This window comes from Ranitomeya imitator, chromosome 8 (genome assembly GCF_032444005.1).
Source record: "Ranitomeya imitator isolate aRanImi1 chromosome 8, aRanImi1.pri, whole genome shotgun sequence".
NCBI lineage: Eukaryota > Metazoa > Chordata > Amphibia > Anura > Dendrobatidae > Ranitomeya > Ranitomeya imitator.
Genome location: NC_091289.1, coordinates 97,173,780 through 98,148,954, shown reverse-complemented (window position 1 = coordinate 98,148,954; position 975,175 = coordinate 97,173,780). Strand labels below are relative to the sequence as shown.

Sequence of the window (975,175 nt, the reverse complement as noted above, 5' to 3'; positions counted from 1 at the left end):
ATCAAGCAAAGGGGTTAGTAATAGAGAGGCGTCTATTATACACCCCCATTACTGACCCCATAAATTTAAGTTAAAATACACACACATAGAGTAAAGTACTTTATTTGAAAAAAAACTCCCAAACCCTTTGTACCCATTTATTTTATCCAAATAAAAATAAAAAACACAGTAGTCTCTTAAAGAAAAGAAGTGCCCTGTTGAGCTTTCGCTATACCGCTAAGAGATATCCTGCTCTCTCCCCTTCTACAATGTATTTTTGCTTCTGAAATTTTTTTTATTATTCAATTTTGTCAGCATATGTTGGGCTAGTTGGTGCTGGCCACATTAGGTAGTCCTCGATGTTTGTCAGAGGGATTAGCTATGTAAAACTCCTCTGCTCTATGTACCTCAGACCGCAATATCTGTTCAAACGATTTAGAATAATTTGAATTATGTTTACTTCCTTAACTAGATCTTAAAAATGTCTTCATTGTATCACAAACAGTCTCAACAGAAGCTGATCCATTGTTTGCATCAAAGAATTATTTTAGGCTTTTAGATGACTAGGTAAAAATATTAAACAAATATGGGTTGTGACGTGCCCACAGGGCCGTGGGGTACTTGGTACTGGGTCCGATACTTAAAGGGGATGTCACAGTGGTGACCCGGTCCGTGGCCCTGGGCATCAAAATTAAAGGAAAAGGTCTTTAAAGGGAATAAAGTGTATGTTCATGATGCCACCTGTGGTATTCGGTCAGTGGGGACTGACGCTGCTTTAAGGGGGTCCGCTGAGGTGATGTTATGGCAGCTAGATGGTATAACTTCCCACAGGTGAAGTGTATCCCCTGGGCTCCCGTGGTGTTGATGGAAGATGAGGAAGGGCGCAATAAAGAACGAAGACACATGGTTGCAGTCTCTTTACCTTTACTGAAGACTTCGGCATCCACAGTCCAGAGCATCAGATCACAGGGCAGGCAAGGTCAGGCCGGCTTGAAGGCAAGTTAGGAGTCCCCTTACCCAGGTGGAAATCAAAAGCCTTCATTTAGTGCCATGGTGGTGTAGTCCCTTAATGCTAAAAGCTACACATAAGGTCCTCACAGATGTTATCTCTCTCTCTGTCCCCCGGGTAGGATAGGACATAACCCATATGGCTGGTAGCTTGAGGCTATTTCTAGGGACTCTAGCACTCCCCCGGCCTCTGGGTGGTGCCACTGTGCCTCCTGGGTGTTAGGTCGGACAGGTAACGTAAAGTTCAGCTGTCCTGCCGATCTCTGATGTAAGTCATAGAGTGCCTTATGATCCTCGGTGTTCTGGCTACCGGTCCTGCGCCTCAGAAGGAGGCAGCCTGCTCGGGGCTGGTCTCCCTCTGATATCCACTCCTGTGCTTTGCTCTCTTGCACGCTCTCTGCAATCAATTCAGCTTTCTCATTGTCTCTTTCCAGGAACTGCTGCACTGGGGCTACACAGCTCCATAAAACGTAGTGTGCGTCACAAAATAGAGTTAATCTGCTGACAATAGTTCTGAGTCGCAGCTTCTCACAGCACACTATCCTTAGATATCGTAATGCAGGGTTGTCAAACTGCATTCCTCGAGGGCCGCAAACCATGCGTGCTTTCAAGATTTCCTTAGCATTGCACAAGGTGCTGGAATCATTATGTGTGTAGGTGATTAAATTATCACCTGTGCAGAACAAGGAAATCCTGAATACATGACCTGTTTGCAGCCCTCGAGGAATGCAGTTTGACACCCCTGTCGTAATGTATACTGGCTGTGCAGATTGTATTATCCATCATCATGAAATTTGGTTCATCCAGTCAGCAAGACAAGAATGCCAAGTTACCCCAGAAACGATGTATTGAATATGCATTAAAAACAGGAGCAGTCAAATCATAATATAAAAATTATCGCACAAACTGCGTTATATTAAATGCGGATGCTGCACCAAGAGATTGAGGATTCCAGACATAACAGCAAGAAATGCATTTATTCTGGCCATTAGTGTTAGTAAATATGGAACATGATTCTGAGGACCAATGTCACAGAGAGATGAAGCTTGTAAGTAATAAATACCTCACTAGGTTATATAATGTGCCCAAAATAGAGTCACAAAGAAAACGCCGAAGGCGTAATAGGAGGGGGCGACACCAGAGATACATCACAAAAAAAACATACCAGGAATTTCAGGACTTGGTCCCCCAGATACAAGTGGCAGAACAAGAAACGATAACTTCTATAACTACGACGAAGGCTCCACTAGACTCTGGTAAGCTTCAAATCATCAATTTGTCAGATGTTGAGATCTCTGTACTAGAGTGGGGGCTTTCATTTTGCCCCACGAATTGTCTTGACAAGTTTACACTGATCAAAGACATCTATCTATTTTGCAGACAGCAGACAACTGACTTTTAAATTATTATATCACCAACCATCAGTAATTGATTATCTCCCTTTGGGGGATAGACAGGCATTCAGAGATTTGGTGGACCTATTGAATGAAAATGATGGAGATTATACAAGGCGGAAATTTACTGGTAAGTTGCCATCTCAAGCCACACCATCTCTGTCGCTGTTGCCAGCTGTACAGAGTTTTTTGACACAGTCTATAGTGACATACGGGCTCTGAAGTTGAATCCTAGTGGGTATAGAAATCTAAGTAGGATGGAGCAGTTGGCCATAAGGGGTCTGGGTTCTAATAGGGATGTTGAAGTCTGAGAGGCGGACAAAGGGGGGAACATAGTTATCTGGCCGGTGGAGATGTACTTAAAGGATGCTAAGAGTCAGCTGACCAATTGTAACTACCACCAGGTTCTCCCCTCGGTCCCTACACGGACTTTCAAGGCCAGTCTTGATAGGTTATTATCCTCAGCATGGACCTGCAGCATTATTAGTAAAAGTTAAATGACGAGTCACCATCCTAGGACTCCAACTTTTTATATGCTGCCCAAGGTCCACAAATCCCTTCAAGATCCCCCAGGGAGACCTATTGTGTCGGGGATCGGTGGCTTGTTGGAATGCCCCTGTATTTATTTCGATTTCTTTCTCCAACCTTTGTTTTTTTCCCTTAGGTCATATGTGAGAGACTCCGCCTTTCTCATTCAACAATTACAGGATCTTGTTCTTCCAGCCTATACTCTGTTGGTCACCCTTGACGTGGAGTCCCTCTATACGAGTATCCAACATGACCTGGGATCCAAGACATCTCATTTTTCTTGGACCAACAATCTTTGGGTGATAGGAAACATGACTCCTTTCTTCTGGACCTTCTGCACTTCGTATTGGATAAAAAATATTTTGTATTCGATCTGGTCTACTACAGGCAAGTTACTGGCACTGCGAAGGGCACATGGTGTGCGCCCTCTTATGCAAATTTATTTTTGGGGTGGTGGGAGATCAATAGGGTGTACTGTCTTGAACAATTTTCCATCTATGTCTCTAGATGGTATAGATATATTGATGATATCTTGTTTTTCTGGACAGGCACCCTAGAAGAATATCCGCTTTACATCGCATTATTCAAGAATAATGGTGGAATTCCTTGATCTCAAGCTTCTCTTTGATGGTTCACAGATCTCCACCACCCTTTTTCGTAAGCCTACCGCCACAAACGGTCTGTTGCACTTTTCGAGTTTTCACTCACAAGAATGGTATCCCCAAGGAACAATTTTACAGCCTAAAAAGGAATTGCAGCACACAAGAGGAATTCCTGGAACAGGCTAAAGACCTTATCCTCCATTTCAAAAATAGGTGATACCCGAAAAAGGTAATTTCACAAGCGTTTGTCGCTGCTAGGGATGCAGCCAGAGACAGCCTTCTACAACCTCGGTCTTTGGGTTCCCCTAAACCCCTCGGCATAGTAACTGCTTATATCAACCAATGTTCGGAAGTCCGAGGCCTTCTTTCTAAACACTGGAGCATTTTACTCAGTGCTGAGTCTAGGCTCAAATCTCATATTCCCACACAGTCTAGTCTGATAGCAAGTAGGGCTAGAAGTTTGAGGGATGACCTAAGTCATAGTCACTTTAAACACCCCACTACTAGGCTGGGTAGGGGCACATGCCTCTTGGGGACATTTGCTTGCAGCAGCTGCAATATTTATCCATACATGTCTAACAGCAGCACTTTTGTGCTACCTTCTTTTCCACTTCAGATTGACGCGAAGTCTTATTTCAATTCCATATCTTGTTATCTAATTTATGCCTTGATCTGCCCTTGCCCAAAGATTTATGTTGGGAGACAACACAAGAGCTAAACAGGATTCGGCAGCATTTTTCTACCATCACGACTGCGAAAAAGGACAAAGATAAGGGCAAGACGCTTACATCTGTGGCAGCACATTTCTTGTCAGAGCATGGTTCCCAATTTAGGGGCACCAAGATTTTTGGACTTGAGCCGTTCCAACCAGATATCAGGGGTGGAGATATAACCCCTGAATTGCTCAAACGTGAATCCAAATGGATCTTCAATCTTAAAAGCCTTGCCCCATCCGGCCTAAACGAGGACTTGTTCACTGGATTCTACAAACAAACTTGAATCATTTTTTTTCTCTCTCAGTAATTGTAACAAAGATTGTTATTGTTATACTGTATGTCATTTGTATGTAAGCCTCTATAAACAGCATACCAGCACTCTAGAACTAGTTTACCCGCTTTTTGGGTTACCTACCAGCACTAAATACACTAAATAGACGGTGGGGCTTGTTTTAAATGCCATTCTCATATTGTGTCCGCTCTATTTCATATTGTGTCTGTTTTAGTACATAGGACGGCTACAGGCGAGGGTCCTGATTCATTTATTTGAGTGCTGGGGGATGGAGGCTGGGTACTCTTTGGGACTATATTTTGGGCACATTATATAACCAAGTGAGGTCTTTATTACTTACAAGCTTCATCTCTCTGTGATATTGGTCCTCAGAATCATGTTCCATATATACTTCTAATACTAATGGCCAGAATAAATGCGTTTCTTGACATTATGTCTGGAATCCTCAATCTCTTGCTGTTGCATCCGCATTTACTATAACATAGTTTGTGCAGTAATTATATGATGATTTGAATGCTCCTGTTTTTAATGCATATTCAATACATCGTTTGTGGGGTAACTTGGCATTCTTGTCTTCCTGACTGGATGAACCAAATTTCATGATGATGGATAATACAATCTGCACAGCCAGTATACATTACGATATCACCAAATGGGTTTTTAGTTTAAGTCAAGAGTGAATTACCTCTCAATATCATCAGTAAGCTGATTCAGCCTCATGTGGGGTAATGCGTGAATTATTTAACTGCTTTGTATTTGAATGCATGTTAGACACTGCTAACGCGTTTATCTGGCACTTAATTTTTCTGTACCGGGTGAACCATTTTTCATGGTAATGGGTAATACAAACTGCGCAGCTTATATATCTAAGGATAGTGTGCTGTGAGAAGCCATGACTCAGAAGTCAGAACTATTGTCAACAGAATATGAGCCCTATTTTGTGATGCAAACATCATATATAAGTCTTTTTTACTTTTTACTCTGTACATGCACTAAGCACGTATGCATCTGTGGTCTCCTAGCAGCGCAACACTATGTCTGAGCAGGGATTAGTGATCACGGCGCGTGCGCGATGTTTCCTTGTTTGCGGTATCATAGCAAATTTGTGTGGGCAATATGGCAGATAGACTTCCGTTGCGAAGGTCAGCTGCGCTCGCGTGTTTAGTGAGTCTGACAGACACCGCTCTGCATATCGCAGCTACATGCAATGTGGACTTCTCTATTGCGGCATGTGTGACGTCTCTCAGGTAATTAGCATGGCTGCATTACTTCTTGTAGTCTGATTACTTTTGTATATAAGGGTCTTTGAGCACAAGCATAAAACTACCCCTGACGAAGCCACCGTGAGTGGCGACACGCGTCAGGTCTTCCCTGCCTCACCTGATTCCATGTGTGCTGTGCATGTCGGCGTCATGATGTGTTCATGATATTTTTCCATAGACACTCTGTAGCGCCTCTGACTTTGGAAGCTCCTAGAACTCCATTCTGGGGCTGGTATCTTTCAGCTATATTTAGTTTGTTATTGAAGGACGGTGATTAAGGACATTGAGGTCAAGAGTTTGGTGTCTAGTATGCATATGCATTTTCATTTTATTAGGGATTTTGCCGTACACCTGTGATGGTATGCTGTTTATACCTTTATATCTTAGCCAGCACACATTGATTATCTGTTGGTAGGTTTAAAGCTTTATCATGAGCATGTGCTACATTCTGTTAAGTCACATGTGTGACTGTTTTAATGTTTTTAATGTTGTTTGTGTGTTCTTTTGTACCCAATAAAATGTACCGTATATATCATCTTCATGCCTCATGGTGATCCCCTCGTTATGGCCTACTTCTTTCTCATTAATTAATGGGTCTTTGTGTTATTTAGGCCGAGGTTAGATCCCTTAAAAGATTCTCCCATGGTGCCCCCCAACATTTGCTAGCACAGTTATTGAGGTAGACAGCCAATGTTTTAAAAAAAATATTATGATAAATGTTCATTAGAATCGCTTCTGACAACACACTTTCTTTGACAGACACCAAGTTTAGATTTTTTAGACACATATTGTGTTGGCTTGCAGGTTGCTAATACATGAAGAATAAAAAGTAAATGTGCAATTGAAATGCAGCAAGACAGGACAGCTACCAGCTACAGTGTATATCACTGAGTTATCAATCACACTAGCATTGCTGTGCAAACTCTCCTTCCCTCCCCCTACATCAATTAAATCTCTATTATCTGTAGTAATTGTCCAAAGAATTATGGCTTTCCCTTTGAATATCCAGATTCATCCAAAAATGGCTGCTGCATTCTCTAACTCTGCTTTTTTTACAGGCTCTCATAGTCTATCCTGATTGGCTGCACTATATCATGCAATAGTTTCAAGCCACTATGAGAAAGCCTGCGCTGCTATCCTTAAGGCCATTTAGCCTTCTCTGGCTGATGTAATCTTCTGCTTTGTGGGCAATTTTTTAAATTTGTAGACATCAAAATGGAAAGTGTTTTTATTCACCAGATTTAGTGAATTTACCAACATTCAAAACAAATTAATTTTGCATTAAAACAAATTGAATCTCTCATCTGTAATATTTTCCAAGATGAAGAAAAAAAAGCCACTCAAAAAATGAATAACATATTTGATTTTTATATTTTTCGTATTTATTTCAACTTTTGATAAACATCTAAGAAAGTTGCTACTACATTATTTGGTTGTATTTCTAAGATTGGATTTATCTCAAAACACAACATCTATTATTTTGCTATTGCTATTTTTTTTTTTGCTTTCTAGCTAAAAACATTTCTTAAGCAGCTTTTAGTTTTCATAAAACTTTTTTTTTCAGTTGTAAACAGTTTTTAAGTCAGGGAAAAGAAATCTGACAGAGGCCAGTGTTATTGTGAGCTAAATTTTCTTTCCATAATTGAAACCAAATGTTGTACAGGTTGCATGCTGGGATCTTTGGCAGCTTCTGTGCCATACACAGAAACTTTCTCAAAGACTTCTTACATCAGGCACATTACTGAACCTCCCTGCAAACATTTCCTTTGGAAACGGATGGTTCTCTGTCCTTCTACTCGGGATTTTGCTTTAAGGATATACTCGGAGTCTTTCATTTGTTGATTTTTTATTGATTTACACTAGCATTTTCTATACTTTCAAAGAAATATAGACCTTTTTGCTCTTTGTAGTGCTGCTGGTTTTGTAATCATTATCTTACAATCCAAAGAGAAGCTCAGAGGAAATATGGAGGACAACGTACGAGAAAATGTTAAGTAAGAAGAGACTAATGAAAACTGTTTAAAATGAGTACTTTGCGCTGAAAGCCTCTCAAATCTCTGGAAATCACAGGACTTTTACAAAGACGTGAACTGCTAAGAATGTAAGTTAATGCCTATATTGTTGACTTTCCTTGCACTGTTAATTAATACAAGATGTATGTGTGTGTATATGTATATGTATATATATATATATATATATATATATATATATATATATAATATATACTGTATATATATATATATATATATATATATACTTTCAGCTGTTCCCTACTGTCTGTGTGTCTGTGGTGCCTGTGCTTGGTGCTGACTGCCTAGTTATTGCATACATATAGGTATTTGCTCTATGTTCTTTGAAATATTTTCTGGCATGACTCTATGCACAGATTGGCATGGTGTTGCCGGCTCCTCTTGCAGAAGTGGAGATTAAACCAAGAGACCTATGGAGAATTGCAATCAATAAGAAGTAAAAAAATCTAATGTGTTATTTCAAAGCTTTCAGTTTTTCACAACATTGGTAAATTATTCAATTTACTAACAGAATTTATACATTTCATTATGCTAAGTGGAATGATAGAAAGCAAGACCAATACATTTTGGTAATTCAGAAGCTTTTTGTAAATTGATAAATATAGAAACAACTAGCACAAAAGATATTAATTGAATTCTGTCCTATTTAGTTATTGTCAGGAAACTAAAACAATTGTAAATCATATTATCCAAAATGCATGATAATGAAATGTAGCGTTAGTGTTATTTACAAAAATGAGTACAGAACAAATGTTTAAGGGAAACTCCAGAGCCAAGCATGAATTTTCATTGTAATTATTCCTTAGGGAGACAGTAAAACTCCCCAATGATTAGTTTTAGCGAGCACTGTCAGATGGCTGCTTAGAAACAGAGGATGACACCTTTACTAGAGATGAGTAAATATTTCAATGTTCTGCTCAGATTACGATCTCCGAATTTGCCATATTCGCAGATTAATTTGTCTAATAATCTCCGAACATAACCGAATGCCATTTATGTCAATGGGAGGCAAAAACAAACGCATGCACAACACCTTATAATAGCTCCAAATGCTGCCAAAACACATCATATTAGGGATATACACCAGGAAATTGGCCTCAATTCACCCACAGTACTAATTGTAGCATGGCACTGCAGCAATAAGCCAGGGATGAAGTATTGGGGTCTGGAAGAGCATTTACAGCTTTCAATTGAACGTCACAGTGAGATGAGGTGGGTGAGGGATTGGTGTAGGCCTCCTGTGCTGGAAGCCCTGATACCACATGCAACAGCTCAACCTGCTTTTATACTCAGCCACACTCAGATGGCACAAATATCATATACATTTCGTACACTACTATTGTCAGGAAAATGTAATGATAGTAACACGGGTAGTTGACTCCAAGGAAGTGGAGGCCTGATGGTCTTGCAGGCCTACTGCTACAGGCAACACGCATGACGGAGACCCAACCAGGAGTCTATACATTTACAAAAATTAGTGGCAGACACCAACAAACTGGCATCAATTATAATAGAGTAGAACTAGTATGTCGGGGACCGACACCTCTTCCACTACAGCCAACCCAGCAGATGGAGACTGTAATGGGCAAGGTGGTGGAATCACTGTTCTTTATCCCTTTGTAAGCCTGGAAGGGGCGTAACTAGGTGGCCTACCAAATCCCTACTTGGACAAGTGGCAGCAGGCGAAAACTGCAACCAAAGGAGGGACAAATAGTTGGCACCAGGTGCAACTCCATGGCTGACCTACAGAAGGTGTACCCCCTACAGCGAGTAAGCTGCTATGGCCCGAAGGAGGGATGAGAAATGCAGGCAGGCACTATTGGGACTCTGAAACCACAGGTAGAGATGGAACTGGCTGAGGAACAGAAAAGCACTGGGAGGTGAGGGCTGAACTGGGTGTTAGACAGATGAGCACTGGCAGGTGCGATCTGGATCGGCTGATGGAAAGAAGAGTACAGACAGGTGCAAGAAGATGGGTACAGGGTAGACAAGCTAGCTGACAGTTAGACCTGGGGAACCTGACAGCTAGCAAGCATGCAAGACAAACTAACAAGGTAGCTCAAGCACCTCCATACTGGAGAAGCCTTAAATAGAAGGTGTTACCCAGCTATAGGCTGGGAATACCTTGGGTCGAAGCATATGGTCCCTTTAAGAGGAAGGAAGCGTGCACATGCACCCTCTAAGCATAGTGCCCGGTCCTGCAACTGAACCTTGGTGGACACCGACACATAAGGGGTGAGATGAGGAGGTGGTGTGTGAGTGGGAGACACTGAATGTCCTGTCTATTAGGTATGAGGAGATCCAACAAAAGGCCAAGTTTGTAATGTTACCAGATCAGAAAGTCTGTAGTAAGAGGGAATAGTCCACTGTGTCAAAGACAGATACCAGGTCCATGAGAAGGAGGTGGACAAACTCACGTTGCTTTCTTTAGGCGGGTAATAGGTCGATGGTGAATCTAGTCATGGCAGTTCAGTGGAAAGGTGCAGTCTAAAGCCAGATTGTAAGTGGTCAAAGAGGGAGCAAGAGGAGAGGTGGGAGAACAGTTCAAAATGGGCAAGTTGTTCCAGTGGTCTGGAGGCATAAGGGAGAAAAGATATGGGGTGATAGAAAGATATAGAGGATGGGTCAAGAGTGGGATTTTTGATGATGGGTGTGATCGAGGTATGTTTCAATCAGGATGGAATACACCAGTTGTTATTGAAAGGTTGAAGAGGTGGGTTATGCTTGTGATGAAAACTTTGGTAAAGTTTGGAATGAGATGGGACGTTATTGTGTCAAGTTCACAGGTGGTGGTGAGGCAAAGTCTTCAGCTGAGATGACAGGAGAGGGAGTAGGAGATGGTGGAGGCAGGAGAGAATTGAAAGTACTGAATAGCTGTTTAGGGTTGTGAGACACGTATATATGGGATGAGAAGTCGGTTTGTTTTGCTGCAGTGAGCAATTGTGCAGCATTTTTACAACTATTGTTACTGGACGGGCAACTCGGCTCTCTTTTTTTGGCAGTCATACGACAGAGGTACGCTTTGTAGATGAGGGCCAAAAAGTACATGTGCTCCAGTAGATGACAACGCTGCATCAAGTGGCCTCTGCTCCTCTTCCTCTACCTTAACATTACACACAGTACAATCCTCAGTGGTGGCACCACAATTACCATTTTGTTCCCCCCCACATCACAACTCTCTAAGCCAGGGCCGGCTCCAGGTTTTAGAGGGCCCCGGGTGAAAGAGTCTCAGTGGGCCCCTCCTTTAACACATAACACGATTCATGATGCACAGATACAGCAGAGAAATATAGCATAGCCACATAGCATATAACACAGCCCACGTAGCATATAACACAGCCCACGTAGCATTTAGCACAGCCACGTAGTATATAACACAGCCATGTAGTATATTGCACAGCCCATGTAGCATATTGACCAGCCACGTAGTATATTGACCAGCCACGTAGTATATTGGCCAGCCACGTAGTATATTGGCCAGCCACGTAGTATATTGCAAAGCCACGTAGTATATTGCCCAGCCACATAGTATATTGCCCAGTCACGTAGTATATTGCCCAGCCACGTAGTATATTGCCCAGTGACGTAGTATATTGCCCAGCCACATAGTATATTGCCCAGCCACGTAGTATATTGCCCAGCCACGTAGTATATTGCCCAATCATGTGGTATATTGCCCAGCCATGTGGTATATTGCCCAGCCACGTAGTATATTGCCCAGCCACGTAGTATTTTGCACAGCCACATAGTATATTGCCCAGCCACGTAGTATATTGCCCAGTGACGGAGTATACAGCACAGAGTCACATAGTATACAGACTTAAAATAAAAAATAAACGTATACTCACCCTCCGTTGAAGTTCTGGCTCTGTACCGCACGCGGCAGCTTCCGGTCCCAGGGCTGGTATGAGTGCAGGACCTGTGATGATGTTGCGGTCACATGACCGTGACGTCATGGCAGGTCCTTCTCGCATACCTACCTTGGCACCGGAACCTGCCGCTTGCAAGGAGCGGTCACCGAAGCGTTGCGAGGAGTGTGAAAGGCGACGGATGGTGAGAATAGTAGGTTTTTTGTTTTTTTATTATTTTTAACATGACATATTTTTACCATTTATTGCTGCATAGGCAGCATCAATAGTAAATAGTTGGGGACACACAGGGTTAATAGCAGCAGTAACAGAGTGCGTTACACCGCAGCCCGTTACCACTGTCATTAACCCTGTGTGAGCGGTGACTGGAGGGCATTATGGAGCAGGCACTGATTGCGGGGAGTATGGAGCGGGCGCCAGGCACTGACTGCAGGGGAGGGACTAATCGGACTGTGCCCGTCGCTGATTGGTCGTGGCAGCCATGACAGGCAGCTGCCGGCCCGAGACCAATCAGTGACGACAAACAGAGGCAGCGACCAATGAATATCCGTGACAGAAAGAAAGACAGAAGGACAGAAAGACGGAAGTGTGACCCGTAGACAATTATATAATATACATATATAAACTTCTCACCTGTGTCTTGCCTCTCTGTTGTGTTTTCTGTCTCACTTCTTACATCTTTTCTCTCTCCTGCTCTGCCTCTTCTCCTTGCTTGTCTGTGGCTCCACCCCTGACATTTAGCCCCGCCCCTCCATGGCTCTTCACAGTGTGAGAGATGTGACGCTGCTGGAGGGGAGGGATCCGATGCTTCTGCTGCTGACTGCAGGTGCAGTGAGTAGTGTCACAGCGTGTGTGACTGTGTGCCCCTGCTACACTGCAGCCAGCAACTCTCTGCACGGCCGCACACACTGCCAGCGCTCTGCTCCAGTCCTCACTATGCAGAGAGGAAGGAGCATAGAATGAGTGCGCGCAGCCGTGCTGATACCCAGTGTTCCAGCACATCGGCTGTACCAGGAGAGCAGAAGTGAGGGGTGTTATGAACTGGTGATTCAGAACCACAATGGACCTAGTGGTTAAGAGCACACAAGGTGACCTGATAGTTACTAATAACATAGGACGAGCTCTGAGACGTGGGAACTCTGCTGACCGCAATCCCTAATCCTATTATACCACACTAGAGGTAGCCGTGGAGCGCTCCTGACCAGACCTAGGCGCCTCGGGTACAGCCTGAAAAACTAGCTAGCCCTGAAGATAGAAAGATAAGCCTACCTTGCCTCAGAGAAATTCCCCAAAGGAAAAGGCAGCCCCCCACATATAATGACTGTGAGTAAAGATGAAAATACAAACACAGAGATGAAATAGATTTTAGCGAAGAGAGGCCCGACTTACTGAATAGACCAAGGATAGGAAAGATAGCTTTGCGATCAGCACAAAAACCTACAAACAACCACGCAGAGGGCACAAAAAGACCCTCCGCACCGACTAACGGTACAGAGGTGCTCCCTCTGCGTCTCAGAGCTTCCAGCAAGCAAGAAAAACCAATATAGCAAGCTGGACAGAAAATATTGAAAACAAAAGTAACACAAGCAAAACTTAGCTTATGCAGGGTAGACAGGCCACAAGAACGATCCAGGAGAGAGCTAGACCAATACTGGAACATTGACTGGAGGCCAGGAACAAAGAACTAGGTGGAGTTAAATAGAGCAGCACCCAACGACTTAACCTCGTCACCTGAGGAAGGAAACTCAGAAGCCGCAGCCCCACTCACATCCACCAGAGGAAGCTCATAGACAGAACCAGCCGAAGTACCACTCATGACCACAGGAGGGAGCTTGACCACAGAATTCACAACAGTACCCCCCCCTTGAGGAGGGGTCACCGAAACCTCACCAGAGCCCCCAGGCCGACCAGGATGAGCCAAATGAAAGGCACGAACCAGATCGGCAGCATGAACATCAGAGGCAAAGACCCAGGAATTATCTTCCTGACCATAACCCTTCCACTTAACCAGGTACTGGAGTTTCCGTCTCGAAATACGAGAATCCAAAATCTTCTCCACTATATACTCCAACTCCCCCTCAACCAAAACCGGGGCAGGAGGATCAACGGATGGAACCACAGGTGCCACGTATATCCGCAACAATGACCTATGGAATACGTTATGGATGGAAAAAAAAGCTGGAAGGGTCAAACGAAAAGACACAGGATTAAGAACCTCAGAAATCCTATACGGACCAATGAAACGAGGCTTAAACTTAGGAGAGGAAACTTTCATAGGAATATAACGAGATGACAACCAAACCAAATCCCCAACACGAAGTCGGGGACCCACACAGCGCCTGCGGTTAGCGAAACGTTGAGCCTTCTCCTGGGACAATGTCAAATTGTCCACTACATGAGTTCAAATCTGCTGCAACCTATCCACCACAGTATCCACACCAGGACAGTCTGAAGACTCAACCTGCCCTGAAGAGAAACGAGGATGGAAGCCAGAATTGCAGAAAAACGGCGAAACCAAAGTAGCCGAGCTGGCCCGATTATTAAGGGCGAACTCAGCCAAAGGCAAAAAGGACACCCAATCATCCTGATCAGCAGAAACAAAACATCTCAGATATGTTTTCAAGGTCTGATTGGTTCGTTCAGTCTGGCCATTTGTCTGAGGATGGAAAGCCGAGGAAAAAGACAAATCAATGCCCATCCTAGCACAAAAGGCTCGCCAAAACCTCAAAACAAACTGGGAACCTCTGTCAGAAACGATGTTCTCCGGAATGCCATGTAAACGAACCACATGCTGGAAGAACAATGGCACCAAATCAGAGGAGGAAGGTAATTTAGACAAGGGTACCAAATGGACCATCTTAGAGAAGCGATCACAAACCACCCAAATGACCGACATTTTTTGAGAGACGGGGAGATCCGAAATAAAGTCCATAGAGATATGTGTCCAGGGCCTCTTCGGGACTGGCAAGGGCAAAAGCAACCCACTGGCACGAGAACAGCAGGGCTTAGCCCGAGCACAAATCCCACAGGACTGCACAAACGAACGCACATCCCGCGACAGAGACGGCCACCAAAAGGATCTAGCCACCAAATCTCTGGTACCAAAGATTCCAGGATGACCAGCCAACACCGAACAATGAACCTCAGAGATAACTCTACTCGTCCATTTATCAGGGACAAACAGTTTCTCCGCTGGGCAACGGTCAGGTCTATTAGCCTGAAATTTTTGCAGCACCTGCTGCAAATCAGGGAAGATGGCAGACAAAATTACCCCCTCTTTGAGAATACCCGCCGGCTCAGGCAAACCCGGAGAGTCGGGCACAAGACTCCTAGACAGGGCATCCGCCTTCACATTTTTAGAGCCCGGAAGGTACGAAACCACAAAGTCAAAACGGGAGAAAAACAGCGACCAACGAGCCTGTCTAAGATTCAACCGTTTGGCAGACTAGAGATAAGTCAAGTTCTTGTGATCAGTCAAGAACACCACGCGATGCTTAGCTCCTTCAAGCCAATGACGCCACTCCTCGAATGCCCACTTCATGGCCAGCAACTCTCGATTGCCAACATCATAATTACGCTCAGCAGGCGAAAATTTCCTGGAAAAGAAGGCGCATGATTTCATCACCGAGCAATCAGAACTTCTCTGCGACAAAACAGCCCCTGCTCCAATCTCAGAAGCATCAACATCGACCTGGAACGGGAGCGAAACATCTGGCTGGCACAATACAGGGGCAGAAGAAAAACGACGCTTCAACTCTTGAAAAGCTTCCACAGCAGCAGAAGACCAATTGACCACATCAGCACCCTTCTTGGTTAAATCAGTCAACGGTTTAGCAATACTAGAAAAATTATTGATGAAGCGACGATAAAAATTAGCAAAGCCAAGGAACTTTTGCAGACTCTTCAGAGATGTCGGCTGAGTCCAATCATAAATGGCCTGAACTTTAACAGGGTCCATCTCGATAGTAGAAGGGGAAAAAATGAAACCCAAAAATGAAACCTTCTGAACACCAAAGAGACACTTTGACCCCTTCACAAACAAAGAATTCGCACGCAGGACCTGGAACACCATTCTGACCTGCTTCACGTGAGACTCCCAATCATCCGAGAAGACCAAAATATCATCCAAGTATACAATCAGGAATTTATCCAGGTACTCTCGGAAGATGTCATGCATAAAAGACTGAAACACTGATGGAGCATTAGAAAGCCCGAATGGCATAACCAGGTACTCAAAATGGCCCTCGGGCATATTAAATGCTGTTTTCCATTCATCACCCTGTTTAATACGCACAAGATTATACGCACCACAAAGATCTATCTTGGTGAACCAACAAGCCCCCTTAATCCGAGCAATCAAATCAGACAGCAGTGGCAAGGGGTACTGAAATTTGACTGTGATTTTATTTAGAAGGCGGTAGTCAATACAAGGTCTCAGCGAACCATCCTTCTTGGCCACAAAAAAGAACCCTGCTCCCAATGGCGACGACGACGGGCGAATATGACCCTTCTCCAAGGATTCCTTTACGTAACTCCGCATATCAGCGTGCTCAGGCACAGACAAATTAAGCAGTCGACCTTTAGGAAACTTACTACCAGGAATCAAATCGATAGCACAATCGCAATCCCTATGCGGAGGTAGGGCACTGGACTTGGGCTCATCAAATACATCCCGGTAATCTGACAAGAACTCTGGGACCTCAGAAGGGGTGGATGATGAAATAGACAGAAATGGAACATCACCATGTACCCCTTGACAACCCCAGCTGGACACAGACATTGATTTCCAATCCAATACTGGGTTATGGACTTGTAGCCATGGCAACCCCAACACGACCACATCATGCAGATTATGCAACACCAAAAAGCGAATATCCTCCTGATGCGCAGGAGCCATGCACATGGTCAGCTGGGTCCAATACTGAGGCTTATTCTTGGCCAAAGGCGTAGCATCAATTCCTCTCAATGGAATAGGATACTGCAAGGGCTCCAAGAAAAACCCACAGCGCCTAGCATACTCCAAGTCCATCAAATTCAGGGCAGCGCCTGAATCCACAAATGCCATGACAGAATAGGATGACAAAGAGCAGATCAAAGTAACGGACAAAAGAAATTTCGACTGTACCGTACCAATGGTGGCAGACCTAGCGAACCGCTTAGTGCGCTTAGGACAATCGGAGATAGCATGAGTGGAATCACCACAGTAGAAACACAGCCCATTCTGACGTCTGTGTTCTTGCCGTTCAGCTCTGGTCAAAGTCATATCGCACTGCATAGGCTCAGGTTTATGCTCAGATAATACCGCCAAATGGTGCACAGTTTTACGCTCACGAAAGCGTCGACCGATCTGAATGGCCAAAGACATAGACTCATTCAGACCAGCAGGCATAAGAAATCCCACCATGACATCCTTAAGGTCTTCAGAGAGACCCTTTCTGAAAATTGCTGCCAGTGCACATTCATTCCATTGAGTGAGCACAGACCACTTCCTAAATTTCTGACAATATATCTCTACCTCATCCTGACCCTGACACAGAGCCAGCAAATTTTTCTCTGCCTGATCCACTGAATTAGGTTCATCATAAAGCAATCCGAGCGCCAGAAAAAACGCATCAATATTACATAATGCAGGATCTCCTGGCGCAAGGGAAAATGCCCAGTCTTGAGGGTCGCCACGTTATAAAGAAATAATGATCTTAACTTGTTGAACTGGATCACCAGAAGAGCGAGGTTTCAAAGCCAGAAACAGTTTACAATTATTTTTAAAACTCAGAAACTTAGCTCTATCTCCAGAAAACAAATCAGGAATAGGAATTCTTGGTTCTAACATAGAATTGTGAACCACAAAGTCTTGAATATTTTGTACTCTTGCAGTGAGATGATCCACACAAGAAGACAGACCTTTAATGTCCATCACTACACCTGTGTCCTGAACCATCCAAATGTCTAGGGGAAAAGAAATAGTAAAGTATATCGTGGCACAACTGTGTCGGTGCTCAAGAGAGGTTTCCCACACCAGTATATATAGTAGATAAATAACTTGGCACTCAACTTAGTGGGTAGTGATAATAAACAAAAATATTTTTTATTACTTGAATTGCAGCCCAGCATAAACGTTTCGGTTTTTACATTTAAACCTTCTTCAGTAAACTGCATAAAAGTATAACAGAACATGACAATTACAATGTCGAAAACAACAAAAGTAAAATAAAATGATATAATAAGGTGAATCTCAAATACATAAATGTGATGGATGGGAAGGAAGGAAAGAGAGGTAGGGACAAGGTAACATTTTTTACATACCCGACTGCTGGAGTAATGGTGAATGTGGGGCACTGATGTATGTAGAGAGGGTCCTATGATGTAGTAATTTGTTGGACCTCAATAGTATAGGCAAGTATCCTATGATAGCAGAAAGGTGTATAAAGGAATGTGCCATGTAGTTCACCAGAACACAACAGACATAACTATACTAACCAGTTAAATGAGATACGTATGTATATATTCGTCCAGAATTGGCTGGTAGAGTAACTAGCTGAAAGTAGATAAAATCCTAAGTATAAGGTAGTAGGAGAGAGAATATCAGACAAAATAAAAGAAAAGAAAAATAAAAGAAAAAGATTCTCACCTAGTACGACTAACTGGTGCTGGAATAATGCCAAAACTCAAGATAAAGAGTGGTATCCAGATAGATAGCTATAAAAGGAATAATGAAAACGCTAAGCCATAGCCAAAAGAATAAACAACTATAAGAGATGCAATTATTCTAACCTTGGAATAATGTATTCTGGCCGAAGTGGAAATATATTGCACCGGAGGAACGGATAATAATCTAGACATAGAGATATAGTATGAATAAAATAATCTAGGTGACTACTGAACTCGAAGGTGGACTAGAGAGAACAAGTTAGGCTCACCTAATGCACAGAATTTAATGGAGACGAATCCATAGTGGAGATGTAAGGCAGGTATACTCCTAAGCAATGGCAAGAGGTATAGGGGTAATTAATGCCGACTCTGGTACCATTAAAACAGACAGAATAGGAGACTACTGTGAGGCTTACCGGTGTATAGTGGGCAGGAGGTGTGCATCAACGCGGTGTCCGCCGCTAGTTGAATACACTAGGCTTATAGTGACCGGTATTAGTAGCGGAGGGGCGGGACAGTCAGAGCTGTCAGAACCGGAAGTGCGTCATCCCATAAGGAGATACGCGCAGATTAAGTGTGGAGGAGCCGAGAGTCATGGGTAATGTAGTCCGGGGAACGGCCGGAACCGGAAGTGCGTCATCAGGAGTGACGCGAACTACCTGTGTGCGGAGATATGCATATAAAGAGTATGCAGAAGCCGGTAGTTGTGGGTAATGTAGTCCGGGAGGCGGCCGAGACCGGAAGTACGTCATCAGAAGAGACGCGTACTTCCTATAGTACGATGTATGTGTTCCCTAGAGAAAAGAGCAATCACCTGATTGCTAATATGTAAACAGTGTGCATATGTGGGCGGATATACAGGAGGATATACAATAGAGAAATAGAAAATAGATCTAAATACATGACAAATATATGCAGTCGGGTAAGGAACAAGGGATGGGAAAAATCCAGGGAGGGGTAGGGAGCAGGCAGTGACTTGCATGATGAGTGTCAATAAAGGCGACTCTGTAGACAAAGACAGGTATATTAGTATATAGCATATAATACATATGACTTAATACATGATATCAAAGAACAATAACCACAGTGTCCAGGTGATCTTATATAAAAGCTAAGGGGTCATAATCTCTATTTAGACCTTTTGGAGCCAGGGTTTGCAACTCATGAATCCAGTATGCCTCTTTCTTTTTTAGGAGGTGGATTCTGTTGCCACCCCGTCTGGGTACCGGAATGTGTTCCAACACTTGTTCCATACTATATCTCTATGTCTAGATTATTATCCGTTCCTCCGGAGCAATATATTTCCACTTCGGCCAGAATACATTATTCCAAGGTTAGAATAATTGCATCTCTTATAGTTGTTTATTCTTTTGGCTATGGCTTAGCGTTTTCATTATTCCTTTTATAGCTATCTATCTGGATACCACTCTTTATCTTGAGTTTTGGCATTATTCCAGCACCAGTTAGTCGTACTAGGTGAGAATCTTTTTCTTTTATTTTTCTTTTCTTTTATTTTGTCTGATATTCTCTCTCCTACTACCTTATACTTAGGATTTTATCTACTTTCAGCTAGTTACTCTACCAGCCAATTCTGGACGAATATATACTGTACATACGTATCTCATTTAACTGGTTAGTATAGTTATGTCTGTTGTGTTCTGGTGAACTACATGGCACATTCCTTTATACACCTTTCTGCTATCATAGGATACTTGCCTATACTATTGAGGTCCAACAAATTACTACATCATAGGACCCTCTCTACATACATCAGTGCCCCACATTCACCATTACTCCAGCAGTCGGGTATGTAAAAAATGTTACCTTGTCCCTACCTCTCTTTCCTTCCTTCCCATCCATCACATTTATGTATTTGAGATTCACCTTATTATATCATTTTATTTTACTTTTGTTGTTTTCGACATTGTAATTGTCATGTTCTGTTATACTTTTATGCAGTTTACTGAAGAAGGTTTAAATGTAAAAACCGAAACGTTTATGCTGGGCTGCAATTCAAGTAATAAAAAATATTTTTGTTTATTATCACTACCCACTAAGTTGAGTGCCAAGTTATTTATCTACTAGGGGAAAAGAAAGACAAAACACAGTGCAGAGAAAAAAAAATGGTCTCAGAACTTCTCTTTTCCCTCTATTGAGAAGCATTAGTACTTTGGGCCTCCAGTACTGTTATGAGCTGGTGATTCAGAACCACAATGGACCTAGTGGTTAAGAGCACACAAGGTGACCTGATAGTTACTAATAACATAGGACGAGCTCTGAGACGTGGGAACTCTGCTGACCGCAATCCCTAATCCTATCATACCACACTAAAGGTAGCCGTGGAGCGCTCCTGACCAGACCTAGGCGCCTCGGGCACAGCCTGAGAAACTAGCTAGCCCTGAAGATAGAAAGATAAGCCTACCTTGCCTCAGAGAAATTCCCCAAAGGAAAAGGCAGCCCCCCACATATAATGACTGTGAGTAAAGATGAAAATACAAACACAGAGATTAAATAGATTTTAGCAAAGTGAGGCCCGACTTACTGAATAGACCGAGGATAGGAAAGATAGCTTTGCGATCAGCACAAAAACCTACAAACAACCACGCAGAGGGCACAAAAAGACCCTCCGCACCGACTAACGGTACGGAGGTGCTCCCTCTGCGTCTCAGAGCTTCCAGCAAGCAAGAAAAACCAATATAGCAAGCTGGACAGAAAATATTGAAAACAAAAGTAACACAAGCAAAACTTAGCTTATGCAGGGTAGACAGGCCACAAGAACGATCCAGGAGAGAGCTAGACCAATACTGGAACATTGACTGGAGGCCAGGAACAAAGAACTAGGTGGAGTTAAATAGAGCAGCACCTAACGACTTAACCTCGTCACCTGAGGAAGGAAACTTAGAAGCCGCAGCCCCACTCACATCCACCAGAGGAAGCTCATAGACAGAACCAGCCGAAGTACCACTCATGACCACAGGAGGGAGCTTGACCACAGAATTCACAACAGAGGGGCCGCTCGGAGCCCCTCTCTGCTCACCGGGCGGGCCCCATATGCCAGTAAGGGCTCTAATGCCCTGATGGCGGCCCTGGCCTGCAGGGTGGGATGAAGTCCGGCTTCGGGCCCCCCCAGGAGCGCATGATGCGCATTAGTGTCGGCAGCAGTGTCTTACCGTTATCGGCCCCCTCCGTCTCGTCAGAGCCCCGGCACTTGCCCGGGTATGCCGGGTGCTGATGCCGACCCTGCTCCAAGCGCCCAACTGACTGTTTGGAACCACAGATGGCTGAGTCTGCAGATCTCTTCATACACTGTATGTCATGGGCATAGGAAGTGTACTCGAAAGATTCACAGAGTCAAGAGGAGGAAATCATCTGCACCAATGGGCAAATTTTTTTTCATTTTGATCCATGGCTGGATGAAGTTTGGTCCGAGCATAAACCAAACCCTGGACAACAGACGTTAACCCTGTTGGGTGAAAGTGATCCATTTGTAATGAGACTCAGATACTTGAGGAGCCCGCCGACTGTACTGTGCCATCAAGGCAGGAAGGGAAGGAGGGTGAGTCTCATGATGAGAAGTGGGAGAACAGAAAGGATGACGATGAGGTTGTTGTGAATTCCGCTCTTGGGCTCCCTCCAGTGGTTGTAAGTGGCACTTTTGTGAGTTCTGCTCTTGGGCTCCCTCTTGTGGTTTCTAGTGGTATGGCTGCTCCTTGGAGTTAGCTGTCATCAGTTGCCTCCACTTATCGTCTCTTCTGCTTGGCTATTTAAGTCTGGCTCTATCTTCAGCCAGTGCCACTTGTAAATGGTCCCTGGTTGGATTCACATCTCTTTGGAGTTCCCTGTTATCCTGACCAGTTCAGCTAAGCTAAGTTTTTGCTTGCCCTTTTCTGTCCATAGATTGTGGACTTATCCATTCTGTGCTTTCTGTGTTTGTCCAGCTTATCAGTGTGAATTTATTCTGTCTTGCTGGAAGCTCTGGGAGGCAGATTTGCCCTCCACACCTTTAGTCAGGTGTGGAGATTTTTTGTAAACTCTGCGTGGATTTTTGTAGTGTTTTATACTGACCGCACAGTATTCCATCCTGTCCTATCTATTTAGTTAGACTGGCCTCCTGTGCTCATCCTGGTTTCATTCTGTGTATGTCTTTTCCCTCTCCACTCACAGTCATTATTTGTGGGGGGCTAATCTATCCTTTGGAGATTTTCTCTGAGGCAAGATAGCTTTCCTGCTTCTATCTTTAGGGGTAGTTAGCTCTTAGGCTGTGACGAGATGCCTAGGGAGAGTTAGGAGCATTCCACGGCTACTTCTAGTGTTGTGTTGAGCTTAGGGACTGCGGTCAGTACAGTTACCACTTCCTTCAGAGCTCGTTCCATGTTGCTCCTAGACCACCGTATCATAACAGTACAAGTGGCCCAAAATGAATTAAATGCATCTCAAAAGAAGGAAAAGAAAGTTCTGAACCATTTTTTTTTCTGTGCTCTAGTTTGTCTTTTTTTTTTTCTTTTCCTCTTGATATCTGGGTGGTTCAGGATATATGCTTTGGCATGGATGTTCAGGGTTTGTTTTCTCGTGTGGATCAACTTGCTGCAAGAGTACAGAGTATCCAGGACTATGTTGTCCAGACTCCGGCTTTAGAGCCCAGAATTCCTACTCCAGATTTGTTTTTTGGGGACAGATCCAAGTTTTTGAACTTTAAAAATAACTGCAAATTGTTTTTTGCTTTGAAACCCCGTTCTTCTGGTGATCCCATTCAGCAAGTAAAAATCATCATATCCTTGCTGCGTGGTGACCCTCAAGACTGGGCTTTTTCTCTTGAAACAGGGGATCCGGCATTATTGAATGTAGATGCATTTTTTCAAGCGCTTGGATTATTGTATGACGAACCTAATTCTGTTGATCATGCGGAAAAAACCCTGTTGGCCTTGTGTCAAGGTCAGGAAGCGGCAGAGTTATACTGCCAGAAATTTAGAAAATGGTCTGTGCTCACTAAATGGAATGAAGAGCCTCTGGCTACTATTTTCAGAAAAGGTCTTTCTGAAACCGTTAAAGATGTTATGGTGGGCTTTCCTACGCCTGCCGGTTTGAGCGAATCTATGTCTCTAGCCATTCAGATTGATCGGCGTCTGCGCGAGCGCAAAGCTGTGCACCATATGGCAGTATCCTCTGAGCATAGTCCTGAACCTATGCAATGTGATAGGATTTTGACTAGAATAGAACGGCAGGAATTCAGACGTCAGAATAGTCATTGGTGAGTCATTGGACGTGGTCTATCTCGATTTTTCCAAAGCGTTTGATACCGTGCCGCACAAGAGGTTGGTACACAAAATGAGAATGCTTGGTCTGGGGGAAAATGTGTGTAAATGGGTTAGTAACTGGCTTAGTGATAGAAAGCAGAGGGTGGTTATAAATGGTATAGTCTCTAACTGGGTCGCTGTGAGCAGTGGGGTACCGCAGGGGTCAGTATTGGGACCTGTTCTCTTCAACATATTCATTAATGATCTGGCAGAAGGTTTACACAGTAAAATATCAATATTTGCAGATGATACAAAACTATGTAAATCAGTTAATACAAGAGAAGATAGTATTCTGCTACAGATGGATCTGGATAAGTTGGAAACTTGGGCTGAAAGGTGGCAGATGAGGTTTAACAATGATAAATGTAAGGTTATACACATGGGAAGAAGGAATCAATATCACCATTACACACTGAATGGGAAACCACTGGGTAAATCTGACAGGGAGAAGGACTTGGGGATCCTAGTTAATGATAAACTTACCTGGAGCAGCCAGTGCCAGGCAGCAGCTGCCAAGGCAAACAGGATCATGGGGTGCATTAAAAGAGGTCTGGATACACATGATGAGAGCATTATACTGCCTCTGTACAAATCCCTAGTTAGACCGCACATGGAGTACTGTGTCCAGTTTTGGGCACCGGTGCTCAGGAAGGATATAATGGAACTAGAGAGAGTACAAAGGAGGGCAACAAAATTAATAAATGGGATGGGAGAACTACAATACCCAGATAGATTAGCGAAATTAGGATTATTTAGTCTAGAAAAAAGACGACTGAGGGGCGATCTAATAACCATGTTTAAGTATATAAGGGGACAATACAAATATCTCGCTGAGGATCTGTTTATACCAAGGAAGGTGACGGGCACAAGGGGGCATTCTTTGCGTCTGGAGGAGAGAAGGTTTTTCCACCAACATAGAAAAGGATTCTTTACTGTTAGGGCAGTGAGAATCTGGAATTGCTTGCCTGAGGAGGTGGTGATGGTGAACTCAGTCGAGGGGTTCAAGAGAGGCATGGATGTCTTCCTGGAGCAGAACAATATTGTATCATACAATTATTAGATTCTGTAGAAGGACGTAGATCTGGGGATATATTATGATGGAATATAGGCTGAACTGGATGGACAAATGTCTTTTTTCGGCCTTACTAACTATGTTACTATGTTACTATGTTACTAATAGGCTGTGTTTTTACTGTGGTGATTCAGCTCATGTTATCTCTGATTGCCCTAAGCGTACTAAGAGAGTCGCTAGGTCTGTTACCATTAGTACTATACAGCCTAAATTTCTCTAATCTGTGACCCCGATTTGCTCATTGTCGTCCTTTTCTGTCATGGCATTTGTGGATTCAGGCGCTGCCCTGAACTTAATGGACTTAGAATTCGACAGGTGCTGTGGTTTTTCCTTGCAGCCTTTGCAGAGCCCTATTCCTTTGAGGGGCATTGATGCTACACCTTTGGCCAAGGATAAACCTCAGTACTGGACACAGATGACCATGTACATGGCTCCTGCACATCAGGAAGATTGCCGTTTTCTGGTGTTGCATAACCTGCATGATGTTGTTGTACTGGGATTTCCATGGTTACAGGAACATAATCCGGTGCTGGATTGGAAAACTATGTCGGTGACTAGTTGGGGTTGTCGAGGAGTACTTAGTGACGTTCCTTTGATGTCAATTTCCTCTTCCCCCTCTTCTGAGGTCCCTGAGTTTTTGTAGGATTTCCAGGATGTATTTGATGAGCCCAAGTCCAGTTCCCTTCCTCCGCACAGGGACTGTGATTGTGCTATTAACTTGATTCCTGGTTGTAAGTTCCCTAAGGGCCGACTTTTCAATCTGTCTGTGCCAGAGCATGCCACCATGCGGAGCTATGTTAAGGAATCTTTGGAGAAAGGGCATATTCAGCCCTCTTCGTCACCATTGGGAGCGGGTTTCTTTTTTGTTGCTAAGAAGGATGGCTCCTTGAGACCCTGTATTGATTATCGTCTTCTTAATAAGATCACGGTCAAATTCCAATACCCCTTGCCTTTGCTTACTGATTTGTTTGCTCAGATTAAGGGGGTTTACTAAGATTGATCTCCGAGGGGCATATAATCTTGTTCGTATTAAACAGGGTGATGAATGGAAAACTGCATTTAATACGCCCGAAGGCCATTTTGAATACCTTGTGATGCCATTCGGGCTCTCTAATGCTCCATCTGTGTTCCAGTCTTTCATGCATGATATTTTCTGCAATTATCTTGATAAATTCATGGTTGTATATTTGGATGATATTTTGATTTTTTCCGATGATTGGGAGTCTCATGTGAAGCAGGTCAGGATGGTGTTCCAGATCCTTCGTGATAATGCTTTATTTGTGAAGGGGTCTAAGTGCCTATTCGGAGTTCAGAAGGTCTCTTTTTTGGGTTTTATTTTTTCTCCCTCGTCTATAGAAATGGATCCTGTTAAGGTCCAAGCTATTCATGACTGGATCCAACCCACATCTGTGAAGGGTCTTCAAAAATTTTGGGGTTTTGCTAATTTCTATCGCCGTTTCATTGCCAACTTTTCCAGTGTGGTTAAGCCCCTTACTGATTTGACGAAGAAAGGCGCTGATGTGACGAATTGGTCCTCTGAGGCTGTTGAGGCCTTTCAGGAGCTTAAACGCCGATTTACTTCTGCCCCTGTGTTGTGTCAACTGGATGTTTCTCTTCCTTTTCAGGTTGAGGTCGACGCTTCTGAGATTGGGGCAGTGGCCGTTTTGTCTCAGAGGGAGTCTGATGGTTCTTTAATGAAACCGTGTGCTTTTTTTTCCAGAAAGTTTTCGCCTGCAGAACGCAATTATGATGTTGGCAATCGGGAGTTGTTGGCTATGAAGTGGGCGTTTGAGGAGTGGCGACATTGGCTTGAGGGAGCTAAACACCGTGTTGTGGTCCTGACCGATCATAAGAAACTGATTTACCTCGAGTCGGCCAAGCGGCTGAATCCTAGACAGGCTCGATGGTCCCTGTTTTTCTCCCCTTTTGATTTTGTGGTCTCGTATCTTCCGGGATCTAAGAATGTTAAGGCTGATGCCCTCTCTAGGAGTTTTTCGCCTGATTCTCCTGGAGTCCTTGAGCCGGTTGGCATTCTTAAGGAGGGGGTGATTCTTTCTGCTATCTCCCCTGATTTGCGGCGGGTGCTTCAGGAATTTCAGGCTGATAGGCCTGACCGCTGTCCAGTGGGGAAGCTGTTTGTTCCTGATAGATGGACAAGTAAGGTAATTTCTGAGGTTCATTGTTCAGTGTTGGCTGGGCATCCTGGGATTTTTGGTACCAGAGATTTGGTTGCTAGGTCCTTTTGGTGGCCTTCCTTGTCGCACGATGTGCGTGCTTTTGTGCAGTCCTGTGGGACTTGCGCCCGGGCAAAGCCTTGCTGTTCCCGCGCTAGTGGGTTGCTTTTGCCTTTGCCGGTCCCTGAGAGGCCCTGGAGGCATATTTCCATGGATTTTATTTCGGATCTTCCTGTTTCCCAGAAGATGTCTGTTATCTGGGTTGTTTGTGACCGGTTCTCTAAAATGGTCCATCTGGTACCTTTGCCTAAGTTGCTTCCTCCTCAGATCTGGTTCCATTATTTTTTCAGCATGTGGTTCGTTTGCATGGCATTCCGGAGAATATTGTGTCTGACAGAGGTTCTCTATGTGTTTTTACTGTGGTGATTCGGCTCATGTTATCTCTGATTGCCCTAAGCGTACTAAGAGAGTCGCTAGGTCTGTTACCATTAGTACTATACAGCCTAAATTTCTCTTATCTGTGACCCTGATTTGCTCATTGTCGTCCTTTTCTGTCATGGCATTTGTGGATTCAGGCGCTGCCCTGAACTTAATGGACTTAGAATTCGCCAGGCGCTGTGGTTTCCTGTCCTATCTATTTAGACTGGCCTCCTGTGCTCATCCTGGTTTCATTCTGTGTATGTCTTTTCTCTCTCCACTCACAGTCATTATTTGTGGGGGGCTAATCTATCCTTTGGGGATTTTCTCTCAGGCAAGATAGCTTTCCTGCTTCTATCTTTAGTGGTAGTTAGCTCTTAGGCTGTGACGAGATGCCTAGGGAGAGTTAGGAGCATTCCACGGCTACTTCTAGTGTTGTGTTGAGCTTAGGGACTGCGGTCAGTACCGTTACCACTTCCTTCAGAGCTCGTTCCATGTTGCTCCTAGACCACCGTATCATAACAGAGGTAGAAGATCACACTTGGTGTAAAGTCAGAGGAATGTAGCTGAGTAGTGCTGCAGAGGAGGAGGAAGAGGAGTCAGTTACGTAGACACAACCACTACAACTAATTCATCTTTCATCAGTCTTGGGTCTTTTTGTCTGACTGGCAAAAATCTAAAAAATCACGTTAGCTGTCAACTTTTTAAAAAATGTCCTAGTAGAGTAAAAAAAAAATTTTAATTTCATATGCATGAAATGGCACATGTGCAATCAACATGCGTTAATATGGGAATATCAATGTGCTAAAATGCAGACTAGTGAGCATCGTCAACCACCATCCACCCCATCAACTGTCATATTGCTCAGATAGTGTGCTAGGAGCACACTATTAGCTTATATATTAGGTTTTTAATCTGCACAACCTCTGCACAACCTCTGCACACAGCTGAATTTAAGAGTCACAAATTTAGAAGGTAAAATATGGCATGTTGCATCGCGTTACTCACAGAAGAAAGAATTGTTTCAGTGTGGATGAGGCCTGTATGACAAAGATCTTCTCCCAAAAAATGCAAAGTGAGATGTCCCTACTGTATGACATTAGTAACAGATTTGTTTGCTTTTTAGGTGTGGGTGAGGCCTGTATAATATTGACTGCATGTTCCAAACAATTTGTAGGTGAGATATCCCCTATTGTATTACATTAGTAGCAGAATAATTTTTGGGGCCTGTTGATGAGGCTGGTATAACATAGCCTAGATGCTCAAAACTATTTCAAACTGAGATCTCCCCTTCTGAATCACATTAGTAACGTAAAAAATATATATATATATATATTTTTAGTGTGTATGAGGTCTGTATAATCTAGAAGATTGTCTGTGGCATTGGAATGCCCTCTTTCTGACATTTGCTACTGGTAAGGTGCAGGTTTGCTGCAGAAATATGGCTGACGTGTTGTTACATGAACTGATCAGGAAAAGGGCCATGACAACAGCGGGAATGGGATCAGACAACAGGATCAATATCAGGGTGACTATGTGAGGTACGAGATCCAGGATCCAGCCTACAATGATTACTCTTTTACCCAACACCAATTACCAGAGAGGGTTTGATGATTGTCAGAAGATAGGTGTAACAGATGCCCGTCTCAAGCCTGGCATAAAAGATGGCCACGAGAAATTGGATACCAAAGATGCAAATAGCTAGAAGCTATGCTAAAAACTATTTCAAACTCAGATCTTGGCTGCTGTATCACGTTTGTAAAAAAAATAAAATAAATTAATTTTAATGTGCAACAGTTCCACACACTAAACAATTTCAACGTCACTAAATGAAAAGGTTGGATATAGCATGCTGCATCACGTTTATAAACAGAAAAAAATAAATATTTTAATGTGCGATAGGTCTGCACACAGGTTCATACCACCGCCACAAAGTTACATGTGATTCGGGGGCTTTATCACATTCAGTAACAGAAAAAAATATATATTTTTTTTTAAATGCGCGTTAGGTATGCAGAAAGGTTCATATCACCTCTACAAAATGACAATGTGGAATACGGCGGGCTGTATCACATTCAGCAACAGAAAAAATTATAATTTTTAAATGCACATTAGGTATACAGACAGGTTCATATCACCGCCACAAAATGACAAAATGGGATATGGCTGGCTGTATCACATTCAGCAACAGAAAAAAAAATTCAAATGCGCGTTATGTCTGTAGACAGGTTCATATCACCACCACAAAAATGACAACGTGGGATATGGCAGGCTGTATCACATTCAGCAACTGAAATAATTAGAATTTGTTTTAAGTGTGCGTTAGGTCTGCATACAGGTTCATATCGCCACAGCACTAATGACAACGTGGGATACAGCATGCTGTTTCTCATTTAGCTAGTGAAAAAATAAGATTTAGAACGCTATACTCGTCTATGGAGCATAATAGAAGCAGTGCATTTGTAGGACATGTTCCCTGCTGGCTTTGTCTGTGGACCTCAGTAATGGCAAAAAAAATGCTGGAAGGTAAATTTAACAACCACACTTGACAGTAGCTAGCTACACTATCTGACTGATATACCCCCACCTAGCTAACTAGCTTAATATTGCTGCCAACAGAGCCAGCATCAGGAACAGCCTCTCTGCGCTGTTACAGTGTCAAAATGGCGCTAAAACAAAATGTCCTCTGCAAACCCATTCCCCTCATCAAACACATGCTAAAAGCTTATGATACACCACCATTATCATTTCTAAAGTGCTGAAAATACTTTTGTGGCAACGCAAATATTTTCCCGCACTTTTTACCGAATGTTACCGATTGTTTCCGATTTTGTAACATTTTGCTCGTGTTTCCGATCCCAAATTCAAATATGCCATATTCATGCCGAATTTATGTTGGGCAATGGTTTTCAGAACAAATTCACTCATCACTAACCACTACCTCCTGTCTAGCATGGTCCCTTTACATTAATCAAAAGGGCCAAGCTCATGTGTTGATTCACAGATGGCAAAAATCTAACATAACTGTTATGATGCGGTGGTTTAGGAGGAACATGGAACGAGCTCTGAAGGAAGTGGTAACTGTACTGACCGCAGTCCCTAAGCTCAACACAACACTAGAAGTAGCCGTGGGATGCTCCTAACTCTCCCTAGGCACCTCGTCACCGCCTAAGAGCTAACTACCCCTAAAGATAGAAGCAGGAAAACTATCTTGCCTCAGAGAAAATCCCCAAAGGATAGATTAGCCCCCAACAAATAATGACTGTGAGTGGAGAGGGAAAAGACATACACAGAATGAAACCAGGATGAGCACAGGAGGCCAGACTAACTTGATAGACAGGACAGGATGGAATACTGTACGGTCAGTATAAAACACTACAAAAATCCACGCAGAGTTTACTAAAAATCTCCACACCTGACTAAAGGTGTGGAGGGTAAATCTGCTTCCCAGAGCTTCCAGCAAGACAGAATTAATTCATACTGATAACGCTGGACAAACATAGAAGCACAGAACGAATAAGTCCACAATCTGTGAACAGAAAAGAGCAAGCAAAAACTTAGCTTTGCTGAACTGGTCAGGATAACAGGGAACTCCAAAGAGATGTGAATCTAACCAGGAACCATTTACAAGTGGCACTGGCTGAAGGACAGAGCCAGGCATAAATAGCCGAGCAGAAAAGACGATCAGTGGAAGCAGCTAAAGACAGCTAACTCCAAGAAGCAGCCATACCACTTGAAACCACAAGAGGGAGCCCAAGAGCAGAATTCACAACACATAACATAATAATATACTCAGCATTGTTCAATTTTTATAACATCCCAGCTTTACACAGGTACTATATTTATTAGTAGATTAATACATAAACCAATTTATATGTAGGTCTCTTTGGGTCTGGTGATCTTCTCCTTGTTGCATCACCCGCTTCCTACTCAGAACAAAAAAGACTTGAAAGTTAAACTACAAAGTTGCCATTACTTGGAGAGACTTTTCAGATTTGAACAACTATTCATAAAATCTATTATGTAAAGTTTATAATTAAGAAATAGATGATCCCAGTATATACTCCACACTTCTAAAGGAAAGGGAGGGTACAACAGTGAGTAGTAGGTTTTACTGAATATATATAGAGATCAGTTCTAGTCAACTCAACTTTCTCAAGAACTTAGCATAAATGTTACTGCATAAAATGGAACTTGACTCTACAGTTAACTATTTCCTGTTTCCTATCCCACAGTGACCTTCAGACGAGAGAAAAAAGCGACAATACAGGCCACATACGTAGATCAAGAATTTTCTGCTTTAAAGAAAAATTCTAGTAAAGAAAAGGTAACTACTATAAATCCAGTGTGATGGTGATATTTGATGGCTACAATTTCTGTATCATATAATGCCCGCCTTAAGGATAAGGACAGTGCTGTTCTGTATTCAGGCAATAGAAAGATCCACTTATGACCAGCATAATTTTAATAATTGCTGCCACTACCAGATATGGTTAGTGTTATGGATTTATTTATTTTAATCATTTATTAAACTAAATTCATGAATTTAATACTACGAATACATAAATGTGGTTACTATTACAGCTGTATTTGTATGCAATGGTGTAATTACTAATCGGCATGGAACATGACTGCTATTGGCTCCATGGTGGGAAGTGGTGGGTCTGGCATTGAAATGCTGTACCTTTTGCTGTGATATATCAGCTACCTACAGCCACCAGAAGGGAAACTCAGTGCATACAGTATTTATAGCTTCAAGTTCAATACCAGAGGCAGAAAGCAAACAAAAGCAGTTGGCATCTTCCTAATGGTGGCTGCATGCAGTCCGAATTATATTTTGGACTAGCTGAAGAGCCCGGCATTGCCTGGGCATAGTAAATATCTGTGGTTAGTTATAGCACCTCACTTCTCTTATTTTCCCATCACGCCTCTCATTTTCCCAATCACATCTTTCATTTTCCCCCTCACATCTCTCATTTTCTCCCTCACACCTCTCATTTTCTCCCTCACTCCTCTCATTCCCCCCTAACACTTGTCATTTCAACCTCACATCTGTCATTTTCTGATCACTCCACTATTTTTCCTCACTTCTCTCATTTTGCACTCACACCTTTTCATTTTCACCTCACACCTCTCATTTTCACCTCATCACCTCAGTATATACATGTTTGTCATCTCCCTTATATATAGTATATACCTGTATGTCATCTCCCCTGTATATAGTATATACCTGCTGTGTGTCATCTCCCCTGTATATAGTATATATCTGAGTGTCATCTCCTCCTGCATATAGTATATACCTGCATGTCATCTTCTATATATAGCATATACCTGTATGTCATCTCCTCCTGTATATAGTATATACCTGTATGTCATCTCCTCCTGTATATATATGTACCTATATGTCATCTCCTCCTCTATATAGTATATACCTGTGTGTCATCTCTCCTGTATATAGTATATATCTGTGTGTCATCTCCCCTGTATATAGTATATACCTGTGTGTCATCTCCTCCTGTATTAGACCTCGTTCACACGTTATTTGCTCAGTATTTTTACCTCAGTATTTGTAAGCTAAATTGGCAGCCTGATAAATCCCCAGCTAACAGGAAGCCCTCCCCCTGGCAGTATATATTAGCTCACACATACACATAATAGACAGGTCATGTGACTGACAGCTGCCGTATTTCCTATATGGTGCAATTGTTGTAGTTTGTCTGCTTATTAATCAGATTTTTATTTTTGAAGGATAATACCAGACTTGTGTGTGTTTTAGGGCGAGTTTCGTTTGTCAAGTTGTGTGTGTTGAGTTGCGTGTGGCGACATGCATGTAGCGACTTTTGTGAGATGAGTTTTGTGTAGCAACATGCGTGTAGCAACTTTTTGTGTGTCGAGTTACATGTGACAGGTTAGTGTAGCAAGTTGTGTGCAGCAAGTTTTGCGCATGGCGAGTTTTGCGTGTTGCGAGTATTATGTGTGGTGCCTTTTGAGTATGTGCAAGTTTTGTGTGAGGCAACTTTTGTGCATGTGGCAATTTTTCCGCGTGTGCAAGTTTTGCGTGTGGCGAGTTTTTCATGAGGAGAATTTTGCACTTGTGGCGAGTTTTGCAAGAGCCTAGTTTTTGCATGTGGCGAGTTCTGCGCGTGGCGAGTTTTGAGTGGCAACTTTTGTGTTTTGACTTTTATGTGGCGAGGTTGGTGTATTTGTGGTGAAATGTGTGCTGAGGGTAATATGTGTTCAAGCACGTGGTAGTGTGTGGCGCATTTTGTGTGTGTTCATATCCCCGTGTGTGGTGAGTATCCCATGTCGAGGCCCCACCTTAGCAACTGTACGGTATATACTCTTTGGCGCCATCGCTCTCATTCTTTAAGTCCCCCTTGTTCACATCTGGCAGCTGTCAATTTGCCTCCTACCATTTTCCTTTCATTTTTTCCCATTATGTAGATAGGGGCAAAATTGTTTGGTGAATTGGAAAGCGCGGGGTTAAAATTTCACCTCACAACATAGCCTATGACGCTCTCGGGGTCCAGACGTGTGACTGTGCAAAATTTTGTTGCTGTAGCTGCGACGCTTCCAACACTTTTCCTTTCACTTTTTCCCCATTATGTAGATAGGGGCAAAATTGTTTGGTGAATTGGAACGCGCGGGGTTAAAATTTCACCTCACAATGAAGCCTATGATGCTCTCAGGGTCCCGACGTGTGACTGTGCAAAATTTTGTTTCTGTAGCTGCGACGCCTCCAACACTTTTCCTTTCACTTTTTTCCCCATTATGTAGATAGGGGCAAAATTGTTTGGTGAATTGGAAAGCGCGGGGTTAATATTTCACCTCACAACATAGCCTATGACGCTCTTGGGGTCCAGACGTGTGACTGTGCAAAATTTTGTTGCTGTAGCTGCGACGCTTCCAACACGTTTCCTTTCACTTTTTTCCCCATTATGTAGATAGGGGCAAAATTGTTTGGTGAATTGGAACGCGCGGGGTTAAAATTTCGCCTCACAATATAGCCTATGATGCTCTCGGGGTCCAGACGTGTGACTGTGCAAAATTTTGTGGCTGTAGCTGCGACGATGCAGATGCCAATCCCGGACATACACACATACACACACACACATTCAGCTTTATATAGTAGATTTGTCAGAGAAATAAAGCTTCACTATACAGATATTTTCTTAAATTCATCAGCACAACAGGCAACAACATTGGGCCTGGCTTTCAGTGTTGAGAAAAACATTTCTGAGTTTTGTTACAAGGCCTTTGTTTTCTGTGCGTTTCCCAGTTTCACCAGGGACATGTGTTTTATTAACGTGTCTGAAAGACCTAGAGAAGAACTGAAAGCGCTCCGAGATGAAACACCTCCAGGAATTTATATGGAAAAAATAAGAATTGTGTTCACCAAATGAAGTTGTGCAAACTTCAAGTACAACCCTGATGTAGTCAGAAGTAGATATTGCCCATTCTCAGCTGCTGCTCCACCAGGACACATCCAGTATAATATTTCAACACAAACAAAAGGCAATAAATAGCACATACAGCTCTGGCAAAAATTAAGAGACCACTGCAAAATGTTTAGTTTGTCTGATTTTTCTCTGTATAGGTATATTTTTGAGTAAAATGTAAATTGTTATTTTAGTCTATAAACTTCTGACAATATGTCTCTGAATTTCCAAGCAATACATTTTGTATTTTTTTTCTGAAAAGAAGAAATGGCCAAAATGTAAAAGAAAAAAAACCCAGTGCTTGCAGACCTCAAGTAATGCAAAGAAAACAAGTTCATAATCATTTAGAAACAACAATACCAATGTTTTAACTCAGGAAGCGTTCAGAAATCAATATTTTGTGGAATAACCATGATTTTTAATCACAGTTTTCATGCGTCTTGGCATGCTTTCCACTAGTCTTTCACACAGCTCCTGGCGCAAAAATGTAAGCAGTTCTTCTTTGTTTGATGTCTTGTGACTATCCATCATCCTCCTGATTACATTCCAGAGGTTTTCAATGGGGTTCAGGTCTGGAGATTGGGCTGCCCAGGACAGGGTTTTGATGTGGTGGTCTCTTAATTTTTGCCAAAGCTGTATGCCTGAGGAATCAGTCTGATCAATTTTACATGTTACACGTTAACCCCTTACTTCCATCGGACATACTATTATGCCGATGGCAGTATCCCCCGCTTTGATGTAGGCTCTGGTGGTGAATCATGATCCACCCACGCCTATTAACTAGTTAAATGCCACTGTCAAAGTCTGACAGCGGCATTTAACAAGCGCTTCCGGCCATCAGGCCGGAAATGTGCGCACTGGTGACCCCATCACATGATCGGGGATAATCCATGCATCGGCATGACAACCAGAGGTCTCCTTGAGACCTCTATGTTTGTTGATGCCGGATTGCTGTGAGCACCACGCTGTGGTCGGCGCTCATAGCAAGTCTGCAATTCAGCTACATAGAGGCGATCTGAGCATCGCCTCTATGTAGCAGAACCGATCAAGTTGTGGCAGCTTCTTTCTAGCCTCCCATGGAGGCTATTGAAGCATACCAAAAGTAAAAAAAGTTTTTCAAAATATGAAAAAAATAAAAAAAATAAAAAAGTTTAACTTACCCTTTTGACCCATTCAAAATAAAACAATTAAAAAAATCAAACCTACACATATTTGGTATCGCTGAGTTCAGAATCACCCAATCTATCAATAAAAAAAAGGATTAACCTGATCGATAAATGGAGTAGCGATAAAAAATGTCAAAATGCCTGAATTACGTTTTTTGGGTAGCCGCAACATTGAATTAAAATGCAATAACGGGCAATCAAAAGTTCATATCTGCACCAAAATGGTATAATTTACATCAGCTCAGCACACAAGAAATAAGCCCTCACCCAGCCCCAGATCCCAAAAAATAGAGATGCTACGGGTATTGGAAAATTGCACCTTTTTCTTTTTTAGTAAAGTTTGCATTTTTTTTCACCACTGATATAAAAAAATAACCTGGACATGTTTGGTGTCTATGAACTCGTAATGACATGGAAAATCATAGTGGCAGGTCAGTTTTAGCATTTAATGAATCTAGCAAAAAAGCCAAACAAAAAACAAGTGTGGGATTGCACTTTTTTTGCAATTTCACAGCACTTGGAATTTTTTTCCCATTTTCTAGTACACGACATGGTAAAACCAATGATGTTGTTCAAAAGTACAACTCATCCCACAATAAATAAGCCCTCACATGGCCATATTGACAGAAAAATAAAAAACTTATGGCTCTGGGAAGGAGTGGAGCGAAAAATGAAAATGCGAAACCGAAAAAAGCTCCGAGTGTGAAGGGGTTAATACACATTTCACATCTTATATCAGAATGGTGATCTGACAAATCATTACCACCCACATGTAATCTGTTATTAAATGCGGGTATTTGACCCTCGTGTGTTGATATTGTCTCTAAACTAATGTGCCAAGATGTACAACATAGGATGGTAAATAAACATAATAACATTTTTATGGTTGATAGATGTCTCAATATATACCATCTGCATGCCATATGTTATCTCTTTGGCCGGGTTCATACTGCATTACAACAGCCCGTTCAACACATACGTTAAATGGGCTGCTGTAACGCAAGTGCCGACTTTGGGACATAGCTAGCGCAGATAGAGCATCTGCTAGCTCTATCTGTGCTAGCAGTGACGGACCCGGAAACGCTGAAGCCCGCATCTCCGGGTCCGTCACTCAATGACGGCACATTACTAGCGCTGTTATGATCAGGTGACCTTGGAGCTGCATGATAACTTTCACTGGAGAAAGTGGCCACCCTGAACTTAACACCGCAACTAGAAGTAGCCGTGGAGTATACCTAACACACCTAGACACCTCGTCACAGCCGGAGGACTAAATACCCCTAAAGATGGAAATCGGAATACTATCTTGCCTCAGAGAAAATCCCCAAAGGATAGACAGCCCCCCACAAATATTGGCAGTGAGTCGGAGAGGAAAAAACATACACAGGCAGGAAAAACAGGATTTAGCACAGGAGGCCACTCTAGCTAGATAGGACAGAATAGGACAGAGTTCTGTGCGGTCAGTATTAAAACCCTTCAAAAAATCCACAGCAGAATATACAAAAAATATAATCTGGACAAAAGAAAAACAAACGAACAGTACTGAAAATAAGCACACTGCATGTGTGCCACAGGAAAAGAAAAAGACACTTATCTTTGCTGAACTGGCGGATAAGCAGGAGAGGCCAGGCAGAGATCCAACACTTCCAAAGAAACATTGACAACTGGAAAGGGCTAAAGGATTCAGCACACCTAAATATCCCAGTCAGAATTGTAATTATCCGATACACCTGGCCAGGACTGCGAGTCAGAGACAACTGCATTCCCACCAACATCCACTGGAGGGAACCCAAGAGCAGAATTCACAACATAGCGCATGCCCATTGTGGGCGTGCGCTAGTGATGCATCCGACATTGAATTCAATGGCGGCATAACGGATTACATTTACACCGCGTTATGCCGCGGTGTAATGTAGTCCATTAGACGGACTGGGGGAACGCAATGTGAACCCAGCCTTACACTCCCATGCTAAAATATGTATTCTAGCTGATATTTTCATTAGTATGTGGGCATAAGTATGTGGGCATTTATGGCTATAGCTTTTGTGAGGGAAATCTGTGGCTGATGCAAGCTGTAACATGGGTATCTGTTCCTGTAAAGAGACAAAACTTGCCTAATCTTGGATGAAATATATAAATATTTATTATAGAATATTATTTTAGAATATTATTTTACAATTTACTCTATATTTTATTTGTTTCACTCTTTTCTATAACACTATTAATTTTACAATGCTTTACAGACATCATCATCACTGCCCCCATTGGATTTACTTATATAGCGCCATCATATTCCACAAAACTTTACAGACATTATCATCACTGTCCCCACTGGGGCTCAAAATCTAGATTCACTATCAGTATGTCTTAGGCTACTTTCACACTTCCGTCGGTACGGGGCCGTGGCAAACCATAAATTTAGTACAAGATGGGCAGCGGATGCATTTTTACAATGAGGGGGGGAGGAGGGGGCGGAGTTTCGGCCGCACATGCGTGGTCGAAAATGGCGGACACGTCGCACAAAAAAACGTTACATTGAACTTTTTTTGTGCCGACGGTCCGCCAAAACACGACGCATCCGTCTCACGACGGATGCGACGTGTGGCCATGCACCGCAATGCGTCACTAATGCAAGTCTATGGAGAAAAAACGCATCCTGCGGGCAACTTTGCAGGATGCGTTTTTTCTCCAAAATGACGCATTGCGACGTCCGGCAGAAGACAGAATTGTGAAAGTAGCCTTAGGAGTGTGGGAGGAAACCGAAGTATCAGGAGGAAACTCATGTAAACACAGGGAAAACATACAAGTTCCTCACAGATATTGTTCTTGTGGAATTTGAACCCAGGATGCCAGAGCTGAAAAATAACAGTGCTACCACTGAGCCACCATGATGCTCTAACATGATTATATAATGATGAGGTTATCTACCCCTTTTTCAAACTGTACCAAAAACCTTTTAAATAAAATGGTGGTGTGTCTTATATTTTCTTTTAACGGTAGCTTACCTAGGAGGTGTCTGCAGAGGAGCATGGTCACAGGAGCCAGGGGCACCGCCATTTTCCTGTAACCAACAGCAGGGATATAATGGGGAAAATGGACTCCACTTGCCGGTGATGACACCTTCTTAGGCCGGCGTCACACACAGCGTAAAACAATACGGTCCGTATATTACGGCCGTAATACGCTGAAAAGTCCCGAAAAAAGTGGTCCGTAGCTCCTCCGTAGGCAGGGTGTGTCAGCGTTTTTTGCGCATGGCATCCTCCGTATGTAATCCGTATGGCATCCGTACTGCGTGGTTTTCTCGCAGGCTAGCAAAACCAACATACCGCTATAGAAGTGATCCATGTGTCCCAAAAAGAAAAGAAAATATATATATACTGTCTATATATATATATATATATATATATATATATATATATGTGTGTCAGTAGACACATATATTAGAGAGAAAAGCCGGTAATTCAGTGCGGTGTACAGTAAAATCACACTGACAGCTTACAGTAGAATAGGTAGAATAAATGTGTACACATAGAATAGGTATATATATATATATATGTCAGTGAGACACATATATGTACATATATTAATATTTATTCCAGCGCTAGACAGCTTGAAAGCCGGAAATTCAATTACCGGCTTTTTCCTTCTCCTTCCTAAAACCCGACATGATTTGAGACATGGTTTACATACAGTAAACCATGTCTTCTCTCCATTTTTTTTGCAGATTCCACACTACTAATGTCAGTAGTGTGTATCTGCAAAATTTGGCCGTTCTAGCTCTTAAAATAAAGGGTTAAATGGCGGAAAAAATTGGCGTGGGCTCCCGCGCAATTTTCTCCGCCAGAGTAGTAAAGCCAGTGACTGAGGGCAGATATTAATAGCCTGGAGAGGGTCCACGGTTATTGGCCCCCCCCTGGCTAAAAATATCTGCCCCCAGCCACCCCAGAAAAGGCACATCTGGAAGATGCGCCTATTCTGGCACTTGGCCACTCTCTTCCCATTCCCGTGTAGCGGTGGGATATGGGGTAATGAAGGGTTAATGCCACCTTGCTATTGTAAGGTGACATTAAGCCTAATTAATAATGGAGAGGCGTCAATTATGACACCTATCCATTATTAATCCAATACTAGTAAAGGGTTAAATAAAACACAAACACATTTTTTAAAATTATTTTAATGAAATAAAAACAATGGTTGTTGCAGTATTTTATTCAACGCCCAATCCAGTCACTGAAGACCCTCGTTCTGTGAGTAAAAAAACATAATAAACCAACAATATACTTACCCTCCGCAGATCTGTAACGTCCAACGATGTAAATCCTTCTGAAGGGGTTAAAACATTTTGCAGCAAGGAGCTGTGCTAATGCAGGCTGCTCCTCACTGCAAAACCCCAGGGAATGAGGCTAAAAATAGATCAATGATCTATATTTAGCTTCATTTGCGGTGAGGCGCCCTCTGCTGGCTGTTCATAGATCGTGGGAAATTACCTAGAAAGCCAGGGAGCTTTCTAGGTAATTTCCCACGATCTATGAACAGCCAGCCAGTGATTTTACTGTACACCGCACTGAATTACCGGCTTTTCTCTCTAACAGCGCTGCGTATTTCTCGCAAGTCACACTGCTTGTCCGTGTGTAATCCGTATTTTTCACGCTTCCATAGACTTTCATTGGCGTATTTCTTGCGCAGTACGGTGACAAACGCAGCATGCTGCGATTTTGTACGGCCGTAGAAAGTGGTATAATACTGATCAGTAAAATACGGCAAATAGGAGCAGGGGCATAGAGAATAATTGTGCCGTATTTTTTGCGAGTTTTACGGACGTAGATTCTGCGCTCTTACGTCCGTAAAACTCGCATGTGTGACGGCGGCCTTAGATCTCAGGCACTGCAGCATCGCAACACTCCTGCCACCGCTGGCCTCCTGAAGCAGCAACTGTGCTTCCTGAGACCCAGCCCCACCACTGCTGGCCCCCAATAAGCTGAATTCAGATTATAAAACTCACATCAATTTTCCTTCCAAATTTGGAGGAAAAAAGTGTGTCGCGTCCTATAATCTGAAAAATGCAGTACATTTTTTTTCTTTTTTAGGCCACAGGCCTGCTTTGAAAAAAGGGGCTATCAACATATTTAAAGAAGTCATGCCATCAAAGTTTCTATTCTCTTAAACCCTTCACCCCCAGCCTGTTTTCACCTTCCTGATTAGGCAAAATGATACAATTCTGAGCAGTGTCACTTTATGTGGTAATAACTCTGGAAAGCGTCCATATATCCCAGTGATTCTGAGACTGATTTTTAGCGATATATTGTACATTATTTCCTTGGTAAATTTCGGTCCATATTTTTTGCGTTTATTTGTGAAAATATCAGAATTTCGAAGACAATTTTAAGTTTCATAATTTTCTAACTTTTAATTCTTATGACCTTAAACCACAAAGTTATATCACAAAAAAATACTACATGTCTACTTTACCTTAGCATCATTTTTAGATCATTTTTTTTTGAATGTTAGAAGGGTTAAAATGTATCAGCAGCAATTTCTCATTTTTACAACAAAATTTGCAAAACTAATTTTTTTAAGGGACCATATCAAAGTTTAAGTGACTATATGATAGAAATTAACCAAAAGTCACACCATTTGTAAAACTACATCAAAGTGCGCAAAACCAAATTCAAAAATTCTATTAACCCCTCATGTGCTTCACAGGAATGAAAGTAATGTGGAAAATTGAAAATGTTACCTTTTCCAACAAAGAGTGTTGCTTTAACCCCAAATTTTTCATTTTCCCAAGGGTAGCAGGAGAAAATGGACAATTCAATTTGCTATACAATTTCTCCAGAGTACGCCAATATCTAATAAGTGGTGAAAAACAACTGTTTGGGCGCATGGTAGGGCTCGGAAGCGAAGGAGCACCATTTAACTTTTAAAGCGCAAAATTGGCTGGAATAGATAGCAGGCACCGTGTCGTATTTGCAGAGCTACTGATGTGTCCAAACAATAGAAGCCCCCCACAAGTGACCCTGTTTTGGAAACTACACTCCTCAAGGAATTTATTTAGAAGTATGGTGGGCAAGTTGGACCCACAGGTGCTTCACATAATTTTATACCGTTGAGCGGTGAAATTGAAAAAATATGATTTTTTTTTACCCCAAAAATGTTGCTTCAGCCGCAAATGTTCTATTTTCACAACGGTAAAGGAAGAGAATGGATAGTACAATTTGTTGTGCAATTTCTTATGAGTACACCGATACCCCATATGTGGTGGAAAAAGACTATTGCAAACAGCAAGGTTGGAAGGGAAGGAGCACCAATTGAATTCTGGAGCACAATTTTGGCTGGAATAGATTGCACATGCCTTGTCATATTTCAAGAGTCTTTAGCATGCCAAAACAGCAGAAACCCGCATAAGTGACACCTTTTGCAAAACTACACCTCTTGAGGAATTCATCCAGGCATGTAGTGAGCATTTCTAACCATCAAGCGATCCACAGGATTGTATAACTTTGGGCTAAGTCAATGGAACCATTGTTTCCAATAAAATGTTGCTTTGGCCCCAAGTTTTTAATTTTCAAAAAGAATAATAGGAGAAAATGAATTCTACAATTTTTAACACAATTTCTCCTGAGTACACCAACCCCCATATGTGGTTGAAAACTACTTTTGAGGTACAGTGCAAAGATAATAATAATAATTACAATTTCATCACTAACATGTTGTTTTAGCCCAAATGTAGGAAGGGCTAATAGGAAAAAATGGATCTAAAAGTTTGTTGTGCAATTTCTCATGAGTGTACCAGTACCTTACATGAAATTGGAAAATACTTTTCAGGCACAGTGGAAAGCTAAGAAGGGAAGGAGCGCCGTATTGTAGTGCACATTTTGCGGTTATGATTTGCAGGAGCCATGAGCCGCTGGAAGAGCCCCTGAGGTGCCAGAACAGCAGAACCTCCCCATAAATGATCCCATTTTCAATCTACACGTCACAATGAAATAAGGGTGCAGTGATCATATTGACAGTATGTGTGTCACAGAATTTTATATTACTGGGCAGTGAAGAAAAATAACTACATTTTGTCACATAAATTTTGTTTTTGCCTCAGATTTTTACTTCTAAAACTATGTTCGAATTTGTGTGTGGATTTTTCTGCACCGTTTTTTGCAAAATACGCACTGCGGATTACCTGCGGACTTACTGCGGATTTCCTGCAGGTTTTGTGCAGATTCCACCTGTGGTTTTACACCTGGGGATTCCTATTGAGCAGGTGTAAACCGCTGCGTAATCCGCACAAAGAATTGACATGCTGCGGAAAATACAAGGCAGCATTTCCGCGTGGTATTTTCTGCAGCATGGGCACAGCGGATTTGGTTCTCCATAGGTTTACATGGTACTATAAACCGCATGGAAAACAGCTGCAAATCTGCTGTGGGAATTGTTTTTTTGTGGATTGAGTTGAAGGCTTTATTGGGAACCAGGGCTGGCATTAGCAGTAGGCAGACCAGGCAGCTGTCTAGGGACCCCGCTCCCCCAGGGGTCCCCAGCCAGTTGCCTGCCACCAGCTCCGACTCCCCCCACCAGTGCCGACGCAATTATACCAGCGTCTATACATCGGTACAGTTCAATACAATGATGGAAGAAAGAGCGTCAGCTGGCGCTCCTTCTCCCATCATTCCCCTCTGCCTCTGACACTGCAGGTGCGCGATGACATCACATCTTCATGCACCCACTGTGTATCGGGGCCAGGCCCAGGCAGTGCAGCTGCTGAAACCGGAGTTGAGCCGAGAGCAGCGCAGGGCACTAGGAGAGGTGAGAATTGTTTTTTTTTTTTTTTTTTAAATATATCAATGAGTGAGTACTGGACTGTGGCGCTATTGGAGGGGTGCTACCTTGTATTCTATGGGTGGTTCTATTATATTCTATGGGGGGCTGTATTACATTCTATGGGGGGCTGTATTACTTTCTATGGGGGTGCTGTATTATATTCCATAGGGGGCTGTATTACATTCTATGGGGGGGGCTGTATTATATTCTATGGGGGCTGTATTATATTCTATGTGGTGGCTGCATTCTACTCTATGAGGAGGGCTGTATTACATTCTATGGGGGGCTGTATTATATTCCTTGGGGGGCTGTATTACATTCTATGGGGGGCTGTATTATATTCTATGGGGGCTATAGTCTATTCTATGGGGTGCTGTATTCTATTCTATGGTTGTCTGTATTACATTCTATGTGGGGGCTGCATTATACTCTATGAGGGGGGCTGTATTATACAGTATTCTATGAGGGGGCTGCATTATATTCTATGGTGGAGCTGTATTATATTCTATGAGGTGCTGTATTACATTCTATGGGGTGCTGTATTATATTCTATTGGGGGCTGTACTGCATTCTATGAAGTGCTATATTATATTCTATGGGGGGCTGTATTACATTCTTTGGGATGCTGTATTATATTCTATGAGGGCTGTATTACATTCTATAGGTGCAGTATTATATTCTATGGGGGGCTGTATTACATTCTATGGGGTGCTGTTTTATATTATATTGTTGGGCTGTATTACATTCTATGGGGATGTATTATATTCTATGGGGGGGTTGCATCATACTCTTTGGGGCTACATTATATTCTATGGGGAGGTGGGCTGTATTATGTTCTATGGGGGGCTACATTATATTCTATGGGTGTCTGCATTATATTCTATGGAGGCTACATTATATTCAATGGGGGCTGTATTATATTCTCTGGGGCTACATTATATTCTAAGGGGGGCTGTATTATATTCTCTGTGGCTACATTATATTCTATGTGGGGCTGTATTATATTCTCTGGGGGCTACATTATATTCTATGGGGGCTCTATTATATTCTCTGAGGGGCTACATTATATTCTATGGGGGCCTGTATTATATTCTCTGGGGGCTACATTATATTCTATGGGGGCTGTAATATATTCTCTTGGGGCTACATTATATTCAATGGGGGGCTGTATTATATTCTCTGGGGCTACATTATATTCTATGGGGGGCTGTATGATATTCTCTGTGGCTACATTATATTCTATGTGGGGCTGTATTATATTCTTTGGGGGGCTACATTATATTCTATGGGGGGCTCTATTATATTCTCTGGGGGGCTGTATTACATTCTATGGGGGGCTGTATTATATTCTATGGGGGCTATAGTCTATTCTATGGGGTGCTGTATTCTATTCTATGGTTGTCTGTATTACATTCTATGTGGGGGCTGCATTATACTCTATGAGGGGGGCTGTATTATACAGTATTCTATGAGGGGGCTGCATTATATTCTATGGTGGAGCTGTATTATATTCTATGAGGTGCTGTATTACATTCTATGGGGTGCTGTATTATATTCTATTGGGGGCTGCACTGCATTCTATGAAGTGCTATATTATATTCTATGGGGGGCTGTATTACATTCTGTGGGATGCTGTATTATATTCTATGAGGGCTGTATTACATTCTATAGGTGCAGTATTATATTCTATGGGGGGCTGTATTACATTCTATGGGGTGCTGTTTTATATTATATTGTTGGGCTGTATTACATTCTATGGGGATGTATTATATTCTATGGGGGGGTTGCATCATACTCTTTGGGGCTACATTATATTCTATGGGGAGGTGGGCTGTATTATGTTCTATGGGGGGCTACATTATATTCTATGGGTGTCTGCATTATATTCTATGGAGGCTACATTATATTCAATGGGGGCTGTATTATATTCTCTGGGGCTACATTATATTCTAAGGGGGGCTGTATTATATTCTCTGTGGCTACATTATATTCTATGTGGGGCTGTATTATATTCTCTGGGGGCTACATTATATTCTATGGGGGCTCTATTATATTCTCTGAGGGGCTACATTATATTCTATGGGGGCTGTATTATATTCTCTGGGGGCTACATTATATTCTATGGGGGCTGTAATATATTCTCTTGGGGCTACATTATATTCAATGGGGGGCTGTATTATATTCTCTGGGGCTACATTATATTCTATGGGGGGCTGTATGATATTCTCTGTGGCTACATTATATTCTATGTGGGGCTGTATTATATTCTTTGGGGGGCTACATTATATTCTATGGGGGGCTCTATTATATTCTCTGGGGGGCTATATTATATTCTATTGGGGGCTGTATTATATTCTCTGGGGGCTACATTATATTCTATGGGCGGCTGTATTATATTCTATGAGGGAGGATTGCATCATACTCTATGAGGGAGCTACATTTTATTCTATGGTTCTATGGGGGGCTGCATTATACTATATGAGGAGGGCTACATTGTATTCTATGGAGGGGCTACATTATATTCTATGGGGGGCTGCATTATTTTTTATGAGGGGGCTATGATATATTCTATGGAGGGGCTGCATTATGCTATATTAGAGAGCTGCATTTTATTCTATGGGGGTTACATTATATTGTAAGGCAGGGCTGCATTATACTCAGGGGGCTACATTATATTCTGTGGGGTGGCTGCATTATACTCTGTGGGGTGGCAGCATTATACTATATGTGGGCTGCATTATACTGTATTGAGGACTATGGGGAATACATTATACTATATGAAAAGCTACGGGGTGCATTATACTATGGGAAGTGAATTGTACTACATGAATGACTATGGCAGTGCATTATACTATATGGAGCACTATGAGGAGTGTATTATACTATATGGAGGACTGAGTAGTGCATTATAATATATGGAGGACTGAGGAGTGTATTATACTATATGGAGGACTATGGGGAGTATATTATACTATATGGAGGATTGAGGGAGTGTATTATACTATATAGAGGACTGAGGAGTGTATTATACTATATGGAGGACTATGGAGAGTGTATAATACTATATGGAGCACTATGAGGAGCGTATTATACTATATGGAGGACTGAGCAGTGTATTTTAATATATGGAGGACTAAGAGGAGTGTATTATACTATATGAAGTACTATGGGAAGTGTATTGTACTATATGGAGGACTATGTGGCACATTATATTATGAGGACTATGGGGTGTGCATTTTACAATATGGAGGACTGGAACACGCATTATAATTTATGGAGGACTATAGGGTATCTTATACTAAACAAGCAAAATGCTGCATATTCATCAGGTGATTGGATTGTTTATGCTGGAACAGAAATCATTGTTCTCAGCAGCACATCGCCGGTGTAAACTATAGATGTGCTGCTGATAACATAATATTGTATGGGGACAGATTGATCTATTAGTGATTGTTCTGTTCCCATCATTCTTTGTCAGTTGGTGTAAAGAGGCCAGGAAACAAGTGTTGAATAACATCAATATTGTTGATCACACTCGTTTAGCGGCCTGAACTCAGTGCATGCAAATACAACAGAAATGCTTTTGTGTGATCTGCAATACGTGGGGCCCCATTTTTACCTAGGGCCCCACTTTGCCTAAAACCAGCCCTGTTGGGAACATTTTGCATAACATTTTGGATCTAGCTGAGCATTTACATCAGGGTTTATATCTAAATCTCCAAATGATGTGATTCAGATGAAACCTCCGAAGGATCTATTCAACAAAACGAGGTAGCAGCATTAATCTGCACTCCGTCTGTCTTCTGTTCAGCGGTGTCCTTCTTTTCAGAGGTGCACAAAACTGTGGTGGATAGTGATTTTATGCACGCTTAAAAAGAGGGACACGCATCATAGAAAAATTAGTAGGTGCACCACAATGATATCAAATAAATAAATATATATTGGGGGTGCTTTATTGGTAACATATAAAAACAATTAAAACCATACACACAAAACTCCCTCCATATACGTGTGCCCAACACTGCCCAATACACAATACTTCCATATAGTAGTGGAACACATGCATCAAATATGGCAGATAATCAAATAGTATACACATAAATAATTACTGGCAAAGCCGCCCTGTCCTGATCAGCAAAAGATATATCTGTCAATAGCAAAACCCTGTCAGGCTGCAGCTTACCCACAGCAAATAGTCCTCCTGGTATGTAATGAGTAGGGCACATGCAAATACGGCCAAATAATTACCCCAAATAGGAAAAAGGAGCACGGCTGTCACCCGTCCTGAGCAAAAGAGGGGAACATGCTGCGGCAGCTAGAAGGTGATCCAGACAGAAGGCTCACAAAATATAGAGACAATATAGCAAGGACTGGGCAGCCAGCATGTATAGAGGGACAACGCTGGATCATAGACCAGGCAGCATCCAAAGTGCCTCGATCTGCCTCATTATAGGGAATCTTCCTCTGGGGTTGGCGTCTGAATCATGTATTTCAGAGATTTACATGGAAATCCCAGATGTAAGCACAGGATATATGTGAGCTAAGCCTTACTGTGATCTTTGGGAGGCAGAATGAACAAATTATCAGCAGGTCCAGAATTTGTTCTATTTATTTTAGGCCGTTCCTCGTGTGGTATAAAGTGATTAAATGACATTGTTCTCCAGGTTGGTGAGATGACAGCGATACCAGATTTATATATTTTTTTATGTTTGGCTACTATCAAACAGTAAAGATGCTTATTTTTTTTATAAAAAACAAGTATTTGCATAGCTATATTCAGAGGCAGAATGACCAAAAAACAACAATTCAGGAATTGTTGTTTTTTTCTTCTATGCTGTTCACAGTGTAGTAAAAGTGATGACAGCTTTAATCTTTGTGTCAGTACGATTACAGCAATACCACATTTATATATTTAATGTTTTTTTTTGTTTTGTCACTTTTATAAAACTAAAACTATATTATAAAAAAAAGAATTGTTCTTGCAATGCTCTATTCTAAAAGCTATAACTTTTTCATATATCTTCTGATGGAGCTGTATGGTAGCTTGTTTTTTGGGGAACAAGATGACGTTTTCAGCTATATAATTTTTATTAACATTTGATTTTTTATTGCATTTTATTCCATTTTTTTGGGCAGTATGATGTAAAAGCTTAGTTTTTCACCACGTTTCTTACCGTGTTTTTTTTATATATTTTTATTATAGTGGTCACTGAAGGGGTTAAATAGTGTGAAAGTCTTATTGATCAGGTTGTTCTGGATACCAAATCTGTGCACTTTTATTCTACATAAATGTTTGTATTCATTGGTATAATGTTTTTAATTTTTTAAGTCCCTCTGTAAACTTTACTTTTATTACTTTGTTTGCTGGTAAAATGCAAATGCATTTTACCTGTCAGTTCTACACTGACAAAATGCCTCTTGCACCATGCTACTGGCATGGTCTGGACAGGCCATCATACCTGGCAGACCAGGAGGTCATCATGACTACCCCGGGTTGTCATAGGAACAATCAGGCCCTCGCGATGAGGTCGCAGTTGTGCTGGTCGGACAGGAGAGGTAGCCCCCTCCCTCTCCCAAATTATAAATGCTGCAATCGCTATTGATCACAGCATTTAGGGGTTAAATGACACAGGGTGGTGTGGGCCTTGTTTCTGGCTGTGACAGAAGGCATGTGGAGATAGTGAGGGTACTGCTCCTGTACCTGCATGATTACCATGACTTAAATTTGCACCATTTTGCAGGAACCACGTGAAGGGGTTAATATATTGCAATCATCATATTATACAGCACTATGTACTGAGAATTACTCATTTTTCCCTTCTACCCAGCCAATTCTTCTCTTTTCTCTGTTCTATGTAGAAACTAGAAGTTTCTTGTCCCTCATATATCATTCCCTCTTCAACTCCTGACTCAACTATTCTGCTCCCTCCTCCCCCTGTCAGGGACTTTTGAAGTGACTCATGATGACCATACAAAGAAAACATGCCTCTTGTTTCCACATAGAGCTTAGAAGGATTCAGGTAGTTAGATTTTAATCACGTGATTTCATAGACCTAAAAGAGAAAAGGGAAGCATTGCGTGGGTAGAAGAGCTAAATGAGCAAATGTAAGTACAGCGTGCCATATAAGGGAAGCATTGCGTGGGTGGAAGAGTTAAATGAGCAAATGTAAGTACAGCGTGCCATATAAGGGAAGCATTGCGTGGCTAAATAAGCAATTATAAGTACAGAGGGCCATATGATATGATGACCGCAATATTTTAAGAGGATAAAAACTATCATGGGAGTGCTTCTTTAATATTTATTCTACAGGAAATACAGTAATGTTTAAAGCTTTACCAAATATTTGTCTATTCTTTGCTATAAGTGAAGCTAATTTTTCACTTCAAGCCAGTGTTAGGACTGGCGGAACGCACCAAGACAGATGATATAGATGCGTTCGCAGTCCGGGGTCCACCGTGCAGGTGAAAACCTGCTGCTAGCAATTTGCAGACTATATGGCGGTACACTAAAGTATACACGCATGGGTTAACCTCACCCAGCGTGAAAGAAGCAATCCTGTTAAGTCACAGGACCGCGGTACCGCACCTAAAGCGCGAGCAAGTAGTCAGCGAACTCAACCCCAACTAGGATTGAAGTCCGATTAGACCCTTGCTGGCACAACACCGCAACTGGGTGTGTAAGGAAACTGAATAACAATATTTAGGCACAAGAGTGCATGCGGTGCCGCACTGACGAACGCCACTAACCACCCAGGCTTGGGTAAGGAAAGCACAGAGGAAGTGCACGGCACCGTACTGGCGGTCACAGCAACTGGACGCTGCAATGTGTGATTAGTGCTGTAGGATAAGTCGGGCGCTAGATAGCAACCATACACCTTCCGCGAACAGACATTCAATAGGGTAGGGGTATCCAAGGACGACTTGCACTCACAACATACACACATAACAATTGTAAGACAATACTAGCGCATGGCCGTGCGGTCATGCGCAGTTTATATAGTTGCAGCACAGGAAGTGGCTACAGCACTTTTGCCCTTCCAAGACCTGCCAAGAGGACCAATGGAATGTGCTGCAGAGCCTGAGCACATGACACTCGATCTCCAATGGGAGATCTTACCCTGGGCATGCTCAGTACGTGCAGACAAGGACTTAGTCCCAGAGAAGTCCGCTCGCTGCTGACCAGCACTGACTTTAATGGCAGAGACTGGAGAAGCAGCAGTAACTCTCAGAACAGAGTGAGAATGAGCAAGACGCTGGGACCGACGTCTTTGCTGAGCAGACTCCACTGCGGCTGGACAAGAATGGGAGACCGCAGCAGAGGTAGCTCGAGATTCCCCCTGTGCAGAAGCGGGAACTCGACCCCTAACATTACCCCCCCTCCTTGGGCCTCGCTACGTTCGAAGGCAGCAATGAGCTGCAGAGCCCGAATGTGCTCAGCAGGCTCCCAGGATCTATCCTCAGGGCCGTAACCCCTCCAGTCCACCAAATAAAATTTTTTGCCACGAACCACCTTGTACCCCAAGATAGCGTTCACCTCGTAATTGTCCGTAGACGAACCCGACGTCCCAGTAGATGATTCAGAAAACCTGGACATGTAGACGGGCTTAAGGAGGGACACATGAAAGGTGTCGGTGATACCTAGGCATGGAGGAAGGGCCAGACGGTAAACCACAGGATTAACCTGTTCGAGGACCTTAAAAGGACCTAAGTAGCGAGGTGCAAACTTGGTAGACTCAACTCGCAGCCTGATGTTACGGGCGGAGAGCCACACTAAGTCGCCAGGAGCAAAGGTTGGAGCGGGGCGCCGATGTGCGTCGGCGGAGGACCTCATTCTCTCCTTGGAAGCCTGAATGGCATCCTGAGTGCAATCCCAAATGTCCCGTGCCTCCACAGCCCAGTCTGCCACCCTGGAATCGGCGGAAGACACAGGCATGGGCACAGGTACTCGCGGATGCTGACCATAGTTAAGGAGGAATGGAGTCTGTCCAGTGGAATCAGCGACAGCATTGTTAAGAGCAAACTCCGCCCACGGTAGCAAAGATGCCCAGTCATCCTGCTTAGCAGAAACAAAATGTCGCAGATATGTGACCAAGGTCTGGTTGGCTCTCTCTACCAACCCATTCGTCTCGGGATGATAAGCCGAAGAGAGATTCAACTCGATACTGAGAAGATGACAAAGCTCTCTCCAGAACCGAGACGCAAACTGGGGACCTCGGTCACTGACAATTTTGTCTGGCATACCGTGAAGACGAAAGATGTGTTTGACAAACAACGCTGCCAAAGCCCGTGCAGAAGGTAACCGGGGAAGCGGCACCAAATGCACCATTTTAGAAAAATGGTCGGTGATTACCCAAATAATGGTACAGCCACGAGACTTGGGCAGACCCACAACAAAATCCATCCCGACCATCTCCCAGGGCCTGTCTGCCACTGGCAGAGGGTATAACAAACCAGCTGGCCGTTGTCGGGAAGACTTATTCTTGGCACAAGAAACACATGCCTGAACGTAGTCTCCGACGTCACGAACCATATGTGGCCACCAGTACATTCTCGCCAGTAACTCAGATGTCCTTTTTGCCCCAAAGTGTCCACCCACTCTGGACAAATGAGCCCAAGAGAGAACCTCCGGACGCAAATTGATGGGAACAAAAGTCTTGCCCAGGGGCACAGACTCTAGCGAAACCGGAGCTACAGTTCTCAGACTCTCCGAAGGGACAATGAGCCGAGGCTCGTCCTCCTCAGCTGACACGAAGGAGCGAGAGAGAGCGTCAGCACGAATGTTCTTCTCCCCGGCGAGATAATGTAGGGTAAAGTGGAACCGGGAGAAAAACAAGGACCATCTGGCCTGACGAGAATTCAGCCGCTGAGCTGTTTGTAAATAGACCAAATTCTTGTGATCCGTGAAAACTTGGAATGGGAACCGAGCCCCCTCCAAGAGATGTCTCCACTCCGAAAAGGCCAACTTCATTGCCAGCAACTCCCTATCCCCGATGGAATAATTTCTCTCCGCTGGAGTGAAGGTCTTTGAGAAAAAGAAGCATGGGTGCTTCCGACCCTGAGCATCCTTTTGATAGAGGACTGCTCCAGCACCAACGGATGAGGCATCCACTTCCAAAAGGAATGGCTTACCCACATCGGGACGATGTAAGATGGGAGCGCTAGCAAAATGGGATTTTATAGAAGTGAAGGCCTTGGAGACCCCTTCGGACCACGATTTGGGATTCGCTCCCTTCTTGGTGAGGGATACCAAGGGAGCTACCAAAGTTGAGAAGTGAGGAATGAACTGGCGATAGTAATTTATGAATCCCATAAAGCGCTGCACCGCTTTAAGAGAATGGGGTTCCTGCCAGTCCATCACTGCTTGTAGTGAGGCAGGATCCATAGCCAATCCCTGGGCCGAGATGATATAGCCCAGGAAAGGCAAGGACTCCTGCTCAAACACACACTTCTCCAACTTTGCATATAAGGAATTCGCCCGTAAGAGTTCGAAGACTCTGCCAACATCTCTCCGGTGGGAGTCAATATCTGGAGAGAAGATGAGAATATCATCCAGATAGACTACGACCGAGGTGGAAAGCATATCCTGGAAGATATCGTTGACAAAGTCCTGAAAAACGGCTGGGGCATTACAGAGCCCGAAAGGCATCACCAGGTACTCATAGTGCCCATCCCTCGTATTGAAAGCCGTTTTCCACTCGTCCCCCTAACGGATGCGAATCAGATTGTAGGCACCCCGCAGATCTAATTTGGTGAATATTTTAGCTCCCCTTAATCTGTCAAAGAGCTCCGATATCAGGGGCAACGGGTATTTGTTCTTAATAGTGATAGCATTGAGACCCCTGTAATCGATGCAAGGACGTAACTCCCCGTTCTTCTTTTGCACGAAGAAGAATCCCGCCCCTGCCGGAGACACTGACTTCCTTATAAACCCTCTTGCCAAATTCTCCTGAATGTATTGAGACATAGCCTCCGTCTCAGGGAGAGAGAGGGGATATACCCTTCCCCGAGGAGGTTCGGCTCCAGGCAAGAGGTCGATAGGACAGTCGTAAGGGCGATGGGGCGGTAGAGTCTCAGCAGCCTTTTTAGAGAACACGTCTGCATAACACCAATAATACCTGGGAAGTGATGAAAGATCTGCGGGTACCTCGGTAGTAGAGACCTGTACACACTCACTCACACACCTGCCCAAACAAGACTTACTCCAACCCAATATTCTCCCTGAGGACCACTCAATATGTGGGGAGTGGAAACGGAGCCAGGGTATTCCTAGCAAAATCTCATCCATTCCCTCAGGAAGGATAAGAAGGGAAATAATCTCCTGGTGGGAAGGAGATATGGACAGCGAGAACGGAACTGTCTGGTGTGTGATTTGCAGTGGGAGTGTCGCCCCATTCACAACTCTAACTGTTATTGGTTTGACGAGCATGACTAGTGGTATAGCATGACGTGTAGCAAAAGCAGAGGACATGAAGTTTCCCTCTGCTCCTGAATCCACACAAAGCTCGACTGTTAGAGTGGAGGAGCCTAACAGGATTGTCCCTTTAAAGGACAGTTTGGAGGAGAATGCTGCTGTGTCTAGTGAACCTCCCCCAATGGTTACTAGACGCGATCGTTTCCCGACCGCCGCGGACATTTATTGGCGTAATGTCCATGTTGTTGACAGTTATTACAAACCACTGGTACTCGAGCGGCTAGAGATTTAGGTCCCGCTCGAGAAACCTACATGGCCTTATGGGAATCTGACGCCAAGACAGGGGATTCCAGAGGTCTGGCGAAAGTTGGAGCCAGCCGAAACCTCTGCCTACACTGGGTCTGCTCCAACCTCCGCTCGTGAAAACGGAGGTCGATGCGGGTAGACACAGAAATAAGTTCCTCCAGTGTGGCCGGTATCTCCCTAGTGGCCAAGGCGTCCTTCACATGGTCTGCCAGTCCCCTCCAGAACACCGGAATAAGAACTTTGTCTGGCCACTCTAACTCTGAAGCTAGAGTCCGGAACTGGATGGCAAACTGGCTGACCACGGACGTACCCTGTGTAATAGACAACAATTGGAGTGCGGTGTCGTGGGCAACCCGAGGCCCTAAAAAGACCTGCTTCAGAGTGTCCAAGAAGAGAGGAGCACTCTGTACCACACGATCATCTCGCTCCCAGAGTGGCGTTGCCCACTCCAACGCCCTGCCCGACAAGAGAGATAGGATAAATCCCACTCTCGCCCGCTCCGTAGGAAAACGTGACGCCAGGAGCTCAAGATGTATAGAGCACTGACTCACGAATCCGCGACAATGTTTACTGTCGCCAGCAAACCTGTCAGGAAGCGGGAGACGGGATAAAGTCGGAGCAGGGGTGGCAGCGGACAAACTGGCTGCGGCTACACTTGCAGCCTGCACAGCTACAGCAGTGACATCCACAGCTGAGGTTGTACGCTCAAGAGCCGCCAACCTTCCCTCCAGCTGCTGGATGTACCTCTGTAAAGGCTGGTCGTCCGCCATTTTACTAGCCAGACCCTGGCGCTAGTATTCTGTTAGGACTGGCGGAACGCACCAAGACAGATGATATAGATGCGTTCGCAGTCCGGGGTCCACCGTGCAGGTGAAAACCTGCTGCTAGCAATTTGCAGACTATATGGCTGTACACTAAAGTATACACGCGTGGGTTAACCTCACCCAGCGTGAAAGAAGCAATCCTGTTAAGTCACAGGACCGCGGTACCGCACCTAAAGCGCGAGCAAGTAGTCAGCGAACTCAACCCCAACTAGGATTGAAGTCCGATTAGACCCTTGCTGGCACAATACTAGCGCATGGCCGTGCGGTCATGCGCAGTTTATATAGTTGCAGCACAGGAAGTGGCTACAGCACTTTTGCCCTTCCAAGACCTGCCAAGAGGACCAATGGAATGTGCTGCAGAGCCTGAGCACATGACCCTCGATCTCCAACGGGAGATCTTACCCTGGGCATGCTCAGTACGTGCAGACAAGGACTTAGTCCCAGAGAAGTCCGCTCGCTGCTGACCAGCACTGACTTTAATGGCAGAGACTGGAGAAACAGCAGTAACTCTCAGAACAGAGTGAGAATGAGCAAGACGCTGGGACCGACGTCTTTGCTGAGCAGACTCCACTGCGGCTGGACAAGAATGGGAGACCGCAGCGGAGGTGGCTCGAGATTCCCCCTGTGCAGAAGCGAGAACTTGACCCCTAACAGCCAGACCATTCATTTTGTGTTTACCACTTGTCATTCAACATTTCAAGACATGTAAAATTTGCATACTGGTTATAATGTGAGGAAATAGTAAAATATATGAATAAAATCCCTACAATAATTTTTGCTATTTTTTTTACAGTAATCAAAACATTATCTTATTCAATGGGTTTTATAGGTTATCAAAAACTGTATGGGTTACACCTTTGACCATCAGTTGAAAGAAAAGACAGCTTTTTGTGAAGTTACAAATCAAACTTTATATAGCAGCTTAAATTCTTATCAAAAGAATTTATCAGATTAGAAAACCTTGTTCTTCTATTGCCCCAGAAAAGGCCCCATCCCTGCTTATTTATTGTAACTCTAAGGCTATGTTCCCACGATGAGCTTTTGGTGCATTTTTGACACTATGTATTTTTGTTGCATCAAAAATTCAGCATCTTACAGTTCCATCAAAGTAGACAGGATTACAAATTAGTGAGTATGCTCATTACTTGAGTTTCTCGGAGCATGCTGAGGTGGTCTCCAAGTATTTCAGCGTGCTCAGAGATTTAGATAATGTCGACACAGCTGCATGATTTGCGGCTGCTGGACAGCTTGAATACATGCGGGGATTGCCTGTTTGTTAGGAATCTCCACATGTATTCAAGCTGTTTAGCAGCCGCAAATCATGCAGCTGTGTCGACATTATCTAAATCTCTGAGCATTCTGAAATACTCGGAGACCACCCCAGCATGCTCAGAGAAACCTGAGTAACAAGCATACTCACTCATCACTAATAGAAATCTCATTTACTCAGTGTAAACTTTGCTGTGTAGCATGTTTCAAATCCAAAGCAAGTCAATTTCTGCTGCTGGCACATTGAGTTTTCTGTGCAGATTTTCATTATATACTTGCATTAGATGCAGATCCGCAGATAAAAAATGCACAAACGGCAGAAATGCATATAATTTGCACATATCTATATCAATACAATTTTGTCAAAGCCAAATGCTAGGAACTTTATAAGAAACAAAGCAGTTTGTTTAAAGCTAGACACACCCAAAAGTGACAAAATAATGCACAGTCAAAAACATGATAAAAAGCATGTTAAAAAAACGCACACAGCAGCGTCAAAAACTCACGAAATGCTCATTGTGGGAACGTAACCTTGTATTGTACCTTGGGAAAAAAAGCAATGCTTATGTATAGGCAAATGCCAAAAGAAATACAGAGAAATCTCTTTGAGGTGACCACTCAAAAATGCAACAAAAGTGGTCTCCTAGGCAGTAATCTTTATAAAAAAAGAGGCAAATAAACACATACACAGAAATTGAATATTTACAAACATGTTTGCATTTCAAACATTTCATTACAAACACATCTGCAGCTACAGCTCTCCATTTTCAGAACTGTCTGCTCTGGTGTATCCCATCCTCCCTCACATTGACTGTTGCGAGATGAAGGCTGAACAGTAGTTGTAATCACGCTCAGCTCTGATCTACTCTACTGTAGTCACAAACAGCTCTTCAGTGAGATTAGAGAAAACAGGGAGACACAAAAGCGCAAATAGGGTCTTATCAAACGTTACACAGAGTTGCCCACCAAGAGAACTGCTCACCTGGTGAGAGTGAAGGAAGGACATATATTAATGGCGGCTGCTGCAGATCCACAGGTTAGTACAAGACCTGATTGAAACATACACTTAGGTAGGAAAAAAGGATCATCCCCGCGCTGCCGCAAGAATTCCAAAAATTGTAGAGGTTTCAGCGTGGTTATTCTACACGTTTCCGGGTTCAGGTGACCCCTTCATCAGGATAACATACCACATATATTGTCAATTCTTCGTGCGGCAGCGCGGATGATCCTTTTTTCCTACCTAAGTGTATGCTTCAGTGAGATCAGTGAGAGCAGGGCTGTCTGACATTACACTGAGCAAGCCTGCTCTAAGCTATGTTTTCTCCTGTTTTTGCTGCCTTCTTATGACTTGTCAACATCATAAGCGGGATGAAATACACATCACCAGAGAAGAATCGCTGGTAATACCTAGTTGTCCTTTTCATAAATTATAGCCTAAACTTTACATGCTAATGAAAAATAAATTTTGTTCAGCTCTGCAGAATAAAGATAGATCAGACTTTCATGGATGACCTAATTCCAGATGTCCTGGAATCAATAGAGAGTGGACGTGCAGTACCTGGCAGCGGCCACTATCAGTAGATGGACCAGCTTGGTAAATTAGCACTTCCTGCAGCCACCGTCACCTAGAACAGAAACTAGAACACAGGTGTCACACCCCCATCGATCAGACATGGATGACCTATCCTGAGGACAGGTCATCAATTTAAAGTAGTGGACAACCTCTTTAATACAACAGGCCCCAAAGACAAGCTAAGGGCAGCTCAATCTGGATCTGATTTTGAGACCAATCACATTTTTGCTTACATCTAATGGATGACCAGGGAATATGTGCGCTGCATACCTGGGGAAGGGATGTTACCAGAATGCACCATGAGGGATAGGTTGGCAGTATGAAATCGTGGGCTTTGGCAGTCATGTGGATGTTATTTTGACATGTGCACCTACAGTAGGGGAAATAAGTATTTGATCTCTTTCTGATTTTGTAAGTTTGCCCACTGACAAAGACTTGTACAGTCTATAATTTTAAGGGTAGGTTAATTTTAACATTGAGAGATAGAATATCAAAAATAAAATCCAGAAAATCACATTGTATAAATTATATAAATTTAATTGCATTCTATCTCTCAATGTTAAAATTAACCTACCCTTAGAATTATAGACTGCTCATGTCTTTGTCAGTGGGCAAACTTACAAAATCAGCAAGGGATCAAATATTATTTCCCCTACTGTATGTAAACATTGTTGCAGCTGCAGTACATTCTTTAAGGACGGTATTATTCCCTAAAGGCAGTGGCCTTGTCCAGCAGAATAATGCCTCTTGACGCACTGCAAAACATGATCATGAATGATTTCCAGAATATGATAAAATGGTGTGTACCCCTTCTCGCCAGAAATAGGTTTCTCCTTCCTGATCAGGCCAAGTGTTTCAAATCGGACTTGCCACTTTATGTGGCAATAACTCTGGAATGCTTTTGCATATACCAGTGATTCTGAGATATTTTTCTTTTTGTGTGACACGTTGTACTTTATGTTAGGGTGGTAAATGTAGGTCAATTTGAGCTTAACCCCTTTCTGACATCAGATGTACTATCCTGTCGAGGTGGTATGGGCCCATATGGCCACCGACGGGATAGTATGTCATCACCGATCAGCTGCGCTCTCGGGGGGAGCGCGGCCGATCGGGGCCCGGTGTCAGCTGACTATCGCAGCTGACATCCGGCACTATGTACCAGGAGTGGTCACAGACCGCTCCTAGCACATTAACACTTGGCACACTGTGATCAAACATGATCGTAGAGTTCCGGCGGCATAGGGAAGCATCGCACGGGGGGGGGGGGGGCTCCCTGCGTGCTTCCCTGAGACCCTCAGGGCAACGCTATGTGATCGCGTTGCTCCGAGGGTCTCTTACCTCCTCCTCCCTGCAGGCACGGATCCAAAATGACCGGGAGGGGCCTTCCGGGTCCTGCAGGGAGGCAGCTTCCAAGCGCCTGCTCAGAGCAGGTGCGGAGAAGCCTCCCTGCTGTGCCTGTCAGATCGCTGATCTGACACAGTGCACATCAAAGAGTCAGATCAGCGATTTAATAATATATAGTGATGTCCCCCCTGGAACAAAGTAAAAAAAAAATATTAACATGTGTAAAAAAAAAAAAAAAAATTCCTAGATAAAGAAAAAAAAAATATTGTTCCAATAAATAAATTTCTTTAAATAAAAAAACAATAAAAGTACACATATTTAGTATCGCTGCATCCGTAACGACCCAACCTATAAAATTGTCCCCCAAGTTAACCCCTTCAGTTATCACCGTAAAAAAAAAAAAAACGATGCTTTATTATCACACCGCCAAACAAAAAGTAGAATAACACGCGATCAAAAAGACGGATATAAATAACCATGGTACCGCTGAAAACGTCATCTTATCCCGCAAAAAACGAGCTGCCACAAAGCATCATTAACGAAAAAATAAAAAAGTTATAGTCCTCAGAATAAAGCGATGCAAAAATAATTATTTTATATATAAAATAGCTTATATCGTGTAAAAGCACCAAAACATAAAAAATTATATAAATGAGGTTTTGCTGTAATTGTACTGATCCGAAGAATAAAACTGCTTTATCAATTTTACCAAACGTGGAATGGTATAAGCGCCCTCCCAAAAGAAATTCATGAATAGCTGGTTTTTGTTCATTCTACCTCACTAAAATCGGGATAAAAAGCGATCAAAAGATGTCACGTGTCCGAAAATGGTACCAATAAAAACATCAACTCATCCCGCAAAAAACAAGACCTCATATGACTCTGTGAACCAAAATATGGAAAAATTATAGCTCTCAAAATGTGGAGACGCGAAAACTATTTTTTGCAATGAAAAGCATATTTTAGTGTGTGGCGGCTGCCAATCATAAAAATCCGCCAAAAAAACGCTATAAAAGTAAATCAAACCCCCCTTCATCACCCCTTAGTTAGGAAAAAATAATCAAATTTTAAAAAATGTATTTATTTCCATTTTCCCATTAGGGTTAGGCTTAGGGTTGGGGCTAAAGTTAGGGTTAGGTTTAGGGTTGGGGCTAAAGTTAAGGTTAGGGTTGGGGCTAAAGTTAGGGTTAGGGTTGGGGCTAAAGTTAGGGTTAGGGCTAAAGTTAGGGTTGGGGCTAAAGTTAAGATTAGGGTTGGGGTTAAAGTTAGGGTTAGTGTTATGATCTGGTGGTTTAGGAGCAACATGGAACGAGCTCTGAAGGAAGTGGTATCTGTACTGACTGCAGTCCCTAAGCTCAACACAACACTAGAAGTAGCCGTGGGATGCTCCTAACACTCCCTAGGCACCTCGTCACAGCCTGAGAACTAACTACCCCTAAAGATAGAAACAGGAAAACTATCTTGCCTCAGAGAAAATCCCCAAAGGATAGATAGCCCCCCACAAGTAATGACTGTGATTGGAGAGGGAAAAGACATACACAGAATGAAACTAGGATGAGCATAGGAGGCCAGTCTAGCTATATAGATAGGACAGGATGGAATACTGTGCAGTCAGTATAAAACACTACAAAAAATCCACACAGAGTTTACAAAAATCTCCACACCTGACTAAAGGTGTGGAGGGTAAATCTGCTTCCCAGAGCTTCCAGCATCACAGAATTAATTCATACTGACAAGCTGGACAAACATAGAAAGCACAGAACGGATAAGTCCACAACCTGTGGACAGAAAAGAGCAAGCAAGGACTTAGCTTTGCTGAACTGGTCAGGATAACAGGGAAATCCAAAGAGATGTGAATCCAACCAGGAACCATTGACAAGTGGCTCAAGCTGAAGGAAAGAGCCAGGCTAAATAGCCGAGCAGAAAAGACAATCATTGGAAGCAGCTGCTGACAGCTAAATCCAAGGAGCAGCCATTCCACTTAAAACCACCGGAGGGAGCCCAAGAGCAGAACTCACAAAAGTGCCACTTACAACCACCGGAGGAAGCCCAAGAGCGGAATTCACAACAGGTTAGGGTTGGGGCTAAAGTTAGGGTGTGGATTACATTTACGGTTGGGATTAGGGTTGGGATTAGGGTTAGGGGTGTTGTTAGGATTATGGTTGGGATTAGGGTTAGGGGTGTGTTTGGGTTAGGGTTTCAGTTAGAATTGGGGGGTTTCCACTGTTTAGGCACATCAGGGGCTCTCCAAACGCGACATGGCGTCCGATCTCAATTCCAACCAATTCTACATTGAAAAAGAAAAACGGTGCTCCTTCCCTTCCGAGCTCTCCCGTGTGCCCAAACAGGGGTTTACCCCAACATATGGGGTGTCAGCGTACTCAGGGCAAATTGGACAACAACTTTTGAGGTCCAATTTCTCCTGTTACTCTTGGGAGAAAACAAAACCGGTGGCTAAAAAATAATTTTTGTGGAAAAAAAAGATTTTTTATTTTCACGGCTCTGTGTTATAAACTGTAGTGAAACACTTGGGGTTCAAAGTTCTCACAACACATCTAGATAAGTTCCTTGGGGGATCTAGTTTCCAATATGGGGTCACTTGTGGGGTTTTTTTACTGTTTAGGTACATCAGGGGCTCTGCAAATGCAACGTGACGCCTGCAGACCAATCCATCTAAGTCTGCATTCCAAACGGCGCGCCTTCCCTTCCGAGCTTTGCCATGCACCCAAACGGTGGTTCCCCCCACATATGTGGTATCAGCGTACTCAGGACAAACTGGACAACAACTTTTGGGATCCAATTCTCCTGCTACCCTTGGAAAAATACAAAACTGGGGGCTAAAAAATAATTTTTGTGGAAAAAAAAGAATGTTTATTTTCACAGCTCTGCGTTATAAACTGTAGTGAAACACTTGGAGGTTCAAAGTTTTCACATCTAGATAAGTTCCTTAGGGGGTCTTCTTTCCAAAATGGTGTCACTTGTGGGGGGTTTCAATGTTTAGGCACATCAGGGGCTCTCCAACTAGACATGGCATCCCATCTCAATTCCAGTCAATTCTGAATTGAAAAGTCAAATGGCGCTCCTTCCCTTCCGAGCTCTGCCATGCGCCCAAACAGTGGTTTACCCCCACATATGGGGTATCAGCATACTCAGGACAAATTGCACAACAACTTTTGGGGTCCAATTTCTTCTGTTACCCTTGGGAAATAAAAAATTGGGGGCAAAATATAATTTTTGTGAGAAAATATGATTTTTTATTTTTACGGCTCTACATTATAAACTTCTGTGAAGCACTTGGTGGGTCAAAGTGCTCACCACACATCTAGATAAGTTACTTAGGGGGTCTACATTCTAAAATGGTATCACTTGTGGGGGGTTTCAATGTTTAGGCACATCAGGGGCTCTCCAAATGCGGCATGGCGTCCCATTTCAATTCCAGTCAATTTTGCATTGAAAAGTCAAATGGCGCTCCTTCCCTTCCAAGCTCTGCCATGCACCCAAACAGTGGTTTACCCCAACATATAGGGTATCACCGTACTCAGGATAAATTGGACAACAACTTTTGGGGTCCAATTTATCCTGTTACCCTTGGTAAAATAAAACAAATTGGAGCTGAACTAAATTTTTTGTGAAAAAAAAGTGAAATGTTCATTTTTTTTAAACTTTCCAAAATTTCCTGTGAAACACCTAAAGGGTGAATAAACTTCTTGAATGTGGTTTTGAGTACCTTGAGATGTGCAGTTTTTAGAGTGGTGTCCCACTTGGGTATTTTCTATCATATAGACCCATCAAAGTGACTTCAAATGTGATGTGGGCCCTAAAAAAAAAGGTGTTGTAAAAATGAGAAATTGCTGGTCAACTTTTAACCCTTATAACTCACTAACAAAAAAATGTTGGTTCCAAAATTGTGCTGATGTAAAGTAGACATGTGGGAAATGTTACTTATTAAGTAAAACAGGATGATACTGCGCTAAAGTGAATTATCTGTGCTGAGGAATCAATATACCAACAGGTGGAGTATACTAAAGTTACCCCTATTAATAAACTCCCCGCTGAGTCCCTGCTACATATAATGGGAAAAAAAAATGGAGGGATAAGTGCACTGTGATAAATACTATGCTGAGCACAACGTGGTACCAGAGGTGTTAGCACAGATAATTCCCTTTAGCGCGGTATCATCCTGTTTTACTAATATTGTTTACTTACATTGACAGCCCTGGCATGTGGATGTTTTGATAAAAGCAGCAAAGGGTATTTTTTCTAATGGTAGTGCTGGTGTTTTCCTTTGCTACTTATTAAGTATTTTGTGTGACATATCTCTGTGGGCATAAAAATTAAAAGTTTTTTCTAAATTTTTGCCAAATTTCCATTTTTTTTCCACAAGTAAACGTAGGTAATATCAAAGAAATTTTACCACTATCATGAAGTACAATATGTCACGAGAAAACAGTGTCAGATTCATCAGGATCTGTTGAAGCGTTCCAAAGTTATAACCTCATAAAGGGACAGTGGTCAGAATTGTAAAAATTGGCCCGGTCATTAACGTGCAAACCACCCTAAAGAGGTTTATTGTGAAAATATCTTAAATATCTTAAATTTAATAACAATTTAAAAAAACAGATTGCAATTTTCAAATTTTAATGTTTTTTGGCCCTTAAAAAGGTCATGCAAAATAGTTAATAACATTTACTATGTGTCTTCTTTACATCAGCATCATTTTTTAAATGTCTTTTTATTTTTTGTTAGGATGTTAGGAGAATTAAAGGTTTAACAGGAATTTCTCAATTAAATTTATAAAACCTAGTTTTTAGAGACAACTTCATATTTGAAGTGATGTTGAGGTGCCTATTTGTTATGGAAATCCCAAGCAAGGCTCCAAATTAAAAACTTCATGTTACAAGGTATTCAAAACCTCATTCAGAAAGTCTTAAAACCCTTATGGTGCTACACCGGAATTAACGCAAAGTGTAAGGAAAAATAATACATTTTTTCTTTTGCTAAAGTTTTGCATTACTTCCAAATTATTAATTTTGTCAAAGGTAACAAGATAAAATGGACCCCACAATTTGTTGCTTAATTTCTCCTGAATACACCAATATCTGGTATGTGTTTGCAAACTAATGTTTGCGCTCAAGGTAGCACTCAAAAGGGATAAATTCATCTAGGGCAGGGTTTGTCAATTAATTTTCCACATGAGACATGAGTATGCCTGTTGTAAATGGACAAAATAATGGTCCAAACTTATTTCTGCACAATGTTATTATCTTATATTAATTTTTCAAATATAATAATGGACAGAACTAAATTTGCTGGCTAGCTGATACTGTTAATACATATTATGATATGGCATATTGTAACATGTATTTTTATCAATAGTAACTAATTAAAACCAAATAATGTACTACTTTTTATAAATTTTATAAATCACACCCCTTCTGTTATTCAGCCCTGTGTATTTTGATCAACAGCTCCAAACAAAATATAATGCTCCCATCATCCTCATACACAGTATGTTTTCCTCACAGCCCCCCACATAGCATAATGTCCCAATAACCTCTCAAACAATATGCTGTCTCTCAAACAGTATGATGTTTCAAACTTCCCTGCCCACTATGGGATCTTCCCACAAAGCCCATCATACAGCAAATCACCACAGAACCCCAAACGCAGTATGATTTTACCACAAAGCTCCACTTTACTGGATGATGTCCCCACACAGCCGCCCATGGTCAATATGATGTTCCAACATTGCCCCTCTGTGCAGACTGATGTCCCCATACAGCTCTAAGCACAGTATTACGCTGACAAGGAAAGGGTAGCCATGTTTTGAACTTTTGACTTTCAGGCTCCATATTTCACCATGCACTACTGTGATTTAAATGTGAGATTATCATAATTTTTTAGACAACCATATTGGTTTTCTTAAGCATAAATTTGACTGATATGATTAGTTTTTCAGATTCTTGTCATGTCAGTGCATTGTCACTGTTTTGCTCCTGATGGTAGAATATTTTTTCTTCTTGTTTACTACAAATTACAACCTGTTCTCACTTTCCCTAAAAGCTTAGTATGTCATTATGTTGATTCCCAAGTGAAAGGCCCATTGTTTCAATCGAGGAGCATCCATGAAGAAAATTTCCCAAGAAAAGTGAAACTGCATCAACCAGCTTATCGATAGAGGTCTCTCGGCCAAGAAAATTGCCAAACTGCATCATGTTAGTGCCACAAAAGCTTGAACCATACAAAATGAAGCTCATCCATCCATTCAAAAGCCAAGAGGTGGCTGTCCGAGCAAAATATCAGAGTTAACAACTCAGCTCATCACAAGAACTGTCAGTTCTTTTGTGGCGAACACAACAGTGGAGGTGGCTCGTATGCTTGTGCTCATAAAGGCCTCTTAGGTTTCAGTATGATGTCTCCACACAGGCTCCTTAAGGCACAGTATGATGTCCCCACATTGTATTGCCAATTAAAAAAATAAATCTACTCACCTAACACCCTCTGCACTGTGCACTGAGTCACAGCTGATGCGATATAGTGATGGCTCCCTGTTCCAGCACTATATTCACTGGTATCTGTATCATCAGGATGCAGATACAGGTGAAAGTAAGACAATGGACAGGTGGCAGCCACATGGTGATTGACTCTACTATATCTAGCTATTTGGCTGTGCTGGTAAGAGAGTCACACCGGAACAGCCAAAGGGCCACATGGCCCGTGGGCCGCATTGTGCCAAGATTTGATCTAAGGTTTTGTTGAACATCTTGAGCTCACAGATGCTTTATAGAATTTTATAACATTGGGCCAGGAAAAGGAAAAAAAAAATTTTTTCACTAAGATGGTGTTGTTTTCACAAATTTGTAATTTTCACCTCAAAATGTGTTACCCAGTTTCTCCTGTACAATTTGCAATACTTCATATTTGGTCACTAACTGCAGTTCGTGCATATAGCAGGTATCGGAATGGAAAGACTCTATTTAATCTGTGGAGTGCATTTTCATCTGGAATAGATTGCAGATTACATTACCTGACTTTTCTAAAAGGTTTTTCTTTAAAAAGAAACCAAAAAATGTTTGCATTGATGTAAGTTGAGATCCTTTCTACAATATTTATTGACTGTTAGAGCTGTATGAGGGCTTGTATTTTGTGGGATGAGTTAAAGCTTTTATTGGTACCATTTTGGACTTTCTAGAATCTTTTATCACTTTCTATTCTGACTAGGGTTGAGCGAAACGGGTCGTTCATTTTCAAAAGTCGCCGACTTTTGGCAAAGTCGGGTTTCATGAAACCCGATCCGACCCCTGTGCGGGGTCGGCCATGCGGTACGCGACTTTCGCGCCAAAGTTGCGTTTCAATGACGCGAAAAGCGCCATTTCTCAGCCAATGAAGGTAAACGCAGAGTGTGGGCAGCGTGATGACATAGGTCCTGGTCCCCACCATCTTAGAGAAGGGCATTGCAGTGATTGGCTTGCTGTCCGCGGCGTCACAGGGGCTATAAAGGGGCGTTCCCGCCGACCGCCATGTTACTGCTGCTGATTTGAGCTTAGGGAGAGGTTGCTGCCGCTTCGTCAGAAGCAGGGATAGCGTTAGGCAGGGTCCATTAACCACCAAACCGCTTGTGCTGTAGCGATTTCCACAGCCCAACACCACCTTCGGTGTGAAGGGACAGTGGAAGCTACATTTTTTTTTTTTCCTCAGCGCTGTAGCTCATTGGGCTGCCCTAGAAGGCTCCCTGATAGCTGCATTGCTGTGTGTACGCCGCTGTGCAAACCAACTGCTTTTTTCAAAGCACAAATCCTCTTGTTCCTTCCTTTCTGCACAGCTATCTTGTTTGTTTGTCCACACTTTTTATTTAATTTGTGCATCAGTCCACTCCTTATTGCTGCCTGCCATACCTGGCTGAGATTACTGCAGGGAGATAGTAATTGAAGGACAGTTCCTTTTTTTTCTTTTTTTTTTTTTTTTTGTGGGAGATTAAGATTGGCATTTCTGCTAGAGTGCCATCCCTGTCTGTGTCATCTCTCACTCAGTGGGCCATAGAAAGCCTATTTATTTTTTTGCTTGATTTGGGTTCTAAAATCTACCTGAAAAAATCACTACATCAATCAGTGGGAGAAAAATATTGGCCTCAGGGCTTGTGTGCCACTCCTTACTCCTGTGTGTGCCATCTCTCACTCAGTGGGCCATAGAAAGCCTATTTATTTTTTTGCTTGATTTGGGTTCCAAAATCTACCTGAAAAAATCACATCAATCAGTGGGAGAAAAATATTGGCCTCAGGGCTTGTGTGCCACTCCTGACTCCTGTGTGTGCCATCTCTCACTCAGTGGGCCATAGAAAGCCTATTAATTTTTTTGCTTGATTTGGGTTCTAAATTCTACCTGAAAAAATCAATAAATCAATCAGTGGGAGATTAATATTGGCCTTTGGGCTTGTGTGCCAGTCCTAAGCGTGCCATCTCTCTCTCTCAGATAGTGGGCCATAGAAAGCCTATTTATTATTTTTTTTATTGGGTTTATAAATTTTCCCTGGAAAAAAAAAAAAAAGGTGGGAGATTAATATTGGCCTCTGGGCTTGTGTGCCAGTCCTGAGCGTGCCATCTCTCTCACAAATAGTGGGCCATAGAAAGCCTATTTATTTTTTGGGTTGATTTGGGTTCTAAATTCTACCTGAAAAAATCAATAAATCAATCAGTGGGAGATAAATATTGGCCTCTGGGCTTGTGTGCCACTCCTGACTCCTGTGTGCGTCATCTCTCACTCAGTGAGCCCTAGAAAGCCTATTTTTTGTTTTATTTGTTTTCTAAATTCTCCCTGAAAAAAATCATTTTATTTTATTTGGTTTCTAAATTATTCCTGAAAAAATAATTTTTTTTGTATTTTTTTTTTTCTAAAGTCTCCCTGAAAAAAAAAAAAAATCAAATCAGTGGGAGATTAATATTGCCCTTTCTGCTTGTGTACAAAAAAACCCTGTTTGGGAGAGAAGAACAGACAAATCGCGGCGCCCTAAGTGCGTAAACACAATATTATAGTCTTTAAAGGGTGCACAATTTTATGCACTCACCTGATAAAAGACTAAAATGGCTTTAGATCGTGTATCCTCCAAATTCCCTCTGAGATACTTTTCAATATACAGGGCTTGCAGCTTGCCTCGGGTGGATCCAAGTGAGAGAGCCAGAGTAAGGCTCACACAGGATGAGTAGTTCAAGAAAAGCACATCCAGCCCATGAATGGCAGCGCTTCCCAGGACTCACATTCAAAGATGATATTTCATATTTTTTTATTTCATAACTTAAAATAGAAGAGATACAACGCGTTTCGGATACAGTATATATCCTTCTTCAGGTATCATAAAAACACAGTACAAATCCTACTAGTATAAAATTCAATTACACTTATATATAGTATCACACCTTTTATCCCAGTCTCAGAAACTTGATTTGGGGTGTGGACCAAGTTCAGGAAAACACCCACTGATTGATACAGCCTTGTTAACATTGATGCAAGAAAGAGAGAGAAAAAAGAAAAAAAAAAAAAAAATAAAAATAAATAAAAAAATAAAAAAATATATCAAAGGGGAAAAAAAAAAAAAAAAAAACACAAGAAGAAAAAAAAAAAAATCACAAGGAAAAAAAAAAAAAAAAAAAAAAAAATCCTCTAAACTCTCTCTATGATATCATTCAATCCATTTGGAAATAATGTTCCCAAACGATATATCCAAAACGTTTCTTTCCTGTTTAAAAGAGCATTCCTGTTTGCAACTCCAGAGGGTATCTGCTCCACTGGAGTTACTTTTATGGTAAAAATTTTATTATGTTTAAGTAGTAGATGCCTTGAGAGACTATGTTTTAAAAAGCCATTTTTTGCTCTATTTCTGTGGCCATTAATGCGGGACCGCAGTGTCTGTACAGTGCGTCCCACATACTGCAAACCACAACTGCATGTGATGACATATACAACATGATCACTACTACAGGTGAGTCTTTGTGAGATTTCAAAGACATCACCAGTATTATTGCATTTAATAGTTTTAGCCCCATGATCTAGGATCCCACAGGTGCAACATTTTTTGGAGTTACATTTAAAAACTCCGGTGCCTTGAAGAACTCCACATAAAGTTTGATCCTTATTTTTATAAATGTTTTTTCTTTTTGGATCCAACTGTTTTTTTAATTTACTGGGGGCCACCAAATTTTTCAAAGTTTTACCCCTTCTATATGTAATCCCTGGTTTATCAGGGAGATGTTTTCCCAAGACAGGGTCACGCTTCAAGATGTACCAATATTTAGAAAGCACAGTTATTATGATTTTATTGCCCCTATTGAATGTTGTCACAAAATTCAATTTCCAGCGATCATCACTTTTTTCCTTACCAGTAGTCAAAGTGTCCCCCTTCCTGGTTTTTCCTTTTAAACATTCTTCCTGTGTTTTTATTTTGTTGTCCCTATATGCACCATTTATCAAATTTTTCGGGTATCTTTTTTCTTTAAATTTTCTTTTTAAAATTTTAGACTGAGCTACATAATCAGATTCTCTCGTACAATTCTTTCTGATGCGATAAAATTGGCTGTGACAACATTCAATAGGGGCAATAAAATCATAAGAACTGTGCTTTCTAAATATTGGTACATCTTGAAGCGTGACCCTGTCTTGGGAAAACATCTCCCTGATAAACCAGGGATTACATACAGAAGGGGTAAAACTTTGAAAAATTTGGTGGCCCCCAGTAAATTAAAAAAACAGTTGGATCCAAAAAGAAAAAACATTTATAAAAATAAGGATCAAACTTTATGTGGAGTTCTTCAAGGCACCGGAGTTTTTAAATGTAACTCCAAAAAATGTTGCACCTGTGGGATCCTAGATCATGGGGCTAAAACTATTAAATGCAATAATACTGGTGATGTCTTTGAAATCTCACAAAGACTCACCTGTAGTAGTGATCATGTTGTATATGTCATCACATGCAGTTGTGGTTTGCAGTATGTGGGACGCACTGTACAGACACTGCGGTCCCGCATTAATGGCCACAGAAATAGAGCAAAAAATGGCTTTTTAAAACATAGTCTCTCAAGGCATCTACTACTTAAACATAATAAAATTTTTACCATAAAAGTAACTCCAGTGGAGCAGATACCCTCTGGAGTTGCAAACAGGAATGCTCTTTTAAACAGGAAAGAAACGTTTTGGATATATCGTTTGGGAACATTATTTCCAAATGGATTGAATGATATCATAGAGAGAGTTTAGAGGATTTTTTTTTTTTTTTTCCTTGTGATTTTTTTTTTTTCTTCTTGTGTTTTTTTTTTTTTTTTTTTTTTTTTTTTTCCCCTTTGATATATTTTTTTATTTTTTTATTTATTTTTATTTATTTTTTTTTTTTTTATTTTTTCTCTCTCTTTCTTGCATCAATGTTAACAAGGCTGTATCAATCAGTGGGTGTTTTCCTGAACTTGGTCCACACCCCAAATCAAGTTTCTGAGACTGGGATAAAAGGTGTGATACTATATATAAGTGTAATTGAATTTTATACTAGTAGGATTTGTACTGTGTTTTTATGATACCTGAAGAAGGATATATACTGTATCCGAAACGCGTTGTATCTCTTCTATTTTAAGTTATGAAATAAAAAAATATGAAATATCATCTTTGAATGTGAGTCCTGGGAAGCGCTGCCATTCATGGGCTGGATGTGCTTTTCTTGAACTTTCTGCTTGTGTGCCAGTCTTGACTCCTGGGTGTGCCATCTCTCTCTCTCTCCAATTGTGGGCCATAGAAAGCCTATTAATTTTTTTGCTTGATTTGGGTTCCAAAATCTACCTGAAAAAATCACTAAATCAATCAGTGGGAGATAAATATTGGCCTCTGGGCTTGTGTGCCACTCCTGACTCCTGTGTGCGTCCTCTCTCACTCAGTGGGCCCTACAAAGCCTATTTTTTTTTATTTGTTTTCTAAATTCTCCCTGAAACAATCATTTTATTTTGTTTCTAAATTCTTCCTGAAAAATTCATTTTTTTGTATTTTTTTTTCTAAAGTCTCCCTGAAAAAAACAAACAAAAACAAATCAGTGGGAGATTAATATTGCCCTTTCTGCTTGTGTGCCAGTCTTGACTCCTGGGTGTGCCATCTCTCTCTCTCTCCAATTGTGGGCCATAGAAAGCCTATTAATTTTTTTGCTTGATTTGGGTTCCAAAATCTACCTGAAAAAATCACTAAATCAATCAGTGGGAGATAAATATTGGCCTCTGGGCTTGTGTGCCACTCCTGACTCCTGTGTGCATCCTCTCTCACTCAGTGGGCCCTACAAAGCCTATTTTTTTTTATTTGTTTTCTAAATTCTCCCTGAAACAATCATTTTATTTTATTTTGTTTCTAAATTCTTCCTGAAAAATTCATTTTTTTGTATTTTTTTTTCTAAAGTCTCCCTGAAAAAAAAAAAAAATCAAATCAGTGGGAGAATAATATTGCCCTTTCTGCTTGTGTGCCAGTCTTGACTCCTGGGTGTGCCATCTCTCTCTCTCTCCAATTGTGGGCCATAGAAAGCCTATTAATTTTTTTGCTTGATTTGGGTTCCAAAATCTACCTGAAAAAATCACTAAATCAATCAGTGGGAGATAAATATTGGCCTCTGGGCTTGTGTGCCACTCCTGACTCCTGTGTGCGTCCTCTCTCACTCAGTGGGCCCTACAAAGCCTATTTTTTTTTATTTGTTTTCTAAATTCTCCCTGAAACAATCATTTTATTTTATTTTGTTTCTAAATTCTTCCTGAAAAATTCATTTTTTTGTATTTTTTTTTTCTAAAGTCTCCCTGAAAAAAAAACAAAAAAACAAATCAGTGGGAGATTAATATTGCCCTTTCTGCTTGTGTGCCAGTCTTGACTCCTGGGTGTGCCATCTCTCTCTCTCCAATTGTGGGCCATAGAAAGCCTATTAATTTTTTTGCTTGATTTGGGTTCCAAAATCTACCTGAAAAAATCACTACATCAATCAGTGGGAGATAAATATTGGCCTCTGGGCTTGTGTGCCACTCCTGTGTGCGTCCTCTCTCAGGCCGGCGTCACACACAGCGTAAAACAATACGGTCCGTATATTACGGCCGTAATACGCTGAAAAGTCCCGAAAAAAGTGGTCCGTAGCTCCTCCGTAGGCAGGGTGTGTCAGCATTTTTTGCGCATGGCATCCTCCGTATGTAATCCGTATGGCATCCGTACTGCGTGGTTTTCTCGCAGGCTAGCAAAACCAACATACCGCTATAGAAGTGATCCATGTGTCCCAAAAAGAAAAGAAAATATATATATACTGTCTATATATATATATATGTCAGTAGACACATATATGTATATATATTCATATTTATTCCAGCGCTATACAGCTTGAAAGCCGGTAATTCAATTACCGGCTTTTTCTTTCTCCTTCCTAAAACCCGACATGATTTGAGACATGGTTTACATACAGTAAACCATGTCTTCTCTCCATTTTTTTTGCAGATTCCACACTACTAATGTCAGTAGTGTGTATCTGCAAAATTTGGCCGTTCTAGCTCTTAAAATAAAGGGTTAAATGGCGGAAAAAATTGGCGTGGGCTCCCGCGCAATTTTCTCCGCCAGAGTAGTAAAGCCAGTGACTGAGGGCAGATATTAATAGCCTGGAGAGGGTCCACGGTTATTGGCCCCCCCCTGGCTAAAAATATCTGCCCCCAGCCACCCCAGAAAAGGCACATCTGGAAGATGCGCCTATTCTGGCACTTGGCCACTCTCTTCCCATTCCCGTGTAGCGGTGGGATATGGGGTAATGAAGGGTTAATGCCACCTTGCTATTGTAAGGTGACATTAAGCCAGATTAATAATGGAGAGGCGTCAATTATGACACCTATCCATTATTAATCCAATTGTAGTGAAGGGTTAAATAAAACACAAACACATTATTTAAAATTATTTTAATGAAATAAAAACAATGGTTGTTGGAGTATTTTATTCAACGCCCAATCCAGTCACTGAAGACCCTCGTTCTGTGAGTAAAAAAACATAATAAACCAACAATATACTTACCCTCCGCAGATCTGTAACGTCCAACGATGTAAATCCTTCTGAAGGGGTTAAAACATTTTGCAGAAAGGAGCTGTGCTAATGCAGGCTGCTCCTCGCTGCAAAACCCCAGGGAATGAGGCTAAAAATAGATCAATGATCTATATTTAGCTTCATTTGCGGTGAGGCGCCCTCTGCTGGCTGTTCATAGATCGTGGGAAATTACCTAGAAAGCTCCCTGGCTTCACCGCAAATGAAGCTAAATATAGATCATTGATCTATTTTTAGCCTCATTCCCTGGGGTTTTGCAGCGAGGAGCAGCCTGCATTAGCACAGCTCCTTTCTGCAAAATGTTTTAACCCCTTCAGAAGGATTTACATCGTTGGACGTTACAGATCTGCGGAAGGTATGTATATTGTTGGTTTATTATGTTTTTTTACTCACAGAACGAGGGTCTTCAGTGACTGGATTGGGCGTTGAATAAAATACTCCAACAACCATTGTTTTTATTTCATTAAAATAATTTTAAATAATGTGTTTGTGTTTTATTTAACCCTTCACTACAATTGGATTAATAATGGATAGGTGTCATAATTGACGCCTCTCCATTATTAATCTGGCTTAATGTCACCTTACAATAGCAGGGTGGCATTAACCCTTCATTACCCCATATCCCACCGCTACACGGGAATGGGAAGAGAGTGGCCAAGTGCCAGAATAGGCGCATCTTCCAGATGTGCCTTTTCTGGGGTGGCTGGGGGCAGATATTTTTAGCCAGGGGGGGGCCAATAACCGTGGACCCTCTCCAGGCTATTAATATCTGCCCTCAGTCACTGGCTTTACTACTCTGGCGGAGAAAATTGCGCGGGAGCCCACGCCAATTTTTTCCGCCATTTAACCCTTTATTTTAAGAGCTAGAACGGCCAAATTTTGCAGATACACACTACTGACATTAGTAGTGTGGAATCTGCAAAAAAAATCGAGAGAAGACATGGTTTACTGTATGTAAACCATGTCTCAAATCATGTCGGGTTTTAGGAAGGAGAAAGAAAAAGCCGGTAATTGAATTACAGGCTTTCAAGCTGTATAGCGCTGGAATAAATATTAATATATATACATATATGTGTCTCACTGACATATATATATATATATATACCTATTCTATGTGTACACATTTATTCTACCTATTCTACTGTAAGCTGTCAGTGTGATTTTACTGTACACCGCACTGAATTACCGGCTTTTCTCTCTAACAGCGCTGCGTATTTCTCGCAAGTCACACTGCTTGTCCGTGTGTAATCCGTATTTTTCACGCTTCCATAGACTTTCATTGGCGTATTTCTTGCGCAGTACGGTGACAAACGCAGCATGCTGCGATTTTGTACGGCCGTAGAAAGCCGTATAATACTGATCAGTAAAATACGGCAAATAGGAGCAGGGGCATAGGGAATAATTGTGCCGTATTTTTTGCGAGTTTTACGGACGTAGATTCTGCGCTCTTACGTCCGTAAAACTCGCATGTGTGACGGCGGCCTCACTCAGTGGGCCATAGAAAGCCTATTTTTTTTTTATTTGTTTTCTAAATTCTCCCTGAAACAATCATTTCATTTTATTTGGTTTATAAATTCTTCCTTAAAAAATCATTTTTTTTTATTATTTTTTTTTTTCTAAAGTCTCCCTTTTAAAAAAAAAAAAAAAAATCAGTGGGAGATTAATATTTACATTTGCGCTTCAGTGACAGTCCTGCGTGTGTGGCATCTCTCTCATTTGTTGCCACCAACAACAGAGTGTGTAACATTGTGCCTGATTTTCGTTGTGGTCTCACCCACCTGTAAAGGGGTAGCTAAATCATACTGAAGTTATAGCTCACCGTGTAAGTTGTGTGACAGCAACAAATACCGTTAGTTTGGTAACGTTTTTAAAACAATGAGGAAGTCTGGTGGAAGAGGTCGTGGCCGGGGGCGTTCATTGTCAGCTGGTAATGAGGGTAGTGGTAGTGGTGGAGCATCAGGTGGTTGTGGGAAAAAAAATATTGCACCTAAGTCTGGAGCTGTGGAGCCAGGTTCGTCGTCTGGCTACACAAGGCCTCGAACGCTCCCTTTTCTGGGAGTAGGAAAACCGCTTTTAAAGCCGGAGCAGCAAGAGCAAGTTTTGGCTTATCTTGCTGACTCAGCCTCTAGCTCTTTTGCCTCCTCTCGTGAAACTGGTAAAAGTAAAAGCAGCGCGTCGTTAGTGGATGTTCACGGTCAGGGACAAGTCACTTCCTTGTCCTCTTCAGCAAAAACAACAACAGAGAAGAATGCAGCAGGCGACACAACGGGTTACTCCATGGAGCTCTTTACACATACCGTCCCTGGCTTAGAAAGTGAAGCAGTTAACAGTCCATGCCCATTACAAGTTGAATCTGACATGGAGTGCACTGATGCACAGCCACAGCCAGACTACTATGCTGGTCCTTTGACTCAGACCACAACATTGCCCTCGCAGGGTGCTGATCAACAATCAGACCCTGATGAGACTATGTTGCCCCATCACGAACGCTATACCACCGACCGACACGGTGACACAGACGAAGTTGCACACGAGCTACAAGAAGAGGTAATAGATGACCCAGTTCTTGACCCCGATTGGCAGCCATTGGGGGAACAGGGTGCAGGCGGCAGCAGTTCTGAAGCGGAGGAGGAGGGGCCGCAGCAGGCATCAACATCGCAACAGGTTCCATCTGCCGGGCCCGTATCTTGCCCAAAACGCGTGGCAAAGTCAAAACCTGTTGGAGGACAGCGTGGCCATCCGGTTAAAGCTCAGTCTGCAATGCCTGAAAAGGTATCCGATGCTAGAAAGAGTGCAGTCTGGCATTTTTTTAAACAACATCCAATTGATCAGCGCAAAGTCATCTGTCAAAAATGTTCAACTACCTTAAGCAGAGGGCAGAATCTGAAAAGTCTCAATACAAGTTGCATGCATAGACATTTAACCACCATGCATTTGCAAGCTTGGACTAACTACCAAACGTCCCTTAAGGTTGTAGCACCCTCGGCCAATGAAGCTAGTCATCAACGCAACATCCCTTCCGGCAGTGTAGGGCCACCATTTTCTGCACCACTTGCAGTATCTGTGCAGGTTTCTTTGCCAGGCCAAAGCAGTCAGGGTCAGGGAATCACCAGTTTCGGAGTAGGAAACACTGCATCTAGGGCACCGGCGGCAACAATACCATCTCCCACCGTCTCTCAGTCTGCCATGTCCACCGGCACCCCCGCTAGTTCCACGATCTCCAGCTCTCCAGTCCAGCTCACCCTACATGAGACTATGGTTAGAAAAAGGAAGTACTTAGCCTCGCATCCGCGTACACAGGGTTTGAACGCCCACATAGCTAGACTAATCTCGTTAGAGATGATGCCCTACCGGTTAGTTGAAAGCGAAGCTTTCAAAGCCCTGATGGACTACGCTGTACCATGCTACGAGCTACCCAGTCGACACTTTTTTTCCAGAAAAGCCATCCCAGCCCTCCACCAGCATGTTTCTAGAGCGCATCGTCCATGCACTCAGGCAATCTGTGAGCACAAAGGTGCACCTGACAACAGATGCATGGACCAGTAGGCATGGCCAGGGACGTTACGTGTCCATCACGGCACACTGGGTAAATGTGGTGGATGCAGGGTCCACAGGGGACAGCAAGTTTGGGACAGTTCTGCCTAGCCCACGGTCTAGGAAACAGTTGGCTGTAGCCGTTCGCACCCCCTCCTCCTCCTCCTCGTCCTCCTGCAGAAGCGAGACCTCGTCCACAGACCGCAGTCGCACAACCACTCCATCCGCAGCTGCCACTGTTGCACACCAGGTCTCCCATTATGGGGCAGCTACTGGCAAACGTCAGCAGGCTGTATTGGCTATGAAGTGTTTGGGCGACAACAGACACACCGCTGAAGTTCTGTCCGAGTTCTTGCAGAAAGAAACGCAGTCGTGGCTGGGCACTGTAGATCTTGAGGCAGGCAAGGTAGTGAGTGATAACGGAAGGAATTTCATGGCTGCCATCTCCCTTTCCCAACTGAAACACATTCCTTGCCTGGCTCACACCTTAAACCTGGTGGTGCAGTGCTTCCTGAAAAGTTATCCGGGGTTATCCGACCTGCTCCTCAAAGTGCGTGGACTTTGCTCACATATCCGCCGTTCGCCCGTACACTCCAGCCGTATGCAGACCTATCAGCGTTCTTTGAACCTTCCCCAGCATCGCCTAATCATAGACGTTGCAACAAGGTGGAACTCAACACTGCACATGCTTCAGAGACTGTGTGAACAGAGGCGGGCTGTTATGTTTTTGTGGGAGGATACACATACACGGGCAGGCAGTAGGATGGCAGACATGGAGTTGTCAGGTGTGCAGTGGTCGAAGATTCAAGACATGTGTCAAGTCCTTCAGTGTTTTGAGGAATGCACACGGCTGGTTAGTGCAGACAACGGCATAATAAGCATGAGCATCCCCCTAATGCGTCTGCTGATGCAAAGTTTGACGCACATAAAGGATCAGGCGTCTGCAGCTGAGGAAGAGGAAAGCCTTGATGACAGTCAGCCATTGTCTGGCCAGGGCAGTGTACAGGACGAGGTAGCGGGCGAACAGGAGGAGGAGGACGAGGAGGATGATGGGGATGATTATATTTTTAATGAGGAAGCTTTTCTGGGGCCAGTGGAAATTGTTGGCGCGGCAAGGCCGGGTTCTGGTTTTTGGAGGGACACAAGTGACGTGGATTTGCCTGAAACTGCCCCTCAACCAAGCACAACCACAGATTTGAGAACTGGAACTTTGGGCCACATGGCGGATTATGCCTTACGTATCCTCAAAAGGGACACACGCATAACAAAAATGATGAACAATGACGATTACTGGTTGGCCTGCCTCCTTGATCCTCGCTATAAAGGCAAATTGCAAAATATAATGCCACATGAGAACTTGGAACTAATATTAGCAACCAAACAATCAACTCTTATTGACCGTTTGCTTCTGGCATTCCCTGCACACAGCGCCCGTGATCGTTCTAACACGAGCTGCAGGGGCCAGCAGACCAGAGGTGTTAGAGGGGCAGAAATCAGAAGTGGCGTTGGCCAGAGGGGTTTTCTGACCAGGTTGTGGAGTGATTTTGCTATGACCGCAGACAGGACAGGTACTGCAGCATCAATTCAAAGTGACAGGAGACAACATTTGTCCAGTATGGTTACTAACTATTTTTCATCCCTTATCGACGTTCTCCCTCAACCGTCATTCCCATTTGATTACTGGGCATCAAAATTAGACACCTGGCCAGAATTGGCACAATATGCATTGCAGGAGCTTGCTTGCCCGGCAGCTAGTGTCCTATCAGAAAGAGTATACAGTGCTGCAGGTTCAATACTAACAGAAAAAAGGACTCGTCTGGCTACCCAAAATGTAGATGATCTAACCTTCATTAAAATGAACCACAACTGGATTTCGAAATCTTTTGCCCCACCTTGCCCGGCTGACACCTAGCTTTCCTATGTAAAGGTCTTGCCTGTGGACTATTCTGAACGACTTTTCCAATCTCGTAATTTGCAGCACCTGATTGTCCAGCATCCGACATGTTAACACCTCCCTAAATGGCCAAAGTCCCCACACGGGGCCGTGGTATCGCCACTTGGCGCCAGCACCCGTGAGAGTACTGTTTGTCTGAAGAGGTGGGTGTGCCCGCTTTTGGTCGACGGCACTGCCACTAGGTCCCTCATAGTACAATAAAGTGTCTGGCGATGGTGGTGCGCACCCAACGTCAGACACACCGTTGTAATATGAGGGGCCCTGGGCCTGTACCGCCGGCCACAAGACAGTCCCCCCCCCAGGTCAAACAGTGCTCTACGACTTGCAAAATTTTCTCTCACAGCTCCACTAATGTTTAGTCTATGCGCGGACATCCTTCAATGCCTGCCACTGTCAATACCATTGTATTGACATTTTTCTTATGTTAGGCCTTCGAAGCCTGTCTGCGGTCACTCCTTCCACTAGGCCTCCACTGACCTGTCTACTGCTGCCCGTGTTCCCCTGGAACCAATTTTAAATTGCCTACAGCCAGCCCAATTTATTATGTTAGGGCTTCGAAGCCTGTCTGCGGTCCCTCCTTCCACTAGGCCTCCACTGACCTGTCTACTGCTGCCCGTGTTCCCTTGGAACCAATTTTAAATTGCCTACAGCCAGCCCAATTTATTATGTTAGGGCTTCGAAGCCTGTCTGCGGTCCCTCCTTCCACTAGGCCTCCACTGACCTGTCTACTGCCGCCCGTGTTCCCCTGGAACCAATTTTAAATTGCCTACAGCCCAATTTTTGTTATGTTAGGCCTTCGAAGCCTGTCTGCGGCCCGTTCTTTCCACTACTACTACACAGACCTGGCTACTGCCGCCCGTGTTCCCCTGGAACCAATTTTAAATTGCCTACAGCCAGCCCAATTTATTATGTTAGGGCTTCAAAACCTGTCTGCGGTCACTCCTTCCACTAGGCCTCCACTGACCTGTCTACTGCTGCCCGTGTTCCCCTGGAACCAATTTTAAATTGCCTACAGCCAGCCCAATTTATTATGTTAGGGCTTCGAAGCCTGTCTGCGGTCCCTCCTTCCACTAGGCCTCCACTGACCTGTCTACTGCCGCCCGTGTTCCCCTGGAACCAATTTTAAATTGCCTACAGCCAGCCCAATTTATTATGTTAGGGCTTCGAAGCCTGTCTGCGGTCCCTCCTTCCACTAGGCCTCCACTGACCTGTCTACTGCCACCCGTGTTCCCCTGGAACCAATTTTAAATTGCCTACAGCCCAATTTTTGTTATGTTAGGCCTTCGAAGCCTGTCTGCGGCCCGTTCTTTCCACTACTACTACACTGACCTGGCTACTGCCGCCCGTGTTCCCCTGGAACCAATTTTAAATTGCCTACAGCCAGCCCAATTTATTATGTTAGGGCTTCGAAGCCTGTCTGCGGTCCCTCCTTCCACTAGGCCTCCACTGACCTGTCTACTGCTGCCCGTGTTCCCCTGGAACCAATTTTAAATTGCCTACAGCCAGCCCAATTTATTATGTTAGGGCTTCGAAGCCTGTCTGCGGTCCCTCCTTCCACTAGGCCTCCACTGACCTGTCTACTGCTGCCCGTGTACCCCTTGAACCAACATCAGAAAATATAAAAACAAGTATTTTGCTTATAAAAAAGAAAATACTGGAGAGATATCAAATGCAGACATTTTAACATTAAAAACAAACACATACAACAAAAATCTGGTACAGTACTAAAAATGGCCACCAGCTACAATAACTTTCTCCTGCAAGTAGTTAACTGAAAGTTTTTTTCAATTTAAAACACAGATATGGCATCCACCGAGTGTTGTCCTGTCGCAACTTCTTTATATTATTGCCAAGAAGATGCAAAACAATGAAAATAATAAAATCATTATTTACCAAAAAAATAGAGTAAGTCAAAACCACATTGCAAATAAACATTCATTACAAATAAAGAAGCAGGGCGCGTCCGAGGGTGAGTATATACCTAATAAGAATATAATCACCCTCGGACGCGCCCTGCTTCTTTCCGACAGCCTTCCTTCCTAAGAATCAGCCCTTCCGTGGTGTAGAGAGAGGGTTTGTTACACTCCAAGGTGTTCCCCAGGTTGCCTTTCCTGAGCTTCGATCTTCATGCTCTCGTTTAGTAGTTGTCGGAAAGTAGGCTGCATTAGGCCTACAAATTGGGTATGGGGTGGAGAGAAATGGTGTGTTACACTCCAAGGTGTTCCCCAGGTTTCCGTGCCATTGCTTCGGTCTTCCGACTCTCGTTTAGTAGTTGTAGAAAACTACACTGCATTAGGCCTACAAAATGGGTATCGGGTGGAGAGAGATGGTGTGTTACACTCCAAGGTGTTCCCCAGGTTTCCTTGCCATTGCTTCGGTCTTCCGACTCTCGTTTAGTAGTTGTAGAAACTACACTGCATTAGGCCTACAAAATGGGTATCGGGTGGAGAGAGATTGTGTGTTACACTCCAAGGTGTTCCCCAGGTTTCCTTGCCATTGCTTCGGTCTTCCGACTCTCGTTTAGTAGTTGTAGAAAACTACACTGCATTAGGCCTACAAAATGGGTATCGGGTGGAGAGAGATGGTGTGTTACACTCCAAGGTGTTCCCCAGGTTTCCTTGCCATTGCTTCGGTCTTCCGACTCTCGTTTAGTAGTTGTAGAAAACTACACTGCATTAGGCCTACAAAATGGGTATCGGGTGGAGAGAGATGGTGTGTTACACTCCAAGGTGTTCCCCAGGTTTCCTTGCCGTTGCTTCGGTCTTCCGACTCTCGTTTAGTAGTTGTAGAAAACTACACTGCATTAGGCCTACAAAATGGGTATCGGGTGGAGAGAGATGGTGTGTTACACTCCAAGGTGTTCCCCAGGTTTCCTTGCCATTGCTTCGGTCTTCCGACTCTCGTTTAGTAGTTGTAAAAAACTACACTGCATTAGGCCTACAAAATGGGTATCGGGTGGAGAGAGATGGTGTGTTACACTCCAAGGTGTTCCCCAGGTTTCCTTGCCATTGCTTCGGTCTTCCGACTCTCGTTTAGTAGTTGTAGAAAACTACACTGCATTAGGCCTACAAAATGGGTATCGGGTGGAGAGAGATGGTGTGTTACACTCCAAGGTGTTCCCCAGGTTTCCTTGCCATTGCTTCGGTCTTCCGACTCTCGTTTAGTAGTTGTAGAAAACTACACTGCATTAGGCCTACAAAATGGGTATCGGGTGGAGAGAGATGGTGTGTTACACTCCAAGGTGTTCCCCAGGTTTCCTTGCCATTGCTTCGGTCTTCAGACTCTCGTTTAGTAGTTGTAGAAAACTACACTGCATTAGGCCTACAAAATGGGTATCGGGTGGAGAGAGATGGTGTGTTACACTCCAAGGTGTTCCCCAGGTTTCCTTGCCATTGCTTCGGTCTTCCGACTCTCGTTTAGTAGTTGTAGAAAACTACACTGCATTAGGCCTACAAAATGGGTATCGGGTGGAGAGAGATGGTGTGTTACACTCCAAGGTGTTCCCCAGGTTTCCTTGCCATTGCTTCGGTCTTCCGACTCTCGTTTAGTAGTTGTAGAAAACTACACTGCATTAGGCCTACAAAATGGGTATCGGGTGGAGAGAGATGGTGTGTTACACTCCAAGGTGTTCCCCAGGTTTCCTTGCCATTGCTTCGGTCTTCCGACTTTCGTTTAGTAGTTGTAGAAAACTACACTGCATTAGGCCTACAAAATGGGTATCGGGTGGAGAGAGATGGTGTGTTACACTCCAAGGTGTTCCACAGATTTCCTTGCCATTGCTTCGGTCTTCCGACTCTCGTTTAGTAGTTGTAGAAAACTACACTGCATTAGGCCTACAAAATGGGTATCGGGTGGAGAGAGATGGTGTGTTACACTCCAAGGTGTTCCCCAGGTTTCCTTGCCATTGCTTCGGTCTTCAGACTCTCGTTTAGTAGTTGTAGAAAACTACACTGCATTAGGCCTACAAAATGGGTATCGGGTAGAGAGAGATGGTGTGTTACACTCCAAGGTGTTCCCCAGGTTTCCTTGCCATTGCTTCGGTCTTCCGACTCTCGTTTAGTAGTTGTAGAAAACTACACTGCATTAGGCCTACAAAATGGGTATGGGGTGTAGAGAGATGGTGTGTTCCACTCCAAGGTGTTCTCCAGGTTGCCTTTCCTGAGCTTCTATCTTCAGGCTCTTGTTAAATTGTGGTTAAATGGAACAACTGCATTTGGCGTACTAGTTGGTTTGGGGCCTACTAACAGTGTCTGCCGCTCCTTGCTGTTCTCCTGGTTTCCTGTCCTGAAATTCCGTTTTCAGGCGCTCGTTAAGTAGTTGTTAATGTTAGACTGCATTTGGCCTACTAGTTGGGTTGGGGCCTACTATCGGTGTCTGCCACTCCTTGCTGTTCTCCTCCACTGAACAAAGCTGTGCCGCCTGTTTACTACGGTTGCCAATTTTGAACTGCATTTCGACTACTTACTGATTTGGGCCTACTCTCTGTGTCAGCCTCTCATTCCAGTTGTCCTCCACTGCAATGCCCCCTGGTTATTCCTGTGTTACCAATTTTGAACTGCATTTAGCCAACTTTATTCTTTGGGCCTATATCTGTGTTTCCTCCTCATCCTGCCCATTGCCCAGCCAATGATAGATGAGTCTGCTGGTACATTGACCCATAACGCAACATTCCCCGTGCACGCTACACAACAACATTGTGACCCTGCTGAAAGTCAGGTTGCTCTTCCCGCATACCATACCACCTTACACGGGGACAAAGAGGAAGGTGCAGATGAAAGTGCAGGTTCCTTCATCAGGTGGGGGGAGGAATACTAGTTGGCGACGTCACTGGCACAGGGCCTCTCATAGTACGCAAAAGTGTTGCTGCCGGTGGGAGGCGCCCCCGCCGTGCAAACACACTGCTGTACTTTGAGGGGCCCTGTGCCAGTGCCAATGCCAACAAGTGGGCCCCCCCTGCTTGCTCAGGTTCACAGCACTTGCAAAGTTGAAATACTTACCTCTCCCTGCTCCACTGCCGTGACGTGGTCCAGATTTCCTGGGCCCACTAATTACTTGAACCAGCCCTACCCACCACAACTTTAGCCAAATGACCCCCAATTTCAAATGCCTTCCAATTATTATAAGGTAAATTACGCTTGACAAGCTTCATTAAGAAGAATGGATGGTTTTGACATTAAAATGGGCACTCTAGGTGTTTTCCTGGCCCCCACTCACTGCCGACTATGCTGCCCCATTGACTTGCATTGGGTTTCGTGTTTCGGTCGATCCCGACTTTACGTCATAATCGGCCGATTTCACTCGACCCGACTTTTGAGATAGTCGGGTTTCGCGAAACCCGGCTCGACTCTAAAAAGGTCAAGGTCGCTCAACTCTAATTCTGACATTTAACTGTGGAATGAACAAAAATAGCAATGTCCAAATACTTGTTATTGTTTTTTTACGATGTGTACCTACCATTCAACAAGTGTGATAAGACGGTTTTAATCTCAATTACAATGCTTACAGATTTATATTTTTTTGTTCTTTTATACTCTAGCAATTTTGACCAAAAATAGGCTTTTTTATTTTACACAGAAGAATATTACTGTTAACAAGGGGTTGATCGAGTAGTGGATAATCCCTTTAAAGCCATGGTTGGGTCATTTACATACAATCTAGCATGCAGTCATGTAATGCGTTTAATCCAACATGGCGGGTCACAATGGATCATATTGTAGTAATGGGTCATAGTGAAGAGGTCAGTTGCTAAGCAGTTAAAAGAAGTGTGCACACCATTTTTCAGGCATTTTCTGCTATGAGAATGCTCAATACTTTATAATAGAAGTCAATGGAAATGTAGAAAAGAATACCGGAAGACTTTGTGGACATATTTTTGCCAGCATTTTGTGCGTGAACAAACAGTTTCTTTATTGTTTAATAGAGTTTAAGAAAAAAACTGAAAATTGTCAATAAAATAGATGTCACACACTATAAATGCTGGAAAAACACTAAAAAACTCCCCAGGGATCAAATATGTTTAAAAAGTGCTCAGGTAATGACTAGAGTTGAGCACATTTTTCAAATTTCGGTCCCAATTATGATCGGCAGCGAATATTGTTTTTGCAATATTCGCAGAACACAGCCAAATGTCATTAGAGTCAATGGAAGTAGAAATTATCGAGTATGTTCGGAACCGATCATCAAACATAAATTACATTTCAAAAACCTGACCTGCACATCCAAACATAGACTCAGTGTGAACAGGTGCTGAACCTAGAGTCGCCAACTCGTATATAGTTAAGTAAATAAGGCAGCACACTGCAGCGCTAGAACATACAAACTTGAAAAACGAAATTTGAACTGCATTACTGCACTAGAAATATGAAAAATTAGAGCTTTTAGCGCATAAAAATGGCCAATTTTATGTGTACCTGGTAGCCCCTTTACGGCATCTGTTATGGACCTGGTGGTTAGGAGAACGACCTGATGGCTTAACTCACACAGGACAAGCTCTGGGAAGTGGGAGCTCTGCTGACCGCAACCCCTAATCCTATCACACAACTAGAAATAGCCGTGGAGCGTACCTAACACTGCCTAGACGCCTCTTCACAGCCTAAGAGCTAACTAGCCCTAAAGATAGAAAATAAAGCCTACCTTGCCTCAGAGAAATTCCCCAAAGGAAAAGGCAGCCCCCACATATATTGACTGTGAGTTAAGATGAAAGTCACAAACACAGAAATGAAACAAGTTTCAGCAAAGGGAGGACAGACTTACTAAACAGACTGAGGATAGGAAAGGTATCTTTGCTGTCAGCACAAACAACTACAAAAAGACCACACAGAGTGTGCAAAAAGACCTCCGCACCGACTCACGGTGCGGAGGTGCCCCTCTGCATCCCAGAGCTTCCAGCTAGCAAGGCAAAATCATGATAGCAAGCTGGACAAGGAAACAATGAGCAAATAATAAACTAGCAGGGACTTAGCTTCTGCTGGAGTAGACAGGTCACCAGAAAGATCCAAGAGCGAACTGAACCAGTACAAGAACATTGACAGCTGGCATGGAGTAACGATCTGAGTGGAGTTAAATAGAGCAGCCAGCCAAAGAATAAACTACGTCACCTGTGGAAGGAACCTCAGAAGCAGCAGCTCCACTCACAGCCACCAGAGGGAGTCCATGGACAGAACTTGCCGAAGTACCATTCATGACCACAGGAGGGAGTTCGATAACAAAATTCACAACAGTACCCCCCCCCCGAGGAGGGGTCACCGAACCCTCACCAGAGCCCCCAGGCCGATCAGGATGAGCCAAATGAAAGGCATGAACTAGATCGGCAGCATGAACATCAGAGGCAAAAACCCAGGAATTATCTTCCTGACTATAACCCTTCCACTTGACCAGGTACTGGAGTTTCCGTCTCGAAACACGAGAATCCAAAATCTTCTCCACCACATACTTCAACTCCCCCTCGACCAACAGCGGGGCAGGAGGATCAACGGAGGGAACCATAGGCGCCACGTATCTCCGCAATAACGATCTATGGAACACATTATGGATGGCAAAAGAAGCTGGAAGAGCCAAACGAAATGACACAGGATTGAGAAATTCAGAAATCTTATACGGACCAATGAAACGAGGCTTAAACTTAGGAGAGGAAACCTTCATAGGAACATAACGAGACGACAACCAAACCAATCCCCAACACGAAGTCGGGGACCAACACAGCGCCGGCGGCTAGCGAAACGTTGAGCCTTCTCCTGGGACAATGTCAAATTGTCCACCACATGAGTCCAAATCTGCTGCAACCTGTCCACCACAGTATCCACACCAGGACAGTTCGAAGGCTCAACCTGCCCTGAAGAGAAACGAGGATGGAAACCAGAATTACAGAAAAAAGGCGAAACCAAAGTAGCCGAGCTGGCCCGATTATTAAGGGCGAACTCAGCCAAAGGCAAGGAGGACACCCAATCATCCTGATCAGCAGAAACAAAGCATCTCAGATATGTTTCCAAAGTCTGATTAGTTCGTTCAGTTTGGCCATTTGTCTGAGGATGGAATGCCGAAGAAAAAGACAAATCAATGTCCATCTTAGCACAAAAGGACCGCCAAAACCTCGAAACAAACTGGGAACCTCTGTCCGAGACAATGTTCTCCGGAATGCCATGCAAACAAACCACATGCTGGAAAAACAATGGCACCAAATCAGAGGAGGAAGGCAATTTAGGCAAGGGTACCAAATGGACCATCTTAGAGAAGCGATCACAAACCACCCAAATGACCGACATCCTTTGAGAGACAGGGAGATCTGAAATAAAATCCATGGAAATATGCGTCCAGGGCCTCTTCGGGACCGGCAAGGGCAAAAGCAACCCACTGGCACGAGAACAGCAGGACTTAGCCCGAGCACAAGTCCCACAGGACTGCACAAAAGAACGCACATCCCGTGACAAAGAAGGCCACCAAAAGGATCTAGCCACCAAATCTCTGGCACCAAAGATTCCAGGATGACCAGCCAACACCGAACAATGAACCTCAGAGATAACTCTACTAGTCCATCTATCAGGGACAAACAGTTTCTCCGCTGGACAACGGTCAGGTCTATCAGCCTGAAACTTCTGCAGCACGCACCGCAAATCAGGGGAGATGGCAGACAAAATTACCCCCTCTTTGAGAATACCCGCCGGCTCAGGAACACCCGGAGAGTCAGGCACAAAACTCCTTGACAGGGCATCAGCCTTCACATTCTTAGAGCCCGGAAGGTACGAAACCACAAAATCAAAATGGGAGAAAAACAGCGACCATCGAGCCTGTCTAGGATTCAACCGTTTGGCAGACTCGAGATAAGTCAAATTCTTGTGATCCATCAAGACCACCACGCGATGCTTGGCTCCTTCAAGCCAATGTCGCCACTCCTCGAATGCCCACTTCATGGCCAACAACTCTCGATTGCCAACATCATAATTGTGCTCAGCAGGCGAGAATTTTCTAGAAAAGAAGGCACATGGTTTCATCACCGAGCAATCAGAACTTCTTTGCGACAAAACAGCCTCTGCTCCAATCTCAGAAGCATCAACCTCGACCTGAAACGGGAGCGAAACATCTGGCTGGCACAACACAGGGGCAGAAGAAAAACGACGCTTCAACTCCTGAAAAGCCTTTACAGCCGCAGAGGACCAATTGACCACATCAGCACCTTTCTTGGTCAAATCAGTCAACGGTTTAGCAAAAAAGAAAAATTAGCGATGAAGCGACGGTAAAAATTAGCAAAGCCCAGGATCTTCGGCAGGCTCTTCACAGATGTTGGCTGAGTCCAATCATAAATGGCCTGAACTTTACATAGTAACATAGTAACATAGTAAGTAAGGCCGAAAAAAGACATTTGTCCATCCAGTTCAGCCTATATTCCATCATAATAAATCCCCAGATCTACGTCCTTTTACAGAACCTAATAATTGTATGATACAATATTGTTCTGCTCCAGGAAGACATCCAGGCCTCTCTTGAACCCCTCGACTGAGTTCGCCATCACCACCCCCTCAGGCAAGCAATTCCAGATTCTCACTGCCCTAACAGTAAAGAATCCTCTTCTATGTTGGTGGAAAAACCTTTTCTCCTCCAGACGCAAAGAATGCCCCCTTGTGCTCGTCACCTTCCTTGGTATAAATAGATCCTCAGCGAGATATTTGTATTGTCCCCTTATATACTTATACATGGTTATTAGATCGCCCCTCAGTCGTCTTTTTTCTATACTAAATAATCCTAATTTCGCTAATCTATCTGGGTATTGTAGTTCTCCCATCCCCTTTATTAATTTTGTTGCCCTCCTTTGTACTCTCTCTAGTTCAATTATATCCTTCCTGAGCACCGATGCCCAAAACTGGACACAGTACTCCATGTGCGGTCTAACTAGGGATTTGTACAGAGGCAGTATAATGCTCTCATCATGTGTATCCAGACCTCTTTTAATGCACCCCATGATCCTGTTTGCCTTGGCAGCTGCTGCCTGGCACTGGCTGCTCCAGGTAAGTTTATCATTAACTAAGATCCCCAAGTCCTTCTCCCTGTCAGATTTACCCAGTGGTTTCCCGTTCAGTGTGTAATGGTGATATTGATTCCTTCTTCCCATGTGTATAACCTTACATTTATCATTGTTAAACCTCATCTGCCACGTTTCAGCCCAAGTTTCCAACTTATCCAGATCCATCTGTAGCAGAATACTATCTTCTCTTGTATTAACTGCTTTACATAGTTTTGTATCATCTGCAAATATCGATATTTTACTGTGTAAACCTACTACCAGATCATTAATGAATATGTTGAAGAGAACAGGTCCCAATACCGACCCCTGCAGTACCCCACTAGCCACAGCGACCCAGTTAGAGACTATACCATTTATAACCACCCTCTGCTTTCTATCACTAAGCCAGTTACTAACCCATTTGCACACATTTTCCCCCAAACCAAGCATTCTCATTTTGTGTACCAACCTCTTGTGCGGCACGGTATCAAATGCTTTAGAAAAATCGAGATATACCACATCCAATGACTCACCGTGGTCCAGCCTATAGCTTACCTCTTCATAAAAACTGATTAGATTGGTTTGACAGGAGCGATTTCTCATAAACCCATGCTGATATGGAGTTAAACAGTTATTCTCATTGAGATAATCCAGAATAACATCCCTCAGAAACCCTTCAAATATTTTACCAACAATAGAGGTTAGACTTACTGACCTATAATTTCCAGGTTCACTTTTAGAGCCCTTTTTGAATATTGGCACCACATTTGCTATGCGCCAGTCCTGCGGAACAGACCCCGTCGCTATAGAGTCCCTAAAAATAAGAAATAATGGTTTATCTATTACATTACTTAGTTCTCTTAGTACTCGTGGGTGTATGCCATCCGGACCCGGAGATTTATCTATTTTAATCTTATTTAGCCGGTTTCGCACCTCTTCTTGGGTTAGATTGGTGACCCTTAATATACGGTTTTCATTGTTTCTTGGGATTTCACCTAGCATTTCATTTTCCACCGTGAATACCGTGGAGAAGAAGTTGTTTAGTATGCTAGCTTTTTCCTTGTCATCTACAACCATTCTTTCCTTACTATTTTTTAAGGGGCCTACATTCTCAGGGTCCATCTCGATAGTAGAAGGGGAAAAAATTAAACCCAAAAATGAAACCTTCTGAACTCCAAAGAGACATTTTGACCCCTTCACAAAAAAGGAATTCGCACGAAGGACCTGGAACACCATTCTGACCTGCTTCACATGAGACTCCCAATCATCCGAAAAGACCAAAATATTATCCAAATATACAATCATGAATCTATCCAGGTATTTTCGGAAGATGTCATGCATAAAGGATTGAAACACAGATGGAGCATTAGAAAGCCCGAATGGCATAACCAGGTACTCAAAATGGCCCTCGTGCGTATTATATGCTGTTTTCCATTCATCGCCCTGTTTAATTCGCACAAGATTATACGCCCCTCAAAGATCTATCTTGGTGAACCAACTAGCCCCCTTAATCCGAGCAAACAAATCAGACAGCAGCCGCAAAGGGTACTGAAATTTGACTGTGATCTTATTAAGAAGGCGGTAATCAATACAAGGTCTCAAAGAGCCATCATTCTTGGCCACAAAAAAGAACCCTGCTCCCAACGGTGATGACGACGGGCGAATATGACCTTTCTCCAAGGATTCCTTTATATAACTCCGCATAGCGGCGTGCTCTGGCACAGATAAATTAAACAGTCGGCCCTTAGGAAACTTACTACCAGGAATCCAATTAATAGCACAATCGCAATCCCTATGAGGAGGTAGGGCACCGGATTTGGGCTCTTCAAATACATCCCGGTAATCTGACAAAAACTCAGGGACTTCAGAAGGAGTGGAAGGTGAAATTGACAGCAAGGGAACATCACCATGTACCCCCTGACAACCCCAGCCGGACACAGACATAGATTTCCAATCCAATACTGGATTATGGACCTGTAGCCATGGCAACCCCAAAACGACCACATCATGCAGATTATGCAACACCAAAAAGCGAATATCCTCCTGATGTGCAGGAGCCATGCACATGGTCAATTGCGTCCAGTACTGAGGCTTATTCTTGGCCAAAGGCATAGCATCAATTCCTCTCAATGGAATAGGATACTGCAAGGGCTCCAAGAAAAAACCACAGCACCTGGCAAACTCCAAGCCCATCAAATTCAGGGCAGCGCCTGAATCCACAAATGCCATAACAAAATAGGACGACAGAGAGCAAATCAGAGTAACGGACAAAAGAAATTTAGACTGTACCGTACCAATGGTGGCAGACCTAGCGAACCGCTTAGTGCGCTTAGGACAATCGGAGATAGCATGAGTGGAATCACCACAGTAAAAACACAGCCCATTCCGACATCTGTGTTCTTGCCGTTCAGCTCTAGTCAAAGTCCTATCACATTGCATAGGCTCAGGCCTATGCTCAGAGAATACCGCCAAATGGTGCACAGTTTTGCGCTCACGCAAGCGCCGATCGATCTGAATGGCCAAGGACATAGACTCATTCAGACCAGCAGGCGTGGGAAATCCCACCATGACATCCTTAAGGGCTTCAGAAAGACCCTTTCTGAAAATTGCCGCCAGGGCACACTCATTCCACTGAGTAAGCACAGACCACTTTCTAAACTTCTGACAGTACACCTCCGATTCATCCTGACCCTGACACAAAGCCAGCAAGATTTTCTCTGCCTGATCCACTGAATTTGGTTCATCATAAAGCAATCCAAGCGCCAGAAAAAACGCATCTACATCACGCAATGCAGGATCTCCTGGCGCAAGGGAAAATGCCCAGTCTTGAGGGTCACCACGCAACAAAGATATAATGATTTTTACTTGTTGAACGGGGTCACCAGAGGAGCGGGGTTTCAAAGCTAGAAACAGTTTACAATTATTTTTGAAATTCAGGAACTTCGATCTATCCCCAGAAAACAAATCAGGAATTGGAATTCTAGGCTCTAACATCGGATTCTGAACCACAAACTCTTGAATGTTTTGTACCCTTGCAGTGAGATGATCCACACAAGAGGACAGACCTTGAATGTCCATATCTACACCTGTGTCCTGAACCACCCAGAGGTTAAGGGGAAAAGAAAGACAAAACACACTGCAGAGAAAAAAAAATGGTCTCAGAACTTCTCTTATCCCTCTATTGAGATGCATTAATACTTTGGGCCAGCTGTACTGTTATGGACCTGGTGGTTAGGAGCACCCAGAACGACCTGATGGTTAAACTCACACAGGACAAGCTCTGGGAAGTGGGAGCTCTGCTGACCGCAACCCCTAATCCTATCACACAACTAGAAATAGCCGTGGAGCATACCTAACACTGCCTAGATGCTTCTTCACAGCCTAAGAGCTAACTAGCCCTAAAGATAGAAAATAAAGCCTACCTTGCCTCAGAGAAATTCCCCAAAGGAAAAGGCAGCCCCCCACATGTATTGACTGTGAGTTAAGATGAAAGTCACAAACACAGAAATGAAACAGGTTTCAGCAAAGGGAGGCCAGACTTACTAAACAGACTGAGGATAGGAAAGGTATCTTTGCGGTCAGCACAAAAAACTACAAAAAGACCACGCAGAGTGTGCAAAAAGACCTCCGCACCGACTCACAGTGCGGAGGTGCCCCTCTGCATCCCAGAGCTTCCAGCTAGCAAGGCAAAATCATGATAGCAAGCTGGACAAGGAAACAATGAACAAATAATAAACTAGCAGGGACTTAGCTTCTGCTGGAGTAGACAGGTCACCAGAAAGATCCAAGAGTGAACTGAACCAGTACAAGAACATTGACAGCTGGCATGGAGTAACGATCTGAGTGGAGTTAAATAGAGCAGCCAGCCAAAGAATAAACTACGTCACCTGTAGAAGGAATCTCAGAAGCAGCAGCTCCACTCACAGCCACCAGAGGGAGTCCATGGACAGAACTCGCCGAAGTACCATTCATGACCACAGGAGGGAGTTCGATAACAGAATTCACAACAGGCATCTCTCTTATACCAGGTCCTACGCTTGCCTTACCTCGCTGAGAATAAATGTCTCCATCTGAACGGGTACATGTGAAACCTCTTCCTAGACTAGAATTCTCTCTCTCTGTGGAGGGGTATTAGACCTGCTGTAATTAAAACACCTGTAGGCTAGGAGGCGGAGTGCACAATCAGAAGGCTAGAGAATACATTTCAAAAACCTGACCTGCACATCCAAACATAGACTCAGTGTGAACAGGTGCTGAACCTAGAGTCGCTAACTCGTATATAGTTAAGTAAATAAGGCAGCACACTGCAGCGCTAGAACATACAAACTTGAAAAACTAAATTTGAACTGCATTACTGCACTAGAAATATGAAAAATTAGAGCTTTTAGCGCATAAAAATGTATTCTCTAGCCTTCTGATCGTGCACTCCGCCTCCTAGCCTACAGGTGTTTTAATTACAGCAGGTCTAATACCCCTCCACAGAGAGAGAGAATTCTAGTCTAAGAAGAAGTTTCACATGTACCCATTCAGATGGAGACGTTTATTCTCAGCGAGGTAAGGCAAGCGTAGGACCTGGTATAAGAGAGATGCCGTAAAGGGGCTACCAGGTACACATAAAATTGGCCATTTTTATGCGCTAAAAGCTCTAATTTTTCATATTTCAAGTGCAGTATTGCACTTCAAATTTCGTTTTTCAAGTTTGTATGTTCTAGCGCTGCAGTGTGCTGCCTTATTTACTTAACTATATACGAGTTGGTGACTCTAGGTTCAGCACCTGTTCACACTGAGTCTATGTTTGGATGTGCAGGTCAGGTTTTTGAAATGTATTATCTAGCCTTCTGATCGTGCACTCCGCCTCCTAGCCTACAGGTGTTTTAATTACAGCAGGTCTAATACCCCTCCACAGAGAGAGAGAATTCTAGTCTAAGAAGACGTTTCACATGTACCCATTCAGATGGAGACATTTATTCTCAGCGAGGTAAGGCAAGCGTAGGACCTGGTGTAAGAGAGATGCCGTAAAGGGGCTACCAGGTACACATAAAATTGGCCATTTTTATGCGCTAAAAGCTCTCATTTTTCATATTTCTAGTGCAGTAATGCAGTTCAAACATAAATTAGACATGAATAGCGTACCAATATGGCATGAATATGGCAAATTCAGATTCAGCGACCGATTCCGAACATATTCGCTCAACTCTAATAATGACCATAAAAACGCTAAAAAAGATGCTCTAAAAAAAAAAGCGTCATATATACATTCTCTTATACTATGACGTTGCCCTTGCGCACAGACCTAGATTCATTAAGACATAGATGTGTTTGGTGAGGAGGAAATCAAGTGGCCTGCAATGAGTTTTGACCTTAACTCCTTGAATTCGAACACCAGTTGCAGGCCAGACCTTCTGGTCTCATTTCAGTGCCTGACCTTGCAACTCTTGTCTTTGCTGAACAGACATAAATTTCCACAGACATATATTTCCACAGACATACTGCAAAGTCTTCAGGCAGAACCTCACCAGTAGAGTGTAGGTGATTATAATATCCATAATAATGCCCATTATTGTATTGCGATGTCCACCAAGCTCATATATTGCAAGCATTAACAGCTGTCAATTTTAACTTTGCAAATTGCCTCTTCTGAGAAAAAGAGGACTTAAACTCTATAATTTAATTTTGAGCGAAATAGTGTACATTGAAATAGCAAAGAAAAAAAGAAAAAAACTTCCATAATTATTGTTAACCATAGGCCCAACAAAAAATTAAGGACTCCAAGGGCAGCAGGGTGGCTCAGTGGTTAGCACTTGCAGCGCTGAAGTCCTGAGTTCTAATCCCACCTTCGACAACATCAGCAAGGAGTTTGTATGTTCTCCCCATGTTTGCGTGGGTTTCCTCCGGGTACTCCGGTTTCCTCTCACATTCCAAAGACATACTGATAGTGAATTTAGATTGTGAGCCCCATTGGGGACAGCGATGATAATGTGTGCAAAACTGTAAAGCGCTGTGGAATATGTTAGCGCTATATAAAAATAAAAAGATGAGAAAAAAAAGACTCCTACCATATATAAAACATGTACTCATGCTCTTTAATTAAATCATGAATTTTGCTTTTATTTCATATCCAAGATGATATAATGAGTAAAGTCTCATACTGTAGATATTATTGAACAATAGAAACATCTCCAGTAGTGTTGAGCATTTCGATACTGCAAATATCGGGTATCGGCCGATATTCGCTGTATCAGATTTCCGATACTGAGTTCCGATATTTTTAGAATATCAGATACCGGAATCGGAAGTTCCTATAGTGCAATGATGCACTATAATGGAGTGTGGGCAGTGCATAAGCGAAGACTGCATCTGTGTGTGCGGGTGGGTTCTGTGTGTGACCGTGGGGGAGTCTGTGCGGGCCTGCCAGAGGTCTGTACAGGCCTCCCGGGGGGTCTGTGTGGCCTGCCGAGGGTCTTTGCGGCCTGCCAGGGGTCTGTGCGGGCCTCTCTAGGGTCTGTGCGGCCTGCCGAGGGTCTTTGTGGCCTGCCATGGGTCTGTATGGGCCTCTCGGGGGTCTGTTCAGCCTGCCGGGGATCTGTGCGGCCTGCCGGGGGTCTGTACGGGCCTCTTGGGGGGTCTGTGCGGGCTGCCGGGGATCTGTACGGCCAGCCGGGGGTCTGTACGGGCCTCTCTGGGGTCTGTGCGGCCTGCAGGGGGTCTGTGCGGCCTGCCGGGGCTCTGTATGGGCCTCTCGCCCATGTGACCGGCACGCGGCCAATCAAAAGCCGCGACGTCATTCTCATTCACAAAACTGCTAATTCTAGGAATTGAGGACCTGCGAATGACGTCGCGGCCTCTGATTGGTCGCGTGCCGGTCACATGGGCGGCACGCGACCAATCAGAAGCCGGGACGTCATTCACAGGTCCGAAAGGCGCGCTTTTTAAACAAAGAAGCCTCCCGGTTAGCAGTGTGAAGTCCAGGGGCCGCCGGAGAGGTGAGCATATCAATATTTTTTATTTTAATTCTTTATTTTACACATCCCTATGGATCCCAGGGCCTGAAGGAGAGTTTCCTCTCCTTCAGACCCTGGGAACCATGAGAATACCTTCCGATACTTGATGTCCCATTGACTTGTATTGGTATCGGATATCGGTATCGGCGATATCCGATATTTTTCGGGTATCGGCCGATACTATCCGATACCGATACTTTCAAGTATCGGACGGTATCGCTCAACACTAGTTATGGGTCAATGTACCAGCAGACTCATCTATCACTGGCTGGGCAATGGGCAGGATGAGGAGGAAACACAAATATAGGCCCAAAGAATAAAGTGGGCTAAATGCAGTTCAAAATTGGTAACAGGACTAACCAGGGGGCATTGCTTTGTTCAGTGGAGTACAACTGTAATGAAAGGCTGACACAGTGAGTAGGCCCAAATCAGTAAGTAGGCTAAATGCAGTTCAAAATTGGTAACAGAATTAAACAGGTGGCACTTGTTTGTTCAGTGGAGGAGAACATCAAGGAGTGGCAGACACCGTTAGTAGGGCCAACAAAACAAGTAGGCCAAATGCAGTGTTATATTAAAAACAATTTAACGAGAGCCTAAAGATAGAAGCTAGGGAAAGGCAACCTGGAGAACACCTTGGAGCAGAAGACACCGTTTGTAGAACCCAGACCCAACTTGTAGGCCTTATGCAGTGTTGTTTCAACAACTACTTAACGAGAGCTTCAAAGATAGAAGCTAGGGAGAGGCAACCTGGAGATCACCTTGGAGTGGCAGACACCGTCCCTACAACCCAGACCCAACTTGTAGGCCAAATGCAGTGTTGTTTCAACAACTACTTAACAAGAGCTTGAAGATAGAAGCTAGGGAGAGGCAACCTGGAGAACACCTTGGAGCGGCAGACACCGTCCCTACAACCCAGACCCAACTTGTAGGCCAAATGCAGTATTGTTTCAACAACTACTTAACAAGAGCTTGAAGATAGAAGCTAGGGAGAGGCACCCTGGAGAACACCTTGGAGCAGCAAACACCGTCTCTACAACCCAGACCCAACTTGTAGGCCTAATGCAGTGTTGTTTCAACAACTACTTAACGAGAGCCTGAAAATTGAATTTCAGGACAGGAAACCTGGAGAACAGCACGGAGCGGCATACACCGTTAGTACGCCCCAACCAAACTAGTAGCCCCACTGCAGTTGTTCGATTAAAAAACTATTTAACAAGAGCCTGAAGATTGAAGCTCAGGAAAGGCAACCAAGAGAACACCTTGGAGCGACAGACACTGTTAGTAGGCCCCAACCAAACTAGTAGCCCCACTGCAGTTGTTTGATTAAAAAACTATTTAACAAGATCACCTTCCTCTGGATCAACATGTTAGGGCATGTTAGGTTAGGCTATGGGTTGAACTAGATGGACTTATAGTCTTCCTTCGACCTTAATAACTATATGTAACCTAGACAAAAAATGCCCTCTCGGCCAGCAGGGGGCATACCTCTAAGCCAAAACATATAAACCTATAAAAAACGTGCTAAGTTGTAGGGTAAGGTAAGGATGAGAGGATATAGAACTCATCAAAACTATAAATATATCCTAAAATCCACAACCAAGCGATAGAGGTATCAAAAGGTAATTTTAACCCTCCGTCACATACAATATTCGGACTAACGAGTTCACATACAATGTGCCTGTCAGGCGCCTGCTGGAAAAATACCTATAATATCTAATGTTTGCAATTTCAGTGCTCTAAAAGTGATCAGTGACCTTCATAGGGATGTAATAAAAGAGAATACACATAATCAGTTGCAAAAAAAAACATTTACTTAACCCTCCGTCACATACAACTGATCTGACAGGCGCTTCTCTTTTACTTTCATTTCTCCTTCCTTACCAGATTGTGAGGAAACCCCCTCCCTCCAGGTAGTCTCCTGTCTCTTGAAGGTCTGTGAAACCTGATATCACAGTTGGATTTCAGAGCTTCAGGGGAGAGGATATACCTGCACAGATCTCTCAGGCTCATTGTATGTGAATACGTCACATTCAGTAAGGTTGGTATTTTATGTTTTTATTCATCACAATAGTTTATTTAGCTTGTTTTATGAATGTATAGCACAAAATGTGAGGATATTTCATAGAAATAAGGGAGATTTTATAAAAGAAAGTGTGCTGCTCAGGCATATACAGTAGTTCCCTAACATATTCCTTCTCTTGCTTCAGATTATCTGCTGAAATGGAGAGGAAAATGTACAATTTATCCAAACAACTTGATGTTGAGGAAGTAACAAACATGCTGTTAGATGATAGAGACCTCACACTGAATGAGGATTTAGGAGAGGAAAGTGAGATTGATTCTCATGATGAGGTGGAAGAATGTGTCCTGGATTTTGAAACAGAGCAAGATGGTGACAGTGGTGAGGATGAAGAAGTTGGATCATATTATATTGGAAAAGATAAAAATACTAAATGGAACAAGAAGCCATTCCAGAAAAAACGTAGGGAACCTTTAAACATTATTACTCACCTTCCTGCAGTAATAGGAACTGCACGTAATGCAAAAACTGCAGTTGAATGCTGGAACAGTATATTTACAGATGACATTCTGGACTCTATTGTCACATATACCAACCAATATATAGACATTATAAAGGACAAGTACATCTGCAACAGAACCATCAAGCCCACAGATGAAATAGAACTGCGTGCTTTTTTTGGATTACTGTACCTTGCAGGAGCTTATAGGGCAAATAGAAAAAGTTTGGAGGAACTTTGGGGTAAAGATGGGGATGGAGTTGAAAAATTTAGCCTTGTTATGTCCATAAACAGATTCAAGATTCTAATTCGTTGCCTTCGGTTTGACGACAGAACTACCCGAACCGAACGCAAAACACATGACCGACTTGCTCCAATTCGTGATATATTTCAAAGATTTGTTGTAAACTGTAAACAAAGTTATTACCCTGGAGAGAATCTCACTATTGACGAAATGCTCCCTGGTTTTCGTGGTAGATGTGCCTTTCGTCAATATATTCCATCAAAGCCAAACAAATATGGAATAAAAATTTATGCCCTTGTTGATGCCAGTAAGGCCTATACTTACAACCTGGAAGTTTATGCAGGAAAACAACCAGAAGGTCCTTACTGTGTGAGCAACAAACCCATTGATGTTGTAAAAAGACTGGCTGAACCCTTATTTGGATCGGGTCGCAATATTACAGCTGACAATTGGTTTACAAGTTGTGATCTGATTGATTATCTGAAAATTCAGAAGCTGTCATATGTGGGAACTGTAAGAAAAAACAAAAGGGAATTGCCGCCACAGTTTGTAAGTGTGAAAGAGAGACAACAGTACAGCAGTATGTTTGCATTCCATAATGGAAAGGCTTTAGTTTCCTATGTACCACATGCCAAAAAAATCGTACTTCTTCTATCAACACTTCATGATGATGCTGCCATCGATCCTGGGACTGGGGCAGAAAAAAAACCGGAGATAATTACATTTTACAATGCCACCAAAGGGGGTGTGGATACAGCAGATCAGATGTGCTCCACTTTCAACGTCAGCAGAAACATCAAACGCTGGCCAATGATCATATTTTTTGGTATGTTGAATTTGGGTGGTATAAATTCACAAGTAATTTATCTTGAAAACAAGCTTGAACCACTCCGTAGACGATTGTATCTGAAAAAATTGGCCCATGAACTAGTACTTGGAGAGCTACGCAGGAGAAGCGTGAAAACAATCGGTATCCCCTCTCGCCTTCAAGTTCAGCTCAAAAGGTTCCGCCCAGAAGATGATGGTGAAAAGTCACCATCTGCACCACCTCACAAAAGAAGGAGATGCACCACCTGCCAAACGGAAAGCGGAACCAGAAGGCTTTCAAATTATGAATGTCTCAAATGTCATAAAACAATTTGCCTGACACATGCAAAAATGGTGTGTAATTCTTGCTATTTGCTCTGCAAGTGTGACTTTTCTGGGGAAACCCCAGCATCTATTTCTGATTGAATATGTTTTTAATAGTACTTAAGGTACCTTAAAATTAAGTTTGTGTTCAAAAATTTTCTTTGTACATTTTTTTGAGAGAGTCGAACTGGGGACTATTTGGCGGGAGTTTTGAAAAGTTTGTATTTCATAGTTATTAGTTTTATGTTAAAGTGTAAATACAAAAAATCACAATAAATACACGTGGACAAAAAATGATTTGGAAAGAACAAGAAGAATAACACCAGCATACAAGATGTTAACCTAACTGCTGGAAAAAGACACAGGAAATCCAGGCGTCCTAGCTACACCAGCACACCGGAATATGCTCATGAGTGGGAAATATACAAAGAATCACGACTGGACCATCCTACAGGAGGGCATCAGTATACAAAATAATAATAAATATAATGCCCAAGGGTATAGCCCAGTAAAGTAAAAGATAAATAAATCTCAAAAGAGATGTGCAGCTATAATCAACTCTAGAGCATAAGGATGTAACTGGCACCAGCAAGCCCAAGTCCTAGGAAAGAAATGTGCATGCTATAACTGATGTAATACTATTACCTTGAGACATGCTGGTGTCAGAACGCCGACGTGGTGGGAGCAGGAAGAGGCATATAACTATTTAACAAGAGCCTGAAGATTGAAGCTCAGGAAAGGCAACCAGGAGAACACCTTGGAGTGGCAGACACTGTTAGTAGGCCACAACCAAACTAGTAGCCCCACTGCAGTTGTTCGATTAAAAAACTATTTAACAAGAGCCTGAAGATTGAAGCTCAGGAAAGGCAACCAGGAGAACACCTTGGAGCGGCAGACACTGTTAGTAGGCCCCAACTGTTGTGAATTCTGCTCTTGGGTTCCCTCCAGTGGTTGTTGGTGGGAATGCAGTTGTCTCTGACTCGCTGTCCTGGCCAGGTGTATCGGATAATTACAATTCTGACTGGGATATTTAGGTGTGCAGGATCCTTTAGCCCTTGCCAGTTGTCAATGTTTCTTTGGAAGTGTTGGATCTCTGCCTGGCCTCTCCTGCTTATCTGCCAGTTCAGCAAAGATAAGTGTCTGTTTCTTTTCCTGTGGCACACATGCAGTGTGCTTATTTTCAGTACTGTTCGTTTGTTTTTCTTTTGTCCAGATTAGACTGTGTCTGTGTTTTCTCAGTCTGGTTGGTTTCACTGGAGTTGCAGATATACGCTCCTACATGTTTAGTTAGATGTAGGAAGTTTTTTGTATATTCTGCTGTAGATTTTTTGAAGGGTTTTAATACTGACCGCACAGAACTCTGTCCTATTCTGTCCTATCTATCTAGAGTGGCCTCCTGTGCTAAATCCTGTTTTTTCTGCCTGTGTATGTTTTTTCCTCTCCGACTCACCGCCAATATTTATGGGGGGCTGTCTATCCTTTGGGGATTTTCTCTGAGGCAAGATAGTATTCCGATTTCCATCTTTAGGGGTATTTAGTCCTCCGGCTCTGACGAGGTGTCTAGGTGTGTTAGGTACACTCCACGGCTACATCTAGTTGCGGTGTTAAGTTCAGGGTTGCGGTCAGTATAGTGGCCACTTTCTCCAGTGAAAGTTCTCATGCAGCTCCAAGGTCACCGGATCATAACAGTACAACTGGCCAACAATGAGTTAAATGCATCTCAGAAGAAGGGAAGGAAGCCATTTTTTTTTCTCCAGTCTGTTTTGTGTTCTCTTCCCTCTTAATAGCTGGGTGGCTGAGGAGCCTGGTGCAAGCATGAATGTTCAGGAATTAGCTTCTCGTGTAGACCAGCTTGCTGCTAGGGTGCAAGGTATTTCTGATTATATTGTTCAGACTCCTGCTTTAGAACCGAAGATTCCTACTCCTGATTTGTTTTCTGGTGACAGATCTAAATTTTTGAGTTTTAAAAACAACTTTAAACTGTTTTTTGACCTGAGACCTCGATCCTCTGGTGATTCCATTCAGCAGGTAAAGATCGTAATCTCCCTGCTACGTGGCGACCCGCAGGATTGGGCGTTTTCCCTGGAATCTGGGAATCCGGCTTTGCTTAATATTGACTCCTTTTTTCAGGCTTTAGGACTATTATATGATGAACCTAATTCTGTGGATCAAGCTGAGAAGACCTTGTTGGCCCTGTCTCAGGGTCAAGAGGCGCAGAATTGTATTCTCAGAAATTAAGCAAATGGTCTGTATTGACTAAATGGAATAATGATGCTTTGGCGGCAATTTTCAAAAGGGGGCTTTCTGAATCCGTTAAAGATGTTATGGTGGGGTTTCCCACGCCTTCCGGTCTGAGTGATTTTATGTCTCTGGCCATTCAGATTGACCGACGCCTGCGGGAGCGCAGAACTGTGCGCGCTGTGGCGTTATCCTCAGAGCAAATTTCTGAGCCTATGCAATGTGATAGAATTCTGTCTAGAATGGAACAACAAGGTTTCAGACGTCAAAATAGGTTGTGTTATTATCGTGGCGACGCTTCTCCTGTCATTTCTGTCTGCCCTAAGTGGACAAAGAGGATCGCCAGTTCAATTACCATCAGTACTGTACAACCTAAATTTCTGTTATCTGTGTCCTTGATCTGCTCATTGTCATCGTTTTCTGTCATGGCATTTGTGGATTCAGGCGCCGCCTTGAATTTAATGGATTTTGAGTTCACCAAGCGTTGTGGTTTTCCCTTGCAGCCTTTGCAGAACCATATTCCTTTGAGGGGCATTGATGCTACACCCTTGGCTAGAAATAAGCCCCAGTTTTGGACACAGGTAACCATGCGCATGGCGCTAGCCCATCAGGAAGATTGTCGATTTCTGGTGTTGCATAACTTGCATGATGTTATCTGTTATGGACCTGGTGGTTAGGAGCACCCGGAACGACCTGATGGTTAAACTAAAACAGGACAAGCTCTGGGAAGTGGGAGCTCTGCTGACCGCAACCCCTAATCCTATCACACACACTAGAAATAGCCGTGGAGCGTACCTAACTCTGCCTAGACGCCTCTACACAGCCTTAGAGCTATCTAGCCTTAGAGATAGAAAATAAAACCTACCTTGCCTCAGAGAAATTCCCCAAAGGAAAAGGCAGCCCCCCACATATATTGACTGTGAGTTAAGATGAAAGTCACAAACACAGAAATGAAACAGGTTTCAGCAAAGGAGGCCAGACTAACTAAACAGACTGAGGATAGGAAAGGTAGCTTTGCGGTCAGCACAAAAAACTACAAAAAGACCACGCAGAGTGTGCAAAAAGACCTCCGCACCGACTCACGGTGCGGAGGTGCCACTCTGCATCCCAGAGCTTCCAGCTAGCAAGGCAAAATCATGATAACAAGCTGGACAAGAAAACAATGAACAAATAATTAACTAGCAGGGACTTAGCTTCTGCTGGACTAGACTGGTCACCAGAAAGATCCAAGAGCGAACTGAACCAGTACAAGAACATTGACAGCTGGCATGGAGTAACGATCTGAGTGGAGTTAAATAGAGCAGCCAGCCAAAGAATAAACTAAGTCACCTGTGGAAGGAACCTCAGAAGCAGCAGCTCCACTCACAGCCACCAGAGGGAGTCCATGGACAGAACTCGCCGAAGTACCATTCATGACCACAGGAGGGAGTTCGATAACAGAATTCACAACAGTACCCCCCCCCCCTTGAGGAGGGGTCACCGAACCCTCACCAGAGCCCCCAGGCCGATCAGGACGAGCCAAATGAAAGGCACGAACTAGATCGGCAGCATGAACATCAGAGGCAAAAACCCAGGAATTATCTTCCTGACCATAACCCTTCCACTTGACCAGGTACTGGAGTTTCCGTCTCGAAATACGAGAATCCAAAATCTTCTCCACCACATACTCCAACTCCACAATAACGACCTATGGAACACATTATGGATGACAAAAGAAGCTGGAAGGGCCACACGAAATGACTCAGGATTGAGAACTTCAGAAATCTTATACGGACCAATGAAACGAGGCTTAAACTTAGAAGAGGAAACCTTCATAGGAACATAACGAGACGACAACCAAACCAAATCCCCAACTCGAAGTCGGGGACCAACACAGCGCCGCCAGTTAGCGAAACGTTGAGCCTTCTCCTGGGACAATGTCAAATTGTCCACCACATGAGTCCAAATCTGCTGCAACCTGTCCTCCACAGTATCCACACCAGGACAGTCCGAAGGCTCAACCTGCCCTGAAGAGAAACGAGGATGAAAACCAGAATTACAGAAAAAACGCGAAACCAAAGTAGCCGAGCTGGCCCGATTATTAAGGGCGAACTCAGCCAAAGGCAAGAAGGACACCCAATCATCCTGATCAGCAGAAACAAAGCATCTCAGATATGTTTCCAAAGTCTGATTAGTTCGTTCGGTTTGGCCATTTGTCTGAGGATGGAAAGCCGAAGAAAAAGACAAATCAATGCCCATCTTAGCACAAAAGGACCACCAAAACCTTGAAACAAACTGGGAACCTCTGTCCGAGACAATGTTCTCCGGAATGCCATGCAAACAAACCACATGCTGGAAAAACAATAGCACCAAATCAGAGGAGGAAGGCAATTTAGATAAGGGTACCAAATGGACCATCTTAGAGAAACGATCACAAACCACCCAAATGACTGACATCCTTTGAGAGAGAGGGAGATCTGAAATAAAATCCATGGAAATATGCGTCCAGGGCCTCTTCGGGACCGGCAAGGGCAAAAGCAACCCACTGGCACGAGAACAGCAGGGCTTAGCCCGAGCACAAGTCCCACAGGACTGCACAAAAGAACGCACATCCCGTGACAAAGAAGGCCACCAAAAGGATCTAGCCACCAAATCTCTGGTACCAAAGATTCCAGGATGACCAGCCAACACCGAACAATGAACCTCAGAGATAACTCTACTAGTCCATCTATCAGGGACAAACAGTTTCTCCGCTGGACAACGATCAGGTCTATCAGCCTGAAACTTCTGCAGCACCCGCCGCAAATCAGGGGAGATGGCAGACAAAATTACCCCCTCTTTGAGAATACCCGCCGGCTCAGGAACACCCGGAGAGTCAGGGACAAAACTCCTTGAGAGGGCATCAGCCTTCACATTCTTAGAGCCTGGAAGGTACGAAACCACAAAATCAAAATGGGAGAAAAACAGCGACCATCGAGCCTGTCTAGGATTCAACCGTTTGGCAGACTCGAGATAAGTCAAATTCTTGTGATCCGTCAAGACCACCACGCGATGCTTGGCTCCTTCAAGCCAATGTCGCCACTCCTCGAATGCCCACTTCATGGCCAACAACTCTCGATTGCCAACATCATAATTGCGCTCAGCAGGCGAGAACTTTCTAGAAAAGAAGGCACATGATTTCATCACCGAGCCATCAGAACTTCTTTGCGACAAAACAGCCCCTGCTCCAATCTCAGAAGCATCAACCTCGACCTGAAACGGGAGCGAAACATCTGGCTGGCACAACACAGGGGCAGAAGAAAAACGACGCTTCAACTCCTGAAAAGCCTCTACAGCCGCAGAGGACCAATTGACCACATCAGCACCTTTCTTGGTCAAATCAGTCAACGGTTTAGCAACACTAGAAAAATTAGCGATGAAGCGACGGTAAAAATTAGCAAAGCCCAGGAACTTCTGCAGGCTCTTCACAGATGTCGGCTGAATCCAATCATAAATGGCCTGAACTTTAACAGGGTCCATCTCGATAGTAGAAGGGGAAAAAATGAAACCCAAAAATGAAACCTTCTGAACTCCAAAGAGACATTTTGACCCCTTCACAAACAAGGAATTCGCACGAAGGACCTGGAACACCATTCTGACCTGCTTTACATGAGACTCCCAATCATCCGAAAAGACCAAAATATTATCCAAATATACAATCATGAATCTATCCATTTACTTTCGGAAGATGTCATGCATAAAGGACTGAAATACAGATGGAGCATTAGAAAGCCCGAATGGCATAACCAGGTACTCAAAATGGCCCTCGGGCGTATTAAATGCTGTTTTCCATTCATCGCCCTGTTTAATACGCACAAGACTATACGCCCCTCGAAGATCTATCTTGGTGAACCAACTAGCCCCCTTAATCCGAGCAAACAAATCAGACAGCAGCGGCAAAGGGTACTGAAATTTGACTGTGATCTTATTAAGAAGGCGGTAATCAATACAAGGTCTCAAAGAACCAACCTTCTGGGCCACAAAAAAGAACCCTGCTTCCAACGGTGATGACGACGGGCGACTATGATCTTTCTCCAAGGATTCCTTTATATAACTCCGCATAGCGGCGTTCTCTGGCACAGATAAATTGAACAGTCGGCCCTTAGGAAACTTACTACCAGGAATCAAATTAATAGCACAATCGCAATCCCTATGAAGAGGTAGGGCACTGGATTTGGGCTCATCAAATACATCCTGGTAATCCGACAAAAATTCAGGGACTTCAGAAGGCGTGGAAGGCGAAATTGACAGCAATGGAACATCACCATGTACCCCTTGACAACCCCGGCTGGACACAGACATAGATTTTCAATCCAATACTGGATTATGGACCTGTAGCCATGGCAACCCCAAAACGACCACATCATGCAGATTATGCAACACCAAAAAGCGAATATCCTCCTGATGTGCAGGAGCCATGCACATGGTCAATTGAGTCCAGTACTGAGGCTTATTCTTGGCCAAAGGCGTAGCATCAATTCCTCTCAATGGAATAGGATACTGCAAGGGCTCCAAGAAAAAACCACAGCGCCTGGCAAACTCCAAGTCCATCAAATTCAGGGCAGCGCCTGAATCCAAAAATGCCATAACAGAATAGGACGACAAAGAGCAAATCAGAGTAACAGACAAAAGAAATTTAGACTGTACCGTACCAATAGTGGCAGACCTAGCGAACCGCTTAGTGCGCTTAGGACAATCGGAGATAGCATGAGTGGAATCACCACAGTAAAAACACAGCCCATTCCGACGTCTGTGTTCTTGCCGTTCACCTCTGGTCAAAGTCCTATCACATTGCATATGCTCAGGCCTATGCTCAGAGCATACCGCCAAATGGTGCACAGCTTTGCGCTCACGCAAGCGCCGATCGATCTGAATGGCCAAGGACATAGACTCATTCAGACCAGCAGGCGTGGGAAATCCCACCATGACATCCTTAAGGGTTTCAGAAAGACCCTTTCTGAAAATTGCCGCCAGGGCACACTCATTCCACTGAGTAAGCACAGACCACTTTCCAAACTTCTGACAATATACCTCCGCTTCATCCTGACCCTGACACAAAGCCAGCAAGATTTTCTCTGCCTGATCCACTGAATTTGGTTCATCATAAAGCAATCCAAGCGCCAGAAAAAACGCATCTACATCACGCAATGCAGGATCACCTGGCGCAAGGGAAAATGCCCAGTCTTGAGGGTCGCCATGCAACAAAGAAATAATGATTTTTACTTGTTGAACGGGGTCACCAGAGGAGCGGGGTTTCAAAGCAAGAAACAGTTTACAATTATTTTTGAAATTCAGGAACTTAGATCTATCCCCAGAAAACAAATCAGGAATTGGAATTCTAGGCTCTAACATCGGATTCTGAACCACAAAATCTTGAATGTTTTGTACCCTTGCAGTGAGATGATCCACACAAGAGGACAGACCTTGAATGTCCATATCTACACCTGTGTCCTGAACAACCCAGAGGTTAAGGGGAAAAGAAAGACAAAACACACTGCAGAGAAAAAAAATGGTCTCAGAACTTCTCTTATCCCTCTATTGAGAAGCATTAACACTTTGGGCCAGCTGTACTGTTATGGACCTGGTGGTTAGGAGCACCCGGAACGACCTGATGGTTAAACTAACACAGGACAAGCTCTGGGAAGTGGGAGCTCTGCTGACCTCAACCCCTAATCCTATCACACACACTAGAAATAGCCGTGGAGCGTACCTAACTCTGCCTAGACGCCTCTACACAGCCTAAGAGCTAACTAGCCCTAGAGATAGAAAATAAAGCCTACCTTGCCTCAGAGAAATTCCCCAAAGGAAAAGGCAGCCACCCACATATATTGACTGTGAGTTAAGATGAAAGTCACAAACACAGAAATGAAACAGGTTTCAGCAAAGGAGGCCAGACTAACTAAACAGACTGAGGATAGGAAAGGTAGCTTTGCGGTCAGCACAAAAAACTACAAAAAGACCACGCAGAGTGTGCAAAAAGACCTCCGCACCGACTCACGGTGCGGAGGTGCCTGTTGTGAATTCTGTGACCAAGCTCCCTCCTGTGGTTGTGAGTGGTACTGCGGCTGGTTCTGTCTATAAGCTTCCTTTGGTGGATGAGAGTGGTACTGCGGCTTCTGAGTTTCCTTCCTCAGGTGATGAGGTTAAGTCGTTAGGTGCTGCTCTGTTTAACTCCACCTGGTGCTTTGATCCTGGCCTCCAGTCAATGTTCTAGTATTGTAGAAAAAGCAAACAACCGACAGCACTCGCAGTCCTGGGGCGCCCGTACACATCCAGGGAACCGTCCCGGATATAATAAACCAAGAGAAGTAGAATGAACAGAGCTCCATCCGGGTGTAGAAATCTTGAAAAAGTAGTTTATTCAGCCATAATACAGCAACGTTTCGACCGATATATGGTCTTTGTCAAGCATACAATACAGCATGGGCAGCCATCTTAAATAGTATAGGTGCCTCACAGTGCACCAATCACCATCCAACGCCGCCCCCACATAAAACATAAAGTCTCATAGAAAAAACAGACATCAGTACCCCACATGCATAAGTGTCACAAATATAAAACCTTAAACCATAAAATAAACCCCATTACGCCGCATATACGAGGAAATCTTCTTATGTTCATCCTGGATTCTTGCGTCGCTCCTTCCTGTATGTCCATCTCCATGGAAACACCTAGCCAATCGCAGCGTCCAGTCCAGGTGCGCGGTATCAGGGAAGAAGAGCACCCAATAACATCTTCCAATACAGATAGTTCCGCAAAGGTCACCCAATAGACACCGCTCTAAGCCCACATAATCCTCCATATAACATCCGGGTCACTGCCGCCCAAGGCTAGACCGCCTAAAGCCACGCAGGCGCATAGGTGCCGGAGTGAACCGACGCCCCCGGCCCCAGCGAGGACCAGCCCATAAGACATAACGCGCACCCACTTAGCACCCGAACACAGGTGCCTCATAGACGCGCAGGTGCACCACATCAAGGACCAAACACCGCCGTCGATCCGGAGCGTCCGCCCATCCACGCATCCCAATGCGCAGGCGCCACCATGTCAGTCGTATAGTGCACTGGCGACGAGTATAAGGGGAACAACCGCGGTGATACGCAGGCGCGTCCCAGCCAGGGCGATATCACAAGGAGCCCATCCCACGGCCTAGACATGGGAGCTCAACCATCGCAGCGGATCCCCACCCGCCCACATCAGGCATACAGATATGAAGGGAATACCATCCCTAAAGTATAGATACGACTCATGAATGGACCCATAATCACTATACACAATAAAGAATATCACCCACATAGTTACACGGCAACAAAAGTGAAAACCAGAAATATACCCTATATATACTGCAATGAGACAATCGGGCAGCATGCATGGAGGCAGATACACCAATAAACATCCGTTTATTACTATGTCTTACTAAGAGGAAAATTCCTTCACATAATGAGAAATCCATCTCCAACAGCCACCGACTGTCCCAATGCCTGTAAGACAAAGCATAAAAACATAACACAACAATGTCAAATAACAAGTGTCTATTTAAAAACAAACATATACTGACGGGTCAACTTACCCAACGGGAAACGGCCAGGTTATACACATGACAACAAGTTGAAATCCAAGTTCAACCCCTTTGGTTGCAACGTACCCAGTGTGTAAATCCATCTCATCTCTTTTTTCTTTAATATCTGTATCCTATCACCACCTCTTCTTAAGACGGGAGCACTATCAATTACTCTGAAGCGAAGCTGGTTCACCGAGTGTCTCATGTCCACAAAGTGTTTCGGAATTGGTAGATCTGTCAAACCTGTCCTTATCGTGCTTTTATGTTTGCTGATGCGAACTTTGACAGCTGTATTCGTCTCACCCACATACGCCAAGCCACATGGGCACACAATCATGTACACCACGTAACTAGATAAGCAGGTGTATCTATCCTTCAAATAGATCTTTTTGCCAGTGTGTGGGTGATGAAAAAATTCACCCTTCAACAAATTATTACAGCAGGCACAACCCAGGCACGGGAAATTGCCATGCCTGGCTGTGCCAAAAAGTTGTTGCGTAAGGGTCCTTTCGGAACCAATATCAGACCTCACCAATTTATCCTTCAAGTTCCGACCCCTTCTAAACGACATCATTGGAGGTGACCTGAATCCCACAACGGACGGCAGTCCCCGTTGGAGAAAAGACCAGTGTCTCTTCAACACCCGACCAATTTGATTGCTGGCAGAATTATAGGTGGACACGAAGGGGATACGCTCACATGGCTGTCTATTCAGTGGCCTATTATAAATACTATCCCGTGATGTATCCCGGGCCCTCATCTTAAAGTCATTCACCACCGTCTTTGGGTAACCCCTCCTCAAAAATTTGCCACACATCTCCTCCAAACGTAAGTCCACCCTTTCATCATCCGATACAATCCGTCTAACACGTAGAAGTTGACTCCATGGCAAGGAGTCCACCATTCTCCTGGGGTGATTGCTGTTAAACAATAGAAGGCTGTTTCTATCAGTCCCCTTAATGTAGATATCAGTCCTCAACACTCCTTCCTCTTTATAGACCAGAGTGTCCAGAAACTGTATCTGAGTAACAGAATGGGTAAGCGTAAATTGTAGTTCGGGGTATACACTGATGATCTCACCCCAGAAGTCCTCCAGTCCTTTCAGGTCACTGTCCCATACGACAAAAATATCGTCAATATAGCGCCACCAGGCTCTGACGTGGCGCCAGAGGATGGAACTGTACACAAACCTGTCCTCGAATACCGCCATATAAATGTTGGCATAAGTGGGGGCCACATTGGACCCCATGGCGGTACCCCTACGCTGCTGGAAATATTCATCACCAAAGAGGAAATAATTCCTCCTCAGGATGAACTCCAGCAGCGTAAGGACAAGCTGTGCACACTCCGGTGCCACGTCAGAGCCCGATAGCGCACAAGACACCGCTTCCAAACCCTTCTCATGCTCAATGGACGTATACAATGATGTCACATCGAACGAGGCTAGAATAGTGGATTCAGAGACTGTAATATCACGAATTTTACCAAGGAAATCACTAGTGTCTCTAATATACGATCTTGTTTTGACAGCAAAGGGGCGTAACACTTTATCCAGAAAAATCGCAGTCTTGTTGAATAAAGAACCCCTCCCGGAAACTATCGGACGACGGGGCGGGTCATATAGATCTTTATGAATTTTTGGTAGTGTGTAAATGACTGGTACTACAGGTGCGTCGACTATCAAATATTCAAACAACTTGTGGTCAATGAGTCCCGTGGCAAGTGAATCACTGACCACAAGTTGTAACTCCCTCTGGAGTCGAGGGGTGGGATTAGATGACAGTTTCTCATATACCAGGTGGTCACTCAGCTGTCTACGGATCTCTGCCTTATACTTGTCTGTATCCATAACTACCACCGCCCCACCTTTATCGGCTGGTTTGATGGTTAATGCAGCATTTTTCGCTTGTTTATCGAGGGTTGATTTTTCCAGCAAGGTCATGTTATATCTAGGACTAGGTTTAAAGGTAGTTCTGATCTTATCAATGTCCCTTTGTACAAGCTCAATATAGGACTCCACAAAATGGTCCCTATTTGGTGGTTGAAATTTACTTTTATTGTAAAGTCCCACTTGCTGTAATGAAAATCTACTAGTTGACTCCTCAACTACAGTATTACTTTCCGTGACCTTGTTGGAAAAAAAAGATGCCAACCTCAATCTCCTATAAAAGGCTTGTAAATCAACCTCAATATTAAACCAGTCCGGACCATTCGATGGACAGAAAGATAGGCCCTTAGACAGTACTTTGAGTTCTACCTGTGATAATTCAACAGATGAAATATTTACCACCAGTCTGTCATCAGTCACTGAATCTCCCTCGTGTTCCTCGTCCTCATCGTGGTATTGCGTACTTGACGCTGTTCCTTCGAAGCACCTTTGTTTCCTGTGCCTCTGACCACCTCGGCGACCACGCCTTCTGGGGTGGTTTTGTCCACTGGTCCTTTCCCCAAAAAACGGGTTGATCTGGTACTGCCGACCGCTGTAGATTCATCCGTAGAGTCTGATTCCGCCGTTGTGAAGCCAAAATTAGAATGCTTCCTCCCCTGTTGTCTCTTGTACTTCTTTTGGGTCATAGATCTACCACGCCCATTACCGGGATTCTGGTTAGGTTTTATCTGCCAGGCGAAGACCCGGCCCACTTTATAGTCCTCCGCATCCTGAAACCACTTATTTCTTTTTGTGGTCTCAATCTCGTTCCTAAACTTCACGAGATTATCCTCGATCTTGGTTTTAAGGGGACCCCAGACTTGTGCTGTCAACTGTGCTACGATCTGTACCTCAAGATCACTCACGCTTTTTTTAATCAGTTCCATCTCCTTCTTCAAAAATTCGATATTTAGGAGCATTATATCAAAAGCGTATTTATTAGAGATTGACTCAAACCTCATGCAGAATTGCACATTGTCCGGTAGCAGGGTTGGTCTCAGGTGTGGCCGAAGCCCCTTTGGAATCCTCCGTATCTTATAATATTCAGTCAGGGTCACAACGTGGAGTTCTAGAGAGATTAGCCTTCTCCTCTCATTCTCCCATTTTCTCCTAAGCATATCAGACGTCGGTGTGCTCAGAAAGGCAGTGTCCGAGTTCGACCCAGATAAAATACGTGCAGCATCATCGTCAGTATATGAGAAAAACATGGCATTCTCTAGATCACCCACCTCTAGAATGGCACTTGCCTCCATAATAATGTCCAGGGTGCACGTCAGTCCAGGTTCCAATAGTCCAGTAGAAAAATCAAACAACTGACAGCACTCGCAGTCCTGGGGCGCCCGTACACATCCAGGGAACCGTCCCGGATATAATAAACCAAGAGAAGTAGAATGAACAGCGCTCCATCCGGGTGTAGAAATCTTGAAAAAGTAGTTTATTCAGCCATAATACAGCAACGTTTCGACCGATATACGGTCTTTGTTAAGCATACAATACAGCATGGGCAGCCATCTTAAATAGTATAGGTGCCTCACAGTGCACCAATCACTATCCAACGCCGCCCCCCACATAAAACATAAAGTCTCATGGAAAAAACAGACATCAGTACCCAACATACATAAGTGTCACAAATATAAAACCTTAAACCATAAAATAAATCACATAACGCCGCATATACGAGGAAATCTTCTTATGTTCATCCTGGATTCTTGCGTCGCTCCTTCCTGTATGTCCATCTCCATGGAAACACCTAGCCAATCGCAGCGTCCAGTCCCGGTGCGCGGTATCAGGGAAGAAGAGCACCCAATAACATCTTCCAATACAGATAGTTCCACAAAGGTCACCCAATAGACACCGCTCTAAGCCCACATAATCCTCCATATAACATCCGGGTCACTGCCGCCCAAGGCTAGACCGCCTAAAGCCACGCAGGCGCATAGGTGCCGGAGTGAACCGACAACCCTGACCCCAGCGAGGACCAGCCCATAAGACATAACGCGCACTTAGCACCCGAACACAGGTGCCTCATAGGCGCGCAGGCGCACCACATCAAGGACCAGACACCGCCGTCGATCCGGAGCGTCCGCCCATCCACGCATCCCAATGCGCAGGCGCCACCATGTCAGTCGTATAGTGCACTGGCGACGAGTATAAGGGGAACAACCGCGGTGATGCGCAGGCGCGTCCCAGCCAGGGCGATATCACAAGGAGCCCATCCCACGGCCTAGACACGGGAGCGTAACCATCGCAGCGGATCCCCACCAGCCCACATCAGGCATACAGATATGAAGGGAATACCATCCCTAAAGTATTGGTCTTGCTTCCTTCTGGATCGTTCCTGTGGCCTCTCTATCCTGCATAAGCTAAGTTCTGCTTGTGTTATTTTTGTTTGCTATATTTTCTGTCCAGCTTGCTATATTGGTTTTTCTTGCTTGCTGGAAGCTCTGAGACGCAGAGGGAGCACCTCCGTTCCGTTAGTCGGTGCGGAGGGTCTTTTTGCCCCTCTGCGTGGTTGTTTGTAGGTTTTTGTGTTGACCGCAAAGCTATCTTTCCTATCCTCGGTCTATTCAGTAAGTCGGGCCTCACTTTGCTAAATCTATTTCATCTCTGTGTTTGTATTTCATCTTTACTCACAGTCATTATATGTGGGGGGCTGCCTTTTCCTTTGGGGAATTTCTCTGAGGCAAGGTAGGCTTGTTTTTCTATCTTCAGGGCTAGTTAGTTTCTCAGGCTGTGCCGAGTTGCATAGGGAGCGTTAGGCGCAATCCACGGCTACCTCTAGTGTGGTGTGTTAGGATTAGGGATTGCGGTCAGCAGAGTTTCCACGTCTCAGAGCTCGTCCTATGTTTTTGGTAAATGTCAGGTCACCTTGTGTGCTCTGAACTTCAAGGTCCATTGTGGTTCTGAATTACCTGTTCATAACAGTACTGGAGGCCCAAAGTACTAATGCTTCTCAATAGAGGGAAAAGAGAAGTTCTGAGACCATTTTTTTTTCTTTGCACTGTGTTCTGTCTTTCTTTTCCCCTTTACATCAGGGTGGTTCAGAACACAGGTGTGGACATGGACATTCAGGGTCTGTCCTTTTTGATGGATAATCTCACTATAAGAGTACAGAACATTCAAGATTTAGTGGTTCAGAATCCTATGTAAGAACCTAAAATTCCTATTCCTGAGTTATTTTCTGGAGATAGAGCTAAGTTTTTGAATTTTAAAAATAATTGTAAACTGTTTCTGGCTTTGAAACCCCGCTCCTCTGGTGACCCAGTTCAACAAGTTAAAATCATTATTTCTTTATTACGTGGCGACCCTCAAGACTGGGCATTTTCCCTTGCGCCAGGAGATCCTGCATTGTGTAATGTTGATGCTTTTTTTCTGGCGCTCGGATTGCTGTACGACGAACCTAATTCAGTGGATCAGGCAGAGAAAAATTTGCTGGCTCTGTGTCAGGGTCTGGATGAGATAGAGATTTATTGTCAGAAGTTTAGAAAGTGGTCCGTGCTCACTCAATGGAATGAATGTGCGCTGGCAGCTATTTTCAGAAAGGGTCTCTCTGAAGCCCTTAAGGATGTCATGGTGGGATTTCATATGCCTGCTGGTCTGAATGAGTCTATGTCTTTGGCCATTCAGATCGGTCGACGCTTGCGCGAGCGTAAATCTGTGCACCATTTGGCGGTATTATCTGAGCATAAACCTGAGCCTATGCAGTGCGATAGGACTTTGACCAGAGCTAAAAGGCAAGAACACAGACGTCAGAATGGGCTGTGTTTCTACTGTGGTGATTCCACTCATGCTATCTCCGATTGTCCTAAGCGCACTAAGCGGTTCGCCTTTGGCCAAGAATAAGCCTCAGTATTGGACCCAGCTGACCATGTGCATGGCTCCTGCGCACCAGGAGGATATTCGCTTTCTGGTGTTGCATAATCTGCATGATGTGGTCGTGTTGGGGTTGCCATGGCTATAAGTCCATAACCCAGTATTAGATTGGAAATCTATGTCTGTGTCCAGCTGGGGTTGTCAGGGGGTACATGGTGATGTTCCATTTCTGTCTATCTCATCATCCACCCCTTCTGAGGTCCCAGAGTTCTTGTCTGATTACCGGGATGTATTCGATGAGCCCAAGTCCAATGCCCTACCTCCGCATAGGGATTGTGATTGTGCTATCGATTTGATTCCTGGTAGTAAGTTTCCTAAGGGTCGACTGTTTAATTTATCTGTACCTGAGCACGCCGCTATGCGGAGTTACGTGAAGGAGTCTTTGGAGAAGGGTCATATTCGCCCGTCATCGTCGCCATTGGGAGCGGGTTTCTTTTTTGTGGCCAAGAAGGATGGTTCGCTGAGACCTTGTATTGATTACCGCCTTCTAAATAAAATTACGGTCAAATTTCAGTACCCCTTGCCGCTGCTGTCTGATTTGTTTGCTCGGATTAAGGGGGCTAGTTGGTTCACCAAGATAGATCTTCGTGGTGCGTATAATCTTGTGTGTATCAAACGGGGCTATGAATGGAAAACAGCATTTAATACGCCCGAAGGCCATTTTGAGTACCTGGTTATGCCATTCGGACTTTCTAATGCTCCATCAGTGTTTCAGTCCTTTATGCATGACATCTTCCGAGAGTACCTGGATAAATTCCTGATTGTATACTTGGATGATATTTTGGTCTTCTCAGATGATTGGGAGTCTCATGTGAAGAAGGTCAGAATGGTGTTCCAGGTCCTGCGTGCTAATTCTTTGTTTGTGAAGGGGTCAAAGTGTCTCTTTGGTGTTCAGAAGATTTCATTTTTGGGGTTCATTTTTTCTCCTTCTACTATCGAGATGGACCCTGTTAAAGTTCAGGCCATTTATGATTGGACACAGCCAACATCTCTTAAGAGTCTGCAGAAGTTCCTGGGCTTTGCTAATTTTTATCGTCGCTTCATCGCTAATTTTTCTAGCATTGCTAAACCGTTGACTGATTTAACCAAGAAGGGTGCTGATGTGGTCAATTGGTCTTCTGCTGCTGTGGAAGCTTTTCAGGAGCTGAAGCGTCATTTTTCTTCTGCCCCTGTGTTGTGCCAACCAGATGTTTCGCTTCCGTTCCAGGTCGAGGTTGATGCTTCCGAAATTGGAGCAGGGGCTGTTTTGTCGCAGAGAAGTTCTGATTGCTCGGTGATGAAACCATGCGCCTTCTTTTCCAGGAAATTTTCGCCTGCTGAGCGAAATTATGATGTTGGCAATCGAGAGTTGCTAGCCATGAAGTGGGCATTCGAGGCGTGGCGTCATTGGCTTGAAGGAGCTAAGCATCGCGTGGTGGTCTTGACTGATCACAAAAACTTGACTTATCTCGAGTCTGCCAAACGGTTGAATCCTAGACAGGCTCGTTGGTCGCTGTTTTTCTCCCATTTTGACTTTGTGGTTTCGTACCTTCCGGGCTCTAAAAATGTGAAGGCGGATGCCCTGTCTAGGAGTTTTGTGCCCGATTCTCCGGGTTTGTCTGAGCCGGCGGGTATTCTCAAAGAGGGGGTAATTTTGTCTGCCATCTCCCCTTATTTGCGGCGGGTGCTGCAAAAATTTCAGGCTAATAGACCTGACCGTTGCCCAGCGGAGAAACTGTTTGTCCCTGATAGGTGGACGAATAAAGTTATCTCTGATGTTCATTGTTCGGTGTTGGCTGGTCATCCTGGAATCTTTGGTACAAGAGATTTGGTGGCTAGATCCTTTTGGTGGCCGTCTCTGTCGCGGGATGTGCATTCTTTTGTGCAGTCCTGTGGGATTTGTGCTCGGGCTAAGCCCTGCTGTTCTCGTGCCAGTGGGTTGCTTTTGCCCTTGCCGGTCCCGAAGAGGCCTTGGACGCATATCTCTATGGATTTTATTTCGGATCTCCCCGTCTCTCAAAGAATGTCGGTCATTTGGGTGGTTTGTGATCGCTTCTCTAAGATGGTCCATTTGGTGCCCTTGTCTAAATTGCCTTCCTCCTCTGATTTGGTGCCATTGTTTTTTCAGCATGTGGTTCGTTTACATGGCATTCCAGAGAACATCGTTTCTGACAGAGGTTCCCAGTTTGTTTCGAGGTTTTGGCGAGCCTTTTGTGCTAGGATGGGCATTGATTTGTCTTTTTCCTCGGCTTTCCATCCTCAGACAAATGGCCAGACTGAACGAACCAATCAAACCTTGGAAACATATCTGAGATGTTTTGTTTCTGCTGATCAGGATGATTGGGTGTCCTTTTTGCCTTTGGCTGAGTTCGCCCTTAATAATCGGGCCAGCTCGGCTACTTTGGTTTTGCCGTTTTTCTGCAATTCTGGGTTCCACCCTCGTTTCTCTTCAGGGCAGGTTGAGTCTTCAGACTGTCCTGGTGTGGATACTGTGGTGGATAGGTTGCAGCAGATTTGGACTCATGTAGTGGACAATCTGACTTTGTCCCAGGAGAAGGCTCAACGTTTCGCTAACCGCAGGCGCTGTGTGGGTCCCCGACTTCGTGTTGGGGATTTGGTTTGGTTGTCATCTCGTTATATTCCTATGAAGGTTTCCTCTCCTAAATTTAAGCCTCGTTTCATTGGTCCATATAGGATTTCTGAGGTTCTTAATCCTGTGTCTTTTCGTTTGACTCTTCCGGCTTCTTTTTCCATCCATAACGTGTTCCATAGGTCATTGTTGCGGAGATACGTGGCACCTGTGGTTCCATCTATTGATCCTCCTGCTCCGGTTTTGGTTGAAGGGGAATTGGAGTATATTGTGGAGAAGATTTTGGATTCTCGTGTTTCGAGACGGAAACTCCAGTATCTGGTTAAGTGGAAAGGTAATGGTCAGGAAGATAATTCCTGGGTCTTTGCCTCTGATGTCCATGCTGCCGATCTGGTTCGTGCCTTTCATGTGGCTCATCCTGGTCGGCCTGGGGGCTCTGGTGAGGGTTCGTGACCCCTCCTCAAGGGGGGGGTACTGTTGTGAATTCTGTGGCCAAGCTCCCTCCTGTGGTCGTGAGTGGTACTGCGGCTGGTTCTGTCTATAAGCTTCCTTTGGTGGATGAGAGTGGTACTGCGGCTTCTGAGTTTCCTTCCTCAGGTGATGAGGTTAAGTCGTTAGGTGCTGCTCTATTTAACTCCACCTGGTGCTTTGATCCTGGCCTCCAGTCAATGTTCTAGTATTGGTCTTGCTTCCTCCTGGATCGTTCCTGTGGCCTCTCTATCCTGCATAAGCTAAGTTCTGCTTGTGTTATTTTTGTTTGCTATATTTTCTGTCCAGCTTGCTATATTGGTTTTTCTTGCTTGCTGGAAGCTCTGAGACGCAGAGGGAGCACCTCCGTACCGTTAGTCGGCGCGGAGGGTCTTTTTGCGCCTCTGCGTGGTTGTTTGTAGGTTTTTGTGTTGACCGCAAAGCTATCTTTCCTATCCTCGGTCTATTCAGTAAGTCGGGCCTCACTTTGCTAAATCTATTTCATCTCTGTGTTTGTATTTCATCTTTACTCACAGTCATTATATGTGGGGGGCTGCCTTTTCCTTTGGGGAATTTCTCTGAGGCAAGGTAGGCTTATTTTTCTATCTTCAGGGCTAGTTAGTTTCTCAGGCTGTGCCCAGTTGCATAGGGAGCGTTAGGCGAAATCCACGGCTACCTCTAGTGTGGTGTGATAGGATTAGGGATTGCGGTCAGCAGAGTTTCCACGTCTCAGAGCTCGTCCTATGTTTTTGGTAAATGTCAGGTCACCTTGTGTGCTCTGAACTTCAAGGTCCATTGTGGTTCTGAATTACCTGTTCATAAGAGGTGCCACTCTGCATCCCAGAGCTTCCAGCTAGCAAGGCAAAATCATGATAACAAGCTGGACAAGAAAACAATGAACAAATAATTAACTAGCAGGGACTTAGCTTCTGCTGGAGTAGACAGGTCACCAGAAAGATCCAAGAGCGAACTGAACCAGTACAAGAACATTGACAGCTGGCATGGAGTAACGATCTGAGTGGAGTTAAATAGAGCAGCCAGCCAAAGAATAAACTAAGTCACCTGTGGAAGGAACCTCAGAAGCAGCAGCTCCACTCACAGCCACCAGAGGGAGTCCATGGACAGAACTCGCCGAAGTACCATTCATGACCACAGGAGGGAGTTCGATAAAAGAATTCACAACAGTTATCGTGCTGGGTTTTCCATGGTTGCAGGCACATAATCCTGTGTTGGACTGGAAGTCCATGTCTGTCACTATTTGGGGTTGTCAGGGGGTTCATAATGATGTTTCTTTGATGTCAATCTCCTCTTCTTCACCTTCTGAGATTCCAGAGTTTTTGTCTGATTTTCAGGATGTATTCGATGAGCCCAAGTCCAGTTTTCTTCCTCCGCACAGGGACTGTGATTGTGCTATTGACTTGATTTCAGGCTGTAAGTTTCCTAAGGGTCGACTTTTTAATCTATCTGTGCCTGAACATACCGCCATGCGGAGCTATATTAAGGAGTCTTTGAAGAAAGGGCATATTCGGCCATCTTCTTCACCGTTGGGAGCGGGGTTCTTTTTTGTTGCTAAAAAAGATGGTTCCTTGAGACCCTGTATAGATTATCGCCTCTTGAATAAAATCACGGTCAAGTTTCAATACCCTTTACCGTTACTTTCTGATATGTTTGCTAGGATTAAGGGAGTTAGTTGGTTTACCAAGATTGACCTTCGAGGGGCATATAATCTCGTTCGTATTAAGCAGGGTGATGAATGGAAAACTGCGTTTAACACGCCCGAAGGCCATTTTGAATACCTTGTGATGCCATTCGGACTCTCTAATGCTCCATCTGTTTTTCAGTCCTTCATGCATGATATCTTCCGGACTTATCTTGATAAATTCTTGATTGTATATTTGGACGATATTTTAATTTTTTCCGATGATTGGGAGTCTCATGTGCAACAGGTCAGGATGGTATCTCAGATCCTTCGTGACAATGCCCTGTTTGTGAAAGGGTCTAAGTGTCTCTTTGGGGTGCAGAAAGTCTCTTTTTTGGGCTTCATTTTTTCTCCTTCGTCTATAGAGATGGATCCGGTTAAAGTTCAGGCCATTCATGATTGGATTCAGCCCACATCCGTGAAGAGCCTTCAGAAATTTTTGGGTTTTGCAAATTTTTATCGCCGTTTCACTGCTAATTTTTCAAGCGTGGTTAAACCCTTGACCGATTTGACGAAGAAGGGCGCTGATGTGGCGAATTGGTCCTCTGCGGCTGTCTCTGCCTTTCAGGAGCTTAAACATCGATTTACTTCTGCTCCAGTGTTGCGCCAACCGGATGTTTCTCTTCCATTTCAGGTTGAGGTTGACGCTTCTGAGATTGGGGCAGGGACCGTTTTGTCTCAGAGGGATCCTGTTGGTTCCTTAATGAAACCGTGTGCCTTCTTTTCCCGTAAGTTTTCGCCTGCTGAACGCAATTATGATGTCGGCAATCGGGAGTTGTTGGCTATGATGTGGGCGTTTGAGGAGTGGCGACATTGGCTTGAGGGAGCTAAGCACCGTATTCTGGTCTTGACCGATCATAAGAATTTGATTTACCTCGAGTCTGCTGAACGGCTGAATCCTAGACAGGCTCGATGGTCCTTGTTTTTTTCCCAGTTTGATTTTGTGGTCTCGTACCTTCCGGGTTCTAAGAATATTAAGGCTGATGCCCTCTCTAGGAGTTTTTTGCCTGATTCTCCTGAGGTCTTAGAGCCGGTCGGTATTCTGAAAGAGGGGGTGGTCCTTTCTGCCATTTCCCCTGATTTACGACGGGTTCTTCAGGAATTTCAGGTTGACAAACCTGACCGCTGTCCTGTGGGGAAATTGTTTGTTCCTGACAGATGGACTAGTAGAGTGATTTCTGAGGTTCACTGTTCCGTGTTGGCCAGTCATCCTGGCATTTTTGGTACCAGAGATTTGGTTGGTAGGTCCTTTCGGTGGCCTTCATTGTCACGTGATGTGTGTTCTTTTGAGCAGTCCTGTGGGACTTGTGCGCGGGCCAAGCCTTGTTGCTCCCGTGCTAGTGGGTCTGATCTTCCGGTCTCCCAGAGGATGTCTGTTATCTGGGTTGTTTGTGACCGGTTCTCTAAGATCGATCATTTGTTGCCCTTACCTAAATTGCCTTCCTCTTCTGATTTGGTTCCGTTGTTCTTTCAGCATGTGGTTCGTTTGCATGGCATTCCAGAGAATATTGTGTCTGATAGAGGTTCCCAGTTTGTTTCTAGGTTTTGGCAGGCCTTTTGTGCTAGGCTGGGCATTGATTTGTCTTTTTCTTCTGCATTTCATCCTCAGACAAATGGCCAGACCGAGCGTATTAATCAGACCTTGGAGACATATTTGAGATGCTTTGTGTCTGCTGATCAGGATGATTGGGTGGCCTTCTTGCCATTGGCTGAGTTTGCCCTTAATAATCGGGCTAGTTCGGCTACTTTGGTTTCGCCTTTCTTTTGTAATTTTGGTTTTCATCCTCGTTTTTCTTCTGGGCAGGTTGAGCCTTCTGAATGTTCTTGGTGTGGATTCTGTGGTGGACAGGATGCACCAGATTTGGGCTCATGTGGTGGACAAGTTGGTGTTGTCTCAAGAGGAGGCTCAATGTTTTCCTAATCGTCATCGGTGTGTTGGTTCCCGGCTTCGGGTTGGGGATCTGGTCTGGTTGTCTTCCCGTAATGTTCCTATGAAGGTTTCTTCTCCTAAGTTTAAACCTCGGTTTATTGGTCCTTATAAGATTTCTGAGATTATTAATCCGATGTCTTTTCGACTGGCGCTTCCGGCCTCTTTTGCTATCCATAATGTCTTCCATAGATCTTTGTTGCGGAAATATGTGGAGCCCGTTGTTCTCTCTGCTGATCCTCCGGCCCCTGTGTTGGTTGATGGGGAGTTGGAATATGTTGTTGAGAAGATTTTGGATTCCCATTTTTCAAGGCGGAAGCTTCAGTACCTGGTCAAATGGAAGGGTTATGGCCAGGAGGATATTTCTTGGGTTTTTGCCTCTGATGTCCATGTTGCTGATTTGGTCCGTGCCTTTCATCTGGCTCGTCCTGATTGTCCTAGGGGCCCTGGTGAGGGTTCGGTGACCCCTCCTCAAGGGGGGGGGTACTGTTGTGAATTCTGCTCTTGGGTTCCCTCCACTGGTTGTTGGTGGGAATGCAGTTCTCTGACTCGCAGTCCTGGCCAGGTGTATCGGATAATTACAATTCTGACTGGGATAATTAGGTGTGCAGGATCCTTTAGCCCTTGCCAGTTGTCAATGTTTCTTTGGAAGTGTTGGATCTCTGCCTGGCCTCTCCTGCTTATCTGCCAGTTCAGCAAAGATAAGTGTCTGTTTCTTGTCCTGTGGCACACATGCAGTGTGCTTATTTTCAGTACTGTTCGTTTGTTTTTCTTTTGTCCAGATTAGACTGTGTCTGTGTTTTCTCAGTCTGGTTGGTTTCACTGGAGTTGCAGATATACGCTCCTACATCTTTAGTTAGATGTAGGAAGTTTTTTGTATATTCTGCTGTGGATTTTTTGAAGGGTTTTAATACTAACCGCACAGAACTCTGTCCTATTCTGTCCTATCTAGCTAGAGTGGCTTCCTGTGCTAAATCCTGTTTTTTCTGCCTGTGTATGTTTTTTCTTCTCCGACTCACCGCCAATATTTGTGGAGGGCTGTCTATCCTTTGGGGATTTTCTCTGAGGCAAGATAGTATTCCGATTTCCATCTTTAGGGGTATTTAGTCCTCCGGCTGTGATGAGGTGTCTAGGTGTGTTAGGTACACTCCACGGCTACATCTAGTTGTGGTGTTAAGTTCAGGGTTGCGGTCAGTATAGTGGCCACTTTCTCCAGTGAAAGTTCTCATGCAGCTCCAAGGTCACCGGATCATAACACCCAACCAAACTAGTAGCCCCACTGCAGTTGTTTGATTAAAAAACTATTTAACAAGAGCCTGAAGATTGAAGCTCAGGAAAGGCAACCAGGAGAACACCTTGGAGCGGCAGACACCGTCTCTACAACCCAGACCCAACTTGTAGGCCTAATGCAGTGTTGTTTCAACAACTACTTAACAAGAGCTTCAAGATAGAAGCGAAGGAGAGGCAACAGAGAGAACACCTTGACTCAGTTTGTAGACCACAACGAAACTTGTGGCCCCAATGCAGTTTTATAATTCTGACAAGCTGAAAATCAGCCTTTTTTTTTTTTTTTTTTTTAGAGGAGGACAGCTGTATTAAGTGGCGCAGACAGACACTGCTAGAAGGCCTTACACCACAAAGTAGGCTCACTGCAAGATGAAAAAAGTTACATGGGTACACGGTCAGCATTGGTGTGCTCAGCGGAGGACAAATGGAAGGAGGGACTGCGGACAGACTTAGTAGGCCTAAAATTTTAAAAAAATAGGCTCAAAGCAGTTTGAATTATCTTGCAGGGGTATACAGGCAGCATTAGTGTGGTCAGCGGAGGACAATTGGAAGGAGGGACCGCAGACAGACTTAGTAGGCCTAAAATAAAAAAAATTAGGCTCAATGCTGTTTGAATTATCTTGAAGGGGTACACAGGCAGCATTGGTGTAAGCGGAGGACGATTGGAAGGAGTGTCTGACACAGTTAGTACTCCCAAAAAATAAATAGATGTTAATGTCTCGCAAAACAACAAAACCAAAAAACAAAAGGGTGGCATACTTAGGTACAGGGGTGGGCTCCTCTGCTGAGTTTCAGACATAGTAATTTGGCGCTAAGTATTTACTGGTGTCAATATTGGACACTGACCCTGACTATTTTAAGTAGCATCATACATGTCAACAAATTGGTATTGTCAGTGCCAGGCATTGAAGAATGTCAGCGCATAGACTAAACATTGGTGCAGCTGTGAGAGATAATTTTGCAAGTGGTAGAACTGTGTTTGAGCTGGGGGGGAAACTCTCTTGTGGCTGGCGGTACAGGCCCAGGGCCCCTCATGTTACAATGGTGTGTCTGATGTTGGTTGCATGCCACCACCGCCAGAGACACTTTATTGTACTATGAGGGACCCAGTGGCAGTACCGTCGACCAAAAAAGGGCACATCCACCTCTTCAGACAAACGGGTGCTTGCACCAAGTGGCGAGACCACGGCCCCGTGGGGTGAGTTAGCCCATTTAGGGAGGTGTAAACATGTTGTATGCTGGACAAACAGCTGCTGCAAATTAAGAGATTGGAACAGTCAGTAAGACCAGTCCACAACCGAGACCTTTTTATAGGAAAGCTGGGTGTCAGCCGGGAAAGGTGGGGCAAAACAATTCGAAATCCATGAGTGGTTCATTTTAATGAAGGTTAGATCATCAACATTTTGGGTAGCCAGACGAGTCCTTTTTTCGGTCAATATTGAACCAGCAGCACTGAATACTCTTTCTGATAGCACACTAGCTGCTGGGCAAGCAAGCTCCTGCAATGCATATTCTGCCAATTGAGGCCAGGTGTCTATTTTGGATGCCCAGTAGTCAAATGGGAATGACGGTTGAGGGAGAACATCGATAAGGGATGAAAAATAGTTAGTAACCATACTGGACAAATGTTGTCTCCTGTCACTTTGAATTAATGCTGCAGTACCTGTCCTGTCTGCGGTCATTGCGAAATCACTCCACAACCTGGTCAGAAAACCCCTCTGTCCAACGCCACTTCTGATTTGTAAACTTCAAAGAGCACAGCTGACCGCACAACCGCTGCAGCTGACTGCGTCCGCTCCAGGCTAATTAGCCACAGCTGACCCACAGATCTCGGGTGCTTGCGCCAGACCGGCGCGAAACGGCCGTCGTTCTGCTCCCACATTCTTCTGTATAGACACCCCCGTGCCGTGAAGATTTTCATCAATAAAGGAACCTGCTTAGAAGATCGGTGAGTGCTGCCGCTTTCTTTCTCCTGCATCCACTTCTGATTTGTGCACCTCTAACACCTCTGCCCTGTTGCCCCCTGCACCTCGTGTGAGAACCATCACCGGCGCTGTGTGCTGGGAATGCCTGAATCAAACAGTCTACAAGAGTTGCTTGTTTGGTTGCTAATATTTGTTCGAGTTTCTCATGTGGCATGATATTTTGCAATTTGCCTTTATAGCGAGGATCAAGGAGGCAGGCCAACAAGTAATCGTCATCGGTCATCATTTTAATAATGCGTGGGTCACTTTTGAGGATACGTAAGGCATAATCCGCCATGTGGGCCAAAATTCCAGTTGTCAAATCTGCGGTTGTGCTGGGTTGAGGGGCAGTTTCAGGCAAATCTACATCACTTGTCTCCCTCAAAAAACCTGAACCGGCCTTGCAACGCCACCAGTTTCTATTGGCCCCGGAGAAGCTTCCTCATTCAAAAAATACTCATCCCCATCATCCTCCTCGTCCTCCTCCTCTTTGCCCGCTACCTCGTCCTGTAGATTGCCCTGACAAGACAATGGCTGACTGTCATCAAGGCTATCCTCTTCCTCGGCTGCAAACACCTGCTCCTTTATGTGCGTCAAACTTTGCATCAGCAGACGCATTAGGGGGATGCTCATGCTTATTATGGCATTGTCTGCACTAACTGTTGTGAATTCTGTTTTCGGGCTCCCTCCTGTGGTCATGAATGGTACTTCGGCTGCTTCTGTCCATGGACTTCCTCTGGTGGGTGTTTCTGAGTTTCCTCCTCAGGTGACGAGGTTAATTCGTTAGCTGGCTGCTCTATTTAACTCCACTTAGATCTTTGCTCCATGCCACCTGTCAATGTTCCAGTATTGGTCTAGTTCACTCCTGGATCGTTGTTGTTACCTGTCTTCCCAGCAGAAGCTAAGTTCCAGCTTGTATTTCTTTGGTTTGCTATTTTTCTGTCCAGCTTGCTATTTTTATTGTTGTCTTGCTTGCTGGAAGCTCTGGGACGCAGAGGGAGCGCCTCCGCACCGTGAGTCGGTGCGGAGGGTCTTTTTGCGCCCTCTGCGTGGTCTTTTTGTAGGTTTTTGTGCTGACCGCAAAGTAACCTTTCCTATCCTCGGTCTGTTCAGTAAGTCGGGCCTCACTTTGCTAAATCTATTTCATCTCTGTATTTGTATTTTCATCTTTACTCACAGTCATTATATGTGGGGGGCTGCCTTTTCCTTTGGGGAATTTCTCTGAGGCAAGGTAGGCTTTATTTTTCTATCTTCAGGGCTGGCTAGTTCCTTAGGCTGTGCCGAGTTGCATAGGGAGCGTTAGGCGCAACCCACGGCTATTTCTAGTGTGTTTGATAGGATTAGGGATTGCAATCAGCAGAGTTCCCACGTCCCAGAGCTCGTCCTTTATTATCTTTTCGGATGATTGGGAGTCTCATGTGAAGCAGGTCAGAATGGTGTTCCAGGTCCTTCGTGCGAATTCCTTGTTTGTGAAGGGGTCAAAGTGTCTCTTTGGAGTTCAGAAGGTTTCATTTTTGGGGTTCATTTTTTCCCCTTCTACTATCGAGATGGACCCTGTTAAAGTCCAGGCCATTTACGATTGGACTCAACCGACATCTGTGAAGAGCCTGCAAAAGTTCCTGGGCTTTGCTAATTTTTATCGGCGCTTCATTGCTAATTTTTCTACTGTTGCTAAACCGTTAACTGATTTGACCAAGAAGGGTGCTGATGTGGTCAATTGGTCTTCTGCAGCTGTAGAGGCTTTTCAGGAGTTGAAGCGTCGTTTTTCTTCTGCCCCTGTGTTGTGCCAGCCAGATGTTTCGCTCCCGTTTCAGGTTGAGGTTGATGCTTCTGAGATTGGAGCAGGGGCTGTTTTGTCGCAAAGAAATTCTGATGGCTCGGTGATGAAGCCATGTGCTTTCTTTTCTAGAAAGTTTTCGCCTGCTGAGCGTAATTATGATGTTGGTAATCGTGAGTTGTTGGCCATGAAGTGGGCATTCGAGGAGTGGCGTCATTGGCTTGAAGGAGCCAAGCATCGCGTGGTGGTCTTGACAGATCACAAGAATTTGACTTATCTTGAGTCTGCCAAACGGTTGAATCCGAGACAGGCTCGATGGTCGTTATTTTTCTCCCGTTTTGATTTTGTGGTTTCATACCTTCCGGGCTCTAAGAATGTGAAGGCTGATGCCCTGTCAAGGAGTTTTGTGCCTGACTCTCCGGGTGTTCCTGAGCCGGCGGGTATTCTCAAAGAGGGGGTAATTTTGTCTGCCATCTCCCCTGATTTGCGGCGGGTGCTGCAAAAATTTCAGGCTGATAGACCTGACCGTTGCCCAGCGGAGAAACTGTTTGTCCCTGATAGATGGACTAGTAGAGTCATCTCTGAGATTCATTGTTCAGTGTTGGCTGGGCATCCTGGAATCTTTGGTACCAGAGATTTGGTGGCTAGATCCTTTTGGTGGCCGTCTTTGTCACGGGATGTGCGTTCTTTTGTGCAGTCCTGTGGGACTTGTGCTCGGGCTAAGCCCTGCTGTTCTCGTGCCAGTGGGTTGCTTTTGCCCTTGCCTGTCCTGAAGAGGCCCTGGACGCATATTTCTATGGATTTTATTTCGGATCTCCCCGTCTCTCAAAAGATGTCGGTCATTGGGTTGGTTTGTGATCGCTTTTCTAAGATGGTCCATTTGGTACCTTTGTCTAAATTGCCTTCCTCCTCTGATTTGGTGCCATTATTTTTCCAGCATGTGGTTCGTTTACATGGTATCCTGGAGAACAGCGTTTCTGACAGAGGTTCCCAGTTTGTTTCGAGGTTTTGGCGATCCTTTTGTGCAAGGATGGGCATTGATTTGTCTTTTTCCTCGGCTTTCCATCCTCAGACAAATGGCCAAACCGAACGAACTAATCAAACTTTGGAAACATATCTGAGATGCTTTGTTTCTGCTGATCAGGATGATTGGGTGTCCTTTTTGCCGTTGGCTGAGTTCGCCCTTAATAATCGGGCCAGCTCGGCTACTTTGGTTTCGCCGTTTTTCTGCAATTCTGGTTTCCATCCTCGTTTCTCTTCAGGGCAGGTTGAGTCTTCGGACTGTCCTGGTGTAGATACTGTGGTGGATAGGTTGCAGCAGATTTGGACTCATGTGGTGGACAATTTGACATTGTCCCAGGAGAAGGCTCAACGTTTCGCTATCCGCCAGCGCTGTGTGGGTCCCCGACTTCGTGTTGGGGATTTGGTTTGGTTGTTGTCTCGTTATGTTCCTATGAAGGTTTCCTCTCCTAAGTTTAAGCCTCGTTTCATTGGTCCATATAAGATTTCTGAGGTTATCAATCCTGTGTCATTTCGTTTGGCCCTTCCTGCTTCTTTTGCCATCCATAATGTGTTCCATAGGTCGTTATTGCGGAGATACGTGGCGCCTGTGGTTCCATCCGTTGATCCTCCTGCCCCGGTGTTGGTTGAGGGGGAGTTGGAGTATGTAGTGGAGAAGATTATGGATTCTCGTGTTTCGAGACGGAAACTCCAGTACCTGATCAAGTGGAAGGGTTATGGTCAGGAAGATAATTCCTGGGTTTTTGCCTCTGATGTTCATGCTGCCAATCTGGTTCGTGCCTTTCATTTGGCTCATCCTGGTCGGCCTGGGGGCTCTGGTGAGGGTTCGGTGACCCCTCCTCAAGTGGGGGGTACTGTTGTGAATTCTGTTGTCGGGCTCCCTCCTGTGGTCATGAATGGTACTTCGGCTGGTTCTGTCCATGGACTTCCTCTGGTGGGTGTTTCTGAGTTTCCTCCTCAGGTGACGAGGTTAATTCGTTAGCTGGCTGCTCTATTTAACTCCACTTAGATCTTTGCTCCATGCCACCTGTCAATGTTCCAGTATTGGTCTAGTTCACTCCTGGATCGTTGTTGTTACCTGTCTTCCCAGCAGAAGCTAAGTTCCAGCTTGTATTTCTTTGGTTTGCTATTTTTCTGTCCAGCTTGCTATTTTTATTGTTTTCTTGCTTGCTGGAAGCTCTGGGATGCAGAGGGAGCGCCTCCGCACCGTGAGTCGGTGCGGAGGGTCTTTTTGCGCCCTCTGCGTGGTCTTTTTGTAGGTTTTTGTGCTGACCGCAAAGTAACCTTTCCTATCCTCGGTCTGTTCAGTAAGTCGGGCCTCACTTTGCTAAATCTATTTCATCTCTGTGTTTGTATTTTCATCTTTACTCACAGTCATTATATGTGGGGGGCTGCCTTTTCCTTTGGGGAATTTCTCTGAGGCAAGGTAGGCTTTATTTTTCTATCTTCAGGGCTAGCTAGTTCCTTAGGCTGTGCCGAGTTGCATAGGGAGCGTTAGGCGCAATCCACGGCTATTTCTAGTGTGTTTGATAGGATTAGGGATTGCGGTCAGCAGAGTTCCCACGTCCCAGAGCTCGTCCTTTATTATCAGTAACTATCAGGTCATTCCGTGTGCTCTTAACCACCAGGTCCATTGTTGTCCTGACCACCAGGTCATAACAACTAACCAGCCGTGTGCATTCCTCAAAACACTGAAGGACTTGACACAGGTCTTGTACCTTCGACCACTGCACACCTGACAACTCCATGTCTGCCATCCAACTGCCTGCCCGTGTATGTGTATCCTCCCACTAATACATAACAGCACGCCTCTGTTCGCACAGTCTCTGAAGCATGTGCAGTGTGGAGTTCCACCTTGTTGCAACGTCGATGATTAGGCGATGCTGGGGAAGGATCAAAGACCGCTGATGGTTCTCCATACGCCTGGAGTGTACAGGAGAACGGCGGATATGCGCACTTTGAGGAGCAGGTCGGGTAACCCCGGATAACTTTTCAAGAAGCACTGCACCACCAGGTTTAAGGTGTGAGCCAGGCAAGGAATGTGTTTCAGCTGGGAAAGGGCTATGGCAGCCATAAAATTCCTTCCGTTATCACTCACTACCTTTCCTGCCTCAAGATGTACAGTGCCCAGCCATGACTGAGTTTCTTGCTGCAAGAACTCGGACAGAACTTCCGCGGTGTGTCTGTTGTCGCCCAAACACTTCATTGCCAATACAGCCTGCTGACGCTTGCCACTAGCTGTTCCATAATGGGACACCTCGTGTTCAACAGTGGCAATTGCGGATGGAGTTTTCGTGCGACTGCGGTCTGTGGACGAGCTCTCGCTTCTGCAGGAGGACGAGTAGGTGTAGGAGGAGGGGGGCGAACGCCTACAGCCAATTGTTTCCTAGACCGTGGGCTAGGCAGAACTGTCCCAATATTGCTGTCCCCTGTGGACCCTGCATCCACCACATTAACCCAGTGTGCCATGATGGACACGTAACGTCCCTGGCCATGCCTACTGGTCCATGCATCTGTTGTCAGGTGCACCTTTGTACTCACAGATTGCCTGAGTGCATGGATGATGCGGTCTTTTACATTCTGGTGGAGGGCTGGGATGGCTTTTCTCGAAAAGAAGTGTCGACTGGGTAGCTCGTAGCGTGGTTCAGCGTAGTCCATCAGGGCTTTGAAAGCTTCGCTTTCAACTAACCGGTAGGGCATCATCTCTAATGAGATTAGTCTAGCAATGTGGGCGTTCAAACCCTGTGTACGCGGATGCGAGGATGAGTACTTCCTTTTCCTAACGAGAGTCTCATGTAGGGTGAGCTGGACTGGAGAGCTGCAGATCGTGGAACTAGCGAGGGTGCCGGTGGACATGGCAGACTGAGAGAGGGTTGGAGATGGTATTCTTGCTGGTGCCCTACATGCAGTGTTTCCTACTACGAAACTGGTGATTCCCTGACTGCTTTGGCCTGGCGAAGAAGCCTGCACATTTACTGCTGGTGGTGCGGGAAATGGTGGGCTTACAGTGAGGGAAGGGATGTAGCGTTGCTGACTAGCTTCATTGGCTGAGGGAGCTACAACCTTAAGGGACGTTTGGTAGTTAGTCCAGGCTTGCAAATGCATGGTAGTTAAATGTCTACGCATGCAACTTGTATTTAGTTCTCCTCTTCCCACAGGTATGCACTGACTTTACCCAGCTCTCCCTGGCTCCAGAATATCTCTGTATACTGCATTGATTTTCCATGGTATGCACTGACTTTACCCAGCTCTCCCTGGCTCCAGAATATCTCTGTATACTGCATTGATTTTCCATGGTATGCACTGACTTTACCCAGCTCTCCCTGGCTCCAGAATATCTCTGTATACTGCATTGATTTTCCATGGTATGCACTGACTTTACCCAGCTCTCCCTGGCTCCAGAATATCTCTGTATACTGCATTGATTTTCCATGGTATGCACTGACTTTACCCAGCTCTCCCTGGCTCCAGAATATCTCTGTATACTGCATTGATTTTCCATGGTATGCACTGACTTTACCCAGCTCTCCCTGGCTCCAGAATATCTCTGTATACTGCATTGATTTTCCATGGTATGCACTGACTTTACCCAGCTCTCCCTGGCTCCAGAATATCTCTGTATACTGCATTGATTTTCCATGGTATGCACTGACTTTACCCAGCTCTCCCTGGCTCCAGAATATCTCTGTATACTGCATTGATTTTCCATGGTATGCACTGACTTTACCCAGCTCTCCCTGGCTTCTGAATGTCTCTGTATATTGCACTGGCTTTTCTATGCTTCCCCTGGATCTGAGTGTCTTGGTGCAGCACATATAATCCTTTTAGTATGCTTTCTCACCTATGAGCTTGTTTCCATGACCTGTTTTGATGTATCTCATTGTGTGATCCTGGCATCTCTTTGAGTGGTCAGTCTTACCCCTCCCTCACTTTATGACCTTTGCTTAACTCTCTACATCTGGTCTCCCATACCCAGCCACCCCCTCATTCACACCTGATTGCCCTTAACTGGGGATATATTCACATGCAGGAGTCTGCTATAGACTCAGTCTGCTGAAAATCATCTTTTAACTTCCATCTTTTAAATTACATCTTTTTAATTATGATTCTGAATTAGACTGAATTGGACTGGAATTGACTGGAAGGTAACAGACTACTAACCACTACAATGTTTCGGTTTCTTTTCTCTTTCACCCCCATACTACTTTCCTTCTTACAATCTCCTGCAATCACTCCACCTAGTAAGGAACTAGTCATTTCTTCCTCCATACTCCCCAGCCATCTCACCTTCCCCTCAGAACTGTTCCTCCACATACAATCCTTTTTCTCCAGACACACACGGCCACATCATGTCCTATCCTGCTCCCACCTTCTAATGATCTGTCTGTTACTCCTCATTGCTGGTGACATATCCCCAAATCCCGGCCCTCCCCAATTCATCCCCACACTCGTTTCTAACCCCCTGCCACGATCCTCCGCACGTTTTCCCAACCACGACAACCTCATACCCATTCATCCAGCCCCCACTCCCCCGCTCCCCCTACTTGGAGCACTATGGAACGCACGCTCCATCTGCAACAAACTGCCATTTATCCATGACCTCTTCATCACCAACAAACTCTCCTTCCTCGGCCTCACTGAAACCTGGCTCACCCCCTCTGACTCGGCCTCTCCAGCTGCGCTCTCCTATGGCGGATTCCACCTCTCTCACACCCCTCGCCCCAGCAACAAACGCGGTGGAGGAGTTGGCTTGCTCCTGTCCGACACCTGCTCCTTTACTCCAATCCCGCTACCACCCTCCGCTACTCTTCCCTCGTTTGAGGTGCACTCTGTCCGCATCTATACCCCCTCCAACCTCCAGCTGGCTGTCATCTACCGCCCCCCAGAACTAGCCATCTCCACCTTTCTCGACCACTTCACCACCTGGCTACTTCATTTCCTCTCTGTTGACATCCCCACTATCATCATGGGTGATTTCAATGTCCCCATTGACACTTTCACCTCAGCTACCTCTAAACTTTTATCACTGACTGCCTCCTTTGGCCTCACTCAATGGTCCTCTGAGGCCACTCACAAAGATGGCCACACGCTGGACCTCATCTTCACCCGCCTCTGCTCCCTTACTAACCTCACTAACACACCCCTCCCCCTGTCTGACCACAACCTACTGACATTCTCGTCCCTCTCCTCTCCTAGTGTGCAACCCCCACTCCACAAACTCACTCACCCTCGCCGAAATCTCAAACATCTCAACTTACAATCACTCTCTGAGTCCCTTCTCCCTCTCACAGACATAGCTTCCCTTCATGACACAGATGCTGCTGCCACTTTTTATAACACCACAATAACAACAACACTCGATTCGGCCGCCCCACTCATGCATAGTAAAACTCGTACAATTAACAGGCAGCCCTGGCTGACCAGCCTGACCAAAGAATTGAGACGGGCTTCCAGGATTGCTGAGCGGAGATGGAAGCGATCCCACTCTGCCGACCACTTCACTGCATACAAGCAGTCCCTCGCCAGCTTCAAGTCTGCGCTCACTGCCGCAAAACAAACTTACTTCTCATCCCTCATATCCTCCCTGTCCCACAACCCTAAACAGCTTTTCAACACTTTCAATTCTCTACTCCGTCCCCCCGCACCTCCTCCTTCCCCCCTCATTTCTGCTGATGACTTCGCCTCTTTCTTTAAACAGAAGATCGATACGATCAGAGAAAGCTTTGGCCCACAGCGCCCACTGACCCTCTTAGCTGCTCAACCCTGCTCCTCCAAAACCAGCTTCTCCACCATGACAGAAGATCAGCTCTCCACCCTCCTGTCAAGATCACACCTCACCACCTGCACGCTTGACCCGCTCCCATCCCACCTCATCCCTAACCTTTCCACGGTCTTCATCCCAACCCTAACGCACCTCTTCAACCTCTCACTCACAACAGGTGTCTTTCCCTCATCCTTCAAGCATGCCAAGATCACACCCATCCTCAAAAAGCCCTCCCTCGACCCATCCTCTGTGTCTAGCTATCGCCCGATATCTCTTCTCCCTTATGCCTCCAAATTGCTGGAGCAACACGTCCATCTTGAACTGTCCTCCCACTTCTCCTCCTGCTCCCTCTTTGATCGGTTACAATCAGGCTTCCGTTCCCATCACTCAACTGAAACTGCCCTAACTAAAGTCACCAATGACCTACTAACTGCCAGGAGCAAGCGACACTACTCTGTCCTCCTTCTCCTGGACTTGTCTTCTGCCTTTGACACTGTAGACCACTCCCTTTTGCTACAAATCCTCTCATCCCTTGGCATCACAGACTTGGCCCTTTCCTGGATCTCGTCATATCTGACAGACCGAACATTCAGTGTCTCCCTCCCCCACACCACCTCCTCACTTCGCCCCTTGTCAGTCGGTGTTCCTCAAGGCTCTGTTCTAGGACCCCTACTCTTCTCCATCTACACTTTCGGCCTGGGACAGCTCATAGAATCCCACGGTATGCAGTACCATCTCTACGCTGACGATACGCAGATCTACCTCTCCGGACCTGACCTCTCCTCCTTGCTTACCAAAATCCCGCACTGTCTGTCTGCCATTTCAGCCTTCTTTTCTGCTCGCTTTCTACAACTGAACATGGACAAAACAGAATTCATCATCTTTCCCCCATCTCACTCTACCCCTCCACCAGACCTATCCATCAATGTCAATGGCTGCTCACTATCCCCAGTCCCACACGCCCGGTGCCTCGGGGTGATCCTCGACTCTGCCCTCTCTTTCAAGCCACATATCCAAGCCCTTGCCTCCTCCTGTCGTCTCAAACTCAAAAATATTTCCCGGATCCGTGCTTTCCTTGACCGCAACACTGCAAAAACGCTAGTGCATGCCCTTATCATCTCCCGCCTCGACTACTGCAACCTCCTACTCTCTGGACTCCCCTCTAGCACTCTGGCACCACTCCAATCCATCCTACACTCTGCTGCCCGACTAATCCACCTGTCCCCCCGCTATTCCCCAGCCTCTCCCCTGTGTCAAGCCCTTCACTGGCTTCCTATCGCCCAGAGACTCCAGTTCAAAACCCTCACACTGACATACAAAGCCATCCACAACCTGTCTCCTCCATACATCTGTGACATGGTCTCCCGGTACCTACCTACACGCGACCTCCGGTCCTCCCAAGACCTCCTTCTCTACTCCCCTCTCATCTCTTCTTCCCATAACCGCATCCAAGACTTCTCCCGTGCTTCCCCCATACTCTGGAACTCTCTACCCCAACACATCAGACTTGCGCCTACCATAGAAACCTTCAAAAAGAACCTGAAGACTCATCTCTTCCGACAAGCCTACAGCCTGCAGTGATCCTCAACCTACTGAACAGCCGCACAGCCAGCTCTTCCCTCTCCTAGTGTATCCTCACCCACCCCCTGCAGACTGTGAGCCCTCGCGGGCAGGGTCCTCCCTCCTTATGTACTCGTGTGCCTTGTTATCTGCTCATGTTTAATGTATTTGTCTATATTTGCCCCGTATTCACATGTAAAGCGCCATGGAATAAATGGCGCTATAAAAATGTATAATAATAATAATAATAATAATATTTAGAATTTTAAGATTCTGACCTCTGCTTAAGGTAGTTGAACATTTTTGACAGATGACTTTGCGCTGATCATTTGGATGTTGTTTAAAAAAATGCCAGACTGCACTCCTTCTACTATCCGATACCTTTTCAGGCATTGCAGACTGAGCTTCTTTAACCGGATGTCCATGCTGTCCTACAACTGGTTTTGGTTTTGCCACACGTTTTTGGCCAGATACGGGCCTGGCAGATGGAACCTGTTGCGATGTTGATGCCTTCTGCGGCTCCTCCTCCTCCGCTTCAGAGCTACTGCTGCCTGCACCCTGTTCCCCCAATGGCTGCCAATCGGGGTCAACAACTGGGTCATCTATGACCTCCTCTTCTATCTCGTGTGCAACTTCATCTCACCTTGTAAGCCGGTGGTATAGCGTTCGTGACGGGGCACCATAGTCTCATCAGGGTCTGATTCTGGATCAGTACACTGCGAGGGCAATGTTCTGGTCTGAGTCAAAGGAACAGCATAGTAATCTGGCTGTGGCTGTGCATCTGTGCACTCCATGTCTGATTCAACTTGTAATGGGCTTGGCCTGTTAACTGTTTCACTTTCTAACCCAGGAACGGTATGTGTAAAGAGCTCCATGGAGTAACCCGTTGTGTCACCTGACTCATCCTTCTCTGTTGTTCTTGGTGAAGAAGACAAGGAAGCGACTTGTCCCTGACCGTGAACATCCACTAACGATGCGCTGCTTTTACATTTAGCAGTTTCATAAGAGGAGGCGAAAGAGCTAGAGGCTGAGTCAGCAAGGAAAGCCAAAACTTGTTCTTGCTGCTCCGGCTTTAAAAGCGGTTTTCCTACTCCCAGAATAGGGAGCGTTCGAGGCCTTGTGTAGCCAGACGACGAACCTGGCTCAACAACTCGAGACTTAGGTGCTATATTGCTTTTCCCATGACCACCTGATGCTCCACCACCACTTCCATCATTACCAGCTGGCAATGACCGCCCACGGCCACGACCTCTTCCACCAGACTTCCTCATTGTTTGAAAAACGTAACCAAACTAACGGTATTTGTTACTGAAAAAAAACTTACAAGGTGAACTCAAACTTCTGTTGGATTTATATATCCCTTTATAGGTGGGTGAGACTGCAGGGAAAATCAGGCCCAATGTATAACAGTACACAGCTTCAGTGACAGACAGATATGCCACTAACAGGACTGACGCTGATGCAGACACGACCAATAAAAATCTCCCCCTTTTTATTTTTTCTGGGAGAATATTGAAGAAATGTGGCCCACTCTTATACAGTATACGTTCTGTGGCACAAAATTAGAGACAGATGCCACACACAGCACTAGCAATGAGGCAGAATTGCCAATCTTACTCTCCCACTATTTTTTTTTCAGGGAGAATTTAAAAGAAATCTGGCCCAGTATTACACACTAGGTTTAATGTGGCACAAAATTTGAGACAGGTGGCACACACAGGAGTGGCACTGAAGCAGAAGTGCCAATCTTAATCTCCCACTATTTTTTTTCAGGGAGAATAAAAGAAATCTGGCCAAGTATTACACACTAGGTTTAATGTGGCACAAAATTTGAGACAGGTGGCACACACAGGAGTGGCACTGAAGCAGAAATGCCAATCTTAATCTCCCACTATTTTTTTTTCAGGGAGAATTTAAAAGAAAACTGGCCCAGTATTACACACTAGGTTTAATGTGGCACAAAATTTGAGACAGGTGACACACACAGCACTGGCAATGAAGTAGAAATGCCAATCTTAATCTCCCACTATTTTTTTTTCAGGCAGAATTTAAAAGAAATCTAGCCCAGCATTACACACTAGGTTTAATGTGGCACAAAATTTGAGACAGGTGGCACACACAGGAGTGGCACTGAAGCAGACATGCCAATCTTAATCTACCACTATTTTTTTTTCAGGGAGAATTTAAAAGAAATCTGGCTCAGTATTACACACTAGGTTTAATGTGGCACAAAATTTGAGACAGGTGGCACACACAGGAGTGGCACTGAAGCAGAAATGCCAATTAATCTCCCACTATTTTTTTTTCAGGGAGAATTTAAAAGAAATCTGGCCCAGTATTACACAGTAGGTTTAATGTGGCACAAAATTTGAGACAGGTGGCACACACAGGAGTGGCACTGAAGCAGAAATGCCAATCTTAATCTCCCACTATTTTTTTTTTCAGGGAGAATTTAAAAGAAATCTGGCCCAATATTACACACTAGGTGTAATGTGGCACAATATTTGAGACAGGTGGCACACACAGGAGTGGCACTGAAGCAGAAATGCCAATCTTAATCTCCCACTATTTTTTTTCAGGGAGAATTTAAAAGAAATCTGGCCCAGTATTACACACTAGGTTTAATGTGGCACAAAATTTGAGACAGGTGGCACACACAGGAGTGACACTGAAGCAGAAATGCCAATCTTAATCTCCCACTATTTGTTTTTTTTTCAGGGAGAATTTAAAAGAAATCTGGCCCAGTATTACACACTAGGTTTAATGTGGCACAAAATTAGAGACAGATGCCACACACAGCACTGGCACTGAGGCAAAATTGCCAATCTTAATCTCCCACTATTTTTTTTTATTTATGGGAGAATTGGCAAGAAATCAGGCCCACTGTTAGACTGTATGTTTTCTGTGCCAGAAAATGAGACACAGATGCCACACACAGGACTGCCACTGATACAGATTTGCCAATTTTAATCTGCACCCTTTTTTTTTTCTTCAGGGAGACTAGTGAATAAATCTGGGCCACTGTATTAGAGTATATTTTCTGTGGCAGAAAGTGACTTGAAGAGATATAACGAAACAAAAAAAAAAAAGGGACTGTCCTACAATTACTATCTCCCTGCAGTAATCTCAGCAAAGTATGGCAGGCAGCAATAACAAGGAGTGGACTGCTGCACAAAAAAGTCAAAAGTGTGGACAAACAAACAAGATAGCTGTGCAGAAAGGAAGGAACAACAGGAATTGTGCTTTGAAAAAAGCAGTTGGTTTGCACAGCGGTGTACAAACAGCAATGCAGCTATCAGGGAGCCTTCTAGGGCAGCCCAATGAGCTACAGCGCTGAGGGAAAAAAATGTAGCCTCCACTGTCCCTGCAAACAAAAGGTAGTGTTGGACAGTGGAAATCGCTACAGCACAAGCGGTTTGGGGGTTAATGTACCCTGCCTAACGCTATCCCTGCTTCTGACGAAGCGGCAGCAACCTCTCCCTATGCTCATATCAGCAGCAGCAGTACGATGGCGGTCGGCGGGAACGCCCCTTTATAGCCCCTGTGACACCGCAGAAAGCAAGCCAATCACTGCAATGCCCTTCTCTAAGATGGTGATGACTGAGACCTATGGCATCACGCTGCCCACACTCTGCGTCCACCTTCATTGGCTGAGAAATGGCGCTTTTCGCGTCATTGAAGCGCGACTTTGGTGCGAAAGTCGCGTACCGCATGGCCGACCCCACACAGGGATCGGGTCGCGTTTCATGAAACTCGACTTTGCCAAAAGTCGGCGACTTATGAAAATGACCAACCCGTTTCGCTCAACCCTAGTGAGGAGCCTGCCCGCGAAGGCTCACAATCTACACGTTTGAATGTATGTTGTAAGTATGTAGTATGTACATAGAATTGTAACAACTCTGCTGGCATCACGGCATGGCCTCTCATTTCTCACACAATCTTACCCACTGCTCCAGGCCATGATGTGGATTCTGTTTCATGCCAGCTGCATATTCTGTCTCTCTGCCCTCTGCATGCTTCATGGCTGTGTGTTTAGGGGGCCGGCACCTGAACTCTCTGGTTCTTATAGGAATCAGGTGCATCTGTCTAATCTGTTCCTGACCAATTACCAAGAGGCCTCCTGTATATAGTGCAGCTCCACCCTGTGGTCTGGGCCTGTGCAATGTGTTAGCTCAGTTAGTGTTTAGCTTCTGAGTTTGCCAGGTCTTGCTCTGAGTTACTCCCTCTCTGGAGGCTTTTCTCTGTGCTATTGCCTTTGATCTTGTTGTCTGCCCTCCAGGAGGCAGAATATCCTGGTCCCTGTGTCTTTGTCCTTGTGTCTTGTTCCATTGCCTTGTCTGTACTTTGTCTTATCTCGGTCTCTTTGTCTGTGGCTTCCTTCCCTGCTGTGTCTTTCCTTGTGTTCTCAGTCTGCTTCTGCTCCGCACTCTTGCGGCTCTGCCTGCTCTTTAGCTTTGTGGCTTGATCTCTACTCCGCACTCCTGCGGTTCTGCTCCTCTCTACTCTGCTCCGCTCCCATTGCTGTTGTAATCAATTGCTGCAGCTCCTCTCCGCAATCCTTGTGGTTCCACTCTGCTTAGCTTCAGCAGTGTCTATTGCTGCAGCTCCTCTCAACATTCCTTGTGGCTCCGCTCTGCTTAGCTTTTATTGCTGTGCTATCTCTTGCTGCTCTACCGCTCCTATTTGCAGCCTTGCAGTTCGCTTCCAGTCTGAACAGGTCCCAACCTGTTCCCTCTTACTTCTTTCTGCTTGTTTCCTTATCTGCACCTCTTGTGTGAACAGGTTCCTCCCTGTTCTTCCATATTACATTTCCGTACCAGTACCTCCAGTGTGAACAGGTCCCTACCTGTTCCTCCTATCTACATATCCGTACCTGCACCTCCAGTGTGAACAGGCCCCTACCTGTTCCTTCATAACCAGTCCTGAGTTCTCTGCCGTGCCTTCCAAGCCAGTGTTCCCGCCAGTCCTGTCGTTCCTGCCGTGCCTTCCAGTCCAGTGTTCCTGCTGTCCTAGCCAGTCCTGTGTTTCCTGTCATCTCTGCCAGCCCTGTGTTCTCTTGCCGTGTCTCTGCCAGCCCTGTGTTCTCTGCCATGTCTCTACAAGTCCTGTGTTCTCTGCCTTGTCTCTGCCAGCCCTGTGTCCCAGCCGTGCCAGCCTACTCATCTGAGTTCCAGCCGTGCTCTTCTGCCAGTCCTGCCTGATGCCTGCACCAATCCTGGTGTTCCTGTCTCCCAAGTGGGATCAGCAGCCACAGCCAGATACCACCCTGGAGTAGCACCTGGCAGCTGGCTGCTGCACAAGCCTGACCTCACCATCTGAGGCTCCAGTGAAAACCCAGGCAGCTGTCATAGTCACACCCCTTCCAGGGTAGTCTGGTTTGTGGCACAATGGGGCCACAAACCCCCCGAGCTCACGCCTACTAGTCAGGACGTGAGCGTGACAGTTTGCACAGGCCATGGTCCCCGCTGAGTCCCATGTGCCTTCGCTCTCAGAGCTGTTGGATGAATTTCAAGCCTGCGCTCCTAATGACGAATCCATGCCAGCAGATCCTCCATGCTAGTATGGGGACCCAAAGCAATGTCGTGTGTCCCTGGAGTGGTGCTTGCGTTATTTCAAGTGGCATGCTCCCCAATTCCCCACTGACTGGTTGAAAGTAGGTTTCTTAATGGCCTACCTAAGAGGAGATGCTTTGATGTGGTGCGACCCCTTTTGGGGAGCAAGGGACCCCATCATCTCGAATCTGCCGGCCTTCCCGGTGGCCTTCTGTAAAGCCTTCGATGAGCCAAGTACTGCAGCTCCTGTGAAGTCTTCCCCATCTAGATCCGAGAGGAGCTCCAGACGGGCGAAACCCGTGAAGAAACCTCCACGTCAAGCCATGACCGTCTGTGACCCTCGAGTTCCTCTACTCGTTAAAGCATCTGCCCGAGTGAAGCCTAAGAAGGTTGATGAGAGTGGGCTGGCAAAGCAGCAGCCTGAAATCAGCCAGAAGAAGGGCATACGGTGTTACTACAGTTGTGAGGAACACCTGGATGGTCTCTGTCCAGGGGATCTAAAGTTCCAAAACCTTGGGTGCTGCATTTTGAACTACCTAGTCTCCAGAGGTCTCTAGTTCCTATAATGCAAGGTCAGTCTACAGTGTTAACTTCCTCTCCATCTGATTTGCTGGCTATTGAATCATGGTGTGCTGACCTCACTGAAGTAAAGAAAGCAGTGGCGTCCTCTCCGCACACCTCCAATGTCAATACCAGTGACCAGTTCCCAGACACACCCCTGTCACTTAAAAGTTTGTCTCTGAACTATGGGCAGAAGATGCTTCCTGTAAAGATGCCTTCAGACTCCATGTGGCAGGTGGATGAAGAAGTTGAAGCAGAAGCTCTGGTATCTCTGTTCTTCACCAATCCGGAGGAAGAGATGGTCCAGTTTTGTCAGAGTAACAGGCTGATGGGGCTTCCTGAATGTATGCCTTCTGCTTCCAAGTGGCTATTTGATATTAAGACAGAGACTTACTCATCCTCTAATCTAGAAGAGGTCCAGTTTTTCAGGGTACCAGGCTGAAGATGTTTCCTGTATGTATGCCTCCAGTTTCCATCTGGCTATTGGGTGAAGATCCCAAGACAGAAGTGTTCTCATCTCTGCTTCCCACCGGTCTACAGAAGGAGGTCCAATTTTCTTGTGATGATGGGCTTAAATTGGATCCAGTGAAGGTGTCTTCAGTGTTCAAAGAATCAGATTTTGTTGTGGTCAAATCACAAGCTTCCAAGTTCCGGCTTTCAGTTAACCAGGTGAAAGAAGTCCTGTCCCTTGTGTCTTCTGAGTGGTAGGCTAATCTTACTGGACTCAAAATGACTGGGCAACCTGAGATCTCTGTCTCATATACCTCATTTCACCTGAGAAATGTTGTGATGGCTCTGACTATGTGTGCTCCTATCCTTCTTCTACAAGTTATTCTGGCGGGCTTGAAGAAGAGGGGCCGTAAAGGGGGGGTACTGTAACAACTCTGCTGGCATCACGGCATGGCCTCTCATTTCTCACACAATCTTACCCACTGCTCCAGGCCATGATGTGGTTTCTGTTTAATGCCAGCTGCATATTCTGTCTCTCTGCTCTCTGCATGCTTCATGGCTGTGTGTTTAGGGGGCCGGCACCTGAACTCTCTGGTTCTTATAGGAATCAGGTGCATCTGTCTAATCTGTTCCTGACCAATTACCAAGAGGCCTCCTGTATATAGTGCAGCTCCACCCTGTGGTCTGGGCCTGTGCAATGTGTTTGCTCAGTTAGTGTTTTGCTTCTGAGTTTGCCAGGTCTTGCTCTGAGTTACTCCCTCTCTGGAGGCTTTTCTCTGTGCTATTGCCTTTGATCTTGTTGTCCGCCCTCCAGGAGGCAGAATATCCTGGTCCCTGTGTCTTTGTCCTTGTGTCTTGTTCCATTGCCTTGTCTGTACTTTGTCTTATCTCGGTCTCTTTGTCTGTGGCTTCCTTCCCTGCTGTGTCTTTCCTTGTGTTCTCAGTCTGCTTCTGCTCCGCACTCTTGCGGCTCTGCCTGCTCTGTAGCTTTGTGGCTTGATCTCTACTCCGCACTCCTGCGGTTCTGCTCCTTTCTACTCTGCTCCGCTCCCGTTGCTGCAGTAATCTATTGCCGCAGCTCCTCTCTCCGCAATCCTTGTGGTTCCACTCTGCTTAGCTTCAGCAGTGTCTATTGCTGCAGCTCCTCTCCACAATCCTTGCGATTCCACTCTGCTTAGCTTCAGCAGTATCTCTTGCTGCAGCTCCTCTCCACATTCCTTGTGGCTCTGCTCTGCTTAGCTTTTATTGCTGTGCTATCTCTTGCTGCTCTACCGCTCCTATTTTCAGCCTTGCAGTTCGCTTCCAGTCTGAACAGGTCCCAACCTGTTCCCTCTTCTTTCTGCTTGTTTCCTTATCTGCACCTCTTGTGTGAACAGGTCCCTCCCTGTTCTTCCATATTACATTTCTGCACCAGTACCTCCAGTGTGAACAGGTCCCTACCTGTTCCTCCTAACTACATATCCGTACCTGCACCTCCAGTGTGAACAGGCCCCTACCTGTTCTTTCATAACCAGTCCTGAGTTCTCTGCCGTGCCTTCCAAGCCAGTGTTCCCCCCAGTCCTGCCGTTCCTGCCGTGCCTTCCAGTCCAGTGTTCCTGCCATCCTAGCCAGTCCTGTGTTTCCTGCCATCTCTGCCAGCCCTGTGTTCTCTGCCGTGTCTCTGCCAGCCCTGTGTTCTCTGCCATGTCTCTGCAAGTTCTGTGTTCTCTGCCGTGTCTCTGCCAGCCCTGTGTCCCAGCCGTGCCAGCCTACTCGTCTGAGTTCCAGCCGTGCTCTTCTGCCAGTCCTGCCTGATGCCCGCACGAATCCTGGTGTTCCCGTCTCCCAAGTGGGATCAGCAGCCACAGCCAGATACCACCCTGGAGTAGCACCTGGCAGCTGGCTGCTGCACAAGCCTGACCTCACCATCTGAGGCTCCAGTGAAAACCCAGGCAGCTGTCATAGTCACGCCCCTTCCAGGGTAGTCTGGTTTGTGGCCCAGTGGGGCCACAAACCCCCCGAGCCCACGCCTACCAGTCAGGGCGTGAGCGTGACAAGAATGTTGTATGTTGTATGTATGTATGTATGTAGTATGTATGTAGTAAGTATGTAGTATCACACTAGCGAAAAATGGAGCTTTAGACACTAAGATGTATAAAACTAAATATTTTATTTCCTTACATAATTACAAGAAAAAAGGGACAAATACCATACACATATATATAACGACTGTGGCAAGGCTACACAGAAGTCCGGACTTACTATGGGTAGGTGCTACTCTCCTTGATGGCATACAACTATATGATTTATGGGAGAACATGAGGTTGTGTTCCTTCAGATATGATTCCTCATTGTAGGAGTAGGTACACTTAGGAACACTGTGCTACTAGCCCAGGTCGTCCTATGGACTTGTGCCTTGCCAATTAGTGTACTGGTTGACTTTTCCTCCTTTCCATGTATTGGAATTTTTTTTATAGTATTGTCGTTATATATATGTGTATGGTATTTGTCCCTTTTTTCTTGTAATTATGTAAGGAAATAAAATATTTACAGTTTTATACATCTTGGTGTCTAAAGCTCCCTTTTTCGCTAGTGTGATAGTTGTAGCTAGGAAGTGACACTTCTTTACTATGTGATGCTTATACTTGGGAGAGCCTTGTTTCACTGAATATGCTCTCGGCCAATTATTTTGTGTGCTTTTCGATTACCTTATTTGTATGTATGTAGTATGTTGTATGTATGTTGTATGTATGCATGTATTATGTATGTGGTATGTATGTAGTATGTATGTAGTAGGTATGATGTATGTAGTATGTATGTACTGTATGTATGTATGTAGTATGTATGTTGTATTTAGTATGTATGTTTGTTTGTTTTTTTACATTCAACACATTAGCCGGATGATGGGACTACTACTGTCCCATCATTGGCTAATGTGTCAATCACTGCCATTGTAGCAGGCATAGCCCGATAGGACTTGTAGTCCCATTGGACGATGCCTGCACACCCGCACAGACCCCAGAGAGCCCCGTACAGACCCCCGGCAGGCTGCACAGACCCCAAGCAGGCCGCACAGACCCCAGAGAGGCCCGTACAGACCCCCGTCAGGCCACTACAGACCTCAGAGAGGCCCGTACAGACATCCGGCAGGCCGGACAGACCCCTGGCAGGCCGCACAGACCCCAGAGAGGCCCATACAGACCCCAGCAGGCCACATAGACCCCCGAGAGGCCCGCACAGACCCCCGGCAGGCCGCACAGACCCTCGAGAGGCCCGTACAGACCCCCAGCAGGCTGCACAGACCCCCGGCCGGCCGCACAGACCCCCAAGAGGCCCGTGCAGACCCCCGGCAGGCCGCACAGACCCACCCCACTGTCCCACACAAACCCCACCTGCACACACAGACACGCACAGTCTCCGCCCACGCACCACCCGCACTCTTGCCCCCTCCGGAACAGGATGTACAAGGACAGAAAGGGCTTCTTTTAATTCCGATATTTGTGTCCCATTGACTTGCATTGGTATCAGGTATCGGTATCGGCGATATCCGATATTTTTTGGATATCGGCCGATCCAATCCGATACCGATATTTCCGAATATCGGAAGGTATCGCTCAACACTAATCTCCAGTCATTCTCCAACACCAAGAAATTCAGTTTGGGCAGGCTAAACCAAGAAGGCTTGCTCACTACTGGTGACAAGAACTATTCGAGAATGGTCCATGATGTTAAAAAAAACTGTTGAAGGAGACCGGGTATTGATTAATCTTTATTGTCCTCTTCTTGGCACTCCCAGAAGCTCCTATTTCCTATTCACTTGTGGGCCTGTTTGGAAAGGAACAGTTTTTACTTAGTGTCCTCACCCCAATAATACATAGCAAGCATGAGGTAAATAACTTACTAAAAAAATGTATATTGAAAAAACAACCAAGCGTGAGAAATGTAAATTCTTGCATTTTAACAAATTATAATATAGTTAAACTAGTTGGCCCGTGTAAAATTTTTGCACATTGGTTGTCGGGGGCGCAGGCAATTTCAGGAAAATCAAGCTGGTCAAATAATGTATTTAATGAGATGATGAACACAGACAGGTATTTATATATGTAGATTGGTAATACAGTAAATTGGTTTGATAAGTAGAGGCTAAAAAAATGTCTTGAGGTTGTGGTGCCATCTGCAGGTTATTGTTTTTTCTGAAAATGAATATTTAAACTGTATTTAATGATCATGGTTTGTTTGTGTCTTTTCTTGCTGAAGGGGGCAAGTTTACCTTTCAAATGGTGTGTTATTTATTATTTGTGTGTGTGGGGCGAAGTAAGTGCAGCGCACCAGGGTCCTGGTCGTTGCAGTAATGTCATTCTTCCACCAGGGGGAGTGATGTTACGTCTGATGACAATAAAGGAGATCACCTTACCAGGTATGTCAAACCACACAACACACTTCACACTCCAGTCCACCAGGGGGAGCTATGCTCCTATTTAGTAGGGCACTCTTCACAATTAGGTAAAACTGGTGGTCTGTATAGGAAGTTAGGCAGAAGCTGACTGGGCTTGACCCAGGCTGCACCTGTCAGGCAGACAGGGGTAAAGGAGGAACATCAAACAGCTGCAGACAGAGAGGTCCCTGACAGGGGTGGGATCCTATCAGAGGCCTAGCCAGAAGGTTACAGAGCTGCGCCTGCCTCACGTGCGGCAGCATCCTAAGAAAGGACACAAAGGGAATTGCGTTGCTGAGAGGGAGAAACAAAGTCATAGTGAAAGGAGAGGAAGCCAGAAGGAGTTCTGCCCTGTAAAAGGCTGCCTCCTTCTGAGGCGCAGAATACCGAGGGAGCAATCGTCCCCAAGTCTTGCTTCAGAGACTGGCAGAACAGTTAATTCCATGTTGGCTGCCTGACCTTATACCCAGGAGGCACGGTGGCAACTTGTGGGGGCTGGGGCGTTGTAGAGTCCCTGTAACAAGCCTCCGGCCTTCAGTCATATGGGTTTGTCCTATTCTTACCATCAGGGGGACAGAGAGAAAGGGAAATAACAACTAGAACATCAACAACAGTTGTGAGGACCTCACGAGAAGCTCAGCAGGGAGAGACTACAACACTCAGGCGCTAGAGGAAGGCTACTGATTTCCACCTGGATAAGGGGACTCTGGATTTGTATTCAGACCGGCCGGACTCTGCCTACCCTGTGATCTGGTGCTCTGGACTGTGGACGCTGAAGCCTTCAGTAAAGGTAAAGAGACTGCAACCTTGTGACCTCATTCTTCACTGCGCCTCACACCATCCACCATCTACACTCCGGGAAGCCCTGGGGACATACTTCACCTGTGGGAAGGTATACCATCTAGCTGCCATAACATCACCCCAGCGGACCCCTAAGCAGCGTCGGTCACCCTGACCGAATACCACAGGTGGCATCACAAACATTATCCCTTTAAAGACCTTTCCCTTCAATTATCAACGGACCTCCCGAGGGCCACGGACCGGGTCAGCCACCGTGACATCCCCCTTTGAGAACCGAAGGGCCTGATGCCGAGTATCCCCTAGCCCTTGGAGGCGATCCATAAGCACTGAAAAAGCAGTGCATGTTTACAAATGTGTTTGCATATGTAACTCACCTGCAGTGAAGTGTGCAATCCTCGAATTTGCCTGAAATAGGCTGGGCAAGCACTTCGGCAAGCTGGAAAGACCCCAAGGAAAATGCCACCTGCAGGTAATTTTACCTTTGAAATGGTGTATCACTTGTGTGTGTCGGTGGAGTATAAACATAGCAAGTGTGCAATTGAATAGGCAGTGCATGTTTACAAAGGTGTTTGCATATCTGACTCACCTGCCGTGAAGTGTGCAATCCTCCAATGTGCCTGAAATCGGCTGGACAAGGAGTCCGGCAAGCTGGAAAGCCCCAAGGAAAATGTTAGGATTTGTTAGTGATGTCTGTAAGCAGCTTTGTGGTAGTGTGCTTTGGGGTAGTGTGGTGCTACCTACAGGTCATTTTTCCTTATTGCAGGTTTATGAAAATTAAAGTTTGAACTGTATTTTGTGATCACATCATGGATGGTTGGTTTGTTTGGCTATTTTCTTGCTGAAGGGGGCAAGTTTACCGTTCAAATGGTGTATCATTTGTGTGTGTGGGTGCAGTATGAACGGAGATACAAAGTAATCACCAAAAAAGAGTGTTTTGAAATAATGTAGAAGTTCAAGTAATTTCTTTTCACTATTACAAGAAAATGAAAGGCATGCTTCTTATAAGCTTCATATGGAATAAAAAAAATTACTACGCAGTCTACCAATTCTATGTAATTAGTTCCATTATAGAAATATATATCAGAACTTTGTTTTGCAGTCATGCTGAACTATTGGAAACATCACAGACGACTGTAAAGAAAGAACGTTTTAAACTAAGTTTAAGTCTAGAGGCTGATGAAATGTTTCATGGAGCATTGTGCATTGCTGGATGCTGTACGTTCACAAATACTAAGCACCACATTTAAGTATTCCTCATAGACATGCGAGATTTCAATATTTGAGAGTGATTCTTTTCTAGAGAGTTACCTGACTGTTACTGCTAATTCCTCGGCAAGCACCAGACAGACCCTCCTTGTTCCCCATGAAAAAAATTATACAAGGAAGCAGTGTTTTCCCCTATGCCTTATTATTAACTCAGTCATTGCTATGTAATATGCATGACACGGACTACTAAAAATATATATATATATTTGCCAATATAAAATGCAAATGTATACCTAAATGTGATTTAATGCAATATTATACATTTACACAGCTAAGCAGTGATCTGTAATCAATTTAACGATTTTCCCCATTATTTCTAACCTTGAAAAAGACACAGATGAACTTAAATCTGTCCCATATGGATAGGGGTGTCTGGATAAAACTGCCAAGCTGACCTTACATGTCCCTAGGGGTTGCGGAACGTTATATTGGTGCAAGTGAGAAGAGTGTACTACATGATCCCTCTGACATAATTGTGATGTCTGTTGGGGTGGCGGGGTGCGGGTTCTTCACATGTGGTGGCGGTGGTAGGATTCTGCATGATCTCTCTGGTGCCATCCTTCACAACATGTTTATGTCCTTTGCGTGCATTGGTATATAAAAAACTGAGAAAAAGGTCAAATTGGACATCATTTGACACAAAACCCCAAAAATTGGCAGAACAAAATTGGCACTCTCAACTTAACATTTGGTTGCACACCCTTGATTGGGGCTGCTTATCCACCATGCTGTGTTGCAACCTTTCATCAATTATTCTCTGCCTTTCATGTCCAGAGAAATTAGCTACAGTGCCACGGGTTGTAAACTTCTTGATTATGTTGCACATCGTAGACAAAGGAACATCAAGATCTCTGGAGATGGACTTGTAACCTTGGGATTGGTAAAATTTGTCAACAGTTTTGGTTCTTATGTCATGTGAGGCAGTGACCCCTGTTACAGCTAGGGAGCACTGTATGTGCTCTCCAGAATGTGCAAGGAAGCGTAGTGAGGCCATGAGGGCGTACTACAGACACAGCTGTGGCTGTAATTAGAATAGTGAAGCAGTGACTGATTAAAAAGCCCTTTAGTACTGGGGGAAGGGTGTCAGTGTGTTCTTGGAAGCAGACAGGGCAGTTGTCTGCAGAGCTCTCTCTGTGTGGAGCAGCACAGAGGCTAAAGGAACCAGAGAGACTGACACCCTGCGTCTTGGGCTGTCTTATGTGTACTCAGCTGCACTCCAGAGGATAAAGAGTGCAGTGCGCTGAGTGAGTACAGAGACTTGTTACCGGCCTGCGGTCACCCAGGGAAACTGGACAGAGGGAAGTTCGGCCTGTGTATTGAATGCGTCATATAGCCATGCATTATTAATGGACTGTATGAAGAAGCTGTATACTATATTGACTGTGTGAAGTAACAGAATAAAAGAACATTTTGTTTGAACTTGCTTGGGTCACTGCTGTTTCACTGTGTACTACTACTACTACTACAGGATAATCAGAAAGTTATCTTGGTGGTTAATTGTCAGTCAGCTAGCTCAGGTACATAGGATCCTGTGTGGCTGTGAAATTGACCTTCCAGCAGATCAATCATTTTTGCTCATTTTATGTGACAACAGGGCACATTTCAGCATATAACTCTTTTGTGTTGCTAATATTGTGCGTGAGCCAGGAGTCCACATTTGAGAATATAGTTTGTTTGCTGTAATACAGTGCTCCATAAAGCAGGGCTTATTTCAATAGCTAATAATTTTGTGCTCATATTTTTGCTCTGTCAAGGATTCCACATTAGAAAATCTAAATAGTTCATTTTAATACCATGCTCCAGAAAGCAGGAGACGTTTCAGTATCTAATAATTTTGTGCTCCTGTTTTTGCTCCATCGACGAGTCCAGATTTGAAAACCTAAATTGTTAGTTTAATACCATGCTCCAGCAAGCAGAGGATATTTCAGCATATAATAATTTTGTGCTGAACTTTTGGTTCGTCCAAGAGTACACTTTTTAGAATCAAAATTGTTTGTTCTAATATCCTGCTCCAGAAGGCATGCCACATTTCTGCACAAAAATAATTTGTGCTGGTAATAGGCAGTAGTCCACATTTGAAAAAAACAAAATTCTTTGCACTATAATACCATGGTCCTGTAACAAGGCCACATTCAGTATATAAATATTTAGTGCTACTAGTTTTCTCAAGCCAGGAGTCCACATTTCTGAATCTAAACTGTTTGTACTAATAGCATGCTCCAGAAAATAGGCTACATTTCAGTATATAAATCCTTTGTGCTAATTGTGTGGTCTAACCAGCAGGCCACATTTTAGCATGGGACAGTGCCCGGGACAGGGCTTGGACCAGCATTTCTAGATTAAACATTGATCAGTAATAGAGATGAGCGAATATTTCAATATTCAGTTCGGGTTACATTCGCCAAATGTGCACATATTTACCGATTAATTTGGCGAATATTCGCTGAACATAACCAAATGCCATTATAGTCAAAGGGAGGAAAAAACAAACGCATGCACAACACCTTAGAACAGCCCCAAATGCTGCCAAAGCACATCAAATCAGGGACAGATACCAGGAAAGTCTCCTTAATTCACCCACCGTGCTAATTGTAGCATGGCACTGCAGCAATAAGCCAGGCATGAGATATCAGGGTCTCAACAGCATTTAAAGCTTTCCAATGAATGTCACAGTAAGATGAAGTGGGTAAGAGATTGGAGTAGGGCTCCTTTGCTGGGAGCCCTGACACCACATGCAAAACTTCTACGTGCTTTCATGCTGAGCCACACTCAGGGTGCACCACAAATATCAGTTTTCTAGACTACCATTGTCAGAAAAATTTAAGGATAGTAACACGGGTAGTTGAGTACATTGTGGAGGTCTGACAGTAGAGGTCTGACAGTACAAAGTGGAGGCCTGACAGTCTCAGAGGCTTACTGCTACAGGCAACACTCATGAAGAATGGAATTCAAGAAAACCGGCGCACAGCCATAGAAAATTGTATGTGAACAGGGGTGCAAGTAGTAGAATGAACTGAACAAAAAAGGGAGAAGAAAAGACACTACTACAATATGCACACCACCCAATAAACATATAATACAAAACACTTTATTGGCACATATCTTAAAAACTACGTACAACCTGTGACCAATATCAATATACAGCGGCATAATGGGGTATCTGAGAGCATATACAGGGCATAATGAATTATTCATGACCCTAGAAGGTATGTGAACACCAATCTACCCCTCTAATGGTAAAAACCAACAGAAAAAAGCAGCATAAAGTCCAGGTAAATATGTAGAACAAACTTTATTAGTAATAATACCAGGTTCAAAAAACGACAGGGGGAAATAATCCCCGTGCTATACTCAGCACGCACCTACATGAACAGGGGACAGGTGCCTATAGTGTAGATACATCCACATTGTAACCGAGACAGGTATCACAAAAAAATCAAAATGACTATGCAAGTGAATAAAATATAAATACCTGAATTAGACACATAGTTCCAAAAGATTGTATATAGAAGCGCATACACAGTAAATGCAACTAATATACATACCGGTCAATGTGGAAAAGATCCCGGCGTAGACTGGCACCTCACCCCTGTCCCCCCCCCGATGCGCGTTTTGGCTATTGCCTTTCTCAAGGGGTGAGAAAAAATCCCCAAGTCCCAGCATGAACCCTGCAATGGTTAACATTGTGGTAACATAATACAAACCGGCACTTGGGGAACAGACTGAGGTGCCCAGGAGGACTAGTGGACCATAGCCCCACGCGTATCGCCTCCCAAGTGAGGCTTCGTCAGGGGAAGTTGTAAGTTTGCCAATACACAAGCGAATATATACATATAATACCAATACTACATAGCCTACCGGTGTGGAGGGGGTGTCGCCACAGATCCGGAACTGACGCTGAGGCTGGGAGAGAACGTAGTGTGCATGTCCCCATAACCCCTCCGTAGGACGAGGTGGGGAATAGAAATACACGGCTAGCAGGTCAAACCGCGCGTGCGCTAGCAACCGAAGCCGCGCGTGCGCAGCTGTAACCAGAACCGCGCATGCGCAGATGAGAAGACACACCAGCATTGAGAATGAGCAGCTGGTGGATGTGGAGAGGCAAGATCAAAGGCTCCAAAGGGCCAGTGTGCGTCCTCAGCTTAGCCCAAATAAACAGACTGCGCATGCACGGGAGCCTGGCCCCGCGCAAGCGCAGTAAGAAAGGGATGAACAAAAAATGGGAAAAGGCATACAGGGCATGTGAAGAACATATGAGATAAGTCAGTACGCAACAGGGGACCTAATTAGTGTTAACATGGGATGGGAAGACGTGTGTAAACAGCCTCATAAATTGAAGATGGAAACGGAGGGGGGAGGGAAAAGAGGCAAAGCCATATGAAGCATAATGGAATTGCATGCATGTGTATAGTATTAGACTATAGGGCCTGACAATAATTCGGAGGCATGATGAGTGGCCTCTATGTGTGTCAGAATAAACCCTATACGGCACACAGGCGGTGACTCGCATCCACATAACCCACACAATCACAAATGCATACATCCAGTCACTGGGGATCAAACAGACCGACCAATCATACTCCATTAGACTGAAGACAATATAGACCATAAACCGACAGTTTTATGTTGTGAATTCTGTTGTCGAGCTCCCTCCTGTGGTCGTGAATGGTACTTCGGTGAGTTCTGTCCGTGGGCTCCCTCTGGTGGCTGTGAGTGGAGCTGCTGCTTCTGACGTTCCTTACACAGGTGACGTGCTTTATCCTTTGGTTGGCTGCTCTATTTAACTCCACTTAGATCGTTACTCCATGCCAGCTGTCAATGTTTCTGCATTTGTTCAGTTCGCTCTTGGATCTTTCTGGTGACCTGTCTACTCCAGCAGAAGCTAAGTTCCTGATAGTATCTAATTCGTTCATTGTTTTCTTGTCCAGCTGGATATCATGATTTTGTCTTGCTAGCTGGAAGCTCTGGGATGCAGAGTGGCATCTCCGCACCGTTAGTCGGTGCGGAGGTCTTTTTGCACACTCTGCGTGGTCTTTTGTAGTTTTTTGTGCTGATCGCAAAGCTACCTTTCCTATGCTCTGTCTATTTAGTAAGTCTGGCCTCCCTTTGCTGAAACCTGTTTCATTCCTGAGTTTGTGACTTTCATCTTTACTCACAGTCAATATATGTGGGGGGCTACCTTTTCCTTTGGGGAATTTCTCTGAGGCAAGGTAGGCTTTATTTTCTATCTCTAGGGCTAGCTAGCTCTTAGGCTGTGAAGAGGCGTCTAGGGAGAGTCAGGAACGCTCCACGGCTATTTTTAGTTGTTGTGATAGGATTAGTTATTGCGGTCAGCGGAGCTCCCACATCCCAAAGCTTGTCCTGTGTGAGTTTTAACTATCAGGTCATTCCGGACGCTCCTAACCACCAGGTCATAACAGTACAGCTGGCCCAAAGTATTAATGCATCTCGATAGAGGGATAAGAGAAGTTCTGAGACCATTTTTTTTCTTTGCACTGTGTTTTGTCTTTCTTTTCCCCTAAACCTTTGGGTGGTTCAGGACACAGGTGTAGATATGGACATTCAAGGTCTGTCTTCTTGTGTGGATCATCTCACTGCAAGGGTACAAAACATTCAAGATTTTGTGGTTCAGAATCCGATGTTAGAGCCTAGAATTCCTACTCCTGATTTATTTTCTGGGAATAGATCTAAGTTTCTGAATTTCAAAAATAATTGTAAACTGTTTCTAGCTTTGAAACCCCGCTCCTCTGGTGACCCTGCTCAACAAGTAAAAATCATTATTTCTTTGTTGCGTGGTGACCCTCAAGACTGGGCATTTTCCCTTGCGCCAGGAGATCCTGCATTGCGTGATGTTGATGCGTTTTTTCTGGCACTTGGATTGCTTTATGATGAACCAAATTCCGTGGATCAGGCAGAGAAAATCTTGCTGGCATTGTGTCAGGGTCAGGATGAAGCGGAGGTGTACTGTCAGAAGTTTAGAAAGTGGTCTGTGCTTACTCAGTGGAATGAATGTGCCCTGGCGGCAATTTTCAGAAAGGGTCTTTCTGAAGCCCTTAAGGATGTCATGGTGGGATTTCCCACGCCTGCTGGTCTGAATGAGTCTATGTCCTTGGCCGTTCAGATCGATCGGTGCTTGCGTGAGCGCAAAGCTGTGCACCATTTGGCGGTGTTCTCTGAGAATAGGCCTGAGCCTATGCAGTGTGATAGGACTTTGACCAGAGCTGAACGGCAAGAACACAGACGTCGGAATGGACTGTGTTTTTACTGTGGTGAATCCACTCATGCTATCTCCGATTGTCCTAAGCACACTAAGCGGTTCGCTAGGTCTGCCACTATTGGTACGATACAGTCTAAATTTCTTTTGTCCGTTACTCTGATTTGCTCTCTGTCGTCCTATTCTGTTATGGCATTTGTGGATTCAGGTGCTGCCCTGAATTTGATGGACTTGGAGTTTGCCAGGCGCTGTGGTTTTTCCTTGGAGCACTTGCAGTATCCTATTCCATTGAGAGGAATTGATGCTACGCCTTTGGCCAAGAATAAACCTCAATACTGGACGCAATTGACCATGTGCATGGCTCCTGCACATCAGGAGGATATTCGCTTTTTGGTGTTGCATAATCTGCATGATGTGGTCGTTTTGGGGTTGCCATGGCTACAGGTCCATAATCCAGTATTGGATTGGAAATCTATGTCTGTGTCCGGCTGGGGTTGTCAAGGGGTACATGGTGATGTTCCATTGTTGTCAATTTCGCCTTCCACTCCTTCTGAAGTCCCTGAGTTTTTATCAGATAACCGGGATGTATTTGAGGAGCCCAAATCCGGTGCCCTACCTCCTCATAGGGATTGCGATTGTGCTATTAATTTGATTCCCGGTAGTAAGTTTCCTAAGGGCCGACTGTTTAATTTATCTGTGCCAGAGCACGCTGCTATGCGGAGTTATATAAAGGAATCCTTGGAGAAGGGTCATATTCGCCCGTCGTCGTCACCATTGGGAGCAGGGTTCTTTTTTGTGGCCAAGAAGGATGGCTCTTTAAGACCTTGTATTGATTACCGCCTTCTTAATAAGATCACAGTCAAATTTCAGTATCCTTTGCCGCTGATGTCTGATTTGTTTGCTCGGATTAAAGGGGCTAGTTGGTTCACCAAGATAGATCTTCGAGGGGCGTATAATCTTGTGCGAATTAAACAGGGCGATGAAAGGAAAACAGCATTTAATACGCCCGAGGGCCATTTTGAGTACCTGGTTATGCCATTCAGGCTTTCTAATGCTCCATCTGTGTTTCAGTCATTTTATGCATGACATCTTCCGAGAGTACCTGGATAGATTCATGATTGTATATTTGGATGACATTTTGGTCTTTTCGGATGATTGGGAGTCTCATGTGAAGCAGCTCAGAATGGTGTTCCAGGTCCTTCGTGCGAATTCCTTGTTTGTGAAGGGGTCTAAGTGTCTCTTTGGAGTTCAGAAGGTTTCATTTTTGGGTTTCATTTTTTCCCCTTCTACTATCGAGATGGACCCTGTTAAAGTTCAGGCCATTTATGATTGGACTCAGCCGACATCTGTGAAGAGCCTACAGATGTTCCTAGGCTTTGCTAATTTTTACCGTCGCTTCATCGCTAATTTTTCTAGTATTGCTAAACCGTTGACTGATTTGACCAAGAAAGGTGCTGATGTGGTCAATTGGTCCTCTGCGGCTGTAGAGGCTTTTCAGGAGTTGAAGCGTCGTTTTTCTTCTGCCCCTGTGCTGTGCCAGCCAGATGTTTCGCTCCCGTGTCAGGTCGAGGTTGATGCTTCTGAGATTGGAGCAGGGGCTGTTTTGTCGCAAAGAAGTTATGATGGCTCAGTGATGAAACCATGTGCCTTCTTTTCTAGAAAATTCTCGCCTGCTGAGCGCAATTATGATGTTGGCAATCGAGAGTTGTTGGCCATGAAGTGGGCATTTGAGGAGTGGCGACATTGGCTTGAAGGAGCTAAACATCGCGTGGTGGTCTTGACGGATCACAAGAATTTGACTTATCTCGAGTCTGCCAAACGGTTGAATCCTAGACAGGCTCGATGGTCGCTCTTTTTCTCCCATTTTGATTTTGTGGTTTCATACCTTCCGGGATCTAAGAATGTGAAGGCTGATGCCCTGTCAAGGAGTTTTGTGCCTGACTCTCCGGGTGTTCCGGGCCGGTGGGTATTCTTAAAGAGGGGGTAATTTTGTCTGCCATTTCCCCTGATTTGCGGCGCGTGCTGCAGAAGTTTCAGGCTGATAGACCTGACCGTTGTCCAACGGAGAAACTGTTTGTCCCTGATAGATGGACTAGTAGAGTTATCTCTGAGGTTCATTGTTCGGTGTTGGCTGGTCATCCTGGAATCTTTGGTACCAGAGATTTGGTGGCTAGATCCTTTTGGTGGCCTTCTTTGTCACGGGATGTGCGTTCTTTTGTGCAGTCCTGTGGGACTTGTGCTCGGGCTTTTGCCCTTGCCGGTCCCGAAGAGGCCCTGGACGCATATTTCCATGGATTTTATTTCTGATCTCCCTGTTTCTCAAAGGATGTCGGTCATTTGGGTGGTTTGTGATCGCTTCTCTAAGATGGTCCATTTGGTACCCTTGTCTAAATTGCCTTCCTCCTCTGATTTGGTGCCATTGTTTTTCCAGCATGTGGTTCATTTGCATGGCATTCCGGAGAACATCGTCTCGGACAGAGGTTCCTATTTTGTTTCAAGGTTTTGGCGGTCCTTTTGTGCTAAGATGGGCATTGATTTGTCTTTTTCTTCGGCTTTCCATCCTCAGACTAATGGCCAAACCGAACGAACTAATCAGACTTTGGAAACATATCTGAGATGCTTTGTTTCTGCTGATCAGGATGATTGCCTTCTTGCCTTTGGCTGAGTTCGCCCTTAATAATCGGGCCAGCTCGGCTACTTTGGTTTCTCCTTTTTTTTGCAATTCTGGTTTCCATCCTCGTTTCTCTTCAGGGCAGGTTGAGCCTTCGGACTGTCCTGGTGTGGATACTGTGGTGGACAGGTTGCAGCAGATTTGGACTCATGTGGTGGACAATTTGACATTGTCCCAGGAGTAGGCTCAACGTTTCGCTAACCGCCGGCGCTGTGTTGGTCCCCGACTTCGTGTTGAGGATTTGGTTTGGTTGTCATCTCGTCATGTTCCTATGAAGGTTTCCTCTCCTAAGTTTAAGCCTCGTTTCATTGGGCCATATAAGATTTCTGAAGTTCTTAATCCTGTGTCATTTCGTTTGGACCTTCCAGCTTCTTTTGCCATCCATAATGTGTTCCATAGGTCGTTGTTGTGGAGATATGTGGCGCCTATGGTTCCCTCCGTTGATCCTCCTGCCCCGGTGTTGGTCGAGGGGGAGTTGGAGTATGTGGTGAAGATTTTGGATTCTCGTGTTTCAAGACGGAAACTCCAGTACCTGGTCAAGTGGAAGGGTTATGGTCAGGAAGATAATTCCTGGGTTTTTGCCTCTGTTGTTCATGCTGCCGATCTAGTTCGTGCCTTTCATTTGGCTCATCCTGATAGGCCTGGGGGCTCTGGTGAGGGTTCGGTGACCCCTCCTCAAGGGGGGGGTACTGTTGTGAATTCTGTTGTCGAGCTCCCTCCTGTGGTCGTGAATGGTACTTCGGTGAGTTCTGTCCGTGGGCTCCCTCTGGTGGCTGTGAGTGGAGCTGCTGCTTCTGAGGTTCCTTACACAGGTGACGTGCTTTATCCTTTGGTTGGCTGCTCTATTTAACTCCACTTAGATTGTTACTCCATGCCAGCTGTCAATGTTTCTGCATTTGTTCAGTTCGCTCTTGGATCTTTCTGGTGATCTGTCTACTCCAGCAGAAGCTAAGTTCCTGATAGTATCTAATTCGTTCATTGTTTTCTTGTCCAGCTGGATATCATGATTTTGTCTTGCTAGCTGGAAGCTCTGGGATGCAGAGTGGCATCTCCGCACCGTAAGTCGGTGCGGAGGTCTTTTTGCACACTCTGCGTGGTCTTTTGTAGTTTTTTGTGCTGATCGCAAAGCTACCTTTCCTATCCTCTGTCTATTTAGTAAGTCTGGCCTCCCTTTGCTGAAACCTGTTTCATTTCTGCGTTTGTGACTTTCATCTTACTCACAGTCAATATATGTGGGGGGCTGCCTTTTCCTTTGGGGAATTTCTCTGAGGCAAGGTAGGCTTTATTTTCTATCTCTAGGGCTAGCTAGCTCTTAGGCTGTGACGAGGCACCTAGGGAGTGTCAGGAGCGCTCCACGGCTATTTCTAGTGTGTGTGATAGGATTAGGGATTGCGGTCAGCAGAGCTCCCACATCCCAAAGCTTGTCCTGTGTGAGTTTTAACTATCAGGTCATTCCGGGTGCTCCTAACCACCAGGTCATAACAGTTTTACTATAAATGAGTATTTTATTATATTTATATATAAAAATAGATAAAGACTTGGTACATATTCTAATTAAGACCCAACAATCCCGGTTTATTATAAAAGTATTGCAAATAGTAAGCCTGAAGATATATTTTAGGGGCATGCTGAGAAAAAGCAGCTGGGACCAGATATACCCAAGAACGGCGGGTGTAGAGTCAGAAAAACCCCACCAGCCACCACCAGATGCCCTCATAAGAAAATGGGGTATCATTAATGTGAAATAATTAAAAAAACAACCCAGCCATATGCCTGGATATAAATTTGAGACCACCATACACAACCCATTGAACCATATCCCTTAGGATGTAAGGTGCATACGGACACCCATACGCATATATAGGGTAAACAAATCCAATGCCTAACCCCATGAGCCGATCTAAAAGAAGCCTGACCAATAATACCAGCCCCATGAGCCAATTCCAATCAAGGAAACTATATAAATGGACCACACTGCCCCAGGGACAGAGAAGCAATCGACCTTATAACCGATATGCTCCAAAATCCATAAATAGTCTGTGGGGTAAAGTTCCAAAAGTTCTCTCCAGTCAAGAAGAATCCCAATGGAGGTCCACCTTCACTATACGTTCTTCATATCCGAGATCTCACGTGCCATCTTGTGAATACTCCAACTCCACCAGGAAAATATATACAATGGCCCATGGAATTTCAGCCCAGGAATCCGGTGAATAAGAGCTCCTCATTCAAACCTGCAGGAGTAACAGATCCGAAATTAAATATCCACTTGATTCCACTTGAAGTAGCCGTTTTTTAGGAGAGCCCCCTCTTTCAAAAATGAACACCCTCTCCAATCCTATCACCCGTGTATTAAGTACACTACCCGAATGATGTACTAAAAAATGGGCTGCCACCGGGGTAAGGGTCTTGCCCTTCTCGGAATCACTCCTAGCCAGATTAATAGTCGAAAAGTGTTTCTGTATTCTTCGTCGCAATTCTTGAGATGTCTGGCCTACATAGACCATCTGACACAGACAAATAAGGGCATAAATGACACATCTGGTCTTACAGTTGATATATCCCCTGAGTCTATACAGTTTGCCATCAATGGGGTTTTCAAAATAATCCCTATTAGGGCCCATATGGGGACAGATATTACATTCCCCACATGGGAAGGACCCCCTGAGTCTGACCCCCCGATTGAGTCTGGTGGTCTGCCGTCTATAGTGGCTATTAACCAGGAGGTCCCTCAAATTGGGCGCTCTCCTGGCCACAAGAAGGGGTCGCTCGCTAACGATGTTGGTTGTATTAAGATTCGTTGTCAAAATGCCCCAATGTCTCCGCAGAATACCTCCTATTTGTGACCAATGGGTGTTATAATTAGTTATGAATTTTGGAACACCATCCCGTACCTTACGTTCCATACTCAATAGAGACTCCTGTGTACGGGTCCTGGCCCTCTGAAATGCTGAGGATATGCATCTCTGTGGGTAGTTTCTTTCTCTGAAACGCGAAGTTAGTGTCAGGGCCTCAGAATGGAAATCCTCATCGCGTGTGCAATTTCTTCTTGATCTTAAAAACTGTCCAGTTGGGACTCCATACTTTGTATGTTGGGGGTGGAAACTTATAAAATCCAGAAGGCTGTTAGTCGCTGTTGGTTTATGATACAGCTTGGTAGTAATAGTGCCATTCTCCACCATGACTTCCAAGTCCAGGAACGTAACTGAGGAGGAAGATATCAAGTATGTCAAGAAGATATTATGTGAATTGTTATTCAACAAGTCTATAAACTTCCTACACTCAGCTTCCGATCCAGACCATGCGAAGAATATGTCGTCGATAAAGCGCATCCAATGGCGCACTTTGTCCCTAAATAAGTTCAGCACATAGACGCCGGTCACCACCCACCACCCTAAAAATAGATTGGCGAGAGCAGGGGCACATCTGGCCCCCATGGCCACTCCCGAGGTCTGGAGATATGTTCAATCAAACGTAAAATAGTTGTGCTTAAAGGGAACCTGTCACCTGAATTTGGCGGGACTGGTTTTGGGTCATATGGGCGGAGTTTTCGGGTGTTTGATTTACCCTTTCCTTACCCGCTGGCTGCATGCTGGCTGCAATATTGGATTGAAGTTCATTCTCTGTCCTCCATAGTACACGCCTGCACAAGGCAAGATTGCTTTGCGCAGGCGTGTACTATGGAGGACAGAGAATGAACTTCAATCCAATATTGCAGCCAGCATGCAGCCAGCGGGTAAGGAAAGGGTGAATCAAACACCCGAAAACTCCGCCCATATGACCGAAAACCAGTCCCGCCAAATTCAGGTGACAGAGTCCCTTTAAGGACAAATTCCATGAGATCCACAATTAATGAGTCATGCATTCTATCAGAATGCCCCAGCTGGTCCAAAAAATATAAGACTGCCCTAACAGCATCCTCATGATCGATGTTTGAGTAGAGGGCCTCTACATCACACGTAACCAGGAAAGTATCTGATGGCAACGTAATGCCCTGGCACCTCCTAATAAAATGAGAAGAATCCAATGTGAAAGAAGGTAGCGTCCTAACTAGGGGCTGCAAAAAGTGATCTACATATATGTAGATTTTTTCGCATAAGCTACCAGTACTTGCCACAATAGGGCAGCCTGGAGGTTTGCAAAGGTCTTTATGCACCTTGGGGAGCATATAGAAGGTAGCTGTGTTCGGATGTTCAACCCACATAAAATCAAATTCATGGCCGTTGATAATCCCTAGATCCCGGGCCCTTTCCAGAAGACCCCTCAGTTTAACCGAAAACACTCCTGTTGGGTCTGATGGTAATTTCCTATAAAAACGGGTATTATCCAGCTGACGATGGGCCTCCTCCAGATAGAGGGCATGTGGCCACAAGACCACATGGCCCCCTTTGCCAGCCTCCTTCATAAGGAATGGCAGGGTTGGATTTCAAACCAGTAATAGCCCGCTTTTCTTCCTTACCAAGGTTATCAGGTATACTAGGAAAGGGACGTAGTTGAAGAATGTCCCTCTTAACCAGCTCAAAATATACCCTGATGGCAGGTACCAAAGAAAGGGGTGGGGCCACGGTCGACTTATTTTTGCAAGTAAAGCGATTCTTACCACTATCCATAGAATCATCTTGTAACAGTTGTAGCAAATCTTGAAGTACCCGTTGGTCAGTCTGATCCAATCCTTGTGGTCTACTGTGCAAGACCTGCAAAACCAAGCATCTACAAAACAAATACAGGTCTTTAACTAGTATGAACTTGTCAATAGTTTGTACAGGGGAGAATGTTAACCCCTTTGCCATACTGAAAGTTCCACCAAAGTGAGATGATAGACAAATTAATGACCTGCAATTTACCTGGTGGTCCTTGTAGGTCAGGCGGCGGGATCGTGGGTTCCAACGGTATTTCTATTTGTGGTAGAATTTGTGTCGTTTCATGTTCGGCGTTCTGCGGCGCCCAAACCTGGTGAACCGTCATGAAGAAGACCCAACCAAGAGTCTACACATTTACAAACAATGGGGAATTCATATATTTCAAACCTGGCCTATTGAATTGACTCTTCCCATAATTACAAGCAAAACCAAAAAAAAAGAGAATCTAGGAAGCAGATGTCAAAAGTATCTAAAACCAATATATTTATTAGATAGATGCAAACAAAAAGAATTTTTCACATACATAACATATATCAAGGGTAAAAAGTATACTGTCCTCAGCGAGATACACATGCAAAATAAAACTGCAAATACAAAGCCACGCACAGCACCCTAACTAAGTCTCCATAAGTAATGTCAAAAGGAGGGCACAGGAAAGGTGAAAAACTGTTAGCTGACTAAATACAATGCCGACAAAGGGTCATCAATGGTATATAATCAAAAAGACTGAGTGTCTGGAATAAGCGGTGATGACTATCACCAGAATATGCTAGATATAGACTCATGTAATGCAATGGTAGCTATAATAATAAAGGTGCAAACAGTGCCTAGTAAACTACTACACATAGCAGCCATTACAGATTATCAGTGCCAGAACCAGCCTGTGCTGAAAGGGTGCATTTTTGTCACTTTTTTTGTGCGCGGATTTGTGAAAAATCTGATACAAAGCCTGATGCAAAAAGTGAATGAGAAACCAAAAGTGTCATGTACAAATTGAGCATTTTTGACTTGCAAATTTGATGCAGAAAGTAATCTGCAGCATGCCAATTATCTGTGCATTTTGGCCCTGCATTTTTCACCATTGACTTCACTCAAACCAACAAAAAACGCAGGCAAAAATGTACCAAAAACAAGGTAGAAAAACACCTTTTAACATCTGCGTTTTTACTGCCAAGAGACGCAGAAATGATTCAGAAATTTTACTCAATGTATGTAGTATATAGAAGTCAGGTAGGAAAAATCAGCTACATTTTAAGAAAGGAATATATGCAATTGCAAGTCATTCCTCATGAGGAATATCCAGATTGGCAGGATGACTGGATAGAGCATTAGTTCCATCTAGGGTCTGACTGTATGCAATCTCGTAATCACTTCTCCTCCTCCTTTGGGAAAACTGTGATGGCTTATCCAGTTTAAGCAAGTCAGGAACTGGCAGAGTTGGTATTCCCAGGAATTGAAACAGGCAAACAAGGTATTTTGCTTTTTTAAGGTGTAATGGTGCTTGGGGTAGTAGCTATGGGGAAGGGAATTGTTTTCTGCACCCCGGCACCTTAGAGATAAATGGGGATCCTGTGTGTGGTGATGTTGGAGTACACTTTCCTGGTCAGTCCTGCCACTGTCTGCATGGCACCAGACTCCTTTATCCCCAAGATGAGGAAATCAGACATTTGGTTAAAAACAAAGTCCATTTTACAAACCAACTGGCATAAAAAGGATAGCAGGGAATACACTCGCTGTTCACTTCTCCACCAGAGGCACAAGCTTAATGGTTACTGGCAATGGCACATTACTTGTGATGAACATTGCGGAAAGTTCACAGTTTAAGCAGAGGACCTCCATAATACTAGTTAACGCCACTCGATGTCGATGTGTTTTGTCGGGGTACTGCAGTCAGACTAATCTTTCCCTGGGAACAGACAGAGGAGATTCTCCAGATGTCTTCTTCCTGTTCGTGCTCAAATCCGATGACACTCTGTCCATCTGTAAGAGGGTGGTGCTGTTATGGACAGTAAGGAACACGCTGTCACTTTAAGAGGCTGCACCCCCTTGTCTGGTGTGATAGAATGTTCTTCTTCTCCCCTGCAATAATCGTTGTAATGAGCTAGTCTGTGCAGAGTGCAGGTGTGGAGCTGGAGCAGCGTGTGTGAGCTGAGGCTGCTGCCGAGAGGACTTTTTGTGCTGATAGCTGAAAAAGAGTAGAACTGTGTCCTGTTATAGCTGCAAGAGAGCCACGAAGATACAGAGAAAGGGATTTACAGTTTCCAGGAGCATCCCTAAGATCCAGATGCAAGTAGAAGACCACGTTTCACAGAGCTGACAGAAAGCCGTGCGCACCTCCGTATTAGACTGCTGGGGGCCCCCCTGGGACTGGACCTGATTCTCCAACATCACTGTGAGTTTGTTCCTGTTTGGTGCACCTGTTAGGGCCTATTGTAGGCTTCAATAGTCAGTACACGGGAGCCGTGTGGCCTGCTTAGTAAAGGCCAGGGAGGTTATACATAGAGTAACATCATCACTCGTTTATTGTTTACATTTGCTTGTAAATTGTCTGTTGCCATTGTATACCCCTGTTTGCATCTTCCTCATTCCCTTCCTTCCTTGCTTTCCAATAAATATACCCTTTGTTGTTTGCACCTCATCTTGTGTACAGTAGTCTTCCTGCACCGTGGTGGTCCCCCGGCCATCGCTTCAAGTGGCGCTGCGAGCAGGGTACTGTCACCAAGATGGAGGCAGCAGACAGCAAAGGCGGGAATGGTAATGTTAATGGAGATGCTGTGGACATTGGTGGAACCCCTGCAAGGACACTCCCTATGGGCACCATATTTAGTGTGCTACCAAAGTTTGACGGCAAGAATATGCCACTGTCCGACTGGGTGTCCCGACTGCAAATCACCCTGAAGATTAATAACATCAGCCCATTCCTTGAAGTGGACATTGCGTTAACTGCCCTAGAGGGAGAAGCCCATAGAAACGTCTGCCTACAACCAGAACTCACCCGCAGTACCCTGAAGGAGCTAGTGAAGTCCCTGGAAGAGATCTACGGCAAGACTGCTAGCGCCGGACACCTTCGCGCCAAATTTTTTCTCTAGGCTGCAGTGGGAAGAAGAAGGAATTTCTCAGTATGCAACAGCACTGCAAGAAGTGTTAGCAGAGGTGCAGAGAAAGGAGGCTGATAGATTTGGCGGCATGGGCTCCAAAGACCGGATACTCCGGGAGCAATTAATTCTGGGACTGGACAGCACATCATTGAGGCAAGCACTGTCAGAACGGGTCCGGGCGATACGTTTCGTCAAATCCTGGCAGAAACAGTGGCCCGAAGTAAAGAAGAGAGCTATGCGTCTGGGGTGATGCGTGTCCAGGGCGCCAATACCAGAGGGGACCCAAACCATCAGGAGGTGCTGGTCCAGGTGGTACAAGACTTGCAGCGGTCCCTTGTAAACATGCAAGAGAAACTGGCCCAGATGGAGTGAAGAGTAGGGGAACTACAACAGTCTGACCCACCATACTCATGCAACCATACTTCAGCCCGACCGATAAGGGATCAGTGGGAGCAAGCCCCCTCCCGTCAGGCTTCGGAGGCACGAGGACAGGCTTGAGGTACCCCCCCGGCAAGGAGGAGGCATCCAATGCTGGGAATGTGGAGGACGGGGCACCTTGCCAGAGACTGTCGGAACTATACTCAAGGCCAGCGGAAGCCGCCGTTAAACTACCAACCCCTGCAGTAGTGCGGCACTCTGTGGGGGAGGCAAGGAGAGAGGCCGCTCCATATCATAACGAATAGTTTTGAGCGGTACCTTCCGATATCGGAAAGTATCGGTATCGGATTGGATCGGCCGATATTCAAAAAATATCGGATATCGCCGATACCGATACCCGATCCCAAGACAAGTCAATGGGACCAAAATATCGGAATTAAAATAAACCCTTTCTTTCCTTGTAGGTTCATTCTACATGAAGGAAAACAACTAAGAATAATGCAGGATGTATTTGGGGAGGTGGCGGAGACATTAAAGGCATAGAGGTTTAGCCCAATCAAATAGAATAGCAGGAATATTAATTTTTTTTAAAGACGTTCGGAGTTACAAAGATATTGACTATGTAAAGATTTTTTTTATTTTGTCAGATATTGATGTTTCACTATTCCACGCCCTTCCCATTCTTTTTTTTAACTTTTCCCACACTTTCATCTTCATCAGCATCTTTGACATCAACTTCTTCTTCACCTTATTCATCTTCTTCTTCATCTTCTACATTTTTTTTTATTACATTCTTCATATTCATTTTCTTCAACTATTATTATTCTTCCTATTCTACTTCTTCATCATATTCTCATTTGTGACAGGCATTCCTGTAGTTGTTATCTATAAAAGTTTGAAGATTACACCTTCCGTTCTGCCTGTCACAAAAGTTACATTTGTCCGCGTTCAGTTTGGCCTGCAGCATCAGGCTTTATTCAGGGGCACCACGAGGAGGAACGGACTCACCCCCATACACTGCTTAGTCTTCTTCTTCATATAATTTAGATAATATCTTTTGCTCTGATATTAAGTGTTATGCTTAATGTTCTTCTGCTCTTTGTTCTGCAGCCTCTTGTTCTTCTGCTTCTCGGTCTTCCATGTCGTCGTCTCCAGGGTCATCGTCTCCAGGGTCATCGTCTCCAGGGTCGTCGTCGTCTCCGCCGTTGTTATCGGGGTGGTCTTCAGGGTCGTCATCTCCAGGGTCGTCGTCATCTCAGTGGTTGTCATCTTAGGGCTGGTCTTCCGGGTCGTCATCTTTAGGGTCTTGAACTTGGAAATGTAGCAGAAGGTACAAGAAGGCTGAGAAAATGCCGAGAACCAGCTGATGGAACTGGAACTCGGATGGCTACCCGAAGGTCCAAGAGCCAATGGAACTACCGAGGACCAGCTGACGTTACTGGAACCCGGTTACTAAGCAGGAGGTACCCGTGCTAAAAAGCACTACCAAGGACCACCTGACGTTGGTGGAACTCGGATACCCAGAAGGAGGCACCTAAGCCAAAGGCTCTGCCCGGAACCAGCTGACGTTACTGGAACCAGGATGGGGAGGAAAAGGTACAAGAGCAAAAGACACTGCCGAGAACCAGCTGACGGTACTGGAACCCGGATGGGTAGCCGAAGGTTCAAGAGCCAATGGAACTACCGAGGACCAGCTGACGTTACTGGAACCCGGTTACAAAGCAGGAGGTACCCGTGCCTGAAAGCACTACCAAGGACCACCTGACGTTGGTGGAACTCGGATACCCAGAAGGAGGCACCTAAGCCAAAGGCTCTGCCTGGAACCAGCTGACGGTACTGGAACCAGGATGGGGAGCAGAAGGTACAAGAGCAAAAGAAACTGCCGAGAACCATCTGACGGTACTGGAACCCGGATGCGTTGGCCAACTGTGCAAGAGCCAATGGCACAACCGAGGACCAGCTGACGGTGCTGGAACCCGGTTACAAAGCTGTAGGTACCTGCGCTTAAAAGCACTACCAAGGACCGCCTGGCGTTGGCGGAACTCGGATACCCACAAGGAGGCACCTAAGCCAAAGGCTCGGCCCGGAACCAGCTGACGGTGCTGGAACTAGGATGTGGACCAGAAAGTCCACAGGAAAGGAGAGAATAGCTAGGCCGCGAGGCTGCCGCAGTTACCGAACACCAACAGTCCTACAGGGGGAGCTTGGCCTACTGGCACTACAGAACCAGCCTTGATTGCCAATTCCCGCAGCCCACATAGGAAGCTCCTAAACTGGAGGCACCATGGAGTTGGCTAACCCGACCGCAACACGACGGGACAACGTATTGGCGTCTAAGTGACCTTGACACTACCCGTAACAAGCTGATGGTGCTGGACCCAGGCTGGGCACGAGGGAGTACCCGTGACAAAGACACTGCCAAGAACCAGCTGACGGTACTGGAACCCGGATGCGTTGCCCAAGTGTGCAAGAGCCAATGGCACCGAGGACCAGCTGACGGTGCTGGAACCCAGTTACAAAGCTGTAGGTACCCGCGCTCAAACGCACTACCAAGGACCGCCTGGCATTGGCGGAACTCGGATACCCAGAAGGAGGCACCTAAGCCAAAGGCTCGGCCCGGAACCAGCTGACGGTGCTGGAACCAAGATGTGGACCAGAAGGTCCACAGGAGAGGAGCGAACAGCTAGGCCGCGAGGCTGCCACAGTTACCGAACACCAACAGTCCTACAGGGGGAGCTTGGCTTACTGGCACTACAGAACCAGCCTTGATTGCCAATTCCCGCAGCCCACATAGGACGCTCCTAAACTGGAGGCACCATGGAGTTGGCTAACCCGACCGCAACACGACGGGGCAACGTATAGGTGTCTAAGTGACCTTAACACTACCCAGAACCAGCTGACGGTGCTGGTCCCAGGCTGGGCACGAGGGAGTACCCGTGACAAAGACACTGCCGAGAACCAGCTGACTGTACTGGAACCCGGATGCGTTGGCCAACTGTGCAAGAGCCAATGGAATGACCGAAGACCAGCTGACAGTGCTGGAACCCGGTTACAAAGCTGTAGGTACCCGCGCTTAAAAGCACTACCAAGGACCGCCTGGCGTTGGCGGAACTCAGATACCCAGAAGGAGGCACCTAAGCCAAAGGCTCGGCCCGGAACCAGCTGATGGTGCTGGAACCAGGATGTGGACCAGAAGGTCCACAAGAGAGGAGAGAACAGCTAGGCCGTGAGGCTGCCGCAGTTACCGAACGCCAACAGTCCTACAGGGGGAGCTTGGCCTACTGGCACTACAGAACCAGCCTTGATTGCCAATTCCCGCAGCCCACATAGGACGCTCCTAAACTGGAGGCACCATGGAGTTGGCTAACCTGACTGCAACACGACGGGGCAAAGTATAGGCGTCTAAGTGACCTTGACACTACCCGGAACCAGCTGACGGTGCTGGACCCAGGCTGGGCAGTGGGAGTACCCGTGACAAAGACACTGCCGAGAACCAGCTGACGGTACTGGAACCCGGATGCGTTGCCCAAGTGTGCAAGAGCCAATGGCACCGAGGACCAGCTGACGGTGCTGGAACCCGGTTACAAAGCTGTAGGTACCCGCGCTTAAAAGCACTACCAAGGACCGCCTGGCGTTGGCGGAACTAGGATACCCAGAAGGAGGCATCTAAGCCAAAGGCTCGGCCCGGAACCAGCTGATGGTGCTGGAACCAGGATGTGGACCAGAAGGTCCACAGGAGAAGAGAGAACAGCTAGACCGCGAGGCTGCCGCAGTTACCGAACACCAACAGTCCTACAGGGGGAGCTTGGCCTACTCGCACTACAGAACCAGCCTTGATTGCCAATTCCCACAGCCCAAATAGGACGCTCCTAAACTGGAGGCACCATGGAGTTGGCTAACCCGACCGCAACACGACGGGGCAACGTATAGGTGTCTAAATGACCTTGACACAACCCGTAACCAGCTGACGGTGATGGACCCAGGCTGGGCACGAGGGAGTACCCGTGACAAAGACACTGCCGAGAACCAGCTGACGGTGCTGGAACTCGGATGCGTTGCCTATTCAAGATTGTCTTCCCAGAGCCCCAACTAGTGGTGTTGGAGCAAAGGGTAAGCAGGGGTAGCAGAGTGTAGGCCGAAGCCTGCACTGGAGGCAGCTTTGTGTCTGCGTTGCGTTTGCAGGACACGTTGCCGGCTACACAGCGGGGGAACAGCTGGCGTTGCTGAAACCCACTGACACAATGGCGGGTGTTTTTCTCTGTGCAGCCTGCACTTCCATGCACCAACTGGCGGTGTTAGAGCCCAGTGTCTGCAGGAGGAGGAGAGGAGCAGAGTGTCGGCCGAAGCCTAATTGAACCAATTTCAAAGGTAACCTTTAACCCACCCTCAGGTGTTACAATGTAGAAGAGCCACACCTTGTGCAGCAGTAATGCTCCACAAGTGAAAGGTTGCTCTTTAAATTTTGCTCATTGCACACGCTGAATGAAACACGTACACAATTTCACCCATTATACAGTAAAACTGTATTGGAGGCGTGACTTGTCTTTTTAAGGAGACGCAGCACAGGTGTCCAAAATAACGCCTTGGTGCTGGGCGCAGCCTCCTGAGCATTGTTATTTGCTGTACAGGAGTCTGCGCTCTTGTTATCCCTTGGCCATGCGCTGTGAGCGCTGCCTGTCTTCTCACCTCATTTCATGTCGGCCAGTGCGGTTAGCGATGGCCATGAATCCCAGACCCGCAGTGTCTTTTCATAAAGTCACACTGCAGAGATGGGATTCATGGCCTTGCGCAGTAAATATGTTTGCCGCTCACTCATGTCCTTACACCTGCTTCAGACTGGGCGGCCTCCGCTGATCCCTTATCGCATGCCGCGGCAATGAGGCCGCACAGTCTGAAGAAGGCGGAAGGAGATGAGTCAAGTCAGGCGAACATATGCACTGCACATGCCCATCAATCACACCCTCGCAGTCAAAATATATCAGACAACGAGGGACGTTGTGTTGGGCAGGGCGGACGCACAGGCACAGCCAGCCAACCAATGATGTCAGAAGACGGGCAGTGCAACCAAGGGGGGTGCTGTGTGTCATTAAAAAGGAAAGTCACACCTCAGGGACAATGTAATGGTCTGTAATGAGACACATTTTGTAAGTGTCTCGTTCCACGTGGGCAAGGAGAAAAAGTTAGCCACCTTGTACAAATGCAGCATTACTGCTGTACAAGGTGGCTGTTATACATAGAAACACCTGGGGGGGGCAGGTTCCCTTTAATTTCAGTTCAGGTGCCTGCATGGCGTTTGCAGGACATGTTGCCAGCTACACAGCAGGGGAACAGCTGGCGTTGCTGAACCCCACTGACACATTGGCGGGTGTTTTTCTCTGTGCAGCTAGCACTTCCGGGCAAAAACTGGCGGTGTTAGAGCCCAGGGTCAGCAGGAGGAGGAGAGGAGCAGAGTGTAGGCCGAAGCCTGCACTGGTGGCAGCTTTTGTTCTGTTGTGCCAGCGTGGCTTGTGCTGGACACGTTGCCGACTACACAGCAGGGGAACAGCTGGTGTTGCTGAACCCCACTGACACATTGGCTGGTGTTTTTCTCTGTGCAGCCAGCACTTCCGGGCCCCAACTGGCGTAGTTAGAGCCCAGAGTCTGCAGGAGGAGCAGAGTGTAGGCCGAAGCCTAGAAGAACCAATTTCAAAGGTAACCTTTAACCCCCCCTCAGGTGTTACAAAGTACAAGAGCCACACCTTGTGCAGCATTAATGCTGCACAAGTCAAAGGTTGCTCTATGAATTTTTCTACTTGCACACGCTGAATGAAACACGTACACAATTTAGCCCATTGTACAGTCAAACTGTAGTGGAGGCGTGACTTGTCTTATTAAGGAGACGCAGCACAGGTGTCCAAAATAACGCCTTGGTGCTGGGCGCAGCCTCCTGAGCGTTGTTATTTGCTGTTCAGGAGTCTGCGGTCTTGTTATCCCTTGGCCATGCGCTGTGAGCGCTGCCTGTCTTCTCACCTCATTTCATGTCGGCCAGTGCGGTTAGCGATGGCCATGAATCCCAGACCCGCAGTGTCTTTTCATAAAGTCACCCTGCAGGGCTGGGATTCATGGCCTTGCGCAGTAAATATGTTTGCCGCTCACTCATGTCCTTACACCTGCTTCAGACTGGGTGGCCTCCGCTGATCCCTTATCGCATGCCGCGGCCATGAGGCCGCACAGTCTGAAGAAGGCAGAAGGAGATGAGTCAAGTCAGGCGAACAAATGCACTGCACATGCCCATCAATCACACCCTTGCAGCCAAAATATATCAGACAACGAGGGACGTTTTGTTGGGCAGGGCGGACGCACAGGCACAGCCAGCCAACCAATGATGTCAGAAGACGGGCAGCGCTACCAAGGGGGGTGCTGCGTGTCATTAAAATGGAAAGTCACACCTCAGGGACAATGTAATGGTCTGTAATGAGACACATTTTGTAAGTGTTGCGTTCCACGTGGGCAAGGAGAAAAAGTTAGCCACCTTGTACAAATGCAGCATTACTGCTGTACAAGGTGGCTGTTATACATAGAAACACCTGGGGGGGCAGGTTACCTTTAATTTCAGTTCAGGTGCCTGCATGGCGTTTGCAGGACACGTTGCCAGCTACACAGCAGTGGAACAGCTGGCGTTGCTGAACCCCACTGACACATTGGCGGGTGTTTTTCTCTGTGCAGCTAGCACTTCCGGGCAACAACTGGCGGTGTTAGAGCCCAGGGTCAGCAGGACGAGGAGAGGAGCAGAGTGTAGGCTGAAGCCTGCACTAGTGGCAGCTTTTGGTGTGTTGTGCCAGCGTGGCTTGTGCTGGACACATTGCCGACTACACAGCAGGGAAACAGCTGGCGTTGCGGAACCCCACTGACACATCAGCGAGTGTTTTTTCTGTGTAGACAACACTTCCAGGTGACAACTGACAGTGTTGAAACCCAGGGAATCAAAGAGGAGCAAAGTGTAGACCGAAGCCTACACTGGAGGCAGGAAAATGTCTGTTATTGTGCCCGCGTGGCTTGTGCTGGACACGTTGCCGGCTACACAGCAGAGGAACAGCTGGCGTTGCTGAACCCCACTGACACATTGGCGGGTGTTTTTCTCTGTGCAGCTAGCACTTCCAGGCAACAACTGGCGGTGTTAGAGCCCAGGGTCTGCAGTAGGAGCAGAGTGTAAGCCGAAGCCTGCACTGGAGCAAGTTGAAAGGGAACAAATCCCCAGGCATTTGTTGCTGAAAGAGCCATCTTGTACAGCAGTAATACTGCAAATGGAAAAAGGTGGCTCTTTAAATTATGCTCCTTGAAAACGCTGAACTACACACTCATATAATGTGTCCCCTCACACCATTAAACCGTCACGGAGGTGGGACTTTCCTTTGTAATGTGACACAGCACAGCCATCATTCCAACCCCCTTGGTGCCATGTGCCACCTCCTCAATGTTGTTTGATTCTGTCACGGAGCACGCGCTGTAATGTTATCCCTTGGCCATGCACACTTAGCGGTGCTCGTCTTCTGACATCATTTAGGTGTCAGGCTGGCAGTGCCTGTGCGTCCAAGCTGCCCGAGATCCTACCTCGCAGCGTCATCTAATGTAAGCCCACTGCGGGCCTGGGATCCATGGGCATGCGCAGTGCATATCATCGCCTCTCACTCCCCTCCTTCCTGCTTCTTCAGACTGTGCGGCGTCACGGCCGTGGCATGCTATTAGGGATCAGCTGACGCCGCCTAGTCTGAAGAAGCAGGAAGAAGGGGAGTGAGAGGCTAGTATATGCACTGCGCATGGCCGTGGATCCCAGGCCCACTGTGGGATCACATTAGACGACACTGCGAGGTGGGATTTCGGGCAGAGTGGACGCACAGGCGCAGCCAGGCCGATAACAAATGATGTCAGAGGACGGGCAGCGCAAACTGTGCATGGCCAAGGGATAACATAACAGCGCAGGGTCCGTGACAGAATCAAACAACGCTAAAGAGGCAGCGCACGGAGCCAAGGGGGTAGGAATGACGGCTGTGCTGCGTCACATTACAAAGGAAAGTCCCACCTCCGGGACGGTTTGACGGTGTGAGGGGACACATTACATGAGTGTGTAGTTCAGCGTTTCCAAGGAGCATAATTTAAAGAGCCACCTTTTCCTTGTGCAGTATTAGTGCTGCACAAGGTGGCTCCTTCAGTAACAAACGCCTAGGGGGAGGGGACAGGTTCCCTTACATTTTAGTTGTGCCAGCGTGGCGGTCGCATGACACGTTGCCAGATACACAGCTGGGGATCAGCTGACGTTACTGAACCCCAATAACAGAGGAGCGACTGTTGACTGTGCAGACAGCACTTCCAGGCACCAACTGGCAGTGTTAGAGCCCAGGGACAGCAGGAGGAGCAGATTGAAGGTATTGCCGCACACACAGCTGGGGATCAGCTGACGTTACTGAACCCCAATAACAGAGGAGCGACTGTTGACTGTGCGGACAGCACTTCCAGGCACCAACTGGCGGTGTTAGAGCCCAGGGATAGCAGGAGGAGCAGATTGGAGGTATTGCCGCACACACAGCTGGGGATCAGCTGACGTTACTGAACCCCAATAACAGAGGAGCGACTGTTGACTGTGCAGACAGCACTTCCAGGCACCAAATGGCGGTGTTAGAGCCCAGGGACAGCAGGAGGAGCAGATTGGAGGTATTGCCGCACACACAGCTGGGGATCAGCTGACGTTACTGAACCCCAATAACAGAGGAGCGACTGTTGACTGTGCAGACAGCACTTCCAGGCACCAACTGGCGGTGTTAGAGCCCAGGGACAGCACAAGTAGCAGAAGAACAGAGTGTAGGCTGAAGCCTGATTGGAGCAAGTTGAAAGGGAACCTGTAACCCCCCCCCCAAGACGTTTGTAGCTGAAAGAGCCATCTTTTGCAGCACTAAGGATGCAAAAGGAAAAGGTTGCTCTTTTAATTATGCTCCTTGCAAACACAGAAGTAAACACTTAAAATGTTTTCCCTGATACCGTAAAACCGTCCCGGAGGTGGGAATTTCCTTCGTAATGGGACGCAGCACAGCTGTCATTCCTATCCCCTTGGTGCCATGCGCTGCCTCATCAGCGTTGTTTTAAGCTGTCACGGAGCCTGCGCTGTTATATTATCCCTTGGTCATGCACACTTAGCGGTGCCCGTCTTCTGACATAATTTAGGTGTCAGGCTGTCAGTGCCTGTGCGTCCACGCTGCCCGAGATCCCACCTCGCAGTGTCGTCTAATGTAATCCCACTGCGGGCCTTGGATCCATGGGCATGCACAGTGCATATCCTCGACACTCACTCCCCTCCTTCCCTCTTCTTCAGACTGTGCGGCGTCACGGCCGTGGCATGCTATTAGGGATCAGCTGACGGCGCACAGTCTGAAAAAGGCGGAGGGAGATGAGCGAGAGCCTGAGGGGAAGATATGCACTGCGCATGCCCACGGATCCCAGGCCCGCAGTGTGATTCAATCAGAAGACACTGCGAGGCGGGATCTCGGGCAGCTTGGACGCACAGGCACTGCCAGCCTGACACCAAATTATGTTAGAAGACAGGTAGCGCTAAGTGGTCATGGCCAAGGGATAACAGAACAGCGCAGGCTCCGTGAAAGCTTAAAACAACGCTGAGGAGGCGGCGCGTGGCACCAAGGGTGTAGGAATGATGGCTGTGCTGCGTCACATTATGAAGGAAAGTCCCACCTCCGGGACGGTATAACGGTATTAGTGGACACATTTTATAAGTGTTAAGTTCTGCATGAGCAAGGAGCTAAACTAAAAGAGCTACCTTTTCCTTGTGCAACATTACTGCTGCCCAAGGTGGCTCTTTCAGTAACAAATGCCGGGGGGGGGACAGGTTCCCATACATTTCGGTTGTTGTGTCAGCGTGGCAGTCGCAGGACACATTGCCGGCTACACAGCTGGGGATCAGCTGACGTTACTGAAACCCAATAACACTGGGTCGTATGTTTTTACTGTGCAGCCTGCACTTCTGAGCCTCAACTGGCGGTGTTGGAGCCCAGGAATTGCAGTTCAGGTGGTAGAAAGATGAACTCATCGGGAGACCTGGATGACACCCAATTACTTAATCAGGCAGAAGAGTGGCAAATTCCTGCGAGATCCAGGCCTGGTTCATTTTCAGAAAAGTAAGCCGGTCAACGTTATCGGAGGATAGTCGCATGCGACGGTCTGTTAGTACACCACCTGCGGCATTAAAGACGCGTTCCGACAACACACTAGCCGCAGGGCAAGCCAGCACCTCCAATGCATACTGGCTTAGCTCTGGCCATGTATCCAGCTTAGAGACCCAAAACTTGAAAGGGGAAAAGCCGTCTGGGAGTACAGTAAGAGGGCAAGACATGTAGTCTGTCACCATCTGACTGAACCGTTGCCTCCTGATGACTGGAGCTGCCGGTGATGGTGTAGACATTTGGGGCGGGCACACAAAAGTTTGCCACAGTTGTGCCATACTGGTCTTGCCTTGGGCAGAGGCACTGCTTCTGCTCCCTCTTTGTGCAGAGCCTCCTCCACTGCCTCGACGCACTGAGCTGCTTTGTAAAGCACTAGCAGCACTCCTCTCAGTTGGACTGGAGAAGATGATGGAATTCACCAGTGTGTCGTGGTACTCCTGCATTTTACGCTCCCGGGTCAACACTGGGATGAGGTTTTGGACGTTGTCCCGGTAGCGAGGATCGAGGAGGGTGAACACCCAATAATCAGGCATGTTGAGAATGTGGTCGATGCGGCAGTCGTTTCTCAGGCACTGCAGCATGAAATCAACCATGTGTTGCAGACTGCCAACTGGCCCAGAAACGCTGTCCCCTGCTTGAGACATGATCTCTGCCCGCTCGTCATCACCCCACCCTCGCTGTACACACTGACCACTGGACAATTGTGTAACTCCCTCCTCTGGACGGAGCTCTTCCTCCTCCATTGACTCCTCCTCATCCTCCTCACAAAGTGTCCCCTGCCTACCCCTTTGTGAGGAACCACGTGGCGCTGACTCTCCAGAAGCTGATGGAAAAGGTGACTCCTCATCCTCCACCTCTTCCACAACATCATCCCTTAACGCTTGCAGTGTTTGTTGAAGCAGGCAGATAAGGGGGACAGTCATGTTGACTAGTGCATCATCTGCACTTGCCATCCGTGTGGAATAATCGAAAGGACGCAAAACCTGGCAGACGTCCTTCATAGTGGCCCACTCTGTGGTTGTGAAGTCTGATCGGCGCTGACTGCGACTTCTTTGCGCCTGATGCAGCTGGTACTCCATTACTGCTTGCTGCTGCTCACACAACCGCTCCAACATATGTAACGTGGAATTCGACCTGGTAGGTAGGTCACATATGATGTGGTGTTCTGGAAGGCGGAATCGGCGCTGCAGAGCAGCAATGCGGGATCTTGCCAAGCTGGAACGCCGCAAGTGAGCACACTCTAGGCGGACCTTGTGCAGCAGTGCATCAAGATCTGGATAGTCCCTCCGAAAACTCTGCACAACCAAATTGAGCACATGTGCCAGACATGGGATGTGAGTGAGGTTGCCAATGGCCAAAGCTGCCACCAGATTTCGGCCATTGTCACACACTACCATGCCTGGCTGGAGATTCGCTGGCACAAACCACACATCGTTCTCCTGTTTGATGGCATTCCAGAGCTCCTGCGCTGTGTGGCTTCGATTCCCCAAAGAAACTAATTTCAAGACGGCCTGTTGACGTTTGGCCACGGCTGTGCTCATGTCGGTCGTAACAGGTAAACGTTCACGGGTCCATGTGGAGGTGGACTGTGACGGCTCCTGCAGCGATGATTCTGAGGAACTTGTGTATGAGGAGGAGTCAATGCGTACAGACTGGATTCCTGCAATCCTTGGAGTGGACAGGACACGCCCTGCGCCACTCGCACGATCTGTACCTGGCTCAACAACATTAACCCAATGGGCAGTGAGGGAAAGGTGTCGCCCCTGTCCATGTTGACTGGTCCACGCATCGGTGGTGAGGTGGACTTTGCTACTGACGGCGTTCAGTAGCGCGTGTTTTATGTGTCCCTCCACATGCTTGTGCAGGGCAGGGACAGCTTGCCTGCTGAAGTAAAAGCGGCTGGGCACCTTGTACTGCATTGGACTGCCAATGCCATCAAGTCACGGAAGCTGTCAGTCTCCACCAGCCTGAATGAGAGCATTTCCAGTGACAGAAGTTTGGCAATGCCTGCATTCAGAGCCTGTGCTCGGGGGTGGTTTGCCGAGAATGCCCGCCTTTTCTCCCATGCCTGTACTACCGATGGCTGTAGACTAGGCTGGGAGTGTGAGGATGACTGGGAACATGGTGCTGTGGGTGGAATTACACTAGGTCTCTGGACAACAGTGCCAGAGGTTCTTCCATGGCGATCCTGGGAGGAAGCCGAACCAGCTGTGTGTGAGCTGGAGGAAGAGGCAACACGAGCTGAAGAGGTGGTAGCTGCCGCTGTTGGTTGGCCTAGATCTTCAGTGTGTTTTTGTAACTCCACCGCGTGCCTGGTCCACACATGTTTCCACATATTTGTGGTATTGAGGTTGCTGACACTTTTCCCCTTTTGACTTTCTGATGACACAGCTTGCATTTGACAAAACAAATGTCATCTGCAACTGTGTCAAAAAAGGACCAGGCACTGCAAGTCTTGGGAGCGTCCTTTTTGGCTTTTGGAAGAGACAGGCTCCTAACGGGTGCCAAAGTGGAGGCTACAGGCTCCGCAGTCTTCCCCCTCCCTCTCCCTCTTTGGCCCGTTCGGGGAATCTCTTCCTCAGAGCTGCTCCCACCACCTTCCTGTTCCTCACGCCACAATGGGTCAAGGACCTCATCATCTCCACTACCCTCTGCCACCAACTGCTCCTCCTGGGTAGTCTCGGCAGCACAGTACGCACCAGAAAGTGGCACCTGAGTTTCATCATCTGATGCGTACTGTGCTGTGGTCACCGGAGGCACTGGCCCACCCGCCTCTTCAGAGTCAGAGAGACAAAGCTGTTGGGCATCACTGCACACTGCCTCTTCTTCCCTATCTCCAATGCTGCTTGGCTGGCCCCCTGTTTCCAAGCCAAGAGATTCAGAGAACAGAAGTAGAGACGGCTCCTGTCCTGGGCTCTCTGACTGCCTGGCCAATTTGGCATGTGGTGAAGAGACAGATGGCTGCTCTCCAGTGGTCTGTGTCTGAGAGAATGTGGCACTAATTGAAGTCGATGCCGATGCGTTAGCTACCATCCATCCGACAACGACTTCAATTTGATCTTCACGCAGCAGCGGTGCACGGCGCTCTCCGACAAAGCTGCGCATGAAGGACTGTTCCCTGCTGAAACTGGGTGATGATGAGTCACCAGTGTCCGCAGCAGGCACAGAATCACCACGTCCTCTCCCTGCTCCTCTCCCTGCTCCGCGCCCACGCCCACGTGCCTTACTCCCTGCCCTCTTCATCTTGTTTGACAGATAAAGATAAGCAGAAAAGTACTAAGGCCTTAGTGTGCTTATTCCTGAAATGCTCCTCCTAACAGGTGTAAGAATCACTAATTTTGTAAAGTGTGGACTAGACTTTATTATTGATAAAATGTGGCCTACACAAGTGTTAAGTGGTGTTTGGTGAACTTTACTTTTTTTTTTCTGCAGATCGGGCTACAGAGCGAGTTTAACTCACACGGGGACCGTGCAGACAGCCGTAAACGGCGCTGCAAGGCCCCAAAACACTCCTCTAGGTTATCCTATGTAGTGTTTTTCCACAATTTAGCTGGAGACGGGTGGAAAGACACTAATAGGAAATTTTAGAAAAAATTTGCAGCAGGCTGCACTATTTGCAAAAAAAGGACAAGTTATTTAACGGTATGAGGCAGTGACGCACCCTGAGCTGAATACAACCGGCTGTGGCTGCACACAGACTACAGGGCGAGCTGCGCTCACACAGAGACCATGCAGACAGCCGTAAAAGGCGATGCAAGGCCCAAAAACCCTCCTCTAGGTTATCCTATGTAGTGTTTTTCCACAATTTAGCTGGAGACGGGTGGAAAGACACTAATAGGAAATTTTTGAAAAAATGTGCAGCAGGCTGCACCAGGCTGCACTATGAGCAAAAAAGGACAATGGATAGAACTGTATGAGGCAGTGTGAACCCCCCCTGAGCTGAATACAACCGGGTATATGGCTGCACACAGACTACAGAGTGAGCTGCACACACACACACACACACACACACTGAGAGAGACCTTGCAGAACGCTGTTAAAACAGGGCTGCAAGGCAAGAGCAAGGTGAACACACAGCGTTTGCTAAATTAGCCTTGGAAAAGCGCAATGAAGCAATTCGCTATCTCAACTGGCCCTCAGTTAGAACACAGCGTCCTGTCCCTAACTGAAATCACCGCAGAGTGAGCGCAAAATGGCGGCAGCGTTTTTTTATAGTGCATCGTGACATCATTTCAGCAGCCAATCACAGCCTTGCCAGTAGTTACATGCCCACCATGCTAAACAGGATGTGCCCACACTTCCATTCATTCCTCATTGGCTGCTGCGTGCAGTTTTGAATCCTGGGAACTTCCGATTCTGGTATCCGATATGCAGGAAATATCGGAATTCGGTATCGGAATTCCGATACCGCAAATATCGGCCGATACCCGATACTTGCGGTATCGGAATGCTCAACACTAATAACGAACACTTGATTGCTGGAAGCCCCATCCTACGTGCTGAATTCGAAGGAGTTCTAGTGGATTGCCTGATAGATACCGGGTCACAAGTGACAACGATTCCAGAAGCGTATTTCAAGCAGCATTTCCAGGACCTGGCCAAGTCAGAAAAAGAGACATTGATCCGGTTGTTTGCTGCCAACCAACAACCGATCCCAGTCACAGGAATTGTGTGGATGAATATTCAAGTTAAGACAATTTAAACAGTGACATTAGGGGTGAGGTCCCTGCTCGCAAGCTTACAATCTACAAGGAAATGGGGGGACACAATAGGTGAAAAGTGCTTGTTATTACAGGTCTGGCAATTATAATAAATAGGGATTTTCATATAAAGCTGCATGATCCGGTCATCAGCCCGTGTGTTTAAGTGCAATAGTCAAGTATCAAGTGCAGTTATCGTGTGCATGGAGGGTGTGGAGACAGATGAATTGTAGGGTGCAGATTCACATGCAGATAATATTTGGAAGAAGGGAACAGGACAAAGTTAGTTTACTGAGTAGTTAATGTGGTAGGCTTGTTTGAAGAGATGGGTTTTTACAGCGCGCTTGAATAGGTCGGGGCTAGGTATCAGTCTGATCATCTGGGAAAGTGCATTCCAGAGAGCTGGCGCAGCACGAAAGAAGTCTTGGAGACGGAGGTGCGAGGTTTGGATTACGGGGGATGTTAGTCTTAGGTCATTTGTAGAACGGAGGGCACGTGTAGGGCGATAGACGGAGATGAGAGAGGAGATTTAAGGCGGTGCAGAACTGTGGAGAGCTTTGTGGGTGAGAGAGATGAGTTTATACTGGACCCTGTAGTGAATGGGTAGCCAGTGTAATGAATGGCATCGGTGAAGCGGCTGGACAGAAATATGACCCTGGCTGCCGCATTCAAGATAGATTGGAGAGGAGAAAGTTTGGAAAGAGGGAGACCGATCAGAAGAGAGTTGCAGTAGTCCAGACGAGAATGAATAAGAGCGACAGTAAGAGTTTTAGCAGTTTCAAAGGTGAGAAAAGGTCGGATTCTGGAGATGTTTTTAATATGCAGGTGACAGGAGCGAGTGAGTGATCGATATAGGGAGTAAAGGAAAGTTTGGTGTCGAATATGACTCCAAGCCAGCGGGCATGCTGCTTGGGAGTTATGGTTGAACCCTCCAGGGTAATTTCGATGTTAGGTAGAGTGAGGTTAGTAGAAGGGAGAAACACAAGTAGTTCAGTTTTGGAGAGATTTAGTTTCAGATAGAGGGAGGACATGATGTTAGAGACAGCAGACAGACAATTCATGGTAATTTGAATTAGGGTAGGGGTGATGTCGGGGGAAGAAGTGTATAATTGGGTGTCATCAGCATAGAGATGATACTGGAGCCCAAATCTGCTGATAGTTTGTCCAATAGGGGCCGTGTAAAGAGAGAAGAGGAGGGGGCATAGGACTGAGCCTTGCGGAACTCCGAGAGTAAGGGGACGAGGAGAGGAAGAGGAGCCGGCAAAAGATACAGTGAAGGAGCGGTCAGAGAGGTAGGAGGAGAACCAGGTGAGGGCTGTGTCCTTGAGGCCTATGGAGCGGAGCATAGTGAGAAGGAGCTGGTGATCCACAGTATCAAATGCGGCAGATAGATCCAGGAGAATCAGCAGAGAGCTATGACCTTTGGATTTAGCTGTTATTAGATCATTAGAGACTTTAGTGAGGGCAGTTTCAGTGGAGTGTAAAGATCGGAAACCAGATTGTAAGGGGTCAAGAAGAGAGTTATCCGAGAGATAGCGGATTAGACGGGAGTGGACCAAGTGTTCCAGGAGTTTAGAGATGAAGGAAAGGTTAGAGACTGGTCTGTAGTTAGCCGTGCAGTTCTGATCCAGGGATGGCTTTTTAAGTAAAGGGGTAATGATGGCATGTTTAAATGAGGATGGAAAGATACCTGAAGAGAGAGAGAGGTTAAATATTTTAGTCAGGTGAGTGGTGACCACTGGTGAGAGAGACTGCAGGAAAGGTGAAGGAATGGGGTCACTATTGCAGGTTGTAGTCCGAGCAGAAGTGAGGAGCTTGGAAACGTCTTCTTCTGAAACAGGCTCAAAGATGTCTAATGAGCTTGAGGTGCGGCAGGGAAGGAGATCCAGGCACTGAGGAGATTGGGCTGAGATATCCTAATGGATGTGGTTGATTTTTTTCTAGGAAATATGTGGCCAGATCCTCACCACTGAGATTGGAGATGGGGAGTTTAAGGTTTCAAAAAGTCGTTTTGGGTTGTTGGATAGTGAGGTGATGAGGGTGGTGAAGTAGGATTGTTTGGCCAGAGAAAGGGCAGAGTTATAGGTTTTGAGCATGAACTTATAGTGGATGAAGTCTTCTACTAAGAGAGATTTTCTCCACTGCCGCTCTGCACACCTTGAGTAACGTTGAAGAAAGCGTGTTTGCATAGTGTGCCAGGGCTGCCATTGTGTGTGTCGGGTCTTTCTGCGTGTAGAAGGTGCTGCTTCATCCAGGGCATTCTTCAGTGTAATATTGAAGTGTGACAATGCTAAGTCTGGACAGGAGAGGGAGGAGATGGGGGCTAAAGATGTGTGGAGGTTTTCCATAAGCTGCTGGGTATTAATGGTACGTGTAGTACTGGGAATGAACATCCTACGTGAACTCGATCAGATTATGTTTACCAAACGGGGACCTGGATTTTGGAAGAAGGCTACTAAACATAAGCCTACTCAAGAAGCCCTTCAACGACTGATCCGCATCTGTGGGACAAAGAAGAGAGTGCCATCTTATCAGACGGTAGGGGTCATCAGGGCTCCTGGTACAGAACCTGTAATCCTACCTCCCGAGCGAGAAACTATAGTATACCTTCCAGTGGGGACTCACCACAACCTTGACGAGTTGGAAGTGGTTGTTCAGCCTGTGGTAGGCGGAGGAGTGGACCAAGAAGTCATGATAGCTCATATGATAGCTGTGGTCCAGCGAGGACATGTCTCCATAAGAGCTTTCAACGTGGGCCCTGGGGAGGTCACCTTGCCACGAGGGACAGATCTGGCCCTGGTGTACCTACATAAGGGTGAAATGGTGAGTCAGAAGATGTCTTTATCACCGAAAGAAGGTGTGGGGTGCACCCTAGCAGTTGCTGCGGCGGACGAAGAGACGCCGTCCCTGGAGTGGACGGGTCATCCTTGATCAAATGGAAGTGGATGTGAAGGCTCTGGGCCCTGAGCGTGTGCAAGCAATAGAAACTATGCTGTGGGAAAATCAGGCCGCATTCGCCCGTCACGCCGAAGATTTTGGCTGTACTGAAGCCATCACACATGAGATACCGACTGGGGAAGCTCGTCCAATTCAAGAATGATACCGGCAGATCCCGCTTAACATGTATCAAGTGGTGAAAACATTACTTAGGCAGATGCTGGATTCGGGAGTGGTGCAGAGTAGTCAGAGCCCTTGGGCAGCCCCTGTGGTGCTCGTCAAGAAAAAGGATGGGACCATCCGGTTCTGTGTAGATTACAGCAAATTCAATGCCTGCACTGTTCGAGACGCATATCCGTTGCCCCGCATCAAGGAATCCTTGACAGCATTAGGGAAAGCCACGTACTTCTCCACCCTGGACCTAGCAAGCGGATACTGGCAAATAGCCATGGCAAAGAAAGACAAAGAGAAAACCGCCTTCATCCTCCCTATGGGGCTGTTTGAGTTTAACCGGATGCCCTTCGGGCTCTCCAATGCTCCAGGCTCATTTCAAAGGCTGATGGAAAAGTGTTTGGGAGACTTAAATTTTGAGGCTACCCTGATCTATCTGGATGACATCATTGTGTTTTCGGCCTCATTCGAAGAACACCTTGCCCGGCTTGGACAGGTACTCACAAGACTGCGGGCTCATAACCTGAAGGTAAAGCCAAAGAAGAGCCACCTCTTCAAGAGAGAGATCGAGTACCTGGGCCACATAGTGTCACAAGATGGAGTTCTACCCTCGCCAGAAAAAGTGGCTGCTATCTAGAAGTGGCCAGTCCCTCGAACAGTGAGAGAACTCCAGGCCTTCCTGGGACTCGTTGGGTACTACCGCCGGTTGGTTAAAGACTTCGCGAAGGTGGCGGGTCCTCTCAATGAGTTGCTGTGGGGGACCGCTGGAGTGCCGAAGACCCAGCGCATCCCCTGGGCACAGGGACAAGACGAGGCCTTCCAGGCTATAAAGAATGCCCTTACTTCAGCCCCGATTTTGGCCTACACAAACTTCAATCAACCATTCCTGTTGTACACAGATGGTAGCCTTCATGGACTCGGTGCAGTACTTTCTCAGATACAGGATGGACATGAGAGAGTCATCGGGTATGCCAGCAGGTCCCTGCGAGACAGCAAAAGAAACCCTCACAATTACAGCTCCTTCCGGTTAGAGCTCCTGGCCCTGGTGTGGGCCATGACAGAAAGGTTTGCAGGCTTCCTGACAGGTACCAAGATTCAAGTTCAAACAGACAATAATCCCCTGGCCCACCTTAAGAATGCTAAATTGGGGGCCTTAGAACAACGGTGGGTGGGTCGCCTAGCTAAGTTTGACTTTACCATCCGTTATCGCTCTACCGAAAATGCAAATGCTGATGGGCTGTCAAGAGTGACTGTGGAGACTCCAGTAAGGGATCTTGATGAGCAACTCGAAGAGGAGGAAACCCCAGACTTTCGCAAATTTAAGCCCCCAATGGTTGCAGCCCAGTCAAGAAGGGAGGCTTGCGCATTACCCCGGTCCCTGGCGAGAACCAATGAGGAATGGGGACACATTCAGGATGAAGACGTAGGGCTGAGACAGATGAAATGGTGGGTAACTCAAAAGCGGAAGCCTGGCAAACAAGAAAGAGATGATCTGGACTCTGAAATTAGGAGTGTGTTACATCAATGGGATAGACTGGAGGTGCGAGAGACAGTGCTATATCGTAAGAGGCAACAGCCAAAAGATATGGAAGTAAGGTGGCAAGTTGTCATCCCAGGAAGAATGGCTCAAGAAGTAGCTAAAGAAGCCCACGAATTTGGAGCGTACTTCAGCCCCACAAAGACCTACCAATGGTTACAGCGGTATGTGTATTGCCCCCGGTTGGAGTTGGTGGTGGAAGAGGTTTGCCGGCAATGTCGAGTATGTGACCTCATTAAGAGTACCGAACAGAGGGCACCCATTCAGACCATACAAACTAAGGAACCGCTAGAAGTCTTGATGATCGACTATCTCCTCGTGGGACACTTGGTCCGGGGGCTGCAATACTGTTTGGTGATGACTGATCATTTCTCTAAGTTCGCAGTAGTCACTCCGACTAGAGATCAGACTGCGGAATCAGCGGCGCGAGCCATCTGTCAAGACTTCATCTGGGTGTATGGGTGCCCAAAGCGTATCCACTCCGACCAAGGTGCATGTTTCCAAGGCAAGGTGATGGAAGAATTTTATCGTATGTATGGCATCGAGTGGTCCCGGACCACCCCTTACCACCCTCAAGGCAACGGAGCTTGTGAACGCTTCAACCGAACTTTACTTCAAATGCTGAGAACGTTGAAGGAGGATAAGAAGGCGTGTTGGCCAGACTATCTGCCGGAATTGGTCTGGACCTACAACAATCGGGTCCACTCCACCATGGGTTATACCCCCTATCTACTGTTGTTTGGAAGAACTGGACGAGAGATAATTGAGCTGAATTTGGAACAGCCAGAGGAGCTGATGGAGCGAAAGGTCACCTCATGGGTGAAAGAGCATTGATAACGATTGCAAACGATACGGCGGTTGGCGGGTCAGCAGCTGCAAGAAAAAGAACATACAGGCTGCAAACCGACTCAAGAGTTACCGCTCCAACCTGGAGACTGAGTATTAGTCAGAGAGAAACACCCCAAGGGAAAACTAAGTGAGAGATGGGAAGTACAGCTGCACAAAGTTATCGAGCGAGTGTATGCTAATGGCCCTGTCCACAAGGTACAGATTGAGACTGGGGCATCCGCCCCTAGAGTACTTCACAGAAATATGCTGCGGCCTTGCCGGTCTGAGGTCTGCTTGTCATGATCCCAATGGCAGGGGATCACAAAAGGACAAGCACACAAAAAACAGAACAAGCTCTAGGGTGATGGAAACTGAGCTGACCGCGATCCTGAACCTAATTCACAACACTAGCAGTAGCCGGGGAACATGCCTACGATGATTCTAGACGTCTCGCGCCAGCCGAAGGACTAGCTTCCCCTATTAGAAGAAACAAAGACCTCTCTTGCCTCCAGAGAAACACCCCACAGAAATAGCAGCCCCCCACATGTAATGACGGTGAAATGAGAGGAAAGCACATACGTAGTAATGAAAACAGATTCAGCAAAATGAGGCCCGCTAAAACTAGATAGCAGAGGATACAAAAGTGAACTGCGCGGTCAGCGAAAAACCCTACAAAAACCCATCCTGAAATTACCTGAACTCATGTGCCAACTCATGGAACATGAGGAGTAATATCAGCCCAATAGAGCAACCAGCAACAAGGAATCACATAACTGCAAGCTGGACAAAAACAAAAATAAAGCAAAACATGGAACAGGAAAATCAAAAACTTAGCTTGTCCTGAAGATTACTGAAGCGGAAAGCAGAGGTAACAAGACACACTGATTACATTGATCGCCGGCGAGGAAATGACAAGAAAGCCAGGTTAAATAGGAAACTCCCATATCTTGATAGAACAGGTGGACACCAGAGACCGCAGAGAACACAAGTCACCCAGTACCATCTGTAACCACCAGAGGGAGCCCAAAAACAGAATCCACAACAGTCTGCTCTACGCCATTGTCGCCTGAAGGCGCTACTCCACTTCCTGAATCTGTCATGCCTGATTGGGAAATTGATGATGAGTGGTGGTCCATCCCTGACACAGTAGGGGTCCTCAGCCGCACAGAGACGGTAATCCCATGGATGTACCAGTACCGCCATGTGAGGACGAGACCAGACAAGAGCCCACGATGACTCCTGCAGCAAGTGTTCCTCTGGAAGATAGTCAAGCCTTGCCTGACAGCCAAGAGCTTCGGAGATCCCAGAGGTCTAATGCAGGGGTTCCACCAGTCCGATATGTAGAACAGTGTGCTCTGTCTGTTTTTACACCTTTGTTGCCTCCTCTATAGGTGATGTTTCCGCATTGCACGTTCCTCCATTACACTTTGACCCTGATGCTGTGATGGCCGAGGACAACCATCATTAAGAAGGGAGGCATGTAAGAGGGTGGTGCTGTTATGGACAGTAAGGAACGCGCTGTCAATTTAAGAGGCTGCACCCCCTTGTCTGGCGTGATGGAATGTTCTGCTTCTCCCCTGCAATAATCGTTGTAATGAGCTAGTCTGTGCAGAGTGCAGGTGTGGAGCTGGAGCAGCGTGTGTAAGCTGAGGCTGCTGCAGAGAGGACTTTTTGTGCTGATAGCTGAAAGCGAGAAGAACTGTGTCCTGTTATAGCTGCAAGAGAGCCACGAAGATACAGAGAAAGGGATTTACGGTTTCCAGGAGCATCCCTAGGATCCAGAAGCAAGAAGACCACGTTTCACAGAGCTGACAGAAAGCCGTGCGCACAACCGTATTAGACTGCTGGGGGCCTCTCCTGGCACTGGACCTGATTCTCCAACATCACCGTGAGTTTGTTCATGTTTGGTGCACCTGTTAGGGCCTAGTGTAGGTTTCAATAGTCAGTACACTGCTTAGTAAAGGCCAGGGAGGTTATACGTAGAGTAGCATCATCACTCGTTTATTGTTTACATTTGCTTGTTAGACATATTTTGAGTCTGAAATAGCTGAAGCACCGTGCTATTTTACAGAAAGATAAAGTTTATTACTCTTGTAAATTGTGTGTTGCCTGTTTGCATCTTCCTCATTCCCTTCCTTCCTTGCCTTCCAATAAATATACCCTTTGTTGTTTGCACCTCATCTTGCGTACAATAGTCTTCCTGCACCGTGGTGGTCCCCCGGCCATCGCTTCACATCACTAGGATCATTTTAACTAAGATTTCTAAAGACATTACTGTATTTTCTCTCTGTATGTCCCCTTGTTTACCTCAGTTAGATGGAAATGCTGCTGCCACTGAAGTGCTATTGATGAGTCTTGCTTGCTTTGCCACTGCTTCCCACCCACACCCAATAATGATCTTCTTCTTCCCTAAGGGTGTCATGTTTTGTCCCTCTTTCAACCAAAACTAAATTCCTGTTACTAAATCTACCCAGAGATTCCAAATCTTCCTTCCTAATATGGGCCAGCCCTACAGTTAACTGTCACTGACCATGCAGTCTGTTGATGGGCAGACTTAACCTTTCACACAGTTCTATGCAAGTTTATAACACCTGTCTCTAGCTTGCATTACATCACTTTACATGATCACATCCTACATTATACATTACCAATATTACCTATAACACTGCTACACACTATGCATATTTTACTTAACATTACTATATTACAATAAATAACTCTATACACGAGCATATGGCAATGCACAACATTATTCAGGCAAACATTAACTTTGTCTTAACCTTTGTCCAACAAATCCATTTAAACATTACACATCATAATTCACATTACATCAATACAATTCATGTCTTCAGGGGTAAAAGAATTCACATTACATCAATACAATTCATGTCTTCAGGGGAAAAGTAATAATCTGTCCACCTCCATACACTGGAAGTATATTGTGTCATTTTTCTTAAGTAGAAGAGGTTGGAGCTGCCTTCTCATGTGTAGAGTGCTACTGAAGACGTCAAGAAACAAGCAGTTCTCAGTTCCATCCATCAAAACTGTTCATGAAACAAAGCTTGAAGGAGAAGAGTTTCCTTTTGGTGTAATAGTGAAGCCTGCCAAGAGCATCACGTGGCAGGGAAACCCGATGCACTTTGTCAATGGTGTAAATAGGCTCTAGGGGCCTCTGTGATACTAGATGGAAAATATATGTGACTGTAGTAGGATGTCAAGGGAAACACATTCGATAATCCCTTTAAGTTGGATGTTATTTGATCTACCACAATTCTCTTGATCGTCAACCGGCATTGTGAGGCATTGTGTATGGGCCTGAGAGTGAGACAGTGTTTTCTCCAGGGCAGAGACTCTCTCAGAGAGAGACAGTAACCTCCTTATTGGTAAAATTATTGCTGATATTGAGTATATAACACGGGTGATAGTGGTGATGGCCTGTTCTTGAAAGGCTTTAACTCTTAATTAATTTGGTGAGGTATTGCTTCAATCAGCTCATGCAGGCTCTGCAATTCAGACTTTGTCACAGACAGCTGAGAGCTAAGTGGAGACAGGGAACCGTTAAGGCATTATAACATGGCTGACTCACCACTCTCCACTATGACACTAGCTACGGAAGCAGGAGAGTTCATATAATTTGCAAAACTGGCGTTCAGCAAGACAACCCCCACATGATCCCTCTCCTTTCTCTGGGCCTTGGAAGCTGAGCCCCACATGTGTTGCAGCTCCAAAGCTTCCAGCGCAATTACTGAGCACGCCGTTCCCGGATTGCAATTGTTAAAGAGGGGGACCAGGGTGCATTGACGGTACCTTCTTGTATGATTGTAGGGGAAAGGTTGCAGAGTTCAGGTCTCTTTCACCTCGACATCATAAAAGATGACCTTTATTTCGGTTAGGGCAGTCTTTTGGCACCTGGGTCTCCGGAGCTCCAGTAATGTGCTCCCTCACCCCACCATAAATAAGCCACGCCCTGGGAAGGTTTAATTAGTAAGTAATTGTGACGCCCAAGAGACCGGGGTACCCAGCACCGGACCAATGGGGTCTGTCTCTTGATGGGGGTGTCACGGGTGGCTTGACCCGGTGCTGTGGCCTCAGGCAATGCACAGTGTAAAGGGTATCGTGAGGGAACAGGCACTTACTTGATCAGCAGCAGGTTCTCCCAGCGGTGATGATCCCAATCCTGGATAGATGGCTATTGTCCAAATGAAAGGCTGAGGCACTGAAACGTTTAACCAGTTTACTTTAACAAAAAAGGATTTACAACCAGTCCTGTCACCGGAGTCTGTATGGGAACTCTGAGTTACTTTGACCCTGCCGGGGTCTTCGCCTCTTATTGTACGCAATATCTGTGTGGCCCTGCTGCTGTATGTGAACTGGCTGCCGGCCCAATCTGTCCCCTCCGGGTCCTGGTTCGACGGGCAACCCGAGTCCTTTTATCGGCTTACCCCCTCCAGGAGTACCGCTGAACTCTGTGTCTGTTGCTGCGTCCGACCCTAGTGAAGCTGATATCACCTCACGTTTTTCCGGTTGCTGTATTATATGTAATGAATACAGCCACGGATCCGGTATCCGTCTTTGCGCCTGTTCTGGGTAGTGATTAATGCTACCCGGTTCTCACAATGTCCTTTTTCTCTATTCCTCTTCTCCTCAGGCCGGTGATTTAGGCCTGGTAACAGTCACAGGGCTGTTAGAGATTCAACTGTATGACCTCTCACTATCAGCTCCTTAGCCCAACTGCCAGTTCTTCTCTCAGACCAGAATGGATCAAGGGGAGTCTCTGGAGCTCCCCCTTCTGGCCGGAGGTGGTAGTGCAGTCTTGCTATTTTAGTATTTGCATTTACTGTCAGTAACTATTTTTGTTGCAAATACCCCTAGGGGTGCCACATTCCCCCTTAGTTAAGAACAGTACTCCGGGACTGTGGGACAATAACATTTTGAAATAACAATTAATATGTACAGAGTCTTAAAAATGAAAAGTTACAAAAACCACTTGAGGAAACAAAAATATAGTTCTGTACAAAGTCACTTCAAATAGCGTCCATTAATACAGTTCTATCCTTGAAGGTACTAGGAAAGGCACTGCACTTTGTGTCCAGGAATTTAGTTCCATTTTTCCAACGGAGTTATCAATATAAAGTCTAAAGAAAGTTCAAAAAGAGCGAGGAGCAAAGTTCAAAAAGCAGTCTTTCCGGAGCTTTGATTTAGTGCCTCCGGGCTGATAAAAAGTTCAAGAATATGCAAGAAGTTCATACAGACAAGTCTCTGTAGGCACTGGGCTTAAACGTTGCAGACTGATAACAATGACTATACTACATTTTCTGTTTAACTATATACGGCATAACATATATACAATTCACATTATGAGCTTTATAGTTGGTAATCTGCATACCTGGCCGGTAATTGACCCTGGGTACTACGCTGTGATCTACGTAATAGCGGTGTCTCTTCATGTGGTGTACTACTGTCTACTGCGGATGTAGTATCTGCCCGCTCTGCTAAAGATAATTCCACGACTATGGAGTTGGCAAGTCCACCGTGAATGGGATTACTCTGACCAGGAATCTGTTCTTCCTGGCCTGGAACCTCCTGTAGTACTGGGTCAGCCTCTTCCTGTCTTGGGACTTCTGGTATTGGGTTTGGTGTTGGGTAAAAGGCCACCATGGGAACCACTACTGCACCATGGTATGTTAGTAGGGTTTTGGGAAAGTCTCCTATACAGGTGTGATACACTTCCTCTTCTTTTTCCTTTACTGGTTGAACCTGTATGGGTTGAATAACTTCTGGTTCTGGCTGGACAACGTCTGGCTCTTTCAATGCTTCCGGACATAATTTAAGATTGTCTCTTGACACTAGTACAGATGTTAAGCCTCCGTTTTTGCTAATGAGACACATTTTAGGATTATCCACTCTTGTTGGTAAAACTGTGTAGGGTACGGCTTCCCACTGATTGTCCAGTTTATTGGTTCGACGATTTCTCTTGAGCACTTGGTCACCTGGTCTTAATGGGGTCGCTAGAGCATTCTGGTTGAAAGTTCGCTCTTGTCTTTCTCTAGTTTGCTGAAGGCTTCTTTCCACACTCTCTTGCACTTGGCGATACTGCTTTTGCCGTATGATATCCCAATTGGAGTCTTGGACTTCTGCGTCTGGTTTCAGAATTCCCATTTCTAGATCGATTGGTAATTGGCCGGGTCTTGCACGCATAAGGTAAGCTGGGGTGCAATTGGTGGAACTCACCGGGACATGATTATACAGATCCACCAAGTCAGGCAATTTCTCTGGCCATTGATTCCTTTCTGCCTCAGGTAAAGTCTTTAGTAGTTCTATTACAATATGGTTCATCTTCTCGCATAAGCCGTTTGTTTGTGGATGATAGGCCGTCGTCCGGATCTTTTTGCAACCATACATATTACAGAATTCTCTGAAGATCTCTGATTCAAAGGCTGTACCTTGGTCGGTGAGAACCTGTTCCGGATATCCATGGGGTCTACAAAAGTACGTTTGGAACGCTTTGGCTGCTGTTTTTGCTGTCAGATCTTTTACGGGTACTACTACCAAGAAGCGTGAATAATGGTCCACGATGGTCAAGGCATAGACATAGCCAGACCGGCTTGGTGTCAACTTCACGTGGTCCATGGCTACAAGTTCAAGTGGTTGTTTGGTGATTATGGGCTGCAGTGGTGCTCTTTGGTTCTTTTGATCGTTTCTTCTGAGGTTGCACGGGCCACAATTTCTGCACCACTGTTCGATTGATTTTCTCATCCCGACCCAATAAAATCTTTCTCTTAGAAGTACTTCTAACTTTTTCCAACCGAAGTGACCAGCACCATTATGGTAAGCTTCGAGGACCATCTTGACATCTTGTTTAGGCACGATAATCTGCCAAACCAATTCATGTGTTTTCGGATTGGTGTACCTTCTACAGAGCTTCCCTTGATACAGGAACATTTTGCCTCTCTCTTTCCAGAGTTGATGCGTCTCTTCTGGGGCATCCTCATCGGGATATGCACTTTGCTCAGTTAACAGTTCCTTCACCAACTTCACAGCCGGATTGCTGTCTTGGGTGTCAGCCCATCTATGGTGTGCTAACGGATTTAAATTCACCTCTTGTTGTTTCTGATAGGTACTTGACTGATGATGTTTTGCCTTGGGATGATGGAAGGCTGGTAGTTCAATTTCTTCAAGCTCCCCCATTTCTTCTTCTACATCTCTCAAGTGTGGCATCCGAGATAGGGCATCGGCATTTCCATTCTTGCGACCTGCTCGATACTTGATCTTGAAGTTGTAATTAGATAACCGGGCTATCCATCGCTGTTCTAACGCACCTAATTTGGCTGTGTCCAGGTGGGTCAACGGATTGTTGTCAGTATAGACAATAAATTCTGCAGCGGCCAGATAGTGTTTGAAACGTTCAGTCACAGCCCAAACTACTGCCAGTAGTTCCAATTTGAAGGAGCTGTAATTTTCTGAATTTCTTTCAGTAGGCCGGAGCTTTCTACTTGCAAAGGCGATGACTTTCTCCCGACCTTCTTGCTTTTGTGACAACACCGCTCCTAGTCCCACATTACTGGCATCGGTGTAGAGGATGAAAGGTTGATGGTAATCTGGGTATGCCAGAACCTCTTCTCCGGTTAGTGCCTTCTTTAGTTGTTCAAAGGAGTCTTCCCTTTCGTCGTTCCACTGAAAAGGAGGGTTTCGGTTTGAAGGTTTCTTCGTCTGCCCTACCAAGGTGTCTTGCAAGGGTGCTGCCAACTTGGTAAATCCTTTTATAAATCTGCGATAGTAACCCACCAATCCCAGGAATTGTCTCACTTCTTTTGCGCTGGTAGGTCTTGGCCAATCCCTTATGGCGCTTATTTTCTCGGGATCTGGTGCTACTCCCTCCGAACTCACGATGTGTCCCAGGTACTGTACCTTTGGCTTGAGAAGGTGACATTTGGATGGCTTGACTTTCATGCCATACCTGGATAAGGCTTCGAACACTTCTGCCAGGTCCATTAAGTGTTGTTCGTAAGTCTTTGAGTAGACGATCACATCATCTAGGTACAGGAGGACGGTCTCGAAGTTCTTGTGTCCGAGGCAGCATTCCATCAGCCGCTGGAAGGTACCGGATGCGTTGCAGAGTCCGAACGGCATGCGATTAAATTCACATAGACCCATTGGTGTGGTGAATGCCGTCTTTTCCTTATCTCGCTCAGCCACAGGGACTTGCCAATACCCGCTTGTTAAGTCTAAGGTGGAAAAATAATTAGCAGATTTCAAAGCAGTTAAGGACTCTTCTATCCTAGGCAAGGGGTAGGCGTCTTTATGGGTGATGTTATTAATCTTCCGGTAGTCTACGCACATTCTCATGGTTCCGTCCTTTTTTTTGACAATCACTAGAGGGGCCGCCCAGGGGCTACAGCTGTCTCTTATTACCCCGGCCTGTTTCATCTCCCTCAGCATATCTTTTGCACATTGATAGTGAGCGGGCGGTATGGGTCTATATCTTTCTTTTATTGGGGGATGGTCACTGGTGGGGATTGTGTGTTCTACCCCTTCTATCCGTCCGAAGTCCAATGGGTGTTTACTGAAGACTTGTTCATATTCCGTCACTAGCCTATACACCCCTTGTTTTTGATGGGTAGGTGTTGAATTTATGCCCACGTGTAGCTGTTGGCACCAATCCTCCATTTCTCCATCTGAGCCATTGCCTTCCACCTGACAGGTTGGTTCTAAGGGCTCAATGGTTGTGATGGCATTGTTGTCAACAGTATATAGCTTTGCCATTGTAGCATACCTTGGCAAAGTGACCTCTTCCTCTCCACAGTTCAAAAGTCGTACCGGCACTCGTCCCCGGTGTACCTCGACTATCCCTCGTGCTGTGAGTATAGTGGGCCTGCTGTCGGTGTACACTGGTTCTATTAAGGCTTGATAATCTCGTCCCTTAGTACCAATGGCTGCTCTACACCATACCAGCATTTCTGTTTTTGGTGGGATTACAATAGATGTTGGATCACTTACCCTCACACTGCCGATTTCTCCACCTGCAACTTCTACCTGTTGCCTTAACATCAATACTTTTATTTCCCTCCGGAGAACTCTCTGCTGGCAGGATTGGGCAGTTTCAGCAATTTGCTGTAAGACAGAAATGACTTCGGAAAAGCAGTTCTCTAACACATTCATTCCTATCAATACAGTTGGTTCACAGTTCCGCCGGTCAACATCAACAACAATTATACCCTGTTTCTTCAATTCTACTTTACCAATCTTTATGGTCATCTCCCTGAATCCTAGTTTCGGTACCAACTTACCATTACTGGCCCATATATCTAGTTCAACATCAGAGGGCCCTTTATCAATATCTGCATCAGCCCAGTACCTCTTATAAAGGATATACGGTATAGATGAAATCTGGGAACCTGTGTCCAGCAAAGCGTTGAGGGGCATTCCGTCCAGCACGATAGGGATAATGGGTCGTCCTCCGATGTACCTGTCGTGCCAGGGTGTTGGGCCTTGAAAGTTCATTCCTGCGAAGCGGCCCGCATTCCCAGGGGATTCCCGTTTAAATCACAATCTCGTGCAAAGTGGCCTGGCTGCTGGCAACGGCGGCAAATGGGCTGTCCATCCGGTTGGTAGCGGTCGCGGGGTCGTCCTCTCCATGTCGGGTATCTCCGGGGTCTCATCCATGGAACACCTTCTCTACGGTTTGACAACTCCATCTTGGGTCCTCTCATCTCCTGCATGGTTTTAGCCATTGAAGCAACAACATCAGTTAAAGAGTCAAGCTTTTGTTGAAGAGCCTCATTAGTACTGGGCCCCAGGGGCTTAGCAATGGCCCCGGACATAGCTGATGTCACTGGTACTCCATGTTGTTGAGGAGCCTCTGCCATGAGTTGCGCAGGATCCTGATCCCGAGGTGCCTCTGCCAGCTGGAGACGTATAACGCTCTCCTTTAATTGGGCAAATGTCAATTCAGGGTTCTTAAAAACAAGCATGCTCACATGCCCCCGGTGAGAAGGGGTGTAGAGTCCCTCAATAAATTGATCTCTTAGCAGTTTATCCGCTCCGGTGTTAAAAATGGGTTCAGCCAGTGTAAGTGATTTAAGGGCTTCCTGCAGGTTTAAGGCAAAGTCTCTCACGCCCTCATTAACTTTTTGTTTGCAATTAAAGAATCGTACTTTAGCTTTGCTGCTGGCAGTGGTTTCAAATGTAGCTTTTAATCCAGCAAATATGCGTTCAACAGTGCCTTTTAGATCAGCTGCCCATGCTGTGACTTCTCGCTTAGCATGGCCACTTAACTGCATCATCAGGAGACTAACACGCTGAACTTCACCCACAGGGAACATGTCAAAATGGGCCAGCATCTTTTCTCTGAAATCGTCAAGGGTATTAGGCTCACCTTCATACATTGGAAGCCATGGGCCACCCGGGGTATATGGCATCAGCACCGGCATGATGGGCGCCACTCCTTGCACCGCTGCGCTACCGGACTCTCTATCGACACTCTGTCTTTCAGCTGCATTAGCGTCGCCGGGTGCTGCGGCGTCTCCGTGCTGCGACATACTGTGCCCCCTTAGTTAATCCGGACCCTTCCGGTCCTCCGCTTCCGTCGGGATAGTGTAGATTCGTTCCGCTGTGCAGCAGGATCGATTTTCCCCTTGCTCTGATGTCAGAGCGCTCAGCTTGGTGCCGCCCACAATGACACGCCCCCTGCTGCTCCCACCCACCGCGCTCTGTAATGGTGGATTCTGAAGTTTTTCAGTTAGACTGGGGCTCAGGTGATGGCGTAGCTCAATTAACAGTCTCGTGCCTAACGGTTATGAAGTGATTACCTCAGGGGATGGCGGCCATCTTTACTCCATTATAACCAATGGGGAAAAGTCACTTTCAATAGTTTTCAATGGAGAATGGATTTTTCTTTAATAAAGTCAATTTTCAAGATTTTTCATCCAAGTTTTCACAGTTTTGGGCTCCAATCACGGCACACAATACCCGGTATACGGGCTGGCTAGATCCTGTTCGTGACGCCAATTGTGACGCCCAAGAGACCGGGGTACCCAGCACCGGACCAATGGGGTCTGTCTCTTGAGGGGGGTGTCACGGGTGGCTTGACCCGGTGCTGTGGCCTCAGGCAATGCACAGTGTAAAGGGTATCGTGAGGGAACAGGCACTTACTTGATCAGCAGCAGGTTCTCCCAGCGGTGATGATCCCAATCCTGGATAGATGGCTATTGTCCAAATGAAAGGCTGAGGCACTGAAACGTTTAACCAGTTTACTTTAACAAAAAAGGATTTACAACCAGTCCTGTCACCGGAGTCTGTATGGGAACTCTGAGTTACTTTGACCCTGCCGGGGTCTTCGCCTCTTATTGTACGCAATATCTGTGTGGCCCTGCTGCTGTATGTGAACTGGCTGCCGGCCCAATCTGTCCCCTCCGGGTCCTGGTTCGACGGGCAACCCGAGTCCTTTTATCGGCTTACCCCCTCCAGGAGTACCGCTGAACTCTGTGTCTGTTGCTGCGTCCGACCCTAGTGAAGCTGATATCACCTCACGTTTTTCCGGTTGCTGTATTATATGTAATGAATACAGCCACGGATCCGGTATCCGTCTTTGCGCCTGTTCTGGGTAGTGATTAATGCTACCCGGTTCTCACAATGTCCTTTTTCTCTATTCCTCTTCTCCTCAGGCCGGTGATTTAGGCCTGGTAACAGTCACAGGGCTGTTAGAGATTCAACTGTATGACCTCTCACTATCAGCTCCTTAGCCCAACTGCCAGTTCTTCTCTCAGACCAGAATGGATCAAGGGGAGTCTCTGGAGCTCCCCCTTCTGGCCGGAGGTGGTAGTGCAGTCTTGCTATTTTAGTATTTGCATTTACTGTCAGTAACTATTTTTGTGGCAAATACCCCTAGGGGTGCCACATTATAAGCTTTTCCTATTTTCTACTGACTGAATTTGGGCTGTAAGGTACATCTTTTAGTACAAAAATACTTAAAATCTTATCACTTCTGTTATAAATATCATTTTGAAGACTATATAGGGACAAAATATTGAAAAGTAAATGAACAAGTATCACAAAACACATGAATAAATGTGTTGTGCAAACGTATGCACAGCATCCTCAGAAATTAACTTGTATTTTTCCTACAACACTTTTTTTTTTAAAAGAACTAAGAGTGAATAAAATTTTCCACTTCCTTATGATTCACAATGACCACTGTTGCTTATACAGCAGTTACTAGTAGAGATGAGCGAACGTTTTGAAAATGTTTGCCAATCTCAAATTCGGCACGAATGTAGCACATTCGGATTTGTTTTCGGTTTCTCGAGCATTTTCACTCACAGTTGGCAAATATCGGTCACAGTTTTGTAAATTATCACTTTTCCACTAATGCTTTTGTTATTACTTTGTAATGAATAGTGATGCTATATAATGAGCAGGGAAAACAGGAGGATGTATTTGATGGGGGGAGGAGGTGTGGAGAGCTTAGAGGATTGGCGCGCTTTTTTCCCCTTAAGTTTATGTGAGTTTATTCCTGCAGCAAAACAGGGTGCAGAATCCATCCACAACATCATGACACAAAGTCATCTGTGATTGGCTGCTGAAGTTACATGATCCTGGCCATATAAAAATCGGATATCTTCTTTAGCTCTTGCCATTTCTCAGTGTCAAAGAGAAGCATGGCTATAGGTGAACTTGTCAGTATCAAGAACCCTGCTGCAAACTTACAGCAGGAGTCTGTGCAGGAGATACAGAAGGACAGGGGGGTGAGAGGGGAGTGCTGCGGTGAGCTTACCTGCCGGAGTGCAGGACCTGAAACACGTGACCACCGGGGGAGGACCCGGAGGTGGAGCCACATGCTGAGTAGCGGCGGTGACTGGCAAAACCAGAGTGTAGACTGAACATACCGAAGTCAAGCCAGGAGGTCTATGAAGTACCAAAGAGAGAGACGCTAAGAGTGGTCAGGACGTAGCAAAAGGTCAGGTAGCCGGAGATAGCGCTGCAGTACAAACGGGGCAGACAGGAGATTAGTAAGAGTACCCAGGAATCACAAAGCAATGCATAGAATGAAAACACGGACCGGATCATACACGAGAAGGCAAGCAGACTCAACAATATGCATGCATACCAGGGGGTCAGACACACAGCCAGAACATATGTACTGACAAGGATCCCCAGACAAAGATGGATAAATATAGCCCTCCCCATACCAAAAGGAGTCCATACAAAATTAACCCTGAGAGGACAGGGAAGGAACCCTGTCCACAACCGTGATAGTCAGTTAGCTAGATCTAACTACATTATGCAAAAACTGTGGGGCAGTTTCAGGAGGCCCCATGTGACAAAACTGTGCTTCAGAGATGAATCAGAAGGCCAGATGTTTCTCTTAAAAATCATTAGATGTAATATCGGGGTTCAGCCAGGAGGCCCAGTTAGCTATTACAAATCATTTGTGATAAAACTGTGTTTCAGAAATAAATCAGAAGATCAGATTTCCACTTAAAAATCATTAGGCATAATATTGGGGTACAGTGAGGAGCCCCAAATAGCTAATCAAATCGTTTGTGATAAAACTGTATTTCAGTGAGAAATCAGTAGGCCAGATTTCCACTTAAAAATCGTTATGCCTAATATTGGGGTGCAGCCAGGAGGCCAATGTGACACTAATCACTTCTCACTGCCTAACCGTGAGTCAGAAAAGTCAAGGAGTCCAAGGTCAGAACCCAGGAGGATACATCATAAACAGAAGGATGAGACAAAAATGTGGTCAGGTAACGTTCTGAGGTCAGAATACCAGGAAGATAACGGAACAGAGCAGAACAGGTTAAACAGATGAATGGTCAGAACAAGGTCCAAGGTCAGGCAACAAAAGATGAAGCATACAGAACTCAGGGCAAAGCGAGGACAAACCGTGCTAGCTAAATGTATGGCAGAGGTCTGGGAGAAACAGCTCAGTTAAGTATCATGGCCGTCACCTTTGATAATGAACACTTGGAATCAGCCAGTGCCTCCCAGTCTCAGACTGGACAGTTGAGCTGCCAATCAACATGCTGACAGCTTAGCATGCCCTTGTACCAGACTGGATGACTGAACTGTCAATCAAAGCACCGACAGCTTCAGCATGCCCCTATACCAGATTGGATGGATGACCTGTCAATAACTGCATGCCAGACACATTGAGGGATGGATCTGTGATAGTACCCCCTCTTCTAGGCTTCCTGGGAAATTTTAGATTGAAGGCCCTGACTAACCGATGTCGAGCAGGGACCCTGGATCTCTCCTGTGGTCTGTATCCCCTCCAGGGTACGAGGTACTAGAGGGAATTAGGGATCCTTTGAGAATCCACAACCCTCTGAACCTCACACTTCAGTCCATCATTTACTGAAATTGTAGGCGGGGATGAGGGAGACAATGCAGAAGGGACAAACTCCTTTAATACGGATTTATGGAACATGTTACGGATGTGAAGGGATGGAGGAAGCTTTAATCTATATGCCACAGGAATGACCACCTCTAGGATCTGATATGGACCTATAAATGTTGGACCCAAATTCGTCGACGGCACTTTAAGTTTGATGTTTCTAGATGACAACCAAACCTTATCCCCAATCTTAAAACAGGACCCACCGAATGTTTCTATGGGCCCTCCGATTTTGGAAAATCTGAGCAGTCCCAATATTCTTCTGAACATCCCTCCAGACATCCGCATGGATCTGTATGGAGATCTGCACCCCAGGTGTCACAATCCATTTTTGGATCTGTGGCAGATCTCGCATCTCAGACTAAAACTTTTTTCCTTTCAGGCTATCGGGGTTAATGCAGTTTTTCCCCGGGTGCCAGCTGGTGCAATTGCATTGCTGCTTGGTCAGCTGATGTGGGTGGTGACCACTCTCACCATCTTTCAAGAGGTCACCTGATGCATCAGCTGACCATCAGTGTTAGAGATCATTCTGCAGCGACCTTGCTGGGAGAAAGAGCTTTCTGGGAGCAGTGGTTCTACAGCTGGGTTCAGTTTATCTGGTTTCGTTATCTTGCTGTGCGGTACTTGGCAGCAGAAAGCTAAGTGTGGTATTTTTAATACCCTGTCCCTTTCAGTGTCAGTCTTACCTTACCTTGTGCTGTCTTAGTGCAGCATTGGGACCAGTGTTCTCACTTGCCAATTCCCTTAGGGATGAAGGCAGGGCAAGTGAGGGACTAGGTATCCTGCTCGGCGGCGAAGTGAAAGAACCTGTATAGGGACATTAGGGAGATTAGGGTACAGCCTAAGGTGAGTGCAGGAGGTGTCCATTTCCCCATTCCCTATCATCAGGGCCCACCATTGTTATTGTGTCCCTGGTGTTCCCCTGTTTGTTGTGTTGTTGGGTGACCGACCAACCGTTTGGTCGCATCACTCTGGGTCTGTCACTTCATGACAATAACACCGACCGTCACATTTTTTCTGCTGAGCCATGGCCCAAATGCAGGCCTTTGCCCAACTGCTCCAGACTCTCACCACTGAGCTTAAGGAGCTGCGTGGTGAGGTGATGCAGCAACTGCAGCAGTTGTTGGCATTCTGGGCCTCAGATCAGGTACAGGCTCAACCACAATCCAAGATATCGCTCCCTGACAGGTTCTCTGGAGGGAGAGATACATTTTTTGTTTTTTAAGGAGTCCTGCAAGCTATACTTCAGGCTCCACCCTCGTTCATCAGGGAGTGAGGAACAACGAGTGGGAATCATCTCCCTTCTTAAGGATGATCCCCAATCCTGGGCCTTCTCCCTGCCAACCGGTTCTCCATCTCTGTGGTCAGTGGATGAGTTTTTTACGGCTCTAGCACTGGTGTATGGTGATCCTGATGGCATCTCCCTGGTGGAATCCTGACTCCGTAAAATCAAGCAGGGGGCCTGGTGGCTGAGGAATGCTGCTCCGAATTCAAGAGGTGGGCCACTGACACTCAGTGGAATGACCCTGCTCTTAGGAGCCATTTTATGCAGGGTCTGTCTCCAAGGTTGCAGGATGCTCTTGTGCAATACGCCGCCCCAGGTCATTGGAGGCCGCCATATCCCTTGCCATCCGGGTGGATAGATGCTTGAGGGAGAGTCATGCACCTAATGTGCCCCCTGTTGTCCTTGCTAGGGAGGAGAACACACTGGTACAGGTGGATGAACCCATGCAGGTGGGAGGAGTTGGTTCCGAAACGGGGTAGTCTCCAGTTTGTCGCGGTGTGGGGCATGTTTTTACTGTGGGCAGACTGGTCATTTCATCAATGAATGCCTAGCTCACGCCAAAATACCATCATCCACTCAGAAGCTGAGTCACCCTGGTCGTGTTGAGGGAAGAGACTAGGGAGTGTATATTTCCTCCATCTTTTTGTCTCAGTGAATCATCCCTGCTGTAGTGGTGGTTGGAGGGGTGACTGAGACAATTCCGGTGCTTGTGGACAGTGGAGTGGGTGTCTGTCTGTTTTGTGGATGCTTACTTTGTCCAGACTCATGGCCTGAGGTGTAGGATGCTAGCAAAACCCCTAAGCGTCCACTGGTCTAGGGCAGTAGTCAGCTGGGATCAGTCATGTGAGGGCTGATGCCCAGGGGCTACTGTTTCTGCCGTCTTTCCTCAACCATCCCCTTCTTCTCCGGTGGGAGCAGCAGAATTGCTGCTAGGGAGTAGGAGCAAGACTCAACCCTCACCACATGCTAACCCTGAGTGTTGGAGTCCTCTTAGGAGAAGGGGTCAGGGGAGGGTGGTGGTTCCCTCTGCGCATAGTGGGGGTGTGAGTGTGGTGACACAGGGGGATGCCTCTGTTGTCGATTCCTCGACAGTTCACCGCCTTTTAGCAAACCTGTGTGTGAAGGAGTACGTATGGGTCCACCAAAAACATCAGGTGGAAGTGTGCTACTGTGACCTGGAGTTCCAGGATGATCGGGCAGTATCGGGTGTCGGCCATTCTCAGCCCAGGGACTTTCCAGTTTGCATTACCCTCAGTTATGCATATGCGCAACTTATTTACCAGGTTGGCACTTTGGAGATTTGTGGTGCCTCCAGAACCTACATTATTGTCACTTCCATCAGGCTGCGTTTGCCATAAATATAAGGGTCAGGTGACAGCCGAGGTGAACTGTGGTGGATCGTGGCATCCTCACAGGAGGTTGTTAACTGGTGAGGTCCAGTGTTGAGGGTCCAGAGGCCCCTTATTGAAAGGTGGGTACTGTCATGATCCATTTTTGGATCCGTGGCAGATCTCGCCTCTCAGATTAAAACTTTTTTTCTTTCAGGCTATGGGGAGTTAATGCAGTTTTTCCCTGGTGGCCAGCTGGTGTAATTGTATTGCTGCTGGGTCAGCTGATGTGGGTGGTGACCACTCCCACCATCTTTCAAGAGGTCACCTGATGCATCAGCTGACTGTCGGTGTTAGAGTTCATTCTGCAGCAACCTATCAATTTTTCTGATATAATTTTTTATAATTTTTAACTATGTATTTCCCATTATGCCATATTGGTTCAGTGCATGCTGTACTTGATCTTACATTTTTTATTCTAATTTTTATCTTAATTTAAATTGTTATGCAAATAATTGTTCTTTTGTCTCACCTATTTTTAAGTGCCCGCAATGTTTTAATTTAATCATTAATAAACTTTAGTTTTAATTCAGCTTGCACAATTTTAAATGTGGGTCATGTCTTCTAGGTATTTATCTATTTAACTAACCACTTCAGATCTCCCAATATCTGGGTCTTCATTCATTCATTAATTCAATTATTACACATATAAGTTCCTTTTATAGTACAACAGGTGTCCCACATGCAGGGGAGGAGGAGCTTTAATATATAAAGATGGGTTCACACGATGTAGACACAACCCTGATTGTTTCCCTTGAAATGTGTTGGCTAGCTGTGTCTTTCTCGCGCACCTGTCCCTGAGCCCAGTGACGTCACAACAAGCTCCGCCCCCACCATCCACGCCGCGGCCTCAGCATTGCTTCCAGCTGGAGCACGCGAGGGTCCAGCGTTCTCCTGCTCAGCAGGGATTTCCGTGCAAGTTTTTCTTGGGTCACTTATCCTCATTGCCTGTACCCCCTGGAACACGTTCAACTACAGATGTACCACACGCCAGCACTAGTGAGTCTAATCTGCACTGCACGCAAGCAGAAGAAAGTGCACTTTTATTTATCATAGTCAATTTACCACTGCTTTCATATCGGTGCATGTAATAACCGCCCACTGCAACTGCTTCCTCACTTAGGGTACTTTCACACTTGCGTCGGTACGGGCCCGTCGCTATGCCTCGGGCCGACGTACCAATGCACGTTGTTAAAGAAATGCACGACGGGGGCAGCGGATGCAGTTTTTCAATGCATCCGCTGACCCATTGTAATGTCTGGGGAGGAGGTGGCGGAGTTTCGGCCGCGCATGCGCAGTTGAAAATGGCGGACGCCAAAAAAGCGTTACATGTAAGGATACTTTCACACTTGCGTTGTGTGACGTACGTCGCAATGCGTCGTTTTGGGGAAAAAACGCATGCTGCAAAGTTGCCCGCAGGATGCGTTTTTTCTCCATAGACTTGCATTAGCGATGCATTGTGACATATGGCCATACGTCGCATCTGTCGTGTGATGGATGCGTCGTGTTTTGGCGGACCATCAGCACAAAAAAAGTTACATGCGTGGCCGAAACTCACACAACGCAAGTGTGAAAGTAGCCTTAGCTGGTGGGCAACCATCCTTTATGGGGAATATATGATTAGGTCTTCATACCCCCAGGATAATACATATTTTATCATCCTTATTATTTGACATCGGATTAAATCTTCATTAGACAATCTATCCAATATAACCTACAGGGAATCCTATTTAATCACCTTCTGGATACTGCTGTTTTGTACCCACATATATTTAATTATCTGGCCATCGTCTTCCCCGGACTTCCAATTTACTTACCACCAGTGAATAACAATAGTAAGTCCACTCATTTTTTATTACCTATTTTTAACCCGGTCATGGCCTCTTTTTAACGCGGCGATTATTACTATTTTCATAATCTTTTGTAAGGCTACTTTTGCACTAGCATCGGTACGGGGCCGTCGCCATGCATCGGCCCAACGTACCGACGCAAAATGCGAAAAAAATGAACAACGGGGGCAGCGGATGCAGTTTTACAATGCATCCGCTGCCCCATTGTAAGGTCCGGGAAGGAGGGGGCGGAGTTCTGGCCGCGCATGCGCGATCGGAAATGGCGGACTCGACGCACAAAAAAAGTTACATGTAACTATTTTTGTGCAGACGATGTGCCAAAACACGACGCATTCGTCGCATGACGGCTGTGACGTGTGGCCATACGTCGCAATGCGTCGCTAATGCAAGTCTATGGAGAAAAAACGCATCCTGCAAGCACATTTGCAGGATGTATTTTGTCTCCAAAACGAAGCATTGCGACGTACAGCAAACATCGCTAGTGTGAAAGTAGCCTTATACTGACAGGAGCCACACCGAACCTGTCACATTCACCAGCAGCTTCATAAGCCATCCTCATCCCTAGGTCTTTTGCATCCATTCTAGTGGGGAGCGCCAGTGTCCATTATATCTAGGTTTTCAAAAAGACCATCAGATGTTAAAAATGTCATTTTCTACTCATCACCCTTCCAGATACATTTCAAATTGTAAGCCCATCTAAGATCAAGCTTAGAAAACTCCTTGGACCCCAGAAGCTAATTATATAAGTTGGGTAAGAGTGAAAATTGGTAACTATTTTTAACCGTGATCTTGTTTAATTCTCAGAAATCAAGGCAAGGATTGACACCCCTATCTTTATTTTTAACAAAGAAAAATCCAACAGCTATAGGAGAGGAGGAAGGATGACATAACCCTTCTGTAAACTTTTGTTAACATATTCTTTTATAGCGGTCCGTTGAAGCCCTGACAAATTGTAAAGGCAACTTTAGGCAATTTGGAGCTGGGAATAATGTCAATAGCAGAATTATAGGGAAGATAGGGAGGTAATTTCTCCGACTCTTTTTCCAAGATCACATCTCCGAAGTCCTTCTGGTACCCCAGAAGACCCTTCAGACTGGCAGAGCATATTTGTACTTTTTATTTAGACATTTCTTGTAACAATTGGTGGTCTATTTCACAATCTCCTCCTGACACCAATCAAAAACAGGTTTGTGAATCTGCAATCATGGAAACCCCAGTACCAATTCAGCAGGTAAATTATTGAACACAAAACAGGATATGGATTCAGAGTGGAGTGCTCCCATTTGAGAGTGAAATCCACCGTTGCTCTCTTGACCAAATTGTGAGCTAATGGTGTCTTGTCAATGGCGATGACTTGAATGGGTCTTTCTAAACTAACTGTCCCTAAGGGTACCGTCACACTGAAACGACGCTGCAGCGATACAACAACGATGTCGATCGCTGCAGCGTCGCTGTTTGGTCGCTGGAGAGCTGTCACCCAGACAGCTCTCCAGCGACCAACGATCCCGAAGTCCCCTGGTAACCAGGGTAAACATCTGGTTACTAAGCGCAGGGCCGCACTTAGTAACCCGATGTTTAACCTGGTTACCAGCGTAAACGTAAAAACAACAAACATTACATATTTACTTTCCGTGTCTGTCCTCCGGCGCTGTGCTTTCATCTGCACTGTCAGCGCCGGTCAGCCGTAAAGGAGAGCGGTGACGTCACTGCTGTGCTTTCTGGCTGGCCGGCGCTCACAGCCAGTGCAGAGAAGCACAGCGCCGGAGGACAGACACGGAATGTAAGTATGTAATGGTTGTTTTTTTTACGTTTACCCTGGTTACCAGTGAAGACATCGCTGAATCGGCGTCACACACGCCGATTCAGCGATGTCAGCGGGAGATCCAGCGATGAAATAAAGTTTCAGACGATCTGCTACGACGTACGATTCTCAGCGGGGTCCCTGATCGCAGTAGCGTGTCAGACACAGCGAGATCGTAACGATATCGCTGGAACGTCACAGATCGTGCCGTCCTAGCGATCAAAGTGCCACTGAGTGATGGTACCCTAGCCCTAACTTTACAACCATTGCCAATTAATAAAGTTAGCAGCAGACCCACAGTTAATGAACGCCAATGTGGATAACACCTGGTTCTCAAAGGATAACATTGTATTTATCAGTACTTTATCAGAAGAAGAAAAAGATACCCGGGAGTCTTGATGACCTCCTCGGCAGTCACCCAGACTCCAACATTCTCTTGATGGTTTGATAGCTTGAGGACAAGTTGGGCAATTCTTAAGAAAATGTACAGAGAGACCAGAGAATAGTACAGAGAGACTGACAACTCTATCCTCGGTAAATGGACCTGCTCCAGGGAAGTATAATGAGCAGCCTGCTGTTCACCATGTCTCATATGGAGTCTGCAGTCCATGTGTTTGACCTGAGTCATGGCCTCCATCAGAGAACAAGGGGCGTCATGAAGGACCAGAGCATCCTTGAGGGTTTCGGAAAGGCCTTTTTGGATTTTCCAGCTGAGAGCAGCATTGTTACAAAGAACTTCGGTGGACCACTGCCGGAACTAAGTACAGTAGTCCTCAGCTGTGCGACCCCTCTGTGCCAAGTTCATAATCTTAGCCTCAGTGACCTGGATTCTGTAAATTCCTCATATTTCAGACCTAAACTATCAAAAAAGGCATCAACAGAAAATCATTCTGGGGCTTGTGGAGACAAAGAAAATGCCCAGGTCTGAAGACCCCCTCGCAGTAGAGACATGATTACTCCCAGTCGCTGGAACTCCTCCCCTGACGACCGGGGGCATAGGGTAAATAATAACCTACCCTGAATACCATAAACTGGTCTTTTTCTCTCCCAAAAATTTATCAGGTAGGTATATCATAGTTTCAAGAGAGACCTACTGTACATCAGAGGGTACTGACGTCACAGTCAATGTCTCCCAGTATCAGATTGGATAGTTGAGCTGACAAACAACACACTGAAAGCTCAGCATGCCCATGTACCAGCCTGAATGGCTGAGCTGTCAATTAGAGCACCGACAGCTTCAGCAGCCTCTGTACCAGAGTTTATGGATGAGCTGTCAATAACTGCATCTCAGATAAACTGAAGGGTGGAACCGTGACACCCAATTAACTAATCCAAATCGTCTGTCATAAAACTGTTTCAGTGAGAAATCAGAATAGTACGTCAGCTGGCAGTATCCCCTGCTTTGAGGTGAGCTCCAGCGGTGAGCCCACCTCAAAGCCGCAACATGTCAGCCGCAACATGTCAGCCCCGACATGTGCGCGCAATGGGCGCGAGTGGAGTCATGATCCGCCCACGTCAATTAACTAGTCAAACTCTGACAGCAGCATTTAACAAGCGCCGCCGGCCACGCTGCCGCAAGTACTCGCACCGCTGACCCCCGTTATGTGATCGAGGTCATCGGTGCATTGCCATCACAACCAGAGGTCTCCATGAGACCTCTATGGTTGTTGATGGCAGATTGCTATGAGCACCACCCTGTGGTCGGCGCTCATAGCAAACCTGCAATTCTGCTGCATAGAGGTGATCTGTGCATCACCTCTATGTAGCAGAGGCAATTGAGTAGTGCAAGCTTCTAGCCTCCCATGGAGGCTATTGAAGCATGCCAAAATTAAAAAAAAAGTGTTAAAAAATATAAAAAGTTCAAATCACCCCCCTTTTGCCCCAATCAAAATAAAACAATAAAAAAAATCAAACCTACACATATTTGGCATCGCCGCGTTCAGAATAGCCCGATCTATCAATAAAAAAAGGATTAATCTGATCGCTAAACGGCGTAGCGAGAAAAAAATCAAAATGCCAAAATTTGGTTTTTTTGGTGGCCGCGACATTGCATTAAAATGCAATAATGGGCGATCAAAAGAATGGATCGGCACCAAAATGAAATAGTTAAAAACGTCAGCTCAGCCCACAAAAAATAAGCCCTCACCCGACCCCAGATCACGAAAAATGGAGACGCTACTGTTATCGGAAAATTGCGCAATTTTTTTTCTTTACCACTTAGATAAAAGGGAATCTAGCCATCTTTGGTGTCTGTGAACTTGTAATGACCTGGAGAGTCATAATCGCAGATCAGTTTTAGCATTTAATGAACCTAGCAAAGAAGACAAGCAAAAAACAAGTGTGGGATTTCACTTTTTTTGCAATTTCATCGCACTTGGAATTTTTTTCATGTTTTCTGTTACACGACATGGTAAAACCAATGGTATTGTTCAAAAGTACAACTCATCGTACAAAAAATAAGCCCCCACATGGCCATATTGACAGAAAAATAAATAAGTTATAGCTCTGGAAAGAAGGGGAGCGAAAAACGAAAATGAAAAACGAAAAAAGCTCTGGGGGTGAAGGGGTTAAAATCATTTGGTATAATAGTGTTGTTTAGGCACACTCTCTAAGGGTACCGTCACACAGTGGCATTTTGATCGCTACGACGGCACGATTCGTGACGTTCCAGCGATATCCCTACGATCTCGCTGTGTCTGACACGCTCCTGCGATCAGGGACCCTGCTGAGAATCGTACGTCGTAGCAGATCGTTTGAAACTTTCTTTCGTCATCTAGTGTCCCGCTGTGGCGGCATGATCGCATGGTGTAACAAAGGTGTGCACGATATTGTATACGATGTGCGCATAGTAACCAACAGCTTCTACATCGCAAATACGTCGTGAAGTTATCGCTCCAGCGTCGTGCATTGCAAAGTGTGACCGCAGTCTACGACGCTGGAGCGATATTGGAGTGATGCTGGAGCGTCACGGATCGTGCCGTCGTAGCGACCAAAGTGCCACTGTGAGACGGTACCCTAACCCTAACTTTACAACCATTGCCAATTAATAAAGTTAGCAGCAGACCCACAGTTAATGAATGCCAAAGTGGATAACACCTGGTAAGAAACCAAAATATATAGTGATTGATCATTTAGTGACAGGTTACTGACAGCTGTGGGTCTAACGTTGTGAAACAGCAGATCACAAGAGGAGAAAGCTACATAGAACTTGAGTGAGGGAAAAGCAAGGTTGTTGTGGAAGGAGTAATAGGCTTGGTGTTCGCCGTGTGCGTGGATTAGGTGCTAATATTAACTAAAGCTCAACTGAACAAACATCATATTGTCCTATCCAAAGACCACAGTCAACATCTGTTACTGGACAGGCTACTCCACTCCCTTTCTTTGTCAGCCGCACAGTAGTACGCTGTGTAGATGACGGCCATAAAAAGCATGTGGATGGCAAGCACTGGATCAATTGCCCTCTCCCCCTCTTCCTCCTTATTCCAATCACCCTAGTTTCCCCCTGCGTCACATATTTCCAAACACCACATATGGGCCATTCTTCAGCATTGTTTACACATTCTAACCTGCAGGTATCAGAGGTCTGGCCTGAAAATTTACAGAATCCAAAGGAGGAAAGCATCTCCACCGATGCCCAAAATGTTTTCATATTGGATCCAGGGCCAGACGAAGTAGGGTCCAAGCTGAATCCAGACCCTCATCAACAGACATTAACCACCAGGGTGGAGGTTATCCTGATGAGACTCAGATACCAGAGGCACACATGGACTGCACTGTGGTGTCAGAGCAGCAAGAGGAGGAGGTTGACTCTCAGGTTGAGGAGTGTGCAAAAAGAAAGGAGAATGATGAGGTTGTAGATCCCACTTGGTGTTAACTAAGAGGTACGCAGCTGAGTAGTTCAGCAGATGAGCTTGAAGAGTAGGAAGGTGAAGAGGCTACGTTGCGGCTTCTCACACAGACATGAAGTGATGCAACCACGAGAAGCACTGCATCCTCAACCCCAACTCTGGCTGTGGCCAACACTGGCCACAAGTGTGCAGTTCTAGGGGCAGCAAGGGTTGGCTAGCCTGTGCCTTTTTTAAAACCGCAAAGGATGAACTAATTTGCCAGATGCCAAATTTGCAGAAAAAACTCAGTGGAGGAAAAAATTGCAATAATTTGACAATTACATGCATGAATTGGAACACGCGCAACCAACCTGCCTTAGCGTGGGAATCTCACTGTGCTAAAATGCGGACTAACTGGCCACGCCAACCACCAGTCATCCCATCAACCCTGTCTGCTGCTTCTTCCTCCTCAGTCACCTTGCCATATCTTCTCTTACTGGTTTCCTGAAACTACACTTGTTTACCCCCTACAGTCGGGGTGATAGAGAGCCCGTCAGCTGTTACAGAAGTAGACATGACTGCTGCTTTTGTGTTACTTAGCACAGCACATTTTCTTAATTTACCAGAATATCTCCGCTAGACCAACTAAAAAAAATCTATGACTGCCAGGGTGCATTTCACCACTGACACTTGGACGAGCAGACATGGGCAGGGGCATCTCACTGACTGGGCACTGTGTGACTCTGGTGGCTTTAGGAGCAGGTGGTCAAGGGACAGCTCCACAAGTTTTTGAATCCCCAAGGTTTGTGGGACAAACCACTGCTTCTGGCTTCTCCACCTTCTCTAGGGCCTCCACCTGTGCCCTCATCCTCTCACTTAATCAGACATGCGTTCCAACAGTGTAGATAGAATCCCCCCACCTCTGTTGTGCATGGTCATGGCTCACTGCAATCAGGTAGTGTTCAAATTAATATGCTTTCGCAGTCACACAGTTCAAGAGTTGTGGACAGCTATCCAGGCCATGCTAGAGCAATGGCTGTTTCCACTGAACCTGCAGCCAGGTGCAATGATAGTGCAAACCTGGTGGTGGTCCTATGCTGGGGCAACATCACAAACCTGCCTTGCATTTCTCACATCCTCAATCTGGTGGTACAGCAATTTCTCTTCCACTATCCGGCCTGGATGTGCTGCTCCAGAAAGCACAGTTGATGTGTGCTCACTTCTGATGACGGCACCCTGCAGTTCACCGACTTGCATCACTGCTGAGGTCTTTCTGCCTACTGGTTAACCGTTTAATTTGCAATGTTCCGACATGATGGAATTCCACTCTAATCATGTTGCAATAACTGTGGCAGCAGCGATGAACGCTGGTGCAGTATAGCCTGGGCCATCGCAATACAAATGTGGTGCAAACCATGCTTGAGGGGTGGGCACAGATGAAGGACCTCTGCACCCTTCCACACAGTTTTGAAATGACTACCAAGATGGTTAGCGCTGATAACATCATCAGCATCAGTACTCCGGTCATCGACATGCAGGAGCATACTTTGAAAAATCTGCATGAGGAGTTGGTGGTCCCAGAGAAAGAGGCGGATCAGAGGAGGATGAGGAAGAGATAACAATATTTCAAATTTCTGGACTGTTATTGCATGGGGCTATGGGAGGGTGGCTTCCAGCGATCAAGGAGGTTCATGGTTCTAGACAAACTGTTAATAAAGGTGAACAAAGGATGCAACCTTGAGTGTTACCCCTCCACCAACACATGGACTTCGACGTCTTGAAAGCGCCTGACACATGAGTGCCTTCTTGCTGCACTATCTTCAACATGATGCCCCAATTTTTAGGGTTAGAAATTGTGCTGACTAATAGATTGCCACTTTGTTAGATCCACGGTACTACAGTAAATTTAGCCAGATGCTAAAAGCCCTGGAAAGGGACGCTCGCTTGCTGGATTATCGAAAAAACATGTGTAGACAATCTTAAGAGTAGTTTTCCCTAAGACAGCAGTGAGGCACACAGTGTGTTTCTTAGTTCTAAATGTTCAACTCCAGGAACGTCTAGACGTCATCTCAAAAACATTAGCAGCAGCATTATAAGTGGCATAAGCAATTTCTGTGAGTCCTTTGACACATTTTTAGACCAGAGTTCAAGTCTGACATGTGATGAAAGACTGGAAAAGATGGTGCGGGAGTATCTGGAGCTCAATTTCAATGCCATCAGGGGGGATTTGGATCTTTTTGCATTTTGGTCTTCAAAAATTGAAGAGTGGCCTGAGCTCACCTGTCATGTCTTGGAGGTTTTGTCATGCCCAGTAGCAAGCGTTCTCTCAGAAGGTGTCTCCAGCACTGCTGGTAGTATGCTGACTGATAAGTGCATCTGGCTGTCCCCTGAATCTGTAGATCACCTGAATTTCATGAAAATGAACACGTCATGGATCTCCAATTACTTTTGCACTCCAGTTGCAGACTTGGCAGACTAAGCCATGGTGTAGTTTTTAGTGTCATGCATTGATCTCGCATGATTGCAGTCTGTGCCACCTTTTTGGTGTCTTCTGTGCCTACTGTTACTACTGCTGCTGATGTTACAAACAATTTTTTGAAATCTGGAGACTCCAAGTTGGGTCATCTGGTGGGTTGCCTGTAGTAGAAGGTGTGTCAGAGGCTTATTATAATACTAGATGGTGGCCCCATTCTAACGCATCGGGTATTCTAGAATATGCATGTCCACGTAGTATATTGCACAGCCCACGTAGTATATTGCCCAGCCACATTACTACTGCTGCTGATGTTACAAACAATTTTTTTAAATCTGGAGACTCCAAGTTGGGTCATCTGGTGGGTTGCCTGTAGTAGAAGGTGTGTCAGAGGCTTATTATAATACTAGATGGTGGCCCGATTCTAACGCATCGGGTATTATAGAATACGCATGTCCACGTAGTATATTGCCCAGCCACGTAGTATATTGCCCAGTCACGTAGTATATTGCCCAGTCACGTAGTATATTGCCCAGCCACATAATATATTGCCCAGCCACATAGTATATTGCCCAGCCACATAGTATATTGGCCAGTCACGTAGTATATTGCCCAGCTACGTAGTATATTGCCCAGCCAAGTATGTCACAGGTTAAAAAATAAAAAATTGTATGTCACAGGTTAAAAAATGAAAAATAAACATATACTCACCTTCCGAGGGCCCCTTGTAGTTCGGTCACATGACCGTGACGTCATGGCAGGTCCTTCTTGCGCAGGCGCACAGGGCCTGTGATGATGTCGCGGTCACATGACTGTGACGTCAATGCAGGTCCTTCTCCCATACCATTCTTGGCACCGGAACCTGCCGGAGGTCACCGGAGCATCGCGAAAGGTGAGTATATAATGATTTGTTATTTTTTAAAATTATTTTTAACTTTAGATGTTTTTACTATTGACACTGCATAGGCAGCATCAATAGTAAAAACTTGGTCACACAGGGTTAATAGCGGCGGTAACGGAGTGAGTTACCCGCGGCATAACGTGGTCCGTTACCGCTGGCATTAACCCTGTATGGAGCGGGTGCCGACTGCAGGGGAGTAGGGAGGGACTAATCGGATTGTGGCTGTCGCTGATTGGTTGTGGCAGCCATGACAAGCAGCTGGCGAGACCAATCAGCGACTTGGATTCCATGACAGACAGAGGCCGCAATCAATGAATATCCGTGACAGACAGAAAGACAGACAGACAGAAGGACAGAAAGATGGAAATGACCCTTAGACAATTATATAGTAGATTTCTACTCTGTGGAAATAGATGCAACTTTAGTGGTGTGTGACAATAATTGTTTTAAATGTGCGGACTCCAAGTTGGCTCTCCATCTGATGGATTGCCTTTTGAAGAAGGCAACATACAGGCAGGCCTGCACTTACTTTCAGTCAACTATCAGTGTTACTTTTCTTACATTTTTCTACCAATATTACTTTATGAAACTGATATTTGTGCCATCTGAGTGTGGTTGAAAAAAAAAGTGGAGGTGTTGCATGAGGTATCAGGGCTCCCAACTAAGAACATTTGCGCTGCTCCCTCAACCACCAGTTCCCCATTGAAACTTTAAGTTCAAGTCGAAAATGCTGGGCCAGACCTTGCAGCTCTGCTCTGTGTAGCACAAGTGATCCGATGATGTAGACTATTGAAGCCAGTAAAAAGTAAAAAAAAAATAAAAAAATAAAAAGTTCAAATCACCCCCTATTCGCACCATTCAAAATAAAATAATAAAAAAATACACATATTTGGCATTGACCCATTGAGAATCGCCCGATCTATCAATATATAAAAAAAATTAATCCGATCGGTAAAAAAAAAATAAAAATGCCACAATTATGTTTTTCTGGTCGTTGCAACATTGCATTAAAATACAATAACAAACTATCAAAAGATTGTATCTACAACAAAGTGGTATCAATAAAATGTCAGCTCGGCACGCAAAAAATAAGATCTCACCTAGCCCTAGATCACAAAAAATGGAGACTCTACTTATCTCGGAAAATGACGACTTATTTTATTTTTAGAAATTTAGGGGTTTTTTACCACTTAAATAAAAAAGAACCTGTACGTGTTTCATATCTACGAACTCTTAATGACCTAGAGAATCATAATGGCAGATCAGTTTTAGTGTATAGTGATCATGGAGAAAAAAACAAAACAATAGCGGAATTGCACTTTTTTTGTAATTTCACCGCACTTAGAATTTTTTTCTCGCTTTCCAGTATCCTGAATGGTAAAACCAGTGGAGTCGTTCAAAAGGACAACTCGTCCTGCAAAAAACAAGCCCTTAAAGGCAGATCGCCATCTTTCAAATTTGATATATGTCACTTTATGTGGTAATAACTCTGGAATGCTTAAACATATCCCCAAGATTCTAAGATTGCTTTTTCATGACACGTTGCACTTCATGTTAGCGGTAAATTTAGAGCTATATGTTTTTCCTTTTCTTTAAACATATCTGAAATTTGATGAAATTTTAGAATATTTGGCAATTTCTAAACTTTGAATACTGATATCCTTAAACCAGATAGTCATACTACAAAAAATAGTTAATAAACAGATTTACCATATGTCTACTTTATGTCAGCATGATTTTTCAAACCTTCTTTTATTTTGTTAGCATGTTAGCAGGGTTAAAGTTTGGCAGCAATTTTCCAATTTTTTTGCAAGGATATTTACAAATCCTATTTTTTACAGATTTGTTTAGTTTTTAGGTGACTTTCAGAGGCTTATATATATTTCTATATAAAAAAAAACCCCTGAAATTATACCATTTTAAAAACTGCCTCTCTCATCTTATTCTAAACTGTTATTAGAAAATTTGTTAAACCTTCAGGTGCTACATAGGAAGTAAGGCAAAGTGGAATGAAAAAAGTAAAAATTATTTTTCTTCCACTAAAATATTGCTTTAGCTGCAATTATTTACCATATATGTGGTCAAAAACACACGGCATGGGTCAGAACGTAAAAAGCACTATCTGGCATTTTGAGTGTAAATTTGGCTGGAATAGATTGCATGTAGACCATGTCTCACTTGCAGAGTCCCTGAGGTATCAAATAGCAGAAAAGCCAACAATGGACACTATTTTAGAAACTAAACCATTAAGAAATGTTGGGCTGTACTGAGTATTTTGAACCCACATGTGCTTCATAGAATGTTATAAAATTTGGGTTTATTAAAGAATTACGTCTTTTCCAGTAAATTGTTGTTTTGGCCCCAGCTTTGTAATTTTCGCAAGGTGTAATAGAAGAAAATTGAAACTTTAATTTGATGTGCAATTTATCATGAACATGTTGATATTGTACAGAAGGTAAAAAAAACTACTGTTTGGCCACACGGCAGGTCTCAAACGGGAAAAAATTCTATGTGATTTTTTTTCAGCACAAATTTGGCTGGAACTGATTGTGGACACCATGTCACAGTTGCAAAGTCCTTGACATTCTAAAACAGCAGAGACCCCTCACAAGTGACATCATTTTGGAAACTAGGTTCTTAAGAAATTTATTTATGGATGTCTTAAGCTTTTGAACCCATATGTGTTTTACAGAGCTTTTTAAAATTTGGATGTGAAATTGAAAATTATGTTTTTTTTTCCCTAAAATTATGTTTTAACTCCCATATTGTAATGTTCAGGAGGGATAATAGGAGAAAATGAACCTCATGGTTTGTTTATAATTTCTACTCCATGCAGTGATTCTCTATTTGTTGTCAAAAACTAATGCTTAGCACATGGCAGTGTTAAGAAAGGAAACAGGGCTATTAGATTTTAAGGGCTTAAATTTGGATGGAAATGAATGTGGATGCCATTCGCATTTGCAGAGCCCTCACAAGTGACCCCATTTTGGAAACTAGACCGCTCAAGGTGTTTTTGAGCATTTTTAACCCATAGGCGATTTACTCAACTTTATAACTATTATATGTGAACAAGAAAAATTACATTTTTTCCAATAAAACACTGTTTCAGAGAAAATGGAATCCGTAGTTTGGCATGCAATTTCTCTCAATTGCAGTGATACCCCATATGTGTTTAAAAAAATATTGTTTGGGCACATGACAAATCTAAGAAAGCAAAGAGCATTATAGAATTTTTGGATCATAAATGTGGACATCATATTGCATTTGCAAAGCCCCTGAGGTTCTAAAAAAAGAAAAAAAAACACTCATATGTGATCCTATTTTAGAAACTCAACCCCACATGGAATTCATCTAGGGGTGTGGTGAGTATTTTTAACTCACAAACTAAATCACAGAATTTTAAAAGTTTGGGCCATGAAAACTGAAAAAGTAGTGTTTATGTGCTCCAATGTTACTTTAACCTCTTTCCCACCTTGGACGTATCCATAGATCCCTGTGACCTTGGCCTTATTGACCTGGGACTTAGGCTGCCGTCACACTAGCAGTATTTAGTCAGTATTTTACATCAGTATTTGTAAGCGAAAACCAGGAGTGGAACAAATAGAGGAAAAGTATAATAGACACATATAGTCATGGCCAAAAGTATTGACACCCCTGCAATTCTGTCAGATAATACTCAGTTTCTTCCTGAAAATGATTGCAGACACAAATTATTTGGTATTATTATCTTCATTTAATTTGTCTTAAATGAAAAAACACAAAAAGAATTGTCCTAAAGCCAAATTGGATATAATTCCACACCAAACATAAAAAAGGGGGTGGACAAAAGTATTGGCACTGTTCGAAAAATCATGTGATGCTTCTCTAATTTGTGTAATTAACAGCAACTGTAACTTACCTGTGGCACCTAACAGGTGTTGGCAATAACTAAATCACACTTGCAGCCAGTTGACATGGATTAAAGTTGACTCAACCTCTGTCCTGTGTCCTTGTGTGTACCACATTGAGCATGGAGAAAAGAAAGAAGACCAAAGAACTGTCGGAGGACTTGAGAAACCAAATTGTGAGGAAGCATGAGCAATCTCAAGGCTACAAGTCCATCTCCAAAGACCTGAATGTTCCTGTGTCTACCGTGCGCAGTGTCATCAAGAAGTTTAAAGCCCATGGCACTGTGGCTAACCTCCCTAGATGTGGACAGAAAAGAAAAATTGACATGAGATTTCAACGTAAGATTGTGCAGATGTTGGATAAAGAACCTCGACTAACATCCAAACAAGTTCAAGCTGCCCTGCAGTCCGAGGGTACAACACTGTCAACCCGTACTATCCGTCGGCATCTGAATGAAAAGGGACTGTATGGTAGGAGACCCAGGAAGACCCCACTTCTTACCCCGAGACATAAAAAAAGCCAGGCTGGAGTTTGCCAAAACTTACCTGAAAAAGCCTAAAACGTTTTGGAAGAATGTTCTCTGGTCAGATGAGACAAAAGTAGAGCTTTTGGGCAAAGGCATCAACATAGAGTTTACAGGAGAAAAAAAGAGGCATTCAAAGAAGAGAACACGGTCCCTACAGTCAAACATGGCGGAGGTTCCCTGATGTTTTGGGGTTGCTTTGCTGCCTCTGGCACTAGACTGCTTGTGCATGGCATTATGAAGTCTGAAGACTACCAACAAATTTTGCAGCATAATGTAGGGCCCAGTGTGAGAAAGCTGGGTCTCCCTCAGAGGTCATGGGTCTTCCAGCAGGACAATGACCCAAAACACACTTCAAAAAGCACTAGAAAATGGTTTGAGAGAAAGCACTGGAGACTTCTAAGGAGGCCAGCAATGAGTCCAGACCTGAATCCCATAGAATACCTGTGGAGAGATCTAAAAATGGCAGTTTGGAGAAGGCACCTTTCAAATATCAGGGACCTGGAGCAGTTTGCCAAAGAAGAATGGTCTAAAATTCCAGCAGAGCATTGTAAGAAACTCATTGATGGTTACCGGAAGCGGTTGGTCGCAGTTATTTTGGCTAAAGGTTGTGCAACCAAGTATTAAGCTGAGGGTGCCTGGCCCATTTTTGGAGTTTTGTGTGAAATGATCAATGTTTTGCTTTTTGCTTCATTCTCTTTTGTGTTTTTTCATTTAAGACAAATTAAATGAAGATAACAATACCAAAGAATTTGTGTTTGCAATCATTTTCAGGAAGAAACTGAGTATTATCTGACAGAATTGTAGGGGTGTCAATACTTTTGGCCATGACTGTATGCACCACTTTTGCATTTATCAACCACTCCTGGTTTTGGCTTACAGATACTGATGTAAAATACTGACCAAATACTGCTAGTGTGACGGCAGTATTTGGATATGTCCTGGTGATTTTCCACGCACACGTGCGCGTATGATCGCTGCATGATCGGGTGTAAGCAGACTCTAACAGCTGATATTCGGCAGTCAGTGTCAAGAAGAGGCCCGCACCGCTCCCGGCACTTAAGATCTCTATCTCTAAATGCTGCATTTACAGGAGCAGGCAGAGGGACCCGAAGAATAAAACTGCCTTATCAATTTTAGTAAAACAAGACCATAAAGGGCCACATCCATATAGAGGTGCCACAAAGACTATACCCCATGTGGTTGTCTTACATATACACCTAGTGGACACTCCCACTTAATACATATCAACAAGAGAAAAATATGAGTGATACGCCCAATCGTATAAAAAGGTATAACTTTATTAATCCATACAAATTAAACATTACAGACTAGGATCCCTGGCTCGAGTTCATATGAGGACAACCAGCAGAGGGCTCCCTCTTATGATCTCGAGCCAGGGAGCTTTCTACGATAGTTCCCACGATCTAGGAACAGCCAGCAGAGGGGGCCTCACCGCAAATGCAGGTAAATATAGGTCAATGACCTACTTTACCTACATTCTCCGGGGTTTTGCAGACATGAGCAATGTTGCATTAGCAAAGCTCGTGTCTGCAAAATATTTTAACCCCTTCAGATGGATTTACATCGTTGGACTTTACAGATCTGCGGAAGGTATGTATATTGTTGGTTTATTATGTTTTTTTTGTTACAGAACGAGGGTCTTCAGTGATTGGATTGGGCGTTCAATAACATATTAAAACAACCTTTGTTTTTATTTCATTAAAATAATGTTTAATATTGTGTTTGTGTATTTTTTTAACCCTTTACTAGTATTGGATTAATAATGGATAGGTGTCAGAATTGACGCCTCTCCATTATTAATTTGGCTTAATGTCACCTTACAATAGCAAGGTGGCATTAACCCTTCATTACCCCATATCCCACCGCTACACGGGAATGGGAAGAGAGTGGCCAAGTGCCAGAATAGGCGCATCTTCCAGATGTGCCTTTTCTGGGGTGGCTGGGGGCAGATGTTTTTAGCCAGGGGGGGGCCAATAACCATGGACCCTCTCCAGGCTATTAATATCTGCCCTCAGTCACTGGCCTTACTACTCTGGCGGAGAAAATTGTGCGGGAGCCCACGCCAATTTTTTCCGCCATTTAACCCCTTAATTTACTAGCTAGAACGGCCAAATTTTGCACATACACACTACTGACATTAGTAGTGTGGAATATGCAAAAAAAAATGGTGATATGAGATGGTTTACTGTATGTAAACCAGGTCTCATATCATGTCGGGTTTAGGAAGGAGAAAGCAAAAGCCGGTAATTGAATTACCGGCTTTCTGCTATATCGCGCTGAATGCAATAATAATATATATACATATATGTGTCTACTGACATATATATATATATATATATATATATATAGACAGTATATATATATATATATTTTTTTTTAACACATGGATCCCTTGTATATCCGTATGTCGGTTTTGCAAGCCTGCGATAAAAACACGCAGTACGGATGACATACGGATTACATACGGAGGATGCCATGCGCAAAAAACGCTGAAACACCCTGCCTACGGAGGAGCTACGGACCACTATTTTCGGGACTTTTCAGCGTATTACGGCCGTAATATACGGACCGTATTTTCATACGCTGAGTGTGAAGCCGGCCTCAGTGTAACATCAAAGAATGAGATTTCCCTATGATGATAGGCATAAGTGATACAGGAAAGAAATATATCTTGGTACCGTGTTACCGTGTATCAACCACTGAGGACTCTCAATTCTAAATATTTTTTTAGACATAAGTGAGGCGTATGTTGTAATCATTGCAATTCAACCCTGCCATGAAGTCATGTAGATCAGTGATCGGGCCCTGCCAGATAAAAAGCACAACATCAATGTATCTGAACCATCCCATGATTTGGGGGGCGGCATGTGCACCATCCAAAAAGATCTCCCATTCCCAATATCCCAAAAATAAATTAGCATAAGGTGGCGCACATGCCACACCCATGGCAGTCCCTTGCTTCTATAGAAAAAACCTTTCTTTAAATGTGAAAAAGTTATGAGTCAGAATGAACTGCAACAACTCCAACACTAACTCACGCATGTCGGGGTCCAAGTTACTGTTTTCCAGGAAAAATCTGGATGCCCTCAACCTGCCCTCATGGCGGATGCTGGTATACAAAGATTCAACATCCGCCGTTACAATAACCATATCCGTGTCCACATGTAGGCCATTTAGACATCTCGAAATGTCATTAGTGTCCCTGATTTTACCACATGCGGAATTACATTAAAAATAAAATACTGAATTGCTGTTTTTTGTTCATTCTGCTTCCCAAAAATTAGAATAAATAGAAATAAAAAGTCACATATCTGAAAATGGTACCAATTAAAACGTCAACTCATCTCGCAAAAAACAAGATCTCACATGACTCTGTTGACCGAAATGTGGAAAAATTATATATCTCAAAATAGGGTGATGCAAAAGCTAGTTTTTGCAATAAAAAGCGTCTTTTAGTGTGTGACAGCAGCCAAACAAAAAAGAACTATCTCATTCTGGTATCGCTGTAATTGCACTGACGCGAAGAATAAAGTTGCCTAATCACTTATACTGCACAAAGAATGGGGTAAAAAATGAATAAAACCAATTATTCACCTGCTGTTTTGTTCATTCTGCCTCGTAAAGATTGCATTAAGGCTTGGTGCACATTTTTCCTGCGCTTTATGCTGAGAGCTTACACCATGATTTCTGTGTAAATCTCTGAAATACGGGATTTAGACAGAACCGCCAGCAGAAGATTTCCTATAATAAGGCAAAGAGAGGCACTGTGGATGCCTTAGGACCTGTGATCCAATGGTGTGCGTCTTTTTAGGATTGTTTAAAAGTGATGCCAGCTACAGTTTTGTGTACTTCTGAAAAGAAGGACACTACTGAACAGAAGCCAGACAAAGTCCAGAGTAACTCTGCTGCCTCATTATAGTGAATGGATCCCTCAGGCGTTTCATCTGAATCATGTCACTCGGAGATTTAGAAGGAAACACCAAAGTAAGAGCTAGCGTAGAGCTCTGGATAAATGTGATTCCAAACGTTATGTAAAAGGTTCCCGATAAAAGTTTCATATCATTCCACAAGAAAAGCAAGTCCCAACTCAGGTCTGTCATCTGTTACCAGAAATATAGGGGGCTTCCACGTTACTGGTAGTACAAAGGTTCTGGAAAAGCAAAATAGCTCCTCACCTCTCAAAATAAATTCAGCAAATTCTGCGCTTCCAAATCAAAATGCCCCCTCCCTTCTGAACCCTACAGTGTACCTAAATCACATATAGTGTACACATGTTTGGCATTTCTGAAATGATGAGAGCCCCCCTAACTCTCTGCATGTCTCCAGAAGCATGAGCTGGGCATAACATATTGGTGACTACAACATACTGGTCACTACAGCAGTACGCTGCCGTCATTACAATGGCAGTTGGCAATTTTCACTCGACAACATTCGTTGCTGCCTTTTTCTGGAAAACACCCATGGAGACAAAATCATCACTACACCTGTAGGTAAATTACCAAAGGGGTATAATTTCCAAAATGGGGTCACTTGAGGGGGGATTTTGCTCTTCTAGCAATTAGGGGCTCTGTATATGTAGTCAGTGAACCTGCACTATAGTATGGCGCTCCTTCCCTTTCCACAGTTTTGCACTGTGCCTAAGAAGTAGTATTTCCCCACATATGAAGTATCAGCATACTAAGGAGAAATTGCACAACAAATTGTATGGTGCAATTTCTCCTGTTACTCTTATGGAAATGCAAAATTTGGGATAAAATAACATTTTTGTGGCGAAAATGTTATTTTTTTTATTTTCATGGCTCAATGTTATAAACTTCTATGAAGCACTTGGGAGTTCAAGGTGCTCACCACACATCTAAATACATTCCTTGTGGGGTTTAGTTTTCAAAATGGGGTCACTTGTGGAAGGTTTCCATTATTTAGGCACATGAGGAGCTCTCCAACGGGACATGCTGTCCACTAATGATTCCAGGACATTTTTACATTCAAAAAGTCAAATGATGCTCCTTCCCTTCTGAACTCTGCCGCATGCCCAAACAGTGGTTTTCCCCCCACATATGGGGTGTTCACATGCTCAGGAGAAATTGCACAACAAATTTTGATGTACTTTTTTTCCTGTTACCATTGTGAAAAATAAAAAAGCTGGGTCTAAACTTTTGTGAAGCATTAGGAGGGGGCAGGAATAAGCGCAGCTCAATGGATGCCCCCCATGACTGCGCTTGGACATAAGGCGATTTTAAATCTGGTGGCTGAGGGATAGGATTGGTTAAAATGATAGGGTTTAGGAAAGGGACATTAGGGGCTGGGCTTTGGGAGCTGGAGAAAGTGCTGGAAAACCACCAGTTGGACCCAGACTGCCAGAGTGAGAGTGCACCAGCAATCACATTACCTCATGGAGTCGGTGGAAGACCTGGTGGAGCACCTGCGGGGTGTCGCGCGATCCAGGAGGGAAGGCTGGCTGCAGGAACAGCTCTCATTGTTGTTGGGAGGCACTGGAACCAGTGACTGAGCCAGCAGGAGCAGCAGGAGGACAAGGCCTCCTGAGAGACTGTCACCGGAGGTAACAACGCGCGGCAGGAGCAGGGTCCGGAGCTCCTCTAGGGACCCTGCGATGTGCCCCATCTGGCAGGAATCCTCCCAGCTGCTCTGCAGGCGTGGGACAGCGGCACGGATCAAGAGCGATGGCCGCACTGGAAGTGCGGCCTGCGGTGGCAGTGCAGGAGGCATCAAGGGCCTGTGGCGAGGCAGGGAGGGAAGTGAACTACCAGGCTGGGACTGCCCGAATTCCAGTGGGCAGGTGCAGGCCAGGAAAGACAGACACAGCCCCTGGTGTAGACTGCACGGCTGTTCCCCCTGGTGGGGCCCTTAGCGGGGGGATAGCTAGAAGGAGCGCATGCCAGAGGATTACAGCGGTCAGGCAGCAGCAGGGGACCGACCAGCAGCCGGGGCCCAGAAAACCAGCAGCAAGCAGGAAGGGCGGTGGGCAGTGGAGTCATGCTGCCTGGCACCTCCCAAGGACGGGCGTCAGATCATACAAGCTTGGTGAGTATGAATCTGTGTCTAGTCTGTTGCCAGTGGGGTTAGGTTAGGAGATGTTGGAGGGAGTCAGGCATTAGGTGTTATTGCAAGGGAGTTCTAGTAGGACAGTAGTACCGGGCCTGCGAGATGTCTTAGTTAGATTCTGAGTAGATTAGATGATGCGGCAGCGAGCGGGCCCGTGGCGTCACCGGTTGGGGCATGGTTCTCAGGGTCAGGGTTTGGTTCGCAGTTGGCGAGTGAGTCGCTTGGATCAGTGGGGAGAGACCAGTCACTGTCATCGGGCGTATCAGTGTCAGTGCAAACTGAGAAAGATAAAGGGGATTCAGTGAAGCTGGATGATAGAGCTAAGGGAGAAGTGTATGTGTGCTTCGAGGAGCCCTTGGGGGCGCATTTAAAAAAGGAGGTAAAAGAAAAGATTTGGAGTGACGAATATGTTGAGATTTTTTCCCGCCTTCCATTGGAGAAATTTAATTTAGATAAGGGTAAGAAGGATGACAGCAAGAAGGAGGAAGGGGAAAAGAGGAGGTGGCGGCTTATTCCGCAGACGTTCGTTAATTGGTTGCAAGCGTTTGCGATATTGGTGAGCGTAATGGGTGAAAAGTCTCCCGAGAATTGTTCCGGTTTATTCTGTTATCTTGATTGAATTGGGGAGGCACACCTTACTTATGGGGGGCAGGCCTGGCTGCGCTATGATGAACAATTTAGACAGAGGAAGGTGGTCAGGCCCTAGATTAGGTGGGACGAAAAGGATATCGGACTCTGGTTAAAAGTGATGGCTCCAGTCAGGTACAGGCAGTCCTTTCATGGGAGTGGAGGTAGCGGCAACCAGCTGGCGGGACATGGGAGTGGTAGTCAGTGGACGCAGGAAGGAAAGGACAAATCGGGAATGTGCTGGCAATTCAATGAGGGCCAGTGCAAATATAGCAATACCTACAAGTTTAACCCTGCTGTGGAACCATGGGGTCATTTAGACCCCAGCTCTGAATACATTGAAATGTTTCTAAAACTGGTCAATCTCAGACATTGACCTTCTATGTATTTTCAAGTAACATATTTCTGCTTATGTTGATGATATTTTGAATTTGTTTTTCAATTTTGTTTCAAAGTTATTTTAAATTTTCTGTGTTTTGGACTCTACTGACCGCATAGTACCTTTATTGTCTGACTTTTTTTTTTTATATTTTATGTTTATTCACAGGTTTTGTAATATAATTGTAAATAAACAATGGCTAGTTCCAAGTGACACCAGCAGTGTTACAAGACAGCGCAAACGCTGCTATGTTTGTCCTCGATCGAAGGACGAAAAGACAATATTTTTTTGCAGTGACTGCAAGGAGTTCATTTGTCAAGAACATGGCACTATGATGTGCAGTGAATGCAAATGCTAACTTTATTGCCAGATCATTCGTTGTCATTATAATTTTACTAAAATCCACACAGTTGCAGTTATTGTGCCATTTTATTGCATTTGAATACTTTCAGTTATTAGTAAAGCATTTTGGTATAAATTTCAGTTTGTGTTTGATGATGAAAAATAAATCACTTCAAAGTTACGTTTGATTTCATAACTGTGTTGTGAAATGATGACAGAATAAAACTAAAACTTGATTATTCTGAACAGCCATAATGTTCATTTTAATGAAATATGATGATTTTGAGTCTGGGGTCATATAGACCCCATGGTACCATTGCAGTGATTTTTTTCATGGTTCCACAGCAGGGTTTTTAAACATGTATGCTCCTACTGTAATGGAAGTTCACATGGGGCCTCAAAATGTTTTAAAAAAGCTAGGGGAAGCCAGCAGTGGGCGCTGGTCAAGGGGGAGACGCCGATGAGTCTTCAAAAGATGGCCCCCTTTCTAAGTAGGTAGCCCGATCAGGAAAAGGCTGGGGTCATTTGGGATGGTTTTGCTGACAGTTTCATTATCCCCCCCTAATCACACGGTTCCTTTTTCTGTTAAGAATTTGAGGTCGGCGGATTTGCGTGCGAATGCATGAGGTAGTCAGCAACAAATTTAGAAAGGAAGTGGAGTTGGGTAGAATGGCGGGTCCTTTTTTGCATTTATCAGTTGAGGGCATGATCGTCTCTCCATTGGGGGTGGTCCCTAAGAAGGAACCGAATAAATTTAGGTTAATACAGTATTTATCGTATCCAAGGGTGTTGTTGGTAAATGATGGCATTTCTCAGGAGTTGTGTTCGGTTGTCTATACATCATTTGACACGGCGGTGCAATTGGATCGCATGTTAGGGCACGGGAGCTTTGTTGGCAAAGACAGATATTGAATTGGCCTTCAGATTACTCCCGGTGCACCCGGACAGTATTCCCTTGTTGGAATGTTTTTGGAATGGTGACTATTATTTGGATAAGTCTTTGCTGATGGGTTGTGCAAATTCATGTTCATTGTTTGAGACGTTTAGTACCTTTTTGGAATGGGTGGTGAGGGATGTTGCTGGCATCCCGTCCGTCATTCATTACTTGGACAACTTCTTGTTTATAAGTCCACCAGATTCTAGTTTATGTAGGAATACTTTGGCCGCAATGGAATGGGTGGCGGAGCGTTTTGGTGTATCGCTGGGTAAAGAAAAGACTGAAGGCCTTTGCACTGTTTTAAGTTTTCTGGGAATACTGATTGATTCAGAAAGAATGGAGTGTCGGTTGCCAGAGGATAACCTGCTGTTACTAAAGCAGGAGGTGGACCGAATTGCAAGGCTTAAAAAGGCGATCTTGAAGGAGTTGCAGTTATTGCTCGGCCGTTTGAATTTTCCATGTAGGATCATGCCCATGGGCCGCATTTTTTGCCGCAGGTTGCTGGGGTGACGGCGGGGGTGCAGTTGGTGCATCATTTTATACACTTGAACAAGGAGCATAAGGAGGATTTTTGCATAATCAAGTTTATTGAAACAAAGCACAAATAAGTACAATTAAGTAAGTCAGCAAATATCAAATGATAATTACAAACTAGTTGGGTGTTACATTATGACAACTCCGGAAATCTCACAGGTTTATATTTTCAAATGATATTATTGATTATGTTAATACTGTGAAGTATTAATAATAAAAGATTAATAAAGATATTTAGTAACACCTTTTTACGATCCATTATGGTAAATCAAGAATCATAAAACAAGTTCAATCTGGATAAGAAAAGGACAAAGAAAGAAAGTAAAGAGAAGAAAAAGAGAGGGAATAGGAAAAGGGAAAGAGTGTGGAAAGAGTATGTGGTATACTTATTCGGAAACATGACTGTCATATCGCTCCAACATCCGGATCACGGATTAACTTTGAAGTCCAAAAACAGGCAAACGTGCAGTTCTTCAGGTACCAGAAAGCCAACAATCTAAATCGGGTGTCTCCCTAAAGGCAATCCAGGGAGCCCATTTAATGTGTGTTTTATCAATGTTTCCTGAGGTCTGGCTTATCAATTGCTCCATTCTATAAATATTGTTGAGTTCCGCCACTAACTCTGCACGTGAGGGAAACGTTTATTGTTTCCAGAATCTTGGGATTAAATTCCTAACAGCAGTAAGGAAGTGTCTTAGAATACCCCTCTTATACCTGGAAATCGACATGTCATACAGGGACAACAGTGCTAAACTCGCTGAGGGTTGAATTTGTGTAATTGACTACTTATTGTGAAGTTCAAAAACAGCTAGCCACAAGTCATTTATGGGGGGACATTCCCACCATACGTGCACATAAGAGCCTATCTGTTTTAAGCATCTCCAACACGTATCAGGGGTCGTAGGAAACACCGCATGAACCATAGAGGGACATCTATACCACCTCGTCAGGATCTTGTAGCTCCTCTCTAGTGTTGAGCGATATCTTCCGATATTTGAAAGTATCGGTATCGGATGGTATCGGCCGATATCCAAAAAATATCGGATATCGCCGATACCGATACCCGATACCAATGCAAGTCAATGGGACACAAATATCGGAATGTATCCTGGATGGTTCCCAGGGTCTGAAGGAGAGGAAACTCTCCTTCAGGCCCTGGGATCCATATTCATGTAAAAAATAAAGAATAAAAATAAAAAATATGGATATACTCACCCCTCCGAAGGACCCTGGCTGTCACCGCTGCAAGCGTCTGCCTCCGTTCCTGAGAATTGAAGAGAGTGAAGGACCTTCGATGACGTCGCGGTCAGGTGACCGGTCACCTGACCACTCACGTGACCGCGACGTCATCGAAGGTCCTTCACTCTCAGCATTCTCAGGAATGGAGGCAGACGCTTGCAGCGGTGACAGCCTTGGTTCGCCGAAGGGGTGAGTATATCCATATTTTTTATTTTTATTCTTTATTTTTTACATGGATATGGATCCCAGAGTCTGAAGGAGAGTCTCCTCTCCTCCAGACCCTGGGAACCATACGCACCGCACACGCCGAAGATGACTGCGAACACTTCCGATTCCGATTTCCGACATCACAAAAATATCGGAACTCGGTATTGGAATTCCGATACAGCAAATATCGGCCGATACCCGATACTTGCAGTATCGGAATGCTCAACACTACTCCTCTCCTGTGATACCACACATAGAGACGACCTGAACGTGAAGAGAAGAATTTTTGCTCTGTCCTCAGGTGATAGGGACTTCCCCAGATCGATTTCCCATTCAGAAAAAAATGTTAGAGAACCCTGCAGTGGAGTCCTCTCCTCCTGAAAGATTTTATACAGCAGTGAGACAGTGTGGTCTGGGGGGTTTGTTGATATGCAAAGCATTTCAAAGGGAGTTAACAGTCTACCAACATTGGTCTGTTTGAATATTGTGTGGATAAAGCTCTTTATTTGTTCATAAAAGAACCATGCGCCTGGAGGTGTCTCTTCCTCTGGGAAAATTTCTTGGAGGGACTTCAACCCCAATTCTTTTAGGTAATCATGAATAATAGGTCTAGAATCCCTCCTCCTATTTAGATACATCTCTCTGCCTAATCCCGCAGGAAAGGTAGGGTTGTCATAAATTGGAGTCAATAGGCTTGGGAATGTTGTGATCTGAAGGTCCTTGCTTCTGCTTTTAATAAGAGATATCATATTTTGTGTGAGGAAGGGTAAGAAAGTACCTGTCTCTGCCTCCCTGCCAAGAGACCAAAGAACTACCTGAGAATCACAGCCGTTGAGATCATTTTCCAGGTCAACCCATTTCTTGTTGTTTCTGCTGTGGTAGAGGTCCAAGATACATGTTCCTATTGATGCATATCTATAGATCGCAAAGTATGGGAGACCCAGACCACCTGTCAACTTAGATCTGCTCAGTAGCATGTACGAGGTGCATGCCCGGCCATGAGACCAAATAAATTGAGTGATCATTTGTTTGAGGCGGGAGAAGAAGGAAGCTGGTAGGTGTAAGGGTATTGTTTGGAAGAAGTATAAAAAGCATGGCAAAAGGTCCATTTAAACTGCATTGATCCTGCCTAGCCAAGATAACTGAAGCCTATGCCACTTCTCCAAATCTGATTCGGCTTTCTGCAGAGCTGTTTTAAAATTTGCTTCAAACAATTTAGTTGTTTTACTTGTGATTTTGACACCTAAGTAAGTGAGGGAATCGAAACGCCATTTGAATGGGAAGGCCGTCTTCAATTGGTCGACTAAGGGAAGTTGTATTGATATGTTTAGGATTTCTGATTTATGAGAATTCATTTTAAAATTACTTAAAAGACCAAATTGATGTAGTTCTGTGCGTGCCTGCCGGGGCTCTGTGCGGCATGCTGGGGCTCTGTGCGGGCTGGCGGGGCTCTGTGCGGTGTGCCGGGGCTCTGTGCGGTGTGCCGGGGCTCTGTGCGGTGTGCCGGCACTCTGTGCAGCATGTTGGGGCTCTGTGCGGGCTGCCGGGGCCCTGTGCGGTGTGCTGGGACTCTGTGCGTGTGTGCAGGCATCGTCCGATGGGACTACAAGTCCCATCGGACGATGCTTGCTACAGTGACAGTGATTGACACATTAGCCAATAATGGGACAGTAGTAGTCCCATCATCCGGCTAATGTGTTGAATGTGAAAAAAAATACTACATGCATACTACATACATACTACATACATACTACATACATACTACATGCATACTACATGCATACTACATACATACTACATACATACAGTACATACTACATACATACATACTACATACAGTACATACATTACATACAATACAGACATACAGTACATTAACCCCTTAGCGACCGCCGATACGCCTTTTAACGGCGGCCGCTAAGGGTACTTAAACCACAGCGCCGTTAATTAACGGCGCTGTGAAAAAAGTAAATAGCGCCCCCCAGAGTCGGTTTTTCTCCGGGGTCTCGGCTGCTGGGGGTAGCCGAGACCCCAGAGAACATGATTTGGGGGTTTTTTTACCGACCCCGCATTTGCGATCGCCGGTAATTAACCGTTTACCGGCGATCGCAAAAAAAAAAAACTCGATCTCTTTTTAATTTCTCTGTCCTCCGATGTGATTGCACATCAGAGGACAGAGAAAAGGGGTCCAAGATAGCCCCCCGATACTCACCTATGTCCCCCGGTGCTCCTCGTGGCTCCCGGTGGGCGCCACCATCTCCAAAATGGCGGGCGCATGCGCAGTGCGCCCGCCGGCCGGCACCGGGAGAATCTTTGGGGTCTCGGCTGCCAGGGGTAGCCGAGACCCCAAAGAACATGATCGGTGTCGGTTTTACCGACCCCTGCTTTGCGATCGCTGGTAATTAACTGTTTACCGGCGACCGCAAAAAAACCCCAAAAAAATCAAAGTGTAATTCTCTGTCCACTGATGTGATTGCACATCAGAGGACAGAGAAATAGGGGGATTCGGGGACCCTGCCATACTTACCGGTGTCCCTGGGTCCTCCTGCTGCTCCTCCTGGCTGCCGGGGAAAAGAAAATGGCGGGCGCATGCGCAGTGCGCCCGCCATCTATCGCCATCTGCTGGCCGACAGGAGAAGAGCAGTTGGGGCTAAAATTAGGGTTAGGGTTAGGGCTAGGGTTAGGGCTAGGGTTAGGGTTAGGGTTAGGGTTGGGGCTAAATTTAGGGTAAGGGTTGGGGCTAAATTCAGGGTTAGGGTTCTTTCACACTTACGTCGGTACGGGGCCGTCGCAATGCGTCGGCCCGACATACCGACGCACGTTGTGAAAATTGTGCACAACGTGGGCAGCGGATGTAGTTTTTCATTGCATCCGCTGCCCAATCTATGTCCTGGGGAGGAGGGGGCGGAGTTACGGCCGCGCATGCGCGGTCAGAAATGGCGGACACGACGTACAAAAAAAGTTACATTGAATGTTTTTTGTGCCGACGGTCCGCCAAAACACAACTGATCCAGTGCACGACGGACGCGACGTGTGGCCATTCGTCACGATCCGTCGGCAATACAAGTCTATGGGCAAAAAAACGCATCCTGCGGGCACATTTGGAGGATCTGTTTTTGTCCAAAACGACGGATTGCGACGGATGCCAAACGATGCAAGTGTGAAAGTAGCCTTAGGGCTAGGGTTAGGGTTGGGGCTAAAGTTAGGGTTAGATTTGGGGTTAGGGTTTGGATTAGAGTTGGTATTAGGGTTAGGGTTGGCATTAGGGTTATGTTTGGGATTAGGGTTAGGTTTAGGATTAGGGTTAAGGTTAGGGTTGTGATTAGGGGTGTATTGGGATTAGGGTTAGGTTTGAGGTTAGGGTTGAGATTAGGATTAGGGGTGTGTTGGATTTAGGGTTTTGATTAGGGTTATGGTTAGGGTTGACATTAGGGTTGTTTTGGGGAAAGGGTTGTGATTATCATTAGGGTTAGTGATTAGGATTATGGATCGGGTTGGGTTTAGGGTTAGGGGTGTGTTGGGGTTAGGGTTGGAGCTAGAAATGGGGGGTTTCCACTGTTTAGTTACATCAGGGGGTCTCCAAACATGACAGCCAATTTTGCGCTCAAAAAGTCAAATGGTGCTCCCTCCCTTCTGAGCTCTGCCGTGCGCCCAAACAGTGGGTTACCCCCACATATGGGGCATCAGCATACTCGGGATAAATTGGACAACAACTTTTGGGGTCCAATTTCTCCTGTTACCCTTGTGAAAATAAAAACTTGGGGGCTACAAAATCTTTTTTGTGGAAAAAAAAATATTTTTTTATTTTCACGACTCTGCATTCTAAACTTCTGTGAAGCACTTGGGCATTCCAAGTTCTCACCACACATCTAGATAAGTTCCTTGGGGGTTCTAGTTTCCAAAATGCGGTCACTTATGGGGGGTTACTACTGTTTAGGTACATCAGGGGCTCTGCAAACGCAACATAACGCCCACAGACCATTCTATCTAAGTCTGCATTCCAAAACAGCGCTCCTTCCTTTCCGAGCTCTGCCGTGCGCCCAAACAGTGGTTTACCCCCACATAAGGCACATCAGTGTACGCGGGATAAATTGGACAACAGCTATTGCAGTCCAATTTCTTCTGTTACCCTTGTGAAAATAAAAACTTGGGGGCTACAATATCTTTATTGTGGAAAAAAAAATATTTTTTATTTTCACGACTCTGCATTCTAAACTTCTGTGAAGCACTTGGGCATTCAAAGTTCTCATCACACATCTAGATAAGTTCCATGGGGGGTCTAGTTTCTAAAATGGGGTCACTTGTGGGGAAGAAATTGCACTACAACTGTTGTGGTCTAATTTCTCCTGTTACCCTTGTGAAAATAAAAATTTGGGGGCAAAAAGATCATTTTTGTAGAAAAAATGTGATTTTTTATTTTCACGGCTCAACGTTATAAACTTCTGTGAAGCACATGGGGGTTCAAAGTGCTCACCACACATCTAGATAAGTTCCTTAAGGGGTCTAGTTTCCAAAATGGTGTCACTTGTGGGGGATTTCCACTGTTTAGGCACATCAGGGGCTCTCCAAACGTGACATGCCGTCCAATCTCAATTCCTGCCAATTCTACATTGAAAAAGTAAAACGGCGCTCCTTCACTTCCAAGCTCTGCGATGCGCCCAAACAGTGGTTTACCCTCACATATGGGGTATCGACGTATTCAGGAGAAATCGCAAAACAACTTTTGTGGTCTAATTTCTCCTGTTACCCTTGTGAAAATAAGAATTTGTGGGCGAAAAGATCATTTTTGTGTAAACAAATGCGATTTTTTATTTTCAAACAGCGCTCCTTCACTTCCAAGTTCTGCGGTGCACCCAAACAGTGGTTTACCCCCACATATGGGATATTGGCGTATTCAGGAGAAATTGCATAACAAAATTTATGGTTACATTTTTGTTTTTACACTTGTGAAAATAAAAAAAATGGTTCTGAATTAAAATGTTTGCAAAAAAAAGTTAAATGTTCATTTTTTCCTTCCACATTGTTTCAGTTCCTGTGAAGCACGTAAAGGGTTAATAAACTTCTTGAATGTGGTTTTGAGAACCTTGAGGGGTGTAGTTTTTAGAATGGTGTCACACTTCGTTATTTTCTATCATATAGACCCCTCAAAATGACTTCAAATGTGATGTGGTCCCTAAAAAAAAAGGTGTTGTAAAAATGAGAAATTGCTGGTCAACTTTTAACCCTTATAACTCCCTAACAAAAAAAATGTTGTTTCCAAAATTGTGCTGATGTAAAGTAGACATGTGGGAAATGTTATTTATTAACTATTTTTTGTGACATATCTCTGTGATTTAAGGGCATAAAAATACAAAGTTTGAAAATTGCAAAATTTTAAAAATTTTCGCCATATTTCCGTTTTTTTCATAAATAATCGCAAGTAATATCGAAGAAATGTTACAACTAACATGAAGTACAATATGTCACGAAAAAACAATGTCAGAATCAGCGGGATCCGTTGAAGCGTTCCAGAGTTATAACCCCATAAAGTGACAGTGGTCAGAATTGCAAAAATTGGCTCGGTCATTAAGTACCAAATTGGCTCTGTCACTAAGGGGTTAAACATAGAGTTCATACTCACCATTACTTGTCACTTTGTTCCCCGAAGCCAGTGTCATCTGTAAAAAAATATTAAAATAACAAACAACCAATATACTCCCTGTCCTCAGAAATCCCCGAGTGTCCCACGACGATCTCCCGTGGAGAATGGCAGCATCATCTGATGCGACCGCTCTCCAGGGGCTCCAGGAACACAATGACCGGAGGAAGGTATCCTTCCTCCGTGTATTACTCCGCCGCTGTAAAAAAAATAGTCCCTAGTCTCACTTTTGGCATTGTTGTGTGAGAAAGTTTCCGACGCAGCAATTGCCATAAAGTGAGACTTTGAACTCTAACCTCTCAGTGATGCACTGCAGGAGCCATTGTCTCCTGTCAGTGTGTCACTGAGGGTCCTATAGAGCAGTGACATCACCCGATGTCACTGTTCTATAGGAGAGATCGTCGTGGGACACTCGTTATTAATTGGAGTACGACGGACAGGTAGTATGCGGTTTATTATTTTACGTTTTTGCAAGCGCTGAAGTATGGTAAGAATGGTTAAATGAAGAATATTAAAATACTTTTTTCCTAATGTGTGCGTGTTTTATTAACCCTTTATTACTATTGGATTAATAATGGATAGGCTTCTTATTGATACCTCTCCGTTATTAACCCGGCTTAATGTCACCTTACAATAGCAAGGTGACATTAACCCCTTATTACCCCATATCCCACCGCTACACAGAAGTGGGAAGAGAGGGGCTAAGTGCCAGAATTGGCGTATCTTACAGATGCGCCATTTCTGGGGCGGCTGCGGACTGGTATTTGTAGCCGGGGGGGCCAATATCCATTGCCCCTCTCTAGTCTATGAATATCAGCCCGCAGCTGTCTGCGTAGCCTTTCTGGCTATAAAATATAGGTTGATTTTCTAGCTTATAAATTTGCTCTGAAAGATTAGTTATGTCCACGATTCTCTTTTTTCAAACGAGCACCATGTGACATAACTACACCTCTCACAGTGCACTTCAAAGCTTCCCATTTCAGAGTGGGAGATGTGGTGTCCTCCTCATGGTCCACCATGAAATTCGATATTGTCTGATCAATCGCAGACTTGCATATGGGATCTTGTAGTAAATTTTCATTCAGGCACCATGAGAAACCCAGTCTCAGGGCATTATGTAGTGAAATTGAAAAGAAAATAGGTGTATGGTCTGACCAAAGTATCGACCCCACGTCTGCTTCCACTGGCAAGTAACTTATGTGAGATGAAGAAGTAGACTATTCTGCTATAAATGTTATGAATTTTGGAGAAGAAGCTAAAGTCCTTAGTTACGGGATTGAGGACCCTCTAGACGTCTACCACATTGGAGCAAATGCGCCAAACCTGTTCTTGCATCAGTATAACTGAGGCAACTATTTGCCTAAACACCTTGTGATGAAGTAGGAAGCCGAGGAGAAGCAGCAGCCCCCCCCCACATCCCCTCATATTTTGAGAGGTCCCAATGACAAAGATTTACGGTCATAAATTATCACAACAGAATATAATAGTAACCCTCATAACGGCGACATGACCCACATGTATGTTAACAAAGAACAATAACCCGCCCAGGAGATCCAACCGATTAGCAAAAGGCAAACATAGGACCTTCACAAATGCAGCAGAACATCTAAGTGAATTGCAGTAGTAAACATAGTCTAATTGACCTAGATAAAAAGAAAAAAGAGCTTCATGGAGGGTCAGAAGGGTCTTCTTTGGAAATCCGTTTCTTGGGTTGAGAAACCTTGAGCCACCTTGGAGGAGCGTCTGGAAGTGCTGGAATCAATGGCCACTCTGGTAGATCTATTAGCGGAAGCTCAAATGTTCCAAAGAAATTGGCCAAGTCCCCAATCCGTCGGAAAGAGGCACTTTTACCACCTCTAAATGCTGCTAATTGAAATGGGAACCCACATCTGTAGGGTATATCTCTTTAAGAACCGCCAACAGGGATTTCAAGGCTCTCTGTCAGAATAGATGAGTAATGGCTAACAGCTGATTCAGGGATGTATAAACATGTGGGAATGACACACACACACAGCCCCCGGAAGAAGCCCACGCGAAACGCGCGTTGGGGCTGCTGTGGAGCGCACACTGACAGACATTACTATGGGTAAGTTGTAGCGTCCTGCTAAGGGGTCCACTTAATATTTCTTCTTTACCAGGCTCCATAGAGGACTGGAGATTAGCTTTTTATATGTGCACATGGAGGTCATGGTATTTTCATCAGTGCCCAGCCCTATTTGTGAGGCTTGTATTTATTGCAAGGGATGTTTTTGAATATGGACGATATTCCCGTTAGGTATGTTCATTTACCTGGTCTGTTACTTCAGTTGTGTTGCTCTTTCCCCTCATGAATTGTTGTTTTTACCTTTCATGTCTGTTCTATATTGTTTTGATTTTGGATGTATTAATAAAATATTTATATTTGACTAAATTTGGTAGGACATTTACTCCTTCTTTGGTCTTGTGTAGGAGTTATGGTAATTTGGAGTGTCCTGAGATATCTATCAGCAGTCTATAAATGTGGCATTTTGCCCCTTGGATATATTTCTGTATATTTCAGTGGTTTTTCTATCTGTCAGAATAGAGTAGGTCTGGATAAGTCTGATAAGAGTAAAATTGGGTGGCCCTCAAACCGGAAAATAACTTTTTTCCTTGAGGCTATCATGATGACTTCTTTGACTCTAAAATAATGCACCCTACAAATAACATCTCGAGGGCGCAAGTCATATGTGGGTTTAGAGCCAAGGGATCTCTGGATCCTATCGAACTCAATGGTGTTGTCTTCGCAGTCGCCAAGAATGTCCAGGAAGATTCTTTGTACTGTGCGGTCAAAGTCCGGAGGGCTGACAGACTCTGGAAGGCCACCTATATGGATATTGTTACACCTGTTGCGATTCTCCAAGTCCTCAAGACCAGACGATATTTCCTCCAGTTTCATAGTGTGATCAATCAAGATTTCTCTATGAACCTGTAATTCTTGTGTTATATCCTCCTGGGTCTTCTCCACATCTTCTATACACGATGTGAATTCCACCTGCAAGCTATGTATCTCTTTTTTGTACGACTTCTCAAGCCTGCATGCCAAACCTTCCAGATCTTTTTGTGTTAGAAGAGCCTTGATGTATTTGCTTAGCTCAGCTATATTCATGTCATCAGGGATATCATTTTCCCCGTTGTTGTTTTCTGTTAGTTTTATAGGAGAAACATGCGAAGTCTGTGACTCTTTTAAGGAGGAACCATTTTATGTGTGGCTTCAGACATTGTTGATCTCATCTTCCTTGTCTGGGGGGTTTGATTCAGAAAACGTTTCATATCCTCCATGTGAGGCTCCTCACATAAGTTTGTGGCCGGTCCAGGAGTCTTTTTAGATTTACCCATAAATGTCTGCTGCTTGGATTGCTCATGAAAGGTCTTGAGGGAACGTGGGGGTGCAGCGACCACCACATTAAGCGTGGCCCCACATCAGCAAGCCCCCCTCCAAGGTGCATGTGTTTATATTCTCAGAATTGTAGGGAGTGTGCACAAAGTCTTAGACAAGAGAGAAGGGGAAATTTTCTAGCATTACGCTCAGTTCCAGCAGTAGGTGTCACCAGAGATCTGAATTTATAAAATGTACTGGTCTATGGAAAGATATGTGCTAGTATATTTATTTTCCAAAATTGATGCAGGAAGAGCACAATAATGTCTATATGTGCGGTGATGGTAAAGTAGCTTCGCCCCATTTTAAGGAAAGATGAAGAAGAAGTCAGTAAGAGGGTTTTCTAAGAGCCCCATACAAGTCCATGCCACGAGAGTGCTTCTTCTCAGAAGATTATATCTCCAAGATGGCGCCCTCCTCCCCAGGGTGGGAAAATGGCTGAGGCAGGGGACACAAGAGCAAGCGCTCCGGGAGCCTCCTTACCCACTTTCACCAGTCTCTCCCCGGTCACCTTCCACCTCACCGAAGCACAGAACAGGCACCACCAACGTCCTCCCAATAAGAGCTCCGGCCGTAGTGTGCACCGCGCGGTAAGTATACAGGGTCCAATGGTGGGAAGGCCCCTCTCACCGCTCCCCCACCAACCTCTCGGCTCAGTGAAGAGCCTGCAGTATTGTTTAGTTGCCGTGCTATGCTCCGCACTCCGTTCGCCATTTATCGGCTTGCTCTGTGTCTTCTGCAAGATCCGTGGTATCCTCGCTATGTCAGTTTGCACCCGTCGCAGCAGGATTGTAAGGCCGCCTCACGTCCGTGGATCCGGTTAGCCGACTCCACGTCTCAGGGAGTCCAGGGCCAAGGGTTCCCCTCACCTCGGGTGTATTGCTGAGGAGTATCGGGCTCTTTATAAGCCGAATAAGGCCGGGGAAATGCCTAATTCTCCTCTTTTCTGGAGGAGCTCTCCACCATGCATCCTTCCTCTCCAGATGCTGGGCATGCCCCCCCCCCCCCCCGCATAAGGAAGATTTGATGGTGTGGCAACGTTTTTTGGTACAGTACAATGGTTGTTCTTTAATACAACAGCAGATAGTGAATAACATCGATTGTGAGATTTACACAGACGCAGCAGGCAGCGTTGGTTACGGGGCCTATTGTGGAGGGCAGTGGAGCGTTGGAAGATGGCCTGATTGGTGGCATTAGAAGGGTTTCACAAAAAACCTTGTTTTGTTGGAGTTGTTTCCCATTGTGGTGGCGGTTTTGATCTGGGGTGAAATGTTTGTGAATCGCAGAGTTCGGTTCCATTGTGACAATATGAGTGTGGTGTCAGTGATCAACACTCTGCCTGCATCTTCCCCCCGTGATTAAATTGGTGAGATAACTCGTTTTGCGGTGTTTGGAATAAAATGCTTGGATTTCCGCAATTCATGTGCCAGGGGTGCAAAATTCTATAGCGGATGGCTTATCTTGTTTACAGTGGGAGCGTTTCCGTGAGCTGGCACCAGACACAGAGGCCTCAGGAGCGGTATGCCCTTCGCACTTGTGTGAGATTCTTACGGAGAAGCGGGACGGTTAATTCGAGCGTTGGTTTCAAGCCAGACCTGGGCGTCTTAAGAAACACCATGGAGAATATGGCAGAGTTGCGCGGTCCAGTGGGGAATGTTGGGGTCGGAGGAAAATAAGATTCTAGCAGTGCTATGGCTGGTTGGTAAGGCGGCAGATATTGGTTGGTCTATTTCAAAAGTGAATATGCAGCGCCCCAGAGATCTGCTAGTTGCAGTATGACACTCTGCCACTAAGGGGGGTGATGGTACGTCTGATGGCACTGAAGGAATTCTCCTGACCAGGTATCACCAGTACACATCACACTTCACACTCCGGCCACTAGGGGGAGAAAAAGGCTTTATTTATTGAGCCACTCCTCACACTGGTAAAACTAGGGGCTGGGGAGGAAGTTAGTCAGAAGCTGACTGGGTTGGATTCAGGCAACATCCCATGGCAGGGGGTGTTGCAGGGAGAAGACACAGGGGGGTCCCTGTCAGGCGTGGGAACCTGGCAGGTGCCTAGCGAACAGAACAGAACTTTACGGAACCGTGCCTGCACACCTTGCGGCAGTATCCTAAGAAAGAGATAAGAAGGGAAGGATATTGTGGAACAGTGTAAACGAGATCAAGCAAAAAGGAGTACCAGTAGGAGTCGTGCCGTGAGACCGAGGCAACATCCTACTGAGGCATGTAGCCGGTGGCCGGAACACCGTGGGAGTAACTGACTTCAGGCCTTACTTCAAACTCCGCAGGACAGTTAATTATAGGTTGGCTGTCTACCTTAAATTTCCTAAGAAGACATAGGGGGCAACATTGGGAGAGGGGCGTCTCTAGGGTCCCGGAAGACCTCCAAGCCTTCCCATCATACGGGTGCGTCCTAGCCAAAACATACTGGGGGACGAGAAACTAGTAACATCTGGAACTAAAGAGAGAGAGAGCTGTAGAGAACGAACGAACGAGAACAGCAGTTGTGAGGACTATACCGAATGCTCAGCAGGGTAGGACTACAACACACAGGCGCTAGTGGTGGGCAACGATTTCCATCTGCGAGGGAAACTCTGGAAGTGCCCATCAGACCGGCCGGTCTCTGATAGCCCTGTTAAACGTGCTCTGGATTGAGGATCCTGAAGTCTTCAGTAAAGAGGTAAAGAGACTGCAACCTTATGTCCTCGTTATTGCCTGCACCTCACACCATCGCCACCTACACCACTGGGAAGCCCTGGGGACATACTTCACCTGTGGGAAGGTATACCATCCAGCTACTATTCTATCACCCCAGCGGACCCCACAGCAGCGTCGGTCACCCTGACCGAACACCACAGGTGGCATCACGAACCCCTGACAGACTAAACCACCTTTATTGGACGCCCCTTAGCAGGGTCACGGACCGGGTCTAGCCACCGTGACAGCTTCAGAACCGAACCAGAGAGGCCCGGTACCGAAACACGTGGCCCTGTGTCTGGGGGCGATCCAACTACATTTGTGGCCGGCCTCACTTTTGGTTTTAAGTTGGAGGGCTCAGTTGACGTGACAAATAATTTTTTGGTGAAGCAAGCGTTTTCAAAGAGGCAATCAGAGTGTTCACAGGCACCGGCCTATATCGTTCAGTGTGCTTGAACGTTTAGTTGAACATTTAGGTGGAGTTTTGGAGAGGATTTGTTCTCTAATTTTGAAGCGGCATTGTTTAAGTTTGCTTTTTCTTTGGCTTTTTTCGGGGCACTGTAAATAGGTGAATTAGTGTCCCACAGCAGGGTCAGGGCAGGCGGCCTCTTTGCCCAGGGTGTGGAATTTTGGGCGGATAGCATTGTTTTTTGGATCCAGCATTCAAAAACAGATTGGGTGGGGATAGGGAAGCGGGTAGTTCTGGCTAGAGTTGACGGGTTGTTGATGTGCCCGGAACGGTGCTTAAAAGAGTACTGGAGTTTGTGGTTAAGTCTGGTGGGCCCATTGTTGTGCCATAGTGGTGGTGGGGTTTTGTCTCGTTTTCATTTTACTGCGATTCTCCAGAGGGGATTGACAAAGTTGGGCCTTGCGCAAGATTGGTGCGAGTCACATTCTTTTAGGACCAGGGCCGCTTCGGAGGCTGATAGTCTTGACCTGGGACCAAACGTTGCTAAGCAGATTGGCCAGTGGAGCTCGGGCCGATATTTGACATATGTGCATCATTTATTGCGTTGGAGCATTACAAAAGTTTTTTTGATTAACGGTTACTGTTGTTATGTATTTCAGGTTGGGATCCATATTTGGCTTCGATTTTTGGACACTCGTTTGTTTATTGGGGGACGCTTTGGGTGTACGTGAGGCCAGACGGAAGGCAATTAGGCTTTAGCAGGGATCAAGTTGTTCGGTGGTTGGGTTTTCGAGGGATGAGTTGGAGCAGGGCCATGTCTTATTTTTCTAGAGCCTCCTGTTTGGATAGAACACCTGAAATTTTGGTGGTACATTTGGGGGGGGAATGATTTGGGCTCCAAACCAGTTAGGGAGTTGATCAAGGACATTCGTTTTGACTTCCTCCGATTGTGTACATCATTTCCATGGGTGTTGACTGGTTGGATATTGTCCCCCGACAGAATTGGAGGTTAGCACGATCTGTTAAAGGGATTAATAGCGCTAGGGTGAAATTGAACAGGGCAGTGGCAAATTTTGTATCCAGGAATGGGGGGATAAGTGTAAGGCATTTTGAATTGGAATCGGGCATTGTAATTTTTGGAGAGAAGACGGAGTTCATTTAAACAACATCGGAATTGATTTGCAGGCATTTGCAATATAAGAAGGAATTGAGAGAGCATTGCTTGCTTTGGGACACTCAAGAGCCTGAGGTGGTCATGGCGGGGGGTGAAGTTCATGAAGTTGATGCTGATTCAGCAGGGAAGGAATTGTACGCAAAATTCCGGACAGTTAAAATCGTGTTGGTTTGATTTGGCATTTTGGTTACGGGCTCTGGACTGTGTTTTTACCCTGGGAGCTGGTTGGTGGTTAATTTTTTCCCAGAACGGGATTTATGGTGCCCTCAAGCTGGTGGTGTACGGCTGAGGGTAAAAAGTGTCGGTTAAGTTCTTTTGTTTTTTTGCCAAATATATGAGCCAGATTTTTTCCGGGAGCTCCAAGAACCCTCCCCTCAAATTTTTTTGCATAAATTGCATATTAATATTTAATGAAAATATTTGTTTTTTTTTGTTAATAAACTGGCCGCTGAGGCCAAATTTATCCAAAGAATTAATGTGTAACATTTTTATTTCAAAAGGGGTGGTGTTTTCCTACATGGGTTAGTGAGTAGTGGAGGTCAAAGGTAAGAGATACCCATATTATCAATACACGGTCAAGGAGGGGGCAGGAATAAGCGCAGCTCAATGGATGCCCCCCATGACTTCGCTTAGACATAAGGCGATTTTAAATCTAGTGGCTAAGGGATAGGATTGGTTAAAATGGGGGGGTCTAGGGGAGGGACATTAGGGGCTTGGCTTTGGGAGCAGGAGAAAGTGCCGGAAAACCACCAGTTGGACCCAGGCTGCCAGCTTGAAGAGTCCCACCCACCTTCCCCCTTTCTTCCATTAGTTTTTTTTGCTTGAGTGCTTACTTGGGCAGTCATATGTATGGATTTCAATGGAAATTTCCGTGTATGTGGTAACTGTTTTGTCACAGTGGCATGCGTGGTGGGGGGTTCTTGGAGTTGATGCTGATTCAGCGGGGAAGGAATTGTACATAAAATTCCGGACAGTTAAGATCGTGTTGGTTGATCTGGCATTTTGGTTATGGGCTCAGGATGGGGTTTTTACCCTGGGAGCTGATTGGTGGCTATTTTTTTCCCAGAACGGGATTTATGGTGCCCTCGAGCTGGTGGTGTATGGCTGAAGGTAAAAATTGTCAGTTAAGTTCTTTTGTTTTTTTGCCAAATATTTAAGCCAGATTTTTTCCGGGAACTCCAAGAACGCTCAACTCAAAATTTTTTGCATAAATTGCATATTAATATTTAATGAAAATGTTTGTTATTGTTTGTTAATAAACTGGCCGCTGTGGCCAAATTTATCCAAAGAATTAATGTGTAATGTTTTTATTGCAAAAGGGGTGGTGTTTTCCTACACGAGTTAGTGAGTAGTGGAGGTCACTAGGGTTGAGCGAAACGGATCGTTCATTTTCAAAAGTCGCCGACTTTTGGCACAGTCGGGTTTCATGAAACCCGACCCGATCCCTGTGTGGGCTCTGCCATGCGGTACGCGACTTTTGCGCCAAAGTCGCGATTCAATGACGCGAAAAGCGCCATTTCTCAGCCAATGAAGGTGGACGCAGAGTGTGGGCAGCGTGATGACATAGGTCCTGGTCCCCACCATCTTAGAGAAGGGCATTGCAGTGATTGGCTTGCTGACTGTGGCGTCACAGGGGCTATAAAGGGGTGTTCCCGTCGACCGCCATGTTACTGCTGCTGATCTGAGCATAGGGAGAGGTTGCTGCCGCTTCGTCAGAAGCAGGGATAGCGTTAGGCAGGGTCCATTAACCCCCAAACCGCTTGTGCTGTAGCGATTTCCACTGTCCAACACCACCTTTTGTTTGCAGGGACAGTGGAAGCTACTTTTTTTTTCCTCAGCGCTGTAGCTCATTGGGCTGCCCTAGAAGGCTCCCTGATAGCTGCATTGCTGTGTGTACGCCGCTGTGCAAACCAACTGCTTTTTTCAAAGCACAAATCCTGTTGTTCCTTCCTTTCTGCACAGCTATTTTGTTTGTTTGTCCACACTTTTGATGTAATTTGTGCAGCAGTCCACTTCTTGTTATTGCTGCCTGCCATACCTGGCTGAGATTACTGCAGGGAGATAGTAATTGTAGGACAGTCCCTGTTGTTTTTTTTTTTTTTTTTTAATTCTCCCTGAAAAAAAATAAATAGTGGGAGATTAATCTTGGCATTTGTGCTTGAGTGCTAGTCGTGTGTGCCATCTCTACAATTGTGGGGCACAGAAAGCCTAGTGTCTATAATCCTTTCTTTTTTTTTTTTTTTTTTAATTCTCCCTAATAAAAAAAAAAGTAGTGGGAGATTAAGATTGGCATTTCTGCTAGAGTGCCAGTCCTGTGTGTGCCATCTGTCTCCAATTTTGGGGCACAGAAAGCCTAGTGTGTAATACTGGCCCTGATTTCTTGGCAATTCTCCCTAACCAAAAAAAGGAGTGAAGATTAAGATTGGCATTTCTGCTAGAGTGCCAGTCCTGTGTGTGCCATCTCTCTCCAATTTTGGGGCACTGATAGCCTAGTGTCTTTTTTTTTATTTTGGTTTTTAAATTCTCCCTGAAAAAACAATAAATAGTGGGAGATTAATATTGGCCTTTGTGCTTCTATGCCAGTCCTGTCTGTGCCATCTCTCTCAAATTGTGGGCCACAGAAAGCCTATTTTTTATTTTGGTATTTAAATTCTCCCTGAAAAAAAAAATAGTGGGAGATTAATATTGGCCTTTGTGCTTCTGTGCCAGTCCTGTCTGTGCCATCTCTCTCAAATTGTGGGCCACAGAAAGCCTATTTTTTTTTTGGTATTTAAATTCTCCCTGAAAAAAAAAATAGTGGGAGATTAATATTGGCCTTTGTGCTTCTGCGCCAGTCCTGTCTGTGCCATCTCTCTCAAATTGTGGGCCACAGAAAGCCTAGTGTCTTTTTTTTATTTTGGTTTTTAAATTCACCCTGAAAAAACAATAAATAGTGGGAGATTAATATTGGCCTTTGTGCTTCTGTGCCAGTCCTGTCTGTGCCATCTCTCTCAAATTGTGGGCCACAGAAAGCCTATTTTTTTTTTTATTTTGGTATTTAAATTCTCACTGAAAAAAAAAAATAGTGGGAGATTAATATTGGCCTTTGTGCTTCTGTGCCAGTCCTGTCTGTGCCATCTCCCTCAAATTGTGGGCCACAGAAAGCCTATTTTTTTATTTTATTTTGGTATTTAAATTCTCCCTGAAAAAACAATAAATAGTGGGAGATTAATATTGGCCTTTGTGCTTCTGTGCCAGTCCTGTCTGTGCCATCTCTCTCAAATTGTGGGCCACAGAAAGCCTAGTGTCTGTTTTTTTTATTTTGGTTTTTAAATTCTCCCTGAAAAAACAATAAATAGTGGGAGATTAATATTGGCCTTTGTGCTTCTGTGCCAGTCCTGTCTGTGCCATCTCTCTCAAATTGTGGGCCACAGACAGCCTATTTTTTTTTTTATTTTGGTATTTAAATTCTCCCTGAAAAAAAAAAAAATAGTGGGAGATTAATATTGGCCTTTGTGCTTCTGTGCCAGTCCTGTCTGTGCCATCTCTCTCAAATTGTGGGCCACAGAAAGCCTATTTTTTTTTTTATTTTGGTATTTAAATTCTCCCTGAAAAAACAATAAATAGTGGGAGATTAATATTGGCATTTGTGCTTGAGTAACAGTCCTGCGTGTGTGGCATCTCTCTCATTTTGTGCCACAGAAAACCGAGTGTGTAACATTGTGCCTGATTTTCCTTGCAGTCTCACCCACCTATAAAGGGTTATCTATATCCTACAGAAGTTTGAGTTCACCTTGTAAGTTGTTTAACAGTAACAAATACCGTTACTTTGGTTACATTTTTAAAACAATGAGGAAGTCTGGTGGAAGAGGTCGTGGCCATGGGCGTTCTGTTATGAAAGGCAATTCAGTACCACAATGGACATAGCGGTCAGAGCACATACAGTGATCTGACAATAACTCAAAATCATAGAACGAGCTCTGAGATGTGGGAACTCTGCAGACCGCAATCCCTAATCCTCTCCAAACAACACTAGAGGCAGCCGTGGATTGCGCCTAACTCTGCCTATGCAACTCGGCACAGCCTGAGAAACTAACTAGCCTGAAGATAGAAAATAAGCCTACCTTGCCTCAGAGAAATACCCCAAAGGAAAAGGCAGCCCCCCACATATAATGACTGTGAGTAAGATGAAAAGACAAACGTAGGGATGAAATAGATTCAGCAAAGTGAGGCCCGACTTTCTTAACAGAGCGAGGATAGGAAAGATAACTTTGCGGTCTACACAAAACCCTAAAGAATACCACGCAAAGGGGGCAAAAAGACCCTCCGTACCGAACTAACGGCACGGAGGTACACCCTTTGCATCCCAGAGCTTCCAGCAAAACAATTAGACAAGCTGGACAGAAAAAATAGCAAACAAAAGCAAAGAAGAGCTTAGCTATGCAGAGCAGCAGGCCACAGGAATGATCCAGGGAAAAACAAGTCTAACACTGGAACATTGACAGGAAGCCAGGATCAAAGCATTAGGTGGAGTTAAGTAGAGCAGTACCTAACGACCTCACCACATCACCTGAGGTAGGAAACTCAGAAGCCGCAATACCACTTTCCTCCACCAACAGAAGCTCACAGAGAATCAGCCGAAGTACCACTTGTGACCACAGGAGGGAGCTCTGCCACAGAATTCACAACAGCGTTCATTGCTAGCTGGTAATGATGGTAGTGGTGGTGGAGCATCAGGTGGTCGTGGGAAAAACAATATAGCACCTAAGTCTCGAGCTGTAGAGCCAGGTTCGTCGTCTGGCTACACAAGGCCTCGAACGCTCCCTTTTCTGGGAGTAGGAAAACCGCTTTTAAAGCCGGAGCAGCAAGAGCAAGTTTTGGCTTTCCTTGCTGACTCAGCCTCTAGCTCTTTTGCCTCCTCTTCTGAAACTGGTAAATGTAAAAGCAGCGCGTCGTTAGTGGATGTTCACGGTCAGGGACAAGTCGCTTCCTTGTCCTCTTCAGCCAAAACAACAGAGAAGGATGCGTCAGGCGACACAACGGTTACTCCATGGAGCTCTTTACACATACCGTTCCTGGGTTAGAAAGTGAAACAGTTAACAGGCCATGCCCATTACAAGTTGAATCGGACATGGAGTGCACAGATGCACAGCCACAGCCAGATTACTATGCGGTTCCTTTGACTCAGACCACAACATTGCCCTCGCAGTGTACTGATCCAGAATCAGACCCTGATGAGACTATGGTGCCCCGTCACGAACGCTATACCACCGGCTTACATGGTGACACAGACAAAGTTGCACACGAGATAGAAGAGGAGGTCATAGATGACCCAGTTGTTGACCCCGATTGGCAGCCATTGGGGGAACAGGGTGCAGGCGGCAGTAGTTCTGAAGCGGAGGAGGAGGGGTCGCAGCAGGCATCAACATTGCAACAGGTTCCAGCTGCCGGGGCCGTATCTGGCCCAAAACGCGTGGCAAAGCCAAAACCTGTTGGAGGACAGCGTGGCCATCCGGTTAAAGCTCAGTCTGCAATGCCTGAAAAGGTATCCGATGCTAGAAAGAGTGCAGTCTGGCATTTTTTTAAACAACATCCAATTGATCAACGCAAAGTCATCTGTCAAAAATGTTCAACTACCTTAAGCAGAGGTCAGAATCTGAAAAGTCTAAATACAAGTTGCATGCATAGACATTTAACCACCATGCATTTGCAAGCCTGGACTAACTACCAAACGTCCCTTAAGGTTGTAGCACCCTCGGCCAACGAAGCTAGTCAGCAACGCTACATCCCTTCCGTCACTGTAAGGCCACCATTTTCCGCACCACCTGCAGTATCTGTCCAGGTTTCGTTGCCAGGCCAAAGCAGTCAGGGTTAGGGAATCACCAGTTTCGTAGTAGGAAACACTGCATGTAGGGCACCGGCAAGAATACCGTCTCCAACCGTCTCTCAGTCTGCCATGTCCACCGGCACCCCCGCTAGTTCCACGATCTTTAGCTCTCCAGTCCAGCTCACCCTACATGAGACTCTCGTTAGAAAAAGGAAGGACTCATCTTCGCATACGCGTACACAGGGTTTGAACGCCCACATAGCTAGACTAATCTCGTTAGAGATGATGCCCTACCGGTTAGTTGAAAGCGAAGCTTTCAAAGCCCTGATGGACTACGCTGTACCACGCTACGAGCTACCCAGTCAACACTTGTTTTCGAGAAAAGCCATCCCAGCCCTCCACCAGCATGTTAAAGAGCGCATCGTCCATGCACTCAGGCAATCTGTGAGTACAAAGGTGCACCTGACAACAGATGCATGGACCAGTAGGCATGGCAAGGGACGTTACGTGTCCATCATGGCACACTGGGTGAATGTGGTGGATGCAGGGTCCACAAGAGACAGCTATATTGGGACAGTTCTGCCTAGCCCACGGTCTAGGAAACAGTTGGCTGTAGCCGTTGCCCCCCCCTCCTCCTCCTCCTCGTCCTCCTGCAGAAGCAAGAGCTCATCCACAGACCGCAGTCGCACAACCACTCCATCCGCAGCTGCCACTGTTGCACACCAGGTGTCCCATTATGGGGCAGCTACTGGCAAGCGTCAGCAGGCTGTATTGGCTATGAAGTGTTTGGGCGACAACAGACACACCACGGAAGTTCTGTCCGAGTTCTTGCAGAAAGAAACGCATTCGTGGCTGGGCACTGTAGATCTTGAGGCAGGCAAGGTAGTGAGTGATAACGGAAGGAATTTCATGGCTGCCATCGCCCTTTCCCAACTGAAACACATTCCTTGCCTGGCTCACACCTTAAACCTGGTGGTGCAGTGCTTCCTGAAAAGTTATCCGGGGTTATCCGACCTGCTCCTCAAAGTGCGCGGACTTTGCTCGTATATCCGCTGTTCGCCCGTACACTCCAGCCGTATGCAGACCTATCAGCGGTCTTTGAACCTTCCCCAGCATCGCCTAATCATCGACGTTGCAACAAGGTGGAACTCAACACTGCACATGCTTCAGAGACTGTGCGAACAGAGGCGTGCTGTTATGTATTTGTGGGAGGATACACATACACGGGCAGGCAGTAGGATGGCAGACATGGAGTTGTCAGGTGTGCAGTGGTCAAAGGTACAAGACATGTGTCAAGTCCTTCAGTGTTTTGAGGAATGCACACGGCTGGTTAGTGCAGACAACGCCATAATAAGCATGAGCATCCCCCTAATGCGTCTGCTGATGCAAAGTTTGACGCACATAAAGGAGCAGGCGTCTGCAGCAGAGGAAGAGGAAAGCCTTGATGACAGTCAGCCATTGTATGGTCAGGGCAGTGTACAGGACGAGGTAGCGGGCGAACAGGAGGGGGAGGACGAGGAGGATGATGGGGATGAGTATTTTTTTAATGAGGAAGCTTCTCCGGGGCCACTGGAAATTGGTGGCGTGGCAAGGCCGGGTTCTGGTTTTTTGAGGGACACAAGTGACGTAGATTTGCCTGTAACTGCCCCTCAACCCAGCACAACCGCAGATTTGACAAACGGAACTTTGGCCCACATGGCGGATTATGCCTTACGTATCCTCAAAAGGGACCTACGCATTATTAAAATGATGACCGATGACGATTACTGGTTGGCCTGCCTCCTTGATCCTCGCTATAAAGGCAAATTGCAAAATATTATGCCACATGCGAACCTGGAACAAATATTAGCAACCAAACAATAAACTCTTGTTGACCGTTTAATTCCGGCATTCCCAGCACACAGCGCCGGTGATCGTTCTCACACGAGCTGCAGAGGGCAGCAGACCAGAAGTGTTAGAGGTGCACAAATCAGAAGTGGCGTTGGACAGAGGGGTTTTCTGACCAGGTTGTGGAGTGATTTTGCTATGACCGCAGACAGGACAGGTACTGCAGCATCAATTCAAAGTGACAGGAGACAACATTTGTTTAGTATGGTTACTAACTATTTTTCATCCCTTATCGATGTTCTCCCTCAACCGTCATTCCCATTTGATTACTGGGCATCCAAATTAGACACCTGGCCAGAATTGGCAGAATATGCATTGCAGGAGCTTGATTGCCCAGCAGCTATTGTGCTATCAGAAAGAGTATTCAGTGCTGCTGGTTCAATATTAACCGAAAAAAGGACTCGTCTGGCTACCCAAAATGTTGATGATCTAACCTTCATTAAAATGAACCACTACTGGATTTCGAATTATTTTGCCCCACCTTTCCCGGCTGACACCTAGCTTTCCAATGAAAAGGTCTTGCTTGTGGACTGCTCTGACTGAGTTTTCAAATCTCGTAATTTGCAGCAGCTGTTTGTCCAGCATACGACATGTTTACACCTCCCTAAATGGCCAAACTCCCCCCACGGGGCCGTGGTCTCGCCACTTGGCGCAAGCACCCGTGAGAGTGCAGTTTGTCTGATGAGGTGGGTGTGCACACTTTTGGTCGACGGCACTGCCACTGGGTCCCTCATAGTACAATAAAGTGTCTCTGGCGGTGGTGGCGTGCAACCAACGTCAGACACACCGTTGTAACATGAGGGGCCCTGGGCCTGTACCGCCAGCCACAAGACAGTTTACCCCCCCCAGCTCAAACAGTGCTCTACGATTTGCAAAATTATGTCTCAAAGCTCCACCAATGTTTAGTCTGTGCGCTGACATCCTTCAATGCCTGGCACTGACAATACCAATGTGTTGACATGTATGATGCTACTTAAAATAGTCAGGGGCAGTGTCCTATATTTACACCAGTAAATACTTTGCGCCAAATTACTAGGTCTGAAACTCAGTAGAGGAGCCCACCCCTGCACCTAAGTATGCCACCCTTTTGTTTTTTGGTTTTGTTGTATTGCGAGACATTAACATCTATTTATTTTTTGGGAGTACTAACTGTCAGACACTCATTACAATCGGCCTCCTCTGACAACACCAATGCTGCCTGTGTACCCCTGCAAGATAATTCCAAGTGCATAGAGCCTACTTTTGTTATGTTAGGCATACTAAGCCTGTCTGCGGTCCCTCCTTCCAATAGTCCTCCACTGACCACACCACTGCTGCCCTTGTACCCCTGGAACCTATTTTAAAGTGCCTACAGCCTACTTTTGTTATGTTAGGCCTACAAAGCCTGTCTGCGGTCCCTCCTTCCAATAGTCCTCCACTGACCACACCACTGCTGCCCGTGTACCCCTGGAACCTATTTTAAAGTGCCTATAGCCTACTTTTGCTATGGTAGGCCTACTAAGCCTGTCTGCGGTCCCTCCTTCCAATAGTCCTCCACTGACCACACCACTGCTGCCCGTGTACCCCTGGAACCTATTTTAAAGTGCCTACAGCCTACTTTTGTTATGTTAGGCCTACTAAGCCTGTCTGCGGTCCCTCCTTCCAATAGTCCTCCACTGACCACACCACTGCTGCCCGTGTACCCCGGAACCTATTTTAAAGTGCCTACAGCCTACTTTTGTTATGTTAGGCCTACTAAGCCTGTCTGCGGTCCCTCCTTCCAATAGTCCTCCACTGACCACACCACTGCTGCCCGTGTACCCCTGGAACCTATTTTAAAGTGCCTACAGCCTACTTTTGTTATGTTAGGCCTACTAAGCCTGTCTGCGGTCCCTCCTTCCAATAGTCCTCCACTGACCAGACCACTGCTGCCCATGTACCCCTGGAACCTATTTTAAAGTGCCTACAGCCTACTTTTGTTATGTTAGGCCTACTAAGCCTGTCTGCGGTCTCTCCTTCCAATAGTCCTCCACTGACCACACCACTGCTGCCCGTGTACCCCTGGAACCTATTTTAAAGTGCCTACAGCCTACTTTTGTAACGTTAGGCCTACAAAGCCTGTCTGCGGTCCTTCCTTCCAATAGTCCTCCACTGACCAGACCTCTGCTGCCCGTGTACCCCTGGAACCTATTTTAAAGTGCCTACAGCCTAATTTTGTTATGTTAGGCCTACTAAGCCTGTCTGCGGTCCCTCCTTCCAATAGTCCTCCACTGACCAGACCAATGCTGTCCGTGTACCCCTGGAACCTATTTTAAATTGCATAGAGCATCCTTTTTTTAATTGTAGGCGTGCTAAGTCTGTCTGCGGTCCATAATTGAAATTGTCCTCCACTGACCAGAGCAATGCTGCCTGTGTACCCCTGTAACCTTTTTTAAACTGCATTGAGCCAAATTTTTTGTTTAAGGCCTACTACCTGTGTCTGTCTGCGCCACTCAATACAGCTGTCCTCCTCTGAAAAAAGCTGAGTGTCAATAGTCTGGTTTTCAGCCTATAGGAATTTGAAAACTGCATTGGGGCTACTACTTCGGTAGGGCCTACTAACGGTGTCTGATGCTCCAAGGTGTTCTCCAGGTTGCCTCTCCATAGCTTCTCTCTTCTAGCTCTCGTTAAGTAGTTGTTGAAACAACACTGCATTAGGCCTACAAGTTGGGTCTGGGTTGTAGAGACGGTGTCTGCCGCTCCAAGCTGTTCTCCAGGTTGCCTCTCCATAGCTTCAATCTTCTAACTCTCGTTAAGTAGTTGTTGAAACATCACTGCATTAGGCCTACAAGTTGGGTTTGGGTTGTAGAGACGGTGTCTTCTGCTCCAAGGTGTTCTCCAGGTTGCCTCTCCATAGCTTCTATCTTCTAGCTCTTGTTAAGTAGTTGTTGAAACAACACTGCATTAGGCCTACAAGTTGGGTCTGGGTTGTAGAGACGGTGTCTGCCGCTCCAAGGTGTTCTCCAGGTTGCCTCTCCATAGCTTCTATCTTCTAGCTCTCGTTAAGTAGTTGTTGAAACTAAGGTTGAGTGAAACGGATCGTTCATTTTCAAAAGTCGCCGACTTTTGGCAAAGTCGGGTTTCATGAAACCCGACCCCTGTGCGGGGTCGGCCATGCGGTACGCGACTTTCGCGCCAAAGTCGCGTTTCAATGACGTGAAAAGCACCATTTCTCAGCCAATGAAGGTGGACGCAGAGTGTGGGCAGCGTGATGACATAGGTCCTGGTCCCCACCATCTTAGAGAAGGGCATTGCAGTGATTGGCTTGCTGTCTGCGGCGTCACAGGGGCTATAAAGGGGCGTTCCCGCCGACCGCCATCTTACTGCTGCTAATCTGAGCGTAGGGAGAGGTTGCTGCCGCTTCTTCAGAACCAGGGATAGTGTTAGGCAGGGTCCATTAACCACCAAACCGCTTGTGCTGTAGCGATTTCCACTGTCCAACACCACCTTTGTTTGCAGGGACAGTGGAAGCTACATTTTTTTTTCCTCAGCGCTGTAGCTCATTGGGCTGCCCTAGAAGGCTCCCTGATAGCTGCATTGCTGTGTGTACGCCGCTGTGCAAACCAACTGCTTTTTTCAAAACACAAATCCTTCCTTTCTGCACAGCTATCTTGTTTGTTTGTCCACACTTTTTATTTCATTTGTGCAGCAGTCCACTCCTTATTGCTGCCTGCCATACCTGGCTGAGATTACTGCAGGGAGATAGTAATTGTAGGACAGTCCCTGTGTTTTGTTTTTGTTTTTTGTTTTTTAATTCTCCCTAAAAAATAAAGCTGTGGGAGATTAAGATTGGCATTTCTGCTCGAGTGCCATCCCTGTGTGTGCCATCTCACATAGTGGGCCATAGAAAGCCTAATTTTTTTTTCTGTTTTTTTTTTGTGGGGTTTCTAAATTCTTCCTGAAAAAAAAAAAAACAGTGGGAGATTAATATTGACCTTTGGGCTTGTGTGCCAGTCCTGAGCGTGCCATCTCTCTCTCAAATAGTGGGCCATAGAAAGCCTATTTATTTTTTTTTATTGGTTTTATAAATTCTCCCTGAAAAAAAAAAAACAGTGGGAGATTAATATTGCCCTTTGGGCTTGTGTGCCAGTCTTGAGCGTGCCATCTCTCTGTGGGCCATAGAAAGCCTATTTTTTTTTTTATTGGTTTTATAAATTCTCCCTTAAAAAAAAAAAACAGTGGGAGATTAATATTGCCCTTTGGGCTTGTGTGCCAGTCCTGAGCGTGCCATCTCTCTGTGAAATAGTGGGCAATAGAAAGCCTATTTATTTTTTTTCATTGGTTGTATAAATTCTCCCTGAAAAAAATCAAAACAGTGGGAGATTAATATTGCCCTTTGGGCTTGTGTGCCAGTCCTGAGCGTGCCATCTCTCTCTCAAATAGTGGCCCATAGAAAGCCTATTTATTTTTTTTTCATTGGTTTTATAAATTCTCCCTGAAAAAAAAAAAACAGTGGGAGATTAATATTGCAGAAGGAATAGAAGAAAGGCGTTCCAGCTCCTTTAAAAATTTCAAAAACTTTATTTCTCCATTAAAATGCGAAACAGCAATCCTTGCGTTAGTGCGAAAATGTGAGTGCAGAGTACATGCGACGCGTTTCGATCTAAATGATCTTACTCAATGCATGATGTTTGACAAACTGCAGTGGCTATTAACATACAGATGGACCAATCTCTTCACTGATACAAGTCACATGACTCATTACCACAGGTCCTATACATGTGAACTCCACTGCAGCTGTAAGAGATGAACAAACAAATAAGCCAAGGTAACACAACATACTTAAAAAATGTAGATACACAATAATAAAAACAATAATACAATAAGTAACTAGCAGTAATGATACATGATCTCATTTTTACGATTTAGACCAAATGGGTGTCTTGTTCCCAAATTGAAAATCCAGAAAGCTTCTCTGGTCAGAAGCTGTCTTTTGACATCTCCACCTCGCTGTGATAAATTAATATGCTCTAAGCCCTGGATTGTCATGGTAGAAGTATTCCCTTCGTGGGAGTGTTCAGATATCCTAGTCTTCAGCTTTCTGGTCGTGCAGCCTATATAAGCTGCATTGCATTCAGTGCAATCGATTTTATAAACCACGTTCTTAGTGTGACAATTAATGAAACTTTTTATGTGATAGGTTTGGGTTTTATCTCTGTTCTGGAACATATTTTTTACCACTGCATTACGGCAAGTGGTACAAGCGGCAACTCCACACTTATAAAAACCTTTACATTCAAGCCAGGTTTTGGAAACCGGCTGTGAAGAAAAGAATGAAACCAGAATGAAATCTCCTTCCTGGATCTTGATCTAATGGGTGTAAACGATGAGATCATCAATAGTAAAACGCATGTTAAACCCATCAGTGGGAACACGGTACTACACGCTAAAAGTTGCCACCCCAAACCGTCAAATCGATTCCCGTTGGGGAATACACGCGGCTCAAAAGAAATTGTAGTAAAGATACGGCAAGTAAAGAGGAGTTTTCTTTGTTAAAAACTAAATTAAAAAAAAGAGGGTATCCAGATTGGACCCTCAGCAGAGCACAAAAAATAGTGGATAGTAAGCCCAGAGATAGTCTTTTGACCCATGACAAATTAAAAAACAAAGAAAAAGAGGCCATAAAGAAAAAACCGTATGTGTGCTTTCAGTATAGCACTCAATTTCAGGAGATAAAAAATATTATTTTGAAAAGGTTACCTTTATTAAAAGAAGATGATTTTCTCTCTGAAATCCTTAGGGATGGTCTTAACGTTGTGGCGAGAAGGGCGCCCACTATTGGCAACTCTTTATCGCCGAGTTTCTTTTCTTCACAGCCGGTTTCCAAAACCTGGCTTGAATGTAAAGGTTTTTATAAGTGTGGAGTTGCCGCTTGTACCACTTGCCGTAATGCACTGGTAAAACATATGTTCCAGAACAGAGATAAAACCCAAACCTATCACATAAAAAGTTTCATTAATTGTCACACTAAGAACGTGGTTTATAAAATCGATTGCACTGAATGCAATGCAGCTTATATAGGCTGCACGACCAGAAAGCTGAAGACTAGGATATCTGAACACTTAAGGGACTTAGGAAGAAATGACATCGCTAGTAAAAATATATCAGCTGTCGCCAAGCATTTTAATGTGCACCACGAAGGGAATACATCTACCATGACAATCCAGGGCATAGAGCATATTAATTTATCACAGCGAGGTGGAGATGTCAAAAGACAGCTTCTGACCAGAGAAGCTTTCTGGATTTTCAATTTGGGAACAAGACACCCATTTGGTCTAAATCGTAAAAATGAGATCATGTATCATTACTGCTAGTTACTTATTGTATTATTGTTTTTATTATTGTGTATCTACATTTTTTAAGTATGTTGTGTTACCTTGGCTTATTTGTTTGTTCATCTCTTACAGCTGCAGTGGAGTTCACATATATAGGACCTGTGGTAATGAGTCATGTGACTTGTATCAGTGAAAAGATTGGTCCATCTGTATATTAATAGCCACTGCAGTTTGTCAAACATCATGCATTGAGTAAGATCATTTAGATCGAAACGCGTCGCATGTACTCTGCACTCACATTTTCGCACTAACGCAAGGATTGCTGTTTCGCATTTTAATGGAGAAATAAAGTTTTTGAAATTTTTAAAGGAGCTGGAATGCCTTTCTTCTATTCCTTCTGCTATTCACTCATCCTGGTCCGAGATGAAGTTCCGTGCACCTGCGTGGATCGATGAGCTGGCTGTGGCTATTTAGTCTTTTTTTTTCTCAGCATATTGGAGATTAATATTGCCCTTTGGGCTTGTGTGCCAGTCCTGAGCGTGCCATCTCTCTCTCTCTCAGATAGTGTGCCATAGAAAGCCTATTTTTTTTTATTTTTTTTATTTGGTTTCTAAATTCTCTCTGAAAAAATCACTTTTTTTAATTTGTTTTCTAAATTCTTCCTTAAAAAATCATTTTTTTTTTGTGTTTCTAAATTCTCCCTGAAAAAATAAAAAAAAACTGTGGGAGATTAATATTGGCCTTTCTGCTTGTGTGCCAGTCCTGACTCCTGGGTGTGCCATCTCCCTCTCTCAGATAGTGGGCCATAGAAAGCCTATTTGTTTTTTTTTTTGTTTGGTTTCTAAATTCTCTCTGAAAAAATCACTTTTTTTTATTTTGTTTTCTAAATTCTTCCTTAAAAAATCTTTTTTTTGGGGGGTTTCTAAATTCTCCCTGAAAAAATAAAAAAAAACAGTGGGAGATTAATATTGGCCTTTCTGCTTGTGAGCCAGTCCTGACTCCTGGGTGTGCCATCTCTCTCTCCCAGATAGTGGGCCATAGAAAGCCTATTTGTTTTTTTGTTTTGTTTGGTTTCTAAATTCTCTCTGAAAAAATCACTTTTTTTTATTTGTTTTCTAAATTCTTCCTTAAAAAAATCATTTTTTTTGGGGGGGGAGGGGTTTCTAAATTCTCCCTGAAAAAAAAAAAAAAAAAAAAACAGTGGGAGATTAATATTGGCCTTTCTGCTTGTGTGCCAGTCCTGACTCCTGGGTGTGCCATCTCTCTCTCTCAGATAGTGGGCCATAGAAAGCCTTTTTGTTTGTTTTTTTTATTTGTTTTCTAAATTCTTCCTTAAAAAATCATTTTTTGGGGGGGTTTCTAAATTCTCCCTGAAAAAATAAAAAAAAACAGTGGGAGATTAATATTGGCCTTTCTGCCTGTGTGCAAGTCCTGACTCCTGGGTGTGCCATCTCTCTCTCTCAGATAGTGGGCCATAGAAAGCCTTTTTGTTTTGTTTTTTTATTTGGTTTCTAAATTCTCTCTGAAAAAATCAACTTTTTTAATTTGTTTTCTAAATTCTTCCTGAAAAAATCATTTTTTGGGGGGGGTTTCTAAATTCTCCCTGAAAAAATAAAAACAAACAGTGGGAGATTAATATTGACATTTGTGCTTGAGTGACAGTCCTGCGTGTGTGGCATCTCTCTCATTTGGTGCCACCAAAAACAGAGTGTGTAACATTGTGCCTGCTTTTCCTTGCGGTGTCACCCACCTGTAAAGGGGTATCTAAATCATACTGAAGTTATAGCTCACCGTGTAAGTTGTTTGACAGCAACAAATACCGTTAGTTTGGTTATGTTTTTATAACTATGAGGAAGTCTGGTGGAAGAGGTCGTGGCCGGGGGCGTTCATTGTCAGCTGGTAATGAGGGTAGTGGTAGTGGTGGAGCATCAGGTGGTCGTGGGAAAAAAAATATTGCACCTAAGTCTGGAGCTGTGGAGCCAGGTTCGTCGTCTGGCTACACAAGGCCTCGAACGCTCCCTTTTCTGGGAGTAGGAAAACCGCTTTTAAAGCCGGAGCAGCAAGAGCAAGTTTTGGCTTACCTTGCTGACTCAGCCTCTAGCTCTTTTGTCTCCTCTTTTGAAACTGGTAAATGTAAAAGCAGCGCGTCGTTAGTGGATGTTCACGGTCAGGGACAAGTCGCTTCCTTGTCCTCTTCAGCAAAAACAACAACAGAGAAGGATGCAGCAGGCGACACAACGGGTTACTCCATGGAGCTCTTTACACATACCGTCCCTAGCTTAGAAAGTGAAGCAGTTAACAGGCCATGCCCATTACAAGTTGAATCTGACATGGAGTGCACTGATGCACAGCCACAGCCAGACTACTATGCTGGTCCTTTGACTCAGACCACAACATTGCCCTCGCAGGGTACTGATCCAGAATCAGACCCTGATGAGACTATGTTGCCCTGTCACGAACGCTCTACCACCGACTTACACGGTGACACAGACGGCGTTGCGCACGAGCTAGAAGAGGAGGTTATAGCCAGGGCAGTGTACAGGACGAGGTAGCGGGCGAAGAGGATGAGGAGGATGATGGGGATGATTATATTTTTAATGAGGATGCTTTTCCGGGGCCACTGGAAATTGGTGGCGTGGCAAGGCCGGGTTCGGGTTTTTTGAGGGACACAAGTGACGTAGATTTGCCTGAAACTGCCCCTCAACCAAGCACAACCGCAGATTTGACAACTGGAACTTTGGCCCACATGGCGGATTATGCCTTACGTTTCCTCAAAAGGGACACACGCATTACTAAAATGATGAACGATGACGATTACTGGTTGGCCTGCCTCCTTGATCCTCGCTATAAAGGCAAATTGCAAAATATAATGTCACATGAGAACTTGGAACTAATATTAGCAACCAAACAATCAACTCTTGTTGACCGTTTGCTTAAGGCATTCCAAGCACACAGCGCCCGTGATCGTTCTCACACGAGCTGCAGGGGCCAGCAGACCAGAGGTGTTAGAGGGGCAGAAATCAGAAGTGGCGTTGGACAGAGGGGTTTTCTGACCAGGTTGTGGAGTGATTTTGCTATGACCGCAGACAGGACAGGTACTGCAGCATCAATTCAAAGTGACAGGAGACAACATTTGTCCAGTATGGTTACTAACTATTTTTCATCCCTTATCGACGTTCTCCCTCAATCGTCATTCCCATTTGATTACTGGGCATCCAAATTAGACACCTGGCCAGAATTGGCAGAATATGCATTGCAGGAGCTTGCTTGCCCGGCAGCTAGTGTCCTATCCGAAAGAGTATTCAGTGCTGCAGGTTCAATATTAACCGAAAAAAGGATTCGTCTGGCTACCCAAAATGTAGATGATCTAACCTTCATTAAAATGAACCACAACTGGATTTCGAAATCTTTTGCCCCACCTTGCCCGGCCGACACCTAGCTTTCCTATGAAAAGGTCTTGCCTGTGGGCTATTCTGAATGACTTTTCCAATCTCGTAATTTGCAGCACCTGATTGTCCAGCATACGACATGTTTACACCTCCCTAAGTGGCCAAACTCCCCACACGGGGCCATGGTATTGCCACTTGGCGCCAGCACCCGTGAGAGTGCTGTTTGTCTGAAGAGGTGGGTGTGCCCGCTTTTGGTCAACGGCACTGCCACTGGGTCCCTCATAGTACAATAAAGTGTCTCTGGCGGTGGTGGTGCGCACCCAACGTCAGACACACTGTTGTAACATGAGGGGCCCTGGGCCTGTACCGCCGGCCACAAGAGAGTTCCCCCACCCCCAGCTCAAACATTGCTAAACCACTTGCACAATTATCTCTCACAGTTCCACCAATGTTTAGTCTATGCGCTGACATCCGTAAATTCCTGCCACTGACAATACCATTGTGTTGACATGTATGATGGTACTTAACATAGTCAGGGGCAGTGTCCTATATTTACCCAAGTAAATATTTTGTGCCAAATTACTAGGTCTGAAACTACGCAGAAGAGCCCACCCCAGTACCGAATGATTGCACCCTTTGGTGGTTTCGTTTTGTTGTCATGCGAGAGATTAACATGTATTTATTGTTTGGGACTACTAACTGGCAGACACTCATTACAATCGGCCTCCGCTGACAACACCAATGCTGCCCGTGTACCCCTGGAACCAATTATAAATTGCCTACAGCCCAATTTTATTATGTTAGGCCTTCGAAGCCTGTCTGCGGTCCCTCCTTCCACTAGGCCTCCACTGACCTGTCTACTGCTGCCCGTGTACCCCTGGAGCCAATTATAAAGTGCCTACATTCCAATTTTTTTTATGTTAGGCCTTCGAAGCCTGTCTGCGGTCCGTTCTTTCTACTACTCCTCCACTGACCAGACCACTGCTGCCCGTGTACCCCTGGAACCAATTATAAAGTGCCTACATCCCAATTTTTTTTATGTTATGCCTTCGAAGCCTGTCTGCGGTCCCTCCTTCCACTAGACCTCCACTGACGTGTCTACTGCTGCCCGTGTACCCCTGGAACCAATTATAAAGTGCCTACATCCCAATTTTTTTTATGTTAGGCCTTCGAAGCCTGTCTGCGGTCCCTCCTTCCACTAGGCCTCCACTGACCTGTCTACTGCTGCCCGTGTACCCCTGAAACGAATTTAAAAGTGCCTACAGCCCAATTTTTTTTTATGTTAGGCCTTCGAAGCCTGTCTGCGGTCCCTTCTTTCTACTACTACTCCACTGACCTGTCTACTGCTGCCCGTGTACCCCTGGAACCAATTATAAAGTGCCTACATCCCAATTTTATTATGTTAGGCCTTCGAAGCCTGTCTGCGGTCCCTTCTTTCTACTACTACTCCACTGACCAGACCAATGCTGCCCGTGTACCCCTGGAACCAATTATAAAGTGCTTACAGCCCTATTTTTTTTATGTTAGGCCTTCGAAGCCTGTCTGCGGTCCCTCCTTCCACTAGGCCTCCACTGACCTGTCTCCTGCTGCCCGTGTACCCCTGGAACGAATTTAAAAGTGCCTACAGCCCAATTTTTTTATGTTAGGCCTTCGAAGCCTGTCTGCGGTCCGTTCTTTCTGCTACTCCTCCACTGACCAGACCACTGCTGCCCGTGTACCCCTGGAACCAATTATAAAGTGCCTACATCCCAATTTTTTTTATGTTAGGCCTTCGAAGCCTGTCTGCGGTCCCTCCTTCCACTAGGCCTCCACTGACCTGTCTACTGCTGCCCGTGTACCCCTGGAACCAATTATAAAGTGCCTACAGCCCAATTTTTTTATGTTAGGCCTTCGAAGCCTGTCTGCGGTCCCTTCTTTCTACTACTACTCCACTGACCTGTCTACTGCTGCCCGTGTACCCCTGGAACCAATTAGAAAGTGCCTACATCCCAATTTTATTATGTAAGGCCTTTGAAGCCTGTCTGCGGTCCCTTCTTTCTACTACTACTCCACTGACCAGACCAATGCTGCCCGTGTACCCCTGGAACCAATTATAAAGTGCCTACAGACCAATTTTTTTTATGTTAGGCCTTCGAAGCCTGTCTGGGTCCCTTCTTTCTACTACTACTCCGCTGACCTGTCTACTGCTGCCCGTGTACCCCTGGAACCAATTAGAAAGTGCCTACAGCCCAATTTTATTATGTTAGGCCTTCGAAGCCTGTCTGCGGTCCCTTCTTTCTACTACTACTCCACTGACCAGACCAATGCTGCCCGTGTACCCCTGGAACCAATTATAAAGTGCCTACAGCCCAATTTTTTTATGTTAGGCCTTCGAAGCCTGTCTGCGGTCCCTCCTTCCACTAGTCCTCCAGTGACCAGTCCACTGCCGCCCGTGTACCCCTGGAACCTATTTCAAAGTGCATACAGCCTACTTTTTTTCTTTTATTTATAATTATAATGCCCAGATGGACTACGCTGTACCACGGTAAGAGCTACCCAGTCGTCACTTCTTTTGCGAGAAAAGCCATCCCAGCTCTCCACCATCATGTAAAAATCCGCATTGTCCATGCTCTCAGGCTATCTAATAGTAGAAAGGTGCACCTGACAACAGATGCATGGACCAGTAGGCATGTCCACGAAAGGTTACATGTCCATTACGGCGCACTAAAGTTGTGGATGCATGGTCCACAGGGGACAGCCTACTAAGTCTGTCTGCAGTCCCAAATAGAAATTGTCCTCCGCTTACCACACCAATGCTGCCTGTGTACCCCTGGAACATTTTATAAACTCCATTGACCAAAATTTTGGGTTTAAATCCTACTACCAGTGTCTGCAGCTCCAAGGTGTTCTCCGGGTTGCCTTTTCTGAGCTTTGATCTTCAGGCTCTCGTTTAGTATTTTTTTTAAAATCTAACTGCAGTGGGGCTAGTATTTGGGTTGGGGCCTACTACCAGTGTCTGCCGCTCCAAGGTGTTCTCCGGGTTGCCTTTTCTGAGCTTTGATCTTCAGGCTCTCGTTTAGTATTTTTTTTAAATCTAACTGCAGTGGGGCTAGTACTTGGGTTGGGGCCTACTACCAGTGTCTGCCGCTCCAAGGTGTTCTCCGGGTTGCCTTTTCTGAGCTTTGATCTTCAGGCTCTCGTTTAGTACTTTTTGGTAAATCTAACTGCAGTGGGGCTAGTACTTGGGTTGGGGCCTACTACCAGTGTCTGCCGCTCCAAGGTGTTCTCCGGGTTGTCTTTTCTGAGCTTTGATCTTCTGGCTCTCGTTTAGTATTTTTTGGTAAATCTAACTGCAGTGGGGCTAGTACTTGGGTTGGGGCATACTACCAGTGTCTGCCGCTCCAAGGTGTTCTCCAGGTTGCCTCTCCATTGCTTCAATCTTCTGGCTCTCGTTTAATAGTTGTTGAAAACAACACTGCATGCGGCCTACAAGTTGGGTCAGGGGTGTAGAGACGGTGTGTTCCACTGCAAGGTGTTCCCAAGGTTGCCTCTCCATTGCTTCAATCTTGAGGCTCTTGTTAAATAGTTGTTAAATGGAACAACTGCATTTGGCCTACTAGTTGGGTTGGGGCCTACTAACACTGTCTGCCGCTCCTTGCTGTTCTCCTGGTTTCCTGTCCTGAAATTCCATTTTCAGGCTCTCGTAAAGTAGTTGTTAATGTTAGACTGCATTTGGCCTACTAGTTGGGTTGGGGCCTACTATCGGTGTCTGCCGCTCCTTGATGTTCTCCTCCACTGAACAAAGCTGTGCCGCCTGTTTACTACTGTTGCCAATTTTTAACTGCATTTAGACTACCTACTGATTTGGGCCTACTCTCTGTGTCAGCCTCTCATTACAGTTGTCCTCCACTGAACAAAGCAATGCCCCCTGGTTAGTCCTGTTACCAATTTTGAACTGCATTTAGCCCACTTTATTCTTTGGGCCTATATCTGTGTTTCCTCCTCATCCTGCCCATTGCCCAGCCAGTGATAGATGAGTCTGCTGGTACATTGACCCATAACGCAACATTCCCCGTGCACGCTACACAGCAAGATTGTGACCCTGCTGAAAGTCAGGTTCCTCTTCCCGCATACCATACCACCTTACACGGGGACAAAGAGTAAGGTGCAGATGAAAGTGCAGGTTCCTTCATCAGGAGAGGGGAGGAATACTCGTTGGCGACGTCACTGGCACAGGGCCCCTCATAGTACGCAAAAGTGTCACTGCCGGTGGGAGGCGCCCCCGCCGTGCAAACACACCGCCGTACTTTGAGGGGCCCTGTGTCAGTGCCAATGCCAACGAGTTTGCCCCCCCTGCTTGCTCAGGATCACAGCACTTGCAAAGTTGAAATACTTACCTCTCCCTGCTCCACTGCCGTGACGTGGTCCAGATTTCCTGGGCCCACTAAATACTTGAACCAGCCCTACCCCCCACAACTTTAGCCAAATGAACCCCAATTTCCAATGCCTTACTATTATTATAAGGTAAATTAAGATTGACAAGCTTCAGTAACAAGAATGGATGTTTTTGCCATTAAAATGGGCACTGTACATGTTTTCCTGGCCTCCACTCACTGCCGACTATGCTCCCCCATTGACTTGCATTGGGTTTCGTGTTTCGGTCGATCCCCGACTTTTTGCGATAATCTGCCGATTCCACTCGACTCGACTTTTGAGATAGTCGGGTTTCGCGAAACCCGACTCGAACCTAAAAAACTAAAAGTCGCTCAACCCTAGCTCACACAGTTGCTAGGCCCAAGTAAGTAAGTAGGCTAAATGGAGTTCAAAATTGGTAAGAGAAGTACACAAGCGGCATAGCTTCTTTCAGCGGAGGAGGACAACTGTTATGAGAGGCTCACACAGACTTAGTAGGTCTAAAATAAAAAAGTAGGCTAAATGTAGTTCAAAATTGGTAAGAGGAGTACACAGGCGGCATAGCTTTGTTAAGAGGAGGAGGACAACTGTAATGAGAGGCTCACACAGTTACTAGGCCCAAGTAAGTAAGTAGGCTAAATGCAGTTCAAAATAGGTAAGAGGAGTACACAGGCGGCATTGCTTTGTTCAGTGGAGGACAACTGTAATAAGTGGCTGACACAGTTAGTAGGCCAAATAAAAAAGTTCATAAATAAACTGGTGGCATAGCTAGGTACAGGGGTGGGCTCCTCTGCTGAGTAGTAGACAGTGGTAGTTCGCGCAAAGTATTAACTGGTCTAAATGGAGGCCAGGGCCGCTGTATATTTTTACTATCATCTATCATTTCAACAAATTTGTATTGGCAGTGCCATTGAAGGATTTAACAGCACAGACTACACAGTGGTGGAGCAGGGAGAGGTAAGTATTGCAAGTGGTAGAGCACTGTTCGAGCTGGGGGAACACTCTCTCGTGGGCGGCGGTACTGGCACAGGGCCCCTCATATTACGACCCTCATATTACGACAGTGTGTCTGACGTTGGTTGTGCACCACCACCATCAGAGACACTTCATTGTACTATGAGGGACCCTGTGCCAGTGCCGTTGCCCAAGAGTGGGCACACCCACCTGTCCAGGCAAACAGCACTCGCACGGGTGATTGCGCCAGGTGGTGACCACGGCCCTGTGGGGGGAGTCAGCCCATTTAGGGAGGTATAATAATGGCCTATGGTGGACATTCAGCAGCTGCACATGGAGGAATTGGAGCAGTCAGTAAGAGGATCCCAAAAGCAAGACATTTTTAAGGCAAGCTACGTGTCAGTAGGGGAAGGTGGGGCAAAATAATTTGAAATCCATGATTGGTTCATTTTAATGAAGGTTAGATCATCAACATTTCGGGTAGCCAGATGTGTCCTTTTTTCAGTCAGTATTGAACCAGCAGCACTGAAGACTCTTTCTGATAGCACACTAGCAGCTGGGCAAGCGAGCTCCTGTAATGCATATTCTGCCAATTCAGGCCAGGTGTCTATTTTAGATGCCCAGTAATCAAAGGGTAATGACATCTGAGGGAGAACATTGATAAGGGAGGAAAAATAGTTCGTAACCATACTGGACAAATGCTGTCTCCTGTCACTTAGAATTGATCCAGCAGTACCTGTCGTGTCTGCGGTCATTGTGAAATCACTCCACAACCTGGTCATAAAACCCCTCTGTCCAATGCCACTTCGGATTTGTGCACCTCTAACACCTCTGCCATGTTGCCCCCTACAGCTCGTTTGAGAACCATCACCACCGCTGTGTGCTGGGAATGCCTGAGCCAAACGGTCTACAAGAGTTGCTTGTTTGGTAGCCAATATTTGCTCAAGGTTCTCATGTGGCATGATATTTTGTAATTTTCCTTTGTATCGTGGATCCAGGAGGCAGGCCAACCAGTAATCGTCATCGGTCATCATTTTGATAATGCGGGGGTCCCTTTTTAGGATTCGCAAGGCATACTCTGCCATGTGGGCCAAAGTTCCAGGTGTCAATTCACTGCTTGTGCTGGGTTGAGGGGCACTTTCTTGCAAATCAACATCACTTGTGGCCCGCAAAAACCCCGTACCTGACCATGCAATTCCACCAGTTTCTATTGCCCCCTGAGAAGCATCCTCCTCCAATAAATATTCATCCCCATCATCCTCCTCCTCCTCCTCTTCATCCGCCACCTCGTCCAGGAGAATTCCCTGACCAGACAATGGCTGACTGTCATCAAGGCTTCCCTCCTCCTCGGTTGCAGACACCTGCTCCTTGATGTGCGTCAAACTTTGCATCAGTAGACGCATTAGTGGGATGCTCATGCTTATGATGGCGTCGTCTGCACTTACCAGCCGTGTGCATTCCTCAAAACACTGAAGGACTTGACAGAGGTCTTGGAGCTTCGACCACTGCACACCAGACAACTCCATGTCTGCCATCCAACTCCCTGCCCATGTATGTGTATCCTCCCACAAATAAATGACAGCACGCCTCTGTTCGCACAGCCTCTGAAGCAAGTGCAATGTGGAGTTCCAACTTGTTGCAACGTCGATTATTAGGCGGTGCTGGGGAAGATTCAGCGATCGCTGATGGTTCAGCATACGGCTGGAGTGTACGGGCGACCGGTGAAAGTGCGAGCAAAGTCTTCGCACCTTCAGGAGCAGGGCTGGTAACTCCGGATAATTTTTCAGGAAGCACTGCACCACCAGGTTCAAGGTGTGAGCCAGGCAAGGAATGTGTTTCAGTTCTGAAAGGGCTATGGCAGCCATAAAATTCCTTCCATTATCACTGACTGCCTTGCCTACCTGAAGATGTACACTGCCCAGCCAGGACTGAGTTTCTTGCTGCAAGTACTCAGCCAGTACTTCCGCGGTGTGTCTGTTGTCACCCAAACACTTCATTTGTAGCACAGCCTGCTGACGCTTACCACTAGCTGTTCCATAATGGGACACCTCATGTGCAACACTGGTAGCTGCGGATGGAATGGTCATGCGACTGCGCTCTGTGGATGAGCTTTCACTTCTGTAGGAGGAGGAGGAGGAGGGGCAAAAGTCTACAGCAAACTGTTTCCTAGACCGTGGGCTAGGCAGAACTGTCCCACTATGGCTGTCCCCTGTGGACCCTGCATCCACCACATTCACCCAGTGAGCCATGATGGACACGTAATGTCCCTGGCCATGCCTACTGGTCCATGCATCTGCTGTGAGGTGCATCTTTCTACTGACTGATTGCCTCAGTGCATGGACAATGCGGTCTTTGACATGCTGGTGGAGGGCTGGGATGGCTTTTTTCGCGCATAGAAGTGTCAACTGGGTAGGTCATAGCGTGGTACTGCGTAGGCTATTAGGGCTTTGAAAGCTTCACTTTCAACCAACCGGTAGGGCATCATCTCTAACGAGATTAGTCTAGCAATGTGGGCGTTCAAACCCTGTGTACGTGGATGAGAGGATGAGTACTTTCTTTTCCTAACGAGAGTCTCTTGTAGGGTGAGCTGGACTGGAGAGCTGCATATGGTGGAACTAGTGGGGGTGGGGGTGGACATGGCAGATTGAGAGAGGGTTGGTGATGGTATTCTTGATGTTGGCCTACCTACAGTGTTTCCTACCAAGAACCTTGTGATTCCCTGACTGCTTTGGCCTTGCGACGATACCTCCACATTTGCTGCAGGTGGTGTCCTAATCGGTGTGCTTACTGTGAGGGAAACAATGTAGCGTTGCTGACTACCTTCATTCTGAGCATGTGCACCAACAGTACTAGACGTTTGGTAGTTAGTCCAGTCTTGCAAGTGCATGCTGGTTTAGTGTCTACGCATGCACGTTGTATTTAAATTTAGGAGATTCTTCCCTCTGCTAAAGGTCTTTGAGCACTTCTTACAAATAACTTTGCACTGATCATTCAGATCTTGGTTAAAAAATCCCCACACTGCACTCTTCCTACTATGGATTACCTTTTCAGGCATTGCACGCTGTGCTACTTTCACCGGATGGCCACGCTGTCCTAAAACTGTTTTTGGTTTTGACAAACATTTTTGGCCAAATGAAAGCTATTGCAATGTAGATGGCTGCTGCAGATCATCCTCCTCCGCTTCTGAGCTACTGGCAGCAGTACCCTCTTCCGCCAATGGCTGCCAATCTGGGTCAACAACTGGGTCATCTATCACCTCCTCTTCAATGTCATGTGCATCTTCCTCTGTGTCACCATGTAAGGTGCTATAGCGTTCGGGACGGGGGAACATAGTCTCATCAGGGTCAGATTCTGGCTCAGTACACTGCGAGGGCAATGTAGTGATCTGAGTCAATGGAACAGCATAATAATCTAGCTGTGGCTGTGCATCTGTGCACTCCATGTCCGATTCATCTTGTAATGGGCTTTTAACAATTTCCCTCTCTAACCCAGGCACGGTATGTGTAAAGAGCTCCATGGAGTAACCTGTAGTTTCGCCTGCGGCATCCTTCACTTTTGGTTTGGGTGAAGGACACAAGGAAGCGACTTGTTCCTGACCGGGAGCATCCACTGACAACTCGCTGCTTTTAGATTTCGAACCTTCTGAAGAGGAGGCGAAAGAGCTAGAGGCTGACTCAGCAAGGAAAGCCAAAACGTTTTCCTGCTGCTCCGGCTTTAAAAGCTGTTTTCCTACTCCCAGATAAGGGAGCCTTCTAGGCCTTGTGTAGCCAGACGATGACGTTGGCTCAACACTTCGAGCCTTTGGTGCTATTTTGGTTTTCCCACTACCACCAGATGCTCCACCACCACCACCATCAGTACCAGCTGGCAACGACCGCCCACGGCCTCTTCCACCAGACTTCCTCATTTTTGGAAAAATCTAACTAAAATAACAACCGTTATATGGTACTGTGAAACAAGGTAGAAGGTGTATATAAACTTGTGGAGAAATTAAATCTCCCTTTTTTTTGCGGGGGGGACTACAACAAAACTCAGGCCCAGTGTATTACACTACACAATGTAAGTGGCAGAACGTGGCTGGAAGATGTACGACAAACTAACAGAACTGACGTAGATCCACTTAGTGCCAATTTAAATCTCCCTTTTTGGGGGGAGACTGCAACAAAACTCAGGCTCAGTGTATTACACTACACAATGTAAGTGGCAGAACGTGGCTGGAAGATGTACGACAAACTAACAGAACTGTGACGTAGATTCACTTAGTGCCAATTTAAATCTCCCTTTTTTGGGGGGGAGACTGCACCAAAACTCAGGCCCAGTGTATTACACTACACAATGTAAGTGGCAGAACGTGGCTGGAAAATGTACTACAAACTAACAAAACTGTGACGTAGATCCACTTAGTGCCAATTTAAATCTCCCTTTTTTTTGGGGGGGGGAGACTGCACCAAAACTCAGGCCCAGTGTATTACACTACACAATGTAAGTGGCAGAACGTGGCTGGAAGATATATGGCAAACTAACAGAACTGTGACGTAGATCCACTTAGTGCCAATTTAAATCTCCCTTTTTTGCGGGGAGACTGCAACAAAACTCAGGCCCAGTGTATTAGACTACACAATGTAAGTGGCAGAACGTGGCTGAAAGATATATAAAAAAATACAATTGCTGTAGTACAATTTCAATTTCCCTACAATGATCTCAGGACAAGTATGGCAGCAATAAAAAGGACTGGTGCACACAAGTGTGGACAAATAAACAAGAGAACTGTGCAGAAAGGAGCAACAGGATTTTTGCTTTTAAAAAAGCAGTTGGTTTGCACAGCGGAGTACAAACAGCAATGCATCAGGGAGCCTTATAAGGCAGCCTAAAAAGCTACAGAGATGATGCACAAAACTATAAACTCCACTGTCCCTGCAAAGAAAAGGTGGTGTTGGACAGTGGAAATCGCTACAGCACAAGCAGTTTCGGGGTTAATCTTCCCTCCCTAACTATATCCCTTCTTCTGATGCAGCTGCAGCAACCGCTCCCTATGCTAGGATTGGCAGAAGTAAGATGGCGGTCGGCATGCACACCCCTTTATAGCCCCTGTGACGCCACAGAAAGCAAGCCAATCACTGTAATGCCCTTCTCTAAGATGGTGAGGACCGAGACCTATGTAATCTCGCTGCCCACACTCTGCATCCTCCTTCATTGGATGAGAAATGGCGCTGAAAACGTCATACAAAACGCAACTTTTGCACGCAGATCGCCGACCTCATGGCCGATCCCACACTAGGATCGGGGTCGGGTTTCACGAAACCCGACTTTGCTGAAAGTCGGCGATTTTTGAATTTGTCCGATCCATTTCGCTCAACCCTAGTGAGGAGTTTTGTGTATGTGGATTCAGGGCTGGCGTATAGCCATTAGAATTCCGGCTCCACCGGAGAGGAGTTGCTTGTGTGCTATTCTGACTGCATGACTACTGTTGGCTCTATTAGGTAGCTGTGATCTCCTGTGAGGTTAACAGGGCACGGCATTCTTTTTTCTTAGTGAATCTGAAGTAAGAGTTTGCTTATACCACCATATAGTACCGCCTGTTACTAGCAGCAGGTTTTCCCTCCTGCACAGTGGGCCCCGGGTTGCGAACGCACCTACTGTCATATATATATATATATATATATATATATATATATATTCGGTGCATTTTGCCAACTCTAACACATACAGTTCAGCACTGAAACCACCATCAATCCTGTCAACTGTCTTACATCTTTGACTGTGAAGTAACCCCATATCATCAGGCTTCCTCCTCCGAACAGTTCCTTTGATTTCTCGATCTGATAGCTCCTTTTTCCTTGTTTCTTCCAGACCCATTTGCATCCATTACAGCCTAGTCTATTGACTTTAGTTGCATCAATCCAAATCACCATTTTGCAATCTTCTACTGTCCATTTTTCAAGTTTTTTTGCAAACTTAATCTGATGCTTCTTGTGACATTATGATGATGTGCTGCTCAGAACTATGATGCTTTAAACAAACAAAAAAATTATTTCAACCTATGATCAAATGTTTTACTTGTTCATTGCAGCCTGTATACCCTGCTTGATTAAGGAGAAATGAGAGAGTATATTCGTTACTCGAGATTTCCCGAGCACGCTCGGGTCACCTTCGAATATCTTTTAGTGCTCGGAGATTTAGTTTTTATCGCCGCAGCTGAATGATTTACATCTGTTAGCCAGCTTGATTGCATGTGGGGATTCCATAGCAACCAGGCAACCCCCACATGTACTTATGCTGGCTAGCGGCTGTAAATCATGCAGCTTCGTCAACAATAACTAAATCTCCGAGCACTTACAAATACTCGGAGACCCCCTGAGCGTGCTCGGGAAATCTCGAGCAACAAGTACACTCACTCATCACTAGAAATGAGTATCCTAGAAACACTCATTCGTGATAACTATGTAGAGTCCAGATCCTAAATTTAGATGGCTGTGGCTATGAAAAAGAATCTAAAGATTATTTTAGTTATAAAGTAGCATGTCATTTTAATAGAATCCATATGTAGGAAAAAATAATAGCTAGTGAGGGTGGTCTGGTTAGGCTAACTGCAGAATATTAATTCCAAAATGCTTAGACTGTATTTCACAAAATTAATGGGTACTTTTCTATAGCCAGCATTTTTCCAACACGAATTTCACATAGCCAAGTGCTCATGAACACACACTTTACAATCACTTTTTAGTGACTATTTATTTACTCATTTGCTTCAACTATTAGTGAAGAGCGAGCACTAAAATGCTCAAGTGGTCAGAACTCGAATCGATCGTGGGATATTTAATCTTGACCGTACACATTAATAACAATTTTTGAACCTTCAATTGGACTCAATTGGGTGCTTGGTGCTTGCCGTTTTAGGGACCGTCAATTAAAATAAAACAACTTCTTTTTGTCTAACGTGACAGATACGAATAGGATTATTTTCCTTTTCCATATTTAGTTTCCTCTCCTTTGAGTCTAGCTTGGGCTCTCTTTCTAAGGGGGTCAAACACCAGCAATAAATAATGGGGATGCTATTTATTCATGGACCGAATTTCTGCCTTAATGTGTCTAAGAATTTATGTATATGGAATCTTAGTTTATCTTGGGCTCCTTTTGTATTTTGAATAAAGAGATGTGGAGGCATAGGTTATTTGCTCTCTATAGGGATAAGACGTAAACGGGGTACCAAACTCTTTGACTAATTGTATGTGCATATTTTTCAGAAACCGGAAGTGACACACCTAAGATGGTGTGGACACTTACGAGAGTCTTGAGTTCCACCTCATGGAACGCAAGGATATCATTACCGATTAATTTTAGAGTTGACCGCCAACCGGGGGGCTTTGCTGCTGTGGACATTTTCGCCTTCCAAAATGATTGCAGGATAACGAGGTATCATCCCCTGTGAGTAGCTGTATCGCCCCTGTGAGTGGATGACCTCCCCGGGTCAGTTTACAACCGGAATTATAGAAAAACGACTGGCACATCCAGACTAGTGTGAATAGGTACATACCAGGAGCAGCTAACTCCATATACAATATACAAAAATGGTTGCACACTATCGTGCCAAAGCATGTCTAATATGAAATACCTGAAATATGAATAGCAAAATGGCTTTTGAACATTAGGAAAAATATTTGAGAGACGCTTAGCACAGAACTTGGCCAAATAGTGTGAGCCCATCAACCATCGTCAAGGTGGTCTCATTAATCTGATGGGTCCCTGACCTCCCTGTCCAAATGTGAACACTTACTGAAGGCTAATGTCTGTATGCCTGGGTGAATGTGGACACCTCTGTCAGCAAAGCCTACATATGGGTTGGCCGGAACCAAGTGTGATTAGATGTAATTAAAAACCACATGGTGAAGGGAGGAGTGCGCAGTCAGTAAGCTAACATAGAAATGACAGAAAAACGACTGGCACATCCAGACTAGTGTGAATAGGTTTATACATATTAGTCCATATAAATTTTAACAGAACACATTCGAAGGTCCAATACAACAAAAAAACGGCCCCCCAAGAATATTATTCAGGGCACAAAATGTTTAGTTCAAAATATATAAAGTTTATTTAACCATAAGTACAACTTCATTTTTTTTAAAAACATACATAACATCAAAATGTGCAAGTACCTCTGATCCAAAAGAACAACCAGTTTTGTGTGTGCTTAATGGTTAGTCCTAACATGCATACTGACTACCGATCTAGTAGATAACTTATTTTAGGTCAGATCATTTAGTAACAATTGCTATGCAGGCTCTAGACATATCTTTGCAAGGTGACTGCTTTGATAAATTTTTAAAGTGCCAATGTGCAAAAGTGCATGTCTATGTGCGGGAGTTTACACAGGGCTGACTATGATAATACTTATACGCAATAGAGTAGTACATATATCGCTACTTCTTAAGCCCCTATGTTAAGTGAAAAAAGTCCCTACATGATCGGCACTTGCCTAATTAGGACAAGAATTAGTAAATATATAAAGGCATAATCACCTTGCTGCAGCACACACAACACCAGGGACCTCTACGCGCGTTTCGATAGTACGCCCCCGGATGAAGATACTATCGAAACGCGCGTAGGGGTCCCTGGTGTTGTGTGTGCTGCAGCAAGGTGATTATGCCTTTATATATTTACTAATTCTTGTCCTAATTAGGCAAGTGCCGATCATGTAGGGACTTTTTTCACTTAACATAGGGGCTTAAGAAGTAGCGATATATGTACTACTCTATTGCGTATAAGTATTATCATAGTCAGCCCTGTGTAAACTCCCGCACATAGACATGCACTTTTGCACATTGGCACTTTAAAAATTTATCAAAGCAGTCACCTTGCAAAGATATGTCTAGAGCCTGCATAGCAATTGTTACTAAATGATCTGACCTAAAATAAGTTATCTACTAGATCGGTAGTTAGTATGCATGTTAGGACTAACCATTAAGCACACACAAAACTGGTTGTTCTTTTGGATCAGAGGTACTTGCACATTTTGATGTTATGTATGTTTTTAAAAAAAATGAAGTTGTACTTATGGTTAAATAAACTTTATATATTTTGAACTAAACATTTTGTGCCCTGAATAATATTCTTGGGGGGCCGTTTTTTTGTTGTAGTGTGAATAGGTGCATATCAGGAGCAGCTACCTCCATATACAATATACAAAAAAAGGTTGCACTCTATCGTGCCAAATCGTGAAGAATCAACAACAAGTGGAACACAATTGTGAAGTTGAACAAAATTTATTGTTTATTTTAAATTTTTGTGGAAATTCAAAAACTGAAAAGTGGGGCGTGCAATATTATTCAGCCCTTTACTTTCAGTGCAGCAAACTCACTCCAGAAGTTCATTGTGGATCTCTGAATGATCCAATGTTGTCCTAATTGTCTAATGATGATAAATATAATCCACCTGTGTGTAATTAAGTCTCCGTATAAATGCACCTGCTCTGTGATAGTCTCAGGGTTGTGTTTGAAGCACAGACCATTATGAAGACCAAGGAACACAGCAGGCAGGTCCGTGATACTGTTGTGGAGAAGTATAAAACTGGATATGGATACAAAATGATTTCCAAAACTTTAAACATCCTAAGGAGCACTGTGCAAGCGATCATATTGATATGGAAGGAGTATCATACCACTGCAAATCTACCAAGACGTGGCCCTCTAAACCTTCATCTCAAACAAGGAAAAGACTGATCAGAGATGCAGCCAAAAGGCCCATGATCACTCTGGATGAACTGCAGAGATCTACAGCTGAGGTGGGACAGTCTGTCCATAGGACAACAATCAGTCGTACACTGCACAAATCTGGCTTTTATGGACGAGTGGCAAGAAGAAAGCCATATTTCAAAGATATCCATAAAAGTGTAATTTAAAGTTTGCAACAAGCGACCTGGGAGACACACCAAACATGTGGGAGAAGGTGCTCTGGTCAGATGAAACCAAAATCAAACTTTTTGGCAACAATGCCAAACTATATGTTTGGCGTAAAGACAGCACAGCTCATCACCCTGAACACACCATCCCCACTATCAAACATGGTGGTGGCAGCATCATGGTTTGGGCTTGCTTTTCTTCAGCAGGGACAGGGAAGATGGTTAAAATTTATGGGAAGATGGATGGAGCCAAATACAGGACCATTCTTGAAGAAAACCTGTTGGAGTCTGCAATAGACCTGAGACTGGGACAGAGATTTGTCTTCCAACAAGACAATGGTCCCAAACATAAAGCAAAAACTACAATGGAATGGTTCACAAATAAATGTATCCAGGTGTTAGAATGGCCAAGTCAAACATGTTGGCATATGCAACAGATTAGGACTTATTATAAGTAAAAGGAGGACTTTATACTAACCAGACAGCAGATGGCGATAGTGTGTAAAGTTATATACTTGCTGTAATGTGGGGAGGGAAGCTCTCAGTGGTTGGTTGCTTTTCTTACTTTCGGTTTTGCTTTTCTTCATGAATGTGTTGTCTTCAGTGCACGGACTGTGTGACACTGAATTGTATCTCATGTTTATCCAGTATGAAGTAAATACTGTTTACTCAAGATATCTTGCTGATTGAAGCTTTCCTAAGTACAGCGGTGACTGCAAGAAGACACACTCTGCAACAGGTTATGGGCCCAGATAACCCCAGATAAACCCAGGCACCCCAGATAACCCCAGATAACCCCAGACATCCCAGGCACCCCAGGCACTCCAGACACTACAGGTCTGCACTACAAGCTCAGGCAGAAGGATCCTGGTTTATAGCCCAGATAACGAGATAAGCTCTGTAAACAGAAGGAACTAAATCCAGATACAGAGTGACAGAGGAATTCATGATCCCGGGAGCTGGATATAATTGCAGAGAATTCACAGGACATACAGGAGAATATCTTCAGTACAACTCTCTAAACAAGTAAGACTATATAAAGATGATGATGAGTAACACAGAACTGAAATTTACAGTAGCTAAACTGAATAGTGAAAATTATCAGTTATGGAAATTCAAAGTAGAGATGTTGTTATCTAAGGATGATCTATGGGAAGTAATTGTTACAGCAAGACCAGATCAAGATAATCAGACATGGGATAAGAAGGATATACAAGCGAGAGCCACCATTAGCTTATTAGTGGATGATGCTCAATTAATACATATAAGAAATGAAGAAACAGCTAAGGGAATGTGGGAAGCATTAAGAAAACTGTATGAAAGACCTAGCTTGAATCACAAGTTGTTTTTATTAAGAAAGCTGTACAGTATGAGATTGAGTGCAAATGACGATATGCAGAAGCACATATTCTCAATGATGGAAGTGATATCACAGCTAAGATCTATTGGTGAAGATGTTAAAGAAAGTCATGTAGCAGCTATATTGTTGTGCAGTTTACCAGATTCGTATACAGCCTTGATAAATGCCCTTGAGACGAGACCAGAAACTGACATTACATTAGATTTTGTGAAAACAAGACTAATAGATGAATATCAGAGAAGAAAAGAACAAAGAAATGATTCTTCTACTGAAAAGGACAGTGAAAACGCTCTTAAAGCTACAGAATTCCAAAAACCCAATAATAAAGAGACAAGAGAATGCTTCAGATGTAAGAAAAAAGGTCATTTAAAGAAAGACTGTACCATATGGAAAGCTGAACAACAAAAATTACAACATAAAAAGCATACAGAGAAAGTAAAAAACACAATTTCTGATTCATGTGAGAATAATTGGAATGGCACATTTAAAGTAACAGACAAGAAATCATCACTTGGTTGGTTTATTGATTCAGGAGCAACGAGTCATATGACAAGTGACAAGAATTTCTTTACTGATCTTGATTTAGATAAGAAAGAAGCCATTTATCTTGCAGATGGAAGCAAAATAACCGCAGAAGGTATCGGACAAGGTATGCTAAATTGTTCAAACAAGTTCGGACAAGATTCAAAGATACTTGTACAAGATGTGTTGTATGTTCCAAAATTGGAAGGCGGATTATTATCTGTGAAACGTTTAACAGCAAAAGGACTTACAGTGAAATTCAAAGACAATGAGTGTGCAATTATTGCAGGAAACAAGGTGATAACCAAAGTCAAGGCAGATGAACAATTATATCATTTTGACACACCAAAGGAACAGATGAAGGTATGTACACATGATCACAAAAACTGTATTCACATGTGGCATAGACATCTAGGACATAGACACCCTGACAGTATAAGGGAACTACAGAGAAAAGAATTGACAAAAGATTTAAAGATATCAGATTGCTCAATTACCAATAGATGTGATTGTTGTATAAAATCCAAAGCCACAAGGATATCTATTCCAAAAGAAAGTGAGATGAAAAGCGAAAGACCACTTGATTTGGTGCATACTGACGTATGTGGACCCATGAAAGTGACTACATCAGGAGGCAATAGATACATGTTGACTTTTATAGACGATTACTCAAGATACACAGTCACATACTTAATTAAAAACAAAGTGAAGTTTTTGATAAACTTGTAGACTATGTAACAAGATCAAGTAACAAATTTCAAAGGAAGCCAATTGTCATCAGAAGTGATAATGGAGGTGAATTTACAAGTCACAGAATAGAAGACTACTTAAGACAAAATGGGATAGAACACCAGAAAACTGTTCCATACACACCTGAACAAAATGGAATAGCAGAAAGAAAAAACAAAACTCTAACAGAGATGATAAGATGTATGCTGACGGATTCCAAACTACCAGAGAAATATTGGGGTGAGGCAGCAATGACAGCTACTTATCTACAGAACCGACTTTTTTGCAGAAAACTGACGAAAACTCCATATGAACTGTGGCAAGGTATGAAACCAAGTGTCAATCATTTAAAAGTTTTTGGATGTAAAGTTTTCATATTCATTCCAACAGAAAAACGTTCCAAACTTCAAAACAGATTCATGGAAGGAATATTTGTTGGATATAGTGAAAATTGCAAAGGATACAGAATCCTAGATCCCAAAACAGACAGAGTTACGGTGAGTAACAGTGTGACATTCATTGAAGATTTGAATGAATACATTATGATTTCAGTTGAAACAAAAAATGAGAAAACCAATAATGACACAACTGAAGAAATATCTGATGAGAAAGAAGTAGAAGTTAATGAAGAACAAAATACTGAAAGTGAAGAATCACAACTACAAACAGACACAGAACCAAGACGTTCAATGAGAGAGAACAAAGGAAAACCACCAAAACGTCTCTCATACAAGACAAGTACAAGAAAAATCTATGAGCCTACTTCTTGGGAAGAAATATCTAAACTGCCTGTTGGAGAAGACTATGATGAGACATTTGCTCCAGTTGTCAAACACACTACAATAAGAACTTTACTTACAGTTGCAGCAATGAAACAGATGCAACTGAGACATCTGGATGTAAAGACAGCTTTTCTGAATGGAGATTTAACAGAAGACATTTATATGGAACAACCTCCAGGATTCAAAGATGAAAGAAATCCAAACAAAGTTTGTAAACTACAGAAAAGCATATATGGTTTAAAGCAAGCAGCTAAAGCGTGGAATGACAAAATCACGGAAGTACTTACAAATGAAAAATTTCAAAGAAGCAAAGCTGATCCATGCTTATACACAAAAAGGCTGATTAATAGATGGATTTATATACTCATATATGTAGACGATATTTTGATTTGTTTTGAACAAGAAAGGGATAACGAAAACATTCTAAAAATCCTGAAGCAACATTTCGAAATCAAAGACTTGGGAAATGTAAAACAATACCTAGGAATACAAGTAGAAAGAGAAGAAGATGGAAGTTTCCTACTGAATCAAAATCATATGATTCAAGACATAACAGAAAAATTTGGATTAAAGGATGCAAAAACAGTAAAGTCTCCAATGGAAACTAATTATCTCAAAGAGATGAACAGTGAACAAAATATGCTACCAAATAATGAAGAATACAGAACAGCAATAGGAAAACTACTGTATCTAGCAACCGTTACAAGACCAGACATCGCAGCAGCAGTAGGAATCCTGAGTAGAAAGGTATCAAAACCAAATAAAGCTGATTGGAATGCCGTGAAGAGAGTAATACGTTATTTGAAAGGAACTAGCAATGTTAAGCTGAAATTACCCACAAGCGATGATTGCATTTTAACAGGATATGTTGATGCAGATTGGGCTGGAGATCCAACTGACAGAAGATCTACCAGTGGACATATTTTTTTCCTCTCAGGTGGACCAATAAGTTGGACAAGTAAGAAACAGTCAATTGTGACACTATCTTCAACAGAAGCAGAATATGTTGCCGCAGCACACGCGAGTCAAGAAGTACTGTGGTTAAGACAATTGTTGACAGAATTAGGACAACCACAGTTGGCACCAACAAAACTAAAGGAGGACAATCAAGGATGTCTTGTTCTTGCTCAGATGGAAAGAGTCAATCCAAGAACCAAGCATATTGATGTGAAATATCATTTCTTGAGAGATCATCAGGAACACGGAGTCTTGAAGTTAAAGTACTGTCCTACTGAAGAAATGACAGCAGACATTTTCACGAAGGCGTTGAATGCTGATAAACATCAGAGACTAATAAAAAAGTTGGGTTTGATTGAATAAGTCCTTACTGTTGAGAAAGGGTGTTGGCATATGCAACAGATTGGGACTTATTATAAGTAAAAGGAGGACTTTATACTAACCAGACAGCAGATGGCGATAGTGTGTAAAGTTATATACTTGCTGTAATGTGGGGAGGGAAGCTCTCAGTGGTTGGTTGCTTTTCTTACTTTCGGTTTTGCTTTTCTTCATGAATGTGTTGTCTTCAGTGCACGGACTGTGTGACACTGAATTGTATCTCATGTTTATCCAGTATGAAGTAAATACTGTTTACTCAAGATATCTTGCTGATTGAAGCTTTCCTAAGTACAGCGGTGACTGCAAGAAGACGCACTCTGCAACAAAACAGACTTTGGAAAGCTGGGTGACATATTGAATAAATACATGCAGGGGAGATAAGAGTTATCGCAGAGTTTGAAAAGTTCAGTGACATACCTGTAGGAAGAATAGGTTAAAGACATGCTGATTAGAGTGCAACGGTTATAGATGACAAGTTGCAGTCTGAATACATTATATTAAATTCTGTTCTAATTCATTGCTGTACACTTAAGCACTGCACTTTTTTGATGCTCAGCAGACTACACTATGTTGTCCTTTTCATAACCATAGTACTCGAGTGTATGAAGTAACTCATCTTGTAGGATACTCACATATAGTTCAGCATTGAGACCACCATTGATCCTGGTCAAGTATTCAACGCCTTTGGTTCTGAAACAACCCCATATCATCAGGCTTCCTCCACCGAACTTGATATTCCCTTCATTTTCTCAATTTGTTACCTCCTTTTTCCTTTGTTTCTCCTGGGCCCATGTGTACCCATCAGTGTTAGGAGTCGAGTTTCCTCTGCTGCACAGGGGGAATCTCGATCCGTCTCCGCTGCGGTCTCCCATTCTCCTCCAGGCGCAGTGGAGTCTGCTCAGCAGGGACGTCGATCCCAGCATCTCGCTCAGTCTGACTCTGTGCGAAGAGTTGCTGCTGCTTTTCCTGCTTCTGCCATTAAAGCCAGTGCTGGGCAGCGGCGAGTGGACTTTTCTGGATCTAAGTCCTTATTTGCACACACTGAGCATGCCCAGGGCAAGATCTCCCGTTGGAGATCGAGGGTCATGTGCTCAGGCTCTGCAGCACGTTCCATTGGTCCTCTTGGCAGGTCTTGGAAGGGCAAAGTTTCTGTGGCCACTTCCTGTGCTGCAACTATTTAAACTGCGCATGACCGCACGGCCATGCGCTAGTATTGTCTCATAATGTTATATGTGTGTGTGTAGATGAATGTATGTCGATGGATGAAAGCTCCTAAATATCCCTCCCTAGAGTTGTTGTCTGCTCGCGGATGTTGGTAGCTATCTAGCGCCCGACTTATCATCTGCACGATACACACATTACAGCGTCCTCTTGCTGTATCCGCCTGTACGGCGCCGTGCGCTTGCCTTGCGCTTTCCACACCCAAGCCAGTGTGGTTGGTGGCGTCCGTCAGTGTGGCATTGCTCGCACTTCTGTGCATTTATATATTTACTTGATGGCAGCCCGATTCTAAAGAATCGGGAGTCTAGAATCCATATATACTTTATTTATTCAAATGTAAGAATAATACAATTAATAAATAATAGTAAGAAAGAACAAAAATAATAGGCAGTATATGGAGAAAACACCAAACAAAAGTTCAAAATTGGTGTGAAAATGTCACTGAACCACTTCACAACTAAATATATATAGTTTTGGTAAATGGTATTATCATTTTTTTGACGAAGGAGCTTGAAGAGCAACGTCACTGGGCCCGCCTCCACGCAGTAGAAACTTGCTGTGAGGTAAAAATTCAAAAATCACACCAAAATGGCGGGCGGAGTGTGTCACAGTACGGCACGTTTCTGATTGGTCGCTCGCAGCAGGCGGCAACCAATCAGACACTGGACACTGTTGACGTCACTTATCTCCGGACATTAGCTCCGGACATTAGCTCCGGACATTAGCTCTGGACATTATCTCTGCACATTAGCTCCGGACATTAGCTCCGGACAAAGCCACGGAAGTTGGCACAAATTGCAGGAAGTAGTATTCTAGGCAATTAATCTCCGGACATTAGCTCCGGACATTAGCTCCGGACAAAGCCACGGAAGTTGGCACAAATTGCAGGAAGTAGTATTCTAGGCAATTATATATTAGATATTTAGTTTCCTTACACACCCAGTTGCGGTGTAGTGCCAGCGAGGGTCTAATCGGACTTCAATCCCAGTTGGGGTTAAGTACGCTGACTACTCGCTCGCGCTTTAGGTGCGGTACCACGATCCTGTGACGCAACAGGATTGCTCCCTTCACGCTGGGTGAGGTTGAACCCACGTGTATATACTTTAGTGTACCGCCATATAGTCTGTATATACTAGCAGCAGGTTTTCACCTGCACGGTGGACCCCGGACTGCGAACGCATCTATATCACCTTTCTTGGTGCGTTCCGCCAGTCCTAACAATCAGTGCCTAGTGTATCAAAATTTCAAGAGAAAAGCACATGCCCACAAACGGTTGGAACTCCACAAATAGAAGTTGTTGCAAAAAAATACAAAAGTTTATTTCCACAAAGTAATACTACACACAGTTAAAAACAATTAAAATTACTCCAACAAGTAAAAAGCTCCATTGATACAAAGTCCATCATTACATGTGAAATACATCTACTTTATACAAGCATGTTTTCTGGCATAGAAAGAAATAGCACCAATTTGTAACTTCTAATATAGCTGCATATAGTTATCATATACCAATATTTCCCATATAGCGGGACCTCTAGGTTGGTGACCTTCAATATATGGAGAGGATTATATCAGATATACTATAATGGGTGTCCCCAATTAGGCAGACAGACTTTAATGAGACAAATATACAGGTGGTAACACTTCTAACCGCAGATGCCTAGTTATTAGTGCCCATCCTGCAATAATGTGGCTATATCTAAGGATGAAGCAATACCAGCAAGCAAAAAAGAAAAGGGCACACAGCTACAAGTGACAGCAAAAAGTACAGCCAAGAAGCAACGAAGAGTGGTGGTGGTGGGAGACTCACTACTGAGAGGCACAGAAGCAGCCATCTGCAGACCGGACATAACTGCAAGAGAAGTATGCTGCCTTCCAGGTGCGATGATCAAGGATGTGACCGATAGGATACCAAAGCTCTTCAGCTCCAAGGACGTCCACCCATTTCTTCTGATACATGTTGGCACCAATGACACGGCAAGGAAGGACCTACCGACAATCTGCAAGGACTTTGAAGAGTTGGGGAAGAAAGTAAAGGAACTGGATGCACAGGTAGTTTTTTCTTCTATCCTTCCAGTAGACGGGCATGGCACCAGGAGATGGAACAGGATCCTTGATGCAAACAACTGGCTAAGACGATGGTGCAGACAACAAGGATTCGGATTCCTGGACCACGGTGTGAATTACTGGTATGATGGACTCCTCGCCAGAGACGGACTACACCTCAACAAACCTGGGAAACACACATTCGCCAGAAGACTCGCTACACTCATCAGGAGGGCGTTAAACTAGAAGAAGAGGGGACGGGAAGAAAAACATTAGACTCGAACAAAGACGACCCAGGAAAACATACTCAGAAGGGAGGTAAGAACATTTCTAAAACAATCCACAGTGAGGAGATTGGAACAAAACAAAATCCTCTAAACTGCATGCTCGCAAACGCCAGAAGCCTGACAAACAAGATGGAAGAACTAGAAGCAGAAATATCTACAGGTAACTTTGACATAGTGGGAATAACCGAGACATGGTTAGATGAAAGCTATGACTGGGCAGTTAACTTACAGGGTTACAGTCTGTTTAGAAAGGATCGTAAAAATCGGAGAGGAGGAGGGGTTTGTCTCTATGTAAAGTCTTGTCTAAAGTCCACTTTAAGGGAGGATATTAGCGAAGGGAATGAGGATGTCGAGTCCATATGGGTTGAAATTCATGGAGGGAAAAATGGTAACAAAATTCTCATTGGGGTCTGTTACAAACCCCCAAATATAACAGAAAGCATGGAAAGTCTACTTCTAAAGCAGATAGATGAAGCTGCAACCCATAATGAGGTCCTGGTTATGGGGGACTTTAACTACCCGGATATTAACTGGGAAACAGAAACCTGTGAAACCCATAAAGGCAACAGGTTTCTGCTAATAACCAAGAAAAATTATCTTTCACAATTGGTGCAGAATCCAACCAGAGGAGCAGCACTTTTAGACCTAATACTATCTAATAGACCTGACAGAATAACAAATCTGCAGGTGGTTGGGCATTTAGGAAATAGCGACCACAATATTGTGCAGTTTCACCTGTCTTTCACTAGAGGGACTTGTCAGGGAGTCACAAAAACATTGAACTTTAGGAAGGCAAAGTTTGAACAGCTTAGAGATGCCCTTAATCTGGTAGACTGGGACAATATCCTCAGAAATGAGAATACAGATAATAAATGGGAAATGTTTAAGAACATCCTAAATAGGCAGTGTAAGCGGTTTATACCTTGTGGGAATAAAAGGACTAGAAATAGGAAAAACCCAATGTGGCTAAACAAAGAAGTAAGACAGGCAATTAACAGTAAAAAGAAAGCATTTGCACTACTAAAGCAGGATGGCACCATTGAAGCTCTAAAAAACTATAGGGAGAAAAATACTTTATCTAAAAAACTAATTAAAGCTGCCAAAAAGGAAACAGAGAAGCACATTGCTAAGGAGAGTAAAACTAATCCCAAACTGTTCTTCAACTATATCAATAGTAAAAGAATAAAAACTGAAAATGTAGGCCCCTTAAAAAATAGAGAGGAAAGAATGGTTGTAGATGACGAGGAAAAAGCTAACATATTAAACACCTTCTTCTCCACGGTATTCACGGTGGAAAATGAAATGCTAGGTGAAATCCCAAGAAACAATGAAAACCCTATACTAAGGGTCACCAATCTAACCCAAGAAGAGGTGCGAAACCGGCTAAATAAGATTAAAATAGCTAAATCTCCGGGTCCGGATGGCATACACCCACGAGTACTAAGAGAACTAAGTAATGTAATAGATAAACCATTATTTCTTATTTTTAGTGACTCTATAGCGACTGGGTCTGTTCCGCAGGACTGGCGCATAGCAAATGTGGTGCCAATATTCAAAAAGGGCTCTAAAAGTGAACCTGGAAATTATAGGCCAGTAAGTCTAACCTCTATTGTTGGTAAAATATTTGAAGGGTTTCTGAGGGATGTTATTCTGGATTATCTCAATGAGAATAACTGTTTAACTCCATATCAGCATGGGTTTATGAGAAATCGCTCCTGTCAAACCAATCTAATCAGTTTTTATGAAGAGGTAAGCTATAGGCTGGACCACGGTGAGGCATTGGACGTGGTATATCTCGATTTTTCCAAAGCGTTTGATACCGTGCCGCACAAGAGGTTGGTACACAAAATGAGAATGCTTGGTCTGGGGGAAAATGTGTGTAAATGGGTTAGTAACTGGCTTAGTGATAGAGACTATACCATTTATAACCACTCTCTGCTTTCTAACTGGGTCGCTGTGACCAGTGGGGTACCGCAGGGGTCAGTATTGGGACCTGTTCTCTTCAACATATTCATTAATGATCTGGTAGAAGGTTTACACAGTAAAATATCGATATTTGCAGATGATACAAAACTATGTAAAGCAGTTAATACAAGAGAAGATAGTATTCTGCTACAGATGGATCTGGATAAGTTGGAAACTTGGGCTGAAAGGTGGCAGATGAGGTTTAACAATGATAAATGTAAGGTTATACACATGGGAAGAGGGAATCAATATCACCATTACACACTGAACGGGAAACCACTGGGTAAATCTGACAGGGAGAAGGACTTGGGGATCCTAGTTAATGATAAACTTACCTGGAGCAGCCAGTGCCAGGCAGCAGCTGCCAAGGCAAACAGGATCATGGGGTGCATTAAAAGAGGTCTGGATACACATGATGAGAGCATTATATTGCCTCTGTACAAATCCCTAGTTAGACCGCACATGGAGTACTGTGTCCAGTTTTGGGCACCGGTGCTCAGGAAGGATATAATGGAACTAGAGAGAGTACAAAGGAGGGCAATTAATAAATGGGATGGGAGAACTACAATACCCAGATAGATTAGCGAAATTAGGATTATTTAGTCTAGAAAAAAGACGACTGAGGGGCGATCTAATAACCATGTATAAGTATATAAGGGGACAATACAAATATCTCGCTGAGGATCTGTTTATACCAAGGAAGGTGACGGGCACAAGGGGGCATTCTTTGCGTCTGGAGAAGAGAAGGTTTTTCCACCAACATAGAAGAGGATTCTTTACTGTTAGGGCAGTGAGAATCTGGAATTGCTTGCCTGAGGAGGTGGTGATGGCGAACTCAGTCGAGGGGTTCAAGAGAGGCCTGGATGTCTTCCTGGAGCAGAACAATATTGTATCATACAATTATTAGGTTCTGTAGAAGGACGTAGATCTGGGTATTTATTATGATGGAATATAGGCTGAACTGGATGGACAAATGTCTTTTTTCGGCCTTACTAACTATGTTACTATGTTACTATGTTACTATGTATCTGGTGTAAGGTCTCCAGAGATGCTCATATACACATTGGCAATATTGTGAGTCAGTCATACCCATATGAAGGCAAAGTTAGTCAGCCCAAACAAACATAGCAGGAGAAAGCTGTATACTTAGCCCCAACCAGTCCTCTACAGTCACTCTGCGGTCGCCCCCTGGTCCCTCAAAGCAGCGGTGCAGCCAGAGTATAATGTGGCTTCCACACTCCATTATACTCTGGCTGCACCGCTGCTTTGAGGGACCAGGGGGCGACCGCAGAGTGACTGTAGAGGACTGGTTGTGGCTAAGTATACAGCTTTCTCCTGCTATGTTTGTTTGGGCTGACTAACTTTGCTTTCATATGGGTATGACTGACTCACAATATTGCCAATGTGTTTATGAGTATCTCTGGAGACCTTACACCAGATATAGCCACATTATTGCACAGATGGGCACTAATAACTAGGAATCTGCGGTTGGAAGTGTTACCACCTGTATATTTGTCTCATTAACCCCTTTAACCCCAAGGGTGGTTTGCACGTTAATGACAGGGCCAATTTTTACAATTCTGACCACTGTCCCTTTATGAGGTTATAACTCTGGAACGCTTCAACGGATCCCAGTGATTCTGACACGGTTTTCTCGTGACATATTGTACTTCATGACAATGGTAAAAATTCTTTGATAGTACCTGCGTTTATTTGTGAAAAAAATGCAAATTTGGCAAAAAATGTGAAAATTTCACAATTTTCCAACTTTGAATTTTTATGCAATTAAATCACAGAGATGTCACACAAAGTACTTAATAAGTAACATTTCCCACATGTCTACTTTACATCAGCACAATTTTGGAACCAAAATTTTTTTCTGTTAGGGAGTTATGAGGGGTAAAAGTTGACCAGCAATTTCTCATTTTTACAGCACCATTTTTTTTTAGGGACCACATCTAATTTGAAGTCATTTTGAGGGGTCTATATGAAAGAAAATACCCAAGTGTGACACCATTCTAAAAACTACACCCCTCAAGGTGCTCAAAACCACATTCAAGAAGTTTATTAACCCTTCTGGTGCTTCACAGGAATTTTTTGAATGTTTAAATAAAAATGAACATTTAACTTTTTTTCACAAAAAATTTAATTCACCTCCAATTTGTTTTATTTTATCAAGGGTAACAGGAGAAAATGGACCCCAAACATTGTTGTACAATTTGTCCTGAGTACGCCGATACCCCACATGTGGGGGTAAACCACTGTTTGGGCGCATGGCAGAGCTCGGAAGCGAAGGAGCGCCATTTGACTTTTCAATGCAAAATTGACTGGAATTGAGATGGGATGCCATGTTTCGTTGGGAGAGCCCCTGATGTGCCTAAACATTGAAACCCCCCACAAGTGACACCATTTTGGAAAGTAGACCCCCTAAGGAACTTATCTAGAGGTGTGGTGAGCACTTTGACCCACCAAGTGCTTCACAGAAGTTTATAATGTAGAACCGTAAAAATAAAAAATCATATTTTTTCACAAAAAGTATCTTTTCGCCCCCATTTTTTTATTTTCCCAAGGGTAAGAGAAGAAATTGGACCCCAAAAGTTGTTGTACAATTTGTCCTGAGTATGCTGATACCCAATATGTGGGGGTAAACCACTGTTTGGGCGGATGGGAGAGCTCGGAAGGGAAGGAGCGCCGTTTGACTTTTCAATGCAAAATTGACAGGAATTGAGATGGGACGCCATGTTGCGTTTGGAGAGCCACTTATGTGCCTAAACATTGAAACCCCCACAAGTGACACCATTTTGCAAAGTAGACCCCCTAAGGAACTTATCTAGAGGTGTGGTGAGCACTTTGACCCACCAAGTGCTTCACAGAAGTTAATAATGCAGAATCGTAAAAATAAAAAATCATATTTTTTCACAAAAATTACCTTTTCGCCTCCAATTTTTTATTTTCCCAAGGGTAAGAGAAGAAATTGGACCCCAAAAGTTGTTGCCCAATTTGTCCTTAGTGCGATGATACACCATATGTGGGGGTAAACCACTGTTTGGGCGCATGGGAGGGCTCGGAAGGGAAGGAGTGCCATTTGAATGCAGACTTAGATGGAATGGTCTGTGTCACATTGCGTTTGCAGAGCCCCTAATGTACCTAAACGGTAGAAACCCCCCACAAGTGACACCATTTTGGAAAGTAGACCCCCTAAGGAACTTATCTAGATGTGTGGTGAGCGCTTTGACCCACCAAGGGCTTCACAGAAGTTTATAATGGAGAGCCGTAAAAATAAAACAAAATTTTTTTCCCACAAATTATTTTTTAGCCCCCAGTTTTGTATTTTCCCGAGGGTAACAGGAGAAATTGGACCCCAAAATTTGTTGTCCAATTTTTCCTGAGTGTGCTGATACCCCATATGTGGGGGGGAACCACTCTTTGGGCGCATGGGAGGGCTCGGAAGGGAAGGATCTACATTTGGAATGCAGACTTAGATGGATGTTATGACCTGGTGGTTAAGAGGCCACACTGATATGACCTGGTGGCTAAAACGCAACATGGGACGAGCTCTGAGAAGGTGGTATCTCTACTGACCGCAGTCCCTAATCCTAACAACAACACTAGAAATAGCCGTGGGATGTTCCTGACTCTCTCTAGACACCTCTTCATAGCCTAAGAAATAACTACCCCTAAAGAAGGAAATAGAAAGCTATCTTGCCTCAGAGAAACCCCCAAAAGGAAAGACAGCCCCCCACAAATATTGACTGTGAATGGAGAGGGAAATGACGTACAAAGAAATGAAATCAGAATTCAGCAAAGGAGGCCAATACTAAACTTGATAGACAGAGAGAAAAGGATACTGTGCGGTCAGTATAATAACTACAAAATCCATGCAGAGTTTACAAAAATGAACTCCACACCGACTCACGGTGTGGAGGGGCAAATCTGCTTTCCCAGAGCTTCTAGCTAGCCTGAATAAGACATAGTGACAAGCTGGACAAAAAGAGACATATTTGCAAAGCAATAGAGTCCAAACAAATGGACAAACAAAACTAGCAAAAACTTATCTTTTGCAGACAAGGACTGGCCATATGAGAAATCCAAGGAGAGAACCAAATCCAACCATGAACATTGACAGCAGGCATGAACTAAAGCCCAGAGCAGGTTTAAATAACAAACCCAGGCAAGGCGATTAGTGAAGGCAGCTGCTACAGCTACCTAAAGGAGCAGCAGTACCACTCGAAACCACCAGAGGGAGCCCAAGGGCAGAACTCACAAAAATACCATTAGCAACCACAGGAGGGAGCTCCAGAACGGAATTCACAACAGATGGAATGGTCTGCAGGTGTCACATTGCATTTGCAGAGCCCCTAATGTACCTAAACAGTAGAAACCCCCAACAAGTGACACCATTTTGGAAACTAGACCCCCTAAGGAACTCATCTAGATATGTTGTGAGAGCTTTGAACCCCCAAGTGTTTTACTACAGTTTGTAACGCAGAGCCGTGAAAATTAAAAAAAAAAACTTTCCCCCCAAAATTAATTTTTAGCCCCCAGTTTTGTATTTTCCCGAGGGTAAGAGGAGAAATTCGACCCCAAAAGTTGTTGTCCAATTTGTCCTGAGTACGCTGATACCCCATATGTTGGGGGGGAACCACCGTTTGGGCGCATGGGAGGGCTCGGAAGGGAAGGAGTGCCATTTGGAATGCAGACTTAGATGGAATGGTCTGCAGGCGTCACATTGCGTTTGCAGAACCCCTAATGTACCTAAACAGTAGAAACCCCCACAAGTGACCCCATATTGGAAACTAGAACCCCCAGTGAACTTATCTAGATGTGTTGTGAGAACTTTGAACCCCCAAATGTTTCACTACAGTTTATAACGCAGAGCCGTGAAAATAAAAAATCTTTTTTTTCCCCACAAAAATAATTTTTTAGCCCCCAGTTTTGTATTTTCCCAAGGGTAACAGGAGAAATTGGACCCCAAAAGTTGTTGTCCAATTTGTCCTGAGTACGCTGATACCCCATATGTTGGGGTAAACCCCTGCTTGGGCACACGGGAGAGCTCGGAAGGGAAGAAGCACTGTTTTACTTTTTCAACGCAGAATTGGCTGGAATTGAGATCGGACGCCATGTCGCGTTTGGAGAGCCCCTGATGTGCCTAAACAGTGGAAACCCCCCAATTATAACTGAAACCCTAATCCAAACACAACCCTAACCCTAATCCCAACAGTAACCCTAACCACACCTCTAACCCTGACACACCCCTAACCCTAATCCCAACCCTATTCCCAACTGTAAATGTAATCTAAACCCTAACTGTAACTTTAGACCCAACCCTAACCCTAACCCTAACTTTAGCCCCAACCCAAACTGTAGCCCTAACCCTAACCCTAGCCCTAACCCTAGCCCTAATCCTAGCCCTAACCCTAACCCTAGCCCTAGCCCTAACCCTAGCCCTAACCCTAGCCCTAACCCTAACCCTAGCCCTAACCCTAAAGGGAAAATGGAAATAAATACATTTTTTTAATTTTTCCCTAACTAAGGGGGTGATGAAGGGGGGTTTGATTTACTTTTATAGCGGGTTTTTTAGTGGATTTTTATGATTGGCAGCTGTCACACACTGAAAGACGCTTTTTATTGCAAAAAATATTTTTTGCATTACCACATTTTGAAAGCTATAATTTTTCCATATTTTGGTCCACAGAGTCATGTGAGGTCTTTTTTTTTGCAGGACGAGTTGACGTTTTTATTGGTAACATTTTCGGGCACGTGACATTTTTTAATCGCTTTTTATTCCGATTTTTGTGAGGCAGAATGACCAAAAACCAGCTATTCATGAATTTCTTTTTGGGGGAGGCGTTTATACCGTTCCGCGTTTGGTAAAATTAATAATGCAGTTTTATTCTTCGGGTCAGTACGATTACAGCGACACCTCATTTATATCATTTTTTTTATGTTTTGGCGCTTTTATACGATAAAAACTATTTTATAGAAGAAATAATTATTTTTGCATCGCTTTATTCTCAGGACTATAACTTTTTTATTTTTTTGCTGATGATGCTGTATGGCAGCTCGTTTTTTGCGGGACAAGATGATGTTTTTAGCGGTACCATGGTTATTTATATGTCTTTTTGATCGCGTGTTATTCCACTTTTTGTTCGGCGGTATGATAATAAAGCGTTGTTTTTTGCCTCGTTTTTTTTTTTTTTTCTTACGGTGTTTACTGAAGGGGTTAACTAGTGGACCAGTTTTATAGGTCGGGCCGTTACGGACGCGGCGATACTACATATGTGTACTTTTATTGTTTTTTTTTATTTAGATAAAGAAATGTATTTATGGGAATAATATTTTTTTTTTCTTGATTCAGGAATATTTTTTTTTATTTTTTTTTTACACATTTGGAAAAATTTTTTTTAACTTTTTTACTTTGCCCCAGGGGGGGATATCACAGATCGATGATCTGACAGTTTGCACAGCACTCTGTCAGATCACCGATCTTACTTACAGGGCTGCAGGCTTCACAGTGCCTGCTCTGAGCAGGCTCTGTGAAGCCACCTCCCTCCCTGCAGGACCCGGATGCCGCGGCCATCTTGGATCCAGGTCTGGAGCAGGGAGGGAGGTGAGTAGACCCTCGCAGCAACGCGGTCACATCGCGTTGCTGCGGGGGACTCAGGGAAGCCCGCAGGGAGTCCCCTCCCTGCGCGATGCTTCCCTGCACTGCCGGCACATCGCGATCATGTTTGATCGCGGTGTGCCAGGGGTTAATGTGCCGGGGGCGGTCCGTGACCGCTCCTGGCACATTGTGCCGGATGTCAGCTGCGATAGGCAGCTGACACCCGGCCGCGATCGGCCGCGCTCCCCCCGTGAGCGCCGCCGATCGAGCTGGACGTACTATCCCGTCGGTGGTCATAGGGGCCCACCCCACCTCGATGGGATAGTACGTCCGATGTCAGAAAGGGGTTAAAGTCTGTCTGCCTAATTGGGGACACCCATTATAGTATATCTGATATAATCCTCTCCATATATTGAAGGTCACCAACCTAGAGGTCCCGCTATATGGGAAATATTGGTATATGATAACTATATGCAGCTATATTAGAAGTTACAAATTGGTGCTATTTCTTTCTATGCCAGAAAACATGCTTGTATGAAGTAGATGTATTTCACATGTAATGATTGACTTTGTATCAATGGAGCTTTTTACTTGTTGGAGTAATTTTAATTGTTTTTAACTGTGTGTAGTATTACTTTGTGGAAATAAACTTTTGTATTTTTTTGCAACAACTTCTATTTGTGGAGTTCCAACCGTTTATGCTTTTCTCTTGAAATTTTGATATACATTATATGATACATGCTTGGTAGTGAACCCACCTTTCTTACATGCTTTATTATTAGATGGTGCCCACTAAGCTAGTTGTGTTTTTATCAGTGCCTAGTGTATTGACTTTCATCTCATCGTTCTAAATTAACCATTTCCAATCTTCTACTGTTCACTTGTTTTTTTTTTTTGCAAACTTGAGCAGACACTTCTTATGACAATATTGAAGTCGAGGCTTCTTCACATTTTTTCCGCCACTATTCAAGACTCGTGTAATATGCATTGCACGGTGCGTGCATGGACATCTGTGATCTCACTATTACAAAGCATACGAGCCACCTGCAGTGTTTGCCATGCCAAAACTGATAGACCTTGTGATGAGCCAACTTCTTGACACTGATATCTTACCTGGATATCCACCTCTTGGCTTTTGAATGGTTGGATAGACTTAATTTCATATTTTTCCAACTATCATGGCATTCACATGATGCTGTTTGGCATTTCCTTAGTTGACAGACCGCTATCGATGAGCTGGATGATGCTGTTTCTCTTTTCTTGGGAAACGTGCTTTATGGCTGCTGCTCGATTCGAACTAGTGAAAATTTCACCTTTGAATCAACCTAATAATACACTGAACTATTATTAAATGTGAGAACAGGTTGTATTTCATAATATACAGGAAGAAAAAAAATCCACCACCAGGAGCAAAACAGTAACAGTGTAGAGACATGAAAAGAATCTGCATATCTAATCATATGCTGAATAGTTGCAAGTCAAATGTGTGATGATATAGCCAAAATAATTGTCTATAAAATGATGGTAGTCTCAAGTTTGAAGCAGTGAAAAGTTCAAAACATTGTCACGGTTTCTCGTCAGAGTACTTGTATCATACCTACTACATTATCAGTAATGTAAGAGGTATCACTGTGTGTTATTTGTGGTGTTATATAGGACTGCAGAAAACATGTTTTACATCACTTAAAGAACAATTTTGGTTACTATTAGATACATTTTATAGGTGAAAGATGGTCATGGAGGTGGTGAGGAAGAAGGGGCACTGCAGAAATGGATTTGACCTGAAAAAGGGGGAATGGTTTCACTAATAGGGAACCTATTGTAACCGTTTGAATCACACCTCTGGCTGTCCATATGCTCTGCTGCCGCCCAGCAATACGCGGTTTACACAGGACATAGCGCTCTTACCTATATTTATCCCCATTTGCAATCCAAGTTTGAGAGAGTCCCATTTTATAGGGTCAAATCGTTACATTTTGTGGATTGCATTATAAATAAAAAAAACTTTTTTGGGAAATTTGCAGTACCGAGTACTTCACATTACTGTGTTGAGATGTTAGTACTGACACTGTCAGACTATTAACAGTGGTAAACAGTGCAGGGACACACCCTAACTGGTAACGCCCATTTGTCATTTCATTCATAAATATTTACAAGCATCAGAGGTATGACAACAATGCAGTTGTAAGAGAAGATGCTCCAGAATTGTCACATCAGAGGAAATTTTCTAAGGGTATGTGTCCACGTTCAGGATTGCATCAGTATTTGGTCAGGATTTTTCATCAGTATTTGTAAGCCAAAATCAGGAGTGGAACAATTAGCGGAAAAGTATAATAGAAACATCTGCACCACTTCTGTATTTATCCCCCACTCCTGGTTTTGGCTTACAAATACTGATGAAAAATCCTGACCAAATACTGATGCAATCCTGAACGTGGACACATACCCTTAAACATATGCATCAGGAGAACTGATAAATAAAAACAATGATACTATGAAGGGGCTGAATTCTCAAAGCAGGTAGGTGGGTCCTCCCAAGTTCATTACCATATTACTAGTGTCTAAACAACACCTCAATGTAAAAGAAAACTAATAAAGCAATGTTAAAAATCTGATGATTGCTATATTTTTGCAGGTCTTTCTTCACTCAACTGCTAAAAGATGAGAACAGAAAAGCAAATAATATTAATATTACTACTTCAGATCTTAAGCTCTGTAGAATCACAAGTCAACCCAGGTGAGTGTTATGGAGCTGGGAACATCATGTAAACTAATTTTACTCATTTTTACAGGTTAAATATGCAGAATTTTCATCTAATGAGGGCCACATTATAAAATAGAATTAAAAGAATACATGCCTATTTAAAGCATTTTTTTTTAATTGCAGTGCTGGAGTGGTGCTCCTGTAATAAATAGAGCGGTCGTGGCTGTACCCTGCCACACTACAGGAAAATCCTAGCTGAGTGTGTGTGTGCTGTCACCTTATCAATGCGCCGCTGCAGACAGCATGCTGTCGCTTGACATGCCAGGCCCGACCCCAGAGAAGTAGGGAAGAATGAGGGAGATCAGGGTCCAAAAATAAACTTGTCTTTACTGAACAAACTGATGAGAAATACAGTACATACATCAGATAACAGGCACAACACTTAAATAATACATCTTCTGCACAATCCAGAGACAGGAACTTCACTGTTAAATGGTACATTTCTTCTGTTACATGTTTCTTTCTACAAACCGCCTTGGAAACCTCCGTTTTCACTTCTGGTGAGAACCTCATAGGCTGAGGTGAATTGCTATGACTATTCTGAAGTTCCAATTGATAAGGGCCACACGCCCCTTAGTGTGCCACTGCGTCTTCAATTCCCTGTAGGAGAACAAGTGTCCCAACCTGGTCATCTGCTACTAAATGGCCTTCAGGTCTGGCTACATTTCCACTTCTTATTAAGTATCAATACCATTTGCTGCAGGCCTCCGCCTGGGATAAGGAATTCCTATGCCATTTAATCCTTGTTCACGTCCGAACATGTTATTGAGTATGGTCTCCCTTCTTTGCACATGACACCTAGAATCAGTGAGTGACACCAGCGCCGCCCCACAGTTCTAGCACTGCCCTCAAATGAATTTGTCATCAGAAGGCAGTGCCGATGCTAGTGCTGTGCTCACCTCTCTCACAGTTTCTATTAGCATGGATCCAGGACATCTTCTAAGGGTGCCGATGCAAGAAACTTTAGTAATTAACAGCAGCACTATCCCCCTGATGATGTCTTGTTCCAAGAGGCTCAATAGATGTTACAGGGAAGTGAGTGCAGCCCCAGCCTCCTGTGGCATTCTGTTTGTGACGGAAGTGCAGCACAAAAAAACACATTTAGGGATTAGCTAGATACAGAAAAGTGAAGGGTATTTGATATGGGCAGCACGGTGGCTCAGTGGTTAGCACAGCAGCCTTGCAGCGCTGGAGTCCTGGGTTCTAATCCCATCCAGGACAACATCTGCAAAGAGTTTGTATGTTCTCTCCGTGCTTGCGTGGGTTTCCTCTGGGCACTCCGGTTTCCTCCCACGTTCCAAAGACATACTGATAGGGATTCTATAGATTGTGAGCCCCATTGGGGACAGTGATGATAATGTGTGCAAACTGTAAAGCGCAGCGGAATATGTTAGCGCTATATAAAAAATAAAGATTACTATAATAAAAAATAAAAAAAAGTGGTTAGGGTGTAAAGACAGACATTGAGAAAGGCCATTTTAGGTGCCAGACCAACCCTTTCACTGACAAAATGATACTGCATGCAGCATTTTTATTCCAGGCAAATGAAGCACACCTTACTCGACCTGACAAACCTTTCTACTGGCCAATGAGGCCTGTCAGGTGTCAATGGTATCTGTACAACAGATCTGGCACTAAATAATGATGTCCATTATCAATGGACATTCTGAGGCAGATGATTTTATAATTTGCAGAATCTTGTACATTAATTTGTCTGCGCAATTTTACCTTTACAAAATTCCTACAAATATTTACTGCGTATTATAAAAAAAGCAATGTAAAGCAAAACAAAAACATTGTATGTTGTGTTTTTTAAATATTCAACCACTTCCGAAATGTGACGCATATGTACATGCAAGAAGAGAGCTAGCTCCTATCACTCCTGTCAGTTTGTGGCAGCAGCATTTAAATGGTATGACTGCATGACACGACCATTCCATCGCCTATTGTACACCTGAAACAAAGCAATAAAACAAAAAAGAGCCCCGTCATGAAGGGGTTAACCACAGAATTTAACGCAAAATTTGTCTGCAAAGCAAATATATAAAAACAAAGTTCTGTTAAAATTCCAAGGAAACTGACACAAAAATTTGTCATTGTTTTCAGAAAACTGGAGTTTGTGAAACCAGCTTATGGTATGTTCATACTACATCCTTTATTGGCAGACAAAAATTAACAGCTTTCACATGAAAACTGCAATAGGAAACTCTTCGTTATTGTGGAGTTTTTGGTGGAGTCTGGCTTTTCCCGCAGTCAATCTTGAGAAGATTTTAAAGGTGTTTCTGATGATTTATTACAAACATTTTTTCCAGCCTATTGATTAGACACTTTGAAGCATTTTCCATTCTTCATTCTTTTCTCCAACCAAGTGGTTTTGAAAGCCTGAAGCATTTTAAAGACGCTCAGAAGCATGAGAATAAGTTTAATGTTTAGGAAGATTTTTTTTAGCTCTTTTTCTGGCATTTTAGCAGCAGGCTCGCTCATATAATGGAAAAACTTGCAGTGTGAACATACCCTGATGGCTCAATTGGGTGGGCCAATAGAGCTCTTTGATTTAGAAATTGGATCTTGATTGCAAGCATAAAAATCATAGTTATCGGAAGCACAGACAGCATGATGCTGAATTGGGACAGAATGGTGTTTCTCACCAAATTAGAATATCATCAAAAAGATAATTTATTTCAGTTCTTCAATACAAAAAGTGAAACTCATATTATATAGTCATTACAAACAGAGTGATCTATTTCAAGTGTTTATTTCTGTCAATGTTGATGATTGTGACTTACAGCCAATAAAAACCCAAAAGTCATTATCTCGGTAAATTATAATAATTAACAAAAAACACCTGCAAAGGTTTCCTAAGCATCTAAAAAGGCCCCCTAGTCTGTTTCAGTAGGCTTCACAATCATGGGGAAGACTGCTGAATTGACAGATGTCCAGAAGGCAGTCATTGACTCTCTCCAGAAAGAGGGTATGCCACAAAAGGTCATTGCTAAAGAAGCTGGCTGTTCACAGAGTGCTGTATCCAAGCATATTAATGGAAAGTGGGGTGGAAGAAAAAGTGTGGTAGAAAAAGGTGCACAAGCAACTGGGATAACCACAGCCTTGAAAGGACTGTTAAGATAAGGCCATTCAAAATTGGGGTGAGATTCACAAGGAGTGGACTGCTGCTGGAGTCATTGATTCCAGAGTCACCACACACAGATGTATCCAGGACATGGGCTACAAGTGGTCTACTACTTGAGGTCTAGTGTGAAGTTTCCACAATCAGTGATGGTTTGGGGAGCCATGTCATCTGCTGGTGTAGGTCCACTTTGTTTTATCAAGACCAAAGTCAGCACCGTCGTCTACCAGGAAATTTTAGAGCACTTCATGCTTCCCTCAGCCAACAAGCTTTTTGGAGATGGAAACTTCATTCTCCAGCAGGACTTGCCACCAGTCCACACTGCCAAAAGTACCAATACCTGGTTTAAAAACAACAGTATCACTGTGCTTGATTGGCCAGCAAACTCACCTGACCTTAACCCCATAGAGAATCTATGGGGTATTGTCAAGAGGAAGATGAGACACCAGACCCAACAATGCAGACGAGCTGAAGGGTGCTATCAAAGCAACTTTGGCTTCCATAATACCTCAGCAGTGCCACAGGCTGATTGCCTCAATGCCACGCCGCATTGATGCAGTCACTGATGCAAAAGGAGCCCCAACTGTTACGGCCACCGCTGCTCGTCCGCGTCGCGCCGCTTCTGGCCGCCGGCGCGCTGCCCCTGCTTGCGCTGGCCGCACTTCATTCGGGTCCCGGCACGTCATTCCTCCTGCGGCGCCGGCTCCTTCCGCCGCTGCTCGTCCCCGCCGCATTACTTCCGGGGGACGGCGCGCTCGTCGTCTGCTGGCCCCGCCTCCTCCTCGTCCTGATGGGGATGTTCGGTGTCTGCGCCGGCGCGCGGGGGTCTCTGGAGGGCGCCTACGCCCCTGTCTGGCTTCTCCTACTTCCGGGATCCGGCACTCCAACCAATCCCGGTAAGACCCTCACTATTTCAGGCCACCTCCCCTGCTAGGAGGTGCCTGAGTGTCAATTGCTTTTTGCTTTGTCTCTGGCCTCTTCTGCTCTTGTGCTCGTACCTTCCGGTACTTCTTGTGTTCCTTCCGCCTGTGTGTCCCGCTCCTGTGTTCCGTTCAGTGTCTTCCTTTATTATTTCTTCCTGAGCCGTCCCTTCTGGTATCTGCTACCGTGGTAGGGTCTTCTTCGGGTCTGCCCCAGCCAGTCCCTGTATAGGGGTTGGTTAACACCTGGTCCGCTCGCCCGGAGGTAGTACCTTGCCACGGTCCAGAGGGTCCACTCTCGCTTTCGTCTCAGATAGCGTAACAGAACACTCAGGCCATGGACCCCGCAGGTGCCGCGTTTTCCGCCCAAAAGGAATTGGGACATTTGCGCGACAATCAACAGCGCATCATGTCGTTTTTGAAAAATATGGAGTCCCGTTTGACCTCATTACAGGCCGCCGACCCAGTTAGTGCTTCACATCTAGCGAGCCTTCAGCAAGAGCTCTCCCAGCAGCGTGATACGCAGGCACGCATGCTGACTTATATGGCCTCCATTGACGACCGTTTATTCAACCTGCAGTCTGTCCCTACGCCCCCTATTCAGGTAGTGTCACAGGACCCAAACTCTTCCTCCTTATCTCACCCGCCGCCTCGTCTCGGCAAACCTCCCAAGTAATGCGGTGATCCCAAACTTTGTAGGGGGTTCCTAAACCAGTGCCGTCTCCACTTTGAACTTCTTCCCCAGCAATACCCGACTGATCGGGCCAAAGTGGCTTTTATTTTTTCCCATTTAGAGGGAGAGGCCTTAGCCTGCATTAATCCCCTCTGGGAGCGGGACGACCCATAGTCTCTCAGTTAGCTTTTTTCCTGGAGACCTTTCGCAAAGTTTTCGATGAGCCCGGGTGATTAGCTTCCACTACGGAGTCTCTTTTTAGTCTACAGCAAAGCTCTCCAACGGTAGGCCAATATGCTATTCGCTTCCGCACTTTAGCCTCTGAGCTGGGGTGGAACAACGAGGCTTTAGTCGGGGCTTTTTGGCGTGGTCTGTCCAGTCGGATAAAAGATGAATTGGCTAGATGAGATACTCCCACCTCTTTGGAGGACCTCATAGCCCTCGCGACGCGCATCGATCTACGCTTCCAAGAGAGAACCCGTGAAACCGCCAAAGAGAGGAAGCCTGTTCGCTCCCTACCACCAGTCCGTAGGCCGGGGAGTCCGCGCCCTGTGACGTCCTCTGCTGCCTCTGGACCTGAGCCCATGCAAGTAGATCGTGTCAAGATGGCAGAGCAGCGTCGTCGGGAGAGACGTTCCCAAGGGCTCTGCTTTTATTGTGGTAGCGCTGCTCACTTGTTGCGATCCTGCCCTGATCGTCCGGAAAACTCCTCCGCCTAGGACAGGTAAGAGAGGCCTCCCTAGGTGTTTCTGATTCCTCTCTACCCCTGTTTTTCTCTGTCTTACTTGTTCTTAATCTTAAACGATTTTCCGAAGTTGCGTATGTGGATTCGGGTGCGGCGGGCAACTTTATCAGTCTTGAGGCAGTTCGGAGACTTCGCATACCAGTTATCTCTTTGGATACCCCTCGTCTGATTGCTTCCGTGGATGGGAGACCCTTGCAAGACGCCATCACCCTAATTACGGAGGAGGTCGAACTACAGATCGGGGCCCTACATCGGGAGAAGATCACCTTTTTCGTCTTGCCTCACCTTGCCCATGCTTTGTTACTTGGGTTGCCGTGGCTTCGAACTCATGAACCTACTCTGGACTGGCATTCGGGTGATGTGCTCCGTTGGGGATCTACTTGTCATAAGTGATGCCTATTGTCCGTTAGTCCTGTAGTTCTTCCTCAGACAGTTTCCATTCCCTCCGGATTGCCCTCTCCTTATTGGACTTTTGCTGATGTTTTTGATAAAAAAGAGGCTGAGACTCTTCCGCCACATCGTTCCTATGATTGCCCGATCGAACTTCTTCCCGGTTCCATCCCACCTAGAGGAAGAATTTACCCACTTTCTTCAACTGAGACCACAGCGATGTCTGAGTACATTCAAGAGAACTTGACTAAAGGATTCATTCGTAAGTCTTCCCCTGCAGGTGCGGGATTCTTCTTTGTCAAGAAAAAGGATGGTTCTCTTCGACCCTGCATCGACTACAGAGGCTTGAACAACATTACAGTCAAGAACAAGTACCCTCTACCCCTCATTCCAGAGCTCTTTGATCGACTTAGAGGGGCCCGAATTTTTACTAAGTTAGATCTCCGGGGAGCGTACAACCTTGTTCGTATTTGTGCCGGCGATGAATGGAAGACCGCTTTTAACACCCGAGACGGCCATTATGAATACCTGGTCATGCCGTTCGGCCTCTGCAACGCTCCAGCAGTCTTCCAGGAGTTCGTTAACGATATTTTCCGTGACCTTCTCTACTCTAGTGTAGTGGTGTATTTGGATGACATCCTGGTTTTTTCTGTGGATCTGCCATCCCACAGAAGAAGTGTTCGTTTGGTCCTGCAACGATTGAGAGAGAATCGTCTTTATGCTAAGTATGAGAAGTGTCTCTTCGAACAGACCTCGCTGCCCTTTCTTGGTTACATAATCTCGGATTCCGGTCTCAAGATGGACCCTGAGAAAGTGAATGCCATTCTCAATTGGCCACGTCCCTATGGAATAAAGGCTATCCAACGGTTCCTGGGATTCGCTAATTACTACAGGCAGTTCATATCCCATTTCTCGTCTGTGATTCAGCCGCTTTCTGCTCTCACCCACAAGGGTTCCAACCCGAAGATTTGGACCCCGGAGGCCGAGAATGCCTTTGTTCTTCTGAAGCAGTCTTTTTCGTCCGCTCCAGTATTGCACCATCCTGAGGTTAACAAGCCATTCGTTCTTGAGGTGGATGCTTCCTCCACGGGAGCTGGAGCGGTGCTCTCTCAAAAATCCTCTACGGGTCGACTGGTTCCTTGCGGATTCTTCTCTAAAACATTTTCTGCCTCTGAACGCAATTATACCATCGGAGACCGTGAACTTTTGCCCATCAAGTTGGCTCTGGAGGAGTGGAGACATCTTCTAGAGGGAGCAGTTCATCCTTTCGTTATTCTCTCTGACCACAAGAATTTGGCCTATCTTCAAACTGCACAGAGACTAAATCCACGACAAGCTCGATGGTCTTTGTTCTTTGCTCGCTTCGACTTTGAGCTTCGCTTCCGGCCAGGTGACAAAAATATCAAGGCCGACGCACTTTCCAGACTTTCACAGCCTGAGGAGGTCGATGAAGAACCAGCTTATATTCTGGATCCTTGCAAAGTCGTCACGGTGGCTCCTGTAAGCATGATCCATCCTCCTCCGGGTAAGACCTTTGTGGCCGAGGGGGACAGAGAGAAGGTGCTTCACTGGGGACATTCCTCGAAGTTAGCAGGCCATGCTGGCATAAAGAAGACCCACCTTCTCATTACCCGCTACTACTGGTGGCCAGCGTTACGTCAAGATATCGAGGAGTTTATTGCCTCTTGTTCTTCTTGCGCTAAGAATAAAGTGCCTAGGCGATCTCCTCACGGAGGACTGCTTCCTCTCCCCGTCCCGTCTAGTCCGTGGCAGCATATAGCCATGGACTTCATCACCGATCTACCGAATTCCTCAGGTTGTACAGTCATCCTTACAGTGGTGGATCGGTTTTCCAAGATGGCTCATTTTGTTCCTCTGTCTGGTCTACCTTCGGCTCCAGAGTTGGCGAAGATCTTTGTTTCAGAAATCTTCAAACTTCACGGTTTTCCTCAAAACATCGTGTCTGACAGAGGTGTACAATTTACATCTCATTTTTGGAGGGCTTTATGCAAACTCTTAAAAGTGACTTTAGACTTTTCTTCGGCCTACCATCCTCAGACTAATGTTCAAGCAGAACGAACAAATCAAATTGTGGCTGCCTACCTTCGTCACTTTTCTAACGTCCACCAGAATGATTGGGTCAGTCTTCTGCCTTGGGCTGAGTTCGCATATAATAATCACTCCCATGAATCCTCTGCAAAGTCTCCTTTTTTCATTGTGTTTGGTCAACATCCGAATATGCCTCTCCCAGTTTCCTCAGTGTCTGCAGTACCAGCTGCTGATGCAGTAATTTCGGACTTTTCTTCTATATGGAGAGAGGTTAAAGAAGCACTTGAGATGGCATCTCTGAGGATGAAAAGACATGCGGACAAAAGACGTTTAGATTCTTCCCCGTTTTCTCCCGGTGACAAGGTCTGGCTTTCTTCACGGTACATTAGACTTAAGATTCCTTCTTGTAAACTTGGTCCTCGCTACATCGGTCCTTTTGAGATTCTGAGTCGAGTCAACGATGTCGCCTACAAGCTGAAGCTGCCCGCCTCGCTCCGTATTCCAAATACCTTTCACTAGAGTTGAGCGACCTTGACCTTTTTAGAGTCGAGCCGGGTTTTGCGAAACCCGACTATGTCCAAAGTCGGGTCGAGTGAAATCGGCCGATTATGACGTAAAGTCGGGATCGACCGAAACACGAAACCCAATGCAAGTCAATGGGGCAGCATAGTCGGCAGTGAGTGGGGGCCAGGAAAACACCTAGAGTACCCATTTTAATGTCAAAACCATCCATTCTTCTTAATGAAGCTTGTCAAGCGTAATTTACCTTATAATAATTGGAAGGCATTTGAAATTGGGGGTCATTTGGCTAAAGTTGTGGGGGGTAGGGCTGGTTCAAGTAATTAGTGGGCCCAGGAAATCTGGACCACGTCACGGCAGTGGAGCAGGGAGAGGTAAGTATTTCAACTTTGCAAGTGCTGTGAACCTGAGCAAGCAGGGGGGGCCCACTCGTTGGCATTGGCACTGGCACAGGGCCCCTCAAAGTACAGTGGTGTGTTTGCACGGCGGGGGCGCCTCCCACCGGCAGCAACACTTTTGCGTACTATGAGAGGCCCTGTGCCAGTGACGTCGCCAACTAGTATTCCTCCCCCCACCTGATGAAGGAACCTGCACTTTCATCTGCACCTTCCTCTTTGTCCCCGTGTAAGGTGGTATGGTATGCGGGAAGAGCAACCTGACTTTCAGCAGGGTCACAATGTTGTTGTGTAGCGTGCACGGGGAATGTTGCGTTATGGGTCAATGTACCAGCAGACTCATCTATCACTGGCTGGGCAATGGGCACGATGAAGTGGAAACACAGATATAGGCCCAAAGAAGAAAGTGGGCTAAATGCAGTTCAAAATTGGTAACACAGGAATAACCAGGGGGCATTGCAGTGGAGGACAACTGGAATGAGAGGCTGACACAGAGAGTAGGGCCAAATCAGTAAGTAGTCGAAATGCAGTTCAAAATTGGCAACCGTAGTAAACAGGCGGCACAGCTTTGTTCAGTGGAGGAGAACAGCAAGGAGTGGCAGACACCAATAGTAGGCCCCAACCCAACTAGTAGGCCAAATGCAGTCTAACATTAACAACTACTTAACGAGAGGCTGAAAATGGAATTTCAGGACAGGAAACCAGGAGAACAGCAAGGAGTGGCAGACACCGAGAGTAGGCCCCAAACCAACTAGTACGCCAAATGCAGTTGTTCCATTTAACCACAATTTAATGAGAGCCTGAAGATAGAAGCTCAGGAAAGGCAACCTGGGGAACACCTTGGAGTGTAACACACCATCTCTCTCCACCCCATACCCATTTTGTAGGCCTAATGCTGTGTACTTTTCTACAACTACTAAACGAGAGTCGGAAGACCGAAGCAATGGCAAGGAAACCTGGGGAACACCTTGGAGTGTAACACACCATCTCTCTCCACCCCATACCCAATTTGTAGGCCTAATGCAGCCTACTTTCCGACACCTACTAAACGAGAGCATGAAGATCGAAGTTCAGGAAAGGCAACCTGGGGAACACCTTGGAGTGTAACACACCATCTCTCTCCACCCCATACCCATTTTTTAGGCCTAATGCAGTGTACTTTTCTACAACTACTAAACGAGAGTCGGAAGACCGAAGCAATGGCAAGGAAACCTGGGGAACACCTTGGAGTGTAACACACCATCTCTCTCCACCCCATTCCCCATTTTTTAGGCCTAATGCAGCCTACTTTCCGACACCTACTAAACGAGAGCATGAAGATCGAAGCTCAGGAAAGGCAACCTGGGGAACACCTTGGAGTGTAACACACCATCTCTCTCCACCCCATACCCATTTTGTAGGCCTAATGCTGTGTACTTTTCTACAACTACTAAACGAGAGTCGGAAGACCGAAGCAATGGCAAGGAAACCTGGGGAACACCTTGGAGTGTAACACACCATCTCTCTCCACCCCATACCCAATTTGTAGGCCTAATGCAGCCTACTTTCCGACACCTACTAAACGAGAGCATGAAGATCGAAGCTCAGGAAAGGCAACCTGGGGAACACCTTGGAGTGTAACACACCATCTCTCTCCACCCCATACCCAATTTGTAGGCCTAATGCAGCCTACTTTCCGACACCTACTAAACGAGAGCATGAAGATCGAAGCTCAGGAAAGGCAACCTGGGGAACACCTTGGAGTGTAACACACCATCTCTCTCCACCCCATACCCATTTTTTAGGCCTAATGCAGTGTACTTTTCTACAACTACTAAACGAGAGTCGGAAGACCGAAGCAATGGCAAGGAAACCTGGGGAACACCTTGGAGTGTAACACACCATCTCTCTCCACCCCATTCCCCATTTTTTAGGCCTAATGCAGCCTACTTTCCGACACCTACTAAACGAGAGCATGAAGATCGAAGCTCAGGAAAGGCAACCTGGGGAACACCTTGGAGTGTAACACACCATCTCTCTCCACCCCATACCCATTTTGTAGGCCTAATGCAGCGTACTTTTCTACAACTACTAAACGAGAGCATGAAGATCGAAGCTCAGGAAAGGCAACCTGGTGAAAACCTTGGAGTGTAACACAACCTGTCTCTACACCCCATACCAAATTTGTAGGCCTAATGCAGCGTAGTTTCCACCAACTACTAAACGAGAGCCGGAAGATCGAAGCTCATGAAAGGCAACCCGGGGAACACCTTGGAGTGTAACACAACCTCTCTCTACACCACGAAAGGGCTGATTCTTAGGAAGGAAGGCTGTTGTAAATAAGCATTGCGCGTCCGAGGGTGATTATATTCTTATTCGGTATCTACTCACCCTCGGACGCGCCATGCTTCTTGATTTGTAATTAATGTTTATTTGCAATGTGCTTTTGACTTACTCAATTATTTTTTTAATTATTGATTTTATTAAATTAATAGTTTAACATCTTATTGGAAATAATTTAAAGGAGACGCGACAGGACAACACTCGGTGGATGCCATATCTGTGTTAACAACTCCAAAAAACTTTCAGTTAACTTCTTGCAGGAGAAAGAAATTGTAGCTGTTGGACCTTTGTAGTACAGTTCCAGATATTTGTTGTGTGTTTGTTTTGATTGTTAAAATGTCTGCATTTGAGATCTCAACACGATCTTATTTTTTATAATCAAATTAATTTTTTAAATATTTTATTAGGTTGGTTCAAGGGGTACACTGTTATGGCTGGCAATCAGGCAACACAGCGTGCAGTAATCAGCGCACATACAGAGATCTGGCAATAACTAAAAACAATAGGACGAGCTCTGAGACGTGGAATCTCTGTAGACTGCAGTACCTGATCTATCCTCACACAACTATAAGCAGCAGTGGATTGCGCCTATCACTACCTATGCAACTCGGCACTGCCTGAGGAGCTGACTAGCCTGAAGATAGAAATACAAGCCTGACTTACCTCAGAGAAATACCCCAAAGGAATAGGCAGCCCCCCACATATAATGACTGTTAGCAAGATGAAAAGACAAACGTAGGAATGAAATAGATTCAGCAAAGTGAGGCCCGATATTCTAGACAGAGCGAGGATAGCAAAGAGAACTATGCAGTCTACAAAAAACCCTAAAACAGAACCACGCAAAGGGAGGCAAAAAGACCCACCGTGCCGAACTAACAGCACGGCGGTGCACCCCTTTGCTTCTCAGAGCTTCCAGCAAAAGTTAATAGCAAGCTGGACAGAAAAAACAGAAAACAAACTAGAAGCACTTATCTAGCAGAGCAGCAGGCCCAAGGAACGATGCAGTAGCTCAGATCCAACACTGGAACATTGACAAGGAGCAAGGAAGACAGACTCAGGTGGAGCTAAATAGCAAGGCAGCCAACGAGCTCACCAAAACACCTGAGGGAGGAAGCCCAGAGACTGCAATACCACTTGTGACCACAGAAGTGAACTCAGCCACAGAATTCACAACAGTACCCCCCCCTTGAGGAGGGGTCACCGAACCCTCACCAGAACCCCCAGGCCGACCAGGATGAGCCACATGAAAGGCACGAACAAGATCTGGGGCATGGACATCAGAGGCAAAAACCCAGGAATTATCTTCCTGAGCATAACCCTTCCATTTGACCAGATACTGGAGTTTCCGTCTAGAGACACGAGAATCCAAAATCTTCTCCACAATATACTCCAATTCCCCCTCCACCAAAACAGGGGCAGGAGGCTCCACAGATGGAACCATAGGTGCCACGTATCTCCTCAACAACGACCTATGGAATACATTATGTATGGAAAAGGAGTCTGGGAGGGTCAGACGAAAAGACACCGGATTGAGAATCTCAGAAATCCTATACGGACCAATAAAACGAGGTTTAAATTTAGGAGAGGAAACCTTCATAGGAATATGACGAGAAGATAACCAAACCAGATCCCCAACACGAAGTCGGGGTCCCACACGGCATCTGCGATTAGCGAAAAGCTGAGCCTTCTCCTGGGACAAGGTCAAATTGTCCACTACCTGAGTCCAGATCTGCTGCAACCTGTCCACCACAGAATCCACACCAGGACAGTCCGAAGACTCAACCTGTCCTGAAGAGAAACGAGGATGGAACCCAGAATTGCAGAAAAATGGAGAGACCAAGGTAGCCGAGCTGGCCCGATTATTAATGGCGAACTCAGCCAACGGCAAAAATGACACCCAATCATCCTGGTCAGCGGAAACAAAACATCTCAAATATGTTTCCAAGGTCTGATTGGTTCGTTCGGTCTGGCCATTAGTCTGAGGATGGAAGGCCGAGGAGAAAGATAGGTCAATGCCCATCCTACCACAAAAGGCTCGCCAGAACCTCGAGACAAACTGGGAACCTCTGTCAGAAACAATATTCTCAGGAATGCCATGTAAACGAACCACATGCTGGAAGAACAAAGGCACCAAATCAGAGGAGGAAGGCAATTTAACCAAGGGCACCAGATGGACCATTTTAGAAAAGCGATCACAGACCACCCAAATGACCGACATTTTTTGAGAAACGGGAAGGTCAGAAATGAAATCCATCGAAATATGTGTCCAAGGCCTCTTCGGGACCGGCAAGGGCAAAAGCAACCCACTGGCACGTGAACAGCAGGGTTTAGCCCTAGCACAAATTCCACAGGACTGCACAAAAGCACGCACATCCCGTGACAGAGATGGCCACCAGAAGGATCTAGCAACCAACTCCCTGGTACCAAAGATTCCTGGATGACCGGCCAGCACCGAACAATGAAGTTCAGAGATAACTTTACTAGTCCACCTATCAGGGACGAACAGTTTCTCGGCCGGACAACGATCAGGTTTATTAGCCTGAAATTTCTGCAACACTCTCCGCAAATCAGGGGAGATGGCAGACACAATGACTCCTTCCTTGAGGATACTCGCCGGCTCAGATAACCCCGGAGAGTCGGGCACAAAACTCCTAGACAGAGCATCCGCCTTCACATTTTTAGAGCCCGGAATGTATGAAATCACAAAATCAAAACGAGCAAAAAATAACGACCAACGGGCCTGTCTAGGATTCAAGCGCTTGGCAGACTCAAGATAAGTAAGGTTCTTATGATCAGTCAAAACCACCACGCGATGCTTAGCACCCTCAAGCCAATGACGCCACTCCTCGAATGCCCACTTCATGGCCAGCAACTCTCAGTTGCCCACATCATAATTACGCTCAGCAGCAGAAAATTTCCTGGAAAAGAAAGCACATGGTTTGAACACTGAGCAACCAGAACCTCTCTGTGACAAAACCGCCCCTGCACCAATCTCAGAAGCATCAACCTCGACCTGGAACGGAAGAGAAACATCAGGTTGACACAACACAGGGGCACAGCAAAAACGACGCTTCAACTCCTGAAAAGCTTCCACGGCAGCAGAAGACCAATTAACCAAATCAGCACCCTTCTTGGTCAAATCGGTCAATGGTCTGGCAATGCTAGAAAAATTACAGATGAAGCGACGATAAAAATTAGCAAAGCCCAGGAATTTCTGCAGACTTTTTAGAGATGTCGGCTGAGTCCAATCCTGGATGGCCTGAACCTTAACCGGATCCATCTCGATAGTAGAAGGGGAAAAGATGAACCCCAAAAATGAAACTTTCTGCACACCGAAGAGACACTTTGATCCCTTCACGAACAAGGAATTAGCACGCAGTACCTGGAAAACCATTCTGACTTGCTTCACATGAGACTCCCAATCATCTGAGAAGATCAAAATGTCATCCAAGTAAACAATCAAGAATTTATCCAGATACTCACGGAAAATGTCATGCATAAAAGACTGAAAAACAGATGGAGCATTGGCAAGTCCGAACGGCATCACCAGATACTCAAAATGACCCTCGGGCGTATTAAATGCCGTTTTCCATTCATCTCCCTGCCTGATTCTCACCAGATTATACGCACCACGAAGATCAATCTTAGTAAACCAACTAGCCCCCTTAATCCGAGCAAACAAGTCAGAAATCAATGGCAAGGGATACTGAAACTTAACAGTGATCTTATTAAGAAGGCGGTAATCAATACACGGTCTTAGCGAACCATCCTTCTTGGCTACAAAAAAGAACCCTGCTCCCAATGGTGACGACGATGGGCGAATATGTCCCTTCTCCAGGGACTCCTTCACATAACTGCGCATAGCGGTGTGTTCAGGTACGGACAAATTAAATAAACGACCCTTAGGGAATTTACTACCAGGAATCAAATCGATAGCACAATCACAATTCCTATGCGGAGGTAGGGCATCAGACTTGGACTCTTCAAATACATCCTGAAAGTCCGACAAGAACTCTGGGATGTCAGAAGGAATGGATGACGAAATAGACAAAAATGGAACATCACCATGTACTCCCTGACAACCCCAGCTGGTTACCGACATAGAGTTCCAATCCAATACTGGATTATGGGTTTGTAGCCATGGCAACCCCAACACGACCACATCATGCAAATTATGCAGTACCAGAAAGCGAATAACTTCCTGATGTGCAGGAGCCATGCACATGGTCAGCTGGGCCCAGTACTGAGGCTTATTCTTGGCCAAAGGTGTAGCATCAATTCCTCTCAACGGAATAGGACACCGCAAAGGCTCCAAGAAAAATCCACAACGCCTAGCATAATCCAAATCCATCAGATTCAGGGCAGCGCCTGAATCCACAAACGCCATGACAGAATACGACGACAAAGAGCACATTAAGGTAATGGACAAAAGGAATTTGGACTGTACAGTACCAATAACGGCAGAGCTATCGAACCGCCTAGTGCGTTTAGGACAATTAGAAATAGCATGAGTAGAATCACCACAATAGAAACACAGTCTGTTCAGACGTCTGTGTTCTTGCCGTTCTACTTTAGTCATAGTCCTGTCGCACTGCATAGGCTCAGGTTTACTCTCAGACAATACCGCCAGATGGTGCACAGATTTACGCTCGCGCAAGCGACGACCGATCTGAATGGCCAAGGACATAGACTCATTCAAACCAGCAGGCATAGGAAATCCCACCATTACATCCTTAAGAGCTTCAGAGAGACCCTTTCTGAACAAAGCCGCTAGTGCAGATTCATTCCACAGAGTGAGTACTGACCACTTCCTAAATTTCTGACAATATACTTCTACATCATCCTGACCCTGGCATAAAGCCAGCAGATTTTTCTCAGCCTGATCCACTGAATTAGGCTCATCGTAAAGCAATCCCAGCGCCTGGAAAAATGCATCAACATTACTCAATGCAGAATCTCCTGGTGCAAGAGAAAACGCCCAGTCCTGTGGGTCGCCGCGCAAAAAAGAAATAATAATCAAAACCTGTTGAATAGGATTACCAGAAGAATGAGGTTTCAAGGCCAAAAATAGCTTACAATTATTTCTGAAGCTCAGGAACTTAGTTCTGTCACCAAAAAACAAATCAGGAATCGGAATTCTTGGTTCTAGCATCGATTTCTGATCAATAGTATCTTGAATCTTTTGTACATTTACAATGAGATTATCCATTGAGGAGCACAGAGCCTGAATATCCATGTCCACAGCTGTGTCCTGAAGCACTCTAATGTCTAGGGGAAAAAAAAGACTGAAGACAGAGCTAAGAAAAAAAAAATGATGTCAGGATTTCTTTTTTCCCTCTATTGGGAATCATTGGTGTGGCTCCTTGTACTGTTATGGCTGGCAATCAGGCAACACAGCGTGCAGTAATCAGCGCACATACAGAGATCTGGCAATAACTAAAAACAATAGGACGAGCTCTGAGACGTGGAATCTCTGTAGACTGCAGTACCTGATCTATCCTCACACAACTATAAGCAGCAGTGGATTGCGCCTATCACTACCTATGCAACTCGGCACTGCCTGAGGAGCTGACTAGCCTGAAGATAGAAATACAAGCCTGACTTACCTCAGAGAAATACCCCAATGGAATAGGCAGCCCCCCACATATAATGACTGTTAGCAAGATGAAAAGACAAACGTAGGAATGAAATAGATTCAGCAAAGTGAGGCCCGATATTCTAGACAGAGCGAGGATAGCAAAGAGAACTATGCAGTCTACAAAAAACCCTAAAACAGAAGCACGCAAAGGGGGGCAAAAAGACCCACCGTGCCGAACTAACAGCACGGCGGTGCACCCCTTTGCTTCTCAGAGCTTCCAGCAAAAGTTAATAGCAAGCTGGACAGAAAAAACAGAAAACAAACTAGAAGCACTTATCTAGCAGAGCAGCAGGCCCAAGGAACGATGCAGTAGCTCAGATCCAACACTGGAACATTGACAAGGAGCAAGGAAGACAGACTCAGGTGGAGCTAAATAGCAAGGCAGCCAACGAGCTCACCAAAACACCTGAGGGAGGAAGCCCAGAGACTGCAATACCACTTGTGACCACAGAAGTGAACTCAGCCACAGAATTCACAACAGTACACGGGCCGCAGTAGACAGGTCAGTGGAGGCCTAGTGGAAGGAGGGACCGCAGATGCGCCACTGTTTCACCCATACACAATTAGTAGGCCTAATGCAGCGTAGTTTCCAACAACTACTAAACGAGAGCCGGAAGATCGAAGCTCAGGAAAGGCAACCTGGGGAACACCTTGGAGTGTAACACAACCTCTCTCTACACCACGGAAGGGCTGATTCTTAGGAAGGAAGGCTGTTTTAAATAAGCATTGCGCGTCCGAGGGTGATTATATTCTTATTCGGTATCTACTCACCCTCGGACGCGCCATGCTTCTTGATTTGTAATTAATGTTTATTTGCAATGTGCTTTTGACTTACTCAATTATTTTTTTAATTATTGATTTTATTAAATTAATAGTTTAACATCTTATTGGAAATAATTTAAAGGAGACGCGACAGGACAACACTCGGTGGATGCCATATCTGTGTTAACAACTCCAAAAAACTTTCAGTTAACTTCTTGCAGGAGAAATAAATTGTAGCTGTTGGACCTTTGTAGTACAGTTCCAGATATTTGTTGTGTGTTTGTTTTGATTGTTAAAATGTCTGCATTTGAGATCTCAACACGATCTTATTTTTTATAATCAAATTAATTTTTTTTATATTTAATGATGTTGGTTCAAGGGGTACACGGGCAGCAATAGACAGGTCAGTGGAGGCCTAGTGGAAGGAGTGACGGCAGACAGGCATCAAAGGCCTAACATTGGGCTGGCTGTAGGCAAGTTAAAATTGGTTCCAGGGGAACACGGCCATCAGTGGCCTGGTCAGTGTAGTTGTAGTTGAAAGAACGGGACGCAGACAGGCTTCGAAGGCCTAACATAATAACATAGGGCTGGCTGTAGGCAAGTTAAAATTGGTTCCAGGGGAACACGGCCATCAGTGGCCTGGTCAGTGTAGTTGTAGTTGAAAGAACGGGACGCAGACAGGCTTCGAAGGCCTAACATAACAAACTTGGGCTGGCTGTAGGCACTTTTAAATTGGTTCCAGGGGTACACGGGCAGCAGTGGTCTGGTCAGTGGAAGTCTAGTGGAAGGAGTGACCGCAGACAGGCTTCCAAGGCCTAACATAACAAACTTGGGCTGGCTGTAGGCACTTTTAAATTGGTTCCAGGGGTACACGGGCAGCAGTGGTCTGGTCAGTGGAAGTCTAGTGGAAGGAGTGACCGCAGACAGGCTTCCAAGGCCTAACATAACAAACTTGGGCTGGCTGTAGGCACTTTTAAATTGGTTCCAGGGGTACACGGGCAGCAGTGGTCTGGTCAGTGGAAGTCTAGTGGAAGGAGTGACCGCAGACAGGCTTCCAAGGCCTAACATAACAAACTTGGGCTGGCTGTAGGCACTTTTAAATTGGTTCCAGGGGTACACGGGCAGCAGTGGTCTGGTCAGTGGAAGTCTAGTGGAAGGAGTGACCGCAGACAGGCTTCCAAGGCCTAACATAACAAACTTGGGCTGGCTGTAGGCACTTTTAAATTGGTTCCAGGGGTACACGGGCAGCAGTGGTCTGGTCAGTGGAAGTCTAGTGGAAGGAGTGACCGCAGACAGGCTTCCAAGGCCTAACATAACAAACTTGGGCTGGCTGTAGGCACTTTTAAATTGGTTCCAGGGGTACACGGGCAGCAGTGGTCTGGTCAGTGGAAGTCTAGTGGAAGGAGTGACCGCAGACAGGCTTCCAAGGCCAAACATAACAAACTTGGGCTGGCTGTAGGCACTTTTAAATTGGTTCCAGGGGTACACGGGCAGCAGTGGTCTGGTCTGTGGAAGTCTAGTGGAAGGAGTGACCGCAGACAGGCTTCGAAGGCCTAACATAACAAACTTGGGCTGGCTGTAGGCACTTTTAAATTGGTTCCAGGGGTACACGGGCAGCAGTGGTCTGGTCTGTGGAAGTCTAGTGGAAGGAGTGACCGCAGACAGGCTTCGAAGGCCTAACATAACAAACTTGGGCTGGCTGTAGGCACTTTTAAATTGGTTCCAGGGGTACACGGGCAGCAGTGGTCTGGTCAGTGGAAGTCTAGTGGAAGGAGTGACCGCAGACAGGCTTCCAAGGCCTAACATTACAAACTTGGGCTGGCTGTAGGCACTTTTAAATTGGTTCCAGGGGTACACGGGCAGCAGTGGTCTGGTCTGTGGAAGTCTAGTGGAAGGAGTGACCGCAGACAGGCTTCGAAGGCCTAACATAACAAACTTGGGCTGGCTGTAGGCACTTTTAAATTGGTTGCAGGGGTACACGGGCAGCAGTGGTCTGGTCAGTGGAAGTCTAGTGGAAGGAGTGACCGCAGACAGGCTTCGAAGGCCTAACATAACAAAATTGGGCTGGCTGTAGGCACTTTTAAATTGGTTCCAGGGGTACATGGGCAGCAGTGTATGGTCAGTGGAAGTCTAGTGGAAGGAGTGACGGCAGACAGTCTTCGAAGGCCTAACATAACAAAATTGGGCTGACTGTAGGCACTTTTAAATTGGTTCCAGGGTAACACGGCCAGCAGTGGCCTGGTCAGTGTAGTAGTTGTAGAAAGAAGGGACCGCAGACAGGCTTCGAAGGCCTAACATAACAAAAATGTCAAAACAATGGTATTGTCAGTGCCAGGCATTGAAGGATGTCAGCGCCTAGACTACACATTGGTGAAGCTGTGAGAGATAATTTTGCTAGTGGTAGAGCACTGTTTGAGCTGGGGGGGGGACTGTCTTGTGGCCGGCGGTACAGGCACAGGGCCCCTCATATTACAACGGTGTGTCTGACGTTGGGTGCGCACCACCACCGCCAGAGACACTTTATTGTACTATGAGGGACCCAGTGGCAGTGCCGTCGACCAAAAGCGGCCACACCCACCTCTTCAGACAAACAGCACTCTCAAGGGTCCAAGCGCAAAGTGGCGATAGCACGGCCCCGTGTGGGGAGTTTGGCCATTTCGTGAGGTGGAAACATGTCGTATGCTGGACAATCAGGTGAAGAAAATTACGAGATTGGAAAAGTCATTCAGAATAGTCCACAGGCAAGACCTTTTCATAGGAAAGCTAGGTGTCAGCCGGGCAGGGTGGGGCAAAAGATTTTGAAATCCAGTTGTGGTTCATTTTAATGAAGGTTAGATCATCTACATTTTGGGTAGCCAGACGAGTCCTTTTTTCTGTTAGTATTGAACCTGCAGCACTGAATACTCTTTCTGATAGGACACTAGCTGCCGGGCAAGCAAGCTCCTGCAATGCATATTCTGCCAATTCTGGCCAGGTGTCTAATTTGGATGCCCAGTAATCAAATGGGAATGACGGTTGAGGGAGAACGTCGATAAGGGATGAAAAATAGTTTGTAACCATACTGGACAAATGTTGTCTCCTGTCACTTTGAATTGATGCTGCAGTACCTGTCCTGTCTGCGGTCATAGAAAAATCACTCCACAACCTGGTCAGAAAACCCCTCTGGCCAACGCCACTTCTGATTTCTGCCCCTCTAACACCTCTGGTCTGCTGGCCCCTGGAGCTCGTGTGAGAACGATCACGGGCGCTGTGTGCAGGGAATGCCAGAAGCAAACGGTCAACAAGAGTTGAATGTTTTGTTGCTAATATTAGTTCCAAGTTCTCATGTGGCATAATATTTTGCAATTTGCCTTTATAGCGAGGATCAAGGAGGCAGGCCAACCAGTAATCGTCATCGTTCATCATTTTTGTAATGCGTGTGTCCCTTTTGAGGATACGCAAGGCATAATCCGCCATGTGGGCCAAAGTTCCCGTTGTCAAATCTGCGGTTGTGCTTGGTTGAGGGGCAGTTGCAGGCAAATCTACGTCACTTGTGTCCCTCAAAAAAACAGAACCCGGCCTTGCCACGCCACCAATTTCCCGTGCCCCCGGGAAAGCTTCCTCATTAAAAATATACTCATCCCCATCATCCTCCTCATCCTCCACCTCCTCTTCGCCCGGTACCTCGTCATGTACACTGCCCTGACCAGACAATCGCTGACTGTTATCAAGGCTTTCCTCTTCCTCTGGTGCAGACGCCTGATCCTTTATGTGCGTCAAACTTTGCATCAGCAGACGCATTAGGGGGATGCTCATGCTTATTATGGCGTTGTCTGCACTAACCAGCCGTGTGCATTCCTCAAAACACTGAAGGACTTGACACATGTCTTGAATCTTCGACCACTGCACACCTGACAACTCCATGTCTGCCATCCTACTGCCTGCCCGTGTATGTGTATCCTCCCACAAAAACATAACAGCCCGCCTCTGTTCGCACAGTCTCTGAAGCATGTGCAGTGTTGAGTTCCACCTTGTTGCAACGTCTATGATTAGGCGATGCTGGGGAAGGTTCAAAGAACGCTGATAGGTCTGCATACGGCTGGAGTGTACAGGCGAACGGCGGATATGTGCGCAAAGTCCACGCACTTTGAGGAGCAGGTCGGATAACCCCGGATAACTTTTCAGGAAGCACTGCACCACCAGGTTTAAGGTGTGAGCCAGGCAAGGAATGTGTTTCAGTTGGGAAAGGGAGATGGCAGCCATGAAATTCCTTCCGTTATCACTCACTACCTTGCCTGCCTCAAGATCTACAGTGCCCAGCCACGACTGCGTTTCTTGCTGCAAGAACTCGGACAGAACTTCCGCGGTGTGTCTATTGTCGCCCAAACACTTCATAGCCAATACAGCCTGCTGACGTTTGCCAGTAGCTGCCCCATAATGGGAGACCTGGTGTGCAACAGTGCGGATGGAGTGTTTGTGCGACTGCGGTCTGTGGACGAGCTCTTGCTTCTGCAGGAGGACGAGGAGGAGGAGGAGGAGGAGGGGGTGCGAACGGCTACAGACAACTGTTTACTAGACCGTGGGCTAGGCAGAACTGTCCCAAACTTGCTGTCCCCTGTGGACCCTGAATCCACCACATTTACCCAGTGTGCCGTGATGGACACGTAACGTCCCTGGCCATGCCTACTGGTCCATGCATCTGTTGTCAGGTGCACCTTTGTGCTCACAGATTGCCTGAGTGCATGGACGATGCGCTCTTTAACATGCTGGTGGAGGGCTGGGATGGCTTTTCTGGAAAAAAAGTGTCGACTGGGTAGCTCGTAGCGTGGTACAGCGTAGTCCATCAGGTCTTTGAAAGCTTCGCTTTCAACTAACCGGTAGGGCATCATCTCTAACGAGATTAGTCTAGCTATGTGGGCGTTCAAACCCTGTGTACGCGGATGCGAGGCTAAGTATTTCCTTTTTCTAACCATAGTCTCATGTAGGGTGAGCTGGACTGGAGAGCTGGAGATCGTGGAACTAGCGGGGGTGCCGGTGGACATGGCAGACTGAGAGACGGTGGGAGATGGTATTGTTGCCGCCGGTGCCCTAGATGCAGTGTTTCCTACTACGAAACTGGTGATTCCCTGACCCTGACTGCTTTGGCCTGGCAAAGATACCTGCACAGATACAGCAGGTGGTGCGCTAAATGGTGGTCCTACACTGCCGGAAGGGATGTTGCGTTGATGACTAGCTTCATTGGCCGAGGGTGCAACAACCTTAAGGGACGTTTGGTAGTTAGTCAAAGCTTTCAAATGCATGGTGGTTAAATGTCTATGCATGCAACTAGTATTGAGACTTTTCAGATTCTGACCTCTGCTTAAGGAAGTAGAACATTTTTGACAGATGACTTTGCGCTGATCAATTGGATGTTGTTTAAAAAAATGCCAGACTGCACTCTTTCTAGCATCGGATACCTTTTCAGGCATTGCAGACTGAGCTTTAACCGGATGGCCACGCTGTCCTCCACCAGGTTTTGGCTTTGCCACGCGTTTTGGGCAAGATACGGGCCCGGCAGATGGAACCTGTGGCGATGTTGATGCCTGCTGCGGCCCCTCCTCCTCCTCTGCTTCAGAACTGCTGCCGCCTGCACCCTGTTCCCCCAATGGCTGCCAATCGGGGTCAAGAACTGGGTCATCTAATAACTCTTCTTGTACCTCCTGCGCAACTTCGTCTGTGTCACCGTGTCGTTCGGTGGTATAGCGTTCGTGATGGGGCAACATAGTCTCATCAGGGTCTGATTCTTGATCAGCACCCTGCGAGGGCAATGTTGTGGTCTGAGTCAAAGGACCAGCATAGTAGTCTAGCTGTGGCTGTGCGTCAGTGCACTCCATGTCAGATTCAACTTGTAATGGGCATGGACTGTTAACTGCTTCACTTTCTAAGCCAGGGACGGTATATGTAAAGAGCTCCATGGAGTAACCCGTTGTGTCGCCTGCTGCATTCTTCTCTGTTGTTGTTTTTGCTGAAGAGGACAAGGAAGTGACTTGTCCCTGACCGTGAACATCCACTAACGACGCGCTGCTTTTACTTTTACCAGTTTCACGAGAGGAGGCAAAAGAGCTAGAGGCTGAGTCAGCAAGATAAGCCAAAACTTGCTCTTGCTGCTCCGGCTTTAAAAGCGGTTTTCCTAATCCCAGAAAAGGGAGCGTTCGAGGCCTTGTGTAGCCGGACGACGAACCTGGCTCCACAGCTCCAGACTTAGGTGCAATATTTTTTTCCCCACGACCACCTGATGCTCCACCACTACCACTACCCTCATTACCAGCTGACAATGAACGCCCCCGGCCACGACCTCTTCCACTAGACTTCCTCATTGTTTTAAAAACGTAACCAAACTAACGTTATTTGTTGCAGTCACACAACTTACACGGTGAGCTATAACTTCAGTATGATTTAGCTACCCCTTTACAGGTTGGTGAGACCACAGCGAAAATCAGGCCCAATGTTACACACTCTTTTTTTGGTGGCTGCAAATTAGAGAGATGCCCCACACGCAGGACTGTCACTGAAGCACAAATGTTAATATTAATGTCACACTATTATTTTTTTTTTATTTTTTTTTTTTTCAGGAACACTTTAGAAACCCCCCAAAAAAAAAAATAGATTTTTGCAGGGAGAATTTAGAAAACAAATGTAACAAACTATATGCTTTCTATGGGCCACTGAGTGAGAGATGACGCACACAGGAATCAGGAGTGGCACACAAGCAGAAAGGCCAATATTAATCTCCCACTGTTTTTTTTGGTTGTTTTTTTTTTTTTTTTTTCAGGGAGACTTTAGAAAAAAAAATAATAAAAAAAATATGATTTTATCAGGAAGAATTTAGAAACCAAATAAAATAAAATGATTTTTTCAGGGAGAATTTATAAAACAAATAAAAACAAAAATAGGCGTTCTATGGCCCACTGACTGAGAGATGACGCACACAGGAGTCAGGAGTGGCACACAAGCCCAGAGGCCAATATTTTTCTACCAATGATTGATGTAGTTATTTTTTCTGGTAGATTTTGGAACCCAAATCAAGGAAAAAAAATATAGGCTTTCTATGGACCACAATTGGAGAGAGAGAGAGAGAGAGAGAGAGAGAGAGATGGCACACCCAGGAGTCAAGACTGGCACACAAGCAGAAAGGCCAATATTAATCTCCCACTGTTTTTTTTGGTTGTTTTTTTTTTTTTTTTTTCAGGGAGACTTTAGAAAAAAAAATAATAAAAAAAATATGATTTTATCAGGAAGAATTTAGAAACCAAATAAAATAAAATGATTTTTTCAGGGAGAATTTATAAAACAAATAAAAACAAAAATAGGCGTTCTATGGCCCACTGACTGAGAGATGACGCACACAGGAGTCAGGAGTGGCACACAAGCCCAGAGGCCAATATTTTTCTACCAATGATTGATGTAGTTATTTTCTCTGGTAGATTTTGGAACCCAAATCAAGGAAAAAAAATATAGGCTTTCTATGGACCACAATTGGAGAGAGAGAGAGAGAGAGAGAGAGAGATGGCACACCCAGGAGTCAAGACTGGCACACAAGCAGAAAGGCCAATATTAATCTCCCACTGTTTTTTTTGGTTGTTTTTTTTTTTTTTTTTTCAGGGAGACTTTAGAAAAAAAAATAATAAAAAAATATGATTTTATCAGGAAGAATTTAGAAACCAAATAAAATAAAATGATTTTTTCAGGGAGAATTTATAAAACAAATAAAAACAAAAATAGGCGTTCTATGGCCCACTGACTGAGAGATGACGCACACAGGAGTCAGGAGTGGCACACAAGCCCAGAGGCCAATATTTTTCTACCAATGATTGATGTAGTTATTTTCTCTGGTAGATTTTGGAACCCAAATCAAGGAAAAAAAATATAGGCTTTCTATGGACCACAATTGGAGAGAGAGAGAGAGAGAGAGAGAGAGATGGCACACCCAGGAGTCAAGACTGGCACACAAGCAGAAAGGCCAATATTAATCTCCCACTGTTTTTTTTGGTTGTTTTTTTTTTTTTTTTTTCAGGGAGACTTTAGAAAAAAAAATAATAAAAAAAATATGATTTTATCAGGAAGAATTTAGAAACCAAATAAAATAAAATGATTTTTTCAGGGAGAATTTATAAAACAAATAAAACCAAAAATAGGCGTTCTATGGCCCACTGACTGAGAGATGACGCACCCAGGAGTCAAGACTGGCACACAAGCAGAAAGGCCAATATTAATCTCCCACTGTTTTTTTTTTTTTTTTTTTTTTTCAGGGAGACTTTAGAAAAAAAAATAATTAAAAAAATATGATTTTATCAGGAAGAATTTAGAAACCAAATAAAATAAAATTATTTTTTCAGGGAGAATTTAGAAAACAAATAAAACCAAAAATAGGCGTTCTATGGCCCACTGACTGAGAGAGAGAGAGAGATGGCACGCTTAGTACTGGCACACAAGCCCAAAGGGCAATATTAATCTCCCTTTTTTTTTCAGGGAGAATTTCTAAAACCCAAAAAAAAAAAAAATAGGCTTTCTATGGCCCACTATTTGTGAGAGAGATGGGACGCTCAGGACTGGCACAGATGGCACGCTCAGGACTGGCACAGAAGCCCAGAGGCCAATATTAATCTCCCTTTTTTTCTGGGAGAATTTATAAAACCAAAAAAATATTTAAATAGGCTTTCTATGGCCCACTATTTGTGAGAGAGATGGCACGCTCAGGACTGGCACAGATGGCACGCTCACAACTGGCACACAAGCCCAGAGGCCAATATTAATCTCCCTTTTTTCAGGGAAAATTTATAAAACCAAAAAAAAAATTAAATAGGCTTTCTATGGCCCACTATTTGTGAGAGAGATGGCACGCTCAGGACTGGCACAGATGGCACGCTCACAACTGGCACACAACCCCAGAGGCCAATATTAATCTCCCTTTTTTTCAGGGAGAATTTATAAAACCAAAAAAAAAAATTAAATAGGCTTTCTATGGCCCACTATTTGTGAGAGAGATGGCACGCTCAGGGCTGGCACAGATGGCACGCTCACAACTGGCACACAAGCCCAGAGGCCAATATTAATCTCCCTTTTTTCAGGGAAAATTTATAAAACCAAAAAAAAAATTAAATAGGCTTTCTATGGCCCACTATTTGTGAGAGAGATGGCACGCTCAGGACTGGCACAGATGGCACGCTCACAACTGGCACACAAGCCCAGAGGCCAATATTAATCTCCCTTTTTTTCAGGGAGAATTTATAAAACCAAAAAAAAAATTAAATAGGCTTTCTATGGCCCACTATTTGTGAGAGAGATGGCACGCTCAGGGCTGGCACAGATGGCACGCTCAGGACTGGCACACAAGCCCAGAGGCCAATATTAATCTCCCTTTTTTTCAGGGAGAATTTATAAAACCCAAAAAAAAATTAAATAGGCTTTCTATGGCCCACTATTTGTGAGAGAGATGGCACACTCAGGACTGGCACACAAGCCCAAAGGCCAATATTAATCTCCCACTGTATTTTTATCAGGGAGAATTTATACACCCCACAAAAAAAAATACAGAAAAATGAATAGGCTTTCTATGGCCCACTATGTGAGAGAGATGGCACACACAGGGATGGCACTCTAGCAGAAATGCCAAATTGCCAATCTTAATCTCCCACCAAAAAAAAAAAAAAAAAACAGGGAATGTCCTACAATTACTATCTCCCTGCCTGCAGTAATCTCAGCCAGGTATGGCAGGCAGCTACTATCTCCCTGCCTGCAGTAATCTCAGCCATGTATGGCAGGCAGCAATAAGGAGTGGACTGATGCACAAATGAAATAAAAAGTGTGGACAAACAAAAAAGATAGCTGTGCAGAAAGGAAGGAACAAGAGGATTTGTGCTTTGAAAAAAGCAGTTGGTTTGCACAGCGGCGTACACACAGCAATGCAGCTATCAGGGAGCCTTCTAGGGCAGCCCAATGAGCTACAGCGCTGAGGGGAAAAAAAAAAAAAAAAAACTTCCACTGTCCCTGCACACCGAGGGTGGTGTTGGACAGTGCAAATCGCTGCAGCACAAGCGGTTTTGTGGTTAATGGACCCTGCCTAACGCTATCCCTGCTTCTGACAAAGCGGCAGCAACCTCTCCCTAAGCTCAGATCAGCAGCAGTAAGATGGCGGTCGGCGGGAACGCCTCTTTATAGCCCCTGTGACGTCGCAGACAGCAAGCCAATCACTGCAATGCCCTTCTCTAAGATGGTGGGGACCAGGACCTATGTCATCACGCTGCCCACACTCTGCGTTTACCTTCATTGGCTGAGAAATGGCGCTTTTCGCGTCATTGAAACGTGACTTTGGCGCGAAAGTCGCGTACCGCATGGCCGACCCCGCACAGGGGTCGGATCGGGTTTCATGAAACCCCGACTTAGCCAAAAGTCGGCGACTTTTGAAAATGTTCGACCCGTTTCGCTCAACCCTACCTTTCACGTATCTTTGCTCAAACCTGTTATTTTTAACCGCTTTCATCCATCTTCCTGTATCTCTCCTCAGCCCGCTCGTGCTGATAACGTTTTTGAGGTGAGGGATATTTTGGCTATGAAGAGGGTTCGAGGAAAAAAATTCTTTTTGGTGGATTGGATGGGTTTCGGTCCCGAGGAGAGATCTTGGGAGCCGCTGGAGAATATTAATGCACCTCGTCTTCTAAACAAATTTCTATCTAGTTTTGGGAGAGGGGATCTTAAAGAGGGGGGTACTGTTATGGCCACCGCTGCTCGTCCGCGTCGCGCCGCTTCTGGCCGCCGGCGCGCTGCCCCTGCTTGCGCTGGCCGCACTTCATTCGGGTCCCGGCACGTCATTCCTCCTGCGGCGCCGGCTCCTTCCGCCGCTGCTCGTCCCCGCCGCATTACTTCCGGGGGACGGCACGCTCGTCGTCTGCTGGCCCCGCCTCCTCCTCGTTCTGATGGGGATGTTCGGTGTCTGCGCCGGCGCGCGGGGGTCTCTGGAGGGCGCCTACGCCCCTGTCTGGCTTCTCCTACTTCCGGGATCCGGCACTCCAACCAATCCCGGTAAGACCCTCACTATTTCAGGCCACCTCCCCTGCTAGGAGGTGCCTGAGTGTCAATTGCTTTTTGCTTTGTCTCTGGCCTCTTCTGCTCTTGTGCTCGTACCTTCCGGTACTTCTTGTGTTCCTTCCGCCTGTGTGTCTTTACATTTTCCCGTCATCCCTTCCGTTTTTGTCTTTGCAGCTTCGCCTTCGTCTCCTGCTTCCCTCCAGTTCAGCTTGTCTGCCTGTCTTCGTGTCTTCCATTGTGCTCCAGCTTCCCTGCCTCCGTGTATCCCGCTCCTGTGTTCCGTTCAGTGTCTTCCTTTATTATTTCTTCCTGAGCCGTCCCTTCTGGTATCTGCTACCGTGGTAGGGTCTTCTTCGGGTCTGCCCCAGCCAGTCCCTGTATAGGGGTTGGTTAACACCTGGTCCGCTCACCCGGAGGTAGTACCTTGCCACGGTCCAGAGGGTCCACTCTCGCTTTCGTCTCAGATAGCGTAACACCAACCAAGTATTGAGTGAATTTACTTAACATACATTTAAGTAGGCAAGCATTTCGGATTCTAAAAAAAATTTTCAAGCAGGTGTTATAATGTTTTCTAATTTACTGAGATAATGACTTTCAGGTTTTCATTGGCTGTAAGCCATAATCATCAACATTAACAGAAATAAACACTTGAAATAGATCACTATGTTATGACTTTATATAATATATGAATTTCACTTTTTATATTGAAGAACTGAAATAAATTAACTTTTGATGAAATTCTAATTTAGTAAGAAGCACTTGTAAGTAGTATTCTGCTGTTCTTATCAGTCTTCATAACCAGTAAACAAGTTTTAATCAACTAATATGTCATTTAACACTCACCAAAGGGGCAAAATCGATATCCGACAATCACTCTTTTGGTACTCTCTTTCATACCTAAAAATGGCAAGCATTTGCTGTATGTATCTGTTTTCCATTTTTCAGCATTTTTTAATTACGTGTTTTAGTCCTTTTTTTTTGGGGGGGGGGGGATATTTTTTTTTAGGATGAATACATTTGACATTCCATTGTTAATGCAAGCCTAAAGGAGGTGTCACAGTCAAGTGGAAAATGAGTAAAGTAGGTCGCCTTTACTAGACATTTGACTCCTAGAATCCCCTTAACATAAGTTACCATCATGAGTTCTTGGTGCCTTTCTGACACTACATATTTTTCTTGCTCTAAAAAAATGCAGCTTATTACAGTTCTAGGAGAATGATTTGGATTTATAGAACTCTCATTCCCACTGTGCTTTTTTTCTACGTGTAAACTGACTTGTGATGTGTTTTTGAAATCTGCAATATGTAAATTGCTATTGCGGTAAATACAGTTAGGTCCATATATATTTGGACAGAGACAACATTTTTCTAATTTTGGTTATAGACATTACCACAATGAATTTTAAACGAAACAATTCAGATGCAGTTGAAGTTCAGACTTTCAGCTTTCATTTGAGGGTATCCACATTAAAATTGGATGAAGGGTTTAGGAGTTTCAGCTCCTTAACATGTGCCACCCTGTTTTTAAAGGGACCAAAAGTAATTGGACAGATTAAATAATTTTAAATATAATGTTCATTTCTAGTACTTGGTTGAAAACCCTTTGTTGGCAATGACTGCCTGAAGTCATGAACTCGTGGACATCACCAGACACCGTGTTTCCTCCTTTTTGATGCTCTGCCAGGCCCTCACTGTGGTGGTTTTCAGTTGCTGTTTTTTGTGGGTTTTTCTGTCTGAAGTTTAGTCTTTAACAAGTGAAATGCATGCTCAATTGAATTGAGATCAGGTGACTGACTTGGCCATTCAATAATATTCCACTTCTTTGCTTTAATAAACTCCTGGGTTGCTTTGGCTTTATGTTTTGGGTCATTGTCCATCTGTAGTATGAAACGACGACCAATCAGTTTGGCTGCATTTGGCTGGATCTGAGCACACAGTATGTCTCTGAATACCTCAGAATTCATTTGGCTGCTTCTGTCCTGTGTCACATCATCAATAAACACTAGTGACCCAGTGCCACTGGCAGCCATGCATGCCGAGCCATCACACTGCCTCTGCCGTGTTTTACAGATGATGTGGTATGCTTTGGATCATGAGCTGTACCACGCCTTCGCCATACTTTTCTCTTTCCATCATTCTGGTAGAGGTTGATCTTGGTTTCATCTGTCCAAAGAATGTTCTTCCAGAACTGTGCTGGCTTTTTTAGATGTTTTAGCAAAGTCCAGTCTAGCCTTTTTATTCTTGATGCTTATGAGTGGCTTGCACCGTGCAGTGAACCTTCTGTATTTACTTTCATGCAGTCTTCTCTTTATGGTAGATTTGGATATTGATACGCCGACCTCCTGGAGAGTGTTGTTCACTTGGTTGGCTGTTGTGAAAGGGTTTCTCTTCCCCATGGAGATTATTCTGCGATCATCCACCACTGTTGTCTTCCGTGGGCACCCAGGTCTTTTTGCATTGATGAGTTCACCAGTGCTTTCTTTCTTTCTCAGGATGTACCAAACTAGATTTTGCCACTCCTAATATTGTAGCAATTTCTCAGATGTTTTTTTTCTGTTTTCGCAGCTTAAGGATGCCTTGTTTCACCTGCATGGAGAGCTCCTTTGACCGCATGTTTACTTCTCAGCAAAACCTTCCAAATGCAAGCACCATACCTCAAATCAACTCCAGGCCTTTTATCTGCTTAATTGAGAATGACATAACGAAGGGATTGCCCACACCTGTCCATGAAATAGCCTTGGAGTCAATTGTCCAATTACTTTTGGTCCCTTTAAAAACAGGGTGGCACATGTTAAGGAGCTGAAACTCCTAAACCCTTCATCCAATTTTAATGTGGATACCCTCAAATGGAAGCTGAAAGTCTGAACTTCAACTGCATCTGAATTGTTTTGTTTAAAATTCATTGTGGTAATGTCTATAACCAAAATTTGAAAAATGTTGTCTCTGTCCAAATATATATGGACCTAACTGTATGTGTTTTGCTTGCGGATTTTTCCCATAGAATTGAATGAATTGAAGAAAGTCTGCAGGTAATTAATACATGTCCTAACAGTGCATTTCACAAAGGAAGCAAACTAAAAACAAATGTAATTTGCAAATGACTTTATTAATAAAGTTTTATCAAAGCTAAATAACAGGAGTCATCCAAAACAAAGTTAGTTTTATTTAAAACATGACAAAACATAAGGACACCAAAACAGCAGCTGAAAAAATGCACTAAAAATGCAATTAAAATATGCAAGTAACCTAATTTATCCACTTGATCCAGAAATGCTGCTGAAAATCTGTAACCAAAAATACTCATTATGGAAACTTAGCTTCAAAATTATGATTTGCGATATAAAAACTGTGACTACAAATACAAACAGGAATTCTAGGTTAGGAGTTTCAATACTTAGCAGAAAAAAGGGCAGTGGTGTTTACTTGCCCAGGTCCCAGAACTGATGCAGCAAACCCATGTAATAAAGATGGCAGCAACACAGGTGGAAAATACTGATGAGACAACCACTCACAGCCTGACAATTCATAGAGGGGGTGATTGCTGAGTATATGATTGCACAAAAGCAGCTTGCAGAGGGCATTGGTCACACACAGGTAATACACAGTGCCTGGCTTACAGCCTTTTAGTGATGCCCATACTATTAAATTAGGCGGGCTGCCCAGCACTATATAAGTGCACCCCATGAGGACAGAGACCCTAGTTTACAAGACCAAAAATTCTGGGCTTGACTGCACCCTGCAAAAAATATACATATTATATGAGGTATTGGTTGATATTTTGACCAAGATATACAAGCTCGCAACCCGCATCAAGGGTCCTCACTCTAAAATTAAAAGCAAAGTCACAAAAAAGGGAAAAAATCCTCCAAAAATTCAAGAATTAACATAACCAAAAAGGGCATCAGTGCTTCCCTGCACAGGTCTCAGAACTAATGCGCTATCAGGATGCAGCAAACCCATATAGGAAAGATGGCGGCAACATGGGTGTGCTGCATCCTGAGAGTGCACTAGTTCTGAGACCTGGGCAGGTAAACATTGCTGCATTTTTTGCTGTGTTAATTCTTGAATTTTTGCATGATTTTTATGGCTTTGTTTTTAATTTTACATTTTTCAACACACACAAAACTTTATTTAAACAGCATTATATAACAAAGTCCATACATAAGAATAAATATTTGATCGGTACACTACCTTTATATAACACATAGTAGCATACAGAAGTGTACCGTGTACTGCTCTTGAGTCTTTAGTTTTTAACATCTCTTTTCATTACAGCGGTTTGCCGTTATCCATTGGGCATGACTGGAAGACAAATTCCAGATGAAGACATTAGTGCATCCAGTCAGTGGTCAGAATCGACTGCAGCCAAATATGGGAGGTAACTACATTATTCACTGCACGCTTCATTAGCTCTTGTCAGTCTTCAGGATATTTTGAAAAAAATGTGTTTTCAAACTGTGAGTTGTTGATAATAGTTGTCTATAATTTACAAACATGTCAACCCCATTACATCAACATCTGTTGTCATCACTTGCACTTTGCCCCAAAACAACTGCAATCCCACAAACCATTGGATATTAGTTGTAACTGCTAACTGCTCTGCGTTATAAACTTCTGTGAAGCAGATGGGGGTTCAAAGTGCTCACCACACATCTAGATAAGTTACTTAACGGGTCTAGTTCCCAAAATGGTTTCCACTGTTTAGGCACATCAGGGGCTCTCCAAATGCAACATGGTCTCCGATCTCAATTCCAGCCAATTCTGCATTGAAAAAGTCAAATGGTGCTCCTTTTCTTCCAAGCTCTGCCGTGCACCCAAACAGTGGTTTACCCCCACATATTGCATGTCGGCGTGTTCAGGAGAAATTGCAGAACAAATTTTGTGGTTCATTTTCTCTTTTTACAATTGTGAAAATAAAAAAAAATTGGCTCTGAAGTAAAATGCTTGTAAAAAAAAAGTTAAATGTTAATTTTTTCCTTCCACATTGCTTAAGTTCCTGTGAAGCACGTGAAGAGTTAAAGGGAACCTGTCACCCCGTTTTTTCAAGATGATATAAAAATAGCGCTGAATAGGGGCAGGGCTGTGCTTTAAATTAGTGTATTTTTGTAGCCTTTATTCCCCACCTTTGCTGCCGAAATACCTTTGTAAAGTCGCCGTTTTGGGCTGTCACTCACGCTGGTCTGGTCATATGGGCGTGGTGACAGCGCTGTTTCTCCCCCAGATCTCCGTTCGTGGCGTAGTGGTGTGTGCATGCCCAGCAGGCGAATCCAGTGCGCAGGTGAAGGAAAAAAGCGCGATCTGCGCTATTCCGCGGTTTATTGGTGGGCGCGGCCATCTTTGTGAGGCCGTGCGTGCGCAGATGGTACTTCTCGGCTTCAGGAAAATGGCCGCGGGATGAGGCGCGTGCGCAGATGGAGATCGCGGCGGCCATTTTCCTGAAGCCGAGTTTGCATCTCGGCTTCAGGAAAATGGCCGCCGCGATCTCCATCTGCACACGCGCGGCATTCTGCGGCCATTTTCCTGAAGCCCCGGGAAGCCGAGAAGTACCATCTGCGCATGCGCGGCCTCACAAAGATGGCTGCGCCCACCAATAAACCGCGGAATAGCGCAGATCGCGCTTTTTTCCTTCACCTGCGCACTGGATTTGCCTGCTGGGCATGCGCACACCACTACGCCACCAACGGAGATCTGGGGGAGAAACAGTGCTGTCACCACTCCCATATGACCAGACCAACGTGAGTGACAGCCCAAAATGGCGACTTTACAAAGGTATTTCGGCAGCATAGGTGGGGAATAAAGGCTCCAAAAATACACTAATTTAAAGCACAGCTCTGCCCCTATTTAGCGCTATTTTTATATCATCTTGAAAAAACGGGGTGACAGGTTCCCTTTAATAATCTTCTTGAATGTGGTTTTGAGCACCTTGAGGGGTGCAGTTTTTTTTAGAATGGTGTTACTTTTAGGTATTTTCTGTCATGTACACCCCTCAAAGTGACTTTAAATGTGAGATGGCCCCTAAAAAAAATGATTTTGTAAATTTTGCTGTAAAAATGAGAAATCGCTGGTCAACTTTTAACCCTTATAACTTCCTAACAAAAAAATTGTTTCCAAAATTGTGCTGATCTAAAGTAGACATGTGAAAAATGTTACTTATTAAGTATTCTACGTGACATATCTCGCTGATTTAAGAGCATAAAAATTCAAAGTTTGAAAATTGCAAAATATTAAAAATATTCGCCATATTTCTGTTTTTTCATAAATAGATGCAAGTAATATTGAAGAAATTTACCACAAACAAAAAGTACAATATGTCACAAAAAACATTCTCGGAATCAGTGGGATCCATTAAAGCGTTCCACAGTTATAACTTCATAAAATGACAGTGGTCAGAATTGAAAAAATGGCCTGGTCATTAAACTGCAAATTGGCTCTGTCACTAAGGGGTTATTGTCAGATTTGACTATTATGAAACTACCAAATAGAGGGCACCATCAATGGATATTTATGTGCTCAACCTGCAGCATGTCAGATATAAATCATACCAAAACACAAGAAAAGAAAAAGAAACATGCATAAACGCAGGGATCAACAAAAGTGACAATTTTATTTATTACAGACCCTTAGACCACACACTATACACTTAAAAACATTTAAAAGCCAAAAGTACAAAAGATTTACCCAAGAAGACTAATAATGCACATGGAACATGATCCCCAACAGATCTACCTCCAAATTGGCATACTGTCCTATAATAACTCTAGCCTAAATGTATTGGTATCCAATATAGACAACAGAGTACAATTGTGCAAATAACTATCAAGAGTCACACTCTGCCATAACACTAGCAATGTTGTAACATTAGAACCAGCATAATACCCGGCTAAAGGACAGAACAATGTTACTATACATGTATGAGAATACATATTACCACAATAAATTCCCAATGGACATGCTCATACTTAATCATACCGCTGAGGAAGATAAGGTGAAAGGGAACCAGCCCCCATGCGGCCCACCCAACGCGTATTGTCACATCAATGACTTCATCAGGGGTAAAGATAGTGTAGTGACTAGTGGATCCCAATTCTTATAGTACTTACTAATTGTACGATGCTCTGCAGCTGCAGGGAGTCTGTCTCTGGAGTGCAAGCGCCAATCAGATTGCCTTAATTGCTCAGCGTCCCGGAAGTTGCCACTGCGCATGGTCAGTGGTTGCCTAGGTAATGCGGCAATGCCGCTCTACATCATCATAATAGTAATTATAATGACCGCTCATATGCAGCTATCCCTCGGTGCATGTTGATGATAACTGATGCACCTATCAATCCAGACCAAACCGTGCCACAAGAGGCTAGATTATATAAAACGTCGCCGTCACTTTGTTGTGAGCCCCCAGGGCACAATAGCGCATACCCGGAAATTCCAGCATGCTCCGCAATGCTGAGTACATGGTAGATTTGACTATTAGTAATCATTATACAACTAATAACCGACATCATAACTCTTTCTGATACTTATGCTTCATACAGTATGTAAGAATGGTGACTCTATGAGACAAAACAATGGATTAATATAAGATATTTGTTACACACACATAAGCCTATAGTCTGTTACATACATATATATTTATACCCAAGCTGGCGACTACAAATGTATATATATATATATATATATATATATATATATACAGTACAGACCAAAAGTTTGGACAATTGTAAATTCACACTGAAGGCATCAAAACTATGTTGAAAAATAAATGATGGTCCAACTAAACGCAAACCGGATGGAATAGCATGCCACTGCAAGATGCTGTGGTAGCCATGCTGGTTCAGTATGCCTTCAATTTTGAATAAATCCCCAACAGTGTCACCAGCAAAGCACCCCCACACCATCAAACCTCCTCCTCCATGCTTCACAGTGGGATCCACGGAATGTAGAGTCCATCCGTTCACCTTTTCTGCATCTCACAAAGACACGGTGGTTGAAACCAAAGATCTTAAATTTGGACTCATCAGACCAAAAGACAGATTTCCACTGGTCTAATGTCAATTCCTTGTGTTCTTTAGCCCAAACAAGTCTCTTCTGCTTGTTGCCTGTCCTTAGCAGTGGTTTTCTAGCAGCTATTTTACCATGAAGGCCTGCAGCACAATGTCTCCTCTTAACAGTTGTTTGTAGAGATGTGTCTGCTGCTAGAACTCTGTGTGGCATTGACCTGGTCTCTAATCTGAGCTGCTGTTAACCTACGATTTCTGAGGCTGGTGACTCAGATAAACTTATCCTCAGAAGCAGAGGTGACTCTTGGTCTTCCTTTCCTGAGGCGGTCCTCATGTGAGCCAGTTTTTTTGTAGTGCTTGATGGCTTTTGCCACTGCACTTGGGGACCCTTTCAAAGTTTTCCCAATTTTTCGGACTAACTGACCTTCATTTCTTAAAGTAATGATGGCCACTCGTTTTTCTTTACTTACCGTATTTTTCGGACTATAAGACGCACCGGACTATAAGGCGCACCCAGGTTTTAGAGGTGGAAAATAGGGAAAAAAATATTTGAAGCTAAAAAATGTGGTAAAATATTTAATAACATAAATGACATACCGTACTATTATATGTGGTGTTATTATATATAATAGTATGTTATTATGTTGGAAGCTGTGGGACCAGTGCGGTGTCTGTAAAGCACTATATGAAGATGCTGGAGGGTGAGTATAAGAATGGGGGCACAGGGCTTATATTTAAAGCACCACTCCAGCACTGCAAAATAACACTGGAGTGCTGCTTTAAAATCCCATGGGAGAACTATAACTCCCAGCATGTCCTGCAGATCCTATGACATGCTGGGAGTTATAGTTTACCAAAGGAGTGGCAGAGTGCTTTAGTGTGTTTTGTAAAGACTAACCTCTTAAATGTGGCAGCCAGCCACACTGTGGTGAGGTTAAAACTGGAGCATCCCATGACTGCTTTCCTTTCCACAGCACAGGTTATGAGGAAGCTGCAGATTCTAGTGGAGACTGGAGAGCCTGAAGGACCTGTGATGATGTCAGGAAAAGGGAGGGCTCTGAGCTGCCATGTGATGCTCCAGCCCGCCCACTCCTGACATCATCACAGGTCCTCCTGCACAGAACTCAGCGTCCAGCCCAGGCATGGCAGGCAGGTATGCAGCGATCTCCTCTCTCCTCTGGCCCCTGCTGCTGTCTCCTCTCCCCCGGACACACAGACCTCCCCAGCTTCTGCAGGAATCAGTGCTGGAGAAGCCATGTGTGTCCCTGCTTAAGCATTTGCTGCTCCCGGCTCACTGCTCAGCTGATAGGTGGGCGGGGAGCCGCTAATGAATATTCACTGCACTTAATCATCGGGAGCACATGGTTTCCCCAGCACTGATTCCGGGCAGCAGGGACATCCTGAAGTGGGATAACAGTGCGATCCCACTCACTGCTGCCCCCCTCCCCACATGCTACATCCGTACCATAAGACGCACCCACACTTTCCTCCCAAATTTGGAGGAAAAAAAGTGCGTCTTATGGTCGGAAAAATACGGTAGCTGCTTTTATCTTGCCATAATACAAATTCTAACTGTCTATTCAGTAGGACTATCAGCTGTGTATCCACCAGACTTCTGCACAACACAATTGATGGTCCCAACCCCATTTATAAGGCAATAAATCCCACTTATTAAACCTGACAGGGCACACCTGTGAAGTGAAAACAATTCCCGGTGACTGCCTCTTGAAGCTCATCAAGAGAATGCCAAGAGTGTGCAAGGCAGTCATCAAAGCAAAAGGTGGCTACTTTGAAGAACCTTTGAAGAATTAGTCTGAGGATGGAAAGCCGAAGAAAAAGACAAATCAATGCCCATCTTAGCAAAAAAGGACCGCCAAAACCTCGAAAAACTGGGAACCTCTGTCTGAGACGATGTTCTCCGGAATGCCATGCAAACGAACCACATGCTGGAAAAACAATGGCACCAAATCAGAGGAGGAAGGCAATTTAGACAAGGGTACCAAATGGACCATCTTTGTTATGGACCTGGTGGTTAGGAGCACCCGGAACGACCTGATGGTTAAACTCACACAGGACAAGCTCTGGGAAGTGGGAACTCTGCTGACCGCAACCCCTAATCCTATCACACAACTATAAATAGCCGTGGAGCGTACCTAACACGACCTAGACGCCTCTTCACAGCCTAAGAGCTAACTAGCCCTAAAGATAGAAAATAAAGCCTACCTTGCCTCAGAGAAATTCACCCAAAGGAAAAGGCAGCCCCCCACATATATTGACTATGAGTTAAGATGAAGTCACAAACACAGAAATGAAACAGGTTTCAGCAAAGGGAGGCCAGACTTACTAAACAGACTGAGGATAGGAAAGGTATCTTTGCGGTCAGCACAAAAAACTACAAAAGACCACGCATAGTGTGCAAAAAGACCTCTGCACCGACTCACGGTGCAGAGGTGCCACTCTGCATCCCAGAGCTTCCAGCTAGCAAGACAAAATCATGGTAGCCAACTGTACAAAGAAACAATGAACAAATAAATAACTAGCAGGGACTTAGCTTCTGCTGGAGTAGACAGGTCACCAGAAAGATCCAGGAGCAAACTGAACCAGTACAAGAACATTGACAGCTGGCATGGAGTAACGATCTGAGTGGAGTTAAATAGAACAGCCAGCCAACGAATAAACTACGTCACCTGTGGAAGGAACCTCAGAAGCAGCAGCTCCACTCACAGCCACCAGAGGGAGTCCATGGACAGAACTCGCCGAAGTACCATTCATGACCACAGGAGGGAGTTCGAAAACAGAATTCACAACAGTACCCCCTTCCTTGAGGAGGGGTCACTGAACCATCACCAGGGCCCCCAGGATGATCAGGACGAGCCAGATGAAATGACACAGGATTAAGAACTTCAGAAATCTTATATGGACCAATGAAACGAGGCTTAAACTTAGGAGAGGAAACCTTCATAGGAACATGACGAGATGACAACCAAACCAGATCCCCAACACGAAGTCGTTGACCAACACAGCGCCGGCGGTTAGCGAAACGTTGAGCCTTCTCCTGGGACAATGTCAAATTGTCCACCACATGAGTCCAAATCTGCTGCAACCTGTCCACCACCGTATCCACACCAGGACAGTCCGAAGGCTCAACCTGCCCTGAAGAGAAACGAGGATGGAAACCAGAATTACAGAAAAAAGGCGAAACCAAAGTAGCCAAGCTGGCCCGATTATTAAAGGCGAACTCAGCCAAAGGCAAGAAGGACACCCAATCATCCTGATCAGCAGAAACAAAGCATCTCAGATATGTCTCCAAAGTCTGATTAGTTCGTTCGGTTTGGCCATTTGTCTGAGGATGGAAAGCCGAAGAAAAAGACAAATTAATGCCCATCTTAGCGCAAAAGGACCGCCAAAACCTCGAAACAAACTGGGAACCTCTGTCCGAGACGATGTTCTCCGGAATGCCATGCAAATGAACCACATGCTGGAAAAACAATGGCACCAAATCAGAGGAGGAAGGCAATTTAGGCAAGGGTACCAAATGGACCATCTTAGAGAAGCGATCACAAACCACCCAAATGACCGACATCCTTTGAGAGACAGGGAGATCTGAAATAAAATCCATGGAAATATGCGTCCAGGGCCTCTTCGAGACCGGCAAGGGCAAAAGCAACCCACTGGCACGAGAACAGCAGGGCTTAGCCCGAGCACAAGTCCCACAGGACTGCACAAAAGAACGCACATCCCGTGACAAAGAAGGCCACCAAAAGGATCTAGCCACCAAATCTCTGGTACCAAAGATTCCAGGATGACCAGCCAACACCGAACAATGAACCTCAGAGAAAACTCTACTAGTCCATCTATCAGGGACAAACAGTTTCTCCGCTGGACAACGGTCAGGTCTATCAGCCTGAAACTTCTGCAGCACCCGCCGCAAATCAGGGGAGATGGCAGACAAAATTACCCCCTCTTTGAGAATACCCGCCGGCTCAGGAACACCCGGAGAGTCAGGCACAAAACTCCTTGACAGGGCATCAGCCTTCACATTCTTAGAGCCCGGAAGGTACGAAACCACAAAATCAAAACGGGAGAAAAACAGCGACCATCGAGCCTGTCTAGGATTCAACCGTTTGGCAGACTCGAGATAAGTCAAATTCTTGTGATCCGTCAAGACCACAACGCGATGCTTGGCTCCTTCAAGCCAATGTCGCCACTCCTCGAATGCCCACTTCATGGCCAACAACTCTCGATTGCCAACATCATAATTGCGCTCAGCAGGCGAGAATTTTCTAGAAAAGAAGGCACATGGTTTCATCACCAAGCCATCAGAACTTCTTTGCGACAAAACAGCCCCTGCTCCAATCTCAGAAGCATCAACCTCGACCTGAAACGGGAGCGAAACATCTGGCTGGCACAACACAGGGGCAGAAGAAAAACGACGCTTCAACCCCTGAAAAGCCTCTACAGCCGCAGAGGACCAATTGACCACATCATGCAGATTATGCAACACCAAAAAGCGAATATCCTCCTGATGTGCAGGAGCCATGCACATGGTCAATTGAGTCCAGTACTGAGGCTTATTCTTGGCCAAAGGCGTAGCATCAATTCCTCTCAATGGAATAGGATACTGCAAGGGCTCCAAGAAAAAACCACAGCGCCTGGCAAACTCCAAGTCCATCAAATTCAGGGCAGCGCCTGAATCCACAAATGCCATAATAGAATAGGACGACAAAGAGCAAATCAGAGTAACGGACAAAAGATATTTAGACTGTGCTGTACCAATAGTGGCAGACCTAGTGAACCGCTTAGTGCGCTTAGGACAATCGGAGATAGCATGAGTGGAATCACCACAGTAAAAACACAGCCCATTCCGACGTCTGTGTTCTTGCCGTTCAGCTCTCGTCAAAGTCCTATCACATTGCATAGGCTCAGGACTATGCTCAGAGAATACCGCCAAATGGTGCACAGCTTTGCGCTCACGCAAGCGCCGATCGATCTGAATGGCCAAGGACATAGACTCACTCAGACCAGCAGGCGTGGGAAATCCCACCATGACATCCTTAAGGGCTTCAGAATGACCCTTTCTGAAAATTGCCGCCAGGGCACACTCATTCCACTGAGTAAGCACAGACCACTTTCTAAACTTCTGACAATATACCTCCGCTTCATCCTGACCCTGACACAAAGCCAGCAAGATTTTCTCTGCCTGATCCACTAAATTTGGTTCATCATAAAGCAATCCAAGCGCCAGAAAAAACGCATCTACATCACGCAATGCAGGATCTCCTGGCACAAGGGAAAATGCCCAGTCTTGAGGGTCGCCATGCAACAAAGAAATAATGATTTTTACTTGTTGAACGGGGTCACCAGAGGAGCGGGGTCTCAAAGCAAGAAACAGTTTACAATTATTTTTGAAATTCAGGAACTTAGATCTATCCCCAGAAAACAAATCAGGAATTGGAATTCTAGGCTCTAACATCGGATTCTGAATCACAAAATCTTGAATGTTTTGTACCCTTGCAGTGAGATGATCCACACAAGAGGACAGACCTTGAATCTCCATAGCTACACCTGTGTCCTGAACCACCCAGAGGTTTAGGGGAAAAGAAAGACAAAACACACTGCAGAGAAAAAAAAATGGTCTCAGAACTTCTCTTATCCCTCTATTGAGATGCATTAACACTTTGGGCCAGCTGTACTGTTATGGACCTGGTGGTTAGGAGCACCCGAAACGACCTGATGGTTAAACTAACAAAGGACAAGCTCTGGGAAGTGGGATCTCTGCTGACCGCAACCTCTAATCCTATCACACACACTAGAAATAGCCGTGGAGCATACTTAACTCTGCCTAGACGCCTCTTCACAGCCTAAGAGCTAACTAGCCCTAGAGATAGAAAAAAAAGCCTACCTTGCCTCAGAGAAATTCCCCAAAGAAAAAGGCAGCCCCCCACATATATTGACTGTGAGTTGAGATGAAAGTCACAAACACAGAAATGAAACAGGTTTCAGCAAAGGGAGGCCAGACTTACTGAACAGACTGAGGATAGGAAAGGTATATTTGCGGTCAGCACAAAAAACTACAAAAAGACCACGCAGAGTGTGCAAAAAGACTTCTGCACCGACTCACGGTGCGGAGGTGCCACTCTGCATCCCAGAGCTTCCAGCTAGCAAGGCAAAATCATGATAGCAAGCTGGACAAGAAAACAATGAACAAATAATTAACTAGCAGGGACTTCGCTACTGCTGGAGTAGACAGGTCACCAGAAAGATCCAAGAGCAAACTGAACCAGTACAAGAACATTGACAGCTGGCATGGAGTAACGATCTGAGTGGAGTTAAATAGAGCAGCCAGCCAAAGAATAAACTAAGTCACCTGTGGAAGGAACCTCAGAAGCAGATGCAGCAGCTCCACTCACAGCCACCAGAGGGAGTCCATAGACAGAACTCGCCGAAGTACCATTCATGACCACAGGAGGGAGTTCGATAACAGAATTCACAACACTCCCACTCCCGACTCCAAGACTTCTCCCGTGCTGTGCCAATCCTCTGGAATGCTCTACCCCAAGATATTAGGACCATCCATAATTTGCATAGTTTTAGGCGCTCGCTCAAAACACATTTGTTCAGAGCGGCCTATCACGTTCACTAATCAAAGTCATTTTATGTTTGTGTGTGTGTGTAGCCCATTCACTATCCCCATCTATTCCCCAACCTCTGAAGATGGCTGGACCATGATTGTAAATACATCATTGTAAATACACACCTGTACTTTGCATCTCCCCCACCTCATTGTAGATTATAAGCTCTCACGAGCAGGGTCATCTTATTTTGCTTTAATTATTGTATTGTTAACGTTGTTACTTATGACTTTTGTGTTTGAAACTGTTAAACTGTAAAGCGCTGCGGAATATGTTGGCGCTATATAAATAAAGATTATTATTATTAAAAATCTCTAAATGAGAAGGTGTGTCCAAACTTTGGTCTGTACTATACTGGGAGGTATGTATCACAGGGATGGATGCTCCCTGCGATGCAACCCGGACTATTTTGTCTTTAGTGCACATGAGCACTAAGATGTCATTTAGTGCACCTGGGTCTGGGTTGCGGGTAGCTATGAGAGATGGGAGGGTCTGGCTGCCCATATACCTCACCTCTGAGTGGCGGCGCTAACTGTACGCTTTTCTCTGCAGGAGTTTGAGGACCTGCAGTGATGTCATGATCACATGACAGTGCATGTGATTTTACCTCACCTGTGGGTGTGGTTACAGGCTACCTAAAGGAGGTGTGTTTAGCACATGGTAGTGAGTGTTTGGGAGTCTGCCAGTGTGGACAGACTTCCATGTGTCCCGGCTGGACACTACAGAGAGACCGTGTTTAGGCTGTGGAGCCTGCGTGCTGGACATAGCACAGCCTGTGTGCCCACAGACCAGAGAGAGTGGAGCTCTACTATTGACACTGAGGATATATCTGTCTGATGTAAGACTGTTTACTGTTTGTTCTTGTTTCTATGGTTTATGGAGAGAATAAACCAAACAGACTGCTTTAACCCTTTCACGACATGCGCTGTAATAGTACGGCGCATGTCGTGTCTCCCCCTTTGATGTGGGCTCCGGCGGTGAGCCCACATCAAAGTCGCGACATGTCAGCTGTTTTGTACAGCTGACATGTGCACGCAATAGCGGCGGGTGAAATCGCTATTCACCCGCCGCTATTAACCTGTTAAATGCCGCTGTCAAACGCAGACAGCGGCATTTAACCGGCGCTTCCGGAAATGATGTCATCGCCGACCCCCGTCACATGATCGGGGGTCGGCGATGCATCAGGAAGGTAACCATAGAGGTCCTTGAGACCTCTTTGGTTACTGATGTAGGCCTGCTGTTAGCGCCCCCCTGTGGTCGGCGCTCACAGCACACCTGCATTTCTGCTACATAGCAGCGATCTGATGATCGCTGCTATGTAGCAGAGCCGATCAGGCTATGCCAGCTTCTAGCCTCCCATGGAGGCTATTGAAGCATGGCACAAGTAAAAAAAAAAAATGTTTTTAAAAATATGAAAAAAATATAAAAAATATAAAAGTTTAAATCACACCCCTTTCGCCCCATCCTAAATAAAACAATAAAAAAAAAAACCATACCTACACGTATTTGGTATCACCGCATTCAGAATCGCCCGATCTATCAATAGAAAAAAAGCATTAACCTAATCGCTAAACAGCGTAGCGAGAAAAAAATCCGAAACGCCAGAATTACTTTTTTTGGTCGCCGCGACATTGCATTAAAATGCAATAACGGGCGATCAAAAGAAGATATCTGCACCGAAATGGTATCATTAAAAACGTCAGCTCGGCACGCAAAAAATAAACCCTCACCTGACCTCAGATCACGAAAAATGGAGACGCTTCGGGTATCGGAAAAGGGCACTTTTTTTTTTTTAAGCAAAGTTTGGAATTTTTTTTCACCACTTGGATAAAAAATAACCTAGACATGTTAGATGTCTATGAACTCGTAATGACCTAGAGAATCATAATGGCAGGTTAGTGTTAGTTTTAGCATTTAATGAACCTAGCAGAAAAGCCAAACAAAAAACAAGTGTGGGATTGCACTTTTTTGCAATTTCACCGCACTTGGAATTTTTTTCCCGTTTTCTAGTACACGACATGGTAGAACCAATGGTGTCGTTCAAAATTACAACTCGTCCTGCAAAAAATAAGCCCTCACATGACCATATTGACGGAAAAATAAAAAAGTTATGGCTCTGGGAAGGAGAGGAGTGAAAAATGAAAACGCTAAAACGAAAAAGGGCCGCGACTTGAAGGGGTTAAGTTGAAAAACTGTGCCAAAGTGCTTGAATCCCTTGCCAAGCGAGTGTCCCCCAAGACACGTAGTATGTGAAATGCTACTATATATATATATATATATATATATATATATATACACATATATATATATATATTAGCACGACAAAGTCCAGAATGCATATAGGACTGGCACTTCAAATCAACAATACAATTTCTAATGACTGTAGTCAGTAGAAATTAGAAGAGATCCAGTAATATTAAAAGCTAATTATTTATCAACAATTCATTAAAATATAATCAAAGGACAAATGAAAACAAGCAGAAAAATGACTCACACTGAAGGTAACAAAAACTAGTAAATACATGTTCATGAACCAGATACATCAAACCAATAGGCAGTAGGTATAAAAAATATATCAAAGTGGTAGAATAGCCTGGCACAAAAACAATTCCACTTTAGCTACAAGTGTATAAGCAACTATCAGTGAGAAAGAAAAGATTTATGTAGCCAGCAATTTAACATAAGAATTATACCAGAGGTAATCAACAGAATATTTAACAACACAATGCATCATCAAACATTTTAAAATACATAAAGTATATAAAAAGTCTAAAAATGATCCCTTTGGGGTGTAGATTGGTATTATTTTTAGACAGGCGGTGCAAAGAGATGACACCATGGGATTTTCACATGGTTGAGTGCAACAATTATCCCTGCATGGGCAGTATAAAGAGCTTTGCACTTTGCTAAATGAAGAAGCAATAGATTTTTCATTTGCCCTTCAAAACATATCCCTTTCATTTGGTAGACAAAACAGGTGTACTGTTTGAAATGTGAAGAAGTAATAGCCTCCCGACTAAAAGTGAAAAATGTATTACTTTTTGTTGTCCTCAACTATTTTCGAATCTCAAAATAATCAGGCAACTACTAAGGCTTTTTGTAAAGCCAACCAAAAATTATCAATTTTTTTTCTGGAAATAAAACATGAGTAGAGTACTGTTTTGAACATGAAGCCTTTTAAAAAATCAGGCCTGTTTAGCAGCTCATTATTGAGAGTTCACAAAAGTGAAAATACATTTTTGTTATCACTTACCAGGTGAGGTGGATCCTCCAAATCCAAGGTCTGGATGGGCACATGAACCCAAGGTGTCAGCAAAGCAGATAGGAAGAGCACACAGAACACAGACAGCCAAGGGATAGTAGATCGCAGGCAGGTAGATGAAGTGCGGAAGACCGCAAGCGGGATAAGGTCATCAGGATACTGCAGGGAGGCGAAGTTCAGGAAAACACAGGCAGGCAGCGGACGTCAGGAAATCACAGGCAGGCAGAATACAGGAAACTTAATGAAGGTGAAAGATATCAGGAAGCCATATATGCAAATTGCCTCTTCTGAGAAAAAGAGGACTTAAACTCTATAGCGCCACCTATTGGAAGTAGCGATCCTACAAGTCACAATCAACTCTTTAATGAGTCGTGCAATATGACTTAGGATTAAAGCCAAATCAGTATCTCAATTCACAGACACGGTGTTTTGGGCTGTTGGCCCTCATCAATGCGAAGCATGAGAACTGATTTGGCTAGCACTGACGAGGGCCAACAGCCCGAAACACTGTGTCTGCGAATTGAGATACTGATTTCACTTTAATCCTAAGTCATATTGCACGACTCATTAAAGAGTTGATTGTGACTTGTAGGATCGCTACTTCCAATAGGTGGCGCTATAGAGTTTAAGTCCTCTTTTTCTCAGAAGAGGCAATTTGCATATTTAATTTCCCAGAGGAGCGTTGCATGGCGAATAAGCCTCCTTACCTTGACAAGCCAGAGATGGTATGTCACTCTCCACAAGGAGAAACGATACCCCTTAGACCACAGGAAACCATAAGCAGGCAAGTGGAGTGCAGGTAATTGCAGGCAGGAGAAAGACATCAGCAAACTGCAGGCAGGAATAGGAAGTCAGGAAACTGCAGGCGGGCAGGTGAAGTGCAGGAGAAGCTGGGTAGCAAGCCAAAGTTCAGCAATAGAGAAGTCTTAACGCAATACCATGACAAAAGGGTGTGTTTCAGTGAGGCTTATACAGGCCTTGGGTGATGCTCACATGGGATCATGCCAAGCCATCTGCTAAGTTTGACGTGGAGAACAGCAGAGTTCGGGGACATGGAAGCAAGGCTGAAGGGATCATGTAGGACAAGTTAGGGTGAATTGCACATCTTTTAAACTGCTGCCTGCAAGTCACTCCAGAATCCCTTCTCAGGGCTAATAATATTCTTTTTGCTCTTAATCCTGAAAATTATTCTGAGCAAGGAAATATTATACAGGGTGGACCATGTATATAGTATGTATACACCTAAATAAAATGGAATGGTTGGTGACATCAACTTCCTGTTTTTGGCACATTAGTATATGAACTATTCAAGATGGGTGGTGACCATGGCGGCCATTTTTAAGTCAACTTTATTTTTTCCAAAGGGAAGAGGGTCATGTGACACATCAAACTTATTGATAATTTCACAAGAAAAAACAATGGTGTGATTGGCTTTAACGTAACTTTATTCTTTCATGAGTTATTTACAAGTTTCTCTTTGTTTAGAGCCATTGACATGTCACAGAGGTTAACACGTGAGGAGCGGATAGAAATTGTGTTGATGTCTGGTGAACGCAGTTCCCCGGTGATTGCAGAGGATTTCAATGCAAGACATCCTATGCCAGAAAACTGTCACCATTTCCCTGTTATTTAGGTGTATCCATATAAATGGCCCACACAAAAAAGTTTGCCTCATCACTGAACATAATATTCTGTGTAAATTGAGGCTCATGTTTCAATTTTTGTTTTGCCCATTCTGCAAATTCAGCGCGCCGATTTGGTCATCCTCGTTGAGATGCTGCAGCAGCTGGATTTTGTAAGGGTGCCATTTGAGAGTAGCCAATATCCACCGAAGGGATGTTCGACTGATGCCAGATCAGACTGATGGCACACTGGGTGAACACTGTGGAAGTCCGGATACAGTGAGACCTTAGGACAGAACATGTGCTACTGACATTGAGGATTGTGGGCCCTGGTTCAATCAGGGTTGCACCCACCTTCTACAGCAGTTCCTGCACCTCCATCTCCTCACCTCCCATCTCAGAAATGTCAACATCAGTCACGAGCAGGAGGCACTGCCTTGGCCAAGCGACAAGAAGCTGTGCTGAAGCTAATCTGCTTAGGTGACAAACCACACACCACAGAGTTGTTGAAAGTTTTTAACAGACCAGACTTATCTGTGGCTCTCGCCCCTGAACCTACAATCAGACATGATTATGTGTGAAATGGCATGGTAATCTGGTGACGGCTCTGAAGCTTGGCAACCACAAACATGTACCATGCCTGGCCTATGTGCTCAACCTAATGGTTCAGCATTTCCTCAAAACCTACCCAGATGTGCCCATCAGCTACAACTGTTGCCGCTCTGGCAGTGTTGCAGCAGCGTTTGCAACTTCCAGCTCACCGACTGGTGTGCGATGTCACCACACTTTGGAATTCAACATTACATATGTTGGCAAGGCTTTGTGAGCAGTAGAGGGCAGTGGTTGAAAACCAGCTGGAACATGCCCATTGGTATTCTGGTCAGCCTCCGCACATAAGAGCTGATGAGTGGGCAGAGATGTCTCATATCTGTGTGGTTCTCCAAAACTTAGAGGACTTGACCAAAATGGTGAGCAGCGATGATGCCATAATCAGCGTAACCATCTCGCTTCTGTCTACTGAAAAGCTTGCTGCTCACAATTAAATAGGAGTCTTTGCAGGCAGAGCAAGTTGAGATGGAGCAAGAAACTATACTGGGTAATGTTACACAGCCAAGCCTCATCTCATCTTCTCAACGTGGATTGGGTGATAATGAGGAGCAGCAGGAGCTGGTTACCTGCGCTACAGACGTACGACCCACACCACCTTCATCCTGTCTGTTCAGCATAGATGGCCTTAAGACAAGGAGGAGAGGGAGGATGAAGAGGAGAAAATAGATAGTCATCCTCTTCGTGGGGACAGGAAACACTTGGCTGCTGGCAGTCTGGCACACATGGCTAAATTTTCGTTTCGCTGCCTTCCCGTGACCCGCGTGTTGTAAGCATTTTGTCCAACACTAATTACTAGTCAGTCATCCTTCTACACCCACGCAACAAGGAGAACTGTCCAACTTTCCTTCCAGTGACAGAGAGGTCTAATAAAATATTGCAGTACCAGACGGCCCTAGTTGAAGGATTATTTAAAAAATTACCATCTGACAATGATGGCGGCAGAGATCATAGTTCATAGGACAAAAAAGGAATAGAGATGAGGGAGACACACACCAGATACAGCAGCAGAGGCAGGGGAACACTCAAAGGACTGGGACAGTTTTCTCAGACCCTCTCAGCACCCAGGCCCAGATGCAAAGGATGCTATGACAAGGTTTGGGACAATGCTGGAGTTCCTTGCTGACTGCACCAGCATCCTCTGGAATTACTCTGTGCGTTACAACTATTAGGTATCCAAGCTAGACACGTGGCATGAACTGTCAGTCTATGCCTTGAAGATCCAGGCCTGTCCTGTGGCTAGTGTTTTATAAAAGCGGGTTTTTATTGTTGCCAGGGGTATTATAACCAACAGGCACATCCACCTGTCAACTAAAAATGCTGACAGTCTGACTCTTAACAAATGATAAAGGGCTGGATTGGCCCAGACTTCTCAACACCACTGAAAGACAGCAGCGGAACATCGAAACATAAGCTCAAATCCAATGTTATTTTTTCTGGTCTATTCCTATGCACCCCTTCCCACCCAAATATAAGTATAAACTTCTGGATTTCGTCATTTTTGTGTCATTCTCCTACTTTTCCTCATCCTCCACTACCTTATCAACAGTGTGATCCTGTTACCCCCCGCTATGAATATTTTAAAGGTGTTTATGATGCCCACCTAGTGCATGCGCATTACCAATCTAGGATATCCACTCCTTAATAATGGGAAAAAAATGTTTTCTGAGGGCCACCATTACAGCTCTTCAAAGGGGTATTGGAGTGCCTCCTTCTAATTTTTGGCATCCTTTGCACTTAGTGCATGTCCTACCCACCACCGAGGATTGCTGGGTGTTTCTATGACTATGATGCCTCCTCTTCTTCCACCGCTTTCTCATCAGGCAATACTGGAGTTTGAGCTGCAGCACACATGGATGAGTCACTCTGCAGAACAACACCACTTCGCGACCATCGAGTGTACCTCCATGTTAGATGTGTGTGCTCTTTTTCACTGCTTTGAAAGCTCTGAGAACATGGGCAGTGGTGATGAGCCTATCATCAACATTACTATCCACTTCTATGCCTCCTAGAATAACGAAGCCTCAGAAGTTGATGGATGAGGTGGGGGCACAGGAGGAGGAACAGGGACCAAACACACAAGAGGAGGATAAGGAACAACAGTATTCACAGCAGGGTGTGGCACTCAAAGTAGCTCACTGGCTTCACTTGAGCGTAGCTGGGGGGGATACAGATGATTCAGAGGACTCAGACCATATACCTCCCACCAAGGATAGCTTGTCATTGCCTCTGGGCAGTCTGGCACACTTAAGGCAATACATGCTGTGGTGCCTGCGCCACAACCGCCGAGTTGGCTAAATTGTTGCATGTGTTGATTACTCTGTGGCCACCCTGCAACATTGCACTAAAATGCAATAACGTGCAATCAATAGATCATATCTTTACCAAAATGATATTATTAAAAACGTCAGCTCGGCACGCAAAAAATAAGCTCTCAACCAATCTGAGATCACAAAAAATAGAGACGCTATGGGTATTGGAAAATGACACAATTTTTTTATTTTTTTTATTTTTTTTAACAAACTTTGGAATTTTTTTTCGCCACTTAAATAAAAAAGAATCTATACATGTTTGGTGTTTATGAACTCATACTGACCTGGAGAATCATAATGACTGGTCAGTTTTAGCATTTAGTGATCATGGTAAAAAAAAACTAAAAAGCAACTGTGGGATTGCACTTTTTTGCAATTTCTCCGCACGTGGAATTTTTTTCACGTTTTCCAGTACACAATTTGGTAAAACCAATGGTGTCGTTCAAAAGTACAAGTTGTCCAACAAAAAACAAGCCCTCACATGGCCATTTTGACCAAAAAAATGAAATATGGGAGGAAACCTGAGAACCCGGAGGAAACCCAGGCAAAGACGAGAACATACAAACTCCTTGCAGATGGGGTTTGGTTAAGGACACTAGGTGTCCAGTGCGAACCCCTACACTTTACAATTCGGGTTCATTCATCCCTAATTATAAAGTCTGAAATTTCATTTTGTTTCTTGCAGCCCTGAAAAAGTAAGTATTTATGCCCAATTTGACCTCACCCCCCTGTGTTGGATTAAATAGAGTTATTGTTAAAACTATACTTTGATTCTAAATCAATATAATTTGAGGGGTATTATACTGTGTATAGTAAGCCGTGTAGAGCTTTATTCTGTGAATAAGGATGTTCTGGGGCCATTACATTGTGTATAGTTGGCTTTTACACTGTGTGAATACTATTGTTAGGGCTATCAAACAGTATTGGGGACATTATACTGTTTCTAGGGGCTTTGGCACATTATACTGTGTATAGGGGACTTTGAGGGTCATTATCTGTATAAGCGGAGCAGTGGGAACATTATACTATACATAGGAGACCTATGGAGACATCCAACTGTCTATAGAGGAGAAGTGGGGACATTATACTGTATGTAGTACACATTCATTCAACCATATTACACATACATGTTAAATAGATTTGTAACATGGCACTCATAGCCTGCTATAGGCCAATGTTGCATCATTGAGTTATGATGATTGACTTCATGTGCATAATGGGATGGCAAGAAAAATATGTGCATACTTGAGATTACAGAGCTAGTATACATAACGGCATTCCTTCTAGGGGAGATTATGGCACCTTCCATATTCATATGTAAATGGAGTATAATATTAATGAGCCATTCAGTGTGTTGTCAGAGTGAGAGAAGTGGGCAGCACGGTGGTGCAGTGGTTAGCACAGCAGCCTTGCAGCGCTGGAGTCCTGGGTTCAAACCCCACCAAGGACAACATCTGCAAAGAGTTTGTATGTTCTCTCCGTGTTTGCGTGGGTTTCCTCCGGGTACTCCGGTTTCCTCCCACATTCCAAAGACATACTGATAGGGAATTTAAATTGTGAGCCCCATCGGGACAGTGATGATAATGTGACTTTGCATATTAAATTCCCAGAGGAGCATTGCATGGCGAATAAGCCTCCTTACCTTGACAAGCCAGAGCTGGTATGTCACTCTCCATAAGGAGAAATGTTACCCCTTAGACCTCAGTCCAGAGCCTCTCATGTAGCCAAATTAGTTCTCATGCTTCGCACTGACGAGGGCCAACGGCCCGAAACACCGTGTCTGCGAATTGAGATACTGATTTGGCTTTTATCCTGTTGTGAATTCTGCTCTTGGGTTCCCTCCAGTGGTGGTTGGTGGGAATGCAGTTGTCTCTGACTCGCAGTCCTGGCCAGGTGTATCGGATAATTACAATTCTGACTGGGATATTTAGGTGTGCAGGATCCTTTAGCCCTTGCCAGTTGTCAATGTTTCTTTGGAAGTGTTGGATCTCTGCCTGGCCTCTCCTGCTTATCTGCCAGTTCAGCAAAGATAAGTGTCTGTTTCTTTTCCTGTTAAGTAAATAAGGCAGCACTCTGCAGTGCTGAAACATGCAAACTTGAAACACGAAATTTGAACTGCATTACTGCACTAGAAATATGAAAAATGATAGCGTTTAGCGCATAAAAATGGCCAATTTTATGTGTACCTGGTAGCCCCTTTACGGCATCTCTCTTATACCAGGTCCTACACTTGCCTTACCTCGCTGAGAATAAACGTCTCCATCTGAATGGGTACATGTGAAACCTCTTCTTAGACTAAAATTCTCTCTCTCTGTGGAGGGGTATTGGACCTGCTGTAATTAAAACACCTGTGGCTAGGAGGCGGAGTGCACGATCAGAAGGCTAAAGAATACATTTCAAAAACCTGACCGGCACATCCAAACATAGACTAAGTGTGAACAGGTGCTGAACCTAGAGTCGCCAACTCGTATATAGTCCTGTGACGAGGTGTCTAGGTGTGTTAGGTACACTCCACAGCTACTTCTAGTTGCGATGTAAAGTTCAGGATTGCGGTCAGTATAGTGGCCACCTTCTCCAGTGAAAGTTCTCATGCAGCTCCAAGGTCACCGGATCATAACAGTACAACTGGCCAACAATGAGTTAAATGCATCTCAGAAGAAGGGAAGGAAGTTCTTGAGCCATTTTTTTTCTCCAGTCTGTTTTGTGTTCTCTTCCCTCTTAATGTCTGGGTGGCTGAGGAGCCTGGTGCAAGGATGAATGTTCAGGAATTAGCTTCTCGTGTAGACCAGCTTGCTGCTAGGGTGCAAGGTATTTCTGATTATATTGTTCAGACTCCTGCTTTAGAACCGAAGATTCCTACTCCTGATTTGTTTTCTGGTGACAGGTCTAAATTTTTGAGTTTTAAAAACAACTGTAAACTGTTTTTTGACCGGAGACCTCGATCCTCTGGTGATTCCATTCAGCAGGTAAAAATCGTAATCTCCCTGCTGCGTGGCGACCCGCAGGATTGGGCGTTTTCCCTGGAATCTGGGAATCCGGCTTTGCTTAATATTGACTCCTTTATTCAGGCTTTAGGACTATTATATGATGAACCTATTTCTGTGGATCAAGCTGAGAAGACCTTGTTGGCCCTGTCTCAGGGTCAAGAGGCGGCAGAATTGTATTGTCAGAAATTCAGAAAATGGTCTGTATTGACTAAATGGAATAATGATGCTTTGGCGGCAATTTTCAGAAGGGGGCTTTCTGAATCCGTTAAAGATGTTATGGTGGGGTTTCCCACGCCTTCCGGTCTGAGTGATTCTATGTCTCTGGCCATTCAGATTGACCGACGTCTGTGGGAGCGCAGAACTGTGCAATGTGATAGAATTCTGTCTAGAACGGAACAACAAGGTTTCAGACATCAAAATAGGTTGTGTTATTATTGTGGCGACGCTTCTCATGTCATTTCTGTCTGCCCTAAGCGGACAAAGAGGATCGCCAGTTCAATTACCATCAGTACTGTACAACCTAAATTTCTGTTATGTGTGTCCTTGATCTGCTCATTGTCATCATTTTCTGTCATGGCGTTTGTGGATTCAGGCCCCGCTTTGAATTTAATGGATTTTGAGTTTGCCAAGCGTTGTGGTTTTCCCTTGCAGCCTTTGCAGAACCCTATTCCTTTGAGGGGCATTGATGCTACACCCTTGGCTAGAAATATGCCCCAGTTTTGGACACAGGTAACCATGCGCATGGCGCTATCCCATCAGGAAGATTGTCGATTTCTGGTGTTGCATAACTTGCATGATGTTATCGTGCTGGGTTTTCCATGGTTGCAGGTACATAATCCTGTGTTGGACTGGAAGTCCATGTCTGTGACTAGTTGGGGTTGTCAGGGGGTTCATAATGATGTTCCTTTGATGTCAATCTCCTCTTCTTCACCTTCTGAGATTCCAGAGTTTTTGTCTGATCTTCAGGATGTATTCGATGAGCCCAAGTCCAGTTTTCTTCCACCGCACAGGAACTGTGATTGTGCTATTGACTTGATTCCAGGCTGTAAGTTTCCTAAGGGTCGACTTTTTAATCTATCTGTGCCTGAACATACCGCCATGCGGAGCTATATTAAGGAGTCTTTGAAGAAAGGGCATATTCGGCCATCTTCTTCACCGTTGGGAGCAGGGTTCTTTTTTGTTGCTAAAAAAGATGGTTCCTTGAGACCCTGTATAGATTATCGCCTCTTGAATAAAATCACGGTCAAGTTTCAATACCCTTTACTTTTGCTTTCCGATTTGTTTGCTAGGATTAAGGGAGCTAGTTGGTTTACCAAGATTGACCTTCGAGGGGCATATAATCTTGTTCGTATTAAGCAGGGTGATGAATGGAAAACTGCGTTTATCACGCCCGAAGGCCATTATGAATACCTTGTGATGCCATTCGGACTCTCTAATGCTCCATCTGTTTTTCAGTCCTTCATGCATGATATCTTCCGGACTTATCTTGATAAATTCTTGATTGTATATTTGGACGATATTTTGATTTTTTCTGATGATTGGGAGTCTCATGTGCAACAGGTCAGGATGGTGTTTCAGATCCTTCGTGACAATGCCCTGTTTGTGAAAGGGTCTAAGTGTCTCTTTGGGGTGCAGAAAGTCTCTTTTTTGGGCTTCATTTTTTTTCCTTTGTCTATAGAGATGGATCCGGTTAAGGTTCAGGCCATTCATGATTGGATTCAGCCCACATCCGTGAAGAGCCTTCAGAAATTTTTGGGTTTTGCAAATTTTTATCGCCGTTTCATTGCTAATTTTTCCAGCATGGTTAAACCCTTGACCGATTTGACGAAGAAGGGCGCTGATGTGGCGAATTGGTCCTCTGCGGCTGTCTCTGCCTTTCAGGAGCTTAAACGTCGATTTACTTCTGCTCCAGTGTTGCGCCAACCGGATGTTTCTCTTCCGTTTCAGGTTGAGGTTGACGCTTCTGAGATTGGGGCAGGGGCCGTTTTGTCTCAGAGGGATCCTGTTGGTTCCTTAATGAAACCGTGTGCCTTCTTTTCCCGTAAGTTTTCGCCTGCTGAACACAATTATGATGTCGGAAATTGGGAGTTGTTGGCTATGAAGTGGGCTTTTGAGGAGTGGCGACATTGGCTTGAGGGAGCTAAGCACCGTATTGTGGTCTTGACCGATCATAAGAATTTGATTTACCTCAAGTCTGCTAAACGGCTGAATCCTAGACAGGCTCGATGGTCCTTGATTTTTTCCCGTTTTGATTTTGTGGTCTCGTACCTTCCGGGTTCTAAGAATATTAAGGCTGATGCCCTCTCTAGGAGTTTTTTGCCTGATTCTCCTGAGGTCTTAGAGCCGGTCGGTATTCTGAAAGAGGGGGTGGTCCTTTCTGCCATTTCCCCTGATTTACGACGGGTTCTTCAGGAATTTCAGGCTGACAAACCTTACCGCTGTCCTGTGGGAAAATTGTTTGTTCCTGACAGATGGACTAGAGTGATTTCTGAGGTTCACTGTTCCGTGTTGGCCGGTCATCCTGGCATTTTTGGTACCAGAGATTTGGTTAGTAGGTCCTTTTGGTGGCCTTCATTGTCACGTGATGTGCGTTCTTTTGTGCAGTCCTGTGGGACTTGTGCGCGGGCCAAGCCTTGTTGCTCCCATGCTAGTGGGTTGCTTTTGCCACTGCCAGTCCCTGAGAGGCCATGGACACATATTTCGATGGATTTTATTTCTGATCTTCCGGTCTCCCAGAAGATGTCTGTTATCTGGGTTGTTTGTGACCGGTTCTCTAAGATGGTTCATTTGGTGCCCTTACCTAAATTGCCTTCCTCTTCTGATTTGGTTCCATTGTTCTTTCAGCATGTGATTCGTTTGCTTGGTATTCTGGGGAATATTGTTTCCGACAGAGGTTCCCAGTTTGTTTCTAGGTTTTGGCGGGCCTTTTGTGCTAGGCTGGGCATTGATTTGTCTTTTTCTTCCGCATTTCATCCTCAGACAAATGGCCAGACCCAGCGTACTAATCAGACCTTGGAGACTTATTTGAGATGCTTTGTGTCTGCTGATCAGGATGATTGGGTGGCCTTCTTGCCATTGGCCGAGTTAGCCCTTAATAATCGGGCTAGTTCTGCTACCTTGGTTTCGCCTTTCTTTTGTAATTTTGGTTTTCATCCTCGTTTTTCTTCTGGGCAGGTTGAGCCTTCTGACTGCCCTGGTGTGGATTCTGTGGTGGACAGGTTGCAGCAGATTTGGGCTCATGTGGTGGACAAGTTGGTGTTGTCTCAAGAGGAGGCTCAACGTTTTGCTAATCGTCATCGGTGTGTTGGTTCCCAGCTTCGGGTTGGGGATCTGGTCTGGTTGTCTTCCCGTCATGTTCCTATGAAGGTTTCTTCTCCTAAGTTTAAACCTCGGTTTATTGGTCCTTATAGGATTACTGAGATAATTAATCCGGTGTCTTTTCGACTGGCGCTTCCGGCCTCTTTTGCTATCCATAATGTCTTCCATAGATCTTTGTTGCGGAAATATGTGGAGCCCGTTGTTCCCTCTGCTGATCCTCCGGCCCCTGTGTTGGCTGATGGGGAGTTGGAATATGTTGTTGAGAAGATTTTGGATTCCCTTTTTTCGAGGCGGAAGCTTCAGTACCTGGTCAAATGGAAGGGTTATGGCCAGGAGGATAATTTTTGGGTTTTTGCCTCTGATGTCCATGCTGCTGATTTGGTCCGTGCCTTTCATCTGGCTCGTCCTGATCATCCTGGGGGCCCTGGTGAGGGTTCGGTGACCCCTCCTCAAGGGGGGGTACTGTTGTGAATTCTGCTCTTGGGTTCCCTCCAGTGGTGGTTGGTGGGAATGCAGTTGTCTCTGACTCGCAGTCCTGGCCAGGTGTATCGGATAATTACAATTCTGACTGGGATATTTAGGTGTGCAGGATCCTTTAGCCCTTGCCAGTTGTCAATGTTTCTTTGGAAGTGTTGGATCTCGGCCTGGCCTCTCCTGCTTATCTGTCAGTTCAGCAAAGATAAGTGTCTGTTTCATTTCCTGTGGCACACATGCAGTGTGCTTATTTTCAGTACTGTTCGTTTGTTTTTCTTTTGTCCAGATTAGACTGTGTCTGTGTTTTCTCAGTCTGGTTGGTTTCACTGGAGTTGCAGATATACGCTCCTACATCTTTAGTTAGATGTAGGAAGTTTTTTGTATATTCTGCTGTGGATTTTTTGAAGGGTTTTAATACTGACCGCACAGAACTCTGTCCTATTCTGTCCTATCTATCTAGAGTGGCCTCCTGTGCTAAATCCTGTTTTTTCTGCCTGTGTATGTTTTTTCCTCTCTGACTCACCGCCAATATTTGTGGGGGGCTGTCTATCCTTTGGGGATTTTCTCTGAGGCAAGATAGTATTCCGATTTCCATCTTTAGGGGTATTTAGTCCTCCGGCTGTGACGAGGTGTCTAGGTGTGTTAGGTACACTCCACGGCTACTTCTAGTTGCGATGTTAAGCTCAGGGTTGCGGTCAGTATAGTGGCCACTTTCTCCAGTGAAAGTTCTCATGCAGCTCCAAGGTCACCGGATCATAACATTATCCTACGTCATATTGCACGACTCATTAAAGGGTTGATTGTGACTTGTAGGATCGCTACTACCAACAGGTGGCGCTAAGTCTTCTTTTTCTCTGTAGAGGCAATTTGCATATGGGTTCTCAATGGGGAGAGAAGAGAAAGTTGCTTACAGACAGCAGCTTATATCCCATGGGAGAAAAATAATTTGTGTTGAAGCTTGAATTTTTCCAACATATGGAGTCAGGAGACCCTATACATATCAGATAGTCATTTGATCCTGTGAAAATTGGTGAGGCCACCCAACTTTCATCTAATGTGTATCAAGACTTTAACACTTGATTAAACCTTGAACACTTCTGATAGATGATTATAGCCTACTTAATAGAAAGTAGGCAATATTGGTACAGCACAATTTCCACATATTATTGTGCAGAGAAATTATTCTTTAATCCATATAACAATTTAAAAAAACTGACTGTGCTCTCTGAAACTAGTATGGAAAAAATATAGTAGCTGGAAAATGCTAAATCGAAAATGTTAACTAATTTTAATTTTATTTATTTCAAATGTATTGATCTGTTATTTTATGCTTTATTTTCAATTCCAATTTTATTGACATTTATCAAAATAACACAAAACACTAACAATGCTAGAAAGAACAACTGCTAAGCAAGGTAGATAAAAATATGCTTAAATGTAATAACTACTTTTTCTCAGGCTGGATTTAGAAGATGGAGATGGAGCTTGGTGTCCTGAAATGCCAGTAGACCCAGAAGAACTGACAGAGTTTCTGCAGATTGATTTGCGAGTCCTTCATTTCATAACATTGGTAGGCACTCAAGGTCGACATGCTGGAGGACATGGGAATGAGTTTGCTCAGATGTTTAAAATAAACTACAGTAGAGATGGAACGCGTTGGATCTCCTGGCGAAATCGGCATGGAAGCCAGGTATAGAAATTCATCTTAACTGTTACATTTCCAAAATATTTACTACAAAAATAACTTCTGTTTTTTTTAGTGGGATGTATTACTAAAACATGAATAAAGATGTAAAAATGGGAAAAAGTTATGCAGGAGTATATCATTTGAATTATTAGATAGATTGAAAGCATTTTTCAAAATTAATGTATGTACTTGTCATTGCATTACTTTCTAATATCAATTATCAGTAAAGATATAGGTTGTGACCTATACAGGGCCAATTGTCACAGTCATATATATGCTTCTAGCTTTAAAGGGTTATTCTCATGCTAATATATTTGCTAATAATTTAGACAGCACAAAAATAAGCAAGTTTGCAATAAGCTTGCTTTTTCTATCTGCTTTCATTCTCCTGATGTGAGAGCTTTTCTCGTATGTAGTATACAGCTTGTTACCAAGGAGATCGACCACCATAGTCTGGCCGAGTATGTGCAGTAGCCACATTCCAGGCTGAGTAGTTAACTCATAAGATACCAGACTCCCCTCCAGCCCCTTGATTTCTATACAGCAATTAGCTGATCACCTCCATGTCAGCTTCAGATTGAGAGCTGCTGTTATATCTGAGTTTTGTTAGCCTCATTCTGTTTTCAGTAAACAGTAGAATGATGTGCTTTACCAAAAAGCTCTATATTTGTCTCATCTGTTCACAAGACACTTTCTCATAAGGATATTGGCTTACTCTCTTAAATTTTTGCAATCTGCAGTCTAGCTTTTTTATGTCTGTGTCACCAGTGGGGTGCCCTGAATCTCCTGCGATAGCGTTTCATTTAAAACAAATGTTGAAGGATAGTTCGCACTGACAATGATGCATACTGAGCCTGCAGGACAACTTGAATTTCTTTGGAAATTAATTGGGGCTGCTTATCCATCATCTGGACCATCCTGCTTTGCAACCATTCATCAATTTTTCTCTGCTATCCACATCAAGGGAAGTTAGCTACAGTGCCATTGGTTGTAAAGTTCTTTATTATGTTGCTTAACATGGACAAAGGAATGTCGCGATCTCTAGAGATGAACTCGTAACCTTAAGATTGTTGATATTGTTCAACAATTTTGGTTTTCAAGTCCTCAGAAGGTTCTCTTCTCATCTTTCTGTTCTCCATTAGTGTGGCACACACACATAGTGCAAACACTGAGTCAACTTCTCCCCTTTTTATCTGGTTTCAAGAATGAATTTCATATTGCCCACACATGATACTTGCCACATGTGAGTTGAAACGAGCATTACATGCTTGAAACAAAGTTGTTTACCCACATTTTAGAAAGGTGTCATTAATTTTGTCTGGCCGATTTTGGGGTTTTGTGTGAAATTATGTCCAATTTGCCTTTTTTCTGTTTTTTTCTCATCTTCTTCCAATCCATACAAAGGAAATAAACATGTGTTTAGGAAAACATGTGAAATTACAATAAGTTTCTAGGCTAAATGCTTTATTTTATGGAACTATTTAAAAGGTGTCATCACTTTCAGCCATGCCTGTATATACCATTGCATTAAAGGGGTTTCCGATCTTGTAAGAAAAGTCTTCAGTCACTCTATGTGATTTCAGACTTCAGAATTCTCACAGCGTGCTTACCGCATACTCTCAGGATTCTCTTGAGTTGCTGGTAAGAACATGCGATTTGCTTACTTCCAGTCACATTGTGACTAGACATGCTCGGCTTTGCTCACTTCACTTGTATTGAGAAAGGCCTAGTATGTCATCAGCATGTCATCGCATGTATGCAGATTGCATTACTAGAGGTCATGTAACCACTCACTCTCACATGATTACCCATGAATTCTGTGGTGACTTGTGAGGTGCACACACTGTAAGAAGTCAGGAGTCTGCAGTCACATATTTTATTAAAAGACCAAACGACCCCTTTATGGTCTATTTGAAATAAAACTTTAGTGCACAAGGACAATTGCAAAGAACTGTTTAGCTGATCTGCCTGATCTGTAAAGCACTGTGGCAGCAAAACATGATTATATAATCATGTTTTGCTGCCACAGTGCTTCCAGGATAGTTCTATAATAGCAACAGCCCCAATGTAGATGCTGCGTTTATTTGAGCAAACAATGTTATCCCTCTATAGATTAATGTTCTTAAATTGCAATCTCTTATTAAAAAAACTGTATTCTTTCAGGTTCTTGAAGGAAATGTCAACCCTTATGACATAGTATTAAAGGATCTGGAGCCTCCTATAATTGCAAGGTTTTTACGCTTCATTCCAGTGACTGACCATTCAATGAATGTGTGCTTACGAGTGGAGCTGTATGGCTGCGCTTGGCTGGGTAAGAGTATGGTATAACTTTTTATTAGTTACTAATCGTCTCGTAATGTTTTATTTTAGTTTATTAGCTTTTGAGCCTTAGTTTGTTATATGCATATACTAGGTGTTTTCAGCCAGCTAACGCTCGGCACGCTCATTACTATCTAATTAACGCTGTTGGTGATTAAACTAAAGTAAATAATGACAACATTCAATAACGCTTACGCAAGTGGTAAATTAGCGTGTGGTAATGTGTGAGGACGGAGCCTTGTGTGGTAATATGTGGGGACGGAGCCTCGTGTGGTAATGTGTGGGGACGGAGCCTCGTGTGGTAATGTGTGGGGACGGAGCCTCGTGTGGTAATGTGGGGGGGCGGGATTATGTGGTAATGTGGAGAGGGGCGGGATTATCTGTGGTAATGTGGTGGGGGGGTGGGATTATGTGTGGTAATGTGGTGGGGGCAGGATTATTTGTGGTAATGTGGTGGGGGGGTGGGATTATGTGTGGTAATGTGGTGGGGGGCAGGATTATCTGTGGTAATGTGGTGGAGGGTGGGATTATGTGTGGTAATGTGGTTGGGGGCGAGATTATGTGTGGTGATGTGGTGGGGGGGTGGAATTATGAGTGATGTAGTGGGGGGCGGGATTATGTGTGGTGATGTGGTGGGGGGCGGGATTATGTGTGGTGATGTGGGGGGGTGGGATTATGTGTGGTAAATGTGGTAATGGGGTGGGGGGCAGGATTATGTGTGGTAATGTGGTGGAGGGTGGGATTATGTGTGGTAATGTGGTGGGGGGCAAGATTGTGTAGTAATGTGGTGGAGGGGTGGAATCATGAGTGATGTAGTGGGGGGCGGGATTATGTGTGGTGATGTGGTGGGGGGCGGGATTATGTGTGGTGATGTGGGGGGGTGGGATTATGTGTGGTGATGTGGTGGGGGGCGGGATTATGTGTGGTGATGTGGGGGGGTGGGATTATGTGTGGTAATGGGGTGGGGGGCAGGATTATGTGAGGTAATGGGGTGGGGGGCAGGATTATGTGTGGTGATGTGTTGGGGGTGGGATTATGTGTGGTAATGTGGGGGGCAGGATTATGTGTGGTGATATGGTGGGGGGGCACGATTGTGTGTGGTGATGTGGTGGGTGGGATTATGTGTGGTGATGTGGTGGGGGTGGGATTGTGTGTGGTAATGTGGTGGGGGTGGGATTTTGTGTGGTAATGTGGTGGGGGAGCGGGATTGTGTGTGGTGATGTGGTGGGGGTGGAATTATGTGTGGTAATGTGGTGGGGGCGGGATTGTGTGTGGTAATGTGGTGGGGCAGCGGGATTATGAGTGGTGATGTGGTGGGGGTGGGATTATGTGTGGTGATCAGGTGGGGGGTGGGATTATGTGTCTTAATGTGGTGGGGGGTGGAATTACGTGTGGTGATATGGGGCGGGATTATGTGTGGTGATGTGTTGGGGGGTGGGAATATGTGTGGTGATGAGGTGGGGAGATTACGTGTGGTAATGTGGTGGGGGGCGGGATTACGTGTGGTGATGTGATGGGGCGGGATTATGTGTGGTGATGTGTTGGGGGGGCGGGATTATGTGTGTTGATGTGGTGTGGGGTGGGATTATGCGTAGTAATATGGTGGGGGGGCGGGATTATGTTTGGTAATATGGTGGGGGGGTGGGATTATCTGTGGTAATGTGGTGGGGGTGGGATTATGTGTGGTGATTTGGTGGGGGGCAGGATTATGCATGGTGATTTGGTGGGGGGGCGCGATTGTGTGTGGTGGTGGGTGGGCGGGATTATGTGTGGTGATGTGGTGGGGGGCGGGATTGTGTGTGGTAATGTGGTGGGGGGCGGGATTTTGTGTGGTAATGTGGTGGGGGAGTGGGATTGTGTGTGGTGATGTGGTGTGGGGTGGAATTATGTGTGGTGATGTAGTGGGGGGGCAGGATTGTGTGTGGTAATGTGGTGGGGCGGAGCTACTTGCAGGGGGCGGGCTTAGCGAGTAATCACGATGCCTCTTATATATATAAATGTTATATGAGATCTTCAAAATAATGGAAAAATGGGGGTGAGCTTGGCACCAGTACCTAATATCTTCTTTATACTCTACTTCTCCAACTTTTTTTATGGTGAAAATTGATCCAGTACTGCTAATCAAGAATCTGAATGCTACAGCTACATTAAAGGGGTTGTTCATTAAAAATAAAATCGCCAAATTCGGGTTATTATATAGAAACAAACTGAGCTATACTCACTTTCCCCAGGTCAATCAGCGAGTCTTGCTACTGTAAGAGGAAGAAACCAACTAGGCATGTCTCCTCCATAACAGGTTCGGAACAATGGGGGCTGTCAGCTAAATTACAGGGGGGACAGCTTAAAGCATGGGACCACTCCCTATACTCGAGAGAAGGGGGCATGGTCAAGCTGAGAGGACGTTCCCGCATGAGGATTCGAACAGTTTGGGTGGAAATGTCAAGCGTGCGAGAAACCTTAGAGTTAAAATCAGCTGTGAGGCGACTGGGCAGAGTAGAGCAGAGTCTGCAATGGCAAAGCGTTTTGACAGGAGGCTACCCACTGGGTTCCACTCAGACACTGATGTTCCCGCTGCCCTCACTGAGACCACTGCCACTGACAGCACTGACCGTGAGAGACAAGATCTGTGAACGGGACTTAGACACGCATTGATACGGCACAGCAAACTGGGCTGCCCATTGTAAACTGTGTTTGGGCAGTGCTGCAGGTCTCCGTAGTGTTGGGACACTCACCACTGAGGATAACGACGTTTCCCTCTTCATCACCTCATCTGCTGGACCCAAGCCCCGCATCAGGATCCCGAGGAGTCGCCGCCATCGTCAGGAGCGTGAGAGGACATCGCCAACATCAGAAGATACTACCCCATCTTCCTCAGTACTGTGACAGACTCCCACTGCGGTGCAATGTAAGAAGCCCCAGTCACAGATAGGAGTTCAACCGTGACTGGCGTCTGAGTGATAAGTTATATTTAATTGAATTGTCTACTTTACTTGCCCTTGTTCCTTAAGTCATGCCCATTTGCCATTTGCTGTAGCAGGGAATATTATCCCTCCGTTTTCTACCTGCGTGGAGTCTCTGCTGTATAATAAACCCCTATTACCCTTGGTCTGTGTACAGTCCATCACTGTATCCTACGTGCCTGCAGTTTCCTCACACTTGGCGTAGTCGGCAGGATGCAGTCTACACGTATGGACATGGCAGACCAAGCATCTGGGGAGGGCCCTAGATCCAGTATCTGTCTGGGGGCAATTTTAAATAACCTTCCGAAGTTGGAATAACACCATGTTATGGACTGAGCGTATAAAGGGAATGATGAGAATGCACCCTATGGCTCCCGCCTTGCAGGCAGAGGTAGCTGTGATGGCTTTAGACGGGGAAGCGAGAGATTCAGTTATGTTGTGGCCCCCCTGGGAACGAGATACCCTTGACAAAGTATTACAAATGCTGGAGGAGACTTACGGGGACCCCACAGACATAGGGGGGTTACACATGCGGCTATTTAATCGGGGTCAAAAAGAGAGGGAGATGGTGTCCCAGTATATGAACACACAAGAAATTCACACTGCCATAGTCAGAAAAGACGGCTTGGGCCTTGGCTAAGGCCGACTGATGTGGTGTTACGAGACCAATTAGTGACCGGGATGATAGATGCGTTGCTTAAGCAGGCCCTGTGAGAATGCTTGCACATGAACCCACATACAGTACAGACCAAAAGTTTGGACATACCTTCTCATTTAAAGATTTTTCAGTATTTTCATGACTATGAAAATTGTAAATTCACACTGAAGGCATCACAACTATGAATTAACACATGTGGAATTATATTCTTAACAAAAAGTGTGAAACAACTGAAATATGTCTTATATTCTAGGTTCTTCAAAGTAACCACCTTTTGCTTTGATGACTGCTTTGCACACTCTTGGCATTCTCTTGATGAGCTTCAAGAGGTAGTCACCGGAAATGGTTTTCACTTCCCAGGAGTGCCCTCTCAGGTTTAATAAGTGGGATTTCTTGCCTTATAAATGGTGTTGGGACCATGAGTTGTGTTGAGCAGAAGTCTGGTGGATACACAGCTGATAGTCCTACTGAGTAGACTGTTAGAATTTGTATTATGGCAAGAAAAAAGCAGCTAAGTAAAGAAAAATGAGTGGCCATCATTACTTTAAAGGGAACCTGTCACCTGAATTTGGCGGGACCGCTTTTCGGTCATATGGGCGGAGTTTTCAGGTGTTTGATTCACCCTTTCCTTACCCACTGGCTGCATGCTGGCCGCAATATTGGATTGAAGTTCATGCTGTCCTCCGTAGTACACACCTGCACAAGGATTGCCTTGCGCAGGCGTGTACTACGGAGGACAGAGAATGAACTTTAATCCAATATTGCGGCCAGCATGCAGCCAGCGGGTAAGGAAAGGGTGAATCAAACACCTGAAAACTCCGCCCATATGACCAAAAACCGGTCCCGCCAAATTCAGGTGACAGGTTCCCTTTAAGAAATGAAGGTCAGTCAGTCAGTCCGAAAAATTGTGAAAACTTTGAAAGTGTCCCCAAGTGCAGTTGCAAAAACCATCAATCACTACAAAGAAACTGGCTCACATGAGGACCGCCCCAGGAAAGGAAAACCAAGAGTAACCTCTGCGTCTGAGGATAAGTTTATCCGAGTCAGCAGCCTTAGAAATCGCAGGTTAACAGCAGCTCAGATTAGAGACCAGGTCAATGCCACACAGAGTTCTAGCAGCAGACACATCTCTACAACAACTGTTAAGAGGAGACTTTGTGCAGCAGGCCTTCATGGTAAAATGGCTGCTGGGAAACCACTACTAAGGACAGGCAACAAGCAAGAGACTTGTTTGGGCTAAAGAACACAAGGAATGGACATTAGACCAGTGGAAATCTGCTTTGGTCTGATGAGTCCAAATTTGAGATCTTTAGTTCCAACTACCGTGTCTTTGTGCGATGCAGAAAAGGTGAATGGATGGACTCTACATGCCTGGTTCCCACCATAAAGCATGGAGGAGGAGGTGTGATGGTGTGTGGGGGGGCTTTGCTGGTGACACTGTTGGGAATTTTATCAAAATTGAAGGCATACTGAACCAGCAGGTCTACCACAGCATCTTGCAGCGGCATGATATCCCATCCGGTTTGCATTTAGTTGGATCATCATTTATTTTTCAACAGGACAATGACGCTAAACACACCTCCAGGCTGTGAAAGGAATATATGACCAAGAAGGAGAGTGATGGGGTGCTATGCCAGATGACCTAGCCTCCACCGTCACCAGACCTGAACCCAATCAAGATGGTTTGGGGTGAGCAGGACCGCAGAGTGAAGGCAAAATGGCCCTACAAGTGCTAAGCATCTCTGGGAACTCCTTCAAGATTGTTGGAAGACCATTTCCGGTGACTAAGCAAAAGGTAGCTACTTTGAAGAACCTAGAATATAAGACATATTTTCAGTTGTTTCACACTTTTTGTTACGTATATAATTCCACTTGTGTTAATTCATAGTTTTGATGCCTTCAATGTGCATTTACAATTTTCATAGTAATGAAAACACAGAAAAATCTTTAAATGAGAAGGTGTGCCCATACTTTCGGTCTGTACTGTATGACCTTTGCAGAGGTGGGAAGCGAGGCGCGTCCATTACAAGTTTTAACGGACCTTTCTGAGCTGGATTATACCTTCATGATAAATTAACTGTGGTTTATCACATCTTTCGGAAGCTGAGTTCAAATTCCCTAGCCACACTCAGGCCTAATTACTGCCAGACCTGTTATGAATCAAGAAATCATTTAAATAGGACATGCCTGACAAAGTGAAGTAGACCAAAATATCCTCATAAGATAGACATCATTACCCGATCCAAAGAAATTCTGGAACAAATGAGAAACAATGTAATTGAGATCTATTAGTATGGAAGGGGTTATAAAGCCATTTCTAAAGATTTGGGAGACTTGCAAACCACAGGGAGATCCATTATCCACCAATGGCAAAAACATGAAACAGTGGTGAACCTTCCAAGAGTGGCCGGCCAAACAAAATTACACAAAGAGCGCAGTGACAACTCATCCAAGAGGTCACAAAAGACCCAGCAACAACATCCAAAGAACAGCAGGCCTCACTTGCCCCAGATAAGGTGAGTGTTCATGACTCCACCAAAAATAGCCTGCATGGCAGAGTTCCAAGATGAAAACCACTGCTGAGAAATAATAGCATAAAGGCTCATGTATATTTTGCCACAAAACATCTTGATGATCCCCAAGACTTTTGGGAGAATACTCTGAGGACTGAGGAGACAAAAGTTGAAATTTTTGGAAGGTGTATGTCCCATTACATATGGCATAGAAGTAACACAGCATTGCAAAAAAGAACATGATACCTAAAGTAAAATATGGTGGTGGTAGTGTGATAGTCTGAGGCTGTTTTGCTGCTGCAGGATCTGGAAGACTTGCCGTGGTACATGGAACCACAAATTCTGCTGTCTACCAAAAATTCCTGAAGGAGAATGTCCAACATCCAGTTTGTGACCTTAACCTAAAGCACACTTGGGTTATGCAGAGGGACAATGATCCAAAACACACCAGCAAGTCTACCTCTGAATGGCTTAAGGAAAATAAAATAAAGAATTTGGTGTAGCCTAGTCAAAGTCCTGACCTTAATCCAATTGAGATGTTGTGGCATGACCTTAAAAACAGTTCTGCAAAGATGAGGGAGCCAAAAAGATTTGTTGCCAGTTATCGCAAATGCTTGTTTGCAGTTGCTAAGGGTGGCCCAACCAGTTATTAGGTTTAGGGGCAAGAACTTTTTCACACAACTGTAGTTCAGCATTGAGATCGCCATCAATCATGGTCAAGTGTCCAATGCCTTTGGCTGTGAAACAACCACATATCACTGGGCTTCCTCCACCGAACTTGACAGTTCTTTCAATTTCTCAATACAATAGTTCCTTTTTCCCTTGTTTCTTCCAGACCCACTTGAACTCATCAGAGCCTAGTCTATTGACTTTTGTTTCATGACTCCAAATCACCCATTTCCAGTCTTCTGCTGTCCACTTTTCATACTGTTTTGCAAACTCAAATCGGAGCTTATTTGACAATATTGAAGTCAGGGCTTCTTCATCTTGTGTTATATGCATTGTATAGTGCGTTCATGGATGTCTGAGATCTCACTATTTTGAAGCATATGAGCCACCTCTGCTGCTGTGTTGATTGCTCCAGAACTGATAAATCTTGGAATGAGCAAACCTGCTAATATTTTGCCAGGATGTCCACCTCTTAGCTTTTGAATGGATGGACAGACTTCATTTTGTTTTCTTCCAAATGTTATGGCACTTACAGTACATAATGCAGTTTGGCAATTTTCTTGGCCGAGAGACCAGTATCTATGAGCTGAATTATGATGTTTATTTTTACTTGGGAAATCTTTACAACTGTTCCTCAGTTTAAACCAGTGACCAGAGATGCGCGAACCTGAGCGATAAAGTTCGGCATCCATACCGGACACCTACTGCTCGGGCACGGACACCGACCATGGACTCCATCAGGAGGTCCGTGTTACTGTTAAGGTTCGGCTCCCCGAATACTGGGTGTTTCTCATGCTGTCATGTGAATGACAGCACAGCAAACACTGCTTCTGATCGGCCATAAAATCATTACCACCAGCAGAGTTTTTGCTCATTTTTTTTCTTGTAGGTTTTGCATGTTTTATGGCCAATGTGAACATGTAATTATGTGCTGCATGTATGCCAACTTAAACTAAGCTAAATTTTTGTGTTTTTTCATATTCAGAGAAGTATTGGATGGTGAGATATGGAGTCTGAAAGTCAAAAGTTCAAAACATTGTTACCCTTTTTACTAAGGTCACTGTAATAGAGTCAAAAGTGATGGCCAAAGTAAATGAAATAAACACCATGTAAATAGTAAATAGAATACACTGTATTATACACAATTTACATCTTACCTAAACACAACTTTTTAAGTGGGCACCATCACGTGATATATTATTTTATATAAATAAATGTGGGTTCACTACCGAGCATATAAAAAGTACAGTATAAATTCAGTATAAATTCAGAGAGAAAGCACATGCTCAAAAAGGTTGGAACTCCACAAGAAAGATTATTGCAAAAATGACAAAAGTTTATTTCCACATAGGGATACTACACACAGTTTAAAAACATTTAAAACATACTCCAAAGAGTAGATGGCTCCAATAATCCAAGAATCAAGTGTTACATACCAAATCGCTTAGCCCTGACCAGTCCTCTATAGTCGCCCCCTGGTCCCTTATAGCAGCGGTGCAGCCAGTGTTGTCATGGAGATCGGAGACCCACGCGTTCCGACACACACACGGGTGTCTTTCTCAAGACCTTGGTCAGGGTTAAGTATACAGCTCTCTCCTACCTTATTCTTTTTGGCACACAATGTCTTTATATGGGCACTCCTGATTTACGGCACGATTTGTGCTGGTATGAGCATCTCTGGAGACTAAATCCCAGACTCAACACTGCCATTAGATCTGCGTGCATCAGTATAGGCTAGTTGCAAGTATAAATAACCTTATGTATGACTTTGTCACATTATCATAAGAGTTGTGTCCCAATATAGGCTCTACAGGTTTATATTTCTGTGAGACATAAAAAAACAGGGTTATTATATCTACCTAAGGAAACAGTAATTAGCCCTATGAGCCTTTTATTGTTTTTGTCCCCCCAGAGATCTTAGGTTCTGTTCACTGGAATTTTTCCTTATATTATATCTGCATGCAGCATTTGTGATATATCAATTTATGTTTGGTGCAAAAAAACTTCAATCTATGCCAGTTATTATTACTATATGATGTAGCATATTTGGTATGTAACACTTGATTCTTGGATTATTGGAGCCATCTACTCTTTGGAGTATGTTTTAAATGTTTTTAAACTGTGTGTAGTATCCCTATGTGGAAATAAACTTTTGTCATTTTTGCAATAATCTTTCTTGTGGAGTTCCAACCTTTTTGAGCATGTACAATTTACATCTTATACGTGGGGACTATGAGCATTTATCCCCCTTCAGGCTGTTAGATTTCATCATTTGCGCAAACAAATCTGAAAATGTTTTCTAGTGGCAAATCTTCTAAAAAACATTATTTTGCCACAAACATTTAACCTGTCAAATCCACTGTCCTTTCAAATAATTATATAACTTATTTGTATATAAAATATACAACTTCATGTATCCCCGATGGCTTTAACCAAACGCTTTTAATATTTTATGTTACTATCTTTTTGTTTAGATGGATTAGTGTCTTACAATTCTCCATCTGGCCAACAATTCTTTTTACCTGAGGGACAGATTGTGAATCTAAATGATACCATTTATGATGGAGCCGTTGGATACAGGTGAGTCTTATTTTTACCTGGTAAGTTCAAGCGTATGAAATGACGCATTTTTACAAAGTGTTTTTCTACTTTAAATGAAACAATACAGAAAAAATAAAACTGAATAAACTTTTTTCCAATACTTCTGACTGCTACTTTCCCGTAAAGGAAATAACTAAGGGTATGTGCCCATGGTCAGGAATCAGCAGCGCTTTGAACGCAGCACATGTCTGCTGTATCCAAAGCTCTGCTGGATTTTGAATGCAGGTGAATCTGCATGTGTTCATTGAACCGTTGGGGAATCACCGCGTCCAATACATTCTATGGGTGGGATTTCTCTTGCGGAGACTCGCATCTTCACAAGATAAATAGACATGCTGCAGTCAGGAAAGATGCGCCACATGTCTGTCTCCACAGGTGAGCCATGGGTGTCTATGTACGTATAGTGGACATGGGAGTTCTTGAAATCCAATCCACTATGCTGTAACATCTGGACGCTGCGGGTTGGAAGCTACAGATGTACGCAGTGTCCAACCTGCAGAGTTTACCGACCGTGGGAACATACCCTAAGGCCAGTCTCACACGTCCAGATAATTCCGGTACCAGAAAAAAATCAGTACCGGAATTATCCGTGTCCATGTGCCCCTACGTTTCTGTGGCACATCAGTGTGGCACACGAGCGGCACACTTGTGCCGCCCGTGTGCCCACTGGGTACCACACGCACTGTGCTGGGTATCACACATACCAGCATCTGGTGCTGAAGCCCCATTCATATCTTCCCTGCAGCAGTGTTTGCTGTAGAGAAGATATGAATAATTGTGTTTAAAATAAAAATCTATGTGCCCAACCTGTGCCCCACCTCCCCCCCGCTGTTCTGAAAATACTCACCCGGCTCGCTCCGTCGCCGGCGCTGCTTCCTGTTCTGGCTGCATCTTCTCCTGTATGCGGTCAAGTGGGGCCGCTCATTTACAGTAATGAATATGCGGCTCCACCCCTATGGGAGGTGGAGCCGCATATTCATGACTGTAATCGGCGGCCCCACGTGACCGCTGATACAGTAGAAGATGCGGCCAGAACAGGAAGCAGCGCTAGCCAGCGAGGGAGCCGGGTGAGTATTTTCAGAACAGCGGGGGGGCGCACAGGGGGTGGGGGGGCGCACAGGAGGTGGGTGGGCGGGCGGCACATAGATCTTTATTTTAAACACAATTATTCATATCTTCTCTACAGCAAACGCTGCTGCAGGGAAGATATGAATCGCGGCTTCAGCACCAGTGGGGGGGACAGCGCTTAATGTAGCGCTGTCTCCTGCACGGCACACGAACTGCACACGGACAACGTCCATGTGCGGTGCATGTTTTACACGGACCCATTGACTTTAATGGGTCCGTGTAATACGTGCGCTCCCACGAACACTGACATGTCTCCGTGTTTGGCACACGGAGACATGGTCCGCAAAAAAAACAATGACATCTGCACAGAAGCATTGATTTTAATGTGTCTACGTGTGTCAGTGGCTCCGGTACGTGAGGAAACTGTCACCTCACGTACCGGAGCCACTGACGTGTTAAACCGGCCTAACATGTACTAATCAGTGCCTAAAAGTATTTACAATCACTGTTTAATCATTGCATATATGTAAGTGTAAATATCACCTCACTATGATGTGCAAATCATATAATATATGAGCAAAATGTTAAATGCAACATATAAGCAAATGTTACATCAATATAAAAACGAGGAAACATTTCAGCATTGAGACACAATTATTTTTCATATGGAAAGAAGAGTGAAAAAATCTGCAGTTAATTGGATATGAAAAATTCCATGATTTATGAAAAAGACCATAAAACTAGTATCATTTCATTCAAAGTAAATATGTGCACAATTAACCCTTTCCTGCAAATGGGCATAACAGAACATCCGGATTGCAGGTGACTTTCCACTATCAGGCATACAGTTACATCTGATGAATGTCATGGACACAATATTTTACCCGTGTGATCCGCAGCAGGAGTCGACTGTTACACACAGCTACATTCCTGCTGCAATTGCTGAGACTGGGTATAGTGCTAATCTCAGCACTTTACCCCTCTTATGCCGCTGTTAAGGCCCCTTCACATTAAGCGACGCTGCAGCGATACCGACAACGATCCGGATCACTGCAGCGTCGCTGTTTGGTCTCTGGAGAGCTGTCACACAGACAGCTCTCCAGCGACCAACGATCCCGAAGTCCCCGGGTAACCAGGGTAAACATCGGGTTACTAAGCGCAGGGCCGCGCTTAGTAACCCGATGTTTACCCTGGTTACCAGCGTAAAAGTAAAAAAAAACAACCACTACATACTTACCTACCGCTGTCTGTCCCCGGCGCTGTGGTTCTCTGCACTCCTCCTGTACTGGCTGTGAGCACAGCGGCCGGAAAGCAGAGCGGTGACGTCACCGCTCTGCTTTCCGGCTGACCGACGCTCACAGCCTGTACAGGAGGAGTGCAGAGCACAGCGCCGGGGACAGACAGCGGTAGGTAAGTATGTAGTGGTTGTTTTTTTTCACTTTTACGCTGGTAACCAGGGTAAACATCGGGTTACTAAGCGCGGCCCTGCGCTTAGTTACCCGATGTTTACCCTGGTTACCAGTGAAGACATCGCTGGATCGGTGTCACACACGCCGATCCAGTGATGTCTGCAGGGAGTCCAGCGACGAAATAAAGTTCTGGACTTTCCTCAGCGACCAACGATCTCCCAGCAGGGGCCTGATCGTTGGTCGCTGTCACACAGAACGATTTCCTTAACGATATCGTTGCTACGTCACAAAAAGCAACGATATCGTTAACGATATCGTTATGTGTGAAGGTACCTTTATTGTCAGTGGAATGTAAGGAATCTGACTAAGGGAGATTACGCTTTTTTGTCAGCCCATTGGCATTGCCACTGTACAATCGCAGTGTGCAAATGGTTGCTATAGCAACAGTGAGTTCTGACAAAGGTCTCCTTGTATGCCATATCCCTCAGCCACTGGGGGCAGGGTCTGATTGGCTAATTTCAGTCAAAGTAGTACATAAGTACTAAAGTATAAGTATCAAGTCGATCAAAGGATCAAAGGCTCATGTCTTCTTACGGGGCTAGTAAGTATTGTAAAAGAAAAGAAAAATGGTTTTATGTGTTTTCAAAAAACTTTTAGAAAAAGATCATAAAATTACAGATTTAGTAATAAAAAATGGTTTATCTATAGAAAAAACATCCCTCATAAAAAAAAAAATCACATATTTGATATTGGTGCATTTGTAATGACTAGTGTTGAGCATTCCGATACTGCAAATATCGGGTATCGGCCGATATTTGCTGTATCGGAATTCCAATACCGAGTTCCGATATTTTTGCGATATCGGAAATCGGAATCGGAAGTTCCTATAAGTTCCCAGTCATCTTCGGCGTGTGCGGTGCGTATGGTTCCCAGGGTCTGGAGGAGAGGAGACTCTCCTTCAGGCCCTGGGATCCATATTCATATAAAAAATAAAGAATAAAAATAAAAAATATGGATATACTCACCCTCGGACGGCCCCTGGCTCTCAGCGGTGGAACCGGCAGCCTCCGTTCCTAAGAATGCAGTGAGTGAAGGACCTTCGATGACGTCGCGGTCACATGAGCGGTCACGTGAGCGGTCGCATGACCGCGACGTCATCGAAGGTCCTTCACTCACTGCATTCTTAGGAACGGAGGCTGCCGGTTCCACCGCTGAGAGCCAGGGGCCGTCCGAGGGTGAGTATATCCATATTTTTTATTCTTATTCTTTATTTTTTACATGAATATGGATCCCAGGGCCTGAAGGAGAGTTTCCTCTCCTTCAGACCCTGGGAACCATCCAGGATCACTTCCAATATTTGTGTTCCATTGACTTGCATTGTATCGGGTATCGGTATCGGCGATATCTGATATTTTTTGGATATTGGCCGATCCCATCCGATACCGATACCTTTGAATATCGGAAGGTATCGCTCAACACTAGTAATGACCCGTACTATCAATTTTGATCCCCTACTGTTAATGCGTTGAAAAAAATATATAAAAACTATTCTATAATTGTCATTTTTGTTATTTTCGGCCAAAAAATGCAATAAAAAGTGATAGATATGAATTTTCTATTTTAAAATGGTACTGTTATAAAGTAGAACTCATTACACAAAAAATAAGCCCTAAAGCTGTTCCATAGACAGAAAAATGTAATTGTTACAGCTCTTAAAATATGAGTACCAAAAAAAGGGATTTATTTTTTAAAGTTATTTTCTGCAGAAAAAATAAAAAAATATTTAAAAAATAGTTATAAATTGTGCATTAACATAGTCATAAATAACCCGCAGAATAATATCTGTCAGGTAATCAACCCTCCTAAGCCATCTGCAGTATATGAGGATGCAAATCACGCGGAATAAAATGACACCTTGATATCTGTGATCTGATGTCTTATTCCAGAGAAATTCATGTTTTTCTTATATGTGAATGAGCTATTGAGGACTGTGCTGATCACTGATCTATTTAAAGGGACACTGTCACCTGAATTTGGAGGGAACAATCTTCAGCCATGGAGGCGGGGTTTTTGGGTGTTTGATTCACCCTTACCCGCTGGCTGCATGCTGGCTGCAAGATTGCCTTGTGCAGGCATGTACTATGGAGGACAGAGAATGAACTTCAATCCAATATTGCAGCCAGCATGCAGCCAGCGGGTAAGGAAAGGGTGAATCAAACACCCAAAAACCCCGCCTCCATGGCTGAAGATTGTTCCCTCCAAATTCAGGTGACAGTGTCCCTTTAAGAATCTGCCTCCAAAGATTATTTTAAATGAAAGGGGGCTTTATCAGTGTCAGGCTTGTAAACAACACAGGACATCAGAACTGAACTTTGTTTCCTTACAAACATGTTAGCAGCTGCATCTCTCACAGCTCTGCTGTATTAGAACCCTGTCTGCCTGTGAGCTGGAAGCTGAGAGGAACTTGCAGATGTGTCAGGTATAATAACACACAGCTCTGCAGTGAGATGAGCAGGGAAGAGAACGGCTATTAAACATCATATTGGTAACCCCCCTCCCCCTATCTGCCATGGTGTGATGCGACCCAACTGGTGGTTAGTCAGCTAATGGCACAATACACATACAACAGGGATGGCATAGAGGAGAGGAATAGGGAATGAGGGAATGGTCACCACCGGAGCTCAAACCTGAGCCTGTCCCTGCACTCCTCTAATGCCCTATGCGGGTCCTTCCCCCGCCACTGTCAGGATACCTTGTCGCTAACTGTCACCCAACTCTGCCCTAGCTAGTGCACTGGCTGGCGATGGGCACTAGCCGCACCACTGCAGATATTAACACATGGGGAATAGTGACAAACACAAAAGGGACAAAGAAATAAACACTTAGCTTTCTCTGCTGCAAAGCACCACACAGCAGAATAAAGGCACCAGTATAATGAACCCAGCAGAAGCACCACTGCACCCAGAGAGCTCCTCACTCAGGCTTGGTCACTGAAGATTGCTCTATCACCAACAGTCAGCTTATGCATTAGGTGACCTTTTAAAGGATGGTGGGAGTGGTCACCACCAGCATCAGCTGACACAGCAGCACTGCAGTAACATCAGACTGCCAGCGGTGGAAAAACTGACATAAACCCTCACGGTGGCCCAGTGGATAGCACAGCAGCCTTGCAGCGCTGGAGTCCTGGGTTCAAGCCCCACTAAGGACAACATCTGCAAAGAGTTTGTATGTTCTCTCTGTATTTGCGTGGGTTTTCTCCGGGTGCTCCGGTTTCCTCCCACATTCCAAAGACATACTGATAGGGAATTTAGATTGTGAGCCCCATCGGGGACAGCAATGATAATGTGTGCAAACTGTAAAGCGCTGCGGAATATGTTAGCGCTATATAAAGATTATTATTATTAATGGTCCAAAAGGAAAAAAAGTTTTAAATTGAGTGGAACCAAAAATGGATTGTGACACTATCTTTTAGGCTATGTGCACACATTCAGGATTTCTTGCAGAAATTTCCTGAGCAAAACCGGACAAGAAACCTGCATGCCCCATGCATTTTTTTCACATTTTTTGCGCGTTTTTTATGTGTTTTTTGTGCGTTTTTTTGTGGGTTTTTTTTTCTGGAGCTTCCCAATGCATTAAATAGCTGGAAAAACGCAAAAAATCCACAAAATGAATGAACATGATGAGTTTTTTTACCACGATGCGTTTTTTTTTTTTCGGAAAAAAACGCATCATGTGCACAAAAATTGCGAAATGCATTCTAAATGATGGGATGCATAATGTATGCATTTTTAAAGCATTTTTATAACCTTTTTATAGCAAATAAACGCGAAAAAAACGCAACGTGTGCACACAGCCTTAAACTAAGCTCTGGAGGCAGATTCTCAGGGAGATCAGTGTCTGTCCTACAGATTTTAACAGCTCATTTATATATAAGATAAAAGTGAAATTCTTTGCATTGGATCACAGATATCAAGGAATCATTTTATTCATTTTCCTATAGACCATATGCCCATATCGATGTCTTACTTATCTTACTGACTAATTCTCTTTAAGCAATTTGTGATACACTAGTTCTTTTATGGAATTTGTTTAGACAGCTATGCTTCACTCCCCACATACAGCCTTGGCCACTTATGACTCTGTTGCTTGTTTACCTGTTGTTTTTCCTTGAATCTTTCTTCAAAAGGTACTAACAACTGCCTACCAGGAACAACACATAAGACCTGCCATTTTAGAAATGCTGTGACCTAGTTTCTGGCCCTCCAAATTTATCTCTTGTCAGCAGGTCAGATTTTTACACTTGTCCATTTTTCATGCTCCAAACAAGTCAACCTTAAGAGCTGATTGAAACTTTAATGCCTTTTTATAGTCTACCCCCTAGAAGATGCTATTGTCATGAGATGATCAAAGTTATTCTCTTCAGGGCTAAAAGGTATTATCTAGAGCAGAGGTGTCAAACTTTCTCGAGGGCCGCAAACAGGTCATGTTTTCAGGATTTCCTTGCATTGCACAGGTGATAATTTAATCACCTGCACAGAATGATTTCAGCACCTTGTGCAATGCAAAGGAAATCTTGAAAACACTCATGGTCTGAGGCCCTCGAGGAATGCAGTTTGACACCTCTGATCTAGAGGAGGATATCTCCATAACTTGGAAACACCACACATCAATGTGCAGCCTGAAAGATCGAGCCTTAAAAGTAAAGTAGTTGCACGCAAATGCATCTCATACTGTAGCTCTTGGGCATTGCTCAGTAATACTTTATTTTCATTCCCATTTTAGTATGACTGAAGGACTCGGACAGCTGACTGACGGTGTATCCGGACTGGATGATTTCACTCTGACTCATGAATACCACATGTGGCCTGGATATGATTATGTTGGTTGGAGCAATGAAAGCTTTCCTAATGGATATGTGGAAATCATGTTTGAATTTGACCGGATAAGAAATTTCACAACAATGAAGGTCTTTCTAAGTTTTATTACATTTTCATGCATTGTTCATATATTTTTCCGATTTAAGTAATGATGCAATTAATGTGGACACACATTTTTTGTCAATTACAATACATAGCATAATGTGAAGACGTTAAAAAAGCAGATCTGTCACCATGTTTTTCACTTTAAATTGCATACCTTTTTAAGTAGATAGCTCAAACCTGATGAGGCTTGTGTAATTATGATACTTTGGAAATGCATGTTAGAATGTTTTTCTACTTTTATTGCATGCTGATATTAAAATGAGGATTTATAGCTGGACTTCTAAAATGTTAATTTTAATATCAGAATTATAGTAATTCTAACATTGATTTCAAAGTAAGTGCACCAGCCTCATAAGAGCTATTTAATAATGTATGCAGTCCAGTCTATCAACAGTTCCTCTTTAAACTATGTATTGAAGTAATGGATACTGTCATTAAAACCATACCCTGCATAAAACCTAGTGGAAAAAATATACATTTTAAGTTCTGGTATAAATGGTTTATAAACATGTTGCAATGAAGAAAAATAGTTCACTTTAGTGGAGTAAAATGCACAAAGTGCAGGCACAAATATATTGCTACAGTGTGAAAGCTACATCATACTTCATCATACATCATACCAATTGGTTTCTACATAATGTGGCTAAAATTATTTTTACAAGGGAGTTTGTCACGTACCTAAATTTATTATCCCCTTTCTGACCTCGAACGAGAAAGTACGTCCGAGGTCAGATCCCCTGCTTTGATGTGGGCTCCGGCGGTGAGCCCGCATCAAAGCCGGGACATGTCAGCTGTTTTGAACAGATGGCATGTGCCCACAATAGCGGCAGGTGGATTCATCCTCTGCTATTAACTAGTTAAATACCGCTGTCAATCGCTGACAGCTGCATTTAACTAGCGCTTCCGGCCATAGGCTATTGAAACATGGCAAAAGAAAAAAAAATGTTTTAAAAAATATGAAACAAATAAAAAAATATAAAAGTTTAAATCACCCCCTTTTCACCCCATTCAAAATAAAACAATTAAAAAAATCAAATATACACATATTTGGTATCGCCACATTCAGAATTGCCCGATCTATCAATTAAAAAAAAGGATTAAACTGATCGCTAAACAGCGTAGTGAGAACAAAATTCGAAAAGCCAGAGTTATGTTTTTTTTTGATCGTCATGACATTGCATTAAAATGCAATAACGGGTGATCAAAAGAACGTATCTGCACCAAAATGTATAATTAAAAACAGCAGCTCGGCCGCAAAAAATAAGCCCTCACCTGACCCCAGATCACAAAAAATGGAGACGCTACGGGTATCGGAAAATTACGAAATTTGTTTTTTTTTAGCAAAGTTTGGAATTTTTTTTTACCACTTAGATAAAAAAGAGCCTATATATATTTGGCATATATGAACTCATAATGACCTGGAGAATCAAAATGGCAGGTAGGTCAGTTTTAGCATTTAGTGAACCTAGCAAAAAAGCCAAGCATAAAACCAGTGTGGGATTGCCCTTTTTTTGCAATTTCACCGCACTTGGAATTTTTTTCCCTGTTTTCTAGTACATGACATTCTAAAACCAATGATGTCGGTCAAAAGTACAACTTGTCCCGCAAAAAATAAGCCCTCACATGGCCATATTGATGGAAAAATACAAAGTTATGGGTCTGGGAAGGAGGGGAGCGAAAAACAAAACGAAAAAACAAAAGTACCCCGGGTCATGAAGGGGTTAACTCTATTTCAGTAGATGTAATTCTGCATGATACAGTGGCATGTAAAAGTTTGGCCACCCCTGGTCAAAATTACTGCTATTGTGAACAGTTAAGCAAGTCAACGATGAAATGATCTCTAAAAGGCAAGGTAAATATGGCACATATCACACATGTATTTTAGACTAGTTATATATATATATATATATATATATATATATATATTCATCTTTCACATTTTAAAAATTACAAACAGGAAAATGGGCCGATGCTAAACTTTTGGCATCCTGCATGGTTAGTACTTAGTAGCATCCCTAGATGAAAGTTTCATAGCTTGTAAACGCTTTTTTAAGCCAGCCAAGAGTTTTCAATTCTTGTTGGAGGGATTTTCATCCATTCTTCCTTGGAAAATTCTTCCACTTCTGTGAGATTCCTGGGTCTTCTTGCATGCACTGCTATTTTGAGGTCTAGCCACAGATTTTCAGTGACGTTCAGATCAGGGGACTGTGAGAGCCATTGTAAAATCTTCAGCTTGTCCCTTTTGAAGTAGTCTACTGTGGATTTTGATGGGTGCTTAGGATTATGATCTATTTGCAGAAGCCATCTTCTTTTCAACTTCAGCTTTTTTTACAGATGCTGTTAGGTTTGCATCAAGAATTTGTTGAAATTTAATTGTATTCATTCTTCCCTCTACCTGTGAAATGTTCCCCATGTCATTGGCTGCAACACAACCCCAAAGCATGATTGATCTACCTCCATGCTTAATGTTTGGCGAGATGTTCTTTTCCTTATATTCTGTACCCTTTTTTCCCTACACATACTTTTGAAAATTGTTGCCAAAGAGTTCTATCTTAACCTCATTGGTCAAACAGGACTTGTTTCCCAAATTGTTATGAACAGGTGATTCAGAACCACAATGGACCTAGTGGTTAAGAGCCCACAAAGTGACCTGATAGTTACTAACATAGGACGAGCTCTGAGACGTGGGAACTCTGCTGACCGCAATCCCTAATCCTATCATACCACACTAGAGGTAGCTGTGGATTGCGCCTAACGCTCCCTATGCAACTCGGCACAGCCTGAGAAACTAACTAGCCCTGAAGATAGAAAAATAAGCCTACCTTGCCTCAGAGAAATTCCCCAAAGGAAAAGGCAGCCCCCCACATATAATGACTGTGAGTTAAGATGAAAATACAAACACTGAGATGAAATAGATTTTAGCAAAGTGAGGCCCGACTTACTGAATAGACCGAGGATAGGAAAGATAGCTTTGCGGTCAGCACAAAAACCTACAAACAACCACGCAGAGGGGCAAAAAGACCCTCCGCACCGACTAACGGTACGGAGGTGCTCCCTCTGCGTCTCAGAGCTTCCAGCAAGCAAGAAAAACCAATATAGCAAGCTGGACATAAAATATAGCAAACAAAAGTAACACAAGCAGAACTTAGCTTATGCAGGGCAGACAGGCCAAAAGAACGATCCAGGAGAGAGCCAGACCAATACTGGAACATTGACTGGAGGCCAGGAACAAAGAACTAGGTGGAGTTAAATAGAGCAGCACCTAACGACTTAACCTCGTCACCTGAGGAAGGAAACTCAGAAGCCGCAGCCCCACTCACATCCACCAGCGGAAGCTCATAGACAGAACCAGCCGAAGTACCACTCATGACCACAGGAGGGAGCTTGACCACAGAATTCACAACACCAAATGCATCAGGCTTGTTTAGATGTTCTTTTGTATACTTCTGAAGCTGAATTTTATGGTGCGGACGCAGGAGAGATTTTCTTCTGATGACCCTTCCACGAAGGCCATATTTGTGCAGGTGTCTTTGAAGAGAAGAATAAGGTATCACAACTATATATAGGTGAATTTAATGAAAATGTAGAATCCCTGTGGGTGGAGATAAGGGGAGGGGGAAAAAATTATAAATTACTGATAGGGGTTTGTTATAAATCTCCAAAAATAATGGAAGCAATGGAGAATATCCTCGTAAAGCAAATAGATGAAGCTGCGACTCAAGGAGAAGTCATTATTATGGGGGACTTCAACTACCCTGAAATAGATTGGGGAACAGAAACCTGCAGTTCCAGCAAAGGTAATCGGTTTTTGACAACTATGAGAGACAATTACCTTTCACAACTGGTTCAGGACCCAACAAGAAGGGGGGCACTGCTAGACCCAATATTAACCAACAGACCAGACCGCATAGCAAATATAAGGGTTGGGGGTTACTTGGGAAATAGCTATCACAAAATAATAAGTTTTCATGTATCCTTTAAAAAGAGGTGTAATAGAGGGGTTACAAGGACACTAAACTTCAGGAGGGCAAATTTCCAACGGATGAGAGAGGATCTTGGTGCAATTAAATGGGACGATATCCTGAGACACAAAAATACACAAAGAAAATGGGAGACGTTTATTAACATCCTGGATAGGACCTGTGCACAGTATATACCGTATGGGAATAAACATACTAGGAATAGGAGGAAACCAATATGGCTAAATAGAGCTGTAAGGGGCGCAATAAGTGACAAAAAGAAAGCATTTAGAGAATTAAAGGAAGTAGGTAGTGAGGAGGCATTAAATAAATACAAAAAATTAAATAAATTCTGTAAAAAGCAAATCAAGGCAGCAAAGATTGAGACAGAGAGACTCATTGCCAGAGAGAGTAAAAATAATCCCAAAATATTCTTTAACTACATAAATAGTAAGAAACTAAAAAATGATAGTGTTGGCCCCCTTAAAAATAGTCTGGGTGAAATGGTGGATGAGGATGAGGAAAAAGCCAATATGCTAAATGACTTTTTTTCATCAGTATTTACACAAGAAAATCCCATGGCAGACAAAATGACTAGTGATAAAAATTCCCCATTAAATGTCACCTGTTTAACCCAGCAGGAAGTGCGGCAGCGTCTAAAAATCTCTAAAATTGACAAATCTCCGGGCCCGGATGGGATACACCCTCGAGTACTGCAGGAATTAAGTACAGTCATTGCTAGACCATTATTTTTAATCTTTAAAGACTCCATAATAACAGGGTCTGTACCACAGGACTGGCCTATAGCAAATGTGGTGCCAATATTCAAAAAGGGGACAAAAACTGAACTCGGAAATTATAGGCCAGTAAGCTTAACCTCTACTGTGGGTAAAATCCTGGAGGGCATTCTAAGGGATGCTATACTGGAGTATCTGAAGAGGAATAACCTCATGACCCAGTATCAGCACGGGTTTACTAGGGACCGTTCATGTCAGACTAATTTGATCAGTTTCTTTGAAGAGGTAAGTTCCGGACTGGACCAAAGGAACCCAGTAGATGTAGTGTAGATGGACTTTTCAAAAGCTTTTGATACGGTGCCACACAAAAGGTTGATACATAAAATGAGAATAATGGGGATAGGAGAAATATGTGTAAGTGGGTTGAGAGCTGGCTCAGGGATAGGAAACAAAGGGTGGTTATTAATGGAACACACTCGGACTGGGTAGCGGTTAGCAGTGGGGTACCACAGGGGTCAGTATTGGGCCCTCTTCTTTTTAACATATTTATTAATGACCTTGTAGGGGGCATTCAGAGTAGAATTTCAATATTTGCAGATGACACTAAACTCTGCAGGGTAATCAATACAGAGGAGGACAATTTTATATTACAGGATGATTTATGTGAACTAGAAGCTTGGGCTGATAAATGGCAAATGAGCTTTAATGGGGATAAATGTAAGGTCATGCACTTGGGTAGAAGTAATAAGATGTATAATTATGTGCTTAATTCTAAAACTCTGGGCTAAACCATCAATGAAAAAGCCTTGGTGTATGGGTGGATGACAAACTCATATTCAGTGGCCAGTGTCAGGCAGCTGCTACAAAGGCAAATAAAATAATGGGATGCATTAAGAGAGGCATAGATGCTCATGAGGAGAACATAATTTTACCTCTATACAAGTCACTTGTTCGACCACACTTAGAATACTGTGCACAGTTCTGGTCTCCGGTGCATAAGAAAGACATAGCTGAACTGGAGCGGGTGCAGAGAAGAGCGACCAAGGTTATTAGAGGACTGGGGGGTCTGCAATACCAAGATAGGTTATTACACTTGGGGCTATTTAGTTTGGAAAAACGAAGACTAAGGGGTGATCTTATGTTAATGTATAAATATATGAGGGGACAGTACAAAGACCTTTCTGATGATCTTTTTAATCATAGACCTGAAACAGGGACAAGGGGGCATCCTCAACGTTTGGAGGAAAAAAAGTTTAAGCATAATAACAGACGCGGATTCTTTACTGTAAGAGCAGTGAGACTATGGAACTCTCTGCCGTATGATGTTGTAATGAGTGATTCATTACTTAAATTTAAGAGGGGACTGGATACCTTTCTGGAAAAGTATAATGTTACAGGGTATATATACTAGATTCCTTGATAGGGTGTTGATCTAGGGAACTAGTCTGATTGCCGTATGTGGAGTCGGGAAGGAATTTTTTTCCCCAAGGTGGAGCTTATTCTTTGCCACATGGTTTTTTTTTGCCTTCCTCTGGATCAACATGTTAGGGCAAGTTAGGTTAGGCTATGGGTTGAACTAGATGGACTTATAGTCTTCCTTCAACCTTAATAACTATGTAACTATGTAACTGCAGAGTCTGCTAAATATTTCTAAGGTCTTTTGCAGTCAAGCTGGGGTTATGATTTGTCTCTCTAGCAATACTACAGGTAGCTCTCACTGAAATTTTGCTTGGTCTTCCAGACCTTATCTTGACCTCCCCTCTTCCTGTTAACTGCCATTGCTTATTTACATTTTCAACTGAGGAAAGGGTAGCTTGAAAATGCTTTGCTATCTTCTTGTAGCCTTTTCCTGCTTAGTGGAGTGCTAGATAGCTGCTTAGAATAACCCATGTCTGATGTTTTTTGGCACAAGGTTAGAGGAGGCTTGGTTTTATAAAGCTGGGAAACTTGCAACACATAGCCATTTTTAATGATGATGGTTAACAAGCCATAATCACAACAGACCAATTAATGTCTGAAACCTTGGTCAAAGTTATTTAAGCACACAAATCTCCAAGGGTGCCCAAACTTTTGCATCGACCCATTTTATTTTTTGTAATTTTTAAAATGTAAAATATGAAAATATATATTATATATATACTGTATATATATTGCCTAAGATACAAAGGGAATGTGTCATCTTTAACTGTAGGTCTTTTACTGATCATTTCATCTTAAACTTGCTTAAATGTTCACAATACCAGTAATTTTGATCAGGGGTTCCCCAACTTTTACATGACAGTGTGCATAATTAAAAACCTTAATTACTCTTACCATTGTAAGTCCATACTTAGGTTATTTATATATGACTTATGTCAGTTGAATTGCATTAAAGACTAAGGTCTCAATTCATTATTGCATACATGCATGAATTTTGAGTTTTAGGTGTTTTGTGCTTTTTCTGTTTGCACCTAATTTATATTTCAATTTGCTCCTTTTTTGAAGTCTTACATGTGGTAATTTATCTTTTCTCACTGTGGAGGAAATTTTTAAAAATTCACAACATTTGTTGCAAATGTACTCCAGTGTAGTTGATGCTATGTGTGAAAGAATTTTTCATGCAACTTTTAAAATATTTTGCAAAACATGGGACTTTTTGCACTAAAAAGTCACAACAACAGTTAAAGATAGGGAAAAAGACCATTTTTTACTTTGTGCAAAATTCATGAACCACATTTGATGAATGTTGAGAAAAGACATCAGCGAATACCACATGACAAAAAATAGGTGACAAAAATGCAAATAATGAATGGAGTCCCAAATGTTCAAATCAATTTCAAATGACATTCAAAATTAAATTAATGCACATTTTTTAATTCATGAAAATGCATTTTCAGCCATAAAAACATTGTTTCTTGACTTTGCAGGTTCATTGCAATAACATGTTCTCAAAGGGTGTGAAGATCTTCAAGGAAGTACAGTGTTTTTTTAGATCGGAAGCAAATGAATGGGAAGCAAATTCTGTCATTTCACTCTTAATATTGGATGATGCCAATCCAAGTGCCCGTTATGTAACTGTGCAACTTCATAACCATATGGCTAGAGCTATCAAGTGCCAGTATTATTTTGCTGACTCTTGGATGATGTTTAGTGAGATTACCTTCCAGTCTGGTAAGTAATAAGAACACAATCTGATATGCTAATAAAGATTTTGCTAGACTTTAAAAATGTGTCCTTTTCCACAGGTTTTTAAACATTACATTTTTAGGGATCCCTTGTTTCCCTAGCAGAAGTTGCCAATCAAATGTCCACTGCATCTTTGCTTTGTTGGGGAGTCCTCTCCCTAAACTAGCTCTCTCTGCACTCATTTTCCCCAGAAGAAAGCATCAGGGAATATATAGTGAAAATAAACTGAGATATACTGGAAAATTATTTTCTTTTATAAATCTCCAAAATTATATGTGAAAGTATTTAATCGTGTTTCACCAATGTTTCCTCAATGTCAACAGATGCTGCCATGTACAACAATTCATTAAGTCCTCCACGGCCGGCTAGTGTTCCAACTACATATGGTATGTTGATATAGATAAATATGTAATCTCAAAATTGTCAAGAAATTCCATGTTAGGGGAAGATAGTTGAGGGAAGGCAATAATAATAAGGCTCATTTACGACTAAAGAAGTTGTCAGATACCTTAAACTGTGTCACTTCCATTTTTTTCACTTCAAATGATGGAAGTCTTCCAGAATCTCAAACAGAATAGTAGGAAGGGGTTTAGAGATAAATCTGGTATGCTGCTGGTGAAGAAGACATCCAATTGAAATGATGGTGTTGAGCAAACAGCAGTATTATTTGTCTATGCAATTCAGAGGTAAATCAACTCCTTCAGGAAAAAAACACAATTATTGCGTTTCTCCTGATGGAGTTTTTTCAACTCTGAAGAGCGTAGATTAATAAAACTGCTCTTTGTTCAACACCATCATCTCCATTAGATGTCTGTCATGGTATAGGACATGGTTCATGTCCTGCTCTCTCAGGGTTAATATTGCTTGCCTCTGTTTGGATCTGGGAGGGGTATTTATACACACTCCAGACTAAGATTCCCTGTCAGTTATTCTTTCGTTTAGTCTGTGTGTCTGACCCCTTGAGTGTGTGCTCGGTTTGCATTTACTTGTTCACTCTTCATGCTTTACTCTGCTTGTTTGTTCAGTTGGTTTTCTGACTTCTGGCTCACTTTCTGATTATCCCTCCATCTCACCCCTCGGTTACCTCGTTATCTCCTGGTTTTGATCTTGGCACGTTTAACTACTCTCCAGTGTATATCACCTCCTCTGCACCCCGGCGTCTGGCACTGCCCTTGACCACCTCCTAACCTTTCATGTGGGTCAGGTCGTATTTGCTACCCCATGAGTTCCCCATGGCTTTGCTCAGCTCCCTTGCTGCGGCGCACAGCTCCCCCGCAGCAGTAATACCCGGTAGCCATGACAATGTCTTCTTCACCAGTAGCACAGCAGATTTATCAGTATTTCCATTTCTATTATTGTATTTACAGCTGGTTTTATTCTATAATATGGAGGAGAATCTAGGTTTCTTTACCTGCATAGGAGTTGTGACTGACACAATCCAGCCAAATGTTTTTGCTTTTTCTCGCTTCTCATTTCAATGTCCCTTTTTCTATGAAACAGAATGTCATTAGAGATGGGTCTTGTCTGTCCCGCTTTACTCTGCCTGGTCTACTGCTCAGTGTGTCCTCTTTTCCTGCCTGCACTCTGTCAGTGTGCTCTGCTTCCAGCCTCCCTGAATACTAGCAAAGAGAGAGAACACACAGACTATGCGCTGATTGTCCATTCCACTGTCCATTCCTCCTCTTTGCTAGTGTTCTTTCAGCTTGCTCTACTCCAAAGCCCCTTTGAACATGAGAAAGGAGATACAACAGAGTATGCATCAAATAGATAACCCATTGTCAGTGTCTTCTTTGGAGCCGAGCACACTGTCTGAATGCTGGCAAAAACAGAGACACACTGACCAATAGAATAGTCAAAGGAGAGCAGAAAAAACCAGCCCCGTCGACAATTACGTTATGTGATTCAAGGAAAAAAGGGCACTGAAGGGGCAAGAAGGATGGGCATAATGTAGGAACAGCACACTGAGTGAATCTTATTGATGATGTTCCCTTTAAGACTCTTCTATGGATTCTCAAAGTTTAAATCAAATCATCATCGGAAGTGAAAAAAATCTCAGGTGAGGCCAGCTAGGAAATTGTAGGGCATTTTAAACAAATGTTAATTAGAAAGGTGCTCATTTATTACAGATAGTTAATGAGATACACAGTTTAGGGTATCAGACAACCACTTTACTGGTAAAAAATCTTAAAATTTACCAAATTCTCAAATAATAAAATCAGTACGTTACATCAGGGGTCCCCAAACAGTGGTTTAGAAGCCTCATTTGTTCTGCACTCAGTTATGTGGCTCAAAATTTGAATCCCGAGTTATGGCCATATGCAATATTTATTTTTTTAATCAACTGGTAGACATAGCCTAAACCCCACAGTGTCACTTTTTGAGGTACAATCCCCTAGTTTTCTTCAGTATATATCTTGACAACAATTATTATTGCTTACCCCACTTTCACAGCTTCAGACTGTGATTGAAAGAGATACGAGATTTAAAGTATGAAGTTCATTGTTCATTCTGAGTGAAATGTGGCTTCTGACAAGTACTCAGAGTTGACTTTGGCTCACATGATAATTTGGCTCCTCTGCTGTGTAATATGTTCGTATGGAAATTGGAAATGATAGATCCTTAAAAACAGCTAAAGACCAGCTGACAAGGCTTAGCCCCTTAGTGACAGAGCCAATTTGGTACTTAATTACCAATTTTTACAATTCTAAACACTGTAACTTTATGAAGTTATAGCTCTGGAACACGTCAACGTATCCCACTGATTCTGAGACTATTTTTTTGTGACATATTGTACTTCATGTTAGTTGTAAAATTTCTTTGATGTAACTTGTGTCAACTTATGAAAAAAATGGAAATTTGGAAAAATTTTGAAAATTTTGCAATTTACAAACTTTAAATTTTTGTACCCTTAAATCAGAGAGTGGTGTCACACAAAATAGTTAATAAATAACATTTCCCAAATGTCAACTTTACATCAGCACAATTTTGGAAACATAATTTTTTTGTTATATTGTTTTTCTTAGGACATTATACGGGTTAAAAATTGACCAGCGATTTCTAATTTTTCTAACAAAATTTACAAAACCATTTTTTTAGGAAAAACCACACATTTGAAGTGAGTTTGGGGGGTCAATATAACAGAAAATACTCAAAAGTGACACCATTCTATAAACTGCACCTCTCAGTGTATAAAACCACATTCAAGAAATGTATTAACCCTTCAGATGTTTCACAAGAACTAAAGCAATGTGGAAGGAAAAAATGAACATTTTACTTTTATCACAAAAAAATTACTTTGGGACCAATTTTTTTTATTTTCACACAGGTATCAGGAGAAAATGGAGCACAAAATTTGTTGTGCAATTTTTGCTGAGTACGCCGATACCTGTATGTGGGGGAAAGCCACTGTTTGGGTGCATGGCAGAGCTCAGAACAGAGGGAGCACCATTTGGCTTTTTGAACGCAAAATTGGCTGGAATCAATGGTGGGCGCCATGTCACATTTGGAAACCCTCTGATGTACCTAAACAGTGGAACCCACCAATTCTTACTCCAACTCAAACCCCAACACACCCCTAACCCTAATCCAAACCATAACCCTAACCACAACCCTAACCCTAACACACCCCTAACCCAAATTTCAACCCTAATTGTAATCCTAGCCTTAATCACAACTATCACCCTAACCACAACCCTAATCCCAACACAACCCTTACCCAACCCTAATCCAAGCCCCAACCCTAACACTAGCCCGACCCTAACCCTAGCTCTAGCCCAAACTCTAACACTAGCCCTAGCCCAACCCTACCCCTAATGGAAAAATGGAAATAGATACTTTTTTATTTTATTATTTTTACCTAACTAAGGGGGTGATAAAGGGGGGTTTGATTTCCTATTTTTTTTATTTTGATTAATGCGATAGGGTATATTACAGAGATCAAAATGAACCAATAGGAAAAATTTCCTATTGTTGCCGGGGGTCGGCCAGCAGTTCCTGGCAGGCGCACTGCGCATGTGCCTGCTATTTTCTTCCCATATGAAGCCGACAGCCGGAGGACAGGATCGGGGGATGCAGGAGGGTCCAGGGACACTGGAGGTACCAGGGGGGCTTAGGGGTCCCCATTTCTCTCTCCTCTGATGTGCTAGACCTTATCAGAGGAGAGAAAAATTAAATGGGAAATCTGGCTTTTTTTTTGCCATCGCCGTTATTCTGTGAATAATGGTGATCACCACACTGGGGTCAGTGAAAACCGACCCGAATCAAGTTTTCCAGGGTCTCAGCTACCTGGGGTAGCTGAGATCCCAGAGAATTTCTGATGCTGGGGGGCCCTATAATCTTATTTCTCAATGCCATTAAAAAGCGGCGCTGAGGAATAAGTACCCTTAACTGCCGCTGTTAAAAGGCGTATCGGCGATCATTAAGGGGTTAAAGGGGTTTTCCCACAAACAAAAGTTCATGTTATTCACTAGACCCTGGAATAAAATAGGTTCCACAATTGAATGTGATTAAAATAAATGTCCCTGTGCTGAGATAATCTTATAAATTTGCCTCTGCTGTGTACTTTGTAATGGCTGTGTCTGACCGTGCAGGGACATGGTCTGATCATATTCCATCTCCTGAGCAGGGGAGGACACATACAAATATACAGCTGTGCTCAAAAGTTTACATACCCGGGCAGAATTTTTGCTTTCTTGGCTTTTTTCAGAGAATATGAATGATAACACCAAAACTTTTTCTCCACTCATAGTTAGTGGTTGGGTGAAGCCATTTATTGTCAAACTACTGTGATTTCTATTTTTAAATTATGATGACAACCCAAAGCATCCAAATGACCCTGATCAAAAGTTCACCCCATTTCTTAATACCGTGTATTGCCCCCTCTAACATCAATGACAGCTTAAAGTCTTTTGTGGTAGTTGTGGATGAGGTTCTTTATTTTCTCAGATGGTAAAGCTGCCCACTCTTTTTGGCAAAAAGCCTCCAGTTCCTGTAAATTCCTGGGCTGTCTAGCATGAACTGCATGCTTGAGATCTCCCCTGAGTGGCTCAATGGTTTTGAGGTCAGGAGACTGAGATGGTCACTCCAGAACCTTCACTTTGTTCTGCTATAGCCAATGACAGGTCAACTTGGCCTTGTGTTTTGGATCGTTGTTATGTTGGTACGTCCAAGTACGACCAATGAGAAGCTTCCGAGCTGAGGATTGCAAATTTGCCTCCAGCATTTGCTGATAATGTGCTGCATTCATCTTTCCTTCAACTTTGACCAAGTTTCATGTGCCTTTGTAGCTCACACATCCCCAAAGCATCAGGGATCCACCTCCGTGCTTTACAGGAGGAATGGTGTTCCTTTCATCATAGGCCTTGTTGACCACTCTCAAAATGTAACATTTATGGTTGTGGCCAAAAGTTCAATTTTGGCCTCATCACTCTAAATGTCATGACTGGGTTTTGAGTCCTGTCTACCATTTTTCCTGTCTGATCATGTCAGGGGTTAACTTTTCTCAGCCTCAGTCTGGTCTCAAGTTTGCTATTTATCTCCACTGCATCCTGCAGGTGGTGTCATTTATAGCTTCTGCCTACGGTGTGAGTAGCTGACTCTGGTTATATCCTGACTAGCTATTGAACCCGTTCTACGTCCGGGTGGCGAGCATTTATATTGGCATATGGTCTCCATCCTGTCATGTGTGCTCCATCCTGTGTCCCCATCCTTTCATGTGCTGCACCCATCCTGCGCCCGCATTCTGTCATGTGCTGCTCCAACCTGCGCCCCATCCTGTCATGTGCTGCTCCCATCCTGCACCCCCATTCTGACATGTGCTTCTCCCATCCTGCACCCCCATTCTGACATGTGCTGCACCCATCCTGCGCCTCCATTCTGACATGTGCTGCACCCATCCTGTGCCTCCATTCTGTCATTTGCTGCTCCCATCCTGCGCCCCTATCCTGTCATGTGCTGCTCCCATCCTGCGCCCCCGTTCTGTCATGTGCTGCTTCCATCCTGCACCCCCGTTCTGTTATGTGCTGCTCCCATCCTGCGCCCCCGTTCTGTCATGTGCTGCTCCCATCCTGCACCCCCGTTCTGTCATGTGCTGCTGCCATCCTGCGCCCCCGTTCTGTCATGTGCTGCTCCCATCCTGCACCCCCGTTCTGTCATGTGCTGCTGCCATCCTGCGCCCCCGTTATGTCATGTGCTGCTCCCATCCTGCGGGCCCCGTTCTGTCATGTGCTGCTTCCATCCTGCACCCCCGTTTTGTCATGTGCTGCTGCCATCCTGCACCCCCGTTCTGTCATGTGCTGCTGCCATCCTGCTCCCCCGTTCTGTCATGTGCTGCTCCCATCCTGCGCCCCCGTTCTGTCATGTGCTGCTCCCATCCTGCGCCCCCGTTCTGTCATGTGCTGCTCCAATCCGGCGCCCACGTTCTGTCATGTGCTGCTCCCATCCATATGCCCCATACGCTGCTCCATAAAGGTTTATGGCCCCCATAAGATGCTCCATAGTATATGCCCCGTACACTGCTCCATAAAGGTTTATGGCCCCCATAAGAAGCTCCATATTATATGCCCCGTACACTGCTCCATAAAGATTTATGGCCCCCATAAGTTGCTCCATAGTATATGCCCCCGTACACTGCTCCGTAAAGGTTTATGGCCCCCATAAGATGCTCCATATTATATGCCCCCGTACACTGCTCCATAAAGGTTTATGGCCCCCATAAGATGCTCCAAACTATATGCCCCCGTACACTGCTCCATTATGGTTGATGGCCCCATAAGATGCTCCATACTATATGCCCCCGTACACTGCTCCATTTTGGTTGATGGCCCCATAAGATGCCCCATACTATATGCCCCTGTACACTGCTCCATTATGGTTGATGGCCCCCATAGTATATGCCTCGTATGCTGCTGCGATATATATATAAAAAAAATACCATACTCACCTATCGTCGCTGGGCGCCGAGTGCTGGGGGGCCTGAGCAGGCGGGGACACCGGCATGCTGTGGGGGTCAGGTGCCGGAGTCACCGCTAGCTCAGGCCCCCCAGCACTTGCTATATTCACCTGTCTGTCCCGTTCCAGCGCTGCGCGCTGCTCCATCTTCCGGCTCCTCTGGCTGTGACTGTTCAGTCAGAGGGCAGCGCACATTAAGCACGTCATTGCGCCCTCTGAACTGTGAACGTCACAGGCAGAGGACCCGGAAGATGGAGCGGCGCGCAGCGCTGGAACGGGACAGACAGGTGAATATAGCTCATACTCACCCTCCTGGCACATCCCTGCTATCCGTTGGAGATCGCTGTATGCGTTCAGTGCTTACGCATACCGCGATCTCCTGGGAGCGTCACTCTGTGGGGACCAGACTGCGCCGGCGCTTGCGCAGTTATAGACTGCTTCGGACAGAGTGACGCTCCCAGCGTTATATTATAGATTTGTCCTGCTGTGATTCCTGACTGTTCCCGTGTCTGTTCATTCCCCGTTCTGTTTTCCCTTCGTGTTTGGACTCTCTGGTACTTGACTTGGCTTTGTCTCTTTTACTCCTGGTACTTCTGCTTCCATCTGGTATTGACCCTCTGGCACGTCTCTGACTCTGAGTTGATTTTCCCCTTTGTACAATGTTATTCTCCTGGTTTTGACACGGCTTGTTTGACTACCCTGTTGCCACCTGGTGGTGGCCTCTCTGCAGAGCTGCAGATCTGCTCTGGCAAGTGTTGCAGTCTTCCCTCCACTCTACTGCCATCTAGTGGAGCGTGCATCTACCTGCATAGCTGCAGCATGACATTATAACTGACTGTTGGGGCTAGCGAAATGTACAGAGTATAGATGGGTAGCTTCAAGGTGCGTTCGCAGCCCGGGGCCCACCGTGCAGAGATACCTGCTGCAAAGTAACAGCGGATAAATTCTGAGCTCACATGCGGGTTAAGCTTCACCCCGTGTGAACTGGAAGCAATCTCTGTTGCCTCACAGAGTCACGCTGTACACAAAACTATTACCCTAACTAGGGTTGTGCTTGCTCTGGAACTCTCTGTGCTAACCGCACACATAAAGGAACCAGATGCTAAGTTAAGGCTTATTGCCCCCACTGATGCTAGCTGCCTGCCTGAGTGTACAGTCCCAAAGCTACAGCCTCACACCACATATGAATAGAGTGGTATAGTATCCACTGGCATAAGCCAAACACATTTGATACTAGCGCATGGCCGTGCAGCCATGCAAACCTTTTATAGTTGTGACCCCCGACCTCCAATGAGAGGTCCTCCCGTGGGCATGCTCAGTGCATGAAAAGCAGGACTTAGTCCCAGAAAAGCCTGCTCGCCGCTGACCAGTGCTGCCTGGAAAGGCAGAAGTAACCATTCGCACAGTATCAGGCTGAGCCAGACGCTGGGACCGATGTCTTTAACTGAGCAGGTTCTTCTGCGGCTGGAGGAGAATGGGAGACCGCAGAAGACATGGTTCGAGATTCCCCCTGTGAAGCGGCGGGAACTTGACACATAGCATTACCCCCCCATCCTAGGGTCCTCTCCTCCTTAAGCCTCGCTACGCTCAAAGGCTGCAATGAGCAGCGGAGCCCAAATGTGCTCCACAGGTTCCCAGGTTCTGTCCTCTGGGCCGTGACCCTTCCAGTCGACCAGATAAAATTTCTTGCCACGTACCACCTTGCACCCCAGGATAGAGTTCACCTCGTACTCATCCATGGATAAACCCGATGTCCCGGCAGATGACTCGGAAAACTAGGACATATAGACGGGCTTTAAGAAGGAAACATGAAAGGTGTCGGCGATATCAAGGCGTGGAGGTATAGCCAAACGGTAGACCACAGGGTTAACCTGTTCCAGAACCTTGAAAGGACCAATGTAACGAGGCGCAAACTTAGTGGACTCAACTTGCAGCCTGATGTTACGGGCGGAGAGCCACAATAAGTCACCTGGAGCAAAGATCAGAGCGGGGCGCCAGTGTGCATCGACAGAAACCCTCATTCTCTCCTTGGAGGCCCGAATGGCATCCTGTGTGTGGTCCCAAATGTCACGCGCCTCCACTGCCTAGTCTGCCACCCTGGAATCAGTGGATGACATGGGCATGGGCACAGGGACACGCGGATGCTGTCCGTAATTAAGGAGAAATGAAGTCTGGCCAATGGAGTCGGCTATGGCGTTGTTCAAAGCAAATTCTGACCAAGGTAGCAAAGATGCCCAGTCGTTCTATGTAGCAGAGACAAAATGTCGCAGGTATGTCACCATAGTCTGGTTGGCCCTCTCTGCCAACCCATTCATCTCGGGATGGTATGCAGAAGAGAGATTCAGTTCAATGCTGAGTAAACGACAGAGCTCTCGACAAAACCGAGAAGCGAACCGGGGACCCCGGTCACTGACAATTTTGTCAGGCATGCCATGTAGACGGAAAATATGTTTAATGAACAACGCCGCCAAGGCCCGTGCAGAAGGTAACCGTGGAAGTGGCACCAAGTGCTGTTGTGAATTCCGCTCTTGGGCTCCCTCCGGTGGTTGTAAGTGGCACTTTTGTGAGTTCTGCTCTTGGGCTCCCTCTTGTGGTTTCTAGTGGTATGGCTGCTCCTTGGAGTTAGCTGACATCAGCTGCCTCCATTTATCGTCTCTTCTGCTCGGCTATTTAAGTCTGGCTCTATCTTCAGCCAGTGCCACTTGTAAATGGTTCCTGGTTGGATTCACATCTCTTTGGAGTTCCCTGTTATCCTGACCAGTTCAGCTATGCTAAGTTTTTGCTTGCCCTTTTCTGTCCATAGATTGTGGACTTATCCATTCTGTGCTTTCTATGTTTGTCCAGCTTATCAGTGTGAATTAATTCTGTCTTGCTGGAAGCTCTGGGAGGCAGATTTGCCCTCCACACCTTTAGTCAGGTGTGGAGATTTTTTGTAAACTCTGCGTGGATTTTTGTAGTGTTTTATACTGACCGCAGAGTATTCCATCCTGTCCTATCTATTTAGTTAGACTGGCCTCCTGTGCTCATCCTGGTTTCATTCTGTGTATGTCTTTTCCCTCTCCACTCACAGTCATTATTTCTGGGGGGCTAATCTATCCTTTGGGGATTTTCTCTGAGGCAAGATAGCTTTCCTGCTTCTATCTTTAGGGGTAGTTAGCACTTAGGCTGTGACGAGATGCCTAGGGAGAGTTAGGAGCATTCCACGGCTACTTCTAGTGTTGTGTTGAGCTTAGGGACTGCGGTCAGTACAGTTACCACTTCCTTTCAGAGCTCGTTCCATGTTGCTCCTAGACCACCGTATCATAACAGTACAAGTGGCCAAAAATGAATTAAATGCATCTCAAAAGAAGGAAAAGAAAGTTCTGAACCATTTTTTTTTCTGTGCTCTAGTTTGTCTTTTTTTTTTCTTTTCCTCTTGATATCTGGGTGGTTCAGGATATATGCTTTGGCATGGATGTTCAGGGTTTGTTTTCTCGTGTGGATCAACTTGCTGCAAGAGTACAGAGTATCCAGGACTATGTTGTCCAGACTCCGGCTTTAGAGCCCAGAATTCCTACTCCTGATTTGTTTTTTGGGGACAGATCCAAGTTTTTGAACTTTAAAAATAACTGCAAATTGTTTTTTGCTTTGAAACCCCGTTCTTCTGGTGATCCCATTCAGCAAGTAAAAATCATCATATCCTTGCTGCGTGGTGACCCTAAAGACTGAGCTTTTTCTCTTGAAACAGGGGATTCGGCATTATTGAATGTAGATGCATTTTTTCAAGCGCTCGGATTATTGTATGACGAACCTAATTCTGTGGATCATGCGGAAAAAACCCTGTTGGCCTTGTGTCAAGGTCGGGAAGCGGCAGAGTTATACTGCCAGAAATTTAGAAAATGGTCTGTGCTCACTAAATGGAATGAAGAGGCTCTGGCTGCTATTTTCAGAAAAGGTCTTTCTGAAACCCTTAAAGATGTTATGGTGGGCTTTCCTACGCCTGCCGGTTTGAGCGAATCTATGTCTCTAGCCATTCAGATTGATCGGCGTCTGCGCGAGCGCAAAGCTGTGCACCATATGGCAGTATCCTCTGAGCAAAGTCCTGAACCTATGCAATGTGATAGGATTTTGACTAGAATAGAACGGCAGGAATTCAGACGTCAGAATAGGCTGTGTTTTTACTGTGGTGATTCGACTCATGTTATCTCTGATTGCCCTAAGCGTACTAAGAGAGTCGCTAGGTCTGTTACCATTAGTACTATACAGCCTAAATTTCTCTTATCTGTGACCCTGATTTGCTCATTGTCGTCCTTTTCTGTCATGGCATTTGTGGATTCAGGCGCTGCCCTGAACTCAATGGACTTAGAATTCGCCAGGCGCTGTGGTTTTTCCTTGCAGCCTTTGCAGATCCCTATTCCTTTGAGGGGCATTGATGCTACACCCTTGGCCAAGGATAAACCTCAGTACTGGACACAGATGACTATGTACATGGCTCCTGCACATCAGGAAGATTGCCGTTTTCTGGTGTTGCATAACCTGCATGATGTTGTTGTACTGGGATTTCCATGGTTACAGGAACATAATCCGGTGCTGGATTGGAAAACTATGTCGGTGACTAGTTGGGGTTGTCGATGAGTACATAGTGACGTTCCTTTGATGTCAATTTCCTCTTCCCCCTCTTCTGAGGTCCCTGAGTTTTTGTCGGATTTCCAGGATGTATTTGATGAGCCCAAGTCCAGTTCCCTTCCTCCGCAAAGGGACTGTGATTGTGCCATTAACTTGATTCCTGGTTGTAAGTTCCCTAAGGGCCGACTTTTCAATCTGTCTGTGCCAGAGCATGCCGCCATGCGGAGCTATGTTAAGGAATCTTTGGATAAAGGGCATATTCGGCCCTCTTCGTCACCATTGGGAGCGGGTTTCTTTTTTGTTGCTAAGAAGGATGGCTCCTTGAGACCCTGTATTGATTATCGTCTTCTTAATAAGATCACGGTCAAATTCCAATACCCCTTGCCTTTGCTTACTGATTTTTTTGCTCAGATTAAGGGGGCTAGTTGGTTTACTAAGATTGACCTCCGAGGGGCATATAATCTTGTTCGTATTAAACAGGGTGACGAATGGAAAACTGCATTTAATACGCCCGAAGGCCATTTTGAATAACTTGTGATGCCATTCGGGCTCTCTAATGCTCCATCTGTGTTCCAGTCTTTCATGCATGATATTTTCCGCAATTATCTTGATAAATTCATGGTCGTATATTTGGATGATATTTTGATTTTTTCCGATGATTGGGAGTCTCATGTGAAGCAGGTCAGGATGGTGTTCCAGATCCTTTGTGATAATGCTTTATTTGTGAAGGGGTCTAAGTGCCTATTCGGCGTTCAGAAGGTCTCTTTTTTGGGTTTTATTTTTTCTCCCTCGTCTATAGAAATGGATCCTGTTAAGGTCCAAGCTATTCATGACTGGATCCAACCCACATCTGTGAAGGGTCTTCAAAAATTTTTGGGTTTTGCTAATTTCTATTGCCGTTTTATTGCCAACTTTTCCAGTGTGGTTAAGCCCCTTACTGATTTGACGAAGAAAGGCGCTGATGTGACGAATTGGTCCTCTGAGGCTGTTGAGGCCTTTCAGGAGCTTAAACGCCGATTTACTTCTGCCCCTGTGTTGCGTCAACCGGATGTTTCTCTTCCTTTTCAGGTTGAGGACGACGCTTCTGAGATTGGGGCAGGGGCCGTTTTGTCTCAGAGGGAGTCTGATGGTTCTTTGATGAAACCGTGTGCTTTTTTTTTCCAGAAAGTTTTCGCCTGCGGAACGCAATTATGATGTCGGCAATCGGGAGTTGTTTGCTATGAAGTGGTCGTTTGAGGAGTGGCGACATTGGCTTGAGGGAGCTAAACACCGTGTTGTGGTCCTGACTGATCATAAGAATCTGATTTACCTCGCGTCGGCCAAGCGGCTGAATCCTAGACAGGCTCGATGGTCCCTGTTTTTCTCCCGTTTTGATTTTGTGGTCTCGTATCTTCCGGGATCTAAGAATGTTAAGGCTGATGCCCTCTCTAGGAGTTTTTCGCCTGATTCTCCTGGAGTCCTTGAGCCGGTTGGCATTCTTAAGGAGGGGGTGATTCTTTGTGCTATCTCCCCTGATTTGCGGCGGGTGCTTCAGGAATTTCAGGCTGATAGGCCTGACCGCTGTCCAGTGGGGAAGCTGTTTGTTCCTGATAGATGGACAAGTAAGGTAATTTCTGAGGTTCATTGTTCAGTGTTGGCTGGGCATCCTGGGATTTTTGGTACCAGAGATTTGGTTGCTAGGTCCTTTTGGTGGCCTTCCTTGTCGCGCGATGTGCGTGCTTTTGTGCAGTCCTGTGGGACTTGCGCCCGGGCCAAGCCTTGCTGTTCCCGCGCTAGTGGGTTGCTTTTACCTTTGCCGGTCCCTGAGAGGCCCTGGACGCATATTTCCATGGATTTTATTTCTGATCTCCCTGTTTCTCAAAAGATGTCGGTCATTTGGGTGGTTTGTGATCGCTTCTCTAAGATGGTCCATTTGGTACCCTTATCTAAACTGCCTTCCTCCTCTGATTTGGTGCCATTGTTTTTCCAGCATGTGGTTCGTTTGCATGGCATTCCAGAGAACATCGTCTCGGACAGAGGTTCCCAGTTTGTTTCGAGGTTTTGGCGGTCCTTTTGCGCTAAGATGGGCATTGATTTGTCGTTTTCTTCGGCTTTCCATCCTCAGACTAATGGTCAAACCGAACGAACTAATCAGACTTTGGAGACATATCTGAGATGCTTTGTTTCTGCTGATCAGGATGATTGGGTGTCTTGGGTGTCTGGACGCATATTTCCATGGATTTTATTTCGGATCTTCCTGTTTCCCAGAAGATGTCTGTTATCTGGGTTGTTTGTGACCGGTTCTCTAAAATGGTCCATCTGGTACCTTTGCCCAAGTTGCATTCCTCCTCAGATCTGGTTCCATTATTTTTTCAGCATGTGGTTCGTTTGCATGGCAATTCCGGAGAATATTGTGTCTGACAGAGGTTCTCAGTTTGTCTCTAGATTTTGGCGGGCCTTTTGTGCTAGGATGGGCATTGATTTGTCTTTTTCTTTGGCGTTTCATCCTCAGACTAATGGCCAAACTGAGCGAACTAATCAGACCTTGGAGACCTATTTGAGATGCTTTGTCTCTGCTGATCAGCATGATTGGGTGTCTTTCTTGCCGTTGGCCGAGTTTGCCCTTAATAATCGGGCTAATTCGGCTACTTTGATTTCACCTTTCTTTTGTAATTTTGGTTTTCATCCTCGTTTTTCTTCTGGGCAGGTTGAGCCTTCTGATTGTCCTGGTGTTGATTCTGTGGTGGACAGGCTGCAGCAGATTTGGACTCATGTGGTGGACAATTTGACGTTGTCTCAGGAAAGGGCTCAACGTTTTGCCAACCGCCGTCGGTGTGTTGGTCCCCGGCTTTGTGTGGGGGATTTGGTTTGGTTGTCTTCTCGTCATGTTCCTATGAAGGTTTCTTCTCCTAAGTTTAAGCCTCGGTTTATTGGTCCTTATAAAATTTCTGAAATTATTAATCCGGTGTCTTTTCGTTTGGCTCTTCCTGCCTCTTTTGCCATTCATAATGTTTTCCATAGATCTTTGTTGCGGAGATATGTGGTGCCCGTTGTTCCCTCGGTTGACCCTCCTGCCCCGGTGTTGGTTGAGGGAGAGTTGGAATATGAGGTTGAGAAGATTTTGGATTCTCATTTTTCGAGGCGGAGGCTTCAGTATCTTGTCAAGTGGAAGGGTTATGGCCAGGAGGATAATTCTTGAGTTGTTGCCTCCGATGTCCATGCCACCGATTTGGATCGTGCTTTTCACTTGGCTCGTCCTGATCGGCCTGGGGGCTCTGGTGAGGGTTCGGTGACCCCTCCTCAAGGGGGGGGTACTGTTGTGAATTCCGCTCTTGGGCTCCCTCCGGTGGTTGTAAGTGGTACTTTTGTGAGTTCTGCTCTTGGGCTCCCTCTTGTGGTTTCTAGTGGTATGGCTGCTCCTTGGAGTTAGCTGTCATCAGCTGCCTCCACTTATCGTCTCTTCTGCTCGGCTATTTAAGTCTGGCTCTATCTTCAGCCAGTGCTACTTGTAAATGGTTCCTGGTTGGATTCACATCTCTTTGGAGTTCCCTGTTATCCTGACCAGTTCAGCTAAGCTAAGTTTTTGCTTGCCCTTTTCTGTCCATAGATTGTGGACTTATTCATTCTGTGCTTTCTATGTTTGTCCAGCTTATCAGTGTGAATTAATTCTGTCTTGCTGGAAGCTCTGGGAGGCAGATTTGCCCTCCACACCTTTAGTTAGGTGTGGAGATTTTTTGTAAACTCTGCGTGGATTTTTGTAGTGTTTTATACTGACCGCACAGTATTCCATCCTGTACTATCTATTTAGTTAGACTGGCCTCCTGTGCTCATCCTGGTTTCATTCTGTGTATGTCTTTTCTCTCTCCACTCACAGTCATTATTTGTGGGGGGCTAATCTATCCTTTGGGGATTTTCTCTGAGGCAAGATAGCTTTCCTGCTTCTATCTTTAGGGGTAGTTAGCACTTAGGCTGTGACGAGATGCCTAGGGAGAGTTAGGAGCATTCCATGGCTACTTCTAGTGTTGTGTTGAGCTTAGGGACTGCGGTCAGTACAGTTACCACTTCCTTCAGAGCTCGTTCCATGTTGCTCCTAGACCACCGTATCATAACAAAGTGCACCATTTTACAAAAATGATCAGTGACTACCCAGATAATGGTGCAGCTACGTGACTTAGGTAAGCCCACCACGAAGTCCATCCCAACCATCTCCCAGGGTCTGTCTGCCACCGGCAGGGGGTAAAGTAGCCCAGCAGGCCGTTGCCGAGGAGACCGCTTCTTGGCGCAGGAGACACACGCCAGAATATAATCCCCGACGTCACGAGCCATATGCGACCACCAGTATGTCCTCACCAGAAGCTCAAATGTCCTCTTGGCCCCAAAATGTCCACCCACCCTGAACGAATGAGCCCAAGAGAGAATCTCTGGTCGCAAATTTGATGGTACAAATGTCTTGCCCGGGGGCACAGACTCTAGAGAAACCAGAGCCACAATTCTCAGGCTCTCATAAGGGACAATAAGCCGAGGCTCCTCCTCCTCTAATGACACTACGGAGTGGGAGAGAGCGTCGGCACGAATGTTCTTCTCCCTGGAGAGAAAATGGAGGGTGAAATGGAACCGGGAGAAGAACAGGGACCATCTGGCCTGCCGAGAATTTAGCCGCTGGGCTGTCTGTAAGGACACCAAATTTTTGTGGTCTGTTAAAACTTGGAAGGGAAAGTGAGCCCCCTCCAGGAGGTGTATCCACTCTGAGAAAGCCAACTTCATGGCTAGCAACTCCCTGTCCCTGAGGGAATAATTCCTCTCCACTGGTGAGAAGGTCTTGGAAAAGAAGAAGCAATGATGCTTCCGACCTTGAGCATCCTTTTGGAAGAGGACTGCTCTAGCACCGACGGACGAGACATCCACCTCCATTATAAATGGCTTATCTACATCGGGGTGATGTAGGATGGGAGCGCTAGCTAAGTGTGACTTAATAGTAAGAAAGGCCTTGGAGACCTCCTCCGACCACAATTTGGGATTTGCTCCCTTCTTGGTGAGGGCAACCATGGGAGTTACCAAAGTTGAGAAGTGGGGAATGAACTGGCAATAGTAATTAATGAACCCCATAAAGCGCTGCAATGCTTTAAGAGAATGGTGTTCCTGCAAGCTTATCACAACCTGTAGCTTGGCAGGATCCATAGCCAATCCCTGGGCAGAGATGATATAGCCAAGGAAAGGCAAGGACTCCTGCTCAAACACACACTTCTCCAACTTGGCATAGAGAGAGTTTGACGGTAAGAGGTCGAAGACTTTGCAAACATCTCTCTGGTGGGAGTCAATATCTGGAGAGTAGATGAGAATATCATCCAGATAGAATACGACCGAGGTGGTGAGCATATCCCGGAAGATGTTGCTCACAAAGTCTTGGAAAATGGCTGGGGCATTACAGAGCCCGAAGGGCATCACCAGATATTCATAGTGCCCATTCCTGGTGTTAAAAGCCGTCTTCCATTCGTCCCCCTCACGGATGCGAATCAGGTTGTAAGCACCCCGCAGATCTAATTTGGTAAATACCCTTGCTCAACGTAGCCTATCAAAGAACTCAAATATCAGGGGTAGTGGGTACTTATTCTTAACGGTGATCACTGATGGCGTTAAGACCCCTGTAGTCTATGTATGGACGTAGTTCTCCACTCTTCTGCACGAAGAAGAACCCAGCCCCTGCAGGTGACACTGACTTCCTAATGAATCCTCTTGCCAGATTCTCTCAGATGTACTGGGACATTGCCTCTGTCTCTGGAAGAGATAACGGAGAGACTCGACCCCGGGGAGGCTCTTCACCAGGCAAGAGGTCAATAGGACAGTTATAGGGGCGGTGAGGCGGAAGAGTCTTTGCAGCCCTTTTGAAGAACACGTCCGCAGAGGGCCAATAGTGCTTGGGGAGAGAGGAAAGATCTGCGGGTACCTCAGTTGTAGCAACCTGAACGCACTCCCTCTGACATCTACCCTCACAGGATTTACTCCATCCCAGAATTCTCCCTGAGGACCACTCTATATGAGGAGAGTGGTGGCGTAGCCATGGTATCCTCAACAGGATCTCATCAATTCCCTCGGGAATGACTAATAGAGAAATAATCTCCTGATGAGATGGAGACATGGAAAGAGTGAATGGAATGGTTTGGTGTGTAATCTGTGAGGGTAGTGTCGACCCATTTACCACTCGAACGGTCACAGGTTTGGCAAGCATCACCAGGGGTATTGCGTGTCGTTGGGCAAAAGCAGATGACATAAAATTGCCCTCCGCCCCGGAGTCCATGCAAAGCTCTACCATAAGAGTGGATGGGCCTATGGTAATTGTCCCCTTGAAAGACAATTTGGAGGAAAACGTCACCATGTCTAGTGTACCTCCTCTGACTACCACTAGACCCTGATGTTTTCCTGACCGCTGAGAACACCTGGAGGCAAGGGGTCCTGACTGCCGGCAAACATGACAGACCTTAAGTGCACGAGCGGTCCGGGACTTAGATCCCGCTCGTGACACCTGCATGGCCTCATGTGACTCGGATGCCTGGACCAGAGATTCCAGAGGTTTGGCGAAGGTGGGAGCCAGCCGAAACTCTGCCTACAGTGGGCTCGCTCCAACCTTCGCTCGTTAAAATGAAGGGCGATGCGAGTTGATACTGCTGTGAGCTCCTCCAGTGTGGCGGGAATCTCCCTAGTGGCTAAAGCGCCCTTCACATGGTCAGCCAGCCCCCTCCAAAATACCGGGATGAGGGCTTTATCCGGCCACTCCAGCTCGGATGCTAAAGTCCAAAATTGGACCGCAAAATGGCTGACCATGGACGAACCCTGAGTCAATGCCAGCAGTTGGAGCGCCGTATCATGGGTGACTCGAGGTCCTAAAAAGACCTGTTTCAGAGTGCTCAAAAACTGAGGAGCACTCTGCATCACATGATCGTCGCGCTCCCACAGCGGCGTAGCCCACACCAACGCCCTGTCCGACAGAAGAGAAATAATGAATCTCACCTTTGCCCGCTCTGTGGGAAAAAGTGCAGCCAGGAGCTCGATGTGTATAGTGCACTGGCTCACGAAACCCCTGCATGATTTACTGTCACCAGAGAATTTCTCTGGCAGCGGGAGGTGGGATAAGGTCAGAACAGGGGTGGCAGTGGTTAAAGTTGCTGCAGCCACGCTAGCAGCCTGAACAGCTATTGCGGTAACATCCACAGCTGAGGTTCCACACTCGAGAGCCACCAACCTGCCCTACAGCTGCTGGATGTACCCCTGCAATCGCTGTTCATCCGCCATTACTTAGCCAGACCCTGGCGCTAGTATACTGTTAGGGCTAGCGGACGCACCGAGTATAGATAGGTAGCTACAAGGTGCATTCGCAGCCCGGGTTCCACCGTGCAGAGGTATCTGCTGCTAAGTAACAGCGGATAAACTCTGAGCTCACATGAGGGTTGAGCTTCACCCTGTGTGAACTGGAAGTGATCTCTGTTGCCTCACAGAGTCACGCTGTACACAAAACTATTACCCTAACTAGGGTTGTGCTTGCTCTGGAACTCTTCTGTGCTAACCGCCCACATGAGGGAACCAGATGCTAAGCCAAGGCTAATTGCCCCCACTGACGCTAACTGCCTGCCTGAGTGTACAGTCCCAAAGCTACAGCCTCACACCATGAATGGTTCCTGTTATGATAAGGTAATTCAGTACCACAATGGACATAGTAGTCAGAGCACATACAGTGACCTGACAATAACCCAAAAACATAGAACGAGCTCTGAGACGTGGGAACTCTGCTGACCGCAATCCCTAATCCTCTCCAACCACACTAGAGGCAGCCGTGGATTGCGCCTAACGCTCCCTATGCAACTCGGCACAGCCTGAGAAACTAGCTAGCCTGAAGATAGAAAATAAGCCTACCTTGCCTCAGAGAAATACACCAAAGGAAAAGGCAGCCCCCACATATAATGACTGTGAGTTAAGATGAAAAGACAAACGTAGAGATAAAATAGATTTAGCAAAGTGAGGCCCGACTTTCTGAACAGAGCGAGGATAGGAAAGGTAACTTTGCGGTCAACACAAAACCCTACAAAAAACCACGCAAAGGGGGCAAAAAGACCCTCCGTACCGAACTAACGGCACGGAGGTACACCCTCTGCGTCCCAGAGCTTCCAGCAAGCAAGGAAAAAAATAAGCAAGCTGGACAGAAAAAACAGCAAACAAAATAGCAAAAGCGGAACTTAGCTATGCAGAGCAGCAGGCCACAGGAACGATCCAGGAGGAAACAGGTCCAATACTAGAACATTGACTGGAGGCCAGGATCAAAGCACTAGGTGGAGTTAAACAGAGCAGCACCTAACGACTTCACCACATCACCTGAGGAAGGAAACTCAGAAGCCGCAGTACCACTCTCCTCCACCAACGGAAGCTCACAGAGAGAATCAGCCGAAGTACCACTTGTGACCACAGGAGGGAGCTCTGCCACAGAATTCACAACAGTACCCCCCCCTTGAGGAGGGGTCACCGAACCCTCACCAGAGCCCCCAGGACGACCAGGTTGAGCCATATGAAAGGCACGAACAAGATCGGGAGCATGGACATCAGAGGCAAAGACCCAGGAATTATCTTCCTGAGCATAACCCTTCCACTTAACCAGATACTGGAGTTTCCGTCTTGAAACACGAGAATCCAAAATCTTCTCCACAATATACTCCAACTCCCCCTCCACCAAAACCGGGGCAGGAGGATCAACAGATGGAACCATAGGTGCCACGTATCTCCGCAACAATGACCTATGGAATACGTTATGTATGGAAAAAGAATCTGGAAGGGTCAGACGAAAAGACACAGGATTAAGAACCTCAGAAATCCTATACGGACCAATGAAACGAGGTTTAAACTTAGGAGAGGAAACCTTCATAGGAATATGACGAGAAGATAACCAAACCAAATCCCCAACACGAAGTCGGGGACCCACACAGCGTCTGCGATTAGCGAAACGTTGAGCCTTCTCTTGGGACAAGGTCAAATTGTCCACTACATGAGTCCAAATCTGCTGCAACCTGTCCACCACAGTATCCACACCAGGACAGTCCGAAGACTCAACCTGCCCTGAAGAGAAACGAGGATGGAACCCAGAGTTGCAGAAAAACGGCGAAACCAAGGTAGCCGAGCTGGCCCGATTATTAAGGGCGAACTCAGCCAAAGGCAAAAAGGACACCCAATCATCCTGATCAGCAGAAACAAAGCATCTCAGATATGTTTCCAAGGTCTGATTGGATCGTTCGGTCTGGCCATTAGTCTGAGGATGGAAAGCCGAGGAAAAAGACAAGTCAATGCCCATCCTAGCACAAAAGGCTCGCCAAAACCTCGAAACAAACTGGGAACCTCTGTCAGAAACGATATTCTCTGGAATGCCATGTAAACGAACCACATGCTGGAAGAACAATGGCACCAAATCAGAGGAGGAAGGTAATTTAGACAAGGGTACCAAATGGACCATCTTAGAGAAGCGATCACAGACCACCCAAATGACTGACATCTTTTGAGATACGGGAAGATCTGAAATAAAATCCATAGAGATATGTGTCCAAGGCCTCTTCGGGACCGGCAAGGGCAAAAGCAACCCACTGGCACGAGAACAGCAGGGCTTAGCCCGAGCACAAATCCCACAGGACTGCACAAAAGAACGCACATCCCGCGACAGAGAGGCAACGGGAGATTAGGGAGGTTAATAAGTGGCTCAAGAATTGGTGTAGGAAAGAGGGGTTTGGGTTCCTGCAGAACTGGGCCGACTTCTCAGTTGGCTACAGGCTCTACGCTAGGGACGGACTGGACCTCAATGGGGAGGGTGCAGCTGTGCTGGGGGAGAGAATGGCTAGAAGGTTGGAGGAGTGTTTAAACTAGGAATTGGGGGGAGGGTATTCATTTTATAGGAGGGGAAGATAGAGCAGACAGAGACCTGGGCACAAATAAGGAAGTTGGGGGTGGCTGTGGCATGGGGGGTGGGGTCAGAACAGTTAATAATTTAAGAAATAGAAGTACAGAGAGGAACATAAAGTGCATGTATACTAATGCCAGAAGCCTCGCCAACAAAATGGACGAATTAGAACTAATGTTGTTGGAGCATAATTATGACATGGTGAGGATATCTGAAACGTGGCTGGATGAGAGCCATGACTGGGCTGTTAACTTGCAGGGCTATAGCCTGTTCAGAAATGACCATACAGATAAGCGAGGGGGAGGGGTGTGTCTATATGTAAAATCATCCTTAAAACCCATCCTGCACGATAATATAGGTGAATTTAATGAAAATGTAGAATCCCTGTGGGTGGAGATAAGGGGAGGGGGAAAAAATAATAAATTACTGATAGGGGTTTGTTATAAATCTCCAAAAATAATGGAAGCAATGGAGAATATCCTCGTAAAGCAAATAGATGAAGCTGCGACTCAAGGAGAAGTCATTATTATGGGGGACTTCAACTACCCTGAAATAGATTGGGGAACAGAAACCTGCAGTTCCAGCAAAGGTAATCGGTTTTTGACAATTATGAGAGACCATTACCTTTCACAACTGGTTCAGGACCCAACAAGAAGGGGGGCACTGCTAGACCTAATATTAACCAACAGTCCAGACCGCATATCAAATATAAGGGTTGGGGGTCACTTGGGAAATAGCGATCACAAAATAATAAGTTTTCATGTATCCTTTAAAAAGATGTGTAGTAGAAGGGTTACAAGGACACTAAACTTCAGGAGGGCAAATTTCCAACGGATGAGAGAGGATCTTGGTGCAATTAACTGGGACGATATCCTGAGACACAAAAATACACAAAGAAAATGGGAGACGTTTATTAGCATCCTGGATAGGACCTGTGCACAGTATATACCATATGGGAATAAACATACTAGAAATAGGAGGAAACCAATATGGCTAAATAGAGCTGTAAGGGGCGCAATAAGTGACAAAAAGAAAGCATTTAGAGAATTAAAGGAAGTAGGTAGTGAGGAGGCATTAAATAAATACAGAAAATTAAATAAATTCTGTAAAAAGCAAATCAAGGCAGCAAAGATTGAGACAGAGAGACTCATTGCCAGAGAGAGTAAAAATAATCCTAAAATATTCTTTAACTACATAAATAGTAAGAAACTAAAAAATGATAGTGTTGGCCCCCTTAAAAATAGTCTGGGTGAGATGGTGGATGAGGATGAGGAAAAAGCCAATATGCTAAATGACTTTTTTTCATCAGTATTTACACAAGAAAATCCCATGGCAGACAAAATGTCTAGTGATAAAAATTCCCAATTAAATGTCACCTGCTTAACCCAGCAGGAAGTGCGGCGGCGTCTAAAAATCACTAAAATTGACAAATTTCTGGGCCCGGATGGGATACACCCTCGAGTACTGCAGGAATTAAGTACAGTCATTGATAGACCATTATTTTTAATCTTTAAAGACTCCATAATAACAGGGTCTGTGCCACAGGACTGGCGTATAGCAAATGTGGTGCCAATATTCAAAAAGGGAACAAAAACTGAACTCGGAAATTATAGGCCAGTAAGCTTAACCTCTACTGTGGGTAAAATCCTGGAGGGCATTCTAAGGGACGCTATACTGGAGTATCTGAAGAGGAATAACCTCATGACCCAGTATCAGCACGGGTTTACTAGGGACCGTTCATGTCAGACTAATTTGATCAGTTTCTATGAAGAGGTAAGTTCCGGATTGGACCAAGGGAACCCAGTGGATGTAGTGTATATGGACTTTTCAAAAGCTTTTGATACGGTGCCACACAAAAGGTTGATACATAAAATGAGAATAATGGGGGTAGGGGAAAATATGTGCAAGTGGGTTGAGAGCTGGCTCAGGGATAGGAAACAAAGGGTGGTTATTAATGGAGCACACTCGGACTGGGTAGCGGTTAGCAGTGGGGTACCACAGGGGTCAGTATTGGGCCCTCTTCTTTTTAACATATTTATTAATGACCTTGTAGGGGGCATTCAGAGTAGAATTTCAATATTTGCAGATGACCCTAAACTCTGCAGGGTAATCAATACAGAGGAGGACAATTTTATATTACAGGATGATTTATGTAAACTAGAAGCTTGGGCTGATAAATGGCAAATGAGCTTTAATGGGGATAAATGTAAGGTCATGCACTTGGGTAGAAGTAATAAGATGTATAATTATGTGCTTAATTCTAAAACTCTGGGCAAAACCGTCAATGAAAAAGACCTGGGTGTATGGGTGGATGACAAACTTAAATTCAGTGGCCAGTGTCAGGCAGCTGCTACAAAGGCAAATAAAATAATGGGATGCATTAAAAGAGGCATAGATGCTCATGAGGAGAATATAATTTTACCTCTATACAAGTCACTAGTTCGACCACACTTAGAATACTGTGCACAGTTCTGGTCTCCGGTGTTTAAGAATGACATAGCTGAACTGGAGCGGGTGCAGAGAAGAGCGACCAAGGTTACTAGAGGACTGGGGGGGTCGGCAATACCAAGATAGGTTATTACACTTGGGGCTATTTAGTTTGGAAAAACGAAGACTAAGGGGTGATCTTATTTTAATGTATAAATATATGAGGGGACAGTACAAAGACCTTTCTGATGATCTTTTTAATCATAGACCAGAAACAGGGACAAGGGGGCATCCTCTGCGGTTGGAGTAAAAAAGGTTTAAGCATAATAACAGACGTGGATTCTTTACTGTAAGAGCAGTGAGACTATGGAACTCTCTGCCGTATGATGTTGTAATGAGTGATTCATTACTTAAATTTAAGAGGGGACTGGATACCTTTCTGGAAAAGTATAATGTTACAGGTTATATACACTAGATTCCTTGATAGGGCGTTGATCCAGGGAACTAGTCTGATTGCCGTATGTGGAGTCGGGAAGGAATTTTTTTCCCCAATGTGGAGCTTACTCTTTGCCACATGGGACTTTTTTGCCTTCCTCTGGATCAACATGTTAGGGCATGTTAGGTTAGGCTATGGGTTGAACTAGATGGACATATAGTCTTCCTTCAACCTTAATAACTATGTAACTATGTAGAGATGGCCACCAAAAGGATCTAGCCACTAACTCTCTGGTACCAAAGATTCCAGGATGACCAGCCAACACCGAACAATGAACCTCAAAGATAACTTTATTCGTCCACCTATCAGGGACAAACAGTTTCTCCGCTGGGCAACGATCAGGTTTATTAGCCTGAAATTTTTGCAGCACCCGCCGCAAATCAGGGGAGATGGCAGACAAAATTACTCCCTCTTTGAGAATACCCGCCGGCTCAGATAAACCCGGAGAGTCGGGCACAAAACTCCTAGACAGAGCATCCGCCTTTACATTCTTAGAGCCCGGAAGGTACGAAATTACAAAGTCAAAACGGGCAAAAAACAGCGACCAACGAGCCTGTCTAGGATTCAACCGCTTGGCAGACTCGAGATAAGTCAAGTTCTTATGATCAGTCAAGACCACCACGCGATGCTTAGCTCCTTCAAGCCAATGACACCACTCCTCGAATCCCCACTTCATGGCCAGCAACTCTCGATTGCCAACATCATAATTTCGCTCAGCAGGTGAAAACTTCCTGGAAAAGAAGGCGCATGGTTTCATCACCGAGCAATCAGAACTTCTCTGCGACAAAACAGCCCCTGCTCCAATCTCAGAAGCATCAACCTCGACCTGGAATGGAAGCAAAACATCTGGTTGACACAACACAGGGGCAGAAGAAAAACGACGCTTCAACTCTAGAAAAGCTTCCACAGCAGCAGAAGACCAATTGACCACATCAGCACCCTTCTTGGTCAAATCGGTCAATGGTTTAGCAATACTAGAAAAATTGCAGATGAAGCAACGATAAAAATTAGCAAAGCCCAGGAACTTCTGCAGACTTTTCAGAGATGTCGGCTGAGTCCAATCATGGATGGCTTGGACCTTAACAGGGTCCATCTCGATAGTAGAAGGGGAAAAGATGAACCCCAAAAATGAAACCTTCTGAACACCAAAGAGACACTTTGATCCCTTCACAAACAAAGAATTAGCACGCAGGACCTGAAACACCGTTCTGACCTGCTTCACATGAGACTCCCAATCATCCGAGAAGATCAAAATGTCATCCAAGTACACAATCAGGAATTTATCCAGGTACTCTCGAAAGATGTCATGCATAAAGGACTGAAACACTGATGGAGCATTGGCAAGTCCGAATGGCATTACTAGATACTCAAAATGGCCCTCGGGCGTTTTAAATGCAGTTTTCCATTCATCGCCTCGCTTAATACGCACAAGATTATACGCACCACGAAGATCTATCTTGGTGAACCAACTAGCCCCCTTAATCCGAGCAAACAAATCAGATAACAACGGCAAGGGGTACTGAAATTTAACCGTGTTCTTATTTAGAAGGCGGTAATCTATACAAGGTCTCAGCGAACCATCCTTCTTGGCCACAAAAAAGAACCCTGCTCCTAATGGCGACGATGACGGGCGAATATGCCCCTTCTCCAAGGACTCCTTCAGATAACTCCGCATAGCGGCGTGCTCAGGCACAGATAAGTTAAACAGTCGACCTTTTGGGAATTTACTACCAGGAATCAAATCGATAGCACAATCACAATCCCTATGCGGAGGTAGGGTATCGGACTTGGGCTCATCAAATACATCCCGGTAATCAGACAAGAACTCTGGAACCTCAGAAGGGGTGGATGACGAAATAGACAGAAATGGGACATCACCATGTACCCCCTGACAACCCCAGCTGGACACAGACATGGATTTCCAATCTAATACTGGATTATGGACTTGTAGCCATGGCAACCCCAACACGACCACATCATGCAGATTATGCAACACCAGAAAGCGAATAACCTCCTGATGTGCAGGAGCCATGCACATGGTCAGCTGGGTCCAGTACTGAGGCTTATTCTTGGCCAAAGGCGTAGCATCAATTCCTCTCAATGGAATAGGACACTGCAAGGGCTCCAAGAAAAACCCACAACGCCTAGCATACTCCAAGTCCATCAAATTCAGGGCAGCGCCTGAATCCACAAATGCCATGACAGAATAAGATGACAAAGAGCAGATCAAGGTAACGGACAAAAGAAATTTTGACTGTACCGTACCAATGGTGGCAGACCTAGCGAACCGCTTAGTGCGTTTAGGACAATCAGAGACAGCATGAGTGGAATCACCACAGTAGAAACACAGCCCATTCTGACGTCTGTGTTCTTGCCGTTCAACTCTGGTCAAAGTCCTATCGCACTGCATAGGCTCAGGTTTATGCTCAGATAATACCGCCAAATGGTGCACAGATTTACGCTCACGCAAGCGTCGACCGATCTGAATGGCCAAAGACATAGACTCATTCAGACCAGCAGGCATAGGAAATCCCACCATGACATCCTTAAGGGCTTCAGAGAGACCCTTTCTGAAAATAGCTGCAAGCGCACCTTCATTCCATTGAGTGAGTACGGACCACTTTCTAAATTTCTGACAATATACCTCTATCTCATCCTGACCCTGACACAGAGCCAGCAAATTTTTCTCTGCCTGATCCACTGAATTAGGTTCATCGTACAGCAATCCGAGCGCCAGGAAAAACGCATCGATATTACTTAATGCAGGATCTCCTGACGCAAGAGAAAATGCCCAGTCCTGAGGGTCGCCACGTAAAAAAGAAATAATGATCCTAACTTGTTGAACTGGGTCACCAGAGGAGCGAGGTTTCAAAGCCAGAAATAGTTTACAATTATTTTTGAAACTCAGAAATTTATTTCTATCTCCAAAAAACAAATCAGGAATAGGAATTCTTGGTTCTAACATAGAATTCCGAACCACAAAGTCTTGAATATTTTGTACTCTTGCCATGAGCTGATCCACACATGAAGACAGACCTTTAATGTCCATCGCCACACCTGTGTCCTGAACCATCCAAATGTCTAGGGGGAAAAAAAGGCAAAACACAGTGCAGAGAAAAAAAAATGGTCTCAGAACTTCTTTTTTCCCTCTATTGAGAATCATTAGTACTTGGGGCCTCCAGTACTGTTATGATAAGGTAATTCAGTACCACAATGGACATAGTAGTCAGAGCACATACAGTGACCTGACAATAACCCAAAAACATAGAACGAGCTCTGAGACGTGGGAACTCTGCTGACCGCAATCCCTAATCCTCTCCAACCACACTAGAGGCAGCCGTGGATTGCGCCTAACGCTCCCTATGCAACTCGGCACAGCCTGAGAAACTAGCTAGCCTGAAGATAGAAAATAAGCCTACCTTGCCTCAGAGAAATACACCAAAGGAAAAGGCAGCCCCCACATATAATGACTGTGAGTTAAGATGAAAAGACAAACGTAGAGATAAAATAGATTTAGCAAAGTGAGGCCCGACTTTCTGAACAGAGCGAGGATAGGAAAGGTAACTTTGCGGTCAACACAAAACCCTACAAAAAACCACGCAAAGGGGGCAAAAAGACCCTCCGTACCGAACTAACGGCACGGAGGTACACCCTCTGCGTCCCAGAGCTTCCAGCAAGCAAGGAAAAAAACAAATAAGCAAGCTGGACAGAAAAAACAGCAAACAAAATAGCAAAAGCGGAACTTAGCTATGCAGAGCAGCAGGCCACAGGAACGATCCAGGAGGAAACAGGTCCAATACTAGAACATTGACTGGAGGCCAGGATCAAAGCACTAGGTGGAGTTAAATAGAGCAGCACCTAACGACTTCACCACATCACCTGAGGAAGGAAACTCAGAAGCCGCAGTACCACTCTCCTCCACCAACGGAAGCTCACAGAGAGAATCAACCGAAGTACCACTTGTGACCACAGGAGGGAGCTCTGCCACAGAATTCACAACAGGTTCCTTTGATACTAGCACATACTAGTGCATTGCCGTGCGGCCATGCAAACCTTTTATAGTTGTAGCTCCTCAGGACCTTCCTGGTGGACCAATAGGAGCTGCTACAGGGCCTGAGCGTGTGACCCCCACCTCCAATGAGAGGTCCTCCTGTGGGCATGCTCCGTGCGTGAAAAGCAGGACTTAGTCCCAGAAAAGCCTGCTCGCCGCTGACCAGCGCTGGCTACAAAGGCAGAGACTAGAAAGGCAGCAGTAACCATTTGCACAGTATCAGGCTGAGCCAGACGCTGGGACAGATGTCTCCGCTGAGCAGGTTCCACTGTGGCTGGAGGAGAATGGGAGACCACAGCAGACATGGATTGAGATTTCCCCTGTACAGTGGTGGGAACTCGACACCTAACACTAACCACCGACAGTTTTTTTTCTTTGCGCTGTTCCTTATGGATCCGCTGCACACTCTTGCAGGTCAGATGCAGGATTTGCCATTGGAACATAGGGCTCTTGCTTCCTCTCACAACCAATTCCAACGGGAGCTTACTGAAACCGTAAAATCTTTTCAGGGCTCCATGACAAAATCAGCTATTAAGCATTCTAACCCCATTGGGATGACTCTGCTTTGACATGCCAGTTCAGGAGAGGACTTTCAGATCATCTCAAGGATCATCTGGCCCTCCATCCACCTCCCAGTTCTCTGGAGGAGGCCATGACCAAGGCCATTCGTATGGACCGGAGATTACGGGAAAGAGAATTTATCCAGCAAGAGATTCCTGTATTGCCTGTTAAGTCTGAGGTGATGCCATTTACGGAGACCATGGAGGTTGGTGCCACCAACTTCAATGAGAAAAAGAGGAAGCAACGACTTGATGGGAAATTATGTTTTTTTTTGGAGATCCGGGACATTGGAAGAAGGTCTGCCCCTCTTGACTATCGATTAACAAGCTTCCGAGTCTGGGTGATTGTCAAGGAGATCATCCAGACTCTTAAGTACCATTTTCATAATTTCAAAAAGTTTTGTTAAAGGTGGAACTGTGTTATGGAGGTGGTTATGCATCTACTTCATCTTTTGTGGACTGTGGATCTTCTATGAACTTCATTGACTCTAGTCTGGTGTCCAAGTTAAAGTTAGGGACAGTTAGGCTAGAGACTCCCATCCATATCATTGCCATTGATAAGACACCATTGGCTCAAAATGTTATTAAGTTTGTCTCTTAGGAGTTCCTCCTCAAGGTACGTTCCTTGCATCAGGAAAAAATTTCATGTTATGTTATGAATAATATTTCTACGAGACTGGTGTTGGGGGTACCCTGGTTACAGAGTAACCAACAGTACCACACACACTGAAATAAACCAATAAATTGCACAATTCATAAAAGATAAGTGATTAAATATAAGATGTGTGGTAGTGAGGAGTGGAAACCACCCGATACATAGAGTGAAACCAAAACCTAGAAATAAGAGCTAAAAGAAGGTGAAAATTCTGGACAAGGATACATATAATCGTATCTTTATTTGAATAGCAGTAAGTCAAATTACAAAAATTATTAAAATATGAAAAAAGAGAAAATGCATCACAGGACATATAATCAATAATACACTGAATACACTGAATTTCATCCTGGTTACAGATGCATAATCCTCTTATAGACTTTGGCAGGACTGCCTAATTCAGAAACACTATCTAAGTTATTTGTTGAGCACATTGTGCGGTTGCACGGCATGCCTTTGAGTGTGGTTTCTGATAGAGGGGTACAATTTGTGTTCACATTTTGGAGGACATTTTGTAAAAGATTGGATATTTGCTTGACCTTCTCCTTGGCCTATGATCCAGAGATGAACGGTCAGATGGAGAGGATCAATCAGTCACTTGAACAGATTTTGCGGTGTCTTGCTACATCTCAGCAGGATGATTGGTGTTCTGCGTTGCCCGTCGCTGAGTTTGCTTTTAATAATCAGATTAATCAGTCCATTGGCACCTCTCCGTTCTTCTGTAACTATGGTTTTCACCCCAATTTTGGCAAATTTTCCCTGGCAGGATTCTGGATGTCCAGGGGCTGATTCGGCAGTTCAACGGTTGGGGAGGTGTGAATGGAGGTCCAGAAGAAGATTGGGGAGGCTCAGGGAAATCAAACATTTTGCTGTAAGCGACGGTCTGTAGGACCTATATTCCTGGTAGGAAATAAAGTATGGTTGTTTACCAAGAACATATGTCTGAAAGTTTCTTCTATTAAGCTAGGTCCCAGGTTTATTGGTTCTTACGAGATCATTGAGGTTGTCAATCCAGTTGCCTTCTGCTTACTCTAACCTCCGTCGCTTCGGATCCCCAATGTGTTCCATAAATCCCTTAAGTCATTTGTACCTTTCTCTGCTGGGTCTCCATCCCCTCTGCCTCCTGACTCTGTGAATGGTCAGACTGAGTATGAAGCAGAACAGATTGTGGATTCTCGCATGCTCCGCAGTTCACTTCAGCATTTGGTCCATTGGAGGGGTTACGGTCATGAGGATCGATCGTGGGTCCTGACGCGATCTGTCCGTGCTGATCGATTGGTTTGAGCATTTCCTGCACGTTATCCTGGGAGACTTGGGGGTCTGGTGGATAGGAGGGTATTGTCACGATCCAAACCGGGATTTGAGACCTGTCTTCTCTTTTCCCGGTGTGATCATGTCAGGGATTAACTTTTCTCAGCCTCAGTCTGGTCTCAGGTTTGCTATTTATCTTCGCTGCAGGCTGCAGGCGTTATCAGTTCTAGCTTCTGCCTACGGCGTGAGTAGCTGACTCAGATTTTATCCTGATTTGTCCTGCTGTGATTCCTGACTGTTCCCGTGTCTGTTCATTCCCCTTCCCCCATTCAGACTCAGTGTTTTCCCTTCATATTTGGACTCTCTGGAACTTGACTCAGCTTTGTCTCTGACCTGACTGTCTTTTGCTTCTGGTACTTCTGCTTCCGTCTGGTATTGACCTTTTGGCGCATCTGTGACTCTGAGTTGATTTTCCCCTTTGTACTACGTTACTCTCCTGGTTTTAAATAAAGGATTTTTGTGGATATTGTCCGAGCAGCTGAAGAATTGGAAATCCAGATGTATTGAAGAAAAGGATTGGTGGTTTTATTATACGCGTTTCGAAGTCTGTATATGACTTCTTCCTCAGGAAATACCACAAACATGTACATGTGTGTGGTATTGTCATGGTTTGGACAGGGTTAATGCCCTGCTCTCTCAGGGTTAATTGTTGTGGCCTCCTTTTGGATCTGGGAAGGATATTTATACCCCCCTGGACTAGGATCCTCTGTCACTTATACTTTTGCTTTGTCTGTGTGCCTGACCCCTGGTGTGCATGTGCATACTGTGTTGTTTCTTTGTTCTCTGTGCTTGACATGATCTGTTTGATCCTTTCAGCTTTCTGACCTCTGGCTTCCACCTGACTATCCTTCTGTCTCACCCTCTGGTGCCTTGCTTGTCCTCTAGTTATTGACCTCAGCACGTTTAACTACTATCTGGCGCCGTTCGCCTCCTTTGCACCCCAGCACCTGGCTCTGCCCCTGGACACTCCCCCTTTGTCACATGGTTCAGGTCCTGCTTGCTACCCAGTGAGTTCTCTGCCATTCTGCTCTGGGCTCCCTTACTGTGGCGAGTAGCCTCCCGGCAGTAGTTACACCCAGGAGCTTTGACATTATAACAGACCATACAGTCTCTTCCAGGTGGTTAGGTGAGAGTTTATTATGAATCCGGTATGGGCTCTCACAGAGCATGTTAGTGAGCTCTCCCAACTTATGCAGAAACTGTCCATGGAGCAGCAAGCACTAGTTTATTCACACCAACAGGTGTAGAGAGATGTAGTGGGCACTTTACATGGTCATTTTCTGCTAGGGACTCGGGATGGGGGCCCCACTGATGTATTCCTAGTAGACCCCGAACCACCAGTAAAGTTACCTGACAATTTTTCTGGGAATAAAAAGTTGCTTAGGGTTTTCAAAGAGGGATGCAAGTTGTTTTTTGAGTTATGTCCCCGAGCTTCTGGTAATAAAAGGCAGAGGGTGGGGATCGTTATGTCCTTCTTAAGGAGGGCTCCACAGGCATGGGCTTTCTCTCTCTCTCCCTCTGCTTCTGAACTTATGTCGGTGAACCTGTTCTTTGAGGCTTTGGGGCACATTTATGATGAGTGTGAGAGAGTGCGTCTGGCAGAGGATAAGGTGATGAGTGTGACCCAGGAGAGGCACTCAGCCAAATAGTTCTGCTCAGAGTTTAGACTCTGGGCCACTGAAGTATCCTGGAATGACACTGCCCTGAGGGGGTTGTTCTTCAGGGGCCTGTCCGACCTTTTACAGGATGCTCTGGCTTTACATGCTCTCCCTGATACCCTGGAGGATGCTATGATGCAGTCGGTCCGTATGAACCAGAATCTCTGTACTAGAGGAGTGATGCTGCAGGAGAGCTCATTATACTCCGACATGTGTGACACTGTGTCCGTCCCTGAGCCCATGGAAGTTGGGGCTATCTCGATGATGGAAGAAGAGAGTAGACACTGCAGAGACAACCAACTATGCTTTTACCGTGGAGCCCCTGGATATTGGAAAAAGGACTGTCCCTCTAATCCTTCTTCTGCTAAGCCAATGCCTAAGTCTGGGTAACGATCGAGGAGGTTACCCAGACTGCCAGGTACATTTTTCCTCACTTGCTAAAATTTTGCTTCATGTGGAATTGGAACTCGCTGGTGGTCCTGTCATGACTACCGCCTTTGTTGACTGTGGTTCTACCATTAACCTGATCGATACCCGGGTGATGACTCTTAATAAGATAGGGACAGTCAAGCTCAAGGATCCTGTTAAAATTGTGGCTATTGACTGTTAGGAGTCGAGCTTCCTCTGCTGCACAGGGGGAATCTCGATCCGTCTCCGCTGCGGTCTCCCATTCTCCTCCAGCCGCAGTGGAGCCTGCTCAGCAGGGACGTCGATCCCAGCGTCTCGCTCAGTCTGACTCTGTGAGAAGAGTTACTGCTGCTTCTCCAGCTTCTGCCTGTAAAGCCTATACTGGTCAGCAGCGAGTGGACTTCTCTGGGACTAAGTCCTTGTCTGCGCACACTGAGCATGCCCAGGGCAAGATCTCCCGTTGGAGATCGAGGGTCATGTGCTCAGACTCTGCAGCGCATTCTATTGGTCCTCTTGGCAGGTCTTGGAAGGGCAAAGTTTCTGTGGCCGCTTCCTGTCCTGCAACTATATAAACTGCGCATGACCGCACGGCCATGCGCTAGTGTACAATTTAATACATGTGTTTGTTGTGAGTGCAAGTCGTTCTTTAAATACCCCTACCCTATTGTATGATTGTTCGTGTATGGAGTATGGCTGCTATCTAGCGCCCGACTTATCACTCAACGTGTCACACACGTGTCAGCGTCTACTGCTGTGACCGCCAGTGCGGTGCCACGCGCCAGTGTGCGCTTCCTGACCCACGTCTGGGTGCTTAGTGGTGCCTGCCAGCACGGCACAGTTCGCACTTCGGTGCCTTAATTATATTATTCCTTTCACACCCAGTAGCGGTGTAGTGCCAGCAAGGGTCTAATCGGACTACAATCCCTGTTGGGGCTTAGTTCGCTGACCACTTGCTCGCGCTCTATGTGCGGTACCGCGGTCCTGTGACGCAACAGGATCGCTTTCTTCACGCTGGGTGAGGTTTAACCCACGCGTGTATACTTTTGAATACCGCCATATTGTCTGTCATTTCCTAGCAGCAGGTTTCACCTGCACGGTGGACCCCGGACTGCGAACGCATCTATATCATCTCTCTTGGTGCGTTCCGCCAGTCCTAACATTACACTAGCACCAGGGTCTGGCTAGTGATGACAGACAATCAGCAATCTCTGCGGCATATCCAGCAGCTGGAGGGTAGGTTGGCGGCTCTCGAGAGCGCGACCTCAGCTGTGGATGTTACTGCAGTAGCTGTACAGGCTGCCAGCGTGGCTGCAGCTACTATGTCCATTGCCACCCCTGTTCCGACATTATCTCGCCTCCCGCTGCCAGAAAAATTTTCTGGTGATAGCAAGTTTTGTAGGGGATTTGTGAGTCAGTGCTCTATTCACCTCGAGCTCCTGGCTACACGTTTTCCCACAGAGCGGGCTAAGGTGGGATTTATTCTGTCTCTATTGTCGGACAGGGTGTTGGAATGGGCTACGCCGCTGTGGGAGCGTGGCGATCATGTGGTGCAGAGTGCTCCGCTGTTTCTGAGCGCTCTGAAACAGGTCTTTTTAGGACCTCAAGTCACCCATGATACTGCGCTCCAATTGCTGGCATTAACTCAGGGTGAGTCCTTGGTCAGTCATTTTGCCGTCCAATTCCGCACCTTAGCATCTGAGCTGGATTGGTCGGATAAAGCTCTTATCCCCATATTTTGGAGGGGCTTGGCTGACCACGTAAGGGACGCTCTGGCCACTAGGGAGATTCCTGCCACACTGGAGGAGTTAATAACTGTCTCCACTCGAATTGACCTCCGTTTTAACGAGCGGAGGTTAGAGCGAGCCCAGTGTAGGCAGAGGTTTCGGCTGGCTCCTACTTTCGCCAAACCTCTGGAATTTCCGGTCCTGGTTCCTGAGTCACATGAGGCCAGGGAAGTGTCACAAGCAGGATCTAAGTCCCGGACCGCTTGCGCACTCAGGGTCTGTCATGTTTGCCAGCAGTCAGGACATCTAGCCACCAGATGTCCTCAGCGGTCGAGGAAACGTCAGCGTCTAGTGGTAGTAGGTGGAGGTACACTAGACACGGCGACGTTTGCCTCTAAGTTGTCCTTTAAGGGGACAATTACTATTGGCTCATTCTCCCACTCGGTAGAGCTCTGCGTGGATTCTGGGGCGGAGGGCAATTTTATGTCTTCTGCCTTTGCCCAACGTCACGCAATACCCCTGGTTATGCTTGCTCAACCAGTAACGGTGCGAGTGGTGAATGGGTCGACATTGCCCTCACAGATAACACACCAGACCATCCCTTTTACTCTGTCCATGTCGCCATCTCATCAGGAGATAATTTCTCTGCTCGTCATTCCGGAAGGAATTGATGAGGTCCTGTTGGGAATACCTTGGCTACGGTACCACTCTCCTCATATCGAGTGGTCCTCAGGCAGAATTCTGGGTTGGGGTGAATCTTGTGGGGGTAGGTGTCAGAGGGAGTGCGTTCAGGTTGCTACTACTGAGGTACCCGCAGATCTATCCTCTCTCCCCAAGCAGTATTGGTCTTATGCAGACGTGTTCTCCAAGAAGGCGGCGGAGGTCCTTCCGCCTCATCACCCCTATGACTGTCCTATTGATCTCTTGCCTGGTGCTGAGCCTCCCCGGGGTCAAGTTTATCCGCTATCTCTCCCGGAGACGGAGGCAATGTCACAGTACATCCAGGAAAATCTGGCAAGAGGATTCATTAGGAAGTCAGTGTCACCTGCTGGGGCAGGGTTCTTCTTCGTGCAGAAGAAGAATGGGGAATTGCGCCCATGCATAGACTACAGGGGTCTTAACGCCATCACCGTTAAGAATAAGTATCCTTTGCCCTTGATATCTGAGTTATTCGATAGACTTCGGGGAGCAACGGTATTTACCAAATTAGATTTGCGGGGTGCTTACAACCTGATTCGCATCCGTGAGGGGGACGAATGGAAGACGGCCTTTAACACCAGGGATGGGCACTATGAATATCTGGTGATGCCCTTCGGGCTCTGTAATGCCCCAGCCGTTTTCCAAGACTTTGTGAACGATATCTTCCGGGATATGCTTTCCACCTCGGTCGTAGTCTATCTGGATGATATTCTTATCTACTCTCCAGATATTGACTCCCACCGGAGAGATGTTTGCAAAGTCTTCGACCTCCTACGGGCAAACTTCCTCTATGCCAAATTGGAGAAGTGTATGTTTGAGCAGGAGTCTTTACCTTTCCTGGGCTACATCATCTCGGCCCAGGGATTGGCTATGGATCCTGCCAAACTACAGGCAGTGATGGACTGGCAGGAACCCCATTCTCTGAAAGCGGTGCAGCGCTTTATGGGGTTCATAAATTACTATCGTCAGTTCATCCCCCACTTCTCAACCCTGGTAGCTCCCTTGGTATCCCTCACCAAGAAGGGAGCGAATCCTAAATCGTGGTCCGAAGAGGTCTCCAAGGCCTTCACTTCTATTAAGTCCCACTTTGCTAGCGCTCCCATCTTACATCGTCCCGATGTGGATAAGCCATTCCTAATGGAGGTGGATGCCTCTTCCGTTGGTGCAGGAGCAGTCCTCTATCAAAAGGATGCTCAAGGTCGGAAGCATCCATGCTTCTTCTTCTCAAAAACCTTCTCACCAGCGGAGAGAAATTACTCCATCGGGGATAGGGAATTGCTGGCAATGAAGTTGGCCTTTTCGGAATGGAGACATCTCTTGGAGGGTGCTCGGTTCCCATTCCAAGTCTTCACGGACCACAAGAATTTGGTCTATTTACAGACAGCCCAGCGGCTGAATTCTCGTCAGGCCAGATGGTCCTTGTTTTTCTCCCGGTTCCACTTCACTCTACATTATCTCGCCGGGGAGAAGAACATTCGTGCTGACGCTCTCTCTCGCTCCCTGGTGTCAACTGAGGAGGAGGAGGACGAGCCTCGGCTCATTGTCCCTTCAGAGAGTCTGAGAACCGTAGCTCCGGTTTCGCTTGAGTCTGTGCCTCCGGGCAAGACTTTTGTCCCCATCAATTTGCGTCCGGAGGTTCTCTCGTGGGCTCATTCGTCCAGAGTGGGTGGACACTTTGGGGCAAAGAGGACATCTGAGTTGTTGGCGAGAATGTATTGGTGGCCACATATGGTTCGTGACGTTGGAGACTACGTTCGGCCATGTGTCTCTTGTGCCAAAAATAAGTCTCTCCGTCAACGGCCAGCTGGGTTGTTATACCCTCTGCCGGTGGCAGACAGGCCCTGGGAGATGATCGGGATGGACTTTGTGGTGGGTTTGCCCAAGTCACGTGGCTGTACTGTCATTTGGGTTATCACCGACCATTTTTCTAAAATGGTGCATTTGGTGCCGCTTCCCCGGCTACCTTCTGCACGGGCCTTGGCAGCATTGTTTGTTAAACACATCTTCCATCTTCACGGTATGCCAGACAAAATTGTCAGTGACCGGGGTCCCCAGTTTGCGTCTCGGTTCTGGAGAGAGCTTTGTCGCCTTCTCAGTATCGAGTTGAATCTCTCTTCGGCATATCATCCCGAGACGAATGGGTTGGTGGAGAGAGCCAACCAGACCTTGGTCACATATCTGCGACATTTTGTCTCTGCTAAACAAGATGACTGGGCATCTTTGCTACCGTGGGCGGAGTTTGCTCTTAACAATGCTGTAGCTGATTCCACTGGACAGACCCCATTCCTCCTTAACTATGGTCAGCATCCGCGGGTACCTGTGCCCATGCCCGTGTCTTCCGCCGATTTCAGGTTGGCAGACCGGGCTGTGGAGGCACGGGACATTTGGGATCGCACTCAGGATGCCATTCGGGCTTCCAAGGAGAGAATGAGGTCCTACGCCGATGTTCATCGGCGCCCCGCTCCGACCTTTGCTCCTGGCGACTTGGTGTGGCTCTCCGCCCGTAACATCAGGCTGCGAGTTGAGTCCACTAAGTTTGCGCCTCGCTACTTGGGTCCCTTCAAGGTTCTCGAACAGGTTAATCCTGTGGTCTACCGCCTGGCTCTTCCTCCACGCTTGGGTATCACCGACACCTTTCATGTGTCCCTCTTGAAACCCGTATACATGTCCCGGTTTTCCGAGTCATCTGCCGGGACATCGGGTTCGTCTACGGACGATTACGAGGTGAACGCTATTTTGGGGTGTAAGGTGGTACGCGGCAAAAAGTTCTATCTGGTGGATTGGAAGGGTTATGGTCCAGAGAACAGGTCATGGGAGCCTGCTGAAAACATTCGGGCCCCACAGCTCATTGCTGCCTTCGAACGTAGCGAGGCCCAAGGAGGGGGGGGCCCTAGGAGGGGGGGTAATGTTAGGAGTCGAGTTTCCTCTGCTGCACAGGGGGAATCTTGATCCGTCTCCGCTGCGGTCTCCCATTCTCCTCCAGCCGCAGTGGAGCCTGCTCAGCAGGGACGTCGATCCCAGCGTCTCGCTCAGTCTGACTCTGTGAGAAGAGTTACTGCTGCTTCTCCAGCTTCTGCCTGTAAAGCCTATACTGGTCAGCAGCGAGTGGACTTCTCTGGGACTAAGTCCTTGTCTGCGCACACTGAGCATGCCCAGGGCAAGATCTCCCGTTGGAGATCGAGGGTCATGTGCTCAGACTCTGCAGCGCATTCTACTGGTCCTCTTGGCAGGTCTTGGAAGGGCAAAGTTTCTGTGGCCGCTTCCTGTCCTGCAACTATATAAACTGCGCATGACTGCACGGCCATGCGCTAGTGTACAATTTAATACGTGTGTTTGTTGTGAGTGCAAGTCGTTCTTTAAATACCCCTACCCTATTGTATGATTGTTCGCGTATGGAGTATGGCTGCTATCTAGCGCCCGACTTATCACTCAACGTGTCACACACGTGTCAGCGTCTACTGCTGTGACCGCCAGTGCGGTGCCACGCGCCAGTGTGCGCTTCCTGACCCACGTCTGGGTGCTTAGTGGTGCCTGCCAGCACGGCACAGTTCGCACTTCGGTGCCTTAATTATATTATTCCTTTCACACCCAGTAGCGGTGTAGTGCCAGCAAGGGTTTAATCAGACTACAATCCCTGTTGGGGTTTAGTTCGCTGACCACTTGCTCGCGCTCTATGTGCGGTACCGCGGTCCTGTGACGCAACAGGATCGCTTTCTTCACGCTGGGTGAGGTTTAACCCATGCGTGTATACTTTTGAATACCGCCATATTGTCTGTCATTTCCTAGCAGCAGGTTTCACCTGCACGGTGGACCCCGGACTGCGAACGCATCTATATCATCTCTCTTGGTGCGTTCCGCCAGTCCTAACATTGACTTGTCTCCTCTCACCCGGGACGGAATTTGTTTTATGTCTAAAGTTTTTTCTCTGAAAGTGGGTTCTACTCATGTGGAAAAATTAAGTTGTTTTGTTCTAGATAATTTTCCGGCTGGACTGGTATTAGGAATGCCTTGGCTTCAATGCCATAATCCTATCATTGATTGGGTGACGTGGGAGATCACTCAGTGGGGATGTAAGGATAACAGTATATGTTGTAACCTGGTACCTCTTGTCACCCCTGTAAAATCTGTATCTGTGTCGTCTGTCGGTCTGGAGGGTATTCTGGAATACCTGACATTGAAGACGTGTTTTACGAAAGCGAGGCTGAGGCGCTTCCACCACGTAGACCTTTCGATTGTGCCATTGATTTAGTCTTGGGAGCCAAATTACCTAAATAATTAAGGCTAATTACAAATTAATTAAGGCTCGCATGTTTAATTTGTCCGGGCCTGAGCATCAAGTCATGAAGGAGTACATAGCAGAGAGTCTCCACAAGGGGCATATTCGGCCTTCTGTTTCACCCGTGGCAGCAAGGTTCTTTTTCATAATAAAAAAGATGGTGGTTTGCGGCTGTGCCTCGCCTTTTGTGAACTGAACAAGATTATGGTAAAAGATACGTACCCTTTTTCCCTGATTCCTGATTTATGTAACCAACTTGCGGAGGCTAAATGGTTCTCTAAGCTCAATTTACGAGGGGTTACGAGGGGCTTATAACCTTATAAGGTTCCGGAAAGGGGATGAATGGAAAACAGCGTTCCTGGTGACTGAGGGGCTGTTAGAAAACTTAGTTATGCACTTTGGTCTCACTAACACTCCTGCCATTTTTCAAAAAGTCATTAATGTTATTTTCTCTGACCTAATTTGGCGTTATGTGGTCATCTACCTGGATGACATTTTAGTGTACTCAGTGGACAGTCAAACCCACTTGCACCATCTGCGTATGGTTCTTAGGAGACTCAGGGAGAATCATTTATATGCTAAACTGGAAAACTGTTCATTTTTTGTGCAAGAACTGTCTTTTCTGTGTTTAATTGTGCCAGGGGGGGGATTCCACATGGATCCTAAAAAGGCCCAGGCCATTACGGATTGGGTGCAGCCTCATGACTTGAAGGGGTTGCAGCGATTTTTGGGCTTTGCTAACTTCTATAGGAAGTTCATTAAAGGGGTTGTCCATTACTTTCATGTAACCCCCCAATGTATCCCCCCAGGGCCCCTATTGAATTGTGTAAATACCTTGCGTTGTCGTTTTCGCCTGTGAGCGGCGCTATGGCTGCAGCTGGGTACGGGTCACATGACCCCCAGGCTGCAGCCGCCGCTCATTTCCGCCGACGTCACATCAATTTCCAGGCTCTGAAAATTGACGTAACGTCAGCAGCAGGCGTGACCAGCCCCCACAGTCAGCAGTCACTCAGCAAGAGTGACTGGACTGTGGGCGGTGCTGGGGGCTGCCTGCAGGGCTGTGCTGGAGGCGGGCAGGGCTGTGCTGGGGGCGGGCGGGGCTGTGCTGGCTCTGCTGGGGTGAGTGTGTGGATGCCTGACGCCGGGGTCTGGGTGCCGGCATGTGCCGCTCAGCGCCGGGGGTCTCCTGTGCCGCTCGGCGCCGGGGGTCTCCTGTGCCGCTCGCCGCCGAGGGTTTCCTGTGCCGCTCGGCGCCGGGGGTCTCCTGTGCCGCTCGGCGCCGGGGTCTGCTGCGGGGGTTGTCATGTGTGTGTGTGTGTGTATATATATATATGTGTGTGTGTGTGTATATATATGTGTGTGTGTATATATATGTGTGTGTGTGTGTGTGCAGGCATCGTCCAATGGGACTACAAGTCCCATCGGGCTCTGCCTGCTACACTGACAGTGGCTGGCACATTAGCCAATGATGGGACAGTAGTAGTCCCATCATCCAGCTAATGTGTTGAATGAAAAAAAATAAAAACACTCAGTACATACATACATACATACATACAACACACACCATGCGACATGTAACATGCGACGACATGCACCATGCAGCGACATGCACCATGCGACGGCATGCGACATGCACCATGCGACGGCATGCACCATGCGATGACATGCACCATGCGACGACATGCACCATGCGACGGCATGCACCATGCGACATGCACCATGCGGCGACATGCGACATGCACCATGCGGCGACATGCACCTTGCGACGACATGCACCATGCAGCGGCATGCGACATGCACCATGCGACGACATGCACCATGCAACAACATGCACCATGCGACGGCATGCAACATGTACCATGCGACGACATGCACCATGCGACGACATGCACCATGCGATGACATGCACCATGCGACATGCAACATGCACCATGCGGCGACATGCGACATGCACCATGCGGCGACATGCACCATGCGACGACATGCACCATGCAGCGGCATGCGACATGCACCATGCGACGACATGCACCATGCAATGACATGCACCATGCAGCGGCATGCGACATGCACCATGCAGTGGCATGCACCATGCGACGACATGCACCATGCAGCGGCATGCGACATGCACCATGCGACGACATGCACCATGCAACAACTTGCACCATGCGACGGCATGCGACATGTACCATGCGACGACATGCAACATGCACCATGCGATGACATGCATCATGCGACGACATGCACCATGCGACAACATGCACCATGCGACATGCTACATGCACCATGCGACGACATGCAACATGCACCATGCGACGACATGCTGCATGCACCATGTGACGGCATGCGACATGTACCATGCGACGACATGCTACATGCACCATGCGACGACATGCACCATGCGACGACATGCACCATGCGACGACATGCACCATGCGACATGCTACATGCACCATGCGACGACATGCTGCATGCACCATGTGACGGCATGCGACATGTACCATGCGACATGCACCATGCGACGACATGCACCATGCGACGACATGCACCATGCGACAACATGTACCATGCGACGACATGCGACATGCACCATGCGACGACATGCACGATGCGACAACATGCACCATGCAACGACATGTGACATACAGTACATACATACATACTACAGACATACAGTACATATAACATAGAGTACATACTCACCATCACTTGTCACTTTGTTCCCCGAAGCCATTGTCACCTGTAAAAAATATTAAAATAATAAACAAACAATATACTCCCTGTCCACAGAAATCCAATTAAAACGAGTGTTCCACGACGATCTCCCGTGGAGAGCAGGAGCATCAGTTGATGCGACCACTCTCCAGGGGCTCCAGGAACACAATGATGGAAGGTATCCTTCCATCATGTATTCCTCACAAGGTATTCCTACGCCCCTGTGAGAAAATAGTCCCTAGTCTCACTATTGGCATTGCTGGGTGAGACATTTTCCCACGCAGCAATTGCCATAAAGTGAGACCAGTGAACTAGAGTAACCTCAGTGATGCACTGCAGGAGCCATTGTCTCCTGTCAGTGTGTCACTGTGGGTCCTATAGAGCAGTGACATCACCCGATGTCACTGTTCTATAGGGGAGATCATCGTGGGACACTCGTTATTAATTGGACTACGGCGGAAAGGTAGTATACGGTTTATTATTTTACTTTTTTTTTGCAGGCGCTGAAGTATGGTAAGTATGGTTAAATGAAGAATATTAAAATACTTTTTTCCAAATGTGTGTGTGTTTTATTAACCCTTTCTTACTATTGGATTAGTAATGGATAGGCGTCTTATTGACGCCTCTCCGTTATTAACCCGGCTTAATGTCACCTTACAATAGCAAGGTGACATTAACCCTTTATTACCCCATATCCCACCGCTACTCGGGAGTGGGAAGAGAGGGGCTAAGTGCCGGAATTGGCGCATCTTACAGATGCGCCATTTCTGGGGTGGCTGCGGACTGGTATTTGTAGCCGGGGGGGGGGGGTCAATATCCATGGCCCCTCTCTAGGCTATGAATATCAGCCTGCAGCTGTCTGCGTAGCCTTTCTGGCTATAAAATATAGGGGGACCCCACGTCATTTTTTGGGGGGGTCCCCCCTCTTTTAATAGCCAGTAAAGGCTGCAGATATTGGCCCCGGCCGTCGGCTTTCCCCCTCTGGCGCAGAAAATTGCGCGGGAGCCCACGCCATTTTTTTTCCGCTTTATTTTATTTTTTTTAAATTCAACGCTCATTAAGGCCTCTTTCACTTCTGTGAAATTTGTGCACGACGTGGGCAGCGGATGCAGTTTTTCAACGCATCCGCTGCCCATTCTGAATTGCGGGGAGGAGGGGGCGGAGTTTCTGCCGCACATGCGCGGTAGAAAATGGCGGGCGAGACAGCCAAAAAAATTTTCTATTGAACGTTTTTTCGTGCCTATGGTCCGCCAAAACACGACGGATCCGTAGCACGATGGAGGCGATGTCTGGCCATCTGTCACGATCCGTCGCTAATACAAGTCTATGGGTAAAACGCATCCTGCGAGCACATTTGCAGGATCCGTTTATTTGCACCGGATCGTTTTTTTCCCGCCAGATCCGTTTTTTTTCAACCGAATCCGTTTTTTTCCGCCGGATCCATTTTATTCCACCGGATGTTTTTTTTCCGCCAGATCTGTTTTTTCTCATAGAGTTGTATTAGCGCCGGATTGCGCCTGGTGGCCACACGTTTAATCCGTTTTTGCAGGATCCGTCAAAAATGCTGTTTCCACCGGACGGAAAACACATACAGAGGAACGGTTTTTCAGCGACTGATCTAGCAAAAAACAGATGAAACGTGTGGCCATCAGACGCACTCCGGCGCTAATACAACTCTATGAGAAAAAAACGGATCTGGCGGAAAAAAATGATCAGGTGGTAAAAAACGGATACGGCGGGAAAAAAAAGATCCGGCAGAAAAAAAAAGATCCGGCGAAAAAAAACGGATCCTGCAAATGTGCTCGCAGGATGCGTTTTGTACCCATAGACTTGTATTAGCAACAGATCCGTCGTGTTTTGGCGGACGCAACGCACAAAAAAAAGTTCAGTGTAACTTTTTTTGTGCGACGTCTGCCATTTCCGACCGCGCATGCGTGGCTGGAACTCCGCCCCCTCCTCCACGCTCATCACAATGGGCAGCGGATGCGTTGTAAAACTGCATCCGCTGCCCATGTTGTGCTAAATTTAGCATAACGTCCGTCGGTACGTCTGGCCGAAGGTTTGCGACGGCCCCGTACCGACGCAAGTGTGAAAGTAGCCTTACATCTGAATTTGCAGAGTATAATGCAGCCACCCCAGAGTATAATGTAACCCCCCAAATAATATAATGCAGCCCCTCATAGAGTATGATGCAATCACCTCTCATAGAATATAAATATAATACAGCCCCCCATAGAATATTATGTAGCCCCGAATAGAATAGAATGCAGCCCACCTCCCCATAGAATATAATGCAGCCCCATCAAAGAGTATGATGCAATCATCCCTCATAAAATCTAATACAGCCCCCCATAGAATATAATGCAGCCCACCTCCCCATAATATATAATGTAGCCCCCATTGAATATAATGTAGCCCCCATAGAATATAATGCAGCCCCCCATAGTATATAAGACAGCCTCCCCCATAGAATATAATATACCCCACATAGTATATAAGACAGCCTCCCCCATAGGATAGAATATACCCCCGCAATAGTATATAACACAGCCACATAGTATATAACACGGCCTCCCCCATAGAATATAATATACCTCCCATAATATATATCAAAGCCCGCATATAATATAGCACAACTTGCATAGTATATAGCACAGCCTACATAATATAGCACAGCCCGCGTAGTAGTATACAGCACAGCCCGTGTAGTAGTATACAGCACAGCCCAGGTCGTAGTATATACAGCACAACACGCGTAGTAGTATATACAGCACAGCCCGCGGAGTAGTATACACAGCACAGCCCACACAGTGATATATACACAGCACAGCCCACACAGTGGTATATACACAGCACAGCCCACACGGTATATACACAGCACAGCCCACACAGTGGTATATACACAGCACAGCCCACATCTCATCCCCCCGATAATGGCTCCACACTCTCCTCACCTTTCCTCTTGCCCGCGCTGCTCCTGTCTCGGCGGCTGCAGTCTGCCCGCCCGGGACACAAGAAGACACAAAAGAGAATAGTAAAACCAAAAACACTCAGTTTGAAAAAATGTTGCAGTAATCCGCAAGTGCTAGTAAAAGATGTAAAAAACAGGGTATTTGGTTGATACGTTTTTTGCAAAAAATGTATACTAAGCTGCTCTACCAATCTTCACGGTATACCCTTATCAGAGCAGTCCTAACTAATGTATGCAATCCCTATCTGATGTATTTAAAAACCTGATCATCTGTATATAACCTGTGTGAACAGGGTTCAGAGAGGAAAAATCCATGTGTGCATACAGGGTAGAACAGCTTTTGTGCAGATAGCCCAAGAGGAGTGGTGGAACTCCCCAGTCTTGTAGACACAAGAGAACAATTATGGAAACAGGAACACATGGGCTACTTGCAAAGTGAACAAGTCTGTATGATCATGTTCACACACCACCAAGAAACCTGAAGACACAAAAGAGAATGGTAAAACCAAAAACACTCAGTTTGAAAAAATGTTGCAGTAATCCGCAAGTGCTAGTAAAAGATGTAAAAAACAGGGTATTTGGTTGATACGTTTTTTGCAAAAAATGTATACTAAGCTGCTCTACCAATCTTCACGGTATACCCTTATCAGAGCAGTCCTAACTAATGTATGCAATCCCTATCTGATGTATTTAAAAACCTGATCATCTGTATATAACCTGTGTGAACAGGGTTCAGAGAGGAAAAATCCATGTGTGCATACAGGGTAGAACAGCTTTTGTGCAGATAGCCCAAGAGGAGTGGTGGAACTCCCCAGTCTTGTTCCACCACTCCTCTTGGGCTATCTGCACAAAAGCTGTTCTACCCTGTATGCACACATGGATTTTTCCTCTCTGAACCCTGTTCACACAGGTTATATACAGATGATCAGGTTTTTAAATACATCAGATAGGGATTGCATACATTAGTTAGGACTGCTCTGATAAGGGTATACCGTGAAGATTGGTAGAGCAGCTTAGTATACATTTTTTGCAAAAAACGTATCAACCAAATACCCTGTTTTTTACATCTTTTACTAGCACTTGCGGATTACTGCAACATTTTTTCAAACTGAGTGTTTTTGGTTTTACTATTCTCTTTTGTGTCTTCAGGTTTCTTGGTGGTGTGTGAACATGATCATACAGACTTGTTCACTGTGCAAGTAGCCCATGTGTTCCTGTTTCCGCCCGGGACACAGCAGGTGTGCGATGATATGACGTCATCGCGCACCCGCAGTGTCAGAGGCAGAGCGGGGAATGATGGGAGAGGGAGCGTCAGCGGACGCTCTCTCCTCCATCATTGCATTGAACTATACCGGCGTCATACCGGCGATATAGTTGAATGCGGCGGCGGCACTGGCGGGAGTAGGGGGGAAAGAGTGCAGCGGCCCACTACTGGCACCGGCCCTTCTGGCATTTGCCAGAAGTGCCCGATGGCCAGTCCGGCCCTGGTCACCACCCACACGCTTCCCTCCTCCTGAACTGCAGCGTTTCTTGGACCCACATCCGCAACAAAACTGCAGATATGTTTTACATCTCAATGAAAGTCTGAGGCCGGAGTCACACTACAGCGATATATGGCCGAGTCTCGCAGGTTAAATACAAGCTCTGGCACCAGCGCTCCGGAGCGGAGCGTGCGGCTCCATGTATTGCTGTGCGGCCGCACGCTCCGCTCCAGAGTGCCGGAGACAGAGCTTGGTTTTAACCTGCGAGACTCGGCCGTATCTCGCTGTAGTGTGATCCCGGCGTAAGCGTGCAGAAACGCTGCAGTTCGGCACAAAAGAAGTGACATGCTGCGGAGAAAAAAAAAAGCTGCGTTTCGGTGCGGCCTTTTCCGCAGCATGTGCACAACAAGTCTGCGGCTCCCATAGACTTACATTAGTTGTGCACAACACTGTGGATTTAATGCAATTCCGTGCGGCAAAAAATGCTGCGGATCTGCAATCAAATCCGCAACGTGTGCACACAGTCTTAGCATTTAGTGAACCTAGCAAAAAGGCAAGCAAAAAACAAGTGTGGGATTGCACTTTTTTTGCAATTTCATCATACTTTGAATTTTTTTCACATTTTCTGTTACACGACATGGTAAAACCAATGATGTCGTTCAAAAGTAGAAATTGTCCCGCAAAAGACAAACCCTCACATGGCCATATTGACGGAAACATTATGGCTCTGGAAAGAAGGGGAGCGATAAACGAAAAAAGCTCCAGGGGTGAAGGGGTTTAGAAACATGGATATGGACAGATCTATGGAAATAGATATATAGATATATCTGTATCTATCTATCTATCTATCTATCTATCTATCTATCTATCCCATATCTATCTATCTATCCCATATCTATCTATCTATCTATCTATCTATCTATCTATCTATTTATCTATCTAGTATCTATCTATCTATTTATCTATCTAGTATCTATCTATCTATCTATCTATCTATCTATCTATTTATCTATCTAATATCATCTATCTATCTATCTATCTATCTATCATCTATCTATCATCTATCTAATATCTATCTATCTATCTATCTATCTATCTATCTGTAATGGAGTGTGGGTTGGACAAATGTAAAAGAGGAGTTGGACAGAAATGACATCACAAATCTTTTTGAAGGGAGAGGAGGGAGGGGTTTGGGTGTGTTTTTGGAGTGGGTGTGGTAGATTCGGGCTTAGTGGCAGTGCAAAGCATCATGGAACTTGTAGTATTAGGGCACAATAAGGAAGTTGTCGATTAACCCCATGAGAGCTGAATCCAGCACTGAAGATGTGCTGCTACAGCATGATAACAGGTAATATTGCTAAAATAAACACAGTAGATGTTTTCAGTGGCACATAATAGCAAGATTTATAAAAAAAAAAAAAAACTTTATAGTAGTGGACAACTTCTTTAAGGGTTTTTCACAGGTGGTAAAGCCTTTGACGGACCTCGCCCTCAAGGGACCTGATGAGAAAAATTGGTCCATAGCTGCAAAAAAATTATTTCATGACACTAAAAAAATGTTTTACTTCAGCTCCTGTGTTGGTACAACCCAATCCGTCAAGACCCTTTATTGTGGAGGTTGACGCTTCTGAGGTGGGGGTTGGGGCAGTTTTGTCTCAGGGTCCTTCCACGCTCACTAATCTGAAGCTGTGCGCCTTCTTTTCTGAAAAATTATCTCCGGCTGAGAGAAAATTATGATGTCGGCAATAGAGAATTGTTGGCGGTTAAGTTGGCTTTTGGAGAATGGAGGCATTTCCTGGAGGGGGCCGTCCACCACATTACAGTTATCACTGATCATAAAAATTTGGCCTATATCAAGTTTTCCAAGAGACTGACCCCCAGATATGCTCGGTGCATTTTTTCCCGATCTCAATTTACCATCACATTCCATCCGGGATCTAAAAATATTAAGGCTGATGCTTTATCCTGAAGCTTTGATTCTGTGTCCCCTCCAGAACTTCCCTCCTCCATTCTTCAGCCAGGAGTAGTGGTGGCTGAAATCTCATCCAATTTGCAGAGAGAGATTTTGGAGGTCCAAACCCAGGCTCCTGGTAGCAAACCTCCAGGTAAATTGTTTGTACCGGAACGGTTTCCTCTCAGACTCCTGCAGGAGTGTCACAATTCTGTGTTAAGTACCCATCCTGGGATTGCAGCTACGCGGGGGGCTGTTGCTAGAGGTTTCTGGTGGCCTTCTATGGTATCAGATGTTAAAAAGTTTGTGACTGCATGTAAGGTGATAAAGGCACAGATTATTGGCCTCGGGGAGACCAAAACATCCAACACCGCGGAGACACCATCACGTGTTTCTTTTGAGAAACACGTGATGGTGTCTCCGCGGTGTTGGATGTTTTGGTCTCCCCGAGGCCAATCATCTGTGCCTTTATAGCCTTTTTACTAGGCACTGCTCCTAATATCCAGATTCCTACTCCACACTGATGAGGGGCAAAAACCCCGAAACAGCTGTCTGTGGATGGATACCATGCTTGGCATAGGTGGCTTTCCTTCATAGGATGCTGCCCTTCCCGTGGTTGTTCCTTCCCGGGGAAAGGCCTGGCTATTCACTGCTTGCGTCGAGAAACACGTGATGGTGTCTCCGCAGCTTCTTTACATGCATCTGCATGTAAGGTGTGCACCCATTCCAAGAGTTCTCATACCCAGCCGGCAAGGGAATTGGTGCCTTTGCCAATTCCGGATAGGCCATGGACACATTTGTCCATGGACTTTATCACAAATCTCCCTCCTTCCAGGGACAACTCAGTGGTATGGATGGTGGTGGATAGGTTCTCCAAACAAGCCAACTTTGTACCTCTATCCGCATTACTGTCTGCTGAAACCTTGGCTCACTTATTTATACAGCATGTTGTTTGGTTGCATGGAGTGCCTGTGAATGTGGTGTCAGACGGAGGTGTGCAGTTTGTGGCCAGGTTTTGGAGGGCTTTTTAGTAAGAACCTGGGGATTACGCTGTCTTTTTCCTCTGCCTATCACCCGGAGTCTAACGGACAGACTGAACGCACGGACCAATCCTTGGAGCTAATTTTGAGATGTCTGGCCTTTTCCAGACAGGAGGACTGGTGTGAGGTATTGCCCATGGCAGAATTTGCGCTCAACTCTCATGTGAGTCAGTCCACTGGAAAGTCTCCCTTTCAGGTCAACTATGAGTTTGACCCACATTTTGGGGAATTTTTCCGCATGGATTCAGGTTGTCCTGGAGCCAAATGCATGTTACAGCTTTTTAGAACTCTTTGGAGGGAGGTTCAGACGAACATCTCTAAAGCCCAGAAAAGGTACAAATGATTTGCAGACAGGAGGAGGGGCCAGGTCTGGCGTTTGTAGTAGGGGAGAAAGTGTGGTTATCCACCCATAATATTAACCTTAAGATACCCTCGATGAAGCTGGGCCCCAAGTTTATTGGTCCATACAAAATTATGGAGGTACTCAATCCGGTGGCCTACTGCCAACCTCCTTCAAAATATCTGGTGTCTTCCACAGGTCCCTGTTAAAGCCAGTGGGGATGGTTAGAAAATATTCCTCATCCGATACTCCACCAGTATTGTTAGAGGGACAGCTGGAGTACGAGGTAGGGCACATCATTAACTCCCGGTGGGTGCGCCGGAAACTCCAGTATCTGATACATTGGAAAAGGTATTCTCTTGAGGATCGGTAATGGGTCCCGGCCAGTTCGGTGCATGCCGATCATCTGGTGTGGGCCTTCCATGCCAGATATTCAGAAAAGCCTGGGGTCCAATGGACCCCCCATTAAGGGGGCGTAGTGTCATGGTTTGGACAGGGTTAATGCCCTGTCCTCTCAGGGTTAATTGTTGAGGCTTCCTTTTGGGTCTGGGAGGGATATTTATACCCACGCTGGACTAGGATTCTCTGTCAGTTATACTTTTATTTTGTCTATGTGCCTGACCCCCTGGTGTGCATATGAATACTGTGTTGTTTGTTTGCGCTCTGTGCTTGATCTTGTCTGTTTGATCCTCTCGGCTTTCTGACCTCTGGCTTCAACCTGACTATCCTTCTGTCTCACCCTCTGGTACCTTGCTTATCTGGTTATTGACCTCGGCATGTTTGACTACTCTCCGACGCCGTTTGTCTCCTTTGGACCCCGGCGCCTTGCTCAGCCCCTGGCCACTCCCCCTCTATTACATGGTTCAGGTTCTGCTTGCTACCCGGTGAGTTATCCGCCATTCTGCTCTGGGCTCCCTTACTGCGTCGAGTAGCCTCCCGGCAGTATTTACACCTGGGAGCTTTGACAGGTATTTCCTGAGGAAGAAGTCATATACAGACTTCGAGACGCATTGAATAAAATCACCAATTCTTTTCATCAATACATCCAGATTTCAATTTGTTCAGCAGTGTGGACAATATCCACAAAAATACTTTATTTGGTTCCTGATATGGTCAGTTCTTGACCCATGGATTTGCGGCAGCTGACCTTTATATGCCCTATCAAAGGGTCACCAGGTGAGAAGTTTTCTGAATAACAGATTCTGAAATTGTCGGATAAGACCTGATGTGCGCTTCTTCTCTCTATAGTTTTTTTGTTTGATACTCTCCTGGTTTTGACGCGGCTTGTTTGATTACCCTGTTGCCACCTGGTGGTGGCCTCGCTGCAGCGCTGCAGGTCTGCTCTGGCAAGTGTTGCAGTCTTCCGTCCACTCTACTGCCATCTAGTGGACCGTGCATCTCCCTGCATAGCTGCGGCATGACGCTAAATTACCTTGTTCTATAAGTTTTGAGGCTTGTCTCTGCTGTTTTGTGTTTTGTAGATGAGATACTTTGTGGCATTTGCAGAGTAATGGCTTTCTTCTGGCGACTCGACCAAGCAGCCCATTTTCTTTCAAGTGCCTCCTTATTGTGCATCTTGAAACAGCCACACCAATAGTTTTCAGAGAATCCTGTATTTCAGCTGATGTTATCTGTGGGGTTTTTTTGCATCCCGAACAATTTTCCTGACAGTTATGGACAAAATTTTTGTTGGTCTACCTTTTGTTTTTACAGAGCCCCTGATTTTCCATTTATTAATCACAGTTTGAATGCTGCTGACTGGCATTATCAATTCCTTGGATATCTTTTTGTATCCCTTTACTGTTTTATACAGTTCAACTATCTTTTCCCGTAGATCAGTTGACAATTCTTTTGCTTTTCTCATGACTCACAATCCAGAAATGTCAGTGGCTGGATGAAAGATGCAGGTGTCTGTCTGGATCCCAGAAACTCACTCAGCTTTGATGCACACACTGATTACAAGTAAACAGGTCACAGGTGAGGATATTACCTTTAGTAGCCATTCAAACCCATTTGTGTCAACTTCTGTGCATGTTATCAGACCAAAATCACCAGGGTATGTGAACTTTTGATCAGGGTCAATTGGATGTTTTGGATTGTCATCTAATCTCAGTTTTTTCATAGAGTTTAGAAGGATTTAGCTTGTCTGTTTTTAATCACATGATTTCATAGACCTAATGGAAAAGACAATAATTAGCTGTGTAGAAAGGCAAAATGAGCAATTGTAAGTACACAGTGCCATGTAATGTGATGACTGCGATATATTAAGAGGAAAAAAACTTGGAGGGACGTGGTTTAGTCTACAAATAAACCCCTAGGTTTGTTAGAGGTCACATAGCCATAGTATAACAGCAAGATGGCAAGTTGCTGCTGGATTAAGAATAAAACTGGATTGTTTAGTGGCAGAAGCAGTTAAAGGAGACAACAGTGGAGATATTTAAGAGCCCTGTAGATAGAGACGAGGGATTGATGTGTGGAGACTTGCTGAAGACAAACTTAGGTGTTGTGCAACTGGGGAGTCCAGAGGCCCATAGAGGTTAGAGAGTACTTGCACCTTGTTGTGTGGAAAGACCTGAGAGATGTGTTAGTGAAATAATACTAGGACTTGCCTGGCAGTGATGCAAGGAAAAAGTTGCTGAGACAATATTTGCTAATTCAATGGACAGAAGATAAGTCTATGAAGTGTATCCATCAGTGTAACTGCACTGCAGCGAAACTGTTAGATCGGGTACCACGGTCTGAAGACATTAAGCAGCCACCAACGGAGTACGCCATGCCAGAACAACCCATCACCAAGTGAGCAGTCATAACACAGTGAAGCTGTACACACATCGACATGTAACTTTGTTACTGGTGTATGGGAGTGCAATGACATGTTTCGGCCTCACATTACATGCCGTGGCATCTTTATTAAATATTAATTGAGATGCTGTAAATAAATAAAACATTTCATCTGGCAAAAGATATGCAAACAGAGGATCCTGGGTTTCCCCTCCCCCACTGTGTCACCTCTCCCGTTAGTGTGCTCTGCTTAGCATGCTTGGGATAATGCTGCTGATGACCTATGGTATTCTGGTTCTTGTAGGAGTTTATTGCTGAAAAGCTGTATTGATGAAACAGATGATCACTGTATTCTGCGCTCATTCCCATTCATAAAAAGAAACTCTACTACCTGATTATATATTTTTTGCCATTTTGACCTCTTCGTCAGAACAGTTTCATCATGAGACAGGAAGCACCCATAAAAAGGAAACCCACCTTGAAAATGGGACAAATAATATAATACCACAAAACTACAGACTCAAGTTCATCCGGATCGGATACCAGACTCCTATCCCTTGTTCCCTAACCCCACCTCCCTATCCTCCTCTCCCTTCCCACCTCCCCCTCCCCCCCCCCCTTTTTTTTCTCTTTCCTTCTTTCTCTTTTTTCTCTCTCTTTTCTCTTATTTCTTCCTTCCTCTCTTCCTCTTTTTCTTCTCTTTCTCTCTCTCTCACTCCTCTTCTTCTCTCTTCATGATCTAGGTTATAATCAGATTTCCTTAGGTGTCAAATGTTATAGAGTGCCTAGACATCATCACTCCCATTTGATAAATAAATAACTTTTTAGAATTCTATGGAAATAGAATAACGGGAGGTCAGGAGATGTAATATCAGTAAAAATGTTATTTCAAAATTAATGAATCTTTAAAGTAGTTAAAAGTAACATGTTCACAGGACTGAAAACACAATAATCAGTTTCCAACATTTCAACTCTCTTTTAGGAGTCAGTTGTATTTGTATCTTAATAACGCAAGAGAGACAAACATTGATTATAAGCAAAGTTGTTCATTTATTACATTCACCTTATACCTTTGTATGTGATTATAAATGCAAATCGTTACTTTGATTTTTATGTATGTTCATATGCAACTCAATAAACTTGATTTACACAAAAAAAGGAAACCCAATCTCAGAAGAAAGTCTTGGTGGACCTTTATCAGGCGCTGACTAGCCCATGGCACAAGCACAGCTGCACTGAGCAAATGACAGTATTGTGCCCCATTTCCGTTATAACTAGAGTGCACAACATCCAGCTCAATGGGGTCTATTTGGCCCACAATAGCAATCTAATCAACTACCAACCATTATACTAATGTCAAAAACTGTTTGGCTGCATGAGTTATATTTTAAGCATCTCACAGGAGCAACCTAGTCAAAACTGGTCCCCTTAATACTCAGTGGCTGATATTCTCACTAGTAATCTTTGAATCACTGTGTCAGATACCACCCCAGCTCAGCTGGAGGCTGGGCAAAATGTGTCCCCTTTTTACAGATACACATCAGAGATGTCACAGTTCCACCCCTCAGGGTGTCTGGGATGCAGTTGCTGACAGCTCGGCCGTCCAATCTGGTACAGGGGTACACTGAAGCTGTCAGTGCTTTAATTGACAGCATGAACATCCAGTCTGGTTCAGGGGTGTGCTGAGCTGTCAGTGTGCTTATTGACAGCTCGACTAGCCAATCTGTGACTGGGAGGCAACGGCTGTCTCAAGTGTTCACTATCCTGGGTAATGGCCATGACTACTTAACTGAGCAGCTTCTCCCAGACCTACATTCAGCTAGTGAGGTTTGTGCTTTCCTGCGCCTTGAGTTCTATATATTTGTTCTGTTGCCTGACCTTGGACTTTGTTCTGACCATCCGCCTGTTTAACCCCTTCAGCTCTGATCCGTTATCCTCCTGGCTTCTGACCTTGGAACGTTACCCGACTACGCTTTTGTCTCTTCCTTCTGTTTATGACGTACCCTCCTGGCTTCTGACCTTGGAACGTTACCTGACTACGCTTTTGTCTCCTCCTTCTGTTTATGATGTTCCCTTCTGGCTTCTGACCTTGGAACGTTACCTGACTACGCTTTTGTCTCTTCCTTCTGTTTATGACGTACCCTCCTGGCTTCAGACCTTGGAACGTTACCTGACTACGCTATTGTCTCTTCCTTCTGTTTATGATGTTCCCTCCTGGCTTCTGACCTTGGACTCCCTGACCACTCTGACTCACGGCTTAGCCGTGAGAAGAGACTAGTGTCACAATAGAAGACAAGGCAGAGAGGTGGCTTCAAAGTGCATGGGGCTTTATCCAATGTAGTTTAGAGGAGTTGTGTGAATCTCAGCTTCCATAAACTCTGATAGTCATGTGTGGCCACCCAGTATCCTGTTTGGAGTGCTGAGCCGAGGACCCCAATTTTCATAATACGTGATGGTTTTATTTCTGACTCCCATCTGTCTGACATTTATGGCATATACTTTCATTATATAAAAATGTCTCATATGGTTATACCCCTTTAAGTTTTCTGTTGGCACTTGTGATGGTACAGTCTGACAACATGGTTCCCACCCAGTGGTACTATAATTTAATTTAGTAGAAATGGAAAAACAGAGCATCAGTAGAGCTCATACTTTACAATATGCAATGCAATGCAATACATTTAGCATAGGAAAAGCTTAGGAAATGGGGTGTTATTATTTATTTCTATACACCTTTTCTTTATGTGACTGTCTTTTTGGATAAAATATGCAGGACATGTTCTTGAGGTTTCTATCATTCATTTAGTTTGGAAGAGGTTTATGTTTTTTATGCAATTTTTTAAGTCAAAGCAGGGAATTGATACAATAGGAAATTAAACTGTAAATCTTTTGCTTTTTACTACACATTTAATTGCAATTTACTGTTGGCTTTGGCTTAAACAACATCTGCAAAATAAATACGTGTGATACCAACCTAAAGCTTGTTCCCATTCCCTGGTTCTACAGCCACCATTACAGATGACTGGTCGCATACAATAGTGTGTACACTACATATTTACTATTACAGGAACCGTATGTTATAAAATATTATGCATGAGCACGTCTTTTAATAATGTGTACTAACAAATATGTTTCTCTTATTAGACCCAACCCTTAAATTAGACGACAGCAACACACGCCTTTTGATTGGTTGTTTAGTTGCCATCATCTTTATACTAGTAGCCATTATTGTGATTATCCTGTGGAGACAATTTTGGCAGAAGATGCTAGAGAAGGTACATTTAACTAGTAATAGTTAATATTATATATTTCTTAGTAGTTGACATTAAATAATTTTTAAAAAACACTTGAAACATCTAAAAATTACTTCTCAATCATATCTTATTAAAGATGTTTCTTCTATTTGTAAATCAGAAAAATTAAGTCACAATTACATATATTCACAACATTAAAAATTTAATAATCCACAAAAAAAGAAAACAAAAAACGTGCAAAGTGCATAGGACAAACAACCATAAAAAACCTTATGGATTGCACTTGATTCTCTGGGGCACTCATGGATAACCCCTAATCTTTCAAAAGTCTGATCCTATACTTCCTCATTAATATATAGCCTTTATTTAGTTAGTATAGGGTCTATGTATCTACTCTCTACGGATCAGGCTCATGGTGGGAGATCCAGAGCTTGGAAAGATACATCAGGGCAGCGATAGTCCCTAGACACTAAAGAATCTCTTTAATTTCGGGGCATAGATATAAAAGCCCGAGTCTCCTGGCCAAGTAGGAGAAAGAGGCCACGGAGAGCTCTATCAGATTGATAAGATTACTGCTAGAGGAAGAAAAGATCACATTAAATAAATTCAGTGATTCCTTGAAGGAGCAAATCGAGGTCATGAAAAAGTTCTCAAGTGAGCCCGATTTTCCAGTTAAGGAATCAAATCTTCAGAATACTATAGAAAGGTTCCAGTTTTATCTAAAGGAACGGAAACATAAATTTTACAATAGGGATCTATTGGAATTTAAAGAGAATAAAGCATACTCGGTTGCTGTAGGCCAAAACCCTAAAATACCAGAGACGGACATATCTTTGTCTGAGGCAGAGTTTTCAGATTCTGATACTAGATTTAAGCATCATAGAGGCAGAGGAAGGGGTAGGGGTGGACGAGGGTGTAACAGGAGAGGTGGGGGTAAGAAGTCACCACAGAGGGATTTTTTAGAATTAAGTTATTCACTCAGGAACAAACAAAACCCTCAAAAAACATCCTAGAACCCCAAGTCCTTAACTTATCCTCACAACCCCTATCCACAAACGAAATGTGTGTCCTTAGCAAAGGGCTATTCTTTGTTCCTACCATGGACTATGACAGCTTAGAAAAAATCAAAGACCTCCACTTGTTTGCTCGCAAACTAGAGTGGCGGAAACATTTTGCAGCCTGCCAAATAAGCCTGATCCATAGAGAGTAGATACATAGACCCTATACTAACTAAATAAAGGGCTATATATTAATGAGGAAGTATAGGACTTTTGAAAGATTAGGGGCTATCCATGAGTGCCCCAGAGAATCAACTGCAATCCATAAGGTTTTTTATGGTTGTTTGCACATTTTTTTGTTTTCTTTTTTGTGGATTATTAACTTTTTATGGTTGTGAATAAAGATTACATTTTAAGTCCAATAAGCTAATACCCAGATAATTTGGATTTCACCACTGTCTTAATTTAATCAACACAATTACGTATAGCATAACTCACCTTACAAGTTGCTTTTATGCTATGGCACGTACTATGTTTGTTTGTTTGTTTTGCAGTAATTTCCATTACAGGTCCAAACCTTAGTTTAGCAGTGAACTGCTCTAGACACCTTGTTGAATGGTTCCAATTTGGAGCCAAATTAAGAAAGAAATGTCCACTGCACCCTCAGTTAGTGAAGTTGAAGTAGCGAAGCTTAATTGATAAGGTACAATAAGTGCATTCATATAGAAAACCCTGTTTCTTGAGTGTGATAATATGTAATGATGACATTTCCATTTGTGGAATCTTTATCAAATTTGTCACAGGGTATGTGTAATGCCAAGGACATTGCCCAGTAAGGAGTCTGCATATGCCTGGCATTACATGTACCCTGTGACAAATTTGATAAAGGTTCCACAAATGGAAATGTCATCATTACATATTGTCACACATACGGTACGTTATCATGAATGCACTTACTTTACCTTATCAATAAAGCTCCACTACTTCAGTTTCATTAACTGATTGTACAGTGGACATTTCTTTCTGGATATGCTGGGATCCCACTTCCGCCTCACTAGCACCTCCAAGAGAATCCGGGTGTGTGTACTTCAAATATACTCTATTCTACATGGAGCCAAATTGAGACTGACTAGACTGGTGTGTATTCTAGGCAGTCTTGCCTGCTCAAAGGTCCTACGTGTTCCACACCTAGGAGAGATTTAACCCATGTGCACACATTGAGTATTTGGTGAGTTTTTTTACATCAGTATTTCTAAGCCAAAACCAGGAGTGGAACAATCAGAGGAAAAGTAAAATCGAAACATGTCACCACTTTTGTGTTTTTTTATCCACTCCAGGATTTTGCTTACAAATACTTAGGTAAAAAAACTCATTGAATTCTGAATATTCATCTGATATAAAAATGTTTACAAGTCTTGCAGAGAGATGCAGAACTCTAGCAATTGCTAAGATACAGTGGGGAAAAAAGTATTTAGTCAGCCACCAATTGTGCAAGTTCTCCCACTTAAAAAGATGAGAGAGGCCTGTAATTAACATCATAGGTAGACCATAACTATGAGAGTCAAAATGAGAAAACCAATCCAGAAAATCACTGATTTGGCAAGATTTATTTTTCAAATTATGGTGGAAAATAAGTATTTGGTCATTGACAAAAGTTCATCTCAATATTTTGTTATATATCCTTTGTTGGCAATGACAGTGGTCAAATGTTTACTGTAAGTCTTCACAAGGTTGGTACACTCTGTTAGTGATATGTTGGCCCATTCCTCCATGCAAATCTCCTCTAGAGGAGTGATGTTTTGGGCCTGTCGCTGGGCAAAATGGACTTTCAACTCCCTCCAAAGGTTTTCTATAGAGATGAGATCTGGAGACTGGCTAGGCCACTCCAGGACCTTCAAATGCATCTTAAGAAGCCACTCCCTCATTGCCCTGGTGGTGTGCTTGGGATCATTATCATGCTGAAAGACCCATCCACATTTCATCTTCATTGTCCTTGCTGATGAAAGGAGGTTTGCACTCAAAATCTCACGATACATGGCCCCATTCATTTTTTCATGTACACGGATCAGTCGTCCTGGTCCCTTTGCAGAGAAACAGCCACAAAGCATGATGTTGCCACCCCCATGCTTCACAGTAGGTATGATGTTCTTTGGATGCAACTCAGCATTCTGTCTCCTCCAAACACGATGAGTTTTGTTTCTACCAAATAGTTCTACTTTGGTTTCATCAGACCACATGACATTCTCCCAATACTCTTCTGGATAATCCAAATTCTCTCTAGCAAACTTCAGACAGGCCCGGACATGTACTGGCTTAAGCAGGGGGGCATGTCTGGCACTGCAGGATCTGAGTCCCTGGCGGCGTAGTGTGTTACTGAGGGTATCCTTTGTTATGGTGGTCCCAGCTCTATGCAGGTCATTCACTAGGTCCCACCTGTGGCTCTGGGATTTTTGCTCACTGTTCTTGCAATCATTTTGACCCCATGGGGTGCATGGAGCCCCAGATCAAGGGAGATCATCAGTGGTCTTGTATGTCTTGCATTTTCTTATTATTGCTCCCACAGTTGATTTCATAACACGAAGCTGCTTGCCTATTGCAGACTCAGTATTCCCAGCCTGGTGCAGGGCTACAATTTTGTTTCTGGTGCCCTTTGACAGCTCTTTGGTCTTCACCATAGTGGAGTTTGGAGTGTGGCTGTTTGAGGTTGTGGACAGGTGTCTTTTATACTGATAACAAGTTCAAACAGGTGCCATTACTACAGGTAATGAGTGGAGGACAGATGAGCCCCTTAAAGAAGAAGTTACAGGTCTGTGAGAGCCAGAAATCTTGAATGTTTTTAGGTGATCAAATACTTATTTTCCACCATAATTTGCAAAAAAATCTTGCGAAATCCGACAAGATGATTTTCTGGATTTGTTTTTTCCTTTTTAACTCTCATAGTTGTGGTCTACCTATGACGTCAATTACAGGCCTCTCTCATCTCATTGTGGGAGAACTTGCACAATTTGTGGCTGACTAAATATTTTTTTGCCCACTGTATAATACTATAGTGTGTGATCACAGAACCATCAAAAGTTTTGTTGCAAATAGTCGACAGGGTCACAAAAACCATGTTGAGATAAAAGATGCACATTAACTGCCAAAGATTTGAGAAGAATCAAATGTGTCGTGACAGGAACCAATTCTCCTCCTGCGCTGTCATATTCCCAAACTGAAACCTCCCTGGAGGCCTACAAGTACAAAAAGTTCAGTGCTCAGAGACATGGCCAAGGTAAAGAAGGTTGAAACCCGACCATAGCTGAGCAGACGCAAAAGTTGAAACGTCAAGACAATATCTGAAGACAGATTTTTCACAGGTTTTATGAAATTAAAGTGACTATTGAGGGACCAGATGAATGGGCCCGTGGCTGGATCACTAACATGCACAGACCTCCACTTTGACACAGACATAATCAAGGTAGATGTGGGGTACTCTTGTGACCTTGTTTTTCCTATTATTATTAATGATGAGCTAGTTGGACCTTTTTGGGTTGAATATGGACTCAAAACCAACTCCCACACCTACTGTAAGTTTTAGAAGACACTTTCTTTAAGCAGTTTTACAGGAAAACATCTGCATCTTTAAAACCATTATTTTTATGCAGGATAATGCTCCTTTTTATGCAGTGAATTACTCCACTGCTGGGTTGACAATACAAGCCTTAAAGACGAAAGAATAATGACACTGGCTTTTCCTCACCTAACCTTAGGCCTATTGAGAACTTGTAATCCCTTGATAAAGGGAACCAGTCAGCAGTTTTGGCCGATATAAGATACAACCACCAACTTTCAGGGCTGATATACATCATTCTATAATACTGTATATCTGCCCCCAACCCGACCTGTAAGAGAAGAAAAATAACTTTTAGTATACTCACTTGTGGGGCGGTCCGGTCCGAGGGGTGTCACTTTTCTTTGTCCAGCTCCTCCCATCTTCTTACGATCCCTGTCCTCCTACTTGCTTCATGTGGCATCCACACAGTCTCCATGGCACTGCACTCCTGCGCAGGTGTACTTCTCTGTCCTGTTAAGGGCAGAGCAAAGTACTGCAGTGCGAAGGTGCCAGAAAAGGTCAAAGAGCCTCGGCACCTGCGCACTGCAGTTCTTTGCTATGCCCTCAACAGGACAGAGAAGTACGCCTACGCAGGAGTGCGGTGCCGAGGAGACTGTGTGGATGCATCACCCACATGAAGCAAGCAGGAGGACGGGGATCGTAAGAAGATGGGAGGAGCTGGACCAAGAAAAGTGACACCCCTCGGACCGGACCGCCCCACAAGTGAGTATAATAAAAGTTATTTGTCTTCTCTTACAGGTCAGGTTAGAGGCTTACATACAGCATTATAGAATGCTGTACATCAGCCCTGAAAGGTGATGGCCGTATCTAATATAGGCCAAAACTGCTGACAGGTTCCCTTTAAATTGGAGCTTTACAGTGAAGGAAAAGAGTCACCTCTCTGAGCAGTGTCTGGGAAGCTGTGGTTGGTGCCGCCCAAAAAGACGTTCATCAACAGATTAAGAAACCAACAGACTTCATTGATGGAAGGCTTAAAATATGCTTTGAAGATCAAACCTTTTCCTAGAGCTGCTGCAGTTGATTGAGAGGTCTCTCGTTATATGTAATCTAGAATGAAAACATAATTCATAGGCACACTGCAGTAATATTTTACTTACTGCACTGCTGCTATACATTATGTGTGTATTGTAGGTTATATACAAGGAGAGACCTTTCAATCTCCCAGTTAGCTACAGCAGTGCTGGGAAATGGGTTGGATTCTCAAAGTATATTTTCTCTGAAATGCTAGAGCAGTTCAGAGAATAATATACCTGGCTGCAATTATGCAGCTAGGCTTTAATTCATGCTGTCCGTGGTTTGGGCTGCATGAATCATCTAACAAGTTCCCTTTAAAGAGGTTACCCACTAATTTTTATTGATGACCTGTTTATAGGATAGGCCCTCAATATCTGATCAGCGGGAGTGCAACTCTCAGCATAACTTCCAATCAGCTGATATTGGTGCTGCCCAGAAGTTCTCGGATGCTGCCACAATGGAAGAGTGACTTGATCTGCAGTACCCGGCCACAGCCAGATTCTGCTATGATGGAGCTGGGATATTTTAGCAGCATCGAGAACTTCTGGCTTGAGCCGGTAACAGCTAATCAGTGGGGGTGCCAGGTGTTGTACTCCCACCGATCAGATATTGATGGCCTATTGAAAGAATACGTCATTAGAATAAAAGTAATAGTCAACTCATTTGACATAGAAAAAGTTCTCTAGTACGTCCATCATTGAAGGTAAATATCTGGTGGACCTGCAATGTTTCCCGCTGTATAGAAAAACAGTTCTAGTGATAGAACCCAAGATTCCATTCAAAACTACAAGTGCGATCTAAAAATATCTGGTGAAATGTTGACAAACGTCTATTGTTGTCCTTTTTGTTTCTCCTTCTTTTAGGCATCCAGGAGGATGTTGGATGAGGAGCTGACTGTCAGCCTCTCAATCCCCAGTGATTCTAATACATACAACGCGAACAGAAGGCACGAGTCTATGTCAGCTAGTGAGCATGAATCAAACTCTACTTATGATAGGATATTTCCTCTTGGGCCAGACTATCAGGAGCTCACAGCACAAGCAGTAGTAGAAGAGGAAGCTGGTATGTGGGAATTTGAATAATAAATACTTAAGTGAAAATGTTTTAATGGCCATTATTTTTGTATTAAGAACGAAAATTATTCCCAACTACCCTCAGCTGCAGACTTATAATGTGAACACCATAAGCACTGTCCAAAGTCCATAATAAGAGTTGTTACTTGTTTAAAACTGCTGATTAATGAAAACTTGAAGTAATAAATTACAATCAACTTGAATAGAAACACTTAGGCCCAATTCATCAAGGCCGTAGTTTACACTGGTCTTGATAAGGGGGCCTGCTGGAGTCAGAAGCGCCGGATTCAATAAGAGGGCATGTGCTTCACCACAAATCTTCCTTCAGTCACAGTGCTAATGCCCCTTTTAGTTTAAAACACACTGTGGAGGCAGATTCTCAGGGAGATCTATACCTAGCCCATAGATCTTAAAGAATTGTCTGACCCAGAAATCCTAAATTTTTATATAAACTAAACTTTTCTGTATTGCAATTTAAAACACTCCTATAATTTTGTTTCTACCTTTTGTTCCTCCTGAATTTTACTTTGTGGCTTTCATACAGTTTGTGTGCATGCTCCTCTTTTTCCAAACCACACAGCCAGTGCTAGCCCTGTCCTGCCTAAGTTTCCAAGAGAGAGACTAGAAGGAGACAAAGTGCAAAGAGGGTCTTATCCGGGAAAAACAGATATGGAGGAAAAAAGCATAATTGCGCTCACCTGGTATGGATTGTGTACACACAACCACTAAAAACCGCTTGAGGATGCTTCAGGCCCACAAAGAATTAAAGCATGAGCAATGGAAAAAACAGATGGGTTAGTGTTAGGTCTCGAGTTCCCACTTCTGCACAGGGGGAATCTCGGGCCGTCTCCGCTGCGGTCTCCCATTCCTATCCAGCCGCAGTGGAGTCTGCTCAGCAGGGACGTCGGTCCCAGCATCTTGCTCGGTCTCGCTCTGTACAGAGAGTTACTGCTGCTTCTTCAGCTCCTGCCATTAAAGTCAGTGCTGGTCAGCAGCAAGCGGACTTCTCTGGGACTAAGTCCTTATTTGCGCACACTGAGCATGCCCAGGGCAAGTTCTCCCGTTGGAGATCGAGGGTCATGTGCTCAGGCTCTGCAGCGCATTCCATTGGTCCTCTTGGCAGGTCTTGGAAGGGCAAAGTTTCTGTGGCCACTTCCTGTCCTGCAACTATTTAAACTGCGCACGACCGCACGGCCATGCGCTAGTGTACAATTATTATGTGTAGATGGATGAATGTCGATGGATGAAAGCTCCTAAGTATCCCTCCCTAGAGTTGTTGACTGCTCGCGGATGATGGTAGCTCTCTAGCGCCCGACTATCCATCTGTATGTTACACACATCACAGCATCCTATAGCTGTGCCTGCCAGTACGGCGCCGTGCGCTTGCCTTGCGCTTTCCATACCCAAGCCTGGGTGGTTAGTGGCGTCCGTCAGTGCGGCATCGCACGCACTCTTGTGCTCATTTATTACCAATAGGGTTCATTACACACCCAGTTGCGGTGTTGTGCCAGCAAGGGTCTAATCGGACTTCAATCCCTTTCGGGTTAAGTTCGCTGACTACTTGCTCGCGCTCTATGTGCGGTACCGCGGTCCTGTGACTTAACAGGATCGCTTTCTTCACGTTGGGTGAGGTTTAACCCACGTGTTTATACTTTTAGTACCGCCATATAGTCTGTCATTCACAAGCAGCGGGTTTCGCCTGCACGGTGGACCCCGGACTGCGAACGCATCTATATCATCTTACTTGGTGCGTTCCGCCAGTCCTAACAGTTAGTTCTGCGCTGGCATAGGAAGAAGAATGATGGAAGAAAATATAAGTAGTAAGTGGCTTATTCGTCAACAGGTTTGTCCTGAAGAAGAAGCTTTATGCTTTGAAATGTGTTGATGAATAAACCAATACTATTTATATTGGCATCCGTCATTCTTCTTCCTACGGCAGCGCAGAAGTAGCCCATCTGTTTTTTCCACTGCCTAAGTTTCCAACATTCACCTCTGCCCGCCCATGGCAAACTCATTGGCTGTGTTAGTAATTTGTTCTAGCATTGACCTCTATCATTCAGTATGGAAGTGACAGAGCAGTGATCCTGGTCCTCTCATCTGTGGAAGGGCTGCACTAATCACGTCTCATCATGCTAATAAACTTACTACATGTCAGACTCTATTATCTGTTTCTCCAGTGTAATTGGACCAGGATCATGCAAAATGATTCAGTCTGTCTAGTCATTGTGGGCCCTTGTAAATACCACAATCATCCAGGATGCTGATATCTGAATGCCAATGAAGAAGTTTGCAGAACCCTGGTTAGTATAGAAAAGATCATGATGTCCCCACAGATTCATATGTATGGTATGATGTCATCACAGCCCCCATACATGATATCATGTCCCTCACAGTCCCCTATATGTAGTAAAATGTTCCCACAACACTGTATACATGTTATGACAACCCCATAGTCACCTACACATGGTGTGATGTGTCCCACAACTTCTCACATATGGTATGACATTCCTATGACCCCTAATATATGGTATGAAGTCCCCACAGGCGGTTTACACGTGTTACGATATCCCCCAATACCCTCCATATTCACACACACCACTTGCTCCTATTCTGTGCTTTGCTCCTCTTCGTTCGTTTTCACTGCTAGTCATGTGACATGAAGCTGTCACGTGACAAAAAGGTCATGACATGACCTTCAAACTTTACACAGATTGAACAGTGGAGGAAGAAGTGTTTGGCTGCCTGTTACACAGTTCACTTTAGCTGTATGCACTTGCTAAGATCTGATTATACAGGTTAGTCAAATCGGCTGTTGTATGTGACGCACCGCCTTGTGAGATGGAGGGCCTAGTATCAGTCACGGTGACTCCGATGGCTCTAACAATCCCTAGGTTCGGTGGCAATTATAAAGGGGGAGACGACGCATATATGAGACTGTGAGTTATGTTGATGCCTGCAAGGGATGAGGCTGCGGATGAAAGAAGCATACACCGGGGTCTCGTGCAAACTTGAAAGATGAACTTTACTGAAGACTGGTAACAATCCTTATATTTTTCAACATAACAGTCATGGGTAGCCGATAACATTTTTCTTACAATTGCGACGGTCAAAGCCTTTTCTCGGTCCCGGCCTTGGGAGGATGGTGGCAACTTTTCATTTGACTAACTGTGCTGCATGAAGGGGGAGGATCAACCTGACCTTAATCAGATCGGAGTATCCAGGGAATCTGCTGCGCAGTTCTGCAGTTCCTTCTCTTGTCTCAGCACTTATCTTCAAATCAGAAAAACACGTTGCAATGCCAAACTAAGGCAGAAGAGGGCAGTATAGTACTACAAGTTGTAATACCAAAACAAGGCAGGAGAGGGCAGCATAGAATTAAATAGTTTACCTCCTGCCAAGGCAAGACAAGGAGCCGATGTCGCACGTGTAATCATGTAAGGAATAGAGAACACACTTACCATATGATATATAACATACATTAGTAATGGCTTTCCTGGTCACTACCTATGCCAGTACTGCATCACAGTGTACCACAGTGTGCAGGTAATGGGAGGCTGAGGGAAGCTCACTGCACAAGTGTTGGAATTTCTTACGACCCTTGGCAGAAGAAGCAAAGGAGTCAGGAGGAGGGTCTGGCAGAGACTGTGCGTGACATCAGTGGTGATGTGATGGCTAATCTCTGAACAGGAAAAGACTAATTGGCTAGTGACCGACTCCTCTGAAATCAGGCATCAGAATGGTCACATCCTGAAGTGTAGTATCTAGATGTAAGGAGATAGACTGGACCGCGGGTGCCTGCATGCCAGGTCCAAAAATGAAGAGGCTGCGTCCACTGTTTCCGGGGGGAAGCCTGAGAGATGCGGACCTTCCCCTGCTGCTTGAGGGAAGAGTTATTGAGACGGAGCTTCCTGCTGACAAAGGGGGGGCGGAGCCGCGGAGAGAGCTAGGAAAGGGTGCGCAGAAACAGGAAAAAGCGCATGCAGGAGGAGAGTTGCGCGCTAGGGCAGAGCACTGTGCAGTCGGGTGAGCAGCGCTCTCCACTCCCCATTCTGAGAGAGAGTACCGGCGCTGTGACGGGCTGTACTGCAGTTGGACAAGGGGTCCGGGACACTGTTCTGCGGAGCAGAGCAGAGCCGTGCAGAGCGGAGCAGAGCTGTGCAGAACAGAGGTGTGCAGAGCCGAGCACACACAGTGGAGCCGAGCCGGGTGTTGCAGCAGACATAGGGAGGGGTGATCCGGCCAGGAGCACTAGCGCCAAACAGACCAGCATCGCCTGCCACCAACAGCGGGGACCCGATAGAGCGGGACGTGCGGTGTGTGCCCAGTGATAGCCAGGGAGTACCAGGTGCTCTACACGATGTGACAGTGAGTACCGCACACGCGTTGCCCAAGAGAGAACACACAAAGGACTGACATTCGCACCCTCACCTGGACACACAAGAGCTGTGCTGACCGACTGTTACCTGACTACCTCCAGCTAATATAGTTAAAGAGTCACGTTGGGCTCGCACCGGACTGTGGCCCATGTCTTTAATAGCCACATTAGTATATGGACAAGGGACAGTGGGAGGTACCGGAGACCAACCACTGCTGCCAGAAGATGGAACCAGCGACTACAATATCATCTAGAAGGAGGCACTGCGCCCGCCGTTGTGGGCGCTACTTTATCTGCAGCAGGAGCTGCAGTGTGAGGACTAGCTTATGCTCTTGCCACTTAATTATTGTGTTTTGAACTGTTGCATTTTGCCATACCTTAAACTCCATTTAACTCTTTACGTCCCTGCGTGGAGTATCTCCCCTGTAAATAAAACCTGTGAACCCTTGCTCTGCCTCCCCTCCGTCACTGCATCCCGCGTTCCTGTTAGTATCTTACATAGACAATGATGCAGAACACTGACAGTGAGTATATTACAGCATTCGGCAGCCTAGAAACCCACATAAAATGGTGAAAAAAGCAAGGGCAACCCCTTTAACAGCTCACTTATATATAAAAAACATAGATTTCACTGGAATAAAACATCAGATGGCAGCTATCAATGTATCATTTTATTCAGCTTTCTATGATCTACATGTCCATATAGCCAACTTAGGAACGTCGATCCTGCAGACAGATTCCTTTTAATGTAATGGATTCTGGCATAAAAATTTGATGAGACTTCTAGAAAATCTGTCAATAGCAACAGCCCTCCTAAGCCGTCTATAAGTAGATGCAGGTCATAAAAAGTTGAACAAAATTATACCTTGATATCTGCGATCCAATGCCATATTCAACAGAAATCATTGTGTTTCTTAAATGCAAAGGAGTTGTTAACCCCTTCATGACCTTGGGATTTTTCGTTTTTCCGTGTTCGTTTTTCACTCCCTTCCTTCCCAGAGCCATAACTTTTTTATTTTTCCGTCAATTTGGCCATGTGAGGGCTTATTTTTTGCAGAATGAGTTGCACTTTTGAACGACATCATTGGTTTTAGCATGTCGTGTACTACAAAACGGGAAAAAAAATTCCAAGTGCGGTGAAATTGCAAAAAAAGTGCAATCCCACACTTGTTTTTTGTTTGGCTTTTTTGCTAGGTTCACTAAATGGTAAAACTGACCTGACATTATGATTCTCCAGGTCAGTACGAGTTTATAGACACCTAACATGACTAGGTTATTTTTTATCTAAGTGGTGAAAAAAAATTCCAAACTTTGCTAAAAAAAAAAAGAAAAAAATTGCGCCATTTTCCGATACTCGTAGCTTCTCCATTTTTCGTGATCTGGGGTCGGTTGAGGGCTTACTTTTTGCGTGCCGAGATGACGTTTTTAATGATAGCATTTTGGTGCAGATACGTTCTTTTGATCGCCCATTATTGCCTTTTAATGCAATGTTGCGGCGACCTAAAAAACGTAATTCTGGCGTTTCGAATTTTTTTCTCGCTACGCCGTTTAGCGATCAGGTTAATGCTTTTTTTTAATTGATAGATCGGGCGATTCTGAGCGCGGCAATACCAAATATGTGTAGATTTGATTTTTTTTTTATTGATTTATTTTGATTGGGGCGAAAGGGGGGTGATTTAAACTTTTATATTTTTTTTATTTTTTTCACATTTTTTTAACTTTTTTTTTTTTACTTTTGCCATGCTTCAATAGCCTCCATGGGAGGCTAGAAGCAGGCACAACTCGATCGCCTCTGCTACATAGCAGCGATCTGATGATCGCTGCTATGTAGCAGAAATGGAGGTGTGCTGTGAGCGCCAACCACAGGGTGACGCTCACAGCCACCGGTGATCAGTAACCTTAGAGGTCTCAAGGACCTCTATGGTTACAATGGAGACGCATCGCCGACCCCCGATCATGTGACGGGGGTCGGCGATGACGTCATTTCCGGCCGCCCGGCCGGAAGCGGTAGTTAAATGCCGCTGTCTGCGTTTGACAGCGGCATTTAACTAGTTAATAGGTGCGGGCAGATCGCGATTCTGCCCGCGCCTATTACGGGCACATGTCAGCTGTTCAAAACAGCTGACATGTCCCGGCTTTGATGCGGCCTCACCGCGGAGCCCTGCATCAAAGCAGGGGATCTGACCTCGGACGCACTATCCCGTCCGAGGTCAGAAAGGGGTTAAGATCTATGGGCCGGACACCGATGTGCATGAGAATCTGCCTCCAAAACTTATTTTACATGAACAACGGTGTTTCCAGTGTGAGATATGTAATGACTGACACTTTGCTGTCATAATCACATCACACACAGCTTTGCAGTGAGATCATAAATTAAACAGTACAGCAGAGCTGAACAATCACAATAGAATAGAGCTAACATTGTACAGCACAGCGGAGCTAGCACAGGACAGCAGAGCTAACACAGGAAAGCAGAGCTAATAATAAATAATCTTTATTTGTATATAGCGCTAACATATTCCGCAGCGCTTTACAGTTGTTGCACACATTATCATCGCTGTCCCCAATGGGGGTCACAATCTAAATCTAATCCAGTAAAGCAAAAGTGAACTTTGTGACATTGGAAAAATTTGCAGCAGCATTTGTTTTCTCATGATGAGGATAGCACTGCTGTGGAGCTGTGCACGATTATAATCAACACAGAACCGCATTACTAACACAACAAGCACATTTGCAGTTGTCATCTCACAGACCTGTCAGCTCTGCTGTACTGACCTTTCTCCACACTGGTTGCCTGTAAGATGAAGGCTGAAGCACTATGATAGTACAACTGCAGATGGTTTTGTAATGAGACAAAGTTTAATTATGTTCTACCGTGTTAATTCTGATCTCACTGCAGAGCTGTTGGTGTCAGTCAGTACATGTCTCACACTGGTAATGTCCCCTTTCATTTAAAATAAGCTCTGGAGGCAGATTGTCAGGGAGCGCGGTGTCTGGCCCATAGATCTTAACAGCGCATTTGCACATAAGAGAAATGTGAATTTCTCTGGAATAAGACATCGAGTCGCAGATATCAAGGTATAATTTTATTCAGTGCTAGTGATGAGCGAGTGTACTCGTTGCTCGGGTGGTCTCCGAGCATTTGTAACTGCTCAGAGATTTAGTTTTTGTTGACGGCAGCTGCAAGATTTACGGCTGCTAGCCAGTCTGAATACATGTGGGGGTTGCCTGGTTGCTAGGGAATCCCCACATGTATTCAAGCTGTCTATCAGCTGTAAATCATGCAGCTGAGGCAACGAATACTAAATCTCCGAGCAGTTACAAATACTCAGAGACCACCCGAGCGTGCTCAGGAAAACCCAAGCAACAAGTACACTCGCTCATCACTATTCAGTGCCTATTACTTATATGCCCATATAGATGTCTTAAGACAAATTCCTTTTAAACTAATAATATAATAATAGTTTGAAGTATATTTTACAATTACTTTTATTTTTTCAGGATGTTCTGCTGGAAAACTAGCTCTCCCTACAAATGTTGATGGTGTTCCGCACTATGCTGAGGCTGATATAGTAAACTTGCAAGGAGTCACTGGTGGCAATACTTATTCTGTTCCAGCACTCACTATGGATCTCCTATCTGGTAAAGAAGTGGCAGTGGAAGAATTTCCAAGAAAGCACTTGACTTTCAAAGAAAAACTTGGAGAAGGTCAGTTTGGAGAGGTCAGTATTTTTTTGTTTAATATATATATATATATATTTTAAATAATGTGCACCTGGATAGCTATGACTATAACCAGGCCATGTGTTTGCTGGTCATTCAGCTGGGAGAACTGAGCAGAGCGGGTTGTGTTGGCGCTGTAGACAGACAAGGTAGAACCCCACTGAAAAAAACTGCACAGGCCGTGTGCACCAAACTGCAAGTATCACTGGTTACTATGGACAATAGCTGTTTTGTGTGACTGAACTGAGACTAGCTCAGCCGCGTCTGAGTAGCCAGGGTCTGTATTGTTTAGTTAGTGCCTGGACAAGGCTAGGGATTTTATGTTTATGGTTTTGTTTTCAGTACTGTGCAACCAGTGAAAAGAAACATTATTCTGTGTGTGATATAAAAAACCCTGTGGCTTCATGTTCCAAGCGGCAATCTGGAAGCATGAAACCCAACATTATATAATTTTTGTACAGTATATTTACATTACAATTTTCAAATGTTAATCATTAAATGACGCTCCATGCACTTTGTAAAGAGCAAGAACCTTACATGTAAAAATAAATGTTCAGATATTTCAAACTAAAAATACAATTTTAGAGCAACCCTAAGTAATCATACCATGTAATGTCATATGCAGTCATGTGATACTATTTATTTAAAGCAGCACTCCACTTTTTTGTCTAAATTGTGCAGCCTGGGCTATCAATTAATAATAATGTAGAAGTGCCGGTATATACTTCGTATACCTGGTTTCGATGACGTGCCATTTCTGGATTGATCACCATGTTTACTCTTTCTTTATTCTGATTTGGCTCCCCAAATGAAATTTGCATTTCCCAATATGCATCTTACTTTGAACAGCAAGTGGAGCATTATTTAATTCCTCTTGCTCTGTCTTGCAACTTAACTATGTTTTAGATTGATTAGTCAAAAAGAACTGCTGTCTCCTTATTCACACTTCAGAGAATCAAGGAATCCCTATATTATGCAGCTTTATCTTATACACTTGCCCCTGCTTGTGATAGGTTTCTCCATATCAGCTTTTGCAATTAGGAATGAGCGGAGAGAGGCTGAAGCTGTATAATATAAGAATACACTGGACACACAGTGTGCACAGCACTGATGGATATTATAGTGGTGCAGTGTCATCAGTGGATATTTATAATGCCCCTGTCTCACACTACTAATCACTGTATGGACTACAATGTCATTGCTCTCTTATTTAACAATTTAAGGCAGAAATTAGCTCTTGCCTGCATGGGAGACATGCAGAGAAGCAAGGAAGTTGAAGCTAGTTGGGAAGTGGAGCAATCTGAGAGCTGCCAGGTGGAATTTGGTAGGTTATGGTGGCATCATCACAGGAAGTTTACAGGAAGTCAGAAACTGTCATCTTGTCTACACATGAGAGCATGCATAGAAGAGGTAGTCAGACATATGACACAGCCGCCCATAAAGAAACTCCTAAAATTTATGGATGCAACAAAGCAGTGATCAAAAATATTACACAATATATTTCTGAGATACCAATATAAGGATATGGTGGTTTTAGAAGATTCCCATGGGTTACTGAAATGTTTGTATTTCTACGTTTTTTAAACTATTGTACAGTCCACTGGACAATCAGTTACAAAGCGGTAAATAAATAAGGCCGGGTTCACACTGCGTTAACAGCAGCCCGTTCAACACATACGTTAACGGGCTGCTGTAAACGGTAGTGCCGGTATGTCAGTGCGCTGGTGCAGATAGAGCATCTGCTAGCTCTATCTGCGCTAGCAGTGACGGACCCGGAAACGCTGCAGCCCGCATCTCAGGGTCCGTCACTCAATGACTGCACATCGCTAGCGCACGCCCCTTATGGGCGTGCGCTAGCGATACGTCTGACATAGGAAGTAATGGCGGCATTAACGGACTACGTTACACCACGTTATGCTGCGGTGTAACGTAGTCCATCTAACGGACGCCTCTAGCCCAATGTCAACCCTAAGGGTTGGCTCCTCTCTCCACAAAGCCAAAGTGTTCATATTTATACTAAGATAAAAAATAGGAAAAAATGTAAAATCAGAACAATATTTATTTTATTAAATACGTATATTACACCTATTCCCTTAAACAAACTAGGTGACTGCCTGCTCCCACTACCCCATACTTTTATCATTAATGGTGTCATACATTCCTGATACAACAGCATATCTACACTGCTCAGAAAGTAATGAACTCCAGGAATATATAACATATAGTCTTTGATAAATGTAACATTCAATAATTAGGATTTCCTTCAGGAATGACAGTCAAACATAGTGATTTATTGATATAGACTCCGTGAAGCTTCAGGGCTATGTTTGTTGGCATTTTAGCATAGTCAAAGGGGTTTTCCAGGTTTGTCATGACAGTCTGCAGTTACTCTGTGTAAATCCAGTCTTGTAGATCCTCACAGTGTGCACAGAGCGAGCTTTTGAGAATTTTCTGGTGACAGACGTGAGATCGGGTGATCATGGAACTTGCAAGTAGGCAACATGCATACTTTCGGCCACATTCTGACTAGACGAGCAATTCACTTGCAATCTTACCAGGAGCATTTATATTGCATGCTTATAGTCACAAGACCGCCCACTCGCTGTGCCGGAGAATCCTGACAGCCTGCGCTGTGCACGCTGTTAAGATTTACAAGTCACATAGAGTGACTGCAGACTTTTGTGTGAAACCTGGACAACCCCTTTAAATTACACAATGTGTAACCTTTACCAGAAGTATCAAGCTATGCTGTATGAATGCATGAAAAAAGCTTGATGCACGTGTTATGAGGCACTGAAACTATTTAATTCATGGTTTTAAAATACTGCAATTTTTGTTTTGTAGGTTCATCTCTGTGAAGCAGAGGGGGTAGAGGCCTTTCTAGACAAAGATTTGATTTTGGATACAAACATTGGTCAGCCCACTCTTGTGGCTGTGAAAATGCTCAGAGCAGATGCCAACAAGAATGCCAGGTCTGTAAGTCCGTTTTAGATCAGCTAAGCACTCAGGAGGAATAGCTATAAAGAGATGTGTTTCCAGTTCTTATATCTATGTTAACAGTGAAAAGAGAAACTGTCACCAAGTTTATGCTGCCCTACCTAAAGGCCATTTAAAGTAGGGGCTGAGACCCCTGATTCCAGTGGCTTTATGTAAATGACAGTGCAATGCCACATGTTGCTCTTTCTACTGTGATCAGCCTGCATTGCTTAAAGGGAATCTGTCACCACATTTGATCTGACCTACTATAATACTCTTAAAGGTTATGGACTGCTGAAAATAGTCATACATGTATGCCTCATGGATGATGCCTTACTGTGTAGAAATCTTCTTTTATGGCTTTATGTTAATTAGATCTTCCAGGCAATGAGGCGTACGATGCCTGGAACACAACGCTGCCTCCTCGCTTCATTATCATTACTATATCCCTGTGACGTCAGGAGCAGGGCCGGAAATCTCGCGCCTGTGCACTGCTCTGCCCTTCTGTGGGCATTGGCTTCACATTTGTTCTTCACAGACGCCTGAGATTTACTGTAACTTCCACTCCCAGTATTCTCTGGCGTGCAGAAAAGGTGCAAATGACATGCTTACTATGCAAGGCAGGAGGAAGGAAGTTAAAGGGAACCTGTCACCCCGAGCAAAGTACGCCTGCGCCGGAGCCGTGGCTGAAGATCAGAAGAGGACGTCTTGTAATGAAGATGGGAGGCGCCGCAGCGGACCAGAGACACCCATTTGGCCGGACCGCAGCAGGACCGCCCCTGGGTGAGTATAATATAACGTCTTTTTCTCCTCTTTCAGGTAACATCGGCGGCTTATCTACAGCATTACAGAATGCTGTAGATAAGCCCCTGATGCCGGTGGGCTTACCTCACCCGCGATTTTTGGGGTGACAGGTTCCCTTTAAAAGTCACCCTTTCTGTAAACTGGAGAACACTGGGAGTAGAAGTTACAGTAACTCTCTAGCGCCTGTGAAGAACAAAAGAAAAGCCAAAAAGGGCTGTTAGTATGATGGCTCAGCTTCACCACCAGTATCAACACTACCGGCCTCTGATTCGTTATACTGTCCATACCCAGGACTAGACAAGCACACCCTCCCTCAAATGCGAAGTATCACAGAGCTGTGCAATGGCTTCAGTATGCCGAGCCTGGCCGCGCCTGTCTTTTTATTATTCTGATGATGTAAGGAGGCCAGCCAATCACAGTAATGCCACAACCAATATGGCTACGGCATTACAGTGACTCCCAAGCAATCCATGAATGCTTGTTGGCTGCATATCTGTTACGAAACTGCAGCACAGAACTAGGAGAGAAGGGGGAAAGCTGGCCCTGCACTAAGACTAGGCTGATACCCTACGATAGAGTGGGCGACCCATTCCTTGCGAATAGACCCACCGACGATCCTAGGTTAAACTCAGCAAAGACCTATAGATAAGGGGAAGGAGGTCCCTAAAAGATCTAAGGACTGGGTATAAAAACAGGTCACAGGAAACAGGAAAAAAAAACAGGAAACAGAGAAAGCTGCAGAAACAAACTGAAAACAGAAACAAAAGATAGCAGAACCAGAGATCCCAGAACTGCACAATATCAAACACAGAAAGCTGTCAAAGCACCTAGCCAGAACTCTAGCGGATTAACACTGTTGTCCAGCAAGGAATGGGAGGCAGGTGCTGGGTAACAAAGGGTGATACAATCACCTGACCAAGACAACCCAGCACCAGGGGAAAAAGACCAGAAGCCAGAAAACCGCAACAAGATGGCGGATGGTTAAAACAGATTCTAACAATAACAGGGGCCAAAGATGCAGGGCGGGGATTCGAGTTTGAACTTGAGCACCACCTATTGCTTGCCGAGTAACGAGCACATTCGAGCATCATGATACGCGAGTAATAACCGAGTATCACCAAGCACGTTTGCTTATCCCTAGTCAGCAGGTTTTGCTATTTAATCTGAGAGCAACACAATGTAGGGACAGAAATCTGATTCTAGTTGGGCTTTATGCTGTAGTTTCAATACAGTCATTGTTTACCAGTAGGAGATTATCACTGTCAGACTAGGTCAGCTACAAGGGAGTCTATTCTGTGTAACCCCTCCCCCACCACTAATTGACAGCTTGCACAGTCTACACAAGGAGCTGCCAAGCACAGGTGTGGGTGGTGTTATACACAGAGCTCAGCATTCTGTCCACTGCTACATCTACAGCACAGAATACACGCACTTTATCAAAACTACACTGAGCAGCTTAGTAAGTTATACATCCCAGAAATCAGAGTCTCAGCCCTATATCATGCTGCTCTCGGGTTACAAAAACTGTTGACATATTCCCTTTAATACATGAGGTCTTGTATGTTTTGGGTAATGATCAGCCAGAACATTAACCCCTTAATACTGCATCAGGGCCGGTTTTAGACAAAGTGGGGCCCTAGGCAAAAATTTAAAGTGGGGGCCCCAAATGATAACATTGCACTGTGGCCCCCATATTTAGGGGCCTTATATCGGCCAACGGGTCTGCCGCTATTAGCTGTACGCAGGGGCGTTGCTAGGGTCAGAAAAGATTGGGGGCCCAAGACAAATAGTTGCACCCAACCCCCTCTTAATTTTTTTTAACTCTTCAGATAAAACAGTGCTAACTCTCTGAGAACAGATAATGTAGTAGATGTCACCTGCAGTCCTATGTAACAACAGATAGACATAGCGTTTCAGACTAAGACTATGTTCACATGCAGCATTTTTTTCAGTAGCCAAAACCTTTTCTATTAGCAGTAAAAATGTTGTGTTCAAAACACCTGTTTTTCAGCTTGTTTTGTGGTGTTCTTCACACTTTTTTCAGCTTTTTTTTTGTAGTGAGGATGTTTGTTTTGTCTACAGTATGTTTAAGGCCACGTTCACACGTTGAGTGTTTGGTCAGTATTTCATATCAGCATATGTAAGCCAAAACCAGGAGGGTGAGAACTACAGAAGTGGTGACGTGTTTCTCAGGCTATGTGAACACGTTGCGGATTTTGCTGCGGATCTGCAGCAGTTTTCCATGCGTTTACAGAACCATGTAAACGTCTGGAAAACAAAATCCGCAGTACACATGCTGCGGAAAATACCGCGCAGAAACGCTGCGTTGTATTTTCTGCAGCATGTCAATTCTTTGAGCGGATTCCGCAGCGTTTTACACCTGCTCCATAATAGGAATCCGCAGGTGTAAAAACGCTGTTGAAAACTGCACAAAATCCGCGGTAATTCCACGATAAATCTGCGGTAAATCTGCAGGTAAAGCTGAAGGGATTTAAAAAGTGCTACAGTTCTGAAATCCAGTCAGAAAACAAACAAGCGCATGCAGGAGATTTCGGAAATCTCCTATGTTTTGCTGGCACTTTATAAAGCAGCTTTTCGCCATGTTCAGATGCAGAAGTTTTGCAGCTTTTTCTTCTGCAAATAAGAAGTTTACAGCATTTTACAGCACAAGCAAAAACTGAAATTTTCAGAAATCTCCTGCACACCCTTTTATTTCCCCTGACAGAATTTCACAACTGCAGCCTTTTTTAAATCTGCAGTGTGTCACTTTCAGCAATTTTTTTCACCCGTAGAAAGCAATGAAAAGTTTAAATCATGCTGCAAATGTTGCAATGTTGTTTTTTGCTGCGTTTTTTGTGAATAACACTAACTTTATTAAACATGTACTGTAGACAAAATGCATACTGTAAAAAAAAAAAACAGCAAAAGCTCTAAGGGTGTGTGCCCGCAATCAGTAAACGCTGCGGGTCGGCTGCTGTGTACTTGTGCAGCGTCCAACCCGCAGCGGCCAGATGTTACCGTATAGTGGATGGGACTTCAAGAAATTCCATCTCTACTATGTGTGCACTGACACCCGCACCTCACCTGCGGAGACGGACATGCGGCGCGTCTGTCCAGGCTGCAGCATGTCAATTTATGTAGCGTAGACACGAGTCTCCACAAGAGAAATCTCACCCGTGCAATGTATAGGACGCGGTGATTCCGCACAGATCAATGAACACATGCGGAATCATCTGTGTTCAAAAGATGGCAGCACTTTGGACGCAGCACATGTCCGCTGCGTCCAAGGTGCTGCCATTTCCGGATCCTCTGCACATACCCTAAAAAATGGGTGTTTTGAAAGCAGTGTTTTTACTGCCAAGAGAGCAGGCTTTGGCTCCAAAAAAATGCACCAAAAACGCTGATTCCTATGCACACCTGTACTATATGTGTATAGTTTACCTTTATTGTTTCACATGGGAATTTATTTATTTCTATATAATAAATACCCTGATTCAGCAGACAATATTCCTGCCTTGTGTCATCCAGACTGTAGTGACAGCAGGTCGCACTTTCAGATTACAAGCAGTGACTGTGGTCAGAGCCCATGGCTGCTGTATGTGACTGTGAAACCTGATCCTCCAGCAAACAGCACAGAGCTCTGGGAGCACATGAGTAAAGGTACCTTCACACATAACGATATTGTTAACGATATCGTTGCTATTTGTGACGTAGCAACGATATCGTTAATGAAATCGTTATGTGTGACAGGGACCAACGATCAGGCCCCTGCTGGGAGATCGTTGGTCGCTGAATAAAGTCCAGAACTTTATTTCGTCGCTGGACTCCCTGGAGACATCGCTGGATCGGCGTGTGTGACACCAATCCAGCGATGTCTTCACTGGTAACCAGGGTAAACATCGGGTAACTAAGCGCAGGGCCGCGCTTAGTAACCCGATGTTTACCCTGGTTACCATGCTAAAAGTAAAAAAAAACAAACACTACATACTTACCTACCGCTGTCTGTCCTCCAGCGCTGCGCTCTGCACTCCTCCTGTACTGGCTGTGAGCCGGAAAGCAGAGCGGTGACGTCACCGCTCTGCTTTCCGGCTCCCAGACAGTACAGGAGGAGACCAGAGAAGCAGAGCGCAGCGCTGGAGGACAGACGGCTGTAGGTAAGTATCTAGTGTTTGTTTTTTTTTACTTTTAGCATGGTAACCAGGGTAAACATCGGGTTACTAAGCGCGGCCCTGCGCTTAGTTACCCGATGTTTACCCTGGTTACCGGCATAGTTGGTCGCTGGAGAGCGGTCTGTGTGACAGCTCTCCAGCGACCAAACAGCGACGCTGCAGCGATCCGGATCGTTGTCGGTATCGCTGCAGCGTCGCTAAATGTGAAGGGGCCTTAAATCACTGCACTGAGGGGGTCTCAAGGGGGGTTTGGGAGAGACGCCACTGCTGTACACCCTCTGGGCACTTCATACAGGGGCTGCAGAGGTAGGGGGCCCCCTTTCTAGGTGGGGGCCCCAGGCGTCTGCCTGGTCTGCCTATGCCAAATGCCGGCCCTGTACTGCATGTATTTTGAGCTTCAATGACGAACCATTTTAGCTATTTTTACTGCTTTACTTCTACTTTTTTTTAGGATTATTACACACATGGTACTTAGGATTTTTCCAATTATTTTTTTTTTAAATATACATAGTGTTTATTGAGACACGGATTGGTATTACAAATTCCTAGGCATAGGAGAGGCATATTGCATACATTTTTTGGGCTTTCCCTGTGCTTTCAATTTCCACTGCTCAGATAACAAACTCAAGCACAGATTTTGTTATTTTTATTAACATTAGAGCAGGTGCTGATGACCGATTCTTTTAGATGAGGAGAAGATGTGTAAATCTGTGTAAATCAGACTCAGATGTCATGTGAGTGCTGTCCGATGTTATCCACAGACTCTTTGACTTGCATGGCTAAGTACAATCCGAACATTGGATCAAACTTGGATATGCAGTGATTTTTTTCCTTGGACTGGTGCTGTCAAAGGAAAATTCTGACATGTGGACGGCCCCATAGACTAACATTGGACCAAGTGCGATCTGATGTTTTGTCAGACCAAAAATGCACTTATCTGCACGTCTCCTTATCCTTATCATAAGTATTATATACCTGCTCCAAGAGAACACTTGAGGAAACAATTTAACAATTCATCAGATGAGGAATTGTTTTGATATGTGCATTTGATAAATTGTTTTGCAGAAATGATTTTCTAAAGGAGATCAAGATAATGTCCAGGTTGAAGGATCCTAACATTATTCGCCTGCTGGCCGTGTGTATTGCAGAGGACCCCCTGTGCATGATTACAGAGTATATGGAAAATGGAGATCTTAACCAGTTTCTTTCACGCCAGCAAGCAGAAAAAGAACCTAGTGCATCAATGATTATCAAGTAAGTTTCCACATACGCTAAAAGTAAACATTTAGATTGAAACAAAAGTCTGCAGGGTAATTGACCCCTTTACGGCGACTGATACGCCTTTTCATGTAGATCAGTAAGGATACATTCCCACGATGAGCTTTTGGTGAGTTTTTGATATTGCAGATCTTTCGCACCTATTAAGTAAATTTGCCTACTTGCATTTCATTCAGTGCCTTTTTTGTATGTGTTTTTCTCACACTTTTGTAGAATGTGGCCGGAAGTATGCATATTACCTACTTGCAGTTCCATGATCACCTAATCTCTCCTCTGTCACCAGAAAATCCTTAAAAACTCGCTATCTGCGCACTGTGAGGATTTACAAGTCTGGATTTACACAGAGTGACTGCAGACTTTCATGTTAAACCTGGAGAACCCCTTTGACTATGCATCTAATGGATGCACCATTTTTGAGGTGGCTAGAAGCTGATGTTTTTATTCTGGAAGGGGGGCCAATAACCATGGCCCCTTTCTAGGCTATTAATATCAGCCCAAAGCTGTCTAATTAGCCTTTGTTGGTTATTGAATATAGGGGGCCCTATGTCGTTTTTTGAGGAGTATCCCCTATAATAACTAGTAAATGCTAAGCAAACAGATGTGAGCTGATATTAATAGTTTAGGAATCTTTATGAATATTGGACCTTTCCCAGAATATTAACATCAGCCCCCAGCCTTCGACTTTCCCTCAGCTGTTTATGAAAATTACAAGGGACCCCACTCCATATCTTTCGTTTATTTTTTATTTATTAACAAGTACAGTAAAATACGCACCCAAGCCAACCTTAGTTAAAGCCTTCAGGTGTTCCAGCATGAGAAAAATTCAGAAACCTTAAAATGTCCATCAAAGTTTCATATGAGATTTCCGGGCCTCGCAGCTGCTGGGAGACCCGGTGGCTGTGAATTCTGGTAACCTGGAAAAGTTAGCTGAGTTAAGGAAGCGGGTCTTACGGTAGCTCCAGTTCTGGACCGTTGAATGCCTTAAAGCTGAGTGCCAGACTCACGGGCGTTCATCAGTCCCGACAGGAGAAACAGCTGCTTTGAACTCAGGCAACCTTACTGTTCTTGTTGACAATTAAAAAAGTTATTGGTAGAAAATGAGTGGGGGTCCCCTGTAATTTTCATAAATAGCAGAGGTAGAGCCAACGGCTGGGGCTTATGTTAATATTCTGCGAAAGAGACAAAATTCATAAAGGTTGCTGAGCTATTAATATCAGCTCACATGATTTGTGGTAAATATCGTGATAAAGGGGTCAGACAGACCTTGAAACGCATTGAATAAACCACCAGAATTCTTCATTATATCTGAATTTGCATCATTGTGGCAGCACGGATTTAATCCACAAATTATCCTTTACAACGTCTCTGAAAAGGTCGCATTGGTGGCCCGTGGATCTGCAGCTGCCAATAGACATATGCTTTTGCTTTATGCCATCAGGTGAGCAGCTCCTTGTTAAAAACTGCTATTAGTCCAAAGGATAAGACCCTGTTTGTGCTTTTTTATCTCCTTAATTTACTAATACTGCTGGCTGGGAAGAAGGGATTGACTACAGGAGAATTTTTAAATTAAAATCAGGGACATATTTAGGCTCCATTTAGTTTACTCAATTTAGCTAATTGAGCTCCATGATATTTTTTTACTACGTTTAATACTTTCAAACCACCTGAGGGCTTCAGGGAAAACAAAGTGTATTGAGAAATCTTCTTAATTTCTCCCTGCTAGACAAATTTGAGTTGAGCTTGAGACTACAAAGATGAATGGTCTTCTCCTGTTGACAGTGGGAGGGGAGTTATAAGATTTGAAGCAAGAGGGCCATTTTTATTGAATGAATCCTACGCAGTCAAGAAATGTGATATGTGGCCCATGATTGGAAGCCTTTAACCAGTTTTTAATGACAGTAGGGTAATTGGTTTTACAAGCTGAATCAATAGAAGGGAAAATGCGGACCCCAAGGTAGGAAAGAAATGAAGAGGTCCAATTGAAGTCAAAATTAAGCTTTTGAGTAATTTGTTGGTGTGGGGAGTTTGATGTTAAAGGTTTTGAATTTGGAATTATTTACTTTAAAATCAAAAAGTCAATCAAATATGTCAAAGATTCCAAAGATGCTAGAGAGAAATTAGAGGGTAGATAACAAAATATTACTTGTGTGTATCCTGCTAGCTAGAAACTAGGTCTCTGTACCAACTGACCGGGATCCAAGTCTAACCCCACCATAAGGGGCTCTAGTGAACAGTCAGGTGTTCACTTAGTCATGCCCCACCAGGCACTCCCCAGAACATGGCACAGTGTTTCCATAACAATGTGCGTAACAATTTGCTAAGGCCATGGAACCTGCTGACTCTCATACACCTCCAGTTTTGGGATGACCCATCAGAAAGATCAGCTAGACAAGAAACTATCTTACCTGTGGACTGTTAACACCAGCCTGGATGCTCTGACATCAGCCACTGTATCTGCTCTGGTTCAAGCTGCAGCAATCTCGGCAGTGGCTATTCAATCCGCAAGTCAAGCTTCAAGTCTTAAGGTACCGTCACACTCAGCGACGCTGCAGCGATATAGACAACGAGCCGATTGCTGCAGCGTCGCTGTTTAGGTCGCTGTAGAGACTTCAAACACGGCAACACCAGAACGATGCAGGAGCGATCCAGTGACGTAACGGCGACTCACTTATCGTTCTCGCTGGTTGTTAGCTCCATGTAAAAACATTGCTGGCATCGTTGCTTTTGCTGTCAAACATGACGAATCACGCCGACCTGACGACCAAATAAAGTTCTGGACTTCTAGCTCCGACCAGCAATGTCACAGCGGGATCCTGATCGCTGCTGCGTGTCAAACACAACGAGATTGCTATCCAGGACGCTGCAACGTCACGGATCGCTGTCGTTCTCGTTGTAAAGTTGCTCAGTGTGAAGGTACCTTTAGACCCTGTATGTCTGCACCACCATGTTTTGACAGAGATCTGAAGCAATGCTGAGGTTTTATCAACCAGTGCTCGCTGCACTTTGAACTGTTGGCCCACCAGTTTCCCTTGGGTGAAAGTAGTCATCCTAATGTCTCACCTTGGTGGAGAAGTCCCGGTGTGGCTCAACCCCTTGTGGGAGAGAGGAGATGCAAAAATCTCAGATCTTCAAACCTTCCTGGAGGCATTCCGCAAGGTATTTGAAGAACCAGGTTGAGATACTTCTATGGATTCTTCCCTCCTCAGACTACGTCAGGCCAGTCTGTCTGTAGTTCAGTGTGTAGTCAATTTCTGCACGCTGGCTTCTGAATTTGGCTGCAGCAATGAAGCACTAGTAGCTGCCTTCTGGGAGGGATTGCCCAGAAGAATCAAGGAGGAACTAGCAAGCCAAAACATTCCTACTACATTGGACTATCTACTGTATTTGCCTGGCCATCCGAGTTTACCTCTGGTTCAAAGAGCGCTCCTGAGAAACAGTCCTTGAAAGAAAATCACTTTGTCTGCCTCTGTTCTTCCAAAGGCCGCTTACTCGCCAGCCTACCATGCCCACAGCATCTCTATAACCTATGCAAGTGGAAAACGTGGGTGTACTGAGCAATGACAAAAGATCCTTTGAGTCAAGGGCTTTTGCTTCTATTGTGGAGAATCCGATCATCTCATATGCGCCTGTCCCAAGAAGCTGGTAAACTCTCAGGCCTAGGACCGTTGGCAGAGGCTACCCTGGGTGAGAGCAGTTCCTCTCCAACATTGATTCTGACCGTATCTGTGTCTTGTGGAGATTCACGGTTTCAATGAGACAGCATATCTGGATTCCGGTGTGGCAGGGAACATCATACACAAGCAGTAGTAGATCACTTATACTGAGGACCTAGAGCACAGCTGTGTTCGAAACGCGGTCAGTGCAGTGAGAGCTGCTATGTGATTCCTTTGTTATACCACTTGTCATTGGAGTCCACATTTTAAATTTTTTCATGACAATAAAGCTATTTTGGATTTTATCAGAGACTATTTCTCTTTCCTGGAGCTGGATCTCCCTCGTTTCAATAGTAGATCACTACCAGATTCCTGTTTGACCACTCCAAGATCCATTGCTGGCATCATCTTTCGATGGGAAGCCCCTATCTGAAGCCGTTTGGCTGGTCACCAAGCAAGTAGAGTTCCGGATAGGAATGCTGCACACAGAAGAATGCATTCTATGTGCTTCCTAGTCTTTCTCACCCACTTCTTCAGGGCATTCCATAGCTCCACATTCATGAGCACGTCCTCGACTGGAGATCTGGAGAGGTGCTTCATTGGGGTCAGTTTTATTATGAGAAGTGTCTTGTACTTGTATAAGCGGTCCGGCGACCGGTGGCACCGTCTTCTCTGTCAGCATTACCATCTGCTTACTGATCATTTGTGAATGTCTTTGACAAAAAAGAACCAGAGATGTTGCCTCCACATAGGCCGTGCGACTGTCCCATAGACCAGCTAACGGAATCCTCACCTCCATGAGGCCTGATTTACCCTCAGAGACTCTAGCCATGTCCGAGTATTTCAAGGAGAATTTGGCTAGGGGTTTCATTCAGAAATCCTCTTCTCAATTAAGAGCCAGTTTCTTATTTGTAAATGAAAAGGACGGAACCCACTGACCTTGATGATCTCCATCAAGTCCTGCAGCGACTCTAAATTTGAGAAATGTGTCTTTGAGTAATCTTCTCTCCCTTTCAAGGTTATATGATCTTGGAGACAGGCCTGTAGATGGATCCCGAGAAGGTGTCTTCTATCCTCTTGTGGCTGCATCCTGACTGCGTTAAAGCTATCCAGCGATTCCTGGGATTCGTCAACTACTACCAGCTATTCATTCTGCATTTCTTGTCCCGGACCGCTCTCATCTCCACCAAGATCCGTAAGGATGCTGATCCCCAGGTATGAACTCCAGTAGCTGAGAACGCTTTTCTCTCCCTAAAGCAGAACTTCTTCTGAGCTCCAGTATTACATTGCCCAGACGTGAATAAACAGTTCTTTTCTGGAGGTAGACACCTTATCTTCTGGGGCTGGAACCGTTCTTACCCAGAAGTCTCCTTCGGGCTATTTGGTGACCTGTAGTTTCTTTTCTAAGGCCTTCTCTTCCACGGAGCGCAACTACCTGATTGGTGACCCAGAGTTGTTATTAATTAAGATGGCTCTTGAGAAGTGGCAGTACATTTTTTGAGGTAGCAGTCCATCCTGTCATCATTTATATTGACCACAAGAACTTCGGATATCTGCAGTCCGCGCAGTAACGGAACTGTCTTCAAGCTATGTGGTCACTATTTGCCCTTTTTGATTTCATTCTGCATTTTTGGCCTGATGACAAGAACATTAAAGCTGATGCACTTTCCCGCTCCTTACTGCCCAACGATCAAGAGGAAGAACTTCAACTCATCATCGATCCATACAAGAGGGTTACTGTGGCTCTGGTAAACCTGTCCCAAATTCTACTGGAAAAGACTTTGGTCAGAATCAGACAAGAGGCGAGTTATGCAATGGGGGCTTTCATTCAAGGTGGCTGGACATGCCGGGCAGAAAAAGAGTTTGCAGCTTACATCTCATCACTACTGGTGGCCTATCATGCATAAAGAAATCATGGAGTTTGTTTCCTCCTGCCTTTCCTGTGCCCTTAGCAAGACTCCTATGCACCTTCTGTCTGGGTGACTCCTACCACTTCCTGTGCCCTTGGTGACCCTCGCTCCAAATTTTTACAGAGTATTACAGAGTCATAATGCGGCTCTTGCTCCAAATTTTTAGAGAGTCATCGTGTGGCCCTTAGTCATATTCCTTCACGATAAGATTAGGATACTAAGTTAAAACTCCATCTTAGTAAAACAGTTTAGGAAAGGACTCCATCCTGGTGTTGGAGAAAGTATGTGAAAGAAATGCAAGAACGGTAACTGAACAAATACAACCAGCATTAGCTTTTGGTAAATTTTGTTAAGTAGAGATGAGGAGATCTTTTGAAATTATAATTCTAATTTTCCCCCAAAAAATGTTTTGCAGAGAATACATTTGCAAATTCTTTAATTGTGATATTAAGGTGCTGTACTGCAGTATATCGTAGATCAATCAATTCACTGTCGCGCTGACTATGCAGGTCCAGCACCTCTCTATCAGAAAAGTCTTTGAAAATGAATGATAGCCTCAGTCTGGGAAAAATACTACAGTGTTTTTAGTGCTTCAGTAGTCCACCACAAATAGATTTAGGCCTTTATATCCGCTATCAGTAATAATGAACATTCTGACCTCCTATCCCTAGGCTGTAAAATACTAAAATGGCCACAGCTCTCCCTTCTCTAATTTTTTCGAGTCCATGCGATATTCTCCCCACTCCCCTCTGATTGGCTGCTCTAGAACATGTAATGCGATATCTGCAAGGCATTATGTGGAAGCTTGTGCAGTCATGCCTGACATCATGAACCCAGTGTCTGGGACATAAAAATGTCATTGAATTTGAGTCAAAGTCCATGCCCAACTAATCAACCCGCTCATCACTAACGTTAAGCAAAGATTTAGCTCAGTGTGATCTATTGCAGTTAGGTGATGCAATCAGTATTTGGTCAGTATTTTACATCAGTATTTGTAAGCCAAAATCAGGAGTATATGAACATGGCCTCAGTTTAAGAATGGGTCTGCTTTATGTGTAGTTTTAGTAAATCCTTCAAATAGCCTTCTCCGAGATTAAAGACTGCTGGGTTTTCTTTTTATGTCAGCCAATTATGACAATCATGGCCTCCCAGGAGATAGTTAGAAACTTAGCTCTTGTAAATATGTAGAAAGGGCAGAATATATATCTAAACAAAACTCGGGATTAATCAAAAGGGACTCATTCAATCTCCAGATATTTTTTTTTGTTTGTTCATTCACAGTTGTAACAACAAAACCCTATTTTTCTTTTTACGCAAGCTTCAGCAAATGGAGTCTTGAATATACAGTAGCTAGATAATCTGAAGTATTTTTAAGTGCTGTTTTGCCAAACATGCATGTAGGGGTTGCATTTGCATGACTTTTTTATGGGTTTTACTAGAGAAAAGACATACAGACATATATACATCTTATATGCCACTTACTAAATACTGTATATTATCAGTTGTATGGGTTGTTACAATTACAAGTATTCCAGACCACGTCAATGCTACTTGCTCATTTACAATCTTTATTTTTAAAAAGTGCATTAAAAGGTTAAAGGGAACCTGTCACCCCCAAAATTGACGGTGAGCAAAGCCCACCGGCATCAGGGGCTTATCTACAGAATTCTGTAATGCTGTAGATAAGCCCCCGATGTATCCTGAAAGATGAGAAAAAGAGGTTAGATTATACTCACCCAGGGGCGGTCCCGCTGCGGTCCGGGCCGATGGGCATCACGGTCCGGGGCCTCCCATATTCTTTCGATGACGTCCTCTTGTCTTCAGGCTACGGCTCTTGCGCAGGCGTACTTTGTCTGCCCTGTTGAGGGCAGAGCAAAGTACTGCAGTGCGCAGGCACCGGGAAAGGTCAGAGAGGCCCGGCGCCTGCGCATTGCAGTACTTTGCTCTGCCCTCCACAGGGCAGACAAAGTACGCCTGCGCCGGAGCCTGAAGACAAGAAGAGGACGACATCGTGAGAAGATGGGAGGCCCCGGACCAGACCGCAACGCCCATCGGACCAGAGCAGAACCGGGACCTCCCCTGGGTGAGTAAAATCTAACCTCTTTATCTACAGCATTACAGAATGATTCCGGTAGGCTTAGCTCACCTTCAATTTTGGGGGTGACAGGTTGCCTTTAAGAAGTTATTACACATATTTTTGTCAAAGGTTGTTAAGCAAAGTATGAAGCAGGTTCAGGAGCTCGGCCTGCTTCATCCGTGGGAATCCGGGTGTGCAGGGCCGGTTTTAGACAAAGTGGGGCCATGGGCAAAAGTTTAAAGTGGGACCCCAAATGCTTCCATATTGAACCATCACAAAGAAATATTTCAGTTGTATTTGCGCTGAATTCAGACCGTTAAACGAGCGTGATCGACAATATTGAAGTTGTTTGACAATTATTCCCAAGTTTCTTTACAACAGCTGAGGAAGAATGATGGGGACGGATAGTCCTTGATACAGTATACTGCAAGTCCCATATAGTACATATAGTATAATGCACTCCCCATTGTTCTTGATAGAGTATAATGCAGCCCCCCTCAGAGTATACTGCAGCCCTCCTCATAGAGTATACTGCAGCCACCCTCAGAGTACAATGCAGCCACCTTAGAGTATACTGCAGCCCCTATCAGAGTATAATGCAGCCCCCACACACAGTATACCGCAGCCCCCATACACACAGTATAATGCAACCCCCACACACAGTAGAATGCAGCCCCCACTCATAGTATAATGCAGCGCCACACACATTATAATGCAGCCCCCATACACATACAGTAAAGTGCAGCACCCCACTCACAGTATATTGCAGACCCCCACACACAGTATAGTGCAAGACACACACACATACTATAATGCATACACATATACACACACAGTATAATGCATACATACATGCACACACACACATTACTTATCTCTACCAGTTCTCCCACTGCTCTGGCTTCTGCAGCGTGTCTCATCGTCTCCACTGCTGGCACAATGTGGCGGACTATGTAGTGAAGTCATTGCGTGCTCGCTGAGTCACAAACAGAGGGGAGTGATGGGAGAGGGAGCTTCATCTGATGCTCTCTCCTCCATCACTACTTTCACCTGTATCGGCACGATAAGTTGAATGCACGGTGCATGGGGTGGAGCCAGGCCCCTCTTACGGCCCCATAGCTACAGTGTGGTGTGCCACTATTAGTGGCATGCCACTGGCTAGGGCCCCTGGAGGAGCGGGGGCCCTAGGCCTGATCTGCCTGCCCCTAACTCCGCCCCTGCGGCTGAGTAACATAGGAGTCATCTGCATGTAACATCACCAACTGTAGTGAGTGCCAGTCGCTGTAATTTAATCACCCTGTTTTTCTCCTGTTGTATTGAAGTATATAACATAAGCAATCGGATGATCGCAGGTTCAAGTCCCTTAAGGGGACTACAAAATGAATTAAAAGGCTAAAAGGAAAGTTAAGCAATATATAAACCTTCCCCCCCCCCAAAAAAAAAAAAAGTCAAGGAAGTAAAAAATGAAACGAAAAAACATATTTGGTGTGGTCTTGTCCAAAAATTTCCGATCTCCCAAAACATGTACTAAAAATAATTTAAAATCCAAAAAGAAAAGACAAAAATGGCAGAATTGCCATTGTTTAGTCAATGCACTTCCCACTTTTGGAATTGTTTTTCACCATTGAAATAATAAAAAAACTAAATTAAGTATGGCCATAACTATAGTGACCCGGAGAATATTGCCAGGTCATAAAAATGATCATGTTCACATTTTTACTGATTACTGCAAAATAAACTCTGTAAAAACAGAACCCAAAAAACAATAGCGGCATTGTGTTTTTTCCACATTAGGACAGCATTTGGATTTTTTTTCCTGTTTTTCAGTACCGTATGTTATATTGCAAAATGAATTGTGTTATTCAAAACTACTTTTCATCCTGCAAAAAACAATCCCTCAGTCCCTGTCATAGCTCCCTTAAAATCATGTCATGATGGTGTGAAGAGTGTCTTTCCAAAAAACAAGAATAATAACTCACTGGAAATACTTTGTGTAGTCATTTGGCTTCACAGAAATTAGAAGAAAAAAATGAATTAATAGAAGCGCCACGAGAAACAGTGTTTTCCATATGATTTAACTCAGACCTATTGATTTTTTTCCAGTTACTCAGACCTCAGATATATGGCAGCACAGATTGCTTCTGGAATGAAATACCTATCATCTCTTAATTTTGTGCATCGAGACCTTGCAACACGGAACTGCCTTGTTGGTAGGAATTTCACAATCAAAATAGCTGACTTTGGCATGAGTCGAAATCTGTACAGTGGAGATTACTACAGAATTCAGGGCCGGGCTGTGCTTCCTATTAGATGGATGTCTTGGGAAAGTATTCTAATGGTAAGTTAAACATTTTCCTAGTTTTTACTTTTAAAAAGTAATTGTTTAAATTTTTATTTTAGAAATTTTATAAATTTTGGCAGAGAAAGAAGCAGATTTCTCTGATAAGATAGATTACAGAGTGGTTTATTTTTATGTGCTCTATTGATTTATCTCTATCTGGGAATGCAGCCTCAGTGACCTGCGGTAACCTCGATGACGTCACTGCGGGTCACTGATGCAGCACTCGCAGCAGCTCATTTATCAGTGGTGCTCAGCCTCAATGGTTGTATCTTGGCACCGTCCATGGATTACGCTGTGAGACAGGCTGCTTGCTATTTTTAGGCTGGGGGTGCAATATACCAGCCTAAGAATACCAGCCCCGTTGTGTGCTTTAGCTTGGCTGATTGTCAAAAATGAAGTGGACCCAACGCTGTTTTTTTAAATTATTTATTTAAACAACTTAAAACAACAGAGTGAGGATCCCTCTATTTTTGATAACCAACCTTGCTAAAACTGACAGCTGATAGTTGCAGCCCGCAGCTGTCAGTTTTGCCTGGCTGATTATCAAAAATACAGGGGAACCTACGCCGTTTTTTTTTTTTAAACTAATAATTTAGAGTGCAGGTGCCGACTGATGAATACACCCATCAGTTGCAGCCTGCTCTCCCTGTTATTAGCAGCAGCAGCCATAGACTGACGGGAGTAGTAGTCCCATCAGCCAAAGCCAATGACTGGAGGTAAACTTTTAACATCAGATCTCAGGTGCAGGCTCACGTGGGAGCCGTGGCTGTCTGACCAGTGGTAATGATTTTACTGCAGATCAGTGTTTGCCGCGCTGTCATGCACATGATAGCACGAGAAACACCTTCCTGATGAAATCCGTGTTCGGCGTCCATGCCCGAACAGTAGGTGTTTTGTATGGACACCAAACTTTGCTGTTCGGGTTTGCCCATCTCTATTAGTCATTGGTCCCTGGGAAATAAATATGTTAAATTCAAGAGATGTCTTGCAAACATGCATATAATGCTCCATCTACTATATAATTGTCTAAGCGTCACTTCCGTCTGTCCTTCTGTCTGTCTGTCTGTCACAGATATTCATTGGTCACGGCCTCTGTCTGTCCTGGAAATCCAAGTCGCTGATTGGTCACGGCAAAACAGCCACAACCAATCAGCGACGGGCACAGACCGGAAGAAAATAGCCGCTCCATACTCCCCGCAGTCAGTGTCCCCGACCCCGCTCCATACTCCCCGCTCCATACTCCCCACGGCACAGTCAGTGTCCCCGGCGCCTGCTCCATTCTCCCCGCGGCGCAGTCAGTGTCCCCGGCGCCGCTCCATACTCCCCGCTCCATACTCCCCGCGGCACAGTCAGTGTCCCCGATGCCGCTCCATACTCCCCGTGGCGCAGTCAGTGTCCCCGGTGCCCGCTCCATACTCCTCGCCCCATACTCCCCGCTCCATACTCCCCATGGCGCAGTCAGTGTCCCCGGCGACCGCTCCATACGCTCCGCGGCGCATTCAGTGTCCCCGGCAACCCGCTCCATACTACCCGCTCCATACTCCCCGCAGTCAGCGCCCGCTCCATACTCCCTTCCGGTCACCGCTCACACAAGGTTAATGCCAGTGGAAACAGACCGCATTATGCAGCAGGTAACGCACTCCGTAACTGCTGCTATTAACCCTGTGTGACCAAGTTTTTACTATTGATGCTGCCTATGCAGCATTAATAGTAAAAAGATGTAATGTTAAAAATAATAAAAAAACAAAAACCTGCTATACTCATTTTCCGTCGTCGGACGATGTGCTCGCGCCGACCGCCATCTTCCGTTCCCAGAGATGCAGAGCCGGCCGCCATCTTCCGTTCCCGGCGATGCATTGCGAAATTACCCAGAAGACTTAGCGGCCTTGCGAGACCGCTAAGTCATCTGGGTAATTTTGCAGTGCATCCTGGGAACGGAAGATGGCGGCCGCATCGCACAGCTTTGCTGGATCCCAGGGGTGAGTATATAACTATTTTTTATTTTAATTATTTTTTTAACAGGAATATGGTGCACACACTGCTAAATACTGCGTGGGCAGTGCTATATACCTACGTGTCTGGGGAATGTACTATGTGAATGGCCAATATACTACGTGACTGGGCAATATACTACATCGCTGGGCAATATACTATGTCGCCGGGCAATATACTACGTTGATGGGCAATATACTACGTCATTGGGCAATATACTACGTGACTGGGTAATATACTATGTGACTGGGCAATGTACTACATCGATGGGCAATATACTACGTTGCTGGGCATTATACTACGTGACTGGCCAATATACTACGTGACTGGGCAATATACTACGTGACTGGGCAATATAATACGTCGCCGGGCAATATACTACGTCGATGGGCAATATACTACGTCGCTGGGCAATATACTACGTCGTTGGGCAATATACTACGTGACTGTGTAATATACTACGTGGCTGGGCAATATACTATGTGACTGACCAGTATACTACGTGGCTCTGTGCTGAATACTACGTCACTGGGCAATATACTACGTCGCTGGGCAATATACTACATGACTGGGCAATATAATACGTGACTAGGCAATATACTACGTGACTGGGCAATATACTACGTCGCTGGGCAATATACTACATGACTGGGCAATATAATACGTGACTGGGCAATATACTACGTGACTGGGCAATATACTACGTGACTGGGCAATATACTACGTCGCTGGGCAATATACTACATGACTGGGCAATATAATACGTGACTGGGCAATATACTACATGACTGGGCAATATAATACGTGACTGGGCAATATACTACGTGGCTGGGCAATATACTATGTGAATGGGCAATATACTACGTGACTGAGCAATATACTACGTGGCTGGCCAATATACTATGAGACTGGGCAATATACTACGTGGCTGTGCAATATACTATGTCGCTGGGCAATATACTACGTGACTGTGCAATATACTACGTGGCTGGGCAATATACTACGCGACTGGGCAATATACTACGTGGCTTTGTGCTGAATACTACGTCGCTGGGCAATATACTAAGTGGCTGGGCAATATACTATGTGGCTGGGCAATATACTATGTGGATGGGCAATATACTACGTAACTGGGCAATATACTACATGACTGGGCAATATACTACGTGACTGGGCAATATACTACGTGACTGGGCAATATACTACGTGGTTGGGCAATATACTACGTGGCTGGGCAATATACTATGTGGCTGTGCAATATACTATGTGACTGGGCAATATACTACGTGGCTGGGCAATATACTACGTGGCTGGGCAATATACTACGTGGCTGGGCAATATACTAGGTGGACTGTGCAATATACTACGTGGCTGGGCAATATACTACGTGGCTGGGCAATGTACTAGGTGGACATGCATATTCTAGAATACCCGATGCGTTAGAATCAGGCCACCATCTAGTACAGTATAAAGGGCCCCATATAATGCTCCATCCAGTATATAATGGCCCCATATACTGTTCCGTACAATATAGTGGCACCATATATTGCTCCATATAGTATATAATGGCCCATTGCTCCACACAGTATAATGGCCCCATATATTGTTCTATATAGTATAATGGGCCAATATATTGCTCCATACAGTATAATGAGCCAATATATTGATCCATTCAGTGTAATGGCCCCATATATTGTTCCATACAGTATAATAGCCCCATATATTGCTCTACATATAAACTCCAGTACATGCATAAAACTTGTAACTAATTTATCACATGCGTATACAGAGAAATAGGACAAATAGTTGCAAGATAATAGATTGAAATTCCAGCTTGATACTAAGTTATTCTTCATTGCAACAAAGCGAAGTATAAATCACTTGTAAAAACAGCCGCATAGAAGATTAAGGCAATATGCACACATTCAGGATTTTTAGCTTTTTTTTAGTGTTTTTTCGTCCGTTTTCCATAGAAAAAAACGCTAAAAAAAACGCTTACATAAGCATCCCATCATTTTTAATGCATTCCGCCTTTTTTGTGCACATGCTGCGTTTTTTTCCACATCGGATACACATTGCGGAAAAAAACGAAGCATGTTCATTCTTTGTGCAGAATCGCAGCGATTCCATACACACAGGAATGCATTGATCTGCTTACTTCCCACATGGGGCTATTCCCACCATGCGGGAAGTAAGCGGATCATGTGCGGTTGGTACCCAGGGTGGAGGAGAGGAGATTCTCCTCCCGGCCCTGGGAACCATATACCTGTAAAAAAAAAAAGAATTAAAATAAAAAATTGTGATATTCTCACCTTCCGGAGGCCCCCGCAGCCTTCTCGCTCCTCGCGATGCTCCCATTCCCAGTAATACCTTGCAACAGTGACCTGTGATGACGCAGGGCGCAGCGGTTTCGCGTGATACTACGTCATCTGGGGTTATTGCCACGAGGCATTACTGGGAACGGGAGCATCGCGAGGAGCGGGAAGGTTGCGGGGGCCGCCGGAAGGTGAGAATATCATGATTTTTTTTATTATTAGTTTTAACATTCTATCTTTTTACTATTGATGCTGTATAGGCAGCATCAATAGTAAAAAGTTGGTCGCACTTGTCAAACACTATGCTTGACAAGTGTGACCAACCTGTCAATTAGTTTTCCAAGCGATGCTACAGATCGCTTGGAAAACACTAGCATTCTGCAAGCTAATTACGTTTGCAAAACGCTAGTGTTTAGCGGGAATATGCATGCCAATTCTGCATACATTATACCCGCGGCAGGGAGTTGCAGAATTGCGGAAATTTCCGCGGCAATTCTGCAACATGTGCACATAGCCTCAGCGAACACATATAAAGTAGGCACAGACAGTTACACTGAAAGCGTTTATAAAAGCAGGTCTTAACCCCTTCCCGACCTTGGATGTATCTCGTGTTTCATGGAATGGAATGACTTCCTGACCCTGGACATCATGGCTCCTGTGAGCGCACAATTGCCACCGGATGTTTAGTTTACATGTTAGCTGGTGCATTGCAATGCTTTATAAAAGTGATCAGTAAAATATGTCAAAACAATTCACAACATATATAAATATATATATTATACCTATAAATTTGTATTTTCATGCAAAAAAAGCAAATAAAAAAGTACACGTTTGGTACAACCCGCCCCATAAAACTGAACAATGAACAACTTCAATGAACAGTGAAAACAAAATAAATTTTTTAAAAAGGGGCAAAAAGCAATGCTTTTTTATCATACCATTGAACAAAAAGTGGAATAAAACACCATCAAAAAGACAAATGTAAATAAAAATGGTATATCTAAGAAAGTCATTTTGCCCCGCAAAGATCAAGCCAACATACAGCTCTATCAGTGTAAAAGTAAAAAAATTATAGCTCTCAGAATAAATAGATCCAAAACAAATGTTTCTATAAACAGTTTTTACCGTGTAAAAGTGCCAAAACATTAAAATATAACATGATTGCGGTATCATTGTAATCGTACTGACCTGAAGAATAAAGCTGCATTATCAATTTTACCACATGTGGAACGGCATAAAAAGAACAATTCCTGAATTTCTGTTTTTTGTTAACTCTACCTCCCAAAAATCAGAATAGAAAACTTTGTGTCCTAAAATGGTACCAATAAAAACCATCAACTCATCCGCAAAAAATAAAGCCCTTAAAATGACTTTGTTGGCAGCAATATAGAAAAATTATAGCTTTCAAAATATGTAAATGAAAAAACTTGGTTTTGCAATAAAAACGTCTTTTAGTGTGTAAAAGCAGCCAAACAGAAAAAATTATATTAATCTGGTATTGCTGTAATAGCAACGACCCAAAGAACAAAGTAATCTAATCACTTATACCACACGAGAAACAGTGTAAAAAATAAAGCCAATTCTTCACCTGCTGTTGCTTTTTTTATTCTGCCTCCCAAAGATCGCAGTAAGGCTTGGCTCACATTTATCCTGTGCTCTACACTGAGTGTTTACAACAGAAGTGTCCATATAAATCTCTGAAATACATGATTCAGAAGAACCCCCCGGTGGAGGATTCCGTGTAATGAGGTAGATGGGGACACTGATCCGGAAGTGTCTGTCTTTTTAGGCGTGCATAAAAGCGTGGTCGGCCACAGTTTTGTTCAATTCTGAAAATCATGACTCAGCTGAACAGAGGCCAGACATAACTGCTGCCTCATTATAGTGAGTGGCTCCTTTGGAGGTTTCTTCAGAATCATGTCACTCAGAGATTTACATGGAAACTCAAAAGTATCATAAGTGCTCAGCGTACAGTAGAGCGCCAGATAAATGTGATCTCAAGTGTTATGTAAAATGTTCTCAACAAAAGCTTCATCTCAATCCACAAAAAAAGTAAGTCCCCACTCCAGTCCGTCATCTGTCAATGGATTGCAATTAGTGATGAGCAAGTATACTCGTTGCTCAGGTTTTCCTCCGAGTATTTTGGCATGCTCGGAGATTTAGTTTCTGTTGATGCAGCTGCATGACTTGCGGCAGCTGGACAGCCTGAATACCTGTGAGGATTGCCTGTTTGTTAGCGAATCCCCACATGTATTCAGGCTCTCCGGCAACTGCAAATAATGCAGCTTTGTCAACAGAAACTAAATCTCCAAGCACGCCAAAATATTTGGAGGACACCCGAGCATGCTCGGGAAAACCCAAGCAACGAGTATACTCGCTCATCACTAATTGCAATGCTTTATAACAGCAATCTGACTGCAGAAAGTGAAAGTCTCATAGTGGGACTAAGTAAAAAACTTTAAAAAAAAATTAAAAAAAATATTTTTTTTTAAAAATCACAAAACAATAAAAAATATATACATTGTACCCATAAAGAAATATTTTATGACAAAAAAAAGTACACATATTTGGTATTGCTGCATCTGGAATGACTCGACCTATAAAACTGTCCCACCAGTTAACCCCTTCAGTTAACACCATCATAAAAAAAAGAAGCAAAAAATTATGCTTTCTTATCATAGCACCAAACATAAAGTGGAATAAAATGTGATCAAAAAGACAAATGTAAATAACAATGGTGTAGCCGAAACGTCATCTTGTCCGGCAAAAAAAATCCGCTATTACAGTTCAATCAGCGGGGGAAAAAAAATAATAAAAAGTTATAGCTCTTAGAATAAAGAGATGCAAAAATAATTTTTTTTTCTATACAATTTTTTTTGTTTAAAAGCACCAAAGCATAAAAAAGATATAAATGTGGTATCGCTATAATCGTACTGACGCCAACAATAAAGCTGCCTTATCAATTTTACCACATGTGAAATGACATAAAAAAAGAAATCCTGAATTGCTGGTGTTTGTTCAGCTATTAAAAAATGTCATATGCCCAATAATGGTACCAATAAAAACGTCAACTTGACCTGCAAAAAAACAAGCAGTCAAATGACTCTGTTGGCAGAAATATGGAAAAATTGTAGGTCTCTCCCCAAAAAATTCTTTTTGAAATTATATGCCAAGCTTTTGGCCAATAGACTTAAATCCCACCTCACTTAATACACCCAGACCAGGTGGGTTTTGTACCAGGAAGGGAGGCTCAGGATAACACTTTCAAAACAGTAGATATTATTAATCATGCACACACTCAAAACCCCCTTTAATGATCCTATTGCTTGATGCCGAAAAGGCTTTTGATAGGATCTCATGGTCTTTTTTCTCCCAAACCCTGAGCCACATCGGTTTGGGTCCTGTATTTACTTAAAAAATCTAGCCATCTTCCACTCCCCCTCAGCCCAACTAAAAATTAACAGCTCCCTTTACTATAAAGAATGGTACTCGACAAGGTTTCCCCCCTCTCCTCAATGTCGTATATCCTGATAATGGAGAATCTTATGGAGGCCATACTTGCTAATCTTAATATATGGAGAATCAAAATAGTGGGCTCGGAGTATAAATGCCCTGCATTTGCTGATGACCTCCTAATTTATTTAACTAATCCACATATCTAGCTCCTTTCCTTATGTCTGAGCTGGCACGTTTTAGTAATTGGTTCAATTTTAAGATCAATGTCAAAAAATCGAAAGCCATGAATATTTCCCTACCGTTGCAAATGGTGAATGTTCTGAAATTTAATTTTCTATGTAAATGGCCCTCAAATAATATGAGCTACTTGGGCACCCTTATTCCAGTAGATTTATCAGAGTTGTTTGACTTGAACTTTGACCAATTTTGTCCAGATTGGAAGGGGATCTTAAATCCGGGAACCATGGAGAGTTCTCCTGGTTTGGCCTGGTTAACATCGTTAAAATGACTGTATTGCCTAGGCTTTTATGTTTACTACAAACTATCCCAATATATATCGCATTCTCCTTCTGGATGAAAATCCAACGTAAATTTCTTCGTTTGAATCCCTATGCATAGCTCCCACTAACCCTGTACACACAATCTCCGATATCTATAAGCTTCTATTGGTCAGTGATCCGGATATGCTTCCCCCGTTTTGTAAGGCATGGGAAAGAGAGCTTCATCAATCCTTAACAAGAGAACAATGGTATAAATATTTCCATTTCTCTCATAAATCTAATATAGCCACTAAAGCTCGGGAAACTAGTTATAAAACAGTATATAGAAGGTATCGTGTTTCTTCGGTCTTGCATAAATGGTTTCCAGAAGTATCCAACTAGTACTTGCGATGTGGGACTCATGTGGGTTCGATGTCGCATATATGGTGGGCGTGCCCGGCCTTGGTGGCCTTCTGGGAAGGTGTTCTTAAAGCGATTAAAGTGACGGGGGTGTCTATCCCTAAAAGGCCAGAAGCCATTCAACTATTTGTTTTCCATGCCTAAGAATGCTTTCAAGAAATCGTTATTGAGGCATCTTCTTCAGGCCGCTAAAGTGGTAATTCCATGACATTGGAAGTCTCTAGAGGAATGGTTTGGTGAAGTGGCTAGAGTTCATCAGATGGAATCCCTGACAGCCCATACGCAAGAGGCAGCTAACAAAGTGGCTGCAAAATTATTTCATTGGGAATCCTTCTTATCCTCACCAATATACCAAAATATGCTAAGATAATTTCTACCTTATCCTCCTATGATATTTGAACTGTCGGTATCATAGTACATACTCCGTCTGTCTTAGTGATTGTCCTCATGGTCCCTATAAACAGTTCTTTTCTTCTTCTTGTTATTTAGTTTAACTGATTATCATCAATTGTCTTTTGAAAACTCCTGTTGATACCACATGGAGTTGTTTGTTTTCATGTAACTAAAAAATTCTCTATTTCAGTAGCTAATATGCCATATGGTGTGTTCATATGAACCTGTTGATATGATTGTTTTTGTTGTGTATTATACAAACAATAAAAAAATTTGAATGAGAAAAAACAACTTGTTTTTGCAAAACAAAGCGTCTTTTAGTATGTGACAGAGGCAAAACATAAAAAGGATATATAAATCTGGTATCGCTGTAAATGCACCGACCTGAAGAATAAAGTTAGCTACCATATAAACTCAAGTATAAGCCGAGATTTTCAGCACATTTTTTGTACTGAAAATGCCCCCCTCAGCTTATACACGAGTCATTGTCCAGAAAGCCGGCAGGGAAGGGGGAATGGCTGTGGCACAGTGACAGCTGCAGCTGCAGCCGTCGGCTAACAGAAGACATCATACTCACTTTCCTCGTGCCATCAGTGCATCTCCATTGCTGCATCTCCATCCCAGTGCCGGCAGCTCTTCCTGTGCTCAGCGGTCACATGGTACCGCTCATTAAGGTAATGAATATGCATGCATCTCCACTCCCATAGGCATGGAGCGCATATTCATTACCTTAATGAGCGGTACCACGTAACTGCTGAGCACAGGAAGAGCTGCCGTGCAGGGACAATGGAGATGCAGTGACGGCGCGAGGAGGGTGAGTAGGATGGTGGGTGAGCCATGTGGGACCAGGGGAGCTGAGCCATGCGAGACCGGGGGAACGAGCCATGTGGCATGGGGGGAGCTGATCCAAGCCATGCAGGAGCGGGGAGGCATGCATACAACAGGGGGAGCCACGCATAGCAGGACAGGATGGTTGGAGCCACACATAGCCGGACAAGACAGAGGAGCCACACATAGCAGGACAGGAAGGGGGAGCCACGCAGAGCAGGACAGGGATAAGGGGAAAATGCATACCTGGCTTATACTCGAATCAATAAGCCCACACAGTTTTCCATTGCAAAATTAGGTGCCTCGGCTTATACTCGAGTCGGCTTATACTCGCGTATATACGCAATTCGGTTCTACCACCCAAGAAATGGCGTAAAAATAAATAAAATCAATTCTTCACCTGCAGTTGATTTATTTATTCTGTCTCCCGTAGATCACAGTAAGGCTCCTTTCACAATTATCCTGCGCCCCACGCTGAGCGCTTACATCAGGGTTTCGGTGTAAATCTCTGAAATACGTGATTCAAATGGAACCCTGGTGGAAGATTCACTATTATGAGGCAGATGGAAGCACTGTGGACGCTGTCTGGCCTGTGATTTGGCAGTGTCTGTCCTTTTAGGCGTGCATAAAAGCACGGTTGGTCACATTTCTGAAAAGAAGGACAACGCTGAACAGAGGCCAGACAAAGACAATGTAACGCTGCTGCCTAATTATAGTAAATGGATCCCTTGGAGGTTTCATCTGAATCACATCACTCTGAGATTTAGATGGAACCATGATGTAAGTGCTCAGTGTAGAGTGGCCGGATAAATGTGATATCAAACATTATGTAAAATGTTTGCAATAAAATATTAAAATCAATCCACAAAAACAAGCAAGTCACCACTCAGATCTGTCATCTATCAATGAAAATATAGGGGGCTTCCACGTTATTGGTAGGAGAAAGGCTCTGGAAAAGTAAAATGGCTCCTCGCACCCCAATAGAAATCCAGCAAATTCTGCACTCCTAAATCCAAAAGCTCCTCTCCATTCTGAATCTCTCAGTGTCACGATTCATTTTTGGATTTGTGGCAGTTCTGGTTCTTCAATAATTTAAATGTAGCTTTTTTCCTTTTCGGGCCAGCAGGATTTAATGTCAGTTTTCTCGCTGGTAGCTGTTTTGTTGCTGGTCAGCTGATGGGGGTGGTGACCACTCCCATCATCGTGTAAATACCCACATGACCCATCAGCTGACTGACGGTAATAGAGTAATCTACCGTATATACTCGAGTATAAGCCGACCCGAGTATAAGCCGACCCCCCTAATTTTGCCACAAAAAACTGGGAAAACTTATTGACTCGAGTATAAGCCTAGGGTAGAAAATGCAGCAGCTACCGGTGAATTTCAAAAATAAAAATAGATGCTCCATACCGTTCATTATTGCCCCATAGATGCTCCATATACAACTGTGCTATATAGAATGCTCTGCACCGTTGATTATGGCCCCATAGATGCTCCTTATAATGCTGTGCCATATATAATGCTCTGCACCTTTGATTATGGCCCCATAGATGCTCCTTATAATGCTGTGCCATATATCATGCTCTGCACCTTTGATTATGGCCCCATAGATGCTCCTTATAATGCTGTGCCATATATGCTCTGCACCTTTGATTATGGCCCCATAGGTGCTCCTTATAATGCTGTGCCATATATAATGCTCTGCACCTTTGATTATGGCCCCATAGATGCTCCTTATAATGCTGTGCCATATATAATGCTCTGCACCTTTGATTATGGCCCCATAGGTGCTCCTTATAATGCTGTGCCCCATATATGCTCTGCACCTTTGATTATGGCCCCATAGGTGCTCCTTATAATGCTGTGCCATATATGCTCTGCACCTTTGATTATGGCCCCATAGATGCTCCTTATAATGCTGTGCCATATATGCTCTGCACCTTTGATTATGGCCCCATAGATGCTCCTTATAATGCTGTGCCATATATGCTCTGCACCTTTGATTATGGCCCCATAGATGCTCCTTATAATGCTGTGCCATATATGCTCTGCACCTTTGATTATGGCCCCATAGATGCCCCTTGTAATGTTGTGCCATATATGCTCTGCACCTTTGATTATGGCCCCATAGATGCCCCTTATAATGCTGTGCCATATATGCTCTGCACCTTTGATTATGGCCCCATAGGTGCTCCTTATAATGCTGTGCCCCATATATGCTCTGCACCTTTGATTATGGCCCCATAGGTGCTCCTTATAATGCTGTACCATATATGCTCTGCACCTTTGATTATGGCCCCATAGGTGCTCCTTAGAATGCTGTGCCATATATGCTCTGCACCTTTGATTATGGCCCCATAGGTGCTCCTTATAATGTTGTGCCATATATGCTCTGCACCGTTGATTATGGCCCCATAAATGCTCCTTATAATGCTGTGCCATATATAATGCTCTGCACCTTTGATTATGGCCCCATAGATGCTCCTTATAATGTTGTGCCATATATGCTCTGCACCTTTGATTATGGCCCCATAGATGCTCCTTATAATGCTGTGCCATATATGCTCTGCACCTTTGATTATGGCCCCATAGGTGCTCCTTATAATGCTGTGCCATATATGCTCTGCACCTTTGATTATGGCCCCATAGGTGCTCCTTATAATGCTGTGCCATATATGCTCTGCACCTTTGATTATGGCCCCATAGATGCTCCTTATAATGCTGTGCCATATATGCTCTGCACCTTTGATTATGGCCCCATAGATGCCCCTTATAATGCTGTGCCATATATGCTCTGCACCTTTGATTATGGCCCCATAGATGCTCCTTATAATGCTGTGCCCCATATATGCTCTGCACCTTTGATTATGGCCCCATAGATGCCCCTTATAATGCTGTGCCATATATGCTCTGCACCTTTGATTATGGCCCCATAGGTGCTCCTTATAATGCTGTGCCCCATATATGCTCTGCACCTTTGATTATGGCCCCATAGGTGCTCCTTATAATGCTGTACCATATATGCTCTGCACCTTTGATTATGGCCCCATAGGTGCTCCTTATAATGTTGTGCCATATATGCTCTGCACCGTTGATTATGGCCCCATAGGTGCTCCTTATAATGCTGTGCCCCATATATGCTCTGCACCTTTGATTATGGCCCCATAGGTGCTCCTTAGAATGCTGTGCCATATATGCTCTGCACCTTTGATTATGGCCCCATAGGTGCTCCTTATAATGCTGTACCATATATGCTCTGCACCTTTGATTATGGCCCCATAGGTGCTCCTTAGAATGCTGTGCCATATATGCTCTGCACCTTTGATTATGGCCCCATAGATGCTCCTTATAATGTTGTGCCATATATGCTCTGCACCGTTGATTATGGCCCCATAAATGCTCCTTATAATGCTGTGCCATATATAATGCTCTGCACCTTTGATTATGGCCCCATAGATGCTCCTTATAATGTTGTGCCATATATGCTCTGCACCTTTGATTATGGCCCCATAGATGCTCCTTATAATGCTGTGCCATATATGCTCTGCACCTTTGATTATGGCCCCATAGATGCTCCTTATAATGCTGTGCCATATATGCTCTGCACCTTTGATTATGGCCCCATAGATGCCCCTTATAATGCTGTGCCATATATGCTCTGCACCTTTGATTATGGCCCCATAGATGCTCCTTATAATGCTGTGCCATATATGCTCTGCACCTTTGATTATGGCCCCATAGATGCTCCTTATAATGCTGTGCCATATATGCTCTGCACCTTTGATTATGGCCCCATAGATGCCCCTTATAATGTTGTGCCATATATGCTCTGCACCTTTGATTATGGCCCCATAGGTGATCCTTATAATGCTGTGCCATATATGCTCTGCACCTTTGATTATGGCCCCATAGATGCTCCTTATAATGCTGTGCCCCATATATAATGCTCTGCACCTTTGATTATGGCCCCATAGATGCTCCTTATAAAGCTGTGCCCCATATATAATGCTCTGCACCTTTGATTATGGCCCCATAGATGCTCCTTATAATGCTGTGCCCCATGTATAATGCTCTGCACCTTTGATTATGGCCCCATAGATGCTCCTTATAAAGCTGTGCCCCATATATAATGCTCTGCACCTTTGATTATGGCCCCATAGATGCTCCTTATAATGCTGTGCCATATATGCTCTGCACCTTTGATTATGGCCCCATAGGTGCTCCTTATATAATGCTGTGCCATATATGCTCTGCACCTTTGATTATGGCCCCATAGGTGCTCCTTATAATGCTGTGCCCCATATATGCTCTGCACCTTTGATTATGGCCCCATAGGTGCTCCTTATAATGCTGTGCCATATATGCTCTGCACCTTTGATTATGGCCCCATAGGTGCTCCTTATAATGCTGTGCCATATATGCTCTGCACCTTTGATTATGGCCCCATAGATGCTCCTTATAATGCTGTGCCATATATGCTCTGCACCTTTGATTATGGCCCCATAGATGCCCCTTATAATGCTGTGCCATATATGCTCTGCACCTTTGATTATGGCCCCATAGGTGCTCCTTATAATGCTGTGCCATATATGCTCTGCACCTTTGATTATGGCCCCATAGATGCCCCTTATAATGTTGTGCCATATATGCTCTGCACCTTTGATTATGGCCCCATAGGTGCTCCTTATAATGCTGTGCCATATATGCTCTGCACCTTTGATTATGGCCCCATAGATGCTCCTTATAATGCTGTGCCCCATATATAATGCTCTGCACCTTTGATTATGGCCCCATAGATGCTCCTTATAAAGCTGTGCCCCATATATAATGCTCTGCACCTTTGATTATGGCCCCATAGATGCTCCTTATAATGCTGTGCCATATATGCTCTGCACCTTTGATTATGGCCCCATAGGTGCTCCTTATATAATGCTGTGCCATATATGCTCTGCACCTTTGATTATGGCCCCATAGGTGCTCCTTATAATGTTGTGCCATATATGCTCTGCACCTTTGATTATGGCCCCATAGATGCCCCTTATAATGCTGTGCCATATATGCTCTGCACCTTTGATTATGGCCCCATAGATGCCCCTTATAATGCTGTGCCATATATGCTCTGCACCTTTGATTATGGCCCCATAGATGCCCCTTATAATGCTGTGCCATATATGCTCTGCACCTTTGATTATGGCCCCATAGATGCCCCTTATAATGCTGTGCCATATATGCTCTGCACCTTTGATTATGGCCCCATAGATGCTCCTTATAATGTTGTGCCATATATGCTCTGCACCTTTGATTATGGCCCCATAGATGCTCCTTATAATGTTGTGCCATATATGCTCTGCACCTTTGATTATGGCCCCGTAGGTGCTCCTTATATAATGTTGTGCCATATATGCTCTGCACCTTTGATTATGGCCCCATAGATGCTCCTTATAATGCTGTGCCATATATGCTCTGCACCTTTGATTATGGCCCCGTAGGTGCTCCTTATATAATGTTGTGCCATATATGCTCTGCACCTTTGATTATGGCCCCATAGATGCTCCTTATAATGTTGTGCCATATATGCTCTGCACCTTTGATTATGGCCCCATAGGTGCTCCTTATAATGCTGTGCCCCATATATGCTCTGCACCTTTGATTATGGCCCCATAGGTGCTCCTTATATAATGCTGTGCCATATATGCTCTGCACCTTTGATTATGGCCCCATAGGTGCTCCTTATAATGCTGTGCCATATATGCTCTGCACCTTTGATTATGGCCCCATAGGTGCTCCTTATAATGCTGTGCCATATAGAATGCGGCTGCAATAAAAAAAAAAATCACATACTCACCTCTCTTCTCAGGACGCCAGCGCTTTCAATAATTACCTGCTCCTCGTGCGGCTCCGTCTCCAGCACTGACTACGTCACCGCGCCCTCTAACCTGAGCGTCACTGCTAGAGGACGCTGCAGACGGAGCCGCACCGGAGCGAGGAGCAGGTAATTATAGCGCTGCGCTCCCCTTACATGCTGCAGCGCGGTCCCTGCAGTTCCTGGCTTCTCCGGCGCTGCAGCTTCTTCCTGTAATTGAGCGGTCACATGGCACCGATCATTTACAGCAATGAATATGCGGCTCCTCCCCTATGGAGGTGGAGCCGCCTATTCATTTCTGTAATGAGCGGTGCCATGTGACCGCTCAGTACAGGAAGAATCTGCAGCGCCGGAGAAGCCAGGGACTGCAGGACCCGCGCCAGGAGCAGGTAAGTATGACTACACAGCCCCCGCTCCCCTGCCGACACCCGGGTATATGACTCGAGTATAAGCCGAGAGGGGGACTTTCAGCCCAAAAAAATGGGCTGAAAATCTCGGCTTATACTCGAGTATATACGGTATGTTGACCTGTCTGGAGTAAAGAGCTCTCTGTGTTCAGTGGTGAATCTACTATTTCCGTGGTGTTTGGGGCCCAGGTGCCTTATCCTCTGCTGCTTGGTACTTTGCAGCAGAGGCAGTAGTTAAGTACAATTTCCATTTTTCTGTCTGTCTTGTGTTTGTCACTCTCCTTGTGTTGTTTACCATCTACTGTGGTGAGGCTAGCGTCCTTGTCGGCTAGTGCACTAGCCAGGAAATAGTGAGGTGGCAATTAGTGACTAGGCACGTGATGGCAGTGGGGGGGAAGGACTGGCATAGGGCATTAGAGGAGCTTAGGGATAGGCTCAGATTGCAATCAGGAGGTGTCCTATCCTTTGTTCACCACTGTTAGGGCCTTCCTCTCCCTATTCCATCCTGTGGTTGGTATATTTAGTGTCATCCGCTGGACCATCCCATGTCAGTCGTGACACTAAGTATGCCTAAACCACATATAACATCCACATGTCTGTCATTTCTGTAGTGATGAGAACTCGCCTAAATTACGGATGCATGTCTCCAGAAGCATGGGCTAGGCACAAGTATATACCTAATAGGAATATACTCACCCTCGGAAGCGCCCTGCTTCCTTCCGACAGCCTTCCTTCCTAAGAATCAGCCCTTCCAGGACCTTCGGTGACGTCGCGGGTGACGTCGCGGCTTGTGATTGGCCGCGCGAGCGGTCACATGGGCGGCCGCGCGGCCAATCACAAGCCGCGACGTCACCGCGACGTCACGGCAAGGTCCTAGAAGCGCGGATTCGAAGGAGGAAGGCTGCCGGTTAGTACCAGGGCGCGTCAGAGGGTAAGTATTGCAATATTTTTTATTTTAATTCTATATTTTACACTTAAATATGGATCCCAGGGCCTGAAGGAGAGTTTCCGCTCCTTCAGACTCTGGGAACCATGGAAACCCAATGCACTGCATTGGGTTTCGAGTTTCGGCCGACCCCGACCCCGACTTTTTTATAGGATCGGCCGATTTCACTCGACCCGACTTTTCCAAAAGTCGGGTTTCGTGAAACCCGACCCGATCCTATAAAAGTGAAGGTCGCTCAACCCTACTTGGGAGCTCTGTATATGGAGTGTGCAAACTGTTCTAGGAAAATCTGTGCTCCAGGAGGCCAATAGGCTTTGTTGCTCGAGAGTCTCGCCGTGTTACAAAGCAGTGCTAAAGAGCCACATATGGGATATCTCCACATTCAGCAGAAATAGGGAGATAAATTTTGGTGCAATTTTTAACCATTTCCCGGTGTGAAAATGTAAAATCTGTTGCCAAAACAACATTTTTATGGTAAAAATTTTATTTTTTTTCTTCACAGCCCAATGTTATAAAATTCTGTGACCTACATGTGATGTCAATATGATCACTGCATCCCTAGATGAATTCATTGAGAGGTGTAGTTTGTAAAATGGGGTCTCTTATGGGGGGGTTCTGCTATTCTAGTGTCTTAGGGGCTCTGTTAATGTGACATGGCACCCTCAAAACAGTCCAGCAAAATCTGAACTCCAATATGGCGCTTCTTCTTTTCTGAGCTATGCACTTTGCTAAAAAGTAGTTTTTAACCACATATGGGGTATCCACGTACTCAAGAGAAATTTCTCAACAAATTATCAGGACCTGCCAGGCGAACATCAGGAGCCTGAGTGGTCTGAGCTGCGGGAGATCAGAGTCACAGATGCCCCAGGACGGACAGCAGATCCCACACTGTCCAGGAGCTGAGGGCAGTGACAGCGGTGCAGGCAGAGCAGCTGTGAGAGTGAGCAGACTGCAGGAACAGGACCTGTGATCATGTGACTGCAGGTCACAAGGAAAGGGGCGGGGCCTAACGAAAAGCTGCCAGAGGAGACAGTGGAGCGCACAGCAGATCCCCGAGGTTTGGAGGGGAACGTTAACCACGGCACACCAGGGAGGAAAGGGCACAGGGAAAGAGTTGTCAGGGGTCAGAAAAGCAGAGTCAGACTAGAAAGTACCGGATTTAGAAGACAAGAAGCAAAACCCTTGAACACAGCCAAAGTCAGAAACCAGAGAAGCAGATGAGGTACAGAATCAGTAGGCAAAATCACAACGGGGAACAAACCAGGTCAAAACCAAACATACAGAAGAGGGCTCAGGCACAAAGTCACAGGCACACGGGGGTCGACGTACTCAGCCGAGGGCAAAAGTATAACCGATGACACCTAGATCCACAAAGATGCTATAAAAAGCCTTACTGGAACAAAAGGGATGCTTCCAAGATTAACCCCAACAGCTCCCGACTTAAACTTCCCAGCCAAACTATGACAGTACCTCCCTCTCAACGGGGGACCACTGGAGCTCCAGGCTTCTCAGGATGCCTAGCATGAAAAGCCTGAACCAGACGGTTTGCGTGCACCAACCGAGTGGGCACCCAAGACTGATCCTCCGGCCCATAACCATTCCAATGCACTAAGTACTGCAATGATCTGTGGACCATGTGGGAATCCACAATGTATCCCACCTCATATTCCATCTGTCCCTCTACCAGCACCGGGGAAGGAACCGATCCCTGATCTTCCACCACAGAACCCAAGGGTTTCAACAGAGACCTATGAAACACATCATGAAGCTTCAATGAGTCGCAAACGATAGGCCACAGGATTAATCACCTCAATAACCTCATAAGGACCGATAAACTTTGGAGCCAACTTGGACGATGGTACCCTGAGGCTGATGTTCCGAATGGAGAGCCACACCTTGTCACTGATCTGTAACATTTGACCAGTGATTCTTTTTCTATCAGCAAAAAATGTATACTTCCCCTGAGCCCTGGAGATATTATGCCGGACCTCCGACCACAAATTACTGAGCCTACTGATGCACCCCTCTGCCCCAGGACACCCAGAATCCGATCGAGAGAAATCTCTGAAATGAGGGTTAAAGCCATAATTGATCAGAAATGGAGATTTCCCAGTGGATTTATTAACTCGATTGTTAAACGCAAATTCCGCTAGGTGCAAAGCATCACACCAGTCATCCTGCAAATCAGAAGTTAAACACCGAAGGATCTATTTGAGGGATTGATTGTTACGCTCAGTTTGGCCATTAATTTCAGGATGAAATGCCAAAAAGAAAGACAGGGAGATACCCAACTTCTTACAGAATGCCCGTCAGAATTTAGCCACAAATTGCACCCTCCTGTCAGACACCACATTCAACGGCTCACCATGCAATCATACGACATGTTGAAGAAAATATTTGGACAAGGTTTTTGCCGAAGGTAAGGCTGTCAAGGGTATTATGAGCCTGTTTGGAAAACCTGTCCACCACAACCAACACAACAGTATTACCTCAGGAAGGAGGGAGATTAGTAATGAAGTCCATGGACAAATGAGTCCATGGCCTCTCCGGGACAGGTAAAGGCACCAAACCCCTGGCCGGTCATCCGGCAATGAGAGCTCTTGGAACAGGCAAAGACCCCACACACAGAAACACATTTCTTAATATCAGAACCCATTGAGGGCCACCAAAAAACTCTTGCCACTGCTTCTCGCGGGGCTGAAATACCCGGATGAGCACTCAGCTTAGACTCATGAAATTCCCACAGGAGCCTAGACCGAAACTTCTCAGGAACCAATAATTTACCTTCTGTTTTGGATGTTGGAGCAAAGAACTGGGACCCCACAATCTCCTGCTCCAGCTCAGATGAGACACCTGCCACTACCACACCAGGATGAAAGGATAAAGAATGGAGGACGGTGGTTCGGAGGCAGACACTGGCTCAAATCTATGTGACAAGGCATCCGCTTTAACATTTTTGGACCCTGGACGAAACGTGATGGAGAATCTAAGAATAGGCTTTGTGACTTTAAGAGTCCCTCTTTCATAAATGAAACAAGATGTGTCTCCTTATGTGTCCCACACCACATGGCCAGCTAGAGTTAAATGTTATAATGACATTTCCCAGTGAATGCATTTGTATTGGTTGAAAGCAATGTTAAAGTTAAAAAACGCTGCGTATGAACATAGCCAAAATGGTGGAGGAACATTTTGGTCTGGGATAAATTATTTTGCCTTATATACAAGTCACTAGCCAAGAAAGGATGTACAGTACCTTAACATATTTCCAAACAAAATCCATTTTGGTGAAACATTGACAACATTTCTTACAGATGTGACTTCGGAATCAGAAATGCTTCCATGGGCGATCCAAATGATGTTCCTGTGTCATTTGAACAGTGTTTCCATCATTTTCAGAAGTTTTTAGACCTTAACCTCTTCACCCGAAGCCTGTTTTCAACTTCCTGACCAGGCCATATTTTTCAATTCTGACCACTGTCACTTTATGAGTTCATAACTCTGAAACGCTTAAATGGATCGTGGTGATTCTGAGATTGTTTTCTCGTGACATATTGTACTTTATGATGACTTGCGTTTATTTGTGAATAAAACGGAAATATGGCGAAAATTTTGCAATTTTCAAACTTTAAGTTTTTATGGCCTTAAATTAGAGTCATATCACACAAAATAGTTAATAAATAACATCTCCCACATGTCTGCTTTACATCAGCACAATTTTGGACACATCATTATTTTTGTTAGGAAGTTATAAGGGTTAAAAGTTGACCAGCAAATTTGCAAAACCATTTTTTTTAGGGACCACCTCACACTTGAAGTGACTTTTAGGGACCTATATGACAGAAAATGCCCAAATTTTATTAACCCTTCTGCTGCTTCACATGAATTTTTGGAATGTTTAAAAAAAATGAACATTTACATTTTTTTCACAAAAAAATTACTTCAGATCCAATTTGTTTTATTTTACCAAAGATAGCAGGAGAAATTGGACCCCTAAGGTTGTTGTACAATTTGTCCTGAGTACACCGATACCCCATATGTGGGGGTAAACCACTGTTTGGGCGCATGGCAGAGCTTGGAAGGGTTTAACTTTTCAATGCAAAATTGGCTGGAATTGAGATTGGACAACATGTCGCGTTTGGAGAGCCAATGATGTGACTAAACAGTGGAAACCCCCCACAAGTGACATCATTTTGGAAAGTTGACCCCCTAAGGAACTTATCTAGATGTGTAGTGAGCACCTTGAACCCCCAAGTGCTTCACAAAAGTTTATAATGTAGAGCCGTAAAAATAAAAAATCATATTTTTTCTTAAAAATGATCTTTATGCCCCAAATGTTTTAGGTCCTAAGGGTAACAGGAGAAATTTGACCCTAAATGTTGTTGTGCAATTTGTCCTTAGTACGCTGATACCCCATGTGTGGGGGTAAATCATTGTTTAGGCACATGGCAGAGCTCGGAAGGGAAGGAGCACCGATTGACTTTTTAAACGCAGAATTGGTTGGAATTGAGATCAGATGCCATATCGCGTTTGCAGAGCCATTGGTGTGCCTAAACAGTGGAAACCCCCCACAAGAGACCCAATTTTGGAAACTAGACCACCCAATGAACTCATCTAGATGTGTGGTGAGCGCTTTGAAACCCCAATTGTTTCATTAAAGTTTACAATGTAGAGCCGTGAAAATTATTTTTTTTCAACAAAAATGATCTTTTAGCCTGCCATTTTTTTATTTTTCCAAGGGTGTCTAGAGAAATAGGACCCCAAAAGTTGTTGTGCAATTTGTTCTGAGTATGCTGATACCCCATATGTGGAGGGAACCACCGTTTGGGTGCATGGCAGAACTCGGAAGGGAAGGAGGGCTGTTTTGGAATACAGACTTTGATGGAATGGTCTGCGGGTGTCACGTTGCATTTGCAGAGCCCCTGATGTACCTAAAAACAGCAGAAACCCCCACAAATGACCCCATATTGAAAAATAGACCCCCCAAGCAACTTACCTAGATGTGTTGTGATAACTTTGAACCCCCTAAGTGTTTCACTAAAGTTTATAATGCAGAGCCGTGAAAATAAAAAATCATTTCTTTTCCACAAAAATGATTTCTTAGCCCCAAATTTTTATTTTCACAAAGGTAACAGGCAAAATTGGACTGCAAAAGTTGCTCTCCAATTTGTCCTGAGTACGCTAATACCCAACATGTGGGGGGGGGGAACCACCGTTTAGGCGCATAGCAGAGCTCGGAAGGGAAGGAGAGCTGTTCTGGAATGCAGACTTTGATGGAATGGTCTGCGGGCATTACGTTGCGTTTGCAGAGCCCCTGATGTACCTAAACAGTAGAAACCCCCACAAATTACCCCATATTGGAAAATAGACCCCCCAAGCAACTTATCTAGATGTGTTATGAGAACTTTAAACCCCCAAGTGTTTCATTAAAGTTTATAACACAGAGACGTGAAAATAAAAAATCATTTTTTTCCACAAAAATTATTTATTAGCCCTCTTATTTTCACAAGGGTAACAGGAAAAATTAGACTGGAAAAGTTGTCCAATTTGTTCTGAGTACGCTGATACCCCATGTGTGGGGGTCAACCACTGTTTGGCAGAGCTCGGAAGGGAAGGAGCACCGTTTGACTTTTTGGCTGGAATTCAGATCGGACGCCATGTCGCGTTTGGAGAGCCCCTAATGTGCCTAAACAGTGGAAACCACCCAATTTTAACTCCAACCCTAAACCCAACACATCTCTAACCCTAAGCCCAACCCTAACCATAACCCTAACCACACCCCTAACCCAAACACACCCCTTACCCTAATTCCAACCCTAACCACACCCCTAACCCCAACACACCACTAACCCTAATCCCAACCCTAACCATAACCCTAACCATACCCCTAACCCTGACACACCCCTAATCCCAACCATAATCCCAAACCTAACCCCAACCGTAAACATAATCCAAACCCTAACCCCTACCCTAATTTTAGCCCCAACCCTAACCCTAACTTTAGCCCTAACCCTGACTTTAACCCCAACCCTAACTTTAGCCCCAACCCTAACCCAAACCCTAACCCTAATTGGAAAATGGAAATAAATACCTTTTTTAATTTTAATTTTCCCTAACTAAGATGGTGATAAGGGGCGGTTTGATTTACTATTTATAGCGGATTTTTATGTTTGGCAGCTGTAACACACTAAAAGATGCTTTTTATTGCAAAAATAGTTTTTGTATCACCACATTTTGAGAGTTATAATTTATCCATATTTTGGCCCACAGAGTCATGTGAGATTTTGTTTTTTGCGGGACAAGTTGACATTTTATTGGTACCATTTTCGGGCACTTGACATTTTTTGATTGCTTTTTATTCCGATTTTTGGGAGGCAGAATGAACAAAAACCAGCAATTCCTGAATTTCTTTTAGGGGGGAGCGTTTACACTGTTCCGCGTGTGGTAAAATTGATAAAGCCGTTTTATTCTTTGGTCAGTATGATGACAGCGATATCTCATTAATATAATTTTTTTATGTTTTGGCACTTTTACACAATAAAAACTATTTTATATAAAAAAATAATTGTTTTTGCATTGCTTCATTCTGATAGCTATAACTTTTTTATTTTTCTGCTGATGGAGCTGCATTGCAGCTAAGTTTTTGCGGGACAAGATGACGTTTTCAGCAGTACCATTTTTATTTACATCCATCTTTTTGATCGCATTTTATTGCACTTTTTGTTCAGCAGTATGATGATAAAGCATTGTTTTTTGCCTCGTTTTTTTTTATTTATTTTTTTACGGTGTTCACTGAAGGGGTTAACTAATGGGTAGTGTGGAGCATTCCGATACTGCAAATATTGGGTATCGGCTGATATTCGCTGTATCAGAGTTCCAATACAGAGTTCCAATACTTTTACAATATCGAATACCGGAATCGGAAGTTCCCATAATGAAATGAGCCAGTTGAGGATCATAAGAAGTGTGGCCACATCCTGTTAGGCATGTTAGCGATGTAAACTAATGGCATGGCTGTGATTGGCTGCTGAAATGATGTCATGATGCACTATAATGGAGTGTGGGCGGTGCGTGGGTGGAGACTGCGTGTCTGTGTGTGCGGGCGCGGTCTGTGCGTGACCGTGTGGGGTCTGTGCTGGCCTGCCGGGGTGTGTACGGGCCTCTCGGGGGTCTGTTCGGGCCTCTCGGGGGTTGTGTGTGTGTGCAGGCATCGTCCGATGGGACTACAAGTCCCATCAGGCTATGCCTGCTACAATGACAGTGATTGACACATTAGCCAATCATGGGACAGTAGTAGTCCCATCATCTGGCTAATGTGTTGAATGTAAAAAAAAACACAAACATACATGCTACATGAAACATACTACATACATACAACATACATACTACATACATACTACATACATACTTCATACATACTACATACATACATACAACATACTACATGCAACATACATACAACATACTACATACATACTACATACTACATACATACTACATACATACAACATACATGCTACATACATACTACATAATACAAACAACATACATACTACATGCATACTACATACATACAGTACAACATACATACTACATACATACAACATATATACATACAACATACATTCATACTACATACATACAAAATACATACAAAATATTACATACAGACTACATACATACAACATACATGCAACATACATACATACAACATACTACATACATACAACATACATACATACTACATACATACAACATATAACCTATACTGATTTATGCACAAGGAACTCCACATAAAAAGTTAATTAGTACATTTTATTGAAAAAATAACATATAAAAACACCATAGATAGTATGAATAGTGAGGTACTAATACAAACACTAGACACTACAGACCAAAAGGCAGTTGTGAAAAAAATTTTGAGTCTCCTAATGCCCAAATATAGTTTGACCAAGTGGGTATCCGACTACTCTTGCCTACAGAGGCATAGAGATCTGTTATGAACTGGTGGTTTAGAAGCAACATGGGATGAGCTCTGAAGGAGGTGGTACCTGTACTGACCGCAGTCCCTAAGCTCAACACAACACTAGAAGTAGCCGTGGGATGCTCCTGTCACTCCCTAGGCACCTCGTCACAGCCTGAGAATTAACTTCCCCTAAAGATAGAAACAGGAAAACTATCTTGCCTCAGAGAAAATCCCCAAAGGATAGATAGCCCCCCACAAGTAATGACTGTGAGTTGAGAGGGAAAAGACATACGTAGAATGAAACCAGGATGTAGCACAGGATGCCAGTCTAGCTAGATAGATAGGACAGGACGGAATACTGTGCGGTCAGTATAAAAAACTACAAAAATCCACACAGAGTTTACAAAAATCTCCACACCTGACTAAAGGTGTGGAGGGTAAATCTGCTTCCCAGAGCTTCCAGCTTAACTGAATTAATCCATACTGACAAGCTGGACAAAACATAGAATGCACAGAACGAATAAGTCCACAACATGTGGACAGAAAAGAGCAAAGAAAGAAATTATCTTTGCTGAACTGGTCAGGATATCAGGGAAATCCAAGAGAGATGTGAATCCAACCAGGAACCATTGACAAGTGGCACTAGCTGAAGGGAAGAGCCAGGCATAAATAGTCGAGCAGAAAGACAATCAGTGGAAGCAGCTGCAGACTGCTAAATCCAAGGAGCAGCCATTCCACTTAAAACCACCGGAGGGAGCCCAAGAGCGGAATTCACAACATAACCTACCACTTACACATAAATAGGTAAGCAGGCATAACGATAGTACTTGTAACAACATCACCTCATCTCCATTACCTTTGGTCTGATGGTGCCACGACCCCAACGCGCATTTCGGCTGCGTGTGCCTTCTTCTGGGGGAGTGGTATCATCAGATTTGGACTTATATTATACTAGATTGTGGCCCGATTCTAACGCATCGGGTATTCTAGAATATGCATGTCCCCGTAGTATATGGACAATGATGATTCCAGAATTCGCCGCAGACTGTGCCTGTCGCTGATTGGTCGAGGCAACCTTTATGACATCATCATCGCCATGGCAACCATTATGACATCTACGTCGATACTGTGCCCGTTGCTGATTGGTCGAGGCCTGGCGGCCTCGACCAATCAGAGACATGGGATGTCTACGTCCTTTATGACATCATCGTCGCTGTGCCCGTCGCTGATTGGTCGAGGCCTGGTGGCCTCGACCAATCAGAGACGCGGGATTTCCAGGACAGACAGACAGACAGAAAGACAGACAGACAGACGGAAAAACCCTTAGACAATTATATATATATAGATAGTACTGCTGTCCAATGGAGTGACAGAGTGTCTGCCGCGTCATAAAGCCCAGCCCTACAGGGCATGCGCAGCCAAAAGCCGAGGCGCCCGTGTCATCACCGGCGTCATCACACGGCCCGTCCACAAATCCGCCCATCGACGATAACGTGAGCGCGCTATCCGAACCACATGCCGGTAGCAACGCCCAGCGCCACAGCGAGGGACCCGCATGCGCACAGGGAAAGGCATTTGATGGGGCATAAGCATGCTGCAGCATCCCATATTCATTATATAAATAAACCACCAATTCTATTTTAAACCATCACAATGATTCATTTTCTGAATTCAAAGCGATATGTGCCAATATACAGTAATGAACAATAAAAATGTGATTCACAATTATAATGATAAATCAATAGTAGTGTGTAAATAATAAAACTCACTTTGCAATAGCAAAATGTATAAACCTAGTGACCTAGTGCAAATAAATACAAATATGTGCAATGATACCAATTAATATATAGTAAATATATAATACATATACATGACCTCCCGGGAAAAGGGAAAAAGGGGCAATTGATAATAAATACTCGCAAATATAATATAGTTTATAATAAAAATGATTAGTGAACATGTGCCCAATATGGAAAATAACCACTAAAAGTGGTTATCTACACATAGACTGTGCTAATAAATACATATACACATACTGTGCCATAAATATACTACAAATAATATAACAAACATCACAATACACATAACCTTTCGGCAAAGTCGGGTTTCATGAAACCCGACCCGATCCTAGTGTGGGATCGGCCATGAGGTCGGCGATCTTCGCGCCAAAGTCACGTTTCGTATGATGCGTTCAGCGCCATTTTTCAGCCAATGAAGGAGGACGCAGAGTGTGGGCAGCGTGATGACATAGGTCTCGGTCCCCACCATCTTAGAGAAGGGCATGACAGTGATTGGCTAGCTTTCTGCAGCGTCACAGGGGCTATAAAGGGGCATGTATCTTACTTCTGATGCCGACCGCCATCTTACTTCTGCCGATCGTAGCATAGGGAGAGGTTGCTGCAGCTTTATCAGAAGAAGGAATATAGTTAGTGAGGGAAGATTAACCCCCGAAACTGCTTGTGCTGTAGCAATTTCCACTGTCCAACACCACCATTTGTTTGCAGGGACAGTGGAGTTTATATTTTTTGTGCATCAGCTCTGTAGCTTATTAGGCTGCCTTATAAGGCTCCCTGATAGCTGCATTGCTGTTTGTACGCCGCTGTGCAAACCAACTGCTTTTTTAAAAGCAAAAATCCTGTTGCTCCTTTCTGCACTGTTATCTTGTTTATTTGTCCACACTTTTGTGTGCAGCAGTCCTTTTTATTGCTACCATACTTGTCCTGAGATCATTGTAGGGAGATTGAAATTGCACTACAGTCCTTGTATTTTTTGATATATCTTCTAGCCACGTTCTGCCACTTACATTGCGTAGTGTAATACACAGGGCCTAAGTTTTGGTGCAGTCTTCCCCCAAAAAAGGGAGATTTAAATTGGCACTAAGTGGATCTATGTCAGTTCTGTTAGTTTGTCATACATCTTCCAGCCATATTCTGCCACTTACATTGTGTAGTGTAATACACTGGGCCTGAGTTTTGTTGCAGTCTCTCCCCCCCAAAAAAAGGGAGATTTAAATTGGCACTAAGTGGATCTTTGTCAGTTCTGTTAGTTTGTCGCATACTTTTCCTGAGATCATTGTAGGGAGATTGAAATTGTACTACAGTCCTTGTATTTTTTTTATATGTGGATATACTTCTGTCCTGTTAGTTTGTCGTATATCAGCCAGCTACTTTCTGCCACTTAGATTGCGTTGTTATATACACTGGGCCTAAGTTGTGGTTCAGTCTCCCAAAAAAAGAGGGAGATTCAAATTCTCAAAAAGTGGATATACTTCTGTCCTGTTAGTTTGTTGTATATCAGCCAGCTTCTTTCTGCCACTTAGATTGCGTTGTTATATACACTGGGCCTAAGTGGTGCTTCAGTCTCCCAAAAAAAAGAGGGAGATTCAAATTCTCAAAAAGTGGATATACTTCTGTCCTGTTAGTTTGCCGTATATAAGCCAGTCACTTTCTGCCACTTAGATTGCGTTGTTATATTCACTGGGCCTAAGTTGTGGTTCAGTCTCCCAAAAAAAGGGGAGATTCAAATTCTCACAAAGTGGATATACGGTACTTCTGTCCTGTTGGTTTGCCGTATATCAGCCAGCCACTTTCTGCCACTTAGATTGCGTTGTTATATACACTGGGCCTAAGTTGTGCTTCAGTCTCCCAAAAAAAAGAGGGAGATTCAAATTCTCAAAAAGTGTATGTATTTCTTTCCTGTTAGTTTGCCGTATATCAGCCAGCCACTTTCTGCCACTTAGATTGCGTTGTTATATACACTGGTTCTAAGTTGTGGTTCAGTCTCCCAAAAAAAGAGGGAGATTCAAATTCTCAAAAAGTGGATATACTTCTGTCCTGTTAGTTTGTTGTATATCAGCCAGCCACTTTCTGCCACTTAGATTGCATTGCTATATACACTGGGCCTAAGTTGTGGTTCTGTCTCCCAAAAAAAGAGGGAGATTCAAATTCTCAAAAAGTGGATATACTTCTGTCCTGTTAGTTTGTCGTATATCAGCCAGCCACTTTCAGCCACTTACTTGGTGTTGTTATTTGCACAGGACCTGATTTATTGTTCAGTCTCCCCCCCAAACAAGGGAGATTTAAAATCTCAACACGTTTACATACACCTTCTACCTTGTTTTACAGTACCATATAATGGTTGTTATTTTGGTTAGATTTTCCAAAAAATGAGGAAGTCAGGTGGAAGAGGCCTTGGGCGGTGGTTGCGAGCTGGTACTGATGGTGGTGGTGGTGCATTTGGTGGTAGTGGCAAAAGCACAATAGCACCTAAGGCTGGAGGTGGTGAGCCAGCGTCATCATCTGGCTACACAAGGCCTTGAAGGCTCCCTTATCTGGGAGTAGGAAAACCGCTTTTAAAGCCGGAGCAGCAGGAAAAAGTTTTAGCTTTCATTGCTGACTCAGCCTCTAGCTCTTTCGCCTCCTCTTCAGAAAGTTCCAAATATAAAAGCAGAGAGTCATCAGTGGATGCTCCCGGTCAGGAACAAGACGTTTACTTGTGTCCTTCACCCAAACCAAAAGTGAAGGATGCATCTGGCGACACTACAGGTTACTCCATGGAGCTCTTCACACATACAGAGCCTGGGTTAGAACGGGAAATTGTTAACTGCCCATTACAAGATGAATCGGACATGGAGTGCACTGATGCACAGCCACAGCTAGATTATAATGCTGTTCCATTGACTCAGATCACTACATTGCCCTCGCAGTGTACTGAGCCAGAATCTGACCCTGATGACACTATGGTGCCCCGTCCCGAACGCTATAGCACCTTACACGGTGACACAGAGGAAGGTGCATATGACATTGAAGAGGAGGTGATAGATGACCCAGATGTTGACCCAGAATGGCAGCCATTGGGGGAAGAGGGTGCCGCTGCCAGTAGCTCTGAAGCGGAGGAGGATGATCCGCAGCTGCCATCTACATCGCAACAGCTGTCAACTGGCAGGCCCGTATCAGGCCAAAAACGTTTGTCAAAAACAAAAACAGTTTTAGGACAGCGTGGCCATCCGGTGAAAGTAGCACAGCGTGCAATGCCTGAAAAGGAAGAGTGCAGTGTGGCAATTTTTTAACCAAGATCAGAATGATCAGTCAAAAGTTATCTGTAAGAAATGCTCAAAGACCTTTAGCAGAGGGAAGAATCTTCAAAATTGAAATACAACGTGCATGCTTAGACATTTAACCAGCGTGCACTTGCAAGCCTGGACTAACTACCGAATGTCCCGTACCGTTGGTGCACCTGCTCAGAATGAAGGTAGTCAGCAATGCTACATTGCTTCCCCCACTGTAAGCCCACTGGTTAGAACACCACCAGCAGCAAATGTGGTGGTATCGTTACAAGGCCAAAGCAGTCAGGGAATCACAAGGTTGTTGGTAAGAAACACTGTATGTAGGCCAACATAGAGAATACCATCACCAACCCTCTCTCAATCCGTGATGTCCACCACCACCACCACCACCGCTAGTTCCACCATATGCACCCCTCCAGCGAGGGAAAATCAGCTAGCATTTTTCCATGCTCAAGAATTCATTTGAGTTCAGTTGTGAGGGAGCGCAGCATCAATGACGTCACCGCTAGTCTCTGAAGCTCCGCTGCCAGCATTTCATTCATTCCCAAGTAGTTTACAACTTGTAAACTTTAGATACCCCAGATATGGATTACTGCGTGGGACTGACTGTATGCCGGACAGGTATGGGTATATTGTTGGCTTTCTATGTTATATTTTTTACAGGAGATCGATGGCTTTGGGGAATTAGCAGATGTTGTAAGTATGGTTTAATTAAGAACAATAAAGGAGTCTGTGTCTTTATTTCAAATAAAGGTTTTTTTAAGGGGTGTCTGTGTTTTATTAACTATTTCACTATATGAGGTTAGTAATAGGGGCGTCTAATTGATACATCTTCATCACTAACCTCAGGACTTGATGTCACACAAGCGGCTCTGCTCCGTACACCTCATCCATACGCGGCTCCGCTCCATACAGCTCATCCACATGCAGCTCCGCTCCGTACACCTCAAACACATTCAGCTCCGCTCCGTACACCTCGTACACACACTGCTCCACTCCGTATACCTCATACACACACAGTTCTGCTCCGTACACCTCATACACACACGGCTCTGCTCACCTCATACACACACGGCTCCGCTCTGTACACCTCATACACACACGGCTCCGCTCCATACACCTCATACACACACGGCTCCACTCACCTCATACACACACGGCCCCACTATGTACACCTCATACACACGCGGCTCCGCTCTGTACACCTCATACACACACAGCTCTGCTCCGTACACCTCATACACACACGGCTCCGCTCACCTCATACACACGGCTCCGCTCCATACACCTCATCCACATGTGGCTCCGCTCCGTACAGCTCATCCATGTGCAGCTCTGCTCCGTACACCTCGTACACATTCAGCTCCACGCCGTACACCTCGTACACACACGGCTCTGCTACATCCACACTGTAAACCCCTCCTGACCCCACACATAAGGTAGCTTACCATGGCAACCAGCACAGCAGAGTCCTGCAATCCATTGAGGTCCTGATCATGTGACCCCTGACTCCTCCCCTCCTGTGACCTCATCACAGGTTCTGTGCGCACAGAGCAGCCAATAGGTTCTGGGTTGTGAGCAGGGGCTCGCGCATCACACTAGTGACACTCAGCAAATGTCAGGGATTATGAAGAGTCGGCACCACGTGTTCTGACTGCCGCTCTGCCGCCCTTTGTCTTTCAGTGAGGACTGCCGCCTGAAGCAAAGGGCTCAACTTGCCTCATGATAGTTGCGCCCCTGACTACAGTGGCAATTCTGGTCTCAGTTTGAAGCTGAGAAGCTCAGTTTCAAAATGAGCTTTAATCACTTCTGTAACTGAGATTATGTCTGAGATATGGCCATTAGTAGCCAGCAAATATTTCAATATCTCATATATTGAAAAAAAATATTTATACTGAGGAAAAAATGTGATATTCACTTTTTGCCATTTGCCACAACTGCCAGAGTGGGATCTAAAGGGTAAGGTTTCTCCTTGTGGAAAATGACATGTCATGCTTCACAAAAGAAAGCTTTCCCCTTAGTCCCCAGTCCTTTGCTTCTGACCCAGACAAATCAGGTCTTATACTTTGCACGGATGAAGGGCAATATCCCAAAACACTGTGTCTGAAAATTGAGACTCTAAATTGGCTTTTATCCTCAGTCATATTGCAAGGCTCATTAAAGAGTTGATAATGACTTATAGGATTGCTGCTTCCTATAGGACAGAAGGAATTTTTTGGAGATCTTCCGCGCTGCTGTGTTATTGATGACGTTAACCTAAGAGTATATTCGTCGCATTTCGAAGTGACAAGCACTTCTTCAGGAAACAACCACATGCAGGTTAAATGATGCACAGCCGGTTTTGAATATTGGTGCCAGGCACATCTGATGACTGATGAGGTTGTGTCAAAGTTCAGTGTGATGGCTCATGATTCACTCAATGCATAATAAACTCAACAGAATAAAAAAATACAATTAAAACATAAAAATCCTTCATAAAAATACACTATAGTCCTTAGATTATAGGACTATCCATTTTGTCCACACTGAACTTTGACACAACCTCATCAATCATGTGGTGTGTTTGGCGCCCATATTCAAAGCTCAAGCACATAAAAAGCGGCTGTGTATCATTTAACCTACATGTGGCTGTTTCCTGAAGAAGTGATTGTCACTTTGAAAAGCGTTTAATAAAACCGCAGATGACAGATCAGACTTATGTTAGAGGAACTGTACTCAAAAAGCTAACATATTGCATATTTTAATAATAATAATTATTATTATTATTTTATTTAAATAGAGGCAACATATTCCGCAGTGCTTTACAATTATAGAGGGGATTTGTACAGACAATATACATTACAACATAACAATATAATCACAGTTCAAAACAGATACCAAGAGGAATGAGGACCCTACTCGCAAGGTTACAATCTGGTCATGTCAGTAGTGTAGCATATCCATGATCCGTCAAACTCAATCTGACAGGTGCCCCGCCCCTATCAAAGTGTATCAAAGTGTGTAACCCCTCCCCTCCCCTTGTCTGACGGCTGGTATCCAGCTGTCCCTCCTTGTTTGATTTCCCCCTTTTGATATCGTTTGATATACTTTAATTTGTTGCAGTTTGATATTATTCACGTATTTTGTTTTTATACGTAGCTCGAGTTTGATTCTGTAAGCTGTATTTTATTCACAGTGTATCCATATAGTTCAGAACTTATAACACACCAAGCTGTTTATTTGTGTCTCTACACGTATTTGTTTTATATTTTTATACGTAGCTCGAGTTTGATTCTGTTAGCTGTGTTTTATTCATGTATCCATATAGTTCAGAACTTATAACACACCAAGCTGTTTATTTGTGTCTCTACACGTATCTGTTTTATATTTTTATACGTAGCTCGAGTTTGATTCTGTTAGCTGTGTTTTATTCATGTATCCATATAGTTCAGAACTTATAACACACCAAGCTGTTTATTTGTGGCTCTACTGAACATTAACTAAATGGTGAACATTACCTAAATGTTTAGGTTAACTGTGGGTCAGAGGTTTATGACACCTAGGTCAATTGTTGTTGTATTTGCTTTCCCAATAAATGTTTATTTTCACAAACAGAAGAGGCAGATTTTCTGTTTGTACATGTATTGTACTGAAGGGATATGTAGGGTTATCTGCGGGTCATTTGCCCAGGCATTGTGTATTATTTATGTTTTTATAACGCAGAATGTTTGATATTTGCTTTCTCTTTTTTGTGTCTGTAGATGTCATCTGAAAAGTTATTTGTGTTTCTACTGAGCATTAACTAAATGATTGTCACCTTGATTCTGTAAGCTGTGTTTATTCACAGTGTACCAGATTTTCTCTTTTGTGTCTATATATATATATATATATATATATATATATAATATGACCCAATGTTACAACACAAGCAAGTAAGAAGCGATATGTTTTATACGAATATAAATTTTATTTCTCACAATAAAACAGCATCTCAAATTTAAAGTTAGTTAACAGCATGATGCTGACAAATGCTATTTGTGTATATATAATATGCCCCAATGTTACAACACAAGCCTGCAGCATGTTATTTAGCGTGTTTTATTCATGTTTTATGTTTGATATTGCTAATTTGATTCTGGGATAACATTTCTCTTTGTGCATTTCTATCATATCAATTAGATACTCATTTTTATATGAAGTTGTTATGAGTTTACGGCAGTTATCAGAGCAATGTATTTATTTTACACAACAGTCACACAGGCCATAATAATAGTGTATCTGCAGCATGTTATTTAGCGTGTTTTATTCATGTTTTATGTTTGATATTGTTAATTTGATTCTGGGATAACATTTCTCTTTGGGCATTTCTGTCATATCAATTAGATACTCATTTTTTTATATGAAGTTGTTATGAGTTTACGGCAGTTATCAGAGCAATGTATTTATTTTACACAACAGTCACACAGGCCATAATGATAGTGTATCTGCAGCATGTTATTTAGCGTGTTTTATTCATGTTTTATGTTTGATATTGTTAATTTGATTCGGGGATAACATTTCTCTTTGTGCATTTCTATCATATCAATTAGATACTCATTTTTATATGAAGTTGTTATGAGTTTACGGCAGTTATCAGAGCAATGTATTTATTTTACACAACAGTCACACAGGCCATAATGATAGTGTATCTGCAGCATGTTATTTAGCGTGTTTTATTCATGTTTTATGTTTGATATTGTTAATTTGATTCTGGGATTTTATGTTTGATATTGTTAATTTGATTCTGGGATAACATTTCTCTTTGTGCATTTCTATCATATCAATTAGATACTCATTTTTATATGAAATTGTTATGAGTTTACGGCAGTTATCAGAGCAATGTATTTATTTTACACAACAGTCACACAGGCCATAATGATAGTGTATCTGCAGCATGTTATTTAGCGTGTTTTATTCATGTTTTATGTTTGATATTGTTAATTTGATTCTGGGATTTTATGTTTGATATTGTTAATTTGATTTTGGGATAACATTTCTCTTTGTGCATTTCTATCATATCAATTAGATACTCATTTTTATATGAAGTTGTTATGAGTTTACGGCAGTTATCAGAGCAATGTATTTATTTTACACAACAGTCACACAGGCCATAATGATAGTGTATCTGCAGCATGTTATTTAGCGTGTTTTATTCATGTTTTATGTTTGATATTGTTAATTTGATTCTGGGATAACATTTCTCTTTGTGCATTTCTATCATATCAATTAGACACTCATTTTTATATGAAGTTGTTATGAGTTTACGGCAGTTATCAGAGCAATGTATTTATTTTACACAACAGTCACACAGGCCATAATGATACTGTATCTGCAGCATGTTATTTAGCGTGTTTTATTCATGTTTTATGTTTGATATTGTTAATTTGATTCTGGGATAACATTTCTCTTTGGGCATTTCTGTCATATCAATTAGATACTCATTTTTTTATATGAAGTTGTTATGAGTTTACGGCAGTTATCAGAGCAATGTATTTATTTTACACAACAGTCACACAGGCCATAATGATAGTGTATCTGCAGCATGTTATTTAGCGTGTTTTATTCATGTTTTATGTTTGATATTGTTAATTTGATTCTGGGATAACATTTCTCTTTGTGCATTTCTATCATATCAATTAGATACTCATTTTTATATGAAGTTGTTATGAGTTTACGGCAGTTATCAGAGCAATGTATTTATTTTACACAACAGTCACACAGGCCATAATAATAGTGTATCTGCAGCATGTTATTTAGCGTGTTTTATTCATGTTTTATGTTTGATATTGTTAATTTGATTCTGGGATAACATTTCTCTTTGGGCATTTCTATCATATCAATTAGATACTCATTTTTTTATATGAAGTTGTTATGAGTTTACGGCAGTTATCAGAGCAATGTATTTATTTTACACAACAGTCACACAGGCCATAATGATAGTGTATCTGCAGCATGTTATTTAGCGTGTTTTATTCATGTTTTATGTTTGATATTGTTAATTTGATTCTGGGATAACATTTCTCTTTGTGCATTTCTATCATATCAATTAGATATTCATTTTTTTTTTTATATGAAGCTGTTATGAGTTTACGGCAGTTATCAGAGCAATGTATTTATTTTACACAACAGTCACACAGGCCATAATGATAGTGTATCTGCAGCATGTTATTTAGCGTGTTTTATTCATGTTTTATGTTTGATATTGTTAATTTGATTCTGGGATTTTATGTTTGATATTGTTAATTTGATTCTGGGATAACATTTCTCTTTGTGCATTTCTATCATATCAATTAGATACTCATTTTTATATGAAGTTGTTATGAGTTTACGGCAGTTATCAGAGCAATGTATTTATTTTACACAACAGTCACACAGGCCATAATGATAGTGTATCTGCAGCATGTTATTTAGCGTGTTTTATTCATGTTTTATGTTTGATATTGTTAATTTGATTCTGGGATTTTATGTTTGATATTGTTAATTTGATTCTGGGATAACATTTCTCTTTGTGCATTTCTATCATATCAATTAGATACTCATTTTTATATGAAGTTGTTATGAGTTTACGGCAGTTATCAGAGCAATGTATTTATTTTACACAACAGTCACACAGGCCATAATGATAGTGTATCTGCAGCATGTTATTTAGCGTGTTTTATTCATGTTTTATGTTTGATATTGTTAATTTGATTCTGGGATAACATTTCTCTTTGTGCATTTCTATCATATCAATTAGATACTCATTTTTATATGAAGTTGTTATGAGTTTACGGCAGTTATCAGAGCAATGTATTTATTTTACACAACAGTCACACAGGCCATAATGATAGTGTATCTGCAGCATGTTATTTAGCGTGTTTTATTCATGTTTTATGTTTGATATTGTTAATTTGATTCTGGGATAACATTTCTCTTTGTGCATTTCTATCATATCAATTAGATACTCATTTTTTTTTATATGAAGCTGTTATGAGTTTACGGCAGTTATCAGAGCAATGTATTTATTTTACACAACAGTCACACAGGCCATAATGATAGTGTACCTGCAGCATGTTATTTAGCGTGTTTTATTCATGTTTTATGTTTGATATTGTTAATTTGATTCTGGGATAACATTTCTCTTTGTGCATTTCTATCATATCAATTAGATACTCATTTTTTTATATGAAGCTGTTATGAGTTTACGGCAGTTATCAGAGCAATGTATTTATTTTACACAACAGTCACACAGGCCATAATGATAGTGTATCTGCAGCATGTTATTTAGTGTGTTTTATTCATTTTTTTATAGCACATCATTTTTGATTTTTGATATTGTTAATTGATTCTGTGTCCCGCCTTGTTTGATTTCCCCTTTTGATATAGTTTGATGGCTTACAAAGACATTTCAATAATATAATTGCTATCAGATGTTAGCTATAAGTGTGAAACTGACAGACAAGCACAGCTGTGTCTCTACAGGACAGCCTGGTCACTAGACAGCCAGAGTTTCTGTGGGGGAGATATACTAACAGTCAGAGTTTCTGTTGACCCAAAAACCGGTGTAGAACGTACACAGAGAGCAACTTACAATATTTACTAAGGTGGCTGAAATGAGTTTACTGTAGTTATCAGAGCATTGTATTTTACAAAGACATTTCAATACTATAAAATTCTTACAGAATATAAAAATGGTTTACTGGCAGTACTATACTGCTACTGGCTTATTTCTGTACAAATCCATGCTGTCTGGTGACCCCCCCCCTTTTTTTTTTTTTTTTTGCATGGCCTCTGCTTTTTCTTGTTTTTTTGTGTAAAATCTCGGTCAGGCAGGCACAGCTGTATCTCTACAAGACATGCTGGGCACACCAGAGACATTGGAAATTGGATTTATAACGACGAATTCAGAAAATAACCATTTTATATTGAATGACTAATGATTTCTATAGGCATACTTTACTATGAAATTATGCATAAAAAGCTTCTTGGTTAGCCCAAAACCCGTAAGAAACAATCGTATAAGTTTTATGGGTAGCCCAAAACCCGTAAGAAACAATCGTATAACTTTTATGGGTAGCCCAAAACCCGTAAGAAACAATCGTATAACTTTTATGGGTAGCCCAAAACCCGTAAGAAACAATCGTATAAGTTTTATGGGTAGCCCAAAACCCGTAAGAAACAATCATATAACTTTTAGCTCGAGCACATCAGCATATCCCAAAGTTTTGATAAGTGTATGAAAATACACCAATATTAACTATTTGTGCTATTTTAGGCTCAAATTTGGTCTATATGCATAACAGTCAGGAGTTGGGTCGAAGAAATATGTGTTACATGCGTGATGAATTGCAAATATATTCTGAAGTGTATGGCATTTTGAGAAATGTGTAGCATAACCAATTACCTATCACGGCCACTAGATGGCTGAATATCATATTAATTATACATTGGGGTTTACTTTTGGAAACTTACAAAGGCGGCGTGTATGTGCACAGGATGACTTATTTTGTTTTTATAATCACTAGTATTCATATTAATAGTTACTTTTAACCATCCTTTTAGAGTGTCTAGTAGTTTTATATTCTTTGTCTGATATATTTCTACACAAAGCTTCAAAACTATTTTGTGCTTTATAATGTATCACAGTAGTTTCATGTGAAGTTACATCTTAGGCGCTGTTCAGGCTATTGTAATATCTGTAGCTTAAAATAGAGCGAAATAGCTACTTTCAAACCCGGACATACACCATTGATTATCTTCACAAATGAATCCAATATACACTATATCTCCTTCCTCTATATATATAGTTTGTAACATTCTGGCTCAAATACAGACGGCAGGCAGCCTATTTACACTGCACTTTATAAAATCTTTCGTTTGAAAGGTTATTCTGTATTTCTAAAGCGCAACTCTGGCTCGATAAGCGAGTAATTCTAAAAGCACAGTCAAACATATGTATCACAGCTTGTTTTTCTGCGTTATGGTTTAAAGTTATAAGCATTTAAATATTAATTTTCTCATTAGATATGTGACTTGCGCTATTTATTTGCTTAGGCTAGATCATTTACAGTTTAACAATACATTTTATCACAAAAAATGACCTTATCTGGGTACCTAGAAATAACCTATCAGCATTAGTAAGCCACTTTCTTTTTGCATTATCAAGAACCCTTGGGTTAAGATAACGTAAGTTTATATGCATAAATCATTTAATATAGCGCACCAAACATGATATGGTTTTTTATTTCTCTGAACTGCAGCAAACAAAACATATAAGGTTAAAAATATGAATATTATTGAATATAATGTTTTACTTTTGTTTACAGTATTTTATTTTCCGGGGGCTACTTTTGTTCATGTACTACTGGCTTCTTCTTCAGCTGTGATTTTTACCTTTTCTATATAAATATGGGTAAATGAATTGTCCATTATAGAACCATTTTGAATCCGTGCTTTGGCGGCCTTAAACATTTTGTATAACAGATGTGTTTCTCATGATTTTTCTTGGTTAAGGGATCACTGATGTTTTAATAAACTTTGAATAAATAACTGGGCATACATAAGAAACATCAGTGATCCCTTAACCAAGAAAAATCATGAGAAACACATCTGTTATACAAAATGTTTAAGGCCGCCAAAGCACGGATTCAAAATGGTTCTATAATGGACAATTCATTTACCCATATTTATATAGAAAAGGTAAAAATCACAGCTGAAGAAGAAGCCAGTAGTACATGAACAAAAGTAGCCCCCGGAAAATAAAATACTGTAAACAAAAGTAAAACATTATATTCAATAATATTCATATTTTTAACCTTATATGTTTTGTTTGCTGCAGTTCAGAGAAATCAAAAACCATATCATGTTTGGTGCGCTATATTAAATGATTTATGCATATAAACTTACGTTATCTTAACCCAAGGGTTCTTGATAATGCAAAAAGAAAGTGACTTACTAATGCTGATAGGTTATTTCTAGGTACCCAGATAAGGTCATTTTTTGTGATAAAATGTATTGTTAAACTGTAAATGATCTAGCCTAAGCAAATAAATAGCGCAAGTCACATATCTAATGAGAAAATTAATATTTAAATGCTTATAACTTTAAACCATAACGCAGAAAAACAAGCTGTGATACATATGTTTGACTGTGCTTTTAGAATTACTCGCTTATCGAGCCAGAGTTGCGCTTTAGAAATACAGAATAACCTTTCAAACGAAAGATTTTATAAAGTGCAGTGTAAATAGGCTGCCTGCCGTCTGTATTTGAGCCAGAATGTTACAAACTATATATATAGAGGAAGGAGATATAGTGTATATTGGATTCATTTGTGAAGAAAATCAATGGTGTATGTCCGGGTTTGAAAGTAGCTATTTGGCTCTATTTTAAGCTACAGATATTTCAATAGCCTGAACAGCGCCTAAGATGTAACTTCACATGAAACTACTGTGATACATTATAAAGCACAAAATAGTTTTGAAGCTTTGTGTAGAAATATATCAGACAAAGAATATAAAACTACTAGACACTCTAAAAGGATGGTTAAAAGTAACTGTTAATATGAATACTAGTGATTATAAAAACAAAATAAGTCATCCTGTGCACATACACGCCGCCTTTGTAAGTTTCCAAAAGTAAACCCCAATGTATAATTAATATGATATTCAGCCATCTAGTGGCCGTGATAGGTAATTGGTTATGCTACACATTTCTCAAAATGCCATACACTTCAGAATATATTTGCAATTCATCACGCATGTAACACATATTTCTTCGACCCAACTCCTGACTGTTATGCATATAGACCAAATTTGAGCCTAAAATAGCACAAATAGTTAATATTGGTGTATTTTCATACACTTATCAAAACTTTGGGATATGCTGATGTGCTCGAGCTAAAAGTTATATGATTGTTTCTTACGGGTTTTGGGCTACCCATAAAACTTATACGATTGTTTCTTACGGGTTTTGGGCTACCCATAAAAGTTATACGATTGTTTCTTACGGGTTTTGGGCTACCCATAAAAGTTATACGATTGTTTCTTACGGGTTTTGGGCTACCCATAAAACTTATACGATTGTTTCTTACGGGTTTTGGGCTAACCAAGAAGCTGAATAAAGCATAATTTCATAGTAAAGTATGTTAGGGGTCGAGTTCCCGCTTCTGCACAGGGGGAATCTCGAGCCACTTCCGCTGCGGTCTCCCATTCTTGTCCAGCCGCAGTGGAGCCTGCTCGGCGGGGACGTCGGTCCCGGCGTCTTGCTCATTCTCACTCTGTTCTGAGAGTTAGTGCTGCTTCTCCAGTCTCTGCCATTAAAGTCAGTGCTGGTCAGCAGTGAGCGGACTTCTCTGGGACTAAGTCCTTGTCTGCATGTACTGAGCATGCCCAGCGTAAGGTCTCCCGTTGGAGATCGAGGGTCATGTGCTCAGGCTCTGCAGCACATTCCATTGGTCCTCTTGGCAGGTCCTAGAAGGGCAAAAGTGCTGTGGCCACTTCCTGTGCTGCTGCTATATAAACTGCGCATGACCGCACGGCCATGCGCTAGTATTGTCTAACAATTGCTAATGTGTGTATGTTGTGAGTGCAAGTCGTCCTTGGAAACCCCTACCCTAGTGAATGTCTGTTCGCGGAAGGTGTATGGCTGCTACCTAGCGCCCGACTTAGCCTACAGCACTAAACACACATCTCAGCGTCCTGTAGCTGTGCCTGCCAGTACGGCGCCGTGCGCCTGCCTTGCGCTTTCCATACCCGAGTCTGGGTGGTTAGTGGCGTCCGTTAGTGCGGCATCGCTCGCACTCTTGTGCACTTATATTTCTTTAGGTTCTCTACACACCCAGTTGCGGTGTTACGCCAGCAAGGGTCTAATCGGGCTCCAATCCCTTCTGGGGTTAAGTCCGCTGACCACTTGCTCGCGCACTAGTGCGGTACTGCGGTCCTGTGAATTAACAGGATCGCTTTCTTCACGCTGGGTGAGGTTTAACCCACGCATGTATCCTTTAGTGTACCGCCATATTGTCCGTCTTGCTAGCTGCAGGGTCTTTTACCTGCACGGTGGACCTCGGACTGCGAACGCACCTAGTTTCTTACCATCTATACTTGGTGCGTTCCGCCAGTCCTTAACATAATACTAGCGCCAAGGTCTGGCTAGTATGGCGGACATTCAGCAATCTTTGCGGTATATCCAGCAGTTGGAGGGTAGGTTGAAGGTTCTCGAGAACTCAACCTCAGCTGTGGATGTTACCGCAGTTTCTGTAAAGGCTGCTGGCGTGGCGGCAGCAACCTTGTCCACTGCCACCCCTGTTCCGACATTATCCCGCCTCCCGTTGCCAGAAAAATTTTCTGGAGATTGCAAAACTTGTAGGGGATTCGTGAGTCAGTGCTCTATCCACCTCGAGCTCCTGGCTGCACGTTTTCCTACAGAGCGGGCTAAGGTGGGATTTATTGTCTCGCTGTTGTCGGACAGGGCGTTGGAGTGGGCTACGCCGCTGTGGGAGCGTGATGATCATGTGGTGCAGAGTGCTCCGTTGTTTCTGGGCACGCTGAAAAAGGTCTTTCTAGGACCTCAACTCACCCATGATACAGCGCTCCAACTACTGGCATTAACTCAGGGTGAGTCCTTGGTCAGCCATTTTTCCGTCCGATTCCGTACTTTAGCTTCCGAGCTGGAGTGGTCGGATAAAGCCCTTATCCCCATATTCTGGAGGGGCCTGGCTGACCATGTTAAGGACGCTCTGGCCACTAGGGAGATTTCTGCCACACTGGAGGAGTTAATATCTATTTCTACTCGTATAGACCTCCGTTTTAACGAGCGGAGGTTGGAACGAGCCCAGTGTAGGCAGAGGTTTCGGCTGGCTCCTACCTTCGCCAAACCTTTCGAATCCCCAGTCCAGGCATCTGAGTCACATGAGACCTTGGAGGTGACACGAGCGGGATCTAAGTCTCAGTCCGCTCGTGCACATAAGGTCCGTCATGTTTGCCAGCAGTCAGGACGTCTTGCCTCCAAGAGTCCTCAGCCGTCGGGGAAACGTCAGCGTCTAGTGGCAGTTGGAGGAGGTACACTAGACACGGCGACGTTTGCCTCAAAGTTGTCCTTCAAGGGGACAATTACCATAGGCCCATCCACTCTTACGGTCGAGCTATGCTTTGATTCTGGGGCAGAGGGTAACTTTATGTCCTCCGCCTTTGCCCAGCGTCACGCAATACCCTTGGTGATGCTCGCCCAGCCAGTGACCGTTCGAGTGGTAAATGGGTCAACACTACCTTCACAGATTACCCACCAAACCATTCCTTTCACGCTATCTGTGTCTCCATCACATCAGGAGATAATCTCCCTATTAGTCATTCCTGAGGGAATTGATGAGGTCCTGTTGGGGATGCCATGGCTTCGCTACCATTCTCCTCATATTGAGTGGTCCTCTGGGAGAATTTTGGGATGGAGTAAATCCTGTGAGGGTAGATGTCAGAGGGAGTGCGTTCAGGTTGCTACTACACAGGTACCCGCAGATCTTTCCTCTCTCCCCAAGCACTATTGGTCCCATGCAGACGTGTTCTCCAAAAGAGCTGCGGAGACTCTTCCGCCTCACCGCCCCTATGACTGTCCTATTGACCTCTTGCCTGGTGCTGAGCCTCCCCGGGGTCGAGTCTACCCGTTATCTCTCCCGGAGACGGAGGCAATGTCCCAGTATATTCAGGAGAATCTGGCAAGAGGATTCATTAGGAAGTCAGTGTCACCGGCAGGGGCTGGGTTCTTCTTCGTACAGAAGAAGACTGGAGACTTACGTCCATGCATAGACTACAGGGGTCTTAACGCCATTACCGTTAAGAACAAATATCCATTACCCCTGATATCTGAGCTCTTTGATAGGCTACGGGGAGCAAAGGTATTTACAAAGTTAGATCTGTGGGGTGCTTACAACCTGATTCGCATCCGTGAGGGGGATGAATGGAAGACGGCTTTTAACAACAGGGATGGGCACTATGAATATCTAGTGATGCCCTTTGGGCTCTGTAATGCCCCAGCCGTTTTCCAAGACTTTGTGAACGACATCTTTCGGGATATGCTCACCACCTCGGTCGTAGTCTATCTGGATGACATTCTCATCTACTCTCCAGATATAGACTCCCATCGGAGAGATGTTCGCAAAGTCTTCGACCTCTTACGGGCAAACTCCCTCTACGCTAAGTTGGAGAAGTGTGTGTTTGAGCAGGAGTCCTTGCCTTTCCTTGGTTATATCATTTCTGCCCAGGGTTTGGCTATGGATCCTGCCAAGCTACAGGCAGTAATGGACTGGCAGGAACCCCATTCTCTTAAAGCGGTGCAGCGCTTTATGGGGTTCATTAATTACTATCGCCAGTTCATTCCACACTTCTCAACTTTGGTAGCTCCCTTGGTCGCCCTCACCAAGAAGGGAGCAAATCCCAAGTTGTGGTCAGAGGAGGTCTCCAAGGCCTTTCTCTCGATTAAGTCACACTTCGCTAGCGCTCCCATCCTACATCGCCCCGATGTAGATAAACCATTCATCTTGGAGGTGGATGCCTCATCCGTTGGTGCTGGAGCAGTCCTTTTCCAAGAGGATGCTCAAGGTCGGAAGCATCCTTGCTTCTTCTTCTCCAAAACTTTCACACCAGCGGAGAGGAATTATTCCATCGGGGACAGGAAGTTGCTAGCCATGAAGTTGGCTTTTTCAGAGTGGAGACACCTCTTGGAGGGAGCTCGCTTTCCCTTCCAAGTCTTCACTGACCACAAGAACTTGGTGTATATACAGACGGCCCAGCGGCTAAATTCTCGCCAGGCTAGATGGTCCCTGTTTTTCTCCCGGTTCCATTTTACCCTCCATTTTCTCTCCGGGGAGAAGAACGTTCGTGCCGACGCTCTCTCCCGCTCCGTAGTGTCATCTGAGGAGGAGGAGGAGGAGCCTCGGCTTATTGTCCCGCCTGAGAGCTTGAGAACTGTAGCTCCGGTTTCGCTGGAGTCTGTGCCCCCGGGCAAGACTTTCGTGCCAGCTAACTTGCGACCGGAGGTTCTCTCTTGGGCTCACTCCTCCAGAGTGGGTGGGCATTTTGGGACCAAGAGGACTTCTGAGCTTTTGGCGAGAACATATTGGTGGCCGCATATGGTCCGAGATGTCAAGGACTATATTCAGGCGTGCGTTTCTTGCGCCCAGAATCGGTCTCCTCAGCAACGGCCTGCTGGGTTGCTTTACCCTCTACCGGTGGCAGACAGGCCCTGGGAGATGGTCGGAATGGACTTTGTGGTGGGCTTACCCAAGTCGCGTGGCTGCTCCATTATTTGGGTTGTCACCGACCATTTCTCTAAGATGGTACATTTGGTACCGCTTCCTCGGTTACCCTCAGCACGGGCCTTGGCGGTGTTGTTCATGAAGCATGTTTTCCGATTGCATGGTATGCCTGATAAGATTGTCAGCGATCGGGGTCCCCAGTTCGCGTCTCGGTTTTGGAGAGAGCTCTGCCGTTTGCTCAGCATAGAGTTAAACCTCTCCTCTGCATATCATCCCGAGACGAATGGGTTGGTGGAGAGAACCAACCAGACTCTGGTGACATATTTGCGACATTTCGTCTCCGCTAGGCAGGATGACTGGGCATCTTTGCTACCTTGGGCGGAATTTGCCTTGAACAACGCCGTAGCCGATTCCACTGGCCAAACTCCTTTTCTCCTTAATTACGGCCAGCATCCGCGTGTTCCTGTGCCCATGCCCGTGTCATCCACCGATTCTAGGGTGGCAGACTGGGCGGTGGAGGCACGGGACATCTGGGACCGCACACAGGATGCCATTCGGGCCTCCAAGGAGAGAATGAGGGTTTCGGCTGATACACACCGGCGTCCCGCTCCGGTCTTTGCTCCCGGCGACTTAGTGTGGCTCTCCGCCCGTAACATCAGGCTGCGAGTTGAGTCCACTAAGTTTGCTCCTCGCTACATTGGCCCGTTTAAAGTTCTGGAACAGGTCAACCCTGTGGTTTACCGTTTGGCCATTCCTCCACGCCTTGGTATCACCGATACCTTTCACGTTTCCCTCTTAAAGCCCGTTCGTTTGTCTCGGTTTTCTGAGTTATCTGCTGGAACATCGGGTTCATCCACGGATGAGTTTGAGGTGAATGCTATTGTGGGAAGCAAGGTGGTACGTGGCAAAAAATTTTATTTGGTGGATTGGAAGGGTCATGGTCCAGAGGATAGAACCTGGGAGCCTGTGGAGCACATTCGGGCTCCGCAGCTCATTGCTGCCTTCGAACGTAGCGAGGCCCAAGGAGGGGGGGGCCCTAGGAGGGGGGGTAATGTTAGGGGTCGAGTTCCCGCTTCTGCACAGGGGGAATCTCGAGCCACTTCCGCTGCGGTCTCCCATTCTTGTCCAGCCGCAGTGGAGCCTGCTCGGCGGGGACGTCGGTCCCGGCGTCTTGCTCATTCTCACTCTGTTCTGAGAGTTAGTGCTGCTTCTCCAGTCTCTGCCATTAAAGTCAGTGCTGGTTAGCAGCGAGCGGACTTCTCTGGGACTAAGTCCTTGTCTGCATGTAATGAGCATGCCCAGCGTAAGGTCTCCCGTTGGAGATCGAGGGTCATGTGCTCAGGCTCTGCAGCATATTCCATTGGTCCTCTTGGCAGGTCCTAGAAGGGCAAAAGTGCTGTGGCCACTTCCTGTGCTGCTGCTATATAAACTGCGCATGACCGCACGGCCATGCGCTAGTATTGTCTAACAATTGCTAATGTGTGTATGTTGTGAGTGCAAGTCGTCCTTGGAAACCCCTACCCTAGTGAATGTCTGTTCGCGGAAGGTGTATGGCTGCTACCTAGCGCCCGACTTAGCCTACAGCACTAAACACACATCTCAGCGTCCTGTAGCTGTGCCTGCCAGTACGGCGCCGTGCGCCTGCCTTGCGCTTTCCATACCCGAGTCTGGGTGGTTAGTGGCGTCCGTTAGTGCGGCATCGCTCGCACTCTTGTGCACTTATATTTCTTTAGGTTCTCTACACACCCAGTTGCGGTGTTACGCCAGCAAGGGTCTAATCGGGCTCCAATCCCTTCTGGGGTTAAGTCCGCTGACCACTTGCTCGCGCACTAGTGCGGTACTGCGGTCCTGTGAATTAACAGGATCGCTTTTTTCACGCTGGGTGAGGTTTAACCCACGCGTGTATCCTTTAGTGTACCGCCATATTGTCCGTCTTGCTAGCTGCAGGGTCTTTTGAAATGTTATCCCCGAATCAAATTAACAATATCAAACATAAAACATGAATAAAACACGCTAAATAACATGCTGCAGGTACACTATCATTATGGCCTGTGTGACTGTTGTGTAAAATAAATACATTGCTCTGATAACTGCCGTAAACTCATAACAGCTTAATATTAAAAAAAATTAGTATCTAATTGATATGTTAGAAATGCACAAAGAGAAATGTTATCCCAGACTCAAATTAACAATATCAAACATAAAACATGAATAAAACACGCTAAATAACATGCTACAGATACACTATCATTATGGCCTGTGTGACTGTTGTGTAAAATAAATACATTGCTCTGATAACTGCCGTAAACTCATAACAACTTCATATAAAAATGAGTATCTAATTGATATGATAGAAATGCACAAAGAGAAATGTTATCCCCGAATCAAATTAACAATATCAAACATAAAACATGAATAAAACACGCTAAATAACATGCTGCAGATACACTATCATTATGGCCTGTGTGACTGTTGTGTAAAATAAATACATTGCTCTGATAACTGCCGTAAACTCATAACAACTTCATATAAAAATGAGTGTCTAATTGATATGATAGAAATGCACAAAGAGAAATGTTATCCCAGAATCAAATTAACAATATCAAACATAAAACATGAATAAAACACGCTAAATAACATGCTGCAGATACACTATCATTATGGTCTGTGTGACTGTTGTGTAAAATAAATACATTGCTCTGATAACTGCCGTAAACTCATAACAACTTCATATAACAATGAGTATCTAATTGATATGATAGAAATGCACAAAGAGAAATGTTATCCCAGAATCAAATTAACAATATCAAACATAAAATCCCAGAATCAAATTAACAATATCAAACATAAAACATGAATAAAACACGCTAAATAACATGCTGCAGATACACTATCATTATGGCCTGTGTGACTGTTGTGTAAAATAAATACATTGCTCTGATAACTGCCGTAAACTCATAACAACTTCATATAAAAATGAGTATCTAATTGATATGATAGAAATGCACAAAGAGAAATGTTATCCCAGAATCAAATTAACAATATCAAACATAAAACATGAATAAAACACGCTAAATAACATGCTGCAGATACACTATCATTATGGCCTGTGTGACTGTTGTGTAAAATAAATACATTGCTCTGATAACTGCCGTAAACTCATAACAACTTCATATAAAAATGAGTATCTAATTGATATGATAGAAATGCACAAAGAGAAATGTTATCCCAGAATCAAATTAACAATATCAAACATAAAACATGAATAAAACACGCTAAATAACATGCTGCAGGCTTGTGTTGTAACATTGGGGCATATTATATATACACAAATAGCATTTGTCAGCATCATGCTGTTAACTAACTTTAAATTTGAGATGCTGTTTTATTGTGAGAAATAAAATTTATATTCGTATAAAACATACCGCTTCTTACTTGCTTGTGTTGTAACATTGGGTCATATTATATATATATATATATATATATATATATATATATATATATGCACAAAAGAGAAAATCTGGTACACTGTGAATAAACACAGCTTACAGAATCAAGGTGACAATCATTTAGTTAATGCTCAGTAGAAACACAAATAACTTCTCAGATGACATCTACAGACACAAAAAAGAGAAAGCAAATATCAAACATTCTGCGTTATAAAAACATAAAAACATAAATAATACACAATGCCTGGGCAAATGACCCGCAGATAACCCTACATATCCCTTCAGTACAATACATGTACAAACAGAAAATCTGCCTCTTCTGTTTGTGAAAATAAACATTTATTGGGAAAGCAAATACAACAACAATTGACCTAGGTGTTATAAACCTCTGACCCACAGTTAACCTAAACATTTAGGTAATGTTCACCATTTAGTTAATGTTCAGTAGAGCCACAAATAAACAGCTTGGTGAGTTATAAGTTCTGAACTATATGGATACATGAATAAAACACAGCTAACAGAATCAAACTCGAGCTACGTATAAAAATATAAAACAGATACGTGTAGAGACACAAATAAACAGCTTGGTGTGTTATAAGTTCTGAACTATATGGATACATGAATAAAACACTGCTAACAGAATCAAACTCGAGCTACGTATAAAAATATAAAACAAATACGTGTAGAGACACAAATAAACAGCTTGGTGTGTTATAAGTTCTGAACTATATGGATACACTGTGAATAAAATACAGCTTACAGAATCAAACTCGAGCTACGTATACAAACAAAATACGTGAATAATATCAAACTGCAACAAATTAAAGTATATCAAACGATATCAAAAGGGGGAAATCAAACAAGGAGGGACAGCTGGATACCAGCTGTCAGACAAGGGGAGGGGTTACACACTTTGATACACTTTGATAGGGGCGGGGCACCTGTCAGATTGAGTTTGACGGATCATGTATATGCTACACTACTCATGTCCTAAAATAATCAACCTGTGGAAAGAAGTAGCAATTTTTTTGAGCAATATTAACAACTCTGTAGGTGTATTGTCTCCTCAGCTGGTTTTGTTCTCGCTTGATTCAAATCGACTTCCCCCCAAAATTAAATATCTCGCAATTCATCTATTTGCTGTAACAAAAATACTTACAGCATCTAAGTGGAAATCAGTAGATGTTCCCTCCATTTCAGAAATAATGAATAGAATTATGACCCATAATTCTTTACAACATTCTTACCCTCTAAGAAACAATTCTTTAAAAAAATACTATTCCACACGCAAATTGCCTCTTCTGTGAAAAAGAGGACTTAAACTCTATAGCGCCACAATCAACCCTTTAACGAGTCGTGCAATATGACTTAGGATAAAAGCAAAATCAGTATCTCAGGGGTCATCTTGGAACCTATTTCTTTCCTCAAGTCGGAATGCCCCTTTTAGGTTAAAAGCTTTATTATTTGCCAAGAAGTACAAGTACAATTACATATTTAACAAAGCAAATTAAAAAATGTTTTATTATAAATATTGTTTAAATAAGGATGATCTTTTCCCCTGTCCCCACTCTCCACGTTTATCTGATCCAACCTCCTCCTATGCCCTTTTCTTCCCTTACCCTTCCCCTCTTCCTTTCCTAACTTTTCCTCCCACATTCTTTTCCTCTTGCATTAACCTTTCTTTTTCTTTATTGATTCTTCTTTGAATATATCTTCTTACTTACTTGTTTAACCCCTTAACCGATATGCCTTTTAACGGCGGCAGTTAAGGGTATTTAAACCACAGCGCCGTTAATTAACGGCGCTGTGGAAAAAGTGAATAGCGCCCCCCAGAGTCGGATTTTCTCTTGGGTTTCGGTTGCTGGCGGTAGCTGAGACCCCAGAGAACATGATTCGGGGGTTTTCTACCGACCCCCGGGTTGCAATCGCTGGTAATTAACTGTTTACCGGCGGTCGCAAAAAAAACCAAAAACCGCGATTTCCCATTTAATTTCTCTGTCCTCCCATGTGATCGCACATCAGAGGACAGAGAAATGGGGTCCCCAATCACCCCCCGATACTCACCTGTCTCACCCGGTGCTCCTCGTGGCTCCCGATGGGCGCCGCCATCTTGTCCCGGCCCAAAAATGGCGGGCGCATGCGCAGTGTGCCCGCCGGCCAGCACCCGGAAGATCTTTGGGGTCTCAGCTGCCAGGGGTAGCCGAGACCCCAAAGAACATGATCGGGGTTGGTTTTTACTGACCCCTGTTTTGCGATCGCCGGTAATTAACTTTTTACCGGCGGCTGCAAAAAAACCCAAACCAATGTGTCATTCTCTGTCCTCTGATGTGGTCGCACATCAGAGGACAGAAAAATAGGGGGATTCGGGGACCCTGTTATACTTACGGTGTCCCTAGGTCCTCCTGCGTCCCCTCCTGCCCACCGGCTTCTTCATCCGGTAAGAAAATGGCGGACGCATGTGCAGTTCGCCCGCCATGATCTGCCAGCCGGCAGCTAGAGGAGTTGGGGCTAAATTTAGGGTTAGGGTTGGGGCTAAATTTAGGGTTAGGGTTGGGACTAAATTTAGGGTTAGGGTTAGGGTTGGGGCTAAATTTAAGGTTAGGGTTAGAGTTGGGGCTAAATTTAGGTTTTAGGGTTGGGGCTAAATTTAGGGTTAGGGTTGGGGCTAAATTTAGGGCTATGGTTGGGGCTAAATTTAGGGTTAGGGTTAGGGCTAGGGTTAGGCTTCTTTCACACTTGCGTCAGTACGGGGCCGTCGCAATGCGTCGGCCCGACGTACCGACGCACGTTGTGAAAATTGTGCACAACGTGGGCAGCGGACGCAGTTTTGCGCGGTCGGAAATGGCGGACGCGACGTACAAAAAACATTATATTGAATGTTTTTTGTGACGACGGTCCACAAAAACACAACGGATCCAGTGCACGACAGACGCGACGTGTGGCCATCTGTCGCGATCCATCGGCAATACAAGTCTATGGGCAAAAAACGCATCCTGTGGGCACATTTGCAGGATCCGATTTTTGTCCCAAAACTACGGATTGCGACAGATGCCACACAACGCAAGTGTGAAAGTAGCCTTAGGGCTAGGGTTGGGGCTAAATTTAGGGCTAGGGTTAGGGTTGGGCTAGGGTTAGGGTTGGGGCTAAAGTTAGGGTTAGGTTTGGGACTAAATTTAGGGTTAGGATTAGGGCTAGGGTTAGGGTTGGGGCTAAAGTTAGGGCTAGGGTTGGGGCTAAAGTTAGGGCTAGGGTTGCGGCCAAAGTTAGGGTTAGAGTTGGGATTAAGGTTAGGGTTTGGATTAGGGTTGGTATTAGGGTTAGGGTTGGCATTAGGGTTATGTTTGGGATTAGGGTTATGTTTGGGATTAGGGTTAAGGTTAGGGTTGGGATTAGGGTTAGGGGTATATTGGGATTAGGGTTAGCTTTGAGGTTAGGGTTGAGATTAGGATTAGGGGTGTGTTAGATTTAGGGTTTTGATTAGGGCTATGGAGGAGATTAGGGTTGTTTTAGGGGTAGGGTTGTGATTATCGTTAGGGTTGTGATTAGGATTATGGATCGGGTTGGGATTAGGGTTAGGGGTGTGTTGGGGTTAGGATTGGAGTTAGAATTGGGGATTTTCCACTGTTTAGGTACATCAGGGGGTCTCCAAACACGACAGCCAATTTTGCGCTCAAAAAGTCAAATGGTGCTCACTCCCTTCTGAGCTCTGCCATGCGCCCAAACAGTGGTTTACCCCCACATATGGGGGATCAGCGTACTCGGGATAAAATGGACAACAACTTTTGGAGTCCAATTTCTCCTGTTACCCTTGTGAAAATAAAAACTTTGGGGCTAAAAAATCTTTTTTGTGGAAAAAAATATATATTTTATTTTCACGACTCTGCATTATAAACTTTAGGGAAGCACTTGGGCATTCAAAGTTCTCACCACACATCTAAATAAGTTCCTTGGGGGGTCTAGTTTCCAAAATGGGGTCACTTGTGGTGGGTTTCTACTGTTTAGGTACATCAGGGGCTCTGCAAACGCAACATAACGCCTGCAGACCGTTCTATCAAAGTCTGCATTCCAAAACGGCGCTCCTTCCCTTCTGAGCTCTGCCATGCACCCAAACAGTAGTCTGTTTACCACATATGGGGTATCAGTCTACTCAGGATAAATTGCACAATAAATTTTGGGGTCCAATTTCTCCTGTTACGCTTGTGAAAGTAAAAATTTGGGAATGAAAAGATAATTTTTGTGGAAAAAATATGATTTATTTTATTTTCATGGCTCTACATTATAAACATCTGTAAAGCAGTTCGGGGTTCATAGTGCTCACCACACATTTAGATAAGCTCTTTGGGGGGTCTAGTTTCCAAAATGGGGTCACTTGTGGGGGATTTCTACTGTTTAGGTACATCAGGAGCTCTGCAAATGCAACATGACGCCCGCAGACCATCCCATCAAAGTCTGCATTCCAAGCGGCGCTCCTTCCTTTCCGAGCCCTGATGGGTGCCAAAACAGTGCTCCCCCCCACATATTTGGTATCAGCATACTCAGGACAAACTGGTCAACAGATTTTGGGGTCCAATGTCTCCTGTTACCCTTGAGAAAATAAAAAATTGCAGGCTAAAAATCATTTTTGAGGGAAAAAAGGATTTTTTATTTTCACGGCTCTACTTTATAAACTTCCGTGAAGCACCTGGGGGTTTAAAGTGCTCACCACACATCTAGATAAGTTCCTTATGGGGTCTAGTTTCCAAAATGGTGTCACTTGAGGGGGGTTTCCACTGTTTAGGCACATAAAGGGCTCTCCAAACGCAACATGGCGTCTGATCTCAATTCCAGCCAATTCTACATTGAAAAAGTAAAACGGCACTCCTCTTCCAAGCTCTGCGGTGCGCCCAAACAGTGGTTTACCCCCACATATGGGGTATCGACGTACTCAGGAGAAGTTGCACAACAACTTTTGAGGTCTAATTTCTCCTGTTTCCCTTGTGAAAATAAGAATTTGTGGGTGAAAAGATCATTTTTGTGTAAACAAATGCGATTTTTTATTTTCACGGCTCTACGTTATAAACTTCTGTGAATCACTTGGGGGTTCAAAGTGCTCACCACACATCTAGATAAGTTCCTTAAGGGGTCTAGTTTCCAAAATGGTGTCACTTGTGGAGCGTTTCCACTGTTTAGGCACATCAGGGGCTCTCTAAACGTGACGACATGGCATCCGATCTCAATTCCAGCCAATTCTGCATTGAAAAAGTCAAACGGTGCTCCTTCTCTTTCAAGCTCTGTGGTGCGCCCAAAAAGTGGTTTACCCCCACATATGGGGTATTGACGTATTCAGGAGAAATTGCATAACAAAATTTATGGTTACATTTCTGTTTTCACACTTGTGAAAATAAAAAAAATTGTTCTGAAGTAAAATGTTCATTTTTTCCTTCCACATTGTTTCAGTTCCAGTGAAGCACGTAAAGGGTTAATAAACTTCTTGAATGTGGTTTTGAGCACCTTGAGGGGTGCAGTTTTTAGTATGGTGTTACGCTTGGTTATTTTCTATCATATAGACCCCTCAAAATGACTTCAAATGTGATGTGGTCCCTAAAAAAATGGTGTTGTAAAAATGAGAAATTGCTGGTCAATTTTAAGCCTTATAACTCCCTAACAAAAAAAAATTGTTTCTAAAATTGTGCTGATGTAAAGTAGACATGTGGGAAATGTTATTTATTAACTATTTTTTGTGACATATCTCTCTGATTTAAAGGCATAAAAATACAAAGTTTGAAAATTGGAAAATTTTAAAAATTTTCGCCATATTTCCATTTTTTTCACAAATAATCGCAAGAAATATCGAAGAAATGTTACCACTAACATGAAGTACAATATGCCACGAAAAAACATTCTCTGAATCAGCGGTATCTGTTAAAGCGTTCCAGAGTTATAACCTCATAAAGTGACGGTGGTCAGAATTGTAAAAATTGGCTCGGTCATTAAGTACCAAATTGGCTCTGTCACTAAGGGGGTAATAGAACAAGTTTTACAACCCTATGTTATCTTTTATTACTCACCTAATTGTTTATAACAATAAACCTCTTCCAATAAATTGTTAAAAATTACCCCAAATAAAAATAATATTGTAGAATAAAACCGCAGATATATTTATCAAATATACTCTTGGATTGACGTCTTCAATAACTCAGCAGCGCGGAAGATATCCACAAAATTCCTTCTGACACAGATATCTGGTGGTTACCTTGTAGCGTGTGGATATGCAGCAACTGAACAATACAACTGAAACCGCATACTACTAATGGATCAGTTTAGCACAATTTGATAATAATACCTATGCTTTTTGGATAAGTACCTATTTTGTGCGGTTATCTCCCCAGTATGTTGGTGCAGCACCCCAGAGTCCTGGTCATTGCAGTAATGTTATTCTTCCACCAGGGGGAGTGATGTTACGTCTGAAGGCAATGAAGGAGATCTTCTGTCCAGGTATCACAACCACAAAACACACTTCACACTCCAGTCCGCCAGGGGGAGCTAAGCTTCTATCTATTAGGGCACTCCTCACACTTAGGTAAAGCTGGTGGGTTGGTTAGGAAGTTAGACAGAAGCTGACTGGAGGGAGTAGGAGATAGTCAGTGAGTCCCGAACGAGTTTGGCAGAGGCTGGTTGGAGTGGGTTCCAGCCAGCTCCAGACTGCGGCCTGTGGAAGACGAGGGTACACGGAGCTGTGCCTGCATCCCATGCGGAAGCATCCCAAGAAGGAGACATTGAAAGGAATTGTGTTGCTGTGAGTGAGCAATGAAGTCATAGCAACAGGAGAGGAACATCAGCGGGAAACCAGCTAGAAGCAAGCTGCCTCCTTCTGAAGCGCAGTACCAGTAGCCAGAACACCGAGGGAGTAAGGATCTCTGTGCCGTTACTTCAGAGACTGGCAGGACAGTTGATTCCACGTTGGCTGCCCTATCATATACCCAGGAGGCAGGGTGGCAACTTGTGGGGGCCGGGGCGTCTCTAGGGTCCCTATAAAAAGCCTCAGGCCACCAGTTATACGTGTTTGTCCTATCCGTCAGGGGGACAGAGAGAAAGAGACGTAACATCTACAATAGTTGTGAGGACCTTACCGAGTTGCTCAGCAGGGAGGGACTACAATGCCCAGGCGCTAGAGGAAGGCTATTGAATTCCACCTGGATAAGGGGACTCTGGATTTGCCTTCAGACTGGCCGGACTCTGCCGACCCTGTGGTCCCTACCCTGGACTGTGGATGCTAAAGCCTTCAGTAAAGGTAAAGAGACTGCAACCTTGTGTTCTTGTTATTAACTGCGCCTTACATCATCCACCATCCACCATCTACACTCTGGGAAGCCCTGGGGACATACTTCACCTGTGGGAAGGTATACCATCTAGCTGCCATAACATCACCCCAGCGGACCTCTAAGCAGCGTCGGTCACCCTGACCGAATACCACAGGTGGCGTCACGAACATTATCCATTTAAAGACCTTTCCCCCACACTTTACAGCGGACGTTCCCCTAGGGCCACGGGCTGGGTCCGCCACCGTGACATCCCCACCGAGAACAGAAGTGCCCAGATCCGAGTACCCCATACCCCTTGGGGGCGCTGCATTGGTTCCTTTTGGAGGTGCTAGAGTTCAAATACTCTTCCTCTCTGAAGAGAGGATTTACATATTTAACTGCCAGATTAAAATTAGATTTTTGGACTTTGCACAAGTTAAAATTGTATTAAACGTAGATGTGGTGTATTTACATTTTTGTTGGTGTCACACTTTTAGCCACCAATATAAATTTTTATGCATTTTTTACAAAAAATAAGGTGTTTGAAAGTGCTCAGAATGATTTTCACACTCTTGTCTACTTTCAGGAAATATTTAGGCATGGGAGCTTTATATTAAGTTATTAATTGACAATTTAGGTTTTCTTTGTAAATGTGAAAAGTGTTGTGAATTCTGTGGCAGAGCTCCCTCCTGTGGTCACAAGTGGTACTTCGGCTGATTCTCTCTGTGAGCTTCTGTTGGTGGAGGAAAGTAGTATTGCGGCTTCTGAGTTTCCTACCTCAGGTGATGTGGTGAGGTCGTTAGGTACTGCTCTACTTAACTCCACCTAATGCTTTGATCCTGGCTTCCTGTCAATGTTCCAGTGTTGGACTTGTTTTTCCCTGGATCATTCCTGTGGCCTGCTGCTCTGCATAGCTAAGTTCTTCTTTGCTATTTGTTTGCTATTTTTTCTGTCCAGCTTGTCTAATTGTTTTGCTGGAAGCTCTGGGACGCAAAGGGTGTACCTCTGTGCCGTTAGTTCGGTACGGAGGGTCTTTTTGCCCCTTTGCGTGGTTTTCTTTAGGGTTTTGTGTAGACCGCAAAGTTATCTTTCCTATCCTCGCTCTGTTAAGAAAGTCGGGCCTCACTTTGCTGAATCTATTTCATCCCTACGTTTGTCTTTTCATCTTACTCACAGTCATTATATGTGGGGGGCTGCCTTTTCCTTTGGGGTATTTCTCTGAGGCAAGGTAGGCTTATTTTCTATCTTCAGGCTAGTTAGTTTCTCAGGCTGTGCCGAGTTGCATAGGCAGAGTTAGGCGCAATCCACGGCTGCCTCTAGTGTTGTTTGGAGAGGATTAGGGATTGCGGTCAGCAGAGTTCCCACGTCTCAGAGCTCGTTCTATGATTTTGGGTTATTGTCAGATCACTGTATGTGCTCTGACCGCTATGTCCATTGTGGTACTGAATTGCCTATCATAACAGAAAAGTGAGCGAAAATTGTCTTGGTGACCAGATGAGCAAAATATCGAGAAACCCCTGAAAGCGAAAGGTTTAAAAGGCCAGCAATTTTTTTTGCAGGCGTATGTAATAATATGGCCATTGTGTTTATACATTTACTGCATTCATGTTTGTTATTCTACAGGGTAAATTCACAACTGCTAGTGACGTGTGGGCATTTGCAGTGACCTTATGGGAGATGATGACTTTCTGTCAAGAACAACCATATAGTGAGATGTCTGATGAGCAAGTGATTGAGAACACTGGCGAGTTTTTTCGAGATCAAGGGAAACAGGTACATATTTCAGATCAACTTTTTTTTGCATAATCTCCGTAACGTATGTAATTACAAGTAGATGAGTTAACATTTGATTTTATGACATTAATATTGTACGACTGTCATTTTGAAGATGTCAGGGTTAGTAATAATATAATAAATATAGTACAAGCATATATATTTTCTGTCTTGCCAGGTATACCTTCCTCAGCCAGTCATTTGTCCTGACAAGGTTTATAAGCTCATGTTGAGCTGTTGGAGAAGAGAAACCAAAGACCGGCCAAGCTTTCAAGACATTCATGAACTTTTGCAATCAGATCCTGGTCTAGAGGACTAATTTCAATCATAAAAAATAGCATGCAATCCTTTAAGAAATGGATCCCAGAATACAAGAATCTACAGTACACGGCACCTAAAATCTTGAAGATATTCCTTTCCCTGTGGACTTTCAACTCCTGACACCTGGAAAGTGATCATTTGTGAATAATCACAATTAAAAAATAATCTCTGCTTTCTTCAGCTTTGATAACGATCAAGAGATTTTTCTTCTTACAGCAATAAAGTTAAAGACTAAAAACATTTTGTTCATAACGGCTTGTGGTAGTTTATAACTGTAGGCATGGGTCCTGTAACAATGACCTTACAAACCAATGCCCAAAGGGTACAGTACTTCATTGTAATCGTAGAATAAATTATGACAACTTGCTAGACACTTTTTATGTATCATAAATGTAGACTATTTTTAAATGTTTAAAATGTAAATAATAGTTTCCTCTCTATATATAAAAATCCCAAAAAATTGGAGGCAGCACACCGTTTGTAGTGAAAAAGGAGCTATTTAATCATCCCAGAAAGCTTTGTGGGCTGATTAAATAGCTCCTTTGCACTACAAACGGTGTGCTGCCGCCAATTTTTTGGGATTTTTATAATTGAGGTTTGGTATTTGCCTGGGGGGCTCTGCACCCGGACTCTTCCTTTGTGCTGCTCTAATTCTCTCTCTCTCTCTCTCTCTCTCTCTCTATATATATATATACATATATATATATATACAGCTCTGGCAAAAATTAAGAGACCACTGCAAAATATTCAGTTTATCTGATTTTTCTCTGTATAGGTATATTTTTGAGTAAAATGTAAATTCTTCTTTTATTCTATAAACTTCTGACAACATGGCTCTGAATTTCCAAGCAATACATTTTGTATTTTTTTCTGAAAATGAGAAATGATCAAAATTAAAAAAAGACAATATTATCAGACCTCAAATAATGCAAAGAAAACAAGTTCATAATCATTTAGAAACAATAAAACTAATGTTTTAGCTCAGGAAGAGTTCAGAAATCAATATTTTGTGGAATAACCATGATTTTTAATCACAGCTTTCATGTGTCTTGGCATGCTTTCCACCAGTCTTTCACACTGCAATTTAAGCAGTTCTTCTTTGTCTAATGGCTTGTGACTATCCATCATCCTCCTGATTACATTCCAGAGGTATTCAATGGGGTTCAGGTCTTGAGATTGGGCTGCCCATGACAGGGTTTCGATGTGGTGGTCTCTTAATGTTTACCAGGGCTGTGTGTGTATATATGTATATATATATATATATATATATATATATATATATACTGTATATATATATATATATATATATATATACATATATATACACTGTGTGTATATATATATATATATACTGTATATATATACACTATATATATATACACTGTATATACACATATATATATATATATATATACACACAAAAAGAAGTGTGAAACAACTGAAAATATATCTTATATTCTTTACATTGAATTAGTTGTTGGGTTTAACAATTGGTTCCCATCTATAAACTACAGCCTTCAAATTGGTGGTGAAATAAGCGGCTTATATTGTTCAGCTCTCTGAAAAATTCTGAGATCTGTTACATCTTATGATTATATACATTTTATGCTTGTATATGCGCTTCCCTATTCCTGTTTATTTAATGTGTTTATTTTGCTTAGTTCTAGATGATGTTTAGATCTGGGTTTTTTTTTTCTTGAATATCTTTACCTGGTTAAATATCTAAAAAGCAAGACATTTACCTAGAAGAAGCAAGGTTGGCCTTTTTATAACTGTTCCTAGATAGAGTAGTAATATTAATCCCCATTACAGGCAGTCCTGATGCATTTTCACCAGTTGAGGGATGCTATTGTGTGAAGTCAGTGAAAAAGACGTATTGGTGGGTCACTAAGGGGGTAAAGTAGACGTGTGGGAAATGTTATTCATTAACTATTTTGTGTTATATGACTCTCTGATTTAACAGCACAAAAATTAAAAGTTTGAAAATTGCTAAATTTTTGCCAAATTTTTTCAGTTGTTTTCATAAATAAACACAAATCTTTTCGAAGAAATTTTACCATTAACATGAAATACAATATGTCAAGAATAAACAATCTCAGAATCAGTGGGCTATAACCAGAGCTATAACCTCATAAAGTAACAGAGGTCAGAACTGTAAAAATTGGATTGGTCATTAAGGTCAAAATTGGCTCTGTCACTAAGGGGTTAAACACCCTTCACCGTTCAGTATAGTTGTAATATTATCTTTTTTGGGGGGGTTGATACAATCACAGTAATATCAAATTTATATAGGTTATTAGTTTATATGGTTTGCTACTTTTGCACAAGAAATTTCTTTAAAAAAAACAACAAAACCTGTGCTGGCAGTGGTGTTATGTCCATTTGTCCGCTGTGTAACAGCCAGCTGCTGCTGCGGATTGCATAGGTACAACTCCGTTGCCTGTTCCATCCATCATGGGTAATTGTACGCACAACTGTGGAAAATCAGATGCAATCTGGAGGTATCGTTATGTTCATTTCTGGGAAAGGGTTAATATTGCAATTCCAATATTACGCTATTATTTGAAACCCAAACCAAACAATATTGATTAAATTCTAAATTGTTCAAATGTAGGATTATCAGTACAGAGGACTAGGTTCTGCACTGTTCACTCAATTTATTCAATGAACTTGCAAGTATAAAGATGTATAGAATTCTACTTACTAAAGTATAATAAATCAGATATATATTGTGACTACATTCAACATATATACCCAGAGTTTTTACTGCTTTTTCTCATTCATCTTATTTCTGCTGTTAAGTTTAGAGAATGCAGACGATAATCAGAGGTCAGTAAACGATAGAAGAGGTTTACTAATGTAAATATAATGGATGTATCAAACGGAAGCTTCGGTTTTGCTCGTTAACATTGTAAAGTTTTGCTGCTTAACAGGTTTATATACATTGTACTACACATTGTATGTGTGCATACTGTTGCTGTGCATGCTACTTTAGCTGCTTTTGTTGTAGATTCAACTGTGTTTTTATTAATGATTTGAATGAAAATGTACAGAATAAACTTGCAGAAAAATTGCGATTTCTTGCAAACGGAGTTGTAATTGTTCTTAAGAAACCAGTTTACTACAGGTGAGACCATGGATCTGAGCAAACTGAGCATTCACCATATTGGCTCCTAACCCACTATCCAGGAGGACAGATATTGTCTCAGTTTCCATACCTAGAACCACTTCTACAGGTAGGATAAACTGAGACACACCTGTGGAGGAGATATACACACCCAGGTTGTAATCCTACACACAACCATGGTTCAGAAATTTTCTGATGGTTTCTGGTTTTTAGGTATAGATGGACCAACCCCAATAAAATAACCCTTTTTGCCATAGCAACAGCATACCCCCATCTTGTGGCGAACCACAGAAAACCCATAAAGGAGAGAAGCCCTCCTAGCTGGATAGGTTTTTTTTAGAGCACACCGGGAAAACTTGAGTCCTAGGAAGTACAACAGGGGGAGGGGTCACTACCGGTCTATCACAGAGGCATCTGTCTATACATATGGCAAGAGCCATGGCAGCCTCAAACAACGCTGGAGTTTCGTACAGCACCAATGCATCTTTTAACTGTTCATACAAGCCCTGACAAAATTGACTCCTAAGGGCGGGTCATTCCATGGATCATCTATGGAATTCTGAACAAATTTCCTCTGGTCAGTTTCCCTACTGGATCTAACATAGTTTAGATTCCGCAAGGGAGACCCAATCCGGGTCATCATAAACGAGGCCAAGAGCCCCAAAAAATCCATCCACTGACTGGAGTGACATTGAGTGGGATGGGAGTGAGAAGTGTTGTGAATTCTGTTGTCGGGCTCCCTCCTGTGGTCATGAAGGGTACTTCGGCTGGTTCTATCCATGGAATTCCTCTGGTGGCTGTGGGTGTTTCTGAGTTTCCTTCCACAGGTGACGAGGTTAATTTGTTAGCTGGCTGCTCTATTTAACTCCACTTAGATCTTTGCTCCATGCCACCTGTCAATTTTCCAGTATTGGTCTTGTTCACTCCTGGATCGTTCTTGTGACCTGTCTTCCCAGTAGAAGCTAAGTGCCTGCCTGTTTTTCTCTGGTTTGCTATTTTTCTGTCCAGCTTGCTATTTTGTTGTTGTCTTGCTTGCTGGAAGCTCTGGGACGCAGAGGGAGCGCCTCCGCACCGTGAGTCGGTGCGGAGGGTCTTTTTGCGCCCTCTGCGTGGTCTTTTTGTAGGTTTTTGTGCTGACCACAAAGCTACCTTTCCTATCCTCGGTCTGTTCAGTAAGTCGGGCCTCACCTTGCTAAATCTATTTCATCTCTGTGTTTGTATTTTCATCTTTACTCACAGTCATTATATGTGGGGGGCTGCCTTTTCCTTTGGGGAATATCTCTGAGGCAAGGTAGGCTTTATTTTTCTATCTTCAGGGCTAGCTAGTTTCTTAGGCTGTGCCGAGTTGCATAGGGAGCGTTAGGAGCAATCCACGGCTATTTCTAGTGTGTGTGATAGGATTAGGGATTGCGGTCAGCAGAGTTCCCACGTCCCAGAGCTCGTCCTTTATTATCAGTAACTACCAGGTCATTCCGTGTGCTCTTATCCACCAGGTCCATTATTGTCCTGACCACCAGGTCATAACAGAGAAGGCCCAGGATTGAGGATCTCCTTGAAGGAGGCAGACAACAATCCCCACCCTCTGTAACTCACTCCCAGATGACCGCGAATGAAGCCCAAAATGGAGCTTACAGGCTTCCCGGAACATGATAATTTTGTCCCAACCTCTTGAAAACCAGGAAGTGGCACTTTAGGTACAGGTCCAGCTGTCTGGTGTGAAGAAACCTTAGACCATAGGTCTGACAGCTCACAAGACAAACCCCGCAGCTTCCTCGCAAGGCTAGCGACAGGATCGATGTCAAGATAAAAAATTAGATCTGTGAAAATGTCACATTATGACAGTCTTCGATAAAGAAGGGAGGTCTCAAATTGTTCCTGGAACTGGAACCCTAACAGTCCCTGTCTCGGAGGTACTGTTAAAGGTAGAGAGGCCGAAGTGTTATGGACTGGTGGTTTAGGAGCAACATGGGACGAGCTCTGAAGGAGGTGGTACCTGTACTGACCGCAGTCCCTAAGCTCAACACAACACTAGAAGTAGCCGTGGGATGCTCCTGTCACTCCCTAGGCACCTCGTCACAGCCTGAGAACTAACTACCCCTAAAGATAGAAACAGGAAAACTATCTTGCCTCAGAGAAAATCCCCAAAGGATAGAAAGCCCACCAAAATAATGACTGTGAGTGGAGAGGGAAAAGACATACACAGAATGAAACCAGGATGTAGCACAGGAGGCCCGTCTAGCTAGATAGATAAGACAGGATAGAATACTGTGCTGTCAGTATTAAAAACTACAAAAATCCACACAGAGTTTACAAAAATCTCCACACCTGACAAAAGGTGTGGAGGGTAAATCTGCTTCCCAGAGCTTCCAGCTTAAGTGAATTAATCCATACTAACAAGCTGGACAAAACATAGAATGCACAGAACAAATAAGTCCACAACATGTGGACAGAAAAGGGCAAAGCAAGGACTTAACTTTGCTGAACTGGTCAGGATATCAGGGAAATCCAAGAGAGATGTGAATCCAACCAGGAACCATTAACAATTGGCACTGGCTGAAGAGAAGAGCCAGGCATAAATAGCCGAGCAGAAAGACAATCAGTGGAAGCAGCTGCAAACTGCTAAATCCAAGGAGCACCATAAGAGGAAAGACCTCCACTATTCTAAACAATATATCGACCAATACCTTGCATACATTGTTATGTTTTTGGTGCACTGTATATTTTTTCCAGGGTGAGACTGGGCCCTAGATGGCTCTGTACACTGTGGCCTCTGTTCGCACAGGATGCATTATGGTAAGCCCGCTATATGGCGTCATTAATAGGCTTTGAGCCATATACTTTGCATTCCTGTGTGAACAAGCCACATACAGACTATTTGTTTGCACAGGTGCACCAAGCGGCCAATACCTCATTGTAGGGTGGCTGCATTATCGGTATTATTGCACCTGTGTATTTGCCATCTTAACTTGGGTCCGCTGCACCCTGGTTAGTGCAATTGTTGGAGGCCTTGAACAGGTAAGCATCTTTGCCTGTATACTGGTGTTTTTTTGTTTAGAATAGTGGAGGTCTTTCCTCTTTTGGTGTTTTTTTTAGATTAGGACTGCCAATATGTAAGGACCCTTGACGTGGGTTGGCAGCTTAAATATTGTGGCCATAATATCGACCAATACCTTGCATACATTTTTATGTTTTTGGTGCACTGTATATTTTTTCCAGGGTGAGGCTGGGCCCTAGATGGCTCTGTACACTGTGGCCTCTGTTCTCACAGGATGCATTATGGTAAGCCCGCTATATGGCGTCATTAATAGGCTTTGAGCCATATACTTTGCATTCCTGTGTGAGCACGCCACATACAGACTATTTGTTTGCACAGGTGCACCAAGCAGCCAATTCCTCATTGTAGGGTGGCTGCATTATCGGTATTATTGCACCTGTGTATTTGCCATCTTAACTTGGGTCCGCTGCACCCTGGTTAGTGCAATTGTTGGAGGCCTTGAATAGGTAAGCATCTTTGCCTGTATACTGGTGTTTTTTTAAATCCAAGGAGCAGCCATACCACTTAAATCCACCGGAGGGAGCCCAAGAGCAGAACTCACAAAAGTGCCACTTACAACCACCGGAGGGAGCCCAAGAGCGGAATTCACAACACCGAAGTCTCCGACCTTACTATGCGCCTGTTAATGCCCTAAGCTGTCCCCCCTCCCTCTCCCAGGAGGCATGGGACAGATATATTAATGTATAACATGTAAGACAAAAAGGTAGAACAAAAAGCATCTTACATACAAAAACTCTCACCAAGGGTAGAGACTAATAAAGGGAAGGATAGGAAGGTACAAACAAAATGGGAATAAGATAATGGAGAAAGCATACACCCAAAACCAGCAAACAACAATCTCCAGCAGCAATTACGAACTTCAACTTCAGCACACCAACTGAGAAGGTTTGGCCAGGTTTTATAGAGAGAGAAAATGAGCAGGTCAGGAGCAGCTGTGACATAGATCTGCGTGTCTCTAACCAGCAAACAAAGAGTCGTTAGCCTCATCATCGTGGAGGGAAACAAGTTCGATTTAATATGAGGAACAAAACACACTGGCTAAATGGAAAATCTGCGATTCACAGTACGTAAAGATCGTCTAACCCCAGATCTCCCAGGATGACCTGAGACACTTGTGACAGCGCCCCAATGGAGAGTATTAACCCCTTCCCGACCTTTGACGCCACGTAGGCGTCATGAAAGTCGGTGCCAATCCGACCCATGACGCCTATGTGGCGTCATGGAAAGATCCCGTCCCTGCAGATCGGGGGAAAGGTTTAACTCCCATTTCACCCGATCTGCAGGGACAGGGGGAGTGGTAGTTTAGCCCAGGGGGGGTGGCTTCACCCCCCTGTGGCTATGATCGCTCTGATTGGCTGTTGAAAGTGAAACTGCCAATCAGAGCGATTTGTAATATTTCACCTATTAAAACTGGTGAAATATTACAATCCAGCCATGGCCGATGCTGCAATATCATCGGCCATAGCTGGAAACACTAATGTGCCCCCACCCACCGATCGCCCCCCCAAGCCACCGATCTGTCCGGTACACTGCTCCGGCTCCCCTCCGTCCTGTGCTCCGCTCCCCCGTGCTCTTGTCCGCTCCCCCCGTGCTCCAATCACCCCCCCGTGCTCCGATCCAACCCCCCTGCACTCCGATCCAACCCCCCCGTGCATCATCCACCCCCCCGTGCTCCGATCCACTCCCCCCCGTGCTCCATTCCACCCCCCGTGCTCCGTTCCACCCCCCCGTGCTCCGTTCCACCCCCCCACCCACGCTCCGATCCCACCCCCCATGCTCCAATTCCCCCCGCCCCATCATACTTACCGATCCTGCCGGGGTCCGTCCGTCTTCTCCCTGGGTGCCGCCATCTTCCAAAATGGCGGGCGCATGCGCAGTGCGCCCGCCGAATCTGCCGGCAGATTCGTTCCAAACTGCATTTTGATCACTGAGATATAATCTATCACAGTGATCAAAATAAAAAAAATAATAAATAACCCCCCCCCCCCCTCTGTCAACCCCATAGGTAGGGACAATAAAAAAATAAAGAATTTTTTTTTTCCACTAAGGTTAGAATAGGGTTAGGGTTAGGGCTAGGGCTAGGGCTAGGGTTAGGGTTAGGGCTAGGGTTAGGGTTAGGGCTAGGGTTAGGCTTAGGGCTAGGGTTAGGGTTTCGGTATGTGCACACGTATTCTGTTCCTCTGCGGATTTTTCCGCTGCGGATTTGATAAATCCGCAGTGCTAAACCGCTGCGGATTTATGGCGGATTTACCGCGGTTTTTCTGCGCATTTCACTGCGGTTTTACAACTGCGATTTTCTATTGGAGCAGTTGTAAAACCGCTGCGGAATCCGCAGAAACAAGTGACATGCTGCAGAATGTAAACTGCTGCGTTTCCGTGCAGTTTTTCTGCAGCATGTGTACAGCGATTTTTGTTTCCCATAGGTTTACATTGAACTGTAAACTCATGGGAAACTGCTGCGGATCCGCAGCGTTTTCCGCAGTGTGTGCACATACCTTTAGAATTATGCTATGTGCACACGGTGCGGATTTGGCTGCGGATCCGCAGCGGATTGGCCGCTGCGGATTCGCAGCAGTGTTCCATAAGGTTTACAGTACCATGTAAACCTATGGAAAACTAAATCCGCTGTGCCCATGGTGCGGAAAATACCGCGCGGAAACGCTGCATTGTATTTTCCGCAGCATGTCAATTCTTTGTGCGGATTCCGCAGCGTTTTACACCTGTTCCTCAATAGGAATCCACAGGTGAAATCCGCACAAAAAACGCTGGAAATCCGCGGTAAATCCGCAGGTAAAACGCAGTGCCTTTTACCTGCGGATTTTTCAAAAATGATGCTGAAAAATCTCACACGAATCCGCAACGTGGGCACATAGCCTTAGGGTTAGGGTTGGAATTAGGGTTGTGGTTAGTAGGGTTGAGCGAAACGGGTCGAACATTTTCAAAAGTCGCCGACTTTTGGCGAAGTCGAGTTTCATGAAACCCGATCCGACCCCTGTGCGTTGTCGGCCATGCGGTACGCGACTTTCGTGCCAAAGTCGCGTTTCAATGACGCGAAAAGCACCATTTCTCAGCCAATGAAGGTAAACGCAGAGTGTGGGCAGCGTGATGACATAGGTCCTGGTCCCCACCATCTTAGAGAAGGGCATTGCAGTGATTGGCTTGCTGTCCGCGGCGTCACAGGGGCTATAAAGGGGCGTTCCCGCCGACCGCCATCTTACTGCTGCTGATCTGAGCTTAGGGAGAGGTTGCTGCCGCTTCGTCAGAAGCAGGGATAGCGTTAGGCAGGGTCCATTAACCACCAAACCGCTTGTGCTGTAGCGATTTCCACTGCCCAACACCACCATCGGTGTGCAGGGACAGTGGAAGCTCCTTTTTTTTTTTTCCCCCTCAGCGCTGTAGCTCATTGGGCTGCCCTAGAAGGCTCCCTGATAGCTGCATTGCTGTGTGTACGCCGCTGTGCAAACCAACTGCTTTTTTCAAAGCACAAATCCTCTTGTTCCTTCCTTTCTGCACAGCTATCTTGTTTGTTTGTCCACACTTTTTATTTAATTTGTGCATCAGTCCACTCCTTATTGCTGCCTGCCATACCTGGCTGAGATTACTGCAGAGAGATAGTAATTGAAGGACAGTTCCTTTTTTTTTTTTTTTTTTTGGTGGGAGATTAAGATTGGCATTTCTGCTAGAGTGCCATCCCTGTCTGTGTCATCTCTCACTCTGTGGGCCATAGAAAGCCTATTTATTTTTTTTGCTTGATTTGGCTTCTAAAATCTACCTGAAAAAATAACTACATCAATCAGTGGGAGAAAAATATTGGCCTCAGGGCTTGTGTGCCACTCCTGACTCCTGTGTGTGCCATCTGTCACTCAGTGGGCCATAGAGAGCCTATTATTTTTTTTGCTTGATTTGGGTTCTAAATTCTACCTGAAAAAATCAATAAATCAATCAGTGGGAGATTAATATTGGCCTTTGGGCTTGTGTGCCAGTCCTAAGCGTGCCATCTCTCTCTCTCACATAGTGGGCCATAGAAAGCCTATTTATTAATTTTTTTATTGGGTTTATAAATTTTCCCTGGAAAAAAAAAAAAAAGTGGGAGATTAATATTGGCCTCTGGGCTTGTGTGCCAGTCCTGAGCGTGCCATCTCTCTCACAAATAGTGTGCCATAGAAAGCCTATGTATTTTTTTGGTTGATTTGGGTTCTAAATTCTACCTGAAAAAATCAATAAATCAATCAGTGGGAGATTAATATTGGCCTTTGGGCTTGTGTGCCAGTCCTAAGCGTGCCATCTCTCTCTCTCACATAGTGGGTCATAGAAAGCCTATTTATTAATTTTTTATTGGGTTTATAAATTTTCCCTGGAAAAAAAAAAAAAAAAAGTGGGAGATTAATATTGGCCTCTGGGCTTGTGTGCCAGTCCTGAGCGTGCCATCTCTCTCACAAATAGTGTGCCATAGAAAGCCTATGTATTTTTTTGGTTGATTTGGTTTCTAAATTCTACCTGAAAAAATCAATAAATCAATCAGTGGGAGATAAATATTGGCCTCTGGGCTTGTGTGCCACTCCTGACTCCTGTGTGCGTCATCTCTCACTCAGTGGGCCCTAGAAAGGCTATTTTTTGTTTTATTTGTTTTCTAAATTCTCCCTGAAAAAATCATTTTATTTTATTTGGTTTCTAAATTATTCCTGAAAAAATCATTTTGTTTGTATTTTTTTTTCTCTAAAGTCTCCCTGAAAAAAAAAAAAAAAACAAATCTGTGGGAGATTCATATTGCCCTTTCTGCTTGTGTGCCAGTCTTGACTCCTGGGTGTGCCATCTCTCTCTCTCTCTCTCTCCAATTGTGGGCCATAGAAAGCCTATTAATTTTTTTGCTTGATTTGGGTTCCAAAATCTTCCTGAAAAAATCACTAAATCAATCAGTGGGAGATAAATATTGGCCTCTGGGCTTGTGTGCCACTCCTGACTCCTGTGTGCGTCATCTCTCACTCAGTGGGCCCTAGAAAGGCTATTTTTGTTTTATTTGTTTTCTAAATTCTCCCTGAAAAAATCATTTTATTTTATTTGGTTTCTAAATTATTCCTGAAAAAATCATTTTGTTTGTATTTTTTTTTCTCTAAAGTCTCCCTGAAAAAAAAAAAAAAACACAAATCTGTGGGAGATTCATATTGCCCTTTCTGCTTGTGTGCCAGTCTTGACTCCTGGGTGTGCCATATCTCTCTCTCTCTCTCTCTCTCCAATTGTGGGCCATAGAAAGCCTATTAATTTTTTTGCTTGATTTGGGTTCCAAAATCTTCCTGAAAAAATCACTAAATCAATCAGTGGGAGATAAATATTGGCCTCTGGGCTTGTATGCCACTCCTGACTCCTGTGTGCGTCATCTCTCACTCAGTGGGCCCTAGAAAGGCTATTTTTTGTTTTATTTGTTTTCTAAATTCTCCCTGAAAAAATCATTTTTTTTAATTTGGTTTCTAAATTATTCCTGAAAAAATCATTTTGTTTGTATTTTTTTTCTCTAAAGTCTCCCTGAAAAAAAAAAAAAAACACAAATCTGTGGGAGATTCATATTGCCCTTTCTGCTTGTGTGCCAGTCTTGACTCCTGGGTGTGCCATCTCTCTCTCTCCAATTGTGGGCCATAGAAAGCCTATTAATTTTTTTGCTTGATTTGGGTTCCAAAATCTTCCTGAAAAAATCACTAAATCAATCAGTGGGAGATAAATATTGGCCTCTGGGCTTGTGTGCCACTCCTGACTCCTGTGTGCGTCATCTCTCACTCAGTGGGCCCTAGAAAGGCTATTTTTTGTTTTATTTGTTTTCTAAATTCTCCCTGAAAAAATCATTTTTTTTTATTTGGTTTCTAAATTATTCCTGAAAAAATCATTTTGTTTGTATTTTTTTTTTTTCTAAAGTCTCCCTTTTAAAAAAAAAAACACAAATCAGTGGGAGATTAATATTTACATTTGCGCTTGAGTGACAGTCCTGCGTGTGTGGCATCTCTCTCATTTGTTGCCAACAACAACAGAGTGTGTAACATTGTGGCTGATTTTCGTTGTGGTCTCACCCACCTGTAAAGGGGTAGCTAAATCATACTGAAGTTATAGCTCACCGTGTAAGTTGTGTGACAGCAACAAATACCGTTAGTTTGTTAACGTTTTTAAAACAATGAGGAAGTCTGGTGGAAGAGGTCGTGGCCGGGGGCGTTCATTGTCAGCTGGTAATGAGGGTAGTGGTAGTGGTGGAGCATCAGGTGGTCGTGGGAAAAAAAATATTGCACCTAAGTCTGGAGCTGTGGAGCCAGGTTCGTCGTCTGGCTACACAAGGCCTCGAACGCTCCCTTTTCTGGGAGTAGGAAAACCGCTTTTAAAGCCGGAGCAGCAAGAGCAAGTTTTGGCTTATCTTGCTGACTCAGCCTCTAGCTCTTTTGCCTCCTCTCGTGAAACTGGTAAAAGTAAAAGCAGCGCGTCGTTAGTGGATGTTCACGGTCAGGGACAAGTTGCTTCCTTGTCCTCTTCAGCAAAAACAACAACAGAGAAGAATGCAGCAGGCGACACAACGGGTTACTCCATGGAGCTCTTTACACATACCGTCCCTGGCTTAGAAAGTGAAGCAGTTAACAGTGCATGCCCATTACAAGTTGAATCTGACATGGAGTGCACTGATGCACAGCCACAGCCAGACTACTATGCTGGTCCTTTGACTCAGACCACAACATTGCCCTCGCAGGGTGCTGATCAAGAATCAGACCCTGATGAGACTATGTTGCCCCATCACGAACGCTATACCACCGACCGACACGGTGACACAGACGAAGTTGCACACGAGCTACAAGAAGAGGTAATAGATGACTCAGTTCTTGACCCCGATTGGCAGCCATTGGGGGAACAGGGTGCAGGCGGCAGCAGTTCTGAAGCGGAGGAGGAGGGGCCGCAGCAGGCATCAACATCGCAACAGGTTCCATCTGCCGGGCCCGTATCTTGACCAAAACGCGTGGCAAAGTCAAAACCTGTTGGAGGACAGCGTGGCCATCCGGTTAAAGCTCAGTCTGCAATGCCTGAAAAGGTATCCGATGCTAGAAAGAGTGCAGTCTGGCATTTTTTTAAACAACATCCAATTGATCAGCGCAAAGTCATCTGTCAAAAATGTTCAACTAGCTTAAGCAGAGGGCAGAATCTGAAAAGTCTCAATACAAGTTGCATGCATAGACATTTAACCACCATGCATTTGCAAGCTTGGACTAACTACCAAACGTCCCTTAAGGTTGTAGCACCCTCGGCCAATGAAGCTAGTCATCAACGCAACATCCCTTCCGGCAGTGTAGGGCCAACATTTTCTGCACCACCTGCAGTATCTGTGCAGGTTTCTTTGCCAGGCCAAAGCAGTCAGGGTCAGGGAATCACCAGTTTCGTAGTAGGAAACACTGCATCTAGGGCACCGGCGGCAACAATACCATCTCCCACCGTCTCTCAGTCTGCCATGTCCACCGGCACCCCCGCTAGTTCCACGATCTCCAGCTCTCCAGTCCAGCTCACCCTACATGAGACTATGGTTAGAAAAAGGAAGTACTTAGCCTCGCATCCGCGTACACAGGGTTTGAACGCCCACATAGCTAGACTAATCTCGTTAGAGATGATGCCCTACCGGTTAGTTGAAAGCGAAGCTTTCAAAGCCCTGATGGACTACGCTGTACCACGCTACGAGCTACCCAGTCGACACTTTTTTTCCAGAAAAGCCATTCCAGCCCTCCACCAGCATGTTAAAGAGCGCATCGTCCATGCACTCAGGCAATCTGTGAGCACAAAGGTGCACCTGACAACAGATGCATGGACCAGTAGGCATGGCCAGGGACGTTACGTGTCCATCACGGCACACTGGGTAAATGTGGTGGATGCAGGGTCCACAGGGGACAGCAAGTTTGGGACAGTTCTGCCTAGCCCACGGTCTAGGAAACAGTTGGCTGTAGCCGTTCGCACCCCCTCCTCCTCCTCCTCGTCCTCCTGCAGAAGCGAGACCTCGTCCACAGACCGCAGTCGCACAACCACTCCATTCGAAGCTGCCACTGTTGCACACCAGGTCTCCCATTATGGGGCAGCTACTGGCAAACGTCAGCAGGCTGTATTGGCTATGAAGTGTTTGGGCGACAACAGACACACCGCTGAAGTTCTGTCCGAGTTCTTGCAGAAATAAACGCAGTCGTGGCTGGGCACTGTAGATCTTGAGGCAGGCAAGGTAGTGAGTGATAACGGAAGGAATTTCATGGCTGCCATCTCCCTTTCCCAACTGAAACACATTCCTTGCCTGACTCACACCTTAAACCTGGTGGTGCAGTGCTTCCTGAAAAGTTATCCGGGGTTATCCGACCTGCTCCTCAAAGTGCGTGGACTTTGCTCACATATCCGCCGTTCGCCCGTACACTCCAGCCGTATGCAGACCTATCAGCGTTCTTTGAACCTTCCCCAGCATCGCCTAATCATAGACGTTGCAACAAGGTGGAACTCAACACTGCACATGCTTCAGAGACTGTGTGAACAGAGGCGGGCTGTTATGTTTTTGTGGGAGGATACACATACACGGGCAGGCAGTAGGATGGCAGACATGGAGTTGTCAGGTGTGCAGTGGTCGAAGATTCAAGACATGTGTCAAGTCCTTCAGTGTTTTGAGGAATGCACACGGCTGGTTAGTGCAGACAACGCCATAATAAGCATGAGCATCCCCCTAATGCGTCTGCTGATGCAAAGTTTGACGCACATAAAGGATCAGGCGTCTGCAGCTGAGGAAGAGGAAAGCCTTGATGACAGTCAGCCATTGTCTGGCCAGGGCAGTGTACAGGACGAGGTAGCGGGCGAAGAGGAGGAGGAAGACGAGGAGGATGATGGGGATGATTATATTTTTAATGAAGAAGCTTTTCTGGGGCCAGTGGAAATTGTTGGCGCGGCAAGGCCGGGTTCTGGTTTTTGGAGGAACACAAGTGACGTGGATTTGCCTGAAACTGCCCCTCAACCAAGCACAACCACACATTTGAGAACTGGAACTTTGGCCCACATGGCGGATTATGCCTTACGTATCCTCAAAAGGGACACACGCATAACAAAAATGATGAACGATGACGATTACTGGTTGGCCTGCCTCCTTGATCCTCGCTATAAAGGCAAATTGCAAAATATAATGCCACATGAGAACTTGGAACTAATATTAGCAACCAAACAATCAACTCTTGTTGACCGTTTGCTTCTGGCATTCCCTGCACACAGCGCCCGTGAACGTTCTCACACGAGCTGCAGGGGCCAGCAGACCAGAGGTGTTAGAGGGGCAGAAATCAGAAGTGGCATTGGCCAGAGGGGTTTTCTGACCAGGTTGTGGAGTGATTTTGCTATGACCGCAGACAGGACAGGTACTGCAGCATCAATTCAAAGTGACAGGAGACAACATTTGTCCAGTATGGTTACTAACTATTTTTCATCCCTTATCGACGTTCTCCCTCAACCGTCATTCCCATTTGATTACTGGGCATCCAAATTAGACACCTGGCCAGAATTGGCAGAATATGCATTGCAGGAACTTGCTTGCCCGGCAGCTAGTGTCCTATCAGAAAGAGTATTCAGTGCTGCAGGTTCAATACTAACAGAAAAAAGGACTCGTCTGGCTACCCAAAATGTAGATGATCTAACCTTCATTAAAATGAACCACAACTGGATTTCGAAATCTTTTGCCCCACCTTGCCCGGCTGACACCTAGCTTTCCTATGTAAAGGTCTTGCCTGTGGACTATTCTGAACGACTTTTCCAATCTCGTAATTTGCAGCACCTGATTGTCCAGCATCCAACATGTTAACACCTCCCTAAATGGCCAAAGTCCCCACACGGGGCCGTGGTATCGCCACTTGGCGCCAGCACCCGTGAGAGTACTGTTTGTCTGAAGAGGTGGGTGTGCCCGCTTTTGGTCGACGGCACTGCCACTAGGTCCCTCATAGTACAATAAAGTGTCTGGCGGTGGTGGTGCGCACCCAACGTCAGACACACCGTTGTAATATGAGGGGCCCTGGGCCTGTACCGCCGGCCACAAGACAGTCCCCCCCCAGCTCAAACAGTGCTCTACCACTTGCAAAATTTTCTCTCACAGCTCCACCAATGTTTAGTCTATGCGCTGACATCCTTCAATGCCTGGCACTGTCAATACCATTGTATTGACATTTTTGTTATGTTAGGCCTTCGAAGCCTGTCTGCGGTCCCTCCTTCCACTAGGCCTCCACTGACCTGTCTACTGCTGTCCGTGTTCCCCTGGAACTCATTGTAAATTGCCTACATCCCAATTTTTGTTATGTTAGGCCTTCGAAGCCTGTCTGTGGCCCGTTCTTTCCACTACTACTACACTGACCAGGCCACTGCTGCCCGTGTTCCCCTGGAACCAATTTTAAATTGCCTACAGCCATCCCAATTTATTATGTTAGGCCTTCGAAGCCTGTCTGCGGTCCCTCCTTCCACTAGGCCACCACTGACCTGTCTACTGCTGCCCGTGTTCCCCTGGAACCAATTGTAAATTGCCTACAGCCAGCCCAATTTATTATGTTAGGGCTTCGAAGCCTGTCTGCGGTCCCTCCTTCAATAGGCCTCCACTGACCTGTCTACTGCTGCCCGTGTTCCCCTGGAACCAATTGTAAATTGCCTACAGCCAGCCCAATTTATTATGTTAGGGCTTCGAAGCCTGTCTGCGGTCCCTCCTTCAATAGGCCTCCACTGACCTGTCTACTGCTGCCCGTGTTCCCCTGGAACCAATTGTAAATTGCCTACAGCCAGCCAAATTTATTATGTTAGGGCTTCGAAGCCTGTCTGCGGTCCCTCCTTCCACTAGGCCACCACTGACCTGTCTACAGCTGTCCGTGTTCCCCTGGAACCAATTGTAAATTGCCTACATCCCAATTTTTGTTATGTTAGGCCTTCGAAGCCTGTCTGCGGTCCCTCCTTCCACTAGGCCACCACTGACCTGTCTACTGCTGCCCGTGTTCCCCTGGAACCAATTGTAAATTGCCTACAGCCAGCCCAATTTATTATGTTAGGGCTTCGAAGCCTGTCTGCGGTCCCTCCTTCAATAGGCCTCCACTGACCTGTCTACTGCTGCCCGTGTTCCCCTGGAACCAATTGTAAATTGCCTACAGCCAGCCCAATTTATTATGTTAGGCCTTCGAAGCCTGTCTGCGGTCCCTCCTTCCACTAGGCCTCCACTGACCTGTCTACTGCTGCCCGTGTTCCCCTGGAACCAATTGTAAATTGCCTACAGCCAGCCCAATTTATTATGTTAGGCCTTCGAAGCCTGCCTGCGGTCCCTCCTTCCACTAGGCCTCCACTGACCTGTCTACTGCTGCCCGTGTTCCCCTGGAACCAATTGTAAATTGCCTACAGCCAGCCCAATTTATTATGTTAGGCCTTCGGAGCCTGTCTGCGGTCCCTCCTTCCACTAGGCCTCCACTGACCTGTCTACTGCTGCCCGTGTACCCCTTGAACCAACATCAGAAAATAAAAAAAAAAGTATTTTGCTTATAAAAAGGAAAATACTGGAGAGATATCAATTGCAGACATGTTAAAATTAAAAACAAACACATACAACAAAAATCTGGTACAGTACTAAAAATGGCCACCAGCTACAATAACTTTCTCCTGCAAGTAGTTAACTGAAAGTTTTTTTAAATTTAAAACACAGATATGGCATCCACCGAGTGTTGTCCTGTCGCGTCTTCTTTATATTATTGCCAAGAAGATGCAAAACAATGAAAACAATAAAATCATTATTTACCAAAAAAAAAGAGTAAGTCAAAAGCACATTGCAAATAAACATTCATTACAAATAAAGAAGCAGGGCACGTCTGAGGGTGAGTATATACCTAATAAGAATATAATCACCCTCGGACGCGCAATGCTTCTTTCCGACAGCCTTCATTCTTAAGAATCAGCCCTTCCGTGGTGTAGAGAGAGGGTGTGTTACACTCCAAGGTGTTCCCCAGGTTGCCTTTCCTGAGCTTCGATCTTCATGCTCTCGTTTAGTAGTTGTCGGAAACTACGCTGCATTAGGCCTACACATTGGGTATGGGGTGTAGAGAGAGGGTGTGTTATACTCCAAGGTGTTCCCCAGGTTGCCTTTCCTGAGCTTCGATCTTCTGGCTCTCGTTTAGTAGTTGTTGGAAACTACGCTGCATTAGGCCTACAAATTGGGTATGGGGTGTAGAGAGAGGGTGTGTTACACTCCAAGGTGTTCTCCAGGTTGCCTTTCCTGAGCTTCGATCTTCCGGCTCTCGTTTAGTAGTTGTTGGAAACTACGCTGCATTAGGCCTACAAATTGGGTATGGGGTGTAGAGAGAGGGTGTGTTACACTCCAAGGTGTTCTCCAGGTTGCCTTTCCTGAGCTTCGATCTTCCGGCTCTCGTTTAGTAGTTGTTGGAAACTACGCTGCATTAGGCCTACAAATTGGGTATGGGGTGTAGAGAGAGGGTGTGTTACACTCCAAGGTGTTCTCCAGGTTGCCTTTCCTGAGCTTCGATCTTCCGGCTCTCGTTTAGTAGTTGTTGGAAACTACGCTGCATTAGGCCTACAAATTGGGTATGGGGGAAACATTGGCGCATCTGCGGTCCCTCCTTCCACTAGGCCTCCACTGACCTGTCTACTGCTGTCCGTGTTCCCCTGGAACCAATTGTAAATTGCCAACATCCCAATTTTTGTTATGTTAGGCCTTTGAAGCCTGTCTGCAGCCCATTCTTTCCACTAATACTACACTGACCAGGCCACTGCTGCCCGTGTTCCCCTGGAACCAATTTTTAATTGCCTACAGCCAGCCCAATTTATTATGTTAGGCCTTCGAAGCCTGTCTGCGGTCCCTCCTTCCACTAGGCCTCCACTGACCTGTCTACTGCTGCCCGTGTACCCCTTGAACCAACATCAGAAAAGAAAAAAAAAAAGGATTTTGCTTATAAAAAAGAAAATACTGGAGAGATATCAATTGCAGACATGTTAAAATTAAAAACAAACACATACAACAAAAATCTGGTACAGTACTAAAAATGGCCACCAGCTACAATAACTTTCTCCTGCAAGTAGTTAACTGAAAGTTTTTTTAAATTTAAAACACAGATATGGCATCCACCGAGTGTTGTCCTGTCGCGTCTTCTTTATATTATTGCCAAGAAGATGCAAAACAATGAAAACAATAAAATCATTATTTACCTAAAAAAAAGAGTAAGTCAAAAGCACATTGCAAATAAACATTCATTACAAATAAAGAAGCAGGGCGCGTCCGAGGGTGAGTATATACCTAATAAGAATATAATCACCCTCGGACGCGCAATGCTTCTTTCCGACAGCCTTCATTCTTAAGAATCAGCCCTTCCGTGGTGTAGAGAGAGGGTGTGTTACACTCCAAGGTGTTCCCCAGGTTGCCTTTCCTGAGCTTCGATCTCCATGCTCTCGTTTAGTAGTTGTCGGAAACTACGCTGCATTAGGCCTACACATTGGGTATGGGGTGTAGAGAGAGGGTGTGTTACACTCCAAGGTGTTCCCCAGGTTGCCTTTCCTGAGCTTCGATCTTCCGGCTCTCGTTTAGTAGTTGTCGGAAACTACGCTGCATTAGGCCTACAAATTGGGTATGGGGTGTAGAGAGAGGGTGTGTTACACTCCAAGGTGTTCCCCAGGTTGCCTTTCCTGAGCTTCGATCTTCCGGCTCTCGTTTAGTAGTTGTCGGAAACTACGCTGCATTAGGCCTACAAATTGGGTATGGGGTGTAGAGAGAGGGTGTGTTACACTCCAAGGTGTTCCCCAGGTTGCCTTTCCTGAGCTTCGATCTTCCGGCTCTCGTTTAGTAGTTGTTGGAAACTACGCTGCATTAGGCCTACACATTGGGTATGGGGTGTAGAGAGAGGGTGTGTTACACTCCAAGGTGTTCCCCAGGTTGCCTTTCCTGAGCTTCGATCTTCCGGCTCTCGTTTAGTAGTTGTAGAAAACTACACTGCATTAGGCCTACAAATTGGGTATGGGGTGGAGAGAGATGGTGTGTTCCACTCCAAGGTGTTCTCCAGGTTGCCTTTCCTGAGCTTCTATCTTCAGGCTCTCGTTAAATTGTGGTTAAATGGAACAACTGCATTTGGCGTACTAGTTGGTTTGGGGCCTACTAACAGTGTCTGCCGCTCCTTGCTGTTCTCCTGGTTTCCTGTCCTGAAATTCCGTTTTCAGGCGCTCGTTAAGTAGTTGTTAATGTTAGACTGCATTTGGCCTACTAGTTGGGTTGGGGCCTACTATCGGTGTCTGCCACTCCTTGCTGTTCTCCACTGAACAAAGCTGTGCCGCCTGTTTACTACGGTTGCCAATTTTGAACTGCATTTCGACTACTTACTGATTTGGGCCTACTCTCTGTGTCAACCTCTCATTCCAGTTGTCCTCCACTGCAATGCCCCCTGGTTAGTCTTGTGTTACCAATTTTGAACTGCATGTAGCCAACTTTATTCTTTGGGCCTATATCTGTGTTTCCTCCTCATCCTGCCCATTGCCCAGCCAGTGATAGATGAGTCTGCTGGTACATTGACCCATAACGCAAAATTCCCCGTGCACGCTACACAGCAAGATTGTGACCCTGCTGAAAGTCAGGTTCCTCTTCCCGCATACCATACCACCTTACACGGGGACAAAGAGGAAGGTGCAGATGAAAGTGCAGGTTCCTTCATCAGGTGGAGGGAGGAATACAAGTTGGCGACGTCACTGGCACAGGGCCTCTCATAGTACGCAAAAGTGTTGCTGCCGGTGGGAGGCGCCCCCGCAGTGCAAACACACCGCTGTACTTTGAGGGGCCCTGTGCCAGTGCCAATGCCAACGAGTGGGCCCCCCCTGCTTGCTCAGGTTCACAGCACTTGCAAAGTTGAAATACTTACCTCTCCCTGCTCCACTGGCGTGACGTGGTCCAGATTTCCTGGGCCCACTAATTACTTGAACCAGCCCTACCCACCACAACTTTAGCCAAATGACCCCCAATTTCAAATGCCTTCCAATTATTATAATGTTAATTACGCTTGACAAGCTTCATTAAGAAGAATGGATGGTTTTGACATTAAAATGGGCACTCTAGGTGTTTTCCTGGCCCCCACTCACTGCCGACTATGCTGCCCCATTGACTTGCATTGGGTTTCGTGTTTCGGTCGATCCCGACTTTACGTCATAATCGGCCGATTTCACTCGACCTGACTTTTGAGATAGTCGGGTTTCGCGAAACCTGGCTCGACTCTAAAAAGGTCAAGGTCGCTCAACTCTAGTGGTTAGGGTTAGGGGTGTGTTGGGGTTAGGGTTGTGATAAGGGTTATGGCTACAGTTGGGATTAGGGTTAGGGGTGTGTTGGGGTTAGTGTTGGAGGTAGAATTGAGGGGTTTCCACTGTTTAGGCACATCAGGGGTCTCCAAATGCAACATGGCGCCACCATTGATTCCAGCCAATCTTGTATTCAAAAAGTCAAATGGTGCTCCCTCACTTCCGAGCCCCGACGTGCGCCCAAACAATGGTTTACCCCCACATATGGGGTATCAGCATACTCAGGACAAACTGCGCAACAATTACTGCGGTCCACTTTCTCCTGTTACCCTTGTGAAAATAAAAAAATGCTTGCTAAAACATCATTTTTGAGGAAAGAAAAATTATTTTTTATTTTCACGACTCTGCGTTGTAAACGTCTGTGAAGCACTTGGGGGTTCAAAGTGCTCACCACATATCTAGATAAGTTCCTTGGGGGGTCTAGTTTCTAAAATGGGGTCACTTGTGGGGGGTTTCTACTGTTTAGGCACACCAGGGGCTCTGCAAACGCAACGTGACGCCCGCAGACCATTCCATCAAAGTCTGCATTTCAAAAGTCACTACTTCCCTTCTGAGCCCCGACGTGTGCCCAAACAGTGGTTTACCCCCACACATGGGGTATCAGCGTACTCAGGAGAAACTGGACAACAACTTTTGGGGTCCAATTTCTCCTGTAACCCTTGGGAAAATAAAAAATTCTGGGCTAAATAATTATTTTTGAGGAAAGAAAACGTATTTATTATTTTCACGGCTCTGCATTATAAACTTCTGTGAAGCACTTGGGGGTTCAAAGTGCTCACCACACATCTAGATAAGTTTCTTTCGGGGTCTAGTTTCCAAAATGGGGTCACTTGTGGGGGGTTTCTACTGTTTAGCCACATCAGGGGCTCTGCAAACGCATTCCATCAAAGTCTGCATTTCAAACGTCACTACTTAACTTCCGAGCCCCGGCATGTGCCCAAACAGTGATTTACCCCCACATATGGGGTATCAGCGTACTCAAGAGAAACTGTACAACAACTTTTGGGGTCAAATTTCTCCTGTTACCCTTGGGAAAATAAAAAATTGCAGGCTAAAAGATCATTTTTGAGAAAATATTTTTTTTTTTTATTTTCATGGCTCTGCGTTATAAACTTCTGTGAAGCACTTGGGGGTTCAAAGTCCTCCCCAAACATCTAGATTAGTTCCTATGGGGGTCTAGTTTCCAAAATGGGGTCATTTGTGGGGGATCTCCAATGTTTAGGCACACAGGGGCTCTCCAAACGTGACATGATGTCCGCTAATGATTGGAGCTAATTTTCCATTTAAAAAGCCAAATGGCGTGCCTTCCCTTCCGAGCCCTGCCGTGCGCCCAAACAGTGGTTTACCCCCACATATGGGGTATCAGCGTACTCAGGACAAACTGGACAACATTTGGGGTCCAATTTCTTCTACTACCCTTGGCAAAATAGGAAATTCCAGGCTAAAAAATCATTTTTGAGGAAAGAAAAATTATTATTTATTTTCATGGCTCTGCGTTATAAACTTCTGTGAAGCACCTGGGGGTTTAAAGTGCTCAATATGCATCTAGATAAGTTCCTTGGGGGGTCTAGTTTCCAAAATGGGGTCACTTGTGGGGGAGCTCCAATGTTTAGGCACACAGGGCCTCTCCAAACGCGACATGGTGTCCACTAACAATTGGAGCTAATTTTCCATTCAAAAAGTCAAATGACGCGCCTTCCCTTCCGAGCCCTGCCGTGTGCCCAAACAGTGGTTTACCCCCACATATGAGGTATCGGCATACTCGGGAGAAATTGCCCAACAAATTTTAGGATCCATTTTATCCTATTGCCCATGTGAAAATGAAAAAATTGAGGCGAAAAGAATTTTTTTGTGAAAAAAAAAGTACTTTTTCATTTTTACAGATCAATTTGTGAAGCACCTGAGGGTTTAAAGTGCTCACTAGGCATCTAGATAAGTTCCTTGGGGGGTCTAGTTTCCAAAATGGGGTCACGTGTGGGGGAGCTCTAATGTTTAGGCACACAGGGGCTCTCCAAACGCGACATGGTTTCCGCTAACGATGGAGATAATTTTTCATTCAAAAAGTCAAATGGCGCTCCTTCCCTTCCGAGCCTTACCATGTGCCCAAACAGTGGTTTACTCCCACATGTGAGGTATCGGTGTACTCAGGAGAAATTGCCCAACAAATTTTAGGATCCATTTTATCCTGTTGCCCATGTGAAAATGAAAACATTGAGGCTAAAACAATTTTTTTGTGAAAAAAAAGTACTTTTTCATTTTTACGGATCAATTTGTGAAGCACCTGGGGGTTCAAAGTGCTCACTATGCATCTAGATAAGTTCCTTGGGGCGTCTAGTTTCCAAAATGGGGTCACTTGTGGGGGAGCTCCAATTTTTAGGCACACGGGGGCTCTCCAAACGTGACATGGTGTCCGCTAAAAAGTGGAGCCAATTTTTCATTCAAAAAGTCAAATGGTGCTCCTTCCCTTCCAAGCCCTGCCGTGTGCCCAAACAGTGGTTTACCCCCACATATGAGGTATCAGCGTACTCAGGACAAATTGGACAACAACTTTCCTGGTTCAGTTTCTCCTTTTACCATTGGGAAAATAAAAAAATTGTTGCTAAAAGATAATTTTTGTGACTAAAAGGTTAAATGTTCATTTTTTCCTTCCATCTTGCTTCTGCTGCTGTGAAGTACCTGAAGGGTTAATAAACTTCTTGAATGTGGTTTTGAGTACCTTGAGGGGTGCAATTTTTAGAATGGTGTCACTTTTGGGTATTTTCAGCCATATAGACCCCTCAAACTGACTTCAAATGTGAGGTGGTCCCTAAAAAAAATGGTTTTGTAAATTTCGTTGTAAAAATTAGAAATCGCTGGTCAAATTTTAACCCTTATAACTTCCTAGCAAAAAAAAATTTTGTTTCCAAAATTGTGCTGATGTAAAGTATACATGTGGGAAATGTTATTTATTAACTATTTTGTGTCACATAACTCTCTGGTTTAACAATAAAAATTAAAAATGTGAAAATTGCGAAATTTTCAAAATTATCGCCAAATTTCCGTTTTTATCACAAATAAACACAGAATTTATTGACCTAAATTTACCACAAACATGAAGCCCAATATGTCACGAAAAAACAATCTCAGAACCGCTAGGATTCGTTGAAGCGTTCCTGAGTTATTACCTCATAAAGGGACACTGGTCAGAATTGCAAAAAACGGCAAGGTCTTTAAGGTCAAAATAGGCTGGGTCATGAAGGGGTTAACAACATGGCAGGACCAGGGAGGTGTTTTCAGTCTTGTCTGTGCCGTGTCCTCTTTCATAGAGATTCTGAAAGCTTCTTGCTCTGTTATCTTTTGCTCTGGGAGAGTGAACTACCTGCAGGATCTGCCAAGTAAGGAGACTGTGTTCCCTATATTTACATCATATAGAGAGTGTGTTTTGTATATATATGCATATGCAGTTGAAACCAGAAATTTACATACACTATATAAAAAGACACATGCATGTTTTAGGTCGATTAGGATTATCATAATTATTAATATTGCCAAATGCCAGAATAATGAGAGGAAGAGAACTAGAATTCTAGTGCCACCTATAGGAAGTAGCAATCCTAGAAGTTAATGTCAACCCTTTAACGAGCCTTGTCACATGACTTAGGATAAAAGCCAAGTCATGCGACAAGGCTCATTAGAGGGTCGACATTGACTTCTAGGATTGCTACTTCCTATAGGTGGCACTAGAGTTCTATTCCTCTTCCTCTCATTATTCTGGCATTTGGCAAATATCTTCTTCCGCTCTGAAGAAAGAATTTGCATATTTCCCAGAGGAGCATTGCAGCTTGAAAGTCTCCTCATCTCGACATGCTTGACATGTCACTCTCCGCAAGGAGAAACGATACCCCTTTTATCCCGAGAATAATGAGAGAGAGAGAGAATGCTTTAAGGCATTTTTATTACTTACTGCAAAGTCAAGCGTTTACGTACACTAAGATTACTATGCCTTTAAACTTTCTGGACTTCCCATATGATGATGTCATGTGTTTGGAAACTTCTGATAGGTTTTTTGGCAACATCTGAGTTAATTAGAGACACACCAAACAAGATGAGATTATCCAGCAATCATACTGCTCAGGAAGGAGATGGGTTCTGCGTGGTCCAACATATACATATCAATCCGAGGACAAAAGCAAAAGACCAAAAGCAAAACACATTGTAAAGGTGACAGCGGAAGCTGGTAAGATTGTGTCAATATCCACAGTGAAAAGAGTACTGTATCAACATGGACAGGGAAAGAAAAATTTGGGAATACAAACTAATGAATATGTTTAATTCGTTGACACTAGGACTCAATTTAACACCTGGATTTATGAGTCACTACATGGATACAATTCACACCTCCACCTGACATACTCCAGATAACTAAGAACATTGTTCCCATTACCTCTCCATTTGTAAGAAAATGCCTAATTTGATTATCTTGGCTTATGTATGGACTCCTCACACTTCCCACCCCCTAACAAATGTCCTGCTGTACTGTTCTTTAAACATTGTGCTTTTTTCTTATAAATGTTGTGCTTTTTTCTTATTAATCTATCTGTAATCTTGCCTGAAGAAGGAGCCACTGTGCTCTGAAAGCTTGCAAACATATTATTTTCTGGTTAGCCAATAAAGGTATCACTCCCAGAATACTTCTGTCATCATTGGGCAGAAAAGTATTCACATCGATTTTTCTGGCTAACACTGTACCACAATACAATTTGTTATTGTACATCAACAAAGGTCTTGTAAGAGAGTGTAAACAAAAGAATGTAAGCTGCTCCTGAGTGTGTCTGCAAAAGATGGCACAGTGTAGCGTGAAGTACAAGTGGGGAAACGTCTCCATTTCACACCAATAGAACCGTACCCTACAGATGGAAAGCCAAGTGCTAAGGCCAGACGAAGTGCCTGGAGTCACCTTCAGAGCTTCCTCTGTTTTATCACTCTTGACATGCTTCTAGCATTCGAGAATGGACTACTCAACATGCATGTCACAGGGAGCAGGTGGATTGGTTCATGGGTCTCCCAGAACTAATGGCATTTATTTCAGTCATTATCTTGTGAGGGGTGACCAAGGTTCCATCACTACGTGACAGCTGGTCTGCAAACCTGGCAAACCCAAGGATCATTGCAACTATGACCCGAAACCACTTCTAAGACATCATGCAACATCTACGCTTTGATGACATGTTCACACGCAGTGAGCGAGTGGAGACCGATAAGTTTGCTGCAATCTCCGATGTATGGAGATCGTTTGTCACCAACTGCATCGCATCCTACAACCCTGGTCGACACATCACTATTGATGAACAGCTTTTCCCGTCAAAGACTCGCTGCTGTTTTCTGCAATACATTGCAACAAAACCAGACAAGTTTGGCAACAAGTTTTGGGTGGCTTGCGACTTGAAATCAAAGTACATCTGTGATGTCCTCCCATATCTTGGCAAGGACCCCAGTTGTCCCAGCGGGGATATACTGTCTGAAACTGTAGTGATGAGGCTGATGGAACCATTCATGGACAAGGGCAGAACTGTAACCACGGACAATTTCTTTATGTCATTATCACTTGCACAACGACTGCTTAGCCGGAAAAAAACACTATCCTCGGCACAGTCAACAAGAGTCACCGGGAAATTCCTCAATCCGCTAGACAGATGGACCGCACTGAATTCATCACTCAGGTGTTATCAACCACTGGTGCCACACTGACAGTGTATGCACCCAAACAAAAGAAGGCCGTCTACATTCTCAGCAGCATGCACAGCGTGGTTGAGACTGAGGATACCAACAAAAGGAAGCCAAACACGGTCACACAATACAACCACACAAAGTGCGGTGTGGATGTAATGGACAAAATGGTGCGGGAGTACAGCGTGCGTGCAGGAACACGGAGATGGCCAGTCGCCATGTTCTACAACATGATTGACATGGCAGCACTGAATGCTCTGTTCTTATCAGTCATGCATTGGGGTGCAGGAGAGACGGGTGGACTTCCTGGTTGAGCTTGCAAAAGAGGTGGCTCTCATGTGACTGAAAAGAAGGCACGCAAGGAGAAACTCCTTCGGCAACAACCTTCCACACCCTGCCCTGGCAAAAGGGTGAAGTGTCAGGTCAACCATCGATGCACGAACAATTGTGTAACTGAGAGATGTGTTGACTGCTACAAATACAAGTGTGGCAAATGTATCAGGGACATACCCAGGCAGTGCCAGGTATGTTCCGACAGTGCAGACAGACTGCTGAGTGAGTGCTGAAATGCTAGTCACACAAGAAGGACATGCCACTCACACACACACACGCAGCCCCCCCACTGCAGCCTATTGTAAATATGTGTGGAAATGTTTTATTCCTTGTATTTTTTTATTATTTTTATAACAAAAATAAAAAGCATGGAAACAAATAACAGTTGTTCTTTTGTATATTTTTCTCACTGAAATTTCAGTCCTCTTGTGCGATTTTTGTGCAATTTTTTTTCGCTCGTGTGCTTCAGGCTTTAGACACAAATGCTTCTGGTCATTACCCACAGCTGTACCTTGCTCTAAAATTTCTAATTCTCTATTTAAAATATATAAAAAACGATTCATTGTTTCAGTGCTGTTTTTCTCAAATAAAACTAAACTAAATACAATATGTATAGTCTTCATATTATCAAATACAATAAACTGAATAGAACTAACTAGAAAATAAATGGCTAAACTCAATGGAAAACAACAACCTCCTGTGGTGCGACAGAAATGGCCTTAATTACAGAACAAAAGATGGTGATTAGAGGATGTTAGCTAAAATCCTTCAGGTCATTTGACCCGTCTCTGAGTTCCAAAGGTAGAAATGTTAAATGACCCCTCTCTGGGACTTCTAGTGTTAAAAGAGCTGAACCCTAATGTCACGCTTATGCCCTGACTGATGGGCGTGAGCTCGAGGGGTTTGTGGCCCCACTGTGCCACAAACCAGACTACTCTGGAAGGGGCGTAACTATGACAGCTGCCTTGATCTTCACTGGAGCCTCTGATGGTGAGGTCAGGCTTGTGTGGTAGGCAGCCGCCAGGTGCTCTTCCAGAGTGGTGTCTGGCTGTGGCTGCTTATCCCACTTGGGAATCAGGAACACCAGGATTGGTGTGGGCATCAGGCAGGACTAGCAGATGAGCACAGATGAGATTCAGACGAGAAGGCTGGCATGGCTGAGACACAGAGCTGGCAGAGACACAAGACTGGCAGAAACGACAGACACAGGGCTGGCAGGTACAGCAAAGACACAGGGCTGGCAGGAACGACAGAGACACAGGGCTGGCAGGAATGGCAGAGACACAGGGCAGGTTGTTGTAGTGCAGGGGCGTCAAACTGCATTCCTCAAGGGCTGCAAACAGGTCATGTTTTCAGGATTTCCTTGTACTGCACAGGTGATAATTTAATCACCTACACACATCATGATTACAGCACCTTGTGCAATGCTGAGGAAATCTTGAAAACCCGCATGGTTTACGGCCCTCGAGGAATGCAGTTTGACACCCCTGTTGTAGTGTATGAAGGAACAGGTAGGGACCTGTTCACACAGGAGGTGCAGGTATGGATATGTAGTATAAAGGAACAGGTAGGGACCAGTTCACACTGGAGGTGCAGGTATGGATATGTAGTATGAAGGAACAGGTAGGGACCTGTTCGCACTGGAGGTGCAGGTACAGAAACAAGCCAGAAGGAAAGGAGAATGAAGGAACAGGTTGGGACCTGTTCACACAGGAAGAGAAGTGCAAGGCTGCAGATAGGAGCAAAAGATAGCGTAGCAACTAAAGCTAAGCAGGGCAGAACCGCAAGGAATGCGGAGAGGAGCTGCAGCAAGAGATTTCTGCAGAAGCTAAGCAGAGCGGAGCCACAAGGAATGTGGAGAGGAGCTGCAGCAAGAGGTTTCTGCAGCAGCAAAGCAGAGCAGAACCGCAAGGAATGCGGAGAGGAGCTGCAGCCAGAGATTGCTGCAGCAGCAGAAGCTAAGCAGAGCAGAACCGCAAGGAATGCGGAAAGGAGCTGCAGCAAGAGATTGCAGCAGCAGAAGCTAAGCAGAGCAGAACCACAAGGAATGCAGAGAGGAGCTGCAGCAAGAGATTCCTGCAGCAACAGGAGCGGAGCAGAGGAGAACGGAGCAGAACCGCATGAGTGCGAAGCAGAGGTAAAGCCACAAAGGTGCAGAGCAGGCAGAGGCGCAAGAGTGAGGAGCATAAGCAGACTGAGAACACAAGGAAAGACACAACAGGGAAGGAAGCCACAGACAAGGAGACCGAGATAAGACTAAGTACAGACAAGGAAATGGAACAAGACAAGAAACAAGAACTCTGATGCCAGCAGAGTTGTTACACCTAATTTCTGAGCAACCAGACCCAGCAGTTATATGGAGTGTTATATGTAATGACCAGAGGTCCGAATAAGATCCAGTGAGTCACAAACCGAGACCAAGGCAGAAATCTCCAACGGTATTTACTCAAAAGCAAAATAATAAAGGTAATATGGAGAATATTAAGGCAGATGCACCCCAAAGATACACTAGCTCAGCAGCAGCTGAAATCACTGTGCCACTCCAAGGTCTCCTGAGAACTGTATACTACAACAGACTAGTAAGAAATTTACCTAACAGGGCAACTAAAAACAGGAAACAAGTGTAAATTGAATGTAGTGTTATCAAGGGAGCCCCTGGAACGGCACACTGAGTATAACTTACACAACTCTAATATAAGATACACCTCTAAAGTAACAATTAAACACTCAGAGCAGAGATACCCGGGTATCTATAACTATGGTACCATATCCTGAGATGGATTTACTCTCAGGCAGGAATCCGCACAGGCTGCAGCCAGTCCATATCTTCAGCGCCAATAAGTTACAGCAAGCTCCTCTTGTCTTGTCGGCCGATGCCGAGCCCAAACGCCGGGGACTTAGTTAGTGGTCTCACGATGTTGTCTCTGCTTCTGTAGCTCCTAGGAATGCTTCCACGACAACCCGTCCGTCTCTATATCAGCAGTCTGCCCAGACTTGTTTCTCCACTCAATGCACAGGGAATCCACAGACTTCCAAATACGTACTGGGTTTTTAGTAAGTCTCAGTCTTTTCTTAGATAAAGGGTTAGCTCTTCTCCAGGAAACGTTAGCAACAAAAGTCTCTCAAAAGCTTCTTTTCCTCCAAACACACTCGCAGTAAATCCACACACAGTCTCTTTTTAAGATATCACAGCAGCTTCTGCCTTTTCTTCCCACCTTTTTCTCTCAGCTCTCACTTCCTTGTTTCACTTTACACACAAGACACCAGACCCCACCCCCAGCACACATTGTCTCCGGGAGTTTTGCAGGGTCTGTCCTCTGCTGCAGCAGGCAAAAACCACAGGGTCCTAGTGCCCTCTCAGTGGGACTACAGTTCACTCTCTTACATGCCACCCCACTAGAGGTTGGCATCCTCGACATACCTTTCCACTCAAATTCATCTTGAGCATATCGCTGAGGCAGTATTCCTGCCGTAGATCGTGTAGTTCTCCTGAGTCCTACATCAACAGGTGCAACCTTAGAGGGAGCTAAAGTCTCTTCCGTGGTCGTGTTAGTGGGCGCAAGTGGAGTTGTCTCCTCCCGCGGCTCGATGTCCTGTGATACAGCGTCAGGACCAAACAGTTGACCTGATGCACTCTCCTCATCAACATCCTCCATATCCCCAACATTCTCATCACCCGAGGCCAGATCGGTCACAGGGGGCAAATAAGCAGGCGCAGGAGTAAGCACACCACCAAACTCAAGATCATTCAGAGTTCCCGCCCCTTGGAACATGGCCTCTGGCTCTAGGGGGGTAGGCGCCGAATCTTCAAATCAGCACCGTTGTAACATGTTACGATGCAAATTACGGGTTGGCCCCCCTGTCCCCACCGGTTTGACCTTGTACACTGGAATGTCAGGGTTCACCTGTTTTTTTATCAGATACGGTATCGCCTCCCATCGGTCACTCAGCTTTCCTGACCGTCGTTTTGTCCTCACCAACACTCTGTCTCCCAGAGAGAACAGCTCTGTTTGTACAGGTCGCGTGTCCTTATGGACCACCTGGCGAAGGCGGTCGCCCACCACCTGATGCACCACCCTCAACCGCCGCCGATGCTCTCGTACCCACTCGGATGCAGTCCGAAGGGGGGCGGAGGAGGGATCTGGCATGTTCAAATCCGCAATGTCTCGGCCAGGTCTACCAAACATCAACATGTGTGGTGAGTAACCAGTAGTACTGTGCACCCTGTTATTGTAAGCCCACATCAATTCGGGGAGATACTCAGGCCAGCATGTCTGTTGCTGACTCTCTAAGGACCTCAACATTTGCAACAAGGTCCGATTAAAACGCTCACACGCCCCGTTACCCTGAGGGTGGTAAGGCGTTGTTCTCGACTGCTCGATACCATAGAGCTGGTGCAACTCTTTCATCAGCGTCCCCTGAAAGCAGGCCCCTTAATCTGAATGTATTCTCTGCGGACACCCGAACACTTGGAAGAAATGTCGGCACACTGCCTCAGCTGCCGATTTGGCCGTCTGATCTCTTGTCGGCACCGCTACAGCATAGTTGGTAAAGTGATCTGTCATCACCAGGCAATAGGAGTACCCTGACGTAGAGTACCCTATCAACACGTAGTCAATCATGAGTAGCTCCAGTGGAGCTGAAGTCTTAATAGACTGTGTGGGAGCCTGCTGCTCAGGGCTTTTGTTGAGCCCACAAATTTGGCACTGCCGACACGCGTCGGCCACCATCCCTCCCAACTCAGGGCAGTAGAGGACTCGCTGCAACCACTGAAGTGTCTTTTCACTTCCAAAATGGGCCCCCTTCTCATGCGCCTCACGAGCGACCACTGGACCCATCCCCACAGGAATTATCAGTTGGTACCGATGCTGCAGCTCCGAAGGCAGGTACACCTTACGATACAACAGACCTTGTTCCATACACAATTTATCCCATTGTCGAAGGAGTTTCATTCCTTCCATGGACAACTGAGCTTTGTCCTCTGCACTGGGCCAGGCCTTGTTTTCTACCCAACGGCGCACAAGTGCAACGTCTGGACACTCATCCTGGACTCTTGTCCAATCTGAGGGTGTTTTACCCAGGACACAGGGCATCCCGGTGGCCACCCCACTTGAGTGTACCACACTTTGGAAGATAGGTATCTGCCCCAAAGCTGGAGTTTCAGTATCCTCAAGTTGTTCGTCAACATCTTCCCCTGATGACCCAAGGGGCACTCTTGACAATGCATCTGCATTGCCGTTCTCTCGACCAGAGCGAAATTTAATGCGGTAATTGAACTTGGCCAGTCTGGCGACCCACCGCTGCTCCAACGCCCCCAGTTTTGCATTCTCTAAGTGAGATAGAGGGTTGTTATCTGTCATGACTAGCACCTCAGCTCCTGTTAGATACTCGGCGAAGCGTTCTGTCATCGCCCACACCAGGGCCAGCAATTCCAGCCGGAATGAGCTGTAGTTAGCCGGATTTCGCTCGGAGTCTCTTAAAGATCTGCTGCCATAAGAAATCACTCGCTCTCGGCCGTCCTGCACCTGTGCTAGTACTGCCCCCAACCCATGAAGACTACCATCGGTATACAACAAAAAAGGGGTGTCAAACCGGCCGTAGGCCAGCAATGGGGCACTCGTTAGGGCGGTTTTCACTTCATCAAATGCCTTTTTCTGTAGGGGCCCCCATGGAATGGGGCGATTTTGAGGACCCAGCGCTGTCCCTCTCAAAAGTTCATTCAAGGGACTCACCACTTGTGAGAATTTAGGCACAAACCGCCGATAGTATCCTGCTAGGCCCAGGAAGGCCCGCACTTCTCGCAGGTCACAAGGAGGTGGCCACTCTTGTACCGCTTTAATCTTACTGGCTAAAGGTAGTACCCCGTCCGGGGTCACCAGATGCCCCAAATATTCAATCTGGTTTCGTAACAGTTGACATTTTTTTGGCTTTATTTTCAGGCCGTAACTCTTGAGCCGCCGGAGAACTTGACGCAGCTTCTCCAGATGATCTTCAAATGAGGTTCCAAACACCACAATGTCGTCTAGATATATCAGGACTGATTCAAAATTTAGATCGCCCAAGCAATGTTCCATCAGGCGTTGGAAGGTTCCCGGGGCGGTAGCGAGGCCAAAGGGCATCCGGTTGAACTCAAAGAGCCCCATTGGCAAGACAAACGCCGTCTTGGTACGATCTTTTTCAGCCATTGGGACCTGCCAGTACCCGCTTGCCAAATCCAACGTTGAGAAATACTTGGCCCGACCCAGGGCTGACAGGGATTCTTCAATACGGGGTAAAGGATATGCGTCCCGTACGGTGTGGGCATTCAATTTCCGATAGTCCACACAAAATCGGAGTGTCCCATCCTTCTTGCGGACCAAGACTACAGGGGCCGCCCAGGGACTCCGGCTCTCTCGGATCACTTGGTTGTCTAGCATACTGGCCACCATGCTCTTCACCTCTTGATAGCACTTTTCAGCAAGTCGCAACTCAGCACTAGACGGTGTAGAATTCTCTGTGTGGGTCGGTGTCTTGTCGCACGGGCCCAGTATCGGGGTTCTTCACTGGCATACATCTGGTGATTCAAGTCTCGCAACACGTTCATTCCGAGCGTCACTTCCATCCCTCTTCTAGGGGGGTGATCCACCAGTACTACCCCTTTCTGCCCCAGCTCTTGACCAAACATTTTTAGTTGCATCCACATGATTCCCTTGACTGACAATTGACCATTATTTGCGGCGGTCAGTCGTATCACTCCGCCATGCTCTGGAATCACTAGTCGACTGAAGTATCTCTCATATACTTCTAGAGGCATTATAGTACATTCGGATCCCGTGTCAACCAAGCACCTCATCTTCCGCCCTTCAAACTCTGCTTCTATCACTGGACTACATGCAAACAAATCTTGTTCATTCCGTCGAGAGCTTTGTGTGTGTGGGGCCGCTGCTGCTTGCCCTCTCATGGCAGCAGCCGGAAGTTTAAAGCCGGCGACGGGGTTTCTGGGGCTGTACGCGTCTGGCAGTAACGCGAGATGTGTCCCTGGCGACCACACTTCCAGCAGGTGATTGTTCCTCGTGGACGAGGGCTTGACTCATTCTGATAGGACGACCTGGCCATTTGCGGGGTCACCGTTCCAGGGGGTGGGGCAGGAGGTCCCCGTGAGGGGGTAGAGGCGGGATCAACTGTCAGTTGAGACAATGTCAGCTTCAACTCCTTCACCTCAGCACGCAAAGCTTGTACCACGCTTACCAGCCCCTCTTCCCCCGACCCTGATGACCCACCTTCCTCCAGCTGTGCACTGTTCACTGACCCCTCGGGAACATAGGCTGATTTCTCTTCCCTTTCCACTGCAGCTCGGTAAATCTGCCAGAAAGATAACTCTGGTGCAACCCTGGCCATTTCCAACAGTTTGTCCCGGAGAAGTCTATTGGCTAAACCGGTGATGAATTGGTCCCGGAGCAAGTGGTCTACCTCCCGGAATGCCCCCATGGCCCCCGGGTCTAGTCGCTGCATCTCATTCAACGTCTCTTGCAAGATATTAGAGTACTGCATCAGGGACTCACACTCTCTCTGGGGACGATTAAAGAATAGGGACCGAAGCTGGGCCACACGCGCTTGGCCCCCCAAACTCCCCTCTAACAGTTCCAAAATCTTTTCTAACGTATCCCTCTCTGATTCTGGGCGCACCATCACCATACGCCTAATATCATCCTCCAGTGCATTTAATGCCAGCTCAGCGCGTAACGCGGGGGTCAAATTACACATGCGCAGAATACTCCGGATTCTCTCAGCCCAATCTTGCAACGCCATATTGCGCCCATCGTATTTCGGCATGTGCTGAAGTAAAGCTCCTACAGGCACATACCCTCCTGGAGTCGCCGCGGCTGCCAGGGGAACCCCAACCCCCGAGGAGGATGCGGATACAGCGGGGTCATTTCCACCCTCGCCCCCGTCCATGACAAACACTGGATCCTGCTGACTACGCCAATAATGTAATGACCAGAGGTCCGAATAAGATCCAGTGAGTCACAAACCGAGACCAAGGCAGAAATCTCCAATGGTATTTACTCAAAAGCAAAATAATAAAGGTAATATGGAGAATATTAAGGCAGATGCCCCCCAAAGATACACTAGCTCAGCAGCAGCTGAAATCACTGTGCCACTCCAAGGTCTCCTGAGAACTGTATACTACAACAGACTAGTAAGAAATTTACCTAACAGGGCAACTAAAAACAGGAAACAAGTGTAAATTGAATGTAGTGTAATCAAGGGAGCCCCTGGAACGGCACACTGAGTATAACTTACACAACTCTAATATAAGATACACCTCTAAAGTAACAATTAAACACTCAGAGCAGAGATACCCGGGTATCTATAACTATGGTACCGTATCCTGAGATGGATTTACTCTCAGGCAGGAATCCGCACAGGCTGCAGCCAGTCCATATCTTCAGCGCCAATAAGTTACAGCAAGCTCCTCTTGTCTTGTCGGCCGATGCCGAGCCCAAACGCCGGGGACTTAGTTAGTGGTCTCACGATGTTGTCTCTGCTTCTGTAGCTCCTAGGAATGCTTCCACGACAACCCGTCCGTCTCTGTATCAGCAGTCTGCCCAGACTTGTTTCTCCACTCAATGCACAGGGAATCCACAGACTTCCAAATACGTACTGGGTTTTTAGTAAAGTCTCAGTCTTTTCTTAGATAAAGGGTAAGCTCTTCTCCAGGAAACGTTAGCAACAAAAGTCTCTCAAAAGCTTCTTTTCCTCCAAACACACTCGCAGTAAATCCACACACAGTTTCTTTTTAAGGTATCACAGCAGCTTCTGCCTTTTCTTCCCGCCTTTTTCTCTCAGCTCTAACTTCCTTGTTTCACTTTACACACAAGACACCAGACCCCACCCCCCAGCACACATTGTCTCCGGGAGTTTTGCAGGGTCTGTCCTCTGCTGCAGCAGGCAAAAACCACAGGGTCCTAGTGCCCTCTCAGTGGGACTACAGTTCACTCTCTTACATTATATCTGCTTTTTATTTAGACCAACAAGACTGAATATGTCTATTTTGTTTTGCTCTTGCTTAACCCCTTAGTGACAGAGCTAATTTGGTACTTAATGAGCCAATTTTTACAATTCTGACCACTGTCATTTTATGAGGTTATAACTCTGGAACGCTTCAACGGATCCCGCTGATTCTGAGATTGTTTGTTCGTGACATATTGTACTTCATGATAGTGGTAACATTTCTTCGATATTACTTGCGATTATTTATGAAAAAAATGGAAATATGGCGAAAACTTTGTAATTTTATGCCCTTAAATCAGAGAGATATGTCACGAAAAATAGTTAATAAATAACATTTCCCACATGTCTACTTTACATCAGCACAATTTTGGAAACAAAAATTTTTTTTGTTAGGGAGTTATAAGGGTTAAAAGTTGACCAGCAATTTCTCATTTTTACAACACCATTTTTTTTTAGGGACCACATCACATTTGAAGTCATTTTGAGGGGTCTATATGATAGAAAATAACGAAGTGTGACACCATTCTAAAAACTACACCCCTCATGGTTCTCAAAACCACATTCAACAAGTTTATTAACCCTTTACGTGCTTCACAGGAACTGAAACAATGTGGAAGGAAAAAATGAGCATTTAACTTTTTTTTGCAAACATCTTAATTCAGAACCATTTTTTTTATTTTCACATGTGTAAAAACAGAAATGTAACCATAAATTTTGTTATGCAATTTCTCCTGAATACGCCAATACCCCATATGTGGGGGTAAACCACTTTTTGGGCACACCGCAGAACTTGGAAGTGAAAGAGCGCCGTTTGACTTTTTCAATGCAGAATTGGCTGGAATTGAGATCGGACGCCATGTCACGTTTAGAGAGCCCCTGATGTACCTAAACAGTGGAAACTCCCCACAAGTGACACCATTTTGGAAACTAGACCCCTTAAGGAACTTATCTAGATGTGTGGTGAGCACTTTGAACCCCTAAGTGCTTCACGGAAGTTTATAACGTAGAGCCGTGAAAATAAAAAAACGATTTTGTTTACACAAAAATGATCTTTTTGCCCAAAAATTCTTATTTTCACAAGGGTAACAGGAGAAATTAGACCACAAATGTTGTTGTGCAATTTCTCCTGAGTATGTCGATGCCCAATATGTGGGGGTAAACCACTGTTTGGGCGCACCGCAGAGCTTGTAAGAGAAGGAGTGCCGTTTTACTTTTTCAGTGTAAAATTGGCTGGAATTGAGATTGGACGCCATGTCGCGTTTGGAGAGCCCCTGATGTGCCTAAACAGTGGAAATCCCAACAAGTGACACCATTTTGGAAACTAGACCCCTTAAGGAACTTATCTAGATGTGTGGTGAGCACTGTGAACCCCCATGTGCTTCACAGACGTTTATAACGTAGAGCCGTGAAAAAAAAAATCGCATTTTTTCTACAAAAATGATCTTTTTGCCCCCAAATTTTTATTTTCACAAGGGTAACAGGAGAAATTAGACCACAAAAGTTGTTGTGCGATTTCTCCTGAGTACGTTGATACCCAATATGTGGGGGTAAACCACTGTTTGGGCGCACCGCAGAGCTTGGAAGAGAAGGAGTGCCGTTTTACTTTTTCAATGTAGAATTGTCTGGAATTGAGATCAGACGCCATGTCGCGTTTGGAGAGCCCCTGATGTGCCTAAACAGTAGAAATCCCCCACAAGTGACCCCATTTTGGAAACTAGACCCCCCATGGAACTTATCTAGATGTGTGGTGAGAACTTTGAATGCCCAAGTGCTTCACAGAAGTTTAGAATGCAGAGTCATAAAAATAAAAAATATTTTTTTTTTCCACAAAAAAGATTTTGTAGCCCCCAAGTTTTTATTTTCACAAGGGTAACAGGAGAAATTGGACCCCAGAAGTTGTTGTCCAATTTATCCCGAGTTCGCTGATGCACCATATGTGGGGGTAACCCACTGTTTGGGCGCACGGCAGAGCTCAGAAGGGAGGGAGCACCATTTGACTTTTTGAGCGCAAAATTGGCTGTCGTGTTTGGAGACCCCCTGATGTACCTAAACAGTGGAAACCTCCCAATTCTAGCTCCAACACTAACCCCAACACACCCCTAACCCTAATCCTAACCTGATCCATAATCCTAATCACTAACCCTAACGATAATCACAACCCTTACCCCAAAACAACCCTAATGTCAACCCTAACCATAACCCTAATCAAAACCCTAAATCCAACACACCCCTAATCCTAATCTCAACCCTAACCTCAAACCTAACCCTAATCCCAATACACCCCTAATCACAACCCTAACCTTAACCCTAATCCCAAACCTAACCCTAATCCCAAGCGTAACCCTAATGCCAACCCTAACCCTAATACCAACCCTAATCCAAACCCTATCCCTAATCCCAACTCTAACCCTAACTTTAGCCCCAACCCTAGCCCTAACTTTAGCCCCAACCCTAACCCTAGCCCTAAGGCTACTTTCACACTTGCGTCGTTTGGCATCCGTCGCAATCCGTCGTTTTGGACAAGAAACGGATCCTGCAAATGTGCCCGCAGGATGCGTTTTTTGCCCATAGACTTGTATTGCCGACGGATCGTGACAGATGGCCACACGTCGCGTCCGTCGTGCACTGGATCAGTGTTTTAGCGGACCGTCAGCACAAAAAAAGTTCAATGTAACGTTTTTTTGTACGTCGCATCCGCCAATTCTGACCGCGCATGCGTGGCCGTAACTCCGCCCCCTCCTCCCCAGGACATAGATTGGGCAGCGGATGCGTTGAAAAACTACATCCGCTGCCCATGTTGTGCACAATTTTCATTGCATTGCGACGGCCCCGTACCCACGTAAGTGTGAAAGAACCCTAACCCTGAATTTAGCCCCAACCCTAACCATAAATTTAGCCCCAACCCTAACCCTAACCCTAGCCCTAACCCTAACCCTATCCCTAACCCTAACTCTAGCCCTAGCCCTAACCCTAGCCCTAACCCTAACCCTAGCCCTAACCCTAGCCATAACCCTAGCCCTAACCCTAGCTCTAACCATAGCCCTAACCCTAGCCCTAACCCTAACCCTAGCCCTAACCCTAGCCCTAACCCTAGCCCTAACCCTAACCCTAGCCCTAACCCTAACCCTAGCCCTAACCCTAGCCCTAACCCTAGCCCTAACCCTAGCTCTAACCATAGCCCTAACCCTAGCCCTAACCCTAACCCTAGCCCTAACCCTAGCCCTAACCCTAGCCCTAACCCTAACCCTAGCCCTAACCCTAGCCCTAACCCAAACCCTAACCCTAATTTTAGCCCCAACTGCTCTTCTCCTGTCGGCCGGCAGATGGCGATAGATGGCGGGCGCACTGCGCATGCGCCTGCCATTTTCTTTTCCTCGGCAGCCAGGAGGAGCAGCAGGAGGATCCAGGGACACCGGTAAGTATAATAGGGTCCCTGAATCCCTCTATTTCTCTGTCCTCTGATGTGCGATCACATCAGAGGACAGAGAATTGCACTTTGATTTTTTTTTTTTTTTGCGGTCGCCGGTAAACAGTTAATTACCGGCGATCGCAAAACAGGGGTCAGTAAAACCGACCCCGATCATGTTCTTTGGGGTCTCGGCTACCCCCGGCAGCCGAGACCCCAAAGATTCTCCCGGTGCCGGCCGGCGGGCGCACTGCGCATGCGCCCGCCATTTTGAAGATGGCGGCGCCCACCGGGAGCCACGACGAGCACCGGGGGAGATAAGTGAGTATCGGGGGGCTATCTGGGACCCCTTTTCTCTGTCCTCTGATGTGCGATCACATTGGAGGACAGAGAAATTAAAAAGAGATCACTTTTTTTTTTTTTTTGTGATCGCCGGTAAACGGTTAATTACCGGCGATCGTAAATGCGGGGTCGGTTAAAAACCCCCCGAATCATGTTCTCTGGGGTCTCGGCTACCCCCGGCAGCCGAGACCCTGGAGAAAATCCGACTCTGGGGGGCGCTATTTACTTTTTCCACAGCGCCGTTAATTAACGGCGCTGTGGTTTAATTACCCTTAGCGGCCGCCGTTAAAAGGCGTATCGGCGATCGCTAAGGGGTTAAAAGAGCTGAACCCTAATTTCAGAGCGACAAGACCCCACAGTTATATGGACTGTTATATCTGCTGTGTATTTAGGCCAACAAGACTGAATATGTCTATTTTGTTTTGGACTGGTTTATAAGGCATGCTTTAATAAACCAGCTGAAGATTTAAGCAAAAAGCATTCCTTTAACCACCTTGTTCAGTAGCCGAGTGAGCCGATCTACCACACTTGGTGCTATAAGCGAGGGCAATATCCTCAGGAAGCAAGTGTGTCAACTGTGGACAAACTTCATGTCCTTAGTAAAGGCGGCTAGAAGGATTGAACAGCGGTCGGACAAAATGGGGGAGCTGATCAAGCAACTGGTCCAAGGCCAGCAGCTGCAAGCACAGCAACAACAGGAAACTAATAAACTGTTGGAGCAGCAGCTCCAGCAACAGCAGCAGCAACAGCAGCTCCAGAAAAAGCAGCAGCTGGAACTTTTCGCAGATGCAGTCCTTGACACAGAGACCACCCCATCCCCAAGTCCAGATGATGACTTCCATGTCCGGATGGCGGTAAGATGTGCCATGCAAAAGATGACCCAGGGGTACGATATTGGGGTATTTCTGGTGGTATTTGAAAGGGTCGCAGAGCAGAAGAAGATGATGCTGGAGCATTGGGCAGAGGTACTGATGCTCTATCTAACTGGCGAGCCTCAAAAGGCTGATTATGACATCCCTTTACAGGATGCAGAGGAATATGCCAAACTAAAGGCAGAGATATCAACACACTTGGGGTTGACTTTGTCAGGGCACAATGGGTCCACCACAGGGCGTATTTTATTAACAAACTTCTCCATTCTCAAATGTTTGACTTGCTATATATTGTCCAGAAGTGGTTGCAGACAAAGTCCTCCCCCCCAGTCCAGATGGTCGAGCGCATAGTGATGCCAGATTTTTTTGCGTCTTTCATAGACCGGTACAGACCTGGGTTGCCCAGGGAGATCCTCAGAATGCAGACACCTTGGCTGGTTTAGTGAAAAGGTGAAGAGAGGAAATGATCCAGCTTCCAAGCTTGCAAAAATGTATTGGGTTAAAAAATATTAATGGATGCCATCATGAGTGTAAACACAGCTACACGTTTCGAACATCCATTACGTTCTTTAACAAAGGCTTTGTTAAAGAACGCAATGGATGTTCGAAATGCATAGCTGTGTCTACACTCATGATGGTATCTATTAAAAAATTTTAATTCAATAACTTTTTGCAAGCTTGGAAGCTGGATCATTTCTACAAGTGGCTCCTTGCAGATCCGTGCTTCCTGGGATGCCTAGCTGGGGTGAGCTGGTTAATCCTTTTCTAGTGAATAGGTACCAAGTGGCCGAGAAGTCATTAGGGAAACCAGGTATCATTGAATCCCCATACTGGGGTACCCAAAGGGAGACTAACTCTACAAAAAGGGTACTAGAGCCACAAATGGCCAAGACCAGGACCATAATTGTTGTGAATTCCGCTCTTGGGCTCCCTCCGGTGGTTGTAAGTAGCATTTTTGTGAGTTCTGCTCTTTGGCTCCCTCCTGTGGTTTTGAGTGGTATGGCTGCTTCTTGGATTTAGCTTCTGCAGCTGTTTTCACTGATCGTCTTTCTGGCTCGGCTATTTTAGTCTGGCCTTATCCCTCATTCAATGCCAGTTGTCAATTGTTCCTGCCTGAAGTCATTGCTCTTAGGACTTTCCTGACACTCTGACCAGTTCATCAAAGCTAAGTCCTTGCTTGTCCTTTTGCGGTTCTCTTGTTGTGGACTTTGTTGTTCAGCACTTTCTTTGTTTTTGTTCATTTATCCAGCTTTTCAGTATGGATCTGTTCAGTTAAGCTGGAAGCTCTGGGCAGCAGAGTTTGCCCTCCACACCTTTAGTCAGGTGTGGAGATTTTTGCATTTCTCTGCGGTGGACTTTTTCTAGTTTTTTTTTACTGACCGCACAGCGTTCTGTTCTGTACTATTTCTATTTAGCTAGAAGTGGCCTCCTGTGCTAAATCTTGTTTCATACTACGTATGTCATTTCCTTCTCCTCTCACAGTCATTATTTGTGGGGGGCTAATCTATCCTTTGGGGATTTTCTCTGAGGCAAGATAGTTTTCCTGCTTCTATGTTTAGGGGTAGTTAGCTCTTAGGCTGTGACGAGATGCCTAGGCCGAGTTAGGAGCATTCCACGGCTACTTCTAGTGTTGTGTTGAGCTTAGGGACTGCGGTCAGTATAGTTGCCACCTGCTCAGAGCTAGACGCATGTCACTCCCTAATCACCAGATCATAACAGTACAACTGGCCAAAAATGAGCTGAATACCTCTCAAAAGAAGGAAGAGAAAAAGAGTTCTGAGCCATTTTTTTTCTTTAGTTTGTTTTGTCTTTTTCCTTCCTCTTGATCTCCGGGTGATTCGGGATTTGGATGCAGGCATGGATGTTCAGGGTTTGTTTTCTCGTGTGGATCAGCTTACTGCAAGAGTACAGAGTATTCAAGATTATGTGGTTCAGACTCCGGCCTTAGAGCCTAGAATTCCTACTCCGGATTTGTTTTAAGGGGATAGATCTAAGTTTTTGAACTTTAAAAATAACTGCAAATTGTTTTTTGCTCTGAAACCCCGTTCCTCTGGTGACCCCGTTCAGCAAGTAAAGATAGTTATCTCTCTACTGCGTGGCGACCCTCAGGACTGGGCATTCTCACTTGAGTCAGGGAATCTGGCATTGCTTAATGTAGATGCATTTTTTCAATCGCTCGGATTATTGTATGACGAACCTAACTCTGTAGAGCATGCCTCTCATCCGCGTACACAGGGTTTGAACGCCCACATTGCTAGACTAATCTCGTTAGAGATGATGCCCTACCGGTTGGTTGAAAGTGAAGCTTTCAAAGTCCTGATGGCCTACGCAGTACCACGCTATGACCTACCCAGTCGACACTTCTTTGTGAGAAAAGCCATCCCAGCCCTCCACCAGTATGTCAAAGACCGCATTGTCCAGGCAATCAGTCAGTAGAAAGGTGCACCTCACAACAGATGCATGGACCAGTAGGCATGGCCAGGGACGTTACGTGTCCATCACGGCACACTGGATTAATGTGGTGGATGCAGGGTCTACAGGGGACAGCCATAGTGGGACAGTTCTGCCTAGCCCACGGTCTAGGAAACAGTTGGCTGTAGGCGTTCACATTCCCTCCTCCTCCTCCTCCAGAAGCGAAAGCTCGTCCACAGAACACAGTTGCACGAACACTCCATCCGCAGCTGCCAGTGATGCACACGAGGTGTCCCATTATGGAACAGCTAGTGGTAAGCGTCAGCAGGCTGTGTTAGAAATGAAGTGTTTGGGTGACAACACACAGACACATCGCGGAAGTACTGGCCGAGTACTTGCAGCATCAAACTCAGTCATGGCTGGGCAGTGTACATCTTGAGGCAGGCAAGGTAGTCAGTGATAACGGAAGGAATTTTATGGCTGCCATAGCCCTTTCAGAACTTAAACACATACCTTGCCTGGCTCACACCTTGAACCTGGTGGTGCAGTGCTTCCTCAAAAACTATCCGGAGTTACCAGCCCTGCTCCTGAAGGTGTGAAGACTTTGCTCGCACATCCGCCGGTCGCCCGTACACTCCAGCCGTATGCTGAACCATCAGCGATCGCTGAATCTTCCCCAGCACCGCCTAATAATCAAAGTTGCAACAAGGTGGAACTCCACACTGCACATGGTTCAGAGGCTGTGCGAACAGAGGCGTGCTGTGATTAATTTGTGGGAGGATACACAAACACGGGCAGGCAGTTGGATGGCAGACATGGAGTTGTCTGGTGTGCAGTAGTCGAAGCTCCAAGACCTCTGTCAAGTCCTTCAGTGTTTTGAGAAATGCACACGGCTGGTAATTGCAGATGACACCATCATAAGCATGAGCATCCCACTAATGCGTCTGCTGATGCAAAGTTTGACGCACATTAAGTAGCTGGCGTCTGCAGCCGAGGAGGAGGGAAGCCTTGATGACAGTCAGCCATTGTCTGCTCAGAGAACTCTACTGGACGAGGTGGCGGACGAAGAGGAGGAGGATGATGGGGATGAATATTTATGGGAGAGGGATGCTTCTCAGGGGGCAAAAGAAACTGGTGGCGTTGCAAGGTCAGGTACATTGTTTTTGCAGGACACAAATGATGTTGATTTGCAAGAAAGTGCTCCTCAACCCAGCACAAGCAGTGAATTGACACCTGGAACATTGGCCCACATGGCTGAGTATGCCTTGCGTATCCTAAAAAGGGACCCCCGCATTATCAAAATGATGACCGATGACGATTACTGGTTGGCCTGCCTCCTGGATCCACGATATAAAGGAAAATTACAAAATATCATGCCACATGAGAACCTTGAGCAAATATTGGCTACTAAACAAGCAACTCTGATAAAGGGGGAAATATTGTCATCTGGCCTATAACTTTATATGAAAAGGAAGCCTTTACACAACTTAACAACAAGACTTGTTATAAGCGCCTTACATTTAACCCCTTATCAACCTTCACTGGGCAATTATTAAAAATCTTGAATGCTGCAGTGGATGATGATATTATCACCAAAGAGCTGGTTTCAGCACTGCAAGTTCAGACCCCTATGGTATCTACCATGTATTTATTACCCAAAATACATAAAAATCTAGTGAGTCCCCCAGGACGTCCAATCATTTCTGGGCCTGGTAACTTCCTTGAAAATGTCAATCGTTGGATTGATTCCAAATTAAAACCCTTGGTAGAGAGCCTCCCTTCCTTTCTGTTAGATACAGGGGAATTCCTCAGGCGAGTGGATGGCCTCCATATAGATAGTGACATGTTGATGGTTACAGTTGACATTGAGTCCCTGTATGCCAGCATTAAACATAAAGACGGTCTAACAGTGACCAAGTACTGTCTTGAGATGTCCAATCTACCAGTGGGGATCATCCACCTTATCCTTGAACTTTTGGAATTCTCCCTAACCCATAATTTTTTTACTTTTAAGGGGTCCTTCTACCTACAGCTCCAGGGCACTGCAATGGGTGCCTCTTTTGCACCGGCATATGCCAACTAGTTCCTGGGGCTGTGGGAGAAAGACCTCTCTCTGTCAGATCAGTCGTCGATGGATCGCATCCCCATTTGGATGCGGTACATCGACGACATATTTTTGTCCTGGCAGGGAAACTCTGAAATACTACAGGAGTTTATGAAATCCCTTAACTCTAATGACTGTAATATCTTTGTCACATATCAAAGTAGCAGGGATAGGATAGACTTCCTAGATGTGACAGTATGGAGAGATTGCAATGACACTCTGCAAACTACGATTTATAGAAAAGACACCTCTACCAACAGCCTGCTCCACGCCTCCTCTGCCCACCCAAAATACATGATTAATTCAGTTCCTATTGGACAGTTCCTTCGCTTGCGGAGGATCTGCTCCAATAATGAGGACTTTGAAGTGAAAGCAAGAGACCTATGTGAGAGGTTTCATGAACGTGGGTATGGGAGACGTGCCGTTAAACGTGCTTATCATAGAGCGAAACATTCTACAAGACATGCGTTACTTTATGCTCGTGATGATCGTCGTGACTCTCCCAATAAAATACACTTTGTTACCAACTATCATGCCCAGTTCTCCCGCATGAAAGAATGCCTGTATAAAGCATGGCCTATTCTTCAAGCAGATTTGATCCTCAAGCAGATCCTCCCTAAAAACCCTAGTGTAACCATCCGACATTCAAAAAATCTTCGTGATTGTCTTGTAAGGAGCCATTATCAGGAGGACCCTGGGTTACGCTTTATTGATGGTGTGGGTCCGGGGTGTGGATGTGCTCCATGTGGCCGGTGTGTCGCCTGTCCCAATATTGACCCAATATTACCAACTCCTCTGGGTCTAGAACTTATGAGATTAGGAAACGCATCACATGTACCACCAGAAATGTGATCTACTTTGCTACGTGTCCGTGCGGTCTTATGTATATTGGTCTCACTACACGTCAACTCAAAGTGCGTGTACGTGAGCACGTTCTTGGGATTGCGGCGGCCGCCGGCCATGTGGACATATCCACGCTTCGGACATTACCCCGCCACTTTAAGACACATCACAGCTGTGATGGCTCTACACTTAGGGTTAGGGGTATAGATTTGGTAGACCCAGGGATCCGTGGTGGGAAAATCAGTACTAAATTAGACCAACGTGAATGTAGGTGGATATGGACATTGGATACCATTCACCCCAAAGGGCTTTATGAAAATATTAGTTTTGCACCGTTTCTATAATAGCACCGCTGGTTGTCACGTATGCATGTCTCTTGTTTTTAATGCTTTTAACTTACCTGTGGCACCTAACAGGTGTTGGCAATAACTAAATCACACTTGCAGCCAGTTGACATGGATTAAAGTTGACCCAACCTCGGTGCTGTGTCCTTGTGTGTACCAGATTGACCATGGAGAAAAGAAAGAAGACCAAAGAACTGTCTGAGGACTTGAGAAACCAAATTGTGAGGAAGCATGAGCAATCTCAAGGCTAAAAGTCCATCTCCAAAGACCTGAATGTTCCTGTGTCTACCGTGTGCAGTGTCATCAAGAAGTTTAAAGCCCATGGCACTGTGACTAATCTCCCTAGATGTGGACGGAAAAGAAAAATTGACAAGACATTTCAACGCAAGATTGTGCGGATGTTGGATAAAGAACCGCGACTAACATCCAAACAAGTTCAAGCTGCCCTGCAGTCTGAGGGTACAACAGTGTCAACCCGTACTATCCGTCGGCATATGAATGAAAAGGGACTGTATGGTAGGAGACCAAGGAAGACCCCACTTCTTACCCTGAGACATAGAAAAGCCAGGCTGGAGTTTGCCAAAACTTACCTAAAAAAGCCTAAAATGTTTTGGAAAAATGTTCTCTGGTCAGATAAGACAAAAGTAGAGCTTTTTGGGCAAAGGCATCAACATAGAGTTTACAGGAGAAAAAAAGAGGCATTCAAAGAAAAGAACACGGTCCCTAAAGTCAAACATGGCGGAGGTTCCCTGATGTTTTGGGGTTGCTTTGCTGCCTCTGGCACTGGACTGCTTGACCATGTGCATGGCATTATGAAGTCTGAAGACTACCAACAAATTTTGCAGCATAATGTAGGACCCAGTGTGAGAAAGCTGGGTCTCCCTCAGAGGTCATGGGTCTTCCAGCAGGACAATGACCCAAAACACACTTCAAAAAGCAATAGAAATGGTTTGAGAGAAAGCACTGGAGCCTTCTAAGTTGGCCAGCAATGAGTCCAGACCTGAATCCCATAGAACGCCTGTGGAAAGATCTAAAAATGGCAGTTTGGAGAAGGCACCCTTCAAATATCAGGGACCTGGAGCAGTTTGCCAAAGAAGAATGGTCTAAAATTCCAGCAGAGCATTGTAAGAAACTCATTGATGGTTACAGGAAGTGGTTGGTCACAGTTATTTTGGCTAAAGGTTGTGCAACCAAGTATTAGGCTGAGGGTGCCAATACTTTTTGTCTGGCCCATTTTTGGAGTTTTGTGTGAAATGATCAATGTTTTGCTTTTTGCTTCATTCTCTTTTGTGTTTTTTCATTTAAGACAAATTAAATGAAGATAATAATACCAAATAATTTGTGTTTGCAATCATTATCAGGAAGAAAATGAGTATTATCTGACAGAATTGCAGGGGTGCTTTTGACCATGACTGTATACTGCGTTATTTATGCTGTTGTAATTTTGTCATCTGTATGCACAACATTAGTGGCGGTTATAATATATAGATAATATAAAGATTCTGTCATTATACAGTGGGGCAAAAAAGTATTTAGTCAGTCAGCAATAGTGCAAGTTCCACCACTTAAAAAGATGAGAGGCGTCTGTAATTTACATCATAGGTAGACCTCAACTATGGGAGACAAACTGAGAAAAAAAAATCCAGAAAATCACATTGTCTGTTTTTTTAACATTTTATTTGCATATTATGGTGGAAAATAAGTATTTGGTCAGAAACAAAATTTCATCTCAATACTTTGTAATATATCCTTTGTTGGCAATGACAGAGGTCAAACGTTTTCTGTAAGTCTTCACAAGGTTGCCACACACTGTTGTTGGTATGTTGGCCCATTCCTCCATGCAGATCTCCTCTAGAGCAGTGATGTTTTTGGCTTTTCGCTTGGCAACACGGACTTTCAACTCCCTCCAAAGGTTTTCTATAGGGTTGAGATCTGGAGACTGGCTAGGCCACTCCAGGACCTTGAAATGCTTCTTACGAAGCCACTCCTTCGTTGCCCTGGCGGTGTGCTTTGGATCATTGTCATGTTGAAAGACCCAGCCACGTTTCATCTTCAATTCCCTTGCTGATGGAAGGAGGTTTGCACTCAAAATCTCACGATACATGGCCCCATTCATTCTTTCATGTACCCGGATCAGTCGTCCTGGCCCCTTTGCAGAGAAACAGCCCCAAAGCATGATGTTTCCACCACCATGCTTTACAGTAGGTATGGTGTTTGATGGATGCAACTCAGTATTCTTTTTCCTCCAAACACGACAAGTTGTGTTTCTACCAAACAGTTCCAGTTTGGTTTCATCAGACCATAGGACATTCTCCCAAAACTCCTCTGGATCATCCAAATGCTCTCTAGCAAACTTCAGACGGGCCCGGACATGTACTGGCTTAAGCAGTGGGACACGTCTGGCACTGCAGGATCTGAGTCCATGGTGGCGTAGTGTGTTACTTATGGTAAGCCTTGTTACATTGGTCCCAGCTCTCTGCAGTTCATTCACTAGGTCCCCCCGCGTGGTTCTGGGATTTTTGCTCACCGTTCTTGTGATCATTCTGACCCCACGGGGTGGGATTTTGCATGGAGCCCCAGATCGAGGGAGATTATCAGTGGTCTTGTATGTCTTCCATTTTCTAATTATTGCTCCCACTGTTGATTTCTTCACTCCAAGCTGGTTGGCTATTGCAGATTCAGTCTTCCCAGCCTGGTGCAGGGCTACAATTTTGTTTCTGGTGTCCTTATACAGCTCTTTGGTCTTCACCATAGTGGAGTTTGGAGTCAGACTGTTTGAGGGTGTGCACAGGTGTCTTTTTATACTGATAACAAGTTTAAACAGGTGCCATTACTACAGGTAATGAGTGGAGGTAAGAGGAGACTCTTAAAGAAGAAGTTACAGGTCTGTGAGAGCCAGAAATCTTGATTGTTTGTTTCTGACCAAATACTTATTTTCCACCATAATATGCAAATAAAATGTTAAAAAAACAGACAATGTGATTTTCTGGATTTTTTTTTCTCAGTTTGTCTCCCATAGTTGAGGTCTACCTATGATGTAAATTACAGACGCCTCTCATCTTTTTAAGTGGTGGAACTTGCACTATTGCTGACTGACTAAATACTTTTTTGCCCCACTGTATATATATATTGGTTGTTATGTATAGGAATATTTCTGTGATGATTTCTTACTCGGACAGTATGTAGGACTTACCTAGCGCAATGACTGTATGATATGTCAATTATTGTTTAGTTGTCCATAACTTTTCTGACGTCTTATATTATGTGTACATAGGATTGCTATATCCATCTACTCATTTTTGTACCACAATTGTGTATGATTAGCGTACCTTTCCCCACAGTATGCATGCACGCCATGGTCCCTGTCCTCTCGTCGGCTTGCGGCGTCTCTATGTGCTGCAGCGACGTTCATGTGATATGACGTCGCGCACCACATGACTCCGCCGCCGCCGAGCGTCCTGTCACCATGACTGCGCATGCGTCATAGGATGTGGTGGTTACTAGCTCTGAGTGCGCTATGTGAGACACCTCATGATTCCGCGCCGATGAGCGTCCTGTCTCCATGACAGTGCACACGTCAGAGTATATGGCAACAATGAGTCCTGGGTGCTCCTTGGTTAAACACCAGCTGAGATGTTAATTGCAGCATTACGCCAGATCCTCCCCTCATCAGGTCAAGGCGTTATCATTGGATTTCGGGCTTTTTATACCGGCATTTCCCCTTCCTTCCTTACCCCTTGAGAAAGGCCACACCGCCGAAACGCGCGTCAGGGTGGACACTCCCGTACTTTTTTCCTGGCGATATACGGGTAAATATATCTATCATCTTATGTGGCTCTTTTGTGGCCACCTTTTTCATGTATAATCTACACCCTAGCAAAAAGCAAAACATTGATCATTTCACATAAAACTCCAAAAATGGGCCAGACAAAAGTATTGGCACCCTCAGCCTAATACTTGGTTGCACAACCTTTAGCCAAAATAACTGCGACCAACCCCTTCCGGTAACCATCAATGAGTTTCTTACAATGCTCTGCTGGAATTTTAGACCATTCTTCTTTGGCAAACTGCTCCAGGTCCCTGATATTTGAAGGGTGCCTTCTCCAAACTGCCATTTTTAGATCTCTTCACAGGTGTTCTATGGGTTTCAGATTTGGACTCATTGCTGGCCACCTTAGAAGTCTCCAGTGCTCTCTCTCAAACCATTTTCTAGTGCTGTTTGAAGTGTGTTTTGGGTCATTGTCCTGCTGGAAGACCCATGACCCCTGAGGGAGACTCAGCTTTCTCACACTGGGCCCTACATTATGCTGCAAAATTTGTTGGTAGTCTTCAGACTTCATAATGCCATGCACACGGTCAAGCAGTCCAGTGCCAGAGGCAGCAAAGCAACCCCAAAACATCAGGGAACCTCCGCCATGTTTGACTGTAGGGACCGTGTTCTTTTCTTTGAATGCCTCTTTTTTTCTCCTGTAAACTCTATGTTGATGCCTTTGCCCAAAAAGCTCTACTTTTGTCTCATCTGACCAGAGAACATTCTTCCAAAACGTTTTAGGCTTTTTCAGGTAAGTTTTGGCAAACTCCAGCCTAGCTTTTTTATTTCTCAGGGTAAGAAGTGGGGTCTTCCTGGGTCTCCTACCATACAGTCCCTTTTCATTCATATGCCGACGGATAGTACGGGTTGACACTTTTGTACCCTCGGACGGCAGGGCAGCTTGAACTTGTTGGGATGTTAGTCGAGGTTCTTTATCCAACATCCGCACAATCTTGCGTTGAAATCTCTTGTCAATTTTTCTTTTCCGTCCACATCTAGGGAGGTTAGTCACAGTGCCATGAGCTTTAAACTTCTTGATCACACTGCACTTGGTAGACACAGGAACATTCAGGTCTTTGGAGATGGACTTGTAGCCTTGAGATTGCTCATTCTTCCTCACAATTTGGTTTCTCAAGTCCTCAGACAGTTCTTTGGTCTTCTTTCTTTTCTCCATGCTTAATGTGGTACCCACAAGGACACAGGACAGAGGTTGAGTCAACTTTAATCCATGTCAACTGGCTGCAAGTGTGATTTAGTTATTGCCAACGCCTGTTAGGTGCCACAGGTAAGTTACAGGTGCTGTTAATTACACAAATTAGAGAAGCATCACATGATTTTTCGAACAGTGCCAATACATTTTCCACCCCCTTTTTATGTTTGGTGTGGAATTATATCCAATTTGGCTTTAGGGCAATTCTTTTTGTGTTTTTTTCATTTAAGACAAATTAAATGAAGATAATAATACCAAATAATTTGTGTTTGCAATCATTTTCAGGAAGAAAATTGGTATTATCTGACAGAATTGCAGGGGTGTCAATACTTTTGGCCATGACTGTATTACAAAACTTTATGGTGGCAGGTATGTCCTGAGCCGCCTGTGTAAACTTTATTTATGATTGTCCCTTAGTCCTGTGAGTGTCCTTATCTTTTGACATGTGTTATGTGGTTGTACTCCCCTCCTTTTCCATCTGTTTGTGATCTTTTATCTGATCATCTAATAAATCTATATGCACTACTTTAAGTATATTTGGGATTTCTTTGTCGTGGTTTTTTCTTTGGTTGATATAGTCTGTGCGACTTTTTTCTGCTGTTATGTCCATATAGGATACAAAAGTCACAGTATATTAATATTTATATTTACATTTATGATTACTGTGATTTACTGCTTTCATGAGGTGTGTTGACGGCAAACAAGCAACTCTTGTAGAGCGCTTGGTTCAGCCATTCCCAACACACAGCGGCGGAGATAGTTCTGACATGAGCCGTTGGGGGTAACATGGCAGAGGGGGGGGGTGCACAAATCCGAAGTGGCGTTGGACAGAGGGGTTTTATGACCAGGTTGTGAATTGCTTTTAGCCTACTTTTGTAATTGGGCCTACTACCTGTGTCTGCGCCACTCATTACAATTGTCCTCCACTGAACCAAGCTATGCCGCCTGTTTAGTCCTGTTACCAATTTTGAACTGCTTTTAGCCTACTTTTGTATTTGGGACTACTAACTATGTCTGCGCCACTCGTTACAATTGTCCTCCACTGAACAAAGCAATGCCGCCTGTTTAGTCCTGTTACCAATTTTGAACTGCTTTTAGCCAACTTTTTTATTTTGGGCCTATATCTGTGTTTCCTCCTCATCCTGCCCATTGCCCAGCCACTGCTAGATGAGTCTGCTGGTACATTGACCCAGACCACTACATTCCCCTTGCACTCTACACAGCCAGAATCTGACCCTGCTGAAAGTCAGGTTCCCCTTCCCGCAAACTATACCATCTTACACGGGGACAAAAAGGAAGGTGCAGATGAAAGTGCAGGTTCCTTCATCAGGTGGGAGGGCATACTTGTTGGCACTGGCACAGGGCCCCTCATAGTACACAAAAGTGTCTCTGACAGTGGGAGGCGCCACCCACCGTCAAACACACCGCCGTACTATGAGGGGCCCTGTGCCAGTACCAACTATTGGGCCCCCCCTCCTTGCTCAGGATCACAGCACTTGCAAAGTTGAAATACTTACCTCTCCCTGCTCCACCGCCGTGATGTATTCCGCGTTTCCTGGGCCCACGAAAAAATTGAGTCAGCCCTACCCCCCCACAACTTTAGCCAAATGACCCCCTGTTTTCAATGCCTAACTATTATTATAAAGTAAATTAAGATTGACAAGCTTAAGAAATAAGAATTGATGTTGTTGGCATTAAAATGGGCACTGTAGGTGTTTTCCTGTCCTCTACTCATTGCCGACTTTGATTCCCCATTGACTTGCAGTGGGTTTCGTGTTTCAGTCGGCCACCGACTTTTCGAAATAATCGGCCGATTTCACCCGACCCGACTTTTGACAAAGTCGGGTTTCGCGAAACCCGACTCGATCCTAAAAAAGTAAAAGTCGCTCAACTCTACTCATTTGTATACCAACCATTACATGTCGCACTTACCAGCGCTCAACTGTATACCAGCAGGTCCACTCCGCACTTGCCAATGCATTTCTGTATACCAACCATACCCGTCAGCATCTGTGGTCCCTGTGTTCCTGCCGTGCCTGCCTGAATTAGCTGTACCTGGACCGTTTTAGCTCCCTGTCTTCTGGGGGTCAACTGTCGTGCATCAGAGGTCTGTCATATGAGTAGCACCTGGTGCTCATTAGGAGCCAAGCCTAACCCCACCATCAGGAGATTCTAGTAAAAAGTCAGGTGCTCACCTAGTCACGCCCCTCCAGGCTCTTCTGGAGCTACGACACAGTGGTTTCACTGCCCCCATTACAGCAATTGACACTTTGAACTACTACTTGCTGGGTCGCAAGTTCAGGTTAGTGTCAGACCATGCACCCCTAAGATGGATGAGGGAAAAGAACGGGAAGAATGCTCTGGTGAAAAGGGGGTTTCTGACCCTCCAGAACTTCACCTTCCATGTGAAGCATAGTAAAATTACAGACATGACTGGCTCTGAGTGCTTGTCTATACGGTGGATGGGTGTATGAACTGTCCGTTATTGACATGTATTACTCCCTTAGGCTGGGTTCACATTGCGTTAACAGCAGCCCGTTCAACACATACGTTAACGGGCTGCTGTTAAAGCAATTGCCGACATTCCATCGCACTAGCGCAGATAGAGCATCTGCTAGCTCTATCTGCGCTAGCAGTGACGGACCCGGAAACGCTGCAGCCTGCGTTTCAGGGTCCGTCACTCAATGACGGCACATCACTAGCGCACGCCCATTGTGGGCATGCACTAGCGATGTATCCGACATAGGAATTAATGGCGGCGTTAACGGACTGCGTTACACCGAGTTATGCCGCAGTGTAACGTAGTCCGTCTAACGGATGCCATTAACGCAATGTGAACCCGGCCTTACTCGGACTAGACTAGTCCATTCTGCGACAGATGTGAAAAACTGTTCACAGGACACTGGCTATTATTGGATCTGTGAGCTGTCTGTTAAGCACACCAACATCACACTAACTGAAAATACATCAGCTTCAGTCAGTCCTTAGGCTCGGGGGCCTCTGTTTAACATACAGTATATACCAGGATACATATAAACAGATGTACATTGTTCAGTTAAGTTTTTCTGGTGCCATACAGTGGATTCTTTTATCCATGTGAGGCAGTGAGGGTAATCCTATACAAGCGTTGTTATGTGAACCCCCAGGATGCGTATAGAAGCTAGAGTACATTGTACTGTGGTTACAACATGAAATTAAAAAGAGTGTGGATTTGGTCAAACTAATTGACCAAGTCAGACTTAAGAAAACATGACATGGGCTTTTATTTTTTGAGAGATCTGCAGGATGGTAGTGAGGCGGATCTCTCCTTCCATTCCAAGTCTTAGGAGTGGACCATGTTCACGATTCCCATTTAAACTTTCAGTTAAGGTATGGTTGTGTCAGTGTTTTGTTTGCAAACATCAGAGCAGAAGACTCTGTGCAGGACAGGTTAGTGTGAGACTGAACTCAGGCCATGGAAGGCAAAGCCAATGACACACCCACGAGTGTTACGGAGGTGCAGTCTCAACGGATTTGATATGGACTGTTATGGCTGTGAATCGAAGGATAAAGTTTGAGGGGTTTTTTGTAAGTTGCCAAAATAAATACCATATTTTTTGCTTTATAAAACGCACCTGATTATAACATGCACCCCCAAATTTGGTGAGAAAAAAGAGACAATAATATTTTTTTATGTTAAATAGGGGTCTGTCTTACAATGCTATTGCCTATCTTACAAATCATATATATGTACCTCATCCTGGTATTTATATAACCCCTACCCTTGCGCTGGCACATGGCCCCCTTGTGGTGCTGGCAGGCACATGGCCCCCCTGTGCTGTTGGCAGACACATGGCCCCCCTGTGCTGCTGGCAGGCACATGGCCCTCCGGTCACTATATGCCCCCTGTGCTGCTGGCAGGCACTTGGCCCCCTTGTGCTACTGGCAGGCACATGGCCCCCCGGTCACTATATGCTCCCCTGTGCTGCTGGCAGGCACTTGGCCCCCCTGTGCTGCTGGCAGGCACATGGCCCCCCGGTCACTATATGCTCCCCTGTGCTGCTGGATGGCACATGGCCCCCCTGTGCTGCTGGCAGTCACATGGCCCCCCTTGGTCACTATATGCTCCCCTGTACTGCTGGCAGCCACATGGCCCCCCTGTGCTGCTGGCAGGCATATGGCCCCCCGGGTCACTATATGCCCCCCTGTGCTGCTGGCAGGTGCTTGGCCCCTCTGTGCTGCTGGCAGGCACATGGCCCCCCTGTGCTGGCAAGCACATGATAAAATAACAAACACTTAACTCACCTTCCGATGATGGCTCCATGCTCCCAGCTTCTCGGTTGCGCTTCCTGTTTCCCGCACATCGAATCATGTGACCTGGACACACAGTGATGACACCACTGTGCTGTGCCGATCATATGATCAGAATGCGGAACGGACACAGGAAGAGCCACGGGGGAACTGGGAGCACGGAACCTTCATCGGAAGGTGAGTTAAGTGTTTGTTATTTTATCATGTGCCTGCCAGCAGCACAGGGGGACATATAGTGACCAGGGGGGCCATGTGCCTGCCAGCAGTACAGGGTGCATATAGAGTGAGCGGGGGGACCATGTGCATGCCAGCAAGGGGCATATAGAGTGATGAGGGGCATATCCATGACTAGAGGGGGAAAGTGCAGGCACATGCAATATGCGCCGCTCCCCTGTCAACCAACTCAGAGCAGCTTCAGCACCGAGGTGAAGGACAGTGGGTGCAGTGAATATTACATGAGGCTAATGAGCAGGAGCAAGTGACCTCCCGCTGTCTCTGCAGCCCACAGCCAGCTCACTCCAGCCCTCTGACACCACTCCAGAGCCCCCCCCCCTCCTCTACAGCACAGCACACAGATTCGGATTATAAGACGCACCCCCCACTTTCCCCAAAAATTTGAGGGAACAAAAGTGCGTCTTATAATCCGAAAAATATGGTACATTTAACTAACTTGACTAACTGCCTCTTTACAGCACTGAACGGAAAGCCGCTGCATTTCACCCATTGCAATAAAAGTAAATGTTTCATGCAAATCTTTTATAGGATGCAGTTTTTGTTAATTGTGCAGTCTATCAGACTCTTCTATATTTTTATTTGTGATATACGATCAGAAGCAGAGAACACATTTAGGGCTCGTTCTGATTGCCATATTTTACATCTGTCTGATTTACATGTCCTCAACAGACCATACACCGATCCAATAATTACCTGTGCATCCCAGTCTCAGTGATTGGTCCATGTAAAAACAGTATCGCATGCACTGGTAAGTCCAATTTACCGAGCATACTAGTTCATGTCAATAACAGCAAGCTTCTGCTTCTAGGAGGAAAATCCACTGTGTATTACAATACAGTAGGGAGGAGCGGACCCGTGGATGTTTGAGTTTGTCAGGTTCGGCCGAACTAGAGTTAAAAGTTTGGTTCGGTATCCGAACGTGACCTTGAACTTTCAGAGCTTTAACTCCTTCACTGCGAAGCCTGCTTTCATCTTCCTGACCAGGCCAATTTTTTCAATTCTGAAGAATGTCACTTTATGAGGTAATAACTCTGGAACGCTTCAAAGGATCCTAGTGATTCTGAAACTGTTTTTTCCTGACATATTGAAGTTCATGATATTTGGAAAATTTGTTCAATACAACTTGGTTTTACTTGTGAAAATTTTCGAAATTTGGCCAAAATGTAGAAGATTTTGCCATTTTTAAACCTTTCATTTTTATGCCCTTAAACCAGATATGTGACACAAAATAATAAATAACATTTCCCACATGTCTACTTTACAGAACAATTTTTGAAAGGTCTTTTTTTATTTGGAAGCAATAAAGGTTAAAAATTGACCATCAATTTCTCCTTTTTCCAACAAAATTTACAAAACCATATTTTTTAGGGAGCACATCACATTTGAAGTGACTTTTAGAGGTCTATATGACAGAAAATACCCAAAAGTGACACCATTCTAAAAACTTTACTAATCATGGTGATCACAACCACATTCAAGATTTTTATTAAGAAAAATAGAAAAAATTGGAGTCCGGCTAAACAGGACTGGATCTTTCTTTCCTTTTTCAAAAGAAAATTTGGTGTATACAAAAGAAAAATTTGCATGGTCAACATGACCCAGTCGATGCGTTTCGACTGCACTAGGCAGTCTTATTCATGACTAATGGCCAAATAACATGCAGTCATTTACTGTGTATACTCATGAATAAGCCGAGATTTTCAGCACTTTTTTGTGCTGAAAACAGCCCCCTCAGCTTATACATGAGACAGACATCAATAGTTACCCTCCGTCGCTGGATTTCCATCCCTGCATATCTGTTGTCCGGACGCCAGCAGCTTCTTCCTGCACGGAGCAGTCACATGGTACCTTTCATTAAGGTAATAAATATGTACAGTGCAGACCAAAAGTTTGGACACACCTTCTCATTTAACCCCTTTACCCCCAAGGGTGGTTTGCACGTTATGGACCGGGCCAATTTTTACAATTCTGACCACTGTCCCTTTATGAGGTTATAACTCTGGAACACTTCAACGGATCCCAGTGATTCTGACATTGTTTTCTCGTGACATACTGTACTTCATGATACTGGTAAAATTTATTTGATATTACCTGCGTTTATTTGTGAAAAAAATGGAAATTTGGCAAAAAGTTTGAAAAGTTTGCAATTTTCCAACTTTGATTTTTTATGCAATTAAATCACAGAGATATGTCACAAAAAATACTTAAAAAGTAACATTTCCCACATGTCTACTTTACATCAGCACAATTTTGGAACCAAAATTTTTTTATGTTAGGGGGTTAAAAGTTGACCAGCAATTTCTAATTTTTCCAACACCATTTTATTTTAGGGACCACATCTCATTTGAAGTCATTTTGAGGGGTCTATATGATAGAAAACACCCAAGTGTGACACCATTCTAAACTGCACCCCTCAAGGTGCTCAAAACCACATTCAAGAAGTTTATTAACCCTTCAGGTGTTTCACAGGAATTTTTGGAATGTTTAAATAAAAATTAACATTTAACTTTTTTCACAAAAAATTTACTTCAGCTCCAATTTGTTTTATTTTACCAAGGATAACAGGAGAAAATGGACCCCAAAGGTTGTTGTACAATTTGTCCTGAGTACGCCGATACCCCATTAGTGGGGGTAAACCACTGTTTGGGCGCATAGCAGAGCTCGGAAGCAAAGGAGCGCCATTTGACTTTTCAATGCAAAATTGACTGGAATTGAGATGGGACGCCATGTTGCGTTTGGAGAGCCACTGATGTGCCTAAACATTGAAATTCCCCACAAGTGACACCATTTTGGAAAGTAGACCCCCTAAGGAACTTATCTAGATGTGTGGTGAGCACTTTGACCCACCAAGTGCTTCACAGAAGTTTATAATGCAGAACCGTAAAAATAAAAAATCATTTTTTTTCACAAAAATTATCTTTTCGCCCCCAATTTTTTATTTTCCCAATGGTAAGAGAAGAAATTGGACCACAAAAGTTGTTGTACAATTTGTCCTGAGTACGCTGATACCCCATATGTGGGAGTAAACCACTGTTTGGGCGTATGGCAGAGCTCAGAAGGGAAGGAGCGCCGTTTGACTTTTCAATGCAAAATTGACAGGAATTGAGATGGGACGCCATGTTGCGTTTGGAGAGCCACTTATGTGCCTAAACATTGAAACCCCCCACAAGTGACACCATTTTGGAAAGTAGACCCCCTAAGGAACTTATCTAGATGTGTGCTGAGCACTTTGACCCACCAAGTGCTTCACAGAAGTTTATAATGCAGAGCCGTAAAAATAAAAAATCATTTTTTTTCACAAAAATTATTTTTTCGCCCCCAATTTTTTATTTTCCCAATGGTATGTCAAGAAATTGGACCACAAAAGTTGTTGTACATTTTGTCCTGAGTACGCTGATACCCCATATGTGGGAGTAAACCACTGTTTGGGTGCATGGGAGAGCTCGGAAGGGAAGGAGCGCTGTTTGACTTTTCAATGCAAAATTGACAGGAATTGAGATGGGACGCCATGTTGCGTTTGGAGAGCCACTGATGTGCCTAAACATTGAAACCCCCACAAGTGACACCATTTTGGAAAGAAGACCCCCTAAGGAACTTATCTAGATGTGTGGTGAGCACTTTGACCCATCAAGGGCTTCACAGAAGTTTATAATGCAGAGCCGTAAAAATAAAACAAACATTTTTTCCCACAAAAATAATATTTTAGCCCCCAGTTTTGTATTTTTCCGAGGGTAACAGAAGAAATTGGACCCCAAAAGTTGTTGCCCAATTTGTCCTGAGTGCGCTGATACCCCATATGTGGGGGGGAACCACCGTTTGGGCGCATGGGAGGGGTCGGAAGAGAAGGAGCGCCATTTGGAATGCAGACTTAGATGGAACAGTCTGCAGGCGTCACATTGCGTTTGCAGATATATAATAAAGCCTGGCACTCAACTTTGTGTCTGGAGATATATTTTATTGTCAGCAACGAAACGTTTCGGTCCCAAAAACTGGACCTTCATCAGTCACTGAAAGTGCAAAATAAACAATGCACAAAAATAATAAATAAAAATTGAACAAAAACAAAGTATATACAATACTGGACATCCAGTGTATGACAAATATGGCAATACAGTTACTAAAAGGTACAAAAAACAGTATAGAACCGACCAACATTGGCACAATGCTACTACGGATGGTAAGTGGTTGATCTATAGAAAGTGAGGAGGTAGTCACATACCGTGCTATGCAGAGTTTTTAGAAGAGATGTGCCCGTGTGGACAGACTATAGTTAGTTTCTGTAATAGAGGATTTAGTATATGATTGGTAGGCCAGGGGAATCGTGGTATAGAAAGAATGAGTCATACCCATAAAGATGCAGGGTAATGGTCTGTATACGGCTGTATGGGCAGCACCCTATTAAGGTATATAACGCAGGGAGTTAGATAAAAGGCATTTGCCTATATGACCCCATAAAGTGTGTGGTCACCTTACCGTGCAGGGATGGCGTAATCGACGCGGTGTCCACCGCTAGTCAGACGCCCTAAGGGTAGAAAGGGCGCCATATATAGACCCTGATCGCAGCGGTCTATAAGCCGCTGACCGGAAGTAGGCGTGTCCGGCGCGCAGTGCAGCGAGGCCATGTACGTCATCACCAACATGGTGGTGCGTTCCAGGGGGCGGCATATGCGTGTCACGCCAGGAGGCGTGTCCCATTGAAGGAGGTGTAGTCTAGTGCACAGCCTCTGAGCCGTTGGACCGGAAGTAGATATACCCAGCGCGTCCTAATGCAGACACCGGCCTGGGACGTCATCATCAACATGGTGGTGCGTTCCAGGGAGCGACGCCTTGCGTATCATGTCGATAGGCGTGATGGATAGGGGGAGGTGCTCCCTTGTATGCAGCGGCATAATGTCAGGAATAGTGACAATTAAACAAGGATGGATGTCTTGTCCTAAATGGGTATCAATGTGGCATATGGGTACGGTGATGTATATGGAAACATGCAGTGAGGCACTGGTAGTAAGTCACATACATAGACAAAGAAATATCTATACGGGAAAAATATATACAAACACTGTGGAGCTTATTCAGTGAGAGGATGTACCAGGAGGCAGTATTACGTTCACTTTGCTGAGACAGTGGAGGTGAATAGAAGGTAAGCCGTCATACTAAAGTGAGTGCCACATGGAAGAGTTCTGGATCCAAGAATCAATAAAGACGATTCTAAAATAACAGACAAAGGGAATAATTAGCATACATATGACAAATGGCAGAATAACTAAACAGTACAACCCCAAGCAGAAATGGTACAGTTATTCAGATAAATGCCAACAGATCATAATCCCTGTTTAACCCTTTAGGTGTTAGGGTTTCCAAGGTGTGTATCCAGAACGCCTCTCGCTTCTTTAGAAGCGCAATCCTATCACCCCTTCGTCGTTGTGGGGGAATTGAATCAATCACTTGGTATCTCAGCTGTGAAATGGTGTGACCGTGGGTGGAGAAATGATGGGCAACTGGCAAGAGTAGATTATTACAGCGAATGGTAGATTTGTGCTTAGATATCCTGTCTCGCAGAGGTTGGGTGGTTTCCCCGATGTATAATAGGCCGCATGGGCATTTGACATTTGCGTTTGCAGAGCCCCTAATGTACCTAAACAGTAGAAACCCACACAAGTGACCCCATTTTGGAAACTAGACCCCCCAAGGAACTTATCTAGATGTGTTGTGAGAACTTTGATCCCCCAGGTGTTTCACTACAGTTTATAACGCAGAGCCGTGAAAAAAAAAAAAAAAATTCCCCCCAAAATTATTTTTTAGCCCCAATTTTGTATTTTCCCGAGGGTAACAGGAGAAATTGGACCCCAAAAGTTGTTGTCCAATTTGTCCTGAGTGAAGGAGCGCTGTTGTGAATTCTGTGGCTGAATTCACTCCTGTGGTCACAAGTGGTACTGCAGCTTCTGAGCTTCCTCCCTCAGGTGTTCTGGTGAGCTCGTTAACTGCTTCATTACTTAACTCCGCCTGATGCTGCTATCCTTGCTCCTTGCCAATGTTTCAGTGTTGGATCTGAGCTTCTCCTGATTGTTCCTGTGACCTGCTGCTCTGTATAGCTAAGTGCTTTTTGCTTTTTTGTTGCTTTTTTTCTGTCCAGCTTGTCTTTTGTTTTGCTGGAAGCTCTGAGACGCAAAGGGTGTACCGCCATGCCGTTAGTTCGGCACGGTGGTTTTTTTTGCCCCCTTTGCGTGGTTTTGCTTTAGGGTTTTTTGTAGACTGCAAAGTTCGCTTTACTGTCCTCGCTCTGTCCTAGAATATCGGGCCCCACTTTGCTGAATCTATTTCATCCCTACGTTTTGTCTTTTCTTCTTACTCACAGTCATTATATGTGGGGGGCTGCCTTTTCCTTTGGGGAATTTCTCTGGGGCAAGTCAGGCCTATTTTTCTATCTTCAGGCTAGCTAGTTTCTTAGGCTGTGCCGAGTTGCCTAGGTAGTTGTTAGGCGCAATCCACAGCCGCTTTTAGTTGTGTTTAGGATAGGATCAGGTGTGCAGTCTACAGAGTTTCCACGTCTCAGAGCTCGTTCTTGTATTTTTGGGTATTTGTCAGATCACTGTGTGCGCTCTGATCGCTAAGCACACTGTGTTTCTGGATTGCCTTCATAACACCTGTCATTAGCAAACATAACAGTGCAAGGAGCCAAACTAATGATTCTCAATAGAGGGAAAGAAAAAGTTCTGACATCATTTTTTTTTTTTTTTTTTTTCTGCTCTGTGTTCACTTTTTTTTTTTCCCCTAGACATTTGGGTGATTCTGGACACAGGTGTGGACATGGATATTCAGGGTCTGTGCTCTTCAATGGATAATCTCGTTATAAATGTACAAAAAATTCAAGATACTATTGATCAGAAATCTATGTTAGAACCAAGAATTCCTATTCCTGATTTGTTTTTTGGAGATAGAACTAAGTTTCTAAGTTTCAAAAATAATTGTAAGCTATTTCTGGCCTTGAAACCTCATTCTTCTGGTAATCCTATTCAACAGGTTTTGATTATTATTTCTTTTTTGCGCTGCGACCCTCAAGACTGGGCATTTTCTCTTGTGCCAGGAGACCCTGCATTGAGTAGTGTCGATGCGTTTTTCCTGGCGCTCGGATTGCTGTACGATGAGCCTAATTCAGTGGATCAGGCTGAGAAAAATTTGCTGGCTTTGTGCCAGGGTCAGGATGATATAGAAGTATATTGTCAGAAATTTAGGAAATGGTCAGTACTCACTCAGTGGAATGAATCTGCGCTGGCAGCTTTGTTCAGAAAGGGTCTCTCTGAGGCTCTTAAGGATGTCATGGTGGGATTTCCTATGCCTGCTTGTTTGAATGAGTCTTTGTCTTTGACCATTCAGATCGGTCGACGCTTGCGCGAGCGTAAATCTGTGCACCATTTGGCGGTACTGCCTGAGGTTAAACCTGCGCCTATGCAGTGCGATAGGACTATGACTAGAGTTGAACGGCAGGAATACAGACGTCTGAATGGTCTGTGTTTCTACTGTGGTGATTCCACTCATGCTATTTCTGATTGTCCTAAGCGCACTAAGCGGTCCGCTAGGTCTGCCGTCATTGGTACTGTACAGTCCAAATTCCATCTGTCCATTACCTTGATATGCTCTTTGTCGTCGTTTTCTGTCATGGCGTTTGTGGATTCGGGCGCTGCCCTGAATCTGATGGATTTGGATTATGCTAAACGTTGTGGGTTTTTCTTGGAGCCTTTGCGGTGTCCTATTCCATTGAGAGGAATTGATGCTACACCTTTGGCCAAGAATAAACCTCAATACTGGGCCCAGCTGACCATGTGCATGGCTCCTGCACATCAGGAAGTTATTCGCTTTCTGGTGTTGCATAATCTGCATGATGTGGTCGTGTTGGGGTTGCCATGGCTACAAACCCATAATCCAGTATTGGATTGGAATTCCATGTCGGTATCCAGCTGGGGTTGTCAGGGGGTACATGGTGATGTTCCATTTTTGTCGATTTCGTCATCCACCCCTTCTGAGGTCCCAGAGTTCTTGTCTGATTATCAGGATGTATTTGAAGAGCCCAAGTCCGATGCTCTACCTCCACATAGGGATTGTGATTGTGCTATCAATTTGATTCCTGGTAGTAAATTCCCTAAAGGTCGATTATTTAATTTATCCGTGCCCGAACACGCCGCTATGCGCAGTTATGTGAAGGAATCCCTGGAGAAGGGACATATTCGCCCATCGTCATCACCACTGGGAGCAGGGTTCTTCTTTGTAGCCAAGAAGGATGGTTCGCTGAGACCATGTATTGATTACCGCCTTCTTAATAAGATCACTGTTAAATTTCAGTATCCCTTGCCATTGTTATCTGACTTGTTTGCTCGGATTAAGGGGGCTAGTTGGTTCACTAAGATAGATCTTCGTGGTGCGTATAATCTGGTGAGAATCAGGCAAGGAGATGAATGGAAAACTGCATTCAATACGCCCGAGGGTCATTTTGAGTATCTAGTGATGCCGTTCGGACTTGCCAATGCTCCATCTGTGTTTCAGTCTTTTATGCATGACATCTTCCGTGAGTATCTGGATAAATTCCTGATTGTTTACTTGGATGACATTTTGATCTTCTCAGATGATTGGGAGTCTCATGTGAAGCAGGTCAGAATGGTTTTTCAGGTCCTGCGTGCTAACTCTTTGTTTGTGAAGGGATCAAAGTGTCTCTTCAGTGTGCAGAAAGTTTCATTTTTGGGGTTCATCTTTACCCCTTCTACTATCGAGATGGATCCAGTTAAGGTCCAAGCCATCCAGGATTGGATTCAGCCGACATCTCTGAAAAGTCTGCAAAAGTTCCTGGGCTTTGCTAATTTTTATCGTCGCTTCATCTGTAATTTTTCTAGCATTGCCAAACCATTGACCGATTTGACCAAGAAGGGTGCTGATTTGGTTAATTGGTCTTCTGCTGCTGTGGAAGCTTTTCAGGAGTTGAAGCGTCGTTTTTGTTCTGCCCCTGTGTTGTGTCAGCCAGATGTTTCTCTTCCGTTCCAGGTCGAGGTTGATGCTTCTGAGATTGGAGCAGGGGCGGTTTTGTCACAGAGAGGTTCTGATTGCTCAGTGATGAAACCATGTGCTTTCTTTTCCAGGAAGTTTTCGCCCGCTGAGCGTAATTATGATGTGGGCAATCGAGAGTTGCTGGCCATGAAGTGGGCATTCGAGGAGTGGCGTCATTGGCTTGAAGGAGCTAAGCATCGCGTGGTGGTATTGACTGATCATAAGAACTTGACTTATCTCGAGTCTGCCAAGCGCTTGAATCCTAGACAGGCCCGTTGGTCGTTATTTTTTGCCCGCTTCGACTTTGTGATTTCGTACCTTCCGGGCTCTAAAAATGTGAAGGCGGATGCTCTGTCTAGGAGTTTTGTGCCCGACTCTCCGGGTTTATCTGAGCCAGCGGGTATCCTCAAGGAAGGAGTCATTGTGTCTGCCATCTCCCCTGATTTGCGGCGGGTGCTGCAAAAATTTCAGGCGAATAAACCTGATCGTTGTCCAGCAGAGAAACTGTTCGTCCCTGATAGGTGGACTAATAAACTTATCTCTGAACTTCATTGTTCGGTGTTGGCTGGTCATCCTGGAATCTTTGGTACCAGAGAGTTAGTGGCTAGATCCTTCTGGTGGCCATCTCTGTCACGGGATGTACGTACTTTTGTGCAGTCCTGTGGGATTTGTGCTAGGGCTAAGCCCTGCTGTTCTCGTGCCAGTGGGTTGCTTTTGCCCTTGCCGGTCCCAAAGAGGCCTTGGACACATATTTCGATGGATTTCATTTCTGACCTTCCCGTTTCTCAAAAGATGTCAGTCATTTGGGTGGTCTGTGATCGCTTTTCTAAAATGGTCCATCTGGTGCCCTTGGCTAAATTGCCTTCCTCCTCTGATTTGGTACCTTTGTTCTTTCAGCATGTGGTTCGGTTGCATGGCATTCCTGAGAATATTGTTTCTGACAGAGGTTCCCAGTTTGTTTCAAGGTTTTGGCGAGCCTTTTGTGGTAGGATGGGCATTGACCTATCCTTTTCCTCGGCTTTCCATCCTCAGACTAATGGCCAGACCGAACGAACCAATCAGACCTTGGAAACATATCTGAGATGTTTTGTTTCTGCAGACCAGGATGATTGGGTGTCCTTTTTGCCGTTGGCTGAGTTCGCCCTTAATAATCGGGCCAGCTCGGCTACCTTGGTTTCTCCATTTTTTTGCAATTCTGGGTTCCATCCTCGTTTCTCTTCAGGACAAGTTGAGTCTTCGGACTGTCCTGGTGTGGATTCTGTGGTGGATAGGTTGCAGCAGATCTGGACTCAGGTAGTGGACAATTTGATCTTGTCCCAGGAGAAAGCTCAACTTTTCGCTAATCGCAGACGCCGTGTGGGTCCCCGACTTCGTGTTGGAGATCTGGTTTGGTTATCTTCTCGTCATATTCCTATGAAGGTTTCCTCTCCTAAATTTAAACCTCGTTTTATTGTTCCATATAGGATTTCTGAGGTTCTCAATCCTGTGTCTTTTCGTTTGACCCTCCCAGACTCCTTTTCCATACATAATGTATTCCATAGGTCGTTGTTGCGGAGATACGTGGCACCTATGGTTCCATCTGTTGAGCCTCCTGCCCCGGTTTTGGTGGAGGGGGAATTGGAGTATATTGTGGAGAAGATTTTGGATTCTCGTGTTTCTAGACGGAAACTCCAGTATCTGGTTAAATGGAAGGGTTATGCTCAGGAAGATAATTCCTGGGTTTTTGCCTCTGATGTTCATGCTTCCGATCTTGTTCGTGCCTTTCATGCGGCTCATCCTGGTCGGCCTGGGGGCTCTGGTGAGGGTTCGGTGACCCCTCCTCAAGGGGGGGGTACTGTTGTGAATTCTGTGGCTGAATTCACTCCTGTGGTCACAAGTGGTACTGCAGCTTCTGAGCTTCCTCCCTCAGGTGTTCTGGTGAGCTCGTTAACTGCTTCATTACTTAACTCCGCCTGATGCTGCTATCCTTGCTCCTTGCCAATGTTTCAGTGTTGGATCTGAGCTTCTCCTGATTGTTCCTGTGACCTGCTGCTCTGTATAGCTAAGTGCTTTTTGCTTTTTTGTTGCTTTTTTTCTGTCCAGCTTGTCTTTTGTTTTGCTGGAAGCTCTGAGACGCAAAGGGTGTACCGCCGTGCCGTTAGTTCGGCACGGTGGGTTTTTTTGCCCCCTTTGCGTGGTTTTGCTTTAGGGTTTTTTGTAGACTGCAAAGTTCGCTTTACTGTCCTCGCTCTGTCCTAGAATATCGGGCCCCACTTTTCTGAATCTATTTCATCCCTACGTTTTGTCTTTTCTTCTTACTCACAGTCATTATATGTGGGGGGCTGCCTTTTCCTTTGGGGAATTTCTCTGGGGCAAGTCAGGCCTATTTTTCTATCTTCAGGCTAGCTAGTTTCTTAGGCTTTGCCGAGTTGCCTAGGTAGTTGTTAGGCGCAATCCACAGCCGCTTTTAGTTGTGTTTAGGATAGGATCAGGTGTGCAGTCTACAGAGTTTCCACGTCTCAGAGCTCATTCTTGTATTTTTGGGTATTTGTCAGATCACTGTGTGCGCTCTGATCGCTAAGCACACTGTGTTTCTGGATTGCCTTCATAACACCTGTCATTAGCAAACATAACAGAGCGCCATTTGGAATGCAGACTTAGATGGAATGGTCTGCAGTCGTCACATTGCGTTTGCAGAGCCCCTAATGTACCTAAGCAGTAGAAACCCCTCACAAGTGACCCCATATTGGAAACTAGACCCCCCAAGGAACATATCTAGATGTGTTGTGAGAACTTTGAGCGCCCAAGTGTTTCACTACAGTTTATAACACAGAGCCGTGAAAATAAAAAAAACTTTTTTTTCCCACAAAAATTATTTTTTAGCCCCCAGTTTTGTATTTTCCCAATGGTAACAGGAGAAATTGGACTCGAAAAGTTGTTGTCCAATTTGTCCTGAGTACGCTGATACCCCATATGTTGGGGTAAACTCCTGTTTGGGAACACGGGAGAGCTCGGAATGGAAGGAGCACTGTTTTACTTTTTCAAAGCAGAATTGGCTGGAATTGAGAACGGACGCCATGTCGCGTTTGAGAGCCCCTGATGTGCCTAAACAGTGGAACCCCCCCAATTATAACTGAAACCCTAATCCAAACACACCCCTAACCCTAATCCCAACGGTAACCCTAACCACACCTCTAACCCAGACACACCCATTTCTTCTGATACATGTTGGCACCAATGACACGGCAAGGAAGGACCTACCGACAATCTGCAAAGACTTTGAAGAGTTGGGGAAGAAAGTAAAGGAACTGGATGCACAGGTAGTTTTTTCTTCTATCCTTCCAGTAGACGGGCATGGCACCAGGAGATGGAACAGGATCCTTGATGCAAACAACTGGCTAAGACAATGGTGCAGACAACAAGGATTCGGATTCCTGGACCACGGTGTGAATTACTGGTACGATGGACTCCTCGCCAGAGACGGACTACACCTCAACAAACCTGGGAAACACACATTCGCCAGAAGACTCGCTACACTCATCAGGAGGGCGTTAAACTAGAAGAAAGGAGACGGGAAGAAAAACATTAGACTCGAACAAAGAAGACCCAGGAAAACATACTCAGAAGGGAGGTAAGAACATTTCTAAAACAATCCACAGCGAGGAGATTGGAACAAAACAAAATCCTCTAAACTGCATGCTCGCAAACGCCAGAAGCCTGACAAACAAGATGGGAGAACTAGAAGCAGAAATATCTACAGGTAACTTTGACATAGTGGGAATAACCGAGACATGGTTAGATGAAAGCTATGACTGGGCAGTTAACTTACAGGGTTACAGTCTGTTTAGAAAGGATCGTAAAAATCGGAGAGGAGGAGGGGTTTGTCTCTATGTAAAGTCTTGTCTAAAGTCCACTTTAAGGGAGGATATTAGCGAAGGAAATGAGGATGTCAAGTCCATATGGGTCGAAATTCATGGAGAGAAAAATGGTAACAAAATTCTCATTGGGGTCTGTTACAAACCCCCAAATATAACAGAAACCATGGAAAGTCTACTTCTAAAGCAGATAGATGAAGCTGCAACCCATAATGAGGTCCTGGTTATGGGGGACTTTAACTACCCGGATATTAACTGGGAAACAGAAACCTGTGAAACCCATAAAGGCAACAGGTTTCTGCTAATAACCAAGAAAAATTATCTTTCACAATTGGTGCAGAATCCAACCAGAGGAGCAGCACTTTTAGACCTAATACTATCTAATAGACCTGACAGAATAACAAATCTGCAGGTGGTTGGGCATCTAGGAAATAGCGACCACAATATTGTGCAGTTTCACCTGTCTTTCACTAGGGGGACTTGTCAGGGAGTCACAAAAACACTGAACTTTAGGAAGGCAAAGTTTGACCAGCTTAGAGATGCCCTTAATCTGGTAGACTGGGACAATATCCTCAGAAATAAGAATACAGATAATAAATGGAAAATGTTTAAGAACATCCTAAATAGGCAGTGTAAGCGGTTTATACCTTGTGGGAATAAAAGGACTAGAAATAGGAAAAACCCAATGTGGCTAAACAAAGAAGTAAGACAGGCAATTAACAGTAAAAAGAAAGCATTTGCACTACTAAAGCAGGATGGCACCATTGAAGCTCTAAAAAACTATAGGGAGAAAAATACTTTATCTAAAAAACTAATTAAAGCTGCCAAAAAGGAAACAGAGAAGCACATTGCTAAGGAGAGTAAAACTAATCCCAAACTGTTCTTCAACTATATCAATAGTAAAAGAATAAAAACTGAAAATGTAGGCCCCTTAAAAAATAGTGAGGAAAGAATGGTTGTAGATGACGAGGAAAAAGCTAACATATTAAACACCTTCTTCTCCACGGTATTCACGGTGGAAAATGAAATGCTAGGTGAAATCCCAAGAAACAATGGAAACCCTATATTAAGGGTCACCAATCTAACCCAAGAAGAGGTGCGAAACCGGCTAAATAAGATCAAAATAGATAAATCTCCGGGTCCGGATGGCATACACCCACGAGTACTAAGAGAACTAAGTAATGTAATAGATAAACCATTATTTCTTATTTTTAGGGACTCTATAGCGACAGGGTCTGTTTCGCAGGACTGGCGCATAGCAAATGTGGTGCCAATATTCAAAAAGGGCTCTAAAAGTGAACCTGGAAATTATAGGCCAGTAAGTCTAACCTCTATTGTTGGTAAAATATTTGAAGGGTTTCTGAGGGATGTTATTCTGGATTATCTCAATGAGAATAACTGTTTAACTCCATATCAGCATGGGTTTATGAGAAATCGCTCCTGTCAAACCAATCTAATCAGTTTTTATGAAGAGGTAAGCTATAGGCTGGACCACGGTGAGTCATTGGACGTGGTATATCTCGATTTTTCCAAAGCGTTTGATATCGTGCCACACAAGAGGTTGGTACACAAAATGAGAATGCTTGGTCTGGGGGAAAATGTGTGTAAATGGGTTAGTAACTGGCTTAGTGATAGAAAGCAGAGGGTGGTTATAAATGGTATAGCCTCTAACTGGGTCGCTGTGACCAGTGGGGTACCGCAGGGGTCAGTATTGGGACCTGTTCTCTTCAACATATTCATTAATGATCTGGTAGAAGGTTTACACAGTAAAATATCGATATTTGCAGATGATACAAAACTATGTAAAGCAGTTAATACAAGAGAAGATAGTATTCTGCTACAGATGGATCTGGATAAGTTGGAAACTTGGGCTGAAAGGTGGCAGATGAGGTTTAATAATGATAAATGTAAGGTTATACACATGGGAAGAAGGAATCAATATCACCATTACACACTGAATGGGAAACCACTGGGTAAATCTGACAGGGAGATGGACTTGGGGATCCTAGTTAATGATAAGCTTACCTGGAGCATCCAGTGCCAGGCAGCAGCTGCCAAGGCAAACAGGATCATGGGGTGCATTAAAAGAGGTCTGGATACACATGATGAGAGCATTATACTGCCTCTGTACAAATCGCTAGTTAGACCGCACATGGAGTACTGTGTCCAGTTTTGGGCACCGGTGCTCAGGAAGGATATAATGGAACTAGAGAGAGTACAAAGGAGGGCAACAAAATTAATAAAGGGGATGGGAGAACTACAATACCCAGATAGATTAGCGAAATTAGGATTATTTAGTCTAGAAAAAAGACGACTGAGGGGCGATCTAATAACCATGTATAAGTATATAAGGGGACAATACAAATATCTCGCTGAGGATCTGTTTATACCAAGGAAGGTGACGGGCACAAGGGGGCATTCTTTGCGTCTGGAGGAGAGAAGGTTTTTCCACCAACATAGAAGAGGATTCTTTACTGTTAGGGCAGTGAGAATCTGGAATTGCTTGCCTGAGGAGGTGGTGATGGCGAACTCAGTCGAGGGGTTCAAGAGAGGCCTGGATGTCTTCCTGGAGCAGAACAATATTGTATCATACAATTATTAGGTTCTGTAGAAGGACGTAGATCTGGGGATTTATTATGATGGAATATAGGCTGAACTGGATGGACAAATGTCTTTTTTCGGCCTTACTAACTATGTTACTATGTTACTATGTTACCCCTAACCCTAATCCCAAACCTATTCCCAACCGTAAATGTAATCCAAACCCTAACCCTAACTTTAGCCCCAACCCTAACTGTAGCCTTAACCCTAGCCCCAACCCTAACCCTAGCCCTAACCCTATCCCTAACCCTAACCCTATCCCTAACCCTAACCATAACCCTAGCCTTAACCCTAGCCCTAACCCTAGCCCTAACCCTAGCCTGTTATAATAAGGTAATTCAGTACCACAATGGACATAGAGGTCAGAGCACATACAGTGACCTGACAATAACCCAAAAACATAGAACGAGCTCTGAGACGTGGGAACTCAGCTGACCGCAATCCCCAATCCTCTCCAACCACACCAGAGGCAGCCGTGGATTGCGCCCAACGCTTCCCATGCAACTCGGCACAGCCTGAGAAACTAGCCAGCCTGAAGATAGAAAATAAGCCTACCTTGCCTCAGAGAAATACCCAAAAGGAAAAGGCAGCCCCCACATATAATGACTGTGAGTAAAGATGAAAAGACAAACGTAGAGATGAAATAGATTTAGCAAAGTGAGGCCCGACTTTCTGAACAGAGCGAGGATAGGAAAGGTAACTTTGCGGTCAACACAAAAACCACGCAAAGGGGGCAAAAAGACCCTCCGTACCGAACTAACGGCACGGAGGTACACCCTCTGCGTCCCAGAGCTTCCAGCAAGCAGGAAAAAACAAATAGACAAGCTGGACAGAAAAAAACAGCAAACAAAATAGCAAAGCAGAACTTAGCTATGCAGAGCAGCAGGCCACAGGAACGATCCAGGAGGAAACAGGTCCAATACTAGAACATTGACTGGAGGCCAGGATCAAAGCACTAGGTGGAGTTAAATAGAGCAGCACCTAACGACTTCACCACATCACCTGAGGAAGGAAACTCAGAAGCCGCAGTACCACTTTCCTCCACCAACGGAAGCTCACAGAGAGAATCAGCCTAAGTACCACTTGTGACCACAGGAGGGAGCTCTGCCACAGAATTCACAACAGTACCCCCACCTTGAGGAGGGGTCACGGAACCCTCACCAGAACCCCCAGGACGACCAGGATGAGCCATATGAAAGGCACGAACAAGATCGGGAGCATGGACATCAGAGGCAAAGACCCAGGAATTATCTTCCTGAGCATAACCCTTCCACTTAACCAGATACTGGAGTTTCCGTCTTGAAACACGAGAATCCAAAATCTTCTCCACAATATACTCCAACTCCCCCTCCACCAAAACCGGGGCAGGAGGATCAACAGATGGAACCATAGGTGCCACGTATCTCCGCAACAATGACCTATGGAATACGTTATGTATGGAAAAAGAATCTGGAAGGGTCAGACGAAAAGACACAGGATTAAGAACCTCAGAAATCCTATATGGACCAATGAAACGAGGTTTAAATTTAGGAGAGGAAACCTTCATAGGAATATGACGAGAAGATAACCAAACCAAATCCCCAACACGAAGTCGGGGACCCACACAGCGTCTGCGATTAGCGAAACGTTGAGCCTTCTCCTGAGACAAGGTCAAATTGTCCACTACATGAGTCCAAATCTGCTGCAACCTGTCCACCACAGTATCCACACCAGGACAGTCCGAAGACTCAACCTGCCCTGAAGAGAAACGAGGATGGAACCCAGAGTTGCAGAAAAACGGCGAAACCAAGGTAGCCGAGCTGGCCCGATTATTAAGGGCGAACTCAGCCAAAGGCAAAAAGGACACCCAGTCATCCTGATCAGCAGAAACAAAGCATCTCAGATATGTTTCCAAGGTCTGATTGGTTCGTTCAGTCTGGCCATTAGTCTGAGGATGGAAAGCCGAGGAAAAAGACAAGTCAATGCCCATCCTACCACAAAAGGCTCGCCAAAACCTCGAAACAAACTGGGAACCTCTGTCAGAAACGATATTCTCTGGAATGCCATGTAAACGAACCACATGCTGGAAGAACAATGGCACCAAATCAGAGGAGGAAGGTAATTTAGACAAGGGTACCAAATGGACCATCTTAGAGAAGCGATCACAGACCACCCAAATGACTGACATCTTTTGAGAGACGGGAAGATCTGAAATAAAATCCATAGAGATATGTGTCCAAGGCCTCTTCGGGACCGGCAAGGGCAAAAGCAACCCACTGGCACGAGAACAGCAGGGCTTAGCCCGAGCACAAATCCCACAGGACTGCACAAAAGTACGCACATCCCGCGACAGAGATGGCCACCAAAAGGATCTAGCCACTAACTCTCTGGTACCAAAGATTCCAGGATGACCAGCCAACACCGAACAATGAACCTCAGAGATAACTTTATTCGTCCACCTATCAGGGACAAACAGTTTCTCCGCTGGGCAACGATCAGGTTTATTAGCCTGAAATTTTTGCAGCACCCGCCGCAAATCAGGGGAGATGGCAGACACAATTACTCCCTCTTTGAGGATACCCGCCGGCTCAGATAAACCCGGAGAGTCGGGCACAAAACTCCTAGACAGAGCATCCGCCTTCACATTTTTAGAGCCCGGAAGGTACGAAATCACAAAGTCAAAACGGGCAAAAAACAGCGACCAACGAGCCTGTCTAGGATTCAACCGCTTGGCAGACTCGAGATAAGTCAAGTTCTTATGATCAGTCAAGACCACCACGCGATGCTTAGCTCCTTCAAGCCAATGACGCCACTCCTCGAATGCCCACTTCATGGCCAGCAACTCTCGATTGCCCACATCATAATTTCGCTCAGCAGGCGAAAACTTCCTGGAAAAGAAGGCGCATGGTTTCATCACAGAGCAATCAGAACTTCTCTGCGACAAAACAGCCCCTGCTCCAATCTCAAAAGCATCAACCTCGACCTGGAACAGAAGCGAAACATCTGGTTGACACAACACAGGAGCAGAAGAAAAACGACGCTTCAAATCTTGAAAAGCTTCCACAGCAGCAGAAGACCAATTGACCACATCAGCACCCTTCTTGGTCAAATCGGTCAATGGTTTAGCAATACTAGAAAAATTGCAGATGAAGCGACGATAAAAATTAGCAAAGCCCAGGAACTTTTGCAGACTCTTCAGAGATGTCGGCTGAGTCCAATCATGGATGGCTTGGACCGTTACAGGGTCCATCTCGATAGTAGAAGGGGAAAAGATGAACCCCAAAAATGAAACCTTCTGAACACCAAAGAGACACTTTGATCCCTTCACAAACAAAGAATTAGCATGCAGGACCTGAAACACCGTTCTGACCTGCTTCACATGAGACTCCCAATCATCCGAGAAGATCAAAATGTCATCCAAGTACACAATCAGGAATTTATCCAGGTACTCTCGGAAGATGTCATGCATAAAGGACTGAAACACTGATGGAGCATTGGCAAGTCCGAATGGCATTACTAGATACTCAAAATGGCCCTCGGGCGTATTAAATGCAGTTTTCCATTCATCGCCTCGCTTAATACGCACAAGATTATACGCACCACGAAGATCTATCTTGGTGAACCAACTAGCCCCCTTAATCCGAGCAAACAAATCAGATAAAAACGGCAAGGGGTACTGAAATTTAACCGTGATCTTATTTAGAAGGCGGTAATCTATACAAGGTCTCAGTGAACCATCCTTCTTGGCTACAAAAAAGAACCCTGCTCCTAATGGCGACGATGACGGGCGAATATGCCCCTTCTCCAAGGACTCCTTCACATAACTCCACATAGCGGCGTGCTCAGGTACAGATAAATTAAACAGTCGACCTTTTGGGAATTTACTACCAGGAATCAAATCGATAGCACAATCACAATCCCTATGCGGAGGTAGGGTATCGGACTTGGGCTCATCAAATACATCCTGGTAATCAGACAAGAACTCTGGAACCTCAGAAGGGGTGGATGACGAAATAGTCAGAAATGGGACATCACCATGTACCCCCTGACAACCCCAGCTGGACACAGACATGGATTTCCAATCTAATACTGGATTATGGACTTGTAGCCATGGCAACCCCAACACGACCACATCATGCAGATTATGCAACACCAGAAAGCGAATAACCTCCTGATGTGCAGGAGCCATGCACATGGTCAGCTGGGTCCAGTACTGAGGCTTATTCTTGGCCAAAGGCGTAGCATCAATTCCTGTCAATGGAATAGGACACTGCAAGGGCTCCAAGAAAAACCCACAACGCCTAGCATACTCCAAGTCCATCAAATTCAGGGCAGCGCCTGAATCCACAAATGCCATGACAGAATACGATGACAAAGAGCAGATCAAAGTAACGGACAGAAGAAATTTTGACTGTACCGTACCAATGGTGGCAGACCTAGCGAACCGCTTAGTGCGCTTAGGACAATCAGAGATAGCATGAGTGGAATCACCACAGTAGAAACACAGCCCATTCAGACGTCTGTGTTCTTGCCGTTCAACTCTGGTCAAAGTCCTATCGCACTGCATAGGCTCAGGTTTAAGCTCAGGTAATACCGCCAAATGGTGCACAGATTTACGCTCACGCAAGCGTCGACCGATCTGAATGGCCAAAGACATAGACTCATTCAGACCAGCAGGCATAGGAAATCCCACCAAGACATCCTTAAGGGCTTCAGAAAGACCATTTCTGAAAATAGCTGCGAGCGCACCTTCATTCCATTGAGTGACTACGGACCACTTTCTAAATTTTTGACAATATACCTCTATCTCATCCTGACCCTGACACAGAGCCAGCAAATTTTTCTCTGCCTGATCCACTGAATTAGGCTCATCGTACAGCAATCCGAGCGCCAGGAAAAACGCATCGATATTACTTAATGCAGGATCTCCTGACGCAAGAGAAAATGCCCAGTCCTGAGGGTCGCCACGTAAAAAAGAAATAATGATCCTAACTTGTTGAACTGGGTCACCAGAGGAGCGAGGTTTCAAAGCCAGAAATAGTTTACAGTTATTTTTGAAACTCAGAAACTTAGTTCTATCTCCAAAAAAACAAATCAGGAATAGGAATTCTCGGTTCTAACATAGAATTCTGAACCACAAAGTCTTGAATATTTTGTACTCTTGCCGTGAGCTGATCCACACATGAAGACAGACCTTTAATGTCCATCGCTACACCTGTGTCCTGAACCACCCAAATGTCTAGGGGAAAAAAAAGGCAAAACACAGTGCAGAGAAAAAAAAATGGTCTCAGAACTTCTTTTTTCCATCTATTGAGAATCATTAGTACTTTGGGCCTCCAGTACTGTTATAATAAGGTAATTCAGTACCACAATGGACATAGAGGTCAGAGCACATACAGTGACCTGACAATAACCCAAAAACATAGAACGAGCTCTGAGACGTGGGAACTCTGCTGACCGCAATCCCCCATCCTCTCCAACCACACCAGAGGCAGCCGTGGATTGCGCCCAACGCTTCCCATGCAACTCGGCACAGCCTAAGAAACTAGCCAGCCTGAAGATAGAAAATAAGCCTACCTTGCCTCAGAGAAATACCCAAAAGGAAAAGGCAGCCCCCACATATAATGACTGTGAGTAAAGATGAAAAGACAAACGTAGAGATGAAATAGATTTAGCAAAGTGAGGCCCGAGTTTCTGAACAGAGTGAGGATAGGAAAGGTAACTTTGCGGTCAACACAAAACCCTACAAAAACCACGCAAAGGGGGCAAAAAGACCCTCCGTACCGAACTAACGGCACGGAGGTACACCCTCTGCGTCCCAGAGCTTCCGGCAAGCAGGAAAAAACAAATAGACAAGCTGGACAGAAAAAAACAGCAAACAAAATAGCAAAGCAGAACTTAGCTATGCAGAGCAGCAGGCCACAGGAACGATCCAGGAGGAAACAGGTCCAATGCTAGAACATTGACTGGAGGCCAGGATCAAAGCACTAGGTGGAGTTAAATAGAGCAGCACCTAACGACTTCACCACATCACCTGAGGAAGGAAACTCAAAAGCCGCAGTACCACTTTCCTCCACCAACGGAAGCTCACAGAGAGAATCAGCCGAAGTACCACTTGTGACCACAGGAGGGAGCTCTGCCACAGAATTCACACACTAGCCCTAACCCTAGCCCTAACCCTAATGGGAAAATGGAAATAAATACATTTTTTTTAATTTTTCCCTAACTAAGGGAGTGATGAAGGGGGGTTTGATTTACTTTTATAGAGGGTTTTTTAGTGGATTTTTATGATTGGCAGCCGTCACACACTGAAAGACGCTTTTTATTGCAAAAATATTTTTTGCATTACCACATCCTGAGAGCTATAATTTTTCCATATTTGAGTCCACAGAGTCATGTGAGGCCTTGTTTTCTGCAAGATGAGTTGACGTTTTTATCGGTACCATTTTCAGGCACATGACATTTTTTGATCGCTTTTTATTCCGATTTTTGTGAGGCAGAATGACCAAAAATCAGCTATTCATGAATTTCTTTTGGGGGAGGCATTTATACCGTTCCGCGTTTGGTAAAATTTATAAAGCAGTTTTATTCTTCGGGTCAGTACGATTACAGCGATACCTCATTTATATCATTTTTTTTATGTTTTGGCGCTTTTATACGATAAAAACTATTTTATAGAAAAAATAATTTTTGCATCGCTTTATTCTCAGGACTATAACTTTTTTATTTTTTTGCTGATGATACTGTATCGCAGCTCGTTTTTTACGGGACAAGATGATGCTTTCAGCGGTACCATGGTTATTGATATTTGTCTTTTTGATCGCGTGTTATTCCACTTTTTGTTCGGCGGTATGATAATAAAGCGTTGTTTTTTTGCCTCATTTTTTTTTCTTACGGTGTTTACTGAAGGGGTTAACTAGTGGGACAGTTTTATAGGTTGGGTCGTTACGGACTCGGCAATACTAAATATGTGTACTTTTATTGTTCTTTTTTTTTATTTAGATAAAGAAATTTATTTATGGGAATATTTTTTTTTTCTTTATTTAGGAATTTTTTTTTTTTTTACACATGTGGAATTTTTTTTTCCACTTTTTACTTTGTCCCAGGGGGGGACATCATAGATCGATGATCTGACAGTTTGCACAGCACCGATCTGTCTTGAGAGCACTGCAGGCTTACCAAGCGCCTGCTCTGAGCAGGCACTTGGTAAGCCACCTCCCTCCCTGCAGGACCCGGATGCCGCGGCCATCTTGGAACCGGGCCACCTACAGGGAGGGAGGTAAGGAGACCGCCGCAGCAACGCGATCACATCGCGTTGCTGCGGGGGTCTCAGGGAAGCCCGCAGGGAGCCCCCTCCCTGCGCGACGCTTCCCTATACCGGGGTTAATGTGCTGGGAGCGGTCCGTGACCGCTCCTGGCACATAGCGCCAGATGTCAGCTGCGATAGGCAGCTGACACCCGGTCGCGATCGGCCGTGCTCCACCCGTGAGCGTGGCCAATCGCCCTGGATGTACTATTCCCACCTCACGGCCCACCCCACATGGACGGAATAGTACGTCCAATGACAGAAAGGGGTTAAAGATTTTTCTGTATTTTCATGACTATGAAAATTGTACGTTCACACTGAAGGCATCAAAACTATGAATTAACACATGTGGAATTATATAATTAACAAAAAATGTGAAATAACTGAAATTATGCCTCATATATTCTAGGTTCTTCAAAACAGCCACCTTTTGCTTTGATGACTGCTTTGCACACTGTTGGCATTCTCTTGATGAGCTTCAAGAGGTAGTCACCGGGAATGGTTTTCACTTCACAGGTGTTCCCTGTCAGGTATAATAAGTGGGATTTTTGCCTTATAAATGGTGTTGGGACCATCAGTTGTGTTGTGCAGAAGTCTGGTGGATACACAGCTGATAGTCCTACTGAATAGACTGTTAGAATTTATATTATGGCAAGAAAAAAGCAGCTAAGTAAAGAAAAAGACCTGAGGTTGGTGACTCGGATAAAGTTATCCTCAGAAGCAGAGGTGACTCTTGGTCTTCCTTTCCTGGAGCAGTCCTCATGTGAGCCAGTTTGAGTGGCCATCATTACTTTAAGAAATGAAGGTCATTTCTTAAAATTTCCCAAAATTGGGAAAACTTTGAAAGTGTCCCCAAGTGCAGTGGCAAAAACCATCAAGTGTTACAAAGAAACTGGCTCATATGTGGACCGCCCCAGGAAAGGAAGACCAAGAGTCACCTCTGCTTCTGAGGATAAGTTTATCCGAGTCACCAACCTGAGAAATCGAAGGTTAACAGCTGCTCAGATTAGAGACCAGGTCAATGCCACACAGAGTTCTAGCAGCAGACACATCTCTACAATAACTGTTAAGAGGAGACTTTTTGCAGCAGACCTTCCTGTATAAAATAGCTGCTAGGAAACCACTGCTAAGGACAGGCAACAAGCAGAAGAGACTTGTCTGGGCTAAAGAAAACAAGGAATGGACATTAGACCAGTGGAAATCTGTGCTTTGGTCTGATGAGTCCAAATTTGAGATCTTTGGTTCCAACCATCGTGTCTTTGTGTGACGCAGAAAAGGTGAACGGATGTACTCTACATGCCTGGTTCCCACCGTGAAGCATAGAAGAGGAGGTGTGATGGTGTGGGGGTGCTTTGCTGGTGACACTGTTTTGGATTTATTGAAAATTGAAGGCATACTGAACCAGCATGGCCACCACAGCATTTTGCAGCGGCATGCTATTCCATCCGGTTTGCATTTAGTTGGACCATCATTTATTTTTCAACGGGACAATGACCCCAAACACACCTCCAGGCTGAGTAAGGGCTATTTGACCAAGAAGAAGAGTGATGGGGTGCTACACCAGATCACCTGGCCTCCACAGTCACCAGACCCGAACCCAATCGAGATGGTTTGGGGAGAGCTGGACCGCAGAGTGAAGGCAAAAGGGCCAACAAGTGCCAAGCATCTCTTGGAACTCCTTCAAGATTGTTGGAAGACCATTCCCGGTGACTACCTCTTGAAGCTCATCAAGAGAATGCCAAGTGTGTGCAAAGCAGTCATCTAAGCAAAAGGTGGCTACTTTGAAGAACCTAGAATATAAGACATATTTTCTGTTGTTTTACACTTTTTTGTTAAGTATATAATTCCACGTGTGTTAATTCATAGTTTTGATGCCTTCAGTGTGACTGTACAATTTTCATAGTCATGAAAATACAGAAAAATCTTTAAATGAGAAGGTGTGTCCAAACTTTTGGTCTGTACTGTACACGTCTCCACTCCCATAGGCGTGGAGCGCATATTCATTACCTTAATGAACTGTACCACGTGACGGCTTTGCGCAGGAAGAAGCTGCTGGTCCCGGGGCAATGGAGAAGCAGGGAAGTGCAGAGACTGCGCCAGAAGGGGGTGAGTATGACGGGGGAGGACAGGGGAGCGGAGCCGAGTCATGTCATGCATACACGGGGGAGTACAGGGAAGCCATACATACACGGGGGAGTATGGGGAGCCATCCATATACGGGGGAGTACGGAGGAGCCATGCGTATACAGGGGAGTACGGGGAAGCCATGCATACACGGGAGAGTACGGGGGACCCATGCATACAACAGGGGGAGCCACACACAGCAAGACGCTGATGAGGCGACAATGCATACCCAGCTTATACTCGAGTCAATAAGCTTGCTGTCAGGCTGCTGCAGTGCAGTACAGCGCAACCTCCACCAGAGGGAGATTGAGAGGAAAGTGAGACTGCACACACAGGACAGCAAAACAGACGCCACTAAGTGGCGAGAGAGTGGTCAGACAATCCGAGTCAAAAGCACGAGATAGCACGACAGTATAATAGGATTAGACAGATGGATAGTCAGAACGTAGCCAGAGGTCAGTAAACCAGAACGGGCAATATACGGTACAATAGGGACAAACAGCAACAAAGTAAATAACCAAGCCAGGAGATCAGAACCATAGAATCAAGCAGACAAACAGACAGAGAAATACTTGGAAAAGGGCAGACAGAGGGAGTTAACAGACACAGGACAAGTTAGGGTTCACAGCAGGGCAAATCAAGAGCTACCAGCAGGGTCAGGTTAACACGCCGAAGGCAGAACTATAGCTGACACTGCCAGCAAGATTCAAGGGAGCTAAATAGCAAACCTGAACCCAGAATGAGGCAGAGCAAAGTTAACCCTTGACATGATCCATCCAGAAAAAAAAGCAGACACTAATAAACCCTGGAACGGATCACGACACTTACCCAGTTTTCCGTGGCAAAATTAGGTGCCTCGGCTTATACTCGGGTCGGCTTATACTTGAGTATATACTGTATATATTTTTTACAAGGTATAACACAGATGTTCTTAATTCACTTAACAATTGGGTGTTACATATAGCAAGCGATGTAACAAATACTAGAATGACATTTTAAAACTGCAAATTATTAGTGTCCACAGTGCAGGTGAAAAAATTATATATAAATAAAGTCACACACCAAAATTATAAAAAACACATGCAATAGTGTGATGTTGAAATAAGAAAAATTAAATCATAAACCAGAATAAAAACCCCAAAGTGTATTTAATAATGACATGATATAATTATACCATGTTATGAAGGTGAATGTGAATTCTACCAAATAATTTTTTTTCTAATTTTAAAGGGAACCTGTCACCTGAATTTGGCGGGCCCTTTTTTCGGTCCGATGGGCGGTGTTTTCGGGTGTTTTATTCACCCCTTCCTTTCCCGCTGGCTGCAATATTGTCTGGAAGTTGATTCGCTTTCCTCCATAGAACACATGTGCGCAAGGCAATCTTGCCTTGCGCATGCGCAGTATGCCTTGCCCAAGGGCGGGCAAAGCCAAAAAGCATTAGTGCGCATGCGCCAGCGCACTATGTCCCGGAACACAGCAAAATACTTCCAGGACATAGTGCGCCGGCGCATGCGCACTAATGCTTTTCGGCTTTGCCCGCAGTTGGGCAAAGCATACTGCACGTGCGCAAGGCAAGATTGCTTTGCGCACGCGTGTTCTACAGAGGAAAGCAAATCAACTTCAAGACAATATTGCGGCCAGCAGGAAAGGAAGGGGTGAATAAAAGACATGAAAACACCGCCCATCGGACCGAAAAAAAAGGGCCCGCCAAATTCAGGTGACAGTTTCCCTTTAAATTCTTTTATTGCATATATAAAAATTGTGTAACTTTGGTGTTTCAATTATTATTGAAATTTTTTCTAATTCCCTATTTCAACATTATTAAGAAAAATTATAAAGTGAAAACACAATACAAGCATTTATAAATAAACTAGATGGTGGCCCGATTCTAACGCATCGGGTATTCTAGAATATGTATGTATATAGCAGCCACATAGTATATAGCACAGCCCACGTAACACAGACAGCCATGTAGTATATAGCACAGCCATGTAGTATATAGCACATCCACAGTGGCGTATCTAGGCAGGGGCAGCCGGGGCATGTGCCCCGGGCGCAGCTGGCAGGGGTCGCAGTCAGGCCGCCTAACGCGGCGGTCTGCAGTGTCTCCCCTGGCAGCTTTTCTCTGTGCCGAATGTTAAGCTGACAGCCGGCACAGAGAAGCTGCAGCGCGCCGGCTTCCAGTATTCAATTGTACTCGTATCTTACAGACACGAGTACAATTGATGATCTGACTGCAGTGACTAGAATGGAGGTGATTTCGGGAGGTAATGTTGTCACCGGAAGGGGCGGGGCCTCCTTCAGTCCACTCCAGTGAAGACACCATAACAGGAAGCTGCTAAGGCTGCAAGAGGACTGAGGTTCTGCAGCATGGAGCCGTGTGAGGAGATTACCGAGGTGTGTGGGGAATGGGGGGGTGATGAGGGGCTGTGCAGTGGATGATGAGAGGCTGTGTGGGGAATGGAGGGATAATGAGGTGCTGTGCGGGGAATGGGGGATGATGAGGGGCTGTGTAGTGGATGATAAGAGGCTGTGTGGGGAAAGGGGGGATGATGAGGGGCTGTGTAGTGTGGATGATAAGAGGCTGTGTGAGGAATGGGGGATGATGAGGGGCTGTGTGGGGAATGGGGGGATGATGATGGGCTGTGAGGGAGAAGGGAAGATTATGAGGGACTTTGGGGAGAAGGGGGTGAGGAGGGGCTGTATGGGGGTGATGGGGGGCTGTGTGGGGAATGGGGGGATGAGAGGCTGTGTGGGTGATGATGAGTGCCTGTGTGGGGAATGGGGGGGATGATGAGGGGCTCTGTGGAGAAGTGGGGTGATGAGAGCCTTTGTGGGGAATGGGGGGATGATGAGGGGCTGTGGGGAATAGGGGGGCTGTATGGGGAATGGGGGGATGATGGGGGCCTGTGTGGGGAATGGGGGATTGATGAGGGGCTGTGTGGGGAATGGGGGTATGAGGGGGGCTGTTTGGGGGTGATGAGGGGGAGATGGGGCTGATGAGGGGTTGTGGGGGGATGAGGAGATGGGGGTGATGAGAGGCTGTGTGGGGAATGGGGGGATTTATTGTCTGGGGAGAATTGGAGTGGGGATGGGGGATTTACTGTGTGGGGGAGATTTGAGGACACAAAATGAAGAGCAAACGGGGAGATGGGAGGCATATATGAGGAAACAGTATGGGGAATGAGGGCATGTATGAGGAAACATTTATGAGGGTGATGGGATGTGTGCAGACACAGTATGGGGAGTCGGGTGAGCAGGCAGTATAAAAAGTGAGGGGGTAAATATATGAGGAGACAGTATGGTGAACAGGAGGGATGTGAGAGGAGAAAGTATGAGGAGGGAGGGGAATAGTGTGAGGACACAGTATGGGGGGAGAAATGTGAGTGGGCACAGAATAGAAACTGAGTAGTGGGAGCGTAGCATGGAGGGACAGTGTAAGGGCACAGCCAGGAGGGGACAGTATACCAAGGAGGGGGAGTGTGATGAGAGTACAGTATAAATACTGGGCCCTATAGGTGGCACACAGTGTGAGAGGACAGTGTGAAGAGGGGGCCGGTATGGAAAGGAGAGGTCAGTGTGAAGAGCATGTACCATAAGAGGGACAGTGTGGGGGTCATGTTTTGTGCAGACAATAAAGTGAGGGGCAATTTTTTATTCAGGGACATTATAATGACACTTCTATCTTTAAGGGTATCATGTGGAGATTTTCAGCAAAAGAGCGGAGAAGATGGAAGTCTGCAGAGACGAGCTGTGGATGAGAAAACTCATCATGGGGTCTGGACAAGATGAAGAAAGGAAGGAGACAGCTGCAGAGACGATGTCATCTATAAGGTACCTGGATGTAAATGTGTGATGCTAACTAACCCATGTTTTTATTTATGTTAGGAGCTTTAAAGGGGATGTCCAGGTTTCTAATGAGTCTGCAGTCATTCTTTGTAACTGCAGACTTCTGAGTTCTCACAGTGCGCACTGCACGCTGTCGGGATTCTCTTGTGCTGGTGATTTACATACGTGCGGTCACGTGCTGACTAGACATGTGTGGCCTCACTCTATGAAAATTAACTGAATGAGGCCGGGCACGTCTAGTCGGAATGTCAGAAGTATACAAATCACATGCTTGTGCTGACATGACTGTCCACCGGCAAGGGAGTATCCTAAAAGTGTGCAGTGCATTAGTTGTGAGAATTCAGAAGGCTGCAATGTCAGGATTCAGCCCTGCAGGTTCCAGTAGTCGTCATATAGACACTTCACTCTTAGGCGATTTTCATACTTATTGTCCTGTGACAACGAGCTTCTCTTCTGCTTCTCTCAGTTTTTCACTGAATATTGAGAGCATTAGGGAGAGAGGCTCGTTGGTACATGACTAAGTGTGCAAATCGCATATGTCCTGGGGGAACGCCAAAATGAATTCTTGCCCTGGGTGTCAGAAATCCTAGATACACCTCTGCACAGCCACATAGTATATAGCACAGCCACGTAGTATATAGCACAGCCACGTAGTATATAAAACAGCCACGTAGTATATAGCACAGCCACGTAGTGTATATAGCACAGTCACGTAGTATATAGCACAGCCACATAGTATATAGCACAGCCACGTAGTATATAGCAGAGCCACGTAGTATATAGCACAGCCACGTAGTATATAGCACAGCCACATAGTACATAACACGCCCATGTAGTATATAACACAGCCCACATATTATATAGCAGCCTGTTGTGAATTCTGTGGCAGAGCTCCCTCCTGTGGTCACAAGTGGTACTTAGGCTAATTCTCTCTGTGAGCTTCCGTTGGTGGAGGAAAGTGGTACTGCGGCTTCTGAGTTTCCTTCCTCAGGTGATGTGGTGAAGTCGTTAGGTGCTGCTCTATTTAACTCCACCTAGTGCTTTGATCCTGGCCTCCAGTCAATGTTCTAGTATTGGACCTGTTTCCTCCTGGATCGTTCCTGTGGCCTGCTGCTCTGCATAGCTAAGTTCCGCTTTGCTATTTTGTTTGCTGTTTTTTTCTGTCCAGCTTGTCTATTTGTTTTTTCCTGCTTGCTGGAAGCTCTGGGACGCAGAGGGTGTACCTCCGTGCCGTTAGTTCGGTGCGGAGGGTCTTTTTGCCCCCTTTGCGTGGTTTTTGTAGGGTTTTGTGTTGACCGCAAAGCTACCTTTCCTATCCTCGCTCTGTTCAGAAAGTCGGGCCTCACTTTGCTAAATCTATTTCATCTCTACGTTTGTCTATTCATCTTAACTCACAGTCATTATATGTGGGGAGTGCCTTTTCCTTTGGGGGTATTTCTCTGAGGCAAGGTAGGATTATTTTCTATCTTCAGGCTAGCTAGTTTCTCAGGCTGTGCCGAGTTGCATAGGGAGTGTTAGGCGCAATCCACGGCTGCCTCTAGTGTGGTTGGAGAGGATTAGGGATTGCGGTCAGCAGAGTTCCCACGTCTCAGAGCTCGTTCAATGTTTTTGGATTCTTGTCAGGTCACAGTATGTGCTCTGACCTCTATGTCCATTGTGGTACTGAATTGCCTTATCATAACAGTACTGGAGGCCAAAGTACTAATGATTCTCAATAGAGGGAAAAAAGAAGTTCTGAGACCATTTTTTTTTCTCTGCACTGTGTTTTGCCTTTTTTTTCCCCTAGACATTTGGGTGGTTCAGGACACAGGTGTAGCGATGGACATTAAAGGTCTGTCTTCATGTGTGGATCAGCTCACGGCAAGAGTACAAAATATTCAAGACTTTGTGGTTCAGAATTCTATGTTAGAACCGAGAATTCCTATTCCTGATTTGTTTTTTGGAGATAGAACTAAATTTCTGAGTTTCAAAAATAATTGTAAACTATTTCTGGCTTTGAAACCTCGCTCCTCTGGTGACCCAGTTCAACAAGTTAGGATCATTATTTCTTTTTTACGTGGCGACCCTCAGGACTGGGCATTTTCTCTTGCGGCAGGAGATCCTGCATTAAGTAATATCGATGCGTTTTTCCTGGCTCTCGGATTGCTGTACGATGAACCTAATTCAGTGGATCAGGCAGAGAAAAATTTGCTGGCTCTGTGTCAGGGTCAGGATGAGATAGAGGTATATTGTCAGAAATTTAGAAAGTGGTCCGTACTCACTCAATGGAATGAAGGTGCGCTCGCAGCTATTTTCAGAAAGGGTCTCTCTGAAGCCCTTAAGGATGTCATGGTGGGATTTCCAATGCCTGCTGGTCTGAATGAGTCTATGTCTTTGGCCATTCAGATCGGTCGACGCTTGAGTGAGCGTAAATCTGTGCACCATTTGGCGGTATTACCTGAGCTTAAACCTGAGCCTATGCAGTGCGATAGGACTTGGACCAGAGTTGAACGGCAAGAACACAGACGTCTGAATGGGCTGTGTTTCTACTGTGGTGATTCCACTCATGCTATCTCTGATTGTCCTAAGCGCACTAAGCGGTTCGCTAGGTCTGCCACCATTGGTACGGTACAGTCAAAATTTCTTCTGTCCGTTACCTTGATCTGCTCTTTGTCATCGTATTCTGTCATGGCATTTGTGGATTCAGGCGCTGCCCTGAATTTGATGGACTTGGAGTATGCTAGGCGTTGTGGGTTTTTCTTGGAGCCCTTGCAGTGTCCTATTCCATTGAGAGGAATTGATGCTACGCCTTTGGCCAAGAATAAGCCTCAGTACTGGACCCAGCTGACCATGTGCATGGCTCCTGCACATCAGGAGGTTATTCACTTTCTGGTGTTGCATAATCTGCATGATGTGGTCGTGTTGGGGTTGCCATGGCTACAAGTCCATAATCCAGTATTAGATTGGAAATCCATGTCTGTGTCCAGCTGGGGTTGTCAGGGGGTACATGGTGATGTCCCATTTCTGACTATTTCGTCATCCACCCCTTCTGAGGTTCCAGAGTTCTTGTCTGATTACCGGGATGTATTTGATGAGCCCAAGTCCGATACCCTACCTCTGCATAGGGATTGTGATTGTGCTATCGATTTGATTCCTGGTAGTAAATTCCCAAAAGGTCGACTGTTTAATTTATCTGTGCCTGAGCACGCCGCTATGCGGAGTTATGTGAAGGAGTCCTTGGAGAAGGGGCATATTCGCCCGTCATCGTCGCCATTAGGAGCAGGGTTCTTTTTTGTAGCCAAGAAGGATGGTTCGCTGAGACCTTGTATAGATTACCACCTTCTAAATAAGATCACGGTTAAATTTCAGTACCCCTTGCCGTTGTTATCTGATTTGTTTGCTCGGATTAAGGGGGCTAGTTGGTTCACCAAGATAGATCTTCGTGGTGCATATAATCTTGTGCGTATTAAGCGAGGCGATGAATGGAAAACTGCATTTGATACGCCCGAGGGCCATTTTGAGTATCTAGTAATGCCATTCGGACTTGCCAATGCTCCATCAGTGTTTCAGTCCTTTATGCATGACATCTTCCGAGACTACCTGGATAAATTCCTGATTGTGTACTTGGATGACATTTTGATCTTCTCGGATGATTGGGAGTCTCATGTGAAGCAGGTCAGAACGGTGTTTCAGGTCCTGCGTGCTAATTCTTTGTTTGTGAAGGGATCAAAGTGTCTCTTTGGTGTTCAGAAGGTTTCATTTTTGGGGTTCATCTTTTCCCCTTCTACTATCGAGATGGACCCTGTTAAGGTCCAAGCCATCCATGATTGGACTCAGCCGACATCTCTGAAAAGTCTGCAAAAGTTCCTGTGCTTTTCTAATTTTTATCGTCGCTTCATCTGCAATTTTTCTAGTATTGCTAAACCATTGACCGATTTGACCAAGAAGGGTGCTGATGTGGTCAATTGGTCTTCTGCTGCTGTGGAAGCTTTTCAAGAGTTGAAGCGTCGTTTTTCTTCTGCCCCTGTGTTGTGTCAACCAGATGTTTCGCTTCCATTCCAGGTCGAGGTTGATGCTTCTGAGATTGGAGCAGGGGCTGTTTTGTCGCAGAGAAGTTCTGATTGCTCGGTGATGAAACCATGCGCCTTCTTTTCCAGGAAGTTTTCGCCTGCTGAGCGAAATTATGATGTGGGCAATCGAGAGTTGCTGGCCATGAAGTGGGCATTCGAGGAGTGGCGTCATTGGCTTGAAGGAGCTAAGCATCGCGTGGTGGTCTTGACTGATCATAAGAACTTGACTTATCTCGAGTATGCCAAGCGGTTGAATCCTAGACAGGCTCGTTGGTCGCTGTTTTTTGCCCGTTTTGACTTTGTGATTTCGTACCTTCCGGGCTCTAAAAATGTGAAGGCGGATGCTCTGTCTAGGAGTTTTGTGCCCGACTCTCCGGGTTTATCTGAGCCGGCGGGTATCCTCAAAGAGGGAGTAATTGTGTCTGCCATCTCCCCTGATTTGCGGCGGGTGCTGCAAAAATTTCAGGCTAATAAACCTGATCGTTGCCCAGCGGAGAAACTGTTTGTCCCTGATAGGTGGACGAATAAAGTTATCTCTGAGGTTCATTGTTCGGTGTTGGCTGGTCATCCTGGAATCTTTGGTACCAGAGAGTTAGTGGCTAGATCCTTTTGGTGGCCATCTCTGTCGCGGGATGTGCGTACTTTTGTGCAGTCCTGTGGGATTTGTGCTCGGGCTAAGCCCTGCTGTTCTCGTGCCAGTGGGTTGCTTTTGCCCTTGCCGGTCCCGAAGAGGCCTTGGACACATATCTCTATGGATTTTATTTCAGATCTTCCCGTCTCTCAAAAGATGTCAGTCATTTGGGTGGTCTGTGATCGCTTCTCTAAGATGGTCCATTTGGTACCCTTGTCTAAATTACCTTCCTCCTCTGATTTGGTGCCATTGTTCTTCCAGCATGTGGTTCGTTTACATGGCATTCCAGAGAATATCGTTTCTGACAGAGGTTCCCAGTTTGTTTCGAGGTTTTGGCGAGCCTTTTGTGGTAGGATGGGCATTGACTTGTCTTTTTCCTCGGCTTTCCATCCTCAGACTAATGGCCAGACTGAACGAACCAATCAGACCTTGGAAACATATCTGAGATGCTTTGTTTCTGCTGATCAGGATGACTGGGTGTCCTTTTTGCCTTTGGCTGAGTTCGCCCTTAATAATCGGGCCAGCTCGGCTACCTTGGTTTCGCCGTTTTTCTGCAACTCTGGGTTCCATCCTCGTTTCTCTTCAGGGCAGGTTGAGTCTTCGGACTGTCCTGGTGTGGATACTGTGGTGGACAGGTTGCAGCAGATTTGGACTCATGTAGTGGACAATTTGACCTTGTCCCAGGAGAAGGCTCAACGTTTCGCTAATCGCAGACGCTGTGTGGGTCCCCGACTTCGTGTTGGGGATTTGGTTTGGTTATCTTCTCGTCATATTCCTATGAAGGTTTCCTCTCCTAAATTTAAACCTCGTTTCATTGGTCCATATAGGATTTCTGAGGTTCTTAATCCTGTGTCTTTTCGTCTGACCCTTCCAGATTCTTTTTCCATACATAACGTATTCCATAGGTCATTGTTGCGGAGATACGTCTGTCCAGCTTGTCTATTTGTTTTTTCCTGCTTGCTGGAAGCTCTGGGACGCAGAGGGTGTACCTCCGTGCCGTTAGTTCGGTACGGAGGGTCTTTTTGCCCCCTTTGCTTGGTTTTTGTAGGGTTTTGTGTTGACCGCAAAGTTACCTTTCCTATCCTCGCTCTGTTCAGAAAGTCGGGCCTCACTTTGCTAAATCTATTTCATCTCTACGTTTGTCTATTCATCTTAACACACAGTCATTATATGTGGGGCTGCCTTTTCCTTTGGGGGTATTTCTCTGAGGCAAGGTAGGCTTATTTTCTATCTTCAGGCTAGCTAGTTTCTCAGGCTGTGGCGAGTTGCATAGGGAGCGTTAGGCGCAATCCACGGCTGCCTCTAGTGTGGTTGGAGAGGATTAGGGATTGCGGTCAGCAGAGTTCCCACGTCTCAGAGCTCGTTCAATGTTTTTGGATTATTGTCAGGTCACTGTATGTGCTCTGACCTCTATGTCCAATGTGGTACTGAATTGCCTTATCATAACAGCAGCCATGTAGTATATAACACAGCCATGTAGTATATAGCACAGCCACGTAGTATATAACACAGCCCACGCAGTATATAGCACAGCCACGTAGTATATAGCAGCCACTTAGTATATAGCAGCCACTTAGTATATAGCAGCCACTTAGTATATAACACTGCCCACGTAGTATATAGCACAGCCGCATAGTATATAACACAGCCCACGTAATATATAGCACAGCCCACGTAATATATAGCACATCCCACATAGTATATAATACAGCCCACGTAGTATATAACACAGGCACGTAGTATATAACAGAACCCGCGTAGTATATGACACTGCCCACGTAGTATATAACACTGCCCACGTAGTATATAACACAGCCCACGCAGTATATAGCACTGCCTACGCAGTATATAACACTGCCCACGTAGTATATAACACTACCCACGCAGTATATAACACAGCCCACGTAGTATTTAACAGAGGCACATAGTATATAACACTGCCAACGTAGTATATAACACTGCCCATGTAGTATATAACACTGCCCATGTAGTATATAATACTGCCCACGCAGTATATAGCACAGCCCATGCAGTATATAACACAGCCCACGTAGTATATAACACTGCCCACGTAGTATATAACACTGCCCTCATAATATATAACACAGCCCACGCAGTATACAACACTGCCCACGTAGAATATAACACAGCCCACGCAGTATATAACACTGCCCACATAGTATATAACACTGCCCACGTAATATATAGCACAGTCCGTGTAGTATATAACACTGCCCACTGCCCAAGAAAATGGGAGAAATTTATTAGCATCCTGGATAAGACCTGTGCACAGTATATACCGTATGGGAATAAACATACTAGAAATAGGAGGAAACCAATATGGCTAAATAGAGCTGTAAGGGGCGCAATAAGTGACAAAAAGAAAGCATTTAGAGAATTAAAGGAAGTAGGTAGTGAGGAGGCATTAAATAAATACAAAAAATTAAATCGATTCTGTAAAAAGCAAATCAAGGCAGCAAAGATTGAGACAGAGACACTCATTGCCAGAGAGAGTAAAAATAATCCCAAAATATTATTTAACTACATTAATAGTAAGAAACTAAACAATGATAGTGTTGGCCCCCTTAAAAATCGTCTGGGTGAAATGGTGGATGAGGAAAAAGCCAATATGCTAAATGACTTTTTTCATCAGTATTTACACAAGAAAATCCCATAGCAGACAAAATGACTAGTGATACAAATTCCCAATTGTCACCGGAAGTGCGGCGGCGGCGTCTAAAAATCACTAAAATTGACAAATCTCCGGGCCCGGATGGGATACACCCTCGAGTACTACAGGAATTAAGTACAGTCATTGATAGACCATTATTTTTAATCTTTAAAGACTCCATAATAACAGGGTCTGTACCACAGGACTGGTGTATAGCAAATGTGGTGCCAATATTCAAAAAGGGGACAAAAACTGAACTCGGAAATTATAGGCCAGTAAGCTTAACCTCTACTGTGGGTAAAATCCTGGAGGGAATTCTAAGGGATGCTATACTGGAGTATCTGAAGAGGAATAACCTCATGACCCAGTATCAGCACGGGTTTACTAGGGACCGTTCATGTCAGGCTAATTTGATCAGTTTCTATGAAGAGGTAAGTTCCGGATTGGACCAAGGGAACCCAGTGGATGTAGTGTATATGGACTTTTCAAAAGCTTTTGATACGGTGCCACACAAAAGGTTGATACATAAAATGAGAATAATGGGGATAGGGGAAAATATGTGCAAGTGGGTTGAGAGCTGGCTCAGGGATAGGAAACAAAGGGTGGTTATTAATGGAGCACACTCGGACTGGGTAGCGGTTAGCAGTGCGGTACCACAGGGGTCAGTATTGGGCCCTCTTCTTTTTCACATATTATTAATGACCTTGTAGGGGGCATTCAGAGTAGAATTTCAATATTTGCAGATGACACTAAACTCTGCAGGGTAATCAATACAGAGGAGGACAATTTTATATTACAGGATGATTTATGTAAACTAGAAGCTTGGGCTGATAAATGGCAAATGAGCTTTAATGGGGATAAATGTAAGGTCATGCACTTGGGTAGAAGTAATAAGATGTATAATTATGTGCTTAATTCTAAAACTCTGGGCAAAACCATCAATGAAAAAGACCTGGGTGTATGGGTGGATGACAAACTCATATTCAGTGGCCAGTGTCAGGCAGCTGCTACAAAGGCAAATAAAATAATGGGATGCATTAAAAGAGGCATAGATGCTCATGAGGAGAACATAATTTTACCTTTATACAAGTCACTAGTTCGACCACACTTAGAATACTGTGCACAGTTCTGGTCTCCGGTGTATAAGAAAGACATAGCTGAACTAGAGCGGGTGCAGAGAAGAGCGACCAAGGTTATTAGAGGACTGGGGGGGTCTGTAATACCAAGATAGGTTATTACACTCGGGGCTATTTAGTTTGGAAAAACAAAGACTAAGGGGTGATCTTATTTTAATGTATAAATATATGAGGGGACAGTACAAAGACCTTTCTGATGATCTTTTTAATCATAGACCTGAAACAGGGACAAGGGGGCATCCTCTGCGTTTGGAGGAAAAAAGGTTTAAACATAATAACAGACGCGGATTCTTTACTGTAAGAGCAGTGAGACTATGGAACTCTCTACCGTATGATGTTGTAATGAGTGATTCATTACTTAAATTTAAGAGGGGACTGAATACCTTTCTGGAAAAGTATAATGTTACAGGGTATATACATTAGATTCCTTGATAGGGCGTTGATCCAGGGAACTAGTCTGATTGCCGTATGTGGAGTCGGGAAGGAATTTTTTTCCCCAATGTGGAGCTTACTCTTAGCCACATGGGTTTTTTTTGCCTTCCTCTGGATCAACATGTTAGGGCATGTTAGGTTAGGCTATGGGTTGAACTAGATGGACTTATAGTCTTCCTTCAACCTTAATAAATATGTAACTATGTAACTATATAGCACAGCCCACGCATTATATAACACTGCCCACGTAGTATATAACACTGCCCACGTAGTATATAACGCTGCCCACGTAATATATAGCACAGCCCAAGTAGTATATAACACTGTCCACGTAATATATAGCACAGCTTACGTAGTATATAACACTACCCACATAGTATATAACACAGCCCACGTAGTATATAACAATGCCCACGTAGTATATAACACTGTGCATGTGGTATATAACACTGCCATGTAGTATATAGCACAGCCCACGCAGTATATAACACTGCCCACGTAGTATATAACACTGCCCACGCAGTATATAGCACAGCCCATGCAGTATATAACACAGCCCACGTAGTATATAACACAGTCCACGTAATATATAGCACAGCCCAAGTAGTATATAACACTGCCCACGTAATATATAGCACAGCCCATGTAGTATATAGCACTGCCTATGTAGTACATAACACAGGCCACATAGTATAAAACACTGCCCACGTAGTATATAACACAGCCCACATAGTATATAGCACTGCCCAAGTAATATATAGCACAGCCCAAGTAGTATATAACACTGCCCACGTAATACATAGCACAGCTCACGTAGTATATAACACTGCCCAAGTAGTATATAACACAGCCCACGTAGTATATAACACTGCCCAAGTAGTATATAACACAGCCCACGTAGTATATAACACTGCCCAAATAGTATATAATACAGCCCACATAGTATATAACACTGCCACGTAGTATATAGCACAGCCCACGCAGTATATAACACTGCCCACGTAGTATATAACACAGCCTATGTAGTATATAACACAGCCCATGTAGTATATAACTGTTATGTTGTCAGAGCAGAAAGCGAGAGTGGACCCTCTGGACCGTGGCAAGGTACTATCTCCGGGCGAGCTGACCAGTTGTTAACCAACCCCTATACAGGGACTGGCTGGAGCAGGCCCGAAGAAGACCCTACCACAGTAGCAGATACCAGAAGGGACGGCTCAGGGAAGAAACAAAAACAAAAACAAAAAACGGAGCACAGGAGCAGGGACCACGGAGGCAGGAGGGCTGGAGCACAATGGACGACACGGAGACTGGAAGACAAGCTGTACTGCGAATAAACAGGAGACGGAGGCGAAACTGAAAAGAGAAACGGGAGAGATGACGGGAAAAGTAAAGGAACACAGGCGAAAGGCAGGCGAAAGATACTGGACTAGCGAGGACACAAGACCAGAAGGGGCCAGAGGCAAAGGCAAGAAGCTAATGACACTCAGGCACCTCCTAGCAGGGGAGGTGGCCTGAAATACTGAGGGTCTTACCGGGATTGGTTGAAACTACCGGATCCCGGAAGCAGGAGAGGTCAGACTGGAGCGCAGGCGCCCTCCATAGAACCCTGCGCACCGGCGCAGATGCCGAACATCCTCAGCAGGATGTGAGGGAGGCGAAGCCTGCAGACGAAGAGCGCGCCGCCCCCCGGAAGCAGTGCGGCGGGGGCAAACAGCGGCGGAAGGAGTCGGCGCCGCCGAAGAGTCCGAAGGAGCGACGCGCCGGGACCCAAGCGAGGAGCGACCGAAGGAAGCCAGGACAGCGCGCGACGATGGTAAGTAGCGGCGGCCGTAACAGTACCCCCCTCTTTAAAATCCCCTCTCCCAAAACTAGATATAAATTTGTTTAGAAGACGGGGTGCATTAATATTCTCCAGCGGCTCCCAAGATCTCTCCTCGGGACCGAAACCCCTCCAATCCACCAAAAAAAATCTTTTTCCCTCGAACCCTCTTCATAGCCAAAATATCCCTCACCTCAAAAACATTATCGGCACGAGCAGGTTGAGGAGAGATACAGGAAGATGGATGGAAGCGGTTAAAAATAACAGGTTTGAGTAAAGACACGTGAAAGGTATTGGGAATACGGAGCGAGGCGGGCAGCTTCAGCTTGTAGGCGACATCATTGACTCGACTCAGAATCTCAAAAGGACCGATGTAGCGAGGACCAAGTTTACAGGAAGGAATCTTAAGTCTAATGTACCGTGAAGAAAGCCAGACCTTGTCACCGGGAGAAAACGGGGAAGAATCTAAACGTCTCTTGTCCGCATGTCTCTTCATCCTCAAAGATGCCATATCAAGTGCTTCTTTAACCTCTCCCCATATAGAAGAAAAGTCCAAAATTACAGTATCTGCAGCTGGAACGGCAGACGTTGAGGAAACTGGGAGAGGCATATTCGGGTGTCGACCAAACACGATGAAGAAAGGAGACTTTGCAAAGGATTCATGGGAGTGATTATTATATGCAAACTCAGCCCAGGGCAGAAGACTGACCCAATCATCTTGGTGGACGTTAGAAAAATGTCGTAGATAGGCAGCCACAATTTGATTCATTCGCTCTGCTTGTCCATTAGTTTGAGGATGGTAGGCCGAAGAAAAGTCTAAAGTCACCTTTAAAAGTTTGCATAATGCCCTCCAAAAATGAGATGTAAATTGAACTCCTCTGTCGGACACGATGTTTTGAGGAAAACCATGAAGTTTGAAGATTTTCGAAATAGATCTTCGCCAATCTGGAGCCGAAGGTAGACCAGGCAGAGGAACAAAATGAGCCATCTTGGAAAACCGGTCCACCACCGTAAGGATAACTGTACAACCTGAGGAGTTCGGTAAATCGGTGATGAAGTCCATGGCTATATGCTGCCACGGACTAGAAGGGACGGGAAGAGGAAGCAGTCCTCCGCGAGGAGATCGTCTAGGCACTTTATTTTTAGCACAGGAAGAACAAGAGGCAACAAATTCCTCGATGTCTTGACGTAACGCAGGCCACCAGTAGTAGCGGGTTATGAGAAGGTAGGTCTTCTTTATCCCAGCATGGCCTGCTAACTTCGAGGAATGTCCCCAGTGAAGCACTTTCTCTCTGTCCCCCTCGGCCACAAAGGTCTTACCCGGAGGAGGATGGATCATGCTAACTGGAGCCACCGTGACGACTTTGCAGGGATCCAGAATATGAGCTGGTTCTTCGTCGACCTCCTCGGGCTGTGAAAGCCTAGAAAGTGCGTCAGCCTTGATATTTTTGTCACCTGGCCGGAAGCGAAGCTCGAAATCGAAGCGAGCAAAGAACAAAGACCATCGAGCTTGTCGTGGATTAAGTCTTTGTGCAGTTTGAAGATAGGCCAAATTCTTGTGGTCAGAGAAAATTACGAAAGGATGAACTGCTCCTTCAAGAAGATGCCTCCACTCCTCCAGAGCCAACTTGATGGCCAAAAGTTCACGGTCTCCGATGGTATAATTGCGTTCAGAGGCAGAAAACATTTTAGAGAAGAATCCGCAAGGAACCAGTCGACCGGTAGAGGATCTTTGGGAGAGCACCGCTCCAGCTCCCGTGGAGGAGGCATCCACCTCGAGAACGAATGGCTTGTTGACCTCAGGATGGTGCAATACAGGAGCGGACGAAAAAGACTGCTTCAGGAGAACAAAGGCATTCTCGGCCTCCGGAGTCCAAGTCTTCGGGTTGGAACCCTTGTGGGTGAGAGCAGAAAGAGGCTGAATCACAGAAGAGAAATGGGATATGAACTGCCTATAGTAATTGGCGAATCCCAGGAACCGTTGGATAGCCTTTATTCCATAGGGACGTGGCCAATTGAGAATGGCATTCACTTTCTCAGGGTCCATCTTGAGACCGGAATCCGAGATAATGTAACCAAGAAAGGGTAGCGAGGTTTGTTCAAAGAGACACTTCTCATACTTCGCATAAAGACGATTCTCCCTCAAACGTTGCAAAACCAAACGAACACTTCTTCTGTGGGATGGCAAATCCACTGAAAAAACCAGGATGTCGTCCAAATACACCACAACACAGGAGTACAGAAGGTCACGGAAAATATCGTTAACGAACTCCTGGAAGACCGCTGGAGCGTTGCAGAGGCCGAACGGCATGACCAGGTATTCATAATGGCCGTCTCGGGTGTTAAAAGCGGTCTTCCATTCATCGCCGGCACGAATACGAACTAGGTTGTATGCTCCCCGGAGATCTAACTTAGTAAAAATTCGCGCCCCTCTAAGTCGATCAAAGAGCTCAGGAATGAGAGGTAGAGGATACTTGTTCTTGACCGTGATGTTGTTCAAACCTCTATAGTCGATGCAGGGTCGAAGCGAACCGTCCTTTTTCTTGACAAAGAAAAATCCCGCACCTGCAGGAGAAGAAGATTTACGAATGAATCCTTTAGTCAAGTTCTCTTGAATGTATTCAGACATCGCTCTGGTCTCCGTTGAGGAAAGTGGGTAAATTCTTCCTCTAGGCGGGACGGAACCGGGAAGAAGTTCGATCGGGCAATCATAGGAACGATGTGGCGGAAGAGTCTCAGCCTCTTTTTTATCAAAAACATCCGCAAATGTCCAGTATGGAGAGGGTAATCCGGAGGGAATGGAAACTGCCTGAGGAGGAACTACAGGCCTAACGGACAGTAGGCATTGCTTTTGACAAGTAGATCCCCAACGGAGCACATCCCCCGAACGCCAGTCCAGAGTTGGTTCATGAGTACGGAGCCACGGCAACCCAAGTAACAAAGCATGGGCAAGATGAGGCAAGACGTAAAAGGTGATCTTCTCCCGATGTAGAGCCCCAATCTGTAGTTCGACCTCCTCCGTAATTAGGGTAATGGCATCTTGCAAGGGTCTCCCATCCACGGAAGCGATCAGACGAGGAGTGTCCAGAGAGATAACTGGAATGCGAAGTCTTCGAACTGCCTCAAGGCTGATAAAGTTGCCCGCCGCACCCGAATCCACATACGCGACCTCGGAAAAACGTTTAAGGTTAAGAACAAGTAAGACAGACAAAAACAGAGGTAGAGAGGAATCAGAAACACCTAGGGAGGCCTCTCTTACCTGACCTAGGCGGAGGAGTTTTCCGGACGATCGGGGCAGGATCGCAACAAGTGAGAAGCGCTACCACAATAAAAGCAGAGCCCTTGGGAACGTCTCTCCTGACGACGTTGTTCTGCCATCTTGACACGATCTACTTGCATAGGCTCAGGAACAGATGCAGCAGAGGACGTCACATGACGCGGACTCCCCGGCCTACGGACCGGTGGTAGGGAGCGAACAGGCCTCTTCTCCTTGGCGGTCTCACGAGTTCGCTCTTGGAAGCGTAGATCTATGCGTGTAGAGAGAGCTATGAGGTCCTCCAAAGAGGTAGGAGTATCTCTTCCAGCCAATTCATCTTTTATCCGACTGGACAGACCATGCCAGAAAGCCCCGACTAATGCCTCGTTGTTCCACCCCAGCTCCGAGGCTAAAGTACGGAAGCGAATAGCATATTGGCCTACCGTTAGGGAACCCTGCTGAAGACTAAAAAGAGACTCCGTAGTGGAGGCTAATCGTCCGGGCTCGTCGAAAACTTTGAGAAAGGTCTCCAGGAAGAAAGCTAACTGAGAGACTATAGGGTCGTCCCGCTCCCAGAGGGGATTGATCCAAGCTAAGGCTTCTCCCTCTAAATGGGACAAAATAAAAGCCACTTTGGCCCGATCAGTCGGGTATTGCTGGGGAAGAAGTTCAAAGTGGAGACGGCACTGGTTTAAGAACCCCCTACAAAGTTTGGGATCACCGCTATACCTGGGAGGTTTGCCGAGGCGAGGTGGCGGGTGAGGTATGGAGGAAGAAGTTGGGTCCTGTGACACCACCTGAATGGGAGGCGTACGGACAGACTGCAGGTTGAATAAGCGGTCGTCAATGGAGGCCATATAGGTCAGCATGCGTGCCTGCGTATCACGCTGCTGGGAGAGCTCTTGCTGAAGGCTCGCTAGATGAGAAGCACTGACTGGGTCGGCGGCCTGTAATGAGGTCAAACGGGACTCCATATTTTTTAAGAAAGACATGATGCGCTGTTGATTGTCGCGCAAATGTCCCAATTCCTTTTGGGCAGAAAACGCGGCACCTGCGGGGTCCATGGCCTGAGTGTTCTGTTATGCTGTCAGAGCAGAAAGTGAGAGTGGACCCTCTGGACCGTGGCAAGGTACTATCTCCGGGCGAGCTGACCAGGTGTTAACCAACCGGGACTGGCTGGAGCAGGCCCGAAGAAGACCCTACCACAGTAGCAGATACCAGAAGGGACGGCTCAGGGAAGAAACAAAAAGAAAAACAAAAAACGGAGCACAGGAGCAGGGACCACGGAGGCAGGAGGACTGGAGCACAATGGACGACACGGAAACTGGAAGACAAGCTGTACTGTGAATAAACAGGAGACGGAGGCGAAACTGAAAAGAGAAACGGGAGAGATGACGGGAAAAGTAAAGGAACACAGGCGAAAGGCAGGTGAAAGATACTGGACTAGCGAGGACACAAGACCAGAAGGGGCCAGAGGCAAAGGCAAGAAGCTAATGACACTCAGGCACCTCCTAGCAGGGGAGGTGGCCTGAAATACTGAGGGTCTTACCGGGATTGGTTGAAACTACCGGATCCCGGAAGCAGGAGAGGTCAGACTGGAGCGCAGGCGCCCTCCATAGAACCCTGCGCACCGGCGCAGATGCCGAACATCCTCAGCAGGATGTGAAGGAGGCGGAGCCTGCAGACGAAGAGCGCGCCGCCCCCCGGAAGCAGTGCGGCGGGGACGAACAGCGGCGGAAGGAGTCGGCGCCGCCGAAGAGTCTGAAGGAGCGACGCGCCGGGACCCAAGCGAGGAGCGACCGAAGGAAGCCAGGACAGCGCGCCGGCGGCCCGAAGCGGCGCGACGATGGTAAGTAGCGGCGGCCGTAACAATAACACAGCCCACATAATATATAGCACAGTCCACGAAGTATATAGCACAGCCCATGTAGTATATCACATAGGGTTAATAGCAGTGTTAACAGACTGCGTTACACCACGTTATGCCGCAGTGTAACGAAGTCAGTTTAATGGACTGCTACAACGCTATGTGGGTGGTGGGTGCTGACTAGGGGGGAGTATGGAGCGGGCACTGACAGCAGGGGAGTAGGGAACGGCCATTTCGCATCCAGACTGTGCCGTCGCTGATTGGTCACGGCTGCTGGCCGCGACCAATCAGCGACTTGGGATTTCCGTGACAGACAGACAGAAAGACGGAAGTGACCCTTAGACAATTATATAGTAGATATGAATGCCTCCCAAAAACTGGAAAACATTCTTACAAGGCAGCATGATCAAGGAAGTTTTAGTGCACTAGCCACAAAAAAACAAACAAAAAACAACTTGCTGAAATCCCTTATGCCATAAATGTATCATATATATGCTATTGAAACATACAAGGTTGACACTATGCTTTTCAATATTGTTAAATTACACAAATGTAACATGGCATACATATAATACTGCTGTTTAAAACACAGTTTAGCAATTATTCTCATCGTTCTCAAAAAGCTTTATGATTGAAGACTCGACTTCAGACGTGGCTTGCAAACGGTTATAAGATCTCATTTACAATGCTGTTCCAGCAACTTTTTAAAGATGATTATTTCTACACAGAAAAAAAGAAGAGAAAAAAAATATATGAGACCATGGTGAGTTAGTTACAAGGTATAACAAGCTGGTTAGAATATCCTTGTGCAAGTATGCTAGCACAGCTGAAAACAGTTTGGCTGATTAGAGAACTTTAAAATCTGACCTTCCTTTGAGCTAGTTGAGAATCTGGAGCATTACATTTGTTGGTTCCATTAAGCTCTCAAAATGGCCAGAAAAAAAGAACTTTCATGTGAAACTCGACAGTCTATTCTTGTTCTTAGAAATGAAGGCTATTCCATGCAAGAAATTGCCAAGAAACTGAAGATTTTCTACAACGGTGTGTACTACTCCCTTTAGAGGAGAGCACAAACAGGCTCTAACCAGAGTAGAAAGAGAAGTGGGAGGCCCACTGCACAACTGAGCAACAAGACAAGAACATTAGAGTCTGAAGTTTGAGAAATTGATGCCTCACAGGTCCTCAACTGACAGCTTCATTAAATAGTACACACAAAACGCCAGTGTCAACGTCTACAGTGAAGAGACGACTCCGGGATGCTGGCCTTCAGGGCAGCGTGGAAAAGAAAAAGCCATATCTTAGACTGGCTAATAAAAGGAAAAGATTAATATGGGCAAAAGAACACAGACATTGGACAGAGGAAGATTGGAAAAAAGTGTTATGGACAGACACATCTAAGTTTGAGGCGTTTGGATCACACAGGAGAACATTTATGAAACGCAGAACAACTGAAAAGATGCTGGAAGAGTTCCTGACGCCATCTGTCAAGCATGTTGGAGGTAATGGGATGGTCTGGGGTTGCTTTGGTGCTGGTAAAGTGGGAGATTTGTACAAGGTAAAAGGGATATTGAATATGGAAGGCTATCACTCCATTTTGCCATGCCATGCCATACCCTGTGGAGAGCGCTTGATTGGAGCCAATTTCATCCTACAACAGGATAATGACCTAAAGCACACCTCCAAATTATGCAAGAACTATTTAGGGAAGAAGCAGACAGCTGGTATGCTATCTGTAATGGAGCGGCCAGCGCAGTCACCAGATCTCAACCCTATTGAGCGGTTGTGGGAGCAGCTTGACCGTATTATTATTATTATTTATTTATATAGCACTATTGATTCCTTGGTGTTTTACATGAGAAGGGGTTACATACAAGTTACAGATACAAACTAACAATGACAGACTGATATAGAAGGGCGAGGACCCTGCCCTTGCGGGCTTACATTCTACAGGATTATGGGGAAGGAGACAGTAGGTTGAGGGTTGCAAGTGCTCCGGTGTTGGTGAGGCGGTAGCTACGCAAAAAGTGCCCATCAAGCCTTCTGGAGACATGGGATGAAATTTCTCCAGATTAGCTCATCAAATTAACTGCTAGAATGCCAAAGGTCTGCATGGAAAACACAAAATTGTCTGAGTGAACCTAAACTTTTGAACGGTAGTGTATATATACATATATATATATATAGAGAGAGAGAGAGAGAGAGAGAGAGATGAATATTTCATTTAAAATGATGTGTACATGACTTAAAGAATTTCTCTATGTAAATGGTCATGTTAAAATTGCATTACATTCGGATGTAAATCAGATGCTAGGTGTGAAAAATCGGATTGTACTTGCACAAAAAACGCATGACACTCGCATGACAATTGCATTGCACTAGTCCGACTCTCCTGCATCAAAATCGCTTGTGTGTCTCCAGCCTTTATAGTATGAAACTGCCTGCTATAACTCAAAACTAATGTGGATGATGTTTCTTCTACATTTATTTTTTTTGTGTGATTCATCAATTATGGTATGTGGTTTGTATCTTTCTTTTTTCTTGTGCACTATTTGTTAACCCCTTTTAATCATCCACTCCTTGTAGCCTCTTTTACGCAATCTATTATCTATGATGGTTAGTGTTGAGCATTCCGATACCGCAAGTATCGGGTATCGGCCGATACTTGCGGTATCGGAATTCTGATACCGAGATCCGATACTTTTGTGGTATCGGGTATCGGTATCGGATCAATAGGGATGTGTAAAATAAAGAATTAAAATAAAATATATTGATATGCTCACCTCTCCGGCGGCCCCTGGACATCACGCTGGTAAGCGGCCGGCTTCCTTGTTTAAAATGAGCGCCTTTAGGACCTGAGAATGACGTCGCGGCTTCTGATTGGTCGCGTGCCGCCCATGTGACCGCCACGCGACCAATCAGAAGCCGCGACGTCATTCTCATTCACAAAACTCCTAATTCTAGGAATTAAGGACCTGCGAATGACGTCGCGGCTTCTGATTGGTCGCGTGCCGGTCACATGGGCGGCACGCGACCAATCAGAAGCCGCGACGTCATTCGCAGGTCCTAAAGGCGCTCATTTTAAACAAAGAAGCCGGCCGGTTACCAGCGTGATGTCCAGGGGCCGCCGGAGAGGTGAGCATATCAATATTTTTTATTTTAATTCTTTATTTTACAACTCACTATGGATCCCAGGGCCTGAAGGAGAGTTTCCTCTCCTTCAGACCCTGGGAACCATCAGGATACATTCCGATACTTGATGTCCCATTGACTTGTATTGGTATCGGATATCGGTATCGGCGATATCCGATATTTTTCGGGTATCGGCCGATACTATCCGATATCGATACTTTCAAGTATCGGACGGTATCGCTCAACACTAATGATGGTATTTTCCTTTACCAATGCAATTCCGTTGAGCCCTCACATATTCTCCTATTGGGATAGCTCTAATTGCGTGTGAGGGATGTAAGGATGTGAGGGATGCTGGCATGTAAAATGGTACTGTATTTTCACTACTTCTTCCCTACATGTGCATGTTTTATCCTTAGAAAATGCAGTACCCTCCAATTTAAGATCCAAAAATTGTACAGTATTTGGATTATTGGATAGTTTAAATTGCAAGTTGAAAATATTGTTATTAATGTACTCATCAATATTTTCTGACAAAGATTCATCAGATGACCACACTAAATATAAACCCCCCCTCCTCTGTGTGTTTCTGTTTGCGGAGATGTGTATGTGTAGATCCCAAACCCCTCATGCCCCTCTCAGAATAATTTTTACGACCGCTATAGCTGCAGTGAACAGTTGTGCCAGCTAGAACTGGTCTGATATCCCTCTCAAGACATGTGGTTCTTTGTCCTGTCATAGTGAGATATTGGGCCACCGATTTGGGCTAGTAAAATAATAAGTCCATGTTGCGAATCTCCATCGGTGGATCTGCCAGCCACTGTAAGCGCGAGCTAATTGCAACAGGTAAAAAGTACGGATTTCTCCGGAAATGTGTGTCCCAACTAGGTCTCATTAGAAAGCCAATTTTAAAATAAGAGGAATGCTGGGTCTGTTATGATTCTGACATGTTCGGGAACGAGAATACAAGAATTATAAGAATTGTTGGAGAAAACTGTACAGCTGAGGAAAGAGGAGGGGAATGTTAACTCAACCTCTTTAGTGATGTCATGAGGCTGCAGTTTTTAAGTCTCTACACTTAACCCAGCCTAGAGTCTTACCTGAGGAGCTGTTCCAATGCAGACCTCCTGATGCACTGGGACATTTGGGGCTCTGCCTGCCAGCATGGTTTTGCCTGAAATGACTTGAGAACATGTGAGTTTTGCCTTTTCTCATTTAATACCGTTATTTTATAATTACCTTGTACATATTTTCAATTGTCTCATATTGTAACATCTTTATATACCTTGTTTTATAAACACTGCCTTAATTTTCTATGGAGCAAAATATTTAAAATACTAGATTCGTTCTCCTGTTCTAAAACGTACCCTAAGTCTTCTGAAGGGAATTACGCTACTGTTTTGGTTTAGCTTCGGACCCGTTAATTGAAGCTGGTGGCAGCATACCTTGTCCTGCTCTTTGGGAGTCGTTGTAGCGACGGTGGCATTGATAATTATTGTTCCTGCCTGAGTGGGAGTAGGTATATCGCCTCGCTGCAGCATGCCAAATAGCCAGTACATAGCAGGCAGCCTTTCTGGCGACTAATTACCCTAGGTGCAGAACCTAATCTGACCTGAGGGTAAGGGGGGCACCAGATAGCTGCAAGTTTTCAAGCGGAACTGTAAAGCGCGATACACATAAATCCCTGCAGTTCGTGTTATATTGCAGAGCAGTGGGATAACTAAAATATGCCCCTGCGGTAAACTAAGAGGTCAATAGCCTTGTGTGTGTTTCCATCACAGTGTAGTTGTGGAGGGATAACTAAGATAAGCCCGCTGCACTGGTGATAGCCGTCTTTTGGCCTAAAGTCACCCCGATCCGTGACGTAGGTGTGACAGTCACGGTGTGAATCGTGACAAATTGGTGGCAGCGCGGTGGGATCTTAGAGCATTAGTGATTTGGTTTGAGCAATCATTCCTCTCACAAAAAACTTGCAAAGTTCTTGTGAGGACTCTGCGCAAATAAGTTTTGAGAACGAACTCAATGTTTATTAGTCCTGAGACAATTGTGTGTACTGGTAATTATCCCCTCCCTTTCTCTTTGTTTTTCTGTCCTATCTTTTATTTGGCAACCATGGTTGTGCTGGGAGAAACCTTTTATAAGCAGCAGACCAAAGACACCCTTATTGCCTTATGCAGGTCACAGCATATAGACTTTGCAGGCAAAAACAAAGCCCAACTGGTCGCAGATCTGGTGCAATGGGAAGCCACTCTAGACCGCTCTCAGGGCCCAGTGGCCGCAGAAGCAAGCACCAGCGAACATGGTGCTGCAGCAGAGGTCCAACTGAATACTGGCCCTACTAGCAACCAGGGCAAATTGGACCCCCACCTGCAGGTGGCCTTGGAAGGACTCCCCACTGATGACCATGATGGACATCTGCAGCTGATTCAGCAATACCGGCAGGAGGCCCGAGCCGAGCGGGAGGCCCGAGCCGAGCGAGAGGCCCAGGCCCAGCGAGCAGAGCGGGAGGCTGAGAGAGCAGAGCGCCAAGCCCAGCGAGAATATGAACTGGAGATGCTCCGGAAGGGGGTGATGCCCTCTGCCGCCCGAAGTCGTGAGCCCAGCAGTGCTCAGATACCGAAGCCCCGGCCCGATCACTTTCCTGTTATGGAAAAGGACGGGGATTTGGACACTTTTCTGTGGGCCTTTGACAAAGCCTGCAGACAATACCAGCTGCCTACAGAAGAATGGGCATGATACCTGACCCCAGGGCTGAGAGGCAAAGCTCTGGAGGCGTTTGCTGCCCTCCCTCAAGAACAAGATTGTCACGCCGTAAGCGGCGTTAAAGGGGCAGGAGGGCGTACTGGAACCTGCACCTGTCCCTACCACTTTAATGGGGCCCTGGCTTTCCCTTATCTTGGGGGTACCTATGATGGTTAGGAGGCCTGAGCCGCCAGCGTCTCCCTGTCTCCTGTGCAGGCCCTATAAATGGCCCCCTCTCCTTCCCAGGGAGGAGTGTTCTGTCTCCGCCATCTAATATTGTTACCCTGATTATTTGCTTGCATAATTGCAATTTCCTCAGTATACAGTATTGATATATTCATGCCTTTATTCATCTGTGATGCTTTGGCTCCCTCTAGCGGTCAGAGTTATGTTGGCAGTTCAATCTTGTTTTTGTATTATCCATGTCTGATTCTCCTCCTCCTTTGCAATGCATTATGGTAGCTCAGCCTCCATTTCCCTCCATTTTTCCTTTCACTTTCTTCAGTTTGCCTTCAAGGAAAGACGCTTCACTTCATCCCACTTGCGATTGCATTGCCGGTATGTCTTTATGCTTCCTATAGATATTCCTGCTCTATATTAGCTTAGTTTAACCAGTTGTACTCCCAGTTTAGTCACTAGCTTTCTAAATGTTATGCATAATGTATATCATGTGTATTATGTATCTGTTCTATGCCATGCACTGATTCTATGTATATCATTGTTCACAGTTTCACCGCATCAATATACCACTACGTTTAATAAAGCACAGACTCAACCACAGTCTCCTTATTGGACCCCGGTATAGCGGTTTAGCTGACTGTATAGCTACGTATGAGCCTGCCTCAGCTAGTGAGGACAGAACAGTGAAACGGCAATCATCCAACTAGTGGGATTCATCAGTGAAACGGCAGCCATCCAACTAGTGGGATTCAAGTCACCGGCTACTCAGAGACTAAATACAGCTACAGCAATCTCTGTACAGCCAAGCACTTTCCCAAGACACCATGTCTCACAAATCGCATAGGACAAGATCTGCTACTTCCGTCTCCTCAAAGACAACATCCATCAGCAGCGCTGTCGCCATTGCCCGCGCAAATGCTGAAGCTGCCAAAATACGAGCGAGCTTTGCTGACCAAGAGATGCAACTTAAATTAGAAAAAGCACGCATAGATGTAGAGAGAGCCGATCAAAAGAGAAGGTCGCAGTTAGAGAAGGCACGTGTGGATGCCGCCTTAGAAAGCCTAGCAGCAAAAAGGGAAGCTGCCGCAGCCCTCGCCGAAGCAGAATCACTAGAAGCCGTGCAAAATCCCAAGCTGCATAGCCAAAGCAGTACGTCGAGTCTGGAGTTTCCACTGCAAGACTCACCACAACGCACATCTCAGTATGTTAATGACCTTCCTGATCCAAACTATAACCCTGAACCAGTACCAAAACCAGAATACGACACCTCCAGCGAAGTGAGCGAGAGTCGTCACGAGGCTCAGGACAGAAACAAACTCGAAAATGTGAGGCAAAACAACTCTGCTAATGACTACCTTGCCCCTCGTCAGGTAACCAACGTGTCACTCTGCTGACACACCGTACATCAGGCCGAAGCAATACGACACCGGCTGGCGCCACCCTGAGGACACTAACAGGTACGGACGCACCTCACATCACTATCAGGGTGACCCATCACCAGTATACTCTGCTGACAACCGGTTCACGACAGAATTTGCCAAGTTCTTCACACGACGTGAACTGGTTGCCAAGGGACTCATGAAATTCACTGATCGAGCTGAAGGTTACAGAGCTTGGAAAGCTTCCTTCCAAAATGTCATTAGAGACTTGGGGCTACAACACAGAGAAGAGATAGACCTGTTAGTCAAATACCTGGGAGAAGAGTCAGTCAAGCACGCAGTAAGGATCAGAGACATTAATATAAACCGCCCTGAGACTGGCCTCAAAGAGATCTGGAAAAGGCTGGATGAGTGTTACGGCTCAGCAGAAGTAATAGAAAGAGCCTTGTTCAAAAGAATCGATGACTTTCCTAAAATATCTAACAAAGGTCTCCAGAAACTTAGAGAGCTAAGCGACCTGCTAAAGGAAGTCCAAGTTGCCAAATACGAGGACGACCTACAGGGACTTGCATTTCTCGACACAGCCAGAGGTGTTAACCCTATAGTCCAGAAGTTGCCCTACAATCTACAGGAGAGGTGGCTCACACATGGTTCCACGTACAAATACAAACACAGCGTTCCATTCCCTCCCTTCTCCGTTTTTGTAGACTTCATACACCAACAAGCGAGAATTAGAAACGATCCCAGCTTTGACTTTGCAATACCATATGCCACACCGTCACCACCTGCAAATCCACGCAGAACATCTGTAGCAGTACACAAGAATTATGTTTCTTCTTCAGATTCTAATTACAGGTCTGCTGGCTGCTCCCAATCAGAGACAAAGGTGCAGGACCCTGACAAGCAGTGCCCACTTCATCAGAAGCCTCATCCTCTCCTGAAATGCAGAGCCTTCAGAGGAAAATCTATGCCAGATCGCAGAAGCTTCCTGAAAGAAAACGGTATCTGCTACAAGTGCTGCTCGTCCACAGCTCATCTTGCCAAGGATTGCAAGGTCAGTGTAAAATGCACAGAATGTGGCACCACAGATCATAACACCGCTCTACACCCTGGCTCAGCTCCATGGAGTACACAAAACACGCCAGCTGACAGTGAGCATGGCGTGGAGGAAAGGAACACTAATACAGCTACGCCAGAGATCACTTCACAATGCACCGAGGTCTGCAAAGGGACAATAGACAGTAGGTCCTGTTCAAAAATATGCCTCGTCAAAGTATACCCGAAGGGCCATAGAGACCAAGCTGTAAGACTGTATGCTATCTTAGATGACCAAAGTAATCGATCCTTGGCTAGATCAACGTTCTTTGACCTATTCAACATCAAAGGGCCAAGCACTCCCTACTCCTTAAAGACGTGTGCAGGTACTGTGACAACAGCAGGCAGGAAAGCTACTGACTACCAGATCAAGTCTTTAGACGGACAATTCTGCCTACCACTACCTACGAACATCGAATGTAACCAGATCCCAGACAACAGATCTGAAATCCCTACGCCAGATGTAGCAATCCATCACGCTCACTTAAAACAAATAGCACACCTCATACCGGAACTCGACCATCAGGCCCAGATAATTCTGCTGTTGGGGAGAGATATCCTACAGGTTCATAAAGTGAGACGTCATATCAACGGACTCCACAATGCTCCCTATGCCCAAAGGCTAGACCTAGGATGGGTCATAATTGGCAACGTATGCTTGGGACGCATGCACGCCCCATCTTCTGTGACAAGCATGCTGACAAATACATTGGAGAAAGGACGTCCATCTCTGTTTCAACCTTGTAACAATGAGTTCCATGTCAGGGAACTGCCACACAGCATCCAACTTCCTGATCATTTAATAGACTTTACTCACGACAGCAGTATAGTGTCGGGAAGCTATGAGGATCAGTTAGGGGGCACAGTCTTCCAGAGAACTAAGCAGGACAACCAAGTGGCAATGTCGGTAGAGGACAAGTTGTTCTTAGAGGTAATGGACAAGGGACTCGTTAAAGATGAGACCAACAGCTGGGTCGCACCTCTTCCCTTCAAAACCCACAGACCACGTCTACCAAACAACAGAAATCAGGCATTACAACGTTTCTCCTCTCTCATTCGTAATCTGCAAAAGAAACCAGAGATGAAAGATCACTTTTTCTCCTTCATGTCAAAGATTTTTGAAAACCGTCACGCAGAACTAGCTCCCACTCTCAAAGACTCTGAAGAATGCTGGTTCCTACCCATGTTCGGAGTATACCACCCTAAGAAACCAGGCCAGATCAGAGTCGTGTTTGATTCCAGTGCTAAATTTAATGATGTCTCCCTGAATGACGTTCTGCTGACAGGACCAGACCTTAATAACAAACTACTGGGTGTACTTATGCGCTTCCGTAAGGATTCCATTGCCTTCATCGCTGACATCCAGCAAATGTTCCATTGTTTCCTTGTGAGAGAGAGAAACAGGAACTTCCTAAGATTCTTCTGGTACAGAGACAATGATCCTACTAAAGAAGTCACAGAGTATCGCATGAGAGTGCACATCTTTGGCAACAGTCCTTCACCTGCAGTCGCCATTTACGGACTCAAAAGGTCAGCTCAGGAAGGAGAACCAGAATACGGAGCAGATGTCAGACAATTCATAGAAAAGGACTTTTATGTCGACGACTGTCTAAAAGCCATGCCTTCAAATGAGACTGCCATCAGTCTTCTCAGGAGAGCTCAGGACATGCTTGCCTGCTCGAACCTTAGGATTCATAAAATAGCCTCAAACAGCCAAGAACTCATGGAAGCGTTCCCTTCTCAAGACCTATGTAATGGTCTCAGAGACCTGGACGTGGGGTCAGACCCCGCACCAATGCAACGCAGCCTCGGGCTTCTCTGGAATCTACAATCAGACACTTTCACCTTTCAGGTCAGCCAGGAAGAAAGGCCTTTCACACGTAGAGGCGTCCTGTCTACCATCAACAGTCTGTACGACCCCTTGGGTTTCGCAGCTCCTGTTACTATACAAGGCAAGGCCCTACTAAGAGACTTAACTAGGGAAACATCTGACTGGGATGCACCTCTGCCACCTGATAAGAGGATCCAGTGGGAAGAGTGGAAGAACTCGTTAGCGGCACTCTCCAACTTGCATATGCCAAGACCATACACCCCTGTGCCATCTACTGAGATACAGAGCCAAAGACTGTACATATTTGCAGATGCTTCTGTCAAAGCAATTGCCGCTGTTGCCTACCTCAAAACTGTAGACTCCAAATGTCAGTGCCACATTGGTTTCGTCATGGGAAAGGCCAAACTCGCACCACAACCAGAGCACACTATACGCAGGTTAGAGCTTTGTGCCGCAGTCTTAGCCGTTGAGTTAGCGGAGTTCATCGCATCCGAAATGGATATCGACCTGACACAAGCCAAGTTCTACTCAGACAGCAAAGTAGTCCTGGGATATATCCACAACGAAACCAGGCGATTCTACGTTTATGTCAATAACAGAGTGCTACGAATCAGGAGATCAGTTCACCCACAGCAGTGGCATTACATACCCACAGACCAGAATCCCGCAGATCATGCAACTAGAGCAGTTGACGCAAGTCGACTAGGAAGCACAACGTGGCTCTCTGGACCAAAACTATTGTACATTGAGGAATGTTTTCCAGACACCTTTGAACTAGTAGGACAGGACTCAGATGCTGAAATCCGCCCTCAGGTGTCTACACTACATACAATGACCTCTGTTATCCAGCTTGGATCTTGCAGGTTCGACAGATTCTCAAGTTGGAAGTCACTTACTCGAGCCATTACCTGCCTGACACATATAGCTCGCTCATTCAGGACCACCAGAACTCGTGACATGGAAAAATGTAAAGGAGCAGCAAGGCTCACTCACGAAAGCCTAATCACCTTCATGGCTGAAGCTGCAAAAATAATCAATGCAAGACCCCTGGTTCCAGTTCCTAACGACCCAGAGGAGCCCTTGTTATTGACTCCAGCTACTCTACTTACCAAGAAAACAGGACTGTCCAGTGCCCCTCCAGGAGGATTCGACGCGAAGGACCTCTACAAGCGCCAATGGAGACAGGTACAAAGTCTTGCAAATACTTTCTGGGACAGGTGGCGCAAACAATATTTGTCTACCCTGCAGCCACGGACGAAGTGGCAATCTACTAAACCTAATCTGAACATAGGTGACCTTGTTCTTGTGAAAGACTGTCAGATTCACCGGAACCAGTGGCCACTTGGTCTAGTTACCGCAACGTTCCCGAGCAAGGACGGCAACGTCCGCAAAGTTGAGCTAAGGATGACCAAAGGGAATGAACCTAAGACATTTTCCAGACCGGTATCTGAACTGGTCCTATTGTGGCCTTCGGAAGAAAGGAGTAGTGACATCCGTTGATGCCAGACGGGGAGTGTTCTGTCTCCGCCATCTAATATTGTTACCCTGATTATTTGCTTGCATAATTGCAATTTCCTCAGTATACAGTATTGATATATTCATGCCTTTATTCATCTGTGATGCTTTGGCTCCCTCTAGCAGTCAGAGTTATGTTGGCAGTTCAATCTTGTTTTTGTATTATCCATGTCTGATTCTCCTCCTCCTTTGCAATGCATTATGGTAGCTCAGCCTCCATTTCCCTCCATTTTTCCTTTCACTTTCTTCAGTTTGCCTTCAAGGAAAGACGCTTCACTTCATCCCCCTTGCGATTGCATTGCCGGTATGTCTTTATGCTTCCTATAGATATTCCTGCTCTATATTAGCTTAGTTTAACCAGTTGTACTCCCAGTTTAGTCACTAGCTTTCTAAATGTTATGCATAATGTATATCATGTGTATTATGTATCTGTTCTATGCCATGCACTGATTCTATGTATATCATTGTTCACAGTTTCACCGCATCAATATACCACTACGTTTAATAAAGCACAGACTCAACCACAGTCTCCTTATTGGACCCCGGTATAGCGGTTTAGCTGACTGTATAGCTACGTATGAGCCTGCCTCAGCTAGTGAGGACAGAACAAGGAGGACTGCACCATTGTATAAACACAACAATAAACAGGGTATACAGACAAGGTAACTAAAAGTCTCAAACTCACCAAATGCTCACACAACCACAGAGGGTACACGTAGAAGGGAAGAGAAGGAGAAAACTAGGAAGGAAAACAGGTTAAACAAGCAACCAAAACAACAGACACCAATCTCTGTAATAAACCTCCAAGCTCCAAATATCACTCTCCTTCAACCTCCAAGCCAGGCAGCAGAACTGATCACTGACACTAGCTGTAGTCAAGGCTGGGTCTATATAGAGGAGGAGATTACAAAAATCCACTTCAGCTGAGAGACCCAGCTCACAGCAACTTAGCAAATAAGGTTAACTCCTGCACTGCTGGCACAAAGCAGCCAGGTCAAAAAACAGGAGAAGAGCTTCTGTTCACTGTGTGTGAACGAGGCCCAGAGCGCTGCGGTTCTCTGGAACCTCTCTGTTGCGGTAGCCCCGTGACAGTACCCCCCTTTCTACGAGGGACCTCCGGAACCTCAGGACCAGGTTTCTCAGGATGAGGTGTATGAAATGCCCGAACCAACCTAACCGCATGGACATCGGCAGCGGGTACCCACGTCCTCTCAGGACCGTACCCTCTCCAGTGTACAAGATATTGTAGGGACCGATGAACTAAACGAGAATCCATAACCCTGGAAATCTGGAACTCGAGATTTCCATCAACAAGGACCGGAGACGGAGGTGAATCGGAGGGATTGGATGACGCCTGTTATGGACCTGGTGGTTAGGAGCACCCGGAACGACCTGATGGTTAAACTCACACAGGACAAGCTCTGGGAAGTGGGAGCTCTGCTGACCGCAACCCCTAATCCTATCACACAACTAGAAATAGCCGGGGAGTGTACCTAACTCTGCCTAGACGCCTCTTCACAGCCTTAGAGCTAACTAGCCCTAGAGATAGAAAATAAAGCCTACCTTGCCTCAGAGAAATTCTCCAAAGAAAAAGGCAGCCCCCTACATATATTGACTGTGAGTAAAGATGAAAGTCACAAACACAGAAATGAAACAGGTTTCAGCAAAGATAGGCCAGACTTACTAAACAGACTGAGGATAGGAAAGGTATCTTTGCGGTCAGCACAAAAAACTACAAAAAGACCACGCAGAGTGTGCAAAAAGACCTCCACACCGACTCACGGTGCGGAGGTGCCACTCTGCATCCCAGAGCTTCCAGCTAGCAAGGCAAAATCATGATAGCAAGCTGGACAAGGAAACAATGAACAAATAATTAACTAGCAGGGACTTAGCTTCTGCTGGAGTAGACAGGTCACCAGAACGATCCAAGAGCGAACTGAACCAGTACAAGAACATTGACAGCTGGCATGGAGTAACGATCTGAGTGGAGTTAAATAGAGCAGCCAGCCAAAGAATAAACTACGTCACCTGTGGAAGGAACCTCAGAAGCAGCAGCTCCACTCACAGCCACCAGAGGGAGTCCATGGACAGAACTCGCCGAAGTACCAATCATGACCACAGGAGGGAGTTCGATAACAGAATTCACAACAATACCCCTCCCCCCTGAGGAGGGGTCACCGAACCTTCACCAGAGCCCCCAGGACGATCAGGACGAGCCAAATGAAAGGCACGAACTAGCATGAACATCAAAGGCAAAAACCCAGGAATTATCTTCCTGACCATAACCCTTCCACTTGACCAGGTACTGGAGTTTCCGTCTCGAAATACGAGAATCCAAAATCTTCTCCACCACATACTCCAACTCCCCCTCGACCAACACCGGGGCAGGAGGATCAACGGAGGGAACCATAGGCGCCATGTATCTCCGCAATAACGACCTATGGAACACATTATGGATGGCAAAATAAGCTGGAAGGGCCAAACGAAATGACACAGGATTGAGAACTTCAGAAATCTTATACGGACCAATGAAATGAGGCTTAAACTTAGGAGAGGAAACCTTCATAGGAACATAATGAGACGACAACCAAACCAAATCCCCAACACGAAGTCGGGGACCAACACAGCGCCGGCGGTTAGCGAAACGTTGAGCCTTCTCCTGGGACAATGTCAAATTGTCCACCACATGAGTCCAAATCTACTGCAACCTGTCCACCACAGTATCCACACCAGGACAGTCCGAAGGCTCAACCTGCCCTGAAGAGAAACGAGGATGGAAACCAGAATTACAGAAAAAAGGCGAAACAAAGGTAGCCGAGCTGGCCCGATCATTAAGGGCGAACTCAGCCAAAGGCAAGAAGGACACCCAATCATCCTGATCAGCAGAAACAAAGCATCTCAGATATGTTTCCAAAGTCTGATTAGTTCGTTCGGTTTGGCCATTTGTCTGAGGATGGAAAGCAGAAGAAAAAGACAAATCAATGCCCATCTTAGCACAAAAGGACCGCCAAAACCTCAAAACAAACTGGGAACCTCTGTCCGAGACGATGTTCTCCGGAATGCCATGCAAACGAACCACATGCTGGAAAAACAATGGCACCAAATCAGAGGAAGGCAATTTAGACAAGGGTACCAAATGGACCATCTTAGAGAAGCGATCACAAACCACCCAAATGACCGACATCCTTTGAGAGACAGGGAGATCTGAAATAAAATCCATGGAAATATGCGTCCAGGGCCTCATCGGGACCGGCAAGGGCAAAAGCAACCCACTGGCACGAGAACAGCAGAGCTTAGCCCGAGCACAAGTCCCACAGGACTGCACAAAAGAACGCACATCCCGTGACAAAGAAGGCCACCAAAAGGATCTAGCCACCAAATCTCTGGTACCAAAGATTCCAGGATGACCAGCCAACACCGAACAATGAACCTCAGAGATAACTCTACTAGTCCATCTATCAGGGACAAACAGTTTCTCCGCTGGACAACGGTCAGGTCTATCAGCCTGAAACTTCTGCAGCACCCGCCACAAATCAGGGGAGATGGCAGACAAAATTACCCCCTCTTTGAGAATACCCGCCGGCTCAGGAACACCCGGAGAGTCAGGCACAAAACTCCTTGACAGGGCATCAGCCTTCACATTCTTAGAGCCCGGAAGGTACGAAACCACAAAATCAAAACGGGAGAAAAACAGCGACCATCGAGCCTGTCTTGGATTCAATCGTTTGGCAGACTCGAGATAAGTCAAATTCTTGTGATCCGTCAAGACCACCACGCGATGCTTGGCTCTTTCAAGCCAATGTCGCCACTCCTCGAATGCCCACTTCATGGCCAACAACTCTCGATTGCCAACATCATAATTGCGCTCAGCAGGCGAGAATTTTCTAGAAAAGAAGGCACATGGTTTCATCACCGAGCCATCAGAACTTCTTTGCGACAAAACAGCCCCTGCTCCAATCTCAGAAGCATCAACCTCGACCTGAAACGGGAGCGAAACATCTGGCTGGCACAACACAGGGGCAGAAGAAAAACGACGCTTCAACTCCTGAAAAGCCTCTACAGCCGCAGAGGACCAATTGACCACATCAGCACCTTTCTTGGTCAAATCAGTCAACGGTTTAGCAACACTAGAAAAATTAGCGATGAAGCGACGGTAAAAATTAGCAAAGCCCAGGAACTTCTGCAGGCTCTTCACAGATGTCGGCTGAGTCCAATCATAAATGGCCTGAACTTTAACAGGGTCCATCTCGATAGTAGAAGGGGAAAAAATGAAACCCAAAAATGAAACCTTCTGAACTCCAAAGAGACATTTTGACCCCTTCACAAACAAGGAATTCGCACGAAGGACCTGAAACACCATTCTGACCTGCTTCACATGAGACTCCCAATCATCCGAAAAGACCAAAATATCATCCAAATATACAATCATGAATCTATCCAGGTACTTTCGGAAGATGTCATGCATAAAGGACTGAAACACAGATGGAGCATTAGAAAGCCCGAATGGCATAACCAGGTACTCAAAATGGCCCTCGGGCGTATTAAATGCTGTTTTCCATTCATCCCCCTGTTTAATTCGCACAAGATTATACGCCCCTCGAAGATCTATCTTGGTGAACCAACTAGCCCCCTTAATCCGAGCAAACAAATCAGACAGCAGCGGCAAAGGGTACTGAAATTTGACTGTGATCTTATTAAGAAGGCGGTAATCAATACAAGGTCTCAAAGAACCATCCTTCTTGGCCACAAAAAAAAACCCTGCTCCCAACGGTGATGACGACGGGCGAATATGACCTTTCTCCAAGGATTCCTTTATATAACTCCGCATAGCGGCGTGCTCTGGCACAGATAAATTAAACAGTCGGCCCTTAGGAAACTTACTACCAGGAATCAAATTAATAGCACAATCGCAATCCCTATGAGGAGGTAGGGCACTGGATTTGGGCTCATCAAATACATCCTGGTAATCTGACAAAAACTCAGGGACTTTAGAAGGAGTGGAAGGCGAAATAGACAGCAATGGAACATCACCATGTACCCCCTGACAACCCCAGCTGGACACAGACATAGATTTCCAATCCAATACTGGATTATGGACCTGTAGCCATGGCAACCCCAAAACGACCACATCATGCAGATTATGCAACACCAAAAAGCGAATATCCTCCTGATGTGCAGGAACCATGCACATGGTCAATTGAGTCCAGTACTGAGACTTATTCTTGGCCAAAGGCGTAGCATCAATTCCTCTCAATGGAATAGGATACTGCAAGGGCTCCAAGAAAAAACCACAGCGCCTGGCAAACTCCAAGTCCATCAAATTCAGGGCAGCGCCTGAATCCACAAATGCCATAACAGAATAGGACGACAAAGAGCAAATCAGAGTAACGGACAAAAGAAATTTAGACTGTACCGTACCAATGGTGGCAGACCTAGCGAACCGCTTAGTGCGCTTAGGAAAATCGGAGATAGCATGAGTGGAATCACCACAGTAAAAACACAGCCCATTCCGACGTCTGTGTTCTTGCCGTTCAGCTCTGGTCAAAGTCCTATCACATTGCATAGGCTCGGGCCTATGCTCAGAGAATACCGCCAAATGGTGCACAGCTTTGCGCTCACGCAAGCGCCGATCGATCTGAATGGCCAAGGACATAGACTCATTCAGACCAGCAGGCGTGGGAAATCCCACCATGACATCCTTAAGGGCTTCAGAAAGACCCTTTCTTAAAATTGCCGCCAAGGCACTCTCATTCCACTGAGTAAGCACAGACCACTTTCTAAACTTCTGACAATACACCTCCGCTTCATCCTGACCCTGACACAAAGCCAGCAAGATTTTCTCTGCCTGATCCACTGAATTTGGTTCATCATAAAGCAATCCAAGCGCCAGAAAAAACGCATCTACATCACGCAATGCAGGATCTCCTGGCGCAAGGGAAAATGCCCAGTCTTGAGGGTCACCACGCAACAAAGAAATAATGATTTTTACTTGTTGAACGGGGTCACCAGAGGAGCGGGGTTTCAAAGCTAGAAACAGTTTACAATTATTTTTGAAATTCAGGAACTTAGATCTATCCCCAGAAAACAAATCAGGAATTGGAATTCTAGGCTCTAACATCGGATTCTGAACCACAAAATCTTGAATGTTTTGTACCCTTGCAGTGAGATGATCCACACAAGAGGACAGACCTTGAATGTCCATATCTACACCTGTGTCCTGAACCACCCAGAGGTTAAGGGGAAAAGAAAGACAAAACACACTGCAGGGAAAAAAAAATGGTCTCAGAACTTCTCTTATCCCTCTATTGAGATGCATTTTGGGCCAGCTGTACTGTTATGGACCTGGTGGTTAGGAGCACCCGGAACGATCTGATGGTTAAACTCACACAGGACAAGCTCTGGGAAGTGGGAGCTCTGCTGACCGCAACCCCTAATCCTATCACACAACTAGAAATAGCCGTGGAGCGTACCTAACTCTGCCTAGACGCCTCTTCACAGCCTAAGAGCTAACTAGCCCTAGAGATAGAAAATAAAGCCTACCTTGCCTCAGAGAAATTCCCCAAAGGAAAAGGCAGCCCCCTACATATATTGACTGTGAGTAAAGATGAAAGTCACAAACACAGAAATGAAACAGGTTTCAGCAAAGATAGGCCAGACTTACTAAACAGACTGAGGATAGGAAAGGTATCTTTGCGGTCAGCACAAAAAACTACAAAAAGACCACGCAGAGTGTGCAAAAAGACCTCCGCGCCGACTCACGGTGCGGAGGTGCCACTCTGCATCCCAGAGCTTCCAGCTAGCAAGGCAAAATCATGACAGCAAGCTGGACAAGGAAACAATGAACAAATAATTAACTAGCAGGGACTTAGCTTCTGCTGGAGTAGACAGGTCACCAGAAAGATCCAAGAGCGAACTGAACCAGTACAAGAACATTGACAGCTGGCATGGAGTAACGATCTGAGTGGAGTTAAATAGAGCAGCCAGCCAAAGAATAAACTACGTCACCTGTGGAAGGAACCTCAGAAGCAGCAGCTCCACTCACAGCCACCAGAGGGAGTCCATGGACAGAACTCGCCGAAGTACCATTCATGACCACAGGAGGGAGTTCGATAACAGAATTCACAACACACGCCACAACCTTCTTGAGTAAGGAGCGATGAAAAACATTATGGATCTTAAATGACTGAGGTAAAGCCAGCCGAAAAACAACAGAATTCACGACGGCCACAATCCTATAAAGGCCAATGAACCTAGGGCCCAATTTCCACGAAGGAACTCTCAGCTTAATATTTTTCGAGGACAACCAAACCCAATCACCCACACACAGGTCCGGACCTTCCACACATCTCCGATCAGCTGCATTCTTATACCTGGAACCCATCCTCTTTAATTTATCAAGAACCCCTTGCCAAACGGACATGATGGATGAAGAAAACCTCTCCTCTTCAGGCACCCCTGAGGAATCCTTCCTATTAAAAGAACTGAATTGAGGATGAAAACCATATGGCCAGAAAAACGGGGACTTACCAGTGGACTCATGAGTATGGTTGTTTATAGCAAACTCTGCCAACGGTAAGTATTTAACCCAGTCCTCCTGATTTTCTGAAATGAAGCACCTGAGATAAGTTTCAAGATTTTGATTTACACGTTCTGTTTGACCATTAGATTGAGGATGAAAAGCTGAAGAAAATGACAAATGAATCCCCAACTGGCTGCAAAAAGCCCTCCAAAACTTAGAAATAAACTGCACCCCACGGTCTGATACAATATCTGAAGGAACACCATGCAATCTTACAACCTCCTTGATAAAGATCTGTGCCAGAGTCTTGGCATTAGGTAATGCGGGAAGAGCAATAAAATGTGACATCTTGCTAAATCTGTCAACTACGACTAAAATAACTGTATTACCCTCAGAAACCAGTAAGTCAGTGATGAAGTCTATTGAATAAACAAAAAAATGGAGGGCACCATCCAACCTAATACCAGAAACCTGACGAAACCACTCTTAGTGGCGATACGCGTGGGGCTTCAGCCCCCTGGACCTCTGTATTCATTTGGTATTTGGTCATGCTCTACTGGCATTTTCTGCACTGAGATGGTAGTATATTGCCCCCTTTTGTGGGCTCTATACAGGTAGCCTCGGTTCTTATTAGGTATTGGGGCAGTATTTGTATTTTGTGTCTGTGCTTAGTGGGGTTATGAACACCTTCAGGAGGTTCAGGTAATCCCTGACCTCTATATATACATGTGGGGGTGTTTGTATGTATAGTGTTTCTCTTATTACAGACACTGTGCACCTGCTCTTTATTTTCTCCTATCTGTTTTCATCCGCTCGCAAGGGATACATGTGTTATTATTATTGGTATATTCTTACATCTATATATTGGTTACTCACTGTCAGGTTATTCCATACCAGCCAGTCTTGAATTTGTACCCGAATTTGTACCTGTTTAGAATAGAGTATTTGGTTCACATATTACATCTATCTCTATCTTGAATATTTATGTACATCATAGAACCTGATACTCCTTTATTAATACCTACTATTGTGTGCTGCGAGCTGGACCAGGAGTAAATAAATAATTTCTGTGATTATCCCCACTTTTCATTTATACGCTTTGAATTGTTCTACCATCCGTCTATATGTGCATGTAGAGCAGCTGTGTCTGCCACTGAACCATTACCTTGTCATCTGTATGTTCATATCTTTGTACAATACATGTCCAGGGGGGGGGTTCCTTATAGGAATCCTTGATGGCCTATTTTCTGTTTTAAATGTTTTTAATTGTAGTGGTTTGTTTTGTGTGTTGGTCGATACAATAAAATATTTAAGGTTATTTCTATACAGGTCCTTCTCAAAAAATTAGCATATAGTGTTAAATTTCATTATTTACCATAATGTAATGATTACAATTAAACTTTCATATATTATAGATTCATTATCCACCAACTGAAATTTGTCACGTCTTTTATTGTTTTAATACTGATGATTTTGGCATACAGCTCCTGATAACCCAAAAAACCTGTCTCAATAAATTAGCATATCAAGAAAAGGTTCTCTAAACGACCTATTACCCTAATCTTCTGAATCAACTAATTAACTCTAAACACATGCAAAAGATACCTGAGGCTTTTATAAACTCCCTGCCTGGTTCATTACTCAAAACCCCCACCATGGGTAAGACTAGCGACCTGACAGATGTCAAGAAGGCCATCATTGACACCCTCAAGCAAGAGGGTAAGACCCAGAAAGAAATTTCTCAACAAATAGGCTGTTCCCAGAGTGCTGTATCAAGGCACCTCAATGGTAAGTCTGTTGGAAGGAAACAATGTGGCAGAAAACGCTGTACAACGAGAAGAGGAGACCGGACCCTGAGGAAGATTGTGGAGAAGGACCGATTCCAGACCTTGGGGAACCTGAGGAAGCAGTGGACTGAGTCTGGTGTGGAAACATCCAGAGCCACCGTGCACAGGCGTGTGCAGGAAATGGGCTACAGGTGCCGAAATGGGCTACAGAGAAGCAGCACTGGACTGTTGCTAAGTGGTCCCAAGTACTTTTTTCTGATGAAAGCAAATTTTGCATGTCATTCGGAAATCAAGGTGCCAGAGTCTGGAGGAAGACTGGGGAGAAGGAAATGCCAAAATGCCTGAAGTCCAGTGTCAAGTACCCACAGTCAGTGATGGTGTGGGGTGCCATGTCAGCTGCTGGTGTTGGTCCACTGTTTCATCAAGGGCAGGGTCAATGCAGCTAGCTATCAGGAGATTTTGGAGCACTTCATGCTTCCATCGGCTGAAATGCTTTATGGAGATGAAGATTTCATTTTTCAGCACGACCTGGCACCTGCTCACAGTGCCAAAACCACTGGTAAATGGTTTACTGACCATGGTATTACTGTGCTCAATTGGCCTGCCAACTCTCCTGACCTGAACCCCATAGAGAATCTGTGGGATATTGTGAAGAGAAAGTTGAGAGACGCAAGACCCAACACTCTGGATGAGCTTAAGGCCGCTATTGAAGCATCCTGGGCCTCCATAACATCTCAGCAGTGTCACAGGCTGATTGCCTCCATGCCACGCCGCATTGAAGCAGTCATTTCTGCCAAAGGATTCCCGACCAAGTATTGAGTGCATAACTGAACATTATTATTTGATGGTTTTTTTGTTTGTTATTAAAAAACACTTTTATTTGATTGGATGGGTGAAATATGCTAATTTATTGAGACAGGTTTTTTGGGTTATCAGGAGTTGTATGCCAAAATCATCAGTATTAAAACAATAAAAGACCTGACAAATTTCAGTTGGTGGATAATGAATCTATAATATATGAAAGTTTAATTGTAATCATTACATTATGGTAAATAATGAAATTTAACACTATATGCTAATTTTTTGAGAAGGACCTGTATATCTTTGATATTGTTTGGTGGTTCCCCTTTATATATAGCATGACATCTTTTTCTCGGCTTTTGTGATGAAGTCTATTGACAAATGGGTCCAAGGTCTATTGGGAATCTCCAGAGGTTGGAGAGACCCAGACGGGTGAGTACGAGGCGTCTTGGAACGCGCACACACACTGCAGGCTGCGACATATTCCTGTACATCGTGATTTACCCCAGACCACCAAAAACGCCAAGTCAGAAGGTCCGAGGTAACCTTACTTCCAGGGTGTCTGGCCAGAACCGAATCATGATGTTCATTGATGACCCTAAGACGAAGAGTAGGAGGAACGTACAGTTTACCTAAAGGGAAGGCTGCTGGGGCATCCCCCTGCGCCTCTACCACCTCTCTCTCAAGATCCGAATTAATTGCGGCGACAATTACACCCTTCTGCACTATAGGACCTGGCTCAGAGTTATCCCCACCCCCTGAAAAACAACGGGATAACGCATCGGCCTTGACATTCTTGCTTCCCGGCCTATAAGTAATGTAGAAATTGAACCTGAAGAACAGAGACCACCTAGCTTGCCTAGGTGTGAGACGCTTTGCAGATTCTAAATACAACAGATTTTTGTGATCTGTGATCACCATGACTGGGTGAAGGGCTCCCTCCAAAAAATGGCGCCATTCTTCAAATGCCCATTTAATTGCCAACAGTTCCCTGTTACCAATATCATAATTCCTCTCAGTAGGTGAAAATTTTTTCGAGAAAAATGCACATGGTTGCCACTTACTCGGAGAAATCCCCTGTGACAGTAAAGCTCCCACCCCCACCTCAGAGGCATCCACGTCTACCACAAATGGCTGCGTGATGTCAGGCTGTATTAGTATGGGTGCAGTAGAAAAACACTTCTTCAAAGTCTCAAAAGCCTGACCGGCCGCACTGGACCAGGCAGAGAAGTCTGTGCCTCTCTTGGTCATGTCTGTTAAAGGTTTGGCTACAACTGAAAAGTCTTTAATAAATTTGCGATAGTAGTTTGCAAAACCTAAAAACCTCTGTAAGGCCTTAAGGTCCTCAGGACGCGCCCACTCCAGGACCGCCTTGACCTTAGCCGGATCCATACGAAATCCTGTGGAGGATAAGAAATAACCCAAGAACGGAATCTCTTTGACCGCGAACATACATTTCTCAAGTTTGACAAATAGTTTATTGTCCCTGAGTACCTGAAGGACCTGCCGTACATGATCCTGATGGGACTCGAGGTCAGGGGAATAAATTAAGATGTCATCGAGATATACCACCACAAACCTACCTATCAGATGACTAAGTATATCATTGACAAAGCGTTGGAACACCGCAGGAGCACCAAACAATCCAAAAGGCATGACCAAGTTCTCGTAATGTCCCTCTTGAGTATTAAATGCCATTTTCCATTCATCCCCCTCCTTCATCCGAATGAGATTATATGCCCCCTGAGGTCTAATTTGGAGAACTACTTAGCCCCCACGATTTGATTAAAGAGGTCCGGAATAAGAGGGAGCGGGAAAGAATCCCGGACCGTAATTTGATTCAATTCACGGAAGTCTAAACATGGGCGTAAACTCCCATCCTTCTTCTTTACAAAGAAGAACCCAGCAGCAATGGGTGATGACGAGGGTCTGATATGACCCTTGGCCAGAGTCTCCGTGATATAGTCCTTCATGGCCTGTCTCTCTGGGGCAGAGATGTTGTATAGCCTACTCTTAGGCAGTTTAGCACCAGGAATGAGACGTATGATGCAATCATAAGGACGGTGTGGAGGTAGCTCTTGACTCCCCTCTTCAGAGAATACATCCTCAAAATCTGAGATGAACTCCGGCAGAACCTGAGAACTCAACCCAGCCAACCGAGTGCCCAGGCAATGTTCCTGGCAAAACTCACTCCATCTAGTAATCTCCCGAGTCTGCCAGTCTAACACCGGGTTGTGTAACGTGAGCCATGGTAAACCGAGAGCTACAGGCGACGGCAAACCCCCAACACATAACAATCTATTAACTCAGAGTGCAACGCCCCTATTTGTAGGCTCACCCCACGGATGATCTGAGTGAAAGTCCCCTGGCTCAAAGGTGCAGAGTCAATAGCAATTATAGGTATGGGTCTAGACAACTCTTGAGTCTTAAGCCCATGTGCCTGAACAAACCCAGCATCAATTAAATTAAACCCTGCCCGAGTCCAGAAAGGCAGAGATATTGAGTCTTCTTTCACAAGACGAATCTCGGCTGGTAGGAAAAATTGTGGTTTACCTAAGGAGGAAACTAGTACACCCAAGTTGCCAACCTCCCCACAACCCGGGCTCAATAGTTTTCTGGCAGTTGTCTTTTAGAAGGACAAACATTCACATAATGATCCCTTCTGCCACAAAAAATACATGCACCTCCCTTACGCCGTACCACCGCAGCCCCCTTAGAACAAGATGCTCCACCCAACTGCATAGGTTCTCCTAGAGACTCAGAATCTGGTGAGTCCAAATCTGAATTACACTTGAAAAGCGGCGATTCATTAAGTCTCTGGTGCAGGCGGCAGTCCACACGGATCGCAAGAGACATAGCTGCCTACAGTGTGGTTGGTGTCTCCTGTAGGGCGAAGGCATCTTTTATTTTATCAGATAGGCCCTGATAAAAATGACTGCGGAGTGCAGGGTCATTCCACAATGTGTCAGTAGCCCATCTCCGAAACTCAGAGCTGTACTCCTCTACTGGCCAGTCTCCCTGTGTAAGATGGCGTATTGTGGACTCGGCGAGGGAGACGCGGTCAGGATCATCATACACTTGACCTAAGGCTTGAAAAAACTCCTCCACAGTCCGTAACGGAAAAGCATCAGCGGGAAGTGAAAAAGCCCAGGCCTGAGGGTCACCTTGTAGGAGCGACACTACAATTCCAACCCTCTGCTCCTCTGAACCTGAAGTGTGAGGACGCAACCTAAAATACAATTTACAGGCCTCCCTGAAAGTAACAAGTTGGTCGCGCCCCCCAGAGAACCTGTCAGGTAACGCAATTTTAGGCTCCAACGTAGCTTGTGGAGGTGTAGCAACCCCTGCAGTGGCCACTGGAGTGCGCAGTACAACCGCCGAGCGGAGGTTAGCCACCTCTAGACTGAGCTGCTGTAATTGTCCAGCTAAAGCAGCAATGGGGTCCATATTGAACCAAGAAAATTTTTAGGATCAGTGATACTGTCACGCCGTAAGCGGCGTTAAAGGGGCAGGAGGGCGTACTGGAACCTGCACCTGTCCCTACCACTTTAATGGGGCCCTGGCTTTCCCTTATCTCGGGGGTACCTATGATGTTAGGAGGCCCGAGCCGTCAGCGTCTCCCTGTCTCCTGTGCAGGCCCTATAAATGGCCCCCTCTCCCCCCAGGGAGGAGCACTGCACCAGTGTATAAATACAACAATAAACAGGGTATACAGACAAGGTAACTAAAAGTCTCAAACTCACCAAATGCTCACACAACCACAGAGGGTACATATAGAAGGGAAGAGAAGGAGAAAACTAGGAAGGAAAACAGGTTTAACAAGCAACCAAAACAACAGACACAAATCTCTGTAATAAACCTCCAGGCTCCAAATATCACTCTCCTTCAACCTCCAAGACAGGCAGCAGAACTGATCACTGACGCTAGCTGTAGTCAAGGCTGGGTCTATATAGAGGAGGAGATTACAAAAATCCACTTCAGCTGAGAGACCCAGCTCACAGCAACTTAGCAAATAAGGTTAACTCCTGCACTGCTGGCACAAAGCAGCCAGGTCAAAATACAGGAGAAGAGCTTCTGTTCACTGTGTGTGAACGAGGCCCAGAGTGCTGCGGTTCTCTGGAACCTCTCTGTTGCGGTAGCCCCGTGACAACGATGGTGACTATGAGGCCATCAAGCAGGCCCTGGTAGCAAACTACCAGCTTACACCTGAGGTTTACCATAGAAAGTTCCGGAACCTCCAACGTGGCCCACACGACAGCTACGGCGATGTGGTGCATGGACTCAGGACCCACTTTAACCAGTGGATCCAAGGACTGTCAGTGACCACCTTTGAGCAGCTGGGAGACCTGATGATCAAAGACCAGATCTTACATCTTTGCCCACCTGATGTGCGACACTTCGTGGACAGAGAACCCAAAGATGTGCCAAAAGCAGTCCAGATTGCCGATGCCTATGAGGCCCCACCCGGAGATCGGAAGTGCGGAAGCCAGTCACCACCAGCTGCAGAGGGGGTAAGCCTGCAACCAATGCCAGTACCCCTGCCAGCCAACACACCAGAGGTCCTGTCCCCGTGGCCAACAGCACCAGACCTACCACCGAACCTCGCCAGTGTTTCTTCTGCAAGCGGACTGGCCATATCAGTCCCCACTGCCCAGACAAGCAGAAGAACCCCCTATCCAAGGCCCCAGGGCCTAATGCAGCAGTTCTTTTGGTGGGTGGTGTGGCTGGGAGGGTGTGTGACAACGTACAGCACGCCACTGTGGGAGGCCATGTCGCTACAGGCCTCAAGGACACTGGGGCTGAACGGACCCTCATCCGACCCGAACTGGCAGCCCCTGAAGAGATCATTCCGGGAAAAACCCTAACTGTCACTGGGATTGGGGGCATCAGCTGTCCATTGCCAATGGCCCGGGTTTATATTGATTGGGGTGCCGGGAGCGGGGTGAAGGAAGTGGGGCTGTCTGATAATTTGCACACTGATGTTTTGTTGGGGACTGATTTGGGGAGGATGGTTGCATTCTACATCCCTGACACCCCTCCCCAATCTGCTAATAAGGGTAACATTAGCTCTGATGAGGATGATGATGATGGGAAATCGCATGTGTTACCTGACCATGTTTTATCTTGTAATGATGCATCTAATAACCAGTTTTTCCCTAGGATTGATGGTGAAAATGTTGTACCTGTGCCAACTGAACCTGATAATGATTTTTCTGCAAAAGTTAATATGTCCATAGGTACAGGCGTGCTCTTGACACAGTTGGTGCATGACAACATGACGCAGGCTCAGGCTGACCAGAAGCACTGGTACGACCAGAATGCCCGGGAGCGGACCTATCACATGGGTCAAAAGGTGTGGGTGCTGGTCCCTGTGCCAAGGGATAATATTCAGGCAGCCTGGGAGGTCCCGTATGTCGTCCACCAACAGCTCAACCCGGTCACCTACGTGGTCACACTTGACCACGCTCGGGGTAGGCGAAAGGCCTTTCACGTCAACATGATGAAGGGTCATCACGAACATGAACCTTTCGTCCTACCGGTCTGCAGCTTGCCCGAAGACGGGGAGGAAGACACCCTCCTGGACATGTTGGCCCAAGCCAAGGCCGGTGGGTCCAGCGAGGACGTGGAGGTAAGCACCTCACTAACCAAACCCCAGCTGTCGCAGTTGCGGACCAAACTGGAACCCTTCCGGGTCGTCTTCTCCAACTGACCTGGAAGGACTGAATTAGCAGTCCATGAGGTGGACACTGGGAATCATGCCCCACTACGGTGAACACCCTATCAAATCTCCGACCAGGTGCAGCAGGTTATGTGCCAGGAGATCGATGAGATGTTACAGCTGGGGGTGATTCGATGGTCAAAGAGTGCGTGGGCCTTACCTGTAGTTCTCGTGCCAAAGAAGGATCGGACCACACAGTTCATCGTGGACTACCGGAGGCTCAACGCCATCACAGCCTCTGATGCACACCCAATGCCACGCATCGAGGAGCTGCTTGAGAGGTTAGCTGGTGCAAACTACCTGACCATAATGGATCTGAGTCGAGGAAACTGGCAGATTCCTTTGAGCTCCGAGGTGCAGGAGGAGTCTGCCTTTATCACAGCCTTCGGACGGTACGAGTCCACGGTGATGCCCTTCGGCATGAAGAATGTCCCTGCCACTTTCCAGCAGATGGTCAACCTCCTGCTTCAGGGACTGGAGAAGTACACTGTGGCGTACTTGGATGATATTGCCATCTTCAGTTCCTCCTGGGATGAACACCTGCAGCATCTCGAGGAGGTGCTCAGGCGAATTCACCGAGCCGGACTGACTATCAAGCCGGGAAAGTGCCAGATGGGCATGAGTGAAGTCCACTACCTGGGGCACCGGGTAGGCAGGGGCACCCTAAAGCCAGAGCCTGAGAAAGTGGGAGCGATCGTGAACTGGCCCACCCCCAGGACCAAGAAACAGGAGATGTCTGTAACGGGGTCTACCAATCTGGGGTACCTCTTTCAGTACCATCCCATGTTTCCGGAGGTCCACTCTGCTTTGGCTGGAGTCTGAATGAAGGACGCTGGCTGGAGTTCCTTGGTTACATGGGCGCATATAAAAGATCACTGCTTCTCCATGTATTTCCAGTCTGACAACACTTTACTCACAGGACACAGAATATATCACACAGATACAGAGGGCAGGCCAATAGAAAAGCGGCAGGCCAGACATACATTACAATAGCCGCAGATGACCGGAGCCTGCTGATATTTACTGTGGGAATTAAAAAGGTGGGGGGGGGCGGACAAAAGGGGAATATCGTGTCCCCTCTGCCCAGGGGCGCAGCCTGTGGGCTGATGCATTAGGGACATGCATCTCACATGGAACCTATTATACATACATTTAACTGCACAGCATATTCTGGGTGCTGAGTGGTTCCGTAACACGTAACACGGCTCCCCTTTTCAGCGATGCGATCAACATACACAGTCTGATCCTTAACGGATCGGTTTGGGGATGACTGAAGTTTATGGGGTTGGTACAAGTTCTGTTTGTCGACTTAGTCCATCGGCGTTACCGTTTTGTTTGCTGGGTCTGTAGTGGATGGTGAAGTCCAGAGGTTGTAGGGCTAAACTCCACCGCAGCAATCTGGCGTTGTCTCCGGAGACCCGATTAAGCCGGACTAGGGGATTATGGTCCGTTAGGAGGGAAAACTGTCGTCCATACAAATATGGTTGCAACTTTTTGAGTGCCCATACTACCGCCAGGCACTCCTTCTCGATGGCCGCATAGCTTACTTCACAGGGCAGTATTTTCCGACTCAGGTAAGCTACCGGGTGTTCTTGGCCGTCCGGCCCGACTTGGCTCAGTACTGGCCCCAATCCAAACATAGAAGCGTCTGTGTGAACAAGGAAACTTTTAGTTGAATCGGGTGCGGCCAATACAGGGGTATTGGTGAGGGTGTCCTTTAGTTGGCGAAAGGCTTCCTGACACTCTGGGGTCCAGGTTACCTGGCGGGGTTGGTTCTTACGGGTGAGATCAGTGAGGGGCTTGGCTACACTGCTGTAATTGGGAATGAATTTCCTGTAATACCCCGCTGCCCCTAGAAACGCCATGACCTGGGTTTTAGTGCGTGGGGTGGGCCATTTGGCTATGGCCTCAACCTTGGCTGGTTCTGGTCGCTGTTTCCCACTTCCCACCCAATGCCCTAAATACTGAACCTCTGCTTTGCCCACGTGACACTTGTTTGGGTTCAGGTGATTCCGGCCTGGTGGATCCTGTCAAATACTGTCTCTAGGTGAATTAGATGCTTTTCCCATGTCGTACTGTAGATGGCGATGTCGTCCAGAAGCCGGTCAGCCAGCCTTTGGAAGGTCGCCAGGGCATTCTTCATCCCGAATGGCATAACTTGAAACTGGAATAAGCCGAACGGGGTGACAAATGCCGACTTGGGAATAGCGTCAGGACTAAGGGGAATCTGTCAGTAGCCTTTGCATAGATCGATGGTGGTCAAATACTTTGCCCCCGCCAGCCGGTCTAACAACTCATCCACACTCATGGGATATGCATCCGTCACTGTTTTCTCATTGAGCTTACAATAGTCTACACAAAACCGTGTAGTCCCATCCTTTTTGGGTACTAACACTATGGGGGATGCCCAGGGACTATCTGACTCTTCAATGACCCATAAACGCAACATTTCTTGTATCTCTTGCCGCATCCCTTCTTGTACAGACTCAGGGATGCGGAAGGGGTTTTGTCACAGGGGGGTCTGATCCTGGGTCTCAACCTTGTGTTGTGCCAGGCGAGTGTACCCTGGTCTCCCCGAAAACATCCTCTGTCGCTGCCTCAACAACTCCTCCGCCTGCTGTCTCTCCCGGGGGCCTAGGTCTTCACCCAAGTGTACCTGGTCCCATGTTTTAGACTGAGTCCTTTCCCCTAAGACATTCGGCAAGGGAAGTCCAGCTAAATCCTCTGCTTCAGGTGCACAGATGGCCACTATCTCTTCAGGGCGCTCCCAGTAGGGCTTCAGCATATTCACGTGGAACATGCGGATAACCCTGGGGTCGTCACAATCAGCGACATTATAGGTTGTGTCGGCGATTTTCCCCACTACCTGGTAGGGCCCCTGCCATGCAGCTTGGAACTTGTTGTGCTTAGTGGGTTCTAACACCAGGACCTTCTGTCCTATTTCCAAGGTGCGCTCTCTGGCCCTCCGATCGTACCATACGCGCTGGCACCGCTGGGTCACCTGCATGTTCTCCCGTACAGCCTGGTTCAGCTCCTGTAGGCGGTCCCGGAATTCCAGCATATGGGGTACAATAGGTACCCCTCCTATAAGGCCCTCCCCTTCCCAGTGTTCTATGTTGTGAATTCTGTGGTCAGGCTCCCTCCTGTGGTCATGAGTGGTACTTCGGCTGGTTCTGTCCATGAGCTTCCTTTGGTGGATGTGAGTGGGGCTGCGGCTTCTGAGTTTCCTTCCTCAGGTGACGAGGTTAAGTCGTTAGGTGCTGTTCTATTTAACTCCACCTAGTTCTTTGTTCCTGGCCTCCAGTCAATGTTCCAGTATTGGTCTTGCTCTCTCCTGGATCGTTCTTGTGGCCTGTCTGCCCTGCATAAGCTAAGTTCTGCTTGTGTTACTTTTGTTTGCTATTTTTTCTGTCCAACTTGCTATATTGGTTTGTTTTGCTTGCTGGAAGCTCTGGGACGCAGAGGGAGCACCTCCGTACCGTTAGTCGGTGCGGAGGGTCTTTTTGCGCCCTCTGCGTGGTTGTTTGTAGGTTTTTGTGCTAACCGCAAAGCTATCTTTCCTATCCTCGGTCTATTCAGTAAGTCAGGCCTCACTTTGCTAAAATCTATTTCATCTCTGTGTTTGTATTTTCATCTTTACTCACAGTCATTATATGTGGGGGGCTGCCTTTTCCTTTGGGGAATTTCTCTGAGGCAAGGTAGGCTTATTTTTCTATCTTCAGGCTAGCTAGTTTCTCAGGCTGTGCCCGAGGCGCCTAGGTCTGGTCAGGAGCGCTCCACGGCTACCTCTAGTGTGGTGTGATAGGATTAGGGATTGCGGTCAGCAGAGTTCCCACGTCTCAGAGCTCGTCCTATGTTATTAGTAACTATCAGGTCATTTTCAGTGCTCTTAACCACCAGGTCCATTGTGGTTCTAAATCACCAGTTCATAACAGTACTGGAGGCCCAAAGTACTAATGCTTCTCAATAGAGGGAAAAGAGAAGTTCTGAGACCATTTTTTTTTTCTTTGCACTGTGTTTTGTCTTTCTTTTCCCCTAGACATTTGGGTGGTTCAGGACACAGGTGTAGTGATGGACATTAAAGGCCTGTCTTCTTGTGTGGATCATCTCACTGCAAGAGTACAAAATATTCAAGACTTTGTGGTTCAGAATTCTATGTTAGAACCTAGAATTCCTATTCCTGATTTGTTTTCTGGAGATAGAGCTAAGTTTCTGAGTTTTAAAAATAATTGTAAACTATTTCTGGCTTTGAAACCCCGCTCCTCTGGTGACCCAGTTCAACAAGTTCAGATCATTATTTCTTTATTACGTGGCGACCCTCAAGACTGGGCATTTTCCCTTGCGCCAGGAGATCCTGCATTATGTGATATTGATGCGTTTTTTCTGGCGCTCGGATTGCTGTATGATGAACCTAATTCAGTGGATCAGGCAGAGAAAAATTTGCTGGCTCTGTGTCAGGGTCAGGATGAGGTAGAGATATATTGTCAGAAGTTTAGGAAGTGGTCTGTGCTCACTCAATTGAATGAATGTGCGCTGGCAGCAATTTTCAGAAAGGGTCTCTCTGAAGCCCTTAAGGATGTCATGGTGGGATTTCCTATGCCTGCTGGTCTGAATGAGTCTATGTCTTTGGCCATTCAGATCGATCGACGCTTACGTGAGCGTAAAACTGTGCACCATTTGGCGGTATTATCTGAGCATAAACCTGAGCCTATGCAATGTGATAGGACTTTGACCAGAGCTGAACGGCAAGAACACAGACGTCGGAATGGGCTGTGTTTTTACTGTGGTGATTCCACTCATGCTATCTCCGATTGTCCTAAGCGCACTAAGCGGTTCGCTAGGTCTGCCACCATTGGTACGGTACAGTCGAAATTTATTTTGTCCGTTACTTTGATCTGCTCTTTGTCATCCTAATCTGTCATGGCATTTGTGGATTCAGGCGCTGCCCTGAATTTGATGGACTTGGAGTATGCTAGGCGCTGTGGGTTTTTCTTGGAGCCCTTGCAGTATCCTATTCCATTGAGAGGAATTGATGCTACGCCTTTGGCCAAGAATAAGCCTCAGTATTGGACCCAACTGACCATGTGCATGGCTCCTGCGCATAAGGAGGATATTCGCTTTTTGGTGTTGCATAATCTGCATGATGTGGTCGTGTTGGGGTTGCCATGGCTACAAGTCCATAACCCAGTATTGGATTGGAAATCTATGTCTGTGTCCAGCTGGGGTTGTCAGGGGGTACATGGTGATGTTCCATTTCTGTCTATTTCATCATCCACCCCTTCTGAGGTCCCAGAGTTCTTGTCAGATTACCGGGATGTATTTGATGAGCCCAAGTCCAATGCCCTACCTCCGCATAGGGATTGCGATTGTGCTATCGATTTGATTCCTGGTAGTAAATTTCCTAAAGGTCGACTGTTTAATTTGTCTGTGCCTGAGCACGCCGCTATGCGGAGTTACGTAAAGGAATCCTTGGAGAAGGGTCATATTCGCCCGTCGTCGTCGCCATTGCGAGCAGGGTTCTTTTTTGTGGCCAAGAAGGATGGTTCGTTGAGAGCTTGTATTGATTACCGCCTTCTAAATAAAATCACAGTCAAATTTCAGTACCCCTTGCCGCTGCTGTCTGATTTGTTTGCTCGGATTAAGGGGGCTAGTTGGTTCACCAAGATAGATCTTCGTGGTGCGTATAATCTTGTGCGTATTAAACAGGGCGATGAATGGAAAACAGCATTTAATACGCCCGAGGGCCATTTTGAGTACCTGGATATGCCATTCGGGCTTTCCAATGCTCCATCAGTATTTCAGTCCTTTATGCATGACATCTTCCGAGAGTACCTGGATAAATTCCTGATTGTATACTTGGATGATATTTTGGTGTTCTCGGATGATTGGGAGTCTCATGTGAAGCAGGTCAGAATGGTGTTTCAGGTCCTTCGTGCGAATTCTTTGTTTGTGAAGGGGTCAAAGTGTCTCTTTGGTGTTCAGAAGGTTTCATTTTTGGGTTTCATTTTTTCCCCTTCTACTATCGAGATGGACCCTGTTAAAGTTCAGGCCATTTATGATTGGACTCAGCTGACATCTCTGAAGAGTCTGCAAAAGTTCCTGGGCTTTGCTAATTTTTATCGTCGCTTCATCAATAATTTTTCTAGTATTGCTAAACCGTTGACTGATTTAACCAAGAAGGGTGCTGATGTGGTCAATTGGTCTTCTGCTGCTGTGGAAGCTTTTCAGGAGTTGAAGCGTCGTTTTTCTTCTGCCCCTGTGTTGTGCCAGCCAGATGTTTCGCTCCCGTTCCAGGTCGAGGTTGATGCTTCTGAGATTGGAGCAGGGGCTGTTTTGTCGCAAAGAAGTTCTGATGGCTCGGTGATGAAACCATGTGCCTTCTTTTCCAGGAAGTTTTCGCCTGCTGAGCGTAATTATGATGTTGGCAATCGAGAGTTGCTGGCCATGAAGTGGGCATTCGAGGAGTGGCGTCATTGGCTTGAAGGAGCTAAGCATCGCGTGGTGGTCTTGATTGATCACAAGAACTTGACTTATCTCGAGTCTGCCAAACGGTTGAATCCTAGACAGGCTCGTTGGTCGCTGTTTTTCTCCCGTTTTGACTTTGTGGTTTCGTACCTTCCGGGCTCTAAGAATGTGAAGGCGGATGCCCTGTCTAGGAGTTTTGTGCCCGACTCTCCGGGTTTGCCTGAGCCGGCGGGTATTCTCAAAGAGCGGGTAATTTTGTCTGCCATCTCCCCTGATTTGCGGCGGGTGCTGCAAAAATTTCAGGCTAATAGACCTGACCGTTGCCCAGCGGAGAAACTGTTTGTCCCTGATAAATGGACGAGTAGAGTTATCTCTGAGGTTCATTGTTCGGTGTTGGCTGGTCATCCTGGAATCTTTGGTACCAGAGATTTGGTGGCTAGATCCTTTTGGTGGCCGTCTCTGTTGCGGGATGTGCGTTCGTTTGTGCAGTCCTGTGGGATTTGTGCTCGGGCTAAGCCCTGCTGTTCTCGTGCCAGTGGGTTGCTTTTGCCCTTGCCGGTCCCGAAGAGGCCCTGGACACATATCTCTATGGATTTTATTTCGGATCTCCCCGTCTCTCAAAAGATGTCGGTCATCTGGGTGGTTTGTGATCGCTTCTCTAAGATGGTCCATTTGGTACCCTTGTCTAAATTGCCTTCCTCCTCTGATTTGGTGCCATTGTTTTTCCAGCATGTGGTTCGTTTACATGGCATTCCGGAGAACATCGTTTCTGACAGAGGTTCCCAGTTTGTTTCGAGGTTTTGGCGAGCCTTTTGTGCTAGGATGGGCATTGATTTGTCTTTTTCCTCGGCTTTCCATCCTCAGACAAATGGCCAAAATGAACTAACCAATCAGACCTTGGAAACATATTTGAGATGTTTTGTTTCTGCTGATCAGGATGATTGGATGTCCTTTTTGCCGTTGGCTGAGTTCGCCCTTAATAATCGGGCCAGCTCGGCTACTTTGGTTTCGCCGTTTTTCTGCAATTCTGGTTTCCATCCTCGTTTCTCTTCAGGGCAGGTTGAGTCTTCGGACTGTCCTGGTGTGGATACTGTGGTAGATAGGTTGCAGCAGATTTGGACTCATTTAGTGGACAATTTGACATTGTCCCAGGAGAAGGCTCAACGTTTCGCTAACCGCAGGCGCTGTGTGGGTCCCCGACTTCGTGTTGGGGATTTGGTTTGGTTGTCGTCTCGTTATATTCCTATGAAAGTTTCCTCTCCTAAGTTTAAGCCTCGTTTCATTGGTCCGTATAGGATTTCTGAGGTTCTTAATCCTGTGTCTTTTCGTTTGACCCTCCCAGCTTCTTTTTCCATCCATAATGTATTCCATAGGTCATTGTTGCGGAGATACGTGGCACCTGTGGTTCCATCCGTTGATCCTCCTGCCCCGGTTTTGGTTGAGGGGGAGTTGGAGTATATTGTGGAGAAGATTTTGGATTCTCGTATTTCGAGACGGAAACTCCAGTACCTGGTTAAGTGGAAGGGTTATGGTCAGGAAGATAATTCCTGGGTCTTTGCCTCTGATGTTCATGCTGCCGATCTGGTTCGTGCCTTTCATTTGGCTCGTCCTGGTCGGCCTGGGGGCTCTGGTGAGGGTTCGGTGACCCCTCCTCAAGGGGGGGTACTGTTGTGAATTCTGTGGTCAGGCTCCCTCCTGTGGTCATGAGTGGTACTTCGGCTGGTTCTGTCCACGAGCTTCCTTTGGTGGATGTGAGTGGAGCTGCGGCTTCTGAGTTTCCTTCCTCAGGTGACGAGGTTAAGTCGTTAGGTGCTGTTCTATTTAACTCCACCTAGTTCTTTGTTCCTGGCCTCCAGTCAATGTTCCAGTATTGGTCTTGCTCTCTCCTGGATCGTTCTTGTGGCCTGTCTGCCCTGCATAAGCTAAGTTCTGCTTGTGTTACTTTTGTTTGCTATTTTTTCTCTCCAGCTTGCTATATTGGTTTGTTTTGCTTGCTGGAAGCTCTGGGACGCAGAGGGAGCACCTCCGTACCGTTAGTCGGTGCGGAGGGTCTTTTTGCGCCCTGTGCGTGGTTGTTTGTAGGTTTTTGTGCTGACCGCAAAGCTATCTTTCCTATCCTTGGTCTATTCAGTAAGTCGGGCCTCACTTTGCTAAAATCTATTTCATCTCTGTGTTTGTATTTTCATCTTTACTCACAGTCATTATATGTGGGGGGCTGCCTTTTCCTTTGGGGAATTTCTCTGAGGCAAGGTAGGCTTATTTTTCTATCTTCAGGCTAGCTAGTTTCTCAGGCTGTGCCCGAGGCGCCTAGGTCTGGTCAGGAGCGCTCCACGGCTACCTCTAGTGTGGTGTGATAGGATTAGGGATTGCGGTCAGCAGAGTTCCCACGTCTCAGAGCTCGTCCTATGTTATTAGTAACTATCAGGTCATTTTCAGTGCTCTTAACCACCAGGTCCATTGTGGTTCTAAATCACCAGTTCATAACAGTTCTAGCACTAAGTCTAGGGGTCCCCTTACCCGTCTCCCGTATACCAGCTCGAACGGGGAGAACCCCGTGGATTCTTGGGGCACCTCCCGATATGCAAACAGGAGGTGTGGCAAGAATTTCTCCCAGTCCCTGTAGGTCCTGGTAAAAGTCCCAATGAGCTGTTTTAATGTCCCGTTAAAGCGTTCCCACAACCCATTGGTTTGTGGGTGGTACGGGGAGCTTCTAATGGACATTACGCCGCACAGCTTCCACAGTTGGTTTGTGACCTCTGCTGTAAACTGGGTACCCTGGTCCGAGATAATCTCCCGGGGAAATCCAACCCATGAGAAAACCTAGAGCAGGGTGGCCGCCACCGTCTCTGGCAGTATGTTAGGTAACGCAACCGCCTCTGGATACCATGTGGCATAATCTACCACTGTCAATATATACATTTTCCCTGATGGACTGGGTTTGGCTAACGGCCCTATAAGATCGACCGCTACTCGGCTAAATGGTTCCTCCACAATGGGGAGGGGGCGTAATTTGGCCTTGCATCGATCCCCCCTCTGGCCAATGCGCTGGCAACTGTCACAGTCTGGCAGTACTGATGAACATCATAGGTTACCCCCGGCCAAAAGAAGTTTTGTGTCAGACGATGCCTGGTGCGACTGATGCCGAAGTGCCCGGCCAAGGGTATGTCATGAGAGATTCGCAGTAACTCCTGCCTATACTTCTTGGGAACTACCAGCTGTCGTTTTATAGTGGGGCTCACCCCTGTGTGATGCTGCTCTGTGATCCGGTAGAGGAGTCCCTGCTTCCATACAAACTGTTCCCCTTCCAGTACCACTCTCTGTTAAATGTGCTTATTTTGCACATTTATTTAATCAGGACTATTCACCAGGTGCTTACTCTTAAAGAAAAATGTCATGGTATTCTCATAAAAAGTATAGTGGTTTATTGAATTGTCCACAGAAAAACCACATTGCAGCAAAACATAAAAGTAGATGAAATAGTTACGAATAGATTGTCCATGTGTAAATATCAACGCTTGTCTTTTTACTCATCTTTCCCAAGGTCCTGAACAGCAAAACCGTCTGTCTGTGTGAACTCTGAAGCCATCATGGCTACCGACTATTCCTTCCTTGTGTCTTGTCTGATGTCCATGGAGAATGATGGTGAAGGCAGGAGATGGCAGCTCCCACGTGACAAAAGTCCCCCACCCTCCTAAGAGACGTTATTTATATGTCCTACAGGGCACGTGTTCCCTTTATATATGGTGTTGACTTATACTCTGAGGTACATACACAGAAATAGCTTTTGGTAATGTCAGCAAGAAGCAATGTGCTTAGTACAGAATTGAAAATAAGAATAATTCAATTAATAATTAATATTTAACACTCTCCCCTCCTGTGCCTTCCCACGATATCCCTCCAATGAAGGATCCTCAAGTAACTCCCTCTTAAATTCATCTGGGGTGGTCCAAGAAATGTGTCTGGCTATGGGAATACGTGTAGGGCTGGGATGTCTTACCTGGGCCTCCTCTGAGTGTGATTCCACCACCGCAGCTCGAGCTTGTCTCCGGGTGGTCACAGGATATGTCTTAGCCAGAGGGGCAACCGAGAATGCAGACCACATGGGCCCCAAGTCATTTCCCAGCAAGACGTCTGCAGGCAAATCCTCCATCAAGCTGACCTCAACAAGGCCATCCCCAACTCCCCAGTTCAGGTGAATCCTGGCAGTGGGCAGTCGATGTATAGCTCCCCTTGCTACACGGACTGCCACTGTCCGGTCTGTCTTCTCTTGGTCCCGGACGAGATGAGGCTTCACAAGGGTCAAAGTTGCCCCGGAATCTCTTAGTCCCTGCATACGTTTCCCATTAACCCACACGACCTGTCGATGCTGTTGTCAATTATCTGCCCGGGCTACCTCCATGGGGTCTAATTCATGCAGCACGTCCTTCATCTCTTCCACCCCTTGGTTAGTTGTAGCCCCCAATGCCGGGTCAGCTTCACCTTGGTAGCAGTGTACAGCAGCCCGGCTGAAGGTAGCTGTTCCCGCATTTGGCCACTGGGTATGCTGAGTCCGGTTGGGACATTGTCTTTGCAGGTGGCCCAGCTAACGGCGGATGTGGCATCGCGCCCAAGGGGGACTGTGGTAGGCCGGGTTTCTAACTGGTCCCCCTACAATCTTCGGTGGTTTGGGGCCCTCCAGGTCCATGGGCGGGCCCCTAGTGACCATCTTTGATCCGGACAACTGCGGCCTCCTGGCATCATGATGTTCATCAGCCAGACGAGCGGCTTCCTCAAGAGTCATTGGCCGCCTGTCCCGAAGCCATTCCTGTGTCTCGGGGTTTAGTCCATTAAAGAATCGCTCTAACAAGAAGAGCTGGAGGACGTCGTCCTTAGTGGTTGCTTGGCTCCCTTGTGCCCACTGTAGCAGTGACCGCCGTAATTTACAGGCCCATTCAGCGTGGGTATCGGGTATGCGTTTTATAAGTCCGCTGAACTTTTTGCGGTATGCCTCTGGTGTCAGCGCATACCGGGCCAAGATCACTTCTTTGATCCACTCATAGTCCATACAGTCCTCATCAGGTACCGTACGATAGGCATCCGCTGCCCGGCCTGTCAGCTTGCTGGCCAGAATCTGAACCCATTCCTCCGGCTTCACTTGATGAAGGGCACACTGCCGCTCAAAGTCCTGCAGAAGGCCATCAATGTCTTCCTCTGCCTCCACCAACTGTCGGAAGGCATTATACTGGATCTTTTTGTGGCTTACTGTTGAAGGTAACTGGTTGAAGGCCAGAGCTCCCCCTGCTCGCTGACTCTCCGCTCTGCCATCTCCATCTTGGCCAGCTCCACTTTGGTCCACTCTGCCATCTCCATCTTGGCTAGCTCTATCCTGGTCTGCTCGGCCATCTTTTCCTTCAGATCAGTACGCACATCAGCCATCACCTCTCGTATGATCTCTACTGCAGGGTTTGGGCCATAGAATGCCAGTCTGTTCTTTACCTCCCTCTGGAATTCAGTCTCCTCCACGTTCACATTGGGGGGCGCTGCACTATCGTGTTCCATGATGGCTGCTATCAAATCCGCTTTTGTTTTGTTGCTGGCGATCAACCATTGGGCTTCCACCAGATCTTTTAATGTAGTCTGTTGTGAGTTCTGTTTTTGGGCTCCCTCTGGTGGTTACTGATGGTACTGGGTGACTTGTCTTTCCTGGGTCTCTGGGTTCCACCTGTTCCATCAGGATATGGGAGTTTCCTATTTAACCTGGCTTTGCTGGCATTTCCTCGCCGGTAATCAATGTATCCAGTGTGTCTTGTTACCTCTGCTCCCTGCTCCTAGAACCTTCTGGTCAAGCTAAGTTTGGATTTTCCTGTTTTGGTGTTTTGCTTTATTTGGTTTTTAGTCCAGCCTGCAGATATGTGATTCTTTGCTGCTGGTTGCTCTAGTGGGCTGAAATTGCTCCTCATGTACCATGAGTTGGCACATGAGTTCAAGTAATTTCAGGATGGTTTTTTGAAGGGTTTTTCGCTGACCGCGCAGTTCACTTTTGTATCCTCTGCTATCTAGCTTTAGCGGGCCTCATTTTGCTGAAACTGTTTTCATACTGCGTATGTGCTTCCCTCTCATTTCACCGTCATTATATGTGGGGGGCTGCTATTTCTGTGGGGTATTTCTTTGGAGGCAAGAGAGGTCTGTGTTTCTTCTAATAGGGGAAGTTAGATCTTCGGCTGGAGCGAGACGTCTAGGATCATCGTAGGCACGTTCCCCGGCTACTTTTATTTGTGTGTTAGGTTCAGGGTCGCGGTCAGCTCAGGTTCCATCGCCCTAGAGCTTGTTTGTATCTGTGCTTGTCCTTTAGTGATCCCCTGCCATTGGGATCATGACAGTATAACCGGCCCACAAAGTGTTAATTGTATTGGCTGAAGTAGGAGGATAAGTAGTCTGAGGAAGTTTTTTTTTTTTTTTTTTTTTCTCTTTCCCTCAGAGTTTGCTGCCTAGCCTTATTGCAGCCTGGCTACTTCCTCCTCCTCTTAATCTTTGAATGGCTCTGATCCCAGCTGTTTATCATGGACGTCCAGAGTTTGGCTTCCAGCCTGAATAATCTTGCCGCTAAGGTTCAAAATATACAGGATTTTGTTGTACATGCTCCTATGTCTGAACCTAGAATTCCTGTCCCAGAGTTTTTTTCTGGAGATAGATCTCGTTTTCTGAATTTTAGGAACAATTGCAAGTTGTTTCTTTCTTTGAAATTTCGCTCCTCTGGAGACCCTGCTCAGCAAGTCAAGATTATTATATCTTTCCTGCGGGGTGACCCTCAGGATTGGGCATTTGCATTGGCACCAGGGGACCCTGCGTTGCTTAATGCGGATGCGTTTTTTCTGGCATTGGGTTTGCTCTATGAGGAACCTAACCAAGAGATTCAGGCTGAAAAACCTTTGTTGGCCCTCTCTCAGGGGCAAGATGAAGCAGAAATTTATTGTCAAAAATTTCGGAAGTGGTCGGTGCTTACTCAGTGGAATGAGTGCGCCCTGGCTGCAAAGTTCAGAGATGGCCTTTCTGAGGCCATTAAAGATGTTATGGTGGGGTTCCCTGCGCCTACTGGTCTGAATGAGTCTATGACTATGGCTATTCAGATTGATCGGCGTTTACGGGAGCGCAAACCTGTGCATCATTTGGCGGTGTCGTCTGAACCGTCACCTGAGATAATGCAATGTGATAGAATTCAGTCCAGAAGTGAACGGCAAAATTATAGGCGGAAAAAAAGGTTGTGCTTTTATTGTGGTGATTCAGCTCATGTTATATCAGCATGCTCTAAACGCACAAAAAAGGTTGATAAGTCTGTTGCCATTAGTACTTTACAGTCTAAGTTCATTCTGTCTGTGACTCTGATTTGTTCATTATCATCCATTTCCGTCGATGCCTATGTGGATTCAGGCGCTGCCCTGAGTCTTATGGATTGGTCATTTGCCAATCACTGTGGGTTTAGTCTGGAGCCTCTGGAAGTCCCTATTCCTTTGAAGGGAATTGACTCTACACCTTTGGCTATGAATAAACCTCAGTACTGGACACAAGTGACCATGCGTATGACTCCCGTTCATCAGGAGGTGATTCGCTTCCTGGTGTTGTATAATTTGCATGATGTCCTAGTACTTGGTCTGCCATGGTTACAAACTCATAATCCAGTCCTTGACTGGAAATCAATGTCTGTGTTAAGCTGGGGTTGTCAGGGGGTTCATGATGATGCACCTCCGATTTCTATCGCTTCATCTACTCCTTCTGAGATTCCTGTGTTTTTGTCTGACTATCGGGATGTTTTTGAGGAGCCTAAGCTCAGTTCGCTTCCTCCTCACAGGGATTGCGATTGTGCTATAAATTTAATTCCAGGCAGTAAATTTCCTAAAGGTCGTTTGTTCAATCTGTCAGTGCCAGAGCATACTGCTATGCGGGATTATGTTAAGGAGTCCTTGGAAAAGGGACATATCCGTCCATCTTTGTCCCCTTTGGGAGCAGGTTTTTTTTTCGTGGCCAAAAAAGATGGTTCCTTGAGGCCTTGTATAGATTATCGTCTTTTGAATAAGATTACCGTAAAATATCAGTATCCTTTGCCATTGTTGACTGATTTGTTTGCTCGCATTAAGGGGGCTAAATGGTTCACTAAGATTGATCTTCGGGGTGCGTATAATCTTATACGAATAAAGCAAGGTGATGAGTGGAAAACCGCATTTAATACGCCTGAGGGCCATTTTGAGTATTTGGTAATGCCTTTTGGACTTTCTAATGCTCCTTCAGTCTTCCAGTCCTTTATGCACGATATTTTCCGTGAATATCTGGATAAATTTATGATTGTGTATTTGGATGATATTTTGGTTTTTTCTGATGACTGGGAGTCTCATGTTCAGCAGGTCAGGAAGGTGTTTCAGGTCCTGCGGGCCAATTCCTTGTTTGTAAAAGGCTCAAAGTGTCTCTTTGGAGTCCAGAAGATTTCTTTCTTGGGGTATATTTTTTCCCCTTCTACTATTGAGATGGATCCCGTCAAGGTTCAGGCTATTTGTGACTGGACGCAGCCTACATCTCTTAAGAGTCTACAGAAGTTCTTGGGCTTTGCTAATTTCTATCGTCGTTTTATAACTAATTTTTCTAGTGTTGTTAAGCCTTTGACGGATTTGACTAAGAAGGGTGCTGATGTTGCTAATTGGTCTCCTGCGGCTGTGGAGGCCTTTCAGGAACTTAAGCACCGGTTTTCTTCTGCTCCTGTGTTGCGTCAGCCAGATGTTTCGCTCCCTTTTCAGGTTGAGGTTGATGCTTCCGAGATTGGAGCGGGGGCGGTTTTGTCACAGAGAAGCTCCGATGGCTCAGTGATGAAGCCATGCGCGTTTTTTTCTAGAAAGTTTTCGCCGGCTGAGCGGAATTATGATGTTGGTAATCGGGAACTTTTGGCCATGAAGTGGGCATTTGAGGAGTGGCGTCATTGGCTAGAGGGTGCTAGACATCGTGTGGTGGTCTTGACTGATCACAAAAATTTGATTTACCTTGAGTCTGCCAGGCGTCTGAATCCTAAACAGGCTCGTTGGTCACTGTTTTTCTCTCGTTTCAATTTTGTGGTTTCATACCTGCCAGGTTCAAAGAATGTGAAGGCGGATGCTCTTTCTAGGAGTTTTGTGCCTGACTCCCTTGGAAATTCTGAGCCCTCTGGTATCCTTAGGGATGGGGTGATTTTGTCTGCTGTCTCCCCAGACTTGCGACGTGCTTTGCAGGAGTTTCAGGCGGGTAAACCTGATCGTTGTCCGCCTGAGAGACTGTTTGTTCCGGATAATTGGACCAGTAGAGTCATCTCCGAGGTCCATTCTTCTGCGTTGGCAGGTCATCCTGGAATATTTGGTACTAGAGACTTGGTGGCCAGGTCTTTTTGGTGGCCTTCCTTGTCGAGGGATGTGCGTTCTTTTGTGCAGTCTTGTGAGGTTTGTGCTCGGGCTAAGCCTTGCTGTTCTCGGGCCAGTGGATTGTTGTCACCTTTGCCTATCCCGAAGAGGCCTTGGACGCACATTTCCATGGACTTTATTTCGGATCTCCCTGTCTCTCAAAAAATGTCCGTCATCTGGGTTGTGTGTGATCGCTTTTCTAAAATGGTTCATCTGGTACCCTTGCCTAAGTTGCCTTCCTCCTCTGAGTTGGTCCCTCTGTTTTTTCAGAATGTGGTTCGTTTGCATGGGATTCCTGAGAACATCGTTTCTGACAGGGGATCCCAGTTTGTGTCTAGATTTTGGCGGACGTTCTGTGCTAAGATGGGCATTGATTTGTCCTTTTCGTCTGCATTCCATCCTCAGACGAATGGCCAGACTGAACGAACTAATCAGACCTTGGAAACTTATTTGAGGTGTTTTGTTTCTGCTGATCAGGATGACTGGGTTACCTTTTTGCCGCTGGCCGAGTTTGCCCTTAATAATCGGGCTAGTTCTGCTACCTTGGTTTCTCCTTTCTTTTGTAATTCGGGGTTTCATCCTCGTTTTTCCTCTGGTCAGGTGGAACCTTCTGATTGTCCTGGAGTGGACATGGTGGTGGATAGGTTGCATCGGATTTGGAGTCATGTGGTGGACAATTTGAAGTTGTCCCAGGAGAAGGCTCAGCAGTTTGCTAATCGCCGTCGCCGCGTGGGTCCTCGACTTCTTGTTGGGGACTTGGTGTGGTTGTCTTCTCGTTTTGTTCCTATGAAGGTCTCTTCTCCTAAGTTCAAGCCTCGGTTCATCGGTCCCTATAGGATCTTGGAAATTCTTAACCCTGTGTCGTTTCGTTTGGATCTCCCGGCATCGTTTGCTATTCATAATGTGTTCCATCGGTCGTTGTTGCGGAAGTATGAGGTACCTGTTGTTCCTTCGCTTGAGCCTCCTGCTCCAGTGCTGGTGGAGGGAGAATTGGAGTATGTTGTGGAGAAGATCTTGGATTCTCGTGTTTCCAGACGGAAACTCCAGTATTTGGTCAAGTGGAAGGGTTATGGTCAGGAGGATAATTCTTGGGTGGTTGCCTCGGATGTTCATGCTGATGATTTGGTTCGCGCTTTTCATAGGGCTCATCCTGGTCGCCCTGGTGGTTCTCGTGAGGGTTCGGTGACCCCTCCTCAAGGGGGGGGTACTGTTGTGAGTTCTGTTTTTGGGCTCCCTCTGGTGGTTACTGATGGTACTGGGTGACTTGTCTTTCCTGGGTCTCTGGGTTCCACCTGTTCCATCAGGATATGGGAGTTTCCTATTTAACCTGGCTTTGCTGGCATTTCCTCGCCGGTAATCAATGTATCCAGTGTGTCTTGTTACCTCTGCTCCCTGCTCCTAGAACCTTCTGGTCAAGCTAAGTTTGGATTTTCCTGTTTTGGTGTTTTGCTTTATTTGGTTTTTAGTCCAGCCTGCAGATATGTGATTCTTTGCTGCTGGTTGCTCTAGTGGGCTGAAATTGCTCCTCATGTACCATGAGTTGGCACATGAGTTCAAGTAATTTCAGGATGGTTTTTTGAAGGGTTTTTCGCTGACCGCGCAGTTCACTTTTGTATCCTCTGCTATCTAGCTTTAGCGGGCCTCATTTTGCTGAAACTGTTTTCATACTGCTTATGTGCTTCCCTCTCACTTCACCGTCATTATATGTGGGGGGCTGCTATTTCTGTGGGGTATTTCTCTGGAGGCAAGAGAGGTCTGTGTTTCTTCTAATAGGGGAAGTTAGATCTTCGGCTGGAGCGAGACGTCTAGGATCATCGTAGGCACGTTCCCCGGCTACTTTTATTTGTGTGTTAGGTTCAGGGTCGCGGTCAGCTCAGGTTCCATCGCCCTAGAGCTTGTTTGTATCTGTGCTTGTCCTTTAGTGATCCCCTGCCATTGGGATCATGACAGTAGTCCTCTTTAACTTCTGGTAGTTGTTTTCCATTCATTCCTTTCCTCCTGTAGAAGGGGTATCATATCCCGCTGTCTGCCACCAGTGTAACGGGGTCTACCAATCTGGGGTACCTCTTTCAGTACCACCCCGTGTTTCCGGAGGTCCACTCTGCTTTGGCTGGAGTCTGAATGAAGGATGCTGGCTGGAATTTCTTGGTTACATGGGCGCATATAAAAGATCACTGCTTCTCCATGTATTTCCAGTCTGACAACACTTTACTCACAGGACACAGAATATATCACACAGATACAGAGGGCAGGCCAATAGAAAAGCAGCAGCCAAGACATACATTACAATAGCCGCAGGTGGCCGGAGCCTGTAGATATTTACTGTGGGAATTACAAAGGTAGAGGGGGGGCTGTTATGATCAGGTGGCCTTGGAGCAGCATGAAAAGACCTTCGCTGGAGCAGTGGTAACTTTATTGACCGCAAACCCTGATCCTATCACCGCAACTAGAAGTAGCCGTGGGGTGTGCCTAGCCAGACCTAGACACCTCGACACAGCCTAAGGACTAAATATCCCTAAAGATGGAAATGGGAAAACTCTCTTGCCTCAGAGTAGATCCCCAAAGGCTAGGTAGCCCCCCACAAATAATGACTGTGAGTAGGAGAGGAAAAGACACACGCAGACAGAAAACAGGGATAAGCAAAGGAGGCCACTTCTACCTAGATAGGAAAGGAAAGTACAGGATACTATGCGGTCAGCATAAAACACTACAAAATATCCACAGCAGAAAAATACAAAAACTCCACCACCTAACTAAAGATGTGGAGAGTATATCTGCGACTCCAGCGAGTCCAACTAGACTGAGAAAAACATCAGGCACAGTCTAGCAGGAACAAAATAGAAACAAGATAAGCACAGAAAATAAACACACAGCAGTGTGTCTAAAAAATGAAGCAAACACTTATCTTAGCTGAATTGGCAGCAAGCAGGAGAGGCCAGGCAGAGGACCAACACTTCCAAAGGAACATTGACTACTGGCAAGGACTAATGAGTCCTGCACAGCTAAATACCCCAGTCAGAATTACAATTAGCAGAAACACCTGTCCAAGACTGCTGTTCAGGAATAACTGCATTACCATCAACAACCACCGGAGGGAGCCCAAGAGCAGAATTCACAACAGTACCCCCCCTTGAGGAGGGGTCACCGAACCCTCACCAGAGCCCCCAGGCCGGTCAGGACGAGCAAGATGAAAGGCACGAACCAAATCAGCGGCATGGACATCAGAGGCCGAAACCCAAGAATTATCCTCCTGGCCATAACCCTTCCATTTGACAAGGTACTGAAGCTTCCGCCTCGAAAAACGAGAATCCAAAATCTTCTCAACCACATATTCCAACTCCCCATCGACCAACACAGGAGCCGGAGGATCAACAGAGGGAACAACGGGCTCCACATATTTCCGCAACAAAGATCTATGGAAGACATTATGGATAGCAAAAGAGGCCGGAAGCGCCAGACGAAAAGACACCGGATTAATAATCTCAGAAATCCTATAAGGACCAATAAACCGAGGCTTAAACTTAGGAGAAGAAACCTTCATAGGAACATGACGGGAAGATAACCAAACCAGATCCCCAACCTGAAGCCGGGAACCAACACAGCGATGTCGGTTAGCAAAATGTTGAGCCTCCTCCTGAGACAACACCAAATTGTCCACCACCTGAGCCCAAATCTGCTGCAACCTGTCAACCACAGAATCCACACCAGGAAAGTCAGAAGACTCAACCTGCCCAGAAGAAAAACGAGGATGAAAACCAAAATTACAAAAAAAAGGTGAAACCAAAGTAGCCGAACTAGCCCGATTATTAAGGGCAAACTCGGCCAATGGCAAAAAAGCCACCCAATCATCCTGATCAACAGACACAAAGTATCTCAAATAAGTCTCCAAAGTCTGATTAGTACGCTCGGTCTGGCCATTTGTCTGAGGATGAAATGCAGAAGAAAAAGACAAATCAATCCCCAGCCTAGCACAAAAGGCCCGCCAAAACCTAGAAAGAAAATGGGAACCTCTGTCGGACACAATATTCCCAGGAATACCATGCAAACGGACCACATGCTGAAAAAACAATGGAACCAAATCAGAAGAAGAAGGCAATTTAGGCAAAGGCACCAAATGAACCATCTTAGAGAATCGGTCATAAACAAACCAGATAACAGATATCCTCTGGGAAACAGGAAGATCGGAAATAAAATCCATAGAAATATGCGTCCAGGGCCTCTCTGGGACCGGCAATGGCAAAAGCAACCCAGTAGCACGGGAGCAACAAGGCTTGGCCCGTGCACAAGTCCCACAGGACTGCACAAAAGACCGCACATCACGCGATAAAGAAGGCCACCAAAATGACCTACCAACCAAGTCTCTGGTACCAAAAATGCCAGGATGACCAGCCAACACAGAACAGTGAACCTCAGAAATCACTCTAGTAGTCCATCTGTCAGGAACAAACTGCTTCCCCACAGGACAACGATCAGGTTTGTCAGCCTGAAATTTCTGAAGAACCCGTCGTAAATCAGGAGAAACGGCAGAAAGGACCACCCCTTCCTTCAAAATACCAACTGGTTCCAAGTAGGGTTGAGCGAAACGGGTCGAAATTGTTCAAAAGTCGCCGACTTTTGGCAAGGTCGGGTTTCATGAAACCCGACCCGACCCCAGTGGGGGGTCGGCCATGAAGTCGGCGATCTTTTGAATCTGGAATCGGAATTCCGATCCCGATTCCCGATATGTTTAAGATATCGGGAATTGGTATCGGAATTCAGATTAAAGTGTAAAACATAGAATTAAAATAAAAAATATTGCAATACTTACCCTCTGACGCGCCCTGGTACTAACCGGCAGCCTTCCTCCTTCGAATCCGCGCTTCTAGGACCTTGCCGTGACGTCGCGGTGACGTCGCGGCTTGTGATTGGCCGCGCGGCCGCCCATGTGACCGCTCGCGTGGCCAATCACAAGCCGCGACGTCACCCGCGACGTCACCGAAGGTCCTGGAAGGGCTGATTCTTAGGAAGGAAGGCTGTCGGAAGGAAGCAGGGCGCTTCCGAGGGTGAGTATATACCTAATAGGAATATACTCACCCTCGGAAGCGCCCTGCTTCCTTCCGACAGCCTTCCTTCCTAAGAATCAGCCCTTCCAGGACCTTCGGTGACGTCGCGGGTGACGTCGCGGCTTGTGATTGGCCACGCGAGCGGTCACATGGGCGGCCGCGCGGCCAATCACAAGCCGCGACGTCACCGCGACGTCACGGCAAGGTCCTAGAAGCGCGGATTCGAAGGAGGAAGGCTGCCGGTTAGTACCAGGGCGCGTCAGAGGGTAAGTATTGCAATATTTTTTATTTTAATTCTATATTTTACACTTAAATATGGATCCCAGGGCCTGAAGGAGAGTTTCCGCTCCTTCAGACCCTGGGAACCATGGAAACCCAATGCACTGCATTGGGTTTCGAGTTTCGGCCGACCCCGACCCCGACTTTTTTATAGGATCGGCCGATTTCACTCGACCCGACTTTTCCAAAAGTCGGGTTTCGTGAAACCCGACCCGATCCTATAAAAGTGAAGGTCGCTCAACCCTTCCAAGACCTCAGGAGAATCAGGCAAAAAACTCCTAGAGAGGGCATCAGTCTTAATATTCTTAGAACCTGGAAGGTACGAGACCACGAAATCAAAACGAGAGAAAAACAAGCACCATCGAGCCTGTCTAGGATTCAACCGTTTGGCAGACTCGAGGTAAATCAGATTCTTATGATCGGTCAAGACCACAATACGGTGCTTAGCTCCCTAAAGCCAATGTCGCCACTCCTCAAACGCCCACTTCATAGCCAACAACTCCCGATTGCCGACATCATAATTGCGTTCAGCAGGCGAAAACTTACGGGAAAAGAAGGCACATGGTTTCATTAAGGAACCAACAGGATCCCTCTGAGACAAAACAGCCCCTGCCCCAATCTCAGAAGCGTCAACCTCAACCTGAAACGGAAGAGAAACATCCGGTTGATGCAACACAGGAGCAGAAGTAAAACGATGCTTAAGTTCCTGAAAGGCAGAGACAGCCGCAGGGGACCAATTCGCCACATCAGCGCCCTTCTTCGTCAAATCAGTCAAGGGTTTAACCACGCTGGAAAAATTAGCAATGAAACGGCGATAAAAATTAGCAAAACACAAAAATTTCTGAAGGCTCTTCACGGATGTGGGCTGAATCCAATCATGAATGGCCTGAACCTTAACCGGATCCATCTCTATAGACGAGGGAGAAAAAATAAAGCCCAAAAAGGAAACCTTCTGCACCCCAAAAAGACACTTAGACCCTTTCACAAACAAGGCATTGTCACGAAGGATCTGAAATACCATCCTGACCTGCTGCACATGAGACTCCCAATCATCGGAAAAAATCAAAATATCGTCCAAATATACAATCAGGAATTTATCAAGATAATCCCAGAAGATATCATGCATGAAGGACTGAAAACAGATGGAGCATTAGAGAGTCTGAATGGCATCACAAGGTATTCAAAATGGCCCTCGGGCGTGTTAAACGCAGTTTTCCATTCATCACCCTGTTTAATACGAACAAGATTATAAGCCCCCCGAAGGTCAATCTTAGTAAACCAACTAGCTCCCTTAATCCTAGCAAACAAATCGGAAAGCAAAGGTAAAGGATATTGAAACTTGACTGTGATCTTATTCAAGAGGCGATAATCAATACAGGAATAACCATAAAGAATCGGAGTAAATGTCCATAGATATTCATCACATTTTTATTAAATTATCAACAAATACAGCTACAAAATATTAATATTAGCAGATCAATACATAAAACTAAGACAGCAAAATGAGGGATGATGGTAGCAAAAAGATGGAAAAACACAGCGTGGATATACCTAATGCCAAAATACTTTCCTAAAGTGCATAGTGCAACTACTAACTGGGCCAGGATCAAAGCACTGTAAGGTTACCAACGTGAGTCATAACAATAGCTTAATCAGGTACGCAGAGCCATGCGCATTGGCTCAAAGACCCTCTAATAAGAGTATATTCATGCATATAAATGTGCTCAAATAACCTTACCCAGATACTGGCAATTAGGACGCTCCACGCTGTGGCCCCAACGCGCGTTTCGCGTCAGCTTCGTCAGGGGGCGGTGCTGCTACATGTCCTGCGTGTGTCTTATAAAGGCCGCTCTAATTAACTGCATTAAGCCCACATGTATCGGTGCATGTCACTCCCGTCCAGCAGGGAATTACATCCCGGGCGGCCCCCAAAATGGCGCCGCGGTCAATTCCGCCGGAAGTGGCGTCATTGGACCGCACGCGTCATAACACGGCGCCACCCACAATGTCCCACAACCCAGACGCAAGCGGACATGCGCACTGTGGGCCAAGGCATCTGAGCTGTCGGTCATATCGTCATGGAGACAAAGACAGGGAGGGAGGGAAGGGGGGCGGTGACAGCGAGCTCCACAAATACAATGCCAGCCACTATACTATGGATACGAAGGTTAAGCCGCTGAGGGAGCTCACTTCCAATTTGTGCCACAAAGTGTAAAGAAGTGTGATACCCCATAATGTTGCAGTGACAATCATAAAAGACATAACAACAAAAATATGCATAAATACAATACTTGCATATCTCTACGCAGTGATAAATATACCATAAGGAAAAAATGGGAGAAAGAAACTGAAAATATACATAATAACGCTAGATCCATAGTCAGTAAATATGTGACGCACCATTCTAGCAAGAATTTTTTAAATGTTTGTTATACCTAAGCTTAATAAAATGACAATATATCTCAAAACTCTCAATCAATGTGAGGCATAAAAAGTGAACACACCCATAAAGTTACATTCAAACATGCATGTTAACAATACAATAATAGAATGCTTAATATGAAAAATAAGGGATATAACGATCTGTCTCCTTTTCTCCATAGTTGCTGTCCATTCAAAAACACCACCAAGGAGACTACAGGATGATTGAAGACACTGCTTCCCAGAAGATACGCTTCACCGTGACAATATAGTCCTGACTCGACCGAAGAAACAGCCCCTTGGTAAGTACAATTAGAGCGACATACTAATATAAATGCAGAAAGAAAGAAAAATTAGTAAAACACAAAAACACAAAGCAACACCAAAATAAAAACAGATTAAAAGCCGAAGACATGTACTACAAAAAGGAACTAAAACTCAGTTGCTCATTGAGACCCGCTGGGGCAAGCATATTCAATACATTAATCCAACGGCATTCTCTTTGAGCCAATTTCCGTTTGGCATCACCACCTCTGATTCCCATATGAATTTTTTCGATTCCCCATACTTGGAGTTCTTTGGGGTTACAATTATGGCACTTCCAAAAATGTTTCGGGATTGGTTTAAGATTTTCCACATCTTCCACCTCTCTTGCCGCCTTAATATCTCGTACGTGTTCACGTACACGGATTCGCAAATCTCCTGATGTTAAGCCAATATAAATGAGTTTACATGTACATATCGCAAAGTATACGACATAAGTCGTACTACATGTGATATGATCCATTATTTTAAACTCGCGCTTACCATCAGATGAGCAGAAAGTGGAAGATCTAACCATATTTCTGCAGGCCATACAGTCAACACATGGAAAGAAACCATTCTTTGGTTTACCAGCTTTAAATGGATGGATGTTTCTTTGCCACGTAGTGACTGTGCACAAGTATGTCTTTGATGTTATTACTACGGCGTGATGTCATTAGAGGTCGTTCGGAAAGACAATTCTTGAGTAAGGGGTCAGTTTTCAAAATGGGCCAGTGTTTGTTTAGAACACATCTCATCTCGTCCCACCTGTGATTAAAGGTGGATATAAATCTAGGTTGGTTATCCCCAATCTTATCTCTAGCTTTCCTGTTATCACTCAAAAGATCATGTTTTTCAATCTTTTTGCTACCATCATCCCTCATTTTGCTTAGTTTTATGTATTGATCTGTTAATATTAATATTTTGTAGCTGTATTTGTTGATAATTTAATAAAAATTTGATGAATATCTATGGACATTTACTCCGATTCTTTATGGTTATTCCTGTATTGTGGAGTGTCCAATTTGTAATTGTGGTTCTCTCTGTGAGGCTCCCCCACTAGGGTTGTGAGCATGGTAGAGAAATTTATAAATACTTAAATTTGGCCTTTTTCTGTTTCTGATAATCAATACAGGGTCTTAAGGAACCATCTTTTTTTAGCAACAAAAAAGAACCCCGCTCCCAACGGTGAAGAAGATGGCCGAATATGCCTTTTCTCCAAAGACTCCTTAATATAGCTCCGCATGGCGGTATGTTCAGGTACAGACAGGTTGAAAAGTCGGCCCTTAGGAAACTTACCGCCTGGAATCAAGTCAATAGCACAATCACAGTCCCTGTGTGGTGGAAGGAAACTGGACTTGGGCTCATCGAATACATCCTGAAAATCAGACAAAAACTCCGAAATTTCAGAAGAGGGAGAAGGGGCGATAGACATCAGAGGAACATCATTATGAACCCCCTGACAACCCCAACTAGTCACAGACATGGACTTCCAATTCAAAACAGGATTATGTACTTGCAACCATGGAAAACCCAGCACGATAGCATCATGCAAATTATGCAACACCAGAAATCGACAATCTTCCTGATGGGCTGGCGCCATGCGCATGGTCACCTGTGTCCAAAACTGGGGCTTATTTTTAGCCAAGGGTGTAGCATCAATGCCCCTTAAAGGAATAGGGTTCTGCAAAGGCTGCAAGGGAAAACCACAACGCCTGGCAAACTCAAAGTCCATTAAGTTCAAGGCGGCGCCTGAATCCACAAACGCCATGACAGAAAATGATGACAATGAACAGATCAAGGACACAGATAACAGAAATTTAGGTTGTACAGTACTGATGGTAAATGAACTGGCGATCCTCTTGGTCCGCTTAGGGCAGACAGAAATGACATGGGAAGCGTCGCCACAATAATAATACAACCTATTCTGACGTCTGAAACCTTGTTGTTCCGTTCTAGACAGAATCCTATCACATTGCATTGGCTCAGGAATTTGCTCTGAGGATAACGCCATAGCGCGTACAGTTCTGCGCTCCCGCAAGCGCCGATCAATCTGAATGGCCAGAGACATAGAATCACTCAGATTGGAGGGTGTGGGAAACCCCACCATAACATCTTTAACGGATTCAGAAAGACCCTTTCTGAAAATTGCCGCCAAAGCATCATTATTCCATTTAGTCAATACAGACCATTTTCTGAATTTCTGACAATACAATTCTGCCGCCTCTTGACCCTGAGACAGGGCCAGCAAGGTCTTCTCAGCTTGATCCACCGAATTAGGTTCATCATACAGTAATCCTAACGCCTGAAAGAAGGAGTCTACATTAAGCAAAGCAGGATCCCCAGATTCCAGGGAAAATGCCCAATCCTGTGGATCACCACGCAGCAGGGAAATTATGATTTTAACTTGTTGAATGGAATCACCGGAGGATCGAGGTTTCAATGCAAAAAACAGTTTACAGTTGTTATTAAAACTCAAAAATTTGGACCTGTCACCAAAAAACAAATCAGGAGTAGGTATCTTCGGTTCTAAAGCAGGAGTCTGAACAATGTAATCAGAAATACCCTGTACTCTAGCAGCAAGCTGGTCTATACGAGAAACTAATTCCTGAACATTCATGCTAGCACAAGGCTCTTCAGCCACCCAGAGATAAAGAGGGAGGAGAAGACAAAACAGACTGGAGAAAAAAAAATGGCTCAAAATCTTTCCTCCCTTCTTCTGAGATGCAATTAACTCATTGTTGGCCAGTAGTAGGGTTATGATCAGGTGGCCTTGGAGCAGCATGAAAAGACCTTCGCTGGAGCAGTGGTAACTTTACTGACCGCAAACCCTGTTCCTATCACCGCGACTAGAAGTAGCCGTGGGGTGTGCCTAACCAGACCTAGACACCTCGACACAGCCTAAGGACTAAATATCCCTAAAGATGGAAATGGGAAAACTCTCTTGCCTCAGAGTAGATCCCCAAAGGCTAGGTAGCCCCCCACAAATAATGACTGTGAGTAGGAGAGGAAAAGACACACGCAGACAGAAAACAGGGATAAGCAAAGGAGGCCACTTCTACCTAGATAGGAAAGGAAAGTACAGGATACTATGCGTTCAGCATAAAACACTACAAAATATCCACAGCAGAAAAATACAAAAACTCCACCACCTAACTAAAGATGTGGAGAGTATATCTGCGACTCCAGCGAGTCCAACTAGACTGAGAAAAACATTAGGCACAGTCTAGCAGGAACAAAATAGAAACAAGATAAGCACAGAAAATAAACACACAGCAGTGTGTCTAAAAAATGAAGCAAACACTTATCTTAGCTGAATTGGCAGCAAGCAGGAGAGGCCAGGCAGAGGACCAACACTTCCAAAGGAACACTGACTACTGGCAAGGACTAATGAGTCCTGCACAGCTAAATACCCCAGTCAGAATTGCAATTAGCAGAAACACCTGTCCAAGACTGCTGCTCAGGAATAACTGCATTACCATCAACAACCACCGGAGGGAGCCCAAGAGCAGAATTCACAACAGGGGGCAGACAAAAAGGGAATATCGTGTCCCCTCTGTCCGGGGGCGCAGCCTGTGGGCTGATGCATTAGGGACATGCATCTCACATTGAACCTATTATACATACATTTAACTGCACAACATACTCTGGGTGCTGAGTGGTTCCGTAACACGTAACAATGTCCTTCCTGGGCACTGCAGGGTACTATAGGTGCTTCGTACAGCACTATAGTAGCCTGGCAAAACCTTTGACGGACCTCACCAGGAAGAAGCTACCCCACATCATCAACTGGACCGATGGCTGTGAGGGGGCCTTCCAGGCGTTGAAAACAGCACTGTCCAACGCCCCTGTGTTGAAAGCAGTCGACAGCAGTCGACTGTTCTTGGTGCAGACCGACGCCAGCGAGTTTGGCCTCGGTGCTGTGCTCAGCCAGGTTGACTCAGAGGACCAAGAGCACTGTTATGGACCTGGTGGTTAGGAGCACCCGGAACGACCTGATGGTTAAACTCACACAGGACAAGCTCTGGGAAGTGGGAGCTCTGCTGACCGCAACCCCTAATCCTATCACACAACTAGAAATAGCCGTGGAGCGTACCTAACACGACCTAGACTCCTCTTCACAGCCTAAGAGCTAACTAGCCCTAAAGAAAGAAAATAAAGCCTACCTTGCCTCAGAGAAATTCCCCAAAGGAAAAGGCAGCCCCCCACATATATTGACTGTGAGTTAAGATGAAAGTCACAAACACAGAAATGAAACAGGTTTTAGCAAAGGGAGGCCAGACTTACTAAACAGACTGAGGATAGGAAAGGTATCTTTGCGGTCAGCACAAAACCCTACAAAAAGACCACGCAGAGTGTGCAAAAAGACCTCCGCACCGACTCACGGTGCGGAGGTGCCACTCTGCATCCCAGAGCTTCCAGCTAGCAGGGCAAGATCATGATAGCCAGCTGGACAAGGAAACAATGAACAAATTAATAACTAGCAGGGACTTAGCTTCTGCTGGAGTAGACAGGTCACCAGAAAGATCCAAGAGCGAACTGAACCAGTACAAGAACATTGACAGCTGACATGGAGTAATGATCTGAGTGGAGTTAAATAGAACAGCCAGCCAAAGAATAAACTACGTCACCTGTGGAAGGAACCTCAGAAGCAGCAGCTCCACTCACAGCCACCAGAGGGAGTACATGGACAGAACTCGCCGAAGTACCATTCATGACCACAGGAGGGAGTTCGATAACAGAATTCACAACAGAGCACCCCGTGTTGTACCTGAGCTGGAAACTTCTGCCGAGGGAATTGGCCTACTCCACCATCGAGAAGGAGTGCCTGGCCATAGTCTGGGCCCTGCAGTACTTGCAGCCCTACTTGTACGGTCACACCTTCACTGTGGTGACCGACCACAACCCTCTGCTCTGGCTAAACGCCATGTGTGGAACCAACGGCAGGTTGCTACGCTGGACCTTGCCCTTCATCAGTTTGACTTCACCATTGAACACAAAACGGGCAGGGAGCATGGCAATGCAGATGGACTGTCCCACCAGGGTGAACCTACTGAGGGTGTGCATGGAGGCATACCGAGGGGTTCTGCCTCCCTAGCGCAGACCAAAAGGGGGAGGTGTCACGATAATGTACAAGATGTAATATTATTTTGTAGATTTGCCTGTTAGCACCATACTGTGGGCTAAAAAAACCCTCATCTGTGTGCTTCTATTTGCGGAGATGTGTATGTGTAGATCCCAAACCCCTCATGCCCCTCCCAGAAGAATTTTTGTGACCGCTATAGCTGCAGTGGAAAGTTGTGCCAGCTAGAACTGGTCTGATATCCCTCTCAAGACATGCGGTTCTTTGTCCTGCTATAGTGAGATATTGGGCAACCGATTTGGGCTAGGAAAATGATAAGTCCATGTTACGAAACTCCATTGGCGGATCTGTCAGCCACTGTAAGCGCGAGCTTCTAATTGCAACAGGTAAAAAGTACGGATTTCTCCGGAAATGTGTGTCCCAACTAGGACAAATTTGGTCTCATTAGAGAGCCAATTTTAAAATAAGAGGAATGCAGGGTGTGTTATGATTCTGATATGTTCGGGAATGAGAATACAAGAATTATAAGAATTGTTGGAGAAAACTGTACAGCTGAGGAAAGAGGAGGGGAATGTTAACTCAACCCCTTTAGTGATGTCACGAGGCTGCAGTTTTTAAGTCTCTACACTTAACTCAGCATAGAGTCTTACCTGAGGAGCTGTTCTAGACCTCCTGATGCACTGGGACATTTGGGGTTCTGCCTGCCAGCATGGTTTTGCCTGAAATGACCTGAGAACATGTGAGTTTTACCTTTTCTCATTTAATACTGTTATTTTATAATTACCTTGTACATATTTTCAATTGTCTCATATTGTAACATCTTTATATACCTTGTATTATAAACACTGCCTTAATTTTTTATGGAGTAAAATATTTAAAATACTAGATTCGTTCTCCTGCTCTAATACGTACCCTAAGTCTTCTGAAGGGAATTACGCTACTGTTTTGGGTTAGCTTCAGACCCGTTAATCGAAGCTGGTGGCAGCATACCTTGTCCTGCGCTTTGGGAGTCATAGCGACGGCGGCGTTGATAATTATTGTTCCTGCCTGAGTGGTGGTAGTTATATCACCTCGCTGCAGCGTGCCCAATAGCCAGTACATAGCAGGCAGCCTTTCTGGTGACTAATTATCCTAGGTGCAGTACCTAATCTGATCTGAGGGTAAGGTGGGCGCCAGAGAGCTGCAAGTTTTCAAGCGGAATTGTAAAGCAGGATATACATAAATCCCTGCAGTTCGTGTTATATTGCAGAGCAGTGGAATAACTAAAATAAGCCCCTGCGGTAAACTAAGAGGTCAATAGCCTTGTGTGTTTTCATCACAGTGTAGCAGTGGAGGGATAGCTAAGAAAAACCCCCTGCACTTGTGATAGCCGTCTGTTGGCCTAAAGTCACCCCGATCCGCGACGTAGGTGTGACAGTCACGGTATGAATCATGACAAGCACATATTCCACTTTTGCTCTATTAAAATCGGAAAAAGTCTCAAGATGAAATTCTAATGCTCGTAATGCTGCATAAGGGGGAATGCTTGTATAAAATGCCACAATATCTATAACCACCCAGGAAAAATTTGGAACCATTTGATGCGTTCTAAATTTTTAAGGATATCTGTGGAATCCTTTATAAATTCTGGAACTCTACGGTTAGTGGCTGCAATATTTTATCCAACCACTCACCCATTCTTTCGCACAAGGAGCCGATGCCAGCCACTGTAATTATTTTGTGCAATTTGTTTTTCAATGTTTGGAGTGGGATTGTAATTAGTAGGGCAATAAGTGGATTCATCTTTTAGCACTTCTAAGACCCATTCTGTGACATCAGATTGATTCATTACAACTATAGATCCACCTTTGTTTGATTTTTTTATAATCAATTCAGCGTTATTTTTCACTATATTTACCACCTCTCTTTGTGAATGGGAAAGATTACATGTAACAATCCGTTTTTTAGTTATATTGTTATGTAAGATTTTCAGATCATGTTCCATTCTACTATGGATATATATATATCTCAGTGATACATATATTTATATATATATTTTTATATTTCATAGATAGATAGCAGAATAGCCGATAATTCATTTGTCGGCTTCTGTAAAATACCGTATGTACTCAAGTATAAGCCAAGATTTTGAGCCCATTTTTTGGGGCTGAAAGTCCCCATCTCGGCTTATACTCGAGTCATACCCAGGGGTCAGCAGGCGAGGGGGAGCGGGGGTTGTCTAATTATACTTACCTGTTCTTGGCGCGGTCCCTGCACGTCTTTTCCTCGGCAATGGCAGCTACTTCCTGTACTGAGTGGTCACATGGTACCGCTCATTACAGTAATGAATATGCGGCTCCACCTCTCATGGAGGTGGAGCCGCATATTCATTACTGTAATGAGCGGTAACGGTGACCGCTCAATACAGGAAGAAGCTGCGTCGCCGGGAAGAAGGGACTGCACTGCGCCAGGAGCAGGTGAGTATAACGGGGAGGGGAGCACAGCGCTACGCGATATTCACCTGCTCCTCGTTCCAGCGCCACTCCATCTTCAGCGTCTTCTGCAGTGACGCTCAGGTCAGAGGGCGCGGTGACATGGTTAGTGCGCGCCCTCTGCCTGAACGTCAGTGCAGAAGATGCTGAAGATGGAGCGGCGCCGGAACGAAGTCAGGCGAATATTGAAAGTGCCGTGGGCCTGAGCGACGGAGAGGTGAGTATGTGATTTTTTTTTTTAATTGCAGCAACAGCAAATGGGGCAAGTGTCTGTATGGAGCATCGTCTGGGGCCATAACGTTTGTGCAGCACTATATGGGGCAAGTGTCTGTATGGGGCCATAATTAACGTTTGTGCAGCACTATATGGGGCAAGTGTCTGTGTGGAGCATCTTCTGGGGTAATAACGTTTGTGCAGCACTATAATGGGGCAAGTGTCTGTATGGAGCCATAATCAACGTTTGTGCAGCACTGTATGGGGCAAGTTTCTGTATGGGGCCATAATGTTTGTGCAGCACTATATGGGGCAAGTGTCTGTATGGAGCATCTTGTGGGGCCATAACATTTGTGCAGTACTATATGGAGCAAGTGTCTGTATGGAGCATCTTGTGGGGCCATAATGTTTGTGCAGTACTATATGGGGCAAGTGTCTGTATGGGGCCATAATGTTTGTGCCGCACTATATGCGGCAAGTGTCTGTATGGGGCCATAATCAACGTTTGTGCAGCACTATATTGGGTACGTGTCTGTATGGGGCCATAATCAATGTTTGTGCAGCACTATATGGGGCAAGTGTCTGTATGGGGCCATAATCAACGTTTGTGCAGCACTATATTGGGCACGTGTCTGTATGGGGCCATAATCAATGTTTGTGCAGCACTATATAGGGCAAGTGTCTGTATGGGGCATCTTATGGGGCCATAATCAACATTTGTGCAGCATCATATGGGGCAAATGTGTCTATGGAGTATCTTATGGGGCCATTGTTAACCTTTATGCAGGATTATATGGGGCATATTTTGATATGGAGCATCTTATGGGGCCATCATAAACTTTATGGAGCATTATATGGGGCGTATTCTGTATGGAGCATTATATGGGGCTCCTGATTCAATATGGATATTCAAAAACACTTAACCTACTGATGTCTCAATTAATTTTACTTTTACTGGTATCTATTTTTACTTTTGACATTTACCAGTAGCTGCTGCATGTCCCACCCTAGGCTTATACTCGAGTCATTAAGTTTTCCCAGTTTTTTGTGGCAAAATTAGGGGGGTCGGCTTATACTCGGGTCGGCTTATACTCCAGTATATACGGTAATTGCAGAAGCCGACAGAAAAGGAGACATGGTTTACATACAGTAAACCATTGCAAAACATTTAGATTTATATATGTCAGTGACTAATACTGTTAGTAGTATGTGTGTGTAAACTCTAGGACCTTTATGTATTTAATAAAGGAATGTTTTCGCTGAAAAAACTGGCGTGGGCTCCTGCGCAGTTTTCTGCGACATAGACGGAAAGCCAGTGGCTGAGGACAGATATTAATAGCCTAGAGACGCACCATGGTTCTTGCCCCCCTGGCTAAAAACATCTGCCCCCAGCCACCCCAGAAAAGGCACATCTGTAAGATGCGCCAATTCTGGCACTTAGCCTCTCTCTTCCCACTGCCCTGTAGCGGTGGCATATGGGGTAATAAGGGGTCAATGTCACTTTTCTATATTAAAGTGACAGTAAGTTGGCTTGGTAATGGAGAGGTGTCAATAAGACACCTATCCATTACTAATCCTAAAGTTTGTAAAGGGTTAAAAAAAAGACACAGCCAGAAAAAAAGTATTTTAACTATTTTATTGTTACTGGTAATCCATGCAAAGCTTTTGATCTCCTGTAAAAAAATAAAAAATAAACAATAATATACTCATACCTGTCCGGTGTACAATCAGTCCCACGTCGTAATCTATATCTGGGGTATCTAAAGTTTACAACCGGGAGTGGCGCTAATGTAACTGACCCGGTTGTAAACTACTGGGGAATGATTGAAATGCTGGGAGCGGAGCTTCAGAGACTAGCGGTGACGTCACTGAAGCTGCGCTCCCTCACAGCCTGGCCGCACTTAACTCTTCAGCGTAGAAAATTTAACTGGCATTTTTCCATGCTCAAGAGTTCATTTGAGTTAAGGTTGTGAGGGAGCGCAGCTTCAGTGATGTCACCGCTAGACTCTGAAGCTCTGCTCCCAGCATTTCATTAATTCGGCAGTAGTTTACAACCGGGTCGGTCACATTAGCGCTGCTCCCGGTTGTAAACTTTAGATACCCCAAATATGGATTACGGCATGGGACTGACTGTACGCCGGACAGGTATGGGTATATTGTTGATTTTTTATGTTAAATTTATTTTTTTTTTACAGGAGATCGATGGCTTTGGGGAATTAGCAGATGTTGTAAGTATGGTTTAATTAAGAACAATAAATGAGTCTGTGTGTTTATTTCACATAAAGGATTTTTTAATTGGTGTCTGTGTTTCATTAACTATTTCACTATATGAGGTTAGTAATGGGGGCATCTAATTTACGCATATTCATTACTAACCATGGGGCTTGATGTCACAAAGGTGCAATTAACCCCCAAACTATTACCCCACTTGCCACCGCTACAGGGCAAGTGGGAGGAGCAAGGCTAAGTGCCAAAATTGGCGCACCTTACAGATGCGCCTTTTCTGGTGCTGATGTTTTTAGCCAGGGGGGCCAAAATCCATGGTCCTTTCCAAGGCTATTAATATCAGCCCGCAGCTGTCTGCATAGCCTTTGCGAGTTATTAATTATGGGGGGACCCCACGTCATTTTTTTGGCTAAGTATACAGCTGTGAGCTGATATTAATAGCCTGGGAAGCTCCATGGGTATTACCCCCTTCCCAGAGTAGAAACATCTGCCCCCTGTCGCTGGCTTTCCCTCTGCTGGTTTTGAAAATTGTGCGGGAGACAACGCCATTTTTTTCCTAAAATAATCTTTTATTATTTACATACGTCCCCTAATTTGCACACACATTGTACTAACTGTATTTGTCACTGACATCTATATATCTACCTAATCTATATGTATTTACTGTATGTAATCCATCTCTTTTATCCTGTCGGCTCCTGCAATGAATTTACAGAACCGCAAATTACTGGCTTTTCTTCTATCTATATTTCTGTGCAATATAAATACATATACCGTATTTTTCAGATTATAAGATGCACTTTTGTTCCCCCAAATTTTGGGGGAAAGTTGGGAGTGTGTCTTATAATCTGAATTTGTGTGCTGTGGAGGAGGGGGGGAGTGGCTCTGAAGTGGTGTCAGGGGGCTGGAGTGGGCATGCTGAGGGCTGCAGAAACAGCTGGAGATCACTTGCTCCCGCTCATTAGCCACATGTAATATTCACTGCATCCGATCTCCATCACCTCGGTGCTGAATCCATGCCGAGCTGGTTGACAGGGGAGCGGCGCATATTGCATGCACCTGCACTCTCCCCCCTCCCATCATTGATATGGCCCCCAGGTAACTCTGTATGCACCCTGCTGGCATGCACATTGCCCCCATCACTATATGCCCCCCTCTTGGCATGTTCATGGCCCCCCCGGTCACTATATGCCCCCTGCTGGCACGCACATGATAAAATAACAAACACGTAACTCACCTTCCGATTATGGCTCCGTGCTCCCAGTTCCCCCGTGGCTCTTCCTGTGTCTGTGCCGACATCCGACCATGCGATCTGCACAGCACAGTGATGTCATCACTGTGTGCCCAATGGCCAGGTCACATGATCCGATGACTAGGAAAAAGGAAGAGCAACCGAGGAGCTGGGAGCATGGAGCCATCATCAGAAGGTGAGTTAAGTGCTTGTTATTTTATCATGTGCGTGCCAGCATGGGGGCATATAGTGACCGAGGGGGCCATGTGCGTGTCAGCAGAGGGGCATAAAGAGAGAGGGGGGCCATGTGCGTGCCAGCAGGGGGGCATATAGTGACCAAGGGGGCCATGTACGTGCCAGCAGGTGGGTATATAGAGAGAGGGGGGCCATGTGCGTGACAGAAGGGGGGCATATAGTGACTGGGGGGGCCATATCCAGGATGGGATGGGGGGTTATGTGCCAGCAGCACAGGGGGGCAATGTGCCAGCAGCACAGAGGGGGCAATGTGCCAGCAGCACAGGGGGGCAATGTGCCAGCAGCACGGGGGACAATGTGCCAGCAGCACAGGGGGGGGGGCAATGTGCCAGCAGCGCAGAGGGGGGCAATGTGCCAGCAGCACGGGGAGCAATGTGCCGGCAGCACAGGGGGGCAATGTGCCAGTGTGCCAGCAGCACAGGGGGGCCATGTGCCAGGATGGGGGTTATATAGATACCAGGATAAGGGACATACGGTATATCATATATATGATTTGTAAGACAGACACTGGCTTTGCAAAGGACACCGGTGCGTAAAAATGGCACAGCACTCGCATGGTGCGAGTCCTGTGCGATTTTTTCTCACACCCATTGATTTCTATTGCAAGATGCGATCCGTTTTCTGATTACAATCGCAGAATGCTGAGATTTTTTCCAGCCCGATCGTGATCTGATCTGAGCTGGATAAAAAAACACAGGTGAGCACAACATCATAGATTAACATTGGTCCGAATTCAATCTAATTTTTTTACCGGATTGAATTACACGATTTCATCGCAAGAGGGCATGAGCTCTAAGGGTTGCGGATTCGCAGCTGTTTTCCCTGAGTTTACAGTACCATGTAAACCTATGGAAAACAAAATCTGCAGTGCACATGCTGCGGAAAAAAACACATGGAAACGTAGCGGTGTTTATTCCACAGCATGTAAATTCTTTGTGCGGATTCCGCAGCGGTTTACCCCTGCTCCATAATAGGAATCAGCAGGTGTAAAACCGCATGCGAAATCTGCAAAAAAGCAGTAAATCCGCAGTAATTCCGCAGGTAATCTGCAGTGCGGTTTACCTGCGGATTTACCAAAATCAGTCCGGAAAAATCCGCAGTACTTTCCGCAACGTGTGCACGTAGCCTAAATGTGTAGTTTATACCATCGAATGCACGCAGTGCAAATTAAGGCTACTTTCACATTTCCGACGGTAGTCGCCCGTCACAAAGCGTCGGCGCGACGTTCCAATGGAAGTGTGTCCTTTCACATTTCCGTCTGCAGTCCAGGTGAGGAAAGAGACAGAGAGAGAGATTTCCTGCCGGGCATGCGCAGATGGAAAAACAGGATACAACGCACAGAAAAATGTTCCTTTGAACGTTTTATCCAGACGACGGCCTGCCAAAATCCGACGCAACCAGTGCACGATGGAGGAAAAGTGTGGTCATACGTCGCGATCCGTCGGTAATACAAGTCTATGGGAAAAAATCCTATCCTGCGGGCAAATTTGCAGGATGCGTTTTTTTCCCAAAACGACGCATTGTGATGGATTCTAAACAACGTAAGTGTGAAAGCAGCCTAAAGCATATTGGGAGCACAAAGACCTGGACCTGGCACATGCCAGTCTGTGAAACGGTCTGATAACCGTAGGTAATGCTGACTGGGGTCAGTGAGAACGTCTGAAGGTTACCTCTGTGGAGGAGAAGTATCCGAGAACCTGTACGGCACCAACAGGTAACGGAAAGGGATCCGTGTTATGCTGACCCGGGTCAGAGGATAGAGACATTGTGTATGGGGCACCTCTGAGGCCAAGAGGTGTCCAGGAACCTGTGAAGGTTGCCCACAGGTAACGGATAGGGATCTGTGTGTTATGCTAACCGGGGTTAGTGACGGACTGTGGTGAAGATGAATATGTACAGATGGTGTTCAAGCTGTTACCAAGTTCTGAGGATGTGGTTTATGCTGATGTGAAATAAACCTAGAGACTGTGTTTTATAAGAAATCCGTGCCTAAGTGTTTGAATCCCGTGCCAAACGAGTGTCCCCCAAGACACGTAGTGGGTGAAACGCTACATCATGCATGAAGATGATTTTGCTCCTGAAGGCATGTCTCTGCTTTTTAGACCACAGAAAAAAGTTGTCAGTCAGAAACTCTATTTACTTTGCAGAGGTCATTTTCACACCTTCAGGAACCTTAAAGGGCCCTACAAGCTGTTTCCCCATGATTACGGCCCAAAACGACTCCTCCACCTCCTTGCTGAGGTCTCAGCCTTGTTGGGACAAGATGGCCATCCACCAACCATCCACTACTCCATCCATCTGGACCATCAAGGGTTGCTCGACACTCATCAGTAAAGAAGACTGTTTGAAAATTAGTCTTCATGTATGTCTGGGCCCACTGCAACCGTTTCTGCTTGTGAACACTGTTTAGGGGTGGCCAAATAGTAGGTTTATGCACCACAGCAAGCCTTTGATGGATCATATACCTTGGGGTTCGAGGGACTCCAGAGGCACCAGCAGCTTCAAATAACTGTTTGCTGCTTTGTAATGGTATTTTGGCAGCTGCTCTCTTAATCCACTGAATTTGTCTGGCAGAAACCTTCCTCATTATGCCTTTATCTCCATTGACTCTGTCTGTGTTCTGTTTCAGTCACAAATCTCTACACAGTATGATGATCACTCTTAAGTTTTTGTGAAATATCTAATTTTTTCATACCTTGTCCAAGGCATTGCACTATTTAACGCTTTTCAGCAGCAAAGAGAGCCTTTTTATTTCCCATATTGCTTGAAACTTGTGGCCTGCTTAATAATGTGGAACATAATTTTTAAGTAGTTTTCGTTAAATTAAAATTACCTGGAAAACTAATTATCACAAGTGTTTAAGATTGATTTCAGTGATCCATTGAGCCCTGAGACAAAATACCATCCATAAGTTTATTTTAAAAACAAAACAAATAAATCTTTATGACACTTAAATCCAATTTGCATAATAATTTGGAACACAGTGTATGCACACGTTGCAGATTTGCCTGTGGAACTTTCTGCATAGAATCTGCATCTCTTGGCAGAAAACGCAGGCCAAAATGCTTGCGGATTTCATGGGGAACTGATGCAGATTTCTTGCTGATTACTTGCGGATTTGTTGCAGATTGTCATGTGCTTTTTGATGTGCGAATTTGCCTTACTCAATGTATAGTTAATGGATCCAGAAACGCTGCGTTTCCACACAAAGAATTGACATGCTGCGGAAAAAAAACGCAGCGAGTCCGCATGGATTTTTCCGCAGCATGTGCACAGCAATTCTCAAATTCTCATTGACTATCATTTTTACTGTACTACACTGCGGATTTGATGTAATTCCGCGAATCCAAAAAAGCTGCGGAAACGCATCAAAATCCACAACGTGTGCACACAGCCTTAAGAAAAAAAACGTGGAGAAAAAAGAAAGGAAAAACATTTTTTTTGTGTGTGTAGCACATATGACATTAATGTTTCATTGATACACGATGCGCAATTTTTGTTTAAGATAATGTTATGTAATTTAATTATTTATGATGCAATTGCAGATTAATTTGTAACACTTACACTAATTTATCACTTTTTAACCTGAACTTCTCCTAAAGTTGGATAAGAAATGCATGAAAGAGAGAATATACAATTTTTTTTTTTTTTTACGAGTATGTATCAATTAACTGCTATTGTTTTACCTGTGAAAATGTGCAGCTGTTTGCTAGCTTGTTATACCTTGTAACTAACTCACCATGGTCTCATATGAGACAGAATTTTTTTTCTCTTCTTTTTTTCTGTGTAGAAATAATCCTCTTTAGGCCGGAGTCACACACAACGATATACGGCCGAGTCTCGCTGGTAAAAAGCAAGCTCTGGCACCGGCACTCCGGAGCGGAGAGTGCGGCCGCACAGCAATATATGGAGCCGCACGCTCCGCTCCGGAGTGCCGGTGCCAGAGCTTGCTTTTAACCTGCGAGACTCGGCCGTATCTCGCTGTAGTGTGACTCCGGCCTTAAAAAGCCGCTGACACAGCATTGTAAATGAGATCTTATAACCTTTTGCAAGCCACGTCTGAAGTCGAGTCTGCAATCATGAAGCTTTTTGAGAAGATGTGAATAATTGCTAAACTGTGTTTTAAACAGCAGTATTATGTTACATGTTACATTTGTGTAATTTAACAATATTGAAAAGCATCGTGTCAACTTTGTATGTTTCAATAGCATATATATGATACATTTATGGCATAAGGTATTTCAGCAAGTTGTTTTTTTTTGTGGCTAGTGCACTAAAAGTTCCTTGATCATGTTGCCATGTAAGAATGTTTTTCATTTCAGGTCAGTGTCACACTAAAGAGTTTTACGGACGTATGAGAGGCGCAAAAACAACGCATTGCACATGGACCAATGATTCTCTATGGGGCAGCTCCTATCTGCCGTATATTTCACAGCTGTATTTTACGTGTGTAGAAAATCACAGCATGCTGCTTTTGTCAGCGTACTGCGCAAACAATCTGCCAATGAAAGTCTATGGGGGCGAGAAAAATACGGATTACACATGGACCAGCAGTGTGACTTGCGAGAAATACGCACCGGTGTTCTATAGAAAAGCCGGCAATTCAGCGCGGTGTACAGAAAATCACACTGACAGGTTAGAATAGAGAAAATAAATGTCTACACATACTGTAGTATAGGTATATATTTATATATATATATATATATATATATATATATTTATATTTCATACAGAGCTAGATAGCATAAAGGCCGGTAATTCAATTGCTGGCTTTTGCTGTCTCCTTATCAAACCCGACAGGCTATGAGACATGGTTTATATACAGTAAACCATTTCATATCCCTTTTTTTTCATATCCTTTTTTTTGCATATTCCTCACTAATAATGTTAGTAGAGTGTGTGTGCAAAATTTGGGGGCTCTAGCTGTAAAAATAAAGGGTTAAATCACAGAAAAAACTGGCGTGGGCTCCCGAGCAATTTTCTCCTCCAGAGTGGGAAAGCCAGTGACTGAGGGCAGATATTAATAGCCAAGAGGGACCATGGTTATTGGCCCCCCTAGCTAAAAACATCTGTCCCCAGCCATTCCAGAAAAGGCACATCTGTAAGATGCGCCTATTCTGGCACTTAGCCCCTCTCTTCCCATTCCCGAGTAGCGGTGGGATATGGGGTAATAAGGGGTTAATGTCACCTTGCTATTGCAAGGCGATATTAAGCCTGGTTAATAATGGAGAGATGTCAATAAGACACCTATCCATTATTAATCCAATAGTAGTAAAGGGTTAATGAGACAAACACACATTATGAATAAAGTATTTTAATGAAATAAATACACACATGGGGTTGGAAAATCTTTATTATACACTTTATCCACCCGAAGACCCTCGTTCTGTAAAAGAAAGAAAAGAAAAAAGCAACAATATCCCATACCATTCCAGCGCTGAGCGACGTCCCATGCTGTAAATCCATCTGAAGGGGTTAAATAATTTTACAACCAGGAGCCTGCTAATGCAGCTGTTGCTCCTGCTTGTAAAATCTGGGTAATGAATTGAAAGCAGGGGAACGTACCATCGTAGACTTGCGGTGCTGCGCCCCCTGCTGGCATAAACTCATATGAACTCTAGCGTGAAAAAATATTCTGAAAAATTCCCACGCTAGAGTTCATATGAGTTTATACAAGCAGGGGGCGCAGCACCGCAAGTCTGCGATACTACGTTCCCTTGCTTTCAATTCATTCCCCAGATTTTACAAGCAGGAGCAACAGCTGCATTAGCAGGCTCCTGGTTGTAAATTATTTAACCCCTTCAGATGGATTTACAGCGTGGGACGTGACTGAGCTCCGGAAAGGTATGGGATATCGTTGCTTTTTTCTATTTTTCTTTTACAGAACAAAGGTCTTTAGGTGGATAAGTGTACAATAAAGATTTTACAACCCCATGTGTGTATTTATTTCAATAAAATACTTTATTCTTAATGTGTGTGTGTTATTAACCCTTTAATATTATTGGATTAACAATGGATAGGTGTCTTATTGACATATCTCCATTATTAACCAGGTTTAATGTCACCTTACAATAGCAAGGTGACATTAACCCTTTATTACCCCATATCCCACCGCTACTCGGGAGTGGGAAGAGAGGGGCTAAGTGCCAGAATAGGCGCATCTTAAAGATGTGCCTTTTCTGGGGTGGCTGGGGGCAGATGTTTTTAGCCAGGGGGGCCCAATAACCATGGTCCCTCTCTAGGCTATTAATATCTGCCCGCAGTCACTGGCTTTCCCACTCTGGCGGAGAAAATTGCGAGGGAGCCCACGCCAGTTTTTCCATGATTTAACCCTTTATTTTAACAGCTAGGCCCCCAAATTTTGCCCACTCACCCTACTAACATTATTAGTGAGGAATATGCAAAAAAAAGGGATATGAAATGGTTTACTGTATGCAAACCATGTCTCATATCCTGTCGGGTTTGATAAGGAGATAGCAAAAGCCGTCAATTGAATTACCGGTTTTTATGCTATCTAGCGCTGTATGGAATATAAATATATATACATATGTGTCTCACTGACATTATATACAGTGGGGCAAAAAAGTATTTAGTCAGTCAGCAATAGTGCAAGTTCCACCACTTAAAAAGATGAGAGGCGTCTGTAATTTACATCATAGGTAGACTTCAACTATGGGACACAAACTGAGAAAAAAAAATCCAGAAAATCACATTGTCTGTTTTTTTATCATTTTTTTTGCATATTATGGTGGAAAATAAGTATTTGGTCAGAAACAAACAATCAAGATTTCTGGCTCTCACAGACCTCTAACTTCTTCTTTAAGAGTCTCCTCTTTCCTCCACTCATTACCTGTAGTAATGGCACCTGTTTAAACTTGTTATCAGTATAAAAAGACACCTGTGCACACCCTCAAACAGTCTGACTCCAAACTCCACTATGGTGAAGACCAATGAGCTGTCAAAGGACACCAGAAACAAAATTGTAGCCCTGCACCAGGCTGGGAAGACTGAATCTGCAATAGCCAACCAGCTTGGAGCGAAGAAATCAACAGTGGGAGCAATAATTAGAAAATGGAAGACATACAAGACCACTGATAATCTCCCTCGATCTGGGGCTCCACGCAAAATCCCACCCTGTGGGGTCAGAATGATCACAAGAACGGTGAGCAAAAATCCCAGAACCACGCGGGGGGACCTAGTGAATGAACTGCAGAGAGCTGGGACCAATGTAACAAGGCCTACCATAAGTAACACACTACGCCACCATGGACTCAGATCCTGCAGTGCCAGACGTGTCCCACTGCTTAAGCCAGTACATGTCCGGGCCCATCTGAAGTTTGCTAGAGAGCATTTGGATGATCCAGAGGAGTTTTGGGAGAATGTCCTATGGTCTGATGAAACCAAACTGGAACTGTTTGGTAGAAACACAACTTGTCGTGTTTGGAGGAAAAAGAATACTGAGTTGCATCCATCAAACACCATACCTACTGTAAAGCATGGTGGTGGAAACATCATGCTTTGGGGCTGTTTCTCTGCAAAGGGGCCAGGACGACTGATCCGGGTACATGAAAGAATGAATGGGGCCATGTATCGTGAGATTTTGAGTGCAAACCTCCTTCCATCAGCAAGGGCATTGAAGATGAAACGTGGATGGGTCTTTCAACATGACAATGATCCAAAGCACACCGCCAGTGCAACGAAGGAGTGGCTTCGTAAGAAGCATTTCAAGGTCCTGGAGTGGCCTAGCCAGTCTCCAGATCTCAACCCTATAGAAAACCTTTGGAGGGAGTTGAAAGTCCGTGTTGCCAAGCGAAAAGCCAAAAACATCACTGCTCTAGAGGAGATCTGCATGGAGGAATGGGCCAACATACCAACAACAGTGTGTGGCAACCTTGTGAAGACTTACAGAAAACGTTTGACCTCTGTCATTGCCAACAAAGGATATATTACAAAGTATTGAGATGAAATTTTGTTTCTGACCAAATACTTATTTTCCACCATAATATGCAAATAAAATGATAATAAAACAGACAATGTGATTTTCTGGATTTTTTTTCCTCAGTTTGTCTCCCATAGTTGAGGTCTACCTATGATGTAAATTACAGACGCCTCTCATCTTTTTAAGTGGTGGAACTTGCACTATTGCTGACTGACTAAATACTTTTTTGCTCCACTGTATATATATATATATATATAGAGAGAGAGAGACTATATATATGTTTTCACGAATATTTGAGCCCATGATCCATTATATGTCCATTTTGCAAGGTTGCAAGAAAAAAATTCAGTACGGATGCCATACGGATTACATACGGAGGATGACATGCATAAAATACGCAGCCACACCCTGCCTACAGATGACATACGGATCACTGTTTTGGGATCATTTCTGAGTATTACGCCTGTAAAAAACGTACCGTATTTTCATACGCCAAGTGTGACGCCGGCCTTATGGGAGGCATTCATATTTATTTATAAATGCTAGTATTGTGTTTTCACTTTATAATTTTTCTTAATAATGTTGAAATAAGCAATTAGAAAAATTGCAATAATAATTGAAACACCAAAATTACACAATTTTTATATATACAATAAAAAGAATTTAATATAAAAAAAAATTATTTGGTAGAATTCACATTCACCTTTATAACATGGTATAATTACCGCATATACTCGAGTATAAGCTGACCAGAGTATAAGCCGACCCCCCTAATTTTGCCACAAAAAACTGGGAAAACTTAATGACTCGAGTATAAGCCTAGGGTGGGAAATGCAGCAGCTACCGGTAAATGCCAAAAGTAAAAATAGATACCAATAAAAGTAAAATTAATTGAGGCATCAGTAGGTTAAGTGTTTTTGAATATTCATATTGAATCAGGAGCCCCATATAATGCTCCATAAAGTTTATGATGGCCCCATAAGAAGCTCCATATTAAAATATGCCCCATATAATGCTCCACAAACTTTAATTATGGCCCCATAAGATGCTCCATAAAGATATTTGCCCCATATAGTGCTGCACGAACGTTATGGCCCCATAAGATACTCCATACAGATATTTGCCCCATATAGTGCTGCACAAACGTTGATTATGGCCTCATACAAACACTTGCCCCATATAGTGCTGCATAAAGATTATGGCCCCATACAGAACTTGCCCCATATAGTGCTGCACAAATGTTATGGCCCCATAAGATACTCCATACAGAGTTTTGCCTCATATATAGTGCTGCACAAATGTTGATTATGGCCTCATACAGACACTTGCCCCATATAGTGCTGCAGAAACGTTATGGCCCATACAAACACTTGCCCCATATAGTGCTGCAGAAATGTTGATTATGGCCCCACAAGATGCTCCATACAGACACTTGCCCCATTTGCTGTTGCTGCGATTAGAAAAAAAAAAAATCACATATCCTATTGATTTAACCATCTGTGTTTCACCTGACTTAGTTCCGGTGCCGCTCCATCTTCAGCTTCTTCTGCACTGACGTTCAGGCAGAGGGCGCGCACTAACCACATCACCACGCCCTCTGACCTGAGCGTCACTGCAGAAGACGCTGAAGATGGAGTGGCGCTGGAACGAGGAGCAGGTGAATATCGCGTAGCGCTGTGCTCCCCTCCCCGTTATACTCACCTGCTCCTGGCGCAGTGCAGTCCCTTCTTCCCGGCGACGCAGCTTCTTCCTGTATTGAGCGGTCACCGTTACCGCTCATTACAGTAATGAATATGCGGCTCCACCTCCATGAGAGGTGGAGCCGCATATTCATTACTGTAATGAGCGGTACCATGTGACCACTCAGTGGAGGAAGAAGCTGGGGCGCCGGGAAGCAGGGACCACGCCAGGAGCAGGTGAGTATAATGACAGCTCCCCCTCCCCTGCCGACCCCTGGGTATGACTCGAGTATAAGCCGAGAGGGGAACTTTCAGCCCAAAAAAATGGGCTGAAAATCTCAGCTTATACTCGAGTATATACGGTATATCATGTCATTATTAATTACACTTTGGGGTTTTTATTCTGGTTTATGATTTAATTTTTCTTATTTCAACATCACACTATTGCATGTGTTTTTATAATTTTGGTGTGTGACTTTATATATCATTTTTTCACCTGCACTGTGGAAAAATTCATGAACACTAATAATTTGCAGTTTTGTAATGTCATTCTAGTATTTGTTACATCGCTTGCTATATTTAACACCCAATTGTTAAGTGAATTAAGAACATCTGTGTTATACCTTGTAAAAGAATATACAGTGGAGCAAAAAAGTATTTAGTCAGTCAGCAATAGTGCAAGTTCCACCACTTAAAAAGATGAGAGGCGTCTGTAATTTACATCATAGGTAGACCTCAACTATGGGAGACAAACTGAGGAAAAAAAATCCAGAAAATCACATTGTCTGTTTTATTATCATTTTATTTGCATATTATGGTGGAAAATAAGTATTTGGTCAGAAACAAAATTTCATCTCAATACTTTGTAATATATCCTTTGTTGGCAATGACAGAGGTCAAACGTTTTCTGTAAGTCTTCACAAGGTTGCCACACACTGTTGTTGGTATGTTGGCCCATTCCTCCATGCAGATCTCCTCTAGAGCAGTGATGTTTTTGGCTTTTCGCTTGGCAACACGGACTTTCAACTCCCTCCAAAGGTTTTCTATAGGGTTGAGATCTGGAGACTGGCTAGGCCACTCCAGGACCTTGAAATGCTTCTTACGAAGCCACTCCTTCGTTGCACTGGCGGTGTGCTTTGGATCATTGTCATGTTGAAAGACCCATCCACGTTTCATCTTCAATGCCCTTGCTGATGGAAGGAGGTTTGCACTCAAAATCTCACGATACATGGCCCCATTCATTCTTTCATGTACCCGGATCAGTCGTCCTGGCCCCTTTGCAGAGAAACAGCCCCAAAGCATGATGTTTCCACCACCATGCTTTACAGTAGGTATGGTGTTTGATGGATGCAACTCAGTATTCTTTTTCCTCCAAACACGACAAGTTGTGTTTCTACCAAACAGTTCCAGTTTGGTTTCATCAGACCATAGGACATTCTCCCAAAACTCCTCTGGATCATCCAAATGCTCTCTAGCAAACTTCAGATGGGCCCGGACATGTACTGGCTTAAGCAGTGGGACACGTCTGGCACTGCAGGATCTGAGTCCATGGTGGCGTAGTGTGTTACTTATGGTAGGCCTTGTTACATTGGTCCCAGCTCTCTGCAGTTCATTCACTAGGTCCCCCCGCGTGGTTCTGGGATTTTTGCTCACCGTTCTTGTGATCATTCTGACCCCACAGGGTGGGATTTTGCGTGGAGCCCCAGATCGAGGGAGATTATCAGTGGTCTTGTATGTCTTCCATTTTCTAATTATTGCTCCCACTGTTGATTTCTTCGCTCCAAGCTGGTTGGCTATTGCAGATTCAGTCTTCCCAGCCTGGTGCAGGGCTACAATTTTGTTTCTGGTGTCCTTTGACAGCTCATTGGTCTTCACCATAGTGGAGTTTGGAGTCAGACTGTTTGAGGGTGTGCACAGGTGTCTTTTTATACTGATAACAAGTTTAAACAGGTGCCATTACTACAGGTAATGAGTGGAGGAAAGAGGAGACTCTTAAAGAAGAAGTTAGAGGTCTGTGAGAGCCAGAAATCTTGATTGTTTGTTTCTGACCAAATACTTATTTTCCACCATAATATGCAAAAAAAATGATAAAAAAACAGACAATGTGATTTTCTGGATTTTTTTTTCTCAGTTTGTGTCCCATAGTTGAAGTCTACCTATGATGTAAATTACAGACGCCTCTCATCTTTTTAAGTGGTGGAACTTGCACTATTGCTGACTGACTAAATACTTTTTTGCCCCACTGTATAAATGACTGCATGTTATTTGACCATTAGTCATTAGTCCATGTGTTTTCACTACCCTCCCTGCATTATTAGCATTTATGTCCGAATAAATCTGACGTATCATCACCGGTGAGTGCGCTTCTCTTTTTCTTATTTTTTGGTATATACATAAACTGTTGTACAAGCAGCACCCCGGCAAGTGGTTTTTTTGCCTTATAGGCTACGTATGGCAATATAGTGCATTGGAGGAGCGTCATAAGAGTCTAACTAAAAGCAGTGGTGCGAATGTCACTTTTTCTTTGAGTTATATGGACTCATTAGTAAGACTGCCTAGTGCAGTTGAAACGCGTTGACTGGGTCAAGTCGACCATGTAAATTTTTCTTTTGTATGCACCATATTTTCTTTTGAAAAATTAAAAGAAAAGGAAAATCTAGTCCTGTTGAGCTGGGCTCCAATTTTTTCTATTTTCCTTGATGTGAGGCCAGGGCGAGGCCAGTGTCTCTGTAAGTTTCTATAAGATTTTTATTAACCCTCCTGGTGCTTCACAGGAACTGAAGTAATGGGGAAGGAAAAAATTAATAGTTTTTTATTTTTACAAGGGTAACAGGAGAAATGGACACAAAAATTTGTTGTGCAATTGCTCCTGAGAATGCCGATACCCCATATGTAGTGAAAATCAACTGGAAGGGCTCGGAAGGGAAGAAGCACTGTATCACTTTTTCAACACAAAATTGGCTGTAATCAAAAGCGGACGCCATGTCGTGTTTGGAGAGCACCTGATGAGTTTAAATGGTGGAAACCCCCAACAGGTTGTTAGGAGTCGAGTTTCCTCTGCTGCACAGGAGGAATCTCGATCCGTGTCTGCTGCGGTCTCCCATTCTGCATCGGCCGCAGTGGGGTCTGCTCAGCGGAGGCGTCGCTCCCAGCATCTTGCTGGGACTGATTGTGTGCAGAGGGTTACTACTGCCTTTTCTTGCTCTCCTGTTGTACCCTGCACTGATCTGCGGCGAGCAGACTTCTCTGGGACTAAGTCTTTATTTTCACACACTGAGCATGCCCAGGGCAAGATCTCCCGTTGGAGATCGAGGGTCACATGCTCAGGTACTGCAGCACATTCCATTGGTCCTCCAGGAAGGTCCTGAAAGGGCAAAACTTTGGTAGCAGCTTCCTGTGCTGCAACTATATAAACTGTGCATGACCGCACGGCCATGCGCTAGTATTGTCTTGTAAATATGTGTGTGTGTTGTGAGGGAAAGTCGCTCTTTAAATAACCCTCCCTATTGGATGACTGTTCGCGGAAGGTGTATGTTTGCTATCTAGCGCCCGACTTTTCCAACAGCACGTAACACACATTACAGCTACCAGTTGCTGTGTCCGCCAGTACGGCGCCGTGCGCTTGCTCTGCGCTTTCCTGACCCAAGCCTGGGTGGTTAGTGGCGTCCGTCAGTGCGGCACCACACGCACTGTTGTGCCTTTATATTATTATTTATGTTCCTCTGACACCCCAGTTGCGGTGTCGAGCGCATGGGGTCTTCTGAACTCAAATCCTCAGTCTCGGGTTTGAGATTAGTGACTCCTTGCTTGCGCTCTATGTGTGGTACCGCGGTCCTGTGACGCAACAGGGTCGCTTCCTTCACACGGGGTGAAGTTAACCCATGTGTGTATTCTTATAGTACCGCCATATAGTCCGTCTTTACTAGCAGCAGGGTTTTTACCTGCACAGTGGACCTCGGACTGCGAACGCACCTAGTTCCATTTCATCTTGTACTTGGTGCGTTCCGCCAGTCCTTAACATAATACTAGCGCCAAGGTCTGGCTAGTAAATGGCGGACATTCAGCAATCTTTGCGGTGTATCCAGCAGCTGGAGGGTAGGTTGGCGGCTCTCGAGAGCTCAACTTCAGCTGTGGATGCTTCCGCAGTTGCTGTACAGGCTGCTAGCGTGGCTGCAGCAACCTTGTCCACTGCCACCCCTGTTCCGACATTATCTCGCCTCCCGTTGCCAGAAAAATTTTCTGGAGATTGCAAAACTTGTAGGGGATTCGTGAGTCAGTGCTCTATCCATCTCGAGCTCCTGGCTGCACGTTTTCCTACAGTGCGGGCTAAGGTGGGATTTATTGTGTCTCTCTTGTCGGACACTGCGTTGGAGTGGGCTACGCCGCTGTGGGAGCGAGGTGATCATGTGGTGCAGAGTGCTCCATTGTTCCTGAGCACTCTGAAAAAGGTCTTTTTAGGACCTCAAGTCACCCATGACACAGCGCTCCAACTACTGGCATTAACTCAGGGTGAGTCCTTGGTCAGCCATTTTTCCGTCCGCTTCCGTACATTAGCTTCCGAGCTGGAGTGGTCGGATAAAGCCCTTATCCCCATATTTTGGAGGGGCCTGGCTGATCATGTTAAGGACGCTCTGGCCACTAGGGAGATTCCTGCCACACTGGAGGAATTAATATCTGTCTCTACTCGTATTGATCTCCGTTTTAACGAGCGGAGGTTAGAGCGAGCCCAGTGTAGGCAGAGGTTTCGGCTGGCTCCCACCTTCGCCAAACCTTTGGAATCTCCAGTCCAGGCATCCGAGTCACATGAGGCCTTAGAGGTGACACGAGCGGGATCCAAATCTCAGTCCGCCCGTGCACATAAGGTCAGTCATGTTTGCCAGCAGTCAGGACATCTTGCCTCCAAGGGTCCTCAGCGGTCGGGGAAACGTCAGCGTCTAGTGGCAGTTGGAGGAGGTACACTAGACACGGCGACGTTTGCCTCAAAATTGTCCTTCAAGGGGACAATTACCATAGGCCCATCCACTCTTATGGTCGAGCTATGCGTGGATTCTGGGGCAGAGGGTAACTTTATGTCTTCCGCTTTTGCCCAGCGTCACGCAATACCCTTGGTGATGCTCGCCAAGCCAGTAACCGTTCGAGTGGTAAATGGGTCAACACTACCCTCACAGATTACCCACCAAACCATTCCTTTCACGCTTTCTGTGTCTCCATCACATCAGGAGATAATCTCCCTATTAGTCATTCCTGAGGGAATTGATGAGGTCCTGTTGGGGATACCATGGCTTCGCTACCATTCTCCTCATATTGAGTGGTCCTCAGGGAGAATTTTGGGATGGAGTAAATCCTGTGAGGGTAGATGTCAGAGGGAGTGCGTTCAGGTTGCTACTACACAGGTACCCGCAGATCTTTCCTCTCTCCCCAAGCACTATTGGCCCTATGCTGACGTGTTCTCCAAAAGAGCTGCGGAGACCCTTCCGCCTCACCGCCCCTATGACTGTCCTATTAACCTCTTGCCTGGTGCTGAGCCTCCCCGGGGTCGAGTATATCCGTTATCTCTCCCGGAGACGGAGGCAATGTCTCAGTACATCCAAGAAAATCTGGCAAGAGGATTCATTAGGAAGTCAGTGTCACCGGCAGGGGCTGGGTTCTTCTTCGTACAGAAGAAGACTGGAGACTTACGTCCATGCATAGACTACAGGGGTCTTAACGCCATCACCGTTAAGAACAAGTACCCTTTACCCCTGATATCTGAGCTGTTTGATAGGCTACGGGGAGCGAGGGTATTTACAAAGTTAGATCTGCGGGGTGCTTACAACCTGATTCGCATCCGTGAGGGGGATGAATGGAAGACGGCTTTTAACACCAGGGATGGGCACTATGAATATCTGGTGATGCCCTTCGGGCTCTGTAATGCCCCAGCCGTTTTCCAAGACTTTGTGAACGACATCTTCCGGGATATGCTCACCACCTCGGTCGTAGTCTATCTGGATGATGTTCTCATCTTTTATCCAGATATTGACTCCCATCGGAGAGATGTTCGCAAAGTCTTCGACCTCTTACGGGCAAACTCCCTCTACGCCAAGTTGGAGAAGTGTGTGTTTGAGCAGGAGTCCTTGCCCTTCCTTGGTAATATCATCTCTGCCCAGGGATTGGCTATGGATCCTGCCAAGCTACAGGCTGTAATGGACTGGCAGGAACCCCATTCTCTTAAAGCGGTGCAGCGCTTTATGGGGTTCATTAATTACTATCACCAGTTCATTCCACACTTCTCAACTTTGGTAGCTCCCTTGGTTGCCCTCACCAAAAAGGGAGCAAATCCCAAGTTGTGGTCAGAGGAAGTCTCCAAAGCCTTTCTCTCGATCAAGTCTCATTTCGCTAGCGCTCCCATCCTACATCGCCCCGATGTTGATAAACCATTTATCTTGGAGGTGGATGCCTCATCTGTTGGTGCTGGAGCAGTCCTTTTCCAAAAGGATGCTCAAGGTCGGAAGCATCCTTGCTTTTTCTTCTCCAAGACCTTCACACCAGCGGAGAGGAAATATTCCATCGGGGACAGGGAGTTGCTAGCCATGAAGTTGGCTTTTTCAGAGTGGAGACATCTCTTGGAGGGAGCTCGCTTTCCCTTCCAAGTCTTCACTGACCACAAGAACTTGGTATATCTACAAACGGCCCAGCGGCTGAATTCTCGCCAGGCTAGATGGTCCCTGTTCTTCTCCCGGTTCCATTTTACTCTCCATTTTCTCTCCGGGGAGAAGAACGTTCATGCCGACGCTCTCTCCCGCTCCGTAATGTCATCTGAGGAGGAGGAGGAGGAGCCTCGGCTTATTGTCCCTTCTGAGAGCCTGAGAACTGTAGCTCCGGTTTCGCTAGAGTTTGTGCCCCCGGGCAAGACTTTCGTGCCAGCTAACTTGCGACCGGAGGTTCTCTCTTGGGCTCACTCCTCCAGAGTGGGTGGGCATTTTGGGACCAAGAGGACATCTGAGCTTTTGGCGAGAACATACTGGTGGCCGCATATGGCCCGAGATGTCAGGGACTATATTCAGGCGTGTGTTTCTTTCACCCAGAATCGGTCTCCTCGGCAATGGCCTGCTGGGTTGCTTTACCCTCTACCGGTGGCAGACAGGCCCTGGGAGATGGTCGGGATGGACTTTGTGGTGAGCTTACTCAAGTCGCGTGGCTGCTCCATTATTTGGGTTGTCACCAACCATTTCTCTAAGATGGTGCATTTGGTGCCGCTTCCTCGGTTACCTTCAGCACGGGCCTTGGCGGTGTTGTTCATTAAGCACGTTTTCCGATTGCATGGTATGCCTGATAAGATTGTCAGCGATCGGGGTCCCCAGTTCGCGTCTCGGTTTTGGAGAGAGCTCTGCCGTTTACTCAGCATAGAGTTAAACCTCTCCTCTGCATACCATCCCGAGACGAATGTGTTGGTGGAGAGAACCAACCAGACTCTGGTGACATATTTGCGCCATTTCGTCTCTGCTAGGCAGGACGACTGGGCATCTTTGCTACCTTGGGCGGAATTTGCCTTGAACAACGCCGTAGCCGATTCCACTGGTCAGACTCCTTTTCTCCTTAATTACGGCCAGCATCCGCGTGTCCCTGTGCCCATGCCCGTGTCATCCACCGATTCTAGGGTGGCAGACTGGGCGGTGGAGGCACGTGACATCTGGGACCGCACACAGGATGCCATCCGGGCCTCCAAGGAGAGAATGAGGGTTTCGGCTGATACACACCGGCGCCCCACTCCGGTCTTTGCTCCTGGCGACTTAGTGTGGCTTTCCGCCCGTAACATCAGGCTGCGAGTTGAGTCCACTAAGTTTGCTCCTCGCTACATTGGCCCGTTTAAGGTTCTGGAACAGGTCAACCCTGTGGTCTACCGTTTGGCTATTCCTCCACGCCTTGGTATCACCGATACGTTTCACGTTTCCCTCTTAAAGCCCGTTCGTTTGTCCCGGTTTTCTGATTCATCTGCTGGGACATCGGGTTCATCCACGGATGAGTTTGAGGTGAATGCTATTGTGGGGTGCAAGGTGGTACGTGGCAAGAAATTTTATCTGGTGGACTGGAAGGGTCACGGCCCAGAGGATAGAACTTGGGAGCCTGTGGAGCACATTCGGGCTCCGCAGCTTATTGCAGCTTTTGAGCATAGTGAGGCTCAAGGAGGGGGGGGGCCCTAGGAGGGGGGGGTAATGTTATGAGTCGAGTTTCCTCTGCTGCACAGGAGGAATCTCGATCCGTGTCTGCTGCGGTCTCCCATTCTGCATCGGCCGCAGTGGGGTCTGCTCCGCGGAGGCGTCGCTCCCAGCGTCTTGCTGGGACTGATTCTGTGCAGAGGGTTACTACTGCCTTTTCTTGCTCTCCTGTTGTACCCTGCACTGATCTGCGGCGAGCAGGCTTCTCTGGGACTAAGTCCTTATTTTCACACACTGAGCATGCCCAGGGCAAGATCTCCCGTTGGAGATCGAGGGTCACATGCTCAGGTACTGCAGCACATTCCATTGGTCCTCCAGGAAGGTCCTGAAAGGGCAAAACTTCGGTAGCAGCTTCCTGTGCTGCAACTATATAAACTGCGCATGACCGCACGGCCATGCGCTAGTATTGTCTTGTAAATATGTGTGTGTGTTGTGAGGGAAAGTCGCTCTTTAAATAACCCTCCCTATTGGATGACTGTTCGCGGAAGGTGTATGTTTGCTATCTAGCGCCTGACTTTTCCAACAGCACGTAACACACATTACAGCTACCAGTTGCTGTGTCCGCCAGTACGGCGCCGTGCGCTTGCTCTGCGCTTTCCTGACCCAAGCCTGGGTGGTTAGTGGCGTCCGTCAGTGCGGCACCGCACGCACTCTTGTGCCTTTATATTATTATTTATGTTCCTCTGACACCCCAGTTGTGGTGTCGAGCGCATGGGGTCTTCTGAACTCAAATCCTCAGTCTCGGGTTTGAGATTAGTGACTCCTTGCTTGCGCTCTATGTGCGGTACCGCGGTCCTGTGACGCAACAGGGTCGCTTCCTTCACACAGGTGAAGTTAACCCATGTGTGTATTCTTATAGTACCGCCATATAGTCCGTCTTTACTAGCAGCAGGGTTTTTACCTGCACGGTGGACCTCGGACTGCGAACGCACCTAGTTCCATTTCATCTTGTACTTGGTGCGTTCCGCCAGTCCTTAACACAGGTGACCTCCATTTGGTATCTAGACCATAAAGCAATTTATTTAGTTGTGTGGTGAGCACCTTGAACCCCCGAGTGCTTCACAGAAATTTATAACGTTGAGTCGTGAAAATAAAATAAAAATCACATTTTTTCCACAAAAATGTTCTTTTAGCCCCAATTTTTTTATTTTCACAAGGGTAACATGAGACAATGGACACTTGATGGAATGGTCTGCATACGCCATACCGCATTTGGAGAATTTTAGCCTCCCTTTGAAATGAACCAGAGATTCATCTATAGCAGAGGTGGGCAACTAATTTTCCCAAGGGGCCACATAAGAGATTGTGACTAATGTGGAGGGCCAAATCAATTGGCTTAAATTAATCCTGCTCAACATTAACATCAACAAATTACAAATACCGTATACACTCGAGTATAAGCCGAGATTTTCAGCCCATTTTTTGGGGCTGAAAGTCCTCCTCTCGGCTTATACTCGAGTCATACCCAGGGGTCGGCAGGGGAGGGGGAGCGGGAGCGAGGGCTGTCAAATTATACTCCCCTGCTCCTGGCGCGGTCCCTGCAGGTCCCTTGCTTCCCCGGCGCCTCAGCTTCTTCCTGTACTGAGCAGTCACATGGTACCACTCATTACAGTAATGAATATGCTGCTCCACCTCCCATAGGGGTGAAGCCACATATTCATTACTGTAATGAGCGGTAAAGGTGACCGCTCAATACAGGAAGAAGCTGCGGGAAAGCCAGGACTGCAGAGCGCCAGGAGCAGGTGAGTATAACGGGGAGGGGGAGCGCCGCGCGATATTCACCTGCTCCTCGTTCCGGGCGCCGCTCCGTCTTCAGCGTCTTCTGCAGTGACGCTCAGGTCAGAGGGCGCGGTGACGTAGTTAGTGCGTGCCCTCTGCTGAACGTCAGTGCAGAAGACGCTGACGATGGAGCGGCGCCGGAACGAGGAGCAGGTGAATATTGAAAGTGCCTGGGGCCTGAGCGACGGAGAGGTGGGTATGTGATTTTTTTTTCTTTTTTATCGCAGCAACAGCAAATGGGGCAAGTGTCTGTATGGAGCATCTATGGGGCCATAACGTTTGTGCAGCACTATAAGGGGCAAGTGTCTGTATGGAGCCATAACGTTTGTGCAGCACTATATGGGGCAAGTGTCTGTATGGGGCCATAATCACATTTGTGCAGCACTATATGGGGCACGTGTCTGTAGGGGGCCATAATCAATGTTTGTGCAGCACTATATGGAGCAAGTGTCTGTATGGAGCGTCTTATGGGGCCATAATCAACATTTGTGCAGCATTATATGGGGCAAATGTGTCTATGGAGCATCTTATGGGGTCATTATTAACCTTTATGCAGGATTATATGTGGCATATCTTAATATAGAGCATCTTATGGGGCCATCATAAACTTTATGGAGCATTATATGGGACGTATTTTGTATGGAGCATTATATGGGGCTCCTGATTCAATATGGATATTCAAAAACACTTAACCTACTGATGTCTCAATTAATTTTACTTTTACTAGAATCTATTTTTACTTTTGACATTTACCAGTAGCTGCTGCATTTCCCACCCTAGGCTTATACTCGAGTCATTACGTTTTCTCAGTTTTTTGTGGCAAAATTAAGGGGGTCGGCTTATACTCCGGTCGGCTTATACTCGAGTATATACGGTATTTTATATTAATATTAATTGCATCACTTAATATTGAGAAGAATTAAGTGTGTTAACATCCTCCTATATACTATTTGAGCCCGCACACCGCCCCTTATATATATCATATATGCACACATACAGCCCTCATATACCATAAGAGTCCCCACACAGCCTCCTCATGACCAGCATGAGACCCATATAGCCTCCCAATCATCAGCATGAGACCCACATAGCCTCCCAATCATCAGCATGAGACCTACATAGCCTCCCCATGATCAGCATGAGACCTACATAGCCTCCCCACGAACAACATGAGACCCACATAACCGCCCCATGTCCAGCATGAGAGCCGTGTAGCCTCTCCATCTCCAGCAAGACAGCCCCATAGCCTCCCCATGTTCAGGATCAGCCCCATAGCCTCGCCATGATCAGCATGAGACCCACATAACCTCATAACATAACATATTCATAGGGACCCGTTCTTTTATCCCACAAGATCCAATATTAACACACTCATCCCATTATATCCAGCATTAACACACTCATAGGGAATCACTCATCTTACTAGATCCAGTATTTTACACACCACTCATAGGAACCTGCTTCTTTATCCCTCAAAATGCAATATTAACACACTCATAAAAACCCACTTCTTTATCCTACAAGATCCAGTATCAACACTCATAGGAACCCGCTCCTTTATCCCACTAGATACAATATTATTACTCATAGGGACCTGCTCCATTATCCCACTAAATCCAGTATCAACACTAATAGGAACCCGCTCCTTTATCCCACTAGAGACAAAATTAACACACTTATAGGGATCTGCTCCATTATTCCACTAGATCTAGTATGAACACACTCATAGGGACTGGCTTCTTTATCCCACTATATCAAATATTAGCCCCTTCACCCAAAGCCTGTTTTCACCTTCCTGACCAGGCCATTTTTTTCAATTCTGATCACTGTCATTTTATTATTATTATTATTTATTGTTGTAGCGCCATTTATTCCATGGCGCTTTACATTTGAGGAGGGGTATACATAATAAAAACAAGTACAATAATCTTAAACAATACAAGTCATAACTGGTACAGGAGGAGTGAGGACCCTGCCCGCGAAGGCTCACAATCTACAAGGGATGGGTGAGGATACAGTAGGTGAGGGTAGAGCTGGTCATGCAGCGGTTTGGTCAATCGGTGGTTACTGCAGGTTGTAGGCTTGTCTGAAGAGGTGGGTCTTCAGGTTCTTTTTGAAGGAGGTCATAGCTGTGGAATTTGGGCGCAAAACAGGGCTCAGAAGGGAAAGAGCGAAATTTGACTTTGAATGTAAAATTTGCTGGAATAATTAGCTTATGCCATGTCACATTTGGAGAGCCCCTAATGTTCCTAAACAGTGGAAAGACCCAAAAAGTGACCCATTTTGGAAACTAGACTCCTCAGGGAACTTATCTAGATATGTATTGTTCACCTTGAACACCCAGATGCTTCACAGAAGGTTAGACCATTGAGATGTGAAAAAAAAAAAATAAATAAATAAAAAATTTCCAACAAAAATGTTTTTTTACGTACAAATTTTGTATTTTTACAAGGGTAAGAAGAAAAAAGGGACACCAAAATTTCTTGTGCAATTTCTCCTGAGTTCAACAATACCGCATATGTGGTCAAAAACTGCTTTTGAAGCACAGTGCTAAGCTCAGAAGGGAAGGAGCACCATATTACAGTGCAGACTTTGCTGCACTGGTTTGAGGATCCCCTGGGAGAGCCCCTGAGGTGCTGGAACAGCAGAACCCCTCATAACTGACCCCATTTTACAAACTAAACCTCTCAATGAATTCATCTAGTGGTGCAGTGATTATATTGACACCACAGGTGGGTCACAGAATTTTATATCACTGGTGTCATGATCCAGGCCGGGGTTTGTTTCTTGTTATTTTCTCCCTGGTCTAATCATGCGGGGGCTAACCTTCTCTGCCTCATTTTGGAGGCTGTGTGGCTATTTCAGTCTGCTGTGGCCTGCAGACCAATGTCAGTGATAGTTCATGTTTCCAGGCTAGAGCAGCTGACCCCTTGATACCGTGTTTGTCCTCTGCCCATGTACTCTGTTCCCGTGACTTCCCTTTCCTGCCTTCCCACTTTATCTTAGTGTTCGCTCCCTGTTCTTGGACTTCTAGGTATGTGACACGGCTTGGCTTCTGACCTGTTTTACTGTCTCTCGTATCAGTTATATCTCGTCCCGTCAGGCTCTGACTTCTGGCTTGTATTTGACCACATGTATTGCTTTGACCTTTGGTACTTCTTGTCCTGACGGTTTCTGACTCGGCTCGTCTGAACACTCTTTCGCCACTTGGTGGCGTTTATGCTGCTGCTCAGTGGTGTTACGCTGTGTGTGCAGTCTCTCTTCCCTCACCAGCATCCCCTGGTGGAGGTTGCGCTTTACTGCACTGCAGCATTACAACTGGTCAGTAAAGAAAAAATTATTTACATTTTTACCACCAAGAATGTGTATCAGCCCAAAATTTTACATTTTCATACTGGGACATGGGTAAAAATGGCACCAAAATTTGTATCACAATTTCTGCTGAATGTAGAAATACCCTATGTATGGATGTACAGTACTGCTTAGCCACACGGCAAGACTCAGGAGGAACAGAGCGCTATTTGCCTCCTGGAGCGCAGATTTTCTTAGAATAGTTTGCAGACTCTGTATATAGATACAGAGCCCCTAAGTGATAGAAAAGTAGATCCTCCCTCTAGTGACTCTCATTTTGGAAATTGTATCCATTTGGGAATTTATCTACATGTGTAGTGGCGATTTTGACTCCATGGGTGTTTTCCAGAAACAAGCAGCAGTAGATGTTGCTGACTGAAAATTGCAAACTGCCACTGTAGTGACCAGTACATTGTAGTGACCAGTACATTATGCCCCACTCTAGTTGGGCTTTCATTACTACAGAAATGCCAAACATGGGCGCTAAATATTGATCAAGCACACTGGGGCTAAGAAAGGAGAGGTCATTTGGATTTGGGAACACAGAATTTGCTGAATTTCATTTGGGGGGCGAAGAGCCATTTTGCTACTGGTAACGTGGATGTCTCCTATATTTCCGGTAACAGATACCAGCTCTGAGTGGGGGGCTTGCTTTTTGTGGGGCAGCACGGTGGCGCAGTGGATAGCACAGCAGCCTTGCAGCGCTGGAGTCCTGGGTTCAAGCCCCACTAGGGACAACATGCATTCCACAATTTTTGTGCACATGATGCGTTTTTTTCCGTGAAAAAAACGCAGCATGTTCATTAATTTTGCGGATATTTTCTGGATTTCCCACTATATTAATGCATTGGGAACCTCCGGAAAAATCAGCAAAAAAACGCACCAAAACGCGGTAAAAACGCGAGAAAAACGCATGCTGATTTCTTGCAGAAATTGTCCGGTTTTGTGCAGGAAATTTCTGCAAGAAATCCTGAACGTGTGCACATAGCCTAGGGTCACATTTATCTGGCGCTCTGCCCTGAGCACTTACTTTTGGGTTTCAATCCAAATCTCAGCGTAACGTGATAGATGAAACCCTCGAGAGATCCAGTTACTATAATGAGGCCGCAGAGTTACTTTCGACTCCGTCTGGCCTCTCTTCAGCGGTGTCCTTTTCACAAGTGCACAAAACTGTGGTCGACCAAGCTTTTATACTCGCCTAAAAAGACGGACACCGCCAGATCACAGGTCCTTTGGTGTCCATAGTGCCTCCATCTGCCTCATTAAAGAGAATCTTCCGCTGGGGGTTCCATCTGAATCATGTATTTCAGAGATTTACATGGAAAACCCAGTGCAAGCGCAGGATAAATGTGCGCAGAGCATTACTGCGATCTTTGGGAGACAAAATGAAAAAATTAACAGCAGGTGAAGAATTGGTTTTATTTATATTTTACACTGTTCCTTGTGCGGTATAAGTGATTTGGTGACTTTATTCTTCGGGTTGGTGTGATAACGGCGACACAAGATTTATTTTGGGTTTTTATGTTTGGTTGCTGTCACACTAAAAGACGTTTTTTATTGAAAAAAAAAAGGTTTTGCATCCTCATATTTAGCTAGCTATAACTTTTCCATAGTTCGTCCAATGGAGTCACGCGATGGCTTGTTTTTTGTGGGATGATTTGAAGTAGAGCTGACCACCCACAGCCGATCGCTGCGGCGCGTAGAGTCAGCCTGCGTGACCAATGCGCTGTACATATACTTCTCTTTGCAGGAACGCAGCTCCCGCAGAGCAGCATATGTACGGTGCATGTCGGAAGAAGTTACGTCATAGGTACTCGCTCCTTTATCCCACTAGATCCAATATTAACACAGTCATAAGCACCAGCTACATTATCCCACTTGATTCAATAGTAACACTCTCATAGTGACCCTGTCCTTTTATCCCACAAGATCCAATAGTAACACTCTCATAGGGACCAGCTCCTTTATCTAACTAGATCCAATATGAACACACTCAGGGGGACTCGCGCCTTTATCCTACTAGACCCAGTATAAACACTCTCATAGGGACCAGCTCCTTTAGTCTACTAGATCCAGTATGAACACACTCATAGGGACGTGATCCTTTATCCCACAAGAAGCAGTATTAACATACTCATAGGGACCTGCTGCTTTATCCCACTAGATCCAATATTAACACACTCATAGGGACCTGCTCCTTAATCCCACTAGATCCAATATTAACACACTCATAGGGACCTGCTCCTTAATCCCACTAGATCCAATATTAACACACTCATAGGGACCTGCTCCTTAATCCCACTAGCTCCAGTAATTATTATTTATTATTAAAGCATCATTTATTCTATGATGCTTTACATGTGAGGAGGGGTATACATAATAAAAACAAGTACAGTAATCTTAACCCCTTAGTGACAGAGCCAATTTGGTACTTAATGACCAGGCCAATTTTTGCAATTCTGACCACTGTCACTTTATGAGGTTATAACTCTGGAACACTTCAACGGATCCCGCTGATTCTGAGATTGTTTTTTCGTGACATATTGTACTTCATGTTAGTGGTAACATATCTTCGATATTACTTGCGATTATTTATGAAAAAAACAGAAATATGGCGAAAATTTTTAAAATTTTGCAATTTTCAAACTTTGTATTTTTATGCCCTTAAATCAGAGAGATATGTCACGAAAAATAGTTAATAAATAACATTTCCCACATGTCTACTTTACATCAGCACAATTTTAGAACGAAATTTTTTTTTTTGTTAGGGAGTTATAAGGGTTAAAAGTTGACCAGCAATTTACAACACCATTTTTTTTTAGGGACCACATCACACTTGAAGTCATTTTGAGGGGTCTATATGATAGAAAATAATGAAGTGTGACACCATTCTAAAAACTACACCCCTCAAGGTTCTCAAAACCACATTCAAGAAGTTTATTAACCCTTTACGTGCTTCACAGGAACTGAAACAATGTGGAAGGAAAAAATGAACATTTAACTTTTTTTTGCAAACATCTTAATTCAGAAGCATTTTTTTTATTTTCACAAGTGTAAAAACAGAAATGTAGCCATAAGTTTTGTTATGCAATTTCTCCTGAATACGCCGATACCCCATATGTGGGGGTAAACCACTTTTTGGGTGCACCGCAGAACTTAGAAGTGAAGGAGAGCCGTTTTACTTTTTCAATGTAGAATTGGCTGGAATTGAGATTGGACGCCATGTCGCGTTTGGAGAGCCCCTGATGTGCCTAAACAGTAGAAATCCCCCACAAGTGACCCCATTTTGGAAACTAGACCCCCCATGGAACTTATCTAGATGTGTGGTGAGAACTTTGAATGCCCAAGTGCTTCACAGAAGTTTAGAATGCAGAGTCGTGAAAATAAAAAATATTTTTTTTTCCACAAAAAAGATATTGTAGCCCCCAAGTTTTTATTTTCACAAGGGTAACAGGAGAAATTGGACGGCAATAGTTGTTGTCCAATTTATCCCGAGTACGCTGATGCGCCATATGTGGGGGTAAACCACTGTTTGGGCGCACGGCAGAGCTCGGAAGGGAAGGAGCGCCATTTTGGAATGCAGACTTTGATAGAATGGTCTGTGGGCATTATGTTGCGATTGCAGAGCCCCTGATGTACCTAAACTGTAGTAACCCCCACAAGTGACCCCGTTTTGGAAACTAGACCCCCCAAGGAACTTATATAGATGTGTGGTGAGAACTTTGAATGCCCAAGTGCTTCACAGAAGTTTATAATGCAGAGTCATAAAAAAAGAAAAAATATTTTTCCACAAAAAAGATTTTGTAGCCCCCAAGTTTTTATTTTCACAAGGGTAACAAGAGAAATTGGACCTCAGAAGTTGTTGTCCAATTTATCCCGAGTACGCTGATGCCCCATATGTGGGGGTAACCCACTGTTTGGGCGCACGGCAGAGCTCAGAAGGGAGGGAGCACCATTTGACTTTTTGAGCGCAAAATTGGCTGTCGTGTTTGGAGACCCCCTGATGTACCTAAACAGAGGAAATCCCCCAATTCTAGCTCCAACCCTAACCCCAACACACCCCTAACCCTAATCCCAACCTGATCCATTATCCTAATCACTAACCCTAACCATAATCACAACCCTTACCCCAAAACAACCCTAATGTCAACCCTAACCATAACCCTAATCAAAACCCTAAATCCAACACACCCCTAATCCTAATCTCAACCCTAATCCCAAACCTAACCCTAATCCCAAGCGTAACCCTAATGCCAACCCTAACCCTAATACCAACCCTAATCCAAACCCTAACCCTAATCCCAACTCTAACCCTAACTTTAGCCCCAACCCTAAGGCTACTTTCACACTTGCATCGTTTGGCATCTGTCGCAATCCGTCGTTTTGAACAAGAAACGGATCCTGCAAATGTGCCCGCAGGATGCGTTTTTTGCCCATAGACTTGTATTGCCGACGGATCGTGACGGATGGCCACACGTCGCGTCCGACGTGCACTGGATCAGTTGTGTTTTGGCGGACCGTCGGCACAAAAAAAACGTTCAATTAAACGTTTTTTGGTACGTCGCATCCGCCATTTCTGACCTCGCATGCGTGGCCGTAACTCCGCCCCCTCCTACCCAGGACATAGATTGGGCAGCGGATGCGTTGAAAAACTACAGCCGCTGCCCACGTTGTGCACAATTTTCACAACGTGCGTCGGTATGTCGGGCCGACGCATTGCGACAGCCCCGTACCGACGTAAGTGTGAAAGAAGCCTAACCCTAAATTTAGCCCCAACCCTAACCCTAAATTTAGCCCCAACCCTAACCCTAGCCCTAACCCTAGCCCTAACCCTAGCCCTAATTTTAGCCCCAACTGCTGTTCTCCTGCCGGCCAGCAGATGGAGACAGATGACGGGCGCACTGCGCATGCGCCCGCCATTTTCTTTTGCCGGCGGCCAGGAGGAGCAGGAGGATCCAGGGACACAGATGAGTATAATAGGGTCCCCGAATCCCCCTATTTCTCTGTCCTCTGATGTGCGATCACATCAGAGGACAGAGAATTACACTTTACTTTTTTTTTTTTTGCGGTCGCCGGTAAACAGTTAATTACCGGCGATCGCAAAACAGGGGTTGGTAAAACCGACCCCGATCATGCTCTTTGGGGTCTTGGCTACCCCCGGCAGCCGAGACCCCAAAGATTCTCGCGGGGCCGGCCGGGAGCCACGAGGAGCATCGGGGGAGATAGGTAAGTATTGGGGGGCTACCTGGGACCCCTTTTCTCTGTCCTCCGATGTGCGATCACATCGGAGGACAGAGAAATTAAAAAAAATTGCGTTTTTTTTTGCGATCGCCGGTAAACGGTTAATTACCGGCGATCGCAAATGCGGGGTGGGTAAAAAAAACCCCGAATCATGTTCTCTGGGGTCTCGGCTACCCCCGGTAGCTGAGACCCCGGAGAAAATCCGACTCTGGGGGGCGCTATTTACTTTTTCCACAGCGCCGTTAATTAACGGCGCTGTGCTTTAAGTACCCTTAGCGGTCGCCGTTAAAAGGCGCATCGGCGGTCGCTAAGGGGTTAAACGATACAAGTCACAACTGGTACAGTAGGAGTGAGGACCCTGTCCGTGAGGGCTCACAATTTACAAGGGATGGGTGAGGATACAGTAGGCGAGGTTAGAGCTGGTAGTGCAGCAGTTTGGTTGATGGGTGGTTACTGCAGGTTGTAGGCTTGTTGGAACAGGTAGGTCTTCAGATTATTTTTGAAGGTTTCCATGGTAGGAGAGTCTGATATGTTGGGGTAGAGAGTTCCAGAGTAGGGGAGATGCACGGGAGAAATTTTGTATGTGATTGTGGGAAGAAGAGATAAGAGGGGAGTTCAGAAGTAGATCTTGTGAGGATCGGAGGTTGTGTGCAGGAAAGTACCGGGAGACGAGGTCACAGATGTATGGAGGAGACAGGTTGTGGATGGCTTTGTATGTCATGGTTAGGGTTTTGAACTGACGTCTTTGGGTAATGGGGAGCCAGTGCAAGGATTGATAGAGGGGACAGGCGGGGGAATACCGGGGGGACAGGTGGATTAGTCAGGCAGCAGAGTTTAGAATAGATTAGAGGGGTGCGAGTGTTAGAGGGGAGGCCACAGAGCATGAGGTTGCCGTAGTCAAAGCAGAAGATGATGAGGGCATGGACTAGGGTTTTTGCAGATTCTTGGTGTCACAATCCATGTTTGGATATGTGGCAGATCTGGTTTCCCTCTGATTAAAACCTTTTTTCCTTATTGGTCATCAGAGGTTAATGCAGTTCCCCCCCCCCAGTGGCCGCTGGTGTTATTGCATTGCATTGCTGCTGGTTCAGCTGATGCTGGTGGTGACCACTCCCATCATCCTTCATAAGGTCACCTGATGCATCAGCTGACTGTTGGTTATACAGGTCCTTCTGGAGACCAACCTGGGAGGAGAAGGAGCTTTCTGAGTGCTGCGGTTCTTCAGCCGAATTCTTATCGGGTGCCTTACTCTGCTGTGCGGTGCACTGCAGCAGAGAGAGCTAAGTGTTGTTTTCGTTTACCTTGTCTTTCTATCCTTCCCTTGGTGTTTTGTTAGTGCAGCGGCGGGACCAGTGCTCTCACCTGCCAATTCCTTACTTAGGGATAGGTGCAGGGCGAGCGAGGGTTGAGGTATACTGCTCGGCGACAGGTTGAAAGAACCTGTATAGGGATGTCAGGAAAATTAGGGCACCTCCTTAGGAGAGTGCAGGAGGTGCCTCTTTTCCAGTTTCCTATCGCAGGGCCCACCGTTGCTATTGTGTTCCCGGTGTTCCCTTGTGAGTCTCGCCGCTTTGAGACCGACCACCCGTTGGGTCGTGTCATGCTTGGACAGTCACTTCATGACTCTTGGTTTAAGAATGTACGGATCCGGGAAATATTTTTGAGTTGAAGTCTGCAAGAAGTGAAAAGGGCTTGGATATGAGGTTTGATAGAGAGATCAGTGTCAAGGATTACCCTGAGGCAGCGAACTTGTGGAACTGGGGAGAGTGGGCAGCTATTTACTTTAATGGATAGGTTCGGGGGTGGGGTGGGGGGGTGTTCACGTGAGATGGGGGAAAGATGATGAATTCTGTTTGTCCATATTAAGTTTTAGAAATCTAGCAGAGAAGAAGGATGAAATAGCAGGCAGACATTGTAGGATTCTGGTTAGTAGGGAGGTGATATCTGGTCCAGAGATGTAGATCTGTGTCATCAGCATAGAGGTGATACTGAAAGCCGTGAGATTCTATGAGCTGACCGAGGCCAAAAATGTAGATGGAGAAGAGCAAAGGCCCTAGGACTGAACCTTGCGGGACTCCAACAGATAGGGGAGGAGGTGGTGTGCGAGTGGAAGGCGCTGAATGTCCGGTGTTATGTATGACAAGATCCAGGATAGGGCCAAGTCTGTGATGCCAAGAGATGAGAGGGTCTGTAATAATAGGGAATGGTCCACTGTGTCAAAGGCCAAGGACAGGTCTAGGACGAGGAGGACAGAGTAGAGTCACTTGGCTTTGGTGGTTAATTGGCCATTGGTGACTTTAGTTAGGGCAGTTGCAGGGGAGTGATGCGGATGAAAGCCAGATTGTAAGAGTCGAAGGGGAAGCAAGAAGAGAGGTGGGAGGACAGTTCAAGATGGACATGTTGTTCCAGTAGTTTTGAGGCATAGGGGAGAAGTGATATGGGGCGACAGCTAGATGCAGAGGATGAGTCGAGAGTAGGGTTGAGCGACTTTTACTTTTATAGGATCGGGTCGGGTTTCACGAAACCCGACTTATTCAAAAGTCGGGTCGAGTGAAATCGGCAGATCCTATAAAAAAGTCGGGGTCGGCCGAAACTCGAAACCCAATGCAGTGCATTGGGTTTCCAATGGTTCCCTGGGTCTGAAGGAGAGGAAACTCTCCTTCAGGCCCTGCGATCCATATTTAAATGTAAAATAAAGAATTAAAATAAAAAATATCGCTATACTCACCCTCGGACGCGCCCTGGTACTAACCGGGAACCTTCCTTCCTTCGAATCAGCGCTTGCAGGACCTTGCGGTGACGTCGCGGCTTGTGATTGGTCGCGCGACCGCCCATGTGACCGCTCACGCGACCAATCACAAGCCGCGACGTCACGCGGTATATACTCACCCTCGGACGCGCCCTGCTTCTTTCCGGCAGCCTTCCTTCCTAATAATCAGCGCTTGCAGGACCTTGCGGTGACGTCGCGGCTTGTGATTGGTCGCACGAGCGGTCACATGGGCGGTCGCGCGACCAATCACAAGCCGCGACGTCACCGCAAGGTCCTGCAAGCGCTGATTCGAAGGAAGAAAGGCTGCCGGTTAATACCAGGGCGCGTCAGAGGGTGAGTATAGCGATATTTTTTATTTTAATTCTTTATTTTACACTTAAATATGGATTCCGATACCGATTTCCGATATTGCAAACATATCGGAACTCGGGATCGGAATTCCGATACCAGATTCAGAAGATCGCCGACTTCATGGCCGACCCCACACAGGGGTCGGGTCGGGTTTCATGAAACCCGACTTTGCCAAAAGTCGGCGACTTCTGAAAATGGCCGACCCGTTTCGCTCAACCCTAGTCGAGAGGGGTTTTTGAGGCTAGGTGTGACTGAGACATGTTTAAATCTTTAGGGGAAAACACCGGTTATCAGTGATAGGTTGAAGAGATGGGTTAGGGTTGGGATGAAGACTATGGTGAGGTTTGGGATGAAGTGGGATGGGATCAGGTCAAGTGCACAGGTGCTATTTTATTATTCCAAGCCGAGGTGCAGTAACAGCAAACGTTTTGGTCATAAACACATGACCTTCATCAGTTACGTAAAGTGATTGCTGGTGAAGTAAGTGTTAGCTCTGTTTAACAGACTATAGTGCTAATTGCCGTTTAAGGGAAGGCACTGGTTAGAATACTCGGGTATGGGCGCAGCCCTGCTGTGGTGCTGCAGACGCGGAGTCCACCGCTTGCGCGTCTGCAGCACCACAGCAGGGCTGCGCCCATGCCTGAGTATTCTAACCAGTGCCTTCCCTACTACGGTTTTGGAACCTACCTGGGCACCTTCATATAGAGCTGTGCACACGTTTTTTGTTGATACTAAGTGCACAGGTGGTGAGATGTGATCTTGGGAGTAGAGACTCGATCTTCTGTAATGGTGGAGAAGTTGGTTTTGGAGGAGGAGGGCTAAACAGTTAGGAGAAAGGGCTCTGGGGGTTGTCGACCAAAACTGTCTCTGATGTTATCAATCTGCCTGAAAAATTAGGCAAAGTATTCGGCTGAGTGGAGAGGGAGGGGGTGCTGGGGGATGGAGGAAAGAATTGAAAGTGTTGAATAACTGTTTAGGGTTGTGAGACAGGGAGGATATGAGAGATGAGAAGTAGGTTTGTTTAGCTGCAGCGAGTGTGGCCTTGAAAGTAGTGAGGGACTGTCTGAATGTGGTGAAGTCCTCATTGGAGTGTGATCTTTTCCATCTCCACTCAGCAACCCTTCTAGCCCGTCTCAGTTCTTTGGTCAGGCTGGTGTGCCAGGGCTGTCTGTTTATTTTGCGATCTTTGGTATGTGTGAGTGGGGCACCTGATTCCAGAGCTATAGCCATTGTGGTGTTATATAGAACACACTATTAGGGACCTGCTCCTTTATCCCTCTAGATCCAGTATGAGCACACTCATAGGGATCTGCTCTGTTATCCCACTAGATCCAGTATGGGGCAGCAAGGTGGCTCAGTGGTTAGCACTGCAGTGCTGGGGTTCTGGGTTCAAATCCCACCAAGGACAACATCTGAAAGGAGTTTGTATGTTCTCCCTGTTTGTGTAGGTTTCCTCCCACATTACAAATATAGGGAATATAGATTGTGAGCCCTAATGGGGACAGCAATGCTAACGTATGTAAAACTCTGCGGAATAATAAACACGAACACTCTCCTAGGGACCCCCTCGCTATCCCACTAGGACTTATACAGGGTTGAGGACCTGATCTCTGACCACTAGGTACTAGTACCGAGTATACTCCTTGCTCGGGTGGTCTCCGAGTATTTGTTAGTGTTCAGACATCGGAGATTTAGTTTTCATCGCCACAGCTGAATGATTTACAGCTACTAGCCAGGCTGAGTACATGTGGGGGTTGCCTGGCTAATAGGGAATCCCCATAGTTATTCAAGCTGGCTACTAGCTGTAAATCCTTCAGCTGAAGCAGTGAAAACTAACTCTCCGAGCAGTCACAAATAGGGTTGAGCGAAACGGGTCGAATATTTTCAAAAGTCGCCGACTTTTGGCGAAGTCGAGTTTCATGAAACCCGATCCGACCCCTGTGCGTGGTCGGCCATGCGGTACGCGACTTTCGCGCCAAAGTCGCGTTTCAATGACGCGAAAAGCGCCATTTCTCAGCCATGAAGGTAAACGCAGAGTGTGGGCAGCGTGATGACATAGGTCCTGGTCCCCACCATCTTAGAGAAGGGCATTGCAGTGATTGGCTTGCTGTCTGCGGCGTCACAGGGGCTATAAAGGGGAGTTCCCGCCGACCGCCATGTTACTGCTGCTGATCTGAGCTTAGGGAGAGGTTGCTGCCGCTTCGTCAGAAGCAGGGATAGCGTTAGGCAGGGTCCATTAACCACAAAACCGCTTGTGCTGTAGCGATTTCCACTCCCCAACACCACCTTCGGTGTGCAGGGACAGTGGAAGCTCCTTTTTTTTTTTTTTTCCTCAGCGCTGTAGCTCATTGGGCTGCCCTAGAAGGCTCCCTGATAGCTGCATTGCTGTGTGTACGCCGCTGTGCAAACCAACTGCTTTTTTCAAAGCACAAATCCTCTTGTTCCTTCCTTTCTGCACAGCTATCTTGTTTGTTTGTCCACACTTTTTATTTAATTTGTGCATCAGTCCACTCCTTATTGCTGCCTGCCATACCTGGCTGAGATTACTGCAGGGAGATAGTAATTGAAGGACAGTTCCTTTTTTTTTTTTGTGGGAGATTAAGATTGACATTTCTGCTAGAGTGCCATCTCTGTCTGTGTCATCTCTCACTCAGTGGGCCATAGAAAGCCTATTTATTTTTTTGCTTGATTTGGGTTCCAAAATCTACCAGAAAAAATCACAACATCAATCAGTGGGAGAAAAATATTGGCCTCAGGGCTTGTGTGCCACTCCTTACTCCTGTGTGTGCCATCTCTCACTCAGTGGGCCATAGAAAGCCTATTAATTTTTTTGCTTGATTTGGGTTCTAAATTCTACCTGAAAAAATCAATAAATCAATCAGTGGGAGATTAATATTGGCCTCTGGGCTTGTGTGCCAGTCCTGAGCGTGCCATCTCTCTCACAAATAGTGGGCCATAGAAAGCCTATTTATTTTTTTGCTTGATTTGGGTTCCAAAATCTACCAAAAAAAATCACTAAATCAATCAGTGGGAGATTAATATTGGCCTCTGGGCTTGTGTGCCACTCCTGACTCCTGTGAGCGTCATCTGTCACTCAGTGGGCCCTAGAAAGCCTATTTTTTGTTTTATTTGTTTTCTAAATTCTCCCTGAAAAAATCATTTTATTTTCTTTGGTTTCTAAATTATTCCTGAAAAAAATCATTTTTTTTGTTTTTTTTTTTCTCTAAAGTCTCCCTGAAAAAAAAAAAAAAAAAAAAAATCTGTGGGAGATTCATATTGCCCCTTCTGCTTGTGTGCCAGTCTTGACTCCTGGGTGTGCCATCTCTCTCTCTCTCCCCAATTGTGGGCCATAGAAAGCCTATTAATTTTTTTGCTTGATTTGGGTTCCAAAATCTACCAAAAAAAAAAACTAAATCAATCAGTGGGAGATTAATATTGGCCTCTGGGCTTGTGTGCCACTCCTGACTCCTGTGTGCGTCATCTGTCACTCAGTGGGCCCTAGAAAGCCTATTTTTTGTTTTATTTATTTTCTAAATTCTCCCTGAAACAATCATTTTATTTTCTTTGGTTTCTAAATTATTCCTGAAAAAAATCATTTTTTTTGTATTTTTTTTTCTCTCAAGTCTCCCTGAAAAAAAAAAAAAAAAAAAATCTGTGGGAGATTCATATTGCCCCTTCTGCTTGTGTGCCAGTCTTGACTCCTGGGTGTGCCATCTCTCTCTCTCTCCCCAATTGTGGGCCATAGAAAGCCTATTAATTTTTTTGCTTGATTTGGGTTCCAAAATCTACCAAAAAAAATAACTAAATCAATCGGTGGGAGATTAATATTGGCCTCTGGGCTTGTGTGCCACTCCTGACTCCTGTGTGCGTCCTCTCTCACTCAGTGGGCCCTACAAAGCCTTTTTTTTTTTTTTTTTCCTAAATTCTCCCTGAAACAATCATTTCATTTTATTTGTTTTATAAATTCTTCTGTAAAAAATAATTTTTTTTTTTATTTTTTTTTTTTTCTGAAGTCTCCCTTTTAAAAAAAACAAACACAAATCAGTGGGAGATAAATATTTACATTTGCGCTTCAGTGACAGTCCTGCGTGTGTGCCATCTCATTTGTTGCCAACAACAACAGAGTGTGTAACATTGTGGCTGATTTTCGTTGTGGTCTCACCCACCTGTAAAGGGGTAGCTAAATCATACTGAAGTTATAGCTCACCGTGTAAGTTGTGTGACAGCAACAAATACCGTTCGTTTGATAACGTTTTTAAAACAATGAGGAAGTCTGGTGGAAGAGGTCGTGGCCGGGGGCGTTCATTGTCAGCTGGTAATGAGGGTAGTGGTAGTGGTGGAGCATCAGGTGGTCGTGGGAAAAAAAATATTGCACCTAAGTCTGGAGCTGTGGAGCCAGGTTCGTCGTCTGGCTACACAAGGCCTCGAACCCTCCCTTTTCTGGGAGTAGGAAAACCGCTTTTAAAGCCGGAGCATCAAGAGCAAGTTTTGGCTTATCTTGCTGACTCAGCCTCTAGCTCTTTTGCCTCCTCTCGTGAAACTGGTAAAAGTAAAAGCAGCGCGTCGTTAGTGGATGTTCACGGTCAGGGACAAGTCGCTTCCTTGTCCTCTTCAGCAAAAACAACAACAGAGAAGAATGCAGCAGGCGACACAACGGGTTACTCCATGGAGCTCTTTACACATACCGTCCCTGGCTTAGAAAGTGAAGCAGTTAACAGTCCATGCCCATTACAAGTTGAATCTGACATGGAGTGCACTGATGCACAGCCACAGCCAGACTACTATGCTGGTCCTTTGACTCAGACCACAACATTGCCCTCGCAGGGTGCTGATCAAGAATCAAACCCTGATGAGACTATGTTGCCCCATCACGAACGCTATACCACCGACCGACACGGTGACACAGACGAAGTTGCACACGAGCTACAAGAAGAGGTAATAGATGACCCAGTTCTTGACCCCGATTGGCAGCCATTGGGGGAACAGGGTGCAGGCGGCAGCAGTTCTGAAGCGGAGGAGGAGGGGCCGCAGCAGGCATCAACATCGCAACAGGTTCCATCTGCCGGGCCCGTATCTTGGCCAAAACGCGTGGCAAAGTCAAAACCTGTTGGAGGACAGCGTGGCCATCCGGTTAAAGCTCAGTCTGCAATGCCTGAAAAGGTATCCAATGCTAGAAAGAGTGCAGTCTGGCATTTTTTTAAACAACATCCAATTGATCAGCACAAAGTAATCTGTCAAAAATGTTCAACTACCTTAAGCAGAGGGCAGAATCTGAAAAGTCTCAATACAAGTTGCATGCATAGACATTTAACCACCATGCATTTGCAAGCTTGGACTAATTACCAAACGTCCCTTAAGGTTGTAGCACCATCGGCCAATGAAGCTACTCATCAACGCAACATCCCTTCCGGCAGTGTAGGGCCACCATTTTCTGCACCACCTGCAGTATCTGTGCAGGTTTCTTTGCCAGGCCAAAGCAGTCAGTGTCAGGGAATCTCCAGTTTCGTAGTAGGAAACACTGCATCTAGGGCACCGGCGGCAACAATACCATCTCCCACCGTCTCTCAGTCTGCCATGTCCACCGGCACCCCCGCTAGTTCCACGATCTCCAGCTCTCCAGTCCAGCTCACCCTACATGAGACTATGGTTAGAAAAAGGAAGTACTTAGCCTCGCATCCGCGTACACAGGGTTTGAACGCCCACATAGCTAGACTAATCTTGTTAGAGATGATGCCCTACCGGTTAGTTGAAAGCGAAGCTTTCAAAGACCTGATGGACTACGCTGTACCACGCTACGAGCTACCCAGTCGACACTTTTTTTCCAGAAAAGCCATCCCAGCCCTCCACCAGCATGTTAAAGAGCGCATCGTCCATGCACTCAGGCAATCTGTGAGCACAAAGGTGCACCTGACAACAGATGCATGGACCAGTAGGCATGGCCAGGGACGTTACGTGTCCATCACGGCACACTGGGTAAATGTGGTGGATTCAGGGTCCACAGGGGACAGCAAGTTTGGGACAGTTCTGCCTAGCCCACGGTCTAGGAAACAGTTGGCTGTAGCCGTTCGCACCCCCTCCTCCTCCTCCTCCTCGTCCTCCTGCAGAAGCGAGAGCTCGTCCACAGACCGCAGTCGCACAACCACTCCATCCGCAGCTGCCACTGTTGCACACCAGGTCTCCCATTATGGGGCAGCTACTGGCAAACGTCAGCAGGCTGTATTGGCTATGAAGTGTTTGGGCGACAACAGACACACCGCGGAAGTTCTGTCCGAGTTCTTGCAGCAAGAAACGCAGTCGTGGCTGGGCACTGTAGATCTTGAGGCAGGCAAGGTAGTGAGTGATAACGGAAGGAATTTCATGGCTGCCATCTCCCTTTCCCAACTGAAACACATTCCTTGCCTGGCTCACACCTTAAACCTGGTGGTGCAGTGCTTCCTGAAAAGTTATCCGGGGTTATCCGACCTGCTCCTCAAAGTGCGTGGACTTTGCGCACATATCCGCCGTTCGCCTGTACACTCCAGCCGTATGCAGACCTATCAGCGTTCTTTGAACCTTCCCCAGCATCGCCTAATCATAGACGTTGTTACAAGGTGGAACTCAACACTGCACATGCTTCAGAGACTGTGCGAACAGAGGCGGGCTGTTATGTTTTTGTGGGAGGATACACATACACGGGCAGGCAGTAGGATGGCAGACATGGAGTTGTCAGGTGTGCAGTGGTCGAAGATTCAAGACATGTGTCAAGTCCTTCAGTGTTTTGAGGAATGCACACGGCTGGTTAGTGCAGACAACGCCATAATAAGCATGAGCATCCCCCTAATGTGTCTGCTGATGCAAAGTTTGACGCACATAAAGGATCAGGCGTCTGCACCAGAGGAAGAGGAAAGCCTTGATGACAGTCAGCCATTGTCTGGTCAGGGCAGTGTACAGAACGAGGTAGCGGGCGAAGAGGAGGTGGAGGATGAGGAGGATGATGGGGATGAGTATATTTTTAATGAGGAAGCTTTCCCGGGGTCATTGGAAATTGGTGGCGTGGCAAGGGCGGGTTCTGGTTTTTTGAGGGACACAAGTGACGTAGATTTGCCTGCAACTGCCCCTCAACCAAGCACAACCGCAGATTTGACAACTGGAACTTTGGGCCACATGGCGGATTATGCCTTGCGTATCCTCAAAAGGGACACACGCATTACAAAAATGATGAACGATGACGATTACTGGTTGGCCTGCCTCCTTGATCCTCGCTATAAAGGCAAATTGCAAAATATTATGCCACATGAGAACTTGGAACTAATATTAGCAACAAAACAATCAACTCTTGTTGACCGTTTGCTTCTGGCATTCCCTGCACACAGCGCCCATGATCGTTCTCACACGAGCTCCAGGGACCAGCAGACCAGAGGTGTTAGAGGGGCAGAAATCAGAAGTGGCGTTGGCCAGAGGGGTTTTCTGACCAGGTTGTGGAGTGATTTTGCTATGACCGCAGACAGGACAGGTACTGCAGCATCAATTCAAAGTGACAGGAGACAACATTTGTCCAGTATGGTTACAAACTATTTTTCATCCCTTATCGACGTTCTCCCTCAACCGTCATTCCCATTTGATTACTGGGCATCCAAATTAGACACCTGGCCAGAATTGGCAGAATATGCATTGCAGGAGCTTGCTTGCCCGGCAGCTAGTGTCCTATCAGAAAGAGTATTCAGTGCTGCAGGTTCAATACTAACTGAAAAAAGGACTTGTCTGGCTACCCAAAATGTAGATGATCTAACCTTCATTAAAATGAACCACAACTGGATTTCGAAATCTTTTGCCCCACCTTGCCCGGCTGACACCTAAATTTCCTATGAAAAGGTCTTGCCTGTGGACTCTTCTGAATGACTTTTCCAATCTCGTAATTTTCTGCACCTGATTGTCCAGCATACGACATGTTTACTCCTAACAAAATGGCCAAACTCCCCACACGGGGCCGTGGTATCGCCACTTTGCGCCAGCACCCGTGAGAGTGCTGTTTGTCTGAAGAGGTGGGTGTGCCCGCTTTTGGTCGACGACACTGCCACTGGGTCCCTCATAGTACAATAAAGTGTCTCTGGCGGTGGTGGTGCGCACCCAACGTCAGACACACCATTGTAATATGAGGGGCCCTGGGCCTGTACCGCCGGCCACAAGACAGTTCCCCCCCCCCCAGCTCAAACAGTGCTCTACCACTAGCAAAATTATCTCTCACAGCTTCACCAATGTTTAGTCTATGCGCTGACATCCTTCAATGCCTGGCACTGACAATACCATTGTTTTGACATTTTTGTTATGTTAGGCCTTCGAAGCCTGTCTGCGGTCCGTTCTTTCTACAACTACTACACTGACCAGGCCACTGCTGGCCGTGTTCCCCTGGAACCAATTTAAACTTGCCTACAGCCAGCCCAATTTTGTTATGTTAGGCCTTCTTAGCCTGTCTGCCGTCACTCCTTCCACTAGACTTCCACTGACCAGACCACTGTTGCCCGTGTACCCCTGGAACCAATTTTAAATTGCCAACAGCCAAATGTTATTATGTTAGGCCTTTGATGCCTGTCTGCCGTCACTCCTTCCACTAGACTTCCACTGACCAGACCACTGTTGCCCGTGTACCCCTGGAACCAATTTTAAATTGCCAACAGCCCAATGTTATGATGTTAGGCCTTTGATGCCTGTCTGCCGTCACTCCTTCCACTAGGCCTCCACTGACCTGTCTACTGCTGCCCGTGTTCCCATGGAACCAATTGTAAATTGCCTACAGCCAGCCCATTTTATTACGTTAGGCCTTCGAAGCCTGTCTGCGGTCCCTCCTTGCACTAGGCCTCCACTTACCTGTCTACTGCTGCCCGTGTTCCCCTGGAACCAATTTTAAATTGCCTACAGCCAGCCCATTTTATTATGTTAGGGCTTCGAAGCCTGTCTGCGGTCCCTCCTTCCACTAGGCCTCCACTGACCTGTCTACTGCTGCCCGTGTTCCCCTGGAACCAATTTTAAACTGCCTACAGGCAGCCCAATTTATTATGTTAGGCCTTCGAAGCCTGTCTGCAGTCCCTCCTTCCACTAGGCCTCCACTTACCTGTCTACTGCTGCCCGTGTTCCCCTGGAACCAATTTTAAATTGCCTACAGCCAGCCCATTTTATTATGTTAGGCCTTCGAAGCCTGTCTGCGGTCCCTCCTTCCACTAGGCCTCCACTGACATGTCTACTGCTGCCCGTGTTCCCCTGGAACCAATTTTAAATTGCCTACAGCCAGCCCATTTTATTATGTTAGGCCTTCGAAGCCTGTCTGCGGTCCCTCCTTCCACTAGGCCTCCACTTACCTGTCTACTGCTGCCCGTGTTCCCCTGGAACCAATTTTAAATTGCCTACAGGCAGCCCAATTTATTATGTTAGGGCTTCGAAGCCTGTCTGCGGTCCCTCCTTCCACTAGGCCTCCACTGACCTGTCTACTGCTGCCCGTGTACCCCTTGAACCAACATCATAAAAAAAAAAAAAAAGGATTTTGCTTATAAAAAAGAAAATACTGGTGAGATATCAAATGCAGACATTTTAACATTAAAAACAAACACACAACTAAAATCTGGTACAGTACTAAAAATGGCCACCAGCTACAATTACTTTATCCTGCAAGTATTTAACTGAAAGGTTTTTTGAATTTTAAACACAGATATGGCATCCACCGAGTGTTGTCCTGTCGCGTCTTCTTTATATTATTGCCGAGAAGATGCAAAACAATGAAAATAATAAAATCATTAATTACCAAAATAATAGAGAAAGTCAACACCACATTGCAAATAAACATTCATTCCAAATAAAGAAGCAGGGCGCGTCCGAGGGTGAGTATATACCTAATAAGAATATAATCACCCTCGGACGCGCAATGCTTATTTCCAACAGCCTTCCTTCCTAAGAATCAGCCCTTCCGTGGTGTAGAGAGACGTTGTGTTACACTTCAAGGTGTTCCCCAGGTTGCCTTTCCTGAGCTTCGATCTTCCGGCTCTCGTTTAGTAGTTGTTGGAAACTACGCTGCATTAGGCCTTCAAATTGGGTATGGGGTGTAGAGAGAGGGTGTGTTACACTCCAAGGTGTTCCCCAGGTTGCCTTTCCTGAGCTTCGATCTTCCGGCTCTCGTTTAGTAGTTCTTGGAAACTACACTGCATTAGGCCTTCAAATTGGGTATGGGGTGTAGAGAGAGGGTGTGTTACACTCCAAGGTGTTCCCCAGGTTGCCTTTCCTGAGCTTCGATCTTCCGGCTCTCGTTTAGTAGTTGTTGGAAACTACGCTGCATTAGGCCTTCAAATTGGGTATGGGGTGTAGAGAGAGGGTGTGTTACACTCCAAGGTGTTCCCCAGGTTGCCTTTCCTGAGCTTCGATCTTCCGGCTCTCGTTTAGTAGTTCTTGGAAACTACACTGCATTAGGCCTTCAAATTGGGTATGGGGTGTAGAGAGAGGGTGTGTTACACTCCAAGGTGTTCCCCAGGTTGCCTTTCCTGAGCTTCGATCTTCATGCTCTCGTTTAGTAGTTGTCGGAAACTACGCTGCATTAGGCCTACAAATTGGGTATGGGGTGTAGAGAGAGGGTTTGTTACACTCCAAGGTGTTCCCCAGGTTGCCTTTCCTGAGCTTCGATCTTCCGGCTCTCGTTTAGTAGTTGTTGGAAACTACGCTGCATTAGGCCTTCAAATTGGGTATGGGGTGTAGAGAGAGGGTGTGTTACACTCCAAGGTGTTCCCCAGGTTGCCTTTCCTGAGCTTCGATCTTCCGGCTCTCGTTTAGTAGTTCTTGGAAACTACACTGCATTAGGCCTTCAAATTGGGTATGGGGTGTAGAGAGAGGGTGTGTTACACTCCAAGGTGTTCCCCAGGTTGCCTTTCCTGAGCTTCGATCTTCCGGCTCTCGTTTAGTAGTTCTTGGAAACTACACTGCATTAGGCCTACAAATTGGGTATGGGGTGGAGAGAGATGGTGTGTTACACTCCAAGGTGTTCCCCAGGTTTCCTTGCCATTGCTTCGGTCTTCCGACTCTCGTTTAGTAGTTGTAGAAAAGTACACTGCATTAGGCCTACAAAATGGGTATGGGGTGGAGAGAGATGGTGTGTTACACTCCAAGGTGTTCCCCAGGTTGCCTTTCCTGAGCTTCTATCTTCAGGCTCTCATTAAATTGTGGTTAAATGGAACAACTGCATTTGGCGTACTAGTTGGTTTGGGGCCTACTATCGGTGTCTGCCACTCCTTGCTGTTCTCCTGGTTTCCTGTCCTGAAATTCCATTTTCAGGCTCTCGTTAAGTAGTTGTTAATGTTAGACTGCATTTGGCCTACTAGTTGGGTTGGGGCCTACTATCGGTGTCTGCCACTCCTTGCTGTTCTCCTCCACTGAACAAAGCTGTGCCGCCTGTTTACTACGGTTGCCAATTTTGAACTGCATTTCGACTACTTACTGATTTGGCCCTACTCTCTGTGTCAGCCTCTCATTCCAGTTGTCCTCCACTGCAATGCCCCCTGGTTATTCCTGTGTTACCAGAGGCGTAGCTAGAGCTTTTGCCGCCCGGGGCTGTTCCCGAGTTTGGCGCCCCCCCCCCCCCCCCGGCTCAATACACACAAAGGTTACCAAAAACGGTTTTCCTGTTTTGTAGAACTTAAACTGGGCCTAATGGTGTCACCCCCACATGCCACACCTGTGACTTAATACCACCACACCATGACCAGGCCACATAGTGACCGAATAATACTACATACAAGGGACAAATACCACAAAACCATTTCCAGACCACATATTACCACCACATAGTGACTGAATACTACAATACTGATCAGTAATAAAAAAAACCCCACAATACTATCACCATAAGTGCCAGTATTCACAGGAGATCTGTACTTAGTATGCAGTGTCTGTGTAGAGGTAATACAGAGATCACTGGTGACATTATACACAGGACCTCTATATAGTATACAGTGTATAGTGTCAGTGTATAGATAACACTGACTCACCAGTGACGTCTCGAGGTGAAGTCCTTCATCTTTCATCCAGCACAGACCGCCATCATTCCTTCCAGCCAGGACTCGTTTCTGCAGGAAATAACACAGTTATCTCGAGCTCCGCTTGCAGAACACATTACTTAATTTTTCACAACTTCTACATTACATCACATGAAGAAAGAAAGGTGATATAGTGTCACTCTGCACAGTAACAGGACCGCCCCCCCATTTAAAACAGTATACTCAAAAAATAAAATAAATACATCACTGCAGTAATAATATCCCTTAATTAGCCCCTATGGTAATAATATTCCCCACCCTGGCCCCGTTTCTCATTCCTGGCTCCAGCCATATGTTCTCGCATCCTGCCCTCATGAGTATCCATTCTACCCCATATGATCTCCACATCCTGCCCCACCAGCCTCCATCGTATCCGTCCTGCCCCATGATCCAATCCTGCCCCGTGTCTCCAATCATGCCCCGTATCTACATTCTGCCCATGCCTCAAGTCCTGCCCCCAGTGTGTCCAGCATATTACCCCCATGTTGTCCAGCAATCTGCCCCAGTGTGTCCAGCATATTACCCCCATGTTGTCCAGCAATCTGCCCCAGTGTGTCCAGCATATTACCCCCAGTGTGTCCAGCAATCTGCCCCAGTATGTCCAGCACTGCCCCCAGTGTGTCCAGCAATCTGCCCCAGTGTCCAGCCTTTCCCCAGTGTGTCCAGCAGTCTGCCCCAGTGTGTCCAGCATATTACCCCCAGTGTCCAGCATTGCCCCAGTGTGTCCAGCATATTACCCCCAGTGTGTCCAGCAATCTGCCCCAGTGTCCAGCATTGCCCCAGTGTGTCCAGAAGTCTGCCCCAGGGTCTCCAGCATTGCCTCAATGTGTCCAGAAATCTGCCCCAGGGTCTCCAGTATTGCCCCAGTGTGTCCAGCAATCTGCCCCATGGTCTCCTGTATTGCCCCAGTGTGTCCAGCATTCTGCCCCATGGTCTCCAGTATTGCCCCGGTGTATCCAGCAATCTGCCCCATGGTCTCCTGTATTGCCCCAGTGTGTCCAGCATTCTGCCCCATGGTCTCCAGTATTGCCCCGGTGTGTCCAGCAATCTGCCCCATGGTCTCCAGTATTGCCCCAGTATGTCCAGAAGTCTGCCCAGGGTCTCCAGCATTGCCTCAATGTGTCCTGAAATCTGCCCCATGGTCTCCAGTATTCAGTGTGTCCAGCAATCTGCCCCATAGTCTCCTGTATTGCCCCAGTGTGTCCAGCATTCTGCCCCATGGTCTCCAGTATTTCCCCAGTGTGTCCAGCATTCTGCCCCATGGTCTCCAGTATTGCCCCAGTGTGTCCAGCAATCTGCCCCATGGTCTCCTGTATTGCCCCAGTGTGTCCAGCATTCTGCCACATGGTCTCCTGTATTGTCCCAGTGTGTCCAGCATTCTGCCCCATGGTCTCCAGTATTGCCCCAGTGTGTCCAGCAATCTGCCCCATGGTCTCCAGTATTGCCCCGGTGTATCCAGCAATCTGCCCCATGGTCTCCTGTATTGCCCCAGTGTGTCCAGCATTCTGCCCCATGGTCTCCAGTATTGCCCCGGTGTGTCCAGCAATCTGCCCCATGGTCTCCAGTATTGCCCCAGTATGTCCAGAAGTCTGCCCAGGGTCTCCAGCATTGCCTCAATGTGTCCTGAAATCTGCCCCATGGTCTCCAGTATTCAGTGTGTCCAGCAATCTGCCCCATAGTCTCCTGTATTGCCCCAGTGTGTCCAGCATTCTGCCCCATGGTCTCCAGTATTTCCCCAGTGTGTCCAGCATTCTGCCCCATGGTCTCCAGTATTGCCCCAGTGTGTCCAGCAATCTGCCCCATGGTCTCCTGTATTGCCCCAGTGTGTCCAGCATTCTGCCACATGGTCTCCTGTATTGCCCCAGTGTGTCCAGCATTCTGCCCCATGGTCTCCAGTATTGCCCCAGTGTGTCCAGCAATCTGCCCCATGGTCTCCTGTATTGCCCCAGTGTGTCCAGCAATCTGCCCCATGGTCTCCTGTATTGCCCCAGTGTGTCCAGCATTCTGCCACATGGTCTCCTGTATTGCCCCAGTGTGTCCAGCAATCTGCCCCATGGTCTCCTGTATTGCCCCAGTGTGTCCAGCAATCTGCCCCATGGTCTCCTGTATTGCCCCAGTGTGTCCAGCATTCTGCCCCATGGTCTCCAGTATTGCCCCAGTGTGTCCAGCAATCTGCCCCATGGTCTCCTGTATTGCCCCAGTGTGTCCAGCAATCTGCCCCATGGTCTCCTGTATTGCCCCAGTGTGTCCAGCATTCTGCCACATGGTCTCCTGTATTGCCCCAGTGTGTCCAGCAATCTGCCCCATGGTCTCCAGTATTGCCCCAGTGTGTCCAGCAATCTGCCCCATAGTCTCCTGTATTGCCCCAGTGTGTCCAGCAATCTGCCCCATGGTCTCCTGTATTGCCCCAGTGTGTCCAGCAATCTGCCCCATAGTCTCCTGTACTGCCCCAGTGTGTCCAGCATTCTGCCCCATGGTCTCCAGTACTGCCCCAGTGTGTCCAGCAATCTGCCCCATGGTCTCCAGTATTGCCCCAGTGTGTCCAGCATTGCCCCAGCCCCAGACAGTCAGACATAAAGCAAAAAAAAAAAAGTAAAATCCTCACCTCTCCCGTTCCTAGCGCAGGTCCGGTGCAGCCAGTCAGCGTCTCTCCGGCTCTGCGACGCTCAGGACAGAGAGGCAGAGCGGCGCGCACAGTAGTGACGTCATCGCGCCCTCTGCTCTGAGACGTCGCAGAGTCAGAGGACGCTGCAGCTGCCGGCGCCGCAGGAACCAGGAGAGGTGAGTATAGAGCGGGGGGCGGGGGCGGGACCCGGGGGTGGGGGGAGCTGGCCCTGGTCGTGGCGGCGGACGGCGCCGCCCGAAGATTTAAAGGGGCGTCTTTTTTTTTTTTTTTTCTTCTCCTGCAGCGCCGGCCGCCCCCCGCATTGTGCCGCCCGGGGCGGACCACCCCCCCCGCACCCCCCTTCCTACGCCACTGTGTGTTACCAATTTTGAACTGCATTTAGCCCACTTTATTCTTTGGGCCTATATCTGTGTTTCCACTTCATCGTGCCCATTGCCCAGCCAGTGATAGATGAGTCTGCTGGTACATTGACCCATAACGCAACATTCCCCGTGCACGCTACACAACAACATTGTGACCCTGCTGAAAGTCAGGTTGCTCTTCCCGCATACCATACCACCTTACACGGGGACAAAGAGGAAGGTGCAGATGAAAGTGCAGGTTCCTTCATCAGGTGGGGGGAGGAATACTAGTTGGCGACGTCACTGGCACAGGGCCTCTCATAGTACGCAAAAGTGCTGCTGCCGGTGGGAGGCGCCCCCGCCGTGCAAACACACCGCTGTACTTTGAGGGGCCCTGTGCCACTGCCAATGCCAACGAGTGGGCCCCCCCCTGCTTGCTCAGGATCACAGCACTTGCAAAGTTGAAATACTTACCTCTCCCTGCTCCACTGCCGTGACGTGGTCCAGATTTCCTGGGCCCACTAATTACTTGAACCAGCCCTACCCCCCACAACTTTAGCCAAATGACTCCCAATTTCAAATGCCTTCCAATTATTATAAGGTAAATTACGCTTGACAAGCTTCATTAAGAAGAATGGATGGTTTTGACATTAAAATGGGCACTCTAGGTGTTTTCCTGGCCCCCACTCACTGCCGACTATGCTGCCCCATTGACTTGCATTGGGTTTCGTGTTTCGGTCGATCCCGACTTTACGTCATAATCGGCCGATTTCACTCGACCCGACTTTTGAGATAGTCGGGTTTCGCGAAACCCGGCTCGACTCTAAAAAGGTCAAGGTCGCTCAACTCTAGTCACAAATACTCAGAGGTCACCCGAGTGTACTCGGAAAGGCGTACACTCGCTCATCACTGCTAGGTACCAGATCCTCTAGGTTGTGGCTTCACTGTAGTGCGCAGGCTAAATCCTAGTGGACTAAAGGGAAATGGCCAACGCTATAAAAGAAAGCGGAGCCCTGGCGGACACCCGGACTAACCATACACTACGCAGGCGCCGCGCTCCGGCCACAAGTGTGACAGCGAGGACAGAGCCCCGGATATGTGATGTGTGACTGACGGACAAACTCTCCGGTTCTCGCCATTTCCACACGTCACCCTCATTCCTGTACAGAGCGTATCACTCCCGACTTCACGATGCTGAAGTTGGTTTCTTATTCGTTCAGTTTCTTATTCGGGCTGAAGTTGGTTTCTTATTCAGCAGTTTCTTATTCGGCTATTTTTTATTTTCTGTTTTTTTTCAGGTTTTGGTATAAAAATAAACCATTCTGAGTATATAATAATATGCGGTCATGTGTCCTTTTGTGAATACACTTAAAAACAGATACAAAATTTAGAAGGCTGGCACAAAAATGGGCATCAAAGTGGGCACTGAGGTATGGTATTGAAGGGGTTAAATGCCTTTGTGCCACTGATTTAACACCTGATTTACATATTTACTGATGCCCCACATGAAATGCATGTCACTCCAGCCTGGCACAAATGGGTTCTGGGCATCAAAACTGGCATCAAAGTGGGCAGAGAACCAATTTTCACACATGCGAATAAGTAACAGCTATTTTTAAGGGGTTAAATGCCTTTGTGCCACTAATCTAACACCTGATTAACATACCTAATGATGCCCCACATGAAATGCATGTCACTCCAGCCTGGCACAAATGGGTTCTGGGCATCAGAACTGGCATCAAAGTGGGCAAATCACCCATTTTCACAGATTTGAATAAGTAACAGCTATTTTTAAGGGGTTAAATGCCTTTGTGCCACTAATCTAACACCTGATTTACATACCTAGTAATGCCCCACATCAAAGTCAAATCACTCCAGCCTGGCACAAATGGGTTCTGGGCATCAGAACTGGCATCGAAGGGGGCAAATCGCCCATTTTCACAGATTTGAATAAGTAACAGCTATTTTTAAGGGGTTAAATGCCTTTGTGCCACTGATTTAACACCTGATTTACATACCTACTGATGCCCCTCATTAAATGCATGTCAATCCAGCCTGGCACAAATGGGGTTTGGGCATGAAAACTGGCATCAAAGTACTCAAATCACCCATTTTCATAGATTTGAATAAGTAACAGCAATTTTTAAGGGGTTAAATGCCTTTGTGCCACTGATATAACACCTGATTTACATACCTACTGATGCCCCACATGAAATCCATGTCAATACAGCCTGGCACAAATGGGTTCTGGGCATCAGAACTGGCATCAAAGTGGGCAAATTGCACATTTTCACAGATTTGAATAAGTAACAGCTATTTTTAAGGGGTTAAATGCCTTTGTGCCACTAATCTAACACCTGATTTACATACCTACTGATGCCCCACATGAAATCCATGTCACTGCAGCCTGGCACAAATGGGTTCTGGGCATCAAAACTGGCATCAAAGGGGGCAAATCACCCATTTTCATAGATTTGAATAAGTAACAGCTATTTTTGAGGGGTTAAATGCCTTTGTGCCACTGATCTAAAACCTGATTTACATACCTACTGATGCCCCACATGAAATCCATGTCACTCCAGCCTGGCACAAATGGGTTCTGGGCATCAGAACTGGCATCAAAGTTGGCAAATCACCCATTTTCACAGATTTGAATAAGTAACAGCTATTTTTAAGGGGTTAAATGCCTTTGTGCCACTAATCTAACACCTGATTAACATACCTAATGATGCCAGGCTGGAGTGACATGGATTTCATGTGGGGCATCAGTAGGTTTGCAAATCAGGTGTTAGATCAGTGGCACAAAGCTATTTAACCCCTTAAAAATAGCTGTTACTTATTCAAATCTGTGAAAATGGGTGATTTGCCCCCTTTGATGCCAGTTTTGATGCCCAGAACCCATTTGTGCCAGGCTGCAGTGACATGGATTTCATGTGGGGCATCAGTAGGTATGTAAATCAGGTGTTATATCAGTGGCACAAAGGCATTTAACCCCTCAAAAATAGCTGTTACTTATTCAAATCTATGAAAATGGGTGATTTGAGTACTTTGATGCCAGTTTTGATGCCCAGAACCCATTTGTGCCAGGCTGGAGTGACATGGATTTCATGTGGGGCATCAGTAGGTATGTAAATCAGGTGTTATATCAGTGGCACAAAGGCATTTAACCCCTCAAAAATAGCTGTTACTTATTCAAATCTATGAAAATGGGTGATTTGAGTACTTTGATGCCAGTTTTGATGCCCAGAACCCATTTGTGCCAGGCTGGAGTGACATGGATTTCATGTGGGGCATCAGTAGGTATGTAAATCAGGTGTTAGATTAGTGGCACAAAGGCATTTAACCCCTTAAAAATAGCTGTTACATATTCAAATCTGTGAAAATGGGTGATTTGCCCACTTTGATGCCAGTTCTGATGCCCAGAACCCATTTGTGCCAGGCTGGAGTGACATGGATTTCATGTGGGGCATCAGTAGTTATGTAAATCAGGTGTTAGATCAGTGGCACAAAGCTATTTAACCCCTTAAAAATAGCTGTTACTTATTCAAATCTGTGAAAATGTGCAATTTGCCCAATTTGATGCCAGTTCTGATGCCCAGAACCCATTTGTGCCAGGCTGGAGTGACATGGATTTCATGTGGGGCATCAGTAGGTATGTAAATCAGGTGTTATATCAGTGGCACAAAGGCATCTAACCCCCTCAAAATAGCTGTTACTTATTCAAATCTGTGAAAATGGGTGATTTGCCCACTTTGATGCCAGTTCTGATGCCCAGAACCCATTTGTGCCAGGCTGGAGTGACATGGATTTCATGTGGGGCATCAGTAGGTATGTAAATCAGGTGTTAGATTAGTGGCACAAAGGCATTTAACCCCTTAAAAATAGCTGTTACTTATTCAAATCTGTGAAAATGTGCAATTTGCCCACTTTGATGCCAGTTCTGATGCCCAGAACCCATTTGTGCCAGGCTGGAGTGACATGGATTTCATGTGGGGCATCAGTAGGTATGTAAATCAGGTGTTAGATCAGTGGCACAAAGGCATTTAACCCCTTAAAAATAGCTGTTACTTATTCAAATCTGTGAAAATGTGCAATTTGCCCACTTTGATGCCAGTTCTGATGCCCAGAACCCATTTGTGCCAGGCTGTATTGACATGGATTTCATGTGGGGCATCAGTAGGTATGTAAATCAGGTGTTATATCAGTGGCACAAAGGCATTTAACCCCTTAAAAATAGCTGTTACTTATTCAAATCTATGAAAATGGGTGATTTGAGTACTTTGATGCCAGTTTTGATGCCCAGAACCCATTTGTGCCAGGCTGGAGTGACATGGATTTCATGTGGGGCATCAGTAGGTATGTAAATCAGGTGTTAGATTAGTGGCACAAAGGCATTTAACCCCTTAAAACAGCTGTTACTTATTCAAATCTGTGAAAATGTGCAATTTGCCCACTTTGATGCCAGTTCTGATGCCCAGAACCCATTTGTGCCAGGCTGTATTGACATGGATTTCATGTGGGGCATCAGTAGGTATGTAAATCAGGTGTTATATCAGTGGCACAAAGGCATTTAACCCCTTAAAAATAGCTGTTACTTATTCAAATCTGTGAAAATGGGTGATTTGCCCACTTTGATGCCAGTTCTGATGCCCAGAACCCATTTGTGCCAGGCTGCAGTGACATGGATTTCATGTGGGGCATCAGTAGGTATGTAAATCAGGTGTTAGATCAGTGGCACAAAGGCATTTAACCCCTTAAAAATTGCTGTTACTTATTCAAATCTATGAAAATGGGTGATTTGAGTACTTTGATGCCAGTTTTCATGCCCAAACCCCATTTGTGCCAGGCTGGATTGACATGCATTTAATGAGGGGCATCAGTAGGTATGTAAATCAGGTGTTAGATTAGTGGCACAAAGGCATTTAACCCCTTAAAAATAGCTGTTACTTATTCAAATCTGTGAAAATGGGCGATTTGCCCCCTTCGATGCCAGTTCTGATGCCCAGAACCCATTTGTGCCAGGCTGGAGTGATTTGACTTTGATGTGGGGCATTACTAGGTATGTAAATCAGGTGTTAGATTAGTGGCACAAAGGCATTTAACCCCTTAAAAATAGCTGTTACTTATTCAAATCTGTGAAAATGGGTGATTTGCCCACTTTGATGCCAGTTCTGATGCCCAGAACCCATTTGTGCCAGGCTGGAGTGACATGCATTTCATGTGGGGCATCATTAGGTATGTTAATCAGGTGTTAGATTAGTGGCACAAAGGCATTTAACCCCTTAAAAATAGCTGTTACTTATTCGCATGTGTGAAAATTGGTTCTCTGCCCACTTTGATGCCAGTTTTGATGCCCAGAACCCATTTGTGCCAGGCTGGAGTGACATGCATTTCATGTGGGGCATCAGTAAATATGTAAATCAGGTGTTAAATCAGTGGCACAAAGGCATTTAACCCCTTCAATACCATACCTCAGTGCCCACTTTGATGCCCATTTTTGTGCCAGCCTTCTAAATTTTGTATCTGTTTTTAAGTGTATTCACAAAAGGACACATGACCGCATATTATTATATACTCAGAATGGTTTATTTTTATACCAAAACCTGAAAAAAACAGAAAATAAAAAATAGCCGAATAAGAAACTGCTGAATAAGAAACCAACTTCAGCATCGTCCCGACTTCCCACATTACAACATCTGGAAGCAGTGCCGCCTGTGAGAGTGGGCTGACACCTGACCATCGCACAGCAGTGCTCATTGGCTGCTGCTATTGTTAGCTCCGCCCATCGTGTGACTGTCTCCTCACGCGCGTTCTGGCCGCGGCCGCTGTGCTGAAGTCTTCTCAGTCATTTATGTTGCTTGTGTCCCAGCCTGTAGGGCGGAGCTAGCACTGGCCCCGCCCATGTGCCGGCCAAGCCCGCCCACTGTCAGGCTGTGTAGTATCCATTCCTGATACTGACTGACAGTACGTATCGAGGCAGCGGAGGGATGAGGAAGGTTGTGGTGGTCACCGGAGCCAACAGGTGAGCGGAGGCTGCGTGTGCGAGAGAAGGTGGCGTGCATCATCTGTAATGGTGGCTCATAGCACCACCTTGTGGCCAGAGTGATCGGGGCCGGTGCAGCCTGGCATCATTGTGCCGCTCCACAAGCTGACGAGCTACCTGTACAGGGCAGGATGGAGCAGCAGTGCGCATGTACGGCCGCCGGCTCTTCCTTCCCTAGGAGGCGCTGCACTTGGCGCCCCCGTAAGGAATGAATGGAGCAGCGTGTGCACTGCAGCCCCCTGTAGTGTGACCCCACACTCAGTGACGTGTTACCTTCCCTGTGGCAGGTGATGGCTTCTTTCAGTGGAGAATTCCTGTACTGTGACAGCTGTATGACGCCAATATCAGGATCTGCCGCACACACTGTGTAACTCCTGAAGTGATGGCCTACGGGTACCATCACACTGAACGATATCGCTAGCGATTCGTGACGTTGCAGCGTCCTGGATAGCGATATCGTTGAGTTTGAAAAGGCAGCAGCAATCTGGATCCTGCTGTGCCATCGTTGGTCGGCGCAGAAAGTCCAGAACTTTATTTCATCGCTGGACTCCCGCAGACATCGCTGAATCGGTGTGTGTGACGCCGCTTCAGCGATGTCTTCACTGGTAACCAGGGTAAACATCAGGTTACTAAGCGCAGGGCCGCGCTTAGTAACCCGATGTTTACCCTGGTTACCAGCGTAAACATAAAAAAAACCAAATACTACATACTTACATTCCGTGTCTGTCCCCGGCGCTGTGCTTGTCTGCACTGTGTAAGCGCCGGCCGGAAAGCAGAGCACAGCGGTGACGTCACCGCTCTGCTTTCCGGCCGGCGCTCACTGTCAGTGCAGAGAAGCACAGCGCCGGGGGACAGACACGGAATGTAAGTATGTAGTATTTGGTTTTTTTTATGTTTACGCTGGTAACCAGGGTTAACATCGGGTTACTAAGCGCGGCCCTGCGCTTAGTAACCTGATGTTTACCCTGGTTACCAGGGGACTTCGGGATTGTTGGTCTCTGGAGAGCTGTCTGTGTGACAGCTCTCCAGCGACCAAACAGCGATGCTGCAGCAATCAACATCGTTGTCGGTAGCGTTGCTTAGTGTGACGGTACCGTTAGGCTTCTTTCACATTTCCTTCGGTACGCGGCCGTCGCTAAGCGTCGGCGCGTCGTACCGACGGATGTTGTGAAAATTCTGTGCAACGTGTGCAGTGGACGCAGTGTTTCAACGCATCCCATAGTAAACTCCCAGGGAGGAGGGGGCAGAGTCCGGCCGCGCATGCGCACTTAAAATTGCAGGACCCGAGGTACGAAAAAACGTTCCCTTGAACATTTTTTCACTATGACGGCCCTCCAAAAACCGACGCATCCATTGCACGACGTATAGAACGTGTGGCCATACGTCGCGATGCGTCGGTAATGCAAGTCTATGGGGAAAAAACGCATCCTGCGGGCAACAATGCAGGATGCGTTTTTTCAACAGAACGAAGCATTGCAACGCTTGGCAAAAGACGGAAATGTGAAAGTAGCCTTAAGCTCATGGACCCAAAATCTCCAGCAGGGCCCACAGTGGGTGCAAGGATTGAATGCTCAGACTTTTCATATAATAATTATAATAATAATAATTTTTATTTATATAGCGCCAACATATTCCGCAGCGCTTTACAAATTATAGAGGGGACTTGTACAGACAATAGACATTACAGCATAACAGAAATACAGTTCAAAACAGATACCAGGAGGAGTGAGGGCCCTGCTCGCAAGCTTACAAACTATGAGGAAAAGGGGAGACACGAGAGGTGGATGGTAACAATTGCTTTAGTTATTCGGACCAGCTATAGTGTAAGGCTCAGGTGTTCATGTAAAGCTGCATGAACCAGTATGTAGCAGTACAGACACAGAGGGCTAATACTGCATAAAGTGTATGAGAACATGGGCAGAGTGACCCTTTGGGCCTCAGAGCCCAGGTGTGAGTGCAGCCCCTAATCATAGGCAGAAGGCCATGTAGTCTGCTGTCCATCAGGGCCGGCTATCACTGCTGGCCTCTGCCCAGGTGATCCACTGGGCGCTCCTGTTTAGTAGGGGAGATGTGCCAGGCTGGACCTACAATTAAAGGGGTATTCCGGACGACAAGTGACCACTAGTAAATAACCAGAAAAGCTAATTATCTCTGTAGTCACTGTCTATGAGACTGCTGAGGAGCCGGTCATGTCTGTAAGTGCTTGGTAATTTGTATCTGACTAGGCTAGTTTCACACTAGCGTTCGTCAGGGCTGCGGATGGCAGCCTTCTTCCTCCGTGAAGCCCCGCACACTGCTGCACCTCTTCAGCTCCGCCTACGTCGGCATGCATCCTGCGTGTCTTTAACATTGGGTACGCAGGCCATGCGGATGTATGCTGATGCTTCCATATGCGTCGTTTTGAAGCTGCGCCGACCGCAACAAAAGACAACATGTTGCGCTTGACGCAGGTCAGCACAGCGTCAAGATGATGCTTGCGGAGGCATCAGCATACATCCGCATGGCCTGCAAACCCAATGTTAAAGATAGGTACACATGTAGGTGGAGCTGAAGGAAGAGACGCAACAGTGGGCGGGGCCTCACAGAGAAAGAAGGCTTTCATCCGCAGCCCTGCCCTGCACTTGGAGGCACAATTATGATGATAATGATAGTGTCCTGCATGATTGTAAATGGCCGGTATGTGTCGCAGAGGGAGTCTGCGCTGTAAGCCTGTAGTATTGTTCTGGAACCTGTAGTCCCACAAGTATTTGTATAGTTTATAGAGGGAGGCTTGCAGGGCTAGTTTGAGAGCTGGGCGGGTCGAACTAGTCACACACATCTCCCACCTATGGGAGTGGTTACAACTATGTAATGTGACCAGGGTGTGGGTCACAGGGGTTCAGAGTGTGAGTTCCTGTATAGCCTGTGTGTTGGAATGTCCTGGGATGGACTGGATTCCTAGAAGCACATGGTGGGGCCATGTGCTTCCAGGAAAACCTGATCAGAAAACCTGATGATGAGGACCTGGAGTGTGTGAAGTACTCTAAAGTCCCAGAGAAACGGGACGAAGCTAAGGATTTCACCGCTGAGACCCCTGAGAGGGCTGAAGGTGACCGTGCTGAGTCCAAGCGTGCAGAGGTGGAGGAAGCCACCAAAGGTGTGGGGTCTGTAGCAGATACCTTCTTGAGTGATGGAAACTCAACCAAACCAGAGGATGGGAGAAGCGAGTTAAGGAGGATTCAGGAGGCAGTAGAAACCCGGTTGAAGCAAGAGGAGACAGGCTGCTGAGTGCCGAGTTCCTTGGAGAAAAAGGTTTCTGAGCTCAGAGGTCACCTGTCAACGTGGCAAACTGTGATCAACGCCCTAAAGGAAGATGTGGAAGTACTCAGAGAAGCACTAAGAGGCCCTCTACATGAGGAGAAGATGGTGGTCGCAGACTCACAGCGGCCGTGCCAGACTGATAATGAGGTGAAGCTGCCAATGCCTGTCTTGGCGAGGGGTCTGGAAGAGTGTAAAGCGGAGGAAGAGTTGGCGCTAAAACCATAACAAGACAATCACCAGTCGTGGCAGATGTCTTGATGGAAATGTTCAAGGCATAACAAGAGTTGTCTGTTCATAAAGAGAGTGAGACCTCGCTCTTCAAATGCGTGTTAGAGGTACCCGATGACGCGCAAGAGGCATGCATCGGTAAGGGTGTGCATGAGGCCTTTAAAAAAGCAGTAGCAGCATGTAGTGTGCACTGGGACCGGAAACTCAGCAGTTGGTGGCTATCCTGAAGTATATGCACCTACAATGTCTTCGCACGAAACAGAGATCCTGTTGAGGAATAGAGGCCGCTCGACGTTTGGAGCATGCCAGGAAAGCTCAAAGTCGGCTGGGCTTTGTGGAAGACATCATTCAGGTACCCAGAAATCTGGTGGGGAAAGTCATTGGAAGATTTGGAAAAGTGATGCAGGACCTGGTGAATAGATCCGGTGTGGCACAGTGAGGATTCTGGATGATGGTGAAGTCCAGGTAGCTGGTGAAGATGGAATGGTTCCATTTGTCATAATTGGCTCAGTAGAAAGTCTTAAGAACATTCGAATGCATTCTTGAATACCAGGTGACATACCTGCGGGAGATAGCAGCTAAGACTTGACCGGCTTCAGTTTAATAAACAGCTGCAGAATATAAGATGGTGACCACTTCCAATCTGGGGTCTGGATATACGAAAAGTTACCCTAAAGAATTGAAGAGTTCAAAGTAGTGGCTCCTCTGTTAGCTCAAGGCTGAGTGACCCAGGCGGGAGACCTGGTAGCGGACATAGTAACGAAGAGTCAGATTCGGATCAATCACTTAACTGGACAGTGGACTCATGGCCGCAACAACAGTGTGAGGCCGCCATGAAAAGAAAGGTCACTTGAAAGGGTACACTTGGAAAGTGGGTTGACTAAAAAGGGTCTGGTGACACAGATAGATGGTGACTTAAGGGTTGAAGCCCAAGGCTGACAAACTGACTGCTGGGGGCGGGGGGAGGCCTAACAAAGGTGTGATGCTGAATGATGCCCAGAACTGACATTCCTCTCGACTTGTAGGGCAAGGTGACATGGGTACCCGGTTTCGGGACCCCCTGGTTTATGTCAAGTGTTCAATCCCGCAAGTTTGAACAGAGGGAGAGGGAATGTGGTGCAGTAACACATGTTACAGCCAGGGGGCGCTGTGTGCGCTTCAGGATGCGCTTGGAGGCACAATTATGGTGATAATGATAGTGTCCGGCATCATTGTGAATTGCCAGTATGTGTCGCAGAGGGAGTCTGCGCTGTAAGCCTGTAGTATTGTTGTTCTGGGACCTGTAGTCCCACAAGTGTTTGTATAGTTTATAGAGTGAGACTTGCAGGGATAGTTTGAGAACTGGGCGGGTCACACTAGCCACACACACCTCCCACCTATGGGCGTGGTTACAACTACGTAATGTGACTAGGGTGTGGGTCACAGGGGTTCAGAGTGTGAGTTCCTGTATAGCCTGTCTGTTGGAATGTCCTGGGATGGACTGGATTATTGGAAGCACACGGTGAGGCCATGGACTGAAGGCCTGTGTGTTGGACGTGCCTGGTTCTGGACTTCCTGAATAGCGCACGCAGAGGCCGTATCTGCAGAGCCTGTGATGGCTACTGTGTTGGGGAAGCAACAGTTCCTACTGCAGGTCTGGACTATCTGAGGTGCCCTGGTTTATAAGGACAGTGACCCCAGTGAGGCAGCTTTCCCCTGGGAGCTAGCACAGGAGTCAGTGTGTGGAGCAGGAGCTCCTGTAAGGTAACTCCAGATAAAGGGAGTAATGGGCAGAGACATATCTGCCATTGGAACAGACTGTCGGTGGTTAATGTGTTCCGTTGATGTAAATAATGAACTGTTCGTGGTGCGGTTTATGAAGTTTAATAAACCGGATAGACTGTTTATGTGGAAAAACCGTGCCTGAGTGCTTTAATCCCTTGCCAAGCGAGTGTCCCCAACCCACTCGAGTAGTGTTATCTCACAATATGTTTAGGTTCACACTGACCTTTTTTTTTTTTTTTTTTTTTTTTTCTAGCTGCACTTATTCTGGTTACAAAGAATGACTTAAATTCAACAACTATATTGAAATCATCTGTGTGCGTGCTGGACATGAGTGTTACTCACACAGCTGAAATTTCCGCTCTGAACATAGCCTCTGTATGGACTTCCTCTTTGTAGCTATTTAATGTCTATTTGTGTCTGTTCAGTGAGACCATGATTAAGGCCTTGTCACAGGCCGAAACATGTTGGTTCTAGATGTCCACTGGCTCATCTGACTGCATGTAACTGTACTCTTTTTTTTTTTTTATATTTTTCAACTATTCTTCAATAAAATGGAAGTTTTATAATATAAGACCTTTTGAAGGTGCAACGAATTCTTAATCGCCGGGTCATGCACATTTTCCTGTAGAATTATGTTCCATGTTGTGCAGATGCGAGAATGTGTGTATCATTGGCCGATAGATGAGGCGTTCGTGTTGCCAGCACATCACTTTGTGGTTTGTGCATAGTATGCGCAGTATGAAATGTTATCACGTGAACTCCCAATCTATGGCCCTGAGCACATACTGGCACGTGTGCAAAGTCCTTGTAAGACCGAGATCACACATGCGAGAAACACGGCCGAGTCTCGCATGTTAATTCCCGGCACTGCCGTTGGCACTCAGGAGCGGAGTGTGCGGCCGCATAGCAATACATGCAGCCGCACGCTCCGCTCCCGAATGCCGGCGGCAGTGCCGGGTATTAAGTGCCTTACATGCCAGCTGGCTCTATAACTCGGATCAGTGAAATGCAAGGAAACATCACCTTGCGCTCTGACCAATGCTATTCAATGAGACTGCTCATCTGCAAGTTTTTCCTCAGCTCTAATCAAACTGAGCAAAGAAAATTGCATCCTGCAGGTGGATATGAGAATCACAATCACCACTGTAGGTCAATGGGTGCAAGAAAAAATCGGAAGGCACACAGACATTGCTTGTGGTTCTAGTGTGATTTTTACACACACGTCTCAAAGGAAACCCGAAATGTATCCGCCAAATACAGTGAGTTCACAGCTAGAACCGTTAGAATAGATAGGATAAATGTCCTGTAGATATTTAATGTCACAATCCCCCTACGTATAATAAACGAACACCCTTTAGTGGCTTTCATGTGGCAGTAATGGGGGTGTCTGATGGCTGCCTCTCCATTACTAACACCAGGGCTTGATGCCAGCTGACATCAACCCCATAAACCATTACCCTGATTGCACCCGAGTAATCTAGAAGAACCAATCCAAGTGCCAAAATTGGCACATCTAATGTGATGTGCCAATTCTGGGTCGGCTGCAGACTGGTATTTTTAGGCTGGGAAGGACCCAATAGCCAGGGACCTTCCTAGCCTGATAAGCCCACAGCTGTCTGCTTTACCTGGGCTGTTTCTCAAAAATGGGTGGTCACTAAAGGCCTAAAGTTTATTATATGTAGGAGGCTTGGGAAATTATGTCTACAGGACATCTAGCTATTCTGTCTGTCTGTATTTATCTCTATATAAGATTGCTTTATAAGTTTTGTAAACTGTCTTTAAGTGACAGAGATTACAGTATGTAAAAGATGATAAAAATGCATTGCATACCCATGTCATACGAATGCTAGGTGAGAAAAATTGCATTGTACTTGCATGACACTAGTCCTACTTTTCTGGATCTACATCATAGCTATTTTTTATGTTTGTGTGACTGCAGCCTACACAGAGTATCACTGTGGCTATAGCCAGGATGATTCTTGCAGTAACCCCTTCCAAGGAGAACTAATTTAGGTTGAGATACAACGATCTCCAGATCTGCCATTATTTCTCTAAAATAAATACGATGCATTGGAGATAAGAAAATAACACACAGCCAGTGTCTGTCCATGTACAATTCTTGTATGAATCTCAGACGCACAGTCACAAGTCTTTATTATAACCACAAAGATAATGAGAAGTGGGAATGGCTTCTTACATTACCTAAGAAAAAAAATATTTGTGTTGTAAATTATTAGTACAGACGCCTCTATATGAGATATAATGCCCTGTGTTATTGTTTTATTAATAACACTTATAAAGCTAATACTAAAATACTAAATTGTCAGATATATAGGTACATTGTATTGTCTAATAAATAATAAGCAAAGTATAAATATTTGCCGTATCATGAAATACTCCAGTATGATTGCTACCATTTTGAGGGCAGTGGTTTTCCTGGCACAGTATCATGTTTTGTGTTCTGTATTTCAGTGGCATTGGTTTGTCTCTGTGTGAGCGACTTCTTTCTCAACATGACCAGATCCGCTTGTGCTTGGCCTGTCGAAATATACAGAGAGCAGAAGTTGCACATTCTGCCCTTTTATCTTCTCACCCGTCAGCGGATATCAGCATCGTGCAAGTCGATTTTGGTAGCATAAAGTCAGTGTTAAAAGGAGCAAAGATGCTTAAAGAAAGGCAAGTATAAAAAGCATGGGTGTGTATGTTTTTTCCTATAGGAGCGATGTGCATATTACATTTACTCTCATCTTTAGCCCCTTCCTGACATCCACTGTATGGTACAAGTTGGGTTCTGAGCCCACATCACACCTGGGCAGACTTCTGCCGTGTTACATGGCCGGCATCCGCCTCTAATTGCAGTAAATCACCTAATGCTGCTCAGTATCTGACAAGCAATTGGTCCTTGTTGCTCATCATTCCAGGAGCCCAGTGGCCTTTTTCCTGCAGAAGGCCCTCATGGCTGCCAATTTGGTACTCCTGTGGAGCCTTAAAATGTGTAAAAACATGTTTAAAATGAACTTAATTTTGAGTCGTCTCTTTAAATACCCATTAAAAATAATGGTCCCGATTCCTCAAGGCTGGTGTTATTCACGTCAGTCTTGATGTGGGGGGGTGTTGGAGTCAGAAGCTCCTGATTCATTAAGAGGCGCACACCTCTTAATGAATCAGGAGCATCTGAGACGTGGCGTGCACCTAACCACAAATCCCACTTCTGTCAATGACTGGAGTAAGATTTCTGGTGTACGGCACCTCTCAGCTCGTCATGACCCCATCCTGCCCCCCACTCCACCCAGCAAAGGTGAGTGAAACTGGCAATTCCATGTTGCACAAAATTTTTTTGACTTTTCAAAGCAATTTTTATCAGAATTCTGGCATAATTACTTTGATGAACTGGGATCAAAGACAAAAAAAAACCACATTCAGCACTATCGCATCTGTGAAACTTTTGAATTATCACTTTTTCAGTCGCTGCATCTTTGCAAGGAAGAATCTGTAAAAAGTGGTTGAGACATTGCATGCAAAACAAAAGTGTATGAATAAAAAGGTGAGCTTGGAACACTGGAAGGGAGCCCTAAGGCCGGAGTCACACCGGCGTATAAGATCGGATGCGATGGGAGCTGAGTGTCAGTGCTCTGTGCTCCGATCGTCTCCCATGAGAGAATCCCAGCACAGGTGCCGAGTAGTTTCTCCATCTCCTCTGCTGCCAGCGTCTGCGGGAATCACACAGCACTCTGAAGCATCGCATTGCACTCGGATGTCACACGCGCCCATAGGCTTGTATGGGTACATATTATCCAATTATCGCAGCATCCTACGATTTTTCTCACTCCGATTCGGCATACGAAAACAATTGCAAGTGTGCTCTGTCCCATAGTATAACACTGGGTCGAGTGCATTTTTCTTTTTCAAATCTGAACGCTCCTATCAGCCCTAACACAGGGCCATCAATGGAAAAATAAAGTGTGTGTGTGTGTGTGTCTCTCCCTCTCTCCCCCTCTCCCTCCAATTTTCCATATCTTTTGGACAGACACACTTTTAAAGAAAAACAGCTGCTAAAAAGTGTGTGTCTCTTATAGTCTGGAGGCAGCTTCCTGTGATGGAGGAGAACGTTGACACAGCATCCTTCCTGATAACAGAAGTGCCCCACACTGATCTTCCTGACTGGTGCAGAACAGGAGAGAAGCTGCAGGAGCTGAGCAGCTGACGGGACCTTCTACCAGAATAACTAAAGGACTGCTTGGGTAATTTGACTGATCACATGACCTGAAAGGTCCTTGAGTTAATGGAGTATAAGGTCCTTCGACTGCTCAGCTCGCGCAGCTTCCTTTCACATCTCATCAGGAACAGCAAGATGTGGTAATGTGTAATGTACATGTCATAGAGCTGTATGTGTGTGTGTGTACAAATGTGCATGTAGCAGAGGGGAGTGTTTGTAAATGTACATGTTACAGAGCTTTGTGTGTGGAAATATGCATGTAGCAGAGCTTTGTGTGTTTGTAAATATACATGTAGTGTGCATGTAGCAGAGCTGTGTGTTTCTAATACACACTGTAGAGAAACGCTAAAGCTACATTCCCGTAATGAGGTTTTGATGCGTTTTTGACGCTGCATATTTTTGCTTCGTCAAAAAGCAGCGTCTATGGATATGTGCCCACAATCAGGAACGTGGATGAGATTTATAGAAATCTCATTCCCACTGTGCTTTTTTACTTTGCATAAACTCAGCTGCGGCACATGTTTCAAATCCACAGCAAGCCCATTTCTCTTGCGAATACTGAATTTTATGTGCAGACTTTCCCCATAAATTTGCATTAAGTGTGGAAGTTTCGCAGGTAAAGAAACGTACATGTGTTTTTAGTTCCTTTCCTCAGCTGATCATCAAAAACACATGTAATTCGCACCTTGGGATATCAATACAGTTTTGTCAAAACCAAATGCCAAGTAGTCTAAAAAAACAAAGCAGCTTCATTTAAATTGAGTGCAGTCACCTGTGTCCTTTTGAAAATCTGGCAATTCATGCGCCACGTACAGTAAAATCTCACTGACAGGTTAGAATAGCATAGATATATACACATAGAATACATAGATATATAGATGTCAGTGAAATATTTTACATAGATCAATAGAAGAAAAACAATTCAGTGTAAAATCACAGCAGGAGCCGACAGGATAGAAGAGATGGATTACATACAGTAAACAGATATATAGATGTGCAAATTACTGTACATGTATTTAATTAATAAAAGATTTTTTTTTCTGAAAAAAATGGCGTGGGCACCCGCACAATTTTCGTAGTGTCAGATGTTTATAGACTGGGAAGGGGGTAATACCCATTGAGCTTCCCAGGTTATTAATATCAGCTCCCAGCTGTATACTCACCATTTACTGGAAACAAACCCAAACACCAGTATTATGGATGCACCAGGGAGACCAAACTGGATTATAAAATATCTTTATTAACTAATAGTAGCAATACAGAAACATAATTCATATAAGTGCCACCAATGGGCATGTGCAAGGTAATGATTCCCCTTTAAGGCCAGTCTCACACGTCCAGATAATTCCGGTACCGGAGAAATTGGTACCGGAGTTATCCGTGTCCGTGTGCTCACATGGCACATCAGTGTGGCACATCAGTATGGCAGAGGTGCGGCAGCCGTGTGCCGACTGAGGACCACACGGACCGTGCAGGAGACAGCGCTACAGTTAAGCGCTGTCCCCTGCTTTTGGTGCTGAACCCCGCATTCATTCCTTCTCCCCAGCAGCGTTCGCTGGAGAGAAGGAACGAAAAATCAAGGTTTTTTTTTTTGTTAAAAATAAAGTTTGGGGGTCATCTAATGCCTCCCACCCCTCCCCACCCCCCTTATGCCCGCCCCCTAGCAGAGAAATACTCACCCAGCTCCCGCGATGCCTCCTCTCAGCGCCGGCAGCTTGTTCCTGTAGTGAGCGGTCACGTGGTACCGCTCATTACAGTTATGAATATGCGACTCCACCTCCCATAGGGGTGGAGCCGCATATTCATCACTGTAATGAGTGGTACAACGTGACGCTCACACAGGACAAGCTCCGGCGCTGAGAGAAGGCATCGCGGGAGCTGGGTGAGTATTTCTCGGCGGGCGCAAGGGGGTTGGGAAGGGTGGGAGATGACCCCAAACTTTAATTTAAACATAAAAAAAAAAACTTGATCTTTCATCCCTTCTCTCCTGCGAGCGCTGCTTTCAGCCGAGCAGGACAGAAGGGATGAATGGCGGCTTCAGCACCACACACAGGGGACAGCATTTACTGTAGCGCTGTTCCATGTGGTCCTCAGGCGGCACACGGACAGCATCTGTGTGCGGTACGTGTTTACACAGACCCATTGAGTTTAATGGGTCCGTGTGCTCCCACGAACACTGACATATCTCCCTGTTTTGCAAACGGACATACGGTCTCATGAAAACACGCTGACATGTGCAGAGACACATTTATTTTAATGTGTCTACGCGAGGAAACTGTCACCACACGTACCGGAGCCACTGACGTGTGAAACCGGCCTAAGGAATATAGGCAATTCCCTGAAATTCGTGTGTCATTGTGCCAGAAAAAAGTTTAAAAAAAAATATATATAAAAAATATACAAAACCAATATATAAACAACGTAAATAGCAATGGGTGGAGGTCACACACAAAAAAAGCCGTGCAAAATTGCAGCAAGTAATATAAAGTGCTTAAGTGTGGAAATAGATTCAGGGAGGAATCCTCACATATGTAAAGGGAAATCCCTGAGAGCTGTGTGAAATCCCTGAGAGCTGTGCAAAGCTGCAGAATCACAAAGTGCAATGTGCTGAAAAAGTGACTCAGGAAAAAATTTTTAGGGGAAGATACTATTAGAGCATTACCTTAGGGTGCCTCTCTGTCCTGTAAACGCACACACTTTTATAGTTTTATATTGTTCCTAGGTGATTCAACTGGATCTCTCAGCCTTTACTGGCTATTAAAGTGGGGGACCCTAAAAAAAAGATGTAGGGTCCCCCTATAATTAATAACCAGCAAAGGCTACGCAGACAGCTGGGGGCTGATATTAATAGCCTAGGAAGGTGCCATGGATACTCCCCCCCCCCCCCCCCCCAGGCTAAAAACATCAGCTCTCAGCCACCCCAGCAAAGGCACATATCTAAGATGCGCCAATTCTGGCACTTAGGTTCGCTCTTCCCACTTGCTGTGTAGCAATGGCAAGTGGAGGGGTGACAGTTGGGGGAGGGGTTGATGTCACCTTTGTATTGTCAGGTGATCTCCAGCCCTGAGGTTAGTAAGGGAGAGGCGCCATTATTAACTCCATATTCGCATTGTAAGAAAACACACGCACCCAGAAAAGTCCTTTAATTGAAAGAATGACACAGAAAATACAGCCACAAAATATGCAAGGCAGGGACTCTAGCATGTTACTCGACCACCGACATGCTCGAGAACCCAATACAAACTGGAGTAGTGAGCACTTTTGCTCAACACTAAAGACAGCATAGTCAATCTGACGACCTAATGTTATCAAATTCTGTGTTGTACCTGTGGATTCAAAATGCTCATTATACAGTCATGGCCAAAAGTATTGACACCCCTGCAATTCTGTCAGATAATACTAATTTTCTTCCTGAAAATGATTGCAAACACAAATTATTTGGTATTATTATCTTCATTTAATTTGTCTTAAATGAAAAAACACAAAAAGAATTGTCCTAAAGCCAAATTGGATATAATTCCACACCAAACATAAAAAAGGGGGTAGACAAAAGTATTGGCACTGTTCGAAAAATCATGTGATGCTTCTCTAATTTGTGTAATTAACAGCATCTGTAACTTACCTGTAGCACCTAACAGGTGTTGGCAATAACTAAATCACATTTGTAGCCAGATGACATGGATTAAAGTTGACTCGTCCTTTGTCCTTGTGTGTACCACATTGAGCATGGAGAAAAGAAAGATGACCAAAGAACTGTCTGAGGACTTGAGAAACCAAATTGTGAGGAAGCATGAGCAATTTCAAGGCTACAAGTCCATCTCCAAAGACCTGAATGTTCCTGTGTCTACCGTGTGCAGTGTCATCAAGAAGTTTAACCCCTTCCCGACCCATGACGCCACGTAGGCGTCATGAAAGTCGGTGCCATTCCGACCCATGACGCCTATGCGGCGTCATGGAAAGATCGCGTCCCTGCAGATCGGGTGAAAGGGTTAACTCCCATTTCACCCGATCTGCAGGGACAGGGGGAGTGGTAGTTTAGCCCAGGGGGGGTGGCTTCACCCCCTCGTGGCTACGATCGCTCTGATTGGCTGTTGAAAGTGAAACTGCCAATCAGAGCGATTTGTAATATTTCACCCATTATAACGGGTGAAATATTACAATCCAGCCATGGCCGATGCTGCAATATCATCGGCCATGGCTGGAAATACTAGTGTGCCCCCACCCCACCCCTCCGATCGCCCCCCCACCCCCCCGATCTGGCCGGTACACTGCTCCGGCTCCCCTCCGCCCTGTGCTCCGCTCCCCCCCGTGCTCGTGTCCGCTCCCCCCGTGCTCCAATCACCCCCCCAGTGCTCCAATCACCCCCCCTGCACTCCGATCCACCCCCCCCCGTGCTCCGTTCCACCCCCCCGTGCTCCATTCCAGCCCCCCGTGCTCCATTCCAGCCCCCCCCGTGCTCCGTTCCACGCCCCCGTGCTCCGTTCCACCCCCCCGTGCTCCGTTCCACCCCCCCGTGCTCCATTCCAGCCCCCCCGTGCTCCGTTCCACGCCCCCCGCGCTCCGTTCCACCCCTCCCGCGCTCCGATTCCCCCCCCCCCCCGTGCTCCAATCCCCCCCCCGTGGTCCCCCCCCACCCTATCATACTTACCGATCCAGCCGTGGTCCGTCTTCTCCCGGGCGCCACCATCTTCCAAAATGGCGGGCGCATGCGCAGTGCGCCCGCCGAATCTGCCGGCCGGCAGATTCGTTCCAAAGTGCATTTTGATCACTGAGATATAATCTATCTCAGTGATCAAAATAAAAAAAATAATAAATGACCCCCCCCCCCCTTTGTCACCCCCATAGGTAGGGACAATAAAAAAATAAAGAAATTTTTTTTTTTCCACTAATGTTAGAATAGGGTTAGGGTTAGGGTTAGGGGTAGGGTTAGGGCTAGGGTTAGGGCTAGGGTTAGGGTTAGGAATGTGCACACGTATTCTGGTCCTCTGCGGATTTTTCCGCTGCGGATTTGATAAATCCGCAGTGCTAAACCGCTGCGGATTTATGGCGGATTTACCGCGTTTTTTTCTGCGCATTTCACTGCGGTTTTACAATTGCGATTTTCTATTGGAGCAGTTGTAAAACCGCTGCGGAATCCGCACAAAGAAGTGACATGCTGCGGAATGTAAACCGCTGCGTTTCCGTGCAGTTTTTCCGCAGCATGTGTACAGCGATTTTTGTTTCCCATAGGTTTACATTGAACTGTACACTCATGGGAAACTGCTGCGGATCCGCAGTGTTTTCCGCAGCGTGTGCACATACCTTTAGAATTAGGCTATGTGCACACGGTGCGGATTTGGCTGCGGATTCGCAGCAGTGTTCCATCAGGTTTACAGTACCATGTAAACATATGAAAAACCAAATCCGCTGTGCCCATGGTGCGGAAAATACCGCGCGGGAACGCTGCGTTGTATTTTCCGCAGCATGTCAATTCTTTGTGCGGATTCCGCAGCGTTTTACACCTGTTCCTCAATAGGAATCCGCAGGTGAAATCCGCACAAAAAACACTGGAAATCCGCGGAAAATCCGCAGGTAAAACACAGTGCCTTTTACCTGCAGATTTTTCAAAAATGGTGCGGAAATATCTCACACGAATCCGCAACGTGGGCACATAGCCTTAGGGTTAGGGTTGGAATTAGGGTTGTGGTTAGGGTTAGGGGTGTGTTGGGGTTAGTGTTGTGGTTAGGGGTGTGTTGGGGTTAGGGTTGTGATTAGGATTATGGCTACAGTTGGGATTAGGGTTAGGGGTGTGTTGGGGTTAGTGTTGGAGTTAGAATTGAGGGGTTACCACTGTTTAGGCACATCAGGGGTCTCCAAACGCAACATGGCGCCACCATTGATTCCAGCCAATCTCGTATTCAAAAAGTCAAATGGTGCTCCCTCACTTCCGAGCCCTGACGTGTGCCCAAACAGTGGTTTACCCCCACATATGGGGTACCAGCATACTCAGGACAAACTGCGCAACAATTACTGGGGTCCAATTTCTCCTGTTACCCTTGTGAATCTAAAAAAATGCTTGCTAAAACATAATTTTTGAGGAAAGAAAAATGATTTTTTATTTTCACGGCTCTGCGTTGTAAACGTCTGTGAAGCACTTGGGGGTTCAAAGTGCTCACCACATATCTAGATAAGTTCCTTGGGGGGTCTAGTTTCTAAAATGGGGTCACTTGTGGGGGGTTTCTACTGTTTAGGCACACCAGGGGCTCTGCAAACGCAACATGACACCCGCAGACCATTCCATCAAAGTCTGCATTTCAAAAGTCACTACTTCCCTTCTGAGCCCCGACGTGTGCCCAAACAGTGGTTTACCCCCACATATGGGGTATCAGCGTACTCAGGAGAAACTGGACAACAACTTTTGGGGTCCAATTTCTCCTGTAACCCTTGGGAAAATAAAAAATTCTGGGCTAAATAATTATTTTTGAGGAAATAAAACGTATTTATTATTTTCACGGCTCTGCATTATAAACTTCTATGAAGCACTTGGGGGTTCAAAGTGCTCACCACACATCTAGATAAGTTCCTTTCAGGGTCTAGTTTCCAAAATGGGGTCACTTGTGGGGGGTTTCTACTGTTTAGGCACATCAGGGGCTCTGCAAACGCAACGTGACGCCCGCAGAGCATTCCATCAAAGTCTGCATTTCAAAACGTCACTACTTCAATTCCAAGCCCCGGCATGTGCCCAAACAGTAGTTTACCCCCACATATGGGGTATCAGCGTACTCAGGAGAAACTGGACAACAACTTTTGGGGTCAAATTTCTCCTGTTACCCTTGGGAAAATAAAAAATTGCAGGCTAAAAGATCATTTTTGAGAAAATAATTTTTTTTTTTATTTTCATGGCTCTGCGTTATAAACTTCTGTGAAGCACTTGGGGGTTCAAAGTCCTCACCACACATCTAGATTAGTTCCTTTGGGGGTCTAGTTTCTAAAATGGTGTCATTTCTGGGGGATCTCCAATGTTTAGGCACACAGGGGCTCTCCAAACGTGACATGGTGTCCGCTAATGATTGGAGCTAATTTTTCATTTAAAAAGCCAAATGGCGTGCCATCCCTTCCGAGCCCTGCCGTGCGCCCAAACAGTGGTTTACCCCCACATATGGGGTATCAGCGTACTCAGGACAAACTGGACAACAATATTTGGGGTCCAATTTCTCCTATTATCCTTGGCAAAATAGGAAATTCCAGGCTAAAAAATCATTTTTGAGGAAAGAAAAATTATTTTTTATTTTCATGGCTCTGCGTTATAAACTTCTGTGAAGCACCTGGGGGTTTAAAGTGCTCAATATGCATCTAGATAAGTTCCTTGGGGGGTCTAGTTTCCAAAATGGGGTCACTTGTGCGGGAGCTCCAATGTTTAGGCACACAGGGGCTCTCCAAACGCGACATGGTGTCCGCTAACAATTGGAGCTAATTTTCCATTCAAAAAGTCAAATGGCGCGCCTTCTCTTCCGAGCCCTGCCGAGTGCCCAAACAGTGGTTTACCCCCACATATGAGGTATCGGCGTACTCGGGAGAAATTGCCCAACAAATTTTATGATCCATTTTATCCTACTGCCCATGTGAAAATGAAAAAATTGAGGCGAAAAGAATTTTTTTGTGAAAAAAAATTACTTTTTCATTTTTACAGATCAATTTGTGAAGCACCTGAGGGTTTAAAGTGCTCACTAGGCATCTAAATTAGTTCCTTGGGGGGTCTAGTTTCCAAAATGGGGTCACTTGTGGGGGAGCGCCAATGTTTAGGCACACAGGAGCTATCCAAACGCGACATGGTGTCCGCTAACGATGGAAATAAGTTTTCATTCGAAAAGTCAAATGGCGCTCCTTCCCTTCCGAGCCTTACCATGTGCCCAAACAGTGGTTTACCTCCACATGTGAGGTATTGGTGTACTCAGGAGAAATTGCCCAACACATTTTAGGATCCGTTTTATCCTGTTGCCCATGTGAAAATGAAAAAATTGAGGCTAAAAGAATTTTTTTGTGAAAAAAAAGTACTTTTTCATTTTTACGGATCAATTTGTGAAGCACCTGGGGGTTCAAAGTGCTCACTATGCATCTAGATAAGTTCCTTGGGGCGTCTAGTTTCCAAAATGGGGTCACTTGTGGGGGAGCTCCAATTTTTAGGCACACGGGGGCTCTCCAAACGTGACATGGTGTCCGCTAAAGAGTGGAGCCAATTTTTGATTCAAAAAGTCAAATGGCGCTCCTTCCCTTCCAAGCCCTGCCGTGCGCCAAAACAGTGGTTTACCCCCACATATGAGGTATCAGCGTACTCAGGACAAATTGGACAACAACTTTCGTGGTTCAGTTAATCCTTTTACCATTGGGAAAATAAAAAAATTGTTGCTAAAAGATAATTTTTGTGACTAAAAAGTTAAATGTTCATTTTTTCCTTCCATGTTGCTTCTGCTGCTGTGAAGCACCTGAAGGGTTAATAAACTTCTTGAATGTGGTTTTGAGTACCTTGAGGGGTGCAGTTTTTAGAATGGTGTCACTTTTGGGTATTTTCAGCCATATAGACCCCTCAAACTGACTTCAAATGTGAGGTGGTCCCTAAAAAAAATGGTTTTGTAAATTTCGTTGTAAAAATGACAAATCGCTGGTCGAATTTTAACCCTTATAACTTCCTAACAAAAAAAAATTTTGTTTCCAAAATTGTGCTGATGTAAAGTAAACATGTGGGAAATGTTATTTGTTAACTATTTTGTGTCACATATCTCTCTGGTTTAACAGAATAAAAATTCAAAATGTGAAAATTGCGAAATTTTCAAAATTTTCGCCAAATTTCCGTGTTTATCACAAATAAATGCAGAATTTATTGACCTAAATTTACCACTAACATGAAGCCCAATATGTCACGAAAAAACAATCTCAGAACCGCTAGGATCCGTTGAAGCGTTCCTGAGTTATTACCTCATAAAGGGACACTGGTCAGAATTGCAAAAAACGGCAAGGTCTTTAAGGTCAAAATAGGCTGCGTCTTGAAGGGGTTAAAGCCCATGGCAGTGTGGCTAACCTCCCTAGATGTGGACAGAAAATAAAAATTGACAAGAGATTTCAACGCAAGATTGTGCGGATGTTGGATAAAGAATCTCGACTAACATCCAAACAAGTTCAAGCTGCCCTGCAGTCCGAGGGTACAACAGTGTCAACCCGTACTATCCGTCGAAATCTGACTGAAAAGGGACTGTATGATAGAAGACCCAGGAAGACCGCACTTCTTACCCCGAGACATAAAAAAGCAGGCTGGAGTTTGCCAGAACTTACCTGAAAAAGCCTAAAACGTTTTGGAAGAATGTTCTCTGGTAATATGAGACAGAAGTAGAGCTTTTTGGGCAAAGGCATCAACATAGTTTACAGGAGAAAAAAAGAGGCATTCAAAGAAAAGAACACGGTCCCTACAGTCAAACATGGCGGAGGTTCCCTGATGTTTTGGGGTTGCTTTGCTGCCTCTGGCACTGGACTGCTTGACCGTGTTCATGGCATTATGAAGTCTGAAGACTACCAACAAATTTTGTAGCATAATGTAGGGCCCAGTGTGAGAAAGCTGGGTCTCCCTCAGGGGTCATGGGTCTTCCAGCAGGACAATGACCCAAAACACACTTCAAAAAGCACTAGAAAATGGTTTGAGAGAAAGCACTGGAGACTTCTAAGGTGGCCAGCAATGAGTCCAGACCTGAATCCCATAGAACACCTGTGGAGAGATCTAAAAATGGCAGTTTGGAGAAGGCACCCTTCAAATATCAGGGACCTGGAGCAGTTTGCCAAAGAAGAATGGTCTAAAATTCCAGCAGAGCATTGTAAGAAACTCATTGATGGTTACCGGAAGCGGTTGGTCGCAGTTATTTTGGCTAAAGGTTGTGCAACCAAGTATTAGGCTGAGGGTGCCAATACTTTTGTCTAGCCCATTTTTGGAGTTTTGTGTGAAATGATCAATGTTTTGCTTTTTGCTTCATTCTCTTTTGTGTTTTTTCATTTAAGACCAATTAAATGAAGATAATAATACCAAATAGTTTGTGTTTGCAATCATTTTCAGGAAGAAAATGAGTATTATCTGACAGAATTGCAGGGGTGTTAATACTTTTTGCCATGACTGTACTCTTGGCTGAAATCCTTGACAGGTGTGGTTTCCAAAATTATGTCAATTGTGGGGGATTTACACTGTTTAGGCACATCAGGGGCTCTCCAAATGCGACAAGGCATCCTCTAATTATTCAAGCAAATTTTATATTCAAAAAGTCAAACGGTGCTCCTTCCATTCTGAGCCCTGCCGTGCGCCCAAGCAGTGGTTTTCCCAAACATATGGAAGAAATTGCACAACAATTTAGGGTCCATTTTCTCTTGCTACCGAGTGAAAATAAAGTTTGGGTCCAAAGTAAGTAAAAATGTTATTGTGGGGGGGGGGGGGGAAATAATGTAACTTTTTCCTTCCACGTTGCTTCAGTTCATCTGAAGCAACTGAAGGGTTAATAAACTACTTCAATGTGGTTTTGAGCACCTTGAGTGGCGCAGACTTTAGCATGGTGTCACTTTGGAGTATTTTCTGTCATATAGACCCCTCCTTGTCACTTGAAATTTAATGTGGTCCCTAAAAATAAAAAATGATTTTGTTGAACAAATGAGAAATCGCTGGTCAACTTTTAACCCTTCTAACTTCCTAACAAAAAAAAATTGTTTCCAAAATCGTGCTGATGTAAAGTAGACATGTGGGAAATGTTATTTATTAACTATCTTTTGTGATATGACTCTCTGATTTAAGGGCATTAGAATGAAATGTTTGAAAATTGCGATATTTTCAACAATTTAGCCAAATTCACGTTTTTGTTTGTTTTTTTTTATAAGTAAACGGTAGTCATAATGAAGAAATTTTACCACTAACATAAAGTACAATATTTCACGAAAAAACAGTCTCAGAATCGGTGGGATATGTTGAAGCGTTCCAGAGTTGTAACCACATAAAGTGACAGTGGTCAGAATTGTAAAATTTGGCCTGGCCATTAACCCCTTAATCCCATTTGACGTAATTCCCAGTGACGGGATAGTATGTCATAGCGATCGGTCGCGCTTACGGGGGGAGCATGGCCGGGTGTCAGCTGACTATCGCAGCTGACATCTGACACTGTGCCAGGAGTGGTCATGGACCGCCCCTGGCACATTAACCCCCTAGCACACTAAGGTCAAACATGATCGCAGCGTTCCGGGGGCATAGGGAAGCATCGCGCAGGGAGGGGGCTCCCTGCGGGCTTCCCTGAGACCCTCGGTACAAGGTGATGTGCTCATCTTGTACCGAGTGTCTCCTCCCTACAGGCCACGGATCCAAAATGGCCACGGGGCTGCATCCGGGTCCTGCAGTGAGGTGGCTTACAAGCGCCTGCTCAGAGCAGGCACCGGGAAGCCTCCCTGCTGTGCTGTGTGATTGCTGATCTGACACAGTGCACAGCAAAGTGTCAGATCAGCGATCTGTCACTTTACTGTGATGTCCCCCCCCCTGGGGCAAAGTAAAAGAGTAAAAAAAAATATATTTACCGGTGTAAAAAAAAAAAAAAAAAAATTGTTCCAATAAATACATTCCTATATCTAAATAAAATAAATAAAAGTACACATATTTAGTATCGCTGCGTCTGTAACGAACCGACCTATAAAACTGTCCCACTAGTTAACCCCTTCAGTGAACACCGTAAAAAAAGGCAAAAAACGCTTTATTATCATACCGCCGAACAAAAAGTGGAATAGCTCGCGATCAAAAAGACAGATATAAATAAACATGGTACCGCTGAAAACGTCATCTTGTCCTGCAAAAAACGAGCCGCCATACAGCGTCAGTGAAAAAATAAAAGTTATAGTTCTCAGAATAAAGCGATGCAAAAATAATTCTTTTTTCTATAAAATAGTTTTTATCGTATAAAAGCGCCAAAACATAAAAGATATAAATGAGGTATCGCTGTAATCGTACTGACCTGAAGAATAAAACTGCTTTATCCATTTTACCAAACGCGGAACGGTATAAACGCCACCATCCCCCCCCCCCCCAAATGAAATTCATGAATAGCTGTTTTTTGGTCGTACTGCCTCACAAAAATCGGAATAAAAAGCGATCAAAAAATGTCACGTGCCCGAAAATGTTACCAATAAAAACATCAACTCGTCTCGCAAAAAACAAGACCTCACATGACACTCTGGACCAAATTATGGAAAAATTATAGCTCTCAAAATGTGGTACCGCAAAAAATATTTTTTGCAATAAAAAGCATCTTTTAGTGTGTGACAGCTGCCAATCATACAAATACGCTAAAAAACCCGCTATAAAAGTAAATCAAACCCCCCTTCATGACTCCCTTAGTTAAGGAAAAATTAAAAAAATGTATTTCCATTTTCCCGTTAGGGTTAGGGCTGGGGTTAGGGTTTGGATTATATTTACAGTTGGGATTAGGGTTAGGGTTATGGTTGGGATTAGGGTTAGGGGTGTGTTTGGATTAGGGTTTGTTATAATTGGGGGGTTTCCACTGTTTAGGCACATCAGGGGCTCTCCAAACGCGACATGGCGTCCGATCTCAATTCCAGCCAATTCTGTGTTGAAAAAGTAAAACTGTGCTCCTTCCCTTCCGAGCTCTCCCATGCGCCCAAACAGGGGTTTACCCCAACATATCGGGTATCGGCGTAATCAGGACAACAACTTCTGGGGTCCAATTTCTCTTGTTACCCTTGGGAAAATAAAAATTTGGGGGGCTAAAAAACATTTTTGTAAAAAAAAAAAATATTTTTTATTTTCACAGCTCTGCGTTATTAACTGTAGTGAAACACTTGGAGGTTCAAAGTTCTCACAACACATCTAGATGAGTTCCTTAGGGGTCCAATTTCTAAAATGGTGTCACTTGTGGGGGGTTTCAATGTTTAGGCACATCAGGGGCTCTCCAAATGCAACATGGCGTCACTTGTGGGGGGTTTCTACTGTTTAGGTACATTAGGAGCTCTGCAAACGCAATGTGACGCCTGCAGACCAATCTAAGTCTGCATTCCAAATTGCCCTCCTTCCCTTCCGAGCTCTGCCATGCGTCCAAACGGTGGTTACCCCTTACATATGGGTTATCATATGGGTTGGGGTCCATTTTCTCCAGTTGCCCTTGGTAAAATAAAACAATTTTTTTGGTGAAAAAAATTAAATGTTCATTTTTATTTAAACATTCCAAAAATTCCTGTGAAGCACCAGAAGGGTTAATAAACTTCTTGATTATGGTTTTGAGAACCTTGAGGGGTGCAGTTTTTAGAATGGTGTCACACTTGGTTATTTTCTACCATATAGACCCCTCAAAATGACTTCAAATGTGATGTAGTCCCTTTATAAAAAAAGAGTGTTGTAAAAATGGGAAATTGCTGGTCAACCTTTAACCCTTATAACTCCCTAACAAAAAAAAAAATTGTTTCCAAAATTGTGCTGATGTAAAGTAGACATGTGGGAAATGTTACTTAAGTATTTTGTGTGACATATCTCTGTGATTTAAGGGCATAAAAATTCAAAGTTGGAAAATTGTGAAATTTTCAAAATTGTCGCCAAATTTCTGTTTTTTTTTTTCACAAATAAACGCAGGTAATATTAAAGGGAACCTTTCACCCCGAAAATTGCGGGTGAGGTAAGCCCACCGGCATCAGGGGCTTATCTACAGCATTCTGTAATGCTGTAGATAAGCCCCCGATGTTACCTAAAAGAGGAGAAAAAGACGTTATATTATACTCACCCAGGGGCGGTCCCGCGTCTCAAAGTACTGCTGTGCGCAGGCGCCGGGCCTCTGACCTTTCCGGCGCACTGCAGTACTTTGCTCTGCCCTCAACAGGGCAGAGCAAAGTACGCCTGCGCCGGAGCCGTGGCTGAAGATCAGAAGAGGACGTCTTGTAATGAAGATGGGAGGCGCCGCAGCGGACCAGAGACGCCCGTTTGACCTGACCAGCAGCTCCTGGGTGAGTATAATGTAACGTCTTTTTCTCCTCTTTCAGGTAACATCGGGGGCTTATCTACAGCATTACAGAATGCTGTAGATAAGCCCCTGATGCTGGTGGGCTTACCTCACCCTCGATTTTCGGGGTGACAGGTTCCCTTTAAAGAAATTTTACCACTATCATGAAGTACAATATGTCTCGAGAAAACAATGTCCGAATCACCGGAATCCGTTGAAGCGTTCCAGAGTTATAACCTCATAAAGGAACAGTGGTCAGAATTGAGAATTGGCCCGGTCATTAACGTGCAAACCACCCTCGGGGCTTAAGGGGTTAAGGGTTTAAAATATATGTCTGGCATTTTTGTATTTTACACCAAGGAGATGGTCTTATTTTCTTCTGGTATGTCTCTTCATTTGTTAATTTACTTTTTGTTAGTATGATCAGCTTTTATGAATGATAAAGCTAAAATATCTGAGCAGGTAAGCTGTGGATAATGTACGACTGCTCCGTGGTAATGAGAAGTAAAGCAAATAGATCTAGGTCTCAATATTCATGAAATAGTAAAGTGTATCTTATATTCTGGTAATGTCCGATCATATTGATACATTGGTAAGTTGTAATTAGATACATTCTTGGTTATTGTCTAATGGGTTTGTTTTGTTTTCCGCAGGTATAAACAGATTGACTATTTGTATCTAAACGCTGGTATTATGCCCAATCCTCAGATCAACCTTAAAGCCTTTGTAAAGGGTCTGTTTTCCAGGTAATGTAACTCTGTATTTTCCTTTGTTTATATTGTGCCCACATCTTCAGTAGTACCCCAAGTCATTAAGACTGGCGTTTCGTACACTAGTCTTAATGATGGGAGCGCAGGAATGACATGGGCCAAGTTCATTATAAGGCGCAAGTGAATTTGGTGCATTTTACCAGTGACATGCGCCTCGCCAGAATTGTTACTCCAGTTGGGAACTGGAGTGACATTTCTGGCTTAAGGATTGCTGCCATTTGATGGGCGGTCATAGCAACGCCCTGTCACACCCTGGCTCCTCTCATTTTGGTGGGGCTGCTTGAAAATAACGTGAAACCGCCAAAAGCCTCACATTTTTGATAATCTTCATTTTGCGTAAACATTTTGTGAGAATTCAAAGTGGTTTTACACCAGTTTTAAGGCTTAAATTTTCTATCAGCCCCTAAAATGTATGTACATGTGTCAGCCTGTGTACACAGTGGGACTCAAAGCTTAATTTTTCTAATTTAGCCTATGTTCACACTATATTTTTTGGAGAAGAAGTGCTATAAATCCTCCTCCAACACTTGGAGTTTCTGCTCAGTTTCCGCTCCAAAAGCTTAGCTAAAAGACTCAGCGCCTGAATCTTCAGGGTATGTGCACACGTTGCGGATTCTCTGCAGATCCGCAGCATCTTTTGAGGTGCATAAACGCTGCAGATCTGCAATTAATTTACAGTACAATGTAAATCAATGAGAAAAAAAAAATGCTGTGCACACTTTGCGGAAAATCCGCTGCGGAAACGCTGCGGTTTAAAAGAAGTAGCATGTCACTACTTTTTTGTGAATCTGCAGCGTTTTTGTACCCATTCCATTATAGAAAACCACAGGGGTAAAAAACGCATCAAATCCGCAAGAAAACCGCAGCAAAAACGCACAAAAAACGCTGCGGATCCGCACAAAAAACGCGACAAATCTGCAGGTGCGTTTTCTTCCAGGAGAGGCAGAATCTGCACCAGAAATTCCTAAGGCTAATCCGCAACATGTGCACAGAGCCTCAAAGCTTTTATGTTAGAATTATTTTTAGTCACACATTTTGGCTCCAATAAAACTTTCACCTAGCTCCTATAACGTGGATGGAGCTGTAGTGGGACAGGTGGTATTCGCTACCCCACAAATCTTACTCCAGCACGTAATGGAGTAAGACTTGTGGTGAGCAGCACGGAGACGCACACCACTCTTCAGACGCTCCTGATTCATTAAGGCCTGTGCCCCTTAATGAATCACGAGGCTCAGTCCACTCTCATCAAGACCAACATAAAGATCGCTGGTCCTGATGAATTGGGTCCTCTGTGAACACGTAGTCAGTGTCCTAGAATGAATGACTACCTACCGGTATGCTTGTAGAGTGCCACACACAGGGAGGACATGTAAACTCTTAACATTAACACTGCAATAGCACATAAGAAATAAGTACTGGAATGTGGGGTTTTCTTTACTATTAAATCCTTCAGGGACTTCATTTATAATCAATAATGATGGATAGAAAATGCATATGATCTCAAAAGTGAGTGCAGTATTTTTTTAATCTTGCCTGTTTTATACTTCATATCACTGGGTTAAATGAAAATGCTCTACACCAAATTGATATTGCCAGCCCTATCTATATGCCCCATTGGGACAGGTGCTGCACACTGGGGAAGTCTCTCTATTCATCACGACTGCGTTGAACTTTAGGAGGCTGAGCCATTCCAAGTGAAGTATGGCTGCCAATTTATTTCCTGTGCATTTGTTGCTGCTGGGAAGCTTTGAAAAGAGAAGTGACAACACCTTCAAAGCAAATATTGCTCAACTAAAACTGCATTCATATGATTTTACCTGCAGGAGACAACTCTTCCTGCGTCTTATAATTATTGGAGTAATGGGTAGCACACATATTGGATAAAACATCACTGGCATTGGCCAGCCGAGAAACTGTCGGATGAATGGCCAATTTCATGTGTCTTGTTGCCACAAGTAGCCAACAATCTGTGCTGCCAGCCAGTGGTTAGCACTGCAGCCTTGCAGCGCTGGGGTTCCAGGTTCAAATCCCATCTAGGACAACATCTGTAAGGAGTTTGTATGTTCTCCACATGTTTGCGTGGGTTTCCTCCCTAGAGGTGGGTGAATCCGAAGAGTAAAGTTCAGCATCTGTATCTAACATCTCCAGTTCGGGCAGGAACTATACCAAACACAGACCTCACCAGGAAGTCAGTGTTACTGTTTGGGTTCAAACACCGGGTGTTTGTCACACTGTCATGTGCATGATAGGGCAGAAAACTAAAATCATCACCGCCGGTCAGATAGCTGGGGTTCCCACGCTGTCAAAAGACAAGCGTGAGCCCGCAGCAGTGATCTGAGGTATAAAGTTTACCTCCAGTCACTGGTGTTAGCTTATGGGACTACCACTCCGATCAGCCAATACCTGCTGCCGCTAATAATACTGAAAACAGGAGCTGCTGATAGGAGTTCTCATCAGCCTGCGCTGTAATTAAATTAAAAAGAAGTGTGGGTTCCCTTGTATTTTTGATAACCAACCAGGCAAAACTCTCAGCTTTATACCTCTGATCACAGCTGCGCGCACATGCTGTCTTTTGACCGGCGGTGAGAATTTTACCGCCGACCCATCCTGTACAAATAACTACAGACCAGTCTCCAATCTCCCCTTCATTTCTAAACTCTTGGAGCGCCTAGTCTACTCCCACCTTACCTGTTACCTCTCCACTCATTCCCTCCTAGACCCTTCACAGTCCAGCTTCCACCCCCTACATTCAAGAGAAACTGCACTCAAAGTGACCAATGAACTTCTGACAGCAAAATGAAAAGGTGACCACTCTCTGCTCATTCTTCTCGACCTTGCTGCAGCTTTCGACACTGCTGACCATCGTCTCCTACTCTCTAGGCTCCAGTCACTAGGCATTAAGGACACTGCTTCCTATATCTCTGACTGCTCCTTCAGTGTATTGTTCACTGGCTCCACTTCATCTCCTCTTGCTGTTGGGGTACCTCAGGGCTCAGTCCTTGGCCCCTTCTCTTATCTCTCTACACGACCCCAATTGGACAGATCATCAGCAGATTTGGCTATCAGTACCATCTTTATGCTGATGACACACAACTGTACACATCATCCCCCTGACCTTCTCCCCGCTGTACTACAGAACGCCAGTGACTATCTGTCCGCAACATTATCTGAAACTCAACCTCTCAAAAACTGAACTACTTCTGCTCCCACTGTCTACTAATCTCCATAAATCTGACATTTACCTCTCCATGGGTGGCACCATAATAACGCTCTGGGGCAGCAGGTGCGCTGTCTGGGTGTTATGTTTGACACCAAACTCTCCTTCACATCCCATATACAATCTCTTGCCCGCTCTTGCCGCTTACACCTAAAGAACATCTCTAGTATCCGCCCTCTTCTCACCATGGAAACAGCAAAAATCCTCACTGTCGCCCTGATCCACTCCTGCCTGGACTACTGCAACGCTCTATTAATTGGCCTTCCCCTCACTTGACTTTCCCCTCTCCAGTCCATCCTTAATGCAGCAGCCAGAGTCATCCATCTGGCTAATATGTACTCGGACGCGTCCGCTATTCGCCAGTCATTACATTGGCTGCCCATTCATTATAGAATCCAATTCAAAATACCTGTTCTCGCCCACAAAAGCTCTCCACCGTGCAGCACCCCCTTACATCTTCTCCCTCATTTCTGTCTATTGGCCTAACCAATCATTGCGCTCTGCAAATGACTTTCGACTAACCTCGGCAATAATCCGTACCTCCCACTCCCGACTCCAAGACTTCTCCCGTGCTGCGCCAATCGTCTGGAATGCTCTACCCCAAGAAATTAGGACTATGCACAGTTTGCATAGTTTTAGGCGCTCCCTCAAAACGCATTTACTCAGAGCGGCCTATCACGTTCACTAATGTAAGTCATTTTATGTATAATTGTGCGTGTGTACCCATTCACCAGCTCCATCTATCCCTCAAGATGGCTGGACCATCATTGTATATACATCATTGTAAATACACACCTGTACCTTGTATTTCCCCCACCTCAGTTGTAGATTGTACGCTCTTACGAGCAGGGTCGTCTTTTTTTGCTTTAATGATTGTATTGTTAATGTTGTTACTTATGACTTATTGTCATGCTGCAGCAATGCAGGTATGTGCAGACTCCATGAAGGAGAGTGGGTGACAGAAAAAGAGGTCACACTTGCCACACCGCAGCCCAGTGCAAGATGCACTGCGCCACCAGGTGGCGACAGAGAGTGGTCAAAACAAGCCAAGTCCGTAACAGTCGGTAAGCGTATAGTTGAAAGGGGAAAACAGAACTCGTGGTCAATATACAAGCCGAGGGTCCGAACCAGCCAGGAGCAAAGGTACCAGAGACGTGAGACAGAGATCGGAGTCAGAGTAAGCCAAAAGGTCAAAATGCCAGACAGACGTGTGGTAACAAAAACGTGAAGCAGGAGACAAAGTCAGATTCTTAGCTGGGTCGCAAATGGAGGGAATACACACCAGAGTCAAACTAGGTCGGGTACAGGAGACAGGTCAGGTACAGGTAAGGGAGGTCAGAGGCAAAAGGAACACAGGGGTTTCACAGGTAGCAGTCTCAGCAAGCCCAAAACTATCACTGACACAAGCTGCCAGCAAGAGAACCAATAAAAAGCCACTCCCAATTCAAAGAGTGGCAGGAATAGTTGACCCCACCATGACCAGGCCGGAGCAGGAGAAACTTGGCAAACTCCGACCCGGATCATGACACTTGTGTTTTGAAACTGTTAAACTGTAAAGTGCTGCGGAATATGTTGGCGCTATATAAATAAAGATTATTTATTATTTGCCGCGCTGTCATGCACACCCGAACCCAAACTTTTTGGAACTGTTCAGCTGAACCCGAACATCCAGGTGTCCGCCCATCTCTATTTCTCCCACATTCCAAAGACATTCTGATAGGGACCTTAGATCGTGATCCCCATTGGGGCAGTTGTTGTGAATTCTGTGGCTGAGTTCACTTCTGTGGTCACAAGTGGTATTGCAGTCTCTGGGCTTCCTCCCTCAGGTGTTTTGGTGAGCTCGTTGGCTGCCTTGCTATTTAGCTCCACCTGAGTCTGTCTTCCTTGCTCCTTGTCAATGTTCCAGTGTTGGATCTGAGCTACTGCATCTTTCCTTGGGCCTGCTGCTCTGCTAGATAAGTGCTTCTAGTTTGTTTTCTTTTTTTTTCTGTCCAGCTTGCTATTGTCTTTTGCTGGAAGCTCTGAGAAGCAGAGGGGTGCACCGCCGTGCTGTTAGTTCGGCACGGTGGGTCTTTTTGCCCCTTTGCGTGGTTTTCGTTTTAGGGTTTTTTGTAGACTGCATAGTTCTCTTTGCTATCCTCGCTCTGTCTAGAATATCGGGCCTCACTTTGCTGAATCTATTTCATTCCTACGTTTGTCTTTTCATCTTGCTAACAGTCATTATATGTGGGGGGCTGCCTATTCCTTTGGGGTATTTCTCTGAGGTAAGTCAGGCTTGTATTTCTATCTTCAGGCTAGTCAGCTCCTCAGGCAGTGCCGAGTTGCATAGGTAGTTGTTAGGCGCAATCCACTGCTGCTTATAGTTGTGTGAGGATAGATCAGGTACTGCAGTCTACAGAGATTCCACGTCTCAGAGCTCGTCCTATTGTTTTTGGTTATTGCCAGATCTCTGTATGTGCGCTGATTACTGCACGCTGTGTTGCCTGATTGCCAGCCATAACAGTACAAGGAGCCACACCAATGATTCCCAATAGAGGGAAAAAAGAAATCCTGACATCATTTTTTTTTCTTAGCTCTGTCTTCAGTCTTTTTTTTCATCTAGACATTAGAGTGCTTCAGGACACAGCTGTGGACATGGATATTCAGGCTCTGTGCTCCTCAATGGATAATCTCGTTGTAAATGTACAAAAGATTCAAGATACTATTGATCAGAAATCGATGCTAGAACCAAGAATTCCGATTCCTGATTTGTTTTTTGGTGACAGAACTAAGTTCCTGAGCTTCAGAAATAATTGTAAGCTATTTTTGGCCTTGAAACCTCATTCTTCTGGTAATCCTATTCAACAGGTTTTGATTATTATTTCTTTTTTGCGCGGCGACCCACAGGACTGGGCGTTTTCTCTTGCACCAGGAGATTCTGCATTGAGTAATGTTGATGCATTTTTCCTGGCGCTCGGATTGCTTTACGATGAGCCTAATTCAGTGGATCAGGCTGAGAAAAATCTGCTGGCTTTATGCCAGGGTCAGGATGATGTAGAAGTATATTGTCAGAAATTTAGGAAATGGTCAGTACTCACTCTGTGGAATGAATCTGCACTAGCGGCTTTGTTCAGAAAGGGTCTCTCTGAAGCTCTTAAGGATGTAATGGTGGGATTTCCTATGCCTGCTGGTTTGAATGAGTCTATGTCCTTGGCCATTCAGATCAGTCGTCGCTTGCGCGAGCGTAAATCTGTGCACCATCTGGCGGTACTGCCTGAGAGTAAACCTGAGCCTATGCAGTGCGACAGGACTATGACTAAAGTAGAACGGCAAGAACACAGACGTCTGAACAGACTGTGTTTCTATTGTGGTGATTCTACTCATGCTATTTCTAATTGTCCTAAACGCACTAGGCGGTTCGATAGCTCTGCCGTTATTGGTACTGTACAGTCCAAATTCCTTTTGTCCATTACCTTAATGTGCTCTTTGTCATCGTATTCTGTCATGGCGTTTGTGGATTCAGGCGCTGCCCTGAATCTGATGGATTTGGATTATGCTAAACGTTGTGGATTTTTCTTGGAGCCTTTGCGGTGTCCTATTCCGTTGAGAGGAATTGATGCTACACCTTTGGCCAAGAATAAGCCTCAGTACTGGGCCCAGCTGACCATGTGCATGGCTCCTGCACATCAGGAAGTTATTCGCTTTCTGGTACTGCATAATTTGCATGATGTGGTCGTGTTGGGGTTGCCATGGCTACAAACCCATAATCCAGTATTGGATTGGAACTCTATGTCGGTAACCAGCTGGGGTTGTCAGGGAGTACATGGTGATGTTCCATTTTTGTCTATTTCGTCATCCATTCCTTCTGACATCCCAGAGTTCTTGTCGGACTTTCAGGATGTATTTGAAGAGTCCAAGTCTGATGCCCTACCTCCGCATAGGAATTGTGATTGTGCTATCGATTTGATTCCTGGTAGTAAATTCCCTAAGGGTCGTTTATTTAATTTGTCCGTACCTGAACACACCGCTATGCGCAGTTATGTGAAGGAGTCCCAGGAGAAGGCTCAGCTTTTCGCTAATCGCAGACGCCGTGTGGGACCCCGACTTCGTGTTGGGGATTTGGTTTGGTTATCTTCTCGTCATATTCCTATGAAGGTTTCCTCTCCTAAATTTAAACCTCGTTTTATTGGTCCGTATAGGATTTCTGAGATTCTCAATCCGGTGTCTTTTCGTCTGACCCTCCCAGACTCCTTTTCCATACATAATGTATTCCATAGGTCGTTGTTGAGGAGATACGTGGCACCTATGGTTCCATCTGTGGAGCCTCCTGCCCCTGTTTTGGTGGAGGGGGAATTGGAGTATATTGTGGAGAAGATTTTGGATTCTCGTGTCTCTAGACGGAAACTCCAGTATCTGGTCAAATGGAAGGGTTATGCTCAGGAAGATAATTCCTGGGTTTTTGCCTCTGATGTCCATGCCCCAGATCTTGTTCGTGCCTTTCATGTGGCTCATCCTGGTCGGCCTGGGGGTTCTGGTGAGGGTTCGGTGACCCCTCCTCAAGGGGGGGGTACTGTTGTGAATTCTGTGGCTGAGTTCACTTCTGTGGTCACAAGTGGTATTGCAGTCTCTGGGCTTCCTCCCTCAGGTGTTTTGGTGAGCTCGTTGGCTGCCTTGCTATTTAGCTCCACCTGAGTCTGTCTTCCTTGCTCCTTGTCAATGTTCCAGTGTTGGATCTGAGCTACTGCATCTTTCCTTGGGCCTGCTGCTCTGCTAGATAAGTGCTTCTAGTTTGTTTTCTTTTTTTTTCTGTCCAGCTTGCTATTGTGTTTTGCTGGAAGCTCTGAGAAGCAGAGGGGTGCACCGCCGTGCTGTTAGTTCGGCACGGTGGGTCTTTTTGCCCCTTTGCGTGGTTTTCGTTTTAGGGTTTTTTGTAGACTGCATAGTTCTCTTTGCTATCCTCGCTCTGTCTAGAATATCGGGCCTCACTTTGCTGAATCTATTTCATTCCTACGTTTGTCTTTTCATCTTGCTAACAGTCATTATATGTGGGGGGCTGCCTATTCCTTTGGGGTATTTCTCTGAGGTAAGTCAGGCTTGTATTTCTATCTTCAGGCTAGTCAGCTCCTCAGGCAGTGCCGAGTTGCATAGGTAGTTGTTAGGCGCAATCCACTGCTGCTTATAGTTGTGTGAGGATAGATCAGGTACTGCAGTCTACAGAGATTCCACGTCTCAGAGCTCGTCCTATTGTTTTTGGTTATTGCCAGATCTCTGTATGTGCGCTGATTACTGCACGCTGTGTTGCCTGATTGCCAGCCATAACAGGCAGTGATGATGTATGTAAAGAGCTGGGGAATATGATAGCGCTATATAAGCAATGTGTTTTGCTTCTGAAGTGTCTCCAAGAGTGGACCCTCTGGGTCGTGATACCAGAGCCCCCATGGACGAGCAACCCTAGTGAACCCACCCCCCTATACAGGGAGCATCAGGGACAGGCCCAAGGAAGTTTAATATCTCAACGGCCGGTACCAAAGGGACGGCTCGTAAGGGAAAAGGGAAGCCGAAGCGAAGGTCAGAGAGGGGACTGGTGGATTAAGCGACCTTGGAATGGAGCTTGAAAGTGAGTAGGATCAGTGGCGGACAGGGAGGGACTTTGGACAGAATCCGAGGAGAAGGGAAGGATACAAGAACCCCACGGAGCCACAGCGAGAGTTGACACTGCAAGACAAGAGAGGACAGGGATGGGCAAGACACACACAGAGCACACCAGAGCAGAGTACAGGGCAAGGCAAGGGTGTGCAGAGCATAAGAGGACAGACAGGACCTGCGCAAACTAGAATATTCTCCAGCAAGATTGCTAGTGCACAAAGTACTGATAATCAGGCACCTTCCCAGGCAGGAAGGCGCCTGATATACCCAGTGGCCGCCGCCATGATAGGACGGTGCCTCCGCTCCGGGTCATGACCTCCTCCTGGTACAAAGCGCCGAAGGAGTACGCGGCTGTGAGCTATGCCACCCAGCGTTCATGCGCAGACCACGGAGCAGACGCGAAGCCGGAAGTGTTGGCAAGGGACTGCATCGTGCCAGAAAGCGGAGGAGCCCAGGTAAGTATCGCAGGTGGTAACACAATGCATAATAAATAAAAACAGGCCAGATCCTTTGTTTTATGGGAGATCAGCCGCTGTCATAGTTGTCTAAAATATATATATATATATATATATATAATGTCGCACATGTTTATAGTGCAGTCCTAGATTAAAATCAGCTTGTACATAGATCACATTATGACATGTCAAACTAACAAATTTCATATTTGAGGGCCAACAGCCCGAAACACCGTGTCTGTGAATTGAGATACTGATTTGGCTTTTATCCTAAGTCATATTGCACGACTCGTTAAAGGGTTGATTGTGACTTGTAGGATCGCTACTTCCAAGGTGGCGCTATATAGTTTAAAGGTACCTTCACACTAAGCGACGCTGCAGCGATACCGACAACGATGTCGATCGCTGCAGCGTCGCTGTTTGGTTGCTGGAGAGCTGTCACACAGACAGCTCTCCAGCGACCAACGATGCCGGTAACCAGGGTAAACATCTGGTTACTAAGCGCAGGGCCGCGCTTAGTAACCCGATGTTTACCCTGGTTACCATCGTAAAAGTAAAAAAAACAAACACTACATACTTACCTTCAGCTGTCTGTCCCCGGCGCTCTGCTTTCCTGCACTGACTGTGAGCACAGCGGCCGGAAAGCACAGCGGTGACGTCACCGCTGTGCTTTCCGGCTGGCAGGTGCTGACACAGGATGCAGGAGTGCAGAAAAGCAGAGCGCCGGGGACAGACAGCAGAAGGTAAGTATGTAGTGTTTGTTTTTTTTACTTTTACGATGGTAACCAGGGTAAACATTGGGTTACTAAGCGCGGCCCTGCGCTTAGTAACCCGATGTTTACCCTGGTTACCAGTGAAGACATCGCTGAATCGGTGTCACACATGCCGATTCAGCGATGTCTGCAGGAAGTCCAGCGACAAAATAAAGTTCTGGAATTTCTGCAGCGACCAACGACATCACAGCAGGATCCTGATCGCTGCTGCGTGTCAAACACAACGATATCGCTAGCCAGGACGCTGCAACGTCACGGATCGCTAGCGATATCGTTCAGTGTGACGGTACCTTAAGTCCTCCTTTTTTTTTCTCTGAAGAGGCAATTTGCATATCAAATTTCATCTATTGCTTCTTATTCAATCCTATGAACAGTGTGGCATTTAATGTTTGTTACCTTCTTACTCGGAAACAATGTGTGGAAGTGTGCTGCTGGTGTCTAAAGTCACGTTAATAGATTTAGGTGTGGATCCATCACTGAAAATTTCTATTGTAGTACAGTACAAAGCAACTGAATCAGGTTTTAGAAAATCCTATTTCCACAGCTGCAAAAAATGATGTTGTATTTTTTAACATAGAATGAGAATTCTGTTCTGCAACATGCCATATTACACGTGGATTCCTAACAGAAAGGTTGTGGATTTCATACCTTTTAGGGCCCCTTTCCACTTGTGAGAAAAACGGACGAGTGCAATCCGATAAAAAATCGGATTGCACTCGGACCAATGTTTTTCAATAGGTGACATTCCATTTGCGATTTTTTTTTTCCCCAGCCGAAATCGGACTGAGAAAAATCTGTGTCGGCTGAGAAAAAAAAAATCGCAGCATGCTGCGTATTGCTGAGATTCTCAGACGAGACTCGCCAATGCAAGTCAATGGGTGCGAGAAAAAAAACGCACAGCACTCGCACCATGCGAGTGCTGTCCGATTTTTACGCACCCGTGTCCTTAGAAAAGCCGGCAATTCAGCGCAGAGTACAGTAAAATCACACTGACAGGTTAGATGAGAGTAGATATATACACATAGAATAGGTATATATACATATATATATGTCAGGGAGACACCTATATATATATATTTATATTTAATGCAGCGCGAGACAGCTTAAAAGCTGGTAATTCAATTACCGGCTTTTGCTTTCTCCTTCACAAACCCGACATGATCTGAGACCTGGTTTACATACAGTAAACCATCTCATATCACCATTTTTTTTGCATATTCCACACTACTAATGTCAGTAGAGTGTATCTGCAAAATTTGGCCGTTCTAGCTCTTAAAATAAAGGGTTAAATGGCGGAAAAAATTGGCGTGGGCTCCCGCGCAATTTTCTCCGCCAGAGTAGTAAAGCCAGTGACTGAGGGCAGATATTAATAGCCTGGAGAGGGTCCATGGTTATTGGCCCCCCCCCCTGGCTAAAAATATCTGCCCCCAGCCACCCCAGAAAAGGCACATCTGGAAGATGCGCCTATTCTGGCACTTGGCCACTCTCTTCCCATTCCCGTGTAGCGGTGGGATATGGGGTAATGAAGGGTTAATGCCACCTTGCAATTGTAAGGTGACATTAAGCCTAATTAATAATGGAGAGGCGTCAATTATGACACCTATCCATTATTAATCCAATTGTAGTAAAGGGTTAAGTAAAACACAAACACATTATTTAAAATTATTTTAATTAAATAAAAACAATGGTTGTTTGAGTATTTTATTCTACGCCCAATCCAGTCACTGAAGACCCTCGTTCTGTGAAAGAAATAACATAATAAACCAACAATATACTTACCCTCCGCAGATCTGTAACGTCCAACGATGTAAATCCTTCTGAAGGGGTTAAAACATTTTGCAGCAAGGAGCTTTGCTAATGCAATGCTACTCCTCGCTGCAAAACCCCGGGGAATGAGTCTAAATATAGATCAATGAGCTATATTTAGCTTCATTTGCGGTGAGGCGCCCTCTGCTGGCTGTTCATAGATCGTGGGAACTTTCCTAGAAAGCCTGGGAGCTTTCTAGGTAATTTCCCGCTGATCTCGGTTCTTCCTGCTCCAATCGATTAGTGACAGCTGCAGCCAATCACAGCAGTGGCCTTACTGATGTCATCCGTACAGCTAGAAATTGCTGGGGATGGTAAGGAGCGTATTACTTCTATTGTTGTTTAAAAAAATATGAATAGTTGGCTGGAAAATCCCTATAAAGGAAATAGTCTGTCACCACATTTGACCTATCTAAACTATTAATATGGGCATACAGGTTATAGAATGCTGAAAAATATCCCTGTGTGCCTCATATGAGATGTTTTGTTGATAAATCCTTTATCTCTTTATATAAATGACCTCTTCAAGGCTCTGAGGAGGAGGCTGCCTGGAAGATAACTCTGCCCCAGAGATTATTATACGTGAAGGGGAATTATAAGTGAGACAAATAACTCTCACATAACAGGAGAAATGAAGCCGGTCATCTGGTAAACACATTTTTACTTCTCTCTGAGCTCTGCTGTATTGGAACAGTATTGCTGCCCTGTCTGCGTGTGAGCTGGAGGCTGAGAGGAACCTGCACATGTGAGGTATAATCACACACAGCTCTGCAGAAGAGCGGGAGCGGCCATTACACATAACTTTGCCCCAAAGATTATTATACTTGATGGGGAGTTACCAGTGTGATGTGTAAGGTTATGTGCCCTTGATCAGTATTTGTTGCGTTTTTGCCGCTGCATAGTTAGGCAGTATCAAAACCACATTGGCCATATGCTACAGCATGGTGGATGGGATTTCTACAAATCCTGTTTCATCTGTGTATGTACACCTGCGGATCACCCGCGGACACTGACATGTAACGGGTCTTTCAGATCTGCAGCATGTCAATTTCTCTTATGGAGATGCTAGTCTCCGTAACAAAAGTTTCCACAATAGAATTTACTGAATACCATGAATCCACATTGTTCAGTGATCTGTTGTGGATTCTGTTTTTGGGCTCCCTCTGGTGGTTACAGATGGTACTGGGTGACTTGTGTTCTCTGTGGTCTCTGGTGTCCACCTGTTCTATCAGGATATGGGAGTTTCCTATTTTACCTAGCTTTCTTGTCATTTCCTCGCCGGCGATCAATGTAATCAGTGTGTCTTGTTACCTCTGCTTTCCGCTTCATTAATCTTCAGGACTAGCTAAGTTTTTTATTTTCCTGTTCCACGTTTTGCTTTATTTTTGTTTTAGTCCAGCTTGCAGTTATGTGATTCTTTGTTGCTGGTTGCTCTGGTGGGCTGATATTACTCCTCATGTTCCATGAGTTGGCACATGAGTTCAGGTAATTTCAGGATGGTTTTTTGTAGGGTTTTTCGCTGACCGCGCAGTTCACTTTTGTATCCTCTGCTATCTAGTTTTAGCGGGCCTCATTTTGCTGAATCTGTTTTCATTACTACGTATGTGCTTTCCTCTCATTTCACCGTCATTACATGTGGGGGGCTGCTATTTCTGTGGGGTGTTTCTCTGGAGGCAAGAGAGGTCTTTGTTTCTTCTAAAAGGGGAAGCTAGTCCTTCGGCTGGCGCGAGACGTCTAGAATCATCGTAGGCACGTTCCCCGGCTACTGCTAGTGTTGTGAATTAGGTTCAGGATCGCGGTCAGCTCAGTTTCCATCACCCTAGAGCTTGTTCTGTTTTTTGTGTGCTTGTCCTTTTGTGATCCCCTGCCATTGGGATCATGACAGTATCGCCGGCCCGAAAAGTGGTAATCATAGTGGCTGAAGTAGGAGGAAAAGTAGTCTGAGGAAGTTTTTTTTTTTTTTTTTTTTTTTTCCTTCCCTCAGTTTGCTGCGTCTTACCTCCTCTTTATCCTTGAATGGCTCTGACCTCAGCTGTTTATCATGGACGTCCAGAGTTTGGCTTCCAGCCTGAATAATCTTGCTGCTAAGGTTCAAAATATACAAGATTTTGTTGTACATGCTCCTATGTCTGAACCTAGAATTCCTGTCCCAGAGTTTTTTTCTGGAGATAGATCTAGCTTTCTGAATTTTAGGAACAATTGCAAGTTGTTTTTTTCTTTGAAATCTCGCTCCTCTGGAGACCCTGCTCAGCAAGTCAAGATTGTAATATCTTTCCTGCGGGGTGACCCTCAGAATTGGGCATTTGCATTGGCACCAGGGGATCCTGCGTTGCTCAATGTGGATGCGTTTTTTCTGGCATTGGGTTTGCTCTATTAGGAACCTAACCTAGAGATTCAGGCTGAAAAAGCTTTATTGGCTCTCTCTCAGGGGCAAGATGAAGCAGAATTATATTGTCAGAAATTTCGGAAATGGTCGGTGCTTACTCAGTGGAATGAGTGCGCCCTGGCTGCAAGATTCAGAGATGGCCTTTCTGAGGCCATTAAAGATGTTATGGTGGGGTTCCCTGCGCCTACAGGTCTGAATGAGTCTGACTATGGCTATTCAGATTGATCGGCGTTTACGGGAGCGCAAACCTGTGCACCATTTGGCGGTGTGTTCTGAACAGGCACCTGAGACAATGCAATGTGATAGAATTCAGTCCAGAAGTGAACGGCAAAACTATAGGCGGAAAAATGGGTTGTGTTTTTATTGTGGTGATTCAGCTCATGTTATATCAGCATGCTCTAAACGCACAAAAAAGGTTGATAAGTCTGTTGCCATTAGTACTTTACAGTCTAAGTTCATTCTGTCTGTGACTCGGATTTGTTCATTATCAGCCATTTCCGTCGATGCCTATGTGGATTCAGGCGCTGCCCTGAGTCTTATGGATTGGTCATTTGCCAACCGCTGTGGGTTTAGTCTGGAGCCTCTGGAAGTCCCTATTCCTTTGAAAGGAATTGACTCTACACCTTTGGCTATGAATAAACCTCAGTACTGGACACACGTGACCATGCGTATGACTCCCGTTCATCAGGAGGTGATTCGCTTCCTGGTACTGTATAATTTACATGATGTCTTAGTGCTTGGTCTGCCATGGTTACAAACTCATAACCCAGTCTTGGACTGGAAAACGATGTCTGTGTTAAGCTGGGGATGTCAGGGGGTTCATGATGATGCACCTCCGATTTCTATCGCTTCATCTACTCCTTCTGAGGTTCCTGTATTTTTGTCTGATTATCGGGATGTTTTTGAGGAGCCTAAGCTCAATTCGCTTCCTCCTCACAGGGATTGCGATTGTGCTATAGATTTGATTCCTGGCAGTAAATTTCCTAAAGGTCGTTTGTTCAATCTGTCAGTGCCAGAGCATACTGCTATGCGGGATTATGTTAAGGAGTCCTTGGAAAAGGGACATATCCGTCCATCTTCGTCTCCTTTGGGAGCAGGTTTTTTTTTCGTGGCCAAAAAAGATGGTTCCTTGAGGCCTTGTATAGATTACCGTCTTTTGAATAAGATTACGGTCAAATATCAGTATCCTTTGCCATTGTTGACTGATTTGTTCGCTCGCATTAAGGGGGCTAAATGGTTCACTAAGATTGATCTTCGGGGTGCGTATAATCTTGTGCGGATTAAGCAGGGTGATGAGTGGAAAACCGCATTTAATACGCCTGAGGGCCATTTTGAGTATTTGGTGATGCCTTTTGGACTTTCTAATGCTCCTTCTGTTTTCCAGTCCTTTATGCACGATATTTTCCGTGAATATCTAGATAAATTTATGATTGTGTATTTGGATGATGTTTTGGTTTTTTCTGATGACTGGGAGTCCCATGTTCAGCAGGTCAGGAAGGTGTTTCAGGTCCTGCGGGCCAATTCTTTGTTTGTAAAAGGTTCAAAGTGTCTCTTTGGAGTCCAGAAGATTTCTTTTTTGGGGTATATTTTTTCCCCTTCTACTATTGAGATGGATCCCGTCAAGGTTCAGGCTATTTGTGACTGGACGCAGCCTACATCTCTTAAGAGTCTACAGAAGTTCTTGGGCTTTGCTAATTTTTATCGTCGTTTCATAACTAATTTTTCTAGTGTTGTTAAGCCTTTGACGGATCTGACTAAGAAGGGTGCTGATGTTGCTGATTGGTCTCCTGCGGCTGTGGAGGCCTTTCAGGAACTTAAGCGCCGGTTTTCTTCTGCTCCTGTGTTGCGTCAGCCAGATGTTTCGCTTCCTTTTCAGGTTGAGGTTGATGCTTCTGAGATTGGAGCGGGGGCGGTTTTGTCACAGAGAAGCTCCGATTGCTCGGTGATGAAGCCATGTGCGTTCTTTTCTAGAAAGTTTTCGCCCACTGAGCGGAATTATGATGTTGGTAATCGGGAGCTTTTGGCCATGAAGTGGGCATTTGAGGAGTGGCGTCATTGGCTTGAGGGTGGTAGACATCGTGTGGTGGTCTTGACTGATCACAAAAATCTGATTTACCTTGAGTCTGCCAAGCGTCTGAATCCTAGACAGGCTCGTTGGTCACTGTTTTTCTCCCGTTTCGATTTTGTGGTTTCATACCTGCCAGGTTCAAAGAATGTGAAGGCGGATGCTCTTTCTAGGAGTTTTGTGCCTGATTCCCCTGGAAATTCTGAGCCCACTGGTATCCTTAGGGATGGGGTGATTTTGTCGGCTGTCTTCCCAGACTTGCGACGTGCTTTGCAGGAGTTTCAGGCGGATAAACCTGATCGTTGTCCGCCTGAAAGACTGTTTGTTCCGGATAATTGGACCAGTAGAGTCATCTCCGAGGTCCATTCTTCTGCGTTGGCAGGTCATCCTGGAATATTTGGTACTAGAGACTTGGTGGCCAGGTCTTTTTGGTGGCCTTCCTTGTCGAGGGATGTGCATTCTTTTGTGCAGTCTTGTGAAGTTTGCGCTCGGGCTAAGCCTTGCTGTTCTCGGGCCAGTGGATTGTTGTCACCTTTGCCTATCCCGAAGAGGCCTTGGACGCACATTTCCATGGACTTTATTTCGGATCTCCCTGTCTCTCAAAAAATGTCCGTCATCTGGGTTGTGTGTGACCGCTTTTCTAAGATGGTTCATCTGGTACCCTTGCCTAAGTTACCTTCCTCCTCTGAGTTGGTCCTTCTGTTTTTTCAGAACGTGGTTCGTTTGCATGGGATTCCGGAGAACATTGTTTCTGACAGGGGATCCCAGTTTGTGTCTAGATTTTGGCGGACGTTCTGTGCTAAGATGGGCATTGATTTGTCCTTTTCGTCTGCATTCCATCCTCAGACGAATGGCCAGACGGAACGAACTAATCAGACCTTGGAAACTTATTTAAGGTGTTTTGTTTCTGCTGATCAAGATGACTGGGTTACCTTTTTGCCGCTTGCCGAATTTGCCCTTAATAATCGGGCTAGTTCTGCTACCTTGGTTTCTCCTTTCTTTTGTAATTCGGGGTTTCATCCTCGTTTTTCCTCTGGTCAGGTGGAGCCTTCTGATTGTCCTGGAGTGGACATAGTGGTGGATAGGTTGCATCAGATTTGGAGTCATGTGGTGGACAATTTGAAGTTGTCCCAGGAGAGGGCTCAGCAGTTTGCTAATCGCCGTCGCCGCGTGGGTCCTCGACTTCGTGTTGGGGACTTGGTGTGGTTGTCTTCTCGTTTTGTTCCTATGAAGGTCTCTTCTCCTAAGTTCAAGCCTCGGTTCATCGGTCCCTATAGGATCTTGGAAATTCTTAACCCTGTGTCGTTTCGTTTGGATCTCCCAGCATCGTTTGCTATTCATAATGTGTTCCATCGGTCGTTGTTGCGGAAGTATGAGGTACCTGTTCTTCCTTCGCTTGAGCCTCCTGCTCCGGTGCTGGTGGAGGGAGAATTGGAGTATGTTGTGGAGAAGATCTTGGATTCTCGTGTTTCCAGACGGAAACTTCAGTATTTGGTCAAATGGAAGGGTTATGGTCAGGAGGATAATTCTTGGGTGGTTGCCTCTGATGTTCATGCTGCTGATTTGGTCCGTGCATTTCATAGGGCTCATCCTGGTCGCCCTGGTGGTTCTCGTGAGGGTTCGGTGACCCCCTCCTCAAGGGGGAATACTGTTGTGGATTCTGTTTTTGGGCTCCCTCTGGTGGTTACAGATGGTACTGGGTGACTTGTGTTCTCTGTGGTCTCTGGTGTCCACCTGTTCTATCAGGATATGGGAGTTTCCTATTTTACCTGGCTTTCTTGTCATTTCCTCGCCGGCGATCAATGTAATCAGTGTGTCTTGTTACCTCTGCTTTCCGCTTCAGTAATCTTCAGGACAAGCTAAGTTTTTGATTTTCCTGTTCCATGTTTTGCTTTATTTTTGTTTTTGTCCAGCTTGCAGTTATGTGATTCCTTGTTGCTGGTTGCTCTAGTGGGCTGATATTACTCCTCATGTTCCATGAGTTGGCACATGAGTTCAGGTAATTTCAGGATGGTTTTTTGTAGGGTTTTTCGCTGACCGCGCAGTTCACTTTTGTATCCTCTGCTATCTAGTTTTAGCGGGCCTCATTTTGCTGAATCTGTTTTCATTACTACGTATGTGCTTTCCTCTCATTTCACCGTCATTACATGTGGGGGGCTGCTATTTCTGTGGGGTGTTTCTCTGGAGGCAAGAGAGGTCTTTGTTTCTTCTAATAGGGGAAGCTAGTGCTTCGGCTGGCGCGAGACGTCTAGAATGATCGTAGGCACGTTCCCCGGCTACTGCTAGTGTTGTGAATTAGGTTCAGGATCGCGGTCAGCTCAGTTTCCATCACCCTAGAGCTTGTTCTGTTTTTTGTGTGCTTGTCCTTTTGTGATCCCCTGCCATTGGGATCATGACAGTGATCACCTGCAGATTTACCTGCGAACGCAGTATTTTGGATGCAGTAAAAATACACTGCATCCAAAATGCTTCTACTTCCAGATCGTGGGCACATAGATTCATGGTTACCAGTGTGATGTGTGATGGCCGCTCTCTGCTCTCCTGATCTCATTGCAGAGCTGTGTGTGATTCTACCTCACACATCTGCAGGTTCCTCTCCGCTTCCAGCTCACAGGCAGACAGGGCAGCAATATTATTCCAAAGCAGCAGAGCTGTGAGAGAAATAAAAATGATTGTAAGAAGACAAATTTTAATTTCTAAATTTTGGTGTTTAGTTACTTGTCTCACATTGGTAACTCCCCTTCATGTATGATAATCTCTGGGGCAGAGTTATCGTCCTGGCAGCGTCATCCCCACAGCCTGGAAGAGGTCATTAATATAAAGTGATAAGAGGATTTATCAACAAGACATCTGATATGAGACACACAAGGATCACTTTTCAGCTTTCTAGAATCTGCATGCCCATATTAATAGATGCATCAAATGTGGTCACACATTTCCTTTAAATCTCCCTTCACTATGATTAAGTCACAGCGCACATGGAACAATGACCAGCTGCCCATTGTCAGGATTAATAATCATTCGTTACACCCATAGTGATCAGAATTGTACAATATCTCATTCCATAAGTATTCTATACATGTCCAGAAAAATCATCTAGTGAAATAAGAAGAAAGCCAAGCATTAGTAATGTCTGCTTAGCATCTTGTTGTCTCTCTTACGTCACCATAATATTTGGAGCTAATGTAGGATTATATTTGGTTTGCAAATTGCCTCTTCAGAGAAAACGAGGACTTGAACTCTATGGCGCCACCTGTTGGAAGTAGCGATCCTACTAGTCACAATCAACCCTTTAACGAGTCTTGCAATATTTAATTTGGATAAGAGCCAAATCAGTATCTCAATTCGCAGACACGGTGTTTCGGGCTTTTGGCCCTCGTCAGTGCAAAGCATGAGAACTGATTAGGCTAGGTGAGAGGCTCTGGACCGAGGTCTAAGGTGTAAGGTTTCTCCTTGTGGAGCAGTGTTTCTCAACTCCAGTCCTCAAGACCCACCAACAGGTCACGTTTTCAGGATTTCCTTAGTATTGCACAGGTGATAATTTCATCACCTGCTCAAGCATTAATTCCATCGCCTGTGCAATACTAAGGAAATCCTGAAAACATGACCTGTTGTGGGGTCTTGAGGACTGAGTTGAGAAACACTGTTGTGGAGAGTGACATACCAGCTCTATTTGGTTGTAATGGATTTTTCTGCACCATGTGCTCTTGCTGACACCGCGTTTAAGTGTGGACACAATTACACCTCTAAACATTTTCTTGACATTTGTGATCCATTTCCCCAGATGGAGCTTCTTCTGTGAGCTTGTCTATTGTTTCAATACAGGAAAGCCATCAGCATCTTTGCAACAGGAGAAGGACTTCTGACGCAGGAGGACCGTGTTACTGAAGATGGCTTGCAAGAAGTTTTCGAGACCAATGTGTTTGGCCATTTTATACTGGTAACGTTTTGCATATCTGGTGTAATCACTTTTGGGACATAGCTAGTTTTATTAAGTAAATCTCCACGTATTGATTTTCAATAAAAATCGCTTATGATATTATTAATAATTTTTATTGTGCTCCTTTTGTTAGAGTAGTGTAGAAATTGCGCACATTAAAGGTCTGATCTGAGCAAAACAAGGAAATGTAAGAAATGTGACTACTTTGCACAAGTTCTTGTTTTTGCCAGTGAAACCTCCTTTACTTAGAATTTTCCATTTCAAATCTATTGCTTTCAATATAGTCTTTCATTTAAGGCAATATTTCAATTAATTGAAATAATCCTCCCTTCAAAGTCACAGGATTCTGATGTTTATCAGAACTGTGATTTCTATTGTAGCTCCACCCGGTAGGCGGGGCCAATGTTAGAGCATGGGCAGAAAGGTGGAACAGAGTACTAGATATGACTCTAGTGTAGGGGTGCAAACATTTTTTGGTCCGAGTGCCATATTGCCATACTGAACCAATCCTAAGGGACGCAAAAAAATGTAAAGGGGTAATTTCATGAATGCATCTCCAGAATAACCGTTAGAACATTAATGCATCCCCACAACCAATTTTTGAGTATTTAGGAGAGCGTTTGATAGTCTTTGCTAAAAAAAACCCAAAAAACTGTGCGAACACATATTAACTTAAGCAAAGTTTTTGGAGCAGAAACTTGCCAAATCCTCCTCATAATGCAGGTACCATAGTACTGATGAGGCACAGGCTGTATCTCATATTTACATCCAGGTACCTTATAGGTGACGTGTTTTGAAGTAGATCTTCTCCATTTGTCCAGACCCCATGATGAGATTTCATGCCCAATGCTCATCTTGGCACACTTTCCTCTTCTCAGTCTTCAGCAGCACTTCCAGACAGTGTCCTTAAAAATAAAAGTATTATTATACTGCCCCATAAATATAAATATCTCCTATGAGACTCACCTGATTAAATGCCCTCCTGCACAAAATATCCCCCATGCTGCCACTCTATAATGTCCGCACACACTGTCCCTCTCAATAACATCACCCCAAACTGCCCCTTTCCCTATCTTCCTCATAATGCCTTTCTGGATATTGTCCCCACTGCTCCTCGCTATTTTATTCCCCCTTTCATAATCTGCCAATTGCCCCTTTATGTGCCCTCAATCCAGCCCCCCTCATCTAAAGTAAAAGCACATTTCTTCAGCTCCTCCATGGAGCACTTACCAGCCCAACATCTCCGCAGCTGTGTGATGACCTCACCAATGTGCTGACCTCATGTGCCGGACTGACGCGTGTTGATCTGCCGCGGTCCCAGGGCCACAGTGTTCAAATGTATTTGTGTCTGACAGACGTGAATACCTGTTGAATACAGGAAAAAGGGAGTTGTGTCTCGCGGACAGCGCTGCTGGCCGCACATCGCTTGGTGGGCCGTATGCTGTACAGGCCTTATCTAGTGTCAGGCTGAGTGCAGCTGTGAAGATGACTTCTCCACAATGTACAGGTCTATGCTAATCCCTGTGGCCTTGTGATGTGCACTGAACGTTTGTGTACAGGTGAAGTTTAGCCAAGCATGGAGAGAGCTGGTGAAACAATGTAGTTAGGCTAGGTTCACACTAGCGTTGCGCCGCCCTGCGTCGGCGACGCAACGCGCGACGCACGTAAAAACGCGCGCAAACGCGCGCAAAAACGCGCGCGTTTTGCGACGCGTGCGTCGTTTTTGACGAAAATCGGACGCACAGAAAATGCTACATGTAGCGTTTTCTTGCGTCCGACGCTAGCGTCGGAAACGACGCACGTGGCGAAAAACGCCACCAAAACAACGCACGCGTCCCCTATGTTAAACATAGGGGCGCGTCGCCGCTGCGTCGCCGACGCAACGGCGGCACAACGCTAATGTGAACGTAGCCTTAGCACCAGGAAAGGTTGATTCTAATCTCCTTCAAATTAAAAACCCAGCACAAAGGTTACAAGCAACCCCTGTTGGTGTCCAATAGATCTTTTCATTCTGCATAGACTCCTATAACTGAGTAGGAGGGAAGTGCTGCCTACCTGTAATATGGAACAGAGAGGGGCTTCAGAGCTTTTACAAGAGTTTTCAAGCCCCAGATATGTAGTGGCAATAATTCCAGACAAGTGTGTGGACTTTCTTGAGCAGTGCTGTGCTGGGTACACTTCACAAACACAGCTGAGTTCTCAAGTTCTCATTACATGAATTTACATCTCTAATGCATGTGAAAATAATTAAAAAAAAAAAATTATAAATCTACTATATAATTGTCTAAGGGTCACTTCTGTCTTTCTGTCCTTCTGTCTGTCTGTCATGGATATTCATTGGTCGCGGCCTCTGTCTGTCAAGGAAATCCAAGTCGCTGATTAGTCGCGGAAAAAAAGCCACGACCAATCAGCGACGGGCACAGTCCGGAAGAAAATGGCAGCTCCTTACTCCCCGCAGTCACTGCCCGGCGCCCGCATACTCCCCTCCAGCCACCACTAACACAGGATTAATGCCGGCGGTAACGGACCGCATTATGCCGCGGGTAACGCACTCTGTTACTGCCGCTATTAACCCTGTGTGTCCTTAATTTTTTACTATTGATGCTGCCTATGCGGCATCAATAGTAAAAAAATCTAATGTTAAAAATAATAAAAACAACAAAAAACCTGCTATACTCACCCTCCGTTGTCCGCAGAGCTGGCCGCCATCTTCCGTTCCCGGCGATGCATTGCGAAATTACCCAAGGCAAGGCCGCTAAGTCATCTGGGTAATTTCGCAATGCATCCTGGGAACGGAAGATGGCAGCATCCGCGCGCTCATCACCTGTGCCAGATCCGAAGGTGAGTATGTTAGAACTACAATGGGCCCTCGGATCCAAAGTATGTTTATTTTTTAACCTGTCACATACGTGGCTGGGCAATATACTACGTAGCTTGGCAATATACTACGTGGCTGTGCAGTATACTACGTCGCTGAGCAATATACTACGTGACTGGGCAATATACTACGTCACTGGGCAATATACTACGTGGGCTGTGCAATATGCTACGTGGGCTGTGCAGTATACTATGTGGACATGCATAGAATACGTGGACATGCATCTAGAATACCCGATGCGTTAGAATCGGGCCACCATCTAGTGTGTGTATGTATATGTACTGTGTGTTTCATTATATATATATATATATATATATATATATATATATATATATATATATATATATATATACATATATATATATATATATATATATATATATACATATATATATATATATATACATATACAGTGGGGCAAAAAAGTATTTAGTCAGTCAGCAATAGTGCAAGTTCCACCACTTAAAAAGATGAGAGGCGTCTGTAATTTACATCATAGGTAGACCTCAACTATGGGAGACAAACTGAGAAAAAAATCCAGAAAATCACATTGTCTGTTTTTTTATCATTTTTTTGCATATTATGGTGGAAAATAAGTATTTGGTCAGAAACAAACAATCAAGATTTCTGGCTCTCACAGACCTGTAACTTCTTCTTTAAGAGTCTCCTCTTTCCTCCACTCATTACCTGTAGTAATGGCACCTGTTTAAACTTGTTATCAGTATAAAAAGACACCTGTGCACACCCTCAAACAGTCTGACTCCAAACTCCACTATGGTGAAGACCAAAGAGCTGTCAAAGGACACCAGAAACAAAATTGTAGCCCTGCACCAGGCTGGGAAGACTGAATCTGCAATAGCCAACCAGCTTGGAGTGAAGAAATCAACAGTGGGAGCAATAATTAGAAAATGGAAGACATACAAGACCACTGATAATCTCCATCGATCTGGGGCTCCACGCAAAATCCCACCCCGTGGGGTCAGAATAATCACAAGAACGGTGAGCAAAAATCCCAGAACGACGCGGGGGGACCTAGTGAATGAACTGCAGAGAGCTGGGACCAATGTAACAAGGCCTAGCATAAGTAACACACTACGCCACCATGGACTCAGATCCTGCAGTGCCAGACGTGTCCCACTGCTTAAGCCAGTACATGTCCGGGCCCGTCTGAAGTTTGCTAGAGAGTATTTGGATGATCCAGAGGAGTTTTGGAAGAATGTCCTATGGTCTGATGAAACCAAACTGGAACTGTTTGGTAGAAACACAACTTGTCGTGTTTGGAGGAAAAAGAATATTGAGTTGCATCCATCAAACACCATACCTACTGTAAAGCATGGTGGTGGAAACATCATGCTTTGGGGCTGTTTCTCTGCAAAGGGGCCAGGACGACTGATCCGGGTACATGAAAGAATGAATGGGGCCATGTATCGTGAGATTTTGAGTGCAAACCTCCTTCCATCAGCAAGGGCATTGAAGATGAAACGTGGCTTGGTCTTTTAACATGACAATGATCCAAAGCACACCGCCAGGGCAACGAAGGAGTGGCTCCGTAAGAAGCATTTCAAGGTCCTGGAGTGGCCTAGCCAGTCTCCAGATCTCAACCTTATAGAAAACCTTTGGAGGGAGTTGAAAGTCCGTGTTGCCAAGCGAAAAGCCAAAAACATCACTGCTCTAGAGGAGATCTGCATGGAGGAATGGGCCAACATACCAACAACAGTGTGTGGCAACCTTGTGAAGACTTACAGAAAACGTTTGACCTCTGTCATTGCCAACAAGGGATATATTACAAAGTATTGAGATGAAATTTTGTTTCTGACCAAATACTTATTTTCCACCATAATATGCAAATAAAATGTTAAAAAAACAGACAGTGATTTTCTGGATTTTTTTTTCTCAGTTTGTCTCCCATAGTTGAGGTCTACCTATGATGTAAATTACAGACGCCTCTCATCTTTTTAAGTGGTGGAACTTGCACTATTGCTGACTGACTAAATACTTTTTTGCCCCACTGTGTATGTGTATGTGTATATGTATATATATATATATATATATATATATATATATATATATATATATATATATATATATATATATATATATATATATATATATTATTATTATTATTATACATTTTTATAGCGCCATTTATTCCATGGCGCTTTACATGTGAATACGGGGCAAATATAGACAAATACATTAAACATGAGCAGATAACAAGGCACACGAGTACATAAGGAGGGAGGACCCTGCCCGCGAGGGCTCACAGTCTGCAGGGGGTGGGTGAGGATACACTAGGAGAGGGTAGGGCAGGTTGCGCGGCTGTTCAGTAGGTTGAGGATCACTGCAGGCTGTAGGCTTGTCGGAAGAGGTGGGTCTTCAGGTTCTTTTTGAAGGTTTCTATGTTAGGCGAGAGTCTGATGTGTTGGGGTAGAGAGTTCCAGAGTATGGGGGAAGCACGGGAGAAGTCTTGGATGCGGTTATGGGAAGAAGAGATGAGAGGGGAGTAGAGAAGGAGGTCTTGGGAGGATATATACACATATATACACACACAGTTATACATATATATAATTATACAGTACAGACCAAACGTTTGGACACGCCTTCTCACTTAAAGATTTTTTTCCGTATTTTCCGGACTATGAAACCTGTAAATTCACACTGAAGGCATCAAAACTATGAATTAACACATGTGGAGTTATATACTTAACAAAAAAGTGTGAAACAACTGAAAATATGTCTTATATTCTAGGTTCTTCAAAATAGCCACCTTTTGCTTTGATGACTGCTTTGCACACTCTTGGCATTCTCTTGATGAACTTCATGAGGTAGTCACCGGAAATGGTCTTCCAACAATCTTGAAGGAGTTCCCCAAGATGCTTAGCACTTGTTGGCCCTTTTGCCTTCACTCTGCGGTCCATCTCACCCCAAACCACCTCGATTGGGTTCAGGGCTAGTGACTGTGGGGGCCAGGTCATCTGGCGTAGCACTCCTTCACTCTCCTTCTTGGTCAAATGGCCCTTACACAGCCTGGAGGTGTGTTTGGGGTCATTGTCCTGTTGAAAAATAAATGATGGTCCAACTAAACGCAAAACGGATGGAATAACATGCCGCTGCAAGATGCTGTGTAGCCTTGCCAGTTCAGTATGCCTTCAATTTTGAATAAATCCCCAACAGTGTCACTAGCAAAGCACCCCACAACATCACAACTCCTCCTCCATGCTTCACGGTGGGAACCAGGCATGTAGAGCCCATCCGTTCACCTTTTCTGCATCGCACGAAGACACAGTGGTTGGAACCAAAGATCTCAAATTTGGACTCCTCAGACCAAAGCACAGATTTCCACTGGTCTAATGTCCATTCATTGTGTTCTTTAGCCCAAACAAGTCTCTTCTGCTTGCTGCCTGTCCTTAGCAGTGGTTTCCTAGCAGCTATTTTACCATGATGGCCTCCTGCACAAAGTCTCCTCTTAACCCTGCTTTTGTCTTTGGTCAAAAACGACCGACCTTGAACTTCAATATTCTTTAAAATATTCAAGATGCGGCTCTGAAACCCGTGGCCGACCGACCCATCCTCATTTAAGTCAATCAACCACAAGTTTCAGAACCGCATCTTGAACACCCCAAAAAATACCAAAGTTCAAAATCGGTCTCCCCAGACCGAAGGCAACAGCAGGGTTAACAGTTGTTGTAGAGATGTGTCTGCTGCTAGAACTCTGTGTGGCATTGACCTGGTCTCTAATCTAAGCTGCTGTTAACCTGCGATTTCTGAGGCTGGTGACTCGGATAAACTTATCCTCAGAAGCAGAGGTGACTCTTGGTCTTCCTTTCCTGGGGCGGTCCTCATGTGAGCCAGTTTCTTTGTAGCGCTTGACTGTTTTTGCAACTGCACTTGGGGACACTTTCAAAGTTTTCCCAATTTTTCGGACTGACTGACCTTCATTTCTTAAAGTAATGATGGCCACTCGTTTTTCTTTACTTAGAATTTGTATTATGGCAGGAAAAAGCAGCTAACAGTCTATTCAGTAGGACTATCAGCTATGTATCCACCAGACTTCTTCACAACACAACTAATGGTCCCAACCCCATTTATAAGGCAAGAATTCCCACTTATTAAACCTGACAGGGCACACCTGTGAAGTGAAAACCATTTCCGGTGACTACCTCTTGAAGCTCATCAAGAGAATGCCAAGAGTGTGCAAAGCAGTCATCAAAGCAATAGGTGGCTACTTTGAAGAACCTAGAATATAACACATAATTTCAGTTATATCACACTTTTTTGTTAAGTATATAATTCCACATGTGTTAATTCATAGTTTTGATGCTTTCACTGTGAATTTACAATTTTCATAGTCCTGAAAATACAGAAAAATATTTTAATGAGGTGTCCAAACGTTTGCTCTGTAGTGTGTGTGTGTGTGTGTGTGTGTGTGTGTCCGGGATTGGCATCGGCACCGTCGCAGCTACAGCCACAAAATTTTGCACAGTCACACGTCTGGACCCCGAGAGCGTCATAGGCTATATTGTGAGGCGAAATTTTAACCCCGCGCGTTCCAATTCACCAAACAATTTTGCCCCTATCTACATAATGGGGAAAAAAGTGAATGGAAAAGTGTTGGAAGCGTCGCAGCTACAGCAACAAAATTTTGCACAGTCACACGTCTGGACCCTGAGAGCGTCATAGGCTACGTTGTGAGGTGAAATATTAACCCCGCGCTTTCCAATTCACCAAACAATTTTGCCCCTATCTACATAATGGGAAAAAATGAAAGGAAAAGTGTAGGAGGCAAATTGACAGCTGCCAGATGTGAACAAGGGGGACTTAAAGAATGAGAGCGATGGCGCCAAAGAGTATATACCGTACAGTTGCTAAGGTGGGGCCTCGACATGGGATACTCACCACACACGGGGATATGAACACACACAAAATGCGCCACACACTACCACGTGCTTGAACACATATTACCCTCAGCACACATTTCACCACAAATACACCAACCTCGCCACATAAAAGTCAAAACACAAAAGTCGCCACTCAAAACTCGCCACGCGCAGAACTCGCCACATGCAAAAACTAGGCTCTTGCAAAACTCGCCACAAGTGCAAAATTCTCCTCATGAAAAACTCGCCACACGCAAAACTTGCACACGCGGAAAAATTGCCACATGCACAAAAGTTGCAACACATGCAAAAGTTGCCTCACACAAAACTTGCACATACTCAAAAGGCACCACACAATACTCGCAACGCGCAAAACTCGCCATGCGCAAAACTTGCTGCACACAACTTGCTACACTAACCTGTCACATGTAACTCGACACACAAAAAGTTGCTACACGCATGTTGCTACACAAAACTCATCTCACAAAAGTCGCTACATGCATGTCGCCACACGCAACTCAACACACACAACTTGACAAACGAAACTCGCCCTAAAACACACACAAGTCTGGTATTATCCTTCAAAAATAAAAATCTGATTAATAAGCAGACAAACTACAACAATTGCACCATATAGGAAATACGGCAGCTGTCAGTCACATGACCTGTCTATTATGTGTATGTGTGAGCTAATACATACTGCCAGGGGGAGGGCTTCCTATTGGCTGGGGATTTATCAGGCTGCCAATTTAGCTTACAAATAATGAGGTAAAAATACTGAGCAAATAACGTGTGAACGAGGTCTAATACAGGAGGAGATGACACACAGGTATATACTATATACAGGAGAGATGACACACAGGTATATACTATATAGAGGAGGAGATGACATATAGGTACATATATACAGGAGGAGATGACATACAGGTATATACTATATACAGGAGGAGATGACATACAGGTATATGCTATATATAGAAGATGACATGCAGGTATATACTATATGCAGGAGGAGATGACACTCAGATATACAGTGGGGCAAAAAAGTATTTAGTCAGTCAGCAATAGTGTAAGTTCCACCACTTAAAAAGATGAGAGGCGTCTGTAATTTACATCATAGGTAGACCTCAACTATGGGAGACAAACTGAGAAAAAAAAATCCAGAAAATCACATTGTCTGTTTTTTTAACATTTTATTTGCATATTATGGTGGAAAATAAGTATTTGGTCAGAAACAAAATTTCATCTCAATACTTTGTAATATATCCTTTGTTGGCAATGACAGAGGTCAAACGTTTTCTGTAAGTCTTCACAAGGTTGCCATACACTGTTGTTGGTATGTTGGCCCATTCCTCCATGCAGATCTCCTCTAGAGCAGTGATGTTTTTGGCTTTTCGCTTGGCAACATAGACTTTCAACTCCCTCCAAAGGTTTTCTATAGGGTTGAGATCTGGAGACTGGCTAGGCCACTCCAGGACCTTGAAATGCTTCTTACGAAGCCACTCCTTCGTTGCCCTGGCGGTGTGCTTTGGATCATTGTCATGTTGAAAGACCCAGCCACGTTTCATCTTCAATGCCCTTGCTGAGGAAAGGAGGTTTGCACTCAAAATCTCACGATACATGGCCCCATTCATTCTTTCATGTACCCGGATCAGTCGTCCTGGCCCCTTTGCAGAGAAACAGCCCCAAAGCATGATGTTTCCACCACCATGCTTTACAGTAGGTATGGTGTTTGATGGATGCAACTCAGTATTCTTTTTCCTCCAAACACGACAAGTTGTGTTTCTACCAAACAGTTCCAGTTTGGTTTCATCAGACCATAGGACATTCTCCCAAAACTCCTCTGGATCATCCAAATGCTCTCTAGCAAACTTCAGACGGGCCCGGACATGTACTGGCTTAAGCAGTGGGACACGTCTGGCACTGCAGGATCTGAATCCATGGTGGCGTAGTGTGTTACTTATGGTAGGCCTTGTTACATTGGTCCCAGCTCTCTGCAGTTCATTCACTAGGTCCCCCCGCGTGGTTCTGGGATTTTTGCTCACCGTTCTTGTGATCATTCTGACCCCACGGGGTGGGATTTTGCATGGAGCCCCAGATCGAGGGAGATTATCAGTAGTCTTGTATGTCTTCCATTTTCTAATTATTGCTCCCACTGTTGATTTCTTCACTCCAAGCTGGTTGGCTATTGCAGATTCAGTCTTCCCAGCCTGGTGCAGGGCTACAATTTTGTTTCTGGTGTCCTTTGACAGCTCTTTGGTCTTCACCATAGTGGAGTTTGGAGTCAGACTGTTTGAGGGTGTGCACAGGTGTCTTTTTATACTGATAACAAGTTTAAACAGGTGCCATTACTACAGGTAATGAGTGGAGGAAAGAGGAGACTCTTAAAGAAGAAGTTACAGGTCTGTGAGAGCCAGAAATCTTGATTGTTTGTTTCTGACCAAATACTTATTTTCCACCATAATATGCAAATAAAATGTTAAAAAAACAGACAGTGATTTTCTGGATTTTTTTTTCTCAGTTTGTCTCCCATAGTTGAGGTCTACCTATGATGTAAATTACAGACGCCTCTCATCTTTTTAAGTGGTGGAACTTGCACTATTGCTGACTGACTAAATACTTTTTTGCCCCACTGTATACTATATACAGGGGAGATGACACACAGGTATATACTATATACAGGAGGAGATGACATACAGGTATATACTATATATAGAAGGAGATGACATTCAGGTATATACTATATATAGGGGAGATGACACAGCAGGTATATACTATATACAGGAGATGACATACAAATGTATACTATATATAAGGGAGATGACAAACATGTATATACTGAGGTGATGAGGTGAAAATGAGAGGTGTGAGTGCAAAATGAGAGAAGTGAGGAAAAATAGTGGAGTGATCAGAAAATGACAGATGTGAGGTTGAAATGACAAGTGTTAGGGGGGAATGAGAGGAGTGAGGGAGAAAATGAGAGGTGTGAGGGGGAAAATGAAAGATGTGATTGGGAAAATGAGAGGCGTGATGGGAAAATAAGAGAAGTGAGGTGCTATAACTAACCACAGATATTTACTATGCCCAGGCAACGCCGGGCTCTTCAGCTAGTCTACTATATAAAGCTGAATGTGTGTGTGTGTGTATGTCCGGGATTGGCATCTGCACCGTCGCAGCTACAGCCACAAAATTTTGCACAGTCACACATCTGGACCCCGAGAGCGTCATAGGCTATATTGTGAGGTGAAATATTAACCCCGCGCGTTCCAATTCACCAAACAATTTTGCCCCTATCTACATAATGGGGAAAAAAGTGAAAGGAAGTGTTGGAAGCGTCGCAGCTACAGCAACAAAATTTTGCACAGTCACACGTCTGGACCCTGAGAGCGTCATAGGCTACGTTGTGAGGTGAAATATTAACCCCGCGCTTTCCAATTCACCAAACAATTTTGCCCCTATCTACATAATGGGGAAAAAGTGAAAGGAAAAGTGTTGGAGGAGTCGCAGCTACAGCCACAAAATTTTGCAGTCACACGTCTGGACCCCGAGAGTGTCATAGGCTATATTGTGAGGCGAAATTTTAACCCCGCGCGTTCCAATTCACCAAACAATTTTGCCCCTATCTACATAATGGGGAAAAATGAAAGGAAAAGTGTAGGAGGCAAATTGACAGCTGCCAGATGTGAACAAGGGGGACTTAAAGAATGAGAGCGATGGCGCCAAAGAGTATATACCGTACAGTTGCTAAGGTGGGGCCTCGACATGGGATACTCACCACACACGGGGATATGAACACACACAAAATGCGCCACACACTACCACGTGCTTGAACACATATTACCCTCAGCACACATTTCACCACAAATACACCAACCTCGCCACATAGAAGTCAAAACACAAAAGTCGCCACTCAAAACTCGCCACGCGCAAAACTCGCCACATGCAAAAACTAGGCTCTTTCAAAACTCGCCACAAGTGCAAAATTCTCCTCATGAAAAACTCGCCACACGCAAAACTTGCACACGCGGAAAAATTGCCACATGCACAAAAGTTGCAACACATGCAAAAGTTGCCTCACACAAAACTTGCACATACTCAAAAGGCACCACACATAATACTCGCAACGCGCAAAACTCGCCATGCGCAAAACTTGCTGCACACAACTTGCTACACTAACCTGTCACATGTAACTCGACACACAAAAAGTTGCTACACGCATGTTGCTACACAAAACTCATCTCACAAAAGTCGCTACATGCATGTCGCCACACGCAACTCAACACACACAACTTGACAAACGAAACTCGCCCTAAAACACACACAAGTCTGGTATTATCCTTCAAAAATTAAAATCTGATTAATAAGCAGACAAACTACAAGAGCAACAAATGTACCATATAGGAAATACGGCAGCTGTCAGTCACATGACCTGTCTATTATGTGTATGTGTGAGCTAATATATACTGCCAGGGGGAGGGCTTCCTGTTGGCTGGGGATTTATCAGGCTGCCAATTTAGCTTACAAATACTGAGGTAAAAATACTGAGCAAATAACGTGTGAACGAGGTCTAATACAGGAGGAAATGACACACAGGTATATACTATATACAGGGGAGATGACACACAGGTATATACTATATAGAGGAGGAGATGACATATAGGTATATGCTATATATAGAAGATGACATGCAGGTATATACTATATGCAGGAGGAGATGACATATAGGTATATGCTATATATAGAAGATGACATGCAGGTATATACTATATGCAGGAGGAGATGACACTCAGATATATACTGTATACAGGGGAGATGACACACAGGTATATACTATATACAGGAGGAGATGACATACAGGTATATACTATATATAGGGGAGATGACATACAGGTATATACTATATACAGGAGATGACATACAGATGTATACTATATATAAGGGAGATGACAAACATGTATATACTGAGGTGATGAGGTGAAAATGAGAGGTGTGAGGTGAAAATGAAAAGGTGTGAGTTCAAAATGAGAGAAGTGAGGAAAAATAGTGGAGTGATCAGAAAATGACAGATGTGAGGTTGAAATGACAAGTGTTAGGGGGGAATGAGAGGAGTGAGGGAGAAAATGAGAGGTGTGAGGGAGAAATTGAGAGATGTGAGGGGGAAAATTAAAGATGTGATTGGGAAAATGAGAGGCGTGATGGGAAAATAAGAGAAGTGAGGTGCTATAACTAACCACAGATATTTACTATGCCCAGTCAACGCCGGGCTCTTCAGCTAGTATATATATATATATATATATATATATATATATATATATAAATAATATAATATAATATTGCACTTACTTGCGGGTTGGGGAATACTCGCTTGACAGCGACAAAACACACAGCAATACGTTTTCTCCTCAAAGACTCAACTGGGTTTATTGCTCCATAAACCCCAGAGGCAGAAAACAAAAAACAACAATCTTCATATCACGGCAAATTAAAGTAACAATGTTCACAGCGTCACTCTGTTCCATCAGGACGGAGTACCACACGGGACCTGTTTCTGGCTCTGCAGATCTCTGTCCTCACCTCGTGCTGTTCAGGGATCCAGTCCTCCTCCCAGGACCTCCCAAAACCCAGGTTACTCGGGATCACACAGATGGCCTGTCCGGGTACTATTCAGGACGTCCATCCCCGGCTGGGACCGTCCAATACCCAGGCGAATAGTAGCAAAGTCCCACCACGTGCTCTTCAGGGCTAGCACACCCAACACCGAGGTTTCTCTCAGGACCTTGCACCTGTACCATCCAGGTCTGCACACTCAGACCACACAGGACCCCTCTGCAGTGTCCAGCCAGGACACATGGAAGTGTGTCCACACTTGCAGACTCCCAAACACTCACCATGTGCTACACACACCTCCTTTACATAGGTGTAACCACACCCATGTACCTGTCACATGGCCAGTCAGGTGAGCGTGACATCACCACAGGTCCTTCAACACAAAACCATCTTAGGTGTTCAAACACGCCTCTTTGGGTGGGTTTGTAGGTGACTGGACCCACCCATCTCTCCAATCACCTGGAAGCCTTCCCAATGTAAACAATCCATCAGTAGTAGATCTGCTTTTGCAAAACATACCCAGGCTTCCATCACAGGGCCACCTACCTCTGCGATACATACCGTCCATCAATCACATGACCAGTCGCTGTTTCAACACAATTATGTCTCCAAGTGCATCCCGAAGTGCACATGCAGCTAACTAGTTGTTTGTGAAGTACCACTGTCCCCTCGTCAACATATGAACACTTACCTGTTTATGTGCAGAGCTAGGCAGCTGCATCTAATCAAAGCCTATAGAGCTAGGGTTTAACCCATGGCATTTATATATAAACTAGATTGTGGCCCGATTCTAACGCATCGGGTATTCTAGAATATGCATGTCCCCGTAGTATATGGACAATGATGATTCCAGAATTCGCGGCAGACTCTGCCCGTTGCTGATTGGTCGAGGCAATCTTTATGACATCATCGTCGCCATGGCAACCATTATGATATCTACGTCGATACTGTGCCCGTCGCTGATTGGTCGATGCGAATTTGCGGCAGACTGTGCCTGTCGCTGATTGGTCGAGGTAACCTTTATGACATCATCGTCGCCATGCTGTGCCCGTCGCTGATTGGTCGAGGCCTAGCGGCCTCGACCAATCAGAGGCGCGGGATTTCCAGGACAGACAGACAGACAGATGGAAAAACCCTTAGACAATTATATATATACTAGATTGTGGCCCGATTCTAACGCATCGGGTATTCTAGAATATGCATGTCCCCGTAGTATATGAACAATGATGATTCCAGAATTCGCGGCAGACTGTGCCCATCGCTGATTGGTCGAGGCAACCTTTAGGACATCATCGTCACCATGGCAACCATTATGACATCTACATCGATACTGTGCCCGTTGCTGATTGGTCGAGGCCGCCAGGGATATCTACGTCCTTTATGACATCATCGTCGCTGTGCCCGTCGCTGATTGGTCGAGGCCTGGCAGCCTCGACCAATCAGACGCGGGATGTCAACGTCCTTTATGACATCATCGTCGCTGTGCCTGTCGCTGATTGGTCGAGGCCGCCAGACCTCGACCAATCAGAGGCGGGATTTCCAGGACAGACAGACAGACAGACAGAAAAACCCTTAGGCAATTATATATATACTAGATTGTGGCCCGATTCTAACGCATCGGGTATTCTAGAATATGCATGTCCCCGTAGTATATGGACAATGATGATTCCAGAATTCGCGGCAGACTGTGCCCGTCGCTGATTGGTCGAGGCAACCTTTATGACATCGTCGCCATGGCAACCATTATGACATCATCGTCGCTGTGCCCGTTGCTGATTGGTCGAGGCCTGGCGGCCTCGACCAATCAGAGACGCGGGATTTCTACGTCGATGCTGTGCCGGTCTCTGATTGGTCGAGGCCTGGCGGCCTCGACCAATCAGAGACGCGGGATTTCCAGGACAGACAGACAGAAAGACAGAAATACAGACAGACAAAGACAGACAGACGGAAAAACCCTTAGACAATTATATATATATAGATACTAGATTGTGGCCCGATTCTAACGCATCGGGTATTCTAGAATATGCATGTCCCCGTAGTATATGGACAATGATGATTCCAGAATTTGCGGCAGACTGTGCCCGTCGCTGATTGGTCGAGGCAACCTTTATGACATCATCGTCGCCATGGCAACCATTATGACATCTAATTCGATACTGTGCCCGTTGCTGATTGGTCGAGGCCTGGCGGCCTCGACCAATCAGACGTGGGATGTCTACGTCCTTTATGACATCATCGTCGCTGTTTGGTCGAGGCCTAGCGGCCTCGACCAATCAGAGACGCGGGTTTCTACGTCGATACTGTGCCCGTCGCTGATTGGTCGAGGCCTGGCGGCCTCGACCAATCAGAGATGCGGGATTTCCAGGACAGAAAGACAGACAGACAAACCCTTAGACAATTATATAGATACTAGATTGTGGCCCGATTCTAACGCATCGGGTATTCTAGAATATGCATGTCCCCGTAGTATATGGACAATGATGATTCCAGAATTCGCGGCAGACTGTGCCCGTCGCTGATTGTTCGAGGCAACCTATGACATCATCGTCGCCATGGCAACCATTATGACATCTACGTCGATACTGTGCCCGTCGCTGAATCAGAAACGTGAGATGTCTACGTCCTTTATGACATCATCGTCGCTGTGCCCGTTGCTGATTGGTCGAGGCCTGGCGGCCTCGACCAATCAGAGACGCGGGATTTCTACGTCGATGCTGTGCCGGTCTCTGATTGGTCGAGGCCTGGCGGCCTCGACCAATCAGAGAGCTGGGATTTCCAGGACAGACAGACGGAAAAACCCTTAGGCAATTATATATATAGATATATATAGATAGACTAGCTGTACTACCCAGCTTTGTACGGGTTAATAACTGCTGTTAGCAAAATAGAATGTGTTGACCGCTTGAATGTCACCGCTTTGAAAAATCATTACCTACAATCAAGATGGCTACCTAATCAAATGTGGGAGCATTGAAACGTCGCTGATGTTCACCTTGTGGTGTTTTGTCATCTCGAATGACAACCTTGTAATCGTCATGTGGCATGCATTCAAGTGCAGTCTTGAAAATTTGAACATATGGATTGTTGGAGTGAAGGAACTGCTGCAAAATAGTGACAATATCAAGGCGAGTGTTAGGAATTAAAGAGCATCTCCGCTGAGCCTCTGCTTCTGCATTTCCCATGAAGAAGAGTTGAAGAAATTGAGGTTCTTCTCCTTGTAATGGAAGCAGTGAGCCAGTTGAGTGGTAAACCTGTCCTTGAACTTTTAAATGTCGGCATAAATCCTGTTGTAGACATTTTTTTTTGTTGCACCAAATGATGTCATTTGGAAGCAGGAGTTGTACTTCCTGATGTTATCCAAGAAATGCTTTGATATTGTACTGGTACCTGTCATCAGAGACTTTAGGGGATCTGATGGTGACAGGAGAGGTGGAAGTTTTATCTTGCCATTTGCACAGCATAAACCTGGCGGCTCATCTTTCCATTTCAGGGCACTGCAGTACATGCTGACCACATTCATTTTGGATTATCCTGATAGTTTATGTCTGACTGGTAACAAAAGGCAGCATGTTTCAAATCTCCAACCATTTCCTGTGCCCTGGTGGAAGAAATCGCAATTCTTAGTGGCAAGTCGGCCTTCTCTCTGCCTGGATGACTCATTGGCCCTTGAGGAAGCATCTCCTCTGTTATCTGCAAGCCTCGCTTCCCTCTGCTCAGAAAGTGCATTGGCTCTTGAGGAAGCAGCTGCTGTTCTCATGTGTCAGCCTTGTTTCTCAGTCTTCACATTTTTCATTTAATGCAGCTTTTCTTTTCGCATCAGCTGACATTCGTGCCATGGAATTCCTTTTCTTATGAGGCATTGTGGTAAAAATAGTCTGTTACTGGCAGTTTCTATATCCTCTCACATAGAGATAATGTGACTGACATCAGCCTTTCCACCAACACACCCTAACTGACATGCTGTTACCTCACACACGCTTTGTTATACTGAGAATGTCCTTTATTGCCTATATTAACCAATCAGAGCTCAGATTAATTAACTGTACAAAATAGAAGCTGAGCTGTGATTGGTTGCTATTGGCAGCCTGATAAATCCACAGCCAACAGGAAGCCCCGCCGGCAGTATGTGTATGTGTATGTGTATATATATATATAGATATATATATATATATATATATATATATATATATATAATTAGCTCACACATACACATAATAGACAGGTCATGTGACTGACAGCTGCCATATTTCCTATATGGTACATTTGTTGCTCTTGCAGTTTGTCTGCTTATTAATCAGATTTTTATTTTTGAAGGATAATACCAGACTGTGTGTGTTTTAGGGTGAGTTTCTTGTGTTAAGTTGTGTGTGTTGAGTTGCGTGTGGCGACATGCATGTAGCAACTTTTTGTGTGTCGAGTTGCATGTGACAGGTTAGTGTAGCAAGTTGTGTGCAGCAAGTTCTGCGCGTGGCAAATTTTATGTGTGGTGCGTTTTGTGTGAGGCAACTTTTGCATGTGTTGCAACTTTTGTGAATGTGGCAATTTTTCTGCGTTTGGCGAGTCTTCCATGAGGTGCGTTTTGCACGTGTGGCGAGTTTTGCATGTGGCCCCCTTGTTCACATCTGGCAGCTGTCAATTTGCCTCCAACACTTTTCCTTTCACTTTTTCCCCATTATGTAGATAGGGGCAAAATTGTTTGGTGAATTGGAAGGGGTAGGGCTAAAATTTTGCCTCACAACATAGCCCATGATGCTCTGGGGGTCCAGACATGTGACTGTGCAAAATTTTGTGGCTGTAGCTGTGATGTTGCAGATGCCAATCCCGGACACACACACACACACACACACACTTTTATATATTAGATTACGCAAACGTATGTCTTGTGTCCACACTGACACACAGCTCTTATGCACAGATACTACTACATACTCTTGTTTCTTTGCTGTAAACCTGTTACAGCTAGTGATTAGCGAACCCCTGGCCGATCAGTTAAAAAAAAAAAAAGTTTGGTTCGGGTACCAGAACAGTACCTGAACTCAGACGCCATTCACATGAGTAGGGGGCCGTAACATCCAGTCTTTGCCATGCTGTCATATGCATGACAGCACTGCAAACACTGCCTCTGATTGGCTTTAAGATCAGAGAGCCGCATCTCACACTGTCAGATGACAGCATGAGCCCGCAGCTGTAACCAAAGGTAAAAAGTTTACCTCCAGTCACAAGCGTTGGCTGATGGGACTACTACTTCCATCAGCCTATGCCTGGTGCTGTTAACAGCGAGAGCAGGTGCAGCTGATAGAATTATTTGTCAGCTTGCTCTATAAATAAATTGTGGTGTTTTTCCCCCATATTTTTAAAAACCAGCCAGGCAAAACTGACAGCTGTGGGCTCCAACCTTCAGCTGCCGATCGCGGCCGGGTGTCAACTGCCTATCGCACCTGACATCCGGCACTATGTGCCAGGAGCGGTCACGGACCGCCCCCGGCACATTAACCCCCGGCACACCGCGATCAAACATGATCGCGGCGTGCCGGTGGTACAGGGAAGCATCGCGCAGGGAGGGGGCTCCCTGCGGGCTTCCCTGAGATCCCCGCAGCAACGCGATGTGATTGCGTTGCTGTGGGGTGGGTTCTCTTACCTTCCTCCCTGCAGCAGCCCTGGATCCAAAATGGCCGTGGCATCCGGGTCCTGCAGGGAGGGAGGTGGCTTACCAAGTGCCTGCTCAGAGCAGGCGCTTAGTAAGCCTGCAGTGCTGTAAGTCAGATCGCTGATCTGACAGAGTGCTGTGCAAACTGTCAGATCAGCGATCTGTGATGTCCCCCCCCCCCCCCCCCCCGGGACAAAGTAAAAAAGTTTAAAAAAAAAAAAAAAAACAAACAAAAAAAAAATCCTAAATAAAAAAATATATATATATATATTATTCCCATAAATACATTTCTTTATCTAAATAAAAAAACAAACAATAAAAGTACACATATTTAGTATCGCCGCGTCCGTAACAACCCATCCTATAAAACTGTCCCATTAGTTAACCCCTTCAGTACACACCGTAAGAAGAAGAAAAAAAAAAGGCAAAAAACAACGCTTTATTATCATACCGCCGAACAAAAAGTGGAATAACACGCGATCAAAAAGACAGATATAAATAACCATGGTACCGCTGAAAACATCATCTTGTCCCGCAAAAAACGAGCTGCCATACAGCATCATCAGCAAAAAAATAAAAAAGTTATAGACCTCGGAATAAAGCGTTGCAAAAATAATTATTTTTTCTATAAAATAGTTTTTATCGTATAAAAGTGCCAAAACATAAAAAAATGATATAAATGAGGTATCGCTGTAAACTTACTGACCCGAAGAATAAAACTGCTTTATCCATTTTACCAAACGCGGAACAGTATAAACGCCTCCTCCAAAAGAAATTCATGAATAGCTGGTTTTTGGTCATTCTGCCTCACAAAAATAGGAATAAAAAGCGATCAAAAAATGTCACGTGCCCGAAAGTGTTGCCAATAAAACCGTCAACTCGTCCCGCAAAAAACAAGACTTCACATGACTCTGTGGACTCAAATATGGAAACATTATAGCTCTCAAAATGTGGTAATGCAAAAAATATTTTGTGCAATAGAAAGCGTCTTTCAGTGTGTGACGGTTGCCAATCATAAAAATCCGCTAAAAAACCCGCTATAAAAGTAAATCAAACCCCCCTTCATCACCCCCTTAGTTAGGGAAAAATTAAAAAATTAAAAAAATGTATTTATTTCCATTTTCCCATTAGGGTTAGTGTTAGGGCCAAAAATTCCTGTGAAACACCTGAAGGGTTAATAAACTTCTTGAATGTGGTTTTGAGCACCTTGAGGGGTGCAGTTTTTAGAATGGTGTCACACTTGGGTATTTTCTTGGGTATTTTCTATCATATAGACCCCTCAAAATTACTTCAAATGAGATGTGGTCCCTAAAAAAAATGGTGTTGTAAAAATGGGAAATTGCTGGTCAACTTTTAACCCTTAACTCCCTAACAAAAAAAAAATGAGAGGCCTTCCATCCCTTGTATTTATCTACTTGTTCGTCTTTGAACCGATTATAACTTCTGAATAGCCTTTAATTAAAATGTGAAGCCCAAAATTGTGTTCCGATAATTAAGAGAAATGAATATTTCTCTTAAAGGGACTCTGTCACCTGAATTAGGAGGGAACAATTTTCAGCCATAGGGGCGGGGTTTTCGGGTGTTTGATTCACCCTTTCCTTACCCGCTGGCTGCATGCTGGCTGCAATATTGGATTGAAGTTCATTCTCTGTTCTCCATAGTACACGCCTGCGCTGTGCAAGATTGCCTTGTGCAGACATGTACTACGGAGGACAGAGAATGAACTTCAATCCAATATTGCAGCCAGCATGCAGCCAGCGGGTAAGGAAAGGGTGAATCAAACACCCGAAAACCCCGCCCCTATGGCTGAAAATTGTTCCCTCCAAATTCAGGTGACAGAGTCCCTTTAAGCAGCAGCACACGTGACTGCCAGCAGCAGCAGGAAGTCTCCGGCTGACACTGTCCTTGTTAGAGAGCAATGAATACTCACTGCTTTGCGTGCACACAGTCTCGGCATGCAGAGCATTGAGTATTCCAGCAGCTGCCCTTTGGCTTGCAAGCAGCGCATGACATCCCTGCCATGCGATGTTTACAAGCATAAAGCAGTTCCTGTCATCGGAACAGGACGCTGCGAGGGAGCGCTGGGCAGGTAAGTATAATTTTTTTTTTTTTAATGTTTTCTGATGGGGCCATGCATACCAGGATTGAGGGTGGGGGGTAATCATACCAGGTTGCCATTAAAGAGAAATGAATATTTATTGCCCTCCACGCCCATGGTCATGGAATGCAGTGTATATTCATTTCTCTTTAGCAGCGGGCACAGGCGTTAGCTGCAAAAGCCGGTTCCTGCCTCTGTGACCCCTGCTCCGCTGAAACCGCTCCCCCACCTCCCCACCGCCGGTATATCCAGACTATAAGACACACCTCCCATTTTCCTTCACATTTTTGGATGAAAAAAGTGTGTCTTATACTTTAAAAAAAAATAAGGTAGATTGGTGTCCTCAGCAAAGACTGACACTTTACTCTTAATCCCATCCACAAAGTCATTAATAAAGAGGTTAAAAAGAATTGGTCCTAGCACAGATCCCTGTGGTCACCACTGCTGACTACAGTTGTGCTCAAAAGTTTACATACCCCTGCAGAATTTTTGCTTTCTTGGCCTTTTTTTTTCCAGGTAATATGAATGATAACACCAACACTTTTTCTCCACTCATGGTTAGGGGTTGGGTGAAGCTATTTGTTGTCAAACTACTGTTTTGTCTTTTTAAATCATAATGACAATTCAAAACATCCAAATGACCCTGATTAAAAGTTCATATTCCCTAGTGATTTTGGCCTGATAACATGCACAGAAGTTGACACAAATGGGGTTTGAATGGCTACTAAAGGTAATATACTCACCTGTGACCTGTTTGCAGTGTGTGTGCATAATAGCTGAGTGAGTTTCTGGGATCCTGACAGACTCTTGCATCTTTCATCCAGCCACTGATGTTTCTGAATTGTGAGTTATGGGGAAAGCAAAAGAATTGTCATCGGATCTGCGAGAAAAGGTAGTTGAACTGTATAACACAGGAAAGGGATACAAAAAGATATCCCAAGAATTGATAATGCCAGTCAGCAGCGTTTAAACTGTGATTAACAAATAGAAAATTAGGGGCTCTGCAAAAACAAAACCATGATCGGTAGACCAACAAAAATGTTGTCTACAACTGCCAGAAATATTGTTCGGGATGCAAAGAAAAACCACAAATAACATTAGCTGAAATACAGGACTCTCTGAAAACTAGCGGTGTGGCTATTTCAAGATGCACAGTAAGGAGGCACTTGAAGCAAGATGGGCTCCATTGTCAAGTCACTAGAAGAAAGCCATTACTGCACAAATACCACAAAGTATCTCGCCTACAATACACAAAACAGCACAGAGACAAGCCTCAAAACTTCTAGAATAAGGTAAGTTGGAGTGATTAAACCAAAGTTGAACTTTTTGGCCACAACCATAAACTTTACATTTGGAGAGAGGTCAACAAGTAATACGATGAAAGGAACACCATTCCTACTGTAAAGCACGGAATTGGATCACTTATGTTTTAAGGATGTGTGAGCTACAAAGGCACAGGAAACATAACACCATGTTATCAGCAAATACTGGGGCAAATTTGCACTCATCAGCCTGGAAGCTGCGCATGGGATGTACTTGGATGTTCCAACATGACAACGATCCAAAAAGCAAGGCCAAGTCGATCTGTCATTGGCTTCAACAGAACAAAGTAAAGGTTCTAGAGTGGCCATCTCAGTCTCCTGACCTCAATATCATTGAGCCACCCTGGGGAGATCTCAAGCGCGTACTTCATGCTAGACAGCCCAGGAATTTACTGGAACTGGAGGCTTTTTGCCAAGAATAGTGGGCAGATTTACCATCTGAGAAAATAAAGAACCTCATCCACAACTACCACAAAAGACTTCAAGCTGTCATTGATGTTAGAGGGGGCAATACACCGTATTAAGAAAGGGGGTATGTGAACTTTTGATCAGGGTCATTTGGATGTTTTGGGTTGTCATTATAATTTAAAAAGAGAAAGCACAATAGTTTGACAATAAATGGCTTCACCCAACCACTAACCATGAGTGGAGAAAAAGTTTTTCGGTATTATCATTCATATTCTCTGAAAAAAGGCCAAGAAAGCAAACATTCTGCCGGGGTATGTACATTTTTGAGCACAACTGTATATCCCAGTTAGAGAACATACCATTTATAATAATAATAATCGTTATATAGCGCCATCATATTACAAAGCACTTTACAGTATAAAACAACATTTATGACAACTTTGTTTCCTGTCATTTAGTCAATTCCTTACCTATCTGCATATACAGCTCTGGCAAAAATTTAAGAAACCACTACAAAATTTTAAGTTTGTCTGATTTCTCTCTCTCTCTGTATGTATGTATGTATGTATGTATGTATGTATGTGTATCTATCTATCTATCTATCTATATATATATATATATACAGGCATACGAGAAAACAGCCGGACAGCACCACAGCCGAAAACAGTCAAGTGGGATCCGCTCACCTGTGTGTGGTGCGCCAAGGTGTCTGATCTTGGGTGCGATGCTCCGCTGGAAAGGATCCACGTGTAAATCACAAGAGAAAGAAACTGGAGCGCACTCACTGATCATCCGGTGCAGGGAACTTTATTCAAACGCTGCGCTGTACATCTTCACGACCGGGAGTGCTATACAAAGAGTGCGGCAAAGCTGGACAACGGCCGTTTCGCACGGGTCAGACTGACCCGTTGAAGCGCCAGCCAGGCGCGAAACTGCCGTCGTCCAGCTTTGCCGCACTCTTTGTATAGCACTCCCGGTCGTGAAGATGTACAGCACAGCGTTTGAATAAAGTTCCCTGCACCGGATGATCAGTGAGTGCGCTCCAGTTTCTTTCTCTTGTGATTATATATATATATATATATATATATATATATTTCTGAGTAAAATGTAAATTGTTCTTTTATTCTATAAACTACTGACAACATGTCGCCGAAGTTCCAAGCGATACATTTTGTATTTGTTTTCTGAAAGTGAGAAATGGTCAAAATAACAAAAAAAATGCATTGCTTGCAGACCTAAAAAAAAAAAAAAAGTTCATAATCATTTAGAAACAGCAATACTAATCTTTTAACTCAGGAAGAGTTCAGGAATCAATATTTTGTGGAATAACCATGATTTTTAATCACAGCTTTCATGCGTCTTGGCATGATTTCTACCAGTCTTTTACACTGCTTTTAGGTGACCTTATGCCACTCCTGGTACAAAATTTAAGCAGTTCTTTGTTTGATGGCTTGTGACTATTCATCTTCCTCTTGATTACATTCCAGAGGTTTTCAATGTGCTTCAGGTCTGGAGATTGGGCTGGCCATGACAGGGATTTGATGTGGTGATCCTTCATCCACACCTTGATTGACCAAGCTGTGTGTCATGGTGCATTGTCCTGCTGGAAAAAAAAACGTTCTCAGAGTTGGGAAACAATGCCTAAGCAGAATCAACTGTTTTCCAGTTTAACCTTGAATGCGACTTGATTCATACGTCCTTCACAAAGATTGACCTGCCCAATTCCAGCCTTGCTGAAGCATCCCCAGAAAATCACCAATCCTCCACCAAATTTCACATTGGGTGTCAGACACTGTGGCTTGTACGCCTCTTCAGGTCTCCGTCTAACCATTAGATGACCAAGTGTTGGGCAAAGCTGAAAATTAAACTAATCAGAGATGATTACCTTACTCCAGTTCTCTGTGGCCCAATCATTATGGTCTTTGGCTAACTTCAGCCTGGCTCTCCTTTGCTGAATTGATGAAAGGCTTCTTTTCTTGCTTTACATGACTTGAGTCCTGCCTCTAGGAGCCTGTTACGAACTGTTCTAGCCATACACTTCATCCCAGTTGCCATTCCCAGTTGCCATTCCTTTTGTAGGTCACTTGATGTCATCCTGCGGTTGCTGAGTGACATTTGAATAAGATGACAGTCATCCCAGTCAGTGGAGAGTTGTTTTTGCCCTCTTCCAGTCTGTAGCTTTGTTGTCCCCAATGTCTGCTGATTGACCGTGTTGTAATAGACTTCCACCTTAGAAATTTTAAGGATGGAGGCAACATGATGCTCACTGTGTCCCTTTGCTAGTAAAGCCAAAATTGAGCCCTTCATTTCCTGAAGACTTTTTTCTTTTCAACTCCTTTGGCATGGTTAAGGCTGTGTGCACACGTTGCGTTTTTTTCGCGTTTTTTCCCCGATAAAAACGCTATAAAACCGCAAAAAAAAACGCCTACAATAAGCATCCCATCATTTAGAATGAATTCCGCATGTTTTGTGCACATGATGCGTTTTTTTCCGCGAAAAAAACGCATCGCGGCAAAAAAGCAGCATGTTCATTAATTTTCCGGTTTTTTTTTTGCGGATTTCCCACTCCAAAATGCATTGGGAAGTGTCCGGAAAAAAACACAGCAAAAACGCAGCAAAATCGCAGCAAAAACGCATGCGGTTTTCTTGCAGAAAATGTCCGGAATTCTCAGGAATTTTCTGCGAGAAATCCTGAACGTGTGCACATAACGTTAGGCTGTGTTCACACGTTGCGGTTTTTTCGCGTTTTTTTTGCGTTTTTCCCCGATAAAAACGCTATAAAACCGCAAAAAAACCGCATACAATAAGCATCCCATCATTTAGAATGAATTCCGCATGTTTTGAGCACATGATGTGTTTTTTTCCGCGAAGAAAACGCATCGCGGCAAAAAAACGCAGCATGTTCATTAATTTTCCGTTTTTTTTGCGGATTTCCCACTCCAAAATGCATTGGGAAGTGTCCGGAAAAAACCGCGGCAAAAATGCGGCAAAAACGCATCAAAATCGTGGCAAAAACGCATGCGGTTTTCTTGCGGATTTCTTGCAGAAAATGTCCGGAATTCTCAGGAATTTTCTGCAAGAAATCCTGAACGTGTGCACATAGCCTTAAAGTCATTTTTTCATTCCTATTACTTTTGGGATATTACTAGCACTTGTTTTGCCATCCAGCTTGTCCTATTACAAGAGGATTGTGAACACCACAGCAGGGTGTGTTTTTTATACTTTCCTTCTTTAAGATTTGGTTCAGGTGATCATGTAATCAGAAGCACATTCAGTAGAATGAAGTGTACTCTGGTTGGAATTCAACTAACACTGGAAAGGAATAGCTGTCACACATGTAGAGAAGCTGATTTTTATAAAACTCTGCAGTGGTTTCTTTATTTTTGCCAGTGCTGTAGTGTCTGCATATGGAGCTTCAGTATAAGGCTCTTACGTGGAACAATATCAAATGCCTTTGCAAAATCCAGATAAATCACATAAGCTGCATTACCAACATCCAGATTTGCACTTACCTCCTCAAACAAACCCAACATGTTACACTACTTATTCTTCATGAATCCATGCTGGTTGCCAGTTATATTATTCTCTGTACTATATCTCTACAGATCATCTTTTATAATGCCCTCTAAAATTGTGCACACTACTGATGTCATGCTTACCGGACGGTAGTTGAATGGATCCACCTTTTGCATTTCTTAAATATTGGTACCACATCAGCCATCCTCCAATCCTGTGGCACCACCCCTTTTACAAGAGACTCTAAGGGTATGTGCACACGATGCAGATTTAGTGCAGAATTGGTGCAGAACTGCAGCAGATTTTTCTGCTGCAGAAACGCTGCAGAACTGCACTGTGATTTACAGTACAATGTAAATCAATGAGAAAAGAAAAAAGCTGTGCACATGGTGCAGAAAAATCTGCGCAGAAACGCTGCAGATTTCAAAGAAGTGCACGTCGCTTCTTTTGTGCAGTTCTGCAGCGTTTCTGCGCAGATTTTTCTGCACCATGTGCACAGCTTTTTTCTTTTCTCATTGATTTACATTGTACTGCACATAAACTGCACAGAAACTGCATAGAATCTGCACAGAAACTGCATAGAAACTGCATAGAAACCGCACAGAAACTGCACAAAAACTGCACAAAAACTGCATAGAAACTGCATAGAAACTGCGCAGAAACTGCACAGAAACTGCACAGAAACTGCACAGAAACTGCGCAGAAACTGCATCAAATCTGCAGATGCAGATTTAGTGCAGAAAATTCTGCACCACATTTCCTACGTGTGCACATAGCCTTAGAATGAGATACAGTGGTCTGTCAATTTTTGAGCTCAATTCCCTCAGTGTCCGTGGATGAATGCCATCTGGGCCGGGGGATTTGTCAATGTTTAAATTGCTCACACATAGGTGTACTTGTTTTTGTGTTAAACTAGTTATATCAGGTTGAGAATGTAGATTTTTGCCTTGTTGAATGATCCCTTGTAACAGAGAGTAAATTGGTGACAACGGATGAAAAGAGACTATTTAAGGCCAGCGTCACACTCGGCGTTGGGAAATATGGTCTGTATTTTACAGGCGTAAAACGCAGAAATGATTCCAAAACAGTGTTCCGGATGTCATCCATAGGCAGGGTGTGTCTGTGTATTTTGTGCATGTTAACCTCTGTATGTAATCCGTATGGCATCTATAATGCGTTTTTTTTTTTTCACGCAACCTTACAAAATGGACATTTAACAGTTTTGAGGCCTGAAATCATCAGCATAATCATATTTAAGGCCTCTACAACAGGTGTAACCCTCCCATATGGCCATTTTGTTGCTGTGCTTGTGTAGGTGTTTTGATGGTAGTTGGGCAACATGTGTGACCTCCTGCAATTCACACCAACTCAGCAGGTGTTATTTAATTGGGTCTTGTCACGCCGCTTTGTCCAGCTTACCCTGTGATATTTGATCCGCGAAGGAAGAGAAGAATTTGGGTGCATCCACTTTTGCGGCAACACCTCACTAAAGGGCATTTTCACAGGCTATATTCAGCTCTGAGGACACATCCGGACAAATTTTTCCAGTACTGTCGCATGACAATACCCACATTTGATATCTTGTTGGAGACAGTACGTCCTGGAATCACATATCAGGATACCAGGATGCGGAAATGCATATCTGCAGAGGAGCGTCTTCTCCTTACCTTACGGCATGTATTCACCATTCTCACATACTGTATGTAGATGATGTTTTCTTCACTATTTTTATTTTCATACCATCTTATTTAAATTATATCATTACATTTTTAAAAAAAGCATTTATAAATATGTAGTAAATGTTAGTATCCAGTGTAAATTTATGAACGTACACTGGTCTCCTGCCTTTGGTTTCCTCATAATACTTTTTGTCTACTAGGGTTTTATAAAAGCATTTTTACATAGCTATTTTTTTTTTTTGTGCTTTCAGATTCCTGTCAACTGGATTATCTTATGCAGGACTACATCTTGAATTTCTCCTAGGGCGGTCCACTATTTCAGGCATTGTGCGGAATACATGTGTGCAAATATGGGACAAACTACATGAACTTGTGATGCCTGAGCCCAAAATAGAGGATAGGCTGAAAATAGACTGTGGTTTTTCTGACTGTCAATTTCCGCACTGTATTGGAGCCCTGGATGGGAAACATATCAGGGTGCCTAAGCCTCCAAACTCATGTAGAAAAGCCGCGGAGACACCATCACGTGTTTCTCAACGCAAGCAATAAATAGCCAGGTCTTTCACCAGGAAGGAACAACCATGGGAAGGACAGCATCCAAAAAGGAAAACCACCTATACCAAAACATGGTATCAATCCACAGACAGCTGTTTTGGGGTATTTGCTCCTCATCAGTGTGGAGTAGAAAACTGGGTATTAGGAGCAGTGCCTAGTAAAAGGACTATAAACATAAGGATGAATGACCTTGGGGGGATCAAAAATCCAACACCGCGGAGACACCATCATGTGTTTCTCAACGCAGTGATCCAGAACACTGCTCCCATCCCTTATTGGAAATATGCAAATGCATGTAGAAAACCGCGGAGACACCATCACGTGTTTCTCAACGCAGTGATCCAGAACACTGCCCCCATCCCTTATGGGAAATATGCAAATGCATGTAGAAAAGCCGTGGAGACACAATCACGTGTTTCTCAATGCCAGCCATAAATAGCCAGGTCTTTCACCGGGAAGGAACAACTACGGGAAGGGCAGCATCCAAAAAGGAAAACCACCTATGCCAAAACATGGTATCCATCCACAGACAGCTGTTTCGGGGTATTTGCCCCTCATCAGTGTGGAGTAGGAAACTGGCTATTAGGAGCAGTGCCTAGTAAAAGGACTATAAACATAAGGCATAAGGATGCATTTGCATATTTCCCATAAGGGATGGGGGCAGTGTTCTGGATCACTGCGTTGAGAAACACGTGATGGTGTCTCTGGTGTTGGATGTTTTGATCTCCCCGAGGTTATTCATCCTTATGTTTATAGTCCTTTCACTAGGCACTGCTCCTAATAGCCAGTTTCCTACTCCACACTGATGAGGGACAAACACCCCAAAACAGCTGTCTGTGGATGGATACCATGTTTTGGCATAGGTGGTTTTCCTTTTTGGATGCTGCCATCTCTCAATGAACTCAAACAATTCATAAGGTTCATTCGGTGTGGTATATGCATCAATAAGTATTTGAAAACACCCTCTCACACGTAGCCTCACCTCACGGGATATGGGACGGAGGTACGGGGCCAGGCTCCTCGCATAGGCCTCCTCACCATCATTCTGTGCAGCCCTGGCCAAAAAATTAAGGACCCAAATGTCCACATTCCTGCGAGATTCTTGCAGCTCTCTCCTTCTGCGGCCACGGCGGGAAAAGACAGCAGGCTGTGGGGATGTCTCCAGTGGAACAGTAGGGCTGCTACTGTTTCCTTGATCTTCTTGGCTTACTGGATGTGGTCCTGCTGTGGGTGTTGGAGCAGCTTCTTCGCCAGTTGTTGCTGGATCTTGAGGTGCCACTGAAGTTGATGCAGGAGGGATGTCTCTAGAAGGATGTGAAGATGGGCCAGCCACCTCTTCTCCTTCCCCAACCGGATCTATCAGGGCCTTGGAATCTGAGCCGGTCTCCCTCTCAGTGAGGTTGGACTGTGTTCTGTTAGTAAAGTATATGATTATTTTTTTTTTTTTAATTATAATTTTACCTATATTAAACATATGTATTATGTTTCATGATGTTTTTACTTACGGTCTCAGATCCATACTAGGATCCAAAAAGGAAAGTTGGTCAAAATATATATATTTCCTTTTTTTTTTTTTTTTGAAGGCGCTGCTGACCCACCCCTGGCCCGCTGCTGTCTTTCTCGCCTATATTGGTCGCGTATGCTGCGCCATCATCTCATAACATCTTCCACTGCAATGAAAGACAAAAAAATAATGTATAAGGCCATTGTGCACAGTGGTACCACATTGTGTCAGTGATGTAACAGATTTTAATGTGGCCTAGTAACCTGCATTTTTCAAAAAATATCATCAACATAAATATTGTAACCACAAACAGCACAATACGATATCATTGAAAAAACATAGATTTTCAGGCCATAAGGACAGTCCTCTCCCCTCTGTAGCAGTATGTCATTGTAAAATTGGAAAATGTATACGACATCTAAAAAAATATGAACGTAACCCCTTTCTCATATCCAGCACCATGTAATTAATGGTGCTATATAAATAAATTAGATTATTCATAATTTAAATAACATTAGGACAAAATTCATGTTGGTAATGCAGTTTGCAATATTATTCAGAGTGTGAGAAACATGAGTGTACTTACTTACCTGCCTCTGGACCTCACGAGGCCGCTGCTCATATTCTGGGAAAAGGATCCCACATATGCTCCTTCATGCTGCCTCTTTTCTGGCCTGGTTGGAGTAATGGGCATCTCTCTGATCCCAAATTTCTGGCTCCCTTGCACCAGGACCAGCAGCATTTCCACAATGATATTAATGGCCATGATACAGGAGATTCCGTGGAGGCGTGTGGCATACTTCCGGGATGTCTGTCTGGCTTTTTCAGCTAATTAGCATGTCTAAGCTTCCTGATTGAGGGCTTGGCACATTTCCTGTCACCTGCTGTACTCTTGCGTATTTTACACAAGTCACACTGTTGGTCCGTGTGTAATCCGTATTTTTCTCGCCCCAAAGACCTTCATTGACGTATTTTTTGTGCAATACGCTGACAAACGCAGCATGCTGCGATTTTGTACAGCCGTAAAATATGGATGCGCAATATACACCAGATAGAAGCTGCCCCATAGAGAATTATTGGTCCGCGTGCAATGCGTAGTTTTTGCGCCTTTCATACGTCCACAAAACTATCTAGTGTGACGCCGGCCTTATATCTCAGCTTTTTCTTTGTCCTCTATAATTATTTTGTCATATTTTAAGGGGCCTATGCAATCAGTTTTTGGCACTGATGTATTGTATTCTTCGGATTATAAGACGCACTTTTCCCCAAAAAATTTTGGGGGAAAATGGGGTGCGTCTTATAATGCGGATATTCCTTACCGGCTGCAGGTGTTCGTTGCTGCGGGTGTTCGATGCTGCGGGAGCTCTGCCGACATCTTGTGAAAGCCCAGAACCCCCGCATTTACATGGTTTGCTATGCGGTGGACTAGACTCCAGGAAAATGGCTGCCGGTCGGGGAGCGGTGCATGCGCAGATGGAGAACTCGGCACCAAGATCTCGGGAGATGAGATCTTAGCACATCCGAACACCCCCCTCATCCCAGCAACGCTCCACTCTTGGCTCCTCCAGCGGCGACCCTGGGACCCCGCTTCACTGCAGCCACCACCCCTGGTAAGCAATAAGACGCATGGATTATAAGAAGCACCACCAGTTTATTAAAAAAAACATTTTTTCCTATTTTTCTCCTCAAAATTTGGGGTGCGTCTTATAATTCACAAAATACGGTATTTATAAAAATGTTGGGGATTTATATTATTGATGTTGATGATTTGTGTCTCTGTGGATAACTTTACTAGCTTGATTTTTTTTTTTTTTATATTTCTTATTTAGATCTTTATACTCCTGAAATTCTATTTCAGTATTCATGGCTTTCAAGATTTTTAATGCCCTGTATGTGATTGCTTGCGATAACACAGAGCTTTGTTTGCAGTATGTACATAGTAGAGCTATATGTTTGTTATATATATAGATATATATATCTATATATATATATAGATATATATATCTATATATATATCTATATCTATATATATATATATATATATATAATATAGATATAGATATATATATATAATGGTGGCCCGATTCTAACGCATCGGGTATTCTAGAATATGCATGTCCACGTAGTATATTGTCAGCCACGTAGTATATTGCACAGCGACGGAGTATATTGTCCAGCCACATAGTATATTGCCCAGGCACGTAGTATATTGCCTAGCCACATAGTATATTGCACAGCGACGGAGTATACAGCACAGAGCCACGTAGTATAGAGACTTAAAAAAAAAAACATATACTCACCTTCCGAAGGCCCGTTGAAGTCCTGCTATACTCGCCATCCGCCGCCTTTCCCGCTCCTCGGGACGCTCCCGGGACTGCTCCATTGCAAGCGTCAGCTTCCGGTCCCAGGGCTGGTGTGAGCAGGGCCTGTGATGATGTTGTGGTCACATGACCATGACGTCACGGCAGGTCCTTGTCGCACACCAGCTCTGGGACCGGAAGCTGCCGCTTGCAATGGAGCGGTCCCGGGAGCGTCCCGAGGAGCGGGAAAGGCGGCGGATGGTGAGTATAGCAGGTTTTTGGTTTTTTTTAAATTATTTTTAACATGACATATTTTTACTATTGATGCTGCATAGGCAGCATCAATAGTAAATAGTTGGGGACACACAGGGTTAATAGCAGCGGTAACTGAGTGCGTTACACCGGGGTCCGTTACCGCTGCCATTAACCCTGTGTGAGCGGTGAGTGGAGGGGATTATGGAGCGGGGGCCGGGCAGTGAGTGCAGGGGAGTAGGGGAGGGACTAATCGGACTGTGCCCGTCGCTGATTGGACGCGGCAGCCTTGACAGGCAGCTGCCGAGACCAATCAGCGAATGAATAACCGTGACAGAAAGACAGACAGACGGAAGTGACCTTTAGACAATTATATAGTATAGATAGATTTTATATATACAGTGGGGCAAAAAAGTATTTAGTCAGTCAGCAATAGTGCAAGTTCCACCACTTAAAAAGATGAGAGGCGTCTGTAATTTACATCATAGGTAGACCTCAACTATGGGAGACAAACTGAGAAAAAAAAATCCAGAAAATCACATTGTCTGTTTTTTTATCATTTTTTTTGCATATTATGGTGGAAAATAAGTATTTGGTCAGAAACAAACAATCAAGATTTCTGGCTCTCACAGACCTGTAACTTCTTATTTAAGAGTCTCCTCTTTCCTCCACTCATTACCTGTAGTAATGGCACCTTGTTTAAACTTGTTATCAGTATAAAAAGACACCTGTGCACACCCTCAAACAGTCTGACTCCAAACTCCACTATGGTGAAGACCAAAGAGCTGTCAAAGGACACCAGAAACAAAATTGTAGCCCTGCACCAGGCTGGGAAGACTGAATCTGCAATGGCCAACCAGCTTGGAGTGAAGAAATCAACAGTGGGAGCAATAATTAGAAAATGGAAGACATACAAGACCACTGATAATCTCCCTCGATCTGGGGCTCCACGCAAAATCCCACCCCGTGGGGTCAGAATGATCACAAGAACGGTGAGCAAAAATCCCAGAACCACGCGGGGGGACCTAGTGAATGAACTGCAGAGAGCTGGGACCAATGCAACAAGGCCTACCATAAGTAACACACTACGCCACCATGGACTCAGATCCTACAGTGCCAGACGTGTCCCACTGCTTAAGCCAGTACATGTCCGGGCCCGTCTGAAGTTTGCAAGAGAGCATTTGGATGATCCAGAGGAGTTTTGGGAGAATGTCCTATGGCCTGATGAAACCAAACTGGAACTGTTTGGTAGAAACACAACTTGTCGTGTTTGGAGGAAAAAGAATACTGAGTTGCATCCATCAAACACCATACCTACTGTAAAGCATGGTGGTGGAAACATCATGCTTTGGGGCTGTTTCTCTGCAAAGGGGCCAGGACGACTGATCCGGGTACATGAAAGAATGAATGGGGCCATGTATCGTGAGATTTTGAGTGCAAACCTCCTTCCATCAGCAAGGGCATTGAAGATGAAACATGGCTGGGTCTTTTAACATGACAATGATCCAAAGCACACCGCCAGGGCAACGAAGGAGTGGCTTCGTAAGAAGCATTTCAAGGTCCTGGAGTGGCCTAGCCAGTCTCCAGATCTCAACCCTATAGAAAACCTTTGGAGGGAGTTGAAAGTCCGTGTTGCCAAGCGAAAAGCCAAAAACATCACTGCTCTAGAGGAGATCTGCATGGAGGAATGGGCCAACATACCAACAACAGTGTGTGGCAACCTTGTGAAGACTTACAGAAAACGTTTGACCTCTGTCATTGCCAACAAAGGATATATTACAAAGTATTGAGATGAAATTTTGTTTCTGACCAAATACTTATTTTCCACCATAATATGCAAATAAAATGTTAAAAAAACAGACAATGTGATTTTCTGGATTTTTTTTTCTCAGTTTGTCTCCCATAGTTGAGGTCTACCTATGATGTAAATTACAGACGCCTCTCATCTTTTTAAGTGGTGGAACTTGCACTATTGCTGACTGACTAAATACTTTTTTGCCCCACTGTATATATATATATATATATATATATATATATATATAATTACTAGATGGTGGCCCGATTCTAATGCATCGGTTATTCTAGAATATGCATGTCCACGTAGTATATTGCCCGGCCATGTATTATATTGCCTAGTGACTTCGCATATTGCCCAGTCATGTAGTATATTGCCCAGTCACGTAGTATATTGCCCAGTCACGTAGTATATTGCCCAGTTACGTAGTATATTGCCCAGTCACGTAGTATATTGCCCAGCCACATAGTATATAGCAGAGCCACGTAGTACGGTATATTGCCCAGCCACATAGTATATAGCAGAGCCACGGAGTATATTGTCCAGCCACATAGTATATAGCAGAGCCACGTAGTATGGTATATTGCCCAGCCACATAGTATATAGCAGAGCCACGTAGTATATTGCCCAGTCACGTAGTATATTGGCCAGCACAGAGCCACGTAGTATAGAGACTTAAAAAAATAAAAAATAAACATATACTCACCTATAGCCCGTTGAAGTCCTGCTATACTTACCATCCGCCGCCTTTCCCGCTCCTCGCCACGCTCCCTGGATCGCTCCATTGCAAGCGGCAGCTTGCGGTCCCAGGGCTGGTGTGAGCAGGACCTATGATGACGTCGCAGTCACATGACCGTGACGTCACGGCAGGTCCTTGTCGCACACCAGCCCTGGGACGGGACCGGAAGCTGCCGCTTGCAATGGAGCGATCCAGGGAGCGTGGCGAGGAGCGGGAAAGGCGGCGGAGGGTGAGTATAGCAGGTTTTGTTTTTTTCATTATTTTTAACATGACATATTTTTACTATTGATGCTGCCTAGGCAGCATCAATAGTAAATAGTTGGGGACACACAGGGTTAATAGCAGCGGTAACGGAGTGCGTTACACCGCGGGCTGTTACTGCTGCCATTAACCCTGTGTGAGTGGAGGGGATTACGGAGCGGGCGCCGGGCAGTGAGTGCAGGGGAGTAGGGGAGGAGCTTATCGGACTGTGGCCATCGCTGATTGGTCGCGGCAGCCATGACAGGCAGCTGCCGAGACCAATCAGCGAATGAATAACCGTGACAGAAGGACAGACAGACAGACGGAAGTACCCCTTAGACAATTATGTATATAGATATTGCGCATCAAAGGGTTCTAGGTAATGAGAATATAGCAGAGCTAAATGTGACCTACTGCTCCACTCAGTCTGAGATTGTCCTAGATAATTGCGTACAGCAAGTAAGATCTGAAATTAACAACCACTGACATATTGGAAAACACTTAGAAGGATAATGATCCTGTACACCAGGATCTAGGATGAGAGCGCTGAACGCTACTCCAAAAATATGAGATAAACCTACAAGAGAAATAGGAGTCTATACTCTCAATAGTATGGATACAATAAATAAATCGAGCTCAAATACCAGTAATATCATATCAAAAAAGTTTAATTAATACAAAAAGCTCAATAACAAATAATAATGGCTAATAGCCCAATGTAGAAACATGACGAGAATGAAAGGGACAGAAACATGATAAAAACCATGTGTGATCAGCCACTCAGCATGTCTCCCTGCTAAGGAAAGCCTGGAGCAAAATGTAATTCAATAGCTAGAAGAGCATCCCAATAATTGTATATACCATCTAGCACTAGGGAGCCCATACCAGCACACTGCTGGTTCTAATAGACACAGAGAGTATGTGAGCCCACAGGCTAGTTAGGAGCGTAGCAAATGCTTACCCATGTGGGAGAGAGACCGTGGATGGCTGAAGACACCGAGAGACCCCGACGCGCGTTTCGCGTAGTTGGCTTCCTCGGGGGGCCGTATCAAGTAAGATCTGTTGTATATTAAGGAACTGCTGTTCCTGGAGCAAAATTACCCAGCTCTTCTTTCACTCAAATATTGTCTAATTTTACATATTGGGCCCTGCTGCCCATGTTATGTCTGTAACAATGGATTCTTGCCTGTGGCTCACGTTACGAGCATTGTCCCTTTGAAAGCAATGGGATATCCTTGCATTACCCTGAATCATTGTTAAAAATATGTTGCCGACAAGGACGAACTTGCCTAAAAGTCTTCTTAAAGACTGAAGAGGCTGTAGCCCTTTAAAATGCTGATTTACAGGGTTGCTGATAGTTGGTTCCCTACCAATCTAATATTGATGGCCTCTCCTGCGGATATGATAATAATGTAATAACCTAGGTAACCCTCTTTGATTATGTGTGACCAATCCCGCAAACAAAATATTGTCTTCAGTTTCTGTAAGACCGTTTCTCTAATTAAATGCCTGCCCACCCAGAGCCTAAATTCTTCAGCTATTTAGACCCCAATGATTCCAAGAACATTGGGCCCAGAGACCCTTGTGTGACTGGTGTGAGGAATTTCGACTACTCCTATAGACTGTGAATTGCTCGCAGTGTATCACACTGTGAACTGCACATGCTCACACGCCACCTGCACATGCTCACCATCACTCTGCTCACACGCCACCTGCACATGCTCACCATCACTCTGCTCACACGCCACCTGCACATGCTCACCATCACTCTGCTCACACGCCACCTGCACATGCTCACCATCACTCTGCTCATGCCTTGGCACCCTTGTTAACTAGCACTTTATACTTCCAGCAATATGTAGGTAAAAGACAGCAAAAAAATTGCATATCCTCTGATCATACAGTTCTATTTTCTTCCATTTGTCATTCCGTGGCTCCTGTCATGTCTTTTACTCTTAGACAGAAATTGGATTATGAGAATAAGGAGCTGAAAACAGACTGATCTCCCGGGTCATGTGCACAGTTATGATTGATAAATTTCTCAAAGTTTTGGCAATAAGGACAAAATACAAACAATGAACGGAATTTGGGAAGTTCTGGGATTTTTAAAATATTTCTATTTTCTATAATTGGTGTTCTTTTTAATATACTGTAGATATTGTTTTCTTTAGAAACCAGGATATCGCCTCCTCAACACATTATGCGAAGTAACATGAATATTTTTTATGTTACAGATTAAAGAGCTAGAACCACTTTTGTGTCACACAGATAATCCTTCCCAACTTATCTGGACATCATCCAGCAATGCCCGAAAATCTGCGTTCAGTCTCTCAGACTATCAACACCGACAAGGGCAGGAATCTTACAGCTCCTCTAAATACGCCACCGACTTGCTTAGTGTTGCCTTAAACAGAAATTACAATAAACAGGTAAGTTCGGATTGTTCTTAGCCTGATAATGTTATGTTCACGTGTCCAGTAATGATTTGTTAGAACATATCCAGCAGCATGGTAACACAAGCCCCACCATTCAAAATAAATAAGACAAGCACACCAGATTTAATTTGGAATAAAAATTGGCCGTGGCGTTTATTTTTGAGTAACATGAAGAATAAAAAAATTATTAATATATAACTAACCAAAATTAAATAATTCATCAACTGAATTCAAATTCACCATTAAAAATCCAATCAACCCGACACCGGGCGACTTTCCCACAAAATAAACGACACGACAAGGTTGAACAAAACTAAAAAAAAAAGGGGATGGGAGGGAGGGCAGGATCTTGAATCTTCTGAGGTAAACCAGTGACAACGGCTCTGAACAGCTGTTTTTATAGCCAGGAATTCCTTCAGTTCGGTACCTGTCAACCAATCGGCACGCTAAAAAAAAAAAATGGGAAGGACAGTAGGGAAAACCAGAAAAAAACAGAATTAACCTGCTCGTGCACAGCACAGCTTACATAGCTATTAATAGCTTTTTTCTGACAGAACAAATAAATTGAGGAGAATTCAGCCTTAACCCTAAAAAATTCCAATGGTTCCTGTGTTATCATGCGACCCCCCCATAGATTACACTAAGGGGAGGGCGCTCAATCTTTTGGCAAAAAAGTTGTGCAGACCCAATTTTTGTCCATTTTCCAAAAAAACTGATTTCAGCTTGATCTGTTTTTTTTTTGTAACATTGAAGTCTATGGAACGATCCATTAAAAGGAACCTGTCAGCAGGATTCTGCTGAGTAACCTACAGACCGTGTCAAGTCGGCGCTGTTATACTGATTACAACGATGCCTGGTGATGAATTCCGTCTTGTGGTTGTCATTTAATCTTTATTTTCAGTTTTGAGTTAATGATGTGTCCATGCTCCAGGACGTCCTGTGGGGGGTCTTCATGTGGTGCTCTGATTAGGTATGCATCTATATGGCTTCTGACAGGTCACTGATCCCTCACTGACCTGCTCCCTAGTTTACACACATGAAACGTCGCTTTCTGGACTGATTAAATAGCTCTTTTTCACTACAAAATGGTGTGCTGCCTCCAGTATTTCTTTTTTATAATTGAGGTTTGGTATTTGCCTGGTGGGCTCTGCACCCGGACTCTTTCTTTGTGCTGCTCCAATTCTCTTTTTTCTTATATTACCTGTAGAAGCGTGCACAAAACTTTTCTTTTTCATCATGACCACATATAGTGGCGATGCAGATTTGCCCAGAATGTTTTGCCACACACCCGAGGATGAAGAGGACCCTGGGAAGTATAGAGGTTACATCCAATGATTTTAAAGGAACATTATAAACAAAAAATGTATTCCAAGAGGTTTAAGATCCAATGTGTGCCCAAATCCTTTTTTTTTTTTTTTTGCCTTTTTTTTGTTTGCCTTATCTAACAAGTTTGCTTCTGAACATGGAATTTTTACAAATAGAAATTCAGGATCTTATAAAGGACATTTCTTGTATTAAAGTTGAACTTAAAAATCATCTCGGTGAAGATCTTTGGAAACAAAAGATATGATTGATGAACTTGAGGACATTTAAAGAAAGAAATGGAATAGAGATGCTAAGGATTATCGCCTTGTGAATATTTTTTACTGACAAAAGAAAAAAATTGAGTATATAAATGTCTCTTACAAGAAAAATTAGAGTTGGCTGTGACCCTGGTCTGGGATGTTTTATCTGTACTGATAATTTTTGCCATCCAATTCCTGATGAGCTATCTAACATGTTCTAGTGATTAATTGTTGGAATGTCTATGTAAATTGTGTTATGTGGGTGAGATCGCATGGGGCTTTTATAGCCATGTGAATCCCCTCAGACACACTATTAGAAAAAAGAAACTTGAATAATACTTTGTGGAACAGGACCACGCTGGAAAATATTTTACATTTCATATCATTGGTTAAACAACCCCCCCCTCCCCTTTTGAGGTGGGGTTGTAATTGGGTTGCAATGTTTAAAACTATGGAATCGTTATGGCAGATTAATTGTGAATTATAATTAGTTATTTTAGGAGTTACTCTTTGCGGTGTCTCTTATGTGCTTCAGCTGGAATCTTTTTCTTTTTGCTTGGGTTAGTGCCAATTGTTTTTAAAAAAAATGTTTTCCTTTTTTGAAAAATGTGAATATAATCAAATATTATGATCCATGGCTTGTCCCTTTCAGATAGATTGGCAAGGTGTTTTTTATTTTTCTTTTTGTTTTTTGTTGGAAACTGAGATCGAACAATAAGGCTATGTGCACACGTTCAGGAATTCATGCAGAAAATTCCTGAGAATTCCGGACATTTTCTGCATGAAATCCGCATGCGTTTTTGCCGCGATTTTGCCGCGGTTTTGCCGCATTTTTGCCGCGTTTTTTTCCGGACACTTCCCAATGCATTTTGGAGTGGGAAATCCGCAAAAAAAAACGCAAAAAGATAGAGCATGTCCGGATTTTGTGCGGTATGCGTTTTTTTGCGGAAAAAAACGCATCATGTGCACAAAACATGCGGAATTCATTCTAAATGATGGGATGCTTATTGTATGCGGTTTTTTTGCGGTTTTATAGCGTTTTTATCGGGAAAAACGCGAAAAAACCGCAACGTGTGAACACAGCCTAACATGTAGATATGTTTACTCTTGGCACAAAGGACCTTCTGTGATTTGGGGATAATTCCCTCTATTGAGGGTGTCTGTGCTGGGCTGTAGGGGGTCCTTGGGGGTGTGTGCGCGTGCAGGCATCGTCCGATAGGACTACAAGTCCCATGCCTGCTACAGTGACAGTGATTGACACAATAGCCAGGACAGTAGTTGTCCCATCATCCGGCTAATGTGTTGAATGTAAAAGAAAAAAAAAACACGAACATACGACAATACATACAACATATGACAGTACATACAACATATGACAGTACATATGACAGAACATACAACATGTGACAGCACATACAACATGTGACAGTACATACAACATGTGACAGCACATACAACATGTGACAGCACATACAACATGTGACAGCACATACAACATGTGACAGAACATACAACATGTGACAGAACATACAACGTACAACATATGACAGAACATACAACGTACAACATATGACAGAACATACAACGTACAACATATGACAGAACATACAACGTACAACATATGACAGAACATACAACGTACAACATATGACAGAACATACAACGTACAACATATGACAGAACATACAACGTACAACATATGACAGAACATACAACGTACAACATATGACAGAACATACAACGTACAACATATGACAGAACATACAACGTACAACATATGACAGAACATACAACGTACAACATATGACAGAACATACAACGTACAACATATGACAGAACATACAACGTACAACATATGACAGAACATACAACGTACAACATATGACAGTACATACAACGTACAACATATGACAGTACATACAACATGACAGAACATACAACATATGACAGTACATACAACATGACAGAACTTACAACATAAAAAAAGAAAAAGAAAAGTCGAGCGGGCACCACCTAAATACTTCTCACCATATATGCCCGGTGCTACCGATGCGCTTATAAATACTTAGCCATAAAGAAAGAAGAAAAAAGAAGCGCAAGGAGGTGCACACTGAGCCAGGATAGTCAATAATAACAAATCTTTATTGAGACCACATTTCAGTGCTAAACATTAAAAACATACATTAAAAACAGCATAAAACATATGCCTACACACACTTCTTACAATGTCCTCTGTGTGGGGACACGATAAAAGCCAGACCCCTTAGGATAAATAATCCTGTGATGTAGCTCCGTGAGTAAAAGATAGAAAATATTCCAAAATATGCAGTTAAGTATCCAGAGGTGAAGTCCTGGCGTCATATAATTATGTCTAGGATTGATATCTGACTGTCGTCATATAGAATAATAATACAAAAATATCCAAAAGTTATTTATGACAAGCTAGTAGCCTGCAGATATCTATTTTATATGTATGCTAAGCAATAGCCAATAAACCCTCCGTATGTTGTGGGTACAGCGATGCATATAAACAACATAATATCATGGTACACATGGATAATGACAGAATGTCGCCAGGACTAACACCACAATCAACACCCGCTGCATATGAAAATAAGCATGGTATATACTCACTGGGAGACAGGGTCTGGAAGCTCCCTACGCGTATCGCCACTCCCGGTGGCTTCGTCAGGGGAAGTAATGATACTAAAGTCATGTCTAGCATATATAGCGTAAGTGCACTTACTCATTGGTCAGCTAATGCCGACACCTGTGTTCGGCAGTCGCTGGCCAATGTAACCAGTCGAAAGTCCTGAGTGGGGATATGTGAAACCTGTCCTTATTCGTTAGAGGTCTAATTGCTTAACGATTCCCCTCTCCTCTCTGCTGTGCAAGATGAATTCCAATAGGTGGGAAGTCCCCTTGGTTACCAAGCGTCCTAGAGACCTGACGTCAGTCCAATAGATAACTTCCGTTTGTCGCGCCTGCGCAGTGCGACCAAAATACATCACTTCCTGGTTACAGAGCGTCCTAGAAACCAGACGCAAGTATGCTGCTGAAGGTCGCTTGTTGCGCCTATGCGACGCGCTGTTATTGGAGCCTGATGCCAGCCCCATAGCTAATATATCCTGTAAGCGCTAGCGCTGTACCTGCGGTAAAAATCATCTGTATTGTAATGTGTTTTTCTAAAAGACTCCATCATCAGTTAGATAATAGAAATCTCCTATTACGCCTGTGCAAGGTGAATTCCTATAGGTGGGAAGTCCCCTTGGTTACCAAGCGTCTTAGAAACCTGACGTCAATCCAATAGATAACGTCCGTTTGTCGCGCCTGCGCAGTGCGGCCAAAATACATCACTTCCTGGTTACAGAGCGTCCTAGAAACCAAACGCAAGTATGCTGCTAAAGGTCGCTTATTACGCCTATGCGACGCGCTGTTATTGGAGTCTAATGCCAGCCCCATAACTAATATATCCTGTAAGCGTTAGCGCTGTACCTGCGGGGAAATCATCTCTATTGAAATGTGTTTTTCTAAAAGACTCCATCATCAGTTAGATAATAGACATCTCCTATTACGCCTGCGCAGTGCTGTCAAGATCCCCAACTATTGCAAGTCCTCGCGAACATCAGAATCTGCTATAAGATATGCCTGGTGCATCCGTGCAACGCAATCTACTGGTTACCAAGCGTCTGAAGCTCCGGACGCTGGTCCACTATAGTGAATATGTTTGGCACCCGCACCATGCACCAGTAAATCACATCCGTTTGTCGCGCCTGCGCAGTGCGACCAAGACATATAGCAAATGCGTTACAGAACGCCCTGGAACCCAGATGCTGGTCTACTAATGCTGATCGCTTGGTACGTTAAAGTCTAACACCGGACCTATAATAACATATACTGGATGTGCTTGCACGATACCTACAGAGAAAAAAAAAAAAACATCCCTTCCATGTAGCATAAAATTATTTTTCCCTTTAGATTAGGTAATGGTAGATCTCCTATAGCGCCTATACAGTATAGTCAAGATCCGGGAAAGCCCTAACTATTGCGAAGTCTACCGGGCATACAGATGACAGATGGATCTGACTAGGGCAAGAGGAATCCCGTGTATAGGAGATCCTCATTGAGGCCCCCTGGTGACACTGATCCCAGCTGGTATATCCAGCGGGCCTCTAGTCTAAGCAATTCCCCCTGTCTGTCCCTTCTACGAATGTTAGGTGGAATTTTTGGTATTAGTCAGTTGTTTGGACACCTCCTCCAAATACATCTCTATTGGCCACAAGACTACATTCCCCCCCTTATCTGCCTCCTTGATAAGGAATGTTTTGTTGGTTTTTAAATTAGTCAAGGCCTTCCTGTCACTCACTGACAAGTTTTGATCTTTGTTTTTAATTATCGGTAATTTATGTATATCTGCCTTGACTACTTCAAAAAAGGTTTTGACCGAAGGTATGAGAGACAAGGGTGGGGTAGTAGTAGAGGGTAGTCTATGAGGAAAGATTTTCCTACCTGCAGTGTCATCGTTCTCGTTCAGGAGTTCCAGGAGATCCAGAAAGACCCGCCTATCTACTATCGCGCTTGAGTCCGGGAAAAGTTCAGGTTTATGATGTAATGCTTTCAATACAATTTTTCTGCAAAACAGATATAGATCTTTAATAACGGTAAACTTATCCGTAGTTAGCATGGGGGAAAAAGTGAGACCCCTCTGAAGAACTGACCTCTCCGCCCCAGACAAAACATACGTGGACAGGTTGATGATTTGAAGCTGGTTATTGGTTATTTCTGGCGCCTGCTGCTCTTTTTCTGCCCTAGCATGGGCTGATAGCGTGGCCGCCTGTTTTTTCTTATTTCTCTTCCCCCGCCTTGTCCTCCGTCCGTGTCGCTTGTGTCTGAGGCTAAAAAATCGCTCAGACTGCTCTCAGCTGTAGCCCCCATGTCTTGTTGATTATTTGCAAAAAAAGGTCTTTTATTACCAGCATGTTTCCACCTATAGGCAGTGCCCTTTTCATAGTCTTGTTTATCCCGTTGTAGTTTGGTTTTCTTTCCTGCCATGATTTCTTGCTCAAACTTCGTGATCGTGTCTTTTAAATTTTTCTGGAAAGGCTGTACTTGTGTTATGGGGTCATAGGTTGACAGTTGTGCCTCCAGATTCTTTATTTTTTGTTTAAGCGTCGACAGGGACTCATTGTCATGTTGTAACAAAAGATTAAGCATGATTCTTGAGCACTGTGCCAGGCCTGCCTCCCAGATATTTTTAAAAACCGGAGTGACCTCCCAGGCCGGAAAAATTTGCACCCTCAAACCTCGAGGGAAAATAGATAATTTTAAATACTGCTCTAAAGTCCGAACATTCCACCAGATCTTCGTGATTGCTTTATGTGTGTCTGTGAGTTCTCGGGTAAGTTTAGTAAAGTCCGTGCCTTCATTTACTGGTGTATCAAGAAAAATATCCCCACTCTGACTGTTCCACAGGGCCTCTCGGGTATTAAGGTCATAAGCCATATTATGGACTGCTAATAAACAAACGTAGAAATAGTTATTATTCAATACTCTCTATGTGTGTACATATATGGGCGTGCCCTAAAGTGACAGACCTTGTACCAGAGCGCCCTCTAATTACAGCTAGAAGGGCACCGAATCTACGAGACTCCCTTTCAAGGAGCCATTTTATTAGACCGCCTTTGAGACTGGGCAGGGGATGCACCCTGAGAGGTATGTATCCATGTGGGGAATGTAACATTTGCTCGTTGGTAAGCAGGGGCTCCTGCTTTACCAATCCCCTAGATGGAACTGAATATAATTTGAAGGACTACATGAATTGTAAAACATCTAATGTGATCTATGCCCTGACATGCTCTTGCCCCAAAACTTATGTAGGACAGACTTCCCAAGAGCTTCGTAAAAGAACCCAACAGCATATTTCTAATATTAACTGCGCCAAATTGGATTTATCTAAAGGCAGAATGATTTCATCAGTAGCCATGCATTTCTTGCAGGTCCATTCCAGCAACACTAGGGACCTACGGGTTACCGGCCTACAGAAAATTCCACCTAATATTCGTAGAAGGGACAGACAGGGGGAATTGCTTAGACTAGAGGCCCGCTGGATATACCAGCTGGGATCAGTGTCACCAGGGGGCCTCAATGAGGATCTCCTATACACGGGATTCCTCTTGCCCTAGTCAGATCCATCTGTCATCTGTATGCCCGGTAGACTTCGCAATAGTTAGGGCTTTCCCGGATCTTGACTATACTGTATAGGCGCTATAGGAGATCTACCATTACCTAATCTAAAGGGAAAAATAATTTTATGCTACATGGAAGGGATGTTTTTTTTTTTTTCTCTGTAGGTATCGTGCAAGCACATCCAGTATATGTTATTATAGGTCCGGTGTTAGACTTTAACGTACCAAGCGATCAGCATTCGTAGACCAGCATCTGGGTTCCAGGGCGTTCTGTAACGCATTTGCTATATGTCTTGGTCGCACTGCGCAGGCGCGACAAACGGATGTGATTTACTGGTGCATGGTGCGGGTGCCAAACATATTCACTATAGTGGACCAGCGTCCGGAGCTTCAGACGCTTGGTAACCAGTAGATTGCGTTGCACGGATGCACCAGGCATATCTTATAGCAGATTCTGATGTTCGCGAGGACTTGCAATAGTTGGGGATCTTGACAGCACTGCGCAGGCGTAATAGGAGATGTCTATTATCTAACTGATGATGGAGTCTTTTAGAAAAACACATTTCAATAGAGATGATTTCCCCGCAGGTACAGCGCTAACGCTTACAGGATATATTAGTTATGGGGCTGGCATTAGACTCCAATAACAGCGCGTCGCATAGGCGTAATAAGCGACCTTTAGCAGCATACTTGCGTTTGGTTTCTAGGACGCTCTGTAACCAGGAAGTGATGTATTTTGGCCGCACTGCGCAGGCGCGACAAACTGACGTTATCTATTGGATTGACGTCAGGTTTCTAAGACGCTTGGTAACCAAGGGGACTTCCCACCTATAGGAATTCACCTTGCACAGGCGTAATAGGAGATTTCTATTATCTAACTGATGATGGAGTCTTTTAGAAAAACACATTACAATACAGATGATTTTTACCGCAGGTACAGCGCTAGCGCTTACAGGATATATTAGCTATGGGGCTGGCATCAGGCTCCAATAACAGCGCGTCGCATAGGCGCAACAAGCGACCTTCAGCAGCATACTTGCGTCTAGTTTCTAGGACGCTCTGTAACCAGGAAGTGATGTATTTTGGTCGCACTGCGCAGGCGCGACAAACGGAAGTTATCTATTGGACTGACGTCAGGTCTCTAGGACGCTTGGTAACCAAGGGGACTTCCCACCTATTGGAATTCATCTTGCACAGCAGAGAGGAGAGGGGAATCGTTAAGCAATTAGACCTCTAACGAATAAGGACAGGTTTCACATATCCCCACTCAGGACTTTCGACTGGTTACATTGGCCAGCGACTGCCGAACACAGGTGTCGGCATTAGCTGACCAATGAGTAAGTGCACTTACGCTATATATGCTAGACATGACTTTAGTATCATTACTTCCCCTGACGAAGCCACCGGGAGTGGCGATACGCGTAGGGAGCTTCCAGACCCTGTCTCCCAGTGAGTATATACCATGCTTATTTTCATATGCAGCGGGTGTTGATTGTGGTGTTAGTCCTGGCGACATTCTGTCATTATCCATGTGTACCATGATATTATGTTGTTTATATGCATCGCTGTACCCACAACATACGGAGGGTTTATTGGCTATTGCTTAGCATACATATAAAATAGATATCTGCAGGCTACTAGCTTGTCATAAATAACTTTTGGATATTTTTGTATTATTATTCTATATGACGACAGTCAGATATCAATCCTAGACATAATTATATGACGCCAGGACTTCACCTCTGGATACTTAACTGCATATTTTGGAATATTTTCTATCTTTTACTCACGGAGCTACATCACAGGATTATTTATCCTAAGGGGTCTGGCTTTTATCGTGTCCCCACACAGAGGACATTGTAAGAAGTGTGTGTAGGCATATGTTTTATGCTGTTTTTAATGTATGTTTTTAATGTTTAGCACTGAAATGTGGTCTCAATAAAGATTTGTTATTATTGACTACCCTGGCTCAGTGTGCACCTCCTTGCGCTTCTTTTTTCTTCTTTCTTTAGAACTTACAACATATAACATACATAAATATAGACATACAATACATACAGTACATTCATACATTACATACAGACATACAGTACATATAACAGAGTACATACTCGCCATCACTTGTCACTTTGTTTCCCGAATCCAGTGTCACCTGTAAAAAAATATTAAAATAACAAACAAATAATATCCTCCCTGATCCGCAGAAATCCACGAGTGTCCCATGACAATCTCCCTTGGAGAGCAGCAGCATCAGCTGATGTGACCGCTCTCTAGGGGCTCCAGGAATACAATGACGGGAGGGAGGTATCCTTCCGCACTGTATTCCTCCGCCGCTGTAAAAAAATAGTTCCTAGTCTCACTTTTGGCACTGCTGTGTGAGAAAGTCCCCACACAGCAATGGCATAAAGTGAGACCAGTGAACTACAGTAACCTGTCAGTGATGCACTGCAGGAGCCATTGTCTCCTGTCAGTGTGTCACTGAGGGTCCTATAGAGCAGTGACATCACCCGATGTCACTGTTCTATAGGGGAGATCGTCGTGGGACACTCGTTATTAATTGGACTGCGTCGGACAGGGAGTATACCTTTTATATTGAGTTTTTTGTAGTCACTCAAGTATGATAAGTATGGTTAAATTGAGAATAATAAAATACTTTTTTCTGGCTTTGTCTTTATTGTTTAACTCTTTCACTACTCTAGGATTAATAATGGATAGGCGTCTTAGTGACAGACAGAAGGACAGACATACGGAAGTGACCCTTAGACAATTATATAGTAGATTATATTAATATATTGAAGCGCTGAGGATTCGTTCATTTGTAACATGATTGAAAATGATTGATTTACAACTATGGTGTTTTATATTAACACAAGATGAACACTGAATTATAATCATGCTATAACACTGTTGTGTGTGTGTGTATGTATATATATATGTATATATATATATATTTATACTTATGCTAGATGGTGGCCTGATTCTAACGCATCTGGTATTCTAGAATATGTATATACCGTATTTTCTGGTGTATAAGACGACTGGGAATTTGGGATATACCGTATAAGGCCGGGGTCACACTAGACCGTAATACGGACGAGTGCAGTGCACTAAAAAATTGCATAGCGCTTGTCCCAATGTTAATCTGTGGGGCAGCTCCCATCATCCGATATTTTCTCGGCCGAATTCAGGATCCGAGTGAAATCGTATGTCAGCGTATCTCGGCCGACAATCGCCAATGAAAGTCTATGGGGGCGAGAAAACCGTTTTCTCATGTACCGGAGACACTGACACACGTTCATTCAAATGAATGGGTCTATGCAGATGCCTGAGTGTTTTCACGGACTGTGTGTCCGTGTGCATAACACAGAGACATGTCTGTTTTTCTCCGGCAGCACGGTCCGCAAAGCATCTCGCACATGTGCACACGGAGAACAGTGTGCACTCTCCTCCGTGTGCACGTACCGCCGCAGGAGAAACCGCGCTACAGTTAAGAGCTGTCCCCTGCATGTGGTGCTGAAGCCGGCATTCATCCCTTCTGTCCTGCTCGGCTGAAAGCAGCGCTTGCAGGAGAGAAGGGATGAAAGATCAAGTTTTTTTTTTTTTTTTAAATAAAGTTTGGGGTCATCTCCCATAGAGGTGGAGCCACATATTCATCACTGTAATGAGCGGTACCACGTGACCGCTCACACAGGACAAGCTGCCGGCGCTGAGAGGAGGCATCGCGGGAGCTGGGTGAGTATTTCTCTACTAGCGGGCGGGCGCGCGGGAGGTGACCCCAAGCTTTATTTTTAACAAAAAAAAAACTTGATTTTTCATCCCTTCTCTCCAGCGAGCGCTGCAGGGGAGAAGAGATGAATGCCGCCTTCAGCACCACACTCAGGGGACAGCGCTGTCTCTCCTGCACGGTCCGTGTGGTCCTCAGGCGGCACACGGCTACCGCACGTGTGCCACATTGATGTGCCACGTGAGCACACGGACACGGATAACTCCGGTACCGATTTCTCCGGTACCGGAATAATCTGGACGTGTGAGACTGGCCTAAGGCTGTATAACATCGGATGTGATAGGCTAATGGCTCCTGCTCTGCTGCGAGCGGGAGCTGAGTGTCAGTGCTCTGTGCCCCGATCCTCTCATATGAGAGAAACCCAGCGCAGGTGTGGAGGAGGCAGAGTAGTTTCTCCATCTCCTCTGCTGCCAGCGTCTGTGGGAATCGCACTGCACTCTGACATCCGAGTGCAATGCGATGTTTCACACACACCCATAGGCTTGTATGGGTACATATTATCCAATTATCGCAGCATCCTACGATTTTCTCATTCCGATTGGGCATACGAAAACAATTGCAAATGTGCTCTGTCCCATAGTATAACACTGGGTCGAGTGCAATCCATTTTTTTTCTAACCTTATTGCTCCTATCAGCCTGACAGCAAAAAAAATGATGTGTGAAAGTAGCCTTAAACAACCACAAGATGGATTTCATCACCAGGTATCATTGTAACCCGTATAACAGCGCCGACCTGACACTGTGTGTAGGTTACTCAGCACAATCCTGCTGACAGGTTCCCTTTAAATTAGCCATCTGTTGCCTTCTATATCTAATGGATCCAACAAAGCAAAAGAGGAACTGTTGGCCATTGGGTTTTTGATCATTACTAATTAACAGATCCTTTGTCCATAGATTTCAATCTTAAAAAATGGATCCAGCTGAGATGAGTTTTTGAAAAACAGACTGAAAAGTTGTCTAACTTTTTTTGTTGCTAGATCCGTTCTAACAGATCATTAATGGACATGTGAACGTAGCCTAAGTTGCTTTGCCTAAGTTTCCTTTCCTGAACATATATGGATATATTGTTGGAGGTTTTGCTGCTTAAAGGGAACCTGTCACCAGCTTTTGGCCGATCGGATACGGCCATCACCTTTCAGGGCTGATATATACCGCATTCTATAATGCTGAATATCTGCCCCCAACCTGACCTGCAAAAGAAGAAAAATAACTTATACTTGTCTGCTGGGTGGTCCGGTCCGATGGGTGTCACTGATCTTGGTCCAGCGCCTCCCATCTTCTTATGTTGGCTGTCCTCCTGCTTGCTTCATGTGGATGACGCGTCCGTACATCATCCACAGTGTCTCCTCGGCATCGCGCTCCTGCGCAGGCGTATTTCTGTGCCCTGTTGAGGGCAGAGCAAAGTACTGCAGTGATCATGCGCCGGGGCTCTTTGACCTTTACCGCGGCACCTGCACACTGCAGTACTTTACCCTGCCCTCAAAAGGGCACAGAAATACGCCTACGCAGGAGCACGAGGCCTAGGAGACTGTGTGGATGATGCAGCGACACATCATCCTCCATCATCCACACTTTATTTTTGTTCTCTTGCAGGTCAGATCGGGGGCAGATATACAGCATTATAGAACGCTGCATATTGGCCCTGAAAGGTGATGGCCGTATCTCTTATCGGCTCAAACTGGTGACAGGTTCCCTTTAAAGATATAGTCTATTTACATACATAGTCATTAGGTTCCTTGTGTTAAAAACTCTGGAGGCGGTTAATCAAAACTGTGAAGTGCTGTGTTCATTCTGTCCATACAGCAGAAGCTGAACTCCAGTTCCGATCTGGAGCAGATTTCTGCTTTATTTTCCTTCTCACCAACACTAGTGAGAGACTGATGTTGTGCATCCACGTAAGGCGACCATCAGACACTGGCGTAGGAGCCTGCGTAACCATTTTCTGTGTTTTGTCTCATGGTGCAGCAGTCCTGGCCACAATAGGTACTGCTCTTACCTAGAGTAGCTTGTTCAGATTTAACACCTTCACAACTGTGTCATTTTCTGTTTTTGCATTTTTGTTTTTCCTTCTTCCCGATTCCATATCTCTTATTTTTCTGTCCACATAGACATACCGTATAAGGGCTTGTTTTTTGCAGGACGAGTTGTACTTTTAAATGACTCCATTTATTTTACCACATTGTGTACTGGAAAACTGGAAAAATTTCCAAATGCGGTGAAATTGTGAAGGAAAAAAATAAAATAAATTCTAACATTGTATTTTGGGATTTGTGTTTACGATGTGGTAAAATTGACCTTGTTATATGATTTTCCTCGGTATGATTATGCCGATTTCAAACATGTACAATTTTTTTTTATTATTATTTTAGTGGTGAAAAAAAATCAGAAGTCTGCAAAAAAAAAAAAAAAAATTGGGGGTTGTCGCTATTTTCTAAGACCTTGAGATTTTCACTTTCAGTAGACAGAGATGTATGATGGTTTGTTTTTTTTTGCAGAGTGATACAACTTTTTAATTGATAACATTTTGGGATAGATGTGACGTTTTTGATGGCTTGTTACCACATTTTTCATAGAATTTCAGTGACCAAAGAAACTTAGTTTTGACATTTTTACATGCTTTTTTCCGTTTTAAGGTGTTTACCAATCAGGTTAATAATTTTCTCAATGCAATGATACCACATGTGTATTTTTTTAATATCTTTATTTTCAGTATGGGAAACGGGGGTGATTTGAACTTTTTTTTTTTTTTTTATATTTTTGAAAACATTTTTTACTTTTCACTGTCCTGAATCGTCCCCTTATGGGACTTAAAACTGCGATCATCTGATCAATATAGCAGAAATCTCCTTTTGAAGCCTGGACACCATCAGGATTTTAAAGGAGCTCCATAGTGATAAGCACGGAGGGCTTCAACAGACCCCTTGCAGCCCATCGGTGATTTGACTTTCCCTGATTAAGATTCATATCATACTTCCGATTTTTGTTTTTCACTTATCTGTATGTGTATTTGAAACATGGACGTGTTTTAGCTTTTCATAATTAAATGTTATATTTTAGGGGTCAATTTTTTCATGATTATCTTTTGGTAATAGGGACCGCCACCTATCTTGTTTTGGTTTGTTTCAACTCCACATTTGTCAACTCGACTAGTTCCCTGGATAAACGACCCATCACAGAATGTAGTACTGTAATATTTTTGCAAGAAAGACAACCAGGTCCTCTTTGTACTTTTGACCTGAATGAAGCTTTATATCCTTATGTGGCTGAGAGTTCCATAATCTCATGACCTTACATTAAAGAATCTGTCTGTGATTATGATTAAACCTTCTTTCCTACAGTTATATGGAAAAGTTTGGGCACCCCTATTAATCTTAAGCTTAATGTTTTATAAAAAAAAAAATTTTTGCAACAGCTATTTCAGTTTCATATATCTAATAACTGTTGGACACAGTAATGTTTCTGCTTTGAAATGAGGTTTATTGTACTAACAGAAAATGTGCAATCTGCATTCAAACAAAATTTGACAGGTGTATAAGTATGGGCACCCCACCAGAAAAGTGACATTAATATTTAGTAGATCCTCCTTTTGCAAAAATAACAGCCTTTAGTCGCTTCCTGTAGCTTTTAATGAGATCCTGGATGAAGGTATTTTTGACCATTCCTCTTTACAAAACAATTCCAGTTCAGTTAAGTTTGATAGTCGCCGAGCATGGACATCCCTCTTCAAATGATCCCACAGATGTTCAGTGATATTCAGGTCTGGGGACTGGGATGGCCATTCCAGAACAGTGTAATCGTTCCTCTGCATGAATGCCTGAGTAGATTTGGAGCGGTGTGTTGGATCATTGTCTTGCTGAAAGATCCATCCCCTGCGTAACTTCAACTTTGTCACTGATTCATGAACATTATTGTCAAGAATCTGCTGATACTGAGAGGAATCCATGCGTCCCTCAACTTTAACAAGATTCCCGATGCCGGCATTGGCCACACAGCCCCAATGCATGATGGAACCTCCACCAAATTTTACTGTGGGTAGCAAGTGTTTTTCTTGGAATGCTGTGTTTTTTGGCCGCCATGCATAACGCCTTTTTGTATGACCAAACAACTCAATCTTGGTTTCATCAGTCCACAGGACCTTCTTTCAAAAAGAAATTGGCTTCTCCAAATGTTCCTTTGCATACCTCAGCCGACTCTGTTTGTGGCGTGCTTGCAGAAACGGCTTCTTTCGCATCATTCTCCCATACAGCTTCTCCTTGTGCAAAGTGCGTTGTATAGTTGACCGATGCACAGTGACACCATCTGCAGCAAGTTGATGCTGCAGCTCTCTGGAGGTGGTCTGAGGATTGTCCTTGACTGATCTCACCATTCTTCTTCTCTGCCTTTCTGATGTTTTTCTTGGCCTGCCACTTCTGGCCTTAACAAGAACTGTACCTGTGTTCTTCCATTTCCTTACTATGTTCCTCACAGTGGAAATTGACAGGTTAAATCTCCGAGACAGCTTTTTGTATCCTTCCCCTGAACAACTATGTTGAATAATCTTTGTTTTCAGATCATTAGACAGTTGTTTTGAGGAGCCCATGATGCCACTCTTCAGAGTAGATTCAAACAGGAGAACAACTTGCAAGTGGCCACTTTAAGTAGCTTTTCTCATGATTGCATACACCTGGCTATGAAATTCAAAGCTCAAAGAGGTTAGAAAACCAAAAAAAAGTGTTTTAGTAAGTCAGTAAAAACTAGGTAGGAGTATTTAAAACAAGAAAATGATAAGGGTGCCCATACTTATGCACCTGTCAAATTTTGTTTGAATGCAGATTGCACATTTTCTGTTAGTACAATAAACCTCATTTTAAGGCAGAAACATTACTGTGTCCAACAGTTATTAGATATATGAAACTGAAATAGCTGTTGCAAAAAAAACAATTTTTATAAAACATTAAGCTTAAGATTAATAGGGGTGCCCAAACTTTTTCATATAACTGTATAGACTGAGAGGATGCCCCTTGTCCCTATCACAGGCCTAAGTGTAAAAGTTAAATAGAAAGAACTCTGCACTGTCCCTTCATATTTTTGTACAATGTAATTAGATCCCCCGCCCTAAGCCCTCGTTTTTCCATGCTGAATAATCCCAGGTTTAATTACTTATTTTGTTATTGCCTTAACCCCTATCTGACCTCGGACGGGATAGTACGTCCGAGGTCAGATCCCCTGCTTTGATGCAGGGCTCTGCGGTGAGCCCGCATCAAAGCCGGGACATGTCAGCTGTTTTGAACAGCTGACATGTGCCCGTAATAGGCGCGGGCAAATTCGCGATCTGCCCGCACCTATTAACTAGTTAAATGCCGCTGTCAAACGCAGACAGCGGCATTTAACTACCGCATCTGGCCGGGCGGCCGGAAATGACGTCATCGCCGACCCCCGTCACATGATCGGGGGTCGGCGATGCGTCAGGATGGTAACCATAGAGGTCCTAGAGACCTCTATGGTTACTGATCGCCGGTAGCTGTGAGCGCCACCTTGTGGTCGGCGCTCACAGCACACTTCCATTTCTGCTACATAGCAGCGATCAGCAGATAGCTGCTATGTAGCAGAGGCGATCGTGCTGTGCCTGCTTCTAGCCTCCCATGGAGGCTATTGAAGCATGGCAAAGGTAAAAAAAAAGTTAAAAAAAATGTGAAAAAAATAAAAAAAATATAAAAGTTTAAATCACCCCCCTTTCGCCCCAATCAAAATAAATCAATAAAAAAAATCAAATCTACACATATTTGGTATAGAGGAGAACGTACACCAAATATGGATCAAGCCAAAAAAGAAAAACGGATATCAGGGAATATATATAATAATTCAATTTTATTATGTGTAACAAGCGGTAACCAACATTAATCAAATATTAAAATATGTATGTATATATATCCATAAAATACGCTTTTTATATATGTGTACGTGCACATGTCAAAAAGGATAAATGACAAATAATTCATACTGGACAGGTCAAATACATAATAGCTGGACACCCCACAAAGAATAAGTAAGTAAAAATGTTTAGGGTAAAATGGATAAAACATATATATATGAAAAGTGACATCCAAAAACCAGGAAAATATATATATATATATATATATATATATATATATATATATATATATATATATATATAAGTAAGCACAGAAAAAACTAGTGATTGATAATTAAGGTGAAAAAAAAAATTTTTATATGTGAAAAAGAAATATAAAATATGTGTATCACTGGTTAAAAATAACCTCACAGTTCATATGGTGTACTGTGATACCAATAAAAGTGCTATGTGCCGAAAGAAAAAGTGCTGTAGGCATATAATTTGTGCACTATAAAGACCAAATAAAGTGCTATGTGCTATTGTATATTATATCTGGTTTAAATAGGTACCCAGCGAGATCTATTTCAGTAATAGGGAAACAGCTTAATAAGTATATATCCCAAAATAACTCACATATAAATCGCTGAGGTGTGTATATCCAGGACCGCCAGTATCAAGACCATATTTGGTATCGCCTCGCTCAGAATTGCCCGATCTATCAATTAAAAAAAAGCATTAACCTGATCGCTAAACGGCGTAGCGAGAAAAAAATTTGAAACGCCAAATGTTCAAAAGAACATATCTGCACCAAAATGCTATCATTAAAAAGTCATCTCGGCACGCAAAAAATAAGCCCTCAACTGACCCCAGATCACGAAAAATGGAGACGCTACGAGTATCGGAAAATGGCGCAATTCTTTTTTTTTTTTTTAGCAAAGTTTGGAATTTTTTTTCACCACGTAGATAAAAAATAACCTAGTGATGTTAGGTGTCTATGAACTCGTACTGACCTGGAGAATCATAATGGCAGGTCAGTTTTAGCATTTAGTGATCCTAGCAAAAAAGCCAAACAAAAAACAAGTGTGAAATTGCACTTTTTTTGCACTTTCACCGCACTTGGAATTTTTTCCCCGTTTTCTAGTACACGACATGCTAAAACCAATGATGTCATTGAAAAGTACAACTCGTCCCGCAAAAAATAAGCCCTCACATGGCCAAATTGACGGAAAAATAAAAAAGTTGTGGCTCTGGGAAGGAGGGGAGTGAAAAACGAACATGGAAAAACGAAAAATCCCAAGGTCATGAAGGGGTTAATAACCTTGGTTGCTCTTTTCTGCACCCACTCTTTTTCAGCTATGCCACAGAGCTCAGTGATTGACTGCAGCGCTGTACACTTGGAATCAGCACTGTAAACAAACAGCGGAGACTAGGACAGTGGCAGAGCCTCCGCACCTGACCCAGGGAGGTCAGTTTGTTGTTTTTAGGACTACTTAGAAGAACGTTCTCTGAAAGGCGATAACCTCTTTAGGAGCACAGTATGTTGACAGTGTGCCTCCTAGAGAAATGGTGTGAGAATCTAGATTAATGATGGTTTTTTCCAATACAGGGATTATATTCAAGTGTGGTATGTCCAGGTCTTGTTATGACAAATCTTACCTATGGGATCTTGCCATCTTGCTTCTGGATGTTGATCATGCCAATTATGTGGGTGGTAAGTACATATTTATACTTCATTAGGGCTTTTTTAACTGTGCCGCTACTGTAATGAAATACAATGTAAATGTAATTTAGAGTAAAATATTTATCTTCTGTCCAACGTTCCTATATTCTTCTTACTTATTCTTCATGTACTTTGTATGAGGCATCTGCCTATGGCTCTGTATTCCGTTTTATTTCATAGTAAGGTCCGGTTAGGTAGATGAAAATTGGTGATAGATTTTTTTTTTGCATGGGGTAAGATACTCTGCATTACTGCACAGTCATAGAAAATGCCCCAATGTCCGGGTTGATGGTTGTGTATCGATGCTTCAATGAGCAGACTTGGGGTTAATTGATTTGTAGGACTCAGTCCAGTGGCAATGTCCATATTCTGTGGTCCTGAGAATTGCCTCATGCCTGCTGGCAGCCGCAGCTCTTTTTGAAATTAGTGGCCTGGTACGATGTCAGCGTTGCAGCAGGCAAAATGCACATGTAACTTCCAAGTTAACTTCAAGTCCTGTGACGTTTTGCTTGAGAGAAGTATCAAATGTGGCATCGCAGGAAGCTGGGGCTGCACTCAGTCCCCGAACAGCACGCCATCAGGGGGCAGCACTGCAGTTACTTACTTCAGTTTTTGCATTGCCACCCCCTGAAGATGTGATGGATGGTGTGGAAGAAATTTCTAAAATAATTGAAAAACCATGCATCATTTCCTTTAGGGTATGTGCACACGTTCAGGATTTTTCAAGTTTTTTTCGCCATAAAAATGCGATAAACGCATACATATGCATCCTATCATTTAGAATGCATTCCGCAATTTTTGTGCACATAATGCATTTTTTTTTCTGCGAAAAAGCAGCATGTTCATTATTTTTGTGGATTTTTTGCGGTTTTCCCGCTATTTAATGCATTGGGAAAGCTCCAGAAAAAAAACGCGCAAAAAAAACGCATGCGGATTTCTGGCTGAAATGTCCGGGTTTTGTCAGGAAATTTCTGCAAGAAATCCTGAACGTGTGCACATACCCTTACACTTCACAAGTACTTGCAACTTCGTGTTGGTATTTCACATAAAATCCCAATAAAATACTTTTTTTTACCCCTGCCCATGTAAACAGCCTACTGGGGGGGGGAGAGGGGGTGATCCTACTAACCTTTTCCCTTTTAGGCTATGTGCACACGATCAGGATTTCTCGCAGAAAATTCCTGAGAAAAAATTGACATTTTCTGCAAAAAATCCGCAAGAAAACCGCATGCGTTTTTTCCCGCGATTTTGATGCATTTTCGCCGCGGTTTTGCCGTGTTTTTGTCGCGTTTTTTTCCGGACACTTCCCAATGCATTTTGTAGTGGGAAATCCACAAAAAAAACGCAAAATTAATGAACATGCTGCGGTTTTTACCGCGATGCATTTTTTTTTGCGCGGAAAAAACGCATCATGTGCACAAAACATGCGGAATTCATTCTAAATGATGGGATGCTTATTGTATGCATTTTTTTGCGGTTTTATAGCGTTTTTATCGGGAAAAAATTGCAACATGTGCACACAGCCTTAATGTCCACTGCCTGTTCTCGAGTATAATCAGCCTCTAGCAACAGACATGCCATGATAGATTACTGAAGTGGGGGGAGATTTGTCCTTGTGCTCTCATTTTCTTGTCTGTCATACAGGAATATCAGAGAAGCAGCTTTTTAGGTCCGGCATTCATCTTATTTGACTGTATACAAGCGGTAGCATGTACTGTTGTGCCCTAGAAATGCAATGGGTTTGGGGCACTTTGGGAGGAGATATAAGCTGCAAATCAACACTCCTTAGAATGAAATATACGTTATTTTATTTCATGTTTGAGCAAAGTGACAGGTATCCTTTAACACCTTAATCACACAACAAAAACCTGTAGTTTAATTTTTCCATCATACATGACGGCACCACGAGAGAGGGGATCCGCCCATCAAGGACAGGAAACCTTCAAGATAAAAGGGGCGGCTCCTCTCTCCACATCAGTTGGTTTCCGGTCCTTGACGGGGAACCCTCAAGATGGAAGTCGTCTGAAGACAGAAGAGGATGCCGGGGCCTGGGTTGGGTGGATTTGGGCGGACACTGTCTGCTGCACCCGTCACCAGGTACCCGTAGTCGCCTCGGGGGTCATGTATACCATGCCCCCCCTGAGCGAAGCATGGCCACAGCCCGCGAGGCGAATGCCCGGGTGAAAATTATCCACGGGGGCCGCAGGTGGCGTTTTCCCCCCTGTTGATTGGAAAATCCTGCCTGTCCACGGGGGTCACTTTCTATGGTGCCCCCCCTGTTGACCAGAGATGGCCATGCAGCCCGTGAGGCACATCAGTGCCCGGGCGAGGTAAGCTCCTCGGAGGTATTGGGGCCCTCCCTGACGGTACCTGAGGCTGCAGTGGTAGAGGCAGAGCGGCGTCCGGAGAGTGGTGAGCATCTGGACGCTGAGGTGACTACACTGCCTGTCTGTGGCTTGGACAGGGGTCAAGGAAGCTCCTGGAGGTCTCCATTCATCCGGCACCAGGTACCCAGGAATGGAGGTACGTGCGCGCGCAAATGCGGGCAGGGGGGCCAGAATCTCCGGCGCGCACCGGAAATAAAGGCCGGGTGCGCGCCTAGAGGTAAACCGCGCACAGGCGCTGAAGCCGGCGGCAGCACTCGGAACCCTTGTGCAGGAGCCAAGGGGCGGGGGGACCAAAAAAGGCAGCGCGCACCGGAAGTGGTGACCGGATGCGCGCCTGGAGCACGGTACAGCAGCGCGCACCGGTAGTAAGGACCGGGTGCGCGCGCAGTGTTCTGGCAGAGGCAGGATCAACCAGGTAAATGGTGGATATTAAAGCGCGCACCGGATGTGGTTGCCAGGTGCGCGCTTGGACATATGTATATAGCGGAGGGTCGCGCTGACAGTTAACATGCGCAGGATCAACCAGGTAGTTGATTGCTTCACGTGCACCGGAAGTGGTGCAGGCACGATCAGCCAGGTAATCAATCATGATTAATGAAGCGACCAATGATAGCAGGATCAACCAGGTGATTCATTAAAAAAAAAAGAAAGTGAATCTATTTAAACAAGCCAGCTGCGCTGCCCTGTGTCACTTGTCATGATCCCAATGGCAGGGGATCACAAAAGGACAAGCACAAAAAACAAAACAAGCTCTAGGGTGATGGAAACTGAGCTGACCGCGATCCTGAACCTCAACATACAACTAGCTGTAGCCGGGGAACGTGCCTACGATGATTCCTAGACGTCTCGCGCCAGCCGAAAAACTAACTTTCCCTATTAGAAGAAACACAGACCTCTCTTGCCTCCAGAGAAACACCCCACAGAAATAGCAGCCCCCCACATGTAATGACGGTGAAATGAGAGGAAAGCACATACGTAGTTATGAAAACAGATTAAGCAAAATGAGGCCCGCTAAAGCTAGATAGCAGAGGATACAAAAGTGAACTGCGCGGTCAGCGAAAAACCCTACAAAAAACCATCCTGAAATTACTTGAACTCATGTTCCAACTCATGGAACATGAGGAGTAATATCAGCCCACTAGAGCAACCAGCAAAAAGGAATCACATATCTGCAAGCTGGACTAAGACAAAAATTAAGCAAAACGTGGAACAGGAAAATCAAAAACTTAGCTTGTCCTGAAGAATACAGAAGCGGGAAGCAGAGGTAACAAGACACACTGATTACATTGATAGCCGGCGAGGAAATGACAAGAAAGCCAGGTTAAATAGGAAACTCCCATATCCTGATAGAACAGGTGGACACCAGAGACAGCAGAGAACACAAGTCACCCAGTACCATCTGTAACCACCAGAGGGAGCCCAAAAACAGAATCCGCAACAGTCACTAAACCAGGCCAGGTTGAAGGTGACTACTCTTGTTGCATGCTGGTGTGTATAATGGAGAGTTTCTCACCAGAGCATTTGATGCCACAGCAAGAGGTGCAGGAGGCGGTTTCGCTCAAGCAAAAAGAGCCAGACCCGCCATGGCAGTAGCAGAAGCCGCTCGGACAGTATATGAACGGATCGGCATACCAAGGAGGGGGCCCTAGTCTCATTGGGAGACACGGAGAAAACCAATCAACCTCCGGATCCGGTACCCGTACTTTGAAAACGTCCAAGTGGTGAGTGAACTAAGAGAAAGTCCAGCATGCTAATGTCTGTTCTTTTCTCTTATCTCCTCTCTCCCCTCTTTTCTTGCATACATTGGGGGGTGGAGTATAGGAGGTCCCCAAAAAGTATAAGGCGAAGACTAAAAATAGAGAATGTCCCTTATGTAAAAAGGCTTTAATGTCATCTTGGGGTAAAAGACTGTGTCAGGACTGTATTAACCAGACTGTGGCGGAGGAAACACCCTCCTTTACGGACAGCCCAAGATCTCTGATTCAGTCCGAAGTCTCTAAGTCCGTAAGAGCATTACAGACAGCTGACACAGTTGCCAGATCTAGGGAGAGATCCAGCCCCTCTATAGCATCCCAAAGGGATTCCTCGGGGTCAGAACAGGATTCAGATACGGCCCACTGTTCTGATAGTAGCTCAGAGGAGGAAGACACTTTTCCAGCAGAGGCTACAGATAAACTTATTAAAGCTGTTCGCTCTACCATGGGGCTGGTAGATGAGAAGGCCAAAAAGACAGCCCAAGAACTCATGTTCAGTGGCCTACAAAAGAAAAAACGGAGGTCATTCCCTGTTAACGATCAAATACAAGAACTGATTAAAAGGGAATGGCAAAAGCCAGAAAAAAGGTCCCAAATAACTACCTCCCTAAAAAGAAGGTATCCCTTTGAAGAGGAAGCATCCTCATCTTGGGACAGAGCCCCAAAAATCGATGTGGCGGTCTCAAAAGTGGCCAGGAAGTCCTCCCTGCCGTTCGAGGACCTACAGGTCCTTCTCAAAAAATTAGCATATAGTGTTAAATTTCATTATTTACCATAATGTAATGATTACAATTAAACTTTCATATATTATAGATTCATTATCCACCAACTGAAATTTGTCAGGTCTTTTATTGTTTTAATACTGATGATTTTGGCATACAACTCCTGATAACCCAAAAAACCTGTCTCAATAAATTAGCATATTTCACCCATCCAATCAAATAAAAGTGTTTTTTAATAACAAACAAAAAAACCATCAAATAATAATGTTCAGTTATGCACTCAATACTTGGTCGGGAATCCTTTGGCAGAAATGACTGCTTCAATGTGGCGTGGCATGGAGGCAATCAGCCTGTGACACTGCTGAGATGTTATGGAGGCCCAGGATGCTTCAATAGCGGCCTTAAGCTCAACCAGAGTGTTGGGTCTTGCGTCTCTCAACTTTCTCTTCACAATATCCCACAGATTCTCTATGGGGTTCAGGTCAGGAGAGTTGGCAGGCCAATTGAGCACAGTAATACCATGGTCAGTAAACCATTTACCAGTGGTTTTGGCACTGTGAGCAGGTGCCAGGTCGTGCTGAAAAAATGAAATCTTCATCACCATAAAGCATTGACCCTGCCCTTGATGAAACACAGTGGACCAACACCAGCAGCTGACATGGCACCCCACACCATCACTGACTGTGGGTACTTGACACTGGACTTCAGGCATTTTGGCATTTCCTTCTCCCCAGTCTTCCTCCAGACTCTGGCACCTTGATTTCCGAATGACATGCAAAATTTGCTTTCATCAGAAAAAAGTACTTGGGACCACTTAGCAACAGTCCAGTGCTGCTTCTCTGTAGCCCAGGTCAGGCGCCTCTGCCGCTGTTTATGGTTCAAAAGTGGCTTTACCTGGGGAATGCGGCACCTGTAGCCCATTTCCTGCACACGCCTGTGCACGGTGGCTCTGGATGTTTCCACACCAGACTCAGTCCACTGCTTCCTCAGGTTCCCCAAGGTCTGGAATCGGTCCTTCTCCACAATCTTCCTCAGGGTCCGGTCTTCTCTTCTCGTTGTACAGCGTTTTCTGTCACATTGTTTCCTTCCAACAGACTTACCATTGAGGTGCCTTGATACAGCACTCTGGGAACAGCCTATTTGTTGAGAAATTTCTTTCTGGGTCTTACCCTCTTGCTTGAGGGTGTCAATGATGGCCTTCTTGACATCTGTCAGGTCGCTAGTCTTACCCATGATGGGGGTTTTGAGTAATGAACCCGGCAGGGAGTTTATATAAGCCTCAGGTATCTTTTCCATGTGTTTAGAGTTAATTAGTTGATTCAGAAGATTAGGGTAATAGGTCGTTTAGAGAACCTTTTCTTGATATGCTAATTTATTGAGACAGGTTTTTTGGGTTATCAGGAGTTGTATGCCAAAATCATCAGTATTAAAACAATAAAAGACCTGACAAATTTCAGTTGGTGGATAATGAATCTATAATATATGAAAGTTTAATTGTAATCATTACATTATGGTAAATAATGAAATTTAACACTATATGCTAATTTTTTGAGAAGGACCTGTAGGTTCTCTAAAAGAAACTCTGGACAGGAAGGTGGACAGTTCCCTGAAGACAGCTTGGGAAGCCTCAGCAGGAGCACTAAGGCCAGCTATCGCGGCCACTTGTGTCGCCAGATCCCTTAAAATCTGGATAGACAACGTGGAGGAACATGTGGAGCAAAAAGTTCCCAGGGAAGCTATTCTAGAGTCACTTCCAACCATGAGGGCAGCGGCTATGTTTCTGGCTGAAGCATCAGCAGACTCTGCTAGGCTGGCAGCAAAATCAGCAGCGATAGCTAACACTGGACGCCGTGCCGTATGACTTAAATGCTGGCCAGGTGACACTCAGGCAAAAATGAAGCTTTGTTCTTTGCCTTGTGAGGGAAACTTCCTGTTCGGACCGGCATTAGACGAGGTATTGGAGAAAGCCGGTGATAATAATAAGAACTTTCCAAGACAGCCATTTCAGCCCTTTCGTCGCTCCTTTCGGAGAGGCCAAAAGTTCCGAAGGCAGCAATACAGAGACCGAGACAGGAGCAACCTGGACAAGCGACCCAGGGGAGGAAAGGGCTTCTATTTTGGCAAGTCCCCCAGAGACACCAAAAAACCCTCCCAGTGACGGTCCTTCTCAGGTGGGAGGGAGGCTCTCTCACTTCCTTCCAGCCTGGGAGAGGATCTCCTCCAGCATATGGATCCGGCAGATCGTAGGATCAGGCCTAAAGCTAAAATTTCACCACTGGCCTCCAAGAAGATATATGCAGACCCCGGTACAGTCCTCCCAAGAAAAGCAAGACAGTCTGGAGGGGGAAGTAACATCACTCCTAGACAAGCACGTCTTAGAGGAAGTTCCTATAGGGGAAAGGAGGGAAGGATTTTATTCCCCTCTTTTTCTCATAAAAAAACCGGACAACTCTTGGAGGACAATTATAAATCTAAAAGGCCTCAACAAATTTCTTGTAGTACCATCATTCAAGATGGAAACCATAAAATCGGCGGTGAAACTTCTCTATCCCCAGTGCCACATGTCCGTCCTCGACCTCAAGGACGCTTATTATCACGTCCCAATCAGACAACAAGATCGTCAGTTCCTCAGAGTGGCAGTTCAGATGGGGTCCCAGCTGCGTCACTTCCAGTACAGGGCTCTGCCCTTTGGGATAGCAACCGCCCCACGCGTATTTACGAAGCTGATTGCAGAGGTCACAGCACATCTCTGGGAAAAAGACACTAATAATTCCCTACTTGGACGACTTCCTGATAGTGGGAAAGAACTTTTCTCACTGTCAGGAGCAGGTCAGAATAGTGATGGACACTCTTCAGACACTGGGATGGCAACTAAATCTCAAGAAGTCCAAGCTAGAGCCAGCAATGGTCCAGAATTTCCTGGGGATAACGGTAGACTCCGTGGCACAGGAGTGTCGCCTCCCAGAAGAAAAAGAAGGAAAAATCAAACAGATGATTATGGCCACATTAAAAAAAACGGAAATGACTTTAAGAAGGGCCATGTCGGTGTTGGGGTCCCTAACCTCCTGCATACCGGCAGTAAAATGGGCCCAGTTCCATGCAAGAGAACTGCAATGGTGTGTGCTGCAGAACGACCGAGTACTTCAGGGACAGTTAAAGCAGAAGCTCACTCTCCCACTCTGTGCTCCAATCTCTCAGATGGTGGTTACAGATAGAGTCATCCGTAAGTGTTGCTTTTTCTCATTTATTCCCTTTATGTTATAATTACCCTTGTACATATTTGCAATTGTTTCATTTGTAACTTTTTTATAAAATATTTTTGATAACGCACTGCCTAATTTTAATGGGATATACTATTATATATTAGTTCGTTATCCTGTTCTAAACCGTACCCTAAGTCTCTGAAGGGAAATACGCTACTGTTACTGTGTAATACGGGAAGGGGAGGTCCCGATAGTGGCAATACTGGAGTTCCTGCAGAAGGGCTTAGATCTGGGGTTAGCTGTTAGTACCCTCAAAGTACACATTTCAGCCTTAGCAGCCCTATTCAACTGTGACCTGGCAAGTAATAGGTGGTTGGTGAGGTTTATCCGAGCCTGTAGTAGAGCTGACTCTGTTCCATCTCCTACTCCTCCACCATGGGATATAAATCTAGTGTTAACAGCTCTGACAGAAAGCCCCTTTGAACCGTTAAATACAGCTTCAGATAAAATACTAACATTAAAAACAGCCTTGTTAGTGGCACTTACATCGGCCCGTAGGGGATTTACACGCGTTGTCAGCTGACCCTCCTTACACACAAATCATGGACGATAGGGTTGTATTAAAATTAGATCCGGCATATCTCCCCAAAGTGGTATCGAGATTCCATAGAGCTCAGGATATAACCCTACCCTCTTTCTGTCCCAATCCCAGTAACAAAAAAGAGGAGAGACTCCATTGCCTAGACGTTAGGAGATGTATCCTACAGTATCTAGAGAGTACAAAATCCTGGAGGAAGCAGAGGGCTTTATTTGTTTCGTTCCAGGGGTCAAGGAAGGGCCTTAAAGCCTCAAAACAGACTATAGCTAGATGGGTGAGAGAGGCCATTATTCTAGCATATAGTAGTGCAGGCAGGGTTGTTCCACAGGGTCTGAAAGCCCACTCCATGAGGGCCATGGCGACGTTGTGGGCGCAGAGAGCAGATGCTACCATCGACCAAATCTGTAAGGCGGCCATTTGGTCCTCTCCGTCTACTTTCTTTAAACATTATAGGCTAGACCTATCTGCTACCTCTGATCTCACATTTGGGAGAAGAGTGTTACAAGCAGTGATCCCTCCCTAAAGAGAATACAAATCTCTGTAACTCTCTCGTGGTGCCGTCATGTATGATGGAAAAACACGGGTATTACATACCTGGTAATGTGTTTTTTCATGAGACATGACGGCACCCTTATATTCCCACCCTTTTGATCACGTCATTAGTTGGGTGCATTATTAGCATTATTTGTATTATACACTCCCTGGGGTATCGGTGAATAGAACCGTATAGGATGTATTATTTATGTGTACACTAACCAGCGGAGTTCCTCTCGTACTCTGTAAAACAACTGATGTGGAGAGAGGAGCCGCCCCTTTTATCTTGAAGGTTTCCTGTCCTTGATGGGCGGATCCCCTCTCTCGTGGTGCCGTCATGTCTCATGAAAAAACACATTACCAGGTATGTAATACCCGGGTTTTCTCTTGTTGCACAAAGAAAATAATGGAATGTTGTTATTTTAATTGTAATGCGTGCTTGTAAATGTTGTATATGTATATAGTTATCATTTGCAAGTATGCAGCTATTACATTCATGATGATTTAAAACATTTGTCTGTACAGTAGAGCACTTCAAAAACTCTAATATATTTATGTATTTTTTTTATTAATCATGCAGATCCGAATGTTTATAAACTCTTTTACCATTTCACCATATAATGGAGCTGAAGCATTGGTAAGCTTTTTTATTTTGTATTTCATTTTCTTTTTATAAAGATCAGTCTTTGAATGCAATTATTTTAATTTTAAAACATTTTTAGCAAATTCTAGAAGTATGACTCCTACTCTGGCAATGTCTGAGCCTGAATGAAAAAAATTGAGTTATTCACAATTGTACACAGTTCTCAGCAGGTGACTGGAGTGCACTACAAGGGGTATACGCTATCTCCATTCAGTATCCGCAACACAGCCCACACCTCAGGCTGCAAATAAAATACAAATCACACTACAACACAGCCCACACCTCAGCCTGCAAATAAAATACAAATCACACTACAACACAGCCCACACCTCAGGCTGCAAATAAAGCATAAATCACACTACAACACAGCCCACACCTCAGTCTGCAAATAAAGCATAAATCACACAACAACACAGCCCACACCTCAGGCTGCAAATAGAATACAAATCACACTACAACACAGCCCACACCTCAGGCTGAAAATAAAGCATAAATCACACAACAACACAGCCCACACCTCAGGCTGCAAATAAAATACAAATCACGCTACAACACAGCCCACACCTCAGGCTGCAAATAAAATACAAATCACACTACAACACAGCCCACACCTCAGGCTGAAAATAAAGCATAAATCACACAACAACACAGCCCACACCTCAGGCTGCAAATAGAATACAAATCACACTACAACACAGCCCACACCTCAGGCTGCAAATAGAATACAAATCACACTACAACACAGCCCACACCTCAGTCTGCAAATAAAGCATAAATCACACAACAACACAGCCCACACCTCAGGCTGCAAATAAAATACAAATCACACTACAACACAGCCCACACCTCAGGCTGCAAATAAAATACAAATCACACTACAACACAGCCCACACCTCAGGCTGCAAATAGAATACAAATCACACTACAACACAGCCCACACCTCAGGCTGCAAATAAAATACAAATCACACTACAACACAGCCCACACCTCAGGCTGCAAATAGAATACAAATCACACTACAACACAGCCCACACCTCAGGCTGCAAATAGAATACAAATCACACTACAACACAGCCCACACCTCAGGCTGCAAATAAAATACAAATCACACTACAACACAGCCCACACCTCAGGCTGCAAATAGAATACAAATCACACTACAACACAGCCCACACCTCAGCCTGCAAATAGAATACAAATCACACTACAACACAGCCCACACCTCAGGCTGCAAATAAAATACAGATCACACTACAACACAGCCCACACCTCAGTCTGCAAATAGAATACAAATCACACTACAACACAGCCCACACCTCAGGCTGCAAATAGAATACAAATCACACTACAACACAGCCCACACCTCAGGCTGCAAATAAAATACAAATCACACTACAACACAGCCCACACCTCAGGCTGCAAATAAAATACAAATCACACTACAACACAGCCCACACCTCAGTCTGCAAATAAAGCATAAATCACACAACAACACAGCCCACACCTCAGGCTGCAAATAGAATACAAATCACACTACAACACAGCCCACACCTCAGGCTGCAAATAAAATACAAATCACACAGCCCACACCTCAGGCTGCAAATAAAATACAAATCACACTACAACACAGCCCACACCTCAGGCTGCAAATAGAATACAAATCACACTACAACACAGCCCACACCGCAGGCTGCAAATAGAATACAAATCACACTACAACACAGCCCACACCTCAGCCTGCAAATAGAATACAAATCACACTACAACACAGCCCACACCTCAGGCTGCAAATAGAATACAAATCACACTACAACACAGCCCACACCTCAGGCTGCAAATAGAATACAAATCACACTACAACACAGCCCACACCTCAGTCTGCAAATAAAATACAAATCACACTACAACACAGCCCACACCTCAGTCTGCAAATAAAATACAAATCACACAGCCCACACCTCAGGCTGCAAATAAAATACAAATCACACTACAACACAGCCCACACCTCAGGCTGCAAATAAAATACAAATCACACTACAACACAGCCCACACCTCAGGCTGCAAATAAAATACAAATCACACTGCAACACAGCCCACACCTCAGGCTGCAAATAAAATACAAATCACACTACAACACAGCCCACACCTCAGGCTGCAAATAGAATACAAATCACACAACAACACAGCCCACACCTCAGGCTGCAAATAGAATACAAATCACACTACAACACAGCCCACACCTCAGCCTGCAAATAAAATACAAATCACACTACAACACAGCCCACACCTCAGGCTGCAAATAGAATACAAATCACACTACAACACAGCCCACACCGCAGGCTGCAAATAGAATACAAATCACACTACAACACAGCCCACACCGCAGGCTGCAAATAGAATACAAATCACACTACAACACAGCCCACACCTCAGGCTGCAAATAGAATACAAATCACACAACAACACAGCCCACACCTCAGGCTGCAAATAGAATACAAATCACACTACAACACAGCCCACACCTCAGGCTGCAAATAGAATACAAATCACACAACAACACAGCCCACACCTCAGGCTGCAAATAGAATACAAATCACACTACAACACAGCCCACACCTCAGCCTGCAAATAAAATACAAATCACACTACAACACAGCCCACACCTCAGGCTGCAAATAGAATACAAATCACACTACAACACAGCCCACACCGCAGGCTGCAAATAGAATACAAATCACACTACAACACAGCCCACACCGCAGGCTGCAAATAGAATACAAATCACACTACAACACAGCCCACACCTCAGGCTGCAAATAGAATACAAATCACACAACAACACAGCCCACACCTCAGGCTGCAAATAGAATACAAATCACACAACAACACAGCCCACACCTCAGGCTGCAAATAGAATACAAATCACACAACACAGCCCACACCTCAGGCTGCAAATAAAATACAGATCACACTAAAACACAGCCCACACCTCAGGCTGCAAATAGAATACAAATCACACTGCAACACAGCCCACACCTCAGGCTGCAAATAGAATACAAATCACACTGCAACACAGCCCACACCTCAGGCTGCAAATAGAATACAAATCACACTACAACACAGCCCACACCTCAGGCTGCAAATAAAATACAAATCACACTACAACACAGCCCACACCTCAGGCTGCAAATAGAATACAAATCACACTACAACACAGCCCACACCTCAGCCTGCAAATAGAATACAAATCACACTACAACACAGCCCACACCTCAGGCTGCAAATAGAGTATAAATCACACTACAACACAGCCCACACCTCAGGCTGCAAATAAAATACAAATCACACTACAACACAGCCCACACCTCAGCCTGCAAATAGAATACAAATCACACTACAACACAGCCCACACCTCAGGCTGCAAATAGAGTATAAATCACACTACAACACAGCCCACACCTCAGCCTGCAAATAGAATACAAATCACACTACAACACAGCCCACACCTCAGCCTGCAAATAGAATACAAATCACACTACAACACAGCCCACACCTCAGCCTGCAAATAAAGCATAAATCACACAACAACACAGCCCACACCTCAGGCTGCAAATAGAATACAAATCACACTACAACACAGCCCACACCTCAGGCTGCAAATAAAATACAAATCACACTACAACACAGCCCACACCTCAGTCTGCAAATAAAGCATAAATCACACAACAACACAGCCCACACCTCAGGCTGCAAATAGAATACAAATCACACTACAACACAGCCCACACCTCAGGCTGCAAATAGAATACAAATCACACTACAACACAGCCCACACCTCAGGCTGCAAATAAAATACAAATCACACTACAACACAGCCCACACCTCAGGCTGCAAATAAAATACAAATCACACTACAACACAGCCCACACCTCAGGCTGCAAATAAAATACAAATCACACTACTACACAGCCCACACCTCAGGCTGCAAATAGAATACAAATCACACTACAACACAGCCCACACCTCAGGCTGCAAATAAAGCATAAATCACACAACAACACAGCCCACACCTCAGGCTGCAAATAGAATACAAATCACACTACAACACAGCCCACACCTCAGGCTGCAAATAAAATACAAATCACACTACAACACAGCCCACACCTCAGCCTGCAAATAGAATACAAATCACACTACAACACAGCCCACACCTCAGTCTGCAAATAAAATACAAATCACACTACAACACAGCCCACACCTCAGTCTGCAAATAAAATACAAATCACACTACAACACAGCCCACACCTCAGGCTGCAAATAAAATACAAATCACACTACAACACAGCCCACACCTCAGGCTGCAAATAGAATACAAATCACACTACAACACAGCCCACACCTCAGGCTGCAAATAGAATACAAATCACACTACAACACAGCCCACACCTCAGGCTGCAAATAAAATACAAATCACACTACAACACAGCCCACACCTCAGGCTGCAAATAGAGTATAAATCACACTGCAACACAGCCCACACCTCAGTCTGCAAATAGAATACAAATCACACTACAACACAGCCCACACCTCAGGCTGCAAATAGAATACAAATCACACTACAACACAGCCCACACCTCAGGCTGCAAATAAAATACAAATCACACTACAACACAGCCCACACCTCAGGCTGCAAATAGAGTATAAATCACACTACAACACAGCCCACACCTCAGTCTGCAAATAGAATACAAATCACACTACAACACAGCCCACACCTCAGGCTGCAAATAGAATACAAATCACACTACAACACAGCCCACACCTCAGGCTGCAAATAAAATACAAATCACACTACAACACAGCCCACACCTCAGGCTGCAAATAGAGTATAAATCACACTACAACACAGCCCACACCTCAGGCTGCAAATAGAATACAAATCACACTACAACACAGCCCACACCTCAGGCTGCAAATAGAATACAAATCACACTACAACACAGCCCACACCTCAGGCTGCAAATAAAATACAAATCACACTACAACACAGCCCACACCTCAGGCTGCAAATAAAGCATAAATCACACAACAACACAGCCCACACCTCAGGCTGCAAATAGAACACAAATCACACTACAACACAGCCCACACCTCAGTCTGCAAATAGAATACAAATCACACTACAACACAGCCCACACCTCAGGCTGCAAATAGAATACAAATCACACTACAACACAGCCCACACCTCAGTCTGCAAATAGAATACAAATCACACTACAACACAGCCCACACCTCAGTCTGCAAATAGAATACAAATCACACTACAACACAGCCCACACCTCAGGCTGCAAATAAAATACAAATCACACTACAACACAGCCCACACCTCAGGCTGCAAATAGAGTATAAATCACACTACAACACAGCCCACACCTCAGGCTGCAAATAGAATACAAATCACACTACAACACAGCCCACACCTCAGGCTGCAAATAAAATACAAATCACACTACAACACAGCCCACACCTCAGGCTGCAAATAAAGCATAAATCACACAACAACACAGCCCACACCTCAGGCTGCAAATAAAGCATAAATCACACTACAACACAGCCCACACCTCAGGCTGCAAATAAAATACAAATCACACTACAACACAGCCCACACCTCAGGCTGCAAATAAAATACAAATCACACTACAACACAGCCCACACCTCAGGCTGCAAATAAAATACAAATCACACTACAACACAGCCCACACCTCAGGCTGCAAATAAAATACAAATCACACTACAACACAGCCCACACCTCAGGCTGCAAATAAAATACAAATCACACTACAACACAGCCCACACCTCAGGCTGCAAATAAAATACAAATCACACAACACAGCCCACACCTCAGGCTGCAAATAAAATACAGATCACACTAAAACACAGCCCACACCTCAGGCTGCAAATAGAATACAAATCACACTACAACACAGCCCACACCTCAGGCTGCAAATAAAATACAAATCACACTACAACACAGCCCACACCTCAGGATGCAATTAAAATACAAATCACACTACAACACAGCCCACACCTCAGGCTGCAAATAAAATACAAATCACACTACAACACAGCCCACACCTCAGGCTGCAAATAGAATACAAATCACACTACAACACAGCCCACACCTCAGGCTGCAAATAGAATACAAATCACACTGCAACACAGCCCACACCTCAGGCTGCAAATAGAATACAAATCACACTACAACACAGCCCACACCTCAGGCTGCAAATAGAATACAAATCACACTGCAACACAGCCCACACCTCAGGCTGCAAATAGAATACAAATCACACTACAACACAGCCCACACCTCAGGCTGCAAATAGAATACAAATCACACTGCAACACAGCCCACACCTCAGGCTGCAAATAGAATACAAATCACACTACAACACAGCCCACACCTCAGGCTGCAAATAAAATACAAATCACACTACAACACAGCCCACACCTCAGGCTGCAAATAAAATACAAATCACACTACAACACAGCCCACACCTCAGGCTGCAAATAGAATACAAATCACACTACAACACAGCCCACACCTCAGGCTGCAAATAGAATACAAATCACACTACAACACAGCCCACACCTCAGGCTGCAAATGAAGCATAAATCACACTACAACACAGCCCACACCTCAGGCTGCAAATAAAATACAAATCACACTACTACACAGCCCACACCTCAGGCTGCAAATAGAATACAAATCACACTACAACACAGCCCACACCTCAGGCTGCAAATAGAACACAATTCACAGTACAACACAGCCCACACGTCAGGCTGCAAATAGAATACAAATCACACAACAACACAGCCCACACCTCAGGCTGCAAATAGAATACAAATCACACTACAACACAGCCCACACCTCAGGCTGCAAATAGAATACAAATCACACTGCAACACAGCCCACACCTCAGGCTGCAAATAATATACAAATCACACTACAACACAGCCCACACCTCAGGCTGCAAATAATATACAAATCACACTACAACACAGCCCACACCTCAGGCTGCAAATAAAATACAAATCACACTACAACACAGCCCACACCTCAGGCTGCAAATAGAATACAAATCACACTACAACACAGCCCACACCTCAGGCTGCAAATAAAATACAAATCACACTACAACACAGCCCACACCTCAGGCTGCAAATAGAATACAAATCACACTACAACACAGCCCACACCTCAGGCTGCAAATAGAATACAAATCACACTGCAACACAGCCCACACCTCAGGCTGCAAATAGAATACAAATCACACTGCAACACAGCCCACACCTCAGGCTGCAAATAAAATACAAATCACACTGCAACACAGCCCACACCTCAGGCTGCAAATAGAATACAAATCACACTGCAACACAGCCCACACCTCAGGCTGCAAATAGAATACAAATCACACTACAACACAGCCCACACCTCAGGCTGCAAATAGAATACAAATCACACTACAACACAGCCCACACCTCAGGCTGCAAATAAAATACAAATCACACTACAACACAGCCCACACCTCAGGCTGCAAATAGAATACAAATCACACTACAACACAGCCCACACCTCAGGCTGCAAATAAAATACAAATCACACTACAACACAGCCCACACCTCAGGCTGCAAATGAAGCATAAATCACACTACAACACAGCCCACACCTCAGGCTGCAAATAGAATACAAATCACACTACAACACAGCCCACACCTCAGGCTGCAAATGAAGCATAAATCACACTACAACACAGCCCACACCTCAGGCTGCAAATAAAATACAAATCACACTGCAACACAGCCCACACCTCAGGCTGCAAATAAAATACAAATCACACAACAACACAGCCCACACCTCAGGCTGCAAATAAAACACAAATCACACTACAACACAGCCCACACCTCAGCCTGCAAATAAAATACAAATCACACTACAACACAGCCCACACCTCAGGCTGCAAATAGAATACAAATCACACTACAACACAGCCCACACCTCAGGCTGGAAATAGAATACAAATCACACTACAACACAGCCCACACCTCAGGCTGCAAATAAAATACAAATCACACTACAACACAGCCCACACCTCAGGCTGCAAATAGAATACAAATCACACTACAACACAGCCCACATCTCAGGCTGCAAATAGAATACAAATCACACTACAACACAGCCCACACCTCAGCCTGCAAATAAAATACAAATCACACTACAACACAGCCCACACCTCAGGCTGCAAATAGAACACAAATCACACTACTACACAGCCCACACCTCAGGCTGCAAATAGAATACAAATCACACTACAACACAGCCCACACCTCAGGCTGCAAATAGAACACAAATCACACTACAACACAGCCCACACGTCAGGCTGCAAATAGAACACAAATCACACTACAACACAGCCCACACCTCAGGCTGCAAATAGAACACAAATCACACTACTACACAGCCCACACCTCAGGCTGCAAATAGAATACAAATCACACTACAACACAGCCCACACCTCAGGCTGCAAATAGAACACAAATCACACTACAACACAGCCCACACGTCAGGCTGCAAATAGAACACAAATCACACTACAACACAGCCCACACCTCAGGCTGCAAATAGAACACAAATCACACTACAAGACAGCCCACACCTCAGGCTGCAAATAAAATACAAATCACACTACAACACAGCCCACATCTCAGGCTGCAAATAGAATACAAATCACACTACAACACAGCCCACACCTCAGGCTGCAAATAAAATACAAATCACACTACAACACAGCCCACACCTCAGGCTGCAAATAAAATACAAATCACACTGCAACACAGCCCACACCTCAGGCTGCAAATAAAGCATAAATCACACTACAACACAGCCCACACCTCAGGCTGCAAATAAAGCATAAATCACACTACAACACAGCCCACACCTCAGGCTGCAAATAGAATACAAATCACACTACAACACAGCCCACACCTCAGGCTGCAAATAGAATGCAAATCACACTACAACACAGCCCACACCTCAGGCTGCAAATAAAATACAAATCACACTACAACACAGCCCACACCTCAGGCTGCAAATAAAATACAAATCACACTACAACACAGCCCACACCTCAGGCTGCAAATAAAATACAAATCACACAGCCCACACCTCAGGCTGCAAATAGAATACAAATCACACTACAACACAGCCCACACCTCAGGCTGCAAATAGAATACAAATCACACTACAACACAGCCCACACCTCAGGCTGCAAATAAAATACAAATCACACTACAACACAGCCCACACCTCAGGCTGCAAATAAAATACAAATCACACTACAACACAGCCCACACCTCAGGCTGCAAATAAAATACAAATCACACTACAACACAGCCCACACCTCAGGCTGCAAATAGAATACAAATCACATTACAACACAGCCCACACCTCAGGCTGCAAATAAAATACAAATCACACTACAACACAGCCCACACCTCAGGCTGCAAATAGAACACAAATCACACTACAACACAGCCCACACCTCAGGCTGCAAATAGAACACAAATCACACTACAACACAGCCCACACCTCAGGCTGCAAATAAAATACAAATCACACTGCAACACAGCCCACACCTCAGGCTGCAAATAAAATACAAATCACACTACAACACAGCCCACACCTCAGGCTGCAAATAGAATACAAATCACACTACAACACAGCCCACACCTCAGGCTGCAAATAGAATACAAATCACACTACAACACAGCCCACACCTCAGGCTGCAAATAGAACACAAATCACACTACAACACAGCCCACACCTCAGGCTGCAAATAAAATACAAATCACACTACAACACAGCCCACACCTCAGCCTGCAAATAGAATGCAAATCACACTACAACACAGCCCACACCTCAGGCTGCAAATAAAATACAAATCACACTACAACACAGCCCACACCTCAGGCTGCAAATAAAATACAAATCACACAGCCCACACCTCAGGCTGCAAATAGAATACAAATCACACTACAACACAGCACACACCTCAGGCTGCAAATAGAATACAAATCACATTACAACACAGCCCACACCTCAGGCTGCAAATAAAATACAAATCACACTACAACACAGCCCACACCTCAGGCTGCAAATAGAATACAAATCACACTACAACACAGCCCACACCTCAGGCTGCAAATAGAATACAAATCACACTACAACACAGCCCACACCTCAGGCTGCAAATAGAATACAAATCACACTACAACACAGCCCACACCTCAGGCTGCAAATAAAATACAAATCACACTACAACACAGCCCACACCTCAGGCTGCAAATAGAATACAAATCACACTACAACACAGCCCACACCTCAGGCTGCAAATAAAATACAAATCACACTACAACACAGCCCACACCTCAGGCTGCAAATAAAATACAAATCACACTACAACACAGCCCACACCTCAGCCTGCAAATAGAATACAAATCACACTGCAACACAGCCCACACCTCAGGCTGCAAATAAAATACAAATCACACTACAACACAGCCCACACCTCAGGCTGCAAATAAAATACAAATCACACTACAACACAGCCCACACCTCAGCCTGCAAATAAAATACAAATCACACTACAACACAGCCCACACCTCAGGCTGCAAATAGAATACAAATCACACTACAACACAGCCCACACCTCAGGCTGCAAATAGAATACAAATCACACTACAACACAGCCCACACCTCAGGCTGCAAATAGAATACAAATCACACTACAACACAGCCCCCACCTCAGGCTGCAAATAAAATACAAATCACACTACAACACAGCCCACACCTCAGGCTGCAAATAAAATACAAATCACACTACAACACAGCCCACACCTCAGCCTGCAAATAAAATACAAATCACACTACAACACAGCCCACACCTCAGGCTGCAAATAAAATACAAATCACACTACAACACAGCCCACACCTCAGGCTGCAAATAGAATACAAATCACACTACAACACAGCCCACACCTCAGGCTGCAAATAGAACACAAATCACACTACAACACAGCCCACACCTCAGGCTGCAAATAGAATACAAATCACACTACAACACAGCCCACACCTCAGGCTGCAAATAAAATACAAATCACACTGCAACACAGCCCACACCTCAGGCTGCAAATAAAATACAAATCACACTACAACACAGCCCACACCTCAGGCTGCAAATAGAATACAAATCACACTACAACACAGCCCACACCTCAGGCTGCAAATAAAATACAAATCACACTACAACACAGCCCACACCTCAGGCTGGAAATAAAATACAAATCACACTACAACACAGCCCACACCTCAGGCTGCAAATAGAATACAAATCACACTACAACACAGCCCACACCTCAGGCTGCAAATAGAATACAAATCACACTACAACACAGCCCCCACCTCAGGCTGCAAATAAAATACAAATCACACTACAACACAGCCCACACCTCAGCCTGCAAATAGAATACAAATCACACTACAACACAGCCCACACCTCAGCCTGCAAATAGAATACAAATCACACTACAACACAGCCCACACCTCAGGCTGCAAATAAAATACAAATCACACTACAACACAGCCCACACCTCAGCCTGCAAATAAAATACAAATCACACTACAACACAGCCCACACCTCAGGCTGCAAATAAAATACAAATCACACTACAACACAGCCCACACCTCAGGCTGCAAATGAAGCATAAATCACACTACAACACAGCCCACACCTCAGGCTGCAAATAAAATACAAATCACACAACAACACAGCCCACACCTCAGCCTGCAAATAGAATACAAATCACACTGCAACACAGCCCACACCTCAGGCTGCAAATAAAATACAAATCACACAACAACACAGCCCACACCTCAGGCTGCAAATAGAGTATAAATCACACTACAACACAGCCCACACCTCAGGCTGCAAATAGAATACAAATCACACTACAACACAGCCCACACCTCAGGCTGCAAATAAAATACAAATCACACTACAACACAGCCCACACCTCAGGCTGCAAATAAAATACAAATCACACTACAACACAGCCCACACCTCAGGCTGCAAATAAAATACAAATCACACTACAACACAGCCCACACCTCAGGCTGCAAATAAAATACAAATCACACTACAACACAGCCCACACCTCAGGCTGCAAATAAAATACAAATCACACTACAACACAGCCCACACCTCAGGCTGCAAATAAAATACAAATCACACTACAACACAGCCCACACCTCAGGCTGCAAATATAATACAAATCACACTACAACACAGCCCACACCTCAGGCTGCAAATAAAATACAAATCACACTGCAACACAGCCCACACCTCAGGCTGCAAATAGAGCATAAATCACACTACAACACAGCCCACACCTCAGGCTGCAAATAGAATACAAATCACACTACAACACAGCCCACACCTCAGGCTGCAAATAGAATACAAATCACACTACAACACAGCCCACACCTCAGGCTGCAAATAAAATACAAATCACACTACAACACAGCCCACACCTCAGGCTGCAAATAAAATACAAATCACACTGCAACACAGCCCACACCTCAGGCTGCAAATAGAATACAAATCACACTACAACACAGCCCACACCTCAGGCTGCAAATAAAATACAAATCACACTGCAACACAGCCCACACCTCAGGCTGCAAATAAAATACAAATCACACTACAACACAGCCCACACCTCAGGCTGCAAATAAAATACAAATCACACTACAACACAGCCCACACCTCAGGCTGCAAATAGAATACAAATCACACTACAACACAGCCCACACCTCAGGCTGCAAATAGAATACAAATCACACTACAACACAGCCCACACCTCAGGCTGCAAATAGAATACAAATCACACTACAACACAGCCCACACCTCAGGCTGCAAATAGAATACAAATCACACTACAACACAGCCCACACCTCAGGCTGCAAATAGAATACAAATCACACTACAACACAGCCCACACCTCAGGCTGCAAATAGAATACAAATCACACTACAACACAGCCCACACCTCAGGCTGCAAATAGAATACAAATCACACTACAACACAGCCCACACCTCAGGCTGCAAATAGAATACAAATCACACTACAACACAGCCCACACCTCAGGCTGCAAATAGAATACAAATCACACTACAACACAGCCCACACCTCAGGCTGCAAATAAAATACAAATCACACTACAACACAGCCCACACCTCAGGCTGCAAATAGAATACAAATCACACTACAACACAGCCCACACCTCAGGCTGCAAATAGAATACAAATCACACTACAACACAGCCCACACCTCAGGCTGCAAATAAAATACAAATCACACTACAACACAGCCCACACCTCAGGCTGCAAATAGAATACAAATCACACTACAACACAGCCCACACCTCAGCCTGCAAATAGAATACAAATCACACTACAACACAGCCCACACCTCAGGCTGCAAATAAAATACAGATCACACTACAACACAGCCCACACCTCAGTCTGCAAATAGAATACAAATCACACTACAACACAGCCCACACCTCAGGCTGCAAATAGAATACAAATCACACTACAACACAGCCCACACCTCAGGCTGCAAATAAAATACAAATCACACTACAACACAGCCCACACCTCAGGCTGCAAATAAAATACAAATCACACTACAACACAGCCCACACCTCAGGCTGCAAATAAAATACAAATCACACTACAACACAGCCCACACCTCAGGCTGCAAATAGAATACAAATCACACTACAACACAGCCCACACCTCAGGCTGCAAATAGAATACAAATCACACTACAACACAGCCCACACCTCAGGCTGCAAATAGAATACAAATCACACTACAACACAGCCCACACCTCAGGCTGCAAATAGAATACAAATCACACTACAACACAGCCCACACCTCAGGCTGCAAATAGAATACAAATCACACTACAACACAGCCCACACCTCAGGCTGCAAATAAAATACAAATCACACTACAACACAGCCCACACCTCAGGCTGCAAATAGAATACAAATCACACTACAACACAGCCCACACCTCAGGCTGCAAATAGAATACAAATCACACTACAACACAGCCCACACCTCAGGCTGCAAATAAAATACAAATCACACTACAACACAGCCCACACCTCAGGCTGCAAATAGAATACAAATCACACTACAACACAGCCCACACCTCAGGCTGCAAATAAAATACAAATCACACTACAACACAGCCCACACCTCAGGCTGCAAATAGAATACAAATCACACTACAACACAGCCCACACCTCAGCCTGCAAATAGAATACAAATCACACTACAACACAGCCCACACCTCAGGCTGCAAATAAAATACAGATCACACTACAACACAGCCCACACCTCAGTCTGCAAATAGAATACAAATCACACTACAACACAGCCCACACCTCAGGCTGCAAATAGAATACAAATCACACTACAACACAGCCCACACCTCAGGCTGCAAATAAAATACAAATCACACTACAACACAGCCCACACTTCAGGCTGCAAATAGAATACAAATCACACTACAACACAGCCCACACCTCAGGCTGCAAATAATATACAAATCACACTACAACACAGCCCACACCTCAGGCTGCAAATAAAATACAAATCACACTGCAACACAGCCCACACCTCAGGCTGCAAATAAAATACAAATCACACTACAACACAGCCCACACCTCAGGCTGCAAATAAAATACAAATCACACTACAACACAGCCTACACCTCAGGCTGCAAATAGAATACAAATCACACTACAACACAGCCCACACCTCAGGCTGCAAATAGAATACAAATCACACTACAACACAGCCCACACCTCAGCCTGCACATAAAATACAAATCACACTACAACACAGCCCACACCTCAGGCTGCAAATAGAATACAAATCACACTACAACACAGCCCACACCTCAGGCTGCAAATAGAATACAAATCACACTACAACACAGCCCACACCTCAGCCTGCACATAAAATACAAATCACACTACAACACAGCCCACACCTCAGGCTGCAAATAAAATACAAATCACACTACAACACAGCCCACACCTCAGCCTGCACATAAAATACAAATCACACTACAACACAGCCCACACCTCAGGCTGCAAATAGAATACAAATCACACTACAACACAGCCCACACCTCAGGCTGCAAATAGAATACAAATCACACTACAACACAGCCCACACCTCAGCCTGCAAATAGAATACAAATCACACTACAACACAGCCCACACCTCAGCCTGCAAATAGAATACAAATCACACTACAACACAGCCCACACCTCAGGCTGCAAATAGAATACAAATCACACTACAACACAGCCCACACCTCAGGCTGCAAATAAAATACAAATCACACTACAACACAGCCCACACCTCAGGCTGCAAATAGAATACAAATCACACTACAACACAGCCCACACCTCAGGCTGCAAATAAAATACAAATCACACTACAACACAGCCCACACCTCAGGCTGCAAATAAAATACAAATCACACTACAACACAGCCCACACCTCAGGCTGCAAATAAAATACAAATCACACTGCAACACAGCCCACACCTCAGGCTGCAAATAAAATACAAATCACACTACAACACAGCCCACACCTCAGGCTGCAAATAGAATACAAATCACACTACAACACAGCCCACACCTCAGGCTGCACATAAAATACAAATCACACTACAACACAGCCCACACCTCAGGCTGCAAATAAAATACAAATCACACTACAACACAGCCCACACCTCAGGCTGCAAATAAAATACAAATCACACTACAACACAGCCCACACCTCAGGCTGCAAATAAAATACAAATCACACTACAACACAGCCCACACCTCAGGCTGCAAATAGAATACAAATCACACTACAACACAGCCCACACCTCAGGCTGCAAATAGAATACAAATCACACTACAACACAGCCCACACCTCAGGCTGCAAATAGAATACAAATCACACTACAACACAGCCCACACCTCAGGCTGCAAATAGAATACAAATCACACTACAACACAGCCCACACCTCAGGCTGCAAATAGAATACAAATCACACTACAACACAGCCCACACCTCAGGCTGCAAATAAAATACAAATCACACTGCAACACAGCCCACACCTCAGGCTGCAAATAAAATACAAATCACACTACAACACAGCCCACACCTCAGGCTGCAAATAAAATACAAATCACACTACAACACAGCCCACACCTCAGGCTGCAAATAAAATACAAATCACACTGCAACACAGCCCACACCTCAGGCTGCAAATAGAATACAAATCACACTGCAACACAGCCCACACCTCAGGCTGCAAATAAAATACAAATCACACAACACAGCCCACACCTCAGGCTGCAAATAAAATACAGATCACACTACAACACAGCCCACACCTCAGGCTGCAAATAGAATACAAATCACACTGCAACACAGCCCACACCTCAGCCTGCAAATAGAATACAAATCACACTACAACACAGCCCACACCTCAGGCTGCAAATAGAATACAAATCACACTACAACACAGCCCACACCTCAGGCTGCAAATAAAATACAAATCACACTACAACACAGCCCACACCTCAGGCTGCAAATAAAATACAAATCACACTACAACACAGCCCACACCTCAGGCTGCAAATAAAATACAAATCACACTGCAACACAGCCCACACCTCAGGCTGCAAATAAAATACAAATCACACTACAACACAGCCCACACCTCAGGCTGCAAATAGAATACAAATCACACTACAACACAGCCCACACCTCAGGCTGCAAATAAAATACAAATCACACTACAACACAGCCCACACCTCAGGCTGCACATAAAATACAAATCACACTACAACACAGCCCACACCTCAGGCTGCAAATAAAATACAAATCACACTACAACACAGCCCACACCTCAGGCTGCAAATAAAATACAAATCACACTACAACACAGCCCACACCTCAGGCTGCAAATAGAACACAAATCACACTACAACACAGCCCACACCTCAGGCTGCAAATAGAATACAAATCACACTACAACACAGCCCACACCTCAGGCTGCAAATAAAATACAAATCACACTACAACACAGCCCACACCTCAGGCTGCAAATAAAATACAAATCACACTACAACACAGCCCACACCTCAGGCTGCAAATAAAATACAAATCACACTACAACACAGCCCCCACCTCAGGCTGCAAATAAAATACAAATCACACTACAACACAGCCCACACCTCAGGCTGCAAATAAAATACAAATCACACTGCAACACAGCCCACACCTCAGGCTGCAAATAAAATACAAATCACACTACAACACAGCCCACACCTCAGGCTGCAAATAGAATACAAATCACACTACAACACAGCCCACACCTCAGGCTGCAAATAAAATACAAATCACACTACAACACAGCCCACACCTCAGGCTGCACATAAAATACAAATCACACTACAACACAGCCCACACCTCAGGCTGCAAATAAAATACAAATCACACTACAACACAGCCCACACCTCAGGCTGCAAATAAAATACAAATCACACTACAACACAGCCCACACCTCAGGCTGCAAATAGAACACAAATCACACTACAACACAGCCCACACCTCAGGCTGCAAATAGAATACAAATCACACTACAACACAGCCCACACCTCAGTCTGCAAATAAAATACAAATCACACTACAACACAGCCCACACCTCAGCCTGCAAATAGAATACAAATCACACTACAACACAGCCCACACCTCAGGCTGCAAATAGAATACAAATCACACTAAAACACAGCCCACACCTCAGGCTGCACATAAACTACAAATCACACTACAACACAGCCCACACCTCAGGCTGCAAATAGAATACAAATCACACAACAACACAGCCCACACCTCAGGCTGCAAATAGAACACAAATCACACTACAACACAGCCCACACCTCAGGCTGCAAATAGAACACAAATCACACTACAACACAGCCCACACCTCAGGCTGCAAATAGAATACAAATCACACTACAACACAGCCCACACCTCAGGCTGCAAATAGAATACAAATCACACTGCAACACAGCCCACACCTCAGGCTGCACATAAAATACAAATCACACTACAACACAGCCCACACCTCAGGCTGCAAATAGAATACAAATCACACTACAACACAGCCCACACCTCAGGCTGCACATAAAATACAAATCACACTACAACACAGCCCACACCTCAGGCTGCAAATAAAATACAAATCACACTACAACACAGCCCACACCTCAGGCTGCAAATAAAATACAAATCACACTACAACACAGCCCACACCTCAGGCTGCAAATAAAATACAAATCACACTACAACACAGCCCACACCTCAGGCTGCAAATAGAATACAAATCACACTACAACACAGCCCACACCTCAGCCTGCAAATAGAATACAAATCACACTACAACACAGCCCACACCTCAGGCTGCAAATAGAATACAAATCACACTACAACACAGCCCACACCTCAGGCTGCAAATAAAATACAAATCACACTACAACACAGCCCACACCTCAGGCTGCAAATAAAATACAAATCACACTACAACACAGCCCACACCTCAGGCTGCAAATAAAATACAAATCACACTACAACACAGCCCACACCTCAGGCTGCACATAAACTACAAATCACACTACAACACAGCCCACACCTCAGGCTGCAAATAAAATACAAATCACACTACAACACAGCCCACACCTCAGGCTGCAAATAAAATACAAATCACACTACAACACAGCCCACACCTCAGGCTGCAAATAAAATACAAATCACACTACAACACAGCCCACACCTCAGGCTGCAAATAAAATACAAATCACACTACAACACAGCCCACACCTCAGGCTGCAAATAAAATACAAATCACACTACAACACAGCCCACACCTCAGGCTGCAAATAAAATACAAATCACACTACAACACAGCCCACACCTCAGGCTGCAAATAAAATACAAATCACACTACAACACAGCCCACACCTCAGGCTGCAAATAAAATACAAATCACACTACAACACAGCCCACACCTCAGGCTGCAAATAGAACACAAATCACACTACAACACAGCCCACACCTCAGGCTGCAAATAGAATACAAATCACACTACAACACAGCCCACACCTCAGTCTGCAAATAAAATACAAATCACACTACAACACAGCCCACACCTCAGGCTGCAAATAAAATACAAATCACACTACAACACAGCCCACACCTCAGGCTGCAAATAGAATACAAATCACACTACAACACAGCCCACACCTCAGGCTGCAAATAAAATACAAATCACACTACAACACAGCCCACACCTCAGGCTGCACATAAAATACAAATCACACTACAACACAGCCCACACCTCAGGCTGCAAATAAAATACAAATCACACTACAACACAGCCCACACCTCAGGCTGCAAATAAAATACAAATCACACTACAACACAGCCCACACCTCAGGCTGCAAATAGAACACAAATCACACTACAACACAGCCCACACCTCAGGCTGCAAATAGAATACAAATCACACTACAACACAGCCCACACCTCAGTCTGCAAATAAAATACAAATCACACTACAACACAGCCCACACCTCAGCCTGCAAATAGAATACAAATCACACTACAACACAGCCCACACCTCAGGCTGCAAATAGAATACAAATCACACTAAAACACAGCCCACACCTCAGGCTGCACATAAACTACAAATCACACTACAACACAGCCCACACCTCAGGCTGCAAATAGAATACAAATCACACAACAACACAGCCCACACCTCAGGCTGCAAATAGAACACAAATCACACTACAACACAGCCCACACCTCAGGCTGCAAATAGAACACAAATCACACTACAACACAGCCCACACCTCAGGCTGCAAATAGAATACAAATCACACTACAACACAGCCCACACCTCAGGCTGCAAATAGAATACAAATCACACTACAACACAGCCCACACCTCAGTCTGCAAATAAAATACAAATCACACTGCAACACAGCCCACACCTCAGGCTGCAAATAGAATACAAATCACACTACAACACAGCCCACACCTCAGGCTGCAAATAGAATACAAATCACACTACAACACAGCCCACACCTCAGGCTGCACATAAACTACAAATCACACTACAACACAGCCCACACCTCAGGCTGCAAATAGAATACAAATCACACTACAACACAGCCCACACCTCAGGCTGCAAATAGAATACAAATCACACTACAACACAGCCCACACCTCAGGCTGCAAATAGAGTATAAATCACACTACAACACAGCCCACACCTCAGGCTGCAAATAGAATGCAAATCACACTACAACACAGCCCACACCTCAGGCTGCAAATAAAATACAAATCACACTACAACACAGCCCACACCTCAGGCTGCAAATAGAATACAAATCACACTACAACACAGCCCACACCTCAGGCTGCACATAAACTACAAATCACACTACAACACAGCCCACACCTCAGGCTGCACATAAAATACAAATCACACTACAACACAGCCCACACCTCAGGCTGCAAATAGAATGCAAATCACACTACAACACAGCCCACACCTCAGGCTGCAAATAGAATACAAATCACACTACAACACAGCCCACACCTCAGGCTGCACATAAACTACAAATCACACTACAACACAGCCCACACCTCAGGCTGCAAATAGAATACAAATCAGACTACAACACAGCCCACACCTCAGGCTGCAAATAAAATACAAATCACACTACAACACAGCCCACACCTCAGGCTGCAAATAGAATACAAATCACACTACAACACAGCCCACACCTCAGGCTGCAAATAGAATACAAATCACACTACAACACAGCCCACACCTCAGGCTGCAAATAAAATACAAATCACACTACAACACAGCCCACACCTCAGGCTGCAAATAGAACACAAATCACACTACAACACAGCCCACACCTCAGGCTGGAAATAAAATACAAATCACACTACAACACAGCCCACACCTCAGGCTGCAAATAAAGCATAAATCACACAACAACACAGCCCACACCTCAGGCTGGAAATAAAATACAAATCACACTACAACACAGCCCACACCTCAGGCTGGAAATAAAATACAAATCACACTACAACACAGCCCACACCTCAGGCTGCAAATAAAATACAAATCACACTACAACACAGCCCACACCTCAGGCTGGAAATAAAATACAAATCACACTACAACACAGCCCACACCTCAGGCTGCAAATAGAATACAAATCACACTACAACACAGCCCACACCTCAGGCTGCAAATAAAATACAAATCACACTACAACACAGCCCACACCTCAGGCTGCAAATAAAATACAAATCACACTGCAACACAGCCCACACCTCAGGCTGCAAATAAAATACAAATCACACTGCAACACAGCCCACACCTCAGGCTGCAAATAGAATACAAATCACACTACAACACAGCCCACACCTCAGGCTGCAAATAGAATACAAATCACACTACAACACAGCCCACACCTCAGGCTGCAAATAAAATACAAATCACACTACAACACAGCCCACACCTCAGGCTGCAAATAAAATACAAATCACACTACAACACAGCCCACACCTCAGGCTGCAAATAGAATACAAATCACACTACAACACAGCCCACACCTCAGGCTGCAAATAGAATGCAAATCACACTACAACACAGCCCACACCTCAGGCTGCAAATAAAATACAAATCACACTACAACACAGCCCACACCTCAGGCTGCAAATAGAATACAAATCACACTACAACACAGCCCACACCTCAGGCTGCACATAAACTACAAATCACACTACAACACAGCCCACACCTCAGGCTGCACATAAAATACAAATCACACTACAACACAGCCCACACCTCAGGCTGCAAATAGAATGCAAATCACACTACAACACAGCCCACACCTCAGGCTGCAAATAAAATACAAATCACACTACAACACAGCCCACACCTCAGGCTGCACATAAACTACAAATCACACTACAACACAGCCCACACCTCAGGCTGCAAATAGAATACAAATCACACTACAACACAGCCCACACCTCAGGCTGCAAATAGAATACAAATCACACTACAACACAGCCCACACCTCAGGCTGGAAATAAAATACAAATCACACTACAACACAGCCCACACCTCAGGCTGCACATAAACTACAAATCACACTACAACACAGCCCACACCTCAGGCTGCAAATAGAATACAAATCACACTACAACACAGCCCACACCTCAGGCTGCAAATAGAATACAAATCACACTACAACACAGCCCACACCTCAGGCTGCAAATAAAATACAAATCACACTGCAACACAGCCCACACCTCAGGCTGCAAATAAAATACAAATCACACTACAACACAGCCCACACCGCAGGCTGCAAATAGAATACAAATCACACTACAACACAGCCCACACCTCAGGCTGCAAATAGAATACAAATCACACTACAACACAGCCCACACCTCAGGCTGCAAATAGAATACAAATCACACTACAACACAGCCCACACCTCAGGCTGCAAATAGAATGCAAATCACACTACAACACAGCCCACACCTCAGGCTGCAAATAAAATACAAATCACACTACAACACAGCCCACACCTCAGGCTGCAAATAGAATACAAATCACACTACAACACAGCCCACACCTCAGGCTGCACATAAACTACAAATCACACTACAACACAGCCCACACCTCAGGCTGCACATAAAATACAAATCACACTACAACACAGCCCACACCTCAGGCTGCAAATAGAATGCAAATCACACTACAACACAGCCCACACCTCAGGCTGCAAATAGAATACAAATCACACTACAACACAGCCCACACCTCAGGCTGCAAATAGAATACAAATCACACTACAACACAGCCCACACCTCAGGCTGCAAATAGAATGCAAATCACACTACAACACAGCCCACACCTCAGGCTGCAAATAAAATACAAATCACACTACAACACAGCCCACACCTCAGGCTGCAAATAGAATACAAATCACACTACAACACAGCCCACACCTCAGGCTGCACATAAACTACAAATCACACTACAACACAGCCCACACCTCAGGCTGCACATAAAATACAAATCACACTACAACACAGCCCACACCTCAGGCTGCAAATAGAATGCAAATCACACTACAACACAGCCCACACCTCAGGCTGCAAATAAAATACAAATCACACTACAACACAGCCCACACCTCAGGCTGCACATAAACTACAAATCACACTACAACACAGCCCACACCTCAGGCTGCAAATAGAATACAAATCACACTACAACACAGCCCACACCTCAGGCTGCAAATAAAATACAAATCACACTACAACACAGCCCACACCTCAGGCTGCAAATAAAATACAAATCACACTACAACACAGCCCACACCTCAGGCTGCAAATAGAATACAAATCACACTACAACACAGCCCACACCTCAGGCTGCAAATAGAATACAAATCACACTACAACACAGCCCACACCTCAGGCTGCAAATAAAATACAAATCACACTACAACACAGCCCACACCTCAGGCTGCAAATAGAACACAAATCACACTACAACACAGCCCACACCTCAGGCTGCAAATAGAATACAAATCACACTACAACACAGCCCACACCTCAGGCTGCAAATAGAATGCAAATCACACTACAACACAGCCCACACCTCAGGCTGCAAATAAAATACAAATCACACTACAACACAGCCCACACCTCAGTCTGCAAATAGAATACAAATCACACTACAACACAGCCCACACCTCAGGCTGCAAATAGAATGCAAATCACACTACAACACAGCCCACACCTCAGGCTGCAAATAAAATACAAATCACACTACAACACAGCCCACACCTCAGGCTGCAAATAGAATACAAATCACACTACAACACAGCCCACACCTCAGGCTGCACATAAACTACAAATCACACTACAACACAGCCCACACCTCAGGCTGCAAATAGAATGCAAATCACACTACAACACAGCCCACACCTCAGGCTGCAAATAGAATACAAATCACACTACAACACAGCCCACACCTCAGGCTGCAAATAAAATACAAATCACACTACAACACAGCCCACACCTCAGCCTGCAAATAGAATACAAATCACACTACAACACAGCCCACACCTCAGCCTGCAAATAGAATACAAATCACACTACAACACAGCCCACACCTCAGGCTGCAAATAGAATACAAATCACACTACAACACAGCCCACACCTCAGGCTGCACATAAACTACAAATCACACTACAACACAGCCCACACCTCAGGCTGCACATAAAATACAAATCACACTACAACACAGCCCACACCTCAGGCTGCAAATAGAATGCAAATCACACTACAACACAGCCCACACCTCAGGCTGCAAATAAAATACAAATCACACTACAACACAGCCCACACCTCAGGCTGCACATAAACTACAAATCACACTACAACACAGCCCACACCTCAGGCTGCAAATAGAATACAAATCACACTACAACACAGCCCACACCTCAGGCTGCAAATAAAATACAAATCACACTACAACACAGCCCACACCTCAGGCTGCAAATAAAATACAAATCACACTACAACACAGCCCACACCTCAGGCTGCAAATAGAATACAAATCACACTACAACACAGCCCACACCTCAGGCTGCAAATAGAATACAAATCACACTACAACACAGCCCACACCTCAGGCTGCAAATAAAATACAAATCACACTACAACACAGCCCACACCTCAGGCTGCAAATAGAACACAAATCACACTACAACACAGCCCACACCTCAGGCTGCACATAAACTACAAATCACACTACAACACAGCCCACACCTCAGGCTGCAAATAAAATACAAATCACACTACAACACAGCCCACACCTCAGGCTGCAAATAGAATACAAATCACACTACAACACAGCCCACACCTCAGGCTGGAAATAAAATACAAATCACACTGCAACACAGCCCACACCTCAGGCTGCAAATAAAATACAAATCACACTACAACACAGCCCACACCTCAGGCTGGAAATAAAATACAAATCACACTACAACACAGCCCACACCTCAGGCTGCAAATAAAATACAAATCACACTACAACACAGCCCACACCTCAGGCTGCAAATAAAATACAAATCACACTACAACACAGCCCACACCTCAGGCTGCAAATAGAATACAAATCACACTACAACACAGCCCACACCTCAGGCTGCAAATAAAATACAAATCACACTACAACACAGCCCACACCTCAGGCTGGAAATAAAATACAAATCACACTACAACACAGCCCACACCTCAGGCTGCAAATAGAATACAAATCACACTACAACACAGCCCACACCTCAGGCTGCAAATAAAATACAAATCACACTACAACACAGCCCACACCTCAGGCTGCAAATAGAATACAAATCACACTACAACACAGCCCACACCTCAGGCTGCAAATAAAATACAAATCACACTACAACACAGCCCACACCTCAGGCTGCAAATAGAATACAAATCACACTACAACACAGCCCACACCTCAGGCTGCAAATAAAATACAAATCACACTGCAACACAGCCCACACCTCAGGCTGCAAATAAAATACAAATCACACTACAACACAGCCCACACCTCAGGCTGCAAATAAAATACAAATCACACTACAACACAGCCCACACCTCAGGCTGCAAATAGAATGCAAATCACACTACAACACAGCCCACACCTCAGGCTGCAAATAAAATACAAATCACACTACAACACAGCCCACACCTCAGGCTGCAAATAGAATACAAATCACACTACAACACAGCCCACACCTCAGGCTGCAAATAAAATACAAATCACACTGCAACACAGCCCACACCTCAGGCTGCAAATAAAATACAAATCACACTACAACACAGCCCACACCTCAGGCTGCAAATAGAATACAAATCACACTACAACACAGCCCACACCTCAGGCTGCAAATAAAATACAAATCACACTACAACACAGCCCACACCTCAGGCTGCAAATAGAATACAAATCACACTACAACACAGCCCACACCTCAGGCTGCAAATAAAATACAAATCACACTACAACACAGCCCACACCTCAGCCTGCAAATAGAATACAAATCACACTACAACACAGCCCACACCTCAGCCTGCAAATAATATACAAATCACACTACAACACAGCCCACACCTCAGCCTGCAAATAAAATACAAATCACACTACAACACAGCCCACACCTCAGGCTGCAAATAGAATACAAATCACACTACAACACAGCCCACACCTCAGGCTGCAAATAGAATACAAATCACACTACAACACAGCCCACACCTCAGGCTGCAAATAGAATACAAATCACACTACAACACAGCCCACACCTCAGGCTGCAAATAGAATACAAATCACACTACAACACAGCCCACACCTCAGGCTGCAAATAAAATACAAATCACACTGCAACACAGCCCACACCTCAGGCTGCACATAAAATACAAATCACACTGCAACACAGCCCACACCTCAGGCTGCAAATAAAATACAAATCACACTACAACACAGCCCACACCTCAGCCTGCAAATAGAATACAAATCACACTACAACACAGCCCACACCTCAGCCTGCAAATAATATACAAATCACACTACAACACAGCCCACACCTCAGGCTGCACATAAAATACAAATCACACTACAACACAGCCCACACCTCAGGCTGCAAATAAAATACAAATCACACTACAACACAGCCCACACCTCAGGCTGCACATAAACTACAAATCACACTACAACACAGCCCACACCTCAGGCTGCAAATAAAATACAAATCACACTGCAACACAGCCCACACCTCAGGCTGCAAATAGAATACAAATCACACTACAACACAGCCCACACCTCAGGCTGCAAATAAAATACAAATCACACTACAACACAGCCCACACCTCAGGCTGCAAATAAAATACAAATCACACTACAACACAGCCCACACCTCAGGCTGCAAATAAAATACAAATCACACTGCAACACAGCCCACACCTCAGGCTGCAAATAAAATACAAATCACACTACAACACAGCCCAAATACCCCAGGTACACAACACACTGCCACCAATCGCCAAGAAAAATGTGTCATTAGTCCAGTAAGTTCACACAGGACGTTTTTGCTGCTTTTTTTTTGTGCTAATTTTCAGCTGCTTTTTACAGTACCAGCAAAGCCTATGAGATTTCAGAAATCTTATGCACACACATTGGTGTTTTGTTTGATCAGTATTTTGTGTTTTGCTGCGTTTTTTAACATAGAGCATGTCACTTCTTTCAGCGATTTTGCTGCTTTTTTCACCCATTGACTTGAATGGGTGTTGAAAAAACACAGCAAAAACGCAGGTATCATTATTTGCTGCATTTTTGCCACTGAAAATCTAAGGACATTAGCCTGGACAAAGAGAAAAAAAAAACGCACCAAATACGCACCAAAACCTGTGTTTCTGATGCAGCTTCTTTCCTGCCAAGAAGATTAGGTTTTGCTGCAGAAAGAAAAGCAGAGAAAAAATGCTCTGTGTGAACTTACCCTAAGGTACAAGACCAAATGCTCTCAGGTCCTATGTAGCTTTTTGCAGGATGTCCATGGTGAAGCTGATAAGTGATTTGTGTGTTGTTTGACTGGACTGTTAGGGTATGTTCACAAGTTCCTGATTTCCCTTTTTTTCAGGACTGAAACCACAGCTCTTTGCAGAAAACGCAGGTCCTTTTTTTGGTGCTTTTTTGATGCATTTTTTGATGCAGTTTTCTATGCAGAGTCTGTGTGTTTTCTAGGAAGTTTTTTAGGGTTAAAATGGCTGAAAATACCCTAACCCTACCCCTAACCCTACCCCTAACCCTACCCCTAACCCTAACCCTATTCTAACCTTAGTGGAAAAATAAAAAAATTCTTAATTTTTTTATTGTCCCTACCTATGGGGGTGACAAAGGGGGGGGGGGGTGTCATTTACAATTTTTTTTATTTTGATCACTGAGATATAACCTATCTCAGTGATCAAAATGCACTTTGGAACGAATCTGCCGGCTGGCAGATTCGGCGGGCGCACTGCGCATGCGCCCGCCATTTTGCAAGATGGCGGCGCCCAGGGAGAAGACAGCCGGACGGACACCGGGAGGCCGGGTAAGTATAAGGGGGGGGAGATTAGGGCACGGGGGGGGGGCATCGGAGCACGGGGGGGGGCATCGGAGCATGGGGGGTGGGATCGGGGCAGCCACACTCCGCCCACGCACTTCCGCCCGCTTCCCCGCACTTCCTGCTGCAGCGGTTCGGCACCACAAACCGCAATAAAACCCGCAGATATATTTTTGATCTGCGGGTTTTACTGCGGGTTTGACCTCACAATGGAGGTCTATGGGTGCAGAACCGCTGCGGCTCCGAAAAAAGAAGTGACATGGTACTTCTTTTTTACCGCGGCTATTCAGCGCGGTTTTTTTTCCCGATTCACGCATCATGTGCACAGTGGTTCCTGTTTTCCATAGGGTACAATGTACTTTACCCTGCATGGAAAACAGCTGCGGAGCCGCAGCGGCAAAAACGCTGCGGTTCCACAGAAAAAAACGCACTGTGTGAACATGGCCTTACTGTAATTCTCTGCATCATTTTATGCAAAGAAGATGGGATTTACATAAATCTTGTGCCAATGTTTTTTTCTCACTTTATTTTACATATATTAAACCATAAACCATTATGTGTTCACATACAATGTTGATCAGCTTCTAATATTTCAGCTCATCATATTATTATATCAAAATAAGGTGAAAGCGAAGTGGAAAGCCCAGCACAGCTCTGAACTAAAGCGATCTGCTGAATATTGGCACCAGTTATTTCAAACCAGGATTATTCAACATAACTTTTTTTAATTTTTTTTAATTTTTTTTTAAAGGGACACTGTCACCTGAATTTGGAGGGAACAATCTTCAGCCATGGAGGCGGGTTTTTTGGGGTTTTTGATCCACCCTTTCCTTACCCGCTGGCTGCATGCTGGCTGCAATATTGGATTGAAGTTCATTCTCTGTTCTCCGTAGTACATGCCTGCGCTGTGCAAGATTGCCTTGTGCAGGCGTGTACTATGGAGGACAGAGAATGAACTTCAATCCAATATTGCAGCCAGCATGCAGCCAGCGGGTAAGGAAAGGGTGAATCAAAAACCCCAAACCCCCGCCTCTATGGCTGAAGATTGTTCCCTCCAAATTCAGGTGACAGTGTCCCTTTAATGATGGCTACATGTATTTTCGGATATTGATTAATCTGTGGGGCTGCACTTGTCCATGTGCTCACACGGATCTTGTGTTCACGTGACTTGTCTGTTTCTTTCTGGCAACACGGCTGTCAATGTGCACATGGTGCAGAAATGACTACAGCAGAAATGTCTGCCGCAGATACGGTGTGTGTGTGTGTACACATTCAGTGACACTTGTGAAGGCTTTTCATATTTCAATTTCAATACTGAATAGGAAATGGTAGAAAACAGAAAGGCATGCTGTATAAATCTAATTGTATTTTTTTTTTTTTAGCTTTGGCTTTTTAGTCATAAACCCGAATCTCTTGATCCATTGGCAAAATATCACAGCTGCACATCAGGATTAGGAAATAATTATGTTGTGCCACTAAAGGTTAGTATACCCTAACTTTCAAAAGTGGAAAATGAAATGATATTCATTGTGTATATATTGTAGCGATTTCACTCACTCAGCTGCGACGGCTGACACTCAGGAGACGTGTTCCTTTAAAGTTCACTGGGTTTATTGCTTCATAAACCATGTGGCAAAACAACAGAAAGCAAAATAGCCTTTAGTTCAGGCAAAGGGAAACAAGGGTCCAGTTCATCCGGCTCAGTCCTGAAGCCGAACACACTCAGGAGGGTTTCACCTCCACACATATCTGCTGTGTAAAGGATTAGCCTGTCTTATATAGGACTAACCACACCCAGTAATCTATCACATGATTAGCCATGTGGTCTGACATCACCACAGGTCCTGAAACACAAATATATGGTTATATAAAACAACGCAATATTCCGGGCTACATTACAGCAACAAGGCACTTATGTGGCACATACCTCCCGTCGACTACACACCCTTTAGCCATGCTACATACCTCCCCCCTCTGCCTAAAGCCGTGGGGCTTGGCACTTTCTCCCACTAAACAAGGGATTCTTGATAGGGCATCCGCATTACCGTGCAGCTTTCCGGCCCGATGTTCCACATGGAAACTGAAGTCCTGCAGGGATAAGAACCAACGGGTGACCCTAGCATTTCTACCCTTCGTTTCCCTCATCCACCTAAGTGGGGCATGGTCGGATATCAGTCTAAATTTACGTCCCAGCAGATAGTACCGTAATGTGTCCACTGCCCATTTTATGGCCAAGCACTCCTTCTCAACGACTGAGTAGTTCTTTTCAGATGAGGACAGCTTCCTACTCAGATAGAGAACAGGATGCTCCTCTCCATGTAGTTCTTGGGAAAGGACTGCTCCCACCCCAACATCTGAGGCATCTGTCTGAAGAATAAACTCTTTCTTGAAGTTTGGGGCCATCAGAACGGGTTGCTTACACAAAGCGTTTTTCATTTCTTGGAAGGCTGACTCTGTTTCTTCGGACCACTTAACCATTACTGGTTTTGTCCCTTTTAGCAGGTCAGTCAGAGGCGCAGCCATCGTGGCGAAGTTTGGGATGAACCTCCTGTAATATCCCACGATTCCCAGGAAGGCTTTAACTTGCTTTTTGGAAACTAGTTTTGGCCACGTTTGAATTGCCTCCACTTTACTGATTTGGGGTTTTATTTCTCCGTGACCCACTATGTATCCAAGGTACTTAGCTTCTTTTCTTCTTTACCCAAGGCACACTTCTTCGGGTTTATAGTAAACCCGGCCTCTCTTATAGCATCCAACACCGCTTGGACTTTCTCCAGATGACTCTCCCAGTCCGGGCTAAAGATGACGATATCATCCAGGTACGCAGCAGCGTAGGCCTTATGGGGTGCAAGGACTCTATCCATAGCCCTCTGGAAGGTCGCCGGAGCTCCCTGTAGGCCAAACGGCATCCGGGCATACTGGAAGCATCCATCAGGTGTCGAAAAGGCTGTCTTCTCCTTGGCTTCCTGCTCCATGGGGATCTGCCAATACCCCTTTGTCAGATCCAAGGTGGATATATATCTGGCGTGCCCAAGCCTTTCGATGAGCTCATCAACACGGGGCATGGGATAAGCGTCGAACTTGGAGACCTCATTCAACTTCCGATAGTCGTTGCAAAACCTCCACTCTCCATCAGGTTTTGGGACCAGGACAATTGGGCTTGACCAACCGCTCTTGGATTCCTCAATGACTCCAAGCCTCAACATACGCTCCACTTCCTTGGAGATAACTTCTCGACGAGCCTCAGGAATACGATAAGGTTTCACATTCACCCGCACATGGGGCTCTGTTAGGACCTCGTGCTCTATGACCTTCGTGTATCCTGGCAATTCTGAAAACAGGTCCCTGTTTTTCTGGAGTAACTCCCGGCACTGCTGTTTCTGGGTTTTCGATAGCGTCTCTGCTATAGTAACCGCTCCAACCTCACCTTCTGGGTTGCTTAATAATGACGGAGTTACTGTCGGCTCTCTATCTTGCCATGGCTTGATGAGGTTGACATGGTAAACTTGGAATGGTTTCCGTCTTCCTGGTTGGTGAATTTTATAATTTACCTCACCAAGTTTCTCGACAACCTCATATGGCCCTTGCCATTTGGCCAAGAACTTGCTTTCCACCGTTGGAACTAACACCAGAACTCGGTCTCCCGGATTGAACTGCCTCACTCTTGCAGACCGGTTGTAGACCCTGGCTTGAGCTTCTTGTGCTTGGAGAAGGTGTTCTTTCACGATAGGCATCACCTTTGCAATCCTCTGCTGCATCAGGGCCACATGCTCAATGACGCTTCTGTGGGGCGTGACTTCGGCTTCCCAGGTTTCCTTGGCTATATCCAGGAGTCCTCGTGGATGTCGGCCATATAGAAGCTCAAACGGTGAGAACCCTGTGGAGGCCTGTGGAACTTCACGAATGGAAAACATCAGATAGGGTAAGAGACAATCCCAGTCTCTACCGTCTTTCTCTATAGCTTTTCTCAGCATGCTCTTTAGAGTCTTGTTAAACCTCTCAACAAGACCATCTGACTGGGGATGGTACACCGAGGTCCTCAACTGGGAGATCTTCAGGGCTTTGCATAACTCCCTCATCACCTTGCTCATGAAAGGTGTACCCTGGTCAGTCAGGATCTCCTTTGGCAGACCTGTCCGGGAAAAGACATGGACCAACTCGCGGGCTATGCTCTTTGAGGAAGAATTCCTCAAGGGAATTGCCTCAGGATAGCGTGTGGCATAGTCCAGGATGACTAATATATACTGATGGCCCCGAGCTGATTTAACTAAGGGACCGACCAAGTCCATGGCAATTCTCTCGAACGGTACCTCAATAATGGGCAGTGGCACAAGGGGGTTCCGGAAATGAGGAGTAGGAGCAGTTAGCTGACATGTAGGGCAGGACCTGCAATAGTTCACTATTTCCCGGTGACACCCAGGCCAATAGAACCTCTGCACAACCCTTTCCTGCGTTTTTTCCACCCCTAGGTGTCCACCCAAGATGTGTGAATGGGCCATGTCCAACACTTTCCGTCTATACGGACCCGGCACTATCAACTGCTCTACCAACTCCTCCCTTATTTTCGTGACCCGGTACAACAATTCCCCCCTCAACAGAAAATGGGGAAATCTTTTGTCTGCCCCCGGCTCCTGTACCACCCCGTCAATAACTGTGACATTATTAAAGGCTTCCCTCAGAGTGGGGTCCCTATGTTGGGCAGTCCCAAAATTTTCACCGGTAACCTCTAACTCCAGAATGTCAGATGTAGGGGATACTTTCTCCTCATCCCCAACCAGAACACAAAAAGGAAAGCTGTCTGCCTCTGGGTGTGGCGATACCGTTCCAGGGTTCACTGGTTCCCTGCCAGGGAGCTCAGAACCCTTTCCCCACAAATCCCAAAACAAACAGAAATCCCGGCCAATGATTATAGGGTGCAACAAGTCCTGAACTACGCCGACCATGTGGGATTCAGTGCCACATGCCGTTTCAATGTCCACCCTGGCCATAGGGTAGTCCTTTGCATCACCATGTATGCACCGCACTCCGACCTTCTTTCCTGGGAGCAGGTGAAGAGGAAAAGTGGCCCTCACCTGGGTCACTAGGCTCCCCGAGTCTAACAGTGCCGTTACTGCTTGACCGTTCACCTTTACGGGACACGCTTGAGGTCCCTCGTTGGATGGAGAGTTCACACTACAGACTGGATACGCATAGTATGAACAACGGCGTCCCATGCTGCAGTCCATCTGCTCAGTGGCTTGGGAACAACGGGCAGCTATATGTCCTGGCTTGTGGCACCTCCAACAAATAACATCACCCGTGGGGACCTTGGGCACCACCTCCCCCGCCCTTTGTGACCTTGGACGCACCACCCCTTTTTGGGACTCAGCTGCCCTCTGGGACCCCCAGTACGGCATGGGCTGCCTCCCGAAGGAGCCTTCCAACCCTTGGTATCTCTCAACCAGTCCGATCAGCTCGTCGGCATTCTGGGGATCACCCTGGGCAACCCAAGACTGTATAGGCCTCGGGAGGGAATGGACAAACCGATCCATCATCACCCGTTCTACCATCTGTGCAGGCGCAGAGGTCTCTGGCTGCAGCCATTTCTGGACCAGGTGCAACAGATCAAACATTTGGGAACGAGGTGGTTTGTCCCGGTGATAGCCCCAGGAGTGAACTCGCTGTGCCCTGACAGTCAGTGTCACCCCCAGACGTGCGAGAATCTCGGCTTTCAATTTGTGATACTGTTTGGCATCCTGCAAGGTCAAATCATAGTACGCCTTCTGGGGTTCTCCCGTCAGGTATGGCGCAAGTACCTCTGCCCACTGCTCTGGCGGAAGTTTTTCCCTCTCAGCGACCCTCTCAAACACCGTCAGGAATGCCTCAACATCATCCCCGGGAGTCATTTTCTGCAATGCGCGTCTTACCGTCTTCCGGACGTGGGTGTCATCAGCCAAACCTGGGGTTGGGGCGCTCGCCTTGCCCTGGATGGCGGTTGCCAGAAGCTGCATCTGCTGCTGATGCTCCTGCTGGCTCTGTTGTAACTGCTGCCGTTGCTCCTGCTGGCTTTGCTGCATCTGCTGCCGTTGCTCCTGCTGGTTCTGTTGTATCTGCTGCTGGCTCTGTTGTATCTGCTGCATCAACAGCCTGTTGGTCTCTTGCTGCCTTTGCTCCTGCTGGACCAAGTGTTTCAGCAGGTCCTCCATTTTCTCCGGCAATGCTTGCTGGCTTGCAACAGCCTTGACCCAGGACATTCAAAAATAAACTCACGTCTCCGCTGGGAACGCTGCTCGCAGGTCTCCACCAATTGTAGCGATTTCACTCACTCAGCTGCGACGGCTGACACTCAGGAGACGTGTTCCTTTAAAGTTCACTGGGTTTATTGCTTCATAAACCATGTGGCAAAACAACAGAAAGCAAAATAGCCTTTAGTTCAGGCAAAGGGAAACAAGGGTCCAGTTCATCCGGCTCAGTCCTGAAGCCGAACACACTCAGGAGGGTTTCACCTCCACACATATCTGCTGTGTAAAGGATTAGCCAGTCTTATAAAGAGCTAACCCCACCCAGTAATCTATCACATGATTAGCCATGTGGTCTGACATCACCACAGGTCCTGAAACACAAATATATGGTTATATAAAACAACGCAATATTCCGGGCCACATTACAGCAACAAGGCACTTATGTGGCACATACCTCCCGTCGACTACACACCCTTTAGCCATGCTACAATATATATTCAACCAACTTTCCCATACCCAAATAATAAGGGAAAAACGAGGCTCAAGCAAATTGTAACCAATGTAATAAAAATATATTTTTAATAAGAAATATTTTTAAAAACAGTATATTAAACAAAAAGACCTCTCCGTGAGACAACTGGGAACAACATCAAAGCAGGAGAATGCAGATATGACAATAGAATGTACTCAGGCTAAAGGTACCAATATGCATAAATGACAGAGCAACCCTTAGTACCTCTTAATAGAAGGTTCAATAGTATCATAAACCATACATAAAGTTTATCCTGGAAACAACGTTCCTATGGCATAACAGAGGCTATAGATATGCATTAATCCCCTTTCTTAAATAGTACCTGGGGCTGAAATAAAGTGCACAGTGCTAAAAATACTGGACCGTGCCTACAACTATCGCCAAAAGTAGTTAACTTACATAAGTGTAGTCTCCAAACTGAGCGTGCTCCACAGCGACCCCGACAGCGCCGTTTCGCCTGACTGGCTTCCTCAAATAAGGGGCGTAAGTCTTAATTCTTATTAAAAATATATTTTTATTACATTGGTTACAATTAGCTTGAGCCTCGTTTTTCCCTTATTATTTGGGTATGGGAAAGTTGGTTGAATATGAATACTGTGAGGTATGCACAATACGGTTTATGGACATATGATAAAACTCATTGTCTATATAGTAGTCTATAAGATTTGAAAATGGGGTTACATGGTCTGTGTATAGTATTGTAACTCCGCTCCATTTACTTGGATGGGTCTGAACTTCTAGATGACCCCAAGCACAAGTGTGATGCTGCTTATGGGGGGGAAATTGCAGAGGGATTTTTGTAGTTTGATGCAACTTAAATGGAAAAGTATTGAGACAAAAGTTTTGTAGATCAGAAGTATTAGGCAGTTGTGGGCCTGAATATATCAAGATGCTGAGATGAGGATAAATAGGGTAGAACAGGGTTGGACAGGGATGTCTGGGTCCCACAGGGAGAATGGACTCTAGGGGCCCACCCTACAGCTATATGTAAATACCTGTGTGGAATCTGAGAATTGGAAAATGTGCTGATCAGAAGAATGGGAAACTTTTATCCCCAAATTAAAATGGAGCAGCAGATGGGATGTTACTTATCACTTCTCCTTTGACCACATTTACACTTTCAATGTTTGGTCATTATTTTACCTCAGTAAGTATAAGCCAAAACCAGGAGTTTAACAGTCAGAGTAAAAGTATATTAGAAACACATCACCACTTCTGTATTTATCACAGACTTCTGGTTTTGGATTACAAATACTGAGGCAAAATACTGACCAAATACTGAATGTGTGATCATGGCCTTAGAATAGGTGATTACTTGTTTCTCTAGTCACCTTCCACGACAGTCACCTTGGAGGATGTCTCCCCACCCTAATGGCGGACAGGAACACAAAGAGGTTAAATAACCCTCCCCTTCCTGCTATCTTCAGTGGTATTCCTGTCCCGCAGTGGGGCATGAAGAGGTCCTGCAGGTGCTGTTGTGGCCGGTGAACGGAGCACCTGGATTTTCTTACCGCCGGGCAGCCGAGGTCGCGCGGTGATCCTGTCCTCCTCCATGTGCTGCGCTCCGTCTCCATCTCTATCGGTGGACTCGGGCCCTCCTTCCCGCCCCTCCCGTGCCTCTGTCATGGGCAAAGCGGGGCGGTGATGTGCTGCCTGGGTCCTCACTGAGCTCCCCGGTGTCCTCCTCCTCCAGTGTTCGTGTGGAGTTCCGGACCGCACTTCCGGTTAACCAAAGTCTGCACCATACCCTTTCAGGGTCGCCATGTGTTCGGGCCAGTACTGGATGATATCCTGGATAAGGCCTCTGATAGGAAGAAATCTCTTCCTGAGCAAAAGGTTGCTAGGAAGCGTTTTTTTCGTCCCCCTTGTGACCAGTCCTCCCAGAAGGACTTTAGGGGAAAAGGTAAAACGGGTCGTTGGCGCTACCCGAAGGGAGGTAGAGGCAGGAATATCCTTGTCCCTCAACAGCAACGGACTCAGGACAAACAGTGACTCTTCGGTTGTAGGCTGGCTCTCACGGTTTCTCACCCAATGGCAGTCCATATCCGCGAACCAGTGGATCCTCCACACATTACAATTCGAGCTGAAATTGAAATTCGAGAAACCCCCCCCCCCCCAGACCTCCTCGAGTCCTTTCTCCTTCAAATCCAGGAACTCTTGTGAGGAAAAGTGATCTCCCATTTACCTCAGCAGGACTTAGGCAGAGGTTATTACTGATCATAAATTTAAAACCCTTGAACCAGGTCATCAAGTATCGGAGGTTCAAGATGGAGTCAGTCAAGACCGCAATCCCTCTTATTGGGCAAGACTGGGTGATGGCAAAGATAGACCTAAGGGAGGCCTATTATCACTTTCCAGTCCATCCGGATCACAGGAAGTTCCTCAGGTTCGCGATCTCCCACAACCACAGGATCACTCACTACCAGTTCAATGTGCTTCCCTTCGGAGTATCCTCGGCCCCGAGGGTATTCTCGAAAATCATGAGAGAAGCAGTCCTCTTCCTCCGTCTTCAGGGAATCCTCCTGGTCCCTTACCTAGACTATCTTCTTATCATGGCTCCTTCAACATCTGAGCTGAACCAAGATGTATCAAAAACTCTAGGTATTCTCAAGTCCCTGCGCTGGATCCCGAATCTCCAAAAGTCGGACCTACAGCCGTCCACAAGGAAGAAATTCCTGGGGATTCTCTTAGACTCAGAAAAAAGGATGTCCTTCCTTCCCGAAGATCGTCAGCGCGACCTTTGCCAAAGAATCTCCAGATTCAAATAACAAAGATCCCCAACCCTGAAGGATCCCTAGGCCCAGGCACACACACACGGACCCTCCAGACTCATGTTCTCCTATATTCTCAAAAGTATCAGAACACTCTGTCCAGGAGAATCGCTCTTCCGGACATGTGAAGTCAGCCCTGTCATGGTGGCTAAAAGGCCGGAACCTTCTGCGAGGGGTAAGCTGGGATCAGCTCCCTCTGAAAGTGCTTCACACAGATGCCAGCCGAAGAGGTTGGGGTGCCGTGGTGGAACAAACATATTTTCAGGGTCTATGGCCCTCAGACATAAGTTCCAGATCCTCCAACCTGAGGGAATTAAAGGCAGTAGAGGAAGCGCTGGTAGCTGCCTCATCTCTAGTCCAAGGCCATCATATTCGTGTCTACTCCGACAACGTGACTGTGGCTTATCTTCGTCATCAAGGGGGCACGAAGTATACCAGTCTGAAGCTAGTGGCAGCACGGATATTTCTCTGGGCGGAGAAACACCTCCTTTCAATCTCCGCAGTACATCTGAAGGGTTCAGACAACACCAAGGCGGATGTCCTCAGCAGGAAGGACGTACATCCTGTAGAATGGTACACCTATAAGCAAAAAACGGAGCAAGATGTCCCACAAATAACAAATATAAAATGAACAAATTTTATTGGCACAATAACATACAAAAAATATTAATATGTACAACAATATTTCTCCCTCAGCCTCGTGCAGGGGCCCTGGGAATGGATTCTCTCATTCATCCATGGACCTTCAACTTTGCTTACGCCTTCCCACCAATTCCGATGTTGTCAAAGATGCTGCAGAAAATCCGGTCAGACAAAGTCACAACAATCCTGATTGTCCCATTGTGGCCAGGTCGGAGCTGGTACAGCACCTTGAGGGGAATGACCGAAGAAGGTCCCATTCTTCTTCCTCAAAGATCCGATCTCCTTGTTCAAGGTCCCCTCCTTTATCCGGATCTCAAAAAGTTGAATCTAGCTGCTTGGCTACTGAGACCAACATTCTAAAAGCCAGAGGTCTCTCCGATAGGGTTATCCAAACTCTCCAAAAGAGTAGGAAACCGGTGACCAAAGCCATCTATAACAATGTATGGAAGAAGTTCTCTTCCTGGTGTCTTCCCAGAGTCCCTGATCCCTTCCACCCCAACAATTCTCAAATCTTAGACTTCCTCCATAAGGGGTTAGATCTTAGGCTCTCCCCGAGAACTCTAAGGGTATGTGCACACGTCAGGATTTCTGGCAGAAATTTTCCTGACAAAAACTGGACATTTCTGCCAGAAATCTGCATGCATTTTTTTTTATTTTTTTTGTGCATTTTTTTATGCATTTTTTATGCGTTTTTTTTTTTTGCGTTTTTTCCAAATGCATAGAATAGCAGGAAAAACGCGAAAAAAAACGCAAAATAATGAACATGCTGCTTTTTTTACCACGATGCGTTTTTTCACGGAAAAAAAACGCATCATGTGCACAAAAATTGCAGAATGCATTCTAAATGATAGGATGCATAATGTATGCCTTTTTAATGAGTTTTTATAGCGTTTTTATCACGAAAAAAAACACGAAAAAACCTGAACATGTGCACATACCCTAAAAGTTCAGGTATCGGCCCTTAGTTCCTTTTTTTTGACCAGGATCTAGCTGGCCATCGCTGGATCAAAAGATTCATAACTTCAGCAAGTAGACTACGTCCTAGTCTCCCTAGTCGGGTTTCCCCCGGGACATAAATTTAGTACTCAATACTAAGACAAGGGCTCATCCACCCTTTGAGTCCTTGTCTTCTCTACCCCTTAAAATCCTAACACTTAAAACGGTGTTCCTGGTCGCAATTGCCACAGCTAGGCACGTAGGAGAATTGCAAGCCTTGTCAGTTCAAGAACCCTTCCTATCCATAAACTCTGATAGCATAATCCTACGACTAGACCCCGCCTTTATGCCCAAAGTCGTTTCGGATTTTCATAGGGGTCAGGATGTGGTTTTGCCCTCATTTTGTCCAAACCCTTCCAACGAGAAGGAGGAAATCTTCCATACCCTGGACGTCCGCAGAGTAGTTCTCTATTACCTGGAGCAGTCCAAGACTTGGAGGGTCGACCAGAATCTATTTATCCAGTTCTCAGGACAGAATAAAGGGAAAAAAGCGGCTAAGAGCACGATTGCAAGCTGGATAAAACAAGCCATCTGCCTTGCATATTTGGCAATAGATCTCCCTCCGCCGATCTCGCTGAAGGCCCATTCTACCCGGTCGGTTTCCACGTCATGGGCAGCAAGAGGGAACGCCTCATCAGAACAGATATGCAGAGCCGCCACATGGTCTTCTTTTCATACCTTCACCTGACACTACAGGCTAAATTTCGACAGGGATCTGACTTTCGGCAGACGTGTTCTACAGGCCGTGGTCCCTCCCTAAAGAAATTAACGTTGGTATATGTCCAAGGTGACTGTCGTGGAAGGTGACTAGAGAAAATAGAAATAGACTTACCGGTAATTCGGTTACTAGGAACCTTCCACGACAGCACTAATTTTACCTCCCTATCTGATATTCACTGGATGATTCCTGCACTTTAGTGGTAACTATTCACGCTACTATGGCCAGAAAAAAACACTGGAGATGGCAGTAAGGGGAGGGTTGTTTAACCTCTTTGTGTTTCTGTCCCCCATTAGGGCGGGGAGACATCCTCCAAGGTGACTGTCGTGGAAGGTTCCTAGAAACTGAATTACTGTTAAGTCTAATTCTATTTTTCACCGTAGAACCCCTGTGAGTGCATATTTGCTACTGTGTAATAGTCACAGGACAGGGAGGTGGTTTAACGTTCAAGTATTTAATCTTCCCCTTTGATATCAGAGAGAACAAATGACCTCCATACACAACACATTCCCCTATATCAAGACTAATAATACCACGTACAAGGAACAAATACCGCCACACCATGACCAGACCACATATCACCACCACATGGTAACCAAATAATATCACATACAGGGAACAAATACCGCCACACTATGATCAGACCACATAGTGACCAAATAATACCACATACAGAGGAGACAAATACTGCCACACCACGACCAGACCACATATTACCACCACATAGTGATCGAATAATACTACGTACAAGCAGCAAATACGACACCATGACCAGACCGCATATTACCACCGCACAGTGACCAAATAATACCACATACGAGGGATAAATGCATTACACCATGACTAGAGTTGAGCGAATTTGCTCGGGTCCCTGCTTATTCGGCAAGCTATAGCGCTTAAAGAAGAAAATGTCCAGCTTCACCAAATCCGTGAGAAAAAGGATACAGACTTCAGCACAAACCATATGGGTGTGAATCTCAATGCGTTTCTGGAGACTAGGATCCCTTAATCATGACATTCCAAAAGACCCATGTATCCCACTTAACCCCTTAATCCCATTGAACGTACTATCCCGTCAAGGTGACCTGGGACTTAATTCCCAGTGACGGGATAGTACGTTCAGTGCGATCAGCCGCGCTCACGGGGGGAACGCGGCTGGGTGTCAGCTGATTATCGCAGCTGACGTCTGGCACTATGTGCCAGGAGCCGTCACGGACTGCCCCTGGCACATTAACCCCCGGCACACTGCGATCAAATATGATCGCAGTGTTCCGGCAGTATATGGAAGCATCGCGCAGGGAGGGGGCTCCCTGCGGGCTTTCCTGAGACCCTCGGAGCAACGCAATGTGATCGCATTGCTCCGAGGGTCTCTTACCTCCTCCTCCCTGCAGGCCCGGGGCTGCATCCGGGTCCTGCAGGGAGGTGGCTTACCAGCGCCTGCTCAGAGCAGAAGCCTCCCTGCTGTGCCTGTGTGATCGCTGATCTGACACAGTGCACAGCAAAGTGTCGGATCAGCGATGTGTCAATATAATGTGATGCCCCCCCCCCCCCCCCCCCTCGGGGCAAAGTAAAAAAAAGTTGTAAAAAAAAAAATTTGTGTGTTAAAAAAAAAATATTCCTAAATAAATGTAAAAAAATATATATATTGTTTCAATAAATACGTTCCATTACCTAAATAAAAAAATAAAAAAACTACACATATTTAGTATCGCCGCGTCCGTAACGACCCGACCTATAAAACTGTCCCACTAGTTAACGCCTTCAGTGAACACCGTAAAAAAAACGAGGCAAAAAACAACCCTTTATTATCATACCGCCAAACAAAAAGTGGAATATCACGCGATCAAAAAGACAGATATAAATAACCATGGTACCGCTGAAAACATCATCTTGTCCCGCAAAAAAACGAGCCGCCATACAGCGTCATCAGTGAAAAAATAAAAAAGTTATAGTCCTCAGAATAAAGCAATGCAAAAATATTTTTTTGCGTTACCACATTTTGAAAGCTATAATTTTTCCATATTTTGGTCCACAGAGTCATGTGAGGTCTTGTTTTTTGCGGGCCGAGTTGTCGTTTTTATTGGTAACATTTTCGGGCATGTGACATTTTTTGATCGCTTTTTATTCCGATTTTTGTGAGGCAGTATTACCAAAAACCAGCTATTCATGAATTTCTTTGGGGGGGGGGGATGGGGGGAGTGTTTATACCGTTCCGCGTTTGGTAAAATGGATAAAGCAGTTTTATTCTTAGGGTCAGTACGATTACAGCGGTACCTCATTTCGATTATTTTTTTTATGTTTTGGCGCTTTTATACGATATAATCTAATCTATAGAAAAAAAGAATTATTTTTTGCAATAAAAAGCGTCTTTTAGTGTGTGACAGCTGCCAGTCATAAAAATCTGCTAAAAAACCCGCTATAAAAGTAAATCAAACCCCCCCTCCTTCATCACCCCCTTAGTTAGGGAAAAATAAAAAAAAATAAAAAAAATGTATTTATTTCCATTTTCCCGTTAGGCTTAGGGCTAGGGCTAGGGTTAGGGTTTGGATTACATTTACGGTTGGGATTAGGGTTAGGGGTGTGTCAGGGTTAGGGGTTTGGTTAGGGGTGTGGTTGGGATTAGGGGTGTGTTTGGGTTAGGGTTCCAGTTAGAATTGGGGGTTTTCATTGTTTAGGCACATCTGGAGCTCTCCAAACGCGACATGGCGTCTGATCTCAATTCCAGCCAATTCTGCGTTAAAAAAGTTAGAGAAAAAAAAAATTTCGTTTCTTGGCGCTTCCGGAAGACAAGGATAGTTTGAAGGTTGAGATAATTTTCTAAGTACCAAATTTATTAGGACACTTTAATAAGAACAAAACAACGCGTTTCAGCCCACAACGGCCTTCATCAGGTGGTATATGTGCTTTTAAAAATGTTTTAAAAGAAAGTTGTCTTTATAGACTGGTGAATCCTAACACATAGCAGGGGTGTGCCTGAATTAATTAGGATTAACACTCCACCCCAAGTGAGTCAGTGCGTTGAAAAAGTAAAACACTGCTCCTTCCCTTCCGAGCTCTCCCGTGCGCCCAAATAGGGGTTTACCACAACATATGGGGTATCAGCGTTCTCAGGACAAATTGGACAATATGGACAATAACTTCGGGAGTCCAATTTCTATGACCGCGAGGCTGGGAAAATATTCAGAAAAGTTCCCATGCTCGAGTTGATATGAGGACATCCAGCAGAGGGCGCATCACCGCGAAGGAAGGTAACTACAGGTCATTAACCTACTTTCCATTCATTCGCTGGGGTTTTACAGGAAGGAGCACAGCTGCATTATAGCAGAGCTCCTGCCTGTAAAATAATTTAACCCCTTCAGATGGATTTACATCGTGGGACATATCGACGGAAGGTATGAGATATTGTTGGTTTATTAATTTTTATTTGTTACAGGTCGAGGGTCTTCAGGTGGATTGAGAGTGGAATAAAATATTACAACAACCTGTGTGTTTATTTCATTAAAATACTTTGCAATATTGTGTGTGTTTTTTTTAACCATTTCATGCTATTGGATTAATAATGGATAGGTGTCATAATTGACGCCTCTCCATTATTAATCTGGCTTAATGTCCCCTTACAATAGCAAGGTGACATTAACCCTTCATTTCTCCATATCCCACCGCTACACGGGAATGGGAAGAGAGTGGCCAAGTGCCAGAATAGGCGCATCTTCCTGATGTGGTGGCTGGGGGCAGATGTTTTTAGCCAAGGGGGGCCAATAACATGGACCCTCTCCAGGCTATTAATATCTGCCCTCAGTCACTGGCTTTACTACTCTGGCGGAGAAAATTGCGCGGGAGCCCACGCCAATTTGTTCCGCCATTTAACCCTTTAATTTAATAGCTAGAGAGCCCAAATTTTGCACATACACTCTACTAACATTAGTAGTGTGGAATATGCAAAAAAAATGGGGATATGAGATGGTTTACTGTATGTAAACCATGTCTCATATCATGTCGGGTTTAGGAAGGAGATGGCAATCTATTCTTTGTGTACACATTTATTCTACCTATTCTATTGTAAGCGGTCAGTGTGATTTTACTGTACACCGCACTGAATTGCCGGCTTTTCTCTCTAACACCGCTGCATATTTCTCGCAAGTCACACTGCTGGTCCGTGTGTAATCCGTATTTTTCTCGCCCCCATAGACTTTCATTGGCGTATTTTTTGCGCAGTACGGTGACAAACGCAGCATGCTGCGATTTTGTACAGCCGTAGAAAGCCGTATAATACGGATGCGTAATATACGGCTGATAGGACCTGACCCATTGAGAATCATTGGGCCGTGTGTAATGCATGTTTTACGGACGTATTTTATGCTCTCATACGTCCGTATAACTCGCTAGTGTGACGCCGGCCTAAGTATGCATTCCAAATGGCGCTCCTTCCCTTCCGAGCTCTGCCATGCGCCCAAACGGTGGTTCCCCCCCACATATGGGGTATCAGCGTACTCAGGACAAATTGCACAACAACGTTTGGGGTGCAATTTCTCCTGTTACCCTTGGGAAAATACAAAACTGGGGGCTAAAATATAATTTTTGTGGAAAAAAAAGAATTTTTATTTTCACGGCTCTGCGTCATAAACTGTAGTGAAACATTTGGGGGTTCAAAGCTCTCACAACACATCTAGATAAGATCCGTAGGGGGTCTACTTTCCAAAATGGTGTCACTTGTGGGGGTTTTTAATGTTTAGGCACATCAGGGGCTCTCCAAATGCAGCATGGCGTCCCATCTTAATTCCAGCCAATTTTGTATTGAAAAGTCAAACGGCACTCCTTCCCTTCAGAGCTCTGCCATGCTCCCAAATAGTGGTTTACACCCACATGTGGGGTATCAGCGTACTCAGGACAAATTGCACAGCAACTTTTGGGGTAAAATTTCTTCTGGTACCCTTGGGAAAATAATAAATTGGGGGCGAAAAGTTCATTTTTGTGATAAAATACTATATTTTATTTTTACGGCTCTATATTATAAACTTCTGTGAAACACTTGGTGGGTTAAAGTGCTCACCACACATCTAGATAAGTTTCTTAGGGGGTCTACTTTCCAAAGTGGTGTCACTTGTGGGGGGTTTCAATGTTTAGGCACATCAGGGGCTCCCCAACGCAACATGGCGTCCCATCTCAATTCCAGCCAATTTTTCATTGAAATGTCAAACGGCGCTCCTTGCCTTCCGAGCTATGCCATGCGCCCAAACAGTGGTTTACCCCCACATATGGGGTATCTGGGTACTCAGGACAAATTGTACAACAACTTTTGGGGTCCATTTTCTCCTGTTGCCCTTGGTAAAATAAAACAAATTGAAGCTGAAGTAAATTTTTGGGGAAAAAAAATTAAATGTTCATTTTTTTTAAAAACATTACAAAAATTCCTGTGAAGCACCAGAAGGGTTAATAAACTTCTTGAATGTTGTTTTGAGCACCTTGAGGGGTGCAGTTTTTAGAATGGTGTCACACTTGGTTATTTTCTATCATATAGACCCCTCAAAATGACTTCAAATGTGATGTGGTCCCTAAGAAAAAAATGATGATGTAAAAATGAGAAATTGCTGGTCAACTTTTAGCCCTTATAACTCCCTAACAAAAAAAAAATTTGGTTCCAAAATTGTGCTGATGTAAAGTAGACATGTGAAAAATGTTACTTATTACCGTATATACTCGAGTATAAGCCGAGATTTTCAGCCCAAATTTTTGGGCTGAAAGTGCCCCTCTCGGCTTATACTTGAGTCACGGTAGCGGTGGGGTCGGCGGGGGGAGGGCGCTGGGGTATACTTACCTAGTCCCAGCGATCCTCGCGCTCCCTCTGCCGTCCCACGGTCTTCTGTGCTGCAGCTTCTTCCCCTCTTCAGCGGTCACGTGGGACCGCTCATTAGAGAAATGAATAGGCGGCTCCACCTCCCATAGGGGTGGAGCCGCCTATTCATTTCTCTAATCAGCGGTAACGGTGACCGCTGATAGAGAAAGAAGCTGCGGCACCGAAGACAACTGTGACAGGCGGGGAGCGCCAGGATCGCTGGGACTAGGTAAGTATGTAATATTCACCTGTCCACGTTCCAGCCGCCGGGCTCCGCTCCATCTTCCCGGCGTCTGCGCTCTGACTGTGCAGGTCAGAGGGCGCGATGACGCATATAGTGTTCGCGGCGCCCTCTGCCTGATCAGTCAGTGCAGAGACGCCGGGACCGGACGCTGGGAGCTGCAAGCAAGAGAGGTGAGTATGGCTTTTTTTTTTTTTAATTGCAGCAGCAGCGGCCATGGCACAGATTTAATTGGAGCATCTATGGGGAAATATGAACGCTGCAGAGCACTATATGGCACAGATATGGGGAGATATGAACGCTGCAGAGCACTATATGGGGCACAGCTATGGGGAGATATGAACGCTGCAGAGCACTGTATGGAGCACAGCTATGGGGAGATATGAACGCTGCAGAGCACTATATGGGGCACAGCTATAGGGAGATATGAACGCTGCAGAGCACTGTATGGGGCACAGCTATGGACAGATATGAACGCTGCAGAGCACTGTATGGGGCACAGCTATGGGGAGATATGAACGCTGCAGAGCACTGTATGGGGCACAGCTATGGGGAGATATGAACGCTGCAGAGCACTATATGGCACAGCCAAGGGGGAATATGAACAGTGCAGAGCACTATATGGGGCACAGCTATGGGGAGATATGAACGGCGCAGAGCACTATATGGCACAGCTATGGGGAAATAATTATCTATTTTTATTTTTGAAATTCACCGGTAGCTGCTGCATTTCCACCCTAGGCTTATACGCGAGTCAATAGGTTTTCCCAGTTTTTTGTGGCAAAATTAGGGGGGTCGGCTTATACTCGAGTATATACGGTAAGTATTTTGTGTGACATATCTCTGTGATTTAAGGGCATAAAAATTCAAAGTTGGAAAATTGTTTTCAAAATTTTCACCAAAAATCCGTTTTTTTTTTCACAAATAAACGCAGGTAATATCAAAGATATTTTACCATTATCATGAAATACAATATGTCTTGAGAAAATAATGTCAGAATCACTGGGATCCATTGATGCGTTCCAGAGTTATAACCTCATAAAGGGACAGTGGTCAGAATTGTAAAAATTGGCCCAGTCACCCTTGGGGCTTAAGGGGTGAAATAACCCTAGACCGGTGAACACACCGGTGAAATAAATGATTGATGTAACTAGTTTGGGGAGTGGGCATGAAGTAAACGATTGTGAAAGGTTACATAGCATGATAATCTATTTAAACAACCTGAACTTATGAGAAACTAGATGGTGGCCCGATTCTAACGCATCGGGTATTCTAGAATATGTATTTATGTATGTATATAGCAGCCACATAGTATATAGCACAGGCCACATAGTATATAGTAGCCATGTAGTATATAGCAGACAAATACTACGTGGCCTGTGCTATATACTATGTGGCTGCTATATACATACATATTGTAGAATACCCGATGCGTTAATACAGGCCACGCGATATATAACAGTGGCCACACAGTATATAACACAGCCACGTACTATATAACACAGGCCACGCAGTATATAACACAGCCACGTAATATATAGCACAGCCCACGCAGTATATAGCAGCCACGTAGTATATAACACTGCCCACGCAGTATATAACAGTGGCCACGTAATATATAGCACAGCCCACACAGTATATAGCACAGCCCACGGAGTATATCACACAGCCCACATAGTATATAACACTATGTAGTATATAGAAGCCATGCGGTATCTAACACAGCCCACGTAGTATACAGCAGTGTGTGCACCATATCCCTGGTAAAAAATAATTAAAATAAAAAAGTTATATACTCACCCCTGGCATCCAGCAAAGCTCCGGCGATACGCGCGCGGCTACCGCCATTTTCCGTTCCCAGGATGCATTGCGAAATTACCCAGATGACTTAGCGGTCTCGTGAGACCGCTAAGTCTTCTGGGTAATATCGCAATGCATCGCCGGGAACGGAACGGAAGATGGCGGCCGGCGCGAGTGGCTTGGCGGACTACGGAGGGTGAGAATAGCAGGTTTTCTGTTTTTTTATTATTTTTAACATTACATTTTTTTACTATTGATGCCGCATAGGCAGCATCAATAATAAAAAGTTGTGGACCCACAGGGTTAATAGCAGCGGTGACGGAGTGCGTTACCCGCGGCATAACGCGGTCCGTTACCGCCGGTATTAACCCTGTGTGAGCGGTGACTGGAGGGGAGTATGCAGGCGCCGGGCACTGACCGCGGGGAGTAAGGAGCGGCCATTTTCTTCCGGACTGTGCCCGTCGCTGATTGGTCGTGGCTGTTTTGCCGCGACCAATCAGCGACTTGGATTTCCATGACAGACAGAGGCAACGACCAATGAATATCCGTGAAAGACAGACAGACTGAAGTGACCCTTAGACAATTATATAGTAGATTGGACAACAATAAAACAAAAATATTGCAAATAATTATTATACAATTTAAAAAGATCTACACAATGAAATCTGTAAAAATTAAAATATTCATGGATAAAAAAATGAATGGACAAAAATTCCAGAAAAATGAACAATTATGCCTACAATTGTTAATAGCTAATTCTATTGAACATTTTGGTAGCAAATATTAACTAGGAAAATTTTGAAAAAATACCTATAACAATAAACAGGCAAAATGTTCATAGGTTATTAAAGTTGCAAACTGGAGACGCAGCATGTGTGGTCTTAGCACTACAATACCAAATGCTCATTATTTGACATGTACCTGGCTTGTTTTTTTACAAGACCAATACAGAAATTATTTTATACCAGAGAAGAAAAGAAAAGCTACAGACAAATGTAAAATTTGGTAATTAACTTGAGAAGCTAAAAACAGAGAGGGCACAGAAAATAGTGGTATGTTAAACAACATAATGTTATAAATTCACTACAGGCAGAAATTTGTACAGAAGCCTCTGTCTAAACCATATTGATTGATGCACCTAACTCGATACAGATAGTCACTGAACGTCAAAGAGAAAGAGAGGACAGAGCCAAAAGCCAGGCTCCGAAGCACAGCCTTGAGAATGCCGTATAGAGGAGAACACTATGCAAAAGGTTTTTACTTTAATGAGTGTATAACTCATGTTGTTTAAATAATTATCATGCTATGTAATCTTTCACAATCGTTTACTTTTTGCCCACTCCCCAAACTACTTTCATCAATCATTTATTTTATCGGTGTGTTCACCAGTTTAGGGTTATTTAAGTGGGATACATGGGTCATTTGGAATGTCATGATTAAGGGAGCTTAGTCTCCAGAAACGCATTGAGATTCCCACCCATGTGTTGTGGCTGTGTGGCAGTGTTTGTTAGGCTCCATACAGTAGAATTAGTTCCATTATATTGCTCCATACAGTAGAATGGGCCCCATGATATTGCTTCATACAGTAGAATGGGCCCCATCATGATATTGCTCCATACAGTAGAATAGGCCCCATTATATTGCTTCATACAGTAGAATGGGCCCCATTATATTGCTCCATACAGTAGAATGGGCCCCATTACATTGCTTCATACAGTAGAATGGGCCCCATTATATTGCTCCATACAGTAGAATGGGCCCCGTTATATTGCTTAAATACCGGTCTCTCCCGTTTCCCACAGGTCTGATCTCAGCATCTTCTGACTCTCTGCACTGCTCGGCAGATGCACACTGTTGTGACTTCATTGTGCCCTCAGATGTCAGTCAGAACACGCTGAAGACACTGTAGCTGTGGGGAACGAGGGGTTGGCTCCCTAACTCACAGGCGCCATAGCGTGTCGGTATCCCTGACAATGACTGGGCTACCCTATTCGCCCAGGGCCCCAGCACTTTTCCAGGTGCTCCGGGTGTTGACGCCGGCACTGGTTGTCATGTTGGGTTAGTTCAGCATGCTTGCACCCCTCCTTCTCTTTTAAAGGGCCCGTGCCCCTAAAAATGTTTTGATTTTGTTTCAGGAAAGATAGATATCTTGGTATCGTGTTAGCCAGTAGATAGAAAAATATTTAGAATTGAGAGTCCTCAGTGGTTGATACCTTTTTAATGGCTAACTGAAAAGATGATAACAAATTGCAAGCTTTCGAGACTACTCAGGTCTCTTCATCAGGCATAGACTAAAATAAATTCTGAAGAATCACATATTTATGCACAACACATCACAGAAAAAGACATGGATAAGACAGGTGACATTAAGCAGATTTACCATGAGTGCTAAACAGTTATGTCCATAAATATTGGACCAGTTCTTAGATAGGAATGTTTTATTGTCCTCTGATTGGGGTCTGGTTCTGTTGTGATGACCCCACATGGTCTGAGGGGCAAATTTCTTAGTTCCTTAGTTGTTGTAAAAAGACATAAATCCATGCGACACATTCATTCCTGCACTAAGACTGTCAAAAAGTCATCATCAGTTTATGTTCCCCTATTCTTCTGGCTCTTTGAGATTTGAAGTTACCTTTTAAAACAAGTAATTTCATGTCCATAATGTTATGATTGGGGAGACAAAAATGTATTGCCACAGGTAGATCCATTCTTTTTTCTCCTATTGTGTTTGAATTCTCACCGCCACACAATAAGAGAAAAAAGAAGAATATGGGAATATAAACTGATGATGACCTTTGACAGTCTTAGTGCAAGAATGAATGTGTCGCATGTATTTGTCTTTTTACATCAACTAAGGAACTACGGAATTTGCCCCTCAGACCATGTGGGGTCATCACAACAGAACCAGACCCCAATCAGAGGGCAATAAAACATTCCTTATCTAAGAACTGGTCCAATATTTATGGACATAACTGTTTAGCACTCATGGTAATTCTGCTTCATGTCACCTATCTTTATCCATTTTTTTTATGTGATGTGTTGTGCATAAATATTGCAGGTGTCTATGCAAAGTCCTTCTGGTAGGGCGACAATGAGCAGTTAGTACTAAATTCCAAACTGTAAGTGCAAGGCTAGGATCCCATTGCGTTAATGGGACCGCGCTAACGGACAGCGTTGCACGGCGAAATTAACGCCGTGCAACGCGTCCGTTAGCGCGCCCATTAACAGCAATGGGGACGTGCATCACTAGCGCGTGCCATTTTCGGCACGTGCTAGCGATGTGCCGGTGTTTTGTGGCGCGCCGCGGACGCTGCTTGCAGCGTCCGAGGAGCGCCCGCGGTCCGACCCCTTTACAACACATTGCGTTAGCGCAATCCGCTAGCGCTAGGCGCTAAACGGATTGCACTAATGCAAATTGCATTAGTGCAATCTGTTTAGCGCCTAGCGCTAGCGGATTGCGCTAACGCAATGTGTTGTAAAGGGGTCGGACCGCGGGCGCGCAATGTGTTCAATGTCAGATTGAACCTAGCCTGAGATGGAGTGTGGGAGCAACAAGAAAGAAATTTAACGCCTGGTGTGTGACATGAGGGAGTGCTCCAGCTACTTTCGGCAAAACCTTAAATCAGTGTGGTAGCCTCTGTGGACCACATAGAATACAACACATTTCATAAAGCATCGATTTCCTTCCGCAGGGATGAAATGTACAGTAATATAGATATTACATTACCTTTAAAAGGGAACCCATCATCAAAAAGTGACCTATTGTTTAAATCAGACTTGTTTAAATATACCGGATATTTTTTTTTCATCTTTGAGGTTTAATTTTAATTTTCCATATTGCCATGTATATTACATTTCTGAAATCTTGCCACTTTCACACTAGAATCGAAGCCTACTACTAGATTCATACTTGCTGTTCTCTACAGATAACTTTTCAGCAGTCTCATTATTATGATAGACAGTTTTACAATGACAGGTAACACTTCTGTACACAGCAGATAGCACAGGATTCACCTATCACAATAGGTGCTTGGTAACCTCTTGCCTCCTTCTCTTCACAATGCTCTTTTTCCAAGGAGCGTATGTCCAGAGAGCCCTCCTTTGTAAAGCAATAGGGTCAGAGCCAGTGAATTGCTGCCCATGTCCTTATACATCGGCCAGGTCTGTTCAGCAAAGCCAGTGTAAATTCAGGTGTCGTTCAGCTTTAAATTTAAGCAGGCATTGCTAATAAAAATATAAGGCCTCCTTCACATGTACGTGTCTCTGGTACTTGTGGCATCCGTTTTTTTCACGGATACCACACGCGTACACACTATAACCTATGGTGCTCTGTACTTGTCTGTTTTTTACCAGCAGCACAGATGAGTAGAGTTAATACAAGTCTGTGGGTCCGTGTAAAGCATGTACAACATATGGAGGGCATCTGTGTGCCCTCAGTGTGCTGTTTAGCACTGCAAAGTACAGGAGAAGTTTTAGCATTGATTTTTCTTAAGCCATACCGGAATAAAAGCATGGCACTCTGATCCAACACGCCGAGGGCACTCCCTGATCCAACACGCCGAGGGCGCGCCCTGATCCAACACGCCGAGGGCGCGCCCTGATCCAACACGCCGGCGGCGCACCCTGATCCAACACGCCGAGGGCGCGCCCTGATCCAACACGCCGGCGGTGCGCCCTGATCCAACACGCCAGGGGCGCACCCTGATCCAACACGCCGGCGGCGCACCCTGATCCAACACGCCGGCGGTGCGCCCTGATCCAACACGCCAGGGGCGCACCCTGATCCAACACGCCGGCGGCGCACCCTGATCCAACACGCCGAGGGCGCGCCCTGATCCAACACGCCGAGGGCGCGCCCTGATCCAACACGCCGGCGGTGCGCCCTGATCCAACACGCTGAGGGCGCGCCCTGATCCAACACGCCAGCGGCGCGCCCTGATCCAACACGCCGATGGCACCTGTACCCTTTTTTTGTGATACTGGTACTATACGGATGTGTGCAGGAGACCTAAGATGGCTTTGTATACTGATAATACTAAATGCGGCACTTGTACATCTTCAATACTTCTTTTATTAAACTAACCAAAGAGAAAAACATCCCTAAAAAATTATTTTATTAATGATATCTACACACCAATATATGTTTAAAAACACCCAATTAGAGATACTGATTAGGGAATCAAGGTAGCGGTCTTATGAGGGGTGGAGGATGAAAAAATAGGTGTAAAAATATACCTATAACTCCCCCTAGCAGGCCCTTGAATCTGATGGCCTACCTAACAGCGGAAGGTTTTCACTCCAATATTGCGATGTGGCACCCCCACTCAACGACGGCTGTCCCTTCAATCCCTAGCAATGCCTATTCTATACAAAGGACACACAAAACAGAATAACAGAAGTACATTTGGGTCCAGATGAATCCTGTGCATCTGTGTCAGGTTACGTACAAGAAAATGCTGTCCTAAGCCAGTGTAGGGTAACCACTCTAAATAACAATTTGCCAGAAAGCAACTAATCCCTAACTAAAGACTTAAAATATAACTTTTATTGACATTACTAGTAAGGGAATTAAAGTGTTAAAACTCACACTAGTCAGCTCAGTATAATACGGACACTAGTATATTATCCATTAGTATCGTGGGTCCAATGGATAATATACTGTATCTGTGTCAGGTTAAGCACATCTAGCCTCTAAACATATAGGTCTCTATTGATAATTACAGACCGCCTAGGTCTCCACTAGTGTGGCCTAGGTGAAGGAAAGATCTTGGCTTGTTTACATGACAGCCTCTCATATAGACTATATAACAATCTAATACTACTAATATGGAAATCAATATAAGAAGAAACACTATTGCATATAGATCAAAATTCCAATGTAGCGAAAAGTCTATATTCTCAACCTATTCAGGCAATGCTTGTAGGGAGATAAAAAAGCACAGACAAGGGGAATAATACTCCATCAGATAAAGTGCAGATGTGCTCAATACAGCACATAGCTCAAAAGTTAAAGGAAGGCTTACCTGTATGTTCAAGAAGAATCCCTTATTCCAGCTATAGAGGTAAACTCATCCCTAGTCCCATCCATATTTACTTGGGGGATCTTCAGGGGACTTGCATGGTAAAGATACCCATCCCCAGCGCTCACACCTATTTAGGTATCAGTGTGCCCACCCCAAGATGATTCTGTGCTCATGCTTCTTTTATTAACCCATATGTAATCTACAATCCACCTACAAATTGCAGCTATTTGCTGCTTTTTAGTGTTTTTACTGCCAAGAGTGAAGGTTTTGGCTGCAGAAATAAACCTGCAACATGCCTAACATGCCTTTAGGCCACGTTCACACTAGCAGTATTTGGTCAGTATTTTACATCAGTATTTGTAAGCCAAAACCAGGAGTGGGTGATAAATGCAGAAGTGGTGCATATGTTTCTATTGTACTTTTCCTCTGATTGTTCCACTCCTGGGTTTGGCTTATAAATACTGATGTAAAATACTGACCAAATACTGATGGTGCACACGTTCAGGTTTTTTTGCATTTTTTTTCACAATAAAAACTCATTAAAAACGCATGCATTATGCATCCTATCATTTAGAATGTGGTAATTGCGACCAGGAACACCGTTTTAAGTGTTAGGATTTTAAGGGGTAGAGAAGACAAGGGCTCAAAGGGTGGAGGAGTTAAACTATTGAGTACTAAATTTATGTCCCGGGGGGGACCCGACTAGGGAGACTAGGACGTAGTCTACTTGCTGAAGTTATGAATCTTTTGATCCAGCGATGGCCAGCTAGATCCTGGTCAAAAAAAGGAACTAAGGGCCGATACCTGAACTTTTAGGGTATGTGCACACGTTCAGGTTTTTTCGTGTTTTTTCCGCATTTTTTCGTGATAAAAACGCTATAAAAACTCAGTAAAAACGCATACACTATGCATCCTATCATTTAGAATACATTCTGCAATTTTTGTGCACTTGATGCATTTTTTTCTGCGAAAAAACGCATTGCGGTAAAAAAAAGCAGCATGTTCATTAATTTTGCACTTTTTTCACGTTTTTCCCACTATTCTATGCATTTGGAAAAAAAAAAACACATAAAAAACGCATGCGGATTTCTGGCAGAAATGTCCGGTTTTTGTCAGGAAAATTTCTGCCAGAAATCCTGACATGTGCACATACCTTAAGGCTGGGGAGAGCAAGGTTTTTATACTGTTGAATGATTACATTGCACACATTTCTCCTGTATAACTTACAATGACACAAACTTATTAACCCTTTTCTGACATGTGCCGTGATATGTAGGATTTTCCTGTTAGTACCTTTCAGGGCACATAACAGCTGATAAAAACTGACGTGCCTGCAACAGCAGCGGGTGGAATCGCTATCCGCCTGCGGCTGTTAACTAATTAAATACTGCTGTCAATATCTGTCAGCGACATTTACACTTGCGTTTACAAGAAGCGCATCAGTAATTCCAGCCATCGGTGATGGGTCTCAGAAAATGGCTTCATTTTTTATTTATTTTTATTTTAACAAATTTTGTTTTGTTTTTTTCGCCACTGAAATAAAAAAAGAACCTAGACATATTTGGTGTCTGTGAACTTGTAATGACCTGGAGAATTATAATGGCAGGTCAGTTTTAGCATTTAGTGAACATGGTTAAAAAAAAACTATAGAATTGCACTTTTTTTTGCAGTTTCACCACAATTTTTATCTTTTTCCCATTTTCCAGTACACGAGATCTTAAAACCAATGGTGGTGTTCAAAAGTACAACTTATCTTGCAGATAACAAGCCCTCACACTGCCATATTGACCAAAAAATAAAAAAAGTTATGGCTCTGGGAAGAAGGGGGGCAAAAAAACAGAAAATAGCTCAGGTTTAAGGGATTGCACATTAATGATTTTGTTCCAATTATTGTTTTTAGCGGGTAATATGAATTAATAAGTAAGACATGGGGGGCAGATTTCTCAATGATGTGTGTAATTTAGGCATTTTTCCTACGTTTTCGATATTGCAGATTTTATGCACGTATTGGGTAAATTATTTTACTTGTTTTTTTTCTTTAGTTTGTTTTTTACATGCATTTTTATTGTTTCTGACTCTCCATTTTTTCTCTTTTTGATATGTCATCTTTTAAGTAAAGCTGCTTAGTTTTTCATACTCTCTATTTGACTTTGACAAAACTTTATTGATAGTTATGTGTGCATTAGGGTATGTGCACACGATGCGGAAAACGCTGCGGATCCGCAGCGTTTCCGCAGCTGCGGGTCCGCAGCAGTTTCCCATGAGTTTACATTACAATGTAAACCTATGGGAAACAAAAAGCGCTGTGCACATGTTGCGGAAAAAAACGCGCGGAAACACAGCTGTTTACATTCTGCAGTATGTCACTTTCTGTGGATTCCGCAGCGGTTTTACAGCGGCTCCTATACCGCAGTTGTAAAACCGCAGTGAAATCCGCAGAAAAACCGCGGTAAATCCGCGATAAATCTGCAGCAAAAACGCAGTGTTTTTCCCTGTAGATTTATCAAATCCACTGCGGAAAAATCCGCAGTGGACCATTATACATGTGCACATAGCCTTACATGTTTTTCTACTGCAGAACTGCACTAAACCCGGATGTGTCTTTCTGCATCTCATGTAAGCCTATGTTAATAACGTGCACATAACTCACCGCAGGTCACTTTACGCTGAGTGATGTAAAAGCAGAGTGGCCATGAGATTGCTATAAATCCCATCTACTTTGCTGGAACTGAGACACTGCATTTTTAATGCAACAAAAATATGTAAGTCACGAAAACCTCATGGTGGGCATGCAGCCTTGGACAGCAAAAACTGACGGATTTTTACACCTTCTCATCCATCATATTGGGTGGTTCATACTGTTTGATAACCTGGCACATCTTTATAGTGTAAGTTTACACCACCTATTAGTTGTCTTAATTACTGGCATAAATTTGCCACAAGATTTTAGTGCATTTTTGTTGCACATTAGTTCACACCACTCTACACTATTCAACAACCCTTTTTATAGAAGTCGCACCCACTTATCATAGAATGGTAGAGTTGGAAGGGACCTCCTGGGTCATCTGGTCCAATCCCCTGCTCAAAGCAGGATTCACTAAATCATCTCAGATAGATGTCTATCCAGCCTCTGTTTGAAGACTTCCATTAAAGGAGAACTCACCACCTCTCCTGGCAGCCTGTTGCACTCATTGATCACCCTAACTGTCAAAAAGTTTTTTCTAATATCTAATCTGTGTCTCCTTGTCCTCACTTGTCGGACAAGGCTCATAAGAAATAAGGTGCGAGTCCTAAAAGACAGGGTTTTTGTGAAATTTAGTCTATGATGCATGTCACTATATATTTGCTCGGTTTCAGATGGACGTAGATGACACAAGCAGCCGCTCTTTTTATGAAAAGGTATTGGACTTGGAGAAACAGATGCGGAAGAGAGTTGTGTGTGGAAGTTCAGAAAATCAATGAAGATCGACGACTATCAATTGCTTTAATAATGTGAACATTTTTCTGTGGTCTTTGGATCTCAGACTAAAAATTCATCTCCATTATGAACTAAAATTATTTATATTCTCTGTATTATGAAAATTAGTATGATTAAAAAAGTAATTGTTTTTCATGCATGTTTCTCTTTCTGCTTGCAAGCTAGCCCTGTAGTGATTAGAGAGAACAAATGCCAGGAGAAGCTCAGATTGTCCCGTACTTGAGGTTCAATTTGTTCTAATGATAAACTGCTAGGCTGCCGTTCCTTGGGCCTGGAGATGTTTTGTGAGCTATTCAGATACATGGACGTCTGTCCACTATAGGGATTCTGGGGAAAAATGGGAATTCCCATCTTCAATATCCTATCCCAATATGTAGTAGATGTAATAATAGGAATATTAGCAATCTCCCCCAATTACAAATGTTATATAGTTCTTCTGATTTGCCATGTCTCTTACCCCATGTGCAGGGCATTGCAGCAGCTCAGTTACGACCATTAATCTAGAAACGTGTGCAGCGCCCCAGAGTCCTGGTTCCTTGCAGTAATGTTATTCTTCCACCAGGGGGAGTGATGTTACGTCTGAAGGCAATAAAGGAGATCTTCTCATCAGGTAACACGATGCATGCAACATGTTCACACTCCAGACCACAAGGGGGAGCTCTAAGCCTGTTTAAGGTGAACTCCCCTATATAACATCCTGATCTGGAGGGAAAAGAGGTTCAGAGTGCAGTTCTTGTCAGGAAGACAGAGGGACAGGATGGAGTGCTGGAGCTTGAAGTGCTGCAGCTCCTGAAGGTAGACACTAAGCGAACATATTGCAGAGAGTGTACAGGAAAGCAGAGCACAGGAGAGGAATATCAGAGGGAGTTCAGCTAGGAGCAAGCTGCTTCCTTCTGAAGCGCAGACGCCGGTAGCCAGCGTACCAAGGGAGTAAGGATTCTATGCTTTACTTCAGAGACTGGCAGGACAGTTAATTCCACGTTGACTGCCCGACCATATACCCAGGGTGGCAACTTGTGGGGGCCGGGGCGTCTCTGGGGTCCCTGTAAAAAGCCTCAGGCCACCAGTCATACGGGATTGTCCTATCAGTCAGTGGGACAGAGAGAAGAGACTTAACATCTACAATAGTTGTGAGGACCTTACCGAGTTGCTCAGCAGGGAGGTACTACAATGCCCAGGCGCTAGAGGAAGGCTATTGAATTCCACCTGGATAAGGAAACTCTGGATTTGCCTTCAGACCGGCCAGACTCTGCCTACCCCGTGGTCCCTACCCTGGACTGTGGATGTTGAAGCCTTCAGTAAAGGTAAAGAGACTGCAACCTTGTGTCCTCGTTATTCACCGCGCCTTACATCATCCACCATCTACACTCTGGGAAGCCCTGGGGACACACTTCACCTGTGGGAAGGTATACCATCTAGCTGCCATAACATCACCCCAGCGGACCCCTAAGCAGCGTCGCTCACCCTGACCGAAAATCCTGAAAATCAGGTCATCTGCCCCTAAGAACTGTGCCAGAACTGTATTTGAACTGTGCTTTACTAAAGGACTGTGTGTTACCTGCCAAAATCCGCCATTGCCGCGCAGCGTGGAGCTCGAGGAGGGGGAGCGATACCTTCGTGGGCGGAGCCAGCCGAAAAGAGCGCGAAGCAGTAAGACTGGTGCCGTGCTGCTGCCTGGAAAGCCGGAAGTGGAGACGTCGTGCAGCAGAGCCACAAGAAGAGACGCTGCAAAGTGCCGATTCTGGAGAGGAGCCCCCGACTTCCATCAGGTTAGCAGAGGGGAAGAACGGCCATGTCCGACCCGGGAGGGGAAGTAGCGGCGGCCGCAGACCTAGCAATACCCCCAGGCCCCGCAATAGGCACAGCCGCAGGCCTCGTTCTGCCACCGGGTCCAGCAGAGCTTGCCGCTTCTATCAGCCAGCCGGACACCGCCACGGCTACTACGACCATCATGCCCTTCTCCATGCCGTACATACCTGGAGCAGCCTGGCTTCCGCGATACTCTGGAGAATCACATACATTAACTGACTTTAAAGAAGGAATCTGCAGCCTGCTTGAGTTTTATCCGCTGACAGCCTCAGAAGGTTCACATGGTAACGGGCCAACTATTTGGAGCGGCTCTGAGGGAGGTGAAGTCATGGCCCGCTGCGGATAAAGGGACCGTGCAGCAGGTCTTTGCAATGCTTAAAACCACCTTTGACACCCGCACACCTACAGAAATCAAATTGAAGTTTTATGGGTGCAAGCAAATGCCGCTGGATAGCCTACGGGACTATGCCCTTAATCTCCAGGAGGCACTGCGGGCAATCAAGCAGGTTGATCCTAACAGCGTGCAAGATGAAGATAAACTCTTAAAGGAGCGGTTCATTGAGGGGCTCCTGTGCAATAACCAAAGGGCCCAACTGCACCTCCTGGCCATGCAGAATCCTGACCTGGCCTTTGCACAATTTAAAGACAAGGCCATCCAAGTGCTACAGGAGCGACAGCCCAGCCGTGCAGTACTTCCTAGGCGTCAAGCCCTCACATACCACCAGGAGGTGAGAGAAAACACCGTGTGCACAGCTATACTGTGGTGCTTAGACTAGGTTCCCAGACCTTCAATATAAATATAAAGAAGTCTAGCACTCAACTTAAGCGGCGATAGATTTGATTTATTTGTAGCACTTGAAACGTTTCAGTCCATAAGGACTTTCATCAGTCACGTGCCGTTAGAAGCCCATAGGGCTGGGCTCAGAAAGAGCAGGGAGTCTCTGCTAGCGGTGGATACCGTGTCTGGAGTCAGTGCCCCTCACCCCGAACACCAGCGCTTTCAGCTTGTGGGTGCTACATCCTGATGTGCAGCCATTGCCCCACCATTACAGCACTCTAATTAAGCTCTATTTTACCTCCATTCTCTATAATGCAAGCTGTGGCGGCGCTTTTTGCACATTCTGTGCATCCCTGCTCTTTCTGAACCCAGCCCTATGGGCTTCTAACGACACGTGACTGATGAAAGTCCTTATGGACTGAAACGTTTCAAGTGCTACAAATAAATCAAATCTATCGCCGCTTAAGTTGAGTGCTAGACTTCTTTATATTTATACCACCAGGAGGTGGCATCAGATCCTCAAGTTTCTGCTGAGGCCGATGCCCAGATCCTGAAGGACGATTCCCCTGCAGGACTACGCCCCCAGATGCAGGAGCTGACGAAGAGCGTTGAACAGACGATGATTGCTATCATCAGGACAGACGACCCATCTGCCGCCGCTGCAATCAGGCAGGATACATTGCAAGGTACTGTCATTTAAACGAGCAACCCCTGGGGCAAAGGGCCAACCCCCAGGAGTAGGACGACCGGGCCCGCAAAACTGAAGAGCCAAGTACATTGGGGGACGACCAGTTCTCCCCATTGTGGTCGACGGTATCCCCATGAACGCTCTGTTGGACACCGAATCTCAGGTGACAACTATGCCTTACGTCCTTTATAAACGTTATTGGGCTGACACCGACATTATTCGTGGCCCTGATGACGATTTCACTATAGTAGCCAGTAACGGTCAGCCATTGCCACAAGTGGGGTACAAAGAGGTCACCATTAAAGTGGGGCTGGTAGAATTGAAGGCCCAAGGAATTGTGATTGTTGATATTGACCGATGTGAATGTAACCCCATGATGACCATTGGTACGAATGTCATAGAAAATTGTCTTGCAGAGGTTATAATAATAATAATAATAATCTTTATTTTTATATAGCGCTAACATATTCCGCAGCGCTTTACAGTTTGCACACATCATCATCACTGTCCCCGATTGGGCTCACAATCTAGAATTCCTATCAGTATGTCTTTGGAATGTGGGAGGAAACCGGAGTGCCCGGAGGAAACCCACGCAAACACGGAGAGAACATACAAACTCTTTGCAGATGTTGTCCTGGGTGGGATTAGAACCCAGGACCCCAGCGCTGCAAGGCTGTAGTGCTAACCACTGAGCCACCGTGCTGCCCATATTGTCTTATTGCGACAGGTGGCTGACACTGCTGGTTCCAGGGAGCAACGTGTCCTGGAGAAAGAAATCAAAGCTCTAGTGCAGAGACAGCAGGTAGAACTGTCTGGTGGAGAAATTGGCCGTGCCACAGTGAGTGATTCAATCCCCATTGCAATACCCCCCAGGAGTGAAATGTTAATATGGTGTCGGGCAGCAATAGGCCTCAGAGGTAACAACTATCAGGCCCTGGTAGTACCTGTGTATTCAGACAGCAGGCCCACAATCCTGACAGCCAGAGGGGTGGTTGAAGTCCGCAAGGGGGAGGGTCCCAGTGCGTGTCCTTAACTGTGGGGAGGAAGAGGTCCACCTAACCAAATATGCCACACTTGCCAAATTGTTCGCTGTTGATAATAATGTGATCCAGGCAACAGAACCCTTTGTCCCGTCCAGCCAGGTGGAGGACAATGGCTCTGCAGGACAGATGGAAGATTGGTGTCAGAAACTACATGTGGGCACTGACTCTACACCATCACACCAAAAACAAGGGGCTTACAGGGTGGTTCATGAGTATGAGCGTGTATTCAGCAAACACTGTTGTGAATTCCGCTCTTAGGCTCCCTCCGGTGGTTGTAAGTGGCACTTTTGTGAGTTCTGCTCTTGGGCTCCCTCCGGTGGTTTTAAGTGGTATGGCTGCTCCTTGGATTTAGCAGTCTGCAGCTGCTTCCACTGATTGTCTTTCTGCTCGCCTATTTTTGCCTGGCTCTTCCCTTCAGCCAGTGCCACTTGTCAATGGTTCCTGGTTGGATTCACATCTCTCTTGGATTTCCCTGTTATCCTGACCAGTTCAGCAAAGTTAAGTCCTTGCTTGCTCTTTTCTGTCCACAGGTTGTGGACTTATCCGTTCTGTGCTTTTTATGTTTTGTCCAGCTTGTCAGTATGGATTAATTCAGTGAAGCTGGAAGCTCTGGGAAGCAGATTTACCCTCCACACCTTTAGTCAGGTGTGGAGATTTTTGTAAACTCTGTGTGGATTTTTTGTAGTTTTTATACTGACCGCACAGTATTCCATCCTGTCCTATCTATCTAGCTAGACTGGCCTCCTGTGCTACATCCTGGTTTCATTCTGTGCATGTCTTTTCCCTCTCCACTCACAGTCATTACTTGTGGGGGGCTATCTATCCTTTGGGGATTTTCTCTGAGGCAAGATAGTTTTCCTGTTTCTATCTTTAGGGGTAGTTAGTTCTCAGGCTGTGACGAGGTGCTTAGGGAGTGTCAGGAGCATCCCACGGCTACTTCTAGTGTTGTGTTGAGCTTAGGGACTGCGGTCAGTACAGGTACCACTTCCTTCAGAGCTCGTCCCATGTTGCTCCTAAACCACCAGTTCATAACAGTACAAGTGGCCAAAAATGAATTAAATGCATCTCAAAAGAAGGAAAAAAAAATTCTGAGCCATTTTTTTTTCTGTGCTCTGTTTTGTCTTTTTTTTCCTCTTGATCTCTGGGTGGTTCAGGATTTATGCTCTGGCATGGATGTTCAGGGTTTGTTTTCTCGTGTGGATCAACTTGCTGCAAGAGTACAGAGTATCCAAGATTATGTTGTCCAGACTCCGGCTTTGGAGCCTAGAATTCCTACTCCTGATTTGTTTTTTGGGGACAGATCCAAGTTTTTGAACTTTAAAAATAACTGCAAATTGTTTTTTGCTTTGAAACCCCGTTCTTCTGGTGATCCCATTCAGCAAGTTAAAATCATCATATCCTTGCTGCGTGGTGACCCTCAGGACTGGGCATTCTCCCTTGAATCAGGGGATCCGGCATTGCTGAATGTAGACGCATTTTTTCAAGCGCTCGGATTATTGTATGACGAACCTAATTCTGTGGATCATGCAGAAAAAACCCTGTTGGCCCTGTGTCAAGGTCAGGAAGCGGCAGAATTATACTGCCAGAAATTTAGGAAATGGTCTGTGCTCACTAAATGGAATGAGGATGCTCTGGCTGCTATTTTCAGAAAAGGTCTTTCTGAAGCCCTTAAAGATGTTTATGGTGGGCTTCCCTACGCCAACTGGTGTGAGCGAATCTATGTCTCTAGCCATTCAGATTGATCGGCGTCTGCGCGAGCGCAAAGCTGTGCACCATATGGCAGTGTCCTCTGAGCAGAGTCCTGAGCCTATGCAATGTGATAGGATTTTGACTAGAACAGAACGGCAGGAATTCAGACGTCCGAATAGGCTGTGTTTTTACTGTGGTGATTCTGCTCGTTATTTCTGATTGCCCTAAGCGTACTAGGAGGGTCGCTAGGTCTGTTACCATCAGTACTGTACAACCTAAATTTCTTTTATCTGTGACCCTGATTTGCTCATTGTCGTCCTTTTCTGTCATGGCATTTGTGGATTCAGGCTCTGCCCTGAACTTAATGGACTTCGAATTCGCCAGGCGCTGTGGTTTTTCCTTGCAGCCTTTGCAGAGCCCTACACCTTTGAGGGGCATTGATGCTACACCATTGGCCAAGGATAAACCTCAGTACTGGACGCAGATGACCATGTACATGGCTCCAGCACATCAGGAAAATTGCCATTTTCTGGTGTTGCATAACCTGCATGATGTTGTTGTACAGGGTTCTCCATGGTTACAGGAACATAATCCGGTGCTGGATTGGAAAACTATGTCTGTGACTAGTTGGGGTTGTCAAGGGGTACATAGTGACGTTCCTTTCATGTCAATTTCCTCTTCCCCCTCTTCTGAGGTCCCTGAGTTTTTGTCGGATTTCCAGGATGTATTTGATGAACCCAAGTCCAGTTCCCTTCCTCCACATAGGGACTGTGATTGTGCTATTAACTTGACCTCTCGTGTCTCCCCTTTTCCCCATAGTTTGTAAGCTTGCGAGCAGGGCCCTCATTCCTCCTGGTATCTGTTTTGAACTGTATTTCTGTTATGCTGTAATGTCTATTGTCTGTACAAGTCCCCTATATAATTTGTAAAGTGCTGCGGAATATGTTGGCGCTATATAAATAAAAATTATTATTATTATTCCAGGTTGTAAGTTCCCTAAGGGCCGACTTTTCAATCTGTCTGTGCCAGAGCATGCCGCCATGCGGAGTTATGTTAAGGAATCTTTGGAGAAGGGGCATATTTGGCCGTCTTCGTCACCATTGGGAGCGGGTTTCTTTTTTGTTGCTAAGAAGGATGGCTCCTTGAGACCCTGTATGGATTATCGTCTTCTTAATAAGATCACGGTCAAATTCCAATACCCCTTGCCTTTTCTTTCTGATTTGTTTGCTCAGATTAAGGGGGCTAGTTGGTTTACTAAGATTGACCTCCGAGGGGCATATAATCTTGTTTGTATTAAACAGGGTGACGAATGGAAAACTGCATTTAATACGCCCGAAGGCCATTTTGAATACCTCGTGATGCCATTCGGGCTCTCTAATGCTCCATCTGTGTTCCAATCTTTCATGCATGATATTTTCCGCAATTATCTTGATAAATTCATGGTTGTATATTTGGATGATATTTAGATTTTTTCCGATGATTGGGAGTCTCATGTGAAGCAGGTCAGGATGGTATTCCAGATCCTTCGTGATAATGCTTTATTTGTGAAGGGGTCTAAGTGCCTATTCGGAGTTCAGAAGGTCTCTTTTTTGGATTTTATTTTTTCTCCCTCGTCTATGGAAATGGATCCTGTTAAGGTCCAAGCTATTCATGACTGGATTCAACCCACATCTGTGAAGAGCCTTCAAAAATTTTTGGGCTTTGCTAATTTCTATCGCTGTTTCTTTGCCAACTTTTCCATTGTGGTTAAGCCCCTTACTGATTTGACGAAGAAAGGCGCTGATGTGACGAATTGGTCCTCTGCGGCTGTTGAGGCCTTTCGGGAGCTTAAACGCCGATTTACTTCTGCCCCTGTGTTGCGTCAGCCGGATGTTTCTCTTCCTTTTCAGGTTGAGGTTGACGCTTCTGAGATTGGGGCAGGGGCTGTTTTGTCTCAGAGGGATTCTGATGGTTCTTTGATGAAACCGTGTGCTTTTTTTCCAGAAAGTTTTCGCCTGCGGAACGCAATTATGTCGACAATCGGGAGTTGTTGGCTATGAAGTGGGCGTTTGAGGAGTGGCGACATTGGCTTGAGGGAGCTAAGCACCGCGTTGTGGTCTTGACTGATCATAAGAATCTGATTTACCTCGAGTCGGCCAAGCGGCTGAATCCTAGACAGGCTCGATGGTCCCTGTTTTTCTCCCGTTTTGATTTTGTGGTCTTGTATCTTCCGGGATCTAAGAATGTTAAGGCTGATGCACTCTCTAGGAGTTTTTTACCTGATTCTCCTGGAGTCCTTGAGCCGGTTGGCATTCTTAAGGAAGGGGTGATTCTTTCTGCCATCTTCCCTGATTTGCGGCGGGTGCTTCGGGAATTTCAGGCTGATAGGCCTGACCGCTGTCCAGTGGGGAAGCTGTTTGTTCCTGATAGATGGACAAGTAAGGTAATTTCTGAGGTTCATTGTTCAGTATTGGCTGGTCATCCTGGGATTTTTGGTACCAGAGATTTGGTTGCTAGGTCCTTTTGGTGGCCTTCCTTGTCGCGCGATGTGCGTGCTTTTGTGCAGTCCTGTGGGACTTGCGCCCAGGCCAAGCCTTGCTGTTCCCGCGCTAGTGGGTTGCTTTTGCCTTTGCCGGTCCCTGAGAGGCCCTGGACGCATATTTCCATGGATTTTATTTCGGATCTTCCTGTTTCCCAGAAGATGTCTGTTATCTGGGTTGTTTGTGACCGGTTCTCTAAAATGGTCCATCTGGTACCTTTGCCTAAGTTGCCTTCCTCCTCAGATTTGGTTCCATTGTTTTTTCAGCATGTGGTTCGTTTGCATGGCATTCCGGAGAATATTGTGTCTGACAGAGGTTCTCAGTTTGTCTCTAGGTTTTGGTGGGCCTTTTGTGCTAGGATGGGCATTGATTTGTCTTTTTCTTCGGCGTTTCATCCTCAGACTAATGGCCAAACTGAGCGAACTAATCAGACCTTGGAAACCTATTTGAGATGCTTTGTGTCTGCTGATCAGGATGATTGGGTGGCTTTCTTGCCGTTGGCCGAGTTTGCCCTTAATAATCGGGCTAGTTCGGCTACTTTGGTTTCTCCTTTCTTTTGTAATTTTGGTTTTCATCCTCGTTTTTCTTCGGGGCAGGTTGAGCCTTCTGATTGTCCTGGTGTGGATTCTGTGGTGGACAGGCTGCAGCAGATTTGGACTCATGTGGTGGACAATTTGACGTTGTCTCAGGAAAGGGCTCAACGTTTTGCTAACCGCCGTCGGTGTGTTGGTCCCCAGCTTCGTGTGGGGGATTTGGTTTGGTTGTCTTCTCGTCATGTTCCTATGAAGGTTTCTTCCCCTAAGTTTAAGCCTCGGTTTATTGGTCGTTATAAGATTTCTGAAATTATCAATCCGGTGTCTTTTCGTTTGGCTCTTCCAGCCTCTTTTGCCATTCATAATGTTTTCCATAGATCTTTGTTGCGGAGATATGTGGTGCCCGTTGTTCCCTTGGTTGATCCTCCTGCCCCGGTGTTGGTTGAGGAAGAGTTGGAATATGAGGTTGAGAAAATTTTGGATTCTCGTTTTTCGAGGCGGAGGCTTCAGTATCTTGTCAAGTGGAAGGGTTATGGCCAGGAGGATAATTCTTGGGTTGTTGCCTCCGATGTCCATGTCGCCGATTTGGTTCGTGCTTTTCACTTGGCTCGTCCTGATCGGCCTGGGGGCTCTGGTGAGGATTCGGTGACCCCTCCTCAAGGGGGGGGGTACTGTTGTGAGTTCTGCTCTTGGGCTCCCTCCGGTGGTTTTAAGTGGTATGGCTGCTCCTTGGATTTAGCAGTCTGCAGCTGCTTCCACTGATTGTCTTTCTGCTCGGCTATTTTTGCCTGGCTCTTCCCTTCAGCCAGTGCCACTTGTCAATGGTTCCTGTTTGGATTCACATCTCTCTTGGATTTCCCTGTTATCCTGACCAGTTAAGCAAAGTTAAGTCCTTGCTTGCTCTTTTCTGTCCACAGGTTGTGGACTTATCCGTTCTGTGCTTTCTATGTTTTGTCCAGCTTGTCAGTATGGATTAATTCAGTGAAGCTGGAAGCTCTGGAAAGCAGATTTACCCTCCACACCTTTAGTCAGGTGTGGAGATTTTTGTAAACTCTGTGTGGATTTTTTGTATTTTTTATACTGACCACACAGTATTCCATCCTGTCCTATCTATCTAGCTAGACTGGCCTCCTGTGCTACATCCTGGTTTCATTCTGTGCATGTCTTTTCCCTCTCCACTCAGTCATTACTTGTGGTGGGCTATCTATCCTTTGGGGATTTTCTCTGAGGCAAGATAGTTTTCCTGTTTCTATCTTTAGGGGTAGTTAGTTCTCAGGCTGTGACGAGGTGCCTAGGGAGTGTCAGGAGCATCCCACGGCTACTTCTAGTGTTGTGTTGAGCTTAGGGACTGCGGTCAGTACAGGTACCACTTCCTTCAGAGCTCGTCCCATGTTGCTCCTAAACCACCAGTTCATAACAAAACACCCCCTGGATTTGGGGCAGGTAAAAGGGATTCAACATACCATCCTGTACCTCCAGCTCATTATCAGTGTGCCAAAGACTTGTTGCGAGAGATGGAGGCTGGCGTAGTTAGACAGTTGTAGCCCCTGGGCAGCTCCATTGGTCCTCGTCAGGAAGAAGGATGGCACGATGAGGATGTGTGTTGATTATAGGCAGATAAACCGCATTACACATAAAGATGCATACCCTTTGCCTAGAATAGAAGAGTCCTTGGCTGCTTTAAAATCTGCTAACTACTTCTCTACCTTGGATCTCACCAGTGGGTACTGGCAGGTTCCCGTAGCAGAGGCGGACAAGGAAAAGACGACCTTCTCCACACCGATGGGTCTCTGTGAGTTCAACTACATGCCATTCGGACTGCAACGCCCCAGGAACGTTCCAGAGGATGGTGGAGTGCTGTCTTGGACACAAGAACTTTGAAACGTTATTGCTGTATCTGGACAATGTCATTGTCTTCTCCAAGACTTATGAGGACCATATGGAGCACCTGGCCGTGGTGTTTGAAGCCCTGTCCAACTTTGGCCTGAAGGTAAAACCATCCAAATGCCATCTGTTGAAACCCAAAGTGCAGTACCTTGGCCATGTAGTGAGTGCCGAAGGAGTGGCCCCAGACCCTGACAAGGTCACTGTGATCAGAGACTGGCCAAAGCCCAGCAACCTCCATGAAGTCCGGCAGTTCCTCGGGTAGGTAGGCTACTACAGGAGATTTACTAAAGACTTCACCAAGAAAGCAGCGCCACTACAAGACCTGTTAGTGGGCCAATCCAAGAAAACCAAGGGTAAGAATACTCCATTTGACTGGAACGATGGACTGGAGAGATCCTTCGCTTGTTTGAAGTCGGCTCTGACGGGAGAAGAGATACTGGCATACCCTGAATATGATCAACCGTTTGTGCTGTACACGGATGCCAGCAACATGGGACTGGGAGCCGTGTTGTCCCAGGTCCAGAAAGGCAAAGAGGGTAATCGCTTACGCCAGCAGGAAACTTCATCCCACCGAAAGGAACCCTGACCCCTGACAACTACAGTTCCTTTAAGCTGGAGTTCCTCGCCGTCGTCTGGGCAGTGACGGAGAGATTCAAGCATTACCTGGCCTCAGCAAAATTCACCGTCTTCACGGACAACAATCCATTGACACACTTGGACACAGCAAAACTCGGTGCCTTAGAGCAGCGGTGGATGGCCCGGTTGTCCAATTATGATTTCACCATCAAGTACCGGGCAGGGCACAAGAATGCGAATGCTGATGCATTGTCCAGGATGCCCAACTTGCCAGAAATGGGAGAAGACTTGGAAACACTCGAAGAAATAGAGCTGCCAGCTTTCCATCGCCCCAAGATCACTCAGTATTCCCATCATGTGAGGGACAGGCGTAAGAACAAGCAAGACGCCACGTTGAACCCACTGCCCCACCATGGATGGGCAGAGACCCAGGACTGACCCCGCGGTCCGTCAGGTGAAAGAACTCCTGACGCAGGCAGGTTCACACCCTGGCCCAGATGATCCACAAGAGACACAACAACTGTGGAAGGAGAGAGGCAAACTGTTTATCTACGATGGTAAGCTGTGCCGAAGAAGCATCGACCCACGCACTCATGAGTTGGTATGGCAGATAGTAGTCCCAAGACAAGATACACCAATGGTCCTGGAAGCGTACCACGATGGAGCAGGACACTTCAGATGGAGGAAGTTGGAGAGTCTACTTCGTGGAAGGTTCCATTGGGTTGGCATGAAGAAAACCATCGAAAAGTGGTGCCGAGAGTGTGGCCCATGTAGCCTACGCAGGAAGGACCGTGACAGCCAGAGGGCTCCCTTGCAGCCCATAGTTACCAAACAGCCACTGGAACTGGTGGCCTTGGACCACATGAAGCTAACACCAAGCCGGTCAGGCTATGTCTATGCTCTAACCATCATGGACCACTACTCCAGATTCCTGGTCATTGTACCTGTCAAGGATCTGACGGCGAGAACAGCAGCCAAGGCCTTTCAACGGTACTTTTGCAGACCACACGGATATCCAGAGAAGGTCCTTACTGATCAAGGTCCAGCCTTTGAAGCAGAGGTATTCCAAGAGTTCTGCAACTTATACGGATGCAAAAAGATCAGAACACCTTATCACCCACAAACCAACGGAATGTGCGAAAAGATGAACCAAGTGGTAATCGACTTACTGAAGACCTTGCCTGTAGAAGTAAGGAACTTATGGCCAGAAAAATTGCCAGACTTGGTAGATCTGTACAACCACATTCCAGTGACCTCCACCAACTGTACTCCAGCGTATCTGATGAGGGGAAGATCCAGCAAATTACCTGCTGATCTGGACATGGGAGTTCTAACCCCAGAAAATCCATCACCTGATGCAGATTGGGGTACAGAAAGACAGCAAAAGTACCGTCAAGTACAAGAGTGTGTTGAAAGAAGTCTATCTCAAGCCAGACAAAAACAAGAGAGAGACTACAACCAACGTGCTCCTGCAACTCCCTTGTCACCAAGTGTTAAAACGCAAAAGAAGAACGAACAAACTTGACAATCAGTGGGAAGCAGAAGCATATACCATATTGCCATCTAACTTTGACAATACAAAAGTGTGTCTTATCAGCAAAGATGGAGGAGAAACTTCGACGGCAGTATCTAGAGACCATCTCAAGAAATGCCCTGATAAATTGAGGAACAGAGGAACGGATCCAGGAACATCTCCACCTATGGAAGAAAAGATGATACACACTGTTCTTGGAGATTTTCTCCAATCTTGGACTTAAATAAATCAGGCCATAGTGATACCTATCGTGACTTTTCCTCAGCGGGGAACACCAGAACAAAATGCGACTCCGAACCATCCAGAGCCTGAAGAGACTCCGCACCAACAGGTTCAAGCAGCAATTGTCACCCCAGCAGTGGAACCAGAGACTCCACCCTCTGCTATTGGTGAAACTGTTAGACCCATGGTGAATCTGAGAACACGCAGACGCTTACCTAGTATACCTACACATAGTACATGCACTAGTGGGTACGCCACAACAGACACAGTAGCTCAGGAACTACGCAGGTCTACACGTAGCACCAAGAGTCAAATCCCAGCTCGTTACAGGGATTAAAAGTGTTAATAATTGCTGTTATATGTTTGAATTGCTTGCTTATCTTTGTTACAGGTTTGAAAATGGACTTTCCGTTAATGGACAATGCTTACCCAAAGACTTTATTTGTAAATAGTTTGGCACCTCCAAGGTGCACCCTGGTTCTGCCCAAGTGATTGATGTGGGTGGAGCCTTTCTTCACTTCATAATATGTTATTGTTTGAAATGTTCAAGTGTTCTCACCTCCCATAAAGGGAAGCAACAGTTAAAGTAACTTGTCTTATAGCATTTCAACAATTTTGCATGTCTTTTGCTGATGTATTGTTGTTTTCTTCTTCCCAGTCCAGGAGTACTGGATTTAATGGGGGGGGGGGCGGTGCAGCGCCCCAGAGTCCTGGTTCGTTGCAGTAATGATATTCTTCCACCAGGGGGAGTGATGTTACGTCTGAAGGCAATAAAGGAGATCTTCTCATCAGGTAACATGATGCATGCAACATGTTCACACTCCAGACCAGAAGGGGGAGCTCTAAGCATTTTGTTCTGGTGTTCCCCGCTGAGGAAAAGTCACGATAGGTATCACTATAGGTGAACTCCCCTATATAACATCCTGATCTGGAGGGAAAAGAGGTTCAGAGTGCAGTTCCTGTCATGAAGACAGAGACAGGACGGAGTCCTGGAGCCTGAAGTGCTGCAGCTCTTGAAGGAAGACACTAAGCAAACATATCGCAGAGAGTGTGCAGGAAAGCAGAGCTCAGGAGAGGAATATCAGAGGGAGATCAGCTAAAAGCAAGCTGCTTCCTTCTGAAGCGCAGAAGCCGGTAGCCAGCATACCGAGGGAGTAAGGATTTTATGCTTTACTTCAGAGACTGGCAGGACAGTTAATTCCACGTTGACTGCCTGACCATATACCCAGGAGGCAGGGTGGCAAATTGTGGGGGCTGGGGCATCTCTAGGGTCCCTGTAAAAAGCCTCAGGCCACCAGTCATATGGGTTTGTCCTATCTGTCAGGGGAACAGAGAGAAGAGACTTAACATCTACAATAGTTGTGAGGACCTTACCGAGTTGCTCAGCAGGGAGGTACTACAATGCCCAGGCGCTAGAGGAAGGCTATTGAATTCCACCTGGATAAGGGAACTCTGGATTTGCCTTCAGACCGGCCGGACTCTGCCTACCCCGTGGTCCCTACCCTGGACTGTGGATGCTGAAGCCTTCCCTCCCTAGATGTGGACGGAAAAGAAAAATTGACAAGAGATTTCAATGCAAGATTGTGCGGATGTTGGATAAAGAACCTCGACTAACATCCAAACAAGTTCAAGCTGCCCTGCAGTCCGAGGGTACAACAGTGTCAACCCGTACTATCCATCGGCGTCTGAATGAAAAGGGACTGTATGGTAGGAGACCCAGGAAGACCCCACTTCTAACCCCGAGACATAAAAAAGCCAGGCTGGAGTTTGGCAAAACTTACCTGAAAAAGTCTAAAACGTTTTGGAAGAATGTTCTCTGGTCAGATGAGACAAAAGTAGACCTTTTTGGGCAAAGGCATCAACATAGAGTTTACAGGAGAAAAAAAGAGGCATTCAAAGAAAAGAACACGGTCCCTACAGTCAAACATGACGGAGGTTCCCTGATGTTTTGGAGTTGCTTTGCTGCCTCTGGCACTGGACTGCTTGATCGTGTGCATGGCATTATGAAGTCTGAAGACTACCAACAAATTTTGCAGCATAATGTAGGGCCCAGTGTGAGAAAGCTGGGTCTCCCTCAGAGGTCATGGGTCTTCCAGCAGGACAATGACCCAAAACACACTTCAAAAAGCACTAGAAAATGGTTTGAGAGAAAGCACTGGAGACTTCTAAGGTGGCCAGCAATTAGTCCAGACCTGAATCCCATAGAACACCTGTGGAGAGATCTAAAAATGGCAGTTTGGAGAAGGCACCCTTCAAATATCAGGGACCTGGAGCAGTTTGCCAAAGAAGAATGGTCTAAAATTCCAGCAGAGCATTGTAAGAAACTCATTGATGGTTACCGGAAGCGGTTGGTCGCAGTTATTTTGGCTGAAGGTTGTGCAACCAAGTATTAGGCTGAGGGTGCCAATTCTTTTGTCTGGCCCATTTTTGGAGTTTTGTGTGAAATGATCAATTTTTTGCTTCATTCTCTTTTGTGTTTTTTTCATTTAAGACAAATTAAATGAAGATAATATTACCAAAGAATTTGTGATTGCAATCATTTTCAGGAAGAAACTGAGTATTATCTGACAGAATTGCAGGGGTGTAAATACTTTTGGCCACAACTGTATGTGTTAAATTTACTAGCAATAGTCCTTTTATATAGGACAAAGGGACTTTTATGTCCCCCTAGGCTCCAGGGCCCGTGTGCGATTGCAAGCCCTGTACCTGTTGGAGTTATGTGCTTGGTAGTTAAAAGAATTCTTGTGTGTCTTTGCAGTGAATGATGTCAATAGACGCTGACGGAGTTGCCGTGACCAGTACCGGTGTGAACGTCAACTTTTTGGGCATAGTGGTGATGCAGACCCCAAAAAAGAAAATGCGTATATTTTGAGCGCCTTAATTTTCTTGCACCGGTGATGGAGCTCAGACCGTAAGTGCATGCATGTCCAAAAATTTGATACACAAGTTATAACCTGAATATTTTTTTTCACGTCAGTTTTTATTTAATTTTGGATTAACAGAACAGAATCAAACCTTACCGAAAGGGAGACTGCATCTGACTCTGAGGTGGTGATTGACCCCGTTGGTGAAGGTGCCGAAGTGGCTGGCACATCTGCTTAACCAGCAGCCAGCAACCAACCACCACCACCAACAGCGTCTTCTGCCACACAGGAGGCCAATCCAGAGGTGGAGGAAGGGGCCCACAGCAGCAGTCCAACCTTGGCTCTGGATACATCACCACAGCCTTCTATAAAACCACACCGTGAGCGGCGCGGAAGGGTGCCTTCTACCACTTCCACTAGGAAGCAAGTGGATACAGGGGTGTTGAACTATTTGTCCAGGGCTGCCTATGACGATGGGGAGGAAGCATACTTCTGCAGTCTTGCCCGCTACTTGCGTCCCCTTCCGCGATCGCTCACGCTGCGGACCAGAGGTTCTATCCAAATAGTTATAGATGCGGCAACACCCCCAAACAACCCTATTCCTGTCTTTAACTATCTTGAAAGTTGGCAAATGTCATCTAGCAACCTTCTTGCAGTGCTAGACATTCCGCAGAGACAAACAAACAGTCGCAGCAGCACCCTGCCACGTATTGCACCACAGGCTGCCAAACCCAACAGCAAACCCAACCTAGGCCAATGTATGAGTATTCTCCAAGAAGACAGCGGGTATGACCGGCACTGAGAGCTGTACAATTCACATGAGCAACTGTGATCCTATGTGGATAGGACAATCCTGGGCTTGCTGCTGAAGTGAGTGGTGCTCAACATGTGAAGTCCACAATCCATATAGCATAAATAAGAAGAAAAAGTGTGGCACTCACCCAGTTTTTGCAGCTAAATTTGTGTCCTTTATTTAGCACTTAGCTGGTTACAGACATTTTTCGGCATAGGAAGATTTGAATGGGGGAGCGGGGAGTGAAAGACAGGACGACGGCCATTTCGCGCACTAGCGCTTCCACGGGTCCATGTTTCATTTATTTATGCAATGTATGAGTATACAGCACCTGCCCAATCTGGCCACTTGAGCAGACACACGTTTGGAGGCTGTTCTCAACATCTGTCTGCTCGACATGGCCATATTGGGGAGTATGACCAAATGGCTCAAGCAAGTTTCCAGGAGTTAATGCACTTCTACCCTCAATAACAATTTTTCTCTCAGACACAGGATCGAGCCTTGCAACAGAATCCTTCATATATATCTGGCATACCACAGGTTGACAGTCAGGTTGGTCAACCACCTAGACCAAGTTCCGCACATGCTGGCCACCCGCCATCACCACCCCCAACCTACCAGGACCTGTAATTTGGTTTTAAGTGTTATTTGGCTGTCAGTGAAGGTTTTTTGTGCTTAATTTTATTTGTGGCCTTTGCATGTTATGCTTTAATGTTTGCTCAGGTTAATATGCCTAAAATGACATATGATGTGAATATGTTTTGACCTACTATATGTATATATATATATGCTTTGACCAGTAAAATCATTTTACAAAAAATGAGTGTCATGTATTGTTAGGACTACATACATAATGTGACTACTTAACAAAATAACTTTTTTATTAAAAAAACCATACAACACAATTCAAACAGGAACATTATTATATTTATTAACTTAGAAGAACAAAAAAACTATATAGAAACAGCATTGTCTTGCCAGACAGTCGATCCCTCGGGTGTTACAAAATAATTGGTTAACACATCATGAACTTTTAGCCCAAAGGGCTGATGACGTGAAGGAAGAACATGTGTAGTAGATAAAAAAATATTTGCAGAATAAACTTCATCAGCAGATGATGGACAATCATGGTATCTTGTAAAGTTGTGAAGAACAACACATGCTTTTATCACGCCATTGACTTCACTCAATTGAATTGCGGACTGCAGCACCCACCATTTGGCACAGAGATTACCAAAGAAACACTACCAGACGGCGGGCGCGGGAAAGACGTAAATTAAAAATTCAGCGCCGGTAGTCCAGGTCTCTCCGTGGATAGGGCCTCATGACGTTCCGTGATAATTGAAACACCTCATCTGCTACCATATCGTAAGGCACCCCATCCATATTTGCCCCTGGTATGTGACTTGGGGGGTGGGGATCCAACTTCTTATTGCGCAGCCGCCGACCCATAATGGAAGAACTGAAGACGCTTGAGTCTCCAGTTCTCCCATAGGCCCCAATATCTACAATTATTAACCTGTAGTGGCTGTCGATCAGGGCCAACAGCACTAAGGACAAAAACTGTTTATAATTATAGAATTGGGACCCTGAGTTCGCCTGTTTATGCACACGGATGTGCTTTCTGTCCAGAGCTCCAATACAGTGCGGAAACTGGCACGTATCCTGAAATCCTTGGGCTATACGTAACCAGTCTGCCATTTTAGGCTCAGGCATCACCTCTTGATGTAGTCTTGTCCAGATTTCCGATCGTGTATCCCGCACAATGCCTGAGATTGTAGATTTGCCAAGTAAGAATTCTAAATGCAGTGCCGCATATGAAAGGCAAGTGGAAAGGAATCTAATGGTCAACATAATGATAAAAAAAATCAAAACTGGAACACATAATAGTGTAATCTTGGCAAAAAGTAAGGTTACGCAACTAAGAAGCCATGTGTAATCAAAAATTAAATACATGCGATCGCTTTGATGTTTTAAAGACTAACATCTAGTCTGGGTAGCGGTTAGCAGTGGGGTACCACAGGGGTCAGTATTGGGCCCTCTTCTTTTTAACATATTAATGACCTTGTAGGGGGCATTCAGAGTAGAATTTCAATATTTGCAGATGACACTAAACTCTGCATGGTAATCAATACAGTGGAGGACAATTTTATATTACAGGATGATTTATGTAAACTAGAAGCTTGGGCTGATAAATGGCAAATGAGCTTTAATGGGGATAAATGTAAGGTCATGCACTTGGGTAGAAGTAATAAGATGTATAATTATGTGCTTAATTCTAAAACTCTGGGCAAAACCGTCAATGAAAAAGACCTGGGTGGATGACAAACTCATTCAGTGGCCAGTGTCAGGCAGCTGCTACAAAGGCAAATAAAATAATGGGATGCATTAAAAGAGGCATAGATGCTCATGAGGAGAACATAATTTTACCTCTATACAAGTCACTAGTTCGACCACACTTAGAATACTGTGCACAGTTCTGGTCTCTGGTGTATAAGAAAGACATAGCTGAACAAGAGCGGGTGCAGAGAAGAGCGACCAAGGTTATTAGAGGACTGGGGGGTCTGCAATACCAAGATAGGTTATTACACTTGGGGCTATTTAGTTTGGAAAAACGAAGATTAAGGGGTGATCTTATTTTAATGTATAAATATATGAGGGTACAGTACAAAGACCTTTCTGATGATCTTTTTAATCATAGACCTGAAACGAGGACAAGGGGGCATCCTCTGCGTTTGGAGGAAAAAAGGTCCAAGCATAATAACAGACGCGGATTCTTTACTGTAAGAGCAGTGAGACTACGGAACTCTCTGCCGTAGGATGTTGTAATGAGTGATTCATTACTTAAATTTAAGAAGGGACTGCATACCTTTCTGGAAAAGTATAATGTTACAGGGTATATACACTAGATTCCTTGATAGGGCGTTGATCCAGGGAACTAGTCTGATTGCCGTATGTGGAGTCGGGAAGGAATTTTTTCCCCAGTGTGGAGCTTACTCTTTGCCACATGGTGTTTTTTTGCCTTCCTCTGGATCAACATGTTAGGGCATGTTAGATTAGGCTATGGGTTGAACTAGATGGACTTATAGTCTTCCTTCAACCTTAATAACTATGTAACTATTGTGGTGCAGTGACCAAGGTTGCAGCCAGGTGGCGCTGTGTGTGCACTTCAAGATGCACTTGGAGGCATGCTTGTGATGAAACAATGACTGGTGGTGTGATTAATGGGCGGTATGTATCGCAGAGGTGGGTGGCCCTGTGATGGAAGCCTGGGTATATTTTGCTCAAGCAGATCTACTGCTGAGGGATTTGTTTACATTGGGAAGGCTTCCAGGTGATTGGAGAGATGGGTGGGTCTAGTCACCTACAAACCCACCCAAAAGAGGCGTGTCTGAACACGTAAGTTGGTTTTGTGTTGAAGGACCTGTGGTGATGTCACGCTCACCTGACTGGCCATGTGACAGATACCTGGGTGTGGTTACACCTATGAAAAGTAGGTGTGTGTAGCACATGGTGTGAGTGTTTGGGAGATTGCAACTGTAGACAGACTTCCATGTGTCCTTGCTGGACACTACAGACTGGCCTGTGTGCTGTAAGTCTTGGATGGTCGGTGTTTTGGAGGCTCCTAGGAGTGGAGTCGCCCTGGAAGCACCTAGCGTCCGTAGACCTGGACAGTGTGTTGAGGACCTGGGTCTGACATGAAGTCAGCCTGAGTAATGGACTCCTGAAAGGTAACCCCGGACGGGGGGTGGGAATTGTAATATACAACAGAGAAGCCTTTCGGCTGCATGAACGGACCGGGGGGTCGTGATAAGTTCATGAAATGTAACGCAATGGACTGTACATCATTTGGTTTATGATGTGTAATTATGTGTGAGATATCGTGCCTGAAGTGTTTATCCTGCTGCTAAGCGAGTGTCCCCCAACACACTCAGGTAGCGTATCCCCCCATATGGTGTTTCGAATGCGGGCAACGGTCCAAGAAGCACATGTTGCAGCGCTGGCTGATCTGACCCAGAGAAGTAAACGGTCTGAGAACCGGGTGTAACAGACAGGAGTCTGTGCTGACTGGGGTCAGTGAGAGACTGAAGTTTTTTTTTCTCAAGTCAGCTTGCTGTGGCTCGGTGGGGTCACGAAGGTGACAAGTGGCTTGCTGTGGATCGGCGGGTCCACGAAGTCTGCGGCAGAGCATTGTGGAGTGCGGCTGCAGTTGCAGCAAGAGGTTCAGCAGCAGTGGCTTGTGATTGCCAGCAAGAGCTGGTGAAGTGTTGAAGAGAAAAATTTTTTTTAATTTTTTTACAAGTCGTGCAGACTCTTAAAGGGCCAGTACAAGCCCAGAGCCATAGGGGTGTACTGTGCGAACTGGGGCCTGAGTGCCGTGGGGAAGTCCATGGGGTGTCCCTAAAAGGGGTAGTGTCCATAAAAGTGGGCGGTGACCCAAATGGGGATGATTGCCCAAAAGGGGGTGGAGTCCCAAATAGGGGCGGTAACCCGAAGAAGTGTAGTATTTAATAAAGAGGTGGAATCTCGAGAAAATGGTGGTTTCCCAAAAGGGGCAGGAGCGTCCCAAAGAGGTTCCGCAGACAAATTGGTGCCCGGGGCCTGTAAGTTATGTGTGTCCGGTATGCTCTGTGAACTATCCACCTGGTGAAAGTTTACGGGGGTGTGCCCTGTGGATGCATGAGAAGAAAATATACGGACTGATTGACTCTGCGAGCCCGGTGACTCTAGTGAGGGTTGCACCTGAGGGATATGAAATACCTGGTAGGAAGGTCAGAAATTGTTCTGTACACTGTGGCCTCTGTTCACACGGGATGCATTTTAGCACTGGGCAGCCTGCCATAGGGCGTTATTAATAGGCTGTAGCCATATGCTTTGTATTCCTTGTGTGAACACGCCACATACAGAGTATTTTATCTTAGTGCATTGGTGTACCACACGGCCAAACCCTTATTGAAGGCTGGCTGTTTCATTAGGTATTGCACCTGTGCATTTGCTATTTTGTTTGGGTCCGCTGCACCCTGCTTGTGCATTTGTATTGAGGCCTATTTAGACAGGTAAACATCTTTGCCTGTTTTTTGGTGTTTTTTCTTGAATGTGTCCTTTTTTGGTGTTTTTACTGTGCGAACTGGGGCCTGAGTGCCGTGGGGAAGTCCACGGGGTGTCCCTAAAAGGGGTAGTGTCCATAAAAGTGGGCGGTGACCCAAATGGGGATGATTGCCCAAAAGGGGGTGGAGTCCCAAATAGGGGCGGTAACCCGAAGAAGTGTAGTATTTAATAAAGAGGTGGAATCTCGAGAAAATGGTGGTTTCCCAAAAGGGGCAGGAGCGTCCCAAAGAGGTTCCGCAGACAAATTGGTGCCCGGGGCCTGTAAGTTATGTGTGTCCGGTATGCTCTGTGAACTATCCACCTGGTGAAAGTTTACGGGGGTGTGCCCTGTGGATGCATGAGAAGAAAATATACGGACTGATTGACTCTGCGAGCCCGGTGACTCTAGTGAGGGTTGCACCTGAGGGATATGGAATACCCGGTAGGAAGGTCAGGGTCACCTGCATCCATGGCCATACTAAGGGCTAGCCAGTGGCCAGGGTGGTCCCAGAGACAGCTACGGACAGGGCAATCCATGATATGGCCACAGTCCTAACCTTAATCTGCACAGTGATAATTGGCCGGGACTCTGGGCTGTTCACAGACTTTTGGGAGGAGGGAGTTTCTTTACTGCAGGAGAATGGAGGGCTCTCAGCTGGTGGGGTTGCGTACCTTAAAACATGTATTCCTCCCAAAGTTGAAAGGTCAAATGTCGGGTTGACCAGTGGGGAGGGAGCGTCTGCCCAACTTACGGACATGTCACCTGATATGTACTCCAAGATGACTGGTAGTGGTGTGTTAAATAAAACCTGTGTAGCTGACACCCGATTAGAAAGCAACTTGAGCGTTCACCATGTCGTGGGGTGTGACACAGACTCTGGGGGTGACTGTGACATGTCATGGCCAGTAACAAGTGCTAGAGCGGAGTATGACGCTGTGCTATCAGAGGTACTGACACAGAGAAACGGGGCTCCACAGGCTGAAATCATGATATCGGTGGCAGCCATTCCAGAAAATGTGACCTGTTTAGATGGGGACGGCTGGTTCCCGGATGACCGATCGGGTGGTGGTGACTCCCATTGAGACGGTGACGAAAGCAGAGAAGAGGGCAGTAAGACTGACTCTGGTATAAATAGCAAAGCTTCCTCCCGTCGCCGGAGACGTAAAAGAGGAAAAGGGGCTGGACAAGTTACACCCTCTGAGAAGAAAGATGATGAGGAAGAGACAGGGTCAGGTGCAGATAACGTTAATGTCCTTGATGAGGAGGTCACTTTATCTCTGACAAAACCTAGCACTGAGGTAGTTAGTGACGGGCTGGGCTTAGAACAGATCTGTAGTAGACCCACAGCTGCAATGCCCAGAAAGAGTGAAGTGGCTCAGTATGATGAAGGCTTCAGAGTACCTGATGCTGAAGAGGTAGAGAACTCTGAAGTTACCAAGAGTCCAGAGGTACCTAAGAGTAAACAGACAGAAAGCCCAGGAGAGACCATAGAGGTGGATGCAGAAACAGGTGGAACCCTGGAGAGACGGAGTGTGGGTCGGCAAGAGACCCCATCTGAAAGTTTAATTAAAGAACTGGTAGTGCGACATGTGCTAGCTATAAGAGAGCAGGACCATATCTTAGAGCAGCTTAAAGAAACAGTCGAACGAGAGAGGATCCTGAGGCAAGCAATAGAGCACAGAGTGAGTGACCTAGAGAAGGAAGTCTCTGAGCTCAGAGGTCACCTCTCAGTGTGTCAAAACATAAATAAGGCCGTATTAAAAGATATGAAGGTGCTCAGAGAGGCCCAAGAGAAGAATCAGCAGGAGCTTCTCCAAAGAGAGGATGAGCGTCACTGCTTGGTAGAAGAGCAAGATAAAATTCTCGAAGAGCTCAAAACAAAGGAGACTAATCAACAGCTCCAGAAGTCCACGGATGACCAGGAAATCAAATTGTTGCCCTCTCCCGATCTGATCGCTATGAAGGAAAGTGAGCTGGAGAGGCTGACCAAAGAAGGGGCCTCCACGGAGGAAGAAATCCAGCAAGGGAAGTGCCAAGCAGATACCCGAACAAAGGACATCGAGGTCTTGGAAAACTGCGCTGACGCTAAGGGCGAGGAGGTCCAACGATATGACAAAGAAGATGAGACCCTGCTTTTCAAGAGCATAATAGAAGTTCCCGAAGACATGCAAGAAGCGTGTGCCAGGAAGGATGTACATGAGACATTTAGAAAGGCAGTAGAGGCGTGTAGAGTGCACTGGGCAGCTGAGACTCGGCAATTGGTCATACTGTCGACTAGGGAAGTCACAGTGAAGCGGGTGGCTGTCCTGAGGGATATGCACCTACACTGCCTCCGTACCAAACAGAGGATCATTTTGAAGAATGATGAAGCCGTTCGACGTTTGGAGCGTGAAAGGAGAGCTCTTAGTCGACTGGGCTTAATGGAAGACACAGTCCAAGTACCCAAAGTTGTGGTGGCGAAAGTCATTGGGAAACTTGGAAAAGTGATGCAAGACCTGGTGAATAGATCTGGTGTGGTAAGACTGAGGATTCCGGATGATGGTGAATTCCAGGTAACTGGTGAAGATAAGATGGTTTCATTTGTTGTGTTTGGCTCAGTAGATAGCCTTAGGAACATTCGAGTGCTTCTTGAATACCGGGTGAAGTATCCAAAGGAGATAGAGCAGCTAAGACTGGAACGTCTGAAGATTAATAAACAGCTGCAGAATATAAGATGGCGACCACTTCCAACCCAGAGTATGGAGATACGGAAAGATACCCTAAAGAGTAGATAAGTCCAAAGAAGTGACTCCTCTGTTAGCTCAGGGCTGAATGACCGAGGTGGGAGACCTGGTAGCAGACGTAGTAGCGAAGGGTCGGACTCAGACCAGACAGTCAGCTTGACTGTAAGTGGGTTGACCAAAAAAGGTCTGCTGACACAAATGGATGGTGACTCAAGGGTTGAAGCGCAGGTCCGACAAACTGACCGCTGGGGGCGGAGGAGGCCTATCAAAGGTGACGTGGGTTCCCGGTATCAGAATCCCGGGTTTATGTCATGTGTTCACTCCGATAGGGTTGAACAAAGGGGGGGGGGGAGTATGTGGTGCAGTGACCAAGGTTGCAGCCAGGGGGCGCTGTGTGTGCACTTCAAGATGCACTTGGAGGCATGCTTGTGATGAAACAATGACTGGTAGTGTGATTAATGGGTGGTATGTATTGCAGAGGTGGGTGGCCCTGTGATGGAAGCCTGGGTATATTTTGCTCAAGCAGATCTACTGCTGAGGGATTTGTTTACATTGGGAAGGCTTCCAGGTGATTGGAGAGATGGGTGGGTCTAGTCACCTACAAACCCACCCAAAAGAGGCGTGTCTGAACACGTAAGTTGGTTTTGTGTTGAAGGACCTGTGGTGATGTCACGCTCACCTGACTGGCCATGTGACAGATACCTGGGTGTGGTTACACCTATGAAAAGTAGGTGTGTGTAGCACCTGGTGTGAGTGTTTTGGAGACTGCAACTGTTTACAGATTTCCATGTGTCCTTGCTGGACACTACAGACTGGCCTGTGTGCTGTAAGTCTTGGACGGTCGGTGTTGGAGGCTCCTAGGAATGGAGTCGCCCTGGAGCACCTAGCAACCGTAGATCTGGACAGTGTGTTGAGGACCTGGGTCTGACATGAAGTCAGCCTGAGCAATGGACTCCTGAAAGGTAACCCCGGACGGGGGGAATTGTAATATACAACAGAGAAGCCTTTCGGCTGCATGAACGGACCGGGGGGTCGTGATGAGTTCATGAAATGTAACGCAATGGAGTGTACATCATTTGGTTTATGATGTGTAATAAACCAAATAAGACTGTTATGTGTGAGATATCGTGCCTGAAGTGTTTATCCTGCTGCTAAGCGAGTGTCCCCCAACACACTCAGGTAGCGTATCCCCACACTATGTAAATCTACTATATAAAGCTGAATGTGTGTGTATGTCCGGGATTGGCATCTGCACCGTCGCAGCTACAGCCACAAAATTTTGCACAGTCACACGTCTGGACCCTGAGAGCATCATAGGCTATGTTGTGAGGTGAAATTTTAACCCCGTGCTTTCCAATTCACCAAACAATTTTGCCCCTATCTACATAATGGGAAAAAATGAAAGGAAAAGTGTAGGAGGCAAATTGACAGCTGCCAGATGTGAACAAGGGGGACTTAAAGAATGAGAACGATGGCGCCAAAGAGTATATACCGTACAGTTGCTAAGGTGGGGCCCCGACATGGGATACTCACCACACACGGGGATATGAACACACACACAAAATGCGCCACACACTACCACGTGCTTGAACACATATACCACCCTCAGCACACATTTCACCACAAATACACCAACCTCGCCACATAAAAGTCGAAACACAAAAGTCGCCACTCAAAACTCGCCATGCGCAGAACTCGCCACATGCAAAAACTAAGCTCTTGCAAAACTCGCCACAAGTGCAAAACTCACCTCATGGAAAACTCGCCACACGCAAAACTTGCACACGCGGAAAAATTGCCAAATTTGCCTCACACAAAACTTGCACATACTCAAAAGGTGCCACGCGCAAAACTCGCCATGCGCAAAACTTGCTGCACACAACTTGCTACACTAACCTGTCACATGCAACTCAACACACAAAAAGTTGCTACACGCATGTTGCCACACAAAACTCATCTCACAAAAGTCGCTACATGCATGTCGCCACACGCAACTCAACACACACAACTTGACAAACGAAACTCGCCCTAAAACACACACAAGTCTGGTATTATCCTTCAAAAATAAAAATCTGATTAATAAGCAGACAAACTACAAGAGCAACAAATGTACCATATAGGAAATATGGCAGCTGTCAGTCACATGACCTGTCTATTATGTGTATGTGTGAGCTAATATATACTGCCAGGGGAAGGGCTTCCTGTTGGCTGGGGATTTATCAGGCTGCCAATTTAGCTTACAAATACTGAGGTAAAAATACTGAGCAAATAACGTGTGAACGAGGTCTAATACAGGAGGAGATGACACACAGGTATATACTATATACAGGGGAGATGACACACAGATATATACTATATACAGGAGAGATGACACACAGGTATATACTATATAGAGGAGGAGATGACATACAGGTACATATCTATATACAGGAGGAGATGACATACAGGTATATACTATATACAGGAGGAGATGACATTCAGGTATATACTATATATAGGGGAGATGACACACAGCAGGTATATACTATATACAGGGGAGATGACATACAGGTATATACTATATACAGGAGATGACATACAGATGTATACTATATATAAGGGAGATGACAAACTTGTATATACCGAGGTGATGAGGTGTGAGGTGAAAATGAAAAGGTGTGAGTGCAAAATGAGAGGAGTGAGGAAAAATAGTGGAGTGATCAGAAAATGACAGATGTGAGGTTGAAATGACAAATGTTAGGGGGGAATGAGAGGAGTGAGGGAGAAAATGAGAGGTGTGAGGGAGAAAATGAGAGATGTGATTGGGAAAATGAGAGGCGTGATGGGAAAATAAGAGAAGTGAGGTGCTATAACTAACCACAGATATTTACTATGCCCAGGCAACGCCGGGCTCTTCAGCTAGTCTAATATATAAAGCTGAATGTGTGTGTGTATGTGTGTATGTCCGGGATTGGCATCTGCATCGTCGCAGCTACAGCCACAAAATTTTGCACAGTCACACGTCTGGACCCCGAGAGCGTCATAAGCTATGTTGTGAGGCGAAATTTTAACACCGCGCATTCCAATTAACCAAACAATTTTGCTCCTATCTACATAATGGGGGAAAAAGTGAAAGGAAAAGTGTTGGAGGCAAATTGACAGCTGCCAGATGTGAACAAGGGGGACTTAACGAGTGAGAGCGATGGCGCCAAAGACTATATACCGTACAGTTGCTAAGGTGGGGCCCCGACATGGGATACTCACCACACACGGGGATATAAACACACACACAAAATGCGCCACACACTACCTCGTGCTTGAACACATATACCGCCCTCAGCACACATTTCACCACACATACACCAACCTCACCACATAAGTCGAAACACAAAAGTCGCCGCTCAAAACTCACCACGCGCAAAACTCGCCACATGCAAAACTAGGCTCACACAAAACTCGCCACACGTGCAAAACTCACCTCATGGAAAACTTGCCACACGCAAAACTTGCACATGCAGAAAAATTTCCACATGCACAAAAGTTGCAACACGTGCAAAAGTTGCCTCACACCACTTGCATACTCAAAACGCACCACAAATAAAACTCGCCATGCGCAAAACTTGCTGCACACAACTTGCTACACTAACCTGTCTCATGCAACTCGACACACAAAAAGTTGCTACACGGATGTCGCCACACAAAACTCATCTTACAAAAGTCGCTACATGCATGTCACCACATGCAACTCAACACACACAACTTGACACATGAATCTCGCCCTAAAACACACACAAGTCTGGTATTATCCTTCAAAAATAAAAATCTGATTAATAAGCAGACAAACTACAAGAGCAACAAATGTACCATATAGGAAATACGGCAGCTGTCAGTCACATGACCTGTCTATTATGTGTATGTGTGAGCTAATATATACTGCCAGGGGGGAGGGCTTCCTGTTGGCTGGGGATTTATCAGGCTGCCAATTTAGCCTACAAATACTGAGGTAAAAATACTGACCAAATAACGTGTGAACACGGTCTAATACAGAAGGAGATGCCATATAGATATATACTATATACAGGAGGAGATGACACACAGGTATATACTATAATAGGAGGAGATGACACACAGGTATATACTATATATAGGAGGAGATGACACATAGGTATATACAGAAGAGATGACATACAGGTGTATACTATATACAGGAGGAGATGACATACAGCAGGTATATACTATTTATAGGGGGGATGACATACAGGTATGTACAGGAGATGACATACAGGTGTATACTATATATAAGGGAGATGACAAACATGTATATACTGAGGGGGAAAATGAGAGGTGTGAGGTGAAAATGAAAAGCTGTGAGTGCAAAATGAGAGGAGTGAGGGAAAATAGTGGAGTGATCGGAAAATGACAGATGTGAGGTCGAAATAACAAGTGTGAGGGGGAAATAAGAGGAGTGAGGGGGGAAAATGAGAGGTGTAAGGGAGAAAATGAGAGGCGTGATGGGAAAATAAGAGAAGTGAGGTGCTATAACTAACCACAGATATTTACTATGCCCAGGCAACGCCGGGCTCTTCAGCTGGTATATTATAAAAGCACAAATGATGTTGAAGCAACATAACAATTAAGGTGTTTTTTTGTTTTGTTTTTTAAAAAAGGGCTAAGGCCATGAAATAAAAATGCCTGATTTCAACATAAAGGATGAATACATACCGTAACGTAAGGATAAGGTGCTCCTCTGCAGATACAGCTTTGCGCATCCAGGTGTCCTTGGTGATCCCTGGCCGCAAAATCTCCAACAAAATGTCAAACGTTGGAATCCTCATGCGACAATAGTTGAAGAACTTGTCCGGATGTGTCCTGAGGGATGCATACAAAGTGTTGAAATGGCCTTTATTGATCCTTTGCTTCAAAAGTGGATGTACCCACATCCGTCTCCACCTCCTTGGATCCACAATCACTGGGTATGGCTCCCCAAAACGTTGTGACAAGACCCAGTTGTAAAGCACATGCTCTGTAGTGTTAAAAGTAAGTAGATCTGACATGTTGCTCAGAATTAAGAAATACACCAACAGAAGCAGGGACTCTACTGCATAGATTGGTGGCTACCACCTGTTTTAGGGCCAATAAATAGTGTTCTTGATGATGATTTAAATTACTTTCAGGTTTAAAAACCGTTATGTCCATTTTGCAAGCCGGCGAGAAAATCTCGCCATACGGATGTCACACGGATAGTTTGATGCGAGGAAATCGCATCCTCGTACTGCACACGGATCACGGTTTATTAAACATTTGTGCGATTCTCGTCCATGTAAAAAAGGAACAATTTTTTTTTATACGTTGTGTGTGACTCCGGCCTAAGGGTACAGTCACACTAAGCGATGCTGCAGCGATACCGACAACGATGTCGATCGCTGCAGCGTCGCTGTTTGGTCGCTGGAGAGCTGTCACACAGACAGCTCTCCAGCGACCAACGATCCCGAGGTCCCCGGTAACCAGGGTAAACATCGGGTTACTAAGCGCAGGGCTGCGCTTAGTAACCCGATGTTTACCATGGTTACCAGCGTAAACGTTAAAAAAACAAACACTACATACTTACCTTCAGCTGTCTGTCCTCCGGCGCTCTGCTTTCCTCTGCACTGTCAGCGTCGGTCAGCCGGAAAGCAGAGTGGTGACGTCACCGCTGTGCTTTCCGGCTAGCCGGCGCTGACACAGGATGCAGGAGGAGTGAGGAGAAGCAGAGCACCGGGGACAGACAGCTGAAGTATGTAAGTGTGTAGTATTTTTTTTTTTAACGTTTACGCTGGTAACCAGGGTAAACATTGGGTTACTAAGCGCGGCCCTGCGCTTAGTAACCCGATGTTTACCCTGGTTACCAGTGAAGACATCGCTGGATCGGCGTCACACACGCCGATCCAGCGATGTCAGCAGGAGATCCAGCGACGAAATAAAGTGCTTGACTTTCCTCAGCGACCAACGATCTCCCAGCAGGGGCCTGATCGTTGGTCGCTGTCACACATAACAATTTCCTTAACAATATCGTTGCTACGTCACAAAAAGCAACGATATCGTTATGTGTGACGGTACCTTAAGGAGCAGTGTATCACTGATGTTTATAGACTTCAGCTGGGATGCCATCTGCTCCAGGGGCTTTGTCTCCTGGCATATCAGATAGGACTTTCTCTAATTCCTTCAAAAGTTAAAGGGCTATCTAGTGAATATTTATGTCCTTCAGTCAATGAGGGAAATTTATACCCCAAAAAAGTATTCAAAGAAAAAAAAAATATAATAGATTTTTATTTATTAGACAATAAAATCATGATTATACACAAAACATCAAAAATACAAATTAATTACTAGATCATAAAAACCGCACAAGAGACAGGGAGCAACAGACCTAGCTGCAGTAAATATAAAATTAATTTTCTATATTTTATCCAAAAACCAATACTAAAAAATATGGAAAAAATATATTTTTTAAGTGAAAAAAATGTGAAAAAAGTATATGTATATAATGGGAAAAAATAAATAAGTTGTTTAAGTGTTCCCTTTATTTCTTTGAGCAGTGTATATAAAACCTGTTAACAATTGCTCTGCCTCCTGCTCGTCACTGCATCCCAGGTTCCTGCTAGTACCTTACAATATCTTGCCTGCTTCCACCTGTTGTTTACCAAGGATGTTCTCTCGTTTGTAAGGCTAGGGTCACATTGCATTAGCAGCAGCCCGTTCAGCACATACGCTCACGGGCTGCTGCTAGCGCAAGTGCCAGCGCTACATCACGCTAGCGCAGATGGAGCTTCTGCTAGCTCCATCTGCGATGGCAGTGACAGACCCGGAAACACTGCAGCCAGCGTCTCGGGTCCGTCACTCAAATGATGGCACATCGCTAGCGCACGCCCATTGTGGGCGTGCGCTAGCGATGCGTTCGCCATTGCATTCAATGGCGGCGTTAACGGACTACGTTACACCGCGTTATGCCGCGGTGTAACGTAGTCCGTTTAACGTAGTAAAAGAACGCAATGTGAACCAAGCCTAAGGTGTGCTTCTTGAAAACATATTATAGAAGGGTTTTAGGATTGAATGCACTGAAAAACTGCAGCTCATTTTACCCCATCTAAGAGGCACCTGACATTCCAACTTAAAATTTCAATTGTTCCTGACATTTTGTCTGACATCAAAAGATCTATTCAGGATCCAACTATCCATTAAGCTGTTTCGTAAATTTTCTGAGTTTGAACTGTGCAATATATTGTACTGAAAGAACACAACAAACAATTAGATCAAACATAATCCCCAAACATCATTCCCTATGAACCTCACCCTCCCACATGAAAGTGCAAAAATTACAATCTCTCTCTCCCGCTCAGAGACCAGGCAAATCTACTCCCGACGCAGATTAAAAACCTCCTAATGTGTATCAAAAGTGTACACAAAGATATCCAATTTTGGTATGCCCTCTCTGCTACTAGGAATATGTTTCTGCACAGTAATAAATCATTCCATAATATTAAATATAACCATAAGCTGAGCAATCAGACAAATAAACCCACAGTCCAGTATTTCGTTGTATTCATAAGTAGAAAAAGATTTTCTCCTTCCCTCCCCCTTCAAAAGAGAATATGAAGAAAAAGAGAGAGCCCCTGCAGGGCCATTGTGTATTCTTCTGGCAATCCTTTTTTCTGGATCTGCTGAATTTACGTGGCTGTCATGCTTAGGTGCCTTTCGTGCTGGTCTAGCCATTTCATGACCTCCTCTGCTCCTGAAAAGAAGTGTGATTTGTCTTTAACAACAACTCTTGGTCATGCCAGATGCAACATAAAATAAGACAAATTTAGGTTCCTCATTTGTTTTTTCACTTTCGTGAATTGCATGTTCTGCTTTTGAACTTCCATGGAGAAATCCAGAAAGAGGGATATTTTGCTCCCATCTATAGAGAAGTCGTGTATGTCTCTCCAATGTCTTAAAATTGTATCATGATCTCTGTAGTGCAGAATTCTCATAACATTGGAAAAAAGGGTTGTCCAAGGGGTAAGAGTCTTAAAGGAACCCGATGCGCTCATTCAATAGAAAATAAAGGTGAAAGAACATCTGTCCCAAACTTATTTTTAAGCCAGTTTTTCATGAATTCAGAGGGAGCACTCCCTTCTATTTTTTCTGGGATTCCTATTATTCTTAGGTTATTCCCTCTCATGCAGTTTTCTAGGTCATCAGTCGAAGAAACCAGTTCAGATACTCTATACTGTGTGTTGGAGTGACCTGGTTTGGACCCTTTTCATATTCAGAATATCGTCCTCATTAATGCTCACTCCTCCACCGTACTGGTTCTCTCAATGACCCCCTTCATCTCAGACTTACTAGGCTGGGGTCACACTAGTGATGAATACGGATGAGTGCTATGTGATAAAACACTTGGACCAGTATTCATCTCTGGGGCAGCTCACATCAGGGTTTTTATTTTCAGCCGTTTTCAACGTGCAAGTGAAATCGCAGCACGCTGCGATTGTCACCGACACTCTGCCGAGTCTCGGCTCACTCGCACCCATATAACCCTATGGATGCGAGTGAGACAACGCACATCACTCTGATATCACCGAGTGATGTGCAATATACTCTGACCCTGGCAATGGAGGAGTTGGAGAAATTCATTTCTCCGCAGCTGTGCTCCGATCCGCTCTGTGCGAGAGGCTCGAAGCACAGACACATGACATTCAGCTCCTGCTCGCAGCAGGGCAGGAGCCGAGGGTCATTAGCATATCGAATCTGATGATCTCGCATCGGATGCCATACTCTAATCTGACCCCGGTTGCTAGTATCTGTTGTTCCTCCACTTCATATCCTGACAAATTATGGATAGCAGGGTCAACTCATAAGGCATTGTATCAATAAAATGAATTCTAGCAGTATCAATTTCCAAGTAGGCGATTTTTATGCATGCAGACGCTATAATTTTGCTGCTGCATTGGCGACCTCTTGGCCATGTGTGGTTACACGGCCCCAGCATCTTTCTGCCTCTTGTGGGTCATTCTGCTAACTGGTAGGACTGGAAAACAAATCTGCCCACTCCCCTTGTCCTGGTGTTCAGTAAGTGTAGCAGAGCAGGTAACAAGATAAAATCACAAATTACAAATTTAACTATTCTCTGTTTTCCTTTCCTAAATTTGGTCCCTTTTTTCACCTGTTTCACGATGGCGGTTATTGGCTAATGATCTTATCTGTGCTGATGTAATGAAACTTAAAATGTCGATGCATGTGATCTTGTCAATACAGAACCATGGCACCTTTCTGTGTATGAACAACCAGAATTGTACAGCTATTATAAGGGACGACCACCTTTTCCATCTTACAAGTGGAACTATAATTCCAGTTAAAGGGTTTTTAAAGTGTAGAGGTGTCAATAGTAGTGTTGAGCGATACCTTCCGATATTCAAAGGTATCGGTATCGGATGGTATCGGCCGATATCCCAAAAATATTGGATATCGCCGATACCGATACGTGATACCAATGCAAGTCAATGGGACACAAATATCGGAAGGTATCCTGGATAGTTCCCAGGGTCTGAAGGAGAGGAAACTCTCCTTCAGGCCCTGGGATCCATATTCATGTAAAAAATATGGATATACTCACCCCTCCGACGAACCCTGGCTGTCACCGATGCAAGAGTCTGCCTCCGTTCCTAAGAATGCAGTGAGTGAAGGACCTTCGATGACGTCTCGGTCAGGTGACCGGTCACCTGACCGCTCACGTGACCGTGATGTCATCGAAGGTCCTTCACTCACTGCATTCTTAGGAACGGAGGCAGACTCTTGCATCGGTGACAGCCAGGGTTCGTCGGAGGGGTGAGTATATCCATATTTTTTATTTTTATTTATTTTTTACATGAATATGGATCCCATGGCCTGAAGGAGTCTCCTCTCCTCCAGACCCTGGGAACCATATGCACCGCACACGCCGATTCCGATATCAGAACTCGGTATCGGAATTCCGATACAGCAAATATCGGCCGATACCCGATATTTGCAGTATCGGAATGCTCAACACTAGTCAATAGGTGGCACTAGAGTTCAAGGTGTCTTCTTCTCTGAAGGGGTAATTTTCATATTTAATTTTCCAGGGGAGCACTGCCTCTTCACATTGGCATGCCACTCTGCCTCAAGGAGAAACGTCACCCCTTAGATTTATTTATTGATCGCCCATGTGGGTTGGAAAACTTAGGACAAACATCCAGGACTGTTAAAATTCGGCTTACTGAACAGAAGTATTCTATTAGAATTTTTGAATTCAGAAAGAACACAAAAAGAAAGGAATTAAAAAAATGTATTGGCCAACAAAGTATTAAAGAAAGTATAATGAGATGACTGTAGCCATACATTGGTTAAAATATAGACATCAAGAATGTGAACTAAGATTGATGGTGCTGGAAAAGATAGTGGGGTTTTATCAGAAAGAGTTAAATGTCTGCTTGTTAAAGAAGCACGCCTAACAAAATTTTAATCCTCTTAATACCGTATACTGCAATCATTATATTATATAGCACTGTGTACTTAAATTGCTCATTTTCCTTTCTACTCATTAAGTCTCTTGTCCTTGCAAAAATAATTCCCTTCTTCAGTTCCTAAACCCAGCTGCTCCCTCTTTCCTCTGCCAAGGACTTTTGCTGTGACTCATGATTCATACACTGAAAATTGACCACCTGTTCCTACATAGAGCTTAGAAGGATTCAGCTAGTCTGTTTTTTTATCACGTGATGTCATAGACCTAATGGAAAACAGAAGAATTAACTGGGTAGATGTCACGATTCATTATAGGTTTCATGGCAGCTCTGGTTCTGCTGAAATCTAAATAGTGTATTTTCCTTTTGGTCCCGCAAGAGTAAATGTCTGTTTCTTGCTGGCTGTTTTTAGGTTGGTCAGCTGATGTTGGTTGGTAACCACTCCCTCCTTCCTTTAAATAATCACACGACCCATCAGCTGATCATCTTTAATAGAGTTCTTCAATGCAGACCAGCTAGGGGTGAGGAGCGCTAGTGTGTCAGTAGTGTTGCTGCTGTGGGATTTCAGGTTCCTAGTATTGTTTTTATGATGCTGTAGAGCTTAGCACCAGAGCCTGAAGCTAAGTATTTATCGGTCGTCCATGACAGCACTACGGAGAGAGGGGATCCGCCCTTCAGGAACAGGAAACCTACAGATACATAAGGGCGGCACCTCTCCCACGCATCAGTTGGTTTCCTGTTCCTGGAGGACAGGATTCCCTTCAGATATGACGACTTAGACTTCATTCACCTATCAACACCCAGGCCGGCTGTCCGACCCAGGTAGCGAGGGGGTCTCCTACCTCGGGCAGTGCGGGTCCCTGGAAGTGCCACGGTGGGTCCGGGTAGGACTCCATAACAGTGAGCGGTGCAGGCTGGAGCAACGTCCGGAGGAGGTCCATCCCAATTGGCAGCGAGGTGAGGATGTCACACCCCCCCCAAGGTCCGTTCACCCTCCTGGGCCTCGGTCTTCCCCGCCTCTGGTCCCCCGTCGGTGCAGTGCAGGCTTCTGGGAGCGCCCTGTGCGCTCCGTTCGGGGGGGCGGGGCCGGGGTCGGGCGCTGGCTTCTGCCGCGATTGCTGCGGCCGTAGGCGGCGGGCGGCTGGGGGGTCCGGCAGAGCCGTTCCGGGCGTGTCCCTGAGTGCACTGCCCGAAACCGGAAGTGACGCGCAGGGAGCGGGACCGGGAGCAGAAAACAGACGCCAGCCGGCTTTTTGCTAACAGCGCCACTGTCCTGCATGCGGCGGGGGGGGGGGGGCGATTGGGGGTGGAGGAGTGTCCTGCACGTGGGGGGGCTTGATTTGGCCACGCAGCTGCACATGTTCTGGATCCGGGGGAAGGGCTATTTATAGCCGAACAGAACGCTGCAGGGCTGCTTCTGAGCCCATTTGCAGCTATGGAGGAGCCGGAAGCTGCCGTCGGTCTGCTGGAGCAGGAGCAGAACAGAGCCTTGGAGAGGTCCCATGCGAACCCCCAGCCGAAGACCCGCGGACGCAGGGAGCAGCCCAGTCGCAGATCTAAGCAGAAGGATCTGGACTGACCCCCCGCAGTAATCCGGTACCTACCGCTACTGCCTGGGTAAGAGATCTTCGTGAACGTACCCTGATGCAGTCTTTTTCCTATGTTTATTTCCCTAGGGGAAAAAATGCGCTGGTAAAATAAAAAACAAGGAGTGCGCACTATGCGCTTGCCCTTTGCCAGACGCCTACCCTAAAAGACTTTATCAGTCATGTGTGCGGCAGACGGTAGGGAATAGATTGATGAGAACATTGTATAGCGGTAGCACCGGGTGAATTACATAGCCTTTTTCTCCGCTCCCATAGGTGGCGGAAGAGTCTCCTGATTTTACGTCAAACATTAGGGAGATTATCAGGAAGGAGGTGAAAGATTCCCTGAAATCCCTGTCCCGGGGGGAGCCTTCCAAGAGAAGGGAGCCTAGCGCCTCACATTCGGATTCGTCCGCTGGCCCTAGAAGGGAGAATGATTCAGACACCTCTGTCTCCTCGGCGTCCTCTTCAGAAGAGGATTCTAATCGTTTCTGTTTCCCGCTGGACCAGATGGACAAGCTGATTAAATCAGTTAGATCCACCATGGGGGTGGCTGACGAAAGGCAAGAACTTTCAGCGCAGGACCTAATGTTTGGCGGTCTAGACCCAAAAAAGCGTAGGTCATTTCCGCTTAATGACAAAGTTCAGAACCTTATCAAAAGGGAATGGAAAAAGCCGTAGAAAAAAGGCTCCTTTCCTCCGGCCTTTAAACGTAGATATCCCTTTGAGGACCCCCTGGTGAACACATGAGATAAAGCACCAAAATTGGACGCAGCGGTGGCTAAGGCGTCTAAAAAATCATCTATTCCCTTTGACGACATGGCTTCCCTAAAGGATCCTCTCGATAAGAAGGCTGACTCTTTTCTTAAAGGGACATGGGAGATGTCGGTGGGTGCCCTAAGGCCTAAGTAGCTGCGACATGTGCAGCCAGATCAATGATGGTCTGGCTGGATCAACTAGGGTCCAAGTTGGAAGAATCCATGTTAAAATTCCTGCCAACAATTCAGAATGCCGCTGCCTTTCTTGCGGACGCATCTGCAGATTCTGCAAGAATGGCGGCTAGAGCGGCAGGATTATCAAATGCGGCACGCAGGGCCCTATGGCTGAAATGTTGGCCGGGTGACCTTCAATCCAGATCCCGTCTATGCTCTATCCCATGCGAAGGGGAATACCTGTTCGGTCCAGTCCTAGATGAACTGCTGGAGAAAGCCGGAGATGAGAAGAAGAAATTTCCCAGTCTACCGACCACTTCTTACAGGCGTCCCTTCGCAGGGAAAAGGTTCTTTCGAAGGAGACCAGCTAGAGACCAGAGCAGATGGGACGATAAAAAGAAGAAAGGTACTGGATTTATGTTTGGAGGTGGGGGACGTCAGGAACCTTCCCGTGAGGTCAAAAAACCACCCCAATGACTAGTCGCCCCGGTGGGAGGTAGACTATCTGCCTTCTACCCGGCCTGGTCCAAAATCTCCAGTAGCGATTGGATTTTGGGAATAATAGTTACAGGTGTGCGGCTAGAGTTTTCCTCTATCCTTCAGAATTTTTTCAGAGTTACCCCACTCAGGTCCTCTCCAGCGGAACAGGCGGCCCTAGAAACGGAAGTTCACGACCTGCTTGATAAGAATGTCCTTTCGGAGGTTCCGGAAGCAGAACAGGGTAGAGGATTCTATTCTCCTCTATTCCTGATATGTAAACCTGACGGCTCCTTCAAAACAATTATTAACCTTAGGGCGCTTAACAATTTCCTGACCGTACAGTCATTTAAAATGGAGACTATTAACACCGCAATAAAGCTACTGTTTAAAAACTGCTTTATGGTAGTATTGGATTTAAAGGACGCCTATTACCATATCCCCATTTATGCAGGACACCAACGATTCCTGAGGGTGGCGGTGTGGTTGGATGGGGTAGTCAGACACTTCCAGTATAGGGCCCTCCCCTTTGGTATATCGGTCGCCCCTCGGGTGTTTACCAAGGTAATGGCTGAAGTTATGGCACACCTACACGAGTCTGACATTCTAATAATCCCCTACCTGGATGATCTCCTTATCGTAGGTAAAACGGTGGATCACTGTCTGGAACAGTTACATAAAGTAATGTCGGCCCTGGAGCGTCTGGGGTGGATGCTAAACGTTAAAAAAATCACAGTTACAGCCCATGACGGTGCAGCGATTTTTTTTTTTTTTTTTTTTTTTTTTTTTTTTTTAGGCCTGACCCTGGATTCCCAGGTTCAGGAATGCCGTGTGCCTCTTGAGTAAATTGATCGCCTGCACCTTCAGGTGCTGAATGCCTCAAAAAACCCCACCATGTCCCTTAGAAGAGCCATGTCTCTGTTAGGCTCTCTCTCGTCCTGTATTCCAGCGGTCCAATGGGCACAGTATCATATGAGGATACTTCAGGACGAGGTGCTGTTACAACAAAAAAGGTTGGGGGGGATGTCTGGAGAGCCTGCTGACCCTATCCCAAGACACTATTGTATCCCTCGAGTGGTGGTTAGACCGAGAGAGCCTGTCCACGGGGGTCCCCTGGCAATATAATGTAACTCGTATAGTCACCTCAGATGCTAGCCCTTCTGGGTGGGGGGCTCACATGGGGGATATATTGGTCCAGGGGCTTTGGGATCAGGGTCAGATGGAAATGTCCTCCAACCTGAAGGAGTTAACGGCAGTGGAACAGGCAGTTAAAACACTCCTTGTCTATCTACAGGGCCACCATGTGCGGGTATTCTCGGACAATCGGGTCACTGTGGCATATATAAACCACCAAGGTGGGACACTTCCAAATCCCTAATGTGCGTAGCAAATCGTCTGTCCCAGCTAGCAGAGCAACATCTTCTCTCATTGACGGCTCTTCACATAAGAGGAGCAGAAAAAACTATGGCGGATTTCTTAAGCCAAAACATGCTAAGGCAGGGAGAGTGGTCCCTGAATGGCTCCATCTTCGACCTCATCGTGCAAAGGTGGGGACAACCGGAGGTAGACCTGTTTGCCACAAAAGAAAAGAGAAAAGTGACACAATTCTGCTCTCTGAACCCCAGAGAAAATCCTCTGTCAGTAGACGCCCTCCTCATAGACTGGAACTTCAGGCTAGCTTACGCCTTTCCTCCCCTGTCTCTACTTCCTCTGGTGGTGAGGAAAATCAGGAAGGACAAGGCCACAGTGATAGTAATTGTCTCCTTCTGGCCCAGAAGGATGTGGTTTCCATGCCTAAGGGCTATGTCAATATCCGACCCATGGGTCTTGCCAGACATCCCAGATCTCCTATCCCAGGGCCCAGTCTACCATCCTCGGGCGGATGGCCTTCATATCTGACGGCGTGGATTTTGAGCAGGCGCTGTTAAAGGATAGGGGGGTTCTCTCCGGGACTCATTAATACTCTGCTGAAGAGCAGAAAAATAATCACCACAAAAATTTGTCAGGATCTGGAAGAGGTTTCTTCAGTACTTGGGGGTAATAGCTGGTCAGTCATTACCGATAGACCAGATTTTGGAATTCTTACAGAAGGGGTTAGATATGGGGTTATCCCCAAATACTCTTAAAGTGCAGGTGTCAGCCTTACTGGCCCTCTTTGGCTGCAACATTGCTGAGAATTACTGGGTCAGCAGATTCATCAGGGCGACAAAACGGTCTAGGCCAATGGTAAAGAATAGAGTCATGCCATGGGACCTGAACCTAGTCCTCTCAGCCATGACAGAGGCCCCATTTGAGCCAATTTCTTCAGCCTCTATTAAAAATCTATCCCTTAAAGTAGCCTTCCTGGTTGCCCTAACATCGGCGCGTAGTATAGGCGACATCCAAGCATTATCCAGGGTTCCCCCTTACATGCAGCTTAGGGATGATAGAGTAATACTGTCCCCTGATCCAGCATATCTTCCTAAAGTAGTGTCCAGATTCCACAGAACACAGGAAATAGTTCTTCCATCTTTTCTCCCCAATCCTACTAACGATAAGGAAAGGAAGCTACACACTTTAGATGTAAAAAGATGTATCATGGAATATCTAGCAGTAACCGATCCCTGGAAGATAGGACACAAATAGGGCGTTATCTATCAGGGTAGTAGGAAAGGTCATAGAGTATCAAAATCTACTTTAGCTAGATGGATCAGGGAGGCTATCTCACTGGCATACATCTCAAAGGGCAAGCCGGCGCCTGAAGGTCTAAAAGCGCAATCCACTAGAGCTATGGCGGCTTCGTGGGCGGAAAGATTAGAGGTGTCGATCGACCAAATTTGTAAGGCTGCTACTTGGACTTCTCCAAACACATTCTATAACCACTATAGATTGAACCTGGGTGCCTCTTCTGACCTCTCTTTTGGTGTAAGGGTGCTGCAAGCTGTAGTCCCTCCCTAGTTAGTTACTCTCTGTAATTCTCTCCGTAGTGCTGTCATGGACGACCGATAAAGTCTTAGTTACTCACCGGTTAACGGTGTTTCTCGGAGTCCATGACAGCACCTGTACATACCCTCCCGTCTTCTTAAGTTCTGGGTGTACACATCTTCCTTTATTTATATAATTCACGGGCAGTGAATAGTTTATTGTTGTATCATGGTTTATTATGTATGCCATTAACCTTCGTGGTCCTCTTGTGCTCTGTAAACCAACTGATGCGTGGGAGAGGTGCTGCCCTTATGTATCTGTAGGTTTCCTGTTCCTGAAGGGCGGATCCCCTCTCTCCGTAGTGCTGTCATGGACTCCGAGAAACACCGTTAACCGGTGAGTAACTAAGACTTTCTTCTTTTTTTCTGTCTGTCCCATGTTTGTCTCTTACTGTGTATTACCTCCTGCAGTGGTGAGGCTTAGTGTACTTGCCGCCCAGTGCACTAGCAAGGGTACATTTAGGTGGCAATCCGGGATTAGGCACGTGACATCGGCAGAGGGGAAGGACCCGCATAGGGCATTAGGGGAGCTTATGGACAGGCACAGGTTGGTGTCAGGAGGTGTCCCATCTCTCACTCTCTATCGTTAGGGCCTTCCTCTCCCTTTTCCATCCCATTCTATTTGTATTCTGTGTCATCTGCCAGACTTACCCATGTCCGAGTGTGACATTATTACTGACTATACAATTTTCCAGAGACCCTATGGCTTAAGCAGAGGCTTTTGCACACCTTATCCATACCCTCATGGATAAGGTTGAAGAGTTTCAGTCTCGGGTGGTGCTGCAGCTTCAGGTTGTATCTGGGTTCTTGATCTCCTCTCATGCCCAGGCTCAACCGAAACTTAAGATTTCTTGCCCCAACAGGTAAAATTTATGTTTTTTAAGGAAACCCGTAAATTATATTTTAGGCTCCGCCCTAATTCCTGAGGAAGTGAGGAACGAGTGGGGATTGTAGTCTCCCTTCTTAAGGGTGATCACCAGTGCTGGGCCTTCTTCCTGCCGACTGACTCTTCATCTACAGGTGCATCTCACAAAATTAGAATATCATCAAAAAGTTAATTTATATCAGTTCTTCAATACAAAAAGTGAAACTCTTAGAGTCATTACAAACAGTGATCTATTTAAAGTATTTATTTCTGTTAATAATTATGGCTTACAGCCAATGAAAACCCAAAAGTCATTATCTCAGTAAATTAGAATACTTTATAGCACCAGCTTGAAATAATGATTTTAACATCTGAAATGTTGGCCTCCTGAAATGTATGTTCAGTAAATGCACTCAATACTTGTTCAGGGCTCCATTTGCATTAATTAGGCAACGTTCACATTAGCGTTTCCCGACGCTGTGTCGGGAAACGCTGCGGCAACGCATGCGTCGGGAAACGCTGCGGCAACGCATGCGTCATGCGCCCCTATATTTAACATGGGGGCGCATTGACATGCGTTGTGCGACGCATGCGTTTTTTTTTGCCGCAAGCGTTGGGCGCAGAAAATGCAACAAGTTGCATTTTTCTTGCGTCCAAATTTCGGCAAAAAAGGACGCATGTGTCACAAAACGCAGCGTTTTTGCGTGCGTTTTGGTGCGTTTTTATTTGCGTGTTGCGTCGCTGACGCAGCGGCGCACATCGCAAATCTGAACGTAGCCTTACTGCATCATTGCGGCGTGGCAGGGAGGCGATCAGTCTGTGGCACTGCTGAGGTGTTATGTTATGGTGTTGTTTTTTGCAGTGTGAACTGGTGCCACTTGCTGCTGGAGAATAACATTTCCATCTCTGAAAAGCTTGTCGGCAGAGGGAAGCATGAAGAGCTCTAAAATTTCCTGGCATGCGACTGTGCTGTGTTCCAAAAAAATGTTAACATTCCCCTTGAGGGATTGTGGCTGGAGCAGCTTGGAGTCATAGAGTTCATCTCCAGGCAACATGACCTGAAGTGAAGTCACATCCTGTGAAGTGGCATCACGTGACTGGATCTTGGGGCCACGTGACCAGAACAGGAAGCACAGCACAGGAGCAGTCCAAGAGCAACAGAGCAGGATTGCACAGAGATGTCCGCTGCTGGAGTTGTGCACAACCCTTCCAGGTGAGAGGCTAATCCCCCAACCTTCCATTGCAACATCCCAATCAAACCACTTGGTGCTTCTCATGTTCGCTCTTCCATGTTTATTGTCTTAAATTTTACAATTCTGACCAGTGTCATTTTATGTGGTAATAACTCTGGAATGCTTCAATAGATCCCACCGATTCTGAGACTGTTTTTTCATGACATATTGTACTTCATGTTAGTGGTAACATTTCTTCGATATGACTTGCGTTTATTTGTAGAAAAAAATAGAAATTTGGCAAAATTTTTTAAAAATGTGCAAATTTTTATGCCCTTAAATCAGAGTATTCTCACACAAAATAGTTGATAACATTTCCCACATGTCTACTTTACATCAGCACAATTTCTGAAACTTTTTTTTTTTTTTTTTTACAAAAGAAGTTAGAAAAGTCAGAAGTTGACCAGCAATTTCTCATTATCCAACAAAATTTACAAACCATTTTTTTACGGACTACATCACATTTGATGTGACTTTGAGGGTGCTATATGACAGAAAATACCCTGAAGTGACATCTTTTTAAAAACTGTACCCCTCAAGGTGTTCAAAAAACATTCAAGAAGTTTATTAACCCTTCAGTTGCTTCACAGGATTTAAAGGAATGTGGAAGGAAAAATTAAACATTTTACTTTTTTTTCACAAAAATGTTACTTTCGACCCAAAGTTTTTTAAATTTTTGCAAGGGAAACTGGAGAAATTGGAAAACAAAATTTGTTGAGCAATTTCTTCTGAGCATGCCGATACTCCATATGCGGGAGAAAACTACTATTTGGGCGTAGTGCAGGGCTCGAAAGGAAAGGAGCGCCATTTGACTTTTTTAATGCAAAATTTGCTGGAACAATAAGCAGACGCCATGTCACGTTTGGAGAGCGCCTGGTGTGCCTAAACAGTGAAAACCCCCAACAATTGACAGCATTTTGGAAATTAGACCCCTAAGGGAACTTATCTAGATGCATGGTGAGCACCTGGAACCCCAGGTGCTTCATTGAAGTCTATAACATTGAACCGAAAAAATAAAAAAGGGCACATTTTTCCCACAAAAATGTTTTTGTCAAGGCTCCCGGGTATAACTACTGCTGCTCGCCACAGTAAGGGAGCCCAGAGCAGAACGGTGGAGAACTCACCTGGTAGCAAGCAGGACCTGAACATGTGACAGAGGGGGAGAGGCCAGGGGCGTAGCCAGATGCCGGGGTTCAAAGGAGGCGAAAAGCGCCAGACAGTAGTCAAATGTGCCGAGGTCAATAGCCAGGGGACAAGCGAGGTATTGGAGGGTGAGACAGAACGGTGGTCAGTTGGAAGCCAGAGGTCAGAAAGCCGAGTAAGTGAATGAATAGACACACAAAGCAGAGAAGCCAAGAGGATCAAACAGACCAGATCAAGCACGGAGAGCAAACAAACAACACAGTATGCACACGCACACTAGGGGGTCAGTCACACAGACAAAACAAAAGTATAACTGACAGAGAATCCTAGTCCAGCATGGGTATAAATATGCCTCCCAGATCCAAAAGGAGGCCACAACAATTAACCCTGAGAGGGCAGGGCATTAACCCTGTCCAAACCATGACAGTTTTTAGCCCTAAATTTTGCATTTTCACATAGATGACAGGAGAATATGGAACCCAAAATGTGATGTGCAATCTCTCCTGAGTACGCAGTGGTGGTACACTACTGTTTGAGAGCAGAGCAGGGCTCAGAAAAGGAGTGACACAGATTTTAATGGAATGGCCTGCAGGTGTGATGTCGCATTTGAAGAGCCCATGATGTGCCTAAACTAGACCCCTGAAGGAATTTCTCTAGATTTGTGGTGACCACCTTGAACTAAGGCTACGTTCACACTAGCGTTATGCTAGTGTGCGTCGGGCGACGCGGCGACGCACGCGTCATGCGCCCCTATATTTAACATGGGGGACGCATGCGTTTTTGTTTGTTGCGTTGTGCGACGCATGCGCCTTTTTTGCCGCAAGCGTCGGACCAAGAAAACGCAACAAGTTGCATTTTTCTTGCGTCCGATTTTCGGCAAAAAACGATGCATGCGTGGCAAAATGCAGCGTTTTGCCGCGTTTTTGCGTGCGTTGTGCGTTGCGTCTCCGACGCAGCGGCGCACAACGCTAGTGTGAACGTAGCCTAACAGGTGCTTCACGGAATTTTACAACGTTGATATGTGAAAATGAAAAACAATTATTTTTTTTCCACGCTAAATGTGGTTTAGGTAGGGAAGGGGGCATTTGGATTTGGAAGCACATAATTCGCTGGATTTCTTTTTTTTTTTTTTTTTTGGGGGGGGGGGATGGGGGCGAGGAGCCATTTTGCTTTTCCAGAGCCTTTGTACTACCAGTAACGTGGAAGTGCCCTATATTTCCATTGACAGATGATGGACATGAGTGGGGTTTTTTCTGTGGACTGGTTTGAAGATTTTGTTAGGAATATTTTACATAACATTTGGGATCAAATTTATCCAGCAATCTACACTGAGCACTTACACTGGGGTTTCCACCTAAATCTCAGAGTGACATGATTCAGAGGATACCCCCGAGCAATCCATTCACTATAGCGAGGCAGCAGGGTACTCTAGATTCTGACCTCTGTTTAGCAGTGTCTTTTTCAGAGGTGCATGAAACTGTGGCCGCTGACACTTTTATGCACGCCTAAAAAGACAGACACCACCGGATCATAGGCCACATGGCATCCATAGTGTCTCCATCTGCGTCATTTATAAGGAATCTTCTGCTGGGACTACTGTCTGAACCATGTATTTCAGAGATTTACATGGAAACCCTGGTGTAAGCGCTTAGCGTGGAATGCTGCGATGAGTGATATTTGGGAGGCAGAATGAACAATGAATGGTAAGAAAAAAATTGTTTTTTCTGCTGTTTCTCGTGCGGTATAAGTGATTAGACGACTTTATTCTTCGGGTTGGTGCAATTACAGCGATACCAGATTTATATCGATTTTCACACTAAAAGACTTTTTTTTTTGCAAAAGCTTGCATTGCCATATTTTGAGAGCTATAATTTTTCAATGTTTCTGCTGACAGTCTTTTGTTTTTTGAAGGACGAGTTGATGCTTTCATTGATACCAATTTTGGGAGCATGACATTTTTGATTGCTTTCGAATCCAATTTTTGGGAGGCACAATGAACAAACATCAGCAATTCAGGATTTGTTTTTTTATGCCATTCCGCGCGTGGTGAAACTGACAAGGCAGCTTTATTCTTCAGGTCAGTATGATTACCTCAATAGCACATTTATATTTTTTTTTGTGTTTTGGCACTTTTACACTATAAAAACTATTTTATAGAAAAAAATAATTTTTGCATCTCTTTATTCTGATAGCTATTACTTTTTTATTTTTCTGCGGATGGAGCTGTATGAAGTTTTCAGCGATAACATTTACGTTCATCTTTTTGATCATGTTTCATTCAACTTGTTCAGCAGTATGGTGAAAAAGCATTATTTTTTGGCTCATTTTTAATTTTTTTAAACTGTTCACTGAAGGTGTTAAGTGGTATGACAGCTTTATAGACATATATTTTATTATTATTTAGTGATTTTGTTAAGAAAATATTTTTACAATTTTTTTTTTTGCCTTCTTGCTAAGTCCTTCTATGGGACTTTCACTTTCTGCAGTCTAATCTAAGTTCTAATGCATTGCAATGCACTGTCATTACAACTGTCAACTGTGCAGAGACAAGTTAGCTAGATCATGCACTGAGTATGATCTAACTAACTTGCTAGTGTCTGGTGACCCGGATTTTGTCATGTCGACATTTGGTCACCATGGCCACGATAGGGCCCGCGATGATGTTGCGAGGGCACTGATCGGAGTGCAGAGGGTGCTCGCTCCCACTGCATGCCAGCTAAATGGTGCAAACTTATTATTTAGGTGGTTAAAGTGTCGGGTGTCAGCTTTCAGAATTAGCTGACATCCGGCGGCAATCGCTTGCGCTCCGCCTCTAAGCTCGCTAAATCGCCATGAAGTATCCATACGTCCAAGACCGGGAAGGGGTAAACCTGCAACCTGCATGTCAATTTTTTCACAGCTTTTTCACAGCTTTTGCAGCATTTTCACCCACTCAAATAAATGGAGAAAAAACACAAGTAAAAAGCATCAAAAACACATGCGTAAAAAATGGATATATTTTCTGCAGCGATTTTTTTTTTTTTTTTTTTTTTTTTTTTTTTTTTCCCCTACCATCACTATGATGCAGAAAAATTTGCTGCAGATACTTATTGTGTGCACATAGCCTAAGACTGATTAGTTGAAATTTGCACTGTCTAAGATTTAGACAATATTAATAAATTTTCCGGCATCACTGCATGGTCTCCCATCCCCCACCTGCCTTACAAACCAACTTACTCAATACTCCGGGCCATGATGTAAGTTCTGTCTTCTGCCAGCTCCATGCTGGGTGCCTCTTGTCTCCTGCCTGCTTTCTGCATACTTCTTGGCTGTGTGCATAGGAGGGCGGTGACGGCACTCCCTGGCTCTTATAGAGACTGTGTGCACCTTCTTAAGGTGTCCCCTGCCAATTGCCAAGAGGCATCAGATACTTAAAGCATTCCCACCCCTAGGGGGATGCCTGAGAAACTAACTTCCTCAGTTAGTGTCTTGCTATTACTCTTGTGTCAGCCACCCAGTGGGGTTTTGTACCCTGGCCTGTACCCAGTGTTGGACTGGAGTGCCAAGGGCCCACCAGTAACATTGACTTAGGGGGCCCACTTTTAACCTGCATACAAATATTACACTATCCTGGTTCACAAATTTACATATATCCCTATACAATAATAAACTGGGCAGATGGTTAAGGAATGAGATGCTGCTTTTTTTCTGTACAGAGTAAATCAAGTGAATTATGACAAGTATTGCCCATACAGTAAGGTTGGGGTCCCAAATCTGCACAGGGGCCCACCGGAGGATTCCCCTGTTCCCCTATGGGCCAGTCCGAGCCTGCTTGTACTTGTGTCTAGTGTCTCTTGTTTCAGCCACCCAGAGGGGCATTGTACCCTGGCCTGTACCTGTATCCAGTGTCTTTTATATGCCACCCAGTGGGGCCTCGTACCCTGGTCTGAGTCCTTGTCCTTGTGCCTTGTCCCGTTCCTGATCCTGTCTGAACTTAGTCCTATACCTTTGTCCATGTGTATCCCTGTCTGTAGCCTTTCCTAATCCACTGTGTGTTTCCTTGTGCTCTTTGCTCCGCCTCCTGTGGTTCTGCTCTTAGCTTCGCCTCCTGCGCCTCTGCTCTTTGCTCTGCCTCTTGTACTTCTGCTTTTTGCTCTGCCCCCTGTGCTTCTACTCTTGGCTCCACCTCCAGCGGTCCTGCTCTTGGCTCCACCTCCAGCGGTTCTGCTCTTGGCACCACCTCCAGCGGTTCTGCTCTTGGCTCCACTCAGCCTTGTTGTCCTGCTCTACTTCCATGCTGCAACCTCCGGGTCAGGTCCCTACCTGTTCCCATATACCCTCCAGTCTGAAGAGGTCCCTACCTGTTTCCATATACCTTTCCGTATTCCTGTCCCTACTAAGTCAGTACCTGTCCTGCCAGAGTAAAAGCCATGTCTGCCCATCCTGCCCACCTGCCAGTGTCTCAGCCGTGCCTGCCAGTGTGTCAGCCGTGCCCACCTGCCTGCTTTCTCAGCCATGCCCACCTGCCTGTGTCTCAGCCATGCCCGTCTGCCAGTCGAGCCCGTTGCCTGCTCCAGTCCTAGCGTTCCGTCCCCTGTGGGATCAGCAGCCACAGCCAGACACCACCCTGGAGTGGTACCTGCAGCTACCTGCCGCACAAGCCTGACCTCACCATCAGAGGCTCCAGAGAACACTAAGGTACCTGATTAGTCACGCCCCTTCCAGGGTAATCTGGTTTGTGGCACAGTGAGGCCACAATCCCCTCGCTCACGTCACCCAGTCAGGGCGTGAGCGTAACAGTTTGCTCAGGCCATGGTCCCCGCTGAGTCCCGTGTCCTTTCGCTCTCAGAGCAAGATGAACTTTTTTCTGGCCATCATCAGCAACTGGATGATTTATTTTCCCGGTCTGAGATTCGGTCCTTCACTGCTCCACCCACAATTATCATCTCTAATGATCTATTCGATGGACTTGAGGCTTGCGGTCCTAAAGTTGAATCTGTCCCAGCTGATCCACCAAGCTGCAATGGAGATCCAAACGGCGTGCTCCCTATTTCGCCACAGATCGGATTAAAGTAGGATTCTTAATGACCTACCTAGCAGGAAATGCTTTGAAGTGGCTCAACCCCATCTGGGAAGCAGGGGATCCCATCACCTCGAATCTGCCAGCCTTCCTGGTGGCCTTCTGTAAGGTCTTTGATAAGCCTAGTGCAGCGTCTTCTGAAAAGTCTTCCCCCTCATGCTCACAGGGATGGACCAGGTGAAAGAAACCTGTGGGTAAACCGTCTCATCCGTCCTTGACCGTCCAAGACTCACCTGTTCCACAACCTGCCAAATCAGCCACCCGAGCAAGATCCAAGAGTTCTGATAAGAGTAGCCTAGCAAACCTGCAGCCTGAATCTAGTCCTGAGAAGGAAATACGGTATCGCTGCGGTTGTACGGAACATCCTGACGGTCTCTACCCTGTGAAGTCTATACTCCCGAACCTTGGGCCAGTAGGAGAGGCTGCCCTTGGCAAGAGTACCTCCTCTCCATTAAAGTCAATGACTGTGTCTCTGCCTTCTGGGAGCTTTGGTGTGTTTAAGCCGCCAGCCATACGTAGTCGGTGTGTGATATCTTTCCTTCCCTGTTATGACTGGAGGTCTGTAGTCCACGCATAGGGATAGGGGCTGGGGATGCAGGCAAAATATACATGCCAGTAAGATCTGGCCAATAGTCCAATGAAGGTCCAATAAAAGTACTTTTAGGTCTAGGGACCCGCAGTGGCTAGGTACCCATAGAGCGCAGTCAGCCGTCTATGTTCACAGTAACAATCCTTGAGGATTGTATATTTTGCCTGCTCCCCTGATGATTCTCCGCTATTGGATATGAAACGCGTTGGAAAATCTGTGATTGTCCATGTATTGGTGGTGTCCATAGTTAGGGATCACTCGGGGCCTGTCCTTGTTAGGACAGGAGTTCACATGGGTATAACAGGGAAGGAAAGATATTACCCCCGCCCCTATCCCTATGCGTGGACTACGGACCTCCAGTCAAGGATACTGGGAGGCACTATATGGTGACCATACGTCCGCTACTTTTGGAGAGGCACACCGCTCTGCTATTATTGGTGAGATCCAACCAATTTTTATCTCTTGAGCACTGGTTCACATGAGCACTTTTTGGTTGTTTGTTAATTGAGTTGTTTAGATTTTATGTGTTTTATTAAAAGCTAAGTTTTACTATAGGGGTATCCTCCAAGCTAGTTAATACAGAGATAATGGAGCAGAATTGAGTTTACTACAGATGTAAGGAAGCAGAACTGAGCTTACTACAGAGGTATGGGAGCAGAACATAGCTTACTACAGAGCTGTGGGAGAAGAACCAAGCTTACTACAGAGATATGGGTGCAGAACCGAGCTTACGAAGTCTGCTACATAGATACGGAACAGAACCAAGCTTACGACATACATATAGTACCAGAATCTAGATTATTACATCAATACAGTACGAGAACCAAGCTTACTGCTTAGATATGGTACCATAACTGAGCTTACTTACAAACATACATATATACAGTACAGTTATATATAGTGACTTACAGCTGATGATCTTTCTGATTTGGGTCTCTCATTTTTCCCGTCTTTTCCATCTCTCCCATAACTCCATTACCACTTCTCCAGCCACAACTCTTCTGCACAGATTACAACAAAAACACATTTGACTTCTCACATTTCTAGTGATGTTTCCATCTATTCCCAACCTACCAAAACTCCCCACTCTGCATGCACCTGAGGTATAGAATACTGACCCGAAAATTTAAAAAACTGTGTCATTACTATGATTACTCTCTCCCCCCAAAATTAAAGTGTCCCATAGAAAGTATTAATACCCCCACTGTGCAAAGGCCTGTATGCTCCACCTATGAAAACTATTAATGTCCCCATTTATAACAAATAATGTCCCGAGTGCCCACACAGCTCTGCTGTATAGAGCACAGCCCACGGAGCGTATAACAGCCCACATAGCATATAACACAGCTCATGTAGTATATAACAGCCCACGCATGTAGTGTATAGCACAGGCCACATAGTGTATAGCACAGGCCACGTAGTGTATAGCACAGGCCACGTAGTGTATAGCACAGGCCACGTAGTGTATAGCACAGCCCAAGTAGTACATTGCACAGCCCAAGTAGTACATTGCACAGCCCACGCAGTGTATTGCACATCCCACGCAGTATATTGCACATCCCACGCAGTATATTGCCCAGCGCGCGTAGTATATTGCACAGCCCATGTAGTATATTGCACAGCCCACGTAGTATATAGCAATGTGGGCTTCATATCCCTGTTAAAAAAAAAAAGAATTAAAATAAAAAATAGTTATATACTCACCTTCCGTTGGCCCCCGGATCCAGGAAGCGTTTACCGACGCTCCTCGGTCTCAAGAGTGCATTGCGGTCTCGCGAGATGATGTAGCGGTTTTGCGAGACGATATGTCATCATCTCGCGAGATCGCAATGCATGGAGCGGTCACCGTCGCGAGGAGCGGGAAAGGCCTGTTGTAGATCCGAGGGGCCGACGGACGGTGAGTATATAACGATTTTTTATTATTTTTAACATTAGATCTTTTTACTATTGATGCTGCATAGGCAGCATCAATAGTAAAAACTTGGTCACACAGGGTTAATAGCAGCGTTAACTGAGTGCGTAACACCGCGGCATAACGCGGTCTGTTAGTGCTGCCATTAACCCTGTGTGAGCGTTGACTGGAGGGGAGGAAGGAGCGGCCATGTTGCCGCCGGACTGTGCCCATCGCTGATTGGTCGTGGGCGTTTTGCCACGACCAATCAGGGACTTGGATTTCCATGACATAGTGGCCGTAACCAATGAATATCCATGACAGACAGACAGAAAGACAGACGGAAGTGACCCTTAAACAATTATATAGTAGATTGAGGACCTCACAGCTCCCCATATACTGAAATGGCTACATGGCTCCTATGTACAATGTGATGTCCCCACTGCCTTGTATATATAGTATGATGGGCCCCAATGTCCCGTGTATATAGTATCATGGTCCCCCCTGCCCCTATATATGGCCCCAGTTTTCACCACATATACAGTATGATGGCCCTAATTCTCCCATATATATAGTAGGATAGCCCCAGTTACCCCATATGTATAGTAGGATGGCCCCAGTTCTCCTATATATAGTAAGATGGTTCCAGTTCTCCCCATATAAGTAACAGAAAAACTGACTGAAACAACGAGAACTAGTCTGAATAAGTGCATACCAAAAACAACTTGTATATCAAAATATGAAAAATGGTTGCACTCCATAGTGTTAAAGCATGTCAATGTGAAATAGATGAAATGTGAATAGCAAAATGGCTTTTGAAATTTAGTAAAAGTACACATGAGACGCTTAGCACAAGATTTGGCCAAATAATGTAAGCCCATCCACCATTGTCAAGGTAATCTCATGAATCGGATGGATCCCTGACCTAACTGCCTAGTGTGAACACTTGCCTATGGCTAATCTCTGAGTGTATGGGTGAATATAAACACCTCTCTTGGTAAAGCCTACATTTATGAGTTGGTCAGAACCTGATGTGATCAGATTTAATTAAAATCACCGCATGGTGAAGGGCAGAGTGCACCTATTCAGACTAGTTCTGATTGTTTCAGTCACGTTTTCTGTTAGGCCGGGGTCACACTTGCGAGTGAGATGCGAAAAAATAGCGTGAGTTTCTCGCATCAGTAGTTGGCACTGCCGCCGGCACTCGGACCGGAATGTGTGGCTGCATAGAAATATAGAACTCCAGCCCTAGTTCTCCCAGTTCTCCCATATATAAAGTATGATGGCCCCAGTTCCCCAAATGTATATAGTAGGATGACTCCAGTTCCCCATGTATATAGTATTATGGCCCCAGTTCCCCCTTTGTATATAGTATGATGGCCCCAGTTCCCCCATATATATAGTATAATGGCCCCAGTTCATCCATATATACAGTATGATAGCCCTAGCCCCCATATATACAGTATGATGGCCCCAGTTACTCCATTTATAAAGTATGATGGCCCCAGCCCCCATATCTACAGTATGATGGTTCCAGTTCCTCCATATATAAAGTATGATGACCTCAGCCCCCATATATACAGTAGGATGGCCCTAGCCCCCTTATATATAGTAGGATGGCCCCACAACCCATTCATATAACAAATAATGAAGTTTATACTCGCCTCATCCTGATTCCTGGCACCGCAGCCTCCGTCTTCTGGCCTGTAGAGCAGTGCGAGACAATGATGTCATCGCACCCTCTGCATGAGCACGCTGAGGTCTCACAAGCCGCGGTCTGCAGCTTATGAGACAGACTGATGCGCGTGGCCGTGTATGCTGCCAGCCGCATCACAGCACAGCAGACATGGCTGCGCGCTCATTGCCCTGCACAGCAGCTGGGGTAGCGGCCCAGGGGGCAGTTGCCTCCCGGCTACCCGGCCCAGCAAGCCCCTGCCTTGGAGTGGTACCTAGGCTACCTGCCGCACAAGCCTGACCTCACCATCAGATGCTCCAGTGAACACCAAGGTAGCTGCTTAGTCTGGTAGTCAGTGTAAAACACACAAGAGACGGTCCGGTAACCGTCACCTCAAAGGAGCAGCCACATCCATATTAGATCCAATAATATTTTAATGAAAAATATAACAAAAGCGTTAAAAATAGCCACATATTCAAAATCTCACCACATTATAACTCCAAGGAGGGTAAACAGCCGGCATATTTGGATAAATGATCAACAGGAGTAAAGATAGCTCTATATTTAAATGTTCCTTTGTTGGATTTAAACATATACAAATCCTAATCAATAGTTCAAGTGCTAAGTAGCATCCTAATTGCTCAAAATTCCATGTTATCATCCAGTGTTATACTAAAGGGATTATTTAGGTGCTGAAACGCATCCTAATAACTCACTATTAAGGCTGAATATAAAGCAATTGTTGAGCGCCTTAATTCTAAATCATAGGAAGAGATATGTAAATAATCTTGTTCCCAAAAGTAGTAATAAAAGTACCATCACCTTACCTCCGTGGTAGCCGTAATAAAGAAATTTGTGCTGGTGAACGACCCTCCGCACCCTGATGTGCGTTTTGTCCCCTCCTAGCTTCTTCTGGAGGGGTACCCAGTAGAGTTAGTGGGGTCCTTTTATATCAATAGGTGTCTAATGGGGGAGCCGATTACCTGGCCGGTCATCATTAAGAAGCCTTACGGCGCAAGCGTCCATCCAGATGCTCCGGAAATGAAAAGAGAATCCCTTCCTGACCTGCACTGCGTGAACCGCATGTGGTACTCATGCCGGCTTCACAATTAGAAGAGAGAGCTCGAAGCAAGGATGGTAAGCGCATGCGCACCACTTCTCAAGGAGGACAAAGTATGTTATACCGTATGTCCGAAAGTGCGCTGTGCGGGGGATATAAAAACAGGAGGACAGAGTGAAAGGGAAGTAATACCTATCACCTGATATCCAAATTAAGAATACATAAATACTAAATCATGGATAATAAATCAAAAAGTGGAGGAAAATTAATAACACGTTGTCAAAGTGCCTAAAAGAACCATACATCAGGCTTAATGTAAATACATAATGTGCATAGAATGCCCTAAAAAAAGGCAACTAAACAATGTATATTACATACACAACATTTTAAAATAATATGTTGCATATTTAGTAAAAAATACAATTAAGATGTAATATAAAATGACCTATTGATCAAACTAAATAACACGAAATACATAATACTGTAAAGTGACCTAGTGCTCAATAAATAGCTGAATAAATGCTATCCCATATATTATCCATATCAAAATTATCATCCTATACCAACTGTCAGCACAAAAATATATATATAATGTAAGACACATAGTGTTGCATCCTTATTGCAATGAAATACAAAGTGACAAAAATGCTCACACACAGTGCTATCAAAGTGCATAATGCCTCAGTGACCAAGTGACTATAAAGTACTGTACATTAATACAATTATGTCAAAAATTACATATTGTATACATTATCCTAAGTGAATGATACTAATAATGACATCATATAATAATAAAATAATAATAATCATAATCTCCTCTATTCTTTTCGTCTTTTTCTTCCCTCATTCTTCATCCTCCCCAGATGGAAAATTCATCACTGCAGCGCCACCAACAACAACCAAGACCAAGGGATCAACCCCCCAAATGAACCCAGGGTAAGTATGAATTGTGGTGAATAACATATAAAATATTAAAAACTAATAAAGATAATTAAAAACCTGAAAACATAAACCCCATGAACTCTAACCTCTAAAAATACCTCCGTTAATTAGGTTAGTATAATAAGTACAGACATTCACAGAAAACTATAGTCAAAGATGTAAATAGCTAGAGAAACGCAGAGAAGCCCAACGTATCATTCTCGCTCAATGTTCCAAGACGACAGATCCACCTACTCTCAACCTGTGCAAGAATCCTAGCCAGGTCTCCACCCCGGAATCCCAAATCAACCTGATCTATGGCTCTAATCATCAAACCCCGGGTATTACAACCATGGTATAGTTCAAAATGCCTAGGTAGAGGTTTGAGAGATGAAATATCCTCCTCATTTTTGGCCTTAGTAATATCCCTGATGTGTTCTCTCGTTCTTACCTTCAACTCCCTGGTGGTGAGGCCCACATATACTTTACCACAAGGGCAAAGCGCGTGGTAGATGACTCCTTGGGAATTACATCTGAGGTGTTTCTGTATATTGAAAACTCGAGATCCATCATGATTCGGAAATGTAGTTGATTTAATGTGATTTAAACAGCCTTTGCATAGGCCGCAGGGGAAAAAAAAAGGCGTTCCGGGTTCAGATTGGTTTTCAAACTCAAAATGACTGCAAACCAAAGTTTCTCTCAAATTTTCAGGTCTTTTTGCCACAAAAGATGGTTTTTCAGGTAATACGTGTATCAAAGTGGAGTTCGCTAATAAAATTTCCCAGTGTTTTCACATAACGTCTTTCAAATCGTTCCATTTATTGCTGTAAGTACCTATGAAACGCACTTGATTTTCATCGTTACCATGTTTAGGAATAGATGGTCCATATAGCAGCTGATTGCGGGACCTCTTTGAGGCTTTAAGATAACCACGGTTTATCATTCTTTTACTGTATCCCCTTTCAATGAATCTCCTAGTGAGATCCACAGCTTGTCTATCAAAGTTATCCTCATTAGAACATATCCGCTTAACATGAAGAAACTGTCCAACTGGTATTCCTCGGATTGTGGAACTTGGATGGCAAGAATCTGCTAATAAGAAAGAATCGGTTGCTGTAGGTTTTCTGAAAACATCTGTGTTTAATCTTCCATCTATACCCACCACCAGTTTGACATCCAAAAAATCCATCTCCCTGCCGTACTTAAAGGTTAACCTAATATTCCTGCCATTATTATTATTAAGACTCTGTATCAACCTATCCAGGCCCTCCAAGGGGCCATCGCATATGAACAAAACATCATCGATGTATCTCATCCAGTTGTGAACATGGTTCACTTCCTGGATGAGAACATCATGAAACACCTCACTTTCCCAGGCCCCCATAAACAAATTTGCATATGAGGGGGCAAAGGAGGCCCCCATCGCAGTGCCTTGCGTTAGCAAAAAAAATCTGATTGTTGAAAGTGAAAACATTGTGGGTCAACAAAAATTCCAGTAGGCTCATAACTAGATTAATCATCTCATTAGTTAATGTACTTATTTCCAAGAAAAATCTAGCAGCCTTTAAATCATCCTCATGACATATGGATGTATACAGAGACTCCATGTCGGCGGTGACAATAACCATATTCTCATCCAAACAAAGTTGATCCAATCTCTGCAATGCCGACGTGGTGTCTCTGATATACAAAGGTAGATCCATAACCAATGGCTTCAAAAAATAATCCACAATATCCCCAATGAGTTCACACAATCCACCATCATCAGATATAATTTGGCGACCTGGAGGGTCCAAAGGATTTTTGTGTATTTTTGGGATTAAGTACAAAGTAGGGAGTTTGGGATAAATATCACGAATCCGGTCCAGCAGTTTTTTTTTTTTTAAATAATGGCCTGTATGAATGCCTTATCAAGGATGTCCACCAGCAATTTTTGGAAAGAGGACAAGGGGTTAAAAGTAAGCTTATGATAACTCCTTGAATCACTCAACAATTTATTGGCCTGTTTCACATATTGATGTACCGGCCATATCACTAAGTTCCCACCCTTGTCCACCGGTTTGTAAATCACATCTTTCCATGATCTTCGTTCTTCCAAAGCCAATCCCTCTAATTTTGACAAGTCAAAACTACTACCTCGGTTTTGGGCCAACAATTCAATGTCCCTAGTGACCATATTGGTAAAGATCTCCACTGCTGGACATAAAGATAGTGCAGGAAAGGTCTTACATTTTGTGAATAGATACCGGTAATCAGGAATCATACCTACCTCATATGTCCTCATATTTTCATTATCCAAAGAAACTAAGGCCTCCAATGCTTCTCTCTTGGTTGCACTAGGTGACAGGTCATTGTCCAATTTAGTGGCATGCAGTTTTTTCAGTATAAGTTTCCTTGCAAATAAGTTCACATCTTTTACCGATGTGAACGGGTCTAAATTTTTTGAAGGGGAAAAGGTTAGTCCACGCCTCAATACTGAAATCTGCACAGCAGTCAATATGTGACTGGAAAGATTGATTACCTGATATTGGTCCCTCATGGTGTGGCCCCTCTGAGCTTTTTGAAATATTTCTGGAAATTTTTTCTTCTTATCCGTGTTTCTATAATGGAAGTCCCGAAGTGCTTCCACATCACTTGTGGACGTATTACTTTCCGGTTCAGTTGTATTGGAAACTATGGACTGTGTTCACACTTTCTTTTTTCCAGAATTGTTTCCCAGCTGCCATCTAAAGATCTTATTTGAATTATGATCATCCACATCCCGCTGATATTTTTTAAGTTTTTCTTGACTGATTTTATCCTCCCATTTCAAACTATCAGTTTCAAGTTCCTTAGTCCATTTGTTAAACTGATCACTGGACATATCCTTTGATAAAGATGGATATATTGTCCAACTCTTTATCAATACTCACCAATGAAGCTGTACTGTGGTCAATTAGAATTTGGATAAATTCAAACGAACATTTTGGACTAATACGTCCACGAGTGATGTGGAAGCACTGATAAGGAAAAATTTCCAGAAATATTTCAAAAAGCTCAGAGGGGCCACAACATCAGGGACCAATATCAGGTAATCAATCTTTCCAATCACATAATGATTCCTGTGCAGAATTCAGTATTGAAGCGTGGACTAACCTTTTCCCCTTCAAAAAATTTAGACCCGTTCACATCGGTAAAAGATGTGAACTTATTTGCAAGGAAACTTATACTGAAAAAACTGCCTACACTAAATTGGACAATGACCTGTCACCTAGTGCAGCCGAGAGAGAAGCATTGGAGGCCTTAGTTTCTTTGGAGAATTAAAATATGGGGACATATGAGGTAGGTATGATTCCTGATCATCTATTCACAAAATGTAAGACCTTTCCTGCACTATCTTTATGTCCAGCAGTGGAGATCTTTATGAAAATGGCCACTAGGGACATTGAATTGTTGGCCCAAAAACGAGGTAGTAGTTTTAACTTGTCAAAATTAGAGGGATTGGCTTTGGAAGAACGAAGATCATGGAAAGATGTGATTTACAAACCGGCGGACAAGGGTGGGAACTTAGTGATATAGACAGTACATCAATAGGTGAAACAGGCCAATAAATTGTTGAGTGATTCAAGGAGTTATCGTAAGCTTACTTTTAACCCCTTGTCCTATTTCCAAAAATTGCTGGTGGACATCCTTGATAAGGCATTCTTACAGGGCATTATTTAAAAAAAAAACTACTGGACCGGATTCGTGATATTTATCCCAAACTCCCTACTTTGTACTTAATCCCAAAAATACACAAAAATCCTTTGGACCCTCCAGGTCACCCAATTATATCTGGTAATAGTGGATTGTGTGAACTCATTGGGGATATTGTGGATTATTTTTTGAAGCCATTGGTTATGGATCTACCTTCGTATATCTGAGACACCAGGTCGGCATTGCAGAGATTGGATCAACTTTGTTTGGATGAGAATATGGTCATTGTCTCTGCCAACATGGAGTCTCTGTATACATCCATCTGTCATGAGGATGGTTTAAATTCTGCTAGATTTTTCTTGGAAATAAGTACATTAAGTAATGAGATGATTGATCTAGTTATGAGCCTACTGAAATTTTTGTCCTTCTTGGGAAGCGGTGTGCATGCTCTTACCATCCTTGCTCCGAGCTCTCCTGGTGGCAATTGTGAAGCCGGCATGCGTACCACATGCGGTTCACGAGGTGCAGGTCAGGAAGGGATCACTTTTCATTTCCGGAGCATCTGGATGCGCCGTAAGGCTTCTTAGTGATTTAGTGATTACCTTGCATGTCATTACCTGACCGGTCATCGGCTCACCCTTTGCCCACCTATTTATATAATACGACCCCACTAACACTACTGGGTACGCCCCCGGAAGAAGCTAGAGGGCAAAACACGTGTCGGGGTGCGGAGGGTCGTTCGCCGGCACAAGTTTCTTTATTACGGCTACAACGGAGGTATCGTGATGGTACTTTTATTACTACTTTTGTGAACAAGTTTATTTACATATCTCTTCCTATGATTTAGAATTAAGGCGCTCAACAATTGCTTTATATTCAGCCTTAATAGTGAGTTATTTGCACGCTTTTCAGCACCTAAATAAACATAAAGTATAACACTGGATGATAACAGAATTGTGAGCAATTAGGATGCTACTTAGCACCTGAACTATTGATTAGGATTTGAATATGTTTAAATCCAACAAAGGAACATTTAAATATAGAGTTATCTTTACTCCTGTTGATCATTTATCCAAATATGCCAGCTGTTTACCCTCCTTGGGATTATAATATGGTGAGATTTTGAATATGTGGCTATTTGTAACGTTTTTGTTATATTTTTCAATAAAAGATTATTGGATCTAATATGGATGTGGTTGCTTCTTTGAGGTGACGGTTACC

General features: G+C 44.9%; 2 protein-coding genes across 5 annotated transcripts; both read left to right on the top strand.

Moving 5' to 3' along the window:
* The first annotated feature begins 7,510 nt into the window (after positions 1-7,510).
* On the top strand, positions 7,511-530,405 carry DDR2 (discoidin domain receptor tyrosine kinase 2). 2 transcript variants are annotated; one of them, XM_069737197.1, is made up of 18 exons: positions 7,511-7,882; positions 31,521-31,612; positions 294,057-294,158; positions 327,040-327,142; positions 353,430-353,661; positions 355,822-355,969; positions 365,252-365,357; positions 372,638-372,821; positions 380,440-380,683; positions 381,022-381,084; positions 436,841-436,971; positions 443,439-443,637; positions 451,525-451,745; positions 454,591-454,718; positions 460,761-460,949; positions 470,717-470,951; positions 528,673-528,822; positions 529,001-530,405. In XM_069737197.1, the coding sequence occupies exons 3-18, from the start codon at positions 294,083-294,085 to the stop codon at positions 529,139-529,141; spliced, it is 2,550 nt and encodes an 849-aa protein (XP_069593298.1). In that variant the 5' UTR covers positions 7,511-7,882; positions 31,521-31,612; positions 294,057-294,082; the 3' UTR covers positions 529,142-530,405. The 2 variants fall into 2 exon arrangements, with proteins under 2 accessions (XP_069593298.1, XP_069593299.1); XM_069737198.1 differs by lacking the exon at positions 381,022-381,084.
* A 214,952-nt stretch (positions 530,406-745,357) lies between these two features.
* Positions 745,358-914,796, top strand: HSD17B7 (hydroxysteroid 17-beta dehydrogenase 7). 3 transcript variants are annotated; one of them, XM_069737193.1, is made up of 9 exons: positions 745,358-745,576; positions 753,362-753,565; positions 769,747-769,839; positions 790,016-790,130; positions 827,782-827,976; positions 846,957-847,061; positions 856,849-856,905; positions 886,789-886,887; positions 914,541-914,796. In XM_069737193.1, exons 1-9 carry the CDS (start codon positions 745,542-745,544, stop codon positions 914,643-914,645), a joined length of 1,008 nt encoding a protein of 335 aa, XP_069593294.1. In that variant the 5' UTR covers positions 745,358-745,541; the 3' UTR covers positions 914,646-914,796. The 3 variants fall into 3 exon arrangements, with proteins under 3 accessions (XP_069593294.1, XP_069593295.1, XP_069593297.1); XM_069737194.1 differs by lacking the exon at positions 827,782-827,976 and having other exon boundaries at positions 745,439-745,576; XM_069737196.1 differs by lacking the exons at positions 827,782-827,976; positions 846,957-847,061; positions 856,849-856,905; positions 886,789-886,887; positions 914,541-914,796 and adding an exon at positions 818,414-819,373 and having other exon boundaries at positions 745,439-745,576.
* Positions 914,797-975,175: the final 60,379 nt, after the last annotated feature.

Bases quoted from the DNA above. Each gene is read 5' to 3' on its own strand.
- DDR2 (XM_069737197.1), top strand. From the start codon at position 294,083: ATGAGAACAGAAAAGCAAATAATATTAATATTACTACTTCAGATCTTA. The intron at 294,159-327,039 runs GTGAGTGTTATG...TTTTCATTACAG, and splicing joins AGAATCACAAGTCAACCCAG to CGGTTTGCCGTTATCCATTG. The intron at 436,972-443,438 runs GTACATTTAACT...TCCTTCTTTTAG, and splicing joins GGCAGAAGATGCTAGAGAAG to GCATCCAGGAGGATGTTGGA.
- HSD17B7 (XM_069737193.1), top strand. From the start codon at position 745,542: ATGAGGAAGGTTGTGGTGGTCACCGGAGCCAACAG. The intron at 745,577-753,361 runs GTGAGCGGAGGC...TCTGTATTTCAG, and splicing joins GTGGTCACCGGAGCCAACAG to TGGCATTGGTTTGTCTCTGT. The intron at 769,840-790,015 runs GTAATGTAACTC...GTTTCAATACAG, and splicing joins GTAAAGGGTCTGTTTTCCAG to GAAAGCCATCAGCATCTTTG.